The sequence below is a fragment of the Rhipicephalus microplus genome, chromosome 1 (assembly GCF_043290135.1).
Source record: "Rhipicephalus microplus isolate Deutch F79 chromosome 1, USDA_Rmic, whole genome shotgun sequence".
In the NCBI taxonomy this organism is placed as follows: domain Eukaryota; kingdom Metazoa; phylum Arthropoda; class Arachnida; order Ixodida; family Ixodidae; genus Rhipicephalus; species Rhipicephalus microplus.
Genome location: NC_134700.1, coordinates 212,388,768 through 213,402,276, shown reverse-complemented (window position 1 = coordinate 213,402,276; position 1,013,509 = coordinate 212,388,768). Strand labels below are relative to the sequence as shown.

At 45.0% G+C, this 1,013,509-nt stretch overlaps 18 protein-coding genes, 3 long non-coding RNA genes and 1 pseudogene across 34 annotated transcripts; 15 read left to right on the top strand and 7 right to left on the bottom strand.

Annotated features, from left to right (window-relative positions):
• Positions 1-12,141: 12,141 nt before the first annotated feature.
• LOC142806544 (neo-calmodulin-like) lies at positions 12,142-13,851 on the top strand. Its single transcript, XM_075891274.1, has 2 exons — positions 12,142-12,737; positions 13,643-13,851. Exons 1-2 carry the CDS (start codon positions 12,255-12,257, stop codon positions 13,817-13,819), a joined length of 660 nt encoding a protein of 219 aa, XP_075747389.1. The 5' UTR covers positions 12,142-12,254; the 3' UTR covers positions 13,820-13,851.
• Positions 13,852-20,699: 6,848 nt separating this feature from the next.
• Positions 20,700-29,032, top strand: LOC142769224 (calmodulin-like). Its single transcript, XM_075872270.1, has 2 exons — positions 20,700-21,129; positions 27,984-29,032. The coding sequence occupies exons 1-2, from the start codon at positions 20,914-20,916 to the stop codon at positions 28,158-28,160; spliced, it is 393 nt and encodes a 130-aa protein (XP_075728385.1). The 5' UTR covers positions 20,700-20,913; the 3' UTR covers positions 28,161-29,032.
• Positions 29,033-46,332: 17,300 nt separating this feature from the next.
• LOC142806517 (uncharacterized) lies at positions 46,333-530,390 on the bottom strand. The gene is made up of 5 exons (XR_012894637.1): positions 530,252-530,390; positions 344,522-344,590; positions 242,352-242,428; positions 51,751-51,839; positions 46,333-46,467 (listed from the first exon to the last, which is right to left on the bottom strand). It is a non-coding gene; the product is annotated as an uncharacterized LOC142806517 (long non-coding RNA).
• On the top strand, positions 76,555-83,380 carry LOC142769223 (uncharacterized). Its single transcript, XR_012885711.1, has 2 exons — positions 76,555-76,766; positions 83,099-83,380. It is a non-coding gene; the product is annotated as an uncharacterized LOC142769223 (long non-coding RNA).
• LOC142806464 (calcitonin gene-related peptide type 1 receptor-like) lies at positions 85,553-424,462 on the top strand. 2 transcript variants are annotated; one of them, XR_012894635.1, is made up of 19 exons: positions 85,553-85,910; positions 227,183-227,244; positions 326,712-326,750; positions 375,020-375,126; positions 376,509-376,637; positions 379,843-380,021; positions 383,106-383,308; positions 385,300-385,425; positions 404,803-404,897; positions 406,561-406,652; positions 408,276-408,420; positions 408,928-409,078; positions 410,924-410,984; positions 414,679-414,745; positions 415,395-415,480; positions 416,534-416,669; positions 418,909-418,950; positions 421,672-421,857; positions 423,971-424,109. XR_012894635.1 is itself a non-coding variant. In XM_075891270.1 (18 exons), exons 5-18 carry the CDS (start codon positions 376,596-376,598, stop codon positions 424,172-424,174), a joined length of 1,629 nt encoding a protein of 542 aa, XP_075747385.1. In that variant the 5' UTR covers positions 85,553-85,910; positions 227,183-227,244; positions 326,712-326,750; positions 375,020-375,126; positions 376,509-376,595; the 3' UTR covers positions 424,175-424,462. The 2 variants fall into 2 exon arrangements, 1 of the variants encoding a protein (XP_075747385.1); XM_075891270.1 differs by lacking the exon at positions 421,672-421,857 and having other exon boundaries at positions 423,971-424,462.
• Positions 451,167-510,214, top strand: LOC142806428 (putative sodium-dependent excitatory amino acid transporter glt-6). Of its 3 annotated transcripts, none has more exons than XM_075891269.1 (10): positions 451,167-451,464; positions 494,405-494,675; positions 499,646-499,856; positions 503,292-503,334; positions 504,766-504,868; positions 505,904-506,030; positions 506,895-507,128; positions 508,614-508,808; positions 509,147-509,281; positions 509,876-510,214. In XM_075891269.1, the coding sequence occupies exons 2-10, from the start codon at positions 494,414-494,416 to the stop codon at positions 510,033-510,035; spliced, it is 1,470 nt and encodes a 489-aa protein (XP_075747384.1). In that variant the 5' UTR covers positions 451,167-451,464; positions 494,405-494,413; the 3' UTR covers positions 510,036-510,214. The 3 variants fall into 3 exon arrangements, with proteins under 3 accessions (XP_075747384.1, XP_075747383.1, XP_075747382.1); XM_075891268.1 differs by lacking the exon at positions 451,167-451,464 and adding an exon at positions 462,833-463,250; XM_075891267.1 differs by lacking the exon at positions 451,167-451,464 and adding an exon at positions 474,776-474,953.
• On the top strand, positions 525,808-546,391 carry LOC142806485 (putative sodium-dependent excitatory amino acid transporter glt-6). Its single transcript, XM_075891271.1, has 10 exons — positions 525,808-526,007; positions 526,801-527,071; positions 528,243-528,453; positions 534,440-534,482; positions 539,506-539,608; positions 539,986-540,112; positions 541,079-541,312; positions 543,840-544,034; positions 544,963-545,097; positions 545,717-546,391. The coding sequence occupies exons 1-10, from the start codon at positions 525,942-525,944 to the stop codon at positions 545,868-545,870; spliced, it is 1,539 nt and encodes a 512-aa protein (XP_075747386.1). The 5' UTR covers positions 525,808-525,941; the 3' UTR covers positions 545,871-546,391.
• Positions 546,392-546,511: 120 nt separating this feature from the next.
• Positions 546,512-559,654, bottom strand: LOC142806501 (endochitinase-like). The gene is made up of 10 exons (XM_075891272.1): positions 559,516-559,654; positions 556,285-556,373; positions 555,300-555,491; positions 554,200-554,323; positions 553,113-553,251; positions 551,834-551,937; positions 550,939-551,062; positions 550,165-550,356; positions 549,139-549,261; positions 546,512-547,123 (listed from the first exon to the last, which is right to left on the bottom strand). The coding sequence occupies exons 2-10, from the start codon at positions 556,340-556,342 to the stop codon at positions 546,968-546,970; spliced, it is 1,212 nt and encodes a 403-aa protein (XP_075747387.1). The 5' UTR covers positions 556,343-556,373; positions 559,516-559,654; the 3' UTR covers positions 546,512-546,967.
• Positions 559,655-613,975: 54,321 nt separating this feature from the next.
• On the bottom strand, positions 613,976-641,096 carry LOC142806412 (low-density lipoprotein receptor-related protein 3-like). The gene is made up of 5 exons (XM_075891266.1): positions 638,769-641,096; positions 630,867-631,081; positions 629,799-629,976; positions 627,589-627,729; positions 613,976-614,352 (listed from the first exon to the last, which is right to left on the bottom strand). Exons 1-5 carry the CDS (start codon positions 638,842-638,844, stop codon positions 614,108-614,110), a joined length of 855 nt encoding a protein of 284 aa, XP_075747381.1. The 5' UTR covers positions 638,845-641,096; the 3' UTR covers positions 613,976-614,107.
• A 147-nt stretch (positions 641,097-641,243) lies between these two features.
• Upf3 (UPF3 regulator of nonsense mediated mRNA decay) lies at positions 641,244-668,500 on the bottom strand. 4 transcript variants are annotated; one of them, XM_075891264.1, is made up of 9 exons: positions 668,157-668,500; positions 667,979-668,085; positions 667,786-667,892; positions 667,195-667,404; positions 663,194-663,264; positions 660,200-660,412; positions 644,887-645,149; positions 643,008-643,260; positions 641,244-641,477 (listed from the first exon to the last, which is right to left on the bottom strand). In XM_075891264.1, the coding sequence occupies exons 1-9, from the start codon at positions 668,256-668,258 to the stop codon at positions 641,337-641,339; spliced, it is 1,467 nt and encodes a 488-aa protein (XP_075747379.1). In that variant the 5' UTR covers positions 668,259-668,500; the 3' UTR covers positions 641,244-641,336. The 4 variants fall into 4 exon arrangements, with proteins under 4 accessions (XP_075747379.1, XP_075747377.1, XP_075747378.1 ...); XM_075891262.1 differs by having other exon boundaries at positions 660,200-660,422; positions 663,195-663,264; XM_075891263.1 differs by having other exon boundaries at positions 643,008-643,257; positions 660,200-660,422; positions 663,195-663,264.
• A 677-nt stretch (positions 668,501-669,177) lies between these two features.
• Positions 669,178-686,065, top strand: Rab6 (RAS oncogene family member Rab6). Of its 2 annotated transcripts, none has more exons than XM_075891260.1 (8): positions 669,178-669,408; positions 671,537-671,595; positions 674,443-674,496; positions 675,413-675,518; positions 677,096-677,207; positions 677,307-677,400; positions 678,404-678,467; positions 685,759-686,065. In XM_075891260.1, exons 1-8 carry the CDS (start codon positions 669,315-669,317, stop codon positions 685,824-685,826), a joined length of 651 nt encoding a protein of 216 aa, XP_075747375.1. In that variant the 5' UTR covers positions 669,178-669,314; the 3' UTR covers positions 685,827-686,065. The 2 variants fall into 2 exon arrangements, with proteins under 2 accessions (XP_075747375.1, XP_075747374.1); XM_075891259.1 differs by lacking the exon at positions 685,759-686,065 and adding an exon at positions 682,744-683,359.
• Positions 686,066-693,719: 7,654 nt separating this feature from the next.
• Mpi (mannose phosphate isomerase) lies at positions 693,720-712,611 on the bottom strand. Its single transcript, XM_075891255.1, has 8 exons — positions 712,471-712,611; positions 708,335-708,468; positions 706,902-707,093; positions 700,827-700,968; positions 698,686-698,841; positions 697,350-697,520; positions 695,613-695,815; positions 693,720-694,240 (listed from the first exon to the last, which is right to left on the bottom strand). Exons 1-8 carry the CDS (start codon positions 712,478-712,480, stop codon positions 694,049-694,051), a joined length of 1,200 nt encoding a protein of 399 aa, XP_075747370.1. The 5' UTR covers positions 712,481-712,611; the 3' UTR covers positions 693,720-694,048.
• A 238-nt stretch (positions 712,612-712,849) lies between these two features.
• LOC142806299 (P2R1A-PPP2R2A-interacting phosphatase regulator 1) lies at positions 712,850-732,654 on the top strand. Of its 3 annotated transcripts, none has more exons than XM_075891256.1 (10): positions 712,850-712,972; positions 715,800-715,957; positions 720,028-720,109; positions 722,998-723,086; positions 724,024-724,075; positions 728,154-728,270; positions 729,395-729,480; positions 730,668-730,720; positions 731,905-732,010; positions 732,440-732,654. In XM_075891256.1, the coding sequence occupies exons 2-10, from the start codon at positions 715,854-715,856 to the stop codon at positions 732,642-732,644; spliced, it is 894 nt and encodes a 297-aa protein (XP_075747371.1). In that variant the 5' UTR covers positions 712,850-712,972; positions 715,800-715,853; the 3' UTR covers positions 732,645-732,654. The 3 variants fall into 3 exon arrangements, with proteins under 3 accessions (XP_075747371.1, XP_075747373.1, XP_075747372.1); XM_075891258.1 differs by lacking the exon at positions 712,850-712,972 and adding an exon at positions 713,158-713,180; XM_075891257.1 differs by lacking the exon at positions 712,850-712,972 and adding an exon at positions 713,271-713,403.
• Positions 732,655-733,431: 777 nt separating this feature from the next.
• On the top strand, positions 733,432-734,771 carry LOC142806334 (uncharacterized). The gene is made up of 2 exons (XR_012894633.1): positions 733,432-733,731; positions 734,457-734,771. It is a non-coding gene; the product is annotated as an uncharacterized LOC142806334 (long non-coding RNA).
• Positions 734,772-742,752: 7,981 nt separating this feature from the next.
• LOC142806247 (uncharacterized) lies at positions 742,753-830,376 on the top strand. Of its 3 annotated transcripts, none has more exons than XM_075891253.1 (14): positions 742,753-742,951; positions 813,725-813,949; positions 815,822-816,015; positions 817,832-817,973; positions 818,863-818,956; positions 819,831-819,950; positions 820,447-820,503; positions 821,430-821,564; positions 823,409-824,891; positions 825,510-825,744; positions 826,408-826,791; positions 828,425-828,689; positions 829,081-829,287; positions 829,961-830,376. In XM_075891253.1, the coding sequence occupies exons 2-14, from the start codon at positions 813,819-813,821 to the stop codon at positions 830,243-830,245; spliced, it is 3,732 nt and encodes a 1,243-aa protein (XP_075747368.1). In that variant the 5' UTR covers positions 742,753-742,951; positions 813,725-813,818; the 3' UTR covers positions 830,246-830,376. The 3 variants fall into 3 exon arrangements, with proteins under 3 accessions (XP_075747368.1, XP_075747366.1, XP_075747369.1); XM_075891251.1 differs by lacking the exon at positions 742,753-742,951 and adding an exon at positions 799,505-799,641; XM_075891254.1 differs by lacking the exons at positions 742,753-742,951; positions 813,725-813,949; positions 815,822-816,015 and having other exon boundaries at positions 817,924-817,973; positions 818,863-818,952.
• Positions 830,377-838,754: 8,378 nt separating this feature from the next.
• On the top strand, positions 838,755-861,836 carry LOC142806231 (uncharacterized). Its single transcript, XM_075891250.1, has 5 exons — positions 838,755-839,034; positions 839,544-839,611; positions 840,144-840,230; positions 857,663-857,755; positions 861,650-861,836. The coding sequence occupies exons 1-5, from the start codon at positions 838,929-838,931 to the stop codon at positions 861,677-861,679; spliced, it is 384 nt and encodes a 127-aa protein (XP_075747365.1). The 5' UTR covers positions 838,755-838,928; the 3' UTR covers positions 861,680-861,836.
• Positions 861,837-866,760: 4,924 nt separating this feature from the next.
• LOC142806199 (FAD synthase-like) lies at positions 866,761-868,960 on the bottom strand. The gene is made up of 2 exons (XM_075891247.1): positions 868,755-868,960; positions 866,761-868,636 (listed from the first exon to the last, which is right to left on the bottom strand). Exons 1-2 carry the CDS (start codon positions 868,784-868,786, stop codon positions 867,160-867,162), a joined length of 1,509 nt encoding a protein of 502 aa, XP_075747362.1. The 5' UTR covers positions 868,787-868,960; the 3' UTR covers positions 866,761-867,159.
• Positions 868,961-869,752: 792 nt separating this feature from the next.
• On the top strand, positions 869,753-921,962 carry LOC142806147 (ATP-dependent RNA helicase DHX33-like). 2 transcript variants are annotated; one of them, XM_075891244.1, is made up of 24 exons: positions 869,753-869,901; positions 870,656-871,301; positions 871,426-871,476; positions 872,782-872,853; positions 872,943-872,996; positions 873,189-873,244; positions 873,909-874,026; positions 875,418-875,516; positions 879,575-879,660; positions 880,180-880,265; positions 886,043-886,125; positions 886,871-886,968; positions 893,191-893,289; positions 893,916-893,990; positions 896,970-897,060; positions 899,337-899,402; positions 900,411-900,499; positions 902,155-902,221; positions 902,603-902,707; positions 903,039-903,172; positions 903,739-903,805; positions 904,219-904,328; positions 904,679-904,778; positions 921,631-921,962. In XM_075891244.1, exons 2-23 carry the CDS (start codon positions 870,696-870,698, stop codon positions 904,767-904,769), a joined length of 2,403 nt encoding a protein of 800 aa, XP_075747359.1. In that variant the 5' UTR covers positions 869,753-869,901; positions 870,656-870,695; the 3' UTR covers positions 904,770-904,778; positions 921,631-921,962. The 2 variants fall into 2 exon arrangements, with proteins under 2 accessions (XP_075747359.1, XP_075747357.1); XM_075891242.1 differs by lacking the exon at positions 921,631-921,962 and adding an exon at positions 906,196-906,329.
• On the bottom strand, positions 908,874-953,490 carry LOC142806173 (ecto-NOX disulfide-thiol exchanger 2). 2 transcript variants are annotated; one of them, XM_075891245.1, is made up of 12 exons: positions 953,307-953,490; positions 953,060-953,192; positions 949,276-949,448; positions 948,349-948,484; positions 947,190-947,396; positions 945,413-945,646; positions 943,433-943,645; positions 933,197-933,303; positions 929,457-929,577; positions 928,576-928,814; positions 921,607-921,742; positions 908,874-920,043 (listed from the first exon to the last, which is right to left on the bottom strand). In XM_075891245.1, the coding sequence occupies exons 2-12, from the start codon at positions 953,190-953,192 to the stop codon at positions 919,832-919,834; spliced, it is 1,911 nt and encodes a 636-aa protein (XP_075747360.1). In that variant the 5' UTR covers positions 953,307-953,490; the 3' UTR covers positions 908,874-919,831. The 2 variants fall into 2 exon arrangements, with proteins under 2 accessions (XP_075747360.1, XP_075747361.1); XM_075891246.1 differs by lacking the exon at positions 949,276-949,448.
• Positions 953,491-953,729: 239 nt separating this feature from the next.
• Positions 953,730-963,552, top strand: P58IPK (dnaJ homolog subfamily C member P58IPK). The gene is made up of 9 exons (XM_075891249.1): positions 953,730-953,933; positions 954,367-954,477; positions 955,506-955,630; positions 955,724-955,798; positions 957,021-957,164; positions 957,689-957,870; positions 958,690-959,036; positions 961,234-961,509; positions 962,934-963,552. The coding sequence occupies exons 1-9, from the start codon at positions 953,858-953,860 to the stop codon at positions 963,074-963,076; spliced, it is 1,479 nt and encodes a 492-aa protein (XP_075747364.1). The 5' UTR covers positions 953,730-953,857; the 3' UTR covers positions 963,077-963,552.
• A 20,680-nt stretch (positions 963,553-984,232) lies between these two features.
• Positions 984,233-985,488, top strand: LOC142769220 (eukaryotic translation initiation factor 4E-1A-like). Its single transcript, XM_075872263.1, has one exon. It carries the CDS (start codon positions 984,700-984,702, stop codon positions 985,330-985,332), a length of 633 nt encoding a protein of 210 aa, XP_075728378.1. The 5' UTR covers positions 984,233-984,699; the 3' UTR covers positions 985,333-985,488.
• Positions 985,489-1,011,825: 26,337 nt separating this feature from the next.
• Positions 1,011,826-1,013,056, top strand: LOC142769215 (eukaryotic translation initiation factor 4E pseudogene; annotated as a pseudogene).
• The last annotated feature ends 453 nt before the right edge of the window (positions 1,013,057-1,013,509 follow it).

Here is a 1,013,509-nt window from a genome sequence, read left to right as displayed (position 1 = left end):
GGTGGTAATATAATGATCGCTACAGTCAAAACATGTGTGTATGTGAATACAAAAAGGTTTACAATAGACGAACACGTGTAATAGTGAAGGAACAATATGAAACACCTACTAGCACAAACCGTTTATACTAGTCGGCGACTTCAATGTAAACGCCTTGAACCTCAGGTCCTCGCTTCGCCCACTACTCCTCGTAACTTTGTGGGGATGCGTAGATTTTTTGGAATATACTTTCATTGACGGGTTGACACTAAACAAGTAGCTCGATATGGTCTCCGAAAGCGTGAGCACGATCACTACTTTTTAGTAATTTCTCGTGTCACGATATACTACAACATTAGCCAGAGGCAAGTTCCGCTGAAGTCGAGGGCAAAGCTGTATAGCCAAAGGTCTCTTTATCTTTATCATAAAGATCGAATCTGTGCACACTAAAGACTGACATGCTGCTATCCAATGGAAGCAGTTAATGCCTAAGCGATGACTTAAGGAAGAACACATTGGTCCTCCAGTTGCTCACTGCTGCCCTTGTGCCTTTCCTGCGGATGTATATAACTATAAATATTGTCACATTAGCACCATTAACGATTATTTTACAATTTACTTATCAATATTTTCTTATGCCTTCAAGGTTTCCATTGTGATGTTTACAATGCAATGTCTAAGTTCTTGCCCAGTTCCCTAAAGCGCAAGTCATCACGTAACTGTTACAAATTGTGCTTCAGATAATCAGAATCCTCGTTTATACTTCAAAAATATCGATCCCATTGCTTGCATTCCTTTTGTACACTTTTCATTACCATGTCTAAATGGTTCTCGTTGCAGTTACCAGAGTTGCGGCAAGACTACAAAAAGAAAGAAGCTCAAGTGACATATCGGGCATCTACACGGCAAGAAGGAAAACAGCGGATCACAAAGCGTGCATGCGCCTGCTTCCTCTCGTCCTAAGTTTCCAAGTTTGAGCGACAGAGGGCTCCTCAAATCCGCCTCGCTCGAACTCTATTGCCGAGTATCGGCGAGCCAGTTTTTCTCCCGAACGCGTTATTTTCTGTCTTATTCAAGGCGTAATCATGCTTGGTTATACCAAACTAATTCAGTTGTAGCATTAAAGTAAAGTCTTTTGATAAGTACCCTGCCTGTAACATCCTTCTGCATCACCACTTTCTTGATGCATTTGTTTTGCTAAATTTCATATGTTTATATGGCAAACACACTCACAACTAGTTAAAACGTATAGGCTAAACGTTTGTGTGTGTGTGTGTGTGTTTTTGTGTGTGTGCGTGTGTGTGCGTGTTTGTGTGTGCGTGCTTGCATGCATGTGTGCGTGTGCTTGCGTGTGGGCGTGCGTGCGTGCATGTGTGTGTGTATCTGTGCGTGCGTGTGCGTGCGTGCGTGCGTGTGTGTGCGTGCGTGCGTGTGTGTGTGTGCGTGTGTGTGTGTGCGTGTGCGTGTGCGCGCGCGCGTTTGTGTGTGTGTGTGTGTGTGTGTGTGTGTGTGTGTGTGTGTGTGTGTGTGTGTGTGTGTGTGTGTGTGTGTGTGTGTGTGTGTGTGTGTGTGTGAAAAACCTTTTTCAAGAAAGGGGAGGATCGGGAGGACTGTCTGTTGCACGTCCAGCAGGCATCTGTCACCACTTCATGCGGCATGGCACCAGTCTACTAGTCGTGGTATGCCTTCACTACCAAGGTGCGCGGGATAACAAAGATGGAAGTCTCTAGTTTATGCTGCTGCACAGATACTGCTTACAAAGAAAAAAAAGAACAACCTCATGGTTACCATACATTAACCTATTTATTTTTGACATATCTGCTGTCGTTCCATCGTCTAAATCACTATGATGTAAACAATCTTTCATTTGAGCTCAAAAGGGACTATGAAATTATTCGCACTAAGCGGAGTTCAAATTCGCGCTCTTTTGCACTAGAATGTATGAAAAAGGCACGACACTGCGTGGGTCCTATCCAAGGAAGCCACTTCTGGACTCGTTATCACCAACTAGGCGATGCTACAGCTTTGTGGTGGGTGATTTCGTAAATTAGTTTTATGGCACTTCACCAACAAATAGAAATAATTGATCAGTTACCGTTACATCAGGAACAAAGACCCACATGCATTCATATAAGCAGTGCGTTAAGTGAAATATTTACGCCATTTTCGCACCGAAAACAGGTTTCTTTACGTGGCAGAGTTAACACATTCACCCAGGATAAATTGGTCGCTTGAATTTGCTTTCGTTTCTTTCTTCGCGCCTCCAAGAGCATCGCTCAGTTTGCCACACAGCTTCGGCTCAGCCGTGTCCTAATACTCATCTGCTGAGGAACGTTGCAATTTCCCAGTTTTGCATCTCTAGTAAATTTGGTTTTATTTCACAACCCATTTTGATCACTCTGAGCCGAATTCTGCGAGGAGTGATGGAAAACATGCGCTTCCAGTTTGAATTCACTGTTGTGGATATTAACGCATTCAAATTACATTGAGTCCCCCCCCCCCATGAAAAAATACAAGGCTGTGTCGGGAGAGAACCATCAGTTTGCATTGGCTCAGTTCAAAATAACGAGCTTCTACAGTGCACTCTACGAACACGATAAAGATAGGACAAAGGAATTGCTCGCTTGATAAAACTTCGGCGCAGCGATTCCTCCAAAAGTTTCCCGCCAGCTTTCGCTAATACAGAGCTTATCTCGAACGAACTTAAATGTGGCGGCAGCAGCGATTGGAAGAGGGAAGCCGAAGCAAGCCCAGATCAAAGCGTAGACGTGTAGTTCAGTCTCCTAAACAAAGATACGAGCGTCACATCAATAAATCTTAGTTTAAAAGCGTCAAGTATACCAGGCTACGGCATGCTCTCATTTCCTCTCTGAACGCGCGCACAAAAGCTGCCGTCATTGGTCATCTAAATCTGCTTGGCGTTCCGTCTAGTTATCACTGGGGATAACAAGAATGACGTCCCACCTTCCATGCCTCCCGGCACCTCACACACGCAATTTCACGGTGACATGTCCTGCGGACCACAATGGCAGTTCTCTGTCTCCTTAGAAAAGAACAATTCGTTTACCACGGGGCGATGGAGCGTGCGGGGATCAAGGGCCTCAGGGCGACCTTATCTCGAGTTCACTAAAAATGGTTCTTCAGGCATCGAAGCGGTGCATGGTGTCAGACCACCAGCACAATTCGCCGGTAAAACTGGAAAGAAGACGCGTGTATTATATGGTTTAGGCAATCGAGTGCTATACAGAGGACCGCGTGCGAAATGGCTTAGCTTACAGGGCCGCGTACACCACAAAATTGCTACTGGGTTGGATTTGTGCGTGTTTGAATTTGCTGGTTATTTTAGTTGTTCGCAGATGATGTCATATCTCCTTTTTTTGAACGTCAGCTCTGTTTTTTTTTTCTCGAACTCTTTGTACCCCATAGTTTCTTTCCTTTTAACTATATTTTTTGTGTGGTGCCATGGCGATGCAGAATTGATTCGACGCCTCGATTGAGGGGGCCTTTTTTTCTACGAGTTATAATCAAGGCCCTTCTACCCGCATGAGCATTGCATTGAGCAGGTTAAGATTGTAAAAACTGCACAATGAGCGAAATGTAAGTGAGATAAGAGAAGTACTTTAGTCATGAGGATTTTAGATAAGCGGTTATGAGCTCGATGTCTGGGATCCCAATTTCAGGGCTTCACTGACATGCTGCTGCGTGCCTGACGTGAACCAGAAACGCCAGCTATACCTCAGAGTCAGAGCTATGCAGCTGTGTCTACCATCGCCCGAAACTTAGAAAGACATACGCAGAAATTACATAAGAATATAAATAAGCCGTAGAACAACGTCCAAACAATTCGAATGTACATATATATATATAATATTTATAGTAAGCTTTTTTTGACGATTCAAGGCATCCTTACGTATCATACGTGCGCAGTCCGATTGCAATAGTTCTGAAACAGTGACACAAACTATAACAATCTTTATCATGATTAAAAACTATCACTAAGTTTAGTTACATCCTTAAGCACAATATAGAGGTGTTATAAAATGTGTCGCTGAGCCAAACTATGAAAATCGCATTGCACACGTATACAAGGAAGGATGTCCTTTATCATCTAAAAAAAGCACTGCAACAACAACTAAAACATATCCATTCGAGTGGCTCGTGTGTTATCCTACAGAATAATTACGCCTATATATAATTTCTACGTCTTTCTAGCATATCTTTTCCCGATGGAGCTGTTTATAGCCGAGGTAAAGCGGCATCGAGCATCCAAAAAGATTGGCGTTGCTGGGATGAGCCCCAGAAATTGGCTGAAGCTGACCAACGAGCCACTAAAAATAAATAAGCTGTCTAAAACTCGAATGCTCGCCAATCACTAAAGCGATCGCAAAGCGGTAGTCGATATTGGTAAGACGTTTCTTACGCTTTACCGCATCGGGTAACTAAAAAACAAATGTGCTACGTCTACCGCGGCGACCAAGATGTGAGCGTCAACCAAGAAGATAGCGAAGGTAGCGAAGAAAGCGAAGACAATTCCTACTTATCTAATAACAAACTGTGTACAGATATCATTGGATAAACTTATTTACTAATCAGCTAGATTCCTTCTATTGGGTATGAGCCATGTCCAGGGGAAAGCAACTACTACTACAGCTCAACTAATCTCCTGATCCTGCCACCCTGTTTTGATCCTTTTTGGGTGAACGCTACCAATACCAGGTCATCAGTATCGTCATCATCATTGAGTATGAGCTATGTTCGGAGGACTGCAACAATAGCGACGAAGATGTGTCTGAGATGAGGGAAGAAATCAACCAAACTAGTGTTGAAGTGGACACTGAGACGCATGAAGTTTAGCCTCGGACATGCGAAGAAATCAGTCGCGCGAGTGACCGAGGCAGCGGGACTGGCAAAGAATGTGTTGCTTTGCGAGAAATTGAGGGAGACAAAAAAAGACTTTCATTAGAAAGTGTACTTACTTTAACTGCCAAAAAACTAAGAAAGTAAAACCACCATTAGCGCCGATTTTCAGTGAATTCTGGGGCCGGAAAGTCGGTGAAGCTAGCTTCACTCTTTTTTAACTTGTGCTTTAACAGCTAACCTAGCAATACTGAAGTTATGTGAACAACGTGGCCAACGTTTTGTTAGACCAAACTCTCCCTCCTATACTGCACCGAACATGACAAACAGTTCGTTGGATTTGTACAATGCCATTGATTCAGTTTAGCTAAGAGGCTTTCACATATGAATGCGATTGCCCCGCCACGGTAGTCTAGTGGCTAAAATATACACTCGACTGCTGACCCGGCTGCGGCGGCTGCATTTTCGATGGAGGCGAAAATGCTGTGGCCCATGTGCTCAGACTTAGGTGCACATTAAAGAACCCCGGGTGGTCGAAATTCCCGGAGCCCTCTCATACAGCGCCCCTCATGCTCATGTGGTGGTATTTGGATGTTAAACCCCACATATTTATCATTAGAATTCGATTTCAGGAGTGTGCAAAAAAATTTCTGGGCTTCTAATTTTGGCTCTATTTTAGTACGTGTCAGCGTGCGTATTTGATCAGTGTTCTCTCAATGGAACCGTGCTCTAACGGACTTCGTGGTCATGAAGTATCCCTGAGAGACTTTCGAATACCTAAAACTCCAGAAGCTTCCATGCCTCAGCTGCTTGCCTGACCTTATGATCCGCACAATCAGTCAAGGACTTAAAACCGCAGCGCCCGCATTGTGTGGCTAGACTACCGGTCGTACCGAGTTTTAAGACATTATTGCAAGGTTCCTTTATGCTATCATTGAGGCGTGTGCTTATTTGTCCTAAAGATTGTTTCCTTTGTAACACGCATAACCGTAAGCATTACCTTTCATGCACGATACAAACTGCCCACGTTATTTTTTTATATACGGCAAGTACTTTTATGCGTGATATCATCAGCATCCTCATCAGCCTGACTACGTCCACTGCCAGACAAAGGCCTCTCCCATGTACCGCCAGTCAACTCGGTCCTGTCCCTGCTGCTGCCAACTTATAACCGCAAACGTCTTAACCTCATCTGCCCACCTAACCTTCTGTTTCCTCCTAACCCTCTTACCCTCTCTAGGAATCCAGTTAGGGATCCTTAATGACCAGCAATTATCCTGTCTACGCGCTACATGCCCGGCTCATGTCCATTTCTTCTTGATTTCAAGTATGATATCCTCAAACCTAGTTTGTTCCTTAATCCACTCTGCATTCTTCTTGTCTCTTAAGGTTACAACTATCATTTTCTTTCCATTGCTCGCTGCGTCATCCTCAATTTAAGCTGAACCCTCTTTGTAAGTCTCCAGGTTTCTGCTCCGTAGCTAAGTACCGGCATGATGCAGCTCTTATATACATTCCTATTGAGGTATGGTGGCAATATTCATGCCAAGATTTGAGAGTGCTCCACCCCATTCTTATTCTTCTGACTACTTCAATCTCGTGGTTTGGATCCGCGGTTATTACCTCTCTTAAGTAGACATAGTCTTTTACAATTTCAAGTGCATTATCACCTATCTCGTAGCGCTGTTCTCTTTCGGGGTTGTTGTACATTATTTTGTTTTCTGCAGATTAATTTCAAGACCCATCTTTCTGCTCTACTTATCTAACTCTGTCACTATGAGACGCCATTTATCCCCTGAGTTACTCAGCAATGCATGTCATCGGCGAAGCGCAGGTTACTAACTTACTCTTAATTAAATTGTGTCCCCAACTGTTCCCATTCCGGGCCTCTCAAAACTTGTTGTAAGCACGTAGTAAATAGCATTGGAGAGATTGTATCCCCCTGCCTTACACCATTCTTGATTGGTATTTTTTTGCTTTTTTTATGAAGCACTATGGTAGCAGTTGATCCCCTGTCGATGTCTTCCGGGATTTTATATATGCTTCGTCAACGCACTGATTCCGCAGTGTCTACAAGACTTCTGATATTTCTACTAAATCAAACGCATTCTCGTAATCTATGAAGGCAATATATAGTGGTTGGCTATATTCTGAGCATTTCTCTATTGCGTGATTGGTAGTATGAATGTGGTCGATCGTTGAGTAGCCTGTTCGAAATCCTGCTTGTTTCTTTGACTGATTGAATTCTAATGCTGTCTTAATTCTTTTGGCAATAACCTTTGTAAATAGCTTATATACTATGGAGATCAAGCTGATCAGCTGGTCCTTGTCATCTCCTTTCCTATGTGTTAAGATAATGTTAGCATTCTCTCAAGATTCTGGTACTCTTACCGTCAGGAGACTCCTCGTACGAAGGGTGGCTAGTTTTTCAAACACAATCTGTCTTTCATCTTTCCAGCAGATCTGATGTTACCTGATCCTCACCTGCAGCTATGCCTTTTTCCATGCTCTCCAAGGCTTTCTGACTTCTTTTATCATTACTGGTTGGGTACCATCTGGGTTTATATGTGGATTTTTACGTCCAAAACCACCATATGACTATGAGAGACGCCATCTGGGTCACTACTAGTTTTTATATAAAGGTCGTGGTTGTCCCGGCTACTCTACAGATCTCTGTAAAGCTCCTCCTCTATTTTAACTATCCTATCCATATTGGTCGTTATCTCGTCTTCCTTGTATCTCTGATTTTTGCCTATCCCAACTTTCCTCCGCACTGCTTTGACGCTTCCTCTGTTCTTCAGAGCGTGTTCAATTTTCTCCTGTTTATACCTTGTTATATCGGCTAGCTTGCGCCTATTAATCAACTTTGAAAACTCCACCAACTTTATTTTGTCTGTTGTACTTGAGGCTTTCATGATTTGACGCTTCTTAATGAGATTCTTCATTTCCTGGGACAGCTTGCCAGTGTCCTGTCTAACTACAGTACCTCCAACTTTCACTGTACACTCCGTAATGATACTCGTCAGATTATCATTCATTGCATCTACGCCGAGGTTTCTTTCCTCGATAAGAGCCGAGTATCTGTTCTAAAGTGCGACTCTGAATTCCTGTACTTTCGCTCTCAGCGCTAGCTCATTGCCTGGCTTCTTGCGTATCAGTTTCTGTCATTCCTTCTTTGAATCTAGGTGAATTCGAGACCGTACCATTCTGGTCACTGCATCGTACCTTGCCAAGCATTTCCACATTCTGCACGATGCCTAGGTGTGCACTCATTATAAAGTCTATTTCGTTCTTATTTTCGCCATTAGGGCTCCTCGTTAGAAGGTATTCGAAATCCGTAAATTATTGCGTTCTGCGAATTCTACTAGTAGCTCTCCTCTCGCGTTTCTGGTACCGATGCCACAATCTCCTACTGCCTGGTCTCCAGCCTGCTTCTTCCCTACCTTTGCTTTAAAGACTCTCATCAGTATTGTATACTGTGTTTTTAACTTTCTTATTGCCGATCCTACGTCTTCAAGAAGCTTTCAACTCACGCGTCATCATAGCTGGATGTAGGTGCATAGGCCTCTACCGCCTTCATCTTGTATCTCTTATCGAGTTTACTTGCGATACTTAGCACCCTTTCTTTAATGCTTTAGTATTCCTCTATGTTGCCAGCTATGTTTCTGTGGAGAAGGAACCCCACTCCCAGTTCTCTTCTGTCAGCCAAGCCCCGATAGCAAAGAACATGCCCATTGCGTAACACCGTATAGGCCTTATTTGTCCTCCTAACCTCACTGAGCCCTATTACATCCCATTTAACACCATCTAGCTCCTCGAATTGTACAGCTATACTTGCCTCACTAGATAGTGTACTAGCGTTAAACGTTGCCAAGTTCAGGTGTGATAAGTGTGATATGTTGAAGCTTAATCACAACTCAAAATGTTTCAATAGGGCGGAGGAAGTAGTGTCTACGTCATTCATGCCTCATGAGTTTTATGAGGATGGTAGCCAACTTTATCTAAATATGACCCTATGGCATGATTGTGAAGCAGAATCAAGACTTTCTTAACAAGCTTTTTTATGCGCTGCCGACCATAATCGTCAGCAGCTTCGAAGTGTCCTCAGCTACGGGATCGCCTTGTCACAAAGAGAAAGAGTAGCCAACAAACTAGAAAAACTAGCCAGAAGCATTCCACTTTAAGCTACAGGTAGTGAAAGTAGCCAGAAACAGCCTAACATGTGAAAACAATGACAACTTGCTGGTCATTATTTTGCTCAACAAATCTTCATTACGAGTCTCAATTCGTTTCCACATCCCTCCTAACTTTAGTGAACACATGTTCAGCCAGTTATCAGCACTGTTTCACATATACGAGTAGTATATAGATATAAATAAGGTCCATGACGATCAATAACAAAGCGCTACATTATGATCAGCAAGACTTATAACATAACCCATCAACTTCATATTTTGAGAGAAAATATTTCAGGGATTCCATCAGTGGTTGGTGTATACAGAACTGTCCGACGGCCAACGACTCTACATTTTAACAATAACCAGTTTGTCGCAGTTATTTCAATGTCTACAAACACATCTCCCCGTAGTAAGACGTCACGCCGCATTTGAACATGTCTGTCGCGTTATTACCCCCAAACCCCATGTAGACTTGTAATCATTTCGAAAAGCATGTTATGCTGTCTTCGTCCTTAGTTATTCTTCCCAAATGCATATTGCTTTATCTTGTAGCCTGATGGCCATCAATAGTTCTTTCATTTGCCTGTAAACCAATGTGAAGTCCGTGTTGTAAGCTTTTGGGCTTCAAGATCCTGGCATCTGGAGCTTCTGCTAACGATGCTACCTACAGAAGTGTAGATGAAATGACAAGGTTCTGTTTGGCATCGAATAGGTTGTCGCCAGACTTGGAGGTCATTGTTTCCAGATTGCCACAGAGCCTGGCGGCTATGTTTTCTCGTACAGTTTAAGCTTCCCTGCGATGTTGTCACATCGGCACTAGCTGTTTTTCAAGTGTACATGGTGTGCCCACGTCACTAGAGTGCCGGTAACCAACATGCCGCTTCGGGGTTCTCAGTGTTTTGCAAGCGTCCGGGATGTACCCGTGTCCCTAGGGCGCCAACTACATACGTGCCGCTTCGGGGTTGTCAGTATTTTTCCAGCATCCGTGGTGAGCACGAGTCACCCAGGTCATCGCACAGGTACACACAGCTACGCACAGCAGTGAAGGTATTTTACTTCGGCGACAACGATGTACGCTGCCCACGCTAGTTGCGGAGTTTTACGACGCTGTTGAGTTCCCCCGGTGAATCCTTTGTTGTCTTAACTCGCAAATTCCCCAATTCCGAGTCACAATTGAGTCTGATTGGTTATTATTAGCTTAAAACGGACAGCGGAAAAAAAGAAGGCTCACATTTTTGTAACACACATTGGCCGCTAAATAAAGCGAACAGACCGCACAGACACAACGGATTTAACAGGAACTACACGGCAAAGCCGGAACTGCAGGGGTAAATACCCTAAGTCTAGCAACCAACTTATGTGACACCAAACAGAACCTTGGAGATAAAATCTTCCCTTTTGCCGCATCAACGTATGCCATACGACACTCACGCATACAAGTGACAAAAGCAAACACACTAAGCGACATTTGCAGTCGACTGCTGCTGTGCTCGTTGAAATCATTGTTCTTCAGCCCTTGTTGTCGCCTTTCCACTTGTGGTAAATACCCTTTTAATGAATCTTGTTTTTCATCTCTTCCTCTCTTTGACTCGTGCTCATTTCGCCATAGTTTGCGTTTTGCAGTCAAATTTCATTTGCGGTATGTTTTTCTATGCCAAATTCTTTTTCAACCGTCAACACAAAGCACGTGCTCATTACGAGATTAGCATCATTATCATCATCATTGTTGGTGGTGGTGGTGAAACATTTATTGAATGTTGTCGCTATCGTCAGGGGCCAAGTATTAGCTTTTCGATGTTATATTTGTCTCATACACTGAAACTATACGCACAATAAGCAGTTATACGGTTTGAAAGCTGCACCGGGTAGGCTGATCCTCTGTTGCGAAAATCAGCAGTTTGACTGTTGCATCAAACACAGGTGGCATAGGGTAAAAAATGCGGGTGTCACATGTGGTCAAATAAAAAATGCTTGAGACGCGGGCGAAACTACGTCGTGGCCCGCACTCATTACATCGTCTCACTAGAGACCCATTGTGCCTAGGTAACCTATGGTAGTTTTCAACTTTTGACCTTAATAAAACGCGAGAGGAACAGCCCAAGAAAGGCTAGAATTCTGTGTACGCACTTTGGCGGCTCGCAAATATTTTGGGTCCCCCTATACTTCTTGGCACCACATTTTCAAATCTCTCTAGCTACCTGGATGAGTAGAAACATGTATAAAATTGCAGAATAAAATTTTTCTCTATGTAACAAAAATGGCTGGTCGTGAAATAAAATTAAGTGATATTCAATATCAACAGCCGAGATTTAGTGCGAGCAGAGTGGCAAATATGTGTCGCATGCTGCGACTGCATTCTCTCTTCTCTCGTCTTGACGAAAGCGCTGAAAGCTGAGCAGGCGAGGATGGAACGGGGAAGGAAGGTAGGTTACGTGCGCCTCGCGACTTTGAACACTCCTTTTTTCTTTTCTTTTTTTTTCGAATACGTGGCTTCTCAGTGCATTCGTGCACATACGTGTGGGCAAGAACAGGTCTCTTGCGGTGGCCCCTCTAACGACCAAGTGGCTAATGAAATGGCTGAGACAAGTCATTTTTGAGCTTGTGTCATTTGTTGAAATAATAGAAAGTATTTTTTGGCTCTTTTCGAAATCATATTGTGAATTCCAGGCCACGTGCTGCGCTATAATATTTCGCTCGCGTGCTCTCGCGAGCTTCGACTTCCGATCGGCAGCGTCTTCTGGCACTGCTCAAAAAGTGTTGCCGGGCCCCTTCAGAAAGCTGAGTAATATGAAGAATTCCCAAATTGGTGGATATGTTACGGTTTACATCGGTAGCACTGAACCAAAAGGGAGGTTTGAGATTGCTATTTTTATTTCGAGAGAGCTTTAACAAGCGGGCATGATCTAGACGCAATCTTTGGTTGACAGCTTGACATGACACATGATTCCGTCTTTCATTTAAACAGAAGCATGTGGGTATATTCTGGGTTACCTTCACTACTGTTACTTTTATACTTACAAAACGCCTATTAACCAAACAAATCTCATATTCTAGTCCTAAGTTGTCAGATATTGGACTATACGTGATATATTCATTTACCGTGTCTGATTCCAGGACACCTCGCTTGTCACGGGTAGCGGATCAACAGCAAAGTACAATATCACGATCATCATCCCGGCGTGTCACCTTCTTCTAAAGTGCAGCAGCTGCGGTGGCGGCGTCGGAGTGCAAGTCACGGCCATGAAGCGCTCCCCGCCGACTCACTGGCTTGAAGAAAGCCAAATACCGAACGCCGATGCTCCGGCGGGATCGCCGGCGAAAAAGGCGCATCTCAAAGAGGCATTGAAAAGGCTAATCGACGCCGGTAGCACAAATGACGGCCCCGCCCCCAAGGTCAGCAGAAACGGCGCTGCTCATGTTAGCGGCGGCATAGAAGTGACTGCCACGGGCGGTTCGGAGCTCTCCGAGTCGAATACCGCGAATCTCCGCGAAATTTTCGCCATGTTCGACAGGGACGGTGATGGAGAAATAAGCCCCGACGAGCTGGACTTCATGATGCAAGCCTTGGGTGAAAACCTCAGCCTAGCCGAGATCGAAGAGATAATCGCTGAAGCGATTATCACCAATGGCAACGGCACCATCGACTTCCCAGAGTTCGTCGCTATTACAAGCGACCCTATCCTTACGATGTCCGAAGAAGAAGGCATTCGTGAGACATTCCGGGTGAGCACATTTACTCTTTGGTTGTCCGTATTTGCCCTCCACCGTGATTACTTGCTTGGATCTCATCAAGCAATCAGTTGACGATACACAAGAGGGCATGGTAACAGCATTATGTGACGCTTCGTGGACGTGCGTAAATTCCACCAGTCACAGGAATATTGAGGCCATGATATCGTAGACGGATGCTCGTCTCAATTAAAGTAAACACGAGAGACCACTGGAAAGAAAAAGCCGTTCCGTTTCAGCCGCATGCCGCCTAATATGCTTCCATAGTGATGGCGTCTGCCTTGCCAAAACTAAAGGCCAATGAAGAGATTCGGCGACTAGGATGCTTATCAGAATGCAGAATACATTCACTCCTTTCTCTGTTGCGATTAGGTCATTGCGTAGAAACGACGTGCCCACGTGGAATCATTGCAACGTCTATGTCATTTCGCCCACCTATGTTTACTATCAAATGAAGTTACTGGTGGGCAAAGTAGCTGGCTAAATAAGCTAAGATGGGTTGAACTCTGGAACCATTTGACCCCTGACGATGGCATGCTTTTAGCACCCACTGCAGTGTTCTCACATCTTAGCCACAGGCGCGAAGAAAAACGCATAAATGCCACTCATTTTTACACGAGAGATCGCATGTACGCCGTAAAATATTTGAGTATAAAACCGTAAGGTAATATACAAGGTGTGCCATGTACCTCTAAGCAGAGTTCAAAAGCCTGGTGATTCACGAAATGACGACGCGTTAAACTGAATCTCCTGTGCTACTGTATAGAGTTTGTCACAGTTTTGTTTTCGGCCTAATTGCTTTATTAGCAGAAACTATTCTGAGCAGAGAGTGAACGTTTGTGTGTGCTAGGTACGTGTGTGTACGTGTGATGTGCATTTTACCTCTATTGCTCACGAAGGTGTTCGACCGAGACGGGAAGGGCTTCATCAATGCCACTGACGTTCGCCATATCATGACCGTGTTGGGCCAGCAGTTGACGGACAAGGAAGTCTTCGAAATGATGCACGAAGCCAACTTCGACGTAGATGGACAAATCAGCTATGAAGAGTTTGTAGCGCTGATTACGTCTACGTAAATGTCGAAATAAATTGGCTTTGGGACGTTAAACTGAAAACAAATAATTTATTATATTTGTTATTGCTATTGAGCCCTCATGCACCATTTATTGGCAACCATATCAGAAAGCTAATATTCGTTAGGGCTTATTATCCCAACTTGAGACAGCACATTCTCAATCAGTAAGAAGCACTGTTAGAAATACACGGACAGTTTATCTTTATAAATAGATTCCGTGAATACACATTGCGAAAGAATACATTCGTATGTAGAAGGCCTATAGAATACAACTCGCAAATTGTAGGTTCTAAAAATAATCTAGTATTTCATCAGTGGTTGGGGTAGAGGACTATCAGACGGCTCGTGTCATTATACGTCTGCTATGGCCAAGGTCCTCAGGGATTATATGAATGGCTACAAAAACAAGTTACTTCAGTAAGACGTCACGCCTGAATTAAACACCCCTGTTAGCTTATCACCAGAAAAAAAGGACAGCTGAAAGTGCTCTCTGCAGAAAGCCAATTTTGCCATCCTTCTATTTAGTTGTTACGAATTTCTCGTGCATACTGTTTTATCATTTAGTGACATAACCATCCATTTTTTTTTCATCTGGACTACATTGGAGATCGCGCTACAAACCTGTCTTTTGCACCTCGAGATATTGATATCCCACGCAGCAACTCGCGATGCTTCCACCTACCGACGTGCTAAACAGCCTTGTCCTTTTGGCGCGTCCGCCGATGATGCACGAGACTCGGACAAGTGAAGAAAATCAACACATGCAGTGACATTTCCACCCGAGTGTTTTTGTTGCTTGGGGTGTGTCCTTTCTGCGGTAGTCTGTCTCCCGTCATTCACAATGCCAGCTATTTCATTTAATTTTTGTTTGAAATGTGAGGCATTGATTTGCGCGCTGCAGGCACTTAAGCGTATCTATCTATCTATCTATCTATCTATCTATCTATCTATCTATCTATCCGTCCGTCCGTCCATCCGTCCGTCCGTCTGTCGGTCCGTCTGTCGGTCCGTCCGTCCGTTCGTCCGTCCGTCCGTCCGTCCGTCTGTCTGTCTGTCTGTCTGTCTGTCTGTCTGTCTGTCTGTCTGTCTGTCTGTCTGTCTGTCTGTCTGTCTGTCTGTCTGTCTGTCTGTCTGTGGGCAAACATCTGTGCCCTCTCGTGATCACCCCTTTAGCCAAGGGTAAACCAAAATTTGTGTGGGAAGGTATAAAATGCCTTCCCGAGTATGACTGTCTGTTCATCACATGAAATATGTCACAATACCGTCACGTATATTGCCAAACCCTTTCCGCCAGACCCGTGTGGCGTGCACGTATAACAGAGGCCATTATGGGTCACAGATGAGTTTATATCTATCACCCGAACGGCGTGATGAGACATTGCTCATTTTAATTCGAGAGCGTTATAAAAAAACTGAAATGGGCAACGTTGAACCGACAAGAATAAATGTTAGGACCCAGCAGGAGTCGAAACCAAGCACTCTGCATGGCAGTCAAGTACTCTAGCACAGATACATGCGAGGTCTCGGAACTGGTGTTTGAATAGACCCTAATGTTTGTGAACGTTCATTGGGGTTTCAGCGCTGGCTATTCAATTTTGTGAACAATACATATCCACTCCAATGATGAAGCCGTCACGACTGGTGAACGTCAATTGAGGTTAAACGCCATTCTTTGAAGTTGATTTCTGTAGCAGTGACCAAGTGTATACCATCCTCGCGAGCACAAGTGCTACTTATGAGCTTACCGCTTCTAGTTTTGTTATACTCATGCTATTTTTGGCATCGTTACGTAACTGCAAACAACTTGTTGTATAAAACATATGCGACTGGTCAACATATCTTCATGTGTACAACATTTGCACATATATTTAGCCTTCTTTCATATCACTCCGTTCAATAAAAAATTTACGTCACAGCTCCCTTCCCTCTGAATGCTTCGCATAAGATCCATTCTCAAGATACGCGTGATCTGCCAAATGTTACATCTACTTTTCTTCGGCTCACACTGATTCAACTAGTAATGTTTTATCATTTGAAGTAATTACGAACAGTTTTATTTGGAGTATGAGTACGAACACCAAGTTCTTTGTCAACCCCCCACCGATCCAGGAGTTCTTGTTCACATATTACCTGTGGTGCACACCCCTGGCTGAAGGTTGGCGAAGAATTCATTGGTTTTATGAAATAATATCAAGTATTGGATAATATTAAGTTTTAGAATACCGTACTGTTTGTGATGCAATCATCTTTGACATCGTAATTTGTGTTCATTGTGATCGTCTACAGTGTATCATATGTCACCATCATCTCTATTCAATTTTGTGAAAAATTGGTACTATGTGTACAGTAAATATTTAAAGAATATGTATACCCAATAAAACACGGATAAATTGTTGCAGAAAATTGTTGAACATAAAAGGAATGCGGCTGGTGGTCAAAAATATAAATATTAGATACATAAGATTTAACGCTGCGCACCCTATATGACGAAAACACTCCATCACTGCCGCTCTTTTCTATCATGCAATGCGCATCTGCGCTGAGACTTCCCTGCGCAAGCAAGAGTTAGCTGTGATAAGGAAGGACCTCTCCAGCAACGGCTATCCTTCACAGTTCCTGAGGACTCATTAATTGTGGTCTTCAGTTGCTTGTTTTAAAGAGGTGGTTCGGGAAGCTGACAGGCCAAAACGTGTTTCTGTACCCTATACGCGCAAGGCGTCATAGAGGCACTTGCAAGAGCGTTTGGTACATATGGAGTAATAATCGCCATGTAGAGACCTGCAAGCTAAAGCAGAAACTCGTGCGCCTAAAAGACCGTCTGTAAAGCTCAAGACTTCCAGTTGTTCTCTACAAGATACCGTGCCAAGATTGTGACGCATCCTGCATAGGTGAAACTGGAAATTTAAAAAGAATCCAGCAGCACCAGATTGTAGGCTAGTGTTCTCAGATTTGGGTGCACGTCAAAGAAGCTCAGGTGGTCGAAATTCCTGGACCTCTCCACAAGGGCGTCTCTCATAATCATATGGTGGTTTTGGCACGTTGAACCCCACATATAAATCAATCAAAGCAGCACCAGAACGATGTCAAGAAAGGTAATGCAATCTGGAACGTTTTGGCGGATCACTATTTGAGCAGTAGCCACTTCATCGACAGGGATTCCGCGAGCACAATCGCTACTAATAATGAGAATTGTCATGGTTTAACGTCCCAAAACTACGATATGATTATGAGAAATTTTGACGCCATTTGCATGAGTAGTATACATATATTGCACCTTCGAGCAGAGGAGGCGCTGCTTTGGGCAACGAAGACATGCATCGCATGCAAACTGCTGAACTTTGCTGCCTCATTTTATAGCTGTAATGCTAAAGAGTTTGTTTCTCGGAAATTTTGGTGTCGGTGGCGTCTTTCGTTGTGAGCAAAACAGAAGTGGTGACTGACAGAATGTGAGAGGGACTTGAGGGAGTCCCAACTTGCTCCACTATTGTATCGCAGGTGATAGGGGAGAGGAAAAAATATAATTTATTAACAAAAAGGGTAACAAATTAAAAAGAACTGACTGCAAAAATTTGAGGTATATAAAATATATTGCAGCCGAACGGCAGTTTTCACTTTATGTTTTCTGTGTGTCACTGTCTTGGTCTCCGCGCCCGCCGCTATGGTCTATAGTGGCTAAGATACTCGGCTGCTGACCCGCATGTCGCGTGATTTTGATCTCCGCCGAGAAGTTGAAGCTGAAGGGTCTCTTGTTGGGCCTGTCAGTACATATCTTGAAATATAGGAACCCGGCATTCAGTAAACACGCACACAAGAAGATAAATAAGATGACCACACACGCTGGGAACCCAGCATGTGTAGTCGTCTTCTTGTTTTGTGTTTGCACGCGCTTTTCGAGGTAAGGGTTAATTGATTCTAAGTGAAGGCAGACTATGGCGATTGGAAAAGGGACAGTGCATGTGTTGATATGACTATCCCGTTCAACTCTTGACGGCGAACTTTAAAGGTCGACAAAGTTTTCAATAAATTGTGCGTCTTACTTGCCAAATTACAATCTTAAGGGACGCCTTTAAGGCATCCATCTAAATGCGACCTCAGCGGCAGGCATCGAACCCATGACCTTACGGTAAGCTCCCAGGCACCGTAAGCACAGTACCGCAGCGCCAGTAGGACAAGTGCTGATTATGAAATACTTTCAGTGGCTTTAGATAATAGTCCTCATTGTCATCCTTTATAATGTTTGGCTTGTCGCTGTTATTTTGTCCCATTCAATCGAAAAAATCACAGCATATCCACGGAGTGAACGATGATAAGCAGGTTGAAGCGCCCGTCCATCTGTCCGTCCGTTCGTGCGTTCATCCATCCCTCTGTCTATCTGTCACTATCACTAGCGCAACCAGCTGATTGAATCATAAAACTAGGTGATTATGAACCGGTCACAGATATGCATGGACAGACCCACGGATTTAGGAACTTTACCCTGAAGTACGTACTGTGTTTGGGGAAAGTGGGTAACGATTTCGAGTACTAGGTACTCAACTATGTGAGAGCTAAAAGCCGTCCCGTGGGCTTCACGCTTGATGAGGTCCTGTTGACAAAAATTACCCTTTCACAGTTACAAAATTGCTGCGCTCACCGCGAGAATACTCCTGGTAATGGAGGAAGCGCGCAAAAAAAATATGCTGCTGACGACGCCACCTCAATGTTCCCACACCAAATGCTGTGGAAACTTCATTGGTTTCAAAGGGCCCTTGAACACCATTTGATATTTTTTACCGACCTTTCAAGTATACTGAGCTGCTAACCAGCAGGTCGCGGCATCGAATCCCGGCTGCGGCGGCTGCATTTTCGATGGAGCCGAAAATGCTCTATGCCCGTGTGCTCAGCCTTGGGTGCACGTTTCTGCAGCCCCCCCCCCTCCCCCCGCTATGGCGTCTCTCATTATCATATGGTGAATTCGAGACGTTAAACCTCACATATCAATCAGTTCTTTCAAGTAAGCACGCGTATCGTATACAAAATACCGTCACAATCAACGGTGCCACATGTGACAGCTTCAAAAGCCTCGGGCACGCCAAGAATTTTATAGGAAACGATTACTTCCCCTCTTTGGGCCTTTCCGGCTTCCCATTGGCGCGCGTGATGTCAACACATTGACTGTGCAATGCTGTGGGCAACCGATGCTGCAATTGGTCCAACGGGAGCCTGCGAGTATACCTGAAGCTGCCCTGCGGGCGCTTATTGGTGTTCGTCGTGTCGCCATCTCATGCGCGCTTACTTTCGCTATAGCCACGCATAGACCACACGAGCACGTGTACTAATGACGACATTACCGCGAGATGGCTAACAATGAACAGGCAAACATTGCAGAACGTATATACGCACCCACATAGTCGCCACGATCTGTGGAAGGCGGGGTGACGACGGCTCCCCGTGAATAGCGGAGGTGGGCATGCACGGGTACATTAAGTAGCCGATCCGTTGAAGGCGTGCACACCGCACAGCGTTCATGCAAGCACGATTCGTAGGAGCACAGGTCGGCACAAGAGCGCTTAGCCGAGAAGCACGGAGTTTATAGAGTCGCGGCGACGGGAAGTGCGCACTATTTCGAAAAGCGTCAGTGATGATGGTGTGTCACGTGAGATTAGGAGTGCATTCTGGAGTTGCAGAGTGGACAAAGTAGCTTTGGGATAGGAGACTAGCAGACCAGCGCAGGGTAGCGAAGGAAATAGTGCGACGAGCCCTCACAGCGTCTCGGCCGTCAGACGCGAGTAACTCCGCTACTACGGCACCATCTAAAAAAAAATTCATGATAACATGTTCGTCGTAGACTCGTGCACGAATGTCCGACCACAGCGAAATGGTAACCTCTGAGTGGCTTAGGGGCCTTGTAACGGTGTTTTCTTGTGTCCACATACAGCTCGATCCAAATCGCTAACAATGAAGTGACATTGTGTTCTAAAAGGGTCGTAGACTTGACTTACCAAGTTTCGAAAAAGTTCGCTGAGCTAACGTCAGCGAAATAAGAATGCATAAACGCGCGCTGAAATCCGTACGCACACAATTATAGGCGCCAAATTTCCAAAGGGTAATTTTATTTTAACATCCCCTTATAAACTTGTGATGGTAAAATTAGCGACAACCCAGTTCTCAGAGAGCACCTTATCAATGTAATTGAATTCATTGTTTTACTTTAACAAGAGTGGGGTAATGAGCACATGTTCCAGTTATGGCGTTACTTTTGCCGGCGGTAGTACATCAAAGGGCTATCTTCGAAACCTGAGTTTTTATTGCGATAGTAGCGTGGTGTGCAGAGGATTGTGACATGTGCACCATCTGTACGTGAGAACGTGACATTTCAACAAAACCAAGCGTGGCGCGCTAACTGCATATATCGAGGAAAAGACACCAAAATCAGCACCAGCTGCATGAATGTTAATTATGAACACCATTTGGTTGATACTTTTCGCACTAACATAACAGATGATACCTTATTTTGTACGGGGAGCAGAATGTGAAGTAATCTGTGCTACCTTACAACCTGTTTCTTAGCTACTTCAACTGAGCTGAATGACCAAACAGATGCCTAGCACTGATGTTCATACTGATTACGTAATATGATATACCTAGATTTGTCGATCTGCCCCATTGATCGTTTATCCAATGTAGTGGATTAGTGGCACAGTAAAAGATCGTGATCATCATCTCGGCGCGTCCCTTTCTTCGAAAAGTAAGCCACAAGAGGAGGTGAACAAGAAAAAGTAAGCCAGATGTGGTGGCGGTTACAGTGGCCGTAGCACGCAAATCACGGCCATGAAGCGCTCCCCGACAAAGCACTCGCCTCAGGAAGACAAGCAACCGACCTTCTCTGCTTCGACGCTACCAACGGCATCGGAAACCACTGCTCAGTGTGCACTTCAAACGGACGTTGGCGTTCCGCACACCGGTGGTGTTGGTGGCAGCGCGCATACTGGCCCCTGGGACGAGAGCAACGAAGAATACACTACCGCTGGTGGCGGTGACCGAGGAGCCGCTGGCACGGGAGGGTCGTGAGTCTCCGAGGAGGCGGCCACGGAGCTCCGTGAGCTTTTCGCGCTCATGGACAGAGATGGCGATGGCGAGATTAGCACCAAGGACCTAGGCGTCGTAATGCGCGCCTTCGGCGAAAATCCGACTGAGGCCGAGCTGAAGAACATGATTGCTGTTCTGGACGTGGGTGGGAACGGCACCGTCGACTTTCACGAGTTCGCGGCCAGGGTGAGTGCAGGTGCACTTGCTACCCCCACAGAAGAAGAGGCTCGTAAGGTTTTCAAGGTAAGAACGTCTTGTCTTGGGTTTACTGCATTTTCTTCTAGTGGGAATCGCACTTGTGTTATATTGTGTTATATGTTATATTGTGTTATGTGTTATATTTTGTTATTGTGTTATATGATATATTTATTCATTATGAAATGGCCCCAAAAAGGCATTATGTACAGTGGCCGCAACAAAGTACCGAACTCATTCTCAGTGCATTTGAATGCTTCAGATGACTAATATATCGGCGCTTAAAAGGTAATAATTGTTTTGGTGGTTTGACGTGCCACAACAATGATAATATTTGAAGACAGACTGCAGTGGATTAACTGTGACTGTCCTCGAGGCTAAATGTGACTGTCTGGTTATTTTTATCTGCCGGTCTTGTTATAATATGTGATGTAATTTATTAAGTTTGCTCTAATTGTCTAATATGACGTGTGTAGCACTTGCTTATGGTTCATTAACTTGTACTTCTTCGTTTCCACAATATCAGAATGACGTTTACATATCTCGGTTGCATAATTTGAAACAAAATGTATTTTTTTTTACCTACGCATACCTTCTGCGTCATTTTTCAGTGTTATGATATTACATCGGAACAATTCCTCTCATAACTTATCATAATCGCATTCACATATTATTTTGGATCATATAGTCAAAAGCCGGGTAGCAAAGAATTAGTAGCGGGGCAATAAAGGTAGTAATAGCTGCAGTTACTACCTCTTTCATTTCAGTTACTAACTGTTTACTAACCTAGGTAGTAAAGAGGTCGCAAAAAGTTAATAATGGTTGCCGCTAGTAACTATTTATTAACGTAGGTAGTAAGCAGGTAGCAAAAGGGTAGTAATAGTCGAAGAAAGGTAGCAACCACTGCAGTTACTAGCTACTTGCTAGCAGTTGCTACCATTTTACTAACTTTTTCTAAGAGTGTTGGATGTGCCGCATGCTGAATGTCACGGAGGGTGCTCGAGCCTGGATTAAAAAGCATGCCAAGAAATTTGTAGATTGCTACGTTGCCACGGCTTACGTGATCCATGCGTTTACATCTGAAGCGCAAAAACGTATACGCAAAATTAAAATGCCAACTATCCCGCTCCTACACCCTATACGTGACCCCACTGTCAGGCTATAGAAGCTCCACATTGGTCAGACGGAATAGCTGCTATAGGGAACACCTAGTAGCTGTCACTGCTGTCACGGCTACCAGCCATCTCGCTGACTATTGCCGAAGATTTATGTATACAGCGCTATTTGATTGCACCTTTGTATTTAGATGCTAAAAATGGCAATCAGACAAAGAAACTTTCGAAGCTTTTTGCATAATAAAAGCATGCAATCAGTGTGTGACTGCAACGTCGTTGGCTCTAAGCAATAAATGATGCGCTTACCAAGAAAGAAATCTGCGCCTGAAACCATTTGGGTAGGTGCGGCGCATGTAGGTTGTGAAAGCATGTGAAAAGTTAAAATTAGTGTGTGCGCGTTTGAGGGATCTTTTGAATGTTGCGCAACCTTCTTTGCAGCTCGTGAATTCATGTTTTTAAGTGTCTTTTTGTTCATGAACGCTCAGTTGAATCTATGTGCTCCCTCCTGTCTGTCGTTTCTACCTTGTTCGTTACATTCTTTTAGCGCCACTTAGTTATGTATCCAATTAAAACGCACCAACTCACCAAAATCACCACTTCAGAACGTTATTCTTTCGCACCAAGTATGGGCATAAAATGATCGCCGTGGTCCTGATATACGGTGCGCGGTCTCACCATCCCACTCCCAATAAATTGCATGCGAACGCACTTGGTTTTATATGACTGAATGTACAGCCATCGTTTTTTTAAGGGAACGGGCAAATGCCTGGCCAATGGCCTCGCTCCGCAGTTGTGGCACACGAGGGCCGAGAAATGTGAAAAAAATTAAAAAGGAAAGAGCAGTGTCGTTACATCTACTGTCTACACTACTATGAAAAATGGGTTTCTCTATTTTACGCTTTCTTTTTATATGTATACTTTGTTGTCACGTTTCAGTGAACAACAATCATTTTAGATTCACTGAAACACATATTTCCTTGCGCTAAGACGGGAAACTGCACGAGTACAATTCTTTTGCCTGCTTTAGAATAGGAAAACAGTGATTAACCCCTCACCCTATCTTTCATCTTAACAGTAAGATTTACTCGCCACCGTCATCCTAATTGGTTATCACCATATTTTACGAGAAGAGATTTATTTAAATTTTCTTTTATTCCCACGCACTGTAACAGATCACAATGATTATTTGTTGCCTTCAACCCCATTGTGCTTTTTCTATTTATTAGTGACCTACTTCGCCAAAGTGGGCATTATTGTAGGGGGTGAGGAAAAAAAGCAGTATTACAGTCCAACAAAGCGTATGTTAGCACCGTCGAAATTGGCATGCATTTGCGCAGCATCTTCCGCGCATTCACAAAAGGCACAAATCTTGTAGTGATGAACAAAAAGCATGGGATGGAAGATCAACAACACACGCATCCAAATTATTCCATTCACGAATGGTAAAAGGAAAACAAGAATTTGCAACGACAGCTAACCTCGCGGATTTGTTTTTCGAGTGATCATTTCTATGTGACACTTAGTGTGGGCTCATCACGTCTAAACTATTGTTAATCCAGATTTCTTCACGGTATATATAATGGAAAAACTTTTATCGCAAGAATTTTCTGCGCTGCTCAAGAGGCTTCCATCCTAAGTTATTCTTAATGCATGTAACACTGGAGTTGAAATTGTAATTATTATTGAAAAAGCGCGCCGCATGGTTTTGTATGCTGTCAAGTTTCTAGATTAGAGTTTGACCATGAGGATCCCACGCTGTACAGGCATATTCAAGGATAGGTCAGACGTTTGTAACATACGAAGCCTCTAACAGACTTTTTGGGGCATACTGAATTTGCGTTTAATAAAGTTTGACACACCGTTGGCCTTGCCATTTACGTAACCTATATGCCAATTCCAAGATAAATCGCAGAAAAGTATGCACTAAGGTATTTAAAATGTTCAACACAATCAAGTAGTGCTCCTGACAAGCTGTAAGAAGAGTGAATAGGTTTCAATTTTCTGGTAACACTAAGTAAACAACATTTCTTTTTTCACATTCAAACATATCTTACATTTTTCACACCACCTTACCACAGTATCAACATCATGTTGTACAGCACAAATATCGTACATATTGTGTTTTGATCTACAAATAACGCAATCATTCGCGTAGAGCCTCACGTTTGGTGTTTGTGTCTCTGACAAGTCAATAATGTAGACCAAAAAGAGTAAAGAACTCAATATCGAACCCTGTGGCTCCCCGGAAGTTACGCTCACGTATGAGAAAGACGAACCACATACTCGAAGGGACTGTTTTCTAGAAGTTCAATAATCCATCAACCAACCAAGAACAAATGCAGGCGCAGACTTAAAAAGTATAATTTATGTAACAAAGGAGCATGTGTAACAGTGTCAAAAACTTTCTGAAAGTCTAGAAATACCAAATCGACTTGGTAATTCTTATCATAAGAACTTATAACATCGAGAAAAAATTCGCGCAGTTGTGTAACACATGACAGGCACAACCAAAAACCATGCTGAAATGTACAGAAGAAAATATTTCTTTCCAAGTGCTTTATAATACCACTACATATAACATGTTCAAGGGTTTTGCAAAATACGTTGGTCAAACAATCGGTCGGTAGTTGGCAACATTATTTATTTTTCCAGACTTTGGTATTGGCACAACATTTGCTAGCTTTCATTCAGACAGCAGTTTCTGACTCTCAAGCGATTTTGAAAATAAGACTGCTAAAATTGGTGCTAGAGCACTTGCACACCTCTTCGATACGTGATTAGAAATGGCATCTGGTCCCCGAGCCGGATTGATTGAAATCGTTCAAGAAGAGTTCACACAACACTAGCGAAAATAACAATGTTATCTATAGTTTCAAATCGCTGAGTTGTCGTATATGGCATTTCACCTTGGAATGGTTTGGAAAACACAGATTGAAAATGCAGGTATAAGCAGGCTGCCTTCTCTGCACCATCCGAAAAGGTTGTTTCACCATCAGTTATGTCCGGAATGCCAACAGAGTTCATCTTATTTGATGTCACATATTTCCAAACTTCTAAGGAATTAGTAATCAGCTTCCTTTCCAGGTAAGCAAGAAAGCTGTCTTTCAATTTTATTAATTGTTTTTGATAGTACACTTAACTCAGCGAGTTTTTCTTGAACATCTGCAGTTCCTAATGAACGAAAAAGCTTGAAAGTACGATTTTTCTATTAACTTTCCTAAGCTTGCGGTAATACAGATTTTCTCAGCACTCCGTTTCCCGGAAATAAGTTTGAAGGTACATGACTACTGACAAAACTAGCAAGCTCGGTTTTAAAAAGTTCCTACAGACTGGTGATATCCATGATCGATTGATTGATATGTGGGGTTTAACGTCCCAAAACCACCTAATGATTATGAGAGACGCTGTAGTGGAGGGCTCCGGAAATTTCGACCACCTGAGGTTCTTTAACGTGCACCCAAATCTGAGCACACGGGCCTACAACATTTCCGCCTCCATCGGAAATGCAGCCGCCGCAGCCGGGATTCGAACCCGTGACCTGCGGTGATATCCATGATTGAAGAACACTCTTGGAACACAGTGAAAAATGAAGCAAGCTTAGAGGTTATTGCTTCATAGTTACCGTTTTCATAAAAATAAATGACTTGCGGCGACAATTTTTTTTTTTTGAACTTTAGGTTTGGGCTAACCAAACTTCCATCTACCACCTCATAATCGCTAATCCGAGTCATAGTTGCAACTGACCTTATGAAGGCGGGATGATTACAAAAAATAGTTGCAAACTGCATTAACTATATTTATCATTGCTTTGTTTTTGTTCTTGTTTTTTTCCTTCACCCCGCTTGGACCCGTAAAAATCTGTGGTGTTGAATAAAGACACAAAAGAATTATAACGCCTGTCGCTTAAACAGCTGCGGGCTGCTGCTCTTCAACAGCATGAATTGCTGAAGGGTTCCAGGCACCAGAAGAAATGGCACCACTCTCTTCCTTAAGTCACCCGTTTTCGCCACTGTTACAAGCCACATGCGTGGTTCGAGGCTGTTAGCCACGCGTTCGTTTGTTCCCTTTCGCATAATGACTGTTGTAGACCAGCGATACTATAGGTGTCGGCCTTGCCCAAAAAGGTATATAACAGACTAGCTTGTTCTGCTTCAGCTCTAAAGAAGTATGGAATACCAACTAGCACGCTCCCACACCTGGCTTTGAACAAACGACAAACCAATGGGACGAGTCGATAGCATCCGAGTATAGCATTAAGGAATGCCTGCAATGTGTTCACCCACCGTTCTATGGCATATGAAATGCCAAGCATTTCTTTGCGTACTGCTATCTATTCTTACTTATCTATCTATTTATCTATATATCTATCTGATCTATCTATCTATCTATTTATCTATTTATCTATTTATCTAATCTATCTATCTATCTATCTATCTATCTATCTATCTAATCTATCTATCTATCTTTTCTAACTTATCTAATCTATCTATCTATCTTTTCTTACTTATCTAATCTATCTATCTATCTTTTCTTACTTATCTAATCTCTCTATCAGCTATCCAATTTTATAAACATTGTATAAGTGCTTCTATGATACAGCCGTCACGTCAGGTTAATGCAACTTGTAGTTATGTGCCACCCGCTGAAGTTGATTTGTGTAGCAGTGTTGAGGGCTCCTAAGTGCACCAATGCCAACACCGGTGCTTCGTATCAGCTTACCGCTTTACGTATTGCTAATATTCACGTTGCTGTTGGCAGCGTTGTGCCACTGTAAAAAACTGCTAATATAAAACAAGCTTGTACATATATTTAGCACCACTTAATAACGTCTCGCTCCAGAAAAAAAAAACATTCGCCTTCCTTTCCCATGCGTCGCATAACATTGATTCCCAAGGTACGTAAGATCAATTCAATATTTTCTTCATGTCACCCGTCTGATTTCCGCGATCTTTGCTTAGTTTCAATAGTACGTACTTCGGTCAAAATGACTTCGTAATCACTGGAAGCCACTTCTAGATATGAAAATAGTTGTTTGTTTATTTCAAACATTCTAGAACTCTCAGCCCCACCATATCAATCACATAACTATACTTTCAGCTGAAACGCTGTTTAGCGCCGTTGGTCAGCAATAGTGTATGGGCATCTTTGAGAATTTCGCGAGTTTATGGTCTAGCGTAGGTAGAGCAAGACACCGAAACCTCTGGTGGCAAGCAGCGAAGATGACGTACACAGGAAAGAATGCCAAGAACAAGCGCTGCTCTTGTCACTCCTTCGCGTTTGCGTCATCTTACTTTTCGCGCTGCCTACCATAATGGATTCATACCAACCACAGCCCAGCCAACTACACTTTCTCATTGCTACCATTGCTTCGTACAAGCCGCGAACAACTAGGGAAAATTAGAGCACTGAGTAATTATGAATGAATGCCACGAAATGTACTTATGTGCGCCCGTATGGTCTGCCAGAGTGAATGCCATCATTCTAATTTGAATGTGCGGGGACACCCTGGGGCGATTTGACATCGCCACAGGGTGTCCCCGCACATATATTTTTATATATATATATATATATATATATATATATATATATATATATATATATATATATATATATATATATATATATATATATATATATATATATATATATAACATTACAAATTTCAGTCGTGGAGTGCTTTTTGTCAGCTAAAAGTGTACCAGTAATGAGCCACCCTGTAGGTTTGTGTATGTTGTATACGCGTCAACGTGTGTAATATCCCTGTGTTGTTCTCGATTGATTGCGCAGCAATTAGATCGAGACGGGAATGGCTTCATCACTGCAGATGAGCTGCGCCACTTCATGATCGCTTTGGGCGAGCAACTGCCGGACGGTCATGTCGACAAAATGATACGGGACGCTGACACGGACGGAGATGGTCGAATCAGTTACGACGAGTTTTCTGCACTACTGAAGCCGATGTAAAAATCGGAATGAACAATGTTGCGCTCATCTTTTTCGGAAGCATTTACAACCCGTTGGTCGCACACATTGCTTAATAATATGCTGCTGTGTTATGTATTCTTTAGAATTTTGGTTTAATTTCAAACTGAATTTTGGATGTCCCTATCCCCGTCTTTGTCTGAATCTACGTGCAGATCACTTAAATGCGAATTGTTTCTCAGTGAACCAAATGGTGTTTAACTGCTTCCATTCGTTCCTATGAAGTTGCGTTTTTGTGGTTTTTCTAATTTGGTGTGTTATGGTAACTAGATGATTTATCTATTCTACGTTTAAATATCTATGCACGTGGCAGTCACAACGAGATACAACAGTAAGTTGAGACTACATTTGTCGACACATGCCTGCGCAATAGAAAGTAGCGTTGAGATATTGGCTGCTTGTTTGTTTATTTTAAGCCTAAAACAATGTGACGACGGAAAGCGCTGCCATTCAAAGTGTTGAAGAAAAAAAGGAGACTCATAGGATTGTGGTGACTTCGAAATATCCATTTCCCGCGTGAAAAAAAAAAACCTACATCGGCGAACATCAATGTCATGTGAAAGGTGCACAGTACTGGCATCTAGCAATGTACTGTTATAAGTGCACGTGTCAGTTAAGCCACCAACAACACCACGATTGGTAAACACGCAAAGTGATCAAGAGAGTGCTTAAATTAGTTGAGTCAGTCAGGTGTATGCATTCTGCTATCCAACTCTTCAAGCTTGTTTAGGACGGTTTTTGTCGTATTTAGTGTTTCAGGCGAGCCTTGTCATTTTATGCAGCTTTTTTTTAGATTGTATGCGTAAAGTCAGTTTTTAAAGAAAACAATGCTTGCTTTGTAATGATGCGTAATATCAGGCCCTGTATGAAAATGTTTTCTTCCTAAATAAAACTTTTTCTCGCTTGGCGCTGTGTCCCATGTTCTTGCTAATGCTCTATTCTATCAATGTTTTTTTTTTTTCCTCAGAATTCTCAGTCCTGAGTGAATATTGATTCTAATATAGACATTCAAGACTCGGAGATCGGTGCACGAAGAAACGATATCTACAACATGGTATATATTTGAGCATTTCAATATATATATGGCGTACATGTAGCCCTGCTTCTTTCGAAACTCTTTGCTCAGTTTAATCTGTGGTGAGTCCGCATGTAGTTCATTGTGATAGCGAGAACTTTCAAAACATGCACATGCAATGCTAGCTAGATGCTATTCATTCAAACATAAACTTGAAACGACTTCCAGCCACTACAAAGTGCAAAGCTGCGTTATGGTTTTTCAGCTCTTCACGAGTCAGAAACTCCACCGTCACGCTACGGTGGAGCTTCATACGTTGTACAAAGATGCCGCGACGCGACGCCACTGTGCCACAGAGGGCATCATATAGGCATGCCGAAACTCTTGCGCCGTGCTACACAAGCTGATGTATGCGGTGCTTTTTGCGCATCTGTTGCGCCATTTCTCGTGCTAACGGAAGCGTAGATGCGGGAAGACAAAGCAAAACACGTGTTCCGTGCTGGCGGGTGGTTTCGTATACAATAGATAAACCAGCGGGTGTCGCGTAGTTTACCAAGTGAATTGATGAGCGTGACAACTAGATGTGGGTGCTACCACTACTGGACAGCGGCGATTAGACAGTCGAATTGAGGCTGACGCATCTGTGTGCGGAACACTTTGACGCTCGAACGTAATTGCTGTCTGCGATTCTAATTTCAACGCTTATGTTGTATCCCCGGAACGTCAGAAGCTGATAATGAAGCCTGTTCGTTTGCACTCCTTTTGTCAGTCATGCATTTGACAGAGTCATTCGTTACTTGAGGTCTTCTGCTGTCTCACTGTCTTCTACTTTAGGAAATAATGCGAGAATAATATGTCATGCTTGTTACATTTTCTTTTTGCTCCAACATGTCATGCTCTTTTCCTGATTGAATTATGTGACTATTTTGTCTTCATTCTTAATTTGCCCAGAATAGGACTGGAGAGAATGAATATTTTAGCCTTGCGTAACCCAAAAAGGATATAACCGATTGGGCATTAAAAGCGAAATATGTAGACTGGCCTTTCCTGCGTCATGGTAGGGCTATCGGAAGCGTCATTGATTGCTCGTTCGATCGACGCTTCTATAAAATACCGATTGTTGAAAATATCTTCAAGAGTTTTTACGGCCAAAAGTATCGCCTGATTACGATGCACATGAAACTGGAGGCACTGGCAACCTGGGGCTTGTGTTGAGAGCTCCGATATCGAGCCGTACACAGGACAATTTCATCTCCGTCAAAATTTGAGTGCCGGAGCTCCATTTTTCGGGTCAGCAGTCGATTGAGCAGCGTACAGGCACTGTGCAAAAAAAAAAACAAATTGAGTTGAGACGTACAGGTGAATAAAAGTACGTGGCGTAATCGCCACCTCTTATAGGTGATAAGGGGCAGCACGCAACTATCTGCCTCTTCTCTTCTTCTATATGTTCCTGCTGATTCCTTTTGGTTGACGCAGATGTTTTTAGAATTATCCAATTGATATGTGATGAAATGATAAATCACTTAGCACTCGTGCTGGACAATGACTGCCAGATGCATCTATGGTACTCTGTAAATAACCCCCTTCACAGAAGCATTGTTTACAAAACGCATGTATAGTGTCCCACCGATGTAATTTTCGGACGTTTGGCACACACATGCTGCTTATTCAGGTCGTCTGAAAGCGCAACGACACACAGAAGCAAGGATTAAAATTGCGAAGCGATTCAAGGGGATTACGGTCCAAGTATTTTGGCAATGTTCTTTCGATTTTTCAACCTGTTCCTATGGCCAAGGTTTCGGGGTTTTTCCATCCGCTTGTTCAAAACCGCAGCAGTCAGTAACTTTTAAATTCTCTCATCAGACATTTTTCGTTTTTTCCGTGGCTCACTGGTGATAGAAGTATCGATCCGTATGCTAATCTGAATGCGCGACACGAATGCCGGCAACATTGCTATTTTCTGACGCGAGACTGCTGCCTTTGAACGATTGTTTCCCCCAGTATGCGAGCTCACGAAATATCCGAAAAAATGGCTCCCGTACCTTGTTCACTTGATCGAAAGCTTATACGAGTACAACTGGTAATTTTAAAGCAAGCGTGTAAATTCACTGAATTGTGAGGACATATTCAACTTAAATATTATGAATTTGTTGTTGCTATCTTCAGCGTATGTTACTTAGACTGGACGTGACCAGCTGAACAAAGCATGATTGAAAGGAGAAATAGAGACAAATATTGCAAAACGACGATTTTGTGAACCATTTCTCTAATTATTCCGGATTCTCACTAATATCGCGCTCGTGCTCGCGCGCGCGCGCGCGTGTGCGTGCGTGTGTGTGTGTGTGTGTGCGTGTGCGTGTGCGTGTGCGTGTGCGTGTGCGTGTGCGTGTGCGTGTGTGTGTGTGTGTGTGTGTGTGTGTGTGTGTGTGTGTGTGTGTGTGTGTGTGTGCGCACACACACATCCCCGCATCTGCAAATCCTCGAGTGCACATATACAAGCCACGCCGACTGCCAAGCCATTCTGCTTCTTGTAAACACCGACGTTCTCGTTCATATGCAATGTCGGCCTACTGACACGTGTACCCGCATTATTCACTGCGGTGCGGGTACGCTATAACAATACCGGGATCACGCGATATTTCTCTGTTTTCAGAAGGGCGTGTGTAATCGTGTGTATGGAAAGAGAGCAAAGGTTCATGTGAACTGTTATAGCCCACAGGCTGTAATAAATTATACCCTTTAGCCCTTATTGCTTGAAATGACGCGCACAATGTAAGTAATCTCACAGTGTGTTTATAAATCTTGCCCCCCAGAATCTCTACCGGAAGCATTGTACGTTGGCAGTCCCATCGAACCGGCGCCTACGCTTCATTTTTTTATGCACGATATATTGAATTCGTCTTATTCTTTTCATATATTCGTAGCGAGCGCTCAAAAAATGATAAAAGCGAATAGTAGAGTTTTATTCGATTATTCATACACTGCTAGACTAATAAAAATAATCACGTGAGCACTAGAGGTTGAAATACCACAATACTACAGGGCAGTGCGGCAAAAGGCATCACGCGAATGACACTTCTTACAGCGAATGTGTTCGTATAGACCTGAGCGAAACCTAAACTTCGTCCACCTTGTGTGCGCGAAACGTATGAGCACGTATATACGTGCCACAGGAGTTACGTAATTCCCTCACCAAGAACAAACACAAAAACGAACGAGTCATCTGTAGCCAAAGACATGCGACATACTATGTGCGACAGAAATGAGGCTACTCGCATTACTTAACAATGTCCATATGCTAAGTGAATAATTCAGAGAGCATAAGGGCACCAAGAGCCAATTACGATTTCTGGACAGACTTGAGCAATGCGAATGACATTAATGGGCCCCACCTCGGTGGTCTAGTGGCTAAGGCACTCGGCTGCAGACGCGCAGATCGCGGGATCGAATCCCGGCTGCGGCGCCTGCATTTCCAATGTAGGCGGAAATGCTGTAGGTTCGTGTGCTCATATTTCCGTGCTTGTTAAAGATCCCCCAGGTGGTCGAAATATCCGGAGCTTTTCACTACAGCGTCGCTCATAAAAATATGGTGGTTTTCGGATGTTAAACCTCGCATGTCAATCAATTTGAATGACATTATTAAACCATTGAAATTAACGAAGTCAAAAATTTTATTATTTTTCTCGATCTCTTTACTTTCTATCATTCTTCTCCGTCTATCTCCCGCACCCCTCGTGTAGGGTAGCCAACTGTGCTAAAGCTTGGTTACCTACCTTTTCCTCTCAATTTCGCTGTCTTAACTGTCGTACGAAGTGCCCCCATAGAGTAACCTAGTGCTATGTTACTCTATGATGCCTCGGTGCTTTTTCTTGTTTGCCTGAACAAAGTAAAGCAATCGCGAGCAGATGACCATTGCGTCTGTTCAGATGAAGTAGGTAACGCTTTAGAGTACCAGGTGCTCTACTCTGGGAGAGCATAACGCCATTCCGTTGGGCTCACACATGGTGAAGTCCTTAAGCACCGAACGCGCTACAAGCTGTGTTTAGAAAAAAAATCTATAACAATTTCGAGTACTTGGTACTCAACTATGGGAGAGCAGTAAGCCGTCCCTGTGAAACATGAAACCTCTCAAGCCATGAGTTGTAACCTGTAAATGACAGCCACAAATTCGACCAGGTCGAACCTCATCAGAGGCCTGACGAAAACAAGCCTCCTTACCGGAACAGAGTTCTACGCTGGCGTCGAGCATGCTTAAATCTCGTTATCAGCGTTGCTTCTTATAAGTTTCACTGGCTTTTGCTTAAGTGCATTGTAGAGTTCTGTTATTCATGGTCTTAAAAAGGTGAAAAATTGGTGGGACCAGCTCAGGAAGGACCTCTCTATGACGAATTGACCTGATCAGAACCACGCCAGACATTGATGTTTCGCGCCAGTGTGAGAACAGTGTAACAAAGACTGTGAATTAGGAAACGACAACAAAGTAAAAATAAAGTGGATTTGATGAGCCAAGTTACGTGCCGAAAACTTACAGAATATTCACGGAGTAAATTATGATGAGTAAGGCGAAGCGTCAGTCCGTCCGTTCGTGTGACCGTGTCAGGCCATCCTTGCGTCCGTCCATACGTCCATCAGTTCGTCCGTGCTTCTATCAGTGGGTCCATCCGTGCGTTCGTGTCTCTGTTCATGTGTCTATTCGTCAGAGACGGACGGACTGACGCACGGATGGAAGCATGGATGGACGAACAGACGGATTCACAGACAGACAGACAGACAGACAGACAGACAGACAGACAGACGGACGGACGGACGGACAGACAGACAGAAGCACGGACGAATGGACAACCGGACAGACAGAAGGAAGCACGCACGAATGGACAACCGGACAGACAGAAGGAAGCACGAACGAATGGACAACCGGACAGACAGAAGGAAGCACGGACGAAGGGACAATCGGACAGACAGAAGGAAGCACGGACGAATGGACAGATGGACGGACAGACGGAAGGAAGCACGGACGAATGGACAGATGGGCGGACAGACGGAAGGAAGCACGGATGAATGGACAGATGGACGGACAGACGAAACGAAGCACGGACGAATAGACAGATGAGCGGTGCTCGAAACTTCCAAGGGCATCCACTAAGGCGCATCTCATAATCCTTTGGTAGTTTTAGGACGTTAAATCCCACATATCATTGTTATCATCCTCATCAAAAAATAAAGTGAAAGTCGCAAAAGTTTTAGGGCACACTGAAGGGAAAAACAAATTTGCACGTATTAGAAAATAAAACCTCACGCTACCAAAAACACCACTCTTATCTCAATAATACACTTGCTGAGATAGAAAACGCATGAAAAGACGCTGCTGTTGTCGACGTCACCTTCAGACTCTTGCACCAAACGCCCTGACGTCACCAATTCGGACAGCGTCTGTTAAAGTCATATGTAGTTCCTAAGAGGTTGAAACAAAGTTCATCGTCTGCTGATGGGGTCTTAGTCATAAGATAGTAACGTTCTAAAAATTTGGTTAAGCTGATATTGCCAAAATTTAAAATATACACTTTGAAATGAACAACTTAACGAAGGAAAATCTGAGTGCGAAACTTCAAAATTAAAATCTACTCTGACTTAGTCTTCCGATGGTTTATGTGTGATGGTGAAATTAACAATAAATTTCTTGGAGTACAATTTACCCTTAAAAACTTGTGGTTTCACTTATTGTTCATTGAAGTTTTCCAGGCATGGCGAAACAAACGAACACACTAACTTGTTGCTATCCTTCTCAAGCACTCTTTGAAACGCTACTGTTGTATATCAGTACCCACTCACCGCCAACGAGCATTGTGGGTTTATGCTGATACTTTATTCGTAGCATAGTTTGTTTTTAGACATTGTATGCTTGTTGATCGGTTTTTTAGCCAACAAGTGAAACCTTGTGGCTTTTGATACGGCCCATAATCTACAAAACTCACTTGGTTGATTTTTTAATATGTATGCAAATTGCTCTCACTATGCGTAGATCTGAAAACATACTTTTTATATATGTATATTGTAACGATGAAAACGCTCCGTACATTACGTCCAGTTGCTCAGTTGCTCACCAAGTACTTTTGCAGTGAATGATGACGGTGTAGTAGTGCTTTACCGCTTCAGGGCCGAATGTTGCAAAGGCATGCCACCCTTCACATGTGATATGAAATATTCATTACGCTTTATTACTTTAATTGTTTCGTGACCTCTATAAAACTCTGGAGATTGTAAGCAAAATTCTGCATGATTTCGCGAAGGTATCTTTCTCAGTGAAAACAAGCAAAAGGGAGTGCACTAGAGTTGCCTTGCTGGTGTATAGTTCTAATTATTAATCATGAACAGAATAGGTGGGGACGGAGAAGGGTACTAACGAACCTTTTAATTTTAAAGATAGCCTGGAACATTCGTTTTTTCGTCTTTTTTCTGTGTAGCATACTGCCGACTGTGACTAGTTCAATAATTATAAATTTAATATTTTCAGGAGGACTTTTAAGTACCAAAGCCATAGATTATGAGAAACGCCGTCGTATAAAGCTCCGGAAAATTCCACCGCATGGGGTTCTTTAACGTGCACCCAAATATGAATTACGGGTGCATATCATTTCGCTTCCATTGACTAACTCAATAATAAATAGCATATAACGCAATGGAGAAGAATCCTTGCAGTAGCCGGTCCCTTTATAGGGGCTCTTTTGCTCCTTTTTTTTTCGTTGGTGTGGGCCTACCGACAAACCTTGCTTTTTAGTTATATCAAAACAAAGCATGGGTACGACGGGGAATGTAGCCCAAGCCTGTTAAAATGCCTCTGCTTGCTCCGTACTTGCATGCAGCTGTGATAACATTGCAGGCCTGCACCGTCATCAGAACGTGATGTAACTTGTGTTCTCAGCACAAAAGTCTGGCTGCCAGCGGGAACGGGCGAGAAACCCTTAGTGCTTGCACGCGGGCTCCGGTTGTCCAGTTAGTGCATATGCGAGGGGGATTCAAGGTTTGTTTTACAGCGAAAGCTGTTATGAGATCACAACACGGGTCACGTTCGTGCCGTAGTTGTCCGCTGTCGCCGCCGCCAATGTCATTAATTACTATCGCACCAAATGAAAAAAAACTCACTAAATAAAAAAACTCCAAGGACATAATCAGACTTGAGCCCGGGTCCCCTGCGTGCCAGCCTATTGCTTTGCCGCTGGGGCACACTGGTGCTTGGAACTCCGTTGCAAACTGTCCTTAAGTAGGCTGGATATCTGGAGAAGAATCGAATGAATAATAAAGCAATTCGGAACAGCAAAGGAACAACCAAGTGTCATTAACGCGAAAGGCGCAACGAGTGGGCCGTCGAATTCTCCAACCCTTCACAAAAGCTTGACCTTATCCATCTATTAACTGTGGCGCATACTCACTGTGGGGTATTTTGGGGATTACATGAGCTTCTGCCATATTTTTTCATCATCGTCAGCTACAGCAGAAAAAAATTTCGAAAAGTTCCATGCAAATGTGTTCTCTGAAAGATCACGCAGGGTGGCATAATAAATGCCTACTACACGATAATTAATAGCGCAGTGGATACCCTGCAAGTGTGCTTGCAGCAGCTACCCAAATAGTGCTAAAAAGGGTTCTGAAAGACCGCTCTTCCAGCTTTCGCGGTGGCAGTGCTGTGCGTTCTACACAGGCTTGGTGGTTGTTTTTCTTTTTTTCGTCTTCAGACAAGCGCGCAAACACATGGCACTTCTTAAAACCAAAGGAGTGTATTTACTCTAGTTTTCTGATTCAGGAGTCTGTTCACACTGCCGGCAATTGCTGGAATCTAAAGTTGTAATAGGTTTTAAACATTCGTCGTGAAGGAAACGTGTCGTATTTTTCATATAACTAAAAAATTTGCAAAGTTGCATTGTGCGTGACAACGCAGTCGTGCCATTTTCTTCTCTTAGAGAAAAGTAGCCAGCGGCTCGTGTAGCACTTCGTGTGTTTCGCTACCTCAAGGCTTGCGAGTGCAATGTCGTATATAAGGCCGCACATTAGAAAACGTGTCAGCCCATTTCCTCCGTAATGATCATCTTATGTCGAAGCTGCTTCGTTTATGGTCGAGGTCGACATTCGAAGTACGGAACTTGCTCCTCGGTGGGGCGGACAAGATAAAAAAGGACTCTGGGGGTTTAATGTCCCGAAATCACGTGATGGCTATGGCAGACGCCTTAGTGAAGAACTCCGTAAGTTTCCGGCCACTTGGTGCTCTTTAACGTGTACTTAAAGTACAAGGGTCTTAAGTGTATTGCGGCCATTACGGCCGGGGTTCAGTGCCGCCATCTGCGGTCAGAAGTTTAGTCCTATAACCATTGGACCACAAAGGTAATTTTTTCTTTATTAACTGGACCATCATGGTGGGTGCAGACTACACGAAGTCCATATTGAATCATAGAGCGACCGTGATTCGGGACAGAAGAAGGTAAAAGGGCGCTATTTTCTGCCTCCCATCATGAGGGCATGGATCAGTACCTTTATGGATTGGGGAAAGGGAAGTAAAGTTCATGAAAAGAAAAAGACATGATACCGAGTAGGGGTGAGTAGATGACCAGAGTGTATCTTGTCAGTCTTGACATAGAGGACGAAGGCGATGCATTCGTCTATAAGGCGTCGAGGTTCGCAGGAGCCGTAAATTAAAAAAAAAAAAGGGAGGGGGGGGGGGGCTCGCAGGGCTGGTATCCTGGACCCTGCTTGGAGGAGGAAATCCTTCGCCGTTGTGGCAAGAAAACCAAGCAGGTGGTAGCGGCGCACCATCTCACATCGTTCACTGGCCCGAGCGGGCAGGAGCAAATGGTGTGTGTCCCTGTTTCTTCGGTACCGCCTGCAACAGGCCAGCCGCTTCCGCTCCACAAAACGAAGCAGTAGCCACTACTCACATCTATTTAGGCCAGTCTCCGGTAAGGGCAGTGGTGGATTACCATTTGCATGCCGCTTGTCAAGGGGAGCCGTTGGTATACCAACCACCGCTTGCATTGTCGATAGCAGCCAGCTAAAGTCGACATATACACACGTATCCCTACAATTGGCTTGCAAAATCGCATGTGGTTAGGATACTTCTGGCTAGTTAAAGTACGTGATGTCGTGAATTCACCGCAAGGTTTGAAATACGCACAATGTCACGTAAGTGGACGAAATAGGGTTTCGTCACCTGCCATATAAGCCTATAGACTGTCAGCAGGCGCCTACTACCGTTACTATGGCATATATCGGGCAAAGGCAGCCTCACTCTACAAAAAGAACCATTCATAGGTTTTACCAATCGAAACTGCTATATATAACCTAATTTTGATGTACGCCTCAATGGAATGCGATGAATTAATCTTTAAATGCGGGGTCATTGTAATTGACTACCTTTTCTAACGCACACAAAGGCACTTTTGCATTTCGCTTTTCTCCTACCGCTCTCGAAGCTCCTTCGCCGACGAACGCGTGCGTAATGCGTGCATTGCGGGGTGGCAGCGCTCTCTGTTCCGTTCAGCTGACCATAAAGTTCGTTATTCTGCTAAAACATCAACTTCGTAGTAGTTAAGCTGTCGAGACAACCCCCAATACTTCTTAGGCCTTAACTTTCTGTCGGATCACACCGACCACAAACGTCGAACGAACGGAAACAATAGGGCGACCCCAGCAACTGCTTTTGCACAAACAAGTGGCATTTATCCTCTACAGAAGTGACGGAGAAGTTGCCGTGTTTAAAGCCATCCGATAAAAGATACGCTTGCTGATACATAAAGTGTGACTTCCTACCTATCACACCTCCTCTGACTCTCTCCTAAGGTTAACCACTGCATTTGTGCCTAGTGAAAATTTTGCGCACACCACATGAAGAGGCAACAAAGAAGTACACAAACACAAGCACTGGTCTCTCTGCGTTGAACCTTAGTGTGGTGCACAAAAATTTTCCGCCAAGCAGTCAAACCGAAGCCCGCTTTTCGTTCTTATTGCATATGTGCTATTGTTCTTTCGCGAGCGATGAGATTGTGCAGCATGTTCGTAGTAAGCGTTACGCTTCGAATAATTCTGCTAAGAAAGGGAAAGAAGACAACCACTAGTTTGTAGCACGAAGACACATAAATAAATCCGTGTTGATTTCTCAGAAAGAAAACGGTCTTAGTTGCTGAAAAATTCGTCGTTTTCCCGGGTTCCGGGACCAGGACGAACAGAACAATGGGTCTTATGCAATAAGACTTAAAAGCGAGCTAGTTTATTGCACGTTGCTTAGCGGAAAATTTTCGTGCACCACGCCAAGACTCAACGCCAAGTGTACACAGAGACCAGTGCTGTTCCTTGTGTACTTCTTTCGTTGTCTCTTCTTTCGTCTCGTCTCTTCATTTGTCTTTTTCCTTAGTCCTGGTTTTAGGCTCCGCGACCAGAACAAATATTTCGGCAACCGAGGAGCTTTTCTTTCTCATAAATTTACACGTATTTCCTCTATTTCCTTGGGTGTCTTTGTGTTACAAACGGATGGTTGTCTTCTTTCCTCTTCCTAACCTTTCTGCCACCTTGCGGGCTCTCCAAGAACTTATTTGCAATGATCCTACTGTACAGCTCACAAAAAAAGATCTTTCCAAACTATACTGCGCTGTAGACTACTGTTAGGACTACCTATACAAGATGAACGTGGGATCATTTAATTAATTCATTTGGGACTAGAAGTATGGCGTGAAAACCATTAGGGCAAATGAATCAGAACAGAGAAGAAAGAAATATATATAAATTAAAGAAATTTTTATAGGTCATTAAAAACCTATACGTGAAGTCCAACAAAATATGACACTGTAATTTTGCAAGCTACATAGTATATGAGTGGGAAAACCAGGGAGTGAAAAATACCAAGAAGGGAGAGCGCATTTAGACACTGTACGGTGGCTTCTCATCGCCGCATCTATGCATTTCAAAACATGCAGCCATCGTTTTCTTATTATTTTTAGTTTTGCTTTTGAGGATGCGTCGGTTGATAAAATACAAACTGCCACAAATAAAAAGGAGGGAGTGGGGAGGCAGGGTGCACGTAAGAATTCAATCTAGGATCCGGAGCATGTAGAGCACGAATGCGTTTGCCGAGATGGAATTCAAGCTTGGCCGAATATCCCAGAGTGATGCTAAATGCAACTTATACACCCGCTTTCAGTTCCTGCTTTGTATTCAGGTATCTCCGCGGATCGTATCTCGGATAATCTGCGCCTCATTTCACACACGCTTCAGACGTGAGTGCACGTGTCTTTTCCAAATAAGCCGAGTGCCTCATGCGATTTGCGACTGTACCTCAGCGACGAATTCGAGTTTATCTGTTTCGAGTGCAGGTTTACATTGTATACGCAGGGGATAACAAAATTAAAAGAAACAGCCTCCTCCAAAAGGTACGACATTGCGAAGACGTGGCATTTCTACGCTCTCATCTTTTTTTTTGTTTTTTAGCAAGCTGAATGTAAGACAACGAACTCGCCTCTCTCTTTCCTTAGATTTAAAAGGGACCTAAAAAGGTTTGGTGCGAGATGAAAAAAAAAACGGCTGCAAGAAAGGTACTTACTTATTTGAGTGCAATATTCGTTGCGTCTCAAGAGGAAAACGTGCCTAAATCACACTGAGTCCTCCCGAATCTTCTGTTGGCCTCATGCTATGCTACTGGCAAGTGGTAATATCTAAGATCATTATCATTGTGCTCAATAAACAAACGGATGAAGTCTTTTCCTTGGCGTGAGCGTGTTCGTGATGTATGCGACGATACGCAGTTTCTCCAGCGTTACGCCAAGCAATGACAGCATACGACACCACGGGCCCCTAAAGCAGTTCACACTTGAAAATCAACACCATTACTGACGGAACAGGAATACTAAAGTACAGCTTTCGTGCCTTCCTCACGCACCATGACTCGTCTTTCGTTGAGGAACCGCACACTGAGGGAAGAATACAAGGACAGCGTATGATGTAAATGCAGAAGCCTACACACATACACTGCACAATGTTCGTCTTTCTTCATTTATCGTTGTCTCTCATGTTTCTTTTTCGTTTTTGTTTTTTCATCAACATAAACTTTATCAAAATGCCCTGTAGCCTCCACTTTTTACTGAGTGAAGATTCTGGGCTACCGAGGGTATGGCACGTGCTGTCCAAGCTAAGTGCTGGTCAGTTATGCTACTCACGCATCCCCCATCTCTGTCGTGTGATATTGAAATAGGCATACTAAAGAGAAAAAAGGGAACCAAGCAGAGCCGCGCAACCTCAATGCTATTAGCAGATTAAAGATGGTCGTGGCAGTATGCCGATGCTTTCTCCTTCTCGCCGCTATGGGTGCCTTGTGCGAGGATTCCTATAAGAAAACAAGTAAAGAAAGTTAAAGACAGTGAGTTGGAGAAGCGTATGTCTTGCATGTAGAATAGAGAGTTAAGTACCATCAGGGGTTCTCGGTGATGATTGATCTGATGTCAATCAATAGACTTCAGTCTCACAAAGCGATGGTGGTCAATTAGACGCACGTGGCTGGCTGGATGATGGCAAACTAACTGAATAGTTGTGCTCAACGCACGGCTCTGGAGAAATAGTAGAACGCTAAAGAAGGCAAGAATTGGTAGCGTTCAGCGTTCCAAAAGCACACTATTATTACGAGAGACGCCGTAGTAGAGGGCCCCGTAAGTTTCGGCCTAGGGTTTCTCAACAAGTGCATACATTTATGTACAGGGTAGCCAGCCAGTCTGAGAACTGGCTAACTTCCTTGTCATTTCTTATCTCATCTTCTTAAACTTATGTGCACGGGCAACAAGCATGTTTGACTTTATCAAAATGGTGGCCGCTGTGGCCGGGATTGTGTCCCACGAGCTGCAGGTCAACAGTTATGAACTATAGGCTTTGGATGACCACTCTGCTTACACAAAAGATAGGCTTCCGCTGAATACCAGAGTACTTCTCACCACTCGCCCCGTTATAAGGGATTGTGGTATTAAGTTCGAAGAATTTGACAACTCTGTACACGTAATATGAGCAGCAGCTAGTGAGGGACACTGTGGGAGTCCAACCGGGGCTCATTAGACAGGTACGTCGTATAGCCACATTCATTGTAATCTTGGAACAAGAGCGCCACAAGTCACGGTCAAGAACAGCCTGACCTTTATTGTCACGTAACTGTTTTCGCTCACTTTCGCAGTATTGCGCCACGGCAATGTAAACAGTGAAAGAGGTCATAGCCGCATCGTGTGGTATATCACCACTACTGCCTGAGCTTCGCAAGCAGAATAACCGGTGACAGCGCCATGTCCGTGGCGTATGCAGCGCTTGAGTATGGGCCTGCGGGTTGAAATGCACACCTCAGCATTCGCCTTCTTAATATGCGAAATGATGAATAAAAATGCAAGCGTTATTACATGTAAAAGCTTGGTTAAACGTCCAAGATATTAACGTAGTGTAACGTTAACACATAACGATACTCTACGCCGCACCTGATAGGTTGCTGTAGTATTTTAGTTCAATTCATTAAAGATAATATTGGTGAAATTTTATTTATTCACTGCGTGATTTTTGCGGAGAAGCTCCCAGATATAGGTGGAAGTTCTTGACTTGCGAAGGGGAGCCTTCAGTCCAGGGCTCCGCTTGCAGCAGCCGTTCTGCAAGTCCAGTTCATCTTCGGAATTCTCGTTGGCCAGCAGGTCTTCCCATCGCACAACTGCAGAATTCTGTATTGGTTCAATGGCTGTAACGGTCTATATCTGTAGATTTAGCTGAGCACAATGTCTATGCAGGTTAATATGCTGAAGGGTGCATTAGCCTGACATGCTTCTCTAATAATCACTCTCGGTTTATGTTACTAGGCCGGTAGCACTTAGCACTTGTTATGCAAGTTTTTGGGATTTACATTTATGACAACTAAGTTTTTATCCTCCTTTCAAGTCCCCGGTTATATTGTTATATGGTTGCTTAATTAATATATAAAAACCCGCACTACTAAAATAAATGTGTAACGACTAAGTTCAAAAGCACGTGTGCTTCTGCAAACTTCTTTTTTTCTATTCTCTTCCTGTGAGAGAGAGAGAGAGAAGGAGAGAAAAAAAAAGAGAGCGAAGAACTCTCGCCATCATTTTATGTTAGTGCGGGGGCACCGCTACGTTTGAAATTGCTTTAATGTAGCAAAATGGCAACACCACGGTGACCTAATGTAATTATGCCTTACGCAGCATCCGAGTCAGCGCCTTGCAACGGATTGCAGCAGCGAAGACCTGCGCTCCATTTCTGTGGAACCAATTACTGCAGACTCGAGGATCTCGCTTCGTAAGTTTCTGCCGCCTGGATAGCTTTCTCTAATTGGGAGCTTCACGCAGTCTTGAACGACATAGCACTTTAACCTTTCATACGTGGTAATAAATTGAAGCCAACTTACACTTCAAGTATGTTGCGTGTTTTTTTATATTCTAGTTTACACTAAAGAAATTGAGAAATTCGCTGTTTCTTTCGCGTGCCGAATTTTCGCCTTTCCTCACTGCAGGCAACCTCGCATGTTTTATCAAGTGGTGGGGCCTTTCATCACAATAAATCATTTGGCCTGTCATTGTCATTGTTAACTTAGACCGCAATAAATTTTGTTTTCTCGGCAATAACAAGGCGTGTGAATGGGCTAGCTAATGAATATGCTAATTTTTTTTTCTTAAAAAGAACCAGCATCAGCTGCGGTGTCATTTGCTTTCCATTTTCAATATGAATGAACGTCCGATTCCTGTAAAGTCGATCAGCTAGCGAGAATTACTTTCGCCGTGCCGAGTTATCAAGACAGCCTGTTTGAAAGGACTTTACTTGGCCGTTTCATTGCGAATGTCATTTTTTGAAGTTTATTTGATTACGACAAAATAAACTGTAACATCATGAAGTACGTTGATAATGTTACGTCTTCCAAATTGCACAACGTTCTCAATGCGTGTTTTTTGGCATCTGAAATTATCCGTATTTTGGGTGATTTCCTAGACACGTCTAGCCATAGAGAACATATGACTTTTTACGGGGACATATAAGGTTATTTTACTTGCTTAAAGTAACTGTCAAACATCTTTTACTCACGCCCAGATGAATGTTGCCATGTTTACACATCTTGTGTTCTACACTGTATGACATATTTTGTGTCCTTTTAATTTTTTTAGTATTGTGCATTTTGTTTTCTAGGCCAGAAGGCTTTACCGCTATGGCACCATAAAGGCACAAACTTCTCAAGTTTATCATTGCCAACTCCTAAAAAAAAGTACTTTTTACGGCCTTAGTGCTTAAGCTAGTGCGGTGGAGACTCCGCTTAGCGTTTCGTGACTTCGTCAAGCTCCTTAAAAGCAGCAATGTGGATGGCTGGTGCTGGCGCTACCAACACCAACTAACCGTGAATTTCCGAAAGCATGAAAAAAATGCAGTGCTTAAATACAGGGGACATTTCCCGTGATATAATGAAGGTCATCGTAAGTCAATATTTTATCTAGCAGTCAGCCAAGGAAGTAAGCTCTTGGCCTAGACCCCAAGTTCTGCCCAACAAAATATATTAGTGCATTAAGGTATCACGGAACGGTGCCATTGTCTCAGTTTACTGCCTCCACTTTAGTGGTAAATTGGATCATTGGACGGATGACCGCCTGGTTGCGACAAATGATAAAGGTTGTGAAATAACAGACAAGCCATTGTCTAGTATTTTTATTATTACTGTGTCTAACAAAGCAAACTAGTCCTTCAATTCATGCTTCTTTCCACGGTAAAGGCTGAGTAGCACAAGTGAACGTGTCTGCTAAAGCAGGCAGCAAACCAGTTAAAAATAATAAGCGAACAATGTAAGCAAACACGAAAAATCTGCAAAAACATCACGTAGTGAAGTGATCAATAATCTTTATTAGAAATCAAATAACCTCCAGAAGTGCTAACAAAAAAAAATCAATAATTGCAAGGAAAATAAAAAGCAAAGCTTTTTTTTTTTTGTAAACGCGCCTAATATCGCACTGTTGCTTACAGGGAAGCAGCAAACATATACTTGTCATCGAAATTTACACGCAAATTCAATATTCAATAGACTAGCTGATATAATCTAAAAATAAAGGCAGATATAGGCAATAAATTGAAGTACCAAGAAATAGAACCAAGGAATGAATGTGTATTACTAACCAATATTTTGTCATGTAAAAACGTCTTTGTTTTCTGTGGGAACCATGAGGAGAGAATGATGGACTGTGGTGGTACAAAAGGGATAACCTTTACAATAGAGCTGGCGTGGCATTTTTGCATGACCCAGTCTAGCTATAGCAACTTTCCTGTTTTGTTTTAATTAGCAGTGTTTCATTGAGTGATGTCACTTTAAGCTGTAGTGAACCAAGGCTTCTAACAACGTTACGATAAGCTTTACTAAATAAGGCAGTGTATATCTTGCACAAACAAAATGAGCATAGTAAAACATTGTGACATGTAAAGCAGTTTATTTTATTGTGAGCCTAGAAAACAAGCCCAGTGGAATGGTGGACATGTTTTGAAAGTGGGCAAATCTCTTTAACAGCAGCGATACGTCTTGATTAAAAATGACAAGTACCGATATAAGGCGCTAACCTCTCTGCTGGTAAATCCCAGACATTGCGATAAAGCTTAGCATCCACAAACAGACTTCCAAAGGTTAAGCTCTGACACAACTGCGGCGCAGTGCGAGAATTGTCTCAATTTTTTCACCGTTCTGCTGTCCTTTTTTATACTAAAGTCGTGTTTTGTTTTTACTTTACATTGCTGAAAAGAAAGTGACAGCTATTTTCACGACGTGCGTTCTACAAAACATGAAAAAAAGGATCTGTTGTACACACACAAACCCTAATGGCAGACCTGTTTTTCTCACTCAGACTTATGAAATAAGCTCTTTGTGATCACGCAGAAATTGTTTTTTATTATTGCTGGGTGATAAACAGTTGGAACCACAACAACGCTGTTATTTTTGAGAACGACGTGTAAAAATTCGGCTTAAAGTCGACATGTTAGGTTTTTTCTGATATTTTCTCTTACAAGTTTCCATTCATTTTGCTGATTACACCAATTCATTGTAGCCAACCTAACATGTACCTGGTTAACCTTCCTGTCTTCTCTTCCTTTCTTTCTTCCTTCACTGGTTTCTCCATTCTTCCTTTATTCCTTCCTTCAAAGGGGAACTCCTTTTGCACTTTCGACCATGTCGAGATGATGCCACTCTGAAGTAGTATTAAGAGTGCTGTAGCAGCTAGGGTGGTTCATTTCACTGAAAGACTGAACAAATATTTTTTTATGTAAGCAATGAAAATGAGTTAACACCAAAACCGAAACATAAATCGACCCCACCTCCCCAAAAAGATTCCTGAAGAAATTGGAATGCATTTCTGGCGCCGAGAGTACACGGCGTAGTAAATTTAATGACGTAAATTAATGAGAAGACGAGGATTTGTACCATAACCAATTAATTACACCCAGAGAAAGGTTGAGGGTGAGGTGCACTTCGCATATATATATAAATTGTAGCGAAGCCTCCGAACTTTGAAATGGGTCGAACTCTTGAGTACCTTCTAGTGGGGCTACCCAACAAGGGCGCCACTCGCACTGAGAGCCCGTGCTTGGCCGTTACTGTCGCCATTGTGCTTGCTCGCTGTGGACCGGCTATTAAACGCCTTAACACTTTGGTGGAGGTGCTGGGTACGCTGTACCGACGTGAGGTTGTCATCAATGCAAGGGCCAAATACATCAGGAGATGACGAATCAGAAGTGGAAACAGCACTGATGGTACGCAAATTGGGACAACGCGAGTCATCAGGTACGTCCAGGACTTGTGCGTTATCCACTGGTTCCACTCTGCCGAGACATTCCCCTCGAACCAAGGTAACAGTGTACGGGGATGGGTTGGTCACGAAAATAGAGGCGTTGCCCTGGGTGATTTGCACGGTCGCGAAAGGTACTGGCAACCCTTTCCTTCAGCAAGCACGGTCGGATGGCGAAACGAGTGCAATTGTGTCGGAGAGTCCAGCGCAGTAGACAGATACACCCATCGTGGAGCTTGGAGGCACTATGGTATCGTCTTTCACGAGAATCTTGCTCACTTTCGAAGAACTGTCTTCCGGCGTCAAATGCGAGAAGGGGGAGAGTTCAATTTCGGCGGCGGCACAATGGATGACGGCGTCGTTGCGGGAGAGAAAATCCCACCCCAGGATGTCGTCATGAGAGCATGCGGGATTGATGATGAATTGGGCGACATACAGAACGTCCTGAACGACAACGCGAGCTGTGCACCCTGCTGTAGGATCGATACGATGCAAACCGGCGGTACGAAGGGACAATCCAGAAATTGGCGTCGTCACTTTACGAAGCAAGCGGCAAAATTTTTCGTCCATAACAGATACTGCAGCTCCTGTGTCAATAAGAGCAGATGCGTGAACACCGTCCACAAGCACGTCAATGACATTAGATGGGCGGCTCTGAGGGCTTTCACAATGCGATAGCATCGCAGTCCTTGCCTCGGGGACTGCGACGACTAGTTTTCCCGCTCGTGAGCAGCTGAACTTGGCCGCATGGGGGACGGGGAACGACGTCGTGGAGACGGTGACCTACGAGAAGATGAAGCTAGGCGAGTTGGCGGTGGCATAGACGACGTTTCCTCGTGATAGGTACGCCTAATCTGGCCAGCAACAGGCGACGAGATATGGGGCGTCTGTACGCGAGTGCAATAACGTGCTACGTGGCCGGCGTAACCGCAGGCAAAGCAAATAGGCCGGTTGTCGGATGTGCGCCATCGGTTCGCCGGGGTAGGTCTTGTCCATGACGCAAGAGCCGATGGACGGAACGGTGGCTGGAAAGGCTGCAGGGGGTGCTGGAGCTGAGTCTGAGAGGTCACGTCAACATACGTAGCCGGCATACCCGCTGCAAAGGATGGAGGTCGTGCGGCAGCTTCGGCGTAAGTCAGTGGGGCGGGCGCTTGAACGACTGGAGGCGGCCTGGCGACCACTTGGGCGTAACTTGGGGGTACAGGAGCCGGAAGCTGTTGTGGGTGGTACGCAGGCATAACCTCCGCTATTTCCTGCTCAATCGCTCGGCGGATGGGGGGGGGGGGAAATGGTAGTGGCCGATTGTTGAGCAGCCGGTGGGTGGGCGAAGGGCAGGAGAGAAAACTGCCGTGCGATTTCCTCACGTATGAAGGACTTGAGGTCTGCCAGCAGTGCCACCTGGTCACAGCTCGCCTCCAAGCCTGCAAGCCCTGCATCTCGTGGTGTGGAGCGACGGGTCATCGAACGCTGCCGGCGGAGCTCCTCGTAGCTCTGGCACAGCGTGATGACCTCAGCTACTGTGCCTGGGTTTCTGGCCAGCAGCATCGTGAAGGCATCATCGGCAATGCCCTTCATGACGTTCCGGATCTTGTCTGATTCGGACATGCTGTCGTTGCATTTCTTGCATAGGTCCAAGACGTCTTCAATGTAGCTGGTGAATGATTCACCGGCCTGCTGAGCGCGTTCGCGTAAGCGCTGCTTGTCTTGCAGCTTACGAACGGCAGGGCGGCCAAAAACGTTGGTGATAGCGGTCTTAAAATCGGGCCAGGTTGCGAAATCAGACGCGTGGTTGTTATACCACATGCCGGCCACACCCGCGAGGTAGAAAACCAGGTTGCCGAGTTTGCCTGCCTCGTCCCAATGATTGGGGACGCAGACGCGTTCGTACATGACGAGCCAGTGCTCGACGTCGGTGCCATCCGCGCCGGTGAAGACAGGTGGGTCGCGGATGCGGGGGACACCGGAACATGGCGTCGGCGCAGGAGGAAGCGTTTGCTGGGCGGCGTCTTGTTGCATGGTTGAAGGCACGGTACGGGATCTAAGCTCCAAGGGCATCGAATGTGAACCGAAGATGTTTGAAGGGCACAGCACTCTCCACGCCTTAACAATATATATATATATATATATATATATATATATATATATATATATATATATATATATATATATATATATATATATATATATATATATATATATACACGAGTGAGTGGACGGAAGTGTGGGGTGCAGGGAGGAGAGAAAGCGACTTGCGAGAAAAGAACAGGGGAAGCATTGCACCAACCCTCTCCACACACGTGAGAACTCCACCGAGCTCCCGCGATGCGAGCGCCCTCACACGCCAGGGTGCGCTCTTCCTCCCCACTCACTTTCTTCTACTCGGCCCGCACCACCTGCTCCGGTTGCTAGGGGCGAGAATAAGCGTTCACACCCATATCTGTTGCTATGGGAAAGGGGGTGAGAGTGGAGAGATAACACCTGCCGGTGCGCGGACACTGTCAGACGCCTGACATGCCCCGACTAAAAAGTGCATTCGCATTTAAACTCTGCTTCGTGCTGCGTATTAGCCATGTCGTCATGAAATACGCTACTCATCGCACGGGGTGCAGACCGCACGGGGTGCGCCTACTGCGCGAAAATCAAGCTGGTGATCTCATCCAACGCAAAATCAAGCCCTTCCCGCCTGTCTGAACTTAGCGGTGATAAGTTCAGCGATGATTGCAGCTGCTATACGAGGATCACCTTTTGATTTTCGACCAGCTCACGCACGATGCACTTGACGTGCTCTGCATCAATCTCCTCGTTGCTCAACATTACGCGTGCTTACGGTAAGACCCGATGTGAACCAGGACTTGCATGCTACGCAGCAAACAAAACACAACTGTGCTCACGCCGTCATACCACGTAGAAAAAAGCGCGTGCGGCAATCTTCTGCAAGACGAGGCGGTGTTATAAAACAGTAGACACGTACGCTCAGGGCCGCCTACATTTACAGGCATGATTTCAGAATCGGCTAACAATGTATTTTTTTGCCTTGCTTAACATATGTGTGTTCTCTACTTTTGTTTTTTCACACTGTGCTTTTTTTTCTTACTGAAGAGACTGTAACAACTGAATATTGTATATTTTGTTTCTTCTCTCGTTAACATCATGTATGGGAGCCCCCTGACAGTTTCTAACTTTGGGGCTCCTTGTGTGTACTACCGATCCTGTACGCATTTTTCAGTAAACTGACAATGTTGTTGAGTAAACTTGAATAAATGAATAAATGAATGTTCAATAAAATTCGTTTTTTTCTAAACTAAATGACTTATGTTCGTACATTTGGCACATGTCTTCAGGGTACCGAATAGAACCTATGTTAAAATTTTTATGGAAATCCGTGAATATAAAAAAATTGCCGTAATTGCCCTTTGACATCATCAAAGCCAGAGGAATTTAACGTTGTTTCCTTATATTCAAGTGTACTCAAAATATTTGCCTTGACTTTTAGGATTATTTGCCTGTTTTTTTACCATGCGATGAGACGTCGTGATGCACACCATCCAGAAAAAAAAATAATGTTATGTCACAATGTATACTAACGTAGTCTAACTATCTCCTCCCTCCTCTCTAAAACACTGTCTTAAATTTGGCCACACCTCACAATATGTCACACGCGCCACTGGTAGCGTGCAACACAGAACGCCCGATAAAAAATTTGGGAGATCATTAAGCTTCACCTTTAAGAGTTCTATGCGATAGCGATATCCTGTCGCTATCGCGTACTTCAACGACTCAGTGCATGGTTTTATTGTATGATGTTAATGAGAAGTTTTAAATGTGGATTACTACAATGTAATCGATAAAGTTGAAAGTGTCTCGTGTCAGTGAGGCTTCCGCATATGGCTGCATTCTGTGGTAATAGGTAGCATGCTTTAAAACATGAGCAATTATGCGTGTGAAATGTTTTCGAACTTGCTATACACCCACTACCTGGTCATAGGGAATTAAGCGCAGTAACGCATGTGCCTTTTGTTACGGGTGGCTGGCTACCAGAACGTTTCATGCTACATTTGTACTCGAAACAAAATACCAACAAACCACTAAGATGGATATCAAGGAAATGTATCGATAAACAAAATCAGATATTTACGAAAAACACTGTGTGAATTCCGTCTCATACCAACATAAAACATATTCATGCCAAAGTTATTTTTACAAAGTGAACACGCAACGTAAACTTTGATTCACCTCTTATTACCGAGCTGGGTCTATAAAGGTCGGACAACACCTTCAACGAAGCGTTGACAGTGGAAGTTCGGAAACGACGCAGAAAGTGTCTTGTAGTACACATTAAAAGTTGTTATGCACGCAAACCCTAATTATATGCCGCAGATGTCTGCCTGGATGATCTCCCGGCAAGCTACTCTCTTTGTTGAGTAATAATCATTGTGCACAGACAGACCATACAATAACACGAATACCACGTGCTGCCAGACATAGACGTAAGCATGCAGTAAAATTATCCAAGTTCCGTACAGGGGTTGTCGACTTCAGTAGCAACAACAGCGTACCCAGTTGTGCAGATGGCGAAGGCGCTACATGCCGCAAAGATGACGCCACCCCAGTCTGCCACCTAGCTCTTAATGACTGCACTGAAGTAATGCTGTGCATTATATACATATGTATGCACTATTCTTGATGGTGCAATCCGGAAGATAATATTATGTATGTGTATGAAGGAAGTGCTCGGGCTCACCTCTTTGAGCTTTGGTAGCTAGTCGAATTCAATAACAGGGTTTTGCTGTGTCCTCAATGCGTTTGGTTGATTTGCTGCTCCGGCACCACCTGCAAGCAACACACAAAACGAGATAGTTATGAATACGTTTCGCAAAACAGTAAATGTGTAGCTGCAGTGTTGGTTCACTTCAAAACTTGAAGGGCGTATTTCGCCAATTTTGAGTCCAAGGGAAGTGGTAAAGATGTACAGGAATGCAGTATGGTGATAAAATCATTGCTGTCTCGATGCAGCCATATCAATAACGCAAGTAGTTGCCAAATATTTTAGCCTATAGATACCAAATTATATAGGTCACGAAGCCTGCAGCATCTGAACTTGAAATTGGCATTAGTGTCGCTTACCTCTTCGTATTAATGTATTATAAACTGGTATCCCGCCTAATAGTATTCTGATGTCATATATATATATATATATATATATATATATATATATATATATATATATATATATATATTTATATATATATATATATATATATATATATATATATATATATATATATATGTATATGTATATATATATATATATATATATATATATATATATGTGTGTGTGTGTGTGTGCGTGTGTGTGTGTGTGTGTGTGTGTGTGTGTGTGTGTGTGTGTGTGTGTGTGTGTGTGTGTGTGTGTGTGTGTGTGTGTGTGTGACGCTTCACAGGTGAATGTGGGAAAGGAAGATGAGGAAGACGAAGAGTCAGAATAACCTGGTGTTCTGACTGACGCCATGTCTCATCCGTTACACTAAGTCGACAGGATCTAACGCAACAACATCATGAGCCCTCCAAAAAATATGATGAGCCTGCCGAAATACATCGGAGCTGAAGACGACGTCTCTGTTGACAAGTGGTTGCACCTCTTCGAAACGAAGGCGAACAACGTCAGCTGGTCCAAACGAGATCGCATCGACTGCATCAACGAGTACCTGGAAAGTGAGGCATTCCGCTGGTACTTCACCGAGATTTTCGACGCAGAAGATACGTGGGAATGGATCAAAACAAGCATGATATCACGATTTTCTGCACCTGTCAGCGACCCTTTCCGCCAATTCATACACTGCAGGCTCAAAAGATAACAGCGCATCAGGCACTAGTACGAAGAGAAGACGCGTCTTGGTCGCCTCGCAGACTTGAAAGACGTTCACGTAGTATCAGGATTGACCGACGGTGTACCTGAGGAGATCAAAAGTCGCCTAGCTAAACTGACACTCACCACCCCAGCCAAGTGGCTTGCTGCTGCGCCTAAAGTGGAAGACTCTGTCCACAGAGATGCTTCCCAACGCTCGTCAAAGAGGCAGCTCATGCATCGAGAGCCTCATTCTACGCGACCATGGCTCCCTGAAGGATCGAGGCGCACCCCTCACAGTGAGTTCCGACATTGTGCATCCGCTAGTTTGCCAAATCAGTTTCACTGGCACAATGAGTGTCTTGTCGTGAAATGGTGCCTGCTCTAACTGACAACCAGGGAAACGAAGAGGGCGGGCCAAAGCTTCATTAATACGTTTTGTTGCTCTTCTGAACGGACACATGGTGAACGCAACCCTGGATACAGGAGCGACTAATACCTGTATCAATGAAGTTGTGTTCAAAAAACTCAAGCTGCAGTTGCTCAAGGATCCATGCATTAGTGTCAAACAAGTCACCTGAACCACAAAAACTTTGCGCCGCGTACACACACAGTTGGAAATAGGGAAGATAAAGCGGGCAGTCCAAGCACACGTTCTGCCAGGCATGAAGATTGAATTATTGCTAGGCCTGGACAACGCCTTCTTTTTCAACCTTTTACTGGACTTCAACACAATGACTTTGCTTCAAGACAACAAAGCTCCGCAGAATTCCTTTCAAACTAAAAAGGGTGTCTTCAGCGCCGATACAATCCCACTCCAAGCCGTTGATGTCACGCACCTTCCACCATCGCAACAAGCTGCTTTCAGAGATGCGCTTCACAGTTACGAGGACATTTTCTCAAAGTCTCAGATGGAATTCGGGTGTATCGCGGATGAAAGACACTGCATCGCCCTCAGCAACAAAGTCCCTATCCGCAGACCACCCTATCGATGCTCCCCGGCAGACAAAGAGGAAATTGTTAGGCAAGTGGAGTTACTTCTCAAGCAAGGTGTAGTGCGTCCATTTTTTTCTTCATACGAGGCTCCCGTCATGCCTGCAGAGAAAAAAGAAGGACGCACACGTTTATGCATTGATTATCGAAAGCTTAACTTTGTCACTGTGCCTGACTATCAACCTATTCCGCGAATAGACGATGTTCTAGACTACTTGGGAAAATTGAAATCAGTGGATGTCACATCAGGCTACTGGCATGTCAAAATGAACCCAGGGGACATCACAAAAACAGCTTTCGTCACGCCGAATGGCCTTATGAGTGGCTTCTTATGCCTTTCGGTTTGAGAAATGCTCCTGCTACGTTCGAAAGAGCTGTGAAATCAGTTATCGGAAAACATACCTTAAAGAATTTCGTTAACTATTTTGATGATATTGTAGTCTTCTCCGACACATTTACTGATCACCTACAGCACCTCCAAGCTCTATTGCATGCCCCAAAAATGGAGAATATAAAACTTAAATTCAAGAAATGCCATTTTGCCCCAGATTCCATTGAATATCTGGGTCACAGAGTGTCGCATGGTACAGTGTCGCCTATACGAAGAAACATAGATGCTGTATTGCGATTCCCAAGACCTAAATCCCCGAAAGAGCTTCAGCGTTTTTTAGGCACCACCAATGTTTACCGCCAGTTTATACCGCACTTCAGTGACATAGTTTTCCCACTTACGAAGCTGTTGAAGAAGGACACACCATGGGAATGGGATTCCTCATGTGAACAAGCTTTTGAGAACATGAAATACTGTCTGACCAAAGAACCGGTTTTACGATTTTTTCTTGCGAGAAACCATGCATTCTTCATTCCGACGCATCTAACGTAGGCGTAGGTGCAGTTCTGAAGCAACGAAATCATGATGGTAAAGAACACCCCGTTGCCTATCACTCGCGTAAGCTACTCACACACGAATTAAATCATGCCATTACAGAGCTCGAATGCCTCCCTATAATAGACGCTGTTGATAAGTGGCACTGCTATTTACATGGACGACCATTCATTGTTGTCACCGATCATGCTGCTTTACAATGGCTCAGAAACATAAAAAACCCCATGGCCGGCTCTTTAGATGGTCTTTGAAGCTGTCGATGTATGACGTTAACATTCGACATCAAAAGAGCAGCAAAAACATCGAGGCGGACGAATTTTCGAGAAGCCCTATGGTTCAACTTCTTTCATTACCAGAACTTCAAACTTACCAGGATGACCGCTCTCGCTGCAAGTACACAACGGAAAACGGGGTCACTATCGTGACACGTAAAGGAATTCGCAAAGTGGTTCCTCTCAAGCTTCGACAGGGCGTTCTGCAGAAAGCACACTGTCAGTTCGAACACGTCGGAGTAAAGAAAAGTCTGAGCTTGTTGTCATCATCCTACTATTGGCTGGAAATCATCACAGACGTTTCATCCTACGTCCGCCACTCTGACATATGTCAGCGTTGCAAAAAGCTGAAAACCAAGAGATTTGGATCTCTCGAGTCACTACCACCTGCAGAACAACCCTTTGATCGTTTAGCAATGGACACTATAGGTGGCTTTTCAGGATACGGCTCGACAAAGAAGTTTATTCACTTGGCGATCGACCACACTACGCGGTATGTCTGGGCGTTTCCCCACAAAAACGAAACTTGTGACGGATACATTTCGTGCATCATCGCCATCTTTGCTGCAGGAAAACCCAAGAAGTTCCCATCTGATCGCGGACCAGCTCTCACAGCTGGAAAATTCAAACAGTTTCTAAAACGAAACGGTGTCCACCAATTGTTCACATCCTCCCAACATTCTCAATGTAATGGCATGAACGAACGTACGAATCAGACTATTGTGACCCGGCTAAAGTTCAAAATGAATGATCAGCCACAAAAATCTTGGGTCAAACATCTTTAAGATGTCGTCGATGAATACAACAGAACCCCACATAAAGTAACACGATATCCACCATCGTACCTCATGTATGTAATTCCTTCATACGTCACAATTTTAGACGCACCAGTGGAGAGTGTGCAAGAAGCAAGGAAAAGTGCAATCAAGAACACGCTTGCCTATCATAAGAAGAACAAGATAATCTACGACAAAAATTTCTACCACAAGATTTCCAACCTGGTGAATTGGTCCTCTACGAAACACCTAGGCAACCGAACAAAGGAAAGCTCAGTTCAGTCATGGAAGGACCTTACACAATTCTTTGCAGAGTCTCTCCTGTGAACTATGAGATCGACCGATGCATAGCTCCATTAAGCACAACTACTCACATTGTGCACGTCAACAAACTGCGTCGCTACTATTGTCCCAATAAGTTGAAGCTCTCTCGGGGGGAGGGGGAAACGTGTGACGCTTCACAGGTGAATGTGGGAAAGGAAGATGAGGAAGACAAGACAAAAAGTCAGAATAAACTGGTGTTCTGACTGACGCCATGTCTCATCGTTAAATATATATATATATATATATATATATATATATATATATATATATATATATATATATACATATATATATATATATATATATATATATATATATATATATATATATATATATATATATATATATAGGGAGAGAGAGAGTTTATACCTGGGGCACGTACATCATACAGGAGGAAGGAAGGGTAACTTAATGGGGTCTTTTTCTTTGTTAGACGCAGTATGAATGAAAACTGGCAAACAAATATGCCAAGGAAAGTATAAGGAATGTTAGTAAAAGTAATTTTACTGTAATTGTGAAGCAAGAAAAGATAAGTTGCTGAGGGCAGGGACACCAAACCTACGAATGCGTCCGATGCTCTACCAACTGAGCCACTTTGGTGGCTATCGCCTCGTCCACTTTGTAGGGTACGTAAGGGCACTCAAAAGTATCATATATATATATATATATATATATATATATATATATATATATATATATATATATATATATATTTATTTATTTATATATATATATATATATATATATATATATATATATATATATATATATATATATATATATATATATATATATATATATATTGCAGGCACGATGGTGGAGTGGCGGTAGCGTTGCAAGTAGTCAAGTAGATCGTCCGTGAGCAGTCACAAAGTGTTTTATTTCGACGTTTCACCCAGAGTCTTGCCTTCATCAGTATTGAGGGTACAGAATGTTGGTGCTCAGCTTTATACAATTTTAAATGAGAGAAGGTACGCGGGAAAAAATAAAATAGAGAAAGAAGGAAAGAAAGAAATGCATTGTGAACATGATGTGGACTCTCCCAGCCACCCTCTTCCACCCCCTTTTTTCCTTCCCTTTTCCTTCCTTCTCACTCCTCCTTTTTATTTTTTTTCCTTTACTTCTTTTTTTCCTGACGTACACCATTAGGATGTCCGCGGTCTGCATATCCTTTCTTCCACTAACGTAATCGACCAGACGGTGCCGCGTGGCTCTGGGGGATCGGTGTGGGGAAAAAGAGCTTTTTCAAGAAGTTTAAGCCTTTAACTACTCCGCGCCTCGTAGACGTCTTGTCGTTGAAAGAGGGGTGCCGCGTATTGCCACAGAGGATAGCAAGCGGGTGCAATGTCAATTCTGGCCCGCTTCTGGATTACGCATGCGGTAGGGGCCTCCCGATTGTGCACAGGGTTGCTGTTGGACATGTCATGCTTGGCACAATTGACTGGATAGTAAGGTGGAAACAGAAACAGACGACAGCTGTACTTAGGAAGAGTAGTTACACTTGGAAGTATTTTCAGTTGTCCAGTGCCCGTCGCAGCTGCAGTGCCGTGAACTCAGTTATTATTGTCATTCTTGTCGTCATTGCTTTCTAATGCTTTATTCGCTGCAAGTGGACCCGGATTCTCATTTATTCCTCCATCGAGGGTGTTAAATTGGTGAATGAGGTATGGCTCTTGTTGTTCAGGTTCTCGGTTGGATTTAAATCCCGTTTCTACGAGTGTTACTAATAGTTTGTCGAATGAATGGTCCGGAAGGTTGAGATGTTTTGATTGAGGTATACATGGGCTGACTTTGCATGTGCTCTGGGATTATTGAAACGAATCACAGAGGGTGTTTCTGTTTGTCCGATGTACTGCATACTGTACGCGTGTCATTCGAGTAGGTGTACTGCATTAGAAGAATCGTATGTTAGGTTTCCTCGTACGTTGATCGAAAACTTGGATTGTGTGCTGGTTGCTTTGTCTGTCTCTCATATCGCTTTACATACAAGACATCGTGACTTCAAATATGGTCCAAACCTTGGCGCTCGATCCTCTGTGATTTCCTTGAAAAAATTCAGATCTACCTAAAGCAAAAAGTGTTCCCCAAAAACATTTTTCACGAAAAAAAAATTTCAGTACCACTGACATTATGTGAATTTTTTCGCAAACCTTGAAACCATATCTCGTTATAAGTTAGATTAAGACAGATTTTTGCCTTTAGAAGAACGGTAGCTTTGTTTTACTTAAAATAGGTTTCCCAAACGTTTACGTTTTCGTGTGTTTTTCATGCGGCCTCCAATATGGAGATTGTAGTACATATTGAGGATTCCTTTATGCAAAGAGAGCATTCAGCAAAATGTGATAGTTAAAATTAGCTTATTGCCAGGATGTTTTACTGTTGCCCAAAAATAATTTCAAACGTATAAGTGCGAAATAAAGTATATAGTTGGTGACAAAGTTGTAAAAGTGCTCATTTTTGCACATGTTTGGTCGCGAAATAGAGATTGCGGTGGTCTTAATAAAAGTATGCTCAATAGCAGATTTACTAGCAACATTCACTGCGCTACGGGGCAATTATGATCGCAAGAGAGCATCCAATTCGAACTTACATCACCACTGACAATTTGAGAGCCCACATAAGACACCTCTGCCGAGTTCCTGGTTACCATGTTGCAGTGTTGCCACTTCAAAGACCACACGCGATGTTTTCAAAGATTATTTCTTCTCATAGAGAATGCCTTCCTTTTGGCTTCACTCCAGCAACAAGACCAGCGTCACCCCCGCGGTGCCTACAACAACCACAGCTGTGCCTAACTATTCCGGGAATAATGAACAAGAGCCATCATTCAACAGTGGTCCTACGACAGGGGACATTGTCGCTACTCAACGAAAAATACGGCCAAAGGACCCACATTTACACCAATGAATCGGTCTCGGCTGACAGCTCCACAGGTGCTGTTGTCATCCCGGCGTACCAGGTCACTATAAAGCTCAAAGTGTCGCATAGGACAACATCCACAGCAGCGGAGCTTGCCGCTTTACGTGCTGCTATACTTTATATCGCGGAAGCCCGACCTCAAAAATGGGCTGTGTTTTGTGACTCCAAGGCATCCTTTCAGGGCTTGCAATCAGCTTTACGACAGAGGGAGCATCAACAACTAGTGAATGAAATAAGAGAAGTGATTCAGGAAGCTTTATCGAAAGGACATGACTTGGTGTTCCAGTGGTTACCGGGACATTGTGGTATTGTCGGTAATGACCTTGCTGATAATGCTGCCCAATCCGCCCACGTGGACGCCCAGACAACCCCAATTCCATTGTCGAGAACCGACGCTGTAAGGGGCCTTCACTCGTTCGCTAACACCATGTCGGAAACTTGGCTGAGTGACCCCAGTGTCGGGAACCGCCGCCTACACAAATTGGACCCATCGAGAAAGCTTCAAGTTCCATCGGACCTCTCCCGCCAGGATGCAACTTTACTGTGCCTAATCAAGGTGGACGATTGGGCGAGTTGGTGATTCATGATCGACGTATGTAACTGCGCGGTAGTAAACACGGACGACAAGAAGATACAAGGACAAGCGCAGACTATCAACTGAAGGTTTATTTTTCACAAACCACATATATATGACTGAAACAGAAACAGAAAACACGAAAATCTACAAAAAATGATGACTTAGCACTTAACAATCGACAAAACGTGAACGTTTGACAAAAGCAGATTCAAGGACCATGTGCGCCACTTGCCAGATACCGTAGCTCTTTATCTAAAAGAGCTAACGACGGTTTGCTGACGCAGTGTTCTGGTTCCCGTGCCATTTTTTCCGCTTCGACAATCATACGGGTATGATCGTCTTTGTGCCTGAACATTACGACCGTGCTTTCGAACTGCGCAAGGCAGCCACACCTACTGACGTGCTGAGCTAAAAAACCTTCATTGCCAGTGCGCACATTGCGTGCGTGCTCGCGCAGGCGCTCATTTAGGCATCTCCCAGTCTGCCCGATGTAACACGCACCACAAGATAGCGGAATTCTATAAACTACATTCATGTCACATCTGACAAACTGGGTTTTATGCCTGACAGTGCAAGCTTGTTTGGGCCTATTGTTTACACATGTCATTTTGGCTAGCTGAGAGAGCTTGTAAGGTGCCGAAAAAACGACCTTTACGCCCATGCGCTGTCCGAGCTTTTTTATCTTGTGAGATAGCTGGTGCTTGTAAGGGATTACCGCGACTTTGTCACGTTTGCTTTTGTCTCTGTCATTAGTGCTCTCTCTGCTTCTGGGCTTTTTCTTCTTTTTTATTGTTTCTGCCACAGAAATGAGAAGCGAATCCGGGTAGCCAGCTTCTTTCAGACGCTCAACTTGATTTTGGAAGCTTGTTTCCATCATATGGAAACATGATCTGTCCAGGGCATTAGTGAAGCAGGAGTTCACTATGCCTCTCTTAACCAATTTGCTATGCGCTGATTTAAAAGGCAAAAGCCTTTACTGTGCCGCCTGTGGTTAGGAGTAGCTTTTACAAAGGTGTACTCCTTTCGCATAGGAATGGCGGATAGCTCCCGATGTGAATCGTGCGACACTGACGAGACAATAGAACATCTACTGTGTTCATGTGAACGTTTTGCGAGCGAACGCAATTTGCTACGCGAAACGTTGGAGACACTAGACAGTAGACCTTTTTCCGAAGAGAAGATACTTGGTTCATGGCTGTACGCGTCGCTGGCCAGCAAAGCGACGCGGGCACTGCTAAGTTTTCTAAAGACGACCGGACTACGCGACCGCTTATAAGCGTGCAATGGACAAGGTCACACCTACACACACGTTGCCCTTCACTTCTCTCTCTCTTCTCCTTTAATCCCCCCACCCCTTCCCCCAGTGCAGGGTAGCAAACCGGACGTGCGTCTGGTTGACCTCCCTGCCTTTCATTTCTTCCCTTCCTCCTCCTCCTCCTCCACTCACTCAGAAAGTTTTATCAGAATAACTTTTGTTTTAAGCGAGAAAAAATATTTTTGAAATAGTATGTTACTGCTCTCGGGGTCTAAATGAGGTCAGGAATCCAAGAACCTTCCTTTCCACATCGATGTGCGCACACAAAAGCCATAAATGTACAGCAGGCTAAAGAAAATGCGTGTAAGCTCCACGGCGAAGCGAAATGCCCTTTCAGCTAAATTCGCTCGCTGAGACGACGTTTGTGGAGAAAAGAATAGCGCGCCACTGGAGCAGGTAAATAGTCGTGACTTGTTTGTTTCACTGAATGCGGTGCCGCGCAGCTTTTCTGCTGCTTGGCTCATGCAAAGCGACGCATGGCCAGGGATCGGTGGTTCTGGCTAAATATATCTCTCTCGGTGCACAGAACTGCCAGCGTCTGTGAAGAGCGGCGTCTTTGACTCTACCGCACTGCGATTGCATAATGCGGTTGCCACGCTCCTTTCTCGTGTTTCATTTATTGCGTATTTTATGCCTCTGGCTGACATATATTTTTTCGCTTATTGCCGAATGATAACTCTAGATTGGCCTTAGTGCTTCAACTACGCGGACAAAAACTAAAAAAAAACGCACGTGATCCTCGCAAAGATCACCGGTAGTTCATAGGTTTTGGCACACTGGCCTGCATGTCGGTCCACTGTCCCGTCGTATTCTTTTGACGCATTTTGTCGTATACATACAGAGGCGAAGAAGGCCTCAGATGCCTCAACAAAAGCGACACGTGATCGTTGGCGTCAACACTAGGGAAGCGAACAATCATCTTATGACGTCACAAGTCACATAGATTAGGTACGCCACGCGAAGTTACCATTACCTCATGGAGCTGGACGTCACAAAATGGCGTCATCACATGACATCGTCATCTGGACGAAAATTGGCTCATCTTAAAGGCACTGTGAAATTACGTGAGGTGCAGAAACTTACCAGTTTTTTTGATCCCGGAGGCAATTTAAAATAACAGTGGGGTAGGTAAGCTTTCGTGGGAAAGAGAGGGCGCTTAAGGGAGATCAATACAATCAATTTCAATGAAAAATTAGAAGACATTGTGCTCGAGTCGCCTTATAAGAAAATGAAATTTTTCTTCCCGAATTTCTTCTTTTGTTACGCGTGGTTGCAATTTCTTTCAGCTGTTATCGGGAGTGTAAATAATGCAGCAGTACACTGCCCCGACCCTTCCATCTCATGACCCTTTATTCTCATATATACGTTTTTTTTTCAGCAATTCCATTAGTTGTTAACACTATTCTATCAGTGATTTTATACGGCTTTAGTTTTATCTGAACATCGCCAACTATTGTTCCAGCCGTTCACAGTTAAGCATCTTGTCAAAAGCTTTAGAAATATTTCACTTGAGTTATGCTCCGCGAAAGGGCCTAGTCAGGTGACGCTGAGTTTACTCGCGTCTATTGTGAACCTAATGAAGTTATTTCACTCACTCACTGTCTCACTCGCTTGAGTTATGCTTGAAATGCGCCCGTATGAAAGCCAATCATTGAATGGCGGGTTCATATCGTGGAAAATCAGTAGAGGACTGGCGTTTCAATCAATACTGATGTTTTAATTTGCATGATGGTAACCTCCGAGCCGGAAATGCAATGAAATTTTCGCTATGACGATGCTTCACAGTGTCAAGCAAGCACAAAGTATAGCGTTACCAGTGGTGTAATGTCATTTACACAGACACCATTAGATATGTGCCTATCAAGGAAGTTGTTCCAAGATTTATTGATTGATATGTGGGGCTTAGCGTCTGAAAACCCATATATTAATACGAGAGATGCCGTAGTGGAGCACTCCAAAAATTTTGACCACCTGGGGTTCTTTAACGTGCACTCAAATCCGGGAACACAGGCCTACAGCATTGCCGCCACACGAGAAAATGTGCACGTCGCAGCGGAGATTCGATCCTGCGACCTGCGGGTCAGCAGCCGAGTACCTTAGCCAATAGACCACCGCGGCGGGATGACGTTGTTGAGAGGTGTTACTTTCAGTCTTTCTGCTCAACTGACCTCTTCAAATCGACCAGCACTGTACCGGTCAGCTCAAATTTCACGATTTCTTCATATTTCATAAATAAGAAGACTTCTTTGAGATTCAATTAGTAGCGACATATAAATACTTACAGAAACAAAACACTATGGTACCTGTCCGCTCGTGTAAACCATCGCACTGTTATAATTGCATCGAATATTCCAGGTGAGTGTGAAATATTCAAAGGAAAGCAGTAATAAAGGAAGTCACATAGAACGCTTCCACAGAAGATTGCAGAACAACCCAGATGCAAAGTTGCTCGTACTTGATAACAGAGGCGTGTGCTCAAGGCGGGCCACACGCTTTAACTGTTCCAGAGGCAATCCAAGTCTGTCTCGTACCTTTACTTTGTCGTACCTTTATGCCTTCACCGCCATTGTTTAAAGTGCCGGGTTACGATCATGCGGTTTTTTTGCTATAACGGCGGTCTAGGGCCCGGGACGTTGCATCCCAAGAACTGCTTATACTTCTTATCTTCGCCACTGTAATGTCAGCGTACTAAAAGTAAGCCGCTCTGAGATATACAGTCGCGCTCAGTGTCACTTGCGACACGAGAGTGAATGACCTCACGAGTTTAAAGATTGCGCATGGCTTAGACTGTCTCTTATTTCCATTACTAAACGCGGTTACCTCACTTCACCATGAGAACAAATAGGAAAATAGCATTTAGTTGTTGGAACAAAAACAAGTTGAGGCCGCAACCTTTGAACTCGTGATGCCACGCGCTCCCGAGTTGCGAGTCATATTGAAGGCGACTGTTCATCGTCGTTTCATTTTTATTTTTACATCCACCGCAGAGCCTGTTTTCCTGTAGACTCGGCCCTTTATGGGGAAGTGGGGAGGAGTCACGCCGGGTCGAGACATGCCGCCTCTCTTCCCCAAGAAAGAACCGTGCGCACACTAAGGCTTAGTAAGATAGCACTTTTCACGTGCGCGGGCAGCAACAGGAATCCTTGCGATAAGAATCATCCTCTCGTCACTTTCGCACTATTCCTTAGCTTGATGTCTTTGGGAATACCCTGCACGGCAAGCTAATTTTCCGTCTTAATCGCAAATTTAGCTGCACCGGAATAGAGAGGTGGCGTAGCTCCAGGGCGTAACGGCTATGAAACGCCTAACAACGGGAAGGCCATCGTATTATCATGAGTCTAACTGACAGCTTGCCTAGCTCTAAACTCAGCAGTATGTGTCTGCACGTGAAGCTGCGTCGTTCCCACTTTTGGGTGTATAATGTAGGAGACAGTTATCTTCAGTTTTAGTTTTTTTTATTAAGTTTTTTTACATATGTTTATTTCTTGCGAGCTGCACTTTTCTCACCTGCTTGCGTACCACTCTTATACGTGCCTTTGTAGTGCTTACTTTTTTATCTTTCTACTCTATTCATCCTAAGCATCATCTACGTTGCATTTCTTAACCTAACAAAACAATTTAGGCAAGGGTTAGTTCTAGGGTAGTCACCAGACGAAGTTCCAAAGTAGCCACTTTGGCGAAAATTACCACCAATGGCAACAATGTGCGACACTCTACTTTGTGTTTGCCTATGCGTAGAAAAACAGTCTTTTGCAATTTTAAACAACCGTGGTCTAAGATATGTCTAACACTATAAAATAGCCATATAGAATTGCTTAGCTTCCCCCAACAATGCAAGTTTGGGTAACTACGATGCTTTTATGCTGCCACATGACAGCCGCAGGGAGCTCCGGAGAATTCGAAGAAAATGTTTTTATTAAATGGGACCTTGGAATCTTCCACGACCTTAAGAGCGCTTGAGTATGAACTCTGAAATCGCCGAGCTAAGCCAGTAATAAACGACGCTTCTTATTTCCTTAACTTACTTTGTTTTGGAAGAAAGTAGGGATACATGACAAAAATTTCGGTATTCTGCGAAGGGCAGAACAATAGCCGTATAATACAATAGAGCAGCATATGCTGTCGACATCAGCCTCCTTTTCTAGAGACTGAAATAAAATCTAAACACGTGCCAGAAGCCGCTTGACCGAAGTAGCTCCTAACGGGATGTCTGGTTTCAAATGCCAGAAAAGCAGATAGAATCTGTCTTTGTTTGTCTTCTGAATTTTATTGTGACTATTATGCTTATAATAGCGCACAAAGATAATGCATTCTCTCACATGACTGCACATAAAAAATGAGCTCTGAAGCAGCACATACAGTAATCCTATAGGTGAAACTGGAATCGATGTACAGATGAACACATATACAACCAAAATCATTACAATGAAAGCGGTATTAGGTATTAGTTGGCGATCGGGTGCGATTGTTACGGCGCCCAACCTTTACGACGAAGTGGCCTGTATAACCATCTATTTTCAAGGCCCTGACCACATAGGTTGTTATCAAGGCACTCGGGGCTGTACATATCCGGGTAAACATATCATAATCATAAACAGTACCAATGCCCCCAATACCAACAACACCCCAATTACTTCAAGCTTCAACCTTAGCACCTCTTTGCCCATTTCTCGAGTAGCTTGCAAAAAAAAAAAAAAATCACAGCATATCCACGGAGTGATTCATGATGAACGGGACGAAGCCACGGTCAGTCTGTCTATGCTTTCGTCCGTCCATTCGTTCTTGCTTCCGTCCATCCGTGCGTCTGCCCATGCGACTATACATGCGTCCGCCCACCCATGCGTCCGTCCGTCCGTCCACCCATCCATCCGCTCATTCATCCGCCCGTTCATCCGTCCATCCGTTCGTCTGTCCATGCGTCTGTCTGTCTGTCTGTCTGTCCGTCCGTCCGTCCGTCCGTCCGTCCGTCCGTTCGTGCGTCCATCCATACGTCTGTCCATCTATCTAATGAACATTCCAAGTACCACCATGTCACATCTTTTCATCGTAGAGTCATCACATACAAGTACCGTCATCGAGCGGACATTCCAAAGAATAAACGAGAAATGGCTATCTATCACTACTACTACTACTACTGCTACTACTACTACTACTACATACATCAGAAACGCACGTCCCGCGGTTTAAGGAGCTTCGCCCTCAAAATATTTTGTCGCTACTCCAGTATGTGAAGGTGACTGACCAGTGAAGGTGATGGACGCACTCCCGTCTCGGCGCACGTCGGCGTCCATCATAAGCGCGCTGCTACTCGGACGTTCCCACGTGCCCGCTCGACCTATACTTTCCTGGTACGACCAAGCGAACGCATATAGAGATTCGAAACACGTACTGACGCTCAGCGCTCCGCCGAAGCTTCCTGCAACAGCGTTACATAGCCTCCGGGATTGTTTTATCTTTGTCTAATCACGTGACTTCACTTGAACTCATCCTGAGGCATTGGAATGAAGTCAGAAGTTTTGTTGATTCGTGACGTCGTCGCTCAATCGTATCAGGTAAGCTCAGCCTAGCTTTCTTTTTTTTTTCACATGGACGCGCGCCCTAAGATTAAGGAGTAGCGTAGGCCCCGCTGCAAAAAAAAATTGGCAAATCCCACGTACAGTGGGAATCGATGATATGCGAAGCACGAAGGAGAAATCTTGATATGTCCCTTTAAAATGAGCACAATGTTACGAGGTGGAGGTAAATGATGCCGTACATGACTTCCGTGTCATGATTATCATGTTTGGATGTGTTGTGTACATTTATCATCTATCCAGGTCACGTGATACCAAATATAGGATATGTGGAGCTAGAGAAACGGCCATGAGCACGCTATGTGGGGGGTATGTTGTCATGTTCTTACATGACAAGCGTGTAAGGATTATCATGTTTGCACCAGCCATATAATTCGTCATACATTGACGTCCCGTAACACCAAATTATGTATATGTGCAGCCAGCAAATCCATAACGAGCGCATCATGAAGGACTCAATATACTCCAATGTAGCGTTGATGAGCACTCACACTGGGCACAGTGACCCTACGTTAGCAAAACGTGAGCACTCTACAGTCTGACGCCATGCGCGACCTGCGTCCGTCAGCGCGGCCCGACGGCAACTGGCGCGAAATGCGACATGCTGCCTTTCGCTCTGATGCGTTACCCAGATAACACTGCGTCTCCCTCTTTTTGTGACGGAGGGACGCCGGACGCGCTGAAACGTGCATGCATCAAAGCAACCCAGCACGGCACGCGCCTGCCATTATACGGCAGAACAGGCGCCTGGCGTGGTAACGTCAGCGTGAAGCGGCGAAATGAACGCCGGCGAGCACGCACACCGCGTCATGTCAAAATGTATTGGCGCCTTGACTGTGGCATGTAGTCAAGTTCTCACATAACACGCATCTCGTGATTATCATGCTTGCACCATGTCACATACATACGGCATCTATTGGCGTCGCGTAATACTAAATTTGGCACGTGTGAAGCTAGCGAAACGGCCGCCAGCGCATCATGAGAGTGGCATGTAGTCATATTGTTACATGACACGCATCTCATGATTATCATCTGTTCGCCAGTCGCATACTTTCGTCATCCATTCATGTCCTGTAATACCGAATTTGGTAAATGGGACACTAGTGAAACGGCCGCCAGCGCATTATGAGCGTGGCATGTTTATAGCACGCATGTCATGATTTTCATGTTAAGGTCTGTCGCTTGTATTCGCCATGCAATTATGCCATACCATACCAGTTTTGCAACATGCCATGTGAACCAAATCACCGCAAGAGTTGCAGGACCATGAAATTTAAATAATTAAATTCATCACATACATGTCATGGTTTTCATGTTACGACTAGTCAAATTTGTCCTTCATACAGTCATGTTATGCCATACTAAGCTTGGTATTGATACCATTATCCCGCGGGTTCAAATCGCGGCTGTGGCGGCTGCATTTCCGATGGAGGCGGAAATGTTGTAGGCCCGTGTGCTCAGATTTGGGTGCACGTTAAAGAACCCCAGGTGGTCGAAATTCCCGGAGCCCTCCACTACTGCGTCTCTCATAATCATATGGTGGTTTCGGGACGTTAAACCCCACATATCAGTCAATCAATCAATCAATTGATACCATTATCGAAACGGCCAGGAGAGATAAAAGTAGTAGATAGATAGATAGATAGATAGATAGATAGATAGATAGATAGATAGATAGATAGATAGATAGATAGATAGATAGATAGATAGATAGATAGATAGATAGATAGATACGCTCAAAGTCGCCGAAGTTCGTTAATAAATGCTTCGCATTTATTAATTGCATTTACTCTCTTAGCAGCACACGTAAGTTCAGTCAGAATTACAGTGTCACTTGACCAACGTCACGTGACACAGATAACGTTTCTATGCCGCATGATTATCTACCGTATTCTATTGAGTTTCCTAGCTTCACTGGTTCAAAGGCGGCAAGAAAAATTGTCGATTATGTTTTGTTTGTGGTTTAATGATCGCTCATTACCTAAAATATTCAACCGAGCCTCCTAATAGAGGAAGAAAGCTCACCTGTTGGCCATGTCGCGTCCGCGTTATTTAAACGAGGAAGTATTCTCAAAGATGATTACGTTGAATAAGGGTGACCTCTTTCAATAAATGACGTAAAAATGTTTGCTACATTCGCCATTGCTTAACCCTCTTATCAGTTCGTGTTGTGCTTCTCTTTAGAGTGAATACTTCAAACAAACAGGATTCATGCAAACATATGTGGTGGCCGCACCTCTGCCCTCTTCGCAGGCTTTCACGTACGTTAGGCGCAGAATTTACGCGTTTTGATATATTTTATTGCGTATGCCTGTGTTGGTGTGGGGTTGTGGATTTGCGCGAGAGAAGGGACGAGGAGAAGCATTTCTATTTCCGGTTTCCGGTGCGGCCGCTGCTCTTCCTAGTGGACGTATCTCCAACAACCACGACAAAGATGTCTTTGCAACCTCTCTTACTATCGTAAACTCGGTTGCAGTAAAGTATGCTTACTTCCGCCTCCCTTATACGAACGTGCACGAAATATTATTGCAATGCACAACATAATACAGGCTAAATCACACTTGTATAGACCGTTGCAATGCATGGCTGTTGACGCTGTTGTCCTTATCTGCTGCCCTACGTTAGCTACAATCCTGCGTTCATGCTTCTATTATTGCACAAGAAACCAGCATGTAGTATGAATATATGCTGTAGGTATCACTACCGCTTCAGTGTTTGCATGTTTCTGCAGAGTACGGCAGCCAAAGTAGCTGGTTGGGCGCTCTAGGCAATAATATTATTATTGTTGTGGTTTAACGTCCCAAAACTGCCATGTAATTTTGAGAGACGCTGTAGTATTGTGCTTCAGAGATTTCTACCACCTGGGGTTCGTTAACGTGCAGCCACATCTGAGCCCACAAGCCCACAGCATTTTCGCCTCCACCGAAAATACAGCCACCACAGCCGGGATTTCATCCCGTGACCTGTCGGTCAGCAGCTCAGTACCTTAGCCACTAGACCACCGCGGCGGGGTGCAGCCACTGTCAAAGTCGGTATTAAATACCACAGTGTTAAATGTGCACTTCTGTGCAATGTGTAATCCTCTACACTACATTGACAGTGAAGCTGGTATAGCTCGCCGTAAGTTTTCTGTCGTTGACGGAAATTATGATCATCTAATGTAGGGGGCACATGCCCTCTACATCCTCTCCTTCAAATTCGTCATCTTCGGCTTCGCTCCCTGAGAACGTGCACCCATTTCTCCCGTGTGGCCAATAATACCTCTGATGGGTCAGAGAATAAGTATAGAAAGAGAGAAGCAAAGAAAAATAATAAATAGACAGGTACAGAGAAAGATAGCAATTCTTGGCGGATAGAAATATTCACGAGGTGAGGCTCAAAGCCGCATACCTTCGTTACCAAGGCGAGCATCCCAACCACTGGGCTATCATGGCACACTAGCAGAGCATAGCGCAGCTTTGTATTGTGTACTTCAGCAACAGGTTTTGAGAAGAAATTTGGGAGAGGGAAGAGCACAAATATTTTAAGTCGACGAGAAGAGAGAACAACATTTAAAGCGCAGCACAAAAACAATGAGAAGGGGAGAACTATAGAGAAATAAATGGAGAAAGAGAAAGAAAGAGAAGAATTTAAGTGAGAGATAGAGAAAAACGGTAGAAAGAAGAAGAACGTAAGCGAGAAATAGACAGACAGGAGGAAAGAAAGGGGTGAAGCATAGGACGGGCAAGAAGGAGAAGGAAATAGAAAGGCAGAAATAGATAAGAAGTAATAAAGAGAGAAAAACGACATAAATAAAACGTGTAGAAGAGAGAACGAGAAAGCAAATGAGGAACAAAGATGGAGAAAATGTGCAAAATTTAGCAAAAGAGTCAGGACTATGCGCAAGGTGCATGCCAGCTCTGCTGTCTTTTTGGCATTGCGCCTACAGCACAAGCTACGTTATATTTCTTAGCTTAATTCATGAATTAAATCTTGATTTATTGGTTTATTTGTGGGGTTTAACGTCCCAAAACCACAATATGATTATGAGAGACGCCACAGTGGAGGGCTCCGGAAATTTGTACCACCTGGGGTTCTTTAACGTGCGCCCGAATCTGAGCACACAGGCCTACAGCATTTTTGCCTCCACCGAAAATGCAGCCACCGCAGCCGGGATTCGATCCCGAGACCTGATGATTTAAATATCGTTCAGTTATGAAAATTTATGGTTATTCGCAGTAATGTTACCTTTACGCAATTTCTCTTTAAAAATAGGTTACCTCTATTGTGCGTAACCTCATTTTAAGATGTACAATAATGTAATGGTGGCACTTACACGCAATCATACATAAAAAAACCATTGAACTCACTCGAACTCACTCAACAAATAGATCTTGCGCTTTGGACTCACTCGAACTCAGAGTCATCAATACTTTCTTCAAGCGGACTCACTGGGGCTCAGACTCGGAAAAATATTGCTCACCCAGCCTCACTCAGACTCATAGCTCGATGTGAGCGTGAGTGATTCTGACTATGCCAGCTCGTGAGTGCATCAGCTTAGAATTAGCTTGTTCGAACACAATGTCACGGCTCTTTAAAACCACCATCTCGGGTAATTGGTGTGCTTCTTGGCGCCTTTTAACGTAGTACATTAGAATGCGAGTTATGAGTGCTTGAAAACGAGTAAGAACATCTATGTTAAAATAAATGACAACGTAATATATCTTTACGAAGAATATTCCTGAAAGTGTTGGAGGGGGGAGTAAAGGCACCCTCACGTAGTCCCCGCTTGTTATCAAAAAATATTGAAATGTTGTATGAACGATACTGCTTTGAAATACTTGTGAGTTGGCGTGCGTACAAAGAGATTCTAGGTAAGGCTGATAGTGATGCTGAAGATTAGTAGATAGGACCATGGGTCAGCAAAAAAAAAGTTGAACTCACTAAACTCACTCAAGAAATAGATTTGGCGCTTTGGACTCACTCGGACTCAGACGCACCAAAATATTACTAACGCGGACTCACTCGGACCATGTAGTGTTACAACGGCTGCTAATTTATCAGTAGATGTACTGTTTTTTTATGTTATGCTGATTGACTTACAAGGTCTTCCTGCCTTTCCTACAGAAACTATCACAAAAAATGCTGCTTTTTTAGCATCGAGCGTCATTTGACAGAGGGCCATGTAATGACGGACGTAAGTAGAAAGAAAGCCATAAGCTTGCCTAAATGACACATCAAAGTAATTTGAGTGAGCTTATCATGTATATGAACTGCTGGGAGGACAGAATAGCACAAAAAACATTCTTTTTTTTATTAACACGTGCCCCTGCCTTTCCTTTTTGTCGTTTCTCCCTTTCGATCTGTACGCCATATACAGCCTCATTCAAGGTGTGATTATCCTGCAGTTACGCTACCTTCGCTAAATGGTGTAGGGATGAACAAGCACTAAACAAGCAAAGAGCGCTAAACTAGACTGTTAGCCAGTGTTTGCGAGTGTGAAGTACTCTTGCAGGAAAGCCACTAGCAGGTTTTCAGAATCGCTTTGACGTTTCACACAAATTTTACTGTCTATGCGTGAGCAAAGGGAGTTTGCAAACGAGCAGCCTTCGACCACAGCTAGACTACTGGAACCAATTATTTTTCCATGCTACGCTTTCCTCCTTTTTCTCTCAGCCACTTATCAGTTTTATGACCATACAAAACTAACAAAACTTGCTCACATGTGACAGATACATGCAGTGCTTTTTGAAAAGCCTCCACGGCTCCTGGACTGTAGAGGGGTGAATGATCACAGAGAGAAGAAATAGTTCCAGACACGAAATTGTTTGATGGGAAAACATTGCAATGGAGACATTAGCCATGGGGTAAATACTTCCAAGGGAAATAGCACGCAAAAACGTAAAACGAAGAATCGGCGAAGAAAAATTTATAATGTAAATATTACTGGCATTTAACGTCCCAAAGCCATGACATCGTTAGAAGAGACGTCGTAGTGGAGGACTCCAGAATTTTCGATCACCTGGGTTTTTTAATGCGCTTTAAATCAAAGCAACGGCGATGTAAGACACTTTTGTGGGTGCAGACCTCGAAAGTGCAGAACCACCTCGTTCCCACCTAACTTTTATTGTATACTTCCAAAAGTGCATCTGTTAGAGCCTCCCATAGCTCTCTAAGCATTTCACGTGATATGATCCGCTCTCAGGAAAAGTCTTGTGCCCACCCGTATACGTGAAAATGGCACTGCCAAACTCTCAATATGCCCGTCTTCTTCAGAAGAGTGCTTATCGTGTCTATTTTCACGCCTCAAAAACGGTGAAGCTTCTATGTGCTGAGTGCCATCAGAAACATTATTATATTTATTCAGAATATTAAATCGTGCTAGGTTGACACCTTTGGGACACCAGGTATATTTACTACCTGATGAGATCTGTAATACTCTACGGTAGTTACTAATGTGAGCACAGAGTCTGTCATGTAAAAACTAAGTGCTAATACTAAAATATGACACCTACTCAGTTTTACTGATATTTCATGACAAAGTTTGCTACGTTAATTTTATATGTCCTGGCAACATTGACTTACACCCAAACTCAAAGCTCGATGTGAGTCTGGGTGAGTCGACTAATGAGGGGTTTCGCCGCGTTATGCACGGAATGTAGTGCAGTTTCATTCCAGGCCAGTGACAATATTCTTGTCCATCTAGAGCAAATGGCCCCTTGAACACAGGTACTTGTATTGACTGTCTATACCCATTCCGCGCCCCAACGTTCATTAACTATCCAGCTGTCATGACAGGCTAAAATGTCACCTTCAAAAACTTGTTTGCGGAAAATTGCAATGCCTTGCGGAAGCAGTACTTATTCGTCTAAACACATCCTGTGATTCATCAATTTGCCACGCATTGAGCGCCACATGGCTTTGGGTAAGAAGTCCCGTCGTTTTTCTTTCGTGCTGGACTAGATGAATACAAGATAATTGAATAGTTCATTTCTCGCTCTTTTTCTCCCTGTCTTACAAAATAAGCGCGAACGAAAAGTTCTTTAGACTACAAACGATGACTGTGCTATTCTAAGATAGATGCTATATTTCGGCCAATACTTGGTGCACAACGCCCTTATGAATTTCAGATAAAACACGGAAACCATCAATCTAAGTGAGCATGCATGCTCAAAAACACGGATCTGTTTTGCAATCAAGTTCACGGAAGCTTGTATTCAAAAGACTGTTGCAATTTATTATATTTGGGTGAGGCAGTGTGCATTCAGCTCCTGTTCTCTTTGTGCGCTGACCAAAAGGAAGCCATTTACCCAACAGCATTTCTACAAGACACGGGTGCCCTTTAGTCGCATCTGCCAGCGAGCCTTCACTCGCCCATAAACAAAACAGTCGACGTAAGAAGTGCGTTCATTCCAGTCGAAAACAAAGGTCAGAGAGGAAGACATGTGGCACCAAAACTCGTAAGCGACTGACTACATTTACGTGGCGTACATACTCCTAGGACCAACGCGAGCTGTCAGTTTTGCCGTAAGAACCGGGGAGCAAAAGATTTCCGGGAGGAGCAGTTTACGAATATTATATTCGCACAAAAAAGACTCCTACATATACGGCTACTGCAAGCCAGCAGATTCGGGCTTTGTACAGCAAAACAGCATTGGTTGCCGTCAACACTGCGGGGCGATTAGATTCGCCTACACGACAGGAACATTTGTAAGAGTACGGTAGAGGCACGATGCATGGCCCTCGTGGAGTTAACGACAGAACCACAACTTAGAGCTTACTGGTCTACTGGAAAGCTCTTTCGGGGGCGCACGATTTCTATGGTGGATAGTGGATCCATCTGCCATGGGACCTTGTACTTAAGCTTAGTGACATTAGAACCACGCTCGTAAATACGAGTTAATGGCCAAACCTTTCCCTACGTCTGTTGGTTCTGGTTTCTAACTCCATTTACACGAGCATCCTCGTTTCGTTGAAAGCTTCCCTTCAATAAACGTGTTACGCCTATACAACCAACCCTGAAGACAGAGAGAGACAGCAGAAATGTCATACTTAGCTGGCATCCGAGTCCATTTTGATCACTAAAGCTATTGATCCCTTCAGTTATATTTTTCGCACTAGTACAGGGCTGTGCAGATATCGAGTAAGAAACAAAAAGTCCCGGCTAACCCAGTTTTGTATGTGATGCACAAATATGTGTTTTCTTTTTTATTCTGAATATCAATTTGGAAGCTCGTGCAACGCATCCTTAGGCTGCTCTCTCTCTCTCTCTCTCTCTCTTCTGTTGTCATTGAAATTCGTTTTGTCGTCTCTGCGAAAAGCTGAAACACGAATCAAGTGAGGCGGTACAGCTTCAAAACTGGAGAGGCACATGGCTGAGTCATACGCACCACTAGGTGGAAGCGTTACAATGCGAAATCTAGAAAGCCTACTTCGATAATTCGGCTAGCATGCCATTCATACACGCACACTCCCAATATTTACGTTTGCACCCCTAGCAGCTTGAATTTTCAGAAACAAAGAGTAAACTGGCACCGTCATCACGTCCCACTAATTGTCAGAATCGGACGCGTAGTGATTCGTGACAGTAACAATTTCTGTACGTGAGCGCATACTCTCTGATAATGCACACAGCCCAGATGCCCCGATTGCTTGCCTAGTACTCGCTGCGGTATATTGCACACCAACTAAACAAAGTAGAAGTAATAACAAATTTTCAGGCCCATATGTCATGGGATCAGGCAGTAAGCGATTTTAACATTACTTACGTATAACTGCAGGTAGTAACTACCACGTTACTACACGCAGTTATGCAGGTAGTTACCATTAAGACACCTATAACCAAAAATTACTAACTAAACGAAAGCAGCCATGCCAACTAGTTATATACTCAACTGTTTTACACCTATCCTATTTATGCGTAGGCATTTTCATGTCGAAAAGAACCTATTAGAAAAGCATGATCCCAAACATAAACTATCAAACGGTACAAATAGTTGGTTTTTAAATTTTATTGCAAAAAAGTGACTGCACTGCTATGAGAAACGCCAAACGCCAAAAAAGACGTAATTTTCTGGTGATATGAAATACAACTTCCTCAGTAATTCACGCAGTTACCCCGATGAATAGGCACCACAATAAAATCTTTAGATAATAATGTATGAGGCACAAAAGAACACCTAACAAAAATATTCACGCATAGACGCACATAGAAAACTGAGGCTTTTACATGACACATACTCTAACAGCAGCTTAAAAGCCACATGTAGGCATTTTGAGTAGCACGCATCGAACTGAGCACCAGCCAGGAGCTTACACATATAATTGATATTCGGACCCACATCTTTATCCCTTGATATTGGCATACACATCATGATGAAGCACAATACGGTTATTCCAAGAAAACTATAGTTTGCGAATTTCAGGATAGTAATGTCACATTTAAAGCATAACATATCATGGCTGGTAAAATCAGTAACGTTTACTAGCATCTCACGTAGGTAGGTAGTAATATTTAATGACCCTGACACGATGAGTAGTAATGACAACATGTACTGGTTTACAACTTCCCACGTATTTCTTTAGTAGTAAAATGCTAGTGGATCATGCTAAGGTTGATAGAGGTTAGTAAATGCTGCGGTGGCTTCCTTTTTACCACTCTTTAAGAGTGAAAAATACAACGTAGAGATGCAAAATTTATTAGGAAACACGTTGGAGCACTTAAGTGGCCAATGTGACCCTAACATAACCTATCTTCTTGTCCCTATCAAAATAAACAGTAAACAATGAACAATTCGGCCAGTAAGTTATCATCTTCTAGAAAACAAATAAAATAAAATCAAGATTGACCACACTTTGCAGCTTGACTTACAATACTAAGCCGGAACAATACTTCTTCAATCGCTTCGGTGAAGTTTATACAAGGCAAGTATACGAGTTTCGTACAATGCGACTTATACCCGTTTTTACTCTACAGGTCGGTAGCTGTGCGTTTTCGGAGACCGATATCTTTTGTCTTTTGATCGTTTTGAAAAGCATGCTTGCATGTGTACGGGGTTCTCGAGACACGACCAACACGACGTCTTTACACCAAGAGCCAGCGTGACATTGCGTGGCAGCTCCACCCTGACAACGGCACGCACGTATAAATGCGAAAAGTCTACACTTGCGCATTCATGATTGACTCAAACTTGGTTGCGAAGAACAAGCGGTGAAGTATGATGCCGCAATATAAATAACAACAGAACGATCACCTGAGTTCTACTGAAGCTAGGCTTCTGTCTTCCCTTGCGAGAAAGGTAAAGTACTGTGCGGTTGTTTACTTTTTTTATTTTTTTTATTTCACTTTCAGCTCCAACATCAAGTCTACATCAACTCTATTTAGATGTATACGGGCGAATTTTACTAATACATCGAAAAACGACATGTCTTCTGAGCGAGGTATTGTTCGCACTTAAAACTTCTAGTCTTCGTCGTCACCTGCGAGTTGTCGTGACGGCAGCCTGATATTACAGATGGTAACGTGCTTCATAGCTTTCGGAGTCATCCATATAAACACAACTGCGCCCTCTGTGTGCCTCTGATTGCACAACAAACACTGCACGAGTACGCGCACGTCACTTCTGTCTTTCCTACTTCAACTATTTTTTATTTCGCACACTCTTCTCCCTCTCTAAATTGTTGGAGAAAATTAGGCACTACCTGGTTTCTCCTGGCTTTCTCATTTATTCTCTGTCTATAGTTTTTTGGCTGTAGCAGACAACCCAGTCCTAAACGCACCTTTTGTAGTAATTTAAGAGAGCGCTTTGAAATAGCGGAGAAAATGAAGAATTTTTCCAGTTTATATATTAGATACACTCAAATAAGTCGAACAAAAAATCAAGCCAGAAAGAGTATAAAAGACTATAATTATTGTGCCCAACTATTCTGTAATTGTGACATAAAACTTATACTTTCGATGCTCTGTGAATTCAGCTACCACAGAAGAACCTACCCATTCACTTCATCGAATGTTTTTTTTTTTTTTCAATGTATAACCCCTGGTATTGCTAGCCACCACCACTCGTACCTCAAGGGCGAGTGGCAATTTCCAGCTTGGTCCATTTGGTTGTGTTATGCGTATATATAAGCATCACGTTTTGCATTGCGAACCTTCGACAATTTTTCCTTGTAACTTGTAAAATATCTTACAACTATATATGTAATGATATTTTACAACTATGTAAAATATCTTACAACTACATATCTTAAAGCAGTAGCCGTATTTTCATTATAGACAAACCAGATGTACCTATCTATTTCTCACTTCTATAAGCAGGGCAGTGTGTGGCCAGCGCAAGTATAAAAGAAGAAGTTGTGGTTATGCGATGATAGACGAACCACCTAAACGCACATATTCTAGGATTGAGAAATAGCTCAAAAAATATTACAATCGTTTTTCCCCTTTCCATGGTGGCAAGGTGGAGATCTGCATAGACAGTTGAAGATCTCCAAAGCCAGTTGAGGTTTATTTAGCAATCCCAGAAAGCTACCAATAAATAAGGATTCTCTGCTGCCTCCCGCGCAACCTAGACCGAAGCTGCATGATAAATAATGAAGTTGTCTCACTCAAAGGTTCGAGTCACCATCGTCACTCTAAGATTGCGGAATTCTAAGCTGCATGCGCAGCCGAAGCGATTTCGTGAACTATAATTCGAACCACGTCGTAAGAATTTCAAATCAGCAAGTACGCAGCTGCTTACGCCCAACAACTGCGTCTACTGGACAATAAATTTGCGCGCCTCCTTCCAAACACCTGCGCAAGCTCGAAGCTTTCACGCAAACCTCAAGAATGTCTGACTATAGCACGGAGAGTGGTAGGGCAGGGCGTCTTAGTTGCGATAATATGGCTCAGGGGTCACCGTTTCCGTATCATCACTCGCCGCCTCGCTTAAATTAGTCATAGGCACCCAATCGAGTCTTTCTAATTGTCACGACGTTCTGCTCATTGGGTCCAGGACAATGCACGCAAGGCCGTTAGAAACCCTGCAATAGGATGGCGATCGAAATTATGCTTACCATGGGACCTGTTGGAAGGAAGAGGAACCCCAGACACGAACTCGGCTTTGGCAGTGATGATATGCTGTAACTGATGTGTTCGTATAGAAGTAATATTTTGAACCTAATCGAACACGAATCCAGTAGCGCTAAAGAAGAGTCTTATTGAAAATCTACCACATACTTGTAAGTATTTCAATTAGGATAACCAATATTTGCGACTAACGAAATGCACATACTAGAATTTGGGGGTCAGTAAGTTCTTTTTTTTAACTGTACTGTGCTTTATGGCGCGTTGTTTACGGTTGAATAATGATGGACATTGTGCAAAGAATTTAGCAGCTGGTTCGGGAGCTCAGAAACCTTTAGCTATATTGCTAATTATAGCTTTTATTTTTGTTTTTAAGCCTGGTTCCTCCGTGACATAGCACACTGCACTGCGTGACCTTTTTACGTGCAGAACCTATAGGACTCCCTATGTCACCCATCTGTCCGAATTTGCGTTTGCCCATGCATAGACTTCATACGTGATGGACCTTTAACTGATACTCAGACTTAAGACTAGAATGATAGACTTCAAACGTGAAGCGGATTTTCATGTGTCTTTTTGACAACTCGTATTATTATGCCTAATAGTAAGCTTTCGTAAGAATAAATTAAGGTAGTATTCATACCAAAGAAAGAATCAAGCAGGACGCTACTCAATTCATTTTTTAAATATAAAGATCTCGCCGTTTTAGGTGTGAAACACCTTCAAGTGTCAGCTTGTCGGCGTCTTATGTTCTCGTGTAGTCACGGTTTATGATAAATGGGCATACGCCAGAAAATTTGCGTAAGTCCCCCTACTTGCCACCCGTTCAGTAAAGATGAAGCAGGCAACAGTTGGCCCAACAAATAGCCAATGACATTAGTGGAAACTGAAATGGGGCACGTAAAAAAAGAACAAGCAGCAGCAGCTGAGGGTAAGTTGTATTCCATCGCAGTTTTTCGATGGCGTTGGTGAGTGGAAACGCTCTTCTCTTCATGTCTGTTTTCAGGCATGACAAAATTATTACGTCACTGAAGATATCTCTCAAAACATTGCTTTAACATTCGCCTGTCTTTTTTTTGCCCAGTGCCTCCCGTATCTCATTTCTTGAAAACAAAATTATTTGAGTCAATTATAGACAATGTGCAGCACTACTATATAAAAAGCCAGGCGAAGCCTCTTATGTTATTTTGTTACATACATTAAACCATCACGTATTGCCGAAAATTCGGCGCAGAGCATCGCCAACGTTTCTGCATCATCATAATATAGGTCCGAAAATGCCCTCCTATACATACCATTTCGTTTAGACTACTCTCCACAGCTATCTGTTGTTTACTTACATTTCTGCAGAAATTTATTTGTTCATTCTAAAACCGTGCATCCCCAGACAGTGGCATTGAAGACCGCGATGTGCGGTACAAAATGTTCTGTGCTTTTATGAGAAATCTGACATGAATAAGGTCTCCAGCCGCAATAAAGCCCAGATATTCTGCGTGGCTAACAAGTTATCTGACACTGAACCACGCCAGTGCTGTCGTGTTAACAGCCGTAATATTGCCGGAGAGAGGCGTAGAATGGCACCAAGCGTCGAACCGTACGTAATAATTGGGTGATTGAAAGCTACCTCTCCATAACAAAGTGCTAAGTTAAAATTTCTAGTTGTCCTTATCAACAGCAACAATAAAGCATGAAGCTACAAACGGAACCTCTCATACTCTGAATATGACGATGATGATGATTAGCCTCACCGAATGGTCTTCGCCTCGTAGTCGTCTTATGCAACTGAATAAAGATCTCTGTGAGTTTGTGCTTATTTAGTTGTTTATTGTTTTTTAAACTACTATGACACGTTTGATACCCTCATAATAGGAATCGGTTCAACACAAATGTGAACCGCGTTTTCACAGAAGTAATTTGCTTTTTATTGTAGACTGATATATAAGAGCTCAAACAGTGTGTATGGGTATTTCGAAGCTATAGCACCATTTGACGTGGATGCACTAGCTTTGACGCCTAGTGGCAGATTTTCATACCGAGGACTAACGGCCGTGAATATAATTAGATCCTTTGTGGTGCCGGAACTACTTTACGTCAACCTAAGCGAACATATGGTCCCTTCCGTGCCAACAGCCCGTTAATCTCAATATGCACTCATTAAAGTGTCGTCATTTCTGGAGAGAAACACCGAGGTGTGCCCTTCCGAGTACTAGGGTAAGCCAGGCCTGTACTCAGACATACAATACCTCAAAACGCTTCAGGAACGCGAGAGGCAGATCTCGTAGCCTCAGCAGTAAACACCGCAAGGCATTCCGGTTCCCACTTGTGTGTCTTACGCGGCAGCAAAAACTGACAGTATGACATTCGCCTTTCAGTGGAAAGTATTGCACTACTTTTACTCTCTAAACTTTATCGATACCAACCAGACCTGTTTCTAATTTTGTAAACCTTATTGACGCTAAATAGGAGTGGTAATGAGCTTTTGTAGATCCGAAAGACTCAGTTTCACTGAACTATGAAGCACCCGTCACTGAAACTCGTTAGTGTCATGATGCAGTACTTTACTTCCCCATTTCCAGACAGTGATGACGCCACCGCTAAGCGATATTACTGTGAGGGATGTAAGGTGCGTTTCTAACACTTGTGCGTAGGCTGGGCAGCGGGTTGAGCGCCAGCCACGTAACGTCGCAGACTGAGAATTACTTTAAGGTTTCACTCCCAAGTCATCCGAATCATCGGATCTGTTTATCATCAGCTCATGTGAATTTTATCGACATTGATTTTGTGACAAAAATGACCGTCAGTTCTTTCTCGTAAATAGTCTTCCTTTCCTTCCTAGCCTTCGCTCTTCTGTGCCAGACGCCAGTGAAGTTTAGCTGGACTTCGGCGTCAAGAACTTTCGTTTTAAAAAACGTCAGGCATGACTGGCAGCAATAGAGTGATGCAATATGATGGTTGCTCCTATTTTGCAGTTGTTAGTGTTGGTGAGCCCCACCGCGCTGGTCTAGTGGCTGAGGTACTCGGCTGCTGACCCGCAAGTCGCGGGATTGAATTCCGGCTGCAGCGGCTGCATTTCCGATGGAGGCGGAAATGTTATGGGTCCGTGTGCTCAGATTTGGGTGCACGTTAAAGAACCCCAGGTGGTCGAAATTTCAGGAGCCCTCCACTACGGCGTCTCTTTTATTCATATGGTGGTTTTGGGACGTTAAACCTCACATATCAGTCAATCAATCAATCAATCAACCAATCAATCAGTCAGTCAGCCATTCAATCAGTGTCGGTAATAACAGCTGATGGATGCAAACTAGCTGAATTCATTCAGTGCTAATGCGCGGAAGGGATGAATCAAGAAACTCATTTTAGTTGTCATTTTATTCCCCAAAGTATAATTGATTCTCAATTCTTGACAAAATATTTGACGTACGAAGTTCGGTCACTTCCTTGAGTACCGATTAAGTGCCTTAAAGCTGACTAAAGATATGCAGACGGCCACTCTTGCATTGAAAACAAAAGCCAGTAGCCCAAAAGTCTTTACTTTCAGAGCGAAGTGGTTTAAGCTTATCGTAGTTTGTTCGTTCTGTCGGGTAGGTGTCGTGAAGTGTATGAGAAACTATCATCTTTAACGGGTATGTGTCAGAAATTAGGGAAACTCCACTACTCGACACTGCTCCACTAAATGTGAAGAACACTACCGCCAGAAAATGGTTACGTGCATTTGCGTGGCAAACCAAAGAAAATATCATCCTCATAAACAAGTATATGCCACATAAATCAGGTAAGCCCCATTGCTCACGACTGGTCTGGTGTTAGCCCAGCAAATGGCTGCATAGCGACGGCAGCGAGCCGCAGACACCTGTAGTAGTACAAAAACAAATACTATAGAAGGGGAAAGTAGCAGCGGCTGCGAAAAGACTCCGAAGCGATGGAAAGTTTACGTCAACGATGACCCAACCGTAGATCTATAGAACTTCGAGGGCTCAGTTATAGCGTAAGGTTGTGTCTCTGCAATTCGGATATCCGTGTCTTGCCTGGGAGCGCCTATGATTTAACTCAAACATCTGCACGCTGAAAATCAGTATACAAACAACCTAGCATGACACAGCCAAACCCTAGCACACACCTAGCTAGGAGCAACCAAGAAACAACATGTGTCAGCTATAGCTAAGGCCTAGAAGTAACCTTGATGTAACCAGATTAGTTTTCAGTATTGTCCAGTTTCGCTGTTTGAAGCCTTGCGCGGCTTAGTGCATGCTTGGCAATCTTTTTTTTTTCTTTTAGGAACTTTCTCATCAAGCTTCTTATGCTCGCGCCTTGTCCGTCGTCGACAACGTGTACACTAATTCCCATTGTTCCCGCTAAAGGCACCACTGTGTTCTTTCGCAGCTTTCAAGCGATGTGCCGCCGCTCAGGCAACGCCCGCACACCAGCCGCACAATCGGTGCCGGTGCTCTACTTAGATATGTAACCGCTGGAGGGCCTCACTGTATACAGTACTCACGTTTGGCGCGCTTCTTTTCTTTTGGCTAGGAGTTTACTTTGTGAACACTCTTTGTCACTTCTCCGCAGCATGAACACCCTAGAAGTCAAGGCAGCAACGCGATGGGCTGGCAACGCAACAACAGCTCGGGCTCGCCGCCGAGACGGCGAGAGCCCGGCAGACCGAAGTGAAGAGGCCTCGTCGTCAAGCGAATCCAGAGCTTCGGGCCAGTGAAGCAGAAGAGAAGCAGGCTCGTGGTCAAGCAAACTTGTCACGTCTTTATACGATGGTAGAGGAATGTGCACGAAGGATTCGCACGTTACCCGATCATCTTCGAGTGAGCTCCTGGAACATAAATAACTTTGTGGATATGGCGGTGGTTTCTTTTCTTTTTTTAGAATGCTCGTGTCGCAGCGATTCCGCCTTCAGCGTCAGCACCGTTGGTTTTGAGGGAAAGATCGTCCGTGGGCGAAAAATCGAGAAAAAAAGGAAATAAAAGAAAGAAATAAATTTTCGGTCTCATTGAGGATTGAACCAGGGCTGTTCGCGTGACAAGCGGGTGCCTTACCACAAAGCAACGATGTTACTAGCCGTTGCTGCAGGAAACAAACACTACACAAATGCCATGTATTGAAAGGAGTTTTCTTAACGCATTCTGTTCGACAGGTGTCACGACGAAAACGAGCCCATTCGGCTCTTTGTAAGCGCAATTGGGAGGCCATCAAACTACGTCGATAAAGGGTGGGATAGTGCAGCCATCACCGCTAAAAACACACAGGAACTTTCATACAGCTCTAAAAAGGGACAAATATGTCCATCAGGCGGAAAAAATATCATGCCTTTCCAGGGGCGTTGATCAAGCAAACAGCAAACGCTAGATAATGTGCTGCCATATGCCAGGCATTGTGATACTCTTTATGGCCTCCGAGATGGCGAGCAGTCAGCGCGTATCTTGGAGGCCATGCGACTCTTTTTTTAGATCAAAAACCTGTATGTACCATTCGTGAGAGTGCGCTGGTACAATCTACAGTGTGCGAGCGCGCGCGCGCGCGCGCGCGTGTGTGTGTGTGTGTGTGTGTGTGTGTGTGTGTGTGTGTGTGTGTGTGTGTGTGTGTGTGTGTGTGTGTGTGTGTGTGTGTGTGTGGTGTGTGTGTGTGTGCGTGCGTGTGTTTGCGTGTGTGTGTGTGAGTATATGTGTGTGTGTGCGTAACAAAACATATTAATAAGTATGCACTTAGCGGTTGAAGGGCGCACTAGGTGTCAGATTTCGCTATCGCATTCAACTCTTGAAGGTGAAGCTTTAGGGTCCCCCCATTTTTTTATGGTTTAGACATTATAATGGCGAGGATAATGGAAGACAGTTAAACAGCTGGCGCGGTTCTAAAGTGGTTCAATAATGATCGTTATAGAAGCACACCATGGGTGCAATTTCATTTTTTTTAAGAGACCCTCAAACACGTTCAAGTAATCATCGAAAGGCTTGACTGCCTCAGGAATAGACTGCCGCAAACGTATTTACACTCCGTCAATTACGAACAGTGTTATAGAGAGCGTGGCCATGTGTGACGGGTCAGGCTGAGTGCATGGGCACGTGGTAACCTTCTGCGGTCACTGTTGTAACTATTCTGCTCCCATTACTCAAATAACATAATGGTGCATTCATTCGGACTCTTGGCATCATTTGTCGGGAAAAGAGGGAATTTTCAGTTGACGTTGACGATAATTAGTAAAAGGAGGCCTCGTGCCGTGCTATAATGTAAGACTTGCGTGTTTTCGGGTGCCCCGACTACTAATCGGCAGTGTCATCTGACCATGCTGAAGACGTGTCAGGGCCCCTTTCAACACGGAGTGTCTGCTGCTGGAACCAACATGTGCACAAGCGGTCTTGTCTCAAGTCTTCTAGGCAACATCTTCCTACCTTTACTTCTATGAGCATGCTTCGAACATTCTACCCAACCCGGCAAAAGAGGAGCCAATAGGGAAGCAGGGGCTTACATTCTTTTCTGAACTTCCTGCCTTATATAAAAACCACAGTGAAAATGAAGAGTTGAAATAAGGTCCTATTAGTCCGTTGTAGCGCGTTAATTTGACAGCGGCCAGATGAAAAAAAAATGTGCCTTAATGTAACCGTTGGCAATCATGTTTGTTACAATGAAACTCCACATGTAAATTTCATGCATCTTTTTCATTTACGATAATGCCGAGGTGTCTGGAGCGAGTTAAGTTCATTAGCGACATTCACTACGGCTGGTCTATAGATGTCTCATTTATAGCGCAGTTAACGGGTTCACGCCCAGTTCGATAAGAGTCAAGTTCATGCCCTTTTTTGTTTTGTTTTTAGTCGTTCGAGCGCGCAGCCAACGCAAGCAAACTGCACGCGAGGCACGCGCGCCGGAGAGCGCAGGCGAGCGAAAAGGCGCGCACAAGGGGCGCGGTGGTTCCCGCCGGCAGCGGCAAAGCGCGGAGCGGGGGGTGTTCCGTCCGCGATCAGTTGATGTTCGCACGCCGGACGCATCGGACGTGCTTTTCAGGAGCTCTCCGAGTTAGCTCACGGAGGCCGACGTGACCCCTTCGACAGAGGCAATTCGTCGTTGGACTCTTTGACACCGCCGTGGTCGCAGCCGAAATTGGGGCGAGTGTCGGGTGCGTCCAGGGTCACGAAGTCGGGAGCAACAACTGACTGGACTTTGCGAGTTTGTTCGTTAGCGGTGTTTCTAATTGCGTATTTTGAGAAAAGCGAGGTAGGAAGAAATCGTTGGACGTAAGTGGCTCTCGGTTGCCGAGTGCTGGTGAAGTTGTCCAACGGTCGTTGAATTTTTCCCTGCGAAAAGAGGACTTCAACTGTAGAGTGTCGTTAAAACACTGAAAGACGCACGTGTTGCTTCGCCCAAGCCAAGATTGGTGAGTGTCTTCTGAAACTTCCGTAGGTCTTTGACCAGGCATGCATAATTTTGGAAATATATACGGTCACGCCAGCGTTACGTCGACATTACTCGGTAGCTGGATGAAGCATACCTTTTTTTAGTTTAAAAAGTGCCACACACATACCGTACGTGATGCCTGCTAAATATTAAATTCCAATTAGTTTTTTTTTGTCTCAAAACCACAGCCCTTTCTTGTTTTTTTTTTATTTCAGCATGTCAAAATAACTATTTCTCTCTTTTTTAATGCCCTATCCATTCCACAATTCGGCCTGCCATTAGTTAGGATTTTACAGGTCTTCACTTCGTCTTAAGGACATACAGGCACGTGAAATTGCACTGAGCTTAAACTTCACTCTCAACTCATACGATGCCTTTGTATGGTGCTTTAATAAAACATACAGTAATCCATACAAGAGTGTCGTGGAACCTCTCAACATAACATGTTGGGGTACGTTTAATTGGTTTCAAGCTTACCAATCTGAATTAGCTTCTTTGTGTCACGCAGCAACACTCTTGTAATCAGTATAGATGTCCTCATCCTAAAAAATTGCCTATTTATCTCTGCGAATCAAATTTACCTCGTTTTAGAACTTTTTTTTGCTCATTGTGCGACTTTCTGTTACATGGTAGAGGCGATACATGGAAATATACTTTTGTATAATTCTGTTATTTGGCTTTTTATTACGCGTATCCTTCTAGGCGAGTCTTTTCAGCCTAGTGATACTGAGCCATAATCATAATTTCAAGAACGCTGGTTGGGGCGGGGGCGATAAAATTGGTTGAAATGAATCATTTTCCACCAATATACTGCTTCCAGTGCACGGAGCAAGCCCCCTCTTAATGATCTCCAAATTACCCTATATTTTGCTTGCGAGCCAATTCTATTTTCTGCCAGTGAACTTACTAATTTTGTCACTTTAAGCCTATCGTCAACTACTTCACCTATACTACAACAAAAAGTACTTGATCATCAACATCGAAAAAAAAAAGCCCAACAATTCGGAAGTTTTTGTGAAACGTGCGATTTGAATCTTACTTACAGTTTACCATTCGTTTGCTCCGTTCAGAATAAGGTTAATAAGGTTACACGAGAAAACGCATTGACAATACTAAATATGTCCCAAACCTTACGCCTTTCTTTCACACATTTAGGATTCTGTATTGACACGTCTCATCCGCGCAGGGCTAGTGTCAAAAGTTCGCTTTTATAAAACTTGGACAGCGTGTAGTTATATATATATATATATATATATATATATATATATATATATATATATATATATATATATATATATATATATATATGTATATATATATATATATATATATATATATATATATATATATATATATATATATATATATATATATATATATATATATATATATATATATATATATATGGCGCACTATTTGCTCAATACTTATAAGCCCTCAGAGCATGGCATTCCAAAACATGTAACGTTGCTAGTTTATTCTTCCGGACTTATTTCCGGGAGCTCTTCTCTGTGGAAAGCCGCATGGCTGTTAAGCTGAACAAACATCAGCACTGCAGTGATAAAGCTCTAATGCAAATGTTTACTTTAAAATTTGGCGTAAACGCAGATGAAACCATTCAATGAATAATTACTTCTTCAATGTTCGCGCGAACAAAGATTGTAATCAAGCACGCAGCGGCAGCAAATATGTTGTATTCCTCGGTAGTAACAAACTTCAGGCTTTACGCGCCCAAAGTACGTTTGAAACTGCGAACTGCATTGCGTACAAAAAAAACAAAAAAAGTGGAAACGAACAAGTAAGCAAGCGACACTTCGCAAAGCAAAACACAAAACCCCGGATTACTGAACTGTGCTTTGGGTGCTCACCGGGCAATAACATTGACCAAGTGGTAGCATGACAACTCGTTTATATTAGGATTTTAAAGCCAATGTTTAGAAATCAGAGAATCCTCAGGTTTCCATTACTAATTAGTCCTAATTACTGAGATTGTGCATTAACGCGCGCAGAATTTTCTCCAGTACAACATAGTTTTTTCTTTATTTATTGCGCTTGTAAGTGAAGCGCTCCAGTGTTTTCAAAAGTGTCCGGTGCTCGCTTCTGTTTCGTTTTTATTTTTTTTAAGTACAGAAAATTGTCGTTAATAATGCATTACCGGTTACATCTTTTCGAGTCATTTACATCTCAGTCAATACGAATCACTACTCACCCGATGTTATCATGCACAGGCGTTGCTCTGAGAGGGAATCAAACAGCAAACTTCGCAATTTTTGTGAGAGCTTCGTTCTTTCGCGTCAAATTCCGAATTCATTCACTTCCTTATTGATACTACAAAGCTGAACGAGAGTGCAGCCGCGTTACGAAACGAATGCTCGTTTGTCACGACACTCAGCTATAGTTTACCACCCTCTTGTCCGATTCAAGCGTTTCGTGCGTGATTACCCCCAATACTATTCGTTTCATTTCGAGAGCAGCTGGCGAGCGGCCAGCTTTCGCATGAATTCTCGCACTGCCTGTCGTTGACGTCTTTATTCTTCCGTTTGTCTGATAGCTGCGTGCGATGCAAATAAAGAAATATTCAGTTTCAACGCGCGTGTTGAATACCGAAAATAAAAAAAAGGCAAAGGATAGAAATCCTCGGGTCCCACTTGCCAGAGACAAGGTTAACTTCTAGGTTGTTTACTACGCTGTTGAATCTCACCGGTACCAGCCTTATAGAATGGCGCATATATATATATATATATATATATATATATATATATATATATATATATATATATATATATATATATATATATATATATATATATCTGGGAAAGAAGTGTATACCTAAGGGCTCGTTTTTCCGTGTTTTAACACAATATTAATGAGATCTAACAGACAGTAATGCCAAGGAATGTACAGAGGAAGTTATTAGAACCAATGGAATGTAAATAAGAAGAAAGAAGAAAGAAGAAAGAAAAGCGGATGAAAAATTAACCAGCCGTGCGCAGGAATCGAACCTACGACCTTCGAATAATGCGTTCGATGCATTAATAACTTCCCCTGTACATTCCTTGGCATTACTGTCTGTTAGATCTCATATATATATATATATATATATATATATATATATATATATATATATATATATATATATATATATATATATATATATATATATATATATATATATATATATATATATATATATATATATATATATATATATATATACACACATTAGGGCTGACATACGAAGCGTTATAGCCTAGTACGTTTTTCGAAGTTGGAAAATATGTGCTTTACAATACTGTAGCTACAAGCCTACAACTTCGAAAACCTGTGTTTGAGGATGTGCAGTGGCATTTCAAACATAGTTAGCATCGTAAAAACTCATTGTAGCCGCACAAGCATGTATGAAGAACACGCTTACAGCCGTCGGCAAACATGCGCAAGATACGTGCAAACTGGTAGCGAGACACTCAAAGGAAGCCATGTGCTGTGCAGTTGGCGACACGTTGCCACTGTCGCCATCTACATACTACGGGGACAACTCAAAGCAAGCAAGAAAAGTTTTGTTTTTATTATGACGTCACAACCTCGATTTGCAGCGATGTCACAGGTTCACGCTATATGTCGAGAAATTGTTTTTTTTTTCTTCTTGCTGCTTCTCTGTTACGTGCATTTGATAACTACGCAATTTTATTGCATATTCGGGACTCACTGATGAAGTGTCTGGGAGGAAAGTAAGATGAGCAAGCAATATTTTGCGGGCAAGCTTGTTTTATAAGTCATACAGTCTACTTGGAATGACTCCGCCGCAATGGTCTAGTGTATAAGGCACTCGGCTGCTGACCCGCAGGTCGCGGGATTAATCCCGGCTGCGGCGGTTGCATTTCAGATGGAGGCGGGAATGTTGTAGTCCCGTGTGCTCAGATTCGCGTGCACGTTAAAGAACCCCAGGTGGTCGAAATTTCCGGAACTTTCCACTACGGCGTCTCTCATAATCGTATGGTGGTTTTGGACGTTAAACCCCCCCAAATCAATCAATCATCAGTCCACTTGCTATGTCCACCAAAATGCTTTGCAGATAAAGAAATAACGTACACGACATTACGAGATGAGCACTCGTTCGATGAAAAGCTCTGGAGGGAGACGGCACCGGTGAAATTATGAGTTCTGGGGCCGTAGTGGCGCGTTTCTTTGTTTAACGTGCCGCGTTCGTGGTCCCGAAATGCGAAGGCATGCCAGCCCTGCGCTAGATAAGGTGGTCTGCCGTCACAGGTACGGTTGTCTACAGATTCTGTGACGTAGTTTGGCTTCTCATAACTGTCACGCCTGACAACACATTAGCAAAAAATAGTAAAAACAAAAATAACAGTAGTATTATAATAAAAACAATGATAATATTATTTATAGTAATAATAACAATAATTACAGTAATCATGAGAATCTGCAGAAGATACTCGTGAAATGACAGTGCAAAATTGAGCGATGACGCGATGATGACGCGCAATTTGCGTAGACGCGACATTTGCATTGACGGGAGAATGCATCCAACTAAGCTGAATCGCATATCAGCAGACTGTCTACGCCCCACCTCCCGCCCTTTTGGGATATTGAGCAAAAAAAAAATTATGTAGTGAGCTCTTTAACCAATTGCCAAATTAAACGTAAATTAAAAACAAGCGGAATTGGATTGTTGAAAATTAAGAATGTTCGAAAAAAAATTTATATCGAGTTCTTGGTTTTCGCGCTTTCACCCCACCTCATTTCGTCACGCTTCAATCGTACCGAGCTCGCTGATGTTTTCGGCACTAAGTTTTTCCGCCACTTTTGGTTACGAGTTTCGCGACTGTAATTGACTGATCTTGATATATTCACACGCACGCGGACCCACTTGAGTCCAACACGAGAGCACGTAAAATAAATGTGAGGGCATCGTGGATGATCCATTTTGCAGGTGGTATGCGACCAAGAAGCATTGCGATTCTCGCATAATGTTTATAAACATCAAGCAAACACGGAAGCAGTGGTGGTTGTGGTGGAAAAGAATAATTAAACTATTTACACTGAGAAACATGTTTGGGGCAAGTCGAGAGCACAACCCTCTCAAACAAAGTAGGAATTGCTGTCCTGGACCCCGTGACTTTAACGGCTGCTCGGGCTCAATAACCACCGATGCATGTTGGTCTTAGAGGCCAGAGTCGTCGAGCAGGTTAGCTTCCCAGTACTCTAGGGTGGGGTGGAGATGGGTTGAGTAGGTAGATAGCATCAGAGGGCCATGGCCCCACCTCGTGGTAGGTATCAGAAAACTTGTCCTCGCAGTGCGAACATGCGCCCGAGAAAGCAAAATTGAAGTTTCACTATACTGCCGGCCATGCAGAGTATGCAGTGCTGGTGAACATTTGGTAGCACGCGTTGTTCTTGTGTGTATACACCAAATCTTATCCAGGACAAGTGCTTACGAGATCTCTCAATTTTCTCTCAAAACTTATATTACCAATGTTCAACAAGTGCAATAAGCGTCCTTCGCACAAGGCTTGTCACGTGCCGAAGTTTAAAACGGGAGAAGCAGCCGCTGCCAGAGAAAGAGAATACTCCTGTCGAATAGATTCTATTTCATAATAAATTGAGCTCTTCAGTTCTCGAGTTCTCGAGTTATGGAACCTTCGCTGAAAAGCCCGTGCTGCGGGAGTCGCAAATTCATTTTTACAGTGACCGTGCACGTGTATGTTTCAAAACTGGAAGACCGCGTCCGCAAACAAAGCGACATCTAGAACAACACACGATCCTATGATGATAAGGTTAAAGAAAATGGCAGATTCTACGTAAAGTGGGAATTTATACGCAAAGCATGAACGAGAAAGGTCGATATGTCACTTTAAAATCAGCACAACGTTATGAGGTGGAGGTTAATGATGCCGTACATGACTTCCGTGTCAAGATTTTCATGTTTGGATGTGTCGTTTACTTTCGTCATCTATTCACGTCACGTGATACCAAATTTAGTACATGTGGAGGTAGCGAAACAACCGCGAGCACGCAATGAGCGGGATATGTTGTCATGTTCTTAAATGACACGCGTGTCAGGATTATCATTTTTTGCACCACTCATATACTTCCGCCATACATTGGTGTCACGTAACAACAAATTTGGTATATGTCGAGCAAGCAAAACGGCCGCGAGCGCTTCATTAAGAGCCAAATGTACTCCAATGTAGTGTTGACGCGTGCGCACGATGAGCACAACGACGCTACGTTAACAAAACGTAAGCACGCTATAGTCTGACGCAAGGCGCGACCAGCGTCCATCGGCGTGGCCAGAGGGCAACCACCGGGAAATGTGACATGCTGCATTTCGCGCCGATGCGCTACCCAGACAACAATGCGTCTCCCTCTTTTCATGACGGAGAGACGCCGGACGCGCTGAAACGCGCATGCGTCCAAGCAACGCAGCGTGCGCCTGCGAGTACATGGCAGGACTGGTGCCTGGCGTGGTAACGCCGGCGTGACCCTAAGAAATGAACGCCGGTGAGCACACGCACCGCGTCACGTCGAAATGTATTGGCACCTTGACTGTGGCATGTAGACATGTTCTCGCATGACACGCAAATCATGATTATCATGTTTGCACCAGTCACATACCTTTGTCATCCATTGACGTTACGTAATACCAAATTTGGCATATGTAAAGCTAGCGAAACAGCCGCGAGCGCATCATGAGTGTGGCATGTAGTCATGTTGTTACATGACACGCATGTCGTGATTATCATGTTTGTATGTGTCATTTAACTATGTCGTTCGTTCGCGTCACGTCATAACGAGTATGGTACATGTGAAGCTATCGAAACGACCGTGAGCGCATCATGAGCGTAGCATGCAGTCATGTTGTTACATGACACGCATTTCATGTTTATCATGTTTGCACCAGTATTATACCTTCGTCATCCATTCACGTCCCGTAATACCAAATTCGGTATAAGTGAAGCTATCGAAACGGCCGTGAGCGCATCATGAGCGTAGCATGTAGTCATGTCGTTACATGGCACGCATCTCATGTTTATCATGTTTGCACCAGTATCATACCTTAGTCATCCATTCACGTACCGTAATACCAAATTTAATATATGTGACGCTAGCGAAACGCCCGCGAGCGCATCATGAGCTTGGCATGTAGTTATGTTGTTACATGACACGCATCTCAAGATTATTATGTTACGGTCTGTCGCTTGTGTTCACCATGCAATCATGTCATGCCATATCAGTTTTGCAACATGCCTTGTGAACGAAACCACCGCAAGAGCTGCAGGACCATGAAATGTAAATAATGCATTCGTAACATCCAAGTCATAATTTTCATGTTATGACTAGTCAAATATGTTCCTCATACAGTAATGTTATGTCATAGCGAGTTAGGTATCGATTCCATTATCGAAACGGCCAGGAGAGCTAAAAGTCGTAGGTGGCCAGATAGATAGATAGATAGATAGATAGATAGATAGATAGATAGATAGATAGATAGATAGATAGATAGATAGATAGATAGATAGATAGATAGATAGATAGATAGATGGATAGATGGATAGATGGATAGATGGATAGATAGATAGATAGATAGATAGATAGATAGATAGATAGATAGATAGATAGATAGATAGATAGATAGATAGATAGATAGATAGATAGATAGATAGATAGATAGATAGATAGATAGATAGTGTTCAAAGTCGCCGAAGTTCACTGAGAAATGCTTCGCATTTAAAAATAATTTATCGTTTTGTTGACCAACTGTGTGTACCGATTATTCCCACCAGAAGTTGACAATGCTCCATAAAGGGCAACGTCATGTTATACGATACCACATAATTGTCACTGCTGTCTTGAGCACAATAACTTGATGTCAGGAGAGCACGGTTCGCATTATCTGTGGTTATGTTCCGCTCATTATGACCACCACATTTATATTTGTGTATGCAAAATAATTAGCGGGGGAGTCACAGTAGTGGTAATGCTGAATAACTTGTAAGCCATATTTTATAATCTTCTATTATGCACCTACGTATTTTTTATGTCTCTGGGCTACGATACTGAGGCAATAAGGGTTTCTTCCACTCGTGATCTCGCATCATTGAATGCTAAACGAAGTGGGCACCTCAGCAATTATTAGACGCTTAGCATTTCCTTCATTATTATAATATTCCGAACACTACAACTCTTTTTTTTTTATACGTTTAAACAAGCTTCCAGCAAGACGCTTCTGCTATATAGTTACACACATATGGGCAAAGAGGTATTATATTACAATAAATTGTGTATTTTTGTTTGCTAGGAATGTAAAAAATATATTAAAGAAATGAAAAAAAAAACAACAAAATTACGAGAAAGACTGCTTTCCACAAATGGACGCTGTGCCTTCATATCCTTCAGCCGGATAGTGCGGCAAAACATGTGCATCGACACGTTGTTCGTTGCTCAATCGTAACGCTGAAAGGATCCTCGCAAAGACATAAAACGTTTCACAATGTTTGTGGTGCACTGTACAGTAGCCACTGTTCCCACTGTGCCCTCGGCTCTTTGCATTTCTTAACCAGCTGAAATCACCGGCAGGCTATTCTACCGCTACAGCCTCAGGCATGCGCTAACGCCAAAATTAAATTTACGCCCCACTCCTACCTCTTGAAGCATGCATTGTGCTTTAAAGTGGTAGTGACCCCAATTCACGAAAGTGAGCTAATTCTGTTCTATTAATCTCCTTTGTACAGAGACATGTATATATATATATATATATATATATATATATATATATATATATATATATATATATATATATATATATATATATATATATATATATGTGTGTGTGTGTGTGTGTGTGTGTGTGTGTGTGTGTGTGTGTGTGTGTGTGTGTGTGTGTGTGTGTGTGTGTGTGTGTGTGTGTGTGTGTGTGTGTGTGTGTGTGTGTGTGTGTGTGTGTGTGTAAACCATGCACACGGCGAAAACACTGTCACCGTGCCATAGTTTATTTTTTGTGAACTATAACAGAAAAAACATCGTGAAACAGCAGATATATTCATAGTTTATTGTTCGCGAACTATGGCAGACAGAAGCTGTGGGCAACAGCACATACTAATACTCAAAAGAGCAGCAACGGTCTCCCGATACTGAACACCTATCACTCCTTTAATGCATGGCCTCTCAGGTTCTTGTGCCGAGATGGCGCACACACAAGAACCTCGAAGAGGAGAGTGAACGTCTCGAAGCCAATGATAGCGTAGAAGCCCGTAGTCGGTGGTTTTCAATCTATTTTAGTCATGAAGATAGATTACCCATTTATTTTTTCTTTGAGACACATCCAAGCAACAAAGTCAATGCCAAGACACCTAACACTTTCGCCAAGCATCTAGAAAAAGCTAATAAAAGATGGCGCGATGGACATATGTCCACCCGCGCTTGGTGTGGCGCCTAGACAGAGTCTATCACGCTGAAAAAAAGAAACCTGACTTCAGTGAGTTTTCTAACACTGAACTCTTTCACTGCAAAGGCAGTATTTCTCCACTGCGAAGACCAACGTCCTAGCCTTATCTACGTGTTTCTTTTAAATAATTTCACTCAGTGACTGCTGGAAAGAGTACAAAAATGTGTGGCAGTCTAAAAAAAGGGGAAGATAGCAGGAAGAGGACGAAGCTTGTGGAAACAAGTAGTCACAGACGGAGAAATGCACGTGACATGTATTATTTACACGATAACTTAAACCTGTACAATCGTACAGAATGTGGACATAAAAAGGCATGACCTATACACGAAGTGAATTATGATGATGGGGTGAAGCAGTGAGATCATTTGGTGATACCGGTAATCACCCATGACACTGATCACTCACGCATGTAAATGAGTGGCAAAGCGGTGTACAGTTATATGTAACGTTTATTGGTCATCAATGGTTTGTTGGTTTGAATTGTGAATTTCATTTTGTCTTCATTATTACTGCTTCTTAGTATTGTACCTAGCCTGAAGTTGGCAAAGGCATCATCATCATCATCGTCGTAGTCGTCATCACCACCACCATCATCATCATCATCATCATAAGCAGCAGCAGCTCCAGGCCAAAGGCATTTTTCTCATTCCACCAATCCACCCGATCCTGTGCTTTCTGCTGCCACGTTATTACCTGCAAACTTCTTAATCTCATTTGCCGAATAAATTTTATGTCTCATTTCTTTGCTCTTGACTTCTCTTGGAATACATTCAGTTACCCTTAATGACCAGCGGTTATCCTTCTTACGAGCTACGCGTTCAGCCCATATTCATTTCTTTTTCTTGTATTCAACTATGATATCCTTAACCCTCGTTTGTTCCCTGACCCACCCTTAATTTACAACTATAATTTAGGGGCAATGTTCCTTAAAGTCAAGCCATTGAAGAAGAATGGCTGTTTGGGCTAATTGGTTGGATTTCGTGTTAGTAGGGGTAGCAGTGCTAGCCATGTCCACCATTGTCCCTTGATGATGAATAACAAGCGCAGTCCAGACCACACGTTCTCTTTGTGCCACCACGGCACAGCACAAGCAAGGTACCCATCTATAAGTCATAACAACGACAATGACGATGAAGCACCAGCTATGCCACGATTTCATTAATCAATCTGCTGATAAGTGAGGTACCCATTACACATATAAAAGGCAATATGTGTATTTTGTTCTTTGGCCGATGACCGAAATGAATGCGGAATGCGCGAAAAGCATTCATCAATAGATTCGTTTCAATCGTCTGCACAGAAAAAGTAGAGCGTCCGGCGGGTGGGGTTGGCATGCACTTTTAACTGCCAGAAACCACGGTGGACATCAAGCTACCGATGACCAGTCAGTCACAACAGTGAGCACGGTGTGATAAAGACTATTGAATTTAACCGTTCTAAAGACAACGTACTTGGCCGCGAATCTCCCCGTAGCAGCTTAGCAAAAAGCATCAATATAGCAATGTGAGACTATGATGCAGAATACAATACGACACCTTCATACTGGCTTCCGATGTTATTATAGATATCTAGAACAATGACTGGCTTGTACAGGATATGACATCGCTATATGCTGCAAGATGCATTTTATATGAGTATAAATCACCAACATCAGCCAGGGGGGCGTGTATAGACCTCGTTTTTTGCAAACTTCAAAGTACATTCCATTCTTGAACCCTTGGCGCTAAATTTCTCTGATGATGAAGCACTCTTAATGAAGAAAAAACGTACTTCGCAACTCAATACCATATACGACTAATAAAATAACACTGTATATAAGGTACACACGTGTTCCCACTCATTTTCATGTTTGAGGTATTCACGGTTACCCGAACGATTTCCAGGAGCTTCTCCTACCTATGCTGATTCAGTTCGACGATATGTTGTGATTTTTTTGTCTCCATTGCTCGCTGCATCATCGTCGATTCAAGCTGAAGCCTCTTCCTGAGCTTCCATATTTCGGTTCAGTAGGTAAGTAACCGCAAGATGCAGCTGTTATGTATCTTCTTGAGAGATAGTGGTAGACTACTAGTCATGATTTAAGGATGCCTGCCGAATGTGCTCTATCCTATCCTTATTCTTCAAATTATTTCACTCTGATGCTTCGGCTCCACTGTTTTTCTTGTGTCGCCACATAACGCAAAGAGCTGTTCCCTGCCGAAAATGTTACAAAAACTCAATCATTTGAAATATTGGTTCATTTTAAGAGTTTAATTGCAGCTGCTTGTCCGAAAACTTATATAAAGTATTGTGGCCCTGCATTCGTGCATACGTATTTCAGGCAACGTTGCAGCATTGTGCTCATTTTTTAAGTTTCTTTGTGTATTTCGCACGAGTTATCATGTGGTCTATACAACACGTTTCCTGAATTTCTGCAGCGCGCGTTTGAACTACCTCCCAATGTCTCACTTCCCGTGAAGCAGATGTGCGAGTACCGATTCATCTGTGGATTGCGCTTTCTTTTTTCTAATATCTGGAGTTCGACATCCCAAAACCACCACATGATTAGGGCGGGCGCCGTAGAAGAGGACTCCAGAAAGTTTCGGCCACCTGATATTCTTTAGTGTGTACTGCCATCTCACAGTATATGGCCTCTTCGCTAAGAGCGAAATGCGACGGCCACGGTCGAGGTTGAAAACATGACCTGCGGGTCAGCAGCCGAGCATCATAACCGCTATACCACCATGGTGGACGTGGGTTGCACTTAGAGGCTGAAAAGCGCTGAGAGGTTATTCGACAGCTTTGGTTGAGCGCTGGCTGCCGCTCTGCGCATGGAATGGCTGTACATGTCTGGCAGACTGCTGCGGACGCCCAACTGAATCTGTCCGATATCACTTTCACTTTCCATCGTCCGTCCCAGACACTTTATACGGTGACTGCGATCACGCGTTAATTGCGTTCTCCGAGCAAAAAAAAAGTATCACAAAAGAAATAAAAAGCCGAAAGGGGCGCAGGTGGTTCCCGTTCTGAGTCGTACTTGTAGGTACAGGACTGATCCAGAGCGAGTTGGAACAGCCCTGTTGGGCTTTCCGCGCAGCATCGGAAAGATTGAAGCAGGTGGCTCGGGTTTTTAAATTCTGGGTAATCCAATCTCGCATTGTCTAATGCGTTACTAAGTATTATTCTTCAAGGCATGCTGCACCGATTCACTTTCCCAATCGAAATCGGTCCTAGCCATTCAAAATAATGGCTGCCGTGGGGCACATCTGCGTTTTCTCCGTCCTGTATACAATTATTCCCTTGTTGCTCCTGCTCGTTACAAATGAGCCATTACTCAGATAATGAGACTCACGGCACTGCGTTTTCGCAAGTTTTCGCAAATCTGATTTAACTAATTTGTTCATTGTGCGTGCGTGCGTGCATGCGAGTTGGGGCGGGGGGGGGGGGGGGCAGAATACACCAACGCGCCATCTACCGACGTTCCACCTGCTGTGGGGCGCATGCCCGTCTCGTTGTTATGAGGTGGCCTGTCATGTCGCTTAATTTCGCAGAGTTACGGCGCTCGTAGCCAAAACGACAACGAATTGTCGCTTTCTTTTCTCCACCGAATCTGCGGCGTTCTTTTGCGTAGCAGCTGCGCTGCGGAGGGCCAGTTCAAGCACCAGGCTCGCGGCGTTTTTTACACCGTTTATTTAGCCTAACTAAAATATTTGGCATCATATAACCTTATAAATCCAAGCATACAAAATTATGTTTTTTCAACCCAACTTGTCAATGTCACGTTAAGCCAAGTTGAACTTAATGAGCCTATTTATGCCAAACTATGACTGCCGCAACTGATCAAAATCTAATTGAGCATGGTATAACCTAATAAAACTTAGGCTCAATTAAGCTTAGTCAAATTGAGTCTAATCTAGCTTGCTGTCTTCACGTTAAGCTAAGCTGAGATGAGCACAGATTAGTTGAGGTAAATATGGCAAAATTTAGTTTGTCATTTATCAATGTATCTCTTCATTTAGCAGGGTATATTTAACCTAAATAAGGCAAAACCAATTGTTTCCAGTTATTTTAAGTTGAATCTATGTGAGCCTAGAAAACTCAAGTCCTGGAAGAGACTAATTACTCCTTACTGACTTCATGCTACATTAGGTCATTGATGTTTAAGTGTTGACTGAGACGCAGATATTTTATTAAGAAACAAACGTCACAATTAGGCTTAACTAGCATAACTTTCCCAACTCAATATCTTACAGAATAATTATTCAGTCATACTTATAAATTGTCTTAACATTGTTTAGATATAATTTACCTTAACGCGAGTTGACTTGGTCAAGAGAAATTACTGATTTCTTAAGCATCGTTTCTCGGAACTCATGTAGAATTTGACTTCAATGAAATTAATTATTGCATTTCACTAGATACGAATTACCATGACATAACTGTTCTCGGGTTGCTTAGGGTAAGTCTTTATCAATCTTGCTAAATCAGATTAATCTACTCCTACCATGGCGCCACCTGATTAGCTTAGTTATGCAAAGCTGGTGTATTTATAGAATTTGAAACACTAGATCTAGGACGCGTTGGGTGTATCATGGAATAATTAATCAGGAAGTTAGTATTCATCTAATTTACCTATATCTAGACATACTTGAGCCTAATTACATAGAAGCGCAAACAGTAATTTGTCTTCTCCTGCGATTGGCTTCCCTGGTAGTAGGGAATACGGCTTCTAATAATTCTCCACAGTTACATTCGCCTTATTTAGGCTAACTAAGCTCGGCTAGGTTAAGGGACATCATCACCTACTGTGCAATAAGCTTTGGGTATACTTGCCCCTACTCATATACGCTTCACTTGGCTGAACATGAAAACAGCAAACAGATCCTAATTAGAATCAGCCCAATTTAAATAACTTGAACTTTGATGTAACGGTGATACCATGCTCAACTAATTTTATTTAGTTTCGACTACAGTTATACTTTATCTTAATTAGCTTAATCTAAGTTTGCCTTGACTTAACGCGTCAAAGGCAAGTTGGGCTGAGGATGCCTAATTTTCTAAACTTGTCTTAATTGGGTCAACTATGCTTAGTTTGACTAACTAGCCAGTGGAAGAAATGACACGAGCCCGGCGCTTAACCACTTACTCCGCCCCTCGCAGCCGGAAAATAAGCTGACAATACAGGTTCGCGAGCGAAAAAAGTTGCACACAGTTGTCGTTTTAGCTACGGGTGCCGTGACCCCGTCAAACAACGCGACGTGAGAGGCCACCTGATAACGATGGAACGGGCTGGCGAACCGAAGCAGGCGTCACGTCGGTAGGTGGTGCGTCGGTGTAATCGGCCATATGGTCTCGTGATCTGCACACTTTTGCTCACGCCTGCACATGACTGTGCTTTACATGGCTGTACTACATGCAGATTTTTCAGCACGAAGCTAAGCGACGATATATGACGGCAGCTTACAGCATACGCCAGCCGGAGCCGCTAATGTGCTCGGCACTTGAAACAACAAAACAAAAAAATACTCGGCTTTTGGCTAATGGACTCATGGAGGTGACACTCCTCTTGTGTTACGAGCGGAATGAAATCGCTTCCTAACAAACGCGTTGCGAGAGTAGATTACTACGTGTAGGTTACGGGCAGATGTCACGAATGAGCTACAAAATACAACATATCAGCACTGTTCAAACACGAGGCTGCCCTCAGGCACAACCCTTTTCGACTTCGAACTACGAGCCACTGCTTTGCGGTGCAGCTGTTTTCGATGAGTATTTTTACAGCGAAAGCTGTTATTAGATCTCAACTCGGGTCACGCGCATGTGTCTGGTGCCGCCGCCGGTGTCCGTAACCACATCACACAAAATTAGAATTTATAGCACCAAAGACAAGTGGGGCTCGAATACCGGGTCTGCTGGGCGCCAGTCCGGTATTCAATCACTCAGCTACGCCAATGTTTGTGACTTGTTGGGAAACCTAGCACCAAAAACACCGTGGTGCTCGAACCCGGGTCCGCTGGGTGGCAGCCCAGTATTCTACCAGTAAACTACGCTGGTGCTTGTGACTTGTTGGCAAACTTGCCTTAGGCAGGCTTGATGTCAGGGAAAAAATCACGTTAATACAATTTATAAAGCATTTCAAAGCAGCGAAAAAACAGGCAGTTATCGTACAATGCGAAAAGCGTAAAGAATTGGCCATCCAATGCTCAAACACATTCCAAACGCTTGTTCTTGTTGTCCTATAAACTGTGGCACTTACCCGCTTCAACCATAATTCCTCATCGTCGTCAGCCACTGCATGGACAATTGGCACGAAATTCCTCGCAAGTGTTTAGTGGATACCACGCTTCTCAGGATAATGACGAAAAATAGCACAACGAATGCCGGTCTACTACCCGAACGGTTATTATTAATGCCCTTGTGGCTATCAAGCAAGTGTGTTTGCAGTAGTTAGCCAATGATTGTTTAGAATAGGCTCTGAAAGGGCACTCTTCCAGCTTTCGCTGCGACTGTGCTGCGCTTTCCGCACAGGCTTGGCATTTTTCTTTTTTTTTTCTTTTCGGCATTAGCCAACCACATTAACTATCGAGACAAAATATTGTGAATCGGTAACATTGTTTCGAAAGAGCAAACACAACCTCAAGTTACAACTGCTTCAAGTCGCCTGTTTCACCTCGCCTAATCTCAGGGCTTCTGCGCAAGGAGTTCGAACTCGCCAGGACACGCTGTGACATCGACCAAACAGCTGCACCTCACAGCTGCTATGTTAACGAGCTTCGTAAAACTATACCTAGAAGAACGAGAGTGCATACCATCACAAGCCGGGTGTGCTTGCTTAGTGCTTACCCAGCTTAAGTGGGCTTTTCCCATTTGCACTCGACAAAGGAGCCCTAACGAACCATTTTTTTCCCGCTTTGAAACCAAAGACACAGAAATGTTTACGTAAGCACACAACTACATACGAAACGTGAGTTTGCTACTGCAGTATCTGTTACTTCATTTATTTGATTGCTATGTGAGGTTTAACGCCCTAAAAACACACTATGATTATGAGAGGCCCAGTAACTGCTACTTCCACGGTGGTGTTAGAAAAAGCTACTCTTTAGCTTTTAGAGTTGTCGAATGCAGGTCATTGAAAGTGCGAAATTTCTGAACATAACAAAACTGCGCTCGTACAATGTACCGCTTGAAAAGCACCACGGCACTACGAGGCCTCAAAAATACACAGGATAATGTCCCCTTATATGGAGTACTGAAGTCATATATGCATCATGTCAATAAAGAAGAAAAAAAGCGACCAGCTATAACTTCATTTTGGAGGCATCTCTAACTACAAGTAGACTTCAGCCTTATTATCAATGCCTAATGCACAATAATTCAACACACAGGGTGTTTAGTTACAGCTACCACGTGTACTAGATAATTTACCGTCCCTGGGCTTACCGCATTTGTTCATTTATTAACGGTAGCACTAACAGTGGTAGTAAGTATCGGCTAATGACCGCTATAGTGTTGAGTAATTGAATGTTGCCGGCTACGGTTTCTAATATCGGACGTCAGTCTGCTAATTGTCGGCTAATGTTAGATGTTTTTTCAGTGTTTGCCGGTGGGCCAGTGCCAGCTCTTGCAGCCTGGAGGAAGATTATTTCTGTGTAACGATAACTAAATGGTGGTTACTATGTCGTCTTATTGTAGCTGCTGACAGCTATTGACGGCTCGAGTGGGCCAAACCATGATCAACGTCGTCTAACATATTGGTGGCTTATGTCGGCTAAGTAACGTAACTACAAGTGATGCACTACACTAATAAATAAATTCCTACGCACTAATAACCCTCACAGTCTATAAACAGTCAGCTGCACTGTTTAACATTTCCCGAGGATACAGCTACACTCTCAGTCACGTGCCGAATAACGAACGGCATTTAGGCGGCGCGCTCCTGCCTACTGACTCAAATCCGGTCAATATGGAGCCCCGTAATAAAAAATACCCGTGACAGCCGCGCGGCGCGGAAGTAACGCATACAGCCTGTAAGAGCAGGCACAAAAAGGGAAAAAAGGGGAGAGCCGCCATCTCTGTCGCGCCAGCCTGGCTCCAGGAGCTGGCATCAACTTACGAGAACCAGAACGCAGAACCATTCAGCCACAAGCGGGAGCGCGGAAAAAAACTGAGAAAAAAAAGCCCCCCCCCCCCCACCCCCCTGCCGCCGCCACGCCAGCTGGGCGCCCGGCGCTGGCATCAAGTTCACCGTGGCCTCCATGCCGTGGCATTCATGCGTCACTGTTTTATGCCGCTGTCTTGTGATGGTCATTTTTCTACAAGATGGTCTGGGATGGAAACATATTCCAGTGCCATACGGCACACTTTATTCAAGCTATCATACAACTCTCTGCATTTAGGCAAACACTGGGATGTGCAGTCCCATTGTAACTCTTTTGATTTCAACAAAAGAGTACAAACAACTTTCCGTTTATCAGTTGCCGAGGTACGACATTGTGTCATGCAATAAATAAAAGAGTAGTTGTGCATGCACGACATCTTACTGAAACACTGGCCTACGTATTTTGATGCTCATGTTCTACAAAACAAGTTTAACTGATCATTTTAGGAAAGCATGGCAAAAAAGAAACTAACCGAAGGCAGCGAGACAGAGATAAATCAAAATTGAAAATTGATTGGTCGATGTCTGATTAGTGGTTGGGTAATTTAGTGATGAACATCAAGTACAGAAGTAAAAGGTCAGGTGCAGAAGTCAACAGGAGAGCGTATGTCACCGACAATCACTCACTCTTTTGAATAATAAGTACAGTTCTCGTATTCCAGCATGGATTTGTAACAGTAAACCACAACCAAGACAACCAGTGTACTGCTGTGGAGATAATGAACCAGATATAAAAATCCTCATTTTCTAAAAAGCGACAGCATGCAGTAACGATAAAGAATTCGAGGTTTGTTATTCACCATTTCTTGACCCCAGCTGCATGTGGACGTTCGCGAAAAAGATGTGGAGAAGCATCATTTATTTGGAAAGAGACTGACCCGTCCGTCGCTAATTTATGTACGTCATACTTGACCTGGGCACGCGTTTCGTCATTCACTTGAACAGCGGTGTGATGCTGAATAAAGGTGAGAGTAGGCACTCCCCATAAATAGAATCAGTTGAAGACTGAAGATGAGTAAAAACCACTCTCTGTAGCGAAATAATGCGCATAAATTCTAATTGCTAAAGTAAGCAATCGTCGAAATGCTAAAAAGGCGCTGCTGCCCTAGCGTGGAGCTCACGGCAGTGCACGCGTACGACATGCAAATGTTAGAGTAGGCACGCTGACATACCCATGCAACGTTTACGTGCGAAAGTGCATTGTCTTTAAACAGCCGAAAATAGGCTGCTGTCACTGACACGCGTGTACCTCCCGACACAAATCAGCGAAATTCCTCACAGCACACGCATGTGCAAGATATATACGCAGGTTTCGACAACCGAACACAGCCTCGTCCGCGAATTTCGGTGAGCGTAACACCCGCGGTTAAAGGGGAAGCACGCAAAACGACGCAGAAACAGACGTTAGTTGTTCTTGCGAAAAGGCGCACCATGAACCGAAGTCGGAGCCAAAAGCGCTCAGCGTGATTGTTTCGAATTCATGAAGCCCTACAAACAATTCGCTGATAAAATGCACGTATATGGCACAAAAACAGCTCAAGGTTCCACCGACGGTTCGCAAAAACCACATGGTAGAAATTTACCAGCGCAAAAAGACTCGCCTCCATGCAATAACGCTGTGGCGAAATGGGTAAGACATCTGCCTCAAGTGCATGCGGCCCCGAGTTCAATTCCAGGGCTGTGTGTGTTTTGGATGTTAATCTCGCAGATATAGGTGATTATGATACTAATAATTTTCTGATTACCTGTAGTTAATTTATCCGCAGCAGTATCAGCGAGAAACCGCTCTGAAAAGCGTAAAATAATGCTTCTTTTTTTTTCGCCGCCCCATCAGGGCCGGGTCGCCTATGGAAATGTCACGCCTAACCACAGGCCGTATCTTGCATAGAAAAATTTTACCGAAAATCCCAGCTAATTTTTGTCCCGGCTACTTTGAAAGTCACTTCAAATCAGGCTGGTTTCTCTGGGACACGGCTACGGAGCCACGTAGAAGCGGCGATGATTTGACTTGATTTCCAGCCAGCAGGCATGTAGTCTAGTACCTTCGTGATGCACCATGTTCAGATTTACAAATGCCGCTAATTCCACCAACGAACTGCTTTCAGCAAGCGGCAGTTCACCGTGTCGGTCAATCAACCATCAATGAGGTTTGTAAGACAGCCTTCGCGACTACTGTGTTCACTATTCGGCAACAAGGCAGCCTAAACTCCGCCGCAATATTTCCTACGAGCGAACTCCTACTCGGCTATTCAGACAATCGCAAAAATATGTCAGTTGTATTTCACGGCAGCATATGAGTTCACTATGATTGCAACAGAACGTTCGCCAAACAACAAACAAAGAATCCCGCAGTCTGGATACCTACGACTTTGCCCTGTAGATCTGCTTAAAAACATCTTCTTCTATATGTACCTGAAGTAGACCTACAAAATTGTGAAATTCGGTCCCTTTATCTGAGCGGATGGATGGGACATATCCTGGCTTTTTTTTTTTCGTTGTCGTTTCGTTTTTTTCGAAAAGCGCCAGAATCGTATGGCAAGATTTCATATGGGTAAACAATGAAAGCGGCTACTTTCGGAAGGTAATCTCTTTCGTAATCTCTCTCGACAATGTATCGCTGTCTCCGACTTGGCTTCTGACAAAAAACGAGCTTGGTTTGTTTCTCTTGGACAAACAAGGATGACTGTTGACTCCGCAATTGAAGGAAAAAATTGCCGCGGGACTGTCGACCCGACCCCTGCACCGAATAGAAACGCGACGACGAGCAGAAAGTATATATATATATATATATATATATATATATATATATATATATATATATATATATATATATATATATATATATATATATATATATATAGCAATTGCAAAACAGCTCGGAGAACGATACGCCCATTTCCAATTAGGCTGGTTTGCACCGCATCCAACCACCGTTATGCTCGAGGAACGACTAGAGTTCTTTCGCTCTTGCAAAGGGGCACAATACGAAGAAATATATTCCAATCTATCGGCGCAGTAGACTGTGGGGGGGGGGGGAGGACGCCAATCTTTGCTTCTATCAAAAAACATAATCTAATGCGTCTTAGGGTAATGGGAGGACAATCTTTACTTTTAATTGGTCCCCGGATAAGGCACACAGCCCGGAACCCAAACAAAAAAAGAAGTCCAGTTTCTCGGCTAAATATGTAGCACTTTGTGCCTAACCTGGTTGAGAATGCATTGGAATATCAACAACATGCCCACTGCTTTTGACCAAAAGTTTATTGTTGTGTGCCCAAATAACATGAAAACTTCGACGACATTGAGACGTTTGGTATTGTGTTCTAGTTTTAAAATTGCAACCGATTGTTGCAACTAGCACACTATTGCTCGTTTTTTTTTTTCATCAACACGGAATATCTCGCGAAAAAAAGTGTATGCTGATTAGGCTTAGGTATAGTTACCCAGATCAGTTGATAAGTAGGCTCCCTCAAACAACCACGAACACCGAAGCACACAAGAAGAATAGAAACGTCGACGGTGAAATGAACGCTCAATAGCAGCGCAAGCGCTTGTCATTAAATCTTGTCACTGCAACTTTCAGTGCATCTCCGCTGAGCGAATTGTCATTCCGGTCACTTTTCCGTGAGATCTTCTGCGCCTACACGGTTCTGATCCTATTTCGCCCGGCTGTACGAAGACAAGCGGAACCAAACGAACCTGCTTGCGCTATACGGACGGCAAGCGGGAATAAATTAGGATGCACCTCGCGTTACTCGTGGATGCTTATTCTCTACGCGCACAGCCGCCACTTGTATCGCTCCACGCAGCTGCTTTCTCCGAATCCAAGATCGGAGAGGAAGGGGGTTACATATGCAGATTGCCCCTCGCGTGCAGCTTCGCGTGCAGCTTGAAAAGACGCGTGCCGCACGTGCACGCGGGGAAGTGCGAGCGGCCTTCGTAGTGACCGATTCGGGCCTCTACAAGTGCATTGCGTCGTTAGGGGCCTTTTTGGAAGAATAATGCAATCAATCAGTCCTCATTTTAAACCGAGTCGAAGACACAACTCATATACTGAGTGTCGACACCCACTGATAAAAGCGGTAGTATTGCTTATTTATTTATTTATTTACAGAGTACCTACATCGCCATATAGGCATTACGTAGGGGGGGGGGGAACAAAAAAACAGCCAGTACAAAGGAATTCGTAGCAAAATACTAAAAAATAAAAATAAAAAGAACCACCGCCACATTTATCAGAACATAATAATGCATCACAAAATACATTTTCATACACACAGTCCATACATAATGCAAGAAGAATTTCACAGCATAGAAAAAAAATAAATCATTATTTGTTATATTAACCAAGTCGTCACTTAAGCTGTCCCACTCTCTTATTGTTTTTGGAAAGAATGAGTCGAAAAAAGTATTGGATCTGCATTTGAATGTAGATATATTATAATACTATTGCTACTATTACAATCTTTATAGGAGAGCTGTGGTGGTGGTTGTAGGGGGAAAAAGCAACAGTATAGCAGTAGTTGTAGTATCTCGTAGAAGTTGTCGATGTATAGCCCTAGTAGATACATAACTGTTGGTGCTTAACGTTCTAACATCTCATTTTAAATATGACTACAGACGCCGTGAAGGAGGGCTTCACCAATTTCCACCACCCGGCGTCGTATTGCGTGTTGCTAAATGTAAGCGCGCCGGCCTCCATCCAGTCACCCCGATTGATACGCGGCTGCCGAGGCCGGTGAGTGATCGCGCGACGTTCGAGTCAACAGTGGAGCACCATAAACACTAGACCACTACGGCAGGCTTGTAGCAATAATAGTCATTATTATTATTATTATTATTATTATTATTATTATTATTATTATTATTATTATTATTATTATTATTATTATTATTATTATTATTATTATTATTATTATTATTATTATTATTATTCACTTCGTAAGATGACCAGAGAGAATCGACCATCTCATGAGTGCCTGCAAACTTTTTTCAACGCAGAATGCAAAGTCTATATAATGTTAACGTTCATTATCTTGATGTTTTTAACAGTGCTATGTGATTCTTTTTATCTCAGCTGTGTACTGTCTTAACATGGTTTCTCAAAATGTATAGATTCCTCCCTTTTCCGTCTTTCAGGAAGGTTTTTACATAGCTGTTATAGTCCTTCTTATTTTTTACTCCCATACCAAGATTCTCGTGTAGTCTTTATTATTCATGTCAACTTGCGCTGATTTCGGTTTGGGTGTTCTCAGTGCATTTATTCCATTTTTATTACAATATACCAGGGCTTCTAAATAAAGGATTGATTATTTTATATTATTAATATTATTATTATTATTATTATTATTATTATTATTATTATTATTATTATTATTATTATTATTATTATTATATTATTATTATTATTATTATTATTATTATTATTATTATTATTATTATTATTATTATTATTATTATTATTATTATTATTATTATTATTATTATTATTATTATTATTATTATTATTATTATTATTTTGACCTCTTATTATAGCTACCTACAGTTCACACGCATTTTAGTGTAGTGCCCCGTTCTTTCCCTGCTATTTTTCTTCCTTCCTTAGTGTAGTACAAGAAGCTTACCGACGGAGACTTGAAGAGACACGCACAAGCGATAATTTTCAATCTATTATAAAAACACGCATCACAAGTTACGCGCCAAATGACACTACCAAGTTTTTTAATGAAACTTTGTCGAAAGCTGGCATGTGTTTCTTTTCTGTCCATCTTACTAAGATTTCTACGATAAACGCCAGGAATACGTCACTCCACAACGACGCCACAACTCGGCCTTTCCTCGCCCATATGTCAGTTGTTTACTCTTTTCTGATACTTGAAGTACGTGTCTAGCAGGTCACGTGTTAGCTAACTGCAAAACAAACAGCTCTTGGGTCGAAAAATCTGGGGTCACTGGAAATTGGAGCAGGAAAATACAAAAAGCCACTCGTATAAAACGGGATGTTTTGCTATCACGATGTCCTAACCCTGTCGCCCATAAACAGCCATATCACTTGTTTTGTAACCAATATCCAATATCCAGTATGCTGCTGTTGACAAAGTCACCCTCACAACAGCTAAGTCAAGTGGGAAATCTATTGTTCAATCCCCCCAAAAATGAAAACTGCCAAGCAAGAATCTTTTCTGTGCCTAAACACCTTGGTTCAGGGGTCAAAATCACAAAGCGACCAGTAATATCGACCACTCGGCTGACCTGACCTCATCTCTTTTCCTACAATCAGTTTCCCGTGAAGCGCGGCCTCCTAAACTCCCGATGGGCTGAGAATTTCTCGCCAGCTATAGCAGAACTCTATCTTCTAGGTCTTCTCGCGATAAGAGAGAACGGTGCACGTGGGCTTTGAAGGGCGCTACTCCCTCTGGCCGCGTCGTTAAACGGGCGGCACATCTCCTCGCATTTTCAAAAGGTCTTGGTGGTAGCCGCTCGCTGCTCGCGCTGAAAATACAAAGTGAGCAGTGGATGCAGCGCTCAGATCACCAAGTAATCCTTACCATAAAACACTGAACTAAATACACAGCACGTCGCGGTCAGAAAGGTACTGTTACGGATCGACGCGTATACGAGGATAAATATCATCGCCTGTAAGTCAAGAAAAAAAATACGCTATGCATGCGCGAAATGCTTGCACGGAGCCCTTTCTTCCAGAGGGCATGTCAATTAAATATGCATTGTAAATTAATTTCATGCCTACACCTTGCCTACTAAGTTTAGTGGAGATGCAAGCTAGACGAAACGTCACTACAGGTATACGTATAACAGCAGTGAGGCCCGTGAAAAGAAAAAAAAAAACATTTCATAGTCTTCCTTCCTCAAAAGCGAAAGCCAAGCCGCGGTGGTCTAGTAGGTAAGGTACTCGGCTGCTGACCCGCAGGTTGCGGAATCAAATCCCGGCTGCGGCGGCTGCATTTCCGATGGAGGCGAAAATGCTGTAGGCCCGCGCTCTCACTCTTGGATGCACCTTGAACAACCCCATGTGGCCGAAATTTTCGGAGCCCTCTATTACGGCACCTTTCATAATCATGTGGTGGTTTTGACATGTTAAAACCCTCATCATAATTGAAAACGAAAGATGGTACTACAAAGAACTACATGCCCGCACCACATGCAATAGTACTACGTGCACTACATGCAATGATATTACATGCCCGCACGGTAAAGCGGGACAATGTCCGTGCTTTTAATTTGCTCTAAATAATTGTCGCCCATGAGAAGTAAAGGACTTTACACTGATCACTGGGTGGTATACAGTGCATCATTTCGTCACTTCATACAACGAGAAGATCCTCTTACTTCGTGTTCCTATATATACTCTTACTTTCTGTACCTATTATTGTACGAACAGAGGTTTTGTGAGTTTCCACGTGTGCATACGTTCCCGTCTGTCGGAGTCCACAGGTGTGTTACAGGTTGAGCACAGGAGCTTTTGTGTGTTCCCGTCCACCCACCCCGTTTTTATGTGTCAGGCGAAGGGTTTACAGTGCCATTGCTTGTTGTGTTGAAGTTCACCGTGATATGCCTGAACCAGTTGTGAAACAAAAGTTGAGTATCTCAATTTGGGCAAAACCTTGATGGTTTGGTTTGGTTTGGAAAAACTTTATTGACAAGTCCGAAGGCGTGCGCCCTAGCACACGGCGGGCCGCTCCCACGATGGGACAGTAAGGCCGAGCCCTAGCGCCGCATCGTGGGCCCTCTGGACAGCCCAAAGTTGCGATGTTATGTCTGGACTCCGGAGAGCGGAGTCCCACTTTCTGGACGATGCTGTATCGGTGCCACGTACCGAAGGGCACTCCCAGAGCATGTGGTGTAAGGTGGCTAAACCGCCACATTTTGTACACGAGTTGGTTAAATAAACATCAGGATAAAGCTTGTGAAGAAAGGCAGGGTTAGGGTACGTTTCTGTTTGAAGTAATCGCAATGTAAGCGCCTGCGCTCTATTTAGCTTCGCATGTGGAGGTGGAAAGATTCTCCTATCCATAGCGAAATGTTGGGTTATTTCATTATATGTAGTTGGCGGATCCCTGTTTACGAAATCTCCAGTTCGACCCAAAGGTCCTCCATGGCCGCGGACAGCTAACCCTCGCGCCCTGGAGTGGGCCAACTCATTGAGATTTATGATCCCTCCGTCCATGTTTCCCATATGAGCTGGGAACCATGTAATGGTATGGGTTGTAAGCAACTTATCACCGAGTATATTTTTGGCCTCTTTGCACACAGCTCCAACACTGAAGGCACGAATGGCAGCTCTAGAATCGCTAAATATGTGTTCATTACGCTGATCTAAAAGAGCCAAGGCGATGGCAACCTGCTCAGCTGCATTGGCAGTTCTGGCGCATACCGACGCCGCATTAATTGTAATGCCTTTGTGGTTGATTGCCACTACCGTGAATCGGTCTCTCTGGCCATCATATTGCGCCGCGTCTACGAAACAGGCCCCCCCGTCAAGATCCGCAACTTGGCGAAGAAGGGCCCGAGCGCGCGCTCTCCTCCTTCCAACATTACGTTGGGGATGCATGTTCCGCGGGGCAGGCGAGACAATGATGTTTTCCTTCTGATCCCTCGTCAACCCTTGGTACAGAGCCTCAATCTGAGCTGGTGGAATACCCATTTCTGCGAGAATCATCCTCCCCGCTTTTGAGCCAGACAGCCTAATTACCTGTGTTCTTTCTTGTGCTTCCGCAATTTCCTCCAATGTATTATGAATTCCCAACTGCAGGAGACGATTGGCGTGGGTGTAGTTGGGGAGCCCAAGGGCATTCTTTACAGCTCTCCTGATCATTGCATTAAGCTTGTCCCTTTCCATTCTCTTCCAGACATGCATTGCCGCCACATATGCAAAATGACACAGCAGAAAAGCATGTATAAGCCTGACCAAGTTGTCCTCTGATAGTCCTGTCCTTCGGTTAGCCACCCGTCTTATGAGCCTAATAACACTGTCTGTCTTTTTTTCCAACCTTTTAATCGTGATGGTGTTGGTGCCCGTTGCTTCTAGCGTCATACCTAAGATCCGAATGGAAGCGACTTTGGGGATTGATCGTCCGCTTTTGGTACGTAAGTGGATGTCATTTTCTAGGGGCGGCACCCAGCCTCGCGGTCGACGGCCCCTCCTGACCGGTTTATAGAGGAGAAGCTCAGACTTTTCCGGAGAGCAAGAAAGGCCTGTGTCTTCCAGAAAACTCTCGGTAGTGTCGATGGCCTCTTGCAGGGCCGCCTCTACAGTGCCATCACTTCCTCCTCTACACCAAATGGTGATATCATCGGCATAAATTGTATGACCAACATCTGAAATTCCAGAAAGCTGCCTCGAGAGACCAGCCATGACGATGTTAAAAAGTAAGGGTGATAGAACAGATCCCTGCGGGGTGCCCCTATTTCCCAGCGCTTGCACATCCGATTCTAGATCTCCAACTTTAAGTATGGCTTTTCGACCACACAGGAAGGATCTGACAAACGCATGAAATGAGGAACCTAGGTTGAGACTTGAGATCGCATCTAAAATAGAATCATGGCGGACATTATCAAACGCTTTTTTATATCCAAGCCTAGGATCGCCCTGGTGTCTCTGGTATGATTATCTAAAATTTGACACTTAATGATTTTCATAGCATCCTGCGTACAGAGGCCTGGCCTAAAGCCAATAAGGTAGTGAGGGAAGAGATCATTGTGCTCTATGTAGTCCGCGATTCGGTTCTGGACAACGTGTTCCACCACCTTTCCCACGCATGACGTGAGAGAGATGGGGCGCAGATTGTCCAAACTTGGTGCTTTACCGGGCTTGGGAATGAGGATCACCTTGGCCAACTTCCATTGTTCCGGGATGTCACCTCCCTTCCAAATCCTATTAATCTCATCAGTAAGAAATTCAACAGAGTCATCTTCCAAATTCCGAAGCGCTTTGTTGGTGACCCTATCTGGACCCGGTGCCGATCGGCCATTAAGTTCGTGCAGGGCACGTCGCACATCGCTGATGGTGAAGGGTTCATCCAAATGGGCACAAGGTGTTCCCATATACCCCGGATAGGCTTGCATGGAATCAACTGCTAGCGGTAGATACTTCTCAGCAAGCTGCCCCAATAGCTCCGCGCCCGAGGAGGATTTTTGAGCAAGATGAAGTATTCTAGCAAGGACCCCCCTCTGATTAGATTTAGTGCCCGACTCGTCAAGCAAGTGTTTTAAAAGATTCCATTTACCTCTGGTTCGCATTTGTCCATCGACTGAATTACAAATTTCATCCCACTGCTGCCTCGACAAGTTTTTGCAATGTTCTTCAATTTGTGTATTTAACTCTGCTATCTTTTTCCGAAGCCTACGATTAAGTCTCTGACCCTTCCATCTGGCCAATAGCGACTGCTTTGCCTCCAGTAAATGCGCAAGCCGACTGTCCATTTTGTTTGTCTGTACCTCTGTCTCAATGGTTCTGGTAACCGCTCTAACGTCCTGCAGCAGCATCTCTGTCCATTGCCCCAGAGAGTCCGGGATTTCCCCCTGTTCCGCTCGAGCGCTGCGTGACTCCCGAAATTTATCCCAATCCACGTAAGTAAACTTTCTTTTAGATTTTGCCTCCATCTGTAATTTAGTAACTGTAATATAATGATCACTTCCTAAATCCGTCAGAAGATTTTCCCAACCTACCGAGCCAGCATTTTTCACGAAAGCTAGGTCCGGGGTGGAGTCCCTGGTGGTGGATGTGCCGCGCCTAGTAGGAAACATCGGGTCCGTAATTAACGAGAGATCCGCATCTCCCGTCTCCTGCCACAAGCTCCTGCCTTTAGCTGAATCATACGGGTAGTTCCACGCCCGGAAAGGCGAGTTAAAATCCCCCGCCACAACCAGAGGAGAGAGCCCAGCCAATCTGGTTGCCTTAGCTATGATCGTCCTAAAACGCTGCCTATGATCACTAGGGCTACTATATATGTTCAGTATAAAAATGCTGGAAAGGTTGGAAGAACTCGGAATGACCTCAACTAAGGAGAGCTCCGTTTTATTAGGTCTTACCCCTAGATCATGTGTCACAAAGGTGAACTTGTTGCTGACTAACGTGGCAATCCCTCTGCCTTCCCCTTTAACTGCATGTGCCTTGTACCCCGGGAGGGTTACACTATCAGACAGCGTCTCCTGCAGTAGGATCACTTGCGGCTTCTCGCTGTGAGAGCGGACAAATTGCTGCAGGGTGCCCCTTTTGCTAAGGATCCCCCTGCAGTTCCATTGCCATATACGAAATTCAGCGTGCGAGGCCATCTTGATCATTGGAGGTGCTCCCTGACCCTGCCGTCAGGTTCTGTACAGAAGCAACTGTACTATTCGAACTGGGGATACTCATGGGAATGGGCGCCGATAAAGGCGTTCCCTCTGGAAAGAAATCCGGGTGAATCCGAGCTGCTCCCCTGATATTGGGGCTCTGCACCATAAGGCCGGCGTTCTGTAATTGATTCTCCACACATTGAATTCTGGTATGTTGAATATCTATTTTCTGATCCATAACTGTGAGACGTTGATCGACCGCCGAGAAACGCTCATTAAGTTTGTGAATCTCAAGGCAAATTGAATTTAGAGTCTCCTTAATTTCAGATTTAGCTCTAGCCTGCACATTCTCGGCTGAAGTCGCAGCCTTACGCTTGGCTGGGTTACCCGAGGGGCCCGCTTCCACGACCATGGGAACCTCCATGGGTTGAGGAGAGGGAGAACCTACACACGGAGAAGCAGATGCCAGAGTAGCTTGAGATGTACTGACACGTCTAAGCTCAGCCATTTCGGCTCTCAGCGACTCAATAATGCTGCGCATTTCGGCATTCTCCTTCCTAAGCTGATTTAGCTCCGCTAGACCATGCTCTGGCGCAGTGCCTCCCGTTACCTTTTCACCTCCTCCGCTGCGCACCCGGTCAGCCCAGGAGCCACCCTGCATCTCCGGTTGGGGTGGGCTTTGGAAACGGACTGTGCCATGCGGGTCCCTGGACTGGCTCCTCGAGTGCGATGGGCCTCTGGATTGGGACCGACGACGATCTCTGGACCGGGACTTGGCTCGGCCTTTAGACGAAGTTCCCTTTCGCTGGCCTTGGGAGCGACTTCTGGACCGAGATCTGGATCTGGACCAACTGCTTGCCTGTTGCGATGAGTCACGGCTGTCCACCCCAGTTGCAGCAGAACGACTGTTTGAACTGGAGTTGCGGTGTGCAGGCTGGCTCACACCCTCGTCGGCGTTAGCAGGTACCGTTTGCTTACTACGACGCTCTGATTCCGCACGGCGCTCTCTTCGCCGCCTTCGCACAATAAATGGAAGCTGAAACCTTTGCTGGCAACTTTTATCCGTCGTGGCGTGTGGGCCGCCACAGAATCCACAGGTCGGGGAACATTGATGGTTCTCATCAGGGTTGTTGATTCCGCACCTCTTGCACACAGCTTCGTCCGGTGTCGGACAGACGTCCGCCCTGTGCCCGAGTCTGCCACAGGCATAGCAGCAGTCATGCTGCCGATGGTAAAGCGAGCATCTGACCAGCGCTGTGCCGAAATAAATGAAGTTGGGAACTTTGTAGCCATCGAAGACAATAACCACCGTCTCAGTGTTCTTAATACGTCTGACTCCCAGAGCCGTGGGGTTTCTTTCAGTAAGGATGCTCCTCTCCAGCTCCGTCTGGCTCTCCGATGCGTCAATCTTACGGATGACCCCCTTGCAGGTCTCATGCGGGGCAGCCTCGTAAGTGTTGATGTCATACTTCTTCATTCCCAATGTAAGGCAGCTCATCCTGAGGTAAGAGTCAGCGTTCGCACGGGACGCCGTGCTAATAACTATGATATTTTGCGTTGCATTCGGGCAGACAATGTCCTGACTGATGAGCGTGGGTACAATTCCAGCCGCCTCTGCGATTGCCCGGCCAAGTCTAGCTGAGCCCGCCTTCTCAACATCCAAGCCACCCCTTGGACGGACGATAATCTTCCAGTGCTCGCTAGGCAGTCGAGGCATTCTCGATGATTTGATAACTTGATTCTTCAAGTGTAGAGCTTTTCTTGTAGCACTGAAATTGCCCCTGGCATTCTCGCCGCATGCCATGGCACGCTCTGTAGCACTGGCGTTCGTGCGCCTCGAGCTTTTCTTCACCGCGGCGGAACGCCAGCCGTGTTCCACTCCAAACTCTTCCGGAGGGAGTTCATCACCGTCCATAATAACAGCAGCACCGTCCAGCATATTGGCTCAGCAGGTGGAACGAAGGGCGCGTCCAAGGAAGGGCGCGTCCTGCCCGGCAGACGCCAACTCGGCGTTTGGTAAGCACGCGAGGCGTGGTCGGTGGCGTAAAAGTCCGAAAAATGCTCAAAAATGAACCTACCGGTGAAAGTCCGCTACCGACGTGAACCTTGGCAGCTTATGAGTCGACTCGTAGCAAGATCTTGAGGCACAGCACACGAAAAACCACAAAAATCATTTGCTGAAGCGGGAGCCCAAAGACCCCGGACTGCTCCGTTCTGCGCCACCTGGCGTTTTTCAAACCTTGATGGTACATTTAGTCTTTTTTTTTCACAAGTGCCTGCAGACCGTCAAATCAGAAATGGCTTTGCAATTAAACTTATTCGCACCGAGTGTAGTATTGCAAATACCTCAGAGCTGCTGCCGGCCAGTTGGATATTAAATGCGGAGGTTTTGAATGTCTAATGACGCGGCGACTTTGTGGCAGCCCTACGCAACAGATGTGATGCCACCTCAACGCGTATAACCATTTCCATCATCGGATAAGGAGACAGCCCGAACCGAGAAGGTTGAGATGGATCGAATGGCCTTGTTATTTTATTTCATTTCCTTGGTATTTCGAATACCGTGACGCAACTGCCTGAAATTTACAATATCGGCAGCCTTTTCTTCTTTCACTTGGTGCGTCGCGCTTGTATCGACGCTCCCTGTTGCGGAACCTGTTACTGACGTTGGGAGGCATAGCTCTATATGCCACGACATATTGACTCCTGTATAAACGGCTTAATCACTATAGGTTCTGATATTTTTCTTAGATATATATAAAGCAGTCACACCTTTGTCACAAAGGCGAAGCAATGAACGCGATAGCAACAAATCGGAAGGCCATGTGAAGAATGGCAAGCAGATCAAAACAGGCCCCGTGTTTCTCACGCACAAGTGACGCACGAAACGTACTCACAGGTAATTATGAACGCGAGTAAGTGCCTCAGTTTTTACTACGCTGTGTCTAGCGCGCGCTTTTTAGAGACGGATACTGTGCAACGAGCGCAGTGACCTTTTTGCGCCCGGTAACCACAGCAGAATCGTTGCGGTGAAAGCCCAAGGCGCACAATCGTCCCCACCACAATATAAGCGAGCGCACGCGTGAGAGTCTCCTTTTTTTTCTTTCTTGTGTATTCATATATATATACAGATACATATACAGTCAATGACGGCGACGCCGACGTCTACGCCGACGCCGACGGCAAGCTCCAGCCTAGAATGTCCATACATGACCAATTGCAATGATAAAAAGAATAATTTAATAATAATTGTTGGGGCTTAACGTCCCAAAACCACCATTTGATTATGAGAGACGCCGTAGTGTTGGGTTCCACTAATTTCGACCACCCGGGGTTCTTTTAACGTGCAACTAAATCTAAGCACGTGGGCCTCAGCCATTTTCGCCTCCATCGAAAATGCGGTCGCCGCGACCGAGATTCGATCGCGCGATTTGAATTCGATCCCTCGACCTTCGGATCGGCAGCCGAGTGTTTCAGCCACCAGACCCCCATGGCAGGGTTTGCCCATATTGGTCCCTTTCGAAAAAGTGCGTGTAATCCGTCATTGGTGTGTTTGCTTTGAAAAGTATTAAAACTGACTCATTAATACGCATGCTGACTTTTCTGAGCATTTCGCTGTGTGCAATCATGACGTGTTAAATTTCTGGTCCATTTTGTGCTTGATCATTAAACATTAAAACTGTCAGATTTACCACAGTGTATACGTGATCCCCGGGACGTGCTGCTTATTTACCTATACGCCTTGACGTAGCACGCATTTATTCACTTGTAGATACATATGCATACTTTGTGTTTGCGTATCTCCCCCGCAACTTTAAGAGTTACATTCACTGGAAACGCACGCTGTCTATTTTGTGGCCGTCACTCTCGACAATGACAAACCGAGAACACGTGTACGTTGCCAAAGTTTTCCCAGGTGTCTGTCACAGTGCCAAGGGCAAATTGTGCTTCCTGAGGCTAGGCTCTATGAGTGGAGCGTACTCGTCATGGGAGCCGTACACGTGATAGCGGTCTACTGCGAACGCTTCCTGCAAAATCAGTGGTGAGAAGGGAGGGAGTGCCAGGAAGTGGGGCCCCGGAAAGGAATGCGATATTTGCGTGAGTGACGAGAGGGGCTGTTCGGTCCTTCCCAGGTGAAATGATGACTCTCAGATGCATTTCCCACAACCGCAATCAACGTCAACAATGGCCGTGTCCGCTGCCCGTATGCAGACAACACTTCGCGCTATCAGCTGCACTATAGCAATTTCGAAAAGACTGAATTATGTGGCGTCTGCGTACCCCTGCGAATGCTTACCTGCTTCGGCGAAGATCTAAAGGCGGTGCAGGAATTCTCTCTGATAAAAAAGATCTTCGTGTAGGCAGATTCAATCATTTTTTTAATTTTTATAAATACTGTGATCATAGTCAAACGATACTTGTCCTATTTATGCCCTATTTATGCCCTATTTATGCGGCTAACGATGCTTCGCACGTTGAAGTTATTGTAATGTGTGTCGACCTCGACAACAACCTTACCATCACCGCCCGCTGAGTAACCTTGCTTATGTTGCACCGTGGACCATGCTCAACATCTTAATATTCATCATAGAAAAGAAACCACATTTTTTATCGTTGCTTTGTTTTTTCCTGACCTATTACCACTTGCACTGACAACTGCGTGCTCTCGGCCGACAATCACGAGTAGCAAGCGACAACTTACTCCCGTTGCCGAATACTCGCTGCTCTAACGCGCTGCAGAGTAATTACAGCTGTCGTTAAAGTTTGCTGTGTGTAGCACAAGGATCTTCTCCCGAAGAAATTTAGCGACAAGTCCAGCACTGACGCTCAAGAGTTCAATACACTCGCTTGGATAATGGAGGTTAGCCGCGTGCTGTTTATCACAACCTGTCACGAGAGTCATGTGTGCAGAAATTCTATGTAACCCGAATTAGAGGCATGTATCGCTTTGTGGCACATAATATATGTAACAACGCGAACCATGGGTAGGTAAGGAATTGTAGTTCATTCAAAAATCTGTACACAATTGAGTTCAGTCGGTGAGACAGGAAGAAGAATTAGAGGCTACTTCAGAGATTACGCAATTGCTGTATTATTTCAAATTGCAGTTCTAATTGCAGAGAACAAGCAATAATGCAAGCTAATCTTATTGCACCGTTCTTACGTGAACGAAGGCGACGGCAAAGATGGCGCAATGACAATCAAACGCTGTTATTTTGCACCGCATTTTTCATGCTCGTGGTTTCCCAATGAGTTCTCATCGGACTACAAATTACACGTAAGTAGCACAGCCTTTGCTATGGCACAGCCTCTTCCCGTAAGTGGCCCTGTCCACGGAACAGCAAGCTAAGCCAACTTTAGGTACTGGTACAAAACGCAGCCACCTAAATTATAACAACAAAAATTTTTGCAATTTAGGGAGTGCGAGGCCCACTGGCATTATGTTAATAGCAATACCGAAAGCCCTGTTAATTTAACGACAAAACCAAGTGGTTAACGAGCCTTCCTATCTCAAGTTTAATTTATGCTATCGGTAACTAGTGTACGCTGGTTGTACAAGCCAATAAAATTCTTATCAAGCAGACCACTTACGTTCTTTCACAACGCTGTCGTACAAGAAGCTCGAGGCAGGTGTACGTTCCAACTTCGCTGGAAATCCCTCATGATAAAAAGAAATCATAATAAAAAACGCGCTTTGCCCGAAGGTGTACACAGCCCAGCCGCTTGTAGCGTATAAACGAACGTCATGGTTAATAATGCTGAGGGCATCTGTTGCTGCTTTCTTTCCTCCGATTCACCTTCCTAATGTCTATCGTCGGCATCGTTGTGTTCTAACTGGCCTTCTGTAGAGAGGTCGAGGTTTATATCTAAACACTCACTCTGTTTCTATAAAATCTGTGGTGCGGAAAAAAAGAAGAAAAGAAAAAAAATAATTAAAGATTACCCACACGGAAACTTAAGAAGTAAATAAAAAAAAACCGTGCGTCATTTATTACTTAGTCTCAATTTCATATAATGAAACAATGGTTGAACAAAGCGGTGTCATGCATTATCACAAAGCTTTTTTATAGGCAGGCTTCCATTCGTGTTATCCTATCTGAACACTCCCTTTCATGTCCATAGCTTCTTTTTTTCCGTTTTATTTTCAAGCTCAGGCAAAATTTTTAAAGAAGACGTGGACCATGATATGGCTCAGGCTAACCGTTTTAGTAATATCAATTAAGTGTTTTTTATCATACGATCCGATAACAGAAAAACATGCAGTTTAACTTGAGTGCTATGTGGTGGTACAATATCACACTCTAGCGTAATCAATTACAATTTCAGCTGTCTGAATTTTTGTACTGTTAACTTATCCTCTTGATTAGTGGCAGCGAAACGATGTGCAAGACGATTGAAGGAGACGATATACGTGACTGACCGGCGTGAGGTGGCCCTCCAACACTATTCAACCTCTAATATTTTACTCGTCGGTTGTGTAGATTGGTGTACAGGCTGATCAATGCAGTAAAAACGGCAGTGATAACAGCATGAAGGCCTAACTTATTCGATTTATAAAATTCAAAAAGCGTATACGTTGAAGTTTATTTTCGATGAGCCACCTGACAACGTTTCACTCACCCTGACTGGCTCGGTGACGTAAGATGATTCCCACTCAATCAAATTAGCTGCAAGCTCCTACGTAGAGAAAGCTCGCACACTATTGTTCTTAGAATTTCATACAAAAATACCTAGAGTGGAATCTGGCGCTAGTGTCGACGCGGGCTCCTTCAGCGGCGCTTGTATAACCACTTGGAAATGATGGGAAGTACAGGCTTCGGATCTGCTTCGGATGGATAACGTTCTTGAGATTCACGATGATTCTTTTCCGAGTGTAAAACAAAATGATATGAAGTTATAATAAATTAAAACTTGTTTCACTGTTTTGTACGCAAACTTTATTGCAAAACTTTTTTGTGACCATGGCGAAGAAGTAAAACACGGACAAATTTGACCACCGGGGTATGCATCGCTCTGCCATTGCGTTCCAGATTTGGCATCGATATTTAATCAATTATTTTTTACAACACTTAAAAAGAAACATGTTTGTTTTACTTTCAAAAGTACGCATTATCTATTTATGCAAATAACAGTACAGTATTAGGTGAGAACCACTTATAGTTTCGTGTTCTGCGACGCCAGGTGCGTATGTCCCAGTGGTCTACCCCAACGCACCTGTGGTTTTGTTGTGAAGTCGAGTCAGTGGCGTGTGACGGTGCGTCTACTTAGCTTCGTCATCGCTTTGCAGTCAATTTAAAACGAGTTTAGGCAAGATGCGCTTGTGAAAACATGAACGCGAGGCATATATCCTGCACTGGCATGAGACGCTACATCTAGGCGCAGCGGTGAGTGGACGACGCTTCGTTTGAACTGTCAAATGCGACTCGCAAAGCTCCAACGTCGCAGCGAATCAGAAGACCTAGTGGTCGTCAGCCTCTTCGAGCAACAAAGGCACTGCTTCAGCCTGTTTTACAGCACCCCACTACCCGCGCTCCGCAAAGAACCAAACTGAAACTGTAGCAAAAGGTCTGTAGACATTTCACTAGCTAACCCTATCCAATCCGAAGCCTGTACTTCCCATAATTCTCATGGAAGTACAAGATCACAGCACCAGATTCCTCTCTAGGTGTTATTGTATGAAACTCTATGCTACTGTTTCTTGTCCTTGCCTACTTGACGTTCAACTGATTGCCACAGTAACAAACCTACAGCCTGGCGCCTGACTTTTCAGAACGTGAGCGAGTGCTACTGTTACAAGTCGAGGTATTTTCTGATGTTCCTTACAAATTCCATGTCACTCTATCCTCTCATTTTGGGAAGGGAATTTGTCGAGCGACCGCTGCGGGCAAGTATACTGTTGACCCATCGCGAGTAGTTGGGCGAACTGCCCGACGAGCTACAAGGGTCTATTTCACCCCTTCAAGAATAATCAAGAGCCTATCACACGTCCGGAAAGAGGCAGCTCGCAAACGCACACAAGCAAAAAGAGAAGAGAGAGATAAAAAAGCTTCTCTTATGGACATTCGACCCGCCCAAGCCACAAATCTGGAGACGGAACGGTGGCCAGCGTCTTTTTTGGACTTTGTATGGTAATTATAGCGATCCTTTTTTTTTTTTCTCTTGGCGGCCGCCTCTGTTTGGAGCTCAATGAAACAACACAGAAAAAAAATACATTAGTAGTCTCAGTTCTGCTGTCACGCCACAATTTCTTTTAACGTTCCATTTACACATTATGTACTTCCAACCATCCTCTCTCATTTCCGCCCGCAGCTGTTATGGCGAGGGTCACTACGTACTGAGGCGGTCGGCAGCAATGCCGTGATATTATGTCGTGAATAACACGTTAAATAATTTAATATCGGCACTTGAACCTATTCTCAGTTTATCCCCAGCCATCACTTTCCCCAAAGCACAAATTAGCAAGTTCACCATCTCCCGCTAAAGATAACCATGTGCAGATGCGAAGTAGCGAGCGCTAACGCTTACACTGGTGGAGGCGTTGCGCAGGAGAGAAACCTGAGGAGGCGCAAAGCGGGCACTGGTGGACCCGTGTTTTCTACTGGGATATTCCAATCGCTGCTGATGGGCAATCAGAGAGAGAAGACTCTCAATCCATACAGAGACCCGCAGTGTGCTTTAGTTAACGTGCACGCTGCGAAAGATTATTGTTAAACAACGCACAGGAGAGATCTCCCAATGGCACTACCTTCCGGTGAATATGTACGGGGTGGCCTGTGAATAGTTGTGCAGCGCAGGCAGTCAGCTTTTAAGTGCGAAGCATTTCTTAGTGAACTTCAGTGACCTTGAGTGTATCTATCTATCTATCTATCTATCTATCTATCTATCTATCTATCTATTTATCTATCTGTCTATCTATCTATCTATCTATCTATCTATCAACTATCTATCTATCTAGCCGCTTAAGTTTGGGTGCTCTCGTGGTCACCCCCTTACCTTGGCGTGAACCAAAATTAGCATGGGAGGGTAAGATGGTTCGACAAATATGACGCGTTGGTCAAAACATCAATAATGTCACAATCCCGTCGCGTACGTCGTCAAACACTTCCCGCCAGACAGTGGCAATTACCCACGGGTGGGTCTTTTACCACAGAGCTACGGCAGATTTCGGAACTACTTTTCAAATAAACGCTAATCTTAGTGAAACGTCAATAGTGGTTGCAGTGCTGCCTGCCCAATTTTATAATCATTACATATGTACTCCTTTAATATAGCCGTCACTTCGGGCTAACGTGAATTGTGGTTAGGCGCCATGCACTGAAGTTGACTTAAGTAGCAGTGTCCAGCGCCAGTATCCTCGCTAGCATCAGTGCTTCATATCAGCTTCTGGTGTTGCTAATACGCATGTTCCAGTTGACATCGTTGCGCAAGTGCAAACAACTGGTTATTTAAACATCTGCAACTCGTCAACATATGTCTGTGCGTGCAACATTTGTACATATACTTGAAGTCCTTTCTCGACGAGTTGCTCAATAAAAAAAGCTGCAACCAGGTCACCTTCTCTCCGCATGCTTCGCATAAGGTCGATTCCCAGGTACGTGTTATCTGGCGGATTTTTCAATCAAGAAACTCGCTAGCGGAGGCATCACCCTTGTATCGCGATATCACATTGAATTCTTGTGTACATATATGTCAACATAATCATGTATATTAGAGGAAATGTCTTCACTGTAACGTAGTGATGTTAGTCGTGAAATATAGATGTGCCGAAGTGTATGTGCCCTGTTACTGGAATGGTATGAAGCCTTTGTGTTCTGTACATGCTGTAAATATTTTTTTCTAAACACAGAGGCTCCCTGCGTTGTCGTTGCCGGGTGAGAAAAAGGAGATTGTAGGAGAGAAGAGGGGGGAGGTGCGCATGCGCTTTATGGTTGGTCACGCCGCACGTCAGATTGCGCTCGATAATAAGACGCTTCGCATCTAAAAATAGGTGTCTGAAAAGTGCCTGAGGGCTCCTTTAGGCTGTTTAATTGCGACTCTTGTGCGATTTTCGACACCTTATGAAGGAATACTTCCTTTTCAAAGGCATTTGGTGTAACTAGACAGCCCATCTTTGTGATAAAGGTGTGCTCAAAAAGTAAATAATTAAGGAAATGCAAGAGGCAGTTGACCGAAAAACACACGTCTCACCTTTGAGAGACCGTTCTGTAATAAACTGGCTGACTGTGACTTAAAACTTGAAGTCATTGGATCCTTTTCATTGGCGAGTATACATAAGACTAATGAGTTTCCGCCAAATTCCCGTACTTACGCTTAAAGCTTTTTACGGTGACGGCTGTTATGAGATCACTTTTTGGGTCACACGCAGTTTTTGTCCGCCGCCGCCAGTAGGTGGAACCAAATTGCACTAAATTAGAAACAAAAGCCTTGCACCAATGACACAGTGGGGCTGGAACCTGGGTCCGCTGCGTGCCAGCTTAATATTTTACCGCTGAGTTACACTGGTGCTTGTTACTTGTTGTCAAACTTGCCTTAGGCAGACTAGAAGTTGGGAGATCAATCGCGTTATTACGATTTATAGAGCGTTTTACAACAGCGAAAGAACAACCAGTCATCGCACAATGCGAATAGCGTAACAAGTGGGCCTTCCAATGCACCAAACTATCACAAAATCTTGTTCTTGTTACCATATTAACTCTGGCGCATACCCACTTCAGCCATAGTTTCTCATCGTCGTCAGCCACTGCATGGACAATTGTCACAAAATTTCTTGCAAGTGTTTAGCGGATACCACGCTTCTCAGAAGAATGACAAGAAATGGCATAGATATTACCGGCCTACTACCCGAAAGTTTATTATTAATGTCTTAGTGGGTACCAAGCAAGTGTACTTGCAGCAGTTACCCAATGAGTGTTTCGAAAAGGCTCTGAAAAGCCGCTCTACTAGCTTTCGCTGGGACTCTGCTGTGCCTACCGTGCAGGCGTGGCGTTATTTTCTTTCATTCACGGCGTGACCTACGGCAGTTAAACCCATGATGCCTTCCACGACACGCCTTTGCTGGAACACATGCTTGCGAAATCTTGCAAAAGATGATGAATCAACTTTGATGAATGACCACTTCTGTGTTTCAGTCCCTGACTGCCAATAATCACCGAGTATAGAAGATTGAGTGAAATATTTAGCGCTGTAACTGGTCGCAATCGCCAGCTCAACTCAAATAGCTTCAGGTCTCCAGGGCATTCCGAATATTAAATAGCACAGCCAAAGAAAGCAGACTTGGCACTAATGAAATGACAGGAGCGAAAATACTGCAAATAAATTACTTTTTGCGTTGAGGAATAGTGCAATGCGCAAGTGATTGTGCGACAAGTGATTTCTTGACGAAATCAAATACTCCGAGAACAAGACAGTGATTTCAAGTAAATTCCTCTTTGCCTTCTCAATTTTTATATATATATATCTCAATTTTCTATATATATATATATATATATATATTTATACCTTCTTGTTAATTTTGCTATTTCTGGAGGAGAGTTCGGTCCGACTCTGACATAACGCGACAAACGTACGGCTGCTCACGTCCTGTTTATTCCGGTCCTCTGAAAAGAACGCAGGGTATTTTTCCGGGTGACAGCTTGCCTGCAGTTTCGAGTTCCCGAAAGTCTCCCCCTTGGACACTAAGCTACGGGGAAGGCTGAATCAGTTATTGATTTATTTCTTCGTGACACTTAGGTGGCCAAGTATGTTACCATCCTACTTGAAAAGCGATACTGATTGTTCAACGAGCGAAAACACTTTGTGCGAAATGGACGTTTACGCTGAAAGCCTGATAGAAACGGAATAAAGAAAAAAAATAATGGTCCCTATACATCGAGGACAAGTTCACCGCAAATTGTTTTGTTTCTTTTTGAAGCTTTCTCCAGAAGAGACTAGTGCGTTGAGCGTACTAGTGTAGTCGCGTACAAGCGTATCAATAAAATACAACGAATGTACGAATCCCCCAAGGGAACGGCATACCAAGCTTTAAAAAAAATGAAGGAGTATGTGTGACTCTTTTTATATAGGACACTTTTTCAAAGACAGGTTAGCATTGTTTTGGGTCACACCACTTTATGAAGGTAGTGTAATGATCGCCAGACAGTTCAGGTGTATTTTAGGGGCGAAGATCTTTATGGTCTAGGTTTATCTGTTGGCGTTGGCGTTGTGCGCCGCTGACGATGACGATGACGCTGACGACCATGACGACCAAGCGCGTTCCAGACCACACATTCTCTTTCTGCCATCACGGCAGAGCACATGTAAAGTACCCGCTATACGCCTTGACGATCACGCTCATGAAGATTATGATCACAGAGAACGACCGGCTTGTGTAGTTGACGGCGTCTCTATATCACCTACGATGCATTTCGTATGAAGGTAAACAAACAGCAACCACCAGGGGAACGTTCACAAACCTCGTATTGGCCAATTTTATGCTGGATCTAATAAAACTGATAAGACTGTGTTTGTAACGCCTGCCGCATTGTAGGAGTTTAACGTCATGCCATTCGGCCTCTGTAATGCGCCTGCCACCTTCGAGCGTCTCATGAACAACATCCTGAAAGGCTTCAAATGGAACACATGCCTGTGCTATTTGGATGACGTCGTCGTTTTTTCGAAGGACTTCAACTCCCACCTCAGCCGTCTAGCAAGCGTCCTGACTTGTCTTTCGAACGCTGGACTGCAGCTGAATTTGAAGAAATGCCACTTCGCTGCCCGCCAGCTTACCATCTTGGGGCATGTTGTTAGCAAGCATGGTGTCCGTCCTGATCCAGCCAAGCTTCGCGCTGTCGCCGACTTTCTCAGGCCGGCTACACTAAAAGAACTCCGCAGCTTTATCGGGCTCTGCTCATATTTTCACCGTTTTGTGCGCAATTTCGCCACCATAATCGCATCCCTGACGCCGCTACTTGCCGACAACCAAGACCTCTCGGCGTGGTCCCCAGCATGCGACGAAGCATTCGCGTCTTTACGCCATCTTCTGGCATCAGCACCTATCCTACGCCACTTTGATCCAGACGCTCCAACCGAAATCCATATGGACGCTAGTGGAGTTGGCCTCGGCGCTATTCCTGCTCAGCGTAAATCTGGCTTCGATGAGTATGTCGTGTCCTACGCTAGTCGCACCCTCACTAAAGCGGAAAAGAACTATTCAGTCACCGAGAAAGAGTGCCTTGCCATTGTTTGGTCAATCGTGAAATTCCGACCTTACGTATATGGCCGCCCATTTGACGTCGTGACTGATCACCACGCATTGTGTGTGTTGTCGTCATTAGAAGACCCATCTGGTCGCCTAGCTCGCTGGGCACTACGTGTCCAAGATTACGATATTCGTGTAATTTATCGGTCAGGCCGCAAGCATTCGGACGCCGACGCTCTTTCTCGCTCGCCACTTCCCCACGATTATGTTGCAGCGTCTGTTTCCAGCTGCGAATGTTCTTCACTTGAACAGGCCGACATGTCCGCTGAGCAACGCCAGGATCCATGGATAGCGTCTCTCTTAGAGTACCTGTCTCAGACGTCTCCACGTACCGACGACCGTTTACTTCGACGAACTGCTCGCCATTTTACCATTCGTGACGGTCTTCTGTACTGGCGAAACTACTTATCTGATGGCCGCAAATGGTTACTGGTAATACCTCGCCACCTACGTTCTGACGTCAGTGCCTCCTTCCACGCGGATCCGCAATGCGCCCCCACGCAGGTGTAGTGAAGACGTATGCTCGCCTACGAATTCGATATTACTGGCGCGGAATGTACCGCTTTGTTAGGCAGTACGTCCGTTCATGTTCCTTGTGCCAACGCCGGAAGAGCTCCCATCGCACATCTACAGGGCCACTCCAGCCACTGCCTTGTCCTTCTCGACCTTTCAGCCGCATCGGAATCGGCTTGTACGGTCCTCTACCATACACACCAAATGGAAACCGGTGGGTCATCGTAGCCGTGGACCACCTTACGCGCTACGCCGAAACTTCGGCGCTTCCCGAGGCCACTGCGCGTGAAGTCAGCCTGTTAATTCTGCACAACCTCGTCCTTTGGCGTGGTGCACCCCGCGAGCTTCTCAGTGACCGTGGGCGTTCTTTCTAGTCGGAAGATGTAGAAGCTCTCCTGCGCGAATGCAACATCATCGTGCACCGAAAAACGACCGCATACCACCCGCAAACAAACGGGATGACCGAGCAATTTAATCGCACGCTGGGCGACATGCTCTCCATGTATGTTTCTGACGACCATACGAACTGGGACCGCATACTGTCATTCGTTACTTACGCTTACAATAGCGCAATTCAATCGACGACTGGATTCTCTCCATTCTTCCTTCTTTATGGTCGGGAACCTTCATCGTTCTTGGACACTATCCTTCTTTACCACCCAGACCCTTCAGAATCGACAACTTTAGCCGAAGCCGCCACAGATGCCGAAGAATGTCGGCAACTAGCACGTTCGCTAACAACGCACGATCAGGCTCGCCAGAAGCACTCGCATGACCGACGCTCATCCCCTTCGTCATACGTGCCTGGGGCAATCGTGTGGCTCCGCGTGCCATCGTCTGCCCCAGGCCTTTGCTCAAAGTTCATACCCAAGTATGACGGTCCGTACCGGATCCTGCGCCAGACTTCACCAGTCAACTACATAGTGGAACCTATTCAGCCACCTACAGATCAACGGCGCCGCGGACGCGAGACTGTGCACGTCGAGCGTCTAAAACCTCACTATTACCCACCAGTCCTGTCTGTGCCATAGGTCGCCAGGATGGCTCCTTTCGCACCGGGGAGTCAATGTAGTGACAAATACGGGATCTAAGAACGACGAAGAAGACGTTTGTTGAGGCAGAAGCTCGTGCTGCTGCAGCTGCTGCCGAAAACGCTGGTTGCTGTCTCGGTGCTGTTAGGCCCAATAAACGGTTGCTCTACCCCGGCGTGCGTCTAGCAGTATTCTTACAAAAGCTACAATAATGAAGGCAAAACTAAATTCACTACTCAGCAAAACATATACCATATATGGTCAATAAACATTGTATATAGCTGTGCACCGCTTTGGCACTCAATTACATGCGCGAGTGGCCAATGTCACGGGTGATTTCCGGTAACACCGAGCTATCCCACTGCTTCACCCCCTCGTCATCATCCAGTTCGTGGATATGCCGCGCTTTTCTTTAAATAGGGTCATATACGTGTCAATGCAGGACTATACGGAATGACTCACCCGTGTACTCCTTCATTCTTCTTCGTGTGGGAAAAGAGAACATCACACGCTGGGGACTAAATTTTAGTTCAACAAGAACTATGAAGTAGAAAAAAAAGCTCATGGCTACTGCACTGCTGTTTAACCTGAGGAAGTGCGTCTCACGGGCACCCAGCGATTCCCGTTCGTGCCGTTCCCACTGCTCCGCGTTTCCAAGCGTCAATGACGTCAATGTTCGAGGTAAGCGTGTAGGGTTTCCCCGGCACGAGTAAAATATTGTTGAGCAGGTTTGCAAACTCGATGCTCGTTATGGGTGCACTTTTTGGTTCACCTAAATTTGTCGACTTTCTCCTTGTAGCGGTCGTTGAGATACGCGTCGTCTGCAGCCAGTTCCGTTGTGTTCTTTCCCCGATACGACGTAGTCAGGGGCTGTCGTCATCATGTCGTCATCATATAGTCATCATGTCGTCATCACATAGCATTGCTGCTTGCTCAAAGGAAGGCCGATTCCGGAGGCCTTTCAAAATCACGTGAGGTGCCGAAACATCCAGCGGCTGTGATCTCGGAGATAGTACAAAACTGCGCAGAACGTTTTCGGGTGATGAATCAATACAACCGACTGAGGAGAAAAACAAGATAAATTTTGACTTTGGATGTCATGGTAAGGTAACGCACAAAGCACCGCGAAACATTTTTGATTTTGTAGTGTTGTCATTCGACGACGAGAGAATGCAGTAATACTATGTCGCGCTCATATATGCATAAGCACCTGAAGTTTCTTAAGCTTGCGTGCATGGCCAGCAAGAAAGGTGTCGGAAAGAACGTTTTGTTGTGACCACCTCGTAATCGCGCGCGCGTCATTGACAAGCATTTAGCGTACGTGCAGGGAGTCGCTGCCACGTCGCATGAGCAGGTTTGACGGAAACAGCTGTTCGGAGAGTTACCACAGAACGAAAGCTATGCTGCTGCAAGAACAAGTTCCTTGTGCCTGCGGGATGGCTACGCCTCGGGTGTTTCTTGATTCTTACTGCAGGTGTTTTATTTTTTTATTTTTGTGTTACTTTTATGCTTCCTTATACGACTTCAAGATTTATATAGCATGCAATGAATTATGCGGTGTGATTCAACCTGCCGCTTTAAAGAAGTGCGGGGAAAGCCGCGCCTGCAATAACTTCGCAACCGTCGCTCAATGGGGTTTCGCGAGAACATGCTGAACCACCATGGCAAATATGGGCCGTAAACAAATTCAGTAAAATCTCCGAAATATTTTGTAGGAGTTGTTTTAAGGAAAGCCATCATTCAATATTCGTATGTTCTGTGACAAATGTAATTCAGTATATTGATGTGTCCACTGAAAGACACGAGATTACGGTTATCGGACATTCCTACTAATAATAGAAAATATAAACATGTATAGCAAGTCAGACAATTCACAGTTTGTTCCGAAAATGTGTAGGTGGTACTGTCTCACTTTTTTGGAAGCACCGGTTAAGGAAATAGTGGCTTCTTAAGCAACCACCAGCAAGTCAAAGTATTTAAAGCAAACGAGATACGGAGGTTGAACGAAAAAAAAAACCTTGGTTTGGCTGGTGTTGTGTTCTTCCAGGCAACTAGCTGTCTTACAGGAGGCTCACTGATGCACAGAATTTGCAGCTGCTGAGTGAGTTCTCACATGATCACGGAGAATAGTGGCGAGCTTTGGGCTTTGTAAAGCCTACGCACCCCGACATCGCTACAAGTGCCTCAGTATGTCCACGGCGCCTACCGCTGTTTACAAACAAGGAATAGGTCTATACTACTATACTCGTAAGAAACTTTTATCGTCACCAAAATTGAGTAGAGTTTTGTCCAGCATTCTTTCTTGTGGTGTCGTTTCGCGTTTACAAAGCTCTATGAGCGGCGTCATTGGTTACGTGTTCTATTCTTCATCGCATTACGAATAAGAAAAATCAGAATCTCAAGCAACACTGTCACGTTGAGATAGTTAATACGCAGATTAAGACCAAGGAAAAAATCCGTAACACTAATCTTGTTCCCTGTTCAGAATTGTACAAGTAGGTCAGTGTGTGTTTTATGTAGCCCGCTGTTTTGGGCGTGTTTTTCCGGTGTATGTCAAGGCATGCAACATACTCGACTTTCTGTGTTTTTACGGGAAATTATTTTAAATCTTCAAGCTCGGGTTTAAATATATGTGAATCCTAGGCGGTTAGACTTTACGGTATTTGCACATGATGTGTTACACTGCATGGCATAATTTTTGTCAATCTTATCGGAGGTGCTTTGTGTACTTTATTTTTTTTTGTTGAAGCTGGTGCCGCAATGAAAGCAGCATGCACCCTTTTTTATTCGTTATTTCGAAGCAAAATAAACAAATATACGTTTAAAAAAAAACAAGTGACCACGTATACTATGAAATGCGTGCGAAGCAGACAGGTGCACTTCGTTCACGGACAAACGAGTTTTTCATCTCCCGGAAAGACGACATAAATAAAGGCTGCGGGCGGGTTACAGAACTTCTTGGAGCACGTATCCGTTTTCCGCATGCGGGCTCCCTACACACGAAATTAGATAGCGGCCTAAACAAACGCGAAAAAGCGAGTGACGGGTGCGGCTGACAAGGCGCAATAACGAACCCGTGCATACAGAAAGCGAGTTGAATACGCGTATACAAGAGCGTAAGCAAATGTCGTTTCCTAAAATTTCTGCCATGACATTTCGCGCTCTTCCGCCTGACTCTCTCGGTTAAGCCTACCAGCTTTGTAAAATAAAGGACTGCTTGCCGTTCATTTTCGCTTGCCTCCGCACAAAAAAAAAAGTTCGTCTCGTCTCGCGAAAGATGACAGCAAACTAAATCTCCACGCCTGTGTAAATTAGGCGAAGGTGATATTTAACTGTAATTGCCTACGCCTTTACCTTGAATTAAATGGGGCGCGGTCGTGGCGTTCATCAAACCAACTCTTATTAAAATAAATAAAACATCATTAATAAAAACAAGGCGCGCCTAATCGCTGGCCGGTTACGCGGTGCATTGAAAGCGTATATTGCCATAAAGCAAGCACGATGGGCATGGATCGGTTTGACGGGCTCGAGTCGGAGTTCACGTTTACGTAAAAGACAAAAACACCACCAGATTCAAATATTACATTAGAGTTTAGGCAAAACGATAGTTTTCTGAGGCGCTGTAGGAGTTAAGTGTCATAAATTTAGCTTAATAAAGGAGAAAAGTGTACATTAGTTCCCGCTGGCGACAAATGTTCGTCCATTTTCCTGTCTTCACACTTACATTACCATTACTTCAAATAACATCTCATATACATTCCCTGTCATGAATGCCTATTTGTGTTCAATTAGACGACATACGCTCACTAATAGCGTTGCCATATCAGCTTGGATTCAAGTTCCTACGTAACACAAGGCCATAATCGATGCAATGCCAACATGAAGGCGATTGCTGTTGCGTGACAGAAATGCGCGAATATACATGGGTTTCTGGCCTGCATTCTCAATATAGTCTCTTATGTAAAATCATCTGTGTGACCAATTAATAACTAATTTTGTCATCTTGACGTTATTCTTTGCGCTCCTCATCTATATCAGCTCCGCAAGCATACTCTGAATAATACGCGGGCAAACAAAATTCACAGTCTTTTCACCATGTGCGTGGTTAAGTGCCCTGGTCTAATACAGTGCCCAAAGAAATTGTTTAAAATAGACGAACAGGCCAAACATTCGCAGACAGCGAACCGAGTATGCAGCTGGTGGAGTTTACTCTATAAACGGCGTTGTCAAGAAGAGTGAAATTGTGATGAACTACCAATCATACAAAGGTTGAGTCGTTGTTCTGCATTTTCATAACTCAGCCGCATTGCGAGCGCTAGCTGTGCGGTCATGAAACGCAACTAATCTCAACGAAGGTCACCTCATAAAAGAAGCAGCGAATAGGCTAATATTCTCACGGCACTTACTTAAAACTAGGAACCTGTGGGTAGTCGCATTTGAAGTATATGTCACCTCAGATCTAGGCTTGAGATGCATAAACAATTCAACACCTTCAAGAAGCGACAGTTTCTGCTTTCGGTTGCATAAGTAGAAACGGCTCTCACAAAGGCAAATTTATGCTCAAAATGTGCAAGGGGCCTTAGCAGCTGTATTGTCTGGTGTGTCGTGACGAACCTCCCTATATCGGCTGCCTCATGAGTATACATTAGGTTCCAGCACCCATAACCCAATAGGTGGCTTAAGTCAACAAGACAGTCAGCGATCCCTGGCGTATGGGAAGGTTTTCGCAAATATATGTGACGCACCCAAGATCAGCGGATTGCTCTAATATAATACACAGTGTTTCGTGCTTGAAGACCGCCATTCAAATGCCTAACGTCAGCGTGAGGTTCCTTGCCCTGTGCAAACTGCTCGTGAGTTCTTCCTCTCACAAAACAGATTGGGTCATATTTCTACCAGCAGTCCAGCAGTTGTTCGCATCGCCGCGACAGCAGTCACCATATTTTCCACGTGTGTACCTCTCCTCGTGACCCGCTATGATAGCCCCTTTCTGTCTACTTACATGCACGATATGATCGAACAGGCGTGCGGCTGAAATTCTGCAGATAGCACGCCTCGTGGCAGTCGCTTTCACGTGAAACAGTCGGCGAGTAGCTCTCTGTGTTGAATTTCTTCAGCTCCGAGTCAAGCGTTACGTGGTGGATCGAAGTGTTTTTCTGAGTGCTGTATAGTTGTGTGCAAATAACGGACTTACCAGTATAACGTTGACTACAGGGGCGTATTAAGTGTAACTTATGGTCTGACGTCACGTGATACTTCGCATTAGAGCGAAAATTTTAGCAGTATCAGAACGAAGTTCCCTTTACGGTGCAATAATGTGAACATTATTAGTAACTTTAGTTAGCGTATTCCTCCAGAGTCAAGTAACAATTAAATATAGCTTGCTGGATTCTATTAATATTGCTACAGGCATGCATATTGAGAATACAGGGGGAGACGAGAGCGTGTGCCTGATGGGGAAGACGAAGGGTGGTCTCCGCTCGATCGCTAGTGAACTGGTCACGCCATTATACCGCTGGTTTCAAATACATCTATACCACAGCCTCATCGATATGGCGTCTCTTTTTTTCCGTAACAATATCAATGCTATGTTATTTAAACTGCTATAAAATGAGAGACAACACTACATACACTATGGACGTTAAACCGACATGAATCTTGTACTGTAGAAATATATGTTTAATGTTTTTTTAAGTTATATGCCAGCACTGCAATAATATTTGATGTTGCACCAACATTACGCCTGCACAGCGTGTTTTCCAAATGAGCTCACAAGCCTTACTTGGTTGTATGGCAGAAGCTTCACTTACACGCAGAACACTCGGGTTCGGTTCCTGCTGAGTTCATAATTTTTATTGTTTTAATTAGTTGGGTCAACGCTGCCAAGGTCATTTTTTCACTGATGTTCTGACATTTCAATTACCAGTGTGTTTTCTCACTGTTGTTGGGTACATATAAACTGTCAATGAGCTGTGGAGCATACCCCCATACACGGACCACGCTGTCAGAGTGTGTGCCACGCGTGTCTGGACGAAAGGGTTTGACGGCGTGTGCGACAAAATTTTCACAACGTTCACGTCGTGAATAGATGGTCGTTCTTGTCAAATCATGATACCCCCCCCCCCCCACCCGTGTCTTCTTTAGTCAACGTAAAGTTAAGGAGGCTATCACAGAAGAACCTAGAATAATGAACCCTCAGGCCTCGGCCCTCTGTCTCAAGCTGCTGCAAAGCAAATCTCCAAGGCAGTGGTTAGACCTGCGACGCAGTGGAGGGTGCTAAGAATTTCGGGGTCTGGACAGGACACCACTGGAATCTGAACTGGGCTATGTTTAACGCTAGAGCACTATCCAGTGAGTCTAGTCTAGCTGTGCCATTTGAAGAATTAGATGGTGGTAAATGGAATGTAATAGGACTTAGAAAAGGTATTGGAGGTCACTACAAAGATAGGAGGCTTCTACAGGGCTCAAGAACGAACATTGCCTATGTTACCATGCATTAGTTGATAGGAAGTAAAGGTGGGTTCCTTATCCAGAAGATATCACTGTATACATGAAAGAATACTATATAGATTATTGATTTGTGGGGTTTAACGTCCCAAAACCACTATATGATTATGAGAGACGCCGTAGTGGAGGGCTCCGGAAATTTCGACCACCTGGGGTTCTTTAACGTGCACCCAAATCTGAGCACACGGGCCTACAACATTTCCGCCTCCATCGGAAATGCAGCCGCCGCAGCCGGGATTCGATACCGCGACCTGCGGGTCAGCAGCCGAGTACCTTAGCCACAAGACCACCGTGGCGGGGAAAGAAATACTATAGAATCAGTAAGAGGTTACAAGTATCGTAATTAAGTTTAACAAAATTGACAAGATAAAGGTGGTACAGGCATACGCACCTACATTGAACCATGATAATCATTTCATTCAATGCTTCGAAGACGTACAGTCAGCAATTAATAAAATAAAGACACAGTTTACTATATTGATGGGTGACTTTAATGCCAAAGTAGGCAAGAAGCAGTACAGAGACCATGCGGTGGGAGAATATGGCATCGGATCTAGAAATGCCAGAGAGGATTTTGAAGGTAGTTCGTCAAACGTAATAAGTTACGGATCTTGAGTACCTTCTGCAGAAAGCGGGCTAACCATAAGTGGACTTGGCGGAGTCCTAATGGCAAAACTAAAAATGAAATAGACTTCATTCTGGGTGCACATCCAGGCATTGTACAGTATGTAGAAGTAGTTGGCAAGATCCGATGCAGTGACCATAGAATAGGAAAAGTTCTAGTTCACCTAGATTTAAAGAGAGCAACGGCATGAACTGATACGCAAGAAGTCAACTAATAAACAAAGGGTGAGAGGGAAAGCACAGAAATTCAGAGTTTCGCTTAAGAATAGGTTCGAGGCCCTAAATGAGGTTACTGATGTTGGCCTTGATACAATGAACGATAATCTTACTAGTATAATAAAAGAGTGTGCAATGGAAGTCCTGCGTGCAGTCGCTAAACAGAACATGCACTGTCTTAACTTAGGAATATAGAGTTGCTTAATGAACATAAAATCCTCCGAGTTAAATATTCATGTCATTTGAGTTGAAATGCTCATTTTAATAACCTTAAAAACAAGTTTTTTACAGTAGCCGGTGTCACGCATTATTCACCTCGAAGTTTAATTATTGGAGCTACGTGTGGGCGACCAGAACGTGAACTAACATAGAGAAAATAATTACACTACAAAATGAACTTCTCTAGCACGATGCAACTATTGAACCACAGACCACAACAAGAACATTGTCACAAAAACACGAAATCATTCGGATAGACTCTGTACTACAAATACCATGTTTTGCACATATTTTATTCTTCAAAGAGGGAATAGAGTGGTTTTCTTACATCCGTAGCGGCCTTAAAACACCACTACGTATACCTATGCATTTAGGAAACCCTGAACATTGGTTTGTACAAACGTTTTCGCACTGAATATAAGCTGCAATCTGTAAAACACAATTTACTGAAAATTCTTAACACTCATCTTCATGTTACTAAATTATGTTACAAGGAATGGAAGATGTATTTCGCTAAAGTGTAAGCATGTATACGACATATTCATGTATAACGATGTAAATCAAATGATCATCTTTTGTTTGAGTGCTTTGCTATTTTTCCAATATGTGTCACATCGAATTTTCAACATTTTTCTTCATGCTGCTGAGTGCCGAATTTCTTTTCTACAAAAGTGTTTATGTTCTTGTGCTATCACGTACAACGCCTCCGGGGCCCAGTCAACCTGCTTACGGCAGCTTTTAGCCCCAGAGGACGTTTCTAGATCGTACTAGAAGAAATAATAAAGTTGAAGTTGAAATTGACACTAGAAGACTATCCCAAGAGACGAAGAATTTCATTAGGAGACGGCAAACTATGATAACCTCAAATGCAACAGACAAAATAGAGCTAGCGGAGTCTTCGAAGTTATTCAATAGGCGTAAGGTAGCTGACATAAGACGGTGTAACGTGGAGAGAATTGAACATGCTGCAAAAAGCGGAAAAAGCCTAAAAGCGTGTGGAGGCAAGATTGTGCATAGACAAAAATCGGATGTATGCATTAAGGGACAAAGAAGGCAAAGTCAGATTGATATGGATAGGATTGTTGAGGGGGTGGAGGAGTGTGCAGAAGCCGAAAAAAAAACAGGATTGTGCCGCAAGAAGCAGTAATAGCCCAAAGAATTCGACATCCTGCCAGTAACGACAGGCGAAGTACTGAAAGGCCTAAAAGAAATGCAAAGAGGCAAAGCCGCTGGTGAAAATAACGTAACAACGGACCTGCTGAAAGATGAAGGAGAAATTACAGTATCAGTTTCAGTTTATTATTACTCATTCAGAAACAGAGATTCATGGTTAGTATTTGCGGACACGGGTCCCAAAGTCGAGCGACTGCAGCGGGTCCTTGTATTATATCGATCGTGTTAGAAAAACTGGCCACCCTTCATAAGAAGTGTTTCTTGGCGGGATAGAATCTTGGAAGAATGCCAGTATCATCTTAATACATACAAAGGAGATTTCAAAGACTTCAGTATTTAGGGCCAATCAGCTTACTGCCTGTTCTCTACAAGCTATTAACAAAAATAATAGCTAAGAGAATTAGCGTGACGTTAGAATTCAATCAACCACAAGACCAAGCAGGATTTCGTACAAACTAATCCACAACAGACTATATTCATATTGTCAACCTGGTGATAGAGAAGTGCACGGAATACAACCAACCTTCCATACATAGCCTTCATAGATTACGAGAAAGTGTCTGACTCAGTCGAGACATCAGCGGTGATGCAGGCGCTATGGAATCAGCGCATAGACGAATCCTGCATGAACTTACCGGAACAAATGTACAGCACATCCGCAGGCACCATAGTTATCCATAAATAAAGTGAAAGAATGCCAATGAAGAAGGGTGTAAGGCAGCGAAACACGATCTCTACAATGCTATTGTGTTTACAGGATGTTTTCAGGACCCTAGATTGGGAAAAGTTGGGGATTCTGAGAGTAACCTGTGACTCGCTGATGACATTGCCTTGATGAGTAACTTAGAGGACGAAGTAAGTACAGCTCATGATTACTGAATTAGACACTGAAAGCACAACAGCAGGTCTGAAAATATTATGCACAAAACTAAATTAATGTGCAACAGTCTTGGCAGAAAACAAAGCTTTGCGATAGGTTAAGATACGCTGAAAGCATTAAATGAATATGTATAGTTAGGGCAAGTAGTAACCACGGAGACGAACCATAAGAGTGTAGCAGATACGAGAATAAGGATGGGGTGGACCACATTCGGCAGGCTTTAAATCATGAATGGTAATCTACCACTAACCCGCAAGGGGAAGGTATATAACAGCTGCATCTTACCGGTACTTACGTACGGAGCAGAAGCCTGGAAGCTTACAAAGAGGGTTCAGTTTAATTTGAGGACGACGCAGCGAGCGATGGAAAGGAAAATGATAGGCGTAGCTTTGAGAGATAAAAAGAGAGCAGAGTGGGTCAGCTAGGCAACAAATCAATGTTAATGATATCAGGGACGAAATTTTAAAAAAAAACTGACATGGGCCGGGCACGTAGCGCATACACGCAGGACAACCGCTGGTCCCTAAAGGTAACTGAGTGTATTCCCAAAAGGCAAACAAACGCATGAGGGGGATACGGAAATTTAGGAGGGCCGTTGAGTATAAAACCTTCGCAGGTGTAACGTGGAAGCACAGGGCCTAAGACCAGGTTGATTGGCGGAGCATGGGAAAGGCCTTTGCCCTGCAGTGGTCGTAGTCAGGCTGATGATGATGCCGACGTTGATGATGTACTCATTATGAGATTACTCTAAAGCACCAGGCTAAAATTGTTTAACGCCGTAATATTCTTCTCGTGTATATTTGCTTGTACACTAACAGGTTCCTGTATAAGGAAAATTTGAGTACTTACATTTTTAACCACGTCAGTCATCGCCTTATATATCGCTTCAGGGTAGGAACTTCAAATGTATTGTGACTTCACTTTCTGTCAGCGCTCTAGGTGCTTTAAAATATATGAACTTGATTTTATTTTAAATGCTCTTTTGGTCTTCCCGAATCTATCTGCTCATATTTCTTAGATAGATTTCATCAATATTGTTCTCTTAATTCCATTCACTATGCTGGGTCAGTTTGCAACCAAACTTCTAGTCAGCCTGAGCTTATAGCTCTCATCAAATCTGGAAGACTATAGGCACGCGCCAGCTATAAAAAAAACTTGCATTCACGCATCGTCAAAAGTAACAAAGAGAGCAGTTAAGGAAACGGAAGCATGGAGAATTTTCAAATTTCAAGGAGGCCGAGTTCTCTAATATACTGTGACACTGGCGGCCAATGATTGGAATATCACCTACATCACTTAAGTACACAAGCAATCATCGCACATGGTTGCGATTACGACCTAATAATGTTCACGTGGTAGGACAGAAACCGTTCGCTTCGACCAACCCATACTCCGAGAGCATTCTTCCACGTCACTGAAGCAGAGTCACTGCGGCGGGAAAGAACTATCCACTTCACTCGCTCCCGTGAAAGGACGCGACGTGAAGTAGCATGCACTCTGTAATTACGCCTCCTTTGGAATGAAAGAAAAGCTACGGAGACAGGCCGAATCGTTATCAACAACAACAAGACCAAAAGTACAAGGTAAAAATATGGTTAGTTTCTCTCAGGATCAAAAGAAAGAAAGTTCTTGCATCCTGGTGCTTACAATTTTGCCGAGTAATAAACGCAGCAAGCGAAAAAAATAAGAGTGGGTACTGGATGTGAACGAGAATCGACGTGGCGTGACAAAGGACATCCCGGCCGACCACGAATTTCTCCTGTCTACCCTCGCTTGCCGGCCTGATACATGGGCTGGCAAGCGGACGCCCTGCGCAACAAGTTGCGTGCTTCACAGTTAAAGCAGCGGTTGGGCCCAGCGCGATCTCAACCAGATAGCAATGAAAAATCCTGATTTAGCTGAACCAAGTTCGTCTGCAATGCACTGTTTATCGGACCCATGAAAAATTAATTCAGGATTCACGTCTGCGCATTGCCGCTGGCGCAGTCGTAGCTGTAGCTTATCTTCTCGCGCCAGTATACTGTTCGGAACTAACGGGTAAAGACTACCGACGTTAAGCGGCAACGGCAGCGCTGTGCCTTTGAGCTGAACTGAGGTTCAGCTCAAAGGTTCTTGCCAGTATAGTGTTCGTGACACTCATGAATCGAGTGATTGTTTGCTTCCGGTTATTTTTATTTTGTAGATATCTATTTCTCTATAGGCTCGTCAATGCTCCTGCTTCTGTTGCTGCTATAACATGACTGAGAAATGGCCTCAATCCCTCCATTTCTTCAATCGATAGGTACAGTCACCCTTTGATTAATACAATTTGATAAATAGTTTTCCCAAGGTACGTGGAATCTGCCAATTTTTTTTTCGTTTTTGCGCCGAGGTGCACTGTTCTGAGCCACGCCATTCTACTTAATCTCGATCTCCCGAAAATCGCGGAATAATATAGGAGTCATGAATGATTCTTTAATCTGCACTGTTTAATCTGTCTAACTGCTAACCTGGATGATCTTACTGCATTATTTTGTGTTTATATTTACTGCTCTTAAGCATAGTGTTCATAAGTTATTTTCAAGATACAGCGCGTTATGCAAAAAAGAGTTATTTTTCTGGCGAAACGGTGCCCATAAGCGAAGATGTATAATGCCGCGCATTGTTATAGATGAGCAGATAGTGACGTGTGATGGCTAGCATGATCTTGTATGCTTTGTGCTCATACTATCTGTCATTTTCTCTGTCTTTCTTTTTTTCTCCTACGCCTTACCTATTATTCTATTCTGCCTTTTTTTAATTTTTGGCCGACCTAGGTTACTGGTATTTGCGTTCAAAATCTGCCACTGGATAGCGACCCCATTGTACACCTACGTCGTGACCGACCAGCTAGTCCACTCTGATTATATCATATAACAGAGTAATTTCACATATAGAAAAATATCAAGACGATCACCATTCTCTTTCGTGATCACCTTTGCGTCTCGATATTATCTTTCGTAATATCAACCAATCATCTCAGACTTTGTGTCATTCCTCACACATGAAATACACGACCAACAGTTCTGAAAAGTTGCGTAGCCTATCCATGGCTTGGAACAAAACACCCGCCAGATTTATTTTCAATGTTTTTGCGATATCAGCGCAACTCAATATGTAGACAAGATTCATTGGACGTGACATTGAAGAATACCGTGCTCTAATTTTAGGTTATACTCTTCAAGAAACACGCTTTCAGGCAACTTCTGCATCATGAACGGGCACGTTTCTTAACCAAAAGGAATACAAAATGTAATCCGCCGTAGTATGCAGCAAATTCTTTACTGCATCTCGGTCCTCCACATGAACAACATCGACGGGACGAGTGCCTTTAGCATTGGTTGATGTCTGGAGTTGCCTCGTAGAGGGTAGGATACAGCATTATTATTTGTAGCAGAAATGACGTTAACTCGGCTGTACAACGATAGTACAAAGAGAACCTCCCGGTTGTCATTTGCACATTGCCTAATTGCCAACCCAGAAAGAACTGTTTTTTATGGTTAAGCCTGGCAAGCACAAATTTATTGCACGTGAAGCTTCGTTACCTAAATAGCTATTTATTTTTTATTATGGTTTTTAATTCTCTGCTGATGCAGTCAAATGAATAGCAATTTTGTCTTTGATGACATTGCTGTACTGAACGTAACTTTTTCAATATCTGTACTCACTACATACTTGTGATAGGTAAACATGTGGAGCTAGATAAGCCATAGTAAAGAGGCAGCCTTTTTGCCGAATACGTCGTAATCTAAAAGCTACTTGTATAGCGTAGCAAATTATGGCTTTCTATTTAGGAACACTTGGGCCACTACAGAATAAGTGACTGCACTCTTCGTACAAGAGTCCCTATACAGCTGAAAGCTCAACAATAGTCGCGAAACGGTGAGTATTTAATTGTGTTTTTCGATTTACCCCAGTGACGCATGAGAAGGGTTCATTGTTTTTTCTATTTGTTAGAGGACCAGTATAGATGGTTCAAATAGCATCTACACTGCGCGCTTTAATCTCCTTAACCGTCATCGGCTGTGAAAAGAGGCTTTAGGTGAGCCGCAGGCTCAGTGGTTTGGCAAATGGAACGTCCGAGTGAACCCCATTCATTCCCATCAATTCACTACCCAGATCTAAGACTAAATCAATAAAAAATATTATTGATTTGGTATTCGCGAAAACGGCTAGGAAAAAACTTTTCTTAAACAAGGAAGAGCTTTCCACCATTTTGATCACCAGAAAAGAGTGTAACGCGCACTTGTTGGCCACGAATGGTTATACTAAAACCTACTTTAAGGCAATGTATTTGCTTATTCGGAACATCAGAAGAAAACAGAAAAGCATCAACGTCTTGGGTGCAGCTCCCCTTTTCAACCACAACAAAACAGACAAAATCTTGATAGATGGTAGCTTCTAAAATTTTACGCAATGTCCCTACGTGGGAGACGCCCGCTACGCGCTAAGCGCGTCCTGCAGGACCGAAATAAAGTTTTTTCATTCATTCCAGCGATGTTTGCCCTTCTCCCAGATCCAATATTGTTTTCGATTATTTTGACGCTCCAAGAAACGATTGCGCGTGCTTTCTTGGGCGTATGAAGTTATTTATACTCCGCAATAACAGTGCCTTGCAAGGTGCACTTTTGAAAAAAAAAAAAACTCCAGTCATTTTCTTGATATAAGTGGTCGGATGCAGAAACTTCTTTCGACGAAACGAGAGGGGTTACCACAGAAATTCACAGCGGCGCTCAGTTTTCCTTGCATAGGCACCAGATAGATCAAACTTGTGCAGGTTGCGGCACTCCCGCAGAAAGAGGGCATCGATCAATTCGAAAACTGCGGTCAACAGGTTGGGTGCTTATATATATTGCCATTGAAAAAAAAAGCAGGATGCACAGCGTTTGGGACGATTTCTCTACGTGCTTGACACACGCTTGAAAAAACGCAATTCAGCTTAAAAACTTCTGTGATGTCTTTCGAAACGCGGGCTATCGGTGACGTCTTATCAACAGAGCTGGCCAAACTTTTTGTAGCGGTGGCTGGTGAGAACGGAAGTTGCCATGATCAAAAAGTGGCACGCTCTCTCGTTGTCCTGTTCTTCATCTTCTGCTTCACTCCCACAACGTGTGGGCCCATTTGTCCACCACGGGATGAATTCTGACGGGCGATAAAGCGTAAAATCACGTAACATTATAGTGACGTGACATTTTCCCGCCAAAAATTACGCAACGATAGTCACGTGACAGGCTGCTCCCAAAATTGTGGTAATCCCAGCCACAAAAGGTAAATTTACGTAACTTTAGTCACGACACATCTTCCCTCTAAATATTCTATAAAAGTAGTCCGTGACGCTTTCCCGGCCGTGTTAGAAACGCAGCTTCATCCACGGGGGTCCTAAAACTACATAGCTACACTATTTGTTCCAGCGTTACACGATTAGAGAAACGTGCACACATTATTAAAGACGATAGTCTTTCTTTGAGACATTCGACGCCAACATTTTGGTCTGACTGTCTGTCTTTCTGTCTGTCTCTCTGCCTGTACGTTTGTCTGTTTGTCCGTGGTAACGATCCCTCTTATGGCACCAGAGTGACCAAACGTTACCTCTAACGGCCAACCCCATCCACAGCGCCCCCCAATATTGCTCAAGTTTCAGCGTTAATACTTGTGCGATTGTCAATTAAAAAGCAATAAAGCAATTATTGCGCATATCTGAGGCACCGCAACAACACGTCGATCTGTTGTGTCGATTTCGATGTATGTGTGCCTTTATACTAGAGTAGGCACACACAAGTAATTCTAAGGACCGTAGCGTTAAAGTACACGGTGGTGGCACCTGCCCGTCTAAGGACACGGTGGTGGCACCTGCCCGTCGCTTTGCGTTCTACACCTTATCGCCTCCGAGACAGGCACGCATCTTACTCCGCGCACGCGCACGCCTTCCTTCGTTGTTGAAGATAACTGACAGACGGTGCTCGTGTCTAACGTGCCTCGATGCGCTCACTGGCCTTCGCACGCACGGATTGAGACTGTCTAACGCAGCACTTCCGGAATACATTTCACTGTAATCTCGCGCAGAACATCAAATAGACGTTTTGTTCACTCTCTTTTAACGCAAGACTATCGTCTTTAGACGCAGTGAAACATGCAGGTACGGGGCTAATTTTTGTTTTCTTTTAAATTCTACAAAGCGTTCTTAAACTGGTTACTATCTGTGACCTCACTTTCGTGTATGCTACGATTGCGTTAATTTGCCTATTTAACACGGCAGCGAGCCAATGCGGGGGCAGTGCAGCTGCGCCCATCGCTGAAAATTGTACATACACCAATAGCTTTCATCCATGTTTTCAAATAATTGCTTTCAGCGATAGCTTTATTTCCTGAGCCTAACGTCATCATCAGTCTCTCATGAAACCGGCCGGCTTCTCCCTAATGAAGTTCGGTATGCTACTGCTTAGCTAATTTTATTCTTTGGCAAAGAGCGCATCTGCCTACAATGTCATTTCCCTGGTAACATGGCCACTAAAGCAGTGTCCCGAGAAAGCACTCGCTGCGCTAGTGAGCAGCCTCACCAGCAAAATACAGGAGAGTGCATTGTTAGTTACGACGAAATCCCCGGGTGTTGTAGAATGGTGAGGGTGGGGCATCTTCGTGCCCACCAAAGACTCACCAAGTCACACACGGCGGTGTGGTGCCTCGTTTAAAGCAACACCTACATATCTGTATTCGTAGGCCTACAACCGTAATTATCCAGACCAGTGCGATGACAAATACCTGTTATACAGTGAACGGGCCGATGGGAGAGAGATTTCGTAGTTTTCAACCCGGGTGTGTCGAAAGGGCCGCAAAATAGTTAATGAAGAATACGAGGCTGTATGCTAAGCTCGGATCCGGAGGAGCAACTCTGAGCGTCCATGTGGCTGAAAATGCCACCAGGTCCCAAGGGCAACTGGCCGTCGTTTACGTGAGGACCTGGTCCCATACCACTGGACCCAATGAAGTTATGCATCTATCCTCGAAAGCTCGACAGTTACCGTCATCATTCTTAACCCACGTGTTTTAACGTTTTCGTCCCGCTCTGTAAAGAGCTACAGTTCGTGACTCATGTTCCAGATTCTCACCTCAACATGAACAGGATTTAGAAACATAGGAGACATGTGCATGTACCGCAATCTCTCGTCGACCACAGTGGTGACCTGCCATAACTGAACAAAACAATAGGGAAAAAATCATACCTAACGAAGGAAGCTAGTTATCAAAAACGAATTCTGGTTTCATACAGCTCAGTCTTACTTGAACAGTCTGCAAAGTTACAGAGCCCCGTGCCATACTACAAACCATCTAGCTTCCCACAGCGTTTAATATTGAACAATAGAATCCCACGTGTTTCTATGGGTGGTATTCAATTGTCCTGGGAAGCCCCAGGCCTTGTAGTGTGATACTGCAATTTTTCGAAAAAGTACCAGTGGGTCTTTGCTAGATATAACTTCGAGTTGTTTTTTATAACTATCTCTCTTTAAAAAAATATGACTTCTCTCGCCTATTTTTCATTCAGTAATGACAGCCCATCATTCCTGCTGATGACGCCACGTCCTCATGTTTTCTGGGAATGATAGCCTGGGCGTTGGATTAGGGAGTCTCTTCCCACTGCGTGACATTCATGTGATGTTTTTTTTTTTTTCAAACTAGCTGCACACAATAGCACAGCTGAGTGGTAGAATGCACCCGCGTACCACGTAGGCAGCCTTGGTTGGGTTCTTAGTCGAAACTATAACTTTGTTATTTTATTTGCAACTTTCTTTCTTTATTTTTTTGTCATGAACGAGATGATGGTTTTTCACTCACAAGTAACGACACCGACGCCAGCACCGCGACTTTCGCGACACGAGCCTTTCAACACTATCACTTTAATAAACGAAAGGCTACAACGCAGAATCTTCGGGAAGCGGCAGAGAGACTAGACTGTCTTCGTCACTTTGTGCCTCAGATGCCTCATACAATGCTACATCAGTGCTAGCGTCAACGAAACAAGACAAAGTAATGTTGCCAGCTAAAGTGGTTGGACAAAGAAAATTTGGGATCCAAGTCGACAAAGGGACATTCGTGGAATGACACCTTCCCCCTGTCGCAATGTCATTTCCTACAAGAGCCGATTAAACGTGTGAAGACGTCGCCAGAGCTTGATATATATATATATATATATATATATATATATATATATATATATATATATATATATATATATATATATATATATATATATATATATATATATATATATATATATATATATATATATATGAGATATAGCAGACAGTAATGCCAAGGAATGTACAGGGGAAGTTATTAGAACCAATGGAATGTAAATAAGAAGAAAGAAGAAAGAAAAGTGGATGAAAAAATTACCAACTGTTCCTGCTCACAGTTGGTAATTTTTTCATCCACTTTTCTTTCTTCTTTCTTCTTATTTACATTCCATTGGTTCTAATAACTTCCCCTGTACATTCCTTGGCATTACTGTCTGTTATATCTCATTAATATTGTGTTAAAACACGAAAAAACGAGCCCTTAGGTATACACTTCTTTCCCTTATTTCATTGAACGAGGGTCTCGCACTGGCACACTTGGTGTGTTTAGGTTGTATAAGAGGGACAATTAATCAGCTGCCCGCTCATAATAAGTTCACGTGCTACGTGACGCCAAACATGCGCATAAGAGTGTTTTCACACTCGTTGTTTGGCTTATAGATGGCGCTGACTGTCGCTCCTACTTCTAAATTCACAGATAAACCCAAAAAAGTGGATGGAGGGAGGGCCGCTGTGATAGCTCAGTGAAGGTCGTAGGTTCGTTTCCTGCTCACAGTTGGTAATTTTTTCATCCACTTTTCTTTCTTCTTTCTTCTTATTTACATTCCATTGGTTCTAATAACTTCCCCTGTACATTCCTTGGCATTACTGTCTGTTATATCTCATTAATATTGTGTTAAAACACGGAAAAACGAGCCCTTAGGTATACACTTCTTTCCCTTATATATATATATATATATATATATATATATATATATATATATATATATCTATATATATATATATATATATATATATATATATATATATATATATATATATATATATATATATATATATATATATATTGTGTCATTCATTCTGGGAAAAAGAAAATATATATGCAGTAACGTACGAAGTAAACGTTATGGTATGGCCGAATAAAAGCAAACTACAGACAAAAATAACAAAAAAAGACATATAAGGTATAAAAATACTTCTCTTACAAATCTTCTGCCCCGTAAAATGCCAAGAACACTTTTTCTCTAAACTACTTTTTTTTTTGGATGTCCATCGTTTTGCACGCTCTAATAGCTTTTTTCCTCTGCGGACTCCTTTTCTTCTCTCTTTTTTTGTTTTTTTTTTGGCTCAAGGAGTGATAGGCAGCCGTTCTGCGTCAGTATAAAAATCTTACTACCCGTAAGTTACGTTGTTACAGCATTCGTTATACTTTTTCAGGCATTGCCCATGGCTGCTCACATCTTGTGGCTATTTTAAGGGTCCCTTTCCCGGCCACCGTTAGCAGTCTTACTATAGGATTACCTACCCAGACGGAGAGATCTACGTGAGCTTGGTGAATTTGTGGTCGAAACGAGAACATCTATGATAATGGAGCTTTCGCGGTGCGGCATTGCACCTGAACAAACGGAACCTGGCTCACGCTACTTAAGCACTGTGCATCCGACACTTTTCAGGGATTCGGGTTTGCCTTGTGGACCGCAATTATGAAGGCTCAATTATTAACTTTTGTTTCGCAGAGTTAGGTGGTTATGTCAAATGATGAAGCTTAAGTACCTCATGCAAAAAACGTATTGCAACTTTCAATTCTTCAAAATCTTTCCTTTATTAATCATCGTGAAGTAATGATATTCTACCAAATTTATCGGCGAAACCGGAAACCAAACTCGTAAGAGCACAGCTGCTTTATTTTCCCGACCCATCCATGATGAGCGAGCATCGTTATTCAAGCATCCAACGACTTCTACTTGTTGGTGTTCGGCATGCTCGTGCAATTATAGGATGCGTAACGCACATACGCAAAGGCGGAAGAACTACATCTCTGCAATCTTGTGCTTGCGCAGTTACTTGATTCTGGTCGTTGCCCTCATCGGTGCTTCCGCTTCGGTTTCCCCGTTGAATTCTGGCTCAAAAGCTCCGATGGGTTTCTCGCATGAAGAAATTCGACTCATCCATTTGACCTAACTGCATTACTTTGCTAATGAAAATGTTTACCAAAGTAAAACTTTTAATTACTGTCCCAAAAATTGTCTTTAGCCATCTTAATAAGTCTGCTACTTAAAAGCAGGTGAAAAAGCAGCGAGCAAATATTGCATTCCCGGTATTTCCGAAAATTCCGGACACAATTCTTGAAACATCCTGTACATACATACATACATACATACATACATACATACATACATACATACATACATACATACATACATACATACATACATACATACATACATACATACATACATACATACATACATACATACATACATACATACATACATACATACATACATACATACATACATACATACATACATACATACATACATACATACATACATACATACATACATACATACATACATACATACATACATCTTTCTGCAACCACTTTTCTCCCCTTCATCCCATCTCCAGTGCAGGATAGCAAACCGGATGTGCGTCTGGTCAACCTCCTTGCCTTTCCTTGCATCTTTATCTCTCTCTACATACATACATACATACATACATACATACATGCATACATACATACATACATACATACATACATACATACATGCATGCATACATACATGCATACATACATACATACATACATACATACATACATACATACATACATACATACATACATACATACATACATACATACATACATACATACATACATACATACATACATACATACATCTTTCTGCAACCACTTTTCTCCCCTTCATCCCTTCGCCAGCGCAGGATAGCAAACCGGATGTGCGTCTGGTCAACCTCCTTGCCTTTCCTTGCATCTTTATCTCTCTCTACATACATACATACATACATACATACATACATACATACATACATACATACATGCATACATGCATACATGCATACATACATGCATACATACATACATACCTACATACATACATACATACATACATACATACATACATACATACATACATACATACATACATACATACATACATACATACATACATACATACATACATACATACATACATACATGCATACATACATGCATACATACATGCATACATACATGCATACATACATACATGCATACATACATGCATACATACATACATACATACGTACGTACGTACCACAATGTACTGCCAGGTTGCGGTAGTCGGTCTACAGGTTCACCAAACCGGGAGACTCGTTAGCGTTAGTGATCGGACCATGTGAATGTGCACTTGAGCAAGAGTCGTACAAGATAACATTTGCGTAATCTTTATTTTCACATTCCTCTCTAGCACAGGTTCTGATAAGCTGCGACTACATCTACTCGTTATAAGCGTCCTCGTTACGCGTTATGAGATTCGTCGAAACTCATTTGATTTACCTCCCTTATCCCTCGCAGACGTCGATAATTCCGCTCTCGTTCAGCAGGGTGCTTGCCGCTCCGATGAACTCTGTTTGATTAATACGACAGCAGGTCCCCACTGACTAACTTCGGCAGTATGGTTCTGAATCGGAGAAAGCACATTAATTCTTAATCAGCTCAAACGATTTCAGACAGCTGCGTCCGGCTCCCGCTCTGGCCATGTAAATTTAAAGTGGAGTGTAGGTGTAGTATTCCTTTGAACCATTCACCAGTCTGCAATCGTGAGATATCATGAGCTGTATTTTCTCAGCAAACAGGTATTTGAGAGATAATCGCGTTCCCATGTATCGCGTTTGTAGGCCATTAAAAATTTCCTGAAAAGGTTTTTTTTTTACATTTCAATTTTGAATGGACCACTACTGGAGCAAATCATTGGCACCTTTATTCCATCGAAAAATCCCTATTAGCGGATGCACGAGTAATAAATAGTTTTCCTCCTCATCCACTGCGCCTTTCACCCTCAACTATCTAAACTGTTTTTTCAAGCGCTCAACACTAACCTCCTCCTGCACGGGTCCTGTGCCGTACGTTTCACAGCCAATCAGATCAACAGCCACAGTGACGTCAAGGGGGCAGAGCATGTCGTTCTGTGAATGTGCGGAAGAAAATGGGTTTGGCCGGGTTGCAGCGATCTGCAGCCATTCGCAGGTGTAAAGCATTGTAATAAAATTCACTGCTTACACAGGTATCTCAAAGTGGCGTGTAAATGACCTTTAATACTAGCCCTATCGGCTGAATGTGTTTGTACAAAATCATCAAAACCATGTCAGGGTATCTAACAGCACGTTTGTCGATGATCTTCAGTATTTTAGTGTTAAAATCAAACATACGTCGGGAGAATCAACGAGTGGCATTAATGACGCACTCGCCAACGTGTATGCAACCAAATGGAGACTAACCTAAAGACAATGTTAGAAACTAAGCACGTGCTTTCATTCAAAGTGACGCATATTTTTATTGTGCAAAGTAACTGTTGTGATCTTTTAAATTCTCCTTCGTATGCAAGTAACTTCATTATATGGTTGAAATGTTTTCAAGAATATGAGATCAAATAAATTTCCTCTTATTTTAGGCATCTTCGCGAAAAAAGCGCCACTGTTCTGGGATTATTTGGGGATCAGTATTCGCCTGTTAGCTCACTATAGATTGTGCCAACTCTGGTTACATGCAAGGCAAAAAAAAAAGTGAAAAAATGGCTCTGCATGCACCTCTCATGAGACGGGACGCAGCATCTCTATAGAGTGGTAGCGTATTTTTCTAGACGAGACCTGCCGTGGAAAGTAGTTTCCAACTTCATATTGAATAAAAAAAACTGTGATTGCTGGTAACCAAAAGCAAGAATATTAATAGGACTGGCCAGAACATTAGTGTTTCGAAAAAATGGCCGAGTATGTTACAAAATCGCAGGAATAAGTGATTGCAAGTAATCGATAACTAGCAACAGGTTACGTACAACTCTGCCAGGCATCCAAATAAACTTCATCAGAAAGTGTTGCAAATCGGAATTCGTAAATATGGAGTCACGTTCGAGTATCGCGAGAAAATGACCTCGTTGTAGCGTGCGGACAACGCTGCACGCGAAGAAATGCAGACGCAGTGTTGTGGACTGTCATATTCCATACGGCTGTCCACAACATTGTTACAGTCATCTGCTCCGTGTATGTATTACTGCAGCGTGTTTGGGTGGTCGACCCATTAGCCGGGTAGAAAGCCTCCACCGCAACTCTAGCTTGCTTCTCCTCAACTCGGTTCGTGTCGAAAGCATCGCTGTGTTTGAAAAGGTAACCATCGCTGTGTTTGCCCAGCAGCTTTCAGTACTGAGGAGCGTTCGTGAGCGGTCCACCTGCCGCAAGGCTGCAGATGAGTCTCTCACGAAGATCGTCGTGTCTCGTCAAGTGCCCGCTACTGCGGTGTCGTATTGAGTGCTGAATGAAAAGAAAAAAAAACGACCAAATAAGTTAAAAATATCAAGTCTAATGCATCAATATTATTATTTCTTTTAATACAAGCAAGATTAATATAACTTTACCTTATTAAGTTCACACTGATATTCTTAGTTGGCTGCAGCAAGAGGAAATCTGTCATTAACTGAAAATGGCCTGCGGAAACGGAAGGGCTTGCTGAAATTAAAATGCTGTCCGAGAACTCTCGCTGAGAGGCTGCACCCAAACTAAATATAGAGAGTTAAGTAATTAAATACAATAATTACCACATCTTTATTTTATTCTTGTTTTCTTTACTTCTTTTTTTGTTCGCCATTCAATTCGACATGTTCATTGTCGAGAGTTCAAGCATCCTCATTCTCAGCAACGATGTCAATCAAGAGCATTCCTGGCCACGTCAGGCCACGTGCGAGTGTCAGTCTGAAGTGTAGCCGGCGTACCATCGATGGCATCGACGCAATCTGACAGCCATGTGCATTGAAGACTTTTCATCACAGCTTCATACACATAATGACACATTTTTTTTAAACATTGAGTGGAGGCTTCTTAGTTCGTTCCACGGTGATCGCCATCATCTGCAAATGACGTCATCTCTTGCCGTCTAACGGAACAAGGAGCCTAATATCACGTGATGGGTCGAATGACGTTAGACGCAAAGGCATGTCCTTAGGCTTTCTCGTACAACAGGGTTAAGATCTTGTCGTGACGAGCGCCCTCTAACGAAAGCCTTCGGATAAATTTAGAGCACTCCGATCTTGAGGTATCACGCTTACGGGGATAGGTATACGGCGAATATAGTTGATATTTTTATTTAGTAATTTTTTTTCTACGAGATCCCGTATTAGCACGGCCTCTTTGCAACCCTGGGTATTTTCCGTTCTCACGTGTACGGTAGCGAACCGGTGATTCTCGACTGGCTATCTGCCCTGCCTTTCCTTAACTACAATTTCTTCTCATCAACAGAGTGAGATCAAAGATGACGGTATGATCTAACATACTATGCACCATCTCTGTAGTACAGTAGTTGCGGTGCTAAGCTGCTGTCCCGAAAATACGGGCTTCGATCCAGTCACAGCAGTCTCAAAGAAGAAGGCATTTCCCTTCGATTTCTCTTAGACGAATGCATAAGAGACTCTGCGAGTTTGTATTATTAGTACTTGTTCGAATATCATTTGCGCCCGATCGTATATCCAGCAGCGCACTACAAGCTCCGATAAGTTTTAGATAACTATGTTCATCACTTTCGTACAGAGAAAGAGAAAGCAAGACGAGGAAATTTATGTATGTATATACAGTATGTATGTATATACAGTATGTATGTATATACAGTAAGTATGCTACTGCGACACAGCTCGTATAAGACGGCACTGAAGCTTATTTCACAAATCTAATCACAACAAAAAAAAGAAAAAAAGAAAAAAGAAAAACGACGTAATGGTCAATTTCTAAGCTCTGCAAGTCGTCTCAAACCTTCAAAGTGATCAATGCAGCGGTTATCAGGCTCCGTGTTTCAAAAAAAAAAAAAAACGTTCGAACCAAAATTTGGTAATAATATACTTAGCTGATTCGTTTCTACCTTATCCTGTCTTCACTCTTACGAGTGGTCTGCCACGCTTCGGTTATTGTTATTCATTCACATCTGTCTCTGGTTACACATCGCTCGAAGCGCCGTTTCGAAAATAAACATTTAATTTTTTTTCTTTCTCTGTGCCCCCCCCCCCTTCGCAGTTCAATCAGCGAAATACGAAGCAGATATACCCAAGCATTAATTCGAGACAATAACTTTAGGTTCGTTAATTAAGGGCGCGCGTATAACGAACGACCAAACGTTTTTACTTCCTTTTCTCGTAGTATGCGCAAAGTATAATGTTAAGCAATGGCTAAGACAGACTGCAGCATGATGCAGTGCTGTTTATTAGCGGGAGATCACTGCAATTACCTCGTTTGAATTTTCTCGTGGGGAATAATGTTTTCATTATTTAGCGCATGCGCGTGATAGAAAGGTGCGTCTGAATAGACGCACGCTGCCTTGCGAACATGTACTGCATAGGAAGCTGTACACCTTATTGCCTAGCTTTTAAGCTCAAGTTCAGATATCTTTTCCAGCGTGTCGTCTGTAATGACAGGCTGTGGCGATGCAAAAGATATACGCTATAAGTGTAACTGGGCTTGAACGCGATGGTTCTAATATGTTCAGCAACATCGGCGTTATACCAAGCAAAGAAACAGTATCATCCCACAGTGTATACTAAAAATAATTTGCGAGAGTTTATGCGCCATATTCTTGACATGATCATGAAGGACGTCATTGTGAAGGACTCCTACAATTTTGACCGTTTGGTGTTTTTTTTAACCTGCGCTAAAATCGCGCAGTACACGAACCTCAAGCTTTTCGCCTCCATCAAAGTGCGACTGCCACAGCCACGATAGAACCATGCAGCGAAGTTTGTATCAGCAGCGGGGAACCGTAACCCACGCACCTCTGTAGTGGATGTGGGACTCCTATCTGTACGATAAAGGAGCTGTAGGTGCTTTCTCAGCTTTCCTGCAGGTCACTCTTCATCTATAGTTACTACTTGTCTGCCCTTATAGTCATAGTCAGCCTATACACGATGCATGGATCATAACTGACAGAGCCGCGGCTGACCACAGTTTGGGGGACGCCATCGTGTAGACAAAACATTCGAACAATAAGCGGAACGATCACGTTCCGTATTTATTTTACGTGACGTACGAGCTACCAAGAGTCTGACAGTCTTTCCATTGTTCGAACGCCAATTCATTCTGACGTGTATCGATATTTGCTTCCCATCAATGTCTCGTTTCCAACAGACTTCATTACAAAGCAACAAAGAACTGCAAATACTCGGGTCATGGCCAGGATCGGAGTGCACGAGCTGTACAACCAGCACCGCTGAACACAATGAGCTGAGTGCGAAACGGAGATGCGTGAACGAAGCACTTGTGGCGCAGTCGCTTTTGTATATAGGCAACGTGAGCACGGGCAACCGCCAAGCAAAGACGTATACGGCGTGAATAGCGTGGCCAGCCGGTGTGGCGGCGGGTAGAGTTCTGGGCGACAAAAGCTTGCCGTTCGATAATTCGAGGAACACTGCTTCGGGTGTGCTATACGAGATCGGCAGCATTGTGACCCTTCGCACGCCGGCGCACGCATAAGCAAACAAGGGCCTTGCGTATGGCTATACAGACCAGTCCGTCTGCCCCATACGGCACCGCAGGCTGCTTGCTACCTCTGAAAGCCCCACAGGAAGTATTGTGTCAGGTCCCTTTTTGTGAAAGCGAAAAACGAAAAACTCTTTACATTACTTAGTTAGTTGATTGGTTAGCTAGTTATTGAATACATATTAATATAATTATAATTATATATTACTTATTTTAAGTTAGTTAGTTAGTTAGTTAGTTAGTTAGTTATTAGTTAGTTAGTTAGTTAGTTAGTTAGTTAGTTAGTTAGTTAGTTAGTTAGTTAGTTAGTTAGTTAGTTAGTTAGTTAGTTAGTTAGTTAGTTAGTTGTATCTGCATCAAGCGTGCACGCTTAAAAATTGTGACTGATATTTCGTTGACATTGACGATTGAACTGACGATTTCGTTCACAATACGGTAAGCAAAATTTCGTTGCACGATTTTCGTTAAATTTCATGCAAGGAGACAAATTAGGCATGCAGCTTTGCCTTGCTGCTCATCAAGCAAGAAATGAAAAATTTCTCTATTCGTTTAGTAGGTTCAAGGAACAGCAGCGAGAACTAAAGTAGATGGGTACAAGACAGTTTACGTTTTTGTTTTCATGCAGCACGTCTAGTGCAGCTTTTCTTAATTGAGTCTTTATTCATATTCCATTTACTGAGAGCTATGTTAAAACCAAGGTCTATTGTGAAATGACCAAAATATCGCACCCTTTGTCCACTTCTGGTCTTGTGATGTACCACTTAAGGGACTATTGCAGTGAACTACTGCAATATGCGTTACCAACTACTGGCCTGTCGGAACGCCTCTGAGTGGACTGATTTTGTGCGTGCGTGTGTGTCGGTGTTTTTCTCTTATTTATTTTTAAACTCTCCCTTTCTCTTTCAACCCCCTATTCCCCAACCCCAGTGTAGGGTAGCATACCGGATACAAGCATCTGGTTAACCTCCCTGCCTTCCTTTTTTCTCGTTTCTCTCTCTCTATTGCAGTGAACTTTTCAGGAAAACTCGAGCTAATTTGTTACGCTCCACTCGTTTAGTGGCACAGTCAGCTGCTGGCGCTGCAAAATATCAGCCTTGTCAGCTTCCAAGTCATCGCGTAAGAAACATTTTTCTCCTGTTAAGTGACTTCCCGAATGTAAATACTTCAGAGATGCTATCGCTGATATGATTTCCTGTTCTCGGAACACTGAGAACACGTGTGCGGGTTCTTGGTTGGGAGGCAGCAGCTATTTCACGACATTCAAGAAAGCACGGAAATTACCTCAGATTGTTTTGTCGAGCTTCGAAGTTGTCGGGCAGAATAAAGCAGCGGCATCAGGCAATATACGCGCCCGAGCTCGCAGCACCGGAAGCATCGTTTACTTTCGCAATTCTTCGACGCTCACAGTCAAGCCAAGGTGTGCACAGTCGCGGTCACGTATGTAGTAAACACTTCTCAGAAATTTCCACGTGAGGAAAACTTGGTTGACCGTCTTGCAAAGGTCACGCAGACTTTCACTCGAAGGATTGAAGTTCGAGTGCAATACGTCCGTGTCTTTCCTGCCCCTTTCTGCGCATTGCGCTCGTATTTCTCTGCTTCATGAATTACCAACTCGTTCAATCAACCATTTTCCCTCGAAGTGCGTCCCTTCGGTCATTCGCTTCACAACCGGAGACTTTGGCAATAGTATCTCATCGTGATTTGGTAAACTGCCGCTATAGCTTCTTACTACAGGATTAAACCTGACATTCTTACGTCCGATATTTCCTACTGAAGCGTTGGGCATTAGTCACACGACCATTTAAAAACAAAGTTATTGCGACCGCAGCATACTCAGGCATCCCTCGACAGGTCTTGGAAGCAGGTTTGCAGGCGTCCAGGTAAGGGAAGGAAGTTGTAGTCACTACGACAGGCTAATCCATTCTCACGAAAGCAAGAAAGGCCTGCAGCAATGGCGAAACGCGTTGTCCAAACTTTCGTTGCTAAAATTCATTCTGTACTTATAGACCTAAGCAGGAGACCCTATAACCCGAAGCGAATGTTATCCAAGCCCCCCTCTTCTACCCAGAACTTCGGTCGAGTCTGAAATAAGGCAAGCTTCGCAATGAATGCAAAAAAAAAAATAAGCAATGACGATGTTTTTACAATGGCCTGCCTTTGCTCATCCACTTTCAGGAGTAAATGTGCCAAGTAAGTGGTTATTAAATGAAATATCGGATGACCTCGGCCATGGATATCGCCGAAAACCTGCGTCGCATGACGGGACAGTTCCGACTGAGTAAAAGTGTGAGAAAGGCTTCGCGCCCTCCTTTGATCAGTCGCGGCGCTAGCGGGGGCACTAAGGGGCAGGTGCCCCTTCGCTCAAGTATCACCAGACCCAATTCATGACCCGCCACCCCCCTAAAAGCAAACACACTCAAAACAGTACGCTTTCCGTCCCCCTCAGAGGAACTCACTTCTTGTGGGTTCCCCCACCTCTCCCGCAGAAAGAAATTCTGGTGCAGCGCCAGCCTGTGATGATTATGGGTGGAGGAGGGTGGCCACCTCACTGTCCCTCTGATGCGCACAGCTACAAGTTTGTATGAATTTACTCAAAGTAATGCTGCTCTTACCTCGCCTGGTGCTAAGAGGTTATCGACTCTCATAAATAGTGGAAGATGAAAGAGAAATGCAGGGACGTTAACTGAATCAGACTCGGTTGTCTACTACACGTGCAGAGCAGGAACATGGGACTAATAGAAGAAAGAAAAAGGAGTGAACAGTTAGTGGCAACACACACAACACAAACTCGCACTGGGTTTCGTTACTGCTGCCTGACTAGGTCGTTTTCACGTGAATTTAAACGACGTGTAAATATTACAAAGAGGACGGCGAATAAAAGATGAACTAGAATATCTCGACTAGTTGAATGAGTGAAAGAACGCAGTGGCCATGCGCACACAGCTTTTCATAACCACTTCCTCAAAACGTTCCAATTGAATACCGAAATAAAAGAGTACTTTCAAATGGTTCCAAACAAGCGTTGGCTCTATAAGAAGCACTTTCGTTGTGAATAAGAGCACCGCTCGAGGTTTTATCACGGCCTGAATTATCAAAGAAACTCTTCGCATACTTCTTCGCAACAGCGAAAATCACACAAGGCAGACGCTGCGCTTAATAGCGAATTTAGCCAATCGTTTTCCGGGGCGACTGTTAACTACGGGAAAACATGTGGGAATTCAACACCGAATGTTTAATATAGTGAGCGTGTGACGTGCAGTTGCAAAGGGAGGTTTCCCACAGCTAATAAATTCCCCCCTTAAGAAACGTGGTGGAGAAATATTTATTTTCTTATGAAATGTTTATCTCGAGTCATCGAGCATTTGACGCAGTTGAACTAGTGGCAGCGCAGGGTGGTCTTTTCTAGTGTTTCGACGCCCTTCCACTTCTTAAAGTAAACACCGCCTGCAGACACGCGAGAGGCTCATAAGAAATGGTTTGAGAATGACAGCGCAACAAACAATAGCTGGAACATGCCAGCGTATGAATTAAGCAAAATTAAGTGGAAGCCTGTAAAGTTAAATAAGCGGAAACTGCAAAGCAACCAACGCGAATTACATGGTCATGAATTTTTGCTTTTTATTGCACATTTATTTATCTTTTATTTACTCCTGGCAGAATAGTGATCGGTGACATTGCATAAAATGAACGTCTGTGTTTTTGACTCAGTTAAACAAAACCATTCGTGTTTAACGTTTTACTAAGTTCAGGGGGCATGTGTACGTGCTTAGGTGCGCGCGAACTTAATTTTTATTTATGTGTTATCAATTTCTCGCCTGCAAAAAACACAGAACGTGCCGCAGCGCGTTATTGGGCCCTTCATAACTTATTTATCTATTTTGATCTTCGTGTTGTTTGCTTATTTTTTGTCTGTCTGTCTGTTTGTTTGTGTGCCGTTAGATATAGAATAAGTTAAACCGATAGAAAAGGCGTGCTTTTGCGTTGAAAGATATTTCACGTCTGGCCTACATGTGGAGATAGACGTATCTGCGTTGCGGAATTTTAGATAAAATGTTAAGCAAGACTAACTTCCCTGACTGACGTCATAACGTCCTTTAAAGGTCCGTGGGAAAGGTTGTAAAGGACAAAGCTTGTGAGCATACCCTAACTGCGACAGAGTGGCCTGCACTTTAAAGGGAAGCAGCATCAAGCGAACCGAAGGAGTTTCATGACGGCCAGTCCGGGATCCCGGTTCGAGATCTTTCCAACCAAGACAGGCAAGTGACTGCAATCGTGCAATCATTAATTGCCACGATTCGCACGCTACTGAGCAGCATACAATCTCTGTCTGCTAAGAGTGCACTGCAAATACTGGATGCACTGAATCCAGTTCTTGCTAACGTCGTATAAGCACAATGGCTCAACAAAATCTCATCTTCCGCACTGAAGTTAAATGTGCGTCGATTTTCCAGTGGAATGCCAGAGGCATGAAGTCCCGTATCTCGGACTTTCGCCAATTTGTTCGGGCCAATCAATTCCCTATACTTGTCATATGTGAACCAAACGTATCAACGCCTTATAGATTGTCCGGTTATGAAGCTTTTTGTTCCGCCGCTTGCGATGAACGAAGCAAAGTAATTGTTTACATTCGCACAGACTTGACTTATCTTTCGCAACCAATAAGTTCAAATGACGACAATCAATACGTGTGTCTTCGTGTAAAGAAGAATGCAGTTTTGTTCACGCGTATTGATGGATATATATCTCTATCATCGCGATTTGACTGCGACAGATTAAAAGACATCCTAATGAGGACCGATGGGCCTTGGATCATCACCGGTGACTTCAACGCCCATCACATTCTTTGGGGGAGCACTAGGATGAATGCCAGGGGCCGGAACATTGTTACATTCGCTTCCGATTACGACCTTACCATCATGAACGATGGTACCCCAACATATCTGCGGGGTCTCACGTATGGCAGTTGCCTTGACCTGACATTGGTGTCACGGTGCTTCTCTCACAAAGTTAAATGGTTTTGCGATATTGAGACTCATGGGAGTGATCACATACCCACCTACGTGACGGTCGATGGTATCAAAAAAAATTCTCTTTCGGTGTTGTAATTGGCACTGACTGGTCGACGTTCGCGTGTTGAGGACGCTTGCCAAGAAGGCCTCGTCTGCAGCCTGGAAAATACCATAGTGGAAGCTATGCAAGCGTCCAAATGTAAATTACCATTTTCGTCTAAAATAACACAGTTTGACATCGAACTGGAAAGATTACGAGCTATACGAAGGCGTGCTGAACGACGATACAGACGCACAAGATCAATTTACGATCGGAGGGAAGCAAGACGGCTCCAGAAAAAGATTGAACGACGCATTTACAAGCTGGAGAACGAACTCTGGAAAGCATTCTGCGAATCTCTAGACCCTCATAAACCGCTGTCATATATCTGGAGAACAGTTCGTGGTCTTCGCTCCTCTCCACAACAACGGCACCCTTTTAAAGCTTTGGCACTCCATCATGGAAAAACAGAACTCGAGGTGGCTGAAGAATTTTGCACGAGAGTTGCTGGGAATATTATGAACGAGAGCATCGGCGCCGTGATTGTTCCTGAGACACGATTACCAGAAATGGACATTCCATTCACCATGGAAGAACTGGAATGTGCGTTAGTCGCTTCTAAACGCATGTCATCGCCTGGTCCTGATGGTATTACTTATAGTGCGTTGGGACACCTTGGACAAAGAGCCAGAAAAGAACTTTTAACATGCTTCAACAACTCCTGGCTCAGCGGCAGTGTTCCCCGAGAATAGAAAATAAGTCGATTAATACCACTTTTGAAATCGGGAAAATCACCGTTGGACTTGACAGCGTATCGCCCTATTGCCCTCGCAAGCTGCCTTGGAAAAGTGATGGAAAGAATGGTTTTATTTCGTCTCGAGTGGTACTTGGAACGATAAACCAAATACCTTCTTGCATGGCAGGCTTTCGTCGGGGCCGCTCCTCCATCGACTGTGTCCTTGACTTATCGATATTTGCTTAGCAAGAAAAAAGTCGCAAGCGCATATCAGTGGCACTCTTTCTTGACGTGAAGGGTGCATATGATAATGTAGCTCATGATGCCATCCTCACTTCTCTCGCAGCAATGGGCATTGGTGGACGAATGTTTCGATGGATAAAAGATTATATAACTGGCAGGGGTTTCTTTGTGCAAACATATGAGGGTACAACTGCTGAACACTACACCTACTGCAGAGTACCTCAGGGAGGTGTTTTGAGCCCCACATTGTTCAATGTTGCCCTCATTGGTCTGGTGAAGGTTCTGCCAAAGTCGGTGTGCCTATCCATATACGCCGATGATATTTGTCTCTGGAGTGCTGCAGTTACTCGCCCTCAGGTGCGTGCACGAATACAGCGGGCAGCAACACTCACAACAGCCTACCTTCAGAAACAAGGCCTAACTATATCAACTGTGAAGTGCGCGTTGATGGCGTTTACACGCAAACCAATGACGTCATATCCTGTTTACATCAATGGGCAGAGTTTCAAATATGCACGGACGCATCGTTTCCTGGGCATAATAATCGACAGAAGTCTTTCGTGGAGCCCGCATTGTGCGTACTTGAACAAGAGACTGCTATCTATTGTGCATATAATGAATTTCATGTGCGGGAAAGCATGGGGAACTTCTGTGGCCTCGAAGACGAAGTTTTTCCTGAGTGGAACGCTGGTTTCAGTCTCTGTTATTTTTTCTCGTTTTCTTTGGTGCTAGTGGAAGACGCCGCTCTTCTGCCTGCGGAAATGGACGTAGAATCACCAGGGCCTCCACCCATACGTCCCGCGTCGTCGGTGGCCACTCTAAGAAAGCGCTCCGGCCACCCAAGTGACGTCGACAGTGAGGACACGCTCATGTACTCTACGGCCAGTGATGAGAGCTCCGATGAAAGTGACTTTGTGCCCGTGGCAAGACACAAGGCGAAGAGGAGGTTGCTTACGACATCTCCTTCCCAAAGTAAGGCCACCACGAATATTCAAGAGCCACCGGTTCACACTATTTTGTTTGTCCCTCTGAATGCCGCTGACAGCATCAACCGACTTAATCGCCAGGTCACGTCTATGTCACTTGAGGCGCTCGTTCCGGGACAAATAACAGACGTGAGAATCAATGGCCGCAAGAACGTTCTGGCGATAGACGTTACGCAACGTACTGCTCTCGACGTATTGACCAAGGTGAATGTGCTCGGGAACATCAACGTTCGTTCTTTCATACCAGATGGCAAGGACTCTAGGGCAGGCGTTATCTACGACGTCGACACTTCTATTAGCGATATTGATTTTCCAACTCTAATCAAACCAGTGACGGAAGCTACTACAATCTTGCAAGCCCGCCGTCTCGGGAACTCACGATGCGTGAAACTAGTTTTTAAGGGTGACAGCCTCCCAACTCAAGTAAGAGTTGGTCATTTTCGACACACAGTACGGCCGTTCGTGCCGAAACCTCTTCAGTGTCGGAAGTGCTGTAAAATAGGACATGTGAGTGCTGTTTGCACAAGTTCTGCTGTGTGCTCCCGATGTTCGGAGTCGCACAACACGGAAGCCTGCCAGGCAGAACATCGCAAATGCGGCAATTGCCAAGGTCCTCACGAGGCTTCATCAAAGCAGTGCCCAAATGTGAAGAAGGAAATCCAAGTGCTGAGGCAGATGGCCAGAGACGGTTCTACCCACAGGGAGGCTGCTGCCAAAGTGCGACGTCGACGATCGCGCCATAGGAAAACTCCTAGGACATCCTCTGCAAAGGCCAGGGATACACCGCTACCCCATATCACGCACTCACCACCACAAGCATCAACAAGTGCCAACAACAAGCATCCTCAGAAAGACGCAAGAAACATTGACCCTGACGCGTGGCCAGCGCTGCCGCCAGTGACACCGCCAGTAGAACGGCAGCATCACCCACTGAAAGCTACTTCAGAGCGAGTAAGTCATGACAGTCAAGATAACGAAATAATAGACGTGATTAAGACCCTCATGAAGACAATTCGAGTACTCCTGAATAATATTCAGACTCCGGCTGCCCACAGCGCTCTTCAAATACTGGACGCTTTGAATCCGGTGCTATCAAATCTACAGAAGCAACATGGCTCTTTCCCTGCAGCCCTTCCGTAAACAAGTGAAAGAAGCATCAATTTTCCAATGGAATGCCCGAGGTCTTAAACCCCGCATTTCGGATTTTCGACCATATGTTTTCAAGAATCAGTTTCCAATTATCGTAATTTGTGAACCACGTCTTCACAATGCTATAAGACTTTCTAAACACGAGGCTTTCAGATCTGCAATCCGTAACGAAACCAGTAAGGTCATTGTTTACATCAGGTGCGAACTCACATATATTGAGCATCCAGTAACACCGGACGACAGCAACCAATACGTGTGCCTGACAGTTAAGCGTAAGAACGTGAACTTCACGCTAGTGGCAGTATATATTTCGCCTTCAGGCCGCTTCGACCCAGCAAGATTAAGCGCCATTATATCAGCGACACCTGGGCCATGGATTATTACCGGTGATTTTAACGCTCATCACCCTCTGTGGGGAAGCCAGAAGATGGACCGTCGGGGAAGAGATGTGTCCTCCTTTGCATCTGACCACCAACTACATTGTTTAAATGACGGCGCTCCCACGTTTTTACGGGGTCTGACATATAGTAGCTGTCTCGACCTAACTTTTGTGTCGAGTAGCCTGAACACCAAGGTGCAGTGGTTTGCGGACAATGAAACGCATGGCAGTGATCACATCCCCACCTATATAAAAATCAAGGGGCTAAGCAAGTCGCAAATCGCGCCCACTTCCCGGATAGACTGGTCAAAGTACAGATCATCCACAGAGAAGCAATGCGAGAGAAACCAAGAAGGCTCTCTTGAAAGCCTAGAAGGTATAATGAAGGCCACTATTCAAGAGGCAACGTTTAATTGTGGACCTTTGCCAGATTTTTGCAAATATGAGGTGGAGTTGGAGCGACTTCGTGCAATCCGTCGTCGCGCCGAACGACGTTATAGGCGCACGAAATCCATCTACGACTTGAGGGAAGCGAGACGTCTACAAAAGAAGATTCAACGTCGAATCAATGCACTACAGTCGCAACGATGGAAGTCACTATGCGAGTCGCTCGATCCCCACAAACCTCTTTCGCAAATATGGAGAATAATCCGCGGCCTACGAGCATTGCCACAACAGAATTGTCCGTTCAAAAGCCTTGCTCTCCACCAAGGCCGGCGTGAAATCGATGTAGCGGAAGACTTCTGCGCCAGGGTTGCAAAAAAGGGGTCTGGGATCAAGATGAGTAACCTACGAAACGCGCCGGTGTCCAGAGACACTCGGATGGACAATATGTTTTCTCTAGAGGAGCTTCAGGCAGCATTGGCAGCATGCAAGCGCTCGTCATCGCCTGGACCCGATGGAGTCACTTACATGGCCCTTGCTAACCTAGGACGAACAGCTCGGCGTGCCCTTCTAGCTGTATACAATGACTCGTGGAGCAACGGTTCGGTTCCTCCTTCGTGGAAGTGCAGCCGTCTTGTTCCCCTGCTCAAACCAGGCAAATCGCCTCTGGACATGGCCTCCTATCGCCCCATCGCGCTTGCCAGCTGTTTTGGAAAGGTGATGGAGAGAATGGTGCTGACTCGCCTGGAGTGGTACTTGGAACATAACAATATATACCCCGAGGCTTTGACCGGCTTTCGACGTGGACGATCTTCCATAGACAATGTTGTTGATCTTGTCACGTCTGTACAACAACAGAAGAGCCTAAAGAGATTATCAGCGGCACTTTTCTTGGATATTAAGGCTGCATACGACAATGTATTACATGAAACCATCCTGGACGCCTTGGGAAGCATTGGATTGGGAGGCCGCGTTTACCAATGGGTCTACAGCTATTTGAAAGACAGAACCTTCTTCGTTCAGACAGAAGATGGCGCAACAAGGCAACATCATACTTATCGCGGCGTACCTCAAGGTGGGGTCCTAAGCCCCATACTTTTCAACCTTGCGCTCATCGGCCTCATTGACGTCCTGCCACACTCCGTACATCTGTCGATATACGCGGACGACATCTGCAACTGGCCATCAGGGGTCACGCGTCTACACGTACGAGCCAGGCTTCAGACAGCGGCTACACTGACGTCAAACTACCTTCAAGGACGAGGACTGGAGCTGTCATGTGAGAAATGCTCACTAGTTGCGTTTACGCGCAAGACAATGACGCCATACCACATCAGAATTAATGGACACACAATTAGCTATCAAAAGACTCACCGTTTCCTGGGAGTAATAATAGATCGTGATTTGTCTTGGAGCCCTCATATCACTTACATGAAGAAGAAACTGACCATGATCACCCACGTCCTAAGGTTTCTTGCGGGAAAATCATGGGGTGCATCGGTACGAGCCATGCTTCAACTGTATGCTGCACTTTTTCTTGGCTTCATGCGCTACAGCCTACCTGTGCTTGGCAAGGCCCGCATAACAAACGTTCACGTTCTCCAGTCATTACAAGCTCAAGCACTGAGAATATGCCTCGGGCTGCCGAGATGCGCATCCTCAGCAGCGACTGTCGCAATCGCACATGAACACCCTATCACAACCTACATTCGTGTCGATGCTTTAAGAACGCACTTAAGACATGCCACCCGGATTCAATCGCATCACCTTGCCTCCCTTCCACTTTCCAGGCCATGCTCTGCGTTCTGCTCTATTATTGCCCCACATCGCACGGTGATTCCCACGAACTTCACGCACGAAGCAAGACCGTCATTACTATTGTGGTGTCTACATCCACTGGAAGCCCTGATAACCATCCCCGGAATGCAAAAGAAGAAAAATTTGTCAAATTTGACCCTAAAACAAACAACATTACTGTTTCTGCATGAGAAACACAGTGGACGGATTCACATTTACACAGATGGGTCGGTCACTTCAACAAGTTCAACAGGCGCAGTGGTAATTCCGGAGAAATCCATCACGATAAAGTTCAGGACCTCGCATCTGACATCATCCACGGCGGCAGAACTCGCCGCCATTCGTGCCGCTCTGGAGTTCCTAGTTGAAGAACCGCAACAGACATGGTCAATATTCTCCGACTCCAAAGCAGCTCTCCAGGGAATTGCCTCGCCATATCGCCATGGACCAAACGAACAGCTAATTGCTGAAATACGACTGCTCCATCACCGGGCTATAGAGAAACAACATGACATAGCATATCAATGGATACCAGGCCACTGCAGCATTGATGGAAACGACCGTGCAGATGAAGCAGCCCGAACTGCTCATGACGATGCCCCTTGTGTAGCTATACCATTATCAAGAACGGACGCCGCTGCAAGGCTTCGATCACTTGCACGAGAACTGACACTCGCTCAGTGGAATTCACCGGCATTCACCAACGCCCGCCTTCATAATTTGGACCCACACCTACAGCTCCGTCTTCCATCAGGAATAACCAGAGCAGAGGAGACACTTTTGTGCCGTCTGTGGATTGGGGTGGCCTTTACGAATGCTTATTCGTTTCGAATCGGAATGGCCAGAAGCCCGACATGTGACAACTGTGGCTGCGCAGAGACTTTCTCCCATCTTCTCTGCGAGTGTCCCCGCTTCAGCGTGCCAAGAAAAGAACTGTCAAAAGCTTTAGATAGAATAGACAATCGCCAATTGTCGGAAGAAAGGGTATTAGGACACTGGCCGAGACCGTCCTCTGCACGCAAGGCATTGAGAGCGTTGTTGCGCTTTCTGCGGGCAAGTGGTCTTAGAGACAGACTGTAAACAGCGTCGTGGATCGTCTGATGACCTTCTCTCCCTTTTTTTTACAACGTCTCTTTTCTCTCATCTTTTATCCCCCTTACCCCCTTCCCCAGTACAGGGTAGCCAGCCGGTCTGAGAACTGGCTAACCTCCCTGTCCTTCCTCATTTATTCCTCCTCCTCTGTGGCCTCCATGCTACAGCTGTACAGGGCCCTATTTCTGGGTCTATTGCGCTACAGCTTGCCGGTACTGACTAACACTTGCAAATCCAATACTCATTCATTGGAGAGTTTGCAGGGTCAGGCACTGCGTATCTGCCTAGGACTGCCCCGATGCACTTCTACTTATGCCACAATCATCCTTGCCAAAGACCATCCGGTCAGGACATATAGAGTTGTGGATTGCCTCAGAGCGCACATTCGACATGCTAGCCGTGTCCCGGACCACCACTTGGCCCTTCTACCCTCCGGAAGACCACGTGCTACGTTTTCAGACGTCATAGCTAAGCACCTGAACAGCATTCCATCAGGATATACGCCAGCTGCGAGAACGGCATGCCCTTTGTGGTGGGTCGACCAGCCGCAAGTACGTCTAGAAATTCCGGGAATCAAAAAGAAAAGCAGTCACTCCAGAGTAGCATTGAAGCAAGCAACACTACTATTATTACATGAGTTGTACTTAGACCGAACGCAGATATACACTGATGGGTCCGTCTCGTCCAGCAGCTCATCAGGTGCCGCTGTAATTCCGGCTGCAGCAATGACAATCACGTTTAATTTGTCGCATATCACTACCTCTACGGCATCAGAGCTCACTGCTATAAGGCTGCTTTACAATATCTCGTCCAAGAACGTCCAGGAAAATGGGTCATATTCTGTGATTCGAAGGCAGCGCTTCAGAGTTTGCAGTCTGCCATGCGTAGGAGGAGTCATGAACAATTGGTACACGAAATAAGACATCGCCATCATGAAGCTCTAGCACGAGGGCATGATATTATATATCAATGGCTGCCTGGACGTATCGGTATTACCGGAAATTAATTAGCCGGTGATGCAGCCCGCTTAGCCCATGAAGGAACCTGTGTAGTCCCGATTCCTCTATCAAGGAATGATGCAGCAAGACAACTTTACCTGCTAGCTCTAGATCTCACACGCACGTTCTGGTCATCTACCAGCTTCCAAAGGTGTCAATTTTATGAACTGGATCCTTCGCTCAAGCTAAAGCTACCATCACAACTTTCCCGCTCCGATGCGACACTGTTATGCCGCCTTTGGTTGGGTGTTGCATTTACAAAGGTGTGCTCCTTTCGCATTGGTATGGCAGACACTCCTACATGCGACTACTGCGGAGCTGAAGAGACCATCGAACACGTCCTGTGCAGCTGCGCTTGCTACGACACACAGCGATGCCAGCTCCGGATGGTTTTGAATCAACATGACCCCGGACCATTTTGTGTGCAGAAGATACTAGGACATTGGGCATCTGCCTCAGTTGCGCAGAAAGCGACTAAAGCACTGCTACCTTACTTAAAGTCAACAAACTTGAGCGACCTTCTGTAGACTGTGTGTGCTCCCCAAGTGTGCTCGTGATTGTGTGTACCTTCTCATCTCTCTGCAACCTCTTTTCTCCCCTTCACCCCTTCTCCAGTGCAGGGTACCAAACCGTATGTGCGTCTGGTTAACCTCCCTGCCTTTCTTTGCATCTTTATCTCTCTCTCTCTCTCTTTTACCTCATTACAAACTCTCGCTGTGCATATAAAGAAGTTTGCAAAAGACCAGACTTTGCACGCCTATACGCTGCGCAAAAAGGGCGCTAATCGGACGTCAGTGCAATTCCAATGCTCTGTCACACATTAGACCTATTACGAAAAGCCAAACCGCACGACACAAATACAGGAGGACTATACTTTCATTATCGGTCGTGTTTCGTAATAACTAGCCATACTCTGGTCAACACTGGCGAAGTCATAACGTAGCGACGAAACTATGAGTTTGCGAATTCTCCAAAGACAGGGCGTTTTGCTCAATACAACGACATGCGTTGCATAAGACAAAAGTTACAGTGAGGCAGTTTTTTCCTCCCCTCTTTCACTCTTTCAGAGAACAGTACACTAATTTTCTTAACCTGAAAACTCGACCTGTAAAACTATGAGATCCAAAGCTGACTTCTGGCTTTGTTGGTACAGTATGCGTAACGTGATTTAGCGTATTTTTTTTTTGAGATGGGACAACATGAAGGGGACTAGAACTTGTGTGTATTACCTTCGTGATGTCTGGTCTCGAAAAAAAATTTACGCTAAATCATTTCACAGATCAAAAGTTTTCGCCTCAAGGCCACCTCAGTGGCTCCTTGGTCCATGGTTCTGCATGGCAGGAGACAAACTGTGTTCCCTGTTTAGAGGCTCCACGCATTTTTGTAAGGGACCTTGCCCAGTCGGGCATCATTTTCTGAAGGATCTGCCTGTGAACAACCGTTAATTAATATTTCCTACTACTACCATTACAATCATGAGTGCTAGCTCTACGACGTTCGCATGACTAAAAGAGAAAATATAGTTTTCATGTCGCAAAACAAATGGCAGCATATCCACGGAGTGAATGATGGGGACTGGAGCGAAGCATTCATCCGTCCATTCGTTCTTGCTTCCATCCGTTCCTGCGTACGTCTGTGTAACCGTCCATGCGTCCATCCACCCGTCCGTGCGTGCGTCTGCTCGTGCGTCTGTCCCTGCGTTCATCCTTGCATCCGCGCCTGCGTCCGTTCATGCGTCCATCCATGCATCTGTCTGTGTGTCCGTTCGTCCATATATTCAGCACTCCAAGTACCACCATCTCGCATCTTTTTATCATATATTCTCCATATAGAAACACCGCCGTCCAGCGGACATTTCAAGGACTAAACAGGAGGTGGCACATGCACACTTTCTTACGGCTTGCGCTTCGGGTTTACTTCCCACCTTTAACCACCTCGAGTTCATGGTATATACTAGTTCACTGTATTCATGTCTATGTGGTCCAACGCTCGCTAAACCTTTCTTAAACCAAGGAGGTTACACCCAGCGAGTATAACGTAGCAACCATTTCTTGTCAGATCGTGCTCAATGTACATGCCAATAGCTGCTAATGGGGAACGCAGCGTGCGCGTTACCTAAAGGCCGAATGCTCCTGTCTCTCATTCCCCCTTATCAGCCATTAACATGTGCATTGAGCACTATCTTTTATTGTTAAACAACGCACAGAAGAAATCTCTCACCGGAACCACCTTGGAGGTCAAAATCGTAAGGACCGCTATTTCGGGTATGTGCCACGGGTGGTTACGTACTACGAGGGACGCACGAGCCACGCCATAAGGAGCTTAGCCCCTAAAAACATTTGAAAAGCGACAGCCACGTCATATAACCTGCCCGCTCACTTCATCTTGTGCTTTTTTCTATTTTTAAAGTGAAAACTTTACATAGCAAAGCGAAACGAAAAACCCGCCGTCACGAGAAACAAGCCTTCTGAACCGAATGCAAGCAACAACGGCGAGCGGAGGAAGCAACGTTGCGTGCAAGGTAGTATCAACGTGGTGGGAACGCGTTCGCCGAGCCCGACCCCCGTTTTCGGCGGGAGTTTATCAAGCGGCACTTTGGATTCGGCTGTGACGCCCGTAACCGCCTGCGGCCGCCCGTTTCAACTTCACTGGTTAATTGTTTGAACGGAGTGCTAGGGCGGTGGTTTAATCAAATATTTAGCACGTGATTTTTGTAAATATGTCAAATTGAGGCGATATATGAGACAATAAAAAAGGTAATTTCCAACACAGCAAACGTTTTGCAAAGGTTCCGCGTACAAACATCACGGCGTTCGCTTGACTTAGCTTACAGACGTGTAGGGAAGCGATAGTCAAACAAAAGCAATCGAAAGAACTACTTACCGTATACACGATAACAATCAAAAGAAGTTAAGCAATTACTGCGTTAATAGGTGAGACGTACTCAGATGTATTTGTGAAAGTTGATTATTTAACGGTGCGCGTCGATATATAGTGGCCAGAAAATAGTGACACCACAAGACTTTCACCTTTCAGTACTCAAAGGCGGATGCATAACGGGAATTCTGAGAGGTTATTTTTGCTTTTTTTATTCTGTACATTACTCAGTCATCCATCGCAATTTGAAGCTCGCTCAGTATTTTTATGCGACGTTTTTATATAGCTTCTTCAACAAATTCTCATGACTTACAAATAAATTACAAAAAGTATTTAACTTGTAGGCCGTCAATACTGGAGCATGGTTATATGACGGCAAAGCAACGTTTTGCTCTTGGGAATTATGTGTGCGAGTCAAAACACTTTCTTTTTTCCCTTGCTTCTTTTAAAGCGATTTTAAAGTCAGCAGCACGACGCACCAAAAAATAGGCGAAGCAGCATGTGATTAAATAACAGGACATGAATTCAGTGAGTCACGAATTGAGGTGTCTAATTAAAAGTTCACCGAGCACTGAAATCAACGATCACGGTGAATTCTTTAAATATTTCTCAGTTATTGGAGGCGAACATATTTGTTTCATTTTTGTTATTCGTACCAGACCACCACGCATTATTTTTTTGTTTCAATGAAACAATTTATGGCATTCAAGAGGAAGTTAGAAGCGTATTGAAGCCGACCTTTATACCAGCATTTCAAATCAAGATTGCTTTTACGGCGGTGATTAGAAATTGAGGTAATATTAATATGGAGATGTTTAACTCTCTAAGCCAGGGACGCTGAAATATAGCCCCATCCCCTCCTTCATTTTCGACTAGTGAACCAGTTCAGTTCTAGCTATTGTTCTTACTGGTTCGGCAAACAAAGCTTAAGAATGGAGATCTGGATAAGAAACTGCTGTTCCTCACGGTGAAAATCCGCGGACAGCGTTCATGTAATTGCTACTGCGAATAAAAGGGGATGCTAATACTTTTTTTCATGAAGTTTATCCAGCTCTAAACCTTTAAAAAACATGTAAAATACATGATAGAATAGGTGCTGTGCTGCAGCTATGTTGACTGAAACAGACGCACGCTTCACTGGACAGTAAAGGACATCATGGGCGCTTGCGCTTTTATGGTCGTTTTAAATGCAGTAAATTATATTACACTGACTGCCTACAATGGCCCGTTTGTTGTAGCCCATTCTACTAGTTGATTATAGTACCACCGTAACGGGCTGTAGCCTTGTCATTTTTTATCTCTAGCATGTAAACGAACAGTGTTAACGTAGGCGCGTACGCGTGAAACATTTGTGTCAGTACATCCGACGTTGCATGTTCTTATTGAGTTCGCGATGTACAAATATAGTAATATGGTCACTTCACGGCTCAGTTTGGTGGTGCCCATCAGTCTTGCGTAAAATCATGTATACTTTCATGGGGAAAAATATGTCACCAACCCGACCTGCGACATGCTAAGAAACCAAGCCTTGCCTTTTGAGGCTCAGTAACTTGTATACCGGAAATCATTGCGCTTGAGACAGAGAGAAAAGGTTCATTGATATATTTAGTTGCGTAGGTTACGGCGGGTGGTGCCCCTCTTCCAGGGCCCCTCTGACTATAGCACCTCACGAGGCCTAGTCTGGAATCACCAGTTGGCTGGTCCTCTCCAGTTCCACAACCCGGACCTCGGACGACTATAGATCGGGGAGTGCCGTTCAGCAGAGGCGAAATAGCAGCCACGTGAGCGTATACTGTGCACTGATGTGGCATGTGCTCCAACGTCGGTGGCTCTGCACCACGTGCATTTATTTCTGTGTGTTCTATGTAGCCTGTGTTTATAAATGAAGGAAGGTTTTCACTTTTAGGCGACGTGAGGCGCCGTCTAAAGCAGACAATGCAAGCGAAAAATAAAAGTTGCTCCTGAGGCAAATATTATGCATGCTCAGTAAGTTTATACCGCAAGGCTGTGTCACCTGTCTTGAAATATGTGGTCCGGAATGACCAACACGAGACGAAACCAATTGCCTGGAAGGCCGCCAGGGTGGTGTCGGCGTAGAGGCGTGGATAGCTGAGCCAGCCAACTGTCACCATTCGTCTTGGTAGAAAGCGACCAACAAATAAAATTGTTTATGCAGGAAGCGGTTCTGCAGAGGATTTGATTTATGCCAGATTGTTTCCGGCACACACACTACCAGGAGACAAAAAAAAAATGAAATTGAAATATGTAGTTTTTTAGGTGCTGCCGTCAGGAGCTATTTTTTTTCTATTACGCCTTTTTTTCTGGCGGAGACCATGAGAAAAAAAAAGTCGTATGGCTATACAGTCAAATGGTGTAAATCACAACATCAGAGTTTTTACGCAACGAAGGCTTCTGATATTAAAGATACAACTCCCTAGTGAAATTACAAAGGTGCTGGGGTAAATTGTTCAGGGAAGTCGTTTGCACGTAGCAGGAGAGGTGTCTTTGTTCCAGGCAGGTAGAAAAAAAAACGTTAACTTATAACCGGTACTCCACTCTCAAAAAAAGACGAGTAAAAAATAACATTTTTTCACCAACCATATTCGTGAGTTCTGTGGCATGCCTAATGTTGAAATATATGGGCGCACAAGGTAGAAGGAAGGAAGCACTTGACAGGGAAGATGCTGAAGACGCCTGTCAAGTGCTTCTTACCTTCTATCTTGTGCGCTATATATTTCCACATTATATTGCACCAACTGGCCCATCATTCCGCTAATCTGTGGCACGCGTTTACTTGCATTATCACCACGACTGTGATTTTCTTGTCAGACACAGACTGTGTGTTATCACCGAGACATAGCACTCCTGGTAGGAAACTGGCGAGTGCCAATCTTTCAAAAAAGAATACGCAAGCAGGCCAGATGACGATTACTGGTGGGAGCAACTGGTTCTACCTTTATTACTGGATATATTTCTATCGTTTACTCGCACGACCTGATGCCTTACCTCGAACAAATGTGGAGTCTAAAGAGAAGGCGCATATGTTTGCCGTGTCTTCTTTACACGTACTGCGTGCTTTACTAACTTATTTATTTATTTATTTATTTATCATACGTCTTCTTTTTCTTATTGCGTCACAAAACACACTTTATTGTGACAGTGCTTTTCCGTCATTTGAACGCACTGTCGATGACTATCAATGTCTTGATTATTTATTCAGTACGCAATTTCATACGATGAACACGTCGAGAAGCACATCACCTAGTATTCCGTAACGCAGACCTCCAGGTCTAGCAATATTTATATCTAGTACGAACGTCGGCACCGTTCAGGCACAGCCTTTGTAGCAACAAAGCGGGATGGCTGCGACAAATAACTTTGTGTGTCACATCATCCTGGTGGTTATACCGGAAACTAAGCTTGACCAAACGATTCTTCAGTAATGCCACGTGTGAGCTGTACATCGTGCAATGTTCGCACTTGGTGGCGCGCGCAACGGCACCCGTCATGCAAACAATAACGGATGCGTAGACAGCCTCTCCACTGCTCAGTTCATGCTAGCGCGTGGGGCCCAAGAGTGGAGGTTGTGAAGTTGTACACACGTCGAGTCCTACCTTACTTTGTTTTATTCGCAGTTAGTGAAGAAAAAAAGAGGGTGCTCGCTGTTTACGAACGTGCACGGCAGTGCTTGTGGTGCGAAGCTTTCGTCCTCAGCTCATCAATGTTACTTTTTTTCTCTTTCTATTGAGCGCAGACCGCTGACCCAGAGAGCTATTCCGATTAAAGGCTCCGCTCACTTCCTACTTCTCCGAAATCCCTTTTGTTCGCTGTCTCTCATAGCGGCCAAACTAATCCCCCTAATCCCTATTCCGGACCTTCGACTTTCAGCTAGTCACTGTAATAAAATCTCGGTACTCTCCACACTGATTCTTAGTACGTCTCAATCTCTCACTTCTTTGCTGCTGCCATTTTTTTTTTGCAATGATGAATTTGTGTGCACCATTTTTCGGTTACGAGAACACGTCGTAACCGAGGGGAGATAGACCACTAGTGAAAACGTACCACTGCTGAAATTTCATTACTCTATAGTTCTGTCAGAGCTGTTGTTAACAAGCGTGACTCCCCGAAAAATGCACTGCTGAGGCTGTGACGTCGGCTTTTGTGTTCCCGTGCAACAGTTCAGAAAGGAGGGGATCCTCCTTTTCTTTAAAAAGGTCTATATAGACAGACAATAATCTTTAGTTTTCTATCACTTGCCCTTCGGACGTCTCGTAATTGGGTATCTGCCGCCACTCCTCCATGCAATCCGATCAAAACGAGATCTAAATCACACAAACACATACAGACACAAACACACACACACACACACACGCACGCGCGCGCGCGCGCACACGATCGTGGTGCTAATGGTTTTCTAAACCAGAAAAGCAGTGAATTTCTGATATCATTCGCACTTTGCGAAGTAAGGCTCTGAGCTAATATTTCTACAGCTAATGCTGCCTTAAAGCTTGCTAAAAAAACTCACAAGATTCTACCTAGAGGTACTCGTAAAAGAACGCTCTCGCCATGACTGGGACCAGCAGCTAAAACCATGCTATAGCTTTAGGAATATGACTACTACCTCCACCGCAAGGTGCTAAAGGTGCCACCACATGGCTGACTCATTGTCGTTTCTTTGCGTCAGATATAGCACAAATTAAATGCGTTTTCTTTTCAAAAACGCACGTTCAGTGATCTCAATCTCGGCGCGTGTACAACTTCACAAAATGCACACTTGGGCCCCACACGCTAGCAGGAACTGAGCAATGGAGAGGCTGTCTACGCATCCGTTATTATTTGTATGACGCATGCCGTTGCGCGCGCTGCCAAGTGCGAAGTTCAAGACAGATGTGGTCGCATATTGGATGTGCTAACTTGCAGGGACTTGCTTATGTGTGTGCCAGACAGAGGTTGTGTGCCAGAAGGGGCATTTACGCCAGTAGTCTCCCAGCATGAATGCGCGTATGGAGAAAGCGTAACTTCAGAATCGCACAACATGGCACACTTCGATTGCTACGAAATGCGTGGCACAAGTAACCAAATGAGAAAGAAGAAAAAAGAATTTCATCGCTCTGAAATAAATTATTCGATTGTTCATTCGTTCCCTTTCATGTGCTTATTTTTGTATTAAGTGGAGTGAGCGAGAGAGATAAGGAAAAAAGGCTAGGAGAAAAGTACACAAGTTCAAGCGGTCATATCCAGAACTCCTAAAATTAAAGGAAGAGAAACGATTGTGTTTATAGAATGACAACAGCTCGCCCGTGTAAACAGTGAGTCAAAGTAAACACGATGCTTTCGGTTAAGCTATTTCGCCAAGAAGACATTATAAATTCTTCCGAGCTAAAGTGCCAGAACGGCCACAGTATAGTTACGTACTCAATTCATTACATCTTTTAATCCACTTTTGTGAGCAGCCTGTCAGTTTAAGAAGTGAATATGCCTATCTAAGTTATAAAAGAGTGATGTTACGGTGGCTATACGTCAATGGTTTATTAAAAAAAGCTTTCAAAGCGTCTGTTTACGTCTCAAACCCCATTGTTTACAACTACATTTTTCAAACGTGATAGCAATAAGCTGCCTTCAGCATTTGTGAGCGTCGAGCTTGCTATAAGACAAGCGTCTTACAGTCAATTCTGCACCAAAACACTCGCCTTTATAATAATCCTTAGAAATTACAAATGGCGTTGAGGGCATGCGATATACTTAGAAATGCGAGATATTACGAGTACGTCATTCTTAATAGTGTATCGGGCGTTCAGGCGGTGGGTAAGCGCGGCCAAATACATGTATAAAAACACCGTAGAAAGAGCGACCGAGGCTGGCCAAGTGAATTAGGCAGATTGAACCGGACCACGATGAGTTAGTCGTACTGAGCTGCGGTCGCACGGCGTCTTATCGATTTCACGCGTAGACGTGAAGGGAAAGCACTGGGGCGGAGATCGCAGGACCCAGGCTGGTCATAGACTCTGGCGTGCGCCGGGAAGCCGGTCGTTGACGACATTAGACGGGCCCGTCAATGACGCGTGCAACGCCCTCGCGTCACAAGAAAGCAGCCACAGATGCGCCTTATACGCATCCACCGACGCCCAGAAACTTTTTTCTTCGTACGTTGCATACTGACGCGACGGGTCTACAAGCGACGACTCTTGAGTTTGTGGCAACACAGTCAGTTGCCTTCAGTACTAACTTCTACACTCGTTTATTCGTGCGTTTGTTGCGCGCCCATTGAATAACTTTCCTTTCCCATCCTTACCTTTTCGCCTATACAGCCTGTTGCAGTAACAGTACGAACACGACACCTACCTCCGAACAAAACGATTTCACAGCACTTGACACTCGGCTTATGCAGTCCCCGTATTTTAATGTAATCGTTTCAGACACGCTCGAGCGCAACACGTGGACACGTTGCTAAGCAGGCCAAGTACTTAGAAGCCAAGTAATGCTATGTGAACGCAGAACGGTCCCCGAAATATTAAGTGCGACAACGTCTAGGATCTTTGACGTTGTCGCGTTAAATGTTTCGGGCAGGAAGATATTGTGAGCAAGAAGATTTTGAATCTTACAGCCCACAACAGCGGAGAAACGAACAGCTGAGCAGGTGTCGTGAGCAGGTGTCGTGTGCCTCCGAAGCGCGTACTTTTTCTGTTTCTGACATCCACAATGGACAAACAAATAAAGGCATCTTGGACTCTGGAGCTGCCAAAACTTTATTACGGCACCAATTGTTGAAAAACTCCAACTGAGCATAAGGCCTTCATTCCTACGTTTGGTAGGACCAAGTGGTCATCTGTGGCAAAATTCACGTCAAGTCAGCGCTGTGGTGACAGTGGACGACGAAACACTGCAGCATGACTTTGTCGTTGTTTCCCAGTTACTTCACAAATGAATACTGCTAGGCGATGACTTCTTGTGGTCTTCAAGACCTGTCATTGACTTAGAATTGGAGAACATTGCTGTATCTGTTCCCCAAAGGCTACGCAAGGTCTACCTGGTTTGGAAGCAACCACTGCCAGCTTAGTCGCCTAAGTTAGTTCCTGTGGCCTAGAAACGCATGTAGAAAAAATAAAATCATTTAGTGGTGATCCCAGGAACAAAGCTAGCTCTTGTACGACCACTATTGATATATTGGAGCCCATGGTAACAGATGCTTTGAAAGAAACAACGAAGGTTTTGATCACAAACTTTTCTTCTCAAGCCGTCGTTCTTGCATGTCAGATGACAATTCGCCTGACTGAAGAAGCAAGCGGAATTGAGGATGTTGAACTTTCTGGAGACGACTGCCAATAGATCCTCGAAGTTTTACACCTACCTTCTCATGAGGCCCTTCACGCGCCACCAGCTCACACGATCGTCGATCCGCAGCACCATTCATTCGCAATAGGAGAGGTCACCTTTAACATTGGAACAATGTCATCTTCCAGTGATCTGCAGGTCGTGAAGGATTTGTAGGTACAAAATTCTGCTTGATTTGCACAGTCAAATAAAGATACAGGCTCCTGCACAGTTGAAAGACATTGCATTCCAACTGAAAACTCAAAGCCAATATCACAACGTCCTCGCAGATGGTCCCTAGCACAGCGTGATCTCGTCAAGAGTATGATCAGAAACCAAATTGATTCTACTATAGTGCAGCCTTCTAGGAGTCCTTGGGCGTCACCCCTGCTCCTTGTAGCAAAGAAAGACAGGACATCACGCATGTGCGTTGATTATCGACGTCGCAACGCGATCACGGAGGACATCGTGTACCTTTTTCCAAGAATTGAAGATGCACTGCCGGCACTCACCGGAAGCAAGTGCTTCTTTATTATTTACTTGGTGTCTGGATTTTATCAGATCACGATACATCCAGATGACGTACAGAAGACTACCTTCGTTACGCCATGGGGTCTTTACGAATTCCTCCAGATGCCATTTGGCCTTAAAAGTGCTCCATTATTCACATGTCAGTTGCTATCATTGGTGATATAAAGTACGGAAATACCCTTGTATATCTAGGTGGCTGTGTACTCTTCAGCCAGACAATTGAAGAACACGCTTCGTACCTTCAGAACATATTTACAAGGTTTGTAAAAGAAAAAGCCACAGAAGTTTTTCTTATTTTGTACTGCTGTCAATTATATTGGCTACGTTGTCACAAAAGATAGTGTATCTCCTGACCCATCAAAACTGGCAGCTGTTCAGACGTTCCAGCCTCCTCGAAATGCGCAGAAACTACTGTCGTTCATTGGGTTCACATCGTACTTCAGGAAGCTTATCCCGAATTAGAGCGTTATAGCAGGCTCTCTGATCACTCCTAAAGAAAAACGCTACTTTTTCGTGGGAAGAAGACCAGCAAGTTGCATTTGAGACATTAAAGTACGTGTTGACTCAGCCACCTGTCCTTAAGCTATTCCCCGAAAAGCCCAAATTTGGTGTCCAAGTACACACAGAGGCATCTCGGCTTGGCTTTGGAGGTCCATTGCTGCAAGAGTATGAAGAGTGACGCTATTGTTCAGTGCTATACTTGAATAGATCCCTCAAAGGTGCAGAGTTTATTTGTTATTCGGTGGAACTGGGAGCTCTTGCAGTGAAATGATCATGAGAAGAGCGGCGGACATATCTGATAGGCAGAAAATTTCAAGTTGTCAGTGACCACCATGCACTGTGCTGGGTCTTGCGCACAAGGAAGGAAACCAACGCCTTCTTCGTTGGGAACTCATTTTGCAGGAATTTGACTTAGATGCTATCTATTAATCAGGAATCCTGCACAGTGCACCAGATTGCCATTCTAGGAACCTTTTCGTTGTTGATGCACAACCAATTCTTGCAGTATCAGCTCCAACACTGTGGTTATGCGGCAACATGAGGGTGGAACAGTGTCAGGACACTTATTCATATTGAGCTTAAGTCCTGGATATACTTAGGGGTGCGCTGGGCACAATGAAGCAACAGAAACGGGTGCAAAATAAGTTTATCATGCATAGCGGCGTGTTTAATAAAAGAGACTAAGGCCAGTCAGCAGTCGATTTCTTCTCAGCTTTCCTACAAAACGACAAGCTGAGGCACTCTGTGAAATGCATGGCGGGTGATACGGAATCTGCATGGGCATGAGGTGAACATTCGACGTCTTAAGGTCTAAGTATTACTGGCTGAAGCTCTATTCAGATGTAAAGCGATACGTGCGTTACTGCAACCTTTGCCAGAGGATAAAGGTGTAGACTTCAGTTCTTTTTGGTCTATTACAGACAATAAATGTCCCCAGCCCATTTCAAACAGTTGGGATGGACGTAATAGGGCCATTCAAGGCTTCAAGAGGTCACAAGGACATCATTGTAGCCCTTGATTCTAGCAGAAATTGTGGAGGTAAAACCACTCCGAAACATATAGACTGCCACCGTCCAGAAGTTTGTCGAACGACGGATCATCTTGAAGCACGAAGGCCCATCCACGATTACCACAGACGGCGGTACTAAAACAATGGTGCACTCTAATGAAGCAAACTTCAAGCATCGGGGCATCAGACATGCTGCCACTACCGCATATCTTTCTGCAGCGAACGGCTTGTGCGAAAGAGCCAATAAGACAATTAAACAGATGATTGCCATGACTACCGCCGGGGTATAAAAGTGGGCTGATGTCCTCCCTTATGTTGCATTCTGTTACAATACCGGGTACCAAGGCGCGGTTCGCCAAACTCCCTTCTTCCTGGTCTATGATAGTGCTATCATTAGATGTTGTATAAGAGCCGCCGATAACTTGACGAGCGCAAAGAAGAATCAAACTATTTCACAGTAGTGCGTGAACGACTACAAAAAGCCAGAGAGCTCACGGCCACGCACATCCAACTGGCTAAAAAGAAAGAAACAGAGACAGCACTTCGACAAGCACCACAAGGAGGTTGTGTTTGAAAAATGGCAGCTGGTGCTCCTCAAGGCTCCACCATCTGGTGTGAAATCGACCACATCCTACACTGGCCCTCACAAGATAGTGAGAAAACTGTCTGTTGTGAATTACGAGATTGAACTCGCAGACATGGGAACTGACGTTGCGGATGTAGAAAAGTTAAGACCCTACCTGAACCTCATCGCTCACATGGAGCAACCTAATTGTTCGGACTATAAGTGTACATGTGTACTGTGAAGTGTCCATAGTTGTTGGTGTTTGTATGTGGTTTGGGGTGCATGAAAGTGTAAAGATAATGTTTGCTTGACTTCTCTAAATTGTAAAGATAGAATTGCTTAGGTTAGTTTAGTTATGTATGCTTCTCTCTTGTTTTAGTGCTATGATATGGGAAAAGTCAGGATGACTACTTTCGAAACCCGGGCATGTGACGAGCGATAGCAGACGACGCTCGGTGCGTGTCTCGCACCTTCGCGCGAGCAAAACGAAGTAGATCGGCGCCGAGCTCGCGTGCGATCGAGAAGATTCGAAAAAAAAAGAGATCTAACAGTTACATCCTGTTTCGTAATGTGTGAAGACATTGTTGATTTGGGTGCACGTTAAAGAACCCCAGTTGGTCGAAATTTCCGGAGCCCTCAGTTACGGCGTCTCTCATAATCATATGGTGGATTTTGACGTTAAACCCCACATATTCATCATGGGGACATTGTTCATAGGTCGCCTCGGAACGCAGTATATTCGACGGCCACAATGGGGTGTCACACACCCCATCTCTTTTTAGGGGCGAAGCTCCTTACGCAGGGGCTGTGCGTCCCATGTTTGTATCATGTAGTAGTAGCGACCTCTTATTTAGTCTTCAGAATTTCCGCTGGATGGCGGTACTTGTATATGATGAATTTAATGATAAAAATATGCGATAAGGTGGTACTTGGAGTGCTCACTAGATGGACGGACAGATGTACGGAAAGACAGACAGATGGATGGACGCATGGACGTACAGATGCGTGGACGGACGGAGAGATAGACGTGCGGACGAACGCGCGGACGGACAGAAGCACGGTCGGACTGACTGACGCTTCGCCCCACTCATCATCATTCACTCTGTGAATATGCTGTGATTTTTTTTTCATTTTATATAGGCAACGAAACTCGCAAACAGAAAGGTCTGCCACCTTTGTTTCGGCAATTTTCTGCTACTTTTAAATAAGAGTCTTTTTTTAACAGTATAAGGATAACTGCTACAAGCACACTTGCTGGGTACCCTGTATGCAATAAATAATCATATTTTTTGTAGTAGGCAACAATTCTCTATAATTTTGGCGTCATTTTTCGAAGAAGCGAAATATCCGCTACAAACTCGCTTGACGTTGTGTGCAATTTTTATGCAGTGGCTCACGACGATTAAGAATTATACCTGAAGTGAGTATGCGCCAGAGTTAATAGGGGACCAAAACAGCGCCAGGCCTGCGTTGAACGCGCACCACAGTCACAGCGAAATCTATAAGAGCGGCCTTTCGGAACTTTTTTACTGCGAAAGCTGTTATGGGATCACAACTCAGGTCATGCGCAGTTGTCCGCCGCCGCCGGTGTCCGTAACCACTTCACGCGAAATTAGAAAGAAAAAACTGTAGCATTAAAGACGCAATGGAGCACGAACGGGTCTGCTGGGTGCCAGCCCAGCATTCTACCACTGAGCTACGCCGGCGCTTCTGACTTGTTGGCAAACTTGCCTTAAGCAGGCTTGATGTCGGGAAGGCAATCACGTTATATGACTTATAACGAGTTTTAAAACAGCGAAAGAACAACCAATCGTCGCACAACGCGGATAGTGTAACGAGTGGACCGTCCAATGCTCCAACCCATTACAAAATCTTGTTCTTGTTCCCCTGTTAACTGAGGCACATACCCACTTCAGCCATAATTTCTCATCGTCGTCAGCAACTGCATGAAGAATTCGCACAAAATTCCTTGTAAGTGTTTAGCGGATACCCGGCTTCTCAGAAGAATGATGAAAAATAGCATATCGAATGTCAGCCTACTACCCAAATGCTTATTATTAATGCCCTAGTGGGTATCAAGCAAGTGTGCTTGCAGTAGTTACCAAATGAGTGTTTTGAAAAGGCTCTGAAAGGCTGCTCTTCTAGCTTTTGATGTGACTGTGCTGCGCCTTCCACGCAAGCGTGGCGTTTTTCTGAACAGTATATCAGTAACTGCTACAAGCACACTTGCTGGGTACCCACTACGCCATAAATAATCATAATTTTTGTGCAGTAGGACAACAGTCACATTGCTGTTGCTTTGCTATCTTTCGATAAATAGCGCGTAACCACTTTGGGGGGATTGGCCAACTATGCTATCCTTCGCCATTGATTGGAGAAGCGTGGTGGCCGCTACACACTTGTTAGGAATTTCGTGCAATTTAGTATGCAGTGCTGATGACGATGAAAAAAAAAATATGCCTGAAGTGGATATGCACCACAGTTAGTAAGTGATGAAGAACAACCTTTCTAAGCGGTCGAAGCATTGGACGACCCAGTCGTTACGCAATCCACAAATTGTGACCCCTGGTTGTGACTGTTATGTTCTAAAACGCTTTACTCCTCATATTAACGCGATTCCTTTCTCGTCATCAAGACTGCCTAAGACCAGTTTAGAATCGACAAGAGCGACATGACTTTCTAACTTGGGAGTCAGACTGGCTCATTTGTAATAGACAGAAACTATTGACCACGTTTTTTTGCATTGCTGGGTGGGAGTGTATTTTTGGAATGTATTGCAGAGAGAAACCAAAAAGAAATTCTTGCTAGACCCGAACGGTATCAGATTTCTCTCGATTGAAAATGGCATTGGATGGTTTGCCTCTGACTTCATAATGTTAACAGGCCTCCACTGTTTACCGCAGGCCCGCATGATAGGATTTCACTGTGATTCAGGAGCACGGCTTGAGAGATTGTATGTACTTTCGAGAGTGCATGGCGAAGTTTGTGAAACTTACGAAAACACAGGAGTCTGTTTCCGGGGGGGGGGGGGGGGGGGTGTTGAAAGTGGAACTTCTGGCAGCTCTTAAGAAAGTTTAAAGCTAGAGTCTAACCAGTAGGACTGCCGCCACTTGTTTTCGCGACCTTTACGACATTGTTCATGCACATAGTGTCTGGCAACAGGCAATAAATCAAACGAACAAAACTGGCGTGGCTTTTTTTTTTAATTAAAGAAAAATACTGGCGGGCTCAGTGGTAGAATACTGGGCTGCCATGCAGCGGACCCAAGTTCAAATCTTATTGTGTCGTTTTGCGTTAGTTTTTATTTACTGAGCCTTTTTTTCTCATTTCTTTCGATGCTGGTTTCGGACGCCGATGGCGGCAGAGGACAACTACAAGCGCCGCGCGTGACCCGTGTTCGGATCTCATAACAGCTTTCGCTGTAAAACGAGTTTTCTAATGGGTTGGAGCAATGGAAGGCCCAATTGTCACGCAATTTGCATTCTGTGACGCCTGGTTGTACCTTTGATGTTCGAAAGCGCTTTATGAATCATATTAACGCGATTTCTTTCCCGACATCAAGCCTGCCTAAGGACAGTTCAAATACGTGTTCTTAGCGCAGGCGTGACTCAGTGGTAGAATACTACGCTGGCACGCAGCGGATCCAGGTTCAATTGTCACTGTGTACTAGGTGACTTTCTATTACTGAGTTTTTTTTTTTTTATTTCTTGCGATGCTGGTTACAAACACTGGTGTCGGCGATGGCGGTGGACAACTATGGCGCTGAAGTGACCCGTGCTCTCAGCTGATAATAGCTTTCACTTTAAAAGCTTGGCTGGGTATGCAGCGGCGACAAAAAGCAGACAAACCTGAGATACCGACCCTGTATATTGCATAATAAGACCATTGAAATACTCCAGTGCATAGTAAAGAGATCTGCACATTACATTCACGTTGAACAGCAGCTCCGTATTATTACTAAATTACTGAGCCCTTCATGAAACACTCTACGCGAGATTCCACAAGTTCTAACTCCATTCAGTTAACCACTGTCCTATTTTGCTTTCCTTTCAATTGTCATTCGCGTTCCGCCGGTTTGTCATTCAAAATGAACAAGTCACATTTCGCGTTACTTTTAGCATACGCAATGTAACCGAACCCGCCTTCGATATGTATTATTCGAAGCTCCGCTGTACCCACTCCAGCTTTCATCTCAGAGGACTCGCGGATGCGTTCCGAAATGCGATACAGACGGCCTCATAGGATCCCGACCGTGAGGCCTCTGTCATGTTGTCGATGTTACCTTATACCGAGTTCATTCCCTACGGGGCACTTGGAGTACGGCTCTTCACAGCGGCATTGGCTATAGAGCAGATAGGGATGGAAAAGGGATCCTGTACTTGCAGGGCGGCTCTCCAAGGCGCCATTGGTGGGAGCAGGTAGGGAAGGGAGAGAAAGAGAGAGCCTCTTGGCGAACGCTGCAACGTCACTCAAGTGAAGGACACCAGCGTGGGATGACGAGCGCTGCAGACTCGCGTCGTGGAGCATCCTTTGAGTACCTCCGGCTCGTAAATTAGCCTGTGTTTTTTTGCGGCACCCTCGACAGCCGTGGCGTGTCGTAGTTCTTTATGTGCCGTCTGTCTCGATAGGTGCATGCGCCAGTCCAGACGTTGGTGTGAGTGTGGGGGGCGGATGTTTGGCAGCAGGCCTCGGTCACGTCATTTCCCGCTCTTCCGCTTGTTCACCTTGTTGATCCGGCGCTGTTCCGCGTGTGTTTGTTTGTTTTTGTTTGATTGATTGTTTGTTTGTTTGTTTGTTTGTTTGTATGTTTGTTTGTTTGTTTGAACGTGTCATCTCTACAGCGCTGAAGTTGCGACTACTCCGGAAAGCCTTTTCACCGTAAACAGAAGATTGCAGTAGAGACGCTAGAAGGAAATCTGTGCGCGTTAAAATGCGCTAACACCTTCGCAGGACGTCCAGTTTTGTGTGCATGTACGGGTAAAATTGAAGCACTTAACTCGTCTGCGTTGTCTCACGCTGTTGCCTGTTCCAACAATATTCGTGCCGCGTGACTTCCAAATTCAAAAGCGACACATTTAAAAGTAACCAAAACATTCTGTGTCCACATTACTGTAAAGTGTCGATTTCACTGTATTGAATCGCTGTTTCTTTAACCACCAAATGTTTATTCTGTAGTATGAGCCCAGTTCGCATTAGCCACAGTACCATACCAGCCCAGCTCTTTCTTTGAGATCTAAGAAACATATTAATATTGGTTAGTATTGATATTGACATTGATATTTTTTTGTTTTCGTTTTCAGCTACGTATTTCCCGGTGTAATACATTTACACACAGTTGCTCGTCAGGGCTTGCGTTGTTTTCAACATTCTTCCTCCGTCCCATTTTTGCGCTGTTCCCACTCAGTGATATCGAATATGAAAAGTCTAAAAACTCGCTTTTTATTGCAATGAACACTTTCGGGGCTAAATCCTCAGTGTACTCCCGCGAAAAAAATGATAGCCTTGTAATAGACGGCCTATATTTAGCTAGTTGTCGATGTCCAAAAATTAGAGAAAAACGGTTTTATCAGAGCCTCAACTTACTGTACGTATTCTTTTGCTCGATTGTGTCGTTGAGCACCTAAACCCTTTCTGTGACAAAATGGATCAATATACTGTTAAATTCTGTTGGTTTCTCATTAATCAAAGTTAGTTGCTCTCACAGTGAACCTAAAATGTTTCGGTAGATAGCCTTGTATATTTTGTGTACAAACTTTGATATCCGTGTCTGCACAGCCGGTGGGAATTTCACCGCGAGCCGATGGGCAACATTGATTAAGTCATGAGCTGCAGCAATGTCCCGCGTTCGAGCTACAATACTCATCGAACGATGATCAATATCTAGTTCTTTATTCCTCTTCTTAAAAAAAACTTATGGCTTCGTCTTTGTGCAGCGTTGTGCTAAAACATACCGAACATCTAGCAAGTACGCTAAAGAAATTCGAGCTTCGCAAAGGAACTTTAGGCTGGCCCCGCCGCGTTGGTCTAGTGGCTAAGGTGCTCGGCTGCTGACCCGCAGGGCGCGGGTTCGAATCCCGGCTGCGGCGGCTGCATTTCCGATGGAGGCGGAAATGTTGTAGGCCCGTCTGCTCAGATTTGGGTGCACGTTAAAGAACCCCAGGTGGTCGAAATTTCCGGAGCCCTCCACTACGGCGTCTCTCATAATCATATGGTGGTTTTGGGACGTTAAACCCCACATATCGATCAACTTTAGGCTGTCTTTGATGCTGCGAAAAAATGAGCGCTCGCTGAGTATTGGGAGCTTGATATCTGATAATCGGTCACGTAGCTCCTACTTTATCTACGCTAGCAGTTCCTCACTTACGTAACGCCTAAACACCGAGAATTTCATTCCCGAATGTTTCTACTTTCACGCCACCTGTTCTCCGGCTGCGTCCACGAGCACTTCGTTGCGCTATTTTATTTTCATTTAATTTACACCTACTAAATGCATGGAGTCACGTAGACGGTATCGATTCCCGTTGACAGTAGCGAAATGCGAGAAACGACGAGGCTCGTATTCTGTTTGCCTCACCTGCTTTCCTTTTCCTTTTCTTTTCTTTTTTTTCCCTCGTTTTAGGTCAGACTTCAGACATAGGAAGAAAAGCAATAACTAAATACTTATTTCCAGCTGGAGTAAGTTATCGCATTTCCGTGAATCTCTGAGTCACCCAACCCCCCGTACCCTACTATTTTTTTATCATTCTTTTTTCCTATTATATATCCAGTTTCCTCAACGAGCTACTTGAACTTTTTTTTTTAATTTGCCTGCGTGCTCAAACCAAAGTAACCTGTCGTTAAAATCAGCATTAGTAACAATATTATTAAGCACAGATTCACATAATAACGTGTCTAACAAGGTAAACGAGCCCTTAAAGTAAACGAGCCCTTAAACTTACAATTATTTTCATCAATCTGCGTTAGTTGAACGCATCGTATTTATGATGTCCCTCTGGAATAAATTCGCTCGAGTTGTTACTTCCTGACCTTCTTTTTTTCATACAAAACATTTGCACAGGCATGTCACGCCTGGTTATTTTGACGTGAATGCATGTCGCCATGCACCACATTGGAAGAATGTTGTCCCGAAAAGGGGGGTTTACACTTCAGTTCGAATAATGGCCGCATGCGCAAGCGAATTAAGTCGTTAATCGTAACGCCAGATATTACGTAATCCTGAACTGTTGACCCGAAGGTCGCGGGATCGAATCCCGGTCGCGGTAGCTGCATTTTCGGTGGAGTCGAGACTCCCTGGGGCATGTATATTTAGGCTTAGGGGCACGTTCAAAGAACCACAGATGGCCGAAATTTCCGCATCTCGTCATTTCGGCATCCCTCATAACCATGTCGTGGTTTTGAAGCGTAGAACACTAACTATTATGGTATTTATTATTTTATTACATTCATCGTGAATATAACAGTAATCTTAAAATAATAATAAATAACAGTTTGTGTGGCGCAAACTAGGTTATAGCTTTTACTTGAGTAAGCGTTTCTTTCCCTCGCGAAGACACGGGAGGCGGGTTGGGTTCCGTGTAATTTTCATCACAGATAAACGCGCCGAAAGAGTGTTACCACTCGACGTGCAATCGAGCGTTGCGGGTGGTAGAGAGGGTGAGGCGAGGCAGAAGTGTGTTGCGTGTGGGTGGAGGAGCAGCAACACCACCTATATGTGTTGGGAGAAGCTGGCAGCTGCTGCGGGGGTGAAAGAGAGAGTGACGTCAACGTGCAGCTGTGACTGGACCAACACACTCTAAATTTCAAGGCCGAAAGGCTGCCGCAGTGACGTCAGAGGGGGGAGGCCCAGTTACGCCGCGAACGCGGCGGAAAGCCGGTGTTTCGTTCGCGTTTTAGGAGAACCAACGCTCCCGCTCTCGCAGCTGCTGCGGCTTGATTGGGCCGAATAAAAGATGTGGAAAAAAAAAGTCTTACTGAGCATGCTCAGTTGGGTAACTGGGCCTCCAACCTCCGACGTCACTGCGGCAGCCTTTCGGCCTTGAAAGTCTAGAGGGTGTTGACTGGACCCACTTGGCATCGTTCCAACAACTGCGGGGGTGGAAACGCGGTGCGGCACCTTAGCACGGGGGCACGGATGGACAGCGTTACAGAGGCTAGAACTTTATAGCGTTTTCCTTATCAGTGGCGAGATGGCACGACAGGCTCGCGTTGGACGCGCTCTGAGGGTCAACGCCTGCACGAAGCACTGCCTCCCCTGAGCGTGGCCTCTCCTGCGTGCGTGCTTATGAGAATCGTCATTCGGAAGAGAACGAAGGTCACTACACACACTGCTGCGGCCATGTTTACAAAAATAGCATGCTGCCGACATACGACGCGGAAAGAAGTGTGGCAGCTCATAGCGCTTCTCCTGTGTATACTTAAGAGCTCGTTTCGTGCGCATATCTTTCTATTCTAACAGTGCGCTTTAAGTGTCGAACAAAGACCGTTGGTAGTCTGCGCTCGTCCTGTGTATGCTGATTTAGTGCGTGCTTCCTGCTCGAGGTATGTGCTGCAAGTTTCGATCTGCTTGCTGTTCTTAGCGTGACTTTGCAATTTGCTGCTGTCTCTGAAATAATGCCCAATAAACGCTCAACTACATCTGTAAAGACACATTTCACTTTCGTGCATTGCTGATTCATTTAAAGGGCGATCAGTCACGTTTTTAAAGACGATAGTCTTTCTTGGGGACCTTCGACGGAAAAATTTTGGTCTGTCTGCCTGCCTGCCTGCCTGCCTGCCTGTCTGTCTGTCTGTCTGTCTGTCTGTCTGTCTGTCTGTCTGTCTGTCTGTCTGTCTGTCTGTCTGTCTGTCTGTCTGTCTGTCTGTCTGTCTGTCTGTCTGTCTGTCTGTCTGTCTGTGCATTTGTCTGTTTGTCCGATACCTCAAACGGCACCAAACGGCCAACCCCATCCGCAGCGGCCACCAATATTGCTCAAGGTTTTGCGTTCATAACAGTGCAATTTTCAATTAAAAATCAATTATTGCGCATATCTGAGGCGCCACAACAACGCTTCGATGTTTTGTATGCCTGCCTTTATACTAGAATAGGCACGCAGAAGTAACTCTAAAGAATATAGCGTTTATCGCGCTGCGCTGACAGTGGAACGCGATGCTCAGAAAGGTGTTTCCAATGCTTTGCTGCGACCTCATGGTGGTGGCACCTGCCCGTCACTCTGCGTTCCACACCTTATCACCTCCGAGACTGGCGCGCATCTTTCTCCGCAGGCTCCACGCCTTCGTTTTCGAAGATAACTGCCAGATGGCGCTTGCTTCTAACGTGCCTCGATGCGCTCGTTCGCCTCCGCTACACGCTCGAGGCACTGTAACGTAGCGCCTCCAGAATACTATTCACCGATTTCGTTGCGCAGAACATCAAATAAACGTTTTGTTCACTCTCTCTAAACAGAAGATCTTTCCATAATTGCGGTGTAACATGCAGATTTCGAACCATTTTTTTGTCACTCTGTGTAACTCGCTGCCAGCCTCAGCTGTGTTTCCCATCTCTCGGTATACAATCTGTTATTCTCACTGATTAATGGTTGCCTGTCCTTCGCAATATACGTTGCCGGTGCAAAACTATTGTTTTCATTTATTGTCAACTGAAAGATACCCTAACCTTGATTGCTCCCCAACTGTATCTAATCCTTTCATCTCTCAATGTCACGCCTGCTGGTTTCCGTCTTAACGCAGTATACGTGGCCCTTAGCTTTTATAGTAGAGCTGTTATGTTCGATGTTGGTCGTGTGGAACAGATAGAAAATTGTCATGTTAAAGCGCCACGTGTTCACTCACCACCATAGCCCAGAATAAAGTCCGTCATCTTGTGAATCTGAAACAGGTGCCCCTACAAGTCATGCATATTATAGTTTAGTATATAAAATATAGCAAGGAGTAAGGAAGATAGTGATGAGAGGGTAAAGGACGGTAAAAGCCTAGCCAAGCCAAGAAAAGCTGTGCCCACCAGCTCTGCTCCCACCCAGCATTGAGCGACTTGGTGCAAGCATTTCTAAGCGAATTTCGGCGACTATTAGCGTATCTATCTATCTATCTATCTATCTATCTATCTATCTATCTATCTATCTATCTATCTATCTATCTATCTATCTATCTATCTATCTATCTATCTATCTATCTATCTATCTATCTATCTATCTATCTATACGCCTACGACATTTAGCTCCCCTTGCCGTTTGGATAATGGTATCAATACCAAACTTGGCATGATATAACAAGACTCCATGGCAAACATAACTGACTAGTCATACCATGAAAATCATGACATGTATGTCATAAATGTCATAATTTACATGCCATGGCCTTGCTGCTTTTGCGGTGGTTTCATTCACACGATATGTTGCAAAACTAGTATGGTATGACATGACTGCATGACGAACACAAGCGACAGACCCGAACATCAAAATTGTGACATGCGTGCCATGTAAAAACATGACTACATGCCACACTCATGATGTTCTCACGGCCGTTTCGCTATAGCTTTGCATATACCGAATTTGGTATTACGGGACGTCAATGAATGACGAAGGTATGCGACTGGCGCAAACATAATATTCATAAGATGCGTGTCATGCAACAACATGAATACATGCTACGCTCATGATGCGCTAGTGGCCCTTTTGCTAGCTTCACATGTACCAAATTCGGTATTACGTGACACGAACGGACGACATGGGTAAATGACACGTCCAAACATGATGATCTTGACATGCGTAACATGTAACAAATGACTACCTGTCACACTGATGATGCGCTCTCGGCCGTTTCGCTACCTTCACATGTGCCGAAATTTGGTATTACGTCACGTGAACGGATGACGAAGGTATGTGACTGGTGCAAACATGATAATTATGAGATGCGTGCTATGTAAGAACGTTAATACACGCCACACTCAAGCTGCCAATACATCTCGACGTGGCTAGGCACGCGTGCGCGCTGGCGTTCGTTTTATCGCGTCACACCAGCGGTGCCATGCCAGGCACCGATATCCCCCTAGTGGAGATCAGTGTATCTGCCCACTGACCTTCATTGTGGATCTGCATGCCATAAACTCGCAGGCGCGCGCCACGCTGCATTGCTTTGGTGCATGCGCGTTTGATTTCACACGGCGTCCATCCGTCACCAAGACAGGCAGACGCGGTGCTGTCTGAGTAACGTCGTCGGCGCGAAAGGCAGCATAACGTATTTCGCACCGGTGGCCACCGGGCCGCGCCGACGGACGCTAGTCGCGCCTGTCACGCCTGGCGTCACGCTATAGAGTGCTCGCGTATTGCTAGCGTGACGTTGCTGCGCCCAGCCTGCGCGTGCGTCATGGTTACGTCGGAGTATATTGAATCCCTAATGATGAGCTCGCCGCCGTTGCGCTAGCTCCACATGTACCAAATTTGGTATCACGGGAAGTGAATAGACTACGAAGGTAAATGACACGTCCAAACCTGATAATCATAATGTTCGTTTCATGTAAAACATGACAACATGCTACGCTCATACCGTTCTCGCGGTCGTTTCGCTAGTTCCACATATACCTAGTGTCGTATTACGTGACGTTAATTGACGATAAATGTAAATGGCAGTTCCAAATATGATAATCATGATATGAATTTCATGTAAAACTTGACTACGTGCTACGCTCATGCCACGCTCGAAGCCGTTTTGCTAGCTCCATATGTACCAAAGTTAGTATCAGGTGACGTTAATAGATGACGAGGGTAAATGAAATGTCTAAACGTGATAATGACGACATGGAAGTAATGTACAGCATAATTCACCTCCGCCTCTTAACGTTGTGCTGATTCGATATGTAATCGATATGTGGGGTTTTAACGTCCCAAAACCACCATATGATTATGAGAGACGCCGTAGCGGAGGGCTCCGGAAATTTCGATTACATGGGGTTCTTTAACGTGCAAGTCTGAGCAGACAGGCCTACAACATTTCCGCCTCCATCGGAAATGCAGCCGCCGCAGCCGAGATTCGAGCCTGTGACCTGCGGGTCAGCAGCCGAGTACTTTAGCCACTAGACCACCGCGGCGGGGCAACGTTGTGCTGATTTTAAAGTGACCTATCACCCTTCCTCATTCGTGCTTCGCATATCATCGATTCCCACTGTACGTGTGGTCAGCCAATTTTTTTCAGAGAAATTTTATTATTCTCGGAGTTACGACTCCATATGTTAGAACTTTCAGTATCCACTCAATTGATATATATGCGGGGTTTAACGTCCCAAAACAACCACATGAATCTGAAAAATACCGTAGGGGCCGGCTCCATAAATTCCAAACACCTGGGGTTCTTTAACGTGCACCCAAATCTGAGCACACGGGCCTAGCATTTTCAGATTCATCGGAAATGCAGCCGCCGCAGCCGGGAATTTACGCCGTGACCTGCCGGCCAGCAGCTGAGTACCTTAGCCACTAGACCACCGCGGCGAGGCAGTATGCACTTCAACTGTGTGCGCATTCACTTGAATAGTTTACCTGGTTTTATTTGGGAGTGCCTGCGATATGATTTTCTGCTGATCATTGTTCTTCAGTCAACTTCTTTTCTTGAAACAGTTCCATTTGCAGTAATTGATGTAGGCATGTAAATTTTGGTAGACTTCCGTAGTTGGCTTCCACTTATAACTGGTTTTGTTTGGTTCGGGTTGTTATGGGACTATTTTTGCCTGAATTATTTTCATAACTATGGCCTTACGTGTACGCGTCCTGGGTTTATGCCATCATTTTTTTTTGCAACTGAATGCATATTTTTACTTGTATACTTGTTTTCATTTTACGTTGAAGTAATCATTACTCCCCATGTTTTGACCTGTTTTGTGCCCCGTCGCGGTGGTCTAGTGGCTAAGGTACTCGGCTATTGACCCGCAGGGCGCGGGTTCAAATCCCGGCTGCGGCGGCTGCATTTCCGATGGAGGCGGAAATGTTGTAGGCCCGTGTGCTCAGATTTGGGTGCACGTTAAAGAACCCCCGGTGGTCTAAATTTCCGGAGCCCTCCACTACGGCGTCTCTCATAATCATATAGTGGTTTTGGGACGTTAAACGCCACATACCAATCAATCAATCAATTGACCTGTTTTGTGTGTCTTTGCTGGTTTAGCACCTGTGCATCACGAATTCTCAATATTACCCAAGCCACTCTGGGTTAACTGAGAACTTGTTGTCAAGTTACTAGGAATATCACTTTGAGGGGGGAAAAATTTCGACTCGCGAACACCACCAAGAAAAAGTCAAAAGGCGGAGAAAGAACAGTGTTTAGGTGCCTAAACTGTTTTCCTAAGAATTAATAATTAACGCTGACAACCTAGGGCGCTTAACGTGCATTGAGAGCTAAGAAACTAGTTGTATTTTCCGTGGTGCAGTCGGTGTCGACTTTGCCCTTAAAATCCGACGACACCACCACGAGATTTCTAAACAACAACAAAAAAGGGTAGCACATACACTCGAATGTACTCTAACATTCCTATGCACTCAACCGCCCTCTGGCCATTAATTAAAAAGATAATTTACAATTTTTTTCTAATTAGTCGCAACATCATCATATTAGCTGCGGGAAAGCATTTCCGCTTCGATTTAGATATCATGTGCGAAGCAGCAAGAGTCCGCCGCGCAACGACATCTTCAAGTGGGCGAGAGAGAAGGAGTCCACAACGAATTTAAATTATCTTGCCGCAAGACCGTTGGCTGTTCGACATGCGGTGACAGTTTCCCAAAATTCAAGAGATGCTAAGGCATAACAATTGGCGGCCGCGTGGGCCAGGGCAATCCCGCTTGCTGCGACCTCACAGGTGCCACTACCATAATCGTCCTGTCGTATTCGCGGTATTCGTATTAAAATTAGTGTTATCTAAAAACAATCATCCCGTACATTGCGAACGCCGTTTTCTTATTCTTAAGTTCATTGGCTCTAATTTACGCATGACTTGAGAAATCAAGAGATAATAAAGAATAACAACAACAGCACAGCACATGTTTTGTCGTGTCTTCGTCAGCAGCTAAGCGGTTCACTCCGCTCGATTCATGCGTCGGTGCATTCGGATTCTATTTCCGTTGTTCTAATGATAGAGCGCCACGCGTTTACGTACACTCCCGTAATGGCAGCCGCTGTGGAGTGTGCGTCCTCTCTTCCGCTTAGCTGCAGCTGTCATCCACAGTGATGGACGATGGCGGACAGCCGAGCAATATCGGAATGCCGACACCGGAGCAATATGTGGAGGAGGCCACGCGCGACACCCTACGTTTTGCGTGGCGCAGCGTAAGGGCGGCGTCCCGTGTTGGCCGAGAGTCAGCGACATCGTTGCGGCAGCATTACGGCGAGCTTATTAGAGAAAGCAAACTGAGCACTGACGTTACCTCTTAGCGTAAGGTCTTCTATATTTTTTATTTCTTTATTTATACAATACTGCAGGCCCAGGGCGGCCCAAGCAGGAGTGGTTTGTTTGTATATCAATGATGAAAACCAGATTTAAACAACAAAAAAAGAAATACATATTGAGAGCAAGAAGAAATAAGCAATGAACAATCGAAGAAAACACCAGAGAACAGGAGAGGACTAATCAGTGCATATTTCAGACATATGGCACATAAGAAGGTAAAAAAAACGAAGCAAGGCAGCAATGATCATAACTGTAGCGTAGCTCAGATTTTACACAACTAGATATGGGAAACCAATCACAGGATAAAGGCAAATTTGTTCTGCGAGCTGGTTAAACAATTGAAAAACATTATTTGATAAAAAGGTTTCAGATGGTAGGGCATTCCAATCACTTATGGTGCGCGGGAAAAAGGAATGTTTGAATTTGTTTGTGCGTGCAAAGATCGAGTTAAATTTAAAAGGATGAAAGTTCCTGGTGGGTCTATGGGGCAAAAGGTTTAGATAAAGAGCGGGGTCAAGTGCAAGTTTACGGTTCCAAAGCTGATAAAGAAATTTTAGTCTTGTTATTTTACGGCGACTCTGTAAGGTCATGAAGTTGTTAGTTTGCATTAAAGAGGTAGGCGAGTCATGTCGGCGGTAACGATTATATATGAACCGTACAGCCAGCCTCTGAATTTGTTCAAGTTTGTTAATGTCTTTTTTAGTGTACGGGTCCCAAACGATACACGCGTATTCAAGACGAGGCCTGATTAGCGTGTTATATGCAAGAAGTTTAACATGGGAGGGGGATTTTTTTTAGTTTTTGACGTAAGAGGCCGAGCTTACGCCGAGTTGATGCACAGATTTTGTCGATATGCATTGACCAGGTTAGATTATTTGTAAATGTTAAGCCGAGATATTTAAAGCTATTGGTTTGAGAAATTTTGACTCCCTTTACAGAGTAATTGAACATAAGAGGACATTGTTTATTAGTTATGCGCATGTACACCGTTTTAGTTTGGTTAAACTTCATTCCCCAAATGTCGCACCAATTAGATTTAAAATTCAGGCTGTCGTTGAGGGTAATTTGGTCATTTGTTGATTCAACTGCTCTGTACAGAAGACAGCCGTCCGCAAATAAACGAATAGCAACGCTTTCGTGCACACAAGAGGTTATGTCGTTTATATATACCAGAAATAATAAAGGCCCCAGGACACTTCCCGAGGCACTCCGGAGTTAACTGATCCAAGATCTGAAACGTGACCACCGACATCAACAAATTGTTTTCTATGTTCAAGGTATGAGGCAATCCACTTTATTAGAAGATGCGGGACATTAAGTGTATTAAGTTTATAGAGAAGACCTGAACGCGAAACCCTGTCGAATGCTTTACTTATATCTAGGAATACTGCGTCAACTTGGCCGGACTTGTCAAGAACTGAAGAAAAGGTATGCACAATAGAAACGAGTTGAGTGGTAGTAGATAGGCCCTTACGGAAACTATGCTTGAAGGGTGTTAAAATATTGCGGGAATTTAAAAATTCGACCAGATAGTTGGAAATAATATGCTCCATGAGTTTGCTGCATGAATTGAGAAGCGAAATAGGGCGATAGTTAGTAACGATGGCTCGATCGCCAGTTTTAAAAACAGGAACTGTACGTGCAATACGCCACTTGGCGGGGACAACACCTTCAGAAAAGGAAAGACGGAATATAACAACTAGAAATCTAACTATGGATTCGGCATACCGATAGAGAAACATATTTGGAATCTTATTAGGGCCTACAGAGGATTTCAATTTAAGATTAAGTAACATTGCAACTATTCCTTCATAGCTGATAAAGTCAGAGTTCAGTCCGGTTGCATTATGTATCTCTCCAATATCATTACAAGGCACTGAATCAGAATAAACGGATTGAAAGAAACATTTAAATTCATTCGCAATCAGCTGTTTATCGGTTATAGTTTGATTTCCTATTATTATGCTATTAATGTCGTCACGCCCTCTCGCATTTAGGTGACGCCAAAAGAACAGACGGTATACTGAAGAGCGGGCGCAAGTAGTGGATCCGGCAACGCCACACTGATTGGAGCAACGTTACTAAATGTTGGACGCCCCGCCACGGTGTTCTAGTGGCTAAGGTACTCGGCTGCTGAGCCACAGGTCGCGGGCTCGAATCCCGGCTGTGGCGCCTGCATTTTCGATGGAGGGGGAAATGTTGTAGGCCCGTGTGCTCAGATTTGAGTGCACGTTAAAGAACCCCGGGTGGTCGAAATTTCCGAAATCTTCGACTATGGCGTCTCTCATAAGCATATGGTGGTTTTGGGACGTTAAACCACACAAATCAACCAATCAATCAAATGTTGGACGGGCATGTTTGAAGTGCCGTCGTAAGCCTGTGATTGCCAGATGTGTTTCAGTTGCGCATTTACCATCGGATTCACTCTATGTCCTGCACTCTGAGAAAGATGTTAACACAGATAGTCATGCATATTTACTCGAGATCGTTCCGGTGTCTCTGATTTGAGCAGTTTTCTTTGGGTAATCTGTATATTAAATAGGTTGTCAAAAAATAAAGAGAAATAGCTTCTAGATAGGTAGCCGTCGATGGTTTATCCATCCATAAATGCGACGTCGGCGAGGTGACGGGAACCCCGCCAATGTCGCATTGAATGCTCATTTATTTTACCAACCCAAACAAGTGTAAGGTATGCACGCTAATGGTTCTGAACAATTTGGTATGGCTTTCAGTCAATTTAATGGGATTTATGAAGAACCTGCCTATGATTTGTACCGTTATACGAAAAGCATACGGAAGGAAGGCATAACTGGAGGGAAAGGAATGGCAAGGGTTTTCACAGGTGTGGTACCCTACACTGGGGACAGAAATGAGGGAGTTTCAAAGATGGAGAGAGAGAAAGAATGTCCCGAGAATGTGATACCGAACGTTTTAGATGAAACGTAGAATTGTTCTTGAAGAAAGTTGTACATTATGTTATTTACCACATTTCTAGATATTCATTATGTGACTTCACAGCTGGTTCAATGCGTGTCCGCCCTCAAATAAAGGATCTCTGGCTTCTGACGGTTGCTTTTATCACCTACAAGAGACCCCTTTCTGTGCCTTGGGCTCCCCTGTGTGCAATAAACAGGAACTGAAAGAACAAAACATGATTCTTCCAATTCTATTTCGCCTAGGCTGTGTAAATTCGACATAAAAATAGAAATAATGGCTTTTATATATATATATATATATATATATATATATATATATATATATATATATATATATATATATATATATTTATATATATATATATATATATATGTGTGTGTGTGTGTGTGTGTGTGTGTGTGTGTGTGTGTGTGTGTGTGTGTGTGTGTGTGTGTGTGTGTGTGTGTGTGTGTGTGTGTGTGTGTGTGTGTGTTGTAACGTATGAAGTGATGGTTGGTAGAGGCTGAGAAGGAAGAAGTGAGAAATGGAATAAACACGGCGTGTGGGCGAGGCCTCGTCTCCAACATCATAGCGTCACACGAGTCGATAGGATGAAGACCTGCCAGCTCCTTCCTTCATCAGTCGCTCATCATGGACGCAGTTCCCCACATCTAGCGTCACACAAGCCTGGAGCTGGACCACACAAGTGCATCCCAACCCTACATCATGAGCAGAATTATAACAGCATCATCTACTGACCTTCCCATTACCAAGTACACCGGCGCAGTGGACGATGGGCCCGTAGAAGACTGGTTCGACCTGTTCGAGCTCCACGCTACCGCTGCATCTTGGGCGGAACGGGAAATTGTTACGAACTTCAGCAATTACGTCACCCGTGAGGCATTTAAATTTTACCTTACCCACACATTCGAGAGCGACGAGCCTTGGCAAAAGAGAAAAGAAGAAATGATCGCCTGGTTTCAAGACTATAATGAAGACTCTGTTAGAACACGCACTCTCCGTGCATTCGAACTCAGTCATCGCAGTCATAAGCAGCCTTCACGCATTCGAGCGCAGAGCATTAATTTACAATTCCCGTCAGGTGAAGTTAGCCACGTGCTCACAGAAAGACCACGCGGACGTTTTCCCAACCTTTCACCTGGTCTTCCGTCACTTGACCCCTTGGTTGCTCACTTCGTCCACCTCGTGCCTATAACACACTCACTACAGCCGGAAGAGAGCAAAAAAATTCGGTGAGTACTCGACTGAACCCAGGCTCTTCAATACAGATTCACGCATTAGATGAGCTCAACTCTTTAGTTGCGCAAACGGACCGACATTTACAAGTAATATCTGACGAAATCACGCCTGTTACGGCGTCGATGTCCAGTGTCCAGCCAATTGAGAGTGCAAACAACACAGGAGGTAAAGAAGCATCACCTCTCAAGCATTGCCATGAACCAAAAGCGTCCGTTAAGAACGGCATCGCAAAAGCCTTCGAAGATCTTTCAGCTCATTCTAGCCCGCAACTTTCTTTGCCTGACAAGAATCATGAGGCCTCGATGAGTACCCACTATTTACTTGTCACGTCAAGTTGGAAAGAACAGCAGGCTCATGTTACTAAAAAAAACTACCTTGTCAGATTTCTCAACAACAGAAGTTACTTGATCTAGCCCGACGACGAACTGAAATTACATCACAAGCACAGTTACGACCTAAGGAAGGTCATCAGAGATGACACCAACTAAAGGAAGGACAAAGTCAACATCCGAGCTATCTTCGCAGAAAGAAACGTCAAGGAAGTCTTCTACACCAGATATCCAAACATTGTCCAAGATGCGATCAACGGAGCCAACGCCACAGAAAACTACAAAAGAGACTGAACGTTATCATTTGTACAATGCACGAACGTAGAAATAAATCGTTAAACTTCAGCTCTTGTACACGCAGGCTGCAAGCTCTGATTCTGTCTCAGCCGTGACAGAGAATACAGCGCATACTACACAGAATTCGGCGCCTACGACATTCGACCTTCAAGTGCTGCAAGGACTTCAAACCTTGTTGGTTCCTCGCAGCTGCTCAAATTATGTCATGGTCTGTGCAGGTTTGCGAGACGCGGCTACCTTCTCCAGAACGCTCAGCTATCCTCGCCCACCAGAGATCCCCCATTTACCGGACTGCTACACTCTTCTGAAGTTATGCGTATTTACGGAACACCACTGGGCCATGCAACCAATTGTGCATTTTGACATTTGTGACTTTTCAGCCTCTCCTTGTTTCCTTTTTCTTGTTCGTAATCCATGCCTTCTTTCGGGGGGAGGGGGAATCATGTGACGTATGAAGCGATGGTTGGTAGAGGCAGAGAAGGAAGAAGTGAGAAATGGAATAAACATAGCGTATGAGCCAGGCGTCGTCTCCCACGTCATAGCGTCACACACACACACGCACGTGTGTGTGTGTGTGTGTGTGTGTTTGTGTGTGTGTGTGTGTGTGTGTGTGTGTGTGTGTGTGTGTGTGTGTGTGTGTGTGTGTGTGTGTGTGTGTGTGTGTGTGTGTGTGTGTGTCAATTCGTTACTGACTTATTGACTTAACTTTTTCTTTATATATAGTAACAAGTGAGCAGTATACCGGCGTTCGATCGTAGTACATGTTAGCGTTCTATTTGCAGCGCTAAACAGAGTGCTCTGTCAGCATGCTTTACTATAAACTCAGCAGGGCCGAAGAGTCTGTTCGAAAAGGGTTTGCTCGGAACACATCTAGGAGCATCACGCTTTAGATACGAGCCCTCGCACAGCTCTGCCAGATCGTTAAATGGGAGTGTGTGAACTCTTACAGAGTGCCGATCACGTAGCTGTACACTGCAACTTCCGTCGTAAGCGCCTTGTCTTTTGGGGGATTTCTGGCGGAAGCCTTGCCTGTGGGCCTCCGTCTTTTATTTTCTTCTACATCCGTCACGTTTGTTTTCAACAAATGGAGTGCGAACGTGTTTCCGTTTCCGGTACCCCGCTGCTCTGTCTGTTTGCCAAACTTACGTCTTGGTCAGGCTTTATCGACTCTCGAGCTAAAGCACGCTGTGTCGCTGTAATCCTTTGTATTGCAGAAATGAACAAAGAAAATGAGATTGACCTATAGTTCTGGTTTGTTTTTTGTTCCACACAGCATAAAAACAACACATAATCCAGCCAACCAGGAAATTCAACACGATGCGTGTGTACCCAATTTACGTGCACTATCTGTGAAATGAAGGGAAAATGAAATCAATTGGAGGAAAAGAAATTCACCATTGGTGGACACAGAACACACAATTTTCGCAATGTTCACACCAAACTTTGTCAACGGAGCCACAGAGAGAGTCACTTCTCCGTCCACCTTGATTTTCATTTCTGTCTTTGTGCATCTCTCGGGGAGTAAGCCAGCAAGTCGTACTACTTATATGTACTCCGGAAACTCCGGAAGTGAACCACGACTACTAAGTATAGTAGACGTCCATACAAGAGCTAGGCAAACGTGACATTGAGAAAAAAACCCACAACAATGCCCTAGTTTATCTAGAGCCTAGTCTTATTTGCTCGGCATGTTTACCTTTCTCGCCGTGATTTTGTCCACATCGTATGTACCCAAGACATGCCCGCAACACGGCGCACCTATATTTTCACACGAAAGGCCAAGGGTTGAAAAGATGTTCCCACAACAGTCATTCAGCACAGCTGTTTCACAAACACTCACAGAATCATTATTTTAGTGAACGTAGTTTACGCACTGGTCGTGATGAAAATCCCCATTCATTGGGATAGTGTATATAAATAGGTTAAGCCCAAATTTCCTAAAGTGGAAACGTTCTAAACACGCATTACTCCACGTGAGGATTGCCCTGCTGTTTTATTCCAAGGACGACAAAGTTTATTGTTGTTTTGCCAAAGTTTATTCCTTGTTTTTTTTTTTTCATCTCGGGCAGTTCACGTGGAGCTCATAGATTCTTCAACAGACGCAATATTATAAACTAACAACTTTCAGGCAAAAGCTCTGTTCAGCATATGAACAATTTTTGCAACCACCCCAAGATGTTGCAACGCAAATTTTTTTCGCGTTTGTTTGTTTTTTTTTATTTCCAACCTTCTAACGCCTCGGGGCATTCATTTCTTTTTATGCGATGCACTAAGAGAAATATGGTAATGCAACTTTAGAGAGAGGGTGAGATAATTTAGTTACAGAAATGGGGAGAGGTCAGCCTGAGCTACAGTTTGCTCTGGCCTGTTACTCTGCACGGGGGAAGGATGAGTGGAGAGTGAAACACTGATGAATGACGATGGTAAGGAAGAGAGATGAGAACATAGTCTTCCTACGCTACGGTAACTCTACAGACGTGCATCTAGGCAGTGGCTTCTAAGAATGCGACGACGGCTCCTATAACCACACTCATGTTGCTCGCGTCAGGCCAAAGCCCTAACGCAACCCCATCAGTTAATGGTCGACTAATATATTGTCCAATGGAAAGCATCAGTTGCTGACGTTGAATTGCATAGCTGGAGAGTCGCGTTTCTTGCAACTGACACACATATGGTCATGCATTTCTTGCAACTGACACTTGCCACTATCGGAACCTGTGCCGTTACAGCTAATCAAGTGCGTGTAATGTCTCGTGTAAGCCACACCGAGGCGAATGCGGTGGTAAATGCACCAGATGCTTCACTTTAACTTGTGACGCATTCTGAACTTCATTTACGGGCCCCGTTTGTGCAGCCGCTTGTGCTGGTGTTCTCGTTTCTTCCAGTGCTCTGAGATGAAGTTGCGCATTATGCATCGAAGATGTTAGCGTCTTGTAGAGAAAATTCAGTGCAGACTTCTGGGGCATTATTTAAAGCTCTTTTAGCTTCTGCATCCGCGTCAATGTTGCCCATCACGCCCCAGTGAGCAGGAGTTCACTGGAATGTTACGCGATTCGGAATACAGCTTTAAGTTTGTTCAGGCATTGATTTGGTAGTACTCCATCAATACCTAGAGGGCGTTTTCTAACTCACCACTGACTGCTCGGAATAGTCGCAATGTGCGCGCTCGGCTGCCAATTTCAGTTTAAACAATTGTTAACTGACTGCTGTATTGCACTCATCAACGAGATGAAGTTGCACAATGAAGCACACAACTCAGTGTGTGAGTCTTTGTAGTTGTTATTCTTCTTCTTGATGTTCTTCCTATTATTATTATTATTATTATTATTATTATTATTATTATTATTATTATTATTATTGATGTATCTATTCATTTATTTATACAGATGCTTACAGTGCCCAATGAGCCTTATTGTAGGGGGAAAGCAAAAAATAATACATTACAGGTGGTATACAACATCAAGAGGTAACATAACATGATCAGCAATAGGTTTACGATTAGAGGTGACATGGCACATGTACATTCTGAACAGATCAATCTAAAAGAGTATATTGAGACAAAGCAAGAACAGTACATTACAGTTGAACTACAAAATGAATAACTACAAAATGCTAAAGAAAAGTTGAATGTCCTGCACAGGTGACGTGATACCTATTGGAAAAACGAATTCAGCGAGGACATTGTTAAAGGAACTGATTGACGACAAGACATCCTCCTCCATTAGACTACTATGACCATGGCATGTTCTCGGAAAAAACGAATGCTTATGTACGTCAATGTGAAAGCTATATCCTCTGAGCTTTAAAGAATGATCGCGACGGGCCGACTTGTAGATAGGATCAAGGACATATGTTTCCTTCCATAGGCCTCTTGCTCCAATAAAAAATTTGTGAAAGAGCTTTCGGGGCATGTACTTCTGTCTGACTTGCAAGGTCGGTCATCCGAGATCGGCTGTTATAATGAAGGAGCTAATCGTAAAGTTGTAGTTGGAGGAAACAAACCGCGCTGCACGCTTGTGAATGCGTTACAATTCGGGAATGCAAGTCATTGTACCTGGGTCCCATGTGGAGCATCCGTATTCCAAAATCGTGCGCACGTTTGAAAAGTGAAGAGTTTCTTTAAACTTGGTAGAAGCTATCTCGAAGCTTCTACATAGTTAACGTGGCCATTTCATGAAAAGTCCTTTTTATACAAAACACCTATACACCTGTGATTTGACACAATCGACAAGTTTTCGCCATCAAGACAATATGTCAAATAAAAAATGTGGCATTTGTTAGTAAACTGGACAACTTTACACTTTTAAATATCAGCCTCATATTCCATTTATTGCACCACATTACTATCGCGTCTAGGTCCCATTGTAATTGGGCACTATCATTCAAAGAAGTAATTTCGCGGTAAAGACAACAGTCGTCGGCATACAATCTGAGATGGCTTAACGGGACACTGAAGGAAACTATTAGATCGATGTTCATTGTTGAAATCGTGGTCCAAAAACTTCGTAGTGTTCCTTATGTGCCAAGAAAGGGCCTATTTTGAATGAAATGACGTTTTAGTGGTTCGCATCGGGTTAGCGCACTTCAATCTACCCGCCTCAAGAAGCAGACCGATGGGACCGACTCACGGCATTGTGGCCGTGCACAACGTTGCCCGGTTTTACTGCACTAGTAGCAGCAGACCGAAAGCAGCGGGAGACACAGCAGATACAATGGCCATTGATTAACGCCCCGCCATTGACTTCGATATTGCAAATGTTGTTTGTTTCAACTGCGCCCCGCTAGATGCCACTACCTGTTCCGTGTAATCACGCGAAAATTGAATGTTTGAATCCACTCGTGCCATTGCCCATAGTAACGTGAGACAGTTCTTTTTTATGTATCAAGCAGAAACGAACAAGCAGCATTTTATTGTGTCTCTTGATGCATGGAAGGTTCTTTATTTAGTGCAGTTAGATCACTTACGAGTGATTAATTGTAGGCGCTCCCTCTAATGTTATCGGGATCATTTTCAAAATGTGCTACTGCGGCACTTGTGTTCTTGTGCATTTACCTTAATAACACGGTAATTAGGGCACTGTAGTTGATACTATTGTCGTTTTAGATGTTGTCATACAGTGAGCTTTCACTCTGACGTAGATTGTTATTAGACTTTAGTGTCCCTTTAAAACCTGTTCACCTATATCATTTATAAAAATTGGAAAAAAACGGCCCCATGAACCGATTTTTTTGGGGCCACCTGATAAGACCATTCTATAAAATGAACTCGTCCCGTAAAGAACAACACCATATCTTTATTCAGAAGGTTAGGCCTCATTTCAATGTAAAAGAATCGTACAAATATATAGTACATCAAGTTTCACCAGCGACCGAATATGTGCTACAAAATCAATTTTTTTTTTAAATCTGCCCTGCCGTGGTGGTCTAGTAGCTAAGGTACTCGGCTGCTGACCAGCAGGTCACGGGATCGAATTCCGGCTGCGGCGGCTGCATTTTCGATGTAAGCGAAAAGGCTGTAGGCCCGTGTGCTCAGATTTGGGTGCAAGATAAACAACCCCAGCTGGTCGAAATTTCCAGAGCCCTCAACGACGGTGTCTCCTATGATCATATGGTAGTTTGGGACGTTAAACGCCACATATCAATCAATCAATTTTGGAAATTTAAAAAGACGCAGTCAACCTGACTACCGTTATTAAGTGATAAGGGTACGTTGTGAGAAAATTCAACCATGCAATTGATTGATTGATTGATTGGTTGGTTGATTGATTGATTGACTGATTAATTGATTTGTCGGGTTTTGCGTCCCAAAACCTTCATATGATTATGAGAGACGCCATAATGAAGGGCTCCGGAAATTTTGACCACCTGGGGTTCTTTAACGTGCACCTAAATCTGAGCACACGGGCCTACAGAATGTCCGCCTCCATCGGAATCATGCAATTGCATGTTACAAGATAGTCTCCTTCAAGAACCATGCTGTGCTGAGCTGCAAAAATTGTTTTCTTGAAGATAAGCGATCAAGTTGTGATAAATATAGTGCTCTAGTGCCCTAGAGCAGGTCTATAATTTCCAGTTTGGCAAGGTTCCGGAGTCAAATGATTTTTGAAAAAGGATCGCGAGGAAAGAGGCAAGTGACACTGCACAGTTTTTTATTAAATAGTTTGAAATGTGATCAGGTCTTGGTGCTGACTTCACGTTCACTTTTAGCAGTAGTTTTGCTGTTCCCTCTTCTTAAAAGGTTATAGAACTCATCTGAGAGAAATTTCGAGTAGTCTGTACTCCTCTGGCCTGCGGAGTAAACTGTAAGAATATACTGATTCGAAGTAGCTGTTAATCTGTTCTGCCTTCCCTTTGTAGTCATCACCGTAGTGGTTGTCATCTAAAACATCTGGAAAAGCATACTGTGAGCTTTGCTCGTTTCTGATGTCTTTCCACACTTCTTTCAGGTTAGTCGTTATTTCTTTCACCTAGTGTTTTTAGATACGTGCCTTCTGCCTTTCGCATTTCCTTCGCTATTCATTTGCCGACATTCTTCAAGTCGCTGTAAAGTTGAGGTGTCGGCGATCTGCAGTACCGTCGTTACAGGCGATGTCGTCTGTTAATCAAGTGCGAATATTTCTTCTCATCCATGATTTAGCGGCTCGGCGCTTGGGTGTAATCACTCGTGACAGAACGAATGACAAGTTTAGCTATAAAAGTTTGGGGTTAGCTGATTCCATGCGGGTTCTACGTCGATCGAATGAGCAAGCTTTCAACGACCTTCTCAACGTGTTTATACACATGTCTTATGATTTGTTTTATATTGTCATGGAATCATCACTCTACACTCCCTAATTAGTGCCTGCATGCAAGCTCTTTCTATAGTTCCCCCCAAAGATGTGATGAGAAAGCAGGAATATATGCGTCGCAGTTTTACACTGAACTTGTATGTGGATAGGCTCTGACGCATCCCATTGGCGAGCAGAACGACTCGCGCAACATCAATTTGCGGTGCTCCCACCCCTTGAACCCTCGTCACCGCCGATGTCTCTTTTACAAGGGTCGTGATTCTCGACAGTAGTCCGACCATCGGTTATGCCCCTTTGTCTCACTACGTGGAGATGGTGCAAGCGATATTATCAGCATTAAACCCCCGCACTCGCCATGGGAAAACCGCTTTTTGTTCGCTCGGGGGAAGAACAGTGAGCATTCAAGGAGCACCAATACGCACAGAAACGCGTCTGTGTGCTGATGTGACGAAGAGAGAAAGAGGAAAAATAAAAAAAACGGAAGAAAGTTAATCGGACGCACGTACGATATGCTATCCTATAGTATACGTTAGGGAAAGGGTAATGAGGTATTGCAGGTTGTGGAGATTATAATAATGAAGCATACGAAAAATTCGGCAGGTTCTACGTACCTTGGGAAACGATGTTATGCGAAGCATGCGGGTTGAAAGCAAATGTGTTTTATTATTTGTTGAGTGAGACGTTATGAAGTGATGCTAAATATACGTATACATATCCACGCACGTACATACGTTGAACAGCCTCGCATGTTTCATATTAGCAGTTATTTACAGTTGTGTAACGACGCCATCAGCAACACGTATATTAGCAACACCAGAAGCGGTAAGCTGATATAAAGCGCTGCTGCTCGCGAGGACCGTAGCCCTGGACATAAATAAACTTAGGCGGATGACACCGGCACACAATTGATCTTAGCCCAACGTGACGGCTGTATCGTAGCAGTACGCACGTAATGTTTGTGAAATTTGAAAGCAAACACTGCAACCACGATTGGCGTTTCACGAACAATAAAGTGTATTTGAAAGGAAGTTCAGAGACCTGGTATGACTCTGTGGCAGAATATTTTATTTATTTATTTATTTAGTATACATCACAGGGCTTCTGAAGAAGCATTCAGTGAGGGGGGTACAGAGCAATAAGTATCATAAACACTAAGCACAGTGAATTGAACACAAAAGCAAAACACAGGCCAAAAGCTGTAAAGCAGTAACGAAAAGGTAATCATTACACAAAATTAAAATTTCTGTCTCGCCTCTAATGTAAGTTTTAAGCAACTGTTTCAAAATGTCAGTTCAATTGTTTCACGAAAGGTTTTACGATCGGTGATGGTGAAAATGGCTTCGGGAAGATTATTTCATAGTGAAATGGCGCGAGGTAGAGCAGACGAATTAAGAGACTGAGTCATTCCCAAAGTACGCCTAATGCTTAGACTGTTGTGTAAACGTCGTGATGTATGCGTAGAGGTTTGAATCAGTAATTGTTGACATGGCAGAACATAAACATACTTATGTCATGCAGGATGCTGGGGTTCGATTCCTGCTGAGCGATGGAGGCGAAAATACTGTAGGCCCATGTGCTCACATTTGGATGCACGTTAAAGAACCCCCGGGGGGTCGAAATTTCCGGGGCGCTCCCCTACGGCGTCTCTTATAATCATATGGTGGTATTGGGGCGTTAATCCGCACGTATCAATTTATTCCTGCTGGGATAGCGACATTTATTATTTGCATTCATCTGGTCAACGCTGGCGATATCCTATTTTTTCTTCCTGAACAAGTGTTGAAATTGCCCATGTGGGTTTTCGATGTTCCTGCAGGGTAGTAAAAAAACTTTCAAATATCTGTAGTACATACTTGCATATCAGTGACACATACACGCCCCCGGGTATGTGCCACTGTTTTTTGGAAAGTGTTTGATGACGTACGCGATGGGACTGTGACATTATTCATGTTATGACCAGGAGTCTTATTCGTCAAACCATTTTACTCTGCCGCGGTGGTCTAGTAGCTAAGGTACTCGGCTGCTGACCCGCTGGTCGTGGGTCTGAATCCCAGCTGCAGCGGCTACATTTCCGATGGAGGCGGAAATGGTGTAGGCCCGTGTGCACAGATGTGGGGGCGCGTTAAAGAACCCCAGGTGGTAAAAATTTTGGAGCCTTCCACTACGGCGTTTCTCATAATCATATTGTGGTTTTGATACGTTAAACATCACATATTCTGAATTTCTGTCTAAATCGATATGCGCATTCGCACCCTCAATCAATCATTACCTGGCTTATCACGAGAATGAATAGCTCTCAGAAGTGTACGTTCTGATAAGCCTCGGCTCATATTGTTGCCAACTCTTCCAAAATTTTGAGTTAAGCAAGGAAGAGACAATTATGATGATGCAACCAAATGCGGATGAAATGAAAAATACGCTGTCGCAACACACTCGAGCGACATTAGGGAATCTTTTTTTGTGTTCAGAGATGCGTCTGCGATGATACAGTGGCACATCAGCCATCAACCTTGCGGCATCAATGGCTCTTCCCAATCATCAATTTCGGTACATGGCTTTTATACTAACATGCAAATCTTCTATTCCCTTTACAGAAAAAAAATAAAACACAAACCGAAACAACCTTTCTTGAAATATAAGTCTCACTTTAGGGTACAATCTCTCGTAAGATGTTTACTTCACTTGGCCAACATAGTTGGAACAGTTGCGGTACGGTATCGTTTTCATACAATACCCTCTGCATTACATCGGAAAAGGGGCCATTTCATTGCCACCCCAATATTCTTGCGTAAGGCAAACGAGCCTCTGTGGTGCATCGGGGAAGTCTCGGTAGGGTAATTTAGTGCGCTCGTTACACACTCAATCACCGCAGCCTAACCAACAGCTGCCGAAACGAGAGTAAAAAATAAAGCTAAATGAAACTCTACAAAGGAAGCGTCTCGCGCTAAGTCGACCATGTGAGTTTCATTTTTATTCGCTATTTTTTTTCCTTTCTTCTCGACATTGATCGAAGGCCAATTAAGTGAGTTCGCAACATTGTAGTACGAAGGCACCGGCAAGCTGAGCGTACTGTCGGCATCCCGGTTAACGCCACCTCAGCTTTCAACCAGAGCCTGTCTCCACACACTGCATACATTCTCGGCGTGTGTCGAAACAGTGCCGTAAAAAAAAAAGAAGATCTTCCTGCACCTTCCAAACTTAACGACTAGCGCGAAACTATGGCGCATCGAGCAAGTAACGTTTTTTTTTTTTTTTATTGTCGCAGTTTTTGCAAAAGGCACCTAAACCTCGTTAAGTGTCTCTTACGTTGATAGGAATTTCTCGCCTGCATTATGAGCTGGTTTTCTTACCTTCTCTAGCTTTCTAGGCCTGGGCTGCATTTTCTGAGTTGTTTGTTTCCTTTTTTACCTCTTCCATTTATAATAAATAAAATAATGATGAAGCGTCATCAATTCTCTCTGCGCATCTATAATTAATCAGGCTTGGCGTGTCTATCACACATCGTTGGTCCGCGATTGTCTTCAAAATGACCCGTGCTAAGACAGCCGGCACATTTATCATACATCTTCCAGATAGTGCATTCAATAAGATAATAAAAGTATGTGAAAGCACTATCGCTGGTTAAAAGTTTTCCCGGGTGCAAGCAAGATCACTCACTTTCTTCATGTCGACCCTTATTTACTTTTTTTCCGTGTCGAAGTCTTCGACCTCCTGCCCTTGATAGTGAGCGAACCCGATTCAGTGAAGAAAAAAAAATAAAGAAGCCGAGTGTATAGGTAGAGTGATTAAAGAAGCGTATTTGGCGTGGCACGCCATTCAGGTTGTCCTTCAGCTAGAAAGGTAAGCGAATGACCCATAGCGTAGTTAGCTTCTCGTTGCACCACTAGTATATCACATCATATCGGATGCCACACGAATCTTACGCCCAACTTCCCTATACGCTTGTGACATGGCATGCCATAATAATATAACTAAAATAAGATTCATTTTCAACAGTATTTAAGCGATGGCCCCACTTCTGCAGTAGCACAAGTACCGAAGGACACTCTTGTATTCCCAGCATATCCTACCGGACTCCTATTTCTGTTTTTTTTTTTGTACAAATAGTTTTCTTAAAAAATATAATTTGATGGTTCTGGTTCAAGAGAAGAGTTATTTTTGGCACACGTCATATTGAAACATTACTCAAAGACGAAATTATGGAAAATAATTGATTCAGTTCACTGAAAGATAGTTCAATTAAAAATTACAGTTATTCATAAGTAACGTTACACTAAAAAATATCTGAGAATTATTTTAGCTCTTACTAAATATTTTATTTTTTTATTTACAAGATACTGCAGGCATGGAGCCCAAGCAGGAATGGTACAGGCAGTAAGGCAATTAAGGCAAGCATCACACAGCATACAATGATTCAATCATCACACACATACAACATTAATGCAACCAAACGTATCGTAACAGCGATGATTTAAGTGGGATTGCGTGAATCGCAAAGGGAAACAATGGGAAACAACATGGCACTGAAAGTAAGAAAAAAAAACTTCAACAAATTTTTACATCCTCAGAAAAACATGTGCGTCAATAGAATTTGTTGACAGCAGGGCGGCAAACGGTAAATTGTTCCACTCATAGATTGCGCGCGGGAAAAACGAGAATTTGAAGAGATTAGTTTTGGAGAAATACGGAGTTAACGCAAGGGAGGGTTTATGATATTAATCATAAATCTAGTATGATTGATCCGCCCGACTCTTGGCCGATCTTCTCGAGTGAGTAGGTGTCATTAGTCCAATGAGCATCATCATCATCATCATCATCATCATCATCATCATGAGCAGCTGGTTCGGTTGAGCTGCCTGGCGTAGCAGATCTGAACCGTGGTCTTCTTTCCACGTGGCCTCAGTGATTCACATCGACGGTGCATGAAACATTGCGTCCATACAAACAATACGCCAAGTCACACTAACACTGACGTGCGAGTGCCATTGCCAGACACCTCCGTGAAGAATTAAGGTCACCTTGAGAACGCTTGTTGCTCTTTTTTCCTCGGCAATGTATTCAATACTTCATTCCAGGCACTCTGCCACGTAATTAATTGACGGGTCTTTCCACCAGAGTGCAGCGGCTGACTTATGCAGGTATCTAGCATCGGGCTTAATTCTAGCCGAATAATGTCCCTGAAACAGTTTTTTCACATTCTATTTTGGACCGGAACGCTGCTGGAGCAAATTATTGGCACCACAATTCAATCGAAACGTCCCTTACTAACGGAGCTACGAGTAATAAACAAGTACCCTCTTCCTCCACTCCACATTTCCCCTTGAACTACTTCAACGTTTCATTCGAGGGCTAGAGACTAAGCTCCGCCTTCACGAGACCTGTTTCACGTGTTCTGCAGCCAATCAGATCAGCTGCCACGGTGACGTCATTGGGGCAGAGCATGTTGCTTCGTGAATGGGCGGTTGAAAACGCGTTTGGCCAAGCCGCAGCGATCTTCAGCGATTCACAGCTTCAAAGCGTCGTAATAAATTATGCAGTTTACACAGAGAGCTCAAATTGATTTGTAAAGGACCATTTTAACTTCGTCTACTGGACCAATGTGTTTGTACCAAATCGTCAAAATCGATTCAGGGTCCCTTTAAACCCCTCCTGCTCCCTTTATCTATACTTCCTGGTTAGATCACAGCTTATCACGTGCACGTGCACCCTAACCCCCAAAGTGAACCTGCTGAAGTCAGGCACTTGATGCGTGGGACACGTGCAGCATTACTGTTTCTCGCGACCACAGACACACACACGTTAGTTCAGCTGCTAACAACTTGTGACTTCTTTTTTCTTAGTTTATAAATGCAAAGCATTTCTCAGTGAACTTCGGTCACTTTGAGCGTATCTATCTATCTATCTATCTATCTATCTATCTATCTATCTATCTAGCCACTTACGTTTGGGTGTTCTCGTGGTGACTCCCTCAAGTTGGCGTGAACCAAAATTAGCATGGGAGAGTAAGATGGTTTGACGAATATGACGCGCTAGTCAAAACATGAGTAGTGTCACAATCCCGTAGCGTACGTCGTCAAACACTTCCCGCCAGACAGTGGCGCATACCCACGGGCGGGTATGTGCCGCTTGTATGCGGGTATGGGCCTCAGGTGATGGACACTTAGTATCTACTCAGGAATGGCGAGAACACACATGGCCAGTTTTAACGCGTGAGCATTAAGAAATACTCGTCATCAGTAGCGTCGACCCAACGAAGGCATAAAAGAAACGTCAGTCTTAAGAACAACCTGACATATATGCAGCCTTGACCACCGACGAATGGAAACAATAAATTTCAGGGTCGCAGGAATCGAACCCAAGCGTTTTGTGGGGCAGTCAAGCATTCTACGACAGAGCTACGCCAGGTCTCGGAACTACGTTTCAAGTAGACGCTAATCTTCTTGAAACGTCAAGAATGGTTGCAGTGCTGCCTACCCAATTTTATAAACATTACATATGTACTCTTTCATACAGCCGTCACGTCGGGTTGACGTCAATTGTGGTTAGGTGCCATGCTCTGAAGTTGATTTATGTAGCAGTGTCCAGAGCCAGCATCCTCCGAGCATCAGCGCTTCATATCAGCTGCTGATGTTTCAAATACGCATGTTTCAGTTGACATCATTGCGCAGGTGCAAACAAATAGTTATATCAACATCTGCAACCCTTCAGGATTCGTCTGTGCGTGCGACATTTGTGAATATATTTAGCGTCATTTTATGACGTGTCGCTCAATAAAAAAAAATTGCAACATGGTCACCTTCCCTCGGAATCATTTGCATAAGTCGATTTCCAGATACGTGGGATCTGCCGAATTAGAAAAACACACACATTATGTAAATTTTTCCTCGCTTTTTCCTTTCCTACTGTAGCCTAGCAAACGAAGTATACCATTTGATAACTGCCCCACGTTTTCCACTGTCCCTTTCGTTTTCTCTGTCCAGAAAAAATTGACACAGTGGCACATTGATCGCAAGTTGTTAATTTTTGGTGAGCAATTGCAACTGATCAAACCTTTGCGCAAACTCATATTCGAATCAATCATTAAGAATCACATCTATGACAACACATTTCGAGGCTCTCTGGTGATCCATCCCGTCAGTTTACTTGTGAAATGCAGTATACTGAAAAGAAAGCAGAAAAAATGTTCTTCAGTATTGTACGTTGATACGCAATCAACACCCATTCGATTGCTTCGAGAACACATTTTCTTACTGCAACGGCGTGTGCCAAACACATATTCTGCGCATTCATTTACACCTATAGAATACACGGGGAACTATTTACATGACAATAAATACATATAAGTTCCCTGTCAACTCCTAACTAATTGTTCTAGAGCACGCTTTGTAAAAGCATTATTGAAACGATTGTGAAGTAATTTTTAATTAGCAGGAATAACGGAACTGGCATGCGCTCACATATAGCCGGGTGCCAATGTCATGCTGAATGAAGGTTGTCTTCTCAGCGAGAGCCATGAAGCTATAAAACCAGTGTCCTTATATCCGTCATAAAACTGTGCCCCGATATGCATTAGTACTCTACAATTGTGAACAAATGCATGTCACAAGCGGTTAGAAGGGTGCTAAACTTCCATTTTGGGTTTGCTGTTGTTGGGGACGCACAGCTTCAAAGTTTTCTGCTAAAGATTTATGTTTTCAGTTCACCTGGGTTGGAATTATGCCCTCCGTAACTGAACCCCTGCTTTTATTTTTTTTGCAAACCTTTGTTTCTTTTCTCTTTCCTCCTCATCTTCAATCCCCATTACCCTTCCCTTAAGTACCTGGTAGCAAACCTCATGCTACAACTCGGATTCACCTCCCTGCCTTTCTCTTAATCTGCCCTCTGTCTTCGTAATTGGGCCCCGAAGTTAATAAGGCTTTTACAACACGGACCTCAATGTGCACTTTGTCGAGTAAACAAAATTCTCAATTTCAATTAGTTCAGATGAATAAGGCGGATTTGTCTAAGTGCAAATGGAATCACACATGTTTGGAGCTGTGCAAAGCGCGCCTGTGGACGCTGTTGTCGTCCGCAGCTGCATCCTCACGCTAGCTACAAGCTTCCGTTCGTGCCTGCGTTTATAGAACAGGGACCTACCATGCAGTATGGTTAGGTTAAGAACTTTCGTGGCATCGGGATTTGCATATTCCTGCAGAAAACAACAACTGAAGTGGCCGGCTGGTCTCTCTAAACAAGAGTGCGCATGGTTTCATGTGTACATGTCCAAGGCTGACTTGTTAAATGCGAAGCATTTCTTAACGAACTTTAGTGACTTTTTTAGATAGATAGCGTATCTTTCTATCTTTTACATAGATATCGTATCTATCTATCTATCTATCTATCTATCTATCTATCTATCTATCTATCTATCCAGCCACTTACGTTTGGGTGCTGTCGTGGTCACCTCCTTAACTTGACGGGAACCAGATTAGCTTGGGAGGGCAAGGTGGTTTGACGAATATGACGCACTGGGCAAGACATAAATAATGTCACAATCTCTTCCCGTACGTCGTCAAAGACCGTCCGCCAGACAGTGGCACACACCCACGGGCGGGTATGTGCCACTGGTATGCGGGTATGTGCCACAGGTGATTGACACAGTATTCACCCAGGAACGACGAGAACACACACAGACAATTTGAAAGCGCGAACCTTAAGAAATACCCCACATCGGTAGCTTCGACCCGACGAATGCAAAGAATAAATGTCAGGATTCCTGCTGGAATCGAACCCGAGCAATCTGCGTGGCAATGAAGCATTTTACCACAGAGCTACGCCAGGTCTTAGAACTATTTTTCAAATAGACTCTAGTCTTCATGAAACATCAATAGTGGTTGCAGTGCTTCCTACCAACTTTTATAAACATTACATATGTACTCCTTTGATACAGCCATGCGCTGAAGCTGATTTATGTAGCAGTGTCCAGGGCCAGCATCTTCGCGAGAATCAGCGCGTGTTATCAGCTTTTGGTGTTGCTAATACGCATGTCCCTGTTGGCATCGTGGCGCAAGTGCAAACAACTGGTTATATACGCATCTGAAAGTTTCCAACCTGTGTCTGTGCGTGCAACATTTGTGTATATATTTAGCGTCATTTCAGGACGTGTTACTCAATGAAAAAATGCAACATGGTCACCTTCCCTCTGCATGCTTCGCATAACGTCGATTTTCAGGTACGTGGGATCTGTAAATTTTTTTTTGTGTGTCTTTGTTCAAAACAAAGTACGCACATTAGTAAACACGCTGAATTTTGAACACGCATACGTACATACATGACGCTGCGCTGCAGTTCATGTTTTCTTGTAGTTTATGTCTTGCTTCCTTTTTTAGTTGGTGACTTTTCACTGCGCTATGTTTCCAAAAGTTAGCTCATGCTAGGTTGATTTGTTATCTTTACAAGAGACGCGCCTTGTTTTACGTTTTATTCCTTAGGCATCCCATTAATTACTCTTGGAAATGCGCCTGTCGAAGTTCTGCGAATATCCACGCATCTACAAATCACAACGCTGCTTTACTGGCTGCGCTTCGGAATCGCTGACTGTAACGTTCTGAGTATGCTCATCGAGCCTATCTATACATTGGTCCTCGATTCAAAGGTTTCCTTTGTACGGTCGGCAAACACTTTTGTATTTTGAGCTAAGCTGTTCTGAAGAAAGGTCTTCACTACTTCATCACATCTGAATTGCGAACGAGTATTTCCATATATTTCTGCCCGAAACAGAACGAAACATGTGCAAGCAAGCAGACAGATCTCGCGTAAGCCGAGTGAAGCACCTCTATAAAGGGGGTTATATTTTTTTTATGAAGCAGTATTCGGGGTTACAAAAAATGAATTTACTAAGTAAATAAATGAATAAATAAATAAATCAGTCAATCAATCAATGTTCTGTCGCGGAAAATGGTATCTCAGCATATTGTGCAACTGCAAGTTTTGAATTCATTCACCGTGGCTTACAGCGTGAAACACCCAGACATAGACTACAGAATTATACAGGGTGCAGCACTGTACCATGTCCTTTTGTATAGTCTATGTTCGGGTGTTTCGCGCTGTAATTCACGATGAATCTTCACCAACAACGCAGTTTTCCATCTTGCTTAATGTCGATTTCATCCTGTCCCTGACTTCAAGCAGATTTTTTCTGTCATTATGCGTTATTCTTGCTCGTAATAATTAAAAAGGCTTTTTTTTCTCTTGCTATAAAACAAGTTCAAACGAATCAGAGTATAAGCCCATCTTACATCAATTTCTATACATGATAACTGATCTGGAATGCAACGAGGCAAAGAAATTCCGTGATTATAGTTGTATGTAGTAAACTTGTGCTGCTTCGGGCTTATTATATGTTTCTACATGGGTCGAGAAAAAAATAGTCGTGGCAGGCTGTGAAATTTGCTAACTTTACCTATGAATCTATCACTGGATCTCCGTTGTATATTCTTGTCGCCAAGGGGCACGCAAGTGGTGGTTACACGAGTACAGTCAGCGGAAATGTAAGCACACACAAAAAAAGAATTTCGCAGACTGTAAATCCTGTTCTCAATCTCCATCTGGGCACTCTGATAATCTCCAGTAAAAGTTTCACAATCTTCAGCGGCAAGAAGGCGCTCAATGCTCCTTTATATGCAGACAGTGCCGAGCAGGAATCAAGCAAATGCAGTACTTTTATTTTTTCGCCCACTTTCAAAAATGTTCACGCATGAGAGGAGATTGTGACGTGAGGCCAAGAGCGGCAGACATCGGTATTGAGAAAAACAAATTACAAATGTTTGCCCCCCCCAAAACAAAAACAGAAAAAAAGCTATCGCTCGTCTTATCTGCTCCTTGCGTGCTCGTTGTCTCGAAAGATTGGATACACGAGATTGACATTTTGACTCGTGCTGTATGCAACCCGACCCTGCAATGAATTCAAAATGAAGGTGAGTATAGTAATTTTACGGTTCCACCTTGAGAGCCTATTTCGCTCGAATAGTCTCCGAGACGGTGATTGCGTCACTGCTCTCTATGCAGTTTCGTGACATCGTTCTGCCCACGGAAAATGAAGACTATGCACTCTTATTTTTATAATCGATGTCTCAACGACCGATATGAGCTCGTTATCCAGCGTTCTCATCCACCCTTGCTTTTTCAGGTTTAGCATCAAGTACATCCCAGCGAACGCTTGAGCGTATTGGATATGCCAAGATAAATAATTTTAAAAGTACTAGCAAAAACATGGTGGGGCTTGTTTTGCGGTTGAATGGAAATCTCGTCACCTTCATCGCTTCACATGTACCTTCGGACCCTGATTGGCTAATCCCCGCGTTTACGCGTTTCGACATAGACGTGCCAGTCTATATATGGTACCCGTTACAATGTGACACATTTGAAGGCGCTTAAATGGTACACACACAACGACAACCAATCAGATCAAAGGCCTTCTTCTGGGAATTTCTAGCCTAGAGATACTGTTGTCATGTGGTGCGTCCTTCTGGGAACCATAATTAAGCGAGACGACAACCCACCCTCCCCCCTCTACTGTTTTCTCTTTCACGAAATATCTCTCTTTTTTTGGCTAGCCCTATTCATCACAGCAGCCTGTCCTTTCCCCGCCCCACTCAGCTTTCTTAGTAGCCCTCTCCTCCTCGAATGACCAGCTTGAAGGAGAGGGCACGCTGTACACGGTCACTGAAGGCGTGGCACGCTTTTCCATTCTGAGTTTGACTATCCACTTTTCCCTCAGCTTTGGGTCCTTAGGATACTTGTGTAAGCTAAGGCCCTTTTCACGGGTGGGGGATCATGTAGAGGCACACTGCAGTATACTTATCCATTGCGCTGCACTCGCGACAGGGACAAGCGGCCACAGTTCTAGAAACAAAGCGCAGTGCTTTTAAAATGAACGTTGAATGGGGACACCCATGGTTGTTAGAACAGCGTCGGTAGTCATCTCACACGAGATAACCAATTGAACTGCTTCTTTGTCGAGTTTTCCCACACGGAGGTTTTCATACGGCGCCGCGCCTCCAGAGTGCGCAAATCTTCGAACTGACTTCATACAAGCGCGGTTCGCAGCGCCGCCATTGGTCGCACACCAGGCCAATACAGGCAAGCGCAAAGGAAAGCAGTTGAAGCCTTGAAAAAGACATCGCCATCGCGTCCCCTTCTCTAATTTTTTGCTACGACCTTCAATCTTCTCCTGAATCTTGCCTCTTTTTTTTTTGGAACTGAAACCAGAAAGCATTTCCTCCCATCCCGACAGATGATGCGCTTCCAACTCGGAGGTTACGGTGCGTTAGTTTCCAGCCGCACAATCTTTCCCAATCGCACGTGTGCTCCATGATGATTCACGTCTTCGCGGTTATAACAATGTCAATCTATGTGGAAATGTACAGTCTCAAAGGCGAGAAGCTTTCAGGTGCGAAACAAAATCAGGGAAGTTAGTACTACGCCGCGCAAAGCTTGGCAGAAGGAATCTGCTCGATCCTCAAGTCTTCAGGGCTAACCATGGTTGCTGCTATACGTTGTAGCTGGTTCTTCGCAGGTTTTTGTATGTCGAAAAGGTTTCGCTCCAGGATTGAACACCTCACAAAGCCAAGCTTCATTGGACTTTGTGCAACCTACCTGAGCTTTCTTTTTCCTATTATGTACTTCTATTTGTCTCTCTGTCTCTTTCTTTCATTTAGTTTTTTTTTTCATCTTTCATGCACTTCGTTTTCCTTGACTTGTCTTAGTATACGTATCCCAATTTCTTGTGTGCTTCCCATTTCCATTTCTTTTTTATCTGTTTCTTGTTTCTCTATATTTCTGCTTTCCTCATTCTCTATATGCTACGCTTTACTCTTTTTCCATCCTCCTCCCCTCACAACACTCTTGCTCATCGTGATTTTCCTGCTCTACCCTCTTGCTATCCAATATTATACGAAGCTGTACTTCAATATCCATGTGAACGTGCTTTAATAACCGAGTGCAATAAAGAAAAAAAAGAAGCCTGAATAGCCGAGTGATGGGGTTCCTGGACATAAGGGCATTTATATGAATGAAATGGCAGATGCGTTGGCCAAGTCATCTTTAAATGGGCCTGTTATTGATGTATTACCGGCATCGAAATTCTTGATAGGCACTAGATTAAGAAGGAAGCTACTGTTAGAGGAATTTTCTACACCTTCACTAACAGCCACACCAGAATTCAAGCACTTGTCATACAATTGGAATAGTAAAATATGTCAAACGCCAGTAATGGAAGTCACAATCACTAGACTGCGCTGTTAAATTCCACAGCTGAATTTATATTTACACAGAGCTGGTCTGGCAGCCTCCCCTCATTATCCTGTTTGTGGAGTAAATGAGTCAACTGAACATTATCTCATTTATTGTGATAGATTCTCTGTCTTACGTAAAAACACTTTAGGAGCTGTTTGTCACCTTCTCAAAATAGATTTAAATACTGAAAATGTGCTTTCTTTCGGGGCTTTGTGTCTAGGCCATAGCGACGGGAAGATGGTTGACGCATTAAAGGAGTTCCTCAAAAGTTCAAAGAGGTTTAAGTGTTGAAATTGTTGTTCAATAGATTTTGAAATTTCCAAATTCATATTAAATGAAATACGACGCTTTATTACATTATACTACAGATTATTTACAATTCTACCATCAAATTTGTCTTGCTGCATCTTTCTTTTATGACTCGTAAATAGATTAATTTTAATCTGTTATTAAACAAGAAATTCATAAAAACTATCCGGTTCTTGGCCAATCCCCCAGCGTGGGTATGCGCCGCATCGTCAAGGATCTTGACTTGACTTGATTAAAACACTTGCCTTCAGCTCGTGGGCACGCGGGTTCAGATTCTGCCCCTTCTTCTTAGACATTTTTTTCGCCAGTCCCTGCCTTTCATTTCTTCCCTTCCTCCTCCTCCTCCTTTTTTGCCAGGTATTTATCCCTCTTCCTTTCAATCTTTTTATTACTTTCGTTTTCTCAGCCCTTTGTAATACGCCGCAACTCTGTCGCCCAATTTCGGCGGCACGTACCCGTTGGCCCATTCGTGATAATGATAAGCTTACCCCGGCACGGTGGTCTAGTGATTATGGCGTTTGACTGCTAGCACGAAGGTCGCGGGCTCGTATCCTTGCTGCAGAGGCTGAATTTTGCTGAATTTTTGATGGACGCTAAACGGTTTGAGGCCCGTGTGCTTAAATTCAACAAGTTAGAGAACCCCAGGTGGTCGAAATTTCTGGAGCCCTACACTACGGTGCCTCGAATTATGATATCGTGATTTTGGTACGTCAAACATATATTTTTATTATCATTATTTTTATTACACAATGCAGCCAGCTAAAACAGCTTGCACATTTTAATCCTCGAATGCAACGACGGTTTCGAGTAGAAGAGAAGAGTATGTCGAGGTGTCGAGTAAGGTGTCGATTTTATTTAGGCACTGATACGGTGCCTGTTAGTAAAGGAATTGTAGTGGGTATATGAAGTATTATTGCGATAGCAATTATATGGACACATCTCAACTGGATTTTGCCGCCGGCGTAGGTGTCGACGCCGCCGTCGCCGTCACTCACCCTTTATATATACGTATCTCTCTATATAAAAACGCAAGGAAGAAATATAATTCAGAAAAAGAGTCCGGCGCTCGTGGTACCTCTTAATCGTGAGTGCGAGGTGTTCCCCACTCATCAATGAAGGAGCCCCTCTTTCAGATCTCTATATAGAAAAACGCAAGGAAGAAATATAAATCAGAAAAAGAGTCTGGCGCTCGTGGGACCTCTTAATCGTGAGTGCGAGGTGTTCCCCACTCATCAATGAAGGAGCCCCTCTTTCAGATTTCAAACAGCAAGCTATTTATATCTACCACTTAGTGCTGGTGACGGGCATCTCGGGGGGAACTATTGTGTTCTCAGCATTACCAGCAAGATGGCGCAATGAGCGCGCGTCGCCACATCGTCACGACACGGCGGCACGCGCTCTCATCTCCCACGCGTACTTTGCTCCGCGGAGAAAGAGCAGGGTGGACGCTAACGCGCGCGCTTATCTTAAAGTTGGGACAATCGTATGCCTTGGTTGGCCTTGGGCTTTCACCGGAACGTTTCTGTTGTAGTTGCCGGGTGCACGAAGGTCCCTGCAGTCGTTGCACAGTCTCCGTTTGCAAACGGGGCGTGCTTTTCAGGCACAGCGAAGCAACAATTGAGATGCTTATTCGCGTTCTTCTGTACCTGTGAATGCAATAAGGGTGTCCAGTAGAAGAGAAGAGCATGTCGAGGTGTCGAGTCAGGGGTCGATTTTATTTGGACACTCATAGGATGCATGTTAGCAAATGAATTGTAGCGAGTATATGAAGTTTTATTGCGGTAGCAAACGAACGTACCTGTGAGAACGTTTTGTGCGTTATTTGTGTGTGAGCAACGCGGGACACTTTTCGATCTGCTTGAAATTCTGTGCGTGGTCTTCCAATTTGTTGCTATCGCGTTCATTGTTTCAACTTTGTGGCAAAGCTGTCATTTTTTTATACTGAGAGCTGCGTTATTAACTATCACGCGTTTCCTGATGTCCAAAGCATCTGCAGACTCATGATGCATTAAATTCTTCGGTACGCTCCTCATCTCGTTGTTGTTGTTATTTCTTCTGCTGCTTTCCTCCGGACATGGCTCACACCCAACAGAGGAGACTGGCCGAGTTGGAAATCAATTTTTCCGACTCTCTCTGCAAACATTTTGTCATTACTAGTTGAGCTAAATAATTAATTATATGAGTGTCAATTCCCACTAATAAAATACCTAATGCACGCACAGTTTAGCTTAAGCTTTGTTTTTGCTGAGGGCTGATGAAAACGATGTCAAAATCACCTTTGTTTTCACACCCCTATTATTGAGATAGCTTCGCACACTCGCGCTAAATTTTCGGGGCACTACAACGTTTGCACACACGCTCGTACGCATATGCGCGCGTCTAATCAGATACCTACGTGACATGGCAAGCTCCACAATAGGCCGGAAGCCGTCTAAGCAGTGGAGCGCACTTGAGCTTCGCCTTCGAGAGTAAAACGCGACAGCGTGATCGGGAACCCAGTGAATAGCCTCGAGGAAAAGAACGTTTGTGTGCATAAAATTTGACATTTAAAACTATCCTAGAACGCTACTGCAAGTACAGTTGCGAATTTTCCCGTACGGAGTAATGTTTTCTTTTTGCAATCGAGCGAAGTACCCGTGATGCATCTGTGATGTGCTGTGCTCATCTGTGCTGCTGCGCGCTCTGTAACGAGTGGGCAGCTTCAAACAAACCACGCTTGTTGAGGTTCAATGATTCTGCGAAACAATGTTACATGAGTTGAGGAGGCTCTTCCCGCTATGCATGGCATTCTCGTTGCGTTTGTATATCACAAAATATCAAGCACTGGCGTGGCTCCAAAGTAGAAAACTTGCTTGCCACGCAGCAGTTCTGGGTTCGAATCTCACTCGTATCAAAGGTTTTTTCATTGCTTATTTCTGTGCATCTACCTCAAATTTTTTGGTCGGAGATAACGTCAATTTCAGGCTCAGCAACAATGACATTACCATCAACGCCACACCGGAGTTTCTGCATACCGACCTTTTTAACGTCTGTTACCACGCCTATTCATATCAATCACCGGTGATCGACGCTTTGGATTGTCAATTTTGGCAAGTTGAATCTGTTTCTCTTGCACCCAGCACTTTCTTGTTAGTCCGACCACTCGAATTTCAGAATCAGTTTTAGTTTGCCCGTTTCGGTAAGATTGTGATTTTTGACAGGCCTTTGCGCGTAATTGAGGTGCGTATGTAGTTGAGAAAATGCACCTTACTGGCGAACTTCACAGAAGGGAGTGCCTCTCGTGGTTAAGCTGCAGTACATCGAATTTCTGTAATCAAAAGAACCTTTGCAGGTCAAATATTAAATTAGGGTGTCAGCTGTGCAACCTCACAGTGTTGAGTAGTAATAATTGCCAGAAATTTGGGCTAGCTAGTCAAGAAAAAGCTGTTGCTAGGAGTAAGAGATAACGCATTCTACAAATAATATTTCCGAAGGTCCACCGCATGCATAAAGTGTGTAGGTGGCCTTCTTCTAAGCCGGTTTTTAGCAGCTTTGGTTTCACTTGTATCCTGATAACTTACACAGGGCCACATCCTGTGTCACTATTCGCTCCCATGGCGGAGGCGTCACACGCGCATCGATGCATATTTCCACTGCAAAAACACACGCCGCTAGAAACTGCCTTGCAACCACACCTGAATCGAGTGAAGGCGAGCTTAGAGTCTTAAGATGAGAGCACCCCAGTTCAGGTTTTGTGGCAATGGTGTTTCGGGTCAGCCTCAAACATCTGCAGCCTTTCGTTGGTTTGTTTTGTTTACGGCCTCACGTTGTCTCATTCGCCCCAAGTGCGTAGCTGCTGACCTTTGGGCGCAATCCTATAGATATTCTGCTTACGTGTGAGTTCCAGACGTTTGCTGTGGCGTGGAGGGCTGGCACCGGCTGCAGAGCTTCTCATTTTGACAAAAAGGCCACCGGATAACATTTTGGCATCGACTACAGAATAGCACAAAATGCCTTAGATCTCCACGCTATTTTGTTTAATACGATGTGCATTGTGCAAAAAGGGCAAAAAAATATGCTATGACACATTGGAACGCCAACCTATGCTGAGTGAGGTGGCTCGTGGAAAGAGATGACGTTAGACGAAATAGCAAAGTTCACTGTACATCTGATTTATAGAGGGATCATTGGCATCACGGACATCCATCTATATTGGAACACGTGCAGGTTCTTATGGCAAAATAACAAAAAATTTCCCGAGAAATGTTGACGAGTTCACTTTTGTCTCTCATAAAACAAAGCAACGCTTCGCCGCATGGCACAAGCGATGAAGCAGCACCTTGGTTCTGATTTTCTTTCTCTATATGAATTGAAACATACAAGGTTTATTAGTTCTATAGTGTTTCTGTGTAATTTATTTTCACGTGGTATATTTTCAATTTTGTTTGTTATGAATATTTTTGCACGTATAGTGTTTTTGATTGCACCGTTCACTAGCTGGCAACCAAACATTACACACCCTTTTTACAATTTGATTCCTTCTAAAGGATTTCTTTTGTTGCTCTACAACATATATTTTTAAAATTAGCATTTCATCGTGCAAAATTTGGTATGCTGCAATGCATGCTATAGAGTACTTTTGAAACTGGCAAAAACAATTTTCGCGAGGCATATGAAAAAGTTTCATTTTGCGCGGTAACAAAGGACTTAAAGAAGAGGGATGAGGTTTGTGCAGGTGCAGGTTAAACAACCCCAGCTGACCAAAATTTTCGTGCCGTTCCACTACGGCGTCTCTCATAATCATGTCGAGGTTTCAGGGTGTTGAAGTTTGGAGAATCATTATTAAAAAGGAGCAATATGGGTACCGACTATACGCTACAAAGCACAAGTATGTCAATGCAGATCTGTATGGTGATAAAAATGAGACGAAAATAACTTTTTTGGGTCTATTTTAAAAAGTGGATTTGAAATACATTTTTGTTTTCGTAAATATATTATGTAGGAGCAGAGCGCAGTGCGAAAAACGACTCAACTAAACTTACACCTGCATAGACAAAATGATGCGACCACCATGTTCTTAACATCAGGAACAGGACAGACTTTCATAAATGTATGAATACATGCATTGAAAACTAAACAGGCTGAAGCCCTTTACTTGAGTGAATGAATGCCTGAAATTCTGATATTGTTGACGGGGATGAATCTCGGTTTTGGTTGGGAATAAGAAATCCGTTGGGCGAGCAGCACCCGACGGCGTAATTAATCGATGCCCTATTACTTAACATTAGCAAAACAGAAGTATAACACTGTACTTTCTGCATACATAGTGTGATTGCATATATCATTATTATCCTTCATCATGAATAGTTGTTGCAATGCGTTATGCCCCGCATTGTCGAATTGTTGTGTCTGCGATGCCAAAACTTCGGGTGATTTCTGGCTGCTTAAGAACATAATAAAAAATGGTGCCATTAGTGCTTCTGTCAAACGTTAGGATTACACTCGAATACCACTCAAAAGTATTGTTAGAAAATAACAAAGCGAGGACTTATTTTCTTTGATTAGTTGCAGTGTTCAACATAAAATGAACACACGCCCTACTCATGACCGACAAGCCCCGCCGCGGTGGTGTAGTGGCTAAGATACTCAGCTGTGGACCCGCAGGACGCGGGTTCAAATCCCGGCGGCTGCATTTCCGATGGAGGCGGAAATGTTGTAGGCCCGTGCGCTCAGATTTGGGTGCACGTTAAAGATCCCCAGGTGGTCGAAATTTACGGAGCCCTCCACTACGGCGTCTCTCACAATCATATAGTGGTTTTGGGACGTTAAACCCTGCATATCATTACCAAATAAATACTCTTTTAGCAACGTTATCGTGAAACGAACAACACTAACACTTTTGCAACCGCTGCCCTACCCGCTTAAGCTTGCTTCTTTTTCTTTTTTTTCCTGCAGGTACATCCGTGTGCCATGTCAATTACACTTACCTCGAAAGGAACTGAACACAGCATTTAATGGTAAGTCAAAGAGCATTTGTCGCCTGTCTTATTTTTATGACAATAGATTTTTTTATCCTGTGAAAGCTTTGTTCAGTTGTTTGCTTTCATCTCTATGCACAACGCGCGATCACTTTCAATGGCTCTTCTAGCCATGCAACCACCTTCTTTTCAAAAAAAAGAAATACCTTTATCAAGCGTAGGGCGCAGTGTGTTGTGCCCAAAACACACCATTAGCTGAGAAAACGTAATGTATTTATAATCCTTCCGTGAGAACGTCTCATTACGTGAAAACTGTCGTGAGAAATTTGCATCGTCCTGATTGTTACATGCTGCACATGCAAAATATAAAATACCCATGTTCCGTAATGGGATCCCGGCACTGGCACAGTACTGCTTTTGTAAACTGACACACAACGAACAATAAAGCCACTCATTGTACGAAGGTCTTTAGAATCCAGTATACATATTTCTTTCTTAGCACACTTTATTGAAAGCACAAGCATCTATATTTGTTTCATTATTGATCAGTTTACTTCTAAACTATCCTATTTCCCCAGATAAAAATTATTTGCATTCTAAACAAAACCATCATCTAACAATTATTGTAATCTTGCTTTGTTACCAACCCGTCTTCAACCGTTAACCAGATATCTTGTGAGGCCCTCTCACATAATCAATAATGTTTAACAATGGTTGCGTCTAACAAAGCTTTAATGTAAACGCGATCAGCAGCGCATCAATGCATTGCGTGTAAAGAGGGAAATACACGAGGACACAAGGAGAACATAGCGCACGCACTCTGTATGTACTCATTTCGCGCTTTGCTCGCTACATACCCTTGCCTACGAACTCTTCCTTCCTCAGTCTTATCCCGCGGATACCCCTCGAAGACCAGCTCAGCGCTTACTATAGGAAGCTATACGAAAACTCTGAGTGATAGGAGTCGCAGGGAACGCGCCGCAGTGCACGCCACATATTTTCTCGGTCGCGATACTCTACCCATATTTACGGTGCATAGGGCGGAGGTAAGAAGTGCGACCTTGGTGGTACAGCATCGTCGGACAACGCTAAGGAGACGGCGTTTCGCCGTCGCTTTCGTTTGCCCAGCACAGTCCTCGCACGCACACTCGCACGCCGAACGCACGGGAGCAGGTGTTCGGCCCGGTGTCTCACTCCTTCTCGTTCAGGAAACAATGGACCCGGCTCGAATAACGCGCGAGGAGTGTCGTGTACAGAAAGTAAGAGAACGCCCCCAGCGAGCCATATAGCGTCATCTGACGCACAGTTTCCCCCCTGCGAGACTGCCGCGAGGCTCAAGGATACAGCATTGGCCGCGTATGTTTGTGTGTGTGTGTGTGTGTGTGTGCTGTGTGATAAGACGTGCAGTGAATAGAATTCTGTTGTGTGCTGACACTGGTGCTTCTGTGTACAAGAAGGTGAGTTCTGACTCTTTCTCGGGCTTACTGATCCCGTGCTCTTTTCTGATTCGCTATTAAGCCCAGAGAGTTACGTTAACCCGTGCGTACAGCGAAACAGTCCTCCAGGGAGCCACAGCGTCGTAATCTGACGTATATGTAGTCTCAACGCGAGGCTTAAGAAGGATAGACCTTGTTTCCAGCGTTTCTGTTGGTCCCCGATTAATCCGTTCAATGAATACTGCCTCTTCGGATTGTCTGTGCCGTACGCTCTTCATGAGGCTCACATTAAGAGGGACTGCGGCTTTGTTTTGGTATTGTCCAGGGGCAGCGGTTGCCTTGAGACAGATGGGCTTATCCTCACGGCAAGGAGTGGTAGGGGCTGTTTGCGGAACAGGATGAATCTTGCTGCGAAGTCTTGCTGCCACGTTATTGCGAAATCTGTTTTTCTACAGAGGGGGGAATAACACGTGTTCTTCCTTCTTTTGTTTTATTGTACGTGTGCTCCGGACGGCTGCAGCATGTTTCCAGCTCGAAAGTACAGTTGCGTTTTCGCGGCGCACTGTCCGCTCAAAGATAAATCGGTCTGCTGTTTTGTGAGTTCAGAGAGAGAGAAAAAGAAAAAGAAAGGCAGAGAGGTTATTAGGAAGGTAGGATCTGGTATTTCCTTGACACTGGGGTTGAGAAATAGCTGCTCGTGAGAAAAAAAAAGGGTTAAAAAATGCATAATAAGGCAAAAACCAAACAATCACAATTACACACACATGCGAGAGCGTTGTACTTTGAGTCTCCTGACAAGTCATGCAATAGATCGCCAAAAGCCTATTTGCGCCTGTAAGGCCCTCGGCAATGTTAAGTCTAGACGATGAACTGCAAGTCTTCCTTCTTGCTAGAGCCTGGTCATCTAACTTGTTGGGAACCAGACAAAGAGATAGTCTCTAAGTTTTCTATTCCTGATAGTCGCACAGAACGTGTCGAAATGTTTATTTGTCTCCGTAATGATCCCAGGTGGTGGTGTTGGCTTTCCCCATACGGAACGCATACGCATGGGTGCATGTGACACCCAGCCGTAATTTAGGCGCGTGACGAGTTTGCTCAGCATTCTATGAGTAAAATAATTCTACTATTTTTTCTTACTTTGCCATCTGTTTTAGGGAAGTGACACATAGATGATAACGATACGCGTGGACAAGCAATTTAAGAAAGAAGTTCTCTACTTAGCTACCACATGTAATGAACTGCCCACGGGTCATCTATTTGCCACTCTTCTGACAGCCTTCCCTTCAAGTACAGTGCTGACATGCAAAGCCCAACCATTATGGCTTTACACTGTTGCTTGCCCATTTCTATGGCTTCGTCGTTAGCTTCATCGTCCCTCAACAATGCAACAACATAGCCACTCAAATAGTGAAACATGTTGTGATTCATTTTGTTTCTGTATTGTCCATCCACCTTAACCAATTCACCTTATTTTGCTTTTTGACTTCCTCTGCCTTCTCTTACCCTGGGTTTTCTTATTTTTCCGACCGTCCTACCACGGTGGTCTACAGTGGCTAAGGCCCTCGGCTGCTGACCCGCAGGTCGCGGGATCAAATGCCGGCTGCGGCGGCTGCATTTTCGATGGAGGGAAAAAGAATGTAGGCCCGTGTGCTCAGATTCAGCGCACGTTAGAGTACTCCAGGTGGTCATAACTTCCGGAGCCCTTCATTACGGCGTCTCTATAATGATATGGTAGTTTCTGGACGTTAAACACCACATATATCCTCCAAATCATTTTCCAAAGTTAAAATCACGAAGAAGGTTACATTAACTATCGCTTACGCATTTTTATGATCACCTTCCTGTGCTTGCAAACCATACCATTTTCTTTGGTTCTTACCACGGCTACACTAGATCACAAATATATTAAAGACCACAAAAACCACTACAAAACGGACAAATGTTGCTTGGAGGAGATAAAATAAAGCGATTGAATTTATTGGTTCTCGGCCGTCTTTCGCTATGCCCTGCAAAGGATAGTGTGGAACATAATATTGTCCCGACGTCGAAACAGAGGTCTTGCGGCAGAAACTGAGACACCAGAAGCAGGTAGGTTCTTTTAATAGAACGCGCAAGAGAGTTCTTCTTTTTCATCCATTTCATTGTACTTCATGGCACATGCACAACTGTCATTGTCTTTCTTTTTGACAAGCACGTAACATTTGCCTCCCTGCGAAATAGGCATCGTCCCGATGCGCAACCTAGGTGCTCTACCAGGCGTATGAAGTGGTCGCGTCAACTGGATAAATACGGTTTCATACGCACGACGTGTACGACTTCGGGTAAATAATTTTGACGCTTAGAACTACAGTCAGTGTCAGGAACAACTTCATAGTTCACGTCGTTCAAGCGTCGCGTGACGCTGTATGGGCCAAGGTATCGTCTTAGCAGTTTTTTCCGACAGTCCACGTTGACGTATCGGAATCCAGACCCAGACCTTGTCGCCTGGTGTGTAGCTAATAAACTTGTGTCGGGGGTCGTACCGTTGTGCATGTTGATGCTGTTGATGACAGATGCGCACACGCGCGAGCTGTCTGGCTTCCTCGGCGCGCTAAGTGAACTCTTCGGCGTCCACATGAATGTCGTCACACTCATGCGGCAACATGGCGTCCAACGTTGTCGTGACTTCGCGACCATAGATCAGACTGAACGGCGTCATTCCAGTGGTTTCTTGTCGAGCGGTATTATAGGCAAAGGTCACGTACGGCAATATCTGATCCCAGTTTTTATGCTCTGTGTCAACGTACATGTTGATCATGTCTGTGAGGGTCCTATTGAGGCGCTCTGTCAGTCCGTTTGTCTGCGGATGGTAAGCAGTTGTTTTCCGGTGAGCTGTACCGCTGAGTCTGAGAACCGACTCCAAAAGTTCTGCGGTGAAGGCAGGTCCTCTGTCTGTGATCACTGTTGTCGGAGCGCCATGCCGAAGGACGATGTTTTCGATGAAGAACTGAGCGGCCTCTGCTGCTGTGCCGCGCTGCTTAGCTTTAGTCTCCGCATAACGGGAGAGGTAATCGGTGGCCACGATTATCCATCTGTTACCTGTTGTGGAAGTTGGAAAGGGGCCCAGGAAATCCATTCCAATCAGAGTGAACGGCTTCGCTGGTGCTAGGACTGGATGTAAAAGACCGGCTGGCTTGCTAGGAGGTGCTTTGCGTCTTTGGCAGTCGGTGCAAGTTCGCACGTGATGGTTAACATCAGCGGGTAACTTTGGCCAGTAGTACTTGCATCACAGTCGGCACAATGTTCGGGTGTAGCCTAGATGACCAGAAGTTGCTTCATCATGGCACGCTTCCATAATTTCTTTTCGAAGAGAGGCAGGCACGACGAGCAAGTGCGGGTTGCCGGTTGGTGAGAAGTTTCTCTTATAGAGAACATCGTTTCGCAAGCGAAAAGATGGCAGTCCTCTGGCAAATAACCGCGGCACGTCCTTACGTCGTCCTTCTAAATATTCAATGAGTGGTAACAGCTCGGGGTCACTGCGCAGCTCCTGTGCAATAGTGGCCGTGTTGACGACTCCCAAGAATGCCGCGTTGATGTTTTCGTCATCACGACCGACAGTCTCCACTGGCGACCGTGAGAGACAGTCGGCGTCGGTGTGCCGCTTCCCAGATTTATAGACGATGGTGATGTCGAACTCTTGAAGTCTTAGGCTCCAGCGTGCCAAACGGCCAGATGGATCTTTAAGGTTGGTGAGCCAGCACAAAGAGTGATGGTCGCTAACAACCTTGAAGGAGCGGCCGTACAAATATGGACGAAATTTGATGACCGCCCACACCACGGCGAGACACTCCTTCTCGGTAGTCGAGTAGTTCTCCTCCGTGCGAGAGAGAGTTCTGCTGGCGTAGGCTATTACTCTTTCACAGCCGTCTTGCCACTGCACAAGAACGGCACCCAGACCTACATTGCTGGCGTCAGTGTGAAGTGCTGTAGGGGCTTCCTGGTCGAAGTCCGCGAGGACTGGAGGTGTTTGCAGGCGTTGTCGTAGTTCATTGAACGCCATTTGCTGTTGTTCACCTCAAAAGAAGGGGACGTCCTCACGTGTGAGTCGTGTCAATGGCGCCGCAATAGACGAAAAGTCCTCAATAAATCGCCGGTAATAGGCACACAACCCTAAAAAGCATCTCACGGCCTTTTTGTCGCATGGTGCAGGAAATTGCGCTACGGCGTCTATTTTGGCCGGGTCAGGTCGAACACCCTCGTGACTGACGACGTGGCCTAGGAAGTTGAGTTCGTTAAAACCAAAATGACATTTTTCCGGTTTTAAAGTAAGGCTGGCCGAACGTATGGCTTGGAGGACGGTGAATAAACGGCTGAGATGTTCCTCGAATGTTGCTGAGAATACAATAACATCGTCGAGATAGACCAAGCATGTTTGCCACTTCAGGCCTGATAGTACGGTGTCCATGAGACGTTGAAAAGTGGCTGGCGCCGAGCACAACCCAAAAGGAAGCACCTTAAATTCTAGAGGCCGTCGGGCGTCACGAAGGCCGTTTTTTCACGATCTCTCTCGTCGACTTCTATCTGCCAGTAGCCGCTTCGGAGGTCCATTGAAGAGAAATAGCGCGCATGACGCAGCCGATCGAGTGAATCGTCTATGCAGGGCAGTGGATAGACGTCTTTTTTCGTGACTTGGTTCAACTTGCGATAATCAATACAGAAGCGCAGGCTGCCGTCTTTTTTCTTGACCAAAACCACGGGGGACGCCCAAGGACTTTTCGAAGGTTGTATGACGTCATCCGCGAGCATCTTGTGTACTTGCTTCTGAATCTCCTCGCGCTCTTTCGGAGACACACGGTAGGGGTTTTGCCGAATTGGTCGCGTGTTGTCTTCAGTAATGATGCGGTGCTTGGTCAATGGTGTTTGCTGTACCTTTGACGTACGCGAAAAGCAGTCTTCGAATTGGTGTATAAGTTCAAGCAGGCGCTTCCTATCAGAGGGCGGTAGCGTAGAGCAGATGTCCACCGACAAAGTTGTCGAGGCGGGGACAGCCGCGTCATCTGGTTGCAAGGTAAAACAATCCCCGGCTTGGTCTACATCGTCGTAGTAGGCAATTGCGGTACCCTTCTGGATTTGACGGCGCTCGTTGCTGAAGTTTGTGAGCAGCAATTCCGCCAGTCCATCAGTAAGCGCCAGGACGCCCCTCGCGATGGAAATGCCTTGCGTGAACAAAAGAGTGACTATGTGCTCCGCTATCACATCTTTATAGCAAGGACACCCACTGGACACCGACACAAGGCAGCAGGATCTCAGTGGGAGTGTCACATCATCGGCTATTCGCAAACGGCCGCGTGGTTCTTCACTGCTGTTGTCGGCATAAGGATGAGCGCGAAACGTCACCATACGTTGAGGGATGTTGATAACAGCGCCGGGATCTTGAAGAAAATCCATGCCCAAAATTAACTCTTTACAGCAGTCTGGCAACAGGACGAAAGTGGCCACGAAGCTAGAATCTCCGATGCGAAGTCTAGTGGTGCATTTACCCGTGGGTGTCATCAGCTGACCACCAGCACTCCTTATGTACGGCCCTGTCCACGGTGTCTTGACCTTTCTGAGGCGGTCGGCGAGCTCTTGTCGCATGATTTAGAAGTCGGCGCCAGTGTCGACCAGTGCTGTAACGTGATGTCCGTCAATGAGAACGCTCAGATCGGCACGTACAACTTCTTCAGCATTATTATTCGTCGTCGTATTCATCGTCGTTGTCGTCATACCTTCTTGCGATGATTGGGGGAACTTTTCAATGTGTCGACGATTGGCAACCTTGCCCCGCGAGGTCGCATCAGTTAGTTTCCCCGGCGCGGGCTAGGCGAACGGCCTCTGGTGACGTCCGCGTAGCTCTGAGGGAAGTCACGGTGACGCGCAGGTGATGGAGATCGCCAGCGACGCGGTGGGGTTGCTTGAGCAGGCGATAGTTGATCGGCATCGTGGGCACGACGGTCTTCTGAGCGCAAAGAAGCGGGACGAGAAAAGTTCCCGAACCCAGAATCGCCGTGACGGCAATAGCGGGCAATGTGACCGGGTTCTCCGCAGCGGTAGCAAATAGGTCGACGGTCGGCCATGCGCCACAAGTCAGTTCGGCGAACTGGTGGTCGTCTCGTAAAATCTCGTTGCCACCAAGGTACGGCAGTGGGTTGTGGCTGGAAGGGCGTCGCCACAAATGTCGGTGGAGGACGACGGACCACATCAGCGTAGCTCGCTGGATGTGGCTCAGGGTTTGGCGCGGGTGGTGTAATGGCTGGCCTCAACTCCTGGCGGACGATTTCGGCAACAGATGCGACTGGTGGTTGGGCAGGGGGAACGCAGAGGGCCCGAAGTTCCTCACGCAGTATTTCTCTAATCATTTGCCGCAGGGAACTTTCGCATACGGCAGTGTTCTGAGCTGCAGCACTTACTGCCGTGTGGTTCTGCAGGCGGTCAAAGTGTCGGCGTCGTTGTTGCAGTGCGCGCTCGATGACTGTCGCCTCTCTTATGAATTCATCTACAGTTGTAGGTGGATTTCTTACGAGGCCCACAAACACTTGTTCCTTAACGCCCTGCATTAGGTGACGCACCTTCTTCGCCTCGGGCATGTCAGGGTCAGCTCGTCGAAACAGACGGATCATACCCTCTGCGTACATGGCGGCTGTTTCATTGGGTTTTTGCACGCGTGCCTCAATCACTTGCTGTGCGCGATCCCGTCGGTCCGAGTTCAAAAATGTAGCGAGTAGCTTTCGACGGAAGTCTTCCCAAGATTGGAATGTAGCCTCGCGGTTCTCATACCACGTGCGAGCGCTATCTTCCAGTGCGAAATATGCACGGCCAAGTTTGTGCTGTTCGCTCCAGTTGTTAGATACAGCGACCCGTTCAAACTGTTTGAGCCAGTCTTCGACATCCTCGTACTCTTCCCCACGGAAAACTTCAGGAACGCGAGGATGTTCAAGAGTTACCTGCGAGGGAAGAGTGGTCTGCGATGTCGGGATAACCGTGGATGTCGTAGGAGCTGCCATGCTGGAAAGAGGCGGAACAGGTGCGGACTCTGGACTTAGGCCTAGTAGGCGCCGACTGAATCGGTGCACTGGAGTCGTGACGAGGGGCTGAGTCTCTGGACTAGGTGAACGGGTCCGAGTAAGACTGTCCTGCATCAGGGTGTAGGCTCCAGGACCTCCACCAGTGTCACGACGTCGAAACAGAGGTCTTGCGGCAGAAACTGAGACACCAGAAGCAGGTAGGTTCTTTTAATAGAACGCGCAAGAGAGTTCTTCTTTTTCATCCATTTCATTGTACTTCATGGCACATGCACAACTGTCATTGTCTTTCTTTTTGACAAGCACGTGACAATATAACCACAATGTTTAGAACTTCGTCAAAATTTGGAAGAAAATTTTTGTACATTAAAAAGAATATTTCTATTTTAGTGTAAAAACAAACAGCAGCTACGCAGTGTTTCTTCATCTTGAGATGTATACAAGCTTCACCATTCTGTCGGTAAAATATTCATAATTTCAATCTTAGATATCCTCATTCGATTCTATGATGTTGTATCAACGTATATAGCTAACAACAAGTCTTTCTCAGAATGTGGGCTTGTGCTGGAATGCTACTTGAAGGATCACAATGTAGTGGAAGCATGTTCGTACGCATTCATTTTTATGTTTCCTGTGGGATGATTTCAGAGTTTAAAAAATGATTAGTTGCAATTACATGGTGTGCCTACACTTATGGAAGTTCGCTCACACAAGTGGAGGACTAAACCAGCATCTGTAAGCAACGAAACTTGGAGAATGCCAGAACCATACTAGATGTATATTGTCAGCAGTCACTTGTCGTGAAGTTTGTTGATGTATAGAAAGAAAGGACTCAATGGAAACGTGATAGTAAAACATCTATTGTGAGAAGTGATAAAATGAAAATTATGCATGAATTTTAACCCCGTAAGTACTATTTTACTCACACGCTATGTTCATGAGTAGATCCGTATACAGAACAAGTTATTTTTTTTTATGTACATCATCCTTCAGTTCCGACTGGAAAACAAACGCGCAAAAAAAAACAATGAAACATCTTGGCTCAAAGTGGCTTAAAGTGGGCCCAACGTGACGTAAACATGACTGACGTGGTTCCGACGTGGTCCCAACAGGATCCCCACGTGGTTTCGGCGTGCTGTGTACCAGACCAGATGCTTGCTCAATAGCAATGGACCCTGACTAAAGTCACGGATGCTACGACTGCACCGGGGCCTAATAACAGGGACACATCAAGAGAAGCGTGGCACAAAGGCTAGCGCTGTCCCCACATATCTGCCTAGACTCGTCCAGAACATCACAGCTGGCCCCGCCACGGTGGTCTAGTGAGTAAGGTACTCGGCTGCTGACCCGCAGGTCGCGGGATCGAATCCCGGCTGTGATGGCTGCACTTTCGATGGAGGCGGAAATGTTGTAGGCCCGTGTACTCAGATTTGGGTGCACGTTAAAGAACCCCAGGTGGTCGAAATTTCCGGAGCCCTCCACTACGGCGTCTCTTATAATCATATGGTGGTTTTGGGATGTTAAACCCCACACATCAATCAACATCACAGCTGTAGATGCATCTGCTTCATTTCCAGCCTACGTTCGCCTGCACATGCCTTTTGCACCATCCGTGGCTAATACCCGCGGCGGGACACGAACAGCAGCTTCGGCGACTTAGAGCGTATCTATCTAGCCACCTATGACTTCTAGCTCTCCCGCACGTTTCGATAATGGTATCGATACCAAACTTAGATTAGCATAAAATGACTGAACGAAGAACGTATTTGACTAGCCATAACATAAAAATCATGACATGTATGCCATGAATGTCGTTACTTAATTTTCATGGCCCTGCATCTCTGGCGGTGGTTTCGCTCACATGGCATGGCGCAAAATTGGCATGGTATGGCATGATTGCATGGCGAACAGAAGCGGCGGGCCCTAACATGATAATCACGACATGCGTGTCATGTAACAACATGACTACATGCCACACTGATGATGCGCGTGCGGCCGTTTCATTAGCTTCACATATGCCAAATTTGGTATTACGTGACGCCAATGGAGTCAAGGCGCCAATACATTTCGACGTGACACGGTGCGCGTGCTCGCTGGTGTTAGTTTAGTCGCTTCATGCAGCCATTGCCACGCCTGGCGCTGGTCCCGCATATATTCGCAAACGCGCGCCACGCTCCGTTGCTTTGACGCATGCGCGTTTCAGTGCGTCCGGTGTCTCTCCGTCACGAAAAGAGGGAGACGTACCCCCGTATTCACACATGCTGCTTCACTCAAGGACTCTCCTCGACTTAAAAAAGTTGATGGGAGCGCCGTCTCTTGGCAGGACAAGTCACTGCATATCGGCCATATTCTGCAGCGATTCTTGAGAAGCACAGCATCAATTTCAGTCGAGCAGCGGCGCAGTGCTCAACTCAGTCAAGTGAAGGGTGAAATTCGAGTCGAGGAGCGTTTCTGAATACGGGAGGTAGTGTTGTCTGGGTAACGCATTGGCGCGAAATGCAGCATGTCACATGTCGCGCCGGTTGCCGTTGGGCCGCACCGACGGACGCTGGTCGCGCCTGGCGTCAGACTATAGAGTGCTCGCGTTTCGCTAACGTAGCGTCACTGTGCCCAGCGTGTGCGCACGTCAACGCTACATTTAAGTATATTGGGTCCTTCATGGTGAGCTCGTGGCCATTTCTCTAGCTCCACAAATACTAAATTTGGTACACGTGATATGAACAGATGACGAAGGTAGGCGACACATCCAAACATGATAATCATGACACGGAAGTCATGTACGGCAGAATTTACCTCTACTTCGTAACGTTGTGCTGATTTTAAAGTTACTTATCGACATTTCAACGTGGGATCTGCCAATTTTTTCAACGAAGTGCGTTTATATAAAAGTGTTAACAATTTAGAATACTATACTATGGGAGAGCTGAAAACCATCCCTTGGTTATTGGTTAGAAAGTTTGGTGGCGATAGCATAATACTAAAAAAAACTGGTGGATTTACTGAAACGCAGCGCTCGAAGGTGCGCCGATCATTGCGCATTTCTATGCGCCGTTTTCGAATTATTGATCCTTCCCCAATCATTGGCTTGTCGGTTATCAGCCGTTCCTGATACGACAATGATAGCTTTTATGGATGTGAGTTATTATTTTACATGGTCGTATTCCACAGCTGCTTGCATATTAACGCATATTCGTCAATGCTTCTATTAGCAAGATAAGTGTTGAGCTACTTAGCACGTCGGTGAATGTTCAATAATGGACAATAAGGGGGGTGCTAACACCTCCTGTAGAGTTGTTTACGCCTTGTTGCGCAGGTGTTTCGCGCAGAGGAAGTCTGTCAGGGTCTATGATAATACTCGGGGTAGTTTTCTACTGTTTGAGGCCAGGACGGGAGTATTGCGAACCAAGACATATCGGGCCAAATACGAAGGGGTAGACAAGGTATGCAGTGGAGAGGAGGAGGAAACTGCCGAACACTTGATAATGTTATGTAAAGGGCTTCACCCTATAGTTCAGGACGATGGCGCAGAGTTTTTCAAAGCGCTGGAGTTTAGGGACAGAAAGGGCAAAATAAACTTTAAGGTACAAATAACTAGGAGGAGGTTGTCTGATTGGTGGCTAAAGTCAAGGCACGAGTGAAAATTAAACCCTTCACTGCAAAGTACGAGTCCTCAACCTCACTATTTAAGGGAGAAAAAAAATAAATCTAGTTTTTGGTTCATTAAGTATTACGGCTTGGTGGCGTTAGCCACCACCTGATCTAAAGGGTACAGCCATATCAATCCATCCATTCATTCATTCATTTATTACCACCATCATTATCATGGTTAGGGCCGTGGCGCCGGCAGTGTCGCCTCGCGGCAAGCCTGGGTAGCGGCACATGAGAGATGAGCGGTTCTCTTTGGCGCGTGGCGGCTGGCACGAATGGTTATTTTTCGCGTGGGTACACGGTGCACGGCGCCACGGGTCACCTTCTCTGGGCCCCCGTGGTGAGTCCCGCGTTGGCGACGCCGCGTTGTATTTGTTCTGTGGTGAGTGTTATGGAATGTTGTGTAAGGCTGTTTTAGCGTGTTGATCACAATTGGTGTGTACTAATTCGGCTGACGATATCGTCGATCTAGAACTAGTTAAATAAATGTGCGTTGTTTCGTTCGTTCCGACCGAGTCTGCTGTGTCTCTTCCCTCCAAGAGCATGACACTCTCCACTTCGAGACCCCACAACATGAAGGAAGGAAACCAGTGGTTGGTGGGCATTGCACAATGAGATGAATTCTTCCAAGCATAAAGATTCAATGAATTCAGCCATATAAGAAAGAAAGAAAGAAAGAAAGAAAGAAAGAAAGAAAGAAAGAAAGAAAGAAAGAAAGAAAGAAAGAAAGAAAGAAAGAAAGAAAGAAAGAAAGAAAGAAAGAAAGAAAGAAAGAAAGAAAGAAAGAAAGAAAGAAAGAAAGAAAGAAAGAAAGAAAGAAAGAAAGAAAGAAAGAAAGAAAGAAAGAAAGGCCACCAGCTACGCAGGTGCAGAGTTTCGTTTGCCCCCATTTTCCCAATAGATCCAGAAGTTTTTCCCCTACCCTGGCGCCTCACATCAACGATTATGAATGTTCTTTTGTCATCGGCAAAAACTAACAGGAATACCTAATTTTTACGATATATGTGTTTAAATGACGGCATAAAGTACTAGCGTGTGCAACAATGTACTATCCGCGTCACAGCCACACTCCCTTTTCTCTTCCTCAGTACGTCGGTACTAATTCCTTTTCGTTGATTGGCCTGTCTCTCGTCTTCGGTGGACGCAAGTGGCTCACCTAATATTCGGGAACCTCCTGTTGAAGTTTCAGATGATATAAGAGGCTGCCTATTCGTCTCGCAACTGTTTGAGCTCTGGTAACGGCACAATGAATCAATAATACACGTTTAACTAAATTTATTTGATACGAACTTACGGCACCGGGTGTAATTTGTGGTACAATACGCAATTGACCACGTGGTGAGAACCGCATATGTATTTTTTTCTTTTTCACCATTTAAAAATACTTGCTCGTCGTTGCGCTTTCACAATTCCGCTGAAAGCTAATGTATAATATCATATCAAATACCTTATCTACTCTACGAAAATAGCTATGTCCGTGAACTTTTGAAAGAACATAACACTAAAAAAGTGTGAAAAGAAGTTAATCTGTACTTCCTTTCTTGTAAGGAGCCTTAATTGTATTATTTATTATAAATATTTCTTTTGTGTTGTCCGTGCTTTTGCATATTAGATGAAAATTGGTCAATTTCTTTCTTTTCAAATGTATTTCTCTATGGTACTTAGTATTTCTGTCAAAAATTTCTCCTTGTTGCATTTTATATATATATTTTTTATATTGGAACTGCAAATTGGTGATGACTGTAATGTGTTATTTTAAAACGTATGTGTCGACATCTGTTATACTTGTTGAATTTGAATTTTGTGTCCCCTCATTCAAAAGCAGAATGAAATTTGTATCCTTTGTTCCACTTCACCTGAGCAAAAGTATGAGAGGAGGGACCTCAGTCAGGCAGAGGTAATCTGCCTTTAGTCCCTTCAACCTAGGCAATCATTGTTTTTGTCTGAATAAACAGTGAATGAAAATGAATTAAAAAAATCGACCTCAATGGTATGAAGTGTGGTGTATGAGGCTATCTGTTATGCTCCTTTGCGTGCTTCTATTTTTCCCCTCTTCCATTCGTTATCTACAGGACCTAGAGCGTGCTGTACTACATCTGTGTAAAGAGTTTATTTATTTATTTATATATTCAGAGGCTCCAACCGAAGCTGTCATCGACATTGTAAATTACCACCGCTTAACCCGAGTGTCAGACGTATAGAAAACGGGTTATAGCAAAACTGTTCAAACTTGTAGAAATCACAAAAAATATTTTTTTTCATACACGTCCCACGACCATTGCGAAAGTAGTTCACGTCCTGATCTCAAAGCGTGAACGAACATGGCTCATCAAGTTTGTCAAGCTACTAAAAAGAAATAAAGAGAACTCAACGAAAACGCGCGAGAAAAAGCTCTTGCGGGGTGTGATCTGCAGTGTGCCTGGACGCTACAAAATAAAGTAAAATAACTTCGCGGTGTTCCTGCGCGCACATATACGCTGAATTGGTAGGTTGGATGTTTGAATGCGGAGGTTATATGTCTGGCAGCAGCGTAGTGGAGCCTTATGTGCTGGCACAAAGAAATACGCCGATTCGTTTACAGGTTCACACGTCATCACGTACGCGGTCAGGAAGATTGAGATTTCCCAATACCTTGCGGTTGAAATCTTACTCTTCCTTCCAGTTTCCTATGAAGCCTGTCGTCATGTTTTTCCGGTCCTTCTTTTTCCCGTATATCTGCGTCCCCATTTTCTGAATGTGAACAGCACTTTTGTTGTTCGCTTCGCTGCCCATAAGACAGTTCCGTACTACGAAGTATACTGCTGTTCTTGGTTTTCTGTTTATTGTGTGTTTCACTGTGTTTCTTTATATTTATTTTGGCTTTATTTCTTTTAGTCACAGCTGTCGAAACACATGCACCTCGATATGAATGAACGGCTTCTTTACGCTCAGTCACACAAAACACAAACAAAGCACATTTTATCATGTACTGTAATCTGTATTGTGTTTACAGACTCTTCAGCCGAGCTTATGTTCGTCTTACCTGCCGTGGCAGATCAGTAGCTGTTGCTCTCAACTCCTGATGTCGAGGTCCTGAGTTCGTATCCCCAACAGTGGCGACTGAAAATAGATAGGAACAAATTTCGAAATTAGTTTCTGTAATTGTTTCGTTGCGTACCGAGAAGTTTTTAGTGTTAAAATTTTGGTGCGTTCACCTCAAAATGAAAAAAAAATCTCAATTTAATCTCGTCGCTGATTGCAAGATAGAACATTGAAGTTTCTTTAACCCGTGACACCTTGGTTCTTAGGGCAATAACGCATTCTTTTGAAGCTCTAACGTTAACTACAAAATGAGCCACAGCTACACTAAAAGAACCAAAAGAATGTCAGAAACTCGTGTTTCTCTCTCTGAAAATTAATTCGGGTTCCACCAAATATTGTGCTTCTGTGTCCAGAAACCCTAATGAGCAATAAACTATTCAATTACATCCGCCAATGTGAGCCAAACTATTATTTTTTATGATTCTTGCCTTGATTGATTGAATAATATGTGGAGTTTAACGTCCCAAAACCACCATATGATTATCAGAGACGCCGTAGTGGAGGGCTCCGGAAATTTCGACCACCCGCGGTTCTTTAACGTGCACCCAAATCTGAGCACACGGGCCTACAACATTTCTGCCTCCATCGGAAATGCAGCCGCCGCAGCCGGGATTCAATCCCGCGACCTGCGGGTCTGCAGCCAAGTACCTTAGCCACTAGACCACCGTGGTAAGGCACGAGTCTTGCCTTTCCACCTTGCTTGAGATTGACATCGTCCTCGCAAAATAGGTGTCGCACGAGCACTCTTGTAATAACGCTAAGGAGACAAAGCTGTCTCGGGTATTACTTGTTAATTATAGGTTACTACGTCCAAATAACCTTCTTTAAATACTGAATAGCGCAGATTCAACACCATAGAGGGAAACGACACGTAGAGTGAAATAATGAACGCAATAGAGTTTTCAAAGAGATCCTGAAACGGCTTTGACGATTTTGTCAGAATGTATTGAGCCGGTAAAACAAGTCCTAAGAATTGTTTGCAGACTGATTTAAGCTACCTGTGTCAATAATTCCATTGATTATAAAATGTGCAGATCGCTACAGTTTCCAGCGGTTGAACCAAACGAATTTTCAATTTCTTGCACTCTCGCTCACGTAGCATTGTTCCATGTTACGTAGCTCCCGGTGATCAATCCGTTTGGGTATGCTCATTCTACGTCGCTGAACCTCACGGGGCCAGTGAATGTCGTCTGCCTCTGTTATTAAGTGCTCGGTGGTCACGGGAGCAGAGCGAGAGTGTTTCTTTTGAGGTTGCTTTTATCGGACAGCATGAATCGCCCACTAGCTGTCCTGTCTCCCTCAGCGATTGGTCACTTGCAACGCTACGACGCTGCGACATCGTGTAAGGATTGCAAGTCAACTGGCGAGTAGAGTCGCTTGAAGTCGTCGCTGCAGCGAGCGTCCGGTTCTCGCTATGCGGTCGAAGCCAAGGTACGCGTGTCTGTGGTTGTAACTTTGTCCCTGAAGACACAACTACGCCATTCGATTTTACGCATATTGGCGTGCTTTCTCAAATACAAGTTGCTGGTCTGTGGTCATAAATAGGAATAAAATTACAAGAATTGTCGAAACTTTTACTGTGCCACGCAAGGCTTGAAACAACGAAACTCGACGATTTCAAAGACTAAACCGGTTGCTTGTAGATCGCTTCTAGGCCTTGGGTGATGAAGGTTGTTTCTGCATTGTTTCTAGGTCACCAAAATGTGTTGGCTAAGTGATGCTATAGGTTGTTGCTTTATTAATTCTCAGCGCAGAGAGGTTCGAGTTCAGTCACAGACACGACACGTGTCCCCGAACTTTAGAGAGAGAACCTCAAGCTGAAACAGAGGGTTCGCTCTTTTTATAGATCTACGTGTGCGTCGTCATTGTTTTCTATCACTTCACCGTCTTTTCGCAGTGTCTGTTGCCTTTCCCGTTCCTTATAGTACTCTTTCAATTTATGTATCAGGACGCTCACCACCATCGCTTCATAGTCATACGTTAGGTCAACTGTTGGCTTTCCATTTACAGTAGGCTATTGTTGACTAGTGTGATTTACCCACTTTCTGTGTTCCCATATCCGCTTGTGATACCAGTTTGTGAAGCCGCACACACAAATACCTTAAAGAGCTTCGCTGTTTATTACGGCTGGCACTCGACGGAGCTCAACCCGTCGAGAGCGCCCATGAGTGCGCTTCAGTCATCAGGGACGGCAGAGTGTGGAATGCGTCTAGGGCTCTAGGCAGTAGCGAAAAGGAGGCTATCCTTATGATTGCCCGTAGTTGCTTTGATGCACACGGAGTCACTTAAATTGTGGTGTGAGCGGTTTGATGCTGTTGTTGATCAAATTCAGAAAAAATTCAATTGAACAAAACAAAATGCTCCAGAGTTTCGTTAAGATTAAAAAACAAATATGTCAGCTACAAATGTTGTTACTTATTGTTCAAATGACTTTTCGCTTGATTATTTTAACACTGAAATGTTGAATTTCTAGGCCATTTCGTAGCTGAGGCATTTCACACGGAAAGCAGGTTACACAGACCCAAATAGACCACGAATAGGGCCGCGGTAGCTGAGAGGTCGTTAAATTATTCACACGTCTATTACGCAATAACCTTGATGAACGAAAACTGAAATATCTATCTATCTATCTATCTATCTATTTATCTATCTATCTATCTATTTATCTATCTATCTATCTATTTATAAGGATTTCTAGCTAACTCTTCCTGAACACCACTAAACAGACTTGGGTCATAAAGGAAACTCGATAATAAGAATAACTTGCAGACATCTTACGTGCCAAAATCAGGATTGTATAATGAGGCATGCCGTAGTCAAGCACATGAAGAAAAGTAGAATGTGCGAATGATGAAAAAATAAAACCACCATTGAGCAATTAAGATGATGTCATGCCTGGAAGGAAGCTTTAGCTATCACTATGCCAATAATCACAAGCACAACTCGAAGCAACCGAAATCTGCTTGGTCAGTGGGGATTCTCCACAAAACAAACCACATAACAACATACTAAAACAAGAGAGGGGGGAGGAAGGTGATTCAACTCCTTTGCATATTGGCGCGCTCTTCTGTAAAGTCATCGCTGTTTTGCACGCAAACAAGGAACTATCGGTCGTAGGTCGTCCTTGACACTTACTTTGTCGTGCCTATCTCACGCTTGGGAGCAATATACGTCGGAGACTTGATATATCTACAGCGGCACGCGATGGGTCGTACCCCTGTGCATATCAGAAGCATGATCACGGGATTACGTTTCAAAGTTGTCATTCTTTATTTTGATTATTGATTTACTTATTGAAAGGCCCCGGAAATGTCGATCTGTATCAGTAGTATAGGCTTTTTCGCGGGTCAGCAACGGAAAAACACATGACGGAAAAAGAAGGTGCCTTAAATCTCAACAAGGAGCAAATATATGACTTTCTTTCCTTCTTTCAAGGAGAACTTAGCAGTGTACCACGCTTCTTACGTAACTAAACCTACACTGACATCCTTATTTTTATTTTTTCTATGCCTCCCTTTTCTTCGCGGTCCAGTACATGCTGGTGCTCCGGTGCCGTCACGACTATACACGTTCGATTATGGAAATTGACTCGATGTCTCCACGGGGAGAGCCTTTTACTTTCTCAATTGATGTCCTCTAATACGAAACCAACCAGGAAAGCTGGTGCACTGCGATCGTGGATATATAGTATGAAACAATTATGTTGAAGTAGACGAACAGGGAGAATTTTCAGAAAAGGAGATAACAAAATCGCAAGAGGGTTTTCGCGTGGTGTTGACGTTTATGAGCCGAAACTGGCAGGTGAATTCTTTTCCACGTGTGACCAGGCGTAGAAAGTTTGATTTAAAGCGCTGTGAGAAAGGGGGTTTTTCCACTTATGGCACTAAATATTTCTTGTTTCATCTCAATCAGCGAAAGAGAGTTTCGCAACTTTTACGGAAGGTTTCTTTCAAATACTGCTTTCTTTTTTGTTCTTGGCATTACGGTCATGCACTTGCACAAAGGAATCATTAAGATATATATACCTTCTCTATTTGCAAGAGAAAAAGAAAACAAAGGTTAGAATGGTATAGTAAGGACAACCATGCATTGCAAGTGAGCATTCGGTCTGCCGCCCTTCCCTGTTGGGAAGGATAAAGGGGGATTGAGCGACAACCAAGTAGAGAGTGAGCAATGTATTCAAAAGGGCTACAAAGGTCATGCAGAAATGTGCGTGTACCTAAAGAGCTGTACGATAGGCACCTATTGATTTTCGCGCAAGCGATAAGCGTATCCGCAATCCCATCACTATTGCTTATGTATAAAATTGCTGAATATCGCTAAATTGGGCAGCAACCCTGAGTACGGTATACTATGACGCTTATACACTGTATGAAGGTGCGGTAAGTAGCCACGTTCTGTTTTGCTGGGCATTGCATGATGTTTTAAATTTACCACATGCAAATGGAGCAATGAATGAACTTTGAGAACGATTTACCCGTAAAACATGTCCTTGCGAAAATTTACCGGAAACATTCAGTTGCTTCTCAACAAAAGGTCTTATAAGAGCAAATAAATGTCAACTTGAAGACAGGAGAGTATTTTTTTTCAACATCCTATACAATTAAAATCTCAGTGAAAATCGTTAGCGCTCAACTTTTCGTGGGTATTTTCCGAAAGAAAAAAAATTTCGCAAGGCGCCAAGCAGGCTTTATTTATGAATTCGTGAGCCACTGCTCAGGGCGCGTTCAGCGATTGCATCGGAACAATGAGGAGGAGAAGAAAAAAGTAAGGCAGGGTAGCCAGTTCTCAGATCAGCTGGCTACGCTGTGCTGACGGGGTAAGGGAAATAAAAGAAGATGAAAAAGAAGGTTATACAAAAGTAGGGGGCCCCGCCGTGGTAGTCTAGTGACTTATTTACTCGGTTACTAATCCGCAGGTTGCGGGATCAAATCCCGCCTGCGGCGGCTGCATTTTCGATGTAGGCGAATATGATTTAGGCCCGTGTGTTCAGATTTTGGTGTGCGTTAAAGAACCCCATGTAGTCGAAATTTCCAGAGCCCTCCACTACGGCGTCTTTCATAACCATATGGTGGTTTTGGGACGTTAAAAACCACATATCAATCGATCAAAAAAGAGAGGGTGGGGAAGGCAATAAATATAGCGAAAGAGGGGAAAATGAGTGAGAATAAAGGGAATACGTTAATTAAACTTTGTCTTTTGTCTTTAAGGCCAGTTGTCCGCAAAAAAAAACTTATTAAGCTTTCAAAGCTTTCTGGCTTGATGATGGACTCGGCCCATGACCCAAAATCATTTATTCCGACAAAGAGCTCATCTAGTCTATCTAGAGCTTCGGTAAGTTCTTGTCCTGGCGCGTTGAAACGGGCGTGCTCACACAGAGGACGCGATTGTTTCTTCACTGCTGTAGTTATGGCAGGTAGAGGAGCTGGCCATTCCAATAAAAAAATATGCGTTCGTGAAGGCCTCTCCAAGCCACAGGCGGCCCGGAAGAGTCTCCTCAGCTCGAGATATTCCTGGGGGAAGACGAAGCTTTAGAACGGGTTCAAGGTATATACAGGCGAGAGTTTGTGAATTCTATCCAGTGCCACCGAGACAATGCGATGGTCACTTGCAGGGGAAGGAAGTTTTGTAGCTGCGTCGGTTCTTCAGAACGGCATGGCTGTGTATTGCGTAACGGCATGTGCGGATCTAGCGACCTCATGTGCACGGTCGTTGTCATATATACCGCAATGACCTGATATCCACTAACCCTAACGTGCGTTGTTTCTCAATTTCTTGGTGGTGAAGAAGCCTTATATCGGCTAGTAACTGCTCATTACGTCCGTGGTAAAAGGTACACATGAGACTTTGAAAAGCTGGCATCAGATGTGAAGGTGTGAAGTTGTCTTCGAGTCCGAGAAGATGGACCACGCTTGCGAAGGTTCTTCAGTCGAAAGATCCAGTGCTGCACATTTGGCGGCGAGTTCTGCAGCCGTCGATGACGTCAAGTGCTATGTATTGAACCTAATTGTGGCAGACTTTGGGAGAATAACCACCACCCCTGCTAAGCTTACGAAAGAAACAGATCCATCCGTGTATCATTAAAATTACTATTGTACACAACTTTCGTTCGTCTAAAGCTTGAATATGCATCGTCAATTTGGTACGTCAGATATGAGAACCATATAAAACTACTAGAAAAAATACAAAACGCTCAGTCTGTTTCAGTTTTACCAACTATACTAAATAACTGCCAATGTTACAAACATGAAAAACATCTTACACCTTGCACCACTACCACACCGCCGAAAACTGTCTCGATTCTGTCTTTTTCATGAAACCTACTACCACAACCCAAATTTACACTCTATATTCATTCAGCCACCAGCATACATTTCATCGCGCATGGACCATCACCAAAACGTAAACATTCCACACAGTAACACCATTGGCTTTTCATATTGATTTTTTCACCAAAACAACAAGGGATTGGAACAATCTACCCGCAACACTCACAAGCATAACTAACACAAAAACTTCAAAACCACACTTGAGAGATTAATTTCAAATCAACATCAGTGTTTTTTTAGCTCTTCATTGTTATAAATGTTTTTGCTATGCTTCTAAAAATTTTGTTTTTAAAAACTGTTACTTTTGCACCTTATGTTTTTTTACCATTATCACGTTTTTTACCATTTTTCGCGTTATGGTTTTACCTCTCAGCAGTTCATTGAGTGTATGTATATTAAACGAGCTCTTATTCTAACACACCCGGGAAAATTAGGTGTTTTGATTGATGCAATAATAATTACGCCTACTTTTGCCTTTGTTTTGTGACTCACATTAAGTGACATTGTGATATTTCCTATCTATATTTTGTACCTATAATCAAGTAGTTATTATGCACTAACTTTTGCCCCTTCTCTATTCCATGTACGTTTGTACCCTGAGGGTATTTAAAATAAATAAATAAATAACGGGAAGGCGTCAATTGTGCGTCTCGTGCAGGAACAGTAGAGTGGCCTCTTTCAGGGATAGATGCGACGCCTGTTCCTTTTTTTGGGGGGGGATGCCCGTCGTCATCACGCGTGATCATCCACTGAACACATACATTCTCGCTGACGCTTTGAGAATGCACTTAAGGCATTTCACTGTGATTCCATCGCATCACTTTGCCTCATTTCATACTTCTAGGCACTGCTCAGCATTCAGCGGAACTCTATAGCTCAGCATTGCGCCGTGCTTTCAGCGTACTTCACGCATGCAGCATGGGAACCACTACCATCGTGATGCCTACACATCAGAATAATAGATACCCATTTCTAATCGGGTGAATACGATACGGTTAGATGGAAATGCGGAGAAAATACGCGTGTGAAAACTTGAGCTTCAGTGGCCTGCACTAAGACGTGGAATAGGGGCTGCGAAAATTGAGCACCTGAAAAGGTTATGCTTCGTCACTCTTGACACAATTGATATGTGACGCAATTGTCATGTGTAACACCAGAGCCATTCATCACGAGGTTTGCCTTCGTTCGGCTTTTCGTGTCAATTCTGGGACTCATTTGCTCCAATTTCCCGATGACGGAAAAAAGACTACATGAAGGTTAAATTTTATGCACATTTTTCATCTTATACGAAAATCTGCGTGCACACAAGACTATAGGAAACTTTCGTCGTGCTTCAGCATCTTTTGAGGCGAATCCCCTTTCTTTCTCCATTCTCAATACCTTCTGAGCGGCGAACACATGATCATTAGTTGGAAAGCCTGCCTCTTGCAACCTAATCATTTTAAAAAAAACACAGGCAAAAAAGTTTATTCTTTCTCCCCTCCAGGCCATTTTGTGGTAAGAAGATTTTGTAACAGCTGACTTCAGAAGGTTAATCGTAATATCTGATTTTACTACTTTAGAATGCGAAGATGAATAATCTGGAATTGGTTTCTTTGGATGGAAAGACTAAGGCCAGCTTAGGTGATCTGCATGAAAAAATAACTCAATATCGAGAAACTGCAATATGTTATCTTTGAAAACCTCGTGCGTGAAACGCAACCTAAGGCATTTTTGTTCGAAGATTTCTACAATCTTATCTCGGTTTTGTTCCAAGGAAGCTGAATGAACAAGCACGAGGTAATCCTCCACATACATCAAGATAATAATTACAAAGCCTTATCAAAATAACTTCGAAATATATTACACCGGGCGGGTTCTACAAGAAAGCCGATACAAATTCCGGACTTTTGAACATAATGCTTATCACCCCAAAGCATTGTAACTAACATTACGAGTTACAACTTACACGGCGGCTCAGCTATTCAGAACTTCGCTGCTAACGCCAGCACTTGGTCTTCGTGATGTCCAGCAATCAAATGAATCCATAAAGCTTGCTATCACGTCACCACCCTGACTACTGTTCTGCAACTGTTCTGCTACTATCAGTTCCACTCGGTCCCTTAATTGGTTAGTGCACACCAAGAGATTGACGAACCCAATGTCCTTTGAAAGTTCACAAAAATTGGCATAGAGGCTGCAGTGAAAGATTGTACCACTATAGAAACAAACACAGAAAAGACTAATAAAACAAAAATCAGTTTCTGGGCACTGAACTTTTTGCAAGGAGAGCAATTCAGTAGAACTTTATTGCTTCGAAAGAATGCGAAAATTTTCCTATTTATATCCATGGTCGCGCACATTTTTTTTCGGAATTGTCCTCTGAACCACACTATAGGCACGGCGGTTTTCGCACGTAGCGTGAAATTGCTTCCCAGTCAGTTCTTGCCTGAACAGCGTTTAACTTTTTTTTTCTGCAAGCGAATGGCATGTATTGACATCCCGCCATATATAGCGTAGGAAAGTTTTCCATGCCCCCTTTTTTTTTTGTCTTGCTTGTTCGTATAAAGGCTGCGTTGCAAATTCCTTCGTGTACCGCACACAATTTCGCAATGTTCGCATTTATTCTCACTTGAGAAACTCTTTACAGCTGCAGATAAAGGCAGAAATCGCTTTGTAGGCGTTTTTCTAATGATCGAAGCTGTCCTTTAGTAAGCGTCTGTTGTATTGCCATTGGATGCCGGCGTTCACTGTGAAATTGAGTTGTCGTGGCGCGAGACCGCTTCCCTCAAGTGTTTTGCGTCCCTACATTCCTGTATGCATGTGTGTGGGGAGTTTTGTTTTCTCAAAGGGCCTCTTTTTTTTAAACACGACTGAATGGATGCCACAGAATATTAGGACAACAAAAAATAGAAGCCTGCTAGTATTGTCTTAGTTCCTAGTGATGTAGTTACGGCGTAAACTGAAGCGAATTAAAGCACATGGAGCACTTTGTTCAATTTGAAAAAAATCGAGCCTACCGATGCATGGAAGTGGGGTTTATGTACAATAAACCACAGCCCGACTCCATGAGTTGGTGCTGCAGCGCGTGAATCGAAGGCCAGAACAGATCATCGTCTCTATCGCCGATCGCCTTCCAACAAACTGCCCGGCACGCAAAGTTTCGAAAGAAGTCCAATTCCAGCGGGTACAGATGCTCAAAGGCCAGTTTCACAGAAACTATACCCCGTAGTCTGTGATTCTCCCCTATTCAAATATTACGTAGTTTCCGGGGCTCGCTTGACCAGTGTAAACGGGGCGTTAACTTTTCGCTTTACGTTGTTCTCGTTTCCGAAACGCATTCTTTGAATGAATGTCGCAAGGTAGGCATGCTGCGCCGGCTTTGATCTATTTTGCAGTGAAGGCTCCCTTAAATGTATTGTTATGCTTGTTCTTGGAGGCACGTTGCACTAGGCAAGTTCTGACGCAGTCGGTAGAGTTTTGTGGCCATTCTATAGGTCATCGGAAGCAAGCCATTTGTGTTCTTCCCACGGGACAAGGAAGGATTCACGATCCCGTGCTCCTCTTGTAAAATAGACACGTATGGTCGGATTTTTATGGTCCTTCATCTTTACTGAGGAGCAATCCAACACGCCGAGAGTGTCGTCTAGGCGACAGGTTGCTTGTGGCGTGAAAGTTTGGTGCCGTTTATTTGTGGTACTTTGCTGCGAGAATTCCGCAGCATTTTTTCCGACTGGATGAAAATACACCGGTGTCAGGATGCCATACCATTGTCAAGGTTTTCGGTTTCTTTTTTCAGTTTTTTTACACGCTGCTCTTAAGGATGCATTGACTGCGTGCCAAGAAAGTGTACATGGTTTGAAGTGAACTTCTCTATCTTCCTGGAGGCGCATGATGTCTCGTTGACTTCTGACCGCAGCTGCGACACGTCTTCGATTGACACTGCGTCTGCGTTTCCGTTGTTCGTCTTCTTACGTCTCTTGCATTTCATTCTCACGACTCCCAAGCCCCTGTTGTGATCATATGGTTGGTCACTTACACTTTGAGTACGATGACCTTGTTGCAATACGTGGCGTTAGCGCCATAAGTTGCTGGTCCATGTAGCTTTCATCTCAAGTTGGTCTCCATGTCTTTGAGTCCGTTGTGTGAATTCTGCATGTTTCCTGTGACAAATGACCAATAAGAGTCACTGCCGATTTCGACATCGATCGCGTTTGGGCTTCCGACTTGATCAATATCAGAGCCTTGCCGTTCAAGCTAGTCAATAAAGCGTGATGCGGTCAGAAATCAACGAGACACCATGTGGCTCCATGAAGATAGAGAAGTATTGGCACTTGTGTTTCGGCACCACTTGAAGAGAATAGAGCCTCCCGATGTGCGGAAACGGGGTTTATTTACAATCAACCGCAGCCTGACTCCACGGGTTGTTGCTGCAGCGCATGATGTGAAGGACAGAACAGATCATTGCCATATTCATCAATTTTTTCCAAGACAATTTACGTTGTTATTAATTCAGTACAGTTAAAGACGACAAATTATTGGCTTTTATGCTATGTCTGCCCTACATGTCCATAGCATCAATTTGGCTGTGTGCAATTTCGACACATGTGCGCCTGCATGCGCATGTTGTTGCGTGTGTGCGTCTGTTTACATGGGGCTCACATTGTCGTATATAAATGTTTTTTTTTACGTAGATGCATATATAGTGTTGTATACAGGTGTGTTAGTAGGTAGGTGCGCACCCGTGTGTTTGTGTACTTGCGTATGCTCGTGTTCGTGTGTGTGTGTGGGGGGGGGGCAATTAGGCTTTTTACAGTTGAACTGTTGTACACTTGCAATCTTGTTCTTATGAACTATAAGGGCATAAAATACGAGCCTCGCTTGCCTGCAGCTGGTTCTTCAGTACTAGGCGCTTAACTATGCGTATTATATCTGTTGCAAAAGAAATCGATGACGTATCAACGAAGTCATCATTTTTTTAACGTTTTCGCGGACTTCCTTGGACCCGAGGACGTATACGTGCCTTTGCAAATGACATAGGAGCCGTAATAATAATAATAATAATAATAATAACAATAATAATAATAATAATATAATATAAAATAATAATAATAATAATAATAATAATAATAATAATAATAATAATAATAATAATAATAATAATAATAATAATAATAATAATAATGTTTATTTTTAACATGTTACATCACCAAATGTTCCATATCAAAGGCTGGTACGGCTGAAGGCAGAATAAGTGCCTGACAATGGCCCTACCAACCAAGCACTGTTCAACAGTGTTTCGAACATAGATAAATTATACAATGCTATATATTGTACAGTTATACAATTATAGCAACCACTCATTAAAAAAAGCAAATGCAGAGGTTAGTCGACGGCATACAGCTTGACGATGACCGTTGGAAACAAATCAACAACTTGTTAAAAAGTAACCCTCGTGTATGCGTTGTGAGTCTGACAAAGAGAAGTAAAATTAGGTCGGTGGAGAACATCGAAGTATGGAAAGCCCAGTGCTCTGACATACCAAATGCAAATGTGGGGCTTCGGTCTTGATGTTTTTCGTATTCATTTCTTCTTTTTCTTCTTTTTGTTCAGCGCATGGCCACCATTTTTTCACCTCGCTCGTAATCATCGCTTGCGCACTAATTAAAGACGAGGCATAATTTCTACCCCTAATATCCTGCTCGCCCATGTTCCCTCCAATCCATACACAAGCACACAATCCGCAGGGAAAAGTTCTATCTATGAATGTATGCTCAAAGACAGCTCTCGCAGCTCTTTTATTGTTATTGTTGTTTATTTTGTGACATGCGCTATCGAGATGGTGGTTGCTGATTGATTTTTTTTCTACGAGGTGAATAGATGGCGCACGCTTTCGAACTTGTACAGCACTGCGCATCTTCTTTCTACCTTGAGTCATCGCTATTGTGCCCAAAGTAAGATAGAATGGCTCATATTTCTTCGTTCATGAAACACGTATGGCACTTGTGCGGAGATTTTCGCTCTGCCGACAACTCTTCACACAAGACAACCTCATTCTGTAACTCACTTTCTTACTTTGCAACTGTGCAGTAGCACACTTTTTAAGCTATTTGCATAATTCGCCGGCCTGTAATTACAACTATTTGCATAATTCGCCGGCCTGTATTCACAACGCCTTTGCTGCATTCTTTTTTTTACTTTTATTTTTTGCCCTTTCCTCCTTCCAACCTTTATTTTCCCGCTAGATCAAAGGTTTCTAACCTAAAAAATTGTGTCTTGTAAGCCTTCCTGCTTTCTCCTATTCTCACTAGGCTTCTGTCTTCAGAAACCTGACGCAAAGTATGCCCCACCGCGGTGGTCTAGTGGCTAAGGTACTCGGCTGCTGACCCGCAGCTCTTGGGATTGAATCCCTGGTGCGGCGGCTGCATTTTCGATGGAGGTGGAAATGTTGTAGGCCCGTGTGCTCAGGTTTGGGTGCACGTTAAGGAACACCAAGTGGTTGAAGTTTCGGGAGCCCTCCACTACAGCGTCTCTCATAATCATATGGTGTTTTTTTAACGTTACGCGCCACGTATCAATCGTCAAACATCTGAGGCAAAGTATGAACTGGAAGCTTGCACCCTAACCAAACGTCTACTACACTTTAAAAGACGGCCTTCGAAAGAGAAGATCGCGCCAGCGAATTACCGTAACGGCAAAGTGGAAGCAGCTGATACGCTGCCAGGGACGCCTTTCACGGCTTCTCAAAGGACGGACGAAGGAGCACTTAGCGCTGTGAGCCTCTCGATCGCGGCTGAAAAATTATTTACACTAAGCCGCTGAGTCCGTAAACAAAGCGGGTTGGCGAGCGTGTTTATTGTGCCTGTCGATGGGGCCCCACGCGGAGTCCTCATAGTCCGCAAAGCCTGGCTCTTCTCGAGTGGGCCTTGGCCCACGCCACTTATCATCATAGTTTATTGCGTTATTCTCTCTCGCCTGACTCTTCCGTCAAGCTTAACACCACTTAAAGGGCACAGTGGCCTTGTAATATAGGCACAGTTATAGTTACCTGTTATTCACAGAGGAAAAGAGTCCCTTACATAATTCACGACGCTTACGCGACTTGCGAGGCTCTCACGGCGTTTTAGATTGCAACTCGTACATTCAGTCCCATTGATATGTATCTCTACGTTTTTTATTGAATTAGTCAATTAAGTTTTTTTTTTCGCAAGAAGGTTGCGAGGAGACCAGGCAAAAAAGCTGCACTGAGCAGCATGTCGTATTAAGAGCGTACAGAGGAATAATAGTTTACATTCTTATAGTACCGCTCACAGCAGTTCCATCACTCATTTCTTCGTAAATTTAAGAGTCCGACGGAATCCCGTCTGGTCGGGGACAAACATAGTGCAAAATAACAAAAACGCCGACCAAGGTGAAATACACAAAACTTAAGCAGACAATTCAGCTCCCCACATGGTAGCCTTGTTCACAGTGAACAAGGCTCCCGTGTGGGAAGTCGAAACGTGTTTTTAAGTTTTGTGTATTTCACCTTGGTCAGCGTTTTTGTTATTTTGCACTATTTATTTGTAAAATACGAATAGACGAAAATATTATATTTAGACTTTGTTTCTTCCTTTTCAAGGGTTGTCAATTTATATGAATAAAGATATATCCTTAATTGCGTTGGTTAGCCTAACCCATATCTAGCCCAATTTCTTGGGCATTTTATAAGGGGTACAAAACAAGCCCTGCTACCAGCGGCGCGTGCGTTTAGAAGGGTTTTTACAGCTCGCTGACCTTACGTAAGCGGTGCCCCTTAACACTTCCAAAATAAATTTAGTATTAACACACAAATATTTAGAAAAAAAGTGTTGGGGTGTGATCACTATGGTAGCCTATATGAATAATAAAAATAATGCACGCGTAGTGCTTAAGGTACAGGTTCGGCATCCTGCTGGAACTTATAGCTTTGTCTGCTTCGATTAGGGTTTCTTTATTATGATATCCGTCAAAGAGAAAACTTATGGGCTCTTGCTGGCTTTATTTTGTAATCCCGTCATTAGGTTGTGAATTAGACTGTTCTGAAGGCCATGTTTATGTCTTGCATACTCGATATCGATATAGTGTGTGTGCTGGTGTCGCTCAAGCTAAGGTTAATAAAGCTTAAGAATATTCCCTATAACTTAGGTTGTGCTGCATTGCGCAACAACATAACGATTGATTATCGTGCTTAGCTCGAATGGTTGTGCAAGTATTTATTTTCCACCACTTCTCACAACATCAAATGCAGCGAACGAGAACAGTGTTATTGACATTTAAAATTTTTAGCGTGCCTTTTAGAGTACCGATAAAATTATTTTATCATTTTTAATATCGAAGAAAACATAGCGCTAATTTCAATAGGAAAAAAACTTACACCAGAAAGGTCTGGCACAGATTTCTCTTTAAACTGAGTAGTGAGCAGCCACAGTACCCGAGTGAACACACTATTTTTTATGTCCTTTATTTATTATTGTTTGTTTTCTATGCGTTTTGAGAGCTTTGTTATCCTAAGCCGCACGTTCGCTGGGCCCGTGGGCACTGCGAGAGGCTTGGGCGTTCGGCCAGCGTGGCTATAAATTTCTCACTTTCGCAGATGACCTCCCAGTATTCTCTTGTCTTGTAAGCATGCACATCAGCGCGAGTAAATATTTTGAGCGACATAAATCAACCCTTTTGTTCCAGCGCCTCCAGGTGGCGCGGAACAAGCCTCGATGCTACCGTATACCGACGCGTTCTCTCCACGCGAAACTCAATCAGAGTATTGCTAACTTGCGCTCCTCCGGTAAAGCCCTAACGCCGCTATACGTGCGTAATGACTCGCCCCGACACTAACGCAGGCAAAGAAAAAGTGGTGCACTGTTGACAAGTTCAGTATGTAGGCTTATACACAGCGTCAAAGGGGTACGTTGGCTGCGCGCGCAACCAACGTATTAGTTTTCCATGACACGTACACGTTGTCAAGCTCCAGCTTCGGGCACCTCTGTATAGTTTATCCACTGTTCGTAGATGCAGATCCACGCTTTCCTACAAAAAATTTACCTGTGATGGGCTCGTATGTTCGGAGTTGGACGTGGCCATTTGATCGATAAATTGCCGATAATTTCAAATCAGAGCTGTTCCAAAGCAGAGCTGTTAAGGTCGAGGTGTGATGCATGATTTAGATACAAAAGTATCGTAATCATGAACCGGCACGCACACTTCTTCAACTTCGTGCTCTTCGCTCTTTTGCCTCTTGCTTCCTGCACCCAGGCATCTTTTTATCCGGTGTGAGATGCAAGAGCTCTCATGGGTGAGAGAACAGGTACAGTTAAAGAAAGAGAGATAGACGGATAGAGATAGAAAGAGAAAGAAACGGATTTGTGGGAAGAAGTGAGGCGTCTGATTTTTCACGTATTTTATTGAAGCTTGCTCTAGGCTGGAACACCACAGACGCTGTCGTTCTTGCAGCTGTTTTCTTCTCTCGCGCTAGGTTCGAATGTACGGAGCAGCTGAAGCTCAACTTCGTCTTCTCCGACACGGTGACGGCTCGCGATAGGGCCTGCCCTCTAAAGAGGTATACGCAGTGTGAGAAGCTGTGATAGTTATGAGTAGCTGGTCATATCTGTTGTTTCCAAGCGCGTTCCTCTGGTGTTTTTTGGGCAGAAAGCTTTCTTCACACGGCAAGGTTCGAACGCGCGTACCCGTGATACGGAGTTGAGCGTCGTGTAGCCACATTGCTATCTAGATACGCTGAGCACACCACAGACTTGCGTGTGAAGTATAGCAAATTGATAGCATAGCAATATCCAAATTCACCTGGGTGGGTAAGCCTGCATACACCTAAGTTTAATTTGCACAAAAATATTTAGTGTATCAATATGAATAGGATAGTTAAAATTCCAGAGGATTTTTACAGAGGTCTGTACAGCAGCCGGGGCCGGGACAACAATGATATTAATATAAAAACTAGTGTAACCCAGACGACATGCCACCAGTGATGACAGATGAAGTCAGAAAAGCCTTGAAGGGAATTTATAGAGGCAAAGCTGCAGGTGAGGATAAGTTATACCATCAGATGTGCTGAAAAATAGAGGACAATTTGTGTTAGAAAAAGTAGCCACCTTATTTACGAAGTGTCTCCTGATGGGGAGAGTACCAGAATCTTGGAAGAATGTTAACATCATCATAATACATAGGAAAGGTAATCACCAGGGCTAGACGAATTAAAGACCGATCAGCTTGCTCTTCGTCCTATAAAAGCTATTTACAAAGGTAATTGCTAACAGAATGAAGAGAACACTACAATTTATTCAACCAAAAGAATAAGTGCAAAGTCGTACAGGCTACTCAAAAATCGACCTAACAATCAGGTAATGGAGAAGTGCTCAAAGTACAGCCAACCACAATACATATCCTTCAATGATTACGAGAAGGCATTTGACTAAGTAGATATATCAGCAGTCATGCAGACACTGCAGAATCAGAGCGTTGACAAAGCATTTTTAAACGTCCTGAAAGAAATTTACAGAAGATCAACTGCCATCGTAGTGCTCCATGAAAAAGTGACAGAATACCAATGAAGAAGAGTGTAAGGCAGGGGGATACAATCTCCCCAATGCTATTTACCGCGAGCTTACAAGAGGTTTTCAGAGGCCTAGAATGAGAACAGTTAAGGATAAGAGTTAAGGGATAGTACCTTAGTAACCTGCGCTTCGCTGATAGAATTGGATTGCTCAGTAACTGAGGGGACAAATTGCACCTCATAGTTACTGAATTAGACAAGGAGTGCAGAAAGGTAGGTCTCAAAATAGTCTGCAGCAAATGAAAGTAATGTACAACAACCTCAGAAGAGAATAGCGCTTCGAGATAGGTAATAGTGCACTTCAAGTTGTAGAAGACTATGTCTACTTAGGGAAGGTAATAACAGCGGAGCCGAACCACGAGATTGAAGTAACTAGAAGAATAAGAATGGGGTGGAGCACATTTGGCAAGCACTCTCAAATTATGACAGGTAGATTGCCACTATCCCTCAAGAGGAAGGATTATAACAGCTATATCTTGCCGGTGCTTAGCTACGGAGCAGAAACCTGGAGACTTACAAAAAGGGTTCAGCTTAAATTGAGGACGATGCAGCGAGCAATGGAAAGAAAAATGATAGATGTAACCTTTAGTGACAAAAAGAGAGCAGAGGGGATCAGGGAACAAACCGGGGTTTAGAATATTATAGCTGAAATCAAGAAGAAGAAATGGACATGCGCCGGGCATGTGGCGTGTAGGAAGGATAACCACTGATCTATAAGGGTAACTAAGTGGGTTCCCAGAGAAGGCAAGCGGGTCAGCGGGAGAGAGAAAGATAGGTGGGCAGATGAGATTACGAATTTTGCGGGTACAAAGTAGTAGCAGCAAGCACAGGACTCATTATTATTATTATTATTATTATTATTATTATTATTATTATTATTATTATTATTATTATTATTATTAAGTGTAATTCCCCTGTGTGTTAACAAGCATGAACGCTCTACCTGATACATAGCCAAATGATCCCGACACTTCGCCCTAAGAGTGAAGCTGCGAGTAGCCGAAAAATGCTCTTCTGCGAACGAGCAAACCACCGTCAGTCTATACTGGAATAGGCTGGTGTTAATGTTGCAGAACGCCACCTGATAAGGCGAAGATGCAGCAACGAGAGTATTGGATCACCCAATTACGCTGCTGCCACTTGGACAAGAACCCATATGCAGATATAAACTAATAAGATTAGCGTAATGATCTTGTCTCGTTTCTTGTGTTGTCACTTCCTTGCAGTATATACGCAAGATTCGTGAGCTTCCCGTGATTAAGCACTTCATTAAATGCACATATCACACGTACAGTGTGTGATATAAGATAGTGTGTGCCGAAATGACCATAGCAACGAACTTCGCTCCTACGAGCAAACCATGTAATCAATAATAGAAACAAAAAATCAAGTCCACTGTACATACGCACGAATGACCCCTACACAGCCCTATTGGCGAGCCGGATTGCTCAGAAAAAGAACTAGCTTCAAGGGCAACCACTAATCATGAAGCGTCTTGACTGCTGCAGCTCAAGAGCTCGGCTCTTGCTAGATTACCCGCATAAGCACTTCAATTACCATAGCAAAAGTGTGTGGGGCAGACGAGGCAAAAAATGGCCGACGATTGTGATCCTCCCTAATGCGAAACATTAGCACAGAGAAACGCGAGTTCTCATTTGAAGACACAAAAAGGGAAGTAAATATTTATATGCATTTCTATATTTTATTTTATGGTTAGCTAGAACGACCTTCTGAGCAATAGAGTGTCGCTTGACTCGAAGCGCGCAAGCCGAGAGATCTTTCGCTGCACTCGTTCGAGCGGTTACATTGAGGGCCAGCCAGTGTTGTCAAGCGTAGGGTAATGACAGTACTTGTAGGTCGTTCTCAAAGTATTTCGACCAGCTTGAAGTTGTAGGGTGGAGATGCAACTTTTTTCTGTCAGACAAAGGGTTCAAATGATGCAATTTTCACTTTTCGGTAGTCATTGATCAGCGAAAAATGTATTCACCTCCGAGGGTAGACGCTACTCAACAGACCCGAAAACTAAATATTTATTTCAATAACACCGAAACTTCATCAATCTACATGTCACTGATATAGAACATAGACGAAGGATAACACGTCACACGTTCTTCCGCTAGCATTGCTGCCTTTCCCTTACATTGTTTTTTTTTCTCCACCATCTCTCATTCGTTCATTGCATAGAAAGGCTTCAAATTCTGCGATGGCGCTGGCTTCCTAGCTACTACAGTCATCTTAGTCAAGTGCATAAAGGAACTTTTGGGTTTTAGGGACCTCAGAAAAGTAAAAGGGTGGCGACAAAAATAAGTAAAAGACTACCGGAAAGATGGGGACGGAAAGGCAGGCGCGAAGAAATATAATAATATCTGATTTTTTTAGACCCCAAACCATGACAGCATTAAGAGAGACGCTGTTGTAGAGGGGCTTCGGAAATCGCGACTTTGTGGTGTTCTTTAACCTGCGCTGACATCGCACAACACAAGTAATTAACACTACCGTGTCCCCTCCGTCAAAGAGCTACTGACATGACCGATATCGAACCCGCAACCTACACGTCAGCATTCCCGAGCATCGTTACCGCCACGCCATCATGGCGGACCGGCGTGAAGAAAACAAAAAAAGAGCAGGAAAGCTAAAGCTAACCGGCAAGGAGGTGCAGAAAGTTGGGCTGTGAATTTTAAAAGGCTTGTTACTGCAAGAACACTTTGATTCAGCTGGGCCAAAGTCTGGAGCATGCATGGTGAAGTGCACGGGACCGTCTCGTTATAAAGCACGTGCCCTTCTTCTTCTTCTTCTTCTTCTTCTTCTTCTTCTTCTTCTTCTTCTTCTTCTTCTTCTTCTTCTTCTTCTTCTTCTTCTTCTTCTTCTTCTTCTTCTTCTTCTTCTTCTTCTTCACGTGCCCAGTTTCGGTATGTAAGGACAGTTGTCTCTGCTCCACTTAGGTTGTCGGCTATTTGTTGGGCTGACTGTTGCCGTAGTGCTTATTGGCATTTAGCCATTGTGGCCCATACTCCTTCTTTCGTGGTGAAGCACCTCAGAGCCTAGACTTGCCGGGGCGCCATGTAGACACGGTGTGCCTTGTACTAACATTCCAACGTAAACGGCGATAGATAGATAGAGAGAGAAAGCTGTGTCGTATATGGAGGAAGAACATTACCACCAGGCGGGCTCTGCGACGTCGCGCGTCAGGTCACTTTCATCGTAAACTCATGCGACGAGGCTCTGCGACGTCGGCGTCTCGTCTCATCACGGAGTGCCTTGTAGCCACGGTCATTGGTGTGCGATGTGTTCATAGGCAATCATGAAAACGGGTATACGCCGCTAAAATGAGGTAAATCCAACTCCTCACCACCAATCCTCTAAAAGGGCAGAAGGCGATGGTAAGGCCAACAAAGTGACGACAACGTTAGTGGAGCTAAAACAATCTTTCCTACATGCCGAATGGAACTTATACTGGGCATGTAGGGTAGAAAAGGAAGAAAACGAAAAAGACGAAGCATGCAGTGCTTCGTCCGTCCCCAGGTTTTACTTGAATGGAGCTCAAACGCACTTCTCTACATGCTTCGCTCCTCCCCATTTTTTTAATAGTGGACCGCGACTATGACACGCCACAAGACCTACTCCCTAAGGCGCTTTGCACCTAATCAATAAACGTGATGCCCATGAGCTACGTACTATATGTTGTTGATGGACACAAACACCTTACAACAGCGTTGTTAAATATCACAGACGCTTCGTGGTACAAGCACACGTTCAACAGCTACATGCGTTCAGTGGTGCTTAATGGCGTTGTATAATCTATTTTGGGAGCTTATAACCATGTAAGGGACTCTCTTTTTAATGTGTACGAGTTTTTTTTGTGCTTTGTAGTTAGATGTAAAAAAATTACAGAATATCCACGGAGTGAATGATGATGAAGTGGGCCAAACATCCATCCATGCGTCCTTGCTTCTGTCAGTCCGTCCATGCGTCCGTCTGTTTGTCTGTCAGTGCTTCCGTTCGTCCGTTCGTTCTTGCTTCCGCCAGTCTATCTATCCGTCCGTGCATCCGTGCGTCCGTCTGTCGCTGCGACCTTACATATCCTTGAAAACGTTTCATATCCCTTCCACATACTTCCCTTGATATCTGTGGTGTTTTTGTCTTCCCGAGTTTGACCGTCAAACGGCCTATCTTGATGTACCAAGAGGTCATCTACATCAGTGTAAACAGTGGTCTATCATGTTTTCGCGATCATTTCTTCGCCATTCGTGAAGCCCAAGAGCGTCGTTGTCAGATCTTCGACTGCTACGGCGAAAAGTAAAATAAATTGTCATTTGCAGGCAGGTTTTGCACGTGTCATACGGCGTGTCCAGAACAAACCACCAAGAAGTGTTTCCCTTATCATCATCATCATCATCATCATCATCATCACCAGCCTGACTACGTCTACTGCAGGACAAAGGCCTCTCCTATGTTCCGCCACTCAACTCAGTCCTGTGCTTGCTGCTGCCAATTTATAATCGCAAACTTCTTAATCTCATCTGCCCACCTATCCTTCTATCTCCCCATAACCTGCTTGCCTTCTCTAGGAATCCAGTTAGTTACCCTTAATGACCAGCAGTTATCCTGTCTACGTGCTACATGCCCAGTCCATGCCATTCCCCCTTCTTAATTTCCACTATGATATCTTTAACTCCAGTTTGTTCCCTAATCCCTCTGCTCTCTTTTTGTCTCTTAAAGTTACACCTACCATTTTCCTTTCCATTTCTCACTGCATCGTCTTTGATTTAAGCTGAACCCTCTTTGTATGTCTCTTAGCTTCTGCTCTGTAGCCAAGTACCGGCAAGACGCAGCTATTATATACCTTCCTCTTGAGGGATAGTGGTAATGTACCTGTCATGGCCTTTTGCATGTGAGGCTGATGTTCTAACCACTACGCCATCGCTGCGATGGTGTAGTGGTTAGAGCATCCGCTTCGCGTGCAAGAGCTCCGTGGTTAAAATCCCGGTGCCGCGATATTGCCAACTGTATAAAATATCCGCGTGGTGATGGAACTGCATTAAGAGGCCTGGGTTGCGGCCTCACCGGTGACCACCACCGGTAACGCACTCCCTCACCAGACAAGGATTGGCCATCCTGGAGCCGTATCTGGCCACTACCTCCCAAGCGGCTGCGAAGCAACTGACCACGGCTGTGGTCAGATCTGCAACCTTGAAGAGGGGGCTAAAACTCTCCTATTTGCAAGCAATCCTAGAAATTAAAAATACACAGCATTTCTACGGTCCGAACGATGATGAGTGGAGCGAAGCGTCCGTTAGTTCATTTGTCCTTGCATTCTAGACCTCTGAAAATCAAGACTGTTCCTTGAACTCGTCTTCGGAGGAAATGCAACGAAGAAGGCATGCAGTCAGAACCACTCGACGTAATTTTCGATCAATACATTTCATGATCGAGGCCTTCGTAACAAGGATCAAAGCAGACAATTCGTGTGTATTTCGCGGTTTCCGAAAATGTTTTATATTCATTGCCTAGTATAGCCAATCTTTCGTTGTATTACTCGCTTTTACGAACTGGAGACAAGTATGGTGCTTTTGTATAAATCTCACTCAAACTAACGTCAGAGTGCTTTGTATAGACACAGACGCAGACTGCAGTGGAGTCTGGTACAAACACAATAACATTTAACGCGTAAGTGCGCCCCTTAATATGCGCTGACAGGAGTCATATTACCGCAACACGACTTGATCTATGACACCACAGAAAACCTATACGTCTCTCTCGCAATGTTTATTACCAACAAATGTCAACACATGGCGTTTCGAAAATACGGAACGAGATCGTAACGCGGGGAAGTGTCTTCCTTCAGCTGTGACCCGAAACAATGGGCAGAAATTTCTTACAAATAATGGTTCAAAGTTCATTTTGAAAAATTGTCCTGATAACAGATAAGAAATGTTTGCTTTCATGGCCTTCACTTGGCGGCCTCTCCTGGAAGTCACTTGCTTGCGTCTGATATATGAATAGATAAGTACCAATATTTGAATATATAACCCATATCTTCAGTAGAAGTATCCAGCTCTGTATATGTTTATAAAGCACAGCACACGCTCCCAGCTAGAGGATTCTGAAGGGTTCTTTCGATGTCGCGTCAGATGGCCGGTGCCTGTAAACCTAACCGAGACGTTATATTAAACAAAACAGGCTGAAGAACGCAGTTTAAATGCATACTCAAGGCGATTTAAATAGACATATACATATTCTGCTTATAAGTCTTCCAACGTTTACACAAGTGCCTAAAGCTTACAAAAATAGACGCGTGGTCAGATTCATTTAAATCTCACCGGTGTGTATTTCGACGATGAAAATAGTCGTGTTCTCTATCTTTTATTTGGTATTATGGTTTCGCTTCTCCATTTGTAGCAATCGCAGAGTCGCATAATTGAACACCACTCCGCACCGATGGTCTAAAGGCTTAGGTACCCGGCTGCTGACCCGTAGGTGGCGCGAGCAAATCCCGCATTCGGAGGCTGCATTTTCGGTGGAGGTGGAAATGATGTAGGCCCGTGTGCCGTGTGCTCATGTTTGGGTGCACGTTAAACAACCTCAGGTGTATCTCGTAATTATATAGTGGTTTTCGGACGTTAAATCTCACGTATAAAATAAACCTTAATTGAGCCCTAACAACACATGTGCAACATAACAGCTTCCGTCAACTCTTCGTCTTGTGTTGGAATTAGTCACGGTCTACCTCTCCGTCTAAGGTATAGCTTCATTATGCGGACAGTCACGATGTTAGGAGATCCTATCACAACTTCCTTTTTATTTATTTGTGTTGTCGCTCAAGTTGCGAGAGGCGCAATTCCGAGCTTTATTGTTCATGGTATATGTTGTTATTTAGGCCTTTTATGATACCTTACTGATAGCACCTGAAACCGCGTCAGTATGCCGACTATTATTTTTCGTCAGATAAAACATCGCGCGCCAGAGATGTTTGCCAGAGCACACATATGCCAGCCAATTGTTACTTTCAACATGCCGTCAGTAAAGACAACAGACCAATGGCAAACAACTCTTTCGGGTTAAGAACTCCGTGTATGGGGCCCAGCCTCAAAAAGCTCTGAATTCCGGCCAGGCAAATAGAGAAAAGATAAAACGCACAAAAAAAGCTCTCACCTTTTTCCGGGAAAATGAAGAGAGTCTCGAAACTCGGGAGCTAAGCCCTGCTCTCAACGTTTCTATCCTACCTCCTTGGCTTTCCACCCGGGCCCTTATCCAAATACTTCAAGTTCGCTTCTTGCGTTTAGTGCGTTCCAGGTGTCACGTACAGGGTGCGCACCGTCTCTAAACATTGCTGTATCTCCGAGAGAGGCTTAAGGCTAATCAGATGATAGGTGGTCTTCAGTTAAGGCACACTGGCGTGTCTGTTTACTGAGCCTGCGGCTAAGAAACCAAGTCGCACTCATTTCTGTCCTCAAAAGATGCCATACAAAACAGAGTTCGCGACTAAACACGTGTGACTTAGGAACGTTGCTTAAGAGCAAAGTAAAACTGAATTGCCTTCAAAGAAGCTTAGAGGTACTTAGAGTCTCAAGGATTAGATCAGATCATTGCTGCTTTTCTATTTCTCATCACGTCGAGTTGAAAGGCGAAGTGTCTCAAGAAGGAGCGCTATACAGGGCGGTGTGAGACGATTCCGAAGAATTTCGATCAGGTTGCCAAAATATTGCCACGTTCCTTTCCTCAAGTTTTGTTATCACCCCGTTACAGTATACGTTCAGCGCAAATCGTACCTACGATGTTCGAAAAGCTTCGTGGCTGTAGTATACGTTTTTGGTAAGACTACGCCCACTTCGCGAACATTTCAGATTATTCTGCAACCTATAGGTCGCCGCTAGCGATAACGCTAGAGCATTCGATGACAAGTGTATAAATGCCGATGCGCTTCGCCGCTTGTCAGTTTATCGACGGCCGACGCTGAATTCGTCACTATCAGTGCAAGTTTGCTACTGGGATCTGACTTTACCGGGCACGGGTTCACCCAAATAAGCAGTTTAATCTTCAACGCACTGTCTGCTTCTTTGTCGACGTCACAACCCCGTGACAATATTACAGCTTATGAAGGTTGACAGCTCCTTTAGAGCCTCTTTTCAAGGCGTCCATGGTACATATCGATAGGATTGTTTTTAAATATACTGTAACGTGGGTTTGTATTATTGTGAACATTAGTCGCATAACGCAAGCGTGATTAAAGAAAGGTTGGGGCATATACAAGTTGGGCCAGCTAGCCCTTCCTCTGGTTCAGCAGTTTCTGTTTGCCCCGCGACGGTGGTCAAATGGCTAAGGTACTCGGCTGCTGACCCGCAGGTCGCGGGTTCGAATCCCGGCTGCGACGGCTGCATTTCTGATGGAGGCGGAAGTGTTGTAGGCCCGTGTGTTCAGATTTGGGTGCGCGTTAAAGAACCCCAGGTGGTCGAAATTTCCGGAGCCCTCCACTACGGCGTCTCTCATAAACATATGGGGGTTTTGGGACGTTAAACCCCACATATCAACCAATCAGCAGTTTCTGTCGTATTTTTCTATCCCAGTTGAGAAAATAGCACATGAACGGGGGTCATTTTACTGTGTTTAAATGATTCTGCGCGAATGCTCGCGAAACGGACATGTTGGCTGAAAGGTATGTTTTCGCAGTCGAAGTGTTCCCACAACATAAATGTTCACGCAGCAGAACGAACAAAGAAGGAAAAAGACCAGACTTGATCGTGCGTACCACAACAAATAAAGCAATTTTTGTAGACTGGCCGAGGTTGAGCAGGTTGAGTGGCCGAGGTTGAGCAGAGTCATGCTGCGCATGCCCGAGGAGCAGTGACGTCACATGGCACACAGCTGGCGCGCCGGAGAAGGCCTGCAAGCTCCTGGAGTACCATGTCACTAGTGGTCTCGCGCGTCAGTCACGTGAGCTCGCTCGCTAATCCGTCCGCCCGTAGCTCATGCCACGTAAGTCCCGGCATAGCTGAGCTAAGCCATTGCTTCTTTAAGGATGATAGTCTTTCTTGGGGACCTTCGACGCAAAAAATTTGGTCTGCCTGTTTGTCTGGCTGTACATTTGGCTATTTGCCCACCCTTACCGATACCCTGAACGGCACCAAAGTAACCAAACGATACTCCAAACGACCGACCCCATCCGCAGCACCTACCAATATTGCTCAAGGTTCAGCGTTCATACTTGTGCGATTGTCAATTAACAAGCAATTATTGCGCATATCTGAGGCACTATAACAACACTTCAATATTATGTATGTCTATTTTTTACTAGAAAAGGCATACATAAGTAATTTTAAGGATCGTAGTCTTTATAACGCTGCACTGGCCATGCAACGCCTGCTCGAAACGGCAAGTGTTTCCAACGCTTTGCTAAGAAGACATGGTGCTGGCACCTATCCGTCGCCTTGCGTTCTACTCCTTATCACCTCAGAGACGGGCGCGCTCAGCGCGCGCCCCGTTTTCCGGTATAACTGCCAGGTAGCGCTCAAGTCTCACGTCTGGCGTGACTTCATGCGCTCGTTCGCCTCCGCTGCACGCTCGAGCCACTCTAACGCAGTGCTTCCAGAATAACATTCACAGATTTTCTGGCTCAGAACTTCAAATAAACGTTTTGTTCACTCTGTCCAGACGCAATACTGTTGTCTTTCGACGACATTTGCTTTGTTATATGCAGATACGGGGCCATTTTTTTTTGTGTGTGTAATCTAGAGCAAGTGGTTGCCCCTATAGACCAAGTATCACGCAGGACCGATAAAGAAAAGTATTTTTAAGCATGCGATATTATTGGTCAGACGGATGGTGTACATGACACAATTTATTCGGACTCCAAGGCTGCTATCAAGGCATTTTAAATGGGTACGGTTACCCCCCCCCCCCCTGTCCCGCAGATTCTCAAAAAAAGCCCAAGACCTCAGAAATCGCTCATTGGTCAGGTTTCCTGCACACCTTGAACTATTGAGGGTGCTTCGTTCAATCCGAATGAAGAGGAACACTCGGCTGTATGAGGTTTGTCTGAGAGTGTGCCTGGTAACGCGTCATTTCGTGGGCGATCCGATCCTCTCTGCTAGCAAAACCGGATATGCAACTACTATTGTCTCTCAAGAAGAGGGCTGCCCCTGCCACACTCCTCGCTGTGCAGGGCCCAAGAGGCTACTCTAAGACTGCTCCAAACAACAACCTACCCGAGCCCTCTGGTACAGCACACAATATATTCCGAATATTTCTCAAGCCTGGGTTGCCCCTTGTGTGGTAGTTATGCGGACTTCGAGCATGTGTTGTGGGGCTGTGCCTTTGCCGGTCCCCCTTTCCACCAAGAAGAAATGAACAATCGGATTAAGTACCAGGACTTCACTTCTCAAATCCTGGCCGTCCAGAGGGCCCACACGACTGCGGTCAGGTTTAACCTGACCGCCCCGAATGGGCCTACCCAGGTAACGCTGAGTTAACTCGCGTCTATTGTGGACCTAATAAAGTTGTTTCACTCACTCACTCAACTCGGTTTTGCAGTGCAGTGGCCCCTGGTATCGCAGGCATTGAATGCTTTTTGTACCTTACGGGGTTTAACAGAACCTCCGTGCAAGCGACTGCCACGTAACATCAGAGTAGGTGAAACTATGATCACGTTTATGGTGACGTCATCAAGAGCTTCATGACCTCGCAGATCACCGAAAGTAGTGGTCGCTGGCATGTGATGGCATCACGTGGTGACTTCATCTTATGATGGGGCTTTTTTTTTTAATCACTGGCACTGGCGCCGACGAGGACTGTTCGTTTTCGCGTTTGGTTAGGCGTGTAACGCTTTCACTTTAATGTAGCAGATAGCAGTGAGCGAAGAGTCATAACGTCACGTGAGAGGTCACAAGTGTCCTATTTCACTCCTATATATGAACTGACTAACGTGTTGGCCTTATATACGCGACGGTTTCATCACTACAGTCGTGTTTCGAAGCGTCGCATCACCTGTCGCCCGTGTAATTCAGGCGTACTATCGTACAAGTCTGTTATAGATAAAAAACGAAAGGAGGTAATGTGCTGACGCAATAACAAATCAACAACAGTATAGGCGTTGGCTCGTCTGTGTTTAAAATATCTCGTTAGTGATAACCAAGACGTCGACAAGCAACGTTTCAAACCAAGAGTCCATTCGCAGTTTGACACTCTCATCGGTCGGGAGTGATTTGCAGGATTTTTTTTTTCGTTTAATCGTTCAAAGCAGTCTTTTGAAGAACGATCGCGAGGACTTTTTTAATTGTTTCTTTTTTTTATTTTTATTCATTTCTCTTTTCATTTTCTATTCTTACCTTTCTATTTTTCTTCACGCCTTTCCATGCAGAGTAGCAAACCTGAAAACTTCTCTGAAGTCTTCTTCGATCAAGGCTTACTCATAGTACAGCTTACATCGAATGAATACTATACTATTACATGTCTGATCAGTTACTTCCGGTCATTTTTACAAAATTCAGTTGGATGTTACCGCCACAAATACACTGTTTTTGTATCTAGTTGATTCGTCCTTTGCATATTTCTGTCACTCAACTGCTTTAAAAACTTATTTACCTATTTGGACTAACAAAACTAAGTGTTTTGTGTAAGGTATGCAGCTGCTTACCAGATGCGTGATATTTATTTCGCTTGCAAATTACAACTAATGTTTGTATCTTTCAACGAATGGCTTTGCTTGAAGCCCGTTCTTTATCAAACACTTATCCGAGATATATAAAGGCAAAATAGTACATAAGCTGGGTTCTAAGTACTACAAGTCCTATGGCGCAAATAGCAGTGTCATATACACCTGCAGATGCAAAAGAGAAAGGACGGCACAAAAGCGCCAAGGCACTCACTAACTGTCATCGTTCATCTAAAGGAAGCTCTAGGCGACGCCACGACACCAAACTGCACCATATGCTCAGTCAGACCACAATGCGCATAGGAACTACGTGTAGCTGTTGTGAGTTCGGCTATGCGCAGCGCGATGTACTTTCTAGGAAGAAAGCAAAACACGCCCCATGAGATGGTAACACGTTTATAGGCGTACTGACGCCACGAAAAATGAGAAGCGAATATCTGCATCGCTATTTCAGGAATGCCCTTTCCTCAGCATCATGAATTAAGGCTCAGGCAAGTGCTTACAAAACATGTGCTAAGCGCAGCATCCTTGTCTGCCCGCAGCTAAGTCTCGTTGCAACGTCCTCATGACGCGTATATATAGAATCTCTTCGGTTTTAGCACTGTCAACTGCGTCCTTGCTAGAGCGAAAGGATGAGTGTAGGCGCCAATAAAAGGTTCATCCGCCGAAAAAGACGCAAAAGGCAACAGAATATTTTTCAAAGAACAACAAAACCGTAGCTTTTAACCCACTAATCCTCTGTATTGTGTGGGGCCGTTTACTTTACGACAGTGCTAATGCAAAACGCTAAGAAATGCTAAAAAAAAGTTTTTTCAGCCTCGATTCGCAGCACCATCGCAACTGCATGATTTCGAAGGCTAACCTGGTTCCGTCTAAGTCGTTTCTACGCTTTAGCTGTAGATTATGCGGATCGTTTCTTGGTTGCTGCTAGGCTGTCGCTAGCTTATGGTACGTCGTCACTACGCTAATTTTGAATCACCTTAAAATCACTTGTGAGGTCTTCGCGCAGCCGCCGCTGCCTTTCAAGTTGCCTAATATTTCCTGGTGCTCACTCGTGGTCTTCGGCTCGCCGATGTCGCTTTGCAGCCATCTCTTGTTAATAATAACATCTGAGGTTCTGTGTCCAACAAGAACGATAAGATTACGCGCTGTAGTTGAGGGCTCCGGAAATTTCGACCCCCCGGTGTTCTATAGCGTGCACTGACGTCACACATTACACGAGGGCCTCTACCATTTCACCTCCATCCAAATGCGACCACCGTGACCGAAATCGAACCCGCGACCTTCGGTTCAGCGACCGAGCATTCGGAGCCACTGATACACCACGGCGAACGCCACTAGTGGATCATAGAATATTTTACAGTGCCAATTGTTGTTGGGCAAGCTATTGCCTGCCCCAGTTCTGGCGAAGCCAATCTCTGGGGCACATGCCAATTTATGATGATAGATTTCCTTTTTTGGTTTGTCAGACAAGCCCTGATTTGTTAAACAGCTTCCCTGTTGATAATTCCAGTCGAGATAGCGCTCATTCTTTTTATGTAATTTCTCCCTAGCTGACCCACAACGCAGCCACCAACTCACCCAACCACCTCCCGGCACCCCTTCGTGCGCGTTCGCCCAACAGAGCCGGGGAGCAGCGCCCATCTGCTGCTTTCAAAAGTTCTGGGTCGCACAAAGATAATCCGATGTTAATACTTTAGGCTTTACACTCAACATGATGACGAGGACGGTGGCAAAAAAAAAAACTCGCCTCGAGTGTCCATGTAGGTACTATTGCGAAGAGTGAACTTTTTAGATTCTGTTGTAAACTATCTTGGGTCAGTATTGCAAGAACTGTTGGAAAGTGCACACGACGCCATAAATAGTCGTAGTTTTGCAATGTAAGGAAGCGCTCAGTGTGCCACTTCGCCATTTTGGGAAGAAGCTGTAAGTGCCCACTAAACATCTCTAAGGCGTCGTACATGTTCCTTCGTTTTGATGCTGTAGTTGATGATAATTAAAAAGTATAGCCGCGCCCATTGTAATAAATAGGCAACTTTAACACCCCCCCCCCCCCTAGTTACGTACTTCCCATTGCGTGGCACGTGGGCTGTCATTTTGCTCTTGTACAACACTGCGTTAGATACTTCAGCGTGGCCCCACCGTGGTGGTCTAGTGGCTATAAGGTATTCGGATGCTGACCCGCAGGTTGCGGGATTGAATCCCGGCTGCGGCAGCTGCATTTTCGATGGCGCCGAAAATGCTGTAGGCCCGCGTGCTCAGATTTGGGTGCGCGTTAAAAACCCCAGGTGATCAAATTTCCGGAGCCCTCCACTACGGCGTCTCTTTCAATCATATGGTGGTTTTGGGACGTTAAACCTCCCATATTATTCAATCAATCAATCAATCAATAAATCAATCCTTAGCGCGATTCAATGCGTGGAATAACGCTTGTACAGGGTTTTTTTTTTTTTTTGTGAAGCACTATCAAACATTGGCATGGCTCTGCGATAGAACACTTTACTGCCTCACAAAAGACCTGGGCTCAAATGTCTCTCTATTCTGAATATGTTTTCTTTTTGTCCTCATCGCACGCAATAGTGCTTACAGATACCGAAGGTGGCGGACAACTACGCCACCGAAAATCGGCCCTTATTGTGATCTCGTAAAATATTTCGGCGCAAAAACACAATGCTGGAACGAAGTACCCCATCCTATAGTGAGCTCATGATTGACTCTTACTGAGCGGACTGTGTAGTCCGCGATACGAGAGAGACACACAGGAAACGCCTAGCACCTGCACCAGCCCGACACTTTCCTCACGCTGCCTTTGCTGTGACGTGTTGATCTTCGCCCCACCAACGAGCACACCGCCTTGCGCGAAAGAAACGGTCGACTTCTCTGACGTCGTTGCATAAACAACGGAAGGCGCCGAGAGGCGCAAGAGCTACCACTTGGCCTCGCCGACACTTTTCGTCGCTTATCATCTCTGCCCGGCTGTGTGTGACTATGCAAACGAAGTGAGCGTAGCCAACCGCGTCCGCCATTGTTACTTCCTCACTTCTCAGCTTGCAGGGATACGATTGCCGCCTCCTGGGAAGCGTCGTCTTTGCGTATACGGATTTCTTGCCCGAGTCGTTTTGAGTTACCACTCTCCATCGGAGCCGTCTGTGACTTTCAGTCGCTCTTTCTCTCTCTCTCTCTCTCTCTCTCTCTCTCTCTCTCTCTCTCTCTCTCTCTCTCTCTCTCTCTCTCTCTCTCTCTCTCTTCCGGCACAAAATCTTCATTCTATTCATGGTGCAACCAGCAGAAAATGAAGTCGAGGAATGTGCGTTCTTTAATTCGTTGTCCATTGCTTTCAGTAAGTTGCGTCTAAGAAAAAAAAATGAGCCTTTGATCGATGCCGCTTTTTTAGTTCTTCCATTTGTCCGTTCATGATTGTGAAGGATGCTGCGAGCGTCATAATGGCTGCCGGTCGCGTCTGGCTATGTGCTCGACGACTGCTGTGGCACGTTTTTTTCGAGAATTTCACTTTTGTAGATATTGTACCCACGCTTCGCAATACTTTCAAGACGATACAGAAACATCACCTCGCGAAAACTTTGTTGCGTATCTAACGCAAACAGGTTTGCTTTAACTCCGCCATGCTCGTTAGCTTCCGGGTGGTAATAGACGCTTAACTCGACCCCTTCATGTGCCTGAAAAAGAAAAAAAAAACTCAGTGACACTGAACGTAGAGTGGTCCGTGAATACTTTTCTTGTGGAATAAATGTTTAAATCTTTTGAGAAAAAGACAAACTCCTAAAAGTATGACACCCTCTGTGCGACGACGTCACAAAAACGCATTAAGCTCGAAGCTGAGCTAGCTATAGTTAGTAGGTATTAAGCTCAGAACAGAGATGAGCTAGTTAGTAGGTATTCATGTTGAAAGGTTGGTTGTTCGAACAGGAGCACAAGACAGAACACACAGCTGTAAGTCGTTAGACAGTGTCTTGACTGCACTTATGCATGTTTTCGCATGCCCCGCCTTTTAGCATGCATGCAGCTCGATGCTTCAGCGGAAACCTATAATGAAGTTAATTTTAACAGGAGATCTGTTAAAGCTTTTAGTTGTGCCGGTTTGCCGGGCTAGCGCCACAGAGAGCAAGCATGCGTCGCAGAAGTGGGTGTGAAAGAAAGAAAATAAAGTGGTGTCAAATGCAGCACGTAAATAGTTCTAGCATTTTTAGCCTTTGTATATGTAACCACCAAGTAGTCTATCGGCTATCATACCAAATGTTTCAGGCACTATAAGAAGTTATATTGAAGTTCAAGTTTATTTTTCGTGTTTATTGTTTCTGTCGTATGTAAATGAACGGGCTTAGTTATTATCTACGTCAAAAGGTTCAACAGTTATTACTGCGCACAAAAGTTAAGTGTTATTAATGTGAACCGAAAATTGGACGACGCTTGAGCTTGGCCTTCAAGAGCAGATCGAAGCCCCGTGCGCATCGCCTTCTGAGCTGCCAGCATGCTTTTATTCTCGGTGCATCCCTCGATCGATCGATCGATTGATTGGTCGATTGATTGGTATGTGGAGTTTAACGTCCCAAAACCCCCATATGATTATGAGACACGCTGTAGTGGAGGGCTCCGGACATTTCGACCACCTGGGGTTCTTTAACGTGCACCCATATCTGAGTACACGGGCCTAAAGCATTTTCTCCTCCATCGGAAATGTAGCCGCCGCAGCCGGGACTCGATCCCGCGACCTGCGGGTCAGCAGCCGAGTACCTTAGCCACTAGACCACCGCGGTGGGGCTCGGTGCATGCCTCAACCGTGCAGTTAAGAAACAAATTACCGTATGCGTAACATTGGTCGTTTCAAGGTATCATTGAATGCCCTCTGCAAGCACAGTTGTTTAAGGGCCCAGTACGCCATACTTACTCCTTTTTGCGAATCAGCGAAGGCCCCATGACGCGTTCGTAATGCGACATGTGAACTTAGGTAGCCATTCACGTCGTTGATCGTTCTACTGCTGATTCAATGATTAAATGCGTCTGAGCACTTTGTAATGGTTGGATTTTCCTTTGAAACACTCACTCGTCGCTCACTTCACATGTCGTGAGGTTCGGCGCGATTCTACGCTTCTGCCACGCATCATGAGACGCGTTAAGCAGACTCCTTCCGCTACATGACATTTTTTTCCGGATCAGTTTCAACAAAGATCGTGTCTCTCAAGTAGAACACCTACTTGCCACGCAGATTTCCTAGGTTTTATTCTCACTCAGACCTGAAAATTTTCATTTTATTCATTTTTTATGCATCTTTCTCGATGTTTCGGTCACAGGCAAGATGATGATTTTTCGCTCACGCGTCACAACCGACGATGCGAACACCGATATTTCTGCAGACGAGCCTTTTACGCTAGCGCGTTAATAAAGGTGCAGAACACATTCAGAAGAGGAGTTATGAAAAATAAAAAGCAATTAGGTACCGTTTATAAACCCTGCTCTTACTATCGCTGACAAGGTTGTAGAAAGGAATGTTTGAAAATACATCGTCAAGAAAGAGAACAGCTTTTGTGCGTAACAACTCATGATAAAATAGCTGTGGAACGGGTGGTAATTTGTCACCAAAGCTAGTTCGGATTCAGGGTTATGAATTAGAAGTGGTACATTGATGTTCATTACAAGTACTCTTGTTGAAAACATAGTGGTAATGGTAGATAAAGGTATGGACTTCTAGACTGAAAACCACAAGTGCTAGGTTACCTCATGTAGCTTAAAACCATCTCACTGTCACATCTTGGCATGCGCCAATAGTATGTCTTTACGTTCGGACGCACCCGTAAGAGATCACAAACGCTAATCTGAATGATTTTTTATATCAACGGTAATTATATAAACTCTATCGGCAAATATTGACCGTCACCGTCATGTACTGAATATGTATATGTATGCGTATATGAAGAAAAGCCACAAAGAAATATAAATCAGAAATCTAACCCCGGAAATCTAACCTGTGACCCCTCGCTCCACAGCCTGCCGCTTTAGACAGCTCTGCCACGTGCTACAAGTTCTGTGTAAAGCTAACGGCGAGCGTTTATCGCTGGCGGTACGCAAATTTTGGAACCGTTTTAGCGTGTTCTGTGTATACTGCCCACGAGATGATGTAAAGAGCGTGCTTTAAAACAACGCTCCCAGGTTTTAAGTCAACTTCTTTTGAGACACGCACTACAAGTGGCTCATTTCTGTACGCATTCACGATGTGTAACGCCGGCAATCAATGTTTAGACTACCACACGCCGTAGGCGGCACAGCGGGGTCACGCCACGTGCTGCAGTAATCAGCTAGGAGGTACTCGCATAGCCGACACATGAAGTACGCTGATCAAACAAGGACAACTGTGACAGTTTGTAACGCAATAGCGTCAAAGAGACCCTGACACTGAGTTTTCGAAGTTTTGCAAGCGTTTAGGCAAGAGCATATTCAAACAATACGCACCACAAATTTAGTGACACGCCATGTACCAGGGCCGCAGCGGACAATCATATCATACCCTTCTTCTCACCGCTACCTGGCCTCCTCAACTTATGAGGCCCGCAGGCACCGCTGGTGATCGCAGAGCTCTGATGAGCGTGCTCGACGATTCGAGCTTTTACCAGTCTTGACCTCTGAGATCGCACGCCGATATTTTGTGCTCAGTCTCGGAGGCCATCACACAGTGCGCCCGGCAGTACGCACGTCGTTTGGCAGCAACAGATACGAAGATCACCGAATTATTCATACCTGATCCGACAAGTGACGCCACTCTACGAGTCAATATTACTTCAGCGATGTCAACAGCCCATGACAGCCAATCAAATGAACAGCCACAGTGACGTCAAGTAGCCAGTGCGTGTCTCTTTGTAAATGGGCGATGTAAAACGCGTTTGTACGAGTCGAAGCAGTCTGCACCGATCTGCAGTGATTCGCAGCTTTAAAGCATTGTAATAAATCACCCAATTACGCAGAGTGACCCTTACGACTTGGTCTACCGGTCCAACAGGTTTTACAAAATTGCCCAAACTGTTTCAGGGTGCCCCTTTTAAAGTGCTAGATTCACTGATATTCCGGCATCTGCGTTGGTATCAGTGTCGGCGTCGTTGATTGTCAGCTAGAAACAATCATCTTGTCTGTGACCAAAAATTCCAAAAAAGTTCAAATAAAATTAATGACAGAAATTCCTGGCTCTGATTGAGGATCAAACCCAGTTTGTTTGCTTGGCAAACAGGTGTTCTACGACAGAGCCACGAGACCATTTTTTTTTCTTTTTTACACAGCCATGCCAGTGCATGAAAACAGAGCAAAAATAAGTTTCTCTGCTTGAAAACGCCTTGAAAATAACTACCACTTTACAAACGCACGTGCCCTGCAGGCTTCGCAATACAACATGTAATCAAGCTTCGCAATACAACAATATTGCGTGCTGCAAGCGTTCACTAGCGTCCACAGTTGAACATGTGATTATCATAAAGACTTCGTAGTTTAAAGCCGGTCACCCGTTTCATAAGGCACACACGTTACTGTGCGTATTCCCTCAGTGCCACGTAAGTTGTGTAGCATGTTCGAAAAAAATTGACGACAGATCCACAAGGTGAATGATGATGAGATTGGGCGAAGCTCCTGGAAGTAATACCGTGAAATTTTCTTCCGTTAATTCCCCTGGCGATATGCGCGCTTCCTCACCGCTTCCCATTGTCGATCGTTTTCAAGATCTGCTTCGCGACGTTGACGTCCTGCCTCGGCCTCTCGTTCCCGTACGGAAGGATCTTGCCGACGCTGACGTGCCGCTGCAGCTTCTTGTTCAGGTACAGCGGGATCTTGCCGACGCTGCCTTGTTGATGTGGATTCTTGTCTCCGTACAGCGGGATCTCGGCGGCGACGTCGCGCAGCTTCCCGGCGCGCTTCTGCCTCGCGTGCTCTCACTTCAGGGTCCTGTCTGCGAGCGCGCGCCGCCGCTGCCCTGTGAGCCCACCTTTCGGCATCCTTATCCATACGAGCACACACCGATGGTAACAAGCATCGGCAACTACAAACCTGTATCAATATGGTTTTGATTATAAAACCATTGCTTTAGAAAACACATGGTGTCTTTCGTTAAGCAGCTGGTGTCTTCTTTTTGTTTTGCTTTAGAAACATCTGGCGTCTTTTCGTTTTGCTTTTAGAAAATATCTGGCGTCTTCCGTTGGTTTATTTCATCAATCAACGGCGTTTTGAACAAAAAAAATTTATTGTGCAATCACGCACAGGAGAATTCTCACCAGGCACCACCTTGGAGGTAAACAATGGCTGCTACTGAGAATGAGAGACAGCAGAAGTCGCCTTTTAACACTACTACTTCTACTAATGTTTCCTACTGGAACATGCCAATGGCTGCTATTAGGGAATGAGACAGAAAAATTCGGCATTTAGTTAACGCGCACGCTGCGATTTTTTTTTTATTGTTCAACAATGCACAGGATAAATCACCATCACCTACCAGCACCACCTTGAAGGTCAAAGCGTAAGACTGGTTACACACTACGACTACGGTAACGACTACGAGGGACGAACGGGTGCCGCTGTAAGGAGCTTCGCCCCTAAAATTTTCACGCGCGTGATTGTCCGTGGTTTAAACCATGCAAACCATCACGCAGAACACCGTCATATGTGAACGCTTCACTCACACGAGCCACTTTCAACTTAATCTATTAAATTGCTGTTATTCACAATTGAAGCTTCTCGAGTAACATCATATAGCAAAAAAAATGGCAGATCCCACGTACAGAGGGAATCGATGATATGCGAAGCACGAATGAGGAAGGTTTGTATGTCAGTTTAAAATCAGAGCAACGTTACGAGGCGGAGGTAAATTATGCCGTACATAACTTCCATGTCATAATTATTATGTTTGGACGTGTCCATTGCCTTCATTATCTATTCACGCCACCTGGTACCAAATTTGGTATATGTGGTGCTATAGAGAAACGGCCGCGAGCTTGCTATGAGCGTAGCATGTACTCATGTTTCACATGACACGCATATCATGATTATCATGTTCGGACATGTCATTTATTTAACTTCGTCGTCTATTGACGTCATCCAATACCAATTTGGTATACGTGAAGCTAGAGAAACGACGACGAGCGCATCATAAGTGTAGAATGTGGTCGCGTTGTTACATGACACGCATCTCATGATTATCATGTTTGCACCAGTCACATACCTTCATCGTCCATTCACGTCCCGTAATATCAAACTTCGAATATGTGACGCCAGCGAAACGGCGGGGAGGGCATTATGAAGGGCCCAATATACTGCTACGTAACGTTGACGAGCGCACGCTGGGCGCAGCGACACTATGCTAGCAAAACGCGAACACTTTATTGTCTGACGCCAGACGCGACCAGCGTCTGTCGGCGCAGGCCGGCGGCAACCAGTGCGAAATGCGACATGCTGCATTTCACACCAACCACCTTACCCAGAATGCACCGCGTCTACCTAGCTTCATGACGAAGGAACGCTGGTCGTGCTCTAACGCACATGCGTCAAAGCAACGCAGTGCGGCGCGTGCCTGCGAGTATATTCCAGGCACATCGGCGGATGGTGTGGCATCGCCGGCATGACGCGACAAAACGAACGCTGGAGCGCACGCGCACCGGGTCACGTCTAAGTGGATTGGCGCCTTGAGTGTGACATGTAGTCATGCTCTTACATGACACGCATCCCATAATTAATATGTTTGCACCAGTCACATACCTTCGTCATCCATTCACGTGACGTAATACCAAATTGGCATGTATGAATCTGCCGAAACGGCCCCGAGCGCGTTATGAGAGCGGCATGTAGTCATGTTGTTACATGACACGCATGTCATGACTCTCATGTTTGGACATGACCTTCACATATCCGTCCGTTCGCGTCACGTAATACTGAATTTGGTACATGGGAGGCTAGCGAGACGGCCATGAGCGCATCATGAGCGTAACATGTAGTCATGTTGTTACATGACACGCATCACATGATTGTCATGCTTGCACCAGTCACATCCTTTTGTCATTCATTCACGTCCCATGATACAAAATTTGTTGTATGTGAATCTAGCAAAACGGCTGTGAGGGCAGCTGTTTCGCTAGCTTCACATACAACAAATTGAGCTGTGAGGGCATCATGAGTGTGGCTTGTAGTCATAATGTCATGATTATCATCCCATGATTATCATGTTTGCACCAGTCATATACCTTCGTCATTCATTCGCACCACGTAACGCCAGATTTCGTATATGTGAAGCTAGCGAGACGGCGGCGAGCGCATCATGAGCATGGCGTGTAGTCACGACTCATGATTTACATGACATTGTCACAGGTCCTGTTAATTTGGGAGGCGATCGCCGGGCTCATTCCAAGGGTCGAAGTATCGGCCCCCCGAACCACACCACGAAAGCATGGACAATTTAGAAGTGGTCCTTTTTGGCGCGCCAGTGGACGCCGGCTGTGGCCCAAAGAAGAAGTCAGAGCCGAGAGTTGATAAACAAAACAAAATTATATTCTCAATAATGGCAGACCAAAAACAATACACAAGTATGCACACTTCACAATAGTTGAGTACAATATGTCACCAATCGAACATCATACTACACAGTACAATCAGCCACACTCGAAACAACGGACACAGACAACAACAACAAATACGCACTACAATGCAGTCACATGCATTGAACAACCAAGACACTTAAAGGCCAAAGAGTTAGAACACTTATTCAGTCCAAAGTTCTTCGAACAAAAGTCTGAATGATACTCTTCCGAGAATCACTCACTCAAAGTCCAGCGTTGTTGTCGTTCCGCTGTCCCCGAAGTTTCTCTTCCAGGAAACCTCTGTCGCTCCGCTGCCCCCGAAGTTTCTCTCTTAGGAAACCTCACGTCTTCACTTGGCCGCTTTCCAAGCTTCAATCTTCTTCGCTGGAAACACGTCGGCTTCACACTCGCAGCTGTTGCCACGCGTCTTCGCTCGATAGCGGTAGACACAACTCTTGCCTGTAGCTCGAGTCGTCACCCCTCAGGTGGAAATCCTTCTCTTCTACTCCTTTGTCACGGAAGACAAAAGGCTTCACCCACAAGGCGGAACACCCTACGCTCTCCGGCGCATACTTTCTTCTTCTCCTGCTTTGCCACTAAGAACAAAACCTTCACCGACAGACGCGGCGGGATACCCTACGCACTCTGGCGTTAACTTCCTTCTTCTGCTGCTCTCCCATCTCGGCTGCTCGATTAAATACCTTCCGCGCGAGATTCCAGAAAGTTCTCATCATTTCGTCGGCGCGATATGCAGTGAAGGCTGGGGAGGGGGCGAGACGGTTCGAAGGCCGTCCACGACGGATGACGCAACCCGGCATCACCACGCCTCTTTCCATCGAGAATCTTCTAGGGCCTGCTCGGCCGTCGATGTGGGGTGAGGAGGTTCGTCGGCGAACCTACGCTTCCGAGGGGAGAGGGACGCGTGCCCAGGGAGTATTTGGATGCTTGTTTTCTTTCTTTTTTTTATCGTTGACCTCGCGGCGTCCCTCCGGCGTTTCGTCGCGAGAATTTGGCGGCGCGCCCTTTTTTGAGCACTCGTTTTGTGGCAGACATGCATGTCATGATTTCCACGTTAGGGTCTGTCGTTTGTGTTCGCCATGCAATCATGTCATACCATACTAGTTTTGCAAGATGTCAAGTGAACGAGACCACCGCAAGAGCAGCAAGACCGTGAAATGTAAATCATGACATTCATGGCATACATGTCATAATTTTAGGTTATGACTAGCCAAATATGCTCGTCATACAGTCATGTCAAGCCATACTAAGTTTGGTATCGACACCATTATCCAAACGGCCAAAAAAGCTAAAAGTCATAGGCGGCTAGATAGATAGATAGATAGATAGATAGATAGATAGATAGATAGATAGATAGATAGATAGATAGATAGATAGATAGATAGATAGATAGATAGATAGATAGATAGATAGATAGATAGATAGATAGATAGATAGATAGATAGATAGATAGATAGATAGATAGATAGATAGATAGATAGATAGATAGATAGATAGATAGATAGATAGATATGCTCAAAGTCACCGAAGTTTGCTAAGAAATGCTTCGCATTTAATAAATATGCAATGGGTAGTTTAAGTACGCACTATAGGGACAGAAAACGCTATCGCGTTCAACTCTGAGAGGCAAAACTTAAGGATTCTTCATGTTCTTAGCTCGCGTTTCTCCTATGTATAGCTGTGTTTCTTTTCCAGCGCCCTTGTTTGTGCTTGAGTAGCCTGGTGTGACTGTCAAGTTGTGACAGTTGACACTTCGCTCTGGTCCTGTGTGCAAACGTGTTGTTTTCTTGCGTCTTTTTCGCTCTAGCGACGCTTCAAAAGTAGCGCGTTGCTTCTCGTTGATTGTGCGAAATTCCAATTTGTTGCTATTCTATTATTTGCCTCGCCCTTGCGGCTGAAATTTGATTTTATTTATTCTTTGGCAGCATCTATGTTTCTCGGATACGTGCGTTCCGGAATGATTAGGAATACCTACATTAAATAATCCTTTCCCCTATACGCAATATACCAATAAGCGTGGTACCGTAAATCATTCTCTCAAATATAAGATGCGCAACAAATTGGTTCAGGCGCTCGTCTAGATCAGTTTTGCTTCGCTAAATTTCGCGAGGCTCATCTGAGTTCGATCCATGTAACCAGCGAATCCAATTTAAACCTTTTAACCAACGCATTGTCACCACGCGTTGCCTCTGACAGTCGCGCTGTTTCTCGTTTCGCTTAGCACCGCAAGACCACACACGCAGTGTAAACTCGAAACTAATTCCCTGAGGCTAATCGGTAATTTTCCTTCCTTCCGAGTCACAGTTGAAACTTTTCTCTCAAGTCGCTTCGCGCAAACTTGATTTCTAGAAAATAAAGAAGTTAGAGCCGCCGCGCCGGAGGCTCTCCATCGTCGGAGCTTCGGAGAACTACGGGCGAGGTTGCGCTGATGTTCTGACGTTTCGTCAGTTCCTGCAGAAAAAAAGTTCGGCGATGAAATTCACGCGAGACCCTCACTCGAAGTTTTTCGACCGAACGACGCCGTCTTCTTCCCCTTGAGGCCGAAGACGCAAGGCTTAAGTGGGAAGTTCAAGTCTATAATTGAATGGCTGCCGTCTCCGACTCCGCACTACAGCGCCACTTGCACAATTACGCGAATCAGTACGGTGTGCTGCGTGAATAATCGAGGAGTAACCGTGCTACTGCGCCACAGTTGATGGTTCGAGCGTAGCGATAGATATTTCATATGTGTGTTGTGTTTGTTACGGTGGAAGGAGTAATGCTAACTGGGCGAGTCTTTTCTGTACGGCTCTGTGCTTCTTCGCATGCGCTTTCCTATACGGAAATGCACCTTACCGACGACTATATTTCGTGCTACCGACTGCCGTATTCACAACGCGCACACCATTTTCATACATTTGTATATAAAGATAAGAAAAAATATCAGAAAGGTAGGGAAGTTAACTAGACTAAGTCCAGTTTGCTACCCTACACGGAGAGGAGGGAAATAATAGAGAAAAAAGATAGAGAGGAGATACACATCGCACATAACACACACATACCACACATACGGTTCTATTAACGCGATAGCGTTAAAGAGCTCCTTTCACTGGAATACCGGCATCAGTGTCTGTGCTAGCGTCGTTGGCTGCGAGCGAAAAATAAGCATTGTCAGTGAGCGAAAATTATTGGTGGATGCAGTCGCTCAAGCACCAACTGTGAACTTTGATTCTAAGGGTGCTAATGCGACCTCGACAGGCGTCAGCGGACAGGTCGCATATACCCTTCTACGTGCTGGGTTCTGGACTGTGTGAGATAAGCTTCTCTCTCTGGAGCGGCCATATTCTCTTACACCGGCGTTTTGTAGAGTGACATGAGACTCGATCTATGAAAGTTAGCTGCTAGCCCTACTTCGTATAAGATTACAACTTGTTGCTATCGCATTCCTTGCTTCGACTTGCGGTGAAACGGTGATTGTTTTTTGTATCTTATTGTGAACAGATACTGATACATGGTAGGGCCTTGCGTTAAAAATAACTAATTTTGAGATGAAAAATCTTGTTGCAACAGCTAATTGCCCATGATTTAAAGGCTTGTCCCAATCATCTTCTTCAACCGCGTGTAGCACCAATATTAATGTTCAAAAAACTTATTATTACCTGATTTTGCCTAAAACATAAGGAATGTCGCGTTCGTAATTGCGTTAGGAAACTGAAAAACACTCCTATGTCTGTATTTCTATACACCATGGCATAAATTGTGTATCCAATACAATACCTACAGGGCGGAGAAAGAGGAAAAAAGTATGGCGCGCAGGAAGGTTCCTTTTTGTTTTGTTTTTCTTCTTTATGCGGTGTTGTAAAATTTGAATAACTTGCTTTCGTGTTGTTTCTGACGGGAAAGTCACGTTTGAAATGTAATGCACAAGCATAAGCAGAGCAGAGCGTACTTGAACTGCGGACGAGCTCAATTAAAAAGCTTTTATTGGCAATTGTTACTTCAACAGACAACCTCCTCTCCGTTCTAAAATTGCAGTTTTGATTGTTAGTGGGAGGTGAGCAATATTTATCTCGACGTGAGCCCTACATGACAAATGCCTAAGCCGATTCAGTGCCAGACGTCGTTTCAGACACTTTATAACACAATGCCTAATGGGGCACTTACCCCGGAATCGTTACTTCTCTGAAGCTGCCTGCAAATACCTATATGTTACGTGCGCCGACAAATGCTCAGTATACACCTTTACCAGCTTTACGATTCCAGCTGTATTTCATAGCTGTTCACGTGAAAATGGGGTGCGCAGGGTTGATTGTTAGTGAAGGCGAAGTCTCGACGCGGTGCCCCACCACCTCTTCGTCACTCAATGCTTGATTGATTGATTGATTGATTGATTGATTTGTGGGGTTTAACGTCCCAAAACCACCATATTGCCACATGGTTTGCTTGGGTGAGATCGAAGTGTGAAAGAAGACGAAGACGATCTCTCTGAGCCGCTGCTTGAGTAGTCGACTAAACGAGCCCATTTTTTTATCAAGTTTGTCGAGAGTAACGTGACAAGACTGGTGGAGGTGCTGGGTACAACGTCTTGCAATCCACCCGATGCCCAAGACCCCGTCCAGCAGCCGGAACACAAGCCCTGCACCCGTGGACACTCCTGTTCATAGAGTAAGTCGCCGCCAACGAGGCCTACCGCCTGAGACACCAACCACTGACGCAGCGACTATGACTTCGACACAAGATCCCATGCAAGCTCCGACACCTTCCACGCCGATCTACTGCACCGTCCAGAACCCGCTCATGCCTAGCCCCTTTCACGGAGCGCAGCATGAAGATGTTGACGACTGGCTGAGTGAGTTCGAACGTGTCGCAGCGATCAATTACTGGGATGATGCCGCGAAGCTCCGGAACGTGTACACGTGCCTAAAAGACGGTGCCAAGACGTGGTTTTTGAACAGGGATGATGTTCTGACATCTTGGCGCGAGTTCCAGCGTCGCCTCCTGGAGACCTACAGGAGTCCCGACCGCCGCGAACGGGCGGAGCGTGCACTTCAATCACGCATCCAGATGCCCAACGAGACCGTCTCGATGTACGTCGAGGACATGACACGGCTTTTCAAGCGAGCGGATCCTGCTATGGCAGAAGAAAAAAAGTTGCGCCACCTCATGCGTGGTGTGAAGGAACAACTTTTTGCTGGTTTGGTGCGTAGTCCCCCCAAAAGTGTTGCTGAGTTTCTTACTGAAGCGGCAACAATGGAGCGAGTACTGCACCAACGGTCTGCCCAGTTTGACCGTCAAGTGAATGCTGCCTCAACTCCCGAGATTTTCGCCACCCCTAGGAGCAAGAGCCCCGAATGGATTCGCGAGATCATTCGATCTGTCGTCCGGGAAGAAATGGAAAAGATGTACGGGACAAGGCAAATCGATGTTGGTTCTATCACCAGTGTCATCCGCGATGAGGTCCAGCAGGTGCTGCACGCCCATCGTTTTCCGCCCACGTCGGTTGATCTGGAAACGGCTCCTGTGTCTACTGACAGTCGCCGTCGTACGTACGCGGAAGCCTTGCGATCTGCCACTCCTCTTTCGGGTCAAGGAGTCCCGATCCAGCCAGTGCCGCACGTCCCGATCCAGACAATGCCATACGTCCCGATCCAGACAATGATGCCGTCAGTCGCGATTCAGTCAGCGCACGCTGATTTGGACATCGATAGTCGCCGTACACCGACGCGCAAGTCTGATCTCTGGCGTACGCCAGACAGACGACCCCTCTGCTATCATTGCGGTGAGGCTGGTCACATTTACCGCGAATGCCCATACCGGCAACTTGGACTGCGCGGATTTTCCGTCAATTCCCCTCGTCCCCGAATTGGCCAAAGGCCAAGGGATATCGAAGAATATCTCGCGCAACAGCGTGCACCCTTTACACGACGGCAATCGCGGTCACCATCTCCGAGGAGACCCGCAGCCACTGGGCCACGTTTTGGGGTGACGGCACGGGAACGCTCCCCGAGCCCTCGTCGGGAAAACTGAAGGCAGCGGCCTTCGGGGGCAAGGTCGCTGGGACTCAAAGTGCGGAAGACCTCCCATCGATGCTTGCACGCAACGCCGAAGACATTTCGTCCGAGAATAATCGCAGTGCCGAAGAAACGCCGACATCCGCATCTGAACTAGTGACCGCGTGTCGCTCGACATACCTGTGCTGGTTGACGGTCTTCAGGTCAGTGCATTGGTAGACACTGGTGCAGACTATTCAATCATCAGCGGGAGGCTAGCGAAAGATCTCAGGAAAGTGATCACGCCGTGGAATGGAACGCGAATTCGAACAGCTGGAGGACACGTTGTAACACCGCTGGGTCGCTGTACCGCAAGAGTGAAAATTCGTGCGTCAACGTTTGTGCTCAGCTGCCTCGTTCTCCCCGACTGTTCGCGTCAGCTGATTATCGACATGGACTTCCTTCGGGAATACGGTGCCATCATAAATCTCCGTGAGCGCATCGTGACCTTCTCGACTCAAGGCGCAACAGATCGAGACGTCGATAACTGCCGTAGACTTGCGCTGCGTGTTGCTGACGACAGTGTGACGCTGCCACCTCGAGCAACTGTTCCCCTCGAAGTCACTTGTGAAGACTTCCAAGACGGCGACGTGGTGGCTGAAAGCAACTTATCACTTCTGCTGCTCCAAGGTGTATGCGCCGCCCGAAGTGTTGTGCGCGTCCGTGACGGACAGTCAACGATACTAGCTACGAACTTCAATTACGAGCACCGGCATCTTTTCCGTGGAACCACCCTAGCTTATGGACAACCTGTTACCGACGTCACGGAGTGCTTCGCGTCCGAGGAAACGCATGAGGATAAGGAATTTCTGGACCACATCGACATTAATTCGACGCTGTCAGACGAGAGAAAGGCTGCACTTCACGACCTTTTAAGGGAGTTTAGATCTTGCTTCGCCTCTTCTTCTAAAGTCCGTCAAACACACCTCACGAAGCATCGAATTATTACCGACGATAACGTCCGCCCCATCCGGCAGCAGCCTTATCGCGTTTCTGCCAAAGAACGCGAGGCTATTCAGACACAAGTAAAAGAGATGCTCGATGACGGGATTATTCAACCATCCAGCAGCGCTTGGTCCTCGCCAGTCGTTCTAGTAAAGAAAAAAGACGGAACGCTGCGATTCTGTATTGACTACAGGAAGCTTAATAGCGTCACAAAAAAGGACGTCTACCCGCTTCCACGAGTAGACGACTCCCTCGACAGGTTACGACGTGCGAAGTATTTTTCGTCCATCGATCTAAAGAGTGGCTATTGGCAAATTGAAGTGGATGAACGAGACCGAGAAAAAACCGCGTTTGTGACTCCAGACGAACTTTACGAATTCCGAGTTCTTCCCTTCGGCCTCTGTTCTGCACCAGCCACTTTTCAGAGAATGATGGACACAGTTCTCGCTGGCTTGAAGTGGCAAAGCTGCCTTGTCTACCTCGATGATGTGGTCATCTTTTCCGAGAGCTTTGAAGAACATCTGAAGCGTCTGAGAAAGGTTCTGGAAGCCATTCGCACAGCTGAACTTACGCTGAAACCCCAAAAATGCAATTTCGGCTATGAAGAGCTGAAATTTCTGGGACATGTCATTAGTGCAGATGGAGTGCGACCTGATCCAGACAAAACTGCTGCTGTCGCCGCCTTCCCTGTCCCATCAGATAAAAGAGCAGTACGCCGTTTCCTCGGCTTGTGCGCGTATTATCGCCGATTTATCGCCAACTTCTCTAAGATAGCTGAACCTCTTACGCGACTCACCCGAGATGACGTACCCTTTACTTGGGGCGCAGAACAAGATACAGCGTTCACAGAGTTACGACAGAGAATGCAAACAGCCCCTGTTCTTGCCCATTTTGATGAGGACGCTGCTACAGAAATTCATACAGATGCCAGCAACGTCGGACTTGGCGCTGTCCTTGTACAACGACACGGCGGCGTTGAGCATGTGATAGCTTACGCCAGTCGTACTCTTTCTCGAGCTGAGACCAACTATTCTACGTCAGAAAAAAAATGCCTCGCAGTCGTGTGGGCGACGACCAAATTTCGGCCTTACCTCTACGGTCGTCCCTTCAAAGTGGTGACTGACCACCACTCGCTCTGCTGGCTGGCAAATCTCAGAGATCCATCCGGCCGTCTCGCACGGTGGAGTTTGCGTTTGCAGGAGTTTGACATTACGATTGTGTACAGGTCAGGGCGCAAACACGAAGACGCCGACGCGCTTTCTCGAGCACCTGTGGGGAACGCTGTCAGGGGCTCCGAAGATGAAGATGCCTTTCTCGGAGCAGTTAGTGACTCCGAATTTATGTCAAAGCAGCGGGCAGACGATGAATTACGCCCAGTCATTGATTCCCTGGAAGGCCGCAACTCTCAGGTCCCTCAACACATTGCTCGCGAACTGTCCTCTTTTTGTCTAAGAAGAGGCATTCTTTACAAGAAAAACGCCCGTGGTAGCGACAAGGCCTTCCTACTCGTTGTTCCTACCGACATGCGTGATGAAATCCTCCTGGCGTGCCACGACGAGCCCACGTCAGGACATTTGGGCTATTCGCGAACTCTCGCCCGAGTACGCCAACAGTATTACTGGCCGCGACTATCAACTAGTGTACATCGATATGTGAAAGGCTGCCGTGAGTGCCAGCGCCGCAAGACTCCGCCTGTGAGACCCGCGGGCCTGCTCCAGCCGATCGCACCACCACGGACACCGTTTGACCTCGTGGGAATGGACCTTCTCGGGCCCTTCCCTTTGTCGTCCTCTGGGAACAAATGGATTATAGTTGCGACAGATTATCTTACGCGTTATGCTGAAACAAAAGCGTTACCCCGTGGCACGGCCTCTGAAGTCGCGCAGTTCTTCGTGCACCAAATCGTCCTACGGCATGGTGCCCCGTCATGCGTGATTACGGACAGAGGGACGTCGTTTACAGCACGAATGATGGAGGACATTTTTAAACTGAGCTGCACAAGTTATCGAAAAACAACGGCTTATCATCCGCAATCCAATGGACTGACAGAGAGGCTTAACAAGACCATAGCGGACATGCTGTCAATGTACGTGGACGTACAACATAAAACCTGGGACGAGATTCTTCCATACATCACGTTTGCTTATAATACGGCAACGCAAGAAACAACGCGATTTCCGCCTTTCCGACTTGTTTACGGACGCAACGTGCGAACCATGCTCGATGCTATGCTTCCGTGCGACGAAAGCAATGAACTTGCTCAAGATGCTGAGCAATACACTCAGTACGCCGAAGAAGCTCGTCAGCTAGCTCGCATAAACACCAGTCACCAACAAGATGCAGACGCACGACGTTACAACCTCCGCCATCGAAATGTCACCTACCACCCTGGGGACCGAGTGTGGGTGTGGATCCCTGTCCGGCGACCAGGCTTATCCGAAAAACTCCTAAGCCGTTATTTTGGACCGTACAAGGTTCTTAGACGAATCACAGATCTTACCTACGAGGTATTTCCGGACGGCGCAGCGTCTTCTCGTCGACAGCTTCGACCCGAAACCGTGCATGTCCTTCGGCTGAAGCCCTACTTCACACAGTAGCCCTTGTGGTTTCACGTGCTACGACATGCCGTGACATTGCGTTGCTGCTGCTGTTTGCGTTCTCGTGTGTTTTTATGCCCTTTCTTTTTGCGCTTGGCGGAAGCGTTGGCGAAACTTCCTCATTTGCTCTGCGAGTAGTGGCACTCTCCCTCTTTTGGTTCTCTATATCTGCGTGTGTATACCTTCATTTTTTTTTATTTACGAGCATCGAGTCGATGCTTTCAAAGGAGGAGACTATTGCCACTTGGTTTGCTTGGGTGAGATCGAAGTGTGAAAGAAGACGAAGATGATCTCTCTGAGCCGCTGCTTGAGTAGTCGACTAAACGAGCCCATTTTTTTATCAAGTTTGTCGAGAGTAACGTGACAATATGATTATGAGAGACGCCGTAGTGGAGGGCTCCGGAATTTTGGACCACCTGGGGTTCTTTAACGTGCACCCAAATCTGAGCACACGGGCCTACAACATTTCCGCCTCCATCGGAAATGCGGCCGCCGCAGCCGGAATTCGATCCCGCGACCTGCGGGTCAGCAGCCGAGTACCTTAGCCACTAGACCACCACGGCGGGGCTTCGTCACTCACTGCATTTGTCTAGTTAGAACGTTGGCAATTAAGCTCCCCCCCCCCTCTCCTCCAAAGCACTTTACTCGATTGCGAGGGAAAACACGCTTTGCAGTGAATGCAAAAATGAAAACGCACTGATTACCGGCTTCCACAACGTCCTGTTTTTGGTTCCATAGCTGCATTTCCAGGGACGAACGTGGCAGGCAACCCTGGTAGCAAGCAGTGTTGCTACAGCGTTGAAGCAAGTTTCTCGATGTCGCGGCAGCGTTGTGTCGACATTCGGTGCCACTACAAAAGCAGCTCTAAGAATGAAACATCAATATTAGGGAGCCACCATTATTGCCAAAAGCCTGATTGTGGTGGTAATGCCACAGGCTGGATAAACCTGGCAAATCTGGCAGCCGATTTCTGCACGTGAGCGACTACTTCCGTGATATATGTCCCAAGAAACGTCACTTAAAGCTGTCTTTGGGATATGGTTGGAGATAGGCATCACTACGTCTGGTCCTGTCAGCGCTCTTGCTCCTAAAGAGACGTGATAGACATTATGAAGAAAACAAGGTTTCTCCATGAATGCTGCGAAGGCATCGCGTTTCCGACTGGATGGCGGGCTCGCAAGAGAGTGATGCTACTCCTCAGAGTCGAAGCTCCTTATGCCGTGTGTCATGCTTCTGCGATGTATAGTAGTAGTAGTAGTAGTAGTAGTAGTAGTAGTAGTAGTAGTAGTAGTAGTAGTAGTAGTAGTAGTAGGTAGCCACCTCTCGTTTAGTCCTTGAAATATGCGCTGGATGGCGGTACTTCTACATCATGAATATCATGTAGATAGAGAAACAAATCTTTCCTTGCCCATTCCCAGTCTAGTGGTAGTGTAGATGCACGACAATTTCTTTCGCCGAGTGCCCAAGACAGTGTTTTTCTTTCTCCTGTTGATAGCCAAGAGGTGATCACGATATTTTGTAACATTAAAAACAGCACTTCGTTAGACAAAGACGACTTACAGATATTGCCTAATAAACATGTTATCGACCTGATTGCAGCTCCGTTGACTCAAATTTTTAAAGGGACTGTCTACCGTCCGTCGTTACTATACTGTATTGTGTCACAATGAAAAGCGTACCATGTAAAGTGTCTAAACCTGCAGCGGTTTCTCTGGAAAGTGCGTAGAAATTTTTAAAACAGAATTTTTCTGTCCGCGTTATGTCTCCTTCCATTGGTGGGATGAATGCCCAACACACTGGTCAATGCCGGTGAAAGTCAGAAACTGAAACCACGTGTGGTTTTAGCAGGCTTCATCCAGTTTGGTTATTAATAAAACAAATATTTTAGTGGTCATTTTAGGCACACACACTTTTTGTTGTTCTCATGAGTGGCGGTGGCGCCGTGGTCGCGTTTCTCCGCAGTTTGCAGGTAAGCATGCAGGCAAGCGAACACACCGCTGGCAGCGCCACCAGGCACCTATTTGAACGCGTGAGAAAAATAAAGAAGCAAAAATTAGTCTCTGGCGTAACCTAAAGCTGCCTCAAGTGCATAAAATACAGTTTCAAGTTAAACCTGTTTATTTTTTAAGCAAAGTAAGTTTACCTGCGAGGATTTCTTGACCTACCAATAGATTGTCAAGATTGACCACATACGCTGTTGAGTGACGCTAGTGGTCACTTTTTATTGACTTTTAACATCAAGTAAAAATTATAATTCCTTCTTTCTAGCCCGAAAGCATGCTCATTGCTCCCAATGCGATGAACGATTTGCGCCACAATCAGAAAAATGTTTCCAAGCGGTAGACAGTCCTTTTAACCTTTGCCTTGCGACATCTACTTTCCTTATTCAAATGGAAGTTTCTCAGGTGATCTCGGTCTTTAAAAGAGGTGACAAGAATAATGTTGTTAACTATAGGCCGATATCACTGCTCCCTGTTTTCTCTAAGAACTTAGAAAAAGCTTTTCGACGCGTTTGTCTACCTTCATTAAGCGACATAACGTTATGGCTTAATTCCAACAAGGCTTCATGAAAAATAGGTCAACTGAAACTGCGCTGTTCGCACAGAAAGAATTTATTCTATGGAACGTTGAAGAAAAACGCCTAGTATTAGCTCTCTTTATTGACTTTTGACAGCTTGAATCATAAAATACTGCTTGCTAAGCTAGAAAGCTATGGGATTGGAGGATGTGCCGCTGAACTTGTGAACTTTAATTTGCCGCGTCGACGTCAGCACGTTAACGTTAACGGGCACTCATCAAAATTGCTAGGTCTTAACTCAGGTGTGCCGCACGTAAGTACATTGAGGCCGTTCCTGTTTGATCTATACATTAATATTCATAACTCATGTGTGTAAAGGGAAAGTGGTTAACGATTTAGAATACTCCGTACTCTACTATGGGGGAGCTGACAGCCGTCCCTTGGTTCACACTAAGTAGTGTCCCCCCGGAATGGTACTCTAAATGGCACCAAAGTCCATTCTACGTTATATATACCGATGACACCAATTATTTTTTCAGCGGTACAAATTCTGACGAATCGAGAAGAACGGCTAATGAAATGCTAGTTGCCCTGGAAGGCTGGTCGAAAAGAAATGCGCTAGACAGTAACGTGGCCAAGACAAAAGCGGTCATTTTTCGCCCTAGGGGTGTAACTGTATCATCTTGTGAGTCTTTGACTTATGGCACCAAAAATATAGAAATTGTACCGGCATTTAAAACTCTTGTGCCGGCATTTAAAACAGAAAAGCTCCTATGGAGTGTACATATTATTCACTAGTCTTTAGCTGTGTCACGTTTTGTTGGTTTTTTATACCGCAATAGTCACTTTCTTCTAACTGATCTCAAGTTGTTGCTCTTAAAATCGTTGTTTATGTCATTAGTGAATTATTGTCAACTTGTATGGGGCCCTGGCACGCATACAGCCTAAAAAAGCTTCACGTTGTACAGAAAAAGGCTTTACGCATCGTGTACAACTTAGCCAGAGATCATCCTTCCGCACAACTCTTCCAAGCTGCTGATATTCCAACGGCTTTCAAAACTTACTGCTTGAATCTTGTTCTTCGCTATCAGTATGAAATAAAGAACAATATTTGAATGCTGGTCAATTTAGCCTAGTTAGCTGAATATTCTTCTTTGTACCCCTTATGTTTCATGAAAAAGTTTGAAACAAGAACACCACGCACAAACTACGGGGCCCGGGTACTATGAATAACTTCGCCCACTGTATTAAACCTATTACCGCAAAGTGGTCTTTGTTGTTCAACTTCCAGGGCTGCGCTGCATGCTTTCTTCGTAAGATAGCTGAAATGTCAGTCTTGTGCTTTGTACTTTTGTGTTTCGTTTTTTGATGTTATACTTCTTTTTTACTGAATTGCACGTATAGTGCTCTTTCGGTGACTATGCATAAGAATAACGTATTTCTTTGTGCATTTATTTGCGTATGCCAGTTTCTGTATACAATCACTGCTTGCTGAACTGTAACCGGCTGGGAAGCCTAGTCAAGCGCGCAGAAGCTTTTTCTTCCCATGCCCTCTACTTGCTTAAGTGAAAAATAAATTGATTGAATAATTGATTCATTCATTGATGAAAAGATGTAAGAGGGCGGTACTTGGAGTGTTCACAAATAGATGGGCGGATGCACAGACGGATGCACGGATGGACAGACAGACAGATTCACAGACGAACGGACGCACATACGGACGCACGGACGGATGTACGGACGGACGCACAGGCGGATGGGCGCATGAACGGACGCACGGAGCTACGGACGGATGGACGGTAACGCGGACGGACTAACGGACGCTTCGCCCCACTCATCATGATTCAGCCTGTGGAGATCCTGTGATTTTTTCGCTCTCACGATTTCAAGAACTTGCATGCCATCACCTTGCACACTAAAGAAAGATGGGACACGTCCGGCTGAGTAAAAGGATGGGGAAAACTCGGTACTTCTTTCAAAAAATGTTGGGGAGGGGGGAGCTGGGTAGTTTTTCTCTTGTGTGCATGCCTATGGCTCTTGCATGTAGTTAGACAGCTATATATACGGAAACGTTACCTGTATGGTCATTTGGCACACTCAAAATTTTTTCAATAACCATGACCTGTCTCGGTGACTGAGATTCTCCGCTTGCAGCAAACTACAGTAAAATGTGTCTCCGTCTTTCTGTCACGGCTGTAGGATACCATTCGTGAAACCTTTTCTTCCAGCAATGTTTCCCTTCTGTGAACGCTGGACACATTCTGCTTCAGACAGCCGTGAAACCAATTTTAGGCAAAGCATCACGCAAGCGCGAAAAAGAGCTCTATTGGTTTCGTCCTTCGCAAACACGCTAGACTTCATTTCTAGAATGCATACGTGTGAACCAGAAATCTCGACTGGAAAGCAGTACCAAGCTGCACTTGTATACAGGGGGTTCGGTTGGTTTAATACACAAGAACAAAAAAAGAAAGTCAATCATCGCAAAGGGTGCTAAGGAACAGCCCGCTTTTGATTTAAAAATTCTCACACCCGTGGCCCACGCATAGCCAAAACAACGACAGCGTTCAAGTTTTTTAATTTTTTGTGGCGGAGACACTGAGTGGATGTGCAGATAAGCGCGTATGTTTTCTTCTTTCAATTTTGTACAGTCATCAGGAATGCCTCTTCAGTCGTCTGTCATTCTCTCTCTCCCGTTTTTAAGCCATTGCCCAACGGACCGTTTTTGCCATTTCAGTCTTTCTCTCTTGACGCAATTTTCTTTTCAGCCTAATTCGATAGAATTCTGAAAAGTGAAACATTCTAACATATACATCACTACTTTAACACGATTCGCGATGAAAGGGGCCGACTTAAGCCTCGTGAAGCAGATTTCTTGCTCAGGAAAAGACACAAACTTGAATTTCAAAAGTCAGGCCGCCTAATTCCTGACGTGCCTACAAGAAGATGAGGCCATACTAGGCAGGTCGGCAACCCGGCGGTAAGGACAAACGTGTCTGTGTCTACGCCAGCTCGCAAGACACGTTGAGCCGATCACTGAACTTGCGCCAGCAGTCAAAGGAAGACCGTGTCTAAGTAAGATGAAGAGAAAGAAAGCCCCGTCTAAACAGCCTTAAAGTAGATAAGGAACGTGTAAGCGCTTGCTATAATGACGTTGCGACAAAGCTGGTTGTGAAGCGTACACTCTGATGAACGTTTTAGACGACCTGCTCGTCCAATTTAGCTTCTTTTAGGTAAAGGCTCCTTTCTAATGTGCGTGTACACTGTGCTTGCGTCGTACGCAGCTACTTACAAGAATGTCAAGCCAGAGGCGTGTTTCGGCCGTGTTGCGAAAGTCACCGTATTCTGGGGAAATAAGAAGGCACCTGACGTCAGGCTGTCTGCACAGGAAGCCGCCTCTAGTTTGCATGGTCTTTTACCATCATCTGGAGGAACACATATTAATGAGGAATGAGCAAAACGTGTTACAGTTTACATTGGTGTAGTAGAGTCTAAAATAATAAGGGCGTGGCTCGAGAATTAGCATGCTAACCAAAGTTTTGGTACGGGCATCGTTTTTTCGTTTGTTAAGCAGCGTAGGAAATTACGAAATGAAAGTGCCTGGGATCGGGGATCCCTATATCTCAGGAATGGCACAGAGCACCCAAATGTCCTGCCCGCCAAAACAACACGTTCAGGCAGCCCGCTGAAGTTTCCTTCACTCAGTTTGCTTTGTCATGCACCGTGTTAACAAGAGCAATTTACTGTAGAAAAGACTGCGAAATAAAACTTTAACTAACCTTTTTTGGGGGCCTATGGTTAACAACAAATCCATGTCGTTGGTAGACCAACAGCAAAGATGACTTGCAAAAAAGGAAAAGCTATAATTGCTACAAAGTTTTTTTAGGGGCGCAGCTCCTTTGGGACTACCCATGTATGGTGATGTAGCAGCATCCACAGTCTTTCCCACAGCACCTGCTACACAGTTGTGAAAAACCACGTGCGCCGTCCGTCTGCCCGTCCGTCCATCCATTATTCCATCCATCTGTCCTTTAATCCGTCTGTCTGTCCATGCGTCCATGAGTCCGCCGCCCTTTAAACTAGTCGGCAACTTAAACGTAGACATTATGGGCCTTAGGGTCTTGCTTCGCCCTCTCGCAATCATTCGCTTCGAGGATATATACGCGGATTTCTTTTAGGGGCGAAGCTTCTTAACGCGATACCCGTTCGTCCCTCGTCGTAGTACGTAACATGTCTTACGTTTTGACCTGCGAGGTGGGGCCGGTGGGAGATTTCTTCTGTGTGTTGTTGAACAATGAAAAATTCGCAGCGTGCGCGTTAACTAAAATCCGCATTCTCCTGTCTCTCATTCCCTATTAGCAGCCATTGGCATGTACATTGAGCACTATCTGACAAGAAAGGGTTGCTACGTTATACTCGCTGGGTGTTACCTCCTTGGTTTTAGAAAGGTTTAGCCAGCGTTGGGCCGCAGTGCCATGAATACAGTGAACTAGTATATACCGTGAACTCGAGGCGGTTAAAGGTGGGAAGTAGTCACGAAGAGCAAACCATAAAAAAGTGTGCGTGTGCCACCTCTCGTTCAGCCTTGAAATGTCTGCTGGATGGCAGTGCTTCTATATGCGGAATATATGATGAAAAGATGCGAGATGGTGGTACTTGGAGTGTTGACTAGATGGACGAATGGACATACAGACAGATGCATGGATGGACGCATGGATGGCTGCACGGACGGATGGACGCATGGACGGACGCAGGGGTGGGTGCATGGACGAACGCAGGGACGGACGCACGGATGGACGTGCGGATGCACGAGCAGACGCACGCACGGACTTGCGGATGGACGCATGGACGGTCTCACAGACGAACGAATGGACGGACGGATGCTTCGCCCCACTCTCCATCAATCACCCCGTGGATATGCTGCCATTTTTTTTAATTTGTATGATTGTATTCAACTCTAAAGCACCATATAGGCACTTCACATACGTTATTGGCTAGGTTTGTACTCATAAAAAAGAAATAAAACCTTCAATGTCAAAAAATATCACTTGTTTCTTTTTTTGCTACGTATTCATTCGTATATCAGAGAAACTTGGTGCATTTACACAGCACGTGCACATGGTTGTTGCTGTGCCATCACTGTCAGACGCGGTAACCAGGACTAATGAAATATATAAATAAGTCAGTGGCAGTTAGGAGAGGCGTATGCGTCAACGGGATTCATACCCAAAGCCTCATCAAGAACGACGCCATTTGTATATGTCATATTCTGATGGAGTTCATGTACAGGAGAAACTGTACTTTCCTTTCGTTTATGTATATTATTTGGCGATCTCTGCGAGGCACGGAACGTTGCACGGGCTATGACAGCTTCGAGGTGACGCAACTCTCTGTACCAGCAGCGGTGTCAGCGGCGTGGCTACACGATGTGCCGGTGATAGTCTCTGGAGACTTCAACGTTAACGTATACTTCGACGGGAGAACCAGTGGCTTGTCACGTTTCTCGATGCCGAACATGGACTTCGCCTCCTTTCGGACGTGCCCCGCCGCGGTGGTCTAGTGGCTAAGGTACTCGTCTGCTAACCCACAGGTCGCGGGTTCGAATCCCGGCTGCGGCGGCTGCATTTCCGATGGAGGCGGAAATGTTGTAGGCCCGTGTGCTCATATTTGGGTGCACGTTAAGAACCCCAGGTGGTCGAAATTTCCGGAGCCCTCCACTACGACGTCTCTCGTAATCATATGGCGGTTTCGGGACGTTAAAACCCACAAATCAGTCAATCAATCCTGTCGGACGTCACGCAGTCCACTATTCACAACAATACCTGCTTAGATACAGTGGTTACTGTATTCCTGTGTATTCAAGCACAATCGGCCATGTTCACTACATTTTGCGTGATTCCTAAATTTTCTAGCCTTACTTCGTATAGCAGCCTGATGTGTTGCTATCTCAATCATTGCTTCGGCCTTTTTCCGAAACTGAGACTTTTTAATTAACACGCATTTTTTACGAATATATGCGGTAACACGCCAAAGGCTACACTAATGTGTATTAATCTAGCCGTTCCAATGTGGAATTCTAAGTACAGACCAGACAAGCACCACGCATAACTATTCAAGAAGCAAAATAGAGGGCGTCGAACTTCTGGTCTAAACTATACTTTCTCTTGCGATTAAACTTGCCGCTTGCATGAGGCCCATGTAAGACAAACTAACCTCCCTAACCAAATCCTCCATTCTTTGACGCATTAGTCAGGTCCAATATGAGGTGAATATGCATGTTTGAAACAACTGTATACCTATTGAAACGTTGTATTCTCGCTCCATAAAAGCAAAAGCTGATTCTCCCTCAGTGGTTTGCCAAATAATTCAAATGGTATTCTAGTGGCACATCATGTAACATCACTTACAAAACACCCACACAGCTTTTATTCCGTGATTAAAAGAGAAAACCTAGAGCCCAAATGTTTACCGGTGTAATACAACATGTCTGGGTCACTCATCTTTCAAGTGAACCGCAGTTCTGGCCCGAACGTTTAGGAATAGCTTCATCTTTTATGGTTGTACATCAAAATTGTTAGCTGTTATACACAGACGAGTGTTATGTTGAGTTGTTGTTGGGCCGCGATAGACACGGGACCAGCCCAGTCGAGAGCAGAATTGGAACGGTTTATTCTCCAGAAACAGATTTAGAAGCGCAACGTAGGTGGCGCTTGTCGTTGTTGTTTAGTTCGAGGGCACCACATAGATGGCAGCAACAAAAGAGTAGCTGGGATACTGCTTGCCTATGTAACAACGAGGAAGTAATTGTATACGAGCATTTCGTACGTCAGGACATAATGTAAACGAAAAAGTCTTCAGAGTTTGCGAATGAAACTTGAATAATTGTTTTGTTATCAACAACATGTCTTCGTGGACTTGAACGTATTTCTTTTCCAGAGAACACGACCATGATCCAAGTCTTTTAACAGCCGGGCTGTTAAGGTGGAGGTTTGTTGCGTGTCGTAGGTGGAAAGTTATCTTCGAAAGCCAGCGCACGCTCGAGCACAGCTCACGCACTTGGCACAAAAGATTAATAAGACCAGCTAGAACCTGTGGCCCATAATCGGTGTTTTCAATCCATGTGTTTCCTCAAATTCCAGAGGACCAGTGAGGTCTGTCATGGAATCTGCCCAACTTCTGCGACGCATTGCTAAAGGAGAGAGCAGACATAGCCAAGTATAGTATAGCAAACGTCACTAAAGAGACATGTGGAAAGGCTATCCAAGCCAAGACAAGCCAGGTGCCCAGCGGCTTTGCTCAGACCCAGCCTTGCGCGACTTCGTGGAAGTTAAGCAGGTTTTCTTTAGTACCAAAAAAGCAAGTCTGACTCGCGCATCTTGAGCCCATTCTGTTTTCTCAATGCACTCTTACTTAACCGTTTCTTTGTGCCTCGGGAATTTCATTTTCGCAACGCTGAAATGAGTGCACCATTTGCACGCCCGTATAGGGTTTCCCAACGGAGACATAAAATTAATGTGTGGCTATGCCTACGCACAACGAAACGACCTCGGGATAATTAACCTCTGCACTGCACCTCGATGTCGGAAATGAAGGAGCAGAAATCACTGATGTTACGCCAACGACACTGCCAAATCCGTTATTCGAGTGCGCTAATTCTCCCCAAAGCCCTCGCACATGCATTACGGCCTAATCCTGGCAAGCTCAAATGTCGGCGCTATTAACCTATTCTTGAATTACGCGTGCTCTGCAAGGGCAGGTGGCGTCGGTTCTTCAGATTTAAGCAAACTAAAGTACAGGATTAGTGGTTGCGTCACAACTGTCACATATATTTATTTAACTCTTACCCTCGCGATGACTCGTAATTAGAGTCGCTCGTACAAGGCCTTGGCGGTTTACCTCGTTCCTCCGCGAGAAACCGGAGCTCTCTTCATGCCATTATTTCTGCAGCTCAGTTGGAGTTAGCAGGCTCTTCCAGGCCTCGATGGCAGCCGTGCCGCTGGCATAGTGATGCCCTAAGAACGGCTAAATTCAAGCACGGCTACACAGTTTCGCCATCTAAGCGTCTGGTTATATATCGCGTAATATACTGCTTAACAAGCACGGCTCGAAATGCTGCTTGGTAACATCTCTGTATGCCATAATGATCCACTGGGGGATTGCTTCTTTTAACGTAAGATCGTTAAAGAGCTCGTTTCGCAGAAATTCCGTTGTTGGCGTCGGCGTCGTTGTTGGCGTGAGCGTCGTTGGTTGTGAGCGATAAAGCATCATCTTGTGCGTGACGAAAAAGTCGAAAAAGATTCAAAAGAAATAATAAAAACTCCCACGTCCGAGTGAGAATCAAACCCTGGCCTTCTGCGCTTAAATCAGGTGTTCTACCACAAATCAAGGCATCTGCTAACACAGTGAAAAAACTTTATATGCTTGGAAATGCCTTGAAAAAAATACCTACTGCATTACAAACACACGCATTCTGTATACAGGCTTCGCGATACAACATGTAATATTGCAGCAATATTGCGTCGTACAAGCGTGCATTGCCATCCACCGTCGGAACACGTCATTATCATTGCGACTTCATGGTTCAAAACCGCGCACGCATTCCACAGGGCACACACGTTACTGCGCGTATTCCCTCAAGGCCATGTAGTTTGTATAGCAAGTTCTAGAAGATATCATGCACGTACTTGCTCGTTGTTTAAACCATGCAACCCTCCACTGCACGCGGAGTGCAGCCGTGTGTGAAAGCTGCACTGACATAAGCCACTTTCAACTTTATGGATTACATTGCAGTTATCCGCAAGGTAAACTTCTCGAGTAACGCCACAGAAGAAGAAAATATCATCAACTGTAGCACGCACTATAGGGCCAGGATATCGCTGGCGCATTCAACTCTTCAAGGCGAAGCATAGCGATCCCTCCCACGTCACCTTTTTTTTTTCCTTTCTTGTATTGACAATAACATTTTTATTGATGTCACCGCAAATGATTGATTGATATGTTGAGTTTAACGTCCGAAAGCCACCATATGATTATGAAAGACGCTGTATAGTGAAGGGCTCCGAAAATTTTGACCACCTGGGGTTCTTTAACGTGGACCTAAATCTGAGAACACGGGTCTAAAGCATTTTCGCCTCCATCGATAATGCAGCCGCCGCAGCCGGAATTTGATCTCGCGGTCTGTGTCTCAGCAGCCGGGTACCTTAACCCACGGACCACCGCGGTGGGGCCGTAAATAAAATAGTTTCAGTTTTAGGGCGCTGTCTACCCCTTTTTACTTAGAACCTTCATGTCCTAAACAATGAACACCAGAACTTAGTAGTTGTCAGAGCTCTAAATACATTGCATGCTGATCCAGAGTCGTGGACTTTGACAGTCCCCGATTTATTGTTCTGTACACGAGAAACCAGCCAGAATGTCTTACCCAATACCTAAGGGCACTGCGATAGCTAGATTTTACGTAATGAATGGGAACGTGATTTCTGCACTGCTTGAGGAGTGCGTGAGAGAGCTAAAGGTGACGATCATGAAGTGAAATTCAATGAACTTTCCCTTACCAGCCTGGTACCTTACATATAAAACATGGCGTGATTTCTCTTATATACTGAATTGTGCTCAAAATACATTATTTTTGAGCTGTTGAGGGGGTAGCAGAGCCAAATCACCAAGAAATAGTTTTCGGCCCATTAAAAATGAGTTCAGGCTGAAAGTGATTCGACAGCTTCTTGTGCGCCTTCCATAGAATATCTATCGCACCAAGTTCACTTTTAAACATACCTCGTCAAACTTTTTTCTTACACGTGTGCTCACCTTTTCACTTTTCACCTGCTGGCCTCCGGTCTCCAACAAGAAACGAGTTTACTTTTTTCCTGAGAGCATATACTAACTGCAACTAACCAAACAAACTACTTTCTTCCGATCGCAATAAAGCACCTGGCAGTGGGATGTGCATGACCACTGGTTACAGCCTTCGGTCTGCCGCCATCCAGTCTACGGGAGGCCGTTTACAGGGCAGTCGTTCATCGCCCGACGAGGACTACTCCACCGCAGCGCAGCAGCGATTGCATTTGACGTGGTTTAGAGCGAGCGTGACTAGGACGTCGTAAACAACGCGACACTCGTTAAGGCGCCACCGTTTCAGGCTCAGTCGGGCGTGTGTGAAGGGTACGGAGAGAGCCCGGGGTAAAATAAATCTATAGTAAAAAAGGAATGATCAAAGTTCGAGACGTGAGAAGAGCTATGTCATTCAAACGCCGTCGTGCGCCTAACCGGATGCCAAGGTGAATATAAGCCTATAGACGTACGCAGACAGGCGTTCGTTCTTTTTCTTTAGCGAGCCAAATGCTGTCGTTTATCTCCGATTAATCCTCGAGTTGGAAAACTCCGAGGTGAGTGTTCGTCTCTGAATTGCACGGATAGTGTATAGGCCCGTGACATGTCGTCCGTGTCCCAGAACTTATGACAGAACTTCAGTCCTGTGCTCATTCGCTTTTTTTCTTTTGTGTGTGTGTGTGTGTGTGTGTAACAGGACTGTTAACACCCGCTATTGCACTTTCTGCGTTCAACCGGTCAACGTCTCCTTTATTTCTTTCTTTGCCAGTGCAAACGCAAAGCTTTTCTCAGCGGGAGCCATCACTCCACCTTTGTTCAGAGAGTGGTCGTGATGAGACGCGCTACGTGACGGGAAGGGCTCCTTGCGTCACGCGTGCTTCCGAGTGCTTTACCCCGCAGATGTGATAGACGTGTTTCCCGCTCCAATATCATGCGCCTGTCGCTGTATTCGTATATCCCTCTGTCCTCTTTTCTACCCCTATTTCCCCGCGCAAGTGAAGGGTAGCAAACGGCTTACTAATACCAGGCAAACCTCCCTCCATGGATTTCTGTTTTCGCTTATTTCTTTATGGCCGTATCTCACTTCTTTTCTTTTCATTTTCGTGTCTCTCTCCCGTGGGCAGTGTACCTTCAATAGTGGACTACCAACATGACCGTTCACGCATCCGGTTAATGCCTTTCGACCGCTAATAAATATAATCTCCTTTGGGATATCGAAACTTCCCAAACATGTGGTTAGTAATGGCTTGTTATTCACTAATTAGTATCCCATTATATTATGTCGTCTGCAAGGTGAACGCCACACCCCACTTATTCTTTCCTGGCGCTCACAGATAGCATTTTATTCTTGCAACTCTCCTAATTTCAACACCCCGTTAAATTCTCTGCCACCTTCCACTGTCAGCTTGGTCGTTTTGCCTTCTTCTTTTTCCTCCCCACCGCGGTGCTCTAGCGGCTAAGATACTCGACTGCTGTCCCGCAAGTCGCGGGATCGTATCCCGGCGGCGTCGGCTGCATTTTCAATGGAGGCGTTAAATGCTGTAAGCCCGTGTGCTCAGCTTTGGAAGCACATTGAAAAACCCCAGGTGGTTAAAATTTTCGGAGCCCTCCACTACGGCGTCTCTCATATTCATATAGTAGTTTTGGGACGTTAAATCTTATATTTGAATCAATTCTTCTTCTGTTTTCCTGATCGGGCTCCCAACAAGTTTGTCATCTTCAATCATGTGGCAACTCGTCCGACTCTTCACGCTGTGCTAGTAACTATTTATTAGCTCCCTGTTTAATAGTACTTGTAGTAACAGTGGTGGTCATAGTAGTAGTAGTAGTAGTAGTAGTAGTAGTAGTAGTAGTAGTAGTAGTAAAGTAGTTGTTGAATAAACAAATTTAATTATCTCTAGAAACGTACACCACGGCATACCGCCTCGAACACATGAAAAAAAGACGGCAAATGGTCTATGAAAAAAAAACAGTAAACGAGAACTAGAAGAACTGCTGGTGGTGGCGACAATGAGAACACGTCTCTGATTGATTTCGACAAACTATTATTTGTCCGTTATTAAGAAAGTTGCCGGCACTGTGTACAGCCACACAGGCAATGACGAGCCGAAGAACGAGCACATGGGCTACGCTTTGTCGACAGATCATGCTAATGCTTCCGCAGCCTCTTCAATATTGCGAATATAAGGGCAGAGCGATTTCGTTATTTGGATTACATTGCAACGCGATAATGCGTAGCAATTTTACATAAAAGCCCTAATATTGTCTTTAGGGTAATATATTTTTAAACGAAAGAAGCAGAAGCCACTCAATTTATACATGCATAGCTATGTGCAGCGGGGTGGTTAACCCATGTCTTCATCATTACGAAATTCTGATGTATTTGCCTCACCATTAATCAGTTAGCCTATTTAAGCGGCAATGTCTCTAGTTGCACAACAAGGCTTTCATTTCGTACAGATAAAATGAATAATGTCTGCTACACACATCAGCTCGAACCTTGACTGAAATTTCACCAAGAGAAGCGCTAAAAAGGTCCGGCGAACTTTGGAACGCTTTCTAGACGTGTGAAGTGTAGTTGCCTCAAACGTGTGGCGTAAAGGGGGCGTCTTCTGTTGAAGTAGTGACACATTGCAATTCAGTTTGAAAATTTATGATTGCTTCCGCAGAAATTTGTTTCAGAAATGGTTAACCCTGATGAAGTGAAGGCGCACGTAGGAATCCATGTGAGACTAGTCGTCTATTCCCATGCACATTGTCTGGGCAATTTTTTTTTCAAGTTGAACGCTGAAGCGATTCCAAACGTCTCCATCACCATTACAAAGTCACATGCATGTAGAACTGATGCAGAGCTGTACGGATAAGGCGTATCATTATTTTCTTAGTCAACGTTTAAAAGTGAACAATTACTTTGATGTCAACTGTTTTGTCACTTTAATGTTTAAAAAAGAAATCGTGAAGTTTCACCTCTGAAACCGCAAATACGCAAAAACAATTTTCTAAAGGCGTAAACATCGCAACGCAAACCAGAAGATTACATCACAGCTTGAATATTACAGAAGAGAAAAAAAAGGAATGGAAACCGTTTTTGCGAAAGTAAAGATGAAGAAGTAATTCTGTCATTCAGGTACACGGGTAAATTTTGGCCAGCTGCGTAATATATACACCAGAAATGAGTTTTAAGAATAAATTCTGTCATTTTTAACGTTCCAGTCAGTGAGAAGATTCGACTTGGTACGCGATTATGTCCCCGAGCTTCTCTCGCCTCTGATATGATGAACTGTTTTTAGACAAGAATGCTGACGACACATAAAAGTTGCAACTAAAGAATTCCAAACGAAAAATCCTAAATAAAAAATTTCAAACATTGGCTGAAGCCTGTCCTTGCAGAAGGGAGTGTTAAGTAAACCAGAAAAATCAATGAAGCATTAGCAATACTCAAGAGCCACTATCAGCGGAAACAGCTCGGGTGGATTGTCGGACAATTACGCAAGCAATGGAAGGAAAAAATAGTTAAGCACTGGGCTGGTCTTAGGCAAGAATAATGATCAAAAACGTTTGTAAGAGATAAAAAAACGCAATATTTGCCGCAACGGTTTAGGCGGGATCATATATATGGTTCACGGGAAATAAAGAGAATTTCTCTCAGGAGTTGTAAACTAAATCGTGGCAGTTCATAATTTATTCGTTGATAATAAGCTAAAAGTTATGTGTAAGAGACGTGTATGTTATACCCTAAAATGATATTTTCCACTGAATCTTTCGGGTAAAAAACAAACAAACAAAAAACAATAATGCTGAAGGGCGACATGGTGTAGTGGCTCATTGCTCTGAATCTTTTCGTTATTTTTATGAAAAAGAACAAACGCAAAAAAAGTCATCGTTTTGTTTTGTCTGCCGATGAATTTCCTGTGGCTGTGCGCAGAGCTGTACGCTACAAGATGGAGCTTAATTTCATGTTCTTTCGGGCGTGTAGAAAACATTGCACCTCTGTATTTTCTTTTTATCACTCGTATCTTCCCCGCGTCGTTTCAAGATGTCGTTCCTGTCCGCTGAACACTTTTGTTCTAACTATTCTTCGTGTTAACAACGGCTGAGTATCATTCTTCCGTGCTCGTTTTTGCAAGTCTTGCGATATTTCATTTCTGTGGGTGTTTTCCCTCTTTTTGAAGCGTCAGGACGAAAGTTAGCGTGTTGTTGGCTGAAGTAAGGTGACACATGATAGGGCCACTTGTCTAGCTTCGGGTGCGGCTGCATCTTCAGTGGGAATCTAAAAACATATATGTTCCTCTCTCTACATCACTCTGTTTATCATCTTAATTCGGTTTTTTTTCTTTTTGCTGCTTTCCCAACTTAGTCGCATTCTAGCTCCCGCGTTTCGTTTTGAAATCGAGATGCGCTTAGACACAGAAACTACTTCTTTTCAGCGAAGGCGCTTGGACGCCGTTCGCATGGTCGCCTCTTTTTGAGTGTCCTTGCTGACGCTGCGTGCGGCGACAAGAACACGTCAACCGAGATAACTTTTCGAGGAAGCCGGCGGGCAACGATACTTCTGCAAATGAACATATAAAACCAGAATGCAAGGGTAGGTGTTCAGACAATCTTTCGTTGATTTGTAGCTATTTCATTGCGTTTCGCGGCTCGTCTATCACTCAGTACCAAACGATACACTACAGCCCAAATAAAACTATGGTGATAGGTCCAAGAAAGGAGCTAGGAAGAATAGAATTGTAGCTATGGGTGTGTAAGAAGATTAGAACGCTAGTGACCTGAAAGGCGACGGAAAAAGAGAGACAGAATAAATTGAGACAAAGGAAGGGATGTCAGCCTCAGGAAGGAAGCCCTCTTAGGTTTCTTAGTAAGCCTAGATCTTCGTGCGTTGACGATATTGCTGACTTCTCCCGGGCACCGTATATAGGTGTATAGGGACACAAAGCAACGCTTTGTGGCAATGCGACACTGGACAGGCAGCGCCATCAAGGCTCTGGTAGAAAAATGGAAAGTGGGGATGTACGTTGCAAGTTTTTCCTTCTTTTCGCCGCGCTTCCGCTCTCTTACGTGCACGTGCAGGGATCTCGCACTGCATTTGGAGCACCGCGCACCGCTTGAAAAAAATCTCTCAGCTGAACAGGTACTTCGAAAAGCAAACGTAATCAAATCATTGAAGTTTGTTAACCCCGTTCACGTTGTGGAGCAGACAACGACACCCGACTTAACGCGAATTTCCCTTCCTTATACCCACGATAATACCGTGTACGATAAGTTAAGGTAAGCTTCCTTGTGATACGTTAAAAATACTTAATAGTCTCTGTGCAGTGCCAAGTAAAGTCACGCACGTGATCAATGTTCTACGTGGTCGGCGAAGAAAAATTCTCCCGCAAATTTTCTTTCTGACTCTTTAGAACGCCTTGTCAAAGAGAACTAACACCTGTTTAGAAACACAGCGCATGACTTGATACATACACATTCGCCTACAGTAATCACATCATATCCATGGTGTGAATAATGATGAGTGGGGCGAAGCGTCCGTCAGCCCGTCCGTGCGTCCGCCCATTCGCGCGACCATCCGTGCGTCCATCCATGCGTCCGTCCGTCTCTCCGCGCGTCCATCTGTGAGTCCGTTCATCCGTCTGCCCGTCCGTTCGCGCGTCTGTCCATCTCTTCGTCCGTCTTTTAATCGTCCGTGCGTAGATCTAGTGAACACTAAAAGAACCGCCATCTCGCATCTCGCATTCCCTGTGGCACATACCCGCTCCACGCGTGCGTCCACTCATACATCCGTCTGTCTGCTAGTCTGTCTGTCCTTCCGTCCATTCGTCCGTCCGGGCACCCATTTAGTGAACCCTCCAAGTACTGTCATCTCCCATCTCGCATCCCCTGTGACCCATATATGTGCCACCGGTGCGGGTATGTGCCACCGGTGGCTACATACGACAACGGAGGATTGACAGACCCACGCCTTAAGTATCTTCGCCCATAAAACATGGTTGTTCTTTCGTTGTGCATGCTGGCAGTAGCAGACGCTTACTGTAGTGAACAACCTTTCGCGGCGTGTGAAAAACAAAAACAAAACAGAGATGACGTGGTTATATAGCACTAAAAAGCCTCATAAGGTTAGACTCATGTCCTCTGTACCACTGCAGCATCACCCGCACCCGCTGACACGGCTGTTAGGCAGCTAGCTTATAGCTTTGACTTCTGCGAAGCAAGTTGAACTGTTACCCCCGTTTTAAACGCGAAGCATTTTTTACCGAACTTCGGTGACTTTGAGCGTGTCTATCTGTCTAGCCGCCTACGACATTTAGCTCTCCTGGCCGTTTGGATAATGGTATCGATACCAAACTTGGTATTGTATAACATCACAGTATGACAAGCATATTTAACCAGTCATAACATGAAGATGATTATATGTATGTCATTATGTCATGATTAACATTTCTTGGTCTAGCTGCTTTTGCGGTGGTTTCGTTCTCCTCAAGTGTTGCGAAACTGGTATGGTAAGACATGATTGCATGGCAAACACAAGCGACAGACCCTAACCTGAAAATTATGACGTGCGAGTCATGTACCAACATGACTACCTGCTATGCTAATGATGCGCTAGTGGCCATTTCGCTAGCGTCACATATACAAAATTTGGTATTACGGTACGTGAATGGATGACGAAGGTATGTGACTGGTGCAAACACGGTAATCATTAGATGCGTGTCATGTAACAACATGACTACATTCCACGCTTATGATGCGTTCGCGACCGTTTCGCTAAATTCCCAAGTACGAAGTTTGGTATTACGTGACAACAACCAACGACATAGGTAGATAACACATCCAAACATCATAATCACGACATGCGTGTCATGTAACAGCATGACTACATGCCACACTCTTGATGCGCTCGCGGCCGTTTCGCTAGCTTAACATATGCCAAATTTTGTAATACGTGATGTCAATGGGTGACGAAGATATATGACTGGTGCAAACGTGATAATCATGACCCGCGTGTCATGCATGAACATGAAAACATACCGCGTTCATAGCGTGCTCACGGCGGTTTCGCTAGCTTTACATATACTAAGTTTGGCATCTCGTGACGTGAATAGATGACGAAGGTAAACGACACATCCAAACATGATGCTCATGACGTGGAAGTCGTGTGCGGCATAATATACCTCTACTTCGTAACGTTGTGGTGCTATTGAGGTGACATTTCTACCTTCCTCATTTGTGCTTCGCATATAATCGATTCACACTGTACGTGGGACCTGCCATTTTTTTCTTTTGCTGTTGTTTCTTCGAATCTCGCGTCGTGCTCGCACTCCCATTTTACGAGAATAGAGAGTTTTAGTACTGCGTACGTTGCGTACGTGGCTGCGTTGCGTACGTAAGGACGCCACGTTCTGCGTAGTGCGCATGCGCAGACCGCAACGCGCACGTATCGCATTACGTACGCAGCCGCTACATACGCACGCATGAGATGCGTGCGTGCGTCCGTATCAGGTGATCGCGGTGCTCTCGAACAAGTTCGCGACAGCGCGAGACTTCGTTTTGCAAAATGGCGGCATCAAAACCAAGCACCGACCGGCTCTGTGGCTCAAAATATGGCCATAATCTGGCTATAACACTTGGATTGGCTCACATTGGCTGTCAACAACACATGCTTCTATTTTGATCTACCAGATGGCGCAACACGCTTCACGCTGGTTACGTACGCGGGTACTACGGCGTACTAAAAGCCGATTAGTGGCAAACGACGCCACGTAACGCAAGGCACTTGCGTGATGCGTACGTAGCACCATTGCGCAGTACTAAAACTCTCTATTATGGCATCTACATGGCTTGCTGCTCGAACGCGGCTCTGCGTGAGAGGTGCCGTATTTCAGTCACGGTGTTACATCAGCTGCGCGACGAGCTCGCGCAACAAGCGCACACGTAAATGCACACCTGAAGCACTCTACGGAACGTAACAGGCATACACACGGTGCGCGTGAAAGAAAACAACACATCTCTGAATGTATTAGGTGCCAATTCGAATCAGTGGCTCAAACAAATAACTTCCTAATGAAGCGACAGACAGAACAAACCAGCAAGGCTATGCCTTGATCGTTTGCTGAAAATGCACAAAAGTTCGTTCCGATGTGATGATGCTGCCTTTCCGATGTGCGAATTGAAGGCGGTGAACCTTGGACACTATGCGCAGTCCAGTAAAAAACAACCAGCAAAGCAACTTTAAACATTGTAACCAGCTTGATGTCCTTTGTCGCTGTGTAACCGCTTGTGCAAGTATGTAGGTATGTCACACAATTGGTCCCTCTACTAGCCAGTTAGGCTATGGGACCAAACATTTTTTGTTACATGGATGTGAAAGTTACAATAAAAAAACTCTAACCGCGGTGTGACTTATGCGAGTGCGAACATCGTCAGCTACGTCTCATAAATAAAAAGAAGAAAAACACAATTTTTTTTCAACATAACTGGATTTTCAAACATAACTGGATTTTCACAATGCAAGGAGACAGCGGGCTATCATTACTGCAGTCGTACATGGACGTGCCGTGCTACGCACTGATTCAGGTAGTCGAAACTAATGATTTCAAGCGAACTGAGAAAATCGGAAGGTGAGACAGAGTGAGAACTTACTTTAAATTTTCACTGCGGTGATTCATGCTTGCTTTTTTGTTGTTTTTTTTTCTCTCTCATACAATTTATCCGGCAACCGAAGGTTTTACAGGTGAATCACGTGTCTTGGACTCTCGTGGCACAGAACAATATAGAGTTTTAGTACTGCGGAATGCTGCTACGTACGCATCACGCAAGCGCCTTGCGTTACGTGGCGTCGTTTGCCACTAATCGGCTTTTAGTATGCCGTAGTACCCGCGTACGTAACGAGCATGAAGCGTGTTGCGCCATCTGGTAGATCAAAGTAGAAGCACGTGTTGTTGACAGCCAATGTGAGCCAATCCAAGTGTTATAGCCTGATTATGGCCATATTGTAATCCACAGAGCCGGTCGGTGCTGCCTTCGATGCCGCCATTTTGCAAAACGAAGTCTCGCGCTGTCGCGAACTTGTTCGAGAGCAGCGCGATCACCTCATACGTACGCACGCACGCATCTTATGCGTGCGTACGTAGCGGCTGCGTACGTAATGCGATACGTGCGCGTTGCGGTCTGCGCATGCGCACTACGTAGAACGTGGCATCCTTACGTACGTAACGCCGCCACGTACGCAGCGTACGCAGTACTAAAGCTCTCTAATATTTTGGACCTCACTAACGCTTCCGTGTTGTCGCTTCTGCTCTCGCGGAAAAGCAACGCCGAACAGCGACCGTCCACGCAGCGCACTAAGCCGACGACAAGGGGCCGAAGTTCCCCGCACCGACTCCTGAACGCCTGACGCATGTGCTCCCACTGCGTTCAAACACACTGAATCGCCTTCGCCCAATGCAGCGCATGCCCCCAATTTCCTTTGATCTTGCCGCCAGAGCCGCAGTGCGGCATTGTCGCCGCTCTGCAAACTGTACGACTCTTCACCAACATTTCCTACTCATAGCACTCGTCGTTACTAACCACGACGGACTTCGGTTTCTGTTACGGTGAACCCGTTCATATGAGGCTTCAAGTAGAAAAGGAGTCGAGGAAAGGGCAGTTTATTTGTTGTCGTTGTGACGTCAACATGGTGGTTAAGGGGTTTCTAGAGCGATATACAGCTGTCGTAAGCTCGCTCCAATGTTCTGTTTTGGGTCAGCTGGGGCGTGCCACTATCTCGAAATTCTTTGCGAGTCAATTCATTACGGGGACTATAATGATGATTTAATCGCATACAACGACATCACAAAATATTATTACTTGGGGCACAGGCAATTCCCACTGCCACACGCGAAATCGAACAGGGCTCAGGCAGTCACGCTACGTTTACTGCAAACCGTAACTTACCCCACTCCGTATTTTTTACATAAAATTTACCCTGACAGTGAAATTCAAGACAAGTGTGACGCATGCGACGGCATGCGTCACACTTGTGTTATGAATAACACACTCGTGTTATGAATAAAACCGAGCCCCTAGAAATCCTATTACTGCAGTACGATTTTCACATTACTGTTATGAGACATGGTTACATAAACAAGTGAATGATTGCGACATTTTTCCACCTTCCTAGACGGCTTTTCGTAAGAACAGGCAATCAAGGGGAGGTGGTGTGGCCGTCCTAATCCAATGAAAATTTGATGCTGTCTTGTTGGATGATGTACCGGAGCTTGAATGTATCTGTATTAAAGTACCTTTGTGGGGCCACTCATTCATCGAATGTGCATTATATAGACCGCTGGCCTCAACTCTTGAATACCTATTAAAAGTAAAGGAACACATGTCTAAATACCATGGCAACAAAGTTCTTTTGATTGGCGCTTTCAATGTCCCCCTAGTAGATTGGGAGCGTTTTGAAACCTTTACAGCCAATATCAGCAATGCAAATGCAGTGTTTGACATCATGCTCGCACATAATTTGGTGCAATCGGTTCATGAACCAACGCATCATCAGGGTACTGCTAGGTCTATCTTAGATCTGGTATTTATTCCCCGAGATTTCAGTACACATATTGTAGTAATTGAGCAAGGGCTGTCTGATCACTGCCTTGTGTCAGTTTCTATCCCTCTGGTACCGCTTTCGTAAACTGCCAACTTGTCCTTTCATTGTGTGAAAGACTATACACATGCCAATGATGCTTGCATTATCGAGCACCTAGAAATCTGTCTGATAGATTTTGTAGCTACCGATGTTTGTAGATTGTGTGACCAATTTAAACGCATATGATTCTACTTTATCGAAAAATTTATACCGTCTAAACGTAAAAAGGTGCATAAACATACGCCCTGGATGACGAGAAGCATTATTCATCTCAAGCGTAAAGTTAAAAGAATAAAGAAAAAGCATGCTGACCCCAAAGTTATAGTTGACGCTCTAGATAAGCTTGCGCATGCCGTACACACCTCGAAGGAATACTACTTCAATACGTCACTCGCAAACTTCATAAAGAATTATCCAAAGAAGTTCTGGAACTACATTAGGGAAAAAAAGAAACCCATATCACAGGTTTTTGTCAATGGTTCAATGGTGTCTGATCAGGCTGCCATTGCTCAACACCTCAATGAGTATTTTCATAGTGTATTTTCTACTCCTACTGCTTCCCCATCTGTCATGAATGCGGACAATGCTGCAAATGTAAACTTTATTTTTTATTCTGGTGTCGTTGCTATGTTGCTGAACTCAAAGACTAAGACTTCTTGCGTTACCGACAATATCCCCAACACATTTCTGCGTCGCTTTGCAGAGTCTGTTGCAAAATACTTACTCGTTATTTTTCGAGTCTCTCTGTTGTCAGCGGAAATGCCAGATGACTGGAAGTCGGCACGAATAGTTCCTATATTCAAGAAAGGTGACCACCTAGTACTACAAAATTATCGACCGATCTCCTTAACATCATCATGCTGCAAGCTTATCAAACACATAATAGCTCATAAATTAAATGAATTCTTAGAAAAACGCTCAGTTTTAACAAATCATCAACATAGGTTTCGAAAAGAATTTTCTACTACAACACAATTGGTTACTATCGTTCATACCTTTGCAGCTTGTCTTGATGCTAACGGCCAAATTGATGTAATATTCTTAGACTACAGTAAAGCATTCGACACAGTTCCACACGATAAAATAATTATAAAGCTTCGGTTAGTTGGTATACCAGAATTATTTATCTCCTGGATCTCAGCTTATCTACTCAATCGCAACCGATATGTTCAGGTAGGAGAAAAACAATCGGGCTGCCTTCCTGTGACTTCTGGCGTTCCGCAGGGGAGCGTACTAGGCCCCCTTCTGTTTCTGGTCTACATTAAGGACATTGTCGATGTAATTAGCACCCCGGTACAAATTCGTTTATTTGCTGACGATTGTGTTTTGTTTAGATATGTAACCTGCATTAGTGACCAATGTGATTTTAATACTAACTTAGGCAATGTATCAAAATGGTGTGAACAATGGGGAATGCTTCTTAATGCAAGCAAATGTGTGTATCTCCCCATAACGCACAAAAAAGTCCCATTAGACTACACATACAGTTTAGCTGACGCACCTTTACTAAAAGTAGCCTCCTATAAATACTTAGGCTTAACGTTAACAAGTACCTTATTCTGGAATTAGCACATAAATAACATCTGCTCTGCCGCTTTACGTAAATTATGCCTTCTCCGCCACAAGCTCAAGACTGCTCCGCCTAGTGTTAAACTCCTCTCCTACTTTTCCTTAATTAGGCCTAAACTTGAGTACGCCTCCATAGTTTGGGATCCCCACACAAAAATTGTACTACTGCTTTATTGTGTACTACTGCTTTATTAGCCTTATATTATGGTTCATTTCTTCTTGTGTTCATTAGGACGGCCCTGGCGACGTTTTATTCACGGGTAGATGTAGGACTACTTATTAGGTGGCCCAAATATAAATTTTATAAAATCGTGGTGAATGTGTCACTAAAAAGCGAAAAAATCAAAAATTGCTTCAGTATAGACACTACAGTGGAAAAGGAAGGAAGAAAAGTCGAGCTTTATACTTTCACTAAGAGTACACGTAACGAAACTGAGTATTCTAAAATCATACTTATATCAACCCCATTCTTGGCTGAATTTTCTATGTGGGTAGGCACCAGTACTCTTAAAAGCATCAACATAGACATCATCGTCATTAGCAGCAGTGGCAACAACTTCAAGAACGATTACGACTCAGGCTTCTACGCCTCTGAAAGTTTACTCCAGGAAACAAAAAACTTAGCACAAAACAATATTGAGCACGCAGTGCACTATCTGTAACAGTTACTCTTCCACGTTGCACAACGCAAGTGTAATGTTATCTATATTTGTAACAGCTTTGACTGCATATGAAGACCGGCTATTGAACAAACTAGAAGTGTGGTAAAAATAAACAACTCAGGTCTGCCGGGCCCTCATTCTCAGGGCCTAAGCTGTCGCAGAGGCTACCATAGAAGTCCTGGAATAGGGACCCTCCCAGTTTTCTTTCAATTTTCATAATAAAATGTTTTCATCATTCATCAGTGAGAGAAAATTTATAGAAAACAAATAGGAATAATCAGTGCTTTCCTATTTCGCTAGAATAACTAATCGCGTTCATGTTTATAAAACGTGACGCGCATTAATTTTTTTGATACCGAGAAAGCGTAGATACATTATGGATACCGAAGCTGGTGCAGCATAAAGACAACTTAGCATGCACACACATCCGATAAGACCTAAGTCAAACAAATGTATGGCAGATGCACCTGCGCAGGACTTCCAAATTGTGTGAGAACTCCCTAATGCATCTTGCCTTATTAGAAGTATGAGTTTGTATTTTCATATTTCCACACAAACACAGACACACACACTGCAACACAAAATTGTGTGTCTTGGCTTTTCTGGCGCTATTCTTCACTCTACATTTGAGTACAAAAGCAGAGTTTATAAAAGATAGTTTTTTTTACTTTTAATACCACTCTTGATTCGATTAAGGATTATGCACGAACAAACGATGCTGTTTTATTTTTATTGCAGCTAACTCGGTATTTACTTTTGCACCAGTTTCTCTTTCAACTGGCACGTAAAAATTTCTGAAAAAGATGAAGCAATCCTTCTCGTGATTTCTGGTGGAAATGAATCCATAAAATTTTCCACGTATTTACCCCACTGAAGAACTATTCGTCATCAAATAAAACAATAGTACCGGCATTGAAAAGCACGGATTTTTTTAATCCCTTCGAACGTGAACAAAACTGAACAAGCGAAAAAAGTTATTATTCCTCGCTTTTTCAGCTTATTCATCAATAAAAAACACACGTTTGACCTTAGCGAACTCTGGAACTCAAATAAGCACGGTCTTCTTTTATCTCGGGAGGTTGCTTCATAGAGTGCTTTTGAGAATACGGAGGAGGAAATTACTTTACTAAAAAAAAAACTGCAAGATGTGGAAGAATTGTCTCCTTCCCCTAGATGGCAGCCATGAGTCCTTGAGCTGCACATGAAAATTTGGGAACGGAAGAAGTAAGCACCCGACATAGCTATGTTTTGAGGAATACAAATTCGGCAAATCCCACGTACCATGGGAATCAATGTTACGGGAAGCACGCGGAGCGAAGGTGACTCTGGTGTAATTTTTTTTTTGTTTTTGAGCGAGACATTATGAAATGACGTTGAGCATATGTATAAATGTAATACACATACAAATGTACTTTGAACAGTCGCATATATTTCTTATAACCAGTTGTTTACAGTTTCGAAACAATGCCAAGAGCAGCACGCGTGATACTAACAGCAGAAGCGGTAAGCTGAAATATAGTGCTTGTGCTTGCCAGAATGGTATCTATGAATAGTGCAACGTAGACAAACTTCAGTGAATGACAGCCAAGTACACTTCACGCAAACCCGACGTGATGCCTGCACCATTGGAGTACATATGAATGTTTATAAAATTAAAAGGGCGGCACTGCAATCACAATTGACTTTTCACTAACATTACGCCTGTAAAATAGGGAATTTTTCCGAACCGGTTCAGACACTTGGTGTGGCTCTGTGGCAGAATACGAGTAGTTGATTGCCACGCTGTAAGCTTGGGTTTGGTTATAGCTGCTACCATAACACTTATTCGTTTGGTTTGTCGTGAGCATTCAGGAAATCTCAGTTTTCCTGAATGCTCTCGCATTTAAATTGCCAATCTCTATTCACACCATTGCGTGGTAGATATAAACGGTGAACTGTCAAACACTTGTGGCGCATACCCGCATACCACGGCCCATGGTATACGGGTATATGCCACACGTGTCTAGAGGAAAAAGTTGGACGTCGTACGCGACGGGATTTTGGCGTTCTTCATGTCATCACTAGACAGTCATAGTTGTCAAACACTCTTGCCTTTTCATACTAATTTTGGTGTGCGCCAAGTTGAGGAGGTGTTCACGAGAACACCTAGGCATTGGCAGATAGATAGATAGATAGATAGATAGATAGATAGATAGATAGATAGATAGATAGATAGATAGATAGATAGATAGATAGATAGATAGATAGATAGATAGATAGATAGATAGATAGATAGATAGATAGATAGATAGATAGATAGATAGATAGATAGATAGATAGATAGACAGATAGATAGATAGACAGATAGATAGACAGATAGATAGATAGATAGATAGATAGATAGATAGATAGATAGATAGATAGATAGATAGATAGATAGATAGATAGATAGATAGATAGATAGATAGATAGATAGATAGATAGATAGACAGATAGATAGATAGATAGATAGATAGATAGATAAATAGATAGATAGATAGATAGATAGATAGATAGATAGATAGATAGATAGATAGATAGATAGATAGATAGATAGATAGATAGATAGATAGATAGATAGATAGATAGATAGATAGATAGATAGATAGATAGATAGATAAATAGATAGATAGATAGATAGATAGATAGATAGATAGATAGATAGATAGATAGATAGATAGATAGATAGATAAATAGATAGATAGATAGATAGATAGATAGATAGATAGATAGATAGATAGATAGATAGATAGATAGATAGATAGATAGATAGATAGATAGACAGATAGATAGATAGATAGATAGATAGATAGATAGATAGATAGATAGATAGATAGATAGATAGATAGATAGATAGATAGATAGATAGATAGATAGATAGATAGATAGATAGATAGATAGATAGATAGATAGATAGACAGATAGATAGATAGATAGATAGATAGATAGATAGATAGATAGATAGATAGATAGATAGATAGATAGATAGATAGATAGATAGATAGATAGATAGATAGATAGATAGATAGATAGATAGATAATATCGGAGGCAAGTAATGTGGCAACACGTGACTCTGTGATACCAGCGAACGTATACTGAAAACTCATGGTTTGCAACATCGTTTTAGCACACGTTCTTCGCACGCAACGCGTCTATTCGGCATGACCTAGTGCACGATCTACTTACGAACTTTTTCCGCGTCTATTAAAAACCAACAGCAACTTTCATTTTGTATTGCACGTATGGGTCTTTTCTATTACCTTACTTGCAGCAGCTCCTTAAATTTGTTTTTAATTTTACATAAAACAACTATTGAGCTGATGAGGACGTGGGTCCCAATTCACACAACCTCTTTCATAAGTGCGCTTTCTGATTGGAGAGCCGACTTCACTAATAATATGTCCCACATCGTGATTGGCAGAAACTCTCTCTTACAAAAACTTTAACCGTACAGTGTTTTTTGCAAATACGAGCCATGTTATTGCATCTTATATCTTGAATGTTATATGAAGTTCTAAGCAGCTGCCTGATAAAATGAGTTTCTTGATCAGACGAGTGAAACGACAACAGAGACTAGCTTGTTTCGTTCTGCGGCTCTGTTCCTAACCTATTATTTATATGATCATAAAAGTTTCCCTGGAAAATCGATCAATTTACCAGGAATAAATGGTTTTATACGGTAACAGCAGTCCCGAATCACTGAATCATAGATCAGAATCGACAACCAGAGGACGTAATTCGACCTCCACGTAAGATAGCTATGGAAGCACATTAGAAGCCCCACACTCTAATTGCTATAACGAAGTTTTCTTGTCTCAGTGGCAGGAGCTTTCCGTTTTTTTTTTTTTGTGTGTGTGTGTGTGTGTTTAGGTTTTCGTTATGTTCTTCCAACAAAATCGCATTACGCAGTCCCTTTAGTCTGGCCGCCCGTAGCTGGGGCAGAAAAACGCGCCGAATACTTCAGTCGGTGCACTCGGTACCTTCCAGCCTAATTCTCAGCAGAATTGCAAATGACCATTGTTTTATGCGCGCCCTTGTTTGAGCCCTAGCTGCATCATGACGAAAGGTGAACCCTTAAAGGTGGCTTCCCCACAGTCCTTGTGTGACCCTTTCCTTCCTCTCCACCTCTTTACCCATTCACATTCTCTCCTCGTCTGCTCCGTACGCTCTCCATAGCAGCTGATGGCCTTATTGCATCAAAACAAAATCACGTACGGATGGACGGATGCACGAAAGCATGAACGGACAGGCGGATGAAAGCACGGATGGAAGTACGGATGAACGAAAGACGGATGGACGCATGGACTGACGCAAGGACGGACGGACAGACGAATGGACGGAAGCATGAACGGACAGACGGATGAAAGCACGGATGGAAGTACGAATGGACGGAAGACGGATGGACGCATGGACTGACGCAAGGACGGACGGACAGACGAATGGACGGAAGCATAAACGGACAGGCCGATGGATGGACGCATGGATGGACTGACGCTTCGGCCCACTCATCATTATCCACTTCTTAGATATTTTGTGTAAACCACACACTCCATCTAGTTATGTTATTCTAAGGGGCATATAGATATAACGCCATCTATTGAGGAACTCATTAACAAGATGTGGCTACATAGTATTACTACTACTACTACTACTACTACTACTACTACTACTACTACTACTACTACTACTACTACTACTACTGCTACTACTAAGTAGTACAGAGGAGGGAAAGACTCACGGCGTGAACAGCTTCGCCCCTTAAAAGCGCGCCGGGAGAGCCAAAGCGCATAGTAGTTCTTGCGCGCGGAGCGCTATGCTGTCAGTACTAAACGACTGCCGCGCCGCCGCTACGGGCAACGCGGAAAGCATCAGGCGGCTAGGCGCGGTCACGCCACTCAACAGTTATAGAACACTCTGCCCGCGTGGCCACTCGCAGGCACACCAAAAGTAAGCAGCGTGTTTTAAGAAAAAAAAAATCGCAGCATTTCCACGGAGTAAAGGATGATGAGTGGGAAGAAGCATCCATCCGTCCATCCATGCGCCCATGCTTTTTCCCGTCCCTCCGTGCTTCCGTACGTCCGTTCATTCTTGCTTCCGTCCGCCTATCCATGCGTTCGTCCATCCGTCCATCTGTGCGTATGTCCATGGGTTCTTGCTTTCGTAAGTCCATCCGTCCATTTGTCTGTCCGTACATCCATCCATCCATCCATCCATCCATCCATCCATCCATCCATCCATACGTCTGTCTGTCTGTCTGTCTGTCTGTCTGTCTGTCTGTCTGTCTGTCTGTCTGTCTGTCTGTCTGTCTGTCTGTCTGTCTGTCTGTCTGTCTGTCTGTCTGTCTGTCTGTCTGCACCTGCTGAGTGAGTCATCGAACTAGGTGGCCACGAACCACGACGAGCTAGGAGGGACAGGCCCACGGCTTTCGGAGTTTCACCCATAAAAAGCGCTCTAGGTAAAGATTCACGCTTGACGTAACTTCTTTAACCCGTTCCATCCCTCCCCGTTTAGCGTACAACGAGCGCGTCGGGACGAAAGAGAGAAAGCAATTATTGCGTGCGACCAATCTGATATGTGGGGTTTAACATCCCAAAACCACCATATGATTATGAGATAGCCGGAGTGGAGGGCTCCGGAAATTTCGACCACCTGGGGTTCTTTAACGTGTACCCAAATCTGAGCACACGGGCCTACAACATTTCCGCCCCCATCGGAAACGCAGCCGCCGCAGTGCCACCAATCTCTCCAGCTCCACTCGTACTTGATGAATTCTAAAAATGTTTGCAATGCTCTAACCGTAAGGCAATAGGCTTCTTCAATCAAGCAATTCGAAGGTCACTTAGCAAATTTTGCAGGGATTTTAAATATTCTCACCGTCCCGACTAACACTCATATAGCTTTATTACGGCAAGTGGTAATCTAAGGTATTTTGTGCCTTACAATCAAAGAGCCGTTGTACGTTTGTTACGGTTCGGCTGGGTTGTTTACCATATCTTCCAGTCATTGTTTTTGTTTCTTTATTTCATTCGTGCCCCTTCGCGGCGTGTTACACGCGTACTCGTGCTCGGCTCTCGCGAACGTTTAAAATATCAGAAACCGACCATGATACGTGCGTAGTTATACATTTTACAGACCCAAATTTTTGCACAGCTTTCATGGTGTTGCGACCGAATGACTTATTACTTGTGTGTACATGTGTGATCGTTGTTTTATAGTCATCACTGGTCCCTTGGAGTGCCAAGCCTGGTGATAAACGAGGCTAACAACTCTGGAAATTTCGTCATAGATTACTGACTATCTCTCTTGATCTGAGTATAGTTGACTGTAACTGTGTGCCCCCGTCTGTCACGTAACAGAAATTAATCTATAAAACAAAATATGTTTCCTTGCCACTGCTGAAGTTTGAAGTCAGCACCAGCCCCTACCCCACTCTGAATGCTAATGTTTTAACCAATGATATACATACTAATTGATATGTAGGGTTTAACGCCCTAAAGCCACGATATTATTATGAGAGACACCGCAGTGTAGGGGTCCGGAACTTTCGACCACCTGGAGTTCTTTTACGGGCGCCGATATCTGAGCACACGGGCCCAGAGCGTTTTCACCTCATAGAAAATGCAGCCGCAGCATCCAGGATTCGATCCAGTGACCTGCGGGTCAGCAGCCGAGTGCCTTAGCCACTAGACACCACGGCGGGGCGACATACATACTAAGTTTTTTTATACGGATATATATCAACCATATTATTGTGCCGTAGGGGGTCAATGTATGGATGGGAAAACGCCAAGGTCTTTTTTAATGCGTTCTAGCACTTAGTGGGTCACTCCTATGCCAGAACAGAAAGAACAAATCTGCTGCATCGTGATTCATTGAACGGCATATAGCTGTTATTTGAGACAGGTGCTACTGATAGCCGCCTTCCATTAAGCACAGATAAAAATATAAAAGGAGAACAGTTGCTATGAAGGCCTTGATTTAAAAAAATTATTTCGTGAAGCGGGAACAAAAGCCATCTCTGGCACAACGTGAAATATCGACATTGAGTGTTGCACATGTCCGCAAAATGGAGACATTAAGAAAACTTAATGCCAACCACGCGTTTTAGTTATTGCGGAAGAAGGGGTGTACTTTATTTGTATTGCTGTTTCAGATACTGACAAATTCTCCAAGAAAACGAAAGAACGAAAGCATGTCGTGCCAAAGTTGGCAGGGCTGGCAGTAAACAGAGACTTTCAAACAGTTAAACGTGACACTTTCGCATCACTTGGACAACTCCCAAACGAGATCCTGGGAGGCTTTTCTGGCTACATATAAACCAGAGCCAGGGCTCCTGACTGGAAAGCTCGCCTACGTGAACAGCTATTTAAGTGTTTCCTTTGTTATCAATGCCCACTTATAAAGCTAAACTAATGGAAAAGCCGATGGTCATAAGTGCATAGACCAAGTTATACCATTATTTCCTACTCCCAACTACTCGTTTAAAGCAAGCATGCGCAATTTTGACCTCAGTTCCCAGCCTGCCAGCATATTTGGTGACGGTACGGGTGCTAACAGATATACCTCGAGCCAAGACTATAGCAGCAACGTGCAACAAACACAGGAGCAACGTTTTTATGGGTGTACATCTCTTCTTACTCCAAGTATCCGCAAAAAAAAATGCAAACACGCGCATGTATCTCCATGAATACATGCAGATTAGGCATTATATAGGCAGAACGATAAGAACTGTGTGATTTCATCCGTGAAAAAAAAAGTGCTTCCAAACACGTCGCTTATATTCACGTCGTATTTTCATTCTGGATGAGAACTGACAAGGTGGAACCCTGAACCTCGTTTTCAATAAAACAAGATATCTCAGTTTATAGTACACTGCCCTCAGTTCTCCATTTCGGGCATCTTGAGCGTGGCTTCATGCCAAAACTTTTTGGAAAAGCTTCTCGCTCCAGGCAAACCCAATAAATTGTAACAAATCGTTAGAAACGGGATTCGGAAGTGACAGTTCGAATGCGACCAAGAGCATGCATAAACTTATGTATACCGCAGGTCCATACCCGCACTGGCATAGAAGTCATCCGAAACAATTTACGCTTTTGTGTATCAAGAACTCAAACTGCTGCCAAGTGACGCTTACACACAAAGTATCCTGTTTATTGGAAAAGCAAACATTTTCTCATGCATGCAGAGCACATATCTCTCCTGGTGTCTTTTTTGTTTAATTGTTTGTTTGCTAGTTCGTTTTCGTCGTTCATGAGTAACCCTTAGCCAAATCCAAATATAGAACACATCTGATCACAGAAAAAAACAGTCGTTACTATACGGTATAGATATATATACACACCCGAGGACGCATTAATTACGCTTTCGCCGACGTTTACGGCATCTGCGCTTCTTTCCGCGGTAGTGCTTTAACCCTTTTCCTGCGGCGTCTCTCGGAGACGACGTCGTTCGCCATTTCTCCCAGGAATGAACAGTTGCGATCCAAGTTAGCTTCGGCTTAACGTGTCAGCTCTTCCCTCGCCTTCACAGCTAGCTCGCGAAGAAAGTTACATGGTGGCAATGAAATTACCGTCACTATGTTACTGCCGTTGCGTCTGCAGGAATACTTGAAGAAATCCTTCGCCGACAAAACCGTTTAGCTCTCGAGGGATTGGTCTTTCTCGTTTTCTTTTCGTTTTCTCTTTGCGCCTTTTCTTTCTTACTTGTTTCTTTTTTTTTGTAATTTCTGTGTTAGTGACAATGTACGACGTCTACCTCGTTAATCAACGTCAGCCTCAAAATCCAGACATGATACGTATCCGCAAAAAAGCGTTACATATACGCGGTCATTCAGCACTCCCGTGTTGCTCGTCAGAAGCAGGAGAAAATGTTTGCGCCTTGCGGTAACATTTTCCAAGGCTTTAAGACTGATACATCGGTTCTGTCCGCTCATACGGCAATATTAATGAACGTGGACTAACGACGGGTAGATGTAACAGCATATATGAATCCAGAAAAAAAAATACACGACGTTGTTAGCGTGGCCTGTGTCTGAGTACCTAAACTTAGCGCATGTACAGTGCAGGTATCGAAATATTGCGGATATCGGCGGTCGTTAAGAAGGTTCATCTATAATGCTTCTGCCCGTTTCAAGGCGCTAGCCTCAGCGCGTTAAAGGAAATACCCTCGTAACTCTCCATATTGGGTTTTTGTGGTGAGTTTTGTGCTGTATTACTTGCTCCCTCGTTTCGGGGCGAACAGTTTTCGCGACTACAATAACCCAATAGCAATGTTCTACGGAGCCAAACTGATATTTCTGGAGTCTGGTTGATGATTTAGATGCCCTTCTTGGCACTAGTTGCGCTAGCCTAATGTTGTGCTTGAGTTCGAGGGCTGTGCGTGGGTGCTTTTTATCTTGACTGGATCCATATAGTTGGGCTCTTATGTTTTTAGCAGGTCTGGTATCATCGATGTGACGCATGTGAGTTAGCCATCGCACAACTTCACAAAAGATTTAGCTGGAGGATTTCGTTAAGTTGTGTTTGTCAACCCACACTGCCCCTCAGCCGTTTGCACGAGTTGGTGTTGGAAGAAGGGAGGCATACTTGTACTGTGCTTGCAAGAACTTACGATCACGTGAGGAACTGAGATTAAGCTCCTTCGTGGGATGACGACACCGGTACATCATGTCATCAACCATTTCTTAGAATATGTAGGCAAACTCTCTTGGTAGTACTGATTGGTAAACCACCATTGAACTTGGGGTATTGGTCGATGCGCCCTCTGTAAGTAAATTAGTGAATTTTGCGAAGCAGGTTACACTCTAAATTTGAGGTACGATACGAGTAACGAAAGATGAAGCTTGTAAAATCGCACTAAATAGCGCGACACTATTGCAATTGTTTTATTACGGTATGTATGCCCTGAAAGCACAACGACACCATAAGTGAATGCAATATTAATAATCAATGTTAACTTTTTCAAACAAGAATACAATTTAAACCAATAATTACGCGCAACCGTCAAATCAAAGGTGGTGCCTAGGTTTGCCTCATTCGTTGCTTTACATCTCTAGAAAGAGTAATCATCTGAAGACTCTTGTTGGTGACACTCCACATGAGCAAGTATTTAGCACGTACCCATCATACTGACATCAAAAGCTTCGAAATAACGAAGAAGGCGTATTCGCCTCACGCATCAATTTGTTGCAAGGAAACTAGCTTCTAGTTATCAAAGTCTTCCTCAGTCGTGAGAATGGATGCAGCGTACCTCTTGACACTAATATAATACTCAGTGTTGGTGACTACATAGCAGCTATTTGAAAACAGCGTGAAATGAATGAATGAATGCATGAATGAATGGTGCATTGTTTTATTACCTTCACTGTTCTATGTTTTGAGGAATATTTACTTTTTTCTCGCAGGCAAACAGATGACTGGTCTTTATTAGCCTGCCTGATAAGGTAAGAGATTGTTTTTTTTTTTACTATATCTCAAACCAAACTATAACTCATGCTCATAAAACTCGTATAAAGATATAACGTAATGTGCGCTGATAACAGGGGAGATGTACCGTTCGCGTCTACGCAACTGCAAATAACTTCGCGAAGCTTTATACAGTATAATTCGTACATGATGAGAAGCGAGACTAAATCTAGGTAACTACAGTTTGGATGGAAATAAGCGTGAACAGTGCGTCGTCTACATTGTTTGATGAGTTGTTTTTTTTTTTTCAAGCGATTGTAGTCTTGGTCATAATAAAGGGCCGCAAGAGTCATCCACAATTTAATAAAGAGCCATTATAGTTTTTTATTGTTGTTGTTTTTGTTGGCCTAATTAGAGTGGAATGAAAACAGTGTTCCGCATTGTTCGTGTTTCATTCCGTCCCCCTGCACACTTGGTTATTCGCAGATGCGGCACCTTCGAAAACAATGAGAGACGCGTTGTTCCGGCAAGAGCGCGAGGCAGACTTCCGTCATGTGCAGTATGTCGTCTTTCTTGCCGTTGTACAAATTCGGGAAACATTAAACTGACTTTTGTGTATGCTGTTCCCTTGCGGTGGTTGAGTTACTCAGATGACTTAATATAATCCAGGATTAACCTTTAGCAGATCACACTTCGATGGGTAGATCTGAAACTTCATATACTCTTTCTATGACTTCATTCACTTGCTCGCGTATGCAAACGATTGCAAACAGCCGACAAACCATCTAACGGTCATTTAAGAAAACAACGGCGCAATATATTCGCAGCATTTGCAGTTGACAGACGTTCTTTGCGCTCTAGAGAATATGTAATCTTTCTAAGGAACGCCATGGAATGAAAAGAGAACGAGAGTAGCTCGTAATAAGAACTGGAGGCTTATGTTTTAGCAGAGCAAAATGCGATGCAGTGAAAAGATTGCACAATATACGACTTCTGATTTACAGGCGAAAAAAAAAAATATTAAAATGACTGGTGGAATCCTCCCATATTTTCTGTATATGCAAATTCACAGTCCTGCCACGCATTTGACGGGGTGCTTACACGAGGGTCACTATTTTTGACAACCGAAAAAGCTTGAGCTATCTCTCATATTCGAAAATTATCATGCCTAAGTATGAATAGTGCCAGTGGAGGATATCTCCTCCATACTTTGTGATCTCGATATCCAAAGGACAAAGTGCCCCGTTGGTGTTGCCAGTATGGCACATCTATGCAACAAGTCATGCGTGTACACCACTCCATGCAAATTCGCGTCAACTTAAATTGTCTCAAGCTTCAAATTATTGCTGTTCATCATCAAAAACAGTCAGAAATGCACTGAAGCACCCTTTGTTGTGCTTTTCTTTAATGAATATGTTTTTCTGAGAGGTTCCCAATTAAGCCACTTGCTGGTAAGGAGTGTTGAAAAGGAAAAAGATTAACAGACCTACAAAATATACGGTTCCTCTGTTTGCGCTTAGAGCAGTTTGTGACCTCCCACTCAGCGCTTTTAGCGAAAAAAAAATCACTAACTATGTATGCTCTCTAGTTCTCGACGCGACATTGCAGACGAGTTCATTCTCTCGCTTCTCTCTATAAGCAGTGTAAACAACGTCACTTTGTGTATCCGCTCTCAACCAGAGCGTGTGCATATAAGAGGAGACACTTCTTCAAAGACACGCCTTCGATGCACATTTAAAGTTTTTCTTGATATTTTTTTCTCTACTTTTACCAGTGTCTTCTCATGCATAGAGCAATACTCCATGGCCTTAGAAGGCGTGCGTCAACGCTGTGGCGCAAGAGGTTTGGCGAAACTCTCTTCTTGTACTCGCATCTAATTTTAGGCGCGTTTAGCAAGCAAATTTGCAGAAAAAGTCTGCGCAAGCTTCGGGCCATGTCTTCGTCACGACGCAGGCAGCCTGCGCGTTTGTTCGCTATCCTTGAACTTCCGAAACCCAACCCGTTTTTTTTTTTAGGACACCACTACCAAGTGAATTGATGGAATAGGTTCGCTTGCATGCAGCGGGCTGTCAATGGAAAAAAATTTTTTTTTGAGTACAAAGGGGCTTTGTAGTGTTCGAAACGATACTTTCCCTTAACTGAAGTGCTTCCCTCTATGGGGTTGTTGGATGACGTCAAGCCACCATCAGCTGGTTGTGTAGCAATACTCGAGTAGCCTTACAGGCAACTTATAAAAATGGCATACAGTTCCGAAATTATACGTGCATTTTTGGTGGTTTGTTAAGTGCAGTCTAATGATTCCTGATTGAATCGAAAGAAATTGAAATGCATGACAAATTACACTTTTTCGGGGGGGATCCATACGCACAATCTTCGAAATGGGGGTTAAGATCTCACAAACGAAATGGTAATTTTTTCGATTTTAATTTCTTTCAATGAAAGTAAATAATTTTACAATGAAATTAAGAACCCACAATTAATGTTCCCTATGCTTTCCTTGGTTTAACTATCTGTCTTTCTCGTCGGTTGTTTATAACACACACAGACAAAAAAACAAGCCATTGGACAAATCCTCCATTTTCGTACCGTGACTTTTATTTTGGCTTTGGGCTAGAGTTCATTGACTATTTTTTTTTCTTTCTATCTTGACCGTAATAATTAAGCTAACTTCTCCGGCTTTATCACTTACTGGTATCCATTGCGTAGGGTTAGTTGAGTTGTAGCCATGGTTGAGTGTTCGAGTTTCTATAATGTCTATATGAGGGTATTGCTACAGTTTTACAAATAAGCTGGACTGCACGACAGATTGTGGCTGTTCAGTGACAATGTTCCTTGACACTCAGACATTGGCACAGTCATGATGGCTGTGCACTGCCGTCACAGACTCGTCTTCTCTCGCATCCCTTTTCCCGTCTCCAAGGACGAGATAGCCAACTGTAAACGTCTCCTAGATTCCCTCTACAGCATCCTTCGACCAATAAGAACAATAAAGGGGCTTTACGTTCAAAATTACGATATGACCATTAGACCCCCCATAGCGAAAGTCTTAGGAATATTTCAGCCATCTGGTGCTCTCTCACATTCTGTGCCATCGCACAGTAGAATGGCCTTTAGCATTTCTCCCCCATCGAAGTGCGACCACCGTAGCTGCAATCGAACCTACGACCTTCGGCTCAGCAGTGGAGCACTAGTAACAACAGTACAAGCGCGGCGGACACCGCTTTACTTTCCATTCCTCTCTCTTTCTCCTGTAAAGAAACAAATCAACCCAAACTTAAGCTCACAGCTTATTAACCGCCAACACCGTCGTGCGTACCGAGATGACACCCTGCTATGCGGCTGAGGACTTGCCTTTAAAAACCACCTGGATTTCCCTCTTTTTTTTATTTGTTGCATTGGCACGATGCATATACGCCCGCGGGTTATGCATAGTTCCGCCAAGTGAGGGACACTCCCCACTGACGAAAACTGCCTACGCTATCGCGTTTACGGTGCCGTATCGTCGGGGTCAACTGGCTCGAACAGTGTGCTGAAGTGTTTGCCCTTGAAGTTCGTGCGCCATATGGCCCGAATGATGCAAGCATGGTTTGGAAATGCGCTCGGTCTTCCGAGAAGAGAGACCAGTCATGAATTCGTGCGTGAACCCTTTCTTTCTCCGCGAACAAGTAGCATCGGGAATCCGAGCGGCGTTGCGATAGCGTTAGCGGATGTCGTAAAGCTCGGTGGTAGACGGTCCGTAAACTTTATCGCTTCGGCGTTGGGTCAGCGAAGCACGCGATGCAGCCGAAATCCGCGCCCGGCAACGTCGGCACATATGCCCAGCGTGAGGCGATTATCTGCTTCGCTTACGGCTTACATCGAAGTCCTCTCTTCAGCGAACTTGCATATCTCCCAAGAGGCATGTAAAAATAACGCCGTGTCAGCTGCCATTCACTGAAGCTACCAGGTTAAGGTTCAAGGCTAGAATAGGCTGGCTTGCGTCTGCAGTTTACAGCTCACTGGTGCTCTTCTGTAACGTTGCATAAAATAAATATTGACGGTAGGTTGCTGATGGCGTGCCGGATACTCGAAGAAAAGATGCATAGAATGGGTGCTGAAATACTTTATTTCCTGGGCAATGTCAGCAATGTGCGGGATTCCATTGTTGATATGCTTGCTGTGGTGTGTCACTTAGCCGATTACTACACTGAGAATAAACTTGGACTTGCTTTTATAAAGTACAAAAATCATTAACGTTTTTGTCAAAAATTGGAAATATTTTTATGTTTAGGGGATATTTCCAAATTTATGCATAAACTTATAGATATTTTTAGTAGGTGTATTAGGGATATTAAGAAATGCCTTTGTAAACTTCGTAATATTTCCATTGTATGTAATTGGGATACTTCCTATGTGTATATTGAGGATATTTAGAAATATAAGTATAACCTTTGGGGTATTTCTAAGTCTCATTCCATATCAAGTGTACTCGGTCAGTTTTCGACCATCTGCGATCATGCTGAAGAAAAACAGTGGAGGTATATGTGAATTTGAGTAGTAGTTACTGAGGTGTTATACTTTCCAATTTTTTTTTTTCGTGTCGCCTAGAAGGTGCTTTAAACATTGGGCACCCAAGCGAAACTGTGCCGCGCTAAATAATTTATAGTTTGAGCAATTACTACGAAATAATTTTTACCCTAATACCAAGGCGCTAATCTTTCATGACTATGAAAGTGTATTCACTTGTGTTTTGACTTTATTTCTTTTTCGCTTGGCCAAAAAATTACAGTATGCGGCACTTTTACCTTTTTTTTATAAAAAGCACAATTTTCCCCCAGTAATATTTTTACATTTTTGTTTTATATGCTCACCTATTAAATTAATAAAATACTTCAGGAGCGAACAAAGCAAAAATATAGCCAAAATATTGTAAGGGAATTGGGAAAAACAGCATTTTGACTCAAATTGTGGTTCCGTTTTCGCAATATAGCAATCAAAGTAAAAATATGGCTTTTATATTCTGGCATATTATATTTTGTTAGTAAAATAAGCAGAAAGTTGCAAAAGAGATTTTATTTTAAGGAACAAAAAAAAATTACAACTCAACAACCACCAGGTAGTATGAAACCTGCCTTTGTTTTACCCTCACGGCATAACACGTCAGCGGGAGCGTCTAACGGCGGCTTTTCGACAGTGAATAATGCATGTAACACTCCTTGTCACTTCTTTTATAAATACTGCAGTTATAACGTCAAAGTGCAGCTGTAGTGCTTTCTTTAAGGAGCAGCATCTTCCCCTAGCACCATCCAAGGGCAGGTCATATTGAACCACTTCTTAGTCCTAAGGGGCAAAATTATAGCGCAATCGATGACCTGCAATACAGTACTGAGGCATATTGCTGAAAAAGTTTTGTTGCTTGCCTAAAGGACGATAATATACAGGACCCGTATTAAAGAGGGCATATCACGCTACAAATGTTTTCGAGAACCAGTGATTGTAAAACGACGATGATGATGAAGAAAAACCACGCAGAAGATGGGATTTGTAATCGCTTGTTTCCTCTTTCGAACATAATGAACCTACTCAAACAGCAAGCTACGCTACTAAAATTGTTTCTCGTAAAAGGCAAATCAATCCTGACTATTTACATTTTATAGGAATATAAAAACAGATAACTGATGATGAGAGCTCAGAAACGAAACGTTTTGCGATGTCGGCTGCCCATATTTGTCTTGTCATTACTCTAGGGCATCACCCTTGTGCAAAAAAAGGAAAAAGCCTAGACAAAAAAAACACTTCACAACCACGGGAATTTTCGTAAGAGTGGGCCCCAGAGAACCTGTTGTAAAACTATTTGAGGATGCTTATTTCCAGTACTCTAGACATAGACGGTAGCGGTTCATTGTGCAATCAACTACACTACTCATCCCGTACAGCTCGCGCAAACAATAGCCCGCTGAGCGATGATGCGTACAACTGTGCACATAAACTTCACAGGCACTTCACGCACGATGTATTCCTTCAAACGGCTTGAAAATCACTGTGCACGCTTGTACAGACATCTTGAGTGGACAGCTAGCGGCCATTTTGCTTCGCACTTCTGCATGCTATACTGTGCTCAGACAATCAATTTGCTGGAGACACTACCATGTTCAACGATCATTCAGCGTGCCACGTTCCAGGACCAACGCAAAAGTTTTTTTTCTCCGCTCTAATTACATATAGGAAAAAACTAAATTTACATTTATTTTGGGGTTAATATGTAATTTTTTATCCAGAGATTGAAGTGACTGCTACAATAATTTTATATTTATGGACGTGCTAATGACCAATAATTACTGAAACTCACTTCATTACCTTTGATGGAATGTAATACTGAGTGTCTCCGAATCATGTCATGCCCGTTTGATGAATTTGCGGACAGCAGATCATAATTCAAGCTCGAAGGTGATAATGACGGCAATGAAACGCAATTAGTGATTGACTCTCAATTTAGACTTGCCCCGGAGAGCAGCGAGAATAATAATTAACTACTGGCAAAATGTGCCAGTGTATTTCTCATCACCACAGCTTCACCATTCAAGGCACATTATGCCAAACTGTACCAGCGCTTCTTTGAGGAACGAACTTATTAACCCTTTGTTTACTCCGTTCCCAGCTGCGACGACTGACGGCTAGGGCTCGGTTCCCTGTAGAGACCTAACATCTGGCTCCTACGAAGAGTTATTGTTGTGAAGATGCCATGCATATCCCTGCCACTATAGGGAGAAAGACGCCCAATGTCAGATATACTCACACTCTGCTGTCATCAAATAAGTGCCCAGACGGGCGCTTACTAGCGCCTGGAATGTTCGTCACTTCAATTTCAAACACACGACAGCAGAGTGATATTGAAAGCTAACTTTTACGATGAGGAGAATTAAATATCGCGCTGGTCACAATATAAGAAGTTACCATTGTCCGCCAAAATTGAAAATTTCAAGTGAGTTCAAAAAGCAGAGACTCCCATAATGAAACTCTTGTGGGGAGTTTAATATGAAATTTCGAACTCTAAGGCGATTTGTTTTTGTAATATTGATTCTCGTCTTTTTTGTCAACAGGGCTGAATACTGTGCAAATTCACGCGAGAATCGCCGCGATGGCACAACGCCCACCACCAGCTGTTGCCACTCTTTCACTGTGCTGGCCTTATTTCGGGTGATATAAAGTGAATCAAGAAAGTCTGCCTTTTTCGCGCATGGTCAATACGAAGCCAGAGATTGTACGATACACCCCAGTGTAGGACTTCAATCATGGCTCAGAGTCGTGATTTTGCGGGGACAGTTGGTTGGTCAAACTTGAATAGGAGTGCACGCGTCATACAGAGGGTGTCGAAGAAACGGGCTGTTAATACTCTCCCGACATAATTAGGTTAACAGTCTACAACTAATTATTGAGTGTCCACGCGCTCAGAAACAGTTTGCTAGATAACAAAACATTCCTGCTTGAACGGGCTGCTTAAACGGGCTTGTTGACGTTCATGTAATAGCGAAGTGGTCATGTGCAACAGAAAATAGACCAGCTGCGCTACTCACCTCCAGATGGGTCCTAATGGTGTTCGCAGCATAGCCAAGTCGAGAGAGAGAGAAAGGTCATCACGAGAAGGATAGCATAGCATAAACTGAGCAAAGGTGAGAGTGAAACCTCCTGTGGCGAGAAGGGTGAAAGGGATGTGGAGAGGAGGAAAAAGAGGGGGCTAGGAAGAAGGTGCGAGAGCATGAAACATAGCTAAGCACAGAAGTGTCTTGACATCAACGTTATCATGATCATCAGCCTGACTACGTCCACTGCTAGACAAAGGCCTCTCATATGTCCAACATCAACATTGTTTATTCGCAGGGAAAAAGTACGGAATTTCTCTGTGGGAGGCAAAGACTAAAGGCTAAAAGCCTGACGAGGTCTCACCCCTTATTAATCTAAACAGTCTGCATAAGTGACATATACACTAACACACCAGTAACACACAACTATATACACCGGTTACATATTTCACACGTATTTACACATTTTATTGGTAGAAAATACTGACATGCTGTGATATATTTATTTTATATCTTCAAAGTAATCAAACATTCAGAACATGCATTTTCGGCATATAAAAACAAAAGTACGCGTATTAAAACACGCTTTGTTCCACATATTATACATTCAGAATAATTCAGAGGACACTCAGTACTGCGAAAAAAAAAGATACTGTCAGAACCAATCCCATTTTAGAATAATGGTGAACAATCAGAGAAATAAACAAAACAAAGCATACAAGTACTCTTACGTGTGAATAACTATGCGTCTACAATGACGCCAGACGAAAAAAAAAGTGATCTAATATAAGATTTAAACGGTTTATCTTTCAGTGTAAAGCCTATATTTGATTCGTGAGGGTTTAGCAATTAAAAAAACTTTGTCATTAATGTCCCGCTTTTCGTAATTTGTGTGTTTTTTTTTGCGGGCAAACTTTCTCAAGCCAAATTCAAGCCAATGAACTCGGTCCTGTGCTTGCTGCTGCCTCTTTACAAATGTCTTAACTAGTGACGGTAAAGTGAAGAAGGAGATGAGCGGGGAAGAGAAGCGGGAGGGAAGGTGGCAGGGCAAAAGTCGGTAAGGGAGAGCCAGTGCGTAGCCGCAGTGAGCACAAATGGGATGACGTTGATGAGGTATTCAGTTCTATCTATCTATCTATCTATCTATCTATCTATCTATCTATCTATCTATCTATCTATCTATCTATCTATCTATCTATCTATCTATCTATCTATATCCACTCCAGTGAAGCGTAGTCCCGGCTGAGCGCACAGAACGGCCGTGATCGCTACCGGATGGATGGATGGATGGATGGATGGATGGATGGATGGATGGATGGATGGATGGATGGATGGATGGATGGATGGATGGATGGATGGATGGATGGATGGATGGATGGATATGGCTGTACCCTTTAGATCGGGCGGTGGCTAGCGCCACCAAGCCGTAATACTTAATGAAACAAAACTAGATTTATTTTTTTTCCTTAAATAGTGAGGCTTTGGATTCGTACTTTGCAGCGAAGGGTTCAATTTTAAGTCGTGCCTTGACTTCAGCCACCAATCAGATAACCTCCTTCTAGTTAATTCCACCCGCTTAAAGTCTATTTTGCCCTCACTTTTCCTAAACCCCAGTGCTTTGAAAAACTCTGCGCCATCAACCTGAACTACAGGGTGAAGCCCTTTACAGAACATTATCAAGTGTTTGGCAGTTTCTTCTTCCTCTCCACACGCACTGCATACCGTGTCTACCCCTTCGTATTTGGTCCGATATGTCTTTGTTCGCAATACTCCCGTTCTGGCCTCAAACAGTAGAGAACTACCCCGAGTATTATCAAAGATTATCACGGCGCCCCTGACCACAGCGCCACCCCACGGCATTCACGCGAATGGCGGCCAACTTTTGCTGCCCGTTTATCACACCTCCCCTTCCAGCCACCATACCACTGCGCTCAGCACACCTACCCTTTTAGCCACCCTAGTGCTGCTGTGCCTACGAAGCGAAGAGAACGAAGGGGACGTAGTCGCGAAGAAAAAAGCACGCGTGCCATCGAAAATTATACGCCTTCGGTGGCATCGCGCCATCTATTGAGCATCGTTTAAATCACGGGAGAGGAGGGCTTGAGCGGTGACCGGAAAAGTGTACACTAGCAACACTGGTGTACACGCAGGCCACCGGCTGCCGCCACCGGACAAGGCATGAGCAGAAGAAGCTTGTCGAACAAGCTCCCAAATGAAAAATAAAAACCTTAGAGGTCACTTGAGCTTCGCCATCTCGATTGCTAGTCTAGATTCAGTTCGCAGTGCATACCACAACCGTGTCGAATGGGAGTGAACGACAACTGTGTGCGAAACATTGCTTTTTTTCTATTATCCTAGAATGGCTACACTGTTGTCAAGTGCCCACTACTCCAACGTTGAGGACGACGCAGCAAGCGATGGAAAATAAAATGATAGGAGGAACTTTAAGAGACGGGATGAGAGCGGAGTGAGTTGGGGAAGAAAGGGGCGTTAAATATATCATAGTTGAAATCTAGAAGGAATGGACGTAGGCCGGGTGCATCGCGCGTAAGCAGGATAACCGCTGGTCAGTAAGGTTAACTGACTGGATCGTCAGAGAAGGCAAACGCTTGAGGGGGAGACCGAAAGCTGGGCGATCAGATTAGATTAAAAAGTTTAAATGTCTAACGTGGCAGCATGCAGAAAGCACAAGACTGGATTGATTGGTGGCGCATGGAAGAAGGCTTTGCACGGCAGTGGGCGTAGTCAGGCTGATGATTATAAGTGCAATTATTATTATTATTATTATTATTATTATTATTATTATTATTATTATTTTTATTTTTATCATTATTATTATTATTATTATTATTATTATTATTATTATTATTATTATTATTATTATTATTATTATTATTATTATTATTATTATTATTATTATTATTATTATTATTATTATTATTAACGATGCCATAGTTCCTCTTTTGGTGAATCAGCGAAGGGCTCTCTACGTATCCGCGAAGCAACATGCAAACATACGCAGCTGCCCTCTTTGTGGGCGCTTTGATAGTGGATAAAGAATAAATACGTCTGATCGCTTTGCAATCGGTGGGACTTTAAAACTCGCACTGTTGCGCAATTCACGTGTTTTGATGCCTGGCGCCATTTTACGCTTCTGCCACACAGTAGAGAGTTTTGGCTTACCGTTAAGGTGATAGCGGAGGTTAAGGGAGTGGCGTTACCGTGCAGCAAACGTTCATTGTGTGCAGCGTCTTATAGTTTAGCGGGATAGCGTTTACGTGGTTTGCGTGCCCCAGCAGGGACGGTGGCGTCGCCTATCGAATGATTAATAAGAACATTGAAAAAACGAGATTATTTGCCTATGCCACCGCGCGAAGCAATTGTCACACACAGGTCCCGTTAATTAGGGAGGCGATCGCCGGGCTAATTCCAAGGGCCGAAGTATCGGCCCCCCGAACCGCAGCACGAAAGCGTGGACAATTTAGAAGTGGTCCTTTTTGGCGCGCCAGCGGACCCCGGCTGTGGCCCAAAGAACAAGTCAGAGCCGAGAGTTGATAAACAAACAAATTACATTCTCAATAATGGCAGATCGAAAACAATACACAAGAATGCACACTCCACAATAGTTGCATACAATATGTCACCAATCAAACCAATCAAACAACGTACTACACAGTACAGTCAGCCACTCTCGAATCAACGGACACAGACAACAATACACACTACAATGCAGTCACATGCATTGAACAACCAAGACACTTAAAGACTTAAGAGAGAGAAAATCTATTCAGTCCAAAGTTCTTGGAACAAAAGTCGGGATGATACTCTTCCGAGAATCACTCAATCAAAGTCCAGCGTTGTTGTCGTTCCGCTGCCCCTGAAGTTTCTCTTCCAGAAAACCTCGCCGAAGTTTCTCTTCCAGGAAACCTCGCGTCTTCAATAGGCCACACTCCAAGCTTCAAACTTCTTCGCCGGAAACACGTCGGCTTCACACACGCAGCTGTTGCCACGCGTCTTCGCTCGATAGCGGTAAACACTCGCTCTTGCCTGTAGCTCGAGCCTTCACCCATCAGGTGGAAATCCTCTTCTTCTCCTGCTTTGTCCCTACGGACAAAACCTTCGCCGACTACATGGCAGAATCCCCACGCGCTCTGGCGCTAACTTCCGTCTTCTCCTCCTTTGTCCCTACGGACAAAACCTTCGCCGACTACACGGCGGAATCCCTACGCGCTCTGGCGCTAACTTCCGTCTTCTCCTCCTTTGTCCCTACGGACAAAACCTTCGCCGACTACACGGCGGAATCCCTACGCGCTCTGGCGCTAACTTCTTCTGTCTTCTCCTGCTCTCTCGTCTCGGCTGCTCGATTAAATACCTTCCGCGCGAGATTCCAGAAGGTTCTCGTCATTTCGTCGGCACGATACGCAGCGAATGCAGGGGAGAGGGCGAGACGGTTGGGATGCCCTCCGCGGCGGATGACTCAACTCGGTATGACCACGCCCCTTTCCTTCTAGAAAAATCCAGTGCTTGCTCGGCCGCCGTTGTGGGGTGAGGAGGTTCGTCGGCGAAGCCACACTTCCGAGAGGAGAGGCTCGCGCTCCTGGGGAGCCTTTAGATGTTTGTTTTCTTTTTCTTTCTTTTTCGTTGACCTCGCGGCGTCACTCCGGCGGTTCGTCGCGAGAATTTGGCGGCGCGCCCTTTTTGAGCGCTCGTTCTGTGACACTGCCCTCCACTTTAAGAATATTATCTCATAATATTCAAAACCACACAAACGAGCGCGAACAGTCCCCACACACTCTCAAAGACTCTAACATATTCCGTCGCTCATGACACGTCTCTTTCACAATATATCACTCAATACAATTGGACGTTACAATTCAATTTCACACACATGAAATATAACCGCAGGTACATGAGTACAACGCTTCATCACACATTCCAAACAATACAAACGTACAAGGTTCTGTCTTTACAACAATATACATCACATCATCACACAGAACACGTTGACTCGCTCGACATACACTTGTGACACAGGATAACAAGAACATCAACACAACATATGTCACTCAGCACTGCCAAACACATTCTGATTCGACCTCAGCACTTATCCTGTGTATTTTGAGCGGCGCTTGCGCCCTTTCTTGCGGTGCTCGCTCGATCTCTTCTTGTGTTTCCACGTTCTTTTTCGGCGAGCCCTTTCCAACGACGATATCTGAGGCGGCGTCTCAGCCATCGTTGTCACTTCCGACACCGTTAACGGGTCATAACGTTCAACGGGTCCTATCGGTTTATTTACCAGCTTGTTCATGTCACGGCATTGGGCCTGGCTGGCCGACTCCGTCATTTTTACACTCTCGGTCGGTTGGGGTCGTGCCGACGTACGTCCAGCTGCGCACCCCGTGAACTCATTCAACTCGAGCATCTTCTCATTCGCTGTCTCTTGCGCCGCGGCTTCACCTTGGGCTCTAGTGAGATCCGTCACGGGATGCTCCTCCACTGTATCTCGCGGTCGCTGGGTTGGCGAGGGCTCTATCTTAGGGTCTTCTCCCAAACATTCCGGATCATTCGGTCCTCGCGCCCCGTTGATGTTTCCGATGACAAGGTCGTACAGGGGGGTCGTCATGCATAATGCGGTAACCTTCCCGCTGAAGTACGGGGTTTCAACCTTAATTTCTGCTTCGGGAAGCATCCGAACTGTACGGTCAATTAGGCAAACCGGTTTCGTTCTGCCTGTTAACTCACTTTCCCGTACCAAACTTCTCCGCACGATAACCGTGGAGCTACCGGTGTCTCTTAACACCACAACCTTTTTGCCCGCAACTTTTCCAGGCAGAGTTGGCATTCCCTTCGTAACACCGGTTGGCTGTTTTGACATTACAGCACCCACAATAGGAATTTTCTCCCCATTTTTCAACTCTACGAATTCGTCGGTGGCGGCATTATTACCGCATTTCGGTACCGCTTGCACACATGATACCTGGTGAGTTTGACTCGCTCCGTTTCGACATGCGTCTGCTTTGTGCCCAGTCTGACCACACTTGAAACATTTTACTACCGTGGGGCTCGTAAAGATCGTTCGACAGTTTTTCGCGCGATGACCCACTCGGTTACACAGAAAACATCGCGGAATGCTTTCCGGTGTACGCTTCTTTTCTTCGGGAGCCGATTTCTTCGAGTCTTCAGGACACTCCTTCTTGACCTTGGCCAAATTAGTTCCACCTTGCGCTTCCAAGAATTGATCAGCCAATTTGAGCATGCCTTCAAGTGACTCAGCCTTCCTCTCTTTCAAGTACAGCGACAGGCTTGGATGGCAACAAGTAAGAAATTGTTCTCTAATTAGGAGCTCTCTAAGTTCATCGTACTCCTGCGCTGTCCCTGAAAGTTCAATCCATCTGTCGAAATAACGGCTACGTCGGGCGGCGTACTGCGTAGCCGTTTCACCATCAGCTGGCTTTCCTGTCCGAAATCTGTCCCGGAATCCTTCCACAGTAAATCTAAATCGCTTCAGCAAAGCAGCTTTCACCTTGGCATAGTTGGCTGCATCGGTCGGCGTCAGCCTGCCGTACACACTGAGCGCTTCGCCACTCAAGCAGGTACTCAAAGCAGTTGCCCATTGATGTTCCGGCCAATTCTGGCTCCTTGCAATCGTCTCAAATCGGTGAAGGTACGCGTCAAGGTCGTCCTTCCTTTCATCAAACGCTACGAGCAGCTTGCTTGGGTTCAAGCGGAAGCCGTGGTCCTCCCGTTCGCTGCTTTCAACTCTAGCTTGGACGGGAGTTTCACTTCGCTGTTGCGAACGGAGCCGCTCGAGTTCCATCTCGTGCTGTCGCTGCCGTTCCCTTTCCTCTCTTCTTTCGCCCTCTCAGCTGCCAGTCTTTCTTTCTCCAGCTCCAACTTCAATTGCAGCTCTCTTTCTTCTTTCAGCTGTCGCTCCCTTGCCTCTCTTTCTTCTTTCAGCTGTCGCTCCTTTGCCTCTCTTTCTTCTCTCGCCCTTTCAGCTGCCAACTTTTCTCTCTCCAATTCCAACTTCAATTGTTGATCTCTTTCTTCCTTCAGCTGTCGCTTCTTTGCCTCTCTTTCTTCCTTCTCTCTCGCAGCTGCCAACCTGTCTCTCTCTCTCCAACTCAGCTGCTTTTTCTTCCTTGGCCCTCTCAGCTGCCAACCTCTCTCGTTCCATCTCAGCTGCCTTTTCTTCCTTGGCTCTCTCAGCTGCCAACCTTTCTCTCTCCACCGCCTCTTTCTCCTTCTGGCTTACCCATTTCCGTAGTTCGGCGCCAGAAAGACCCATCTTCTCACCAAGAGCGACTAACTTTTCGAGATCCATTGTGTCTCGCAAATAAAACCTTGCCGCGTGTAAAAAGTATCTGCCTAAATCAGTCTATCGGAACACTCCCCTGCACTGGGTCACGAGAACACTGAACAACACACAAAATCGTTCCGATAGCACTATCACAACTCGAGGCTCTTTCTCACTACTTTGGACACACTGTGCACCAAAGGTCCTGTGTCGCGGACACCAGATTAATTGTCACACACAGGTCCCGTCAATTAGGGAGGCGATCGCCGGGCTAATTCCAAGGGCCGAAGTATCGGCCCCCCGAACCGCAGCACGAAAGCGTGGACAATTTAGAAGTGGTCCTTTTTGGCGCGCCAGCGGACGCCGGCTCTGGCCTAAAGAACAAGACAGAGCCGAGAGTTGATAAACAAACAAATAATATTCTCAATAATGGCAGATCGAAAACAATACACAAGAATGCACACTCCACAATAGTTGCATACAATATGTCACCAATCAAACCAATCAAACAACGTACTACACAGTACAATCAGCCACTCTCGAATCAACGGACACAGACAACAATACACACTACAATTCAGTCGCATGCATTGAACAACCAATTCACTTAAAGACTAAAGAGATAGAAAATCTATTCAGTCCAAAGTTCTTGGAAGAAAAGTCGGGATGATACTCTTCCGAGAATCACTCACTCAAAGTCCAGCGTTGTTGTCGTTCCGCTGCCCCTGAAGTTTCTCTTCCAGGAAACCTCGCCGAAGTTTCTCTTCCAGGAAACCTCGCGTCTTCAATACGCCACTCTCCAAGCTTCAAACTTCTTCGCCGGAAACACGTCGGCTTCACACACGCAGCTGTTGCCACGCGTCTTCACTCGATAGCGGTAAACACTCGCTCTTGCCTGTAGCTCGAGCCTTCACCCCTCAGGTGGAAATCCTCTTCTTCTCCTGCTTTGTCCCTACGGACAAAACCTTCGCCGACTACACGGCGGAATCCCCACGCGCTCTGGCGCTAACTTCCGTCTTCTCCTCCTTTGTCCCTACGGACAAAACCTTCGCCGACTACACGGCGGAATCCCTACGCGCTCTGGCGCTAACTTCCGTCTTCTCCTCCTTTGTCCCTACAGACAAAACCGCCGACTACACGGCGGAATCCCTTCGCGCTCTGGCGCTAACTTCCGTCTTCTCCTGCTCTCTCGTCTCTGCTGCTCGATTTAATACCTTCCGCGCGAGATTCCAGAAGGTTCTCGTCATTTCATCGGCGCGATACGCAGCGAAGGCTGGGGAGAGGGCGAGACGGTTGGGATGCCCTCCGCGGCGGATGACTCAGCTCGGTATGACCACACCCCTTTCCTTCTAGAAAAATCCAGTGCTTGCTCGGCCGCCGTTGTGGGGTGAGGAGGTTCGTCGGCGAAGCCACGCTTCCGAGAGGAGAGGCTCGCGCTCCCGGGGAGCCTTTAGATGTTTGTTTTCTTTTCCTTTCTTTTTCGTTGACCTCGCGGCGTCACTCCGGTGGTTCGTCGCGAGAATTTGACGGCGCGCCCTTTTTGAGTGCTCGTTCTGTGACAGCATTGTTGCAAGTTTTTTTATTATAATAAATGTAAATAAATGTGAGCCATGAACCAAACGCGAAAAGGTTTATGCTGCTGATTTGTTTACATCTATCTTCTAGTTATGCCTAGAGACGTTCGAAATAGGTAGCTATCTCAAACATTACGCCAGCTCATCCCTAATACTCGGTCATCAAAGCTAACTGAAGGCAAACGAAGTCATTCTAAACAGTAGATTGCTGCGAACAAAATGAATCTTTAAACAACTACGCCAAAATCACTTCCGAGCGGGCGTCCGAGAGCGCCGCCATGTTTTACGTACACTACGTACACCTACGCTAACACAGTAACGTTAAATCTAAAAAATAGCGCGCGTACAGTAAGCGGTGCGAGTAACATACGTATCTGTGCATGCTTACTTCGGTCCTCCTATCACGGTACGCCCAATATCCCGGTAAGCCCGGTATACTATAACTGTATAATATTGCATGCATCAATGAGACGCCTTCCACTACATGACATTCATAACCACGTTTTTTTCTTTTTTCTGAAGCAAGTTTAACAAATAGCATAAGTATGTGGTAGAACAGCTGCTTTACACGTCGACGTCCGAGGTTCGACCCTCTCTAGGACCACAGATGTAATAATTTTGATTTGCATCTTTCTCGATTTTTCGGTCACGAACAAGATGATGATTTCTCGCTCACAACCAATGACGCCGACACCGAAGTTCTAGCGATACCAGGTCTTAAACGCTATCGCAATAAAAGAAAAAAAGCATCGAATAACTGTGGCTTGAGAAAATAACCTTAAGAAAAAGTATAGAACAACGCATGATGAGCACATGGGGTGAAAACATTTAACTAACTGCGCCCAATAAATTACGGGATAAAGGCATTTGAGTAGGACGCCTGTCAAGGTTATGTCCCAGATATCAAGTTGAATGAAAAAGAAAAGTAATCTGATTTTTCCTGTCCGGTGGTAAAACGGTAATAGGTTCTTTAAACTGGAGTCAAGCGAAAGTAAGCAATTAACATGACAATTGTTTTAACTGGAAATCAAATGACCTATCTATCTTACTTTTCATGAGAACGACCGCATAAAATCTCCACCATTCGTTTGACTGTTCAATCTGGATTCAGTTTCAAGTAGTAACTACGAAGTGCGAGAAGCTTTGTGGTGCTTTATTTCAATTTTTTGTTTGCTTGTTAGAGTTTTTGAAGCGAATTTTAGAGACGTTAGAGGAACGATATAATCATTTTTCAGCTCTGCAGCTTCTACGCTCATCTGTTTTTTGCGCATACATACACAGTCTGGCCTCCGTTTTAATTATTCATGTGCTTCTATCGCAAACACATCATTTAAAAGAAACCAGGTTTTTAAGAGTAAAGGACCGAGGTGTTGTCTCACCTGGATTGGAAAAGACGTTGAATAGGGATGAGCACTTTCATCAGGACGTATTGCGTTGCAGTAGGTATGCTGAAAGGAAGAAGATAGATAAGCATATCAGCATAGGTTCAAGCCGAATGCTCTTGCTATACACGTGACATGGGTCCATGAAAATATGATTGCAGGTCTCATTGCCACATTATAAATGCATTCGTCAAAAGGACGTTTTCCCACCGAAATCACTGCAAACTAGGTGTTTTTGCATTTAGGTGATCTCATGTTCAGTTATTAACTTATTGCTATCTCTCAGAGTCTGTTGTTAACAATTACAACAAATTGTAATGAAAGATAACCTATTGCTATCTTTTATATTTATTTTTTGACTACAGAACAAATCTCTTAAAATGTAGCTTATTCAATCCCATGAATAATGGAACCAACTTCTTCTACACTGTTAACATAGTTGTTAATTATTCTGTTGCGGTTGCTGTTTAGATTAAATCATTGCTTCCTTGACTGCTATGTTTCCCGCGAATTATGTTGTACACCACTACGTACACTTGAAAAGTGTATTTGCACTGTTACACGATGTTATTTGCAGTTTGCCAGAGCTATAAGTGCGTCTTTAATTTTTTTAATGGATGATCTTTGCAATAATGTTTACACATTATTGAATGTGTGCATTTTTTCTTCTGCTTGAGTTTGTTTTTGGCGCTGTAGTTTGTTTCGCATTCTGGCGAAACAAGTCGAAACAAGCCTGTAATGTGACAAGCCTGTTCAGGCCTGGAAGGCAGCGCTCGACGAAGGCCCACCAAACATCATCCTTGATTCTGGAAGATAACGACCTGAACTTTGCAGTCAAACTCTTGATTCATTTAGTACCGCAGTGACAATAGTCAGATTGAACTTCTTCGGTTACATAATTCGGTTACATAGTCCTAGCCGTAAAAGGAAGTGGCGTGCGACCAGCCGCTGCACTCAGCTCTACTTCAATTGACGCTCTTCCTGCGACAATCTGGTGACGTAGCCGACCAGTGCTTTGAACCATTCAACCCCACGTGTAGGGTAGCCAGCCGAGCCAAATTTGGTTAACCTCTTTGTCTTTTCTCTTTATTTCTCTCTCTCCCTCGCTCTCAACCGCGATAGACCTGACACTACTGCGAAGGCAGTAGTTTCGTTTTAGAACTATTGTAGTGAATGAGCCGCACAAACGCTGCGCCACTTCTTTTATCGTTGTAACATCTAAATGACGCAGCGATGAACACACTAAACAAACAAGTGATCCTAATTAAACGAACATCGACATTTCAGAAGGAAGAGGGATATTTGAAATGGAAGACAAACAACTCGCCAAGAAGTGGGAAAACACATGCTGCAGGTAGTAGGCACTGCTAATTAACATCTTGGCCAAATCATGCAGTCATTCGCATCAAGGAGAGCTTACATACAGAACAGGAATATTACAATTTCCTCTGGCGCTCTCTTTTTGTTCAGAGGTTCCTTCTCACTCTCCGCGGAGTGTCAGGTAGCTGCTGTTTGACGTCACACAGCGAGTAGCATGCTAATGGCCAAAAGCCGGCAGTAATCTGGTGTGGCATTTGTATCACGTACGGTTTTCGTCACAGAGTGGTGCCAGCTTCTGACGCAGCACTCCACAGTATGCTAGCATTACACAGTAAGACACGCTGCTGCACAGAAATAACAACGGCAGAGAGCAACCGTATTTCATCAAGCACGCTCATGGTCATGACGCGCGCTGACGTAACTGCTTTCGCAAGGGCCATCCCTCACTGCTTAGCTTCCAGAGTGACCATTTGGTAGAAAAAAAAAAGAGAAAGCCATTAACGTGCGCCGCATACCCCCTTAAGCCAAGATACTATTAGAGGAGTTATTGCGGCAATAGACACGTGAGGCCGTAAGCTTTGATGCTGAAGCAATTCGATGGTTACTTGAAAAAAAGGCTTCATGGCTCCTTTGAGCATGATAGAAGGGTCGACAAACTGGCGCAATATGTCATACAACGCCAGGTCCAATCATTCGGCCAGCAGTTACAGCACATGCAAAACTACGAGCCGACCAATCCGCTCAGTGAAGCGTATATGTTTTTGCAATAGACCTCCTACGTTTTGCACTAGGCGGGTTCTGAGCATCAGGCAACATACTCGTGCTTGCAGCAACACAAACTACTGCGGAGAGTGTGGTCAGACACTGTGCTGACTTCGAAAAACTGTCACGTCCGAAGTAGTTTTGATGAACCTGCCATTGCGACATCTGTGACGCAGTGGAATTCAACTTGTACGCGGGGAAGTAACGGAGACAGCAAGGCAATAGATTTTTTTCTTAATACCACGGGTAAATCTCACGAGCCGTCGGGGCCAAAGTCTAGAATAGCACTTTTCATGCCAGTGTTGCAACTACAATATAGCTTCATCAACACACGTCACAAAGCAGCCGAAGCCATCGAGAAATGCGATGCAAGAATAGGCAAAGAAGACAAGGTAAACAAAAATTTATCGCAGAGGTGCACAAGCCATGATTGTCCGTTGCATCACTACAAGCCGCGCAGATTCTGAGCACGTCTGGTTCTAGCTCCTTTACAGCCTTTCATTTGCTCGTTATCTCTTGCTGGACACATCGGCCATACTACAATGGCATGGTGTCCCCGACAGGTGCAATCTGGGATTCGTGTGGGCGACCACCATAACCCTTCAGACATGTGTGTTGAAACAAATCTGCACTCAATGAGGTCGATGGCCTGCAGTTAAACGACACGCAGGTAGAAAGATCGATAAAAAGACGGCTTACGGGTAACCGTGCGAGTGCGTTCAGTGGCGATGCTACACGTGCGATGACGTGACTCTAGCAAGAACGCACATACTCGTTGTCGTTGATGATGGCTACCTGGCACTCGAAGCGAGAAAAAGTGTTTTGGAAAAAATTTTCAACGATTCGCTGTACGATGTACTCTACTACGGGAGAAAATTTGGCAGTCCTGGCCAAAAAAAAACTTATTGTGACATCGGTGGTACATAAAAGCATTCCGAAAAGATCATCAGTGTCTTCAAGAGGAGCGGGGCAGACGTGCAGTGAAATGTAAGGTATGATGCCGGTTACCTCGCTATCTAGTGCAAAGGCACAGGTCTCATAAAAATAAAAGGAAAAAAAAGATGTCCACTTAAAAGTTTTATTTTTCTTCACCAGGTGTCGCGTGATGTGCGCTTTTCATCTTTCCACTGCTTCCTTTTTTTTTCTTCTATTTGTTGTACCTAGAAAAAGATGCCAACTTTCTAAAAGGAATCCGGCAGTAAACACAGGTTACTAACGTCCATGTGGGAGAGGAGTATGCCGACGTTGCACTGGAACTTCTGGTAGTCATATCTCGAAAAAGTGTCTCTGTTTCCTACACACTTTATTCACTTTCCTCCTCGCTACGCCGCAACTACGTTACCCCGTGTTCTCTTGTGCTTTGCAGGAATAAGCGTCTTGCCTATCTTTAAACCACTACAGCGTCCCCTGCCTCCTAATCTGGGCGTGAACCTGCATTCAGCTTTTTCGCAAGTGCTCTTAGCGGATGGTCCGCCTGCTTCGCTAAAATCCCCAGCATCGGAATTGGTTCAAAGAAACTCCTGCGGCAAATGGGGATGACCAGTTGAAAAACGATAATTAAGAGCAATAACTCTAATGAACACATATATTGTTTCTTTCTTTCTATAGACTTTCTTATGAACATCAGGTACTACAAAACATCGCCTTTCCACGCTCCTTACGCTGTGAGCGGGAGGCAAAAGGGCGGAAGAGAGAGAGCGAAAATACTTTATTCAATAATCCGGTGGACGATTATCCAAGCCTCGAGAGGGTCATCGCGATGTGGTCACACATCACTTAGGCGTGTCTTTCTCTCCTCGGCGAGCAGCCCTCGCTGTACTCCCACCTTCTTCTGGCAGTCGTGCCCGTCCCCGCGTGCTGATGTGGTAGCGAGCACCTGGTGCTTTCGCTCGAGCGCCGATTTTCGAGGGCAGCCGAAATCCACTGGAGGGCCCGGCCCGTGTCTGCTCTCCCCGTTTGTCGCTTACCGCGGCGGCAACAAGCCACGGCAAGGTATACGTAAACGGGTAGCGTAACTTCCATTGAAGCCCTTGGATTCAATAGTCGGCGGCTCTTTGCCACCGTCGCCATCTACGTGAGAAGGGGACAACTAAGAGCAAAAAAAAAAAAAAATCCGAAAATATGACGTCACAACTGGAAGTGGTAGCGACGTCGCGCTTCTGTCCGACATGGCGAGAAATTGAAATTTTTCTTAATTGCTGACCTGCCACGTGCCTTCATTATTTCGCAATTTTATTACGCCTTACTTTTGTCTCGATAATTCATTCGGCGAGAAAATAAACGAAAATAACAAAGATTGAGGAAGCAAAATTGCTTTATTAGCCAAATGACGTACTTGCAATATGCACAAAAAACTTCGCGGAGGCAATTGTGAGACAACTGCCCACGATCACAGTAGCATAATGGTTCGACAACTCACGTAGCCAATTCGTCGAAAACCACCGCAGCAATACATCAGCTTTCAAAATATAGCATTGACAGCCGTACAGTAGAGCATCTTGTTGCTTAGCCGGTCTTATTCGCAGTCACCAAAGGTGAAAGCACGCCGGCTGTGCGCCAGCGAAAGCAGTCGGCAGTCTCAGGAGCGGCTATTTACGCATTCTGTGAGCTTTTTGAGCTATTAAATGCACATAAAATCAGGTAAACCTCTGAAGGTACGCACGAAACCACCACGGAAAAGTGAGCGATGCCTCGTTGACCTGGCGATGCGCCGCGTCAAGGAACGGGCCGAGCTAAACACAAGCTCTGACAGCATATTGCCTAGATACGCCCCCAAATCCGTTCGCTTATGTTACCCGACTGCCTGCATGTGCTTGCCGTTTCTGAAACTAAACAAAAAAAAGTGGGTCCTCAACCACATACCAAAGACCAAAGCTTTATTAAAGCAATATACTAATTTTTTGTAACAAACAAAAGTACAATTGCTGAAAATTCAACGTTTAATTATTTTTGTTTTCGCTATTTGTCCCCCACGCACCTAGGTGCGCTTCAATAATCATGCGGTTGTTGATGTCTGTCGCAACAGGTTTAAAACCACTTTTCGTTCCGACTTTTGTGACCTATTTAGATTGACCTTTGCCACGGCAGGATCGTTTTCCCTGGCATAAATTTTCTTAGAAATCTTCGACGCAAAAATTTTCGCCTGTCTGTCTGTCGATTTGTCTGTTTGTCTGCCATTAACGCTACCCTAAAAGGTTTCAGACGATACCCTAAACGGCCGACCCCATCCGCAGCGCCCACCAATATTGCTCAAGAATCAGCGTTTATATTGTGCGATTGTCAATTAACAAGCAATTATTGCGCATATCTGAGGAACCATAACAACACGTCAATATTCTTTATATGTGTATTTTACTAAAAAAAAGGATACATAAGTAATTCTAAGGACCGTAGCGTTTATCACGCTGCGCTGACCATGCGACGCTTGCACGAAAAGGCAAGACTTTCCAACGCTTTCCTAAGACGACTAGGTGGCACCTACCTGTCGCCTTGCGTTCTACACCATATCACCTCCGAGACGGGCGCGCACGCCACGTGTTTCGTTTTCCAAGATAACTGCCAGATAGCGCTCATGTCTCACGCGTGATGTGACTTGGTGCGCTCGTTCGCCTCTGCTTCACGCGTCGAGCTACTCTAACGCAGCACTTTTAGAACACCATTCACCGATTTTCTTGCACAGAACATCAAATAAACGTTTTGTTCACTCTCTCCAGACGCAAGACTATCGTCTTTCGGCGACGTTTGCAGTGTAACATGTAGATAAGGGACCATTTCAGGGGCAAAGCTCCGAGGACAAACGGGTGCCGAGGGACCCGTTCGTTCCTCGGCACCCGTTCGTTCCTCGTCCCGTTCGTCCCTCGTAGTATCAATTCTTCGCCCCACTCTCCATCATTCACTCCGTGGATATGCTGCCATTTTTTTTTTCACATTCCTACGAACTGGGTGACAACTGAAGGATTCTGGCTCAATGTGCCCCCTCGCATCACAGGCCCAATCAGCCTGCGTTTCCTCAACATCTTCCCTGCTTCTCAATATCCAAGTTGTGCGTGCCCATGGCACTTCACGCAGCTCAGCGCCATGCCGCGAGCCGTACCTATTGATTAAATTTAAAGTAATCTGCGGCATCTGTAAGGAATAAGCGATGTGTAGTGGTTTCGATATTAGTGTGTCCACACGATCACGCTTAATTGGCGGTAGTGAGAACCACAGGTTGGGAGGCCCATCGATGCGAAAGGATATGCGGCACGAAACGTTCTGCGTTCTTTTATACGCGCTCTTCGTCGGTACGCCAGTCTTATAACACCTTCTATTTGTTTTGTGTTCCCCAAGCAAGATATCTTCACATTTCACTTTGAATGCCTGCTGAATACGAGGGACGTATTAATGATATTACCTGCTATGTATGCCATAAAATTGTGATAATCAATAAAACTTCCTCCGACACAACCTGTGCCGAAAAGGTGTAGTGCTTGATGACACTGTAAGAAACATGTTAGGTACTGCTAGATTATTTCGATTATGCTCTGCAATCATAACACGCATATAGTGAAGTTCTTCATTAATTTTCCTTGTTCGATTAATAAAGTTATCACTGCTGGTTTAAATACGACTGATTCCTGTACACGTGCTCAAAAAGAAAGAAAGAAGAAAAGAAAGAAAGAAAGAAGAAAAGAAAGAAAGAAAGAAAGAAAGAAGGAAAGAAAGAAAGAAAGAAAGAAAGAAAGAAAGAAAGAAAGAAAGAAAGAAAGAAAGAAAGAAAGAAAGAAAGAAAGAAAGAAAGAAAGAAAGAAAGAAAGAAAGAAAGAACTGTATTCCTTGCAGTGAGCAACACAGCTCACAGACGCAGCACGTAGCGAAAGCCATTGGTATATGCAAAATAAGTGACATGACCTTAGATAAGTGCACATGTTACATATTTAAGTGCTTACGCCTTCGATGTTCGCATTACACTATTTACCTTGACATCTGGTCGGCTGGTGACACGCCCAAACTATGACAGCACTGCATTTATTCTCTTCAATCACGCAAGCGGACGCCATAAATCGATGCGAAATGGTAAACATCGCGTACGCTGGAGCGATTCTGAGGGCGTGCGATTCCGATGACGTTACAACGCATCTAACACTAGCGAGCGCGAAAATACTACACGACACTACCTTCGTTCCAATCGTCGCTGTTCTGTAATCTGCAGGGCTCCTAGCATGGAGTATTATTTTGTAATCACTAACGATAATATTATCTGGAGTTTTAGGTCCCGAAAACACGATATATGATTATGAAAGAAGCCGTAGTCAAATGCTACAAAAAGTTTCGACTATCTGGTGTTCTTTAACGTGCACCGAAATCACACAGTACACGGGCCTCTATTATTTCACCATCGCAGTGCGACTGCCATGAAAGGGATCGAACCAACGACCTTCCAGTTAGCAGCCGAGCACTTTATACCGATTGTACCAGCGGGGCGTACATTTTTTTGTAATCACCATTTTGCGATCAACTCTTATTTGGTGCAGTACCGAGTAATTGTTGTAGTAGTAGTAGCAAGGTAGTAAATAATAATGGTTAACAGCAATACCTCATGTTTAAAGGTACACTAGAATATGAAATGGGAACCATCTAGATTGAAATTAGATATTTGTAACGACGAATTTTTTAATATAAGTTACAACACTTTCTGTAAACAACAAAGACAACAACAAAGTTAAAAACTATCTGAGCTCAAAACCCCCTATTGTAGACGGTACTTCTAATGTGACATCAGCGTCTGATTCACTAAGGGTGGCAAAAATGGAGATCACACTGAGGCAACGTAATGTCGCATATTTATATGCAAGCTTCAAGTTCAGGCGAATCAGTACACTCTTCGTCAACGAATCGCAATATACTTTACCCATAAAGAAATGATGATTGATTTCTAGTCGAATAGTGCATTGCTCTTGCAGAGAGGGTGGTTACATATTCGTTACATCTGTGAATAAACATACTTGTTTAACGCATGCTTATGTTATAGGACGCTACACATAAACATTGCAGTCGAGCCACGGGGGCTGTGGCTTGGGGATCAGCAACATGCGACAATGACAAAGTAGCAGTTCTTGAAATTCCCACAAGAAATCACCAAATGTTTTATATCCTATGTTATTTGTGAATTTGTGTCCACCATGGTGGTGTAGCGGTTACAGTGCTCAAATGCTGACCCCAAGGCCGCGGTTGTGACCCCGGCCACGGCGGTCGCGTTTCGATCGAGGCGAAATGATATAGGCCCGTGTACTGCGTGATGTCACTGCACGGTAAAAAAAAAATTCAGAATGAGGAAATTTCCGCAAGCCTTCAATACAGCATGCGCATAATCATATCTTTCTTTTGGGACGTTAAACCACTGTTGTTGTTGTTGTTGTTGTTGTTGTTGTTGTCATAATTATTATTACTAATATTATTGTTAGATGTAGCAGTACCAGTAGTAGTGGTAGTAGTAGTAGTAGTAGTAGTAGTAGGAGGAGGAGGAGGAGGAGGAGGAGTACGAATTTGTTTTTTTGTACCTTCAAAACGAGTAGTCTGTGTTATTCTAAGCCCGCAAATCTTTTCTGTTTCGTCCATCCAATACAAGAACGAATGACAAAAGTTCTTTCTTGAACAAATAGAGAAACCTCGCGAGACGCACGGCTGAGAACTCCCGCTTTCCTTCGTCCCGACATATCAATCGCGAGTTATTACGTCACGTTCCCGTTTGTACATGCATTTCATTCACACGGGCCGCCTGCTGCTGCTGCTGCTGCCTCGGCCTGTGATCTGGCGACGCGCCCAGTCGGGCGAGACAGCGTATCGGGAAGAACCGCATACACTCGATTGTAAGGTGCCCTTGCCTTAAGAGACACATCCACATCCAAACACATCCATAAATGGGAGCTAAGACGGGACACAGTAAAGAAGCAATGAAACAGCGCTTTCTTAAAATTTCAGTACGCAGCAACAAGCCCACAACTTTCTCAGTTTATCCTTTACTTGCCATCTGCTAGTGAAGATTATTAATAATAATTATTATTATTTCATATTATTGTTGTTGTTGTTGTTGTTGTTGTTGTTGTTGTTGTTGTTGTTGTTGTTGTTGTTGTTGTTGTTGTTGTTGTTGTTGTTGTTGTTGTTGTTGTTGTTGTTGTTGTTGTTGTTGTTGTTGTTGTTGTTGTTGTAACGAAAGAAGAGGAGGAGCGGCGGAGAGCACAATTGGTGACAGCAAACGAAATCTTCGGCGGAGGCGGATGAAAACTCAAAAAGAGAAGACCATGACTAAGACAGCTTAACTGCAACTACCCTATTCTTGGACTCTGCGGGCGTTGTGTGCCTTGCCCTTGAGCAATACAAATCTTGGAATTAACCGCCTCCGCACATTGTGTGGCCGACGATACTATCAACTTACGTATAAGAATCAAGCCTCAGCAACACAGTGACGCTGGTAAGGATAGAAAGCATAAACAAGACGGTGATGTGCACGACGTAGAAAATACTATTAATAATAAAGAGCCGCATTGTGAAAAGGACTACGCCTGCCCTTTGTTGCTATATATGAGCTACGTTGATTACACGTGGCAAGAGAAACAAATTGTTCTCACACGAGCACCACAACTCGTAATATTCGCAAAAAAAAAAAAAACTTGAAAAACAAGCTCGTCTCTTACACGAGTGCATGCGGTAAGCAAGCCGGGATAAACGAAATGACGTGCGCGGCCATTTCTGGGCCGCACCACTTGAGACGCTGATTGCTCTGGCCCCCTAAAGGACGCCGATCGGTAATTACAAGCGTCCCACTATTTTTGTCTTTACTCGCTATAGATTCGGTCTTCTCGCTCTCTCTGTCGCTCTTTCTGCTCCTGTGTCCCGCCCTTCAATGGCGCAACACTGAAGATATCAATGCACAGCGCTGCTGTAGTCGTTCACTTATAGCGAACGCTGGAATGAGGAAACCACGCGAATGCGCGGAATGCTTGTGGCCAATGTGCACAGCGTCACTCCCGCATTCTTTGTATATCACTTTCCCTGGCCTGCGAACGTGTGGGCTACCGCTATGTGGCGATATTACCGGGCCTGGAACGTATATGCGACAGTTCTGTGAGTCCCGTTCATTTTTTTTTCTTCCTTTCTTGTTTCGTATCATATATCGTTTTCCTTCCTTGCATCGCTTCATTGGTTCCTCCGTCTCTGCCATTCAATATCTGCACGTCGAATACCGCGTTGTGAAGAGCGCTGACGTGCTCCCGGTTTCTCTTGTTCGTTTTTGTTTTGTATCTTATTTTGCTACTCAATGTGAGCAGCTCTCTGCTTTTTTTATATATGGACGAACTTGGGAGCATTCATCCTTACGTATTTGAAATCCCGAGAGCCAGAGCAGCTTTCGACCTTCCTTATTGGTGACGCACGCATGCACGTACCGTCAAACAAGCCTGATTGATTGATTGATTTGTGGGGTTTAACGTCCCAAAACCACCATTTGATTATGAGAGACGCCGTAGTGGAGAGCTGCGGAAATTTTGACCACCTGGGGTTCTTTAACGTGCACCCAAATCTGAGCACACGGGCGTACAACATTTCCGCCTCCATGTCAAACAAGCCTTCGCGTACTGTTGCATGTTGGACATACTGGCATACGAACCGGGAAAACATTTGACCGCCAGCAATCATCGAGAAAGTGATGGCGTAGACACCCATGACTTTGATGTTCGTGTTTTGTAGTCGAGAAAATGCGTACCAGTAGCGCATCATTGTTGGTCAGAAGGCAATACTGCATGCTCCTTCCGAAAAGGTTGTTTCTGCATGAAACAGGTCTTGTGCATGACGTACTGATAACGAATATTGCACAGTTCGCGTACAAAAGCGCGTTTCTTGGCTTGTCAGTAAAGGGTAATTAATTGTTGGGGTTTGATTGATTGATATGTGGGGTTTAACGTCCCTAAACCACCATATGATTATCAGAGACGCCGTGATGGAGGGCTTCAGAAATTTCGACCAGCTGGGGTTTTTTAACGTGCACCCAAATCTGAGCACACGGGCCTACAGCATTTCCGGCTGCCTACATCAGAAATGCAGCCGCCGCCGCCAGCCTGCGGGTCAGAAGCCGAGTATCTTAGCCACTAGACCACCGCGACAGGGCAGTTGTTGAGGTTTGACGCCCCAAAACCACCCTGTGTGCCCCGCCGCGGTGGGCTAGTGGCTAAGGTACTCGGCTGCTGACCCACATGTCATGGGATCGAATCCCTGCTGTGGTGGCTGCATTTTCGATAGAGGCGGAAATGCTGTAGGCCTTTGTGCTCAGATTTGGGTGCACGTTAAAGAAGCCCAGGTGGTCGAAATTTCCGGAGCCCTCTCCTACGGCGTCTCTCATAATCATGTGGTGGTTTGGTGACGTTTAAACCCCACATATAAAAACCACCCTATGATTATAAGAGACGTCGTCCGGAAATTTCGACCACCTGGGGTTCTTTAACGTGCACCGAAATATGAGCACGCGTGTCTCGAGCATTTTGTCTCCATCTGAAATGCAGCCGCCGCTGCCGGGATTCGATCCCGCCACCTGCGGGTCAGCAGCCGAGTCTGGTCTTCTCGGTGAAACTTTCCTAAAGGTACACTAAAGTCAAATAACAATTTATGTCAGGGTGAAACTTCAATGTATTACAGCGTCTAAAACAACAACGTTATCAACAGCCCTACTTACCGCGAACTTAAGGTAGAAGAACACATACCACGAATAGAACATTCGCAAAATGATCCTGATGACGTCAGAGTTACCGCCTACAATAATCATTAGTAATCGAACAAGATGTGCTAAATAAAGAACCTTCCGTGCATCAAGAGACGTAATAAAATGTTGTTTGTTGTTCGTTTCTATTTCATCCATGGAAAAAGATAACCACCGAACGTTACAAAGGGAAATGGCGCGAGTGGTTCAAAAGTTGAATTTTCGCCTGGTTAAACTTCGGGTCACTGTATATACTCCTCACGGGGGCCGAGTAGCGCATAGGTTCGCCATTTAGCTTGGGTAGCTACCATAACAACGCTGCGAAGCCACGCTCTGTTTTTGCTTGTCACTTATCGACGAAGCTCGTCGCCGATCGCCATTCGACGTGTCTGACGTGTCAACGACCGGTGAAGAAAGAATCGCCTATTTTCGGGACCATGCCACGGGAGTCCAAAAGCGTTTTTTTTTCTATCCGGTAACACAAAGCGTAAAGATGTAGCGTAGGGCCGAATAACATGCACCGCCGCAGCCACGTGATCAAGTGGCGCCAGCTATGAACGATAAGCAACAACTCACAAATACGAAATATAGGTCCCTCGAGATTAAAAAAACACCCGACTAAGCCTGCAGAATTGATTATTTTTCAGTATGTCTTTTTTTCGAAAATGGTGCCAAATCCACGCAAATACTTTGCTGTCGATGCTTAAGGACATGAATTGAAAGCAAATAAAAGCAACAGTTCGTAGTTAACCAGCTACAGAGAGCACGACGTTTCCAGGTGGACGGCGACTACTTTCGGCGATGCGCTACAAGCCGCCTGCATGGTGGCGAGCGGCGTTGGAAAAAAAAGCGCTACTCTGCTAACTGAAGGCCGCTTATACAGTGACTGTAGCTAGACAGGTTCCGTTATCTAGCGGAGCCCAGTTGAACCAAGCACGTCTGCCATCTCAGAGTCAATGGCAAGAAATTTTTCATAGACCATTGTTGCAGCTGGGGCTTCCGCGACTTTCGCACTGCTGATACTAGTGTCGATGGCAGAGCAGTAAAGCTGGGCAATGATGGGCACGGCAACAGTGATGTGAAAGTTTCCAATTAGAGGCGGGTAACTTGAAGTGTCCTGACGCGATTGAAGTGTCCCAACAACTAAAACGTGGTTTCGTGTCAAAATAAGTCACAAAATTAGCCCTACGAGGCTTCTGGACCGCTATTTCAGAAATCAACATCGACTTAATATTTGCCATTAGTGTCCCTTTAAAACGCGCCAGCCCTACTTTTGATTAGGACAGGTCAGATAATAATAACTGTGGCCTTTCATTCCAAAGCCACGATATGATAAAGAGAGACGCTGAGTGGAGGAAATTTCGAACATGTGAAATTTTTTCAACGTGCAACAACATCACACAGTATATAAGCCCTTCGGATTTAGCCCCCATAAAAGCGCAACCACCACGGCTGGAGTCGAACCCGCGACCTCCGTGTAAGCAGCCAGAGCAGTAAAGAGAAGTGCTTGACAAGGCGGGCGTTGTTCTGTCCTAAATAAAAGTAGTGCTGGGATGTTCCAGTACGCAAATTCACCTGGAAGCTCATTTGATTATAGAGTTTAACGCCTGTCCACGCCCGGCAATAACATCGCAATTATTAAACAAAGATGCGGGGCCACCCCCTTCAAGACTAACAGGCTACCCATAAACTGTACTATCTAAAGCAGGTCTTTAAGTGCACAGTTGAGATGTATTTTGAGCCACGCGAGAGTCGCAGTGCCCATCTCCCTCCCCAACTATCGATAAATTCTGCCCATCTTCAAATGACCATGACTGTAGCAGTTACGATTAGCAGAGCATCGCAGCCTGCATATGGATCATGCTGTTTTGCGTAGCACGTATTCCCAAATAAAACTGCACGACGAAGCCCCAGCCATGCTTGAGTTGAAAGATTTCATTCTAGGTTGTGCAAGTAGTCGGGTTCCAACGTTTGCCGCATACTCTTGCACAGATTGTTTGCATATGCTGATGCGTCAATTATCGTCATCTTACTTCATCTCTCCGTCAGGTGTCTGGTCTAAGCGCAGAAACTTACAAGGAGAAAAAGATATTCGACAGTGAGTGAACTTCGTGCCTGATGTCATTCAATATTGCGTCCCATACGTTCTTTCTTTTTTTTTCCTGTCTACTCGCGTCTATCCCTCCGTTTACTAGTACGTTCAATACTCCACCCCAAGCGTATACGTATATATGGGGACACGAGAATTCGTTTGTGTTTGACTTGCGCAGACAGGTGTAAGAAAAAAAAACGTGTGTCTTTCCCGCCTATTTGTTCATGACATTTCTTTCGGTGTAGCCAGTTTACACCGATGCTCACACTTCATGGGGTGCGTGCAAACTGCCTTTAGCGTACTCAGCACTGCGCGTTGCTTACTTGTTAATGTGCTTGTTTATCTGTTTGTGTATTTCGTCCATTTGCTTTTTCGTTCGTTTTTTTATCTGCCTTGTACATCTGTTGTTTACTCTCTCCTCCGCTTGGTCACGCTCCAGCGTTTCTAGCTCTGTGAGTCTTTCAACGGCGATCGAAAAGGAACGAACGAGGCGCATCGTGAGCACTCGGACCAAAAGCAAGGCGAACCAGTCGTTTCTCAATATTTCGTGTCACGTGAGTCGTCGCAATATATATTTATCTCTTCTACGCGGGTGTACAAACTGCTTTCGTAAGCGTCTTCCATCGCACCGCCGACGGCGACATGGCAAGCTTTAAAAAAAGAGAGAAAGGAATAAAAGCATCCTTCAGGGGGCTTCATAACCCCACCGTTCCAGTCTGAAGTTTCGTCGCATAAAGGGCTGTCGACATCGGTAAAGGGCGGCAGCATCGCCTACGCTCTGTACGCTTCTTTTACGGTCAAGTAGGCTTGATACAAACTGCCACGTTTGACGGTCGGCGGGCCATATTTATGTGGACGCACCACGCATGACGACAACTTGTGCCTGGAGGGTGGCCTCTTTCCCTCAGCATAGTTTTTTTTTTACAGTTTTCGGTTTGCATCCTGTAATAAAATTCAATGTCCGAAATGACTACGACAGCACAGCTTTGCGAGTTGCCTCTCGCGCGGACACTGCTGTATCAAATTTTGCCGAAGTTGATAGAGCCGGCAAAGTCTTCTTTTCGCCAGAACCTCGTGAGGGCTCCGGTGTTTACGTTTATGGATCAGTACTTACGTTTATGGATCTGTACTTCTTGCCGGAGGACTTAGTAACGCAAACGTAGGCGAACACTGGTCTCGCTTTACTTTTTATTTTCTTGCGTTTGTTTTCTTTCGCTCCGAATTTCTTTTTATATTGATTAAACAGGTGTGTTGTGAAACAAGGCTCGTGCGAATCATTCGATGTAAACACTAGTGCACCTTCTAAACTGCTATGTCTCCTAGTCTCTTGCTCATGCGAATCATTCGATGTAAACACTAGTGCGCCTTCTAAACTGCTATGTCTCCTAGTCTCTTGCTCACGTTTTTAAACAAAAATGTCGTTCAATGGAAAAGTTATATGCTGGCAATGGGCTGTATGAAACAATGAAAAAATTCCTTGTTTTATTTTTCTTCTTGAAGCACGAATACCGGCTAGAAAATCCCGTCGCAATGTTAATGACATTGCATTTCTTATGTATTGACGTCCATGTTCGATTTTAGTCAATTAAACCCGGACTTAATGAATACAAGCTTACGAATGCGATGACTCGATGACAAAATCATACTATAAACAAACAAGATTATTTCAACCACGAAATGCCTTGTGTACAAAAAAGATATAAACTGGGTGATTTATTCTGACACAAAAGCTCAGAGGTTGACCCTGAGTGCAAGAGTGGATGTTTATGAGGCTTGGCATAATTTCCAGAGCGAACAATCGAGCAAGCTTTCATAAGCTTTTACGGTCTTTGGGGGAAAACATTGCAAGAAAAAAAGCTGTGCAAACTAACAGGGCTGTGCTGTGCCCGGGAAACTATGACAGAGCCATGTTCGATCACATTATTCTGATACACAGCCTTCCATTACGCATCTTTTATAGATTTGGTGCCAAAATAGAAAACAATATTGGTTATCCTGTTCCAAGAAATATTTATAAACTCTTGATGAAACTCAACACAAAATGTTGCGTGTCGCAGAACAGTACGAATACAAAATTACGATTCTTTTTGGCCGGTGGAACTGTATGCCAAGGGCATAGAAAATAAACGATTGAACAGAACGCTGTTGTGGAAACTGCTAGACGAAAAAGAAAAAAAGATCACTGAAGATCAAATGCTAGTACTTCATATACGTCATTGTCTCTCTGAAAGTCTTCATAAATTTTGAGCACAAGTGTGAACGTTTTTTTGGCAAACTGCCTTAGAACACAGGTTTATTCTAAAAGACTAATATAGCTATGGGCAGTCATCTAAGCAGCAACACGTCAATGAAGAAGACGACAATTTGGGAAACTGTTGTGTGCCGCTGCCTTAGCAGGAAGTGCCCTAGTACCTTGCTGTTAATACACTTGCCCACAGCATCTCTTCTGCGTCTGTTCGCCCCACAACCCCACCCCGGAAAAATTTCTGTCTGCGACCCTGCTGCAGCGTAGTCAGACTTCTCGACGTTGTCAGTGAAGCTATATACTTCAATTTTTGAAGTCAGTTGGAAGAATGAAAAGAATGTTTCTTTTGCGTTTTTATAAACGGCTGACAGCGTTTTTAATACCTCTACAAGGCGTATTCTTGTTTGACTATGGTTGATCATCAAAACTGAGCACCCGCGTACAATCTACGGACACTTCGCCTAATTAACGAACGCGCTAAGTGCTAAAATTCGTTCCATAATTTCTATTGCACGGGTTTTCTCTTACCTTGATTTCCCGCCCATTTTATACCTTAATCGAAATCTCGAAATAAGGGACGAGAGGGTTTTGGGCATTCATCATCATGTCAGTGACGTAGCAAGGGCGTGACACACCGCCCCCCCCTTTCCCCCGTCATTTTTTTGCCTTCAAATACAGAGTGAAAAGCGACCATTAAAAGGGAGTGCCCCCCCCCCTCCTTGAAATTAAGAAAGAGCACCCTCCCCCCGAGATGTGTGTCTGTCTACGCCCCTGTCACATATACGTACGCAGCGCCATGATTGATTGATATGTGGGGTTGAACGTCCCAAAACCACCATATGATTATGAGAGACGCCGTAGCGGAGGGCTCCGGAAATTTCGACCACCTGGGGTTCTTTAACGTGCACCCAAATCTGAGCACACGGGCCTACAACATTTCCGCCTCCATTGGAAATGCAGCCGCCACAGCCGGGATTCGAACCCGTGACCTGCGGGTCAGTAGCCACTAGACCACCGCAGCGGGGCTCAGAGCCATGGGGAAACTGCAATCATGATGGGCTGCACGAAACTCGGATAAGTTGAGGCGGACTGTTCTATCTAGCCATGCCCCTTGAGCAGTCGTTATTAGTATATACTTATTATTACTTACAAATACTGCTGCCTCAGATATTGATACAAATGTTCATCACAGAAAAGAAAATACAATTTAACAAAATACATGATTACGGAACTCTTTTTCAAGTTACTAGCATCGAGTCTGATCAGAGACCCGTAAAGCTCATTCTATAGATCCATGGTCCGCGGAAAAAAGGAAAACTTAAAACAGTTAAGGCTAGCTCTAAATGGGGTAATATTTAAGAGATCGCCCCATGGCGGTGGTTTAGTGTCTAAGGTACTCGGCTTCTGACCCGCAGGTCGCGAGATCAAATCCCGGCTCCGGTGGCTGCATTTCCGATGGAGGCGGAAATGCTGTAGGCCTGTGTGCTCAGATTTGGGTGCACGTTAAAGAACCCCAGGAGGTCGAAATTTCCGGAGTCCTCTACTACGGCGTCTCTCATATTCATACGGTGGTTTTGGGACGTTAAACTCCACATGTCAATCAATATTTAGGAGATCGAATCCTCGGGTACGGCGTGCGGATGCTGCAACGATAGAACGGGGCGGGGCGTTAGAGAATTCAAATTGGTGTGAACTATTTTATGCAGGAAAATGACACGATCGCAAGCGCGCCGACATTCGGGAGACTGCATCGACGAAACGTGCGCATGCGAACTAGGCGAGAACCGTCGATCATAGCGACGAAATATAAACTCTATAGCTTTGTTTTTGACATATTCTAGCATAGCTATGTCATTTTTGTGGTGAGGTGACCAAACAACTGACTCATATTCGAGTATGGGCCTGACCAAGGTTTTGTACGCCGTCAGTTCGCATTCTTTTGTGGACTTGTTGAACGTGCCTTGGAGATACCAAAGGTTTTTAAGAGCCTTGTTGCAGATTGTTTCAACGTGCGAGTGCCATTTTGAATTTGTTGTGAGAGCGATACCAAGATATTTAAACTTCAGGATACGAGCTAACCTGACACTGTCATTAGTATAGGCGAATAAAAGAGGTCTTTTTCTTATTTGAAAAGGTAATGGCTACAGTTATTTTGAAGTTAGTAAACCTTTGCGAAGTTTTACTCCAGTTACAAAACAATAAACATACACTGTTCAGCGCTTCCTGGTGTTGAACGTTAGAGATGGTGTAACATATAACGCAGTCATTTGCATATATTGGAGTTTAATTGAAGTGTCACCAATAATTTCTGCTACGTCACTTGTATGGATAATAAACAAGAGCGCCACGAACCCCGAGCCTTGAGCACCCCTGAAGTGTTTTGTACTTCAGATGACTTCCTGCAGTTTATCGTTATAAATTGTGTACGTAACTGCAAGTAATCTACAGTTCAGTCAACAAGCTTGTTTCACCAAAAAATGGCCGAAGTTTAACCAAAAGCTTAGTATGACAAACCAAGTGAAAGGCCTTAGAATTGTCAATGAGTATGGCGTCCATCTGTCCTCGATCGTTAAGAGAAGAAGCAATGTCGTGCGTAAATTTAAGTAATTGTGTGACAATAGAATAGCCAGTACGAAAGCCGTGCTGTGATCGGAAAAGCATGTTGTGTGCATTTAGGTAGTTCAGAATGTATTTATGAATGTTGTGCTTCAAAATTATAGAGCGTGTATGAAGTAAAGATATTGGCCTATAATTCTTTATTACTTGCTAGTTGTATTAATTTTTAAATAGCACAATAAGACAGAGAATAATTATAATAATATTTGTTAGTGTCTATTGTTGCAAAGCCATGACATGATTACCATGACATGATCTCGCCGTATGGACAAGGGCTCCGGAAATTTTGACCAGATCTGGTTCTTCAACATGCACTTTAGTCTGAGTGCTGGCGCAGCATGCACTTTCCCTTCCATCGAAAATTCGGCTGCCATGGCCGTGCTTTCATAGTGCGACTTCGGGTCAGCAGAAGAGCAACATAATCACTAGAACACCGTGGCGCCTAAAAGGTTGCGCTATGACTGTATGACTGTGCTGGTGCTGCAGCCCTAAAAAATCAGAAAAAGAAAGCATAAAAACGTTCATTCCCTTAGACGTAGAAAGTAATTATACCGTGTCCACTCAGAGCTGCCCATATCTTGAAAGCAGGACTCTCCGTCAAGAAAGTTACAGCTTTGCCGCAAAGGCGAAGCAATGAATGCGATAGCAACAAATTGGAAGGTCAAGCGAAAAATGGCAAGCAGATCAAAACGTTCCCCACGTTTCTAGTGCATAAATGACGCACGAAGCGTACTCACAGGTACAGATGAACGCGAATAAGCATTGCAGTTGTTACTAAGTTGTCTGAAAAGCACGCCCTTTTTGCAAACTGTGAATTTGCTACGAGTGCAGTGACCATTGTGCGCCTGGTAACTACAATAGAATCGTCCCGGTGAAATCCAAAAGCGTAGGATAGGCCCCACCACGAGATACGCGGGCACTCGCGAAAGCGTCTCCTCTCCGCAGGGCAAATGACGCTTGTGAGATGAGCGTGCGCCGCCGCGTCGTGACGATCTGGTCACGCGCGCTCATTGCCCCATCTCGCTGGTAATGCTAAAAACACAATATTAGTTCCGCCGAGACCCCTTTCACTAGCGGGAAGTGGTAGATACAAACAGCTTGCTGTTTCAATGTTGAAAGAGGTGCGCCTACGTGGCTCAGTGGTTAACGCCTCGAACTCACATCGCTGAGGTCAAAGGTTCGATTCCGCGTGCCGGGGTCTTTCTAAGGTTTTTTTTCTCTTCCTTGCATTTAATACATATACATACATACACATATATTGTGAATGATGGCGACACTAACGTCGATGTCGGCTGCAAAATCCAGCTGAAAGTGTCCATATCGCGATGAAAACGTATGACGTTGCCCTCCAACACACTCCGTTCGCACGCATTTTTACAGCGAAGCTCTTTGTGGCTACAGGTGATGGCGGATCGTGACCGCGGACCAAATGACACGCAGAAGAGCAATTTTTTGTGCTCCTATAACCACCACCTATGTTTTTATCAGCAGTGGCGAGATACTCGGTGTCGACGCATCCCACTAATCGTCGTGGTCCACGCTAGAGCTCCTATCAGCAGTTACCCTTGGAACTCTTTTGGCAGTATTCGTGTCCTTCAGTTGGGGGAAGAGGAGGGGATTGTGAAGGAGCACCAGTGCGCCGAGAAGCGCGAATCAGCGAGAAAACAACGGGAAGCTGCTGACGCAAGAAATTTAGCCACATGAATTGGCTTCCCCTTTAACAGTAACGAAAGGGTCTCATTTTTTTTTCGTACACTTTCCTCAGTCTTTTCTTTAAACTTCTACAGTGGTTCACTTCGTTGTGCATCAGGCACCGATTTTCCTCTCTGGCAGGACTGCACGTACACTGCACATATAGCCACATCGCGAATGCCCTGCATGCTCCTGGCAAGAGACTCGACATCAGCCTGGGCATTTACTTAGATCCCATAACACGTTATCACACGACGCATGGCCTCTTCGAAATGTATATTTTATCAAAAAGCTTCATGCAAGCAGAGTTTCTGCATGACCTTCGGAAAACCCTTCGCAGTGTCAAGACCCGACTACGAACATAACTATCGCATTCTTCGGTGTACACCACACGTCTCTCGAGAACTCTTTATGATAGTTTCAACAGTACCTTCGCAAGTAAATAAAAAAAAACATTACGATGTAGATCGAAAAACAGGTCAAGGTACACAGCTTTGAGACATATGCGTGTACATGCCCAACCACTTTGACAGTTCTTGTTGTACAAGACACCATAGACAAGACCACGTGCAAACTAATCTACACTAGCCTGCGGCTTGTCGTATAACCAACGACCTAAACCAACCGCAACAATCAAGAAAAAGTTTCGATCCTCACCTCATCTATCCTATTTCGTACGTGTATAGACGCATTACACAAGCCATCACCACGCGTCCACGGAGCTCTTCTTGAATTACACTTTTGATGTCACGTGCGATCTAAAAAAAAAGAAACATGCAGGTCCCCTCCTCCAGAAGCATGTTGCGCGCTCTTCCATTTAGTTTTGCGCCACTCATCGCGGCATTCTTCAGTTTCATAGAGGCCTCGTGCAACGTTATCGGGAAAGCAACCGCCCTTAGCGCTCAATTATAGCGCAACACGTATGTTCGCGTTCACAGCAGCAGTCACCTCGTTACGGAGCCAATAAACGTCGTTGATGTGGAAGGGGAAGATATCCTCGCTTTCCCCCTTTAACACCCAACTTTCAGTCCCTCAGCCCCCTGCTATTCTACATATTATACTGTTCTCGCCTCGTCATCCTATACACGAGGCGCCGGTCCGAAACAAACGGGTCGGATAACTCGAAAAGGCAATCTCTCCAGTTGGTAGTCGCCGTTTCTTCGTACCAGCAACTAACTACCATGTGCTCCCGCTAATGACACCCGAAAAAAAAAGGAACAAAGGATGCGCTGCGCCTTTGTAATTGCTATAGCCTGAGCCGCGATGGCTGCAGTGGCTTGACAGGAAACTCCCTCCATCTTTGTTTGTTTGTTTTTTTCTCCTTTCTTGGAAACGACGCATGCGTTTATGCAACTAAGCGCGGTGTCGGCTTTTCGCGACGTCAGTGGCTGCAAAGAACACACAGGTGCGCACGCACACACGCAATGACAATTAAGCTAAAGAATTGAAGTTGACGCTCGTCGGCGAAGAAGCCACCTTTCATATTAACGCTGTATGTTCTCTTTCGTTTGCTGTTTCGTGCCACACCGAGTGGCGTTCTCCTTCTCCCCTTACTCTCTCCGCCTTCATCTCTTGCTTTCTGCTCTCGACGGCTCAAAATCAGCTTGTATATAACATCTCGCGGCCCGCTTAACGACTCCACTCGTTATGCGGGTAACTCGGGTGTCGTTATTATTGCTTCGCCTGTTTCGGTAACAACGGTATAACAGCTAACCGCTATTACGTTTCATTATTCGTTGCTTCACTGGTATTCTTTTTCTCTGGTATTTTTTTCTTAACGAACTATTTTTTTTCTCTCACCTCGTGAAAGGCAACCGTAAAGGATGCCTGTTATCACTGCATCCAAGTGACCTGTCATCGTGCCGACGCTATGGCTGCAGACGCCTCTGCTCCGTTTGTTCTTTGTTCTCAGTGTGTTCTTGTGTCCAATAATATATCTACGTGAAAAATAAGGAGACTGATAAATAGCGAACAAGGCTGGGGACAGGGACACCCCGGAACAACCAACCAAACAACGTACAGAAGATGCATGATATACCTGAAAGGTTCGGTTTCAAGTCATTCGTTATCCCGGTTTTAATGAACGTAGTTCACTGGCAGCCATCGGAGTAGAAAACTTTCGCTATCCCATTGGGAGGAATCTTTGATGTGTGCCCCTCAGGGGAAACCGATAATATTTCTTCGACGTAATCCATCGCCCCCCCCCGCACCCTCCCTCCCCCCCCCATCTTTACTTATTGGTATCGATTTACTGCTTTACGTTGCAGTTCAAAAAAAAAGTGAAATGGTAGACGTGGACGAGACCATCGTTCGCCTAATTGAGTGCCGACTCCCTCAGGTTCCAGCTCACGCTGGAAAAGTTCACACGCTAACGCCACTCGCGAAATCCGAAAGTTTTAATTAGGAACTCACTTGCACCGTGTTTCTAGAATTTCAGGCGAGGTTGAAGAAGGGTGAGGGTGAGGCAGAAATGAGAGTCCTTGGAAACCGACAGGTGCTGGGTGTGTGGAGCCCAGATGCGTCAAGGTAGACAACGAGACGTATTGCGTAACAGTATGTGATTCCTTGTCACCCGACGAAGCTTCGTCTTCGCACGAGTTCAAGCGCTCTTGCAACGGTTAGCCGTATTTGCGTCATATAGACGGCTTCGCAGCACAGTTTCAACGGCCAGTTATGACACTGTGATATACTTGTTCTAAATAAGGCGTTTTGTTGAGTAGAACAACTGCACTGGTCCGGTGCGTTTTTCGAATGTGTAACTATTCCGTCCACGTTTAAATTGTTTTAAATACTCATTGTTTTCCCATCTACAGTAGAACTATGGAATGGTCTAGACGGCTCACTTCGCCAGTTAGCTCCCGCTCAATTTGCAGAAAGAATTCATCAGTACGTACCTCTGGAGTCCTAAATGTGTGGTGCGCTTTTTGTATATTTTTTGTATATTGGTGCAATTTTTTCTACCAAATAATAAGCGATATTTGATGCATTGTTGATGCATTTGTATAACTTTTTTTATATGCTTGCTAATTCACGCAGTTTAGCATTCAGTTTGTGTGCTAATTTGTTTTATGTTATGCCTGATTTCCAAGCAAATTTTGTAACCACCCCTTCAATGTCTCGCAATGAGACAGCAGTATATGTAAATATCCGTTGTAGTTGTCACTTCACTATCTATCTGTATATTTATCTATCAATCTATCTATCTATCTATCTATCTATCTATCTATCTATCTGTCTGTCTGTCTGTCTGTCTGTCTGTCTGTCTGTCTGTCTGTCTATATGTATGTATGTATGTATGTATGTATGTATGTATGTATGTATGTATGTATGTATGTATGTATGTATGTATGTATGTATGTATGTATGTATGTATGTATGTATGTATGTATGTATGTATGTATGTATGTATGTATGTGTGTGTGTATGTATGTATGTATGTATGTATGTATGTATGTACGTATGTATGTATGTATGTATGTATGTATGTATGCATGTATACATACATACATACGTACGTACGTACGTACGTACGTACGTATGTATGTATGTATGTATGTATGTATGTATGTATGTATGTATGTATGTATGTATGTATGTATGTGCTTTAGTTTCTTAGTCGGAAAAATGACCAGCAACTTGTGACGCCTGATCAATTTCTTACACCTCCTGAACAATTTCGAACTTTTTGTTTTCCACAACATGAAATATACGAAGCCTTTCGGCGCCTATGATATGCAGTTGGAAGAAAGAGCCTACCCTGTAAAAGCTCTTCCTTTCATGTAACCAAAGTTATTGTAATCTTGGAGAATGGCGCACCAATCATGGTTACTGTCTTTCCCCAGAGGTATCTCATAAAAAGTTCTGGAGCACTGTCACTAGCGTAGTTCAATGCGATAATTCCGACACAACCTCGTGCAACACGCTGACAGTGCTCAATATTTGGTCGCATGTCGATACGTTAGGAAGTCGGAACGATCAAGGCATTGATGATATATGTGGGGGGTTTAGCGTCCCAAAACCACCATGTGATTATGAGAATCGTCGTCGTGGGGAGCTCCCCATAGTTCGACCACCTGGGGTTCTTAAACGTGCGGCAAAATCTGAGCACACGGGTCTGCAGCATTTTCGCCTCCATCGAAAATGCAGCCCCCGCAGCCGGTATTCGATTCCGTGACGTGCGGGTCAGCAGCCGAGTACCTTAGCCACTAGACCACCATGGCGGGGCGGGACGATTAAGGCACGAGACACATGTGCTATATTGGTTGATTCACAGTGCACATTAGCATTCACATCAATATATGCAAACGTACTGAACAAGTCACACTACCATCAACTACAGTAGTAGGTAGACGCTGTCAAGAAAAATGAAAGATATCCGGATTATCGATCATTACCCAACAAAAATTCCAGGAGCTTTCGCCCTAGCGGGAAAATGGGGGAAAGCGAAGCTGTGCGTCTGTTGCGTGACGTGCCACCTTTCTGTCTTTTTTTCTTTCTTTCTTTCTTTCTTTCTTTCTTTCTTTTTTATTTATTGCTTCATTTAATTCTTTATCTATCTCTCGTTGCGCAACGCTCCCCCCTGGCTGCTTCCTTTCTTCGTGTTATGAATCGTGCGTTTTATTCGCGCGCAACACCATCACCGCAGCTCTTCAGTTGCTACAAAAGTCGCGCGTTCATATCCAGACAACGATCAAATTTTTCAACCTAAATTTGCATATCACTTCGATAAACGTTTACATCGCCACGTCAGAAGCGGCCGATCACCGACACATCCACTGTCGAGAGAAGATTATTTTGATTGCAAAACTGCGCTCACTAATTATAAAATTCGAATGACAGATGGGGTTTAACATCCCATAACAATGATATCACCTGGGCGTTCTTTAGGGAGCACCCAAGTATAAGTACACAGACCTCAATCATTTTCGTCTTCATGGGAATTGCGGCCCCTAGCGGCCGAATGGTCCACACATATAAGCAAATGAGCAGCGCGCATTCGAGAGCTCTGCATCTCTTTGCGCCCGCCGACACAGAGCCTTGACAGTGAGGCTGCCTAGCAAGCCGGTTAACAGCGATAAACTATCATCATGATAACCGGGTGCGTGCCACAGAAACCGGAAGTATACACTGCTAGTGGTACCACCATATAAGTTCGATTCTTGCCCCCCCCCCCTTTTTTTGCTATTAAAGAATGGTTAATTGATTTATTTCACCTTTTTCGTGTTCTTTTTTGAAGGTACGTTATTATTCGTCTCGTCCTTATCTGATTGCTCTCTCTTTTAACAAGCATTGTATAAATGTTTACGTTATAAGGTGCAGTGAGGCCAATGCCCCTTGTGGCTATGAGCCAAGATCTTCTAGGCTACAAAACAGAACAAAACAAACATGGGCGAATCTGACTACTTATCGCTGGTTCACTAAAATTAATAAAGCAACAATCAGACCAACTAATAATTGCGAAGCGACCACGGTGAGCTGGAGACCTCGAGTAACGTGCAACGTGAGCAAACTGGAAATGTACCGCCTGCTGCGAGAACACCACGACGCGATGGAAGGCCTACGACTACGTGCCGGCTACGTGAGGTTTGAACGCTTGGTTTCACGGCGAGTCTCTTGTGTCTCTGGTCTTTGGGTGATCTGGGTGGTGCATATACGTGACTTTTTGTGGTTCAACTATAGAACCTCTTTGCGGAGATAACCAACGTATAGACAACATGCATCACCTAGCTAAGGTCTAAAAACAACCTAGGCAACTGGGTTATAGCGTTCAAAATCATCCAGTTTCGATGTTTCAAGCCTTGCGCGGCTCAGTGCGAGCTTCGCCTGATTTTTTTTTCTTTTCGCTCACCACGCCGTCTCAGAATTATGTGTGTTATAAAACATTGGGTTAACATGTTGCTGTCACGCCATCTCGTACTCGCGGAAAATCGCACAGCTTCAAGGCCACCGCTCGAGTCTGCCGGGTTTCTTTTTTTTTTCAATAATAGAATATATTATTCGTTTCGAGCCCCGCTCGCTTTTTTATGCAAACGGTGCTATGAATCGCGTCCTCCTAATGGCACAGTCAGTCGGTGTAGGAGACAGATGCTGCGCGCACGTGTTCGTTTAATTGTTAGCCGCTTATTAGCAAGAACTTCCCGCTGTTATCTACCCACCCTCTCCATCGTTTTCTTCTTACTTCTCTTTGCTGTCTCATTTCGCAATTGCGCATTTAATCAAGCGACCCGCGTCTTCCGCCTTCTGCACGACGAGCAGTTTTTCAAGGCTGCGTAAGATGCCTATTGGTTCGTATCGACACGTTGAATCCCTTTCATTTCAGGCTCATATTGAAAGCATTTCTCTTTCTTTCTTTATTTCTTTCTTTCTCTCTTTCTTTCTATCTTTCTTTTTTCTCTCTTTCTTTCTTTTATTCTATCTTTTTTCCTTTCTTTTTTACATTTTGCATTTTCTCTCTCTTTCTCTCTAGGTTTCTGCATCAAACGATGCAAGTATCGGTAAACGAGTCGCACGCCGTAATCTTTACCCATGCGTGGATATAATGGAGAAAATAAGCCGATGCCTTTCGTTATACAGAATCAATGCAAAGTGAAGATTTCCAGTGTCGTCCTTTAAAACGCTACTGGAGAAAACAGAAGGTTTAATTGCATGGTGCACCTTCGCAACCATCAGCAGTCTCAGCGTTCCTCCTCTTGCTCGGTCGGCGTAGGATAGGCGAGAGAAAAACGTGAGTGTTGAAAGCTTCAAGAAAACGCATTGTATATCCCTGAGGACTCGTGAGATCCGGTGCACTTATGTGAAGAGTGCAAGAATTCGATAGAAAATGAATTAGACAAATTTTCACTACATTTTAATCGTTTTCTTTACAGCGAATATGTACAAGCGAACCCCGGTGATACGATCACGGTTCGCACAAATTTAGGGGTGATACGAATTTTTCTAAGGTCCCGACCATAGCCTTTAAGCCTGCAATGGAATAGAGTGTGATTGTTGTTATCTCATTTTCACCCTGCGATGTTTGATACAAACGTAAGCTACCACAAGGTACACAAAGGCGTTGCCCATGATGTCACGGAAAAGAAAGTAATCACGCGCGGGCACTGCGATTCTAGCGCGGGCATGCACGCACACCTTCCCACCCTCCGATTCGCACGGTAAACTTCCGAATTTCGACCTCCCGAAGCATGTCCCCAACACCACCATGATACGAAAATAGGAACAAATGTCAGTGGCTCTAAAATTTCTTAGCCTTCAACATACATGAGCAAAGCGTACTTAAGTCCTGGGCTGGCCAGTATCGAATATACAGGTATCTTAGACACTCTTTGAGTATCTTGCATCTGTATCGCCGTAAGTCTCGCAAAGCGAGTATCTGTATCTGTACTTCCGATGCATACATTATTGTATCGTGTGTATTAAAATACAAGATACTGCCACAAACATCCCAGCATGCCAAGCAATAAACGTCAGCCGAATGTTCCATCATAAGCTGACACTGCTACCACAAACCCATCCCAATAATACTAACGAAGATCTCTTTTTGTGTGTGTGTGTGTGTGTGTGTGTGTGTGTGTGTGTGTGTGTGTGTGTGTGTGTGTGTGTGTGTGTGTGTGTGTGTGTGTGTGTGTGTGTGTGTGTGTGTGTGTGTGTGTGTGTGTGTGTGTGTGTGTGTGTGTGTGTGTGTGTGTGTGTGTGTGTGTGTGTGTGTGTGTGTGTGTGTGTGTGTGTGTGTGTGTGTGTGTGTGTGTGTGTGTGTGTGTGTGTGTGTGTGTGTGTGTGTGTGTGTGTGTGTGTGTGTGTGTGTGTGTGTGTGTGTGTGTGTGTGTGTGTGTGTGTGTGTGTGTGTGTGTGTGTGTGTGTGTGTGTGTGTGTGTGTGTGTGTGTGTGTGTGCGCGCGCACCAGAGCTCTCCAGCGAGCATGGAAAGTTAGCTCAAGGCGCACCACTATTGCTGCTTGCAGAGTCACGTGATGGCGCTGGAGCCACCTTGACAATAACGAGCACGCGAACATTTACATAAAGCCGTCCTTTTGTTTCTCGATGTTTTCTTTCATTTTACCATTGTCGGTTCCGTGAACCTTCTTTGAAGCCATGGTATTGCTCAGCGTACTCTATTGTGTGCAGCGTCTATCACACAAATTTGGATGCGACTATAGTGTTGTTGCCATTCGTCCTCTGAGTTACTCCGCAATGCAATGTCATCGGCGAAGAGCAGGTTACTAAGGTGCTCTTCGTTAACTCCTATCCCTAACTCTTCCGATTCAAGGCTTCTGAAAACTTCCCGTAAGCACGTAGTGAATAGCACTGGAGAAATCATATCCCCCTGTTTTACGTCATTCTTTATTGGTGTTATGTCGCTTTTTTAAAGAGCGCTACAGGGGCACTTGAACTGCTGTAGATTTCTTCGAGGATGTTTAAATTTTCTTCGTCGACGCCCTGATTCCACAGTGTCTGTACGACGGCTGATATCTGAACTGAATCAAATGGCAGCAGCAAATGGCAGCAGCAAGCAGAGGACCGAGTCGATTGGCGGAAAATGTGAGATGTCTTTGTGCTGCAGCGGTCGCAGTCAAGATGACGATGATGATGCTGATGCTGCTGCTGCTGATGATGATGATAGTGTCATTATTGGTGTTTGTCTTTTATGGTGTTTCGTTGCAAAGCCTCACTGATGGAAGTATGGGGTAGCTCTGTGTCTCGCTGCTTTCACATAAACTTAAACGCAAATAAGATTCCAACGACCGTTGTACCATCGTTGTCGACGCTAGATGCGATGGATCAAACATTTATGCAACAGAGGATGTTTTAGCCAACTATTTCTTTGTTCTTTGTTCTAAATCAATCAAGAAAATTTCAATGATAGCTTGATTGTTAGCACAAATGATCCTTGCTGTCCTCGATTTGTATCCCACACACTACCTAGTCCTCTGTGTAGTTTTTTTTTACTGTACATTGTTTTTGTAACCTGCTCCTGTATTCATTCCCGGGTTTGTTTTTATTTTTATTGTCTGCGTCATTACTACTAATTGCATGTCTGCATTTCATAACAAAAATATCTGGGGTATGACGTCCCGAAAATCACCATATGAGAGACGCCTTAGTGGAAGGCTTCGAAATTTCGACCACCTGGGGTTCTTTAACGTGCACCCAAATCCGAGCACATGGGCCTACAACATTTCCGCCTCCATCGGAAATGCCGCAGCCGGGATTCGATCCCGCGACCTGCGGGTTAGCCGATTGCCTTAGCCACTAGACCACCTCGGTGGGGCTGCGTACTTGGTACATGAACACAGATCCTGCGTTATATTGAATAAAACAGCGCAATTGAGTTTGCAATATAATATTGAAAATTATGGGAACAAATCTAAAAGACGTTAGGAAAGGTATTTGGCAAACCTAATATCAAGTACGCCGATTTTTACACGGGCGTGCTCACGAGTCCGTCTGTGCTATTTTCAGTGGGTAACGAGTTCTTTATTGTCTGACGTTTTGTCTGACACCCGGCATTAGCACTTCGAAGTTTGCCCGTTGTTGTGTTCGTCAGGAGGGCTCCCAAAAAATGGCACCGGTGCGCCTATTTGAAAAGCCACAGCTAGCAGTACCGTAGACTTCGAATGGGCTGTTGCGGGCCCGCAAAGATGATCTTGTTTACTTTCACCCTTGCCCTGCCGCGGTGGTCTAGTGGTTAAGGCACTCGGCTGCTGACCCGCAGGTCGCGGGATCGAATCCCGGCTGCGGTGACTGCATTTCCGATGGAGGCGGAAATGTTGTAGGCCCGTGTGCTCAGATTAGGGTGCACGTTAAAGAACCCCAGGTGGTCGAAATTTCCGGAGTCCTTCACTATGGCGTCTCTCATATTCATATGGTGGTTTGGGACGTTAAACCCCACAAATCAATCGATCAATCAATTTCCACACTTAGCTAGTTCAGAACTAGGGGAAAACGCAGGAGCACCATTGCGTTTCATTTCGTTTGCCTTTGCTGCTGACACTGTTTCTTTTTTGTTCTTTTTTGTTGCCTGTTCGCAGTAGCTGATTTCTCGCAGGTTCAACTATGGATAAATCCAGCCTCGAAGCAGCCTGTTTTCTTGGTGAAGTTCTCACCCCCTGCTGCGCAAGTTCTAGTACGACTGAATGCAGGAACCTCCATGGGGTAAGGCCAGAACTACGTCAAAATGTCATAATTTTTTCAGTTATTCAGGAACACATTACTTTCTTTAAAGGCACTCGTATATTTCACGAGTAGTAAAAAACCATAGGGACAATGTCACGCCACTGAAATCAAGTGAAAGGCGACGAAAACAATTTTAGAGTTTTTCCGTGTGGTGGCATCTATGCTGGCGTAGACAATCGATTGCTCAATATTTATGCGATACGCCATTTATGGTTATACGAACCTGCGTAAAGATAGCTGCACGCAGTGACACGTAAAGTGCATTTCGCAAAGCGTAAGCACGATAAAACAGAGTTTGCACGATCGGTAAGATCGGCAAAGAAAGCTCCGTGGGCTTACCGGAACGCTTGCTGGTCAGAGAAGCATCCTTAGCCTTCTCACAACAGCTTCAGCTTTCCAATCAGCATCTCGGTCTACCTACCCGCGGGCATGGCACGAAGAACGAGGCTGCTAACATGGAAGGGCACAACAGTTCGGTTACAGAGATTTCCTGCATTTTGTGCAGATTTCTTCCCCAACTATCCTTAGTTGGGGAAGAAAAAAAAAGGTGGTTGGGCACCTCACAACTGTCGCTCACTATAAAGGGGACACTTCAGCAGTGGTGCAGAGGAAGAACAGAATCATAGTAAAAGAATAAGGTGGAAAGACGTGAAGAAGAGTTAGTTGAAACAAAAGAAGAACATAAAGCTAGAGTGGTGGGTATGCGCCTCAGGTATTGGGAAAACTCCACTACGCGTGCAGCGGATGCGACTGTCAAACGAGAAAGAACACGTGAAAAAGAGAGACAAAGAAAGTGATAGAAGGAAAGAGGCAGGGAAAAAATAGAGAGAAAAAGAGAGAATCAAGGCACAAAAAATTAAAAGACCGGAAAACATATAAAGAAGAGTACAACATAAAAAACGCACACAAGAGCCAGAGAGAAAGAGAAAGAAAAGTAGGAAAAAAATAAAATAATAAAAAGTAACCTGGAAGGCCGGCCACCCAGGTTCACTCTTCCTTCAAATTTGGCAGCGCTTGCAAGACTGCCATCTTTTTTTAAGCACAAAATACGCTTGGACGCGTCGTAAGCCATAAAGAGCAGAGCTGTGGCAATGTAACTCGGCTTGTGGCCGCTGGTCATATTCGCGTTAACTCTAAAATGAGCCATTCTCTTATAAAAGTGGTGTCTGTGTGTGTTTATAGAAGAAAGGGCCATGGTTCAGAGTGCCATGTAGCTATATACCATTAGAAAGCTGTAAGAAACCCCTGAATGCTTTTGTTTTGATTTATGTGCTACCATGGTGCGAGAGCATGGCTTGTGTTGGGGACAATCGTCATCTCAGTGCGTTTTAACCACATTATGACCGCGTGATAATTTTCAGGCTCACTGCACACGGAGTTGAACAGTAGGCGAGAAAACAGAGCTCACGTCACCTGCACTGGTGGCTCCATCGTCATCCGAAAACAGCATGCTACCAGGGAATCTTCGCATTCGCTTCACCACTTCCTTGGTGAGTTTCCCAAGCCAAATAATGTCCCCGACAAGCAGTTTTACCTGGTGCTTGCTGGTGGCATTGTACTTTACGCGCTCGGGAATATTGTAATGGTGTCCAGTCAGGGTCGCTTAAACTCTTCGCTGCTGAACGCGAGTGACGCAGTACGAGAACTGTCTGACTACAAACACACACCCGAGTTTATTGATAGTCGTCGGGCTCTGTAGCTTTGCACACACGTAGCGCCAACTGTCGAAGCAGCTTTCGTATTGCACAGTCCGACGTCCCTAGCACAGTTTGCTGTGCAGCCAGGTTCAACTATTGTGTGCGTAACAACAATTTCGCTAAGTATGAGGTGTGTTTGAGCATTGAAAACTGAGGAAAACAGCTGCGATTTTCTCTCTGCCAATTAAAAGTACAACCGAATGGCCATCACTTGCTGGAACGAGAGAAAAACAAAAGTAGACACAACAGCTCTATGCACTATGAAGAAAGGCCTCAGTCGACTCTACTCTTGCGTTGTCAATTGCCACTTGCGTAAAATTCTTTCCGTAGCTGTCGCGCAAAACATAACGCCGAGAGCGCTGGATAAGGGCCGTTGCAAATATGTTGAGTAAGCGAATTACTTGCGTTTTCCACAGCCGGTCAAGTGAGAAAAATGTGATAATGTTGGTCTCCAGTTATAGTACTGAGTAGCCTTGACGCAGAACCACGGTACCCTGAACTACGAAACTCTGCAGAGCCTATGACCGCGATGCGCGCCTTGCAACAGTTAAATGCAGACTGGTGATGCGCGCGATAAACATCGCTCGCTCCGTGACCACTCGGAACTGGTCGCCACCACACAGCATCACGCATGTACGCTTTGAAGGCTCAAAGTTCCGGTTTTAACTAGCAAATGCTATTACGAGAGCCACACAAGTAAATCTCAAAACGTTGGTTATGACCACTATCAGGTTTTTTCTTGCCCGTGGTCTCCGCGACTGACGGAGCTATCTCGGAGCTCTCGGTAAAAGTGGAAGGCAGTCATTAACATAGCACGCGAAGATGCGTAATAAAATAGCCTGATGCACAGGAAGGAAGTGATGGATGGTGAATGCAACTGCAAAGATGAAAATCGCCGACTCCATTCGTGCGTGACGAAGCGAGCTTCGTACCACTTATCGTAACATATATTGCTCGTGTACGTACTTCACGGCTCTTACATTATCTGCATGTCCAACTCTAACGCAATTAAGCGTTACAGAACACATGTTGGAGGGCTTGCTTTGAACTCGATGTCTAGCGAGGCTGGCTTGTACATGCGAGTTTCAGCATGCCGAAATAACCGAAACATCTTTTGCATTGTACTCGCAGTTCACTTTGATGGGCTTTCTACTTTTCTGAAGCGAAGGTGGATTGATGGAATAAACTTTCCGGGTCTTTAATTTTCATCAAGCCACGCCTCAACACAAACGATACAGGGGTGTTCTTTAGTGGCCTATATGCACATTCACTTGCGGACGGCTCTCTTTGCAATACCCAGTTATGGCCAGGGCGGTGATGAGAGCGCTTGTGAGGGCGTTTTCCGCAGCGCCGCCTTAGCAGAGTATGACATCTATAGTTGTCGTGCAAGTACGCATATACATCTACCCTGAAGTGAAACCAATACAGGCGATCTGATAAGTACACTGCAGTTTAGGACAATCTTAGTTATGCTCCTTTTCTTACGAAAACAGTAAGCAGAAGAAGCTTGATGCTGGCAAGTTGGTGTAGCATACTGGAAGGTAAAACGTTGAGCAAGAAAACATGAGGACTTAAAGCAACACTTACAACGTACGACCGCAACTGTAAGGAAAACTGTAAGACCTCGCACATCACATACTACTGATCCTCGAAATAGAAATACTGTGTTTTCGTTCAAGACATATGCGCTTACTCCGGATTCTATAAATCTCAATAGTGGATTCAGGTTCAAGGGGACTTTTAGTTTGTGGTTCAAGATATTTTGTCTCCGGTCCCCTTAGCTACAAGTTAGCGTGTTCTATCTGCTGCAAATTCAGGGAAGACCAACATTTAAATTTTCTTTAACTTATAGGGTTACGACTACCCAACTGAACTGTCGCTCACAAATTCGACCACCGATCCTTTAACGCGAAAGCGCTTTTTGGCGGAGTTGGCGAAAACGTGTTTTCAAAACGCGTTCGCAAAATCAGTGCCCGCAAAGCTGACCTTACCATAACAAAGAACTTAGCTAGTTAGCGGGTATTCATTCTAAAAGACAATTCGTGCAAACACGGACACGAGAAGGGCGTCATGACACTGCAGCCACCGGGATCTGTGGTGTCTTGAGTTTTTTGCTATGTCCACGCTTGTATGGCCTGTCCTTTAGCACAAATTACCTCTCCCAGCGGAACTGACCTCCGCACCTTGCGGTCGCGTTTCCTGTCGACACGTTGGCAAAGAGAGAGAGAGAAATAATTAAAAGAAATAGACACGGAGGTTAACCTAGACGAACTGGTTTGCTACCCTGTACGGGGGTGGGGAAAAGGGTCGGAAAGAAAATCGTGCATTCAGCTGACGCGGTGGCATCGACACGCGGTGTGCACTCCACTATGCCACAGCAACCACCTGCAGTCAGAAGCATTGGAATCCCCGCAGCAAAAAAAAAAAGAAAAGAAAGTTCCGTCTTCAATGGGAAAAAGAAAACGTTAGTTATATTCGGCGTACTTTATAACAAACGCTTTCGTGTTCTAGTACCATAAGAACATGCTTGGAGATCGTCTGTAACTCCTCTTGGTGAACCCGCGACAGCACCCAGTTCAACGACATTCGAAGCGGAAGCGTTGAAAAAATCACCCTGTTCGGATTAAATTCACACATTTGTTGATGCCCTAACAACCGAAAGCCAACGGTGGCTAATACATCTCATTCAGTATCCGTTGAATGCTGCCCAAGCCGCTAGAACTCTAAGAAGGCTAAACTTGTCATTCATAACCATCTTTTAGCCAATAATTGTTTGCAGCTATAGTTATCTAGTGCTGGCAATTATGAGTCAGTTATTGCAATATGTATGTAAATACAGTAGTTTAAATTGTACGCGATAACACACAGTACGCGGGTGGAAAAGACACAGAAGGACGTTGTCTTCAAAATGTAATGTGGGCCAGATAATTTACCTTGTTGCTTCAATCACGAATCTTGTTTAATTGCGTTCATTTTATTGTTTGTTTTCGACTCGCAGCTGCTGGCTGCAGCAGTGTGCTCGGTCTCGGCGCGGAGGAACCTGTACGAGAAAACTCCCGACACCTGCCGCATGGAAACCCAGCACTACCTGGAGCCGCACATATTCAGCAGGCTGACGTCCGCTCGTTGCTACAAGTACATGCCCAGCCTGGCCTTCAAGAATGCCTCCAGGCTCACGTAAGCACCACGGCAACCTCCACAAAACGTTCACCTATGTAACTTGAGGCCAATGTAGCGGATTTATATTAAATTTTGCGTCCTATTTCTCTCTTTTATACACTGTGTTACTAAAGGTGCCATTTTAAAAGGAGATCTTTTAACCTCTTCGCCACCTATGTTCACGCTCGCGGACATCACTTCTTTAGCCAAATTCAAAACATCAAACTTCTCAGTGTTATTCAGAAGTCATGCCTTCATCATCCAGAATGTCTTCTACCCATCATGCACGAGTGAACAGCTGAAATCTGCTTCAGTGACTGTTGCGCGCACAGATATAAACTTTGGTGAGCAGCTCGCGCAGCGCGAGACTGCTTTGGCCTAACTACTTGAAGTTTCGTAATTGGTTATTTTCATACAATGTGCATAGTGTGAACAAGAGTTATGTTTTTGTACTCTGACAATGATCTAGAAATATCTGGAGCTCTGCTTTCTAGGCTGAACATTTATCTGGGTCGTCTTATAGTGATCATTGTCATCGTCATTCTCAGCCTGTTTAGTCCACCATAGAGCGAAGGCCTTTCGCACTGATATCCAGTTTATTCTATCAGGTGTGAGCTGATTTCACTTTTTTTTCCTGCGAACCTCCTAATTTCATTCCTCCGTCGAATTCTCCTACTTCCTCTAGAGCATTTCCCATCCCTTGGTGATGATTCTGTAGCTGCTAGTGTCCACCGGTTCTCTGTTCTACGGATTACGTGACCAGCCCAAATTCACGGGTATTTTTTTTTCGCCTAATGTAAAGTAGGAGACCAAAGTGAAACGAATCTCACAAAGTAAATTCTCTTTTATCTTTAATTACTTCGGCTGTTGTTTTATCATCTTTAGGTGCTTTTCCTCATGGCATATCGCACATAGCATTTCTAACCTGACTGGTTGTTACATATGGAATCTCCTCATCGCCACTTTTACTCAATATTGCATGAATCCTATTCAAACTGAATATTTCAGCGTGTAAAGTTCAGCGTACGATTCATCTGTCGCCAAACATATATCATTGAAGTTGCTGATAGTATTTCCCTGGTTGTCTTTCTAAGCATGCATTTTATTCTTTCCTGTATATACAAAGTGTATTTCTCGCTGTTTTGACGCTGCTGTATTTGTTTACTGCCTCTTTTGCCACTTCTATTGTTTCTTACGGTATTAAAAACTAATATGGATGTTTGTGAAGAATCTTGTTTCATCCTTTGAAAAAGAAATGTTTGTCGCAACGTTTTTTTCTTTTTGCACTTGTAGAACCTTCGAAAGAAAGTTTTCAAAATGGATATTCTCATCTAGCCTACTTTTTTTTGATAGTCAACAGGTTAAGTCTTTTCAGAAAAAGATCGCACTTTGCAGAAGAATTAGACAAAGAAGGAGAATAACTTGCGAACTTGTCAAAACGAGCAAATCAGTTCTGTAAAGTTCCACAAGGTGGAAGAAGGTGCAAGAAACAGCGAATTGTTTCCCATGTAACAGCAGCACGAAGGTATCTACGAAAGGTACACATGGAAGCTTCTAGGATGAGACAAATTCAGCAGGCAAGGAAAAATTTGTTCCACAGTCTCAGAAACAAACGTTGGACAAACCGCTTTTCCGAGATAGTCACACTGCGTTATACATAAGCTAACTAAGATGCTAACACATTTCAGTGAGGGGCCGTATATCAATCGACAACACCATAGCCGTAGAGGCAGGTAGGATGATCCATTATGGTGAACAGGCACTCGTCACCGTTTATATCCCAGCCCAAGGATCATTTCCTTTCTTAAAACTGCGAAGTCTTGTAAGAAGCATATATGTGAATCGTACTTTTCATCCTTACGTTAAAATCAAATGCGTGCTTACTTCCACGTGCACCCTTATTCAATTCTTCAAGTATGAAGAGAATTTTGACTAGCGTAACTTTGAAAAGCTTTTGTTTCCTCCTAAAAAGTATTGGAGAACTGATAACTTCTAGTATGGGTGGGTACGCTGCTTCATAGTATGCACTATATAACTATATATTTTGACAGCCGATATTGTTTCACGCACATTGTTATCTATAGTTTCTAGTTTCGTCGAAGCCAGAAATATCTACCAAACGCATTCATTACCCTACATTGAACACAGCTAAAGAAGTGGTAGAGAAAGAAAGCATTGAGAGTGCACCATAAGCGCTCACATCTACAGGTACAAGACATGTCTATAATGCATTACAGACCACTATAAGTTTCAAATACGGTAGCAAGGCATTCGGTTCTAGTAGCTCACACGATCATGGTTTTCGAACCCTGTTTTGTAAAGTTAATCGTGAATTCAGCTGCTAGAACGCCCTTCATAAAGGACTAAGTGAGGCGTTCTAACGGAAACAAAAAAAAAACACAGGTCAAATTCAATAATCTATTCTACCTGGCAGAAGTGTTATGCAGGTATGACATACGTATGAATGAGTAAGCTTTCGTGAGTGTGCCTTCCATCAAGAGATAACGATCAAGATCAAGAGATAACGATGAAGAGATAACAACGTTGCTTTATAACGGCAAACGCCTAATAGCACTAACACCTTCTAAGAAAAACCATATTTATGTACGAATCCGGTGCCCATTGAAATATTATACTATGTTCATTCGCATGAGTTTCAGGGCCATTTACAATAGTCTGCATCACATTTCCGCGCCACGCCCGGGTTGGTCTCTGTGTTACAGTGATCCACTTCTGATCCGAAAGTGGTGGCACCGAATCTTGGCCGCGGCTGTTTCAGTTCGATGAAGACAGAACGCTTGATGCCCGTGTGCTTTGATCGGGACGCACGTCAAACGAGCCCAGGTCGTCGGAATTTTCAGAGCTTTTCTCTACGGCTCCCCTCATGTTCATTTCACGGTTTTTGAACGTAAAATTCCAGGAATTATTATTTGTGAACAAATATGTGCTCACATCCTATTAATAAAAGAATGATTGCGTCTAAGCACTGAAATAGGACCCGCGTATAAGTTTAGAACAATTTATTTTTATAAGGTGCTGCTCAATCGCCTCGTCTTTTTACCGAGAGACTAGCTTCTCTAAACTTTATTTCTCTCGTTTCAGGTATTGCGGCAAGGGTTCTCTCTGTCGCGGCGACTGCGAAGGCGAGTGCTTCCAGCCTTACGGCAACGACAGTGACGTTCAGGTCCTGGAGACCTTCAAGAAAGGTCTCTTTGCTGACCGGTGGAAGAGCTGCTGCTCGGCGGCACGCGAGTGCTGCCAGGAGATGCTCGCCAACAACCATGCCGGACAAAGCACGGAAAAAGGTAGTATATCAGTCAGAATAACACCTACCACGGTGCACAGAACTGCGAGCAGTCGCAGGCATAGGCGCGAGCAGAAGCCTCCTTCTAATAAAAGGGGGGGAGGGGGGTGAAGTTTCATCGCATTGCGCCCCTTTCCTAATTAGGTAAATGTAAGGGGCACACTTCGCACCCCCTCCCTATTATGTCGATGTATGCTGCTAAATTTGCGCCCTCCCCCTCTTCTCTGACCAAAAGGGGGAGGGGCGTCTGCGTCCATCTCCCCCGTTCACACGCCTATGGTCACAGGAACTGTCAGTGATCACAAAACGGGAAGTTCAAGCACATTGCTTAAGTGTTGTGCAGAACGATTCAAAGGCGGAACAAAAAGGAATACGGCGGACGGCAGTTCACTCAGGGAAGCGTCACGAATAGCATAGGGTGTAGAATGCTAGAAACTAGAATGCTAGAATGCTAGACCAGAATGCTAGGAACGGAAAGTGCGACAATGTGCACGTCCCTAAACGTGCATCCGGTAGCATAAGCATCATTTGTGCATTAAAGAAGGCGGCGAATGACTGTAAAAACAAAAGTAAAGAACACCACTGCATGTGGCCACTTTCAAAAAGAATCACTTCTTTAGAAAACTACAATCAAAGCGGCAAAACTCGAACAGCTGAGCAGAGTGCAGGTTGCATAAAACTGCATATAACTAAAGTTTTAGGAGCGCTACATGAAGTGAAAACAAATTGCTAGGTTAAAATGTTCTTACGCTTCTGTGCGTCTTCGCATTTCAATGGCGCGGTTCCGGCTTCTACTGCCAACAATCGTACACAATTTTTCGTACACGCGTCATTGCTTTATATGCCTCACAGAGTCAGTTCAAAACTCTTGGAAACTGCCTCACGTTTGGATGGTGGTGTTGCTCGGAAAGCTGATTTTCAGTACTTTTGTCTTTATAACATGCGCTCGATGTCGCGAACTGTCCAACGATGCGCTTCCCCTCTAGCAAACGTTCAATTCAAAAGGGGGCTTTACGGAATGCTGTTGCGTTATGCAACAGAGCCAACTTTATTTGGGTGTTTTTTTTTTATAGTTTGTTGTCGCCTTTCTTGTTTTGTTTTTTTCTCTCGTCATTTAGAATATTTTTGCAGTTTTATACACGTTAGATTATCTTCCATTTTTATATATAAATAAAACAACAAAATTTAAGCTCTGTGGAAATCACGCTGTGTGAACTCTTATTGCGTGAACGCTCGTATTGTAGCACTCAGACAGTGTTTGAACGAGGGTCCATGTGTTGTCACCTAAACTGTTTTTGTTGCTTACAATTTTACGAGAAATTCTATCACGTAAGACGAGCGGCCGGTACCACGCATGGGCACCAACTTCTTTAGAAATACGTCTGTTTTTTAAAGAATTTTGTTTTTTTGCGAGAGCTAACTGCTTCTATCGTTTTTACAAGTAACTGTACATTAAGAAACTAGTTCTACGTTGCTTGATACCGCAAGATCTATTGCTACGTTACGTCTAGATTTTTGGACTTTCTCCAAAGCTCTTTGATGGCACAAAGCTACTTTAACAGCTGTATTATGTAACATTTGAAACTTTATACCAGTATAGTAAGCTTTTTACGACTATACAGCTGTACAACGCAAAATTATTTTTCAACATGCTTTATATTTTGCGACAGGTACTTTTTACCTCTGCTAGCTGAGAGAAAAAAAAACTAGTTAATTGTGTTACCTGCGTGTATGCTTGCCTTTCTTACACATAAAACAGGCATCTCAGCACACCTAATTTCCTCAATTTCTTCCTCGCATTCATTCTCACACGAGGCAAATCGAATGACGATTGCCAGTGAAATTGTGTGACTTCATACTTTTCAGTTTCTCTCTTTTTATTATAAATTTTCCTTTTTTCCGCTCACACAGTATGCACGAGGCAGCAAATGAACCTGTCCCCATCATCCTGTTTTCCGTTAAGGATTGTCACTTCTTTTTTTTTATTTTCAGATGGACTTCACTGTCCTGCAACATGGGATGGCTGGACGTGCTACAAGGACACTCCCGCGGGGACCACTGTACAGAAGCCGTGTCCAGCGCATGCATACTTCCTCACGGAGACACCACAGTGCATCAGTAAGCTGCGTGCCCTATATGAACCCGGCCCTGTCCACTGAGTAGCTCACAATGCGGCACGTCATCTTATAGAGAGACGCTAAGCGAAAGAAAAAAAATTGCAGCATATCCACGGAGTGAATGATGGAGAGTGGGGCGAAGAATTCGTCCGTCCATTCGTTTTTGCTTCCGTCCGTCCATGCGTCCGTCAGTGTGACCGTCCATGCGTCCATCAGCCCGTCCGTGCGTGCTTCTATTCGTGCGTCCGTCCCTGCGTTCGTCCATCCAGCCACCCCTGAGTCCGTTCATGCGTCCATCCATGCATCTGTCTATGTGTCCCTTCGTCCATCTATTCAACACTCCAAGTACCACCATCTCGCATCTTTTCATCATACATTCCCCATATAGAAGCACTGTCATCCAGCGGACATTCCAAGGACTAAACGAGAGGGGGCACACGCACACTTTCTTACGGCTTGCGCTTCGGGTCCACTTCCCACCAATAACCACCTCGAGTTCATGGTATATACTAGTTCACTGTATTCATGGCACTGCGGCCGAACGCTCGCTAAACTTTTCGAAAACCAAGGAGGTTGCGCCCAGCGAGTATGACGTAGCAAACTTTTTCAGTCAGATAGTGCTCAATGTACATGCCAATGGCTGCTAATGGGAAATGAGAGGCGGAGAATTCGGCTTTTACTTTCTTACGGCTTGCGCTTCGTATCTACTTCCCATTTTTAACCACCTCGAGTTCATTCATGGTATATACAAGTTCATTGTATTCATGGCACTGCGGCTCAACGCTCGCTAAACCTTTCTAAAGCTAAGGAGGTTACACCCAGCGAGTATAACGTAGCAACCCTTTCTTGTCAGATAGTGCACAATGTACATGCCAATGGCTGCTAATGGTGATCGCAGCCTGCACGTTAACTAAAAGCCAAATGCTCCTGTCTCTCATTCTCCACCAGCAGCCATTGACATGTACATTGAGCCCTATTTCTCATTGTTCAACAACGCACAGAAGAAGTCTCTCACCGGCACCACCTTGGAGGTCAAAACGTTATACTTGTTACATACTACGGGAGACGAACGGGTGCCGCTATAAGGAGCTTCGCCCCTAAAAAAATATTGGACCCCTATCTGCATGTTTCACTGCAAATCTCGTCGAAAGACGATAGTCTTGTGTTTGGAGAGAGTGAACAAAACGCTTAGTTGATGTTCTGCGCGAGAAAAATCGGTGAATTGTATTCTGGAAGCGCTGCGTTAGAGAGTCTTGATTCGTGCAGCGAAGGCGAACGAGCGCATCTAGGCACGTTAGACACGAGCGCCACCTGGCACTTATTTTCGAAAACGAAGGAAGGTGTGCGCGCCCACTGAGAAAGATGCGTACCTGTCTCGGAGGCGATAAGGTGTAGAACGCAAAGCGACGGGCAGGTGCCTCCACCGTGTCGTCTTAGCAAAGCGTTGGAAACCCTTGCCTTTTTTAGCATGACGTAGCACTGTCAGCCCAGCGTGATAAACGCAGCGGTCCTTAGAATAACTTGTAAGTGCTTTCTCGAGTATAAAGACACACATACAAAACATGGATGTGTTGTTATGGTACCTCAGATATGTGCAATATATTCTTTTTAATTGACCATTGCACAAGTATAAACGCTACAACTTTAGCAATATTGGTGGGCGCTGCAGAGGGCGTTTGGCGTATCGCTTGAAGCCGTTTGGGGCATTGTTGCGACGGACAAACAGACAAATGCACAGACAGACAGAGAGACAGACGGGCTGATCAAAATTTTTGCGTTGAAGTACCCCAAGAAAGGCTATCGTCTCTAAAAAACTTGAAGGGCACTTGAGCTTCGCCTTTAAGAGTAGATCACGATAGCGTCATTGGGCCTCGTGCGCACCGCATTCTGAACTGCTAGCCTGCTTTGGTTACCAAGCAACCATTCAGTATGAAACAAATGACTGTGTCTGTAGCATTGGCCGTTTCAATGTATCATTGAATGCCTATTGTGAGTAACACTTGTTAAGTACCCTCTATGCCACAATTATTCCTTTGGTGAACCAGCGAAAGGCCAACTAAGCGTCTACACGTCCGTAGGGCGACACGTGAACCTACGCAGCTGTTCATTTTGTGGACGGTTCTTCTGCTGGTGATGATTGAAGATGCCTTAGCACTTTGTTATGAGTGGGCCATTAAAACACACGCTCGTTGCTCAATTCACAACTTTCGACGCCGGCGCGATTCTACGCTTCTGTCATGCAATATACGATGCTTTAAGGAGACTTCTTCATCTACATGACATTCATATAGTGTTTTATTTCCACGGCAGTTTCAACTAACAGTGTTGATGAAACTGATGTGGAAAAAACTTCGTTTTTTACTGTGTATGTGAACCGACTCGCCCAAGCTTTAACCTTAGAAATGTTATTGCTCTGTGATAGAGCACCTGCTTGACACGCAGACGACATGTGTTCCACCCTCACGTGGCCCCGGAAATTTTTTCCATTTATTTAATTTGCACCTTTCTCCTTTTTTTTTTTTTTGTTACGGACAAAACGCCGATTTATCGCTCACAACCAACGACGCCGACCTCGACAGCGATGTCGATGCCGGAATTTCTGCGAAACGAGTTCTTTAACGTTGTCGCGTTAATACAGTTACATTAAGCTAGGTTGGTGCATTGTACAATCACTGCTGCTAAACAACTTTTTTACAAAAACCGGTAACTTTATTATGCTAAAGAAAGAACGATGTTACTCCGAAGGGCTAGTCAGGTTACTATTGCTGTCTTGAATGGCTATCAGAAGGTCATCATCAGGCTGCGAATTGTCGTAACTGGCGAGTGACAATTTGTTTCATTGACAAAAAAAAATGGTGTTGTACCTTACACTGGAAATGACTATAAACGAAAGTCCAATATGGTATTCCTTCCAGCGCAAAATAAGCCATTAAAATACAACAAAATTATTTCGTTTAATTACAACAAAAAGATTGGCCTTCATATTGAAAACACCGGCGTCACTCGTTTATAGGCAGTAGTTCCAACAGAAAAACGTCATCGTTAGTTTCTCCACTAACAGGCCATGTCGTTACGTCATTTCCTGCGATGAAAAAATTAAAAAACAACAATTCGAAATGGCGATGACCGTTTCCACAGCCGAATATAAAGTTCGCTTTCTGCGTTTCCCGCTAACTACGACTCTATTTCGGCCACAGGCTCTAATTTCGATTCTGATTTCCATCTCGACGTGGGGCTCCAGGCATTCTACGTTGAATTTTTAGGCCTAATACGTTAAACGTGTGTCGTTGAACAAGCTGAAAAGCTCAACAACTTTGACGCGAGCGGAGTAAGATTGGCATTAAAAGCATCTGCTGTCGTGCACGCGCAGTCTTTTACCGGCTACAGCCACGAAGTTACCGGAAATTAAACGTTTCTCGCAGATTCCGATGTCCGCGTAATCTCATTCCGCGAAATGAGAAACGGAGTAGCTAAACACAATCACCGGTATTCCCGCCATTAATTATGCTTCTTCTGCTTTCGCGCATTCGTAGTTGATTGACGGGTGTACGATTAGTTTCGAAAATCAAATTAAGTGAGGCGTGAGCGATTGCTCTCAGATACCTTCCGGGACCTTCTCACGTTCTTCCTGATTTTCAGCGTGCATAGAGCGTGGTGAAATCATCACGCGTAATGAATTCCTGCTAAACTTGCCCACTCTTCATTACATTTGCAGTAGAGTCTCCTATATTTATAGCAAACGCCAATATGACTTGGATCTGAAATCCTGATAGCAAGGAACATTTACAGAACTGTTCTGGTGCCCGTACTTGTAACTTTACTCGGAAATAAGTTTACTCATTCTGAACTATATATTCAAAGAAGTCATCAAGAAGAAAAAGAACAGCCTAGGGGCTCGCCTAATTTCTATCTTGTCATATAATATCACGTCAAAATGCGATGAAGTGCATGAAGGCGTGAGGTATATTATTGACTGCCCCATGAATGAAAGGAAAACTGACAAGGATAGGAGAAATAAAATTTGACGGCGGTAAGTTGGTGTTTTCATCCGCTACGATCTTGACGTTCCTTGCTCTGTCCGCGCTCAGTCACTACACCGGTAGTTTCCGTTGAGCTTTTTTTAGTATAGCTATCTGTTTCGTCTTATCCGATCCTTCTTGGTGAAAGAAATATTAAGTAAGATAAGTCTCACAAAGTGACACCGTAGAAACTGCGGCGTCAAAATGAGGTAGATCTTGCGATCGAAAGAGCATCCCAGCAGTTTTTTATTATTTTGTACATTATGGACTACATAATAAGGCTGTATCGGGTCTACCACAGTTATCACGTCGGTTATCTCAAATCAATGTTTTGCGCGGGAAATACTCAAGGTAAAGTAATCAAAGACACCATCTCATACAAGCCTACTACTATAATAAACCACACTTCCCACACCTCACTAATTTGCTGTGTCTTGTTTACGCGGCGGTTATACATATAATCTTCAGCGACCTATCTATTTCTATCACGTATACTTGTGCCTCACTCTCTTCAGCTTGTATCTTTTCTTGTAACTTGGCGTAGACGACGAGCAGTATGCTACGACTAAAGTATGAATCAGCATATAGTGCCGGGTCTCATTCAAGCGTCGAATATTGGAAAAACTTGTGCATTATTTCTAGCACAAAATATTTTGCCATTCAAATTCATGTTTACATCTGTGTTAACTTCTCCATTCGAACGTTGCTTGTGAAAAACACGACTGCTGTTCAGCACGCAGGCTTTGCTGCACCTAAGTTGTGCACTGCAGTGAAGCTTGCCCCAAATGACGTCAACCTTTGTCGCAGCGTTAAGCAGCGTTATCTCGCGATCGCTCGATATATTATAGAGCACCTGCATCGGACGAACAATGTGCTTGTTATGCGCGCTCGGTAAATTACTAGGTTGAGCAACTACTTCCGGATTTCGGTTGTTTTACAACGAAGGCACGTTATCCCCAAACAAGGTTGGCGCATAGAAAATTGCTTTTTGAAAAAAAAAAAAAACGGTACCGTACACCTTAGCGTTAAAGCACTTTCCTGCCATTAAATTTCATGCTTAGATACTTGACAGCTCTGAAAATATTCGTTAGAAGTGCTCAGGATTATAGTTATGGAAAGCATTCGATAAACGTTATTTGCTGATACGGACAAGCATACAAATAACTTTATTGAAACGTCCATCCAGCTAGTGGGTCGGGCCCAAGTTCCCGCCTAGATGTCGGCAAGGAGGTCTTGACTCCTGGCGGCTTCAACGTCCCGCTGGACCACCCAAAGTTGGTCGCTTAGGTCGCGCAGCTGTGCAACAGTCTGCCAGCGCACGCGGAGGCGATCACCAGAGGCTATTTTCCCCGTATTGATCGTTATCCCAGCACATTTCATGGCATGCGCTCCAGAGTGGCTCTGAAGCCACAATTCTTGCACCTATGTGTCTTGCGTGTCTTTGGGTAGAAGAAGTGTGAGACCACCGGGTTTAGATGGGTTTTGGTCTTTAATCTCCATCAGCCAACACACTCCCTTTTGCTTGGCTTTTAATGAGGACGTGAAAAAAAACAAATGCATTTTGCAGTGTGTGTTGCATTGTTACTGATCAGAATAATAACGCTGAAGCAGCAAGATAGGCCCTAACAAAGACGACGTGACTTTAATGTGTAGGGAGTGCTCTCCTCTATCCTAGGCTACACTTGGCCATAGTGTAAATACATTGTACACGCGCCTTGTTTCCCAGTGTGCCTTAACGTAACAATTCATGCAACAATTAAGTCTTGACAGGTGATCTCCCCATTCCCACTCCTCTCCATCCTCGTTCTCGGTAGACACTGAGGTGCCGGATATACTATTAGGCCGTGACTCGGTTCGCAAACCTTAGAGCCACATCGGGCATCGTTTTATCATTATTGCTTTATCTTGATGAGGGGGGGGGGGGGTGTTAGCGGGTGCCCATATCAAATAATGTTTCTCTCTTAATTCGTGGGGCCTGTCATCAAGATTCATATTACTTGGGGGACATTGGACGGTTTGCAACATTTTCTATTGTCTCTTTAAGAGTCAGTAACTACTCCTTCCGCTTCTGTCTACAATACGGCTTGTGGAAGAAGTATACCTTCTCCACAGTCTCGTTTTTTGTTTTGTTTTTTGTTTTGCTGTATTTGTCATAACTCAATTTTTGCACATCTTTCCGTAGTCCATCACGATGGTTTTAAAGCCAGCCACGTCTGAACTTGTATCTAGCCGCGTCTACAAAGACTACGTCTTTACAATTTCCCAATTTCTGTTCTACATATACTGCTGTGCTTTCTTCTCTGCCTTTGTGATAAGCTGGGTGCGTGTTTTTTTTTTGTATGTCTAGAATAGATATATCGTATCTCTGACATCCTTTGAAATGTCGACATTGGCTTCGTGTAGTGTATTTTACCCAATTCCTAGTCTTTCTAGTATGTGTTTTCCTGTCTTGGTCTTAGGAAGGCGTTGGTACTGCGCTACTCTTTGAACATTTATGAGCCCTTCCAGCGTATTGTGCAGGCCTAAATCTGAAAAATTGTCAGTAATAGCGCTGATTATTAGTCCTACGGCTTGTTCATAAAGCTTCCTACTTAAGCAGACTAATTTTATCTTTTCTGCATCGTATCACCTAAAATAGCGAGCCACATATGGTACCCAACTAATAACAAACGCCTGCACCAGTCTGATCACGCTTCCTTCGTCCATCGCGCTGTGTCTTTTGGCTGTTATTTTGATCAATCTCATAACTTGAGATACTTCCCCTTCTAGCTTCGAAGGGTGTCTTTATGGATTCCTTTTGCGTCAATTAGTAGCCCCAAGACTAATTTTATTCAGCTTAGGTGTAAGCTCACCTTCGACGGTCTTTAACAGTATGTCCGCATCGAGATTGCCTTCGAGTCTGTATCCGTTTGGTTTATGTACCCTACGTTGCGGCCAATAAATTATTATTTCTGATTTTACCTTCGAGCATATAATTCAGGTGCCCTGTAGATATTGTCCGATTGGTTCAATGGCGCTCTGGAGTGACTGCTCTATTCGCCCATAACTACCTTCATTTACCCATAAGGTATTATCATCGGCATAGTGAGTGTGATTGAGACCCTCAACTTCTTGTAGTTTGGCTGGTAAATCTATTATCGCCACTTTAGAAATCATTGCTGATATCACAGACCCCTGTGGTGTGTCTGCGTTACTTATCTAAATCTCTTCCGAGAAAAGATCTCCCAAGGTAATGTGTGCCTTTCTTTCAGTAAGAAAGTCACGAACGTGATTCTTTGTTCTTTTTTGTAATCCCAACTCTTCAAGACTGCAGGGTATTTTAGGGGCGAAGCTCCTTACAGCGGCACCCGTTCGTTTCTCGTAGCCGTAGTAGTAGTCGTCGTAGTGTGTAACCACTATCACATTTTGACCTCCAAGGTGGTGCCGGTGAGAGATTTCTTCTGTGCGTTGTTGAACAGCGAAAGATTGTGCTCAATGTACATGCCAATGGCTGCTAAGGGTTCCCCCTTAGCAGAATTCGGCTTTTAGTTAACGCGCACGCTGCAAATTTTTTATTGTTCAACAACGCACGGGAGACAAGAAAGAATCGCTACGTTATACTCGCTGGGCGTAACCTCCTTGGTCTTAGAAAGGTTTAGCGAGCGTTGGGCCGCAGTGCCATGAATACTGTGAACTAGTATATACCATGAACTCGAGGTGGTTAAAGGTGGGAAGTAGGCACGAAGCGCAAGCCGTAAGAAAGTGTTCATGTGCCTCCTCTCGTTCAGTCCTTGGATTGTCCGCTAGATGGCGGTGCTTCTATATGAGGAATATATGATGAACAGATGCGAGATGGTGGTACTTGGAGTGTTGAATAGGTAGACGAACGGACACAGAGACAGATGCATGGACGGACGCACGTGATGGCTGCATGGACGAATGGACGCATGGACGGACGCAGAAGTGGATGCATGGACGAAAGCAGGGACGGACGCACAGATGAACGTGCGGACGCACGAACAGACGCACGCACGGACAGGCGGATGTACGCACGGGCGGCCACACAGACGCACGCATGGATGGACGGAAGCAAGAACGAATGGACGGACGGATGCTACGCCCCACTATCCATCATTCACTCCGTGGATATGCTGCCATTTTTTTGTGTACGTTACATTGTCAAAGATAGTTTGAATCAAATTATGGTACGATATCCCGGAGTAGAAATTGTTTTGGTTGGAGACTTTAATTATCCCAATATTCAATGGCTGCACTCCACTCCTTTAGTCGAATTTGCATCTGCTGATGCATCATCGTTTCTCGACGTTTGCTCCCTTTTTAACTTATCCCAGCTTGTCGATCAGCCAACCCGTGTAACACCGAAATCATCGTCTTTGCTTGATCTCGTCCTGTCATCTGCCCCAGATATTATTTAGTCAATAACACACATCCCCGGCTTGAGCAACCATGATGTATTGCAGTTCGCTCTTTCCCTTCCTGCCACAAGAAAACAGAAGCGCATAAAAAGCATCAGGGACTACAATAGAGCCAACTTCGAAGCTATTAATACGGGGCTTTGTATTTTTTTTTTGATAGCTTACTGCCACGTTATAGAGAACTAAGCGTTGATTACATATGGAATTCCTTCAAACAACAGGTCTATCAATTAATCAACAAACATATACCGTTGCGGCGCGTTTATAGTAATACTAATGCTCCCTGGTTTACCCGTTATTTGAAACGATTGTCTAACAAGAAAGCCAGGCTCTATCGTACTGCCAAGAAATCTACTGGGCCGCAACGCTGGTCAGCCTACAAATTAGCAGCCGCATCCTACACCAAGGCCCTTCAAACTGCAAAACGGCCCCGCCGCGGTGGTCTAGTGGCTAAGGTACTCGGCTGCTGACCCGCAGGGCGCGGGTTCGAATCCCGGCTGCGGCGGCTGCATTTCCGATGGAGGCGGAAATGTTGTAGGCCCGTGTGCTCAGATTTGGGTGCACGTTAAAGAACCCCAGGTGGTCTAAATTTCCGGAGCCCTCCACTACGGCGTCTCTCATAATCATATAGTGGTTTTGGGACGTTAAACCCCACATATCTATCTAAACTGCAAAACGTACCTTTTTTCAGTCAACTCTACCGTTACTGTTAAAGACAAATCCTAAGCGTTTCTGTAGCATAATGAAGCCTAAAAACGACACCACAATAATCCTGGTTGATAATCGCGGTGTACCAGTTTCTAGCCATCTCTGCGCATCGCTGTTAAATAATAGCTTCGCCAGGTCTTTTTGTAACCCGGTTGTAGATAATTTTCCTGATCTTCAGTGTGTAAATTTTTTCCCAATGGACCCTATAGTTTTCGATCCAACTGGAATTTCTGGCGTCATCAGCAACCTGAAACTGTCTTCTTCATGTGGCCCTGACGGTATTAATTCAAAATTTCTGAAGAATACTAAAGAGTATATGTCGATTATATTATATTGCCTTTACACTAAATGTTTCGATGACGGTTACTTGCCTAAAGATTGAAAAACAGGCCGGTTGGTACCCCTTCACAAATCAGGCGAAGCACATAACCCCTCTAATTACCGACCCATCTCACTTACTTCAGTTCCTTGCAAAATTCTCGAGCACATAATTTTTTCCAACCTTGTTAAGCATTTAGAATCAAATAAGTTCTTCCATTACTCGCAGCATGGTTTCCGGAAATTATTTTTGTGTGAAACACAACTAGTCACGTTTACTAACGATCTGCATGTATATCTTGATTCAGGTTTTGTGACTGACTGCATATTTCTAGATTTCGCAAAAGCATTCGATAAAGTAAATCACCAGCTACTATTACATAAACTCAGCCATTTGAAAATTGATCCACAAGTACTACAGTTTATCCGAATCTTTCTTGCTAACCGCACGCAGTTTGTATCCATTAACGAAACTGACTCTCCCGAGGTGGCGGTACATTCAGGAGTACCTCAGGGTTCTGTGCTGGGGCCTTTACTGTTTCTAATATACATTAACGACCTGCCTTCTAACATTTGTTCTCCAGTTTGCCTTTTTGCTGATGACTGTGTGCTTTACCGTAAAATTACTGATACTGATATTGCCTGTCTACAATCCGACCTTAACAACATTATTTCCTGGTGTAACCTCTGGCACATGGATCTTAACGTTTCTAAATGTAAATCAATGAGAATTTCGCGTAACAAACTACCTAGCACTGATTACTTTCTTAAAGATACCTTACTAGAGTCAGTTGAATCTTACAAATATCTCGGTGTGCACATAACCAATAACCTATCCTGGGCGCGCCAAATTGAATATGTAACATCTAATGCAAACCGCATGCTAGGCTACTTGAAAAGAAATTTCTCGCTGTCCCCGTCTTCCTTAAAAAAGCAGCTATATATAACCTATGTGCGCCCTAGGCTTGAATATGCTTCCTCAGTTTGGGACCCTGGCTATGTAACACTATCTAATAAAATTGAAGCTGTGCAAAACCGCTCCGTGAGGTTCATACTTTCCAACTATCACCGCACTTCCAGTGTTACTAACATGAAATCCAGCCTTGACCTTGCTACTCTTGCTACTCGCCGGAAACTTGCTCGCCTTTGTGTGCTGCATAAAGCGTATCACCATAACCCCATACTTAAATTACGTTGGCTAAACCCTCCTTTTTTGTATCTGAACGCCTCGACCATCATTACAAGGTTCATATTCCGCGCCAAAACACCGTAACATGCTCCCATTCTTTTTTACCAAAAACATGCCATGATTGGAACAACCTGCCTGTGTCACTAGTCACGATTACTAATCAGGAACGCTTTCGGGCGGCACTCCAAAATTTTATGCATTGATGTGCTCAACGCATTTTTTTTTCCCTGGTTTTGTTTGCTGCTGTTCGGTTACCATTCATTTGTGTATCGCAGATTCGTTGTGCCATGTTGTAATATTTTTTTTTTTCCTCGGTACTTTCTTTGTGTGTTAGATCGTCATTACGGTATTTTTTTTTGTCGCGGTGCTTTCTTGTTTGATTTTTTGATTCCTTGTTTGATTTGTCGCGGTGCTTCTTTTTTTTTTTAGATATTGTGTAAGCGTTGTCATTTACACGTTGTTCTCGAGTGTTGTACGCGTGTACTGAATGTGATTTGTTTTTCACATTTCAATTGTATTTTTTGTGTTCTAAACCCACTCCCCTCCATAATGCTGTATGCCCTGAAGGTACAATAAATAAATAAATAAATAAAAAGGCCGATTATGGTTATAGTGTATAAGCCAGGGTTGTCTATGATTTGGTGCTTAAGCTGGAGCATCGCATCCTGCGTCGAAATATTGTATCTGTTACCCAGCATTCTGAAGGGAAACAAGTCCTTGTCCGTGAGGTAGGTGGTTAGTCTCGCTAAAATAGCGTGATCCATGACCTTTACCACACAAGATTGGAGAAATATAGGTCTCGAATTTCTCCAGCTGCAAGCGTTTTCCTGGCTTGGTATTAAGATTACATGTGCTGTTTTCACTGCTGTGCTATTCGGCCAGTTTTCGAGCAGTTAGTAATATGTGAATAAGTATAAATAAATAAAACTATGCAGCCAATTTGGAGCCACTTCAGTTTCGTTCCCCTGTCGTTCCTCAAATCTTCTCTAACACGTTTCAATATTATTATTGCGCATTCCGCGGGACCCGAATAACGTTTATCCATCTATCCAATACGATTTCACCATCGATGTGTCGAGCAATGTTTAAGCTTTCCTTACGTTGTTTTTTTTTCATTTCTTATATATGCTGAATGCACTTATTGCTGTTCCCCCTTATTGCTGTTCACTTATTGCTGTTCGTCGTGTGTAGTACCTATACTTTTATACCGCGAAATAACAGTTTTACGTTTGATATCCATGCAAGTAACGGTCTTTATAGTGGCGTTTCTTCTGGCCAGTATATATTTTATGTTTGCCAATGGCCGGGCAAACTGTCCGGCCACTTAATGAGTAAATCTCGTCGTTGCGATTCATTTCCCAGAGCTGTCTCCGCACTTCCTAAACTTGTGGATCTTGGGGGGCAAACACGCTATCGTCATTTACGTGCTCATTCGGTCAGTCACTTCGTATAATCCCTTCGTCTCCGACGATGCGCTGTAGTGCTGTCGTGAACTCTCTCTTTTGTAGCGTTAGCTACACTGGCCTCGCTGAGCCAATTTTGCGTGGCACTGGTCTGCGCATGCGCAATGATACTCCGCCGCCGCCGCACTCGGCTTGCCGCCGGTGTGCGCGCAATTCGATGCGCTGCGCAGACGATCAGTGGTGTCACGCACCGGAGCCGGCACCTCCCTCGCACTCGGCCGCGGCCGCGCGCGACTCGCCGCCGCCGGTGTGCGCTTTCCAGAGGAGTGCCGTTATAGCCCTTGTAGACATATGGACGCCGATGCGCGCGCCTTCCCTGTGCAGTCGCCATCTGACACTGCGCTGGAGCCGCTTGATAGCGCCTCTGACTGGCGTTTGCCACTGTGGTATAGCCATGGAGAAGGAGAGTGCAAATGCTGCTCAACGGTGCAGTAGAGCGGAGAAGCTTAACTCATCGGATCCCGAAGTAGTTGCCCGGCAAAATAAATATACGTGTGCCATTGCAGCAGCAGTAAGCATGATAATCAAGCTAATCCTAGACACTCTGGAAAGCTCAGAATAATCAGCTGAACCTTTGCTAACGCTGCGTATATCCTGGCATAGCTGAGCTAAGCCACTGCCATTTTTTTTATATGAATTCCCCGGGAAAAGCTAAATGTCCTACCTGAATGAAAACATCCGAGACATCCGTAAACGTCAGCATTTACAGGAGCTCATGGCTCGCAATCACTGTATTATTTCATCTATAGACTACGAAACTTTTGTCGAATAACATTCGGCTCAAGGCTGTGATGTCGATAAGCTCACTATACGTCCTCAAACATTCCACTCAAGAAAACACACTACTCCGAATGTACATTCATGCTTAATATGGCTTGACACACGCGAGCTGTGGTTAGAGTGCCCCCAATGCTGAACAACGACACCGACAAACGCTAAATTGGTTCAGAAAGCGCCGCTAACTGAGAGAGTTCAAATTCACCTCTCTTTTTTTTTCTGTAGGTGCTACTTCGCAGTGTCGGTGCCATTTGACTACAGACAGTATGTTGCGACTTACATTGAGCGTGATTGTGCCTTAAGTGGAATTGAATTTTATGATGACAAACGCTTCATTCGTATCTTTTGAGATTATTGGTGCGTGCTCTTCGATAGACTCTCACTGTTCCTTCCTATCTGCGCTTAGTCTGTGTAGAGATACTTTTCAACTAGGCCTATTTTTATTGCATGTAGAAGGTGTCAAATAGTGCTCCTTATACCTGAAATGGGTTTTAGAAATTATATGAGCTGCATACAACGGAAGTGACTGCGGAGTCTATAACGCGTAATAGTGGCTACGTTTCAAATATCGCCTATTGTTTTTATCTGAAAGTTTGCCCTCTTCTCATACATGGCCGATGGCAAAAATCGCCCAGCGTAGAGTAGAAAAAGACGTCGGCGCCGATTCGACATCAGTGAGAAGCGTGCTTTGCCTCATGGATGAAGGGATCATGAGCGTGCTTGAAACCCTGAACGGCCGTATTTTACGACCTAAAAGCTATTGTGTTGAAACGTTCATATCTTTAGTCTCTCCGACAATAACAGCAGCAATAAGAAAGATAAATAAAGCACTATTGCAGGTCACAGGCTTTCAAAGGTCAAAACTTTTCTTTTTTTATATATTAGGGGGGGGGGGGGGGAGAGCACGTCACAAACATTTTGTTTCGTTGCAGATGGGCAGCTTCCCGAGGGTACGTAGCACACTTAGTGCAGTCTCGTCGTGTTCGTGGAGCGAGGAAGGGTTTATTATTATCGATCATCCATTTTATTTCGTATCCCCATCCCGACGCGCCAACAGGGATTTCTCTTTGGCCCGTAGAGAACATTACAACGAATTTCCGATACTTTCTTCTATATAGACCATTACGGGCGGCAGCTGCATCGTTTGAAAAATGAAATGAATGTAAGCCTCTTCTTTTTTTGTTGTATCTTTTCTTTTTCAGCGCTGGAGCCTGTCGTCCTCGTAAAAGCGTGTGACATGAAATAAAGTTAGTGTACCTATTGCTTACTCTTCCGAGCTTAGGCGTCGTGCGAGTGCTTCATAATAAAATGATTTCGGTGAAGGCCTATCTGATGCTCTACTAATGCTTTCTGTTTCTCTGGTCTGTTCCACTGTCATCTAAACAGAGGTATTAAATTTCACTGGTGCAGTTATTGCTGGCTGCCACTAAAAAAAAAAACATTCCTATCGAGCATATTGACTCATTGAATATCGATAAGTGAGTCAAAATTTCATAATTCAGTATTTCAAAACGCCGCATACCCTGCAGAAAACAAAATTCAAAACGTCCTAATGCTTCTTCTAGGATTTTTTTTGTGCACGTCACACAATGATAACAATTCATTTACTCTAAAGTCAGTCATGTTGCCTTTTTTTTTCTTTAATACTGGCATAATGCAACGTGATGGTGCACAAATAAGCAGCTGGCTACTTCTTAGCCCTTAGAAGTGTCTACCATAGTGCACTTAGGGTCCAAACATAGGATCTAAATTTATATGCATAAAAAGTCCACAGCACATACAGTCTACAACTTAGCGTAGCAGTAATAACATAACTATAGCAGCCAAAACACCATATTAAACCGCCACATATAGGCATACACATTGTGATGTTAAATAAAGGAAGAGCAACCGCTATGTATAGAATTACGAAAACAAAAAATAGCCAACAGTTACATAATTGAACCCTGGTTAATTAAATAAAAGTAATGGGCTAGTATTGGCCAAGAATGAAACAGTCGACAAAAAAAATTTTCAGTGCTTTTGAAGCACACTTCTGCAACCTCATGTTTACCACGGTCCCAAAACTTTCCCTAAACCTACTTAGCTGTGAAATAATGTCGTTTACAATAATTTAGGTCGGCGTTTATATACCATCCGCAATCACATTCAGGAGCTTCGGCGAGGTCAAATCTGTGTGAAAAGTACTTGCTGTAGGTAGTGTCTCGCATTAATCAGTGACTAAGCGTTCCCCCATTTCTGTCTAAAGATAACAGGATTTTAAAATCTGTTTAGCAGATCTACACGATGTAAATCAAAGCTTTTGTAGCTTTGTTCAAAACACGTATTGTTACACATATTGCAGGATTCTGCGTTTGAAATGCGGCGCAATTCATTTTTCAGTTTTGGAGTAGAGATCGCCTCATTTTTTTTTAATTCTTATGATGCTGCTTCATAAGCTGCTGTGTTGATTGGTATGTTGCAATGTCCCGGTGCCCACTGGAGCATTATTTCATTGTGTTTTTGGTTTCCCTTTGTGAGAACTTAAGTGTCTCGAAAATTGGGCTCTCATTTATTGTTTTCGCTTTCGTGCTACAGAGTTTTGTTAGTGTCGCTTAATAATCACTGAAAATGCCCATTTTTCAGTGTCTCCAACAGAATTGATAAATTTAGAAGTGCCTAGAATAGCGAAAAGTTCAGCTGTTGTAGGCGATGTCACGCGATACAAATGAATCTTGCATAGGTTGAGAGGTAGTACAATAAATGGTGAAGTTGAAGATGTTGGTGTGCTGGAGCCATCTGTTTTGGCCTGGTGTGTGACTGATGGTGGCGCTGCGAACCGCTCTTGTATGACCTCAGTTCAAGGATTCACACACTTTCGAGGCGCGGTGCCATGTAGACACCAGTGTCGTGGTACGACTCAATAAAAAAGAAGTTCAATTGGTAGTCTTGTGCGTGTTGACAGCCGAATCTGTTCTAACAACCATGGGTGTCCACTTTTAACGCTTATTTTAAAAGTACAGCCCTTCCTTTCCCAAAACTGCGGCCGCTTGTCCCCGCTGTGAGGGCTGCGAAAGGGTGAAGTACTACTCTGTGCCTCTTATACGATCACCCACTCGTGAAAGGGGCGTTAGCTTTAACAAAACTCCTAAGCACCCGAAGCTGAGGAAGAAGTGGATAGTCAAGCTCAGTGAGGTATAGCGCCCCACACCTTCATCGACCGTGTGCAGAAAGCAGTTCACTGACAGTGGCATTTGCAATACTCGCCCTACGCGCCACTCTTCTGTAAGCTTGCAGCCCTGTTTCAGCGCCTCGCCAGTGCTTCATCCATTCATTGCATGCAGCCTACAAGCGTAGGCGACTTACACCAGGTTAGGTGCCGTCCTAAAGCCTACCGCGAAGGCTCCTAGACAGGGAGCCGGGGCCTCCGAATAACCTCAATTAATTGCGCCTCGTGGGCGCAGCTGAGTGATGCAGGACATTCAAGACCACGGTTTCACATAGTTGGAGTATACGTACATGTATACGTAGTTTACTGATCAGGACAAGCACGCGCCTAGCACATTGATTACCATAAATTCATAAGCGAAACCTGCAGTATCTATTCAGTGCACATTGACAAAAGGTTGTCACATAAGGCAGTGCAGACACCGCCCATTTCTCTTTCCCGGGCGTAGGGAAGCAAACCGGAAATTTTCTTCTGGTTAACCTTCCTGCCTTTAAGTCAGCCTTAATCTCTCTTTTAAGCTGAGCTCCTTAAGTTCTCTGTTAGGCTGCAGGCGTGAACGCGAACTCACCCAGCTTGCCTTTGCAACGTTAATCTTGGCGGCCCTGTGCGCGGTATATATATTCAGCGAGAACTGTTATATTCTGATACCCAAGCAACGCCCCTGTGTGGTATTGGCATGCACTACTTCGTGATGTCGCTTTCACTGGATAAACATTACTGAGACAAACTGCAGCCACTTGCATCGCCAAGGGTGTACGATAAGTTGAAACTTGCCCCGTCCCCGAGTCACACCAGCACCTAACCGTTAAGACTCCTAATACTGCGATACAACACGGGCTGCGATAACACACGCCCATCGGTGCAGTCCGCGAGCACGATTACCTCAAATTGGGTAATTTAATGCTGCTCAATTGCATTTCTAGCGGGCGCCATGGACGGTTGATTGAGTGCCGAAGCTACAATTTAAACAGCTGCACTGCAGTAATTATCTCGTGTGTTGTTTTCTAATGGCAGAGTGGTAGAAATCAGCGATTCTCACACATAACCTCGTGTTCACTGTCGCTATTGTTGCACTGTGGAAAAAATACCTTAAGGAAAAGGGCAGGCGTGCCCTTCTCTCTCGTATTATCGTGAAAGCTTACGTCCTTTTTCTCAGGTGGGTGAAGTACACCGAGGCCCAGAGCAGTACTTCACCACTGCCCAGCACTCGATCGCCATGGAGATGTTGTGTGGAGGGTTTGCAAGTACGCTTGTTTGCAGTACCAGCACTGGCAGCACCACGACCACTGTGGCCGCGACGGTGATGCGAACTCCGTTGACGGCCTCGACAGCGCATTCAACAACGTGGCCTGCGTCGTACACCATTGCGGCGTCGATGAGACACGGCGACGTTTCGCAAGCTGTATCTACATGCTTGTAGAGGCTCGAGAAAGGCACGGTTATTGAAATTTCAAATCACACGAACTAATTATATCACACGGCAGCAACTGCAGATGACGAGCGTGAACACTTACACCATTGTTTCCCTTTCTTACCCGCAATGCGGGTGGCTGCATCACCGTGTTCTTCGGTGATCTGGGAGGTTTTTTGGCCCTGTAGATTGGGCCCCAATTAAAACAAATTCATAATTGCACTCGAAAACATTAATTTCGGGCTCTAGTCGACCCTCGCGAGGCTCTTCGTTCGACAAAGTTTCTGCCAGAGGCAGACGATCCGCGTACAGGTGCAGTAACTGGTGCAGCGCGCTTGGTAGCGGAGTCCTCGAGCGGACGCCACACGTAAGATGGCGCCACTCCGAGATCTCGAGGTCAGTATACACGCATGTAACCCAGATATTGCATGAATATCTGGCAAAGCGCGATTTATTGGGTAGTTCGAATGAACATGTCACGTTTTCTGATCATGCCATCCACTGACACTTCTATCTTTGGCAGCGTAAGCAGCCATGGAGGATAATCGATGTCTGAGTTGAAAAAAACGACTTGCTGGCAATACACTGGTAGCATCCTTGATTTCTCAGTAGAATAATACCAGAGCTAATGGTGGTTTTTATGTCGTGTCTGAAGGAAAGAAAATGCCTACATGTTTCTATACATCCGATGATTATAAAGAGCGATTGGCGAGTCTCTGCTATTACAAAAGAGCTGGAAATCGTTCGTGAAACTCCTAGGCATATGCGTAGTTCTGCAGCTAAGAGTTTTTGAAGTCCTTGTTCAGGCGAAGGCGAAAGGTTGTGTAGAATTGCCGCAGAGTATGCAATTCTTTGTTTTATTAGAGCTTTGTGAACAGCCTATAGATGGCACTGATCCACCTCATGACGTGCAGGAATGCTGCGAAGTACATTCACTATTACAGTAACGTCGCTTTCGGGTTTTTTTATGTGCAGTGTGCTAAATAGCTGCTGGAATAAAAAAATTACATCGATGACTCAGAGAGCACCTACATGTTCATTTTGTGCCTAATTTACAAGGCATTATTTCACCATCGAAGACGCAATACGGCGCGCTGGATCACCCGCCAACGACAGGGGCTTTTCGAAGTCGTGCATGCGATTACTTCAGCAAGATGCTTCCATTCTTATTTTATAAGAGGATTGGGGAGCACAAATGCCTCACTTTCTTGGGTATCTATAGGGAGCGAAACACCCGGTCATACAGAAGTCCAGGGAGCACTTGCTCTGAACTGTGTGAACAAGAAGGTATTACGGAATTCCGATATTTCTAGAGCTTAATGTGGACGCTTCCTTCTATCTTAATCCAAAGTGGCATTACTTCCGAAAAAGAATGTGCTTCATACGCATGACTGCCAATCTTTCATTTATTAAATAACTTCATAACCTGTGTGGGAACATCTGCATTTATGTATGTATGCATGCGTGCGTGCGTGCGTGCGTGCGTGTGTGTGTGTGTGTGTGTGTGTGTGTGTGTGTGTGTGTGTGTGTGTGTGTGTGTGTGTGTGTGTGTGTGTGTGTCGCGTGCAACCACCAATAATTTTTGGTCATCCATACCATTATTTTAATTATAATATGTTAATTGTGTTCATTAAAACTGCTTATATAAAGAAAACACACATGAAATTGAGGCATAGCCTTTGGTTTCGACATCGCGCTATAACTAGTCCTGGGCTGGTGATGCTATTGTGTGTCTTTTTCTTCAACGTGCAAGACTTTCGTCCTGAACTAGTATATTAATGTCGACGATTACAGAATCACGATGCAGATATGCATATTGGTAGATGGTGTGTGACTTAATGTTTTTTTTTCACGCCTTATTTCAACGCAGAGATGTCAAAGAAAACATGCTGGGAAAATGGCACGTGGTTCTACAGCCAAGAGTATGGAAAGGAGTACACATTCTACGACTGCGGCTCACTGGAGGTGTGCGCACAAACTTATATGCTCTGTTTAACGCCCACCAATAACATGCACTCACTGGAATTTTTGAAGGGTAGTGTGTGATAGGTTATGTTGAGAAGCTATGTTACCATCCCAAACAGTAACGTAATAATGCACAGGTAAGCAACTTTTTGTGTTCCCATAAAACAAGTATTCGCATTGAAAAAAAAAAGGTGGGCTCTTAAACTTGGCGAATTTCATGTCGAGGACGACTAGTTACTTTTGACTACACAGGCGAGTCTCTAGTTAGACATTTTCCAATAACGTAAGCAAGTTTTACCACCTCTGCTGTTGCTACCACTTTCTGTGGTATGTTATGCAACATTTTTGCATTAAATAAGAAATGCATTTATTAAAGACTCTCACACGCACAAAACTGCATCTACATCTGCAAGCCTTCCCAATAAAAGCATTTCTGCATTTTTTTTCTTTTTTTCATGTATTTGAATAAGGCGGCGTCAGATATGCGTTCAATCTAAGGCTTCCTACTAATGGCGGAAGTCTATATACTGAGCTTTCCTCATCGCTCAGCAAGAACTTAGTGCTAGAAGTCTAGTAGACTAAGTTGTAGACTCATAGTTGTCAAACTTCAGTATGCGGGTTCTTACTTGCATTTCTTTGTCTTACGAATGTGAGAAGGGTATTACATTGCGAATGTGTGTAATAGCATTATCCGTGCTCAAGCAAATAGGTCAGGCGAATGACATTGAAACGCAATATCGTCATGACGTCAAAACAGAGGTCTTGCCACAGACATTGAGACACAAGAAGCAGGTCGATCTTTTTAATAGAACACGCAAGCGAGTTCTTCTTTTTCATCCATTTCATAGTCCTTCATGGCACATGCACGACTGCCATCGTCTTTGTTGAGCAAGCACGTGACATTTGCCTCCCTCCGAAAGAGGCATCGTCCCGATGCGTACCTTAAGTGCTCTACCAGGCGCATCAAGTGGTCGCACGAAAACAATAACCAGGAGCTAATTAACTCAATAAGTACGGTTTCATACGTACGACGTGCATGACTTCGGTAAATATTACCTTTTACAGGTTCAATTTAGTCACTCACTCCTATTTATCTTTATATTATTATATTTTCAATTGGATAGTATCTGCCTTGTCTAATTCTTTAGGCGGGCACATTTCCAGGCTGTATTTGGCGCAATTACATACTAGTCATTGAATCTCCAATGGAACTAGAACTTGAAGTTGCGGCACATTCTGGGCACAAGGCAAAGCAGCACCAGTGCGTTACGCGCCACGAAAGCGCTGTCGACTCTTTTGTGAGTCAGAAGCTTAAATCAAACTTTGGAAGTAGTGCAATCCACGTATGTGTGGCTGTGTGTGTTGTATATCATAATTATTATCCAACACCTTAAGTAGCATGTATGGCAAACATCTTCAGCTCTTCATTATTATACTTCTTGCTCTCTTTTTCAATTATTTGGTTGCCAGAACTTGCTGTTTTACCTTATGAATCCTGTAACAAAAATGTCCACCTGACATTCTTTCTATGAAACCTCCTTCTGTACTTACATCTGCTTACAGATAAAATTGTAAGGCCTGAATGTATTCCAGCTTAAGTACTTTATACCGTGCTTATGTATTAACCTAAACGTTCTTTTCATTTTTTGTTCTTTTTTTGCAGTACCACCGCTCCATGACCATCTTCTCTATCGTTCTGCACTCACTGTCCGTCATCGTCCTGGTTCCCGCCATAGCCATATTCTCTATCTACAAGTGCGTATACCTTCTCTTTCTTTACTGTTCACTATCTCTTTCAAGTAACAGAAATACAATCAGCATGCTTCTGCCGCACTCTATTGTGAGTATATTGGCGTTTTTTTTTTTTTTTTACTAAACTGCTTATGATGTAAAGTAATAACTACCAAGGATGCTGTCCCGGGGGTTACGTTGCAATGCTTTCTTTTTGGCACTTAAAAACGTTGGCTTCCGCAGCAGACCTCTACCATTGCTCTATAACTCGCATTGGTTGGATTAGTGTTGCATCATAAACAGACTTAATCGAATAATTGAAATCATTGTGAAATAGTGCAAATAAGACACAGCGATACAGTCGAGTGAGACGATACACGGGTGAGTGAGCCTGTGTCCCTGTTTCTTATTTGCGCTGTTCCAGAATGCATTCGTACCAACTAGCTGGGCTTTCCTTACTATACTGAATGGAATCGTTAATCGTGCCAACCAAGCATTCTGGTATAGCAATGACAAACAAAAGAACTGACCTTGGGTGAGTTGGATGCTGTTAAATATGTGGGTTGGATTCAGCGCGATACAACGAGGACAGAGGTAAAGAGGGGACACGAACACCCACACTGGTCTCTCCAGCTTTATTACCACAGAAACACATATTTTAAACCACAACCTATAACTACGTGAACACTCGCCGATCACGCCAACAGAGTATGAAAAAAAACCATAAAGGGTGGACGAAACAATTGTATGAGGTGACAAAACTATCCAGGAAGGAAATTTATCTGTCATTAAGAGCAATAGACCGCGTGGTTCCACAACTAGAGCATTTTTGGGGGAATATAAAAAGGCTAAAAAGCACCCCGTTCATTATCCTGCATGACAGAGAAATTTCTTTCCTGAATAGTATTGTCACCTGATAAAGTTACGCTTACTCCATCCCTAATATTGTTTTTTTTTATGTTCTATGTTGGCGTCATCGGCGTATGTTCACGTGGTTATAGGTTGTGCTTTAAAATATGTCTTGCTGTGCTAATAAAGTTGGTTGTGAGACCAGCGCTACTGTCCGTGTCCCTTCTTTACACCAGTCCTCATTGTATCCCGCTGAATCCACTTCACATGTGGAGCAATGACGCCTGTTCCTCTATTCCACGTCGCTGTCGCCATCCACCGTACACGATTGCCCTAACCCACCGATGACGCGTGTGGTGTGTCACTTCTATCCCCGATTAAGCACGAAAGCGTGGGACAGGAACATCATTAAAAAAAATCTGCATGGTTTATGTCGTCATTTTCAGGACAAATTATTTTTCTTGCATTCAGCGGTAGATGTAAGACTGAAGTGGGTCGGAAAGTACTGAAATGAGCCCCTTATACAACCTGCTTAAGATAGTTCATTCCGGTTCTCTAGGAAAGTCGCACGAAGCTATTAATACATCTCGTGGTACAAGACAGAGATAAATATTCACTGCACTGGAAAGATACATAAGGTGGCAATAAAGCTATTCCCTACGAGTAGTGTAGTTGCCGAAGAAGGAGAAAAATATTTTGATTAAGAGCTCCTAATGGCAAGACAAGCCCACGTACGTGTTGTGGTTTCAAGCAACGAGCGCGCAATGTCTTACTGCTTCGTTTTCGTGGTGCATGCAGGCAGCTTCAAGTTCATCGCATCTCTTTGCACAAGAATTTTTGCGTCGCCATGGTGCTGTACGATATTAGTGTCATACTAGTGGACGCCGTTTTTATACTGGACCACGTCAGTGAGGAGAAAAACATTCGAGTCAACGAGAACCCGGTAAGTGCGCTGAATAAAAAGAAATACGTAATAATTTTACAAAACAATGATGATGTCTAGAAATAGTGATGTGTTAATTGCGATCTTTCTACAAAATATAATATTTCGGGTTTAATGTCCAAAAACCCCCATATGATTATAAGAGAATCGAGGGGCTGCGGAAATTTCGACCACCTGGGGTTTCTTAATGTGCACATAAATCTAAGCACACGGGCATCAAGCATTTTCACCTTCATCAAAAATGCGGCCACCGTTGCTGGGATTCGATCCCTCGACCTGCGGGTTCACAGTCGAGCAGCATAACCGCAAGACCACTGTGGCGGGTTATACGGTCGTTCTGCCGTATAGTTTCACAAGAACCGCTGCTGAAGTTCATTGATCAAATTTTCGATCATTATCGGAGGTAAATTCCATGATACATTCAAATTTCCTTCTTTTTGCTCAGGCGCATATTCGGGTTACCGTTCCTGTGACTTGACCTCCATATACCGGCGTTTTTACTCGCAGAACCTGTGCAAGGTGCTGTACACACTATCACGCTACTTCCGGTTGTGCCAGTACGCATGGATGTTCTGCGAAGGCTTCTACCTGCACAAGCTCATTGCATCTGCATTCGCCGAGCAGAAGTCGCTGCTTGTCTTCTACGTCATTGGTTGGGGTGAGTAATAACTGTCGAAAGCTTACAATAATGTTCTACGGACAATTGAATCCACCCATTTCACGTTCAACGTTTCATCTCGAAGTTTTAGTGCCCTGGCTTGAGTTGCAACCATATCTGAAAACTTTAACGCGACTGCTACATGGGGAGCTCGCGTCGCAGAAAACTCCGTGTCATCGTTGGTGGCGGCATTATTCAAGAGCAAGAAGTCTTTATGGATGCAAAGAATAAAAATTAGAGATGGAGCTGATATTGAACCAGCCATTTTACTTGGTGGTCGAATATTCTACCTCGCAGCCACGTCAGTGCAGGAATCTGCGCAGGAAAATAACCCGAAAATAGGAGATGCCACATTAGCAGCAATATAATATTGCGAGAGAGAAGCGTAGAATTCTACCAGGTGTTGCATCATGGGTATTTATTAACGATATGGTGGTTTAAAGCTGCCATTTGTCATGCGTAAGATAGCCTATAGAAAATGAGTTTGCTATTCTTCGTCCTCCCACTTTTATTCAGAATTAAACGAGAATGGGCGGTCATGCATAAAAATGTTCACCAGAAAAAAAGACTGGTGCTCGATGCTGTCGTTCCGCTGTGTCTATACACTTGTGTAGTGACAATATCTACACCAGCCACTGCACGACCCCTCTTGTAGCTCTTAAAGGGCGTTCTTTAAGGTGCACAGCACAAGTGTAAACACATTCACTATTAGCAAGGTAGCCATAACTGAGAATCCTAACGTACAGTCGTCAGCAAGCTTAACTCGAACGCTTCGCAGCGTGGCCCCGGCTGGTTTGACCGATGCCAGCCTTGAAGAACTAGAGGCTGTTGCCGAGATACTTGGGTATACTCGGATAGTATGTCGGTATGTATTGGTTACATCTCGGCTACGGAACCCAAAGCTACACGGTGATGGCGCCCATCGAACTGTTCCAGGACAATCTGCAGAGCGTTTGATTTCAGCTTGCTGATGACTGTACGTAATTATGATGTGCTGACTATCTATTATCCTTTATGTGTTGTTCAGACATAGCAACCGAAATTCTACTCCGCTTGTGCATTAGATTTAGCGACTGTAAAAGGTGACGTCATATTGCTGTTAAAATAAATCGCGCAGCCAATTAAGCGTGAATGTGCGACAGTTTGTGACGCTGTCTTACATTGTATGTCTGTGCAGGGGGCACAGTCAATGCGTCTCTAAACAGGTTGCACCCTGGCTTACTGTGTCACAGCACCTACGCAGAAAGTGTGATTTCCTCTTTTTGTCTTTGTTCAATCTTTCATATTGTTTATATCGGTAAAGGGCAGCCAAGCATAGATGACCTATAGTGAGCTGCCATGTTGTTGGTGTTGCTGTTGTTGTAATAGTCTTAGTTACTTCTATGTTTCACTCATTAACCTATTTCTCATAATATGTTATTTTCGCACTAACACGTACATGCGTGAAAACATTAACCGAGTCGATAAGAACTAATGACCTTCTCGAGTTAGAAAGCCGGTGCAATCCTAAGGCGCAAGATTAAACTTGCCCAACGTATACACGAATGCAGAGCCAAATATTTCGCCACAGGTGACTGGAAAACATCCAGTCCTGGCAGGAGAGCGTCCATTTCAACCGCCGCCGCTGCTCTGAGGAGCACGACTTCATATAGGCCGCCTCTCTTGTTCTGTCTATTTTCGTCAACCACGACGACGACATCAAAACAGCCTCATTGCAGTATTGCAACATGTGCGTCATTTTGCTTGTGTTGTTGTTGTCGTCGTCCTGCTGCTTTGTTTCCTTTTTATACTTTGCGTCACTGAAGATGGACAGCCCGGGCAAAATCGCACGTCTTTTACGTCCAGGTTGTCCCGCTATTTTCGTCACTATCAGCGCCGTCCTTCGAGCCGTGCGGATTGGGCACCCGTAAGTTTGCAGTTGTGTTTGTTAATTGCTTTTATTGTTGCTTATTTGTACTGTTCAAGAGTGGACGTTATCACCTCAACTGGGCTTGATTAATTGCTAGTTACAGTTCTATGGTAATCACTAATTGAGATTGCTTGTCTGTGGCTACTGAATAAGACGTTAAACTTGGCTAAAAGAACGCTATCGGACAGACTCGCCGCTCAACTTGTTGTTGTTGTTGTTGTTGTTGTTGTTGTTGTTGTTGTTGTTGTTGTTGTTGTTGTTGTTGTTGTTGTTGTTGTTGTTGTTGTTGTTGTTGTTGTTGTTGTTGTTGTTGTTGTTGTTGTTGTTGTTGTTGTTTCGTAATGCCATGCTTGCTCAGTAAGCTAGAGCCACGCGGAGCTTATATGGTATCAAATTGTGCTAACAAACCTGATCTAAATATACATTGGCAAAGTATTTATTACTTTTAAGCTATTATGACTGCCGGGAAATAAAAAATAACATAGCAGTTATTGCTCGCGGAAAAAAGGAAGTGGTGCCTAATAATCTTATTCGGGAAACAATTTTACTAATTACGGCTCATCTGGAGGTCAGCAAGTTCCAAATTATAACCTGCACAAAACAGGATCTCAAAGTTCTAAAAAATGTTCACGACCGCTGACAATTCGCAAAACGTTTTTTTTTTCCTTCAATATAGTAGTTGTACAAACATTTCAAGAGGTAAAAGCCTTTGCGAATAAGTTAGAAAAGGGTGCCAGATCACTATTGGTTTTTCGAAAACCAGAAAACAAATTCGGCTATTGTGTATTGCAGCGTGTCACTGCCATTGTAGTACGCACGAGTTTCGCAGAGATATTTGATCTATAGGAATAGGTCAGTGTTCATCTATTCTCTGGCAATAGCCGACTGAAAAACACATTATCTTTGCTTACAAACTATGACACCAAAACAAGCTTCGCGTATTTTTTTCATTCGAATCTGGCCTATCTGTATTTCTATTCCGACCAAACAAACTCATCGAAACGGAAATATTCATTCAGTGAAAAGATTTATTGTGCATTCCATCACGCGTTTTGCGACGCAACACCTACCTTCTAAATCTATGCCTGCAGATCCTCGGGGCCTATAGTGGAGTTGAAATCTCATTAAGCACATAGGAACATGAACCAATTCAACAGAACACTTTCATCACAACTATTTCGTTCCCAGATCTTTCCTGTAGCACACACTGGGAACGGATGTGTGTTTGCGATGTGAATAAGCTGGCTAGAAAAACAGAAATGTCTGTCTAAATGAGTATTTTGTGTTCGTTTTCATACACCACCAGAGAGGACTCTAGGTAAGTGCGCAAGGGAAGTGGTCTCGGCTCTTCTCAGATTGGGTAGAGTGCCTGACCTGCCTGATGCTACGTTTTCCTGCACCTTGTCGGGGTTGCTTCATTCGCGCGTGTGATATACTGAGACCTAGAGGAACATCCCAAAGCCTGCAATTTAGATGTCCATCCTTTCTTTGTGCATGACTGGGAGTTCGTACTTCTGTGTTACTATTTTACTTCAGTGCATATTGGTAGTTTATCTTAGTCATGCTAAAAAGGGTGTTTGCATTCTCCAAAGCCTATAGAATCGGGAGAAGCATTAGATTTTTTAAGGGCCAGTTTAACAGGGGCACAGGCAGAAATGTTATATTTTTCGGGGGCGGAAAGGCACCTCCTTGGTCTGAAGGGGGGGGGGGGGGGGGGGGCTCTTGAAGTGGTCATTTCTTGCTCTGTGTGCCATGCCGAAAAAATATTTCGGGGGGGGGGGGGGGGATATGGGTTTGGTGTGCCATCCCCTGGCTATGCCACTGCACTCGCACACTGAAGACGTTCTAATCGTTGCATGAATAGCATGCTTACGGTATGCACGTAACGAGATCAACCCGAGAAGTGCGCGCTAAATTATCAGAAGTGACGCAAAGGAGCTTTTTAATCAAGTTGGAAGTCTAAAATTTTGACCGTTGCCATGAAATATTCACCCAGAACGCTTAGCTGTCTCAAATTATGGCATGTTCGTAGTGCTTATTCACAAAAGTGAGGTAGAAAGAAAGAAAATAGAGAAGAGATAGGCTTCAATGGACGTCACAACGACGTAACCATCCCGTGACAAATAGTGCGCATACAATACGAACGTAATTGATTGATATGTGGAGTTTAACGTCCCAAAACCACCATATGTATATGAGAGACGCCGTAGTGGAGGGCTCCGGAAATTTAGACCACCTGGGGTTCTTTAACGTGCACCCAAATGTGAGCACACGGGCCTACAACATTTCCGCCTCCATCGGAAATGCAGCTGCCGCAGCCGGGATTCGAACCCGCGCCCTGCGGGTCAGCAGCCGAGTACCTTAGCCATTAGACCACCGCGGTGGGGCTACAATACGAACGTAATAGTTTCATCAGCGGTGTCACGGAACGCAACTTATTTGAAACCAGCTATGTTGATTTCGAATCAAGGTGTCAGCAAAAATGTGAGAACGCTTCCAGAGGGCTGCGCTTGCCTCAATTTTAGCAATTGTGTAAGAGAGTATATTCTAAAATCTTCATTATTTTTTCTTTTGCGATCGTATTTCCACCCTTTGTAACCTGAGGATGAATATACACACCTCCAGGTGGTTACGTTTGATTATGCTACTTAATTAAGTTTTTCGACAGCAGCCTAGCAGTGCAATGTGCAAGGCCGAAACAATTTGCTAAATAAATCGTCCGGTGAGATTAACTGCACACCAATATTATTATTTTTTTCACAATTTCACCAAATGTTTAGCGAGCACTGTACAAGTGAACATGGACAACTGAGCACTGAACACGCACAGTTTTCTCTCCAACGATTATTCACACACGCATTAGGCTAATGCAACCCTATAGTCTATACCCTGCATGGAAAAACGATCATTGCATGCGGATAGATCCGTGCTTCGCGCCACTATAGGCTTGAAGCCCCAAATGGACACTAAAGCAAAAACGACGAAATTTCATTTCATATTTGTAAAGTACCGTTCAACAAAGATGCGTTGAAAAATCTCTGTTGTCTAGAGAAAACGTCCTGCGTTCTAGGAAATCCCGGGAATAAACGACTGGTGGTGACTCAATCGTCATACAACTGCAACAGTTTGCCGTGACGTCACAGACGTTTATTTTTTTATTCGTGTTTACCTAATTTTCTATTTTCGGAGGTCGAATAAGTGTATAGTTAATCAAATAGAATGTCATACATCCAACTTTGCAAAGTCAGGCGAAAACGCCCAATCACAATAATCAATTGAAAAAAGGACGTATTCATCTAGAGTGAAGTATCAGTGACGTACATCTGCCATGGATTTGGCCCAAAGCTCCTTAAAATGAAAAATGGACAAGCACTTCTTTTTCGCTTCTAATGATCAATCAACAATGGCAAACTCTCAAAGGCGTTTAAGAAGAAAACAGATAGTCAAAGTTAAGTGTTCTTATTCGTCTTTGACGCAATGTGTTTTTATTTAGTGTCCATTTGGTGCAATGTTGACGGATGCACGGCATTTATGCATTCGTAGGTCTACAGAGGGGTGACTTGGCCCATTGTTTGGTGATGAAGCAACTTACGTCGCCGCACAATTTCTTCTTGCATAGTCTGCATGCGCACTTCAAATAGGCACTTTTCTGACCTACTCTCGGTTTCACTGACGCACATTGTCCACGCAGTTGCTGGATGGACAACGTAGAAGGATACAACTGGATCACGCTGGCTCCTGGCCTCTTTTGCCTCTTTGTAAGTCTTGCTATCTGTAGTCTATGCAGAACACGAAAAGCAAGTTCCAGCATTACAGCAATGTCTGTTGCTTACCGTTACTTTTTTTTTGTAGTTAATATACGTTGTTCGTGGTCATGTGATGTTTTACTTCGCTGTCACATCACCTGCCGAAAAGTGTCGATACACTTGTTCTCTTGTTTTACCAGCGCACTTGCTTGATCCAGCACTGATGCGATGGCTAGCCTCTCAGATTGCCGTTATAGTGGCCTGTTTTGTTGCACACCGAACACAGAGACATTATCTGAAGTTTTACCGCATTGCAGATTGTCTCATGTCAAAATGAAATAGGTTGTAACGTTTCTTCAGCCTCTTCAACTTAAGCTGTCGTTACAACATCGTCGTTTTCAAATCAAAGGTGATACTAAATAGCTATACGGGATTGTCTACATGACATTAGAAAAACAACAAAAAACATGGCTGATCCCTCCGTCATAGAAATTGGTAGAACACGAAAGTTAAACGTCTATTCAAAGAAGTAGGGCTTATTTTGTAGTGATACATGAGAGCTTGTACAATTTCTATTGGGTGTTTCGCAGCTTGCCTAACACTTCAGCAAAAGCTTGAATTTCAGCGTCCTTACTGTCGCACCATTGCCTGACTTTTCCAGGCAAACTTCGTCTTTCTGTGCAACATTATCCGCGTCCTCGTCACCAAGCTTAGGAGCACCCATGCAAACGAGCCGAGCCAGTTTCGGTGAGCTCTTCGCAAACTTCATATTCCTACTTTCTGAATTTAAAGAGTGGCCCACCTAGGCAGAACGAAACCTTGCCGCGGTTTCACGTTGCACTTTTATTTTGCCTCTTTGCCTAGCACATTCCTTTATTTCTTCTTTTTTTTCTTTCTGAAGAGGGAAAGGAGCTTCTTTATCTGATAGAGTTCAAGTCGTAAGCGTAAATTTGTGAGGTTAAGCCAAACGATAAATCAAGTCGCGAGAACAAAAAACACGTAAAAAAATTTCCTCTTTCTTTTGGTTTAAGTCATCTCTTGCCTATACTAAAAAACATTCTTCATTGCTTTTTAGCGAGTGCTTTGATCTGGATCAATAAGAGATGGTGGTTCTGTTTCAGTAAGTGCATATTAGAGTGCAATATTCTAAACCGTGCCAGGTACCTATTACATTTAATAAAGATAAAATAGCAAAGAAACACGAACAAAAAAGGCATGCAAACCTACTTTGAAGAATTTGTTCTTGTTTTTGCACTTTAATTTTTTTTAATAATCAATGACCAACATGCCCTGGCTGCTACGCCTTTGTTGGTAAGCATTTATTTATATGCTTTTTTTAGTCTTTCTGGAATAAATCTCCAGTGCTTGCTCATTTATGCACAAGTGTACGCGAAGCATTTCTCGCTTCTTTGATGAAACCCTATATGTGGAGACTCCCATAGAGTGCACACTGCAACTCGGCAATTCATTTACGAGACTACAGCTACAAACTTCGCTCCCAGCTTTTTTTTCATTAGGAGAAACGAATTGAGAAAACTAAATGCCATGCTTCGCGCTTCACATTAGGCCAATGCTCACATCTTTCATGTTCGTAAATTCAGGTTTTCTGAGAACTATGCAATTTAATGTACTTAATTTTGGTGTAGTGAAAGCGCTTTTCATCCATTCCCATTGATTGCACTCTGCCCTACTCTACCTCGTCCACCATCGACTAATGTCACAACGCATTTTGTCACTTTTATACTAAATTTAAAACCATCCCTGTCATTATGCCCTGTACAACGTTATACTCATTCCCAGAAAAGCCGTACGTGCCGTGCTGGTGCTGTTCCCCCTATTCGGCATGCACTTTTTGATGACGGTGTACCGAAGTCCTGCCAACTGCGGAGCCTGGGAGATCTACCAGTACATCAGCAAAGCATCTGACGGCCTGCAGGTATGACACGTGGGTGTTCTTATTGCGTGCAAGCTCTGTCACGATCTTTCTATATCACACTCATTCGAGTGCTGTTGAGACAACGTACTCGCTGCTGCTCGCCCTCATGCCGTTGAGAAAACGGGTCGTTTAAATGTAAAAGGGACGGCTTCAAAGCCATTGTTCCACGATATCAGACATTGCTGCCACACAGGGTCACGCGCACAGTCACGCACAAAGTCACACACCACTGCCAACTTATTTCAATGTCATTGCGCATGTGCCGGCGAAATTAGCATGCATTGCTGCTCGTACAGCTATATTAACGGAAGGAAAGCGACAAATTACAGGATACCCTGCGTTTTCATAGAGGGATTACTATACCATTTCCACAAAGGAACCCAAATTCACTGTTCGTTTTTTTTTAGTGGAGACTTTTTAGTGGAGACCGGACTGGACAAGTGCCTATGACTGACAGCCAGAAATGGGTATTATGTAAAATGTGGTCATGTATATACTGACATTATATTAGTAAGGCATGCGTGTAAGTAGTTTATGACTGTGTGAACTGCGTGAAGGAAACTCTGTATTGGCATGTTATTTGAACTGGTTTCAGTGTCCGATTATGTGTTTTTTTCTTTTCTGTATTGTTAATTTTCGGGTACCGTTCTGTATTATTATTTTATTTTTCGCTGCAGAACTTTGTGATATGCAGTAGCCGAGGCAATAGGCACCTCAACCTCTCCACAGCAAAACAGTTAAAACAGAACAGAACAGAACAGTATATATCGGTTATGTAATATACAAAATGCATCTTTCATCGAAAATGCAAACTACACAAGGCATCGGTTAGTTTTTCTTGCTGACTCATTTGAATGTGTGCGCGAAGTTTGGCATAAACGCTGCTCTCTGCACATTTTTACTTGCTAAGAGTGCTAACAAAGATGCCTTGCGTATGTCTTCAGAAACTCTACCCATAATTGCAGAGAAAGCAAGAAAGACTGCTAGTCGATACATATACGTTAAATAGTAGCTTGATTTTATCATCAAATCAATACATGCAGAGGTACTACTTACGTTGAAATACGTTCACCGTAAAAAGGAAGGGTTGGGTAAGTATGTGGGTTGAACTCCTGGTTCGGAGCTCTATAGCCTCAGCAACCCACCATGCTCGCTCGAGGAGAGCCGCATGGGCCTGCCTTTCTTCGCTGGCGAACGCGGTCTCCCATCGCCCAGTTCGCAATTCTCGCGCTGGAATGTGAGGCGCTTTAATTTTGAACGACCAGAGCTCGATTTACCCAGTAATCTGGACGAGTGCTGGTGGACCTCTCCTACGGGAAAACGCCTCCGCATACTGCGGGGTAAATGGCCGGTTTATAATGCAGGAGTCGGCAAGCATTCATCTGCAGGTTGCGTCCCTCGTGCCCTTCCCTTACACCCAACTGGGAGTATGGCGGATTGACAGCGCTACGCAGCAATGAATGCATCGATATTATGCCCCCTTCAATGTGAACATCACGCATCAGACGTGGTTCGGATTGATGTCAAGTTCTGACGTACTTTACGTCAAGGTGCACTCATCTACGATGTTAGCTTGCCGTACATGTCACTAGATAAAATCCAAATATATAATACGAGAATTTACAACATGGAACATTGGTTATGTTGCGGCTGGACAGGACCCTACAGGCATGTCGAATATTCTTGCCCAGCCTTCCAGAATAAGTCACGTGGAATAAGTCACGCTGTAGGGTATCCTGCGAAACAACTCAGTTGGAAGAAAGATTTGGACTAAAAAGGCCGTTAGTATCACCCAAATTCAAGCGTTGGCCTAGCTTGTCCTGTGTGTGCGACATTTCTATGCACATTGAACAAGGACGAACAAACCATAAAATATTAGTCCAAATTTCAAAAAAAATATCTTTCCTGGCGGAAGTCAGAACATCGTGCCGCCTTCTTGCTTCTATTTGCGTCATACAGAGAGCTGTTGAGCTACTTCAGGCTCTCACTGACGCTCAATGAATGCTTGCAAAAGGGAACATGTCGTCGTCTTATTTGATTACATCGTTACCGGAAATGACTAAAGAGTCGGTGGCTTAAAATTGGTTGTTTTTCGCTATATATATATATATATATATATATATATATATATATATATATATATATATATATATATATATATATATATATATATATGTATATATATATATATATATATATATATATATATATGTATCTGTCTCTTTTTCTCTCTCTGCAGGGATTCTTTGTAGCTGTGATATTCTGCTATCTCAATGGAGAGGTAAGTGATGCGTCTCCACTGGGTCAAACGTAGTCATAAATGACTGTTCAGTAGTAGCTCTAATATATTAATGACAGGAGAAGTTTTGTATCACGCAAGAAAAAAATAAGAGAAATGCTGTCATTGAACACTGATATTCCAAATAAGAGAATATTTCATAATAGCGCAGATGTGTATATTGTTCCGAACTGCAACTTTATTCATTCAGCACATCCACGGTTCCTATTTGGAGACATTTGCTAGGTATGAAGCTCAGCATTTCTTTAAGGCATATAACGACATGGTTTATGGGCGATGTCGGTCAGTATATTGGCACCGGTTGCTTTCCTAGTTTTATGGCATACGTAACTAAAAGGACAATTAAATCTCAGAAATATGCGAAAGTAGACGTTTCGGTCCAAAATATTTGCCACGTTCTGCACACATGTGAATACAAACAGTGTAACAGAATATTTTTTTTCTTCATCTAACCACCGCCTAAACAATGAATTTTGCACCCGTACATGTCATGTGCTTGGGTTGCATGCTTACGATTCGTCAAATGGCGGGCAAACGGCAGAGAATCCACATCCGCCTCAACCTCTCCTACATGTCTGGAACGATGGTAGTGAGCGTCCAAAAATACGGGACGAAATTTTCAAACTGTGCAGTGAACGTCGCGGGTCGCTCACGTTTTTGTACCCTATTTACACTATTTCAAGCCAGTTTGAAGAAGTAGGCAGGCGTAAGGCATAAAATCGGGCGAGTTGTTATAAATAGCACTTTTTAAACTACGTTTCGTCGGAAACTTCAATACAGGTGCTGATCCCTTCACTGCGTTTTTTTTTTCAACATTTGTTTGCATTAACCCTTTCGCATTAGTTTGCAGCGTGTACAATCCTTCAAATGCCGTACTGGTTCCATATTAGACAGTTCTCGACATTAGTTGTGCAAAGATTTATGTGCAGTAACCGTAATCTTTGGCAGCAGTGTTTTTCTTTTTCGTTTCTTTTTTTATTCTTAAGAGGACACTACGTTCATGCCTGCAACGTATAAAATAAAGTTGTGTTGAATGTAAATTTTAACCATTAAAATTAGTTATATTGCACGACCAGAAACTATCATCTAGCTAACATTTCACACAATTTCAATCTCATAATAAAAGCATGCACAACTTCAGCTGTACCATCAGTTGCACAACCTCGGTTTTGTAACAGCGCCATTTCGTTTTTCTTACAACACTTCTAAATTCTAAATTAAAGTTCTGCTTAGGTCCTGTACTACAAATAGTAAGTGTAAAAACACTAGCACAACATTTTTTATTCCCACAATCTGCAATGAGCATCACACCTGATAAAAAATTGAGTAGAAGATTAAATTGACGTAAATTTGTAAATAAGCTCAGTGTTCTCGCCCCACATGAACAATTCTGCATAAAATTTTCCCGTTTCATGAAAAACTCTTATATTCTATTCTGGGCGAGCAGTTAGAATAGTTGTACAGCTCTTCAAGCGATGATAAGGAAACGCTTTTTCTCACTAACACGAAGCATAAGACACTCTATCACCTCGAAGAGACCCGTATTTTCTGTGATGCTGCCTGGCTGTGTTAGCATCCCGTATTAGTACAGTTAGGACAAATATCCTGCAGAGGCTGTAAGCGAAGTCACTAAAGTTCAAGTGGTTTTCCAAACACATAACATGTGGAAGCCTTATGAGAGAGAAAAAGAAAGTGACATAATTCATAAGAAAAGAGGTAGAAACGTCAAAACTAAGTGCGATTGGTTACGTGACATTGAAGAATGCGTAAGGAGATTGAAAGACGAGGATGTGGAGGGAAACTTGCGCTGATCCGCGCTCCCTGTTAACGTTTTGTTTCTCTCGCACTTTGCCCAAATAAAGGCGAGCAAAAGGTGTTTATTGACTACGTCATCAGGAGCTGTGGCACAGGCTTTCGTAGCATCGTGTAGCCTTTAGCATGAAGTCTTTACTATGTTGTCCCTCAAGCTGATACATCGTGTCGCATTAACATCGTGAGCAAGGGGAGCGCAATTGTGGTAGGCGTGATATCGCGAAACGTGATCCGCTGTGGTGAGGCGTCACAGTTACGTTCATTCGGAGCCTCGTCGCTGCGATACCACGTGACTAGGCGAGTGTTTTAACACTGATTGCATATCCATCTCAGAACTAGGTCGCGGGATCAAATCCTGGCTGCGGCGGCTGCATTGCCTATGGAGGCGGGAATGTTGTAGGCCCGTGTGCTCAAATTTGGGTGCACGTTAAAGAACCCCAGGTGGTCGAAATTTCCGGAGCCCTCCACTACGGCGTCTCTCATAATCGTATGGTGGTTTTGGCACGTTAACCCCACAAATCTATCTATAATCTCAAAACTAAGCCAAACAAACCTTTACCTCGTGATAGCTTGACTTAGAAGTGTTAAACGTCAGCCATTTTTCGGAGCACTCCACACAGCAGACACGCCAAACCTGGTGAAGCCGAAGTGAGAAACCGTCTGGCCCTGTTAATCCTGCGTTGCAATGGATGCGACCTGTATATTCACTGTTTTTAGGCAATATACTAGTATTGAGCACAGCCGCAGTACTAATTTGTAGCTATGTAAACGCGAAGTGCGCGTGTACCACGCAACACGCTTTGTAAATAAAAAAATAAATAAAGAGCGACCGAAAAGAGCACGATGCATTGTCGTTTTTTAACGCATTGTTGCTATACCGTCCCCCGACAGATTCAGGGACAAATCACGCGGTCCATCGAGCTCGTGAAATTGGAGTCTTCACTGGCCAGAGCGAGTGACCGGCGGCGTTCGACGCGCACCCAGGTGCTAGCTTGCTGAGTCGGGGGCCCTCCTCTCCGACAGGACGCCGCTGCTGCTGTCGTGCACGGCGTTGTCCCTGTCTGTCGGCCGTGCCCTGTGAGTCGAATGCCCGCTTACCTTCTTTCAATCAGTGCCTGCCTGATTTGCACCATGAGGGGTCCTTTGCTCACCCCACTTCCCTACCGTTAAAGCGACTACCTCAGCCTACTATGGGCCTGTGTCATTCGGTTATGTCCGTGACCTTAGACATCGAACGGCCCCGCCATTGACAGGTCTTTAAACCCAAATACACAAGATGTATTCTCTTGTCCGCGCCCACTTTCCTGGTGTCTCCTGCTGTACACCTTAGATTTCACTGCACCTTTCATGGATGTCTTAGAAATGTTAGCTGGACAACTCAATGACCAGATTGATATTCAATAAGGACAGTGTTGTCGCTATAGCACTCGATAACCAAAATGAATTAGTCAGCGCTAGTCAACGTTAGCCATCTCTTAGCAAAAATAGCTGATATTGGCCAATAGGTAAACAACCAACTTCGGCAGCCATGCAGTGATCATTAGCCGACATTAGCTACAATTTGGCCAAGTTTGTTCAACATTGGTCACTGCTAACAAGTAGTGGTATTATGCAAATAAGTACAGTAGTTCCACCCACGTGGCTTCGGTTGGGGCCCGTGTTTGTCGTCCGCCTCCAAACCATTGAAATAATGTGAGTAATAAAAAGCTGAGCTGAGTTATTCACGATATTCATTGTATGTTAGTAACATAGTATTTAAATCTAACTTCGGCCAAATATAACATTACGTCTGTGCGTTTAGATTACTGTATCAAAAAGGAACACTGAAGCGAAAGTCGTCAATTCATTACCATTGTTTGCAGAGAACGAAACCAAACAATGCCCAAAAAACCACTTGTCATTACGCTGGTTCACGACAGAACCCGTTATATATCTTTCTTTTTCTCTCACCTTTAGTCAAGGCGTTGCGTCAACGCACGTCGGAACAGGTATAATACGACGTATTCAAATGTTGCTATCACGAGAAAAGGCCTTGCAGTGGTTGTTTTCGAGTCAGTGACTTCACCAGAAATTGCGTTCTTTAAAAATGTAAGCAATTGGCCTTTAAACGTTTTCATAAGACATCATTTCCGTAACTATCAAACATGGTTAGACCTTGGGCTACAGCTTCTTCTATGACTAGAAAGTTATCACACATTATAATTGAGCGCAACAAACTATTAAGTGAGCGCATAAAATGTCAAACGTAGTGATGCTAGTTCATATCAATGAACAGTGTGTTGCGTATTTTTGCATTCGTTGTCTGTCAAAACGTTTCTGTCTAATACCCATTGCGGGAATTAAATCATGGCTTAATCACCATTCGCGCTGAATCCAACTTTTATGTACATTCGAGGCAAAGCATAATTTAAGGCGACGCTAAATCGTGGAGTCTGATATTATCACTTCATGGTTTTAGGAGTCTCTATATATTTCTACATCAGATCATCTGCTACTTCATTGCAAAATGCAGCTTGACCTTACGGCAGATTTGAAGCCACAAAGACACACCTTCGTTATCAAATTTTGGAGCATGCGCTGTCCGCATTATGTGATAGCTTTTGGCGTTCAGTGAAACGAAATGGCGCTGTTGCTTGGTGGGTGGTGCAATGTTCTCTATCATCAAGCTTATCTTAAGTATGTTGTTCATGCTCGGCTGATTACATATATACCAGATAATAAGCTTTAAAAGCATGCGCAAGTTTTCCCAAGGTCGGCGCACAACATTCATTCTAGATTTGTTCTTTCTGTTTCCAACGCGCAGCCCTGGTACTATTTCATTAGTACATTAATATTTTATGTGTTTGCAGGCGCGCTCTGCATCATATTTCATGCCTGCACTCATACTCTCTTAGGCAAACGTTGCATAGCAGGTTAGAAGGGCTTCATTCAAATAAACGGTAATACAAAACGGACATATGTCACAGGAAATATTGAGCAACTGCAGCAGTAGACATCACGTGACAAGCAGAATTACTGCAGACAGCTTTTCCCGTCGCATAAGAGCTAGTTTGGTCACATTTTCACGCGGTGAATCAGTCTAAATGTGTGTTTAGTATGTGCTCATAAGTGCCCAGGCTTCCGCTGATGCTCAGTCTATTACGAACGATACAGTGACTCTCCGTCTTCTTTCCACTGCTTGCTCTTTCAGGTGCTATACCTGTTGAAGCGCTCGTACGGTCGTTACCGGCTGCAGCGAGGCTTCTCAAGCAGGAGGGGCAACAGTCTGGCCATGACCCGCATGTCCGTGTCCACGCATGTCACCTCAGTAGCAGACTCGCTCAACCCTAACGGCTCCGTCAAGAAGAACAGCTTTCCACGCAACGGCACACCAGAGGAAGAACCCCTGAACTAAATCACCCCGTTTGAACGTCGAGCACTGCAAACATCTTGTTTTCGCCCGGCTAGAACTCCACTTCGTGCCATTCTAACTTCCTTGCGGAACGGACACGCGCGTATTTTTTTTCTGGAGGACACATCATCGGTATCGAAGTGCTACGCTTTTCTCTCATCGAGTCATTGATGCATTGCTTTCGGGTTGCGTTACAAGAAGAGTTACGTGAAACAAGATGGAACGTCGTCACTTGGGATGGACCCTACGCTGATGCAGATGTGGCTGTTGTGTCTTGGGAGAGAAAGCAACGTCATCCATTCGTGCCAAGTGTGTGGTCAATCTCCTTCCCAGATGTGCTTAGCAGGAATGTAAATTGAAGCCACACACCACGATGCCAGTATGCGCATTGTGATAGCGTTACTTCAGACGAGCGTCGACTACTGATTATCATACGAGTGCATAGTGGATGCCGACTGCAGACAAAACAGTGCACGATGTTACATATAGCGTCTTTGTTCATTAAGATGCATGTGCCAAAGAGAGTTGTGTGTTTCTCTCAGACACTCTTCCTTAACGTCCTTTCGGAGACGTGCTTGTGATAGTGCTGCGTGAGCGAAGAACGGTATTCATTGAATCGACCCCGTGAATTCTTTCAACTTTTTTCTGAATCATTGCGGACATTTCTCTTGCCAATCACACACACACACACACACACACACACACACACACACACACACACACAAACAAGAAAAAATGTCCTTAACACATTGTCAAATATTTTTATCGCACTTGAATGCTGGATACGTCGAGGTCTCACTGACTCCTTGTTCATAAAAAAGGAAGTAATTGCTTGTTCAAATTGAACGACTCGTTTCTGGGGGCGTCGGCAATATTGTGAGCGTGCGTGTGTCGTCGGGAGACTTGGTCTGAGCGCTCACGTCTAATTACGACTACTGTTGTTTACAACTTGTTCAGCCTGCGTTCTGCGTTAGACGTACGCCGCCAGTACACTGTACGCAGTAGTGACCAACAGCAGAAGTCAGTGTGCAGGAAGTCGGCAACTCCGTGTACATGTAAGCGACCACTTGTAAATGTCTTCATCTATACACCTAGCATAGTGACCACTGCTGGAAGCAACTAGCAAGAGTGAAGTTTTGGTACGGCACTGGACAAGACGCTTGAATCGCATTGTAGTATATGGACTTGGCTGTGAGTTGTTGAGTATACCTGTCGAAGGAGCTCTTAACTCGGCGCCATCGGGCGTATACCGGTTAATCTAATTGAGTGCGCAATTGGGCAGTAAATGCATCCTAATTAAGTCAGTATACAATTTTCGCGCGTATTTCGTTGGCTGTGTAAATAGTAAACCTCCGCTAACAATATCTCAACAACAACTTTCATGAAACGGGTTTTCGTTTACTTTTCGTTCCTGTGGAGTTGCATGTTCCGAAATACGTCCCTAAATAACCGAGCATCCTTCATACCATTTTTCGCGGACAGATATTGTTCATTTCAGTCATGTAAATGAGAAGCACGTTAATACAAAGCCTGAAGTATGAAACCAGCAGCAGTTTAAAAGACAAAGTAAGCAAAACATTGGCATGCGAGGAAGTTCACATGAACCCACCACTGTTCATCTATTTTTCCTTGGATGTCTATGCTTCGGAGGCCGTTCCTCTGTGTCATAAGCAACCCCGCTGAATGCAGAATAGTGAATATGGTGGATTAGTATAAAAAAATGATAGATACATTTTTAGCAAGTTTCTTAATGATTAGGTCAAGTTCTGTCACTGTTTATCTAAATTTATTGGATTAAATTCATGCGAGTGCTGTAAAAAACCTCGTAATTTGAAGTGAAGACAGTGCAAGGAATCTTCCTGTAAGGAAGCAGCACCTAATAGAATGTTGCAGGCTTCAATGAAGAGAGAGAAAAGGAGAAGAAAAGCAGGGAGACACGTGGAGAGGGTTAAAGGTGCAATAATATATAAGACATTTAAGAAAGAACAGGAATAATAAGAAGTAGTGAGAGGCTTTCATTTCGTAAGCATATTGGCACCGTTTACGCAGTGTTTACGTCTCAGCTTCTTACTTCAGAATAAATACAAACACGTTATAGGGTGAACGGTGTACGTTCTTTTTTTGCTTTTTTTATTTTAAAGGCCAGTTTTCTGCGTTTATTAAGCGTGTCACTAGTTGCTGAGTTATTGTCATGCACAGAAGCTTGTGAAAATAAATCGCTAGGAACTTTTGGTTTTAATACAGTAAATTATTTTTCATAACTGACTGTGGCAAAAAAGTCCTAATCTATAAGCTCAATTACTCGAAGTGGATGTTATTCGCGAAATAATAATAAATACACATTTTAGTAACTAAAAAGAGAGATCAAAGCCTACTTATTTTGGTTCATATTTGAATTCACGAATAACAATCACTAAGTTTGCGAGGTATATTTATTTGAAACAAGTTCATAGAGTGCGTACAGCGGGGTTTCGAGATGGTCGCCACCAGATTCAGTCACTTTTTATTCACTTTCCAACAAAACTTTTTGACTGAGTCTTGTTTGTTTACTCTTTTACACTACGCGATTCCGGGCACCATTGTACAAGAGAGAATAAGGATGAAAAAGTAAGGATGGATAAAGGCAGGGAGGTTAACCATTTATAATATTTGGGAAAGATTATCGTCGCAAAACCACAATTTTAAGTATGAGAGACGCCAAGTGTATGAAGTTCACCCGAACATCCATTCCTTTCACCGCGAAATTCGTAAATGAACATTTTGAAACTGCTGCCATCCTAAGAGAAGTTGCCACATTTATGTTCTATGAAAAGCTAACCGAATGCATTGATGTTCGGGCTGATTGTTCTTTGTGCGATGGGAGAAAAGATAAGCACGTAGATGTCGAACAATTTCATAAGCTCGACAGCTATTGCGTCATTGTGATTTTCATGATGGAGGAGTACGTTTACAAAGCTCCAAATGTTGTAACGACTATTTCCTGCGTGTCAATGCACTTTTATTACACATGAACGCTGTAAATATAAGCTGTATGTGAGATTATCTCTTTCTCTTTCGGGTTTTTCTTTTTAGAAACAGAGTTTGTTGTTAATTTTGTCATGAAGATGCTATACGACAAAAAAAGTGCACTGAGAAGATTCGGACATACGCAAAACACAGTCAATTGCATTTTCTTTTTTATTTATTTCCTTGTGGTTTCAATCGGCAATTTCAATCGTCATATTTGTTGCTTGGCACTGTTGTCTACGCATGCGAAAGTAAAGAGATATGTGTCATAAATGTGTGTTCAATAGCGTTAGAACGTGTTATATTTTATTAGATCGCTGTCACTACGTTGCTATAGTTCACTGTGGGTTGCTCGTTGTGAGAGCAGCATAAATCAATTCATGATCTGCTAGAAAATACGTAGCGTTTTAAATTATTGCCTCTTTCACCAGTTCACTTTGTCATCCGCAGTGTTTTCGAAAGGCTATCAAGCTCCCACCTCCACTCTTCCTATAGGAACTGATCCCCATACGTGTTTCCCGTGGCGTTCCATTTCGTGTCCCAGCTCGCATTATATTAGCAGTCGCGCCTTGTGTCCTACCTAGAAATAATGTATAGTCCCGTGACACCATAATTCAACGACGGCACCTGCAATACAAAACGAAATCCTCTTCTCCACACCACGACATCTCTATGTAGCGTAGTCTTCCTATTCATGTCGCATGCTTCTCGTTTTGTTACCGGTAGAAGTAAGCGTGTAGATCTTCACACAGCGCTAACACTGTACACAGAATTTACCTGTTTTTTTTTTCGTGCATTGATAAAACACGGCCTGTTATTTAAACCAGCTTCGTTGGCTTTAACAGACAATGCAAAATGCAAAAGCGGCAACACAGTATCTGTTAAAAGCATTCATACACTGCTGTGTAATCTTATTCTGTTGCGGATCATTCTGTGCACTTAAAAGGCAGGGTAGAAGCATCACAATATATTCTTGAGGCTTCTGTGAAGATGCTTCCAAAACATGTTATTTCGCGCGCATTCAGCTCTACCTGTTACGCGTATACCACGTTTGTATAAGCCCGTTGGGTACTCTCTTCGTGGGTTATCTTTCTATTTATGCGCTCTAAAGATATCCACAGCGACAGCTTATCTTTATAACCTTCATCGGGTGACAAAGCAACCCGTTTCTTGCGTACACATTGCGCAAGAAACTGTTATGGACACTCACCATCGTAGCATTTAAATACGCAAGTTTAGGATTGACGGTATGCCAGCCTCTCTTAGCAGGGAAGAGAATGGGTTAAATTGTATTGCGAAATTCCCCTCCTACTCCCCGGTTCAGATTAGTGAGACAGAAAAAAATCTTATCAACAGAGGTCGTATCCTGAAGTGATGACAGGCTTCTCACAACGGTCTGCAATTCGCACGCTGCTTTAGGGGCAGGAAGGAAGGGTCAACGTGGGAAGCAGACAATGCTTTTATCGCAACATAAGGGGTCCTTGGCAATCAATCATTATTGTCCAAAACCCGCATGACCTGCACACTACACAATGACAAGTGAGCCCTGACCGAGTCATTATATGCGACAAACTTAGTGCCCCCTGACCTCCGAACGCTTATGGTGAGCGGAGCTGAAGGACACCGACACGGTTGTAAGGCAAAGTATTATGGGCAATTCAAAGAACTCCAACAAGTAAGCCAATCAAAACACGTTACTATTCTGTTTGATCTTAGATGAAATACAGTACTGTGATAAGTACGAGAGAACATGACAACCTCTTTCTTTCGAAGAGAGTGTAGCGGACTTTCTGATTGACTATACCCGGCGAATATTCTTGTCCTCTACTTCTCAGCGAATTCCCAGCCAACTTGCTCCTTGCTGTTAGGAGGGCCGTTCGTACGCGTTGTACAGCAATACGACCCTATGATCTCTCGGCCTTTTTCTCTCGTTGTGTTCACATCTCTTGCTTTGCCGCTATTTTCAGACTCAATAAAACGTTAATTCAAACTCTACATTATGGTCGTGTTATTTGTGCGTGTAAGCGAAAGACTGAACGTATTACGTTCTTCACAAAGCATAAGAAATGAAGAACTTCAAAAATTGCGTTATTCCAACCAAAAAGCCCAAAGGTAAATGGATATACCTCGAGACTAATTGTGGCTGTGAGGTATAATTTATAAGTGGTTTCTTTTCATTTACCCTGCGTGCCCGTCGGGTTAAGTGTTAGAAGCACTGGTGGAACGGGGGGGGGGGGGGTATTTACTTGTACAATACAGATGCAGGTACGGAAAAACGACAAAGGCTTAGAAATTTACGCAATGCCGGTGCGGAAAAATGACGAAGGCTTAGAAATGTTCGCAATGCCGATATCCTACTGCTGTCGTCAATTCCATTTTGCACAATAAAGATAGATTTATGAGCATTCCTAGTTCGCGCATTTATGCCATTACGTTTACAATGAAACTGTATTTATCAGAATCCCTGCTTTGAGTAGTGAAGTACAGTAAAAGCTACACTTTCGTTTCTCCTCTGTTTCAAAAATCAATGCCAGGATGTCAATAGCTACGCCAACGATGCTAAGAAATGACGATAAACTACTTGTCCATCATCATTCGACCATGCTCTCCAATTCCGCCATCACTAAACTCTGATTGGCCTAGAGGTCTGCTATGGACTCTGTCATTGGCTTAGAATACCACCAGTACGCATTTCGACAATATGGCGGACTTTGAGAGGGGCCAAAATAGCACCCAATATGCCTTTTGGCGTACTATTGCACTACGCGTTTTCTTACGCCATGGTTGCCACCCATGATGACAGCTTGACAGCTAAAGTGTTGCGCTGCTGATCGAAAAGAAGAGGTTTGGCAAGAACAGAGGCTTGCGTGCGCCATCTGGGATAGTGCGGAACAGCGCTAAGCAACGCCCTCTCCGTGAGGTATGCAGAAACGGCCAACGGCTTAAAAGGACTTGCATCGTAATAATCGACGACACAGTTCGGCAGTTGTGCACACTTGAACAGTAGCTAAATATTACCCTGCTCTGAAAGTTGAATGGTATTCTTGCGGGATAATCTCGTTCACTTGTACGTTAGAGCCCGCGCACTGCTGACGAACAACTTACAGCTAGCTTTTTTTGCATAGTCATCTTTTGGCCTCTTGTTGCAACGAACTTCATGGCTGCGCCGATCTCTTACTTTTCTTTATTTCAATGCTCAGTCAGCCCGTAATAAACACGACCAGATAGAAGCACTTCTTAGTGGCTTTATAATTCAATGATTTCAGTGTGATATAATGATAACTGAGACATGGTTCAGAAGATGAGGTTATTTATTCGCCAGGTTATCAAAACTTTGATTTAGGTCAACCAAGCCGCCGTGGTGAAGAAGTCATGCAGATGGTGTCAGTTGGGCTTTCATTTACCTTGATTGCAAATCTTTTCAAAACCACGCCCGACTACGCAGCGCTAACAATACAATGTGAAGGCAATATTTTCGCTGCTTTGTATCGACCGCCTAACGGTAATAGTGAAAGTTTTTTGCTTCCTTAGAGCAGCTGCTATGTTATGTGTATCAAAATGAGGAGGAAGAAGCAACAAAAGGAAGGCAGGGATGTTAACCAGAAAGACATCTGGTTGGCTACCTTACACTGGGGGATTAGGGAAGGGGACAAGAAAGATATCAAAATGTATTGCGCATAAACATAGGCGGTGATTGCAATATAAATCTGCTGCAATGGATTTAAACTACCCAGGCTTTTACATTACTCCTTAACTCTTATGGTTGTGCAAACGTAAAAAAACCACCCACTCATGTCACATATCTTACTGAATATTTTATCGACTTATTTATTACGAATAGCGCTGGTGCCATTGCTACTGATTTAGGCGATCATTTGCCGATTCACACGTTTTTTAAACGAAGCAACACAATTACAGCAAGACGATGCGAATGTAAATCTTTCGTAATCAAGGAGATAAATCTTAGAACAATAAAATATTTTCGAAATAAGCTTGAAGCCGTTGACTGGACACGCGTATTCAACTGTAGCGATGCTACCGCAGCTTACGATACACTAATGCGCATGATAAAAATATCTACACTAGTTGTTTTAAACTAAAAATGGTAAAGACCTCAAGAAAGCTACGCAAGCCTTGGTTAACAAATGAATGTTTAAAGCTAATTCATAAGAAGAACGAATTATACAGCCACTTTGAGCATTCGAGAATCCGGGATGATTGTTTCTGCTTTTGAAAAATACCGTAATTTTGTAGCTAAGTTTTTTGGAGATGCAAAAAAGGCATACGTGGAAAAACTGTTTAGTGATACGCATTGTAACGGTGATTAATTATGGCGGGCATTTAGTAACCTTCTGAATTAAGGCGTAAGTAATGAAGAGTTCGAAGTTAGTTAGAATGGGAAGCAACTAAACGGTGTTTAATTAGCAAATCGGTTCAATCAACACTTTACAAGTTTAGAAATTGGCACTCACAATACAGACGCTCTCAACTTCATGGGAGCGTCCAATGTAAACACGGCGTTTTTTGAGCCCACGACACCTGAAGAAGTTTACTCTGCTTTCTTATCATCAAAGAACACTAAGGCAAGGGACATTGATGGTCTGCAGATTAAACCAGCTAAATTTGCACAAGACTTCTTAGTATAGATGCCCTTATCCACGTATTCAATATTTCCTTGTCTACTGGTGTGTTCCTGATGAAAATGCAACAGGAAAAGGTGATTGCTTTGTTCAAATCAGGCGACCAAAATGATATGTCGAAATATAGGCTGGTGCCAGTGCTCCCTGTCATTTGAAAAGTCTTAGAAAATATTATTTGTAGAAGGGTTGTGTCGTTTTGTGAAAAATATGAGCTATTATCTCTATACCAATTTGATTCCCGTAAAGTTCTATCGAAAGAATTGGATCTATTAACAAAGAATGGTTTATTTTAAATGAATTTTAAAACAAAAATCAACATAAGGTGTATTTATTTATTTTTCCAAAGGTTTTGACAGGATCAACCATGTTACTTTACTAAAAAAGCTTGAACAATATGGATTCCGTGGATTACCACTGGATCTTTTCAGGTCTTACCTAATGAAGAGAAAAAAAAAATTGTGTTTGCATTTCAGGTGAAACCTCAGACCCCCTGAAGCTGGGAGCTGGTCTTCCTGAAGGAGGCATAATAAGACCCGTAGTGTTCGACATCTGTATAAATATTTAGGCGAACGTTAGCCACTTATCACATTATATAATATACGCAGATAACACCTGCCTTTCCTTCCAGTCACGTAGTACTGACTATTTATCACAACAAGCTAACAATGTTCCCGAAACGCTGTATTTGTAGAGCGAAGCAAATTCGGTACAGATTAACAAAAAAAAAGCTGTTCTTTTCACATCAACCCAAAAACGCATAAATCGTAATCTAAACATATTCTATCGATCAGAACGTATCGGCGTTACTGCTGACGTGAACAAGCTAGGTGTAATCTTTGATCAACACTTATTGTGGGACACAGACACATCGAACCTGTTGCAACACGTATGGCGAAAACATGCGGACCACTTGGTGGGCTTCAAGATGTTCTTCCATGAAAAATACGGCTACGGTTGTATAATACAATACTCCTGTCTCAGGCTAACTATTCTAATTTAGTGTGGAGAACAACGCCACAGAAAAATGTCAATACATTATTTATGCGACAAAAAGCATTACGGCAAGTTGCGTGTGTTCCATGCGACAGCTATAGAAGTCCATTATATACTTAGTTTATTTTCTCTCGTGTCGTTGCGATTTCTAGTTTAACCTCGCGATGAAGTGTAAAGAAAGCGTAAAACGGGGCCACACAGGATTTATTCATATTTGTAACTTAAGCAAGCCATATCACCTTCATTATGACATTTTAGAGCGTGAAACTTGGGTTGTCCCTCTTTCGCAAACCAAGCATGTAAAAGACCGGCTACCGAACCGGATATCACTATACTGCTTAAAGGGACACTAAAGTCAAATGACAATTTACATCACAGTGAAAGCTCAATGTATGACAAAACCTAAAATGACAATATCATCAACAACAGTGCCCTACTTACTAAGAAATTATGGTAAATGCAAAAGAACACAAGCGCTGCAGTACGACATTTTGAAAATGATCCCGATGACATCAGATGGACCGCCAACAATTAATCACTAGTAATCAATCTAATTGCACTAAATAAAGAACTTTCCGTGCATCAAGAGACGCAATAAAATGCGGCTTGTCCGTTTCTGTTTCATGCCTGGAAAGAACAACCGCCGGACGTTACTATGGGGCATTGCGTGAGTGGTTCAAAAATTCCATTTTCGCGTGGTTACACGGGGCAGGTGGTGCTATCTAGCGAGCCGCAGTTGAAACAAAAGCGTCTGCAATCTCGGAGCCAATGAAGGGAAATCGATCAATGGCCGTTTTTGCTGCTATGACTCCCGCTGCTTTCGGTCTGCTGCTACTAGCGCAGCAAAGCCGGGCAACGTCGTGCACGGAAACAGTGACGTGAGGCGGACCGGGCGGTCCACTTCTTGAGGCGGGTAATTTGAAGTGCGCTAACCCGATACGGACGACTAAAACAGAAATTCATTTCAACATAGGCCCTTTCTTGGCACAAAAGTAACACTAGGAAGTTTCTCGACCGCCATTTCGACAATCAACGTCGACTTAATAGTTGACTTTAGTGTTCCTTCAACAATGTTGAGGGGAAAAACATTATTTTAAATATCAGCTCGTGTCGCATTCTACAGGAATATTTTTTTGGCCGTGTGCCTATATGTGAATATTTGTATGCCATATATGAGTTTCCTTTCTCTTGCTTGTTTCTTAGGTATGTGGTACATCTTTTACTTGTGAAAGTCATCTGACATGTTTTCATGTACCTCGAAATTTGTATGGTTTTACCATGCTACACATATTCTACGATTGTGTTCGAAAACTTCTGTACTGTTCGCAAAAAAAATGTTATCTCCTACGTAAGAAAAAGAAAGAAATTTTAGATCGGCAGTAAATTACAAAACGCATGTCAGTGTTATATTTAATTGTTTGATTTTCTTTTTTTACGTATAAGACCTGTTTAACAATGCATTGCAATTTTTGGTGTGTGCGTGCGTGTGTTGCCTGCTGCCAATTTCTACTAGGGCAGGGGCCTTTGTCGAACAGCTGTGATAGCGGCTTTTTTTATCCTGTCCTAGCACTTGTTTCAAATGAATGCAGAAAATAAGGAATCTGAACCTGAAGCATTGAAGGGTTGACATGTCTAATATCTTGCATTTCAGTCCCGAGCATCGAACGCGTTATTCTAAAGTCATAGGTTCGATTCCTGCTCACGGCTGGTTCTTTTTTCATCCACTTTTCTTTCTTCTTATTTACATTCCATTGGTTCTAATAACTTCCCCTGTATATTCCTTGGCATTACTGTCTGCTATATCTCATATATATATATATATATATATATATATATATATATATATATATATATATATATATATATATATATATATATATATATATATATATATATATATATAAGGGAAAAAAGTGTATACCTAAGGGCTCGTTTTTCCGTGTTTTAACACAATAATAATGAGATCTAACCGACAGTAATGCCAAGTAATGTACAGGGGAAGTTATTAGAACCAATGAAATGTAAACAGGAAGAAAGAAAAGTGGATGAAAAAAATAACCAGCCGTGAGTAGGAATCTAACCTATGACCTTCGAATAACGCGTTCGATGCTCTAACCACTGAGCTACCACAGCGGCCTTCCCTCCATCCACTTTTTTGGGTTTATATGTGAATTTAGAAGTAGGAGTGACAGCGCCATCTAAAAGCCAAGCGACGAGTGTGAAAACACTCTTTTTATGCGCATGTTTGCGTCACGTAGCACGTGAACTTATTATGAGCGGGCAGCTGATTAATAGTCCCTCGTATACAACCTTATGACGCCAAGTCTGCCAGTACGAGACCCTTGTTTAATGAAATAAGGGAAAGAAGTGTATACCTAAGGGCTCATTTTTCCGTGTTTTAACACAATAATAATGAGATCTAACAGACAGTAATGCCAAGTAATGTACAGGGGAAGTTATTAGAACCAATGGAATGTGAATAGGAATAAAGAAAAGTGGATGAAAAAATAACCAGCCGTGAGCAGGAATCGAACCTACGACCTTCGAATAACGCGTTCGATCGTTCGATGCTTGGGACTGAAATGCAAGATATTAGACATATCAACCCTTCAATGTTTATATATATATATATATATATATATATATATATATATATATATATATATATATATATATATATATATATATATATATATATATATATATATATATATATATATATATATATATATATATATATATTTACTAGGTGGGAAGACCACAACAAACACGTTGTCGTCACACGCGCACGCGTGACCTGCTTTCTGCGGAGGCTTTGGCGTTCTGAGTTCACTTTTGGCGTCATCTATGGCCAAGCAAGATAACGAGTCATGGGCGGTAGACAAGCGCTGCTAGATTACGTTCCCTGCCGCTCGCCCTGTGAGCGATATCGGTCAATTACTGATGCTTGCGCTGTGGTCGCGCACAACGTTTCATATGTTGGCAGTGGACTATACGCACTACAGGCATAAGCCGAGATGGAGTGCACTCTAGCAGCGCTTGTCTACCGGCCACAACACGTTCTTTTTTTTGGCAACAGATGACGCTGAAAGCGAACGTGTTTCCTTTTGCTGTCGGTTGATGGCGCTGTAGGCAGCCGCCGCGGAGCGCAGGCCGCGCGTTCGCGTGTTCCCTTTCATAAAGTACGACAGTGTACAGTCATCGGCAAAGCTTAACATGAACGCTCTGACGCGTGACCTGGATTACTTCGACTGATGTCAGCCGCAAAGCACTGGGCCCTGTTGCTGAGATAATAGCTCGGAAGGAATAGCTCGGTATGTCGGCATGAATGGGTAACATCTCGGAAACAAATTCCAAAGTTACGCAAAGTCAATCAAACTGCTTCAGGGCACGCTGTGGATCGCTCGTGTTAAGCTTGCTGATGGCTGTACCATGCGTGGTACTTGGTTCAGATTAAAGCAAAACGAAGCATTCTATAGCGACTGCCGTGCAAGTTTGCGGCTTCAACACAATGGAACAATCAAAAAACGAGTTGAGGAAAGCCGCCCCGGCGTAGTGTTCTAGTTGCTAGGGTACTCGGCTCTTAAGTCACAGGTTGTGATTAAGTCACAGGTTGCTGGTTAAGTCACAGGTTTCGGCAGCTGTTTTCTGTTGAGGCGAAAATGCTGTAGGCCAGTGAGCTCAGATTTCGGGTGCAAGTTAAAGAACCCCAAGTGGCCGAAGTTCCCGGAGCCCTCCACTAAAGCACCTATCATAATCGTATGGTGGTTTCGGGACGCTAAACACCACATATCAATCAATCAATGAGTTCAGGAAAACTGTAGGTTAAGATAACAACCTGAACGTGCTTTTTCTCGACGGCATCCATTTCATGAGGCAGTACTCACTCACCGTGTCTGAAATTCACGCATCAAGCTTCCAGTTTCACTTAATACCTCGTAATGTCCCCGGCGCTGACGACGCTCATTTTAGATGGTGATGAGGCGTACAGTGACGCGATGAGCGATGTCGGCCCAGTTCCCGCAGTGACGATGAAATTCTCCAGCTGCCTGACACATGCGGCCAGCGCACGCCGCCGTAGCAGACGACTTAGTTCAGCCGTTCAACACTACACCTCTCAAGCGTCTGCGCACGCGCGAGCCGCTGCCGGCGTGCTACTGCCGCGCTGGTCGCAACACAGCCGCATCGCGATGCCACGCGCTACGAGATTTCACCTATAGTGTGAAACAGACTGTACATGCTTGTCCTGCTAATCCGTAGAAACATGAGTTATCGCTAAAGTGACTAAAGCAAAATTGGATGCAAAAAAAAAATTAGTATGCCACTTCCATCACGATTCAATGTGAACGAACTCGTAATTAGGAGGAGCAAGCTGCTGCGGAGTGCCACCACGCAAGAAATGATGAAGAAAAAAAACAAAGCAGTGCTGCGGTGGCAAATTATTCGGAATGCAGGAGGCAGAGTACTTGCAGGAGAAATGAGATCTCCCGCCAATGCTGCAATAAAGACATTGGGAAAACGTGTGGAAGTGCGTAGTGTGCCGTCCTTTCGGCGCATCTCGCCTACTTTTTACGGCGAAAGCTGTTACGAGATCAGAACACGGGTCACGTGCGGTGCAGTATATAGTTGTCCGCAGCCGCAGCCGCCGGTGTCCGTAACCAGTATAGCAAAAAAATGAGAAACACTAAGGCATTCGGCTGCTGATCCGCAAGTCGCGGGATCGAATCCCGGCTGCGGTGGCTGCATTTTCTGTGGAAGCGAAAATGCTGTAGGCCTGTGTGCTCAGATTCGGGTATACGTTAAAAAAACCCCGGTGGTCGAAATTCCTGGAGCCCTTCAGTACGGCGTCTCTCATGATAATATTGCCGAGACAGGCTGGCCACGCCTAAGTAGCCCACCGCGACCATCGTGGCACTAGCACCAGGCCAGACCCGGCAGGCATGCGCCACGCGTTCGTGCGCTTCGACTACGAGGAAGAGGAAGATAGTTGGGTCTGTGGAATTCAACGGCTCGGACTTCAATGACCATAGTCATTAGACTCGTGGGCAGAAGTTCGCCCTAATAAATACGCTTGTTTTATTAGCCTGCCTGCCTCAGCATTACTACAATATGGGGGTTTTTAGACGTTAAACACCCTTGATCAATCAAATCAATCAACAAATGGAAAAAAAAAGCTCAGTAAATAAAAAAACACCAAGGACACAATGGGATTTGAACCCGGGTCCACTGTATGCCAGCCTACCACTTAGCTACGCCAGTGATTTTAACTCTTTTCCTAACTGTCATTAGGTATGCTTGATGTCGGGAAAGGAATCGCGCTAATGTTGTTTATAAAAAAACGTTTTAGAACATCAAACAAACGACCAGGCATCACACAATGCGAATTGCGTTGCGAGTGGGTCGTCCAATGCTCCTACACTTTACAAAAGCTTGTTTTTATTTTTTTTTTTTTGCTTTTCGGCTAACCTTCCTGCCTTTCTTTATACCATATATATATATATCTCCCTGATCGCCTATTACCTGAGGCGCATATCCACCTCAGGCTTAATTCATCGTGGTCAGCCACTGCGTAACAATTTGCACAAAATCACTTGCAAGTGTGTAGCGAATACCACGCTTCTCCGAAGAATTTGCCCCACCACGGTGTTCTAGTGGCTAAGGTACCGGGCTGCTGACCCGCAGGTCATGGGATCGAATACCGACTGCAGCGGCTGCATTTCCGATGGAGGCGGGAATGTTGTAGGCCCGTGTGCTCAGATTTGGGTGCACGTTAAAGAACCCCAGGAAGTCGAAATTTCCGGAGCTCTCGACTACGGCGTCTCTCATAATCATATCGGGGTTTCGGATCGGGGTTTTGGGACGTTAAACCCCCCATATCAATCAATAAATTCTCCGAAGAAGGTTGCAAAACAGCCACTTGGTCTAGCTGGTGGTGGTTCATTATGGAAGACAAAAGTGGGGCGCGGTACGTGACACGGACTGGAGGGGAGAAGAACAACACAAGCGCGCACTCACAACTGCAAGTTTATTGAAAGTGCAACACATCTATAGTTTACAAAAACTGTCACTTGATACAAGTTCTCCTGCCTAAAAAACAAAAAAGAAACAGAAAAACCATCACCATTTCACAAAAATTCATCAAAATATCATCAAGGCGCATGCGCCTGAACAAAAAAGATAAACATAAATATACATAAGCGAATGAAATAATCAAAAAAGTTTAGTACATTGATTTCACCAAATAAAAAATTGGCCCCGTATCTGCATGTAATCTGCAAATGTCGTCAAACGATGATAGTCTTGCGTGTAGAGAGAGTGAACAGAACATTTATTTGATGTTCTGCGCAAGAAAATCGGTGAATGGTTTTCCGGAGGTGCTGCGTTAGAGTGCCTCGAGCATGCAGCGGAGGCGAACGAGCGCATAAAGCCATGTCACACGTGAGACATGAGCGCCATCTGGCAGTTTTTTTTTCTTTTTTTTTGGTAAACGAAGCACGTGGCCCTGAGACGGGCGTGCGCGCCCGTCTCAGCAGTGATAAGCTGTAGAACGCAAGGCGACGGGTAGGTGCCACCACCGTGTCGTCTTACCAAAGCGTTGGAAACACTCGCTTCTTCGTGCAAGCGTTGCATGGTTAGCGCAGCGTGATATACGCAATGGTTTTTAGAAAATCTTGTGTATGCCTTTTCTAGTAAAAGACCCACATGCAGAATATATATGCGTTGTTTTGGTGTCTCAGATATGCGCAATAATTGCTTTTTCATTGACAATCGCACAAGTATGAACGCTGATTCTTGAGAAACATTGGTTGGCGCTGCGGATTTGGTCGGCCATTCGGAGTATGAGCTGGTACTGTTTAAAGTACCCGGTACGCACTAACGGTGGACAAACAGACAAATGTACAGACAGACAGGCAGACCCAAGTTTTTGCGTTGAAGGTCCCCAAGAAAGACTATCGTCTTTAAAATACTCTTTCTCTGAAATGGCAACGGAGGGGTGGCTAACACATCTTTCACCGCTTCTCTTAAAGTGGGATGATTTCATTATTTCGCGGGTGGTCTTATGTCTTTGCCTTGATATAAGACAGTCCTGTGTACAAAAAAAGGTGAGCAGCCACACATAATGGAATGTGCCGCCAAGTGGGCACCGTCCTTCAAGGTTGCCACCCTGTAAGGCTCCTGTAAACAAATATTTAAACAACGGCTGGTTTAGCCGACGTATACACGTTCGCATGACAGTGTAATCAAGTGCACAACTCCTATGACACATTGAACCAAAGGCCAGCTGTGTATGGCCTGGCATTTCCTGTTTTCTGAGCACTTCGCTTTCGCTGCTGTATTTCTCTCTGTTTTTTTACATGTATTATTAACTCTATTCGGAGCCGAGAAAACCACTTTCGCGTCGAAGCGATTAACCACAATCTTCAACCCATGGAATATTTTATGAATGCAGGGTATGACTACTGGCTTAGATGTGTGTGATATTTCATATTCTATTTCTTGTGCCCCCCAACCTCATTTCATGCCATTAAATAACTTCTGAGCTTCCTTGCGCATGACTGTCTGCGGGAAACCAGCACGTGCTAATATTTGTAGTTGATTGCTGGAACTTCCGGGCAGCTTTTCTTGGCATGATTTGGTTATCGCTGCTCGATGGCAAGATACTGCGATCCCCGTTTTTGCAATTTTAAAATGTCCTGATTTAAAATAAGGTATTAATTTTTTTAGCATGGAAAGTACGACCAGCACACATGGTTATCTTCAGTGGTTAGTCTTTAATTCAAAAACTGTAATTCTTTTACTTTTGGTAGGTCCCCTGTGAATTGTAACCCACGACTATGCTCTTGAAATAGTTTCCAAACATTGGAAACCTTGCACATTGCTGTCCTATCAAGGCACAGGGGTAAGATTACCCGCGAGTTAACAGAACTTCATAGAAAGAGTACTTTTCAGAGAAAGAGTATATTCAGAAAAAAATGTAAGTATACTTATATTTGGTAAAATCGCTGTAATAACCTTTTTTTCTTTATTTCATCCACTTGTGCATTCATGCTTATCATTTTTTGTTCATGCGTATGCGCCTTGATGATATTTTGATGACTTTTAGCGGAATGACGACGGCTTTTCAGTTGTTTTTTTTCAGACAGAATAATTTGTATCATGTGACAATTTTTGTAAGTCATATATGTGTTGCACCTTCAATAAACTTTCAGTTGTGAGTGCGCGCTTGTGTTGTTGTTCTCTACTCTAGTACGTGTCACGTTACCGCGCCCCACTTCTATCTTCCGTAATTTTCTAACAATGACGAAGAATAGCATGGTGAATTCCAGCCATTCATGACCAATCCCCCAAAGTGGGCACGTGTCATTTATTGAAAAAAATAAACAAACATTGCCAGCCTACTACACAAAAACTACTATTATTTATGATGTAGCGGGTACACAACAAGTGTGCTTGTAGCAGTTACTCAAAGAATGTTTAGAAAGTCTATAAAATGCCGCTTTTTCAGCTTTTGCTGTGGCTGTGTATTGCGTTCCGCCCAGGCCCAGCAGTTTTGTTAAACCGATTGTCAATGCAATTTGTCATAACTAATATAATAAATATTATTTGGTATGTAAAATAACTATATATATATATATATTAGTATGTAGTGCATATTTGTCAAGAGAAGTATGTTATCGGGTTAAACTTCAGCCAAACTGTTTCCTAGAATCATCTGCGCTTTCTACTGCGGCGCCCTTGTGAAATATGGTAATTCATGAAAGCATTGTTATAGTCATTTATTTCCCGACTTCTGAATCGCAGTTATAAATGTGGTCAGTGGAGAGCTCTAGCTTGCAGAGTAGATAAAAAACGCAGTAAGTAAAAAAAAAACACCAAGGACACAGTGGGATTCGAACCCGTGTTCACTGCATACCAGCCTATCACTCAGCCACGCCAGTGCTTGTAACTCATTTTCTAACTCATATTGGGCACAAAGATAGCATTGCTCTAGAAAGCATCCAAGTTCAAGGGTTGCGCACATGTTTAGGCTTACCTCAATGCACATCAACCAAGGGAACTCTCGCCGAAGCTCGGGCTTGTCCAATCAATGTATATGTGCTTTGCGAGCCTCTTCGAGTCCACCTTCGCCTGTTGACTCGACACAGGCAACATCCCTATCAGCGCTCCCTGCCAGCCACCGAGACTGCAGTTATTCAAGAGCTATATCACGGCTCGATAACATCATACCGCCAAGATTCTCTCCCCCACGTGTTCCTGAGACACCTCCGTGGCTCCTGCCCAGACCACTTGTCATACTTCAGATTCCTGGGATTATGAAGAAGTCCCTTGCATCATCGATCGGCCTAAAGCAACTTGCACTGCTGCACATTTATACTATGTACGACTGTGTGGCACACGTATATACTGATGTATCTACCACGTCACGTACCTCCGCCGCAGCCTTTGTCATCCCGCAGATGAAGATAGTTCGACGTTTAAAGATAGATCACAAGACCATATCATAAGCCGCGGAACTTGTTGCTATTCGGTAGGCAATACGTTTCATGTCGACAGAGCACGCTCGTATATGGACGATACTGTGCGATACCAAAGCTGCTCTTCAAACCATCGATGGCTTCATGAGACAAGGTCCATATCATACTTTATCCATTGAAATTGCAGAGCTTCTTGGCATTGCCACAAAAAATGGACGTCATGTAACATTTCAATGGATATTTGCTCATTGTGGCATAATGGGCAATGAAGAAGTGGACGCTGAAGTTAAGAGAGCTTTAAATAGTGCCCCAGAAGTGTGCATCGCATTTTCCTGACAAGATACTAACATCCTACTTCGACGCGTAATGCGCAACTCCATCTTAGAGCACTGGCAGAAACCAGAACACCAGCATAAGCGGCTGCACAAATGGGACCCGGAAATGAAGTTCCGTATGCCTCACAAGTCAAAGCGAAGCATCTCCATGCATTATCCACCGCATTCGCCTCGGTGTGGCTTACACAAGACGTTACACCCACTTGATTGGCTGTGATGACACAGGTCCCAATTGTGGTCACTGTCAGTTGCCAGAAACGCTCGAACATATATTTTGCGACTATTCCAGCATATGCAAGCGAACGTCAGCAACTGATATCTTCGATTGGCCGATATATTAGTCGACCATTAACCGATCAGGTTGTGTTAGGTCCTTGTCCTGACGCCAGCAGCACACATGTGGGTATACGAGCCGTCATCGCTTTCTTAGAAGCCACTGGACTGGATGCACGTCTGTAGAGTTACCCAGCCTAATAAGAACATATCATCTCTCTACCTTACCATCGTCATTCATCACTCTTTCACTCCCCAGTCACCGTTACCCAGTGTAGAGTAGCAGACCAGAGCAAACTATAGCTCAGGCCGACCTCTCTACCTTTCTTAAAAATAAATTCTCTCTCTCTCTCTTGCTCTAATTGGAAGATAGGTCTACCAAGCTCCATCTTTCCGTGCCTGCTACCATGCTACTAAGCTCGAGATTCACCCCGACCAGAACATCCGTTTACACAGTTTAAGCTTCACGTTAAAGAACATTAGCTGGTTGAAATTAATTCGCAGTACCTCCTAGTCGTATCATGGTTTTGGCAAGCAAACCACCAGCAATTATTGAATGCGAAGCATTTCTCAGTGAACTTAGGTGACTTTGAACGTATCTATTTATCTAGCCGCCTACAACTTTTAGCTCTCCTGGCAGTTTAGATAATGGTATCAATACCAAACTTGGTATGGGATATCATGACTGTATGCAAAACATATTTGACTAGTCATAACATGAAAATCATAAAATGGCATGGTCCTGCAGCTCTTGCGGTAGTTTCGTTCACATGGCATGTGGCAAAACTGGTATGGTATGACATGATTGCATGGCGAACACAAGCGACAGAGCGTAACATGAAAATCATGACATGCGTGTAATGTAACAACATGACTACATGCCACACTCATGATGTGCTCGCGGCCGTTTCACTCGCGTCACAAATAACAAATTTGATATTACGGTACGTGAATGGATGACGAAGGTATGTGACTGGCGCAAACATAGTAATCATGAGATGCTGTGTCATGTAACAACATGACTACATGCCACGCTCATGATGCGCTGGTTGTCGTTTCGCTAGCTTCATTTATACCAAATTTGGTAATACGAGACGTGAACGGACGACATAGGTAAATGACACATCCAAACATGATAATTACGACATGCGCGTCATGTAACAACATGACATGCCACACTCATGATGCGCTCACGGCCGTTCCGCTAGCTTCATATATGCCAAATTCGGTATTACGTGACGCCAATGGATGATGAAGGTATGTGACTGGTGCAAAGATGATAATCATGAGATGCGTGTCATGTAACAACATGACTACATGCCACGCTCATGATGCGCTGGTTGTCGTTTCGCTAGCTTCACTTATACCAAATTTGGTATTGCGGGACGGGAACGGACGACATAGGTAAATGACACATCCAAACATGATAATTACGACATGCGCGTCATGTAATAACATGACATGCCACACTCATGATGCGCTCACGGTCGTTCCGCTAGCTTCATATATGCCAAATTTGGTATTACGTGATGCCAATGAATGATGAAGGTAGGTGCAAAGATGGTAATCATGAGATGCGTGTCATGTGAGAACATGACTACATGTTACAGTCAAGGCGCCAATAGACTTCCACGTGACGCGGGGCGCGTGTTTGCCGGCGTTCATTTCGGTGCGTCAAGACGGCGTTTCCACGCCAGGCGCCGGTCCTGCCATACACTCGCAGGCGCGTGGCGCACTGCGTTGCTTTGACGCATGCGCGCTTCAGCGCGTCCGGCGTCCCTCCGTCACGAAAAGAGGGAGACGCAGTGTAATCTGGGTAACGCATCGGCGCGAAATGCAGCATGTCGCATTTCGCGCCGGTTGCCGTCGGGCCACGCCAAAGGACGCTGGTCGCACCGGTCGCGCCTGGCGTTAGTGCTCGCGTTCTGTAACGTAGCGTCCAGCGTGCGCTGGACGCTCATGCTCAGCGTGCGCGCGTGTCAACGATACATTGGAATATAATGGACCCTTCGTGATGCGCTCGCGGCTGTTTTGCGAGCTCCACGTATACCAAATTTAGGCGTTACGTGACGTCAATGGATGACGAAATATATGACTGGTGCAAACGTGATAATCCAGACACGCGTGTCATGTAAGAACATGACAATTTACCACGCTCATAGCGTGCTCGCGGGCGTTTCACTAGCTCAACATATGCTAAATTTGGTATCACGTGACGTGAATAGATGGCGAAGGTAAAGAACACATCCTAACATAATAATCATCGTACGGAAGTCATATAAGACGTCATTCACCTCCACCTCGTAACATTTTGCTGAGTTTAAAGTGATCAACCTTTATCATTCGTGCTTCTCATATCATCGATTCCCACTGTACGTGTGATCTGCCAAATACTTGTTTACACGCTTTCCGTCTGCAAACAAAAGGCTCAGTCTTCACACTATAGGCACTAAAAGCGGAAGCGCGTCCAACTTATTTGCAAAGCGCCAACGGTCGCAGATGACCGCTTCGAGCGCAAAGCAACTTTATCAGTCGTGCTACTGCAGTGGCAAACTTCTGAATCGGTTAGATGTGCAGGGTCATCGCGTCAACTTATTTTGCAGTGTTGCAAGAGCAATCTGAGCAGTTGTGAATTCTGTATGTCTGCGGGCACAAGTCGCACGCAAGGGTGAAAATCGGTCGCGTAGTGTCGATCTTGGGAGCTTGCTCGGCAAGCTTCTTATGCTCGCGCCTGGTCCGGCGCCGGCATGTACACTTCTCCGGTGATTTCAGAGATACTAAAGAGTTTTAGTACTGCGGAATGGTGCTACGTACGCATCATGCAAGCGCCTTGCGTTACGTGGCGTCGTTTGCCACTAATCGGCTTTTAGTACGCCGTAGTACCCGCGTACGTAACGAGCGTGAAGCGTGTTGCGCCATCTGGTAGATCAAAATAGAAGTACGTGTTGCTGACAGCCAATGTGAGCGAATCCAAGTGTTATAGCCAGATTATGGCCATATTTTAAGCCACAGAGCCGGTCGCTGCTTGCCTTCGATGCCGCCATTTTGCAAAACGAAGTTTCGCGCTTTCGCGAACTTGTTCGAGAGCGGCGCGATAAGCTCATACGTACGCACGCACGCATCTCATGCGTGCGTACGTAGCGGCTGCGTACGTAACGCGATACGTGCGAGTTGCGGTCTGCGCATGCGCACTACGCAGAACGTGGCATCCTTACGTACGCAACGCCGCCACGTACGCAGCGTACGCAGTACTAAAACTCTCGACTTTCGGCACGTGCGCTTCCTTTCTCTTCGCCGGGAGCTCACGCAGTTAAATATCTTCGCTACCACTCGGCCGCATGAACACCTCAGAAGAGAAGGAAGCAGTGCAGTGGGCTCCCAAAGGAGCAGCAACTTGGGCTTGCGGTGACAGCCCGGGAGGCCGAAGCGAAGAGGGCTTGCCGTCAAGCAAACCCGGAACTGCGGACGAGTGAAGCCGCGCGATTTAGAGCCGTTCTGGACACCATTCGAACCTCACTCGGTCACGTTCACCCTTGACCGCAAGAAGGACGTTTCCTGCAGACGCAAGCAGTCCCCCCCCTTCGTGCAATCCAGTGCCACAACGGTATACAAGTCTCAAGCCCAGAAACCAACACGCTGGATTGTTGAACTGTTTGCCACTAAGTTCCCCAATGGCTTTGTGGTGTAGCGGGAGTCTACTTCACTCCCACTGCACTCTCCAAACACGTAGCGTCCGTGCTGTGCCTCGCACTCGAGCTTTGACAATATCGCTATAGTTGAAGACGACATTAATGCCGACATACAGAGTGACTGGAAGTTCCGGGCACTTATGCGGAAGAACACGACGTTGCTCGCCCTGATAAAAGCTCCGACTGCTCTAACGACCTTGCGAAACATGTGCACCGACCTCGTGTTTGATAACGAGGCTTCCTTCGTGAATATCAGGGAGTGGAAGAAGGATGTGCTTCGAATAGAGAGAAATGAGTAACGGCGAAAAAATAAAGAGCAGTCTGTAACTGCACGTAAGTACATGCAGTCAGCGTGAAACGCACGGGGACCAGAAGACACAAGAAAAAAAAAGCTGAATATTTCCGCTACTTCAGCAGGCAGCCTTAAAGTAAATATCCGCCCAGTTCTGGAACACGCGATTAGCAACATGTATGTACGGCGAATGTGGATGGGAAAAGCTTTATTGACTGTCCGGTAGATTGATGGCCTGGACTCGGGTCTCCCGTGTCGAGATGTCGGGGTCTTGCATGCCTCCACGCCGATACGCCACGCAGCAGCGCACAGTTCAACCAGTGCATATGACGTACAAAAGATTACCACAAGCACTGTGCAGTTAATAATATTAATAATAATAATAATTGTGGGGGTTCGAGTCTTAAGAGCGCGACATTACTATCAGGGACGCCATAGAGCAGAGCTTCGAAAATTTCCAGCACCTGGAGTTCTTTACCGTTCAACTAAATTAAGCACGCGAGCCTCGAGAATTTTTTTTCCTCCATCAAAAATACGGCCACCGCAACCGCGATTCCACCACGCAAACTTCGGGCCTGCCATTGAGCACCATGCATATATATCCGCTGTACCATCGTGGCGGGTACGTATTTCACAGTTCGGCCGTAAACAGTCACAAAGTGCTGGGAGCTTGACAGTTGGCCCTGAACTAGTGGTCTTGAACTTTTCTATACGTCGCCCCCCCCCCCCCCCCCCGCACACGTATCGCTCAGTGTCGTTGCCATAAATGAAACCACCCAAATGGCAGTGCTCAAATTTCGCTTTAGCTAGTATCTCGATCGTCGGTGACATTCTACCAAATCAAACATTCGATGTCATCTGTATTCCGACTTGGAATCCGCTCCTTCTCTCCAAAGTAATATCTCCGGTTCTTTTTTTTTTTTTGCTGTTTTTTTCTGTACACTTTTTCCCACTTCTCTTTGGGAAGAAAGGCCTTGAAGTATTTTAAGAAAAAACATTTTTCTTTCACTCTCCTTGCATTCTCTCCGCATCATTCGACGGCGAAAGACATTGTTTTGTCTGTGGTTTTGCTATAAACATTGCGCGGTCAATGTGCTGAGCAATCCGGGCTCGTATAACGTATTTCGTCACATATATACGTGACAACGCTTATTGAATTGCACGGGTAAACACGTGACGCATATAACTGCGTCGAGTATGAAGTGATGGGCTGCAGTGACAGTTTATGCTTCTTCTTTTTTTCCTTTATTATTATTATTATTATTATTATCTTTATTGCGTGTGAACGCGCGTATATGCCTAGTCCGGAAGCGAAGGCCTGTCACATCCTGTTATCACTGCAAGTGGAACAGATAGGAAGGACCGGCGAGAAGGACATTAACGAAACAAAAAGCACCGCGTCAGCGGGGCTGGAATATTTCCATTAGCATTCTTCCCTGCAAGCCGTGATACAGAAAGAGAAAAAGGCCGAAGATGCAAGTCACAAAAACTTTTCTTCTGCGCCTAAATATAGAAGGGGACAACACACATATGAGACGAATTTATAATAATAATAAGAAGAAGAATAATTTTAATAATAATAATAATAATAATAATAATAATAATAATAATAATAATAATAATAATAATAATAATGTGAGCGCAGTCACCAACTCTTTGTTATCAACTGGTCATGTCATCATCATTTGTACAATTTCCTCATCTGTAGATACCATCACCAGTGTGTGCCAGCCCGAGCTCGTCTCGAATAAAGCTCTTCCTCATAAGTGGTGGAGGTGCTGGGTATCGATCCCAGTACCTCTCGATCCCAGTACACTGACAACACGAACTGGTATGCCATTTTGCCATTCGTAACGTTTGCCTATACAATGCAGCTACGCAATGAACCACCGGCTTTTCTCCCTATTTTGTGGTCCATGACCACTCTCCAAGTGTAACTCTGGACGTCTCCTTCCTTTTGGCTCCTGCTACCTCAGCAGGCCCTTTATCCGCTCAATTTTCGTCTCGCCTTGAGCACTGCCGTCATCTGGCCCGAATCAACACCGGCATCTCTCAGGAAGCTCGCAAGTCTCGCTACGACTCAACTCACCGTGCTGTCACCTTTTCCCCAAGAGACGAAGTTCTTCTGTGGACTCACGTGCGTGTGCCCGGCTTATGTGAAAAATTCCTCAGTCGTTTTAGAGGGCCTTATATGGTGATTGAACAAACTTCCCCCGTTAATTACCGTATCTCGCCATTTAACGCCCCCTCAGACCATCGTTGCCGTAGTACAGAGATTGTGCACGTTTCTCGACTGAAGCTGTATACGCGACGCATTTCCTAATATTGTCTCTCGCGCGGCCAGGAGGCCGCTTCCAGCGTGACGGGGAATTAGTGTGAGCACAGTCACGAACTCTTCTTTATTGATTGGACGTGTCATCATCATTTCTATAATTTCCTCATCTTTAGATACCATCATCAGTGTGTACAAGCTCGAGCTCGTCTCAAATAAAGATCATCCTAAAATAATAATAATATTGTTAATAATAACAGTATTATTATTATTATTATTATTATTATTATTATTATTATTATTATTATTATTATTATTATTATTATTATTATTATTATTATTATTATTATTATTATTATTATTATTATTATTATTATTATTATTATTATTATTATTCACAAAGTTAACTTTTACTTATGGTAGTTCATTAAACCAGTTTGTATAGCAATACACTTGGTAACGCCGCGGTAAAAGACACAGGTTCCCATACACACATGCAAGTGGGTTCTTAGATAGTCGGCAAATACTCATTCTGGAAGACAAAGCTTGCAAGCACGAACACTCGAAAGAGACACCGCAAACGTTTCATCTTCACAGTGATGTATTTGGCACCATCTACCTCCACCTAAAACCTTTCTATACCTGACTTAGTTTTGTAATGCCACCGGGACGGGCCCACCTTTGTCATGTAATGAAATCACTGTGTAACGTCACGTTATACGACTTCATGATGACGTCACTAATTTTGGCAACATTTGATGTCATGGTAACTTCATATAGTGATGTTATCGCGTGATGATCATTTCTTTTTGTCATTTGTGTTGAATACGACTGCCAACGTTTGAGCTTGATGAGGCATCTAGGGTTTTAGCCGCAAAAGTTATCTCTAGATAGAGCGGCGCTTCCTTTCAGTAGCCTTCAAAGCGTGTCAGATCGCGTAACATTAAACACTAACACGTCGGGCGTCATTTGACAATGACCAGAATGCGTCAGTCCGGCACTCCAGACAAAACAATAGCAAATAATGCAACAAACTGCAACGCGTGATGTGTACGTTGTGATAACTACATCAAACAGATAAAAATATAAGCGTATAGGCCGCACTTTAGGTAGCCGTAACCTACTTATAAAATTAGGGCTACCTTAGATAACGCTCACGCACTTATCGCTCTTACTCATCACTAATCCTATATGCCAATATTTGCGCGCGCGGGGGGGGGGGGGGGCGGAGGGGCTAAAAACGTACTTGTATGCAGGTACGACATTGTTTAACTCATATGGTGGTTTTGGGACGTTACACCCCGCGTATCAGTCAAATCAAGTCGTACATGCGTCCTGACTCCATGACGGCGCCGTAAAAAGCCCTGTATTTTTTCAGGCGTTTAATTTCATGGCAAAAGGTACGTTCCATGCACTGACGCCATATAACCAGAAGAGTACGCGTCTGCCGCGCTTTCCATGACCACGAGCAGCAAGCTTTTTCCCCATCATCACCTCGGCACTTCGCGGTTTTCCTTACTTCGTTCGAGGAGCACTTATTTTGGCACTTGGCACAGTGTACCATCGTCGTCGTCATCTCTAGTTGTTATTGCAGCGGCGCTGCAATCCGGATGTTACGCGTTCGTGTGCTTTCAACTGTTGCATTCGCGCTACCTCCTTACCGACTCTCCTCTCACCTTTTGTCCTCCTTCCTTTCGTAGCATCGCCCCACTCTCTCTGTCTCTTCCTCCTCACTCTCTCGCTTTTCTCTTTTAAAAGCCTTTCCTCCCAACGCGCATGCCCAGCGCGTATGGCACGATTCGCTCCTCGCCCGTTCATCTGTGTACACTCGCCGCGATAGCTAGCTAAGCGACCTGCGCGCTTGGCACTTCACGAGGCGACAGCGGTGGATGCAGCAGCGGCCGTTCTGAACGCGCATCTCCTCCTCCTCCCAGAACCCCGAGCTTGCTATTCCGAGCGCTGTTCTCTCCCGCCCCGTCTCCCTAGTGGCGCCCGTTCTTACTATTTTCTTCGCGACCAGGCCGGAGTCGTCGCTGCGGGAGCTCGAGCCAGTCGTTCACGTCCCCGCGCTCGTGCCCCGGTGCCAAGAAACGGAACGGACCAGTTTGCCGCCCCTCGCCCGCCCCGCCGCCACCATTGCTCTTCGCCGCAGTAACCTTTGCCGGAGGTGCGCCGTCCTCGACCCGTCGTCCTCGCCATCACCGGGCGCCGATCTGCCGCCGCGAATGGAAAGCCGCGGCCTGGGCCTCAGCTCGCGACTCTTCAACCAGTTCATCCTGCTCAAACGCACCTCCTACGATCCCATCCTCCGGTTGAGGTAAAACACCGGCTATTGAACCCACGCTCGGTTTTCTTTCTTTTTTGTTGTTGTTTTTTTTTTATTTTCTGGCTCCAACCACACGGCGGAAAGAAAAAAAGTGGCACACGCTGCCCACGGGCGAAGTGTTTACTGAGTGGGATTTGTGTATTTCATTGACTCTTTACCTCAAAAAAAAAAAAAACTTGGCACTGAACTCTCTTTGGGGGCGAGTAGGAGTAACGGGGCCAAACCTCGCTCAAACTAGGGCGCTGAACAGGAAGTAGAAGTTTATCGCCGGTGTTGGTATTCTCTGTGGGTGTTGAAGAAATGCACGTGTCTTCCTGCGGGGTTTCCATGGTTTTATAAAACGTAATCAGGTTCCCGCCGTGTCTGTAGTACAAGTGCTCCAAAAGTAAAACGCAGCATGCGAGCTGTGGGCAAGCTACACAAAAGTGAATGCCAGCGCGATCCATCAGAGAAATGGTTGTTCTTATACGGAAATGTACCAAAGCATAGTGCAATCATTTCCGCATAAAAATAAAGAACCGCTTTTTTTATGACGCGTGCGGATATTCACGTTTGCGTATTTTAGCCACTGCTCAAGTGCTCCATTTTACTTTCGGAGCACCTGTATACATCAGGCTCCCTTGATCGAATACCAGTACATTTTTTGATGTACTAGTATTCTGTTGTGCCAAGTACAACAGACAAAGTAAAACTGGCAGAGCTTTCGAAGCTCATTAATAGACGTAAAGTATGCGATGTAAGAAGGTTTTGATAATCGACTGTTGCACGAAAGCAGTTCAATTCGACCTGGCAGGATTACTTTATCCATCGCTCACGACTACGCCAGTTAAAGTGCATTTGTGATTTAAACGCTTGAAATCATCGCGGCCTAAATACCAGCGCGCCTACCTTTTGCATTTGAGGTCTGTTTTGACGACACTTATTATGCAAAACAAAACATTGCACTTTTTCTTTTTTAGTTTTGCAAGAGGCTGACTTGTTTTCTTCTCGCCAGCGCACTTTTTTTAATGACCTCAATCACACAAATATGCCGATTTTATTTTCCAGGCGAATAATATTACTACACCTATTTAGTTTGGGCCGTTCGAACAACACGAGATAGGCACAAGATTCTACAGTGGGCTTGTGGTACTCTTGACAAGCACAGAGCTAATAAATGAATGAATCAATGAAAGGCCATAAAAAAACAATCTCTGCTGCTGTTGGATAGCTGGTAGAGGCAAAATCTGCCTTAGGAAAATGTTGGGTAGAATACCCTTTATATCAGTTTTTTTAAGACCTGTTCCACGTTATAGGGACATGTACGATTCGATGTCGCATGTACCGGTTGCCTTCTCCTAAGCGCCTGAAACAGTCCACCTTCAAGTACGACAGATTTCTGTGCCCCATGTTTAAAATGTAATAAGTTCGTTATCCCTCTCGTGTGACAATGTTGAAAGTGTTACACATCTAAAATTAAATTGTCGAACTAAGCGTTGGTCAGTTGCATTGTGCTCCGTGTGTTTTTCGTTCAGCTACTTAGATATGGACTGGATTCGTACAAAGTATTTCATACGTATAAAACAGAATGGTCATGTGATCTGGGACATTATTTCTTTCGTAAGCCTCCGGATTATCATGAAACGCTAAATTTCTGCTTACTGCAAAACCTACGTCAAAGTATACAGTCTCAAAATAGAGAACCTAGAAAATTAACGAGAACTAAAATTTTGGTTTGCTACACCCTACTGTCGGCTGCTCGAGAATATAAGTTACAAAGATAAAAAAAGTCGCGAAAGTCATTTGTGAGGTTACCAGGAACTATCAAAGTGATTGAAAACAGTTTAACTTCAGTCAGTCCTGCAGTCCCTAGCGCAGTTTCCTTCATAAACTGTGCAAGAATACTTTTTCTTCGTTTTGTTCCTTTCGCAATTTTTTCACCTCTTGTCAAGCAGTGCGCGAACAAAGTATGCCCTCGTATCAGAAGTCACCGTTGGATTCACGAGCGACTGCTCTCCGTGAAAGAAAAAAAAAACTAAGTTTCACGACTATTCGCACAGAACGGCAGAGCTGTCGTGTAAGTGGACGCTATAGGCAGCGTCCCGGGCAAGATTGGTGGAACGTTATGGGCGTAGCTAGCATTGTATTATGTAAAAAAAAGAAGAAAAAGCTAAACTTGTACGCAGAACGAAAAGCTGAATGGGTTTTATTGAATGCCAGATTATGATCCATGAAGCAATACATCAACCCAATTAACTAGCCGGATAACTGCCGGTCGTCACCTTGTTTCTAAAGTAGAAACGATTGAAGATCGACTTCATCATCAACTCAGGCGCACCTACAACAGAAGTATCGACCCACCGCTTCTGCTAGCAGTGCCGTTGAAACTGCAAGGCCGAAGGCACACGAGGCACGCAATCGCGACGCATGTGTTTTAGGCACTGTATACCGTGACAAGACGTCATATAGTTTTTCAGAAAAAACAAAATTACGTTTGCGGGAACTCAAGCGTGCAGTAATTAGACGTTCAGGTGCAGGACGCAAACATTTGGCCCCAATCACGTGACCTTTGAAAAAGGGCCGGCGATGAAAGGTAGCTTTAGTGGTAGTAAACGAAGCGTCCGTGTATTTCCGGACGGCTTTTTTACAAAGCATGCTGCTGACAAATCAAGCTAAGAATAATGTGAAGTAACTGTGAAGCTTTACGTGCCAGGACCATAATGATTATCAGGCACGCCTAGTGGGAAGTGGGTTGCTTGTATTAATTTTGACACCTCTGAGATTCTTTATTGGGCACGTAAATCTAAGCATGCGCGCGTTACTGTATTCCGCACCCATTGCAATGCGCCAGCCCTGAAATGGCATCAAAATCGCGCCCTGTGGCTTAACGGAACGACACATCGCACTAAGCTTCCTCGGCGAATGGAAGCCAGGACTGTGCTTGAAGGCTAGTAGAAACGAAATGTGGTGGACAAGGCGTCACGTATGCGATAAAAACTGCCATAAGCCTGAAATCTTCACCGATTAGATTGTGGCTCTTGCAGAATACAACATTAGAGCTGGCTCATAGGTAACACAACGTTAACATAAGAACTTTTTCTAGTGCGCAGAAATTTGAACAAATGAAGCGTGGGGGGGCAGTGCGTTGTGTACTATTCCCTGTTCATTTCTTTAACTTTCTGCGCTCTAAATAATCAAATCACTGTATGAAGGATGTCAGACACACATAGTCTGAAATCAAGAAATTCAGTCGCTAGATCGACCCGCCACGGTGGTCTAGTGGCTAAGGCAACTCGGCTGCTGACCCGCCGGTCGCGGGATCCAATCCCAGCCGCAGCGGCCCCATTTTCGATGGAGGTGAAAATTCTTAAGATTTTTGTACCTAGATTTAGGTGCACGTAAAAGAACCCCAGGTGGTCGATATTACCGGAGCCCTTTACTACATCGTCTCGCATAATCGTATGGGGCCTTTTGGACGTTAAACCCCCACAATTATTATTAGTCATTAGATCTGTAGCCGTTAAAACACACTATTGTTTTCTCAGCTGTTCGAGCCAATGACATCTGAAACCAGAATATCACTTTTTTTTTTGCTTAAAAGAATATTTCTTATTGTTGTCTAGATTGCAACGAACAGATATAAATTTGTCTGAAAGTTATCAGTTTGCTATTTTTGATATCAACATAGATTTATGTCCAACCAAATATAAATAATTACAAAGTTAAAACAGTCTGACAACTCTGCCAATTAATCTAGCGTGGTATAAAAAACCCAACGAGGGGCGTTAACAATTGTGCTATGGTATTTAAAAACAAAAATAGGAAGCACATGAAAAGTAAGCTTGAACATGACCTTCAAGAAGAGAATTGACTCTGCCCACAGCAAATATACATCAGGCACTAATCCTAGTACCAAGACGACTTATTGCCGTCCCATATTATGTACATGAGCCTGCGCTCAGATGACACGCCGTAATGAACTGGTAAATGCTCCCTATTCAAACAAGAAAATCGCATACGTTGTTCTTAGCCCACGCTGTCCCCTTGTACGCAAAGTCGCACCCCACTTTTTTGTTATCTTTTTCAGCTACAAATGCACGATTCATAGCAGGAATATCCTTAACATTGTTTAGACTCTTTTCAGTATCTACTTCTATTATAAAGCTTGCTATATGATCATTATTCTGTTCATCATCGTGCTTTGATGCACAAGGGTTTTCGACATGTGCCTTGCAGACGAATCATGTAAAGTATCAACTGAAAAAATAACGCACAATGAACGTTGAGGCGAAACAGTGCTGAAGGAATGTGTGAAGTACAAGGCGCGTTCTAATGTAAGCATACTGCAGCAGAGTGGTAGATGCGTTGCTGTTCGAGCCTCAATTCCTCGGAAGCAGTTTCGGCCGACAATACAGAAGTTTCCGGAAATTACGCTACAACGACTGCGCTCGTCATTCTAAAAGCAAAACGTTCGTCACTTCATACGGTTCAATCGAATGTCCAGTGGGAGTAAGGCAGTGTCACCAGAGCAAAAATAATAGGTCACCTTTATCGAGCAGCAGACGCTTTTCTTTCCTTCTCTCAATCTTTCATTTGAAACTTTGCAACGAATAGCAACTTCTTTTTTTTTTCTTTGTAGTAGTGGTGGTGGCTGCATTGCGGTTGCCAGAAGATCCCGCACCGCGATACACAGACCTCAAAGCGTCCAGCAGTATTTCCTCGAAATTGGCCCCGCGTACACGTTCTCCAATCAAAAGAGTCCTCTTGTTTGCCACACGTGAGGACGCTGTGTCGATTGGATTAAATGTGCAGCAGATCTCAAGCATTTCACGACGTACGTTCTTTTTATTCGATTGTATCGACATATGACCAATACAGCGACTCGTAGAGAACGAAGATCTCACAGATAACATTCGCGTGCAAGTAATGGTTCCTAAAGAAGATCCGTGGTCCTTGTCTGAACAGACAATAATTCGCTCATCTTTCAAAGGAGTGTTAGCGTCGTTAAGTTTAAGAGTGACCTTCAAAAATCCAACAACTTTTTCTACTCTTGAAGGACGAGCTAGTGGGTGTTTTTCAGCGTAGAATTAAAGGGCGTCCATTTGTAACACAAGGAGCAGAGATAATCCTAAACAGAAGACAATTATAAGCTAACGTAATTAGCTAATTCGAGACCGCGTTTATATGAAACCACAGCCTACCTTGGAACTTGGCCTGCATCATTCGGAGCCGTCCACTACGGCGTGTCTTATGGTCATAAGGTGGTTTTATGACGTTAAACCCCACGTATCAATAAAATCAATCAACTTAGTTGCATCTTTTGTAGCGTCATGCCTGATACGAACGCACACTTTGGCTACTGAGGCACAGTACAAGACTTAAATTATTTTGACTACGTATTCCCTTACCCGCCCCCTCATGGAGTAGCGGCCGTCTTTAGTGGAATCAAACGTGCAACGTCCAGTTGGCAGTGACATTCTTGTTCGTTACTACGCAAAAAATGGTAATTTTTGTATGTTTCCGGAAAATAATTTTTGCAAACTTGAAAACCACTCCAGCACGCAATGCAGCATACCAAGTTTTGCACTACGAAATGCTCTTTCCAAAAAAATTGTTGTAGGCCAACAAAAATATTTTGAAATAAGTAAAAATGTGAAAACCGTGTAATTTTTAGTGGCCAGCTTATAAGAAGGGCAAAAAACACTATATATACAAAAATAATTTTAATCCTAATATACATTATGGAGGTTAATGACCCAGGAATAGCACAAAATAATAAATGTTGTACAAAATGTTTCTTATCACACAAAGAAAATCGGAATCATATAATCAATTAGTATAATCAATTAGTATAATCAATTAGTATAATCAATCATAATCATATAGTGGTTTTGGGACGTTAAACCCCACATATCTATCAATATCAATCAAAATTGGAACCGAGGTCTTGCTTCATTGCTCATGACATGCGGTGAAGCATTGCTTGGTTTTTTTCATGAGTGAACTCGTACACTTCTCTGTGATTTTTTTTTCTCTTTTTTCTGCGATAACAGCCTGCAGGTATTACAATATAGATAGATGCCCGTGCTGTGAATTATCCCTTAACAAATCAGATGTCCAATGAACTTCGCTATTTCGTCTATCGTCACCTCTTTCCAGGCGTCACTTCACTCGGATATGCCGGCGTTTCAATATATGTGTCAAAGCGTATTTATTTACATATTTGCACGTCCTATTATAAAATTGACAATATCGCGCGCAGTACTAAAATGTTTCGCGCTTCTCTGTATTCAGCGCCAAGATTCCCTCCGGTGGCCTTCTTGTCTTGAGCAGAAGCAGTGCGTCTGACGCGATCACACCGCGCCTCAGTGATGTGTGGACCTCGCACGTAACCAGAGTAGCTATAAGATTGTGCAGAAAGGTCGGCAGCTGCGCACTCTCGGCGAAGGAGACAACTTGAGACCGTAAACAAAACATACGAATGGCTGTAGATGTCTCGGGATGATGCAACCCATCGTCGCCATAAAACTTGAAGCCGAGGAGCTGTCATCCTCGGACTCTAACTCCCGTATTCACAAACGCTCCTAGACTCTACTTTCACCCTTTGATTGACAGAGTTGAGCACTGCGCCGCCGCTCGGCTGAAAATGACTGTCTGCGCTATACTCAGGACTCCAGCAGATTATCGCTGATATGCAGTGACTTTCCGTGTCCAGAGGCGGCGCTTCCGTCGGCTTTCTCAAGTGAAGGTGAAGCGTTGAGTGAAGGGGTGTTCTAGAATACGGGGGTAAGCCCTTGCTCACTCATTCCAGGTATGGTTGCAAGACAGTTTCAAGCTGCGCGCGTTTTTCGCGGCGTCGGTGCACACCCATGTGCGCATGACAACGACGCCACAGGAGCGACTATAGTGACACTAGATCCGGCCATGTGTCTCATATAAGAATACGAGTTAAACCAAAGCTGCTGGAAACCAAAGCTGCTGGAGAAGGCCATCTCTACACTTTATACATGCAGCGGACCTTCGGAAATATGTTTTTTGTAGAATAAATTTTCTCCGACTCCCAGCAACAGCTCTCCATTGAATGACTAGCATAAATTTCTGGCAAATATTCCTGCTCAACACTGTCAGATTGCGAAGCTTATACCTTAATTTAATATTTGACTTGTAGAGGCTTTTTTGATTACACAACTTTTATGGTACTACAGCCTATATAAACATGGGCGGGGCACGCACTTCTGTGAAAGTCGTTTGCCAAGTGGATTTTTCCAACAATACATGCCCGTTGGTAAGCGCAAAAGTCCGTCAAAAATGTTAAATATACACAAACTGTTAAATATACACATCGTCTCATCAAACGTTCAGCTCATTAGGGAGTTTTAAAATAGCGCACCGCGAGCCCTTGCGGTGCAGTCGCGGCCACTGCGCATGCGTCGTAACGCGAGCAACCATTCGCGTTCGCGGCCCGCCCACAGAAAATCCGAAATAGCGGGCGACGTGTGCGGCCCGCAAACGCTGGTTCCGAGGCTACGGTGTCGCTGCGATTGTGCGTTGCGGTTTGCAGGAGGGCAAACGCCATTCTAAAACTCGTATGGCACCCGCTATGCCGGCAACGCCCGCGGCGCCTGCAGACGTTATTCTAAAACTCCCTATTGCTTTAGCGCCGGAAGCGGGATAGAACGCTAGCGACCTTTGCGTCACGGACGACAGTTATATGATCCGTTGCGCGACACGCTACGCCGTATGCGTTAAGACGCGCCGCCCTGATCGACTTGGCGATAAGGATTCGTGCGATAGCACGTCAGTTGTCTCATCTTGCGAAGGAAAATTTTTCCGCTGCTTCCGAGTTCGTTTTCCACTGGGAAAACCGAGTTGTGAAGGGAGGCCGGCAGACGGCGTATCGCAGGGGGATATGCACTACCACTCCTTGTGAAACCGTCAGAGGTGCCTTATCTTTCCAGCAGTGGTCTGAGCTCGCCGTCTGAAATGTCTGGAGCGGATGAGCGTTTGCTGGCAGATGAGAACTCGGGCAACACGTTTTTATGAAGCGAGACGGATGAAAGCGGAAACCAGGCCATGTTGTTGGCCAAAAAGAGTTGCGGGGGCTGTTATCTGCGCTACCACACCCCCTAGCTTGCCCGTCTACCATTTCGCGGGCGCACGCTCGCAAGGACACGCATAGACGTGCACACACTCACACGCACGCACGCGCGCACACAAACAAATTTCCCGCCCTCATATTGTCATTCCTGCCTGCCGTCATTGGCATTGCTTCCTCTGAGTTCTCATAAGAGCACTGAAATTAAAAATACATGAAAAAAAGCAGAGGTGAAAAAAGCGCACTACTGACGAGAACGGACAGACAGAAGGAAAGATACAACCACAGGCGTATACGGACCTTATTCCAGTTCATGAAAGCGGACAAGGGCAGGGCGGCCGCCCCAGGAAATGTTCCCCTGCATGCCTGTTCCCCCTTTGCACTCCCTGCCAACTACAAACGTAGGTTGAGCAACAACGCACAATTATTGCAGCACAGTGTGAAACTGGTCGAGTTGGATTGCGTTCGTCGTGCGCGGAAAAGCATTAAAAACTTCAATACAAAGGAACGGCCGAGCAAATAAGAAAAATCTAGCTCATTGATCTAGCTCATTGACAATGTTCATAGCACTGCGAATAGCCGGCAAAACAAGGTAATTCTTGCAAATTATGCCATCGAAGCAATATCGCATTCCACCCATCGTTGACGTGAGTAGCGACATAAACCAGAGGAAGTACGTGGCTATGTTTTGTCTTGTTTTTTTTTACTGCCAAAAAATGTAGCAAACAAGCAATGACTTCATAGGATTACGATGTAGCCATCTCTATATCCATGTTTTTTACTTCAACAAAGAACTAGGGGTGGTCGGTAGCTGTTTCGCCATCCGTCGGGAGCTCGCATGACGAACCCTCTTTACGATCCGCATCTTAGGAGGACTATACGCCTTGGTAAAAAGACCCGACTTTTCAACGACGACCAAGGTCCCCGTTTCAGGTGGGTTGTTGTTAATTAACTATGAAGATATTTTCTCAGCTGCGCGTCTCAGTGCCTTGCAGCTCTAGATATAAAGAAACGCAAGCAAAGTGAACGACATGGTACACACACTAGGAGAGATTCGGAATCCGATTATCGTTTCAGGTCAACATTTCGCTCCAGAGAAATAGAAATACAATAGCTGGAAATGCTTTCAAAGAGGCGAATTTCTGCAATGCAGCTGTATTTGATTACGGTGAAGGGTTAACTGAAAAGAAATTGAAACATGAGAAGAGAAAGGAGGAAAGAAAGGTTCAAAATAAATGTACAAATCAGAAAAAAATGGAAGAAAAAGCTAGAATACCCATTCATGAAAGACGAAACAATGGCAGTGAACGACGAAACGCATAATGAAAAGCTATATGCTAAGAGTGACTGAATCCGCCGGTATGGTTTTCCCACACTGTCTCCGAGAAGGGTCGAAAACTCTTTTTGTCAAGCGCAAAGCAAAATTAACGTCCTCCTGGCGTCTCAGCGCAACCGAGATAAGGGCGCAAGGCGAAAGGCTCGTGTATATATAAATATACTAGGGTCATATTCGCACGTGATACTCTACAAGATGGCAGGAATACTATCGTAAAAGTGCAGTGACCAGTTCTCTCAAGGAGTGACCTTGACTGCACTTAGTCGATTGTCGGGGACCGAGTTTAGGAACCCTCGAGATTGCGGCCATAGTTTCACTCACTCAAAAAAATGCAAGGAAAGCGACTACAAGGCTGTGTATGTCGTTCGAACGCACGGCCATGGTGGGCACATGTTCGCATGAGTGGTGTTCGAAACCATTGGAGTGAAAATCACCTGCCAGCTTTGCCGTCTGCGTTTGATTCAACGAACCCCGTTCTGACACCTAAAGTGTCCCTGCAACGCTTTCCCGAGTGACCATCGAATGGCGTCATTATTGAGGGCATTTATTTCTTCACAAATCTACCACAGCAAACATTTTTAGAATCCGTGAAGTACGACCGCAGCTCGAAATTTGTCGCACCCTGTAATTGCTTTCTGTTAGCGGCGAGACACCTTAGTGTCTCGGCTCTTCGGCGCGTCATGTCGTAGTGACGGTCAACCGCAAATGGGTGTGCACCGTAAAAAAAAATGGGTATAGTCCAGTACTAGCCAACGGTTTTCACTAGGCATATTATGAGTTTAAAGGTTCGTCGTTAGTGCCTAAAACATTCTTTGGCTAAGCACTGGTGTCAGGATTACCCACAAGATTGACCAAGGCACTCAAGGAGTCCATTTAAGATCGGAGACACAAACGTGGATTTCTACTCTAAGGTCATCTACTTGGACTGCCATTTATAGAAACATATCTGCAATGTGAAGGTGCTCTACTCGCCAAGGGAACATTCATGTCGCAATGAAGTCTCCTCCCTATAATCGCCACTCAAGTAGCGCCATTCGTGTCAGTGTGCAGGTTGCTCTTCTCTTCCGAGCTTTTTACCATATCTTCGCAGACACTCAGACAGCATAGAATCACGCACTGAGGGAATTTCGATGTTAAACAACTAGGAGGCAGAGACGCCATTCATTGTGAATGGATTCATCCGACACAAATGGCTGCCTGATTTTAAGGAACGCCAGGCAATGATAAGATTGAGTGACAGCGGCAATAACGTCATGAAGATTGTCGTGAGCGTCGACTCGCCAGCCAGAGTGTCTCGATTTGTTACGAGAACATGGCCACTTGTCTTTCTCTTCGGCTTATTCTCTAGCAAGCGTCCTGGCATATTTAAGAGAGCAGTCATTCTGTTATTCCAACTGGCAATCTGCTAAAACAGATTAACGTTTTTTTTTTTTTTTTAGAATCTCATGACATCTACTGCCAGGAAGCTCGATGTAAATTTCGGAAGGTGTCCAATCATGTAATCTTGCACTACATGTTTACAGGCAACCCGTGTCATTTATGCCTAAGGTAACTACCACGTGTTTTACTCATTTCCAAAGAACTGTGTAACTGCTTCTTTATCGAGATATACCGCGCATATATTTTTTTTATTTCTCCGAAAATGACTCTCCTTCTCTCAACTCTCTATGCTCTATATCTGGTGTCTAAACACTTAAAAAAAAGAGGTGGAAAAAAAAGCAGAACGCGTACGCTCTACACGTACACACGCAAGCTTTTCGCAGCACGCGCTGCAGGTGCGGTGCGACACGTACGTTATCGGGCACGCCTCACCACTCCCACAAGCCTCATTCTTCTGAAAGATAGAGATAACGGTCACTTGCGTAGCCGCCTTGTTTACATGAGGCTCCTCCGCCACTGAGAGAATGGCTTGTTCCGAGATACCATACAAGGAATCGGGCCATACGGAGTGAGTAAGCCGCCGCGTCATTTTTGCCCAGTGGACTCGTTCCCCAAAAATGTCTCGCCCCCTCCTCGATTTCGAGAGCCCCTTGTCGGCTCGCGAGGATTCAATCGAGTAGAAAGAAGGCGTCTCTTGGACTGTCGACAAGGCTGTTCCGATCAGCCGCCCATGACTTGGCTGTGGCGTCCGGTTGGCCGCTCCTCGCGAACGGTGTATTGCGAGATCTCACGGGAAGTGGACGGTTAGTGCCTTTCTCGAGGCGATCTACGCACGTGCACTCGTTCGCTCACGATATTCGGGGCCGATCGAGCGCCCTTCGCCGGTCATTTGCTTCGCACGCGAACGCGGGGCAGACGTCGCAGACGATGGCGTGCGAAGGAAAGGTGTACGTTCCAAGTGCCAGCGATCCGGAAGGTGGGCCGACGGTAAGCGCGTGTCTCCTGTCATAATTTATCGATTCACTGTTATTACTTGGAGCTGCTAGCTGACGCTATAAATACGTCTTTTCGATAATCACAGCCAAATAACTTCGAATTATTCATTGAAGTAACCATTGTTACATATTGTTAACCGTATATGTATTGCGTGCCTTTGTAGAGCGTACGTATTGTTAACCAGCACATCTTCCCGTATCCTCCTCTTTGTGTGGGCCGTGCCAATCGCGTCTCCCTACGTTTTTAATCAAAACCAACTTGCTCGCCCGTATAATATACTAACCAACGAACCTTAAAAGTGGGCCCCGGTGTTTATCGCGATCTGGGATACATCTAGGGGTCTTCTGTCATAGCTCTTGATTTTGCTATCAGCACGTTTAATAGATGCGTGTTTAAATGTTCACGTTTCTCGACGTTAGCCTAAAGTATACTACATCACCTTCGCAGCGATTATCATCACTGGCTCTATATGCTGACAGAGAATCTATATTTTGCCAGCGCTGAGAACGTTCGAGGTGGCGTATGCTGGCTGGCATTGCGTCCTCACTATAGTTTCTGCGCATTCGCTGACTCTCTGATCACCAACGCCATAAGTTTTCGACTGCCTAGACATATACACTTTCTCTCTCTCTCTCTCTCTCTCTCTCTCTCTCTCTCTCTATATATATATATATATATATATATATATATATATATATATAAACTTGAAGATGAAATTACTGAGGCAATCAGGACAGCCGAGCCTTCGCCACACTGTCCGCGACTCTGAAACTATTCAAGCTGGCAGATTCTTGCGCAGTTATGCCCAGTGAGCGGACCTCGTGAATGGTGCACAGGTTGAAAGTCTTTGTGAAAAGTTTTTGTGGCCATCGCAAGTTTCACCTATAGATTCTTGCTGCTCGAGTAGCAAGCGTGAAGCTCAAGGTCAGACATATCCGTATTGTTTTAACGACGACGCTGTTTGAGCCAGCTGTATTTTGTGCGTCCTACCAGAAAAGTATCATCATAAGCGGGTACAAGGAAAATACAAGGTACAAGGTGAATCCCAATACTCACCCCCAGTTCACTAAAAATGAAAAAGGCAACAGTTATGGATCGATATGTGTGGTTTAACGTCCCAAAACCACTATATGGTTGTAAGAGACGCCGTAGTGGAGGGCTCCGGAGATTTAAAGCACCTGGGGTTCTTTAACGTGCACCCAAACTGAACACACGGGCCTACAGCATTATCGCCTCCATCGAAAATTCAGCCGCCGCAGCCGGTATTCTATCCCGCGACCTGCGTGCAAGCAGCTGAGTACCTTAGCCAGTAGACCACCACGGCGCGGCAACCTAAAAACAACCTGCATCGCCTAGTTAAGTACTAGAAGTAGCTTAAAAGCAACCGGGTTAGTCTTCAGAACTTTCCTGTTTCCCAGTCTCAAGTCTTGCGGGGCTTATAGTACAACCTTCGCATATTTTTTTTTCTTGTTGAAGATTGCTCAATCTTTTCATTCGCATTACGCTACTTTCTTTACTGATATTGTGAATTTTGTAACGAGCCAAAACATCGCATGCACTGTAAACTTCTCTCTCTCGCCTCATGTTCCAACCCCTCTTTTTATCATCAAAATTCCACGTCAAAGAACTCCGGGTGGTCGAAATTTCCGTAGCCCTCTACTACGGCGTCTCTCGTAATCATATGGTGGTTCTGGGATTTTAAACCCCACACATCAATCAATCTCATCAAGGTTAATTTTCATGTTAGCTTGTTGATCACTTCTATTTTATTATTATTATCATCATCATCATCATCATCATCATCATCAGCCTGACTACGTCCACTGCAGGACAAAGGCCTCTCCCATGTTCCGCCAGTTAACCCGGTCCTGTGCTTGCTGCTGCCAATTTATACCCGCAAACTTCTTAATCTCGTCTGCCCACCTAACCTTCTGTCTCCCCCTAACCCGCTTCCCTTCTCTGGGAATCCAGTTAGTTACCCTTAATGACCAGCGGTTATCCTGTCTACGCGCTACATGCCCGGCCCATGTCCATTTCCTCTTCTTTATTTCAACTATGATATCCTTAACCCCCGTTTGTCCCCTAATCCACTCTGCTCTCTTCTTGTCTCTTAAGGTTACACCTACCATTTTTCTTTCCATTGCTCGCTGCGTCGTCCTCAATTTAAGCTGAACCCTCTTTGTAAATCTCCAGGTTTCTGCTCCGTAGCTAAGTACCGGCAAGATACAGCTGTTATATACCTTCCTCTTGAGGGATAGTGGCAATCTACCTGTCATAATTTGAGAGTGCTTGCCGAATGTGCTCCACCCCATTCTTATTCTTCTAGTTACTTCAATCTCGTGGTTAGGCTCTGCGGTTATTACCTGCCCTAAGTAGACATAGTCTTTTACAACTTCAAGTGCACTATTACCTATCTCGAAGCGCTGCTCCTTTCCGAGGTTGTTGTACATTACTTTCGTTTTCTGCAGATTAATTTTAAGACCCACCTTTCTGCTCTCCTTGTCTAACTCCGTAATCATGAGTTGCAATTCGTCCCCTGAGTTACTCAGCAATGCAATGTCATCGGCGAAGCGCAGGTTACTAAGGTATTCTCCATTAACTCTTATCCCTAACTGTTCCCATTCTAGGCTTCTGAAAACCTCCTGTAAGCACGCGGTAAATAGCATTAAGGAGATTGTGTCCCCCTGCCTTACACCCTTCTTGATTGGTATTCTGTTGCTTTCTTTATGAAGCACTATGGTAGCAGTTGATCCCCTGTAGATTTCTTCCAGAATGTTTATATGTACTTCATCTACGCCCTGATTCCGCAGTGTCTGCATGACGGCTGATATTTCTACTGAATCAAACGCCTTCTCGTAATCTATGAAGGCTATGTATAGTGGTTGGTTATACTCTGGTATATTTTATTATACCCAGTCTGATATCCTCGCATATGATGCAAGTCTCGGCTATTCTATGATTTCGAAAATTCTAATTGATTATGAAAACATCATGCTCGAGATCCCTACTGCTGCATTCCCCTATGAAAAAAAAAATCGACCAGCGTTCAATATCCCAAATAAGTGCATGAACTATAGCTCGCCCTAGTTTAGGGAAGTAAGATTCGACTCTGAACACTTGAGCACCCATGATCGCATGCAAAACCAGACTCGCCGGTGTTCTTTCGTCGCCCTTACGTCTGACAATGTGAATGTTAGCCAATGGTTACCTATTTGGTAGGCTTTCAAGTACACCACTGGAGACGACAAGCCCAATATACTCATGTATGCAAAGTTTACTATCTCTATGGAAGCTATACAAAACTTTGCGACATGTACGCGTACGTAAACGATGCGTGAAAATAGATAAGCGGGATGATACCCGGAGCCCGCGACAGCGTCTCGTTTAAAACGCACACAAGGAACATATACGCAAACTTCGATATGTATTTGTGGCGAGTAAACATCAAAATAAACGCTGCCATGCAGAAGAATTTCCTGGCTGCATCTTTAGTTCGTCGCAAAAAAAAAAGCGATATAGCTATTTTGTGTGTGTCTGCATACACGCCTCATTTGCGAGGCTCTAAGGCTCTTCAGTGCGGGTGCCAGAATTCCTCTCACGACAACACCTTGTTCATATAAATATAGAGAAATCACAAAGTGGAGACTTGCAAGCGATACATTGTCACTCTCCGGGGACATGGTGATTTTGACCCTAGGGGGAAGTTAGCTTGTTGTACCTCTTTCATCAGTGACCTGCGTTTCCACAACGGAGTGCACTGTTTTGTTTTTCTCCTGCGCTTATCATCCGTGGTAAGAAAAACTAGACGGGTTATAAGGCGCCGTGGAAGAGAGAGATAGTCTCCAACTTGCAATGGTTGGAATGAAGGATTAGTGAACAATTGCGCGAATTACGCAAACAAGACACACAAAAAAAAACACGTGAACGTGCTCTCAAAGTTGTAGTTCGAGACTTTGTTCCCCGTCAGTGGTTCCCCAAAAATATTAAACGAAGTTCTTTAAAGACGCGATGCTACAGGCAACCTACTTTCCATTTATGCATTTTTATTTTTCTCTATTGAGAGAATCTATCCCCTATACAGTATAGTTCTATGACACAATTCAGGACGCACACTTATCGGTACTCAAATGCACCGCCACTAACTCGGGCAAAAAAGAATGAAGATGGGTAAGCTTATAACGAATAAAACTATAACACGCAAGCGAAAGAAGAAATAAAAACATACCTTCAATCAAAACACGTCATTCCTTTTTTTTTCTGGTTTAACGTTGCTCGTTTTTCCAAACATGTTCCGGATAGCTGTCTGAGGTTCACGCAGGAATATCGGTGGTAACTTTTAAAAATCTTGATATTTTCTATCCTTTCAAAATAACGCATATTATTTCAGATTTTCGTTTCTCCTTAGTAGCGCTGAACAGGCGTCTCGTGGAACGCTTGGTCTGAGTAAAAATCAAACTGCACGTTACAAGCTTTGTCTGATTATTTCTCAACTCTACCGAACTACTTGACGCAGTAACACATACTCGAGAGCTGTGCTACCGTCGGTTTCCGTTCACTCTCACGTAACGTTCTTCAGAAGTGTGACACCCTGCTCTCTGCGTGGAAACAGGTGCTAAGCTCCTGGCCCGAAGATATTCCAAAAGGACTTGTTTTTGGGCTAGTTGGTGCATACTTGGTGCAGAAGACTGAGGCGCAAAAAACATATCGTGAAGCAGGAAGAGCAGAAGCAATAGCACACATCCGCAGGCTGTAAAGCCTGCGGATGTGTGCCATTGTTTGAGAAAACGGTGATTCTTGGTAGGAGCAAAAAACAAACAGCTAGAGAGCTCTTGGAAGCCTATTTTATCAAAAAGAAAGGGCCCGATTGTATCAGTGATATATCTATTGTGTTGTACTCAACAAAAATGCAGTTTTTGGATAACTTAGTGTCTCGATCATGACGCTGTGCGATGTTTGTTGGCTGTGCACGCATGTGCAGTGTTGTCCTTTTTCCTGTGCGTTTCCTAGACGGCCATTAAACAGTTGGTAGTTGGCGCTGTTCTTTCTTCTCTTCTGCTCTTCCTGCTTCACAATGTTTTTTTGCGCCTCAGTCTTCTGCACCTGGCCCGAAGGTCGCCGGTTCGATCCCGGCAGCTGTGATAGCATTTCGAATTAGGCGAAATGCTTAAGGATTGTGAGCTGTGTGATTCCAGTGCATGCGCGATGAAAAACACTGGATAGAGGGAATTTCCGCAGCCTTCCACTACGGCGGGCCTTGTACTCGTATCGTGCCTTTGGCGCGTAAAACCGTAGATATCATTACTAGCAGTAGCGTAACACCCTGCGCACTGCAGATCTCGGTTAGGCAGAGAGCTAAGGTAAAGTTGCCTAGAAGTTTCACCCCGGCTCAAGCAAGGTCGTAGGTTACTACACCCGAGTGTTCACTGCATATACGACGCACAAACTTCACTACCATGAATGGCGTTATCTGAAGAACTTCGCGCTCCAGGTTTGAGTTTCTTTGCTGGCCCTTGAAACTGGAGCGGCCGCTTGCGATAATGAGGCGGCGGCACTGAGTCAGTTGGCGGCGTTTTCGCGAGCACTTCGCCTGCGACAACGGCTTACACCGCTGTTTCCTGCTGTTATTCTTTTTCAACAAACGGGAACGCGACTGTCTCCTGTGTCGTTTCAAGCTGCGTAAACTTGGCGCGTGAATTAGCTGCTGCCGTTTGCGAAGCGCTGTAAACGCTTTGTATGTACACCACTCATTGCTTTTCGCTTGTCCAAAACACCGAAATATATACTGGTGTAAAGTTGAATTAGAGGCACGTTACAGGTGTGTGTGTTCGAAGCATTATAGTTATTCAAACTGCATCTTCAAATGTTTTTTTGTTTTAGGTACCTACTGAGCAGCGTTTTTCGCAACAATGCACCAGATATTCCTTACTACAGTTACTTTTTTTTTCTTTTCAATGAATGTGTTTATATTGAAAGGTTGGTCCCTATTCGTGGCTCCGGCTACTCTCTTTTTCTACTTAAATATAAAAAAATGCTTCGAAAAGTAGGCTAAAGTATGCCTGGCTATCCCATCAACATAATAGTAGCATGTTTCGCAACAATGTACTAGATATACCATCTTACAGTTCCATTTTTTTTTCTTTTAAATGAATGTATTTAAATGAACGGGATGATACCTATTCGTGGCTCCGGCTACACTATCTTTTCACTTAAATATGAAAAAAGAACGTCAGGCCTGCGCGGTAGGTGCAGCACAGTCACAGCGAAAGCTAGAAGAGCTGCCTTTCAGAGCCTTTTCAAAACAGTTATTGGGTAACTACTGCAAGCATACTTGCTTGGTACCCACTAGGGCATTAATGATAAACTTTTGGGGAGTAGGCCGGTATTCGCTATGCTATTTTTCGTCATTCTTCTGAGAAGAGTGGTGTCCGCTAAACACTTGCAAGGAATTTTGTGGCAATTGTCCATGCAGTGGCTGACGACGATGAGGAGTTATGACTGAAGTGGGTATGCGCCACAGTTAATGGGGGAACAAAAAAAAGCTTTTGTCATGGTTTGGAGCATTGGACGGCCCACTCGTTACGCTAATCTCATTGTGCGACTACTGGTCGTTCTTTCGCTGTTGTAAAACGCTTTGTAAGTCGCATTAATGCGATTGCTTTCCCGACATCAAGCCTGCCTAAGGCAACTTTGACAACAAGACACATGCACCGGAGTAGCTCATTGGTAGCATACAGGGCTAGCACCCAGCGAACCCGGGTTTGAGCCCCACTGTACCATTGGTGCTAGGTTATGCCTGCCTATAAGAAAGTTTGACAACAAATTTTAAGCAGCGGCTTAACTCAGGTGTAGAATATTGTCCGACACGCTGCGGACCCGGGTTCAAGCCCTACTATCTATCACATTGCAATTTCGCGCGATGTGGTTACGGATGCCGGCGGTGGCGGACAACTGCGCGTGACCCAAAAAGTGATCTCATAACAGCTTTTGCTGTAAAATGCGTGGGAAAGTTGGCTACAATAGAGCCAGCTATCTTATCAACGGAATAGTAGTATTGAAAACCAGTACAATGCTCTTACATGATAGTTTCGATCATGAAGTTGTCAAAATTGCATAACTGTACAAATGCATACACGGGAATGGACAATCATGTTCCGTATCACAGTACTACAATGTACTTTTTTACGGAGCAGCAAAAGCCCACACATCATGAATGTTCACACGAATGAAACGTCCACACATTATGATTCGTTAAGATGATCCTACAACAGTCGCTGGGCACTTGCCCGTACCGTCATGATCACGGAAACAACTGTGGCGTAGTTACGAAAACACTCGAAACGTGTGATCAGGTGTGCTTCTAAATATTTTTTTTAAATCTCATATATTTAGGTATCCTTCTGATGGTTCTTATTCTGCTTAGCGGGACATTTGTATAGGGAAGTTGGTGCAACAATGCGAAACAGATCAGCATGAAAGATGGGACGAAAGACTCAGTGCAATAAGACGGCTACGGAACTACACTAGGGGACCTATTTTAAGAAACTTCCTTTTTATAGTGTCACGTGTGACCACCATCAAGATGCCACGCGCAAAAAACTTTTAATATAGCACCAATAATGAACGCAATCTCTTAAAGGGCCACTAAACAACCACCAAATTTTAAAATTTCAACGATGAGAAATATGCGCACTTATGTTATGTGAACATGCTGCCGCGATAATTTTGTGAATATGTGCTATAGTAAGAACGTGACGGGGGTTAGAACAGCCATATTAGCCGGTTTCGAATTTTCGAGCGGCCTCTCGCTACCTTTCTCCGAGACGGAGCAGTAGCTTGTCATCGTGACTCCGCCCACTTCGGCAACGTAACACGACGTCCGTGATACGTCATCGGCGCGCAACCAACGACTGAGCGGGGCTTCTTCCGCATCAGTACGTGTAGAAAACGCGGAACCCCTCGCGATGAAGTAGTGAGACACCTCCTTATCTCGGAGGCTTTCCTTCTGTCAATACCGCTTTTTCCGGAGTCTCGGGCTCTACAAAACGGCAAAGGAAGCGCAGAAAAATGCAAATGCAGACTGCGTGGCTAGAAGCTGCGTCACGGCAGAGCCAAGCCGCTGTTTCGGAAGGCAAAGAACGAATCGACGAGCCCAGTCGTGCGTTGCCCATAAGCAAGCTTTCGTCAGACTGCGCGTACTTCGGGGATTGGTCAGGCGAAGAATGTGATTATTTTTCGAAATGGAGGATCTGTGTGACGCGACGCGCTGTAATATTCAGCAAATGTGGTCGCAGTGGTCTACTGCCCGAATTGGCGAGCTTGTTTGAGGGTGTAAAAAAGAGTTGGAGTCAGTTTACTGGTCCTTTAACGAAATCGGCACAGATATAACAATACAGGAACAGAGTATACAGATTGATCGATTGATTGCTATGTGGGGTTTCACGTCCCAAAACCATCATGAGAATATGAGAGACGCCGTAGTAGAGGGCTCCGGAATGTTTGACCCCCGGGGGCTCTTCAGCGTGCATCGAAATCTGAGCACGCGGGCCTACAGCATTTTCGCCTCCGTCGAAAATGCAGCCACCGCAGCTGGTATTCGATCCCGCGACCTGTGGGTCAGCAGCATGTACCTCAACCACTATAGACCACCACTACGGGGCAGACCATACAGATTATATAGATCAACATGGCAAGAGAGAGAGACGGAATAAGGTTCAGTGAAAGGCATGGAGGTTAACCAGAAGAAAATATCCGGTTTGTTGCCCTGAACTGGGGAAAGAGAAATGGACATGAAAAGGTGAGGAGGGGGAAAAGAGGGGAAAAAGATGGCAATAATTAAATCACACTTGGACACATTTTAACAGTTTAGCATGTAAGTGCCCACTTCCAGCTCTCGTTAAAACACACCATTGCGCGTGCTCCTCTCAGCACACAAAGCAAGATTTTAAGGCTATAAAACGTGACACCTGCTTCAAGCCGATGAACGTAGCACTTTCATCAAATAAATCTGTTGGTAATTCAGCACTCGCATTGTACTCTCTCCGAGCCTGTCTTTCGTGATGATTTATTTCACAAATCTGATTCATATAAAACTGGTTTTGAGGAAATATTAATAATAATAATAATAATCACGCTGTTTTATTGCGATAGCAGTTATATGGATACTCTCGGCTGGATATCGCCGCCGGCGTCGGCGTCGATGTCATGCACCTTATATATATATATATATATATATATATATATATATATATATATATATATATATATATATATATATATATATATATATATAGAGAGAGAGAGAGAGAGAGAGAGAGAGAGAGAGTGTGTGTGTGTGTGTGTGTGTGTGTGTGTGTGTGTGTGTGTGTGTGTGTGTGTGTGTGTGTGTGTGTGTGTGTGTGTGTGTGTGTGTGTGTGTGTGTGTGTGTGTGTGTGTGTGTGTGTGTGTGTGTGTGTGTGTGTGTGTGAAAACGCAAGAAAGAAAAAAATCCAGTAAAAAGACTCGGGTGCGCGGAATCAAACAGGGGGCCTCCACGTCGTGAACGCGACGCGTTAACCACTGAGCCGCCGAGGGGTACTTCCTTCAACGTTTAAACGGCAAGCCATTTATATCTACCATTTACCGCTGTTAACGGTCATTTCAGAGAGGTGGGGTGGGGAACTATTGTACTTTCAGCATTATCAGCAAGATGGCGCAGTGAGCGCGTAACGGCTCTCATCTCTTACGCGTACGTTGGCCCGCGTAATAAGGGGTGTACGCTAGATCACGCGCCCTTATCTTGCAGTGGGAAGAATCGTACGCTTTCGCTAGCCTTTGGGTTTCGCCTGAACGATTCTGTTGCAGTTACCGGGCGCACAAAGGTCACTGCAATCGTTGAACAGTCTCCGGTTGCGAAAGGTCGCGCTTTTCAGACACAGCGAAGTAACAACTGGGACGCTTATTCACGTTCACCTGTACTTGTGAATACGTTTCGTGCGTCACTTGTGCGTGAGAAATGAGGGGCACGTTTTGATATACTTGCCATTCTGTGCGTGACCTTCCAATTTGTTGCTATCGCGTTCATTGCTTCCCCTTTGCGAAAAATCTGCAACTTTTTCAATCTATGTATACTAGAATTAGTATTAAAATAAACCAAAGCAGCCATACTTGGCAATTTAAAGTAGTTAAGATTTCGTACTTTGTGACATGGCTGCGCAATAAAGATGAATATTAGACATGCCTTTTTATTCAGTTCCTTGCTTGTACCAATGTTCCTGTTACGTCGTTGTTGCGATACCTATCCGGCGAAACCCCTTTATTTAACGCAGCAAAATGAACTGAGGAGTTAGCGTAGGTTGTATTCGTGCCTCTGTTGGGCTGTCATGTTATTTACTATTTCGCGGAAATGACACACGGTAGATATAGAGATAAATAGGGAAAATGCAGCTTGCTCGAAAATATACCATTTCACGTCGTGCGCCGCGACGGGTCAGTGGCTACTGTGCTTGCCTGTGGACCAGAAGAGGGCAGTGGATTCGATCGCGGCTGTGTTGGTCGCAACCCTGTGCAAGAGATATGGATGGAGCCCGTATATTGTTCGATGTCAGTGGACGTTAAAAAGCTCCAGGTGGTCGAAATTTCTGGAGCCTTTCACCACGGCGTCTCTCATAATCATATCGTGGTCTTGGGGTGTAAAATCCCCGATATTATTGTTAGCTTGAAACTCCGTGCCGGCATTTCAAAAAGCAGTCATGACAATTATTTTAAGCCCCACTTCATTGCACCGACTTGAGCATTGTGAAATTGGTACGTTTATTGATCTTAGCACTGCCATAAACGTAAGGTCATTGTTCTTGACAAACGATACATTATATGATGTTTTCAAAAGTTTTTTTCGTGCCAAATGGGCGTGCAATTGTGCTGCGATCATGCAGCACTGTTGTACCAAGGTTTACTGGACATGCTTACACACTGCTCTAAAGTTGAACGCTTCCCCTAAATCTGCAGTCGGTGAGCTATTGAAATCGAGTGTGTGTGCAAGGAAGAGAAAAGCTCAGGAATTCCTGTGAAGCTGCCACGTAGAGACAGCAAACCTTATCCGTTGGTATAGGTTACGCCAGGACGTGAGTTTTCTTCCCTTTCGCTAGCGGCGAATTCATCCGCATCGCATTAGGCAATCGCTTAACGTAAGCCTTCATGCGGAAGGGAAGGTATGTGGAATGCGCGAAAGCCACCTATTGAAAGGAAGAGGTCGCCGAGAAGGAGGGAGTAGGGGAGAGTTTAGTGTTGACGACGCCGCGGGAACCTGTTGGACATCGCTGTTGCCGGGTGTCGAGGACAAGCAACGCACTGGCGAGCTGCCGTCGGCGCAGGTATCAACTGTGCCGTGTGGTGTCGAGGCAGCGCCCGTGTTACCCCAGAGTCCAGGCTTTTGAGCCATAGTTACCTCGATACGTTCACTGAGGCCACAGCGCTGAAAAAACGACAGGACGTGTTGTCCGAGCGGATTCCTGCGGCAGACATCTGCGCGGCTTGCGCGTGTTCGACTCCGGACAGCGCAGCGACGCTTCGGCGCTGATTTCTGCCCAGCAGCCACGCATGTTGTGCTCGTGATCCTCGTGTGCGCTGGAAGAAACGTCTCTGCAGTCATGGCACTCTTTGGGCCCGCTACTATTTCTAACGGAGTGCAACAGAGCCACTCGGATTACCCCGACATTGTAAGATCGATTTGCAGCTTCGTCTACCTCACGTTGTCCTTCCTCTTAGTATTATGCAGAAACCTGTTCTAGTGATGGTTGTGAGCCATTTATGTAAACAGAAGGTTAGCGTGCAAACATGGACACGGTGTTATTTACCCGAGTTCTCTCTTGTGTTTGTGTTTTCACGCCCACTGTCTGTTATCGTGAATTTTGGCTGTATTTCTGCCTTTGCTTCGTTGGATTTGTACTGTTCCAGGGTTTCAACAGCATATGTAATAATTTTTTTTGCTTTGTTTGGAAAATATCGCAGGTTATGCTGTAACATTTAGTCCTAAACTCTACGCGTGTGTATTCGTTCTCTATTCAGTGTCATGCGCTAGACCTTTGTTGTTTTCTCGTGTTCATAATACCTTTCCGAGGTAAAGTACTTCTGCTTCGCTAAAAGCTAGCACATGTACCTTTTTGGCAGTATACAGACGTAAAATAAGAATCCAAAAGAAGGACGCTAGCACTGGCACTGCAGTTGGCGACCTTTGAAGCCCCAATGCCACCTGTTCAGACTCCTTTTTACATACCGGTGGACGGAAGGCGCATCTCACTGGCGTTGAACGCGCGCAGATGCTAATAGAGAGTTTTAGTACTGCGGAATGGTGCTACGTACGCATCACGCAAGCACCTTGCGTTACGTGGCGTTGTTTGCCACTAATCGGCTTTTAGTACGCCGTAGTACCCGCGTACGTAACGAGCGTGAAGCTTGTTGCGTCATCTGGTAGATCAAAATAGAAGCACGTGTTGTTGACAGCCAATGTGAGCCAATCCAAGTGTTATAGCCAGATTACGGCCATATTTTAAGCCACAGAGCCGGTCGGTGCTTGCCTTCGTTGCCGCCATTTTGCAAAACGAAGTCTGGCGCTGTCGCGAACTTTTAGATGCGGAGCATCTAATACTCGAGGCTTGTAGTGCGGCGCCGTCCGCAAGCTTCCTCCTCCTTCTTCCACCATCTGTGCATCCCTTCCTCCTCTACACACCGCGCGCGCTTCACTCCTCCACCATCTGTGCACCCTTCCTCCTCTACACACCGCGTGCGCTTCTCCTCTTCACGAACATTCGCTAGCTGTATAATGTAGCGCGCATGCGCCGTCACGCTTCGAGAACATCGGCAGCTGACGCGCGCGCATGCGCCGTCGCGCTTCGAGAACATCAGCAGCTGACGCGCGCGCATGCGCCGTTGCTCTTCTCCCCCTTCTTGAACATTCGACAGCTGACAGTGCATGCGCCGTCGCGCTGTATATATACTCAAGGTTGGCGCTCGCTCGCTCAGTTGCCGCTCGTCGGTTGGTTTGTACGGCGCGTCGACGTCCAAGGTCGCGGTGAAATGAATTCCAACGAATCCACAAACACAATGATCGACGTCCCTTCGACCAGCGCCGCCCTTTCGCATACGTGTGTACGTGTTCACTCATTTAACACCCCCTCCTACAACCACGTTAACCAATTTAGCCATCGACCCAAGTAAGTCGCAATTTAACACCCCATTTCACAACCACGTTAACCAATTTAGCCATCGACCCAAGTAAGTCGCACTTTAACACCCCGTTAACCAATTATATGCTCCGCATCCTCCTCAGTGTTCCCCCGAGGGAAGCTGCGGGCAATTTTTTTTCGAGAGCGGCGCGATCAGCTCATACGTACGCACGCACGCATATCATGCGTGCGTACGTAGCGGCTGCGTACGTAACGCGATACGTGCACGTTGCGGTCTGCGCATGCGCACTACGCAGAACGTGGCGTCCTTACGTACGCAACGCCGCCACGTACGCAGCGTACGCAGTACTAAAACTCTCTATTATCTCCGCAAACGCGCACTTCAAGAGTTTGAAGTAGTGGGTGGTGAAGTGGAGCCTGATATATAAAATATTATCCTCTGGGTACCTCATGTTATCACGCTTGACTGTCCTCGGCAAAAGAGAAAGCGCACGTGCATGCTACTTGAACTGGCAGTGATCCACATACACAATAGTCACGCGGAGTAAAAGCGTGTAACTTGACTTCTAACTTTTCGTATACTACGATAGCACATCTGATGCAAAGTTATGTGCTAGTGTCCAGTGGTTCTTTGGAGGAATCGTGCCGGAATTCAATGACGCACGAGCCTTTGGCAGAAGTGCCTGCCAATTGAGGTTATCGTCTTGTCAGTTCTATGGATAGCCAAATGAGAGCAAAAGAGCACGGCGTATAGCAGTCGCACTTCCGGGGGACAGACTAATTGAGTCGGTACAACGCTGTCCAAACAGATAACAGCTACTGGGAAGATAAGCACAATTGGAGGGACGTCATTCATTACTGAAACGAGATATGTTGAATGTAGTGACGAGTTCCTTTCCGGTTTTTGGAGGTGCCGCCATTTTGTGCTTTTATGCGAGAGGCTAATCACTCTTGAATGTCGTTACGAGAAATTGACGAGGCTGCGAAGCATCAAACACGCCCGCGCAGCCATTTTTGGGCGCCTTCTGTAATACCATTCATTCACACACGCTACAGAGGCAAATATAGCAACGTTAACGCACCAGCATGACACGTGAGCGCATCGGTCAAATATAGTATATAGAAATGCGCGTACCTGCATTCAGGCGTAAGGTGAAATACTTGTGAATGGCACACGTGGCATGCATTGTCGAGGCAATGGTATGTATTTGGGTGCTCGCTCGTGTGCTGCTAAATTCATCACCTTCCCGACTGTTCCTGCTGTCAAAAACTGATGTAAGGACGAGTAGCAAGCAGGCACGAAGTGCCCCACCCTGTGCTTGCCTGTTTTAGTGTCGTCCTTACATCAGCTCTTGGCAGCGAGAACAGTCAGGAAATCACGCATGTTAACCCCGATTCGCTGCCTAACTTCCTTGAATGAATGAAATGAACTTTATTTGGACCAGGCCCTTTGTACTTCAGCCCTAAGGTGGGTGGCCTCCTCAGCCCAGGTAGCCATGGCTCGCTGCCGCCGCTCGAGCCCGGTTCACCAGTAGTAGCTGGTTGTCAGGGTGTTGCGTCACCAGCAAAGTCTCCCACTGTTCTTCGAATGATTCATCTTTATCCGTTTCTTTCTCCTCGTTTGCGTTTGCACTTGGCGGTGACGACGGTGGTATGTCCGGACTGTTGCGACACTCCAGCACCACGTGGCGCAGAGTGTTGCGCGTGTCTGGAGGACTAAACTTGCAGTCCCGCCTGAACGTTCCTGAATACATAGCGTGCATCAATGTTCCTCGCAGGTACGTTCCGGCTTGTAGTCTTCTCCATGTCATCGTGCCCCACCGCAGTGGTCTAGTGGCTAAGGTACTCGGCTGCTGACCCGCAGGTCGCGGGTTCGTATCCCGGCTGCGGCGGCTGCATTTCCGATGGAGGCGGAAATGTTGTAGGCCCATGTGCTCAGATTTGGGTGCACGTTAAAGAACCCCAGGTGGTCTAAATTTCCGGAGCCCTCCAATACGGCATCTCTCATAATCATATGGTGGTTTTGGGACGTTAAACCCCACATATCAATCAATCAATCAATCAATCAATCAATCAATCCATGTCATCGCTTGTTTCCTTCTCAGACTCTTGTGTGCTGGCGGGTTCCACTTCCCCTGCTTCCTGTAGTGTGCCAAAATGCCTGCGTGCTTCCTCGGTATGCACTCATGCTCGTCATGACAGCCGTTGGTATGTGATCCCAGCGTGTCGTGTCGGAGATGGCTCATCAATTTTCATGTCATCTTTTTTCTCTTCCTTTGATGCAGTTTAGTCGTTTTGCGGAAAGAGGGACCATCAAATTCTTAATTTCCACTTTGTTCGAAAATTGGGAGCATTCGGTATTTTATATGTTCGACGGAAACTTTCGTCGACAATAGTGTTTGTATCGGTTCGCGAAAATACACTGCTCATTAGCTGTCCTTTTTTTTTTTGAGAAAGTTCTTGAGATGTTGCTACTTCAAAAGCATCAACTTTCGAGTTTTCATTTCTAATTTTTTCGATTTCGAGCCGTTTCCGAGATTTTGCTTTTCAAGTTTGTACTCACGCATGATCCTCACACTCTATGTGAACACAAAGAGCGAATCGTTTCCCGTGCTGGCCATACGGTACGTCGAAGGTTCCTGTTTCGTTCGCATATTCTTCCCGGCATAAAATATTCAAATGCGAAGAGAGTGTCTCGCATATCCGGCATACATTTAGGGATGCCCCCGCGACTTGACGAGCAGAAATGTCGCCTGTCTTAATGCATGACTCCGCCTGCTCCGGGCGTTGTGCGTGACGTGAACGAAGATCCGTGCCCGAGTGCCACGCTATGGGGAATTCGCCGCGGTTATCAGGGGCACTCGCGCGCAAACTCAGAGGCCCTGCTGCTTCCTATATTGAGCTGAGGTTCTTCCGTGCCCCTTGATGGCGGCGATCAAGTCCCATTTCCGGATATGCTCTCAAAGTGAGACAGCGACGGATACGAGAGGGGAAAAAAAATAAGACCACTACGAACACTTCCGTTGGTTGAAGGGATCGTCGAAAGCAGAAAGCTAAAGTGTATCTCGTAAGGGACTTTGTTGAAGATTTTAGCAAACAAGATTACGGGGGTAACAAATTGCATATTGTGTGCGCGAGTTGATTTCGTTCCGGTTTTGCGCACTAAACGAGGGCTCGCGCCATAACGTCTTTACTTTAGGCTGACTCTGCAGGAAATCTCGTTTCCCCGAAAAAAAAATAGAAACAGTAAAAAGCAGGAGCGACGTGGGGATGGTCCAATAAGGCCGTATTTATTTGTGACAGACTGGTCTGCGATATTTCACCAACACTAGGGTCGGCGAAACAGCGATGACGTCACAAAGCGATGGAGCCCTACAGTGACGTCCTCATTTGACATAAAAAAAAATTTGGCAGATTGATCCCACATACCTGAGAATGCACGTTATAAAAAGCATGCGGAGAGAAGGTGACCGTATTGCAATTTTTTATTGAGCGACACGTCATGAAATTACGCTAAATATATGTACAAATGTTTCACACACCAGAAACTGATATGACGCGCTGATGCTCGCGAGATGCTGGCCCTCGACAGTGCTACATAAATCAACTTCAGCGCATGGCAACTAACTACAATAGACGTTAACCCGTAACGTCGGGTTAACGTCTATCAAAGGAGTACATATGTAATGTTTATATATTTGTGTAGCCAGCACTGCAACCACTATTGACGTTTCACGAAGACTACAGCGTCTATTTGAAAATCAGTTCCGAGACCTGGCGTAGCTCTGTGGTAAATGCTTCATTGCCACGCAGTATGCTTGGGTTTGATTCCAGCTGGGACCCTGACATTTATTCTTTGCATTCGTCGGGTCGACGCTACCAATGTCGGGTATTTATTAAGGCTCACGCGTTAAAATTGCCTACGTGTGTTCTCGTCGTTCCTGGGTAGACACCAAGTGTCAATCACCTGTGGCACGTACCCGCAGCGGCACATACCCACCCGTGAGTATGTGCCACGGTCTGTCGGGAAGTGTTTGACGACGACCGCGACAGAATTGTTAGATTACTCATGTCTTGACCAGTGCGTCATATTTGTCAAACTATCTTACCCTCCCATGCTAATTTTGGTTCACGCCAAGATAAGGAGGTGACCGCGAGAGCACCCAAACGTAACTGGCTAGATAGATAGATACGCTCAAAGTCGCCAAAGTTCGCTAAGAAATGTTTCGCTTTTAAGAAATGTTTCGCTCGTATACTTGCATCAATCGAGTTGACGCCGACATCCTTCTCGCGTAGTTTGTTTAGGTCTTCTTGAATCCCTCAGGCGCCGACTCTCAATTTTCGTGTTTGATAATGAATCTAGGGCTTTCACATTAATAAGCAAGAAACGATCCTAATAAAGGCCTGCCCGGTGTGCAACATGCAGCCCAGTCTCGGCGAAAGCTAGCAGAGTGGCCTCTCTGGGGCCTGTTGTGAACTATCACGGGACAAATGATAAAACTACACTTGCAAGGTACCCACTACGCCATAAATCACATTTGTTTTATGAAGTATGACAGCATCAACTGTGTCATTATTTGTCCTTCTGTGGAGGAGTGAGCTCACTGAGGAGGATAGATCGACAAAAAAAAAAAAAGAAAGTGGCCCTCACTGAGACTCACTCAGAACGCATATATTGCGCTTTGGACTTGCACTCACCAAACTTTTCCTGGGCCGAACTCACTAGAACTCACACTCACGAAAACTTTTTTCAACGCGATCCAGTTGTACTCAAACTCGCCAAGACGTAACTCACCCGGGCTCGCTTAGACTCACGGCTCGACCTGAGTCTGAGTGAGTTTGAGTCAACACGCGAGTGAGTTCGCCGACCTATGTGGACCAGAACATGGCGACTGAAGGCGTCCACAGCTCATTGGTAGAATCAATAGCGGGTTTGACGCGTCTCCAGGAGGGGCTCGGGGGCGCGCCTATTCATTGGTCGCATCCGCATTTGATTGATTGATTGATTGATTGATTGATTGATTGATTGATTGATTGATATGTGGGATTTAACGTCCCAAAACCACCATATGATTATGAGAGACGCTGTTATGGAGGGCTCCGGAAATTTCGACCACCTAGGGTTCGTATCCGCATTTTGCGGTGGCGTCGATCCTCGTCCAAGTCGTCGTCCCTCGCAAAAACAGGTCTCGGTCAGGAGGCGAAGGTCGGCTCGACGAGATGAGACTCGTTTTCTGCCAGGGCGACAGTCAACTGGAAGTGCGCATGGCGGCTTCATAAACACCCCAAGACGCTTTGTTTTACTCTTCCTTGTGAATCTTGATGTGCCATGGATGGAACACATTATGCACGTTGGTGAATACGTTGCTAACGAATGCTACTTAATATGTATAGATGGGCTGTAGTTGCGGGTTCGTGATCCTTGATGAAACAGCGCACAAAAGGTGCTTGATTAAGTCTTTTTGGGCTCTTCTAAACCACATTATTTAGGCCAGCAGATAATAACATTGAGAAATCATTGCAGTTTTGTGTCTTAAATGTAAGCACGACGCGACACAAAGAAATATCGCTACCGGCGTTGTTTCTGCTTTACGCCTGTCCGGTAAACCGGTACCAGGAAAACTAATATGCTTCGGACAAAGTAGGACTGCACAGTAGTATTTGCATCTAAGTGCGAATCGTAAATAGATGGCTACCACCAGCTGGTTGGCAAGCCGAGCAGCGACACCCATTATTACAAATGTGTCAAAGAGAACCACTGGTAGTGCATTGTCGTGTCAAGCGCTGTCATCTCAAGCAGTCGAATAGATCTCATTAAGTTGCTTTGGAATGAAACCAGTATGCCTTGAGCAAAAAAGTTCTACTTCTCGATACAAACAGATGTTTTATTGAAATTTTCAAAAAGTTGGTTGAAGTTAAGAAATTATAAAACAAACACTTCTGTGTAAATGCATTTACTGCTTCAATATACAGATTTATAACAGAAAATTCGCAAAGGTATCGAAGTAGCTAAAAATACAATTCTGAAATATCCATTCGATACAATAATTACGGAAGTACTTTGCATCTTTATCTCAAGTAGTTCTTGCCCGAATTTTTCGTATCGCATCGCGATAAAAGTTCAAACTATCTCTGTCCAGTCCTCATGGCTGACACTGTATCCGGGATTTGATTAGGAGTGTGTGAGATAACAGGTAAACAGGTCCACCGCGATGGTGTTCGGCTGCTGACCCAAAGGTAGCTGGTTCGATACCCGCTGCCACAGCCGCATCTTGATAGAGGTGAAATACTGTAATCCTGTGTACTGTGTGACGTCAGTGCACGTTAAAAAAACACCAAATGGTTAAGACTTCCGCGCCCTTTTCGTGCAATCCCCCTCGTAACTATATCGAGGATTTGGGAGGTTACACCTAAACAATTATTAGGGCGCAGCCATGACTTTTCACAGTCATCAGCCACCACACTAACAAATAGCACAAAATGCCCTGTGGATACCTCGATTTTCTACGGAATAGCGAATAATGGCTCAGTTGCTGCTTCTCCAGTTTACAAAAGTTACTTGTGGCATAGGTGGTATACTTTGCTTGTGTACGTACTTTTAGCCCCACGACAGTTTATAACCGGCTCTATAACCCAACTTTCACTGACTGCACGGCGCTTACCACGTGTTAACTCGCGTCTATTGTGGACCAAATAAAGTTATTTCACTCACTCACTCACTCACTCACTTACCACGCAAGCCTGGCTCTTTCTTTTCTTTGTCACAACAAACTGCATCAAGAATTTGCGCTGCCAACAAAAGCTGTGTGATCGGTGTATTGGGACTGCAGTTCTCGATAATTATCCATTTGGTATAAAACACCGAGCTAACGTTAACTGCTGCCCACTAAAAGAGTTAAATAGCAGTGGTAGCGAGGTATAGCGCTGAATTAACATGAAGCTAAGAAGTCCATCATTTGGAGACTTCCCTTAGCGGCGCTTCAGTTTCATAACGACCTTCCTTTAGTTCCTTTTTCACATCAATATCCTCGATGGCAAAACAGTTCAGCATAAGACCCTGACCATGTATCACCCTGTCAACGCTATTGACTCTTTTTAATTAGGTATGCAATGATCCGAAACCATTGCAGATATGTAAATTAGCACTTTATAGTTCCCAAGCATCACTGTAGTCAGACAGTAATGCGTCTGTGTGAGCGTGCATGTGTGTGGATGTAGGTGGCAATTTTATCGTAGTGATGGCCCCGATTCCAAGGTTATGTAGTTTACAACCCGCCATTCTCTTACAGCCTCCGTACGTATACCCTCACTATGCAACACAAAACGCGTCAAATACTTAGTACAACATTGTAAGGTTTGACGAAGCACTCATTTCAGAGCGGAAAAGTCCGCGGCCATGGGTCGACAAAGTGCGTACACTGCGATTCCCCCAACGCGTTTGCCCCTGACATAATTTCACGGAGATCGGCCTCAGCTAGAAGCTCCATGACTGTCGTCTGCGTTCTGACAGCGCCTATTTTTCACAGCATGAATATACACAGTGAGGCCAGCTGAACCTTTTTACATGCGGAGCATGTTATACTAAGGGCTAGTCATGCGCCGTCGCCGTCCGCAGCCTCCCCTCCTCCTGCGCCAGCCATCTGTGCATCCCTTCCTCCTCTCAACACAGCGCGCGCTGCACCCGCTTCTCCCCTCCGCGCGCCGCGCGACACCTATCGCGTGCCGCCGCGGAGAAGTACGTCGACGAAGCCGGGGAAGAATACCTGAAACGACGACCCTTCGTGATAGTTGGTGAGTTCAACGTCGACGTCATCAAGGACGATTAGGTGGTCGTATACATGGAGTCGCGGCACTCGCTAAAACGAGCAACGCACGACGGCAAACATCATCCGACCATGGTTCGCGGGACGTGCATCGACCACGTCTTTGCAAATTTCGACCTTTGACCGCTGCAAGAAGACCCACTCACCCTTCACTTTACGGCCCATAAAGCCATCTTGCTCAAAATACCCAAAGCGTCTCATCAATAAACATCGTCTTTCGCAGCATACGTGTGTGCGTGTTCACTCGTGTTCACTCATCACACACACGTATGTCGCAAATTACAAACCACATTTATCGCAGTTCAACATGTATGCTCCGCATGCTAACCAGTGTTCCCACTCGGGAAACTGCGATCTTTTTTTCAACCATAGGGTGTTTTGCGTTTGACGCATAAAATTAGCGCTTCTTGTTTGCATAGATAAAAGCGGTGCTGTGTTTTGCCTTTCCAGCTGTCTCTCCATATCCGTGTGCGGGCGTTCACTCCCTCTCTCCATTTCCTCATTCCCCATTTCCCCTTTCGTGGCATTAAATTCGCGGTGCTCTGGTGAAGCTATGCAAAGTGTTGCAACAGTTGTGCGCAGAGCCGTCTATTTGAATTGTGCATACACCAACTGAGCCTCGAGGAAAACATACTCACGGTGGCATACCGAGCCGACAGACGTGTTAGCCATGTCTGCAGTGATTCTATATTCTTTCTTTTTCTTTTGCTCTGCACCTATGTTTGCGTACGCGGTGTTTCCCTGGCAGTGTAACTGTGTTAGTTTGTCGAGATTACACAACTGCACAAGTAACCTGTCGCCGGAATATACAATCTGCTACAGCAGTGAATGCTTTGTGGATGCGCCGCATATGAGCGTGCAACTGCTCTCTCCCCACATCAGAGATGGTTCGCCGACTTTCCGCAGTGAACACATGTTTCTGCACGTGAAGCGCGCGCGAAGTCATTGGCTGCTGGTGTTCTAGAGCTGACATTGGTCAGTTTCGTCAAGAGGTAAACTTTACTCCTCTTATCGCCACTATTAAATGCGAAGCATTTCTCAGTGAACTTCGGCGACTTTGAGCGTATCTATCTATCTATCTATCTATCTATCTATCTATCTATCTATCTATCTATCTATCTATCTATCCGCTTACGTTTGTGTGCTCTTGTGGTCACCCCCTCAACTTGGCGTGAACCAAAATTAGCATGGGAGGGTAAGATGGTTTGACGAATGTGACGCGCTCGTCAAGACGTGAATAATGTCACAATCCCGTCGCGCACGTCGTCAAACACTTCCCGCCAGGCAGTGGCACATACTCACGGGCGGGTATGTGCCGCTTGTAAGCGGGTATATGCCACAGGTGATGGAAAGTATCTACCCAGAAACGACAAGAACACACATGGGCAATTTTAACGCGTGAGCGTTAAGCAATGCCCAACATCGGTAGCGTCGACCCAACGAAGGCATAGAATAAATTTCAGTGTTAAAAAAAAACCGGACTTAAGCAGCATAGGCCAACCGACGAATGCAAATATTAAATTTCGGGGTCCCAGCAGGAATCAAACCCAAGCATTCTGCGTGGCATGCAAGCATTCTATACCACAGAGCTACGCCAGGTCTCGGAACTACTTTTAAAATAGACGCTAATCTTCATGAAACGTCAATAGTGGTTGCAGTGCTGCCTACCCCATTTTAAAAACATTACATATGTACTCCTTTCATGCAGCCGTCACGTCGGGGTAACGTCACTTCGCGGTGAGGTGTCATGCGCTGAAATTGATTTATGTAGCAGTGTCAAGGGCCAGTGTCATCGTGAGCATCAGCGCTTCATGTCAGCTTCTGGTGTCGCTAAAACACATTTGCGGCTGACACCGTTGTGCAAGTGAAAAACTGGTTATATAAACATCTGACCCTTCAACATATGTCTCTGTGTGCAACATTTGTACCTATATTTAACGTCATTTCATGACGTGTCGCTCAATAAAAAAAATGCTACCACGCCCACCTTCCCACCACGTGTTTCGCATAAAGTTGATTCCCATATACATGGGATGTGCCGATTTTTTTCTTCTCAAGCTGAAAACTGAAATCTCATGTCCCCTCCCCACTTAGGTCTTTTGCTCAAGGCGGCTCGAAGGCGACAGCGATATTTTTTTCTACTTCAGTTATAGTTATATATGTATAATTAACTAAACAGTGTTCATTTTTAGGGACGAAGCTCCTTAGAGTGGCACCCGTTCGTCTCTCGTAGCCGTTGTAGTGTGTAACAAGTATAACATTTTGACCTCCAAGGTGGGGCTGGTGAGAGATTTCTTCTGTACGTTGTTGAACAATAAAAAATAGTGCTCAATGTACACGCCAATGGCTGCTAATGGGGAATGAGAGACAGGAGCATTCGGCTTTTAGTCAACTCGCACGCTGCGATCCGCATTAGCAGCCATTGGCATGTACATTGAGCACTATCTGACAAGAAAGGGTTGCTACATTATACTCGCTGGGTGTAACCTCTTCAGTTTTAGAAAGGTTTAGCGAGGGTTGAGCCGCAGTGCCATGAATACAATGAACTAGTATATAAATGAACTCGTGGTGGTTAAAGGTGGGAAGTAGAGGGGGAAGTGGTTCTTAAAATTGGAAAAGAAAAGAAAAGTGAACCCCGCAACTGTCTGCAGCTAAGTGCGACACCTCAGCAGTGGTTCACATGGGAAGGGGAATGGGGATAATAGACTTGAGCGAAGAGAGGAAAGAGAAAGGAGAGAGCGAGCAAAGGAAGGGGGGGACGCACAGATCGTCTACCAAAATCACGGGGCGCGAATTCTCTAAATTCGCTCACGCAGTCCGCTTCCGTCTACAAAGTCGAGCAGCGCTGAAAGGGCACGCTTGATATGCGCGCGGCCACTGTTCGGGAACAAGAGGTGCTCAGTTGTTGTCCGAGGCAGGCCGAGAGCTCCGTACGTTGCGAGAATCACCTGTCTGCTCGCGTCACCAGCCGGGCAATGAAGCAAAAGGTGGTCCAGAGTCTCCAGGTCGCCGCAGTCCATGCAGTATGGACTGCCACGCCCGGAGTGCCGATGTTTTCGCTCGGCGGTGTAGTTGTCTCCGGTGCGGAGACGGAGAAGGAAACCGCGGTCTCGTCTTGGGAGGCCCTTGAGAGGGAGCCGCCGCGGCGGCTTTCCAGCTGCTACGCGAGGGTCGGGATGACGCTCGCGCACGTAGCGGGCGGTGAGGAGACGGCCGGCATCCGCGGAGCACACGAAGTTGGTGACGCCGGTGTCGGGGTCGTGCGCATCCCTCGCGGCACAGTCGGCCGCCTCGTTGCCGGGTATTCCGATGTGCGAAGGCACCCAGTGCAGCGAAAGGTCGCACCCCGTTTGCTGCACGGCGTGCAGCTTCCGGGCAACTCTCTGCGCAAGGAGGCTGCCGTCTTCCTCGCGCGAGATCGCGGCCAAGGCCGCCCGGGAGTCGCAGATGATGGCTGCAGCGCTCATGGGTGCCCGCTCACTGAGGAAATCGGCTGCCAAATTTATAGCGGCGAGTTCCGCCACAGTGGAGGAGGCGAGGGAGGGGAGGCGGCACTTGAGAACCGCGCCGACTGATGGCACAACGCAGGCGGCGGCCGCGGAGCCGTCGCGAAGCACTGACCCGTCGACGTAAACAAGCAGCCGGCCGTTCAGCTGTTCGTGAAGGAGGGCGGAGCACTCCTGCTGCATCGCTGCCAGCGGGGTGCGCGCCTTCGCTTTGATGCCGCCAATGGTCTTGGTGATCACCAGAGGGGTGTGGCGGTAGGGTGGGATAGCCAGCCAGCTGGGGTACTGCATGTATGGCACAACCGTCAAGAGCTCACTCGCCCGCTGCCCCATGGATGAGTGAGGTAGAGCATATAGCCTGTTCACAAGGAGCTGCCCCTGCCTTGTGGTTTTCAGCCGCAGTACATGATTTAGTGTCCGCTGGGTCACCCGCAGGGAGATGGGAGTTTCCCCCGCTTCGGCGAGCGTGGGGCCCACCTGGGAGGTTTGGGGAAGTCCGTAGTACTCCCGCACGGCGTTGCGATGGTCCGCGTCCAAGGCAGCTAGCTGGCAAGCACTCAACGAAGCCACTGCTGCAGTGTAGATCACGCGTGCCGATGCGACTGCGTTGTAGACTCGCAGGGCAAGGGCAGGGGTGCAGCCGTGCCCTCGCGCGAGGAGACTGCGTGCGGCGCCGAGTACCTTGCGGTTGCTCGTCCGCAGATCGTTGACGGCCGGTCGCCAGCTGAGCCGGTGGTCTATGGTCACCCCCAAGTAGCGCACCTTCGTGCTCCACTCGATGGGGAGGCCCCGGAGTGAGAGCCGAGGCGTGGAGCGGCGTGTCGACGCTCGCGGGTGGACGAGCAGTGCCTCCGTCTTGGAGGCGGCGAGCGCCAGTCCAACCCCGTTCAGGAATGCGTCAACCGCGTCGATGGCCACCTGGAGGGACTCGAGAAGGGCTGCCCGGTGGCGACCGGGGCCGCAGGCAAACAGCGCAATGTCATCGGCGTAAATCGCCACATGCACTTCACACGCCGTGTTGCACGGGATGTAGTCGGGCAGCTTGGCAAGAGCCAGATTGAACAGAAAAGGGCTCAGTATGCTGCCCTGGGGTACGCCTGCGGTGACGGAGTGGGGACCGCTGATTGTGGAGCCAACACGAACGCGAAGAGTGCGGTCGCCCAAGAAGCTCTCCAGGTAGTCAAACATCCGCCCGCACACACCGAGGTCACGAAGTGCGTCCAAAATCGATGCGTGGGGCAAACAGTCAAACGCACTTCTCACGTCGAGCAGCACGAGAATGCCGTAATCGCCGCGGTACTTGGCCTCCTCGAGGGTGGCGATCACGTCGGCCAGTGAGTCGAACGTACAGCGCCTTGGGCGAAATCCGCTCTGTTCGGGAGGGAATGCGTTGGTTGCGGTGGCAATCCAGCGAAGGCGTCGCAATGCCATGGCTTCCATGACTTTCCCTGCGGCCGAGGTAAGTGACACTGGCCGGTAGGATGAAAGCTCCGTGGCCGGCTTCCGTGGCTTCAGGATGGGCACCACGAGCGCCTCTTTCCAGCCAGGAGGCACCTGACTTGTGCGCCACACTTCGTTGTAGGCCTCCAGCAACCGGGGCCGCGTGGAGGGGTCAATGTTGCGCAGCACCTGGTAGGTGAGGCCGTCCACTCCCGGGGCAGACCGCTTCGTGCGGTTGTTGAGCACTGCGGTCAGCTCGCTGAGAGTAAACTCCTCCGTGCACAATGCGCGGATCTCTAGCAGAATGCCCTCGGTGGGAAAGTACCGCTCGGGAGCGAAGAGCTCAGGCCTGTTGAGTGCAGGCACAGGTGGTAGTCCCTGTGGAGGCTGTGGGCAAGCAGGAGGGGCAAACTTGTCTGCCAGCAGCTCAGCCAATTCCTGCGTGGCGATCCTCATTGCAACAGCAACACAGAGAACCGGGCAGCGAGGCTCTCTGGTGCGAAGAACGGCAGCGAAAATGCGCCAGGCTTGGGCGTGGTTCTGAGGGTCATCTAGTGACGAGCAGAGGCTCCCCCAGCTCTGGTTGCGACGGCGTCTGGCGTGCCTGCGGCACACCGCGTCAATACAGTTATAGGCACGCCAATGTTCCGCCTTCTGCGAGCGCACCGCCACAATCTGCGCCCTGCGACGCGCGGCGCGAAGGTTGAGGAGGCTGATGTCTGGTGCGGGGGTGCCCGCAGGCACGGTGCAGTGGGTGGTAGCTGCGTCGTGACACTCGGCCAGCGCGGTGAAGAAGTCTGGAGAGACTGGCACTCTAGCACACAGTTCTCTGAAGCGAGTCCACTTCACAACACTGTAGGTCCGAGTGTACCTGATGTAAGCTGAGGGGGGTGTGACCACGATGGGGTAGTGGTCGGAGCCCTGAGAGTCCGGTGCACGTTGCCACTCATATTTACACGTACCACCCACGAGAGTCAGGTCGATGGCACTGTCGGACACACCACGGCGCGCGAGAGTACAGCTACCCGTGTTTATAACGAGCAGTCCGGCCTTTTGCACGGCATCGAGAAGGTCGCGCCCACGGTGGTTCGTCACGCCACTGCCCCAGGAGGTGTGGTGAGAGTTAAAGTCGCCACCGATGACCGCGTCGCGATTTAGGCGGTCTGCGAGGCGGCACACGAATTGGGTGTCCCAGCGTGCCGAGTAGTTCGATGTGCGCACGTACACGCTAGCGACACTGGTGTCCGTGCTCCCGATGCGCACAGTCAGGGCGACGGCCTCGAGGGTGTCACAGAGAATGTCCTCGATGTCCACTGCAGCGTGAGGGAGGTCGGCGCGCACATAAACCGAAGCCCGCGACGTGCCGGGAGGATGCGAGGGAGTGCTGCACCGGACTGCGCTACACTCTTCAAGTTCGCACTGCGTGGTGCTGTGATAGCCAACAAAACCAGGTAGGTTGAGTGTTCCGACGCGAGCGTAGGTTTCCTGCAGCAGCAAGACGTCGTACTCGCGTCGGAGGAGTTGGGTAGACAGCTCGGCGTGACGGCAGCGGAGGGAACGAACGTTCCATTGAAGAATCCGCGGCCGAAACACCTTGCCGCTAGCCATGTTAATTGAGGGCAGCGTGGGCGGCCAGGGCCGCGTTGCACAGCTCGAACACAGGGCCGGATTGCGGTATTGTCCCGATGAGGGCCTGCACGGCAGCGGCCAGGGCACTAATCACCATGTCCTTTTGCACCTCGCAGTCGGGGGCTGAGGGTTCGGCGGCCGGGGGCGAAACAACCGCGCTGTACGTCCGGCCCGGTTGCACTACCGAGGAAATACCAGTGCACGGTGCTCGAGCAGGCACGGCTTTTCCCTCGCTCTTAAGGTTCCTCTCGGCCTCACGACGAGAGAGGGGCGGGTCCGCAGAGGCCATGATTTCTAGCACCTTCCTCTCGTGTTGCCAGCGAGGGCATCGGGGCTCGGTGGCGGGATGTGGGCCGCCGCAGTGTAGGCACTTGGGGCCGGGTGCAACGCAGTCGGCGCGGGCGTGGTCGCCGCCACAGCGCGAACAGCGTGGGGAGCTGGTGCACGTCGCATGAGTGTGTCCGAAAGCGCCACAGCCAGCGCACTGGAGAGGGCGGCGACGACGACAACGTACAGGGCGGGTCTGCTTAAATAACGCCACCTCAGGTGGCGGTGCGTTACCCACAAATCGGAGAAGGACATTGCGTCCGGTACGGGCACAAGAGAGGATGGGAGCAGAGCTCTCTATGTTGTTTTTGAGGACCTCCTCGTCAAAAGCCGCGTCAACGCCGTGAAGTACGCCGGTACAGGTACCTTTGTTGGCGGTCTTGGCGTTGACAGCCACATTCCCGATGCTTTCCACTGCCAGGAGAGCGGAGGTGTCAGCTCCGGGTGTGGTGTCAACCGCAACAACGTTGCCGCTGAAGTTAATGCGCACACGCTTCGTGCCGGGCACCTTCGAGAGCTGTGCTGCAATTGCGTCGCGGCTGAGGGAGAGGAAGTTGTTCTTCCTGCCCTTGGGGCGGTAGAGGATGGTGGCAGAGGTGCGGCGGGGCTCATTCGCGACCAGGTGTTCGATAATATCGAGTTGGTGCTGGCGGCGACCTGGTTTCTGGCGGGGCCCCTTTCCCTTGCTTGGGGGAGCTGCACTGGCTGGCTGCCTACTGGAAGGGGCATTTGTAGCTGTTGATGCCTGGCACGGAAATCCGTTTTTCTGTTGATGCTTGCGTCGGGCCTCTTCATAATCTGCTTCGGTAGAGGCGTCCACCGTCAGTGGGCGCATGGGGCCGAAAGCAGAAGGAGGGTGTGGCGCGGTGCTAGCGGCAGAGTTCGGAGGAGCTGCGGCCGTAGCAGACGACGCGCCCGTGCTCTCCTTTGAGCGGGAGAGTGGAGGAGAGTGCTGTTGTTGTGGCGAGGAGGTGGGAGGTAAACAAACCACCCCATCAGACACCGGAGAGGCCGCTCTCTCTGGAGGACGGGTCGGACGGGTTGTGTGACCGGAAGAAGGTGGGGAAGGCTCGAGGAGGGTGGGATTTCCTGTGGCGGTCTGGGAGGCTCCCGCTTGCGCAAGAGACTCCAATGTTGCCTCGGTTGCCCTTCCAGTAGAGGTCATGCGCGTTCCTTCGCCTGGAAAAAGGGGAGAGACAGCACTGCGTGCACACCCCTCTCCGAACAGGTCTTCTTGACGCCCGGCGCGGCAGGCTTGCCCGGCCAGCAGGCAAGGGCAGAAAGTGGTTGCCGGCGGCGCAGAGTGAGCGCGCGCTCGCTTGGGAGGAGCTGCAAACGACGCCTGTTGTGTTGCCCGTTGGCGGCCTGGTCCGTCAGCGCAGATTCCGGTTCTGAAAAGGGCCAGACCCTTTGGGGAGGGCGACAGGGACGGAGAGGAGGACGGAGGCGTGTTGTGCTCCCAAGAGGAGGATGATGTGGGCGAGGAGGAATCGGTACTGGCCTGTTCCTCGCTGTCTGCCGGTGTTGATGCGACCGATTCTTGGTAGTCCTGCAGCTCAGCCTTGCTTCCCTCTTGTAGTGTGGGTACAAGATGGAGTTGGGAAGGCTGTGGTACTAAGGAAATGGCGGCGGCGGCCTCCTCGGCTGCGGCCGTTAGCTTCGCGCTTTTCGTGGTGGCGGCCTTGATTGTTGGTGCCTGACGCCGGCGTGGTGGCAACAGTTTCCCGATCCTTCGTACATGGGGCCGAGAAGTTGGGGTGCTGGTAGATGAGTGCTTTTGAAGACGATTGGCAGCAGCCTTCAGTTTACGAGCCCGGGTAATCATCGGGGCCGCAGGCGATTGATTGGGTGAGCTGGGGCGGCTCGTTGCGGTAGCATGCAGGCTCGCGCAGAGGGTGATCTCGTCAGGAGCGTCCTTAGAAGGGGTGTCCGTCACTACTGGTAGAGGCGATGGGCCGTACTAGGCGAGGTCATTACAGATAAAAAAAAAAAGAACTAAGGGGAGATGAGAGGGCTCTACATTTCCTCAATATCTTGATAGCCCTGAACAGGGCTTGAGACAAAAAATGGCTCAATAGGACAAGGGAGGGAAGAAAAAATTTAAAACGGCGCACGGGTGTGCGCAAAAGCTATCAAAATAAAAAACTGGGGGAGAAAAAAAAATGGAAGCATGGAAGCGCCCGTAAGGTACGGCGCCTCACTAGACGCTCGCGTGCTCCTCCAGGAAAACCGGTCGGGGACCGACCGAAAAACACGTCTGCTCTCTTCGGCGGTCGCGACGAGACTCTGGGAAGTAGACCCGAAGCGCAAGCCGTAAGAAAGTGTGCGTGTGCCACCTCTCGTTTAGTCCTTGGAATGTCCGCTTGATGGCGGTGCTTTTGTATGGGGAATATATGATGAAAAGATGCGAGATGGTGGTATTTGGAGTGTTGAATAGATGGACGAACGGACACACAGACAGATGCATGGATGGACGCATGAACGGGCGCACGAACGGACGCACGCACGGACGGGCGGATGGACGCATGGGCGGTCACAAAGACGGACGCATGAACGGACGGAAGCAAGAACGAATGGACGGACGAATGCTTCGTCCCACTCTCCATCATGCACTCCGTGCATATGCTGCCAATTTTTGTGTGTGTGTGTGTGAAACTTGTATAACGAGAAGTTGGTGGCAACCTGTGGCGCCGGCTACTCTTCTCACCTTGCACACAAGCCCCGCCGCGGTGGTCTAGTGGCTAAAGTACTCGGCTGCTGACCCGCAGGTCGTCGGATCGAATCCCGGCTGCGGCGGCTGCATTTCCTATGGAGGCGGAAATGTTGTAGACCCGTGTGCTCAGATTTCGGTGCCCGTTAAAGAACCCCAGGTGGTCGAAATTTCCGGAGCCCTCCACTACGGCGTCTCTCATAATCATATGGTGGTTTTGGGACGTTAAACCTTACATATCAATCAATATCTTGCACACAATACCCTACAAAGGCTCATATCTGAGCATCAACTTTTCACTGGAAAGTATGCAAACGCGCACGAAATTTGTATGCACAATAACGCATGACGTAAGCATGGTCAGTGAGTTATTTCCGAAAAAAATACCACTTTTATCACATTAATAGAGAGAGTGCTGCATAAGCTTTCGTGGTAATCTGGCACAGGCAGTTATGTGTGAAGCTCAGTTATAGTTGACCCACAATGAAGAACTAAATAGAGGGCTCATGAGCTGCATTTCTGTTCCTTCCTTCTTGATCTCTTTCGCAGAACGGAAAGATGAAACTCGAGGAGTGCAGGATGGCCACCATGGAGGTGCGAGCCCTGTCTCTGAGGGCCAAGCTGCGCAAGTTCGCCAAGGAGCATTTTTTCCTGCTCTTCACGCTAGGCGGCGTCGTGGCCGGTGTGGTGCTGGGCCTCGGACTGCGACAGGCGAGCCCCAGCGAGTCCACCATCATGCTGCTCGGCATTCCTGGCGAGGTGTTCATGCGGTGCCTACGCATGCTCGTACTACCCATGATGATCGCCAGCATCATCACAGGTGACTCCGACACTCGCTCGAGTTGAATCAGTGTGTTTAGAATACGGGTTTAACTGTTTAGAGTATGCGGTACTCTACTACGGAAGAGCAAGAAGCCGTCCCAACAATACACAGACTAACGAGTATGTTTGTTCTATTGACAAAACTTGCAAAATTCAGTGGCGCTGGACACGGGAGTTCTCAGAGTTCTTCGTTAGAAGAAGGTATAGAGGGGTAGGTGAGGACCATTGCGGAAACACGTATTTTGCTACAACCTTAGTTGCTACTACTGAATATCATGTTCAAATCAGTCACGTAGGCCTCCGTAAATGTTTTCTTTTTTAATGGTTGAAGGTTACAGCGCGTTTTCTAGGTCCACTTTTAGTTAGCCAGAGCCAAGGGTAGGCGTGGTGTAAAAGTGTTTGCGGTCAGCCAAGTTGTAAAAGAGAAGCATAGGCATAACTTAGTGTACGAACAAACGCATTACACCTACACATACTGAATGGAGAAACAAATTAACTCTGCGTGTCAGTTCCCAGTGATACCCCCACACGAAAGTGGCGAGTACTCTACGATCAGCCTTATCTTTCTCACGTGCAGTTTAGTACCTGACACGCGTAAATAACCTTTTCGACAAGAAATACATTGCATGGCTGAGCAGGGGAACAGAGAAAGTTCTCCTCACCTCATCTATGCTAGTGATGCGCGCTTGACAAGCGTAAGGGCTCACTATCAGTGCAGCCCAGTGTTCCGTGTTCAATACAAAGGCACAAGGTACCCTAGCGGTGCACTGTTCAAACTAATAGCAGCAGACCTAGAGTATTTTGTTACCCAGTAACCAAATGTTAGTTTTCTCCATACGAGTGGCAAAGCTGCTTAGTCTTTCTGAACACTAATTGGTGTCACCCCAAGAATACGCTACGTCGCCATTTCAGCGTTACCCTTTGAGTTTTAGAAATATTAAAACATCACAATTCATTAAAAACATGCTGATTATACAAATACGATTGGTAGCGGGATAGGGGAGAAGTAGGGCTGTTGTACTGCAAAAGATATGTCACCAATCTATACTATCTCTCGTCCTTGCTCGCGTGTTTTGTTCACTTTTGCTGTTCTTAATGCATCTGATGACATCAGATTTCTAAATCGTTCATTCTTAACTCGATAAAACTATCAAGAGGTCTCCCCTACGTTGAGAAATGAAAGGAATAAAATTGAACTGCCCAGCCATTCCCGCAACAGGTATGGGCCAAGTTTTTTTTCCTTCCGGAGAATTGAAAGGAATTGAGAGGAACTCTCTGAAATGGGGTTCGAATGGAGACGCCCATTCCGTAACACTGCTAGACAATCCCTCAGAGAGACTTTCGTCCCTTTTTATATTCCTATACAAAGAGAGAATTCCCTCGAATTGCAAAATTTCTGGTTTATTCAAGCATTTCATCACAGAAAGCCCTGTCGTCTAAACGATTGAGCACTAAGGAGAGTGATTGGTATTATACACAATAAAGCGGGCGCTAGTACTGAATATGGTGCTCTTACTAGTGATACGTGAGCCTGTAACTACTGCGGTAACGATGTATTGACTGAATATTCGAAACATACCGTTCATTTCCCGCTGTGTTGCACCTGAATTGATTTATGCATCGCCTTCATGCACACGCAGTATTCATAACGTGCACGTGCCAACCACATGGCGGGTGGGTCTTTTTTGCGATTATCATTTGGTACATAGCCGTGGAGAGCAATTTATCCCGCCTTCGAAGTTTTCAGAGCATCTGCAAACAAATTAGCATATGCGCATATCTCTATGTAAATGCACCCGCGTCAGGATGCATATGCGCTCGCCTTTACTCGCCTAAAGTACTCTTAAACGCTGAGCTGTTTCTTGATTGATTGATTGATTTATTGATTGATTGATTGATTGATTGATTGATTGATTGATTGATTGATTGATTGATCTGTGGGGTTTAACGTCCCAAAACCACCACATGATTATGAAATACGCCGTAGTGAAGGGCTCCGGAAATTTCGACCACCTGGAGTTCTTTAACGGCTGAGCTGTTTTTTTTGAGCTGACCGATAGTCTGGGCTCAGTTAACATAAATTATCGTTTGACACGAACTGACACGCACCGTTTTCGTCCTCTCCATCTTCTGCTTCGCTGCCAGAACACGTGCGTCGATTTCTCTGGTGCAGGATGCGCGTACTCTGATAAGCGGGAGAACATCTACAGAGAGAAAGAAAAAGAAATAAAAACACAAGTTCCTGGGTCGAAAGTTTGCCTGATCCCACTCATTGTACAAATCAGTTTTGTGCGAAGCAGTCACTGAGTAGCTGTCTAGGCTGCATTCTCCTACGAGGCCTGTATCGCAGTAGAGCATAAGTAGTGTTTATTACTTCGCTGTAAAATTCGACAGCCAGCATTGCAACCAGCATAGATGTTGGACCGACATGACGCCTATGTAGAATGTTTTTCCAAAGCAGTTTAAGGATCCAGCATGGCTATGTGGTAGAATGTCTAACTTCCACTTGGAATGTTTGGGTTGAATTCTTGCCAATATCCAGATTTTTAATATTTACATTAGTCAAGTCAACATGGTCGACGCCGCATTTTTCTTAACGCTTTCTCGTTTAAACTAAAAATTTCTGTCCTTGCCGTTTTGGGGTAAATAAAAGTTGATTCATTTGTGGGGCATACCAAGATACTGCAGCCCCTGCTATGCGGGTATGTGTCATAAGGTAATGGAGGAAAGCATTTCAGGTTGCACACGAGAATATTTCGGCGTTATTCATTTCCTAACCACATAGTAACATTTGTCATACTCTCGTGCCTTCCTCTGCCAATCCTGATCTATGCCAGATTAAGAAAGTGACCATGAGAGCAGCGAGACTTACGAGGCTGTATAGATGGATATACGTAAAACTCTGGATATACGTAACTGGATATACGTAAAAGTGCCCTCGGTTCGCAGAGAATGGCTTCGCATTCGGATCGGATCTTAACCTTCGCCTATCCGGGCACGTTGGCGTAACACAGCTTTGCATAGCATAGAATGGTGGTGGAGGAAAGTGAAAGTAAATGGACGTTAGGAAGACAGAATTAAGGGTGTGGGTGAGGGAAAGTAGGGGCGAAAACATGTACAGCGTGAGAAAGAGATGGAACGTAAGCGTTGATAGAACGTGACACAACGAGAGGCTGAAGAAAGATAGAAGGTCGGAGAATGATTGCGCAAAGAGAAAGTATATAGAAAAAAAAAGAAGTATTGATGAGAAAGATAATAAAATATAAAGACAGCGAACGCAAACAAAAGAAATTGAGAGTAAATGAACAGAGCAAAAATGCAGAGCATGCACAGCCATGGGTATGAAAGAGTGAGGTGAGAGGGTAACAGCCTAGCGGACCAGGACCAGCTATGTGCCCGCCAGCTCTGCTGTGACTCAGCCTTGCCTGTCTTAGTGCAGGACGCCTGACTTAGTGCAGCTTTTTTTAAAGACGATAGTCTTTCTTGGGAACTTTCGATGCAAAAAGTTTGGTCTGTTTGTACGTTTGTCTGTTTGTCCACTCCTAACGACACCAGGTACTCGAAACGGCTGACCCCATCCGCAGCGCCCACCAATGTTTGCTCAAGATTTAGCGTTCATTCTTGTGCAATTGTCAATTGAAAAGCAATTATTGCACATGTCTGGGGCACCATAACCACCATATTTTGCATGTGCGTCTTTTACTAAAAAAGGCATACATGAGTAAATTTAAGGATCGTAGCGCTTATCACGCTGCGCTGACCATGCAGTGCTTTCACGAAAAAGCGAATTTTTCCAACGTTTCCCTAAGACGAGACGGTGGTGGCACCTACCCGTCGCCTTGCGTTCTACACCTTATCACCTCTGAGACGGGCGCGCACGCTTGTCTCAGAGCCAAGCGCTTCGTTTTACAAAAAAAAAAACTGCCAGATGGCGCTCATGTCTCACGTGTGCCGTGACTTGATGCGCTTGTTCGCCTCCGCTGCACGCTCGAGGCACTCTAACGCAGCGCCTCCAAAATACCATTCGCCCCCTTTTTTTTGCAGAGAACATCAAATAGATGCTTTGCTCACTCTCTCCACACGCAAGTCTATTGTCTTTTGCAGACACGGGGCCAATTTTTTTCAATCACTCGTGCGCGTGCGTGTGTTTGTGCGTGTGTTTGTGTGTCTGTTCGTGTGTGTACGTGCGTGCGTGTCTCTAGTTGCGTGCATGTAATGTGTGAGTGTGTGCACTCACGCATATGCGATTAGTATGCTTGCATATCTCTCTCTCTCTCTCTCTCTCTCTCTCTCTCTCTGTGTGTGTGTGTGTGTGTGTGTGTGTGTGTGTGTGTGTGTGTGTGTGTGTGTGTGTGTGTGTGTGTGTGTGTGTGTGTGTGTGTGTGTGTGTGTGTGTGTGTGTGTGTGTGTGTGTGTGTGTGTGTGTGTGTGTGTGTGTGTGTGTGTGTGTGTGTGTGTGTGTGTGTGTGTGTGTGTGTGTGTGTGTGTGTGTGTGGCTATAGTGCGATCACACGTTCAGAAGCTCGTTTCTAAATAAGTAAAGGAGAGTTACAACCACCCGTCTGTAGCACCAAGGCGCAAGCAAAAGCCATGCGGATTCCTCTGAAAGAAACCTTCTTAGTGTCCGAAAAATTCGTCTTCATAAATTTCGTCGCGAAAATTATGCACGCAGTCTGTCTTAAATTTCTGCACAATGTCATTGACGAGGTTTGACAAACTATCGGCCGGACTCTGTTGTCAATCTCATGCCTGTTTTTTTTTTCTGACCTCACTCTCTTGGAACCCTGACTTCGCTAACGCTCGGAAGAATTCTATACTTCCAAGCGTTAACCAACTTAGGATTCAACTTCATCGGTTGCTCAATGTGGTAAGGCGGACAAACTGAACTAATCCAAGCCTTTCTTCTTTTTGTGTGTGTATAATCACAATTTTGTTTTTTGATGTACTCTATGCATTTTTCATTACCAGGCAGCGCCAACCTGAGCGGTAAGGCCAAAGGCAAGATGGCCCTGCTGACGTTCGCCATCTTCATCGGCACCAGCTTCACGTCCGCACTCATAGGCTTGTCGTTTGTCACCATTATCCATCCCGGAAGCCCCGAGCTCAAGTCTGAGCTCGATGTTGAGGACGAAGTGAAGGCCAGTGCACACCTGCTAGACACATTTTTGGATCTTGTTAGGCGAGTTTCTATATGTCACTCTCCGTTTTCCGTTGTTTTTGTGCAACTGTTTTCACTATTTATTTCCCTATTTTTTCGCTTCATGTTCCTAAATATACCGCTGTTCGTCAAAACAGTTATTTTTCATACTCTAACGATCACTGTAATTTTGAAATGTTTGCAAGTTAACCTGCATAACTTGGTTATTTGTCCTTTATTATAACCATGAAGGTAGCTGGCTTAGTGTCTAAAACGTTGGTATACTATCGTGGATCCATAATAAACTCCTAGCCCTGGCGGACACATTACCATGGGTGAAAAACTCAAAAACATCTATGTGCTGAGATTTGTATGGCATTTAACGAACGCGTGTGGTCGAAGTTATTTCTGCATCTGCCTCGGGTAGCTCTAACTCTTCAAAGCCCGGAATTGAATTTTTATTTCTTGTTGATACACCGACTTACGATAGCCTGACTGTACCTTGCAAAATTTCCGGTGAGCGCTTTAACGTGACAAATACAGCGAGAATTGTCGACATATAAAGCCACAAATGCACGAATATATATTTACGGTGCTGTGAAAATTTTCTAAGGTACACGTGAATTCCGCGGTAAAAAAAGTTAAAATGTGAAGTCTTATTTTAGTTCGCTGCCAATAAAGCAGAGCCATAACGAATTGATCGCGCTGACAAGCACACGATGCACATTTAAAATACAAGATTTTCACCCCAGACCAGCAAACACTCGGTTATGTTTCCGTGACTTTACACCTCAAAAGCTTCTGAGCTTTCCCCATGCATTGGCAACAAAAATTTTTAAAATACAAATAAAGCTTTATAGTAAATACGAGAGAAACATTTTGATTTGGTATTCATTTCATGTCTATAAAAGTCTGCAAGCACAATTGCAATCGAATATTTATGAAATATGCTGAGCATGTCGTTCAACTGCGATATTCGGAAACTTTGATGATGTCAATAAAACTTCGACACGGCATAGTGTGTTTCTTCAGCTACCAACATTACATGACAGTTTCGAGAACTTTTGAGTGACGGAGTTTTGTATGCACAAACACTGTTTTTCGTACCGCGAATTCATTCTCTTTACCTACATGTCTACGCACACCTACCTGGCAAAATGCCGAAAACAAAATTTAGTAGCACAGCGCATACTCTGAGGCTCTCAGATTTTGTGACACGAAGGTGGTTCAGGAAGTCAACAGTGACTTAAAGTTCTACTGCAATTCGTGATGCTGGGCATTTAGCCTAGACTTTTTCATGGTCTTTTCATGTAGGCTTTGCAATGCACTGCGCATCTGCGATTCAGAAAGTGCTCTTCACACGTGTCATCCAGCGTCACGCATTAACGACAACGTGTGTAATTTACGGCTGTTAAGTTCTGGGTGATGCCACTGGGCGAACAATTCTGTAGTGTTTTGAATGCGCATACCGTTACTGAGTCCCCACCAAGCTGCAGTGCCGTAATTTTTATCCCAGCATTATAGTAGCACTTGTGATAGGAAAATCATAAGTGAAATATACTATGTGGCGTGTCGTCACCGACTGCGTCCGTGTATCAGAAAAGAGAGAGAAATAGAAAGAAGAAAGATCGATAGGTTAACTAGAATGCGTCCAGTTTGCTACCCTACACTTTCTCGGTTTCTCTCTTTTGCTCCCTTATGTATCGGGAAAATGGCATTACACTAGTATTCTGCTTATTGTCACTTGCAAAAAGAAAGAGAAAGAGCTACGGATATCTCTTATATGGATGCATTGCTCTCATAGATCATTACTTCAATATGTTCCTTATGCCATAGTGTAAATGTCAGAGATTTGGCCTCGCTAATTTTCGGAATAAAAATTATTGCCTCTCAGCGAAAACGTTTTTTTTTTTCCACGTTCAAAGTGCACTTTCTTTGTGCCAAAAGAAATGCGTCACAGGAGCAAAATCTTTTGGCCTGATTATGTTCCGGTGGCCACTATAGCAACAGATGCGCAATTTACGAAGCGTATATAATACGTGCTCATCCGCATTGTCCTTGTCCTTTGCATGATGCTGAACGTAATAGAAAATTGAAACCATACATTAGGTGCAAGCATCGCTCTGAACTGGCCCAGCGTTCTGCCACTAGTGTATGTTGAGATTCTCCAAGTAAAGGGTCCTTAAATCACGTCCAAAATTTTTTCCAACGTTTCAAATAAACACGCGCATCGTTGATCAGAAGGCCGTCGTGATGACAGATGCCACACGTGGCAACACTACAAGCCGCCCGCGAGTGCACCACGAATTTCAAGAAGCAATCCGTTCTCATCCCCTGGCGTTGTCGGCTTCCCCGGCAACATGCCAACGTTGACATGTTGCACCTGTGATACTATCGAAAATAGACGCTGTGATTGGTCGAACAAGAACTTGCGAATTCCCGTTAGTCTGCAAGCAGCTGCCCAGCCTCCTGGCTGTTCTTAGTCATATTGTCCACGTGTACGTGCTAGCGAGTCTGCCCGTAAGGCGAGTGCCAAATCGCTACCGTACCAACACAGTCTTGTTTAGAGGTCACATAAGCTGCGCGAACTGAACCTACAACCGCGTATAGCCGAGAAGAATGCACAGCACACTCTAATGTAGTCGCGGTAACCGCAAGTGTACACTGTTTTGAAGAGTGCGTCAGTGATGACGTGTGTCACGTGATGTTAGAAGAGGCACTCGGTGAGGAGGACGAAGTGGCTCTCGGAGAGCAGACTAGCTGACGAACGGAGGTTAGTGATTGGAAGAGTGAAACGGACGATCACCGCCTTTCGATCAACACGTGCAACTCCGCTATTACAGCAGCACAATTCTCACAGCTATATGTTTGTTGTAGATAGACACATGCGCTACTAAAACAGCACCCCTTGTTATCAATATCTGGTTCGCTTAGCGGCCCTTTAAGTACGTCTTTTTTATGGAATTATAAATTTAATACGAAAAAAGCTTGTTGAAACGATGCGCTTACAAAGAAACTTGACGTGCAGCTCAATTACACAATGAGGGACATGCTAAAGAAGCGTATATTTTTGTTACGCAGTTGGTTTATTTCACTTTCTTGATTGTGATGTTATTAACTCATGAACCAGGCTGTCTATACGTAGAACTGTCATGCCATTTTACTAAAATTAGCTGTGAATTGTGTTATGGACGACATCCTCTTGCAGGAATTGAGTCGCAAACGAAAAAAAGTTGCTCTGCTGTTTGCAATATTTTACAGGTCATGCCTAACCCTTGTAGTACCATTTAGCGCATCGTTTTTGTTGCCAAAATTACCGTTTATTTCCGTGTTTATTTGTTACTTACTTTCGGTGTTTCATCGGTATTCCTGGACTCGCCTGGATGTATCACTGCGGCAGTCGTCTTGTTATTTAATTTTTCTTAATTGCCTGATCGTGCTGACTAACATTGGCTTCTTGCTGCTGCCTTTTTTCAGAAATGCGTTTCCCGAAAACCTCGTAGAGGCTTGCGTTGAGCAGGTGATTATTTGATGCTTTATATACCTGTATAACCCCACTGAAATTTCCCAACTTTTTTTTTCTGAGCCGTTGAGCCGGGGGTTGTGACGAATGTGCTTATAAAAAGTAGTCGAAAATTCTGCACTGGATCCGAAATAGTTCAGATGGCAAGACGTATTATAAGTGCAACGTCTTGCTGTTGATTATACGACAATATTAAATTACTGATTGTAAACACGCCCCATTCATATTCGCCTGTGATTCAACTGCTACACAACGTGCCGGCGTAACAATTCTATATAATGTTAATCTGCTTATTACTGTAATTTCTACGCCTATCTCGAAGTTTTGTAAGAGTCCTGCAAATATCTCTGGCGCTACCGATGTTCACGTCCAAAGGTTCGAGATTAGCACAATTACCCTTTGCCGAAACTTTTTATTTCCATAGTGTTCTGAAGCCCATTTTTCTTCACCTCAAAGGCACTAGAGCATTTCAAAAGAGTTTTAAATTAATTACAATTGCTGGGGTTTAATAACGAGGCTTCAGATTAGCTATTGTAACACGCTTCTCTACAAACTTTTCCAGTTACCGTAAAATCTGCGAACCTTCTCCGCCATCGTATACTGATCACAATGCGTAACTATATATACTAATATTATTCTCGAAGCGAGTATTTATGCTGACAGGCATTTCAGTTTCATCTTACGAACCGTCAGCTACAATATTTACTTCTTGCTGGCTTTGAATACCAATGTTTAAATCATTATTTTAGTCAAATAGTTCGACAGCATCCAACTTGTTTAAATGATACGTCTGTTCCATCATTGTCTAATAGGTGAGCACTGTTTCTTACTGTGATTTTGTAAAACCATTGGTATAAATGCGCTAATGGTATTGAAGATGTTCCTCCACACAGTTCCTTGACTGAACAATTTCATTTTCAATAAAAACCTGGTTTGTTTTCTTAGTATTTATTTTCTTTGACAAGAGACTTTCGCTCTACACGACAAACTGTTTTGTTACAACACACATATTAGCTTGACTATTCATTAAGCGTATCAGTTACATGTTCATCAGCTAACACGCCCTGTATACACTTAACTATAACGCTGTTTCGGATATGGCGCACTGTCGACAAAAGTTGTATAAATATAAACGTTTCATAACTATTCATTCACAAAACGTTCAGTCAACGTTGTACAGTAGGGCACTCTTTATTTGATGACTTGCGGGGTAATCTTTTATTTAGTATGGATCGTTTTAGCATATCTTACTCATGCACTGTCGAAAACATGAGATGTCTTTAGTTTTGTTCGTTCTAAAGCATGTTCATATGCTAGATTATACCAAACCATCGGAGAGGTCATGAGTGTGAATTGCAACTCAGCATGAATGTCTCCCGAGAAATTCTTCGGGACGGTTTATTCACTTCAAACTTCTTCTCGCACCAGGGTTATACATCGTATGAGAAGAAAAACGTCTCGATAAGAGGAGAACCGGCGAAAGAAATCTCGAAGAGGAACTGGTCACGACGAAATGGAACCAACTCTTTGGGTAAAGGAGTCCTCCTCCTCGTTACACCTCGTAGTAGAGTTACGTGTACAACATAAACTGCGTGACTGGGACGCGACAATTTGACGTCCAGGTTCATTCTTTTGCCAGTGTGTTATAAATGGATGAATGAGTAGCACTGACTACTGGTAATCGAAGTCTTTCATACACCTGGCCACAATAGAGGAGAGAACCAAAGAGAATGCCATATAACTCGTGCAGTTTGTCCTTTTAGGGGCTAAGCTCCTTGTGGCGTCACCCGTTCGTCTGCCGTTATCGTTTGTAACCATCTGTGGCACATACCCGAGAGAGCGGGTATGTGTCACAGGGGATAGACCTTTAGAGGTGAAGCTCCTTAAGCCGTGGGTCGTGCTTCCTGGATGTATGCAGTAGGTAGCGACTTCTCGTTTAGTTCTTGGAATGTCCTCTAGATGGCGGTACCTATATAAAAGCAATATATGATGAAAAGATGCGAGATGGTGGTACCTGGAGTGTTCGCTAGACGGACGAGCATACTAACAGACAGACGGACTGACGCATGGACGGACAGATCGACTCACGGCTGGACGGACGGACGGATTCACGAACGAACGGACGGATGCTTCGCCCCACTCATCATCATTCAGTGCGTGGATATGCTGTGATCTTTTTCTTTCTCTCTCTTCAACATACAGTTCAAATATAATATCAACTAATAAAATACAGCATCTTTCAACTTGATTATATAATAACCCTCACTCTCCCTCTTGCAGTCGCACAATGCAATCATACGCTTTGTTCTTATTGCGTCTGTGTTTTCTTTTCATCCAAGCCACTGGTGTCATTGCTGCGGTTGCAATAGGTGCTGGTGTTTCAACGAGGCGACATATTTACTTTGTCTTTTAGTGCGCGATTCACTTCTTGCAATAAGTTGGCTTTAACGCAGGCCTGTGCCATATAATAAGTGATTACGTGGATGATATAGCGTGTGTTGTTTCGCTTCTCATAATTCCAAAGATCCTTTCTCCTCGAGGTATAATCGTAATGTTTGTTTCGCAGGCTTGATCGTATTCTGCGTCGCCTTCGGGGGCGCATTAGGCACACTCGGTAAGCCAGTTGAAATCTTGAAGCAGTTCTTCGCGGCACTGGACGTGGTCATCATGAAGCTCGTCTTCCTTGTGATGTGGTGAGTCGCACAGTACCAGCTGCTGCCTTGTCTCGGGGGGCCAACTAGCATTTCATTTTGGTTCTTATTTGATAAAATTTGCCATAGCATGAATCTTCAATGCATCTTTAAAATGTGCAGACAATCCGGGTATAATATATATATATATATATATATATATATATATATATATATATATATATATATATATATATATATATATATATATATATATATATATATATACACCAAGCTCCGACTGCAAGTGTACCAAACAAACTTCTTGCGCATGCTTTATCGCACAGTACTGCTCTCTGCAAGTTTCCTTAATGGGGCACGAAGGCGTGAAAATGGTGCCTCTATTATGGTGGGTACCTTTTCATCCACATCAGTTCCTATACGGTTTACATTTGACAACCCTATCTTGGTTTTTTTTTCAACTCTTCGCATTATTCGAGCATGAGGAAGAATAGTCCCACTGAGGAACCATGCACGCTTTTCAGGCGAGACTGCTTTCCAGTTTGACATTTCTAGACCAATCCACAGACTTGGAGACCAGCATTGGTGTGATTACACCCTGGCATGCATTAACACTTGTACGAGCTCCAGAGTGGGATCTATACACGGCTATGGCGGCCTATTTTTAATTAAGGTGAAACAAAAAGCACCCGTTTAAGCAGATATATTTGCACACTAAGGAACCCCGCAGATGGCGTCTGAAACAGTGCGGATGCTTGTTGTGTGCATGCCAATTGATCACATCGTCAGTTTGGCGCGCAGCACTCCAGAGTTTAGTTCATCAGTTGAGGCTTGCGGCCGTTGCAAACAGACATAATTGTTTCCTGTGTTTTTCTGCATAAGTCTACGCGTCATTTTTTCTCGTAGGATGACACCCGTGGGAGTGATGAGCCTGCTGTGCGCGCGCATCCTCTCTGTGGGGAGCATCGTGGCGTTGTTCCACCAGATGGCGCTGCTCGTCGCCACCGTGCTGTCGGGCCTTGCCGTCGAACTCTTCGTGGTCGAGTGCCTGCTGTACTTCTTGGTGACGAGGAAGAACCCGTTTAGGTTTCTCGGCGAGCTCGCGTACGTGGGACTGTGCGCCTTCGTCACGGCAGCCAGGTACGTCAGCGGCAAAACACGAGCCACGATTCTTCGCAGCTACAGCGCTGTAGCCCTCCCGAGTAACACGAAGCTTTTTAAAAGGACCTTCGACGCAAACATTTTGGTCTGTCTGTCTGTCTGTCTGTCTGTCTGTCTGTCTGTCTGTCTGTCTGTCTGTCTGTCTGTCTGTCTGTCTGTCTGTCTGTCTGTCTGTCTGTCTGTCTGTCTGTCTGTCTGTCTGTCTGTCTGTCTGTCTGTCTGTCTGTCTGTCTGTACATTCGTCTGCTTGTTCACTCTTAACGGCATCGGGTACTCGAAACGGCCGACCCCATCCACAGCGCCCACCAATGTGGCTCAAGGTTGAGGGTTCCTGCTTGCGCAATTGTCAACTAAACAGTAATTATTGCGCGTGTCTGGGGCACCATAACAACACGTATATGTTCTGCATGTGCGCCTTTTACTAGAAAAGGCATATACATAAGTAATCTTAAGGACCGTAGCACTTATCGAGCTGCACTGACCATGCAACGCTTGCACGGAACGGGGAGCGTTTCCAACGCTTTGCTAAGACGAGACGGTGGTGGCACCTACCCGTCGCCTTGCGTTTTACACCTTATCACCTCCGAGATGGGCGCGCAGGACGTACGCGCTTCGCTTTTCAAGATAACTGCCAGGTAGCGCTCATGTCTCACGTGTGACGTGGCTTGATGCGCTCGTTCGCCTCCGCTGCACGCTCGAGGCACTCTAAAGCAGCGCCTCCAAAATACCACTCACCGATTTTCTTGCGCAGAACGTCAATTAAATGTCTCGTTCACTCTCTCCACACGCAAGACTATCGTCTTTCGACGACATTCGCAAAAACATGCAGATACGGGGCCAATTTTGTTTTTGTCCGCATCTTCACATGTGCAATAAAAACTCTCTTACTCACTGACTCGGGTTATCGCTGCCACTTAAGTTGGAGTTATCGCTCTTGCGGTGAAGAACATTGTTACGGAAGAGAAGAGACGCTGTATCGGCGAGGCTATATCATACACAGAGATCATATACGAATGAATTCCGTACACTCCCTCTGCATTTCTCGTAATAAGTTAGTCTTAAACAGCGAAATCACCCTCAATCAACATATATAAGATGGCAGCACGGCGCATAGCTTCGTTTAACCACCGTGTCAAGTTTACGAATGCCTCACTCGATGTAGCTCGTGTCATTCAGTGAACTTCTGAACATGTCAGAATAATTGGGTTACGCGTGTCGTCAAATGTATTAGACAATGCCGCTGGTCATGCTGCTAACAAAGGCAATACAGCAACATGATGTAAGACATCTAAAGATAAAATGTTTTCGCTGCACGCCCTTTGTTTGCGAATATTTATCGAGTCTACCATGCTTTGCCTTCAAAGTTGACGAGTGGAGCAGAACTTTTTATCTCACTGGTTTACCTTTGTCTCGCTGCTTGTCCCAATGAGAAAGCATATTCCATGAGCGACGACGCATGCGCAGTGCACCCGTGATGCCATTGACGCTCAAGTGCCTGGAGGAAAACTGCGGGCTCGACAAGCGCGTCACGAGGTTCGTGGTCCCCGTCGGAGTCACGGTCAACATGAACGGCACTGCACTCTTCATCACCGTCTGCAGCATCTTCATCGCACAGCTCAACGACATTGCCATCTCGTCGGGAGACTACTTCGCCGTCCTGTAAGTGTGCCACGCGCAGGACACTGAGTGTGAAATTAAAGTTGGTTAGAAATAAGGTGGCCTTCTAGGTTGATTAGATAGAGGAGATTATGTTCTTTTTTTTTCTCACTGATCGTACCTAAGCAGTGAGAAAACGACCGGGGCCTACTTAAAAACTACATGTAGTACCGTATGCAGCTGTTCTCATGGCTGTCTTTGTTTAGCACTTTATTCCCCTATTACACGGCAACTAAAGCACGAAATACCACTTTTTTTGCTGTTCCTGCTTATAATTGTGTTTTAGTGTGCTAACCGTCACACTAGGCTTAAGTTGCGTCGCTATCTCTACCATTGCGCAGAATCACGGCGACAGCTGTGAGCGTGGCAGCAACATCGGTTCCCAGCGCGGCTCTGTTCCTTATGGTGATGACGCTGTCAGTCATCGGCGCACCGGTCAGCGATGTCAGTCTCCTGTTCACCGTCGAATGGCTACTGTGAGTATGCGACCTATGCGCTACATTTCAAAGCATTGTGACGAGGAAGTAGCGGTGACAGCAAGCTCTAGATCGGTCGTTGTCCCGCCTGAGCATATCCGACGTGACTTGCCATTACCCCGACCCATATATGTTCCGGGTGGTGGTTAGTTGGTAGTGGGGAGTTCTCGTTTGAATTGAAACCACGAATCCATCCTACTTTATCGGTAAAATAGAATTGGCAACTGTATAAGTTTAATTGTCATAAAGTGAGTATTTAGATCTCATTGAATCGCTGTACTATTCATGGCAGCGCAGGTACTTGCGACAGATGCGAAAGAACACAAAGAAGACGAAGAATATGCGATATCATTATCCTCGCTAGATGTCCACCACTATAAAGGTACATTGGCACATAGTGACTTCTTTACTAAGTGAAACTCTTGCAATATAGACGAGTCAATAGATTAGCAGGGGGAGTCTCGAACGTCTCAGCAGAGATTCAGAATATTTTTGCAGATCAAAAGAGGAAAATATATACTAATGTTATTGGTAACGTGTAGTGCGATCTGATCTTATTATGTGAACCTAATTTCCATTTCTCTATTCGCGCAGTGACCGCGCGCGAACGACCAACAACTGCTTGGGCGACTGCTTCACGAGCGCCTTGGTGGACCACATATGCTTCCGCAAAAAGCCCTCCGAACTCAACGAGGTCGTCGTCGTCACCAACGATGAGGGCGCAGCCGAGAAACTGCGAGATTCAACACTGTGATCGAAGACCTTAAACTACTCTTGAAGCGCTCACAATTCTCATTCGTACGCGGTGCTACGAAAGAAAACGAAAGTGTGTCGCAATGCAACAAACTCGCTCTGCGCACAGCGCAAGATGAAATATGCATGCACCAACTTTATGTATCCCATCGCGAACACGTTTTATCTGGCGTATTTTAACGCCAAGATCACGCAACACCCACTCCCCTCTCCCGTGTTCAACATTGCTCTCCCGCACCTCTAGCCTTCTTGATCCACACTATCAACACAAGAGTCCACCATGGTTGACCATGATTCTCTCAAAGTGTTTGTGATTTCGCCGGCTAGATTTCCATCCTCGACTGCTACATTTTCATGCTCTAAATGAATGCGAAAGTGTCAGCTTATTTATTCGCAATGCAACACGCGTTAAAAAAACCGCAGGCGGTAAACTGTAACTTTCAGCTCACCTCTTCAGCGTACCTAGATGATTACTAGTTAGCGTGTTATGTGCGTCTAAATGAGCCACTCAACGAAGACAGCTTTCAGATGCTCCGTCTTCTATCTGCTAATTATAATGCAGGAGATCGCTGGCGTGGTGAACCTACATGACAACCTGTATGTGTGTTCACGTTTGCTTCTTCACATTCTGTACCAATTAACATTAGGACCCCAATATGACAGCACACACACACCTCATTTAGGAAGACTATGCGTATGTACAAGGCCCCAATGCGACACAACCAGCTTATTATTCTTTGCTCATAAACAACGAATGAGAGCTTTGCATAACGGCACCCACTCAGCCCTGGGCGGATGCTTTCTTGATCTATGGTTTCGCCCGCATGTGCCAATATATCAATGTTTTAGTATTGATGCTTAATCTTGCCTTATCATCGGCGGAATCACAAAAGCATCTTCTTACACCTTACTCTGCGCTCCTCGTGCCGCGTATTGTTAATCGCATTTAAGCATATTCACAATCAAAACTCCTTTGTCGCGTGATTGAACTACCCGTCGTTCTTGTTGTGTTCTCGGGTGTTCTAGTTGTCCCAAGTGTTTTCATCCACGAGAGAAGTATTATGTTTTTTGTGTGTGTTCGGATTTGCGAGCAAGCGTTTTTGGCGACAGCCAGTTCCTGTGACACAATTTATCGAGTTCCATTTTACCCTCAATGTCAAACCCGGTATCGCGAAGAGGCCTACGTTTATGCGAAAAAAAGAAAAATATGTAGTTTGATATATAAGGTAGCTCGATGTGCCCAAGCTTCCTTGTAGCTGAATTAAACAAAATCTTTACGTTTCGTTCGTTGCGTATCAATTTATCTCCACTCATGAAACGATGAACGGAAGGCTTTCAAATTATTGAAAACAAAACTACACTTAGTAGGTAACGATGTCTCGCCTGCGTCCTAATAAATTCTTTCGCGTCACTCTGTCTCGAATTCTCAATAAGCGAGATTGAGCGAACATGCTACAGTCAACATGCTCTAATGATGACAAATGGCGTGGACATTGGAGCGTGTTGACTGTAGCAGTTCACTGTAACCGGAGTGTTTTTTTTTTGTTTTTTTTTTGCTTTCTTGCCGCATCGTTTTTTCTACTCAAGCAGTTTTAGCGACAGTGGTTTACAGTGCACCTTAGCTCAATATGTGCAATAATTTATATGTAAAGAAGAAGAGAATGGTAAAAAAGCAATGGCAGGGAGGTCAACCAGTCCAAGATAACCGGTTTGCCACTCGGCACATGGGAAAAGGATGGGGGAGATTGAAATAATAAGAGGAAAGAGACAGAAATATAAACATCCACAGCACGAGCACCTAGTCAGTATGGGTCTAATAATATTGCCTGGAACTCGACATTACTCTCACAGCGGCTTGAACAGGTCCGTCTTCCTCAAAAACCTCGGCAGTTCCTTGGTCACCTTCAGCTGCAATGCCTTTTTCCGACGACATGCTAGAACTGATTCAGCAGACATCTGTCTATTGTCAAGACGGGCTGTAATGGACGCAAGTGGTTGTCTCTGAACATTGTAGACCAGACAGTCGCACAGTATGTGGCGTAGCGTCTCCTCACAATTACAGACATCGCAGATAGCATTGTCGGCCATTCCATTGCGGAAAGGAGTACGATTTTGTAAATGCCACACCAAACAATAAACAATAAAGTAGCGTGGCCTTTCTTCAGTTGAGTCCACTTAGCATATAGTGATACATCAAAGAGCGCAGGCGGAATCGATATATTCAATAGGCTTCGGTATGCTTGATAAACCCAGCATTTCATGCGGTGAAAAAGTGGTTTTGCCTGGGTAACGCTGGATACATGTTTGATATGAAGGAGTATCTGTTTTCTCATGTATGTATTTTTGCCTCTTCTTCTTTCGGCGTCAGACATTTGCGCAGTGACGTCACGCACCCGTACGCCGCTGCACACGCTGCCAATGACGTCATCCCGAACTCGGGAAAGAGTGTGGATCAACGGCGTTCCCTTTGTCTCCTCCATATTGAATACGGCCTCTTGATCTTATCTAAGCTTATCCACAGACCTCCTTAGAAAGTTCGTAGTAATTTGACGAAAGCGCATATTCGTCATTAACTTTAATGTATCTATTTAGCACATGCCCGAAGAAATAGTTCAATCCACTGCTCGGACTCAAAAAACGTGTCTGTATTTCTATTTCTTTTATCTTCCGAACATTATGCTCCCCAAGAAACTATGCCAAGCCGCAGTGATTAAGGACGGCATGTATTGTGACCATGGTGTCCTATAAGACATTGTGTACCTGGTTCCCCTGCTGCTCAGATACACTTGAAGTGTGTTTTTGAAAGTACATGAATGAGTGCAATAAATGGCCGCCTGGCAATAAACGTCAACGTAATGATCTCGCCAGGGGAAAATCCTAAATTGCGTTGGCGTGGTTTCATTTATAAAAGTGCGTTTTTCATTTATAAAACACGATGAAGTGCCTTTGAATTTCGTTCCTTGAAATAAGGTTAAGGAAAGGGGAATTAAACAGACCACATATGTATAAACGTACACATGTGAGCGATGCTTTGGAAAAGCGGTTAATTTAATGGTACAAAATAAACAGAGAAAGGCATGATTGCCATTTTGTGTTACATGTAATCTCGCAGAACGTTTGTTTATCCCCTATCGCTGCTATATCATACTTTCTTTTATTTGAGTGCCCCACCTTCGGTCTCAAATTATGCTAACACCCAGTCAAGCAGTTACATCTTGTGCGGATGTCCGGTATACCCAGCTTCTTCATGAATACAAACCCAAGGAACGATGCTTGCCGAGGAAAGAGTGTGTGATCTCAGATCAGCAAGGCACGTTCTAGTGACTTGACCAAGAACAGTTCACGCCTGCTTTTTTTCGCACACTTAATGACTCATCGAAATATAACGGAATAAGCAACGCTGCTGTTTAAAGAAGGTGATTCGCTTTAGAGTCACCAATGAGCCTATATTATGCATTAAGGGTTCACGTTACAATTCGTTGTTTGATTACACAGAAGGCTGGGATTCCAACGTAAACCAATTTGCAGGGTTATAATAAGCCTTTATCCAGCACAGTCGAAGCTCGTAATAGCCTAGCAGCATTGTCATGACCACTAGTTTTTCTGTTATATGCGATATTCGTTGTAACAATAAAGATAAAAAATCTGCTCTGACAAATTGGTTGCATGGGTAAATTCTAGATACAAAGCGTACAGTGGCGTAGCCAAGGGAAGCACAGATTGGGGGAGGAGGCTCAGACCCCCTCTCCCAATTTTTTTCGCGCAACCCTTCAAGCACTTACCCACCTTTTGTGTGTGTGCGTGTGCGTGCGTGCGTGCGTGCGTGCGTGCGTGCGTGTGCGTGTGCGTGTGTGTGTGTGTGTGTGTGTCGCCTCGCGCTGACATGATTTAGAAACTAAATGGTGCTATCATCACAATATCATTCCTGGGCGCTTTTACACGGAAGAATGTCTCCACACACGAAAACGTGTCGCGGTGTTCGTCAAGGCTTTGGCTCTCAGAGAATTTTGGCTGTAATCTCGGCTGCGGGCGTTATAAGTTAGCTCGGCGACCGTATTAATGCTGCAGCGGTAGTCATACGTGTACCCGCCGGAACAGATCTCGCCGGAGTCGACCCCTGCAATATTGTTTACTATAGGCAGAGCCTCGTTTTATTGGCAAAAACCAGACACAGTTCCAAGGTCTGATAGCCCACATTCAAGCATATTACAGTGTGTCTATTCGTACGTGTCCTAAGATATATTCAAACGAGACCAACAATTCTATTGAACCTTCCCACGTTCTGCTAACATCTAAACATACACACATATGCGCGAACATTTGGCTGATCCACCAAACTTCGCTTGTATGCGTGTGTACAGTATATTGACCCATATCTTTACTATGCCCTAACGGCTAAACACACTCCGAAGTGTCTAATGACAAAGGTGCAATAGAGGCAAATGTGCAGGCCAATTATAACCTTAGAAATACCTATTAACATACTCATCATGTAACTTAAGCTTATAAATAAAAATACGGTGGTCAAAAGCCTGATTGATTGATTGAGTGATTGACTTATTTATTTATTTATTTATTTATTTATTTATTTATTTATTTATTTATTTATTTATTGATACGTGGGGTTTACGTCCCAAAACCACCCTATAATTATAATAGGCGCCCGGAACTTTCACCCACCTGGGTTTTTTTTATAGAAACTCCGGAACTTTTGACCACCTGAGGTTTTTTAACTTGCACCCGAATCTGAGCAGACGGTCCTACACTCTAAAAAAAGAGTGAGTAAAAAGGGTGTCTTTCTGTCCCACAACAATAATCGTCATCTATATTGCGTTCCATCCTTGCGCTATCGCCCCGCACCCGGTACATTCCGGTCACGATCGACATGCCCATTGCCAGGGTTACATTGCATTCTCCATAGGAAAGTGGCCAGCGCCGAGTTTTCAGCAAAGGAAGCACACGCAAGCCTGAGGACGATTATTGTTGTGGGACAAAAAGACACCATTTGTACTCGATATTTTTTTAGAGTGTACTTCATTTACGCCTTTATCGAAAATGCAGCCGCTGTAGCCGGAATTCAATCCCGCGACTTGGTGGTCATAAAGCGAAAGCAGTGTAATATATATATATATATATATATATATATATATATATATATATATATATATATATATATATATATATATATATATATATATATATATATATATATATATATATATATATATATATATATATATGTATGTATGTATATGTATGGGGGGAAGTATGTGTTTTCACACAATGTTAATGAGACGTAACAGACAATAATTCCAAGGAAAGTATAGATGGAGTTATTAGACCAAATTGTAATGCAAATATGAAGAAAGGAAAGTGGTTGAAAAGATAACTTGCCGTTGGCAGGAACCGAACCTGCGACCTCTATTTGAAGGTCGCAGATTTCAACCAAAGGACCAAGCAGGATTTCATACAGGCTACTCCACAATAGACCATATTCATACTATCAATCAGGTAATAGAGAAATGCGCGGAGTACAAGCAACCCCTATACAAAGCTTTTATAATTATGAGAAGGCGTGTGGCTCAGTCGAGACATCAGCAGCCATCCAGGCACTGCGGAATCAGGACATCGACGAACCATACATAAACATACTCGAAAAAATCTACAGTGGATCCACAGCCACCTTAGTTCTCCGTAAAGAAATCGACAGAATCCCAATAAAGAAAGGTGTAAGGCAGGGCGACACTATCTCTCCAATGCTATTCGCCGTATGTTTACAGTAGGCTTTCAGGGCCCTAAATTGGGAAGCGTTAGAGATAAGAGTTAATGGAGGCTATCTTAGTAACCTGCGATTCGCTGATGGCATTGCCTTGATGAGTAACTCATTGGACGAATCACAGCTCATGATGACTGAAATGGACACGTAAAGCAGAAGAGTAGGTCTGCTAATCAATATGCACAAAACTAGAGTAATGTGCAACAGTCTCGGTAGAAAAGACCACTTGGCGAGAGGTGAAGAGACGCTAAAAGTTGCAAAGAAATATGTCTACTTAGGACATACAGTAACCGCAGAGCCGAACCATGAGAGTGAAATAACAAGAATAATAATGATGGGGTGGATCACATTCAGCGAATATTCTCAAATCACGAATGGTAATCTGCCACTAACCCTCAAGAGCAAGGTATATCTTGCAGGTACTTCCCTACTGAGCGGAAACCTGGAGGCTTACAAAGAAGGTTCAGCTTAAATTTAGGACGACGCAGTGAGCAATGGAAAGGAAAAGGACAACTTCAACCTTAATAGAAAATAAGACAGCAAAGTGGGTCAGGGAATAAACTGGGTTCAGGACATTATAGTTGCAATCAAGAAGAAGAAATGGACATGGGCCTGGCACGTTGCCCGTAGGCAGGATAGCCGATGGTCATTAAAGCTAACTCACTGGATTCGCAGAGAAAGAAAGCACATGAAAGGGAGACATGAAGTTGGGTGGGCTAACAAGATAAAGAAATTCGCAGACACAACATGGTAGCATAAAGCACAAGACCCGGCGGGTTGATTGGCGGATCATGAGAGAAGCCCTTTCCCTGGAGTCGGCGTAGTTAGGCGGATGATGATGACTTCACTTTTACATACTCTCTTCACAAGCATACGCATAGAGAGAGGGGGAATCTCACGACTTTGATATTGTTGTGAATCTCACGAATCTCACGTGAATCTCACGAATACACGAATCTCACGACTTTGATATTGAGAGAGCGGCACTCTTTTAATCCTCAAACAAGTAGCCGACCAGTGGGCTGCCTATGCTCGCCAGACATTGTCCCTGCTAGCCCGAGGGTGAGACATCGTGTCGCCACGACACCGTTAACCATTCGAGAAAGGACAACAAATACAGCATCTTCCTTGGAAGAGACCGTGGCGGCCGCCACAAATCGCCCCGCTAATTGAGCGAACAGATCGGCGGACACTTTGATGTATGCTGTCATGAGCTTGGGACCCCTCGACCAGTGGCACACACACGACGAGGAAGAGCCCCGCTGGCGCCATCTTAGAGTGCAGTGTGCACGACTCGATATTGGACGTGCACGTGGGCCGTGCATGCTCGTCCCCCTCACCTGTTGTGTGTGATCTGTGATTGGACAGTAACATCTGCACGTGTTCCCTGATCTAGGAATCTGGAGAGAACATACCCTTTATAATGAGCCACCCGGCTCATTCGGAGGAGCGCCATGGAGAGGAACTCCTGATTCGAAAGCTCGCCATGTAAGAAAGAGCTCGTCATGTACGAGAGCTCACCTTGTATATAATGTAAATAAACCCTCTTCAAGTCTTTCTTCCTCCTGCCTCGACAACTTCATCCCGGACCTCCGGTGCCTGCAAACCCTGGTTGCAACAATAAACATAAACACAATCTGCTCAAACTACCGCCCCCCCCCCCATAGTTGGGTCAGGGTGAAACCCCCCCCTCCCCCGAAAAAAATTTCTGGCTACGCCCCTGAAAGCATATTATTATGGGTTTCAAAGCCCTGCTAAACGAACAAAGCAGTTCGAATGGATCAACGGCTTATATTTATGTGCAGTAAAAATAAAGCCACAAACATTGAGGCCAAGGAAAGCATAAGGGGTAAGGGTACTTGCGTTAAACAGTAACGCTGTATTTATGATATGAATGTAAAGAAATTAAAGCAGTCGAAAATCCAACTTCCCGCGGACAGGTACCGCCGCTACAACCTAAGGATAATGCATCCGATGCTCTGCCGGTACAACTACAGAGGCGGTCTACCTCCGGCCCACATTATGGGCCATTTATGTAGACAGAAACATGGTAGTGGTTGCCAGCGCCACTCGTGGCTATGACGGCGAGTGTGGAATACTCGTTTTATTTTTCAGCTTGCGTCCCGTATCACGTTGTCCTTTAACAAGCTGGCAACTGACCAGTAATCGGTAACACTCCCAGGTGTACATGGACATAAATGACCAATTAAGAAGATGGCAGAACGACCACCACTGCTGTCGCCCAGTTGGCAAGGAATCGGAAGAGTCATCCGAAGGTTGACTTCGCAATTGAAATATCAAATTATAGTGCAGCTTCGCAACCTGATGTTGAATTGCAATGGCAGATCCTGATCAAGTTTTTTCTGCTCTAAGCGGAGCAATCACATTCGAATGGAGGATTGGGAGCGCGATTTCTGTGTTCCAATGGCAGATTTAGAGCAACCATAGGTCACGGATTGCTCCATGGAGCAAGAATTCGTGCTCCGCCGAAATCGGCGGATTTGACCGGAAGTTCACGTGACGTATTTTGTGCGCTCGCCTTTCATCCAATCACCGATGGATGTCTGTGGACGACTAGGAAAACGCCTCGCGTTCTCTCGCACCCTCTCGTGCTCCCTCGCTAGATTTCCGCTCACCAACTCCTCGCGCCGAGAAGCGCGCGTTCCAATCGCAGATTTGACGAGAGCAATCCCGCTCAGATCTGCACCCTCCGTTCGCAATCCGACCCAGCGCTCGCGATCTGCCATTGGAATTCAACATGACATTGTTGAGCGCCAGAAATTCATGTCAGCTATTCAATAGAGAGCTTTCGCTAAAAGTAATGAAAAATTTGTTTAACAAAAAAATATTTCCGAAGGCCCACCCCATGTGTAAAGTGTGAAGGTGGTCTTCTCAGCCAGTCATCAGCAACTATGATTTCGCTTGTATTGTTATATCAGACAATGGACCCAAACTGGTGTCTCTGGTCGCTCCTATGGCGGCGCCGTCAAACGTGTATTGCTGTGCACCTGCGCTGCAAAAAAAAAAAAACACGTGTCGCTCAAAACTGTCTTGCAACCGCACCTGAATTGAATGAAGACTAGCTTATAGAGTACGTCGCCATAAGCTTAAAGCTTTATGGCAACGATGTTTTACGTCAGCCTGAGACATCCGCAGCCATTCATGGGCTCGCTTTGTTTACGGCCTCAAGTTGTCTCCACCATTGCGAGTGTGTAGCTGCTGACCTTGGTGCACAATTTTATGGCTACTCTGTTTACGTACGAGGTCCACACGTCACATAGGCGCTGTGTGCTGGCACCACCTGCAGAGCTTGCCTCATGTTAAGAAGGCCACCAGAGCACATTTTGTCTCTGACTACAGAGCAGTGTAAAAGTCTTTAGAACTGCGCGCGATACTGCTTATATATATATATATATATATATATATATATATATATATATATATATATATATATATATATATATATATATATATATATATATATATATATATATATATATATATAAATAATGTAGTGTTCCTACTTAAAATAACGGAACAGCATTAAAGCTTCAGTATGGAACTGGCGTCCATCTTAATCTGCTTTATTTTTCACTTCATCCCCCTCTTCTTCCCTGCCCCGGCCCTCGCGCTTCTTCATCTTCTGTCCAAAGGCTCATACCGCTTCACCCTTCCCGCTTTCTTTTAATTACCCCTCCTGGGGTAATACCTGAAGACATTCCCAATTGAAGCACATTCAACAGATCCACGTTCACCAGTGTACCAGACAGTCTTCAAAATTCCGTTCTGGGTGGCTGTCTTGGTCACAGAGTAAGGCCCATAAAATTTGGCACTGGAATCTCTTATTCCTTTTCTCACTAGTACGAGGTCGGTGACTTGAATGTCTGGCATGTCTGCTCGATGCCTCTTGTCGAAATTCTTTTTCATTCGTTTTCGGTACCTCTCCTCCTGTGATTTTTGTTGCCTCTCCTCGACAATCTTGAGGTTTTCCAAGAGTCCCAACTCACGGTCTGCCTGCAGAATAGGGGTCTCTCCTGTAGAAGCGTACTGTGGACTGCACCCCAAGCCACTTGTGTAGGATCGGTTATGATGTTTTACGGCTGCTTCTAAAGAACATTTCCATCCCCCAGGAAAACTATCGTACATCTTGATGTATTGTTTCACGTCCCGTATGGCACGTTCTGCAAGCCCATTCGCCGCAGGATGGTATGGCGCACAGAACTTGATCGATACATTGTGATCTCGAGCCCATCTTACTAGCTTTTCACTCTTGAACGCGGGGCCGTTATCGCATACGATTGTCCGCGTAGTTCTAAACATGTCCCTTTCGAGAAGGGTTATGACGCTATTTGCATCTTCTTTTCCTGCTCGTGCCGCGACCATCCTGGTGCATTCATCTATGGCCAGCAGAAAAGCTTGCGTTTTTCTGACTCCTTCCCGTTTCTTGTTAAGTTCGGCGAAATCCAGGTGAACTACTTCAAAAGGCACGTTCGAGTGGCAAGGTAGTATCATGGTGTCCGTAGGCTGTTTATACTTGACTTTGTGTACTTGACACACATGGCATGAACGAACGTACTGACTAACGTCTTTCTTCATGTGAGGCCACGTAAACCTCTTGACCAACTTGTTGTAGGTACGCCAAAAGCCGTCGTGTCCTCCAGATTCTGGGCTATCGTGGTACAAGTAAAGCACTTTGGAAACAAGAGTTGGTGGGACTTGATACCGACCTTCCGTAAAAACCAGTTGTTCTGAGCCTTCCCACAGCTTCACTTCATTGATTTCTTCAGATTTTTCTGTGTTGTTTTGTACCATCAATCTTGATAGAGCATCTGCATCGGTTAAAAGCGGTCCTGGTCGGTGCGAGATGGTAAAGTCAAATTGCTGCAAGTAATTCACCCATCTGGCGATACGCCCTTTAGTTTGGGTCATATTCAAGAGATGAGTGAGTGCCTGGTGATCGGTGAACAAAGTGAACTTCGTACCTTCCAGGTACGTGCGGAAGTAGTCAACGGCCTTCAGAACCGCCAGTGCTTCTTTTTCCGTAGTAGTGTAGTTTGTTTCAGACGGCTTGAAAGTGTAACTGTAGTAACCGACTACGTGTCGCTTTTCTCGGCCAGATGCTTCAATACATTTTTGATACAACACTGCACCAGTCCCATAATGTGAGGCGTCAGTGTTCAATTCAAAGGGTAAAGTGAAATCTGGTATACGCAGAACGGGGTCAGAAGAAATTCTGTGCACCAAGTCACGGTAGACTCTCTCACATTCGTCACTCCATTCAAAGGGAACTTCTTTCTGCGTTAAGCGCGTGAGGCATCTAGTTTTGACAGCAAAGTCCTTTATGAAAGATCGGAAATGTCCTGCCAATCCCAAAAACACACGCAGTGAATGGACGTCATATGGTTTCTTCAACTGGGAGATCTTCTCGACGGACTCTTGTTTTGTGCTTTTGGTGTTCCCATCGAAGACTCTTCCAAGAAACACCACTTTTCGTTGAAAGAATACACTCTTCTTAAAATTAACCTTGAGATGTGCCAAGCTCAAGGCGTTTAACACCTGAGACAGATGGTCCTGATGCTCAGCCTCTGTTTTGGAGAAGACTATAATGTCGTCTATGTACACATTACAAAAAACACCAAGGAATGGCTTTAGGACGTCGTTCATGATCTTCTGGAACCACGCTGGCGAGTTTTTCCAACCGAAAGGGAGCCGGTTGTATTCGTAGAGATCGAATGGCGTGATAAAAGCGGTGTACATTTTTGTTTCTTCGGTTAGTGGGATCTGCCAGAAACCTTTGCATAAATCGATGCGGGAAAAATGTCGGCAACCCCCGGTCTCATCTATAATTGTGTCGATCTTCGGCATAGGAAATGGTATGAGTTCTGTCTGACGATTGAGAACCCTGTAGTCGGTGCATAATCTGAAGGTTCCGTCTTCTTTCGGTGCGATCGTTATGGGAGAAGCGAAGGGTGATACCGAAGGTCGTATGATATCAGCATCTAGCATCTCCTGCAACTCTTTCTTGAGCCACATCTTTCGCTCCCTTGACATATTGTAAGGTGCTTTCCGGATGACGGTCTTGTCAGCGAGTTCGAAAGGAACCTTGTGGGACTTCATCGCCTGAGGATAGCTTCCTATGCATACAAGTTCAGGGTAGGTCGTTGCGATATCCTCCGCGCACTTGACAACTCGTAGATTATCTTGTCTACCCTGATTTGTCTCGTTCCTTGCTACTCCTTCTACTAGAACCACATCGTCCCAGTACACGTTGATCTTTAGTTTCTTTATATCTGGTCTTGATAGCAAAAAGTCGTACGTTACCCCCTCTATCACCAACACTTCGCTCTCTATTTGCTGACCCTGGAACTCGATGTTTACCAAGGCCCACTGATCATGCAACGTTACTTTTCCATCATAGCCTTGTACTCGTAGAATTCTTCCACTATGCAAGCGATTTGCATCCACCAGCTTGGCATTTATAATGGACACAGAAGCACCGCTGTCTACCAGAGCCATCATATGTTTGTTTCCTACTTTGACGGGAATGTGAAGTAGGCTAGAGCAACTTAAATAAACAGTCTCATTTGGAGTCATCGGGTGGGACTGATCACCCTCGTTTATTAGTTTTTTTTCTGTCGAATACTCCTGAGCTTCAGTGTCGATATTATTCACTCGACCTCTTGGAACACGCCAGGGCAAGTTATCTGTGCGAGTTGCGAGGTGGCTCGGTTCTCGCTGAGCGCGGCTTGACCAGTCCGATTTACTCCGACTGAAACAGCTGCTTGACTCGGCGGTTATGCTTGTTTCCGAAGCTGATGGTATGTTCTGAAGACACGCGAGGAGGTCATCTAGAGTCTTTGGTGACAGTATTTGCACTTGCTTCAACACGTTAGTGTGCAATCCATGCATTATTAAGGCAACTACGGCCGTAGATGGAAGCAAAGGCTCCGCCAGCTTTAAAAGACGGCGTTTCTCAAAGAAGTACTCGACAAGGCAGCTTTGCTCAGACTTGAAATTAAGCGCCGTGTTCCATCTTTCTACTGGATTGCTTCGGAATGCAGTCAAAAACTTTTTCCTCCACTGGCCCCAAGAGTCGTCACTGTCTTCCAGAATGCATGTTTCATACCACTTTCGCGCAACACCTCTCAAGTAAACGCGCATGTTGGTGATTTTAGCCTCATCAGAGAGCCACTTGTTTTTTCCAGCGGCATATTCGTAGAAATCAAGCCAACTTTCTGGATTTGAAGACACACCGTCGAAAGCATCAGGTTCTACGAAATTAGGTGTCGGTCTCTCAGCATTCAGAGAGCTTATAAGAGATGTCATTATTTGGTTTTGTTGAAGCATCTGTTCCTGTTGCAGCTGAAAAGCTTTCAAAACGAGGCTCACCTCTTCCTTCCCTGCCCCGGCCCTCGCGCTTCTTCATCTTCTGTCCAAAGGCTCATACCGCTTCACCCTTCCCGCTTTCTTTTAATTACCCCTCCTGGGGTAATACCTGAAGACATTCCCAATTGAAGCACATTCAACAGATCCACGTTCACCAGTGTACCAGACAGTCTTCAAAATTCCGTTCTGGGTGGCTGTCTTGGTCACAGAGTAAGGCCCATAAAATTTGGCACTGGAATCTCTTATTCCTTTTCTCACTAGTACGAGGTCGGTGACTTGAATGTCTGGCATGTCTGCTCGATGCCTCTTGTCGAAATTCTTTTTCATTCGTTTTCGGTACCTTTTCGGCTGCGCCAAAATAATGTAGTGTTCCTACTTAAAATAACGGAACAGCATTAAAGCTTCAGTATGGAACTGGCGTCCATCTTAATCTGCTTTATTTTTCACTTCATCCCCCTCTTCTTCCCTGCCCCGGCCCTCGCGCTTCTTCATCTTCTGTCCAAAGGCTCATACCGCTTCATATATATATATATATATATATATATATATATATATATATATATATATATATATATATATATATATATATATATATACAATGTGGCAAAATGCAAAGAAATATGCATGAATAAAATGCAACGCCAATCTCTGCAAATTGAAGTACTGAGAGAGAGAGAGAGTTGATTGGACACATTATTTATAGAGAGAATATTATTTATAGAGAGAACACATTATTATAGAGAGAATAGAGAGAATCACTAGCATTCATTCATTGTTGGAACACCTGCAGGCTCTTATCACAAAAATAATTACTGAGAAAAGTGTACGAGTTCGCTTTTGTCACAATAAAACCAAGCAATACTTCACCACTTGTCGCGGGCTATAAAACAGCTGCTTGGTTTCAATTTTCTTTGTCTGTGGGAATAGGAACATTTTGTAGAACATTCATTATTTTGATACTGCTCCTGAGCCATTTATTCTCAAAATATATATTTTTAATTTGCTTTGTTTTGAATATTTTCTCATATATAGTATTTCTTAATGCACTCTTTACCAGCTGGCTACGAAGAATTACGCACTTTTGACATTTTTATGCATTTTAAAATATTTTTGTTGCTCTGCCACACATATTTCTGAAAAAAATTATTTTGAAATTTGATAAGCTTCTATGCGTGCTGGCGTACTTTTCAAACTGGCAAAAACTATCTTCCCGAGACATATGAAAAATAGTCATCTTCGCGTGAAAAGGAAAAGGTTAAATTGTTCTACAGAAGCCACCATTACGTCATCGATTTCATTTCAACACTGGTGGTGGCAAAGACAAAGCCTGTTGGCTACGTACGTGCTCCCGTCTAAATACTCGAATAACCCCGCCACGCCCCGCCACTTGCATGACATCTGGTGCAGAAATAGTATTCTCCGGGTTCCCGTCGCTGTGTTTTTTTCATCGCTCTGAGTTACGTTCTGTTGATCCGTGTCGATAAAACCACGCGATCCGCAAGGACATCGGGTATTCTGCCATGTCACGTCTCATTCGAGAAAACATCCCATTTCCATCGCCGGAGTTTCCACTCATCCGTCACCACGGAGACAAGTAAATGTCTGCGAAAACATTGCAACAATAGCATTAACGAACCTCCTTTAGACACGCGCGGAGCCGAACGAAGACGCTCACTCAATTTACACGCCAGTGCTTCAAGCAATGACGAGGCTGGCATAGGCGTCTACTTGACTAGCGCTTCAGCGACTTCATCCCTCGCCCACCCTCCCACCTTGCGCCAGCTTTCAAAAGACGACGTTCGGTGATTCATCAAGTTTGACTTGACCTGCACTAATTGTCTCGACGCCTGCCAGGGTTGGCACACAAAAGCCGCGTACATTTCTTTTGAATGAAAGGAAAACGGTTGAATGGGCTTCGCCTAGCAACTGCTCCGAACAACTCTGCTCTCTGAGTGTGTCGACTATTTGCAGTTTTACGGACATAGCCTATAGGTGCGCAGGGACCGACGAATTTACGCGATCATTTCTGGCCTTTCAAAGGATCCCGAGACAACCCCCGCTCGTTTTGCTCTTTCTGCTTCTACTACATTGTGCTCCGATTTCAGTGGTTCCCTCTTCTACTGGAGGAGACTGAATGAATTAGTTTCCCGCAGAACGCATTGCGTCTGTTAACCCGTGACGATAGTGCGGAGCCCACAGTGTTGATACAGTGGACGCGCGGCCTGCATAAGGTACAGCGCCGCTACGACCCGTCGGGGACGGCGTCTTCACTATCGTGATCGCAGCAACACCAGGAAGCAGTTGTACGGTAAACACGCGCACGAGAGGCCAGACCACCCGCTATCTGGGCAATTTTACAGAGGGCAATCTTACACGAGTGTAAACGAGCGGTATCTTTACAAGAAGTTGAGGGACTCGTGAACGCTCCGCGGTGCTTTGCTACCTGTGCCTGAAACTTCTGAAGAAAACAAAGTTGCCGTAGAGGTGCTTGCGACCTTGAGCGAGTGTTTGATGCAAGTTGCTCGACAGCTGAGGTTGAGGAGGGACATTACCGTAATGGTGACACTATCTGTATCACTGTAGTGTCTCTGAGCCTGCTGCGTCTAAAAAAGCTCCTTACCGGATGCGCTCTGTGCTTTGTGTGCCACGTTCAAGTGTTCGCGCACATTTGCGACTGCGAGACCTGCGTTTAACTTCGCCCACTGAAGGGAAGAGGCAAGCCGTAACTATCTGATCGCAAGTAACATGGACTCTGCAACTACTTCCACAATTGCCGATTCCTTCGGCGATCCGTCCAAACCGGCTTGCAGAGTGAGTACAGCGCCTTCATTCTCGTATCCCAGTATAGATTACCTTTTGTCGACTTTGCCTTCTTTTCGGCAATTTTAGTTAACCCTTTACAGTGAAACCCGAATACGACATGCCCATTGTACGAAAAAGTGGGCTGCGGGATCTATTTCTTTTGTCCAGGCTCGATGCTTGAAATTGTTAAATAATTAGCATACACCAACCTGTCAGATTCCATTTATTGTTTGCATTTTCACCTCAGGAATAAATTTATCACTCAGCTCTGTGCAACCACAGGTATACACAACATGCACAAACTACCTACAGTTGCAGCAGTTTGATGCGCTTTGAGAGAGTTGCACCGTTTAGAGGGTTTTCTAGTCGCACAACAATAATCGTCACCGGACTTGTTTGTGTTTACTTTTTTCAATATTGAGGACATGGCATTCTTCTATCAGGAATTCTGTCTCACGCTGATTGCCTTCACGGCGCTTGTGATCAGAATGTACCATACGGCTTTTTTAAAAGCAAGGATGCACAGACAAGATGGATGGCGGATATCGCTGTTGGACAAAAAGACTTCCCAAAGGGCGTAAAACTGTTTTGAGGGTGTATATGTCAAGCTCATTTCACAAGTGGAGGCTCTGGATCATCTCCTGTTCCTCTACAAATCCGCAAACAAGACTGAAAGTGTCAGATTGAGTTGAAAGGTATCTTTTTTCATGCAACATTTTTTTCTCAATTAGACTTATGAGCCGTCCTGATTTACAAAGGAGCTATTCACTTATTATCCATCTTCTCTTTTCGCCTGCTGCAGAGCGAGAAGCTGAAAATGGGAGAATACAGTTCGGCCCACATAGAAGTCCGGACGTTGCCATTGGCTGCGAGACTGCGCAAGTTCGCGAAGAAGCAGCTGTTCCTGCTCTCAACGCTGGCCGGCGTCGTTTCCGGCGTTGTGCTTGGCCTGGGTCTGCGCCACGCAAACCCCAGCGAGTCCAGCATTGTGCTGATCGGCATGCCTGGCGAGGTGTTCATGCGGAGTCTGCGTATGCTCGTGTTGCCCATGATGATCGCCAGCATCATCACAGGTATCTCTTCTCGTAGACATGCCGAACATGCTGCTAGCGATCATCGAACTTCCTTGATAGATTACGACTACGCTCACCCATTCTTAATTCCCCTTTTTTTTACGAAGTTTGGTATGTCTTGCATATGTGCTGCAACTGCTCCGTCTTATGCAAGTGTTGTGTGTGTGTGTGTGTGTGTGTGTGTGTGTGTGTGTGTGTGTGTGTGTGTGTGTGTGTGTGTGTGTGTGTGTGTGTGTGTGTGTGTGTGTGTGTGTGTGTGTGTGTGTGTGTGTGTGTGTGTGTGTGTGTGTGTGTGTGTGTGTGTGTGTGTGTGTGTGTGTGTGTGTGTGTTATCAAACCAAATAATAATACTAATAATAACACCTCTATTGAAGGTCAAACCGGCCCATTCTAAATGACGAGAGTCTCGCAAACTTGTGCGTGACAAGGAATGCTTTGCTCAGCAAAATAAAAAAAATATACACAAAGAGCAATAATCGAAATGTTCAAGCACTTAAAATATTTGTTTATGACGTCCTTGCTTGAGTTAATGTGCATTTGTAGAATCACTAATACAAACTTTGTTATTAAGCAGAACCAAAAGATATTTTAGACTTTTTTTTCCACCCCACTGCACACTTTTCGGCGTGACTACCATGTACTCGTATAGCCCAGAGCAGCACTACTGCTCAGTGTTCCATATAGTTTAGTTCTGTATTTCATACTGTACTGGTTATGTATTTCATGCATATACGAGAACATTGAGACTCGCTTACGAGATAGATGGGTCAGCTTAGTTTAGGTCAATGTTCAGGGACTCAATATAACGCGAGTTCCAGAAGCGATCTTCTAAAAACCAAGGTGATTCACGCATAGATAATTATTCGATCATCATTGCGGTAAATGTCGGTACGATTATAGGTTGCACGTTGTTGAAATTCAGTTGAGGTCATACTGCCCCCATTAATCCTCACGCACGTCATCAAATAGAATAAGATGGCGCACTACATCACTTTGATCATCCTACAGATCACTTCTATGATAAAATCGAATTCCTTCATTGAGAGATTCAGGTAAGCAAATTTTGAGTTGCTTCATTTCTCTCCCGAGGCTTTGTTTTCGTCACTAAAGTGTATTCTCGGCGTCTTTCCCCCCAAAAAAAACCTAAACATTAGACCGTCTTCTCTCGCAGGAAGCGCCAACTTGAGCGGCAAGGCTAAAGGCAAGATGGCTCTGCTCACTTTTTCGATCTTCATCAGCACCAGCCTTGTGGGTTCCCTCGTCGGGCTGGTGTTCGTGACAACGATTCATCCGGGGAATCCGGACCTCAAGACGGGCATCGACGTCGTAGAGGAGATCCGGGGTGAGCCGCAGATACTGGACACGTTCTTGGACCTCGTCCGGTGAGCGTCCCGTCAAGCTAGACAGCGTTTTCTGTCTCTCGATTCTTGTCTCGATAGCAGCACGAGCGTCAAGCGGCACTGTTGCTTTTTTTTTTTCAAAGCACTTCCAATCGCGCACTTACTTCCGATTTACGGGATCGCACTATTGGTGCCAAGTCCTAAAGAACAGTGCATCTGGGAGACGTTTCATTTTTTTCCTCCTCTACTTTTAAATAATGCTTAATGGTTCATTCATTTCTTTGTTGCTCTTTCCTTTCTGTTTTTTTCTGTATTTCTATTTCTCTTTATTGATGTTTTTTTTCTCTATATTTCTTTTTGTTTCTTTCGCAACATATTTTTTTTTCTCTATCCTCCTCTACGGACCACTGGTTACGGTGTTCGGCTGCTTACCTGAAGATCGTGGGCTCGATCACGGTCGCGCGGCTCTTATTTCGGTGCAGGTAAAAGGCTACAAGTGTGTGATGTCAGCATACGTTAAAGAAAACCACGAGGTAGAAATTTGCGGAGCCTTCTGCTACGGGTTTCTCATAAATCATATCGAGCTTTTGGGACGTTACACCCCAGATAATATTCTTCATCTTTTTTTTCCTTCTCTTTTGCGGAAAGTGTTTTCAAAATATGTTGCTGACGTTTAAAATATCCGCAAGAAATTAAGGTCATACAAATAGTTATGATCGTGCTGTACAAAATTAACGCCACCAAATTTGAGGTTTTGGTCGAATTTATTCGCTACGTCAACGCGTTCATAAACAGGGAACTCGCAGAGACGAGGGCGATCAACATAACAAGTAGTCTACGTCCGAGAAATTCCTCAAGTGCATGCCGCCTAAAGCACTTACCTTATTACAGTGGCAGGTCGATAAAGAGGTTCCTAATTCACTATTACCGTCGTAGTTCATTATAAAAAATAGTGTTAGAAAAGTTCGAAGAGAAAATACAGAAAGCTTGACAGATAACTTTAGTTTTGTGGCACTTCAAAGACCAAGTTTGAAGCCGTAACTTCGAATACCAACCTAATACGACTTTTAAAAGAAAAGCGGGGGGTATGTAGAATGTTTTTAACAATGCTCCTATACTGCCACATAGTCGCGTTATTTTACAGCGAGTATAATAAAGTATGCCTAAAGTGGGACATTTGTCGAAGCACTAGAACCGAAGCGAACCGCATAGATTGTGTCGCGTCATCAGCAAGCTTCGAGTATCGTTTTCGAAGAAATAAGTCGGGTAGCTAGAGTCACTGTTTTGCACTTTCGAGGTGACAATATTTATGATTACGAACGACCACTACGAACACGTCCAGTGTGTGCGAAGATTAAATCCGGAGTCGTGGTGCAACATTATCACCGCTGACATCTGTAGTAGAAATTCATGCTAGTTTTTTTTTCAACTGCGCAGCATAGATATCACGAAAAAAACACGTTCCGTGCATTCATTATGACAATATGTTAAGCGTGTGTAAGAAAAACACATTGCCCCGCCGCGGTGGTCTAGTGGCTAAGGTACTCGGCTGCTGACTCGCAGGTCACGGGTTCAAATCTTGACTGCGGCGGCTGCATTTTCGATGGAGGCGGAAATGTCGTAGGCCCGTGTGCTCAGATTTGAGTGCACGTTAAAAAACCCCAGGTGGTCGAAATATCCGGAGCCCTCCAGTACGGCGTCTCTCATAATCATATGGTGGTCTTGGGACGTTAAACCCCGGAAATCAATCAATCAATCTGTAAGGAAAACACGCTGAGCGTGTATAGAATACTGAAAGCTTTAGTGAACCTCTAACAGCGGGTTGCTTCACAATTCTTACCTGAAACTGGGCATTAATTCGTCCTCTTCGCTTCTTTTCCTCACTTGGGCAACAAAGGCTGTCAATGGTGGTCGCTTTCAGTTGGATTTACATGGCACACGGAGTTCGATGGTCCGGATTAACGCACCACGTGGCAGTTAGGCACAGCACAGTAGTTGCGTGTTTGTCAAATGCAAACGTGTGGGCGCAGCTTCATTCGGTTGAAAATGAAGGAGCAAAGCGTCGCTTTTCATTGTTTTGGTGCCACCCTTTGTGACTGTATTCTCAGGCACAGGGCACGCACATGGCCATGGACCTCCCATTTAGCGTATAAAAGCGGATACGGCACATGCCCCACTGATGGAGCGCGAACGAAGGGCACCGCACCCACAAAATGCGTCCGCTCTCAATAATTTCACTATGCCTTACCGCAGAACACGACAGCATAGCGCCCGCCGCACAACCGGGCCGAACTGAGTCGCGTATCTCACATGATACCGCACTGGTGCACCATCTTGCCTTATCAACGCTGTGATCTGAAGAACCGATTGACACAGAGCCGAGCCACGTGGTTGTTCAGTCGTTGCATGTGAGTGACGGAAAGTGTGCTGTCTGCGCAGAACTGCGTAGATTTCGTTCGGGGACCGGCCTCACACGCACACATTCCACATGCATGGCAGCGTGCGGATTCGGTGCAGGCTCCGTACAACTATCGGGGTGTAACTTGATAAGACAGATGCTTGGGCTAGTTGGTGATTGGGAATCAACATATATTTGCACAGCGCAAGACGAGTACTTACGACGTAACTACAGAAGAAGAGACAAGGACGGAAAGGGCGCAGAACAGCGCTCTTTCTGTCCTTGTCTCTTCTTCTGTAGTTACGTCGTAACAGCTCGTCTTTAATATGTTTTAAATATATTATTGGGGTGGCTTGAAAGTACTTCACCATGTTCCACGTTTTACTTTTTTGTTGGCATTCGTATTACTCGGCTGTTTTTTGTCAATCTTTAATCTCTCCTGAACGTAGCTTGCTGCCGTAATAACATTTACGGCCGAAAAGGGATATGATTATGAGAGATGCCGTACGGGAAGGCTCCAGAAATTTCACCACTCTGGTGTTCTTTAACGTGCACTGACATCGCACAGTGCATGGGCCTCTACCATTTCTCTTCCATCGAAGTGCGACCACTGCGACCGGAATCGAACCCGCGACTTTCGGGCCAGCAGCCGAGCACCGTTCCATCTACAGCACCGTGGCAGACCGGTTAGCTGAAAGTAGTGAGACCCATTGGGAGCACGTCTTTCAGCAATGTACCCAATCGTGCACAATATGAACGGTAACACACGAGCGCGCGGCAAACAATAAGGTTTGAATTTTAAACCTCCTTGGTGGCAAATAACTTCGAACCCGACGTTGTACTATCCGTGGTGGCGGCTGACAGGAGGGTAAATAATGCCACGGTTCTGCAGCATACCCCACCACGGTGGTCTGGTGGCTAAGGTACTCGGCTGCTGACCCGCAGGTCGCGCGATTGAATCCCGGCTGCGGCAGCTGCACTTTCGATGGAGACGGAAATATTGTTGGCCCGTGTGCTCAGATTTGGGTGCACGTTAGAGAGCCCCAGGTGGTCCGAATTTCCGGAGCCTTCCACTACGGCGTCTCTCATAATCATACGGTGGTTTCGGGACGTTAAACCCCACAAATCAATCATCTGCAGCATGTAAACATTTTGGCTCCATTTAACATCGGCCCTCCTGTCTCGCTGTACTCCATTTTCATGCACCAGGTGCAATGCCGTGGAAGCTATGCCAGAAAATCGGCCAGCAAATTGTGTAAGTTCGCGCATGAATTTCGCGTTTGTAGAAGTGGCCTTCGTGATTGGCTCTGGTTACGCGCTAACCGTCGAAGCACCGATACGAAAATGATGAGATGCTAAGTGATGCACGACAACGTGTTGAAGGTCGCGTAAATAACGAGTTCACGAAGCTTCTTCATTTAAAGGGGCTCTGAAACACTTCGTGAGCATGATCAGAAAACGCTGTCGATCGGTTGTAGAGACTCTCGAGAATACGCGAGTCGAATATTATAGCCCAGCACGGGGCCTAGAATTCAGAATAAATTATTAAAGTCAGCTAAATATTGCTTTCTTTTCTAACGACAAATGACGGAGGGAGCTAAAATAGTACTCATAAAAGGCCATCTATCAGCCATTGGCTGATTTAAACATGGTACGCTTGGTCATTACATGTATCACCACGAGAGGCCTTGACTTGTCTACGCGTGTACGCGCGATCACACTGAAAACGCTGCGTATTCGAAGAAAAAAAAAAGAAAAAAATGCTGAAAATGATGAGGTGCGCGTGACGTATTTTCTTTGCCCATGATATATCTCCCTCTTTAGCTTTCATCGCTTTTGTTGGGTCTAGAGAAGAGAGAATGCGATTGCGGAGTGCGATAAGTTTGCGCAACTCCGCTGATGTTGGACAGATTCTTAAAATTTTAGCGGTGCTGAATTCGTGAGGCAATAAGCTTTTTTAGGGAATCCATTCCATGTTTACTTAAAAAAGTGTTTCAGGGCCCCTCTAACACTTAATCTAAAAATAGAAAAGTCTCATTGCGGGCAGTAAAATCATTTAAATGTTGCTCGGCGTGAACGCATTTACCACAAAGAGTCTTTTCTCACTCTCATAGCGTTGCCCCTGGTGCGTAAAACTGTCTATGATGCTGATACAAAACGGCAGCTTATTGCGTGTCACCGGCCACTGGAGACGATAAGGCGGCCAAACGAAGGAGAGCGCGTTCGTGTGCTGCGCAAACTACCACTGTATACTTGTTTCTCTCCTCGTTTGTTCGCGTGTATGTTTGTCACAAAGCGAAATCAAAACACATCAAAACATAAACAAAAACAAAAACGGTGCTGCTCTTTCCTGAGCCAGAATTAAGCCGACAACAGTTGCTACTACTGAGAGCCCTTATCTGGGTTATGCGTTCTGCCGGTCGTAAAAGACTCAGACGCGTGACGGGAGGGGTGACCGCACAAGGAAGAGCGTTGTCCTTTCCACTTTATTTTTTACAGCGCTATCCAAGTCAAGGTTGAATTAGGGTTTGAGGCTATTTGCCACGCACTCGCATCATCCATCCCCCTCAAGCTCCACGCAATAGTATATACATAAATACCTACAGTTAAGGTGGACATCATGACGATGTTGCAATATCGATGATAATAATAATAATAATAATAATAATAATAATAATAATAATAATAATAATAATAATAATAATAATAATAATAATAATAATAATAATAATAATAATAATAATAATAATAATAATAATAATAAAATAATAATAATAATAATAATAATAATAATAATAATAATAATAATAATAATAATAACTGGGGTTTTACGTCTCAAAACCACGTTTTGATTAGGATTTTGATTAGGAGGGACGCCGTAGTGGAGAGCTCAGGAAATTTCAACCACCTGGTGCTCTTTGACATGCACTGATATCGCACAGTACACGGGCTTCTAGCATTCCGCCTCTATCGAAAAGCGACTAGCGCGGTCGAAATCGAACCAGCGACCGACATACGAGTGCCATACTCCCTACTACACCGCAGCGGACGTTGTAATATCAAATAAACTGACTTTGCGTTCTCACTCTCAGCCTTTCTGGTTTTTTTTCTTTTTCTTGTATCATGTATATATTATACGCAGCGAGCAATGGAAAGAAAAATGGTAGGTGTAACCTCAAGAGACAAGAAGAGAGCAGAGTGGATTAGGGGACAAACGGGGGTTAAGGATATCATAGTTGAAATAAAGAAGAGGAAATGGACATGGGCCGGGCATGTAACGCGTAGACAGGATAACCGCTGGTCATTAAAGGTAACTAACTGGATTCCCAGAGAAGGGAAGCGGGTTAGGGGGAAACAGAAGGTTAGGTGGGCAGATGAGATTAAGAAGTTTGCGGGTATGAATTGGCAGCAGTAAGCACAGGACCGGGTTAACTGGCGGAACATGGGAGAGGCCTTTGTCCTGCAGTGGACGTAGTCAGGCTGATGATGATGATGATGATGATAATGATGATGATGATGATGATGATGTATATATTATGACAGCAGCGGACCTCTGTCATTTATCGTCGCTTGTAAATGATCACAGACACCCGCCGTAAACGTTTTTCTTTTTTTTTTCTTCACTTTCAGTAACGCATTTCCAGAAAATCTGGTAGAAGCCTGCGTTGAACAGGTAAGCGCTTGTATTCTTCCCAATTACAAATAATGTTTTATAACCGAGCAACCAACACCTCATGGGAGATTACGGTTAAGTACGTGGCTATTTTCACAAAAGAATTGCTGATATCTTGAATAAGCATCAAACGCAGAAATGTTTATGCTTTACTTCCTCTTACACTGATAGATTAGCTTAGTTATTTAGTTGACTGATTAGTAGGGTATAACGTCCCAAAACCACCCTATGATTATGAGAGACGCTTAGTTATTTAGTGATTATCAAAGATATTACCATGTCTCATGTGAGCGTGTCAGTGATTAATGCTACAGTGAGTGTATGGACGCACGCTGTCACGCATGCATTGCTAAGAAACAAAGCGCAGCTTTAAAGACGTCATCGAAACAGAATATTTTGTTATTGTTGTTATAATTACGAGAATAATAATCCATACTTTATCACTTAAAATAGTTCACTGAAGATCCCTCGTTACTAAAACAGTTACGCACACTTTGTACTTCCATTTTACCCAGAGATAGCGCACACAGTAAATCATACGAGCATCATAAGCTTCAAGCACCATTGACCTCTCCGTATAGCCAATATTCTTTGTTACATTACCATACTTCGATCGGGCAAACATAGCAAGACTAAGCAGCACAAAACTTTTATTTATCAGGAATTTGTCGAGCTTCCATAATTATTCGCACACTATTACCGGATATAAATGAATATTATTTAACAACATTGCTATTTAGCTGACATATCAGCAATCAGACATTGTGCACACAGAAGATGAACAATAAAGAAGTGGGCTGTGCTGTTCGCTGTGCGTGCGAACAGACCTCCATCTTCGTCGATGCTATACGAATTCGTGTAAATACAATTTGTAACTAGCCACGCCTCGTGACATCTTTACGTAACATATTTGTGGGGGAGGGGCCAAGTACTACTCCGTAGTAATCGCGAAGCTCCGCAGCGACCGTATCAACGCTGGTCCAACCGTGTCCCAGGTTAAACAACCATCGTCTTCACCACCTGCCCTTCCCGTGACTTCTTCCTACGTCGTTATAGCTAATGCTCGTGATCCGGGTGTTTTCTTTTTTTTCGATCAGGATGACGTTGACATTGACAAATGGATCAATCTTTATGATGGGATCAGCGCCAGCTATAACTGGGACCCCACCCTTATACTTGCGAAAGTACTTCTCCATCTCGATGGCCCACCGCGGGTATGGTTCAAGACACACGAAGCTAAGATTACAAGCTGGGGCCCTTTTAAAGGGAAGATACGCGACCTTTCTGGCAACACCGTTAGACGGCAGATGGCTTCACGGAGTAAACTGGCGGCTCGTTCACAGACGTCGACCGTGTCGTACGTTGCGTGCATTCACGACGCCATTGCCACATGCCACCATATTTAGCGAGCACATGTGTGAATCTGAGAAGGCATTCTTGTGCTGAAAGGCACAGCAGCCGATGCATTGAATCTTCTGGTTTTTATCAACGTTGGCACCGCCGACGCTATCATCAAAGAGCGCCGGTGGTTTGAAGAAACCAAGCGCCGCCGTACTAATCTCTGCAATTCACCCGGCTGGCCAACACGGCCACAAGCTCATCGTGACAAGCCACCCGCCACTCGCCCACGTATGACGTCACAAGCATTGTGCGTCGGGACATCGAAGCCGCCTATCCGTCTCTTATTCAACCACCCGTTTTCTCAAGGCACGCCTCTGACCCACAACAGCCATCAGTGGCATTCATTCAAGCTATGATGAGGCAGGAGTTTTCAAACATCGGTCTTCAATCAGCGTGTTCCTTGACTCGTCCAGAAGTCCGGCCTTACTCCCCTGGACACGCTCGCCGTTCACCTCCTACAATGTCCTTGGAATGGCTAACCCTTCGAGTTGGCGAACACCCGAGCCTGCCACAAGCCTGGGCATGTTTTTTGCTATTGCCACCGCCGTTGATCAAACCCACCTCGTCAGACATTCTCTACCCCTACTTATATGGACCCTACGACCCCTGGATGTTCAGTCACGTTAGCCTCCCCTTTCTACTCGTCGTCATCTCACGAGCCTCTCCCCGTATACGCTTCTTCGCCTGCTCGCCGCTACACTGACAAACCTTCGTCCGGTCGCCGCTCTCTCGCTCCCCGTCGCCGCCATGCCGCCCATCTCGCTTTCAGCGGCCTCGTCGTTTTCCCTCTCCGAGCTTCTCTGGACGATTTCAGCAAGAAAACTAGGTATTGCAGCGTCTGAAGGTGAATCTGCAATACCAGCGACACCCGAAATTTTTTTTACTGACGCTTTTCACTCACCACAGCCTGCTTGAAGTACAAGTGGATCATGTTCCTGTGGCCGCCCTTATTGCCACCAGCGCGCACCTGTCTGAGCGCGCTCTGCACTGCCCCTTGCAGAAGATTATGACGCCGCTTACGACACCGGCAATACGTGTTGCCGATGGCGGTACTGTACAGGTAATTCAAATGTGCACTGCCCGTGTCAGCCTTGCCTGCCTTTACACCGTGGTCCTTTCTGCCCTTCTAGCTTGTTGCCCTCATGGCCTCATACTTGGCTTTCAGTCTCTTTCGGCACTCTCGGCCTTAGTTTACTGTTCTTCTCGTGCACACAGTCTCGATCTTCCACTCCCCGCCGACTACTTTGAAAAGCCCACCAGTAGCTTGAGCCCAACCACTGTCGTTCGCCTGCCACCACGAGCCGTTACGTACCTGTCTTTGCCATTCGCTCCTCCCGTTCCTCACGGCGAGTACATCGTGACGCCGAATATTGACGTTCGACTGACGCGCAGTGTTACTGTGCCCCATACTATCGCAACGATGGCGGATAACTGTGTGTTTCTTGTGCTCCTTAATTTAGGCTTCAGTCCTCAAGTGTTGCCCTACCAGATGTCTCTAGCCCAACTAAGTGCCATAACAGATGACGATGTCAGCATTGTCGCTGTATCTGCTCCTGATCAAAGTGCACTCTCGTGGCTACCCAGTTCATACGATGCTATTTTTCGAAACATGATTGGATTGGACCTTTCGTCTTAGCACTGCCGCAAAAGCTATGTCTCGCGGAAAGCTTCTTTCTTTTTCAGCTACAGCTGGATTTCTTTCTTTGTCAGATGCTCTTGTTGGAGGCGCTATTTAACGACTTTTCTCGAGGGGGGAGCCTCGAGAAAGAATGAGTGTCTTAAGATAAGAAACTGCATCCTGTCCGTCACTGGGCGCCCCGCACGCCAAACCAAGCACTGCGCCGTGCTCCCGACCAGGCTGCAGAAATTAGGTGCCTTTACCTCATCTAACCACTACCACCACCACCCCAAACGAGCGAGCCGCCACTTGCGTCCTCTGAGGCAATCGGGGAACGACATTTTAGCACTTGTTTGCGTGTCAAGGCCGTTTTAGCGAATGTGCCCGTTTCAAAAAGCTGTTACAGTTTTGTTGCGAGGCAGGCTTCATTCACGCGACCATAAAAACTCGTGTTGGGATTGGTTATCCTCGACTTGCCTGATTAGTCTACGCACCCGTGGATGCTGGAGAACCTTATTTAAGCTGCCACTCGGGCCCTTTTTGGGGTGAGTGGACTCGGGGTCAACAGTGCTTCTCACCATCGGAGACCAGTCATGCAATCCGAGGGGTATGCCATCATTTTCCATGTTTTGTATTTGTTACTTAATGCATTGTGTAAATTTAAGTTGTATTAGATAAATAAACCCCCAATGAGTGCTCCCCGAAATCATCGTGTCGACTTGTCAATGATGCCTGTGCGGAATCGCTCCCCCACTTCTTCGTCTGGATGGTCATTAGATGTGTCTAGCTAAAACAACCCCCAAGTTTCGCTACACCAGGCTGACGCTCTCTGTCAGGTTTTCACCTCATGCAGTGCATTTTCGACATCCATGATCGTCCCTTAGGCCAGACTAATATTGTCACTCACTGAATCATCACTGGTGACTCTGTGCCCATTCACCGTCGGCCTTACCACGTGTAATTGTCCGAGTGAGAAGTCATTCAAAAAGAAGTGACCAAGATGCTTACGAAATACATAATCGAACCATCATCTAGTCCTTGGGCATCCCCCGTGATATTAATAAAGAAGAAAGATAGCTCAAGGCGTTTCTGCATTGATTATCGGCACCTCAAGGAAATTTCCAAGAAAGACGTGTGCCCTCTGCCACTCATTGACGATGCACTTTATTGCCTGTATGGCGCCACATATTTTTCCTCTCACGACCTCCTATCTGGCTACTGGCAAATTTCTGTAGATGACGTGGATCATGAGAAGACTGCATTTGTTATCCTCGGCGACCTTTACCGATTCAAGGTCATGCCATTTGGTTTCTACAATACTCCAGCGACCTTCAGGAGAATGATGTACATGCTCCTTCAAGGATTTAAATGGTCGACATGTTTTTGTTGCTTGGACCACGTGATCATCTTCTCACCTACCTTCGCAACACACCTTCAACGCCTTTCGAACATTCTATCCATATTCCGGCGGGCTGGCCTGCAGCTCAATTCCTCGAAAGGCCACTTCAATCTTCATCACATTATTGTGTTGGGCTTCTTGTTGACGCTTCCGGTGTACGACCAGACCATGGACCAGATCCAGTGAAGGTACGCGTTGTAACGAACTTCCCAGTTCAACACTCTGTCCATGATGTTCGCAGTTTTTTGGGCCTGTGCTCCTACTTTCGGCGGTTCGTGAAAAACTTTGCGGCACTCGCACGGCCACACAACGACCTTCTCAAGCAAGACGTCCCATTTTGTTAAAACCCTCTCTAAGCTGACGCCTTCTCTCAGCTAATCACCGCTCTTACGCCACTACCTAAACTTGCACATTTTGACGCCGATACTACAGAAGTGCGCACAGACGTGAGTGGTCACGACATTGGTGCTGTTTTGGCGCAAGCTATCAGTTCATGGTTGTTCATGCGACCAAAAAAACGTATACGCAGTGAAGTTAATGCAAGTCGTAGTTGTTTTTTTTACTGTAAGTAAATGTTTTCACTGATTTCGTTTCTTCGTTACCAGGGTTACACATCGTACGAGCGGAAAAATCTCTCCATTAGAGGAGAGCCATCGAAGGAGATCCTTAAAAGAAAGTGGTCACGAAGAGCCGGTACCAACTCTTTGGGTGAGTGGTCATGTGTCGTTTAGTATTGACAACGCTATCATCATCACCGCATATCGCCATGTTTAGTGCGTGGAAAAGTTGCTTAATTCATAAGTTACTGCTTCAATGCAACAAAGAATCAAAAAATACAGTCGCTAATTTCACACTTTTTAATTTGAAAGATCAGATAATGCGTACGTCTTGTGCGGCTCTGACTAAAATGTGCATCATGCCAGCAAACTGTCGCTTGTTTAATACTACTGTCGTGTATTAGTCACATGACTAATACATGCTGTCATTAGTAGTATTAACTGTCTGCCTAACTAGTTGTGGAGTGTTTTTTAGTAAAAAAACTTGTACATCACTCAACGGTTTCTCACATTTTGCATTCATTTCAGGCCTTATAGTCTTTTGCGTCGTGTTCGGTGGAGCCCTAGGCACACTCAGGCAGCCAGTTGATATACTCAAGCAGTTCTTCGCAGCTTTGGATGCAGCCATCATGAAGATCGTCTACCTAGTCATGTGGTACGTGAAGCACCATGGTCGCTTTAGCTGCGTTCTTCACAAGAAAAAAAAAGCTTCACTAAATATACACATGCTTAAAGCAAGCAATCGCACCAAATTTGAAGCACAATCACCCAGTCATAGCTTAACTGCTAATGGCGCATTAGGCTGCGTAAACATGAACCATGTGCAAACAGCTCTGGGTTCACGAGCTCGCCACTCTTCGCGCCTCTATGCTGCCTTTATTAAACTGCGTTTTTAAATAGAAAAAAATGTAAACCACACTGCAACAAATATTGAAACCAGATAAAAGCGCCTAACAAGTGAATCAATCCATTTAATCAAATGTATCTAAAAATAACATACACTTGAGGACTAGTTCGTCGCTGTCCCTCAACGGAAAGGTGTATAACAGCTGCATCTTACCGGTACTAGTCTACGAGCCATATGTCGACGTTTATGAAAAGGGTTCAACACGCATTGAGGGCGGCGCAGCCAGTTATCTAAAGAAAAACTATCAATATAACTTTAAGGTACAAGAAAAGAGCAGAGGGGGTCACGTGACAAGCGGGTGTTAAGGAATCTTTAGGCGAAATCAAGAAGAATAAATGGACAAGGGTGGGGCACATATAGCGAAGGCAAGCGCTGGTCATTAAGAGTAACTGATTGGATTACAATCAAGTTCGTTAGGCAGACACATAAAGTTAGGTGGACGGATGATATTAGGAAGTTCTTCACCGTAACATGGCCGCAACGAGCCCAGGACATGCTGTATTCTTCTGTGCCCCTCCCCATGGTCGTGCTCAGGGTCATTCCTTGGGGGATGCAGACCAGTGTTGCATCGCAGCTGGAGGCGAGAGGTGGGGAAGGGTGCACTTGTGTAGATTGGGTGAGGGCCAGTTCAGGTGAGGCTTGATGGGTGCAAATACCCCTTTTTCACCCACCCCCCTGCCGACGCCGATACCCATTCCTATCTTTCTTCTGCAGGATGACTCCTGTCGGAGTGATGAGCCTGCTGTGCGCCCGCATACTGTCAGTGGCGAGCATCGTGACGCTTTTCCAGCAGATGGCGCTGCTCATCGCCACTGTGCTGTCGGGCCTCGCCGTCGAGCTCTTCGTGGTAGAGTGCCTGCTGTACTTCGTCGTGACGAGAAAGAACCCGTTCCGGTTCCTCGGGGAACTGGCGTACGTCGCAGTGTGCGCCTTCGTCACAGCGTCCAGGTACGTGCAGGCTCCGCTTGCCTCAGTCTAAAACGGTACAACGACCACGGCGGAGAGCAAAGGAGAAACGCGATACAACTTTCACTGAGCAAGTGAAAGCACGCTACTTGTAGGGTCGACTTATCGAATGAAAGAGATAACTTTTTTGATAAGTACTTTTTGAAGGGTTGCGGTGCGTTAGTGTGGCTGAATCTCCAATCCCGAACGTCTGTGGCCTTTGGCGTACGATGGGCTCTGTCGTCCTATATAGCATGATTATGGTCGTCCTCGTGCATATCGTCTGGACAGTGCAGCCTCACATAGCTCCAGTGTACGCTTTAGTACGGTTGGAGATGTCATCCTTTGTCGGTATCTTCATGACGTATGGTACAGAATATGAATTTGGCTCCACACCATAGGTAAGGGGATCTAAACACGGTGGTTTTATCTCGCGACACCATGACACGTTGATGAGTTTCTTATGCACGTGGGGGATGTTGGTATGGGATCCATCTTTTTAAATCTCTTGCAGTAATAAAGTATCGCTTTATGGCAGTAGTGACGAAGCATACCATAAGTGCCGATGTTGTCGCCTACAAACAGAACGTTCCATACTCTCTCCACCAAAGGACCGATGGTAACAATCCCCTTCGTCCATTAGCATGCAATATTTGTGTAAGCATGCTACGTCTAGCCCTGACCACGTAAGAAAGCTTCATCAATGACCACAGCAGCTGAGAGGACATACCTGTGAATTCCATGTTACATGCCTGACGTTCTTAGAGACATGCTTGAATTGGTCTTATGGACCTTAAGCAATGTCGTATTTTACTTCATTTCCTTCCCTTTTTTGTTACTTTTCTTCCTTACGATCACCTTTCTATTATTTTTTAATCTCCTCACTCCCTTTCCTCACCACAAGGTAACTAACCGGTCTAAAAACCACCTAGCCTCTCTGTCTTCGAGACATGCCTTTGGCTTGAGTCGTCATGTACATATTTAGTTTTTACGAGTGGCCTATAATGGCAAATAAGATTCTTGCTTGGCTCCAATCAGTGGCAATTCGTCTTTCGTCTCACTCTACTTTTCCTTGGACCTCGAGAAAGTGTACTACACTACAGTGACATTTACAAAACAGAACTCAGTGTTCCCAAAAACACAAAATCTGTATGACTCTTATTTTGCACAAAAAACTCATCTATATGCTGTTTATATTCTTTGCTCTCAGCTTATACAAGATATTGTCATGCATGTTATATGCTGTTTATATTCTTTGCTCTTAGCTTATACAAGATATTGTCATGCATGTTATGCTCCGCCGCGGCGGTCTAGGGGCTAAGGTACTCGGCTGCTGACCCGCAGGTCGCGGGATCGAATCCCAGCGGCGGCGGAAGCATTTTCGATGAAGGCAAAAATGCTGTAAGCTCTAGTGCTCAGATTTGGGTGCACATTAAAGAACTCCAGGTGATCAAAATTTCTGGAGCCCTCCACTACGGCGTCTCTCACAATCATATGGTGGTTTTGGTCTATCTATCTATATATCTATCTTTATATATATATATATATATATATATATATATATATATATATATATATATATATATATATATATATATATATATATATATATATATATATGTTAAGTGACTTGTGCGAAATCCCTCAATGCAGACGTTTAATACTAGCTGTTTTCACTTCACCAAAGGATAATTCCTGCCCCTCAGTGGGCGTTATTCCAGTGATCCTCTTGCTGGTCATGAACTGCTTTGTCACCCAAGATTTATGGCAAAAAAACAGTCTCCCCTCACGATGGCGTCAAATTTTATTGCATAAACTTGAGAAACTCCTGCAGTCTCGGAACGCGTGAATAAGGCTAATGGATTAAATGTTTCTCGTCATAAACTAGGTCCTTCCCGCTTGTATTACGTATCTGAACAGTTCATAATTCTTCGCAATTTGCAAATGCGCCCACCATTTTCCCGTTTCCATCAATGTAACGTCAAAGCCTGAATGCATGTATCACTCTTTACTTTCTGCACGCAATGCTATACAGCATTTGGGTCGATTCATTTTTTTAAAGCTTATAACATTCTCCTTTGACAATAACGTTATTTTCTTCACGCGGGCGCACATTTCGGGTGCAGTCGCTAATCCTCGCACGTTGCGAAGCGTAGTTTAGTTTGCAAGTATTATTCTGTGGACGTGAAGGGGACAGTTTGTCCTAGGACCTTCTGAATTACTTCTGGGTAAGCATTCTTTACTTCTAGAAAACCAGTGTAGCAAAGGAAAAACTATGCTAGCTCGAAAAGATAATATACGCCATGTTCTGCAGATATTGCGAAAGAACGCACAAATCAGCGCGTGGGTATTAACGGGAAATTGGGAGAATATAACAAGGCTATTGCCAAAGTGTGCTCTACATGAAAATCGCAGCGATATTGTTTCCACCCTAATAGTATACATGTCTCACCAGCTTGCCCAAACCGAAGTACTTCGTCGTGAAACTTCATTCATGTCAACTTTTGCATGTCTACTGCACATCGTGCAGCGCCCCGGTGATGCCGCTGTCGCTAAAATGCCTGGAAGAAAACTGCGGCATAGACAGACGCGTCACACGGTTCGTGGTGCCCATCGGCGTCACCGTGAACATGAACGGCACCGCGGTGTTCATTACGGTCTGCAGCATCTTCATCGCTCAGCTGAACGGCATCGTCCTGACTTCGGGAGATTACTTCGCCATCGTGTAAGTACCTGCATGCAGCGGCATCCATGCAGTCCACGTTCTTATTTTCGTAACATTTCGGGCCACATCAAGTTTGCTGGGTTCACTACTCTTGACTCCTTCTTCTTAAATAGGGTGAAGTCTCGTACCTTACAGTATCTTACCTTATTCTGAATCACAACATCACAAAGAAAGAAAAAAAATCTACTCAAAGGTTTACCGTCAGGCCTCTATAAAGCCGCTCCATGGAAGAGCGAAGTTCAAATGTTGTCCTGAATCTAGAACAACGTGAAGAACAGCCATCTATGAATTAATGACTGAGCAAATAACTCTCACTACGGAACATAGTGAGTATCTTCGAACAAGTTCCTCTTGGCCGAAGCGTGCACTCTCGAACTACTTGTATACACCCGCTCTGCGTTAACGCGTGTGAAGAAATATAACTGTCTACACGACCACAGTCGAGCGTATAGGATGACTATCTGTGTGATAACATTGACAATATTAGCCTGTGTACAGGATGCTGCTAACACTTGGCTTCGATGAGAATAAACTAAGCAGTACTTGTTCCTTCGCGGGGTGCAAGAAACCACTTCAGCTCGACTCACAAACCTTTCTGCCTTACAGATTATTTCCCGAACAGAGAAACTTGATGAAAACATAGAAAACATAGCTCTAACAATATAAAACACTTCAAGTCGCGGGATCAAATCCCGGCTGTGGCGGCTGCATTTCCGATGGAGGCGGAAATGTTGTAAGCCCATGTGGTCAGATTTGGGTGCACGTTAAGAACCCCAGGTGGTCGAAATTTCCGGAGCCCTCCATACAGCATCTCTCATAATCATATGGTAGTTTTGGGACGTTAAACCCCACATATCAATATAGAACACTTGCTCTTAGAGCGCGTTCAAACTATTTGTGACAAACAGACAATTTTATTTTTGTGCAGAATTTCAGCAACAGCTGTCAGCGTGGCCTCAACGTCCGTTCCTAGCTCGGCACTGTTTCTCATGGTGATGACTCTATCGGTCATTGGTGCACCGGTTAGTGACGTCAGCCTCCTGTTCACCGTCGAGTGGCTGCTGTAAGTACTTACGCCATTGCATGCTCCCGATTTGCGGTGAAGTTCGGGCCTTCGTTATTCGGAATTTGCGATGAAGTACAGGCTTGCTTACCAATTTGTCCAATGAAGTGCACGCCCGTTTATACCAATTCCTCCACACAAAGGTATCTTAGTAATTTGCATCTTTCGAAAACAGCACTGTTGTTTTTCAGCCCTAGCATCTCTATAATTAAATATACGATGGTTTTGGCACGTTAAACCCCAAATATCAAATAATTATTCAATCAATCAGTCAATTAACGTCTATAGAATGAAATAATATATCGCACATTCTAGTAAACACTACGAAATGCGGACTTTACTTTAACACAGTCGCAATTCACAACAAAAGTACTACATTTGCGTAAATTGTCCACAAGAGCTCATGCTTAGCTGGGAACCATAAAGGCGACCCCATTACATGCTTACAGCACCGAATACGTCTGAACACTTTTACGGCGACCTAATGAAACAGCTTGAAATTGGTACTAAGCTTTCGTAGTTGCACGCTATAGCATCAAGGAAGGACTACTAACGCAGAAGAAACGCGCAGCAGCTAATACTATGCTTACCTTATGTACACACTTGTTCTCTAACGCAGCGATCGTGCACGGACGACGAACAACTGCCTGGGCGACTGCTTCACCTGCGCCTTGGTGGACCACATCTGCTTCCGGAAAAAGACGTCGGAGCTCAGTGAGGTGGTCATCGTGCACGACGAAGCGAGCGAGAAGCTTCAGGACTCGGCCTTGTGAAGGCCGACGTCGCAATAGCGCCGCGACCTTGTCGACCCGTCCAAGTTGTGTTTTTCTCTACCCACTGGTAGCCGTCACACTTAAAACGGTAGACTGACTCTGCCCTTTGGCACGTGACCACTTTCTAGAACTGGTCTTTCGCACATTGTTCGGACATTCTGGGAACCATTGTTTCTACCTAGTAGTGTGCGTGCTCACAGTGTTTTCGAAACACCGGAGCACGACTGCCGTGATAGCTTACAGCGCTAGAAACACCACGCCCCTCTATTTTCGAAGTGCAGCGCTCACGGCGACATCTTGTGTCCGTTAAACCACGTGGAAACAGAAACGATTTCGTTATTTCCTTCTGTCCCTGATGAATGTATGTCACGTGGTTCTTTACGCATTTGTCCAGGAGGACTTTAGGGTGAAATTCATTTTCTTTTTCCTCTCAGTCAATCGTATTGGTCGTCAGTTGATAGCCATCATCAAATGGCGCCAAATTTCTTCGTTGTTGACAGTACACGTTTTCTGCAAGTGCCGGCCACTCTTTCAACGCTACGTGTCTGTACTTCGCAGTTCTTTGGGCTCTGCGAAAGTGCATGCTTTTTTTTCTTTCTTTTTTTATTTAACCCAGAGCCATTTGGAGTAACAAGGACGCATTTCACAAGTCGAAGACGATTTATTGTCGGTGATGAATGACGAATAACAAGAGGTCTCGTAGTGCTCGCAAATGAATAAACGTGACTTGTTTCACGACCGATATGTACACGTGCCTTATGTACACAACTTCACTTTTGGTTGATGCGGTGCTGTGAACCTGTCCATGTAACACCGTTGCTCGGTTCGTCCAGCTGCACGGCATGGGCGTTCACAGAGAGAAGTTGAAAAAGCTTCGGTGCGATGTTGCTCCTCTGAGTTCCTCGTGACCAGCGCGACACAGATGACAACAGCTGGTCTTATATTAAAGAATCACAGGGCATATGCGAACCACCGTTTCTCGTCCGACAAGGTTTGTGCGGACTTTGACGTGTATACTGAGCGCGTCGCCGGATAAAGCCGAGTCGTCACACAGTCACGAAGATTGGAGTGTCGCAAGCAGGCGCCTGTCTTTCACGTTAACCTATGCGAGGGTCGATCAAGCGTCCTTCGTTGAACTTCCGGCACACGGAATTAAGCAGCGGATTCTTGACTCCACACACGCCGTTGAAGTCGTCCATGTCAATGTTGAACACCATCACACCACCGTAGTCCTGTTCCAGCACAAAGTCCACCTGCAAGGAGCCATGTTAAGACATCGCTGAACCATAGCTAAAAAGAACTATTCAAGTGCACACAGCACATGTTTATAAGTTTGGTACTTTGTTTCACCTGTTGTAGAAAATACTTTCTTGTGGCACTTTTATAGTAAATAGATACGACATATCATATTCTATAAGTGCGACTGATTAAAGGTTTTGTGCTACGTCCCCAAACACACGTAACTAGGTATGGCTTATGTTCATAGAAACAGTTCATGACCACAAGCACGCTGTTGCGAGACCGGATGTAATTAGAGACCACTGAGTCGACGTGCATGCGTCACTGTGGCTGTGCGTGTTGAGTCACAACATCAGTATCCGAGACAACAAGGCTGCATGCACATTTGAAGCTGTTTTTTTTCCTTCTTCAAAAAGAACCAAATGCAGAAACCAAAACTAGGCAAAATTTCACGCGAGTGTAAAGCACGCCTGAGTATCTTCGATTTGTAGAACAGTTCTAATCAAAATGCGGCCATTATTTATTGTAAGATGAACTCAAAAGGGCAGTTTCTAATAAAAAAAAGAGCGAAGTACTCCAACGGTTTCGATCAAACTGAGCCACATTCATTAAACCAGAACTGCGCCAACAATCGATACCAAAAACAACCAAGATGGTCTCACCCAAAATATTTCATTTGTGTCCTAGTTGCTTTGTTATCTTGTTTACGTGCCACAATCAGGTTTTTGTGGGGCGAGGTGGTACTTACTGAAGGACATCATGTTCAATGACAAAACCCGATTACAAGGAGTAAGAGGCTGACTTTTCTACTTATTATTGCCTATTAGTGATTATTTTCACGTTCAGCGCTACAGAGTTATGTCCTCCTGTCGCTCCAACAAGGTATATTTGAAATAAAATACATAATAAATGAAGATATTGGGCACCAATCAAGTCACTAAATAAAAAGTGGTCCGAATCAAAATGGCATAAAACGAACTAGAACACTTTTCAAGGCATTTTAGGAATGCTAAGAACAAGAAAACACTGACGATGGTCCAGAATGGTGCGCTTTTTGCTAGGAAGGACCACTCGCTCTTCAAGTTGAGTAATAACCATTATGGCCATGAGACGAAGCACGGCAACATGGCATGCACAAGAAATATTAATTATAATGCAGAATATTGCTATGTGATACATTGAAAGTGTTTTACATTTATTTTGTGAGATAATTCATGCCCAAATGAGAATGTTTTAATCTGTATGAGCCAAATATAAACGTTACTCCTCAAAACTGACAATATTGCACTGTGTATAATTTAGCCACAAAATACATTTGTGGTATTTAGGGGAGTGCAACATACTGGCAAAAAGCTGTTTGAGCAGGCCCGACCATACTGTCAGTACAAAAAAAAAGTCATTTCTTCCCAGTATCATTTAAGTGCATTTGGCTCTTTTAGAATAAAAAAAAATGCATGACTTATATTTAATGTCCACCCGTGGCCTCCGAAATTGCGGGCGCGTGGCAGGAACCACGCCACGCGCCCGCAATCTTGGAGGCCATGGTTCACCTTATTACTGGCACGAGCACCGAGGAACAGACAGTGTTGCTTATTTTTCAAGCCAATCCCATTGATCACTCACTTCCGGTATAAGGAATATTCATTCATAATATTCTGCGAAATATAAAACAATCGCTCTGGTTCAAATCAAGAGTTATATCGGTCATATATGAAACTGAAGCGTAGCTTTATTTAAGACAAGTGCCTATTAACTGTCGTGATAAATGACAAAATTTTAATGATTGAAATCACTGAAAGACAGTTAGCAGCCGAGACTTTCACGACACCGTGCGGAAAATAACTGAACCACACGCTTCTTTCTACGTGGCCTCAGAGATCCGCTCGGGCAGCGCGCGAACCACAAATCTTGTCTAAGGGAAGACGAACGCCGACATGCGAGCGCCACTAACAGGCGCATAAATCAAGCGTCGCCTGCAAGTGTTTTTTTTTTTTTCGAAATGCTGGATCAACTAAGCGTGCGCACGTACCTTCGCAGAGATACTCTCCTCGTCCTCGTATCCAACCCACTGGTCTCCGCGGTAGGCGTAAGGACACTGGCCAACCTGGTCGTACTCCCGCCTCCAGGAGAGCATTGTTATATCCATGCAAACCTGCGCGATTACAATGCCTTTATACCAACGACAGTGTTGCTCTTCTGCGAGAAAATGCGTAAGGAATTGAGTTCGTTCTGTCGTCGGTAGGCGGGCTCCAAGAAGAGAAGAACCTTGGTTAACATGGAAAGCACTTTCACACATCAATATTAAGTACCGTGTCGATTTGTGGACACACTCGCGGTATGACTGTGTGCAGATGAAACCGATAACTGTGGCTACATGCATATACTAAGCGGCATGGCACCTTCGACTTGTTGCAGTGTGGCACAGTATCTTAAGGTATCTTGCCACAAGAATTGTGGATTTGGGGAGAATGTAGCGGCAGATCTTTGATTGTTTGATTTGTCAAGTTTTGCGTGGTCTGATTCGTTGTTTTACTTTGTTAATCTATCTAGTTTTTTTCCCTGGTTCATTTGATTTGCGATCTTATTCTGGGTTCCTGTGGGCTAACAAGTAGGGGCCAGGAATATGCATATAGGTGTCGTCGCATTTAACACCATTATTGTGCCTCTTCTGACGTTTCCAGCCGCTATCCTCATGGTCATGGCAAACTTAGAGCCGTATTACGCGGCGAGAGACGGGGAAAGCCTACGTCGTAAAGCTTCTCTTTTCCTTTCGTGTGTATGTTTTTAAGTTTCACTGTGAATAAACTACCGTGGGTATCTATATCAAACAGACGGAACCAGACACCGAGGCTCGACACGAACACAGCACGCCGCATCCCTGTGTCTTGTTCATTCCGTTCGTTATAAGTTCTAATACAGAGCATCAACATGCCCAAACACACGCTCTGCATTTCACATTGTGCCTCTTCTCTCCTTCCTTGTCTCAGCTGCGACACTTTACAATATACCTCATGTACAAGGCTCGTTTCGTGGCAGCAGGTGTACGTGCTCTTACCTCGTAGTAGGCCAGTATCTCGTCCGACATGACGTACGGTCCCGGTACGGCGGGTACGTCTCGGCGCGTAGGCGCAGCGAGTGCGTGTCTTTGCGGGTCGAGTAGGGTGTAGCTGCGTCCGTAGAAGGGGATGCCCAGCATCAGTTTCTTCTTGGGTGCGCCCAACTTGACGAGCCTGTTCAGACCATCCTCCTGCAGAGACGAAGAAAACAGGAACGAAACATTTAAAATATCATTAGGCAGCTTTTTCAGGGCGTCCCTAACATTCCGTTCCACACGTGATGTAGCGTTCCGACTCGGCGAAGGCAGCTGCACAGGTTTTCACCGTGGTCCTTCCGTTACTTTCCAGGAGCACCCTGGTATTATGTACCGTGGCACTCAATATCGTTCTGCGCATGTGCACTATCGTTCCAGCTCCGTTTTTGCGGGCAAATACAGAGCTCTCACCAGAAGAAAACGTAAACGCTTTGCTAAACCTATCCATATATACATGGGCCCCTGCGTAGTCGTACATACGTATCATTTTTTTACGAAATAATCAAATGATAGCGCATTGTTATACCTGAGGCAATTGGCGTACCACACAATTATTGGTGGTGTCTTGGCTTTAACTGCCATTGAGAGTGCACCACGGTGGCTCTTCGTGACAGACCCTTCGAAATGCGCGCCTGCATAACGGTTTCCGTTACAACAGTCTAGACATCAGGAAAGTTCTAGACAGCAACGAGGTTCCCAGAGACCAGGAATGACACGACTTGTTCGGTAAATACATACCACGTTGAGAGCTGCGTATTGTCCCCTGTCGAAACAGCGCCTTCTGAGCGGGCTGTGTACATCCGTGTAGCCTGTCCACGTGCCGCGTAGATCGTGTGTGAACACGTTGAACCAGTCGACGTACCTACGAAAGAATCAGGAAGCCATCGGGTTAGAATACTGCCTAGCTCGAACAAGGTTTAACAAACATATATCTCTTTTACGACCCAGAAACGGCCAGAATCAAGACTCTCTTCGTGAAAAAAAAACGAAGAAATCGAATGAAGACGGAAGACTCGTAGCCACCACCCATCCGGATGTCTATAATTTCTAATAAGGCAAAGCGTGCGACAACTTCGCTCAGAGTGGCTTCACGAAAGTCAAGGTAGTCACAGTCGTCTCGTTTCGCTTCTGCTTTTTCCGTCATAGTTCAGTTATTATATTGTTAACCTTTAAGGTGTTAGACCAACAAACTGAGACAGCGAGAAGCATTTTGCTGTACAGACGTCAAACTTAATGCCACGACGTTTTGGAGATTGTCAATTGATACGATGAGGAGCACTTTGTTGCTCAAATCTTCATTTTAATGTCATGGCGTTTTATAGATTGATCTTGAATGCCAGTCATACACATATGGTTACATATATCATGCTTAGTGATGGAGGGTATAAAATTGCGCATTTTCGAGGCTTAAACTTTCCGTTTAAAAATATTGTGGACTTCCAACTTGCAAAGTTCGCAGTCAATGACATTCTACGATCAGCTCTCGATATTATAGAACCTTTCCTCTTGGAATCGAAGAAAAGAATGCTAGCGTTTGATATACCTTTGCGGATCATCATTTCATAAACCTCCCGCACATATTACTTTTACATACCCACAAATATAAGATCACCAACAATTCGCACCCGCTTACCTTGACAAAGCTGCAACATTGAAACCTGTCTTCAGGAGCATTGGATCAATGGGAATGGTCGTTGAAAGCATGAAGTCATACTTTTCGAATTCAGACTTGAGTTCCTTCAAAAACAAGGGTATCAAACGTTATACACTGCGCCATTTGTAGAAAAGCACAAATGTAACGGTACTCGTCTATATACTTCGACAATGAATGCAGGCCACACACATCCTATGTAAACATCTATGTGTTATGTAAACTTCTTATGCTATTTATGTTTGAATTTTGTGTGTACAATTGCAGGTTGCTTGAAACCAATGTATTGAATATGTATATTGTTTGTCAGTGCTGATGTCTAAGCTTTGCACTGTCACGGACTGCGGAGGGACAAGGGCCTTTGTCAGGCTGTTCGCCTTTAGCCCTTTGCCCCTGCAGTGAGCTCTGTATCCGGCTTACTGTAAATAAAAGTACTACTACTACTACTACTACTACTACTACTACTACTATGCGAAACCCAATGAGCCTACATTTCCTACAACCAACCCAATTTGCCAAAAAATGCCAAAACTTCCAACACCCAGGAACACTCCAGCACATGACCATGAAGTAGAAAGACATTCCGGGCCCACTTTTTCTACTCCCCTACCCCCAACTCCTCGGAGCAGTAGGAGACGCTGCAGTTCAACTCGGATACCGCCTTCCGGACCAAATTGTCCTGGTCGAAAGGGCAAACGCAGCTAAGGCGGCTTAGCCATTCCCATAAATAAGGAAGACTCCTGCAATTGATCTTTATACTCAGTAAACACGGTTCTCTCTCTCTCTTTCTCTCTCTCTGCCAACGTAACCAAGATGTGTACAACTAAATGTTTTAACAAAACGTAATTCTAAATTATCGAACTAATCGCGCACAATGGTAGCGTGGCAGCCAACCGAATTTTCAATCTTCTGAGCGTCCTTCTAACTTTACTACACCCTCTTATCTTGCTTTCTTGCTTTCCGGCTTTCTTTTCTATTTGCTAATGCAATCTTCAGACCCTGATAAATCCTAGAGAACGTCTAAGCCCCCCATCTATATTCCGAAACAACTGACTCGCGTTATTCCACACCCGAATTTCGCTACTCCAGTGTATTGTTTTCCTGTATTTTAATATATAGTGAAAGCGTAAAACGAACATGCACATGAGCGGATAGCTTCAGCAAGACCATTGATTCCACGAAAACGGGCACATGCGTAATTGCTTACGCAGTCCCAAACAATACGACGAAAAGTGTTCTTGTATGTTTAGCTCGCACATACCTTCATGACGAGAACGAAGTTCTCCTTGTCGGCGTGGCTGCCTCCTCGCACCATGGTACCTGGATACTGCCAGGATATGTCGAGACCGTCGAAGCCATAACGACGCATCCAACGCACGGCGCTCTTCACGAACCTCCGTCTGTGAAGGGGCACAGCGAGGATGAACGGACAAATTCCACGACCGTCAGCAGCACTACATTATCGGCGTTGCGAAAATGACGATATTGCGACATCCTCCCTGCATCAAAACACTTCCTCAGTCCGCAAGCTTTTAAATCAATCAAAATTCCCTCACACCTCTTCGCTGTGCCTGGAAACACTGAGGCGCACTCCGCAGGAAAATGGAGGCTGTAGAATCGCCATGCTTCCACCTTAGGCGTAATCAGTATTGACTTTGTGGTAATAATAATAATAATAATATATGGTTTTGCGTCCCAAAACCACCATATGACTATTTCTTTATTTTGTTTAGAAATGCTGCCAATCTCAAACGAAATAGAGGCAGGAAAAGGGGAGGGGGGTTACAGCAGATAACATAAAGAACAGTGAAGAAATTACACTAAGTTGTACAACAATGCGCTAAAAATTCACAAATGCAAACATAAGTTATACAATATAAACATCATTCCACTAGAAAAAAAGGAGTAACACAAAAGAAGACCACACGTAAAAATACTTTTGCTGAAGAATAAATCAGGTAGTAACTTAACTCAACCGTTCCGTGTTAGTAAAGCTTCTTCCATTGTCTCAGTGAACCTGTCTAGTGAGCGAGTGTTAGCATTATGAGAGACGACGTATTCGTGCGCTATCAGAAAGTTTGACCAGCTGGCATTCTTTAACGCGCAGTGACGTCACACAGTACACGGTCCTCTGTAGCATTTCGCCTTCCTCCAAATGCGACCGCCATCGAACCCACGACCTTCGAGTCAGCAGCCGAGCCAACCGTAGCCAGTGTTCCATTAATAGGCGGGCTCGACTCTGCCGTATGTGCGACGAAAAGTTGTAAAGCTCCTCAGGGCTGCGCACGGAGTTTCCAGCTGTTGTAAATGACTTGGCTCTCGAGTGGCTCTCACTCAACGTAACTCACCTGTTCACTGAGCGGCTGACCATTTGAGAGAACATGCTGTGACCGTACTCCCATCCTCCAACAGACACGAGCGTTTTTATGTGCGAGTACTTCTTCTTGATAGATGTGAACTCCTCGTACAAACCTGCGAGCGAAAAGTGAAGAGAGCATCGGACACGCTCACGAGTTCTTCCAAGTTAACTTAGTATAAAATGTTTGTTTTTCGCTTTTGTTTTTTTTTTCAGTATTGAAGACGCATGGTTTCCAGTAGTGGTCCACAGAAGTTTGCTCTATTCGAATATACGAACGTGCTCAGAGGATGCAAGGCGTGCCCGCTTTCTACTACCTAAATTTTTTAAACAAAGGGCATGCTAAACCATGGCTGCCTGTAGCTCGAAACAGGTGACAATATGGCGCTTTTTCGACGATGTAAGTTTGTCGAAAAAGTTAGCTCTGCATACCATTTACGATTCAAAGTGATCTTATTTTTTACTCGGAATAAGATACAAGGCTGCCATATTCACTTAAACAGCTAAAAAAATAACAAAGATCTCCAATAACAGCTAAATGATTTAAGCATACCATCGTACACATCCAGCAGTGCTATCGCACGTACTCCATTACAGCGTAGCTCAAGCTACACAGCCGCATAATGTTCTACACACGTACGGGAGCACTGTTTTTCACATGAACCACTACGTTCCAACTTGTACCTCCACTTTTGAGTGTTCTCATACTCCTTGATTGTGTACAAAACAGTCATATACTTCATGCTCAGAGTATATAGCATGGCGTCGCGGTAGCCCTAAATACTGAAACTGGTTGTTAATGTTATTCCAATATGTGAAACAGAACCGCAAAACAGGGCAAAATTACTGAAGAACGCATGAACTCAAGCATCAGTGCTTGAGTTCATGTGTTTTTGTGTCAGTAGTTGCATCTCATTTCGGGGCGCTGTTTCAGAATACGAATCCACACTAGCTCACCTAGTTGCCAGTCCTATACTTAAGGTAGCTAAATTGCGACAGTGGTTAACGGCCCATTCTTTTTAATTCTTTACAGTCTGACACTTTCCCTTCACGACCCCCAATGCGCTGAAAAAATCGCCCGAGCTGACGTACCAGTGTTGTTGAGGTAGGCCGACATACTGGACTCGATCTCGAAAGTCTCGGAGTTCATGGTGACGAAGGCAAGGGTGACGTAGTTGCACAGGTGTCCCGGTATGTCCGATACGCGGTAGTTCATCGGACTAGGCCGCGACATGGCCTCGCCGTAGTAGTAACACACCACGGGTTTCCTGTCCTCGTCCCTATCTTCATCCCAAGAAAGATGGAAGGAAAAAGAACAGACCCGAACAAAAACGTCTTTATTCAGGCAGCATCAATATCATTCAGTCGTATATAGTGCATTGGTCCGATTAGCGGGATGAGATTGTTATGCACCATGAAGGTCCGCATGCAGTTACAGTCGGTGTAATGGTGAGCAACGCATCAACGCTGTATGCAAAGAGTATTTTGTATTTTTTTTGCATTTTTATGACACTTGTTTGTTTCCGCTCAACGACCATATTCAACTGGGCCAAAGTTTTTCTAGACTGCATTCACAAATATTTCTCTTGCGTAGGGTGGCCTCCTCATAGGCTTCCTCATAGGCCTCTTCATAAGCCTGTGATTTCTCATGTTCAACATTTTTGAATACCATGCCACTTTTTTTTCTCTTAGCTTCGCGAACAACACCTCTGTTCACTTTACTTCGGTTGTTTTTAAAAGAGAAGGTTAACGACAATTCTTGTTCCAAGCTAACGAATATTTTCTCTACAGCCTGTTCGATAGTTATGAAGTGTTGCAAAGCAACGATACTCTCGTGTCATCAGTTGGGTGACAGAGGGTGCTTACACCATGTGTATTATTTGGTACAAAAATCGCTACGGGGTTTCGAAAACGGACGAGCCTCGCGTTCTCGGGAAACCTTCACTTAAAAAAAAAAAACACGCCGGCGAGCACAAGACCGGACAGGTAAATTACCGCCTGATATAGATGGACGGCGGAAGCTTCGCTACCGCTGTTCTCAGAAGTGAAATTTCGCAAGGGACACGACAAGGCTTACCGGCGTGCGCGCTCAATAGGTGCGCTGCGCATAGAACCAGCAACGCTTGCCACTCCATACTGCTGCTGGAATCGCGTGTTTCCCCGAGCCTGCGTGAAACAAGGCAAGATACATGGACAGTAAGAAACGCATTATTCGACAGCGGGAACACTCCCGACTTTAAGTAAAGCTCGTTAGGAGCCAAAGTGTTAGGCGTGTTTAAAACTGTATGTAGGTAAGTACACACTTTCAGAAGAGAGTTAGCTCCACATGCTCATGGAGCTTGTTAATACATACCCTGCCTCATCATTCATGAGTGTTTTTACCTTGCTGCACAAATTTAACATCACTTCGTATCTAACCGAAGAATGATCAGCAGTTCGCCATGAGCTCGTAGGTTTAAAAAAAATGGCACGTTCTGCTGTAATGTCACGAAGACAGTACTATCTATTTACGCATAGTGTAATCTTTCACCTGCCATGCGATTTCGACAAACTCGAGAACCAGCAAGTGGTGCGGCGCAAAAAGCTATCGATACATCCCTGGAGGCCTTTAGTCATTTAGCCTGCATAGCTTTCAAATCTCTCACGTTAACGTCCCAGCTATCCGTTTCTAAACAATAACGGTCCCACCGACGACTTATTTCTACGAGAACTGCTAAGCAACTTTTCTCGCATTGTCATAGCATGGATCACATAACCCGAAAAACAAAGCTCAAGAATCATCATCACGAGTGCGCTGAAATGAAGCTGTGATCATTCTCGCTAAGGGGAACCCACTGAAAAGCTGCCATTACTCACTCCGGACGACGACAAGTCATTAACGTCTCTAAAGCGTACGCCCATTTTGCGTACTTAGCTTTGTTCGAGTTAAGAGCTTTCTGGTTGGGCGCTCTCGTTCAAGGTGCTGATAAATCATTAGGACCCTCCAGTGGTCGGTCAGCGAAACTGGCGCACAAGCGCAAGAAAAAAAAAAGGGGGGGGGGGGGATTTCTCCATTCGGCACATAACGGAAGCGAACAACAAAGCACTTGTTATCGCTGTATTTGTGAAAACCAACAAGGCGATGGAAAAAAAGGACCTCATTTGGCAAAAACCTGGCCATTCTCCAACTGTGCTCGTGTACTCTCAACGGTTGTGCAGACAAAGAAAAGATAGATCGTCAGGGCAATTCTTTAACTCCTTGCAGTGATATCGTGCAAAGGACGAAGTCTTCTTTTTTCCTAATTTGAAGTATCAGCTTGAAATTCGGGCATTCTTTCATTGTTTCAGCCTTCGCACGAGTCTACATGAAAAAAGAGGCCACTCACTTTTATGAAAAATGTTCTTTTCTAGGTGAACTAAATCTATTTAAATCAGTACTAAAGAAATGTGTTGGTGCCTATAGACTCTTGTATGGCGCGCTCCTTCGCCATGTCTGGGTCCTGCGTCAATACACGCAATTATTCAATAATCGTTTAGACTCCGTTATGTCCAGACAAACACTGCTCCGTGTAATAGGCTGGGAAGTGTTACATTACTTCATTTATGTTCTACATGTGAAAAAAAGTTGAATGCGTGTAGCAGTGTTTGACAATTAGCTCTAATGTACCACGACAAAAGATAGCTGCTCATTAAATTGTTGAAAAAACTGACAATTTATTAGTCCCTTATGCGACATGTAGCACTGTTGAATTAGTAGTTCGCACCTTAAACATTCATAGTGTGTTTTCTAATGTGGCGACATGCGCTATGGAACTTACTTTTTTCATAAACGCAAAAACTGCGCGAAAAAGAGGCAAGAACACACAAGACACAAGCACAGTTTTTTTTAAGATAACGTAAAAAATTACATGTTGGCAGTTGGCTAATCTATCTCTAGTTTGTGCAAAGTAATAGAAGACCTCGCGACACAGGTGTCGCCACATATACTTGTGAATAAAAAAAAAAGCCTCAGTAACTTCTCTCGCTGTCATATATCTGTGTGCCGGAACAACTTCTTTCATTCTCGAAGTGAATGGTGGCACTTGCAATCTCAGCAATGTAGGCACAGATTCGACGAAGGGTGGGCCTTCAGTGACGTCCTGTGCTCCATAAGACGGTTATTCATACACCTCTCGGTTTTTTCGATATAGGACTTACCACATCACAACAACAGACACCTTTCGGTTTTTTCGATATAGGACTTACCACATCACAACGGGATGCGGTATACCGCATTCTCTCCACATTCGACTAACGTTTCCCGGTGATTAACCTCACATTCACTCGGCTTTATTTTTCTTTGCGTTCAATTTTCCTATTCACCGCTGCGAAGACTCAGTCCAACTTATTCCTGCACGAAAAAACAACGTTGACACCAAATCTGCTTCCCACCTTTTTGCAATCGGTGGGAGAAGTGCTGCGCGTGTGCATGTGCCCTCTGTGTTCTTGTCTCCTTTTAACGCAGTTTTTTCTAGTTATGTATTACCAACTCGCCCACCGTTCAGTCCACTTTTGCTGTTTTCAGGCGCTAACTTTAGGCTCTTCACACCATGCACTTAACAATTTATAAACTTAGAAATAGAGTTATTTAGCGAATAATTTAACGTGGCATGTTCGGATTCGACATCCGCTGCTAACGTCTGATGACATTCTACAGAGACCGAAACTCCGGGTTTCTGAGGCTTCGCTTGAACATAGCAACCACCCACTCACCACGATGTAAGTTTAAGGAATTAGCATTTCAAAACGAAACAAAGTGTCGACAGCCAAACAAGTTGAGTGAAGACATGTAACGAATGCCCCAATATCTCTTTTTTTCTTTTTGTCCAGGTGTCGTGAAATGCGCACATGAATGAAAAACGAAGCACTTCCTACTGAAATTATGCATGTGATAGTGTGCTAATTTTTTCAAGAATCATTGACGCATGTATCTTGATTAATCACAGGCTTTGATCATGACCTCGATTGTTACGAGCACAGACAAAAACCCACTTTCCATTTAGGACATCGTGCTTTTGTATGCATGCGGCTCCCATTCCTTTTCCGAACCTGTCACTATAAAAAAGAAGAACCTTATTTAATTCAAGCCATAACAATTATTTCACGCTATATACTCGAACGTGTAAAAACACACATTTCAGTTTTTAAAAACAGAAATAGCAACGCCGTTGGCAACAAACGAAACAATTTAAATTTTTGCTCTTTTTTTTCCCACTTGCACTGACACGTTCTCTCAAAACAACGACTGCGTGAAAGGAAGCTGTCTGGAGAACTCGTTCGGCACACTCACCCTTCAAGCGGATGTCTCTGGGTGCGAGCTGTGCGACCCGCACGACGTCGAACTCCGACTAAGTCAGAAGTGCGTGGCGGCGTCCAACAAGTGGCGCAAAGGTGTCGTCAATCGGGCGGGCGATCCGCTTCAGGTGCTCGGCTAAACGGTTTCGGTAAACCCGAACGAAGGGCGCGGACTAATATAGGGCCGCTTCCTCCGTCCTTCTTTCTCCTTTTGCCACCACCTCTGGCGAGAGGGCAAAGCCGCAGAACGGAACCCCCTTTCCTTTCCTCCTCATAAATGCCCCCGCCATTGCCCCCTTCGACGCCCTCCTCAGCACAACCCCAGTGCAATACACTCTTAATGTAATCCGGTCCGGCCCAGGAGCGGTACAGCGTGGTCGTCACCGCACGTCGTGATTATGGACAGGACTTTTTTTTTTTCGCTGGGATTTCGTTCTGAACACTTCAAATAGCTTTCCTGAGACACGCCTTCAAACGAGAATGTGGATGTTGTGGGTTTTCGACGCATCTGGCCATGCGAGCTTTGCTCACAACTGCCTCACCGGATTCCCTCTTTTCAGACTAATCTCCTATCAGACTAATGCTATTGAACTAATGTCCTCTTCAAAGCGGAGCCTGTGCGGACTAGCACGATTGCAAAGGGCATCGATTAAACAGCATTTCGCATTCGGCATAAAGCACGTAACCTCGGCATGCACATGAATCGGCTCGTGTACATACGCGCCACCACCTGTTGTCCTTGCGCATCTACCCCGCCCCCCACTTAAGGGCAACTCCTCATTTAGACCGAACAACCCGTCTGCAACACTCCCATTTTGACCGAGCTAATGTCTAATGATTTGCCATGCCGTTTTACTGTTTGTTATTCTAATGCTTTTGATTAATGTTCGAGGGCATCTGTATGTTTAGCAGGCATGAAAGCGCTATGTGTTTGATGACGCCACCTGCGCTAAACACCGGCGCTTGTTTTCGAGACCATTCGGAGTACCGTTCTCGTATGAGGAGTCAAGGGAACAGTTAGTCATGCGCGTTTCGTAGTTAGCGACGCAGAGAACCGTACAGGCTATGTGGCATCATATCTAAGTTAATTGTATTTAGCGCCACTGCAGTGCTGCAGTTTCGTTTGTACGAAACAAGAGAGTGAGACGGTGGTTTGTGCATAGAGAAGAGACAGCGAGCAGATGTGGTCGCAGTTGTCGGGCGGATCCGGGGCAAAGGTCATGGGAGTTCTTGCTAACCTGCACAGTGGACTTATCGTCTTTCCCGGGAAGAAACCTCGTGAAGCAGTGAGAGCGCACAAAATTGGGAGATAGGCAAGGTGAACCAGTCGGCAAAAGTATGACCAATGTTTTCTGAGAATTTGTGCTCTATTAATTCATATCAAAAACCTAAATGCGTGTATGACAGCTCAACTAAGAAATCGCTTGCTCATACAGCACAGGCATGAACAGATGGTTTTTTTTTTCTTCTTGCGCGCGAGCTGAGTTGAATACAGAAACCATTATGTATAGTCATGTGTGCGTAGACACTTGAAAAACTGAAAAACACGTGGGGGAGAGAGGTGTGGCCGAGCACACCTAGTTGTGCCAATATAGCGGAATGCTAAAATCTAAAACACTAATGTTGCTTTCTTCGGCAGTAATAACGTGATCATATATATGCCACTGCTATCGACTCAGCTATACTCTTGTCTAATCTCTTATACTTTTTTTTTTCAATCTAGCAAGGCTTAAGTCGAGTTGAAGAGGCAACACTATACGCCTAGGTCAAGATGTATAGTCATCGACAAAAAAAATGTTCTCGCTATGTTTTGTCCCTTTTTTATTGTGGTGAAGGAACAAGCGAATCTCAGTCAGAAGCCAAGAAATGTCAAGTGGCAAATGTGCTAAACCCGCTATGAAAATTCTTACACTGTATGCAGATCCGTAGGGTCACACCAAGGAGCGTATGGTGTGCGTAATTGTCTTGAAAACGTAAAGCCTCGAAGGATTACAATTGATCCCCACCCCCCTTCTACAAAGCAGCTGGACAAGCCTACGGGTAATACTCGGCCACGACAAACGCAAATTGAAGTATTCGCATTCGGCGACCTCAAGGCAATGTCTGTTCTAGTCCTTCCGACAAAACCACCCCTGTTACTCCTGTTCCATGCACCGAGAGTTTCCCATCAGCTGGCTATGGACAGGTTCGCACAACCTCCAAACTTCTATGACTCTGCGACGGTTGAGTCCGTAGGCCGAGTTTTCTATCAATGGAGGCTTCCGTAATAAAGACTGGCAGCAACTCCGCAGTGATGGTCTAGTGGCTAAGGTACTCGGCTGCTGACCAGCAAGTCGTGGGATCGAATCCAGGCTGCGACGGCTGCATTTTCTATGGAGGGGAAAATGCTGTAGGCCCATGTGCTCAGATTTGCGTGTACGTTAAAAAGCCCCCAGGTGGTCGAAATTTCCGGAGCCCTCCACTACGGCGTCTATCATAATAATATGGTGGTTTTGGGACAGTAAACACCACATATCTATCAATCGAAGGTAGCCAGCAGGAACTCGGAATTAGGGAGCACAATTTCTCAAGTGCATTTTTAATAACGAAGTCTATGGGGGGGGGGGGGGGGGAGCAAAGTGGATTTGTTGGTATTGAATCTTAAATTATCGACAATTTGTGAACACGGGGTGTCGTTGGAGCCAGCGTTTCGACCAGTGCCCTTGTGTTCTTCATGGCTGCAGCTAGTCTGCTTTTCCGCTGAGCTTTGCACTCCGCTCGTAGAAACGTCTATCTATCTATCTATCTATCTATCTATCTATCTATCTATCTATCTATCTATCTATCTATCTATCTATCTATCTATCTATCTATCTACCTATCTATCTATCTATCTAACTATCTATCTATCTATCGATCTATCTATCTATAGCCGCCTACGACTTCATGCTCTCCAGACCGTATCGTCTGTATGCCGAAATCGGTATAGCATAACATGACTGTATACGACGGACATGAGTGGTCATATAATGAAAATGATGAATAACTTGTCATGAAACGGTATTGTCTGCACGCCATGACCGTGGTGCATCGGCGGCTATTCCCTTAACTTGATATATTCAAACATTGCTCTAATGAGACATTTCTGCACGGCCAACATAAATGTCATGTGTTGATATGAAAGTAACGATGTGCATGTAATATGCAACATGATTTACATATGCCACGCTTATGGTGCTCTGACGGCCATTTCGCTAACCTAATATACACCAAATTTGGTGTTGCGTGACTTGACCGAATGACGGACATAAATGACAAGTAGTAATATGAAAATCATGGCATGTCATATGCTACAGACTTGCATGCCGCGTTCAATCTACGCTCGCAGCCATTACACTTGCTTGATATACACCTGATTTTGTATGGCATGACTTCACTGTATGACGAACATACACGACTAGTGGTTATATAGAAATCATGAGACTTTCAGTGCAACATAACATGCATGCCATGCTCATGGCGTGCTTGTGGCCGTTTCGCTATAGCTTGATACAATCCGAAACTGGCATTCTCTGAAATGACTATACTCGGACGAACAAAAGTGTCAGGTAGTAATATGAAAATCATGCCATGCGTGTCGTGTACAACGCCATTCACATGACCGGCTCATGGTGTGCTTGTGTTCAGTTCTCTATAGCTTGACATACACCAAAATAAATTGGTGTTGTGTGACGTGACTGTATGGCGAACATAAATGACAGACCCTAAAATGTAAATCATGACATGCATGTTATCTACGGCTTGATTTGCTCCTTGCTGGCTGCTTCACATTGCATCGATTCCCAATGCGTGGTTTCTGACGATAACTTGCTGCCCCACTAATTAAGCATCATCAAGTAGGTTAATTTATTAACAGAGCTTGCTATCAACATTGCTGGAGAGGGAAAAATCAGTATCCAATATGAAGGTTATGCGTAAGCTCATGCCAACAACATTTGTCTGATTAATTTACACTATTTTCACTGCAATGTCGTCCTTGCATCACTAACACAGAACACATATCGTGACGTGTTTGTATGCCAGCGAATGATTGCACGCGTGATGTCGGTATGCGGAAATAGACTTCCTGCGACCGGATATGACACCTAGAGTAATTATTTTACATATACACTGCACAGTGAATTACAAGATCGCAAATATTCTCATATAGACATAGTTGCTGAGTTTTTTAACTTAATGATACGTATGCGAAAATCTATCCCAGCTCATCCTGTAGCATCGAGTGAGGCATTTTATGCGAGCCTTTTTCCCCCTGAAGTGGTCAAGGCTTTCCTTACGGCGATGCTACGGCACCCTCTGATAATAGTCCTTATGCGAAATTGCTGCCATCTGTCGGGCGTCGTGTACATGCCACCATGGTAAAGGCTCGAGCGCAGCGCAGTACGCACAGTCCGCGTGTGGTTACGTATACGTATACGTGTATGGCGTATGGACGTGAGGTGCGAATTAGCCGATAATTGCAATGTCGACGTATTTTTGCGTCCATAGCTGCTCACAGAGAGGAACTCGGAATGCTAAAGGAAGAAAAATAAGCCTTAAACTTTGCCCCTTGTTATTTTTTTTTCAAGCTGATGATGTTTCCAGTGTGTGCTCCGGCTTCTGTTCTCGAAACACGTGTTTGTGTTCTTCTTTCTATGCAAGTAATACAATACCATTTGTACTCGTGTTCCCTCAGATTGCGGCACGCTGAAGCAAGACAGTTTTTGCGACGTTTCCACTACCAGCCGTTTAACAAGTGAAGGCGACTCGTGCGCTTCACGCAGAAGCCATGTTCGCGCAACAGGCTTCATTGCGGCCAATTGCACGTGCCTGCATTTCGTTGAGTGTGCCGAGCACATCGAATCTGATTGATATATAGGGTTTAACGTACCGAAACCACCATATGATTATGAGAGACGCCATAGTGGAAGGCTCCGGAAATTTCGACCACCTGGGGTTCTCTAACGTGCACCCAAATCTGAGCACACGAGCCTTTTCCGCCTCCATCAAAAATGCAGCCGCCGCAGCCTGGATTTGATCCCGCGACCTGCGGGTCAGCAGCCGAGTACCTTAGCCACTAGACCACCGCGGCGGGGCGAGCACATGAAATCTCTGAAAGACGTTCGCAGTCATGCGCAAGTCAAACCAGCAGCTTGCCACACTCCGGAGAGAAAACGAAACAATATGAAACAAACAAGCTCTAACACCGTGGCTTCCTCTTCAGAATGAACCGATCACGCACACTTGCTTCTAATTCGGTGTGTGCCGTTACCAAAACGAAACAAACAAAAGAACACGTTCAACGAAATGTAGGCGCATGCAATTAGCTGTGATAAAGTTCATTGCGTGAACGTGGTTTCTGCGTGAAGCGTACGAGTCGCCTTCATTCGTTAAACTGCTGCTATAGTGACAACGTTGCAAAACTCTCTTGCTTCGGCGTGCAGCGATTTGGGGGAACACGAGTACAAATGGTATTGCACGTATTACTTGCACAGAAAGGAGAACTCAAACACGTGTTTCGGGAGCAGTAGCCGGAGCACACGCTAGAAACGTCCCTTCCTGAAAAAAATAACAAGGGGCAAAGTTTACGGCTTATCTTTCTTCCTTCAGCATTCCGAGTTCATTTCTGTGCAGCAAGGGACGCAGAAACTGGTCGGCATTGCGATTATCGGCCGATATACACTAACGTCGATACGCCGTATACGTATACGTATACGTAAACACACGCGGATTGTGTGAACTGCGTCGCGCCCGAGCCCCTAACGTGGCGGCATGCACACGACGGCTAACAGATGGCAGCAATTTTGCATAATGTATATAGGGGGTTTCACGCGGCACCACCAGACCGGGCCACTTGAGGGCAGGGTATCACACAGTCACAGCAGCCGGCATTGTGAAAACCGGACGGCGAGGACTCTTTGCTTTCTTTTAGGCCCAAACAGATGACGAGGGGCTTCGCCGGCTCCTACAAAGAGAAATCTTTTTCCACTTTTGCGCCCGGGACTGGGCGTCCAGAACGAAGTGCCCGCTAAGCGGCATCATTTCTATGCAGCGTCACGGTTCTCAGCCGAGGTCCTTGCGTGGTGTGAGCTGAAGAAAAAAGAAAAAAAAAAACTTCAAGCTCCCGCGCATGTGGTCATTCTCTATCCTGCCCTTATCTTTCAGTTACGTCGGCGTAGGCTAGCTCCCTGTAATAAGAAACTCGAACCGTCACGTGACCTGTTTACGAGCGTCTTTTTTATAGCAAGCTTTCGTTATCGCGAAATTATTTATCCCTCGCTCCCCGTATAGGTATGCTTTCGCCTTTTCTTGGCTCAACCGAGACAGTGACGTCATGCGGCAGTTTTGCTGCGGTTGTTTGTACGTTCTTTTTTTCCCTACCGGCACACACCACTGGAGCCTCCACGAGGGCGTAATTATAACGTGCCTTCCCCCGAGGTGCGCCTAGAGCGGCGCGACAACGACATTGTCGAGTCGTTCGCCGAAAGAAAAGCTTTCATATTCGCCCTCTAGCGCGTCGCTTCGTTCGGCCTCTTTTGTCCTTTCCTCCACAGGCTATAATCGGCTCTTCTCTGCGCTATGTCAGCTCTCAGCAGACACGCACACAGAACAAACAGCAGGCATTGTGTTCACAGACGCTCGTGTTTTGTGAATACGCGCAGGCAACTGAGACGTGCGTTTCATTGATTGATTGATTGATTGATTGATTGATTGATTGATTGATTGATTGATTGATTGATTGACTGACTGATTGATTGATTGGTTGATTGATTGGTTGATTGATTGATTGAAGCCCCAAAACCAGCATATGAGAGACGCCGTAGCGAAGGGCTCCGGAATCTTTGTCCACCTGGTGTTCTTTAACGTACACCCAAATCCGAGCACACGAATCGTCTTGCATTTTCGCCTCCATTGATAATGCAGCAGCCGCCGCCTAACTTCAAGCCTTACGGGAGATAAAAGTGAACCTTGAGTAACGCTCGGTTATATTTGTGCTGTTTATTATTGCTACATGCATGCATATTGATATTCTAGAGGGCGACGCGCGTGTGTGCCTGACGAGGAAGACGAAGGGTGGTCTCCGCTCGATCCCCCAGCTGTAATGGTGTGACCGGTAGATGTAGATGTAGATGTAGATCCTAAACTCGTGGCTCACACCCATCCTGGGGGATCTTTTTTTTTTTTGGTAAGCGTTATTGGTTCACCAGCGAGCGAGCGGAGACCACCCTTCGTCTTCCTCGTCAGGCACACACGCGCGTCGCCCCCTAGAATATCAATATGCGTGCATGTAGCAATATTAATGGCGATGACGTTCGGTTTGAATACAATCGCATCTTAAGATCAGTTAGTTGGCTGACGATGTCTCCGTGGCCCAAACCAAAAGAGAGGTGTAGGATTTCTTTAGGGGTCCTACACCTCTGTTTTATCAATAAATGGTTTTCACCACCACCACCGTGGCAAGAAAGCAGCGGTGTCACACGCGAGGGTCCGTTATCAATCTCAGCCGATGTCACTTTCATAACTTCTGTGTCATAAAAGTGCGAACATTACAAACTCCGAGACATTGCAAGCACTGAAAAAAAGAAGCTTGCCATGATTGAGCTTCCGACTTTTTACACGCTTCCCACAGTGACACATCAGAGCAAAAGATACAGGGGCAGAGGTGATAAAGAAACGTAATACCGCTGATGCGTGCGCAAATTGGGTGTTCGCGGCATGATTACGAACGGCTACTAGATGCCTGCAGCTGCAGAAACTCTCACAAAGCCTGAGTTATTATAGTTACTATTTTCTCAATCGGCAATGCTTGATGTCTTCACTCACGAATCTTTGGCCCTGAAAACCACACCGGCCGTTGTTTATCAAGAGGTCACAAAAGAAGCTGTCGCGTTGTCTGGTCGCAACTGCACGGGCTGTATACGTCGAAGTACCTCTCGGTGGCTCAGTAGTTCCGCCCCGCCGCGGTGGTCTAGTGGCTAAGGCACTCGGCTGCTGACTCGCAGGTCGCGGGTTCGAATCCCGGCGGCAGCGGCTGCATTTCCGATGGAGGCGGAAATGTTGTAGGCCCATGTGCTCAGATTTTGGTGCACGTTAAAAAACCCCCCGGTAGTCGGAATCTCCGGAGCCTTCCACTACGGCGCCTCTTATAATCATATGATGGTTTTGGGACGTTAAACCCCACATATCAGTCAATCATTTGAATCAACGGGCTGTATACGTATAGTATGTATTTCAGAGACTTCACCGCTACACTAGACTGACTGGACAGGGTGACAAACAGGGTCGTTACGAACGGAGCCAGAGTTTCGAAATTGTTAGACGTACAATGTTAGCGTACTTCGTAAGTAGCTTGTCGATGCCGTGCGCTTAGATTTTCAAATTTTCCAGAGCCCTCCATTGCGGCGTCTCATGCATAATCATATCCTGGTTTTGTGACGTTAAACCCTAGATCTTATTACATTATTAGCTTGCCGATGATCGCTTATGAAGATATATAAACCTCAGAAGGCTCGTTGACATAGTGGGTGTTCTATACTTCGTCGTTAATCGACACGAAAGATTACCCTACTTTGAGCTCAGTTGGCACCGACTCGCGACACAGTGGTTTAAACTAGACGTTACTGTTCAAGCGTGTCGTAATGTGTGTGTCGTGTGTAATGTCTCAATAACAGGCGCGACCAGGAGCGACGCGCGTCTGGTTAACATTCCTGCCTTTCCTATAGCTTCAGCCTCTCTCTCTCTCTCTCTCTCTCTCTCTCTATCTCTCTCTCTCTCTCTCTCTCTCTCTATCTCTCTCTCTCTCTCTCTATCTCTCTCTCTCTCTAGATAAAGAGGAGAGCAAACGCCTTCATATAACATCAAGCTGGCTCTTCCTTTATCTCTCTATTTCTCTTGCTATACTTATTCCCCTCTTTTCTTATCATAGCGTTCGGCAGAAATCAGATTTTTTTCTCTTGTTCGCACAATACCACGTAAAGTCTATGTGGTAACATTTTCTCCCAGTTTTCTCTCTCTTACCCTTTTTTCTCTACTTTCCTCCAAATGAGTGCGGTTAATTAACGTCAAGCGCGTCCATCGTCTCTCTCTCTCTCTTCTGAATGCTCCGTCTATTAGTGCGGCAAATAGATTCGGACACCTTAGTGGGTTTAGTTAATTAGTACAGTTTGTCTAGTTAGAGCACCTCGGACCGGAAAATAATCGAGTGAAGGGAGAGACGATGAATGGGAAGTGATAGCCAAGACATTCCTTCCCATTGCCTTTTCTCGTGTGTAATCGTGTCTCGATCAGCCCTTGTAAGGAGAAGTAAGCACCACTGAAAAAAATAAAAGTGCAAGGTCTACAGCGTCTGCCGAATTAGCAAGATAACAAGCCCTGCTACTTTCGCATGCCAAAGTATTCAGCTCAGCCAAACTAAAACAGCTCTGCCTCATTGACTTGGGCACCATCAAATGAAGCACCCATCCCTGGGATTAGATGCCAGACCAAAGGTCAAACAGGGATACAGCCTTGAATAGATCGACCGGAATAGAACAAGACAGAACAAGGAATGTCGCGGGACCCAATGTTTAGCAAGGGCACTGTCACTTGTCATTGCAATTCCTTCGTCGAAGCGACGTCACCAGTGGCCTTCTCGGCTCGACCGCAATTAATGGCTTCTTTGGGAATGTGCCCTTTAGCAAATACTTCCCCAGAGTCCTGACCTGCTTCCTTTTGTTTCTTTTATTCTGAGCTGATGGCCTTGCTTTTTCTTCTGTTATGTTATACTACACTATGAGAACAGTCCCGGGAGTACACCTAGCATCTTTGTGCCACACAACGATAACAGTCATCTACCTTGGCGCGCTTTCCTCGCATTAGATTATCACCGCGGTCACAGTGCTTTTCGTTCACCAACGGCGCGCCCGCTAGGTGCGTCACGTGGCATCTTTGCGGTGTAGTATAAAGTCCAAATATTTAAGAAAAGAAAATTAAGTCGAGTCGATGACGATTGTTGCTATGTTGAAAAAAATGCGCCCCAAATAGGTAATTTTTTTCCCCGAGTGTTTTGGGTGCATGCTAAGGAAGCCATGGGGGACAACTTTTTTTTTCCACCCCCACCACTATACAGTGTCTCTGGTACTCATATCGTGGTTTGGTACGTAACATTACGTCGTGATCAACGAAATTGGACGAGCGCCTGCTGGCACTGGGTCACAAACCTCCCTCCCTTATTTAAAAAAATTGAAATAAAGTGCATTCTCACCCCAGCAATTATGATATCCTTAGAGTGTAGCATTAACGTTGTTCGTTCAGAAATTAACTTATTTAAAGATCTAAAGTTGCTAGGATGTTACGTGTTTATGCATCTCTCTCTTTCTCTCTCTCTCTTTCTCTCTATCTGTCTCTCTCTCACTGGCTTTCTTTCGTGTACAAGCTGATGTCCTTTGAGGCGAAGAGGAATGGGTTGGCTAATGTACCTAGCACAAGGCAGCGATACAGTTCTTGGAATTCTCTCAAAGTGTGTTCCCCTTATCGTGGTACGCGCTGACCCCATCTTCGAGTCTACTTTGTCTAAAGGACGGTGCTAAGAGCACACAAACTGCTTACAGCTAACTCATGGACAACTTTGCGAGCGGTGATATGGAAGAAGCGGCGCACTTCAATAGAAGACGCGTAGACTTTAAATGTACATATATTGTGAGAGTGTACAGCATGTACAACATTTCTTTTAAATGAACTGCTTCTTCTATATAACAAAAATGGTTTCCTTTTATTTACAGCTACCATTTAGACGCTATATATTTCCAGGTTCATCAAGAATTACCATCAAGCATATATAGTTTGTAGACAGCACAAATTCGCTCTGTACAGTGGCGTCAGCCATAAAACGCCGCATAACTTTTCCGGTTCCTGACCAAGTACAATGCCTTCCGTCACGTGGCGAAAGCATCATCGCAGCCGTCGACTCCTCCGTGTGCAAGCGTTCTGAATGTATTCCCATTTTCTTTTTAAATATAATTTCCCAGATTTCGCCCCGTGTTCCAAAACGATTGATTGATAGATATGTGAGGTTTAACGTCTTAAAATCACCGTATGATTATGAGAGACGCCGTAGTGGAGGGCTCCGGAAATTTCCACCACCTGGGGTTTTTTAACGTGCACCCAAATCTGAGAACACGGGCCTGCAACATTTCCGCCTCCACCGGAAATGCAGCCGCCGCAGCCGGGATTCGATCCCGCGACCTGCGGGTGTTCCAAAACGAATGAGGTGTCGCAACGCGTCTTGCTTCGCTAGTGTACTGCGGGTGCTGCGCATAATGATCGCACTCTTCAAAAAACGCAGGTCTATACATATGGCGATTCACTCTTTTGAAATATACTATACGCTCAATAATGCTTAGTTGTCGCGGCAGATGTAGACCCGCGATGAAAAATATTCCGGGTTTCTCAATGTGTGGTACACAGGCGTTCAGGAGGCGACCTCAAAAAACTCGTAAGCGTGTAGCAGGTGTGATATGAATCTTCTCTAACAGTGGCACTTAAGGCCGATTATCTGAAGTCGCATTCAGTGCACCGATTCCGGTGAGAGAGTGAGAAAAATAGCGATAAGGGAAAGGCAGTGGGGCCAACCAGGCTGAGTTCAACAGGTGGATGGCAAAACGGTGCGTCGTCTGCCACCGTGCTACTTTCGGTTCGAGGCCTATGCCTTCGCGGCTTCAGTTTGCCTGCTGCGCAAATGCAATCGGGGAGAAAACACGAGCAGTCTTGCGACGCGTTTGTTTCCGCTTGTTCAGTGTCTGCGCTAAATCTTTTTTGCGAATGGATAAACAATATTTCGCGCTTTTCAGAGAACGAAGCGAGAAGTGGAAATGCGCGAACAAGAAGAACGATAAGATGCGGGTTTCGAGTGCAGCCTACGGTTATGCTTTGAGACACGCGGTAATCTTTTGCAAAACCACCTTGATTTACCCCCGTATTCTAGAACGTCCCTTCACTCAACGCTCCACTTTCACTTGAGAAAGTCGATGGGAGCACCGCCTCTAGTCACGACAAGTCAGCGCACATCAGTGATAATCTTCTGCGATTCTTTGAGTAGCGCAGCACCATTTTCAGCCGAGCGACGGCGCAGCGCTCAAATCTGTCAAGTGAAGGGTGAAAGTCGAGTCGAGGAGTGTTTGTGAATACGGGGGTTAGTATTTGCGAGTGCAAACGATGGCCACTTTAATATCACACATACGGGTACAAGCTGTCAAATTTCAACATACGTGCGATAACAACGTAAGTACGCACACTACCCAAGTACGACGATATCGTGCATTTGCATTGCATATCCTGCATCCTCAACTGACTGTCAAATTTATGGATGCAGCCGAACACGTAAAAGACCGCTCTATCGATGGTATCGGGGGACATAAAATAGTTCAAGTAGCTTTTGAAGCAGCTTGGTATGGCGTCTGTATTATGTCAGACTTGCAAGCCTGAAGTGCCGATAGGGTACATTTTGTATGCTGGATGCGGAGAATTTCGCATGCGTTTAAGTGAAATGTTCGAGTGCGTGAGGAATAACGACATAGCACGTAAAAGGGAATGGAAAGACGTAAAAGAAGCCAGAAAACTACAAGCGCGTATTTCATCCTCAGCTGAGTAAGAAAGAACTTACTATTGACATTCACTATATCGAATCCAGGTCTTAGCAACAAAAAAAGGTCAATAAATAATTTTACAGGTGACAACATAAAAACAAATCGTTGGATATTTCCTGATGCTATCATGTGCAGAAAAGTATTTGTATGCGACAAAACATGTGCGATAACACCCTTTGCTGCAAAACAACAAGCATATGTGTCCGGGGGTGAACTCCGCTTCAATGAAAAAATGAGCACTAGCGAGATTATAACTATCTCGCAGGGACCGCATTCGTTATCCAACTAAGTTTCATTGCACTCCGAAGTATTATGCAGCGATTTGGGAGAAAAAGACACACACGAGTTGCTAGGTGGAACACGCAGAAAGTGACGGCAATGGCGAGAATGCGCCTACGGCGCCACCGCACCTCGTGCCGGGAGTCGATGCAGACGGGTGCACTGGCCCACCATCCTTTGCGTGAGCCACGATTTTCCTATCCACCTATCGGCTACCCTGCACAGGAAAAAGAGAAACGTAAATGAAAGGTTGGAAGAAGGAAAGAGTGTGAGTGAGTGAAATAACTTTATTATGTCCACAATAGACGCGAGTTAACTCAGCGTCACCTGACTAGGCTCACTCGGGGACGGTCAGGTTAGAGTTACTGTATGTGCTACCTTTAGGTATAAAGCCTGACCGCCTTCACGCGCGCCCTCTGGACGCCAAGGATTTGAGAGGTGAAGCCCTGGGCCTTAATCAACTTGCTCATTTCCTCTTGTTAAGGGGAAGAAGGAAAGAGAAAAAATTTTATGCACTCACGCACAATTTCAAGCGAAATCGAAGTCACAGTTTTGCCGAAACGGCGAAGCAATGAATGCGATAGCAACATAACGCGCCCTCTGGACGGCAAGGATTTGAGAGGTGAAGTCTTGGGCCTTAATCAGATTGCTCATTTCCTCTTGTTAAGGGGAAGAAGGAAAGAGAAAAAAATTTATGCACTCACGCACAATTTCAAGCGAAATCGAAGTCACAGTTTTGCCAAAACGGCGAAGCAATGAATGCGATAGCAACATAGTTGAATGTTTTACGAAGCAAGGCTAGCATATTTAGGAGCAATATTAATTGTAGCAAAACATGCACTTCCTAAGTAACCAAGTTTCTTGCGGCGCTGTCACAGTAGATGACCACAACAAGGCTCATGCGCAGTGACGGCGTTGATGAGAAGCGCCTCCAGTGGACATCGCATGCTGGTACTAAGGGTTATACGTAGTGTGTCGCCACTGGTGGCAGCTATAGTTATGTGTATAGCACATCTATATGAGGACGGTCGCTCCAGTTACATTTTTGGCACCGTTTTTTTTTTTTTCGTGTTGAGATCGCAGCCCGTAGAAGTTGATGATATGTGAGGTTTAACGTCCCAAAATCACCATATGATTATGAGAGACGCCGTAGTGGACGACTGCGGAAATTTTGACCACCTGTAGTTTTTTAACATGCACCCAAGCTGCTATCGCAGTAATACGAGAAACATACGTCAAGACATTTCGCAACTCTTATCAGCAAACGGAGCTTGACTATTATACTCTTCCATTGCAATGCCAAAATTAAAAAAAATGATTTGATTGATTTCAATGACGTCGCATTGAAGTACCTCGACTTTTATCAAAGGAAATTAAGTCGACAAATTCCTTTTCCAATTACCTTTGTTCCCGATTAGTACGGCACTAGTGGGTTGAAAGTTAACTGGAACTCAACCTCGATATATTGAAAGGCAAAACGTTATTAGATCTAACAGTAAAAGGTCGTGTGTTCAACTTTTCGTTACATTGCTGTAAACGTACTTGAAAATGTTCTTGAGCAGCCTCGGGGGGGGGGGGGGGCTGCGCATAAATACGTGACAAAAAGAAAAAAACCTTGAAGCGATCTGATATGCCTGTCAGTGGGCTCGCAACAGTGGTGTAACCAAGGGGCGGGGGAGATGAAAAGCCTCTTAAAAATTTTCAATTTTGCTTGCCTATATATACAAGCACACACACAAACGTACACACGATTATACATAAATTATGGTTGAAAACCCCTCTCCCCCCGACCACCTTGAGAAAAATTTCTTGGTATGCCCCTGGCTCGTAACAATAGCTATGGACAATTCGCGACAGCCAACGAGACGTTATATACCACCGATAATACTTGAGAATAATTTATACCATTCTCTTTCTGAGTGTTAGCTAACACTCAGAAACGATGATAATGTAAAGGTTTAGACACTGACTTCCTGATAAATTCCCACTGAACCACAAAATATAAAAACGAAATAAATAAACGCGCAGGTCGAGCTAAAATGAAAGGAAAGCGGGTCGCTACTGTTACATTAATGCAATCAAAGTCCAAAATCTGGGCTGCAGTTATCACGAGTATCACTCATCTTCAGCATTATCGCTATGCGAACTGGTAGGACGAGTATGCAACTTAGACACGGCAGCTTGAGGGGTCAGCTAACCCGAAGTGGTCAGTCCAAACTTTCCATTGCGGAGCCTTGATAGAGTGTGGATATCAACGGGTGCAGACGTCGTCTCTAAACGGAGCGAACGTGAGGCCATTAGCTCAGCACTTAGGAATACAAAACTCTAATTGAAGTGACCGATAGTGCAGCATGTGAGGTTCGCATGTGTCACCAAAGAAGACAACAATCATCTGATATGTCGTTGCCCTCGATTTGCTTCTGGGCGATGAAAACTTTCTGACGCGTTGCGACAATCGGAACGATCAGCCACTCTCTGTGCCGACGCTGCTGGAGCACCGTCCTCGTCTTTCATCGGCTCACAAGGCAGTCAAAGCTTTCTTGCGCTTTCTGAGGACTGCGGGCCTACGTGAACATCTTTGACTTTTATGTATATAGTGCCACCACAGCATATGCGTCAGCCCATGTACTGACAATTATAATCATATCTGAATCACTCAATCAAGTAGTACATTTCGTATAACCAGTGTTTAAATCGGTCGTATTCTTCACTTTTTGTATTTATTGTACATGTTACTGTACTCACCTAATTTTATTATTCATGTATCTCTTTTGTTTTTTTTTTTCATCTCTTCGTACCTGTCCCTCCTATAATGTACTGTATGTATCTTGAGGGTTTCTCAAATAAAAAAATAAATAACCGAATAGTCTCGTCTTTTTCCCTTCCCTCTCCTTTCTTTCATCTTTATATTCCCCTTTCCCATTCCATCAGCGTATGGCAGTAAACGGGGCATGTGCCTGGCTAACTTCCTTGCCTTCTCTCTTTTTGTTCTTCCTCCTCTTTACTCAATCCATCAAAGCATACTGCATTCATCAAGTTGGCCCTTGGCCACCCCGAACTTTATTCCTCAGTGAATGGTATCGGCACAGTTAAAGATTTATTTGGTTCCAATCAGTACCGTCATGGCAGTTACAAAGGTGACGTTGGGGCAAATATTAGAGCAAAACAAATGCGCTCTGCGTCTCGAGGTGATGAAGCGAACAACACGAGCATGTACCAAATTTTCGCAATGTTTGCCATCAAGGTACCGTGTAAAATGCAAAATTTAGTATATTAATACAACGTTTAACCTTTCAAAGAAGCTGAGGAACGCCCAAAAGTTTTGTGGTTGGAACACATAACAATTAATGCAAAACAAAACAAAACAAAACAAAAACACGCGCACTTCACGGGGTGTTTTAAATAAGGCTCCCTTCGGTCATTGTTGTGGTTTCTCCTATAAGACATTTTCCTGGGATAAATAGTGATCCAAGTATTATTACTTATAAATACCTTTCTGGCTTCCTTTCAATTCAGAGGTCGAATATTTGACTTGGAATATTTTCCTAAAAGCTAAAAACTCACAATACGAGAATACCCGAAGATCGCAGGATTTGTCCCATGCGAGTGAAAAGTTTTCGTTTTGTTCACTTTACTTTATTAATATTTATATCACTATTGATACGGTAAACTTAAACCCCCCTATATATCCGCTCGCTTTAGTCTCTCCTGCTTTTCAATGATGTATAACTCGTCTAATTCACCATGGCTTGAGAAAATTCACCATGGCTTGAGAATTTATCGACGCATGTGCATTAATCTGCCGTTTTTTTCAATTGTGTCGTTAATTCTGGTTAACGAAACGTCGCTTGTTCTATGACATTGTCTACTGCTGATTCACTCCAAAGGAAGCGTGGACACAACACCGGACAAGAAACCGCAAAGCATAACTACGTCGAGGACCCCATAGACAATTTCAGAAGCATTCGTTATGAGCCTCAGAGTGGTTCCATTCTTTCGACTAGAACTAGCCTGTATGCTTCTCTTTGACAAACATAGCGCGAAACCTCGCGCGGTAAGTGCAGCTAATGAGCGACAGCCCAGGGTGTGACACCCCAACCACACGCATACGGGCATCCGAGTGACCAGGAAGCAGCGTCCCAGTTTCGAGATTCTTCTCTAGCATCTCGTTCGCGTTTAACGATCCCAGAGAGAGCTTGGGTCCATGTGAAGTGGAGCGTCTCGAACGACTCTTCCTTCGAGACTACGCGAGAATACGGCGAGCTCGAGGCGTGAAAGTTGGCCCATTAATTTCGTTCGTTTCGCAATGCACGCGGTTGTTGGCCGGAGTAGCGTTCCCATACCCCATTCGGCGACGGCCAAGACGGTATAGGTTTCAGTCTCGAGTTTAACGCGTTACGCAACGTTAAGCGAGCATTAGTTCGAGCGTGAATCTCGCTTTTCTCTGAGAAAATGGCCCCGGGGCCATAATTTATACCCCTGTGCAGATCTGTCCGCCCAACAAGATGTATGATGGTTATGTTCGCACCAAAAGCGCGATAGACTTAACGAAGATTTATATCTGTAATTCGGTGGAACCGTCTTCTTTTTTTTCCACATTGCTTTTGAAAGTCACTGTGGAACCAAAGTTAGATGAATGGACGCACGCCCTATGAAGAGTAAGAACATCTTATTGATGTCCTACAACGCCGGCTGTTCTTTGAACAAGGGGACGTGCAAGCGGCCGGGCAGGTCACAACCGCGATTTTTCATCGCTCGACGGAAGCAGTGTTTTCCGTAGCCGATGCGTTCGCGTCGAACATGGAAGGATACCGGAAGCAGATTAACTGTGAAACTATAGCCTTGACACAATTTTTCGGTACTTAGAATCAAGAAGCTGAGATACGACAAGCGCATCTCCAGACATTGCGCTCGTAATCTCGAGCACAGGCCGTAAATTACGCAAAGTCGACAACTATCACTCCTTACGTGATCGGTGATAGCCGTGAAAGATTACAGAGAGAATGAATGGCAGTTTAAGATACAAAGCGTACTATATATTGTGTATTCTTTAATGGTTATCATGAAATGTTTATCCTATTTAGGACACATATATCTATAGCACTGCCGGAGTTTGACATTTTGTCTATTAAGTAAAAGAAGACTAAAGCAGAACAAGTCCCTGCCAGTTGCATATTCTTAATCATCTTATTGTTTATCATGACTACAACCCTGCCGCGGTAGCCTGTACGAAAAGTAAGTATAATAAATTGCCACTCGCTTCTTTCTATGCTTCATACTAATATTCTCTATGCGTGCATGCATTGCGGGGACTACGTCACTCGCGTCATATATATATATATATATATATATATATATATATATATATATATATATATATATATATATATATATATATATATATATATATATATATATATATATATATATATATATATACGTTAGTAGCGTGGACAAAATGCAACGAGCTGTACTAGCGCAGTTTTGGTTATGGATATTACGCAGTTATTCTGACTGAAACATAAACAAAAACAAGCTGGTTGTTCTCAAGCCGTAAAAATAAAGCACTCCGTCACAATGCAGCGGCCAAAGATATAAATGCGAAAGGTCAGTCGCCTGCGAGGGATTTCGACCATGCAAGAATTCGGACCATGTTATTTTGCGCTACCGCGGTTGCTACGGTATAAAATTCTTGCACCACAACATAATATGGCTACAGTTTGGCAAGGACTTGCGGTTCCCAGCCAAGCAGCGTGCGCGCCTAATGCCGTTAGCCAGCGTCAATATGCTCGCCACTATATAACCCTTACTGTAATAAGCATTATTGGTGTTGCATATAGAAGACACTTCATCATCAGGCTACAGGTGCTACCGAATTTAATTGCTGGTTTGCTTATCGTAAGTTGTAATTAGACAGATGCCGCTTGGCCGAAATAGACGTTGCACTGGCTGCTCTTTCTGGCTTTTTTCATTATTTAAAAAAGCTCGAATAAGTACCAATTATGTGTGCTTCCTAAATAAGCAACTGAGGCGTTGCATTTACCACGTAAGTGTGATCTCACTTTCCTTGAGAAAACAAAAAAACAAACGAGGGTGAAAAATTATTGGAAACGACTCAAACTTAGCGTCAAAAAAAGAAAACAAAAGCGACTGTTACGAAACAAAAATAACAATAAAAGCTCATTACTCAAGCGTTACACCTCCCACGCGGGTACGGAGTTAAGCAAGGCCCGCAATAAAGTCTTTTTTTTTTTTACTTTGCGGCGCAGCACTCAGCCTCACCCTGTAACCCTTTCTGTGGGATGGCTTGCTAGTCTACTCTCTCCCTCATCCGCTTAAAACCTACACGCGCAGCACAAGCGTTGATTTATGATCTGTATCGCGTAAAATGCGGGGTCAATTATACATCATAATGACCACGAAAAGCGCGAAATGGCTCCACCCCTGATCGTAATCTGCAGGATCGCACGCATGACACTTTCCGACAGCACGATTCACGCGAAACGTTTCGCAAGTGCGCGGCTTCTACAGGCGTTATATGTCGCGAAGCTCGGACCTTGTCGTCGACACAGCGTCGACCCGTCGCCCTCTGCCGAATCGCGAGCAACTTAATAAAGACGATATTCTTTCTTGGGGACCTCCGACGCAAAAAAAAATTTTTTAGTCTGTCTGTCTGTCTGTCTGTCTGTCTGTCTGTCTGTCTGTCTGTCTGTCTGTCTGTCTGTGCATTTGTCTGTTTGTCCACTCTTAACGGCACCGGGTACTTGAAACGGTCGACCCACCGCAGCGCCCACCATTGTTGCTCAAGGTTTAGCGTTCATACGTTTGCAATTGTCAATTAAAAAGCAATTATTGCGCGTCTGGGGCATGCACCATAACGACACATATATGTTTTGCATGTGCGCTTTTTACTAGACAAGGCATACATAAGTAATTTTAAGGAACTTAGCGCTTAATACGTTGCGCTGACCATGCAACGCTTGCACGAAAAGGCGAGTGTTTCCAACGCTTTGCTAAGATGAGACGGTGGGGGCACCTACCCGTCGCCTTGCGTTCTACACCTTATCACCTCTGAGACGGGCGCGCACACCCATCTCAGAGCCACGCGCTTCGTTTTCCAAGAAAACTGCCAGATGGCGCTCATGTCTCACGTGTGACGTGACTTGATGCGCTCGTTCACCTCCGCTGCACGCTCGAGGCACTCTAACGCAGCGCCTCCAGAATATCCTTCATCGATTTTCTTGCGCAGAACATCGAATAACTGTTTTGTTCACTCTCCACACACGACTATCGTCTTTCGACGACATTTGCAGATTAACATGCAGATACGGGGCCATTTATTGTGTGTGTGTGCACAGCTTCCCGTCCTTCACCCTTACTTATTGGCCTGCCAAGCCAACACCCTCAATCTTCTCGCAAGGCCACGTTTACTGGCTTTTCGCTTATCACTTTGTGTTTTAGAGACAGCTCCGCTCTGGAACTTAAACACAAGTCAATCGGGCTAGCCTGCAACCTCCTCCGTCTCAAGCATGCTTAAGTGTAGGTAAACCTGGAAGTTAACAGTTGATTAATAAGCTGCGAAGTAAACTTTGTATATCAATGAGTAAGGTTCCTGCGGCCAGGCGGCTGAAATATTGGTAGGCGATCCTACTTTTCTTAAAAAAGACCTTGTCAACCTTTACGTGTCCGTTTTAAATGTTCAACTATGAACCAAAGCGTGCAAAAAAAGGTAGCTCCACCTACATACATGCCGGTGAGCCTGTATCTAGCTACTTACATCTGCTCACAGTACCAGCCAATGGGGCCCTATATAGCTTGAGGGCTCCACACTCTGGGACTTCACAAAAAAAAGAAACTATAAAGTTTTCTACTGTACTATATTCCGCATGCTTAACTGTTACTTTTCAATTCATAGCTGACATCGATGACAACATAATGCTGTACTCGTCGGTCATCAATAAACAGATCGCAGAACCAAGCAGCATTTTTATTTGTTGGAGTACAATCACACATGAAAAGAAGACCGACTGAGGAAATCTTCGTGTTGATGGCTATGAAACTATAGCAGTTACTGATTCACATTATAGCGTCTTTGCATCTTTCCCTTCAACGTTCAACAGGGTATTGCAACTTTGTTTATCCACATGTCCTAGATGCTGATCTACAAAAAAAAAAAAGAATGCCTTTGCACCATCGGAATTCGGGGGGCAAGCGTAGCTTTGCGCATGTCTGACGCATGTACTGCAGTTGAAACTCGATTTAACGAAGTGATTACCACGCCCGAACTATTTCGTTGAATCGGGAAGCTCGTAAAATCAAGAAGGGATTGTTCCAGCCCCTAGAAATCTAAAACTGTTACTTAACTACACCCGAAAGCAACCGAGCCAATACAATTGCAATTAACACAGGTTTGTCAACACGCGTGAACGATACGCAAAGACTGTCCCGAGATGGAACTTCCTATGTCCCGACAAGGCAGGTGTAGTCGTCCGCTTGAAGCTATGACAACATGCCAATATGCAAAGAAGTGGAGATGGAGAACAAACGGAGCGGTTGTGCAAGCAGGCAGATCGAGAACGTTCCGAGGATATGATCAGTGACATGTATTACGTAAACCATTAAATAACGTAAACAGTCATCGCGTGTGAGCCTTTACATTGACAATGAACAACCGCCGCCTATAGCACCATTTTGAGCATAAAAGCGCAGCCGACGATATATTCCGTTGTTCCGTGCATGGGCGTGGGGTTCAACGTCGTCAAAATCGGACTAAATCCGTCACTAGCGAGGTTGTGCGTTTTAGCGCAATAGCGTTACAGGTGCACACCCAATTAAAAAGCCGTACGAGTCAAAACTGGGATAAAAAAATCCCTGCATTTTTTTACTCGTTTCTTTCCCGAAAAGAACCTCCGTTAAATCAAGTTTAGTGCCGTGATAACTACGGTAATTTGTATTCATCACGAAACTAAACCCTATGGGCACTGGCCGGGGAATGAAGATGTCATCGTTAGATCAGAAAATTCACAAATTTGGTTTCTTATGCTTAAGTCTCAAGCATAGTTCCTCTTTCGCTCTTTATTTGTTTATTTGTTTGAATATTTATTTATTTATTTATTTATTTATTTATTTATTTATTTATTTATTTATTTATTTATTTATTTATTTATTTATTTATTTATTTATTTATTTATTTGGTTTGAATACACGACAAGCAGGTAGACACAGCGTGAATGGGGAGAGAACAGGCTAACGATTGCCACCCAGATGGGCCTGCTCCTTCGGGATGGGGGAAGCATAGTGTACACGAAGTCAAGAGGAAAGAAAAAAGGAAATACAAAAGACAAATAACCCAGTCATTAACACGAAAAAAAAAAACATGTAGTCAGGTGGAAAAAATGTATATACATAGAGTTGCGCAATGCCTCCTTCCAACAGTTTCAACGGTCCCATGCGCTTGAATTAATTTGAAAACTGGCCTTGACGCAAGCTTGATGTCGGGAAATCAATCGCGCTAACATGAGTAATGAAGCATTGTGCAACATCAAAGAAACAGCCAGGCGTCACACAATGTGAATTGCATAACGAGTGGGTGGTCCAGTGATCCAACCCATTACAAAAGCTTGTTCTTGTTCAACTATTAACTGTGGCGCATACCCACTTCAGGCGCCCCGCCGTGGTGGTCTAGTGGCCAAGGTACCCGGCTGCTGACCCGCAGGTCGCGGTATCGAATCTTGGCTGCGGCGGCTGCATTTCCGATGGAAGCGGAAATGTTGTAGGCCCGTGTGCTCAGATTTGGGTGCGCGTTAAAGAACCCCCGGTGGTCGAAATTGCCGGAGCCCTCCACTATGGCGTCTCTCGTAATCATATGGCGGTTTTGGGACGTTAAACCCCACATATCAATCAATTACCCACTTCAGGCATGAATCTTCATCATCGCCATTCAATGCATACCAATATTGTACAATATTAATAGCAAGTGTGTACCGGATACCAGGCTTCTCCGAAGAATGATGAAGGATAGCAAAGTGAATGCCAGCCTGCATGCCGCCTCCGAAATTTTGTAAGTCATAAGCAAGCTTTGTTCCGGATGCGACTGGTCCGTCAAGTGTACAGTTCCGCACAACCCGTCCACGCGTCCCTCGGAAAGCGTTGCGTGCATTGCGGAGCCAGAGGGGGGGATACGCAAGTTTCTCTCGGCCGCACGTGCGAACGCCGGCCGGCTTCTTATCAAAGAAGACAGTTGCGAAACTCTTTCTCGTTGTGAATAGCCCTGGCGACCTTGGCGCTGGCAAGAGCCGCAAGGTGACCGGCCGGCCGTCCGGCAGACCGTTCATTCGTGATCTCGCCTAAATATATTACACGCCTGCACACATCGCGTGAACGGTGCCCCAAATGACCCGCTGTCTTGCTCCGCTATGCGGCCATCCCGCCCCCTCTTTAGTGTTCCAAGTGTTCACCCTCCTCTACCCGCAGCGAGAAACGCATATGCTTCGGTGCGCGTCGTTTATCAGATACCTGGAATTACTCTGAACTCTGCATAGGGTAAAGTGCGTGTAGGGTGCATCAGAAGGAGAGAAGGAGAGCGAGAAAGGGCGCCCTCGAAGCGCCACAACGATTCCTCGGACGGTTCTCTAAAAGGGAGAGGCGCCTCATTTCGTTTCGGCGTTTCCTTTACGTTCACTTAATTACCATCTGGCCAGCGCCTCCTCTAATTCTTCCTTTACCGCTAGCCAACGGAAAGAGACGAAGCTCTGTTGACGCCAGAAATAGGTTTACTGCAACGTGGTGGAAGTTCCTCTAAACAATGCAGTCGGCTCCCCGCAGTTTAATGCGCACCTTCGCCTATATAGAGTGAAGTTCCTTTTCCTTTTTTAGCTATTCGCGCTGTCTTCTCGTTGTTGATTTCTTCCATATCGGTATGTGTAGTAAGCCGTAGCGCATATTCTTAATTTTTACGCGATAAACATTTTTTCTCATCAAATATAATCAGGTTTTTAAGTTCACTGTAGGGTCGATAATTAACAGGCTGTGGGCCACTCCATGTACGCTTGCGTGGTTGAAAGAAAGAAAGAAAGAAAGAAAGAAAGAAAGAAAGAAAGAAAGAAAGAAAGAAAGAAAGAAAGAAAGAAAGAAAGAAAGAAAGAAAGAAAGAAAGAAAGAAAGAAAGAAAGAAAGAAAGAAAGAAAGAAAGAGAATAACAAAAAATACCAGAGCCAGTGTGCTTATGAATGGAGAACTGCTGCAGCTTGCACCGCACAAGCGAGCGCTAGCCAAACAGCGGTCTTTTGTTCGTCATGACACTATTACCCTGGAACTCGTGACCTGCTCATTCCCGCTTCATATCGCATGTAGCTGGCCCACCCGTCGGGTTATGTTCTCTAAGAATTGCCACCGTGTGACAAATGTGCAAACTTACCGCATGATTAACACCGACCCTACAGAGAGAACACGTAGATTTGCGGTGCACAACTGGAATCCCCTGCTTGGGCACAGGTGCAACCACGAAGCGTGGTGAATCACGAGCAACAATTCGGTAGAGAAGGTAAAAACGTCGGGTGAAACGGAGGAGGGGCACAGAAGGGTCACAGGTCACCTCGCCGAGGTCACCTGTACCAAGGTCCGGTTTCTTGTTTGCCGACCGCGTTAGCTTAACGTTCCTCCACTCGGAGAGCAATGCACTGTTGCCCCTCAGAGGCGTTCTCCACATAAAAGCCTTCTTCACGCTGGAATTCATTCGCGTGCTGTTCTTTGTCCGTAGCACATCTTTCAGGATTTGTTTGACATTAGCATGCGATTAATCCTAAGCCTCGCCTGGAACCAAAATTTTTCATTTCGAAAATATAAGGACACTGCCCGTCTGGACGTGAACGATGGTGTGAACCGGCATCGGCCACTTATTTCTGCGTCGCGGAGAATGAAGAGGAAAGAGCCGGCAATGAAGTTGGTGGTTTTGCTACTACCAAAGTGAGATATAATTAAAGTTTCATGGTGTGCATGGGCTCATAAGAATTCTGGCGGTTTTATCACCCGAAAAAAACGTCGTGTCGTGAAAACATAATTAATGAAATGAAGTTAAGGCTGCCAACTGCTGCATGAAGAACATAATATCAGTATAAACAATGAAAATAAGCTGTAAGCATATATCATCTAAAACGAAGTGAGTCAAAGCAACTCCGCAGCTAACGATCAGCGGAGGAAAAATAGACATTATATTTTAATATCACTTGAACATTAGCATGCATGTCCCCAGACACCAAGCGTTTTCGCGTGTAGAAATAGTGCGGACGCGCATGAAAAGTGAATTGTAACACAAATCTATTATACAGGAGATTGTGACTAAAATAATGAGATCACATCAAGCTGAGTGTGAGCAAATACTTTGCTCAACATTTAGTGCGCCACATTTCAATGCATTCAGTTTGAACAAATGCAAGCCTTACAATTTTTTTTTCTTTTCATACAAAGTTGACCAACGCCAACTCGTCGCGCGGGCCCGACATGTGGTCCAAGCCAGACGGTTCGTGGAATAAGGGACCCTCCGACATTTACTCTTTGACCACCTAATTAATGTTTTTTCTATCATTTTCTCTCATACAAAGTTTGCAGACATTTGCCTATGAAGTGAAGTGACGTGGGATAAATATTTCTTTCGACTGGTATAGGATTTGTCTAAGTATGTATGACCTGAAACATTTTTTTAAACTTGTCTGTTAAGTGTCTACGTCTATATATTGGCTCTAAAAGGTACGTAGGTCAATGAAAATTCACTTGTGCAGTTTAAAATTACCATGCAGAATGTCTATAGATAATTCTGGGGCCGCGAATTTGCGAGTCTATTGCAGAAAAGCCCACGAAAAGAGAAATAAAATGGCAGCATATCCATGGGTGAATGATGGAGAGTGGGGCTAAGCATCCGTCCGTCCATTCGTTCTTGGTTCCGTCCATTCATGCGTCCGTCTGCGTGACCGTCCATGCATTCATCCGCCTGTCCGTGCGCGTCTGTTCGTGCTTTCGCACGTCCATCCGTGCGTCCGTCCCCGCGTTCGTCCATACAACCGCCCCTGCGTCTGTCCATGCGTCCATCCGTCCATGCAGCCATCCATGCGTCCGTCCATGCATCTGTCTGTGTGTCCGTTCGTCCATCTAGTCAACACTTCAAGTACCACCATCTCGCGTCTTTCCATCATATATTCCGCATATAGAAGCAACGCCATCCAGCGGACATTCCAAGGATCAAACGAGAGGTGGCACACGCACACTTTCTTACGGCTTGCGCTTCGTGTCTACTTCCCACCTTTAACCACCTCAAGCTCATGGTATATACTAGTTCACTGTAGTCATGGCACTCCGGCCCAACGCTCGCTAAACCTTTCTAAAACCAAGGAGGTTACGCCCAGCGAGTATAACGTAGCAACCCTTTCTTGTCAAATAGTGCTCAATGTACATGCCAATGGCTGCTAATGGGGATCGATAGACAGGAGAATTCGGCTTTTAGTTAATGCGCATGCTGCGAATTTTTTATTGTTCAACAACGCACAGGAGAAATCTCCCACCGGCACCCCCTCGCAGGTTAAAGCGTAAGACATGTTACGTATACAACGACGAGGGACGAACGGGTGCCGCCTAAGGAGATTCGCTCCTTAAGAAATGAAAGCGGTGGGTCGGTTCGTAATTTCGGATGGCGTGCACCTCCATCGCGTTCGTTCGTCCGCTAGATACATTTTTGTTCCAGTTTTTGTTTTTAAAGACGATAGTCTTGCTTGGGGACCTTCGACACAAAAATTTTGGTCTGTCTGTGTGTACATTTGTCGGTCTGTCCGCCCTTAACGGTACTTTAAAGGGCACCAAAGTGGCCAAACGACACTCCAAACAGCCGACCCCATCCGCAGCGCCCACCAATATTGCTCAAGCTTCAGCGTTCATACTTGTGCGATTGTCAATTAAAAAGCAATTATTGCGCATATCAGAGGCACCATAACAACACGTCAATATTCTGTATGTGTATCTCTTATTAGAAAATGCACGCAAAAGTCATTCTAAGGACCATAGCGTTTATCACGTTGCACTGACCCGGCAATGCTTGTATGAATTGGCAAGTGTTTTCAACGCTTTGCTAAGACGACACGGTGGTGGCACCTACCCGTCGCCTTGGGTTGTACACCTTATCACCTCCGAGACGGGCGAGCAGGGCTGGCGCGCTTCGTTTTCCAAGACAACTGTCAGATAGCTAGCGCTCATGTCTCACGTGTGACGTGACTTGACGTGCTCGTTCGCCTCCGCTGCACGTTCGAGGCACTCTAATGCAGCACCTCCAGAATATCGTTCACCGATTTTATTGCGCGGAACATCAAATAAACGTTTTGTTCACTCTCTCCAGAAGCAAGAATATCGTCTTTCGATGACATTTGCAGTGTAACATTCAGATACGGGGCTAATTTTTTTGTCCCTGCTACTTCCCCAAACAACTTTTCGGCTGTACGCAACAGAAAATTGCGTGGTAACGATCGTCTCAATATAACGTGCGACTTTCTATAATTATACCAAGCAGGCCTCAACCCATACGTCTTCATCCGCTGTAAAAAGAAAAAGAAAGGACAACCGATGTCCGAAAGGAAATATGTGTTTGCCATCAACCCACGGAAGCTAACTGCTCAACTTCACTTTCTTTTCTAGCAAGCTGCCACCTTTTCCAGAATGTATATCTCGGAACAACGGCCCTCTGCCTCTATTCGCTCGTGTGGCTGCGTTCCACGAATCACGGATCACGCGATTAGACGGTGATGGCCACTACGTTAACAACACACGCCACCTGTAGACCGTCTTTTGCGCTCGTCTTTCCTCTGCGCTCCGGATAGACGCATTTGATTTTACTTCTTCCTCTCTCTTTCGGTATGGGAGACAGCGTTTCCGGAAGTGACACACAAGCAGAAAAAATTTTGAAGGGTGGAGAGGGGGGGGGGGGGCGGAATAGCAGTTACTACGCATGTGCCGGTGAGGTGGTATACCTGGGCGGCTTATCTGTCCGTGTCAATAGAAAGGACATTGCAGAAGTAACTGAACTGAATAAAGAGGAATGCAATGTGTCGCGCAAACGACGAAACCACCGAAGAATAGAACAACACTCCGGTGAGCGGACGGGACGCATGCCGGAAGACGTGCACAAGACTTACGGATACCACCGGATGTGCCCACGTGGAACACCGCACACGTCACCGACACTTGAGTCCATGGGTCGCCCTGAAAGCGTTCCATGCACAGCAGAGCCGTGTTGTGACACCCTAAAGCTTCTACGCCAAGCGTATAAGCTAGTTGTGTCTGCGCCTTGCGCTTCTGGCAGCTGCATTTTTTTATTACAGCGAAAGCTGTTATGGAATCAGAACACGGATCACGTGCGGTGCCGTAGTTGTCCGCCACTGCCGCCACTGGTGTTCGTAATCAGTATCGCAAGAAATGAAACAAAAAAGCACGGTAAATAAAAGAACACCAACGACGCAATTGGATTCGAACCTGGGTCCGCTGTGTGCCTGCCCAGTATTGTACCACTGGGCCACGTCGGCTCTTGTAATCTGCTTGGAAACTTGCCTGGCTTTATGTCGGAAAACGGATCGTGTTATTGTGAGTAATCAAGAGTTTTCGAACATCAAAGGAACAATCAGGCGTCACACAATGCGAATAGTGGGTCATCCAATGATCCAACCCCTTACAAAAGCTTGTTCTTGTTCACCTATTAACTGTGGCACATACCCACTTTAAGCATGAGTTTGCATCAACGTCAGCCACTGCACAAACACAAAAAAAAAGTGCAGAAAATTCCTAGCAAGTGTGTAGCGGATACCACGCTTCTCCGAATAATGATGAAGAATAGCGTAGTCAATGCCAGCCTACCACACAAAAGTTATCATTATTTATGGCGTGGTGGGTACCCAGCAAGTGTGCTTGTAGCAGTTACGAAAGAGTGCTAATAAAAGTCTCTGAAAGGCCGCTCTTCCAGCTTTTGCTGTGACTGTGTATCCTGCGCGTTCCACGCAGACCTGATGTTTTTTTTTTTTTTTCTGATGGTATAGTATGCCGTCTGCAAATAGAGAGGGGTTTTGATAGACCTTCTCACGAAATAGTTTCTGACAGCCTGCCGCTAACACAAATTACTCGAGCAAGTCGCATCACATTCTTTGACGATGGTAATCAAACAGGGCGTCCATAAAAGGCACCCTGAGCTGATACTGGTCAGGTGCACTATCCTTGTTGAGTAGCATGCTAATAATGAAATATTTCTGGGTTTTGTGCCTCAAAACCCAGATATCATTCTGCGGCTCAGAAAATTTTCCTATTCTGGTGTGTGTGTTTTTTTGTTTTTTGTTTTTTAACGTGCGCTGGGATTGCACCGTACAAGGGCCACTGGAATTTCTCCTTCATCGAAATACGACCACTGCAGTCGGGATTGAAACCGCGTCCCTCGGTTCAGTAGCTTAGCACAGTAAGCACTGTACTATTGCGACAGAAGGAATAGCGTAATACCCAATGCGGCGCCTCAATGAAAATTGACAGGTGTATTTTGTGAGGTCTATATGACAGGTGTGGCCTCTATACTTGCGAAATGAATGTAACCCCGACAAAAAGTGCGTCAATTATTTCAACCCATCGTCTGCTTTTCCGATCGACGGTCCCTTAGAGCTAGTCCTATACTGTGGAGATTCTATGGGTGGCAAGAACTGAAGATCGGGCGAGTCGGTGCATTATAATGCCACATTGCTTTAGCGCAGTTTCAGCGTGAAAGAAAGAAACAATAACAAGAAAAAATTGTCGTGTTACCTGCCCTTTGTTTCTTAGCTATTGCTTTTTTTTCTTTATGAACTTAGCTGCGCTATAACAATACGACAAACTGTAGCTCAGTGTTATTAAGATTTCCTTTCTTGCTTAGCTTTGTTCCCAGGCCCCGCCGCGGTGGTCTAGTGGCTAAGGTGCTCGGCTGCTGATCCGCAGGATCGATTCCCGGCTGCGGCGGCTGCATTTTCGATGGAGGAGAAAATGTTGTAGGCCCGTGTGCTCAGATTTGGGTGCACGTTAAAGAACCCCAGGTGGTCGAAATTTCCGGAGCCCTTCACTACGGCGTCTCTCATAATCATATGGCGGTTTTGGAACGTTGAACCCCACATGTGTAATTCGCTTTGGTCCCGGTCACTGAAAGAGTACGAAAGAGAATTGTATGTTACTAGCGAACATGCCAGCACCGGCTTCGGTCACATATCTGGAGCGGCCACGTGGGGCGTACTTTCAGTGATATTTCAGCGCACGGGCGCGGTGCTAAATAGCAAACTCTGTAATCGCTCTCAAAATTATTTCTCTACGTAGGAGAAGAGGGAGGAGGTGAAGAGGCGGGGAGGTCAACCAGACGCGCTTCCGGTTTGCTACGCTTCACTATAGATAGGGGATAGAAATGAAAAGATTAAACGAAAGAAAGAAGGTACTATCAGGCACATGGGCACCCGTCCATCACACGGCTTACAGGTGATCGCTTCTACCATTCACATGCCCACAAGCGATCGCCTAACGCATGAGGTCTTAAAAACTGCGTAAAAGCGATAACTATTGGTACGATAACATGTCGTTCACGTGACATTCCATGCACGAGCCAACGTTATACACTGAGCCTCGAAAATAACGCAGAAATATGCCTGATTGATTGATATGTGGGGTTTAACGTCCTAAAACCACCATGTGATTATGAGAGACGCCGTAGTGGAGTGCTCCGAAAATTTCTACCACCCGGGGTTCGTTAACGTGCAGCCTAATCAGAGCACACGGGCCTACAGCATTTTCTCCTCCATCGAAAATGCAGCCGCCGCAGCCGGGAATCGATCCTGCGGATCAGCAGCCGAGCACCTTAGCCACTAAACCAACGTAGCGGGGTCAGAAATATGCGTCATGTCTTTAGCGCGATCAGCAGTGTGAATTCCCATGTGCTTTTTTCCTCACCCAGTTGTTTTCACGTCATCACAGTGAACAAGTCAGATGAAAATTCACAGCGAAACAACAGAAGAAATGTTCACGCAGAGACGTCTATAGAGAGGTAATTCGTAAAAAAGAAAAAAAAAGGTAGGGTAAAGACGTCTACGCTAGCTGTGTACAGCTTCAGAAAAGCAAAATTGGTCGATCTGGGGGGCTAATCGGCCTTCTTCGGTAATTTTAGGTATTTCCTCGGCATAGTCAGAGTAGAATTGAACCACAGACTGTGACAGACCATGCAAGAATGTCCTGACGAGGGAAACGTTTAGACGCTTAAAACACTCCAGGGAGAACGAAGAAGCGCGAGGAAAGAGCGGGAGGAGTTGCGAGTGACGCTTTTTCCTTGTCCTTCTTCGTTATTCCTGTGGTGTTCTGAGCGTCCAAAATTTTCCCTCATTATGATGTACAAACTTGCCCAGCAAAAAGCATTTATAATGCGCCGCCAATTCCACCGCCAGAAACTAACCTGCAAATCTGGCTATAGTAACCCCGGTACGTCACTCGCTCTCCGCTTGTGCCACGCCGAGCAAACTTGGCTGCTCCTGGGCGCAAGCGCCGCTAGGCTAGCTTAAACCCAGACGGTAGGTAGCCGTGGCTTGGTTACCTCTAGGAAACAGAGCGGAGTGTTCTTTCGCGGATGACAGGCGTCTCACTTCGAGCTTCAAGTGCTTCACTCTTGAAAAGAAAGAGCTGTAAAAAAATTGGTCTCGTATCTGCATGTAATCTGCAAATGTCGTCGAAAGACGATAGTCTTGCGTGTTGAGAGAGTGAACAAACCATTTATTTGATGTTCTGCGCAAGAAAATCGGTGAATGGTATTCCGGAGGCGCTGCGTTAGAGTGCCTCGAGCGTGCAGCGGAGGCGAACGAGCGCATCAAGTCACGTCACACGTGAGACATGAGCGCCATTTGGCAGTTTCTTTCGGAAAACAAAGCGCGTGGCCGTGCGCGCCCGTCTCAGAAGTGATAAGGTGTAGAACGCGAGGCGACGGGTACGTGCCACCACAGTCTCGTCTTAGCAAAGCGTTGGAAACACTTCCCTTTCCGTGCAAGCGTTACATGGTAAGCGCAGCGTAATAAGCGCTACGGTCCTTAAAATTACTTATGTATGCTTTTCCTAGTAAGAGATGCATATGCAGAATATATGCGTGTTGTTATGGTGCCCCAGACATGCGCAATAATTTCTTTTTAATTGACGATTGCACAAGCATGAACGCTCAACCTTGAGCAACATTGCTGGTCGCTGCGGATGGGGTCGGCCATTTCAAGTACCCGATGCCGGTAAGAGTGGACAAACAGACAAATGTACAGACAGACAGACAGACCAAAATTTTTGCGTCGAAGGTCCCCAAGAAAGACTATCGTCTTTAAGTATCACAGCATATCCACGGAGTGAATGATCATGAGTGGGGCGAAGCATCGAACGGTTTCATCGGCAAACCGTGAATCATCCGCTGGCCACGTCTGTCTGTCTGTCTGTCTGTCTGTCTGTCTGTCTGTCTGTCTGTCTGTCTGTCTGTCTGTCTGTCTGTCTGTCTGTCTGTCTGTCTGTCTGTCTGTCTGTCTGTCTGTCTGTCTGTCTGTCCTTCTGTCCGTCCATCTAGTGATCGAACACTCCAAGTGCCGCCATCTCGCATCTTTTCAAAATACATATTAATCATGTACGAGTACAGTCATCCAGCGGACATTTTAAAGACTAAAACGACAGGTGGCTACTACATACAGGAGACGCACGACCCATGCCTCGAGGAGCTTCGCGCCTAAAATCGTTTCTCAGCTTCACAGGGCACGGCAATTCCGATCGCCGACCGGCGGCGTCCACGCGAGTTACCATTCCTTTCTCTGGCGGCAGGGCACCTTGAAGGGCGACAAAAGAGGCACGCCCGCCGCCTTTTGAGAGGATCTCGACACACTTCAGCGCTCACGGCTAGCCCGCCGACCCCGGCGGCGCCCTTCACACTCGGCCACGGATCAAAACAATATTCAAGACGAGAAGTCAAGCGCCGCGTTCGCTCGTGCCGACGGTTTGTTCCGCTCGTTCGCCCCCTTTGCACACATTCGAAGGAGCAACGCACGCGTGCCTTGGACCTTCGCAGGAAAAGCACACGTCCGTAAAAACAACGCGCGAAGACAACAAAGAAGCGTTGAGCAGCGCTGTAACCTGACGGGCCTTTCCCCTGTCCTATAAGTTTCGCTTGCTTTCTAGTCCCTCTACGTTAACGGCGTCATTGCAGACAGATCGGGGAGCGCGCTGGGCTCTCCTCGAATAGAAACTTCCAGGATGAAGTGATAAAATATGCATAGATGTTATCAGAAGGAAAGCCGTGTTCCACGTGAGGCCTGCCGAATGCAACACCTATACCGGCAACCACAGCAAGAAACCCAACCTTTTGGTCCCCTTCGGTGAAAGAGCGAATTCGAAACGACAGTACGTCTTCTAAATATATACGGGGTGCTGCTTTTTTTTCTTTTTCTAGACGTGTCGGTTCTCCCGTCCGGTCACCGTTCGATATGCAACGCCCGCCCGGAGGATTTCGTGCATGCTGCAAGAGAAAGTCCGGTTTCTGCGGCATATTTAATTGCCTAACACGCGAGGCAGCGAAAGTTTCTTTAACCGATCTGAGAGCGACTGGGGTTGCGTTGTGATGACGCGACTGTTTCTGTAATCCTGGAACCACGTTGGACACCGTTGAGCATTCGTCTGTACAGTAATTGTTACGTGTGAATCGCAGTACACGGGAGACAAGAATGCTGTCTATACTACTCGGAAGAGCTTCAATCCCTGCCAACTTCTCTCGACGAGATACACGGTCGCACTGTACTTCACGACGTCCAACTCACTCGTTTACGAGTAGAACGGTATCGCTTCAAAAGATGCTTTTGTAAAAAGTGGTGTTGTGATTTTCAATCTGGCGCCCTTTTATGTTCCCTCTCTGCTGTAAGGCTAATTTTGCGGTGATTTCATCAGAAAACTTGAGCGGCCCCGTTCCTTGTAGCCTGTATATTGTGACTTGAGAGAAGAGACGCTGCATCGACGAGTCTGTAGGTAAAATATATTTTAAAAAACCAGCAGTTGTGGCGTGACTAGCATAATCAGCGACCGAGCGGAGACAGACCTCCGTCCTCCTTGTCGGGCACAGATGCGCCTGGTCCCAGAGAATGTCAACTTATGCATGCATACGTTGCAAACAAACATTGGGGGCAGCACGCATATAATAATCAAACAAATGAGACTCACAGATTCCATTCACACGTTACGGTGCGTAATCACGAAAGCTACCGACAATTATTCGAATGATCAGAGTGTAGTTAAGGGGAAATAACGATAATACGATTTCATTATTTTCGGAACTATAGCCTGTATTACCAGTAATTGGTAAGAATACTCGATATAGAGCATTGTTCCAAAAAGCAGCACTACACACCATTTGTCGTTTTTTCGCAAGCAGACTCACTACCATAGGTTTTTTTTTTCTGACCTTTTACGCGCAAACCAATGCAGAACTACAGCGTTCTGATAAACAGCGAAAGGATACGTCACCTCCGATCATACAAGTTCCTAGGTGTTATAATTGACAGATACCTCTCATGGAGCCCACATGTATCATACATGAAAAGGCGATTGACAGGCATCTGTAATTTGTTCAAGTTCTTCGCTGGAAAGAACTGGGGAATGTCCACAACTGCTATGTTGCGACTATACAGGATTCTTTTCCTTGGATTCCTTTCGGTACAGCCTACCTGTGTTAACCAACGCAAGTAAAACAAGCATACGAATGCTTCAAAGTGTCCAAGCTCAAGCACTCCGGATATGTTTAGGCTTGCCCCAAAGTGCGTCAACAGCGGCAACTATCGCAATCACAAGGGACAACCTCATCAAGACCCACATTAATGTGGAAGTGCTGAGGACACATATACGACACCTTGCTCGAACTCATCGACATCACCTAGCCTCTCTACCAGTGGACCGACCATGCACATCTTACTGCAAAACAGTGACCGCACATGGCGAGTCGATCCCAACTTCGTTCTCTCCTGCCGCTAGACCTGTGACTCCGCCATGGTGCCTCGCTCAACCAATGATTAATATTAACATACCTGGCGTCCAGAAAAAGGCCAATTTGTCGTCACCGGCTCTTAAACAGCTCACACTACTTCTCTTGTATGAGAAATACCAAGACTCCACACATATATACACTGACGGTTTGATTCAGCCGGACAGCTCTACAGGAGCAGTAGTCATACCAAGGTTGGCCACGACAATTAAATTCAAGACATCTCACGCAACAACATCAACGTCAGCAGAATTGGCAGCACTTCGTGCCGCGTTGCAATTTATCGTTGATCAACCTACACGCAAGTGGACTATTTTCTGCGACTCGAAGGCGGCACTGCAGTCTCTACTATCAGCCTTACGCCGTGGACCACATGAGCAGCTGGTACTAGAGATAGCAGAGGTTATACACCACCTGACTGAGAAAAAGCACCAAATTACATTTCAGTGGTTACCCAGTCACTGCGGAATCATCGGCAATGAACGCGCCGATCAAACTGCCCACTCAGCCTACACAGAAGATCATAAACTACGACTACCACTTTCTAGGACAGATGCTGCACGAAAGCTCCGCAGGCTTGCTCACCAGCAAACCACATCACAATGGAATCAACCAAATTTCAAGCATGCCCGACTGTACTCGCTTGACCCTACGCTAACTCTTCAAGTCCCATCGAGGCTTTGCCGAGCAGACCAGACCCTGTTATGTAGGCTGTGGTTGGGCGTTGCATTTACCAACGCCTACGCTTTCCGCGTTGGGATTGCCGACACCGCAGCCTGTGGCCACTGTGGCAAAGAAGAAACGATCCAACATATTCTTTGTGACTGCCTAGCGTATAGTAAACAACGACTATGCCTTCGCAAGGAACTCAGCAAATTAGATAATCAACCTCTGTCGGAGCGAGGAATTCTACAATATCGACAAGACGCAACTTCACAGAAGAAGGCCCTGAAAGCGCTACTACACTTTTTGCGATCGACCGGCCTTACTGAACGGTTGTAGCTAGGAGGCCTTTCCTGTGTGTGTTTTCGTTTTCACATGAGTGCGCGTGCGTTTTTTTTTTATATCTACCCCCTCTTTCTTGCCCCTATTTCCCCGGCCCCCATGCTGGGTAGCAAACCAGATGCCAATATCTGGTTAACCTCCCGGCCTTTCCTTTCTCTCTCTCTCTCTCTCTCTCTCTCTCTCTCTCTCTACCGACCTCAAAAGTATGTAAGGGAAATCTCGGAGGGCATGACAACGCGGTGCGGCCAGCGCTGTACTGAGGAGCGCGGTGTTGAACCGGATCGTTTGCGACAGCGGTGCGTGTTGGCCACATTGTCGATTGGGCAATCTCCTGATTTCTGGTTGCTGCGGGAACTATGCCTATAATCTGTACTAAACGTTCGGCAATGCCAACCTATCAGCCTTGATCGGCGATAATGGGGATCCATAAAAACATTATATATCACAGCATGCGTTGTTATCTCTTTCGAAACACCGTGGTACTGAGTTCTTTCGCGTGTATTTCTTTTTTGTGTATTCACCTCTGTGCGCTGTGACGGGGAATACCACAACGAGCCCGCACTGCGCGTGGTATTTATTTCGCGCTAAAGAAGCACTCAAAAGGCCTAATGCGCTAAAGAAGGCCTCGCGATGCGGCCGTATCGTGGCCGCATTGCGAGGTCACACGCTACGAGATTTCCCCTAAGTGGGAAACAGACTGTACGTGTCGATTCGCTTGCTTGCTTGCTTGCTTGCCTGGCTTTTTTGTTTGCTCGCACTGCGTACATCAACGAGCATCACATGGACAAGCCTCCCGTAGAAAATGGCGCACGTCTGCCTGTATATATTTACTTTATTTCTTCTTCTAATCTCCGTTCGCGCAAATCCAGCAGCAAGATTCTGCAGCGCGATAAGGAAAAAAAAAAGAAAAACTGAATCCACAGCAGGTTCGTACAAAACAGTGGCAATCAAAGTTCACTACTGCCACTTTGACGCTTCTTTTAGTTCTCGCTCTCTCTCTTTCTCCCTCCCCTTTTCACGCGACGTCCTCCGTCCAGGGACGCGTCTGTACACGCAGGCCCAGCAAACATGATAAGGATGCAAATCTCGCTGCACTCGTAGTCTGGAAAGCACGACCAGACGGCGTATGGGACGTGCCGCACGTCCGAGAGGTCCTCGCCGAAGCGACGGATGCGCCCTTGAACGCCACTCCCGACAATTAAGGACCGTATCTCCTTCCAACGACTCCTCCCACCGACAGCTAAATCGGTCGGCATCCGCAGTACACGGCCACTGGCCTTTTCAATGGACACGCTCGCAAGAATGCACATTCGGGATCACGTGGTACACTTGCTCTGCCCCTGCAGTGTGTGTGTGTGTGTGTGAATGACGTGCGAACGCGAGGTTAACGCGATCGCTTTTGTTTTGTTTTATTCCTATGTGACTTACTTGTTCGGCGAACCGCGTACATATCCCCGCCGTCTTCGGCGCAATCGTCATCGACGTGAAAACACTTTCCGGGACTCAATTACAGTGGTCGTTTGTGGGAGGGGATAAGAGTTGACTCGCAAGCTGCGAGCTGTATACTCAAGCTGTCAGCGAGCGGCAGGGTCGAACGAATGCACGTCGCGTAGTCGCGCACACCCACCATTTATCAGTGTGTATAGCAGCAACCACATATATCACGTCATAAGCGGGCTCGGTAATTGGCGGAGACGCAGGCTCGAGTGATCTGCCGCACATTTCGGCGTACGACGCAGAAGTTTAAGTACAACGACAGCGGGAGTATACGGGGTGTTTCAAGAAATGTGTCCAATACTATTTAAAAATTACAGAAAGCAGTCATCTGCGTGAGAGGTGGCATAAAGCACCTTTGGAGGTGCACAAACAATAATTATGGCAGTAATTACAGAAATTAAAACAATTCGCTTTTCAACCAGTGGAAATCGCCGAGCTAGTCCATGCAATGGGCGAACTTCTTACGAACCGTCCGTAGCCACTCTGAAATTTTGGGAACGTGGTCACTGGAAATCACCGCGGAGCGATTAAATCTGGCCAATTTAGCTGGCGAAACCGAAACCCACGCACCAAAGGGCTTACTTACCATTAACATCGAAAAACGCCCTCAATGAAGACACTGTTTCGCTCGCCGCTATCAACCGTCAAATCTATAGGCACTTCGCCTCGTGGCCGCTTATCGACACTCGCTTTTTTCTTCTCCCCCAAAGCGAGAGAAACAATGTCGTCATTGAGGGCGTTTTCGAAGTTAATGGTAAACAAGCTCCTCAATGCGCGGGTTTCGGTTTCGCCAGCTAAATTGGCCAGATTTAATCGCTCCGCTGTGATTTTCCAGTGGCCACCTTCCCGAAATTTCGGAGCGGCTATACGGACGATTCGTAGGAAATGCTTTAATTCGCCCATTGAACTAGCTCGGCTATTTCCATTGGTTGAAAAGCCAATTGTTTTAATTTCTGTAATTACTGCCGTAATTATTGTTTGTACACCTCCAAAGATGCTTTATGCCACCTTTCATGCAGGTGCCTCCTTTCTGCATTTTTTTAAATATTGGACACATTTCTTGAAACACCCTGCATAACGAGTGCACATAAAACGCTCGACAGCGTGCCCAAATTCAACCTTCTCTCTGCCTCCTTCCGTGCACCATACGTTCAACCCTTCTTACCTGTTACTTGCGGTGATGTCTTCTACCCTCGAGGAGGAGGAGGAGGAAAGTTTCAGCGGACTCTACATGCACGTACTGCAGCTGCGAAGAAACCATCGCGCATCGTGAGTGCACCGATATCAACGCGCCAAGACAAGAACTGTCTGCAGCTCTGGGTAGACTGGATGATCGGCCTCTGTCGGAACAAAGAAGGCTTTGAAAGCTCTGCTACACTTTTTTTCGGACAACTAGCCCACCCTCGAGTTGCGTAAACGCGCAGGTGAACCCTCATATTTTCCCCCATTAGGGTCAGAGTCATTTAAGGCCATTTCAGAGACACCCGCACCGTGTTCATTGTGAAGAAGAAAACATGAAATATTATTAGTCACGTATTTTTAGGCAAATGCAACGGTCGAATAACACATATAGTACAGCGCCATGTCCTGTGTGTCGTGTCCCTGTACCGGCGTTAACTCCATTCCACCATTCTTTCTTTCGTTCTTTCTTTCGTTTCTTTTTTCGTCTTTCTTTCGTTTTTTATTTCGTTCTTTCTTTTGTTCTTTCGTTCTTTTTTTAGTTCTTTCTTTCGTCCTCTCTTTCATTCTTTCTTTCGTTCGTTCGTACGTTCGTTCTTTTTTTTCGTTCGTTCTTTCTTTGTTTCTTTCTTTCTTCCTTTCTTTCTTTCTTTCTTTCTTTCTTCATTTTTCCGTCTTCACTATATATGAGGACAAAAAGTGGGGGACACTTAAGCTTCACCTTTAAGAGTTAAACGCGATAGCGTAATCCGGCCCCTAGTGCGTCCTTCAACCGCTAAGTGCACACTTATTAATGTGTTTTGTTAAACACACACGCACACACACACACACACACACACACACACACACACACACACGTGCACACAAACAAACACGCACACAGTAGAATGTACCAGCGCGCGCGCGCGAGTGGTACATACAGGTTTTCGATATAAAGCAAGAGTCGCATGGCCTCCAAGACACACGTCGCGCGCTCGCCATCTCCGATGCCCTAAAGAGTCTCACAATGCCTCACAGATAGCAGAACATTATCTAGCGTTAGCTGTTTGCTTGATCAAGGCCTCTGGAAAAAACATGATATGTTTTCCGCTAGATGGACATAGTTGTTCATTTTTAGAGCTGTCTGAAAGTTCCTGTGTGTTTTTAGCGGTCATGGCTGCACAGTCTCGGCCTTTCTCGACGTAGTTTGAGGCCTCCCAAATGCGCCTACAAATCGACGAAGTGGCTCATTTTCGTCGTGACACATGTCGAACAAAATGCGTTAAAGGGGCCTGAAACACTTTTTCAAGTAAACCATGGAATGAATTCACTTGAAGAGATTATTGCCTCACCAATACAACGCCGCAAATATTTTTATGAATCCGTCTAGTGCGAGTGGAGTTACAAAAGTTTGTCGCATGCTGCAATTGCATTATCTCTTTTCTCGTCCCGACAAAAGCGCTGGAAGCTAAACAGGGAGGTGTGGCAGGGGCAAAGAAACTACGTTACCCACGCCTCGCGACCTTGAACACTTTTTTTTCTGCGAACGCGCGGTTTCTTCAGTGTGATCGCGCGCGCACGCATGGACAAGTAGCGACCTCTCACGGTGATCTCTGTAACTTGCTTTTTCGCTCACGGGCGATTTTTCGCTCACAACCAACAGTGCCAACGCCGATGGCGGGATTTCTGCGACACGAGCTCTCTAACGCTATCGTGCTAAAAAGCTTGGAGGACGCTTGAGCTTCAAGAGTAGATTGTGATAGCGTAACGATAATTGATTGATTGATAGATATGTGGGATTTAACGTCCCAAAACCACCACATGATTATGAGATGCCATAGTGGAGGGCTCCGGAAATTTCTACCACCTGGGGTTCTTTAACGTGCACCCAAATCTGAGCACATGGGCCTACAACATTTCCGCCTCCATCGGAAATGCAGCCGCCGCAGCCGGGATTCAATCCCGCGACCTGCAGGTCAGCAGCCGATACCTTAGCCACTAAACCACCGCGGCGGGGCACATTGCGGGATAGATTATGCTGGTATGGCGTAACATACACAGGCCTCTTTTAATTTTGTTTACAATTTAGACCACGGCCAGGATCTTTTTGAGAAGGCTTTTAATAAACCGATGCCTCAATGAAGCACTTATCAGTTCTAGGAAGGAGAGCAAGGGGAGGCACCCAAGAGGCATTGGAGCCCTCTGAGATGTTGTGATTCCTGAAGAAGTTGCCCGCGTATTGTTACGGAGATGAAGTAAAGGAAGAGGATGGACAGAATCACCTGACCGGCGCGAGGGTGCCAATCAGCCATTATGACTCTTGCCTGTGGTTTTTCCTCTGTAAATGGACTTTGTACAGAAGTCACCGACCCCGTAACATATTGGGGAGAGGTGCTGGGTAACCATCAGACAACGGAGCTCCACAGCGGACGTCGCATTGGTTTTCCAGCCATATCCAATGCTGAGCCCTCCGCATCAACGTCAGCGTATCCGACGAACACGGCGTCGCAACCATGCGTTTTCACGCCACTTAAGGATATCGGTACATTCTGTGGGACCGATGGCGTCGATGTTAACGATTGGTTGGCCATGTTCGAACGAGTAAGTGTGCTGAACAGAGGGAATCCCACACTTTAGTTGGCTAATGTGCTGTTTTACTTGAGAGGCACGGCGAAGGTGTGGTATGAGAACAACGAAGAACTCACAAGCTGGGACCAATGCAAAGAAAATATGCGAGAGGTGTTTGGCAAAATCGCCAGTCGTAGATCGCCGCCAAAAAAGAATTGGCCTACCGTGCCCAATCCCCTACGGAATCATACCTCACATACATTCAAAACGTGCTGGCCCTCTGGCGAAAGGCTGAAAGCGACGTGACAGAAGGTGACAAGGTCAGGCATGTCCTGAAAGGGATTGCCGACGACGCGTTCAATCTCCTGATGTGCAAGGGCTGTTCCATTGTGAAGGTTATCATCAAAGAGTGTCGTCAGTTTGAGCAAGTGAAAAGTCGCCGCATTCTGCAAACATTCGCCCGACTTCCAAACACCGCTGCAACATCGACTTGTGAGGACCAGTCCGCACTCCAACGTCCGTCACCGCCGGGAGACCTGACACGCATTGTTCGTCGCGAACTGGAAGCAATGGCGCCCTCGGCGTTCTATTCGCGCAGTACCGATACCACTCCTGTTACTGTTCCTCTTGTTCAAGCCACCATGCGCCAGGAGCTTGAAAACATCGGAGTGCATTCCGTGTGCCATGTCACCGCGCCCAGAGTCAGCGAACGCCCTTTCGTGATGCCCTCCTCCGCCCGACGGCTTACTCCACGTACTCGCAACCCGGCTCAGTGGCGAACTGCAGATGACCGCCCTATATGTTTCAACTGCCACCGCGTTGAACATATTGCTCGTTACTGCCGCCACACATGGTCCTACGCACCTCGTGCAACGACCAATATGACCCGTTTCGACGGTACCACCCACACCTTTTCACCTGCCGAAGAGTCCAGTGTCGTTGACCATTCTCGAAACACTTGGTACAGCCGCTCGCCTTCACGACGTGGGCACCAGTCTCTTTCGCCGCAAGCACGTCGCCCATCACCCCGTTCGCCGCAGCCACGGCGCTTCTCGTTCCCCGTGGCTTCCGGCCGCATCGTCTCGGAAAACTGAGAAATGCAGCCCCCGGAGGCGGTGCTGCATTGACGACTTCCGCTGCAAATCCTCTCTCCGTTCCCACAAGACGAATTGTAATAGACGTTGAAGTAGACGGCGTACCTGTAAAAGCACTTGTAGACACCAGCGCAAGCATTTCGGTCACGAGTTCAAACCTACGCACACGTTTAAAGAAAGTTCTGACACCAGCGGCTGCACAACTGCTCCGTGTGGCCAATGGTGGCACGCCGATGGTTCTCGGTCTGTACACTGCCTACTTAAGTATAAAGGACCAAACTACTTCTGTCATTTTAGCCGTGATTGACTACTGCCCTTTTGACTTTATCTTAGGCCTGAACTTCGATCTTGTCGAACCATTCTGCTCTTATCGATCATGCTACCGGCGTCCTTTAGCTAGAGCTGCCTCAGATAGTCGCTGAACCCCACACTGCCCCGCCGCGCCCATGCTCTCTTCAGGATGTGTGACTGTCACTTCAGCCAGCCACCTACGTCGTTTTGACCGCACAGCCACAGGTTTCCGATGGTCACTATGTCCTCCTTCCTCTCGCCGACGTCATTTTGGAGCGCAACATCGCCATTCCCCATACGCTTGTGACTGTCACTGACAACTGTACTTCGCTCCAACTTCTCGATTTAGGCTTTTGCCCTCAAGTGCTTCCTCGTGGCATGTTCTTGGCCGGCGTATCTAATGCTGACGAATTCGAAATAGCGGCTCTCACCACCTAGATTGGTTTACTTCAGTCTCCTGTAGCTAACAGCACCTGTTCTCTGCCGAATTGTTTCTCGAAGATGATTGCACCCGACCGCAATCCTGCGTGATCCAACGACATCCATCGCCTTCTCGCGTCATATACCGACATTTTTTATGTTGACGACAGACCTCTAGGGCAAACATCCACCATTCAGCACCGTATAAACACTGGTGACGCGAGTCCCATGCGCCGACGCCTCTGTCGTGTCTACCACACTGAGCGCAGAGTTATCCAAGCGGAAGTTGACAAAATGCTCAACAAAGGTGTCATAGAACCATCAAATAGTCCTTAAGCCTCCCCTGTGAGAAAAAGGATGGTACCTGGCGCTTCTGCGTTGACTATCGCCACCTCAACAAGATCACGCAAAAAGACGTATACCCGCTACCACGCATCGACGACGCCTTGGACTGCCTGCACGGCACTACATACTTCTCGACTATTGATCTTCGGTCCGGCTACTGGCAGATTTCTGTGGATGAGATGGACCGCGAGAAGACGGCCTTCATTCATTACACCGGATGGTTTATACCTGATTAAGGTCATGCATTTTGGACTACGTAACGCCCCTGCCACATTCGAACGAATTATAGACCCTCTCCTGCGTGGTTATGAGTGGTCTACTTGTCTCTGTTACCTAGGTGATGTGATAGTCTTTTCATCTACTTTCGATAGCCACCTGACCCGTCTTGCTGCAATTCTCGCAGTCTTCAGAACAGCTGGGTTACAACTAAACTCCAAGCAATGTCAATTTGACCGCCGTCAGATTACCGTTCTGGGCCATCTTGTGAACGCTGATGGCGTCCAACCAGATCCCGAAAAAATCTACGGAATTCGTAGCTTTCCGGTGCCCTGTTCTACATCCGACGTCAGGAGCTTCATCGGCTTATGTTCCTACTTTCGTCGTTTTGTGAAAAAGTTTGCCGACGTCGCCAGACCCCTCACAGATTTGCTGAAGAGGGATACCACATTCTCATGGGGCCCTGAGCAGACTCAAGCGTTCGCCGCTCTCATCGGCTACTCAACTACGCCCCCCATACTTGCCCACTTTAATCCTTCTGCTGCCACAGAAGTTCGCACCGACGCCAGTAGCCACGGTATTGGCGCAGTTCTCACTCAGCGGCACCACGGCAGACAGTGCGTGATTGCTTACGCCAGTTGCCTGCTTTTCCCCCTGAGAGGAATTATTCAATCCCCGAGAGAGAGTGTTTAGCTTTAGTTTGAGCCGTCACCAAGTTCCGGCCATATTTATATGGTCGCATGTTCTCCGTCATTACGGACCACCACGCCCTCTGCTGGCTGACTTCTTTGAAGGACCCGACTGGACGTCTGGGTCGCTGGGCTCCAGGAATTTTCATTTAGCGTCAGCTACGAGTCTGGACGTTTGCACAAGGACGCAGACTGTCTTTCTCGTCATCCAGTGGACCCTCCTGATCCCGTTGCGACTGACCTGGAGAGCAGCGTAATAGCGTTTACTGACATCGGAGATATGCGCATTGAACAACGACGGGATGAGTCAGTGCGCACTATCATCAACGCCATCCAGTCTGACAGTCATGACGCTGCATCCCGTATGTTCGTGCTGCATGACGGCATCCTCTACCGCCGCCACGTCAGCACTGAAGGCCCTGAGCTTCTGCTTGTCATTCCTCGTCATCTACGGCCTGCCATACTTGAACAACCTCACAACGCACAAACAGCGGGCCACCTCGGTGTTTCCCGCACATACGACCACGTGCGACGTCGGTTCTTCTGGCCAGGACTGTACCGCAGCGTGCGTCGATATGTCACAACTTGCGACCTCTGCAGCCAGCGCCGAAGACCTTCTTGGCTGCCAGCTGGATATCTTCACCCATCAAAGTCCCCTCTGAATCATTTTATCGCGTGGAACTCGACCTTCTTGGCCCTTTTCCGACGACGACACTGGGAAATAAATGGATCGCCGTCACCACAGATTATGCGACCCATTACTTGATAACGAAGGCCATGCCAACCAGTTGCGCCACTGACGCCGCGGATTTTCTTTTTCATGACGTAATCCTACACCACGGTGCACCCCGACAGCTGCTTACGAACCGTGGCCGCTCTTTCTTGTCCAAAGTTGTCAACGACCATAATGAAATAATTGGAAGCGCAAACCAACAGGATACACAACGGGACCAATGGGCGCTTTCAATTATTTCATTATAAATTTGTACTAACTAGCCCGCCTGTCAACCCTTCTGTCAATGACCTCCTTCTATCCTGTGCTACAGCGCATAAGCTATCTACCGCCTAGCACACACAAACTAATGGCCTAACTGAACGTCTCAATCGCATGCTCACGAGATGCTTTCAATGTACGTCTCCGAAGATCATCGTGACTGGGGCACCACGTTGGCCTGTGTGACTTTCGCATATAATTCCTATCGACGTGACACCACGGGATTCTCACCTTTTTATCTTTTGTATGGTCGCGACCCTATATTGCCATATTAAACCACTTTACCTCTCAAGCCATCTGCTTCCGAGTACGCTCGCAAAGCCATTTATCGGGCTCACGTGGCTCGTCAGGTTGCCCAGTCTAGTCTCACCAGGTCACAGGATATGCAAAAAGCCCGCTACGACTACCGGCATCGTAATATAACGTTTGCCCCAGGTGACCGCGTGCTCCTCTTGTCACCGTGTCGCCATGTAGGTCTCCCCGAAAAACATTCGTCCCGATACGCAGGACCCTACCTAGTCTTACGTCAAGTTAGCGATGTCAACTACGAGATAACATCATTGCACTCAAATATGTCACCAAGATCGTCACTTGTTGACATTGTCCATGTTTGGCGCATGAAACCCTACTTCTGTCACACTTCTCCGGACTCGCACCGAGATGGCGCTCCAACGCCCGGGGGTCCTGTTACAGAGATGAAGTAAAGGAAGGGGAAGGACAGAATCAGCTGACAGGCGCGAGGTTGCCAATCAGCCATTATGACTCTTGCCTGTGCTTTTTCGTCTGTAAATACATTTTGTACAGAAGTGACTGACCCCGTAACAGTATTAAATAAGGGCCCGAAGTACAGTTACGAGCCCATGGTTTCAGCTCACGACATCTTGGCGCTTAACGGGAGCGTTGCGAGCAAGGCTGACCAACAATCACATGAAATATGCCTTCTAGAAGGAGTAGACGCCCTGAAGAAAGCGGTGATACCGAAGATCAACAAGCGAACGAAAGACCCCGCAAAAATTGTTGCCTCGTTCTTCGAGAAAAATGAGCTATAAGGCTGCTTCAGTCCGACAAGACTGTGGGGTTTGTCATGTTAAAAGAAGAAGAATCCAACAGAAAGGCGGAACAGGCGATCGCCAAGAACTTCGTGTGCGTAAAGCCTAGTGACACAATAATCAAGAGCCGAGCTGTGGCTGTGTGCAAGAATCATGAGCTCAGCAGAGGCTCAATAACTAGCTGTAGAACCAAAACATTTTCGGTTTTCTTCAGTGCCATGACCCATCAAGACAATGTGCCGTTCCGAACTATCACGAGTGAAAAGGAATTGTGGCAGTCCCTAATCAGCCATTTTCTGCAGAAACATTTGAGTGCTCTACATGTTGAAGACCCCTTCACCATAAAAAACTTAGGGAACATTGTTAAGGTCAGTGCTCATGTAGGCTGTGCTTCTTTAGTGGATATAGAAGATTTGTATTATTCAGTGCCTCATGATCAACTGTTCGTGACGGTCAGAGAGTGCATTGAACAAAATGGCGAGAAAAGCTTTTATAACACCGCTGGAGTGACGGTTGATACTGTTATGTCCTTAATAGAATTTATTTGCAAGCCACGCTTTCTCCTTTAATGATGATTTCTATATTCAGCGGCAGGGCATATGTATAGGTTCATGTGTTGCTCCAGTCCTTCGCAATATTTTTTTAGCTATACAGTGGACCACTCCCTGAATCGTGGGCTTTCTGACCTAGGTGTAATTAAGGCCTTCCGTTATTTAGATGATTTTTTAGTCGTCATCTTCAAGCAAATGAACATGTCCCACGCAGATTCAGTAGGTAGGATTTTAACAAGCTTTAGACAATGTGGCAAATGTTTCGTGTTCACGCACGAAACCCTGACTAATGGATCAATGCAGTTTTTAGATATTAACCTGAAATATGGTACGCCTCACATTTGCTGGCGATATGCTCATATAGAGTGCAGAAAGAGCTCTTGCCTTTTGAGTTTGTGCATTCAAAGATAGTTAAGAGGGCATTGCGAGCTCGTTTCTAGAATCGGTCCTTACCAAGTCATGTCCGCAAGCCATGCATGATAGCTTCTCTTGGCAAGTCAACAGGCTCCTTTCAGCAGGCTTCCCCTCCACTATCATCACGAGTGTGGCTGAGAAACTTCTCAAAAAGATAATGAAAGGAAATATCAGCAGCGACACAGACCGACTGCGTAAAAAGAATGTCACAGTCGTGCCATATATGCACAAAGTTGCGCGTAACATAAAAAAGTGGCCGACAAGAATGGTGTTCAAATGTGTGTGTGTGTGTGTGTGTGTGTGTGTGTGTGTGTGTGTGTGTGTGTGTGTGTGTGTGTGTGTGTGTGTGTGTGTGTGTGTTTGTGCCAAAGAAGCTAGCCGGCCTTTGCCCAAGGGTTGGCGGAAACAGAAAACGGCGAAGCGGGTACGGAAAAAAGCATGCCGGAACGTTCGTGAAGAACGCCACAGGAGTGCACATGATGTACCAAATGCATCTCCTGTGTGTATGTTCGTACGTGGGCCATATTAAGGGATTGGAAGGTATATTAATTATATTAAGGAATTGGGAGCTAAATGTGTAAGTGACACGTCGGCTGCACTGTATAGAGCAGAAAGCAGTTTTCTGCGCAGCTTTTTTTTTTATTATTGATTCGAGGTACTCTTGCCATGTGTTTCCTCCTCCTTTCTTTCAACCTTCTTTAATTTTTGGGGGACGTGTGATAAATGTGCATACATTTATAGCGACCAAAGGAATAAAGCCAGTTGATAGCTTGCGCTCTTCCCGTTCGCACTTCTTTACTTCCTTTGTTCGTCCGATTGTATGCGCAACGTTACATACCACAAACATGAACCTGACCTCAACGGTTAAGAAAAGAAAATTACGTCTCTGTATCGGCTAGTAAAGGTTTACAGGGTACGCTTACAAGCGGGTTCAAAGATCCACTCATGCTAAATGTTTGGATGTAATTTATTGAACACTCGGAACGGACGATAAACGACCTCAATGCGTTATGTTAGGTTCGTAAGCAAGGGACAACAACGTGAACAAATTAAGCTCACAAAAAGAATCATTTGTAGCTGTTGTGGCTTAAACAGCTCGTTTATACTGTCTGTAAATTGTTCAACATAAGATTGATATGTAAGGTTTAACGTTCCAAAACCATCATTTGATTATGAGAGACGCCGTATTGGAGGGCTCCGGAAATTTCGACCACCTGGGGTTCTTTAACGTGCACCCAAGTCAGAGCACACGGGCCTACGGCATTTTCGCCTATCGTTCAATGTAGGCAAAGTGAACCACAAAGTATTGACGATGCATCTGTTGACCTGAGAAATTGAAGGGAATTTGATTGAATCAACAGCTTACTTCAAATATGCAAATTGTGCACAGAGACGATCGTCTCTGCGGGATCCGCTAATGTCCGCACGTGTGGTATGCACTGGCGTGCTGTCTTTAATAAACGGCTATGGTTCAGAATGAGTGCTTATCTTGTCATTCGACTCTGTTTGAGTATTCATGTCATGGTGTGAAGTACTTACTCAAGCCAATGCATGCAGACTACGCTGAAGGTCAAGAAAGTGCATAACATAATCCCGTGTGAGTTTTTTTAACGAGTCCTCGCACACTGCAAATTAAGTGTCAGTCTGATGTATAGTCATTGCTGTCCCTGGCTTTCACATAGGTATATTTTTATATTCTTAGTTCGAGGAAAGCGGACTAAACGAAAAAGTGTGTTACCAGAAGGGGAAAAACCTATTTCTTCTTTATTGCTTATGCGAAAGTCGTCAAGCGAATAAAGCCATCATTCCGCGGTAGTGCCTGTTTGTATAGAGTTATTAACGTGCTGGGCGTTAAGAAGTGAACAGCAGGCGTAATTTATAAGCTGAGGGATTAGTCAAAGGTGCAATCTATCAGTTGCTTTGACCTTTTTCTTCACAGTGAGACAGCCTTAGTAAAAATAAATATCTGTCTTCAAGGTGTAATCATGACAGAAGTAGCCATGTACAAACATATATGCGTACTGACTTTTTAAACCTTTCAGTTCGCTAAGTCCCTTTTCACCCGCTTCAGTGCGACTGAGTCGAAACGTGCAAATGAGAATGGTGACAAACGTATCATTCGGATATGATTGCCGAATTTATAATGCCACAGTCAATAGATATCTTATATCACTGATGTGTAATAATCGACGATGACGCATTATGTATTGCGTTGAACAGCGGCACATACATGTCCGGTTACTCAAGGGGGGGAGAGAGTCAAAACGAAATGATTCGGTCCATAGATTGAGCAAATTAATGCCAATTTTTATGCTAATCGCATTAAGGTACAAACTACACATAGCGAGGAGGCGCATGCAATCTTTTGTTTTATGGTACATTCACTGAACATCAATGTTTCTGCACTATCCAACGTCCTCACAGTATTGTGATTTCATGTATCTTTTTTTTCTGGGTTCGATCGCAAATTAAGTGACAGTGCGAACGATCACCACGCCCAACCGCTATAGATGCACGAATGCTTCCAGAACTAGAACATCAACATAGTTTGTCATTCAGAAAATCTATCGATCCAACTTTAAATAATGTATAGCAAGTAAGTATACCTGATGCGCTAATTAGCTTGACAGGAGCACCAACAATCTGTCTTTTTAATTTAACGTTAGCACTGATATTTCACTCAACATAATCTATAGATTTTCAAAAATTCACCATAGACACTAACCCAAAAGGGACGTGTGCGTACGTGTGTGTGTGTGTGTGTGTGCGTACGTGTGTGTGTGTGTGTGTGTGTGTGTGTGTGTGTGTGTGTGTGTGTGTGTGTGTGTGTGTGTGTGTGTGTGTGTGTGTGTGTGTGTGTGTGTGTGTGTGTGTGTGTGTGTGTGTGTGTGTGTGTGTGTGTGTGTGTGTGTGTGTGTGTGTGTGTGTGTGTGTGTGTGTGTGTGTGTGTGTGTGTGTGTGTGTGTGTGTGTGTGTGTGTGTGTGTGTGTGTGTGTGTGTGTGTGTGTGTGTGTGTGTGTGTGCGTGTGTGTGTGTGTGTGAGAGAGAGAGAGAGAGAGGTGTAGTTTCTTCATTATCACTAAAGTCATGGCAAACACTTAAAAAAATATCCCCATTCTCTTTATTGTTTCCTTGCCCTATTCGTTAGCTTCTTAAATAGTGGAGTGTTCCACGCGTAATGCACCATGCAGCGCGATAACGGACCAATTACGTTGTCTCGACTGCTTCCTTCCAGAATAACAGTTCAAGCACGGGCGGTCGTCCAGGTATACATAATGTCAAGGTCGACGAGAACGACGATCGCGTGCAAGGCACGCCGTCGTTCCACGGAAACCTTATTCGCACAGTGCGAGATACGAACCCCTTACAGAGCTTCGCTCGTCATTTTACTACGGCAGACGAATGCAGGCCCATTGTTTTATAGGACTTGACCTACGTGGAGTTAAAGTGCTCACACTTGTTGCTCGGCAATGATGGGCTCCAGAGACAACTGTATTTAAGACTAAAGCTCTGAATCACGTGCTACGTGACACAAACAGGCAGAAACAAAGAGTGTTCCACACTCGCCGTCATGGCTATATACTAGCGGCGCTTACTGACACTCCCACGTTTAAATGCACATAGTTACCTTTCTTTCTTTCCACTACTCTTCCTTCACACTTACATTACAACTATAATATCCCCTATACTTTCCTCGGAATCATTGTCTGTTGGTTCTCGTTATATTGTTAGTTTTGCCACTTCTGATTTTTTTCTTGACAATACATTGATGGTTGCACGCCCCGTAACGGTAGACTAGTGGCTAAGGTACTCGACTGCTGACCCACAGGTCACGGGACCGAATCCCGGCAGCGTGGGCTGCATTTTCGATGGAGGCTGGAATCTTGTAGGCCCGTCTGCTCAGATTTGGTTGCACGCTAAAGAACCCCAGGTGGTCAAAATTTCTGGAGCCCTTTACCATGTGGCGTCCTTCGTAGTCGTTGTTTTGAGACGTAATAATTTGTGGGGTTTAACGTCCCAAAACCACCATATGATTGTGAGAGACGCCGTAGTGGAGGGCTTCAGAAATTTTGATCGCCTGGAGTTCTTTAACGTGCACCCAAATCTGAGTACACGGGCCTTCAGCATTTCCGCCTCCATCGGAAATGCCGCCGCCACAGCCGGGAATTGAACCCGCGACCTGCGGGTCAGCAGCCAAGTACCTTAGCCACTAGACCACCGCGGCGGGGCAATGTTTTGAGACGTAAAGCAGATGACATCTCATCTTGGGCTAGTGCCAAAACGTCCCGTGTCAAGATGCAAGCGTAAATTTGTGGATTCTGTTGCCTCCTCCCCCAGTCATTGCCTTCATCTATAGTCTTGTTCCCTTTTACCGTGTACCTGCACACCGTGTACCTGCACACCGTGAACTTTACATCTAACCGCATTCTGAATACAGTCATGCCGTATTTGTTGTTAGTGACCATCACAAACGAGCAGTGCCGACAGGCTGCACAACAAGACCAAACGCCCAGCCCGCTAATGTTACACAGTTCAACGCCACCTTCTAGTCTTACCCCCGTATTCTATAGAACGCCCTTTCCCTCATCGCTTCGCCTTCACTTGAGAGAGTCGATGGAAGCGCCGTCTGTAGGCAGAGTAAGTCACTGCATATCAGCAATAATGTGTAGCAATTCTTGAGAAGCGCAGCGTCATTTTCAATCGAGCAGCTGCGCAATGCTTAACTTTCTCAAGTGAAGGACGAAGTTCGAGTCGAGGAGCGTTTGTGAATACGGGGGTTCGGCTAATACGCACAACCGCTAATACGCGGTCGCAAGCTATAGCACATTCAAGCATTTTCGCTGTTCAAGCTAGCCGTAATTTGTGCTGCCTGTCGGAAAACTATCATCATCATAAATGGGTATGTGTCACATAAATTGAGTACGTCCCACTGCTCGCTACTAGTGCACCAAAAATGAAGGAAGGAACGCAAGAGGTAGCCGAACGAATGGGCGTGAAGCGACGGCAGCGATCCAGGAATCCCGAGTTAATTAGGATAATTAGGGAGAAGCGATGGAAGGAGTACACGCCAATGATGACGCGCCCGTATAGACCTATACAGGAGGTGCGATCGCTTGGCTTCAGCGCGAGTTGCTGCCGGCCGTTTGGACATCCGTGCCGTGTCTCCGTCTGTGGTGTACCTCGAACCTCTCTGCACTGAGAATCGACGTATAAGCTACCTAACATCGAGCACCTAGCCTGCAGAAACGTTCTGTCAATAACCAAGAAACAACCTTGCACCTAAGGCCTATAGAGACAACCCACAGAAGCAACCAAATTAGTCTTCGGGATGGCCCGGTTTCACTGTTTCCAGCATTGCGCGACATAGTTCAAGCTTCGTTTTTTTCTTTTTTACTGTCTCTTTCCGCATTCTCTCTCTTTCTCTCTCACTCTAGCACGTATAATTCTTGGAAAACTCAATTAGTTTTCTCCAATTTGCGTTTCTCGGCCAGTGAATACTGCGTATAAATGCGAGTCGGAGCAGGCCCTGCAGTCTCTCCCAACAACTAATTAGCGCGTCGTCGGTCTCCTTCAGCGTCGACATAAAAGCCACTGGCCACAGCTGAACACGGCCCAGATCACAAAAAAATGAAAGACAAAATGCGTCTAATTTCACCGCTAGACGGGTAATGTGCATACACCTGCACGTGTACAGCGTTCACTGTGCGCGTGTCAGATTCTGCGTTGAACGCCGCATTGATCAGTGGTAGCGAGCGAATATGTGCAAGCTGCGGGATCGTGATATTGCGTTGTTAGTGACCCTGCATGCAGTTGCAAGCGAGGGTCACCATGGCTAACGCACCCGCGCCATTCGACCCTGCCGCATACCACTTCTCCTTTTGCAAAGTGGCCCCCGAACACGCGTCAGGACTGACCGCCGAGGTGTTTCAGTCGTAAACTTCATCCACACCACCAACTGTGCGGTAAACGACCTGATTAACCCAACGCGAAAAGCCACTCGTGGAAACGAACCGTTTACATACAGACAGCAACGGCGAAATGTGGGAAGGACGACTGGAAAGCCGGGGCTTTAGGTGACGGTGGCGGCTACACGTGCCTCGAACGAATGTTAATTTCGCAACTTGTATGCCATAGTCGCGGAGACCTGTTTCGGACGGGTTTGTTTTCGAGGCGGGAGCCCTGTTTGAGCAGACAGGCAGGATGGTGCGTCGTTCGCTTACACGAGGTGGCAGCCGTGCGTCTTTGCAATTGATAAGTTGTAACGTGGTGCGTAATTAATGGCACGTACAGCACAGTGTCTCACGCACCTCTGGTAATTAAAAGCCCGACATTTATTATCTACCCCACGAGTTAAAAAAAACTAAACATGAAACAGAGGTCAAATGGGTCATCTTGCATGATACGGTGTTCGTATGCATTCTCGTGTGCATGTATGAAGCCACCCTTGTCTTTTTAGTTGCGTCTCTATATTAGATTTTTTTTTTCGTTAGCTACACACATTCCCCTTAGTGTGGGGTAGCAAACGGGATGCTACAATTCTGGTTGGCCTCCCTGCCTTTTCCTCCCTTTCCCAAATTCGACGGTTGGCATAAAACTGTGAAAGTTTTGAAGACATGCTCCACGGGAGAGGATAGAGGCCAAGGACCAAAATGTACCTGTCGCGAATTTCGCTTCTTCGCCGAAAAAAATAATGAAACTGCTGTGCCACTGGTGTTAACGATGCCAGACGAACGGTAATTGTATTCGCTTTTAACAAATATTATAAACTGTCATATATCTCTGTAAACATTGAAAAGCGGGAAAAAATATTACTGAGACACAGAGAAGCTTGTAACAACCGTTGGGTACGATACTTTCTGAAGCGGTGCACATTGTGACGCACCAGTGTGAATAATTGAGAGAGCAATTGCTAATTTGCGGAAATAAACTTCCCTAATAAGGTAATTGAGGCTGCAGGTATTCGTTATATCGGACCAAACTGTACTGTGTAAGAGAACTGGCCCATTTATGTTCGCCTTGTGTATATAAACTAGCTCAATTAGTATATAAAAAAGCCGTCACCTCCCAAATAAATGTGTTCACATGAGCATCTACATTAATCTACCTCGACCGAAGCATCGTTTACATCACAATCATAGAATGCCCCCCGCAGCGTGCCCAAACCACGAAACTTCTAACCCCGCAAGGAATGCCAAACCAGCTTTAATTTCAATCGAATCGCTGAGATCAGGACGTTCTCGCAATTTTGATGCGTGCTGCACTCTTGAGACATGCTAATATCGGACGTCGCGGACACAGTTCGCCCGAATCCCCGGGCGTCAGGTGTGAACGGCGATTTCCGCGTTGCGCAAGAGCACGGCTTGGTCGCTGTCGACTTCGGGCGACGGCGTGAGCGCCGTGTCGCCGCTGCCGCTGTCGTCGCCGTCGGTGGTCGTCGTGCTCGTGCTGAAGGACACGCGAGCCATGCATATGTCGAGCACGATGACGTAGATGACGATTCCGGTGAAGACCACCAGGATGGTGCAGAACACGATAGGACCCCAGATGCTCTCCGGGTCCACACCTGCGCACACAGAACAACAACCTGCCGCGTTCTTCACGGTTCAAGCTTTTCACGCCTCATCAAAAGCGAAAAGTGAGCGTCGGCGGCGTCCACGCGAGTGGTGCGAAAGATCATGCGATGACGTCATCTTATTACGTCAACGTGACGTCACAGGCCACCGAGGTTTGTGATGTCATCGTGAAAATACGCAGCGTGACTTCGCAACGTCACCGCGTGACGTGGTCGCTCGGCCAATGGTGCGCCGAACACAGAGGCGCTTGGAAACCACGTGAGTTGCAGACGGCTTGCGATTCCACTGATCACGGAGGCAGCACAAAAACCACGTTGGGTGCAGGAAGCTTTCGACGGGGATTAATACGATCGACCGAGGAGAAACATACTTGGCCTTCCACTCGACTTAGCGAAATGCATAGAAGACCCCGTGGCGATTTGGTAGCTGCAGCGATAAAATAACATGAGGCAATGTCGAGAGCATCTTCTGAGGAACCTTAAAATAATGGATGGTCTCCTTGTCTAGGAAATCGGCATAACACGTACGAAAGTGAAACGTTTTGTCACAGGGGCAGTTGAGCGTTTATTGTGCATTGCTTCGCCATAAGGACGAATGAATGAATGAACGAATGAATGAATGAATGAATGATACAACAACCAATTGTAATGTCACGCGAAGAACGGGAAGCAGCTCGAGACTTGCTACGCGCACCTCAAGCAGAAAGCGCGTACAAAATGAGCATACACAGGGCGAGCGCGGATTAACAAGGCACAGCTAGACTTACTTTTGAGTGAGTGAGCAGCGCGCTCCTTTCGTAAACGCGGCCGCGGCAGCGAGAAAAGTGACCATCGTTGACGCACAAGGCGCACAAAGCACCCGAATCACGAGATAAGCGAGATAAGCGAGGCGAGGACCTTTACAGCGCACCCAAAACGCACCTTTCGCGCCACCTTGCTACTGATGACAAAAACGCGCTGGAGTTCCTGAGCTCTGAGGATCGCCGACGGTGTATGGTGTATTTAAATAGCTCGTAGTTAGCAAGCTAGACAACACGCGCCATGTGGTCTTAGTGGTTTCGCGCTGCGGAGTGAGAGGTCATACGTTCGACACCCGGTGACGGAAATTTTTCTCGTCTTTTTTGCAATTTCTTGTATATTACAACGTCACATCTGCGACGGATATACGTCAGCGAAGCCAAGGCGGACGCCGGCATACAACTCTTTCATGTTCAAAAAAAAATCGCAGATCCCACGTACAGTGGGAATCGATGATGTAGGAAGCATGGATGAGAAATATTGATATGTCACTTTAAAATCAGCCCAACGTTAGGAGGTGGAGGTAAATGATGCCGTACATGACTTCCGTGTCATGATTATGTTGTTTGAACCTATCGTTTACCTTCGTCATCTATTTACGTCAGGTGATACCGACTTTAGTATATGTGGAGCTAGCGAAACGGCCGCGAGCACTTAATGAGCGTGGTATGTTGACATGTTCTTACGTGACAAGCGTGTCAGGATTATCATTTTTGCACCAGTCATATATTTCGTCATCCATTTACGTCACGTAACACCCAATTTTGTACATGTGGAGCTAGCAAAACAGCCGCGAGCGCATCATGAAGTGCCCAATATACTCCAATGCAGCGTTGACGCGCGCGCACGCTGGGAACAGCGACGCTATATAAGTTAGCAAAACGCAAGCACTCAATAGTCTGACGCTAGGCGCGACCAGCGCACGTCATCGCGGCCCGACGGCAACCGGCGCGAAATGTGACATGCTGCATTTCGCGCTGATGCGTTACCCACACAACACTGCGTCTCCCTCTTTTCATGGCGGACATGACATGCGTGTCGGGATTGACACGTTTGTGTCATTCACCTATGTCGTCCGTTCGCGTCGCGTAATACCGAGTGTGGTACATGTGAAGGTAGCGAAACGGCCGCGAGCGCATCATGAGCGTAGCATATAGTAATGTTACATGACACGCGTCCGATGCTTACCATGTTTGCACCAGTATCATACCTTCGTCATTCATTCACGTCCCTTAATACCAAATCTGGTATAAGTGAAGCAACACTACGGCCACCAGAGCATCATTAGCGTTGCATGTAGTCATGTTGTTACATGACACGCATTTCAGGAATATCATGTTTGCACCAGTCACATACCTTCGTCATAAATTTACGTACCGTAATACCAAATTTGGTATACGTAACGCTAGCGAAGGAGTCGCGAGCGCATCATAAGCTTGGCATGCAGTCATGTTGTTGCATGACCCGCATGTCATGATTTTCATGTTAGGGTCTGTCGCTTGTGTTCACCATGCAGTCTTGCCATACCATACCAGTTATGCAACATGTCATATGATCGAAACCACCGCAAGAGCAGCAAGACCATGACATGTAAATCATGAGATTTATGAAATCCATGTCATGATTTTGATGTTATGACTAGTCAACTATGTTCTTCGTACAGTCATGTTATGTCATACCAAGTTTGGTATCGATACCATTATCGAAACGGCCAGGAGAGCTAGAAGTCATAGATAGATAGATAGATAGATAGATAGATAGATAGATAGATAGATAGATAGATAGATAGATAGATAGATAGATAGATAGATAGATAGATAGATAGATAGATAGATAGATAGATAGATAGATAGATAGATAGATAGATAGATAGATAGATAGATAGATAGATAGATAGATAGATAGATAGATAGATAGATAGATAGATAGATAGATAGATAGATAGATAGATAGATAGATAGATAGATAGATAGATAGATAGATAGATAGATAGATAGATAGATAGATAGATAGATAGATAGATAGATACGCTCAATGTCGCCGAAGTTCGCTAAGAAATGCTTCGCATTTAAAACAGATCACCCTGAAAATCGCATTATCTGACCGAAGGTCCGAAAAGTATATAGCAGGTGGCAAATGAACAATGGAATACTCGCTTGCTTTGTACTGTCCGTCAACGAACAGAAAAAAAATGCGGGCAGTTTGCACTAAGTGGCGCAAAGCTTTACGGTGAAGCACGGGTTTGTCGCCGCTTGTACTCCCCGTCGAACGACACGCCTAGCCTCGAGATGCGCCGCTAGGGAGTACACACTTTCTTATTATGCCTCATGATTCGCTCGACATGATCGGACGCAACCAGGCTGAGACTGCACGCTATGTCTCTGTCGGTGATGGTGGCTTAGCTACTGCATATGTGCGGCATCTAGTCGCTAGACGACGCGATGCTTGCTTCCTCTTTCTTTTTTCTTTTAAATATTATAGTCTTTCTAGGGGACCTTCGGCGAAAAAACTTCGGTCTGTCTGTCTGTACTGTTGTCTGTTTATCCGCCCTAACGATACCTCAAAGGGCACCAAACGGCCAACCCCATCCGCAGCGCCCACCAATATTGCTCAAGGTTTAGCATTCGTTGTTGTGTGATTGTCGATGAAAAAAGCAAATATTGCGCAGATCTGAGGCGCCATAACAACATGCCTATGTTTCGATTGTCTGCCTTTATACTAGAAGAGGCACACACAAGTAACTCTAAGCGCTGTAGCGTTTAACGCGCTGTGCTGACAGTGCAACACGATGCTCAAGAAGGTGTTTCAACGCTCTGCTACGACGGCACGGTGGTGGCACCTGCCCGTCGCTTTGCATTCTACACCTTATCACCTCCATGACTGGCGCCATTCTTACTCCGCTGTCGCACACGCCTTCGTTTTCAAAGATAACTGCCAGATGGCGTTTGTGTCGAACGTGCCTGGATGCGCTTGTTCGCCTTCGTTACATGCTCGAGGCACTCTAACGCAGCGCCTTCAGAATACCATTCATTAATTTTCTTGCGCAGAACATCAAATAAACGCTTTGTTCACTCTCTCCAGACGCAAGGCTATCGTGTTTCGACAACATTTACAGTGTAACATGTAGATCCGGGCAATTTTTTTATTTTTCCTCTTTATCTATTTCTTTCTCTTTTACATTCATGCTCACTCTTCCTTTTTTCTTTCTTCACTAGTTTATCTCCCTCATTCTTTCTGTGCTAAGCTTTACTCTCTCCGCTCCTTCTCAAAATCGAAACTTTCCTCCTCACGCTCGGTTCCCTCTCTCAACCTCCTACTAAATTATACTATATTTCTCGCGATTTTTTTATTTATATCTCTTCCGATCTTCATTCATCTTGCTTTTCTTTCTCTGTCTTCCTTGTTTCTCTTTATTTCTTTGAATTCTTGTATTGCTGTCTGTTTTTTTTTTTTTTTGCTATCTCTTTTTGTGTCTGTTCCTTTTTGTCACTTGTTCTATGTCTTCTCTTTCTCTATTCTCTCTCTCTCTGTCTTTAATTTATTTTTCTTTCTGGACTAAGCCCAAAGAATAAACGACGACCACCTAATGGAAACGTGGGAGGCTAAGCTCGTCCTCGAGTACCTGGAAGACCAGCGACAACTCGTCGCCTGGGCCAAGAGGGCAGTCGAAGCCAGAGGGATCCTGGACTAGGGAACCCTCTTATCTTAGGGTGACACCGGGCCTCGCTCGGAACACTGTTTTAGGGGCGAAGCTCCTTACGGCGTGGCTTGTGCGTCTCTCGTAGTACGTAACCACCAGTGGCACATACCCGAAATAGCGGTCCTTACAATGTCTGCTGGATGGGGGCACTTGTATATGATGAATACATGATGAAAAGATGTGAGATGGCTGTGCTTGGAGTTTTCACTAGACATATGGATGGACGAACAGACTGACACACGCACGGACGGACAGACAGAGGGATGGCCGCAAAAAGAGATGGACGGACAAACAGACGAATGAACAAACGGACGGATGCACCAAGGACCACACAGATAGGCGGACGCAAGAACAAATGGACAGGGAGACTGACGAACGCTGCGCCCCACCAATCATCATTCACTCCATGGATATGCTGTGTTTTTTTTTTTTGTAAACGTTTACTTCTCTCTCTCTCTCTCTCTCTCTCTCTCTCTCTCGGTCTTGCTCTTCTTCGAGTGTATTTATTCGTTCTCTTTGTCCCATGTCTCTCTCCCTGCTCTTACCTTTAGATGTCTTACCACTTACCGCTGGCGATGTGCATCTCGAAGGAACTATGGTGTTTTCAGCATTACCAGCGAGATCGAGATGGCGCAATGAACTCGCATCGCCAGATCGTCGCTCATCTCCCACGCGTACTTCGCCCAGCGGAGATGCCAAAGAGGAGGGGGGGAATGCCCACTTATCTCGTGGTGGCGAGAATCGTACGCCTTCGGCTTTTAGCATAGCGATTCTGTTGTAATTTCCGGGAGCACAAAGGTCACTGCACTCGTTGCACAGTCTCTGTTTGCGAAAAAAAGGCACGCTTTTCAGACACAGCGAAGTAACAACTGAGACGCTTATTCGCGTGTATCTGTACTTCTGAGTACGTTTTGTGCGAAATTTGTGCGCAAGAAACGCGGGGTACGTTTCGATCTGCTTGCCATTCTTCGCATGACCTTCCAATTTGTTGCCATCGCGTTCATTGCTTCGCCTTTGGTGCAAAGCCTTTTTTTATATTCACACCACCGATGTCCTCCGCGGCACATTCCGGTTTCGATGTATTGATATCCTTACCTGTCGCTTGGCACGATAATATAGCGTGCGCTCTCTGCCTACGGCCCCTGATCGCGTGTCAAGAGAGCGACTGTTGACCACGTCCGAGGAATACTTGCACCACTGCCTTCTGGTCGCCTCAAACGCGACCTTGAGAGTCCTCCTCCTTATCAGCTGAGCAGGCCTGGTGACGTTTCTGTTGGTTTCGCTTACTTCACATGCCTATGTTATACTACATGTACAAAAACAAAATGAAATAAAAAGGATGGGGGGGGGGGCAGCTGTATAAGTGGGAAGAGCAAAGTCAACATGGCGTTGACCCACACGCGACTATATTAGGCCTTTCGGGTCATACATGCAGTGCACGTAATTGCAAGTGAAAATGTAAAGAAACGTAAAGCACACAAAACAACATGAAGCTTCTTGACTGTGGAGTAGATAAAAATTGGCAGATCCCACGTAAAGTGGGAATCGATGATATGCGAAGCACGAATGAGAAATGTTGACGTGTCACTTTAAGATCAGCACAACGTGACGAGGTGGAGGTAAATGATGCCGAACATGACTTCGGTGTCACGATTATCATGTTTGAATGGATCGTTTACCTTCGTCATCAATTCACGTCACGTTATACTAAATTTAGTATATATGGAGCTAGCGAAACAGCCGCGAGCACGCTATGAGCGTGGTATGTTGTCATGCTCTTACATGACACGCGTGTCAGGATTATCAAGCATTGCACCAGTCATATATTTCGTCATCCATTGATGTCACGTATAACCAAAATTGGTCTATGTAGAGCTAGCGAAACGGCCACGAGCGCACCATGAAGGGCCCAATATACTCGAATGTAGCGTTGAAGCGCGCGCACGCCTGCACAGCGACGCTACGTTAGCAAAACGCGAGCACTCTATACTCTAACGCCGCGCGCTTCCAGCGTCCGTCGCCGCGGCCCGACGGCAACCGGGGCGAAATGCGACATGCTGCATTTCGCGCTCATGCGTTACCCAGACAACACTGCGCCTCCCATTTTTTCGGGACGGAGGGACGCCGGACGCGCTGAAACGCGCATGCGTCAAAGCAACGCAGCGCGGCGCGCGCCTGCGAGTATTTGGCACGACCGGCTCCTGGCGTGGCAAAGCCGGTGTGACGCGACAAATTGAACGCCGCGAGCACGCGCACCGCGTCATGTCGAAATGTATTGCGCCTTGACTGTGGCATGTAGTCATGTTCCTATATGACACTAATCTCATGATTATCATGTTTGCACCAATCACATACCTACGTCATCTATTGGCGTCACCGTAATACCAAATTTGGCATATGTGAAGCTAGAGAAACGGCCGTGAGCGCATCAGTGTGGCATGTGTAGTCATGTTGTTAGATGACACGCATCTCATGTTCATCATGCTTGCACCCGTATTATACCTTCGTCATCCATTCACGTCCCATAATAACCAAGTTTGGTATAAGTGAAGCTAGCGAAATGGCCGCCAGCGCATCGCGAGCATGGCATGTAGTCATGTTGCCACACGACACGGTATCTCATGACTTTCATGTTTGCATTAGTCACATGCCTTCGTCATCCATTCACGTACCGTAATACCAAATTGGGTATATGTGACGCTAACAAAACGGCCGCGAGTGCATCATTAGCGTGGCACGTAGTCATGTTCTTACATGACACGCATGTCATGATTTCCATGTTAGGGTCTGTCGCTTGTGTTCACCATGCAGCCTTGTCACACCATACCAGTTATGCAGCATGTCATATGATCGAAACCACCGCAAGAGCATCAAGACCATGACATGTAAATCGTGAGATTTATGAAATCCATGTCGTGATTTTCATGTTATGACTAGTCAAATATGTTCTCCATTCAGTCATTTTATGTTATACCAAGTTTGGTATCCATACCGTTATCGAAATGGCCAGGAGAGCTAAAAGTCGTAGGCGACTAGATAGATAGATAGATACGCTCAAAGTTGCCGAAGCTCGCTAAAAAATTTTTCGTAACAAAATTTGCCGCCCATCTTCCCACGGGGGGAACTCGAGTGAATGCGTCTCAGAGTGGTGGGAGTATCACGTGAATGTTGGGCAATTGGGTGTGGCTTCGATTTGTGGGGTTTAACATCCCAAAACCACCATATGATCATGAGAGACGCCGTAGTAGAGGTCTCCGGAAATTTCGACCACCTGGGGTTCTTTAACGTGCACCCAAATCTGAGCACATGGACCTACAACATTTCCGCCTCCATCGGAAATGCAGCCACCGCAGCCGGGATTCGATCCCGCGACCTGCGGGTCAGCAGCCGAGTACCTTAGCGACTAGACCACCACGGCGGGGCAATTCGGTATGGCTTGATAATGGTTAATTGTTATTTCGTCTTTAGTTCTTGTTTATTGAACAAAGGAGAAGCGTTGCCTTCAACGTCAAGCGAAATCCAAGTATGACACTCTTGGCTAAATTCCGAACGCGCGATCCAGTGCCCACATATACGGGGTGGGCCAGTGAGCGGTTGTGCAGCGCGAGCTGTCGTTGCTACCTGCGTCAGCGTTGCGAGAGAGGGGAGGGGAGTGACAGTTTCGGGAGTCTTCCTGGGCTGGCATGCACGAGACGCGAGCATGCGCAATGAGAGTGCGGACGGCGCCGCTGCCAACGCTCAAGCGCAACATTGCGAGACTATAAGAAATGTTCCGCATTTAAAACGTGACTGATCCCTCCGTCACAGAAATCATTATAACACGAACGTGAAGGGTGTCTTCACATAGGTAGTTGCGGCTTTATTAGAGAGTTTTAGTACTGCGGATTGGTGCTACGTACGCATCACGCAAGCGCCTTGCGTTACGTGGCGTTGTTTGCCACTAATCGGCTTTTAGTACGCCGTAGTACCCGCGTACGTAACGAGCGTGAGGCGTGTTGCGCCATCTGGTATATCAAAACAGAAGTACGTGTTGTTGACAGCCAATGTGAGCCAATCCAAGTGTTATAGCCAGATTATGGCCATATTTGCAAAAAGAAGTCTCGCGCTGTCACGAACTTGTTCGAGAGTGGCGCGATTACCTCATACGTACGCACGCACGCATCTCATGCGTGCGTACGTAGCGGCTGCGTACGTAACACGATACGTGCGCGTTGTGGTCTGCGCATGCGCACTAAGCAGAACGTGGCGTCCTTACGTACGCAACGCCGCCACGTACGCATCGTACGCAATACTAAAACTCTCTAATAACGCGATAGCGTTGAAGAACTTGTTCCGCAGAAATAGGTGACCAGTAAAAGAGCGAGGAATTGTGGGATGCACCGTCTGCTGCCAGTTTCCGGATCGAGAAGAGTAGACGACGGCGAAGCGCTCCGCGCCGTAAGCCTCTCATAATTCGGTATTCGCGCTCGCGGTGGCCCGTTTATCTTCGTCCTGCTAAACCATGGTTGGTAGTTGAGCCGTCGCCTTCTCCTACTCGAGCGTGAAAGGCAAATGCATGTATCGATTCCCATGGAACGAAGGAAGGAAAATGAGGTGCGCCACGGCTGTGAAGAGAACCGCAGCGACAGGTAGCCTTTGGGTACCAGGGTTTGAGAAGACCACTTATGACAGGTACGTGCGTATTGCGCACTAATAAAAAGCTGGTGCATGAATTTGCTGGGAATATTTTATCTATAAATGAATTGTCGCGCAGGCGCGCCTATAGCAAATTATTGGAACGCGTGGGCGAAATCTACCTGCCATACGAAATGAGCGCCGGCCATTGCATCCATATGTATGACAAAAAAAAACGCAAAAGCTTCACTGAATATTAAGTTTAGTCGAAGCGTAGGACGAGTCCCTTTGCGTTTATCTTGATCAAACAGTGCGCCAGGATGGCGCACAATGGAAGAAGTGCGTTCAACAAGCACAGGGTTTCGATTCTTCGGCGCCGTGTATACGTCTGACTGTATTGTTTATGTGCCACCGTGCCGCGCAGCTTGACCAAGATCAACGTTTGGCTTCGACTAAGAAATGCATCTTATAGTGCGCTGAAGGCTAAAAAAAAAAAGATATCTCAACGCGCTCAATAAATGCTGCGCTTCAAGTCGATCAACCGACAATGTCAGCCGAAGCAGCAATCCCGAAATGAACTTTTAGCACACTTATACAGTCATCCCCATCCCTTGAGATCTTTAAAATGGTGATTTTTTTATCTGCAGTAACGTATCATACACTGAAAACTTTCTTCTGTATTGACTGATCTGCTAGTCAAACTGACAGTACCCCTGAGCAGCGTAAAATCATTGCAGATCATTTTGGTGCGATAAAAAAGTTTTCTTACCGTTCATGGCTTTTGTAGCTTGTCATCGTCGCAGTCACGGTTAGCAGAAACCATGAGCCAATTTCTAAAGCACTGTCGTTGCACGGATAGGTGTTTTTTTTTTTTTCAACGAAGCGGTACGAAAATGCACTCGTGCCACTGCTAACCCGCGTAATGCATCCAACCAGAAGCCGTCGTATCCCACAGTTCCCTGCGATTGCCCATATTACCGGTCACCTATTACGGTGTCGGTGTCATTGGTTGTGGCCGAAAAATCATCATCTTATGCATGACCGAAAAATTGAGATCGGTGCAAATAAAATAAATGACAAAAACCCTGGCGCAGATCGGGAACCAAACCAGGGTTGCAATTGGGTCCGAGTGGGAATCGAACCGGGGTCGTTTGCGTGGCAAACGAATGTTCCACCACACGGCCACACCTCTGCTTGTGAGAACATTGAAAAGGACTTCGTCTGCATGGAAATGCAGTGAAAGTAGATTTCGTGCTTTACAAACACACGCGTCCTGTATACATGCAACATGAAATAGTGCGGCAATAACGCGTGGTACAAACGTCCCTTGCCAGCGGGCGTCAGAATATGTGATTATAACAATGGCTCCACTGTCGAAAGCCGATACCCCACTACAAAATGGACACACGCTACTGCGCTTATTACCCAAAGGACACGTATAATGGGTGCATAGCAAATTCCAAAAAAGTTCCATACACTAAGTGTTTGAAATATGCACTAGGAACATGATGTCACTCTCACGTTCAACTCCTAAAGACGAAGCTTTAGAATGCCCCAATATTTGTGCATTGCTTCGCCACAAGGGCGGTGAAATGCATGCAACAGCAACAAATTGTAATGTCAAGCAAGCAGCCCGAAACTCTGAAGGCAGCTCGGGAAACGGCTAGAGAGAAGACGCACGGAAAGAACATACACAGTATACGAAAGCGAACTGTCACAGTCGTTACATGTGTGTGAGTAGCGCGCTTCGTTCACAAGCGCGGCCGCTGAAGCGAGCGATGTGACCTTCGTGCTCCCGGTAACCTCAACGCACACTTGCGGCGAAAGCCCAAGACTTGCGAACCACTCAGATCTAAGAGCGTTGGCGACGACATTTAAAGCGCACCCTCCGGACCCTTCTCGCCAGTGAGAACAAGGACACGCCGAAATCGCTGGTCACTGAGTACCGCCAGCGCTAAATGGCTTACATAAATAGCTCACCGTTAGCAAACTGGAGAGCGTACGCTTTGTGGCCGAGTCGGTTGACACCACGTGCTGCGGAGCGAGATGTCATAGGTCCCCGAGCCCTAAGCGGGCGCAGGGTTCCCCTTTATGGGCGATGGGCGAAAATTCGTCGCAGCGCCTCCTTTTCCTATAATGTCAGTGTATGAGGCTGGCTTTGCGCCCCCCCCCCCCCTCGGCCACCTGCCCACACCCCCTGCGCACGCCTATGCTCCCAGCGACGAAACTGTTTTCTTTTTTTTTTCGTTTGCCATCTTTTAGTCTATATCTTGCAACGTCATATGTAAGCGAAGCCGTAGTGTACACAGTAGCAGGACACTTTCATGGTAAAAAGAATAATTACCACGCGAGCATAACACTGCGCAGCCCTAAAAGCATATATCCAAGGTAACAGATCCCCATATGAAAAATCTCCGCACTATCCTTAGTGTTCTCATATGTTCTTGTAGCACGTCACTGTTATTATGCGAGTCTAATGGGACCCTAATGCCACACAGATTATTCAAGGGCTCCCAACATTCTGTTTTGATAATTTATGGGGAACGAACGAGTTACAGTTTTCGATTGTTGATAAGTTGTGTTGCTGACCAAGCATTCATAACTGTGAGTTCCGTATTGAATGCCGCTGCTTCGTATAAGTGTAGGCACGTGCCTATATAGCACCTTGAAATCATCACTCGGTGCTCAACAAGAAAAATCCAGCTAATCATCGTAATAATCAGTGACAATTATAAAAGCATGAGTCATCGAGATTTTATATTCAAATACAATATGTCTAACAGTATATGGTAATGAATTGATGGTATAAAGAGACCTCCAAAGGGATGTAAGACTGCCTTGGTTAAGCTTCATACTTAAAGCAATGCAAAAACAATTTGGCAGATCTCACGTATCTAAGAATTGCGTTCTCCGAATCATGTGGAGGGAAGGTGACCGTGTTGCAACTTTTTATTGAGCGACACGTCATGAAATTATGCTAAATATATGTACAAATGTTGCACGCGCAGACATATTTGGAAGAGCTGCACATGTTTATATAGCCAGTTGTTTGCACTTACGCAACGATGCCAACTGGAACATGCGTATTAGCAACACCAGAAACTGATACAAAGCGCTGAAGCTCGCGAGGATGCTGGCCCTGAACACTGCGTGCTACATAAATCAACTTCAGCGCGTGGCAACTAACCACAATTGACGTTAACCCGACGTGATGGCAGTATCAAAGAAGTACATATGTAAACTTCATAAAATTGGGTAGGCAGCACTGCAAACACTATTGACGTTTCACGAAGACTGTCGCGTCTACTTGTAAAGTAGTTCCGAGACGTGGCGTAGTTCCGTGGCAAAATGCTTCATTTGCACGCAGGATGCGCGGGTTCGATTCCAGCTGAGGCCCTGACATTTATTATTTGCGTTCGTCGGGTCAACGCTGTGGATGTCACCTTTTTCTGAACGCTCACGCGTTAATATTACCCCCGTGTGTTCTCATCGTTTCTGAGTAGATACTAAGTGTCAATCACCTGTGGCACGTACCCACATACGAGCGGCACATACTCTCCCGTGGGTATGTGCCACTGCCTGGTGGGAAGTGTTTGACGACGGACATGACAGAATTGTGATATTATTCACGTCTTGACCAGCGCGTCATATACGTCAAACCATCTTACCCTCCCGTGCTAGTTTTGGTTCACGCCAGGTTAAGCGGGTGATTACGAGAGCACCCAAACGTAAGCGCGTACATAGATAGATAGATAGATAGATAGATAGATAGATAGATAGATAGATAGATAGATAGATAGATAGATAGATAGATAGATAGATAGATAGATAGATAGATAGATAGATAGATAGATAGATAGATAGATAGATAGATAGATAGATAGATAGATAGATAGATAGATAGATACGCTCAAAGTCACTGGCGTTTGCTAAGAAATGCTTCGCATTTTTAAAAAAGGAGGGGTGGGGGGAAGCACCAGACAAAGAAAACCGCAAGACAAGGCGCTGCCTTGCACCGTCAACTTGTTCAGTGCCTTGCCCATATGGTGTTCGTCTTGAGCTCCGGGGTTTTGCGTTGCTTTAAGAATGATATGGATCTTGTGTGTGTCACTCACTGCAAGGCTCGCTGCTCAGATGTCTCGGCTCGTCGCTGTCGTCGCCGCAGTTGTTGATGCCGTTGCAGGTGAGCCGGCGCGGAATGCACACGTCTTTGCCCGCCGAGCAGCGAAACATGTCCTCCGAATCGCACAGGTTACCTGCGCCGCACACGTCAGCACTCATGCACAACAAAGCAAGGCTTATGGCCTCCTTGAACGAGTACTCGGCTGCTGACCCGCAGGGCACGGGTTCAAATCCCGGCTGCGGCGGCTGCATTTCCGATGGAGGCGGAAATGTTGTAGGCCCGTGTGCTCAGATTTGGGTGCACGTTAAAGAACCCCAGGTGGTCGAAATTTCCGGAGCCCTCCACTACGGCCTCTCTCATGATCATATGGTGGTTTTGGGACGTTAAACCCCAGATATCAATCAATGGCCTTCTTGAACGATATTGCCATGCGCGTTTCTCATTGTCACTTTTGTTTGATTCGGTTTTAGCACACAAAACCTGGGTACAAATTGCTCACTGCGCATTATTGTTCGAGAACGTTCGCGATCCTTGTAGATCGTTCTGTTAAGGTTGCCCGCGAGACGCGAAAACTCGAGATTGTTCCAGAGATTGCGCGGAGACCAGTGATAAGGCCGGAATATTCGATAACATACGTACAAATACCGCCGCGCTTTGCCGCTTGTCAGTTGATCGCCAGCCGACGCTCAGTTCGCCGCAATCAGTGCCCGTGCGCTGCTGTATTCTGTTTCAGTTTTCTGGTCACCAATTCGGCCGGATAAACAGTCTTTCATATGAACATCGAGTGTACTGCCTTCGATCACGTCACGACCCTGTGATAATATGCACGTGCTATCACATAACCTCTCGCGAGCAAGGTAATTGATTGATATGTGGGGTTTAACGTCCCAAAACCACCATATGATTATGAGAGAGGCCGTAGTGGAGGGCTCCGGAAATTTCGACCACCTGCATGGGGTTCTTTAACATGCACCCGAATCTGAGCACACGGGCCTACAACATTTCCGCCTCCATCGGAAATGCAGCCGCCGCAGCTGGCGTTCGAACCCGCGACCTGCGGGTCAGGGCCGAGCAAGGTATATATGCCTTCAATATAAAGCACACCATGCAGTTAACGAAATATTTAAAATGGCAAGAGACGGGATCTGCAACCAATTTCCATCGATCGACCGAGTCGCCCTGCTCTGCGTTTGCTATTATCATTGATCGAGTGACTGACTCATAGGACTTTACGGTCTCAAGAAGACACTGAATTTACGCGTGAGGAACCAATGCGGAGTGATACGGGTGTATTTCGATTAATTGCCTGGCTATTTGTAACGTGCACCTAAATCTAAATACAGTACAATTTCGTAAGAACAATATAAATGTTTCTTCAGTAAAATGTTTGGGCTTCGTTTAGAAGATAACGCGCGCATTTTTTCATCTGCTTTGTTTGCACGCATACACACTAAAAATATTTCCGTCATCCGTTACCCTATTAGGATGCAATGTTTTCCATCATAACGAAGAATATATAGAGTAGCGAACATGATATAGCCAGTAGCCAATATGGGTGTTGTGGTGTGGCTCACTGAATCTACAATTAATAAGTTCATGCCACTTAACTCCACCTCTCCCCCCTTCGAACAAATTTGAAGCTTCCGCGTCAGCGAGCAGTTGACTACCCTGAACGAGTATAGAACGAGAGTAGCGCAGTTCAAAGGAACAATAGCACACATAAGGCGTCTTCTTAGTTTGGAAGAGGCGCCAATACCATATGCATCTGCTGATGTGATTACTCTATTTCAGTCCATATTCAAGGCCGGCTGGACGCTCATTTGCTCATTTGGTTGCTCGTTTGCGCGCAGGGGGGTGCGACATCACGTACGCCCCTTCCCACTACGCCACCACCATATCCGCTACGATATCCACCATTATGATAAAAGACATTTCGCCATTATAGGGTATCGTGGCAATGGATGGACAAATTTTCAATAGGGTACCTTTTCCTCTTTTCTTTTTCTAGTTTGGTAACATAACCTATTTATTTAAGATTGCTGTTTGGTCTTACTGTGCCGTATTGAGGCGATTGCCACGTTGAAGGCGAACTGAGTTATGATGTCCTGCATATACTCGCCGAGTCCATGATGGGGGCGCGCAACTAAACTGCCTCACTTTCTGCATGTGCGTGTGTGAAGGAAGCGTGGCGTGGGTACTCGCCGTGGAAGTAGGCGGTGAAGGCGATGTTGAGTCCCCTGTAGACGCCCTCGACGGGAGGCGTCACGCTGAGGCTCACGTGCACGACTCCGCGCACCAGGGCGTGCATCGCGTCGCCTCTCTTCGGCGAGCACTGGGGACCCTCGAAGATCAGGGGACGGCCTCCCGGTCCTTCCTCCAGCTGCAGTTGCACCGCGTACAGGTTAGAGCGCTAAAGTTAGCCTGACCAGTCGGCCTGACTGCTATCGCGTTGAATGCAGAACGTGCCTGGAGGTGGTTATACCATAGCACATTGAAATGTCGCTGTGGACGAAGAGTACACGTGATTAAAACGAAATGATTGACAGCCGTGGTGTACTGTCGTGGCATGTAACCAGCCAACGATCCCACGTGAAGACACCTTTGTCCTAGCTGATACACTATATAGGCGGATGCACCTGTCCCGTAATGAATGTGCAAGGATGTGGTCATGCATGTTTTTGACGACAATGGCGTCCGAGGAGCGCTGTTGTTGCTTAGAATAGCAGAGAGGTCCGGTAGGCACGTATTTATTCTAAAGAAAAGGGGTTGTGGTCATGCATGTTTTTGACAATAATGGCGCCCGAGGACCACTGTTGTTGCTTAGAATAACATAGTGGTGAGCTAGGGACGTAGTCACACTAAAAGAAGGGGGGGGGGCGGCAAGGAAGTCAGACATTTGTTATGTCCTGACTTTCTTTTTACATTTTCACGCCCTGTCTTTTTCGGAATGAACAAACTGTTGTTGCATTGCAAGACCTGTTTACTTCCAATTTCATCAAAGAGACCAAAGACAGGCCGTTGTGGAAAGCACGTCATAGTTTCGCTTCCATTTTTGCATCCACTTAGAAACTTATTTTATTTCGAACTCGACCAAAGGTGAGAATAGGGGGATGCTGTGGTGCCCCCTCTAATGACCCCTACGCACGCTTATCTAATTAACCAGTCTACTAGTCTAACGAATATTGATAACGCACGTGCGTCTCATTGGTAGTTGTGCAGTACGTGCGTTAGATTAGCCGAAAGCGAGTATCTTCGCTAATTAAAGCGCACCGTGACGTGGTCGAGGCAGGTGCCGTTGGGCTCCCGACGCAAGTCGAGAAGCCGGACGACCACGATGAGGGCGCCGCTGTCGCTGGCCACGGCGAAGCTGCAGTTGTGCGCCGTCTCCATCGGGTACCGCAGCCCCACCACGGCCGACGGCAACTCACCGCGCCGGAGCCACAGAACGCTCGATCTGTTCGACCAGCACACGTCGCCGAACATGTCTGCGTTTGTTTCGGCGTAGTACGACGTTGGTTAGGTATTTCCCTAGAAAACCCAGGGAACATCTATCGCCAAGTGGCAATGGCTAACACTACTATAATGAAAGCATGGCCTCCGACATGGCAGGCGCCCTCACCCGCCATCTCGGAGACCATGGGGAAAGGGACACGAAGGTGAAATAATGAAGTAGCTTAGATTGGTAAATTATGATCTGAAAACTGTAATGCCGTTTAGGCTCGTCACCATACGTTTAAAGGCAGATGAGAAAAATCGATGTCACAAAGGTCCACTTTTAACTTTCCCGCCTAAATCTACAATGGTTACGTCACGGAGTTTCAAAGTGTTGTTTCACATCATGGTCACATCGGCTCAATGAAGTTCCCTAAAACTTGGTACGTTATTTCCCCGCATCCCCCAGAAAGCAGTGCACTTCATTTTTAACGTTTAGGGACAAAAGCCATGGTAGAAGCCGTCGAACCCTAGAACAATTTCAGCGTCGCCACTAATGTTTTCTCCCTTACCAAACGTGTTCCACACCAAGCGCAGTGTTTAGGTATTGTGACAAAGTAATTTATTACGCCAGAAAAATTGTTTTTCTTATTATAGTGTTTCTTTAAACCTTGTGGGCACGCATAAAAATGTCACCGAGGTTCCTATAACGTTAAGGGAACCACAAGCGGAATCATATATGTTCTGCGAGTCAGTAACGTGGCCGTATATTTTCTAATTTAAGAAAAACAACGCGTTTTTTTTTTTTTTTTTTTTTGAGGCACACACTTGTGACAGCAGCCCCTTCGGTCTATTAGTATACTTCACCGCATAAAATTCTCGCATTGCGACGAAGCTGCCTCATTTTGTTTACCACTTCTACACGAGATGGCTGTGACGCTTTCGTTACAGTCTTCTACGACATATGTACGCAAGCATACTTTTTCTGGGCCTACATTTCAGGTTCGATGTGGCTACAGACGACACAACTTATTGGCAAACTGTTCAGATTGAATTTGCGTGGCCCTTTAGTTCGATTATTATTTCCCATGGAGAAATAAAAGCATGTAGTGCTAGTTTATGATCCCCCTCATCTCCCCCACCATTTCCTCTCGCTGTAAGGCGTCCCACACAACTTTCACGAGTCCAAAATGGTAGGGTGGCTAAAATGGGTCTCCGAAACATCCATGGCTAAGAACCACTGCCATAGAGTAATAGACCATATGCCGCGTAGGCTATGTGGTATGCGGAAGTGCACATCCGTGAAACAACAACAAAAAAAGACTTTTGAAGTTCTTCTTTTCGTGTATGTTTTTCTATACTCATTTTTTGAAGTTTTTTTTTTCTCTGAAAACTGTTTTCGAAAGCAAGCAGTGAGTGAACATGCACCCTGAAGACGCGTCCACGAATGCCTCCCGCGCTCTTCCCGTCCATCTAAAAAAAAAAAAACAGCTTTCTGTACGAAAACCAATATACTTGCCTGGAGTCGGCCGTATATATGAGAAATTGAAGAGTAATTTTTTGCATACCTCATTTTTCAGGTGAGGCAATCCGAAAACGCTTTGCGTATATTTATACTTGCTTCTGCTAGCTCTTCGTGTCTGTCATACCTGTCGATAAACTGAGATGCCGAGGGTAAATAAGTTCTTCGGCAGCATAAATTTTGCTGCAACCAATAAAATTCTCTTGCAAACGCGAATGGATGCCAGCGACATATAGGCACCGAGCGGTGCACCAGCAGTTTCTTCTATGTCAAAATTATCAACGTCTTCAGCGTCCTTTGAGAATAGCGAGCAGATAGACGTGTATTTTCTAATTGAGATGCATGTAATTTCAGGTGCAATTAAACATAATTGCACATGCAAACCGAGTGGTGAAGGTGTCGAGTTCATCGAAACTGCATATAGAGGAGTCTTGCCTAGCTTTCTTCAGGCCCCGGATTTTTTTTTTCAAGAATTGACTGGTACATTTGGGGCTGATTTTTTTTTTCCATGATGGCAGTATCATGTGCCCCCAAATCTTGCAATCATTAGCAGTGAAGCCTGGTCGAAACACAGTCAGTTTGATAAAATAAATTTACCACAATCGACAACACAATGCGGGTATATCTGCAGCTCCTAAATGGAGCAAAGCAAGCAAGACGACAAGCTCAAAAGATAAAGAATTACTTTTCTTTAGGATTACCAAGCTCGATTGTGGCTACTAAATAAATTAGTTTAATTATGCTTGTGACAAAAAAAAATTGTTCACCTTTTAGCTTTTTGGAATAGAGTCGATTATCTCAAAACCATGTTTGTTAGTTTTTTATTATTGTTGCTTAGGCACTATTAATTCTTATGTATACAGTCAATTTCCACTCTTTTCTGCTTCTTCTTCGACTAGCTTAACACGAGCTAAAGAGGGAAGGTGTTTGAGATTCGGAATCGGCGCCCCTCCATGACCCGAGTGTTCGGTTGCAGCGTGAAGGAAGAGCCGTTGTCCGGTGAAGACGCTTCATTGCAGCACTCAGGCGTCTGTCCTGGTTCAAGCCGGACCCTGCGCTATCCATTTCACATCCGAACATCCTCTTTTCAACCCTCGGTCTGACAAAGAGTCTCCAAACAAGCCAATCCCATATGGGGGTTCACATTACCACAACCAATTGCAGGAACACTTTCATGACAGACACTGCGTTGGTAGTAAGCACGCTACAAAATACAACATGCGAGAAGATAGGTTCTGTGCACAACACGTGTCGTCACACTCTCTGTCCAGCTAACACGAACATGTGGCCTTGACGTCCGCTGGTAGCAGAGGTGTAACAGCCAAAATAGAATTCGGAGCAATTTTTGGAGTGGCAAAACGTTAATTTTGGAGCACTATATAACACCCAAATTTGAAGCAGGTTACAACAAATATATATATATAATTTTTATCACGGAAGATCAAACTTGGAGCAGTAGAAAAAAGACTTTACAATTTCGAAATGAAAAATATGTACAAACCATTTATTGTACCCTAAATTGTGCAGAGTGAATATGAGCATTGCTATTCTAATAAAATCGTATTTTGAACCACTCCACTGTGTAATCAAGGATAGCAAGTTCACATTAGCATTTTCCGCTCCTGTCAAATCCGTATAGACAGACTCAGCAAATTCAAATGCGGCTCTGCTAAGCTGGCGACCTTAAAATCCAGAAGATTCGTAAAACTAAGGAGTAGGAGTGGCAAAAAAAGAAAAAAGAAACAAACTGACGCACAGTTTTTTTCTTGGGGGGTGGGGGGGAGGGTTGCACAAATGTCATCAGCCTAACTACGTCCACTGAGGGACAAAGGCCTCTCCCATGTCCCGTCTATCAACTCGATCCTGTGCTTGCTGCTGCCACTTTATACCCGCAAACGTCCTCATCTCATCTGCCCACGGAACTTTCTGTCTCCTCCTCACCCGCTGGCCTTTTGTGTAGTGAACGAAAGCATTTGTGCCGTGCGCAAATATCATACACTGCTCCAAACGATTGCCAACAAGCCAGTAACCTTTCTAGACCTGAGCTGTAATACTAGTGCTCATAATTATGCAGGCAGCGTATACACACGCATATGAGTAATCGAAAAAAAGATAGTGCTAACAGCCCCTTTCAACTCTGAATTATGAATATGCTTTTTGCGCGGGGCATCGGTGGCTTAAAGCAGCGTCCTGCACGGCTTAAAACAAGGCCAGGAAATTTTCGAACCGCGGCACCCCACCTCCCCCCTTTTTTCTCGGCCTATAAACAACTTCTCGAGTCGCTTGCAAGGCGCATATACGTCAGAACAGATAAGGTAAGGACGGCGAGCGACCGTTGAACCGTGACGGCACCAGTTATCTATCGCCGAGACGATCGACGCAACGTCGAGGCAGAAAAAAAAGGTTTACGTGCCTTTTCTATGGTAACCAAAGTGATCACCGGCAACGCCGACGTTCGTAGTACTACTACCTAAGCAGCTAGCACGTCGAGTTTGTTCGCGTGCGGGATGTCGCGGCGCAAGCCACCTGCAGCTTTAGCTCGTAAAGTGCCATAGCCGCGTTTGCGGACTAGGAAATTTATGTGTTCCCGCGAAGCGTTGTTGTTGGCCACGACAACGCATTTCTGGATCCAAGTTACGTCGTCCCGCCGATCGGTATCTGCTACTCTACACGCACCGATCGGCAAGTGGCGTTGTTACTTTAGTTATAGGCGGATCGCATTTCACGAGTGTCCTGATCCAAGTTAGTATGTATCATACACCGTGCTTTAGGGTTAAGGGGTATGTCTGCCTGCTTGGATTGATTGATGGCGCAAACTGCGGGTGGCCAACGGGGCATCCACATGTGCGGGAGGCCAATTGGTCCTCCAGGACGGTCATTCTGGCGCAATTTGAGCAATTTTCGTGGTTCTGGCACAGCTTGGCGCAAAAAAGGGAATTGTATCGAATTGGCGCAGCTGCTGCACCCCTGCGGTAGCCATTCCCAGGCTAGAGCTCCATCAGCCCGCACCATGCCCACACACTAAACGTAACAGCGGCGGGAATGTTCTCAGATCCTGTCCACTGAGGCGCCCTGCCATACCAAGAACACTCGGCAATGATGTGCAGCTAGGGTCAAGCTCGTCCGCATGCTTCGAAGGCCGCATTTTGTCACCAAAGGGTGAAAGCGTACAGCAACCATCAGCGTCAGTCAGCCCAGCGGTCGAAAGCTACTTCCGTGCCCTTACGGCATTCTCAAAGAGCCCACGTGAATGCCAAAAAAAAAAAAATCAATCTTGAAACCGGACGACCACGCGTCGCCTGGTTCTTGCGAGACACTCTTTCCTTTCTGCTCTCCCCTTTCGTCCCAAAAGGGGGGCACTCGTCTACCGTGTGAACAAACTGGTAACCGTAAATTTCTTTCCCATGTGTTAGCCTTCCACGTCTTCTGCAAAACCGAACCGCATCGTTAGTTGGCGGGTCAGAACGGTGGCACGGGAACTCGCTCTGCGCTTATAGCAGCACCAGCATACCTTGCGCTACATCTATATATATATTCGGTTTCTTCGGCGCATTCGACACTCGTCTCGCGTGCGTGCTGTTTGAAATCAACGGGACTCAATCGCTGGATTCCGTGCCGACCGGTTGTGCCCTCGCGATCTCCGTCGTCAGCGTAGCTCTGGCCGACTGGGCTCGCCCTACGTCATCTCCTGACGCCGACAACAGATCTCGCAAGTGGTGCCCCGTCCTCGGACTCCTGTGATCGTGTTCTCACCTTTCCTCTCTCTCCTATCCCCTCGATATGTCGTCGCTTTCACGCTTACTTCATCTCTCTTTCTCTCTCTCTACACATTTATTCCTATCCTTTTAATCCCTCCTCACCCCCATCCCTTGTGAGCTACTGTTGAGGTGTCGCTCCCTCAAGCAGACTGTTACGGGGCTCACTTTCCTTTTCTTTTCCTTCTTACTACATTTCATTTTTCATCATTTTTTTATAACTTATTCCACTGTACACTTTTGTCTATTTCCTTGAAGATGTACTTTTCTGCATTTACTTTGTACTTGCCCCCTTTACACAATGCCATACTAGGCTCTGTAAGGCATGATGAATAAAATAAATAAACACGCGCCGACTCAGCATACTTAATACTAGTGATTGATATGTGGGGTTTAATGTCCCAAAACCGCCATATGATTATGAGAGACGCCGTAGTGGAGGGCTCAGGAAATACTGACCACCAGGGGTTCTTTAACGTGCACCCAAAGCTGAGCACACGGGACTACATCATTTTCACCTCCATCGAAAATGCAGCCGCCGCAGGCCGGATTGGATCCTGCAACCTGCGGGTCAGCAGCTGAGTACCTTAGCCACTAGACCACTGCGGCGGGGCGCATACCTGATAACTTATACCAAGGTAACCAGTTGATTGTTTCTTAGTATTATTCATAAGTGTAGACAACTGTTGTGCCAACACTGAAATTATTCCCCTCGAGGTTTTTTGTTTTCATTTCATTTATTTTACCCTTAATGGCACATAGCTTTACAGAGGGGAGTGCAGTACATAAACTATAAAAAAAGAGCAGACAAAGTAACATCAAAATAATAAAATTGACAGAACCTAAGAAGATTTCGTGTTAAGCAATACAACTTATTACATCAGTAAGTAAGATGAGCAGCATACAGCGAACAGGGTAAAAAAATATATATACATGCAATACACACTTTACGTGTCATCAGTAATTTTGTATGGTATAGAATAAAAAAAATCATGATCTGAAATGAAAACTATGTCGGCCGGAAGGTGGTTCCAGTCGTTGGGTGTGCATTGGGATGAAGGAATGATGAAAAAAGTTAGTACAGCAGATAATGATGTGTACCTTGTGAGGATGATCTAAACAAGTTGAGCGATAGGATGGTGTTGTAATGAACTGAGCTTTCAAAAGTGAATGATTGAATATCTTGTGAAAAAGTATGAGACCAGACGCTCTGTGACATGATTCAAGTGACTGCAGCGAGAGGGTGTATTTCATTGAGGTGACACTGCTGGTGCGGTAATAGTTAGATAATATGAAGTGTGCTGCATTATTCTGTAGCATTTCAAGCGAGTGAGTCAAGTTCAGTTGAAAAAAATCCCAAATTGAGCATCCATATTCGAGCTTTGGACTAACTAGTGTTTTATTGATGATTGCTTGCAGGGCTAGTTGGTTCATTTCAGTGTATGTAACAGTGTGTAAAACTAGAAAAGACTATTTCTTTTTTATGAAAGACTATTTATTTCTGCAATATTTCTTTTTTTTTACCTACTGGCTCTGTGCATGAATTTATACCTGGTATTGTCAGTGGAATAAAACTGTTGGAAGTCAGCGCTCTTTTAGTCTCTCTCCATGCAGTCTTTTTAGCGCTGCTACATACGTTAGCGTTCTTACATTGTTAGCTTTAGGACTTGAGGAGCGCAGCTGAAGTTATTTCGAAAGTATCCTACCATACTGTTGCTACTGTCAATAACGTAGTCAACGTGATGCTTCCAGCTCAAGTCAGGTGTTATGTGAATACCCAAGTATTTAAACGAAGTTACAGAATTTAGAGCAGCATGATTTAAGGTGTAGTAAGCAGGAGGTGCCGCAGTTCGAGAAATGTGAAAAACTTTACATTTCTAAGTGTTGAGGTCCATGCTCCATGCTCTGCACCACATAGCAATATTATGAATGTGAGTTTGTGTTAATGCCAATACTCAATAATTAGGTCTCAGTTGTAAAAAAAAAATCGACCGAAGTAGCATTATTGATCAGATTTTCACAACTCCGGTACATTTAAAAGAACAGAAAATTTGGAAGAAAATGGTGTATTCATAATATTGACACTTCCTTCAGTTACAGAGAAAATGATTCCTCAACATAGCAGAAAATGCATGGAACATACAGAGCTTACCCTGTGTGCTTTTGTCGTTTATTGCATGGTATGCGTGTCGGCTGGTGCTTCGCATCACAATGCCGCTATATTCAAAGCATGGCAGTTCCCTTGAGTTTCTGCGAGTTTTTATTTTGAACTTTTGCATGCCTGAATAACCACGAAACAGGTAACAGATACCTGAAGTCCAGCGATGTGCATTTTTCTTTTTACTGCAAAAACTAATGAATCACTAAATTACGTTTACATAATTTTGTTACTGCACACTAAAATATATGGTGCCTAGGTCTCTTAAAATACGTTATAAAATGATTGACAATTGGCATGCTTACGTGTGTTGTCCCAGCCATGAGCCGGCTGCTGCAGGGTGAGGCATACTGATGCGAGCATCAGAATGCCCTTCATCATTTCGAAGTGGATTTCAAGGCTTCTCGCGCTGCACGTGACCACGTGACCAGGCTGTGAAAATGCTCTTCGACAACACGGAGCGAGCACAAGACAATGTTTAACAATTCTCTCAAACACCGAGCGCCAGATCTTGTTCTTGTTGACCTATCAACTGTGGCTCAAACCCACAGGCAGATTTGATGATGATGTTCCTTCTTATAGGGGTCGTGCCCACACTGGCAGGTTGGCCAAGAATTATTCATATCAAATTTTAAATATTTGAAGTATTAACTTGAGGTTAAACACAAAAAACAGCAAACATAACAAGAAAAAGGTGCTATAATTATTCACTTGTACATTCAGACCAGGCAGTTAAATTATTACCACGAAGGAAATTTAGAACAACTTGCTTTTTTTCTTCTTCTAGGGAGCTGTGGTGGCACAATCAAGACCAAGAAAATAATACATCCGATTCTCAATCTTGAGGGGCCCGTAAACCACCTCCAATATTTTTCAAGCATTTCAAGTGAACGCGCACATTGTGTGCAGAATGCCGTCGCGATCAACAATTCTGCACGTGGCAGCGCTAGGAGCCGCCGGCGCACAACAAATTCCAAGAAACAATGCTTCCTCCTTTCCAGGCCTTTCGGGCCTCCGTGTGACGCGTCGTGCCAGATCTCTGGTGCGCCGAGCCAAATATGCCAAATATGCTGTCGAGCAAGAGCCTACGACTGTCGAGCAAGAACCTACGAGTCTGCAAGCAGCTGTCCGCACTGTTTGTTGTTGTTCTAAGAAGTGTGGCAGTTTGGGCTTGTTGGTATGACATGACGATAGTTATGTTATAGAACGACGATAGTTATATAGAAGATCCTGGCGTACGAGAACGGGAGGCCGAAGCAACGCGCGGACCCAGCTTCGCGCCACTCTCCATCATTCAGCCCGTGGATATTGTCACGCACAATCCAGATGGTTTAAGAATAACTATTTATTGGGGCTAACTTGTGCCCGAAAAGTAAAGGAAAATGTAGCAGCGTTCCTAACAGGCGATCCGCAAAGGAAATCAATCTCTGAGAAGACCTCGAGCGGTGCCTTACTTTATTTTCGTCAAAATCCCATGCTTGCTGAGGAGGCACGTGCCGTCACGGCCTTTTCTTGTCTCATCATCCGGCCGCTGGTCTTTTGAGGGGGCGCATGAACTTGCGCACGTAGTTTGAATACCGCGTCTGTCTTGGCGTCAATATGCTGTCATTTTTTTTTATATTCACTCTAGAGCTATGAAGCTTCTACTGTTTAAAGAATGCTTTATGCTAATTTAAAACATATAATTAGCTTTCCTGCAAGTTGCTTACTCTTAATTCTGCAACATGACAAAGTGAACACCTTAAGCCTTTTGCCCCTCCCCCCATCTTTCCATGACTAAATGTCCATAATTTTTTTACCATTGCTAGTTCATAATATTTTAAATAAAATGTACAATGCAAAATCTAATTAGGAAGTGCATACAAAATATGTAATAGATGTGAAAAAGCCCATATTTCTCCTACCCTAGTAAAAGTTTATGTATAATTTCATTACATAACAAAAATAATAAAATGTAACACATTAATTGCATTTCTTATACTTCCAAAAAAATTTGGCCATCATTTCATGCAGATCTGAGCACCAGACGTATCCAAAAAAGGAGGGGCATGTGGGAAAAAATGGCAAAACCTGTGTTTCAAGAAAAACAAGTTTTGAAGTTAAAATAGGATGTTTATTTATAAAAGATGTAATTAAATGTGATACTGTTTGCACACAAAAAAAATAATTCTTCTTGTAGTGGTCACTGCCACTAAAATGTGCCAGCAACTAAACTTTGTCCCTCACGGCTCTTGCGAGCTGACTTCTCGCATTCATTTCGCTCATAGACTGGGCGATGAAACACTTGCCAAACTACTTCTGCTCTGTCTGGCAGAGCCTTGTGCCGACTGAAAGCTAGGGAGCAGGTCAAAAGGACTTCGTAATCTAAACAAAGTCCAATGTCGAGGGACCACATGATTTAAAAGCCAGTCGCAATGCTCGACAGACGTGGCAAAGGCGTGCTTCTTTTTAATATTTCTTGCACTGCAGCAGAGCGAGAAATTGTCATTATTTGAAGAGTGAGGCTGGGCTTTTTGCCTAGTTGCGAACGACAATGATGACCAGCGGCGCATCATCGGCAGCAAGGTGCTTGAAGACTGCACACTTTCAGCTACCTTGTGCTCTTTAGACGCAACTTTAAAGCATTTTGAGTTAAGTGGCGACATAGATTTTTTTTTTAGAACAGTAGACGTATACGTGAAAGAACAGTAGACGTACACGTGAAAACAAAAAATAGGTAATTTTTAAGAGAAGTTGCATTTTTCGACCCCCATCTCCCCTTAACACTTGTACACAGCAAATCACCATAATTAAATTTATTTACAAGGAACGCAAGGTATTCACATGTCAGAAGATGTGGATTCCTGTTTCCATAAAAATAAACAGCCTAAAGCTTAAGGTGGTGGCTTGTTACTGCTGCTGTTGGTGCTTTTTGATGGTTTTGCGCTGACAGATGGAGATTCGTCTTGGGCTGATGTAGCCTTTTGCGATAGCCTTCGCATCCCAGGCCTGTATATCTCGATAGATGGCCGATCCTGTTAACAAATTGAAAAGGCGACATGCGTGTTTAGTTTAGCAAATACCGTGCAATGTACGAAATTGGTTCTAAATCTACGAAATTGATTCTAAACACTTTAACATATGAATACAAAACCAAATGCTTATCTCCAGTGATGTCAACAACCATGAGTATTTGTGGCTTACCAGTTGTGAAGGTACATACTAAAGATAATATTCTGCTGAGACCTCAGGCCAGTCAGTGAACAACACTGAATTTTGAAAAAAGTGGGAACAGCATTGGCACAACTAGAATATTGAAATATCTGGTAAGACTGGAGGCTTGCAATTCATTCAGTCCATTCCAAGACAAAGTGCTGGTGCCTTCAATTAGTTTCTACAAAAACTGTGACAGCAGGAGAATAGATGGAGCCTACACTGCATGCTAATACAAGCTGCCTGCAACTATATGCAAAACACCATCAAACACCTACAATGAAGTAATGTGTTCAACAGTTCTGGTGAGCTCATTCATCGGAGTATTGAAAGAGAGCAATCACAACAGGTGGACCATAAGTGATATTATGCAAAAATTATAACTACAGGTGACTCAGTAAACGGAACCTGAAGGAATCAGGATATAAATTATGGACACCAGTGGATAGACACATGCACTAAAAAACCTTCTCTCTTGGTGCAAACACCTATTAAGGCAGCATCACCATCAGCAGGATTTCGTCTAGGAGGGTGCAATCAAAGGATAACCCAATAGTAAATTTAAGGTCCGAACAGAATTCGATAAGAATAGTGAATATGTTGTGAATCATTTTGAATTGATTAGCTCGAATCATATAACATACAAAAAATGAGCATTTTTGCTATGACCCAACTAACCGGCACATTATTTTTACTAATTGGAACTAGGTGTTCGTGAATGTAATTTTGTTTCAAAGTAGAAGATGATTCAAATAGTGGCAGAATTAGAGCAGTGGTAGGGTGCAAGTTATAAGTTTTAGAGTATCTCGCATTTTAAAATCTGCTATATTTAGTATATGCCTACATAACACGCTTCTATATAATTTTTTTTTTTAATTAATCGAGGAGCTGGTGGTATGTACATTTAGCCTTGAAGTGTGGCTTTGCAGCAATGCGAATTTCCCCTGGACGATAGATAAGTGGTTTCATGGCATGGCAGGCCCCTGCTGCAGTGAAACCACCTTATCAAGCACGTACACATGGCGTGAAATGTATGTTTATTTGTCCTTTACGAATAGTTCAAAATTCATATTCGTGTCAAAACGAATTTGAATACTGAAATGTTTGTTCAAATACTCGACAGGATCGAACATTCGCCCACCCCTAGTGGAAACCCGTATTGCTTCGTCGCAGTTGGCTGAGGGGGCGGGTGCTGGTGTGGCTCGGGGGGTGGGGTCAAGTGCCCCTCTTGCAGCCCCTGCTGACGCCAGTGGTAGGTACTGACCAAAGACCACAATGCAGTCATTGGGGGACAGCCCAATAATAAGGCATCCGGGCTGTTCCTAATCACACAACCGCACAAGAAAACTTACCTTGTTGCGTATCCTCCTCTCTGCTCGAGGGTCTTTAGGGCGGGACTGCGAGGACTCCTCGGGTGCCGATGGTCGCTCGCGATCCTTCTCTGAACTGGAGTTCTTGCCCTCTGCAGGAGTACTCGTGCCAGACGTGGCACCCCGAGAGCTTTCAACAATGGTCCGTTCATCGTCCGTGGCTGGAGTTGTTGCTGATGCTTTCGGGGCGCCCGCTTCCTGGCCCCTGCCGTCGGAACCTGTCGATCCACGCCTGCTGCAACGGTGGTACCACGACATCAGTACATAGAGAAAACTACATTTTTGGAGCATTCATCACTGGCTTAGTCTGCTTTCCAAATCACCTCAGAGGAGTTTCAATGCTATCATTGCCACTGTTCATTATTTGGACAATTATGTATATTGCACAAAGCTTACAGAAGTTTTCATTGTTTTAACAAGCAACTTAGCTACCCACCTTATGTATAAGAGCATGATAAAAAAATAACGCATATTGTTGCATACAACCCGAACAAAAAATTGCAAAATTTTTTTTTTAAAAATGAGGGTGTAGGTTATAAGCATTTTTTTTCCTTTTCATAGAATTGACAACTAGGTCTGCGGGCTATACGTAGGGGCGAGTTTTGTGCGAGAATATGGTATATACTAGTAGTTATAAAAATAAGGCAAGCACATTATTTATTGCTGTATTCATTAATCACTCAATAACAGTGCACTGTACATTGTATACTGTTTCAATGCACACTACAGTGCACCGTGACAGTCAGTCTGTGTCACTGTGACATTTTAGGGTTTTAGAGCCACTGTCAAGCTGTATACTGCAGCTTTTAGCTCTAAAAATCATTCCAAATGTATTTGAGAAAAAAAATAAGAATTTGAATATGTAGCCAAAAAATATGCCAAAACAGCACCCACCTGAAATAACTCTGCACCACTTTTTCATAAAGCAAAGACAAAACTTATAATACCTTACTGCAGCATATTTGTTGAGAAGCTTAGGTTGATAATATATGATGCTATGTTCTCGTATAAGCTGTTATGTTCTACTATACAAGTGGTGTGTCCTGACCAGATAATTTCAGCACATTTTGCTCCTAATATTCATGCAAATGAATTCATAAAAATAAAGCACGAGTTTAAATTCCTAGACTGCACTTAAATGCAAGAGCTAAAGAACAAGTAAGACGGCTGTTCATCATCAAATACTTACTTTTTATGTGAAGCAGTAATCACACGCCTGAAATTCGGAAAATTCACTGCTATACAATGTGGCAAATCACTGCTTCCCTCGCAATGGCTAACATACAGTACGCTTCGTTTTAGGTAAAATCTGTTAGGTCATAAACGGCAAGCAGAACTGTTTCGGAACCTCTGTTTAGTTTCAATTAAATCACTGTTTTGACACGATTCTAAGCTGACTTAAATGTAGGTCGGTCCCACTAATATCGCATGGCAAAATAATAATAAATAAATAACTAAACAAGTAAACAAACAAAGGGAGAGCATGAGCACATTTCATAAAAAAAAAAAAAGACTGATTTACAATGCTTCTGAAGAAAGCGAAGCCAAAAATGGCTCCACGGCAGTGCTTAAAAGATGTGCAAAAAAGCTAGCTTTGCAGAAATATGCAGGGATAATTTTCGCGACTTTACAACCTAAACTAGTTTTCGACTCTAGGTCGACCCCCCAACTTCGGATTTCCAATTAAGGCAAAATGAGTCGACCTACAATCCTGTAAATATCATTTTTGATAAGAAAATGTTCTATCAATGTCTTTCAATCCAACAATCTGCTCCAACATCACTTTTTTTTTTTTTCAACATACAGATGGAAAACAATGGTGGAATCATATATTGAACTAAAGAACATCGAGCAGCCCAACCTATGCGAAGATGCAGGCTGTTCGCCCTTGTGCTTGCTGTACTCTTTCGGACCCTGGTACTCCTTGCTGGGTCTAGACACCTTGGGACGCTCCCAGTCTTTGCGTGAACTGCCACCACCTCCCATGGAACTGCGCACCGGTGGGGCCTTGGAATGGCTGCCACCCGTGCCACCAGCGCTCGATTTCGGTACTACCCCAGTTCCCGCGTCCTTTGCAGTTGTTGCTGACAGTGACTCATGCTCCCGTACGGGGTTTCTCAGCACCTAGACAAATTTCAAAGAAAGCGTTGCTTTTACCACTATACATTGCCATGCCGGCAGTTATCGCTGCTTAGGTCACATTGTCATGGAGGCATAGCATTTAGAATATGCAAAAGTTATAGCTGTTCATAGAAATGTTTGGTACGGGACCCATTACTCTTGCTGTGTTATTCAGGCCTAAAGAGAATGAGATATTATGCTTCCATACAAGGTTTAGCAGCATCAAGATGCAGCGTAGAAACATCAGCATGTTTTCTGCACGATACATTAAAATGATAGATGTGTTTGACTGTCAATTACGACTGTAGCAAGAAACGTGGGAATCACAAACTTCCTCCATGCACTGCTTGCACAGGCAACTACTCATGCCAGACCCTACTTGCCCTGCTGTAGGCGAAACACAGCGATCACACCACTTCGCAATGTCTGAGAAGTATTTGGCGGCAAAACCAGTTGATGTTCTCTCTCTTTGTGGCTTACGCAACATCAGCAACACAATTCTACAAGGCAAGAACGAGAGACAGCTTATATGTATTCCGATTTCAGCAGTAAGCTGTTTTATCAACACCACTACTACGAATAATACTTTTAATGAAATAAAGAAGTCAATAGCAAGCACAAGCAACATTAGCAGCATAAGATATAAAAAGCAAGCGATGGGAGGAATGAATGCAAAAGCACAGCTGTGTCATGCAGTTAACAGTTGTACACATGTGTGTACTCAGTTACGCCTTGAGCTGAGGACAGAGAGGATGGTGACAATGGAGAATTTATGAGCTGTAGAAGCATGTATAGTAGCCTCTCATTAAACAGAACCTGAAGGGACCAGTGAAATGTGTTCCATTTAACAGGAGTTACGTTTACTGAGAGATGAACCGGGGCACACTATGCAAGAGCGAAACCAATCTTGTCAGAAGCATTTGTTCCGTTTAAGCAGCAGTTTCGTTAAACAGATTTCTGTTTACTGAGAGTTTACTGCACACATATTTTCAGCAAGTTTTCTACTGACGCACCGTAAATTTCAATGGGGACAGCTATCACCTTTAATATCAGGGCAGCACTATACGGCTCACACCACGAGTACATGATGACAGCGCTTGGTTTTGTTATAACTTTCCTTTCATCAACAATTACAGCACAGTTTCAAATCACAACCCTTCTGTGTCATGAGCTTCTTTCCATACACTCCAAATAATAACAGAGAAATGAGACTTTAAACATTTGTGCCCTTGCTTTCATGTTCACCCAAACACGGCTGAAAACCTTAAAGCCATGAACTGCAAACTACCCGACACAAGCCCCTCAAATACTGCGAGAGTATGATAGCGAGTCAAAGACATACTACAACATGCAGCACGACAGCTGCGACTGGATTTACAAGCACTTTTCTTCAGCTGCCCATGCCCAACTCACCACAATCGGCCCGGGGTGTTTGTTTGGAGTCCGATTTTCTCGAGAAGCTCGGCCGACCATACCGAGCATTTTGAGGACCGATGAAACGCGTTCGCTTTTCGCGTTGCGGGCTCCCCGTGCTCTTCGAGGACTCACCGACCTGCCCGCTGGTTTCTGGTCCAACGGCTTGCAGCAGATGTAAAGAGGTGGATGTCATGCTGCCGTTATGACTGAACACGCTGATGTGCATGCGATGCTTTCATGCCAGATGACGTTACAACATGCGGCACTTTTCGAAAGCACTCACTGTCGCTAACATTGTACGTTGTTTCAGATCTCCAGTACTATACCATTATAATTAAGCATTGGGTATGATGTTCTTTATTGAGCTGCATTATGCTGTCTTACTGATACTGGTGGCAACTCTATAATCCATATAAAGCACAGTGCAAGCTTAAAGGAGCACTGACATCAAATTTCAAGATCGAGACGTGCCCATCATTCGATCGCTTGGTATGCATAGGTCTTCTTGGCCAAATTTGAACGGCATCCGTCACGTGGAAGTTATTTTAATTCGATGTCAAACAGCGTAGAAAAGCTAAGGGTGGAAAAATAGAAAATAGACTGCCCTGCGACATCGACACTAGTGCTACGTGTTCAATGTGATACATTCCACAAATACCATCCTCAGTGACGATGACCTAGTAGCGATGACGTGTACGATCCGAGTGTTCTTATTGTGGCATCGACTGGCACCGAAGCGCAGAAACGTACTCGCTCATCACGTGTGATCTTCGTCGCACCGGTTTGAATGATTTCGAGAAATTATCAATATAAAAACTACCTTTAAAGGAATGGCGAAAAAACAGAGCATGATTAAACATGTGCTTGTCAGTCAGCATGTTGGGGAATCATTGCGAGTTGCAGGTGAGCTGCAGTCGTCTAGTTCGAAGCACGGAAAAAGTGCCATGAGGATGTCTTTTCATATCCAGTTATGTGTTGCACATCAACATGACCACAAGCTATTAAAAGTGGAACAGTGTATAGAGAGATATCATCGCTAACAAGTAACACACAGGTATCGTTGAATTTTAGTTCATCTGTAGACTTTGCGTCCACGTAAAAGTGGTAATACCGTGTTAACCGCGAGAGGCTGGATAGGTGGGGCCATCTGGAGGCACAAAAAAGAAACTGGCAAACAGGAAACGTAATCTATTTCTTCGCTGATGCTCATTCGCGATAGCTATATTGCGTTGACCTCTCTGCGTATACCTGAATGCTTTGCACGACAAAACACACCAATATAGCTAAATGAGACACACGTGCAAACATGGCTGAAGCGTGCATCTTTGGGCACCTCTGCAGTGCTGCTTGAAACGGCGTCCATTTCAGAATCACTGTTCTGAAAAAGGTCGATCGAAGCAAAAATAATTCGCGACGTCGCGAATGACAGGGATTCCAAGCTCCAGACTATCGTATTGATCCTGAGTCGACACTTGTACGGTGACGACAGCAATGCAGGTGACAAGGCATGACTGAATGTGTCCACCTGGCAGGCGAAATGTTTAGTGGTCAGCTGTGGCGTGATTTGGTGGTGACCGCGAGGTAGCGCCACTGCCGGTGCTTTCAGCGCTAAAAATGGCGGGATTGCCGGCCCTTTTGAATAGTGCTAAATACCAGTAATATAAATCAATAAAAGTGATAGTTATTTATCCCTCAGTTGCGTTTTAGGTCGCGAATTGCTCCTACGGGGTCTATAGCTACTCGCTGACGCAAATATCTTGGCATGGGTAATTTGATGTCAGTGCTCCTTAAATATATATAGAAAATAAGAAGTACTTGTGAGGCATAATTCAGTGATTAAATACTTGCAACAATATGTTGCAATATCAACATGTTTCATATCTGCATGGAATATGCCTAATGGGGCGTCAAATCCTTGCTGGCTTGTAAGACCTACGTATATGTGTTGTTGTTGTTTTTTCGCATCGACCCAATCGAGAAATCGTTTGTTTTCTTACTTCAGCTGAACCTCATTTCCAAGTACCTTCGAAAATTTGGTTGTGCTGCTTCATTTTTTTACTAGTTTCTTTATTAGATGCATCCAAATACGTTGGATCCTGGAGCCTCATTGTGAGTGTAACAACACTGCAGCACACAAACAAGGTTTATTGCTTACAAATGCAATAAACCTTGTTTTACTGTGTGGTGGTACACTTAATTTCTTGCTTCCAGGATTCTCTTCAGAAACTTCAAATTATTTCCAATTATACGTATGTAATAAAGGTAAGGGTACGTTGTGGTGTGCACACAGAACTTAATTCTTTTCAGAGTGATAATAACGTTTTTAGGACATACACTAGGCACCCACGTCGCAAAAGCAATGCACATACAAAGCAAGGCCTCATTTTGAGCATATCAGCCACACAAAAGCAAACGCGTCAAGACACATGCATACAAAGTGATGGCATGCAAAAGTCTCATGCCAATAGACACATGCAGACGTTAAAATCAGAGACAATGAAGCAACATGCAAATGTGCGAGCTCCGATTACCATGCTCAGCAGTTTCTGAAAGGTTTAGATCTCATGCTGCTGCAAAGTTATTGATGGAAACTTGTTTTTTACTGGGTAGTAGAACTGACACCTTTTTTAAGTTCATTGCTTTAGATGCAACAAAATGTATCCAGATTGATAAAGATACTGCAGCTTTTAAATTGAAATCACAAACTTGCAGTCAGAGTGTCCAAACCTTCTTCAGAAGAGAAAAAGAAAAGAAAGCTGGGGCAGCTTGGTAGAAAGTTCTGTGAAAGTGCGTGTGCGCTGGAATAGCTGGCCCATTACTAATACCTAATGCACTTGAATGAAGGAAGTTCAAAAAGAATTGCGACAGATGTAAAAATGCAAGTAATGGTGAGTGAACAGCTTCTAAAATGTGATAAAGGTATATTTGAATATACATCTTGCATGGAGCTGTGAGCCGTTTTTGAGGCACCTCAGTTGCAAGGAAAAAGTTTGCGAAGTGCTGTTCAATGTCTGCCTACAAGTGCATACCTCTACTACCTTTAGAATACGTTACGACCCTACTAGCCCGATGATAACTACTTATAATTACACACATCATGCATTTGTTTGCGCTATGCTCCTAATAGGGAAAACTAATTTTGAAGTAGAAAAGACTGCACAAAAGTAAGTATTTAAGAGTGCCTGATTATATTACTACGAATGCTGTCTCTTAATGCAATGCAGCATCTAAGTGTGCGGTCAGAATTATATGCTGAGGCCACATAAACTGAAGACAAGAGAAACGAAAGTATTATGGACATTTCATTGTACAAAATGACATGTTTCATGTCAATACATCCAGCAATATGATTTTTTGAGGCAACACAATGTGGCTGTGACAAAGGCCAATAACAAACCAGGTTTATGGCTCCCAACTCCTTCAAATTCCAGAGCTGTTGTGTGTATGTCGATTTTAGCTCAATATCTACTTTTGCTTCTGTCTCGATTCAATTGCCTATAAAATGAAGTACAACGCCATACGGATGTAAGACAAGAAAACAAGGGGCTCCCCTCGCAACAAAGTACTGTATGTTGTAATTTCTCCTTTCTTCCTAAGCTGCACCAAAGCATGGTAATAGAACATGCATCTTTTCTGTTTCTCCAACAAAATAAAAATTCAGGTCCCTCTTTTAACAATGCTATCGCCTCACTTCCCGCCGTGATCGTCCCCGACCGACCGAAGCCATGTGATCGCGAGTGTCTTTCCTGTCAACTGGTAGAGGTGGCAGACACTGTCTCAACTTGGAACTGGCTCGGCCCTGCTGACGCTGTGACGATTTGGTGGAAGACTGCAATCATGCATCAGTCAAAATTGAGCATCTCTGCTGCTGCCAACAATTGCCACACTGCTAACTTCCGGTGCTCCAAGTCAAAGCCGACAGCTGCAAGTGTGCCATGGCAGGATTTCCTTAACACAGTTCAAGAAAACGACACACAAAGGACGCATGAAAATAACAATGCTAGGTCTGAATATATATAGACGATTCACTCAGGAAATTGTCATTTCACAAGCACACACATGCTTCATGAATACACATGCCATCCCACACCATTGCACCTTCATCTCACTCGCACTCCCATCAACCATGCCCCAAAAGTGCTACAATTTCCCTGTGCAGTAATGTAAAAAAACTAAGCTATACTCCTATTGAGCAATATGAGTCGATTAGAGAACATTTTAATAACGTGTCAGGATAATGCTTTAAAGCTGACAATAGTACTCATTCTTTTCAAACAAACGTGGCTTCACAATCGAATAAAAAAAGAGCCAATATAAAACTGAACACTGTGTGTTGCTTCCGAAAGCAGTGTGACGGTTTTATGACAAGAACGTTTAAATTAGAATTCTCAACAACCTAGGAATGAAACGGCAAGTGCAAAAGAAATGCACTGCGGGGCGTGGCATGTGGTGGAATGAGACCATAAAAATATAAATAGGCTCAAACTTCCAGCTTTCTTGCAGATGTTAAAAGCTGGCTATCATGCTCAATCAGAACATGAGTGTAGCTACACTAAAAGCGAGTCATATAGAGCAGCAACAAAAATTCCTCAACAGTGAATTTCTCTCTTTCTAAAATGATCAACACCTAAATTAAAATGATGCCCCACAAAGTTTACTGCAGCAATACAAACACTGAATAGTATTTCTGGTGACTATGAGAAAAGCATGAAATACAGTACATTGAAAATTTAAAGAACCAGCAAACAGGCTTTGACTTTTGTTTTTATGCCCGCCAAACAAGCTCGCCAATTCGTACAGTAAACCACGGCGATCACATTTGCCGAATATTACACCACTGCGCGTTGTGCAGACCTTCCATTATGAAAAACAATGCTGCACCTGTTCTCCTCGTCTGATCAATCCTTTTCGGTCATACACGCAGTATGACGAAAGCTTGCCAATTGGCAACGTTACAGGCTGATTCCATGAGAGATCGACACGGGTCCAAAAGTTGATATTTTAGATTTTATTGAGTATTTATTATCGTGCACCTCTCACCAGGTAGCCCGAAAGTCAACTTCATTTTATGATGAACGGCATAACTTACGAGAAAAAAATATCAAACTTCACCAACACGGACACGGAATTGGTACCAACACGGAGGCACCAATTTCGTCACCTGTCATTTTCGAAAATTGCAGATGCTATAAAAAGACAAATATTGTTGTTTCAAGGTAGATATTTTTTTACCTGAAATGTATGTCTAATGAAGAATGAATTCATACGGTTTCAAGTTTGTAGACCGAAAGAAAATAGCTTTTAAAAATGTCTAATTTTGCGACAGTTTAAAATAAGTTACGTATTCCCCATTTCTTTTCTAAGAAAGTAATGCAAGCAGCGTTTTAAAACTTTACACGTGTTAAGAATATAAGGTGTTCATTAGGTACATAAATTATTGTTGCCGTAGGGCAAATGTAAATTTTTATATATTGCCTCAAAGTTCTCATATTGGCAAAAGTGTACTCCACTGAAATTCGAATAATAAGAAAACCCCATCTTTGATTTTTCTTAAAATCTCGTAAATAGACAACCGAAGGCCATCATACAGTACCGTAATTACTCAAATCTAACACGCACATCTTTTCCGGTTAAGCGAGTTCATAAATCGCATGCGCGTTAGAATCGAGTACGAAAAAAAAAAATGAATACGGTCAATCTATTGCCATCGGCGTTTCCAAAATGGGTGCCCCCTACGTGCGTCGGCATGGCGCGTCGGCCATTTCTGCCTATGTGTTTCCCATGTGCGGCACTTCGTATGTGTGCTGAGGAGTTAGTCATCATGTAGTGCATTAGCATCGACGGCGTGGAAGGGCCGACTCCAAAAACTCGAGTGCACCACGATGCCGCTTTTAAAGGAATAGTCATCGCGTGTGCAGAAACGGACGGAAATCGGGCCGCATCGCGGTCGTTTGGAGTTCCCGAAACGTGCATGCGGGACCGGCGGAAACAAAAGCAGAAGATTGTCGACAGCAAAGATTCACGCAAAGGCTTCAGTGGACCACAGCAGGGTCGGTTTCCGCAAATTAAAGAGCTGCTCGGCGAGTATCTGCTTGAGCAGTAAGCGGCACATCGGCCGGTGACGACAGAACTGCTCCAAGTGCGGGCTATGCAATTAGCCTTAGAAAATGGTCTAATGCGAAGCCAGTTTAAAGCGAGCAGGTGCTGGCTAACTAACTTTATGAAGAGGAAAGGCTTTTCCCTCCGAAGGGGAACGGGCATATGTGAAAAGTTTTGTGGAGGGGTACGATGAAAAGCTTCACAGTTTTCAGAGGTTCATCCTAAACTTGCGGCACAACAACGGCTACCTGCTTGGGCAAATCGGGAATGCCGATCAGACGCCTCTTTACTTCGACATGCCTGGCACCACAACCATCGAGAAGAAGGGGGCGAAGCAAGTTCCCGTGCTGACATCGGTCCACGGTAAAACTACAGTGACGGCAATGCTCTGTTACACGTCAGATGGGCACAAGCTTCGCTTGTACTTCATATTTAAATGGAAGACGCTCCCGAAAGGAGTCGTATTTTTGAGTGGTGTGATCGTGCAGGCCAGTGAGAAAAATGGGTGCGCGTTGCAATCAATGTCTTACGGTTTTTTTTTTTTTTCGCCGTGGAAATCGGGTGTGCGTTACAATCGAATGCGCGCTAGAATCGAGTAAATACGGTAATATAAAAAAACATGTTGCATTATTTTGTTTTTAGCGACAATATTCGTGGTACAAATCAGAGCTTTTCGAGAATGCGCTGATAAGTTGAGAAATCTAGAAATCGGAATGGAAAAGCGGCAATGAGCTTCAAACGCAAGTAAACGTGACAGCATTTGGTGAAGAAAGGCTGTTTTAGCACTGTGACAAATACGTACCCACGAAGGCGCATTTATGCTCTGATAACACAGCTCTAATGGAGGAAATCTTCAACACTGTAACTCAGTTGCAAAATACCTGTCTATATTTGCAGATAAACTCAAACAAGAAAATGTTCCAACGCAAGTGTTGGGTCTCGCTAGAAAAAGCATATGTGCTTGAAGTACCCTCACTGGTATTCTGGTGGTGACTGCGTGAAACAAGAGATGCGCTCAAAATGGCTGCATCTTTTGCAGATCACATTTAGCAACACGTGACACTAACAAAACACGACCACGATCAGTGCCCTCAGATGTGCTTAGCCAAACATGCCAAGAACGTATGCCTGGAACACGTGGCAACAATTTCCACTGGTTCTTCTTAAACTGACGGAATGTTTCTAGCTCGTCTGCATTTGCACACAGCAGCTTGACATTCTTGAGCTTCGTGCTCATTTGCGCCACCATTTGGGATGCAGACAAAATCACAGCTGAGCTTGCCGCTCTGAGGTTGTAGAGCGTAGCCTGATGCTTTTGTAGGCCACCAACACCGTCACAAGAGTTTTTGCCATGTCCTGTGGCCTAAAAAATCCACTTTGTTGATATATGATCTCGAACAACTGGTACTTGTTTTTGAAGTGACTGCTGGCACCATCAGAAACATAACATGCGTGTCAGGCTTAAGTTGTTCCTTCATATTGTCAAGACGTCAAAACAGAGGTCTTGCCGCAGAGATTGAGACACCAGAAGCAGGTCGGTTCTTTTAATAGAACGCGCAAGAGAGTTCTTCTTTTTCATCCATTTCCTTGTACTTCATGGCACATGCACAACTGCCATTGTCTTTCTTTTTGACAAGCACGTGACATTTGCCCCCCACCGAAAGAGGCATCGTCCCGATGCGCAACTTAGGCGCTCTACCAGGCGTATGAAGTGGTCACGTCAACTGGATAAATACCGTTTGAAACGCACGACGTGTACGACTTCGGGTAAATGCTTTTGGCGCTTAGAACTACAGTCAGTGTCGGGAACAACTTCATAGTTCACGTCGTTCAAGCGTCGCGTGACGCTGTATGGGCCAAAGTACCGTCTTAGCAGTTTTTCCGACAGTCCACGTCCACGTATCGGAATCCAGACCCAGACCTTCTCGCCTGGTGTGTAGCTTATAAACTTGTGTCGGGGGTTGTACTGTTGTGCATCTTGATGCTGTTGATGACAGATGCGCACACGCGCGAGCTGTCTGGCTTCCTCGGGGCGCTGATTGAACTCTTCGGCGTCTACATGGATGTCGTCAAACTCATGCGGCAACATGGCACCCAACGTTGTCGTGACTTTGCGACCATAGATCAGCCTGAACGGCGTCATTCCAGTGGTTTCTTGTCGAGCGGTATTAGAGGCAAAGGTCGCGTACGGCAATATCTTATCCCAGTTTTTATGTTCCGTGTCAACGTACATGCTGATCATGTCTGTGAGGGTCCTATTGAGGCGCTTCGTCAGTCCGTTTGTCTGCGGATGGTATGCAGTTGTTCTCTGGTGAGCTGTATCGCTGAGTCTGAGAACCGACTCCAAAATCTCTGCGGTGAAGGCAGGTCCTCTTTCTGTGATCACTGCGGTCGGAGCGCCATGCCAAAGGACGATGTTTTCAATGAAGAACTGAGCGGCTTCTGCTGCTGTGCCGAGCTGCATAACTTTAGTCTCCGCATAACAGGAGAGGTAATCGGTGGCCACGATTATCCATCTGTTCCCTGTTGTGGAAGTTGGAAAGGGACCCAGGAAATCCATTCCAATCTGGGTGAACGGCTTCGCTGGTGCTTCGACTGGATGTAAAAGACCGGCTGGCTTGCTGGGAGGTGCTTTGCGTCTTTGGTAGTCGGTGCAAGTTCGCACGTGATGGTTAACAGCAGCGGGTAACTTTGGCCAGTAGTACTTGCATCGTAATCGGCACAATGTTCGGGTGTAGCCTAGATGACCAGAAGTTGCTTCATCATGGCACCCTTCCATAATTTCTTTTCGAAGAGAGGCAGGCACGACGAGCAAGTGCGGGTTGCCGGTTGGTAAGAAGTTTTTCTTATAGAGAACATCGTTTCGCAAGCAAAAAGATGGCAGTCCTCTGGCATATAACCGCGGCACATCCTTACGCCGTCCTTCTAAATATTCAATGAGTGGTAACAGCTCGGGGTCACTGCGCTGCTCCTGTGCAATAGTGGCCGTGTTGACAACTCCTAAGAATACCGCGTCAATGTTTTCGTCATCACGAGCCAGTCTCCACTGGCGACCGTGAGAGACAGTCGGCGTCGGTGTGCCGCTTCCCAGATTTATAGACGATGGTCATGTCGAACTCATGAAGCCTTAGGCTCCAGCGCGCCAAACGGCCAGATGGATCTTTAAGGTTGGTGAGCCAGCACAAAGAGTGATTGTCGCTAACAACCTTGAAGGAGTGGACGTACAAATATGGACGAAATTTGATGACCGCCCACACCACGGCGAGACACTCCTTCTCGGTGGTTGAGTAGTTCTCCTCCGTGCGAGAGAGAGTTCTGCTGGCATAAGCTATTACTCTTCCACAGCCGTCTTGCCACTGCACCAGAACGGCACCCAGACCTACATTGCTGGCGTCAGTATGAAGTGCTGTAGGGGCTTCCTGGTCAAAGTGCGCGAGAACTGGAGGTGTTTGCAGGCCTTGTCGTAGTTCATTGAATGCCAATTGCTGTTGTTCACCCCAAAAGAAGGGGACGTCCTCACGTGTGAGTCGTGTCAATGGTGCCGCAATAGACAAAAAGTCCTCGATAAATCGCCGGTAATAGGCGCACAACCCTAAGAAGCGTGTTACGGCCTTTTTCTCGCGTGGTGCAGGAAATTGCGCAACGGCGTCTATTTTGGCCGGGTCAGGTCGAACACCCTTGTGACTGAGGACGTGGTCAAGGAAGCCGAGTTCGTTAAAACCAAAATGGCATTTTTCCGGTTTTAAAGTAAGGCCGGCCGAACGTATGGCTTGGAGGACGGTGAATAAACAGCTGAGATGTTCCTCGAATGTTGCTGAGAATACAACATCGTCCAGATAGACCAAGCATGTTTGCGACTTCAAGCCTGATAGTACGGCGTCCATGAGACGCTGAAAAGTGGCTGGCGCTGAGCACAACCCAAAAGGAAGCACGTGACAATATAGTTGTGGATTATTTGTAGAGAAAAAGAGGCATGTGCAGCATCATGGCATGTGTCATCACTGATGACGGCAAAACTTTGAATCGATTGCTTCTTTGTGACAACACACGTGAATATAAACACCTGTCTTTTGTGCCAGTGATACGACTGTACCTCTGTACCTCATTCGGTAAAATGGCTGTCCAATTTTCGGCAAAATCAAAGTGAAAAATGCAAGATTCTTTTTCTTGGTTCTCTTTCGCCTGGCGTATTGCTGATTCTTGAATGTATCTTATGTAATCATGGCTAATCCACTTCACGAACCATAGACTTAGCTCTCGCAGAAAAGCACTTGCCTGGGCTGTTTTTTTTTACTAGATCGCCATTTTCCCATACTGCATCGGCCACCTCAATATCTTCAGGGATTTCTAAACATGTGGCTGTCAGAGCATCCTCCTTAGCCCAATAGTCACAATGGCCTAAAAAACAATCACTTGTAGGGGAGCTTCAAAGACATAGTTCTTTCAAGAAGTCCACCATGTAGGCACCATTGGCGACATCTTGTAGGGCAGAAACACACTCCGTGGCATTAGCACAGTATAAACAAAGGCGCACTTGTACCAACACTCAGCGACATAACATGGGAGTGCACCCAGAGGCCCACACACATCGACAGCCCACACATCACGAAGCAACCACACATGTTTCACAGGCCGTGGGAGGCATGGCTTGCGGACGAGGACAAGCAGAGCCAAATAGCTTTGCTTGACCAGGTCCAGCGAGCCGCTCGTGCCAGCGGAGCCCTGGACTGAGGGCCCGACCAAACTGCCTGCATTTCAATTTTTTTTTTTTCTGAATAAAGTTTCTTCCTCCTCCTCCTTGGTGTGGTGCAAGAAGAACCCACTTCGGCCTCAGTGAATAAAACTTAGAGAGCCCAATAGACGTGTTCGGATTAGCTTCTCTAAAGAGACGGTAAGCCTCTCGCACCGAACGGGTCATAAACCTTTTCGAAACAAGCTCCTTTTTTCCGTCAATGGTAACCGATACTACATCTTTTTTGTTAGGACTCTGCCGAGAGCAGCTATACTCATCTTTGGAGTAGTAAGCCATAGCTGCCTGGACATCCATTGGGTTCAGCCGTGTCCTTTTTACCGCATTTGGTGCTAACCGTATCCCGTGTTTTGCGCGCCAGCGTCGGAATCTGTATATCATGTAAGCTGACATGTTTGGTATAAGCGCTTGGAGTTTTCGGCGCTCTATATCGCTCGGCAACAGTGGCAACAAACGCATGCGCTCTTGATATGAAGAACACGCTTCATAGGCTTGCTTGAAGTTATTGAACCACTGGGCACACACACTGCATTTTAGATCTGATGGTTGAAAGCGGCGGTTACACACGTTACGGTGGAATTTCACGGTTACTGTAGAATTGCTGCTAAGTTGTCTTGGCTCTGCATAAATTTTGCTATTTCGCGCATGCAGCTTCTCTAGTCGCATATGTGACAATGCTTCAGGCGTGTTTACACACCGCTCTTGACTTCTGCCTTTTTCTTCTTCCGGCGAAAACTCATCAGCTGTTTCAGCTGAGAAGCCATTAGACGAAGACAGCATATCTCTGAGGCGTCTGAAACAGTTCTGGCAGAAGTGGTCGTTGTTATGTGCATGGCGGGCAGCTTTCGCCAAAAGCTTCTGCAGGGCAAACAGGCCGATGTCTTCGACCTTGCAGAAGTTTCTTTGATAAGGTATTTTCTTTTTATGCAACATGAGGTAATCGGAACAAAAACTCTATCCCGGCTGAAGTGGTTAGCCATCTCCAAGCTCCTTGAGGCTCAAATGACTGGCAATGCAACTATGTGTGAAACCAGCAGCACGAAAGTGATCTATCTGTCGTCTGTTTCTATGTCTCTCACCTTTAATGAGAGCAGACGTAAAACAGTGTGCGCAAGTATCCGCAGTGCGAATGCAAAACTGAAGTATAGTACGTTAAAATTAATTTCACAATGTTTTTGTCGATGAAATTACGGGAGGCGTAATCTTTGTCCCTACTTGAACCATGTAATCTAAAGCATTGCCTCCGAGATGCGGCGCACAGCAATTCATCTGTAGAGCAGACGACGGATGACAACTTGCCCTAAAGTGTGTTCTTCAGTCTAATGCGGCAGTCTTCGTGCCCCAAATGATAAAATTTTGTTATGAATCGTTTACGAACTCATTCAACATTCAATTTCTCTTACCCAACGTGTTGAAAACACATGGCCGTCACAACAGCTCCAGCTGTGTGTCAGTAATGGAGAGGCACCACATATTGGAAGTCTCAGTGCTCTACGTATAAGAGTGAATTCAGATACTGTAGAATATCGTGTTCAAAATAGTTACTCCTATCTGCTTAAACAGCCTTTCTTCACCAAATGCGGTCACGTTTACTCGCATTTGAAGCTCATGAAAACGCTGCTTGCATTACTTTCGGAGAAAAAAAAAATGGGGAATACGTAAATTATGTTAAACTGTCGCAAAATTAGACATTTTTAAAAGCTATTTTACTAGGGTCTACAAACTTGAAACCGTATGAATTCATTCTTCATTAGACATACATTTCGGGTAAAAAATATCTTCCTTGAAACAAAAATATTTGTCTTTTTATAGCATTTGCAATTTTCAAAAACGACAGGTGACGAAATTGGTGCCTCCATGGTGGTGAAGTTTGATATTTTTTTTCTCGTAAGTTATGCCGTTAATCATAAAACAAAGTTGACTTTCGAGCTACCTGGTGAGAGGTGCACAAAATATAAAATACTCAATAAAATCTAAAATATCAACTTTTGGACACGTGTCGATCTCTCGTGGAATCAGCCTACACACCACTGAGCTCGTCGATTGGTTCTTTGCCCTATGAAACAGCACCTTGGCCCTGCCGCGATGCAGTTTCAGCTGTGAAGTCTGCATTTTCATTTTACTGTGCCCCCTTTGCGATTTCGTAGAGCCCAAGACTCCGGAAGGAGCAGTTTTGACCAGAACAAAAGCCCCCAAGATAAAGAGGTCCAGCTGTGACACGTGCTCATGCGGGGGAAGCCCTGCTTGATCGTTGGTTGCTCGTCGTTGACATATCACGGATGTCATGTCACGCTGCCGAAGTTGGCGGAGTCACAAGACGGACTACTCCTTCACGGAGAAGGGTGACGAGTGGTCATGAGAAAATTTAAAAGCGACTGAAACGGATGTTCTAACCCCCGTAACTTCTACATTATAGCACGTATATGCAAAATTCTTGTGGTAGCATATTCACATAGCAAAAGCGCACATATTTTTCTTCATTAAAATTTTTGGACCTTGGGGTTGTTTACTGGCCCTTTGATCAATGCCATCGTGAAGACAGCTTCATCTCAGATGGAATAATTTGAACAACATGAATGAAATATCTGAAAGCCTCTGTTTAGCAAAACGAAACACCATATTCCTACAGGACAAAAGAAATATTGCAGAGAATTGAAACAAGCGTCAAACTGAGAACGACAGCCATCCCTGTGCTGACTGAGCCCTTTAAGCAATCAGTTGAACAGGGCAATGAACAAGGAACAAGTAAGGCCACTCTGCCACCAACTGGCTCCATCAATCCGCTCACCTTGACCACTTGTGGCTTAGTTGGCGCTGGCTCAACATCGTCGAACTGGGGCCCATCTTCATCATGATGGGCTGACGAGGACTCCCTGTGACCGCTTGGCTCTTTAGTTGCACGGTCACGGTCCACCTTGCGCCTCCTCTTTTCTTCGTCTCGCAGGCGCTTCTTCTCCACCTCCCGCCTCTTGCGCTCCTCCCGGCGCTCCTCGCGCAGTTTCTGGGCCGCCGTCATGAAACACAGCCAAAGTGCAGGCATCGTTGAAAGCACCCGTCCTTCTCTCCCACTGTGGCCTTTATTTATATTCATTCTTTTGTATGAGTCTTTTCCTGGAGCAGAGGGTCTCCAAATGGGTTTCTCAGATAATTCCATTAGGTTTTATGGCACCAAATAGCAGACAACAGTGCCTTAGATTTTAACATATCCTTTAAGAGTCTGCAATGCAGTGGCAGGAATATCGACTCAATCATGCAAGAGCTAAACCAGCTGCAGGGCAAAAGTGCATGTCACCCATTGTTATCCTTATAATTTTATGCACCACAGCAAAATGTGCCCTTTCGTCAGGTAGAAAGCTTCTTCAATTCAGTGCTGACATCAAAGCACCAGTTTTCATTACACTGCCTGGAATTGCAGGAACGTTGCTGCTCATCACAAAGTACAATGCAGAAGTACGGAATGAAGCACACAAGTTTTTAGTTTTGAGCCTTTTCCATCAAGTGGTTTTGGCTTCTATACCAGGTGTCCAATAAATAGTTGCAAGTAAGTAACATGCGCACAGAAGCAGTGGTACGAATGTCTGGTCTTGATTACATGCTACTATATGAAAAGTAAGGTGGAGACGCCTTATAAAAATTTTTTTGTGATGGCCTATGCCATCACTTATGGAAGCATACATAACGTAATTTCCCCATTATTGAGGTCAGTTCTGAGCATACAGTAGCTCTCTTACTCCGATTATATTACGTTGCTAATGAATGTTCAAAGTTATGCTGTTATAAGTATGAAGGAGCTAACGATACTTTGCTCCATCCTCCTTACTGCACAATAGCCGAGTCTGCACTGCCATTTACAAGCAATACCTGTTCAAATCACATAGTAGTTTCTGCCACAGGAGACGAAAGAATGCCACTAGATGAAGAGGTTAAAGTGCCTTGGGCTTTGATCCAGAGTGTTGCTCTTATCACAGCACATCAAATCGAATCAAGTTTTATCATTTCACAACACACAATGTACACGAAGGACATACAGAACGAGGTCCTTTCGTATAGGCTGAAATGGGATCAACGCTATGCCTTGTACCGATTACAAGTGAACTGTGAATTAACTTGCAACAATACTTTTCACTGCATATCTCAAGTGTCTCCCACCTGCTGTGCTGGCTTAGCGCCTATGGTGTGCCGCTAAATATAGGCACAAGGGTACATGTTCAATTTCTGACCCCCGCAGCTACATCTTGAGGGAGCAGAATTTAAATATGCTCTTGATCATAGATATATGAGCACACTAATGACCCCAGGTGGTCAAAATTAGTCTTCAGTCATCTTCCATGAAGTGCCTCTTAATCATGTCTTGGTTGAGAAAAGTGACATCCCATATGTTTTTTTTCCCTGCATGTTAACAGCACCAAACATTTAGGACCAGTAAAGGCTAGTCGATTGGGCATGAGTCGTGGAATCGGCCAACAGCTTTCTGGACGCCAGTCAAGAACGGAGGAAGAGCACTGTCTCGCTATTTACGACAATCAACGTATATTCCACCTCCACACCGCACGTTCCAAAGTTCAGCTCCCTCGCATGACACACATGCGTAAAGTTCGTGACTGGCTGCACAGCTGGAATAAGAAATGGTTTGAATAGCCTGATAAAAGTGCCACCTGACAGGCCTGATAACTCTGGTGCAAGGGCAACATCTTTCTTTCTCTTTTGTTGTGAGACAGTTGTGCACTTGATTGTGGTAACTGCCCCGTAGAAGGCTGCCATATTGGCTTTAAACTGCTGCGCATGTGGGGGAACACAATTGCTAGGCATGCTTTCGTTCATTGAAATCATGGAGGTAGAAAAGGTTACAACAGGCCCCAGCAGAACTGGCTGCATTAAAACATGTCTGATCGAAATGAAGCATGTCTCTAACGAACAGGCAAAAGCAATGGGACTTTTCCCAAAAACTGCACCTACATAGTTCCCGATGCTGGCGAGATCCGGAAAACGAGAAAAGAATTTCTGCCACAATTGTTCCTTGAGGCACATTCTCCCAGCAAGACAAGTAACCGTTGCAGTGTTGCATCTGAGCTCGAAAATGTGTTTTAGGTCCCATAGTCTCCAGTTTACTCGGGAAACCATGCAGGCTCCCGTGCCACCATAGCACGAGCCTTCAATAGTCCATGGTTAAAAGATGAGTGTGTGTTTGCTTATTAAACGTTTTGTGGAAGTTTCCTAGGCTTTGCTTTTAGCATCACCGGTCGTCAGAGGCTTGTTGGAGGGAAGTTTTAAGCTTGCAAATGTGTGCTCCAACATGCTGGATCGAGATGCAAAGGAAGATGAACCACCAAGGTGACTACACTCTCGGCTTTGAAAGTCTGGAGTAAGAACTCTTCTGAGCAATAAGTTCTCTCTGTTAACAAAAGCAGGTATTGCACTGCAACTTTTACTGGCATGCATGTATATTTAGCATTATCATTATATGATACCAGAGATACACGACTGAAAGCTTCACATGACAGATTTCAGCCAGATTCTTCTTGAGCAAACGGGGTTATGACGATGGGTCACATGACACTTAGCTCTTCACATGAGCACATAATCAAGAACCTATGAATGTACGAGTATTTTTTTTTCCCCTCAGCAAAGCAAACCTTCACCAGGTTTCAATTCTAGCACTCCTAGTGCCACCAACATTGTTTGTTTTGGCATTCCATATCACTCAGTAAGCACATACAAAGGCTTATATCATTTAGAAAGTGTAGTAAGAAAGTGCAATCAAGTTCTCAAAACGATGACCTACCAGCTTTTCCAGCTTCCTTTGCTGCAAATATTCGATTAAAGGAGTCACCACTTTGAGGCAGCCATTGTTAGCTATGGAGAGAAAAATATATCCTATCAGAGAACTTATCACTTGAACAATACACTGTTCACATTCGAATTACTGCTGCTTCATATCGCACAAAGTGAACATTCATCGAATGTCTTGCTATTCCAGTGAACAGATAATTAAGCTGAGGCTTTTAAATAATTGTAGATATTAAATAAATGTTAATCAATTTACACTGTTACACTACACTTAATCCCAAAATCATCTTTGTTTTTTTTTTTTTTTATGCTCTAGATGTTTGGGGACTCGTAGTCTTTTACAAATTAAGTATCACGATAACAACACCAAAAAGAATATTTAAAATACTGCCAGGCCTGCACAGAACACGCAGCACAGTCACATTGAAAGCTGGAAGAGCAGCCTTTCAGAGCCTTTGGTAAACACTCTTTGGGTAACTGCTACAAGCACACTTTCTCGGTACCCACTACGCCACACGAATCATAATATTTATGTTGTAGGCCGGCATTCATCATGATATTCTTCTATATTTTCAGAGAAGCATAGTATCCACTCAACACTTGCAAGAAATATTGTGCAAATTTTTTATGTGGTGGCTAACAACCATGAAGAGTTATGACGAATCGTAATATTTATGTTGTAGGCCGGCATTCATCAGGATATTCTTCTAATTTTTCAGAGAAGCATAGTATCCACTAAACACTTGCAAGAAATATTGTGCAAATTTTTTATGTGGTGGCTAACGACCATGAAGAGTTATGACTCAAGTGGGTAAGCGCCACAGTTAACAGCTGATCAAGAACAAGCTTTTGTAATGGGTTGGAGCACTGGACGACCCACTCATTATGCAATTTGCATTGTGTGGCACCTGGTTGTTCCTTTGCTGTTCTAAAATGCTTTATTACTCATATTAACGCAATTCATTTCCCGACATCAAGTCTGGCTAAGGTCAGTTTGCAAAATAGTACCTAGAAGCGGCATGAGTCCGTCGTACACTATAGGCTGGCACGGAGGGAACCTGGGTTCGAATATAATTAATGTCGTTGGCGTTTTTTTTTTCTTTACCAAGTTATTTTCGTATTTCGTGTGATAGGAAATATGGAAACCGGTGGCGACGGTGGACAACTACGGCGCCATACGTGACCCATGTCGTGATCTGATAATAGCTTTCGCTGTAACACATGTACCAGCCAATATTTTTCACTGACTGTCACTCCCCTTTTAATATGCCTATCTCGCTTCAAACTTGCATACACATTACCCAGAAGGAAACAAGGACTTGTACAAGATGTAAAGATCCTCATTCATTCGATTTTAGGGGTGCTTCATGAGAATAGCTTATCCTCAAATACTTCTACAAATGTTTACCCTTAATGCATGTAAATAGCATGCTTCTGCTGCAGACATCTTCCAACCATCCCCAGTGCCTTTTGGCAGCATGCGCATGCGGCATGCTACCACAGCATCAGTAGTAAAAACAGGCATCTGAACTTTTGTCTCGGAATCCAGCACCAGCAAAACCTGATCTAAAGCAGCAACAAGTACTTTTAACAGTGTCCACTCTGCATCTGTATGCCAAATATGATAAAAGTTTAAATGAAAGTGTCAATATATTTAGCAGAGTCAGGTTCATTGACCAACAGAATGCATACAGGCTAAACACAACCAAATTATAGCAGAAGTATTTTTAAGCCGAATGCGCTCTCTATGCAAATCTGACCCTGCAAAGGACCTTCTACATTTTAGTCTTACAAAAAGTGCAGTCAACAAGACGTTTCCAGAATTAGAGCAACACAATGTCGGCCAGTGATAACGACAGTTCATATGAACAAACTTGACAAGATATTGCACTCGGGCATTCGCCAGAAAGAATTGCAACAAAAGCACAACGTTGTGAATGGGGAACCGACTTCGTCAGCTGTACATGGGGAACTGACTTAGTCAGTAGCTAAGGCCACTCCGCTAGGCTCATGCTTAGCAGTTTTGTGCCAGTTTTATTGCAGCGGCAGTATGAATGAAAGGTGGCTCTCCTTCACGTTTTTTTACAAGGTATACGTTATTACTACAATGCCATTTTAGAGAAAAATGGTGCAAATGGTCGCTCTTAACCCAGCTTTCCTCCCCCCCCCCCCCCTCCTCATCATTCACTGATTAAATGATGGGCGTGCCTATTCATGCGTGCACCGACACCAAGGAAAGAGGTCATGGTTAAGAGGGTTGGGGAGTGTCACAGACGTCTGGAATGCTCATCCGCGCCCCCCTTCATCTAAGGAAGGGCACTTCGGTGATAATGTTTCTCACCTCTTTTTTTTTTTAACAAGCTTTAAATATTATTGTAGTAGTGTGCACTGTGTCACACAAGTAGCTCAGAAGAGGGAGCACAATATTTCTCATAATTTTTCCTTGTTTCTTTTAGTGTCCACCTTGTAGAGTCATTAACATACCATATTGTCTGTCTCTTTGTTTTGTTCCTGTAGTTATGTAGGGTATACTTTCTTGTCGTTTTTTTTTGTTTTCATCGCACACATTTTTCGTTTTCCTCTTAGTTGACTTTCTTCACTCTTGCCAATGCTCCCAATTAAATGCTAGTCTGATCTCTATACTAAATGTCCGTGTCTGCTCTACGAGTCAGTCAGTAATCCTGAACATCACTACACACGCAACCCAGCACAAGTCGACTGGCCAATAACAATTTGAAATGCGCTACTTCGAGGCCTATGAGGCATCGCAGGACTTAATGTAAAGTGGATGCTTGCGAGTCTGTTGCAACTCTGTTGCTAGATCGATGGGGCCTCACTGAAGTGTGTGGCAGGAAGAAACATGTGCGATCTGCTTCTAAACTTGCAGCTGAACGTGCGACTTCTTCATGTCCTTTACCTTTCCGAGTTGACAACTCCATGTCGCATTTGCAAAGAAGTCAAATCTCTGGCACTAGACACTGAAGTGAAGAAAGCCTACCAAAATAAAGGACAATGGAAAGAACAATGACAAAACACAAGCACTGGTAATTGTTGTCTTTCAATACTTCAGTGCCTCATGCTGGAGATTCAGCACCCTTAACTTAAACTGACCTCACTCACATTGCAATTTTCAATTAGTGCATACGAAGAGGCAGAGTGCAGTAAACAGCTCTATAAGACGGGACAAAACAAAAGAACACAGGCGGTATGTAGTAAACAGCTCTATACGACGGGATGAAACAAAAGAACACAGACCAATGCCCCATGGTTCATGCTTTTTTCCCTCATCCCAACCTCTAACGCTGTTTTTTGCATTCACTCAAACCTTGATGTAACAAAACCGGATGTAACGAAATATGGGTTATAATGAAGTAAGTGAAGAATAGTCTTGCAATCTATATAGTGTTAAGAATAAACCTTTATAACGAATTTTTGGATATAAAGAACTTAGTTTCGTGTAAGATGCAACTTTATTATAATGATGTTTGAGTGTATAATCATGAGCCAGCCATCCCAAATGTGCACCCTTCTACACTAAAACATAGTTGGCTTACACTGTCAGTAAAATGTAGGGAATAATAACAATATCTGGGGTTTTATGACCCAAAACCACAATATGATTATAAGAGGTGCTGTAGTGGAGGTCTGTCGAAGTTTAGACCAGCTGGTGTTTTTTTAACGTGCACTGACATCATGCAATACATGGGCATCTAGAATTTCACTTCGATCGAGATGCAGTCAGCACAGCCAGGATCAATACCGTTACCTCCTGGTGAGCAGCCGATGTGTTGAGACCATTCTTACACCGTGACTAAAACATACAAATAAATGTGATTCGCCGATGTTCCTCTTTCGCATCATTAGTCTGCCTTTTTCTTTAAATCTTTATGGTGCATCCAAACTGACAGTCACAAGCTACCATCAAACGGTTTCTCAATGATGTATTTGTCCTCGGACAGAGCAGTGGTCGACTGTATTTGTGCAACATATAAATACCTTTGATTTCCTTTTCTCTAGCTTCAATCTCCTCTATGTAGGTGTCAATTGGAGGTAGCGTTACTTCTTCTGGTTGCTCTAGGCTTTCGAGAAACTTGATGTACTCAGGGTCTTGTTCTATTGTGCCGCACTTTGGATCTTTCTTGCGAGTCCTCCGCTTCGGTATTTTCTGGAAGGGTGCATACTCGACCAGTGCCGGGTATTCATTGCCTGCTCAAGTGAAACACAACAAACAAAGAAGCAAATGAGTTGGCATATGTACACATGTCAATGTCTTGAACCACCACACACATGACCAGTAATGAAGGTGCTGATGCATTTGTGTGTATGAAATGAAACTTTAAAACGCATTTTCTTTTTGCGACATAAGCTAACCGAATTAAGAAATCCACAGCATTGTTGTGGCCACGTTAGGAAGCTTCTAAAGAAATAGCATGGTATGTGTTGCTAATATACTTTCATTGCAGGCATCAAGCGTGCATAAATTAGCCGATTAGACGCTTCCGGTTCATAACGCACGGGTTTGCAAATCCGAAGGCACACGTATTCAAACGAACATAAACAGAGACAGCATTGCACGACCGGACTCACCTTTCTCATCGACAAAAATGTAATCGTCGAACTTCTCCTTGAAGATGAATATCTCATCCTGATTGACGAAGTTGATGTAGGCCCTCGAGAACGCGTGTGGGCCCAAACTGCGCGTAATATGAGAGCGGTTCAAGTTCCCAGTTCGCACTATTTACTTCACCTTCCCGCTCGTAACACACGAGCTGCTGCTTACCTCAAGTCTCCTTTGACGAAGTACATATAGTCGCTTTCAGGAACAGGGGATATCTGCTCGAGGAATTGGTCCTCCGTCATCGTCGGTGGCAGCCTACGGACTACAACCTGAAAACAAGCACCGACACCGCTTTCATGCCAACTCGAGTGTAAAAAAAAAAAAAAAAGGGCGCATTCACCTTTGTGAGAAACGGTCTCTCCTTCTTCTCCTTTGACTTGGACGTCTCGCTCGAACTGCGACTTCGAGGCGAGCATTCATCTTTCGCTTTCTCCTGTGTCATCTGAGCTGCCTCCTAGCTCGTGGTCGGTCAAGATCGCAGGGACCAACTTCTCGGGGCCCAGAAACACATCCGGATGTGCTGGCCACGGCAAATACTGCGGCTGGCACACGGAGGTTCTTCTATTTCCCCTACGCAACGGTTCTGAATCCGAAGTTGATCCACTTGATCGGTCAGTAAACAGGCTGTTGCTGCTGTGGCTCCGGCTGCTCACAGCCTCTGCTCGCCTTCTGTATATTTCTCTAGCTTCTCTACAGATGGCAGCACCAGTCTAATTGATCTGCGTACGAGAGTAGGTGCAGCGCTGTTGAGAACATGACCTACTACACTCCTGACCTGTTCAGATAGCGGGGTTCCTATGGGAGCGCGTGTCCCCGCTCTCGTTCAATCGCTCGCCGTAGGTGGCGCTACCTATAACCTGTTCGTCTGCTTCTTTACGGTTGTTTTGTAGGCGCTGGTATAAGAATGCCTGCTTTCTGTGGTGAACTGTCGGCATATATGTGACTATTTCTTCCCATACATTGCTGGTCAAGTAAGCTGTTCAGTGCGCTTAAGAATTTATAGCACACTGGTTGACAAACGTGGAAACCCGTGGATTTACATGATTTTGGACAGCCTATGCGTTGTCGCGTGCATTTTATTGCAAAAAAAATTCTGAATGTCTTTTAGTATTATTATTTCTGGATATTTCTAAATTGTGGATCATAAATTCGCACTACGAGTGCTTTGTTGGTTAAAATTTGACTACAAAGAGTGAAGGTGACGTCAGCGAACAGGTGCTGCCTAGCGCCACGCCGCTCGTAGGTGACGGCCCTAGCGGCAGAAGGTATGAACTAGAACGTGGGCGCTGGAAGAGGTGCTCTCTGGGCAGGTCAGGAGTGTAGTAGGTCATGGTTGAGAAAAACCTCGACGGCAGACCACTCAGAAAAGACGAAAAAAAGTTCAGCTACTGGATTTCGATATTCGGCCGGCCCAACACAAAATCTTGTGCGGGGGCTCGTGTCCCCAGGATACCGTGTGCGCGTGTTTTGCCGGCGTGCGTGTGTGTGCGGCTCTTGTATGTTTCCTCCTGCCAACGCAGCCATGTCCAGTTCTGGTGATTTCGGCAACCCTCTGCGAAAGTTCAAGCTTGTGTTCCTGGGAGAACAGAGCGGTGAGTAGTCGAACTTGTCCCTGCCCCTTCCACGTAGACCGGTGGCGCGGGCGTGACGCGCAGTTCCGCAATCGCCTCTGGAATCGCGCGTCTTTCGGGATGGTGCCTCGTTTTGAGCCGGTGGCCTGAGCTCCGGCGCTGCCTCCCTGAGCCCAGAAAGCGAAAATAGTGCTTCGTTAGACAGTGGGCGAGGGTCCCGTTGCAGCAACACACGGTACTAGGCCTACTGTCACTTTGCCGAATTCCTCATTCAACGCTCCCCAAGTTTCGGAAAATTTTTGAGCCAGTCGTGTGCGTTGTATTCAGCTTTCATTTGCGTTCCTAGACACACGCTGTGTCCGTAAAGCGCACCGTAGAATGTGGTAAAATCGAGCACCGCAGTTTGTAGCGACGGTCCACGCCTCCGCCTTCCTGTTTCGAACTGTTTTACCGATCCGGCTGTCTGGCTCGAGCAAAATTCGATGGACTGGATGACGTCGGCGTTTCGCGTGAATTGGTGTGACCACCCGTCTGCCCAGGATGCTGTCCGATGGCCGAATGGAATGCGGTCACTGCCGAACATTTTTTTTTTTTCGGCGTTTTTCTTTCGCTCGACAAGTAGCGCGCGCCTGCTTATAAACAGGTGCGACCGCGTCCATCTAGATCACGCGTTTGCATATGCGAGTTAAGCGGTTGCTTTTTCCACGTAGAGAAGCGGCACAGTCAACTAACGTAGGGACGGTGGCGTATCGGGAAACATCAGGTGATTGCGACGATAGACTTTACTTTCGTTGCGTCCGCTAGTGTCTTGCGGGTTGGCCGCCGGTTAGGAAAAAAAAAATGCGTAGGGGTAAGTGACCTCGACAGCGAGCTAGCTGGACAAGTATGGAAAGGGCAACAAAAAAGTAGTGGTAGCGTAAGCACACCAGCGTAAAAAGTGCGTGGACGAAAGCGACTAACCTAGTTTCCTTTTATTTTCGTGCCGATCGTTTGAATGGAGTGCTCGCTCACGCATGAATGTGATTTGTGCGCGTGATTAATACGCTGTCGGCTGGCTACATTGCCGACAAACCGCGTATGCGGAAATGCGCCGGCACAGTTAAGTTGCCGCTTATGCTCTGCCGGTTTCGGTTTCCACGGCCTCCGCGATTTGTATGTAGCCTGAAGCCGCACAGTGCGATTACCGATTGCGACATCTTCCAAAGACAACCAGGACAGCACTTCGCACACACAGATGCTCACGAGAACACGTCACCATCGAAAACTCGGGTCATGGCGTTGAATAGCTGAAATTCATTATTACGGAGACCTCGTAAATGGTATAATGGACAAGCAAATGTGTCCTTTCAAAAGCATTTCGCCGCCGCCCCCCCCCCCCTTTTTTTTCATGTATCTGCGTTATTATTGTGGGAATTAAATGATTTTGAACATTTGGGCCACAGCCTTATCAGTATTGTGCTTATCTATTTTATGGCGCTGAGAATGTTTCGCGTGGCAGCGCTGATATGATATAGGAGAAGCCAGCATATATTGTTGGATCATATAAGAGAGAGTGTGAAAGGCGGAGAGGTTAACCGTGCTGGGCCAGAAGAGAAAACCTTGTCCTCTCTGCCTGCTTTGCCAGTGCTTGAGACTATGCAGAGGCAAGTTGATTGGCACAGTGCAAAAGGTGTGTGTACCATAACTGGTGCATGCATATGTAGTACAGATCAAACCACCTTAGTCTTGAGTGCCCAGCTGGCCATTTCAGCTGGTGTATTATGCTTAAATATGCATAGACCGATGTTGTAATGATGCCTAACATAGTCGCACACTATTCTAGGTCTTAGTGCTATAATTAAAGCATGTAGCTAACGTGAGGTCGTAGCTGCGCAGCGTCCACAGCCACATGCTCCTCTGCTATAGACATGTGTGATTCTGTCTGTATGTCATTGTGATCTATGTTGTGTGTCACATAGTTTGAGTGTGGAGAACAATGATATCTACAAACAATGCCTGAAGCTTTTAAAGTTCTGGAAGTCACAATCAATGTGTTATAGGACTGAGGTCACATACTGTTTTGGAGCTGCTTGTTTCAAGTGCCTTGGCATAGTTATACAAAACATAAAACCTGCAGCAATATAGTGAAAATGCTTTCCTTTTCTTTCAGTTGGAAAAACTTCCCTCATCACACGTTTCATGTATGACAGCTTTGATAACACATACCAGGTCTGTCCTTTATTCCCCATAACTATGTTGCTCTTTACTTGTGTTGACTTCGTAATCTTTGTTGGATGCTCATTTGAAGAAAATTGGTCACCACTTAGGTCAGCGTTCTACAACATTGTGCATTCCACATTTCTCTTCTTATAAATGAATGGCCTTTTTCTTTTTAATACTATTTTGATTTGAAAGGGTATTTTGTAGTGTGAAATTCACAAAACTAAAAGTAGTGCAACATTTTCTCAAACTAGCTTGCTTTTACATGGCTTTTGTCAAATAAGGCAGTTGAGAATCTATTAATGTGGGGCAAAGGTCACTTCTTTTTAAGCACCGACCATGCCAGGGACAGTCTAGTTAGCAACATCCTAATTAATCACAAATGACAGCCAGCATGATGTCATCCATTTATACTAAAGAATTGTATAAATGTACCTGCAGTGGTTAACTGTGTGAGCTCCCCAAATAGATTTTTTTATTGTTGTTTTGCATAAGGATTGGCAAGAGAAGTACAATGCACCGACGCACATACATGTGTTTGGAGTGACATACAGCTGCTTTGGATTGACCTTTCATTTTGCCTATTCACAGTGTCATCAGACATGCTGCTCTTAACATTGTTCGCATGAGTGGCATGGCTGATGGGAAAAAGCCACTCAGATACTACTACAAGATAAAGGGCCATGTGTTAGTTCTAGTGTAACTTGTACTAGTAAGCAAACGCTCAAACTTTACTTGTGAAAAACCCATCTGACCGCAGAACCTATTAGGTATTTTTACTGGGGCCTTTTTTTCCCAGCTGTACCAATTTTTGAAATCGAAACATAAGTAAGTCATAATGCCGAAAAAGTTCGTATTCATGTTTAGTTTCCTGACTGGCACCCTCACAATACAAAATTTGCAATTGTTTCATTAATTATGTTTTTAATTACTTTAGACCAATACTTTATACATTAAAGTGCTGTAGCTCAGCAAAGAAAATATTTGACATTCTCAGGCTTACGGTGAAAGCAAAAATAAGGCCAAAAAAGTGTTTCTTCAAAGGGCTTCAAAGTGTAAAATATTGATCTACCAGCTCTTAAAAAGATTTTTTTCAACAAAAACTTATACGCTCAGCTATATTTTTTTTTGTAAATGGGTTCCAAAGGACTGATTTGTTTTAGCCAGCTGTTATTAAAAATTGAAATGTTAATGATCAATTCTTATAGGGCTGCAGAAATTTCCAACTTTAGACTGATACTGTATATACTCAAATGTCAATGGTATAATTTCTATGATATATAACATTTAAAGCTAATTTTCAATTACTGTATTAATGTTGTGCTTATAACTTTGTTTTCTTTCTTTTTTATCATAACATAAACAGTCCTTATGAGTACCTTTTTATTAGGTATCAGAATTCTTTGGTGCTAGTCTTTCTCCATCTGACCGGTGGTTTTTGAGAATTATCCAGAGACTGGCATGTAATCTTTCAGCAACGTTGATCCTCTGTAATCATGATGCAGTGGATTCACTAGACACAAGTGTATGTTGCGAAGTTTCTCCAAAAGTAAATCTGATTATCTGTTTTGGGCTGCGATAATATTTGCTCACAGTGCACGATTGTTTACCTAGGTTTCAGGGTGCCACACCTGGTGCTGTTTGTGCTTGCTGAAATGCTTTTCGACATATAAATAATAATGTTTTGATCCCACAAAATCTATGACGAAATCGAAATAAGCAGACTTGCACTTCGATTGACTTGTTGAAACGTTTTTCATTCGGGGCTGTATGCATTTAGAATTGACAGAGTGTATTGAAAATGACACATACATGGGGCAACTTTACCAAACAAGGTGAAAAGGGACATTTTGTTGGTTCATGCTATGCAGAAATATAATTGTTTGCATAGAATACAAATTAATTGCACTCAGTCTGCTCATGTTTCTTTTTTGTAGTGTCTTCTTTTAAGTTCGTGCAGTTATTTTCCTGTGCAGGGGTGAAAAGATTTCATAATCACTGCAAAATGAGCGGAATGGAGTATGAGAATGGATTGAAAGAGATTGTGCTATATGAAAAATACAAGAATATAAAATAGCATCAGATGGCTTAGAATAGGTTATGTTCACAAGGTAGACATTATTATTCATAATACTAAAAAATGAAAAAAAAGGAAGTAAAATGATAGAACAGGCTTTCTAAGGTCCTGTGCAACTTTTTTTCAGATGCCTTGAGTAGATTTTCTTGCTTAGCATGACTTTTAAAGACATAACCTTTTTACTTGCAGATAAAACAGAATTACAGTTTTGTCAGAAGGCAAAGCACTGAAAGGGATAGTGTTAGCTCTCCTCGTGCGATGCTCTGTGCGTGGAAGTATCATGCCGTGACACAGCTAGTGAGATGAGTGCTTCTGTGCAGCGAAAGGCTGTGTCCTCAAAAATACAAAGTGTGTCACAATGCTGGCTTGATGATGAGCATTTATAAATGGCATTATGTATCAATGCTGCATGAGATTCAGATGAGAATGACTGGTAACGCTTGTCTGATGACTAGTGAGAGGGTTTGCCAGATTTCAACTCTGAATTGGCTCTTCGTTCCACTCAGTTCATTGCATGCACTGCGGTGTGGTGTGTGCACAACACTCATTCCAGCTGCCAAAGCAAGGCATTTGCTCTATGCTTTCTATAGCTCATTTATTGGGATATGATGATGTATATCCACTTCGTCGGTTTGCTGCCGAGTACGTATGAGAAGACCAGTGGTAACGATAGTAATGCTGCTAGTGTCGATGACATTGCTGTCACAGTATATTTGCATTAATTTGTACATACATTGTGCTATAGTTTGGCTGCAGTTCTAACTTCATTCCTCTTGCAGGCCACAATAGGCATAGACTTTTTGTCGAAGACTATGTACCTCGAAGACCGCACAGTGAGTTTCTTGCTTTGTGCTTGTATTTGACAGAGTCACTTAGGTATTTCATAGTTCAATTTTTTTTTGCATTGTCGGATTAAATGAAACCACACACCTATATTGTTGTGCAGTTGCTTTTTTTTTAATTTGGGTTTATTTGTGTGTGTGTTAGATAATACTGGGCAAGCAAAAACTGCAAGAACTGTTTTTTTTTTCTTTTTTTAAGGCATAAAAACCAGTTTGAGACGATTTATATCAAATAGGCAGTGTCTTTTTAATATTTGTGATGCCTATTTAAGCTATAAACACCAACTTTGAGGCACCGTCCTGAGTACCTTCACCACTGTGAAATGAGTTGCTAAAATTGAGCTCCTGGAATATGTATCACATGTGTGAAATAGTGCTGTCCTACGTCTTGAAATGAGCAGTTGAAAGCATATGTAATTTCTCTACTTGCATAACTTGAACATCGTCCCACGTTTGCCTGTGCATTTTTCATATTTAAAAAATTTCGTGCAGTTGATGTCAATTTTGCCCTCTAGCTTTAGCAGCCTAGCCCAACCAGTTTTAAGTTTAAGCAAGTTCACTGTAGTTTAGTTTAATTAAAGTGTGTCTGGGCTTGCTGTATTGCTCCTCTTCCCCCCCCCCCCCCCCAACCCCTCTTCGTTTTTTTACTCTCCAATGTAAGGAAAGTTTTACAGAGTGGAATGTTGATTCTTGAAATTCATAATGTACTTATTCTCAGCCTGCATCTGGTGTGAATTTGTTTGACAGAATACGAATGTTTTGTGTATCAATTTCTTAGGCTATTGCCAAGTAACGGAGGAAAGAATGTTATTGTCGTGATTCTCATAGTATGCTATTTACCGATGCGTCCTATAGGGCACATCTGCTGAGAGCTTAGGTGAATAAATATTTTTCTTTTCACGTGCAGGTCCGTCTACAGCTGTGGGACACTGCAGGTCAGGAGCGGTTTAGGAGCCTCATTCCAAGTTACATCAGGGATTCCACAGTTGCTGTAGTTGTTTATGACATAACCAGTGAGTTGTTCAACTTCTCTCAGATAGAAATATCTGCTTATATTGAAAATTGATCATTTATCTATTATTAACCCCTTAACTGCTCCTTTTTTTTTTTTTAAATTTTCCAGTCAAAAATTGTCTTTTTTTTTTTTATTGCTGAGTTCGAATTTGATTGTACTAAAAAGTAGCTAGTCGATGTTGAAAAAAATAGTCTCGCCACATACTTAGTCAAATCCTACTGAATTAAGTGTATTTCTGAAAAATACATAGCAAACCTGCTACCTGCTGCTAATAAAATATAAAACCTTATAAACCAAGCAGTTACATATGCCAAATTTTTCTTCACTTCTGTTGGCTAAGCACCCTTGGGGCATTTCACTCTTGGAGCTTCAGGGTTGCGCGGAAAATTTCAAAACGTGGAGTAACGCAAGGCGGCTTCACTGGCGGGCACTTGCAGTGTTCGCGTCCGAGCTGTCTTCATGATCACTGGAGCTGCATTCGATTTACTGTCATCGTTGTCTTCACTTCCGGGCAAACGATAAATATCTGTGCTTGAATAATCATCATGCAAAGATGACGAAAATGAATAGTTTTTTTTGTCGGGCTCACAGGCCAGCTATGTATGAGTCGCTGTTATTGCACGCTGTCTTTCCATACAAGAAGCGCGCTCCTGCCGCAATAAAAAAAATATAAATCTTCAAGAAGATGCTGCCATCTAGTGGATGACACACAATGTAAGCCATTAGCGCACGCTTCTCCGCCTGCTCATCAGAGGGGAGTACTTATTCCGCTGCGACAAGTTCTACTTGTCCAAACCATTTTGGTGACAGTTTCGGCTGGACGAGCTCTGCTCTGCTCGTTCAAAGCAGTTAAGGAGTAAAAAAAAACTTGCAAGCTATGTCTCGCATAGATTGAGATGCATGCACACATGGACGTGTTCAAACAGTGCAGGGGCTTACTGCATTGTTGGCTTAACTTGTGCAGTCTGATGGATAAGAGTGCTATTATGGCAGTTTAACAAAACAGTTAAGCTGTATTACACAGACAAAAGCTGTATAGTAGTTTCATTAAAGCTATGAGAGCTTACATGTAGTCTCAAATCTTAGTTATTATGTGAACAATCTCCAATGCTTGATGTTTTTTTATATCTCGAATGTGAGTTTCTGTTAGGAACTGACCCTTTAGGAGCGAGGCGTCACTAAGTTGTTATTTCCTTTCATTGGATAAGGTGTACCAATTGATTGTTAGCATAATCATAAATAGCATAATTAAGGGATCCTGCACTACATCTGTCTCATGGGCAGGCTAGCCCTAGAACCATTTTGATTAATTAGTTCGTTTATTAGTAGTTTACTATGCACATGCAGTGCTACAGACACTTTGTTTGTGTGACCACATTTTCACTATAATCGTGTGACAAGAAGACACCATAATACCGTAATATAGGGACAGTATGATGACAAAACAAGACATGTTGTCTTCATGTCCTGTTTTTGACGTTCATGTTATCTGCAGTTATCGAAAGTGCCACAATTTTCGTATTTAAATTATTCATCTAGTAACAGTTGGTTATACGTACCCTGTTTTTCTCTTAGATGCCAACTCATTCCATCAAACATCCAAGTGGATAGATGATGTCAGGACGGAAAGGGGTAATGATGTCATAATCATGCTTGTTGGCAACAAGACTGACCTCTCTGACAAGAGGTAAGCAAGTGTCTTGTGCATGCAAGAAAATTGGAAGTCCTTTTATAAGGTCATCTGTTCTTTAATTTCTTTTGTATGTATTCTCTGCTTGACTTACAGGCAAGTGACGACAGAGGATGGCGAGAGGAAGGCAAAAGAGCTCAATGTAATGTTCATAGAAACCAGTGCAAAGTCTGGCTACAATGTCAAGCAGGTGAGGGAACCATGCTTTCTCAACTGTAAGAGATTTGCAGAATTCAAGTATGCTTGTGTATTTCTCTTGAAGCTTGCGATCACTTGCATAAATCACGGCAAAGTCAAAGGGGTCAGACACCTCTTGTGCTCTGGCTAGGGAGGACACCCCTTGCTAGTGTCCCCCTTTGAAATTTATCTTTCATGTCTCATATATCTAAACTGCTTGGCACTTAAATACAGCGCATTTGAATTTTTTTAATGCCTGTTCATCTTATGCGTACCTGTTTGATTTAATTGATATGTGGGGTTTGACGTCCCAAAACCACCACATGATTATGAGAGGCGACGTAGTGGAGGGCTCCAGAAATTTCAACCACCTGGGGTTCTTTAATGTGCACCCAAATCTGAGCAGACAGGCCTACAAAATTTCGGCCTCCATCGGAAATGCAGCCGCCGCAGCCGGGATTCGATCCCACGACCTGCGGGTCAGGAGCCGTGTGCCTTAGCCACTGGACCACCGCGGCGGGACTATGTGTACCTGTGTTCAATAGCTGTGTAAACAGTTAAAATCGCAACTGCTTCGCTCAACTGGTTTCAGACTCAATAAAGCAATAAAATTACGGGGGCTGTAATCCATGCTCATTAGTAATTTTATTTGAAAGCACGATTTAAATTTTATATTAAAAAAAATAAAACCTTTATAGAACAAAATGGCCACCATGGCAAGATTCGTGTCGCCCCTTGTGATTTGGCTGAAATCGCGCTGCAGTGCAGTCATTGTCTCAAGCAAGTTTTTCGCTGTGCATTCAAATTCAAAGGCTTATATTTATAAAAATAAAGCAGGCCTAGTCATGTGTTTGTATGGAAGATCAAGCTGTTTGTTAAGGGCTAGATTTGTTTTTCCTTTTACCTGCATTAGAAATTCGAGTTCATAAAACTTCAGTGGCTGTCGTACGTCATTCGGGGGGCATGCTTAATAGAACTGGAAAATCAACCTGGTTGCATCTTTGTTTGTCACGCAGCTCTTCAGACGTGTAGCAGCTGCCCTGCCAGGGATGGAAAACACAGAACGAACGAAAGAAGACAGTATCCTTTTTGCATTCTGGTTGTCCTTATTCATGAGTGGCACCCAACTGTCTTTTTGTCCCTTTGTATTTGATTATATGTCTGTTCTTTTCCACTATTGTCTGGTTAGGTCCCGGTCTAATAAATTTTGGGCAAGTCAGTCGTTAACCAAGTCGCTGTCTTATTTGTAGCTGAAACTACCTTAGTGCTGGCACTAGGGCTTTCTAAAGGCTTGTTGTGACATTTGCTGAAATGCATGTCATTTCATGCCCCGCCTTACTTCTTTTTACATGGTTTCAAGCACGTAATATGGTTGCATTATTTTTATTTGACGTCACCAGAAACCTCCACAGTCGTAATGTGAAGATCTTAAATAGCGACATGGTACATAGTGTGTGTTGCAATGGCAGCATGGTTGATCGGGCTTGGTGGTATACATTGTCCAGCAGTTGAACATTGATCAGCATGAACACAGGACGTATGTTGTTCTTTTCTTAATTTTGTGCTTACACTGTTCAATAGTCTGGCTGCTTTCAGTGTTTTTGTTTGAAATTAAAGGGTAGGCCACATCATCAGTACTTCGTCGTGCAAGCTGGGTTTCATCACCTTATGCTGCATTATTTTTGTACCCTGTGACTGTGATGGATTTGGCAGCACTCGTCGGTGCTTGCTGGCGTACCGCTGTGGCTTAGTGGCCTCTATTTTCTCTTTTGGCGGTGGGTTACACAACATGTATACCCCATATACTGAAAAAACTTGCTGCGATGCTGGAGGGCATATTTGGGCTGTTTGCAATGAAACACTATGCTGAGATGTTGCCTAGAAGTCCAGAGTAATTTGTCGCTTTATTTGGGCAGTAACTTTCTATCATTAAGCTGTGGATGAAACCGCGAAGCTTTATCTGGGGCAGCTTCTTACAGACATTAGTAAGGGTGGACAGCCAGACCAGAACAAAATAACCTGATCAGACCAAAATGATTATCAATGTAGCTATCCAATCAAAATGAAGTGTACCTTTTGCTGTGACTGTAATGTGTTCTAGCCAATTGTTGGTGTATATCCCCAAGTTGCATTGACCTGGGTGAACATGTAAAAGTTATGCCTCACAATGGTCGAAATGTTTGGAGCTGGGCCATTAAACTGTGTGACGTTTCTCTGACCTTCTACACCTTGGCTTATTTGGTGTCAGTGATTTCTCTATTCCCTGCACTGTGAATGTCTTTGCTCCAACAGTTACATCTCACTCCTCCTTGACATATCATGATTGAATCTCTGAAAGCTAGGACACCATTTCCGGTGTGGGCTGTGCATCCTGTTGCCATTGCTGTATGGGTCGCAATCTTTTCTTTTTTTTCATTGGCCTTTTATTTATTTTTATTTACTTATTTATTTGCATTCACTCCGACTCTGCAACTTCAAGTGGTGAACCTCCCAGTACATAAACCAATTATCTGCAAATCTCTGCATTTACGCATTTGTTGTTGGCTGAAGTTGCATTCACATGCACTACTGTTCAGCTTTGAAGTCTTGGCCTCCGCACATCATGAAAGAACATAGTGGCAGCATGCTGTAAAGCACGTTGGAAGTGGGGCTCGTGATGTTTTTCCTTCACTTTAGCATGATCTTTGCATGTGTTTATATTTTATGAAGTCATGCACAATGAGTGGGTCTTTTTTCACCCATATATTCACAGTTCTGTGCTACTACTGTTTTGCCAAACTTCAGCACTTCTGCAAAGTCGAAACCGGAGGGAACGCAACGCTCAGATATGCATTACTATAATACAGCCATTGCTGCATGTCCTCGCGAGAATCTTTTTTTAGTTCTTCCAAGCAGCCGAAAGCATCAGAAATTTTAGGTACAATTGTTCTGACAGCGTGTTGGTAGTCCGCTATTGTACTGCCAGTCACATTCAGCTGGGCAGTGCATCATGGCTATTTGAACCTGACGCACTCAGCACACTGTCAGGGAGAGCATCAACACCATTTATTAAGCTGGTGGCAGCTGCTATGTATAAAGCTTTAGGCACAGCAGTTTGTCACTTTTGTATGGCATATCACTGTGTTCTGATGAAGGCAAATAGTAAACATAATCGGTGTGTGAGATCTTAAGGGATATAAGAAACTCGAGGTTATCGAAACTGTTCCATAGGCAGTGCTACCTTTTTTTATTCGTAGTTAATTTGAACGTTAGAGAATTTAACTCTAGTACTTAAATATTTGTCCTTTGATAGAAGGGTGCTGTCATCACTAGCCCTTACAAACAGATCTACTGCTGCAGCTCTGCAGTGCTTCACTTTAGATGTGCTGTAAGCAAACCGCAGTGGTCGAAATTGATTTTTAGCCCCTGTTACAATGGTCTCGCAGCTCCTGCATTGTCTTAGGACCTTAAGCCTCACAAATAAAAGTATTAGCAGACTATAATTCTAAGATGGCATTGTCTGTTGGTTATCATTAATATTGTGTCTAACAGCAAAAAACAAGCCCTTAAAATTTCCTGTCTTCACAAATAAAAGAAGGGCACCAAGGAAAACATGGTAACAGATATGCATCTGTTAATATTAGAGGTATAGTAGCATAATGTGCAGTATTTCTTTATTTCTCGCGTTACTTGGGAAAAGTTTTCAGCAAATACCTTGGTGGGAGCATTGCTACTGCAAATCTTTGTTTACTTACGGTAGTTTTGATGCGCTGTACAAGCATACAGAATAAAGCTCCCCGACTACGTTCTATTGCTTCGAAAGGAAAGCTGTAGAGACAAAGTGCATAGGAGAGAGTTGCTGTTGGAAAACGTCTTGCATTTCTCCCTTGATTCGTTCTTAAGCCGGGCAAAACAAAAGAAAACATCTACGTTTTCTTTACAATAGCAAAAAAAAAATTGAATTGCACACTTAAGCATTAAATGCGGCTCACTTTTGCTCTTTTTTTCGTGCACATTTGGGCAAATGTCACACTGTTGTGCGCAGAAGCTAGGCTAATTCAGCATTTGTTGCACAAAACCCAAACTGCTGTTCGGTACCACTGGTGCACTTTCGCACATGCAATAGTTCCGTCCCCCATAGCTTTCCCTTTATTGCCGTTTAAAGTTGTCCCTCAGTCAGGCACTTTGAGATTTGCAAAATATGAACATGCCTTGTGCTTGCCCGTCCCCTAGAAAGAGGCCTGTACTGCACTTTGTCATTGACTGCCATGATGTTGCACCAAATTTCCGATCGCCCTGCTGCCTTGCTTCAACAAGGTGTGTTTGCGATGTAATGGCAACACTGCTTCTCTCATAGCACTGCCACCAACTGCTGAACACGCATTCTACAGGCAGGTCTGAGGCACATAAAATGTCACTGGCTCTGCAGTTTCATAGCAGCAGTCTCGTTTCTTATTGTCAACTCAAGGTCTCACGAAAAGCAAAGTCATCAGGCTGTCTTTTGTTCGCTGTGGTGCCTTTCTTTCTTGTGGCAATCTGGCAGCTGACTGTATACCTTTTATTTCACACTTTGCTTTTTTTTTTCACGAAATGTTTATCTTGTACAGCATGTGTTACTTCTATTTTATTTTCGGCTACTCATTCTGGTGTCTGCTGTTTTCTTGTTCATTGTCTCTATGGCTAGTTTATTAGGGCTGTGCGAATATTTACTAAATACTTGAAGGTGACAGCATCAGGCCATTGCGTGACCCTGGTATCGAATCAGTAATTCAGCTAAGATGGGATACAATAGAACATCTGCGTTAGTGTCTATAGCAAGGGCTGAATCCTAAAATGCAGCTGAAATTTATCAAGTCCCCGACTGTGCTGCTCCCCATAGCGCAGATGTGACCCTACGTGACATACCAAACATTATTAGTTGATCAATCGTTTATGATCTCGGCAGAAATGGATGCACAGTCTTATACCTAGTAGTTCAGACATAATGTAGGAATAAGTGTGAACCTTTGAACAAAAAAGCAATGATACATCAATAGTGTCTGTTGGTCTAGTTAATCAATCAGGTGCATATGAATTTCTATTCTAGTTGCCCATTGTCATTTTAGCAGTGTTTAAGTAGGCACACAATTGCTCGCCGTGAGAGTGCAAGCCAGCACTTTTTGGTGTATTTTGTTTTGTACTTTAACTCGTAGCCTAAATGTTGAGTTATGCATTTGATTCGCACATCCCTATTGCTGATTGCTACTGTCCCTGCATGCAGCATGGTGTGCATCATCTCACTCTTTTTTGCTTATTTTGGTTTGTCATGTTTGTTTCGTTGGTCTCCTTGACTCAAAGCCCCTCCCTTCCCATCCTCCATTTTCCTCTTCACCACCAGTTGTGGACGTCGATCTCAAAGATGGTCCCACGGAAACACCGCGCCCCGAAGGCGGTTGCGCCTGCTAAGACCGGGTCTACACGGAAAAATGCAAAAAAAAAAATGAGAGAGCGAAAAAAAAGGCAGCCACGCCACACTCGATGCTCTGCTGTGCTGCACTTAAACAACCCGTCCACCACTACCACCATAATGCGATGCGCATCGTTAGACGCAAACGCGACACACTGACACGCAGTTTATCTTGGGCATGCTTACGGCACGTACAAGTACAATCAACCGACAGCCTTGTGGGCAGTAGAAATCGGTGGTCGTCCAGTGTTACTGAGTGTTGAACAAGGACAGAAAATGTTACGAGAAGTGGGAGTACAGGTGCCACAGTTTGTGCCGATGCAGCAATTTTTTTTTTTTTCCTCGGCCTCGTGGCACATTAGCTGTAGCACATGCTCTGCTTTCTTGCGATCGTTGAAGCCGCTAGGATCGAGCCTCTGCATTCGACGTCTACGCATCCAAGTTAGTGTCTGCTGTAAAGAGGCGAGACACACACGGGGGCTTTTGTAATTGTTAGCTGTTTGGGCGTGCTTTTCTGTCTACGTTTTTTATTGAAGCCTTTCTGGAACTCTGCTTTTGCGTTTTCAGAAGCAGCCATTGTTCACTTTTTCTTTTTATTTAAACTCTTTAACAGACTCTTGCGATGATAGAAGTTTGTCATTCTGTGAGAGTTCTTTGCCCTCATTGATCTGCATTACTTTATCATTCTGTGTCCCTGTTTGTTCTTGTTTTGTAGAATATAAACTTTTTTTTTTCGTGTCTTTGTAATGTTTTTGTCTCTGAAGTCTCACTTTACTTCAAGCTGTTTTGTGGCGGCTTTGGTGCGGACACAACACCAGAACTTTGGGTTTCGATGCGGGGCAATAGAATATATTTTGACTGTTATCAAGTTGCACATCGGTGCATAGCATTTACAAAATACATGCTATGTATCATTACATAACCACAATTACACGAGGTTTACACTTATTGCGTATGGGTATGCTTAGTGACATCGGTGACGTTATAACAGTTTAGTTGGAGAGAAGTAGACATAATCCTATTTCTGACATGTTTCATTGCATCATTTTAGACTACTGTTTCAGTTGTGCATTTTCTGCTAAATATGGGTGTTCTTCATTACAGTATTAATAATAATTTCAATAATACTTCCGGTGCAAAAACGTGTGGCCAGGCATATCGCAGTGGTCTACATTCCAAACTAGAAGCCTGTGGTTAGCACCTAAAGGAAGTGTTTTCTAGGTGACTTCGGCAGAATAAGTCGTTGTTGCAAGACATGAGCTACTTTGCATTGTGTTTACCAGCTCATATTTCTGCTGTTGAAATGCCCTCTCACAGAAAATGTTTGTGTATTGCATCTATTTCTATGTATATTTCAGCTATATTGCACCAACATTAGATTACTGCGAATTTTTTGGCCTCGCACGATTTGCTTAACAAGAATGCCACTGTGGCTGTGGCTGCAAAGTTGAAATTTCCGGGCTAATATCGTCTCACATATTTTTTACATTTTAACCATTGCCTTCCATGCACATTAGAACTAAGTTTTATTTCTTGACCATAAACTTGATTGTGTAGCAAACCAACCCAAAATGCACAATGTAACTCTGATTTGCAGAGTGCTTGTGTGCTGTTTGTACTCGAAAATTAGTGTCAGGCACTTCGTTCTTAGAATTCAAAGGAATGCAAAATTGGGCTAATTTTAGGACGAGATGTTAATTTGACAGTAATGTGTGGTATTGAACTGTACCTTGCATCAAGTTGTCTTATTAGAAGATGTAGCACATACTGAATGATACTTTCATGTGCCCCTCTGTGCAAGTTTCTTAGAATCCATCAAAGAGCCGAATGTCTGCACAACCTAGATGCACAGTTTGAAGGCATCATACTAGGTGCTTGCATACCTGCGAGTACCTGTTATATATGAACATATGTGCGACCACAGGCTCGATGTAAAAATAAAATTTATAACTGGGATGTGCAGGCTGAAATTGACGAGTGTAGAGCAAAGTTTGTAATTGCAAGTTTTGACTGCTGTCCTCAATCATATGATATAGATAAATATATGCTTTATCATGGAAACCTGGACACTTTTGCACAAGTAAATAGTACATTTCTTCATTCATTGCCTAAGTGTAACACATTTATCGATTGCCACATTTTGAAGAAATTTCTTTAAAACCAACTTCCCAAGTCAGCAGACTATACACAGGCAAAGTCTGCTTTCACTGTGAACCAGTGTCCTCATCTGCTGCACAGAACAGTGGTAGCCTTGAATCACATGTTTAGATCTACAGTTCAAGGTGTCAGTTGTTCTGTGCAATAATGCAGCAGATACCGAGGACGGCAGAAAATCATTGAAGAGAAGAAATAGCAGAGAAGAAAGGCCAGGAAAGTTAACCAGATTAGGACAACCAGTTTGCTACCCTACACATTGAAACGGGAAGGGGGAGATTGAAATCGCTGAAAGATACCAATGAAAACCTGTCACTACTACTACATCTATTCCAAATGGTAAGAAATGCTCGACAAAATGAGTACAGCTAAATCTGTAAGCATGCTTAGATTTTCTCGTTTGCAAGCTTTGTTGGCAAAGCAGCTTTTTCTTCATTCTCCTGAGGAGTACTACAGGTGCTCATCAAGACAACGCAAGCTGGTGTTTGCGTGTGAAATTTCAAAGCCTTGAAGAAAGGCCATACTGTCATTTTATTAAACTCTAGGAAAGTTTTACACAGTAAAACACAGTTCTAATGTTTAAACACAGTAACTGTGAGAAAGTTCTGTAAAACTCGCTATTTCCCAAGTTTTCCTTAAGCTACGCTCAACTGTGTGCCTTAAATGTCAGTGTTGTGTGGCATTTGTCTTTTCCTTTCCCCCACTATCTACCTGCACGCAAAGAAATGAAGGAAAATGGAATGTGCATTTGTTTGTGTGTGGTAGTCACCTTGACTTGGCACGCCTTGTCAGCTGTTCCGCTGAAGCCCCAAGAACCGCCAAAAGTGATGAAAGACGAAGAAGGCAGCTGCATCTGCTAGAAAACGAGACGTAGGCACTGCCCAAGAATCTGCAGCCGTCGCTTTACTTCCGCACCCCGTTACTCCCCACTGCTGCCACAGCTGCTGCTGTCGCTGCCACACACGCAGACAAAGCATTTATGTTCCTTGGGGCGTTGAGCTTTCGGCAGAGTTGTACAACGCAGGCGAGGAGAGTTGTTTACTACGAGACAAGCGAGACCTGTTAGGTATCATCTGGCTACTAAAGTTGGCAGACCAAGTGAGATAGATGGCCTGCACTGCAAGATGCAAGTTGCAAAGAAACCCTGACACAGACATTTCTGTTTTGTTTATCGAAATGTGACTTGCTATAAAAATGAGAGTTGAGATTGCAAATTGCAGTGCAACCAAGAAAGTAAAATGCTAGAGTTATGGAATGTTCTATGCTCGTGGCAGAGCCCTCTTTGGACTCCTTTTTTGACTTCTTTTTCAACTTGCTGTACTTGTAATGCTACATAGTTACTGAAGCAGTTTTGCATTCAGGAATAATGGAAACTGTCTACATGCCACAAACAAAGAAGAAAATTATGAATGTGGTAGTAGCTGTTATGCAAATCGTTGTGCTGGATAAGTGCATTGCAGAAAGAATTGACTGCAGCATTGGCACATTGAGTGCACACAAACGCATAGAGTTGTTGCAGTGGCCTTTGTGAGAATTGGGGGGGGGGTATTTTATGGCATATGTGTCTAAATATAATAGTAATGAAAAAAAATCTCATACACTGCTAATGTATTACTTGTATGAATATGACTGAACCTGCTTCATTGTTGCACAGTGAAAGCTGCTACAGGTTGGATACACAAGTTTGAATTGCCCGTGCACTGAACTTTGGCGAGAGAGCTGTTATGTGGGCATCACTGTTGTGTCGCAGACCCTGAAAGCTGAATTGCAGACATTCACTGATGGAGTGAATGCAGCCTTATGTGTTGCATACTGCTTTAAACAAAGAGGGTAAAACAATGATTCATAAAAATAATTTTGTTACACTTCTTGCATTAATGTACTAAAACACTGGGCAAGCTTTTTCTGTTGCTTCGTCAAAATGCACATGCACAGCAACAATGTTGGCGAAGCATGTGTGGTTCCAGGTATTCTTCTCATTTACCAGTTTAAGCAGGTACTAAGAAATAATTACTTCGAACTATATGGATTTTGTTTGCGTTTAAAGCACAGACAAGCATGTTTCCCCAGTCTTCCTTCATCGACACTAACGACTGAAAATTTGAAATTAGTATTCTCATGTGTGAAGCATTGCTTTGCCATAACGTGACGGAGCGAATGCATGCATTCAAGTGCATTTAGCTTCTGTGGAGGCGTCATGACACCCTTTTATGTCTTTCAAAGTATTTATTTCTGCAGAGATGTTTGACAAGAACATCATGATAATGAAGATAAAGTGCTGTGCTCTCTTGCACTATTCCTCCTAAATACAACTGGTGTGATGCTGATGGCAATGCCCTACTCACTGCTGCATATTTCGGTGTAAGGCGCATTTCTGATTACCTTGAAGGCACATTTCTGATTACCAATTGGTGGCAAGAGGGCAAGCAGGACGTATTGGAAAGCTTGTGCAGGTGTTGCATTCTTGTGCTAGCTTTTGCTTGGGAGGGAACTGTTCACTGTGATCACCACAACAGCTGGAATCCATTAGCTTTTGTCCTTTAACATTATAATTTACCATGGAGGGCTCTCTGAAACTAATGAGAGACTAGGCAGTCTTTAATTGGAGAGTGCGTGTTTAACACAGCAGAATAAAGTACTTGGCTGACTCGTTCTTGCCAGCGGTGGCTGCAGAGTGCAGAGGTACCCTTTTTGTGTTTAAAAAGCCTTGCAGTGCCCATTTAGCCGCTGGCAACGTTCCTCACTTTACTGTGTCAGCAAATGCAAAGGATTCTTCCATAAGAAGCCTGGCAAACATGCAACCAGTGATAGTCACTTGCATGGTCTGCAAACTTTCACCACTTAGTGTACATTCCCCGCAATAAGTTCTATCCACTTCCTGCTTGAGGTTATATGGTGCGGTTTCTACTTTGAATTGCTGCAGCATCTTCATGTCCAATGTCTCTTCTGTGTGATGCGAGAGATGGCTCTGCCTAGTAATGGGAATCTTTTCTAGTCTGAGATTTTTATCAAAGTTTGAAAGATTTTGCATGTTTATAAATGCGGTATGGAAGGGTAGGAACGTGGCCAACAATCAACGTGTGATGATCTTGCTGCTATGTGCAGTTGTCTTTCTCATGAGAATTTTTTCCCTTCTCATTTGATGCCTGTGCTTGTTCAAAAATAAATGCAGATGGAGCCTGCACTTTTTATGGCACTTGTGATTTATATGTACGTAAAAATTTGTAGAATGGGGCACCATGGAACTACTATTTGCAAGTTAGCAGACTTCTTTATTTAAAGGATTGTGCTTGTTAGAACAATTTCAACTTGGACATTACTTCTTAACTGGTTTAGCCTGGGTGGCAAGAACACAAGTGACTTAACGTTCTCATAGACTTCGCTTTTATTCATTGAGTGCTGCCGTCTAGCGAGTGGTATTGTCGGCTAGTAATGCGAGTATTTTGTGCTGTTGGTACAATGCAACTATGATATTTTATTTGCACATAGCTCGAGACGTCTGTATGACTTTCTTGCTCTAAGCAGGGCAGTATTCTTAGGTGAGCACTTTTTTTGGGGACCATCACATTTGCAAGGTTGCACACAGCTTGTTCATTCAGACAGCTGACTTTGTTTCGGTTGCTGCATGATTAAGCTCTTGAATTCGCGTGCAAAAACCAAACATCCCTCCAAAAGTATTCGCCGAAAAATACCGTTCGAGTCTGGCAATAATGCTGCATGGGGCCACTCACTTGAAAAGCCCCTGCAGTAATGCAGTAAAACTAATGCTGCAACTGTGAAGTTATTTGTTGAGGTAGAAGCTGTTTGATAAAACAACGTTTATCAAACAGAACTCACCTAAACGAATTTTACTCTTTAAATGCAATTGCAAACCTAGGGTTCCAAAGGGCAAGTGCACGGAATGAGCGTTTTCTATCATTCTTGATACCTGGTAGACTGCTAGGAACACTCATTTAAGAAGCACACATGGGAATTGCGAGTTTTGTGCAGTAAAATTGTGCTGTAGCAGATTATTGTTTCAGTCAATGCAGTGTAGATTCTTCAATGGTGCTGTTTGCTACGTGGTTTAAACATTTCTTCACAGCACGTAGTTAGTGAAGTGTGCTGAAGTCTGCTTTCGCCCTTTTCTTTTGTACTTTGTTTGTCAAGCATAATATTTATTTAAATTTTCTGCATTTACCTTTCTCTATCCTGGCTACTCGGGTGTACCAAGTACGTCCGAGAAGCAGACACTCGTTTTACCAAGAAAAGATGCGGCTTTGCACATGGACAAGAATGACTGCATATGGTGCACAGCTACTTATGATGGTTTTGGATTCTGTACGACTTTTTTTTTTGCAAATAAATGTGGCCACAAAGGCTTTGCAGAGCAATTGGCTCTCGTTGCACATGTGTTGTGTGTGCTTTCGAACACCAAAGCTCATTTGGTGGCTTGCATTATTCGTAGCATTTTCTCATAAGCAAACGGAAAATATTGTTTCTCTATCTGTGGCTCAGTCGGTGCCTCTGCTGAAGTGACATGTCATATACAGTTGAACCCTTTTATAAGAGGCATGCTCTAGGCAGCCATTCTTGTCTTTTATATGAGCTCTCTCTTATAAGCAGGGTAATATGAATGCATTTTCTCATTAACCCGTATTTTACTGCATGCTCACTGGTGTCTCTTATACCCATTTGCCTCTTATAACAGTGTCTCTTATAAGGGGTTCAACTGTAAGTGAATGAAACGAACACAGTTTGTCGCCCATTTTCATCACAGCCCCTTCATACCTCAATGCATTGCTAAAGTGAAGTAAATTGAAATCAACCTTCAATCCTTCAATGTAAGATGTTTACCCTATTATAATTTGAAATCTTTAAGTAATTGAAACGGCAACGCAAACTCTGAGTGACTCGGTGAGATGCTGCATGCTGCAATGAATAAAAAAATTCACATTGTGAAACACAGCTAGGACACAAATATGAGAAAAATTAAGTGTTCTGAATGACCTTTGATGATCTTTACACTTCATTATAAATAGCAGCTGACCGTGGCACTGACATTTTCAATGGAGGCGAAAATGCTTGATGTCCATGTACTTAGATATAGGTGCACATTGAAGAAATCCAGGTTGTCAAAATTTCCGCAATCCTCCATTACGGCACTCCTTGTAGCTGTATTGTAGTTTTGGGATGTAAAAACCTGCCAATTAAATTGTTACGGGGAGTATTTAACAAGTGAATGCCATGTGGGCTAACACTTAACGCAGTATGCAAGGATGCAGACAAGAGGGCAGTTCAGACACAGCCTCCCAACAACATCTTGGTCTTCATTCCTTCTGCGTCATTTCTGCACCCATGCCTGAGGTACCTTTCTATACCCGTGACATTACCCAGGGCGGAAAAGCACCGTCCCGGTGCCTGCTGTTATTACACGGACGGGTCACTGTGAATGGGCTTCAGACGAGACACATGCACAATGGGTGCAGAAATGATGCAAAAGGAATGAAGACGACGATGTTGTTGTGGGGCTGTGTCTGAACTGCCCCCTTGTCCTGCATCCTTGCATACTGTGTGCAGTGTTAGTCCACCCGGCGTTCACTTATTAATTACTCCCCGTTACAATATTGATAATACCAGGCCTTTTAATGATACAGTGTTGTTTGAGCTAGCTTTTTATGCTTAGTTGTCGCCCTCGGAAACAGCTTTTTGTCTTGTAATGTACAGAGCATCTAACACCGATCCCCACTGTTGTAAATGGAATTTGTCTCAAATGTCAAGCAGCACCATCTGAGAGTATTTACTAATAGTCCAAAATAATTTTTTAGCTGTTTGCATGAAAAATAGCTGCCGAAGAAACTTATCTACCTGCATATGTCTTCAAAAACACTCTTTGTATCAACAATAAGTAGCTCGATTACATCCTGGTTATAAATTCTTATCTAAGGGATTATTGAGGAGTGTTGCTGAGAAGCAGTGAGTGATAGAGCTGAAGGCTAGAGCTGTCCCTAGCTTATTGAAGTCTGTGAAATAGTTGCATTAATGCCCAAAAGAAAAATACTTGGGTAAGCCCACTTCTATGAAATTAAACTACAAATAGAGATGCCTTACTAGTGCATATAAAAGTACAATTTTGTCTAATGATGTTAGTATAATCAATCCAAAAATGGGCATTTACACCAGGCATAATTCAAATCAATGGTCAAGCAACAGAAAGCTATGAAATGTTACAAATGAACTGTTTGGTCATGAACAAGAGTACACTTCCTTTGAATTTTGCTGAAAAACAGCCCTACCTGTCTTCAGGACACTTAATGCAGTTTTGAGACTCGCGAATTGTACGTTAATGCAAAGGACTGCTTGATTACCGCGTATCAGCTGCCGACATGATCCTTCACAGATGTCTGCCAATCGGCACAGCTGGTGCACCAGGCATTGAAGCTGCGTAGACTAGTTCTCACACCTTTAAGAAGCGCTACAGTTTGTTTGACGATTTCAAAAGGTTTAAACTGTGCAATAAATTCAGGACCAAAATAACACAAACACGGGATAAAAATAGGAACACACAGGCCTGTGAGTGTTCCTATTCTCGTTGCGATAACCTTTTTGAAACTATGAATCAAGAATCCCAGCATCATGTCTTGCTTGTTTGATGGCTGTTTATCGAGACAGTTCCAACACGGCACCGTATCGTAAGCTTTCACTGTTGGAGCCATACAAACTCCCATTTCACCTCCAACGCGAAGCTGGTAAAATAACGAAATTGTGGAATATCGACTTCATAAATGCACAAGTTAACATTCATTTAATTATTTGTTGGCAAATGCATTTAAGGGTAAGAAATTTGGCTCTGCCAGCTCTTTAACACTTAATGTCATACACGCCATTGCATTTCAGTTTTCACTGCTGCATTAAAGCAGCCGTAGAGCTCGCATAATCGGCTACATTGCAAAAGAAAAGAATATTTCTGGAAGAGACTGCATCCATTGATGTGTGCTGTTGCTCTGCAAGGTTCCATGAACGTGAGATACCATGCCTCCATTCTTTTTGTCCAAGAAGCGTGGAAATAGAGAGCAGCTGTCGGACGTGTACAGAAGGAGTCTTGAGATAAACATTTCACTTTATTGCACACTCCTTATTACAACTGGACAGCACGGCATGCATCACCATATAAACACATTGAATTTCAGTTTTATTAAATTACTTGTATTTCTTTGTTAGATACAATATTAATGAGAATTAATAGACAACGATGCCATTGATCATTATCCATGAGAGTAATAAGCACAAGATTTGACTAACACATAAATGAAGGCAGACAATGGTCTAGCACTGTGTTAGCCAGGTTTTGTGCTATACTCTTTCAGTGTTTGTAGATAGACAACAAGCCCAACAGCCCATTCTGCTAAATTGCAGTTTAATCACTGGAATTGAAACATATTGGCAAAACGTGTCCACAATAAAAGAAATCTGCCATTTTTGGTCGGAATTCAGGATAACAGTATTATGCAGGAGTGAAACTTGCACACGTTTGCTATTCTATTGTTGCATAGCTGCTTGCATGTGTCATATAAATCCGAGCTTAAGAAAAAAACATTTAATTGGGGCATTGGAAGAATATTAGAACTATGTTGCTTGTTACGACTTGAAAAAAGGTTGTAAGTACTAATAATGTAATGACAACATTACATATTTAAATAGAGCTCCCTTTTTATAACGCTCCCTCTGAGTGGTTCTTTGGCAGTGAGCATGTACCCATCATAAAAGTTGTGAGTAAATATAAAAATGATTAAGCTTGAGAAATATAGTTGACAAGTCAATAGGTTTAAATGCCAAAAGTAGCTAGTATACGTACAACATAGTACCTAAAAAATATTTTGAAAGCATTAATTGTAAAGACTAAACTCTATTCTGTAACGAGTTAAAATATCGCATATGAGTGCAATGCATATGCACTCACAATATTTAGCCCGGGTGGTGATGTTGAATAAATTTTGTAACCTCGGTATCAAAAAGAAATAAGAAAAACCTCCATCTTCGGCTAAACAATAGTGAAACTCGCAAGTTGTACAGAAGTCAGTGTTGTTTTAAGATAGAAAAAAAAAAAAAAAACTGGTGTTGTTGTGTGGCATGAGCGAATCTTTAATTCACTCGGCCCACAGTCTTGCGAGTGTTGAGCTAATGTGCACCTCATCTGCTGTTCATTTTGGATTAAATTGATGCACCGGGAGCTACAGAAGATTAGATCCTAGGCAAGCAATAAAAACTTGGAGGGAGGACACCAGAGTCTGGCCTTCTAGTACAGTAGAATGCGATAGCCTAATCAGGACTTGTGTGCATTGCCATCGACTGTGCTGCAAAGAAAAGAGCACCGACTGTTTCACCACTATGGTTGTTTAGCAGGTGCGATGCTCAGCTGCTGACCCGAAGAGGTCGCGGGTTCGATCTCGGCCGTGGTGGTCGCATATTGATGGAGGCGAGACGCTAAAGGCCTGTGTACTGTGCCATGTCTAAAGTGTAATAGAACAGGGGGAGTGCTTCGAACGAGCTTCGAGAAGTGAAGCCTAAACAGGCTTAATCTGCTTATGGCACTGCAATCGGTTGTCTGCTATCGTTTACAAGTTGTGCACAGCTCCACCAAAATCTTGCAATGGCGCAGTGCCTGCTTCCCACTCAATCAACCCGGGTTCGAATAGCAGGTGTAGATTGTAGATTTTCATTTTTAGTGTCACTAGTTATAACTGTACTGTCCTTTTTTTCTTATGACACACACCCTTATAACACACACCCTTTTTTTCTTACGTCACACCCTGGCAATGTGCTACACATGGCCAGAACATCTTCACTATGAAGACAAAAATGCTGCAAGCCTACCGCAGCTTTAACAGCACTGGTTTAGCAGGTATTAGGCTCCAGCGAGATGACGTAGAATATTCATCAGTTGTCAGCTATGCATTTCAGGGCACCATTTTGAGAACCTTGTATATTTCCTGGAAAAAACACCTTAAGCTGCATTTTAGACAGCTGTTGAGAACAAAGAATGTGGCCTCCCACTGGATGGCAGCTGAATACGGCCCACTGCATCATGATGCGTCCCAAGAGTTCAGACGGGGCAGAATGCCTGGTAGAGGAACATGCTACTGGTAGTGACGATGGTGTGGGCTTTTTCTGCAGCCAGAAAAAAGATGCTGCCCTTGTGCAACTTCAGGCTTCCGATCTTGCCCTCGCCTTGGATCACCAACAGAATGCTCGCAGAACCAATGCCCTTCAGAAGGAAGTTGGTGTTGGGCATAATCTGTAATATACACGCAGCAGGTGTGTCAAAACTTGATAACCTTGTGCCTCACTTTGCAGCAATGGAAATGAGACTGCCCTGCTTTTTGAAGTTTTCTAATCTTTGCATTAACTAGTGTCGCTGAGTAGAAACTAGGGCAGGAAGAAATAATGTGGACTTTACTGGGGATAAAGAAACGCTAAAGAGAAGTATTAATCGAGCTGTATTGACGAATTAGTGAAATTACTTTGGTATACAGTAACAAAGGGCTCTCTTATCAGGAGTTATCAAGCCACAAGAGACACAAAACACAAAGCCACTCGTCAAGTTTTTGCACTAATTTACCGTAACGTCACGGAACGTGACTCTACCATTTCAGAACTAGCTAGAGGGACACTAAAGTGGACTAATGAATCAGTACATATTGATAAATCGTATATTGAAAATGATAATGCTAACAATTTTGCCACCACAAGAGTAATAACACTTTGATTTGTGGGGTTTAACGTCCCAAAACCACCATATGATTATGAGAGACGCCGTAGCGGAGGGCTCCGGAAATTTAGACCACCTGGGGTTCTTTAATGTGCACCCAAATCTGAGCACACGGGCCTACAACATTTCCACCTTCATCGGAAATGCAGTCGCCGCAGCCGGGATTTGATCGTGTGACCTGCGCGGGCCAGCAGCCGAGTACCTTAGCAACTAGACCACCACGGCGGGGCAAGAGTAATAATAGACGAAAAAATTATGCTTATGTCAATTTTTTTTAATTTGCACCGAAATGTCTGTGCATGATATAACTGTTTTTATCGTATTTCAGCAACACTGTCTCAATGAAATTTATTGAACCTTTGTATGTGAGGTCTCTGGCCCCCTCAAAGAACAATGCACTTCGTTTTTACTTATTAGGAACTACAGTAGACTCTCAGTAAATGAAATTCTGTTAAATGGGCCTGCTGCTTGAATGGAACGATTGCCTCTCCGTATAATTAGTTTTGTACTTGTATTCGGCACCTCTGCAGATTTCTTAGTAAACAGGACTCCTGTTAAATAAAACGAATTTTCCTGGTCTCTTTAAGTCCTCAGGTGAGTCTACTGTACGTAGGCACCGCTAGACACCATCAAAATTCATGACCTCTAGGGAATCAACATGGGAAGGTCAAGGTGGTATCTACAACTTCCTTGAAAGTAAGCTTTTAAAAATTTGGTGACTGCCGGAACTGCACATATGTCTCGTACACATAATACTGCTGCAGGCTGAATGTCTATATGTGAAGCTTATACCTCTGATGATTACCCATGTGACCAGAAGACTTCATAAGCCTCAATGCAATGGCAACACCAGAAAATTTGGGTATGTAGTGCATACGAGTACGACTGCAGTTCTTGCCTTGATCATGTTGACAGCAAAATCAGAGATGGGAGGCGAATAGCAGCAGGTCTGGAGGTTCGTGGACACGGCAGGGAAGCGAACTTGGCTCAATGGCACAGAGTTGTAACTCAGCATGGCACACAGGGTCTCCACGTCCTTGTGCTTCGGTGTGAGCCCCGCTCGAACCACGTTGTCCGAGCACGCCATGCACTCCACGCAGTCTGCACATGTCAGCGAGAAGCAAGGCACGCTCAATAATACGCGACTCTAACTTATGCTATAGCTATGCACTTTCCAGGGCGTGCATACCTTTGTGACATTCCCATAGCTGCAGCCATAGAAGGTGGCCTAATGTGTGGCTGAGCAACATATTAGTACTTCTCTAACTTCAGAGAAAAATCCTGAAGGTATGGTGGTAGTGCACAAGTACCTCATAAAATAAAATCCGACTATGTGTGTGCCAATATTCAAAACTTTGAAATTAAGCTTTGAGTATGTATTTACCTACTTGATTCAGTCTCGAGTGACTTGTCATTGTTATTAAATGCAAACATTTGTTGAGTAGCTTTTAAATTGCTCTAATTGCAAAAATCAAGCTTACGATGGACACAATGTTTGATAAAGTGCACCTCGGCACAGGTTGCAGAGCACAGCAAGTTTTGCGACTTGGGGGGCCACAATTTTCCGGCTAGACAGCTGTCACTAATTTACGTTCATTAGTGATTACTGTGCAAGTAAATCAACTGCTTATTATTTACTTCTAATGCCACATTTGTGCTTTTAATACACTGCTCTGTAACTTGCAGTGAAATGGCATCAACTAGACACTAGGATATGAAAAGCGTTATGCAGTATATTCGTGATATAACAGCCGTTTGTTTATAAAAATGCGTTCAATATGTGATTTGCTTCTGGCCTTGTTTAATTACAGTTGATTTGATCTCTGAACTTACTCTTGAATCCTGCTAGACTCAGATTGCAATAATCTACTCAGACAAGTTGGAATGATAGCTATTTCAAACAAATATTGACTCTTTGGTTCACCCACTACGTCTTCAAAAAAATATATATAAATGTTTAATTTAGGCTTTTTGGCTTCCTGAGGCAAAGCAATCTGACCAATAGCAGCTCACAAACCACAAGAGGACACAAAGCACAATAGTAAAAATATACCTATGTGAGACATTGTACTCCAGCACATGCTATACTTTCTCGCGTATAACCTGCACGCCCAACACAAATCACAGAGAAAAAAAAGATAGTAAAAAAAACTATCCATGTGCATCGCTGTGAAATGACGTACCTTGTGTTACTGTGAAGCCAACATTGGCACCGAAATTCGCGTATCATTTTCATCGCGATTTCAACTTTCAACTTGTAGTACAATGTCTTATGTGGGTTATACAGTGTTGACGGTAATGCATCACTTTTTTTTGATAACTTCATGACATACTCGTTACCATTTTGGGACTTAATGTGTAACATGCTTACACATTACACGCACATTTTTTGGTAACGTGAGGTGTCATGTTACTTGTTACTTTTTATTTCGATTATTTCAGGACTTTTACACAATTCTTCGTCTCATAGATGCTACTTTTGCAGAGCTCGCCACAATGTTCTTTTGTCATAGTGGGAAATTCAAGGGGATTTTTCAACTGCTCAATATAGCCAATCGATATATTTGAGCTTGACATATTTGGGATCGACTGTATATGCATCAGGAACAGTAATGTCAAGCAGTAAGCAACTCACCACCATATATATAAGCGTGCGGTTCATCTGCAGCTAAAAAGAGGGCCTCTCCAGGCTTCAGCTTTACGTAGTTGAGGAAGAAGATGACAAAGCAGCCAATATCATTCGGGTAACTCTTGTGCACCCTCAGGAACACACTGGCAAGCTCTTGAGGTATTCCCACTGCTTCCACTGTGATAAGTACGACAGAAGCAAAAGAAGTGACAACAAAACACTGTGATAAGTACTAAAGAAGCAAAAGATGTGACAACAAGACACTTTGATAAGTTTCTTAAAAAAAAGTTCCATCATAAGTAACTTAGAACACATTCCCCCTTGCAAGCTTTTTATTGTCAGGTGGAAAGAGTATGGGCCTTCATTTATTGTAAAAAAGTTATTGTAAAGAGATCCTAGTGCTATGTAAGCTTCTGTCTTAAAGTTTTAGCTAAATTGTTGATCCACAGTGGAAGATGAGACAGAATAATCAGGCAGTTGGACGAATGATTTCCTTCGCGAAAAGAAGTCTATCACAGCAAAAACACCGCAATTAAGTGCACTAGGTGTCTTTCAGACCCTCTAGAACATAATCACAAGAGACAATCTTTCTAAGCAAGCATAGTGCCACAAATTAGTGCATAACAAAGCGTGTGCCGCCGCCATTTAAAGCAAGTGGCAAACTACATCTTCAGGCTGACAGCTTCTGCCAAAACGTCATTACGGTGAAACAACACAGATTACAGAATCGGTGAAATACTTGACAATACAAGACACAAGACAATGTACTTTCTTAACTTTTTTTTTTCGTCAATTTCACTCGTCCTGTCATATGTGCTACTTTGCCATAATAAATGTAAGTAAACTAGCCTGCTAAGAAATCTTGTGGAGTTAAATACATCCTTGCAATGCATGAGCCCTAAGATGCGTATTGCTGTAATGTCTTTCAGTTTTATTGTTATTTTATTGTTGTTGCTCTGTCTGTATTAGTTTTGTATAACTCATGCACTCCTGCTATAGCCCTGCTGCAGTATATTCAAATAAATAGGGCTGCAGTATAAATAGGGCTACAGTATATTCAAATAAATAAATAAAATGTCAATCAGTAATCAGCTCGTGCCCTTCATCACTTGCATTTGGCCTCCAATTGTTTGATGCTCCATTGGCATACAACATCGGGTTACATTTCACAATAAGTCACCTCATTTTACATTCTTCCTCTCAGATACACTGCTGTAATCATCGACATACCTTGGTAATTTGGTGAAGAAAGTGATAAGGAAAAATGAAATGGCTTGTGGTGCAGTACAGCACCCAGCATGCACTTTGCAAGATTTATGCGCATTCAAACAGCTGTCCCCACCATTCTTTTCTAATCTTTCAGTCAGTTTATTCAGTTGAGGAAGAAACACTTTGGCTGGGGCAGTGATGACAGCCTTGAACCAGGTGTGCAGCTCGGCCTTGGATGACAACGATTGCTCTGCCAGAGGCCCAAGCACTTCCCGCAGCTCTGGCAACCCTGCGCTTTTCACACATACAGACGACAACTAAAAAACCACAGCACTGCGCAAATAAATTTCTTTTTGCAAATTGCACATTTCACCCGGCAAAAAAAACTTGAAAGAGCCCTGCAAGACTTTCTTAGCATGATCAGAAAACTCAGAATATTGGTAGTAAATACTCCCAAGAATAAGTGAGCCAAACATAATAGTGCAGAGCACAGTGTGTAATAGACCATTTTCAAGCAACACAATAGATCATTCTAATAGACCAATCAAGCATTTGCAAGTAAGGTGGAAGTGATAAGGGATTTCTTGGAATGCGAGAAAAGGGGAGAGAAGCCACAAATAAAAGGGGGGGGGGGTGCCACCATACTTGTGCTTGCACATTCTTAGCTGCAAGCCCTTCTTATAACTTCAAGAAGCATGATACATGCACGAAGATTAATTTGTTCTCAGTAAATAATTTGATATTGCCTTATTTATGTGCACGATTTTCTGTTTTGGTTTCTGGGCACCGAGTTCGACAATGACGTCGGTGTGTATATGGCTTAGTGTGTAGATGTGTAGCTGACCACACAAAGCTTCAACGTGCATCGTGCTGAGTATTGTCTGTTGTTGGAAACACGCAACACACAAGCACCTGCAAAACAAGCACAGCGCTCTAGCAGCCACGATGCTTTGCCGATACGTACTTGGCGGAGGTCCAGAGGTCACTTACCTCACTACAGATCAGGTGTGACATCACTACAACTTTTGCTGCCTTTTCTATAGAGCTACGTCAGTGTTCGACATGCTCGCGATGGGTCTTGATCAGGAAGATGAGCATTTGAGTACACTTTAGAAGTGAATTAAAATATGTTCCAAGTGTTTTCTGTGTCCTACCATAACTGTGGAGTGTTCTTGCATACAGAGGAAAACCACAGAAGGTTTATGATAGCCTAAAAACTTAATTGCACAACTCCTTTAACCCTTTGTGGTTCGTTGTCGAGCCGCTAACAACAACACAACACGACCACAGTGGCTCTTGGTCGGGCACTGCTCATCAAACTTGATTGATTGATTTGTAAGGTTTAACGTCCCAAAACCACCATATGATATTGAGAGACTCCATAAAAGAGGGCTCCAGAAATTTCGACCAACTGGGGTTCTTTAACGTGCACCCAAATGTGAGCACACGGGCCTACAGCATTTTCGCCTTCATCGAAAATGCATCCCACAACCTGCGATTCAGCAGCTGAGTACCTTAGCCACTAGGGTGGCACCTGCCCATCAAGGTGTTTCATGGTTTATTCATGTGCGCATTGTTTCACTGCATTATGCATCGTCTTTAAATAAGTAACTTCTTTTACCCAAGTTTTTATTTCTTAAATTTCACACCAGAAGATACGGGAGGTGAGTACCTAGACGTTTCACACCGTTATGGCCTAAAAAATATTCAATTATAAATTAAGTGCACTACCAAATGTGCTCAAAATTTGCCAGCTTCTTCGTGGACACACGAGGATTAAACCCACATTACACAGATTATGATTGAATATTGAGTGCCATGGCCCCTACAACATGGTCAGAAAGTTTCATTATACTGTGGTCAAGATTCTTGTGGATATTCAAGATAAATATTTTTTCACTACACATTGGCTAATTTTTAACGAGAAAATTTTTAGCCTATCTGTGCTTGTTTTCACTTGCCCCCCCCCCCCCCCCCCCCGCAACTTAAGCTACACCCTCCCCCAGCAGCAATGCAACACAGGTTTGCACACCCTGAGAGGAAATTTTGCCGATTCCCGCGCTAGTCAGCACAAATTGAAGCCCTTACTGCACAGGTAAGTGCTGATATATAGCACAATAGGCTACATTATCACATGTCTTTATTACACCTATTCACTTATCAGGCATATGGTGCATCCGAGATGACTATAACACATGATGAGGAGGCAAGACAACATAATAAGAAACGCTTCAAGCAGACAGCTGATAAAGCAATTGAGACTAACGCAATTACCTTTCAGAAGATTCGTGATTTCTTGTAGAGGGCGGAAGCTGCAGAAGGCTTCAAAGTCTGTGAGGGCAATAGCAATCTCAGGCTTGTGGTTAGAGTCTGGATACAGGTCTGAACGTGCCTCGTGCAGCTTTTTGGCCATCACCTGTGATGGCATGACACGCATGCAAAGGTGTGTAGGTGTGGCTCAAAATGTGGTGGCGCAAACACAGTTTATCGCATATATCACCTTCCACATATGGTCTGAACCACAAATCATAATTTTCTGGGTGAAGAAAATAAATATGCACTTATACCACAAAAACAGCAACATATTGTCACGGCTGAAGGCCGGGAAAGAAGACAGAAGACGATGAAGTGATGAGCGTGGACAGCACCCACGGTTCCTCCGAGGAAGAAGAAGTCGAAGCGGCTGCTCTTTTGTTCTGTTAATACAGACCTCGTTTTTTCTGGTCGCACCGCCGTCCTGTATTCTGTTACTTTCACCTAGCGACATTGGTGGAGGTGCTGGAGTTCTCCAACTGATGCTTGGGACACCTGCGCGCCCTAGCACATCGAGTCCACCACCGCAATCCGTTCCTGCAGTGGATACCGCTACAGTCGCCGACAGCGAGGTCTTAGTCCCGAGGCGACCCCGCTCGAACTTCTCCAGCAACACACGGTACCGGGAGAAATGGCTACCAGAGGGCCTTCACAGCTTACTGTTGATCAGCCTCTAATTCCTGAGACCTTCCACGGCGAGGTTTATGAAGACGTCGAGGACTGGTTAGCCCAGTATGAGCGAGTCGCCAAAGCCAACCGCTGGTCCACTGAACAAAAGCTATCGCGCGTCTACTTTGCTTTGGCAGACAGCGCTCGTACATGGTACGAGAACCACGAGTCAACGCTGTCTTCGTGGGAGGAATTTCGGCAGCGAATTCTCGGGACATTCGCAAACACCGACCGCCGTGACTCTGCTCTGCAGCTCATCGAGGCACGCATACAGAAACCAAACGAGAACGTCGCCATGTTTGCGGAAGACATGGCCCGCCTATTTCAGCAGGCCGACCCCGAGATGCCTGAAGGTAAAAAACTCCCGACATTTGATGAGGGGCGTCAAGGAAGAGCTGTTTTCCGGTCTCCTACGCAACCCACCAACAAGCGTAGCGGAATTTGTCAAAGAGGCTACGACAATCGAGCGAGCACTGCAGCAACGGCGCCGATACCATGACCAACCAAACAAAACATCTCCCAGCCTCTCTGCTTTGAGTGCCGGTAGTGAGTGTTCTCTGCGCGAACTCATTCGTGAGGTCGTTCGGGAGGAGATCCGAAACCTCCTTGTGACTCCGCAAGAAAATACCATGGCTTGCGTTGCAGAAGTTGTGCGGCAAGAACTCCGCCAGGCATTTTCGTTGCCCGAATCGCTCTCAGACCAGCGGTCTGTAAGCTACGCATCAGCTGTCCGTCGACCCACTCCAGTGTCGTACAACTCATCACCACTGGCTTATCGTGACGTGAGCCAAGGGCCTTACAACGAGCAGTGGGCCCCAGCTCCCAATCCGCCGCAGCCGTATCCACAGTCCAACGTGCCTATGCAAACGGCGCCGATGTACACTCCGCCGACATCTGCATCTTGGTCGCAAGGTATGCCCACCAGTCGACCATTCATCCGTTAGACGAACTTGTGGCGCACCGTCGCCCGTCGACCACTTTGCTTTCATTGCAGAGACACCAGCCTTATTTTCCGCAATTGCCCGTACCGTGATTGTAGGCATCATAATTTTCTACAAACCTCCCCTCGTGCCTATTTCGATAACCGCCGTGACAGCAGTACAGGCCCGCAAGCACAGCAACCCGAAGTGCCGTATCGTCGACCCCGCTCTCCTTCACCTGCACCGAACTCGCCGCCGCAGCGCAGTTACTCCGAGGTGGTCCGGGGGAGATCTCCTAGCCCTCGTCGGGTAAACTAACAGCTGCGATCTTTGGGGGGAAGGTTGGCGCCCGTCGAGAGATGCTATCACACCCCCAACATCTTCTCTACGATGTGATACGACGAATGATACCACGGATCGTACGACGCACGATACCAAGGACGATACGACGTCACCGACATCAACGGAAATCGTAAGCGCTAATCTAGACATTTGTATAGACGGACGCCCAATAACAGCACTGGTAGATACTGGTGCGGACTTCTCTATTATCAGCCGTAAACTCGCCGACTGCCTAAAGAAAGTAAGAACAATATGGACAGGCCCAAACATAAGAACCGCAGGGGGTCAATTGGTGACGCCGACGGGCAAATGTACAGCTCGAATTAATATCGGCAGTTCAGATTTCGTCGCTACTTTCGTAATTTTACCGGAGTGCTGCAAAGACCTGATCTTGCGCATGGACTTCTTGCGTGAATACGGTGCAATTATCAACATTCCTGAAAGATCGGTTATGTTTTGGACGGCCCCAGATCAAGTTTCGGATGTGCCCTGTACAGACCAGCGACGTCAGCCTTTGCCCGTCTTCGAAGACGACGTGACCATCCTACCACGGTCGAGTGCACTCGTGCCTGTGACATGTGACACGTCGAGCGATTCTGAAAACATCGCTGAGCAAATTCCAACACTGCTATTCAGCCATGGTTTATCTATCACAAGAGGCGTCCTAAGCATAAAATGCGGACACACGCACGTCCTTGTTACGAACTTCAGCTCTGAACGCCAACATCTAACGAGGGACATGGCAGTCGCGTATGTGAAAGAGCTCGCCGAGTTGTCAGACTGCCTAACTCTTGAAAAAGATAATTCAACTGATCTGACCCCCGCACCTCTATCTGTTGATATTGGCCCAAGTTTGCTGCCGGCGCAGAAGCAAAGTATCATGCAGCTTATTAACAAGTTTGAAGATTGTTTCTCTTCGATTTCCAGGGTTCGTCAAACGCCGCTGACGAAACATTGAATTATAACGGACGACATGACCAGACCCATCAGGCAAAACCCGTACCGGGTAGCTCCGCGAGAACGTGAAGCCATCGAAAAGCAGGTGCGACAGATGCTTGAAGACGACGTTATTCAGCCATCAAAAAGCCCTTGGGCTTCGCCGGTTGTATTAGTGAAGAAAAAAGACGGCACTTTACGTTTCTGCGTGGATTACCGCAAGCTGAATCAGGTGACAAAAAAAGACGTCTACCCACTTCCACGTATCTACGATTCACTCGATCGACTACGTCACGCGCGTTATTTCTCGTCGATTGATCTAAGGAGTGGGTATTGGCAGATAGAAGTCGATGAAAGAGACCGGGAGAAAACAGCTTTCGTGACACCTGATAGCCTTTTTGAATTTAAGGTACTTCCATTTGGCTTGTGCTCAGCATCGGCAACATTTCAGCGGCTAATGGACACCGTACTATCAGGCCTCAAGTGGCAGACGTGCTTAGTGTATTTAGATGACGTCATCGTATTTTCTGCCACAATCGACGAACACGTCAGGCGACTGCACTCAGTATTTCAAGCTATCCGTTCTGCCGGACTAACACTTAAGCCAGAAAAATGCCATTTCGGCTTCGAAGAGCTTCTGTTCCTGGGGCATCTTGTCAGTAGTGAAGGTGTGCGGCCTGACCCTGAAAAAATAGCTGCCGTTACGAATTTTCCAGCGCCAACTGACAAAAAGGCGGTCAGACGGTTTTTAGGACTGTGTGCTTACTACCGACGATTCATTGAGAACTTCTCATGCATTGCCTCGCTGTTGACCCGCCTTACCACAGAAGACGTCGCATTCATATGGAATGAAGAGCAGCAAAAATCATTCGACGAGCTGCGGCAACGCCTTCAGAAGCCACCAGTCCTCGCACACTTTGATGATGACGCACCGCCAACAGTGCACACCGACGCTAGCAATGTCGGCTTAGGAGCTGTACTCATGCAGTGGCAGGATGGCGCTGAACGAGTAATTGCTTACGCGAGCAGAACTCTTTCACGTGCAAAAGAAAATTATTCCACTACGGAAAAAGAGTGCCTTGCGGTGGTGTGGGTGGTTATAAAATTCCGCCCATATTTTAATGTTGTCAGCGACCATCACTCCCTCTGCTGGCTGACGAATTTAAGAGACCCTTTAGGACGGTTGGCGTGCTGGAGCCTGAAGCTTCAAGAATTTGACATGACGGTGGTCTACAGATCGGGGAAGCGACATTCAGACGCTGATTGCCTTTCTCGTGCGCCATACGAACCTGCGACGGCAGAAGATGGCGATACAGCCTTTGTCGGAGTTGTAAACACAGCAACTGTCGCACAGCTGCAACAAGACGACCCCGAACTAGAACCCATAATACGTTTTTTAGAGGGTCGCACTTCAGCTGTACCTAGACTGTTTGCGAGAGGGCTTTCGTCATTTTGCTTGCGCAACGACGTCCTGTATAAGATGAACTTCACGCCACACGGAAACGACTACTTACTCATCGTCCCAACATCTCTAAAGAGCGAAGTATTACAGGCATGCCACGATGAACCAACATCCGGCCACCTGGGTTACACGCGTACGTTGTGCAGAGTGAGGCAGAAATACTACTGGCCAAGACTGACGGCGACCGTTCAACACTATGTTCGGACGTGCCTTGATTGCCAGCGCAGAAAAGTTCCACCCGTCAAACCAGCAGGCCTCCTCCATCCTATTGACGTGCCTGTTACTCCATTCGCTCAAGTCGAAATAAATCTTTTGGGCCCGTTTCCAACCTCATCAGCAGGTCGCAGATGGATTATAGTAGCCACCGACTACCTCACTCGTTACGCCGAAACCAAGGCTTTGGAGAAAGGCACGGCAAGTGAAGCAGCCCGATTTTTCATAGAGAATGTGATGCTGAGGCATGGTGCTCCATCAGTGGTAATAACTGACAGGGGAACTGCATTCGCAGCCGAACGAAGAAGCCCGATAACTTGCACGCCTACGTATTAGTCGCCAGCAGGACTACGATTCAAGACGGTACAACCTTCGTCACCGACCAGTCTTCTATGAGCCAGGAGAGAAAGTTTAGATATGGACACCTATTCGGCACCGTGGCCTCTCAGAAAAACTACTAAGACGGTACTTCGGTCCCTATAAAGTTCTGCGACGCCTCAGTGACATTAATTATGAGGTTGTTCCTGATACTGCGCACTCTTCAAGGTGTCGAAGGTATGCTCCAGAAGTTGTGCACGTGGTACGCATGAAGCCTTATTTCTCTGATGAACTCATGCGTTTCCAACGAGTACAAACCGCTTTGATTATAAAGCATCGGGACGGTGCTTTCTTAAATGGGAGGCTAATGTCACGGCTAAAGGCCGGGAAAGAAGACAGAGGACGATGAAGTGATGAGTGTGGACAGCACCCACGGTTCCTCCGGGGAAGAAGAAGTCGAAGCGGCTGCTTTTTTGTTCTGTTAATACAGACCTCGTTTTTTCTGGTCGCACCGTCGTCCTGTATTCTGTTATTTTCACCTAGCGACATTATTTTCACCGGCTAAAGGCCGGGAAAATATTAATTAGAAGCAACGCTATTTCTCATTAACATTGTATCTAACAAAAAGACGAGCCCTTAAATTTACACTTTTTTCGTTAAAACAGCGGTAAGTTGAAAGAGAGAGGAAAAAATAATAGAAAATACACCATGAGAATGTCTCTCTGACTGCCACTACAAACAGATTAAAATTTTTATATTTTATCAACTATAATAAGGTTGTAATTTATAACAAAAATTACCTCCTTAAACCTCATTACACTTCAAAGCATCTTGATCACAATTTTAAGATCCTGGAATATCCAGCTCAGACAAACATGAATGCAAACTCATTCTTTCATAGGAGAATTTCAATCAGTGTAGTAGGCTAACCGAAAAACAAGTACACTGTGAGAACAAAGATGTATTTTATTCAACATTGTTACCCCCTGCTATAACACTTTTGGGCCCTGCGGGGTATCTGATAAATACAGAAAATAGGCATAGCATGGTGCCTTTGCACGTAGAGATGGAATGAAAATAGGGAAGCATCAAAGACCTGCCTTCACAGTAACACATGGCTGGTCGATGCTCCTATATTTGTTCCAACGTATAAATTATTAGTGAGATGGGCCCCACCTTGGTTGGATGAGCTTGTATGGAGAGTGGTGCACCCACTGAGAGTACTTTGAAAAGGAACGGCAACTGTACACCAAAGACAGCCCGAACGCCGCTGCCAAGGCATTCTGGATGCTCTGTGATGTACGAAGCTAGCGTCTTGTCAGTGCCCCGAACCTGGCTTGGACAGGAAGGGTGCGTTCCCATCCACAACTGCGTAGAAAAACCCATAAATAAAACCCATAAAGGGACAAAAGGAGACCTCGACGGAGACAGAAGAAGCTGGCCGCTACCAGAAGCCAGTACATGGATTTGCCTAACTTTCTTCTTTCTGGCTTTAGATAAGCTTAGTGACCCGGATACTAATCATAATTGATAATAATATGTGGTGTTAAACAGCACAAGGGTCAGTAATGGCAAAACAGCGCCAAGTGGTAAGATGCAATGGCGATTAGATTCCAGCACAGCGCAACGGCCTGTGAATGCTAAGCGGTAGAACAAAATTGTTCGGTGAGTGAAAACTGTGCAGTCGACAGGTCAATGTAACGTGGCTGCAAAAGGTCTAAAACAATCACTGTAAAAGGTGCGAGATGTAGCGGCATTAAAATTATGATAATGGTTAGAGATGTGAGGCTTTTCTAAAGTGTGAAGAAAAATTACAATTTCCCAAAGTATCAAATGGACAATAAAGTAAAACAATGAATTAGTAGAGATTGATCAGTTATACTTTTAAAACTCTGTTGTTCTTCTCGTCACCACCATTGGTTTAGTACTAAAAGAAGAGAGCTCAAAGTTTATTTTTAAATTTCACACCAAAATTTCCGTGACTTTACAAACTTCAAATCGTTTTTTCATATTTTGGTGATGTTCGCCCAGCCAAATTTTCTAAAAACTGGTATGCTATGCCCTTGGCCTTGGTAGATTTCGATTTCGCCGATTCGTAACTACATAGGCCCTAGTAGGTGCCTTCAAAATTTATGATGTCGCAGTGATTGGAGCAGAATTCAAGGTGGTGCCACCGCCTCCATTTTCTTTTTCCATGTTCTCTTGCTTACCGTGAGTCTTCTCTTGACAAGAGTGGGGATTTTGGTATTGTGAAAGAGTAATTTACAAATACAAGGAAAATCGCTCTTCCTTTTAGTGAAAAAGTGACCTTGCATTGTAAATGCATACGTGCAGCATCTCATGATAATTATGCGTGTTTACAGAGCCCTCATTTGTTCAAAAAGATATGGTTGATAGATATATTAAGAGATAAATCATGGTAAATAGCATCATGAGAATGTTTTAAATCACTAGCACTTGAATCAGATGAATTCGTGCAATATTACTAGTTATTTTCATGCTAGCTAAATGAAGACAGTGTCACAACTAGTATTACAGTAATCCAAGCAAAAAAACTTGTGATGGAGTGCATGGGTTAAGATTCTGTAAAGAAGGTGCAGTGTACCCACCTCAGCATATGAGGTGGATTCATCAACGGACTCGAGATGGTTGCCGTCCAATGCCAGCTGTGCCACTAGGCTGGACGGGCCTCTTTTGCCCCAGTGATACTTCTGCACGTGGCAGGTCAACTCCAACACACCCACTGCACAGATACATCAGGTTCTGCCTAAAGCTACAAGTTCAAAGCTGCACATGCATCAGTGAACCAGTAAAACAGGCAGTGAACAATGTAGTGGTTGTCCAAACAAGGGAGAGCCTACGAATGACTGGCAGTAGTCGAACAAAGGGAGGCTCTGGTGCGAATGTCCTTACAAGGGGAGGTGTGTTTAACATGGCATTGAAGGCACCAACAAAGACAACCTTGTCAAAACGATATCTAATAGTGGCATTCCTTGTTCAGCCATTGTGAATCACATCGAAGTGACCGAAAATTAAGCTTGACTGAATGTTGCGTAGAAGTGAAATACCGAGGCAAATATCAAGTTACTTCATTTCAGTTTGTTCAGCCACTGTGAATCGCACTGCAGCGGCAGAAAATAAAGTTTGATTGAACGTCACATAGAAAAAAATATGTGGCAAATTTTGCGTCACTTCATTCCAGTTTGTCGGTGCTTGCTGCCACTTCAACTGTACTTCAAATGAAAGAAAATCACTCTAGTGCACACGACGAAAAAAAAAAAAAACAGGAAAGTAAATGCATAACATTTATGCATTCTTTCTGTTGGCGCCTTCTCCTAGTGGTCATGAATGTAGGGGTGTATCTACGTTAAACTTGGAAACAATTCAACTAAAGGGGGGGGGGGGGGAGTGATTGTAAATGAAAAGAAGAAAAAAGTGAGCCCCGTAACTGTCTCTCAGGAGGAGGACACCTCAACAGTAGCTCATCAGGGATGGGGGTAGAGAATAGAATAAAAGGATAGGATTAAAGGTAGAGAGATAGAGAGAGAGGAAGGAGAGAGCGAGGCACAGGGACAGGGAGCGACCGAAGTAAGGAGAAGACAGGAAAGATGGACATGGTTGCAGGAGTCCGAGGACGGGGCACCACTGGCGAGAGCTCTTGTCGGCGACAGGAGATGGCGTAGGGCTAATCCAGTCGGCCAGAGCTACGCTGTCGTCGTCATAAGGGACCGGCATCAGGAGGTGGTGTAGGACCAACCCCGTCGGCCAGAGCTGCACTGTCGTCGGAGATCGCGAGGGCACAACGGTTCGGCACGGAATCCAGCGAGCGAGACCCCCAATTAAAGGTGCCATTCAGGCTATAAAGTGGACACACAGAAATTTACGTAGCCTTAAAATCAAAGTGCCCCCTTTGCATTCTCCAGCAGACACCCATGCTTCGTGGCAATGCAGCCCATTTGAAGCAGGGACAAAAGGAAAAAATTCAAAAGCAACAAAACTGACTCTAACAACATCACTTTGGAAAAAACCAGTCCAGCTTCAGCATGTCAATTCTCTTAATCAAAATTTTAGATAAGAATTAAACATACTTATTTGATCTCTGTAAAAAGTACCCTGCCTATACAGGTCAGAACACAATGTGATATCCACACGCACAATTTCAGTGCCAACAAGCTAAGAAAAACATAAATGCAAAGTTGATGGGTCAAATATGCAGGTTCATAAACAAGAGATCATCAACACAAGCCTCTGTATTACCACTCACAGGTTAATAATGACTAAAAGGATACAGGCATCCATTCCTACATTTACAGGAAAAGAAAGGCTACGCAGCCTGGTTGTTACTGGCTGCATAGTAATAAAAGTAAGATGATACTTGATGCAACAATGTATTAATTAAATACATCAATCTGTATTCTGAAACGGAGTCATGTGAAGTTCAATGAGTATAACACACCATAGACATCAGACTCTGGAGTTTTGTGGACATGGAGCGCCGCCTGTCGACACAGTTTTGGGTAGTGCGAAGCCAGACTCTCTTGCACAGTTTGCTGCGCAACTACAGTGTACGAAACAACGATTGGGCTAAACATTAGGTGTATTTGGGTATTGAACACTTAGAAAAAAATCTACAAATTTCTATCCCCTAGTTGGACGCATCACTGAACCGCTGTGAAGTGCTTGCTAGTTCACTTGCCAGAACGTTGGCGAAGACAAGAGCAGATGCAACAGCTCCGCGCTCTACTAAAAAATGACTGCAGTCAAAGCTAATGTTGCGTTGTGAATTGCTACGGACATAAAAGACTTCAGTTTTACTGATTTCCGCAGCTTTCCCGAAGCAGAATGATAAGAGCACTGGATACGGGCTGTTGCGAATGTGTTGAGTGAGCAAATTACTTGCGTTTTTTACAGCCGATCGCATGAGAAAGTGTGACAATGTAGGTCTTCTGTTATTGTTTTTGGTAGCTTTGACAGAGAACCATGGTAAGTTTGATTATGAAGCTTAACAGAGCCCTTTATCACGATGCGCCCCGTGCAGCTGTAGACAGGTGATGCGCGTGATAAACATCACACACGCCGCGACCACCGATAATAATCTGAAGTTGCACGGCATTGCGCCTGAGGGCTGTGAAAACTCTTAAGTTCCGGCTTTAACGAGGAAATGCAAACAAATATGCCACACAGGTAAATCGCAAAATGATCATGACCAAAATCAGTTTTTATTGCCGTCGGTCTCCGCGATTGCCCAAGCTGCCTTTCGTTGTACACCGAGAAAGTGGACACGCATGTATCCCCATTTGCATTATGTACAAACGGATGACAACCGTCAACAAAACATTCTAGCATGCTGAATAAAACAATTCAACAAACAGGAAGAGGGATATCCATGGAGAATACAACTGCAAAGACAAAAATTGCCAGGGCTATGCCTGCCGGGTAAAGCGTGCGTCATACCATTGATCGTAAGATAGATTTTTCGTGTGTGCACTTCATTGCTTTGGCATCATGTGTATGCCCAAGTTTAAAGAATTTAGGCGTTACAGAACGAACTTCGGAGTGCTTTCCTCGAACTCGATGTCATGGGGTGCTTGCCTGCACTTAAAGTGCCAGTTGCAGTATGCTGAAATAACTGAAACATGCTTTGCATTGTGCCCGCAGTTCGTTTCAATGAGCTTTCTACTTTTCTGAAGCGAGGTTGGATTGAAGAAAGAAGCTTGCCAGGTCCTTGATTTTCAGAAAACTACGCCTCAAGACCAATGAAAGAGAAAAGCCTATGTACGTTCGCTTGCGGCGACTCGCTTCGCACTACCCATTTATGACCCGCGCTTCGATGGGGAGCGTACTTTTTCACGGCACCGTCAGGGCAAAGTCTGATGTCTATAACAATGTGTTCCTCTTAAGACTAATAATTAACAGTTGTTACCACAAATTGGAAGAGGCTAAGCTAATGTATCATTAGAAAGACTGCTCAGTTCTGTATATATACAAAGTTTATAGTTCTCTATTGTCCACATTTGACCGTGAGATGCACATAATTATCACATCCTGCTCGTGCATGAAATAAATCACGAAATAATTCACGACTTCTTAATAATATTCATAACGCGAATCTTTTAGTAATAACGCACACAATCGCTATATTACTACTGATAATATGCACGATCATAATACAAGATTACATAACAATACCAATAAGCAGGAAAATCGTTTAGATCTTATGGCTAATAGTACGAATAGATTATCAGGTAAACTCAAGCAACAGGGGGGCGCATAAAAAAGCACCACTTTCTGCTGCAATCGCTGTTTGAGTGGGTAGTGCTTGTTACATTTATGTGGACAGTTAACCCCCTACAAAGAATTACAACCCAGCATGCAGACAGTATGAATGTAAAAGTGACACAGAGTATTATGCTACTTCAACGACGCCTAATTGTGAACGCGAGTCCTGTTGCAAGGTGATGTCCACCTATCCTGCGCGGAGAGAGTATCTTTTATCGCATGATTGTTACACACGATCCAAGAGTAAAAACGCTGAAAAATTGGAGTGTGATACACAACACTTATTTGCAGACGGGCAATGTTTTAGGACACGGATCCGTCTTGCGGTCAGTCGTTAAAAAGTGCTGATCCCGGAAAATATTCATTCAAGAAACGCAGGTACGTTCTATCGGCATCCGAATATTTTGTGGGAATGTTGTGTATAGCTCTGGAGACACCATGTCGTACTGCACAGTAAGCGACCTACCTTCACCCATGCTTCCGAGCTGCTTTCGGCGTTTATTTGGTTCAGTCGACTCGCGCTACTCTTAAAACACCACGTAGCATAAATTTCGCATTGCTGAGGCAGCTGTACCACGGTGCAACAGCATCAAGGGCGCCGCTAGTCAGCTGTCACGTTTACAAAACAAGTGGATCAATGACATCTGGGCCTTCGCGCACAGAAGTTGGCACTTCCGTAGGCTTTCCGTTTATTATTCGCAGTTCAGCGTGTTCGTCGCCTTGTCTGACGAACAGCCAATTCATTTAAATAAAATTCAGTGAACGGTAGTCAAGGAATATAAATTAAAAGATTTCGAAAAATTTTGGGGGGTATTGAGAGACATCTATTGGATAGAAAGAGGAGCCACGTGATTCGAAAGACGTTCTCTTTTTTTATTAATCCGTTTCTGTAGATATTTTTCTCATTTCCGCCAGTCGTGGCTCTCACTGAGATTCAAGGAGTTTCATCCGAAGCCCTCTTGAAAACGGTAAGATCGAATTTTTGCCATTTTATTTAACGGCCGCTATTGGCTGTCAAGCGCGGTGCGTGAATTTTAACGACAGGTGTACTGCATGTAGCTCGGATCACTTGGGTTCGTGGAAATCGCAACGACTCGGTCGGCTGTTACAGTGCTCAAGGGGCCCGTAGTTACCGCAGCCGCTGATAGCAACTCGATAATTTCAGTCGTCTCTGCGGTAAGATAGTTGTGGGAGCCCGCATCTCGTCTAAACGGACTTCGGTGATAATGTTGTAACGGCGGTGATCATTGGTCCTCAGCAGCGCTGGAGACGGTCGTAGCCAATGAGCACATTTGTTATATGTCCGGTTGCTGGTGTTATTTTTTTTCTTTTTGTGCGTGTGTGGTGCGGTGAGTGAGAAAAAAAAGTAAGAAGGACTTCGTACGGACGGCCGGTGGGTGTAAGTACGAGCGAAATTGCTACATATTTCTCGACTGTGTTCGCCTATCGGACATGTTTTTTGTCGACACCTTTATTGGTGCTCCGCGTGAGCTACCCCACGCTCGTATTTCGAGATTTGTCAAAATGGTTGATTGGGCGAGTTGGTGATACATGACTAATTATGAAATGGAAGCGCACAACGTAGAAGCAGACGGAAAGACAGGTCCCTGTCTTTCCGTCTGCTTCTACGTTGTGCGCTTCCATTTCATAATTAGTCGTATTTCGAGGCATTCCTTTTGCCGAAGTCAAAGCTGAAACTCGATACATCATCTCAACTCGTCTCGTTCTTTGCACCGGGACGGAAAGCTTAACCGCGCTCTTCGTTTTCTCGGTTTCGTGGGCTCTCTCGGTGTGTTGGGTAATCATGACATACCGGCCGACGAGGAAAGAACAGCAGATGGAGGTTGATGGATGTCAACTTCGCTGCTTTCCACTCGCGCAGCTTTTCCCCTGCGGAACGCCTTCGAGGCGCTCGGCTGACAGAACAGTTACCAGGCGCACTACTCTACTGCTGTTATTAGCACGCCGCTTCTATTTTGCCTTCTTTTTCCGTGTAAACATGTCCCACAAAATTGTGCAAGCGTCCAAAACGCTTATACGTTTGGTGGTCCTTGAAAAGGTGGTGCGCTCAGCACAGTTCAAAAGTCGGTTCTCTCTTTTTGTCGCGCCGCTTGTGGGCTTTCGATCGTTCACTCTTTTTGTACGCGTGCCTTATGTGCTAGATCACCTCGGTATCTACGTACACGTTAATGGCAGCATCAAACTACCCTCTCATTTGTCCAAAGAGAAGTGCTTAAGTTGTGCGCTTGCTTTCGCCAAGAGCATATCAATATGGCGAGGCATTATTGTTCCGATTCTGCCCGAATCGCCGTTACTACGAATTCTTCTCTCTTCCAAAGATATTCGTTCGAACAATACGTGAGCTTAACCTGTTTCTCGGTAGCAACGGTCAGCCTGGTTAACTATGCGAGATAAACCGCGCACCGCAATTTGGTGACTCTCGGCCATGTACAAACTCACATTCAGCGCTTTCAGTACTATGACGCAGGCTAACATCCCACATCTGCTGCCCTGACCAAACGTGTTTCCTGAAAACTATTGCTTCAAGCTTGCCGACAGCGTGGTGTTGCCGAAATCGCTTCACAAATTTTCGTGTTGTCTCGTACGTGTTTATAGCAGCTAACACTTTAACGCTCTGTAAGAGCAAGATTGCCTCTTTTTGAAGTAATTTTGTTACCAACCAGATTGAAGAACGCTCTACCTACCACATGAGCTCAGCAATCTTACCTCAATCATTGGTATATTCTAAATGATAGTATTGGCGTGTTGACCTAGGATATCCTCAAAACCTATAGTATATCCATCAAAAAAAAAATAATAATAATACGACTGGGAGAGCAGTCACCGTAGCTTTTTTGAGTTATGATTAGAACTGTTGTGCGGTGGAAAAGTAGTAGCTATAACCTAACTAAGCACTGCCGAGTTGTATTCTTCAATATACAAATGACGCAGTTCGCAATCTGCAACGAACACATAAATGCTGGCAGGGCACTTATGTCATTTGTAATATAGGCAGGCACACAAATTCGTGTTTGTCCCAGATTGGGGTGTCAGTCCTTTCCAATGGGAACAGAAAACTTGACGGGCGAATGAGGCTGATGCATCAGCCCTACCCACTCCTTTTTGCCCACAATGATCTGCTCCTTCATTTTAGTCCACCTATATGGGTTTGCAGATTTTACTATACCGACGTGTATTATGCACTAGCTGTTGGAAATGGAGTGAATGTTTATTGCAAAATCTCAGTGTGTGAGAACCGTCAGTAACAAAGGAATTATTTCTTGACCTCATTTCATTCAAGGATCAAAGTAATGTATTTGATCAGCATTAAAGGCCATCTACATTGCACTTAACAAGCAATCGGTATAGTTCTCTCCCTTGCAATGTCGACCCAATGGTTGTTTCGATCCGGGCCACGGTGTTTCATTTCGGTGGAGGTGAAATGGTAGAGGCCCTGACATTGTTAAATGTCAGTGCATATTAGGAGCACCAAGTAGACGAAATTTCTTGATCCCTTTCCTATAATCACATGGTGGTTTTGGCTCATAAAACCCCAGATATAAATCAATGCCTTGGAATAGCAATGACTGTTTCCTCTGTTTGCATGTTGGACTTGAATTAAAAAATACAATAAAACAAAGGAACTGGGCCAAAAAACCAGCTAGCCGTCTAAAGTATTTTCATTGCTCAGTAGGGTGCACGTTGTGAAATGTGGATACTCCTCAGCAAAGGAGCGGGCAGTACGATTTTTTTACTCAAGTAGAATCACATCAAATATTGTCTTCTTCACTGCAGGCGAGTGAAAAACGTGCAGATGACGAACGTAGCGTGAATCAACACTCTAGAAGAATGGACGTGGACCCACCGCCGCCGCCCCTTGGCACAGGCTCTAACTTGAAACGTTCGTCGAGTGCGCCCATGATCAATGTCTTGGGAAACACACCCACATTCAGGTGAGCCCCATAAACACTTCTATCGCTAGTTTCTGAGCCATTCTCTCTCGGGAGCTCCTTGCTTTTGTGCTAACCAACGTCAAGCGTGAGAGGCATTACCTCCTTTCAGTGCGGTGAAAAGCTTTGTTGCCCCAAAGTAACCGTGAAAGGTTGTGTTTTGTGTATTTCACCACTCTGCCTCTGTTGTTTTAGAGCCCAGATGATTTTTAAATACTTCATTATGTGGCCTTTTTAGGTTCAAATATTTATGCGAAGTTCATTTATTCCCTCTCTTGCAAAGCACGTTCCTTTTTACAGCAAAAGCTGTTACGAGATCACAACCAGGGTGGCGTAGTTGTCTGCTGCCACTGGTGTCCGTCACCGCTAACGCACAAAATAAGAAAGAAAAATGAATTCAGAAAAGATATCCTGGATGGAGCGGAGTTTAAACCTGAGCCCTCTCGATGCCAGGCCAGTGTTCTACCACTGAGCCATGCGGGGGCTCGATACTCCAGTGCATGAAAACCCTACACAAATGCCTGTGTGGAAAGGAACCATGTTAGCTTACGCAATATAACTGCGTAGTAGAGTAATATAAGAACCAGGTGCCACAGATTGTGAATTGCATAACCATGTGTTACACAACATGCATTGCATTGCATGTCGGTCATTGAATGCTTCTAACCAATTGCAAAGGGCTCGGCCATAATTCTTCATCGTCATCAACCACCGAATCAATTAATGTAGTTGTCCATACCTTGTAAGCAAACTTGTTTTAGTAGCCCCAAGAGAGTGCAATGGGTTATACAAATGGTGCTCTTCCAGCTTTTGCTGTGACGGTACTGCGCGTTTCGCACAGACCTGGCTTTTTTTTAGCACTTCAGCTGTACAAAGCATGTGTGTCCCAAATTTTCATTTTGCTTATTCATCACGTAAAAGTCCTGGCACAGGACAATCATCAATTTCTAACATAAAGCCACAAAGAAATTCATGAATCCCGCCCCATTGGTTTTGTGGTTAAGGTACTCAGCCGCTGACCTGTAGGTCGCGGCATCGAATTCTGGCTGCGACGGCTGCATTTTCGATGGAGGTGAAAATGCTGTAGGCCTGTGTGTTCACATTTTGGTGCACGTTGAAGAACCCCAGGTGGTCGAAATTTTCTAAGCCCTCCACTACAGCGTCTCTCATAATCATATGATGGTTTTGGAACATTAAACCCCACATATCAATCAATCAAGAAAATTTATGAAGATTTCTGAGAAATGAAAAGTTCAAGAAACTGGTTACATACAGGTAACCCTTTTCTAACGCTTTTGCCACATTGCGGGATTTCACAGAACTCATTTGCAAGTCCCGGCAATGTTTCTGCTTAAATAACCAATGTCACAATAGTGGTATTATTTAGTTAGCTTTGTTATTGTAATACAGACTAGATTAGCAAAAGTGGACAAAATCAATGTTAAAGCTGTGTTTTTTTTTCTGTGTTTTGATTACCAGCGTGGGTAGCATAAGTATTCCCTTGGTTTCTGTGTGAACTTCTCTATTCCAGATTTCTTTGTTTGACTAGGTTATGTTAGGAACAGCCTTTTCTCACTGCTCACGTGAAATGCAATAGTATTTTCAAGCAATTACAGCAATGTAACTTTGCTTTAGGCATAAATTTTTCTCTATTCTCATTAATACTGTGTCTAACAAAAAAGCAAGCCCTTAAATTTACTTTTTTTTCTTCTGTAATAGAGGATGTCATTCTGCACTCTTGGAAGGTAAAACGTCTCAACACCTCTTTAATTTGCTAAATATGGTGAAATACAGCAAAAAAGAGAAGGTGCATGTTTAGTCTTATCACAGTTATGTCATCAAATGTTTTTTTTTTTCCTTTCTTTTTTATTTCTAATGCACCTTGTCATCAGTACTTGTGCATGGGTATATTACGCACATTTCCCCCCCCCCCCCCCGTTTTTGACATGTCGCAACAAAATTGCAAGCTTGTCATACTTTGTCCACTGCATACAGCTTTATAACAGAGTTTAATGTATGTGTTAGAAATTTACAGGAAAATTCATTGATGTTAACTGTTTGAAAAACAAAACAAAAAAAAAAACTTGAGACAGCTTGCATCTGAATTTGCAGCAAGTGGGCTGTTTGTAGACTTACTAAATGCTTTTTTGTCTATTTAGTGGCCATTGTAGAGCAGAAGTAGGGATAGCGCAGCCAGTAATTCTTTCCTGTCATCGGTGGCATAGCTGTTTCGGATACCATCAATCTAGGCGCATTGCTGGCGGCCAGCAGGAAAACGCACATTGACCTGACTAAAAGGAAGGTCCAGTGCGTGCCATATGGCATGACCGTGTGCGTGTGGCCACTTTAGCTTGCCGGCATAGGTTTATGGTACTGTTGTTAATTCTCTACAGTGTAGTTTCAATAATGAGAAGTGTTCACATCACGTGAGTGTTTCTTGGTGTCTCATTTTATTCCGAATTTTTACAAAAAATGCAGTGTGACATGTTTATCACAGGGCATTAGGGCTGTTTACTGTACAGTTAGTGTGTGTGAAGTCTGTTTTATGCTTTTCAGCACTGAAATTTAGAAAATTTTAATAAGTTATCTCACATAATCTCGTGTGTGTGATTTGCTGGGTTGTTTCAGTCTTCTCTTATTTGCGTGCCGTCAGAGCTTTTTTTTTTTTTTGCTTATGGTTGGTTTCATGAAAGTTGTTCTACTGATGCTTGATTTAACCACTGTATGGAAAATGCAGCTGTGTGGTGATGAGGGGGGGGGGGGGGGAGTCGGTTTAAACACTAGGCTTGTGGTGCAAATAGTGAATTTTAGGTTCGAAGTGAATTCAAAGGGAATAGTGATTTCGGTCGAATAATTATGAATTCATTCAAATAGTATATATTGCATACTATAAAGAAAAATGAGCATATCTGTCAAGACCCAGAAAACCTGCACACTTAAAAAATTGAAACAAAACCCATGCAAATGCCATTTTTTGCATCAAATAAAGCGAAAACAATTCGAATATTAGCAGAATTTGACTTCCTGTAGAATGCAAGTGATAGCCTGTGAAATATGTTGCTTTTAAAATGTGCTCCACTTGGAGCATGTAAGACAGTATAACAAGCTTTTAAACTACAAAAATGAATCGATGTTAGGGTAATATCCTCATTTAACCTTAAAGTAAGCCTTCAGGGCATTGCAGATTTCTCCTGGATATTTGTTATCACGGCTGGGTACCACTTTACTACAGTGAAACCACTTTTACAAGGTGTCACATGCGGACTAATTAGCACTTGTTCATTCATTTAGAACAATTTGAAATTTTCAATAATTTAAATTTGATTTGACGTGAATTTCAATACTGCATTGTTCGTTCGAGTATTCAAAGCATTCGAATAGTCTCACAAGTCTACTAAAGACTTATTGGAGATGATCTATGGGCAGATGTTATGATTCTTTAAAGGGACCTACAAGTAGCCAGAACAGGTGATTAGATACTGGTTGAGGTGGAAAGATCGTGAAATATAGTGACAGATTCGTGCATTCATTTTATGCTTTGGGTAGTAAGATTTATATTTTTGAATCGCGTTTAAAAGTAACTAAAAACCGATATGTCAAGCAGCTTAGGAGAAGAGCCCTGATGCTTTCATGCATGCCAAAATTAGTCCTCAAAATTACAATATGTATATTAATATCCATTCGCACTCTATTCTGTGCTGCTTACAAGGTAAAAAGAAGTGCACAGTGAGAAGTGGCACTGCCATTGCAACAGCCAGTGGACCACGTCGAGCCGTGGCGTCTGCATGCAATGAACGCATGCGCAGTAAACTATAGTGCTTGAATACAAGCTTCTCTCATGTTCGCTATTCTCAGCAAGTGTTGTGTCGTGTGTATACGACTTCATATTCATCACAAACAGAAGATATCTGATTAGAAATATTTCGTGGCGTTTTCCAAATTACGAGACACACTGAGTGGCAAGCATTTCGTTGCACCGAAGGAAATCAGTACAATAAAATTAGTCATCAGTACTTTTAATCAAAGTTGTAACCAAGGCTGTTCTTTTTATTTCCTTTGTATGTGTACAACAGGGAAGCCCTCTCTCCACTGGTGCTGAGCATCCCACGAACAAGACGCTTCAGCGCAAGCTTCAGTCCCAACCACTCGCCTTCAGTAAGTTTTAATGGGGCCTTGAAAGTTGCTTGCTTGTCGCTTGTATCTGCCGCATTGGACTATTGGTCCGCCGATGAAAGAAAGAGAGTGCCCAATTTTTGCAAACCTTGACAATTTGCATATTACAAACCTGGCTATCGGAGACCTCAGAACTTGGGAGATTCGTAATGTTGTTGAGGGCGCGCGTGTGTCGGCGAGGGGGGGGGGGGGGGGGGACTGTTATGCATTTTCATTTATTGTTTCTCAGGGTTGCATTATTGTAAAAGAAGACAGCTCTAAATAATTTTTTAAAAATGCATTTAGGTGTCGGCAATCATACTGGTGCTTATTATTATACGGAGTGTGCACATGGTTGCAACTAAGCGGCAAAATGTGCTATTTCCTGTGAAAGTTGGTAGTCCCTCTGCAGTCTTCTTGCGATTTTCCACGTGACTCCAGCTTACTGCAGCGAAAGTGACTGAAAGGGACACTAAAGGCAAATATTAAGTGGATGTTAATTGCTGCAATGGCGGTCCACGAACCTTGTTGTGTTACTTTCGTGCCAAGGATTTGCTTATTTTGAAAATAAATCACATTTTTGGGGTTCGCAAGGCGTTAGCGCAGTTCAAATCACCCACCTGAAAACAGACCTCCTGACATTGCTGTTGCCTTGCCCAACATCTGCCACCTTACTGCACAGCCGCCAACACTAGCAGCAGCAGAGTGAAACTAGCAGGAGCCATAGCAGCAGCAACTGTCATTGAACAATTTTTTGCTTGCTTGGTTCAACTGGGCCTCGATAGATAGCACCACCTATCCAACCTAACTAGGCGAAATTGGAACTCTTGAACCACTCGTGCCATTCCTCATAGTAATGCCAGGTGGCTCTTTTTTTATGAATCAAACAGAAATGGACAAGCAGCATTTTGTTATGTGTTGTATTGCATGGAAAGTTTTTTTATTGCAACTGGTTTGATTAGCAGTGATTAATTATAGTCACATGTTTTGACCTCATTGGGACCATTTCTAAAATGTCCCAGTCTTAGCGCATGTGGTGTCATACATTTTCTTAATTTCTTGTTCAATAGAACGTTGCTGTTCATGATATTACCATTTCAGACATTCTCATACATTCATCTTTCATGCTGACACAAATCGTTATTTGCCTTTTGTGTCCCTTCAAGCATTCCATAAGCAATAGATGAAAGTTAGACTGTTGCCATATTGTCTTTCTTGCTCCTCCAATATGCGGCTGTTGGTGTGCGCTGCTTGGCTTGCTTGGCTGATTTTTAGAGTGGTGGTCAGCTTTATTTGCAACTGTTGGTGATGCAAGAGTGCAAATGTTCGCTCAACCAGAAGCAACAAAGGCAGCAAATATTTTCCATTATGAACAAGCAAAACATATAAATTTATGCATTGAAGCAGTTTAAATTAAGCAGCATTGAAATACATTGAGAACGTGACGAGCCAACCAAACATGTGAAGTTAGCTTGAATCAACCAAAAGCACGAATCACCAAAAAACCGCTGTAACCAAAGAAATGGCGCCCCTTTTCCTTCTTTGGTAGAAAATATTAATTTGCACATTTTGTCCCCCTTTCTGTTGGAGACATGCTGCGTGGTTTCTTCCATGGTGCACTAACATGATGCTTTAGACAAGTGGAACATATTGTACAAGTTTTTGCTCTAGCTTACATGTTTTCATTTCTGAAAAGCAGAAAGTGCTTACTTTTATGCCGTCTTTTATTTCACATGCCATGGTTACTTGTAAGAAGGAATCGTTTGCTGCGGATGCATTAGTTCAAGAATGGGTAGAAGTGGCCCATACATTTGTGCTTAATGCTGTGCAACTTTTTGCCGTCCAAATTCTGCTTTGTCCTACATTCAAGCATAGTTTTCTAGAATGTATGTACAGTGGCGGTCAAAACTTGGCAGACCACGGGAGCGCGTGTCAACTAGCACCGCAGATGACGCCTGCCTGTAAAACTCCAGAGAACGCATTGCACACGCGCGCCCATATTTACCTACCAGCCTGCTAGTTTGCTCTTTTCAACAGCGTTTGCACCGGAACACCAGAAGAACCGCAAGGTGTCACTCCTGCTATTGCCGCGGAAACACCAAGCGATGATATCTTGATGAAAACTTGTAATTTCTACTAGCAGTGCTTGGTGCACGCTGCATTTTGTGCTTTAGTACAGACGCTCCTCAAGACACTTCCACAGAACACCACGAAAAATTTCAGCGAGTATGTCTTCCATAAATGAAAGCTATTCAGTAACCTTGTCACAAAGAATGATTTTTGAAAAAGTCATGCCACATGCATGCCTTCAGCGCAGCGAAGCGTCTGGGACGAATGTGCAGAATGCGGCGCGCACCGTGCACTGCCAGTAAAAATTATGTATTTTTGTCACGATATCATCACTCAGTGTTTCCGCGGCAACAGTGGGAATAACACCTTGCACTTCATCTGGCATTCCGGTGAGCTGGCTGTTGAAGAGAGCGAACAAGCGGGCTGGAACGTAAAAAAGATCGCAGCTGCAAGCTCTCAAGCTTCGTAGGTAGCCGTCGAAAGGTGCCGCGAGGCTGTGTGACATGCGTTCCCATAGTCCGCAAAATTTTGACTGCCACTGTACATTAATTATGGATTAAAACAAGAGAAAATTTTTTAGTGCCATGGCAGGTATATGCAACTGCTCAAAATATTCTTGTGTAGCTACAAATCATGTTTCTTAAAGATAATCTCAGGTCTGATAATGTTTTTGGACGTATCAGTCATTATCAATCTGATCTGCATGCTCGAGTCCAAATTATGCCGATATGACACGATGCGAAGACTGATGTAAAGCACAACTTGCTTTTTGAGAAGGAAACAAAACTACTGGGTCTAATGTCCAACTGACCGCTTTGCAGTCACCACTAGCTGCTGTGCCATCCCGCGTAAGCCAGATCAAGCATGAAGAAGGCATGGATGTCATGATCAGGGAGACTGCCCACGAAAGGTATGCTTTGCACATTGTGGGTTTATAATCATTTAATCAGCGTCTGAAAATGTACCGCATACATCCTTGCTTTAGAGCACTGCGGCTGCAAGCCATTGTATTCTTGAGTCCACGCATATGTTTCAGAAAGAAACTAGGTGGTAATCATGTTAAACCAGAGCCCTCTGATGCGATTGTTAATCTTTTTGACTAATTGTTTATTTGCAAATTCATGATAGATACCTCAGTAATTGGATGATTCTTAGAGGGACACTTTTTAAGCAGAAGGAAAAAGAACATGAAATTTAGAAACTACTGCAATGCCATGCTAGTAGTACATGGCTAGGCAAAATTTCTGTGATGCGTTCTGCAGCCTAGCAAGCTCAAAATGCACCTAGTTGCTTTGCAGTGTATATTTAATAAATATCCCTCTGCATTTGTTAGACCTGGTCTGCAAACATGCACAAAGTTATACAAGGCTCATCAAATAAGTTACTGTGATTCCTGGAACCACCATTAGGCTTTAGTGTTACATGGTCTGGTCTTTTACTGGGTTCAAGCGCACTTATTTAATACGAACATTTCCAAGATGACTACATTTTTCAAGTGTGCTGTATTGAAAATAAAGTTTTTCCCCCTTCATACATAAATTACTTTTTCTGTGCAGTTGTGTAGTTCGTATATTTGAAATTTACCTAGAAATTTGTTTTTTCTTGCATTCCCATTACTTCATAGTCTAGGCTTAATGCCTTCTAATGAAGAGATGGTTTGTTGTGTTCAACTTTTTCTGCTGCCATTTTTAGCATAAAGAAATTATAAAAGTAAGTTATGGGGCAGAGGTTCAGAAAAAGTGGCTTTAGCATGTTCCGCAGACGAGAAGCATAAACATTCTCGACTTGTCCTTGCCAAACATAACTTCTGTTAAATGTTGGCAATGGCATTATCTCACCACTTCCAGGGAGGTGCAGTCGAAGCTACAAATATCACAGTCCTGGGATGACCTTACCTTGGTGAGTGGTCTCAAGCAGCCCTAGTTTCTTGCCACGTGTGTGCCAATGAAAATTGAACTGTGCACCGTGGATATTCATGAAAAAACTTGGAGAATTCTCGAGCTTTGCCTTCGAGAGTACGTCGCAGTAGCGTATTCGAGCCCTATTCACGGCACCATCTCAATTGCTAGCCTGGCTTTGCTTCTCTGGGGATGACGTAGTGCAAGGAAAGGAACGTCTGTTTGCGCATTGACTGTTTCAGACTATCCTAGAATGCCTGTGTGAGTAGAGTGGGGAAGAACCCACTACATGTTCGTTAGGCAGCACGCAATCCCGCGCATCTGCACACTTTGTAGATGTTGTTGCTGTTATGATTAATTATTCCTATGCTCTTTGTAATTGGTGGTTGTCTAAACCAGCCACTGCTTGCTCAGTGCACGTGTTTTGATGCCTGGTGTGATTCTGCATTTCTGCCACACAGTATTACACGCTTTAAAGACACTCCTTACGCTGCATGACATTTGCATAGGATTTGGTTTCGTACACTCGCCATGATCATCTAATGGCACTCAGCTACTGACTCGCAAGTCGCGGGATCGAAACCCGGCTACGGCGGTCGCATTTTCGATGGAGGCGAAAAGGCTTGAAGCTAATGCGCTTAGACTTACGTGCACGTTAAAAAAAAACACAAGGTGGTCGAAATTTCTGAAGCCCTCCACTGCCTGCATCTCTGCTTTATATGGTTTTTTTGGGAGGTTAAACTCCAACAATTATTATTATGATTTGTTTCCGTAAGAATTTCAAGCAGTGGCGTGGCTCTGTGGTAGAACACGTGCTTGCCATTTCTTCAAAACGAGCTCTAAAACATCCCATTAAAATATATAAATGATTATGCAAATTTAACTCTTGTCAGTCTTGCTTCGCTTCAGATTGGGGCAGTATTATAAGATGTACGCTGAACGCGTGAGTGTCTGCTATCAAAGACATGTCACGCTTGTCATTTTAGCATGGTTAACACAGTTTCAAAGCACTGTTGCACACAGATAATCAAACATGTCCGGTTTCGTCCTTGTGAAATCTCTCAAAAGGGACTTTGTCACCAGAACACCATTTTGATGTTTATTGATGAAATGCGGGAATGTAAACGTGAGCCTCCATTCCCCCCCCCCCCCCATCCCCCTGGCAAGTCCTCCAAAAAAGTTATTGATAAATTTGCAGTGAAACCTTGTTAATTAACTCATTTATTTCAAAATGCTGCTTAATTTGAAGTACTTTCGTGGTCCCGTATTTTGCAATGTAAGTGAGCGGATAATTTGAAGCGGCGGTCAGCACAAGTTTGGTTAATCGAAAACTTTGTGTGCCAATTCTCGATCCCGATTTCGCCGCAAACCCGCGGAAGAAACGGCCCTTAAGAGCCACTGGGCAGTGTATGTTAGCTATACTAATAAGTGGTACAGTGAACCCCTTTTTAAGAGGCATGCTCTGGGCAGTAATTCTTGTCTTTTATATAAGGTGCGTCTTATGAGCAAGATACCGTGTATGCATTTTTCTATCAACGTGTATTTTACTGTGGGCACAGTGGTGTCTCTTATACTCATTTGTCTCTTATATCAGTGTCTCTTGTAAAGGGGTTCGACTGTAGCTGAAGCACCCATGCCTTGCTTCTTCTAGCATGAAAAATAAAATTATGTAGTTTAAAACAACAGTCTGGGGATCTACTGTAATATGCGCCTGTGGAAGACAAGACATACTACTTCAGTGCAACACAGAAGAGACGTGTGGGCAGCATGTGGCATGCTTCTCGTAACGTCAGCGTGTCACTCTTCATTCAGTCTATCTGGGAATTTAAAGAAATTAATAAAGGACAGTCTGGAGAAGTCCGTGTTGTATGCGAACCTCCGAGTGCCGGTTGCTCCAGCAGTTCGCCTAGTTGCACAGACGGCGGAGTTCTCGCCTACAACGCCTGCTTCGAAAAGTCGAGTCGAAAGCTTCAGTGGTGATGTTTTCCAGGCAACACACATCGCGAATTTTGTCACAGTGACCATTATTAAGTTTTTTATTTTATGAGTAAGAATGGGCGAATGGGATGCATCATGACGTGCTGACGCAGCGAGGAGCAGGGGACATTGATTGATTTGTGGGGTTTAACGTCCCAAAACCACCATATGATTATGAGAGACGCCGTAGTGGAGGGCTCCGGAAATTTTGACCACCTGGGGTTCTTTAACGTGCACCCAAATCTGAGCACACGGGCCTACTACATTTCCGCCTGCAGCCGCCGCAGCCGTGATTTGAACCCGCGACCTGCGGGTGTGCAGGGGACATGCTGCCCACGTGTCACCACTGTGCTGCAGTGAACATGTCTTGTTTTTTTGCAGGCACGCATTCTAGTTAATTACTTTTTTTTTTTTTTTTGTAAGGACAGCAGTTAGGCTCCGAATTCTCCCTTCTTTTCGGCAAAACTGTGACCAGGCATTGCTGGAAAACATAACCCTCGGAGCCACAAACTAGCCAGCACAGCAAACGACTAGCCCTAATTATTTTGAATAATTTCAAGTTCCTTGCATTCCACTTTTTGTATGTTGTGATAATTTGAAAACCGCTTAATTCGAACATTTCTCACAGTCCCAGTGACTTGGAATTAACGAGGTTTTACTGTATGTTTTGTTGCTATCTCTTTCAAGAAAAATTACGTTCCTGGTTTATGAGCACTCATAACTCTTATTTGAAGGTAATAGTATATCAAAAGACGCCAAAAAAAAAAGCATCAAATACGTGAGATATTGTTGTTGCAGAGTATTGACAACATGGTCGAAAAAGATAGTTCTAGGCTGGCCGATGGGCTCGGGAGCTGACTAACTCAGACTCGCTCGGATTCAGGTGTGAGTCCGGTTGAATAAAATTTTTATAAGTGTGAGTTCGAATGAGCCCGGCTCAGAAAAATTTTGATGAGAATGAGTCTGAGTGAGAATGACCCTAAGTGAAAGATATTATTCATGAGTGAAGTGTGAGTGTGCTCCACAAGTTTTGCCGACCTGTGATTGGTGGGGATAAAGAAACCACTGTTGCGCTATTGTGGATAGCGCTGCGCTCGCTGCCTGTGGTATTGAATGTAAAAACAAGAGCTCTTCTCAACTTCCTGAAAAAGAGCAGATTCTCAGCAAAAGCAGTTAAAATGCAATGTTTAATGTCATTGTAACAAGTATAGATGAAATGAAGTCAGAATAGATGTTGGGTGGCCATGCATTGTTTTAGTGATGCGTTATTATGCTATAATCAAATTGAAACTGTGAGATGTAGTGTGGTACTGGGTTTAGCAAAACAATTATTATTATTTTTTTTTTGCAAGTGATGTAGCGAAAGTGTATATACTAATTTTGTTGATACCCAATTTTCTGAAATTGACTTCTGTGCAGCATCTCTCCTAGGATTAAGGCAGCTAAAATTTCGAATGCCGCAGCCGAATTTTCGTGGCCACAATCTGGGTGTGTTGTCATTTTAGCAGGCAGGTTGTGAACGTGGATGCGGCCACAGATTTCTCTATTTTATTAAGTTTTAGAGATTGTGCTCTGTTTCTCACTGGATTTTTTTTATTATATCAGTCCTAGTTGAACAGTTGTACAATGTGCTAATCGAAATAATGAAGAGTCGTACTGTAAAAACAAAAGGGGAAATCTGTACAGTACTCGCAGATTGCAGCGCCACATCATGTCGTGGCAAATATAATCCCTAAGCATTATTTCAGCTCTTATCTATGTGTTTAAGTTGAAATCATGTTGACATACCCAAATTGAATACTAGAAGCGAAAGTATATGCGTTACGTAGCCCTAAATAGTTCACTACAATCCACAATGACTGTGCTATTGCATATAGCATCCCTCCTCTTTACCCTTGGCCAAGGTGCGTTGTGGGCTCGGGTTAATTATGTTTATTTGCCCAGAATGTGAAGTTCTTGAATTAGGGAAAAATTAAACCCATCCTTTTGCAAAATATGCTAGAGAATGCAACCCTTAGCAATATGAATGCTTGAGTTTTATTTAAGCAGTTTCGGTTGCACTGTTTCTTAATAGGGGTGTGGGGGTTGTCTGCCTTCTGCAGGGTGACGGCTGCCTAGGTGATGGAGGCAAGAGGCCCCGATCTTTGACTGATCCTCTTCACATATTCACGCCACCCCCAGGCATCTGCAATTCCCCCTCCCCAACACGCGCTGGCAAGGTCTGTCCCTTTGATTCACCTTCCACTAGCTCTGTGTCGGCTGACAACTTCGTGTGCGGGCAGAGGCTTTGGGCAGTGGCGCAGCTAGTTGGCAGTCATTCGAGCTGCCAGATATTTTGTTGCCTGAGATGTTGCCACGAAGTTCACTGAGGGGGCGAATTTGATTCCCAGTGGGGTGAAATGCGGGGCAACAGCCATGTGTCTTAATTTAGGCACACATTCGAGAACCTACAGGTGGAACAGCTGCGCCATTCATGCCATTGTGCGCCAAACTTATTTACGTGTGCCATCGCGCACTAAATTACCGGTGTTGCGCCAAACTCGTTTATCAGTGCTACACTGCACTGCAGTGCCTCGATTTCACGAGTGCAACAGACAGGAATCCTTATGTCTAAAGGCTTTCCTGAAACATGGTGTTACTCAACAGGAAAAACTTTTCTATTCCCCTTCCAATGTTTGGGCCTTTCTTTCCTCCGTGCTCCTGGCCATTGGCATTGTGAGCACTGTCTATTGGGCAGGACTTTTTTTTTTCTTTCAATATTGTGATGTGAAGCCCTCTTCCTCAACGCTGTGGCCTTTTTTGGACTTCTTGGTGGGGCATTCTCGCGCTACCCTTTGTGGGCCACTCCATGGCCACTCAATAGCTGGATGTCTACACAAACCTGCCAGGTCACCAGTTTCTTTTTCATATTGTGAACACGTCTTCTGTTGAATTTTCTGGCAATTTTGAGAGTTCTTATTGTTTTTCTAATTAACGTTTGCGATGTATTATTCCTTGGAAGCACATACACTGTTTACTGGAAGTGTTGTGAAAATCTGTTTTATGATTTATATTATAGTGTACAATTGTTTTAAAGAATACTGTGCCCTTTCCAGGCTCCAGTGTCCGGTCATCTATTGTTATGTGAAGTTATACTTTGTTTTTACCTTTAAAAAAATATAGAGGGTAAGAAACGAAAACTGGTAATTGCAGAAAATAATAGCAAACTTTTTAAACTTGTCCCTAGACATTGTTGATGGAAATCTGCTATAGGCTGATCTCATCATGTCAAAAAGTCTTTGTAAAAAGGAGTTAACAAAGGAAAGAGGGAATAAACGACGTGCTCATTTTCTCGGTATTGCAGCAATGCTTTTCCCCATCAATGTGCAACAAGCAAGCGTTTTCTCCTAGTCCCAGCCCAAGTCCTACAAGGAAAGCGTTTGCAACAAGGTTAGTGTCACTTACCTAGACTCTTATGTGATTTCTAGGAGTGAAGCTAGATGCTTTACGTTTGTAGTTTCTTTGCATGCATGGCTGCTTAGGAATGGTTTAGGTTGGTTTGATGTGGAAGCTCATTGTTCGCATTGAAGGCTTAGTGCGAGCCGAGCATTGGAAGTGCTTGCTTCGGTAAGGTGGTATACAAGCTCCTTTAATGTTCTAGAAGTGGCAATCGCCTGGCAGCTTAATGAACTACAGTATGGGCTAGTGAGAAATCATCATTTTTCTAGGCATGATATGAAGTGTTTAAATGCTAGAAGATGCACTGAGGCAAGACACTATTTTTCAGTCCTGTGCCCTGTGTTCTCAAACGGCATCAAAGGCAAACTTTCAGCCACAGACCTTCTGTTCATAGCTACGAAGCAGAATATATGCAAAAATTTACATATGAAGTTACGGATGTGAAAGAACATGTTGCAAAGGCAAGCAATAGTATCAGTGTTCCTACATTTGAAGGTAAAGAAGTATTGCAGTTACAGCAATAGTATCAGTGTCCTTACACTTGAAGCTAAAGAAGTATTGCAGTTACAGCTTTTGAGAAATTACACAGAAGCGAGAATGTTGGGAACAGGTGCCAAATAGATTTTGGATGCATACAAGAGTGGCTGAGAGATAAGCCTATGTGCACACTTTGGGGATCGGGCGTTTTATGTTCATTCCAGGACCTTGCATTGTCTGCTAAGGCACTATCAGAGACTGTAATAAAATAAAAAAATGAGGTTCATTAGTCACATTACCTTTGCAAGGTTCTTCAAGTTGTAAGCAGGCGTCTCTCATATTCATATGGTGGTTTTGGGACGTTAAACCCCACATATCAATCAATCAATTCAAGTTGTAAGCACTCTCGCTCACTCATAATCACTATAGCCAAAGCGGAAATTTTGTTGGGGTTAGACATTAATCTGCATCCTCTGTTTGCTCTGCTTTTCTTATGGTCGTAGGTTGCCACTAGCTCATAGGTACTCTTTGCTTCAAATTGGTTTTGCGACTTCCTTCTTATATTCTTGTTAACGAGCGCTTATGGTAGGTTTATAGCATTTGGGTAGCACATTTTAGGCTTTTTAAACTTCAATAGCATACTTCGCTGTGTAATCATTGACATTGTTTTTCATGCCCTGTTTTTTTCTCTTCTTTTGAAGAAGTCAAAGCCCAATCACCCTTAGGCCAAGCCAATTTCCCGTAAAACGAAAATGTGAGTTGCATTTGGTATCAGCTTATTAATGGTCATGCATTTTGATACGGTTAAACCCCTTTGTAAGATACTTGCACCAGGGAGCAGTTTTTGCAGTTCGTGTGCTTTGTACGATGTGTATCTTAAAAGCAGGCTACCATGTTCTCATTTTCTGATTAACTTCTACCTCGATGTTACCTCACTGGTTTCTCTTAAACCCACTCGTCTGTTACATCAGCGCCTCTTATAAGGGGGTTCAACTGTAGTGCGTACCTGGGTGTATGTTCTAACTAGTAACCGTAATTACAATCGAGGAGTGGTTGTGTACATGGTGTTATTTTTTTCTGTACTTGACAGCTGAAGCAGTCAATGATTTCTTAAAATGTGGAATCAAATTCACAGGGAACAGTTACAATGTTTTCATGTAATATTGATATGAGCGTCATGTGTGTCCTATATACAGCAGCTGGGACTGTACTCAACCAAAGCCTGTGTGGTGAGGAGGGGGCAAGGTCTGGTAGGTAGTGGAAAAGATTGGAGCCTGGACCACTTACAGCCTCACTGCTTGTAAAGCTGTCTAGCTATAATGGAATCATTTCTGGCCCCTTATATGCACACTTCACTGCGGACATGCACTTGGGTTCGCATAAAGTCTGTTTCGTTCTTTAATTTTTTGTACAGAAAATGAATAGTTGCATTGTCATAGAGTGCAGACATCGCGCATGCTGCGTCCTAAGCTTTATAACTAGTATAAACAGTGTTCCGCAAATTGAAGAGCTTTTCGGATTTATCATGCAATTTTTGCCTTTGCTCCCAAAATGCAGACGTACAAGCTTGGTAAGCTTTTGCAAGGTACCGTAATTCCGTGGCTGGTGTCTTAGCAGTGCACCCATACCTCGCTCTATGTATGCCTTTGTGGGTTTCAGCCCCACCGCGATGGTCTAGTGGTTAAGGTACTCGGCTGCTGACCCGCAGGACCCACATATCAATCAATCAATCAATTTGTGGGTTTCAGTCTGTCAGTCATTTTGTTGTCAGTCTCCCAAAACACTATGTTGATACTATTTAGCTGGACTGCAAATATGCCGTGACCCAAGTTTTTCTCATTTTTGTGAGCAGTACAGTCACTGCCTCAATATCTGCCATTCATGCAATCTGGTTTTGCATTTTGTGCCATGTCAATTGTGGCTTTGTATGCCATGCAGTTGACATGGAGATGGATCAGGGAGACTCGTTGCCTGTGCCAACAAAACGACTCAACCTCTCTGGTGGATCGCAAGACATGTCAGTGTCGCACATGCTGCACCACAGGTGGGATTCTGGCTGTGATGTGCACTGTAGAAAAAAGATTGGTGTGCTGTAAACTCGTGTTGTGATTCACAGAAGTCATGTCTGCATTTTCATTCTATGCATTAGTGACACATACATTGAAATTCTTTTTTAATTACTTATCTTGAGTCACAAGTTTTTCATGCTAAGTTCAGTTTGCTTATTTTCATTGAGGTTGTTTATTCTCATTGGAACAGGAACATTTAGTATAGGCATCGTGCTAGAACTTGAGAAGTGCGTGCAAATAATACTGGGATAAAAAACTCTTTGCCATTATTAATAAGTTATGATTACAGGTACTCATACTTTTGTCTTTTTTGTAATGTTTCTTGCTTGTTTGCTCACCTGATCATTATCGTAATGTTGTGCCACTTTTTTTGCTTCCTCCCCGACCCCGAATTCTCTTTCTAGCTTGTCGCAAAGCAGTCTAGAGGCGATGAGCAGCCCTGAGCAAACAGTGCCACAGGACATGGGAGACTCCCTGTCGAGCAGCAGTGGTTCCCCTGGATGCCCCTCTGTCTTCCACCAACACCATCAGTCTTCTTCCTCCAGCGTGCGGTCGCCCCTCGCACCGGCCGTCTCCATCGACAGCCCATGCAACATGGAAGACTCTTAACTCTGCCTTCCACACTGTCCTTCTTTCTCACTTTTTCCTTCTGACACCTTCTACCTCCTTAGTTGCCACCTCGCTCTTGTCCCGATTCCCAGTTGCCTCCTTCCAACTAGGACCCCTCAACGTACACTTCTGCCCAGACTCTTGTAAACTGTAGGCTACACCATCGTTTTGAGAGCCATGCTAGGAGCATATTTTTTTTCTATATAGAGCTGTCTTTTTCAAGCAGTATTCTCAGGTCCTTGGCAAAAAAAGCTTTCATAAGCATTAGCAGTTAGCTTGGAGTTTGGCCAGCTTGCAAAGCCTGTAAAGGGTCAGATGGTGGATACTGCTGTAAATGCCTTGGTCATCAGGCACACCTTGGAAAGAGTCTACATGTTGGGCATGTCTATATGCGGCGCACACCTGCATTCCACACAACAGTGTAACATGACTTCAGGCTTTCAAAGGCTACAGTAAAAGCTCCACACACTAGTAGTGGTATTCCGCGGGATCACTCCTCGTACGGGCTTCATTTTTTTTATTTATTACATACTGCAGACCCTTAGGTCCAAGCAGGTGGGCAGTTATAAGAGGTTATAGTTTAAACAACAAGTTGCATAAATATTGTTTGGGTGAGTGTTTCATACACTCATAGTGAACACAAGGCGTGACATAGCAAATTATTTCATAATAACGCATTTACCGGACAAAAGAGAAAAAAAAACACCACAAATTCATACTTCATATGTTGTGCAATTAAAGTAAAAATAAATACATATTAAATGCAAAATGATAACACAGTAATTTATGATTTATGAATTTTTAACACATTTATGATGATATGGAGTAATAAACATCTGAAAACTCCATACTTCCTTTTTTATTATTATTATCTGTATAGCCTTGTTGGACTTCAAGTGCTTGTAACTGTGGCTAAGCATGCATTCTTCTGGCTTTTTGTAGTATTCTTCAAAAATTGTGGAATGAAGCGTACTGTGGCTTTCCTTTTTCCTATCTAGCTCATATTTTGTCTTTCTCTCTGCTGACTCATTGACGATGGTGTTGAGAGCAGGACCTCTCGTACTTCCTGGCAGCCTGAATATACCGGGTGAGTAAGTGATGCAAAGCTTTAAAACTAGCTGGTCTGTCACTCCTGTTATCTTCCCAAAAGCGTGCTTTTGTTTTTTTGATAGTCCCGATTGGACATGTGCGGGTAGAAGAGGGAGTAATTTTATTTCGCTAATCCTGTTGCACCAAAAGTGAACATGCTTTCTTCTTTTTTTTTTCACCATGCTGCTGGAAGGTATTGAACTTTTACTAGTGCAATGGTCACAATTATTACTACTTAAATTAAGCTCGACGTTGCATTATGTGTGGTTTAATGCTTGGCTTGTTTAGATGATGTTTCTGAATTGGACACCTTCCAAAAAATTGGAGGAGGTGGATATACACGGCATAGAAGCTAGGCCTTGCAATGTCAACAAGTTGGGAGACACGACATGCCCCCCCCCCCCCCCCCCTCATTCTCGAAATTGTGAAGAAGTTGGTGTTTTGAAAAATAGGTGTTTTTCTAAAATAGCCAACGCCTTAAGCAAGTGCCCCCTTCCCTTGATGCCCACCTTTCTCGAAATTCTGTTGGAGGCAGGTGTTTTACTAAGATCAAGTAATGGAAATAGTGTGTTTTTCTTTTTTCTAAGATAGTCGAGAAGGAGGTTGCAAGTACCCTCACCCTGGAAAAAGCCTTCTGACTATGGGCTTGTTCTGCCTCCTTCATTTTCTCGAATTTTGTTTCTGCTCATTCTAATGAACTCTTGCACTGGTTTCGGCTTTCAGGTTGCCACCCTTGAGAAAGATTTCCTGACTCACAATTGGCGTTTCCTCGTTGAAAGTTGGACTACCTGCAAATAAATGTGCCTCGATCGTCATCTAGCACCTCGCAGTGTGTACACAGGACTTGACAACGAGCACTGTCTCCGGATGTAGAAGCATGCACCTGTGTCTGGCTTTAGCTTGCACGTTTGTTATTTATTGTTTGCGAGAATTCCTGTTAGGGCTTAACCCATAACTCCACGACCTGTCAGTCGTGACAGTGGTGCCCCTAGATGACTGGTGTTAGGGAAACTTTACAGAATGCTGCTACAACGAATGCTGTTGCTGTGTATCCTTATGTATGTCTGTTCTGAAACGCCTTGTCACACCCTTGACTGTTTGCGAAACACTCGTTTCCAAAATATTTAAAGTCACACATGCTGCTGTTAGCTAACTGTGTGGCAATATGCTCTGTCTGCTAAGCAAACATTATTGGGCGGCAAAGAGCAACCTTAAAAGGAGGGACTTGCAGCAGACCCTGCACGCAACTCTGTCGCTAACTTTTTTTTTTTGTAAAGTCATCTGGGCTCGTTAAGAGTATTTGTGGCGGAAGTGAGGAAAAATAATATTGTTCATTATTTTTGGCCACATTTTTAGCACATTATTCCTTGTGGGAGTTTTGTCTAAAGCACCAAGTACTACCTTGGGCTTCTCACAATTTGCATGAGCATCGAAATTGAATCGGTGTGCATGTAAAAAATACAACTTCCTTTGCGATAATACTGTTTGTTGCTATAGGGAAAGGCGCAAAGCTATTAGGAAATTTCATGCTGGGGGCTTCCTATTTTTGTAGCGATGAAGTAGGCATCAGCACTGAAACACGTGTTGATGTCACTCTCATCCATCCAGCTAAGGCTGTGTTCTAGTAGCCTCTCTTTGGCCCTCAGGGTAAAATTGTTGTTTGGTGCACCTTGATGTGGGTGGCCTCTCTCCTGGAAAGCTGCTGTAAGAAGCCTGGTACGGTTGCTTGTAGCCCAGTGCTCTTCTCCTTATGTAGAGGTAGGCAAGAGGGGCAGGGGTGGAAGGTGCACTAGTCTTGTGGTGCTCGTTACGGTCAGTCGAGAGACAGGTAATGTCTGCAAAGCAAAATGTCACATCACCCTCTTTACCATTTCTCTTAGTGTGTATAAATAGTGGTAATAGCGCATGCATGTTTTGTGTGTCTGTGTGCGTGTGCACGTGTGTGTATGTGTGTGTGTGTGTATAAATATGCATAACTGAAAGCGGTAAGCTTACATCTTGGAAGAACTTGTTTGAATGTGGCACGGTGCGATTACTTGTAGATGTCACGTTCCAAGGACACCTTGTAGACCATGTTCTCGCAATGAATTTGTTGGCTAATGTTCTTTTTTTTTTTTTTTTTATCGGTACTGTGCACGTCCACCTGCGTTCAACAAGTCCGTCAGTTGTCTGGTACAGCTTTTTGACTAATGTTTGACATATGAGAGGGCAGTTATGCTGCCATATTTGTTTTTGTATAGCTACTTGTACAGAGACATGGTAGAGTTTAGGCCGATATCCTAATTTTGATCATGGCTATAACGTTATTGTTTACAGCTTGCTTTGCTCCTCTTGGACATGTGGTCCTCAAAAGGCGAGTTTCTCGCCATTATGCAAAGTTTTTGTCTCATTTGCCACCATTTAATTTTTTGAGTTTGATGGCCTGCGAGAATAAGATTATCCTGAAGGCAAATATGGTGCACACTGTTTATTCACGTAGTATATTGAAGCAGTCTTCACAAACTGCAATGCATATTTTTTTTGTTTCACATAATCACTGGGACTGGCTAAAAGAAATATTTTGTGTGACTCATCTGTGAAGGCAAGCATTGTCTTGAACGCTTCTTTGGGTCATCTCTCGAACGAAACTGGATTGCAGCTTTCAAATCACGTGCAGTCTGTGAAAATTTTGTTGTTTCATTCTGGCTTTTTGAAGACCTTTGTGTTGTAGTGATGCCTTCGTGGCATTTCTTTACGGCTAGACAATCTATAAACTGGCTAGGGCTAAGCAGCATCATATTTAATTCAGTGTCCCCTCTTGTGCCGTCGCACTAGTTGGCAGCACGCAGGTTCTCTAGTTGACTTGGCGGGCACCTAACCCTGCTGCTAGTGCCAAAAATTGGAGGCCATAAGACTCTGAACTTTCGCAGCGGCCATGTTTACATAGAGCAGGATGTCTGATGTTTGGCACTATGGATGGTGTTGCATTGAGAGCGTTGAATCTTCATTTTCACACTAACAAACTAGGAGGCCTTTTTTTGTTCTTATTTGTCCAAGGCAGCAAACTTGTCTCAGAACTCAAAGCTGCAGCTGTGTGCAACTCACCTTACTGGTTATGTGTTATCACTGCCGCACTTTTCTTATTTGCTTGTTTGACTGTTACTGCTATTACTGTTATGTTGCCTGGTAAACGCAGTGTATGCATCAGCAATATAAAGTGGTTTCTCATGCAGGCCTCACCCAGGAAGTGATGGTAGTATACTGTTGTGTGTGGAGTAGGGCTAGAGCTGCACATCAAATGCTGGCACAGAGAACCCAATCTTTGTCTCTGCACTGAGTGTTTTTTTTTTTTTTCAATTTTTTTTAGTAACTACATTTTTCCGTTCTGTGTAGTGTGAGATGATGGATAAACATTTTTTTTGTTGCCTTTGTGAAACGATAAAGAAAAAGGCAAGCTGTTTTTGTTGATTTTTTTTGTCATCTTTTTTATGTGTGCACTGGCGTAGTGGCACTGCTTGTAGGAGCAGTTGTGCTCCATGACAGGTGGCGTCAGTTTGTTTTTTGGCACGTTTGCAAAGCCTACAGTTGCCATTGGGTTGTTTGATTCAGTATCAAATTTCTTGCACCTAATGTTGTGCCCCTTTTCAAGGTAGCCGTAAGCATTGCAATTATTACGTGCTGGCTGGATGTATTGCAAAATTGAACTGTTCTGTTAAATTGAAAGGTATGGCAACTATATACGCAGCTTCAGAACTCGCTTGACGTTTGGGTCACAAGGAGATCTCTGAATGTTCATAAGCAAATAAATTGGTCGAAGTGCTGCTAGATGGTTAACAAGTTCTCTACTTCGCTACTTGTACTCTTTCACTCGGATTGGACTGTTTGTCGAAACTGTTGCATAAGGAAGTGTGTGTGATTATTGAAGCAAATAAAAGAAAGGCTAGGACAGCTAACTTAGGTCAAGAGAGCAAGCATGTGTAGTGTCAGTGATGTGTTCTTGTTTCTAAAGAGGCGCTCCTTCACTGCTTGCATTCACTTTTTTACGCAGCCTAATTTGAGTATTAGTTCTTGTTAAAAGCCAAGTATTTGTTAATGTGCTAGTATTCTTGTAAGGAAAATAGGGGCAGAGATTTCACAATATTTTCATTATGTTTCATACTTGTCATTTTGAGCAAGATTCTGCCTTGGTTTTTCCAAGACACATTGTTACAGGCTTTGGTGTGGCTAGAATATCAAAACAAATGAAACAAAGTGAATTTTCACATTGTTATCACTTTTTTTAAAAATTGAAGGAAATTTCAGTGTGGCAAAGCTAGACAGAAAAATTTTTAATTTGGAACTTGCCAATGGAAATTAAGATAATTAGTGAAAATTAGGTTGTGGTCTTCACTGTCATGCTGTGCTTATGTTATAGTAGCCAAAGTCAGATATCTTTTTTGTTTTAATAGTCCCAAAGTATTGACTATCAGTTAAAATTCATTGTTCTGTGTATAACTCATGGTAGAGATATTCATTTCACAATTGCTACTAAACATCTGTGAGCCAGAGTTGTAGTACCCTTGCCTGTATTTGCCACACAGAGTTGATTCATTTGATAGCCATGAAAATGTTGATAGGCGTTTTCTGACTGACGTACTTAATGTTGTCTTGGTAAGAACTATAATCATGCAACTTTGAGAATGCGGGCTTAAAGGGCTAAGCAGAAATTTAGAAAAAAAGAAGCAGCTGTTGAATACGATCTGAAACTTCCCTTGCATTCTAAAATTTCCCCACCCATGAGTTTCGTGCTAACTAGAAAAGAAGAGATCCATCTGCTGCCATGCTTGGCCACATTACACGCATTCTTATGAGCTATATTTTTCAAACTTCAATTTTTGTTCTTTTGCATTTCATTTTATCATTAGCATTCAAATGCCAGCAGGTTTTTCGTCACCAACGAACACTTAGTCTAAGCTTGTAAACATACTTTGCAACCACTTGTATGTATAATGCAATCATTGTGCTTTGTCCTGATGTGTCTGTAATCTGAGAACAAAGTGTATGCATTTACCTGCAGCTGTTTTCATTCTTTCTTCTGCTTCCTTTTCTTGGTCCTCTGCTCTAGACATGTAGCACACGATGTTAAAAAACATTGCAAGTCAGACGTTCTTTGTACCATGTTCCCCTGTTATCTTCTGAAGACTGCTATTCATCTCGACATATGACGCATGGCTTATGCTTAGTCCACAGGTGTCCTGGAACTTTTGACTGTGTTTTGTGGATTGGTCAATAATGGGAGCCAGAGTTTTCAACTATTTCTTCTGTTTCAATTGTTGCTTGTATAGTTTGAATATCGAAATTTCCTAATCAAGGATGACCATTTGAAACAGTTGTCACTTGGTAGGGAACAATGCACATTCTTTTAATTTCTAAGCTGTCCTAAAGATATAACTTCAACATGACAAGTCTGCCTGATAAACGAAATTGGGTGTGGATTCATAGACGCTAGCAGCTACTACTGTTTATATTGGAATATACAGTCAACCTCTTTATTTATAAACAATTTGCAATATCCAGGACTCCATAGCACTGATAGCAATGAAACTGGAAATAGTAGAAGTAAGTAGCTGTTAACTTGAAACATTTGCAAAACAACTAATAGTATTGCAAACCACCACACCACAGCCATATTGGTGTAAATGTGGCCAAAGTGACTGAGTAATTTATCTGAATAAATTTGTGTATACGTTGCTTCAAAGGTGGCCTTGCTTTTTTTTTTTAGCTATTCGAAGTTATTGAGCAGAAATGTCATGGCCCATTAAATAGCTAGTAAATGCAACCTTCTACAGCAACTGCAGCTACTGGGTCTAGAGCAGAATTGTTAAGAACGGTCTTTGTCTCGTCACTGATATGCTTGAAAAGGAAAGAAGCTCGACACCTACAAGTGAATTCCCACTTCAAATAGCAGAGAGTTCTAAATTTACGTTCGAATCCAAACATCACCAGTTTCTTGCCTTCCACAATACGAATAGTCATTACTGGAAATTGGAGCAGCTTGACGATGTGGGAAAAGAGAACTTGTTAATTTGGAGCTTGGTGTGCGTTTAAAATGTGTTGAAGTTGTATCTGTAACGTCAAGCTGCGTGAGCTTGGGTCGTTCTAAATCCATACGGGCACTGAATGCCGTACATTGGTGCGTCCTTCAATTCTGTGCATTGCCAGAGTACTACGGCTACTTCACATAATAAGTGCACCTGCACACAGGGAAAAGCTCTGTTGAACGTATGTAGTTTATGATGTGTGATCAGCACTGGAGCAACGTACTTGGATGTCCTCGTTAATATGCATTCATGCTATGCGAGAGTTACCCTGTTTTTTTGTTTTTTTGTTTTTTATGGAAGCTTCCCCAATGCTTGCACAGGGGTCTTGCCAAAGCAGGCACTATTCACATATAAATATTATATATACTGTAGACACAGAACGAGTGCTGTTTATTTGTATATTATGTAAACATATCAGGTGGCTTGCTCGTTATGTGGCATGCAGCCAGTGTTGATGCACATTGATGCGCAATTGTTTTTGAGTGGTTTCAACCTATAGTGCTTGTGCACATACAAGTGCACAATGATGAGGTGACACCCATTAAAATTTTATCCATTGACATGCCTTGTTTGCTTGTTTTCTTTTAGCATTAGTTTCGATTTAAAAAGATATACATCCTGTTGACATCTCGCTTCAAGTGTACGAAATTAATAGGGACAACCATTGGGCAAAAATGTAGGCGCTACGTAACGCGCGATTGTGAAGGTTCAGTTCATTGCGCCGTCTTTGTGCAAGTTTTCGAATTCAACTTCCGAAGAATAATGTTGAATTGCAACGAAAGCTTTATAGAACATTTACTTGTTCGAGTTGTTTTGTTCAGATGTTCACAAGTAATATGCTAGGGCGGTGTGATAAAATTAGTCGCGCATGTTGAGAGAGCTGGGGTGCTATTCTGGACACCGTCTAGTTCGGCCAGATTGATCGAGAAATTGTAGCAGCTCACTTGGCCAAACAGCATCGATCAATGGCAGATTCCGACAACGTAGCGGAATTCGACAATGTCCAGGATAGCACCCCTGCATTAAGTAAACCTGATTTGCCAAGCCACTGTCTTGTTGACCAAAAATTAGTAAGCATTTACTTGCGCTGGCCATTGCAACCGATAAAACTAGAGATGAGCCGCCCAAGGCTAAACTGTTGACGAGCTTCGTCAGTGCGATAAAGGGGCATGTCTACTCTGACTAGCTAGCGAGAACTCCAAAACATGCTTGGTACATTAACTCTATCGGTGCATTGAACTTGGCAATTTGAGTGAGACAGTATTCTAAGTCACTAATTTCAGCCAGTGACTGGACGTGCTTTATTTTAGTTTTTATGACAGTTGGACGCCTTGAATTCACCACTTCCTCTGCACTGTGATGTCAATGCTCTATAGGCATCCATTAGTTTCCCCCTACAATTCTTGAACCGGTTCACGGAGACGCTGCACTTCGGCATTCGTTTCACAAGTTCAACATGGCGGCGGTAGCACCACGGTATTCGTTTCGAAAAAGTGCAGCTGTCGTGCAAGACAGCAAGTTTACGGACTTTTTGCAGCTTCTCGTGCCGAGTCCGTGCAGTACAAGATGACTGCAGCAGACGACAGAGCCGATTGAATTCGTGTATGTTTTAGTGGCGTCCAACGAGTACCACAGTGAACGTTTTCTGGTAGTTTCACATGCCAGGCAACGTAAGCGGCGCTGTATTTCACGAATCACGGCCGTCGCAGCCGGCACAACCCCCGAGATAGCCGACCAGTGGCATAGAGGTTGCATGACATCTGCACTCCCGTATTCGTTTCCGCGTGCTGTTGCTACAGTTCATGCTGAAACGTCCTCTGCACGACGACGGCTTCCAGACGGCACCAGCATGAACCAGTTCAGAAAGTGTGTGGGTGAATCCAAGAAGGTTTAATAGAAAATTGCTGGAGTGGAAACTCCCGCAATGCTTTGCCAGCAGGAGTGAAGCCAGCTTTTGCCCTCCAAAGATCTCAGAAACAGGCTATTTTGTGGTGGTTCCCACTTAGAGATCAAGTGGGTTTGATTTGTCAGTTTGAAGACTACGTTAAACATAAAAGATGTTGGTTTTCAATGAAATAATCCACAGAGAGAAGTATCGGTGACTTCATCTCCAATAAAATTTGCCTTAAACTCGAGGCTTACTAAATAAAACCAGTTACACAAGGGCGCACTTCGAGCACTATTTGATTCATAAAGGTTGCCACGTTAAACTCGTTGGGCTTGCGAGGAAAACGCTCTTTCTCAGTCGTCAAACGCCAACAGCTCATTATGCCCGTAGAAAGATGGCAGCCGCAACCGCCATCTTATGACTGGCATGGTTTCACTCGTGGGCAAAATTTCCACTCCAGCAATTTTTTTCAACCTCTTTGGGTGAATAAAACACACATTATGCATTGCCCCTGTATTTTTCATGATTTTTGTGTATTTATTGTGTTTAGTTTTGTTTCTAACCTCAGTGAAGAACTTTCGGTTTCGTTTGCGTGTTTCACAACGGTTTCTACGAAAGTTCAAAATTTCAAGAACATAAAACGTACTACAAATAGCGTATACTGCAACATTTTTTTATTGAATTAATTTACTGTTTATTGTTATTTTGGTTTTAAGTTTAAATATTTTTGATAAAATTAAGTTTTGGTTTCACTCTTTAGCGCTTTTGAGAGGGCGCTCAGATGTTTCCGTTTCGATGCGCCGCTTTCGGTTTTTCTTTCGCTCCTTCGACGAAAGTAGCGGAAAAAGAGAGAGAGGAACAAAAAAAAGGAAGGAAACGGGCAGTTTTCGCGGCGTGCCGCTGCTCCACGGGTTCCAGTGCTCCATCAGTCGACCTCACCATCACTACCGTCGTTGGTCGGCGGTGTAGTTGGTACAAACGAAAACCGCCTCCTACACGCGTGCGCCGCAGCAGAATGCGCCTGCAAGAGAACGGCGGCAGACGCGCGGAACTCGTGAAATAGCCTTTCGTTGGATGTCGCGCGGGTCTTGCTCTCAAATAGCGGCGGTCGCCAGAATCCGCGTGTCTAGAACGACTCGAGAAGCGGCAGAGGGACTCTCAGCGTGCCGTGTGATCGTCGAACTCGGTCTGCTCTACTGTGGCAGTGTGCGTGCGATTTAGGCGGCGTTCGCCTCAAGCCGAGTCCACTAACATAGGAAGAGCCTTCGAAGGTGAGTGACGCTGCCCGACCTTGTCGTAGTCCCCACAGTGACTCTTCTGGATTACCGTTTTGCCGCTTCTGTCGTAAAGTACCGCACTTTTCCAGCGACCGCTGCTGGCTTTCGGCGGACACGCGTGGCGAGGGCGGTTTACTATTTGCGGACGCCTCGCTCCAGATAGATTGCGTTAATGTTGTTCGCCCAGAAAATAGCGCGGTGCGTCGAGTGAGACTGGACACTTGTCTCTGCTCGTTTTTTTCGTCAGTTTGTCGCGATAATAAAAATAATGCTTTTTTTACACCTTTACTTATCACAAAGTGGTGGTGTACCAGATGTCAGCAGTCATATCTGACTTCTTTTGATTCCGTACTTTTTTAACGAATATTTCTGAAGCACGCCCCCTCAGTGATACGCGATACAATGCGAACGCGTGCCTTATATCGCTGAATTTTAACAAGGTTCACTTTGTATTCTGTTTTGCATTCTCTCGTTCGTAACAGCAAAATATACCGTTTGTTTTAGCTGCCCGCGAACGCGAGATATACACGTTGTACTGCACGCCGTGCGCCAAGCTTTGATCAACTATCTCGGGCGAATTTTACGCAAATAAATCCAATGCAGCGACGAAAGACGTACAAAGCACACGACGTGTTTTGTGCGTGTTTTGTCGCAGTATTTAAATTGTAAATTTGTGCAAGAAACGTTGAGCGAAGCTTATGTTTCAGGAAACTAGTTGTCGAAGATAGCGGTAGATGCGTGTTAGTCGGCATCACACTTATCTAGAATGACCAGTCGGCGTATTCAGCCACCGCATATTGTCGACAAAAATAAATTAAAAGCTTTGACCAACTCCTGACGCTGGGGTATTCAGCAGCCGGTGACCCGCGTCAATCACTGTATAGAAAATCACGATTGAGACCATACAACGAAAATGTTCGTAACGGCAATAATAAAGAGCAGGAAATGTTCAATATATTGATTTTTATGTGCACAGCTTCAGGTTGGAATGTAGATGAAATCTTTTCTAAGTCTTAGTTCTGAGTACCAAAGCAAACGCAAGAATCCGTAAGACTGAAAAGAAAAAAAAAATGTTCGAGAAGTACGATTATTATTGAACGTTATTTCATCTGTTACGCGTTTTCCGAAATAATATACGTAAGTGGTCGAAGCCTAAAGGGAACAAATTTTACGCTAAAAGAAAAATGCTATACAAATGGCGCTCTTTTTTTCTTTCTTCTTTTTTTCTTTCTTTCTTTGCCATAAAGCGCAGAAATGCTTACTGCGTGAACCCGCCTAACGGCAGGGTGAAATTTAATGCCATCCAGGTAAAGGTCTCATCTTTCTCGTTTCATTTCACATATTGTCAGGTTTTCTTTTTGGCGCTCACATCGACACCGCCATAATCGGTTACGCAGGTCGCAATCTGGTTATTTGGCGTGTCCGACCCCTTGTGCAATCACAGAACACCAGCGGTCAATGTCGCTTAAATTGCCTGGACGAATATTATTACTACTTTTTTTCAGCAAAATGTATGATGGCGTTCCAGCTCGTTTTCTGCATTTAAGAACCTTAAAGATGCGTAGACACTGCAAGCTATACTTTTACGGGTAGCCACCTCGCTGAACATTTCGTTAGCGTATACCTTGTACAATGTTCGACTAACTTGAATGGAAAGCTAGTTTCTCTGTGTAGCAATCGTAACCCCGCTCATACTTGGGCCAGGTTAGGGAACAACGACGCTTTGTCATAAAAATGCTTGGTGAAAAGTACGGAATAAAGCGCTGTAATTCAACGTTGCAGTGCATACTAGGAGCTCCGACTTGAACGAAGTTCGTGCTGTCTGCATGAAATAGTGTCAGAGGTGGGTGTATTTTAGGTTGATAGATATGCGAGGTGGTGTCGTGGCGTGACCAAAACTTCCTTGGCTGATTCGAAGGGACACTTTTAGGAGAAGATCCTGAAAAAAGTCTGGCGTGCCCCGTCGCGCAAAGATGTTCGCGCATGCGCTGATCATATCTGAGCGCTCGCGAATGATAGCACCCGCGATGTGTTGGCTTTGCCTTTACGCATATAATAATGCGGTAAAGCAAGCTTTGAAGTGAACGCGGCTGCGGGCGTCGGCGGGTTTTGTTATTGCGATTAACCCACTGTAAATAGTATACCGCGACTGTATTTGAATGCCTCTAAATTGCAACTCGGTAGTAATCTGCACATGTATGAATGTTATGGAGACATTAGCAAGCGCGGTACGTCATGACGTCAATTGTACCGGCGATTTGTAATGCTGTGAAAACTATGTGGTACAACGCTAGACATTAAACGACGTCAAAATACCGTGCAGTTCAGATGACGCATCCGGCGCCGTCGACCCAGCCTTTGCTCTCTTAAGAACCGCAGTATAAATGTGACATTTGCCGAAAGCATGTGTTGCTCATGTGACTGATGACTCACCTGTACAGCAGCGAATACGCCGGCTAAAATTTGCACTGCTGGAGCTTCAGCAGCACATTCGTGACAGCTAGTGTTAAAAATTTTGATCTGTCTGTCTGTCTGTCTGTCTATCTGTCTGTCTGTCTGTCTGTCTGTCTGTCTGTCTGTCTGTCTGTCTGTCTGTCTGTCTGTCTGTCTGTCTGTACATACGACTGTTTGTCCGCCCTTAACGGTACCCCAAACAACGCCAAACGATACCCAATCCGCAGCGCCCACCAATATTGCTCAAGTTTTACCGTTCATACTTGTGCGATTGTCAATTCGAAAGCCATTATTGTGCATATCTGAGGCACCTTAACAACACGTCGATATTTTCTATGCGTGACTTTATACTTGAGAAGGCACACATAAGTAATTCTAACGACCGTACCGTTTATCACGCTGCGCTGAAAGTGCAACACGATGTTCAAAAAGACAAGTGTTTCCAACTCTCAAGAGGCTAAGACGACACGGTGGCGGCACCTACCCGTCGCCTTGCGTTCTACACCTTATCGCCTCCGAGACGGGCGCGCACGCCGCGCGCTTCGTTTTCCAAGATAACTGTCAGATAGCTAGCGCTCATGTCTCACGTGTGACGTGACTCGATGCGCTCGTTCGCCTCCACTGCACGCTGGAGGCACTCTGACGCAGCGCCTCCGGAATACCATTCACCGATTTTCTTGCGCCGAACATCAAATAAACATTTTGTTCACTCTCTCCAGATGCTTTCGATAATATTTGCAGTATAACAAATAGATACGCCGTAACAATGTTTTCATGCCAGCTGAAGCCTATACTTTTTTTTCTAGAATTTACAACTCAAGAATGTAAGTGCCGAAAGGCACTTTTTTTTTTTCGGAGCTTACGTGTTTGCGCTGGAAATTCGAAAAACAAAAGCAAGAAAACACTTGAGCACATCTCCATTTTTCTACTAGTCTATACGTCTAGACTCAGTGGTCACATCGAACGTATGTCAACATGCAAGTCGCTTAAATTAAGTGTTTTATCTCACCTTTAACGCGATAGTCTGAAATCACGGGTACGTTGTGATCTAAGGTAACATAGCCGCGAGATGTGCATATTGCGTATGGGCCTAGTTATAATGTACCGTTCTTCAAAACTATAGGCCTCGATTATACCGAAAGGTATAAGCTAGGCCCATATATATAGTCTTATGAGGTGTGTTTAGAACTGAGAGAATTAGTATTTCATAATTATGTCGACATGTGCAAGAAATAAAATATGCATTTATTTGATTGATTTGTGGGGTTTAACGTCCCAAAACCACCATATGATTATGAGAGACGCCGTAGTGGAGGGCTCCGGAAATTTCGACCACCTGGGGTTCTTTAACGTGCACCCAAATCTGAGTACACGGGTCTACAACATTTCCGCCTCCATCGGAAATGCAGCTGCCAGAGCCGAAATAAAATATGCATCATATATATATATATATATATATATATATATATATATATATATATATATATATATATATATATATATATATATATATATATATATAATGTTTCGGCCGTGCCACGGCCTAAACGTTAGTAAATACAATTTCCTTTTCAAATGTGCTATCTGCAAGTTCATTCAATATATATATATATATATATATATATATATATATATATATATATATATATATATATATATATCGTTCATTTTGATCCTATTGATTATAAATAACTAGCGTTGTGCTCTGCCCGCATGTCTATTTTAACGAGTTGCTACTCATAAGCGATTATTAAAATCAGCAGTAATAATTACACTATTTATTACAAGTATTGCAGGAGAAACCTGACAACATAACTCGTAAGCAGTTGCGCTCTGTTTGGTCAACTCGCATCATTCTGACAGCTTCCAGTGCCGTTTAGTGGCCTACAGTCTGTGCCGGACTCGAGGAGACGCGTTCAGTTATGAAATTATGCCGCGAGGTGAAGTTATGAAAGAGAAAATTCTCATCTATCTGTTTGTAGCGCAAATCTACAAGGAAGTCTATACGAACATCTTAAAAAGAAGACCCTCTTTATTGACGAAAAACGCGTCCTCGTTCGGGTCCCAGATTATCTGTACCACGTGAATACTTGCCTGTTGCCTTTCTCTCTTGTTGCGCATGATTGACGTATAGTCGGGGGATGCGGAAGTTGGGGTGTTCAAGCCACCGTCTCCGCTCCCCCTCGGAAAATTTTCAGTTTTACATGTGTATACAAACATGGGCACATGCTAACGCGCGCATGAACGTACACGAGAGGTTGTTGAATCCCCCCCCCCCCCACTTACCGAAAAAAAATTAAAATTTGGAACAGGGCTACAACCCTGTTCCACATCTTTCTTTCTCTTCCTTCCTTCCTTCCTTCCTTCCTTCCTTCCTTCTTTCCTTCCTTCCTTCCTTCCTTCCTTCCTTCCTTCCTTCCTTTCTTTCTTTCTCTTTTCCTTTCTTCCTTTGTTTCCTTCTTTCATTCTATTCTTCCTTCATTTCTTTCTTTTTCCTATCTTTCTTTCCCTATTTCTTTCTTTTTTTGTTTCTTTCTGTTCTTCCTTCCTTCCTTCCTTTCATTCTTTCCTTCTCTCTTCCTTTCTTTCTCTTCCTTTCTTTCTTTCTCTTCTTTCCTTCCCTCTTTCTTTCTTTTTTTGCACAAATCGAGGTTCCTTTTCGACTCCTGCAATAGCAAGCTCTCAAGGAGAGGTGATGAAAGACAGCATAATTGTAATCTACCCTCGTGAGTGTTACAAAAAGCGTCCACAAATGCTCTCCTTCCAGTCGATTCTGCTGCATCGCAAATGCGATGCTGCAAATTCAAGCGAATACGTCTCCACTCAGACGCAAGCTGGAGCAGCCGAATGCGTCCGCCTGTATGCGGCAGGCTTCTTCTTCGTCGTCTTCGTTGACGTCTCTATGTCCTATGTCAGGCAAATAATGAAGAGAATATGGCTCGTCTGAAATAATCGGCCGCAAGTGCACGTGGGAAGAAAGGTTCTCTCTCTGTCAGCGCAAAGGAATGCCTCTTTGCTTCGGTGACTCTGCGACGAGTGACCTTTCCGTCTGCCATGCGGCGTGTGAAGATCGTCTACACTATACACGCGGGCTCATGCTTCGAGTGCCGCATCATATTAGACGGCCGTCCTGGCGACTCCGTGGTAATCACGGATTGAGCGCGAACTGGTGAAAGTGGGCGTGTGTCACGCCATGACGCGGTGTTGATTAAAACGGACCGGGAAAACCGAGAACTCATTCGGAACTTTCGTGATCCTAACGCTTACTCGGTGCCGAGTTTCATTTCGACTTTCTTTCTTTCTTTCTTTCTTTCTTTCTTTCTTTCTTTCTTTCTTTCTTTCTTCTTTCATTCTTTCTTTTTCTTTCTTTTTTTCTTTCCTTCTTTCTTTCTGTTGTCGTTTATGCACGAACTGGGAAAGATTCCCGGATTTGCTCTTATCTGTCCCTCCTACGCACGTGTCAAGCCCTTGACCTTCACCGCGTTGGAATCTGCGCATAAGTGAATTCTTCTCCCTCATTATGCAATCGTACTTCGACCTTACATTCTAGAGAACTCTTTTCTGGAGAACCTGCATTCTCTTAGGACTTCAATGCTTTTTTTTTCTTTATTTTTTGTCTATGTTCCTTCTAATAATGTTCCGAACTTAATATTGGCTTGAAATGCGCTCTAAACACGTGAAGCTGGTCTCTCTCTCTCTCTCTCTCTCTCTCTCTTTGGGAATTCAGGCTCGTGTTCAAACTTCTCCTAATTTATTTTTGTTCGGTAAATTATTCTATGAATAACAATTGGCGAAAAGGAATGAAGTAGAAAGAAAGGCAATCTTTGACATTTGTAATGTTGCGAAACCCTTTCACCAGTCGAGTGCAGAGTAGTCTTGCGCGCACTGCATAGGCGACTACAAAGACATAGAAAGCCTCATTAGCTACAGGTGATATAGAATAAATACGTAAGAGTAACGTGTTGGTTACGTGACAATTGGCGCGGATATGACACCAACGAAAATAATAGCTCGAAAAATTGTGAGGCAGTAAATGAATTTCCTCTTCTTTCGTTTTCCTTGTCATCATTTCCGACGCTGGCATACCGTTACTGAGTGGTACTATGTAATGGACAGCAGCAAGTCTGTACTGTTAAAGTTGTGACTGAAATTCTGAGAAAAGAAGGAAAGGAGGGAAAAAAGTGACCTGACACGAAGAACATCGGTGCCGTGATTTATCGACAAAAGCTACGCGAGACGGCAGCTTAACAAAATGATGTTATGTGCAAATATTTCATCGATCTCGTGATGATTGAATGCGGTAAGGTGTTATTTTTTCTGGGCTATAGTTGTTTTGCTTGGCGGGTGCTGAGTATCCTGATCAGCTGCGTCTCGTCTGTTTTTTATCTCGTCTAACTTTACTCCTCGTATGGTGCGAGAAAAGCAGCACATGGCTACCTCTGTAATCGAGTACAATAATCGACGTCACATTCCTGCAGCGTGCCTGTGGACTTCATTCTGCCACTGTTGGTCAGCCCTGATGTCGGAAATATGTGTGACGGCTTGAAAGCTTTTCGATGAGCTGCTGGTGAAGTCTATTTGTGTGCTTCAAAAAACGTACAAGCATTTTATTATTGCAGCGTACAAAGCCGCTGATACACCTGGATGTTGAGCAGCTGGCGTTTGATAATCTCTATGGTGCAACTAGCGACTTCCTATATACATCGAATTCGGTACAAAAAAAAAAAAATATTCGCTTTGTGGTTCAAGCGAGGAGCTATAGGTACAACGGCACCGCAGGTTTGACATATTGCGGTGTCTTGATTATTGCAAAAACAGCGTGTGAACAGCCACTTTCCACACGTAACGTTTTACAACGAAGCTGTATACTATTAGGCGACAACAAAATTTTTCTGTCTCAGATACGTCAGGCGCGTGCATGCCACAGAAATTGGGCAAGCCCGCCACTGATCCACTAAAGATGAATGGACCGCGCTGGCGGCAAATTCCAGGTATTAACACCACCTACGATATGTGAACAAACGTAACCAGTAACTGAGACAGGCCTTAATGAACCCTCGGAATTAATCCAATTGCAAACAAACAGGCCACTCGTTTCGCCCTCGCTGTCGCTGGCTGGACGCTTTCGTTTTTTTTTTCCCTTCATTTTTCACAAATTCGTTTCTGATAACGGTGACTCGAGACATTTGCTACTATAAGCACGTGTATTGTGTACGGTAATTATTGTGATGTCTGCACACAACTATCAAATAAAGTAAGGGTAACAACTGGCATATATACTGCACCACTCTCTCGCAACTGCATGCGGGCAGTGAGTGCGCCGTCGCTTGAATTACGGCACTCTCAGTGTGGCACCAAAGGTTTCGACGAACGGAACGTCAGGCAGCGATCCGCCGTAGCTATATCTGTACTAAAATAGACATCCCTCCGACGCAAGACGGTGGACAGTTAATCTGGCGAATGTCGCAGGGACGTCCACTGCTCTCGACCGTCGTCTCGTTGTTGTGATTCACTCGTACGCACACTAATCAGGCAAGGCCTGTACGCAGGGGCGTTACGCAACTGTTCCTTGCGTCATATACGGTTGCCGCATCGCCGACAGAAACAGCCGCTGTGAGGCACCAAACGAGGCCTGTCCCACCCCCGCTTCCAGCGGAATCGCTTTATCTCTCCATCGACTCCCGCGGCACGATGAATGCGTCCACGTGCACGCTTGATTTCCCTGCGCGCGCTATAGCTTTGCTTACGCGTAAACGCAAAGCTATATGATGACGTAAGAAAGACCGATGGTAAGACTTAAAGTACAGTGGTAGTGGCGGGGACCTTAACGTGAATGCCCTCCCTCGTCGGGCCCGCTATAGTCTCTTTGGACGGATTACTGAGATTACTAAAACCATTTCACTGCTTCGTCTCCTATTGAATGAGCAACGCATTTCGTTCCGTGCGATTATTAGAGAGAGTTATGCAATGTATTTGAGAGTAACTCAGGGCCATTATATCTGCGATACTCTTGCGAGGCAAATAACTTTATTAAAGTCTTAAGGGACCAGCCGGAGAGGTGATGGGGCCCCGCTTATCGCTGGCTGCTCCTATGTCGGTATCGGGAGGTCGTGCCTCTCATTCACGGGCCTTATGAACGGCCATTGTCTGAACCTTGAGGGCAGCATTTTATTTGGCCTCGTACTAGTCCTGTTCGCTGGTGTCTCTTGCAGGTTTCTTTTTTTAAAGACGATAGTCTTTCTCGGGGACCTTCGAAGCAAAAATTTTGGTCTGTCTGTCTGTCTGTCTGTCTGTGTACATTTGTCTGTTTGTCCAACCTCAACGGTACCGGGTACTTTGCACGACACCAGACGATACCCCAAATGGCCGACCCCATCCGCAGCGCCCATCAATGTTGCTCATGATTCTGCGTTCATACTTGTGTGATTGTCAATTAAAAAGCATTTTTTGCGCATATCTGAGGTACCATAACAACACGTATATATTCTGCACGTACGTCTTTTACTAGAAAAGGCATACATAAGTAATTCCAAGTATACTGTTGCGTTTATCACGCTGCACTGACAATGCAACGCTTGCACGAAAAGGCGAGTGTTTCCAACGCTTTGCTAAGACGACACGGTGGTGGCACCTACCCGTCGCACTGCGTTCTATACCCCTTGTCACCTTTGAGACGGGCGCACTCGCTTGATGACTTGGTACGCTCGTTCGCTTCCACTGCATGGTCTTGGCACTCTAACGCAGCGCCTCCAGAATACCATTCCCGATTTTCTTGCGCAGAACATCAAATAGACGTTTTGTTCACTCTCTCCACACGCAAGACTATCGTTTTTCGGCGACATTTGCAGATTAACATGCAGATACGGGGCCAATTTTTTTAAATGTACGCATGAACTAATGAACTTGACCACGTTTGTTGTACAGGGGTAGTGAAAAGTTACAAGGGGGGCCTTGTTTTCAGTGTTGCAGCATGTCCTATAGCAACGTTTGACCACTGTTGCATATACGTCTCGTAAGGAAGCGGCATTGCACGTAGAAATTACGGTGTATTAGCGGCTCCATGCAGTTAATAGACGATTTTGGCACGTCGTTTTTTGTTGCCTTCGAGTCCACTATGAAACGATTTGATCATCTTGTCGCGTTATATTCTATGCAGCAGGGGTGTAGCCAGAATTTTTTTTTTTTTTTGAAAAGGGAAGGGGAATAAACCATAGTTTATGTACGTTAGTGCATGGGTCTGTATGTGTGCATGTACAAGTACGAAATACGTAAGGAAAATTTTAAAAATTTCACTCCCTCCTCCCCTCTACCCTGGCTTGCGCCCTTGGTACACAATGATCTAGCTACTCGCACGGCTGGGACGTTTAAGAAAGCGGCGTGCCGACCAGGTCAGTACTGTCGTACCTTACTTACCGCGCAGTAAACTGGCACCGCTAAAACATCCTATTCACGCGACGGGTGCATTGAATAACGTTTTGCTTCGTCGCGACCCGCCGCCGCCGCTGCCGAATGTTGAGAGAGCTGAGTGTGGCGTGCTGTTCATGCAATCGTGCAACCGGGCAGAGGGGTGTCGGAATGCCGAGCGGCGGCGGGCCTCGAAGGGTGATGTCCCGCACGCCGTCGTATAGTGTGGGGCATCTTCTTCGCCGACCCGAGTCGCAATCCCGGGCGCGCGCGCCGCTAAAAACGGACCCCTCCCGTCTCTGAAACGAGAGAGAGAAAGGTGCGCTCTGTGAACTGTGGAGAGAGAAGGAGCGACGAAGAGGCATCGCGCTATTTTGGATGCGGCACTCTCTTGGCTGGCCGTCCGCTGCTGCTTCCGCGATGAGAATGCTTTGCCGCGGGTACATAAGAGAACAGAGCATGCCGCTCAAGTAAGGGAAACGAGGGGAAAGCGTTGGTCCTTGAAGAAGGTTTGCGCGCGCTATACGATCCAGGGTGTTGTTGTTTTTTCAAATGGTCTCCCCGGCGAAAAGTTCGAGCCCGATTCAAAAAGTGACGCTCGTGCGGGCACGCTCGGCCACCGGGGCTTCTAACAGGGTCCGCTGTGCCATTGGTATTTTGCTTGTGTGTGTGTGTGTGTGTGTGTGTGTGTGTGTGTGTGTGTGTGTGTGTGTGTGTGTGTGTGTGTGTGTGTGTGTGTGTGTGTGTGTGTGTGTGATTGTGTGAGAGAGTGAGGAAAGGGGAGAGAGAGAGAGGGAGGGAGGGAGAGAGGGGGGGGGGTGAGACTTCGCAGCGGTAGCTGATAAACAAACAAGTGCGAGGAAAGAACCGATGTAGATGACGTTCGCGCCGGCGCTCCATGGGGGCAAACTTTTCGACGTTAGAGGAGGAAACTGAATATGCCAAAGGCTATTGGTGACGTCTGCGCTACTATTTTTACCGACCACTTCTCGGTTACGTATATCCTTTGTGTGAAGGTGTAAAGGCACAGGCTTTTAAGTAGGGGCAATTAGCGCGAAGTCGCATGAGGAACTAGGAGTTGCAAAATTTAAGACCATGGCACGTGTGTCAACCCATCACGAGCTGTGCATGAGGGTAGGAGGGGAGGGGGGGCTTCAGCAGGAACCGCGTGCTTTGTACTCTTTCGGGCGTGGTTTGGCACACCGATATCCATATACTCGGGTAGGCAGACAGCTCATACCATTGTACACGTTGCGTTTACACCGATTGAATTTCTATTCAATATTTCAACAGTACCGGTCAGCTAGACAACATTTAGTTGTCGATCCCATTTCAACATACTTACCTTCTTCTTTTTTTTTGCGCCTCTCTCCTTTGGTTGCATTGACGTCACGTCTCAATATTATAGTGCATTTGATAAAAACTGCCTTCTTCTAGTTGCTGTTGTTGTTAAACGTGGTACTCTCGCAAAACCTTCTTTTTTGTTGTTGTTGTTGTCGCCAGTATGCCCGACGGCACAAATTGAATAATCCTGGATGGCAAGGCGCAAAGATTATTACGGCTCAATCTGAGAGTGCAAACGCAAAAGCTTGACGAGAATTGTCCGTGTCGGTTTTCATTTTCAATATATACAAGTGCCCGTCTTCGATATTTTTTTCTGTTGCATACATCGGCCACCTTTCTTTTTGCACGAATGCCTCACTATGCCATGTTAGGAAACGTTAATAAGTCATGCTACTATGACTCTTGCATAGTTACAAAAAAAAAGTAGCGCAGCCTGCGCTAAGTCGCGTAAGGCTGGGTCACGGCGGATCTGCTGGGCACGCTTCAGCTTCTCCTGTTCACCATCTGCATAGAGAATGCTTGAAAGGTCATCGAGTGCGGCCAGTTTGTGATTATAATTTTCTATCTACGACACACAGCAAACCTCCAGCGAAATAGATCTGCTGTAATAAAATGTAAACACTCTTAATACAACGCTTATCCGTGTAGGCGACGTCCTATAGCTGTTTACGTATATACGTGAACAACGACACGAATCTTGTATAAGACGCTTGCCGATCCCCTCTCGGAGTACTTTTGTTTGTTTGCGTCGATACGCCCCCATGGGGGCGTATCCATGGCAACTGCTCTCAAAAAGCTGCCACTTTTTTCTTTTTTTGCTGACGCTGTGAAAACTCTTTCAAATCGGCACCCAACAAACCTCCCGTTTCATCACACGCCGAAAACGTTCGCTAAATGAAAAATTCGCCTCCACAAGCGTGTGGGTGTGCGCTCGGCATTCATATCGAAGTTATATCGCTGGCATCCCCGCCGCTGCCGCTTTGTTTGAAAGTGTACGTGTTTACCTGCGTCTTCCGTGCGCTTTGCATTAGCGCCGTGCGAGACGTTCCTTCGTTCGCGTGCGTCGCGGATATGCGATGTTTTCGCGGTGCAAGTATAAAGGACACATGACGTGCGTATAAGCGCCTTGCTCGCTTCGAAAACATCGAGAGCGGCGCCGACAACAAAGCGGGAAACGACAGCGCGTCATTTGTTGTTGCTTTTTTTAGGGGCGAAGCTCCTTAGGGCGTGGGCTGTGCGTCTCCTGTAGCCTGTATGTAGCCACCTCTAGTTTAGTTCTTGCAGTGTTCACTAGATGGCGGTACCGTCTCCTGTATGTAGCCACCTCTAGTTTAGTTCTTGCAGTGTTCACTAGATGGCGGTACCGTCTCCTGTATGTAGCCACCTCTCGTTTAGTTCTTGTAGTGTTTACTAGATGGTGGTACTTGTAGCTGATGATGAAAAGATGCAAGATGTTATAAACTAGACGGCGGTACGTGTAGTTGATTATGAAAGATGCGAGGTGTTATAAAATAGGAATGATGCCACATTTGGCGCGTGTCATTGTTCGATATAGTGCGGCGACGTACGCTAGGATAGCGTTGCAATAAAATCGAGTGGGCAAAATGTACGGAGGATTCATGGTTTACCAGCTTTACCTCCGGAGCTTCGCCCACTCATCATCATTCACTTCGTGGATATGGCGGAATTTTTTTTCTTTCTTGATGAGGATATCTCGTGTGACGGTAGCGTGTTCCATGCGACGAGTTCTTCGTCCATGGGGCGGCGTGACTGTCGCTGTACACAGAGGTTTGTCAGGAACTGAAATGCGTAAGCCACGGGCGCAGCCAACAATCTAAGTGGCGATGTGGGCTGGTTGTGTGATGTTTATGTGTTCTGTGTATTCGTTCTTTTCCGCTTTGCGCTACAAATATGAATGCAAGCGTAGCCAACAATTTTGTCCGGTGGGGCGAGGAGGTGGGGGAGGGGGAGTAATTACTCGTTATGTAGGCTCGTGTTTGTGTGTGTATGTTTTTGTACGCAAGCAAACCTGAAAAATTTTTGGTGGGATGGAGTTATAACTCTTTCAGCACCCACACCCCTCCTCCTGGCTTCACCAATGGCATAAGTAGCTCATTTCGTGCGCCAGTATGAAGCTAATGTCAGAAAATGTCCTCGCACGAATGCTCAGTGCATGCGGTATACGCGTCGCAAAGTAAGAACCAGTCGCTCACCGTTGTTCTTGGGAGGAAAAAAAACTGTACACATGGGGCAGAAGCTTGAAGAGGGACACGTGAGGCAAATGATGATTGAATACAAAACAGCAAGCGTATTCCATGATATATCCAGATGGTAGTTCTGAGGGGGGGGGGAGAGTTCAACCTACCACTCAATTTTTTTTAGTTTGTATGTACAGCAGGCATGAACACATGCACAGCAGGCATGAACAAGCAAACATTAAGGTGTTTCGTTCCTGCTTTTTCACAGGCTTTACGCATGTCATTTTATTGCGAGAATAATTCGATCCAACCCCAGGTGAACTGTCACTGGCGCCACCGTCGTCACTGTGATCTTCCATATAAATTATATAAATTCAAAGTGTGATGAGATCCTATACCGCACCTCGTGCGTTGTGTGTGCGAAGGAACGCGCGCGCGACGATCTTTCTTCGAGGGTGTTTGCGCGGCTCTATGCATAAGTGGTCCGCGCGCATTAGAAGAACATCCTGCGAGGAGCCACAGTGGGCTGCCTTGCCGCACGGCTGCTGTTTTAAGTCCCGCGAAATTTTTTGAATGTTGCTTTCATTGAAAACTACTTATGTATCGTTTGCTTCCTGACCACAATCTCAACTTTTTTTGCACTTCCATGTATTAACTTAGACCACAGCCCAGCCCACCTCATCCTATAGCCTACGGTTATGGGTCTAACGAGTGTTTCGTATTATCATGTACTGTACCAGAAGAACGTGTAATAAAGCAAATAAAGAAAAAAAATTAAGTTGCGTAGAAACATTGATATTATAGACGCAGCTAGAAAGAAGCGTTCGCTCCCGCCAATGGGGGCAACTCTTTATCACGCTATAGCGTCACTACAATGAGTGTTCGTGGTTTTCGAATACATATTTTGTTCATCTATTCAGTATACAGGACAAAGTACTTGAGCGAAGGTACTTACAACAAAAAGGCATTACCTTCTGATTACCAGGCAGCATTAGGAAAGTTCGTATGTTCCGCTTGGTGGCCTATATATTCTGGGCGGGTTGGACACGAAATTGGGAACCGGCAGGAAACCGGCGAATAGACATGCACTCAAACAGCGAATGTCAGGAGGAGAAAGATAGAGATTGTGTGTGTGTGTGTGTGTGTGTGTGTGTGTGTGTGTGTGTGAGAGAGAGAGAGAGAGAGAGAGAGAGAGAGAGAGAGAGAGCGGCGAGGCGGAGCCGCTACAGCTTCCCGAACTCGACGCGCACAATTCATTCCGATCGCATCCGGCTAAACAGCTGTGCCTATATCCTCGAAGCCCCGCAGCGTTACGCCCGGACGGGCTCCTACACCGCGCGGAAAGGTCAGGCGACGTGTGTGCAGCACATAGATGTGCGCAAAGCGGAAAGTGGCAAAGGGTGCCTCCGTTGCGCGAACAGTTTTGTTGATTGCGTCTCTAAATACTGCACAGAAAAAACCCGAGACGCCATGGCTTATGACAGTTCGAGCGCATTTGTACCTCTGAAATTTCGAGGCCCGTGAAAAGGGCGTCAAACGCGAAAAGTCACCGATGAAGCTAACACGAATGGTTGAAAAAAAACAACAACATTAAAAATGTATGTGACCGTTGCGTGGAGTAAGTGACACAATATTTTTGTTCTGCTTTATTGCTTGACTAGGCAGTATCAGCTTCAAAAGCAACAAAACTGGGCAGGAAATTACAATTATAAAGTTTTGGATCGGTTCGAAAAAAAGTCGGAATAAACAGTTTGTGACTTTCTGTTTACTGCGGGGTCACACGAAATGAAAAAAAAAGTCATGACATGGCCGCTTTCAAGTTTGGACGAACAGAAAATACAAACTGCCTGCAGATTTTATCGACTGTTTGGCCTATCGAACGTATGTGCTAAGTAAAAGCCAGCGTCGCCAAGCACAAAGATATTGAGGAGTTTCGGGATTTCCTGTTTTGCCCGCCGCACTCAGCCTTTGTATATCGATTGTGGCGAGTGTCTCAGCGGTAGCCCCGGTTGTTTACTTCTGCGGGGAAGATAAATAACTGACGCTCGAGGTCGCGTCATATCATGTGCAGCGGCCGTCGAGTATTGTTTTCACGGATGCGGATGGAATAGATGGAAGAATGGATTGATGCTGAATGCGTCTGTTGATATTTCTCACTTTATATAGCGAGCTATCAACAATTCTATGTATGACATCGCTCTATATCGGTGGTGGGTTCGCAAAAAAGAATAACGCTGTAAGGTAGGCGTGATTGATGGAGCTCTAGTGAAAGAACAGCGACACAGGATCACAGGTTTGATGGACAACTGTTCGTCGTTGATATGAGTGGAATTTCGATGATGCAATTTTCTAACTGCATACTTCCTAAACAGTCCCCGAATACCGAATGCATTTATCGAGTTGTCCGGCGCATCTAGGTAATTAAAGTAAGGGGAAAAAAGTGGGAACATGACTTCGCTTCTAGTATTTCCGTTATGAGAAATGTATATTTAAGTGCTTCTGACTGTCTCGGGAAATAAATTGACAGCTGTCGCGCATTAAAGTCTGTTGATGTTTCTGTTGTCTGAATCGGCATCAAACACACTTTCTTAACTGGGTGGTTATCCCAACATTGTCAACTACGTGTCGCGATTCCAGTGTGCTTTCTTCTATTCGATTTCCGAGTGTGAATGCCAAGCTTGGCAGCAGTTTGATTATTGAGACGGCTTCTTCGGGGTATACCGGCGCGGCTGCAGCTTTTCACTTGCTGATTTATCTTCGCTTTCAATGCAGATACAACTGCGGAGAGTTCAGGGGTGGATCTAGCTACTAACTTTAGGGGGTGTGGTCGCTTTAAAAAAACCGGAGACGAAGGGCGGGTGGGGGGGGGGGGGGGCGAAGGTCTGACTTTTTGCTTTCGTAGTTATTGGCATCACAAGAATCCCATCCCAGCATAAACATGGTTAAGTGACAGGGAGTTCAATATGGTGCGCGCTGAAATATTCACGTATAAAACGCGTTATTGTATTGGCTTGAATCCCGCAGATCTTACAGCACCTGTTTTGGCAATTTCGTGACCGCTTAAAATCGATAAGGCGCCTCTCGGCTACTTGACCCGCTTGCATTGTTACGATGAGTCTAATAAACGTGTAGTCTAGCTCGCTCTGTGGATTCCGTAAATATGAACAAGTAATCATATAGCCTTGGACAGCACGAAACTCTGAACGTTTGTCAACATGCTCGTGACTCTGTCATCTTTTGCATTCACACTTAATCCACGATGACAACGGCCAGAGATGAACGAAAGTGCCAAGTCCTGTCAGTCTTTCTCGCCCCGTGTGTCTCCGCCGTTTACTGTTATGAAGCCAAGCCAACAAGCTCAGTTTTGTATCATTTTGATGAACGAAAGACACTGCCTGTTATCGCGGATTCAGCTCTAAAGGAAAAAATAAAACAAAAACAATAAGACGACTATACGTTATCGACCAGCTTGAACAAACGCTCTGCTCCATGGCTTTACCCGCTTCCGCATTCCGTGAAAATTGACTCTATTGTTTGAGCCCGTTTGCTGCACTGGCATTTACGACCGGAGTTTCAATTCAGGCGCGCACAGCATTTGGGAGCATGATCGTTTAAGACAGGGACATCCTAAGTTCTTTTAAATGCGAAGCACTTCTTAGCGAACTTCGGCGACATTGAGCGTATCTATCTATCTATCTATCTATCTATCTATCTATCTATCTATCTATCTATCTATCTATCTATCTATCTATCTATCTATCTATCTATCTATCTATCTATCTATCTATCTATCTATCTATCTATCTATCTATCTATCTATCTATCTATCTATCTATCCACTTCCGACGTTTAGCCGTTTCAATAATGGTATCCATACAAAACTTGGTATGGCATAACATGACTGTATGAAAACATATTTGACTAGTCATGACATGAAAATCATGACATGTGTGTCATAATTTACATTTCATGGTTCTGCAGCTCTTGCGGTGGTTTCGTTCACATGACATGTTGCAAAACTGGTATGGTATGACATGATTGCATGGCGAACACACGCGACAGACCCTGACATAAAGATCATGACACGCGTGTCATGTAACGACATGAGTACATGCCACGCTCATGATGCGCTCGCGGCCGTTTCGCTTGCGTCACATACACCAAATTTGGTATTACAGTACGTGAATGGATGACGAAGGTATGTGGCTTGTGCAAACATGATAATGATAAGATGCGTGTCATGTAACAACATGACTACATGCCACGCTCATGATGTGCTGGTGGCCGTTTCGCTAGCTTCACATGTACGAAACTTGGTATTACGCGACGCGAATGGACGACATAGGTAAATGACACATCCGAACATGATAATCACGACATGCGTGTCATGTAACAACATGACTGCATGCCACACTGATGATGCGCTCGCGGCCGTTTCGCAAGCTTCACATATGCCAAGTTTGGTAATACGTTGCGCCAATGGATGACGAAGGTATATGGCTGGTGCAAACATGATAATCATGAGATGCGTGTCCTGTGAGAATATGACTCCATGCCACAGTCAATGCGCCAATACATTTCGACGTGACGCGGTGCGCGTGCTCACCGGCGTTCATTTCTTCGGGTCACGCCAGCGTTGCCACACCAGGCACCAGTCCTGCCATATACTCGCAGGCGCGCGCCGCGCTGCGTTGCCTTGACGCATGCGCGTTTCAGCGCGTCCGGCGTCTCTATATCACGAAACGAAGGAGGCGCAATGTTGTCTCGGTAACGCATCGGCTCGAAACGCAGCATGCTGCATTTCGAGCCAGTTGCCATCGGGCCGCGCCGACGGACGCTGGTCGCGCCGGTCGCGCCTGGCGTCAGACTATAGAGTGCTCGCGTTTTGCTAACGTAACGTCGCTGTGCCCAGCGTGCGCGCGCGTCAACGCTACATTGAAGTATATTGGGCCCTCCTTCATGAGGTGCTCGCGGCCGTTTTGCGAGCTCCACACATACAAAACTTGGTGTTACGTGACGTCAATGGAGGACGAAATATATGACTGCAGGTGCAAACATAATATTTCTGACACGCGTGTCATGTAGGAACTTGTCAACATACCACGCTCCTAGCGTGCTCGCAGTCGTTTCGCTAGCTCCAGATATACTAAATTTGGTATCACGTGACGTGAATTGATGACGATGGTGAACGTCAAATCCAAACATGACAATCATGACACCGAAGTCCTGTACGGCATCATTTACCTCCACCTCGTAACGTTGTGCTGATTTTAAAGTGACATAACATTTTCATTCATGCTTCGCATATCATCGATTTTCTCTGTACGTGGGATCTGCCATTTTTTGTTTTATTGCAATGAAAAAGCTATCGCAATAACCCGCGGCGTGGCTGATGACTGGGAAAATAATGTGAAAAGTAACAGTACCGTCCAAGTCAAAGTTCTTGTATGTGTAAGTCACACTCACTCACCGTTTCAACTATTGGATGCACTGCACGGAGTCTCGCGTACGCAGTGGTCGCGCGTGAACTCGGAGTGTAAGTTTCGCTATGATTTTCTGGAACGCGGAGACATGTAGTGCCGTTGCGGTGCATTTTTGCGGGGATCGATTGATTGATTTGTGGAGTCTAACGTCCCAAAAACCACGATATAATTATGAGAGACGCCGTATGCCATCACATTCAAAAAGAAGTGGGGGTTCTTAAGCTTCGTTATCTGAGAGTTGTACACGATATAGCGATATTCTGTCTTTATTGCGTACTTCAAACATTTATGTGCATGAAATCACTTCGGACTTGCTATGTACCCACTGCGTCGCCTTAAGGGAATATGTGCGCAATAACATGTGTGCATTTTGCATCGAGTGGCCGGGTTCACACCATGAGCTTCATTATGATGATTACATGTTCTGTCGCCTGATGGCAATGTATGCTTGCACCGCGCATTATTACCGCACCATTCCCTGCTGTATTGTTAAGCATGTATGCAGGATGCGCGTGTTTGTCAAGCATGAAAGTTACTGTCACTGCATTTCCAAGCAGAGGAAGTTATTCTCTTTGTATTGACAAGCAGACGCGTCGCTGTGTGGTAGAACACCCGATTTTCACGCAAACGATCCGGTTTCCATTGTCGCTCGGACCCAGAATTTTTTATTTGTTTTATTTGCATCTTTCTCGATTTTTTGGTCACGCACAAGATGATGATTTTTCGCTCGCAACCAACGATGCTGGAATTTCTGCGAAACGAGCTCTTTAACGCAATCGCGTTAAAACGTATACTCTGGCTTCACTATTCCGACAGCAGTGGTTAAGGATGTAGACACCTCACTATATGAACACAATCGCAATAGACACATCACGTGCGTGTGCGTTATCTTGTGTATACCTATATAACCCATCTATAAACCAATTGGTAAGCGCACACAACGTTCTTCCTACTATATATCAATTTTTTATTGATCACGAGTGAAGTGAATGGAGCATGAAGTGCACGTGCACAGTACCACGCAGACTTGCCGTGTATCGCCTTCGCAGCACTGTTCACAGCTCGTCGCGGAAGTATTGCAGTGTGTGCCGCCATGCTGGCTGGTTAGCCTTTGTGTTTTGCGTCTTTAACAACTAAGTGAACCGTGTTTCTGTAGAAGCATACACATGGAAACAGTAAAGTTCATGCATATATATCATGTTTCATGGCATTATTTATTCACACCGAAATATACAAAACAAGAAAAAAACTGAATTTATAACCCGACACGGCGGCTCCCATATGTCCTATACGTGAAATTGCCTATAGATGAGGTGATTGTTCGCGTGCCCAGAAATTATAGTTTTGCTGTGCTGTCAGTCGGAATTAACGTCTAGGGAACTAAACTTCGTTTGTCGCTCCGCAATAGCAGGCACATATAAGAAAGCAGGCAAAAGGAAGAGGCAAAAATCGAGTCCCGCTGTGAGTTCGCGCCCACGCGTTGTCAGCGGGCGGGTAGTGAGTGAGTAACAACTTTATTAATCGAAGGGGTGAGGGGTAAGGGAGGCTAAGCCACGAAGGCTGCCAGGCTGTGCTTCTCGATGACTTCTTCCGCTCGTTTCAGGACCCGTGTCTGGATGTCTATGTCGTTGCTGGAGAGAAGGGCCTCCCATTGTCCCTCGTTGGGGGGTGAGCAAAGGAGGTCGGCGGGCGGGGGATCCTCCGGGCAGCCCCAGAGGATGTGGTTCAACGAGGCAACGTTGCCGCACAGGCAGCAGCGTGGATCGATGGCACCTGGGTGCATGTATGAAAACACGAGGGGGCACGGGAAGGTGCGGGTCTGTAGGCGACGCCAGGCGATCTCGGACCGCTTGGGAAGGCTGCTGTGAGGATGTGAATAGAAATATCGCTCGAGGCGATAGTGCTGAGTGATGTCGTGGTAGGTGACCAGGGGCTCCGGCACCAGGGCGTCCGACTCTGAGTGGCCCACCGCTCGGTCGACGAATCCTCGAGCGCGTTGGTGAGCTGTCTCGTTGCCGGGGTGACCCGAGTGGGCGGGGACCCAGATCAGTTCTATGCGGCACTGCTCATCTTGCTGCAGTAGGGGCCGAAGTAGCCGTAAGGTGGTAGGCGAGACGAGACCTCGCGCGAAATTCGAGATGGCTTGTTTCGAGTCGCTGATTATGACGCTTGCGTCAGCCGAGGTCGCGGCCAAAGCAATGGCCACTTCCTCCGCCTCGACGACGTAAGGCGTTCTGACGGTACCAGCCGTGATGGTCGGCCCCAAAGGAGCTGAGGAGGGCGACACGGAAACGACTACGAAGGCGTCCCTGCGTGCATTGTATCGGGCCGCATCTACGTAGGCGACGGCCGGGTGGTCGGCGTACTTTGCTTGAAGCATGGCGGCACGGGCTTGGCGGCGAGCGTCGTGGTGGCCCGCCAGCATATTCTTAGGTAGCGGCTTGATGTAGAACGCCGCGCGAATAGCATGGGGTAATGAGACCAGATCCGGAGGGTGGGAGGAGGTGTCGTGGCCGATGGAGGAAAGGATGTGGCGACCGGTCGGCGAACGGTAAAGGCGTTGCACTTGAGCGGAGCGGTGAGCCTCAATCAACTCGTCGAGCGTGTTGTGTACACCCAAACGGAGAAGACGATCGGTGGACGTGTTGGGGGGAAGGCCGAGGGCAGTCTTGTATGCCCGGCGGATGAGGACGTCAATTTTATCGCGTTCCGATTTTAGGAGACGTGTATAAGGAAGGCCGTACGTGAGGCGGGAAACGACGAAAGCGTCGACAAGGCGAAGTAGATCGTGTTCTCGCATGCCTTCACGCCGCGCACGGACACGGGCGAGCATACGTGCGGTCTGCTGCACCGAGAGCGAGAGCTTGGCTATGGTGTGTGTATTATGGCGGTTGGACTGTAGGATCAGCCCGAGCACGCGGAGATGCGAAACGACGGGAACAGGAGTAGAGTTGGCATGAACCGTGATGGTGGGGTGGGGAGTTTTGTAGCGACGCCGGTCGGGAGGCCGCATGAGAAGAAGGGCCGATTTGGCCGCTGAGCAAGTAAGACCGGCCGCGTGCACGTGGGACGTGACGACGTCGGTTGCGCGTTGCAACGTCTGCTCGATATGGCCGTCAGAGCCCGACGTGACCCAGAGAGCAATATCGTCCGCGTACAGGGTGTGTTTAAGACCGGGGATACGGTCCAGCTTGCCAGGAAGCGAGCGGAGGACAAGATTGAATAGAAAAGGCGACAAGACGGCGCCCTGAGGGGTGCCACGAGGGCCAAGCTCGTACGTGGGAGACGGGAGGTCCCCTATGATGATTTCGGCCGTGCGGGCGGTGAGGAACGCGCGAATGTAGTTGTAGGTGCGGGTGCCGGGATTGAGGGCTGCGAGTTCGGCAAGGATAGCCGAATGGGAGACGTGGTCGAACGCCTTGTGAAGGTCCAGGCTAAGGAGAGCCTTTGTGTCTGAAAATGTGGGTGGGTCGAGGAGATCATGGTGGAGTTGTAAGAGGACATCTTGCGTGGATAGGTGGGGGCGGAAACCAAGCATGGTGTGGGGAAGGAGATGGTGTGCGTCCGTGTACGTTTGCAAGCGAGCGAGAACGACATGTTCTAGAAGCTTGCCGACGCACGAGGTGAGTGAAATGGGCCTGAGATTCTCGATTGTGAGTTTCTTGCCCGGCTTGGGGATGAAAGCCACGCGAGCGTGTTTCCATGATTGGGGGAGGTTGCCGGAGCGCCAGCACTCGTTGAGGAACGAAGTGAGGGTAGCAGCCGAAGGGGCGTCGAGGTTTCGGAGGAGCTTGTTGGGGATGCGATCTGGGCCGGGGGCGGAAGTGGTGCGGAGCTTCTGTAATGCCGCGTAGACCTCCGCTTCCGTGATATCGGCGTCCAGTACTGGGTTGGGGGCCCCAGAGTAGGACGCGAGAGGGGGAGGAGGTGTGCCAGGAGGCAGAAGCTGAAGGTATTTGGCGGACAGGTCTGCCATCAGCGACGGAGTGTCGCCGGGGTAAGCCCGGACCACTCGTTGTAACTGCTGCCGAGCGACCAACTTGGCAGAAGCATGGTCGAGGAGGTGGCGGAGGAGATGCCAGGACTGTTTGCAGCCCAACTGACCAGAGAGACCCGAGCAGAGCTGCTCCCACTGTTGGCGGGCGAGCGCGGTGGTGTGTTGCTCGATCGTACGATCGAGGTGCGCAATGCGGCGGCGTAGGCGACGGTTGTGACGTTGCTTCTGCCAACGGTTGCAAAGGCCGGTGCGGGCGGCCCACAGGTGGGCAAGACGGGCGTCAGTTGCCGGATAGTCCTTCGTGGTGGGGATCGAGGCGGTGACTGCGTCGAGGTCCTCTAGCAGCTGGTCGGTCCACGTCGAGAGGTCCTCGATGTTGGAAGTGGCGGAGTGCAACCGGCGTTCTCGGAAAGCGTCCCAGTCTGTATAGCGGGCCGTGTGTGGGCGCGGCTTGCTGGGGGAGGTGAGAACTTGAATGGTGAGGACATAGTGGTCACTGCCGAGGGACTGATGCGTGTTATACCAGCGCGCGTCGGGCACGCTGCGGCAGAAGCTGAGGTCCGGGGTGGTATCGCGGCACACACTGTTGCCGATGCGCGTTGGTTGCGTGGGGTCGGTGAGCAGGGAAAGGTTGAGATCGTGAGCGAACTGCCACAGCCTCCTTCCGGGGCCATCTGCCTTCGAGTAACCCCAGTCCGGATGCTTGACGTTGAAGTCGCCGAGAATAAGAAGGGGTGATTTGGCTGCTTTCGCTGCAGCGGCACGGAGCAAGGCTAGGAGAGACGCGTCTTCAGTGGAGCGAGGGGGGTTGTACACGTTGAGAATAAACAGAGAGGGCTGTTCACGTTGCTGAGGTAGTGTCTCGAGAAAGACGTGATGGACTGCAGGGAAGGGTAGATCGTGTCGATTGACAGCGAGCGTCCGCCGGGTGAGGACGGCCGTCACGGGATGGGGCAGAGGATGGTGAGTTACTTGGTTGTAGGCGACGTAACCCGAGAGGGAGACGTCGGCGTGAGTTTCCTGTAGTACGATGATATCAGGCGCGTCCGAGGGGTCTAGTTGTTGTAGGTGGAGAAGGAGGTGGTTACGCTTGGGACGAAAACCACGGCAGTTCCACTGCCAAATGGTGACGATGGATCGGTCAGCCATTTTTAACAGCGGAAGATATTGCCTCGGCCGGTGTTTGTGAGGTTCGGGCGGCGCCGGAGGAGGTGGTGGTGCGGGCATGGAGGGGTAGCTTTGCTCGGATACTTCCAAGCATGGCAGTTTGTAGGCTATCAACTGTTGACTGTAGAGATTGGAAGGACGCGGCGGGGGGGTAGGCGGCGAAGTCTGTGCGCAGGGAATTTAGAGCTTCGTGCTGTGCAGTGAGAAGCTGGTGGACGGAGTTGAAGCGGCTATCCAACCGCTCTTCAAGATCCACCAAGGCCGTCTTGATGGATACCTGGACCTCTTCAGAAAAGTGAAGAGATTCAAGGGAAGTGTTGGGTCGACGGCGCTTGCCAGTGCATCCTTCGGGAGTCTGAACGTCCATGTCGGAGGAGGAGCAAATGGTAGAGGGCAGAGAGGATTTCACTGTGATGGCTGATTCCAGCTTCTCTTCAAGAGCTTGCAGTTTCGCTTGGAGGGAATCAATTTGGGTCTTCTGAGCTGCAATTTGAGCGCTTTGTGCAGTGACCTGCTGTCGGAGGGAGGCGTTTTCTTGCTGCAGTGCAACAACCTGCGGCTCTGAGGGCAAGCCGGGGGCGCCGCGGGGCCATGTCGAATTCATGGGCTGTGATGTGGGTTTAGGCACCGCTGGTACGGGGGGCGGAGAGGCAGTAACCGACTTGGGCGGTGGAGCTGGTGAGGGACCACTTGCTGCTTGCTGGGAAGAGCGCACTACCGCTGCGGGCGGAACAGGCTGTTGTGGCGGGGGGTGTGTGTCAGGTACCGGGGCCTTCTGGCGTTGAGGGCGCTGCACGTAGCGGTGTTTACAGTTGGAACTGTACGTGGAGTGATTCCCATTGCAGACGATGCAGCGGGGGTTGCAAGTGGGTGGCGATCCTTCGGGCGGTGTGGGGTGAGCAGCGCCGCACCGATGGCACCGCTCCTGCCGCGGCTTGGGGCACACGTCGGTCCGGTGGCCGATCGAGCGGCAATTGTAGCAGGCTTCCACCTTGTTGCGGAACGGAAGGAGGCGAAGCTGGACACCGTGGTAGAAGATCCACCGCGGTAGTTTCGGCTCCATGAGGGTGACCAAGATGTGAGGGGCCTTGCCCATGCGGCGGCCGCCCACAACAGAGAGGGTAGGATTGCTTGCCTGAAGGTCTTCAAGGATGGCTTGGTCCGTGAAGTCGTCGAAGGCGTGGTACAGTATGCCCCTGAGGGCATCGTCTGGCGGTGGGGCGTAAAGGTGGACGGTGAAAGTGTTGCCGGAAACCGTGAGGGAGGTGATGCGGAGGTATGCTTGTGCACGAGCCGAGTCCGCGACGCTGAGCGTAAAAGTGTTGTTGACGGGGTGGATCCGCACCGTGTCGCGAGATGCGGGCGGGAGGTCTTGCAGGAACGCTGCTTGCAGCAAGGCGGTGTACAAGTGCCAAGGCTGTAGCTTGGTGAGTTCTACGGGGCTTTTTGGGCGGCCGACGATGTGAATCGTGTCCGCCGGGAGACGAGGGAGCGGAGCGCGGCGGCGGTGCTGCGGAGGCGATGTATTTACCCGCTTCGACGAGGGCAGAGAAGCCGGCGTGGTGGTGGGCTTAGCTGCGGCGGTGGCAAGGCGCAAGGCTGCGCGGCGTTGCTCTTGGGCGCGGAGGCCTGGCGACTGCCAGGATTCGTCCGAGAGTTCCTCGGGGGACACGTCCTGTCCTTCGACAATATACTCCATAGCGGTGGACAGCTAGGAGATGGGCGACGAGGCAGCGGCGGGCGGCCGGGCGGTCGCTCCGTCTGTCAGCTGATGTGCAGGCGGCCGCACTCGAGCTAGGCCTAAGAGGCCTAGGTCGGTGCACGGCGTGGTCGAAGGCTTTCGAAAGCTCTCCCGGGCCACCCCGGGCGAGTTTCGCAATAAAGTGGGTGTCGAAGAAATCCAGACAATGTGCTCCAGCCACCCGTGAAGAAATTATCCGGATAGGGTCGAAAGGACCGACGCGAGGGCCGAAAATTGGCGGAGCCGAAGTGAGGTGCGACTGCTCTCGACGGTGATCCAGCGGGCGGGTAAATGAACGGTCCTCGTCCGCCCTTCGTGATCGATGACCTGAGCAGGGTTCCAGTACGACGTCCTTTGACACTCGCGGCGGGAGCGTCGTCTTCCGTCGCGTGCACGGTTCGCGTCGATGCGAGTGAGTCCGAGGCTAAGTTTTTCACTAGTCGCTTGCGAGTGCGCCCGACGTTTATATAGTGCGCCGACCCTTGTGCGCACGTTTCTCAAGGCACTCTCAAGAGTGCACGTGTATTGTCGCTTCATTGTACGCTCATGCGGTCGTCTCTGGGTGCCATCGAGTCGACATTCTGGGTCACGTCTCGATTACGGCCTTTAGAAAGTTGCACGAGCTCTCACTTTCTGCACGTGTAATTTACGGGTTTCGGGGGTGGTGTGCTTGTTTGAAGCGCTCTCCATGCCCTTACTACAGCAGTTCTCTTGAAATAAGTCGATTTAGAAAAACTTTAATAAGAAATTTTTTTAGAAAAACCGTAATTAAGCAGTAACGCCTCACCAGCATCTAACAAAGAGCAGGTGTTTTGAAAAAGTGCTTTTCAGTGCTCTGAAGTTTTATAAGCGGACAAATATTGATTCGAGTAACATTTGAACGTAAGCCACGCTTCTAGTAACGCTTCCATGCCGGCGTTCACGCTGTAATTGATCTTTCTGGAACATAATCATCAAGATTCAGGGCTGGTGCCGTAATTCATCTATCTATCTATCTATCTATCTATCTATCTATCTATCTATCTATCTATCTATCTATCTATCTATCTATCTATCTATCTATCTATCTATCTATCTATCTATCTATCTATCTATCTATCTGTCTATCTGTCTATCTGTCTATCTGTCTGTCTGTCTGTCTGTCTGTCTGTCTGTCTGTCTGTCTGTCTGTCTGTCTGTCTGTCTGTCTGTCTGTCTGTCTGTCTGTCTGTCCCTAAACAGCGTAATCCACCCGAGAGGCTGCTGCAGTGCCTTACCATCGTTCACACTCACTTTTATACCTCGGACACTTCCTCTGCCTCGGAGCTCGCTGGACTCATTCGGCTTCATTCGCGATGGCTATTTACGTGGAGCGCATAAATAAATCAGTTTTGGTTGAAAAGCGATCGACAAAATGCTGCCGTTTGCAATTAACACCCTCTTCAAGATGGTTCCCGTAAAGACAAGTTGTTCAAGAAAAAAAGAAAGAAATGACGAAACAACATTGATCGCCGCGTCTAGAGTGCGCCATCGCGGATCTATACAGTGCCATTTCCGTTTGTTGCCACTTTCGGTGGCAACTATTATTTATTGAGAGCTTTCAGCACGAGTCGGCGATTCGTCGTCTTTCACTTGTGAATGGCGAGCACCTGCAGGTATGCGCATGAAAGCCGACGACACAGGTGCGCAATATTTCTATAGTGTCGTGGTTTCCGCTTGCGCCCTCACTGTGCAAGGACGACAACGACCTAAATACCGCATGTCTGTGTATATTTTATTTCTGAAATCTTGCTTTGTGTGTGTGGGGGGGGGGGGGAAGTGCTAGTTTATGTGGCTTCGACTTATGTGGCTTCGAGTTGATCAGAATAAAGCCGGCATGAATAATATCGAAAAAGAACAAACTTTGTGGATGTCTATACACATCTGAAGAAAAAACAAAACGAAGCTCGCATTAAGTAAAACAAAGCTTGAAACAGCGAAAGTGCACGATTCTGAAAACTAGTCCGTTTGCTTCTATAGGCTGCTACAGGCTTTTGCCTGGTAATGCTGGGTGATATCTGCGTTGATTACCAGCGTTGAGCTGTATTCCCGTTAAACCACAGACGGCCGCAGAGACGACACGGTTTGCAAAACTGCAGAGACAGACACTCGCACTGGAAACAAGCGTTCACTCATCTCGCCGATCTACGAGCCACGTCGTCGTAGGTGTAGGCCTTTCACCGCTTCGGGCTCTTCTCGCAGGCGCCTTTGCTTTCACCTTTTCCTGTTAATAGAGAGTTTTAGTACTGCGTACGCTGCGTACGTGGCGGCGTTGCGTACGTAAGGACGCCACGTTCTGCGTAGTGCGCATGCGCAGACCGCAACGCGCACGTATCGCGTTACGTACGCAGCCGCTACGAACGCACGCACGAGATGCGTGCGTGCGTACGTATGAGGTGATAGCGCCGCTCTCGAACAAGTTCGCGACAGCGCGAGACTTCGTTTTGCAAAATGGCGGCATCGAAGGCAAGTACCGACCGGCTCTGTGGCTTGAAATATGGCCATAATCTGGCTATAACACTTGGATTGGCTCACATTGGCTGTGAACAACACGTGCTTGTATTTTGATCTACCAGATGGCGCAACACGCTTCACGCTCGTTACGTACGCGGGCACTACGGCGTACTAAAAGCCGATTAGTGGCAAACGACGCCACGTAACGCAAGGCGCTTGCGTGATGCGTACGTAGCACCATTCCGCAGTACTAAAACTCTCTATTATGGCGTTTTACGCACTCGGGGTCTTCGGCTCACCACCGTCGTTTCGCGGCCATTCGTAGGGCTGGCTGCTGTCTTCCGAATTTGCTTAGATTCCTCTTACCCTTTCCCCCTTTATGCCGGATCGTCAATAAAGTTGTTTCACTCATTCAGCAGACCAGGGGTGAGTCGTGTTATTTACCCAATTTCTGTGGCACAGTGACAATAGTTTCCTGGTAGACGGCATAGTGGGGTCATACCTGATGGAATGATGGTAGTTTTTCGTTGTAGACTCGCAATGAAAAATTTCATAAACAGTTTCGCTGTTCCAGAAAAAAAACGTGATATCGCTGCGAACGACAGCGCATATATATATATATATATATATATATATATATATATATATATATATATATATATATATATATATATATATATATATATATACACAAACCAGTTCTGTACGAGTGCAAGAAAGCATGATTACACGATTGTGTCAACCCCCTGATGCCGTTATCGAGTGTCTCGTAATGAAAACACTAAATAAGGTTGCATGTAAGCACGCAACGTGTAAGGTAAGCTGCGTAAGAATGAGCTTTGTCACATAATATGCACGAATAAGACCAGACGCGTCGGACACCCGGAGCAGCTTTACGCACTGTCGCAAGTGCAGGCCGAGGTGGTTTAATTGGAGATTAAGAACTTACGAAAAATATAGCTAATAATAATGCCACGTTCCATTTCCCAAGTTTTTGTTATCATCCCAAAACACCACACGATTCTCAGCGCAAACCGCGCCTGCAGTTTTCTAGAAGGTTCCGGACTGTAGTAGATCATTTCGATAAGATCACGCCCACTGTGCGAACGGTACAGATTGTTCTGGAACCTACGCCACCGCCAGCAATAACGCTAGAACATTCGACGGCAAGAGTATAAATGCCGACGCGCTTCGCCGCCTGTCAGTTGTTGATCGAAGGCCGACGCTGCGTTCGCCGCTATCAGTCCGAGACTGCTATCTGTGCAAGACTGCTGCTGTAATTAGACTTTCCCTTTACCGGGAACAGGTTCGCCCAAATAAACAGTTAAATCACAACACGAAGTTTCCTGTCTTCGGCCACGTCACGACCTCGTGACATCTGGTGGAGGTGCTGCTTCGTTCATGTACCGGACGCCCCCGTCAAGCCGTGAACCCAGCCCCCGTCGCGGAGAAGACACCGACGCCAACCAAGAGCAGCGAACAAGCCGCCGACAGCAAGGTCTCCCACCGGAGTACGGCCTTCTACAAGACAAGGCGCGGAAGACCAAGACCATGACCTCGACTGCAGCGACAATGACAACCGGAGCGTCCCAGCCCGCGATCGTCATTCATCAACCCAGGGAACCACCAACGTTCCATGGCTCATCGTTTGAAGACCCGGAAACCTGGCTAGAAACATACGACCGCGTGGCCGCCTTCAACCACTGGGACAACGAAGAAAAGCTCCGTCGTGTGTACTTCTACCTGGAAGACACCGCAAAGACCTGGCTAGAGAATCGGGAGTCCACGCTCCGAACGTGGGATGTCTTCTGCGGCGCATTTCTGCAAACGTTCGCGAGCGTCGCTCGCAAAGAGAGGGCCGCTGCTCTACTCGAGACCCGGGTTCAGCTACCAAATGAAAAAGTTGGAATTTTCACAGAGGAGATGACCCGCCTATTCCGTCACGCTGACCCAGACATGCCTGAGGAAAAGTGAGTTCGTTTCCTCATGCGAGGGGTCGAACAGGAGCTCTTCGCGGGACTAATGAGGAATCCACCGAACACCGTCCAAGAATTTGTATCCGAGGCGACCACCATAGAAAAAACCCTTGACATGCGAACCAGACAGTATAATCGTCGCCTGTCTCCAGAATGCGCTGCTGCTCGAGCCAGTGACTCCGACGACCTGCGTGAAACGATCCGAGCGATCGTGTGGGAAGAGCTGCGCAAACTGTTGCCTTCGGCGCAGCCTCAAGTGGATTCGATCGCGGACATTGTGCGAGAAGAAGTCCGGCAATCGCTTCAAATTCCCCACGCACCGCTGCCCGAGCCGGAAGCTATGAGCTACGCCGCTGCACTGCGCCACAACGCTCCTCCCCGTCCACGCCAAAACGCCGCCCCATCGCACTTCCGTCGACAGACGCCACCGCCGCCACCACCCCCACCGACGTCATACCGTACGCCAGCAGCCCAGCGCAGTGCACCGAGGAAGACTGACGTCTGGCGCACCCCTGACCATCGCCCACTCTGCTACCACTGCGGCGAGGCCGGACACACATACCGCCGTTGCCAGTACCGACAGATGGGACTGCGTGGCTTCGCCGTCAATGCACCGCGTCCACAGCCAGGAGAACAACCACGTGACATCGCCGACTACCTGACAGGAACTCGGTGGACACCACGAAGCCCTTCGCGTTCGCCGTCGCCCAGCCGCCGCACGTCACCGCACCACCGGCAGTACTCTGGCCCAACGCGGGGCCGGTCTCCTAGCCCGTATCCGGGAAACTAAGGGCAGCAACCGGTGGAGGTGCGGTTGCTGTGCGACGAACTAGCGAAGATCCTCCGACGACGACGACGCCGCGACGGAGCTTTCCGAACACAACGCCAAACAGGCAAAGCCCTGACGGTGAAAGTTCACTTACCGAAGGTGGCCTGACGACGCAACATGGAAGCAGCGGAACAAGCCGACGCAGCCGTGACCCGACGCCACGCCCTAACTGTAATGCGAGACGGCAAACTAGCGACCTCGACGTTCTTATCGTCGGCCACAGTGTGGCCGCTCTCGTCGATACTGGAGCCGACTATTCTGTCATCAGTGGGTCGTTCGCCGCGAAGTTAAAGAAAGTTAGGACAGCTTGGAAAGGCCCTGAAATCCGCACAGCCTGAGGCCATCTCGTAACGCCTGCAGGAATCTGCACAGCGAGAGTCACCATTAACGGCCGTATTTATCCTACAGACTTCGTAGTCCTACAGCATTGCTCAAGAGATGTCATCCTTGGCATGGACTTCTTATGCCTCCATGGTGCTGTCATCAACCTAAAAACAAAGTCGATAACGTTATCCACAGAAGAAGCACTACCGCCGCGCACGCCGTCAGAACACCATGCCTTGAATGTGCTGGAAGAACAAGTCACCATTCCGCCTCGCTCAAGCGTCATTATTTCAGTCGGCGCTCCTAAATCACCTGACTTGGAAGGCGTCGTTGAAGGCAGTCAGCATCTGTTGGTCACCCGAAATATTTGCGTCGCAAGAGGAATTGCAGAGCTGCGGGGAGGCAAAGCAACGGTTATGCTCACGAATTTCAGCAATGAGTACAAACATGTGAACAAAGGAACAACGGTCGCATACATCGAAGAAATTGTCGAAGCCACCAGTGCTTTCGCCCTCGCCGATTCTGCGGAACCTGCTCAGAGGAACCAAGCCCCTCCCATAGCTTTCGACGTCAATCCCAGACTTCCGAACGATAAGCAAGAACAGCTCAAGGCCCTGCTCCTGCAATACGAAGATTGCTTTTCGTCGTCATCGAAAATTCGGCAGACCCCAATCACGAAACATCGCATCATAACCGAAGAAAATGCCAGACCACTCCGTCAGAGTCCGTACAGGGTTTCGACGCGAGAACGTGAGGCCATGAAGAGACAAGTTGATGAAATGCTGCGGGATGACATTATCCAGCCGTCCAAGAGTTCATGGGCATCCCCCGTGGTGTTAGTGAAGAAAAAGGATGGGACCCTACGTTTCTGCGTCGATTATCGCCGCCTGAACAAAATCACAAGAAAGGACGTGTATCCTCTCCCACGAATAGACGACGCACTTGATCGGCTCCATAACGCTAAGTACTTTTCGTCAATGGACCTCAAGACTGGCTATTGGCAAATCGAAGTCGACGAAAGAGACCGAGAGAAGACGGCGTTTATAACACCGGACGGCCCCTTCGAGTTTAAGGTGATGCCCTTCGGCCTTTGCTCAGCGCCTGCAACTTTTCAACGCGTTATGGATACAGTACTGGCAGGATTGAAGTGGCAGACTTGCCTTGTTTACTTGGACGACGTCGTCGTGTTTTCCTCGAGTTTCGACGAGCATCTTCGGCGCCTTGAAGCTGTACTTCAAGCCATCAAGACTTCGGGACTCACACTGAAGCCAGAAAAGTGCAGATTTGCGTATGAGGAGCTCTTGTTTCTGGGGCACGTTATCAGCAAGTCTGGAGTTCGTCCCGATCCACGGAAAACAGCCGCCATCGCCGACTTCCCGCCGCCCACTGACAAGAAAGCCGTGCGCCGATTTCTGGGCCTGTGTGCCTATTATAGGCGGTTCGTGAAAAACTTCGCCCGCATCGCCGATCCTCTCACTAACCTTACCAAGGCCGACGTGGACTTTAAGTGGGAAACGCCGCAGGAACACGCTTTCCAGGAGCTTAAACATCGCCTCCAGACGCCTCCGTTACTTGCCCATTTCGACGAATTTGCTGAGACAGAAATACATACTGACGCAAGCAGCGTAGGTCTTGGCGCCGTTCTTGTGCAGAGGGCTGACGGACTTGAAAGGGTTATTAGTTACGCCAGCCGATCGCTATCCAAAGCAGAAGCAAATTATTCCACAACAGAAAAGGAGTGCCTCGCCATCATCTGGGCTACGTCGAAATTTCGCCCCTACCTCTACGGCAGACCCTTCAAAGTTGTGAGCGACCACCACGCATTGTGTTGGCTAGCCACCTTGAAGGACCCTTCAGGTCGCCTCGAACGATGGAGCCTGAGACTTCAAGAATATGACATTACTGTCATTTACAAGTCCGGCAAAAAAAAAACTCCGACGCCGACTGTCTCTCTCGTGCGCCTGTCGACCAACCGCTACCCGACGACCCGGATGACGACTACTTCTTAGGAACGATAACTACTGACGACTTCGCTGAACGACAGAGGGCCGACCCGGAACTTAAGACCCTAATAGAATACCTCGAAGGCAGGACCGCCGAAGTCCCGAAGGTATTCAAGCGCGCACTTGCGTCGTTCTTTCTACGAAACGGTCTTCTACAAAAGAAAAAAAATTGCCCGCAGCTTCCCTCGGGGGAACACTGAGGAGGATGCGGAGCATATAATTGGTTAACGGGGTGTTAAAGTGCGACTTACTTGGGTCGATGGCTAAATTGGTTAACGTGGTTGTGAAATGGGGTGTTAAATTGCGACTTACTTGGGTCGCTGGCTAAATTGGTTAACGTGATTGTAGGAGGGGTGTTAAATGAGTGAACACGTACGACACGTATGCGAAAGGGCGGTGTTTATTTATTGCGACGAACTTTGAGCACGATGGCTTTTTTGTCGGTAAAGTGAAGAGTGAGTGGATCGGGTTGCAGCGGTCGTAGGTCGAAATTTGCAAAGACGTGGTCGATGCAGGTTCCGCGAATGGTGGTCGGCTGGTGGTGTTTGCAGTTGTTGCCGGCGCTGGTCGAAGGGACGTCGATCATTGCGACCTCGGACGTCGACGCGCCGTACAAACCAACCGACGAGCGGCAACTGAGCGAGCGAGCACCGACCTTGAGTATATATACAGCGCGACGGCGCATGCACTGTCAGCTGTCGAATGTTCGAGAAGGGGGAGAAGCGCAACGGCGCATGCGCGCGCGTCAGCTGCCGATGTTCTCGAAGCGCGACGGCGCATGCGCGCGCGTCAGCTGCCGATGTTCTCGAAGCGTGACGGCGCATGCGCGCTACATTATACAGCTAGCGAATGTTCGTGAAGAGGAGAAGCGCACGCGGTGTGTAGAGGAGGAAGGGTGCACAGATGGTGGAGGAGTGAAACGCGCGCGGTGTGTAGAGGAGGAAGGGATGCACAGATGGTGGAAGAAGGAGGAGGAAGCTTGCGGACGGCGCCGCACTACAAGCCTCGAGTATTAGATGCTCCGCATCTAAAACTTTTCACCGCTTCGAGCTAAGTACCTCCTTGTGGTGCCTTCAGCTCTGCGACCAGAACTCCTGCAGGCCCTGCACGACGATCCGACGGCAGGGCACCTCGGTGTTTCTCGCACGCTCGCGAGGATACAAGAAAGGTACTACTGGCCACGTCTTACCACCGACGTCACTCGTTATGTGAGAACATGCCGGGACTGTCAGCGACGCAAGACACCGCCGACAAGGCCAGCGGGACTTCTGCAGCCAATTGATCCACCTTGCCGACCTTTCCAGCAGATTGGTATGGACCTACTGGGGCCGTTTCCGACGTCGGTTTTCGGAAACAAGTGGATCGTGGTAGCTACCGACTACCTCACCCGCAACGCCGAGACAAAAGCCTTGCCAAAAGGCAGTGCAACCGAGGTAGCTAAGTTCTTCGTCGAAAATATCGTCCTACGTCACGGCGCCCCGGAGGTCCTTATCACCGACAGAGGAACGGCATTCACTGCCGACTTAACTCAAGCGATCTTGGCATACAGCCAAACAAACCACCGCCGGACGACAGCGTACCACCCACAGACCAACGGCCTCACTGAGCGGCTTAACAAGACGATCGCCGACATGCTGTCAATGTACGTCGATGTCGAACACAAGACGTGGGACGCCATTCTTCTGTATGTGACCTTCGCATACAACACGGCGGTGCAGGAGACGACGCAGATATCTCCATACAAATTGGTCTACGGAAGGAGCCCGGCAACGACGCTCGATGCCATGTTACCCAACGTCACCGACGAAGAAAACCTCGATGTGAGCGAGTACCTTCAACGCGCCGAAGAAGCCCGACAACTTGCGCGTCTCCGTATCAAGAATCAACAGACGACCGACAGCCACCGTTACAACCTTCGACGACGCTTTGTGGAATACCAGCCCGGTGAACGTGTTTGGGTGTGGACGCCGATACGCCGACGTGGACTAAGTGAAAAGCTTCTGCGACGGTACTTCGGACCGTACAGGGTGGTTCGACGTCTCGGCCCACTTGATTACGAGGTTGTCCCCGAGGGCATCACGAACTCTCAACGACGCCGATCGCGACCTGAAGTCGTCCATGTCGCGCGCCTCAAGCCGTTTCATGCGCGTTAACAAACTGAACCAGTTTTTTTGTATTGTTGTATCGTAATTTATTCATTGTACTTTCTTGCATTATTATTGTACTTTCATCTTTAGTTAAAGCATCGGGACGGTGCCTTTTTTGAGAGGGGGGCAATGCCACGTTCCATTTCCCAAGTTTTTGTTATCATCCCAAAACACCACACGATTCTCAGCGCAAACCGCGCCTGCAGTTTTCTAGAAGGTTCCGGACTGTAGTAGATCATTTCGATAAGATCACGCCCACTGTGCGAACGGTACAGATTGTTCTGGAACCTACGCCACCGCCAGCAATAACGCTAGAACATTCGACGGCAAGAGTATAAATGCCGACGCGCTTCGCCGCCTGTCAGTCCGAGACTGCTATCTGTGCAAGACTGCTGCTGTAATTAGACTTTCCCTTTACCGGGAACAGGTTCGCCCAAATAAACAGTTAAATCACAACACGAAGTTTCCTGTCTTCGGCCACGTCACGACCTCGTGACAATATTTTTAAGTGTGAATACACTTTATAAGCGACCCCAAACCATCCACCGCCGTCGGCGGCGTCCGCAGTCTTCTCTCCATCTTTAAAAGAAAGAGGACTTGGCGGGCCGCAGCGCGACGCTCTACCGAATAAGCCACGGACGCGACGCTGATATCCGGGTCAGTAACGCGCCTTATACCCCCTCCCCCTTCGCTCGCTCCTCCGCTCTCCTCGCTCGCTGCAGCTGCGCGCGCACCCCTCTCTCTCGCGCGCCCGCCTTCTCTCTCAGTCTCCCGTCGAGAGCGGGTCGTGCGATGGATGTCCCGGAGGCAACGCTACCATCAACAACGAATGCAGTACAACCGAATGCCAGCACTGCACCCGTCGTTGGAGGTGACGGTACCGCGGTGGTTTCGCCGACGTTGGAAGACAAGGCGGCGCTGCGAAGGGCTCGTGAGACCGAACGTAAGCGGGCGAAGCGTGCAGCGGATGCCGAACTGCGTGCTCGTGAGGCCGAGTGCAAGCGGGCGAAGCGTGCAGCGGATGCCGAACTGCGCGCCCGCGAGGCCGAGGACAAGCGGGCGAAGCGTGCAGAGGATGCCGAACTTCGCGCTCGCGAGGCCGAGGACAAGCGGGCGAAGCGTGCAGCGGATGGTGAACTGCGCGCTCGCGAGGCCGAGATGAGGCGTCAGGATCGAGCCGCGAACGCGGCCCAAGAAGCGGAACGACAACGCAAGCGTCAGGCGGAGAAGGGCGATGAAGGCCGGCGTCAAGACGCCGCTCGCAATCGTCAACGGCGAGTGGACGTTCCCGAAGCCGTTCGAGCCAGTGAACGTGCCGCGCGGGAGAGGATTACTCGATGACGTGTCTGTCTCTCGAGTTTCCGACCACGATCAACGGTGGCTTCATAGACTTGGCGTTCTGTAGGAACTGTACGGTCCGCTCCGTCTTGCCGGATCCGCTCACCGTACATTTCTCGGATCACAAAGCGCTGGTACTAACCGTGAGCTACAACGATAACACGAATAGGTGCTAATCTGCAGTGTAGTTTGTGTGTGTGTGTGTGTGTGTGTGTGTGTGTGTGTGTGTGTGTGTGTGTGTGTGTGTGTGTGTGTGTGTGTGTGTGTGTGTGTGTGTGTGTGTGTGTGTGTGTGTGTGTGTGTGTGTGTGTGTGTGTGTGTGTGTGTGTGTGTGTGTGTGTGTGTGACGCGCTCGCGATGTGTGCATTTAATGCATCGTACGAAAATCGTGAAGTGTAAATAATTAATACTTCGTATATAATGTATCTGTGTACAAATGCTTCATGACAAACACTTAAATTTCTTAATTACACTTTAATCATCATCATCAGTAATGAAACTCCCAAGCATTTGCCCGAGGGTAAACATAGTTAAGTGCGAGTGCACGGGGTGTTGCTATGAGGGGGAGTAAAGTTAAAATCCGTTGGCATTCGCCAGTGAGTTAACGTAAACTCCCCCGTGTGATCTAATTGCGATTCCCAGGAACCATTACACCATAAAGGCACCATAGTGTGATTAATAAATATAATAGTGCGAATTAATAAATACCCCTCATAGCATCACCCCGTGCATTCGCACTTAACCATGTTCACCCTCGGGGAAATGCTTGGGAGTTTTTTCTTGTTTAGTTCTAATGTACATGGTTTCGCATTGATTCTAATATGGTGCCCGGTACAATACAAAGATGAGTGGATCGGGGATCACTAAGTGCAATTAGTTGATGCGGTAATGAAAAACATTCACCTGATGTACAATGTAGAACGGAGGAAACGCCACATGAAGGCAATCCTGAAAACCCATGGCAAGAACGAGAACTCCCTATTCGTCGATGTAGCCAGATACCCCGGGAAGAAAGCTTTCACGACCGTGCCGATCGACACGAAAGGAATGGTGTAGCTTCGGCCAGCTCAGTAAAAGCCAGGCACTCTGAAGCGGCGGAGGAAGTGGGCCATATCGCCAGCCGTATACTCAGTAGAAGTTGCAGCAGAGTTATTAGCGACTCTGAACTGGCAATTCGAAACTGCACAATAGGGTGTATCTCTAGTGAAGTGGCCGAAGATCCTGAATAGCAAGGCAGATGGCTTCAAGAACTGAGGTTTTACACCTATATGTACTTAAAGTGGATCCCGGCGGGCATAGGAGAAGGTGAAGAGGCTCTTAAGACCACTACAAATCTGAATGAGAAGGCTAACTTTTGCCGCGCGCGATCTCACCTTCCGTGGCTACGAACACCCATCTCAGGGGGACGGATCTAACTCAGGATAGTCAGAATCAGCCTCACTTTCCGCGACATATTGACCCACAATGAGGAACAAAGGGAGATACATCCACAACCCCACAGTAAACTATAGACAAGTCGCAATAAGTAGACTGTAGACGTCTACAAACGAGAACATTTCAAAGCTCAGTGCACCTCAACCGCATGTATCCAATGCATTTCCCCGACGCTGGCTGTGTCATGTGCAAACACGAATACGCAGACATAGAACACATCCCATGGAAATGCCCACACACTACACGGGTTTTCGATCGCCGAAACCCGGACCTCCTTGAGACGCGTTGACGAGACGCTCTGTGTGTGTTACGTGGTTAACGATTTAGACTCTATGGGGGAGCGTGAAGCAGTCCCGTGGACCTCACACGTGTAGTTAGCTTGAAGCTAACAGGCCAATGATGATAACGCCTGGCTATAGAATAAACAAGCCTGGCTAGCTCGGAACTCGAAGACTCACCCCCGCCGTATTCACGAACGCTCCTCGACTCGAATTTCACCCTTCACTTGACAGAGTTGAGCACTGCGCCGCCGCTCGGCTGAAAATGGCGCTGCCCTACTCAAGAATCGCAGCAGATTATCGCTAATGTGCAGTGACTTGTCGTGACCAGAGAGACGGCGCTCCCATCGGCTTTCTCAAGTGAAGGTGGAGCATTGAGTGAAGGGATGTTCTAGAATACGGGGGTAAGTTTGGGGCCATCCTGCAGGACCGGGTAGCGGCGGAAAGGCTAAACCTTACCGCGACCACCCGAGTGGCCTAGGCCTGGCCGCTTATCTGCAGCTGTTTAATTAGGATTTGTCCAACCATCGAATGTCACAAGTTTGTTATATGCTTATGACCAAGTTTTTGCCTTTTATTGTGGCGCTTAGTTTAGTGGAGCACGTACACACACCTACACACAAGCGCACGCACACCTCCCTTTCCCATCGCTGACCTGCTTTATCTTCTCGGTTGAGACCTAAACTGCGCCGTAAAAAAACCCCCCAAGTGCCGATGCCCTCCTGCTCCTATTTTGGGGGCAAAGCTTCCTAAGCCGTGGGTCGTGCGTCCGCGATGTAGTAGTAGTAATAGTAGTAGTAGTAGTGGTGGTGGTGGTGGTGGTGGTGGTGGTGGTGGTGGTGGTGGTGGTGGTGGTGTTGGTGTTGGTGGTGGTGGTGTTGGTGGTGGTGGTGTTGGTGGTGGTGGTGGTGGTGGTGGTGGTGGTGGTGGTGGTGGTGGTGGTGGTGGTAGTAGTAGTAGTAGTAGTAGTGGTGGTGGTGGTGGTAGTAGTAGTGGTAGTAGTAGTGGTAGTAGTAGTGGTGGTGGTGGTGGTGGTGGTAGTAGTGGTAGTAGTAGTGGTGGTGGTGGTGGTGGTGGTGGTGGTGGTGGTGGTGGTGGTGGTGGTGGTGGTGGTGGTGGTGGTGGTAGTAGTGGTAGTAGTGGTAGTAGTGGTAGGTAGCCACCTCCACGGCCGGACTAGAGGAGCGGCACGTGCGCACCCTTTTCAGTTGAGGAGGAAACCCACGCACGTTAATTATAAATAAAAAAGATGGTTGTTTCTGATGAAATAACTTACAGAGACGATTATCGCCGAGTTAATCTCCAATAAAATTTGCCTTGAATTTGATGCTCACTAGAATAAAAAAAAACTAGTATCAGAAGGACGCACTTTGAGCACTATGTGACCAGAAAGGGTTGCCAGGTTAAACTCGCTGGGCGCAACCTCCATGGTTTTAGCAAGGTTCAGCGAGGGTTGGGCCGCAGTGCCATGAATATAGTGACATAGTATACAGCCATGAACTAGAGGCGGGGAAAGGTGTGAAGTAGACATGAAGCGCAGGCCGTAAGAAAGTGCGCGAGTGCCACCTCTCGTTTAGTCCTTGGAATTTCCGCTGGATGGGGGTACTTTTGTATGCTGAATATGTGATGAAAAGATGCGAGATGGCGGTACTTGGAGTGTTCATTACTAGAACGAATGGATGGATGGACAGACAGACAGATGAATGGACGGACGCATGGATGGATGCACGGACGGACGCAGGGACGGACGCACGGAAGAACGCAGGCATGGACGCATGGATGGACGCACAGATGGACGGATGCACGGGCGCATGCACGGACGGATGCATGGACGTACGCACAGACGGACGGATGCACGAATGGACGCACGGATGTACGCACGCACGTACGGATGGATGCACACACGCACGGTCGCACAGACGGACGCACGCATGGACGTAAACAAGAACGAACGGACGGACGGACGCTTCGCCCCATTCATCATGTACTCCACGGATATGCTGCGATTTTTTTTATTAGTATCTATACGTCGAGTTTTCCCTTATGTTGAGCGCTACTTTTTCGCTCACAGTCGAACACGACGTTGCCCACACCGTAATTTCTGCGAAACGAGCTCTTTAACGCTGGTGCGTCAAAATTTTGCGCCCATTGGAATACATCTGGTGGAAATCCTAACTTCTGCAACGATAGACGCTACTGTCATCACAAGCAATAGAAGTATTGGTATTACGCTCTTCGGTTAACTTATTTGTAAGATTAGTAAAATAAAAAGAAAACGAGAAACCAGAGAGATCCAGGAACACTTTCCCATCGCCGACTTATTTTATCGCTGAGCACTCATGCATTTTCGACAAGAAGACTTGTTCAGAAAAGGCGATCGCAATTGCGTTATTCCAAGTGGGTGCGCATGTAAGTTGCAACAGTTACCATGGCAGGATTGACCGGGCTTGAAGATGGTCACAGACAGTCGTACACATCAGGGTGCGTACATCGATCCTAGTGCACTAAACACACAGCTCAGTTACAGAGCCTCCGGGGCCTCGTTTTTCAGGCTATTAGGGTCGCCGCCGTTGGGCGCTCCAAACGGAAGACGCCGATAAATCCTCTCCATCATCAAACCGGGGCACCCGCATACAAAGGCATTTTTTCGGCTGCCCGTATAGGGGCTCGCGGTAAAGCAGCATTGACGATGCACCTACTTGGCGTTCGTTCGTTCCACTTGGCCCGCTGCCCGGTCGTGCTATAGGACGACTGGAAAGTGTTCTTCGGGCCTGCGAGGCCCGTGTAGGTCGTTTTCTATAGCTTCTCGATGCCTCTCTTTGATCAAGGGAGTCAGCAGCAGTCAAAGACGCTGAGATGGATGAAATCTGGGTACACCGAATCGAAGGATAAGCGGGACATCGGAATATGACGTTTCGTTTTCTCATTTGAGAAAACTGGATATTGTCGTTAGAGACAGCGAAGGAATAAGATTGAATTCCTTTTCTGTGCCTCCTTGTTCGCGCCGTTCCCTCTCTTCTAAAAATGTAACGGCTTCCCTATAGGAAAGTCGTTACATTTTACATTACAGAAGTCGTTACTATAGGGAAGTCGTTACAAAAACTCGCACTATAGTGCGAGTTTTTTCTATGCTCTATTAACAGTTTAAGACCTACCGTTATCACAAACAACCCATTATTTCCTTCGCTTATTTCCTTCTCTAGACCTTTTTGTTCGCGCCTTTGATTGATTGATTGATTGATTGATTGATTGATTGATTGATTGATTGATTGATTGATTGATTGATTGATATGTGAGGTTTAACGTCCCAAAACCACCATATGATTATGAGACACACCGTAGTGGAGGACTCCGGAAATTTCGACCATCCATGGGGCTCTTTAACGTGCACCCAAATCTGAACACACGGGCCTACAGCAATTCCGCCTCCATCGGAAATGCAGCCGCTGCAGCTGGGATTCGATCCTGCGACCTACGGGTCAGCAGCTGAGTACCTTAGCCACTAAACCACCGCGGCGGGGCGCGCGCGCCGTTCTCTCTCTTCTAAAAATGTACCGACTTGCCTAGTGCTAGTTGTTTCTGTGCTCTATTTTCAGTTTCAGACATATCGTTATCACAAACAAACTGCGTTATCTTATCACTTAATTTCTTCTTTGGGCCTTTTTGTTTGCACCGCTGCCTTTCTTATAAAAATGTACCAAGCTCTCTAGTGCTACTTTTTCTATGCTCTATTATCAGTTTAACACATACCGTTATCACAAACACAAACAGCTTGGCCCAGCTTAAGCTTTATTGAAGTCAGGAGTTTATTACGTGCGCGCAATCCCCACAGTACTGCGGTTTAATACTACGGCAGCGACATCAGTAGACGATCTTCTCCATCAAGGCCACGGGACCCTACGAAGGCGCCTGGTTGGTCGCGAGACGTTCACCATGCAACTCGACCGAGCGTTTTTTCTGGACATACTGCCCACAACGGGCATTTACCTCTGAGCCGCATCTAGCCTTTACCTTGGTCGCCGCTCTCGTGCAAAGTCGAAGCACACGCATTTTTTTCTCACTTTTGCATGTGACACGACCATGGTTCCAGCGACAATCCTTGATCTACGATCCTTCACAACTTCAAGCATCCATCTTTCCCCCTAAGTATTGGGTGATGTTATTAGAACCGACCTATTTCATTCAGCTGCAGGTAGTTTGCCAGAAGAATCGGGAAAGATTAATATTTGATGGTACGTGCATTTTGCTGTCATTTCAAAAGAAGGTGTGCATCTGATTAAGCCCTTTTTTTAGGGGGGGGGAGGGGGGGGACACATTATTTTCACGCGCTTGCCACCTCCGAGGTCACCAGACCTATCATCATCAGCTTTTTCTTATGGGGATTTTTGAAGGGTCGTGTCTATCGCGATAAGCCGTGGACACTGGACGAATTAAAAGCCAGCATTTCTGTGTAAATGGCAAACATCACTGCAGACATATTGCGGAGTGTTGCAGCCAACATTAACAGGCGAATTTGGTTCGGCCTTCGCCAGGAGGGTGGTCATTTTCAAAATGTTTTCTGCGATTATGAACTCTCATAACCTTCACAAACCTTTACTAGTCACGTTTATGATGCCGCATGCATGGCAGAGGTCTTACAAAGTTTTGTAGACTCAACCTATTTTCTTTTATAGCATTTCGCGATTATCGTTACTTCATATTTATCTTTTTTTTCTTTGTTGGTGCTACACCAAAAGGCTGAACGCCTGATTAAGTTTTCAGCCTCCCTAAATATTTTCCCGCAAGCCGCATTGAAACCAGATTCTTTGTACCAAAGCTACAGTCCAATCAAATAAGCCAGTTCTGAAAGTATGACCATCTTGTTAGCATTTCTATACAGCAGTGATTTCAACTTGACGCCGGTAAATATTCTCATTCAGGGCGCGCCTTGTCGCTGTAGATTACCTTTGTGCAAGGGTCTTATAGTCAGCCCCTTTTCAATCGGCTTGAATCCATATACGCTTTATTTCTTGTTGTTAGTCGACTTAAGGCACTGGTTCTATAGCTCCACGTCAGGGACTCAACCGACGCGGCTCGCATAAAGGCTCGCATACTTGAGTGCCGTACTCGAGCGTCGCCACATGTCGCGGTTACTTGAGTACAGGCTGTCTCACCGCTTTGACATGCAAAGAGCCTGGCGCAGCAAGGGTCTTTGTTGTGCCACCATCCGGGCGTCTTCGCTGGCATCTCGGGAAAGAGATGTGGGTGAGAAAGCGAGGAAATACGAGCAGCGTGTCTGTCTGGCGCCGAGCGTTGAAAGCACGCGGTTGTGCATGCAATCGTCTTTCGAGATCGTCTCGTGCTCCAGTTGCAACGTCCATGTCCTTCGAACACAGCAGGGTACCCTAAGTAGGGCGCGCATAGAGGCATCGGGGATGTAACATGTCCAACGAGGCTTTATTATTATTATTATTATTATTATTATTATTATTATTATTATTATTATTATTATTATTATTATTATTATTATTATTATTATTATTATTATTATTATTATTATTATTATTATTATTATTATTGCAATGAAAAAGAAACAAAAAGTTATCGGCGTCACCTTACGCGTGACGGCGGCGCCTTTACACTTGATTGTGATGAAGTAAAACTTAATAAACAAAATTGCACATGTAGGAATATACAGACCTACAACGGCGAGCCCAAAAGTTCTCATATGGGCAGAACAAACATATAGTCGCAATAAACACTTTCAACCTAGTCCGCTCAGTACTGGTCACAAATCTGTGTCTTACAAAAAAAAAAGAGACGTTGCAGCACTTTCATTCTTTTGCTGTTTATTCTACATGGCCATGACCCTATAGCATTTTCTTCAGCGTAATCTTTCGCTCCCAGTCTAACGTGTGGAGTTTCCCGTTCGAGTCGCCGTCTGTGCGTGTCGTGTTTCAGACAGTCGAGCAACAGGTTGTATACATCCTCGTCGTCATGGCCGAACGAACATGCTGACGATGTTGCTCGCTGAACCCGCAGTAAGAAGTGCTTTGTGTAAGCAGTTCCGAGTCTTAGGCGATGTATGGCGGTGTCGATACGCCAGTTGGAGCTGAGGGTCTAATTGGCCCTCAAGGGTAGGATCAACAGCGTATAGGATCGATTCCTTTGTTTTGTCTAAAAACCAGGTGGACAAGCACAATTCACGTCTCGTTTTTCTTAAAATTCCGTTTATATCACACTGAGATAGAGGAATGAGGCGGATTTGCATATAATGATGAGCGGTTTTCGACAACTCATCTGCCATTTCATTTTCCTGGGTTCCGAAGTTTACTGGGAACCGAGCAAAATGCCAAGTGATGACCACCAGGTCTTACACTGTCGCGCACTTCGGGTGTTGTACGGTCTTGTTCTAAGAACTTCAGTATAAATGTTCAGTCTTGTCCCTGTGTGTACATAGCTCTTTCCCACTCTCGCACATGTCCCTTCGGTGATTTTTGAGCAAATCATTTATCGGTATCAACAGCAGCCAGAATCAAAGATTTACGAATCGCAAAGCCGCTTCTACTGTTAAACAGTGTTATACGTCTTTTCTGCCAGTAGTCAGAAAATTCCTGCAATGTCAGTCTTTTCGGATCTCGTAGTTCATAAACAGTTGCTCTGTGTTTTGGGGCAGGCTTTCTTATACGCCGCACTAAAAAGAATTGCAACACTGATGAAACATTATTCCAAGAAATCGTCATCGCGTACAATGTATAGTGATTCATCGTGCGTTAAATATTAAAAAAGTCACAGCTTTGCCGCAAAGGCGAATTAAATGAACGTGATAGAAACGTCACGCGTAGAATGACAAGCAGATCGAAACGTGCCCCGCGTTTCTCACGCACAAATAAAGCACGAAACGTACCCACACAGGTACAGATGAACACGAATAAGCGTCTCAGTTGTTACTTCGCTGTGTCTGAAAAGCGCGCCCTTTTCCCTAACGGAGAATTTGCAACGATTACAGTGACCTTTGTGCGCCCGGTAACTATACAACAAAATTCTTCCGGTGATAGCTAAAGGCCAGCTAAGACAAACGATCCTCCCCGCCACGAGATAACGACGCGCGAATGAGCATTCAGGGGCATTACATCCACCCCTTCCTCTCCTCGAGGCAAAGCATGCGTGGGAGATGAGAGCGCGCGCCGCCGTGCACTCAATGCGCCATCTTGCTGGTAATGCTGAAAACACGATAGGGTCCCCCCGAGATGCCCGTCACCAGTGGTAAGTGGTAGATGTCAATAGCTTGCCGTTTGCACGTTGAAGAAAGTGCTCCTCGGTGGCTTAGCGGTTAACTTTATTTTTGACGCCTCGCACTCACGATGCAGAGGTACCAAGTTAAATTCCGCGGGCCAGAGTCTTTTTCTGGATTTTTTTGCTTTCTGTATATATGTAGTGAGGGACGGTGACGCCCTTGAAGTCTCGTAAGTCGATGGTCTAAAATGAGAGTGTCAACAGGAAGAGCACTGTGGGCACTACTGGTGACTATTATTGATCGCAATGCAATACCTTTCAAAGGACATTTTCCTCAAGTTTCGAATCACGACGCTGTAGTGTGCCGCAAATTATAAAGCCACTTAGGTAGCTGTCGCTCAGTATACATCATGAACGTGGGCACGTTCAGTCTATCCGTACTTTATTTTAATTGTGGCCTATCTCTATCGATAAATGTGGAACAGGAACAAGTAAGCACCATCACAATCCATGACGTCAGAGCTGCGTGGAAACTTCAATGCAGTGTTCGCGTTTTTACTTGGTGTCCTACCATCATATCACAGATATCTCTTAAAATTTCATTCCGAAACAGTGCTTTCCTAATACAGTTAAACTAATTTTGCTGTTAATTGTCTTCTTAATTGTCCTCTTAAAGGACTCTCCGCCTCGGTGGTACATTGGTTACGACGCTCGGCTGTGGCCGCAGTTCAATGAAGGCGTACTGATAGAGGCACGCGCACTGTCACTGCGCGTTAAAGAACACCAGGTGATCTAAATTTCCGGAGACCACCACTGCGGTGTCTCTCATAACCGTATCGTGCCTATGGCGCGTAAAACCCCAGTTATTAGCTAACGCCCTTAAAGGCCGCAACGTGACAGTGGCCTGTCGCATTCCTTCGTATGTTGCTGCCGGTGACACGTACACGGTGCTCGCGCCTGGCTGTTTTCCTCTGGCTTGACAGGCCGTGAAGTGGCGACGCGGGGAGACAAGACTTCATCGTGACTCATGCGACTATTAGCGGCGCGCGACGAGACTCCCTCCAGGAAGGCATGCAGATTCGCTCGCGCCGTTTCGCAAGGCTGCGGACCACGTGCGCTCAGCGTTTCTTTGACGCATGACCGGCAGGTATGCACACGCATCTTCGATCGATCTATAAATGTCGTGCGTGGAAAAAGCAGCAAATATCACTGTCATATGGCCGCCTTCAAATACTTTCGCATTTGTATATGAGTATAGACCATCCTAACTCCCCGAACAGTTGTTTCAAGATTGCAAGCTTTGTGCCCCAAAAAAACCTCCGGTCACCTCATTTGCCAGCTCGCAATGTCAAAACTTAAAGGATGTTTTCACGTTTTTTCAAGGGTAAGGAAAATCTTTTATTAGTTTTTCAGATAAAAGGAACGTGCGTAATGTTAAAAGTAATCTCTTGTAGTTTTCCTGTAGCGCAAACGAACATTTATTTGACTATATTTTTTCAAGTTATGGAAGGAAAGTGTAGAAAATCAACGGGCTATTTTTCTACGCTCTTCTTTCCCACCTATGCTATTCTGGCACATCGGTGGATAAGACTGGAAGTCATGAGGGTCTTCTGTTTGCAAACAGTTTCTCGGCCTCTTAACGGCTGAGATCACCGTGTAGTTGTTTGGCACGGCCTCTTAAAGTGTGAGGGCCCCGGGACGGCTCTATGCTCTCCCATAGTAAAGTACAAAGTACTCTAAGTCATTAACCCCAGTTTTAAACACAGTGAATGGGTCTATACCCGCAACTCGGTGAATCAATCAATCTGCTCAATTGTAACACTATCCCAATCATGAATGAGCGTTCTTTTCAGATTTTAAAAAGACACCGTGGTCACCCAGACCACTCGTGAAATGGTCAAATAGATTGACTTAATTCTGACCAGGATTGGATTGGATTGGATTGGATAAACTTTTATTTGGTCCTCCAAAACACAGATCACTGTGTTGCGGGCAGCTTCCACGTGGGGACTGAGATGCCAAGCTCCTCAGCCAGGAGAGCAATAAAAGTATGAACATATATAATTCTGCAAACCTTGTACGCAATTACTTTAGCACGCATTTGACAGTGAAATTGTGCGGACCACGTTACTCACCGCTGGCCCTCTAAAATTGTACACAAAAAGCTAGGTGAATATAGATTCACAAGTAAGTATTTGTATGAAAGATTGGGAAAAGCGTAAATAAATAAATCAATAAATAACCTAACTGCTGCACTTCTGGGCCACACAAGTCAAGGCGGAAGGGCCTTAAAGGAGGATACGCTAAAGAATGATAAACTTTGAAATTCATAAACTAAGTTAACACATGTTCTACACAGCTTCGCCGGCCATCCCCCTTCATGGAGTGGAATGGCTCACGACTTTATTTTGTTTATTTTCCTTCGGATAAATAGTGTCACTGTTTATTTTTATTTTTCATAGCTACTTGTCTCAAACAAAAGATGCCGCGGGAAAGCTGGCTGTGTGAGAGATTGAAAATGGACCCCGATGAATTACGGAACTCTGAGAAAAGCTACAAAACGAGCGAATATGAGAAAGTTGCGAAGCCTTGTAGATCAATACTAAAAAAAAATCATAATTTCTAAATTTTCTACTTCACGTAAACTATGTACTTTTTATGGTTTAATTGTATCTGAACGAAAATATAAAGTCTCACGCTTGTACGCGCGCCCACTCACTCGCGCACACTCGCGCACAGACGCACACATCAGCGACAGAAAGAGAGAATTTAATTAAAAATAAAGAGCTAGACAGCTCGATATTTCATTTTACATGTGGTGCCAACAGACAACGAAATCATGGAACTCGTTGAGGAGAATGTACAAATTTTCATTGTGCTTCATGCTCAGTGTAAGTTATAGCGAGCTAGATTTTGTGATATCTTCGTTCTATTCATCGCAATGCCTTTGAAGTAGGAGCGCTAAAGAAGTGCCCGCTCACCCCCCGGTCATCAACCTCTTAAGATCAAAATAAATTATTATCACTCATTCAGTCGCCGAGCACCGCTGACATCTCTGTAATGTCACATCTTTCGTTAGATCTTGCAAGTTATCTGACTTATAGCTGGTTGGATGATCGGTTATTCCTTATTGTTAGCCCTCAGTGCGCCGGAGGTTAATTCTGTCCATTGTCCCTGTCTTTTGCATATGCCAATATATAACGTATATACACGCTGCATACGTACGACCTTAACCTGTCATGCTGCTTCTGAGCTATTCAGAAAATTTGGAAATTAGTCATAATTGGTGACATTTGCGAAATCATTAAACTTCCATGTCGCGACAGTGCACCGTTTAAATAAACCATGCTATCCGTGCTGGTGCCTTTGATGTATACGTGGATTTGTGTGCTTGCGGTGCGTGATGTCTAGTGGTGTAACTCAATAAACAATTGTATCGGGCCAGTTGGTAAGGATCCATCTTGCTAAGAAGCGCAGCCACTATAACAAAGAACACACAACACAAGCGCTTATGCCAATATATAACGTATAAGCGCTTGTGTTGTGTGTTCTTTGTTATAGTGGCTGCGCTTCTTAGCAAGATGTCTAGTGGGTACACTTTTGCCACCGATATTAATTTACCCTCTCCACCTACTGGTTTATATATATATATATATATATATATATATATATATATATATATATATATATATATATATATATATATATATATATATATATGGCTAGGTCTATATCAAGTGTACCCGGTCAATTTTCGACCAGTGTGTGTTTTTTTTCGTTCATATTCGTGGTCATGCCTATATTTTGGTGTCGGCGACAGCATGTACTCAGCACTCAACCGCCGTTTAACCTTATCGTGATTTCTTTCGCAATCATTCGCCTCTTACTGCAATGGTCGTTTCAGTTTTATTTTTTAATATACGACGTATGATGTTTAAAAAAGTTGGCCCCCTTAAATGGCTTCTGTTACTTCTTTACCCATAAAATTCGTAACAGCGAGTACTATAAACATCGAAAAAAAACTACATAAAATCATGCTCGAGTGAAAGTTATCTGTTACAATTCAAACACTCAACCTTTGTCAAATCCCAAGAAAGAACAGTGCGCAAACAATAATTACAATCTCATAATAACACCATCCGTCCCCAAGATGTTTAATCCCGGACCACGGAATATGTCGAAGCTAAGGTTGTTTGTTCTACGTCGGTAGAAACTGGCGGCGACAGCTTGCAGCAATCTCATCCGCAGTGTAAACACAATACTCATTAAGGTTCCGTATCTAAACAGCAGCCAAAAGTAAACGTCCAGTCAGGAACACGATAATTGGTTCGTCGATCAAACAAAAGCGTAAACGGGTTTGGGAAAGTGGCTAGAACCGTAACAATGGTAAACTTGTAGCAGATGTAATGAGCGTTTCGTTTGTGCTTTACTTTTCAAACGTACTGCCCAACATTATTGTTTACCGAATAAGTCAACGCAAATTTATTCATGATACCGCTGTAAATATATGTAGTAAGTATGAATTACTTTACGTGTGTTTGCGCACACGTGTGTGGGGCAAATGCAATTTGCATCGAGTTTTGTTTGTTTGTTTTTCCTTCAATTTGTGACACGTTGAATTATGCGCATCTGTTTCTTTGCCAAGTAGGAGAAATGGTCATTAAATAGACCATTAAGCTTCGATTTCAAGAGTTGAACGGGATAACGATATCCCGTCCCTATATAGTGTGCACTTTAACCACGTAGTGCATACTTTTTATTGTAGTATGATGTTACTCGTCAAGTTCAAATTGCAGATCGCTACCGTGTAATCGATAGAGTTGAAGGTGCCTCGATTGCGTCAGTGCTTGTGGCTGCATTCTGTGTAATGAGCAGCATTCTTTAAACCACGAGCAATCATGCGCTTGAAATGTAGTCGAACTTGCTCTGCAACGTCTAAGCGGTCTTATGCGAAACAGGCGCAGTAACGTGTGTGCCTTTTGTAATGATAGATCGGCTTTGAACTACGAGGTAGTTATGATAATCACTCGTTCTGACGCCCGACGGCAATCTACGCTTTGTACCACGCAATATTACTTCAATATTACATGTAGTACTTGAAGCCGCTATACAGCTCGCGTGTGTTATTGTTATTTTCAGTGCCTGTCAAAGCAGATGAAGTTCTTTTCATTGAATTTCGAAGCAGTCGCATGGATATGTGGAAGAACACCTGCTTGGCACGCAAACGGCGTGTGATAGATCACCACTCGTACCCGAAAAAGTTTCTTTTATTTTGTTATTTGCACCTTTCTCGATTTTTCGGTAACGCATAAGATGGTTTTTCGCTCACAACCCATGACGCTGGTGCCGGAATTTCTGCGAAACGAGCTCTTTAACGCTATCGCGTTAAAATCGCATTTTACGTTTATATTTATTTATTTTTTATTTCTAGGGGCGAAAATCCTTAAGCCAGCCCCGCCACGGTGGTCTAGTGGCTAAGATACTCGGCTGCTGACCCGCAGGTCGTGGGATCAAATCCCGGCTGCGGCGGCTGCATTTCCGATGGAGGCGGAAATGTTGTAGGCCCGTGTGCTCAGATTTGGGAGCACGTTAAAGAACCCCAGGTGGTCGAAATTTCCAGAGCCCTCCACTACGGCGTCTATCATAATCATATGGTGGTTTTGTGACGCTAAACCCCACGTATCCAAGCTCCTTAAGCCATGGGTCGTACGTCTTTGATGCATGTAGTTATAGGTAGCCACCTCTCGTTTAATTTTTGGAATGTCCGCTGAATAGCGCTACTTGTATATGGTGAATATATGATGAAAAGATGCGAGATGGCGGTACTTGGAGTGTTCGCTAAATGGATGGAAAGACAGACAGACGGACAGACAGACAGACAGATGGACGCACGCATGGACAGACAGACGGATGGACGGACGCACGCATGAACAGGTGGGTGGGTGGACAGACAGACAGACAGACAGACAGACAGACAGACAGACAGACAGACAGACAGACAGACAGACAGACAGACAGACAGATGGACGCACGCATGGACAGACAGACGGATGGACGGACGCACGCATGAACAGGTGGGTGGGTGGACAGACAGGCAGACAGAGAGACAGACACCAGGATGCACGGACAGACGGACGGACGGATGGATGGATGGACGGGTGGTCGGGCGGGCGGACGGACGGGCGGATGGACGGACGATTCATGGTTTACCGATAAAACCCTCCGAAGCTTCGCCCCACTCATAATGGCACTCACTCCGTGGATATGCTGTGATTTTTTTTAGCTTGATTGACATATACTTCTGTCGCTATTGCCACACAGGCTCCTTTCTTTCTACTTGCGGCCATGTGACCATCCCATTACAACGTAACTGCTGCCTTGCGCAAAGCACTCCCGAATGATTAGGAAATATCTTCTCGATAGTCTTAGCCCATTTCGAGGAGGTTAGGAGTTCAACGCGATTATCGGAAATAGTTCTGGAACTTACGTGGTCACTAGCGATAACGCTGGAATTTTCTATGATACGTGTATAAATTAAATCTGACGCGCTTGACCGCTTGTCAGATTATCGATTACCGACGCTCCATTCGCCGATATCAGTGTACAGCGCACATTGCTTGTTGTAGTTAGAATTCCCATATCTCGGCCACAAGTTCGGTCATATAAACAGTTTAATTTCGGACACGCTGACTGCTGCCTTCGTAGAAATCCCGACCACGTGACACTACGAACGCTATGAAGGTACGCGGGTAAATTTAATGTTTGTTTTTTAGCGATATATGAATAATCCATGGTGTTTATGTGTATATTTATGCGCATTTGCTGTATTCTTTCAGTATGTCAAGCATGGTATAAAGTACAGGAGCAAACTTTAACTCAGAGAACGTACCAGTCAATGAATCTCTGACTGTGGCGTGCTGCGTTGAGATATATCTGAGAGAACACGTTCAATAGATCGCACTGGCGTGCTTTCACTTGAGCGATACAGTCCTCAGAACAAAAACAAAAAAAATTCAATAGCTGGACCTTTTATTCGCAACATACGCGTACCTTTCGTAAGCATCTTCCATGGTTCGTCTGATTGGTTGTTGCGCTAGCACAGCTATCGCTTTCATGATTGAATGGCACGAGAACGCTGCACGCCAGTGGAGTTCATAATCTTTTATGTAAGAAGTGCTTTGAAAATGAACGGTGGTAGACGCCTTAAAAGAAAAAAAGAACTATGAAAGGTAGTCCGAACTTCTGAAAAAAGAAATCAAGACCTCATGCGACTTTGCTTCATCTCTGGCACATACAAACTGATGAAGAATAGAGTGGTTTTATTTTTGTATTTCTGCTTATACGCCCGGCGGCACACGTGCCGCCTATTGTAGCGGGGGAGCCTATTTGTCCTATGCATCGACAACGTATAGAGGCACTGAGGTCACGCACGGCTCTCACTTGTTGATCGTGAAAGGCTGCTTTCGACGCTGAGCGCGATCGCTTTCAAAGCGCTGTTTACAGGATGTTCGTTGAATGTGATCAGTTTTTTAGGGGCGAAGCTCCTTAGACCGAGGGTCGTTCCCTCCTTTGTAGTCGTAGTAGTAGTAGTAGTGTGTAGTCACCTCTAGTTTATTAGTTGCTCAATAGATGGCGTTGTGTGTATATGTCCTTGGGAATATTATAACTAGATAGCGTTGGCGGTTTTCACAGCATATCTACGGAGTGAATGATGACGAGTGGGGCGAAACGTCCATCTATCTGTCCGTCCATCCACCGTGCGTCTATCCGTCCGTGCGTCAGGGCGGACGGATGGACGAACGCTTCACCACACTCATGATCATTTACTCTGTAGATATGCTCGATTTTTTTTTGTCGCCGAAGTTCTTTGGCAAAGGAACCTGCGTTGGAAGAGATGTGCTGAAAGCAACGTGAATTTAATTATTTTCCCCGGGCTTCAGACTCAAGGGCATCAGAGTTCGCTGCATTCCACTCGTTCCTTTCTTTCTTTCTTTCTTTCTTTCTTTCTTTCTTTCTTTCTTTCTTTCTTTCTCATTTCATCGCTCACGAGGAGTATAAAATTTTCTCAGTAGTGGAGCATATCTTTAAAAGTCGTATACAATACCATGTACATGTTGTTTACCATATACAGCAATATTGTATTCCATATACAACATTCGCGGTTCATGCGATATTCTCATGAAAACCGAGAACTCATTCTTCATAAACGTTGTTTACGTCTGTCGAATCGCGGACACATGAAAAGTAAAATTAAATACTGAGGAGCAAATGTTGTATTATTACAAACAATATTAATTACTATTAATTGTAGAACTAATAATATTAGCATCGAAGTTTTCTAATGGCACGGCATGTAAGGCGTTTACACCTGCAGTATATCCGGTATTCCTGCGCGGTCACCATGTGGTACATCATTACGCGCAGCGGACGCATAGTTTTGCAGTAAATTCCTAACAAAATATCTACTTATACGCTGAAGGTTTTCGAGTGATGACTCGCCTTATGTTTAACAGCATGCTTAGTATACAGTATAGGCTTTTTCCCTTTTTTTTTCGCATGCTTTTAACTCGATTGCGACTTCACAAATCGTAACCGCAAAGGCAGTAAAGGTATAATGACACGTTCTAGATGGATACATACTACGTGCGCACATAAATATTTGGCGTGTAACATCATTGATTGATATGTGGGGTTTAACGTCCCAAATCCACGATATGATTATGAGAGACGCCGTAGTGAAGGGCTCCGGAAATTTTGACTGCTTGGGGTCCATTAACGTGCACCCAAATGTGAGCACACGGGCCTACAGCATTTCCGCCTCCATCGGAAACGCAGCTGCCGCAGCCGGGATTTGAGCCCGTGACCTGCGGGTCAGCAGCCGAGTACCCTAGCCACTAGACCACCGCGGCGGGGCCGTGTAACATCATTACAGGATGACCCATACGCGGCGTCGTCTTTAGATAGACGTAAACGAATAGGCCCCGTTATATGAAAGGCACTGCGCGCCCTCTTTGGTTGTGATGGGCTTTTGCACGTACATAACACACTTTACTGTGAGAACTGCGTGGCACGCTCAATCACCTGTCACTTTCTGCTATTCCGTGATGTAGACGTCGATGCTGCTCACAAAAGGCCATATACGCTCTGGAGGCACTCAATAGAGGTAATCAAAGTAGGCAGCTGCGCAGTGTCTTCGGATATTCGTGGTAAACTGTGACGCCTCCGCACCGTATGTGATTTGTATTCGTATATATACTGCGTGATTTAGTTTCTCCGAGCTTCTCTCCGATCTTCTTTCTATATTCCCGTTGCACTTTGACGTCACGCGCGGTACAACTTCTGAACCATCTTCAAGAAACCTTCATTCGTCTCATTAAATCCGTCTATTTTTTTTCCTGGTAGGACCGGTAAACATGTCCATCGTTCGCGTGTTATGACGAGTGCGCTGCCCCCCCCCCCTTTTTTTTTTGTTTCAAATCGCCGCATATTGCTCGCATTATCAAGCCATTTTTATTATAACTGGCTCATGCCTTCATGCATAGTCTCAAACTGCTGCAGCTGCTGAAACCGGGTGCAGAAAGTTTTATCGGCGTTCTGAAAAAGGCCACTTCTTGATTAAGCAGCGCGTAAGAGGACAGAATCACGCACCCGTAAAACGAGGCAAACACAACCGCTTGTGTTTGCGTCACTGTGTGTTTGCGTAATTCTGTGCGCTGCTTCATCGAATATTTTTGCAACCAACTGGCCCATCAGTCCATTTCAAGTCAGTCCTCGTGTTTTCTCTTTAAACCCGTGATCACTTGCATCATATGTCCAGTGGCTGTCTATATACAACTGACATCTGATTATATCAAGTTGATTTTCATGTAAGAGTAATTCCCTCGCACGAAACTTCGGGTAACATCAACTCCCAAAGAGAGAAAGAGAAATAGAGAGGAAAAGCAGGAAGGTTAACCAAGTTTGGCTTAGTTCGCTGTCTACGCTCTGGAAGGGGGAAAGGAGGAATACTATATAAAGGGAAGAGATAGAAAAGAAAAGGAGTAAGAGATGGATGAATAGTCCGCTATCACTCTGCATATCAGCCATTGAGAGACGACTGTGCGCGTGCGCACTGCATTTCGTGCGCTACACTGAGGCACTGTACGGCACCAACGGCTTCCATCGAGAAAGACCGCACTGCCGTTGCCTCCTGGTAAACCCAAGTTTAACGCTTCCTACAGGAAGCAGCACTTTACGCGAACCACCTTTGCGCGAAGGTCAATGCTTTCGCGCGTCGTTTCCCTCTTCAAATGCACCGTAAACGAAAGGTCATTCACGCTCCTGACGACCTTTCGTCGTTGCACACTATACACGCACGGGCCTGTCAGCTGCATACTCGTCACGTACAGGTACAAAATCACGACAGCGTCAACGTCCTCCCTCGGCCGTCTAGCCTCTGTCAAGAACAACGACTTTCACATTTCGAGTCCGTTTTTGCGGCCTTCGTCATCGATGGTCGACTATAGTGGTGACGTAGTTTTGCGTAGCATTTCGTCCGCATTTTTTTTTTCTGCCCTTCGACGCTCGCGCCTTAGTCCAAGGTTCCCGCGTAGTTTTCCCGCATGTACTGCCCTCTCTCTCTTTCACACTCTCACTATTTTGCTTAGCTTCAACGCTTCGCGTCAAGCAGCCCAGCCTACTACATCTGCAGCCGTCTGTGCTTCGCCCGAAGGACGACGAAGCGGCGCTGCTGTGTTTACCGATGCATTGACGCCCCGTAGTGAATGCAGAGCGCCTGTGCACGGGGTATCGTTTTACGAGCAGACGCTCCCGCACGCCAGACGAATGCAGCCGGCCCATAATTTCCCGCACGCTGTCAAGGAGGTCCTTTCTTGCGAAACGTGAGTAAATGTATACCCGCATTAGGTGGGTTTATAGTGCCGAGACGTAGAGTGCCTTAAAAGTGCTGCCTCGCATTGACCAAAGTTATTGTCGTTTGTTTCGTATATACGCGTAGATCAGAGAAAGGCTCGTGGGTGGGTCTTGTATGAACGGTCGTCAGATTACGATGCGCCTTTGGAGACCCGTATCCGACCCCCGTTTAGTGCCGTAGGGGTGTGGCGGAATCTCTGCAGCTAGCTGTACACGTTGTCACTGGTTTAACAACGCGCCCGAACTAAGACGAAAGCGGTAATGCTCCGGATTCACTGCTTCGTAAAGGCGGATATATACATGCCAATTACGCGAACATTGCTGATAAAATGCGCGTTAGTTAACGCTCTTGCTTGTTTCGGTAAGGCCAAGTGGCGAATGGTTGTATCGCGTTACGGCCGCGTCGTTTTTGTCGGGGTTACATACGTCTACGTTATATAAAGCTGTCGGGCGTCCGAGCCACATCGTAACAACGAAAAGCAGACGTAAAATATTTACGATTGGCGCTCTCACTGCCTGCTTCGAAGACTCTGAGAGCCGTGAAGGAAGCCCTTTCTTTGCGAAAGTTGAAGTCGTATAGAAGCAGTGTAGTAACCAGACAGCGTTGTTCGCTCAATAGTTTTGATTCATTGCAGACGACGCTCGGGCAAACTATATACTGCGTCTGATATTGTCATAAACATCAAAACGCCGTTTTTACGACTGAAATGACTGTTACCAACATTTCCATCATTAGTTGTATATGGGATATCTTTATCGGCTTTTTAAATAATACGTTAAAATAAAAATTCAAGCTACATGGTTGCTTTATCACCCTAGGTTCACAGTTTTACGCGAATAATTTTGATTATTTTCAGGTTTTTCTCTGGGAACATCCTGCTCATTCTGCTAGAATTCACATTCGGCGATTTCGCTTTATTTAAATTATAGGCGCTGATTAGCAGAGAAAACTAACACACTTCACCAAGCATCTCTTAATTTTTATTTATTTGAGTTTAAATGTGAAGAAATATCCCTGTTTTGACACCGTCAACATTATGGCAATATTTCGCTTCTATCTTCGTAGTCGACGTTTATTGGATGATTTGACGCAGAGTTGTACAGAACATGAGCCGAATTCACAAAGCTTAATTTTTTATTAGCCTTGGAATTTGATATTGGCCTGTTACCATCGTTAACTATGCAGCGGGGTTCGGAAAAAAATTCACTCATGAAAAATTCTAGCGGAAGACGTTTTTGTGAGTAAGGATATGGACTGTGAATGATGGTCTGTGTGGGCAGAGTATGAAGCCTCAGTGCAACGAACGGAGCACTGTGGGCATAGAATCAGCATATGGGTTTATATCTGTGGTTCCCCGGAAGCCTTCACCTTTTTATGTCAAGAAGCCCCGCCGCGGTGGTCTACTGGTTAAGGTACTCGGCTGCGGACCCACAGGTCGCAGGATCGAGTCCCGGCTGCGGCGGCTGCATTTCCGATGGAGGCGGAAATGTTGTAGACCCGTGTGCTCAGATTTGGGTGCACGTTAAAGAACCCCAGGTGGTCTACATCTCCGCAGCCCTCCACTACGGCGTCTCTCATAATCATATGCTGGTTTTGAGACGTTAAACCCCACAAATCAATCAATCAATTTTTATATCAAGAAATACAGAATACACTATAATGTAGCTGTAAATATCACTAGAGCTGCACATATTTTACCGCTTTGTATGCGTGTAAGGGATAGTAATTCTCGTTGTGATGCACTGCAGTTTTTTCGAAAAGTAAATCACATCAATCACAGACGGAAGTCTCATTCCATTGCCATCACTGTTGTCGAGTCTGCACGTCTGCGTTGTCATTGAGATGGTAAGCAAGACGACTAGCGCGCACGACATCGCGTACAGCGCCCTCACGTAAGCGCCTGAAAAAGTAAGCTTGCGACTTACATAATATGCCCACAACGCAAGGTGGCGCGTAGACGAAAGAAGAGGCGAAGCGCCGTAATCGTGTAGTTAAGGATGACCCACCAACCAGACCAACCCTTTACGTTGCCGATCGAGTTATGTAAGCACGTGAGGTGTTGTATGCGAACGTGGCCGCTTTCACGCTGACATTTTACACCACGAAACCCCCTAGAAGAAGGAGCTACGGAAGAGTAGATAAACTTCCCATCAAAGTGCGCACGCACGCACGAAAGCAAACACACACGCACACACACACAGACACGTGCGCGCGTGTGCGTGCCTGCGTTTGTGCACATGTCTATAAACTTTATCATCAAACATTTAACGTATTCAAACATTAGACATACCAGTCCAAAAAATGAAAAAAAGTAAAAAACGCCAGGCATGCGTGGAACGCGAAGCACTGTAACAGCGAAAGCTCGAAGAGCGGCCTTTGAGAACATTTTTCCTAATGCTCTGCGAGTAACTGCTACAAGCACACTTGCTGGGTACCCACTACGCCATCAATAATCGTAATTCTTGCGTAGCGAGCTGGCATTGACTATGCCATATTTCATCATTCTTCGGAGAAGCGTGGTATCCGCTAAACACTTGCTTGGAATATTATGCAATATTTTTTATGCAGTGGCTGATGACGATGAAAAATTATAAGCCTGAATTGGGTATGCACCACAGTTAATAGGTGAACAACATCAAGCTTTTGTAATGGGTTGGGTTATTGGACGACCCACTCGTTACGCAATCGCAGTGTTTGACGCCTGGTTGTTCCTTCGATGTTCCAGGACGCTTTATTACTCATATTAGAGCGATTCTTTTCCCGACATCAAGCCTGCCTAAAACCAGATTTAAAATGAGCTTCAAGCGCCAATGGTAGAATACTCAGTGGTAGAACACTGGGCTGGCAGGCAGCAGACCCGGGTTCGGATCCCATTTTAATGCTTTTTACCGAGATTTTTTGCGATATCGGTTATGGACACCGGCGGCGGCGGCTTAACGTACGGCGCCGCACGTGACCCGTGTTCTGATCTCAGAACAGCTATCGCTGTAAATAAAAAAAAACGCCAGCGAAAGACCAGAGTGAGGGACAGAGACCAGATGGTATGCGAAGTCTCATTCGTCTCATTAGTTCGTATCTGTGGCTTTCTTAGATCGCGCTAGCCAGTGCCATCTGTCATCGTCAAAAACACGCGTGCACGAAGTGGCACGCGTGGCATCGTCGGGATGCAGAACTTTTTCGCCCCCCCCCCTCTCCAGGCATTCAGTGGCACCTAAAGTTCATATTAGAGAGAGAGAAGTCAGGTCAGAGGTCGATAGCCTTATCAGTCTTCACCGTAGCTCGGAAATTCTCGCGCGCGGCGAGGTTATAACAGAACTAATTTGGACAGAGGAAAGGAGACTCTCGCAGCTATTCCAGTGGTGGACGGTTATGAAAAGCTACTCGGGTTATGTGTGGTTCGCCGGCGTGCGCTTATGCTTGTCGGGCTGTGCACCGGTGGTGACGGCGAGACGGTCCGCACGCATTCGGGAAAAGTTTTCGAGCTAATCTCTTCAGCAAGTACGGGATAGACGGGCCGCGACAATTTGTCTTCTCGGCCAAACATGGCGCGCCGTCGGCACGCCCAGAGCGTATATATCCTCGCCATCCACTCCCCGCCTGCTGCTAATGAAGGCTCGGGCACGTGCCCTTGCTAATTAGAGGAGCCGTCATTATCTCTCTTTCCCCAGCATGCGTGCTTGTGTGCGTGCGAGTGTGCGCCTATTTGCGTGTGTGTGTTTGCGTTTGTGTGCTTGCTCACAGTGTTCGGCCAACCTTCGCTATCCAAGCCCTGGCGTTGAGCTTTAAGCAATCGTGACCTTGCGCAATAGATGAGCGCGGAGTAACATAGTAGCAGCATTTTTTTTTTTTGCCTAGTTCATTCAGGCTACTACACGTGAGGGTTTATACAGGAGCCGACGCAAGTTATCCGAGCTTCAACTCGTTGCACAGACGTAATTGCACCAAATCCAGCTTTGCCTCAGCGCTCAAAACGGAGAGAAAACGGCAATGAAGTTTATGCTGACGAAATTAAGCTGTTTCTTAGAGGTCCTAATGGGCTAAATTGGCATTCGTAACAAGGGTTACGCGTGTCACGCATTAAGAACGTATACAAGACGTCGACGTCGCAGTCGCATTTTTTTTCTCGATTGTTATGAAGTAAATTCAACGCTATGTCGCTATATCCTTATACCCACTAGCGAGTTTCTTGAGAGTCACTTAGCGACTTTTCTCTAGTATGTCATTAGGACACAATACAATGGCCTTAGCAGAGACACAAAGCAGCTGCGTTGTGTGTGTGTGTGTGTGTGTGTGTGTGTGTGTGTGTGTGTGTGTGTGTGTGTGTGTGTGTGTGTGTGTGTGTGTGTGTGTGTGTGTGTGTGTGTGTGTGTGTGTGTGTGTGTGTGTGTGTGTGTGTGTGTGTGTGTGTGTGTGTGTGTGAAAGAGAGAGACAAACCGAAACGGCAGCACAGATGAGACTCCTGGGGCATGAATCTTGCAACAATGTGCGCGGCTAATCCTGGGGGCTTCAAGCTGGCTTTCCAGCGAAAATCTCCTGGCCTGCTTGCGGCGTGTGCGTTATAAATTCGTGGGCTTCGTCCCTGTACAAGGCCGGGATGGCTCAGCGGTTGATGAGCTCGCCGGCTTATGTGCTCTTCCGAACGTCCTACAAGTTCGAGTGCTTCTCGCAAGCGGTCTTCGTTCGATCCGCGCATCGCGTGACTTCCAGAGGTTGGAATTCGCTATGCGTGGCTTTGCGTCTCTGCTTGCTTTTGCACGTGTTCGACCTTGCTTCGTGATTAAAAAGTAAGCTTTGATGTTTAGCGTCTGATAACTGCGCTGTGTGTTCTGAGGCCCGCCTGGTAGTGGAAGGCTGCTGATTAATTTTGGCTTCTTGAAATTTCTCGACGTACTTGTTTATAAACCTGATACGCCGGTGTTTCTATTCTTTTTATTATTTTTCCGTTTAACTGCCTTAACGAATTGCGGTTGCCATCAAGAAAAAAAAATGGAGCTGCCACATTAAATCCAACTAGATAATTCTCCTGCTTTCGTGCCACCGCGGTGTGTCTGCTTTTTGTGTCTCATTTTATAGCTTAGGGGTTAAGGCGTTGCGCTGTGAAGCTCGACGTCACGGGTTCGGTTCCCGATCACTGCGGCTGCATTGCATGGCTGCGGGGGGGGGGGGGACGCAACCTATTCCGTGTTTTTATATTTAGGTGCGAGTTAGAATACCCTGAATGGTCCAATTGAATCCGTAGCCCCCAAATGTCACGTGCCTCGTCATATCTTAATTTTTTCTTGTATAACTTCACGTATTAGGTCAGATTATTTTTTGTGCAGCGTCGCAAGAAGTTATATAGAATCATACAAGATCCAGGACGTACTTTGACTTAACTATCAAGTGTTTTTCAACAGGACATTGAATAAAAAATTGGTAGATACCATGCACCTTGGCAACAGATGTTACGCGAAACATGCGGAGGTAAGGCAGCTGTGTTGCAATTTTTTTATTGAGCGACTAAATCACTAAAGATATGTATACTAATGTTGTAAGCACATACATATTTTAAACAGTCTCATGTTTACTGTTGCGTAACGATGCCAACAGCAACCTGGATACCAGAAGCGGTCAGCTGATATGTAGCGATTTTGCCAGCGAGAAGGGTGGCCTTGAACACAGATAAGTGAATGAGCTTCAGTGGATGGCGCTTCGCTACAATCGTCGCTAACCCGACGGGACGGCTGCGAGATAAGTGCACGTATTGTACTGTTTATGAGATGCCAGCACTACCACCACAATTGACGTTTCACGAGTTACAGTCTACTTGAAAAGTACTACAGAGACCCGGCGTGGCCTTGTGGTAGAATGCTTGACTGCCCCGCAGAACGCCAGAGTTCGATTCCTGCAGGGACCATGGTATTTATTCTATGCGTTCGTTGGGTGAGCACTGCTGACGTCACCTTTCAGGGGCGAAGCTTTTTAGGGCCAACCTGGTTGGCGTCCGTCATGCTCCACAATACCCAAACCCAAAATGAACACCTACAAAACAATGAGAAAAAAATTCGGCCGATTCCACGTACTTGGGAATCGACGTTATGCGAAACATGTGGAGGGAAGGTGACCGTGTCGCAATTTTTCGTTGAGCGAGACGTCATGAAATGACGCTGAATATATACATACAAATGTTGCACGCACAGACCTATGGTGAAAACTTGCAGATGTTTACAACACTAATTGTTTGCACTTGCGCAACGATGTCAACTGAAACATGCGTATCAGCAAAACCAGAAGCTGATGATGTTACGGGAGAATAACTTTACTTTATAAAACGAGGAATAAACTCGGTGGTGGACAAGATGGCGCCCAGTTGGCTCACAGATCTGACAACATCGTCTTTCTCTTTGTCTTCTTCGTCGTTCTCATCCTACCGTTACATGATTTCCCCGGCGGCTGGAGCACCGACCCGGTGCTAATCAGGAGGCACTGGAGTAATACGGTTTGAGTCGCGTAACATGCACTACGTCAGTGTGAGGGTGAAGGATGGCGGGGTCCGTAGGGGTGATTTCGTATGTGACGTCAGTTACTTGGCGTAAGATACGGTAGGGACCTGAATAGCGTGGGAGTAACTTCTCCGAAAGTCCAACGCGGCGCGAGGGGAACCATAACAGAACGAGATCTCCGGGTGTGAAGTGGACGTCACGATGGCGGGCGTCGTATACGCTCTTCTGATTGTCCTGGGAGTCGAGTAAGCGTCGTCGAGCAACTTGGCGTGCCGCTTGGGCCTTCATTATTGCATCACGAGCGTACTGAGACTTGTCATTTAGTCCGGCCGGCAGGAGGGTGTCGAAAGGTAGCGCAGGGTCACGGCCGAACAACAGAAAAAAAGGAGAGAACCCAGCGGTGTCGTGTCTGGAAGAATTGTACGCGAATGTTACAAACGGTAACGTAGTGTCCCAGTCGCGGTGATCGGCGGAGACATACATGGAGAGCATGTCGGTGAGAGTGCGATTGAGGCGCTCCGTTAGACCATTTGTTTGTGGATGGTAAGCAGTCGAGAGCTTGTGTTTAGTGGCGCAGGAGCGGAGGAGGTCATCAACCACTTTGGAAAGGAAGTAGCTGCCTCGGTCGGTAAGGAGTTGTCGAGGGGCGCCATGATGTAAGATGACGTCCTCCAAAAGGAAATCGGCCACGTCAGTTGCACAGCTGGTTGGAAGGGCCCGTGTGATCGCGTATCGGGTAGCATAATCGGTTGCTACTGCAATCCACCGATTACCCGCAGCTGACGTAGGAAAAGGGCCAAGCAGGTCCACGCCAACACGGTAGAATGGGTCTTGTGGGATGTGCAGTGGCTGAAGACGTCCGGCCGGAGGGGCATTTGGTTTTTTCCGTCGTTGACAAGGGTCGCAGGCTGCAATATAACGGCAGACGTCGCGGTACATGCCAGGCCAGAAGAAGCGCCGGCGAACTCTGTCGTAGGTCCGTGACACGCCGAGGTGACCCGCTGTAGGTGCATCATGAAGCTGGGCGAGAACAGTGTGACGCAATTGAATGGGAACGACGAGTAGTCTTTCGGGGCCGTCAGGACGCATATTGCAACGGTACAATACACCATCATGTATTTCAAACATTCGAAGGGAAGGGTCGGGCCTCACCGATGTGAGCCTTCGGATAATACCGTCCAAGAAAGTATCTCGTCGCTGCTCGATTCCAATGTCATGAAACGCGGATAGAGAGAAAACGTCGATAGGAAGGGTGGTTTTAGAGGAGTCGCCGTCTGGAGGGTCGACAGGATACCGGGACAAGCAGTCCGCATCTTGATGCAGGCGGCCGGTTTTATACAGGACTGAGTAATCAAATTCTTGAAGGCGCAGCGCCCAACGGCCAAGACGGCCTGAAGGGTCTTTAAGGGACGAAAGCCAGCACAAGGCGTGGTGATCTGTGATTACTGTGAATGGCCGGCCGTACAAATAGGGACGAAATTTACCGACTGCCCAGACAAGTGCCAAACATTCCCGTTCGGTTATTGAATATTTTCTTTCAGCAGGCGAAAGAAGGCGGCTGGCATAAGCAACAACACGGTCTCGTCCTTGTTGTTTCTGGGCGAGGACTGCACCGATGCCATAGCCACTTGCGTCTGTACGAACTTCTGTTGGAGATGAAATATCAAAGTGGGCGAGGATAGGCGGAGACGTAAGCAGACACACTAGATTTTGAAACGCATCTGCTTGCTCAGGGCCCCAGATGAAGCCAGCGTCTTTTTTGAGAAGTTGAGTGAGAGGGCGTGCTACGTCGGCGAAGTTTTTAACAAAGCGGCGGAAGTAAGAACAGAGGCCAACGAAACTGCGAACGTCTTTGGTACAGGTTGGTACAGGGAAATCTCTTACTGCGCGTATTTTATCTTGATCAGGGCGAACCCCCACGGAATCAACGAGGTGTCCGAGGACAGAAATTTCACGACGGCCGAAGTGGCACTTTGCCGAATTGAGTTGCAGGCCCGCCTTACGAAAGACAGATAAGATTTTCGATAGCCTTTCAAGGTGCGTCGCAAAAGAAGGCGAAAAAACGATAACGTCGTCCAGGTAGCACAGGCAGATGGACCACTTGAAGCCGTGCAACAGAGCGTCCATCATACGTTCGAATGTGGCGGGCGCATTACATAAACCGAATGGCATCACTTTAAACTCGTAAAGGCCGTCGGGAGTGATAAACGCCGTCTTCTCACGGTCCATGTCATCAACGGCAATCTGCCAGTACCCAGAGCGGAGGTCAATGGAGGAAAAATATTTTGCGCCGTGAAGGCAATCCAGGGCATCGTCTATGCGTGGTAAAGGGTAGACGTCCTTCTTCGTTATTTTGTTTAAATGGCGATAATCGACGCAAAATCTCCAGCTGTTGTCCTTCTTCTTTACAAGTACAACAGGGGACGCCCAGGGACTGCATGAAGGCTCGATGATATTCCGAGAAAGCATTTTGTCGACCTCCTGTTGGATGATGCGCCGCTCTGCATGGGAAACACGGTAGGGTCTCCGATGGATGGGACTCGTATCGCCTGTATCAATCCGGTGCTTAACAACGGACGTCTGGCCGAGTGGGCGGTCGCCAAGGTCGAAGATGTCCCAAAAAGATGCAAGCAGGGAACGCAGGTCGTTAGCTTGTTCTTTCGGCAAGTCGGGGGCAATCATCTTGGTTAACACACTTTGGTCTGATGGAGGGGTAGACGAAGTTTTTTCGGCACTCGGGATGCTGTCATAACTTAGAGTGCAAATATGGCACTCTGCCGCCGGCACGATCTCGGCTAGAGATATACCACGAGGGAGGACTTGTGTACATAGTGAAAAATTCACTAAGGGTAGGCAGGATGCATTGGCCGTAATAGTGATGACGGTGTGAGGAAACGCAACGTTGTGCGAAAGCAGGACGTTAACATTGGGGGACACAATATAAACACCGTCTGGGACAGGTGGAACAGGGGAGACGCCTATGTAAGCTACTGTTCGTTGAGGGAGACGCAGGTGTTCTGTAGAACAAAGCCGACTTGGAGGGCAACTTGGAGGATCAACAACATTAGGTAGAGCGAGTTGCACTATACCGGCAGAGCAGTCTATCAAGGCCGAATGTTCAGACAAAAAGTCTTGGCCCAAAATTATGTCATTAGGGCAGTGTTCTAAAACATAAAACAGAACTGATGTGTGGTGTCCGGCGACGCTGACGCGAGCTGAGCACACACCAATTACGGCGACTTTTCCACCATCGGCCGTTCGGACCACAGGAGTTGGGCCAGGAGTAAGGACTTTCTTCAGCCGTGCTCTAAGGTCAGCGTTCATGATAGACACGTGTGCGCCAGTGTCAATGAGGGCTGTAGTAGGTACACCGTCGACGTCAACATTGATAAGGTTCTGATGTGCGGGCAAGGTCAGTAGAGGATTTTGGCATCGGGTCGGTATTGCAGCATCACCTCCAAGAGCTGCTCCCGTCAGTTTTCCGGAGGTGAACGCCGGAACGAGCTTGGGGACGGCGATCGGCGAGATGGGGGCGAGCGGGAGAAACGGCGTTGTGGCGAAGGGGAGCGGCTGGATCGGGGGCGCGAGGAATTCTCAGGCGTTAGCGGCTCTGTTTTCGGTGATGAGCGTGAATTCCAGACAGGTGGGCGATGGGGCGGAGGGTGAGGCCACGGAGCAGAGCTGGACCAAGCACGGCAGTGACGCGAAATGTGGCCTATACGACCGCAATTGAAGCATATCGGCCGGTCGTCTGGGGTGCGCCATACCGCCGGGTCGCGATAATGTGGGCTGGCAGAAAAACGTCGGTTGGGCGGAACAGTCACGGGTGGATTTGGTGTGGCGTAGTCTGGACGATGAATGGAGCAGACGTTTAAGCCGGCGTTGGCCAGTTCTTGCCTCACGACGGTCTGTATGAGAGAGACGGTGGCGTGATAGCTTTCGGAGTTGGGGGAGGCTGACACGAGTGGAGCTGCGGCTTCTATTTCCCGACGGACAATACGGACAACGTCACCGGGACTTTCCGTAGAAGGCAGGCGAGGGTCTTCGCATGTGGATGTTGCAGCCGTGTTTGGAAGCCGGGCAAACTGGTGGAGAACACGGCGGCTCTTCGCTTCTTCAAAGCGCCGGCATTCAGAAATAATGTCGTGGACCGTAGATGAATTCTTGAACACAAGAAGGTGAAAGGCGTCATCTGCTATGCCCTTAATAATATGGCCAACCTTATCGGCTTCGGACATCTGCGAGTCTACCTTGCGGCACAAAGCGAGCACGTCCTGAATGTACGTGAGGTATGATTCGGTGCACGTCTGAACTCGACGTGCGAGCTCGTTTTGGGCGGCGCGTTGACTTCCCACAGGCCTGCCAAATAGCTCCCGGAGCTTTTGCTTGCATAACTCCCAGCTAGTCAGTTCTTCCTCGTGCGTCTCGTACCAGACCTTTGCGGTACCTCTGAGATAAAAAATCACGTTGGCCAGCATGAGCGTTGGATCCCATCGCATACGTACACCCACTCGTTCGTATGACTTCAGCCAGGCTTCTACGTCAATGCCATCAGTGCCAGAAAAGGTACCTGGATCTCTCGGGGGCTCCAAGATGAGGGTTGACGGTCCAGTTGGAGAAAGCACGGACGTAGTTGGAGAAGGCACGGTAGTCGGGGAAGGGTCGGCATTGTTGACTGCAGTCGCCATGGGGGAGACCACTAGGCGCCCGCTACGAAGCTCCGTTTTGCGTGAAGTGAGTACCCCGCACCTCCCACCAATGATGTTACGGGAGAATAACTTTACTTTATAAAACGAGGAATAAACTCGGTGGTGGACAAGATGGCGCCCAGTTGGCTCACAGATCTGACAACATCGTCTTTCTCTTTGTCTTCTTCGTCGTTCTCATCCTACCGTTACAATATGAAGCGCTGATGCTGGCCCTGGACACTGCTATATAAATTAAATTCAGCGCATGGCACCTTACCACGATTGACGTTAGCCCGACGTGAGGGTTGTATCAAATAAGTACATGTGTAATGTTTATAAAATTGGGTACGCAGTACTGCAACCACTATTGACGTTTCACGAAGATTAGCGTCTATTTGAAAAGTAGTTCCGAGACCTGGCGTGGCTCTTTGGTAGAATTCTTGACTTCCACGCAGAATTCTTGGGTTCCATTCCTGCTGGGAGCCTGAAGTTCATTATTTGCATTCGTTGGCGGATCAGCGTTGCCAATGTCAGGCTTTTCTTAACACTGACATTTATTCTATGCCTTAGTTGGGTCGACGCTACCGATGTTGGGTATTGCTTAACGCTGACGCGTTAGAATTGTTCATGTGTGTTCTCGTCGTTCTGGGCAGACACTAATCACCTGTGGCATATACCCGCATACCAGCGGCACATACCCGCCCGTTGGCATGTGCCACTGTCTGACGGGAAGTGTTTGACCATGTACGCGACGGGATTGCGACAGTATTCACGTCTTGACCAGCGCATCATATTCGTCGAACCATCTTACCCTCCCAAGCTGATTTTGGTTCATGCCAAGTTAAGGGGGTGATCACGAGAGCACCCAAGCGTAAGCGGCTAGCTAGCTAGATAGATGGATAGATAGATAGATATATAGATAGATAGATAGATAGATAGATAGATAGATATAGATAGATAGATATAGATAGATAGATAGATAGATAGATAGATAGATAGATAGATAGATATAGATAGATAGATATAGATAGATATAGATAGATAGATATAGATAGATATAGATAGATAGATATAGATAGATAGATATAGATAGATAGATAGATAGATAGATAGATAGATAGATAGATAGATAGATAGATAGATAGATAGATAGATAGATAGATAGATAGATAGATAGATAGATAGATAGATAGATAGATAGATAGATAGATAGATAGATAGTTAGATAGATAGATAGATAGATAGATAGATAGATAGATAGATAGATAGATAGATAGATAGATAGATAGATAGATAGATAGATAGATAGATAGATAGATAGATAGATAGATAGATAGATAGATAGATAGATAGATAGATAGATAGATAGATAGATAGATAGATAGATAGATAGAACGTTCACCGGAGCTGGCTTCTCCGCAATAAGGGTATGTGTGAGGAGAAGCACGCTCTAAAACATTGAAATACATTGATTATTTTGTATGCATCGGCTTTACATCCGTGCTAAATAATTCTCCCCTTTGAGACAAGTGTAGTTCAACTGAATGTATAGGCTGCGATTAGTGAAACAGGTAGATCACATCTTTTAGCTCTCCATGTGCTCATTGCACTCATGTTTATTTAAACATTAGACAAATCATGTAGACTTGCACTGAGCCCGCAAATTCGTTTTTGCACGTATCACTTGCATACTAGTACACAAATATGTATCTTTAAATAGAACGTTGCCATCAAAATAACTGGTGTTTATACTGAAAACGAGCGTTGCATGAGCCACAATAGAACTTGGGTTTTATAATCTCAGAGGACGTGGGTTGAAGTAACGTGGTTATTAATACAGGTGTCGAGACAGCTGCAAGAGGAAAATAACTCGAGCAATTAAAATTATTCTGATTATCTTCATGTATCGAAATGTGGCTCAGATTAGGTGTGATGCATTGTGGTGGTTTCTTTATATATTTACTGGGTAGCCAGGCGGTTTAAGAACTGTCTAACATCCCTGTCTTTCCGTTTAATCTTTTCTTTTCTTTATATATTTCACGAAGGATGACTTTGTATAAAAAATCGGATTTTTCTTTATCGTGTGCTTGTAAATTGAGACTGAAGGTCAAAGCTAGACATTTTTTTCGTGTACTAAACTGGGGCACACGTCCCTGTAGCTTCCCACTCTTTTTTTGTGCTCCCTCTTTTCCTTTGTTTGTTATCTTAGTTGCTCCCCTTTCTGTTATGTAATCACTTCATTTGGTACAGTACCAGCGACGATAAAGAGCAGATGAGATTCCAGCCATACTATATTCTCAGTTCAGCTTACGTCAATGTAAACACTTTTGACTTCTCTGACTGCGAAGGCCGAAGGATAGCGCAACAAAGCGGAGTGACATGCGACCAACTTGTCGCTGGTTCTTGTGTGCTATTGTTCGAATCTAACACGACGCTGTTCGCCATGACATTCCTGGCACTTCTTACTTTTTATTTAGAACAAGGTCAATTACGAGTTCAGTCCCTGTCCCTTTGCCTATTTCTTCCCCTCTTGCTTTTGTGCCTTATTTGCACGCAAAGAAGCGACAGGTGCAACAACGTTGTCTGGCGTTTTTCGCTGCGTTTCTACAGAAAAGAAGGAGCGGCTGCTTGCCAAATTCCTTCTGAATAAGGAGTGAACCACCGCTGTGATTTTGCGTAAGGCAAACCCATACATACAACAGTCCAGAGGGCAACAGTCGACAGGGTCCGGAGAGCTCTTGTTTGCTTAGTGCGTCTCTCATATGAATATTATGGTTTTGGCATGTGGAACCCCAACCATATTTAATAATAATTATGTAATTTTTTTACTGTCAACTCTGCTTCGTGTCTCTGGAAGTGACCACGTGTCGTGCTCTGCAGGTGCCGCGCTGGAGCAAGTCGTGGCGCGGCCCGCCCATGTGGCCACTGGAGTGCGCTGACGTCGCCGGTGGTGGGCTGGTGACTGTGGCCGAGAATGGCGCACGTGTTGCTCCCGTGCGACGTGCCCACCTGGCCCGAAGTGGAGCGACACCTGAGCCAACTTCGGTTCGCACACTCGCCCGAGCAGCTGGTGGCCGACATGCAGCGCATTTACGACCTCTGCTGGTACCAATTCTGTATTCGTACACTCACTTTCAACACATCCGGGGCACCCTCGCGTGACCCGTGCACTGCGATTGCATTTTGGGGCACATCTTTCGTTACTCATCCGGAGGCTCTCGCAGCGGTACAATCAAGCAACTCATTTTTGTTCTATATAATTAGACGAATGAGTGCGTGCTTTTTCTTCTGTCCGTATGTGTTCCTCTGTTCTTATACCTTGCGTTGACTAACTTGGACCACAGTGCGAACGCTCTATGCCTTAACAAAAATTTAAAATGGTTCTAAATCTTTAAAAAACCTCTATGTCTCCACTGCTCCGAATACTTCATGTAAGAAGTGGGCTGAACGTTATTCTAGCTTTTTTAGTTCTCCCTGTGTTCCTCTGTCTGCAGTAACCAACAAACTTGACCTTCTCAATTTACAAGCCTTACTTCGCTGCCCCTCCTCCTTTTCTCTCTCTCTCTCTCTCTCATCTCTCTATTTCATTATGGTGGTGTCCCAGACAGAAAAAACTGGTCAACGTTTAAAAAGAAAAGTTACTGAGCTTACCTGAATATTAGCGTATGTACGTGGCAGCGGAAAATATTTACCCAGAAAGTTCAGCTAGCTAATGACCCTACTTTAATGAACATTTGCGACGTTTAACTACGAGAAGAAGAGAGCGAAAACGGTAAACAAAACTTCTAGTATGCATCTTTTCATTTCTACACCCTTCTCTCGTTTCTTCAAAGCCCAGGAAGCACGCCGATCAGGCGCTGCTTGTGCCATCTGTTCTCGCGTCTTTTCGATTTTATTCAATATACTGTTGACTAATCATCGCGTGAATGCCAATCCAGTAATATCTACCTCTGATAGTAATCTTCTTTTGCCTCTAATACACTCAGATTATAGGAGAACAACCACTTACTTTAGTCCTTTACCATATAACCGGCTCCCACAGGTTCTCCCTGATTTGCTGTTTTAGGGGAGGATTTTTTAGTTTAGTTTCGATATGGCTTCAGATTTTTTATTAAGTGTTTGTTGTTTCTATTGTTAGGGTATAACTCTTTAGTCGTTTCTCTCTCTGCCTTCCAGACCTTAATCTTGTCGCGCACCACGTTTAGCGTTGGCACAATTTCCCGAGAAGTACTCGTATAGCCTTGCGCCCTGGTACACGTAAAAGTTATCACCGTGTTCTAACAGCGCTGCCGTTCATGCTCGGCTGGCCCCCGCATAGCGTTCACCGAAAGCTATCAACACGCCAGCGCGCGCTTTCATTGTACTCTTATTAGTCAAAGTGCCAGAGTGGCTGTCTGCCATACATATAGGCCATCATCTTCTTCTTCCCAAACACGTGCGCTCTTCGCGCGCTTTCCCGCTGCGTCGACTTGTCCGACGTGGGATGCAATAGCTCGGATATGCGAAAGAACCAGTGAGGAAGGAGAGAGAAATTGATTCAAAGAAACAGAAAGAGATAAAAAAAATAATCGGGAATTAGAAAATAGAGAAATACGAAAATATAATAAGGGGAACGTGACGTAAAACCACGTAACGCTGGTCACGTCACATCATCCCGCCAAACCGATGTCGGTTAAGAGAGGCAGGGACGCGGTGCATGGGAGGCTACCTTCTTGCTCGGGAATCAAAACACTGGCTCCGCTGTTGGTTCCAGCCTTTCATGCACCACTATAAGGCAAACTGCGCCAATTTTTTCCACTGTTTTAATAATAAAACATCGATTGATTGATTGAATGATTGATTGATTGACAGAGCTGTCGACATGTTGTTTGCTCATAGTCACCTGGGGTATCCCATCATCACCGATTGAGGGATTGCATGGCTCGAGTAATTAGCAATAAAAGCACATTCTTCACCGATATCTGACGCGCTTTTCAGCGTGGGCCTAGACCCGGAGGACCCTCCCCGGGAGGAGATTCGGCTGGACCTGCTCAAGCGCTTCCTCAAGTCCCTGTCTGCCGAGGAGAGCCGGCGCTTCTTCGAATCCACGCTGCCATCTCTAATCAGCTGCGCGATACGGCTGCGCGAGCTGCGGCCGTCCGGCGGCTTCCTCTACTGTCTCCAGCAACAAGGTAAGCGCACCTCTTCTCACACCGCGAACAGCGGTTTTCGTATTCGAATCGTACGTCGAATCCATTATGGACATGTGCACACGCATGCGAAATACTGTATTATCTACATTGCCCTTGTGGCCCTAGCACAGTTTCACGCAAATCAAAACTGCCAAATCACGAGAGCCCGACAACGAGAATACAATAAAACCGAGTTTTCTCTGGTAATAAAGATCTTTCTCAACGATGGCGATATAGCAGACAAAGTAATAATTTGTTCAAGTGGTGGGCGTCGGGTATATTTGCCATCCGTATTAACGACTTCACTCTGAGTTGGCAAAACTGAGATTTCATATGTTCCGACTTTCCCCTCGAGCACTTACACGCCTCTATAGCTTTTCCCGACGCGTCCAGCATGGGCTAGACATTTCCCGCTGCGATGAACGCACACGCTTCGCCCCCTTTGTTTTGAAAGCGCGTTGTTTAGTCAAAACCGGTTGTTGCGACGTGCGCGATAGTGAAACGCAGCCGCGGGTCACTGATCGACGGACAGCGTCAAAACACGACGTTCCCCGCCCCGGCCGTGAGCGATTCGAAGTGGTACGCCCCGCGCATTCGAGACGCGCGCGTGTAATGCACGTTGTCCGGTGGCCCCGCTTGCGTGTGTTGCTTGGGCCTGCGCCAGCCGTCCATTTAGGCGCCCTTCAAGAGGCTCCAGTTTGTTTTGGTTCTGTAGCGTCATGGGGAACAGGCGTGCGGCGCTGGCCTCGTAATGCTCTTATCCGTGCACTCGCGGTCGGCTGCCTGGCTTTCCGTTTTCGACTTGTTCGCCGCTCACAAGCCAAAGCCTCCGTGTCAGATCGCGCAGACTGACGGAAGGCAACGGCGTCACAAAACACGCATCGCAGTGACGTCCCTAACTGCGCCGAACCCTTTTCTGGCGGTCATTTGGCGTCTTTTGCAACGTGTCTTGGCGTTTGCGCATGAGCGGGGAAATCCGTTTGTTTGAAAGGTGCTGTTTGATACGAAGTTGCTTTCCTTGCGTTCGCATAAAGAAAGGAAGGAGCCCTGCCGGGAGGAAAGACGAGGTAAACGGAGTAGACAAAGCACTGTGAAACGGTAAACTAAATGAGATGACACGACACTGAACACTGGTAACACGAACCTGAGTATTCTGAGTGTTTAGTTCACATTTCCGCCTTCATTTCTTCTTCCTTCCCAATCACGATAGGAAGAAACATATACGCTAATTTTGTGTCAAATTACAGATTTTTCCGGAAATCTGCGAAGATACACGATCGCTATTATAAACCGCGCTGAAACGAGGTAAACCGGCGCCAGTGGTTGACTGAACCTCAAGGGGCGAGCGTGGGTCTCACTCGCTTTTCTGTAAGGGTGAAGCAGAAATACGGTGACGCGCGCGGTAAGTTTTCACTGAGCATTCAGTTAATATGCACCTCCAGAGGAAGCAGTGCTCTCCGTATCTTCTCGCTTCCTTCTTTGTTTACGTCATGTATTCCCGTGCCCCTCTATGGTATCAAACCAGTAACACGCCCGATAGACCTTCCTGCTTTTTTTCATCTCTCTGTCGCTATTTTCCTTTTTTTTCTCTCATGAGGAGCCTGAAATGGCCAAGACTAGCCCTAAAATCCCGCTATAGAGCGATGCGTCGTGAGAATGACGGGCGTTGTCGATGGCCCTTGTCTTTCTGAGTGCATTGGAAACTACCAGTCGCCGCCGTCTGTGTATACAGTCGTACTCTCCGACAACACTCAACTCACCTGTTGCTGTAATTTTAAGCGTGTGCCGCCACTGCATTATGCGGCCTCTTTCGCAGACGGGATGTTTGCGCTGAGCCGTCCCTTCGTGGCTTCGCTGCTGGCCAACTCGTTCTTCTCCACGTTCCCCAAGCGCACATCCAGGACGCACCCAACACTGCTAGACTTCAACTGCTCCGAGCTGTTTCCCTTCCTTGACACGTGAGTGCGGCATTTGCTTTTCGCAGTAAACGCGACCCGGCTTTACTTTTTTTTTTTCTTCCTTCCAACCACGTGATTTAAAGGTGAACATTTGGCAGGCCGCTGTCTGCATGGTTGGCAAGAAAATTGGTTGGTGTCCCTTTCCCAGTGTTATTTCCAACCACGTGCTTTTCTGTTACACAGTTACGCAAGGTGGCAAAGCAGATAAATTCTACGGTTAGCCTCATGAACGCATTTACGGCTCTGTTTGTCTGCATACACTCACGAGGACACATAAGATAGGGACACAGGGACCAGCACTGGTGCCGTTGTCCCTGTTGATTGATTGATTTGTGGTGTTTAACGTCCCAAAACCACCATATGATTATGAGAGACGCCGTAGTGGAGGGCTCCGGAAATCTCGACCACTTGGGGTTCTTTAACGTGCGCCCAAATCTGAGCACACGGGCCTACAGCATTTCCGCCTCCATCGGAAATGCAGCCGCCGCAGCCAGGATTTGATCCCGCGACCTGCGGGTCAGCAGCCGAGTACCTTAGCCACTAGACCACCGCGGCGGGGCGCCGTTGTCCCTGTGTCCCTATTTTATGTGTCCTCGTGAGTGTGCGCTTAAGCTTCAGTATATGCAGCAAAACCAACTATAGCCTGTCTGTCCGTATTGCTGTTTGTCTCTCACTCATGTGTGTGCGCGCGGGGGCGCTAAAATCGTCAGACGGGGACAGGCTAAGTGCGACCGGCCCTTGTCGATTTTAGCGCTTACACCCCCCCCCTCCCTCCATCACTACGGCTAACTTGACCATTTCTCGACGGAATGTATGTTAGGTATATACACAAAACTGCCACACTTTCTTGTGCCTTTGCTAACCTTTTTTTCTGTCTTCCTCTTGACAGGCCGTGTCACTGTGAAAAGCTGAGAAGCCTATTCGCCTACTTCGACTGCACCTTCCAGGATGAACCGGATGGCACCGTGTACTTCTGCAGGCAGGTTCGAAATGATCCCTCGAGATACACCGTGAAAGCAGTGGCTCCCAAGAACGACAACTGCCACATCGAAACGTTTCCGTTCAACGTATTCAGGGGTTACCCCGCGATTTTCTTGTGCTCCTTGGCAAGCAAGTAAAGGATTTGCGAGTCTATCTATCGGACGCCAAAGAAGCAAACAATGTAGGCCAGTCGCTGTGTGCGAGGAGCATTCCGCAGCTTTGATCGTACTCCGCTGCAGGGCACAAAGTCGCGCTTTTGAGTCCTGGTCACGGCAGCTGCATTTATTCCAACGCGTGGCATTGCAGAGGTTTAAGGAAATGTCCGTGAGTGGTAGAGCGGTGTGTCCTGAACAGTATATGGCCTCTCATATAGTATGGGTGGGAGGTACAATCATATCATAGCCCAACTCTCGTGGTAACAATGGTCATTACTTCGTTGAATATTTTAACACGGTGTATTAGAGTTAAACTAATTTCTTCCACCGATGCCTTTCGACAAGGCAGACCTTGCATGCCCACCAACCCGAATTTGATTAATCTAGAAGCTCTAAAAACGCACCAGATGTAGAAAACTTGTGACGTCATTGGGATGTCGCACGGTGACGCCATTGCTTGCCATTGTCGCCTGATTTGAGCTGATCCGATCCCGGAGCTTGCGCAAGAAGACCAGATGAGGGGCACAGAGGTTTAACCGGGTGGAGAGGGAAACTGCAGTCGACTGTGATCGTCAAGAGGATTTCATGCGTCTTTCACACAGTGCGCCTCGTTATGTTTCTCGGAAGTCTTATTCCCGATTGCGTGACTCCATGCGTCACGAAGTTTTACGAAGAGTGTGTAAAGTGTTGACTGTTTTTTCTTTTCACCGGCGTTGAGCAGGTGACTGCCCCCAAGAACCAGATGTCGCTGCCGGAGTGGATGTGCAGCGACTGTCCCCTCTGCCCCCTCATGGTCCGCACCAGGGGGCTGATCGAGGATGCCGAACCAGTCTTGCTCAAGGTAAAACACGCATGCGATCAGATTACAGGAGTGGCGACACCGGAGGCTTGCCTGAAGAGCTTTAGGACACTGCAGTAACTGTGTTTCGTTCGTGCACTACTGGGAGCAAGTTTACGAAAGTATTTTCTCTTTTAATTACTATTTCAGGTACGCATGGACCACTAGTCATAGCCAGGGTGATGAATAGAACGTTCAACAACCACCCCACTCCCTCCATAAAATTTTCAATTTTTTGCGTGCGTAATCAAGCACACGTACAAATACATGGGCGAACACAGATAAAGAATAAATGAACCAGCTCCCCCACCCCCCAAAAAAAATATTTCAACGCCCCTGTCATAGACGCTGCTGGCTTCTCCACCAGTGTAGTGAGGCTTTTATGCGGACTTTTCGCACGGCTATAATAAGTTCGTTAAAGGTCGAGATTACATTTTCAAGCTGTCAACAACCGTTTGTGAAGCTATTTTCGGTAACACTTTTTTTTTACTTCTTGCAGTGCTATCCTTCTAGCGCTAACGTCGGAAACGAATTTCTCGGAAGAAATTGCACAATGGTAAGCGTTTTCGTAATACATATCTGAAGATTCTTTTGAACGTGCGTATTCAGTGCTGTAGCATAACTGTTCGTGCTGTATATACGCCTTTGTTTTGAGCGACGTTTACGCAATACAGACATACGTTATTTTATATCGCATGCTTATTTCACTTAGCGACACTTCCGCCATAACAAAAGACGCGAAACAAACTGCTCAAAACCGAGCACTTCTTCTTTTCTGCTTACACACAGCTAACGCACGTTTGTGCAAGGGAAAGCGTGGCTTCGCATATTGGTTGACGATGCAAAACTACTCGTTTATACACGACGCTTCGTCTATTACCCGTTAAACTGCGTCACGTATACCGGGCGCACCGGCCTGCGAGTGCACGGAACTGATCAGAGTTCGAAGCTGTGTCATTCGGCTAGAAAGATTTGTTGCATGCACAGTCACGGACGTAAGCTGGAAAGCAGGGAAAACGCAAGCAGCGAATGACACACACGCTTGATGATGACGAGATATCTGTGTATTAGCCTTATAAGAATATGTTCTTCAATAGAGCGAGAGAGAGGCGAGGAGGTTGAATAGCTTTGGTTTGGACTACCGTTGTGTTAAATATCCAGCTTTATTTTCATAATAAGGAGAGGGAGTTTTGTACCAGCGAGCGCCTTCGAACCATTCAGCCATCTTTACGTTCTGGGTTATACGGTGGACGCAAATGAACACCTGTCTTAAGTACGTGTCGGCTGTTCCAAATGCCGCGTTTTATGGTTAGTTCCCGAAGCACAGACCAACGAACCAAATTCATTAGCGAGAAATCGTTTCTTCCTCAATAAAGAATGTACCATCTCGTTCGATTAATTCGTATTTTCAGAACTCGGACGCACACGCTACTCTATTCTAAAATTTGATCTCTTAATAAACCTTCTACTTGTCGCTTCCAGGAGTGCTCGGTGTTCCTCAGCTGTCCCGAGGTTCTCACCGCGCTGCTGTTTGTCGAACTTCTGGGCGACAACGAAGCGCTGACCGTGGACGGCCTGCTGCCACTCGACCCGAGGCCACGGGTCAACGGAGAACCGGTACGGCCAACTGGAATCTAACTTTTCGACAAAGGCCGAGCAGTAGCGTACTTGGTTAATAGACGACACAATACACCTAATAGCAAGGGCGAGAGAACCAGCAAACAATGACTATACTACATAAACGAATGACACTGGCATTACTAATGTCCTGTTTGCTTCCTGCACTATAGCATGGTGCTGTGACACCCGGCGTACAAAACAGAGCCCGGTTCACGCAGCGGTGTACAGATAACAACCATTCTATGTACACCACTTCATTTGATAGTATGGTCATCGTATCTATAGCGTATTAGCGGCGAGCTTAGAAATACGTTGCGGTGACGCGACTGCACTGCACATCCGCGCGGCCATTAACTGCCCGGGACGTCCTACAGACTCATCGTGACGGACATCCGCAACCACAGCTGACTGAGCGTACAGACATGATACGGACTGTGGTGCCGAACGTCACTTAACGTGCCCTATTTTTTTGTATATACATTTATGTGAACCGCGGTGAAAAAGACAAGGCATTTCTTGAGGAAGAAGAAGAGATTCATATCCTGGACAGGCGAGTCTACCTTTCTTCTGAGCATGCAGGCTGCACTTATGGTTTAGCCCTTCAGAGAACCTGCCACGGTGGTCTGGTGTAGTTACGCCAGCTTCGCTGTGTCTCAACCGTGCACGGCCACAGGGCGGGGACCTCTGACCGCACAAGGGCGGGGATGGGTCGGCGATCTGTGGTGCCCTATGAGTCGCTCGTAGGGCGGTGACCAATATAGAGTGGGAATGGCCAGAGTGCACTGAATCCATCTGCTTCTGTAATTAAACAAGAGCTTATGAATATTGTACGGCTAAATACATTATTCTGAGCACATTTCGGGCATTTCCATAATTTGCCGATGCAGTCAAACACAAAATAAAATCGGCATTCTAGAAACAATGTTTCGAACAACTCGAAACGTAAATGGTTAAATAGATGTGAGATCGATGGAAATAACTGCTGTGATACAGAACATTAACTTGCCCAATGCTCTGAAAACCTGAGGCATGGCAATGTTATACTTTATTTTCACGCCTACTGGATTTTTATTTTGCATAAAAAATCAAGCGAAACGCAATCATCATTACATTAGACTCACAATACACAAATGAAAAAAAAATGCAGAGTACCCGCGAACGGGCCCCCTACGTGAGACTAGCTGGGTTACGTGGGTTCTCCCCTGAGCCTTCTCTGAACCCCAATAAAGTTTTCATCATCATCATCAGCAGCAGCAGCAGCATGAACATTAACTGTTAATGTAAAGAGACCAAGGTGAGCCTTCACTAATTCCTGGGCAAGTAGCTTCAGGCTCAAATACCTCGCGAGACAGTATGATGTAACAATTGCTTAACCAAACTGGGGGACCCGTCATGTGCAGCGTATGGAGGAAATGCGTCCAGCACTATGACGATACTAGTTTACATTTTTCACTCACGCCACGTCAACCGAATAATCATGATTAAGTTACTTTCCGGAAAATGTTAGACCTAACATTTCCCGTACAAGGGACCAACACCCAAGTAAAATGCTTTCAGCGTTTGTTCAATAGCGGGTGGGCTGCAGTGCTACAGCTGACCTGTCGAGAAGGCGCCGAGCCCATTCTTTAAAAAAATGGAGAAAGGCCAGGCCCCCTTACACTCCCCCTATACCTTTAGTTCTGTCGCCTTTCTGTAGGCTAATCTACAGTCAGAAATACTGACAAATCTACATGTTAAGGCGTAAGTTCTTTGACGACATAAACCGGATAGAAGCCAACATGTGTGATCTTTCGTTTACCAAATGTGTAGACTGATTGCAGCAATTGTTGTCACTATCGCAGGTGTTCGGTCCGTCCGAGTGTTCTGTGTGCCTTCTGGACATCAAGGACCATTCATCCCGGCCAGTAGCGCAGTTTGAGGATGCGTCCCTGCTTCGCGAGCTCAACAAGTGCCTCGTGGCCTTCCGGCAGGCCCTCACCCAACGCAGACCCTCGCCCGTGGGCCAGAGTTCGAGCTCGAGCGCAGCTGGTCACGATCCACCCTATTTTCATTCGCTGTCCTCTTCCAAGACGTCGTCGTCCCGGAGCAGTGTGCACGCCACCGACTCCCCGCCGGACAACCTGCAAGGACTGCACGGTCACGAACCCTTTGTGGACTGCAAGCATGTCGTCGCAGACCGCTTAGAAACGACGACGGCTGTCGTTTCAGGTAAGAAGGGTGACAGTCCGGACCCGGGCAAGCGGGGTCCTCAGTCGGAGAGCAAAGTACCCACTTTAGCCGGCGTTCTTGGGGCGCTGAAGAAGAAGGCTGAAGCGCAGGTCGCCAAACCAGAGCTGCCAGTGCCGCCACCACGGTCACCACGAAGGGTCTTCAAAGTGCTGAGCTCCAGAAGCCCGAGCCCAACCTCGCCGAAACCCGATGGTATCCGTGTACAACCAGCTGCAGAAGCCAACAGTGAAGCTTCGATCATGCCGCCATCGCTATTGAACTCGGCTGTTAACCCGGCTTCCAACATAGCCAGACCTTTAGCGACGAAGCCCCCACCGCCGACATCAAGAAGAAGCCTGCGGTCTCTGGGCAGCTCTGGTTCTAAGGGCTCCGTGGAAAGAAACAAAAGCCTGGAAGACATACTTAGCAGAATCTCTGTGAGCCAGCCGTCGACGCCTTCATCTTCCTCGTCGGCGCCGCTTCTGACGCAGGCCGTCCTGTGCGCGCAGAGACATCCTTCCCCAAGACCCGACCGGCGAGGGAGTGGTTCCCAAGCGGCTATGGTCTTTCGCCCGGTCAATCTTTCACCGCTGATGTCCCGCAGGTCTGCCTTCCGTCCCGCGACCGAGTGTCTCCTGGACCAGAGAAGGCAGAGCGGCGGGGGCGCGCCTCCGATAGCGCTGCCGCACTGCGAGTTCTCCGCCTTGAGCAAGATCAAGCCGGCCTGCGTCAAGGTGGTTCCGGTCAAAGTGCTGACGTCTCCTCCGGTCTCTTCGCCTCGTGTGCAGCTCTCGATCGAGTCTGCACCCGAGGATGGCGTGTGGCGCAGGCAGGAAAGCGTGGAACTAGAGTCACCGGGCGTCGAGATTTCGCCTTCATTGCTTCGGAGTGCTCACGCCGCGACAACGGTGAAGGATACGGACGTATGGACGCTAGCGCGGCAACAGCAGCCAGTGGCGGAGGAGGGTGCTCCGGCCAGGGGTCACCGCAGGACGGCGTCTGGATCTTCGACCACGCCTTTCGAGTATCCGACCACAAACCCGTCACTACTGCGGGTTCCGTCTCAGAAGTCGTGTGACGACGACTACCACACTGCGGATGAAAGCTTAGAAGACAGTGGGTAGCTATTTCTCCATCAATATTAAGTGCACTCTGTATCAATAACGGCTTACCTACCGCCTAGTGGCGCATAATGTGCGGTTTACGTACAGTTGGACTTGAAAAAAAGCGCCGTATACGATGACGCTTATTGATAGAGTACGTGAGCGTCTAGTTCTGTCACGCACTTGGCAAGCTGAGGATTAGCATCAGTAAGGTAGGGCGCACGTTAAAGAACCCCAGGTGGTCGAAATTTCCGGAGCCCTCCACTACGGCGTCTCTCATAATCATATGGTTGTTTTGGGACGTTAAACCCCACATATCAATCAATCAATCAATCATCAGTAAGGTAAAAAGATTATAAGCAGAACGTTGTGCATTATACGACAGTTGTGGTGAAGTTAGCGCTGGCCGACGAAAACACTGTATAAGAACATTTGGGGAAAATCATTTTTAAATGCTGTTTAAGGAAACATTTCTATGGCTAATCACAAGTAAAAATTGCACAACTGGAGGCAGAAAGCCTAGGCAGTCAAAGCTCTAGAGGGTCCCAAACGGGCCACTGTCAAAGTTCAAAAGGAAGCAATCGCCACCGTTACGAGTTCCATGTCACGTTGCGCGTGTGTTGCACCGCAGGCCCGGAGGGACACGGCGCAGGTCTTCCGGGTGAGGTCCGCCCTCGTTGCCTCAAGTCGCGCCGAGAGCGTTCGCTGCGCTCGCACACGAGTGGCGGCGGTGGCGGCTCGAGCGCCTTCTCGTCGGTATCTCAACGCCTGAGCAGGGACGACTCTGCCAGCTCGGCCGGTTTCGTACTCGACTACCGGAGCGACGACGACGACTACATAACCTCCGCGCTGAGCAAGCACGAAAGGTAAGCATGCCAGTGTCGAAGCCGCGATGCACGGCGACACGCTCCATTTGTTTAATGCAATGTGGTTTCAGTGGAAAAGATGAGATGTAAGTTGATGCTTTGTAGAGAGAGTTGAAAAGAGTTGGGCTTGAACCAGTGGTGTTTCGGCCTTATAACATCAATTAAGGGAGAAATGGAGGGAATATTTGAATATACGATGAAAATAGGGTTAATCAAAAAAGAATGTGTCCGCTTAGCTATAGTGTATTGGGGATCGCCATGACTGGGGCATTTCAAGAGCGAAAAGTTGATCTTCCCAGCGCAGAGGCACCTGACCGAAGGACCGAAGACGCGCTTTTCTTCGATACACGATATCTTGTCATTCCACTTGGACTTCATACAGAGCTTCATGGAAACGACGAATTTTCGCTTGGAAAGGCATTATATAGTTGCTGCAACAATGAAATGCCGTTCCTCGCAAGTGTCGTGAAATCTCAGCCTAAAGTAACCAAATGCCACAGTGCGCAGGATCCACACAACTTTTTCCTTAAACTAGAAGCCGCCTTAACCGTGCTTCAAGGTCAGTGCAGGTGTAATGTATACACCATCCTAGCCTTTCCTGCTCTGCGTTCCCTTCGCATTCCAATGCCATGTCTTGATCGCTTTTACTTGCTCTACGGGCAGGTACGAGGACTTCCGGCGTCGAATTCGTCGTCGAGGCCGGCGGCTTGCACGTCGGCTGAGCCGCAGCCTGCGTGCCAGCTACTCGAGCGGCAGCAGCGACATGGACGACATCGACGAGGACCCCGAGCTGGGATTCTCGCGGTCCCAGCCTCCCGTGTGCTCCTTGCGCGCGGCCAACTCGGAGCCCACGCTGCACGTCCTGCTGCCGACCAAGGGCTCGGCGCGCGAGCTGCCGGCACTGTCCATCGCATCCGAGCTGGTCATGACGTCTTCGCCCGGGCGGCGACAGACGCTGGTCATGACTACGGGCCAGGGCATGCCCAAGGCGTATTCCTTCGATGGCGTCAACCCAAACCTGCCAGTTCCTTTTAAGGCTAAGTTCAGGTACCATTGTCAGGTTATGTTATATACTGCCGGTGCTAAGAACCCACGAGCTCGTTGACTCACTGGCTGATGAACGCTCAGTCATTTGGTGTAAATGTTTCCGTCATAGCTGCCCAGCAAACCAGCTACATCTTTTCAAATGGCAGTTACGTGGACTCCTCAGACAGTGGCGTAGGCAGAAATGGTTTCTGGGGGGGGGGGGGAGTACAAGCCATACTTTTTGTTCATTCGTGCGTGCGTTTGTGTGTGTGCACGTATATACACACATGAACTGAAATTTTTCAGAGGGGTGCTGTCGACTATGACGACCACTCTCCAGCCCCCCCCCCCCGCCTCTCCATTCCCCCCTTGCTTGGTTGCGCCAGTTGTCTCGAAAGCCAGCATATATAGAATTGATACGACACCCCCGCATGGAAAGACACAGCGCTGTGCGGCGTGAAAGGAAGTAGACGGTGCTGCCTAGATGCAAAATACCTGGGGAGCCTGAAGGGGTTACAAGGCGTTGCAGGAGTGGTGTGCAGCAAATTCCCGAATGTGAGGCGGTTTCGGAAAGTACATATAGGCGACGTGCCGCACACTCGCATGCATGACATAAAATACGACATGAAGCGTACACATCCAATTCTCGCTACATCCAATATGCATCCAGCCAATCTACCTGAATCATTATTGTGCATGACGAAGTGGCCGCCAGTGATGACTTCCAGCTGACGATGCGAAAGTTCTCGCATGGCTATCTATATATGCGCAAAGGAAACACACTATGGGAGGAACACATGGACATTGTTGATTTCGGTCGACCCTGCCTTTGGCTGGACCATGAAATGCCGTCAGCAATAACTAGTGTACGCAGCTGTAACGAACTGTGTGGAAGAAATAACTAGCATGCCGTTGATATTTAACGCATAATAAACTCTGACATTTCACGGTACTTGCGATCACAAGAACGTACTAACAAAACATGCAAATAATGTACGCCGCAATTGTCACCCAGCACTTCTTGTAGTATGTCAGGCGATCAGTCTTTCACATCCTTCACAGCTCACAGTTAGCAACATGCGTGGCGCTGACGTCGTTTGCGGACTAACACACACTTTCATTTACACAAACTACACTTAATATATTCAGACAGACACACTAACGTATGTCACATGGTGGGTAGGCACTACCACGCTACCACGGCTGAACCTCGTATCACATACATGTTCCAGGAGAGCCGAGACTTGGTCGACTCGGGCAATACACAACAATTACGTACTATGTGGTCGTGGGAGGCAAGACCTGCAGGTGTGCATGTTTTTGAGAAGCTGCAGCTGGCAACCCTGAGGTCAGGCAGGGCGGGCTGCTCTGATTAGCGTGGCCCCGTCTGCGGTAATCCACCAACTGCTTTGTTTCATTAGTTTGTTCTCTCTCTCACATGAAACGCTTGCCTCTCGTGTATATCTGTATGCCACGCACATTTGCTCGTGCTCACGTTCAGCGCAGTAGCCGCGCACTGCAGCGTCATTCGTCTCGTAAGAATGCATTCGAGTTTGGTTTTCCACATACCCCACGAGTGGCTGAGCGTCACACTGCACGAAACCCTGTGACGTCAGAGCGCGCACCGTAATGGCTCTGGCTCGTCTTCCAACAGGTGCAAGAAGACGCCAGCGGACGTGAGCCACGCCTGCGCGGTGGGTCTGACGCGGCAGGACACCGAGTTCATCAAGGCGCACTCCTTCCGGCCGGTGTCGCCCGATCTCTCGGCCGGCACTTCCGAAGAAGGGGACAACGCTGATAGTGCGCCCGGAGAGCAAGAGGAAGAAGAGCCGCAAGACTTCGACACGGCCAGCGGTGACAGCGAAGACAGGAGGCGCGAGAGCTTCGTGTCTGTCGAGGAAGGACCTCCGCAGGAATCGGTAAGCGCACACCCAGTCGTTTGTCCGCTGCAGAAACTCCTCGGCCGTGCGGTACTTACCACGTCATTGTACGGCATTGGCGTCCAAGAGGCAAAAGTCAGTCACCTTTGCGCATACGCTTGCGCAGGGATCCCGGTTAGCGAGGAATTTCGACGCAGTGCCTCCCCCCCCCCTTCCTCTTGTTTGTAGATGAAAAAGTTTATTGTCCTGAAGTTTGATCAGAATTTTGAAAAAAAGCTATTTTATTTTTCTTCCGCAAAGCGGAATAGCAGGCATTCCTCTTTGCCGAGGCCGAAAGAGTAGTTTCCAGCAAGAGGCCATCCTACTCAAGCCCGCCAGCCAGTACCCGGGAAGAATTTCAAAGTAGTTGTTTTCTATCACCTCTGTGCAGGAAGAACCTCATCCACCGCCATCGTCCTTTCCGATGCGCCTGTCGGCGTCTGGCTTGCGGCCCGTGGCCACTTGCCGGTGGGCGCGCGACTGCGTGGACCCGTCGGGCGACGCGCAGCTCGAGGCACTCGTTCAATGGATCGCCGCCAGCGTCGCCGGGGTGCCCGGCCTGGTCATCTACACCGGCGGGCAGCCCAGTCTCGAACAGGTACACGGCACCGCCACACCTTCCTCATGGAAATATACCGAACCGGCAGTCTGCCTGTTGTAAAGTGTTATGTGGGCGTACAACAACGCAACGCAGTTCACAACACACAAATAACGTCGCTGGGTGCTTATTATTTAGGCAAAGTGAACACAACGGAATATGGCTGGGAAAAAGCAACAATTCAGCTGCAAAATGATGATGAATTGCGGCATAAAGAGCACTTAGCAACTGTACTTGCCGTATAGGTGGCCCGAGTTTAAAGCGACCTCTGACGAGGCCGCTCCTCCAGCTTATGCTGCGACCATGCTTCGGATTCCGGACAGGCCTGGAGTTTCCGATTCTTCTTGTTCGGTTAACTTCTATATAATTGCGCTTGAATTGCGGTGGCTCACTTATGAAGTAGCGCACAGAGACAAGTACAAAAAGAACGAAGAGGACACCACTGCATTCGCAAAAAGGACACGGTAATATACAATGTGATAGTGTGCGAAATAAACTAGTTGCGAGTGCAGCGGTGTCCTTTTCGTTCCTTTTGTACTTGTCTCTGTGCGCTGCTTCATAATTACGTAAACAAGAACTATCACCGACTCGCCCAACTTTCAGCGTTACTGTAACTCACTCAATCCCTCATTCGTTCACTCATTCTTTTTTTTGTTTCTCGCACCTCTTGCAGCTGTCCCAGGTGAGCTTCAAGGTGGAGGAGCGTCGCTGGACGGTGGGCGACTTGGCGTGCGAGACATTGCGCTTCTGCCGGAATCGAGTGGCGGTGCACGAAGGCCGCAACCGGTCCAGCATTCATCCGGGAACCACGCTTTTCTCCCAATTGCTAGGACAGAGTGCGACCGCAACAGCGCCGAACCAAGCGAATGCCGCAAAGAGCGGCTTCAGAGCCAGCGAGACTTGCGGCGGTGACGGTGGCGTTAGGGGCGTGTTCCAGACCCACGATTCGCTGGAGTGAACACGAAACTGCAGCAACGAAGAACCCGATAGCACGGTGCCGCCAACATGCCGACGAACTCCCGTCTTTTTTTTTTCTTTTTTTGTACACAACGTTGGTATAGTGACGTGTGTGCCGCTATTTCAGTACGTACTTGTTGATACGTATTTCTCTTGCGAGCGGCCTATCTCACTAGAAGGAAATCTCGCTGTAAGATCTTTCCGTATGTTTGTAGATGAAAGTGCTGTTTCGTTCGTTTGCAGTTCGTTTTGCCGGTGTCAGAGGCCTAACGAGCAACTAAGCACTCTTAAGGTACGCAGTCGAGCGTTCTGTTTGCCCATGTCTGATGTTTGCTTTAAGTTTGTGTTCCATAAGCTTTTATGTCCCGTTGAGCTCTTGGCCATTCAGCCCAGTGCCACGCGAAATACGTGATTAGTACAAATTGTGAAAAAAACCAACCCCGTCATTCCGGTCTGTCTTTATATCCGTCGTTTCACATAGGTGACGTACAGCCGACAGCACAGACTAATACTTTTTCAAATGTTTTTTGATAAATTCGCGCTTCTCAAGGGCGTATAGTCAAGCGATATGTCGAACAATCGTGGTTCGTCTGAAAGCGACATTGTTTTACGCAGAAAGGGATGAGAAAAAAATAAGCCGCATAACATTTACTAACAGACCTAATTCGTAATTTATTGATTGATATGTGTGGTTTAACGTCCCAAAACCACCATATGATTATGAGAGACGCCGTAGTGGAGGGCTCCGGAATTTTCGACCACCTGGGGTTCTTTAACGTGCGCCCAAATCTGAGCACACGGGCCTACAACATTTTCGCCTCCATCGCCAGTGCAGCCGCCGCAGCCGGGATTCAATCCCGTGACCTGCGAATCAGCAGCCGACTACCTTAACCACCAGACCACCACAGCCGGGCAGCTAACTCGTGATCCATAGTTCATCGGTACAACAGCACACATACAAAAACAAATCAAGAAGACACAGCAAGCACTCTCTCCTGTGTCTCCAGCGTTCTTCCTACACTTATATGGTGCTGTTATACATGTGAACCTGTTTACTTGTAATGAAAATGCAGATCAAGCCTTAGTGAACCTTAAGCGCTGTAAAACGCGACAAATTCGCTGACATAGAGCTTCCATTCCGGTGTCCGGCGATGGTAGCCGTGCGTGCTCTAGAATTGCAGCAAGCAGCAGTGACCAGAGTGTTAAGGCCGTTTCACATGACACAAAAAGTAGCGATTTTCAGGCTGCCAATTCGCTCGCAGCAAAAAAAAAAAAAGGGGCAGTTCGCTCCCGCGGCAGCAGTCCGCGGCGAGCTTCCATTGTTGGAAATTTTCGCTCTGATGGCAGCGGCAGAAGAGATTTTTGGTCGAAACGCGTCGAAATAGGGCTGGTCCGGCCAAGCCGTCGAAATAGAGTCGACGTGATTGTTTTGGCAATGACCGATGTTGTGCATTTTAAAATGAATTCAGACTGGAAAGTGTTTTTAAATCGCGAAACAAGCGGGCCCTTCGTTACCGTTCACGGTAACTTCGTGATATCATAATGCGCATATTATTACATTACATTCGTGTCTGTCACAATGAGTGGTGGCAAAAACTCGCCGCTCCAGTCGTAGAGCGAAAATCGTGGACCGTTCGCGGTCCATGTGAAACGAAACCGCTATTAGCGATGGTTGCGAACAGAACGATTTTTTTTTTCGCTGCAATCGTGGCATGTGAAACAACCTTTACGTGCACGAGTGGGTTACAAAGCCTCTAGGTTGGTCAGAAGACTCATGTTGCGCGAGTTCACAGGAGTTTCAGAAATTATAGAGCCAACGGGCACGAACAGACTCGATCGAGTTTTGGTTTCGTCTCTGACCAACGGCTCCAGTACAGCGCCAGTGTTCCATTCACTTTCGTCACACAGAAAAAACGTCACTCCTGTGATGCTCAAGTACACCCGGTTCAGCTGTGAGCTTTCCTTTCTCGAAACATGCACAAAAAAATCAGCTTCCATTTCCTGCCCAATATGGATAATAATGTATGCAGCTGTAGTCGTACTGCTAGGAAATGCACTGCGAAGGTATACGAGTGCTGGTTCGTCATTGAAGATCATAAGAGGCATTGCATGTATACGGAGCCTCACGATAGATAAGCAAAGACTATAGGCGATAAAATCGATCATGAAAGCCGACGTAGTAACATGTATAGCATGGAAACTGTTTTTTGTTCAAAACACTGCGTCCCCCTCTCCTCCTTTCGCTCTCTTCAGCGCCTCCCCACTTTTCATGCGGCCCAGTCAATCCGCATCCGCGACCCAGCCCGTAACTACGTGATTATTGTATCTACGTGACTTGTATCTAGAAACTACGTGACTTGCGGTGTTTAAAAGCAGAACTTCATTTTCTAGAATGTCGTGGCGAAAGAAACCACCAGGTGTACAAAGTATATAATAGACAGTGGTATACCTCCTACGTAACGTTCCTGTCACCTTAAAATACTCAAGTAGACTCATAGATGTATAATAAGTACATCCGTGTAGGTGTCCTACCTGATGGTATTATTCCGATAAGTATTCATCTATACTTTCATCATATCTTTCGATAACGAAAGCTCAGAGTCTTGTATTCACGCCTCTAAATTGTATTGAGTGGCAGTAATTCCTGCATCTGTTTATCTCCTGCATGAAAAAAAAGGAAAGAATTCATAAATGCTCAAGCTTACACATAATTTCTAGACACACCAATGCGCAGTCTATAGTTTTAGTCTCTTGAATTGTAAAGTTCCACAGTGACATTTAAAACATATTTGTGTGCCATGCAGCTGGAAGTCGGCAGTAGATCTCGTAGCATTTCCCTTTCAACCTCCTGCGTTTTACTGTGAATCGCGTTCAATGTGAAATTCTGCTTCGCGGCATAAAACACTTTTGTCACACCCACGAATATTATAACAGAATTAGTAGCGGGCTCACTTTATTTGTCGTGAAATCATAATCACGTGTAGTCAAAGCCCAGATAACACTCCCCCGGGATCGTTTTCGAGGTGCATTGTAAATAATACTCCGAGGGACGTTATCATTGTATATGCTTTTCGCATTGCTTAACGTTAAGTGCTAACAGACTTCCGGCGACCTGAAATGGAACAACACAGGTAGATATTTTTGGACACTTATGTATTATCGAAAGTATACACACGTTTATTGAACTTGCCTTTCCGTGCATCTAAATATCGACGCTCTTTTTTACCACAATTGCGCTTCTAGACGACACATTGCACTACCCAATTTACACGAGCAGGTTTTCTTCAAGCCCTTATTTCTATAATTGAGGTCTTATACTGTTAGCCGGTTGTCTCTTGTAAGGATGTCTTGCAAAATTGTTTCATTCCGCGCTTGCTTTGCGGTATTCGTTGTGGTGCTACATACGACGGTTATCCTTGATTTCGGCTTTCGCGTCTTTCAGGGTGGTTCCATTATATGTGCCAAATGTGAGGAGAAGCCGTTATGTACCAGTCCGGCGATTTCAGTGCTATCACTTCCGCCGACTCTTCAGGCACGCGCACGACGCGGATAGAATGATATATCGTGATGGGGCTGTTTTATATTGTTTCTCCACACTACTCGGCCCTTGAATAATGTTGTAAATGCATACTTATAGTAGATCAAACTTGGAAGGTTTGTGGTGATCAACCAAACAGGTGCATCGGCACTCATAAAACGGTTCATGGCACCTGTTGCCTCGAGCGCCGTGTGTGTGCGTCTGTCAGGTGTTTTCGTTTTTCTAAGGCTGAGGCCGTGTACGAGGGAATGCTACGTGATACACCTGCAGCCGTGCCGAGCGCATGAATGGCAGGACGTATATATTACACGTATTCAAAGCGGCACTGAATGCACAGCGAGTGTACAGAATAGTTTCATTCATAAAGAAACGTTCCACTTTCTTGCCAAGGCCCTTTGACAAGCAAGTCGAGCGGAAGACAAAGACAACCTTTGAAAGCAACGCGTTCGCTGGATGAAACTGCAGATGATACGAAAGGTAACTTTAACGTAGCAAAGATGCGAGTGTAGAGACTGACTATGATGTCTTTCTGGATATTTTTTTTTTAATTTTGTACGGGAGTAATTTACAGATCGGCCCTCCAGAGATTTCATCTTCATGCGAAGTCAGCGCTATCGCATATACTTGGAAATTGTGCGCCTAAAGCAAATATGGTTAGGCATGGAATGTGCGAATCATGGCAGAATACACAAAGGTAATATTATTAGATTTTGGGGAATTAACATGATCGTTGTACTGTCTTGTGGAAGCAGCTTGAAGAATCTGTTTAAACAAACCTGGATCAATCAATGTTTACAGTGTTACAGATATGAGTCGTCGCACGATGCCATTACTCGTTTGACCAAATACAAGCGCTATAGAATGGATCGCCCTTCTCAACAACACTCGTGTCGGCTGCCAGCAATCTGCGCCATCTTACTTATTTACTGGGAAGCAGAAGCCGCATTTTGATCGACAAACCTTAGAAGCGTCTGCGGTCTAAACTCCGGTCCATCCTGAGGAACCGGACTCGGTTCGCACACTCAGGACAACTGAAGCTGGAACACACGTTTCCTGAGTGCATTGGTCTGCAAGCTGGGTGGAGGCGTCATATAATGATACGGACTCGCCCATTAATACGGTGAGAAGAACCTTAATGTCAAAGTGCGAAGGTTGCACCCAAGGGCACCAGCGAAACTAGAATACTGCAAACGCTGTTGCGTAGAAAGAGATTGAGGGGTAGATCATCCAGTCGAAGACTTGGAGGCTGTCCATGCCGAACTGCCCTGCCCTGCATGGGAGCTCCTGGACATTGCTGCCACAAGAACCGTGGAAGGTGGGGCGCGGTACCTACGAAACAGTATTACGAGGTCCTTTAAAGCATTCAGTTGCGCTACAGTTATTTTGACAAAAAAAATATATCGAGGCTCACCTGTTGCACGCATCTTTAAACATCATAACGATAGACATGAACTGGCGTAATCGGTACATTCTGTATTGTGTGTGTTTTCTCATTGTCATGATTCGCAGCTCTTGTTATATACTAAGTTTAGTTCTGTGCAGTTTACAAGAGTGAAGTTCCTATCCGTTTCTGTCAGTTATGTTGGTACAAAGCTCCCCGCTGACTGTAGAGCTCAATTCGAAATTCAGACGCGGTTGCATCATGGCACCCGCATAAGAGATAGCGACCACCGCAAACATTCATGTTCGGATACTCCCTGATTGCGAACATCAGTATGTGTGAGCTTTTAAAACTGATCGAGTGCCTTATATGCTTTGCAGTCTGCGAAAACAACAGTATACACAAGACCAGTGTTCGGTGGTAGGGACATCGCTGCCAAAGCTGTAGCTCTCTGCGTTTTGTCGCTTTGCACACAGCGTGTACATAGATACGTACTTTCATGCAGAGTCGATGGGAAGTCACCATCGCGCAGCGAAGAGGTCAACGATCATCATTTTCTTGTAGAGTGTCGATTTAGGCGATGTGAGAATGGTGTTTACGTGCCAGAGTGTACGGTATGTACAGTTCCGTCTTCGTCGATTCAATGAAACAATAAAGTTGTTCCAAGCAAGAGACCAGTCTGCGCAGTTATTTGACTAGCGAATACGAGATGTATCAGTACTTCATCACGTGAATACAAGATGGAGCAACAACGCAAAGATTCTGCGATCAAAAGCTCGCAGCTTGACATCGCATGCTTCGCGTCCGAGCGACTGCAACACGGTTATAACACTCTGGTGCCAATTAATTTGTTGCTTAATATCTGACATGTACATGAATGTCCGGACGTGAACATCCCTATATGCAATGAAAACACAAGCCCTGCGTCTTGTAAAACGTGGCGTGTGGCACAAAAGCTGACGCGACGTTAAACAAATAAAATTCAATTCCGGGTACGAGCAGGCTTGCCCACGTGATTGATATTCGAGTATTCTTTACCATGTAGCTGCACCGTTGCTTGAAAAATCTTTGAAAAAAAAACTTGATACTGCCGTCACTCCGCGTAGGGATTCTCGTTAACTGATGTAATGCTCGGTGGCAGAAGCGTAGAATCTCGCACGCCGTCACATCATGGGAACTGCGCAACGACTGGGTTGCTGAAAGCTGCCTACCGACTCCACTGGGTGGTTGGTTGAAAGCTGCCTACCCATGGCTGGTGATGAGAATGAAATGTAGCTCAGCTTGAGGGATGAGCAATAGTATTTCATTCTCATCACCAGCCACAGCATCGACCAAGCTATAGGGTGTTATCTTCGACATTTCCAAGCTGTCGAATTCCGCCATGTTGTCAAATTTAGTGTGAAGACCGATTATCCGGGAAGCTTGCCCCGGCCTCTCCGGTTGTATTCAAATGCCACCATTACGAAATTTGATGAGAAGGCGCAATTTCACCGTGCACAGTTGAACCACAAGAGCGCTGCTACTCAAAATGACCCCTCAACCTTCAACCATGATGATGATAATTATAAAATAGCTGTACCGGATTGCTTGCACCTTCGAGACGTTTGAGGAGAAGGCGTGAGGAAGCATGACAGTTTTTGCAACTCTGTCGACTTCAGATGCTATCAATAGATATACCATATTTCCCAACTTTATCGTAACGTACACGAGTTCTTTTTTTTTACTTTGAATTAGTTTGCATCTGAAATTTTTGCACCTACAACTTATTACTTTTGTGCATTTCTACCTGCGCTGTAATAAGTGCGCTATCACAACAGCTAAGGATCCTAGTTACTCCCTGAAAGATAGTTTCTCTTCGAAGAACAACGGACGGAGTGAAATACGCTTATTTAAGACGATGGCGTTCCAGACACTGCGATCAGACTCAACTCAGTCTTTAAGGTATAAGGCAAAAAAACTTGTTTATTTAACTGCGTTCGGAAGCGCTCTGCTGTCACTTGAGCGTCCCCGCGTCCCTCGCTCGCGCTCTTCTTCTTTTTCGTTTCCTTGTCCCAGCCCAGAACGTGAAAAATAATCAACACGCTGCTCACTCCATGAGAAACGACAGTGAAATGTTTTATTACTCTGTACTTGTGAGGGAGTTCAACAAGCTCGTGGGTGTAGAAAGGAAAATGCAGCGAATAGTCCTGCTTCAGCTGCCGGAAGCAAGCAGTATCCAACATTTAGGGCTAGGCGAATGTCTGAACAGTATTGTTGGGAATTTAACGGTGGAATCATAACCGCAGAATCTGCAGCTGACAGTCTCAGAAGTCAGCACCAACCATGCCCAGCAACGTTTTGTGTGATAACGTTGGTATTGCAAGGCTGGTGATAACGAAGTCAACACGTGCTTCTAAGGGTTCAATTAAAGCAACGTAGATAGATAGATAGATAGATAGATAGATAGATAGATAGATAGATAGATAGATAGATAGATAGATAGATAGATAGATAGATAGATAGATAGATAGATAGATAGATAGATAGATAGATAGATAGATAGATAGATAGATAGATAGATAGATAGATAGATAGATAGATAGATAGATAGATAGATAGATAGATAGATAGATAGATAGATAGATAGATAGATAGATAGATAGATAAAAACAGTCATAGTGCATGCAGTTCACCAAGAAATGCTTCGCATTTAATAACGCGACTACTGTTTAGCCACACGTAACAAGGATTTATTTCTTGTGAAACCGCGGGCCCCTAGTCAAAGGTCCGCGATTGCGTGTTTTAAACCCACGTCTTTGTAAAGAGAGCGACAGTGGTCCAGGTTCATGCAGCCATGCGTCTCGCAAACTTGAGCGATTTTGCACCATGTACACTTTTGTAGGTGCATGTGTACTGAGCGTGTACTCGTGCAACGTGTAGAGGGTGGTGGTCGTTACGTTAACAACCTGCAGACCTCTCTTCCACCAGGTGACCAGACAACGACAAAACACCGACGAAGCAGATTAACAAAAAAAAAAACGCCCTTCTTTATGTACGCGTGCTCAAATAAAGCCTTTCACTGCGCGGGTACGACGAAATGGGGCTGCGCTTGATGGAAGTAACAGCAGTCCCGATGGTCAACATTGCGCTCCGCTCGCCGGAACCGCCGGAGTCAGCCGTTCGCAATGGCCGTTCAGCCGGCCAGCTGCGCAAACGGCACTCTGGTCGCCCAATTCCCGAGCAGCAGGGAGCTGGAAGCTCCGTACCCTGGCCGTGTGCACATGCGAAACTTGCTGTTATTACGGTATAAGCCTTGTAGATTGGGACGCTCATCGCGAAGTGTGGTCGGTTCGCCGTTTTGGTACAGAAACAGCGTGCTGTCCCGCCTTTACCTTGACGAAGAGCTCCGGCAGTTATAACACGCGCTAAACACTTATGAGCAACTCACAAGAGGCAAGTCCCGGATATGTTTGAACGGTTCGTGGCACCGCCTGGAAAAGTTCAGTTTTCCCGGTCATAACAACATCAATGTCGTCGCTGGTCGTTATTGCTATGCCACGTGACTTGAACACACCAATCGGATACACTTCTTCGACCATAAGCGCAGACGACTGCCTCACCCGTGTTTACCTCAGTGCCGAATAATGAATCGAGAGTTATTAACTTTTCGCTGACAGGGCCACGCGTATCCAGAACGCGAAAAAGAGTGCAGACACTGCGAGGCGCCAGCGCTCTTTTCCTCGCCTCCGGCGTTGGGGAGCTGTTCTGAAAGGTCATGGGACAAATATGGCGGCTCGGGCGATCGCTACTTCGTTTTTAACTGCGGGACTGATTTCCCTGGTGTCGGCGGAGGAGCCTGACTTCATGAACCAAGTGATGCCCGTGATATGCGGTAAGTTGCGCGTAAATGCGAGTACCGATAACGTTATCGAAATAAAAAATATGCTTATTCAGTGTGCACGTTGAGATACTTGTTAAAGGAAGCTGTCGTTAAGCGGTTAACTATATGCTACATATGGCTAAACTGTTTCCACATAGTTGCTCTTATATTCCTTTTACAGAGCATGTGTTGTTTATGCCCTGTCACGAGAAGAACCAATGATAGCTGACCGTATTACGCTCATTCTGAAACCCTCATTTGCTCCGGCTAAGCATCCTTCTTTGTGGAATCCGAATATACTTTATGTCACAGCTTTGAACTTCAGCATTGCAGATAGCGTTTCGACACATATCGACAGCTTCTGTGTTCAGTGCATGTGTGCGGGTGAACCACAGTGTCTTGTTCTTTCTCTTCCGTTGTTGGACTGGTTGCACTATAAATAGAAAAAAGAACGCCTTCAATTAATTGTGTACCACACAAATACATTTTCTCCTTTCCCCGCCTCTTTTTGAAATCCGCAGCGGCTACCCAGAACTTGACAAGGCGCATCTGGTATTTGGCATGCGTGGAGTACCTCATGGAGTACGGAGTACGTACATTAACGTGTTGCACGATGCTGCATGCCTACAGCATAAACGCACGAAGTAAATGTAGTTTTACGCACCACCATTAATAGTATATCTTTATTTAATCGCTCCACCAGAACATCATTTGACACGGAGTTGAAACACGTGATACATTTGTTGGCAATCTTTTTTTCATAATGCATTCAACAAGTTACATGACCAGCTTCTGACAGAGGACATAATGTTACGCCATCGTCCGGAATTAACGTCGCAGAAGAAGGCCGTGCAAGCGCTACTGGGCTTCTTGCGAAATACTGGCCTGTCTGCACGACCATGAATGGAACGTTTTTGTGTGTCCGTGTTTTGTTCTTATTTATTTTTTTTTTCTTTCTCTCTATCTCAACTATATTCGCCAATTCCAGAGCAGGGTAGCTTACCAGATCCTAGCATCTGCTTAAAAACCTTCCCACGTTCCTTTTTTCTGTCTTTCCCTCTCTGCTTGAACTCCACAAAGCTATTTTTTTCTTATATATCTGTGGACACATTCCTTTCCAGCTGGAAAACGACGCCAACTACTGTTTCAGCAGCGTGGACACAAAGACGTGGGAGGAAGCTTTCGGATTCTTCTGCGGGGACAAGGAGGTAAGACGCAGTACGTACCCAGCACAGCAGCGCTGCACCGATAAAGAAAACTTGGGCCGTCCGCCGTGGTGGTGCAGTGCACGGTTATCGGCTGCTGACCCAAGGTGGCGGGTTCGCTCCCTGCCGCGGCGGTCACATTTCGATGGAGGGGAAACGGTCCTTCGTGTCCTTTTTGTCTCTGTGTCGTCGCTCTGCTCTCGCGCTTTAACTATCGTCATGCTAGAGGCCCGTGCGCTATGCGACGTCAGTGCAGGCTAAAGGACACCAGATGGTCGAACATTTTCGGAGCCCTCTACGACTTCACGTCCCCAATACTCGTATCACGGTTTCAGGACCTTAAACCCCGGATATTTTTTTATCGAGAAAACGTAGGCCGCACGACAATCTGTCCAAAACTCGTCTGTGATAATGCGCTGTCAGCGACCACGCCATAGATGGCAGTGACCAGAAACACGTTAGCTTTCACAGTCAGGGTGTCTACCAATTTGGTATTTATAAATTCCCTGACTTTTTCAGGTTTACCATGATGATTAGAAGCAAATTTTAGGACCGCCACATTTTCTTGGAAAACTCTGTGCATTGGAAACAAACCTTCAAGTGGTAAAAAAAAAAACAGGCGCTTCATATATAATAGGTAAACATTTTTATCAGAGGCACTCAGAATGTCCTGAGCGCGTGCGGTAAATGTGAAAAAAAATGTATAGCTGGCCAAAATAAAACCCCTGAGCCAGGCAGTGAGCAAGTCAGCTGTTCGATGTTCTTCGGAAGAACCACGAATCAAACATGCCACTTAAAAGTAACCACAGATGAACGTTTGAAGGAGCCTGCGATAGTCCAACATCGCAGTCAAAGCTGCCAAGGAACGTAGAAGTGGTGCCATCTCGCAGCATCCGTGCAAAATGAGGAAACGGGAGCCATGCTTGTTTGTATTTTCTGTCCCTGGACTCTGAGGCTTGAAGTACAACGGAAGTCCTCGGACGGCTGCAACGAAAGCTGGGGACGGCGTTTAAAATGCCGATGTTTTAATATGTGGTGGCAAGAAGGAATCTGTCAAGGTTCAACAGCTATACCTCGATTCCACAGATGAATCACGGACGTCTTCTGTGGACTTCACGCTAAAAAATATTTGCAGATATATTTACGCAATCTCACGAAACTGTAATAAGAAATTTACCGGAGGTTACACATGCGCTACAGTTGTGCACAAGACGCAAGCATGCGCAGCAGGGTGTAGACACCTCCGCCAACACTGGATTCGCGAGTTGGTGTGACTATAAAACTCCCCGCTTTCAAAATAAGCTTGCACATGCCTGCACCTGGAATCTAGATACAGACGACTGTGCATATATGCTGTGCAGTAATGATATGACACTTCTTACAATGTACTCTCACTGCTTACGTCACGTATTCAGGCGTACTTATACGCTGTGCCTTTTTTTATGGCTTTTATTGTGAAAAAAAACTCTCTCCCATACCGGGTGCCGAAACGTCAGTGAACTTTGTGTTCTGTGGGTCCTTGTATCCTTTCGCGTTTACACTAAGAATCAACAGTTATGCACTGTCTTTCTTTTTCCACACCTCTTGTAGCACCTCACTGTATTTGCAGTTGGGAGAAATACATTGTAAGCTTTGATCAATGGTAATGCTTCTTTTTGTGACGGCCGCACAGAAATGCTGTCAGTTTCCATGACCTGGCCAGGTTTTTCAGAAATTCCCTGACTTTTTTCAGATTGGTAGAAACCCTGACATTAAATTGTCGTCTTTCAAGAGTTGATAGATGCGTCCGACACGAATGTTTTCTCTGGACGTTCAAACAATGTAGAAATTTAGAATAAGAGGGAGGTTTAATTGAAATATGGGTGCATGTTTTGTGGGGTCTCGAAATGAAGAGCGAGCGCCACGCTCTTGGAGTGGACGGACACAGTAGACACGGTCGAAACAAACCAAACAACTCACATTTAGTTAACTACTTTTTGAGCGACGATATAGTCAGCCGAAGTATTATAACGTCAATTGCGATCTATACACGCTAGAACAACCTTACACAATATTACCGTACACTCAACAACATCACATACACAAGGCGGCGAACGCCTGACTCACCACCAGAGCCCCCGGCCGACGGCCCGCAATGCCGTACACCGGGGACACACCGCGAGAGACAACCGTTTGCGCCAAACGCCACGTGCAAAAGAGACTATCGCTTGAGAGACCATCGCAAAAAAGACTATCGCGCAAAAGTGACCGTGTACTATCGCTTGAGTCTGCGCAAAAGCTTCTGTTGGCATGATTCAGTGTTCGTAGTTCTTTTCTGTGTCGCTAGGGTTATGGGTTATATATGAAGTGCTGCTTCTGAAATAAAAATTAGTTGCGAGTGTCGTGTTTTCTTGTCCTCTTCGTCCCCGTGAATTTTGCGCTACTACACCATATGGTAAAATGATGTCTCACCAACTAGCCCAGCTCTCAACCCTACTGAGCCTCTCCCATGTTCCGCCAGTTAACCCGGTCCTGTGCTTGGTGCTGCCAATTTATACCCGCAAACTTTTTAATCTCATCTGCCCACCTAACCTTCTGTATCCCCCTAAGCCACTTGCCTTCTCTGGGAATCCAGTCAGTTACCCTTAACGAGCAGCGGTTATCCTGTCTACGCGCTACATGCCCTGCCCATGTCCATTTCTTCTTCTTTATTTCAGCTATGATATCCTTAACCTCCGTTTGTTCCCTAATCCACTCTGCTCTCTTCTTGTCTCTTAAGGTTACACCTACCATTTTTCTTTACATTGCTCGCTGCGTCGTCCTCAATTTAAGCTGAACCCTCTTTGTAAGTCTCCAGGTTTCTGCTCCGTAGCTAAGTACCGGCAAGATACAGCTGTTATATACCTTCCTCTTGAGGGATAGTGGCAATCTACCTGTCATAATTTGAGAGTGCTTGCCAAATGTGCTCCACCCCATTCTTATTCTTCTAGTTACATTAATCTCGTGGTTTGGCTCCGCAGTTATTACCTGCCCTAAGTAGACATAGTCTTTTACAACTTGAAGTGCAGTATTACCTATCTCGAAGCGCTGATCTTTTCCGAGGTTGTTGTACATTACTTTCGTTTTCTGCAGATTCATTTTAAGACCCACCTTTCTGCTCTCCTTGTCTAACTCCGTAATCATGAGTTGCAATTCGTCCCCTGAGTTACTCAGCAATGCAATGTCATTGACGAAGCGCAGGTTACTAAGGTACTCTCCATTAACTCTTATCCCTAACTGTTCCCATTCTAGGATTCTGAAAACCTCCTGTAAGCACGCGGTAAATAGCATTGGGGAGATTGTGTCCCCCTGCCTTACACCCTTCTTGATTGGTATTCTGTTGCTTTCTTTATGAAGCACTATGGTAGCAGTTGATCCCCTGTAGATTTCTTCCAGGATGTTTACATATACTTCATCGACGCCCTGATTCCGCAGTGTCTGCATGACGGCTGATATTTCTACTGAATCAAACGCCTTCTCATAATCTATGAAGGCTATGTATAGTGGTTGGTTATATTCTGAGCATTTATCTATTACCTGATTGATAGTGTGAATGTGGTCGATTGTTGAGTAGCCTGTTCGAAATCCTGCTTGTTCCTTTGGTTGATTGAATTCTAATGTTTTCTTTACTCTGTTAGCAATTACCTTTGTAAATAGCTTGTATACTACAGACAGCAAGCTAATCGGCCTGTAATTCTTCAAGTCCTTGTCATCTCCTTTTTTATGTATTAAGATGATGTTACAACAGACAAAATAGAACTGACAGAGCTTTCGAAGTTGATTAATAGACGCAAGGTATCCGATGTAAGAAGGTATAACATGGAGAGAATTGAACACGCTCTGAAAAGCGGAGGAAGCGTCAAAGCAGTGAAGAGGAAACTTGGGATGGGCAAAAATCGAATGTATGCACTAAGGGACAAAGAAGGCAAAATAACTACCAATATGGATAGGATAGTTAAAATAGCGGAGGAGTTTTACAGAGATCTGTACAGTAGCCGGGACAACCACGACTTTAATACTGTAAGAACTAGCAGTAACCTAGATGACACCCCACCAGTAATGATAGAAGAAGTCAGAAAAGCTTTGGAGAGCATGCAAAGAGGCAAAGCTGCTGGTGAGGATCAGGTAACATCAGATCTGCTGAAAGATGGAGGACAGATTGTGTTAGAAAAACTAGCCACCCTGTTTACGAGATGTCTCCTGACGGGAAGAGTACCAGAGTCTTGGAAGAAGGCTAACATCATCCACTTTATAAGGTGGCCCTATTCGCTAGCCGCACACAGCAGCGTACCGAGCGATCGGCGTCCACCGTCCCGTACCCTGTCAGGCGCCACAGCGTGGAGCCGCAAGACGAGGCAGCAAAGACGCCCGACTCCACGAGTCCAAAGACATAAAAGAAGCTATTTACAGAAAATCGGACCACCTACGAAGCTTCCGTACTCACTCGCTTCGGGATTAGCCTACAATCCACGTGCTGTAAACTTCGCTCAAACCAGGATGAACACCGCATGGCTTTCGTACCAACTCAGGTTCTTGAACTAACAACAGGAAGAAAAAAAAAACACTTGCGAGCAGAAAAAAATACAATAAGAACTCAACATGCCGACAAGTTCAAACACACCACAACAACTAATCTCCTCGCTCTCAACAAAGCACACCGCCGACGTTAGCAATGGAAGTCCCCCTAGGCACGCTATAGCAATACTCTTCTCCGTCTCAAACAAAAGCTTGTACCGAAACACGACCGCTGTCGTCCGATGCTCCAAGAGCTCCACGTTGGGTTGCCAGTGTGGGGTCCCGAAATGGGAGAGAGAGCGCCACGCTCTTGGAGTGAACGGACATCGTAGACATGGTCAAAACAGACCAAACAACTCACATTTATTTAAATACTTTTTGAACGACAATATATGGTCAGTTGAATTATTATAACATCAATTGTGATCAACACGCTAGAACAACCTTACACAATATTACCATGCACTGAACAACATAACATACACAAGGCGGCGAACGCTTGACTCGCCACGAGGGCCCCCGGCATACGGCACGCGGTGCCGTGCACCGGGGACACACCGCGAGAGACAACGGTCCATGCCAAACGCCACGCGCAAAAGAGACAACTTATTTCTCACGCGCCGCCAGCAAGGTTTGCTGCCAGGGGTCACCGCCGGGGCTACCAATTTTAAGCCCCAAGATCGAGGGCCTTTATACCGATCTAACAATGATGACGATAGTGGTGATCAATGCTCGCGAGCACCACGCCACCTACCGCTCGGTAGTTGTTACCCCTTAAATGCGGCTTATGTGCAAGACACATCCGCCACGCGGCGCAAACAACTTTACAAGTGGTGTCAGTACCTTCACAGTTCTTTCACGTGTCACTGGAGTGAATTTTCAACAAGTGGTGATGTTTCTTTCAATGAAAGAAGCTGAGTTAAAGAAGACATGGCTACTTGTCGAAACGTCGACACCGGTGACTCCTTTCTGTTCAAGAATACTCATACTGCGGACGCCGTCATTTAACCTGTCTACTGCCGGATATAACAACATACTTATAATTACGGCATGCCCGTAATGTGTCCTGTTTATCATTATATCATGAGCTGAAAAACCGTTTTTCCTGTATCGCAGCCACCCAGATCCTGCGAATGTTCTTCACTTACAATGGACAAAAAATGTTTTCTGTACTCTCTTCTGCATATGAGGCCAATGACGTTCGATGCTTTTTCTGAGTGTTACGCAAGTCAGAGTGCCTTGTTCTAGCTTCACTTGAAATGTTTACTGCTCTTGCTGAAAAGACTCGTGCCGAGAATTCCCGCGTGTTTAACTCACTCGCTGTAATAGCACATCATAACTTTCAAGTTATGCGAGTCACCTAACAACAGGCGTAGCGCGCAACCTTTTGTTTAATTGCACAGTCGACAAAGGTTTGCCTATATTTACACAAGTGAAGCATATGACAGACAGTGTGCATGCGGGTTGTGTTTTAGGAACAAATGTACTTACAAATTGTTAGAAGTGAACGCCGAATGGGGCAGTAGAAAACGTTTCTTCAAAGCTCGACTTCGAGACGTGATATAGGACTCCTATATATATGGCAGTGGCGTTGCCTGCACTTTGAACAAAGTTGGTCACGCCCGTCACTGTATACTACCATGCGGGCAAGCACATAACGGTAAAGGTCATATATTCCCACGTCCATGAATGCAGAAACCCCGATGTGGAGCTTCGTGCCCAAAAGTACGGGAAGGAAGTCCCGAAATTTTTGAAGCCCTCGCTGAAGTCGGAATCATATTCTTATAGTATACAAAAGGTCGCTGTGCTGCAATGTGAACAAGGCCAGACGTGCATGTAGTTACGCCTTCAGGCTGTAACGAGCGGCAGATGCTGATTGCTGATGCGAGTCATAGTGTCTGACAGAATGGAATTAAGCGGAGAAGGTTCATGTGGACACATGTATTTATGTTTATTGCGACACATACATGTCTATAATGTTTTGTGTGTATATGAGAATAAGATGTTCACTTTAGGTCGGTGCAAAGAAGCGAGTGCAAAAAGTGTGATATTTACCGAGACAATATATATAAATAGAGAGAGAGAGAGAGAGAGAGACAGCTATCAGTCCGTAAATATACACTCTAGGAAACGCCAAATGCATGCTGACTCGGGGGCAGGGGTTCCACCTAGTGCTGTGAGGGTAGGAGGCCATTAAGGTCCCAACTTAATTGCCTCTCTGTAACCATTTAATGGTTACTAAATGTTTCACCACCACTCGGTGGCAACCTCAAAGCGGGTTATCAATTATAAACCTTTCAACCTACGCGATAACAAATTTCGCCGCAAAACTTGCAGTTCGTAGACAGCACAGCACATATTTAACACACAAACATGGATATACGTAGTAACTTCTATTACGGCGATGGCTGGAACATATAATTTAGCGTCCGTTTGCGCGGTTTCTCGTACTTCAAAACAAGACGCGATGAGGCAATAAGCATTTCCAACTCTGTGCATAAATAGTTGCTACTTGTATCGCATAAAGTAACGATTCTATCAAATTTGTAGAGATCGTTATTGCTTCCGTTTAGTGACATCGTTTATAGCGAAACAAAACATTGGCGCACGTGCCCATCACGTCACTATATAACTGCTATGCGAGTAAATAGCTCACAAAACGAGAACAATGCGCTGAGTCAGGCACGTGCCCACAGCTGCGCCACCTGGTTGCGTCGAGAACAGAAACATTCACACGCACACACACACACGCGAAGAAAAACTGAGCGAAGCAGCTCGTAAAATCTCCGCATGACGGCTTCAAGCTCTCCCATAGTAGAGTACTCTGTACTCTAAATCGTTACGCACTTTTTCTACCCCCCCCCCCCCCTACACCCGTCCGAGCACAAATGTGACGACGCCGCATTCTCACTCACCCTGTGACTATTTTATAGCTGCCATTTATCAGAGGAGCACAATTGCGTGTACTTGGGGCAGAGGTACACCACTGCCTACTTTTGCGTGGAACACGCAACGGAGCAAAGAAAAAAAGAAATAACATCCAACGCACGAACTCCACGCACCTGTGGAATGGAAAGCGCGCTGAGGGAACCACACAACAAGCGAGATGGAGCAGCTGTTGCACGCTGAAAGGCGTAAACCTTGACAACAGAATGCAAAGGACCCTGCGACAGGGAGAGGCAAGCTGCTTGTCTTTCCTTCGTTTCACACACACACACACACACACACACACACACACACACACACACACACACACACACACACATATGTATGTATATATATATATATATATATATATATATATATATATATATATATATATATATATATATATATATATATTATCCATGCGTCCGTCATCACTGATGACGTTTTAACGTTGCCCTTCTGGAGTGTCACGAATTCATGGTGGTGGTGGTAGTGGTTAGAAGGAAGAGGAAAAAGGCACTTAATTTCTGTCTGCCTTCAGGCGACACGGCGCAGTGTCTTACAGGGGTGGGGGGAAGGAGGGATAAAAAGAATAGAAGGAAAATAGACGAAGAAGAAGACAGGCAAGCGACGGAAAAAAGAAGGAGATAGGAAAGTGGGACCCGGTCGAAGCAGTCCAAGGGCGGGGCGCCACAATGCGAGAGCTGCACGGCGTCAGGAGACCGCGGAGGGCGAACCAGTCGGCGGGAGCTACGCTGGCGTCGGTGATCGCGAGGGCACAGCCGTCCAGCTTGAAATCCTGCGAGCGAATCCCCTTCATGTTGAGTGAGCGGCTGATTAGCTACGCAGATGTGAAACCCCGGTGATGGCACCAACCTTATCATTGGCGAAGAAGGGAAGCAAGATTGCACTAGAAACGAAACTTTTACTACACTTACACATCAATAAGAGCTGGCCTAAAATAAGAGAATCATGTTTTCAGTGAAACGGGGTATGTTTTTAAGCACAACAGCCATATTTGAGAACAGTAGCCACCCTTGAAAACAGCATGACGCACCACAAATGCGGAGCCAGAGATGGATCTTCATCGAAGATAGCACACGGCAGCCCAGTTAAACGCTGACAATCGCATATGGCCTGTATTCTGTGTAGTGTTGCTCTTCGATCCGATTGGTGTGAGAACGGGACGGCATTTTTCTCTGCCATAATCGAGTACCCAGTATACTCTAAATCGTTACCAACTATTTCTAAACCCACAGCTTCACAGTGGTATAGGCTGATGTGTCGATGCGCCGACAGAAATGGCATGCAAACATGTAAATATGCAAAATGTACGTATTCCCGTTCTATTAGTGTCTCTTGTTTACCTTGAAATATTTTTTGTGGTTGTGTTTGTGTGAACCATCGGATGTACATGTTCTTTCAACATTGTCTCATATCCATGTTAATGTAAATGACGTCTGTTTTGTCATCATCGTTAGTATATGTCCAAGAAGAAAATGGTGTGTTGAGTGTTATTGATGTTTGTGACAATAAATGTTTCTGAACACAGCTTCACTGCACAAAGTCTCAATTGTAGCGTTGATTGCTCCCCCATAGTTGAGTACCAAGTACCCTTAAACGTTTTTTTTTCTTCTAAACACACCTGGACTGCACGTTGTGGGGGGGGGGGGGGGGGGGGCACGGGATGGCTTTTTGCTCTCCCATAGTACTCTAAATTGTCAACAACTCTTTCCAAGCACACCACACTAGAGTACACCTAGTACTCTAAATCGTTAACAACTTTTCCTAAACACATAGTAGACTAAATTGTTAACTTTTTCTACACACACACAACACTGAGGCAATGCTCTCGTAGTAGCGCGTAACATGTCTTACGCTTTGACCTACAAGGTGGTGCCAGTGGGAAATTGCTCCTGTGCGTTGTTGAACAACAAAACATTCCCAGCGTGCGCGTTAACTAAAAGCCGAATCCTCCTGTCTCTCATTCCCCATTAGCAGCCATTGGCATGTACATTGAGCACAATCTGACAAGAAAGGGTTGCTATGTTATATTCGCTGAGCGTAACCTCCTTGGTTTTAGAAAGGTTTAGCGAGCGTTTGGCCGCAGTGCCATGAATACAGTGAACTAGTATATACATGAACTCGAGGTGGTTAAAGGCGGGAAGTAGACACGAGGCGCAAGCCGTAAGAAAGTGTGCGTGTGCCACCTCTCGTTAGTCCTTGGAATGTCCGCTGGATGGCGGTGCTTCTATATGCGGAATATATGATGAAAAGATGTGAGATGGTGGTACTTGGAGTGTGGACTAGATGGACGAACGGACACACAGACAGATGCATGGACGGACGCATGGTGTCAAGGGTCGAAGGAGGAAGGTCACTGATGGCGGCATCCCACCGCTGCCACCAGTTGTTGCGAATGGGGGTCTACCCGGTCTCTCGTGGTAGCGTGGTGTAACCGGGTGGAGGAAACGAACGCTGACAAGAAGAGGATACGAAAAGAAACAGGTTTATGGCACTATTTACACTTATTTACAGCAAAGAAAGGTTAGTGGTTTCACAAACCACGAGCGTGGTGGTTGAACCGTTACATGGTTCAGAGCGACGTCCAGCACTCTTCGGCGTCGTTTTAAGCCCTGTCGGGCTCCTCCTCTCCGAGTGGAACACCAATCTCACACACACACACACATCAGGTGAGGGGGACGAGCATGCACAGTCCACGTGAACGTCTAATATTGAGTCGTGATCACTGCACTGCAAGATGGCTCTAGCGGGGCTCTTCCTCGTCGTGTGTCTGCCGCTAGTCGAGAGGTACCAAGTTCCTGACAGCATACATCAAAGGGTCCGCCGATTTGTTCGCTTAATTAGCGGGGCGATTTGCGGCAGCCGCCACGGTCTCTTCCAAGGAAGATGCTGTCTTTGTTGTCCTCTCTCGAACGGTTAACGGCGTCGTGGCGACACGACGTCTCACCCTCGGGCTAGCAGGGACAATGCCTGGCGGGCATGGGCAGCCCGCTGGTCGGCTACGTGATTGAGGATTAAAAAAGCGCCGCTACCCTGTCAGCTCTGGCGCCGGTCACAACAGCTTCCCCATCGCCAGATGAGTCGTCGAGGCCACCAGTCACCGCTGCTGCTCGAAGGGACGACTAAAGGGTCCGTAGTTGAAAGTCAAGAACTCGCCTTTGCTTGCCACATGGTCTGGGTAATTGCCGAAATCTTCGACAGCATCTGGCAGACTAGGCGCCGAAGGGATTGAGAGCCTCCCCAGTAGACCGGCTTACGCACAATGGCGTCTGCCCAGACTAATTGCCGGGCCAAACTTAACAATGGATGGCTGCACGGACGGATGGACGCAGGGGCGGATGCATGGACGAACGCAGGGATGGACGCACGCATGGACGTGCGGACGCACGAACAGACACATGGACGAGCGTATGGACACACGGACGGTCACACAGACGGACGCATGGACGGACGGAAGCAAGAACGAATGGACGGACGGATGCTTCGCCCCACTCTCCATCATTCACCCCCGTGGATATGCTGCCATTTTGGTGGTGTGGTGATGTGATGTACAACTGTGAAATTGTGAATGTATGCCTGAGTACTGATTTGTCACGCATAATTTATGCTCTGTACATAGTGTAAATAAATTTCTTCTAAACAGTTCTCTAGATTATCCACTTTTCCTAAACAAACGCTTGGGACCACCGGCCCGGCCCGAGTATAATTTTTGTTGATGCGGCCTCATCAAGCGTGGAACCCAAGGGACAGCTTGCAGCTCTCCTATAGTAAAGTACCAAGTACTCTAAATCATTAGCTACTTTTTCTAAACATACATATTTCTGTACCAAACTCCCAAAATAGTGAACAATACGCTTTTTTCCCCGCACCTGAAGCGGCATATAGCCAGCCAATAACCACCATGGCTATGGTGATTCCTCTTCAATAGTATTTACAGTACTGGTAATCTCCAATAGATGTCTGAAGAAAACAGGCCTTAAATTTTACGGATGTACTATAATCTTGTTTAATGGTTCTGATATTTCCCTGGTCGTAAATACCAGTCGTGGTTCGAAATTCAAGAATTTAGTAAAACTATACATATTTGCTCTTCTGTTCCTGTAACCAAACCCTATCCCCCCCTTTTTTTTTATTTGGCTCGGCAATAATCACATAGTTTCTAGCTCGCCTGGTTGTATAAATGCATATAGAAGACGCACAAAAAATTACCTAAAGTCAATGATCACATTATCTTCGAAGATCTTAATATTGACTTCTGTTTTTGAAACTATAAAAATTATGTTACGTACGAGCAAAATTATCCAGAAAGTTAAGATCTTTTTCTTGGGGCATTTTCATACGCTCCGCAGTTCATGTCTTATCAGTTCTAGAAAAAAAATGCTACTACATTTATACGGCAATTTTCATGCTCCTCTTATGTTTCATTTATTCATTTCAAAAACGTTGCACTTTCTCAGAATGTCCAGCTTTATATACTTTGCCCAACATAGCAATCAAGTGGCACTGAATAGCGGCCAATCTTCAAGCAAAACAGACAGCGTAATTAAACGTAATTAGCAGACGTCCCAGTAAACATATAAAAAGTAAATAAAAAAGAAGAGGACAAGTGTAACAATATAACGTGTCCAGACACTTCAGCATTTTTCTTTTCTTTCCGTCTGTGTCGTTTATCAGTTTACTCAAGCAAAGCTGCACGTGGCACCATATCGACACCTCGCTTTTAAGGGGCGAAGCTGCTTAAAGCGGCACCCGTTCATCCCTCGTCGTAGTCGTAGTGCGTAACCAGTCTTACGCTTTGATCTGCAAGGTGGTGCCGGTGAGAGACTTCTCCTGTGCGTTGTTGAACAATAAAAAATTCGCAGCGTGCGCGTTAACTAAAAGCCGAATTCTCCTGTCTCTCATTCCCAATTAGCAGCCATTGTAATGTACGTTGAGCGCTGTCTGACAAGAAAGGCTTGCTAGGTTATACTCGCTGGGCGTAACCTCCTTGGTTTTAGAAAGGTTTAGCGACCGTTGGGCCGCAGTGCCATGAACACAGTGAACTGGTATATACCATGAACTCGAAGTGGTTAAAGGTGGGAAGTAGACAAGAAGCGCAAGCCGTGAAAAAGTGTGCGTGTGCCACCTCTCGTTTAGTCCTTGGAATGTCCGCTGGATGCCGGTGCTTCTATATGGGGAATATATGATGAAAAGATGCGAGATGGTGGTACTTGGAGTGTTGAATAGATGGACGAACGGACACATATACAGATGCATGGATGGACGCATGAACGGACGCAGGCGCGGATGCATGGACGAACGCAGAGACGGACGCACGAACAGACGCACGCACGGACAGGTGGATGGACGCACGGACGGTCACACAGACGGACGCATGGACGGACGGAAGCAAGAACGAATGGATGGACGGATGCCTCGCCCTACTCTCCATCATTCACCCCGTGGATATGCTGCCATTTTTTATGCTATCGTACTCCACACAACCTTTCAGTGTGTGTGCGCGCGCACGTGTGTGTGTGTGTGTGTGTGTGTGTGTGTGTTTTGCAGGAAAGCGCGCGCGTGCGTGGTTGTGTGTACACAATTTATGCAATTTCCTCCTCTTTCATGAACTTCTTAAATTCCTTCCTGCGCTCAATATATATAATTCGATCCTTTCTCCTCTTTTCTCATTCTTTACTCGTCAGCGTGATTACACGGCTATAACTCTGCGCTGCGAAGCTAACGGCACAAATTTGATTCCTGAAACCGGTGATCACATGCATTTAGTTGGGGGACGAAACACAAAGCGCCCTGTTTTAGGAGCGGTGCTTGCTACGAAGTAGGTGCACAGAACAAGGTAGAAACTCGGCCCTCCTGGTCACCTTCTATCAATCCGCTTGCCGTATGTTTCAGGCTTGGCGCTTCCAAGGACGACGTTGAGAATGGTACATAAATCGTGTATTCAAGTCCCACTATTTCCTGCCTCACCTATTTTCCTGCCATTTGAGGGCAACAAAAGGGCCGACTGACTTGCTCGCGAAGCAAGCATTCGAGCACCAGCCACTACCCTCGAGGAACTCCCAACAATTCCATGCTACATTCTCGAAAAAAAAAAAGAGTACAACGAAAAAAATACAGTGGCCTCGATCTGTATATTGCTGGAAAAACCGATGCGAGATAGACGCCGAATGCAAACTGACACGAAACCTAACTTATAAAGAAAAGTATACCACGTAAACCCCACATTATACGCACCCACCTGTTCATGATGTGTAGAACAGCCAACTAATGCCCATGCTGTATACGTGGTAATGCGAATCACGGCTCGATGATATATCAATTCTCCTCGTTTGAGGACGTATCGGCGATGGTAGTGGTGAGACGCCTTGCTATCCAGCAGGAATCGGGAGTGCCACTGTCAGCTGGCTCTACTCGAGCAACCCCAGAGAGAGAGAGAGAAGGAATGTAGGAAAGGTAGGGAGGTTAATTAGACTATGCGTCCAGTTTGCTACCCTGCACTGGGGGAGGGGAAAGGGGAGTAAAAGAGAGAGAGAAAGATAGACACATGTCACGTCACACACACAATGCCGAGTTTCACAGGCGGTCCCTCAATGAAGTTGCTGTCAAGTATCTCAGGAGGGCACGTGTGGCTTTCTGTGCTGATGTGCTGCGCGACCAGGCTCCTAAGATCTTTGCTTCATTAAATGGCCGGTCATCGAGTCTATTTAAGGCACACTAAAGAGTCCGGCGATCTTCATCAAATTGGGCACAGTGGCACAAGACATGTTCAATAGTCTCTGTACAGTTGCAGCTTTCACACATGGATGAATCCGCCATGCCAATGCGATGGCTGAATGACTTAGTAAACGCTGCCCCAGTCCACAGCCGGCACATCATTGTAGCGTCACGTCGAGAAATCTTGGATGGCAGTTGTTTCTGGAGTAATGACTTAAGATTCTTAGGGCGATGATTGGAGTTAGGTGGAGAATTCCAGTGCGCAAGCGTGGCATTATGCGCGATGTGACGAAGTTCTCTAGCTGCGTCTACTCTTGACAAGGGTATTAACAGTGTGGGCGCTCCATCGTGGGCACATCGGGCAGCGTCGTCAGCGAGGTGGTTACCACTGATGCCACAGTGGCCCGGCAACCGTTGTAAAACAATGTCGTGTCCTTGATCAGCAGCGCGATGACAAATTTCATTATTACGATACACCATCTGGTGGTAGTTTCCGCGTCGTAGACTTTGCGCGCATTGAAGGGCTGCCTTGGAGTCGTGGAAAATGGCCCATCTACTAGGGGATTCTTGCGTAACAAACTCCACAGCGGCTCGAAGAGCGGCGAGCTCGGATCCCGTAGATGTCGTGACGTGTTATGTCTTGAATTTGACGGTGATTGATCGAGATGGTATGACAAAGGCACCTGTCGAACTTCCCGAGACCGAACCATCCGTGTAAACATGAATTCGGTTAGCATACGACAAATGCAAAAGGTCCAGTGAGATCTGCTTGAGGGCTGCAGATGACAGGCTTGCCTTTTTAGATATCCCCGGCACTTCAAGGTGCACAGTCGGTCTTTTCATGCACCACTCTGGAGATAGTGGTATGGTTGCGGGCGAGAATCTCCACGAGATGGAATTCTGGTTAGCCGCAACAACTTTGGAAAACGCTGCCTTTGGTCTTTCTAGTGTCAAGCTAGCAAGGTGGTGGTTAGGCACTCTGGATATGTGACGGATATGTGTCCGGAGTGTGTCGACAGTTATATATGTCGTGATCGGATGGTCTTTAGCAATACCAATTGTTGCTAACGTATTAGTGCACCGAGGTAGCCCCAAGCATGTGCGGATGACTTGGCCTTGAATGCTTTGCAGGACCCTGATGTTAGTTTTTCCGGCGTTGGAAAGCACGGGCGTGCTATGCCGCAAATATCCCAAGAAGAGCGCTCTGTACTGCTGAAGCATAGATGACACTGATGTGCCCCACGTTTTACCAGCGAGAAATCTCATCACGTGTGTGATAGAGCTGAGCCTCTTCTTCAAGTGCGAGATGTGAGCACTCCACGAGAGATCTCTGTCGATAATGATGCCCAGGAATCGGTGACGTCTCATATACGAAAGGTTCAGGTTGTCGATAGAAACAGGATAACAGATCATGGGCTTGCGGGTAAAAGGGACTAAGGCGCACTTCTCGGTGGAAATTGCGAGGCCTCGAGCATGGAGGTACGTCGACGTTATTCTCGCTGCTTTTTGGAGCCGTGCGCGTACCTGGAGTCGTGTCACTGCTGAAGCCCAGATACATATATCATCAGCGTATGTAGAGATATTGACGGATCGAGGTAGACTTTGTACAAGGCCAATGATCGTGAGGTTAAACAGCGTAGGGCTGAGAACCCCGCGTTGTGGAACGCCACGAGCGGTGTAATGATCAACGGTGCGGCCTTCCGCAGTGAGCACAAAGAAGGATCTCCTCTGTAGGTAGCTCCGAATCCATCGAAACATTTCTCCACCGATTCCAATGTTCGCCAAGGCATCTAGGATGGCATCGTGCGTTACGTTGTCGTATGCACCTTTCACATCGAGGAACATTGCAACCGACATGCGCTTGAGGTATTTCTGTTGTTGCACAGAGGTTACGAGGTCGATGACATTATCAATCGAAGAGCGGCCTCTTCGAAAACCAGCCATGGCCTCTGGGTATATATTATAGCGTTCAAGGTACCACTCGAGGCGTGTCAGAACCATTCTGTCCATTATTTTCCCCACACAGCTGGATAGCGCAATGGGTCGATATGATGCCAGATCAAGCGGTGACTTTCCAGGTTTGAGGATTGGTACCAAGCAGCAACTCCAAAAAGCCCCAAAGTAGAAAGGGGCCCTGGATTGAGGATCCTATCCACTAGCCCAAAAACCTCATATTTAACAATGTCTTCCCTACTATTTTAGCTAAGAGCTGTGTGGGGGGTCTCGAATTGGCAAGCACCACCACCACGCTCTTGGAGTGAACGGTCACAGCAGACGCTGTAGGAACAAACCAAACAACAACACACATTATTTAACTAATTTTAAACGACGATTTCGTCCGCCGAATCGGTACATCAATTGTTATCAACACGCTAGGACATCCGTGCACAATATTACTATACTCTCCATGACAAACACAATAACACGACAAACACACAATAACATGACAAACACTATAACACACCCAAGGCGGCGTCGCCAACGCTTGACTTACCACGAGGGCCCCCGACGCGCATCCCGCGGTGCCACGCACCGGGGACCCACGCTAGAGACAACCGTTCGCGGCAACCGTCACGCGCAGAAGAGACTCGCTCAACTCTCGCCCGCCACCAAGGCTTGCCTTCCGCCAAGGGTCACCGCCGGCGCTACACCATGATGATGATAGTGGTGATCAACGCGAACACAACGCCACCTATCGCCCGGTGGTTGTAACTCGAAAGGTGGCTTTTGGGCGAGACACGTACGCCACGCGGCGCAAACAACTTTACAGGGGGTGTCAGCACCCCCACAGAGCGCATCGAAGAAAAAGAAATACAGGTAATCATTTTCCTCGTAATCGAATCTCAATCATGGCCCTTGTACGTAAAAGCTTTCTTTACTTTTGTTCTACATTTCTCTCATCCCAATCACATTTCTAGCGATTAAATATCTTTTTCACTGGCCTCTCATCTCAACCTGAAGTGTCTTATCTATATATCCAGCGTCGTCAAGCTGCAAGTAATCTGCAGACTGCAGTTCAGGTTGCTTATCTGCAGGACCGCTCGGCAACACTGCCACAATTTAGTTGACACGCGATAACGCCAAAAGTGTATCCAGCTTCGCGACAAAACCATGGACCAAGAATAGAATCACTCCATGCGCTGTCTTGAAACAAGTAATGAAGCCTTTTGAACGCTGTGTGCGACACAGGGCGTACCCAGAAGGAGTGTCTAACCATGAATTTTATGTGTGCGCAGGAGGACAAGCACCACTTTCTTATGCAGTGCTTCTCGGACAAGATCAACGAGAATGTGATGTACGACGCCAGGGACGTGGATAAGATGCTTCGGGTGAGTATATATGAGCACCAAGCAGTATTTTCTTGTGGTATATATATATATATATATATATATATATATATATATATATATATATATATATATATATATATATATATATATATATATATATAATAAGGGAAAGAAGTGTATACCTAAGGGCTCGTTTTTTCCGTGTTTTAACACAATATTAATGAGATCTAACAGACAGTAATGCCAAGGAATGAACAGGGGAAGTTATTAGAAGCAATGGAATGTAAATAAGAAGAAAGAAAAGTGGATGAAAAAATAACCAGCTATGAGCAGGAATCGAACCTACAACCTCCGAATAACGCGTTCGATGCTCTAACCACTGAGCTACCACAGCGGCCTTCCCTCTATCCACTTTTTGGGGTTTATATGTGAATTTAGAAGTAGGAGTGACAGCCAGCGCCATCTATAAGCCAAGCGACAAGTGTGAAAACACTCATTTATGCGCATGTTTGGCGTCACGTAGCACGTGAACTTATTATAAGCGGGCAGCTGATTAATAGTTCCTTGTATACAACCTAATGACACCAAGTCTGCCAGTACGAGACCCTCGTTTATTGTCGTAGGTTCGATTCCTGCTCACAGCTGGTTATTTTTTCATCCACTTTTCTTTCTTATTTACATTCCATTGGTTCTAATAACTTCCCCGGCACATTCCTTGGCATTACTGTCTGTTGGATCTCATTAATATATATATATATATATATATATATATATATATATATATATATATATATATATATATATATATATATATATATATATATATATATATATATATATATATATATATATATATATATATATCGTTAAGCTGTTTGACATGCATATACGGCATGTTGTGTAACATTGCCAAGTGAATAGTGTGTGTATACATGTTTGCCAGAGATATCATACTTCGCATAAAAATATTATGCAAGACTACAATGCTATGTGACAAACCGGCCAGATCAGCCGTTGCAAGTGCTGAAAAGAACAAACGTGTGGTTTCGTCCACTTGCAAGAGTCATCGTACTAGAGGATCTGACGGAAGGAAGAATAGAAGGAAGGACAATGAAGTTAGCCAGTTCTCATACCGACTGGCTACCCCATGCGGGGAAAGTGGTAAGGAAGATAAAAAAAATAACCTAACAAAAATATAAGTTAAAAAAGAGCAAAACAGAGCAAATAAAAACAACAAAGAAAGGATGGAATAATACTGCTTAGAGCCACTTTCTAAGACCAGTTATCCGCAAAAGATGCAACGACATTGCCAAAGCCTTCTGTGCGCGGAGAACAGCCTCGGCCCAACACATTTTCCTCCGACAATGGGTGGTTGTCAAATTCATCTAACACTCTAAGTGTTCACAACGAAGCCTATCAGGAGCCGGATATCGACCGTTGGGAGACATGATAACGCCACTCAGCTACCTAGGAACATTCCTTCAGCGTCTTTGTTTCTTCATATCGCACCGCGAAGGTATAACTTTATCGTTATTTGAAGCGCGTCTTCGTAAGAAAATTGCTTCAATCCTCGTGGTTGACGACAGCCAGACAGAGAAAGAGAGAAAATGAGAGAGAAAGGGAGATGGCTAAGTGGATTTCTCGCATGGACCATTGGAAGTGGATGTCGCATAGGTTTTTAGCGCATCAAACTTTTTTGTTGACGGGGATAAGTTGCCATGTGTGCTCCCACGGCTACGTAACTATATATGACACACAGGTCTATTTTGTTTAAACTATAACTTATTGTACACTAGGAACCCCGCCGTGGCGGTCTGGTGGCTAAGGTACTCGCCTGCTGACCCGCAGGTCACGGGTTCGAATCCCGGCTGCATTTCCGATGGAGGCGGAAATGTTTTAGGCCAGTGTGCTCAGATTTTGGTGCACGTTAAAGAACCCCAGTTGGTCGAAGTTCCCGGAGCCCTCCACTACGGCGTCTCTCATAATCATATGGTGGTTTTGGGACGTTAAACCCCACAAATCAATTATTGTACACTAGGACGCCGCGTAAACGCAAGCAGTTGGAACTTAAATATAGGTAAACAAAAAATGCTATCCTTTGTGGTTGGCCGCTTGTACAGAGTTTAAACTGAGTCGTTCCGTGATTTCCGGTTAAGCAGAACTTTTAACCAAAACAATGCCTGACCTCAATGGCATATACGTAACGAAATGTGCTACACGCATTTCAAATGGTGATGCTCTAGATATAATTAAATAGTCAATTTCGCCTCAATATCACGACTATATATATATATATAAAAAAGAAGAAAACACATAGACAAGACGAGCACTCACTTGCAACTGTTTATTCCTTGAGGAAACAGGCTATAATATAAACCCACTTCTCGTCAACGCATGTGCAACGTGCTCGGGCCGTCGTTTACGTAATCACGCTATAGGACACATTCTCTCTAGATACCGTGCTTCCGAATCATACAGGATGAGTGACGTTTCACTAACATAATTAATACCCCGTTTCTTTATGTGTGAAAGGCCTCCGAAATTTGTCGGGCTATCTTGTTTGTTTGTTTTTTCCAGGATCCTAATCTGCGTGAAGCGTGGTGTGCATCCACATGCATGAAGTGACATGCGCAAGGCGTGCGCACTTAAATTCGCACCGTCCTTATTCTTTAGTGTGAGAGCTTCCCAGTTTCGTTAAGGGTGGGCCATGGGTGTTTTAATTACCCAAAACAGCCTTAATTCCAAAAAGAGTGTTTTTACTAGAAAATCGCCCTTTAAAAGCTATTTGGGGAAGGAAAACACTCTTGCTCCCGGGTTTCTTTTTTTGTGTGGGTGTGTTCAAATTTTGGTTACGCGAAAGATGGTTTCGCTCGCTTGAAACCTCTTAAGGGCGTAAAGTGGTTCACAGTGCAAAAGAACGACCCGCCGCGGTGGTCTAGTGGCTAAGGTACTCGGCTGCTGACCCGCAGGTCGCGGGATCGAATCCCGGCTGCGGTGGCTGCATTTCCGATGGAGGCGGAAGTGTTGTAGGCCCGTGTGCTCAGATTTGTGCGCGCGTTAAAGAACCCCAGGTGGTCGAAATATCCGTAGCCCTTGACTAGGCTTCTCTCATAATCATATCGTGGTTTTGGGACGTTCAACCCCACAAATCCATCCTACAGTGTAAAAGAACGTCCTTAGGGTGGGGTCTCCATAACACATGTAAATCGTGCATCGCACCAAGCGTCCAGCAAAGTGAATGGCGCAACCCGTGGGTGATTTAAACCGCCCACTTATTACTAAGTGCGCCGCTGACAGCTTCGCGCGGAGTACGTCGCAAATTTTCAAAATGAAAAAAAAAAAATATTGTGTGGCGGGCTCTTAGCAACTGTGTATACATGCAGTAAGCAGTCTTGGATAGTTCAAAATGTCGGAAGTTACGCGCACAATGTTTCCTTTCCTTGAGAGATGGTGGAAGACGTTGCACACGGGGCCACATTACGCTATCGCGTTCAGCTGTTGAAGGCGAGGCTGAAGCGTCATCCAACGTTTTAGCGCCAAACGCTCAACGCTATTGGCCAGAAATATGGCGGATATGATTTTATCGAGAACATGTGATTTAAGAAATCTCGCTTCATCGTCGAGCCCTTGAAAGCAAATTTGCAGACTTGCTTTCTTTCTTAACACCAATATAACTATTATTTATCGGCAGTATTAATTAACCACTACAATGAAATTAAGAAAAATAATTTCCCAGTAGTTGCGTACCGTTTCCTTTTTTTCAGTTGAGAACGCGTCAGTTTAATGGAAGTTTGGGAACATTCCATTTGGTGTAACCTTTCTTCAGGAAAGCTACGTGCTCCGTCAGTTCAAACAGGTGGCGGGACTTTTACACGTGTGAAGTGCCGAATCGGTCATACGCTTTGTGACACATCTCTCTTTTTTTTTTTTCAGAACTGCAGGTACAGGATTCCACCAGACTGAACTGCGACCTTCGGCTTCAACGCCTAATGAGTGCCGCGATGCTTCAAAACACATGTTTTTGCGTCTTGACGCGAGCCACATAAATGCAACGGGCATTTAGCCAATAGTGGAGAGCATCAAACGTGTCCTATGACAATAAATGAAAATATAGACTCGACTACATTTCTATAGAAGTCCGTTCACAGAAGTTGTCGTCAGAGGCGGATCCAACCACTCATCTTTGGGGGGGGGGGGGGGCTCACTTTTTTTGTCCTCACCGCAGCATAAATAATATCGATTTGTGGGCACAGTTGTCCCACTCATTTGTCATAATTGGTGATAGGAGGCGGCTGCCAAACACTGAAGAGAAAAGATGGTGCTGACAAAGGCTCTTAGGGGGGGGGGGGGAGGAGGCGATCACTTTACTACCCCCGCCCCCCCTGGATCTGCCCCTGGTTGTTGTTGCGTTGTATCTGCGTTAATGTCACTCATCAAAAGCAGTATAGCTTTGCTCGTTCTCTTTCCAAGTGTGCACATGTAATAACCAGGAAATGACGAGGCAGGGGCAACTATCTGTGGCGAGGACAGGAGTTCACACGTCAGCACTTTCGAAGACATATGTGATTAAACCACGTATCTGGACATGACATCAACGCATTCTTCGTCGAATGCATTTGACCAGCTGTACCGAGACATTTAACGATTAAAATAAGCGGTGGGCAAGAATGTGTATGTGATCGTATTCAATTAAAAAATACACAGCGCGAAGTGACACGTTGCTATTGTATCTTGTCTATAGGACCGCAGAAAATCCTACGCGCCTATTCAGTGATGGCTTGTATAGCTTATCCATTAGCGTAACGAGGGGCGAAAGGGGGAGAGTTCATTTTCTACGCCCCCCTCCCCCTCCCTAGAAAAAAAATCTGTGGCTGAGTTCCTGTGATTATCCAATTTTGTTGTTTTTTATACTGTTTCTGAATTGAACCTGCCGTTATATCTTCGTGACAGTTTAATTTATTCTGATCGCATCTGAAACATGAGCCATGCTATAGGGAAACAAATAAAAAAATGACATTAGGAACCGAGCACGTATCACCAGCGAATGAAGTTTATCAAACTATTCGTGAACGGCAAAGCACAAGCGCTTCCACGATCACACGAACAAGTACGCCCCAGTGTAGTTTTATCATGCACCATATTGTACTAAGGTCGGGTTTGTCATCAAGAACTGAGGGGAAATACTTTAATCGCAAAAAATGTCTTCGTTGCCGAAGCCCTCTCTCACCTAGCTCTCTCTTTACTACAAATAATGTTATTAGAACGAGTAAAGCGTGCAGCAGGACTTAATTTGTTTATGCTTGCCCCGCCGCGGTGGTCTAGTGGCTAAGGTACTCGGCTGCTGACCCGCAGGTCGCGGGATCAAATCCCGGCTGCGGCGGCTGCATTTCCGATGGAGGCGGAAATGTTGTAGGCCCGTGTGCTCAGATTTGGGCGCCCGTTAAAGAACCCCAGGTGGTCCGAATTTCCGGAGCCCTCCACTACGGAGTCTCTCATAATCATATCGTGGTTTTGGGACGTTAAACCCCGCAAATCAATCAATTTGTATATGCTTTAGCGAAGACGCCACGCTCGCTTCGAGAAGACGCTTGGTACGCGAGAAAACGCACGAAAAAAAAAATTACGTATGGCGACGCCACCTCGAAACACCCGCACCAGACATCTTGACGTCGTAGATTTCTACGACGTCTACTGGGTCCAGCGTAGTTCCGAACAGGTAGAAAACGAAGTACTTTGTTCTCTGTGACGGCCAGAACCTTAACAGGTCTATAGCTTATAACTATTCTGATAAGCTAACGTCGCCAGAACACGGATCCATGACGTCATGAGCTGCGATTTGGGCGCGAAATTTAAAATTGAAACTTTGAAAAACGACACGCTGACTCCTCACGACGGTGGGTAGCGAGTGCCTCAATATTTTGGTCTAGTGTTTTGAAATGACGGTGCAATTGAACGAAACAAAATTAACTACGCTAACAGTAAATGTACGTCATGCTAGAGCACTTGCGCTTCATTTTCTATGATTATCAGGTACAACCTACTCATAGGCGTGCGCACGAGGGGGGCGGCCGCCTGCCCTTTATCAGCTTAGAGGGGGGCGTGCAAAGTCAGCCCCACACAGTAACATAATAGGAAGGGGGGCGCTGTGAAGACCCCCCCCCCCCCCCGGAACCCTGCGCACGCTTATGAACCTACTCATTCAAGCATAAACATAGCAAATAAAATAAGCCGGTCGTGTGAGAAACCTACATTTGCAAATAGTACGCACATTTATTCGATATTGGCATTATTGAAAATCTTATTGTGAAACTGCCCAGAGGTATAGTTGTGGCGTTGCAGTTTGTGCAAGAGTATACCTTCAAAAGCGCTAGCTGAGTTACAGGCATTTTGATTGTGAAAACTCAGCCCTTGCTCTTTTCCCTTATTTTTTCGCTAAGTTTCGTTTGTCGGCTCGTCCTACAACTCTCAGTAGCGGATAACGAGTCGTGACGTCACACTTGCGATCTGTGTCTCAAGGTCATTGAAACATGATGAATGACCTTGGTAGACATGGCATACAAAAGGCTTCGCTTTAGTAAACAGTACTTGATGTGGATGTGGAATTTCTTTCACGTTCCTTCTTCGTTCTTGTGAAGAATTCGGGCTGCGCTGCTTGAACACCAACAGGCATGTCTTACCACGAGCCAAGGCTTCAGGTGGCAAACGGAAAGGAAGAACAGGTGGCTGGTGTTATCGTATCTTATAATTACAGTGCCAGCTTTTTATACATTATACTTTTGAGAGTGTTTACAGGAGGAAGTAGGTGAAGTTGCAAAATGTTGTAGATGAAAACCAGTAGAGTACCAGCGGCGAGACCTTGCGATGCCCTTCTGTCAAAATTTGTCAGAAACCCCGCACTCATATACAAAAAAAAGTAAGACATTAAAATCTCATGTGCTTCGTTACACAGTTTACTTTACCTTTTTTTTTTTTTCTAAAAGCAGGCAGTGGCAGACGAGTTATTGCATGAACATCGGCAGCATTTGATGCTAGGGGGTGCAAACCCGTGTTCCATCGTCGCTCAGGGTAGTTTGGCGAAGGGGGGAGTGGTCACTTATGTAGTTTCAGGGGGGCCAGTGCCCCTGTTGCACACTCCCTGCCAATGCCCATAAGTTGTGATAATGTTATTGTTAAACAGCACTAAAGGTGTAAACAGAAAGAAATAGGAAAGTATACAAAAGGACAGAGTTGAATGTATATAACAGGCTCACTTTTGCTCAGCTATTCACATCTGCAAAAAGACCCGACGTCTGTGCTAGCAGCCGTGGTGCAGCCTCTCTGCCTTACTGTCCTTTACACTGAGAGTCCAATATATACAGGGTTTAGCAACGTCACTACAGTTCAGGAGGCAGCTCGAGGTTGAACTTCCTCGATTGTCTCAAAAAATGCATTGTATTCACTCAAATTGAAGGCGTGCAAATTGTGTGACTCAGTGACTCTACTTTCAATTTCAATGAAGCAGCTTTAGACGAAAAGAGATACTATGTTCCCCTATACAGGTCGACAGTTTGAGGTCTTTTCTTTTCTTGCACCTTTTATATTATTCCAAGGTGCCTGCTTTTCCCCACTCCTGCAATAGCATAATATTCAAACATATCCCCCTCCCTCCATCCGACCAATTCGGGATGCCAACCATGTCATTTCACACATTTACACACCTCACATGATACACACCAAGTAAATGATCATTAAAGTGGACTTACATTTTGACCAACGATAATATGTGGTGTAAGGCATAAGCAATTCACCCGTGTATTCAGAAATGCTCCTTGAATTTAACATCACTTGCCCCCACCTTTAATGCAGCACAGACGCATTTGAACACGCTGTCTTTAGGCGCTGCCAAGGCAGCACAAACACCCCGCCGCGGTGGTCTAGTGGCCAAGGTACTCGGCTGCTGACCCGCAGGTCGCGGGATCAAATCCCGGCTGCATTGCCGATGTAGGCAGCAATGTTGTAGGCCCGTGTGCTCCGATTTGGGTGCAGGTTAAAGAAGCCCAGGTGGTCGAAATTTCTGGAGCCCTCCACTACGGCGTCTCTCATAATCATATGGTAGTTTTGGGACGTTAAACCCACATATTAATCAAGGCAGCACAAACGTATTTCACACGCAGCAGTGGCCAATCAAGTTCAAGTTAAAAAGTGTTTTTTAAAATAGGGGTAAGCCTGTCACCTTTCTTCTCATTCAAAATGGTATTATTGTCATTTCCTTTTGGGCAAACATTCTTTAAAAAAATCGTAGCAAAAGAAAAGAAGTTATAGGATGCACCTTCTTTTTCTTCAGTTGAAGAGGCTCTGCAATGCTTTTTCATCCACATTTTGCAGCACTGGAGTGCATTCACTGCTGAATACCAGGACGAACACAACAAGAGTGATCTAAATAAGTGCATGGTAACAGAAGTTCAAGATCTCAGCGGAAGACGAGAAAAAAATGTTTCTTTTCGCATTTCACTCTCCAACTAATGTCAAAGGCTGGTTCCAATCACTGCACTCCTCTTACAAGAACGTACCAAAAGACCCGCCTTGTGGTGGCAGTCGTACAGTGCCCCTAGCAATGTTTTGGTATTCTTTTAAGGTTTCATATTTAACAGAAATCCTTTTGTATCTAAGACAGTATAAAATGTGCTTTTACAATTTTTATCACACAATAGTGAGACCTAGCTGGGACCATTTAAATATTAGACGGGACTTGCCATGCGAAACCTATCAAAATTCCAGGACAATGTCAACTCCCACGTGATGAAGTGCCACTTCCGATCATGAAAACAGCTGTGGTGTGGCTGTAGTCTAAAAGTAATGTGGCTCCTCCATTGAAACAATATTACAACAGCTTTATTTTTTGCAATGCCACTCGCACAATGATTATTGGTGGATTACCGAAATCCAGGAGAAGTGGTGAAAACATCATATTTCCTGTTGCAATGCCTCTTTAACATAAGCAAGCCTAATGTGCTTGTAGAAAACTGAAGTACCAGCATAAAAATGTCATGAAGTGCCAGCATTCCTTAAAGTATGAAGCAAGTTTTATTCATTCATGAGCAAGATGGCATACCAAATTTTACATGCTGCGTCTCTTGAGACCTACTGTGTTAAACAAATAACATTTTATGCACATCCTCAATAAAAGCTCTTAGATATAGTTCAGAACTTTTTGCAAATCAGCATTTAAATCATGCAACTCTGCACAGATCTATAGATGCCGATCCCACAAAGGAAAAAGGCAGCTTAAAAGCAATTGACATTAACATTTGCGAAAATCCTAATTTTAACACCATGCATTCCTTATACGATCTGACGGGAGTAGTATAGTTGTAAGGCACACTCAATTTCATATAATGATTGTGTAAAAAGTCCTGGAAAGTCTATTCCATCAACACAACTCCTTCCACGTAGAGTACCCTACATCACTTCCTACCACATCGTTCGAACTTCACGTCGTCAAGCATATATGCTGGCTTGAAGCGCTTCGCACCTCGGCTGTCGAAGTACATTAGCACTTCATTAGGCTCCTCGTTCTCTCCAATTGATGAATACCCTTGGTCATAAAGTGAACAGTAGGGAATGCTCAAGTCACGTATAAAATCCCAGACATCTTTGTAAGACCAGTCAAGCACCGGGAAGACACGCATCACTTGAGGCCATCCTTCATCTGTTGGTGTGAAGGGCTTCAGCTTGTCACCACCAGGGTCCGTCGACCGATTGCCCAAGAGGAACGCCTTGACATTGGGTTTCGAGGTTAAGTACTGCTGCAAAGCAACCTTGTAACACTTTTCCGAGATGGTCGTTAGTTCGCAGTTGTAGAGTTTCGCACTGGTCTCAATAAACGATATGGTGTCTGGCCACATGTGCTCACTACGCATGAAGAGGCACTGAACTTTCGGCAGCGCTGTTTCACCGGGTTTCAGCTGCTTCTGAAGCAGGGCGTATAGCATGTGAAGAATAACGGTGCAGTCCTTGCCGCCGCTGAAACCAACACAGATTCCTTCCAAAGTGTACTTAGTGAGCGCCTCCTCGATAGTTTTTAATGCTGCTGCAATGTGTGGCTTCCGTTCAGCCAAAGCAGTCAGTTTCTGCCACGCATTGGTCAAAGGATCACGGTCAAACTGAGTAATCGAGTCATCCGGCAGGTTGTTTAGAAGAAACGTTTTGGCTTCGGCCACATCATCTTCTTTCTCACCTTCAAGAACTAGGCGTACGCGGTAGTAGTTGCTGTCCAATGAAGGATAGGACCCAAACTTGACTTTGTTTTTGAATTGCTCCACGGCCTTGTTCAGGGTGGCTGTTATGCTCAGCTCGTCAGACTTAATGAACAGCTCCGTAACGTACATGATCTTACGGCCTTTCTCTTCGCAGTCCTTGAGAAACAGTGGAAACAGAGCTTCTAGCGCCAGAGGCACGCCCGGGAGCATGTAGACGTTTTTGGCGCACACTAAAGGCAATCGAAGCACCCTTCCAGGTCGCTGTATGTCACCGAACAGTATTCTCGAAGAGCGAGGAATGGTAGCGAACTTGCTGATGGCTATTTCGCCTTCAGACCTGGGACCGTACAGGGCTCGGAAAGATTCGAGCACCTCAGGGTGTACAAAGACGTCTTCGTTAAACGCTGCGGCGACGCTCTCGTAGGTGACGTCGTCATGCGTCGGCCCCACGCCTCCCGACGTGAACACGTAGCTGTAGGAGGCGGAGAACTTGCGAACTTCCTCGGCGATCACGGGCACCACGTCGGGGATGATGGACACCCGTTCCACCCGGACTCCCACGGATCGCAGCCGCGAGCAGATGTGGTACACATTCGTGTCGCGTATGTCGCCACGCAGAATTTCGTCGCCAATGATAATGATGCCGGCCGTATCGTTTCCGGAGGACATCGCGCGGCGGATCCTGAGAAAGAAACGCGGAAATAAACCCACCGACCTCAGATTCATGTCTTGTCGAGCGCGTAATTAATGAATGAAGCTGATGATGTGATGCGGTCGGTACTACGAAACACAGTACAAACCCATTTGGCGTCCTCCTCCAGGAAGTCAACATGCTGACGTGCCGGACACACGTTTCGCACAGTATTCCTGCGACGGACTGAGCATTTCGTCAAGCGCAGCGGCGCATATATTCACGCGCTATCCGACCAAGCGCACGTAAAGGTGAAAGGAAACGGAGCGAAGGCCACTTGCCAGAAAAACCACGGCCACGACGTAAACGGCACCTAGCGAGCGGGCGAAACTGCGATCAACATCTAATACGATTGCGGCGACAAAACTCTATGGCGGCGACGTTGGCGATGCGAATCGGCGTATGCACATTCTATGCCTCCTAGATATCCCGCGCCTGCCGGATGAGCGCGAAACGCCGGTCACCTATGGCAGCGCTGCCTACGTAGGGATAAGGGTCTTTGTCTTGGCCTTTGAAATTGACAATTTCGGCGTTTGCTACTAATTTTAGAAGACGCCTTGTATTAAAAAAGTTGCTTGCTGAATGACGGCGTCACTTACGTAATGTTAATTATAATTACGCTTACAAAACTTTTTACGCTATTTTTCTGCATATAGGCTTCAAAAACGTAAAAACTTATTTGAAGACATTCCTACTTTAGTAACGCCACCACCGTAGTTCCGACGACCGCCGCTTGCCAAGTGACAGCCAATAATCCGGCAGGCACAAAACATCTAGGATGCCACGGAGGAAGACACAGAGCAACGCTTCCTCTAGAAAGATGCCTGCCGCATAAGAAGAAAAACAACAGCCACACTTTTTCTCTTTTTTATTTTAAAATGTTCTCGGTCGCTAGCGTCACTTGTGGCGGACGGTGCAACAACGCAACACATTGCATAGCCTCCGAAACAGTAGTGCACAGTTGCAGGTCTTGAACAACTCTCGACTGACGCGCCCCTATGGGCCGCAGATGAAAAACGCCTAACTCGGTCGCAAGCGTCACCGCACGGCGCTTGTTTAAAACTGAAGGCAGGCCAACTCCGCTGGGAGCGCGAGCCATTTCTCAGGCATCTTTATAAAGGAGGCGTTGCACAAAGGCACGTTTTATTTATAGTCACGTGACCCAAAACATGTCGGCCCCCATCGGAACGGAAAAAACGGGACGGCGTACAGCCAGAGGCGAAATATGTCAGCGTGTAGCCTTTTGGAAGAAAAGCGTAAGCCTTCATTTAATACGTGTGCAGGTAGCCTGCAATATCGTCAATCTTGCGGAGAAATAGCCGCCCTGTAAGCGATGCCGTTAAAGAAGGCTGCTTTCAGGCGCACCTGTGGTCGGACATCTGTCTAAGCATCTGGGGCAGTTGTTTTCGCAATCGACTGTCCGACTCACGGGGAAAATTATTGTGATGGCGTACTTGGCGTTCTGTCAAGTTGTTTTCGCAGTCTATTTCTGCTGTGTTGCTGTATAAGGCTTGTGTCGGACTCTGACCGCGTCGAACTCGCCGCAGCACCGTTTCCACGTGTCTCTTACTGCTCAGTGTTAGGTGAACGTTAACCTCGCAAGCTTTGCTTATCGCTGTCTCGGCGCGCACTGCTTATTTTGCCGATGGGTCTTTGAGCATTCCTTCTTCCTGTTATCTCTGTTTCTTGCTATTTTTTGTTCAAGTCGCAACTAACGAATTCCGAGTAACTGCATTTGTGCATACGTTAGACATTGAGAACGCTTGAATATACTCGATGTGTGCCAAAGCTCACGCCTGCTGCTTTCGAGCGCGTCAGGGCTTCTAGCAGAAACGAAAAAAAAAAGTTCGCGCCAGCATATTTATGAGTTGCTTTCTCAGTAACTAATTACCCCTTTTTGCTCCCTGTGCAACGCCGGGACGTTCACCTCAGATTTGTCAAAATGGTTGTCGTTACTCGAGGCACTGTGCACTCGCATCGAAGCTCAGCTCCCGTTTGTCGTTATTGCAGGGATGGCCACACCAAAGCTCCACGATGTTAGCAGCAGAAGATGATGTCTGACACATGTCCCCAGGCTGGGAGAGCACGCTGTGGCAGTAGGAAAAGGAAGCGCCTCAAGAGGAACCGCACTGTGATCACGGATAGCAGTAGGCCCGCACCAGTGCCGACTGCCGAGTCCGATTCGAAAATGACCGTCATTCAGGCCCCCGAACTGAAGAAAAAGAAGTGGCGAAATCGCAAGCGAAAATTACCTCCAAGAACACCAGAACCAGAATGTTCAGACCTGTGCAGCGACGTAAAGAAGCCGAAGCTCAGCAGTGACAGTGTAGCAGAGCTCACCAGCACAATGTGTGGTACCAGGAATCGCGAACTTGTGTCGTGCAGTGCTGCGAGCTCCGAGGACGCAAAGTTCACGGTGACTACGCCCTCCACCGAAACAACTGTGGCATGTGTGAATAGTGGTGCAAGCACGAGTGGTACGGTGGAAGACGATGAAGAGGTTGAACGGCGTCGAATCAAGGCATTTCTCTACAAGCAGCGCATAGCACTGCCAATTTTCCCTGTGAGAAAAGAGTTGGTTCGGGTTGTGAAGCAAACGGACTGTGTCATCCTTATAGGGGAGACTGCATGCGGAAAGACGACGCAGCTTCCACAGGTATTTTTCTTGCTCAGATAGTGCTCAGGTTGAGCAACTGACTGGTTTGTTTGGTTATCTCCTTTTGTTTACCACTTTACATAAGCGTGCATGTTGGTAACTTCATGGCTTTCCTTTGCTGCAGTATCTCCATGCAAACGGATTCACAAACCGAGGAATTATCGGAATTACACAGGTTCGTCAACAGCAACGTGTTTTCTTTATGCACATCTTGTGATTATATTTAGATTTATAGAAAGCTGTAAAATATTTGTGGCCAAATGCTTAGTCTGATTACTTTCCCAAAACAACTTTTTAATCAGTTTTTGCATAAGGTACATAGCCAACCAGAGGTTGACACAAGAAACACTTTGTATGTATTTTTATGTTACGTTATTGTGCATCCATGTTACGTAATGAAAAAAAATCGGAGTGAAACCTGGAACCTGTTATGGTGTGGGAAGGTGACTATTTTTGATGGCGCAATTGAGGGGACGATATTTTTAAGCATCACAGAAAAGCAGTACCTAGCTGAAAGAGATTGGGTCAGTCTGACAACAATCGTTGTTTAATGTCGCCTTGCATATAAGATATGGTGTGTCATACTGTAATCACCACTGGTAAACCTGAGACAAATGTAAATTCCCTTTATGGAGGGCCACGAGTTTAGAAGTAAATGGAAGGGCCACTTCTCGGTTGAATTAAAACCTGCAGTTATTTAAAGCTCCTGGCTAAAGTGTATATTTTTATCAGGCACTGTCACTAACTGGTAGACTCTTTACAGCTGCAAGTGATTTCTGGAGCATCTCCTAATTGGCAGAAAGCACTGAGAATTATTAGCGAAGTGCCTTCACTGAGCTTTCCTCTTATGAATCCTCACTGCATCAGTGAGGATCATGGAGCATGTAAGGAACATGGTATTATAGATCAGTCACATTTGATGTAGCGTTGCAGCTATTGGTCAAACCTTGGAAATTGAAGAGTGTAATTGAAAAAAAAAGTGTGTGTGCACTTATAAACAAAATTAGGATTGAAGCAAATGTTAAAAACATTTTCTTGAGACGGTGTAAGGGTTTAAGTGTTGCACAGTCATTCTCACTTGCCTGCTGAAAAGAGCCTGCGATCAGTCTGTGGGCGTAAGCAGGGGGGTGCAAAAGGGGCACTTGCCTTCCTCAAGCCACAACGTACAACGCTTGTCCTCACCAGTGCTCTCCCTAAGCCGCGATGCAACAATGGTTTGCCCCCACCTCCCCAAGAAAAAATCCTGCCGACGACCATGAATCAGTCATAATTCAAGCAGAATGTAAAGAACTGTTCTACAAGATTTCTATTGGCGCCATAGCAAGTATTGCACTGGCTCGTAGTGCTGGTGCAAGCGTATTCCAGTGGCACAGCATTTAGTGATTTATTTGAAGGGATGTGGTGGCATATTGTGGCATCAAGTTAGCGTGTTAGTCCTAGCCCCTGCCACCGTGACAATGCAAGATATATTTTGTTGCAGCCAAGAAGAGTAGCTGCCATCAATGTTGCCGAGAGAGTAGCTATGGAAATGGGTGTCGACCTTGGTAGCTTGGTATGTGAATCTTTACACAGCACAGCAGGGTCGTATTTTTATTGTTTTCTATTTTAACTATCATTTTTGGGTGGGCGGGTTGTTTGCAGGTTGGTTACTCTGTTCGCTTTGATGATACAACGAGCAATGCTACCAGGATCAAGGTTCTCCCATTTTTTCTTCTTCATTTGATTGATAGTATGCAGATTGTTGCATCTTTTCCTTGAAAAAAAAAATATTTGCTTAACTGTAATGATTGATTGTATGCCTGGCTGATAGTGTAGTTACCTCTGTTCTACAACTTGCAAAGTAAAAGTGAAGCATTGCTCTCAATTTGAACTGTTGATCCATTTCAGTACCTGACTGATGGCATGTTGTTACGAGAGGCCCTACTGGACCCACTCCTTCGAAGGTAAGTGGCATATTGGGTGAACTTTCTATAGTCCTTCAGGCTGCTAGTCTGCCGTAAAAAGACAGACATCTATCTTCCGCAGTCCTTTCCTTACGTTGCAAGTAAACCTTATCCCACTTATTTTAGTGTTGAACTCGAAGGGATGGGTGGAGTAACGGTTGTTAGAGTGATGTTTCAGTGGAATTCATGTCAAAAGCATACATTGTTGCCATTGTTACAGCAGTTTTCTTGCCAAAATGATCATGTCCTGATGATATCGGCAAAATACAATGCCTACAGAAAAAGCATTACAGCTGGTTTTCAACCTGGCAATTTTCTGCCAACAGACTACTGTACCAACTAGCTACACTTTGATGACACTGGCGGGGTGCAAGGGAAAAAATAAGCTAATAATGAATTGAGGGTGAAGCTTGATGAAAAAAACAGGAAGGAGAGTGAGCTAAAACCATCATTTGTCAAAGGCACAAGAAACTTTGCTTTGAGTCGACAATTATGGATTGGTGTGCCGCTGTATGCTTGTGTACTGCTTAGAAAGTTCTTGTTTTGCAGGCAGTGATGTTGAATGGAATACTGTTGTTGCATATTGTCTTAGCTGTTGTGGTCGGTGCTTTGGATGATAATGAGATTGGTCTTCTTTTTTTACTGGGCATTTCGATTACTACAGATATGCAGTTGTGGTACTAGACGAAGCTCACGAGAGGACTGTGAATACGGACATCCTCTTTGGCGTGGTGAAAGCTGCTCAAAAGGAGCGGCAACACCTGAACATGACTCCACTAAAGGTAATTGCGCCAACATTTGTTTTATTGTGACTTATCAGTGAAAAAAAGAATTTATCAGCACACTCCCATTTAGCATTGGCCGAGCCATTACAGTTTAATTTTGTTTATACAACTCTGAAAGGACTGATAAAATTTGTCTAATCGTCCTGCGGGTAAGTGAGAGGCAGGAAAAACAACAATATATGCTGCAGATGTGTTTGGTAATACCTGACTCTATCGCAACACATCCCAGCAATGAACATGCACTGAAATTTTGTGGGCCAGTAACAGAGAATCAACTGCAGAACAATATTATGTCAAAAGCCTTTAAGGTTTCGTATTCGCGGTGATTGGTGTCCATCTGGCCCTTTTGGCACGATTCCAGGTGTGGCGTCTCTCCCTCACGCAGGAGGATAAACAAACTTTAAGAGTGGTGAAATGCGAATGTGGCGTCTGTACGGTGTGAAAAGCCCAAAAATGTGAACACATGCATGGAGGCAGATTAGTCTTGCATCTCGTTGTGATTTGCAGTAAAAATTGAAGACGAAAACATGCATACATTCCCTTTGTGTGCTATTCTAGTGGTAGTGTAAAAAAAAAAGATGTGGCATAGTCACTCAAATGGCCTCTGTCTTTTACTGAGCATACTTTGGATCTTACAAAAGTGTCCTTCAATCTTTTAGAATACCTCAATTGTACCAAAATGGAACATGCCCTCAATCTTTTAGCATGATCAACTGTTATGTGGTATCTAGATATGCTACGATAAAAAGACGAAGCTAGGAAGCGCAAGCTGCACATATTGAAACTTTAATTATCCATTGTGCATCTAGATTATTCTTGGACTGTGCTTTATCACTATGAATAACCAAATAGTCACCGTGTTTAGGGAAAATGGTGCATTGTACATTTACCAGATAGCTTCGCAGCAGTCATGAACAGGATTGTGGCCAATACGTGACTAGCCACCTTACTTGTTCATCCTGCGATTCATGTGAAACACCAGCAGCACTTGATATTACTTCATGCCCATAGCTGGACAAGTAGAGTAACTTATCATTAAAGTGCGCTTGTGATAGGATGGAAAGCAGTTGAACTCTCCATCTATCGGGTTGGTTCTGACTGCGTCTCTTTGAAAGCAGTCTTGGTTTTACGTCAGACCTCTTCGCTGCTTGGACAAATTTTTTGAGGACTAAAAACACATAGTAGAAGTCACACGAATGTTGTAATAATCATAGTTGCCAGTTACCGTTTCTGCATTGGCGTGGGTGTTGGCTACATGATATGATTCACCTGTGTTTATTGATCGTGGCACAACTGCTCGGGAATGTTTCCTTGGCGTTGGAACGATTCCAATCACGCTATGGCTCACTCTATTGCTCGACAGACATTTGCCTTTTTTTATCTCACAGATCGTGGTAATGTCGGCCACAATGGACGTCGACCACTTTTCCCGTTATTTCAACAATGCTCCTGTGTACACACTCGAAGGGAGGCAATATCCCATCGAGGTAAGCTCACCTGTTGTTTGTTGGCGGCTTGTCCCACGTAATTGTTGAGGAGGTGAAATCGTATTCACTATTCTTTTTCTGATCTGTTCAAGCATCACCAAATACTTTTGCAGAAGGCGTGCTTTGTACTAGTTGGTTGGAAAGGAGAAGTGAACACTTGGTTTGTCATGATTACCAGTGCGTGTGCTTAGCAGGAAAGCTCCAAATCTAGTTCACTGTGCGAGTACTTGTAGGAGTCACTCAGAAAAAAAAAAGAGAGAGGGAGAGAACACTGTGCACCATAGAATAAGCACATACAACGACCATACACATTTCTGCAGGTGCCAAAAATGATAAAAATAGCTTTGTGAAAGTGCGCTGTTGTTGAGTTCAAACGAGGCAGAAGTTGTGCTGAAGATGGAAATTTGAATTGATGAGAAATCGTTGAACAAGAAATGTCACTGGAGCAGCATTCCTTGTTAAACGATTTCTCATCGCTATTTAGTGTTTTACATTACATAGGGTGCACACACTAAAGTGTGCTTTATAATGCAGTATTAGCTCAAATTTCTTGTAATATTTGCTTCTACCAATTCGATAGGCACACTAGTACGTTGGGTATGCATACTTTAGCTCTGGTAATACGTGGTAAGGAAAAAAAAATGCCAGGCCTGCGCAGAAGGCACAGCACAGTCGCAGCGAAACCTAGAAGTGGGGCCTTTCAGAGCCTTTCCAAAGCACTCATTAGGTAACTACTGCAAGCACACTTGCTTGATACCCACTAGTGCATTAATAATAATTTTTTTTTGGGTAGTAGGCCGGCATTTGCTATGCTATTTTTCGTTGTTCTTTTGAGAAGCGTCGTATCCACTAAACTCTTGCAAGGAATTTTGTGCCAATTGTTCATGCAGTGGCTGACGACGATGAGGAATTGTGGCCGATGTGAGTATGCGCCACAGTTGATCGGGGAACAAGAACAAGCGTTTGTCATGGTTTAGAACATTGGACGGCCCACTCGTTACCCTATTCGCATTGTGCGACGACTGGTTGTTCTTTCGCTGTTTTAAAACACTTTATAACTTGTATTAAAGGGTCTCTTAAATGGTTTTTTCACATTTCGTTTTTTGATTAGACCACTACTAGAGCAAATTATTATTAACCCATTATCATTATCAACCCATTATTAGCAGAGCTAAGAGCACTAAATGAGTACCCTCCTCCTCCGCTCCACCTTTCACTGTCGTCAACTCTTTCTTCGAGAGCTCGGGGCTAAGCTCCGCCTACACGGCACCTGTGTCACGATGTGGCATGAGGCCGCATACGCGTAAATTCCGCCGCCAATCCAATACCAGCAGTCTGTTCTGTGCGTTCCACAGCCAATCAGATCAGCTGGAAACGATGATGTCAGTAGGGCAGAGCGTGTCACTTGGTGTATGGGCGGTTGAAAACACATTTGACCGAGTCGCAGCAATCTGGAGCGATTCACAGCTTTAAAATATGTTAACCAAGGAGTACCGCAGGGCTCAGTATTCGGTCCTTTGCTATTTATTTTATAAATGAATGATCTTCCTGATGTTCTTAGCTCTTTTGACTGTGGTCACTGTGTTTCATACGCTGATGACACAACATCTTCATCTGATAAAAACATTGATGCTCTTGTTTCAAAGTTAAATCTTGCATTAAGTGCCCTCATGGATTGGTGCAGCAGTAATCACTTAGTTATAAACCCCCACAAAAACTAAGTTTATGGTGTTTAAAAGTGCTCAGAGGTCATTATCTACTATTCTCTTAATACAACTTGGTATTCATCCCATTTCTGCTTGTTCTGATGTCGTCTTTCTTGGCATACATCTTGACCCATGCCTTACCTTTCGCAGTCACTTTAACCATCTTAAGCAGAAGACGGCGTTTGGTATCCGCGCATTAATCAAAGCTCGCCCTTTTTTTTTCCCGTGAAGCTCTACTGGCGCTGTATTTTGCGTTCATTCATAGTCATATTACTTACGGTGTAGTCTCATAGGGCAACACTTATGCTTGTCATTTATCATCAATACAGCACTTTAAAAATTAGTCAATCCGCATTTTCACTTCTAGTTCTTCGCAATCGAACGCCTACACATTGCTACGCTCTTACAATATCTTGCCAGTAAATCTTTTGTTCTGGTTAAATTTTGTGACCTTATTCCACAAACTGCTGTAGAATCAACTGGCATTACGATTTATTGCATCTGATCTTTTGCAGAATAATCATGTGACCAGGTTTGCGGCTTATAAAAATTTCCTGTTACCCCCCGCTCATACTAACTATGGGCAAAAAACTTCCGTTTTCAGAGCGATATCTTTTTGGAATGTGTTACCTTTTAGCATTAAGCGTGGCACTTCATTTCCTTTGTTCAAAAAGTCTGTCAAAAATCATTTTCTCGAAAAACCTTACTTGTGATCGTTTACCTGTTTGACTCATTTGTTCTTCAGTTCTTTTTATACCGTGTTGCGTGTTTTGGCTCGATTTGTGATGTAAAAGTGTATTTTGATGTCCGTATATTGTAAGAATATTCTGTTGCTCTGTATAAATTTTACCGTCGATTTGTATCGACAAGCCGAGGGTCCCACTAAAGTCTCTGGCTCTGGGACCCTCGTCTGTATACCTTAGATTTTGTACCTTGTTTTTGGAAATAATAAAACTTGAAAAAAAAAGCCTTGTAATAAATTGTACAGTTTACACAGAGAGCTCAAATTGGTCTCTAAATTGCCCTTGGGATTTGTTCTATCGGCTCAATGTGTTCGTAAAAAATAGTCAAAACCGTTTCAGGGTTCCTTTAATGCGATTGCTTTCCCGACATCAAGCCTGCCTAAGGCAAGTTCGCCAACAAGTCACAAGCACCAGCATAGCTCAGTGGTAGAATACCGGGCTGGCACCCAGCGTACCCGAGTTCGATCCCCACTGTGTTTCTGGTGCTAGGTTTGCCAGAAAGTCACAAGCACCGGTGTAGCTCAGTTGTAGAATACTGGGCTGGCACCCAGCAGACCCTGGTATTGAGCCCCACTGTGTCTTGTCTTTGGTGCTGGGTCTTTTTTTTTTTGCAGTTTTGCGGGATATGGCTACAAGCACCGGTGGGGGCAGACAACTGCGCGTGACCAAAGTTGTGATCCCATAACAGCTTTCGCTGTAAATGTGCTTTTCATCTCATGGTCTATATGAAGTCATATTGCGGCTCACGATAGATAGTATGCGCTTCATTTAGTGATGAAAAACTATCAATGGTGAAAAAAACTATTGGTAGTGCTCTTGATTACTAGTTTGTTAGTACTACCAACAGCATAAAATCGAGCCTGTGAACTCATTGCAGCATAAACATGGTCCCCTAAGTGTGAGGAGCAGGCTGAAGGGCAAGAAAGTTGACATGCTCGTGCTCCTTCATCATAATTCTGAACTGACATGCAACAATTAAGTTTAATTATTCAGGTGTACAAAAAAATGAGATCTTTACATTTTATGGTTCTGTGTTGCTTCAAATTTGTGTTGCATTTTGTGATTTCAGAGTAGAAATAACAAGAACTAGGTTTTTTATTGCAAGGTATGAATGGTTACTTTTGAATATGAATTCACTGATGGACCTATCCCGCATTTTCTCAGCTACTGTACTTATTTTGCTGGAAGATGAATTATGTAAACCGAGTATTGCTCACAGTAGGCTATCGCAAATGCTTTTCGATGATATCGCGAGCCAGCAACAGCATAATTATTCACAGCACTATTGCCAGTAATATTGGTAGTAACACTGCCGAGGCTACCATCGGTAGTTCCAGAGAAAAACCATCCCGTTGGTAGTCGACTTTCCGATAGTTTAAATCAATAACTAAATTACCGAGGCCTTCGTGTGCAGTGATTCTTTCCTTTTTCTCTCTCTCTTTATTTTTTTCCCTATTGTGATTGGTGTTTTCTCTTCATTTCTGCTGGTATTCAGCAGCTACTTGCTGTGGCTGGGGCAAATCCTTACATGAATGCAGACTTAATTAAGCTGCCTAATTGTGGCTCACTTCACAACAAGAACACTTCGTCTCTTTTTCTCTTCCCAAAGATGATGTATGCTGTGAAGCCTCAAGAGGACTACATCTTTTCTGCGTTAGTCACTGTCTTCCAGATACACCGAAATCAAGGGCCAGGGTAAGTACTACCTGGTCCTCATTTTTTCCCACTTGACCATTCACTTGTCACTAACATCCCTGGGCACATTGGTTTAGCTATTATGCTGCTTATTTTATGGAAGATATGAAATTGGGTGTAACCTTTGTAGCTCGCAGGCAAGTAACTCAGAAAATTGAGTTAATAAGTATTTCAGTGAAGCAGCTGAATTCTGATATATATCACCTATATTTCATAACGTAAAAATAGTACGTAAGGGAAGGCGAATAGCATGTCAGATGTGCTTATCTCGCATAACGATATGGCCTAACCTACATTCAGTGCTTTAAGCACGTATTTATGATGCTAATGAAGTTTAGTGATTTTCTCCTTGATAAACAGTGATAAACATTAGCTTATTAGTGACACCATCTAACAGAATTGATAGCTTGCTGTGGCACGAGACTGACACCCCTTATGGTATCCTGTAAGAGTACTCATGCATGGTAGTGCGGGAGTAATTGGCTTCCAGGTGAATTCTTAAACTGCTTTACCTCTCAGGCACATCCTTGTCTTTTGCACTGGCCAAGAAGAAATTGAATCGGCCGTCCGAGCTGCACAAGAAACGAAGCTGCAGCTTGATCCAGGTACTGTGAAAAAAATACCCGAATACATGTACGTCTCCATGAGCAAAATGTTTTGAGAATAGCCATCTTTCAACGTGGAATATACGTCGTAGTGTTGACCAAAAACAATCAAAGGTGGAATGTGACACAATCGGTATCTTTATGTGTACATCGGTTGTGTTTTAAAAACAAGACTACCATACATTCCTAAGCAAGTGCCCCCCACACCTGCTGTAAAATACACCGTATCGACTCGCATAATAGGCGCACTTTTTTTCAGAAAATCCGGCTCGAAATTAGAGGTGTGCCAATTACGTAGGTAAAATTTTTGAAATTTTTTCGACTCTGTTTTCGCGCTTTAAATATGCACATTCGTCAAGTAAAAAGCGACTTTATCGTTCAGCAATCAATTCAGCTTAAAACAAACATACCTACATACCTTTTAATGAACAAGCGAGAGCCGTCAACTCCACACACACACACATAAAATTTATTTTCACGAAAGTCATAGGTGTTCCTCCTTTTCCCTATTTGGAGTCCGAGGTGGAGAGCACACATTCATCCTCGCGGAGAGGGGATTCGTTTTCGGTGTCCAAATCATACGCACCCCTCAACATGTCATCCTCACTCGCATCCAGAACGTTTGAGATACCCGTCTTCTTGAAGCTTTTCCTGACGACTTCGTCAGAGATCGCCTGCCACGCTTCAACGATCCATTCGCACAGCATTTCCACAGGCGGCCTCTTAGTCTTACCACCTGGAGTCAGCTGATGTTGTGCTTCAGCCATCCAGGTGGTGTACAGCCTTCGAACATTGTCCTTGAAAGGCTTATGCTAGGACACGTCCAAAGGCTGCACTATCGATGTGAGGCTGCCCGGAATCACTGCCAGATCTGTGTGTAGCTCCCTTAGCTCATCTCGCACGCAGTTTACTAGGCACCCACGAAAACTGTCCAGTACAAGCATGGACGGGAACAACAGGCCACCAGCCGCCAACTCCAGACTGTTTTCACCCAATCCACCACGAGTTCCGCGCTCATTCAGCCTTTTTCCTGGACTCTGACGTAGATCCCTTGAGGAAAGTTTGCCTTTGGGAGCGTCTTCAGTTTAAAAATAGCATAAGGCGGTAGCTTGCACCCATCCTCTGTCACCGCCAGCATTACAGTGCATTATTATTTATCAGTGCCAGGCGTTCTGACGATGACACTCTGTGCACCTTTCTCCTCCACTGTCGTGTTCTGCGACATATCAAAGCATAGGAGGGTCTGATCAGCATTGCTGACCTGGGACAAAATAGTCTTTCTTCTGTCAGAGCTTTGTAACGAAACAGTGGAAGTCCACCACTCTGCCCTCATATGCTGCGGGCAAGCGCTGGCACAAGCTGGTCCGCCTTCGCAGTGCGAGGCCATGGCGCTGCATGAAACGAGTTGTCCATCCAGAGCTGGCTTTGAACTCTTTTGCTTCCATGCCCTGCGCTCAGGCTGTTCTGAGCGCCTCAGTCTGCACAATATTCAATGACACAGCACAGCCATCTTGTCGTAGCTCCCGTATATGCCGGACCAGTTGCTCTTCAACGTTTGGATACCTGCTGGTCTTGGCACCGCGGAAAGCCCGTCGTGTCTTCTTCGTTGCTTTAAGTTTTTCTTCTTGATTCCTCCAGTACCGAATACTGGTTCCTTCAACACCGAAATACCTGCTTGCAGCCCGGTTGCTGTGCTCCAGCGCGTACTGCACTGCCTTCAGTTTAAATCCAGCCGTGTAGCTTGCGTTCTTCCCCATGGTGGAACCAAAGTTGAATACACGACCAAAACGTACGCACACTGCTTGAGAAATGACATTTCTTTCTTCTTCTCTCATGGTGGTGATGGCGATCGAGCCCCTGGCATTGTACGCGTAACCTTCAAGGAGCGCAGAAATTTATGGGGTAGTATCAGTAATTGATGAAACAGCCGTTTTTTTTTTTTTTTTCGCCCATGGACCCCCTTTTTTTTTAGTTTTATTTCAACAAACACGTTGGTTAGGTCGTTGCACTTTGAATTTTTTAAATTTGCTCGTGGATTTGGCTTTTTTTTTTTTTTGGATATGGGCACTGCATTCCAACTGTACCACTGGGGGTAGAATCGTTTTTGATCACTGCCAAGTTCGGGGTGCCGCCATTATGTGCGGAATAAAAAAAATCGAATTTTCTGTGACCAAACTAGGGGGGGGTGCGCCTCTTATGCGAGTGCGCCGGTCATGCGAGTAAATACGGTAATTGTAAGGAGGGGAAAGTCGGCTTCTTTTCGTGCCTCGATTCTGTCACCCCCTGAGAGCGGCGGCGAACATCGTGACAGCGCCACCTACAGAACTGAGGCTGAACTGCTGCGCTGGAGCAAGAGACGCGAGAAGCATCGTCTGCTTGCACGCTTGTGCTTGCTGCTCAGTGTATGAGTGCATAGCTCAGATACACTAGCTAAGCGAGACGGCAATACATTACGACGTGTTTTTGCCAAGCTTGCTAGAGCTCCTTGGTAGAGAGACCATACCGCAATGCTCTCACGAAGCTGTCCACAAGCGCTAAACAGGTTCGCTATCACTCTTTCACTTTCGCATGCGATGGTAGATACATTATTTGTGGGAACATGGCATACAATATGCCCTAATCAAGAGAAGAAAACATGCCGCGGAACCTTTCGTATTTAAAAAATGAAAATGAAAAAAAAAAAGATCAGGAAAAATGTTTTTCTCATGTGTCTGTGCTCTTCCGAAGTTTGTCTTACATTGGAGCTTGGCAGGAACCATTCGTTCCTGTCAAGCTACGACACCCGAACACATAAAGCTGAGAACCACGCTTTTTTCACAATGTAGCTTACCTGGAAGTTTGGAGGTTGGTAAAATGTTCGCCGAGAACTTCTGACTTGTGACGAGTATCCTCATACCTTCGTTCATTTGGCGTTGCTTTTATTGGCTTTTTAGTGATATTCCGGCCAGTTCAATGCTTTATTTCTGGATACGAGTAAGTAAAACCTCCGTTGAAAACTTAAGGTATCACATTAGGGAAGTACAAGAACCTTGGCTGGTCACGAATGTGTGTAAATTGAAACTTAGCGTAGTGTCACCCCTGCCGACCGTTCCGCGGCGAATATAATTTTTCTAGACATAGTCGCTTCCTTTCCATTGTCGTTCTCCTCTTCATGTAGCCCTTGCCGATTCTTGATGCCGTTCTTGGTAATACAAAGTGTTGAAAGTCCGAATGCATTTTTTTAGGCAGTGTTGATTCACAGCTCGAAGCAAGCGGCACTCTCTTCTCTTCTGTTGGATCAACTGTTGCCATCTGCTCAAACGTGCTTCTGAAACGTCTGTGCCCCGCCGCGGTGGTCTAGTGGCTAAGGTACTCGGCTGCTGACCCGCAGGGCGCGGGTTCAAATCCCGGCAGCGGCGGCTGCATTTCCGATGGAGGCGGAAATGTTGTAGGCCCGTGTGCTCAGATTTGGGTGCACGTTAAAGAACCCCAGGTGGTCTAAATTTCCGGAGCCCTCCACTACGGCGTCTCTCATAATCATATAGTGGTTTTGAAACGTTAAACCCCCACATATCAATCAATCAATCAATCTGAAACGTCTGTCTTTATTTCCTGCACAGTAAATCTGTATGGCACTGTTATATCAACGAACGTGCAATATCTACCCTTAAGCTACACAATAAGTGATTGGCATGCGCCTAGCTATGAATAAAGATCGACTGCTTTTTTAATTCGACCATTTACTTCTTTTCGTTGTCCAAAGAGCATCTGATCTAACATAAATGAATAAAGATGCTGGCCCTAGGATGCTCTACTTACTTCATTTTGTTTTGGCTAGCTGCGCTGGCGAAAAACTTTTATAGCTGCATCCAGTAGCATGGTAGAATAAGCGAGTGGCAGATGTAGCAGGCTACACCCGGGTTTTACTCGGGCGTCGTTTGAGACCGCGGGCGCGGGCGCTCTCCTGTGGCGGGAAACAAATATACTCTGTTCCAGAGGTTCCGTGCAGCAGAGCCAAGGCTACATGACCCTTGAACGCAAGTTGTTGCGAAGCGAGATGTAGTGCACCGTATACGTAGCCCGTTGTTTGTCCTCGCGACTTTTGCAAGCGGTCTCGTCGAAGGATTTTTACTTGAAGGCTTCTCTTTATGTTGTAGCTGTTATTTGTATGACGATTTTGTCGCATTTTTTGTAGAAAACAATTTTTGTGGCCCCGTGATACTGAAGAAAGAGTTCTTGCTTGTACGTGTTATAACTTCCAAATGAAGAAAGAAATAACGCTTTTGTGGCTCGTATGTGTTATGTTTTTACTTATAAAGTACGAAGGAATGGTACGACACTGTCTAAACTTTTATGAGTAGTCCGCACAGCCCGAGCGTCCACAGTGCCGCGGAGGACCCAGTCTTGGGTTGTGATTAGTCCGCGGTGGCAGATTTGGTCACTCCTGTCAAAACGGCGGCGCCTGGTTCACCTGTGCGATATCGTTCCCGGATCAGCTTTTACGACAAGGGAGTGAAGCAGTTGGCTCTAAATGTGTTCGGGAAACTGCGTAAGGAGAGCGGCAGAAATGCAAGCAACAACTCTCTCATTAAAACAGCGGCTGCACCGAACATCAGAGAGCGTGCGCTGTACAAGTGGGTAGCGGAGCACGATAAGTACAGCAAGGCACCAGTAATAGAGCCATCATTTTGTATCGAACGCGAGCGGCACTTCGCATGCCCATAGGCATGCGTATACGAAATCTGGTGAAGCGTGGTGGTTTCATATTCAATTTAGCTAGTGCAACGCTTTCCACCGAAACATGAGCCGCTGAACCCTATCTCTCAAATGTCTACGTGCAAGTATCTTGAAGACGCGCGCTTTTGCCATGCGGAGGAGAATATTTAACCGCTTTCATAATTGCAGCTCATCTCACTGCGCAGTTGCACAGTGTCCTGAGACGCTCTTGCCGCTTTCGCTGCAGCGCATGTTGCTAGCAGACAACAGGGCGCGGAAGGATACGCTTAGATGTGCTCGTTCTTCTAATTGATTGATTGTCTGTAGCTTCCACAGTGCTGCACGAAACTTCTGAACAGAGTATAGTTTCGCGCGTCGCCACAAGGATCACTGCGCGCACGTTCAAGAACCTCCTCTCCCAGGGTGACATTATTGCGGTGCGCTTCGCCGGCGCTGGCCCAGAGTTCCTCTTCTGTCTTTCTTGCTCCGTGGTCACGGCCTTAAACTCAGTATGCCAACAGAATAGCCTCTATGGAAAATGCTCGCCTGTGCTTCTAATTAAATGCTTTATTGAACAGGCATGCATTTGCTTTTTTTACTGAACTGGAGAGAGTCCTTGAGTAAATTCTTTTGTGTAATGACAATGGGGAAAATATGTTCTTCAAACATTCTGACAATTCATGACGACTCCGAACTCAACCATGAGCCACCATACATTAAAATATTGAGAAATCGTGAATATATGTATACTCTCAAACCTCGTTATAACGAAATATTGTATATAACTAAGTAAGTGTAAACTAGTCTTGTGATAAATATAGTGGTAGAAATAAACCTTTATAAAGAATTTTCGGGTATAACAAACTTATTTTTATGGAAGATGCAATTTGCTATAATGAGGCCTCAGTGTGTAATGACTCTCGAGCTTGGGCTTTGGGTTCCACTGTTGCAAGATCCTGTCAAGAAGAACAGATTGAAAAGAATGGCAGGAGGTAGGGGGGCACAAAATGCACAGACACACAAAACAAGCTTCTGCGGTTTTTAACACACTGTTGCTTCTTTTTTATTCTTGTCGTTTAAAGCGGAGCGAAACCTTCTAGCCCTGCCGCTGTATGCAGCCCTTCCTCATGGTTTGCAGCTAAGGGTGTTTCAACCAGCAGCAAAGGTATTTGAGCCTTGCTAATGCTTTGTTTATTCTGCTTTATAAATGCGCCATCTCTCCCAGATTTTCTATAAAGGTCATGAATTCGGGCTCGTTCTATGTTATCCCGAACGCTTCCTTGAGTCTAAAAAAATTTCAGTCCAACAGGCAAATGATTGACGTGTCTGTCTCCAGCTGTACATTAGGGAAAATTTTGATGGTTGTGTGAAACACCAGAAGAGCACAAGCTGCTTCAAGGATGTTTATTTAAATAAGTACCCGGCACAAGCAATATTTCGAAGCCACTGCAATCAAAAAGAAAAGAAACATTGTATTTGCTTGTTAGTTTGTACTGTTCGAAGTTTGCTGCTGCTTGTGAACTGTGTCTAAAGGTTAACTGTTTTTCAAAATGTCTGTGTGTCTTGCAAAACATGTTTGATTGGGGCTTGAAAAAATTTTAAATAAGTACTGTTTCTGTCTCACAAGTTCCTATTTTGTTATGCTGAAGGGCTCAATTTCAGGCTGGAAAATACAGCTGCATTATGCAACATTAGTTTTTTACTACAGTCATAACATTCAGTTGTGATCAAAAACTTCAACTTTATATAGTGAAAATTGTCGTGCTGTATCTATGCAAATTTGGCACATCTAGCACGGTCTTGTATAGCTGCCTAAATTCAGAACTGTGTGTGCATGCTGCTTCGAATGGGGCGTAATATTATTGAATGCTATATGCCCCTTGTGTTGTGTCCTGTCTCTTTCAAAACAGGGCTGGAGGAAAGTGATCTTCTCAACAAACGTCGCTGAGACATCAATCACAATTCCTGGCATAAAATATGTAGTCGACACCGGAGTTGTCAAGGAAAGGTAATGGGCAAAAAATAATGCCTATACTAAGCATTCATACCTAATCGGCATTGGCAGCAAGGTCAAGACTGTCTGATCGATTTTTGTGCTGTTGTACTGCCCAAATCAAAATCTCATCATAGTTTCATAACAAATTAATGCATCATAGCAAACTAGTAATAAGTGTTGACTGATTCATCGGTAAAGTGAAGAAAAAGGAAGAGTTGAGCTTGTCTGTTCGGGTTTATTTTAAAACAGCGCCAAAGATTAAAATGTGCATAGAAACATGCATAGAATTCTGAATAACACAAGCGCTCTTGTAGTGTTCACGAACAACGCAAGTTTAACTGTCGTGAACAACACGAGAGGTTAACTGCTGATTGGTCGGGTTGCTTTACGACTTGAGCACTGTGCATACAACGGCTTTGAAGTGTCGTTCTCTTTTTTTTTTTCTGTTCTCTGAGACTGTTGTGAATTGCGCCATTTGGACCTCTTTTAGATAAAACAGCTTTTCACCAAATATGTGCAGATGTGCAGTTGGTTTTGCTCACATTAGCGGATAGCAGTTCACTGACAACTTGCTTTCACATAGCTTAAGGAAGTGATGTGAAAATGTGAAAAAGTGAAGTGCAGTATGGCTGTATAGAACAATAACCCAAAGTGGCACCCAACGTAGTTGGTCAGTAGATGCTACGAGTTATAAGGGAGTTTGAGAATAGAGAACCCAAAGCAGTGGGTCCCCAAGCTGCATTGCGTAGGTTTCTCTTGCGTTTGGACGATCAGCAGAGTTAGAGAGTTGGATCAAACGCAGGCTGCGTTGGGTCAAACGCACGAGACACCACACGGGGCCAAATTAATGTTATGCGAGACGCAGGCCATACGGAACTGTGGATCACGCTTCGTCTGTTTCATCTCGCTGGCGACCCAAGACGCCTTGGGGGCCCATGCTAATTTTTGATTTTTGGGTGATGGGTCCAAAAACCCGATTGCAAGAGCCCAAAATTGACTTGGGTTCTGTGCATGCACCCTTGGTTGGTCGCAAGCTTCTTGTGTCCCCAATTCTCAAACTCTTCATTAATACCGAATGACTGTAAAATACACCTGCATGTGCCACAGTCATTTGGCAGAATTTGTCAGTTGCTTTTTGTACACACTTGGTCAGAAAAGTTAACAAGGTACGAGCTCCACAACCTATTCATAGTAGTGTCCCATTAAAAACAGGTACCTCCAATCTTTGTAGGTTACAGGAAATACGCACGCGAAAATTTTTAAATTGAGGCTATCTGCTTGGTTCCTATGACATAGAGCTTTCTTGCAAACTGTGCATACTGTAGATGTCTACGGTTGACTGTGCTTTAGTGAGGTCTCAAAGGAGGATGGAAAAGCATTGAACACCGTTTTGCTCTGTGGGGCATTTAATTTTTTAAGAGTGCAACACCGGAGCAAGCTATTGGGCAGCAATATGGTACTGTAAAGAAAATTTTTTCATGAGAGCTTAAGGAAAGATGCGGGTCAAAAAATAAGAGCTTTCTAAAATATTACCTATTCTTTGTTTTCACTTGTTTTGATAAAACTAGTGTCTTGAGGGAAGTTAGTGGGGACGACATTGCCGTTATGTACAATGGTACATGGCACAAACGCCACCGCAAGAGCCATAATGGCGCCGGCAGTGTCATGTCTCTCGACACTGGACTTAAGTTTAGATTTCGAAGTCGTGTCAAACTTCTGCTTAGCTTGCAGTCCGCACAAGGCTCTGCTCGATGGAGCCGAAGAACTTGGCAAACGTTTCACGGCCCTTTCTGTGAGCAAAATGTCTGGGAGGAGTCGGCTCAAAAGAGCCGTGAGGGACAAACTTATGGTGCTGGCGCATTTTAGTAGCAATGGCCACTACAAGAACAGCTGTTCTTTTTTGTGAGGAAATTTATTTGCATTTAATGACACCTTTCATAAATAAACATTCAATTTCAACTTCAAAATTCGTTTTTCTCAAAACACAGATTTTGCAATTTTTTCAAATGTGCCCCTCCTTTCTCAAGTACTTCTGATGCTCAGATCTGCATGAAATTTTGTCCAAGTTTTCCTTGAAGTATAGAAAATTCGATTATCTTGTTTAAATTTCAATATTTTTATTATATTGTTACGCACAAGGTTTTACAGAAGGTTACGGAAGGTTTTATTTAAATGGAATCAAGCTTCGAAGTTTTGCGGAGTGAGTGGTGAGCCACTGCATCCTGTTGGTGTGTGTCAAGCTGACGTGTTTCTCGGAGGCCGCGTTATCCCAACGGAGTTCGTGATTATTTCGCAGGCAACACATGATGTTATTTTGGGTATGGACTTTTTGAGGGAGTGTGGTGCGACTGTCGACTGCCGCACAGGGACAATAGTCTTGAGTGATCACGTTCCGACAGCACTCTTGGAAAACCCTGTGGATGGTGAGACGGCATTGTGTGTCTGTGGTGACACTATCATACCACCGTTATCAACCGTTCGTGTACCTGTTGGTTGCAGCGACAGCTATTCCGCCAGCTTTGATGCCAACGTAGAACCAGTGTACACCAACTGCATGAAAAAGAATGTGTTGATCCCACATTGTGTCGTGTCGATCAGACGTGGACGTGCTGGTTTATGGACTGTCAATTGCTCTACAGAACCCGTGATGTTACCAGATGGTCTAAAGTTAGCCGTCGTCAGTGGACAACACGAGGCCTTACTGGTGACCGAGCTTAGAGATGCGCCAGAAGAGCATCGTAGTCACAGTTTTGAAACGGCTCTTCTGTCAATGGTGAATAAGTCGCTGAGCACAAGTGAACGCCGAACATTGGTCAATGTACTTTCAAAGCACGTCTCTGCATTCGACTTTGCGCAGAAAGACAAAGCGCCCCTAATCCCTGCTTCTCGGACATGTCACACTATCAACACAGGTTCGGCCAATCCGATTAGACAAAAGCCATACCGTGTTTCGCTATCTGAGCGGCGGATTATTAATGAGCAGGTGAACGAAATGATTGAAAACGGTATCATTCAAGAGTCGGTAAGTCCATGGGCAGCTCCAGTAATTCTCGGTAAAAAGAAAGACGGATCCTGGAGATTTTGCGTCGATTATCGCCGATTGAATGCTGTAACAAAAAAAGACGTGTACCCACTTCCACGTATTGATGATGCCTAGACTGTCTGCATTCGGCCTCTTACTTTTCCTCTGTAGACTTAAGATCGGGCTACTGGCAAATTCTTATGCATCCTGAAGATAAAGAAAAGACAGCCTTTGTAACCCCTGACGGCCTTTTTGAATTCAACGTGATGCCATTTGGACTGTGCAACGCGCCAGGGACATTCGAGCGATTTATGGACACTGTTCTTCGTGGCTTGAAGTGGAGCATTTGCATGTCCTATCTCGACGACGTCGTGATCTTTGGCCGCACCTTCAGCGAACACAATTCACGTCTGGATACTGTACTGACTTGCATAAGAAACGCTGGCCTTGTTCTTAACTCAAATAAATGCCACTTCGGAGACCGACAAACCCTTGTTCTCGGACACCTAGTCGATCAGGAGGGCATCCGTCCAGATCCCCAGAAGACAGCAGCCGTTGAAACGTTCAATGTGCCGCGCTCTGTGAAGGAGCTCCGCAGTTTTTGGGGCTTTGCTCCTATTTTCGCCGCTTTATACCTAAATTTGACGATGTCGCGTATCCGCTGACATGTTTGCTACGGAAGAATACTCCCTTCAAGTGGACTCCGGAGTGCAACTCCTCTTTTCGACAACTGAAGTTCCTCCTGACGTCGCGGCCTGTTCTTCAACACTTCAACCCATCAGCTCCAACCGAACTGCACACGGCATAGGAATTGGTGCCGTCCTAGTTCAACGCTATGGTAACCGCGAGCACGTGATTGCATACACAAGTCGCTCCTTGAGTAGGCCCGAGCAGAATTACACTGTCACAGAACAAGAATGCCTCGCGGTAGTATTTGCGATTCAGCGATTTCGGTCTTACCTATATGGACGCCCTTTTACAGTCGTCACCGACCACCACTCATTGTGTTGACTTGTCAACCTTCAGGATCCTTGCGGCCGTCTAGCGCGCTGGGCACTTCGGCTCCAAGAGTATAACTTCATAGTCTCGTACAAAAGTGGTCGACGACACGCCGACTCAGATTGCCTTTCGCGCATGCCACTGAGCACTACAGAGTGTGACGCCGATGGCCTCGATCACCTCGTAGCTTCTGTGTCACCAAAGTTTCCCGACCTCAGTACTTTCAAAGACGAACAGCGAAAGGACACCAGGCTGTCATCGCTTTGCACAGCTCCTATGGCGTGCCATTTCTGTGTACGCAACGGACTCCTATATAAGAACTTTTCCAGCACTGGCGCACGTTTCCTCCTGGTAGTGCCAGAAAGCCTTCGGACAGCGATTTTAGGTGCTATGCACGACGATTCTACGTCCGGACATTTAAATTCTGCGCGGACGCTTTACCGTGCTAAGGAATGCTTTTATTGGCCAGGAATGCGACAGTCAGTCGAGGCGTATGTGGCCAGCTGCACACAGTGTCAACGCCACAAACGCCCATCTACTGCTCCGGCTGGTCTTCTACAGCCCTTGCCACCTCCGAGCACACCTTTCCAACAGGTGGGCATTGACCTCGTGGGCCCTTTTCCAAAGTCTGCTAAGGGCAATCGCTGGATAATTGTGTGTGTCGATTACCTCACGCGCTACTGAGAGACGGCGGCCATACCAACCACAACTGCCAGCGACGTCTCTGTGTTCCTGCTGCAGCACGTTATCCTCCGACATGGCGCACCTCACCTGATCATCAGTGATCGTAGGTGACAATTTACGGCAGATATAGTAAAAGAGCTGCTTCGATTGAGTGAGTCCCGCCTTCGTCACTCGTCGCCATACCGTCCGCAAACAAATGGGCTCACGGAGCGCACCAACCGAACAATTGTAAACATGCTCTCTATGTATGTGGCATCCGACCACAAGAACTAGGACGACGTGCTACCATTTATAACGTACGCGTTCAACACCACTAAGCACGAGACAACAGGCTATAGCCACTTTTTCTTGATGTACGCACGACCGCCACGGCACACACTCGACACAGTTTTGCCATTCTCCGCACACGAGAACCTCTCAGTCACCGAAATCCTCTGCCTTGCAGAAGAGGCGCGTCGTATTGCTCGTCTACGCACTTTGGCATCACAGGAAAAATCGAAGGTACGCTATGACGTCCGCCACCGGCCTGTAACTTACCATCCAGGCGACTTAGTGTGGCTGTGGACTTCGGTATGAAAACGCGGGTTATGCCAAAAGTTCTTGGCCACATACGACGGACCGTTTGTCGTTCTCGACAATCAAATCACGGAAGTCACATACACAATAGCTCGCCTCACGAGAAGTGGTAGAAGAGCCTCTAAAACCCAAGCAGTCCATGTCACTCGACTGAAGTTGTACACACCAAGGTGAATCAGTTACCTCGCCCGGCGGGCTTCGTCTGCGAGGGGAGGAATGTTACGCATGCCTGGGAAGAAAACCAAGATGGGTGAACATGCTGGCTGCCCCAAGCTGGAGGAAGAAAGAAGACGACGACACTGCGATCATCAACCTGTTGGCTGCTTCGGCGCTTCTCTTTGCGACCAAAATAAATGGCCCCCCTTCAGCCGTATACGTCCTGGTCCTCCTTGTGCGTAACAATATGATAAAACACTTCTATGGAAACCTTTACTTTTATGTCTATCACTTTTCACATCTATCACATATTTTTTATGCACTTTCTAATTAGTTTTCTGCATTCTACACTTTGTTTGAAAAATTATGAACTATCAATAGTAAAAATAATGATAGTTTAGTGATGTAAAGAGGCGTGGGGCAAAAGGCGTGAGGCTTTCACTTTGTTGCAGAACTAAAAGTATGCAACTTGCAAGAAAACTAATTATACACTTGAAATCGGCATAAAATGTTTTATAAACAGCTGAAGTTTTATTGCTCTAGCTTGAATATTAAAAAAAAAAATGTTTTCAAGTAGCATGTCCCCTTAAATCAAAAGAACACATGCACACAGTAAAAGAAGGCAAGATTAGCACTTGTATTCATGCTCTTCTTCCATGCAGTTATTGGTATTTATCAGTTGGTATGTTTATACCCATATGCAATGTTATTAACGTTTGATAATAAAACTGAAGACATTTGCTTTGGCTTGTAAAGGTTGTTTTGCTGTGATTCATTGTTCTGTGTTCTTTCTCAAGGACATACCAACCAGGGACAGGTCTTGAACTGCTCAAAGTGAGGAAGATCTCAAAGGCGCAGGCCTGGCAGAGGGCTGGAAGAGCAGGTCGCGAGTGCAGGTAGGGGGCCATGCATCTTGAACTTTTATAAAAGAGGTTTACAATGGATATGGACTTAGGAAAAAAGACAGGCAGAGACAGAAGAGCACCAACCTAACGGAGAAGCATACATACTTTCATGCCTCAGCCGAGTCCTGTGTTATGCAACCATTCCACAGTCATTAAGCCTTCTAAATTAACCATTACAAGCCTTGTTTTTCTACACCATTTTTGGATATTCTATAATGACGTTTGAACATTAAACCTTTTGTGCATGCTTAGTTCTTGACTTAAGGTTTACAAACTAACTTGCTTGAACCTCCTGCCAGTCTCTTCTGAGAATATGATCTACGTGTGTGCATTCCTTCAAATATGTAACATACCTGTTTTTCCTTTTTAATATAGTTTCTGTGCCATTGGAAAGAAAGCTTGGGTACAACATGAGCATTTGTATGGCAGCATACTGCTATAGTAGTATGAGCAAATAAAAATTGGCACTGTGATGGTTAAAGCACTGATGGTCCCACCTAATTGATGGCACGAACCTTTGATCTTGAATCATTTCAAATTTGAATAGCGAAAGAAAAGAAAAAAAATCACACCTTCATATGTGTACGTTTGCTCAGAACGTTTCTCTCTGTTTTCAGTGGCATTTGTTACAGGCTGTACACCAAGGTGCAATATGAAGCAATGAGGGAGCACAGCATTCCTGAAATACAGAGGTATGATCTTTGGCAACATTGAAGTTTAAGCTGGTCGGTTCTGCGTAATTCAGTGTAAACAAGCGCAGTACTTGTCCTGATTTACTTTGGCTGTGTCTCAAATTGACACTTGTGGCACTGCCATCTGTGTATTGCTGGGGCCTGTGCACATTGTTTACATTCACTTTATGTAAAACTCTCAACTTTGCTCGCAAAAAAAGGCCCCACAGGTGCCACACCTGAATCCTTCTTCACACTCCCTGCTTTTAACTCTTTGAGTGTCAGTGCTTCTCAACAAGTGCAACCCCGCTGTATTTTTTTATTTATTGCAAATTTAGAATCACTAAAATGACCTGTTCAACAAACTCACTGTAATTTTTTTTGAGTGACCATAAACTGGCTTAGAAATGTTTTGCAGAGGCATAAGTGCATTGTCTATGCACCAATAGTGCAAGTAAAATTAAAAGAAAAAAAATGGCTTTGGAGAAGAGGAATGCAGGCCACTAAGATAAATATAATTTGCAGCTATAGAAAAATATTCATGCCAGAGTGCTGTACACACCTTTGCACCATTAAACTTTATTATGCTGTGCATTACATTTAGTCACTTGTCTATTGGATTTCTAGTCTGAACTTGTTAGCAATTTTCTATCAGATGAGCTGACGTCTCAATAAAATCCAATTCTTTTTTGCTGCTTGGCCAAAAGTTCAATATCGTAGCAATCACTGCTTGACCTTCATTCAGCAAACTAATTGGGACGTGCGTCCATAGTGTAATTACAGTGCATGTGAGTACATTCAAGAAAGCTCTATAATGACTTTCATTAGGAATTGAATGAATGAAAAACTGCCTGCTATTCTCTATGAGAGTGAATACTTAGATTACAGCGTTTAAGCCTCCAAGGTGTTCACTGCACTAATGTTCATGGTGGATAGGTTGCTGTGGCTCAAAAGTAGAATAATTCGTGTAGAAAAAGAGGTTCCTGGATTGAAAACTGCACTGGAAACTCACCTGATTCAACTGGTCCAAAATCTTAATCAAAACGCATTTATAAATGTGCACTCTTCTTTAGAATTCATTCAGGGCAAAGCAGGTGCATTTCCTGGGTTTCATCACTGTTGTGTAAAACAAAAAACGAGCCCTCAAAAGTGTCTTGCTTTATATGCACCCCGTTTAGTACTTCGTGTGCGGCCTTTGTTATGCAGCTGCAGATTTTCATGTTGGAAATCGGTAGGAGTTTGTTCTTTTGTACTACACTCAAACCTCCATATAACGAACCCAGATATAACGAATTATCAGTTACAATGATTTAAGTGAGGAATAGCTTTGTCATACAGTGTTAAGAATATATGTTTGTGACGAATTTCCAGATATCATGAAGTATTTTTGTGGCAGATGTGGCTTTGTTATCATGAGGTTTGAGTGTATCTGTATTTTGAAGGCACTGCCTACTAATGAAAGGAAAAAACAGCACTTGAAGGAGCACTGACATCAAATTTACTCATGCCAAGATTTTTGCGTCAGCGAGTAGCTATAGATGCCGTATCAGCGATTCACGACCTAAAACACAACTGAGGGATGAATAACTATCACTTTTATTGATTTATATCCCTGGTATCTAGCACTATTCAGAACAGCCGGCAATCCCGCCATTTCTAGCACTGGGAGCACCAGCAGTCGCGCTACCTCGCGGTCAGCTCCAGATCACGCCACAGCTGACCACTTCTCCACAGAAAAGAGTGGCGTCACGCTCAGCTGCTTTGCAGACATTTTGTCTGCTAGGCGGACCTATTCAGTCATGCCTTGTCACCTGCATTGCTGTCGTCGCCGTACAAAGTGTCGACTCGGTTTCAATACGATAGTCTGGAGCTTGGAATCCCCGTGATTCGCACCTTCGTGAATTATTTTTGCATTGATCAACCTTTTGCAGAACAGTGATTCAGAAATGGATGCCGTTCCAAGCAGCACTGCAGAAGTGCCCGGGAATGCACGCTTCTGCCATGTTCGCTCATGTGTCTCAGTTAGCTATATTGGTGTGTTTTGGCGTGCTAAGCATTCACGTATACGCAGAGGGGTCAAAGCAATATAGCTATCGCGAATGAGCATCAACGAAGAAATAGAATACGTTTCCTGCTTGCCAGGTTCTTGTTTCTGCCTCCAGATGGCCCCACCTATCCAGCCTCTCGCGGTTAACACGGTATTACCACTTTTACGTAGACGTAAAGTCTATAGATGAACTAAAATTCAACGATACCTGCGTGTTAGTACTTGTTAGCGATGATATCCGACTATACGCTGTTCCACTTTTGATAGCTTGTGGTCGTGTTACGGTAATGTGTAACACATACGTGATATGAAAAGACACCCTCATGGCGCTCTTTTCGTGCTTCGAACTAGACGACTGCAACTCACAGCGATTCCCTGACTTGCTGATTGACAAGCACACGTTTGATCATGCTCTTTTCTTTCGCCATTCTTTTAAAGGTGGTTTTTATCTTGATAATTTCACAAAATCATTCAAACCGGTACGCCGAAGATCAGACACGATGAGCGAGTGCGTTTCTGCACCAGTCGGTGCCACGATAAGAACACTCGGATCGTACATGTCATCACTACTGGGACATCGTCACTCAGGATGGTATTTGTGAAATGTATCACACCGAACCTTGTAGCACTAGTGTCGATGTCACAGGGCAGTCTATTTTAAGTTTTTTTTTCCTTAGCTTTTCTGCGCTATTTGACATAGAATTAAAATAACTTCCACGCGACGGATGCCATTCAAATTTGGCCAAGAAGACCTATGCATACCAAGTGATCGAATGATGGACACATCTCGATCTTCAAATTTGATGTCAGTGCTCCTTTAAACGATAAAGAGACGGTAGGAACGACAGACAATGCTTTGTTCCTTCTCTGTCGGCCTCATTGAAGCGCTGTTTTTTTCTTTTGTTACGCAACACCAACTGGCCCAACTTCGTTCACTGCTCTTACTCTTTCAGGTGCAGTCTCTCAGGCGTCGTCCTCCAGATGCTTGCCTTAGGTATTGAGGACATATTTGCATTCGATTTCATGGACAAGCCGTCAGAAAAGGTTGGCGAATTCCGTACTTGCTTGCTGTGACAAAAGTTCAGTTCATCCTTCCAGTTGTTCTTGAGATCGCCTATTGCTTTTGAAGAGGCAGAAGTATGCTGCTGCAGGTGTTTATCATGCATAAATAAACTAAGTAAAGCAACTGAAACGCTCTCTTTTTGTGTCTGTGCATTGTATACAGCTTCCATCACTCCTGTTTTGAGCTGTGCTTTAATGTCCGCTTTGGCTTTCACTCCTTCATCATTCATACCATGCTATCCCCGGCAAGTCTTCAAAAGTTGCAGAGGTGATAAGTGAAGGTCTGCCGTATTTACTCGCATAGTAGGCACACACCAAATTTGGTTGCGAGAAATAAAATTTTTCCATTGCCGCGCATAACAGGCATACCCCAAGTTTGGCCCTGATCACTAGTTTAGTACTATATTTGCACGGTTGCAGTTCGACGCTATCTTACTTAACTGGAGCGGGGGAAAATAAAAGAAAAATACCACGGCGGCTCTGCGCAGGTTCACCGATTGAGAAAAAAGGGCGGTTGCTTGGGCTTCGAGGTAACCTTTGCACCGGCGCCATTGTGGCTCTGGTGCGCGTGCTCCGCATAGAACGCGAAATCGCGTCCTCATCAAGTGCATCTTGAGTTTCCTGTTGGGAAAACTTCGTTATCACGTTTGCCACCTTTTCCACAAATTAAAAAGCTATTCGACTTTGCGACGCAAGCTTGTTTGTTTGCTGCCACTACGCGGACTTGCACAAGCTAGGCGTACTTTTGTCGTCATTGATTTCCCGACCGCGAACTTGAACACTGTATTACGTGTGCTACTTTTGGATCGGTGCTTGAGTGCGATCATTTCGACACCCAATCGCCATGTTGTCTTGTACAAACTTCCCGGTACAACACGCCAAACCGTATAGGCCAAATCAGCGTTGGTTGCTTTTTGGTGGCAGTCGTTAGCGATCAGTTGCGGTTTGGTACGAAATCAACGTAACTCTTTGCAGTGGCTATACTTGAAGGAAAGGGAGCATGAGTGGCGCTTGTAACATTTGAATGGCGGTTCACGATTTCATTGCAATGTCATTAGATATGGGGTGCGAACCTGTGATAGTGCAGATAAACTAGGGGGCCTGAAATGTAGGTAATCGATTATTTCTGCAATGGTGCTTTATTTTCGTTTTTTTTATGTTCATCTTGTTGGCGATGTGGGTCTTACAATGTTAATTCTGAGATATTTTAATGCTTGTAAGCACACTGCATCGTATGCCTCGATTCTCACACAAGTGAGACTGCATGCTCAACACGTTTTTCTCTAGTGTAGCCTATAAAGAAGGTTCTTTTGGTTGTAGTATGGATATTCGTGACTTCGACGACTTATGTTATCAGCAGTCATGCTGTAGTTGGAAATAAAGTTTTAGGAAATTTTACCCCGCGTAATAGGCACTCCCTGAGTTTGGTATCGGATTTTCCGGAAAAAAAGTGTGCCTATTAATGAGAGTAAATACGATACTTTGCGGCTTTGTATCACATATCGCTCCTTGCAGCAACATAGAATACAATAGAAGTAATAGTGGCATGCCACTCAAGCAGGGTTCATTCAGAGGCATACTTTGTCATTTGCATACGAGTTGGCATGCGAGGCTTTAGTTTTCTATATACTCTCAATTAATAAAGCATTGGATAGAAGAGTTGGAGCCTAATGAAAGACAAAGTGTGAGTAGGTACACTTTGTTTTAGAACACCTTTAACGGCACACTCGTGTGATACAGGTACTGAGAGGGAGACAACAGACATATGCAAGCGATTCTAGTAGCCTTTAAAACCAGGGGCTCCGGAAGCAAAGGGGGCAGTTAGGTGAGCAACTCTATACCTCCCATTATGAGGAGCGCACTGCTTTTGTTTTGTACTTGGAACATGCTGACAATAGGTTTTCTTTATACTTATTGCATTTGCTTTGTTTCATGCAAGAATTATTAGCTACTGCGTCTTCAGAGCTTTTTTCTGCATATTTGTTCTTGCGCTTATTGCCTCACGAATTCAACGCCACAAAAATTTTAAGAATCCGTCTAGTGCGAGCAGAGTTACAAAGGTTTGTCGCGGAGAATTATGCGAGTGCAAGAATTATGCTAGTGCGAGAATTATGCGAGTAATTACGGTACTTATCAAATGCACATATTCAGCCGCATTACTTGTAGTATACTTGAGATTTGTATGCATAGTGAGCCGAGTATAGAAACCATCCCTGTGCAACATTTTCACGCCTTGTTTTCTTTCTCTCGTATCATAGCACCTGACAGAAGCACTAGACAAACTAGAGCAGCTTGGTGCTGTTGAGAAGAAAGAAGAAGTTAAGGTAAGCCTCTGTTGCTTGTCAGGTAGAGGCTGACAGTATGCTGACAGCATGCTGCATCTTGGAAGAAATGCATTATATTTCGATCCCCGTTTACACCTTGTGACAGTGTTCACTGTTGCACAAAGGTTGTATGACGTCAACTTTTAGTTTCCGTCACATCAAACGGAGCACTACTATCCCCAAAAAGGCATTAGGCTTATGAAAGCGCACAATCACTAGTTGGAACACCTCCCCCCCCCCCCCCCCCCCCTGTCAGCTGTTGGTTCATTGTCACCATTTCCAACCTCGTTTTCAAATGATAGCACCCTCAAGTTTCCACATTGCAAATGTTTCTGAGTAGGTGCATGTTGGAAGATGAGCGCAGAGTAAAGCTTTTGCGATTGTGTGAGCATGTGCACCTTATATAACTGCACTCAAACCTCAATATAATGAACTTGGTTATAACGAATTATCAGTTATTACGAAGCAAATGAGGAATAGTCTTGTCATTGATACAGTTATATAGATATACATTTATAACAAATTTTTGAATGTAACAAAGTAATTTTTGTGGCAGATGTGACTTTGTTATGATGAGGTTTAGATGTACAGTCTGGAATGGCCTTATCTGTGAATGTAAAGCCTATGCTTTTCCATCTGGAAGATTGCACATTGAGTATCTTTCAAGAGATGATTTGGACTGCAACCAAAACTTTTGAAGAAACCTGAAAACCGACTTGGTTTCTTCCTCAGGGGTGACTGCGGAGACTACCTAGCAGCGCCCTGAAGAAGGAACTAAGTAAGTTAGTTTCAAAATGTCGGGTTTCTTCAAAACTTTTGGTTGGAGTCTAAATCAACTTCCAGTTTTATACCTAACCAGACAGACTTATGTCGAATGTTTACATTTGAATATCTTTTAAATTTGTTACAGTTAGACCACAGGTAGGTGAACTTGCATGGTGTTGGAAAAAAATGTTTTCATATTTGTTTCACGCTTGCTGATAGTAAAAATTAATAACTTGGTTACAGCTCACAGCCCTGGGTCAAAAGATGGCTGCCTTCCCTCTAGAGCCTCGGTTTGCCAAGATCATCTTGTGCTCAAAGGAGCTCGGATGCACGTAAGCCTGCTGTAAACTATCTGTACCTTTAAGCCTCATGCGAATCAGTTTCAAAGTTCATCCCAAGTTGCTAGAACAAAAAGAGTGCTCACTTTGCCAGCCATAACATTTTTCAAGTTGTAGTTATCTACATATTTCAATAAGGGGCATTTAATTCTGTTATGATGGGAATGCCACAATGTCTGAGCAGCTTGGCTGTTGAAAAAAATTTCGCCTGTGCTACTCTCAAAAGTTCTCCGTTATATTGACCAACACTTTTTATTGTTTGTTATGCATTTACGAAAGCTATCTTATCAGTACATTGCCTCAGGAAGCTTGAATAATGGCATGTGTAGTAGATACTACTAGATCGGGCTTGTACCAATAGGCATGGAAAGGTTATGCATGCGGTGGTGATGAATTTCAGCAGTGACACTTGTACATGTGCTGTGCTTTAAATATTCAATTCCTTACTCTTCCTAATTATTTATGTTCTTTGTAGCTTTCATCATACTGATGTGTAGTGGTGACACCCCATAGTGCAGCAGCACTTGTTCTTGGGCTAGTTGGTGCTTTCTCATAATCATGATCCAGCGCGAAAAGACAAAACGGACACAAAGAACCACACACTGCAGGCACTTATTCCTCCTAGTGCATCAAGTAATATCTTGATATCCTGTCGCCTTTTTCAGTCTTATGCTTGGTTCGATTCCTGCTCACGGCTAGTTATTTTTTCATCCACTTTTCTTTCTTCTTATTTACATTCCATTGGTTCTAATAACTTCCCCTGTACAATCCTTGGCATTACTGTCTGTTATATCTCATATATATATATATATATATATATCATATATATATATATATATATATATATATATATATAGTTGAACTTCTTTTTTATAAGAGGCATGCAAGGAGGAGCATTTCTTGTCTCTTATTTATACGAGGTATTCAACAGTGTGTGTGCATGTGTGTGTGTGGGAGATATGCATCAAATCTAAACTGTCACACAGCATTCACTCTTGTACAAAGTGCCCTATCCTGTCTTCTCTCGTTTTTTCTTTTACTCATTCATGCCACAAATATTTTGGTCAGTTTTATGTTCGTTGTCTTGTTATAAAGTGCAATACCACGATGTATTCCCTTATCATTGCCACCGCATGTCATCTGCAATGCCCGAGACCTCCATTTTATTTTAGATATTTTACCACTGGTGTTGACAAAATTTCTACTTCTGTATTTTTCACATCAGTTATTTATCAAATGAATAAAATAATATTTCCCAGTAATATCATTGTCAATTGCAAGGTCTCCTGATATTTATTGCAGTTTCTACAGTTAATAAAAGTTCCATGGTGATCCAAGCAAAGCTTTGACCTACAGACCACATTTCAACAAAGGGACTCATCTTTGGTTCTTTACAAAAACAGCACCCTTTGTTAAAATATTGGGTTTCGCTTGAACGTTCCATTGCCTCTTTTGTATTGTTTGAATGTCTGTGTTTGTGAACGTTTGTTTGAATTTCCGGAGTCGTCCACTACGGCGTCTTTCATAATCATGTGGTGGTTTTGGGACGTTAAACCCCATATATCAAACAATCAGTCAATTGGTATTGTGCACATTACAGAACATTGACCAAGTCTCAACTTGTTCTTACTTGTCTTTTTACTTTCTAGGGACGAAATTCTGACCATAATATCGATGCTGTCTGGCGATTCAGTGCTGTTTTTCAATGAAAAAAGTGTAAGTATCATAAATGACGAACATGTTGAGCGCAAATTGCATAAATATAAGTGGAAGGCATTTCTCTCTCTCCTCTTATGTTACAATTAGCACTTAACATGCCTATTATTTGAAAGCATGCTTGTAATGCTGCTATTCATTTTAGCATGTCAGTCTTATGCACTGTTACACCTTCAGTATACTTATTCTCTGATGCTTAGTCAAACTTTCTGCTGACTTTCTGCTTCTACTTTCAGAAGTCAAACTTTCTGCTTCTACTTTCAATAGTATCCGTTTTTGATGTTCGTATTTTCAGCCAGGGCCTGCTTTATACAACATTGGGATGGGACAGTGTTCGAATCAAAAGCTGTAGTATTTAATTGCTCTTTGATTTTCTCACAGAGGGAACGTGCTGCTGAAGTTTGGAAGAAATTTCAGTCAAATGAAGGGGACCATGTGATGCTACTGAATGTCTATAAAGCCTACAAGAGTGTCAAAGGAAACAAGGTGAAGGAGAATTCAATTCAGTGCAATGTCTGTGACTACTGCATGAATAGTCTATCAAACTTTAATACTATTATGGTAAATTTGAATAGTACGTATTTTACGTTTCCCTACCTACACATTTACCATCAGCCTTTCATATGTGAGAAAGATGTGGTAGAGCTTTTACAACTTTTAAGTTCTCACGCTACAGCTACAAAACCTACTTCGGCTTTTTCGACGAAATGTAATGTTCATGTAATCACGTAATTCTTTGGACACTCGAAGTTCTGAGTGTGTTACCTGTTGTGATCTTGATCTGTAATTGAGAAACCTTGATGATGCTTCTGTGCAGGATTGGTGTAAGGAAAACTTCGTCAACAAGAGGAACATGACAAAGGTCATCGACATAAGGTCGCAGCTGGCCGACCTGTGCGTGAAAGCAGGCGTGCCATTGAGATCATGTGGCCAGGATAGCACAGCATTTCGGTACAGTGCTATTATTTTTATTTTGTTTTCTTTACTGTTCTATATACGACTTCTTGCCAAAGTCGAGCATGATTTGCTATCAACAAGTTGACGAAGGCATGAGTACATGCTGCACTCTTGAACGTGCAATCAATGAGTTGGGTAACAAGATGTTACAATAGAGAGTTGAGCACATGTTATACAGTCAGGTTAACTTACACACAGTAACAGAGTGCAGCGCTTCCAGAAAAAGAGCTTTCTGTTAGCAAAAGCACATTCGCGTGTCTGTCTGCTTAACGAGTCGCACAGTGCTTGTAATGCTCACACCTTTTATGTTGTCAATTGGAAAAAAATGAACTTTCAGTTGGTCTGCATTTGAGCTTGTTTACATTAGATATTTTTTTTAGTATTTATTAATGAATGTTTGCGTGTAGTGCTTCGCATTCCGTTTAGCTCGAAATGTGTGCATACAGAAAGGCATGATAAGAAAGCAAACAAAGCTTAGTGCAGATGAAAGTCGGCGTAAGGATTCTAAGTTTCGACGCCTCTGAGTACTTTGCACTAATGTCGACACTGTTCCCTCACAGAAAATGCCTCGCTTCTGGTCTGTTCACTAATGTTGCGGAGCTTCAAAAAAATGGAGATTATGTAACGGTAAGTGCAGTACCCTCTTACACAATCTTTATCAGATGCTCAAAGTATATAATGTGGCAGAGAGAATACTTTCTTGAACATGCCAGCTGCAGTAGGTCCACTCGACTTGCCATATCCAGGACAAGATTTCTTGAATATATATTGTTTGCTAAATTTTGTGTACTGCAAAAAGGTGGACTGAGCTTAACCGTGAACAAGGCAGTTACTTAAATTGCTAAGCATAATAGCAGTAATAATAATTATAATAATAATAGCTGCAATTGCCTTGTGCCTGCATGTGGCACCTTGTAACGGAAATATAGCCCCTGTCTGAGGCACTTCCTGTTTCAGACAGCCTTTATGCCACGTTGAATTTTATCTTGAGACAGTCAAATAAAATGCTACTTTTCATAATTTGTCTCTCATTTCACCAGCTGGACGCACGCAAAAAAGTCCACATTCACCCGTCTTCTTGCCTGTTCGCATCCTCACCGGCATGCGTGGTGTTTACGGAGATGGTCGAGACAACCAAGTGCTATATGAGGTAAACAGCTTAAACTCAAGACAGTTTCGTGTGCACCTAGACATGCACAAAGAAAAGGGTAGAGGCACTAGCCTTTGTAGATGTGGCATAACGAAAGTGACAGAAATTGGCATGTGGATGATGTGCAGTTGAAAGTCAAGCTGCTTTGTAGACATAATGGTGCCAGGTTTTTGTTCTTATAAACCTTTAGCGTGTATTTTCATTCAACCGAGAGCATTTTCCCCTGAGGAACCCTTAGAAGCTTTTTTCGCAGCACCGTGCTGCTAACGAATTAAATTAATAGTGTGTGTGCATGTGCGTGCATATTAACTTCATCGGCATGGAAACGAAACTTTTTGGGCTTATTACAGGAATTTGACAGTGGTGGACCCCGACTGGCTGCCTGAAGTTGCTCCTCAGTATTTCAAGAAGAAGCGCCTTGGTGCCAAAGCACTATCCTGACCAAAAGAGGTAATCATTTCATTTATCCTCATTCCAAATTTTTTTCTTTTTTTTTTTACAGTTGCAGTGATGGAAGTGCTGCTCCAATTGCTCCAAACTGCTCCAAAAGAGAAATGCTGCTCCATGCTGCTCCAAAGTGCAATATTTGCTAGTAACTGCTCCAAACCTGCTCCCGAACGGTGTTTGCAAACTAAAAAGAATGAAGTTAAACCATGGGACCATCCCGTGAGCTTAAGTGAAACCAAAACCAAGCTGTATACACACTATCATCGTAGTATGCAACTCAGTGGCGTAAATCCTGAAAAATTGCAAGGGGCGACACATACCAGGCCATGGTGGCAAATTCGTATTTTTATGAGTTTTATTTTTATTTATATCAGAATTAAATAATGCTTTTAATAAAATTGTAAAAAACAAGCACAGGGTCTGAGCTCAAGCGATTGAATTGTTATATTCAGTCTCTCTTTTTCTTTACCTTTTTGCGATTTCTTTAGTTCACACAGCTCAAGGGCATTTAATACAGGTATGCAGTAATAGATAAGGAGCCTTTTAAAATGTTGATTGTGCTATGCTTAACTGTTAGCTCAATTATATCACGTGCTCAAGCTTAATTTCAGGGGGATTGCAGGAGTCGTTAGGAACATGCATGTGCTCTGAAAACGCCAATAACAACCTTAAACTATAGCATTTTTTTCTGCTCGAAAGACGCTTAAGCCTGGTCCCAAGCACCATTTTTCCTGCTCCAAAGTCTGCTCCAAAAAGCAAAATGTCGCTTCCACCACTGCAGTTGTGAAATATTTATAAATCTAAAATGCAGTAGAGTTTCGGTAAGTGGAAATCGGTAAAGTGGGCTTGCTGCTTAAACAAAACAACCGTATCTAGTTTGGCTTGTTTTGTATGTGGCTGCTGCACCCCTGCACATCATTCTCCTGCTAAATAGATAATTACCCAGTTCCTTTCAATTTACACTTTACAAGAACCTGCTTCACTGGGAAGTGTGTCTCTTTGTGTTCATTCTGGGGTTATAGTCCTGCACTTAAAGCTCAGAGCTTCTTGGACGTTGGTGAACTACACACCTTCAATCATATGACTGTAAAGTTGAGGAAACTGTTTATGTTCAGTTTATGTTCAAGTTCTGCTTTTCAGATGCAATATGCTTTGTACTGCAAATGGTCGCATATAACTGGGTTGTCCAGGTTAATTACAGTGGCATGTGCATCAAAGATCAGAAACTAGAATCGACCTTTTCTTCATACAGTCTAAGAGTTATTTTTTTAATTTCCTGCTGCTACAAGTGTACAATGAATCAATAACAAAGGATTGCACCTATTTTGTCATACTTGTATTTACTCGGGACATAATTTCAGCATGCACACGCAATGCATCCGCACTGCTAATAAAGCCGTCTTCTACAATTTTCCCACAGACGCTGCGCAATCTCCAACTCATCGCACTGCCGAAGGTACATTGCTGACTCAAGGAATTGCAGATGTATTGAATGTATTCCATGATCATCATCACAGCAATCACCTTTTTGTTAATAAATGGTCTACACCTGTTTATACTTGTTATAATCCGTGTTCTGCAGATCACACAAAATGTATCTCATTCGTGGCAATGAACAACAGGCACGAAAAATAATTTGGAGAACAGCTGTGGGAAAATTCAGATGGTTACTCACAGTGCCTTGACCTCAATTAGCTCATGAAACACGGCTGACCACATTCTCCCATTGTCACATCATCGCTTGTCCTCAGTTAGGCATACTAGCATCTTATCAATGATTTAAACCCTGCACTGCTTTTCATTCTCATTGTTTCTGTGACTCGAGCAACAGCAGGCTGCTGTACATACTGTAGCAAAGGCTAGAAGCCAGGTAAGCACAGTTTTTAAATTCGTTGTAGCAAATTTTAGGTTTTTTCTCCTATGCCTCAGGGCAAATTATAATGACTAGAGACCAGTTCTGAGCAAATGCCTAAGCTGAGTGCTTACGTAGATTACACCATTAATTTTAAGATGAATAGCGAAAAGATCATTTCACCATACTTATTGAACTGGCTGCACAGATCCTGCTTGCTGGGTGGATATAGAAGAGTGCAGCAAGTGTAATTTTATTGTTCTATCTTTCCTAGTGCAGAAGTTAAGTTGTTCAAGGTTCTCACTTGAAGTAATGTTTGCACCCTATTCCTCACTTGCTAAGCACTTGGCTTTTCAGCAAGACAAAAATTGCTGATGCATGATGGATGATATTTGACGTGCTCATGCCTCAGTAATGGCAAAATTCTAAAATAAAATTCCTATAGTATATATATATATATATATATTCGCAATCTTTGGTCTCACAAGAACAGTGCAGGGGTGCAACAGCTGAAATAAAATTTGGAGCAAAAAAAATCATCTATTTTTTAGTCACAATGGACCAAATTTGGAGTAGCATAAAAAGAGAAGGCTCACATTTAGAAAAAAAAATATGTACAAACCATTTAACATCATCATAATTGTGCAGAATGCACTATTTCAATAAAAGTAGTGTCTCGAACCACCCACTAAACAAACAATGATAAATGATAAAGTCGACATTAGCATTTGCTGCATCTCAAATAATTTGACAGACTCTGCGAATTCAAATGTAGATCTGCCAAACTGGCAACCATGAAAATCATGCAATTAGTGAAACCGAGGAGTAGGGGTGGCAAAAAAAAAAATGGTGTTACGTTTTTTTTTTGTAAAGGTGCAAGCGATGTTGTGCACTGCTCCAAATGATTGCCTGTAACATTTTTATAAGTCAGCGATCATACTAGTATTCAGAGTTATGCGGCGTATACGTGCATGAGTAATTAAACTAAATGAGCTGTCTCCCGTGACTAATGCAGAACCCCTTCCAAATCACAATACGCTTTCCCGCAGGGTACTGGTACACTACGGCGAAGGTGGCTTAAGCAGTGTTCTGCACGGGTTCGAGCAAGGCTAAGAAATTTCCTAACACGGCTACGCCCCCTCCCCCTCTTTTTTTTTCCCTATGATGGGGTTAGGTTAAGGCCACGACTTCTCAGATCACTCTAAAGATGCTTTCTACCAAATAAAGTAAAAAAAAAGCACACGCATTAATCCAGTATTTGATATCTATCGCCAGGATGACACAACTAACTCAACTTAAAGACAGAAAAATGTTTTATGAGCCTTTGCCATGGCGACCAAAGTAGTCGAAACGCCGGCATTCGCGCGCGAAAAACGTGGTATGCGCTTTCAACTTTAGCTGTTAATGTGCGATGGCTATGTTTGCTGACTAGGAAGTTTATATTTCCCGCGAAGCGTTGGTGGCTACCATAATCTGTTTTTGTCTTGAAATTGCATCGTCCCACTGATAGGTATCTGCTGCGGACAGATGGGCGCGCAGCATCGTTACTTTAGCTCGTTAAACGCGTCTCGCGAGTGCCCCGATTTAATGAGAATGCATTTGACACCGTGGTTTAGGGTTAGTGTCTGCGTGCTTGGAGTGATTGATGACGCAAACTGCAGGTGACCAACGTGGCCTCTATTTCTCGCTGAAATTAGCGCAAATGAGAAAATTTTAGGCTGGTCGGTCATTTTGGCACAGCATGGCACAATTTCAAGAAATTTCATGGTCTTGGCGCAGCTCGGTGCAAAAATAGGGATTTGTATGAAATTAGCACAATTGGTGCAGCTGTTGCGGCCCTGACAGTGTCTCCCTTTGAAGGAGACAAGTGGTACAATTTATGTGACTAATTGTCGTGGTGCCTGCGTTACATAGCGCTCAGTCAGATATTCTTGAGGTCGAGCAAAACATGCTGTTCCCGCTTGGTCCCACTTGCTGCTTAGTTTGCCGAACTGACAGACTTGTTTCTTTGACCTGGAATTATAATTGCCATGCTACATCTACCACAATAATGTACTTTGCACATATATTAGCTACAGCCTTGAGTAAAAGTGATCAACATTTCTTGACTCTGTTAAAAAGTGCCTGGTTCAAAATCTTTCAAAATCAGTGATGTGCACGTACCAGTCACATTTTACTAGCTCCTTAATATTTTTTTTTTAAGTTGAAGCTTTCAAAGACCTAGAAAACACACATAGACACTACTGTAATTCTTGCCAGTGCAGTTTTTCTATTCACTTTATTTGCATTAGTGTACAACTATAGCATAGTTTGGATTGCACAAACATGACCACTAGCAATATTCAGCGTCAGTCACCAATTTTAACAACTTACACATGGCTGATCAGAATATTTGTGGTTTACGCCCTTAATAGTAATAGGTGTCAGTATAGAACTGCTTTAAGAAAGTGAATGACATATGTCACAAATAAACACTGCAAAGGCTGCACGAGGTTTTAGCACAGGCATCAACATACAATCATGTGTGATGAATACAGTAAAAAACATTGACATGATAACGGGAAAGAGTCGGGAGAAAGCATCTCTACTTTAATAAGATCTTAAAGATAGTACTCCAACGTATGACAACAATACATCAATAATGGCTTCTCTACCAAAATCTACATGACAAAAGCTGTTACGAAAATTCCTGACACATGCAAACAACAATATCAACAAAAAAAACAGGCAATGTTCCAGACATTATGCACACTGAAACTGCATACTACAAAGTGTGTAACATAAGTAAAATATGTGCAAAAGAAGGCGGCACATCACACTATATCAACATTGAACACTCGTTCTAGCATCACAACCTTGCCTTGAGTTTAATGTAAACCCACCGTCTTGTGCATTTGAGATCTGCCAGCCTGAATACTAAGTTCCTTGGTATCCAGAAACGCACAAACTGTACTGACTGCCAAAAGTACACAAGCATGCAACTGGAACTGCTCTTGAAATGTATAGTGGGGCTTCAGGGCACAACCTTTGGTGTGGTGCATCCCAATTAAAATGGCACTGCAACACTTTCAGCATGGCCAGAAAACTCTGCCGATCGGTAGTCGACACTCCTGAAAATTCGCGCCTGGCACTTACAATGGATTCTCAAACCAGAAACTGTTTCCTCTTTGTTCTCCAAACGATCCCATATACCCCCAAATAATCACGTCATATGTCCAAATTTATGGGTGTTGGCTGATTTGAGCTTCGTAACCTGCATAGTTACCGAGGCTGCTGCGGGAGCCCCCCACATGCGTCAGTGCACACTCACGATAACACTGACAGTAAGGTTCAGCGAAAAAAGGGTCACAGTTGCTAAAGCACAAAGAAGGACGCTCAAAAGGAACCCACGGATATACACAAGACAATCGTGAATTAACCACTGTCGCAGTTAAGCATTCGTGTTTCAGCAACACACTGCTAGTGTCAGCAAAGCAGAACCCGATGCTCTAAGATACTTGTTTTCCTTTTTAAACTGCAGCACGTGGAGTGACCCCTCTGCGTCTCTTGCCACGTGGGAGCGTTTGATGCAGTCTGTTCCCCATGTTTTTTGTTGTTTTGTTTGTTCTTTGTTTTGTTTTACATCACGAGTGGGTACAGAAAGGAGCCACATTTTTCTGCACTTCGTCTGAAGGGCAGTTTTCCTATTATATATATATATATGTGTGTGTGTGTGTGTGTGTGTGTGTGCGTGTGCGTGTGCGTGTGTGTGTGTGTGTGTGTGTGTGTGTGTGTGTGTGTGTGTGTGTGACGCAGGAGACTTGATGGCTGTACAATGAACCATTTATTCTTCTTCGTCTTCCTCCTTCTCTACCATTCCACTACGCCGTTCTCGTGTGGTTCGTCACACGCTTCCCCCCTCCCCCGAGAGAGACGTAGATGCAGGGGCGTATGATATCGTCTAAGTCTCCCGACATGAACGATGTCAGTCTGGCGACCGAGTGGAGCCACGCTGCGGTCGATCTCGTAGTTAACTGCCGAAATCTTGCGTATGATCGTATAGGGTCCTTCCATGATTGCGCTTAGTTTGCCGTGGTTCGGGTGCCAGGGTGTTTCATATAGAACAAAGTCTCCCACTTGAAGCTCTAATGGAAGGAACTTGTCATATATGACCTTGTTTTTCTCGTGATATGCCACTGAATTGCGGACTGCGTTTGTACGAGCTTCCTGCAGATTTTCGGTAACGCCTGAAAGAAGATAGGGATACGATGGTGTGCCATACATAAGAAAGCAGGGTGGGTAGCCTGTGACTTCGTGAGGTGTTCTATTGTACTCGTCGACAACGTCCGAGAGGAGACGCGGCCACGGTTTTTGGGGTTCGTCGATCTTGCATCAGAGGCGAGTAACGATCGTCTGATTAGTGCGCTCGTTTAGGCCATCACACTGCGGGCGTTGTGAGCTTGTTAAAAGCTGATGAATATTGTTGTGCTTGAGGAACTGCTTAAATTTGCCGGCAGTGAATCCTGTGCCGCGGTCGGAAAGGAACTTCCGAGGCTTTCCAGCAGCAAAGATACTCTTCAGGCAAGAGATGTACGCGTCGCAAGTCTCATTCTTGTGTGCGAAAGCCCGGACATAACGGGTGGCATGATCAACGGCTAAGTGAATGAATCTTTTGGATGAGCCGTAGTTGCCAAAACCTCTGATAGTGTTCATGGCCAGAAGATCAAATGGTTGTTCCGCTGGTGGCAAAGACTCCAAGGAACCAAATCGTTTGGTCTTCGGTTTTTTGCAGCGCTGGCAAGTATCGCAGTGGCGTATGTACTCGCTCACGTCGGTGATGATGTCGGGCCAATAGTACTGTGGAGAAAGAAGCCGCAACACTTCTTTACCCCGACATGACCGAAAGCGTCATGAGCTTTTTGGAGAAGAGAAGACCGGAGGGCAAAAGGCACATAGACTTTTCGTATTCCTCTGCGTGTCACTATACTCAGTCCGTTCTCAATAGTATGCTTTCCGGGTGGTTTGTCGTTGTGATGCTCTCGCAGTTGCTCAGCAGATAGGAGTTGAACTACCGGGCTTCGAGATAGTGCATCAGCTTCAATGTTGTCAATGCCCTTTTGGTGTTTGATGTTCACGTAGTACATGAAGAGTTTCAAAGACCACCGGAAAAGTCAGCCTCGGGGATTCTTGATGCTTTTAAGCCATTGCAACGCTGCGTGATCTGTGATCACAGTGAAAGGTTTCCCATGTAGATAGCAGTGCCATTTATCAATGGTGTCAATAATTGCCAAACATTCGAGTTCTGTGATGGCGTAATTAATTTCGTGTTTTAGTAACTTCCGTGAATGGTATGCAATTGGGTGTTCTCTACCTTCATCTTCAGCCTGCTTCAAGACGGCGCTGATACTGTTGGATGCATCGCAGTATAGCACACAAGACTTAGTGGCATCGTAGATGTTAAGGATTGGCTCTTCTGTCACGCATTTCTTGAGCTGAGTGAAAGCCAGTTCACACTCCGAATCCCAGTTCCAGGTGGCGTCTTTGCTGAGCAGGCGCGTCAGTGGGTGAGCGATTTGACAGAAGTGGTCGATGTAACGACGGTAAACATTGACAGTGCCGAGAAAACGCTGCAACTCTTTAGGGCGTGATGGTGTTGGAAACTGTAGGATTGCGTCCACGTTGCTTTGCTTTGGAGTGACGGTGCCATGCGAAATCTTGTGTCCCAGGTACTCAATGGAGGTTCGAGCAAATTGACATTTCTTTAATTTCAGCTTGACGCCTTCGCTTTTGAAAGCTTTCAAAACGCCCTCCAGATGCCTCAGATGGTCTGGAAACGTGTCAGAGTAGACAACAATGTCATCAAAGTAATTCGTGACGTTCTGCAAACGGTGTTTTGCCAATATGAATTTGACAGCCCGTTCGAAGGTGGTCGGAGCATTCCGAAGACCAAAAGGCATGACGAGCCACTCGTAGTGACCAGTACGTGTGACAAACGCCGTTTTCGGGTTGTCATCAGGGTGAATCTTGAAGTGCCAGTAACCTGACGTTATGTCTAATGTCGAGAAGTACGTAGATTTCCCCAGAGAATCAAGAACGTCATCGATGCGAGGGATGGGCTGATAATCAGGCACCGTCAATTCGTTCAGCTTGCGGCAGTCGATGCAGAAGCGCGTGCGTCCTTCCCCTTTTTTCTCTGCCAGAAGTGCTGGCACAGCGTATGGGGAGGTAGATAGTCATATGACACCTTGCTTGAGAAGCTCGTTGATCTGTCTGTCCATTTCAACGCTGTCGGTTTCTGAGCATCGATAGGGAGCTCTACGAATGGGAACATTGTTGGTGAGATGAATGCGATGCATTTCGCCATTGATGCACCCAATGTCTGTCTGTGACTTGGAAAAAATGTCATCGTATTTGTGGATAAGCTGCTTCAATGCCAACTGTTGAGTTTTATTTAGATGTAGTACATCGCAAACTTCAACACCTTGCAAAGACCCGCCCATGTTAGCCGTGGTGTGGTTTTGTGTATGAGAATGGAGGATGTCTTTTCCTTGGCGTAGAGTCATGGTGTCAAGGTCCAGCGACAAGTTAAATAAACAAGCACTATCCAAGCCAAAAAGTAAGTTGCTCTTCATGCCTTGTAGAACACGAGCCTGAATTTCTCTTGTCACTTTTCATATCTGTACCTTTAGATTAACACGACCCAAAGTTTTGGTAGATGATGTGACTTGTTGAACTGAGATGCACGAATTCCTCATTATTTGCAGGTGAAGTGCCTTCAGCACTGCTTCGCTGATACAGGTAATCGTAGCTCCGGTATCAAGAGTAGCGCTGACAGGGTACCCTTTAATGAGGGCATCAAACTGAATTACATGAACTCTGGGTCGCCCTCCTCGTTTCCCTGGTTGGTGGAGAGGGTGGAAATGCTTGCGCGTCGTGGGTATTCATTATGCCAGTGCATCTGTCGGGGTAAGCCATCCATCGCGCAGTGTTTGCACTCGCGCACGGGTGTTTGTATCGGGGTATTACGTAGACGCTGACTGGTTCTGTCACTTGTTACGTTAATCTGTGTATTCCGAGCTGGTGGAAAGCGATGTAACTTCACTCTCTGCATGGTTGACTCTACACGAAGTGCAGCTGTATGCCATGCCTCTGGTGTAGGCGAGGTAATCCCAGCAAGCGCCGTCTCCATATGCGCAGGAAGGCCGTCGATGAGCCCTGATATAAGGTGCATGTCCTTTAGGTCGGCGAGGCGTCCGAGAGACATTTTTTCATTATAGTATTCCTTCAAGCTCTAGCCTGTTTGCAACCGGCAATGAATGAATTGGCGAAAAGGATCCGCGACGCCGCTCGTCAAGCGTCCCTTCATGCGTTCACATAAGCTCTCCCAAGACGCGTCTGTGTCGAAAACCTCGGTGAGAAACCATCGGAAAGCCTCACCTTCAAGGTAATCGGAGAAGTAGCACAGCTTGTCTCGCTCCGTCCATGCTGCGGCCGCAGTCCTCACCTCAAAGAGCCGGAGCCACTTGTCAAAGGGAGCGTCCGTAGATGCTCCCGAGTACTTCGGGATGTTGATGACTTTCTTGGATGTCGCCATGATGAAGGGCACGGTAGATCCTGTCGACTAGTGTGACGCAGGAGACGTGATGGCTGTACAATGAACCATTTATTTTTCTTCGTCTTCCTCCTTCTCTACCATTGCACCACACCGTTCTCGTGTGGTTCGTCACATATATATACATACATACACACACACACACACAGATTTAGAACATGAGGGCAACAGTGAAAATCCTCTGAGAATATTTGTATAATTGCAATTGCAATTAATAAAAGTGCTCAAGCTCATGAGGCACATATGAGATAACGTCTTTCCCCTTAGCCATCACTCCCAGCTCAGCTTTCAGTGCACTCGTTGGGACAAGGGAAGAGAGACATCAATTACAGCATTTGACAAATCTACGTTACCTGTTTAATGATGACTTGTCACCCTTACAGTACCCAAACTGATAAATGCCCCTCCTTTCTATGTTGCTGAATTCAGCTACGCTGCCTTTGATTTCCACTTGTACAAATGTAACCTTGCAATTCTTGGTGATCATCATAAGCAGAATCAATCAAAAGGAATTTGAAGTTTACCCTGGATTTGCTTTAGCCACCACTGAACTTTGAAATAACCTTGCTCAGGTCAAAGCATATGCACTGGCCACACGAATATGAGCAGTTGTATTACTGTTTCGTTAAATGCATTAGAATTGCATATTGACTGTGGAACACAAAACTATACGATTCCAAAAAGACTGTGTTAATTTTGACCACTTGTGGTTCTATGATGTGCACACAAATTTAAGCATGCACTTTCTTTATTTTGCCCCCTTTGAAATGTGGCCTCAATAGCTGGGATTGAACCAAAATTTGTAGCTTGGTGACACATCATAGCCACTAACTAGCTTATTGCAGTAAATCTGGCTTACCTATCTGACATAGTGACTATGGCTGGTCACACAGCTTTCTGGGCGTCTGGCTACCCTAAATGCATACATTTAGCAGAAGCAGGAAAGTGTACAATGTCTCTTCTTTTAGCATACTTTGTGACGGAGCAAAACTCTAAAACGAAGAAATTTGGTGCTAGCAGTATGTCATAGTAGTAAGTGCTCCTATCACATGCAAGCAACCTGTGCACTTTTGGCAGCAACTGCTTATAAGAAAGATGTCTGCACATAAAAGTAAAAAAGATAAATAAAAAGAGCACAATAAAATCACACAAGCTATGGACAGTATATACAATGCCCTTAGTGAGCAGGTACATAGCACAAGCATTAGTGGCAAACAGTGCACACGGGGAAAAGTTCGTGACCAAGAGTCTTGAGGTGATGAGCAGTAGTATTTGGGCTCAAAATATGTGACACTGTTGGTTGTACACTGCATAAACCATCAATACAACCACATTTGTAGTCTACATTCGTGGCAACTATGCTATTTTAGTTTCCCTAACATATAATTCCTCAGCATCGATACAGTCCTACCTATGTATGCAACTTTCGTGCAAGCAACTGCTAGGATAGTCTAAGCTGCTTATCAAAGGACGGAAGAAAGCATCTGTCCTTCCCCTCAGATTGCAAGCATATTTTTTGTGCCACCGACTATATACGTCTATGCAGAATTATGGCTGCACATTGCTGAAAGCCACTTAAATCGAATTACGCACCATTTTTGCTACACACTTGCTAAATTAGCTGAGAACATTCTTGCATAATGTTGCTCGTAAACTTAATCCTGCATTTACAGGACTCATTTATGTCAGCAACACAGTGAGCATGGCCCTGCTTCCCAACACAAAAACTGGCAACTGTAATCATCTGTAGTTCTACATAGCAGCCAATTTCTGGCTGTACTGTCCTTTTTCAATACAGAAATTCACAGTCACAGATTAAGATGGGGAGAAATCACATTCACTTGGTAATAATACCGCTGTGGTGACAACTCCTAAATATAAAAGTTCATGTGACTCGCATCGTTATCGTATTAGACTCTTGTGAACTATTCCTGTGACATAAAGTGTTGTTCGAGCCAAACACACATGAAGGAACATGGACGCACAACCTGTAATCACAGTCACTGGTCACAGCTAAAACAGTTGAAACTCAACATGCTAGATTTGTGCATTATTTTCATACATAGCATCTCCCCCTGTGTACAAAATAAAGCTATGACACCTAGACATTCCACTGCTGAAGTTGAGTGTCTCAATAGCGTACAGTTGCCAAAGTCATATCGTGCACGACTGATGCAATAAACACTAGCTGTGTGATTATGCTTTAACATACAGCCATACACTAACTGTCTCAGAGCACAGTACTCACGTGAAGGTAAGCGTTGCATCAATATATCAAATGTTAGCAAGGAAAATATCAACATGTTAACATGGCAAAAGCTCAAGTACTTGAAGCTGGTCACCTAAAATATGAATGCATCAATTTCTCACAGCCAACCACACTTGCTATATCAGTTGCTGATATAAGCTGTAAATGTGCCATTACACTGTTGCTTACTACTGTAATTATGACAGCTAGCTGCAATCTCTTTTTCACAATGCAGTCCAGCCTTGATACAGTGAACACAGATTTTAAAAACTTATTTCTGTGTTAGATAAGACTTTAAATAACTATGTTCAACTGCAAATCTGCAACTTCTCTATACGCATCAGCAAGGGCCGCACGAGAAAACCTATTCATGGGTTCAATCATTACAACAGTGAACCGTACCTTTGAAAACTATCTAAAACCATTGCGCGAAAGCATTATTTGCTATCACTGAAGTACGGTGTTTGGAAATAGTCATAATCAATCCGACCTTTCTGTCTTGAAAACAATCGCTACTCTACTCTCCCTTGAACACCACAAACAACTTGGAAAGCTCATCCATGCGAAAGACAAAAATGTTGGCTAACAAAGCCAAGGCATGCTGTATATATGAGCAGGCAGTATTACTGCATCTTTGGCATATTAGCTTGGGGAGTATTCAAACCGAGTGGTGTGTTGACGTGTTCACTGCATCACCTACATTTTGGCTTCCATAAAACTAGTAGCTACTGTACAGTACACCTATTTTAGAGCAATCCCTTGACTTCCTTTACAGTAGCTCTTTAAGCTTTGGTAATTTACATCACTAGCTAGTGTCTCCAAAAAGGTTACGATGCGAAACCTAGCGGATTACAAGTTAAAATTATTTGCAACTGCCAATGCACACATAAATCTGCCAAAATGTGTCAACTTTGGGCTATTCACTGCATTACCCTAGGTTTCAAACACCACCGAAAGCATGACATGCTGACAGCTGATTTAAAAGAAAGAATGAATTAGCAACAGCTCAAGCAAAGCTGAACCTTGATATGGTTAAGTTTGGTTGGGTAAGGTTGGGTTGTTTAACACATTAAAAAAAAATCTGATAGTACAATATGAGGTAAGAAACTATGACACCCAAAAATAAAAAGTTGTCTGCAAAACCTTGAAACAGGAAGGCCTTCTAATCTCTCCCGCTAAGGTAACTCAAAATACTTTCATCAGCCCTTCCTACTTTTCCCAATAGCTGCACAATCTAGTAAGAATTGTAAGGACATTACACAAAATACAAACGCAGCCATTGATCAGTTTGTTTGCAGTTTGTTTGAATAAAAAACTGGAGAAAATGTTCATGAATGTGGAGGCGAAAGACACACAAATAAAGACGTTGTACGATGCCACATGCCACTGTTCAACCAGCACGAATGTTACACGTGCTTTCTTACAACACCCAGTTGCACCAGTCAGCAAATCTGCGATGGTGTGCACAAGGAAAGCTTCAAGAACAAAGGTAGACACAGAAACAATGGAGGTACATCAAACATACAAAGAGGAGACATCGTGCAATGATGAGGTCTGTGAAATGACTTGTTCGTGCCGAATTATCACATTTCCACAGCTTCCTTCTTGGCATTTAGTGGCCATATTTGTACATTGGCATGAAAAGGCCATCGCACTTGCACACTTAACGAGAAAGCTTACGTTTTATAAGATTCATACTCAAAGGGTTCATGCACCATCTTTCGTTCTTAGTGGAAAAACACGCACAGCAGAAAGTACAAGCTGCTGGAAACAGCTCAGCCAAATCTTGCAGTCAAGCGCAGCAAATGGGGTTTCCTAATAGATAGCTAAGTTGCCACTTTCTTGCGTGCCCTCACTACCTTTCAAACTACCAACGTATACCGCATGCACGAAGCAAGAGATATTTAGGAGGTGAAACTCCCGTTAGAATGGGTGTCTGCAGGCGTCCAAATGGTGTCACGAAAACAACATAAATAGCATGTGCCTGCACATGCTTGCACATGCTTTCTGGCACGCCTGCACATGCTTTCCGGTAGCATTGGCGAGCAGACAGCGGTGCCATTTTATCAGCACACGCATACATTTCTTCCTTTTCTTTTTCACTTGTTAAATCAGTTTCTACAAGCTTACTCACGCAGTCTGGCGACAGAGCAAGAAACGAATGCGCTCCATGTCAACACTCTGTGCAACTGCGGCGGAGCGGGAGCAGCACACAAGACCGGTTTTCTTGGAAGCCGAAACGGCGACTATTTCCTTGTCTGCCACCAGCATGATGCAGTTATCCAGCAGCGTGGCATTATCTGGTTGCTCGAAATAGCAGTAATGCACCTGCTCAATGTCTCTTGCTTCGTGGCTATATGCAATCCTTTCCTTCGAGTGCATCCGCCACTCAGATTTTCCACATACATGTAACCGACAGCTTACCGAGGATAAGTGTTGCAAACAGCATCGTTCCAACAAAATAGTAATATTTGCTGGGTTTTTTTTGTGCCACATAATCACCATACAATTACGAGGCATGCCGTAGTGCGGTACTCCAGATTATTTTCGACCACCTAGGTTTCTTTACATGCACTTAAATTTAAGCATATGGGTGTGTGCACTGTGACCTCATCGAAAACAACACAATCCTACTTGCTGAAGTAAAAAATTAACACTGAAAGAGGACGAAGACATTAAGATGGATGTAACACCACGCACTGCTGTTAATGAAGTGTCAAGAGTAAGCAAAGCATACATCACATTGGGTTACACTCAAATGCATGGTATGTATACAGAATATGATTTAATGCATGTACTTAATATGAAAATGAAGCACACAAGTCATTCCCTACAACATAATGCCATTTCACATTGCTAAATGTAAAAAAATGCTACACTTGACTAGCACGCACCATTACATGTTACCAGCTGCAGTATGCATATCATGTGAATGCCTGGTTGCTTTGAAAACAGAGCATATCTGCATATTGCCATGCACAGGCTGTGTGAATTTGCAAAAAAAAAAAAAGCAGGAAAGTTAGCACTGGCATGAAGGGAAATTCACATTAAATGAAACTGCCAATGGATTGATTGTCTGTCACCCACTGCGTCATGCGGAAATCTAAGAATTTTGACGGGCACAGCAGGACATTGCTTGACAGACACTGACAAATAAAACAGGTTGCTCTAGTACACAGACTCCACGCTTCGATGAGTAACACAGGTCAGTGAGAACAAACGTCAAGGGCACATTTTCGACAGATATGCTTCCTATGCAAGTGAAATAATACTACGATGCTGCACAAACTGTAAAAGGAAAAAAAAAAACGTGCAGCTGCTTTCATGACACCGCAAGGAGACAAAAACGAGAAAAAAAAAACGTTTCAAAGAGACGGCGCAAATCCACCAAACTTCCATCGCCTCTCGAGAGTGGCACCAACACCTGTGACCTCAAGCAAGAACAGGGTGGGGAACTTGGAAAGGAGCACCTCGACATCGCATGGCTGCAGTGCTGGCTCTCGTGTATGCACGTACGACCACAGGTAGTCCAGGCTCGCACCCTCAGGGTGCAGGTGTAGGAACATGGACACCAAGCCTAAGAGAGCCACGAAAGGACATTGTTACACAAAGGCGGAAGTGCAGAGATAAAGTGCCCCACGTTTACACATTGGAAGGGACGCTAAAGTGAAACAATGAATCAATCTAGATTGATAAATTGTACTCTTAGAAAAATAATGTCGTTCATTTCTCTATCATAAATTTATTAATAGAGAAGAAAATTTTAATATTAATAGAAAAGAGAAGCTTGAAGCTTTATGAAAGCGTCTCATGTGATGTAACGAATTTCAAGGTGCACTTTACATATCTTGAAGATATTGGCTGAACAAAATTTCGGAATGTTAAGTCTCTGGCCCCCTCAGAGGACAAGGTACTTATATTTACTAATTAGGAAATACACAGGTCTGAGCAGATGGAAGATCTACAAACTCGCGATGTTTGATGTGGAAATATCAAGGTGGTTCACAACCTGCACTTTCTTTTTGTGCATCCCCTCACGGCAAGCGTGGTGATCTTGGACTTGTAGAAAAGGAATTCACTAATTTGAGAAAAATTGTTTTCTCTATTTAGTGTCCCTTTAAATCAAGACACGTAAAACATCACAACAAACAACTCTAGGCAAAACAGAGACATAATACTGCCACACTCCATTTCTCAAGTTTTGTTATTGCCCCAATACATTACACAATTCTCAGCGCAAACCTCGCCTGCAGTTTTTGAGAAGCTTCAGGACTGTAGTAGATAGATCATTTTGATAAGATCACGCCCACTCCCCGAACTGTACAGATTATTCTAGAACCTACGTCACCGCCAGCGATAACGCTAGAACATTCGATGGCAAGGGTATAAATTCCGACGCACTTCGCCGCCTGTCAGTAGATGATCGACGGCCGACGCTCCGTTCACCGCTATCAGTCCAAGACTGCTACTGTAGTCCGACTTTCCGTTTACTGGGCACAGGTTCGCCCAAATAAACAATTTATTATTCGACTCGCAGTGTGCTCCATTCGTCCACGTCACGACCCCGTGACAATACGAAGCAAGATCAGTAATTGAAATGATCAAGATCGCTGGAAAAGGACAAGAAAGTCATCATTTTTTTTAAAAAATGGGGACTTATTCACATCAGGGACCCTGAAGCACCAGTCAAAATGTTGGCTTTTTGAGCATTGGGTGTGCAATCGTATGGTTGCAGGTTTGGTCCCTGCCGGTGGCAAGTTGTCTTTTCATCCACTTTACTTTCTTAGTATTTATATCACAATTACTACAATAAACTTGAAACAGTGCAATAACGTCCCTTGCCTTAATTTTCTGCTGGTTTTCATTAAGGTCTTGTCAAACAAACAAAAGAGCCCTCCAAATTTCCTTCCTTTATTAATTTCAACCATGGCTGCACGTGCTGGCAGACGAGTGTGAAGTTTACCCATCACTGGGAAAGTTATGCCGGGAAACAGAAAAGAAAAGCGAAGACATCAAGTGGATAAAATACAGAATAGCCACAGTGCAAACAAGTGTTCCACGTTTAGTGCACGATTCCTGCACCGCTGCAAAGCATGTACATGCAGGATTGCCTGTCACTGATCCAAATTACGACACTTACCAATCAACTTTGCATCCTTTTCAGTGATTCTTATCCCTGCAACCTGAGTGGACGAAGACACCTCATTCCGGGAACCAGAGGCGGAGCACGGTTCTCTCTCGGGACTTGGAGTTGAGCCATTTTTGGATGAGCGTAGCTGTGCACACCAAAGCCACCACAGCGGTAGGTTACTAGTCACATTTAAGAATGCGGGGCTTCCAAATACTGTCGAAAAAAAAATTTACCGTCGAAGTCTACAAGAGATGAGGAGAATTTATTGTAACGCACTCTTCAATGAACTCTTTTAATAGGCTAACGTAGGCAGGGCGAACTTGTGCCCGAGAATAATAACACAGCTACATTGTCTCGAGGATTCACTTCTGCCTCTTCTTCTACGTTCTTCTTTTTTCCAACACGGTTTGCGCGCAGCTGGGTCCCGCAGGCTCGTGCATCGCAAATCATCTAGAAGGCACAAGTATTTGCTAGCGCGCGTAATTTGAAGTCACATTGTGTCATTGCCCCCCTTTTCAGAGTGCATCGTCTCGATGCTTGTGTCGAACTGGTTGCATGGCGGTCATTCACAAACCCTCGTCGGGGATGTCGTTAACGTCAAAGAACGTTGTATCTTCAGCGTTTCATTGCCTGTCGTGATATGATTTCATCCTGACGACATGCACAGTTTCCGTGCGATGCCGCCGTCGGGATGAAATATCCTGTCCCTCTGGCATAACTTCGTAGTTGAGCGAGCCGACGCGGCGGAGCACTCTGTAGGGACCGAAATAGCGGCGAAGCAGTTTTTCTGACAGGCCACGTATTCGTACAGGAATCCACACCCATACTCTGTCTCCTGGTGCGTACTGGACGTTTCTTCTTCACAGATTGTATCGATGCGTGTCGGTTTTCTGCTGTTGGAGAATGCGATATCGTGCCAGCTGTCTGGCTTCTTCTGCTCTTCGTATGTAGTCGTGAACGTCATAGTAATTCTCGGGCGTCTCGTTAATAGGTAACATTGCATCTAAAGGTGTCGTTACCGTCCGGCCAAAAACAAGTTGCAATGGCGTCATCCGTGTTGTCTCTTGCATCGTAGTGTTATAGGCGAATGTTGCATAGGGTAATAATTTATCCCAAGTATGGTGTTCTATATCAACGTACATTGACAACATATCAGCCAGCGTTCTGTTCAGTCGTTCCGTAAGACCATTTGCTTGAGGATGGTATGCCGTCGTTTTCCTATGACTGGTGTGCGTCAATTTCTTAATACATTTCATCAGGTCGGCCGTAAATGCAGTCCCTCGGTCCATGATCAACGCTTTTGGAGCTCCGTGCCGCAGTACGATGTTGGAGACAAAGAATTCGGCTACTTCAACGGCTGATCCTTTAACAAGAGTCGCTGTCTCGGCATATCTGGTTAAATAGTCGGTCGCAACTATTATCCACCGTTTTCCCGATGACGACGTAGGAAATGGGCCCAGTAAGTCCATTCCCACTTGTGTGAATGGGGCTTCTGGTGGTTCTATCGGTTGAAGGAGACCTGCTGGTTTTAGCGGTGGCGTTTTTACGTCTTTGGCAGTCCCGGCAGGTTCTGACATAGTGTCGTACAGAGCTAAGCAACTTCGGCCAGTAGTATTTAGTGCGGATGCGTGCTAACGTTTTGCTTACTCCTAAGTGTCCAGCTGATGGATCGTCGTGGCAAGCCTCCAAAATCTCTGGTCGCAGAGGTGAAGGGACGACAAGCGGGAATGTCGCTGTATTGTTGTCAAAGTTCCTTTTATACAGGATGTTGTTTCGTAGGACGAACGATGACAAGCCGCGGACAAAAGGTCGTGGAACATCGACAGACTGTCCTTGTAGGTACTTGATCAAGAGGAGTATCTCAGGGTCAGATCGCTGCTGATGTGCCATCTCTGATGGTGTCACAGCTCCCAAGAAAATAAAATCTTCACCATCCTCGATGGAAGCAGAAGCAGCGGGATGAATCGGAGCACGTGACAAGCAGTCCGCATCACTGTGCTAGCGACCTGACTTGTACACAAGCGTGATATCATACTCCTGTAATCGCAAGCTCCATCGTGCAAGCCGTCCACATGGGTCCTTGAGATTAGCCAGCCAGCATAGCGAATTATGGTCGCTTATAGCTCGAAAAGGCCTACCATATAAATATGGTCGAAACTTGCTGATAGCCCATACCACAGCAAGGCATTCTTTCTCGGTCGCTGAGTAGTTCACCTCAGCTTTCGAAAGAGTGCGACTGGCATACGCAATGACTCGTTCTTGTCCGTTTTGCCATTAGATGAGCACAGCCTTAAGACCTAAATTGCTTGCATCCATGTGGATATCGGTTTCCGCTTCCTCGTCAAAATGCGCCAGAACAGGATGGCTTTGAAGGCACTTTTGTAGTTCATTGAAGGCATCCTCTTGTTCGGCAAGCCATACGAAAGGCATTTCCTCTTTTGTCAGCCGCGTCAGTGGTTCAGCAATTCTTGAAAAATTTTTAACGAACCGTCGATAATAGGCGCAGAGACCTAAAAATCGCCTAACAGCCTTTTTGTCTGTTGGCTTCGGAAATCTTGCTACGGCCTCAGTTTTTGCAGGGTCTAGGCGGACGCCTTCTGCACTGATGACATGGCCGAGAAAAAGGAGCTCACGAAAGCCGAAATGACATTTCTGCGGTTTTATCGTCAAGTTCGCCGATTTGATCGCAGTGAGCACGGCCCGGAGCCTTTTCAAATGTTGCTCAAAGGTAGCAGAGAAAACTACAACATTGTCGAGATAAACCAGGCATGACTGCCATTTAAGACCCCAAAGCACTGTGTCCATCATCCGTTGCAATGTGGCAAGTGCTGAACAAAGGCCGAAAGGGCGTACCTTCAACTCGTATAAACTGTCCGGTGTCACAAACGCTGTCTTTTCGTGATCTCTTTCGACAACTTCTGTCTGCCAATACCCCCTTTTAAGATCCAATGAGGAAAAATACCTGGCATTTCGCAGCCTATCCAAAGTGTCATCAATTCTTGGCAGAGGATAAACATCCCGTTTGGTGACGGCATTCAGCTTCCGATAATCAACGCAGAAACGTAAGGTTTGGTCTTTTTTCTTCACAAGAACAACAGGTGACGCCCATGGACTTGATGAAGGCTGGACTACATCCTCTTTGAGCATTTCTTTAACCTGATTACCAATAGCTTCTCTTTCTCTTGGTGACACTCGGTAGGGATGCTGGTGTATTGGCCTCACTGACTCGTCGACAATGATGCGATGTTTGGCGATAGGAGTGCGTCGAACCTTAGATGACAACGAGAAACATTCGGCGAATTCCCTTAAAAGACCCTCTATTTGCTCTTTTTCACTTGGTAGTAGGCCTGGCTCGATGTCGATGGCTGCAAGGACAGACTCCACGTCTTCGAAATCAGACTCATTGGTTTCGAAAGTGCGCAGCTCCGCAACCTGGACGAAATCATTCAGACTGGCGATGATGGTTCCTTTTGCAACGTGCTGCACCTCATTTCCAAAGTTTGTGAGTAGAACATTTGCACATCCGTCACGTAACTTAACAAGGCCTCGTGCCATGCAGATCCCTTTTTGGAGTAGTAAGGCAGTGTTGTTGTCAGCAAATCCTTCGAATTCACTGAATGCTTTGTTGGTTACTGCGACAGATATGCTCAATCTTGGCGGCACTATGACGCCATCATCTGCAATACAAAGGTCATATACGTTTTCTTACGTTTCAAAGGTAGCAATCGCGTGCCTAGTCGAGAATGAGACGGAAGATTCTTGCAAGTTAATTACAGCGCCATTAGCTCGTAAGAAATCCATGCCGATAATCAAGTCTCTTGAGCATTCCGGCAGCACAATAAAACTGGCGACGTACGTGAAACCCCGTATTCCGATTCTTGCTGTGCATATTCCAGTAGGGTCGATGAGGTGCCCTCCTGCTGTGCGAACTTGTGGTCCCTTCCAAGGAGTCAGCACTTTCTTTAGTATTTTAGAAAGTCCGCTACTCATCACTGAATAATCTGCGCCTGTGTCTACCAGTCCGATGACTTCGTAGCCGTCAACGAACACACGTAAATCGGAAGCAACGTCACTATCGAAGCACCGGTTTCTGAATCGGTCGTCGTTCAGAGTCAGCAGTGGAGGTTTTTCTGCATTAGCGTCGACAGCGGCCTTGCCTCCACAGGTCGCTGACTCTAGTTTTCCCGACACGGGCTTGGGGAACGAGACCTTGGGGAGCTTGCTGAAGGTCGGGTGCTAGGCGATCTATACCTCCCCGTTGTCGTTGCACGAGGTTGGTGTCGCTGGAAGCCACTTGAGGTTTAACGACCTGACAGGTATTCTTCAATTTCGAAGGGACGTTCACCATTTCGTGGTCGAGGTGCATTAACAGGAAAACCTTGTAGTCCTGCCTGGCGGTAGTGGCACGTTCGGTAGAGATGACCAGGCTCCCCACAGTGGTAACACAGCGGTATCCTGTCGGGAGTGCGCCAGACATCGCTCTTCCTTAGTCTCCTCTCTGGCGTTGGCTGCAGGGTTCTCGGCGGCATCGGGTACTGCATAGATGTAGCCGCCGCGATGTCCGCACGTCCTGGAGGTCCTCGTAGTAGCACATCAGCATACGTCATTCTCGTCTTCTGTTGTAGTGGCGGCCCTGGCTGTGTGTTGCTCGAAGGTTCGCGTACCACCTGCCTGACCTCCTCACGGATCACATCGGCCAGAGACGAAAGCATTGGAGCGTTCTGGTCAAGACGCTGCTTCTGCAGCTCTTCTCGCACAACAGACCGCACCAGCTCACGTAGTGCTTGCATGCCGTTACCGAAGACTGGTGGCAACATGTCCAAGGAAGTGACGATCGCATCCCGGTTGTATAACCTTGCTCGCTGTTGTAGCGTCCTTTCCATTGTAGTCGCCTCGGAACGAAACTCGGCGCCGGTGCGCGGCGGGCTTTGAATTAGTCCGGCAAAGAGTTCTTGCTTCACACCTCGCATTAGATGGCGCAGCTTTCTGTCTTCGCTCATATTTGAATCCGCTCGGCGGAATAAGCGAGACATGTCTTCCAGATACATGGCGACAGTTTCGTTATTTCGCTGATTTCTTGTCTGGAGCGCAGCTTCAGCTCTCTCTTTGCGGTCTGTGTTCGGGAAAGCAGCAAGCAGCTCCCGTTGAAAATCATTCCATGACCGGAAGGTAGCTTCGTGGTTTTCATACCACGTTCGTGCGCTATCTTCCAGTGCGAAGTAAACACTTCCAAGTTTGCGCTCTTCCCCATATCCGTTAGCCTTTGCGATGCGTTCAAAGTGCTCAAGCCAGTCCTCTGCGTCCTCGTAGCTTTCGCCGTGGAAAGGCTTTGGTAGCATTGGCTGGTTTACTACAATGTTGGCTGGAGTGACCAGAGCTGTCATGTCAGTTGCGTACCCGTTCACAGCCCTTGATGTTCCAAGCGAAGTCGATAAAGGTGAAAATTCAGGACCCTCACCACGTAGGCATCGACTGCAGCGCTGATGAACAGGTGTCAGCTCGTTGGGTCTAAATCGCTGTGGTTCTGGACTGTGCTCCATCACTCGAGAGGGGCTTGGCATCACACCCAGCATTTCCACCAGATTTGTAACGCACTCTTCAATGAACTCTTTTAATAGGCTAACGTAGGCAGGGCGAACTTGTGCCCGAGAATAATAACACAGCTAGATTGTCTCGAGGGTTCACTTCTGCCTCTTTTTCTACGTTCTTCTTTTTTCCAACACGGTTCGCGCGCAGCTGGGTTCCGCAGGCTCGTGCGTCGCAAATCATCTAGAAGGCACAAGTATTTGCTAGCGCGCGTAATTTGAAGTCACATTGTGTCATTATTAACAGAAAGAATGCGCTACAGCTTGCGCTATAGCCTGCTACTGTGTAAGTGAGGTGGGGAAGAAGACTGTCGTTATGAAAACAAAGAAAAGTGCACATGCTCCACAAATTAATTATACTGCACAACCTCTAAAGTCGTGCATCTAGCCTAGTGGCTTCTAAAAATATTATTTCCTTGTAATGATGGCTCATCTCCACCTCAGGCGACAAATGTTCATAGCGTGGGCCAGAATTTGTGTTCAATGTTTACATTTATCTGTACATATAAGCAGCAAGCAAGAGGTGAATGTTGATAACATAGTAAAATTCAGCAGTGTGGTAATTTCTAGTTCAATCCACGTTTCTCACATAGACATAGAAAGCCAAATATTATAAACACGAAAACATTAAAAACAACCTTTTTTTCTTTTTAGTCCGTCCTTCAGTGCACATGCCTAAGCTTCCTGCTAAAAAGTTGAAATCCCAACGATGCAGCTTCCAGCCACAATGGAGTGTGCAGTTCAGCCTATCTAGGAAAGGTACACGGGATCATTTTTTTTATGAAACTCTAGTGCACTTCAGCCACAGCTTCAAATCTAGGAGCTCAAGGGAAATTTATGAAAAGAAATACTTGTCATCAAACATGAACAAATAATTAAAACTCGCTTGCAATTCCTTATGAGCAGCAGAGTGACAGCCATTAAAAGATGTCGGTCTCAGGTTTGAAACCAAGACTAGAACAAATTTTTCTTCAACAGCGCAACTTCCTTTCTGATGGCACCATACCGACTTCCTTTAAGGCTTCGTGCTGCTGAGTCAATGACAAATTTATTTATCATGCCCTGTCTTTGTATGGTGTGAGTTTCTTCCGTGCCACCCTGAAAACATAGAAGAAAACAGTCAAGCCTCGATTTGATGAATACGAAAAAATTAATTACTGGATATAATAGTCAAGAAAATCTACAAGGTATTTTTTTCTTGAGGTTGACATGCAACAAATGCCATAAAGTCACAATGAATGAAGAATATAATGAAGATATTGTGATATCAAGCAAGAGCTTGTTTTACTGTTGGACTGTAATGCACTCCTCTGTCCTTGCTTTAATGCACTGTGGCAGTGTAGCAGCTTCAAGGAGAGTCAATAAACAGGACAAGCAGTGGGAAGCCGCGCACCTTTTCCAGGTCCTGCAAATCCTTAGCGCGCTGCTGCTGAAGGCCCTGCAAGGCTTGCTGGAGCAAGTGCAACTGCTGGTCTCGCTGTTCTTGCTCAGCCTTGAGAAGCTGTGCCTCGTTGCGGTACGCCTCCAGCTGGCACCGGAGGGAGTCGCACTCTTCTTGCAGAGCCAGTCGGGTTGCCGACGACGATTCATCTTCCGTAGTCGGATTTCTTACACCACTGCTGCCATCGCCATCTGCGTGTCGCGGATTAAAATGCTTGAGTCTATTGTTAAAACAGACCATGTCGATGGGATAGTTGTTCTAGTCCCACTTATGTTGAATAGCTAAGGAGTCAAATGCGAAATGAAAAGATGCTTTTGCTTTCTTTGCCTTCACAACCCAGCAGAGCTCGACCACTGCCCGACTCAAATTGGCCTTCTTATTCAACCTACGAAACAGAACCTTTGAAGATTCAATCTGTATTGATAACTCAGTTGTAACACATTAGCACAAACATAATACGCTACGGACTACAATTTCACCTCCTGCCCATGCGCACATGTACGTCAGCATGCACATAGATAGAAATGTGTACACAAAATGAGAAGAAAAATAGGAGGAATAAGAGAAGGTAATAGAAAAAAAAGGTCTTCACAGCTGGAGAGCAACTCAAAGCTTTATGAAAGCACTTCCAAAAGTGACTAAAGATGGTTCGTATCAGCACTTGAATGCGACGCGCAAGGCACGTGGTGAGACATTGGTGCAACAGCAAAGAAGCTCTTCTGTATCAAGCAAGCAATCACGAAGTTAGCACAGTTGGCAGTGGCTTCTTACAGGCAGTGAGTGCAAATCTAACAAACACACAGAGAACAGGGAACAAGAGACTAAAGTTTTACCTGAGCCACTCTCGAAAATCTTGGCAGTCTTTGGGGGTGATGGCTCATCCTCATCGCTCAGGTCCATCTCATCTTCCTGGCGTTTGTCCAACACATCAGCTAAATGTGCAGACTTGATTTCCTACAGAGAGACATAATGAGGATTCAGAGCACGGACACCTTTGCATAGCAGTCACTTTCGAGAGCACGCGATGAGCCAAATATAGTTTTTTTTTTTTCTCATCTGTGCAATAACTTCTCACAGCACAGTGTAGTTCTTGCGCTCAGCTTGAGTTAAAAGAGTCACCTTCATCGCCAATGAAGCAACTCTCTATAAAAAGAGCTCACGTGAAAATATTTCACTGCTCACTCGTGTAATAAGCCTTAACTTGGTAAACGTGCATAGTAAAATCATAAAATAGTTTTAAAAAGTTAAGTTGGCCGAAATCTGCTCAGCAGGCTTCTTTACTGAAGACACTAAAGCGAGGAAAAAAAAAGCAAATTCACAAGCACGAGTTCAAATATTTTACACTGCTTGATATATTCATGGGACTTGATTACTGGACATGGGCCTCATTGAACTGCACATCTTGTTTAACGAAAGGTTTCATTACAGCCAATGTGTGGTCGTTATGAAGACTATTTTGTGTTCATTGTAGCCTGCAGTACAATACAAAAAAAGAAAAGACACAAGTTTTAGAATGAGAGAGAGGATAGTATTATTTTTAGAGACAAAAGCTATATTAATCACACACTGGTTCCAAAGCAACATCAAATCAACCATACATATTTTTTTGCCTAAAATCACTCAAATATTTCAAACAGTTGTTTTTTTTTACATATCCTTTGCTTTTGCATTCAAGCACTAGATATTCACGAAACGCTAATCAACAGTGCAATGAAGCTCGCTGTCAGTAAAAAAAAAAAGCACCCATGTCCCTATTTTTCACATTACTTCGCCACAAAATATTTTGCGAGTTTATGAAAATATGTATCAGAAGTATCACAAGGGCGCATCTGCAACTTCCCACGCAGAGTACCTAGCTGTGCTCCATAGACTAAGTTGTTGGCTTGCCCATTTAATATACGGCATTTATAGTGTAAACCAAATGGCCCGCACTGTTTCAAAAAACACTTTTCACACAATTTTCAGACACTTATTTAAACAGATATATATAACTTTTAAGAAACTTTCTTGTGGGTAGATAGCGCAGTTCCAACAGCCTAGACAGACTTATACAGTTACACATTATCGTGACATGCAATATGCAATTAGCTTTTAAACATAGTTGCACAAATGAAATATTTAGCAACTTCAAAGCAAAGTCGCAAAAGTTAAATGAAAACTCGGCCATGCTGAAACTGCATCCATTTACAAGATCCTAAGGCTAGAACTAGTTTCATACTATCTGCATACAAGAGGCCACGGTAAAATGCCATGTTTCGTAAAATGCTGTGTTTCACCAATTACCTTCCCAACAACCTAACAGGGAAAACTCTGTTGTACGCTATGATGTAGACGTGGTCACCAATTTGTTCTTTTAACGAAAATCCTAAGGATGCACATCACAAGATCTGTTAATCTCAAAACTCATATAAACGAACTCAGCTAAACAACCGACCATTACAAAAAATAATTAAGTGGGTTAGTTTGTCATAATATTTCACTGCAATTTGCCCTGCATGTAATGTACAGCTCTTCAAGTAATGTGAATTAATAGGTAGTACTGTAGTATCACACACATTAAAAAAAAAGCCTTTTCAAAAGAAATGAAAATGCTGATAATGCTTGTATCATGAATATTGTTAATGAATAATAAAAATGTCCTATTGTAAGCTCTTTTATATTTTGCTTGTATGTTCTTCATTTGTATAAATAATCATAAATAATAAAGTAGTCACTTTTTTTATCAACATAGCATCTACATCTTTCCTTTGTGCACTAATGCAATAACTTTCAATTGTAAATAATAACTTCTATTTTGTAATTAAGTGTTCTTGCCTTATTGATGCCAATATCTAAGGCATTATGAGTAGCTAAGGTGAGAACTTTAAGAATAATGTTATTCACCAATCACATTGTTTTTTTGTATTTTTTTTCCCGAAATACCAAAGTTCTGTTTCCGGAAGAAATTGCCTGCCTTCTTATGCAAAAGTTCTCTCTATTGATTTAAGTTAATACGTACCCCTTTAATTTTATTAAAGCACGTCAACACGGTTAGCTGCACACAGCACACAAGTGGTTTCAGTGCAAAGCAATGCATCTTGCTCATAAGTATGCAGAGCTATTAGCAGTGCATGCAAATGCAAAACATGCAGACTCATTGGAGAAGCCAGCACGAAATAAATGAGCATAGCTTACCTGACCTGAAATGGTTCACACCAGGCAAAGCATCTACCACAGTGTGCTTTTAGTGTAACCGCATAGAGACTTACAGGCACAGAGCTTCATGCAACACACACTAGACAGCGCACACACACAGAATGATAAAGCAGTTCCTGGCCTCATAAATACTTTACTCAATTAAGAAAAAAAATATGATGCAAAGAACTTGATGTATGTATACCGCTCACATTGTACTAAACAATGTGCACGACAATAGTTGCTTGAGTATTCTTGTGAGCAGCGCCGATTTATGGTTTCTGACTTGAGACAATACGCAATGATTGACTTATTTGTGGGACTTGGATGTCCCAGAGGAGATGCGGCAGAAAGTGTCATTGATGTCGACCAATTATAACCATAGTGATAAATACACTATATCAATGGCAGAAGAAAATTACGAGCACTTCATTGCTAATTTTCAAAGAAGGCAGCACTGCATTAAAAAAATGTTATGTCCTCAGTATTCTTAAGCGTTATGTGTGAACAGGTTCATCGTAGTCTGTTGAATTTTAGTCTGTGCTGAAGAGCTGGAAAACTGTAATTGAAGTCGATCTCGCATAAGCTATACGAAAAGTTTTCTCAGCATTGTCATTCACATTTTTGTGTCAAGTGACTTGCCAAATGAGCCAAGACTTTACAAGAGAATTCAAAGGCTTATGACTTGCTACCAGCAAATCAGGGACAGTATTCTTGGTTGATCATTTTCAGGATTACTCCAACTTTTGATCACCAGGAGCTGTAAATATGCTGCCCACTGCCTTCTCTAAAGAATATGCATTGAAAGAGTGTAACGTGAAAGTGATGAGAGATCAGGAAGATGGCACCAGCACCTCTTTCCCAAGCTGCAAGGTCTGTCACAGGGCACAGTGTTTTTGCAGCTGTTACGATAGTCATATCAATCGTACATGCACCAAATCACGCAACCTGCATCTTGATATCATTCACGCTTTTTATTTTTCAAACACGTCGTTACAGTCATGCATAGTTTGAGAATGTGCCCCTGTGTGTATTGCGGTTAGGGACAAGAGAGGTGAAGAGGAAGAAGGCATGCCTTCAAATAGGGACAACCCCGGTGCGAACTTGAGGCTGCTGAGGCTACTATTACATTGCGTCTGAATAAAACTCTTTTGTTACACCTGTGACATTACACCTGTAACAATACGTCATTCCGATGCATGTGCATATGTCATGTTTTTAAGCATTACATATGCCCACCTTGCCCACGTCGTTATGCCATCACTGCATTGCATTCCTTTCCACTTATACATCTTCTGATGACTTCACAGCTTTAGCTGAGCTATTTCACCATAGATAAATTGCGGGATAAGGAGGAAAAGGTGTTTTGGCATAAACCCAAAGCTATGCACACACTCACCTCCGACTGCTTGCGCCAGGTATCGATATTCTTGCGTTGAGCCTTGGTGAAATGGTCCCAAACCTTCTGGTGACTGGCCGTGGCAAATACCTTCTCAATTTGTCCCACTAAACGCAGCAGGTCACCAGCAGGGGAAGGTTTAGCAGATGCCAACAGTAGTTGGCCGAATAGAGCAGGCAGGCACATTGAGAGGGGCCGCGAAGGGTAGAAGGCGAAGGGAACCGGGCAGTATGAAAACGATGTTATGAGGGTATACACAGATTAAAAAGAAAAAAGAAGGAAGAAAGATGGGGAGTGAAAAGGGGCAAAGAGAGAGAGAGAAAGAAAGAGACCAGGTATGAGAGGACGTCAGGAGGGTATCTACACTTACCTACCATTGCCACATAATCTAGGACAATCCAATGGCCCACATAATAATGAAATGTCTGTTCTCCTCTAATTAAGATCCAGGAGTTCTTGTGTAACTCGGATATATTGCAGTTCTGTTTCTTATTTTTTATGTGTGATCTTGGTTGCTGCACTATTTTGATGTGTTATCTTAATTGCTGCATATCACTCATAGCTCTGTATTTTGTTTTAAATAGTCACCTTTCCAGATTGTCATGCACTGTAGTTTACTTATTCTACTTATTACAGCTTCTTGCTTTGAGTACTTCAATTTCTTGATACTGTAACTAACAATAACCATACCACTAACGCCTCTATGTGAGCGTTGTCTGTATATCAACTGTGTGTAAAAAACAGCATATTGAATAGATAATAATAAACTATAAGTAGAAAACAACATGGCCTGCTGAATGAGATAGCCACACAGAATCAGTACTCTTTCAATGCGATTTCCGACTAAAACTGTGACAACCTACAGCATCTACTAGAAAACAGTGGAAAATAGACATAACTCTCAAGCAACGAAATTGCTCTTGAAATGGCTGAGAAGCATTATTTCATGCCAACTCCGACCAAAAGAGACTGTGCTATGTTAAGTTGAACTCACAAAGATTTTCGGCCTTGACTCAACTTGGGAGAATAAGAGGGTACAAGTGCAGACGCAACATAGGCCTGTTAACTAAAAGCAAACCATATTATAACCTAGCAATATACATGACAACACTACATTAAATTGTGTTCTGTAGTGATGCAGTGCTTGTTTTGCCACAGGCATGACGATCGACGCAGTGCTTCCAAGTGATGAAAATAAGTAATTGCAATTGATGTGCAGCTCATAAAAGCGTGTGGTTGCTACTTTTTTACCCCCTGTATGACATTTACCATCCTCATTCTGAAGCAATCATAAGCAACAGAAAGGAAAATGTAGCTGCCAACAGCCACAGGAATTGCTATAATTAACTTGCTTTCCAGCACGCTCTCAGCTAGAAAATAAGATGCTTCTTAAGTCGCAAGCATGCCTGCTCAATGATGAACAACTTTTTTTTCTTTTACAAGAGAAGTATATTGCAAACAATTGCAGAGTTTTGCTGTGCATAATATTAATAATGAATGCCGGACCAGTGCTTCATAGATGAGGGTAGCATGGCCCCTACTTCAACAGTTCAATTCAACAATTATGCAATAAAGCTAAAAGGCAATCGTTGGCATAAGAGAGTTATGCAACAAACAATTTCCACCCCTGCCCATTGCAAGAGAGCTAGAATGAAATTAAACACACAGGCATTACAAATCAACATAAGGATAGCAACAGCCCTTTGTTCTCTTAAGGGAAGACACTGGTCTGAAATTTTTTTTTTAATTTTCAATATTTCCAGATGAAGTTTCAATACAATATGTATTTTTCACAGCTGAAAACAAATATGCAATTAGGTTTTTGCTATCACTTTTAGATTTTTAAATATTGACCGTTACATAAACTTGCATTCCGCCCAGCCTTTTGACATCTTCCTCATAAAATATTGCTACAAATTTGATATGACAGCATTCCATGAAGGCCAGGGAGTGCAACAAAACCATAATTTCATTTTTAGCTTCATTTTTACCAGAGTTATGGCCTTAACAAGTATACTCATTAGAAATCTGAAACTGTTGCTTAAGTTTGTTGCTAATTAAATCACTATTGTAAATAAAAATATCACATTTTTTTGTTTTCTTGCTCTAATCAATGTATAAGCTTTCAAATGCTGCAAGAATTATCAAAATCCGACTGCTACATCAAAAGATACTGTGGGCAATGGCTTAGGGTGTGATGAAAAATGTTGTTTTGAGAAAACGAGAAAAGAAGTTTAGGAACATGCTGAGCACTTATATTTAACAAAAAAAGGTGTGAATCGGTGTATTAACCATGTTAGAAGCCACCAGGAATGTAGTCATCATCATTCTCCTTGGTGCGCTTTCTTTTCATGGCATGCTTGAAGTTTTCAGCATGCTCATTCTTCTTCTCCGATGCCACTAGTCGGCGACTGTCCTTTTCTGAGCATCTTTCAGCGGCCACAACACTCTGCTGCAGGTGCAGCTCCTTCAATATGGCGCTATCTGCTCTCCCTTTGCCAGCGTTGAACCTTGCGACAGCTTCGGCCACAGCAGCTTCAACGGTGAAAAGCGACGCGTGTTTGTTTTTGGACACGAGCGACCAGATGACGGAGTACAGGCTCTCGTTTGGGTTCTGTGTTTTGCCTCGCTGACAACGCTCCAGCAATTTCTTGTCAGAGAGACGCGAGTAAATAGGCCGCAAGGCATCAACCACATACTCCGGCAGGTTGCAGCGATGATTCGGAGGAGTCTCCTGCTTGGCAACAGCCTTGTTGTACTTGCACCATGACTCTTCACCAGTTGGGCAGTGAGAGTGCTGAGGGCTTGCATCAGTAGATGCTACGTGATAAAAGGTTGCCCAGACAGCATTATTCATGGCCTCAATGCTTCCTTGGTTGCTTTGTAAAGCCCATCCATAATATGACGTGAGCTTTGTGACCAGCTCGCCTGTCAGTTTGCCCTTGCCGCCAAGGCTTGGCTTTCCTTCGGCTCTTTGTTTTTGCAGGAGGTTTCGAAGTGCTGTGCCGATGCGCTTATGCACATGGTTGACACAGTCCTCTTTTTCTATTGGCACCAAGCCATATACCTGTGCCTCCTGCAGACTGTTGAAGGCCGGCTGTCTCCATCACACAACATGGTTGTGTAGCCCATGTCTCTCCAATGAGCGGCCAAATAAAATTTGTGCTGCTTCCACCTCCATTTGTCCTGGCTTACCAGAGGTATTCTTTTGGCAAGTGTGACCAGCTAGCCACACGGCATACCTTGGGTTGTCCTCCTTCGGCCCTAGCTGGCAGCCCAAACAAAAGTTTGATAGGACGACCAAGTCGAGCACATAACGTGTGAATAGTTCAATCACGGTCCCTACACAAATATGGGATGAGTGGCCCCTGGTCAGCCAAGTCCCATCAAAGGAAACGGCGATATTTCCAGGATTTCCATAGTTGAGTTCGGAATACACCGTTTTCACGGTGCTCGCGCAGTCGTCAATAACGCGCGCGGCAGCCTTCTGCGCAACAGGGTTAATTTTCAATTTCACATAATCCTGGTATGTCTTGGTGTGCAGGCCTCTCCGTGAAATATTTAGGGCGGAAAAAATATCGTTGAGCGCAGTTTGCCTGTTTCCTGTGCTCATTGCCGCACGAACCGCGAGCACGTTAATTTCGAAGGGGCTGTGCGCTGCGTCCCCCCTGCTCTCGGCGAGCTCCATACGGTCCTCAGTTTACCGCACTCGTCACATGTGAGAACAAGTTTCGCGGCTATGCCATATTCGCGGTCTTCCTTGGAGATTCTGCCAGGCCCGCCACACACACCGCACTTCATATACTGAAAAAGTTCGTTGACCAACTCTAAGCTAACAACGGTGAACGGCGTACCAGGCGTTGCGGCTCCATTCGAGTCTCGAAAAAAAGACCGCTTGCGTTTTGTGGCAGACTTCGATGAAAGATCTTGCAGAACATCGCTCGCACGACACTCGATGGCCACTTTTTCAGCGTCAGAAACCAGGGGAGTGTCGACGCGCACAGCTCTCTTGTGATCTTGGGACGCGGCTATCGCGTCCGCGATCGCGGGTGCCGCGGTGGTGATAGCGCTGGCACAGCCTGCTCTTCTTCCGAGTTCTCGGCGGCAGAAGGTCTCGCTGGTGATAAGGTGCGGGCTCTCGGACGCCGTTTTCGCCTTTTTCCGAACGCATGAGCACTCCGGAACTTCCGATGACTGCCTGCCATTGCACCGAATGCACAGCCGTTGTTAGGCCCCTACGCAAAATGGCGGCTTGCACGCCGCTGTCTAGCAGACGAATCCCTTCGCGTCCAATAGGAAAACCGGGAACTGCCCCACGTGACAAAAACGCACCAATGATGTGCGAGTATTCAGTTTTTCTTTATGCGCAATAGCTGCGTTGTTGCTAGATGAAAAACGTTCTTCTGCTAGGAACAGATAATAGAAAAATGCGTCTTTAAAATCCGCGCTACTTGGTGCGGTTCTCGCGCGCTGCGGCGTTGAATACGACCGTTTTTGAGGTGGTTTCGGAAGCGAAAATGGTCATCAAACTGACTTTGTGACCCAATAACTCAACAAATACGCATTACAGGGCTATAATATTTTAGAAACAGCTTCCCTCGACCTTAATGATTATGAAAAAAAAATACTTCAAAAAATCGGTTTTTCGGAAAATTTTCGGCCTCCCATACCCGTGTCTCCCCTTAACAATATAAAGACAATCATATTGCAATTTCAAGTTCAAAGGACCAGTCATCAGGATCCGACTTTTTTTTTTACACCCCCCCTAACAAGCCTGGCAATTCGTTGAGTAGACCGCAGCGATCACGTGTTCTGAATATTACAGCGCTGCGCGCTACGCAGAGCCTTCATTTCGAAAAACAATCCCGCGCTCCTTTCCTATGCCTGACCAATGCTCCTTGCACGCCCAGTGACGACAACTGGGCGATCGGCGACGTGACGCAGCACGCAGCTCTTCGATTGGTCTAAACCAGGTCTCAACAAACAGTGGTCAAGTCAAGGACCGTTCCTGTTCCCATGCACAGCTACGACAGAGCTATTCAATCATACGAGTTGCGAAACTCCCCATAGGCACCATGTGTCAAAATCGGGACACTTCACTGGCCCAGTTTTTGGGAGTGAGCAGATTGTCACGCCACCTGTTGATCAGCACACCAGCCATTAAGCGCATTATTTGTGTTTTGTGTTGCTGCTCCCAAATGGCGCGACAGTCTGCTCCCAAATCTCCCAAAAAATCTAACTCCAGAAAATTCGGGCCAACTTCATGTCGAGGTTCTGGAACGCAGTTTGGCTACAAATCGTTGTCGGCTGCAAATTGAGCGACTGGGCTGCGGAGAGGCACCCGCACCGGGTAAACAGTAAACAACCAGGCATCGCAGCAAGCGGAAGCGCGTTGCGACTGATCGAGTTCGCCGATGATGGGCCACTCCTTCCCTTCCCTCTGAAGGAGAACGGTGGCGAGGCTGCGCGAAAATTTGAAACCAGCCTAACGCGATTTTCTAGCCCCTGTAACTTCCTTAATATAGCACCTATTCACGAAATTCTGGCGGCAGCATCTTCATGAAGTAAAAGTGCACATTTTTTCGTTACAACAATTTTTGCACCTGTGGGTTGTTTACTGGCCTTCTCAGTAAAACCAGCAATGAAGTCAGTGGTCTTCGAGCAGCTTTTGGGTCATGTCGCTTAGTTCACAACAGCTCTTTTTCCATTACTTGGCGGCACAGCAACAATCAGTAGCACTGCCCCAACCGCAAGCGTATTCTGAGCTAAACTACTATAATAAATGACACAATGAGTGTAATAGTGCAGGTAGTAAACTTTAAGTTGTGCTGTGCATTGTCTTTCAGACATAACTCATACTCTATAATGTTGTTCAGTTCTACAAAGCTTCATTGCTCACTGTTCTATAACGCTCATATTATGTGTTATTCTTGTTTAATTTGCATCATCTATATTATGATTTTGTATGATAGAGCGATTCTGCATGATTCATTTTTGTTTTGCAACTATACCTGCGTACGTCACGTGTTCTTTTTTTTTTTTTAATACTAGCTGTCATCAATATTATCTTATTATTTGCTCTATGGCCTACCAACAGAAGGTCCCTTGGCAGCCTTACATTCTGGACCTACCTCTCGACATTTGTTTAGGTAAGTATTTGCTACATTTTTTAAGTAATATTGTAAAGAAAGTGCCTCCAGCAATGAGTGCCATTTCATTGCTGAACAAGTGATATGCTATCCATATTGTGGCTGCAGTTTGAGCAACAGCTATTTCACTGTTGTTATGTTTAAATAAATAATTAATCACAACACCTATAATAAGATGCATTGGCCTTCTGTTGGGGGGCTTACTGTAGAGGGACCACGAAAACTAATCGACCGTTGTGCTGGCCCAGCACATTTACACCTAGTTCTAATTCTTCAACTCTTTCATTAACTGAAAACATTAAGCAGTCACTGAAAGTTACAAAACACCAGCAGCAGCATATGTGGCTTACAGCTGACATAAGGGGCATTTCATTCCTTGTAAACTGCGCTGCATAATGAACATGTGCAATCATGTGTAACAAACATGTGCTATGTGTGAACTCTCCAGCGGCACACATCTATTCTAAAGAAAATGGCGCACTTTTATTTGATGCAGATTGTACTTGATTGCATGCCTTTTATGCCCAGAAGTGCACACATTGTTTATTGAGTTGGCAATGCGTAATACTCCAAGCATGTCATCTTGTTCAAGAACTACATATTAGGGAGCCTCACTGCGATGACAATGCACTGGTTTTCTGCACTTACCTTGCAACAGCTGCAGGTGCCGACGAAACTGAGCCGCCATGCTCATGAACTTCAGTGTCCATTTACATACAATACTTACATATTTTGCGGAACAGAGGTGAACTCGTGCAACGTAGCTCATGCAGCGACATTGCATGGTGCTACTAGAAACTTGCAATAGCTTACTCTTACCTCTCGTTACCAACACAAAGGAGTGCGACCAAACTATTCTAGAAGCTCATCAGTGCATGCCTGTCTAAAGCACACTGGCAAGTGTGCCCTCATTATAGTTTGATATGCTGTCAAAACATACATAAACCATTTTGATGCAATGTAGCAGTTATAGAAGTTCCGCCGATTGAAGATGAGAGTGTGGCAGTTGGTGCAACATCACTGTAAAAACCTTTTATCAAACTTGTCATACGTAGAATGTGGGGGTAATTTTGTTGGATCAACTTTTTATTACGAGCAAGAAAATGTTTCTTCCAGAGTATCACAACATGTGCCTGTCATATGTAACATGCTTACCATTGTCCTATCTATATGAATTGCAAAATAGACAAGCACGATTTGTAATTTGAAACCCAGACTTCGTTTTCAGTTTCATTAGCAACTTAGTCCCAGCTCCCTTTCTCTTAAGAAAAGGCACATGCCAGAGCTGACTGAATGTGGCACATGGCTCTTATTAGAAAAAGCACACGAGTATGCTAGTTTTTCACGAAAAAGTAAGAGAATTTTAGCGAAAAGTCTATTTGCACTTGTGCATTTTTGAGGACTCTCCCATAATCTTGCTCCTGCCAACAAATCTTGCTCCTGCCAGCAACGCTTGAAAATTACAGTCATCAAGATAACACAGACCTAAATGGTGCCTGTTGAGAAGCCTTAAAGTAAAACGATATCTGCCACTGCCTTCTCTAATATTTACATAATGAACATTAAAAGCCAGATAAAAGGTGATGAGCTCAAATTATATCCTCCCAGGAACAAGGCAGAAATTACATTTTCAATTTATGTAGACAGCCTACGCTACGCCACACCCAAACGCACTGAAACGCTCCACACACCAATGGCCTCACCTGCCCACCCCAACTAACTTGCATTATTAAAACCACATCAGGAAGTTATTTTACATTGATAGCTTGTTAGCCCCAGAAACTTTGCACAGAAATTTCATTTTGCAGTATATTTGGTGAACACTTGTCATTGACACTTTCATGTTTTATGTGGAACATTTAAAAAGCTGCAGCAAGCAATTATGTCGAAGTAGTAATTTAGAAAACTGTGACGCGCCCGTGTTGCTATCCAACACAGAGCAACATTCCCGGCGGGGCTCTCAGTGTTACTATTTTCTCTTCAAGGCAGTAGATGTTACGGGATCTATCATGGTTTAACTGACATGTGCTGTTTCAAATATTACCCGATATCAACAAAATGCTAAAAATAAATGTATCTCCACCCTGCCTCAGAATTTCTAAGCAAGTCTAATATGAGCGTGTAAGGTATGCAGCCAAAGAGTTTTGTTGGATGCTTTGAAATGCACTGCATTAAACTGCTAGTGCAGCAGCCTTCCAGTCTCAAGCAGTGCACCTGCTCTGAAACTCATTATAAAAAAGCAAACAAGAAAAATACATGTTTATGAATGGAGTTGACATTAGTGTACCCATTAAAATCAAGTAAGTGCTATTTCATAGGCAAGGTCTATGAAATTTGTCATCTTTATCTAAGTTATACACTGCCAGTGTAGTGTATTTAATGTGTCACACAATGTGTCTACACTTCACTACTATGCTAAGCGCAAAACATCTGAGCCTGAAAAAAACAAGACCATGTTGGAGCTTTTCGCGCGATGCACCGCTTGCACGAGTGCTGTCAGTCGGATATGAATACCGTATTTACGTGCATAATTTGCGCCCTTGCATAATTTGCACACCCCTAATATTATGCCAGCTTTCCAGAAAGAAATATTTACTGGTATTTCGCGCTCCCCGACTAGCTTGCCGGCGCGTGCACCTTTGGACATTTCGATGCTTAGGCCAGGTGCGCGTTTCGCCAAGCACACGAGCACAGTCAAATAGGCTGCGAGTGCGAAGTCCCTTTTTCTGAGGATTTCCCCAGAACTAGGGTCCTTAGAATACTGCACCCGAACTTAAACCTGTTGACGGGTCGCTGGAACTGCATGCGCATTTGCCTTCCCCTATCTCCCAATCTCTATCACCGCGATAATGGCGAGACTGCATGAACGACTTTCTGCATCGGAGGCGTGCGAGGGTCTGTCACGCCATCCGTTCCACTCATTCTCTGCATCCGTGCTGCAACGCATGCTTGGTTGATACTGGAAGTTTAAGTTTCGCCATCCCGCCAATGCGTTTTGACGGTTCCCTTGCGATGTACTACAGTAATTATATATATACGGCAATATTGCAGCTCGCTGCTGTAAATTTTGCCGAAGAACATAGGAGGTGAGCCGCCACAAAGCAGTTCAAGGAGACGTACTTCATCGTGACGATCGGTGCGATCGGTACGTGAGAAAGCAGACGAGTGCGCGCTTGCCAATGCAACTTTCCTGCCATTGAAAGAGGTCTCTTCAATTATGTGCAGATGCTTAGTTCTTCCGGTATCGCCGTGACATGGGACCCAGTTTCTCCCCGCATTGTTGAAAGAGCTTCAAGAAAATGGGGCGTTCGAATGCATTCGATGGAACCAAAAGCGATGCTCTTTGAGAGGGCCGCGGCAGCGGGCACGACGATGATTCTTAATTGAACTTCGCAAATGGTGATTCTTGCCAGACCGCACGTGACCGGATCTGACTGGTAAAGTATGTGCTACATCTTTAAAAATTAACAAGTACACTTCGTTCTTGCTCCAATATATTTCTCCTTTTTTTAAAATGTATATACTGTGCACGTTAGGACTGTGGCACAATATTTCATATGCGCTCGCAAAATCCCCGCGTAATTTGTACCCCCCCCCCCCTTCTTTGTGTCCCAAATTCGCAAGTGCACAAATTCTGCGACTAAATACGGTAGTACACTACATGCTCTTTACACCTCTTAATAACCAAACCATTTTCCAAATATAAGGCAAGTAAATTGTGCAACAAATTTCAAGAAAAAATAACTAAGGCTGCAAAACTGTGGATGCTACTAAACGAAATGCTGTGTGATTTAAACAACATCGCAAGGCTTTACATAAAATACTAGTGAGGACATTCTAACGCATGCTAAAGATAGGTACCTGCTGCATATGCTGGGTTGGCTATGACGGTTATAGCTGCTAAAACCGCTGTTATACACAAATAAAGCTGCAAAATATCATCACTGCATAAAGTTAATGAGTAAGCAAGGAAGTACTGAAATCTCAAAGAACTCTATACACTGTTTCCCTAAGTTTACAGCCCGCTTTTGACGAGTGGACACTAGTAATATAGGAACGAAAAGTGAGCAGTTATTGCATAACTCACGTTGGACAAGTATCCCTTGGAGTCTTTGGGCGAAAAGGACACGAGCTTTGTCGAGTGCCTCCTGGTGGTCCTTCTTCTCTTGGAGAAGGCGGCGGATGTGACCGTTGGCTGTCTGCAGCATCGAGTAGAACTGACCTGCGTTGCGCTTGCTGCACTCACCACGGTCCAACCACACTGTCAGCACTTGCACTGCCTTTTGGAAGGTTTCGTCCCCTGCAATACAAAAGGCTGTTTACAACGTCATGCAAAAAAAATCTTTTACATGTTGAAACTACCCGCTGGGGTGGTATAATGAAGGTCACAAAATCAAATCCCGGCTGCTGCAGCTTTATTTTGAAGGAGGTGAAATGCTAGATGCTCGGGTGCATATATTTTGGTTCGTGTCAAAAAAATCTGGGAAGCTTGCACTACGTCGCACAAAGCTTGGCACAGCGAAGCACGGGTCCATGGACGTTTGCTCTCCAACCCATTTTTTTATAGATCTTTATTTCTCTATATAGCCGGGCGGCCTTCTTTGTTTCTCTTTAATTTTCCTTTCCCCCTCTCTTTCTTTTTCTCTCTTATCTCTGTTTTCCTTTTTGTCTCTATCCGTCTTTCGTTTTCTCTTTCCTATCTTTGTCTCACCCTCTGTTTCTCGCTTGCTTCCTCTTTCATTCTATCTTCTCTATACTTCTTTCTTCCTTTCTTAATCTTTCTGCATTTCTTTCCTTCTATTTCTGTCTTCATAATTCTTTGTATGCTATGCTTTACTCTCTCCCCTCCTCCTTTCGTCCTCACACTATCATCTCTCTTCCTCACAACACTTATCTTTTTTTACCACCTTGCTACACTATATTATAGTCGAGTAGATAAGACCCTCGCCTTCGGATTGTGGATAAGCGGGTTCAAATACCACTGTTTCATGAGAAATTTTCCTTTGCCAAGATTTTCTTTTTTTTTGTACCTATTTCTTTCTGTCTCTCTGTTTCTTTCTCTTCCATTCTTCGCCCTCTTCCTCTCCCTGACATCTCTCCTGTGCTCGGTGCTTCCCCCTTGCTATGCACCAGACAAATCGGTGCACATGTTCAGCGAGCCTTGAGGATGAAGGGAGCGAATGCTGGTTCGTGATAACGATAACTTTGGGTCACAACATTTTACATGGAGCTAGAGCACCTTTGCTGTTAAAAAAGCCCCAGACGGGCAAAATTTCCACAGCATTCCACTACGGCATCCCTCCCAGCCACATTGTCGTTTTGGAGCGTGAAACTTTCACAATTATTATTATTGAATATTAAAAGCACGTAGTGACCGTGTACGTGCCATAGGCACTTACACGGTTGTCTCTTGAGGAGCTTAAAGGCAATTTTTGCTAATGGTCATCAGAACACAGGAGTACAAATATATAATAGCATTACAAACATGGTACTGCATTTTACGTTTATCTGATTTTGTTTTCTGAAGGCCAATCGATATTATCTTGGCATGATTGCAAAGTTTGCGTGATGACAACAAGCTGCAGTCAGGACTCTATCAATACCTAATTTAGCGTCCTTGGGTGACGTGCAGTTCAGCACCAATGTAACCGAGCCCTCACAAGGATGGCTTCCACATGTGTAGACTCTGTTGGCACCACAATAGCAGTGACTAAATCAGTGCTACGTAGTGGAAACGGATGTGGCTCTAATTACAACATTAGGACGTTGGTGGGATATTCTTCTATCATTGGTTTTTTAGTCATATAGCAGCGTTGCTGACGAGCATAAACCAAGTAATGTTGTATCAGTCGAAAGCTTATCACTAAAGCTACATAGTTGCCATTTTACTAAGAGACCTACTACATGGTGCTCACACAGACTATAGCGCTTCAAGTCTCATGCTACCTTAGTAAACATTCTAATGCCAAACAAAACAGGTGAATTTGAGAGAAAAAAGACAGATAGGTTCACAAACATGGACACACATTCTCCATCATAAAGGCAGAAGTGTGCTACAGTCATCTACCTTTAAGCCGCTCGGTGAGCTGTTGGGCCTCGTGGTCAGAATAGTGGACGACAGGTGGCGGGGAAGGCGGCCGCAGTCGCTCACGGTCCAGCCGCTCGCGGTGTCGCTGTTCACGCTGCAAGGCTCGCTGGCGGCACTCCCACTCATACTGGTCATCTCGTGCCTGTGCAAAGTCTACGTGCAGTCGACCTGTGTGGCTGGCCTCCTCTTGGTCTCGGATTTTCATCCTATATCCTGGGCCAGAGAAACAAGCACGCAGTAATTTCGGTGTCAAAAACAATGTGCAACATGCAAACATTATTTGTTTTCTTCATTCTGCTATTATGAACACAAATGAAGTGAATGGTAGACTTCACCTTTTCAGCCACTAATCAAATACCCCAATGCTGACTGTATAAGCCTGATGTGATGTGCTCAATGTGTAGTGTACACGTTGGGCACCAGTGTAGTGTACACGTATCCCAAAGAAGTACAGCCACTAGCTTGGGTCCCATCTTAGCGAGCCGCAGGGCACACGTAAACCGTCGCCGTGGCAAGAACACAGTACTGCTCAAGGTCGCAACACTTTATTGTGTGTGGTGACAACAAAATGCAGTACAGCCCGTTGCAAAAGGCATGGTGGGAAAGCAAATGGGCTTATCCATGCTACGGGCGAAAAGTACTACACAGGAATGCCGCAAGCACCTCTCCGTAGGCAAAAGTGATTTACGGTGACACCGGGACAAAGGGCCCGGTCGCTCGAGCGAGGGCAAAAGTGCGCTCCTGTTGGCTTCGGAGGGATACAGGTTGGCGTAGTCTGACCACGCCCTAGGACACCGCACCGCTCTTCGTCCTAGTTTTCGCAAGGGGCAACAAAAAGTGAGCGTCGAAACGCCGTTGGCGAAGTCCAACAAGCCCCAAACAAAGGGAGCCGACGGATGGAAAAAAAATGCGTGCTCACCCCATGTCACCTCAGAGAGGTTCTCTCTCGCTCTTGACGCGTACACTTGAAATGTCACGAGAGAATTCCCGCGCGGCGCCACAGTTGACATTTGCTACTGGGTGAGAGGGGTTATTATGTCACTCCCCGCTCCCCCAGCGTGGCAAACCCCGGAGGAGAGGGGTCATGTCAAGACATGAGAGCACAGAAAGAGGCGGCAAAGCCCGCGCAAAGGCGGCAGGCCAGTTTTGATTCTCACAACTGTCATGCATTGAAGTGCTGATTTAAAGGAGCACAAAACAGAAACAGTTGGTTGATAGTTTAGGCTGTCAAAGTTCTTCTTGAAGAGTCTACTGAAGGTAATTTTTGCAGCCATAGATTCATAATCATACAATATACAAAGGTCAATAATCCTATAAAAAATAAAGCTTTAATTTCAGTTAGCCTGAATTTTATACCTAAACCCCGACAACAGTATGTCAAGGAGGCCTTCTGGATTTCAATGTCAAGGAGACCTTCTGGATTTCAAAGTACATTTTCTTACTATGGCTGCGCTGGCTTAATGAAATTTCGGGAAATCGGACATTTTAAGTACATAGTTCTTTTGAAACAAAACTTAATTCATTTTTATCGATAGAACACCCGAAATAATTTTTTTTTACTGCACTCCAGTAATTCAAGTGACTGTTCAGTTACGAAGGTCCAAACATACTAATGGTACTAAATGACGTCCTGTTTCATTTATGTTGCAATACAAAACTTTGACAACAAGCTCAGACATTAATTTGGCAATTCGTGGAGGGTAGTCTCTAACATTAGGCATTACGTTGGCCAAAGCCCAATTCAAATTGGACTGACCTGAGAGTGCAATGGCTCGATCCACTTGCTCTTCGGTCTCGAAGCGGATGTGGCAAAAGTTCTTCTTGCTCATGCGAACGGTGGTGATGGTGCCACAGTGCTGGAACACCTCTCGAACCAGTTCCTCTGTGGAGCTCTCGGGCAGGCCACCCACAAACACCGTGCGACAGCCTGGGGGTCGCTCTCTTGTGGCTGGTGGTGGCATATCTGCACGTGCCAGCAGTGGAAAGGCACTTAATGTATCGCACTTGTGAATATGCAGTCAAATGCATTCAGTGTTCTCCCCAGAAATTTTTTAAGGGTCGACATTTCGAGAGCGTAGGGAGATGTCATTGTTTTGGAATTTCAAGCTTTTAAACTAGCCGTTGTCGACACGCATCTACACTACATTTCTTGCCGTGCATTGCAGCATCTATGATGCACGTAGAAAATCGAAATGAGAGTGTTTTTGTCCTCACATTGGCATTGTAGTTGGCTATCTTTGAAACCATAAGGCCAACTCTTCAGATTCCTTTTTAATAAATCAGATGAGGAGAGGCACAGCTCGCTGGTGTTGCACGTGAACAGTTACTATTTACAGATTCTTCAGGTGCGCATTTTGCAGAACAAATACAGTGGTAAGCGGTGGATCGAAGTGGAGGTGAGTAGTATCTTTGATACACTGTATACGCAATGTGTATTAGTATCTCAGTCCACATTCAGTATAACGGTTGCAAAGAAATAAAGTTAAAGCCTCTATAAAATCATTGCAATGTCTATTTTAGTGTACACAATCAAATGGTTGTATCATGGCACTCAGAGTGCTATAGTAGTGCAATATTGCTTCAAAGCTGTGTTACAAGAAAATATTGTTCAAATATTATTTGTTTCTGCTTTACTATATGCTATTCCATCTCACTCGTGTTTGCTGTGAACCTTAGTTGCTGTCATGAACCACTGCCAAAGTACTTCTGGAAAGTTCTGAAATAACCATTCAAATAAGCCATTAATAAGCCAGGTAAATAAGCAAAGTAAAAGTGCAATATATAGATTACTTTTTTAGTTCATCCAGAAGAGAAGCACCTGTTTCTTCACTATGCTGCTACCTAAATGTAGAAGGGTTTCGTTGACTTTCAAGGAGTACAAATTATTCTTCTAGCACAGAGGGTTGAACACTTACTGGGCTTTGGTGGGTACAGGACACAGTTTGGAAACCTCAGCAATTCCTTCAAGGGTGCATTTGGACTGAGAATGCTGGCTGGAAGTATGCCAGGTCCAATATCCGGTGGTGGACCTAGAAAACTGAACTGTGGGCACTGCAAGGAAGTTAATTGCTTCACTATGTGGTCGTAAACTGGTTCACTCCCGCTGCATTCAACTGTACAACGAACAGTAAAACAGGACTACATGATCTGATTGCAAGGCTGTATTATCACTGTGGCTGGCAGCTTGATAAATGACACCAAAAATAGTACCAACTGCTTGGCACTGCCACACAGTGAAAAGCTGGGATATCTAAATGCACCAAGTGATAAAAAAAATTTGTGTGGTTTAATACTCCGCACACATGTTAGTGAAAAAATCAGTCATGCCTAATAAAAGGACGCACCTATTAAGCAAGCAATCGATTGTTGCTGTAGAACAGCACTAACACACCGATTTCACAGTAGTGCTCCAATCCAAAGAAGTCAGTTCAGCATTGTTGGGGGGGGGGGGGGGGGGTAAGAACAAAGGAAACTGAGAGCCTTAAACAAAAATAATGTACATGAAAACAAAAAACAGGCACCGTAGTACTCATCCATCTGTTCACTGCTTCAGTTTCCACACAAAGGCCAACACTAATAAATACAAACAAACTAGTTTCACCGGTGTTGTCATCCATATTCAAACCAGCACAGTAAGGTGCCTTTTATCAACTAGCCATGCAAAAACCCCCAGTGAATGACATTTATGTATTTGGTAGAAACAAAATTGTGAAGGCACTTTTTTATGTGTGTGTGTGTGTGTATATATATATATATATATATATATATATATATATATATATATATATATATATATATATATATATATATATATATATATATATATATAATGCTTTTCCTACCTGACTGTAGCTAGAGACGACTCCCATAAGTGCAGGGTCGCCTGGGAGGCCAATAAATGGGGGAACCCCCCACGGTGCTGGACTGCCCATGAGGCTAGCCAATGAGGGAAGGCCAGCGGCCCCTTCAGCTAGACCAGCAGCAAAGCTCCCAAACGTAGCTCTCACGGGACGACCTATGCAGAAACACGAGAACTTTTGTTAATGAAGAGATTCTGCCTGTGTGACAGTGAATGAAACTATGATTCAGCAGGCCCACGTCAATGGCTGACAGCCTTTTTCGTCACAAAAACAATGAAATCGGTTAGTTCATATAACTTTATTGTTGATCCTAAGATATGACACTAGCATACAGTGTGCTCCTTCCACATCGGCTGGGACAGGCAGTGAAACTGTGGAGAGTAAAAGCTTCGGTAGGCTAGAATAGTGGTCATTGAAATATAATCATATATGTTTCTAGTAGTGTGTTTTAATAGTAATAGTGAGCTTCCAAACAAACACCCTCACTCTTTCTTCTAATATACAAGTGGAGCTATGCAGCATGTCATTACATTATTTCACCATTGACTTTTACCCTCAAACCTCGATAAATTGAACCCAGATATAATGAAATATTGGTTATAACAAATTAAACATAAAATATTCTTGCAGTAGATATTGTGTTAGGAATAAACGTCTATAACAAGTTTTCTGATACAGAAAACTTACTTTCGTGTAAGATGCAACTTCGTTATAATGAGATTTGAGTGTATATCTACTACAACACAAGCTCTCAAGTCTATCTACGCTACTAAAAATGATTTTTTTTTTAAGTATATGAAAGCACAAATAGGTACTATGGAAATTATACCGAGTAAACTACTATAGGCCTTTAACTGTCTGAATTTTTATTGTCAATACTAACATAAGTACCATTATTCTCTGAACAATAATGAGTACCAATAAATATGAACAATAGTGATAGGCACACTGAAGATGTATCCATATTTGAAGTTACATCAAGAAAGTAAAACAAAAAAGGAGACACACATGAGCACTTGTTCACTGCCTTTTCCTTTTTCATCATTGTCAGTTGAAACTAAATTTTACGAAGAAAGTTAGATTACCCCACAGTAGCCCATAGGCTTGATGCTTTTACGAACTCGAAATAACGAAACAAACTTCACTGCCAAATATGATTCAATGAAGCATTCCGGGAAAAAAGATGCATAAAAAAGAAGTCTTTTTTCAAATTTAAGGCGCCTTGAATGACAGTGTAGGGGTGGCACAAACGATGTGGCAGAGGTGATCTCGTTTTTGGCTCTTGCAAAACTGGAAATAGAAAGTGCACAAAATGGCAGACTGCACATTTATTTCCGGGGTTCGTGTCAGTTCCAGCAGATTGCAAAAGTGCACAGGTGAAGTGCTGATGGCGTATGCGTGCATTAACTCCCATTCCCGCACTTTTTAAGCATACATTTATTTCCGGGGTTCGTGTCAGTTCCAGCAGATTGCAAAAGTGCACAGGTGAAGTGCTGATGGCGTATGCGTGCATTAACTCCCATTCCCGCACTTTTTAAGCATACAGGTGATAGTTAAAGGCAACTATACTGATGTGGTAGTTTTTGTTGGTCTCTGCGATAGAATTTTCAATTATTTTATGAAGTTTCAGACTTAACAAACTAATTTGCATGTCCCAATGATTTCATTAAATTAAGGTTCAATTATAGTTCTTGCAATATAATTTCTAGTGACTTTCTACTCCTTATATATTGGATGGGTGAATTTGGCAACATCAATTCCTTTCGTGGTAGAACAGAGTGGTAATGTAAAAGAAGAAAAGCTACAGAATGTAGGGTTATTGTGAAATTCTCTAAGGACAAATACAGAATCACCATACGTAAAAAAACGTTAACATAGCAGTCTATTTTTCGGTTATTGTAATATTATTGCCACTATTGTCCTAACCATACTATATAAACAGATACACGGATATACACAAACCCTCGTTAACCAAGGCCTAGAATAGATTAAAAGATCAAAAGCAAACACAGTAGCCTGTCCGAAGCCAAACACAAATGTGAGTATTGATAGCAGAGTAAACGTGAGGAGTTCATTTGAGAAAGCATACAATTAATGAAACAGTGCACCATTTTAGCTATTTTTCTTTTGAGCTTCAACATACTATCAGTTTTAATAATTGAGTCTGATTAATTGATAAAGAATTTACAGAGGTTAGCTCGACAGTCTTACAAAAGGACCGCAGCATCATCAAGACTGCCTACACAGAGAATCCAGCGAACGATTGCTGTTCTTCATGTGAAGAAGACACATTTGCCGTGCGCCTTTGACGAGTCTGACAATGAAATGTCAGGTGTTGACGATGACTGGCGTGACATTTGTGAAACTGATTGACCTAATGAATATATTCAAGAGACAAAATGCTAAGTTCCCTGGTCAGCTTTAGTGAAAAATATTTGCCCTCCATTGCATGGCTAGAGTCAAGAACAGTCATAACATGTCAGCGTCAGTTCCTGCAGAACAAACAACAGAGCTCACAGTTCTCCTTTCATCCTAATAAATGGGGATTTTACTAATTACGGACATTGTGATGAAGCTGCCAGTGTGAAAAACTTGCTGTAGCAGAGTTTGAGAAACCCCATTTAACGGTGAACTATTTGCTTACAACGATTGCTGAAGACACTTGGACCGTTATGTTGCATATGTTCCACTCATCCGAAGTGATGTCCCACTCTGCCCACAGAGTCGGGCGGAATGGGACAGATTTTAGCCGTCACAAACAATTTTTTACAGTTGCACCAGGAGCTGTAGGAACGAGTGCGTCTGTGTTTTACAGCTCAATGAAACATCGTTCTATATTCACCTTCAACAAAACCAAAAGTATAGTAGTGGGAATTGTCCCAATCCTCCCGACTCCCCTATATGCCTGCATTTTAAACAGCTGCATTGGCGTGCATCACTGGTGGTATATGTAGGATAAAAATGTCTAAACATTGTAGGCAAAATAAACATGCAAAAGAAACATACATATACAGCCAAGTAATAACAGCAACAACTCAATATGAGCAAAAGGAGAGAAGCTGTATTTGAAGTTGACAGTTGTATATACGTGCTCCTTCACCAACTATGTTTAGATGTTTCATCAGTTTGATCTTACAAACATCGCCAGCACATGCAAATACGGCGGTTACCATTACTACAACTTGTGTACGAAAATTTCAGTTATTGCTATGATACATCTTTAGCACGTGTTTTATGCAGTAGATATATATATAAATGTAACACGAAATTGCTCCCATTACGTCTGGCTGTTTATCGATCAACAAATAGCCCACCCAAAATATATGAACGATGAGATTGGCGCAAGAGCAAGGTGCTGAAAGCGGTGCAAAGCGTAAACGACGATCAAACACGAGCACAGCGCGCTAATGCACATACACGGAAGCAAGAAAACAGTAACGAAAAATCGATAGATGAACGAGGATAGGAACTGGCGCGGATACTACTAGCCGGCAATGTAAGTGGTCTAAACAGCACACGTACGGCGTGATGCGGGCGACGGCAACTTGACTACGGCGATCGAAACCTCTGCGCCAAGCGTAGAGGTTTCGTGTCGTGAAGTACGGACTACACGGCAAACAGCTGAGGCTTTCATATGCATTTCGTGACACACGATCGCAATAAAATTAAACGCTTATTCGTGAGTTTGACAGCTGCAGCTCTCAAGGAAGGGCCACCTTTGAATTCGACAGATACCACTAGCACAATAAATCTTTCAAGCGCTCACCGAGTGCTTCGGGTGACACGGTCGTCTTGATTCGTGCCGCGAATTCCAGAGGCGCATCGTTCGTTGCAGGGTCCACGGTGCTTGAAGACAGGACAGGAGATGCCCCACACACCGCCGCGGCCGCCGACATCATCTATAAACAGATATTCAGCGGGCTATTTTAGTAACCACGCAGCATGTCGAGGGGACGAGAGGAGCGAGCCTTTTGTCATCTGCACATGCATCAGTGCGGATCGACTCGGCTTACCTTTATGCGTCGATCAGGCACAAGGAAGTAGTGACTCGCGAACGCTTCTATTTCACGGACCCATCAGCGGGTATGCGGGCGCGTGAAGGAGGTCTTCAGCCGTTTGATCAATATCGTTTATGTTCAGCCAGCAGACGCTCATGCCGCAGTTGAAAACTGAACCAACCGAACTCGTACATCCGATACGCTGGTGCGACCGGTTACCGCGTGGGAGCGCGCCCTACCACACCAACTTTTGTTTCACGACAGTTTTTCGAAAAATAATAAAGTGATCACAACTTGTTAAAAATTTGTCTCAATAAGGCTGTCATGCACTTGTATTAGTTTTAAAATGCGTGTCTCACAATAACGAGTTTTTTTTATTCATTTTGGGATTCGCTGCGCTAAGGGCAGTCAAGTGACCAATCAGCTAAGCACACGATTTTTTGTGTACAAGCAGTCGACATCGACTGGGGCGATGAGCTGTATTTGCGCTCGGGCAGTGGGATAGAAATTATGGTCTAGTATTTATTTTAACAAATTGCATCCTCCGCGCGCGCGCTACGGCCAAAATGACAGGCTACCCTTCGGCGTACAAGCTCGTCTCCTACCTCTACCTTCTCGCCTGGACGACGAGACGGCTGACCGGTGAGTATATTTTCAATGACCACCGCTGTGGGGGTCCACCATCCTAATTACGAGCGGATCGCACGCTTTCCGAGCCGGCGCTTGCTTTGGAAGGAAGCTAGCTTGCTCGTCCAACTTTCCTAGTCCACTGTAAAATCGCACGCATCCATTCTTTGTTAAGCATTGTGGTGCGCTTGAAGTGTGTGTTTAGTGTGCAATCATTCGTGCCGCAACGTGCTACTTTCACGCTAGGCAGCGGAGTCGTTGCATCACTGCATACACTTTCGCCGGACCCGATCGCCTTGGTGAGGGGTCATTTATTGGGCGCACCTTGTTTGCGGGATTACGGACATCTGTTCCATCGGAAAGGAGTGTGGACGTGCCCGTGGCGCCTTTAGTCGACTTGTGTTACTGACCGTGTACCTTTTTGATTTCTTCTTGTCCTGCCGCACAGGTGTTGCAGGCATCACCCAGGCTGAGATAGAGGGGCATCTCGAGATGGGGCGACAACTCATGTCCAAGGGACAGTACGCGGACGCCTTGTCTCATTACCACGCGGCCATCGGTAAGTCGTATCCTCGTGTGGGACCGTTTAGACCTTTCATACTGCGCGGCGATGTCGTCTGCGTGCTTACCTATGTGGCCAATGTGGTAAACCTATGTGGTCAATGTGGTAAACCTATGTGGTCAATGTGGTAAAGACACGCTTTCTTTGGCATGCAACAAACGCGTTTTTTATTCTTGTCCACAGTGACAGTCTCTGCCGAGCCTCCTGGCACACCTCCTTATCAGAGGCTTGGTCACTCCAAAAGATGATGATTCGTTTTTGACAAGATATGCTTTAACTCGGTGCAGATGGTGCTTTCCGCAGGCTTCGAGATATCGCTGAAGGGTTCTTTTTACTCAAAATGAGAAGAAAAGTTGCACATTTTGGCATTAAAAATTTTTTTGAATCGGCTTTATAACCGTGCATGCAATGTTTGCTTTGTCAGCATAATCAGCTGTTTGTCACGTGGCCACGGATAAAGCCCCATCATGATGCTGCTGTCGTGTTATCTCAAGTATTTCTATTTTAAAAGAAACTTGTGGAAGCACGGTACTTTCAGCGTGCTAAATTGTGGTATGCAACAGATTTGGGCTTGTAAGGCCTGGATTTCCGGTTTTGCTGTGGAGACTAAGGTGGTATAATTTTCACGCAAAGTAACATCACACAAAGTAATCATGCAAAGTAACATCACAAGTACTTGGATTTTCAGGCATGTTTATTTGTAACAACTGCAATAACGGTTGTCTTCAGCTCATTGTGCGATGATCACCTTTGACATTTGATGTGTGCAGAAACATCTGTGGTCGTCATAATGCTGATGTGTCATTACTGAAACACCACCGCTGGCCATCTAGGGAATCGTTGCCATTTTCTCAGCCACAGATTTTTTAGAGAAGCGCAAAATGGCCATGTTTAAAAGTATTTTTGTGTGGCCGTTGTTTACTTTTTTAATATCTTCTGTAACAACTTCTGGGTAGCCCATGTGATCATGTCTTTTTTTTTACATTTAAGTTTTAGCTAATCTGCCCTTCTTTTTGTCACTGCAGATGCAGATCCCGAGAACTACCTAACTTATTACAAGCGCGCTACAGCCTACCTGGGACTGGGCAAGTCCAAATCTGCACTTGAAGACCTCAACGAGGTCATTGCCTTGAAGCCAGACTTTCTTGCTGTAAGTATATAGCTCTATTATTGAATTTTCTGTGTGGACCATGTGTTTGGTTAAAATGAATGTATCTTAACCCTCTATCTCTGTGACATGCAGGCAAGGCATCAAAGGGGTACAGTGCTCCTCAAGCAAGGGCATCTGGAGGAGGCCCACATTGACTTTGAGTGGGTGGTAAGTAAACTTTTCCTTTCATTGTTGTCCCATTTATTTGGAAGGGTAGGTAGCAACAAGAATGGATGACAAGAAGAAAGGCATGATACATTTGCGTGTACATGTATCAATGCTGTTAATTATTCATATTTGCTCGAGAGTATTCCTTAATACGATTGGGTCCTGATGTTTGCTACAGCTGGTGTTTAGTACAGTCACATTACTACTTGAACGAGATGTTTGACTCGTTGAACTCGTTACTTTCTGCTGTGAGCTTTTAGAAGCTGTGCTATATATACTTCTGGCTTCATGATGCGACTGATTATTAGCAGCCAAATAATGTGCCATTTTATTTACATGCAAACTGTCAGTTGAAAGGGAAATACATTGTTTGAAAATTAACAATGCACTTTCCAAGTGGCAGGCGATTATCTGTAGTTGCACTGGAAAGTACACAGATTTCACTGAAACTGTCAAAGTATTGTTTGAAGCAAAGTGATGTACCTGGGGTTGTGTAAAGCATTAATATATCAATTAACAAGCTGCTTATTGATAAACTAATTTTATAAGCTGTTGTCAGCATGTTGAATTCTGCAACAAGGGTATGTAGGCACATTTGTCTCTGTGCGAGGAGAGACAGTAACAACAGTTAGTACTTTTTACGTTGTGGTAGCAAGTTTGATTTGCCTGAGGAATTTTTTATTTTTTTAATGAGACAAACTAGGTAGATCAGTCTTGTTTGTACAGTTAGTGCACACTTGTGACTCCCCAGCATCGTGAGGCAACACATGCTATGTGATACGAAAAGGCTTGCATGTGTGTTAACGTATTTTGTTACATTCAATCATGGACATCACTTTTAATTGCTGGCTCATCAATCCATCTTTCCACTTTTTTTAAAGTTTATTCAGCTCTTGTGTGACAATGACTGTATTATGAATAAATGGCGCAATGAAGCAACTACTACTCTTCATACAGAAGGCTTGCATGCACGCTGTGTATTTTCAAATTTTATATTATATTTCTCGTGGACATTGCACCTATTGCATGCTTTCTCAATTTTTATGTGACAGTGACGGGATTAAGAATGAAAGTTTCTAAGATGCTTCAACCTGTAATGAACATTAGATCTAGCCATGCTTCTGAAGTCATAGCTCTGATACATGACCTTAGAGTGTGAATATTTTGGTTGCCTGTGAAGGCCCCTGGAATTATATTGACAGTCTGGCATTGTTTTCTGCAGTTACGACTAGACCCAAATAACGGCGAGGCACATCGTGCGTACATGGCCATCGAACCTCTGAAGCAAGACATTCGTGTCGCACAAGAGATGATTGATGACCGAAACTACGTGGGAGCTATTGAAGTGCTGACCAGGGTGATCGCAGTAAGTGATCAATTGGATTCATTGTTGGGCATCTTGCTCCTGCAATGTGCCATGCGATCACTGCAATGTATGCCCATCTTGCCTTTTTCACTCCGAGTAGTGGTAAAAACATACAGATTTGCAGTTGCTTGTTACATTGCTGTGAACCAAAGCTGTCAAATAAGAGAAATTCACATTGGCTTGACACATTTAGGAAATATTACATTAGAAACTGCTTACATGGACTGTTGTGGGTATATATCTTACAGTATTGCAAAATCGGCATTTTTTATCTATAGCATTGTCACCGCAGACAAGATCTTGGTCTAGTGTTTTATAAAACTGTGTTGTGGCCACTTCGTAAGGGCTTCTTACCTATTTTATTTTTTTTTTCCTTACTAAAGCAAATGACTAGCTGCATTGGCAGTGTTTAGCTGATTAGCTCATCTTCAATAGATAGTCTACTATATTTCAGGACAACTATGCCTAAAAGTGATATGTAAAAATTTACCCTCTCACCGTTTGCTCTTACGATCGCCTTCTAGGAATGCCCATGGGATGTGACTCTCCGTGAGATGCGTGCCCAGTGCTATGAAAACCTCGGGGACCTGATAAATGCTATCTCAGATCTGCGGCCCACTACAAAAATGGTGCCAGACAACACTGCTGGCTTTTTGAAACTTAGCAAACTATACTACAAGATGGGGGACGCTGACGAGTCTCTGAAGTGAGTGGATTTTTTATATTGTCCTCTTCTTAATTTTTACAGGGGCATATGTGTATTTTAAAAAAGATCAGAAGAGGCACAAGCTGGCCGCACACTCGGTCAAGTCGCCAGCACACATCAACGTAACTACTGAAGCAGAAAACATTCTCACAGTGCTCTTGTACACCATACACTTCTGTGTGCTCAAACTATGTTTTTGTGGGGTTACAGTAAAAAATATCGGTACATCCTAGCAGTTCAGTTTTATTTTTGGTTGACTCCAGCAAATCAACTTCATCGGGAAGTAATCTTGGTAGTGCTCTGCTACTTTGTTTTAGGTAGGTTGTTGTTGTTGCAGAAAAATTCGTCTCGCTTCGAATTTCGTACGAGCCATGATCGTATCACGAAGGTTTTACTGCGATGCAGTGTGTTATCAAGTGCGCCTTTTCTTTTTCTGTCTTTCCTCTATCTTGCCTGCGCTATGACAAAGTAGAAGATGCCATCGCACCAAGAACCAATATTGATATAACCGGCACTACCTGTGAGAGTAGCAGACGAGAAATCAAATATCTAAGCCTTCGTGAGGATTGCCCAGATTTTTCTCAATCAGGCTCATATTTAGTATGGAAACTTAGCTCACTGTGTTGTAATTATTACTTCCCTATACAGCTTGAGACAATCATCAAAAGCTTTCCTTTTTTTCTTTGCAAGAGGTATTCACATCTCACATGCATTCAAGCAATGGCTCGGTGCACTGGGGGGCTTATGCTCTATGGCTATATTAGCTGTTCACTTGCTCTGCCTCGCTTGCATATTCCATTGTCCCGTTACCTAACCCAGTGTCATTCGAGAGTGCCTCAAGTTGGACCCTGACCACAAGGACTGCTTCTCACATTACAAGAAAGTGAAGAAGCTGGCTGCACAGCTGCGTAGCATCCAAGAGCTTATTGGACAGGGAAGCTTTGACGAATGCGTCGACAAGGGCAAGGCGGCTCTACGAACCGAGCCTGATGTGCCTCAGATAGTGCAGCACGTCAAAGGGCGCCTCTGTCACTGCCACAGTAAGGCGGGTCACACGCGTGAGGCCGTCGACAGCTGCTCCGATGCGCTACGCCTAAACCCGGAGGACACACGGGCCCTGTGCGACCGTGCAGAGGCCTACCTTGCTGATGGACAGTACGACCGTGGTGAGTGGGTTTCCCAAAACCTTTGTCCTTAATTTTTGACACTGAAATTGTGAGGATAGGAGCTAGCTGATATTGAGCTGCCAAATATTTTTTGGTGCACGGAAACCATGTACATGAAAGCAACAGTACTAGCACACATGCTAATTTAAAACTATTATCTGAGTATGCTATGAAATTTCACTCGCGTATGAAAGAATGCAGCCCACAAGCCAGCAAGGTGTATGAAAACATATTTTTTAATCCTTGTTCGAGCAGAATTTTGCTTTTATTGTAACGAGAAGCACCCGTGTATTTGTCAGCTTTTAGTTCTTAACTTGTTTTCTACTTTAGCAGAAGATTTTTTTCAACAATAGTATGCTGGCTGTTAAAGGAAGATAACGTTGAAGGAGCACTGACATAAGATTTCAAGATCGAGATGTGCCCATCATTCGATCGCTTGGTATGCATATGTCTTTTTGGTCAAATTTGAACGGCGTCCGTCGCGTGGAATTTACTTTAATTCGATGTCAAACAGGGTAGAAAAGCTAAGGAGGAAAAACGAATATAGACTGCCCTGCAACAAAGACACTAGTGCTACATGTTCGGTGTGATACGTACCACAAATACCATCATGAGTGACGATGCTCTGGTAGCGATGACGTGTACGGTCTGAGTGCTCTTATCGTGGTGCCGAAGCGCAGAAACACACTCGCTCGTTGCGTCTGATCTTCGTCGCATCGGTCTGAATGATTTCGTAAAATTATCAAGATAAAACCACCTTCAAGAGAACGGCGAAAAAAAAGAGAATGATTAAACGTGTGCTTGTCGGTCAGCATGTCGGGGAAGAGTTGCAGTCGCCTAGTTCGAAGCATGGAAAAGCGCAATGAGGGTGTCTTTTCATATCACATATGTGTTACACATCAACACGACCACGAGCTATCAAAAGTGGAACAGTGTATAGTCAGATATCATCGCTAATGAGTAACACGCCCCGCCGTGGTGGTCTAGTGGCTAAGGTACTTCGCTGCTGACCCACAGGTCGCGGGATCGAATCTCGTCTGCATTTTTGATGGAGGCAGAGATGTTGTAGGCCCGTGTGCTCAGATTTGGGTGCAGGTTAAAGAACCTCAGGTGGTCGAAATTTCTGGAGCCCTCCACTACGGCGTCTCTCATAATCATATGGTGGTTTTGGGACGTTAAACTCCACATACCATTAACAAGTAACACGCAGGTATTGTTGAATTTTAGTTCATCTATAGACTTTGCGTCCACGTAAAAGTAGTGATACGGTGTTAACAGCAAGTCTGGATAGGTGGGGCCATCTGGAGGTGCAAAAAAGCACCTGGCAAGCAGGAAACTTATTCTATTTCTCTGCTAATGCTCATGCGCGATAACTATATTGCATTGACCCCTCTGCGTATACCTGAATGTTTTGTACGCCAAAACACACCAATATAGCGAAATGAGACACACGAGTGAACATGGCTGAAGCGTGCATCCTCGGATACCTCTGCAGTGCTGCTTGGAACAGCGTCCATTTCCGAATCACTGTTCTGGAAAAGGTCGATCGAAGCAAAAACAATTCGCGACGTCGCGAATCGCGGGGATTCCAAGCTCCAGACTATCGTATTGAACCCAAGTCGACACTTTGTATGGCGACGACAGCAATGCAGGTGACAAGGCATGACTGAATGTGTCCGCCTAGCAGATGAAATGTTTGCGGAGCAGCTGAGCCTGACGTCACTCTTTTCTGTAGAGAAGTGGTCAGCTGTGGAATGAGCTGGAGGTGACCACGAGGTAGCGCCACTGCTGGTGCTCCCAGCGCTAAATATGGTGGGATTGCTGGCCGTTTTGAAAAGTGCTAGATACCAGTGATATAAATCAATAAATATGACAGTTATTCATCCTTCAGTTGCGTTTTAGGTCGCGAATCGCTGCTACGGGGTATATAGCTACTCGCTGAGGCAAAAATCTTGGCATGAGTAAATTTGATGTCAGTGCTCTTTTAAGTTTTTTAAGTAAGTTTTTAAGTGCCTTTAGTCACATTTGCTTTCTGCATGTAGGAGACAATAAGGTTTTGAATATGGAAAGGGCAGCACCGCAGTTACATAACCTCACTGGCAAGCATTGTTTACATTGCCGAGAACATTCTGTGAAGCTTATGTGCATTCCTGTGTGTAGATGTGAAGCATGATTTGGTACATTCTATTGCTCACAGCATCGCAAGACTTTCAGCAAGCAGCCAACATGGACGAGAACTCATGTGGACCGGAGGGCCTCAAGAGGGCCCAACGAATGGAGAAGCAGTCGCAGAAACGGGACTACTACAAGATTCTCGGAGTGAAGCGCACGGCACAAAAGCGAGAGATCCTGAAGGCGTATCGAAAACTGGCCCAAAAGTGGCACCCCGACAACTACCAAGGTGACTCCAAGAAGGAGGCGGAGAAGAAGTTCATCGACATTGCAGCTGCCAAGGAGGTGCTCACTGACCCTGGTTGGTGTTTTTTCTCTTTCTACTCATTGCCCATATCGTAGGCAGGCCATTGTGCCGTTGTCACCCATGTAAAAAGTAAATGAAATGCGTTTCTCAAGTTGGAATTGGTTCACAAAAACAACGTACTGTTGGCAGACGATTCACTGCTGCCGCATGTACCATGTTGGTTTAGATACTGCAGCAAGAGCCCCACTGAAACTTCAGTTTGGAAAACATTTTTCACACGCATGGCAATTGTTTCTTTGTAGAATTGTGTAAGAGCTGTTTAATTTCACTTGTGATTTCTAGAAAAAACACAGTTGGGGATGAGTTGTACAGATGAGAATAAATGGTACTAACAGCATTCATCACTAATAAAAGACTACTGGATGTAGGTCCCAGATCATCCAGTAATTATAACACCTACTCTTGGCTAATATATGTAGAAAGTGCATAACACATAAGCATTATAAATGCTTGTTTCTTGCCATGTTTTCTTGAATACAAGCATGCCGTGTACCATAATGCTTAATTAAAAAAGTCAAACTGCCTGTGTATGCATATTTGCTAACACCGGTGTTTTACTTCTTCCATAATTCATCAATATATGACACAATATATCTAGGCCGGAGAAGATCCGTGTAATAATATTGCAGCTGCCAATGGAATAATTTTTTCAGTTATGGAATGTCACTTGCACTATGATTTAATGTTGAATTTCAATGGCGGAGTCGGTGCAGCCGACCGACTTCGCGAGCGAGCACTCGACTCTGGCGTAGAGCAAATCCTCCAAATCCGCCATCGGAACACAACCCGCCCTGCTGGAGCAAGGCGGAAGCTGCCGCGTTACCCAGGATACCTTGCGCGTGGTCTTTTCCGCTGTCTGTTTCGCACGTGGTTTACCAGCATCGCCGCATTGTTCGTTTGCTTGTTCAGCGCTATTCACCTGTGTGGAATGGATATCAGGCCAAGCGTGCAACAGCTATTGTCCACGATGTCTGCTGTCGCTATCGAGTAGCAGAAGCATTGCCGCACGCTTTGCCGAGGTAGCCGAGCCGTCCATGCCGTCCGCCATTATCAACACAACTCGCACCTACTCGCGTCGCGCCAGCCGTGCCCCCAAGCAGGCAAACGTGTTAAAGGAAATGCGTCACGCCGAGTTCCGGTCCACTCCACCGATTTCGGCGGAGCAGTTTTTTCTGCTCCACGGAGGGACTCCCGCTCTGAATCCCCTCCGGCTCTCTCATTGGAACTTTTGACTCTCGCTCTCACTCTGTCATTGGAACACACTTGCTCTGAAAGGAGCAGAAAAACTTGCTCTGGCTCCGCCATTGGAATTCAACATAAGACATGCTCTGCTTTCTTTGTTCTAGTTCGATGGTATTCTCTACACTTCGCATTTTCTTTGTTGGATGTTGCATTGTTGCCCCCTTTTTGTATTACAGAAAAGAGGAATCAGTTTGACAATGGTGAAGATCCTCTGGATCCAGAGTCCCAGCAAGGCAAGGGTTTCAACCCATTCCAGGGTTTCAACCCCTTCGGTAGTGGCTCGGGCGGTGGCTTCACCTACAAGTTTGTCTTCAACTGAGACGTGGCGGTGCTACAGAAGGGGAGAAGAACACATTTTTCAGTGTTGTGCGTGTATGTGGCCTCTTAAAGGTGTGGCGTACATGCAATCGTGATACTAGAGAATACAGCGAAAAAGAAAAAAGCCCCTGGATTTGCAGGCCTGTCGTGTCATAGACTGCTGCGCTTTGGAAAGGACAACAAGTGTACAGACTGTTCTGCTTACTTCGCGCTTCAGAAAAAAGAATTACCCTGTGGATGCACAGAATTCCTGCCCTCTCAAGAGATGGATGGGAAGGCGTTGAGTGCCACCATCGCAGCAGTGTTGTCCTTCCAAGCTGTTCATTTTGTAAATTTTCTTTTAGTTCTGTGGGAACATGTTGCCATGCCACAACTAAGGCTTTTGAGAAGTCCAGTGGCCTGTGTACAGTTAGAATTAATGAAATTTAAGACAAATTGGTCACTGAGCTTTATAATAAAGCAAGTTGACTTCACTTATACTGGCTTTTGTCAAGACTGCGGGGTTTGATCTGTTGGATGTGTGTGTGGATTCATTTTGCCTTTTTATACGAAGCATGGCTATTTGAAGCATTGGTGTACGTATTGTATTCTTATGTACAGAATGCATGCCGAGGACATTTGGTCGGAGATTAAAAGAAAAAAAAACAAGTTTGGGTCATATATCAGGCTCCCCTGTCACACGGCAAATCTAATGTCATTTACAATGATTGACATTAAGCAGACCTAATGTCCTTTTACCTGCGTTCCGCCACACGACGAAAACAGATGTCATTTTGAAATGATGACCATGACCTTAGCCCTCCTGAGCGGGAGATTTCGGGAGAAATAAAAATGTGCTAAATGTTGCATGTAACATGCATGAATTCATAAAAATAATTTTTATGGGTAAAAAGGTGCTCCTGAATGTAAACGCAGCCGTTTTACACAACTTTCTATAGGTGCACGAAATACTCGAAAACCAACCTGGCCAACAATATATGACTGAGTACGAGTGCAGTTATAAAATGAAAAAAAGGGGAGCGCATGATTGACTTCCCAGCTGCAGAATTAAAACAACGGCAGCGATCTCGTGTATTTATCACCTTAGCCACCACAACACCTGCTATCAGACTATCAACAGCCATGGTACAGGCGACAACAGAACAAAAATAAAACATAGCCGGCATCCAGCCGCTGTAGTTGAAAGATACTTATTTTTAGACTTTCGCGCGTGCTGTTGTGTTCCCGATCTAGTAAAAAATAAGATATTTACAAATGGTAACTGTTGCGTATACATAAGTTAACAGTCATCTCTCTAAAAGTCCCTGGCGTCGAGACTATTCATTCGGTCCGAAATCGAATGCAATTGTGTTTGGGGAACTCGTTCGACAGAAAATGTCATTTTCATCAAATGGCATCATGATTAGTTTTTGAATGTGACAGTAAACAAATGACATTACATACGATTGACAATTTCTATAAATGACATTAAGCGGACCTAATGTCATTTTACCTGCGTGCTGTCTTGTGATGAAAACAAATGTCATTTTAAATGACAACCGTGACCTTAGGCTTCCTGAGTCAAGGATTTGGGAGAAATAACGATGCAGTAAATCTTGCATGCAACATGCGAGTATCCACACACAAAAAAATCCCGCATATTTACGAAGTGAATGATGATGAAGGACTTTGCTCTCTAGTAAACCGTGAATCCTCTGTACGTATACTCAATCATCGTCATATAAAAACGGGACACGAGAGTTGTGGGATTGTATATACACAATGTTCATTACTTACATATCAATGTACTGTATGCCGATATACTGATACAGTATATACATTTTCTTCAACAGCTTATTCACGGATCACATAAGCTCAGAAAAACATTTTTTTATTTACTATAATGGCTTTGTTATCCGTGAAGTACAAAGGCAGAGAATCTTGAATTGCAGGATGTAGTGGAAGTTCGAGAAGGGTCCTGATGGCAAGCCCGCACTGCAGCCGCATTGCGAGTCTTCCACGCTGCCACACTGGCTTCTTCGATGTTCATAGTATGTAGCGCTATCGACGCGCACTGAGTGATGTCAGGCGAAAGACAAGAGAAGTGCGCCGAGAGCGAGCGCTATATATAGGTGTGATCACCTAGCGTTTTTCTACCAAACTAGAGCCACGCGCCAAGAGTGGAGCGAGAGAGAATAAAACATTTATATGGGACCAAAGAAGGAATGTCGGTGAGTGGGATCTTCAGTTCGGGATCCCATTGGCACAGGCCGCGGTCCTTGCTCATCTCACGAGAGCCTCTTGGTTCTTCGGATCTGAGCTGGACAGAGCTGCCTCCCACTCTACAGTGTTCTGTTGTGCTCTGGGTTGTAGAGATGGATTGTGTGGGCATTCCCATGCCATGTGGTACAGAGTGGCTGTTTTATTGACGCAGAACCTGCACTGTGGTGCGTATGTGTTGGGATCTATCTTGGACAGCATGGATGTATGGAGAGTATGTATGTAAGACAAAGTCTGCAGGCGACGCCATGCTACCTGAGATTCTTTACTGAGCTTTGGCCCCGGGGGCAGAAGTTTCCGTCTTTCGAGTTTTTGATGCTCTAGAATATCTGTGTATGTTAGGAGCAGGTCCATACGCATAGCTGAGGGTAAGTGCGACATGCCGGGGTCGGAGGTCTAGAAGAGGAATTCTCGGGCCGAAGCATGGGCGAGCTCATTGCCTCTAACTCCGCAGTGGCTGGTTATCCATATCAGCTGTTTCTATTCGCCCTCTGAGCGTGAGGACGAGAGTTGTGTAAGAAGTCGATGTGCAACGGGGCCAACGTAGCCTTTACAAAAATTTAGGTAGGCTGCTTTTGAATCTGTTAGAATGAAGGTGGACCTTGAATTTCGTAGGGCGAGAGCAATTCCTGCTTCTTCCATACTCTAGTTGCGTCTGTGTCCTGGGCTGATATGCAATCAACCTGTTTTCCACAATCAATGACACTTGCTGTATATTAGCCGTTCACTGATCCAGCTGCATCGACAAAGAAGGCGCCGTCAGTATCTGAGTAGTTGTGGTGAACTTTTGCCCGTTCCCGACGTTGATGTTCGTGGAACTGAAGATGCATGTTGCATGGTAGTGGTTTGATGATGAAGTCTGAAGTCCTGCCTCCATTCATGTGGGATACGTTGTTTCCCCCTTCTCTCAATGGGGGCTTGATTCCAAGTTCTGATAGTGTTTTGTCCCGTTTTAGTGATGGTGAGACGCATGTCTTGATACGTGCAATCTGCATTGAATAGTTCTGATACGGTATTGTGGAGCCCCATTTGAAGCAGACATTCCATGAGTGTCCACGGAGAAAGGTTTAGAGCCTTCTTGAGAGTCACACGTACGACTCTGTCTATTTTGTGCTTATCTGTTTTCAAGACCCTCGGGTAAGGAAAGTTATAGGTTATGCGACTGATAACAAATGCCTGAATGAGTCGCATTATGTCATGTTCTTTCATCCCTCATAATCGGTTAGCCACCCGACTAATCATGCGAGAGATTTGTAGGCAGTACACTTTTAATTTATGTAAAGCAAATGAGTTGTTGCCCCGATTATTGAAGTGGGCCCCCAGAAATCGGATGGTTTCAACCTCTTTAATTTGAAATCCATTGAGTTGTACATTGAGGGATGTATTGTCAGATGCCTTATTTCTATATACTAGGATTTCTGATTTGGTGGGGGAGCACTCCAGACCACTCTTGCGTCCTATCTTTTCTACGATGGAGGCGGCCTGTTGAAAGGCTTCTACTGTCTAACCCAGCTTGCCAGACCGGCTCCAGATTGTGACGTAATCAGCATATATGGTGTGGCGTACATGCGAAATTTCATTTAGGGCCTCCGGGATGCGCATGAGGGCGATATTGAAGAGGAGTGGGGAACGGAAAGGACAGCCCCTTGGGTAGTACCGAAATTACTCATGGTGATGGTTTGAGATTTAAGGTCCCTTATGCGGATAGTGACTTGTCTGTCTGTAAGGAAGTCCCGCTCATATGCATATAATTTTGGACCACACTTGAGTTCCCATAAGTTTTCCAAGATAGTGAAGTGCGGAACATTGTCTAATGCACCCTTAAAATCAATTGCCAGAATGGTCCTTTCTGCTTGAGTGGTACCGCTGGGTAGGTTGACAATCTCGTGTTTTAGTTGGAGGAAGATGTCATGCGCTGACAAATGGGGACGAAAGGCGTACATAGTGTCAGGCAAGAGGTTCTGTTCTTCTAGATATTCGGTTAACCTTATTTGTATGGCCTTCTCCATCACTTACCAGGCCATGACGTGAGGAATATGGGACAGAGGTTATCAATATTGAGCGCTTTGCCGGCTTTCGGGATGAAAGTGAGCTCAGCCGATTTCCAATCTATGGGAAGCGTTCCGGCGTTCCAGTACTGGTTAATATTATCTACTAGCAACTGAGTCATGTCATTGCTTAGGTTATACCCCTGTCACACGGGCACCTGCGAAGACCGTTTAACTCCCTCGTCCTTACGACAATGAAGATGCGGTCCGTGTCACACGGCCACCCTTACGCAAACGAAGGTAAACGGAGCATTTAGCAAAGGACGTTCAACGATCTCCCTTCGCATCGAAACGAGGTACTCTCGTCCCCAGCAGTCTAGAGGTCAGAGAACAATTTCGAGCACTAAGTGGCCGCAGTGAAAAAATAATACATTTTGGCAATATTAAACGTTCTTTCGTTGTAGTACTCATTCACAACTGGTGTTTGTTTGCATATATTTACGCCCGCCAGAGTTCACTTACTCTCAACACTGATGCCCTACACACCATGCCCCGCGAGTCGGGCCGGTCGGCGCCAGCCGATCAACGTCATTACCAGCGCGTTTTCGTACCACTTCCTCACGTCGCCCGCTGTGTCACTAATGGCTGAAGAACACAAAATGTGCGCTCACGAGGTAAGGAAGCATAAGAACTTTCGTACCGGTACCGGGCATATACACCAACGTTTCTAGACTAGGTAAGTTGCAAAACTGAGCGATGTTGCGCGGCGCGGCCGCTGCCAGCGACAAATGTGGCGCTGATGTCGCATCCAGATTCACTCACTGCATGCTCGCTCACACAACACCTAGCTCACTCGTGTCACTCCCATAACGTCCATCGCTGTGCATGTTGCAGTGCGTCGATATCTGTGGAGGCTTCTTTCTGCGTGAACATTTTTGTGCTTCAGCGCCCTGTTCTGCTTTGAATGTGTTGCGTGTTTTCATCATGCCCGGATGTTGCGTTCTCGGCTGTAGAGTAGCTACGGAAAATGAGAGACACCACGACATTTCTTTTGTGCCCACGTGTATTTGAGCAGCGAGAGGCATGGGACCACGCTATTCCTCGTACGGATAAGAAACTGCCCAGCACCTCACGTGTGCGTGATATGCACTTTCATGAGAAGGACATCCTGAAGACTTTCACTCACGTCATATGGTAAGAAGGTACAAATCGCAAGAGGAAAGTGGGACCTTGTCGAAGGATGCGTTTCACGAATATTCCCGAATGTGCCCGCTTACCTTTGTCGCGGCGCCCGCGACAAAGAAGCGAAAGCTGCCCGATACGTGTGGGGTATTTTCCAGAATATCATCGGCGAAAACGAATAGACTATCTCCGAGCACTGAGCTCGAAGACAGTGAAATAAGTCTCGACATGCCGTCAACTAGTGGCGTCATTTGCTTCAAGACATAGAAAACGTTTTTTTTTTTTTTTTTGCGTGCTGGCGGAACGTTGTTGAGAATGGCGAGACAAGACGTCTTGTGGTGTTTCTAGGGCTCAAAGAAAAAAAAGAGCGCTATTTGTGTAGAAATGCGTTGTCGTCGCAGAAGACATGACAGTCACCATTAGCAGCCATCACTATCGCTTAGCCCAAGGAGGATTAAAAAAGTTGCTGGAGTGGAAATGATTGCGCAGAAGTGAAGCCGTTCCTCTGGCAAGATGGTGGCTGCGGTGGCCATCTTACTAGGGGCATGTTTAAGTACCACCGTTCAGCGATTAAAAACGAAGCGTTTCCCTCACATGCCCAACGAGTTTAATGTGTGAACTTTGTCGGGTCACATAGTGCTCCAAGTGCGTCTTACAGTTACCAGTTTTCCTTAGTGAGCCTCCAATTGGAGGCAAAGTTCTTTGAAGATTCAGTCATGCATACTCGTTTCTGTGTGTTATTTCGTCGGGAACAACTTTCTTTTAATATAGAACTAACGCAGAATTTGCATAACATATCAAAGCCACTTGATCTTCAAGTGGGCACTATCAGAAAAGAGCACGTTTCCGCCATCTTGGCAGTGGAAAAACGTGGCTTCACTTCTTCTGGCAAGGCATTGCGGGAGCTTCCACTCCAGCAATTTTTCTTTAATCCTCCTTGGCTTAGCCAAGTCGCCTGGCAAAGCAGACACCATCATCCAATGGGCAGAACTTCTGGAGGACATAGAAAAGCTGCAAGTGTGTTCATGTTGTCCCAATGCATCAGCAGGCAGACTCGTGAGTAATGACTACGAAGTGCTCACCGATACCCCAAAGTGCGGTCTCTGCTCGAAGCTTTGGCTGCAGCTGTGTTAACAGGTTTCATTAGAGGAACTCCAGAAGAAGCAGAGGGAAGACATGCTCAAGAAAATGGCCGCACGCGTAGCTTTTCCACGGTCTAGGTTGCTAAAGAATGTGACTGACATGAAAAAAAAAAGCTGACTACTTAACCAGACAAAAGCCACAAGATTGCGCCACATAGTTGTAATTTATTTTCTAGCCCGAAAAACACAGCCACAAAAGAGGATGCCAGACATTGTAATTGGGTTTTTCGCGTTTAAAAATCGATTGCGAACGTATACCAACTAGCAGCTAACCGACAAACTCGTATTTTATGCTATATATATCAAGCATTGTTTATTGTGGGCAGTTTAGAAAACCATAATTATACTGTATTTGCCTTACACCACTAAACATTACGTAGTATTAAGTTTCTGCGGCAGCACAACAAATCTCGATAATATTGTCACGCAGCAAAGGACGACGCAGTTGTCTATAAGGGAAACAAGTTTATTGGAGCGAACCTGTGCTCCCCTAACAACTGAAAGAATACACAGGCGGCGAAGCAGCGGCGACAAAACGACGTGCACGCTAGTGAGCGTCGGCGATCGAATGACGCGGCATCGGCTGTGCGGGAATTTATATCCCTCGGCGCGAGGGTTTCTCGAATAGTCGAATTGTATCGAGAACGCCGTGATAGCGTTGGTTAGAAACGCTGTTCGTTCGAACAGCGTTTCTAACAAACAATGCTTGAAGCGTTGTTTCTATCGAACAACACCTGAAGCGTTGTTCGATAGCGTTTGTTCGAAACGCTGTGGTATCGTTTGTTCGAAACGCTGTGAAAACGGCGATGGCACAGGCCGGCGCAGCCAGGCCGAAAGAACAAAACACAAATAAACAAACCCAATGCATGGTTCGCGGCATTACCCCCCCCCCCCCCCTCTAAGAGTGCATCGACCCGATGCTAACATAAGGGACAGTCCACACAAATTAAAAGTTCGTCATCGTCCGTAGAAAGGTTTTAAGCGAACCACATGGACGACTTCGGGCCGCGTGCGTCGTCGTGATGTACGAAAGTCACCATGGGGGATCACTTCGTACGTTAGTTCGCCAACACGTCGTAGAATTCGGTAGGGTCCGAAATAGCGTCGTAGAAGTTTCTCACTGAGTCCACGTCGTCGAATGGGAGTCCAAACCCACACACGATCTCCAGGATGATACTCGGCGTCGGCGATTGTAGCGTCCGGCATCCACCAGTTGCTGGTCCGTTATACGAGCTCGAGCGAGCTGGCGGGCCTCCTCCGCACGTTGGAGGTATCCTTGGACGTCGGCGTTGAGGTCGTCGTCTTCTACGTGCGGAAGCATGGCGTCGAGCATCGTAGTCGGCCGTCTTCCGTAGACGAGCTCGAACGGTGTCATCTGCGTGGTTTCTTGAATAGCCGTGTTGTACGCAAACGTGACGTACGGGAGGACTTCGTCCCACGTCTTATGTTCAACGTCGACGTACATAGGCAGCATATCCGCGATTGTCTTATTGAGCCGTTCCGTTAGTCCATTCGTTTGGGGGTGGTACGCCGTCGTTCTTCGGTGATCTGTGTTGCTGTAGCGTAAGATTCCTTGCATGAGCTCCGCAGTGAAGGTCGTTCCGCGGTCCGTGATTAGGACCTCAGGGGCTCCATGTCGCAGCACAATTTGGTTAATAAAGAACTTTGCAACTTCTTCTGCAGTTCCCCTAGGAAGAGCGGTGGTCTCTGCGTAGCGCGTCACGTAGTCTGTCACTACGACAATCCACTTGTTCGCGGATCGGGATGTAGGGAACGGGCCCAGAAGATCTATTCCGATCTGTTGGAAGGGCCTCGTTGGGACGGCGATCGGCTGCAGAAGTACGGCTGGTCTCGTCGGTGGTGTTTTTCGTCGCTGGCAGTCACGGCAGCTCCGGACGTAGTGGGTGACATCGGATGTAAGGCGGGGCCAGAAGTATTTTGCCTTGATTTTTGTAATCGTGCGAGCTGTTCCGAGATGTCCGGAAGACGGGTCGTCGTGGCACGCTTCCAAAATTTCGTCACGAAGGTCTGCGGGGATGACAAGTAGATAATTCGTTCTCGTTCCTGGGTTGAAATTCTTCTTCACTAGGATGGAGTTTTTGAGACTGAATGCTGGTAAGTTGCGCTTGAACGCCCTAGACACGGCGACGTTGCGTCCTTCGAGGTAGTCGATCATGGCGCGGAGGTCAGGGTCGGCACGCTGCTGGGCGGCTAGGTCGCTCTCTGTCACGACTCCGAGGAACGCGCTGTCTTCATCGGAGTCCTGTGGTGGTGGGTCGACGGGGGCGCGGGACAGGCAGTCGGCGTCGGAGTGTTTCCTGCCGGATTTGTAGAATATTGTAACGTCGAACTCTTGCAGGCGCAAGCTCCACCGCCCAAGACGGCCGGAGGGTTCCTTCAAATTGGCAAGCCAACACAGCGCATGATGGTCTGTCACAACCTTAAACGGTCTACCATAGACGTATGGACGAAATTTCGAAATGGCCCATATGATAGCCAGGCACTCTTTCTCGAAGGCAGAGTAGTTTCTCTCTTCCTTCGACAAACCACGGCTTGCATAGGCGATTACCTTTTCGTAACCGCTTTGCTTTTGGACGAGGACGGCACCCAAACCGATATCACTGGCGTCCGTGTGCATTTCCGTTTCGGCGTTTTCGTCGAAATGAGCGAGCACGGGCGGGTTTTGCAGGCGTTGTTGCAGCTCGCAGAATGCCTTTGCTTGGTCGTTTTCCCAGCTAAAAAGGGTGCTTTCTTTCGTCAGGCGCGTGAGTGGCTCTGCAATGTGTGCGAAGTTTGCGACGAAGCGCCGGTAGTATGCGCACAGTCCGAGAAACCTTCGCACACCGCTTTCGGCCTTGGGAAGTTCGCAATGGCTGATGTTTTTGCCGGGTCAGGTAGGACTCCCACGGGGTTCACAACGCGACCCAAGTTGAGTTCCTCGTACGCGAAACGGCACTTCTCAGGCTTCAGCGTTAACCCCGACGTACGAATGGCCTCGAGTACAGATTCCAACCTTGTGAGGTGTTCGTCGAAAGTCCGGGCGAATACGACAACGTCGTCGAGGTATACGAGGCAAGTGTGCAACTTCAGGCCTGCTAGCACAGTGTTGCGGGCGCCGTGCACAGCCCAAACGGCCTCACCTTGAACTCGTATAGACCGTCCGGGGTTATAAATGCAGTCTTCTCTCGGTCTTTCTCGTCCACTTCAATTTGCCAGTAGCCGGTCTTCAGATCCATGGATGAGAAGTACTTGGCGTGGCAGAGGTGGTCGAGGGCGTCGTCGATTCGGGGCAGGGGGTACACGTCCTTTTTGGTGATTTTGTTTAGTCTCCGGTAGTCAACGCAGAATCTTAAAGTGCCATCTTTTTTCTTCACGAGTAACCGGCGCAGCCCACGGACTTTTCGATGGCTGTATTATGTCGTCGCTGAGCATGTCATCTACTTGAGTCCGGATGGCTTCGCGCTCGTGTGAAGAAACGCGGTACGGTGACTGTCTGGTAGGTCGGGCTCCATCTTCGGTTATTATCCGGTGCTTCGCCAAAGGTGTCTGACGTAACTTCGAGTTCGAGGAAAAACACTCGCTGTAGCGACGGAGCAACTCCAGTAATCTGTCCCGATTTTCTTGCGACAGCGCCGGGTTCACGTCGAAAGGATGTGGCAGCCTGGAAGCATCTGCGCGTGCGCGTTCAAAGGTGGCAACCGCGATCACTTGACTCGCTTCTTGCGTTTCTTCGAGGAACGCAATTGCAGCGCCCTTGTTTAGATGCTGGTACTCCTAGGTGAAATTGGTGACCAAAACGTGGGATCTGCGTGGCTTAAACCGCGCAATGTCTCTTGCGACAGACACACCACGGTCTAGAAGCAACCTTTGGTCAGTCTCCACGATAGCGTCGACGTCAGGAGCAGCACCTTCACAATAGACGGCGATCATCAAGCTTGCGCGGGGTGGCAGGGTGACGTGATCGTCGGCGATTCTTACAGCAGCACGGTGTCCGAGGTTCGGCTGCGGCGTCGTGGAGTGATCGGAAGAAAACGTTATCGACCTGGTCTGCAGATCAATTATTGTCCGTCAAAAAGTCCATTCCGAGAATTACGTCGCGGGAGCAGTTAGGCAAAATGACGAACTCCGCAGGGTACGTAGTGCCGTCTATGGTGACGCGCGATGTGCACATTTCACTTGGGGTCACGAGATGGCCTCCTGCTGTGCGTATGTGCGGACCGTCCCATCTGGTTGTAACTTTCTTTAGCTTGGACTCGAATGACCCGCTCATGACCGAGTAGTCGGCTCCCGTGTCGATGAGGGCGACTACGTCAAGGCCGTCGATGGACAACTGGACGTCGGATGCCGCTTTCCTCGAATTTCGGGTGCGTCGGGGCGTCGTATCGCGGCTTGCACGTTGTTGTTGTTGTTTCCCTGTAGAAATGGCTCGTACCCAAAGAAGGGGATTGGCCGATTTTAAGGTGAATTTGCCCTAAACTTTCAGCATTGTGTCATTCCTACAATTTTTTTTGTAACTTAATTTTGATTTGAAATACCGATATCATGTTTGCAGAAAAAAAAAAATAAGAAAAATTTTGAGACAGCAATTTAGCAAGAAAATCGTTTAGTCGCAGTGATGTATTCTTGAACGGCGAATAAAACATCCCTGTGGCTGAAACCCAGTGTAGAGGCTCCAAATGAAAGAAGATCAGGCTGTGATAGTTGCAAGCCCAGTCTTTGAAGAGGTGGTGCTAGTATGCTTTGCCTGAATAAATCGAAACGGCGACAATGTAATAAAAAATGACTGATCGTTTCCTCTTGATTACAGTAAATGCACATAGGGGAATTCAATATGCCTGATCTATGCAAGTAAAAATTGAGGGAGGTAACGCGGCAACGAAATTTCGTGATGACAACTTCCATCATCCTTGATTTAGTCAGTTCACTGCGCCAGGGAAATAACAAGTGTTTGTACTCTGGAGAAGCCGTCAGTGCAGGGTCAGATAAATTTTGCCTGATTTTAAGTGTGCGAAATCGCGCCACCGTAATGTATACTGTATGGGGGAAAATAGGAATAATTGGTGTTGATGGTCGGGCACTATGCGTCGTCATCGTCGTCTTCTCAGCGGCAGGCTTCGTCATTTCGGGTACGCGTGGTGCAGCGTAGCTCTCGTCGTTTTCGGGGGTCTCGTCAGGGTGTCGTCGGGAAGTCGGGATGAGGGCATGTCGTGAATCACGGTCTTGCGTCGTTGGAGGGTTTTCATTTTCCCGCCGTTGTGCAACTTCACCTCCAGAAGTTGCTGCTTTTAGTTTCCCCTTCGTGGGCTGGGGGACCTTCCACGGGCGAAGTCAGCATTGCTGTGATGGTTGGGGGATTGGTACGGGTAGGGCGACGGCGAATGGTTGAAACGGGATGGTCCACGGATGGTGTTCGACAGGTATTCTTCGATCTCAAATGGGCGCTGGCCGGCTCGCGGGCGGGGTGCGTCGACGGAGAACCCACGCAAACCCAGCCTCTTGTACGGGCAGCGGTGGTAGACGTGGTCGGCCTCTCCGCAGTGGTAGCACAGCGGACGATTTTCTGGCGTTCGCCACACCTCGGTCTTCCTGGACGCCTGGTTTCGGGTTACAGGGGGTCGGGCGGGCGACATTGGGCGGCGGTACGGCGGGGCCTCTTGATAACGGGTTGGAACGGGTCGGGGTCGACGAGCAGCAGCGGAGTAGGTCATCGCTTGTGCTTCGCAAGATGCTTCCGATGGCGTGGAATTCCCCAGTGCTTGCTGAACCTCCTCACGGACGCCGTCAGTGAGGGAGGCGACTTGGGGCTGCGGCTTTGCTGGGAACAATTTCCTCAGTTCCTCGCGAACGACGGCGCGGATGGTCTCCCGCAAGTCTTCCGTCGTCAATCCAGGGGCGTTTACCGGGTTCACCAAAAGGGTGTTGAGTGGTATGTCGTATTGCCGCGAACGCATATCCAAGGTCCTCTCGATCATCGAAGCCTCGGTGACGAACTCAGCGACGTTCCTAGGGGGGTTGCGGATGAGTCCAGCGAAGAGCTCTTGTTTAACTCCCCGCATCAGAAAGCGCACCTTCTTTTCTTCTGCCATTTCGGGGTCAGCTCTTCGGAACAGCATCTTCATCTCCTCAGCGAACAGTACAACACCTTCGTTAGGGTGTTGCATTCGCGTCTCCAACAAAAGGGCGGCTCGTTCTTTCCGCACAACCGTAGCGAATGTTTTGAGGAATTCGCTCTTAAAGACAGTCCAGTCGGTTAGGGAGCCTTCATGGTTCTCAAACCACGTTCGAGCTGCATCCTCCAAATAGAAGAAGACATGACGAAACGTTTCTTCGTCATCCCACCTGTTAAAGATGCGGATGCGCTCCAGCTTCTCCAGCCACTCTTCCGGGTCTTCACCAGGAGATCCTCGGAATGATGGGGGCTCACGAGGTTGTTGCAGAACGACGGGAGGGTTGGTAGCGCTGGTCATGGTGCCCGCGTTGATCATCGTGGTTCTTACGTCTTCTTTCCCCTTTTTATCCGGGAGCAGTCCAAACTCTGGCTGAAGGCCTTGCTGTCGGCAGCTGACACGAGTTGGGCGTGCTCGTCGTGTTGGGCTTGCTTGTCGGCTTGGCAATGGCTCAGGGTTCATGTACCCCGCACCTCCACCAGATGTCACGCAGCAAAAGACGACGCAGTTGTCTATAAGGGAAACAAGTTTATTGGAGCGAACCTGTGCTCCCCTAACAACTGAAAGAATACACAGGCGGCGAAGCAGCGGCCGGCAAAACGACGTGCACGCTAGTGAGAGTCGGCGATCGAATGACGCGGCATCGGCTGTGCGGGAATTTATATCCCTCGGCGCGAGGGTTTCTCGAATAGTCGAATTGTATCGAGAACGCCGTGATAGCGTTTCTAACAAACAACGCTTGAAGCGTTATTTCTATCGAACAACGCCTGAAGCGTTGTTCGATAGCGTTTGTTCGAAACGCTGTGGTAGCGTTTGTTCGAAACGCTGTGAAAACGGTGATGGCACAGGCCGGCGTAGCCAGGCCGAAAAAACAAAACACAAATAAACAAACCCAATGCATGGTTCGCGGCAATATACTGTTGGCAAAGCTCTTTCAGAACGGCCGCCACGGCGTCTTGCCACGATGACCACGCATTTTCGTCTGCTAGCGGAAGCTTGTTGCGCCGCCAGTGCCACCAAACCGGAAGTTGTCCCAGCGCCGTGTGACGAGTAGTCTGACGCGGGGAGTTTTGCAACCGCGGAGGAAGGAAAAAGGAAAGAAAAAAAAAGAAGGAAAAACCTTTTCCTTCCTCCGTGTTTGCAACTTACCTAGTCTAGAAACGTTGACCATAGCCTCCTATATTTTTTTGTGCCCGCGCATTAGCGCTAAATACATACGCGCCATCCGTCCCTTATAGTTTTGGCGCTCGCCGCCAGATGCCGCACCGATCCCATAATAACAGCAGACGACGCGGCCTATGCACGCTTGCGTTTATGACGGTCTAGAAACCGTCTACATTGCATTGGATTATGCGTATACGTTAAGAAGTGCGCACACACCAAATTTTTAACACAAGCACTGTATGCAGAATGCAATGTGAGCTTTGTTATTTGATTTCGCGCTCAAAGCTTGAGCACTTTTCGAGACAATGGTTTGACATGAAAATCTTTTGCCAAGTCGTGTTTGTCAGTCACACTCGTCGCGAAGTTCAGAAAAAGTGGGCGGAGAAACTTCACGAGCACAACCTCCAAAAGTTTTTTATGATGTCCCGGGGTCGAGCACTTGAGTTTGTCACGTTTCTGTAGTATTTGCGCGGCGTTGTCAACGGCAGCCTTCAGTGGCTGATTCATCTTTCTCGCTCTTGCGAGGAAAACTTCCGCGTAATTCTTTAGAGAATTTAGAACCATTACGAGCTCAGTTGACGGATACAGGAGTACACCTGGGTGGATATCTCCACATTCAATCAGAACATGCTCCGCCGTTTCCTTATCTTTCCCGCAGCATGTGCATTGTTCTTCTTCTTTACTGAATCTTGCTTTATAACTACGCGTTCTAAGGCAACCCGATCTCGCTTCAAACAGTAAAGCGCTTCCCCTTGAATTATCGTAAAATGCCTCCCTCCTTATTTCATTTTTGCCCTTTCGGTAGTTACTCAAAGCCGGTTTTTTCTCCATAGCTGCCATCCATTCTCTCGTTTTGCGCCTCGGCGCTCCGCCAGGAGCGCTCGCATCCCATAATAGCTCGGGGGACGGCGCTGAGGGACCGACCGCTCGGGCACAAAGTTATAGAGGAGGCTATGCGTTGACATACACAACAGCAAAACAACTAAAAGCACAATGTGGCCAGCGTCACTAGCAGCATAGCTACATTTAGCAAATGCGTTTTTATATGAAATTATTTTTAATGTTTTGTTTTAGTCGCATACCTACTTAATAGTGTTTTTTGTAAAAACCGCATAAAGAGTATTCACAAAAAATCAATAGAGATGAAATTAGAATACTTTTCCGAAGATCGAACAGCGCCAGCTGAGCCTCCTCGCGGCAACTGTTACAACCTTGTCATTGCCGTGTGACACTGCCTCAACTCCTTCTCCGTCGAACCCCCTAAGGGAGATTTACGTTGACGGTGTTTAACGGAGTTTGGTGGTGGCCATGTGACAGGGGTATTAGAGAGGAGCCCTATCGATACCTGATCGGATAACCCTCTGAAGGCTTCTGGCCACGCCTCTGGTAGAATCTGGGTTAATGAGGTGACGCAGAAGGTGCCAGGCAGATTTCGTATGAAGAGACTACGTAAGGGAGTCGCATTTCGAGAACCAATTTTCTTAAGAGAGTGCTACTGGCTATTTCGCTGCCTTAGCAGTGAGAGCGGCAATGTGTGTCTTGAGTCGGCCTTTGTCGTTTCCATCGTCTTGTGAGCTAGCGCCTGGCATCCCATAAATGCAAGAGATGGCTATCGACTGCTGGAGCTTCAAGTTTAGGTGCGATAGTTTTGGTAACCTCGTTTTCAAGTTCCAGTAAGGTGCCGGCCCATTCCGAGTAAGATGTGGGAGTTTGATAAAAGGGAAAGTTTTCTGTTTTGTGGAAAGCTGCCAATCTATTAGCTTGCCGTACGATAAGAACGTGTGAATGATGAAATGATCGCTCCCGAGGTTCTTTTGTGAGTTCCACCAGCATGGCTGAAGAAGATTGATACCCATCGTTAGATCGGGGCATGTATCACTCGAAACACTGTTACCCGTGCGAGTCGGATAGGCTGGTTCGGTGAGGAGAGTGATAACCTCGAGAGCCATGAGGTCGTACAGTTTTCGTCCTTTGGTGTCCTCTTGCGTATAACCCCAGGAGGCGTGTCAGGCGTTTAAGTCGCCTACTATAAGCAGCGAAGCATTTAGAGCTTGTTTCCTGGCTTTGCGGAAAACCTTGATGAAGGTATGCTTATGAAACTGGGGTCGACTGTATATGTTAAGCACGTACACAGGCTGCTGAGAGCACTTGATAGGCCAAAGACGTATGAAGACGTATTAAAGCTGCGTATAACGTGGGTCAAGATCTACTGTGACCGCAGTGCAGATGTTGTGAACTAAAGTGCAGACCGATGTGTTGTGTTTGTTGGCATGTGTTGTGTACGACAAAAATCTGATATCGGGGACTACAGTATCCTGTAGCGCTATGATGTCGGGTTTATTATTGAGCGTGCCTATCTATTGTTGCAGCGATGCCGCCTTACGGCGAAAGCTTCTGCATCTCCACTGTATTATGTTTAGGCTTTGAGGGTGCTGTGCCATTATGGGTTCGAAGAAGTTTCTTCTGAATCCCCGATTCTATGCACTGTCGTGGAGATATCACGGCGCTCCGTGAGTCGCTTAACAGGTGTTATTCCGTGCCCCTTTCCAGATGTGAGACGCTACACTTGTATTTTCAGATGAGGGTATCTAATTCAAGTAGCTTGGGCTGCACGGCTTCCTTGATTGAGGACAAGCTTTGTTCCTTGATTTGTTTTATAGAAGCCAGATGTTGGTCCCGTATTTGTTGTAGCTCCTCGCTGATCTATAGATTTAGGAGTAGTGTGAGCACTTTGACAACTGTATGTACGATTTGTTCAATCTTGTCTTGGTGGGATTTTCTGCCTGCGTCAAGCGAGGGAGCCTGAGTATCTGTTTCCATTGGTGCCGTTGTGGGTTGAAGCTGGGTTGGGCTGGGTGGCGGTTGGCTAGATGTTTGTGACTTCACCAGTTGTTCTAACTGCTCTATCTTGTTTGAAAATTTTGTTGAAAATGAACGTTATCCAACTAGCCCAACTTGCCACCTTGCTGCTCTATCTTGTGTTGTTGTTTCATGAGTGTCTGTTGTTGTTTGGCTATCATTTTTTGGAGTTGTGTGATTGATTATGAGTCGTCATCGTTCTTAGATTGGGTGGGAGCAACAACCTCTGCCCCGCTTACCGGTGGTGTCAATGTCTTTTTCATCTGGGTTGGACCCTGACTTCAGTGCCGAGGTTCCTGGATGGTTCCTTGTTGTATAGCCCATGTGGGTGTCGAACTAGACCAAAATTTGGACCGAGATTCAGGTCAAGATGGAGCATGATGAGCCCCTCTAGCTGAGCGGCCTCGGGAGGTGCTGCGCCGTTCTGAGCGTGAGCGGGCCCTGTTGTTGTTTGTGGATGTTTGCTCGCATGCGTTCCCACGTGTCGATGATGCTGGTCGGGATGGTGTGTCCACTGGGCTTTGGTAGCGCTTGGGACATTCCCTTGCTCCGGTGATGTCAGGGCCGTTACAGAACAGACAGCAGGCTGAACACTCATGGTTGGCAAAGTCGACATCTGCCTTCCCGCTTGTTGGGCACCGGCTGGATGGTGTCGTCGGATTGGAACAGACATCGGTACGGGGACCGACCTTGTCACAATTAGAGCATGTTGAGATGGTCCTGCGGTAGCGTTGTACAGGGTTGGCTTCTCCAAAAAACGAGCACGTTTCTTGGAATGTCTGCATGTTCGAATGTGACCATGACTACGTTGGTGGTTCCAAGACACTGGCCCCTATCACTTTGTTGCCAGGTGAGACAGTGCATTGGACTATATAGTCTGTCGAAATGTGGTTGCCTAGTCGAACAACGCTTTGGCCCATTTTGTCCATTAGCTTGAGGTAGCTGTGCAATGGCACTGTTCAGTCAGGAAATTGCAGTACTGATATGTTGAGGAAACGTTGGATCAGTGCCTCGTCACGGGTGTGGGTCATGATGATGTTTTGGTCCCAGATGGGATACAGTTCGTATTGTGTAAAGTCAATATGTAGGTCGGGTGTGTTTGCCGCTGCCTGTAAGAGGGCTGCATGAATTGCTTCTGCGAAGACACATTGTCTTTTATATGCGGCGCAGTTGCACGTAACCCTAGATTTGATGACAGCAACATAGCCATCTGGATTGAGGCGAGGGGCGAAGCGAGGGTGCCACAAAGTCCTCCGCCCGTTTCAGTGAGCGGGCGTTGCCTGAGCGGTGGCGCTACATCTAGTGAGCACTCTTGAAACAAGGAGCACAGCTATGCCTCTAGCGGGAGCAAGGAGCACTAGCGTACACATCGATGCAACGACTAGAGACAACCCCCCAGCAAAAGGAGCAAGCACGTAAAACGTGGCCACGACCTTAATACTATAAGAACTAGCAGTAACCCAGACGACACCCGACCAGTAATGATAGAAGTCAGAAAAGCCTTGGAGAGCATGCAAAGAGGCAAAGCTGTTGGTGAGGATCAGGTAATGTCACATCTGCTGAAAGGTGGAGGATAGACTGTGTTGGAAAACTAGCCAACCTTTTTACGAGGTGTCTCCTGACGGGAAGAGTACCAGAGTCTTGGAAGAATTCTAACATCATCTTAATACATAAGAAAGGAGATGACAAGGATTTGAAGAATTGCAGGCCAATCAGCTTGCTCTCCGTAGTATACAAGCTATTTACAAAGGTAATTGCTAACAGAGTTAAGAAAACATTAGAATTCAATCAACCAAAGAAAAAAGCATGATTTCGAACAGGCTACTCAACAATCAACCACATTCATACTATCAATTAGGTAATAGAGAAATGCTCGGAATACAGCCAACCACTATACATAGCCTTCATTGATTACGAGAAGGTGTTTGATTCTGTAAAAATATCAGCAGTCATACAGACACTGCGGAATCAGGCTGTCGATAAAGCATATATTAACATCCTGGAAGAAATATACAGGGGATCAGCTGCTACCATAGTGCTTCATACAGAAAGCAACAGAATACCAATCAAGAAGGGAGTAAAGCAGGGGTATGCAATCTCCTATATGATATTTACCACGTGCTTACAAGACGTTTTCAGAGGCCTAGAATGGGAACAGTCGGGAATAAGAGTTAATGGAGAGTACCTTAGTAACCTGTGCCTCGCCGATGGAATTGCATTGCTGAGTAACTCAGGGGACGAATTGCAACTCATGATTACGGAGTTATATAGACAAGGAAAACAAAAAGGTGAGTCTTAAAATTAATCTGCAGAAAACAAAAGTAATGTACAACAACCTCGGAAGAGAGCAGCGCTTCGAGATAAGTAATAGTGCACTTCAAGTTGTAAAATACTATCTCTACTTAGGGCAGGTAATAATCGTGGAACCGAACCACGACATTGAAGCAACTAGAAGAATAAGAATGTGGTGGTGCACATTTAGCAAGCACTCTCAAATTATGACAGGTAGATTGCCACTATCTCTCAAGAGGAAGGTATCTAACAGCTTTTTCTTGCCGGTACTTAGCTACAGAGCAGAAACCTGGAGACTTACAAAGAGGGTTCAGCTTAAATTGAGGACGACGTATCAAGCAATGGAAAGAAAAATGGTAATTGTAACCTTAAGATACCAGAAGAGAGCAGAGCGGATTAGGGAACAAACGGGGGTTAAGGATATCGTAGTTGAAATCAAGAAGAGGAAATGGACATGGGCTGGGAATGTAGCGCGTAGACAAAATAACCACTGGTCCTTAAGGGTAACTAACTGGATTCCCAGAGAAGGCAAGCGGATTAGGGGGAGACAGAAAGTTAGGTGAGCAGATGAGATTAAGAAGTATGCGGGTATAAATTGCCAACAGGAAGCACAGGACCAAGTTAACTGGTGGAACATGGGAGAGGCCTTTGTCCTGCAGTGGACGTAGTCAGGCTGATGATGATGATGACCTAAAGCTTGGACCATCTCCCGCCAAAGGGAACCATGTGTAGATGCGGAGCAGCGGGAACTGGCGGCGATGTTGACGCTGGCGCTCATCAAGCGAAAGCCAAGTAAAGACGCCCTTGACTGAATTCCCAACGCGCAATCCAGTGCCTTTACCTCTACGGGGTGGCCAATGAACGCGGTTGTGCAGCGCAAGCAGTGGTTTTTTATTAGCAGGCGCTGCCTGCGTCGGCCTTGCGAGGCGACAGAGGGGAGGAACAGTTAATTTTGCGGGTGTTTTCCTGGGCCGGCACGAGACGCGAACATGCGCAGTGGTAGTGTACGGAGGGACAGCGTTACACTTGCTAGTCAAGGAGCTGCTTCGCATCTAAAATATTTTTATGGGCAAAAGGTGCTCAAAGAATATAGGGAGTTTTCGAATAGTGTATGCTAAGTTAAGGGGCGTAGCCTTTGCATTCGGGCACTATATGAGTTTTCGTATAGCGTTTGGCCCCTTAAACGCCGACTTACGCTCGCTCACCGCAAAGGGGCTTTGCGGGTTTTGCAGGCCGCTCGCTCTTTCGGATTTCTTGCGGGTGGACCGCAAGCGCGAACGCCGGTTCGCATTACGATGCATGCGCAGTGGCAGCGACCGCACCGCAAAGGCTTGCAGTACACAGCTTGCCATAGCTCCACGACACAATCGAAAACCAACATGGCCGACGACATGCGCGACCGGGCGTGAGCGGCCGTGGCACAGTGAACTGAAGCGGGGCGCACGACTGACTTCCCCGACTGCAGCGATTTCGTGTAGTCACCACTCACTCTGGTCACCGCTCTGGACACCACAACATGTGCAATCGAACGATCAACGTCTGCGATACAGGCAACATCGACGACAGATAAAATCAAACGTGGTCGGCATCCAGCCGCTGTACTTGTGAATAGATTTTTATATACATTCGCGCGCGCTATCACGTCATAAAACGAGTAATAAGCTGATCTATAATGACCTGGAACTCATTCGACCGAAAAAGTCATTTTCGGTTGACTAAGCTGTGTGACAGCAAACAAATGACATTCACAAACGAATGACACTCGCTCTAAATAACATTATATTTGCCGTGTGAAAGGAGGCCTCAGAGACACGCCTGTCAACGGGCTTCAAGAAAAAAAAAAAGCAAAGGAAGCATGAGACGCCGCACGTTTTGTTTCACCACTTCGGTTCAGCCAACGCCTTGCTTAGCACTACCAAAGCTACGGGGTGTAAGAAAGCCACACGCTTGCGCAGAGAAATGTAATCCTCCTTCAGCGGAAACAAACAAACAAAAAAGAGACAAAGGGAGCGTGCAGCGGGAGACGCCAAGGAACGCGTCGACGGAGAAACATACATACGAGAGCCACGATCCATAGAGTAACATAGTAAACGTTTATTATGTTTCTTTATGCACGAACAGCGTCGGAGAGAAACAGCCTCAAAGCGAAGTCATCCGCCGGCCGGCATGATACTCTACCAACCTATGGTGGCTAGCCACCATAACCAACCTTCAGCAGAGTAACAAATTCACGCTTGTTCACGTTCCCGGCGTATAGTTGCGTGTTTAACAGCTTTACTGCATTTTAAATTAATAAAGTTGGCAAAATAATAACAGTCTGTTAAGCAGACGCCGTGAACACGGTGGGCAGACGATTCGCGCGAATGAATACATGTGGAGAGGCTAAGCGCCCTTCCTGTTGGCTGAGGGACCTGCAACCTCCACAGAGTGAATCGAAACACGTTGTGCCAGTGCGTCCCCAACGCTCGTTTTGCCGCGCGCGCTCATTCGTTTGCCAGACAGTGGCCGAGCTAGAACGCCATCTTGGCCAGACGTTCAAACGGATAAGCAGCTGGACAGAGAGCTCCGCGGATGCAGCTCGACATGGCGGTGGAAGACAATCAGAAACGTGACTTCGGGGGACCGGTTGCAGAAGCACCATCGCTCTCATTACTGAAACACCCGCTTCAGCATCGGTGGAGCCTGTGGTTCTACAGGAACGACAAGAACCGCAGCTGGGAGGAAAACCTTTTGGAGATAGCCTCGTTCGATACTGTCGAGGACTTCTGGGCGCTCTACAACCACGTGGAGGTGGCCAGTAAGCTTCCCATCGGATGTGACTACTCCCTCTTCAAGTCCGGCATCAAGCCCATGTGGGAAGACAGCCGCAACAGGCAGGGAGGTCGTTGGCTCTTCAGTCTGAACAAAAGCCAGAGGTCAACGCACTTGGACAATTACTGGCTGGAAATCTTGCTATGTATGATAGGAGAGGGATTTGACGAGTTCGGCGATGACGTCAACGGTGCTGTGGTTCAGGTTCGCAACAGCTTCGACAAGATTGCCGTCTGGACCGCCGATGTTCGCCGAGCTGATGCCAACGTCAACATCGGCAAGACATTGAAGGCACGGCTGAACGTGCATCCTAGGAATATCGTTCCTTACCAGGCCCACACCGATACTCAGACCAAGCATGGTTCCACGACAAGGGCTAGATATCAAGTCTAACGAAAAAATGAACCAAGAGATCACAAGACGACGTGAAGGAACACATCAACCAAGGTGGTCGCTTGAAGGTGTGCTCTGGTGAACGGAAGTGAAATAGAGCAAGATGGCGAAGTCTACAAGAACCACTGCAATAAGTGAAAGAAAAGCAAACGCGTGGATGTGAAAACGGAAGAACGTTTGAAGCTGCGTCTGTCTTGTGACCGCTAAATAAATTTTTTGAAAAAAGAAAACTTGTAGTTCCGTTCTTCATTAGCTGTCGTGCGTTTCGCACGCTCGAATTCGATTGACGTCATTGCTGCGACAACTAGCTTGCCTTCATGGCCGCGGTATATATCGTTTAACGACAATACGTGTTAGGATAGTTTAATGAAGTGCCTGAGTTGTCATCGTCTCATTTTTCGTCATCTGTATTCTAACTTTGTTTTGGTAGCACAATTACAATGTCAGTATCGTAATCATTTACTGTACTCTCGATCGACTGCATTCAAATCGAAGGGTGGCACATGCAGCAGGGCTGCGTCTTTCTGAAGAATACGAACCTCCGTATTCACAAACGCTCCTCGACTCGACTTTCACCCTTCACTGGATGGATGGATGGATGGATGGATGGATGTGGTTGTACCCTTTACATCGGGCGGCGGCTAACGCCACCTAGCCATATTACTTAGTCAACTAATCATTAGATTAAACTTTTTTTTCTCCTTTTTTTTCTTTTTTTTTTTGACAGAGTTGAGCACTGCGCCGCCGCTCGGCTGAAAATGGCGCTACCCTACTCAAGAATCGCAGCAGATTATCGCTGATATGCAGTGACTTGCCGTGACTACTGACGGCGCTTCCATCGGCTTTCTCAAGTAAAGGTGGAGCGTTGAGTGAAGGGACGTTCTAGAATATGGGGGTAAGTATTCGTTGAGGTAGAAATGAAGAAAGAAAAAAGTCGAATTGTCACTGCTATGTAACGCGCAAAGTTTCCTATCAGGTACACCAAACTCTGAACGCATGTCGCGTTCCTCTGGAACAAGTAAAATATTTCAGTGTTCGTTTTTACATTGGCGAACGTATTCACTGAACATCGTAAAACTCACAGTGCAAATGGGCGACCATATTAAGTTACTAAAGCGCGCCTGTAACTAGCCCGTGGTCGTCGCAGGAACGGTGACGTATACTTCCATCTATGAGGGTGAACGATCGAGGTAGTTGGTACCGGTCAGATCTTGGGCAAATGAGGCCTGCGACAAGATGAATTTAGCAGCACTGGCGCGACGTATGGGGAAGATAGAGAAACTAGGGCTGTGGATGTTTTTGTTTTGTTTTTTTCCCGTAAACACTCTAAGTCGGATGTGCCGTTTCGGGTAATTGCAGAGAAACTCTTGGCAGAAAATGCTCGCCTTATACATGCAGGATTGCTAATCATAGACAACTAATTTTTGGTTAACAACTACAACGAAGTTTATATCAAGGGTGCCAGCCGTCGAGAAATTCAATCGTTCTTGATAAATATAAAATACCTATATTATATATTCCCTTCCCCACTGTCATTGCTCGAATGCGTTCGGGAGAGTATCGAGGATATTGACCTCCTGTACTTGCACCTGATATCCACATTTGTCGATATCAGCGGGCATCTTTGCCACGATCTCAGAGGACGTCGTCATTTTTGCAGAGAAAAGGGGTTTCAATCGGTTCGTGTATCGCCCTCCAGCGGCACGAATTCTCACCGTTTGTGCCACTTTTCCAGCTGATTCTGAGGCTGTTCTACAGGCTCTTTATAGTTTACTTATATATCATTGAAACGCCCGATTTTTTGCACAATATAAATATGTTCATTCAGAAGAAGTCAACCGTTACTGCTTGCAGTAGATCAGCCAAGAATGAGCGCTAAATACGTGGTTTGGCTTGGTGACCATTTCCTGAAATTAAAAAAAACTGCTACAGTTACACCACTGTTCTTTCGCATAGCACATTTAATACATATTCGTCTATTTTCTCAACGTAGCAAATTTATGTAGGACCTCTACTTTATTGTTGGTCATCTTTAGAATACGGTGAAATTTAGTAAATTTAGCTGTATAGTGTCCGCTAACTACTGGCTAGAGGATGTTCATTTTCGGCACGTGTATAGAAAATAACATCCGCCATCAGAGCGTTCAATTTCATTGAGGTACGAGCTCAGCTTTTTTAATTAAAGTGATTCTTGAAACATGGACCTACCTTTGCCCGTTTTCATGTGACAATACTCAACTTTCGGGGTTAAACTTGCACCTAGATGAACTAGAGCCCCTGATCTAGCTCCTCAACGTAGCATCTTTCATTAAAGCTATCAGGAATGCGAAACGAAGCTCCAAAATTGTCTTAATTTATCATGCCTCAAACGCCAACAAAACCGCAGTAAATTTCAAACTGCGTTCAAATCTCTGCATGCATAGCTTATTCGCAACATTTCCCTCCTCTCTATATAATTATACACACGAGTCATTCAGAAATGATGCACGATTACTGAGAAATTTACATTGTTTTTATCACTACAATGAATATCTTTTTTTAGCGCCATCTACATGGGCAAAATAAAAACAGTGCATCAAAAAACTCCCCATCTTTCCGAAAATGGTGTGCAAAAACATTTTATCTCAGGAGAGCATGTTTTTCTAACTTGAAATTGTGTACAGCTTTATCTCCTCTTTTTATCCGCCTCCTTGCAGGTCCCAAGTAAAGTTTTTTTTTTCCAACTCAGCGTCATCCCAATAAACGGAACGCTGTAGTTTACCTATTCGTGTATCCAAATAAATAAGTAATAATAATAATAATAATAATACCTTTATTTCATCATCATTGTGTACATGATGACAGGGGCCCGCAGTAAAAGCTGCAAAATCCGAGGATCAAAAAACAGCTTGACTGAGCTGCTGACCCCTAACTTGGCGAACAGCAAGGATTCAAGAAAAAAAAAACACAACCAAATGTGCATAACATAACAGAAAAATAAAAATGAAAGACACAATACAAGGAAGTACACTTTTAAGGCACAGAAATCGCGAGCAAACAGATAACAGGAATTATGAAAGAAAAAATGATAACAACTCTTTATTTGTCAATGTTTCAAGGGGTGCGTTTTTAGCTGCGAAGCTATTGAGCAGTCGCGGAAGCTGGTTTTCCAGGGTTTGCGTGCCGTAAGTTGTTCTGTATGTTTGAACGTGCCATATATCTGTATTTCTTGTTCTGCATATATGTTTTCGTGGCTCTAGCAGAGCAATCTTACGAAGTAGAAATGCACTATACTTGATTTCACGCTTGAAGGGATGACAAAGACGATACTCATATAATTTAGTTACTCGCACAATTTTGTGCTTGGTAAAAAGTTCGGTTGTTGTGTGCCAGCGAGGAAGGTTTTCCATTACGCGTAAGAAGCTCTCTTGTAGGACGTGTAATTTGTTTAGGTTTTCTTGTGTCGTGGTGCCCCAGACTAAGTGACAGTAGTTTAGATAAGAATAAAATAAAGACTGATAGATTAGGATCATCACGTTCAGCGGCAGCATCTCACGTTTTCTGTGGCCCCGCCGCGGTGGTCTAGTGGCTAAGGTACTCGGCTGCTGACCCGCAGGGCGCGGGTTCGAATCCCGGCTGCGGCGGCTGCATTTCCGATGGAGGCGGAAATGTTGTAGGCCCGTGTGCTCAGATTTGGGTGCACGTTAAAGAACCCCAGGTGGTCTAAATTTCCGGAGCCCTCCACTACGGCGTCTCTCATCATCATATAGTGGTTTTGGGACGTTAAACCCCACATATCAATCAATCAATCACGTTTTCTGTAAACAATGCCTATTATCTGCGACAGCTTGCTACCAAGATAGGTTACATGGCCGTCCCAGGACAGTTTTTGATTTATCATAACTCCTAATGTTTTAATCGATGGCACTATTTCTAGGGGAATACGCTGAAAACATATATCTCTTGTTAATGCGACTTTTTCGTTTTTTCCTCTAAAGATGACGACATTAGTTTTTGAGCTGTTTATCTGTAATTCGTTCTTTCGTGTCCAGTTATCAAGTTTGTCTAGTGCGTCATTTGCTTGTTCTGTCAACTCGCCTATATTATCTCCAGCTAGAAATATGCTCGTGTCGTCAGCGTAGCATACAATTTTTGCGAAGGGTACAGCCTGCACAATATCATTTATAAACATGTTAAAAAGAAACGGGCCCAAAATGCTGCCTTGTGGGACGCCACACTGAACAGGCCGTGTATCGGATAAGAATCCGTTTACAACAACTGCCTGCCTACGGAATTCAAGATAAGATTTTACGAGTGCAGATGCATGTCCACGAAATCCGCAACGCTCTAACTTGCGCAGCAATAGTTCATGGTTTATTAGGTCGAAAGTAAATAAATAAATAAATAAATCGTTCTCTAAGGAGCAGGACAGGGTGGGGGAACATTTTAGGAGTGGGGTAAAGAGGAGCGGTGGCGGGTGGTTTTGGTTGAAGTTACATACTCCTATCATATGTTCCAGTGTTCCTGGTTCTTGGCACATGAGCCATTCCTGCCCGTTCTGGCTCTACTGCATTATTTAAAGTATTCGGAAGTGCAGGGTGTCTCTGCTTCTATCTCTCTATTGCTCCCACGAACACTATGGATCCGCGCGCTCGATCGGTCACAGCGAGATCGCCTAGCCTGCTGGATCAGCCAGTGTACTTGCTTTGAATGCTTGGCGTGCACCGACTATTACGACACAGGCTGGCCTCACGTACGCGTTACGACGCTTTAGCGCGTGCACGGCGCCAAATAAACGCGTCACACACGCGGGCGCGTTGTAACGCGTACGTGTGGTTAGGGCTTAAGACCGCTAGGCTATAAAAGAAAAAAAAAATCACCTGTTTCTCCCATGCAATGGAAAAGAGTAACTGCAAATGTGCTAGACTGTACCTTGCTAACAGCGATACTTTAGAGTAGCATAAGTGAATTTCAGCGCAAATATTTACACTTCTAAAGGTAGTGAGGTTCCAGAGTATAGTGGTTCACTTTGTCGTACATTTCTTTTTTTTTTTACACAGCTCCAGTATACGGAACTTCGTTTTCCGGTTTTTTCGAGGGCGGTGTCACCGACTTGATTAGGGGATGGGGGGACCTCGGCTCCACTAAATTTTATTTGCTCAGGACAACACTGAAATTATTGGCATGTCATGTTACACGAGGTAACAATGACGGTTAATTGGCTACAGGTGAGACAAGAGGATATTTTTTATTGAGTATGTGGGGAACCCACTTCAAGCGAGTTCATTCAGGGGAGGGAGGGGGATGAAGACAGAGAGTTCGGGAACTTATTCTATGTTTTGAGCATGTTGTTTGAGGGGGAGAATAAAGAGGGAAAGGGGTGGCAGGCAGTAATAGTAGGCGGACAGCTACCCATGCGATGGCGGCGCCCTGCTTGGTATACCATCCAGTAAGCATTAGAGGTGAAGCTTTACTTTGCAAGGGCTTTTCAAAGCATTCGGCAATGGCTTTGAAAAATTCTGGGGCACTTCAATCCACGAAACATTACTTCCAGCCCCTTAACTGCTTGCTAACTACTGTAAACACCATTAACGTTGTATCCTTCCGAACTTGCAAATATCTTGCAAATATTCTTGCAGATTCTTGCAAATATCTGAACCAATAAGCTCGCTTTCGCATGCTTCACGCTCATTAAAGCCAGATGTAGCCTTCCATATAACGTACTTCGATCATTATACTTCTCTATATTTCACTCTCAAATCAGTTATTGTAGCGAGATACGGGGCTTTACTTATCCAACTTACATCGAACCGATCGTACGGTTACAAAAACGCGCCCTACGTATCATTACGGCTTCTTCTACCACAAGCTCGGATCTGTTTTCCTATGCTCAGATACTGACTTTCACGTCTCAGCGAAATTATAAAACCACAGCATTAATAAATTCAATCATTAACACCAACTTTCCACTACACGTGAATACGTTTTCTACACCCACCTGCAACACAAGGCATGCAGGCAATGGCAACTTCAACCTTCCCAATTGTAGAAATGTATATGGCAAACGGGTAATTCAGTTCACTGGTGCTAAAATCTGGAACACAATTTTAATTGAAGTTAAATTTGCCCACCAATTTAATTTGACTTGCAAAATACACTTTGCAATCAGTCATGTTCTTGACCACAGTGAAGATCACGTCCATAATTTGTATTGTCTCACCTGGTACATATCTCTCCCTTTCTTGTTTTTTTTTCTTCTTGGTTCTGATTCAAGTACGACTGTTATTTATTCTTCAACGCAGTCTTATGCAAAAATTTTGTGCTTTCTTTTCGGGTGCCCCGTCTTTTGTACTTTTTACACAATTTATGCCATTAGTTCTTTTTTATTACTTTTGTACTTAGTACTTAGTAGCAATTTCGTATTTATTGTCATGTGCGTTTCATTATATATAATGTACCTTTGAAGATATTCAATCAGTAAACTTGTATAAATATTCATAATAACATCATGTGCTCTGCTCCAGACATGTAAAATATTCATGTATTAGATTGAACCACTAACTAGCCACACAGGCTAATGGTCCAAATATTTTGTAACCAGTTTTGTATTCAGTTCATTGAATAAACACTGATTGGTCGATTGAAACTTTGCTCTCGAACCCAAGGTGCTCAGTTAGATAATATCAGCAGGTATAAAAGAGTTACGTGACATCAAACAACGCCCGCAAAGTACGAGTATCCAGGTAAGCCCAGTCCAAAAATAAATGTTTTTTTATTGCTTTACAAACAACCATTGTTAGATACAAGACCTCATGACGGCGGAGATGTGAAAAATGGCGAGATCACATTTGCATGCATGTTAAGTTGTAAGATCGCCCCCCAAACATGTACAATTACTACTTTAAACAACAGTTGGACAAACGAATATTTCCACACGGGGGGGGGGGGGGGGGGGTTATGAGACAAGAAATTTTGTGCTTAAACCGACATTTTGGCAAGCAGTCTTCTCTAAGTTCACTCCCCACTGCCCCCCCCCCCCCCCCCTCTCCGCGAAGGGTAAGACTATTTGGCAAAATATCTCCGCCAACATGCTGTGCTGAATATTTATCTCTTGAAGCCTTTATTTTTTGCTCTGTCTTGATTTCTATCTCGTGTGCCTGTTGCATATATATGTCGTTCCAATGTCTAGCAAACTATTTTATGAATGAGTTGCAGAGCAACGCTGTGTGTGCCATCAGCAGGCTTGACGTACCAATCAAGGCAGCAGAGAAGCACTCGACAGGTGGAGCACCAGCAAACGTTAAGTAAGAAAACGTAACACACAATCTACATTTTATTATTATGTATTGCAGTAGCCGCAAAATTTTGAGCAAAGAATGTGAACGAGCACAACAGCTCATATCTCTGGACAAAGAATCTGTTCAGAAAAATGCACGTGTAGTCGGGTTTGATATAGAAGCTAGATGTGAAGTCAAATTTTACTGGGCAAAGACGGCTTGTGTTGGTACTATGAATTTGAAGGAACATATTGCATACTTTTATATGCTCTCAATAGAACAAGCCATATGTAAGCAACCATATGCCTTAGCAAAAGGATGGAAAAACGTACTTAAATGGTAGATGCCTAAAAGTACTTGATAAATGTGGAGCAATTGAAGAAATACATTGTATAATGGCAAATGTGCAGAGCTGCATATAATAAGAAATTGAACACAATCCTCAATACTTGAGGATGTTCCACTAATAAGGACATTAAATATATCTTCGCCCTCTACTAGACTAACTGATGCAATTCAACGGCATTTCATCATCAAAGACGATTGCACACAAGTCAGCACCAATGAGCATGTACTCTGGCTGTCTACAACTCAACAACCGGTCACCTTTTTTTTAGGGAACGTCACAGAGTGCATGAGCAGAACTACCCCTTTCTACTTGACTTACAAATAAAGATGAAGACTACAATGTCTTTTATTCTTTCTTTTTGCTGATTGTTCAATTTATTTGGTTGCATCGAACAAATGATTGAGCCTATGAAAACAATTCCCCCCCTTTTTTTTTTCATTCGAAGCGGGAAGCTCGCCTTATGGTAGAGTTATCTGCCTAGCTTAGCACACGACGCTTTCTTGGTAATCAGTAGTTATGAGGCAAAGTCGCATGCCATCCTCGGGTGAAAATGTTCCACACACGTCCCCTTGCCCGCGAGTGGCGCTGGCGACCACTTCCAGAAATTACATGAACAGACACCCAAATCGACGGGGACACTTATCCAAGTTCCATCGGTACAGTGTTAGACGTGTACTTTGAAGGTTTGGGATCAGATCACAAAGATGGAATGGGTGCTTTCTCGTCGACTTTGATTCCTTTTAATTTAAATTATTACCCTGTGGTAGAGCAAATTACTTTGGCTTTGCTTTCCTTGACTTAGTGGTCTGTTCATTCAATTGGAAAAGAACACACAACACAAGTTCACAGCGTACACTACTGAAAGTGAAATGATTTAGGAACAGTAACTATTTCCAGCTTTTGTAAACTCTCAACTTGCACAATGTAACAGTTTTATTTCAGTTCCGCGTCAGATTCCATGTCCTATAAGCATGTCTTCAGGTGCACCAGTGTACTCAACTTGGACGACATAGTTCAGTGGTTAAATTGCCAGTCAAATGTATTTCGCATGAGAAGTTGCGTCCATGAAACACTAAGTACAATGATAGTTGCAAGCACATGCAGTCTTTGGGATCTCTTCTACAGAAAAAAAAAAAAAAAAACATGCATCCACACGTGACTTGGTCACATTAAACTACAGTATCATTGCTGGAGCAGCGAGAGGTACTAAACTAGTTAGTTCAGGTGTAGGAAAACGGCCCTTAAGATAGGAAGACTAGGCCTGTTATAAATAGATTCGATTTGATCAGTATATAACAAAATTCTTCAAATTATTTTCATGGGCCTAGATGAGCCACTGTCAACACGATTACCACATCGCAAGGGCTCCCTGAAAGGGAGGTGCTATGAATACCATGAGATGTCACACACCGACATGTTAAATGGTGGGAGCGTCGTTGAATTTGGCCTATTCGTCAATCAATCAATCAATCAATCAATCAATCAATCAATCAATCAATCAATCAATCAATCAATCAATCAATCAATCAGTTTATTATCATGTCATAAAAGGGTGTTACAGAGAGTAAAATATACAGACAAGGTACAATGATAGTTGCAAGCACATGCAGTCTTTGGGATCTCTTCTACAGAAAAAAAAAAAACATGCATCCACACGTGACTTGGTCACATTAAACTACAGTATCATTGCTGGAGCAGCGAGAGGTACTAAACTAGTTAGTTCAGGTGTAGGAAAACGGCCCTTAAGATAGGAAGACTAGGCCTGTTATAAATAGATTCGATTTGATCAGTATATAACAAAATTCTTCAAATTATTTTCATGGGCCTAGATGAGCCACTGTCAACACGATTACCACATCGCAAGGGCTCCCTGAAAGGGAGGTGCTATGAATACCATGAGATGTCACACACCGACATGTTAAATGGTGGGAGCGTCGTTGAATTTGGCCTATTCGTCAATCAATCAATCAATCAATCAATCAATCAATCAATCAATCAATCAATCAATCAATCAATCAATCAATCAATCAGTTTATTATCATGTCATAAAAGGGTGTTACAGAGAGTAAAATATACAGACAAGGTACAATGATAGTTGCAAGCACATGCAGTCTTTGGGATCTCTTCTACAGAAAAAAAAAAACATGCATCCACACGTGACTTGGTCACATTAAACTACAGTATCATTGCTGGAGCAGCGAGAGGTACTAAACTAGTTAGTTCAGGTGTAGGAAAACGGCCCTTAAGATAGGAAGACTAGGCCTGTTATAAATAGATTCGATTTGATCAGTATATAACAAAATTCTTCAAATTATTTTCATGGGCCTAGATGAGCCACTGTCAACACGATTACCACATCGCAAGGGCTCCCTGAAAGGGAGGTGCTATGAATACCATGAGATGTCACACACCGACATGTTAAATGGTGGGAGCGTCGTTGAATTTGGCCTATTCGTCAATCAATCAATCAATCAATCAATCAATCAATCAATCAGTTTATTATCATGTCATAAAAGGGTGTTACAGAGAGTAAAATATACAGACAAGGGTCCCAAAGTACACGACTGCAACGGGACCCTCGGAGATGATTACAAATAATAAAAGCACAAGCAGCTGTTAGAATCGTAGAAACAAAAATATACGAAGCAGAATGAAAACAAAAAGGCAGTGGAATCAAAAAACAAATAATACAGCGTAAAACAACACAAAGAAGATAGATCAACTATTTAACAGGTACTCTTTTAATGAGTTTTTAAATGAAATTAAAGAAACTTTGCATTTTAGCGAAGTGGGCAAATTATTCCATATGGTGATGGTGCAGAAGAGAGAAGATGATTTACCATAGTTAGTACGAACCTCAGGGAGTAAAACGTTATTATTAGCCGCAAACCTAGTTGTGTTAGTATTAACTAACACCTTAGGATCAATTAAATTAGCAGAAAGTTGATTTCTTATTTGTTTATGCAGAGACATAATTAGATTGAACCTGAATAGACAGCTAACAGTTAAGATTTCGTTGCATTGAGTAAGGGGAGCGGCGCTTCTGTCGCGAGAACAGTTAAAAATAGCGCGAATAGCTCAATTTTTTAGATGTTTTACGGATGAAAGATGACACTGGTAAGTATTCCCCCATATTGCGATGCCATAAGTGATATGAGAATAGATGAATGCGAAGTAATGTGAAAGGAGTGCTTTATGAGAAAAATATGAGCGAGCTTTGAGTAATGCGCAAATGCCGAATGCTGCCGTTTTTCTAATATGTGCAATATGTAGAGCGAAGTTAAGGTTAGCGTCGAGGTGAACGCCAAGAAAAGATACACTGTCGCTGATATTAATCAAATGAGAGTCAACTGTGAGCTGTGGTGAGGAAGTTAACTTGCGTTGAGCTGATCTAAAAACCATAAACTTAGATTAATTTGGATTAATAATTAAGAAATTTTCCTGGCACCATTTTGACACGCTACAAAGTACAGCTATTATTCATCAGCTATTCATCAGATATTATGCGATCCCGGCAGGCTTATTCTTGAAGCTCAAGTCTGAAAGGCCCATGTCAACGTTTTCCCCACCATTTCGTGGGCTGTTTTTTTGCAATCAGTCACGGCAGCCGACTGAAGGAGCCTTTTTTGCTAGGGAATCGCACTTGCAACAGTCTACTCTTGTGCAACGAAACCATTTAGGAATTTATATTTATACGTGCCTATCTGATCGAGTAATATTTCACCAGACTCACTCGCATTCTCTCAAGGGCGTGCTGTGTAGATACATGGGACAGCGGGCGCAGATATGCAAGCACATCGACATCTTTCTCCTGACACACGAACATGCTTTCGAAATATATTACCAGCGTGAGAATGAACAACTGGACACCTCCACCTTTCGCCCCCTGAAGGGGATACCTGCGCAAGCCAATGGGTAGGTTGTTCAAACTTCACGGTGTGAAAGCACTCCGATGATGATTTGAAATAGTGGGCGCAATGAAGACCACAAACTAAAATGTAGACACGAAAAAGAAGGCGCCCTGCATGTGTCTTTTCGTCCGTCGTCTTTGCGTCTACTATTTAGAACCATTCTCGGTACAGCTTTCACACGTTGAAGTTTGAACAACCTACCCATTGGCGTGAGCAGGTCTCCCCATCAGGGGGCGAAGGGTGGAGGTGCCTAGTTGTTCACTCTCACAATGGTAATAAATTTTGAAAGCATGTGCGTGTGTCAGGAGAAAGATGACCATGTGCCTGCATACCTGTGCCCGCTGTCCCATGTATATCAACCCGGTATGCCCTTGAGATAAAGCGAGTGAGTCTGGTGAAAGATTCCTCGATCAGACTGGCACGTATCAATGTAAATTCTTATATGGTTTCGTTGGGCAAGAGTGCACTGCAACCAATGCGATTTCCTTGCAAAAAGTTCACCGGAAATGGTTCGAAATAGCGTATAGGCGCAAGGACAATGACCGAAAAGGGAGAGACACACGAGAAGCCTTCCTCTCCGCGTTTGTCTCCCATTCAAGTCTGCTTTCTTCGCGCCTACTATTTCTAACCGTTATTGAAGCAGCTTTGACACCGTGAAGGTAGAACAACGTATACTCATAGGCGTGCACATGGTTCCACTTTGAAGGGAACCATGTGCACGCCTATGAACCATTTTGTCTGTTGGATAAACAGTCTGAGACGCACAGGTTGGCAGGCTAGAAGGAAAAGGAGCCACCCATTAATCGCGAGGCACCTGTTTTACCAATGTACACCAGTTTGCCGATGCATACCAGTACTGATTTTTGACACTATGTTTATTATACCACGACGTGACATTGAGATCAATAGTAGCCGCTGTTACAGATTGAAAGGAAGGAAGTTTGCAGTTATACTAAGTATATAACGGACTGATTACGATTAATGGTAGATGCAATTGCAACGTCAGTAATTGATTTATTATAAAATTGTAAGCAATGTGTTTGGCAGTGCAGTAGATTGGCGAAATTCAGCCAAGAGTATGAAGTAATCGCTTACTATGCAAGGAAGTGTTCTGCCAACTTTTATCTCTCCTTCACCTGAGTGAAAAGAAGAGGGTCACCAGTAATGTTTTCAGCGTTGCAGTTAACAGACTCGCAGACACAAATGTAATGTATTGTATTCAACGGCTTTTCTAAGCTTTTCCTTCGTTTCAATTGAAACAAAACATTCAGTTGCCGTATTCAATATTTCTCGAGATAACCTGGTTATGTCACTTCGAATACAGCTACTCAAGTCAGTGGTGGCTAACGAAAGAGGTCACGCCGAAATTACGCGTACATGACGCGAACTGAAGACTGCGGAAACGCAACTGTCTGCGTTACCTAGCCCTGAATTTCTGCTTTAAATTCATGAGAATTTTGCCCTTATTACTCACTAATTCAAACGTGGTGTGAAGTTTTTTAGCATAGCGACTGGTATGCCAGATTGCTCGAAATGACCACGTCATGTCGAGATGAACGTGATCTCGAAAGATAATCTTGACTCCGACGGACCTAGGTGCATGTTGGAGTCGTAATGAAATGACCCGAACTAAGGAGTGAAAACGAAAGTGTGTGGTACTTAACCCTAAAATATCCCGTTTGAAACAACGAGTAGTCCACACAGGCTGACCCAGTCATCTCAGGTCTTGGAGCAAATGTCCATGAGAACGCAGAGGGCGCTTGCACGTATACTAAACGCTGCCTCCTGGGAAAAGTCGTCTTCAATAGCTAGCAAGGGCTGGATGGCGTATACATGTTTATGTGGGATTGTCCCTTGCGAGTGCCAGGTGCGAAGATTGGCAAGCTGAAAAGAAAGTTAGTTACCTTAACGTTGATTGAGCGGCGTACACTGAAGACTCAATATAACTAATTCTGATATAACGAAATAAATGAAGAATAGTCTAGCAAAACTGTTATGGTTACACCTTTATAAGAACTTTTCGGTCATAACGAACTTATTTTGGTTCAAGATGCTACTTTATTTATAGAGGCTTGAGTGTACAATCCTCCTGGATTTAAGAGACACAGATATTTTTTGTTGCACAACGACTGCCATGTGCAACTGCTAGATATATGCACGATTTTATTGAGAATCTCAACACTACGAGAAATACGGATTGATGCAAGTGCCATGCTCACTTCAAAATCACACCAATGTGGCACGAGCTGCACATTGAAAATGAATGCATGTTTTGCTTAGCCCTACATTGTCGCATTTGATTTCTTGGGCACTACTCCTGTAAAAGTAAAGAAGACACAGTTTGGCAAGAATTATAGAAAGTCTGAACAGACACAGCAAACAAAGGCTTAAGGGTAGGAGACAAATGCTGACTGAAACCTTTATTGGTGTGTGGTTTTTTACTAACTCGCATATTGTTTGTCACAGAACCACTTGAAATATCCGAAGCTTATCGCATGAAGAGATGTAAAAATAACTAACTGAACCACTGAAAGAAGTAATAAAATAATTCATTTTGGGGTGCTAGTTGATGGTCTAGCACTTTCTGCAACATAAAGTAGATATTGTTTTGGTCACTTCTTCTTAGTCGCTGTTTGCGAGTTTTAGGAACATCTTCCATGCACGCTCTGTTAACGTGCGTGTATACTTTTTGCTAATAAACAAACTTGAGCATCTCCTTGTATGCCTTTCCTTGATTATATATTTACTCAATGTGGATTTAGTTACGCAAGCCGCCATAGAGAGCAAAGACAGTGCTTGACTGATGTTAAGGCCCCGCCAGGCAAAAACACCGTCTCCCGAGATATGGCCTACTGGCAACGTCTTCAGTGGAGCAATGGCTGGACGAAATACACGAAGCTCTAGGATAGTACATTGCATGCACCAGGTGAAGAGCTGCACGGTAAAGCTGGTGAGACTTCACTCGCTTGTTTTACAAATATATACATCGAACTCCAGGCAGTTATAGGTTGCACATAATCCTTTTCGGCACATCGTCCTAATTTGATTGATATGTAGGGTTTAATGTACCAAAACCACCATATGATTATGAGAGACGCTGTAGTGGAAGGCTTCAGAAATTTTGACCTCCTGTGGTTCTTTAACGCGCACCCAAATCTGGGCACACGGGCCCTAACACGTTTCCGCCTCCATCGGAAATGCAGCCGCCGCAGCCGGGATTCAATCCCGCGACCTGTGGGTCATCAGCCGAGTACCTTAACCACTAGACCACCGCGGCGGGGCGTCGTCCTAATTTAAAGACTACTTTTCTGTGCACTATTCACAAGGAAACGACCAAAAACTTTCCGCTAACTGTGAAATAAGCATTTCTGGCGCCTATTAAGTTCCTTTATAGCAGTTATTTTAAGGATATCTTGCTGCATGTACGAATGATCAAATCAAGGCAAGACATAGTGTAACAAAATATTTGATACGATTGTTTCGGCAGGAATTATTTTTTTTACCTTTTTGGAAATGCTCACTGCAACCAAACTATTCTATGTATTTTGGCCGGTTGTTCATTTCAGTCTACAAAAATATAGTTACTGAATGTATAATAGTTATAATATTTGCATTGTAATTGACATCAATTGCTGTAAAATACGGTAATTTCTACTCCTCCATTTGCTTTAGGTTCTGACTTCAGAACCTTATTATGTAGTAAATTTTATGCATTCTTAAACAGTCGAAAATGTGTCTTGCAGCTTGAGTAATCAAATGGATCGCTTTGTACATTACTAAAACGAACATGAATAGAAGCGACTCACTAAACGAAGACTGGAAACCCGGGATAACACGTTAAGTTACTATGCACACTCAAGCTTGCTGGCACTCGGAAACAACGGCGAATGGCAATACAATGAACGTGCCCAGCTCTCTGCACCACATTGTGGGCTCACCTGAAAAATTTGCGCCGCTAACGAAATTCACAGCTACGATGGCTGCTTCAGCGAACCTTCACGGATCACTGGCGGTGCCTCTCCTTGTCAGTGGTTCCCAGCTTTGCAGTCTTGGTGTTGTCACCCCTTTGCAAAGCTGCATCGACATGTCTCATAATCACAAAGTGGAAATGTTTAACTTATATATATTAAGGTTCTACTTTCCAAAAGCAAAGTAAGATCACGCGCATGTTAGACAGGTTTTCATTCGATGAAGTGGAGTTCACAGTGTGTACCTAAGCCTATGTCTACCCAGGTTTCCGCACTTTTATATTATTTCTAAATCTGTCCCTAGGCATAATAATTATTTAAAAATATGCAGGGTTGCTTCGTGTAGTAGAGAACGGAAGTGCTTGGCTTCCAGCAAAAGGCAGCTACTGTGGTTTTAGTCCTATAGCTCTGATCGGCACAACGCCTTAGCTTCCCCGTGATGCATTGGCTGCAAACACAGTGAAAGCCAGCACGTTTCGACATAGCCAAGCCTAAGGCTATACGAAGCTTTAAAACCCGTTATATATTGTGTGCAAGGGGTTATGACACTGGCACCAAATTCGCGATCTTCAGCAAAATAAAATAAAGTAGAGGATCCACTGTGTCTCCACGTATATGAATATTGGGTTGTAAAAGGATGTTTTGGGGCAGAAAGAACTCTGGAGTTGCCGGCCATTAACCTCTGAGCGTAAGCAACCGCCACTTCGCCATGGCGTGGGTGACGTCAAATGTGCTGCATGAAGCGCCGGGAGCCGTCATCTTCTATCAAAGTTGCAGCAGCTGCGAAAGGCTTACTTTTTACCGACAAGGTGTGATGTGAAATTGCTCGATAAGATGTGCAGCTGGTTGCAGAATAAAAACCGCCAGGCCTGCGCGGAACGCACAGCGTAGTCGCAGTGAAAAACTGGAGGGCCGGCATTTCAGAGCCCTTTCTAAAGCCTCTGCAACTGCTACCACACGTTTTTTTTTTTTTGTAGTAGGCCGGTATTCACTATGCTATTCTTCGTCATTCTTTTAAAAGTGTGGTATGCGCTACACACTCGCAAACAGATTTGTGCAAATGTTCGATGCAATGGCTGACGACGCATAAATATGCCTTGAATGGGTATGTGGAGTTAATACGTGATCAAGAACAAGCTTTTGTAATAGGTTGGAGCTGTCGACGGCCCGCTCACTATGCCTTCGCATTGTTGTACGCCTGGTTGTTCCTGTGCTGTTCTAAAACAATTTATTACTCATCCTAACACGATTCCTTTTCAGATGTTTTTCTGTATGTTAACCGCTGGCATTTCTCGTACATTGTTGTCAATCTCCGTTACATTGTGTATTCAGTGTACTTCCTACTATCTGGATAGGCTGTACTGTACTTGCCGCAAATTGAGCTTGTGTTCTGTCTTGTAATCATGTTGTATTCCCCCCACTGTAATGCCTTATGGCGCCGTGGGTATCAAATAAACAAATAAACAAGACACCCAGCCTGCTTATGGCAAGTTGGCAACGGAGTTGCAAGCACCGGTGAGGCTCTGTGGCATAGTACTGGGATGGAATGCGGGGGATCTGGGCTAAAATCCCGCCATGTTTTGGGGGTTTTTTATATACCTTATTTCTTGCGATAGTGCTTACGGACACCTGCTTTCACTGTAAAACAGTTCGCCATAACTGACCAAAATGCAGACGCTCGAAAAGACATCACAGCTCATGAGGGCATCGATGTTGCCCGACTACACTTACATGCGTTTATAAAACTTCACTTACCAAGTACGCACTCGACAAAATACGAATTTCGCCAGCTTGATTGTAAACCTGCAAAAAATGAGCCCATATAGCATGGATTGTGAAAATTGGGTTCCACGGCCAGTGGATGATAGAGACATGTGCGAATAGCAAACTTTAGGGTTGAAGCCAATTAGAATAGTATGCATCACACCTTGAAGAAAGAAATCAGCCTATTTGTCATGACCGAACTAACCCTGCAAAATGTTTTAAAATGCAAGCAAGGCTTGTGCAAATGTCTTTTTGATTCCAAGGAAGAAGCAACCTCCAATGGCCGCAGAATTTGATTTTCGGTGGAATGCAAATGCTTACCTGCAAAGTATGTCACATTTTTAAATTTAGTATACTTGGAACTTATAAGCCTGCATAAAAGGCTTCAAAACACAAAGGAAGAATGTATTTGAGGGTAATATGTTGATTTAACTGTAAAGAGAGGCTCTGCGGGAAGCGGCCTTTTTTTTAAGGGTGTAATCACAGTATAGCACTCTCCCCCCCCCCCCCCAATGCAGTGTAAGAAACTTTACATAGGCGTCGCATGCAAACTAATTTACACAGGACACTTAGTTCATCTCGAATACATTGAAATTTACAACAATTTAAATTCAAATGTGAGCGAATTGGAATACGTTAATATTTGTACGAATGTTCCAAGTGCTCGCATATTCACGCAAGCCTAAAGGTTTGTGGTGCAAAACGAGCAGGCGCGAGAGAGACAATTTGATAGGATTTCTGGCATTCTGTCCTCAATTCTCATTCCTTGTTTTCAGTTTGTGCCCCAAATATTTGCATCAGTGCACCCAAAATTACACTCTGGTAGAGCACCTTGTAATTGTCATCGGCAGTATTGCTCGAAGTACGAGAAACCATTACGCGAGACAGTGTCGAGAGGATGTCAACCAGGAAGACCCGTTCAGTACCAGAAGGAATGTGCAAGGTCAGGTGTCAGCTCTCCTGGTGCAAGTGAAGGAAATATACTGCGCAGGTTGAGGACTTCGTTATGACAAATGTCAGTTGGCAGTCTCAATTATTCGCAATGTACTATCACGAACACTACTGCATAGAACACAATAGCGGGTGGTGGATAGACTCGAACCTGACATATTCGTATAAAGCTGTCAAAAATAGTGGTAATGGTGATGCTTTCTCGCAAATCTTCACCTCCAACCACACGTTCATTTTCGGGGCGAGAGCGTGACAGTGCAGCGCCAACTTATGCACAGCAATGTGCCACCTTTTAAAGTTTACTTTGCTGCACCCCGATTCTTTTTTGTCTTGTATACGCACGCAAGAGAATTGAAACGCGGCGTTTCGTGCCGAGCTAAAGATAACACACTGCCATGTCTTGGTTATGCTAGCGAGTGGCCAACGATATGGAATCAGTTTTTTTTTTATCTCTGCAACAACGAGCCGGGCGTGCTGAGATTTAGCGGAAGCACAGCACCTTCAGTGAGTTTCCTACAGCAGCCGCCCCGTTCTGCCTACGATAACACTTCTGCTCGAACAGGTTTATAGCACAAACTCACAAAAGGTTTCTAAGCAACCAATGAAGTTGAACACGCATCTCCTGATGGTACACGAACTTCCTCGACAGCACTTCACCAGCTTCGTGACTTGTACGGACCCACGCATTGCAGTCACCTCAAGGTCAGCATACGAGTGTGGCCACCAGGAGTTGTAAGGCAGATGAGAAAGACTCGTGAAAGAAAAGTGTAAAACGGTCTATGCACAACGCGAACCACTCCTAACCGCAAGACCCATGGACGATTCATGCACAACATTCTCCAATGTCAGCACAATTGAAACGCAGGGTTGAAGACCAGAACCGGAAGTCGATTCCTATACGTGACCGTATAGGAATCGAACGCAAAGATTCGAGGGACAGTAACTGCGAAGTAGTAGCAAGGAGTGTTAAGGAGTGCACCCGACACTTAAAGAATATCAAAAACTCGCGCGTACATCCATAGTGGCATGAACACTTTTCACTGGCGCTGATGATACAACTCTATAGAAATAAGCACTTGAGATAACCCCGCTTGCGTCGGCAAAAACCACGTTCAGTACCAGAAGTAATCGGCACAAAACAGTGGATGGGAGCACAACGGCATATGAAGCTGGACATCCTCCCAACGGAAATGCCAAAAGATCTTTAACAGCTAAAGGCTGCCTATAGTGTCCGCTGAAAATCCCCTTCGCCACACGACTCGTGTGGTGATGGTGGTCACAGCGGGAATTGATATAGGTTGAACTTTGGGAAGAAAGCACCGGAGAAGAACTACCCACTGAACAACATCCAGCGCAAAGTATAATATCGACCTACGTTGGCCTTTATAGTCCGGCATGTGCGTCCCCGGAACGTCCTCTCCGCGACTCCTAGGGTAAAACTATTTTTTCGTTTGTGCGTGTTGTGCTGCTCGTCTTTTTGCTGCGGCCATGACCTGTCACTAAACCCGCGTATAACTATGTTTCTCAAGTTCGAAGCTGCGAGCGCCATCTTCCCAGCCAGTCTCCGTTTGGTTTCGTCGCGAAGAACAAACACCCTCAGTGGCAGTTGTGCCGAAGTTTGCCTACCTGTGCCCTGCCCAATCAGGCCTAAAATTATACGGCGCGAGAAAACTGGCGTGTGGTAATAGTAAAATGCACACCACCCTCGCCGAACCCCCTTTCGCTCACCTATTCGATGTAACTTCTTGCCAGAACGTCAAGGCATATATTCTTCAGAACTGCCAGAAAAGCAGCTCGATCCTTGTCCATGGTCTCCACTTAGCAATCGTGCACGGGCCTTGGTACATTATAGTTTGTAGAGCTACAATGACACACGCGTCATTGCTTACTTCCATCAAATTCAGGAGTCTCCCATGAAATAGTCACGATATAATTACAAAGCACACTGTATGGGGCAGAAAGCTCCGGATGAGAGAGATACTTCCGACCGCCTGGAGCCCTTAATGCGCTCCAAAAATTAGGTTCAGTATTTAAGAGTTGGGAAAAAAAATCGTTAAGAGGTACTTTCGTTTACAATGTTTACCGTTGTCAGTAATTTTCCCACAAACAACCCTTGCACAATCGCTGAAGTTAGCTTGAGCAGCTATGTTTGCTTATAATTAGCGAGTGCATTATTCATAGAAGTCTTTATACGAAAAGTGTGTCCCGTTGACAATTGCAAGATCTATATATTGGTGGAATTGCTGTTTGCCGGCATGACAATGTGGCACCCTTGGCCAGGAGTCGAACCCGTGTCCTCAAATTCAGTGGCACAATGCAACACGTTAGCTTCTCAATTACTGTGATGGGTACGAGCCGTGAAGATACATTACGTCAGATTGGCAACAAAAGTGCGTGTTATACTTAGCACTAAGTTGTCCTGTTTCACAGTCGTCAGTGAGGGACTAATGTGTACATCAGAGCCAACACGGTCTTAAGATAACAACAGCTTTGTCACGGCCTGACTTGGTTATTTTAAGCAACTGTGCGCAGCAGTCGTATTGAAAACTGTTCCCATTCGTATCCTCCAGTACTGTACATACGCACTGTTAAAGGGAACACTTGCACGCAGAGCGTGTCTAGATTTCATTTTCTAGCATAAAAGCAAGGCTTTAGATTTGCATATACTGGTGGTTGACAGCTTTGACTCTTTCCGACGAACAACGCGCACGTTCAATGTTTCCACATCCACTTGCATTTAGGGGGCTATCAATAAGAAAGGTGATCATTCGAGTGTGTTTTAACAGCGACCGGGACCGTACAAGCATCGCGCTAAGTGTACGACTTGTACTTACGAAAGGTACCACGTGGGCGGCAATACACTCGAACCCGGAAGGATGCCTAATCAACTTTCGCCAGGAGTGAAAGTTGACAAGCTGAAACGACAGAGGAATAGCTCGTTACTTCCGACAGTACGCGTGGCAATATGATTGCGTCGCAACTTACGCGAGCCGGTGTAGACCGGCATCGGGCGAGGAGTCGTGTGTATAATGGTGTAGGTGTCCTTCGCCATTGTACATGAACGCGGTGTTCTTCATACGCCTCATTCACTCGAGAGAATGAAATCATGAAAAACACCGAATCATATGCGGCCTGAAACAGGTGGTGCGCTCATTAAAAGACCGAAGCGCACACTAAAGGCACAATATGAATGACGCCTTAAGTGCTCTCGCGTCTTTCCAGTCTTACAGCGTCATTCAGAGCAAAGAACCAAGTAGCCCATAAATTTCGAAGTGTAATATGGACTTACTTTAAACAGTGCTGCAGAGATCTGGATAAGGTCAGAGAATCTGACCAAGGTACAGACCACGTGCGCCAACGCGAGAAAAGCAAGTAAGAGTTGAAACTGCGTTGGCACGACAACTGAAAAGACGCGGACTGTAACAATTATTCCCGTAAGCTATTTCTACATTGATCATGGTTATTTCCCATCATTACATGAGTCAATGGAAGGCACGGAACTAAAAGCAAGGAACGCCCGACGAAGGTCTCGTGCCTTTTACACGTTGGCAGCAGCAGGGATGGCTACGTTTCCAATCGTAATGGTAAGAAAAAGAGAAAAAAGCAACTAGGTTCAAATAAATGAATTTTGGGGGATTAACATCCTAAGAACAAACGTAGCGAAGATGAAACACGCCTTAGCGGAAGGCTTGGGAAATTTCAACCTTTAACATTCTCTAAAAAAATTTAATTAGGCCACTAGACCTTGGAATGAGACTTATCATTAACAGATTGACATAAACAGAAAAAAACATTACATACGAGAACAAGTAAATAAGAGCGAAAAAAAAATAGAAACCATACCTAAATCGTTGATCGAGGCACGCCCATGATGTGCCAGTTAAGTCGATGCAAACTTAAATGTTAACAGGCTGAATCCGGGTGCAATCAATACCACATTTCACACCAGGAAATAAATTATGTCAAAATGGTGGCCGAGAGTACAACAGCATTCCTGGCTAGCGTTCGATGCGCCATTTTGAGAGAAGACCCTCGACTCCCGTAAAGTCTCATTAGTGCAGTTCACCTCCTAATTTGTATGACGCCGCTGTTGAAGCTCGAAACGACGGCGACGCTTGTGGTGGTTCCCGACAAGTTGCTGGTGATGAAACACCTTGAGCATGTGCTCCAAGTTACTAGTCCCAGCAGCGACAAGAATTTAGAGCGGCAACAGCATCAAAGTAGTTACTGAAGCTTTAAAAAAAAAAGCAAAACACAATATCTTTACAAAGTGTGCCGCAGGGCGAGCATCAAGATTTCAGGGAACAAAAACATACTAAGCTACTGCGTGAGTGGAGAGACGCAATAGTTAAGTACTAACAGGATAATCATGAAAGGGTGGGTGCGCAAACACCGAGACCAGAGAACACAAATGCGGCTCATGTTGCCTAGGCTTCTTGTGTTGGTGATTGCAGGCTCACCATAACGAACGAGTTTTTACCAATTTTTAACACATAACTGGAGAGTACAACGGAAGTGAACGCAGTAAAAGTATGGACAATAAAATACGCGACCCTCTACAGTCAGTCAGCACTACCAACTCCGTGTCTTGGTGTAAAGCTATTTGGAAGTAGTAACTATATGATAGCATAGGTCGGCGAACTCACTAATGAGTAAACTCGCTCGGACTCGCTTAGATCGAGCCGTGAGTCTGAGTGAGTCCGGGCGTGTAATATTTTCGTGAACGAGTCCGAGCGAGTCCTGCTGTAGAGGGTTTTCGCGAGTGAGTGATTCCAAAGCGCTAGATGTACTTCTTGAGACTGAGTGAGTTGCACATTCCAACTGAGTGATATCTATCTATCTATCTATCTATCTATCTATCTATCTATCTATCTATCTATCTATCTATCTATCCATCCGCCTACGACTTTTAGCTCTCCTGGCCGTTTCGATAATGGTATCGATACCAAACTTGGTATGGAATGACATGACTATGAAGAACATATTTGGGTAATCATAACATGAAAATCGTGACATGTCATGAATGTTATGATTTACATTTCATGGCCCTGCAGCTCTTGCGGTGGTTTCTTTCACAAGAAATGTTGCAAAACTGGTATGGCATGACATGATTGCATGGCGAACACAAGTGACAGACCCTAACATGAAAATCATGACATGCGTGTCATGTAACAACATGACTACATGCCACGCTCATGATGCGCTCGCAGCCGTTTAGCTAGTGTCACATATACCAAATTTGCTGTTACAGTACGTGAATGAATGACGAATGTATGTTACTGGTGCAGATATGGTACACATGAAATGCGTGTCATGTAACAACGTGACTACATGCCACCCTGATGATGCACTCGCGGCCGTTTCGCTAGCTTCACATATGCCAGATCAGGTATTACGTGGCGCCAATGGATGACGAAGGCATGTGACTGGTACAAACATGATAACCATGAGATGCGTGTCTTGTGAGAACATGACTACATGCCACAGTCAAGGCGCCCATACGTTTCGACGTAACGCAGTGCGCGTGCCCACCGGCGTTCATTTCGTCGCGTCACGCCGGCGTTGCCACGCCAGGCGCCGGTCCTGCCACTCGCAGGCGCGCGCCGCGCTGCGTTGCTTTGACGCATTCGCGTTTCAGTGCGCCCGGCGTCCCTTCGTCACGAAAAAAGGGAGAGGCAGTGTTGTCTGAGTAACGCATCGGCGCCAAATGCAACATGGTGCATTTCGCGCCGGTTGCCGTCGGGCTGCGCCAACGGACGCTTTTTGCACCTGGCGTCATATTACAGAGTACTCGCGTTTTGCTAACGTAGCATGGCTGTGCCCAGCGTGCGCGCGCGTCAACGCTACATTGGAGTACATTGGGCTCTTCATGATGCGCTCGCGGCCGTTTTGCTAGCTCCACATATACCGAATTCGGCGTTATGTGACGTCAATGGATTACGAAATGCATGACTGGTGAAAACATGATAATCCTGACACGCGTGTCATATAAAAACATGACAACATACCACGCTCATAGCGTGCTCGTGACCGTTTCGCTAGCTCCACATATACATGTGGTATCACGTGACGTGAATAGATGACGAAGGTAAACGACACATCCAAACATGATAATCATGACACGGAAGTCATGTACGGCATTGTTTACCTCCACCTCGTAAAGTTGTGCTGATTTTAAAGTGACATATCAACATTTCTCATTCGTGCTTCGCATATCATCGATTCCCACTGTATGCGGGATCTGCCAATTTTCGATGCGATTACGTCGAACGTTCGTTTTTTCCTCCCCTGACGCTCTTTTGTTTGGCGTCTCTTCAGCAGATAAAGCCTCTGCCCTAGCACGGACGAGTGCACCGCGGTAGCGTTCCTCGTCATGCAGTGCAAGTTTCTGCTTAATATTGCGTATGTCAATTTTATACACTCCCGGTTGTTTGCACTCCAAGTCAATAAGTCTTTCCAAGGTCACTTGGAGTTCCTTTTCTCTCTTTTTCCTTTCGTAATTGAATGCGCAAGAACAATCAATAGCCTTTATTTTTATTCGCTGCTTGAACTCTTATCATTGTTCTGCAAGTTTAACTTCATCATCCATTTTTATTTCATTGATGTAGTTCATTACCTGATCTAAGAAATATTCGTCAGTGATCAAAGTGGAATTCATCTTCCACAGCTCCCATGAAAAATTTCCACTTTCTGTTTTCTCTCCCATATCACATTTAACTAAATACTGATCGCTGAAGTGTATTGGGTAGACGAAATACGTCTTACAGTGGCCTATTATTTCAAGCGACACGTAAATGCGATCAAGGCGTGCATGGCTATATTTCCCTGAAAATGTGTGAAACGCGGTTTCCGCGTTCCGTCGATACACCAACCCGCGTCTCCTAACTCGAATTCAGTAATTATGTCTGCTAGCGTCCTACTACTTTTACCGTACATGGCGCGTCCGTTTGATCGAGCTCGCCCGTTGAGGACGCAGTTAAAATCACCAAGTTATACAGATTTCCTTTCCATAGTGAAGTGCTCTTTTAGCTCTGAAAAAAAAAAAGTGAGCGTTCCTCGCAAATGGTTGGGACACAAATACACACAATTCGCCACTGGCATTCATTTAATACAAAATCACAGGAAACCAATCTACCAGACGGGCAAGAGAAGGTATCTTGCACTACCAGACCCGGTAACTTCTTAATGAACAAGACACAGCCTGCAGACGTGCCTATATTGATTGGCTTACAGTTGCACAGTAACGCGCCGTAAACCTCAGCACCATGCCCTGGGTCTCTTCCTCACCGTCTACTTTTGTTTCTTGTAAAGCAAGTACATCCAGATCGTGATCCACGAGCAGAATGTAGACTTGGCTCTGTGTCCGCTTGGAGTCTTGTCCCTTCCTCCACCTATTACTGACCGCGTTCTCGCTTGAGAAGTGCGTTTCTTGGTCCTTGGCTTCATGCGTTGTGGTTTCTTTCTTGGCTCGTCCTCTTCTGTTCACAAGGCGCCAACCTGCTTCGTTCTCCTCATACTCTTGTTGCGTGATATCTTCGCCATCCACGCTCATCGTAGCCATCCTGTGGCATTAACCCGATAAGACGCCGCCTTGAAGGGGCTCAAGACGCCAGCGTCCGTGGGCTAGGCCAAGCGCATTATGCACAGCAGCAGGAGGCAACGGCGTCGTGCGTTCGTCGGCGTTACAGAAATGTGGTCGATGTGCCGAAAATTAACCGTCCACCTACTTGAGAGCGGTATCGCGGGGTTCCGTGGAACTTCCACTTTCTTCACTGTAAGAAGGCGTCCGTCAATTCTTCGATTTCACGCTGAGAATCACTGAGAATCTGCGGAGCCGACGCGACATGCGTGTTTGCACTCTGTGGCCCCCTGGCGGTCCGTCTCCTTCGGCGGAAACAAAAAAAAAAAAAGAGAAAAGGAGCGTTGCAGTGGGAGACGCGTAGGAACGCGTCGACGGCGAAACAGGCATACGAGAGCCACTGACAGCGTCGGAGTGAAACAGCCTCAAAGTGAAGTAATCCGCCACCATGATATTCTACCAACCTTCAGCACAGTAACAAATATACGCTTCTTCAATTTTCCGGTGTAGTTGCTTGTCTAACAGCTTTACTGCATCTTCAAGTTACTAAACTAGCCATACAACTACATAAAAACTACAAGACGCCGCGAATACAGTGTGCAGACGACACGGCGCGAACGAACATGTGAAGGGGCTGAGCGCCCTTCCCATTGGCTGAGGGGCCTGCAGCCTCCACAGTGAATCCAAACGCGTTGAGCGCCCCCCAACGCTGCTTTTGCCGCGCGCGCTCATTCGTTCGCCAGACCGTGGCCGTGCTGGAACGCTTCCCTAGGCCAGACGGTCAAACGAAGCAGCAGCTGGACGGAGAGCCCCGCGGATGCAGCCCGACATGGCGGTGGAAGACCATCAGAAACGTGACATCGGGGAGCCGGTTGCAGAAGTGCCATCGCTCTCAGAGATTAAACACCCGCTTGAGCATCGGTGGAGCATGTGGTTCTACAAGAACGACAAGAATCGCAGCTGGGAGGAGAACCTTCTGGAGATATCCTCATTCGACACTGTCGAGGATTTCTGGGCGCTCTACAACCACCTAGAGCTGGCCAGTAAGCTTTCCGTCGGATGCGACTACGCTATGTTCAAGACCGGCATCAAGCCCATGTGGGAAGACAGCCGCAACAGGCAGGGAGGTCGTTGGCTCTTCAGTCTGAACAAAAGCCAGAGGTCAACGCACTTGGACAATTACTGGCTTGAAATCTTGCTTTGTCTGATAGGAGAGGGCTTCGACGAGTTCGGCAACGACGTCAACGGTGCTGTGGTTCAGGTTCGCAACAACCTCGACAAGATTGCCGTCTGGACCGCAGATGTTCGCCGAGCTGATGCCAATCTCAACATCGGCAAGACATTAAAGGCGCGGCTCAACATGCATCCTCGGAACATCATTCCTTACCAGGCTCATGCCGATACTCAGTCCAAGCATGGTTCCACGGCAAGGACTAGATACCAAGTCTAAAGAAAAAAAAATGAACAGACCCGGGAAGGAAAACCTCAACCAAGACGGTCGCTTGAAGGTGCTCTGTTTTGAACGGAAATGAAACTGAGCAATGTGGACAAGTCTACAAGAAACACGGTAACAAGTGAAACAAGCAAATATTTTCTACTTTTGTAGCTGAGTCTGTCTTGTGACCGTTACATAAATTTTTGAAAAATAACTTCTCTGGTGTAGTTCCGTTCCTTCATTAGCTGTCGTGCGTTTCGGACGCTCGGATCCGGTTGACGTAAGAGCAGCGACAACTGTCCTTCGTTGCCACGGTATACATCGTTTAACAACAGTACGTATTGTGATAATTTATTGTGGTATCAAAGCGCTACGTGCTTTGTTATAGGGAACGAAATCGTTCGTGTAGATAAGGTTCTTATCGTGCGACGCCTGGTCAGATATGTTCCCAGACCTTCATCGAGTCATAGAAAGGTGATTTTTAGGTGTCCGTAATAAATTATAGGCCGAATATGTCTTGTTGATTGATTGATTGATTGATATGTGGGGTTTAACGTCCCAAAACCACTATATGATTATAAGAGACGCCGTAGTGGAGGGCTCCGGAAATTTAGACCACCTGGGGTTCTTGAACGTGCACCCAAATCTGAGCACACAGGCCTACAACATTTCCGCCTCCATCGGAAATGCAGCCGCCGCAGCCGGGATTCGAACCCGCGCCCTGCGGATCAGCAGCCGAGTACCTTAGCCACTAGAACACCGTGGCGGGGCAGCTCTTTGACTAACCTGCAGTGTAACGCTGTCCCTCCACCCACCCCCACCACGCATGCTCACGCCTCGTGCCGGCCCAGGAAGACACCCGCAAAGCTTTCGCTCTCTTCCTCCTCTTTCGCCTCGCAAGGCCGACGCAGACAACGTCTGCTAGTAAAAAAAAAAAAAAACAACTGCTCGCACTGCAAAGTCG

Excerpts from the sequence above, each read along its gene's own strand:
- LOC142806544 (XM_075891274.1), top strand. The coding sequence starts at position 12,255 with ATGAAGCGCTCCCCGCCGACTCACTGGCTTGAAGAAAGCCAAATACCG. Across the intron at positions 12,738-13,642 it reads GCATTCGTGAGACATTCCGG|GTGTTCGACCGAGACGGGAA; the intron begins GTGAGCACATTT and ends TTGCTCACGAAG.
- LOC142769224 (XM_075872270.1), top strand. The coding sequence starts at position 20,914 with ATGGACAGAGATGGCGATGGCGAGATTAGCACCAAGGACCTAGGCGTC. Across the intron at positions 21,130-27,983 it reads AGGCTCGTAAGGTTTTCAAG|CAATTAGATCGAGACGGGAA; the intron begins GTAAGAACGTCT and ends TTGATTGCGCAG.
- LOC142806464 (XM_075891270.1), top strand. The coding sequence starts at position 376,596 with ATGCTACCAGGGAATCTTCGCATTCGCTTCACCACTTCCTTG. Across the intron at positions 376,638-379,842 it reads TTCGCTTCACCACTTCCTTG|CTGCTGGCTGCAGCAGTGTG; the intron begins GTGAGTTTCCCA and ends TTCGACTCGCAG. Across the intron at positions 383,309-385,299 it reads CGGACAAAGCACGGAAAAAG|ATGGACTTCACTGTCCTGCA; the intron begins GTAGTATATCAG and ends TTTTATTTTCAG.
- LOC142806428 (XM_075891267.1), top strand. The coding sequence starts at position 474,885 with ATGGCACTCTTTGGGCCCGCTACTATTTCTAACGGAGTGCAACAGAGC. Across the intron at positions 499,857-503,291 it reads ACATTTTTGGATCTTGTTAG|AAATGCGTTTCCCGAAAACC; the intron begins GCGAGTTTCTAT and ends GCCTTTTTTCAG. Across the intron at positions 509,282-509,875 it reads TTCACCGTCGAATGGCTACT|TGACCGCGCGCGAACGACCA; the intron begins GTGAGTATGCGA and ends CTATTCGCGCAG.
- LOC142806485 (XM_075891271.1), top strand. The coding sequence starts at position 525,942 with ATGGACTCTGCAACTACTTCCACAATTGCCGATTCCTTCGGCGATCCG. Across the intron at positions 540,113-541,078 it reads ATCGTCTACCTAGTCATGTG|GATGACTCCTGTCGGAGTGA; the intron begins GTACGTGAAGCA and ends TTTCTTCTGCAG. Across the intron at positions 544,035-544,962 it reads GGAGATTACTTCGCCATCGT|AATTTCAGCAACAGCTGTCA; the intron begins GTAAGTACCTGC and ends ATTTTTGTGCAG.
- LOC142806501 (XM_075891272.1), bottom strand. The coding sequence starts at position 556,342 with ATGGAGTGGCAAGCGTTGCTGGTTCTATGCGCAGCGCACCTATTGAGC. Across the intron at positions 553,252-554,199 it reads GTCAGCCGCTCAGTGAACAG|ACGGAGGTTCGTGAAGAGCG; the intron begins GTGAGTTACGTT and ends GCCCCTTCACAG. Across the intron at positions 551,063-551,833 it reads AATGTTGCAGCTTTGTCAAG|GTACGTCGACTGGTTCAACG; the intron begins GTAAGCGGGTGC and ends ATTCTTTCGTAG.
- LOC142806412 (XM_075891266.1), bottom strand. The coding sequence starts at position 638,844 with ATGATGAAGGGCATTCTGATGCTCGCATCAGTATGCCTCACCCTGCAG. Across the intron at positions 629,977-630,866 it reads CCTGCCTCGACCACGTCACG|CTGGAGGAAGGACCGGGAGG; the intron begins GTGCGCTTTAAT and ends GTGCAACTGCAG. Across the intron at positions 614,353-627,588 it reads TCTGAGCAGCGAGCCTTGCA|GTGTGGACCCGGAGAGCATC; the intron begins GTGAGTGACACA and ends CTGTGTGCGCAG.
- Upf3 (XM_075891262.1), bottom strand. The coding sequence starts at position 668,258 with ATGACACAGGAGAAAGCGAAAGATGAATGCTCGCCTCGAAGTCGCAGT. Across the intron at positions 660,423-663,194 it reads CAAAGGAAGCTGGAAAAGCT|GGCGGCCCAGAAACTGCGCG; the intron begins GGTAGGTCATCG and ends GTGTTTCATGAC. Across the intron at positions 641,478-643,007 it reads AGAGGAGGATACGCAACAAG|GATCGGCCATCTATCGAGAT; the intron begins GTAAGTTTTCTT and ends ATTTGTTAACAG.
- Rab6 (XM_075891260.1), top strand. The coding sequence starts at position 669,315 with ATGTTTCCTCCTGCCAACGCAGCCATGTCCAGTTCTGGTGATTTCGGC. Across the intron at positions 671,596-674,442 it reads GCTTTGATAACACATACCAG|GCCACAATAGGCATAGACTT; the intron begins GTCTGTCCTTTA and ends TTCCTCTTGCAG. Across the intron at positions 677,401-678,403 it reads CTGGCTACAATGTCAAGCAG|CTCTTCAGACGTGTAGCAGC; the intron begins GTGAGGGAACCA and ends TTTGTCACGCAG.
- Mpi (XM_075891255.1), bottom strand. Across the intron at positions 700,969-706,901 it reads TACAAGCTCATCCAACCAAG|GTGATGGCCAAAAAGCTGCA; the intron begins GTGGGGCCCATC and ends ATGCCATCACAG. Across the intron at positions 697,521-698,685 it reads TGAAAGATTAGAAAAGAATG|TGGAAGCAGTGGGAATACCT; the intron begins GTGGGGACAGCT and ends TACTTATCACAG.
- LOC142806299 (XM_075891256.1), top strand. The coding sequence starts at position 715,854 with ATGGACGTGGACCCACCGCCGCCGCCCCTTGGCACAGGCTCTAACTTG. Across the intron at positions 720,110-722,997 it reads GTCCCAACCACTCGCCTTCA|TCACCACTAGCTGCTGTGCC; the intron begins GTAAGTTTTAAT and ends ACCGCTTTGCAG. Across the intron at positions 728,271-729,394 it reads CCCCAACACGCGCTGGCAAG|CAATGCTTTTCCCCATCAAT; the intron begins GTCTGTCCCTTT and ends TCGGTATTGCAG.
- LOC142806247 (XM_075891253.1), top strand. The coding sequence starts at position 813,819 with ATGGCGCACGTGTTGCTCCCGTGCGACGTGCCCACCTGGCCCGAAGTG. Across the intron at positions 813,950-815,821 it reads CGCATTTACGACCTCTGCTG|CGTGGGCCTAGACCCGGAGG; the intron begins GTACCAATTCTG and ends CGCGCTTTTCAG. Across the intron at positions 826,792-828,424 it reads CCTTTTAAGGCTAAGTTCAG|GTGCAAGAAGACGCCAGCGG; the intron begins GTACCATTGTCA and ends GTCTTCCAACAG.
- LOC142806231 (XM_075891250.1), top strand. The coding sequence starts at position 838,929 with ATGGCGGCTCGGGCGATCGCTACTTCGTTTTTAACTGCGGGACTGATT. Across the intron at positions 839,035-839,543 it reads AGTGATGCCCGTGATATGCG|CGGCTACCCAGAACTTGACA; the intron begins GTAAGTTGCGCG and ends TGAAATCCGCAG. Across the intron at positions 839,612-840,143 it reads AGTACCTCATGGAGTACGGA|CTGGAAAACGACGCCAACTA; the intron begins GTACGTACATTA and ends ATTCCTTTCCAG.
- LOC142806199 (XM_075891247.1), bottom strand. The coding sequence starts at position 868,786 with ATGTTGACTTCCTGGAGGAGGACGCCAAATGG. Across the intron at positions 868,637-868,754 it reads TGGAGGAGGACGCCAAATGG|GATCCGCCGCGCGATGTCCT; the intron begins GTTTGTACTGTG and ends TTTCTTTCTCAG.
- LOC142806147 (XM_075891244.1), top strand. The coding sequence starts at position 870,696 with ATGATGTCTGACACATGTCCCCAGGCTGGGAGAGCACGCTGTGGCAGT. Across the intron at positions 893,991-896,969 it reads AGCATTCCTGAAATACAGAG|GTGCAGTCTCTCAGGCGTCG; the intron begins GTATGATCTTTG and ends TTACTCTTTCAG. Across the intron at positions 900,500-902,154 it reads TCAAAGGAGCTCGGATGCAC|GGACGAAATTCTGACCATAA; the intron begins GTAAGCCTGCTG and ends TTTACTTTCTAG.
- LOC142806173 (XM_075891245.1), bottom strand. The coding sequence starts at position 953,192 with ATGATGTCGGCGGCCGCGGCGGTGTGTGGGGCATCTCCTGTCCTGTCT. Across the intron at positions 945,647-947,189 it reads TCGAGCCATTGCACTCTCAG|GATATAGGATGAAAATCCGA; the intron begins GTCAGTCCAATT and ends TCTCTGGCCCAG. Across the intron at positions 929,578-933,196 it reads CCTGGCGCAAGCAGTCGGAG|GAAATCAAGTCTGCACATTT; the intron begins GTGAGTGTGTGC and ends GTCTCTCTGTAG.
- P58IPK (XM_075891249.1), top strand. The coding sequence starts at position 953,858 with ATGACAGGCTACCCTTCGGCGTACAAGCTCGTCTCCTACCTCTACCTT. Across the intron at positions 955,631-955,723 it reads TGAAGCCAGACTTTCTTGCT|GCAAGGCATCAAAGGGGTAC; the intron begins GTAAGTATATAG and ends TGTGACATGCAG. Across the intron at positions 959,037-961,233 it reads TGATGGACAGTACGACCGTG|CATCGCAAGACTTTCAGCAA; the intron begins GTGAGTGGGTTT and ends TATTGCTCACAG.
- LOC142769220 (XM_075872263.1), top strand. The coding sequence starts at position 984,700 with ATGCAGCTCGACATGGCGGTGGAAGACAATCAGAAACGTGACTTCGGG.